Source organism: Chionomys nivalis, chromosome 12 (assembly GCF_950005125.1).
Source record: "Chionomys nivalis chromosome 12, mChiNiv1.1, whole genome shotgun sequence".
Taxonomy (NCBI): Eukaryota; Metazoa; Chordata; class Mammalia; order Rodentia; family Cricetidae; genus Chionomys; species Chionomys nivalis.
Window position 1 is genome coordinate 68,090,996 of NC_080097.1, and position 1,153,433 is coordinate 69,244,428.

At 43.3% G+C, this 1,153,433-nt stretch overlaps 2 protein-coding genes across 9 annotated transcripts in view; one reads left to right on the forward strand and one right to left on the reverse strand.

Moving 5' to 3' along the window:
- Nucleotides 1-114,016: 114,016 nt before the first annotated feature.
- Kcnma1 (potassium calcium-activated channel subfamily M alpha 1) lies at nucleotides 114,017-854,142 on the forward strand. 8 transcript variants are annotated; one of them, XM_057786232.1, is made up of 30 exons: nucleotides 114,017-114,525; nucleotides 319,390-319,551; nucleotides 481,682-481,743; nucleotides 545,294-545,387; nucleotides 546,205-546,316; nucleotides 607,650-607,725; nucleotides 616,753-616,828; nucleotides 618,590-618,760; nucleotides 620,325-620,416; nucleotides 636,749-636,859; nucleotides 638,669-638,774; nucleotides 641,368-641,450; nucleotides 645,243-645,312; nucleotides 651,809-651,964; nucleotides 681,638-681,747; nucleotides 695,293-695,361; nucleotides 704,147-704,233; nucleotides 710,732-710,808; nucleotides 751,741-751,834; nucleotides 765,471-765,594; nucleotides 771,474-771,698; nucleotides 775,212-775,404; nucleotides 805,455-805,568; nucleotides 806,333-806,413; nucleotides 811,450-811,580; nucleotides 831,149-831,343; nucleotides 834,150-834,268; nucleotides 836,197-836,421; nucleotides 838,677-838,705; nucleotides 845,358-854,142. In XM_057786232.1, exons 1-30 carry the CDS (start codon nucleotides 114,157-114,159, stop codon nucleotides 845,510-845,512), a joined length of 3,768 nt encoding a protein of 1,255 aa, XP_057642215.1. In that variant the 5' UTR covers nucleotides 114,017-114,156; the 3' UTR covers nucleotides 845,513-854,142. The 8 variants fall into 8 exon arrangements, with proteins under 8 accessions (XP_057642215.1, XP_057642216.1, XP_057642217.1 ...); XM_057786233.1 differs by having other exon boundaries at nucleotides 845,361-854,142; XM_057786234.1 differs by lacking the exon at nucleotides 806,333-806,413.
- A 221,835-nt stretch (nucleotides 854,143-1,075,977) lies between these two features.
- The window catches only part of Lrmda (leucine rich melanocyte differentiation associated), a 1,017,760-nt gene continuing 940,304 nt past the window's right edge, over nucleotides 1,075,978-1,153,433 (reverse strand). Inside the window, exon 7 of the mRNA XM_057786394.1 lies at nucleotides 1,075,978-1,076,079. Within this exon, the coding sequence (XP_057642377.1) occupies nucleotides 1,076,000-1,076,079 (80 nt within the window). The 3' untranslated portion in view covers nucleotides 1,075,978-1,075,999. The remainder of the gene's footprint in view (nucleotides 1,076,080-1,153,433) is intronic.

Sequence of the window (1,153,433 nt, forward strand, 5' to 3'; positions counted from 1 at the left end):
AGAGAAAAGGGACGGGCCACCATTTTTTTCCTTTCTCTCTTCCTAGGGCCCCATGGCCTCAATATGGTTGTGATCTTGTGTGTTGCCCTTTTACTGCTCAAAGGTCCTTTTAGGTGGCTCCTCAATTAAGTGGCTAGGGTCAGCCTGCTAACCTAGAATCATTGAAGCCTAGGTTCAATGTATTTCTCTCCAGTGTCTATATCTTGTCTTGGTCCTCCTTCTTCTGGACTCATTGCCTCTCTAGCTCTCCTCCAGTGTCCAGTGCCAAGAACCCAGCAGCCTGGGCCTTACAGGGCCTTAAGTGACTTCTCTGAGAGCCCACCACCACTCCAACTCACTGTCTTCAGCATCTACCTCGGTAACTTCCACGGCACCCACATACCAATGTCCTCTCCTTCCTGGGGTTGAGCTCAGCCTCCTCCCACCCACCCACCCAGAAGTCAGATATCTGTCCTATCTAAAGTGTGTTCAAAGCCACTGCTTTTTACCTGAAGCTGCTGTACTGACTGTTGTACTGTTCTAAACGACCCTGGGACATACTTTTTCTCCATGTCCCTGGGTTTTTTGGTCATTCTGAGTGGTCTCTGGCTGTTTACTCCAAGAAAATGAAAGCCTCAGGATACTCATGTGGCCTGGTAGTAAGGCCCTGAGGGAACTCTGCATGGGCTGGGGAAAGGAAAGCAGTTGTCTGCATCATTGAGGTTATCAAGCTTTTAGTGTGGAAGTGAGGCGTGTACTCCTGTTCTGGAACATTCCTGGTACGATCTCATTAAAATCATCTTATTGCCAAGATAACCCTATGACTGTCTTGGGCTACAACAATGGTAAGAACTAGGCACCCCCTCCAGTGCCTGGCCTCTCGGGTCTCCTGGGCACAGCTTCCAGTCATCTTAGTTGGTGGGTGAATGTTTGTTTTGAGGAAGTGAGACAATACGGAGCCCAGTGTCAAGAGTCCGAGCCGTGTGATGAGCTCCACTCAGGCAGATTTAATAGTGCTCCCCTGCCCATCACATCCCAAATGTGGAACTTGTGTCGCCCATGACCGGTGAGCATCCACACCCATCCTCATGTCACCACCCTCAGATCGCAACCTCAGCATTGCCCAGAATTGGTGTTAACCCTGAATCCACCCCAAGGGGATAGTCCAGTGTGCATGAGTACCTGTGGCTGGGGAAACCGATAACAGCACATCTGGATTGGTTGGTAGGATCTTGGAGGTAGAAATAGCAATGTCTGGAAAGCACTGTTTACATTGGAAATAGGACCCTAGTGCCTATAGTTTAGGTCCCCCAGCATCCAGTGGGGGTCTTGCTTAGCATATCACTTTTATATCACATGGAATATGTCTTTTTCAGTAGGAAGGAAGACAATGTGTAGAAGTAGCAACAGGTGCCTGCTGGCTAGCAGGGACAGAAGTTCCAGACACCCAGAAGAAAGCAGATGTTCAGCAGTAGCCATATTGTGTAGTCTAGGCCTAGCTTATCACTCAGGTAAAGACAGAACCATTGACCCCTGGGTTTCCAGACACCAGTCAGGGGGATGCTGTAGGCCTTTATAACCATATGAGTTTGCAGCCAGCCATGGCCTTTCTCTGCATGGCACATTCTTGCAGTACTTAAGGATTGTCTGTATAATTCACAGTAAATAACCTGAGAAGGAATCCTCATTCATGAGTCAGTCCAAAATAATGGTCGGGCCTGTAAATCACACTTCATAACCCCTTACCTGCTCCGAGGGCCTTATCGTTAGTCCTGTTCCTATATACGGAAGCTAGGTGGAGGAGGTCTGCCCTGCCTATCTTGATTCTCGAGGATGAGTCCCACCTGTTCCCAGAGGCTGAAGCGTAATGGGTCATAAGACAACCTCAGCAAGCTGTATGACACCCCAGTGGGCAAGCTGGGGGTAGCCCGGTGGGAGAAGTGTACCAGGAAGGTCAGTCACTGTGTACACCTGGGATCCGAGTTTCCTGGAACAGCTGGGGGAAGAGTCAGAGCAGACAGAGATGTTGACTCTGCAGAAGAAAATGGAGCACTGCCGTGTACTCTTTCAGAGGAGGGAAGAGTCCAGACTGGGAGAAGGAAGAAGAAGAAGGAAGCCTCATAGGTCTTCCTTGCCCCAGGACCTTATCCTTTCTGGCTTCCAGTCATCTCCAAGGCTCTCAGTCACAGCCAGGGGGAAAACACAGTTAGGCTACTTCAGTCACCAAGAACTTCTGCCCCAGAAACATTTTGTTTGGCGCTTAATCCACCTGGTCTACATGTCACTGTGTACTGAGCCGAGCTCATTCTGTGTGTTCTGAGCATCCAATCTCTTAGATCTCCCCCCAAACCTTTCCCTCTCTGGTAGAAGTCCGCCTAGTAGTCGTAGGGAAAGTTAATTGGTAAAGTAGCGCATCACCTGGAATTTCATGTTTATCAGAACATCGCATTTACAGACGTGATGTCCATCCTCAGGCTGAATTTCTACGTAGCCCTGGCTCTTCTCCCGGAAAGTTATCAGTTTCCCTCTGAGAAACATTCTCAAGGTAGGAGTAGGTTTGGGGAATCGATAGCTTGAACCCTTTTCAGAGCCTTCACTGGAGTGTGTGTAGCTGACTTCCCAAAAGAGCCAGGATTCAATTTCCCAAACGCAGGTGCTCGGGGAACACTACTGTTTTTGGTGCTGGACCCCATGCAGGATCAGTGTTGTCAAGCACACATTTGGGGAAATGCTGTTCTAAGTGTGGCACTCTACATCTTGCATGTGGCCTGTGACTGGAAGAACTGAACGAAAGATTTCAAGACCCTGGCCAGTTGCTCAGGCATAAGGATATATACTATCACTGTCTGCAAAATGAGGGGGTTGGACAGTAAATCTGGGGAATGGAGCAGATGCTGCAAAAAAGGGAATATTTTTTCACAGGACCAAGGATAACTAATGGAAGTTTCTGGAAATCCTCCAACAGCAGTGCAAGGTACTATGCTAAGATAGAGCAAGCTGCCCACCACATGTAGATAGGGAATCTTGAGCAAGAAGTCATGGGCATTGTACTGCATGAACATTTCAAAAAAGAGAAGTTTTCCCCTGATAAGTGCTGAGATACCACCCCAGTGAATGCTATTAAAAATTGGGAAGAGCAGAACAGCCTATGAAGGACGTGAGAGTCATTTCTATTGCTGATGCACACCCACAGCACTGAAGCATCTTTTCATAGTTCTCAATGTGTGAATGCCTATAGCAGACAAATGGTCCCTGTATGACTTGTATTTAAATTTGTGTGTGTATGTGTGTGTGTGTCTGTGAGTGTGTGTCTGTGTGTGTTTCGAGACAAAGTCTCACTATGTCTCCCAGGCTAGATTCAAATTCTTGAGCTCAGGCAATCTTCCTGCCTCAAACTCCCAGCGTAGCTAGGACCACAGGTGAGCATCACTACAGCCAGTTTCTGATAGGAAGCAGCAGTTCCTTCCATAAAGGACAGGCAGATCCTCATGCTGTACGTGTTCCAGGCCACTTCCCCATCCAGTTTAGAGTCAAACCACCTGCAGAACAAGAAATAATGACCTATTGTGGGGGCTGGAGCTCCTACAGTCAGAACCGATGGAGCTGGGGACCAAACTTCAGGATGTCCAAATATCAGTACAGGCAGAGAACTACAGAGAGGTATGGGCACATGTGTAGTCATCAAATGCAAGCTCAGAACAAACTAGAGTCACCAGGTTATCCTTCAGCCAGACAAAGCTGCAGACAGAGGTGGAGATCAGTGATAATGTGACAATGGACCTTAAGAGGACCAATGGAGAAATCTGGAGATTAATGGAATAGCAATGCAAGGTACCATTCTGGAAGCTGAAGGAAACCCCACCATACCTGCAGATAAACGCAGTGGAGCGCAAGGACTGGGCTTTTCAGGATGGTGACATGATTGCGGTCAGTCATGACAGCATGTGATACAGATGTACTTAGGTAGCTGTGGGCCCCGTGTCTATTGGACCATCACAACTGGCCATGTGTCCAGGTAAGGAGGTACGACCATAGTTCCTCCCTTCTGCCCCCTAGCTGAAACTTGCTTGGCCTCTTGGCTTTAAAGTTTCCCATTGTTTTTTCTGTCTAAACATGCTGAGTGTGTCTAAGTCAAGGACAAACCTCTTTGTAGAGAGCCACACGTTGGACATACATTGTTTTCTGTATTTTTTCTGAGTACCTACCGTGCCAATGTTTCTTCCCTAAACAACAGAAGTTCAGGAGAGATCCCAGTAAGTCTATGCGGAGCCCTGGGCCAAAGATCAAGATGTATGGTGACAAGATAAAGCAAAATGATGTCCTGGGCCTCAGCCAAGGCTGAGATTGGATGCTCCAGGCACTCGGGATATGAAGAGGGCCCCCAGGAACAGATGCTGTTTTAGCGAGAACTTGAAGTACAAGTGGGGTTTCTGCAGAAGACCAAGTAAGTAAAAAACCACTTGGGGAATCATAAAGTTACCATGGGGAGCCAGATGCACACAAGTACAGAAAGCACAAGTTCATAAAAGACCAATGTGACTGGGTCATCCTCTAGCTAGACAGGCTACAGCTGGAGGTGGAGATCAAAGACAGTGACCAGAAGGCCTGGGATGAATGAGCAGGAAAAGCTCTGGAAACCCTTTGAAAATATTGCAAGACATTGTGTAAGGAGCTGAAGGAAGCCCTGGAGCCCTGCAGGACGTAGTTCTGGCCAGCTGTGAGTACGACCTGGCCAGTGCGTGTGTGTGTGTAACAATATTATTGCAGATGGCCACAGGCTCAGCTATAGCTACCCTTTAGGTAGACGCCTGCCCATCTCAGGTATCGTCTGATGTCTCAGCCGCCTTCCTCTGGTTAGCCAGGAGGGTGAGTAAGACCACAGCCAAACAACATGTTGAAGTTGGACGTGGAGCTGTTGTGATTGGAGCTGGCTGAACTGGTGACCAAGCTGGAGAAAAATATGAAGTCTAGCTGGACAGTGTGTCCAGTAAGTGCCAACAAGTGAGTGACTGGCCAGACCAAGTCCTCTCAGAGCTGGACAAACTGCAGACCAGAGTGGAGCTAACCAAGTTCCACCTCAAAAGCAGAACATCCGAAAAAAATCAGCCAGTGTGAAGATGGAGGCGGCCGTCCCTCAGCAGCAGGGTTGTGTGAGAAGGTCTAAGTTAGCCCAGGGGCTCCTTATTGTTAGCCGTGGGGTCTTTCCTAGGTCTCTTTTGACCTTGTAATTCATGACTGGATTCCAGAGGGGAAGTGGGTGAGTGTCCAGCCATGGTCCTGGACTTCCAAGAAGAACACCAGAGGACACACATGGCTGCTTATTATATTGAAACCTATGCTCAAGTAATCACAGACCATCTTGTGCTGAATAAGTGATATCCCAGTGACTGTCTGTGAACAAGATCCCAAGGCCCAGTTCCTGACTCTATAGACCTGGTGGCCTAGTGGGCTCAAAAGAACCTCCAGAGGCATTGCCTACAAGCTTTGTGTGCTCCCAGGAGGTCTGCTCTTCTTTGGCGGGGACATTCCAGGCCTTTGCTGGCACCATGTCTTGAGAAGCAGCATCTGGGGAGAGGTTGCATTCAGTGTCTACATTTCTTTTCAACACTTCAACACCAGATGAAGTGTAAGAGAGATGAGGTTAGGACAGGGGAGCCCCTCTGTCTCGTAGGGCTTGAACCCAAATTTGGAGAGAGTTATACAGCACAGGCAAGGACAACTTCAGGAGACAGAGAACTCCATATGATGTCCTGAGAAAGCAGTGATCTGTCAAGGGCCACCTCCCACCCCATTGTCTCAACAATCGTCCCAACCCTGTAGGTTTTGTTGTCCTTCTTAAGGATAGAGAAACCGAGGCGCAAAGAGGTTGAGGAACTTGCCTCATGTCGTATAGATAGTAGCAGGGCCAGGGGCTTCACTGCTCGCCTAGGATGCCTGTCAGGGCTGCTAAGGTAGTGGCTATCCTTGAATGACAGTGCCTAGAGGGGTTCCAGCATCTTCAGAACATACTGATCCCCAGTGGCCACTACAAAAGGAAGTCACAGGAAAGGAGCTATCCATCAGGACCAGGGACCTATCCTTAAACTCAGTCTCAATGAGGGACACTGACTCTGAAGCATGCGTATGAGTGGTCCTTAGGACAGGGCTAGTTGCCTTTGCAGCCACCTTTGCACTCTCATTACCCAGGCACCACAGCTCTGCCTGTCAAGGCAGTTCCTGTGCTGTCTGGCTTATGTCATGGTCAGAGGCCAGGGGTTAGCAGCTCCAGTAATGCTGCTTGCAACATGGAGGAGGCAGGGTTGCCATTAGGGAGTTGGTGTGGTACTGCACTGAGGCACAATGTGCTGGTAATGTTGGTGCATTCCACATTCTGCAGAGTGAGAGGCAATCCCAATTGGGACAACGTTGCAGTCAGGACACCAACAAGAGTTAACTATCATACGACAGGCACTCTGCTTTGGGCAGCTTGCTGGGGCTGATACCCTCTCCTAGTCTGTGTCTCTCCAGTATCAACCCCCAACAGTACTTGTTTCCACAGTGGGTACTGCTGGCTGTCAGTGAACTCGAGTCCTAAATAACCTTCTCATATGCTTAATTCTAGAAGTCTATGTAGACTCTGTAGTGCTGAGGTAACTAGCTATTTTACACAGACAGGTTTTCTGGCTGTGTAGATATTCTTTTCAAACTATCAACAAAGTTCCAGTATTCCAACACCATGCTACTTCTAGGTGTAGATTTGATCCTGCAACAAGACCTTCGACTATAGGAGAATGTCTGGAGAAAAAAGCCTCTCTTACATGCCTCTATGTGAGATGAGAAGGCAACATCACCTTGTATGTCAGTCAAAAGTCTTGGACAAAGCTCTGAACTCATGGAGACACATCAGTATGATTCTTCCTGGGAGGCCAGCTTCCCTTGGGTTGAGACCTAGGCCTTACAGCTGAATACCACAGCAAAGAAAGGTTACTCAGGGAGGTGATATGCTAAAGGGGCTTTGGTACCATAGAAGAACCAAGAAGGCAAACTGGGGTGGCTCAGTATAAAAGGCACTGTAGTGTACTTTGTAATCTTGTTGGGGGATCTGAGCCATCAAGAACACCATCCTATTTGCAAGGAAGAGTTAGGGTTTGCTGTTCATGGTTGGTGGTGAGCCAGGAATGCGGCTCTGATTCATCTCTTGGTCATATTACTAGCCTAAGGCATGATGGCTGAAATCTATAAATCTATCTACTGCTTAACGTTTGTGCCAGGGATATAAGAGGCTCAATTATTTCCCCAGGAAAAACAAGGCTGAGGTATCTTTGAGCAAATAAAGAACACCATGGAACCTCCAGAGATGCCCCTGGATCTGTGAACTGATTCTGTATGCAGAAGGCCCAGTGGCTTTAAATCAAACACAAAGTGCACTGTGAGACTATGCTCAAAGCACAGCTGACCCCCGCCCCAAGTAATCCAACCCTGCCACAAATCATGAACCGTCCCAACACAGTTTAGGAAGACAAGATAAACACTACAAATATCCACAGGCCCACCAGGGCTTCACCCCAACTCCAGTCGTTCCACATGGGACCACTCTAGAGGAATCAGAAACGACCCTCACTATTTTCAAGTAGGCAACTCTTTGCTGGGACACGTGGCACTGCACTTCTTCCTTGTGCTTCACAGTCTTGCTGTCATTTCATCCTGGCCATTCAGTGCAGAAGCACAGGCCATTCCAGTTCTTCCAGCACTGGCCCCTGGGAATGTGGGTTTGAGTGGGCTGAGAATAGCCCTGCTGGGAAGAGATCAAGACCATGTCCTAAGATGGCTGCCGAACATTATACCTGGTACAACTAAAACATCATCTTAAGTTCTAATTTAATCTTCATTTCAATGAAGTGATCAAAAAGCAGGGCAAATTATGACAGAAAGGGCTACTAGTGAGCTTCCTCCCAACGCTTCCTGCCTGAGAGACCCACAGAGTCACACTGTAGCTTCCTCAGGAGCTCTGGAAGCCAGCCTGGGAAGTTTGAGGGTGCTCTGGCTGTGCCCAGGGCATGGCTACATGGGAACCAACTGCATTTGCTGCTTTGGATGTGGTGTCAGAATTTCCTTCTGATGCTGGATCCCGAGAGAGTCAGTAATGAGGGTCCTTCCTGTGAGTGGGAGGGAACCACCTAGCGGCATGGGCTAAGGGATTCCATCTGCAAAGACAAAGCAAGGAGTGCTTTCTTTGGCTGTAGAAAGGCCCAGAAAAGCTTCCAAGGAGAACATCCACCTTGTCTGGGGAGTTCAGTGAAGACCACTTGTGAGGTGGCCTCAGACTGCTTCCAGCTCAGGCTGCTTGGTCTCTGTGTGAGTCACTGACATTCAGAGGGAAGGGGGTGATACTGGGTGCGGCCTTGGCCTGTCTCCAGAAGGTTTCTGGGGACGGTTGCTCAGGGTTGAGACAGCAACAGATTGGAAGCTCAGTGTCTGCCTCTGCAGCCCAACTAGGTCCAGTGTCCCACACTCTGCTCCAGAGCACCGAAGAGCCACCATTAACTCCTCACTGCTTCTGTAAAAGTCTCTTTCCATAACCTTCCTGCAGCAGAGTGGGACTTCTGCTCCAGTGGGGAGGCCCATTAGGTCAAAGCGAATAGAATTATGATTCTTGACTCTTCTCTTAATGACTAAGACAAGAATGTTGTGCATTTTCTAAAAACATTTCTCCACCCAGACTATTCTGTCCAGCCTAGCAAAGAATAATTTCTGACCCAGGAGACAGTTTGTGTCAAACATTTCTCTCTGGACTCATGGAAGCATAGCCTGAGCTGTGTTTGTCTGGTTGTTTTTGAAATGGGAATTTTAAACTAGAAAGGTAATTTACATCTGTTGTGAGGGACTCAGACAACATTAAAGAAAGAACCAAAGGGAAGAAAAGTCCCCTGCTGTTCCAGAACCTTTCAGCAAGAATTCTTCTTTCCAAGTAGGACTGTTGTAGGAACCTGCCTAGAACTTTCTCAGTGTAGGCAGGAATATCATCTTTCTATACAAACATAGGAGTGTACTGTGTACACTGTACTTGCTCTTTTTTTAAAGGGTAAAACTCAGTTTATGTGAACTCACTGCAGTCAGAGAGTATCACTGTGGCAAAGCTTTGTGTCTCAGTAGGTTAGAGACAGAGGTTAGATTAGAGGAACTTGGGGGAACCGGATCTAAATAGTGGGGTTTAGAATTCGTCAGCAACCACAGTGCTGCAGTGGCTCTGGGTAAGTAAATGGCTTTCTCGGGTGTATGAGCCAACGACTTGGAGAATGCACTCATTGTTCCTCTCCTGCGTACACCTGTTCTCTCATGCAGATCCCAATGTTCATGTGTTGTTACAGTCCTCCTAGCTGGACAATTTTCTTCAGGCTTCCTTACAGTGGAGGGCTTGGGCAATGGCTTTGGCCACCCTTTAATCATTGGAAAGGCCCAGAGGTTAGGAGCACATACTGGTCTCTTTCAGAGGACCCAAGTTTGATTCCCAGCACCCATGTTAGGTGACTCCTGGCTGCCTGTAACACCAGCTCCAGCAGATCCAATACCATTTTTAGGCATCCATGGGCACCTGCACTCACATACAAGCACACATAATTGAAAATATAAAGATCTTAGAACAATCACCTAAGTGAATTTTGCTGTTAGGTTTCCTTTGGAAGCATTTTAAAACTGACCACCATTTATTAAACCACTCATGATGACAGCGTGGCTGTGCATTCCCATAGAATTCCATTGTTTAGCTTAAAAGCCCGTGCCTGGTGACTCCTAAAGGAGGGAGTCGCTAGTGGCTTTCGCCCACGACTCGTTCTCCCGTCCGCTGAGCTAAAGCTTGTACGCCGTGAAATTAACTACCTCAGAGTTACAGCCCAGGCACATTGTATACAGTCACCGTGCCCATCACCTCTGTCTAGTTTCAAGACATTTTCCTCTCTACCCCAGCTCTTCTCTCCCCAACCTGCTGCCCCAGGCCCTAGCAACCATGAATCTTCAGGTTCTATGGGTTTTCATGTTTGGGGTACTTCATATAATGGAACCATATGCATTTTGTTGTCTGGCTTCTTTCACGTTTTGTAAGTTCATCTGCACTGCTGAACTTGTACCTCATTTTTCAGGTTGACTATTCATGGAGTCATTGAGTGGGTATAACCCATATTATCCATTCATCTATCAACAGGTGATGTTGCAACATCTTTCGCTGCTGAGACTAGTGCTGCAGTAAATGAATATGCCCCCATGTAAATTTCCTTTCATTTCAAAGTCAAAACAGTGGAATGAACTAGTTTATAGCTGGTTGCAGCCTTCACGGGAGAGACCCTGAGCATGCACTAGGACAATGAGCTCTGAGAGTCTGAGCTGACCACCCCTCCCGCCCCCCCCGCAACCCGGCAGCCACCAGAACACAGTACAAGAACAGACTGAAAGGCTGAAGGAGAGTGTGTCCAGTCAAAAGTTAGGTGGTGATGGCAGGGTGCTTTTATTTATTTTTTTTGTAGGCTTTAGTGTTTTTAAGTTGCAACAATGAGAGAATGAGATAGCATCCTTTTGAAAGAAGTCAGACAGAGCAGTAGCTATCTAGTCCATTCTATGCCCTGTCCTCACAAAAGTAAAACGCCTTTGTGGCATACAAGAATGGGATTTTATTCAGCCATAAAGGGAAATGCAATTATGACATTTTCAGGACAATGGATGAAACTGGAGGTCATCAGGTTAAGTGAAATAAACCAGCCTCAGAAAGACAAATGTTTTCTCTTATATACACAATCTGTGTGTATGGATGTGCATAGATATTTGCACACACAACACATATAAATATATATGTGTGTGACATGAAAGCAAACAGGGCACTGATTGGAGGGAATTAAGGGATCAGGGAAGCAGAAGGAGAAGGATAATGGTATAAATTATCCTGGGTCAAAGAATCCCAGGTTAACTCCAAGATATACCAATTTATATTTTCTTTATTATAAGGGGTAAACTCACGAAACAGGAACAAGAAGTCCAATCTCAGCTGTGTAGGGCAGGAACCACAGAGAGAGAGTGAACCCTGGGCAGGCGGGTGTTTTTTCTCCAGGTACCCAAAAAGTCATGTCCTAACCTGGTCCAACCTCTTCAAGATCACTGACTGATCCCCTTCAAGCAAGTGTTAGTGTTACAGCTCTGGAGCTGCAAAGATATCCTAACTTATCTGGAAGCCAAGCTATACCTAGAGCCTCAATAGGACAGCTCTGGAGGGTGGAGCCGTGATAGGACAGCTCAGCCCTGTAGGGAAAGGTGTCCTGACTTGTTGAGAAGCCATGCTACCTGAAGCTGGGGTTCAGTGGGGGAATGGTTTCCCCTCAGGGTATAGTAATGCTGCTTTTCTCCTAGAAAATTGCTACAGCCTAAGGGAATATCCTAGGCAGTCCAAGGTGTTACTTATTCTGCTACACACTGCTAAAAGGGGAACCAAAGGGGAAACTTTTGTAGCATTTTTTTCTGGCGCAACCAAAACTTGTTACTTTTTCTGCTTGGTGGTGCTCAACCTCCCTAAGGGAACGTCTTTTCTGTGCAGGCAAAGGAAGATCTTCACCCAAGGAGAGAGAGGGAGAGGGAAGAAGAGGGAGAGGGAGAGGGAGAGGGGGAGGGGGAGGGGGAGGGGGGAGAGGGAGATTTTGTGTGTGGGGCAGAGTGCAGGAGAGTGGCTACCTCTGTAGAAGTGGGAAAGGACAGCCAGCAACTCAACAGGCAGAGGGGCTCATATAGGACTTCTTGAGTTTTTCCAGGGAGAAGTTTTTCTGCTCAGGGATTAGTTTTTCTGCTCAGGGGTAGGTTAGTTTAGTTGGTCAGGGGCAGAGATGGCTCTGATTTCAGGGTCAAACTATGATTCTTTCACTGATTCTTTTAACCTTTTGGCTCTGATTTTAGGGTCAAGGCATATTTCTTTCACTGGCTCTGATTCTAGAAACAATATGTTTCTTTGGAACTGGTTTCGGAGTCAGGGTATGTTTCTTTGGTTCTGGGTTCACAGGGATAAAGTGTTTCACTGGCTCAGGTTTCAGATCTTAGGTGTGTTTCTTTCAATGGTTTGGGTTCAGAGTCAGTGTGCTCAGGGATTGGTTGATTTCCTGCTCAGGGACTGGCTGATTTTTCTTGACTGGCCCTTTTACTCTATGAATGAGTTGTAGGTATGTATAAGAACAAGGTACCATTATGTCTACCTAAATTTATATACATGTATACATATGTATGAGAAAATGTCATAATGAAATATGTTACCTTATATATTAACTTAAAAAACCCTCAAGTTCCCAAATATCTTATATCTGAGGGCCTTATACTGACCCACTTGTCATCATGGGAAGGGTTCTTTAACTTATTGTAGCTTGGGAACCAGAATCAAGATTCTGGATAAAGTAAAGGATTCAAAAAGTACCAGAGGATGCTTGCTCACTGTGCTAAGTCACCCTGGCAAGAAAGCCCCTTTTCATCACACCGTTGGCTTGTAGTGGCTTATGTGACATTTGCTCAGAATGACTGGCTCCCAGCCCCTGCAAGGGGAAATGAGTCCAGACTAAAGCATGCCCGAGCGATATAGTCCTTTGTTCCTGGTGGGCAGAACTGAAGCTACCTGGCTGGGAGAATAGGGGTGAGAAATACTGGAAGGTCTGCAGGCAGGAGTGGAGAGGGAGGCTGCAGGTCAAGGTGTGACAGGGTGGACGGGGAGGACTGGGGTGGACGGGGAGGACTGCGGTGGATGGGGAGGACTGGTCTTAATTGTTGAGCCATCTTTTCATCCTCCAAGTTATCTTTTTAAAGTCAATTATCTTGTGGTTTTTATTTAACATTGGTCATCAATTTAGACTGGAGAGTTGAAGAAATGATGTTTGTGAGTGTCAGCTGTTGGGGGGGGGGGCTGGACAAGCTTCCCCCAGGGTGCTTCCCTCACTAGACCACAGGCTTCAAAGTCCAGCAGCAGCAGGCTGCTATTAGCTTGTGCTTTGACAGACACGGGACAGGGGCGGGGGAAGTTATGCCATCACCAAGCACTCCTAACTTCTGTACTCTGTTATGACTACACCACACATGCATGCTTTCTCTCCCTTTGGGAGCAGATGGCTGTTGCTCCTGGCCTCTGTTCAGTGTTAGTGGTAGTCGTGGGTTCTCTATTGACCTTGTCTTAGGCAGGTATATGGCTTTGGTGTGACCTCCCCCAGCTCCGGTATTTCTGCTTTTCTTGCCATAGTAGCCAATCTCTGCTTCACATGTGTGACTGGCCATGGACAGAACTACTTCCTGTTGTTTTTCCCATGGTGGCACATCTGAGTTTGGTATAAGCATAGGATCTGGAGTTCAATTTTTTTTCCATTGCTGACTATTATGCCAATAGTTTTATTATAGTCTAGTTGGTGGTTCCCCTGCTAATGACCATGCTTGGATAATATGCTACAATATTGGTACTCAATATTTCTCTTATATGTGACCATTTCTCTAAAATATCCTGATGTAGAATTTTAGGATAAATATCCACAGTTTAAAGTGTTGATAAACACTAAATTACACTCAACAAGGTTTGCTTTCTTTTTCTTTTTTTAACTTTCTCTTTTAAAAATGCACTTTTTAGTTTTAATTTTTTTAAAAGTGCTTTATTATTTTTCATTATAGATACTTCAAATAATAAAAAGAGCTCTGATTAAAATTTTTACAAAAAGGAGGAAATGTATCTATTTTCTTTCCTCTCCTCTCATTCCTCTAAGCCTGTCTGATGTTCTTAACACACCTCCTGAAGTTCTGACTTCTCCCTCATCACCTAGTGATGACAGAAGCTTCCGGTCACAGCCACTCCTGATCCACAGTCGCAGACAAGAGCCCAGAGTCGGGATTCTCCTCTCCATACACCTAGCTCCCTTTGCTTCTTTGTACTATGCTCTGAGTTCTTCATGCCACCTCTCTGTGATGGTGATGGACAGACGCAGGCCTAATCAAACTCTTTGGTGTCAGTACTTGTGGAGGATTAAACTTGGGACTTCAGGCATACTGCACAATGCTGTTGCGCAAATGCTGGACTACCATGAACTACAGCCCCACCCCCCATGATGCTACTCTAATTTGAACTAGTGACTTTTTAAATTTATTTTTTATTTATGTGTATGTGTGTTTGTGTGTTTTACTTGTGTGTATGAGGGTGCCCGCAGAGGCCAGAAGAAGGCATTGGATCCCCTAGAGCTGTAGTTACAGATGGTTGTGAGATACTTGAGTCCTCAGAGAAACCAGTGCACTGAACTGCTGAGACATCTCCCCAACTGCAGTTATTCAAAAATTTTAAAAAAGGAATCAGTTTGGCTTACTTCTATAGCAGCTGTGATTATTTAGTGACTCCTTATTTGTTTACTTTCTTGCCAGTCTTAATTATCTGAAGTAATCAAAAGGAATTGGAAAAAATGTTTTGTAAGCATTGAAAATGGATATTCCGAATCCACTTGTTAGATGAGACATTGCATATAGAGCCCCTTCTAGGCCCTTGGACAGTGTTGATTCTAAGTGTTAATCATTATGTGTTTCACGCCCCCAAAAGTTGGGTGAGATGTTGACAAGGACTGTTTCAGGTTCATTCGAAGCTCTCCAACAGCTCTGCGGACTGAATAAACTACAGACAGACACAGTTTGGGCCTTCTGGCCTGTGGGGCCCTCTGTCTGCTTGCATCTTGCTTGCCTGCAGCAGGAATGGTACCGTTAGGGAAGTCAGCGAGCACACATTGCTTCCTCTATTGGGTCTAATGACAATCTAGTTAGTGCCTGCTGAGCTTTGTCTATTCAGGGCCTGGCATGTACTAGGTGTTGCATACATGTTATTGTAGTCACCCAATGACTTTGAAAAATAACTATTCTTTATTGTCATTTCATAAATGAGACCTACGGGTACAGAATAGGAGAGAGGTATGAAACCAGTACAGGTTTCCCCTGCTCTAGCACTGTGGTTTAGAAAAGAAAGAAACTGGCTAAAGTGTTGTGGAATATTTGTTTAAGATGTGTTACATATGTTTATACTATGAAATATTTTTAATGATGTAAAATATTGTTTAACTCTGTAAAGCTTTGCTACCGCACCTGTCTAAAACGTCTGATTGGTCTAATAAAGAGCTGAACAGCCAATAGCAATGCAGGAGAAAGGATAGGTGGGGCTGCCAAGCAGAGAAAATAAATAGGAGAAGAAATCCAGAGAAGAGAAGAGCTTGGAGTGAGTAAAGGGGGAGAGGATGATGCCAGGGACAGCCACCCAGCCACACAACCAGCCACAGATTAAGAAGGGAAGAAAGACATACAGAGCAAAGAAAGGTAAAAAGCCCAGCAGCAAAATATAGAAGAAGAGAAACAGGTTAATTTAAGTTAGAAAAGCTGGCTAGTTAAACAAGCCAAGCTAAGACCAGGCATTCGTAAGTAAGAATAACTCTCTGTATTTATTTGGGAGCTGGGTGGCAGGACCCAGAAAACAACTGTACTGAAGGGTGTTAGTCCCTGAAATGGAAAGCAGGGAACATAAGTTGAACTACAGGTGAGAGGTCTCCTCATAGGCTCAGATACTGTAAATAGAGGTCTGGAGTTCTCTGTATTAGAGAGACACCTTAAGACTGTGCCCTTGTCCTGTGACAGAAGCTAGGGAGTGGGAAAAAGACAGGAGAAAACCATGGTTTTCTTAACCTCTACAATCCCAGCATCAGCTGTGAAGACACACCCACAGGATATACAAGGGCACCTGTATTCTTTGGCTATTAGATTGTGTTACTTTTGTCTCTCAATGAAAAGTCCCATTTCCTTACTATAGATGTGGGCAGTGGTGCAGGACCTCACATAAATGGGCCCAAGCAGGCAGAATGAATTCAGTCTTGCCCCACAGGCTTGTCTGTGTTCCCTAAAAGCCAGTGAAGCATGTAAAAGTTTGGCAGAACAATTAGTTTTAGACAATCTTGTGTACCTTGCGTAGCTTGCAAATTCATCGTATCCTGGTAACTACCATTGCGTTCTGTTTCTGTTAAGGGTCTAAGAAGTCAGATTGTACCGGGCGGTGGTGGCGCTCACCTTCAATACCAGCACTTGGGAGGCAGAGGCAGGCAGATACCTGAGTTCAAGACAAGCCTGGCCTAAAAAACGAGTTGTGTGACAGGCTCCAAATCTACACAGAGAAATCCTGTCTTGATAAACCACACACACACACACACACACACACACACACACACACAAGGGTCTGATTGCTACAATAAACTTTTCTCAGGCTCAGTTTTGCTGAGCCCCCTCCACCTGGGTCTGGTTTTCATTCCCACCATCATCATCAGGAGACCCTGGCCAGGTAAGTAAGCACTGGAACTTACACCAAAAGATGGGTGCAACCTGGGCTGTGTCCACTTCCACTGGCCACTCCTGGACCTTGGAGATCATTTGTTGTTCTCTTCCTTAAACACTTGGTATGTGCCAGGCATAGGGGGCAAAAATGAGTAAGACAGGGTTTCTGTCCTAAGAGGTTTGTGTTCTTGAATGGGGCAATACGTCAGCAACTGACTGTGTCTCCAAGAACCGGTATCTGTCCCAGGCTCCCAGGCTCTCACCATCTCTTTCACAGAGCTCTTCAGCTTGGCACGTTCTGCCTGGGGTTGGAAGCTTCTTTCCCTTTCCCAGATGAGAAAGGAGGCCCATTTCTATTCAGAGTTTCCCTGCTGTTGCGTTCTAGACATGGGACAAGACGCAAGGCGGTTAATTTGGGGGATCATGGAACTGGGCTTTCCCAGTGCTTTTTGGCATAGGATTCAGTCATAGAAACAGACACAAGAGAAGTAAAATACTTTAGGGACAAAGAGCCAAGGGAGTTGTTGGGAAATGATGTGGCGCCCTTTGTAGAGCCCCCCTTTTGCTATTGTCCCCTGTGGTGGGCCCCACAGCAGGCGGGGAAGGGAGTGTGGTAGTGAGTTGCTTGGCTAGGAAGGAAAAAGGGTCTTATTATCAGTGGAGAGAGGCTTGGTTAGAGGCAGCCCTTAGAGCATTTTGATGCCTTAAGAAAGGCCACCAGTTAGGGAAATGTTGACTTGGGTCTCTATTTAAAGTTGCACCATGGTCCTCCAATGACGCGTTTTGTGTACAGGGGATGCTTGACTATCATGACCAAATATACCAAAGAGAGTCATTAGTCTCCTGATGGAGAGATGGCTGTAAGGAAGTAGGAACATCAGTGATTCCCCCACCCTTTCCCCTTTTACTGAAAGTGTGAATGAAATCTGACAGCAGTGACTATTCATGGAGGTATGAGATCTGGGGAGCTCCGGGACTAATGCTTAACGTGTATTGAGAGTGCACAGTTCCTAAGTGTGCTTTCCCTCCCCGCTGTCGCCCCTTCTCCTTCAGTCTCCAGTATTAAAATGGTTTTGAAAGGTCTGTGTACAATTCTGGTCACAGAGCAACTATTGTCCCAGAATTAGGCAGAACTAATTGAGGGAATCCCAGGTCTGGAAAGCTCAGGTGCTCAGAGCAACAAACAAGAGGCTCTGCGCTCCATTCACACTGCCCACCCTGCTGCATTCAGCTTCTGTGAGCTTCTCCATGTTTCTCTAAACACTCAGCATCAACAGGGCAGTCATATCCTTGACTGGAAATGCATGTGTAGGCACAGCAGAGGATCAGGCTTAGAGATGCTAGTGTAACAGCACAAGTAAATACTATCTCAGAAGAGTCTTGTGGGTGTGTGAGCTATGAAACAGTGGGTGCTGCCCATGTTCCCTAATTCCAGGGTCTCCCAGGACACTTTTAGCTATGCTCTGGCTACCCATGGCTGTGACATTCAGAGCCCCACTGTGTTTCAGTTAGCTCTCTTCTCCTCATCCCTGCTTCCTTGGATGTGGGTTTTCTGAGCTGTATATATGGGCCAAACTGGGTCTGGGGAATGATGGCCTCATCCCTGTGCCTCTCATCAGACTTGGTTTGATTGCCGGGGATAAACCTTGACCATCTGAGGGTGCTGGTGGGCACCAAGTACTCAGGCATCAGCTCTGCCCTCCAAATGCTGATCGTCATCTAGTGGTACCAATGCCCTCTAGGGGGCCCATCATTTTCCACCTAGAGGTGAGGAGCAACATTCGGCCTCATTCCAGAGTGTCAAAAATACACTCCATTTAGCAAAAAGCAAAATGAGAATGAGAGAAAGAGATGAACCACATTCTTTATGCTGTTGTTTTTCCTGTATCCTTTGTGTTTGCCATCCCTGGGCTTTTCAGATTCTGGGTGATGTAAGAGATTCTCACGGGTCATTTCTGGCCCATGTTTGGAACCCCAGGATTCAGTTCTTATCCCTACCTATTCTCTACCTTAACCATATATCGACCAAGCAGTCAAATGATAGCCATCCTTTGGGGGATATGTGTCTTTAAACAGATCACCTTCTCCCCAGAAGCTTTCTCTCAGACACGGTTCATGAGAAGCAGCTGGGGCTAAATGCATGTTGGCTAAAAGAAAAAGAAGTAAAAATAAGTCGGAAAAGTAAGGGCTAGGAGGCTTGTATCCTAATCTTGACTCTGGCATGAAGTAGCTTATAGGGTTTCATTGCGAGCCGCATCAGCAGGCATGAGGCTGCAAATGAGGGTCTGTGTTGTCTATGTAATGAGTCTATGCAGTCCCAAGTGTAAAACCATGTGTGGGAAGTGCAAAGAATTCAGTGACCTCTTTCGTGAAGAAAAAAAAAAGGAACACAATTCTTAAGAGTGAAATTCTTAAGAGTGGACTTCTGGCAAAGCTAAAGGAAGTGAAATGTTACAAAAAAATAAAGGCACTGTACCAGGAGCTGAATAAAACCCTTTATAAGGTGCCTATGGTCAAGTCTGGTGCAAATGGCTTTGGGGAGTATGATAAAATTGTGGCAGAGCAGTGTCTAGTATTGTGTCCTTGGGAGGGAATAAGCTTGCATCTCCCCACGTGTATTGAGGACTATTGTGGGGGTATGCATTGTTAGCTACATATAAAGGAGACCTTGGGGACTGACTGCCACTATCAAGAACACTATCTTATTTGTAAAAAGTGCTTCCTGTTCATTGTTGATAGTAAGCCAAGAATGCCTCAACTTAGAGGCAGATGTACGTCATGACGACCACCAAGACAGCTGAAATCTATAAACTGTTCAACTTCCTCACTGCGGGAAGTAAAGGGCCCATTCTTTTTCTCCCAAGGGAAATCAAGACTGAGGGGCCTGACAACTGAAGGGTCCCAGAGAGTCTCCAGGAATGATTCTGGACCTTTGTACTAATGGGGGGAGGGGGCGCAGAAGGCCCAGCTGGTTTCATGTCAAGAGAACCTACTACTCAATGTAGTGTGCTCACATGGCCATCAGCAATGACGTTCCAGGGGCCTCAAACTGGCCCTCCAGAGGCTTTGAGCAAACCAACCCTGCAACAAACCCTGTGGATGGGAAAGAGATAATCGCCACAAATACCCAAAGGCTCATCTAATCCCCTGCTCCGTACTCCAGCTTCTGTCTGGGTCGCTCAAGTCTAGGAGACTCACGAGGACCCCAGGGACCCTGCCTCTGTGCTCTTCACTGCACTGACACTTTTCGAACAGACAACTTTCTACCAGGGATTCACAGTGCTGTGCCTTCTTCTCCCTGGGCCTCCCAGCCTCACTGTCTTACCCTGGCCATTCAGGGCAGAAACACAGAGCATTCCAGTTCTCCCAGCCTCGGTCCCTGGGAATGTGGATTTGAATGGATGGAGATCATCATCATCCTTCCTGGGAAGCAATCAAGACCACGTGTAAATGGCTGTGCAAGAGCGGGCACCATCTGAGGGTACCATCTGAGCTAGAACTTGGAAGTGTGAGTGGGGTTTCTGCAGAAGACCAAGTGAAAACTGCTCAGATCAGAGGAACATGACAGACATATGTATAAGGTCCTAAGGACTAGCACCAATGGGTTTCTTCTCCACAGCGGGTAAGTTGCAGACACAGGTGGAGATAAAGACGGTGTGGCAATCGGCCCTGCGAGAACAGCAACCGTTTCTGGGAATCTTGGGAAAACACTGCAAGTTGTTGTGCGGAGAGTTGCAGGGAACCCTCCATGAAGCGGATGGGGCAAAGTGCCAGTGAAACTGGGCCTTTAGGGAATGTGACAGGCAGGCTTGCAGCTGGGCACTAGGGTATGGGGGGGATACTGTTTCTCTTTGTTGTTACTGTTTCAAAATAATGAAGCTGGAGTCTAGGAGAAATGTGCTGTAATGGAGAAGAAGGTGTGTAGTCCTCAGTGAAACTTCTGGTATTCATTAAAGGCACAGTGACCTTGAGGCCTTGAGGGTATAGACTCCAGCTAAAAGATCTTTCTTGGCCACCCTGCACTGTGGAGTTTGTTGGGAGACAGAAGTTTGACAGCTGACAAGGCAAGCCCCCACCTCTCCCACATCCCTGCCACCTTTCATCTAGGTTTTAGAACATCCCTCAGAAAGGGAGGCCACAGCCCACAGCAATATACTGTGGTTAGGGAGGCGGTGGCAGGGGCGGCTGCTGCTGCAGTCATAACTGACTCAACTGAGGACTGAGTAGGCGGAAAACAAAACACAATACAAAAAAAGCAGATAGAGAAATAAAAGGTCTAGCTGGACAATGTATACAGCAAGTTAAACAAATTGTAGGCTAGCAGGACCAGGTTTTCTCCATACATTAAATGGAGGTAGGGCTAGCTAATTCTAAGCTCAAGAGTAGCATGTCTCAGAAGAAGTTGATCACCAAGGAGATAGATACCCTGTGACAAAAGGAACAATGGCTCAGCAGAGGAAGCAGTCCCAGAGTGTACGGGGTAGGGGTGGAGGGTGCAGGAGAAGGTCCAAGTCAGAGTAGGGGCTTCTCATTGTTCAGTGGGCTATGAGATATCATCTGGGCTCGGTGTCTTTCTCCAAAGGGAGAAACGGGGAGAGAATGGCCATCCAGTCATCCAGGAAGGCTTTCAGAAGACATACACAGATACTTATAACATCCCAATATGTATTTGAGAAATCATTGACTATTTTGAAGTCATTGATGTCTCAGATTCTCTGTGAACAAGATCCCAAGGCTAAGTTCTTGGTTTCATAGCCCTAAAGGCCTTGTGGGTTCCAAAGAGCACCCCCAGAAGGCATTACTTACCAGCCTCAGCCACATCAAAGCTCACTGATAAGGGGCAGCAAGATGGCATCAGGGTGCCCTCCAACTACAGGGTGCTTGGCCTGTATGGGGGTCGCCGACACTTAATGGGAAGGGAGTGATACTTTATCGCCTGAACTGGACCTGACTGTAGGGTCCTGGGGACAGTTACTCAGAGGACGAGTTGGTGAAATCCTTAGTGGACAATCAGGTCAAGAAAACAACGTCTGCCGGGAGGTGGTGGCGCATGCCTTTAATCCCAGCACTCGGGAGGCAGAGGCAGGCAGATCTCTGTGAGTTCGAGACCAGCCTGGTCTACAAGAGCTAGTTCCAGGACAGGCTCCAAAACCACAGAGAAACCCTGTCTCGAAAAACCAAAAAAAAGAAAAGAAAAGAAAAGAAAAGAAAACAGTGTCTGCCCACAGCCTCTGCATGCTGGCTGGAGTCAGTGTGCTAATTCTCTGATTCAAAACAAGTGGAGGCATTGCCTTTCAGCCCCTACTAACTCTTCCCCCTTTGCTACTGCTATATTGGGGGTGTTTGACACTTGTACTCCGAAACTTCCATATTCAGTAAACTAAAGGACCTGCCTTTGCTTGAGGTCCTTTTCTGTTGTCAGTTGAGAGCAGCTGTAGGTGTTGAGGTGAGTGGTGATCTTCACCACAGGAAAATAGCATGCTTTGATACTGGGACAATCAACTTCACTGCATTGGTGGTGGTCAAGGCTTCATTCACCAAATCTCTGGTGAACCACAGCCTTGTGCCTCAGGCTGGAGTCCTGTGAGCTTATTCAGCACTTGACCTAGGGAAAACTCCTCCTCAAGACCTTCCTGAGGGCCCAAGGTGACTCCTGCTTTGCCCCACCTCACAGGGAGGAGGAGGGGGTCTGCCCCGCTCACCCTGCCCAGCAGTGAGCACAAGCTCTCTGATTCCCAGGCCAGAAGCACAATGATAGATCTTCAGGCTATGTGACAAGGCCATAGTCCAGACCTCTGATGCTGCTGAGGAGGCACAGTGAGAAGATCGCCATGTATAGCTCAGACTTGTGCCACCGGGAGCAAATGGGGGAAGGGAGCCAATTCCTGCTAAAATAGACTGGATGCTGACCCAGCATAGGGACAGGACCACCCAGGTAGCATCAATGTGTTGTCACTCCCGAGTAGGTCTGCTCTTCTCATCTTGCCCTTTGGTAAACCAGTGGAACTTGTCAGAGCTACATAGATGGTCCAAAGGCTATTCATTCAGTTGACTGAAGTTGAGATTTTCAATCACTTTAAATAATTCATGAGGGACCTAACTATGTGATTAAGATCCTTTTCTGCTTCTGGTTGAGTATAGTCTTTAAGTGTCTGGTCTCATTTGTATCTGCAGAGGGGCAAATGGGATTTTTTGGTGTGAGAGCTTTTCAGTGATCCAAACAGTTTTGACGCATTGATAATGAACAGCCACTTGACAAAATCCTAGAAGACTGCAGTCCCTTACTTAAAGACTGGATGTCTGTGACCATATCCAGCAGTTGACACAGGCATTCTCAGTGACCTCAAAGCAAGCCAGTTCTTGCCATATGGGCCATCTTATCCATCAGTACAACAGAAGTCGGGGGAGGGGAGGGTGACTGTTTATAGAGGTGACTACGAATCCTATTCATGGTTTCCACATCCGATTGTATGTTGGTGGTCAAGTGGGAATGAGTAGCCAAGTTAGTTTGATCAGTGTCTTTTTTATGAAGTCAAAGGAAATTCCTACAGCATCAAGAAGAGAATGAATTGTACAATAGTACAGGCTTGGTACCTGGGGTGAAGACTTTGGAAAAAAAAGTTAGGCTTTGGGGCAGATTGCAGGCAGTTTTTCTCAGAAGTGTGTGACCCACTGAATGATGCCAGTTTATTTAAAAGGTTATCAAGCCTTGTAGGATTTCAGATTGCCCTTAGTGATGGCTGCTTTTTATCTGATATGCCCAAATGAATATTACATAACACAAGCTGTGTTATGCGCATTCAAGCAAGTTCTAAAAGAATATTCTAAAGCACACCCCCAAAAAGGAATTGAAGGATCCCTTCAGTGGTAGAAATTAAAATGCACACACAATTTATGAGATGACTTCACTGGGAAGGCGTGACCAAAAAAAATGTTCTCCATAGCTTGTTGCCTAGGAAACATTAACAAATGAGAATGTGGGGTGGTGCTTGGGCTTGTCCATCCTTCATCTAGGCTAACCACCACCTCTCTTCCACCACCTCTAATCCTGGCCTCATCTCCAACTTCCTCTTCATCTTCCAGTGCTCAGTAAAATAGAGTTCATCGTGTGAAGAAGATCTTAAGACCACCGAGGATCCTACTCTCTATATCCTCCCTGTTAACACCACCAATGAAAACATGGTTTGGGGGTCCAACCCACTCCACCTCTTCTAGGAAGGATCAGAGAGTTTCCCTACTGCCCCTCCATTATCTGGACCACTCCTTTTCCTCAAGTCTGTCTGACCAGAGAACACTCGTGACCTCTAAGGACACTATTAAGATAAGTCTGCTGTTTGCAGAGGGACACGGTGGAATAGGAGAGAAGAGGATCACCATCTGCTAAGTCCAGTGAGCCACATAGATATTGGAATGATGCTGAATCACAGTCCTCAACCCCTGTCCTGGATCAGTAGCTCATTTGTCAAGTGCCAGCCTTCGGCCAGGTCTGCTACATTTGCCTCTGTCTTTTTCACTTGAGAGACTACATTTAATTTTTCAAAGGGAGGCACCACTCATGTTGTATATCCTTTTTGATACCTAACATAGGGCCAGGTAGACCACAGGTTACCAACAAGTGTGTGTTGAATGAATAAATGAATTATCAAATGTTTCTCTTCTAGCCCTGCGTTCTCAGGCATCAGGTGACTGTCTCAAATGCCCAAATATCTCAAGTTTTAATCCAATTTTCCTTCAAATCTGCCCGTCCTCAGCTTTGCCATTCTCTTAGTGCCTTAGCGATTCTCTGATACTCAGCAGAGAACTCCATTGTCAGAAACCCCCATCATCTCAGAGCCCCTTTCCCACCCCTTCTTAGTCCCCCAGTCCCCCAATCCCACATACTTGGTTATTTCCATTTTCATGCACATGGCCAGAACCTGGGTTTCCTCTGCTACCTGCCTTTCAGGCCCTTCTCCTGGACTAGTCTTTGTAAACCCATCATGTTTTATGCCTTGCATCATAAGGTCAGGCTTTTGAAACTTCTGGAAATCCAAATCACTAGACTACAGTTAAAAACAAGTCAAGGCTCCTGTAATCAGCAAAATGTAACCCACACGTATCCAGTCTGTTTAGTGGTTCTTACGATCAACTAGCCTTCTTTGGTATATCTGCTCCTTCTGAACTTTCTACCCAGTTGGTCTGGTTTGCTCACTGGCTCCCCTGTAAATCTCTGTTGTTCTTTAAGCTCTATACTTCTCCTGCCACAATTGCCCATTTCTTTTGGTCTTTCCAAATCCTCTGAGTCTTCTAGATGATCTAGACTGAGTCTTATTTGACACCCTTGCTAGTCACCTGCTAAGATCAGTTTACCCTGAACATTCTTGTATCAACTGCCAGAGACCTATACTCCCAAGTCCTGTGTTTTATTTTTGTATTAGTATTATATGTATATCATCACTTTTAGCCTTCCAATCCTCTCCACCTACTCCAGAAGATCTTCCAGTATATGAATAATTCCACAAAAACTTGCGCCCACCCCTGCGCCTGATCTAGTTGCTACTGAACATAGCAGCAGCACTCTAGTTTCTTGTATTTTCTCTGCCCACTTGGATCAAATTCCCAATGGTTCACTGAGCAAGTATCTTGTGCAAGACTTAAGAGCTTCCAGATGCCGAAGGAGAGAGGGCTTAGCTGCTGGCATTAACGTTTTGAGAGGTACCAATAATTGTGAAAGGAGACCAAGAACGTGCATAAAACCAAAGTAGAAATATCTCCCAACCTAACTTTCCACGTCAGTGTTTTAAAATCCCCACCTGTGAAGGTGAATTGAGCTTGCAAACTCAACTGAAAGAAAAAAGCTTTAAGTATACAGAATTTACCCTGGGGGTAGGGCAGGAGGGACAGAAAGAGGGAAGACACTCCAGGGGGTCCCAAGTCTAGAGGTTGGAGGTCAAGTTTCATTAACAAAGAGGCCTTGGCTTTTGGTCAGTCTCATTCTTTTGAGCTGAACTTTCCCTTTTGTCTGTTTGATACCCAACCTCAGTATCACTGTGCCGTCTAGTCTATGTTCCCTTTGCTATGGATACTGATTACCATGTCCAGTGGGAAGAAATGCAAGGAGAAGCTGTGGTTCATGCCTTACTCAGAACTCAAAAGAGTGGTTTCTTTTCCTTAAAAAATAAATAAATAAAACGGTAGTGAGGCTTCATTCTGCTAATCAAGAGTCCAAATGTTACTCATCTGCCCCTCCTGTTTTGACTGCCAGTGAGAGTTGAGCTACCCTATGCACAGTTACTTCTCCCTCCTGAAGCTACTTCTTCAAATGCATTTGCTACTCCCTTTCCACTGCCTGACTTTGTCTCTCCTGCTTTGATTTTCTGTAACAAACTTTAGTTCCAGTGTAGCTTAGACTATTCTTATAGGTCATATTTAAGCATTGCTGAATCTTCATGTCACAAACAAACTGTGCTGGACTAGCTTTCTCTTCAAGGCTATCCTCGATTGTGGCTCTGAGGCAGTTCCTCTCAGGCCTGTCAGCAGTAGCCCAGAGACCTTCTGCTGATCCAAACACTGAAAGATGTCCTATAAAGCTTCTGAGGTCTGATATCCTAAAAGCCCTTGAAGTGGGGGGAGGAACCACTGCTTTTCCTACCAGCTAAGCAACCTCCTTCAACCTCCTCTGCTCTTTTCTACCCAAGCTGCTTTGCTTATGAACCCCAGAGGTGGTGCCAGTGCCTGCCAAGCCAGGTTGCCCAGCAACAAAGGTGGGGCTAATCCTACTAACTGCCAATGAATGATTAACAGTCATTCAAGAACTTTCAGTTGCTGGTCACCTGCCTTTCAGGAAGATGACCTGGCAGTGACTGTTTAACTGCATCCTTTAGTCAAGGGGTGTGGCTTGGTCAGCATCATTTAAACTGGCACTTGAATGTCTCCTACATTCTATTCTATGCCACCAGTGCTCCAGGGCCACTCTTAACCCTATATTAGAAATGGTGGGTTTGAAGGAATCTCAGAGCCCAGACTAGACGCACAAACATGATTTGCTTCTAACCCAGGAGGGAGATTTAGTGGTAGACTTCACATAGGGCAAATTTTCCAAAGTGTGCTCAGAGGGACCTGAGTCTCATACCTTCAAGATTGCTTATTTGAAATGCTAAGTCCCAGAATTTCATACCAAATTTGGGGAGGAGGGAGGTGCTGAGTCTGAGAAGATGAGCTTTGAAACACATCTGTCAGGTGATACTATGATTATATGGAGTGAGTATAGAAAGAGAAAGCCATATTTCTAGTTAATTTTTGTTTTATCTAGTTTTTTGAAGTGCTATGGACTAAACTCTATCACTGAGCTACATATCCAGCCCTTATTTATTTTTAGAGTCTATGTAGTCCAATTTAGGATCCTCCTGCCTCAGTCTATTGAATGCTGGAAAGACATGTGTTGCCATGACTGGCCTATGTTTAAACTGGTGTTTTAAACACCAGTTTATCTAGGTTTAATTTATATACAATAAAATGTGTCCATCAAAAATGTGTCATTTGAAGGAGCTGGAGAGATGGTTTAGAGGTTAAGAGCACTGACTGCTCTTTCAGAGGACCTGGGTTTGATTTACAGCACCCACAAGTGACCTGCAACCACCTGTAATCTAGCTACAGGAACTTGGATACTCTTCTGGCCTCTGTGGGCACCAGGTATGCAAAGTGGTGCCCAGACATACATGCAGACAAAACACTCATAAAATAATTTTTTAAAAATGTACAATTTGAAAACTTTTGGCAAATACTTATTTTTTTCTTTTTTCTTTCTTTCTTTCTTTTTTTTTTTTTTTTTTTTTTTTTTTGATTTTTCGAGACAGGGTTTCTCCGTAGCTTTTGGTTTCTGTCCTGGAACTAGCTCTTGTAGACCAGGCTGGCCTCGAACTCACAGAGATCCGCCTGCCTCTGTCTCCCGAGTGCTGGGATTAAAGGCATGCACCACCACCGCCCAGCTTGACATATACCTTTACAGCCCTCACCCCAACTGGAATAATCCCTTTGCATTAATGTTCCCCAACCACCAAGGGCATTGTCCTTCTGAGGACCTCACAAACAAAATTATACAGAGTCTTTTTATTACTAATTTTTAGTTAATACATAAAATCTGGGTTTCATCAGTCAGAAGTTTTAAAAGAATTGTGTGTGCATCTCACATTCTCAACTAAATTTAATTTGATCTAAATGGGTGTTTTGCCTGCGTGTGTGTCTGTATACCATGCGCATGCTGTTACCTTCAGAGGTAACATGGACTAATACACGGGTGGGAATACTCCAGTGAACCGTCCTCTGGAAGAACAGCAAGTGTTTCTAACTGAGGATCCGTCTCTCTCGTTCAGAAGTCCTCTTTTGATGCTGAGTTTGATATTACTCATGCTGCACCTGCCAATCGTTTACCCTTGGTTTGCTAAGTGACATTCTGCTCCTGCACATGGCACTTTCTTTGTTCCCTTATGGTGGCTTGGGCTGCTTTTCGTGTGCACATTTCTGAGTATAGTTAGACACATTCTATGATCCATCTCAGGTTAATGCTCTTGTGAGGTATTTAAAGGCTGAGACAATTTTTAAAATCATTTTGCATATGGTGTTCTAGTACCAGTTGTTGAAGTATCTTGACACTTTGGGATCATGTGATCATGCACACCTGGGGTCCATCTGGGGACTATGTAACCCACTAATTGCATGGCTATCCTCAGTCAGCTCCTCACTCTCATTACTCCAGCTTTACATTCAATCTGAAGGTCAGGTTTGTGTAAAGCAGAGCATGGGATCTGGGACAGAAAGTTCATGAGTGGCCAGCTTGGGCCACAGAGAGTTCCAGGCTAGCCCTTGTTACATAGTGAGACCTTATCTCAAAAAATAATCAGGTGATGTCTATATTCCCAGTGATATTCTAGGTTCTTTTCCCTTTCATATGAATTTTAGAGTTAGGTTGTTCACATCTACATAAAACCTGCTAAGGGTCTGGTAAGTATTATGTAGAGTGTGTAGGTCAGTTTGGGGAAAATTGACAACAAAATTTGATTCTTTATTCCTAAATGTGTCTGTCTAACATTTAATTTTTTTCATGGAAGTTCAGTGCGAAGATCTTGCTTATATTTTAGATCATTTAGGAATGATGCTTGGCTGCTGTGTGCCATTGGACACAGTTGCTTGTTATTAAATGAGTGTTACACTGGGGAAAGCAATTGTTTTTTGTATGTTGACTTGCATCCTGGACATCTCTTAGCTGTAGCTGCTCTATCTGTGTCCTTTTGGACTTTCTAATCTGACCTTTTCATGTCTTAGTGTAGCAACCAGGCCTTGCTGTGGGATGGCAATGGAGCTGGTGACCTCTTCCCAGGCCCAGAGAAGGGAGCATTCTCTCATCAGCAAGTGGTGTTGGCTCTAGGTTTTCTACAATGTCTCCCCAAACACAGTCCAATGACACAATTCAGGAAATTAACCTGAGTTCAGCACTACTTGGGAATTCAAGACATTATCCAAATTCCATCAGTTTCCTTTCTAATATTATCTTATAGGTTCAGGGTCCTAGATTGGGATCTTATAATTCTATCATTCTATTCAGTCATTGTAGTTCCTTAATAGCCTTTTTCTTTGACCCAGGTGACACATTATTTTGCATTGTTATTCAATGAGGGCTTGTCTGGAATTTTTTCATGGTTAGACTGAGATTATGCAATTCTGGCAAGAGCACCACAGAAAGTCACTTTGTGCCCCTCTCAGTGTGTCCTGTCAAGGGTACAGACGCAAATATGTCAGCTCTGTGATGTCAACTTTTATTTTTTATGATTCGTGTTTTAGGTTTCTGACATGAAACCATTGTGCATCCTACAAACCACATCCACTGATGGAATAAGTAAAAAATATATACCACCCCCCAAAAAAAACTACAAAGAAAAATTAGGTCACAGTGAAAAAGGGTCTTATACCTCTGACCAAGTGCCCAGTGATAACATTGCAAACCATGGTGCCAGATGATGGTGGAAGTCACCACCCTCTGAGAGTCTCTTAGCAGACTTCTGGGTTATATAGGTTATAGGTTCAGGACTTTGCAGTCCTGAATGTGTAGCTGCATTTCCCCTACCTTGGAGATTTGGGGAAGGCTTGTCCCAGGACTGTTTAGGTCATAGGACCAGAACATATGAAAGGTAGTTGCTTAGGATTCCCTTCCCTTGGCTCAGCTACTGAAAGGTATTAATTCTTGAGTGGAATTGAAGGTGAAGGATACTTTGTGGGAGTGGAGGGGCTTCTCTGGAGAGGACCCTGGCAGGGAAGAAAGCACATTGAACTCCAGGAGGAATTTCTCCATGTTTGCATACACCTGCTCTGCACACCTGCTCTGCACACATGCTCTGCACACCTGCTCCAGACACCTGCTCCAGACACCTGCTCCACATACCTGCTCTGGACACCTGCTCTGGACACTTGATCCATATACCTACTCCAGACACCTGCTCTAGACACCTGCTATGCACACCTGCTCTGGACACCTGCTCTGCACAGCTGCTCTGGAACCTGCTCTTCACACCTGCTCTGCCTGGGTTTGCTTCCTGGTGTGGGAGGTCCTCCTGTCTATGTGTTGCTTTTATTGGTTAATAAATAAAGAACTGGCTTGGCCTATAGCATAGGAGGGTGAAGTTAGAGAGAAGCTATGGAGCCGGCGGAGACAGACGTGTTGAAATTTTGCTGGTAGGCTACGACCTCGTGGTGATGCACAGACTAATAGTAATGGGTTAAATTAATATGTAAGAGTTAGCCAATAAGAAGCTAGAGCTAAGGGGCCAAGCAGTGTTTTAATTAATACAGTTTCTGTGTGATTATTTTGGGTCTAAGCTAGCCGGGCTTCCAGGAACCAACAAGCGGCTCCCTCCTTCCAACAGCTTCCATCTCTGGACACAGATGCACTGGACCCTGGAGCAGACTGCATTTGTTGCTGCTCTCCTATTGGAAGGGGTTAACTGTCTCCTGTGGAGCTCTGTTGTTGTAGGATGGGGACACTAGTATCATAGCGTATCTGTGGAGTCGGAAGACAACGTTTAGTACTGGTTCTTTCCCTTCAGCTGATGTTGCACCTGTCCCACCCAGGTCACCAGGCCACCCCACCCTTTATCCTCCCCACCAAGCACTTTAACCACTGAGAGATCTCACAGCCCCCAGTGATCCTACCTGGGCTCTGTGGAGCAACATGTGCACGAATCTGGTCACTCATGCACATATAGGACTTTTGATAACTTAAAAGTTTATAGTTTTATTTATGGGCTTTTCTCTGTGTGCATATATGTACAGATGCCTACAGAGGCCTAAAGAGAGTATAGGATCCCCTAGAGCTGAATTTACAGGTGGTTGTCAATGGTGTCACATGGATGCTGGGCCCTAAACTCAGGCCCTCTACTAGAACAGCAAGTGATTTTAACCACTGAGCTTTCTCTCCAGCCCCCAAAGTAATCTTCCTCAAATTGTACAGAATTTATCTTATCCAGCTGAGTGAAACCACTCTCCATCCTTAGAGCCTAAAGATCATGAATATTGGCCTATTTTAATACTGTGCCAGTTCAAATAGAAATCATGTGGTAGACATAATCTTTGATTTTAATAACCGACATAAATTCCTAAAGTCAAAATTGCATTTAAGAAAAGGAGAATACTCTGCAATTTAGCCATAAGTTATTCCAATTTTTCTGCCAAGTGTAAACATACACTCATAAAACCAGCTAAATAAACTCCTCCCAAACACCTCCAAAAATTAGATTTCAGTTTCAAACTAATGAACCGAAACAATGCGAAGAATCCATTGTAAGACTTGGGTCCTTATCCGCTCACATCTGCTCCATTCTACTTTATATTAAATAGACCTAATGATTATTTCATTTACTTAGGAACCTAAGATTTCAGGTGGGCTCTCTGACATTCCATACCTTCTTAGGAATTTGTCAGTTGTCTGTCTACAGGGCGGCCCTGACTGACAGGTACAGGCGGCTCGTCAAAGCAGGTGGACAATTTCCAACTTCAAGCACAGGAAATGATTAAAGATAGAAAGTAGCACATGACCACAGTTTACAAGGATAAGCTGTTCTTCAACCTGGGTCATCAACTGCCGGGAAAATACTGTGCACAATTTCAGTGCACGAATCTGTTTTACCCTGATACACCTGCCTTTGAACTGAGACAGGGCAGGGAGAACGACGCTTGCATTTCTAGCCGACAAAGTCATTACCTTTTCCTACCAAAAGCCAGGAATAAGAATAGATTTTCTAAAACCATTTATACTGTGATACTGTAAAATCAAAGTAATCCTTTATTGATCGAATCATAATTGTAAGCCAATTGTACACCAATAAAAACGTGATAGTGTAGAATCGCTTGGGAAGGGGGTCTCGATGATGATTGCCCAGGTCAAGTTGACTTGTGAACAGACCCCTGAGAGATTTCTCTTCATCAGGGTAATTGAGGTGGAAAGATTCACCCTGAATGTGGGCAGCATGGTTTCATCAGTGGGACCTTGATCTGTATGAGAGTAGCAAAAGCAAGCTAAACAAGAAGCATGCAAGAGTTCAATCCTCACTGCTCTTGACTGTGGATATGAGGTAACTAGCTGCTTCAAGCTCCGCGGACATGACTGCCCCGTGGTGATGGACCTGGGATTGTAAACTTGAATGGACACATTTCCCCCTAAGTTGCCTTTTGTTGGGATATTTTATCATGGTAGCAGAAATGCAAGTAGGATTGGCTGAATTCTCTCAGTTTTCCGGATCAGAGCTGTACATCACACAGGCTCTTTTATAAGAAGCCCCGAGAGAAACAGCTTAAAAATGAATGCCTCTATTGGAGCTCTTTTATCCCTGTTTAAGAAGCAGTTGTAGGTTTGGGACATAAGGTCTGAGACAGTCAAAGAAGGCATTGTAAACTCACATGCAAATAGCTCTGTCTGAACACCAGTCAGCCTGGAGGGAGTGGAATTTGAGGATGGTTAAGTCACAGTGCTATTCCGAGGTCACAGCCCACAGAGGGTGCTGGATTCCCGGTGCTGGGGCTACAGGTGGATGTGAGCTACCAGACATGGGAACAGAACTAGGGTCTTCTGCAAGAGCAGCAAGTGCTCTTCACCTGGGAACCATCTCTCCAGCATTCCCTGCTTTTATTGGCAGATCTAATAAATCTCTACCCCACCTTTGGTTATAAAGATTTTTTTCAATGTTTTCTCCCACAAGTTTTTTAGTTATGTTTTAAATTTATGACCTTTAAGTTAATATTTGCACAAATATTCTGGCTGGAGACTATTTGTAGACAACCTTTGCTGAGGAAGTTCCCTTCAGTTGAAGAGTATATATGCTAAGGGGAAACTTGGAATTTTGTAAAATGCTTTCCTCACTCTAACAAATCAACAGTGACTTCTGCAGCTGATCTCAAAACAGACCATACTGACTGATCTTCGAATACAGATCAGCTCTTGTCTTAGTGGAGCGACTCCCACTTGATGATGCTGTGTATTTATTATTAAAATTATTTATTTTTGTTATGGATTTTTTATTTTGTGCAATATCATGTTCAAAAGAAGCCTTCTAGGAGCCTTGGAACCTTCCTGCCTGCCTCCGCTGAGACCTTGGAGTAGCGCTGTTGAGGTAAGCACTGCTTGCAGAAGAGATCATCAGAATGAAAACTGTTCTCTGAGGCACCTTTGTTAGAGTTCAGTGGCGACGCCATCTGGGCCTGGGTGAAGCCGTTTGTGAGGATTCTAAAGTTATGGATTTATGAATTGAGGTAACTTGTGTTCCGTGAATTTGTTAGTTAGACCTCCACCGCTGACAAGTGAGGGGACATTGTTAGGGAGAATGATTTGGGGTTCACGTTTCAGATACCTCAGCTATTTGTGGTGAGCAGGGTGTCTGGGAAGTGAGCCCCAGAGCCTGTGTTGGTCCCCAATTATTCCATCTGGTCCCTTGGCCCTAGGATGGTGGGCATACTCAGGGCATGCCTCTCCCTCTTATTGCCCTGTGGGAAACTCACACAGACATACCCAGAATGCTTTACCAATCTCGGGGATAGATGCCTTTCAGTCCAATCAAACTGATGGTATTAACTATCACAAATCCACCCCTTGTCAGCTTGATTCCTACATCTCCTTAAACCATCACATTCTTCACCTGGGCTTCAGAAGGCTCACATACGTCTTATAATGCAAAGCACATTTAGTACATCTCCAAGACTCTCCACTATCTTAACAGTTCTGGTGTTTCTCAAAAGCTCAAGTTCTAAGCCTCTTCTCCTCCTCTAGGCAAACTCTTTAGAATATATTTTGCTATGCACACCGTCAGAAGCGTCACCTCCACCATTCTCTGCTAGCTCCCATACCCTTACACTCGGTTCCTTGTAAAGGATCTTCTGGGGAAGGTAGAGCTTGGGCTGGACCTGGAGACTGACCGTGCTCTCTGGAGCTCTAAGACCTAGGGATCCGGGAGGAGCTATCCGGTTTTCCCTCGTTAGTTTTCGGCTCTGCAGCAGCAGCAGCCTGCTTCTGCAGGCAAAGCAGTTACGTCATCACCTGTCGCCAGCTGCCTTTCTGCTGTCAGTTACGCGACTTGTGCACCTTTAAAAGTGCCCGCCAGGCACAGCTTGCTCTCTTTACATCTACCTCTCTTGTCTCTCTTGCCTCTTACTCCGCTCTTTGCCTCTTCTTTTCTCTCTCGTTGCTCTTCTTCCTCTTGTCTGTCTTCCTCTCTCAAGGTCCCACTTTGTCGCCCTTTACTCTGTCGCTCTACCCCTCCCCAAATAAACCTCTTGCACTAACTCTGTTGTGATGTGTTTGCATAGTGGCGTACCTTGGCAGGGCCTGCTGAAAGGTACCCACTTCGCTTTTCTTTTTATTTATCCTTTTAAGGGCTACCTGTGTTTTTTGCGTGCTTTTGACCTTGTCTCATCTCCCCAACTCGGTGACAACCGCCATGTGTTGGGTGTTGTACCTAAACCCCCTGATCCTCTGACAAATCTCCAGGCAGGAAACTGGGGAACAGCCTCTGAAAAACTGCCTGCAGCAGATCTGGGCTGGAGGAGCGCGTCAGTACCTATTTCTACCAGATGGGGGAGCCAGCCCACAGGCTAGATGACAGCAGTAGGTAGGCTCACCAGTTTCTGCTGCAATTCATGGGGCAAGGAGCAAAGGGATCTAGCCTAGGGCTAAGAGGTAAGAATTTAACAGAAGGTGTTGGTATTCATGAGCTCTACTTCAAAATGCACCAAGGAGGAAAGGGTCCTGCTTCTTTGAAATAGACTATGAAGGTTCAAATCATCAAGACTCAAGGCTGGGCTACCCTGGGCCCTGGGCCAGGCATCGAGGTCTTTCTGAGACTCAGATGTTCTAACTCGGTGGGCACTATATATGAAGACAGTTAAAAAAAAAAAAAACTAAAAAAAAACAGATAGACATAAGACACAACAGCTGTGACTTCTCATAGCCTGCAGAGGCAGGGAAAGTTCTTCAACCAGGACCCCAGCGAATAAAGGACCCAGACTTAAACTTTGCACATAGTTTCCAAACCGTAGTATGAATATAACCAGGGATTTCACCTGGTGAGATATGAGTACACGATTTCACCTGTCAAAACCCAGGCATTTAGGATGCAGCATGGCAACTGGGTGCAGCTCAGTGCTGGAGCACATTGCAGCATATGTGGAGCCCTGGGTTCTGTACTCCAACTCCTCACCCTCACCTCCATACAGAAAAAAAATGGAAGGCGTGCAATATTTTAGGTAGCCAGTTGTCATAGTTAGTTTTAGCTGGCAACTTGACACAAACCTCTAGCCACCTGCAAAGAAGGAACTGTTGAGGAATTGCCTCCAGCACTTTGGCTTGTGAGTGTGTCTGTAAGATATTTTCTTAATTGATGTAGGAGGGCCCAACCCACTGTGGGCAGTGCCATCCCTAGGCAGGTGGGCCAGGTCTATGAAGGAAAAGTAATCGAGCAAGCTAGCAAGCAGTGATCCTCTACAGCTACCGCTTCAAGCACCTGCCTTGACTCCCTCAATGATGGACTGAAACCTGTAAGCCAAATCGGCTTTTCCCTCGAGTCTCTTTTGGTCATAATGTCCATCATAGCAACAGAAGTCCAGTTAAGATGTTTCTTCGATTCTGTATTAGTAGGGTGCCTTGGAAGACAAGAAGCCTAAGCCTCCAGTTACCTCTCAGAGCCTGTGGTACCAGTGCCCTCTGCTGCCCATTCCTTGATCTGCAAAAGGAAAGTGGAGGCCCAGTCTTTGCCAGTTCCATTTTCTTAAGAAAAAATGTTAAGCAACAGCAGCAAAAAGACAAATGGAGAGCTTACCTCAATGATAAGGGTAATCTGAGAACAGCCTACCGGGTTTATTCACTTATGCTTTTAGGATCAGTTGAATACCACAGTATGCCAGGTACCTCAGCAGGGTCTAAAGACGAAGCAGAGAACCCAACAGACACATCGTATTGATCCTGTGGGATCCAAGGCTGAAGAGCACACTGACAATGCAGTCACAAATAAGCAAGGGAGCCAGACTATCACAGCTCATAGACAAACGGGTTCCACGGGTACATGGGGAGCCTGGGTGCGAACTTGTAGGTTAGAAGCAGATGGCCATACTGTCTCTGTTTAGGCAAATGTCTCCTCTTCTGAGCCATCGCCCCACTAACCACTCATATATTTCTACTGACTTGTGTGTCTGAACTGGCTGGTGTAGCGGTGCCCAGAAGGGGGAGCTATGCACTAGCTCCTCTCTTTGCTCCCTATAGACTGGCTCATCTCCTGCAGGTACCTTTCTGTTTCTGTGTGAGACACACAACCCCCATTCTCACTTTCCGCAAGCATCTCTAAGGATGCTGTGGTGGGTGACAATGGTTGGGGAAGCTGTGTCAGCTGGGGCTCTTTATGTGGTGAACTCTGATGACCCCCCCCCCCGGAAGGACGACATTTCCTGATAGACCCCCAGGGCTTACACATGGTGCATGTGTGGATGACCTTGCTGTCCTCGTCCTGCTGTTTGGTCTTGGGTTATCATCCAAGCATCTTCTTTGGACCTCAGCATTTAATCAGTAACTGGATCAGCTGATGTGACCTAGGTGATGGCTAATTTCATTTCTTGGCTGGATAGGATTTAAAAAAAAAAACCTAAAGACCCTAAGACACCATTCTATGGCTACAAACACTTGCTGTACAACATGAGACCCACGTTCAAATCCCTATTACCCAAGTAACAGTCAAGAATGACCATGTGTGCCTCTAACACCAAAGCTTCCACTGAGAATTACCAGAGAACAGGGGGATTGTTAGGCCTTGTTGCCTGCTAGCCTATCTGAAGTGAGAGACCCTGTCTCAAGAGAAGATGGCAGCGACGTTTACTTGACATACATCATCCTCTTCTAGCCTCTGTGTCTACCTGCACATATGTACATATACCACACACACAGACACACACACACAGACATAAGAAAACACACATATGCACATGAACCTTAACATAGAGATACACAAAGACAAATGTAGTGATGAGGCAAGCAGGCCTGCTTTTCGTCCCGCCCGGCTCCCGCCCGGCTCCCGCCCGGCTAGCTTAGCCTCGGAAATAATAACATGGAAACCGTATTCTTTTAAACACTGCCTGGCCAGTTAGTTCAACCCTCTTATTAGCTAATTCTCACATCTTGATTAACCCATTTCTAATAATCTGTGTAGCACCACGAGGTGGGGGCTTACCGGGAAAGATTCTAGCCTACATCCGTCTCAGGTCGAAGAATCATGGCGTCTGCCTCACTTCCCTTCTTCCCAGCATTCTGTTTTGTCTACTCCACTCACCTATGTTCTGACCTATCAGGCCAAGCAGTTTCTTTATTAATTAACCCATGAAAGCAACACATAGAAAGAAGACCCACCTACATCAGACAAATACACAAATACACACAGTCTCACACAAACACACAGAAACATGGACACAGACACATGCACGTGCGTACATGCTGTAGGAAATCCTTCAGCCAGTAGCCTTTAAGATATCCGCCCCCTTAGGCATGGCCTTTTATACTATAAATGCTGATGTAAAGCTCACACTCCCTGTCTCTTCCCCATTTGAGCAGAGGACTGTGATCTGTGAGTCTACCCCTAAATAAATAACCCTTTATGATAATCAATTCTGAGCAGGTGTGGGACTTCTTTTTAGCATCCCTCTTCATCTGGCACCCAACTTGGGGCCTGACTCCACACCTACTGGGTAGACTGGTCCAAAAAGTCCAAATGGTTCACGATCCAGAAGGTCTCCCACCCATGCCCATCTGGCTGACTTTCACCTACTCCCCTGCCACAGCAAAGCTAATGGCGTGGTGACGTGGAAGTTTTCCAAGCTCACGCACATCTCTCCCACCACTGCTGTGTTCCCTGCTGCATGGCTACCTGTGCAGATTCCGGTTGTGCTCCCTGCTTATGAGTTCTGGGCTCCTTACTCCATGTACGGAGTTGATTTGACCAGCACCAAGGCAGAAGGCAGAAGCTGTGCAGACTGTGCCACCACTAGTCACATTGCTGGTCGCTACTCTGCAACTGCTAATTTTTTAGGAGAGATTAATAACAATTATCCCAAAAGTGATAGAATTAACCTTATAAAGAGATCTACTTGGATCCTTCCCCGCATTGTATGTGGCACACCAATAACTGGAGCCTGTACATTCTATACTGATGCAAATAAACCAGGAAAGGAAGGTTACAAATAAGAGTTAAGTAAGGTGGAATAAAGCCCTTATAATTCTGTTCAAAAGACAGAATCATATGCTATTCTCATGGTACTAAGGGATTTTAAAGAACCTCTCAATATAGTTACTGATTCACAATATGCAGAAAGAGTTGTCTTGCATATTGAAATTGCTAAATTTATATGAGATGATACAGAACTGACTTAATTATTCTTATAGGTTCAAGCTATAATCAGGAATAGGCTTGTTCCCATATACATAACACACATCCGATTCCATATGAGTCTGCCAGGTCCTCTAACACAAGGTAATGCAGAGATTGATCGATTATTTATTGGAAGTGTGCTGAAGGCCACAGAATTTCATAAGAAACATCATGTCAATAGCAAAAGTTTAAAGAAAGAGTTTTCTATTACATGACAACAAGCTAAGGAGATTATAAAGAGATGCCCTACTTGTTCTATCTATAACCAAACACCACTACCTGCAGGGACTAACCCAAAGGGTACTCAAAGGAATGAAATCTGACAGATGAATATGTTCCAATTTGCAGATTTTGGAAAATTAAAAATATGAATAAATTGAGATTTATTCATGTTTTCAATTGGCAACTGCTTTGAGCTCAGAAAAGGCTGATTCGGTAATCATGCATTTATTAGAAGTTATGGCCATCATAGATTTACCTGCACAAATAAAGACAGACAATGTCTGTCTTTAAACAAATGTCTTTAAGAAAATGAAACATTTTTTGCTTATTATAATATTAAGCATATTACAGGTATACCAAACACTCCTATAGGTCAGGCAGTTATAGAAAGATTAAATTGAACTATAAAGAATATGTTAAACAAATGGAAAGGGATGGAAAATACTCCCAGAAATATATTACATAATGCTTTATTAACCTTGAATTTTCTTAACGCTAATGAGAAAGGGACAACATCAGCAGAGAGACATTGGATAATAGAAAAGTCTTCTGACTTAAATCAGCTGGTGTATTTCAAGGATGTGTTGACCTCACAATGGAAACCAGGAGATGTGCTATGTTGGGGAAGGGGTTTCACTCTTGTTTCCACAGGAGAAGAAAAGTTATGGATACCATCAAAATTAAGAAGAATTCGGTTTGAAAAAGAGAGACCTCTTGAGAAAGAGAAATGATGGCTCATCCACAGAGGAGACAACCATACAGGTGGTAAGGAAACCTCATACGGGTTGGGGCAGGGTTCTGTTTCTGTCTTTGCAGGAAAATACTCATCAAAAAATCAAGAGACCCTGCACATCTAGATGCCTAAAGAGGAAAAGATAATTATCCAGATAGGATTGCAAAGCAAAGAGAATTATGACTTATGAGTAGAGGTCATTTGAAGGTAAGAATTTTTTAACATAAACTAGATTAATAATCTTGATTCACTTAAAAAATCAAAGCTGGCTTTGGAGTTGGACAACGGCTCTGTCTTTCTCTAAATCCAAGCATGTTGGTAAAGTAAAAATTCAGAGTTTCTGTCTCATGTCAGGAGCCATGGTATGGGACAGAAAGAAAAGAGGATTTAGAAAAAAAATTTTACTTTTCTTCATACCTATTTTTGCCTCTATTATACCTTTCGTTGAATATATGTCTGTATAAATAATGGTTACGTTTTCCAAAGTGACCAGTGAATTTTCCTGCAGTAATCTTTGAAGTTTTCAGGAAGAAGATGTGGTCCCACAACAAGGACTCCACCTGGTTGATATGATGTCATGGTGCTGATAGCGCTACTATAAAACCTGTTTTAGGTACCAGCTGCTCAAGATGCTTTCAACTTGGTTAGCTGAAATGCTGTACCTTCTTACAGCTTTCTGGCAAAACAAAACAAAACAAAACAAAACAAAACAAAACAAAAAAAAACAAAAAACAAAAAAAACCTACTGAATACCCAGAAACTATTTACAATAATTATACCAGATCTTGAAACTTAACCATCATTTACTTTTACAGGATCCCAGAGAAAAACATTGCCCCCACGATAGTTAGAAGTAATTCTAGAAGATGACATCCCCTCTCCCAATAAAGTTTGTCCTCAGGGTTAAGGACATCAATTAGGAGTTGATTATAATTGGTATAGGGTTGGGAGTTGGGGATTTGGAGGGGGTGGAATTATGTAGGCTCAGGGATCTCTTTGAAAAAAGGGAAATTGGATGGGATAACAGATTAGTGTGAGCTTACTCACACTAATAATTTTAGTGAGTAATAGAGTGAATACTTGTGAGCTATTATTTATAGGCAATTTACATTAGTATAGATCCTGTATATTGATACAAACTTAAATTATGTTGAATATGTTCCTATTTTTGTCTACAATATTTGTATACCTAGGCAAAGTTATTTTATCATATTATATTCATGCACACTTCTACCTCTGCTTAAGACATTTTGTATATTGATACATTTTGAGGTCATTGTCCTCGTTTGTTGCACAGTTGTTTAAAGATTGTTTAATATTCTAATATGAAGTCTTAGTGTTTAAGTTATATAGATATTAAGAATTATAGGTCAATAGTCATCCATGTTTGTTATACTTATAGTTAGACTAATCAGGTTCTTTAGATACATAGAGATTGTATTCTGCATAGATAGGTAATCTTCAACCACTTCAAAGAACTGTAGAACATGGCATTTAAATAACTTAGGGTTCTGTAGACGTGAGACACGATTGCTCCTGGTAGCACCAATCTATTCCCGAGAGAATATTGAACATGGAAGATACTCTACTTGGAGCTTGTTCTCTTCTGGGAAAAACTGGCCTTTGGGCAAGGAACTGTCCATGCATCGACCACTGACAAAATGCATGATGTCCGGTCAGGACTAGCAGGATATAAGAAAAAAGACTGTCAAATCCTGGCAAGACAGGGTGAGATGGTTTTGAAAAATTTCCTCCCTCTGAAAATGGTCTGTCAGTTATTCTAGGCCTTAGCCAAAGTTGGTTGCTTCAACATTGCAAATGAGACTCTGGGTGATTTCTCAGGTAGCCAGTTGTCTCTGTCATTTGTTGCACATTTTGGACATTGCTTAATTGCACTTCCTGCTTACTCAAGTAATATTATTTCACTTCTCAGGTCTTTGATGGGGTTGAAGACTAGATAATCATAGTTACTTTTCTCTCATGACTTGGCCAATTTATTTATAATACAAGACTTAGACTCCTTAGGATAGTATAATTATTGAAACTTTTATCACATGTTTCTTGCTTGATACTGTTCATGCTGATTGTAATTCTAATTTTTATGCTTGATATTTGTTCTGATTGTACATAATTTTGTATTAGGCTTAGAACTCTCTTATTTAAACAAAAGTGGGAGGTGCTGTAGGAAATCCTTTAGCTGGTAGCCTTTAAGTTACCTGCCCACTTGTTCATGACCTTTTATACTATAAATGCTAATGTAAAGCATGCATTCCCTCTCTCTCTGGCTGCTGGATTCTCCATTCAAGCAGAGGACTGTGATCTGTGAGTTTATTCCTAAATTAATAACCCTTTGTTATATTCAATTCTGAGAAGGTGTGGGATTTCTTTTTAGTGTCCGTCTCCACATACACAGGCACACAGGCACAGACAGATGCAGATGCATGCATAAACACACAGACACAGACAGACAGAGAGATGCATGCACACAGAGACCAACACACAGACACAGACAGACACACAGAGTCAAATGACTTAGAGTGACACCATGTTCTGACTCCATTTTGTATTTGCTTTCATTGGTCCTCAACCCTCCTAATGCTGCAGCCCTTCAATACATTTCCTCATATTTTGTTGCTACTTTATGACTGCAGTTTTGCTACTGTTATGAATCATGATATAAATATCTGATATACAGGCTATCTGATATGCAATCCCAAATGGGTCATAACCCACAGACTGAGAACCACTGTCTTAGACAGTTCTCAGCCTCTCTATCTCCTTCCCCACAACAGTTCCATCTGCCTTGGCAACATATTTGACATTTCCATGGCCTTCACCACTCTCCAGATGTATTAACCAAAATAATCAGCAAGTTATGCCTCTAAAATATCTACTATGCTCTGCCAGGAATGAAGATTTCAAGGTTACTCTGACCCTCATGTAACTTTGTTGTATTTTTTGCCTTTAAAAACTGTATCCGTACCGCCGGGCGGTGGTGGCTCACGCCTTTAATCCCAGCACTCGGGAGGCAGAGGCAGGTGGATCTCTGGGAGTTCGAGGCCAGCCTGGTCTACAGAGGTTCCAGGACCAAAGCTACAGAGAAACCCTGTCTCAAAAAACCAAAAAAAAAAAAAAACCCAAAAAACCAAAAAACTGTATCCATGAGCTTGGCACAAAGAGGCATTTCAAAGGCCCAAATCTACCCTTACTCTGATCATCAATATAAAGGACTTAAAACTTTGAATTGACTTCATCAGCATGGTTGTCAGTAACTATCTTGTGTGGTTCAGATATGTGTGTGTATACATATACATACATACGTACATACATACATATAGAGAGAGGGGAAGAGAGAGAGAAAGAAATAGGAGAGAAGGTTTTAGTAAGCACACCTTTGGACATGTGACAGAGGAAGACTCTTTTCCATGAAGAAAGGCAGAGAGCACCATTCCCATGGTCTGGGGTCCTGGGCTGAGCAGAAAGGGAAAGAGGAGAAGGCCAGGTAAGTGTGCCATTACCGCATCTATGCTTCTTGATCTTCTGAGACGCAGAGTCCCAGATGAATGCTCCCGCTGCTGTGGAGTCACCTGCTACCATGCCTTCCCTGGTCTGATGTGCTTATACTCCACCAAAACACAAATCAAAATAAACCTGTCTTCCCTGAAGATGCTTCTTCTCACATATGCTTTTGCAGCAATGTAAAAAGTAATCAAGCCAACCTCTAAGCTAAGCTGCATTCAGTAGAGTGGTCTGGGAAGAGTTGGTTAGAGGTCTGCCAACCACAGAAGGCAGGAAAGAGGAACGGGCCAAGGGGCTGGTGGGGGTGACAGGGAAGAGGGCAGGTGTCAACACCAGCCCTCACACACATGCTTTAGAATCTCCCCAGACACTGCTACAAATAAGTCTTGTCCTGCTCCTGTGGGGAACCAACCTGAGATGAAGTCACCCCACAGGTGGCAGGGTGGAATCCAGCCTCAGGTGCAGTATCTTCTGAAGCAGGAGTTGAAACTCATCTGTTAACCAGAAACATCATTGACTTTTTCTTTCTTTTCCCCAGTTCGCCTCTTTTTAACGTAGGTGTGGTGGCTCATTCTTTTAATCTTAGCACTTGAGAGTATGATGCAGGGGGAATGGTAAATTTGAGGGCAGCCTAGGCTACCTCTTAAGGCTCTATTTCAGAACAAACAAGCAAACAGAAGGGGGGAAACAGCAAAAACATAATTATCTTTATGGTTAAGAAAAGTCAAATTAGAAATAAAAAGCTGAACCCCTCCCCCCCTCATTGGCAAATTCCCCTCCAGGGTATCAATGCCCAAAGGTGTGTGTCAGTTTGCTATTTAACAGACACGGAGTCACAGTCTCTGTGGCAGTCTGCTACTTGTCAATTAAGTATTCTCATTCTCCTTGGTAACAGGACTCTTAGCAAAATTCATTCTCACGGTTCCTTAACAGATAGGTGTGACTGGGAGCACCAACAGCTGTTGTGGTCTTCCTCCTGGGATTCCCTCTCATGAGGGCCAAAGAGAGCGCCCAGGATCTGCGTCCTCTAGAGTCCCCTTTTGGCTCTGGAGGGCCCCTCTTTCCCAGCGGTACCTCGATATCCTGGTGGTCCACTCTTTTGCACCGCCTTCTGGCTGTCACTTTCCCCAGACCAGGCTGAATTTCCAGTAGCCATAACTGAGTCTTAGGGTCATGAGCGATGGGATAGAAAGGTCCTGAACTTCTGGTGAGTTCAAGGAGTTGACACAAGTTTGTGTCTCTCTATTTTATGAAGAGAATGAACCATTAGTCCGCTTAAAATATGATGTTCATCTGTGCATATTTTCTGTTAACACCTGAAAACTATTTTTTTTTCCTTTTAAGAAAGGGTCTCACTATGTGGTCTTGAATTCACAATCTTTTTGCCTCAGCCTCCCAAGCACTGGGATAATAGATGAGTGTCTCCACCCAATAACATCTAAAAAATTAAGAGTTTAAATAGTTGCAGGAAGTAATTCTGACTTCTTGAGACTATTAACATTCCAAAGTGATCATATTGGTCTTCAAAATATAGCCAAGACGCTAGGGAAACGGCTCAGTTGACAAAGTTCTTTCAGAGGAGGCAAGAGGACCTGAGATAGATTCCCTGGCCTTTAAAATAATGGCCAGGCAGAGTAGTGTGCACTCATCATCCTGGTGACGGAGGCAGAGACAGGAGGATTCCAGTATCCTCTTGGACAGGCAGCTCTGTTGGCGGAGGTTGCTTGTTCATTTCCTGGCTAACCAGACCTGAAATAATCACTCAGAAACTATTAGTTACAACACTGCTTGGCCTATTAGCTTGTGCATATTTCTAGCTAGCTCTTACATCTTAAATTAACCCATTTCTATTCATCTGCACATCCCCACGAGGTTGTGGCCTACCAGCAAGGTTCCAATCTCTGTCTCTTCCAGCAGCTACATGGTTTCTTTCTGACTCCACCTTCTCCCCCCCCCCCCCCCCCCGTCTATCTGCTCAGAATTACTGCCTTGCCCTATTCTGCTAAGCCACTGGCTGAAACAGCTTTATTCATTAACCAATAAAAGCAACACATAGACAGAAGAACCTTCCACACCAGGCAGCTTTTCCTGATGGCAAGTGACAAGACAATGTTTCAGAGAAGTTACTGACAGTTGATGGCTGATGGGGATGAAAAGTCAGTTTTCTTTAGGGCCACAGCCTATAAGAGGCTTCCCATGATCCAGTACCACAGCCATATTCACTCAGGCAGTGCTAAGTCTGCCTTAGAGGAGGAAGGGAGAATGGGTGGGAGAGAAAGAGAAGGGGGGAGAAATAATAACATTAGGAGGAAAAAAGTACAGGTAGGGATAGGATAAAAGGGTAGATTAGATCCAAACACAGTATTATTAATTTTATTTTATTTTTCTGAGACAGGGTCTCTCTATGTAACAGCCCCGGATGTCCTGGAACTCACTCTGTAGACTAGGCTGACCTTGAACTCACAGAGATCTGCCTGCCTCTGCCTCCTGAGTGCTGGGATTAAAGGCGTGTGACACCACCGCCCAGCCCAAACATATTATTAAATAAAGGGTTTAAAAACATAGTGGTACTTGATGAATTATACAAAAAGTTTTCCTCCACAGGAACACACACATGTGCACACAAGGCCCTGTGCACAGACGAGAACACAAAGTATTCAAAGAAATGCAACATTTATAGTAATTTGATAGCACAATGCTGTCAACCAGACAACAGGAACCTGATCCCTGGGGTCCACATGTGAAAAGAACTGACTCTCACAAAGTGTTCTCTGGCCCCAACCTGCACCGTCATACGCATGTATATACATGCACATACACAAACAAAAATGCAATTTAAAAATATTTTTTTAAAAAGAATAAAAACCAGGGAGCTGGCCAGGTGGTGGTGGCTCATGCCTTTAATCTCAGCAGAGGCAGGTGGGTCTCTGTGAGTTTGAGGCTAGCCTGGTCTACAAGAGCTAGTTCCAGGACAGGCTCCAAATTAAAATTAAATTAAAAATTAAAAGGGCCAGGCAGTGGCCTCAAATCCCAGCACTTGAGGGGCAGACGCAGGTGGTTCGAGGCCACCCTGGTCTACAGAGTGAGCTGGGCCAACACAGAGAAACCCTTTCTCAAAAAAAAAAAAATGTGTCTTGGATTGAGGTATATTGAAACCTTCATGACTGTACATAATCAAAGTAATACATTTTAAAACTTTATAGTGGACTATAGCCTGCTGCCAGGCTAGGACAGGGTCCAGCTTGTTTTTCTCTTCCCATTGTTTTTCTAGACCCAACCATGAAGAATCCTGCTCACGGAAAAAATAGGATGTTTTGTCATGGCAGTTTGGATTTTTAATCTATATACTAAAATCACATAAGGTATCGCTAAAACAGGTCCTTCAATTTTGTTAAAGTAAGAAGATCACTGACTTGCAAAACATTTATGAGCCAGTCACTGGAGTAGTTCACACTCTCGAATTCTGGTACACTATGTTCTGTCAAATGGTTATCAGTTATATTCTTGTTCCTTTACAGAAGAGCACTGGCTTATACTGCTACACACACACACACACCAGTTGGGAAAACGCCAAACATGAATTTCAATTTGCTTTATCAGCATAGGATTTTTTAAATAAAATGCTATAATGTGAGCACAAGCTGTTTTCATATTTCATCTAAACCTTGGAAAATGTCCACCCAATATTGTTGCTGGTGAAGCTAACTCTCATGGCCAAGCCAGTTAGCCTTGTCAAATTTGCTTATTTTGACAACTGGCACACATTCATAAAAACGCCCTACGAAAGGCGACACGTCTCTGTGAAGTGTGGGAAAGCTGCAACAAGCAATCGCCATTATTGGCCAGCACCACAGAAAACCCTTTTCATGTCCTTCAGAACAATATGTAAAGTTTTGCATAATTATAACCATTAAGTTTTTTAAAAAAAGATTTCTTTTTTTTCGAGACAGGGTTTCTCTGTGGCTTTGGAGCCTGTCCTGGAACTAGCTCTGTAGACCAGGCTGGTCTCGAACTCACAGAGATCCGCCTGCCAAGATTTCTTTTTAATCTTATGTGAATATATGTACTGAGGAGTACGAAGGTGCACCACATGTATGCAAGTGCATGGGGAGGCCAGAAGAGGGCAGCAGACACCCTGGAACTGGAGTTAGAGCTGTGAGCTACAGACACGCATTCTGCTGCTGATAGTTGCCCTAATACCTTGACTCTCTGTTTCCATGGATCCTGAAATACAGAATAACTTTTTATGTCATTGCTGACTTGCAGCATAGTCTTAATAAAAACTTTTAATAGGGATTCAGCTCAAGACATAACTAGTGTTACTTATATCTATTGCTAAATAGAAATTACACCACTTTGATCAGCTATGACAAACCCCATGAGCAGCTGGGCTCATGACAGACACCCCAAACCCTCAAGTATCTCATAGTGGCTAAGTTAATACAGAAGTGTGCCTTTCTCAGAGGGACTGTGAAATTGTATGAACCAGTGTAGAAATATGTCCACAAAGTATTATAAAACCAAAAGTTTTCAAATAAATCAGAAAACCAGGATGGGGGTGGCTGGGAGAAATAGAGTATTTGGTGTTATCCTGACATGTTTTTATTTTAGATACATCATAGAATGATGGCAGTTTTCACATACTCACTGTGGAGGCTAATATTATGAACTTAGGGTAAGCCTCTGGGCACACCTGTGAAGGATCATGAAGCTTAGGCTGGCCTCTGGCGAGCCCATAAAGGATTATCTAGATTGGGTTAATTGAGTTAAGGAGCCCAACCTTAATGGTGGGTGTTGCCATAATATGGGCTAAAGTCCTGGATGAATGGAGAGTAGAAAGCCAGAAGGGCACTAGTGTTTACATCTTTCTGTTTCCTGATTTTCTCTGCTCCTTGCCCTGGTGTGTGTGTGTGTGTGTGTATGTGTGTGTGTGTGTGTGTGTGTGTCTGTGTGTGTGTCTGTGTGTGTCTGTGTGTACATGAGGACAATCTTTGGTGTTGGTCCACCTTCCATTTTGAGGATGGGTCTCTTTGTTAATGTTTTGTTTGTTTGTTTTTGCTACCTGCTTTGTATAGCAGGCTAGCTGGACCATGGGAGTGTCCAGGGACTCTCCCATCTCTGTCTCTCATCTTACTGGAAGGGCACTGCGATTACAGACATGTGGTGATATTTTGTTTGTCATCTAACAAATAAAGCTTGCCTGAAGGCCAGAGTGTAAAGCTAAGTCACTAGTTAGCTATAGAGGCCAGGCAGTGGTGGCTCACATCTTTAATCGCAGCAATAGGAGATGGAGACAGGAGTGATATGGCTGGGTGGAAAGAGGAATATAAGGTGGAAGAAGACAGGAGCTCAGATGCAGCCTGAGGAGGCAGCCTGAGGAAGCAGTCTGAGGAGGCAGTCCGAAGATTCAGTCTGAGCATGCAGTATGAGCATTCAGTCTGAGGTTTCATAGAGACAGGATCACACATTTGGCCTGAACATTGGTAGAGGTGAGAACTCCCTGGTGGCTGGCCACTTTGCTTCTCTGACCTTTCAACATTAACCCCTATATCTGACTCCATGGTTTTATTATTAGGACGAAGTAGAATTCGTGCTACACAGACAAGCAGCTTTAGCTGGTTACAGAGATTCAAGCTCAGGTCCTCATGCTTGCATAATGAGTGTTTTACACCCTGAGCCATTTCCCCATCCCAGGACACAGCATTTTAAAGGTATGTCCACATAATGTGTTTAAAGCATAAAAGCAAATTAGTAAAGGAAAAAACCTAGCCAAAATGCAGGTAAGATAGAATTCTAGAGCTGAGTGTGGTCCCTGGATGTTGACACAACCCTCCCATCCGAATAGAACGAAATACCTTATCTCAGTGTGTGTTTGTTGCTGTGTGTGGCGTGCATATGTGGTGCTCTGCAGTGTGTACATGTGGAGATGCTAGAGGCTGACCTCAGGCATGTTCCTCTACCATTTTCTGCTTTATCTTTTTTATTTTTGTTTTGTTTTTGTTTTTCAAGACAAGGTTTCTCTGTGTAGCCCTGGCTGACCAAGTGAGCCTTGAACTTAGAGATCTGACCACCTCCGCTTTTGTAGTGCTGGGACTAAAGGCATGTACTACCATGCCCCGCGTAACCTTATTTTTTTGAAACAGGATCTTTCAGTGAATCGAGAGTTCATTGTTTCAGGGATATAGCAGCAGCTGGGATTATAGGCTGTGTGTTATTACAGCTGGCCTTATGTATTAAGAAAGAGTATGAGCCCCCAGTACCCCCAGGCTCTGTCTCAAGTTACAGGTGTGTTTCAACATGCCTTACTTTAATGTAGATCTTGAGGCTCCAAGCTTAAATCCCCATGCTTGCTCTGCAAATGCTTTAGCCACTGAGTCATCTCAGGCCTGGGCTTCTGCTTCTTCTTCTTCTTCTTCTTCTTCTTCTTCTTCTTCTTCTTCTTCTTCTTCTTCTTCTTCTTCTTCTTCTTCTTCTTCTTCTTCTTCTTCCTCTTCCTCTTCCTCTTCCTCTTCCTCCTCCTCCTCTTCCTCCTTCTTCTTCCTCTTCTCCTCCTTCTCTTTCTTCTAGCTTAGCACTTAGCACTCAGCTTAGCACTCCTTTGGGGTGATAGGAGGACAGAGACAATTGCAGTGGTTGGAAGCTGACCTGACACAAACCAAGGTGGCCATAAGTTTGAGTCCCTCAGAATGCCCAGGTCATGTGGTACAATTTGATGCACCTGTTTCTCAAACCCCACAAGGTATTCTAAGATTTCAGAAAATTACTTCCTCTGGTGGATTTGTATCTGACTTATTTGTGAAGCAACTAACCCCCATTATAAAATCTAAGGCTCAGGAAAGGATTTTTCCTTCCTCCGACCACTCTGCAGACATTTAGAATTTTTTCTTAACAGAAATATGTTTAAGATGATGGAAAGTAGTGAGTTATTGTCTTGGAATAGGAGCTTTGGTTTATGACACTTTGATGAAAAGAGACTTCATGAGATGGGGCAGGTGGGTAAGAATGCTTGCCGTGCAAGCATGAGGCCCAAAGTTCAAATCTCTAGCTTCATGTTAAAACTCCAGCACTAGGGATTCTCTGAGCTTACTTTCCAGCCAGCAGAGCAAAGTAGTGAGCTTCCAGCCTAGTGAGAAACCCCGCTTCTGTTTCCGGCTCCAGATTTCTGCTCTGGCTTCCTTCGATGATAGACTATAAGTTGAAATCTGAAATAAACCCTTTCCTCCCCAAAGTGGATTTTGGTCAGTGTTTTTATCACAGCAACAGAAAGCATGCTAGGACATGAACTAACCTCCATTGTAAAGGATTATTTTATAGGTTTAGTTGGACAAGTGTATGATAAGTCTCTTAGCAACTATTGCTTGGCGTGTCATCAGAAGGCAGTAACTCAGTCGCAGATAGATGAATATTCATTTAGCCACTCAATCTGTGTTTTATGGCAGACTCTGCTAAAGTGTTTAAGAGGGAACTGCTGGCAGTGGCAAAGAACCCAAGCTGGTGAGGCTGAATCCTACCTTGACCCAATCCTTCGTAGCTATGACCCTCTGAGTCTCAGTTTTATTATCATTGGCTTCAACTTTCCTCTAGATTGGTCAGGGTGAATGCAAGGTCACTCCGAAGTGCCGCAGAGTGGACAAAGTCACTCTGAAGTACTGCGGAGTGGACAAAGAACCCTTAAGATGTCTTTTCAGTCCCTAGCACTGAGATTACTCTGCATGCGTTGGTCTTGACCCCTCCACTGAGCTTCATCTACAGTTGGTCAACTTGCCCCTAAGGCACAGTTCCTTAGACACTGTAATTCTCCATTACAGAGTTGGAAAGAATTCTAGGAAGGAGCTTGGAAAACAAGAGTGGAAAAGCACCTTGGAGCATCCAAAACCACCTCCCTGGGAGTGGGTACTCATTCTCAGTCTCCCAGGACACTGTTGATTGACCACCCATTCCTAAATTGTTTGGAAAGTGGTTCTGGGTAGCAGGCAGGAAGAGCATAAAAGAGTATGTGAGAAGGTGAGACAGTGGGTCTCCTTTGGTTCATTTACATTAAGAAAGTCCTGATGTTTGTAGATTATTGGCTCTTTTGCCTCTGTTCATCTCTGTTTTCAACACAGATGAAGCTGGTGTTCAACCTTTAAACTCTAACAAATTGGTTGACTCATCATTTATGTCTTCAGTTACTACATATTTTTAGGAGGATGTTAACTCACAGCTATGACTTCTAATGTTAAGTCAGAGCTAACCTTCCCAAGCTCAATGTGGTTTTGTGTTGTGGATACTTTCTACTTAGTCTCATGAGGCATCTTTGCAGCCAGCTATGGAAGAGATGTGACTACTGAATGAAATGCAGACAAGACTGCTCCAAGGCGTGGTTGAGGAGGAGTTTCTCTGTTTTTTGTTTTTATTTTCAATGTAACTATGAAGGAGAGTATAGCCCAAGGCACCTGGAAGAGTCCAGAGCAGGAAGAGGAACTAGTAGCCTAAGCACAGCCAGTAGACTGCACCAGGCCATATGTGGGGAGGGGGCCAGCAAGAGAGGATGAGAAGAGAGAGGGAACAAAGGAATCAGAGAGAGTAGACCAAGAGACACACTGCCCAAACTGCAGTTCTATAGGAATAAGAAACTGGGGAAGAAAAGCTATGGGCTAGAGATGCTTTGGCTAGAGGGTGGGGAGCAGCCCTAAGAGGAGTCAGGATGACAGCACGAAACTCTGTAACAGGTACTTGCTGAGGGAGCCCAGAAGCTGGGGCACTCTGATAGGCTAATAGGCACCAGAGTTAGCCATTTGGCCTGAGTTCCTTTTGGACTTGATAAACTACTTCATCTTACAGATATGGAAACTAAGACTTGGAGAATTTTAGTAAATTGCTCTTTGTGGGAGGGCAAGAAGTAGCAGAGGACTAGAAGCAGAGGTTCTTCAGCATTCCTGGGAGGAAGGTCCCTAATGAGCTGCCCTATGCTAGCTACATAAGGCCTCTGTCTCCTGACAGGACATGCTTCAGCATGGGTGGTTGAAAGAAATCTGCTGGGGCCAGCATGAGTGTGGACTCACTATGCTATGGATGCGGAAGCAGCATCTGGTCTACCACGCAGTATCAGCAGCAACAGGCTCTGCTTCCACAACAGTCAAATGTCCGGACTTCCTGTAGAAACACTCACGCCCCCCACCCCCCCGCCTGTCTTGAGACCTGCTTTGAAGAATCTCTGGAGGCTGTTCTTCCAGAGATAGACTCCGGAGAGCAGAGTGGGCTTTCAAGTTACAGGAGACAGATGTCTCTAGACTTCTTGGGCAGGCAGTCCAAGACCTAGAGAACAGGGTAAGGCAAAGCAAGGCTGTGGCTTCTCAGTGAACTCAAGTGCTTAGAGGTTGGGAGTGGGGAGCATGCCTCTACTCATCTCCATGGCAATGCTTGCTACAGGGCTCTGGCTTACAGGTTGTCTGCAGGCCTGCCTATGAGCCAGTCTAGAACTTTGGAGAGAATGAACAGGTACATTAGACACTAGCTGTCTAGCCCTGGGCAAGTTATTTATCCATTGCATCTCTGCTTCCTCAGATGTGGCGATGGGAATGTACCTTAGAGTGTTGTGCTGCAGAGTATATTGATGAGCCAGAAGGTGATGCCTGTTTAATCAGTGGTAGCATGAGTTGGCCACTGTGCTGAATTACAAGACTTTTAGAACTTCTTTGGCAGATAAGAAGAGTACATTTCAGGGAGGCGATGTGGCTAACCTAGGATATTTGAATTCTGAAGGTTAGGGCCCCTTTTCAATCCCAGTGACCTATATCTGCCTTGGACTATTGGTCAATGATGTGATATCTACAAGCCTCAAAGTACAGTGATAAAGTTAACCACTCGGAGGTCAGCCTGGAATTTCTATAGCTCAGAGACAAGGGCATTTTATATGATTTTCATCACAGCAAGAACAAAAAATAAATATAAAATAAAAAAACAGGGCCAGCATCTTTCATTAGGGGGAAGGACTAGTAAATTAAACAAAGGGAAACTTTATTTCCATTCTTTAACCAAATAAGTTTTAAAAGTTTATATTGTATGTGTGCCTGGGTTCCAATGTTGACTATTGCTTTTGAGTCTAGTGATCTTCTGGGAAGCATCCGTATTTCATGTAATAGCAGATGACGACAGTGGCATCTATGCCATAGCCTTTCTTTTAATTAAGACTAAATAGAGTGCACTCCATGGGGCAGTCAGAACAGGGGCTGACAGACTGGAGAGACTTCATAATGACATCCTGTACCATCATTAAGACAGAATCTAAGCAAGATTTAGAGAGCTCCATCACTGACAGCCAAAAATACAAGTAGATTAATCAGATTACTCTTCCTAGTTATTACCAGCTGTGGGTCAGTCTGGAACTTCCAGAAGCCAGCCCCCATGTTGTCTGTTTCCTGCTTGCAAGTCACTTCTTCCTCGGGCCCAGTGCTCAGCCCAATGGGATTCTCCACAGTAGCTGTTCCCTAGAGCTCAATGTCCCACTCATCACTGAGGCGGGGCTGGGGTGGACCGCAGAGCGGATGGCTCAACACTGCTGGGGCACAGAGTCTAGGGTAAGGAAGGACATGGAGCTTGGAAGAATGCACAGCCAGGTGAGACTTCACCAGAGCCTTTTTCAGTTAAGGGGTGGGGCATTCTAAGAAATCTTTTAGAAAAGATTTTAGAACATCTTTGATGGGCTGGTTATATCGCAAGAGAGCTTGATTATAGCTGATTCTGAATTGGTCGCTTAGTGCATCTCTGCCTCAGTGTCATATGAAAGTAGAAATTAGGAATATGAGCCTCACCAGGGCTTTATGTGTTTTTTATATTTATTTTATTTGGAGGTAGAGCATAAGCACACCCTGCCACATTTGTAGAGGACAGCTTGCAGGAGTTGGTGCTCCCCTTTTCCATGAGGATCCTTGGAGCTTACCCATTGAACCATCTCACCGTATTTCTATTTTGAGTGTGTGTTGAAGGCCAGAGGACAACCAGAGGTGTTATTTCTCATGTGCCATTCACTTATTATTATTTTTTTTTTAAAGGAAAAATTTTTTTATTATTCTTTTTTAATTAAAATTTCCAACTGCTCCCCGTTTCCCATTTCCCTCCCCTCCTCCCACACATTGCCCCCTCCCCCCACTCCCCTCCCCCATCCCCACTCCTCTTCTCCTCCCCCCAGTCCATTCCCCCTCCCTCTCGATACTGAAGAGCAGTCCAAATTCCCTGCCCTACAGGAAGACCAAGGTCCTCCCACTTCCATCCAGGCCCAGGAAGGTGAGCATCAAAACAGGCTAAGCTCCCACAAAGCCAGTTCATGTATTAGGATTGAAACCTAGTGCCATTGTCCTTGGCTTCTCATCAGCCTTCATTGTCCGCCATGTTCAGAGAGTCCAGTTTCAACCCATGCTTATTCAGTCCCAGTCCAGCTGGCCTTGAAGAGCTCCCAATAGATCAGTTCCACTGTCACAGTGGGTGGGTGCACGCCTCGTGGTCCTGATTTCCTTGCTCATGTTCTCCCTCCTTTTGCTCCTCATTTGGACCTTAAGAGCTCAGACCGTTGCTCCAATTTAGGTCTCTGTCTCTCTCTCGATCTATCGCCAGTTGAAAGTTCCTGTGCCATTCTCCTTGGCCTCTCGTCAGCTCTCATTGTCCGCCACATTCCGAGAGTCCGGTTTTATCCCATGTTTTTTTTCAGTAGCAGTCCAGCTGACCTTGGTGAGCTCCCAATAGATCGGCCCCACTGTCTCAGTGGTTGGGTGCACCCCTCATGGTCCTGACTTCCTTGTTCATGTTCTCTCTCCTTCTGCTCCTCATTATAACCTTGGGAGCTCAGTCCGGTGCTCCAGTGTGGGTCTCTGTCTCTATCTCCATCCATCGCTAGATGAAGGTTCTATGGCGATATGCAAGATATTCATCAGTATGATTATAGGATAGGTTCATTTCAGGTTCCCTATCCTCAGGTGCCCCAATGAACTAACTGGGGACATTGCCCTGGGCTTCTGGTAGCCATTCCAGGTTCAAGTCTCTTGCCAACCCTTAGGTGGCTCCCTTAACTAAGGTATGAGTTTCCCTGCTCCCCCATCCAACCTTCCTTTACCCCCAATCACCCCGATTCCCCCAGTTCCCCTCACCCTCTCCTTCACACTTTTCTCTCCCCATCACCCCTCATCCCCATCCCACCCCACCCCCAAGATTCCAATTTTTTGCCCATCAGTCATGTCTATTTCCCATAGCTGGGAGGATATCTATATGTTTTTCCTTGGGTTTACCCTCTTGTTTAGCTTCTTTAGGATCACAAATTATAGACTCAGTGGCCCCTATCCATGGCTAGAAACCAATTATGAGTGAGTACATCCCATGTTCTTCTTTTTGGGTCTGGGTTACCTCACTAAGGATCGTATTTTCTATTTCCATCCATTTGCATGCAAAATTCGAGAAGTCATTGTTTTTTACCGCAGAGTAGTACTCTAATGTGTATATATTCCACACTTTCTTCATCCATTCTTCCATTGAAGGGCATCTAGGTTGCTTCCAGGTTCTGGCTATTACAAATAATGCTGCTATGAACATAGTTGGACAAATGCTTTTGTCATATGATAGGGCATCTCTTGGGTATATTCCCAAGAGTGGTATTGCTGGGTCCAGGGGTAGGTTGATCCCAATTTTTCTGAGAAACCGCCACACTGATTTCCAAAGTGGTTGCACAAGTTTGCAGTCCCACCAGCAATGGATGAGGGTACCCCTTTCTCCACAACCTCTCCAGCAAAGGCTATCCTTGGTGTTTTTGATTTTAGCCATTCTGACAGGTGTAAGATGATATCTCAAAGTTGTTTTGATTTGCATTTCTCTGATCGCTAAGGAGGTTGAGCATGACCTTAAGTATCTTTTGGCCATTTTAACTTCTTCTGTTGAGAATTCTCTGTTCAGTTCAGTGCCCCATTTTTTAATTGGGTTAATTATCCTTTTAAAGTCTAGTTTCTTGAGTTCTTTATATATTTTGGAGATCAGACCTTTGTCTGTTGCGGGGTTGGTGAAGATCTTCTCCCAGTCAGTAGGCTGCCTTTTTGTCTTAATGACAGTGTCCTTTGCTTTACAGAAGCTTCTCAGTTTCAGGAGGTCCCATTTATTCAATGTTTCCCTTAATGTCTGTGCTGCTGGGGTTATACATAGGAAGCGATCTCCAGTGCCCATATGTTGTAGGGTACTTCCCATTTTCTCTTCTATCAGGTTCAGTGTGTTCAGATTGATATTGAGGTCTTTGATCCATTTGGACTTGAGTTTTGTGCATGGTGATAGATATGGATCTATTTTCATTCTTCTACAGGTTGATATCCAATTGTGCCAGCACCATTTGTTGAAGATGCTTTCTTTCTTCCATTGTATACTTTTAGCTCCTTTATCAAAAATCAGTTGTTCATAGGTTTGTGGGTTAAAATCCGGGTCTTCTATACGATTCCATTGGTCGACTTCTCTGTTTTTATGCCAGTACCACGCTGTTTTCATTACTGTAGCTCTGTAATAGAGTTTGAAGTCAGGGATGGTAATGCCTCCAGAAGTTCCTTTATTGTATAAGATTGTTTTGGCTATCCTGGGTTTTTTGTTTCTCCATATAAAGTTGATTATTGTCCTTTCAAGATCTGTGAAGAATTTTGATGGGATTTTAATGGGGATTGCATTGAATCTATAAATTGCCCTTGGTAGAATTGCCATTTTTACTATGTTGATTCTCCCAATCCAAGAGCAAGGGAGATCCTTCCATTTTCTGGTATCCTCTTCAATTTCTTTCTTCAATGCCTTAAAGTTTTTGTCAAATAGATCTTTCACTTCCTTGGTTAGAGTTACCCCAAGATATTTTATGCTGTTTGTGGCTATCGTGAAAGGTGATGATTCTCTTATTTCTCTCTCTGTTTCCAGATCCTTTGTGTATAAGAGGGCGACTGATTTTTTGGAGTTGATCTTGTATCCTGCCACATTACTAAAGGCGTTTATCAGCTGTAGGAGTTCTTTGGAGGAGTTTTTGGGGTCGCTCATGTACACTATCATATCATCTGCAAATAATGCAAGTTTAACTTCTTCCTTTCCAATTTGAATCCCCTTTATCCCCTTATGTTGTCTTATTGTTATTGCTAAAACTTCGAGAACTATATTGAAGAGGTATGGAGAGAGTGGACAGCCTTGGCGTGTTCCTGATTTTAGTGGGATGGCTTTAAGTTTCTCTCCATTTAATTTGATATTAGCTGTCGTCTTGCTGTATATAGCTTTAATTATATTTAGGTATGACCCTTGTATCCCTAATCTCTCCAAGACCTTTATCATAAAGGAGTGTTGAATTTTGTCGAATGCTTTTTCAGCATCTAATGAAACGATCATATGGTTTTTTTCTTTCAGTTTATTTATATGATGGATTACATTGATAGATTTGCGTATGTTGAACCAGCCCTGCATCTCTGGTATGAAGCCTACTTGATCATAATGGATAATTTTTCTAATGTGTTCTTGGATTCGGTTTGCCAGAATTTTGTTGAGGATTTTTGCGTCGATGTTCATGAGTGAGATTGGCCTGTAATTCTCTTTCTTGGTTGGGTCTTTGTGTGGTTTTGGTATCAGAGTTACTGTAGCTTCATAAAAGGAATTTGGCAATGACTCTTCTGTTTCTTTCTTTTTTTTTTTCCTTGCTGATTTTTTTTATTAATTAATTAATTTAATTATTAAAGATTTCTGCCTCTTCCCCGCCACCACCTCCCGTTCCCTCCCCCTCCCCCAATCAAGTCTTCCTTCCTCCTCAGCCCAAAGAGCAAGCAGGTTTCTCTGCCCTGTGGGAGGTCCAAGGACCACCCACCTCCATCCAGGTCTATTAAGGTGAGCATCCAAACTACCTGGGCTCCCACAAAGCCATTACATGCAATAGGATCAAGAACCCATTGCCATTGTTCTTCAGTTCTCAGTAGTCCTCATTGTCCATTATGTTCAGCGAGACCGGTTTTGTCCCATGCTTTTTCAGTCCCCGGCCAGCTGGCCTTGGTGAGTTCCCGATAGATCATCCCCATTGCCTCAGTGTGTGGGTGCACCCCTCGCCGTCCTGAGTTCCTTGCTCGTGCTCACTCTCCTTCTGCTCCTCCTTTGGATCGTGAGACTTCAGTCCAGTGCTCCAATGTTGGTCTCTGTCTCTGTCTTCTTTCATCGCCTGATGAAGGTTAATATTCAGGGGGATGCTTATATGTTTTTCTTTGGGTTCACCTTCTTATTTAGCTTCTCTAGAGTCACGAATTATAGTCTCAATGTCCTTTATTTATGGCTAGAAACCAAATATGAGTGAGTACATCCCATGTTCCTCTTTTTGGGTCTGGCTTACCTCACTCAGGATAGTGTTTTCAATTTCCGTCCATTTGTATGCAAAATTCAAGAAGTCATTGTTTTTTACTGCTGAGTAGTACTCTAATATGTATATATTCCATACTTTCTTCATCCATTCTTCCACTGAAGGACATCTAGGTTGTTTCCAGGTTCTGGCAATTACAAACAATGCTGCTATGAACATAGTTGAGCATATACTTTTGTTGTATGTTTGGGCATCTCTTGGGTATATTCCCAATAGTGGTATTGCTGGGTCAAGAGGTAGGTTGAACCCGACTTTCCTGAGAAACCGCCACACTGCTTTCCAACGTGGTTGCACAAGTTTGCATTCCCACCAGCAATGGATGAGAGTGCCCCTTTCTCCACAACCTCTCCAGCAGAGGCTATCATTGGTGTTTTTGATTTTAGCCATTCTGACCGGTGTAAGATGGTATCTTAATGTTGTCTTGATTTGCATTTCCCTGATTGCTAAGGAAGTTGAGCATGATCTTAAGTGACTTTTGGCCATTTGAACTTCTTCTGTTGAAAAGTCTCTGTTCAGCTCAGTGCCCCATTTTATAATTGGATTGATTAACCTTTTACGGTCTAATTTCTTGAGTTCTTTGTATATTTTGAATATCAGACCTTTGTCAGTTGCGGGGTTGGTGAAGATCTTCTCCCAGTCAGTGGGTTGCCTTTCTGTCTTAGTGACAGTGTCCTTTGCTTTACAGAAGCTTCTCAGTCTCAGGAGGTCCCATTTATTCAATTATGTCCTTAGTGTTTGTGCTGCTGGGGTTGTACGTAGGAAGTGTTCTCCTGTGCCCATGTGTTGTAGAGTACTTCCCACTTTCTCTTCTATCAGATTCAGTGTGTTTGGACTGATATCGAGGTCTTTAATCCATTTGGACTTGAGTTTTGTGCATGGTGATATATATGGATCTATTTTCATTCTTCTACAGATTGACTTCCAGTTTTGCCAGCACAATTTGTTGAAGATGCTCTCTTTTTTCCATTGTATACTTTTAGCTCCTTTATCGAAAATCAGGTGTTCATAGGTTTGTGGGCTAAAGTCAGGGTCTTCTATTCTATTCCATTGGTCGACTTCTCTGTTTTTATGCCAGTACCAAGCCGTTTTCAGTACTGTAGCTCTGTAATAGAGTTTGAAGTCAGGGATGGTAATGCCTCCAGACAATCCTTTATTGTATAAGATTGTTTTGGCTATCCTGGGTTTTTTGTTTTTCCATATAAAGTTGATTATTGTCTTCTCCAGATCTGTGAAGAATTTTGATGGGATTTTGATGGGGATTGCGTTGAATCTATAGATTGCTTTTGGTAGAATTGCCATTTTTACTATGTTGATCCTCCCAATCCAAGAGCAAGGGAGGTCCTTCCATTTTCTGGTGTCCTCTTCAATTTCTTTCTTCAAAGACTTAAAGTTCTTGCCAAATAGATCTTTCACTTCCTTGGTCAGAGTTACCCCAAGGTATTTTATGCTATTTGTGGCTATCGTGAAAGGTGATGCTTCTCTGATTTCCCTCTCTGCTTCCTTATCCTTAGTGTATAGGAAGGCAACTGATTTTTTGGAGTTGATTTTGTATCCTGCCACATTACCAAAGGTGTTTATCAGCTGTAGGAGTTCTTTGGTAGAGTTTTTGGGGTCGGTTATGTATACTATCATATCATCTGCAAATAATGAAAGCTTAACTTCTTCCTTTCCAATACGGATCCCCTTGATCCCCTTATGTTGTCTTATTGCTATTGCTAGAACTTCAAGCACTATATTGAAGAGGTATGGAGAGAGTGGACAGCCTTGTCGTGTTCCTGATTTTAGTGGGATGGCTTTGAGTTTTTCTCCATTTAATTTAATGTTAGCTGTCGGCTTGCTGTAAATAGCTTTTATTATATTTAGGTATGCCCCTTGTATCCCTAATCTCTCCAAGACCTTTATCATAAAGGAGTGTTGAATTTTGTCGAATGCTTTTTCAGCATCTAATGAAACGATCATATGGTTTTTTTCTTTCAGTTTATTTATATGATGGATTACATTGATAGATTTGCGTATGTTGAACCAGCCCTGCATCTCTGGAATGAAGCCTACTTGATCATAATGGATAACTTTTCTAATGTGTTCTTGGATTCGGTTTGCCAGTATTTTATTGAGAATTTTTGCGTCGATGTTCATGAGTGAGATAGGCCTGTAATTCTCTTTCTTGGTTGGGTCTTTGTGTGGTTTTGGTATCAGGGTAACTGTAGCTTCATAAAAGGAATTTGGCAATGACTCTTCTGTTTCTATATTGTGAAATACATTAAGGAGAATAGGTATTAGGTCTTCTTGGAAGTTCTGGTAGAATTCCGCATTGAAACCATCTGGTCCTGGACTTTTTTTGGAAGGGAGGTTTTTGATAACAGCTTCTAATTCTTCACGACTAACAGGTCTATTTAGGTTGTTCACCTGGTCCTGGTTTAACTTTGGTAAATGGTATTTATCTAAAAAAGCATCCATTTCTTTTACATTTTCCAGTTTTGTGGCATACAGGCTTTTGTAGTAAGATCTAATGATTCTCTGAATTTCGTCTGTGTCTGTGGTTATGTCTCCCTTTTCATTTCTGATCTTATTAATTTGCAAATTCTCTCTCTGCCGTTTGATTAGTTTGGATAGGGGTTTATCAATCTTGTTGATTTTCTCCAGGAACCAGCTTTTTGATTCATTGATTCTTTCAATTGTTTTCTGTGTTTCTATTTTGTTGATTTCAGCCCTCAGTTTGATTATTTCCAGTCTTCTACCCCTTCTAGGTGAGTCTGCTTCTTTTTTTTCTAGAGCTTTCAGGTGGGCTGTTAAGTCTCCAATGTGTGCTTTCTCTGTTTTCTTTAAGTGGGCAGTTAGTGCTATGAACTTTCCTCTCAGAACTGCTTTCATAGTGTCCCATAGGTTTGAGTATGTTGTTTCTTTATTTTCATTGTCTTCAAGGAAGAGTTTAATTTCTTTCTTTATTTCTTCCTTAATCCAGGTATGGTTCAGTAGTTGACTATTCAGTTTCCATGAGTTTGTAGGCTTTCTGGGGGTAGCATTGTTGCTGAATTCTAGCTTTAATCCATGGTGATCTGATAAGATACAGGTGGTTATTAATATTTTTTTGTAACTGTGGATGTTTGCTTTGTTACCGAGTATGTGGTCGATTTTTGAGAAGGTTCCATGAGCTGCAGAGAAGAAGGTATATTCTTTCCTATTTGGGTGGAATATTCTATAGATGTCTGTTAAGTCCATTTGATTCATTACCTCCATTAATTCTCTTATTTCTCTGTTAGGTTTCTGTCTACTTGACCTGTCCATTGGTGAGAGAGGAGTATTAAAGTCTCCTACTATTAATGTGTGCGGTTTGATGGCTGCCTTGAGTTTTAACAATGTTTCTTTTACGTACGTGGGTGCTTTTATATTAGGGGCATAGATATTCAGGATTGAGACTTCATCCTGATGAATTGTTCCTGTTATGAGTAGAAAATGTCCCTCTCCATCTCTCCTGATTGATTTAAGTTTGAAGTCAACTTTGTTAGAAATTAGTATGGCCACCCCTGCTTGTTTCTTAGGTCCATTTACTTGAAAAGCCTTATCCCAACCCTTTACTCTGAGTAAGTGCCTGTCTTTGTGGTTGAGGTGTGTTTCTTGTAAACAGCAGAATGTTGGATCCTGTTTTCGTATCCAATCTCTTAGTCTGTGCCTTTTTATAGGAGAGTTGAGTCCATTGACATTAAGTGATATTAATGACCAGTGGTTGTTAACTCCGGTCATTTTTTAAGTTGTAAATTTTGTGTGTTCCCCTTCTTTGTGTTGCGCTGGTGAAGGGTCTCTAGTTGTCTGAGATATTGTGGTCATTGTTGGACTCCTTGGTTAGTGATTTTCCTTCTATTACTTTCTGTAAGGCTGGATTTGTGGCTACGTATTGTTTAAATTTGTTTTTATCCTGGAAAATTTTGTTTTCTCCATTTATAGTGAATGAAAGCTTGGCTGGGTATAGTAGTCTGGGCTTGCATCCATGGTCTCTTAGTTTCTGCAGTACATCTATCCAGGACCTTCTGGCTTTCATGGTTTCCATAGAGAAGTCAGGTGTAAGTCTGATAGGTTTACCTTTATAAGTAACTTGGCCTTTTTCCTTTGCTGCTCTTAGTATTCTTTCTTTATTCTGTATGCTTTGTGTTTTGATTATTATATGGCGAGAGGATTTTTTTTTTTTGATCCAGCCTATTCGGTGTTCTGTATGCTTCTTGAACCTTCATAGGTATATCTTTCTTTAGGTTGGGAAAGTTTTCTTCTATAATTTTATTAAATATATTTTCTGGACCGTTGAGCTGCGCTTCTTCTCCTTCTTCTATTCCTATTATTCTTAGGTTTGGTCTTTTTTTTGTGTCCCATATTTCCTGAATGTTTTGTGATGAGAATTTGTTGGCCTTGCTGTTTTCTTTGATCAGCGTGTTTATTTTCTCTATGGTATCTTCAGAATCTGAGATTCTTTCTTCTATCTCTTGTATTCTGTTGGTTATGCTTGCTTCTGTAGTCTCTTTCGTTTACCTAGATTTTCCCTGTCCAGCTGGCCTTCTGTTTGTGTTTTCTTCTTTGCCTCCATTTCAGTTTTTAAGTCTTGAACTGTTTCCATTATCTGTTTGATTGTTTTTCCTTGGTTTCCTAGGGTATCATTCACTGATTTACTCAATTCTTCAAACTTTCTGTTATACTTCTCATCCATTTCTATAAGGGCATTTTTTACATGTTGTTTAAGGGCGTCAATCACTTTTATAAAGTCAATTTTATCTACTTCTTCATGATTAAGGTGTTCATGTCCACCTGTTGGGAGGTCGCTGGGTTCTGGTGGTTTCATATAGTTTTTCAGATTGTTAGGTGAATTCTTGCATTGGCGCCTGCCCATCTCTTTCTCCGAATGCTCCCCTCTGGATGTTCTTTTACTGGATCAGGTCTCCTTGCCTACTGATGTACCTTCCCAGTGATGGCTCTCTGCAGTGCTAGCTCTCCTGTTGTTCTAGTGATGTCTCTCCTTGCTTGTTGCAGACAGGCCAGTGAAACAAAGGAAGTCTCGCCTGCCTACTTGCCTTGAGGATTTGCCCCCAGCGCCAGACAGACTGAGCTGGATGGTGTTATGTGCCCAAAGAGGAAAGGGGGCAGAAGGAAGAAGGGTTCTGGATGCAAGCTGGGTGGGACAAGAAGAGAGAGGCAGTATGGGGGGTATAGAGCCCCTGCAGGGAGCCCAGGGAGTATAGGGAGGGGGATGAGGAACTTCAGAGTTCCCTTTCCAGGGCTGCTTCCGCTGCCGCTGTTCACAAACTCACCGCACTGTTGTCTCTCCTGGTGCCGAGATCAGATCTCCATGCAGGTTGGGTAGTTCGTAAACAAAGCGCCTACCTTGGTTGGTGCAGGCGGGCCAGTGAGACAAAGGAGGTCTCGCCTGCCTACTTGCCCTGAGGATTTGCCCCCAGCGCCAGACAGACTGAGCTGGATGGTGTTATGTGCCCAAAGAGGAAAGCGGACAGAAGGAAGAAGGGTTCTGGATGCAAGCTGGGTGGGACAAGAAGAGAGAGGCAGTATGGGGGGGTAGAGCCCCTGCAGGGAGCCCGGGGAGTATAGGGAGGGGGATGAGGAACTTCAGAGTTCCCTGTCCAGGGCTGCTTCCGCCTCCGCTGGTCACAAACTCACCGCACTGGTGTCTCTCCTGGTGCCGAGATCAGATCTCCGTGCAGGTTGGGTAGTTTGTAAACAAAGCGCCTACCTTGGTTGGTGCAGGCGGGCCAGTGAGACAAAGGAGGTCTCGCCTGCCTGCTTGCCCTGAGGATTTGCCCCCAGCGCCAGACAGACTGAGCTGGATGGTGTTATGTGCCCAAAGAGGAAAGGGGACAGAAGGAAGAAGGGTTCTGGATGCAAGCTGGGTGGGACAAGAAGAGAGAGGCAGTGTGCATTCACTTATTATTATTATTATTAATGGTCGTTTGAGATAGGATGTCACTATTGTAGCTCTGACTATCTTGGAACTCACTATGTAGATCAGGCTAGCCTTGAACTTGCAGAAATCTGCCTTCCTTCCATCTCCAAGTGCCACCACACCCAGATCTTTTTCATTTTTTTTAGGACCAGATCTCTCATCGACTCTCTCAGTGGCCTAGTACCTGCCAAGTAAAGCTGTGCCATCAAAACTGTAATGTTTTGTGTTCATTCTCTCTCTCTCTCTCTCTCTCTCTCTCTCTCTCTCTCTCGTCCTTCCTTTTCCTTGGGTTTTTCATCTTATCCACCTAATAAGCTACTGATGAGCTAGGAGGCCCAGAAGTTCTCTTCTCTCCATCATTTCAGTCCTATACATGCCTTTTGACTCATCCCGGGGAGAAGAGATTGACACACCACTTGCAATAGGTAGAGCATCATGAAAGACAAAGGGGAGTGTCTGGGTGACCCCTCTCCACAGGCAACTTAGGAAGGAGACAGTTTACAGATGATACATTCATGAGCAAAAGCCATTTTACTTTGAGAGCAAACTTCTTGGAGCTGGTAGCCAAAGAAAGATGAGTTAGATGTTCTCAGTAGTCACCTAAATCCATCAGCATCTGTCCACTTGGCTTCTAGTTCAGTTCTGTGGCTGCCACTTACAATGGGCAGGATTTTGTCGCCACCGTGATCACCATCGCAATCATAGTCATCATCTGTCATTGTTGCCATGCCATTGTAGAGATTGTTTTATTCAGTTCTCATGGCATTGCAGCAAGGAGAGTACTAGTTTACAGACAGGCAAACAGAGGTCAATGTCATGTGGTTTTCTCAATAGTGTTCCAACTTAGTTTTTGAGACAGGATCTTTCAGAGGAGTTGTATTTCACTTATTGGCTAGGTTGGCTGACAAATGAGTTCCAGGGATCCGCCAGTCTCTGTTCCTTCCCTGCTGCCTCCTGACACCCCTTCCCCACCCTTCCCACTTCACTGAGTGTACAGCCAGAGGGTACTATCATACTGTGTTGGTTTGAAAGAAAATGCCCCTCAAAGGGAGTGACCTTGTTGGAATAGGTATGATCTTGTTGGAGGAAGTGTGTCACTGTGGAGGCGGGCTTTCAGGTCTCATGTATGCTCAAGCCACACCCTGTGAGACAGATTATTTCCTGTTGCCCGTAAGACAAGATGTAACAACTCTCAGCTCCTTCTCAAGCACCGTGTCTGCCTGCATGCTGTCTTGCTTACTGCCATGACAACAATGAACTAAACCTCTGAACTGTAAGCTGCCACCACAACGAAATGTTTTCCTTTATAAGAGTTGCCGTGGTCATGGTGGCTCTTCACAGTAATAGACCCTAGTGAAGACACACCAGTTCTTTGTTTGTTTGTTTGGTTTTTGTTTTTGTTTTATTTGTTTTTGAGACAGGGTTTCTCTGTAGCTTTGGGACCTGTCCTGAAACCAGCTCTTGGAGACCAGGATGATCTCGAACTCACAGAGATCCTCCTGCCTCTGCCTCCCAAAGGCTGGGATTAAAGGCGTGCAACACCACCGCCCGGCCACACACCAGTTCTTATTCAGGTGCTGGAGTTCTGAACTCAGGTCCTCCCCTATACTGTAGGCACTTTACTGATGACCTTGTCTCTTCAAGCCCCCTGAATTTTAAAATCTTAAAATTAGTTTTGACCACTTAGGAAGGACTTTGAATAGCATCACCAAGCTCTCCTGAAAGCAGGCACTCTTTTTCACTTTTGTCGGGAGTACAAGAAAGTCTTATTTTGTCTCCTCTCAGCTCACTGATAGTCACATGTCCAGTGAGTGACACTTCTAGCCCTGAACATGTAGGGAAGGTGTGCCTTTAGGGTCAACCCACTTCCATTTCCGTTCGCTTAGATTCGACTCTTTATGCTTCAGCTAGATGTACTTCTGATGTGTCCTTTCCTCAGCTTGTCTGCTGGGTGCTCTCAAGGCAGGTTTTCTTCCACCCATTGCAGCAGGGTGAGTGAGGGCGGTCAAGGAGCGCAGAGGCTGCTCCCTCTAAGGACTATTCCCGAGACACCACCTAAAGCCCTGCCATCAGCTTTACTATAGAAAATCCTCAAGGCCGTCAACCTAGAAAAGGCTTGCTTGGCTCACATCTTAGGTGGCCTAGTCCATGATGCGTGATGGTTTGGCTCTGCTGCTTTGGACCTGTGGGGAGACAGCTCATCATGGTGGAAACTGATTACTTCATCAACTACAAAGCAAAAGAGAGGAAGAGGAGGGGCTTGGCTCTGCTCCCAATAACGAAGATCTCTGTATCACTTATCACATTTGTCTTTGTAGACATTCGGCATCCAATCAATAGCACAAACCTACCTTGATGGGTTGCTGATAACCCTGATGTCACAGTGCATCACAAAAGATTCAGATCAAACCTGAACAGCAAATCAAGAGACTGTAGGCTTCTTTTTGCTTAAAATTCTGAAAAGGGTGGGGTTAGAGAGATGTCTCAGGCAGTAAAGTATATGCTATACAAGCATAAGGACCTGAGTTTGGAGCCCTGGCACCCATATCAAAACAGGGCATGGCCATGCACATCTATAACACATCACTAAGGAGGGCAGGAGCAGGCAGATCCCTAGAGCTCCCTGATCAGTCAATGGAGTCAATCGATGAGCTCTGGGTTTGAGGGGAAATCCTGTTTCAAAAGACATGGTAGAAGGTGATAATGGAAGACACTTGATGCCCAGATCTGGCTTTCACCTGCACACACACACACACACACACATGCACACACAGACACACACAACTCTCAACACACAAATGCACGTACACACATGCACTGTCCCCCACCCCACACACACACAAAACATTGTGGAAAGGTATACCCAGTCACTTTCTAGTATTTGCTTCAGTAAGTTAAGGAAAGGTTCAAGCACAAAAAGTGAAGTACAACTTTGTACCTTGTTGTAATATGAGCGGCGGGGCTGCGTCCCCGGCACCCAGCCGCCCGCATGGCTAGCTTATGCCCCGAAATAATTACACGGAAACTGTATTCTTTTAAACACTGCCTGGCCCATTAGTTCCAGCCTCTTATGGGCTAGCTCTTACATACTGATCTAACCCATTTTTAATCTTCTGTGTAGCACCATGAGCTGGCTTACCAGGGAAGATCTTAACCTGTGTCTGTCTGGAGTGGGAGAATCATGGCGACTCCCTGACTCGGCTTCTTCCTCCCAGCGTTCTGTCTGTTTACTCCACCCACCTAAGGGCTGGCCTATAAATGGGCCAAGGCAGTTTCTTTATTAAATAAAAGTAACTCCTCCATCAGTACCTGGACTCAAAATTTCCAGGTACCCATAGTCTATCATAGACAGCTTTTCCCCTTGCCTGTCATCTGCAGAAGTCAGAGAAGACATCCCTGTGCTGAGAGCCTAGAAGACAGGGATTGTGACTGCAGTGACTCTCTGACCTGGTGACAGTGGCCTTAGACAGGGGTCTCTGCCTCCACCGTGGTCAGCAGTGGTTCCGGGGAAGCAAGAAGGGTGGTTGTTTGGTTAAACAGGATTCAGTAGCTGGCGCTGGTTCAGACTTTGACAGTCTGACCCACAGTAGTTTATTTTAGGTATATTTAAGCATAGCAAATTTTTTCCTGATGAAAATTAACTTAATCCCATGTACACAATAAAAATTATAATATGACTGCATTGGAATTCTTTGTAAAGTACATATGACATCTTCCTTAAGACAGGTTCTATAAATTGATAAGCTCATTGATAAGGATCTGAAGGAGGACTTAGTGTGATCTCTGGTCTTGGCCATACATATAGTCAAAAGTCACCAGGCTATTAATGGCTTTAGCTCTCAGCCTTCTGAGCAGATAACAGGTTTTGCGTCCCTTCTTTTGAAGGAACAGCCTTGTGTGTTTGACATTCCTGGCTCTCCTAGTGCTTATCTGTGAGCACAAGGACTGCTGTGCCTCCCACAGCCTTAACTGCTTTCAAGTGGGTGAGGGAAGAGTACTGCCCAGATGGAGGTAGGGGCAGCGGACAAGGATAAATGTCATAGCTTAATCCTGGAGACATCCTGAGCCATCAAAAAGGATGGAACATGGCTTCAATGCCCAGGGGGATAAGCCTCATCTGCAAATACTGGAGTCTACTGTGCCCCCTGCCTGGAGTTTGCTCACGTTAATGTGCATTGATTGGATTGGCAGATGGTCAGGATGAAAACAAAAGACACAGGACAGCTGAGGACTCTGCAGCCAGGAAGGAGGAGTCCCAGTGGGGTGCAGCTGGGAGAGAGACTCCAGGGGCTGCTAGAGATAGTAGATAGGATCTCCGAGGTTGACGGGAAAGAAATAGGTGAAATGGGGCAGGGTCTAAAGAGTCACCTGGTACCAGAGGACCGCAGACACTTCAGAAAATGCAAGTTAATTGTTCGCAAGGCCAGAAAGTGATGGGCATTCTTCTCATGAGACAGATGACGCCAGGGAGCCCTTGCAGGTCCACCAGACTGGGCCATGTGTGTGGCATGTAGCGGAGAAAAGCGGGGCCTAGCCCTGGACTCAGACATACTTCTATACCAGAGCCTATACTTGATATTTTTATGTCAACTTGACTTAGGCTGTAACATGGAGGGTCCTGTTTGTTGTTGGGGTTTTTGTCCCACCCGGTACCCCACAACTGTTTAGCCCCAAAGAAAATCACACATAGGTCTCCATAAATTACAAGCTGATTGGCCCATTAGCTCTAGCCTCGCACTGGCTAACTCTTACATCTTGATTAACCCATTTTTTTGATCTATGTTAGCCATGTGGCTCAGTATCTTTTTTCAGTGGGGCAGATCACATCCTGTTGCTTTGGTGGTCTGGGCAGGAGTGGGAGGAATTAACTTTCTCCTTCCCAGAATTTTTCTGTTCTCATTACATCATTTTTACTTTCTGTCTGGTTTTCCTGCCTATATTTCCTGCCTGGCCAATCAGCGTTTATTTAAAACATGATTGACAGAATACAGACAATTGTCCCTCACCAATAGGCTAGAGTCATTTGGAAAGAAGGAACTTCAATTAAGAAGTCCCCCGTCTCTACATACCAGATCAGCCTGTGATATAATTTTCTTGATAAAGCAGGAAGGCCCAGCTCACTGTGGGGAATGCCACCTTTTGGCTAGTAGTCTTAGGTGCCATAAGAAAGCAGGCTGAGCTAACCATGCAGAGCAAGTCAGTAAGCAGCACCCTCCATGGCTTCTGCTTCAGCTTCTGCCTCTGGGATCCTGTCTTGAGTTCCTTTCCTGAATGTTGGACCCACAAACTAGAAGAAAAGTGAAGTTAACTCCCCCCCCCACCCTGACTTGGTTTTCATTAGGGTTTTAGAAACCTCTATTAAGGCTCACACAGAAAATTAGTGCTTTGAATAAAAATGGTCCCCATAGGTCCATAGGGAGTTGCACTATTAGGAGGTATGGCTTTGTTGGAGGAGGAGGTGTGTCACTAGGGGGTGGGATTTGAAGTCTCAGAAGCTCAAGCCAGGCCCTGTGGCTCACTTGCTCTTCCTGCAGCCTGCAGATTCAAATGCAGAACTCTCAGCTACCTCTCCAAACCATCATTCTTGAACCAAGTTGGAAGGAACATTAGAGCTGCTCAAGACCCCAGAAGTCCTCAAACCAGAGGCCATGCTGTGTAGCTGGAGAAACTATAGGCTGCAGGGTGATGGGGATCTAAAGAGCAAGTTTTCTAATGGCAACATGGCGTGGTGTGCTGGCTAATCTTTGCTGACTTGATATACCAGGGAAGAGGATACTCACCTGAGGAACTGCCTTTATCAGATTGGCCTGTGGCCGTGTCTGCGAGGCATTTCCTTAATTGCCAACTGATAGAGGAGGGCCCAGCCCACTGTGGACTGTACTATCTCTTGGCAGGTGGGCTTGGGGTGTCCGAGAACCGCAGCTGAGCAAGCCAATCAGTAGCACTGCTCCTCCACGCTGGAGTTTCTAGGATGGCTTTTCTTTTTTTTTTTTTTTATTTGAACTTTTTTTTTTTAATTCTTTTTTACTTAAAATTTCCAACTGCTCCCCGTTTCCCATTTCCCTCCCCCTCCTCCCACATATTGCCCCCTCCCCCTGTTCCCCTCCCCCTATCCCCACTCCACTTCTCCTCCCCCTAGTCCACTCCCCCTCCCTCTCGATACTGAAGAGCAGTCCAAATTCCCTGCTTTACATGAAGACCAAGGTCCTCCCACTTCTATCTAGGTCCAGGAAGGTGAGCATCCAAACAGGCTACGCTCCCACAAAGCCAGTTCATGTATTAGGATCGAAACCTAGTGCCATTGTCCTTGGCTTCTCATCAGCCTTCATTGTCTGCCTTGTTCAGAGAGTCCAGTTTCAACCCATGCTTATTCAGTCCCAGTCCAGCTGGCCTTGGAGAGCTCCCAATAGATCAGTTCCACTGTCACAGTGGGTGGGTGCACGCCTCGTGGTCCTGATTTCCTTGCTCATGTTCTCCCTCCTTCTGCTCCTCATTTGGACCTTAAGAGCTCAGACGGTTGATCCAAATTGGGTCTCTGTCTCTCTCTCGATCCATCGCCAGATGAAAGTTCCTGTGCCATTCTCCTTGGCCTCTCATCAGCTCTCATTGCCCACCACATTAAGAGAGTCCGGTTTTATCCCATGTTTTCTTCAGTAGCAGTCCAGCTGGCCTTGGTGAGCTCCCAATAGATCGGCCCCCCTGTCTCAGTGGTTGGGTGCACCCCTCATGGTCCTGACTTCCTTGTTCATGTTCTCTCTCCTTCTGCTCCTCATTATAACCTTGGGAGCTCAGTCCGGTGCTCCAGTGTGGGTCTCTGTCTCTATCTCCATCCATCGCTAGATGAAGGTTCTATGGCGATATGCAAGATATTCATCAGTATGATTATAGGATAGGTTCATTTCAGGTTCCCTATCCTCAGGTGCCCCAATGAGCTAACTGGGGACATTGCCCTGGGCTTCTGGTAGCCATTCCAGGTTCAAGTCTCTTGCCAACCCTTAGGTGGCTCCCTTAACTAAGGTATGAGTTTCCCTGCTCCCCCATCCAACCTTCCTTTACCCCCAATCACCCCGATTCCCCCAGTTCCCCTCATCCTCTCCTTCACACTTTTCTCTCCCCATCTCCCCTCATCCCCATCCCACCCCACCCCCCAAGATTCCCATTTTTTGCCCATAGGATGGCTTTTCTTGATGGCAGTTTGTGATCTGTAAGATGAAAAGAACCTCCCCACAAGTATCTTTTGGTCATGGAATTCATCACAGAAACAGAGAAAACAAATCAGAACCCATGGTTTTCACACATGGAATTACACAATCATCTGCCTCTCTGCTCATTCCCGACTGTATTAATGGTCTTAGGGCAGTCTTATTTGGAAAAGATCCCTCATGCAAAGGGATTTATTCCTATTTTTTTTTTGCTTTTTTAAAATTGATTTTATTGAGCTATACATTTTTCTTTGCTACCGTCCCCGCCTCTCCCTTCCCCTTCTACCCTCTCCCATGGAGAGTAACCCTAACTTCCACAATCCCCAAAGACAAGTTGGAGCATTGAAGCCACAGTAAGGCAATTTCAGCTGCTGTGGATGTGGGAAGATCCACTGATGAGAAAGGATCTTCCAAATAAAGCTTCCTGAGACCATCGGAAGAGTTGGAAATGACGTGAGGGGTAAGCACCCTCTCCTCCTGTGACCCTCTCCTCGTGTGATCCATTCACTGCTGCGTGGTCACCATCCCTATTCACCAGTGGTCCCCAGTGTGTCCTTCACACTGTAGTCCCTTACCCCATCTTGCTGTAAAATAGGCCTTTTGATTGGGTTGCACGGCTGCCAGCATTTGCAGCTCTAACAAATTTTACCCAGCTTGACCCAGGGAGTCTCCCCTTCCCGATGAAGGCATGAAACTTCATCTGCTGTCACAGGTGAGTTAGTGCATGGCGCCGCCGTCCTCTTCTTCCACCCAGAGCACCCGCTGGCCAAGCAGGAAAAGCCTGCTTCCTTGTTGAGCATAGGCCCTCAAACCCCGTCACACTTCCTCAAGTCTTTCTGTTTACCCCACGTTCCTCGCTTCAGTCTTGCGCCATTGGGAGCCTCACGGAGGACAACTGTCAGTTTGAAAAATAGGATTCCATTAAAGGATTACCGTCTGCCTCCTTACTCAGGCTAGGAGATGCGGTCTCGTCTGATTGGATTTGGGTCTGGGCCACTTTCTAAGGAATGGGGAAAGGAGTCTCCATTTATCACCGAGCTTGAGATGATCAGAAAGCCGGTTTCATTTGGGACTTTGTGTATAACTTGGCACCGTATTCCGAGATGTTCCCACAGGCAGGGGGTCAGCAGGGGAGATGTCCTAGTTAAGCACATCACCTGTGCCAGGGTCCAGCAACATCTGGCCTGAAGCAAGTTCATGTTGTGAAAATGAGGCCGGAGGTACAAAAGGTAAATTAGTAGGTGATTATGTGCTGTGTACAGAACCATTACTGTAAGGAATCCTTCAAGCAGGTATCCCTGGTCCCTCACCCCCATCCCCCAGGTGTGGTAAGGACTTGGTAAGAGGACTGGGTTCCCACCAGATGTGTTTCTAGGATGGGATTCCTTTTTAAACTGAAAATTGCTTTCTGTCTGTACAGATTGACCCCTTTCTAGCCTTTAAAAGTTATTTTTAGTTTTTCCGTATATGTGTTTTTGCCTGCATGTGTGTATTGTAACAGTGCGTGCCTGTGGATGCCAGGAAAGGACACCAGATACTCTGGAATCGGAGTCCTGAGTTATGAACCACCATGTGGGTGCTGGGAATAGCAATCCTAAGTCCCCTGTAAGAGCAGCAAGTACTTGTATAACCGTGCAGGATTCTCTCCACCCCTTTTCGCTCCCCTCCCCTCCTTTCCCTTCCCATCCCTTCCCACTCTCTTATAGAAAAGAAAGTTTACAATATGCACCCTTTGTATCTTGTTTCTTTCACTTAGTCATGAGGAGGTTCACCCCCACCCCCCTCAGCATTCCATTCATTTGTATGGCCAAAGAGTCACATTCCTCTGTGTGATATGTCAGGGATTTTCATTTGTTCATTGACATTTTGATAGCTTCCTGATTGTGGAATGACACTGTCATTTGTATTTGTGCTCACATCTCTGTGTATGAGAAATTTGTGTTTTCATTTCTTTGGGATACGTACCCAGGAATAAAATTGCCAAGTCATAGAGTAATTCTATGTTTAACTTAAAACAAACAAACCTCAGAACTTTGGGAAATCTTCTTCACAGCACTTGCGCGCACCATTCCACCAGAATGCAGCAGAGGGTTTCAATTTCTCCCCTTCCTTGTGACACTTCTTCATCCATCTTGTTACCTACTCATCCCACCATCTGGGAAGTCAGGTCTTCTTGTGGATTTGATTTGCATTTCCCCAGTAGCAATTTGGTCTTCTCTCCAACTTTCTTAATCCCCAGTCTTTGCTTTATCCACACATGGAAGGACAGAGATGAAGAACTCTAGTCTGGTGGAAAAAAATTGTCCAGTGTTACCTCCTGACCTAAGGGAAAAATGCTTTCTCAGGTTCATAGTGTGAACATTACATTTAATGTAATTTAATTTAGATGATGCAGAACATCTTGGCCCAAATAGACTTAGAAAGGCAGAGAAGATATCATAGAAATTTGGACCCAGCTTGTTTAAGATACAACAGTGAAAAATGAAGCAAAAAACCATGCTCCAGTATCCCTACCCTTGCCTAAACTTCCCAGTGGTTTGAATAGTACTAGATCTTATATATGCTATGGTTTCTCCCATGTGTATCTACTTATGGTAAAGTTTAACTTGTAAACTGTACATAGTAAGAAATTAACAACAATATCTAATAATAGAAAGTTATGATGAAGGGCCGGGCGGTGGTGGTGCACGCCTTTAATCCCAGTACTCGGGAGGCAGAGGCAGGTGGATCTCTGAGTTTGAGACCAGCTTGGTCTACAAGAGCTAGTTCCAGGACAGGCTCCAAAACCACAGAGAAACCCTGTCTCGAAAAACCAAAAAAAAAAAAAAAAGTTATGATGATACCATAAAATCATATGTGAATATATATGGTCCCTCAGCTCTCTTAGAGTATCTTTGTATACTGTACTTGCCCCTGTTCCCTATCTTGGGATAACGTAAGGTGAGCAGAAGCTTACACAATGTGATGGAGGTGAATGATGTGTGCACTCTGACACAGTACTCAGCTGCTACGGAGGGGTCGCTAGAACAGAAGCACTGCTAGACCAGGACAGTCGATCTGAAAACTCCTACATGAGTAATGGGGGAGTAGTATATATAGCAAGAACAAGTTAAGGAATCATGTGGGTCTTGAGCAGGACAGAGCTGGATGGCAGGTGATCCCATCATGTCACTTAGAACAACACACAACTTAAAACCTGTGAATTATTTATTTCTGGAATTTTCTATTTATTATTTCTGAACTGCAGTTGACTACTGATAGTCATGGGAAGAATAGGAACCATGGAAAATAACGTTTCAAGTAAGGAGGACTCACATTATCCAATGGATGGTGTATCCACTGCTGATGATGTCAACAAGCATCACGTCATGATGTCGATGATGTAAATAAGTACATTGATTCTGAAGGGCTCGACCTTCCACTTCCCCTTTCTTCTATTCCTGAAAGGCTGATGTACAGCCAGCTCTGGTTGGCTTGGTGTGGTCTCTCAGTATAGTTAGGGCAAAATCAGCACTGAGTCTAAGGCTATCCTGGGTAATTGTAAATCACACAACAATTGCATTTCATTACTTTACAGGCAAAAAAATGTCAATTTTAGTCCTAGAAAACAAGTAACTTTTTTAAATCTTTGAATCCTTAGTGCGTGGATTATAGGTGAATGTTTGTTGGAGGTCCACATACATGCATGCACACATTCATCTACATATATATCTATAAATAAAGCATCCATATATCCATCTTTCTATTCATCCACCCAGGCAAGTATTTAACCATCCATCCATCCATCCATCCATCCATCCATCCATCCATCCATCCATCCATCTATCCATCCATCACCCATCCACCTATTTATCCATGCATCCATCCATCTAAGCATCCATATGCACACACACATCATCATCATCATCATCATTATCATCATTTATTTTCAAGTGTCTTCTTTGGAAAGCTAGAATGTGAAGCCAGGTAAAAACCTATAGCACTCATGTGCCCGGTCACAATGTCACAGGCCCTATCTATGTGAATTTTGCATGAATTGATGCTTTGTGCTCCAAGGTGGGCTGGCACAAAATTTATTCCAAAGGTCCATTGTGCTAGTGTGAGCCTGAGATATCAGGTTTGGCAACAAGCTAGCCAGACCATCAGAGTAAAGACAAGAAAGGTCTTTGGGGACTCACTAGGTTGTCTTCATTCTGTGTGAACGATTACTTTATTCCCTTGAACTCAGGTCTCTCCTTCAGCCCTCTTGCTACCTTCCTCCTAAGAGACTTTGTGTCCATACCCATTGCTGCAGTATTGAACAGCGGTGTGACTGTTCGGAGGCTTTTAAAAACAGAAGCCAGAAGAACTTCTGGGAGTCAGGAGCCAGGATGCCACGGAAGGTGTAATTTGTTTTGTAAGAGTTAATATATTGGATACACTGCCCTTGATGTGGGAATATTGAGAGGTGGTGGGACCTTTAAGGAGTAAGGCCTCGCCAGACAGTGGTAGCTCTTGCCTTTAATCCTAGAACTAGGGAGGCAGAGGTAGGCATATCTCTGTGAGTTCAGGGCTAGCCTGATTTACAGAGCTAGTTCCAGGACAACCAGGGCTGTTACACAGAGAAACCCTGTCTCAACCCCCGCCCCCAAAAATCTTTAAATTGTTTTTTTTCAAAGGAATAAGGCCTAGAGGGAACTCACTGATTCCCCCTTCCCACCCATTTCCTGTCTTTCATTCTCCAATGGGCCACTGCCATTGAGATGACCCCCACTATGAGAGTTTCATGGTGCTATGATCGTGAACACTCAGAGCTGTAAGTTACGTAAGCTTTTTTTTTAAAAAAAAAATAAAACAAAGTACCCATCCCAGATATATTGCAATAGAAGCAGAAAAATTACTATTATGCAAGAACCCTTAGTATTAAGCTCCTAGACCAGTAAAGCTTTCAACTAAGCTGCGAAAGGAGAGTTGGTTTAACTTATTTATGGTTGTCGCTATCACCTAAGCTAGGGAGGTACGTGCAGTGACTCTCCAGGATATATTTGCTGAATGATAAGTAGATCCATCTAGTCCTTTCATTTACAAAAAAGTTAACTATTTTATTCTTAATTATGCATATGTTTATGTGGTGGTTTGAACAAAATGGCTCTCATAGGCCCATAGTGAGTGGTACTATGAGGAGGCCTGGCCTTGAAGTAGGTGTGGCCTTGAAGTAGGTGTGGCCTTGAAGTAGGTGTGGCCTTGAAGTAGGTGTGGCCTTGAAGTAGGTGTGGCCTTGTTGGAGGAGCTATGACACTGGAGGTGGGAGTGGGCTCTGAGGTTTCAGAAGCTCAAGCCAGGCCTAGTGGTTTACTACATCTCCCTGCTGCCTTTAGATCCAGATATAGAGCTCTCAGCTACCTCTCCAGCACCATGGCTGCCTGCTTGTTGCCCTGCTTCCCACCATGACAATAATGGACTAAACCTCTGAACTGTAAGCCACCCCCAGTTAAATGTTTTCCTTTATAAGAGTTGCCATGGTCATTGTGTTTCTTCACAGCAATAAAACCCGAACTAATACAGTTTGGGTGTCTCTGTGTGTATGAACCTGGAAGTGCAGGTTCTGGTAGGGACCAGAAGAGGGCGTTTGATTTCCTGGGGCTGGAGTTACAGATCATTATTTGGATGCTAGAACTTGAACTCAAGTCTTCTGCAAGAGTAGTACATACTCTTAACCCAAAAGTCTTCTTTCTAGTTCTTTGCACTTTGCAGCAAGGAATCAATAAGGCTCAGCAAAGGGAAATAACTTGGCCTAAGCTATTATTTATAACCAACAAATGTGTGAATCAGGGAACCAGACCAGGCCTCTGCTGTGAATGTTAGAGGTGGGGTTCTTTCTGTGGCATCAGGTGGCAGGTATCCGTGGGATGCCTCTCCTGAGGAGGAGAACCATACACCAAATCCCTGCCCTCCCTTGGCCCCGAGCTCTATGCACATCTGCTAATTATTAACCCAAAACGGATAGCTGAGAGGCAGAGAGGAGCCGGCTAACCTTTACAGTGTGAAATGCTTTCATGAGAGAAGGGGAAGCAAAGGAGGGATGGCAATAATAATAGTAAGGCTTATGATTTATTGAAGACCACCAACTAGCCAGACACCGCAAGCCAGCCTCTTTGCATTTGCTGTTTTTGATTATTCAGCTCTCATTATATAATAGTCACTATGGCCAAATGGTTCTGGATGCTACTTTAACCAACCAAAGCAATCAATCAATCACTTAATCAATCAATCAATCAATCAAAACTTTCTATATATTATGAAACAAAACTGTGGGATGGGCCAGATACCTTAGACTTTAATATTTGCCCTCGGAATTTTCTACATGGGACAGAAAATCACAGTGCAGTCTGTTATATCCACTGGAATGTGTGCTCTCTTTTATGTTGTATGGAATCATCCTGGGAGATAGTGGGGGACTGTATTAGAGGGAGTGTGGCCATGTGCTTCCATCCCAGGCAAGTGACTTTGAGCATAGATGATAAACACCACTGCCATACCTGGCCCATTGGGACTTCCCATTACCTCTCCTCCATGGTGCCCGGGGCAGGGTTATGTGATCCTGGCCTCTGATATAGAGATGAGAACTGTCTTGTTTTAGACTGTTAATTCAACCTTTTTATTTTAGGCCTTTTTATTTAGTAATTAAAACATAGCCCTTTTGAATTTATATTCTATATAATTTTTTAAAAAGATTTATATATTTACTATTTTTATGTGTATGTATGTGTCCTTGCATGAGTTTATGTACACCATGAGAATGCCCACAGAAGCCAGAAGAGGACATCTAACCCCTTAGCATTGGAGTTACAGGAAATTGTGAGAAGCTGTGTAGGTGCTGGCAACCGAACTAGGGTCCTCTGCAAGAGCAGTAAGCCCTGCTAACCACTCTTAACCACTGAACCATCTTTCCAGTACCATTGGATTTATATTCTAGATATATTTTGTATTTGTTTTAGATACTTACTATATTATCATTTTACTTATCAGCTAACTTTTAAAAACATGATCAACATTTTAGTGATTTGTGAGTTTTATGATATATTTTGAAAAAAACCACTATCTGAAGATTATTTTAAAAAGCGTTATGTGGAACTCTTTTTCATGGTATCTACAAACGCAGAGCCTTAAGCATGCTAGACAAGAACTCTAGCACTGAGCTGCATCCCCATCCCCTCCTCTAGGTAGTTGGGTTTTTTTAGTGTGTGTGTGTGTGTGTGTGTGTGTACACTACATGTGTGTGGGTACCCATGAAGGCCAGAAGAGGGCATCTGATCTCTTGTAGCCAGAGTGACAGGTGGTTCTAAGGCACCAGACTTGGACACTAGGAGCCAAACTTAGGTCTTCTGCAGGAGCTGGGGGCACTCTTTATGACCTAGCCATTTGCCAGGGCCAAGAACTTAAAATAATGTATGGTTTGCATTTAAAACTTTTAGTCCATCGGGAACTTACTTTGATGTAACTTGTGAAGTTGGCTTTCAACTTAGTCCCTTATCACATTCCAATTGCACATATCAGATGATCTTTCAACATGACTGGTTTGACCCACACCTGTATAGCAGATAAACTTCAGTGTGTATCTAGGCTTACCTCTGGGCTCTGTTCTGCTCCATGACTGTTGGTCTATACGGCACCAAACTGTTTTAATTATTGTAAGTTTAGGACAAATACATTTGGAAATCTGAAAGGACTCCTCCACTCTTTATTTTTCCACATAATCTTCCAAGCTATTTTCATTTACTTGTTTTTTTTTCCCCATAAAAAACTACAGAATAAGTTATTTAGTCAAAAGAAATTGTGCTGATAGTTTGGTCAGAATTTCTTTGAACGAGAACTTAAAATTTCTACAACATTGAGACTTTGTATCCAGGAGTATGTATTTTTTTTAAACCTATTTAAGCATTATTGAAATTTCTAAGCAGAGGCTCAACATTGCTGTCTTTTTAGAGAGATCTTGCACTGTACTTGTAAATTTATTCTTATATTTTTTTAAAAAAATCCTTTCTATTCTTACTACAAATGACATCTTTTTCTTTCAGGATATTCTCTTAATCTTCTGTGGTTTGTATAAGAAGCTATTCAAATGAATTTTCCTTTTGCTCCTAAAGTTTTTTGGGCTTATAATTAAATCATAACAAATCAGATTAAATCTGCTTCCTCTTTTTAAATACACTTTCCTCTCATTTCTCCCTGTCTAATTGCATTGGCTTGTGCTTCCAGAACAATGCTGACAGTGATGCTGGTTGCTGTCAAGCCCTTTCAGTGAAGGAAGGAGTTACAGGAGGCCTGTGGGAAAAGGCAGTGACCCTAGGCTGGCAAGTCTTCCCTGGGAGCTGGACAGAAGGCTCAACAGTTAAGGGCACTTGTAGAGGACCTGGGTTGGGCTGCCAGAACCAACAAGGTGATCCACAACCACCGTAACTCTAGTTCCAGGGGATCTGATACCCTCTTCTAGCCTTTGTGGGCATTGCATGCATGTGATATATGACTATCCTTTCAAGTACACACACATACACATAAAATAAATACACAAGTTAATCTTTTTAAAAAATTTAGTTTTATGCATATGATTTTGCCTGCATGTATGAGTACCACGTATGCAAAGTGCTGGCAGAAGACAAGTGATCAGACACCCAAGAACTGACTTTACATACAGTTGTAAGCTACCATGTAAGTGCTGGAATTGAACCTGGGTCCTCCTGAAGAGCAGTCAGTGTTCTTAACCTCTGAGACATCTCTCCAGGAAACAAATATTTCTTTTGAAAAAGGTCTTCCTTGCACCCTTGCCCTGTCTCACACACAGTCTGTGACCCTCACCTGCACTTGTACACCTGTGTCCCTAAGCACCGCATCCAAGAGCCCAACAACTGCAGGGTAAAAATGGTCTAAAACGTTGTTCCTGTACTGGATGCAGACATTGTCTTAGCCTTTCATTTTTATAGCATTTATGTTTCTAGGCACCAGAGAGTATCTAGACATGACTTCAAGCATACACGTTCTGTGCCTACACACTCTACCATGTTATAGGAAACTTCAACACTCAAGGTTTCGCTGTTCACAGAAAGTCCTGGAGCAATGGGAGGCTCCCCATGAGCACTGAGGAAGGCCAGATTTTCTTCCTCATTATATTAATTACAAGAATTAACACCCACTTCCCTGACAAGGATTATGGGAGCCCCACCTTCTCCCTCTGCTATTTCTCTCAGCCGATACTTGACCTGTCATACAGGACAGACACACACCCCTTGTCAAGTCACTGAGAGATCTCCTCAGACAACGTCATTTGGAAGGACGCTCTTTGCAATACCTGTCCATCATCTTTCACGGTGCTCCCTGTCAAACACTGTTTCCTGTTGGCGCAGGAACTTCACCCTTTCATCCAAGCCCCTGCAAACGTGTCTGTCCCCATTGTCACTTTGCACATATGGAAGAGGAAGTCCAGAGAGGCTAAGAAACTGACTCAGCTCATGAATGGCAGAGTTGGATTTCATCACCGGCTTCTGGTTCTTTCCACTGGGCTGGGCTGCTTCTTATGTGATTGTCCCTTAGAGAGCAGCAGCTGTGAGGACTTCCCACTTTGATAATGGACCATGACTTTCTACAGAGCTGCTGGCTGAGGGGCAAGAGGGAAGGAGTGAGAGATGTCTTGCCCTCAGAAGGTGCTCTTGACTTAGCCCTAGTCTATAAAAGGTAGATTTGCGCGAAAACTGGCAAGGCAGGAAGGGCTTTGGGTGGCAAGGTGGGGGTGTGACAAAGATAGAACGTGCAGCAAGCAACCTGGACTTCCCTTTGTGTATTACCCGCACTGCAGACCTCACTGCTGGGGCCAGAGCCTCTGGAAACAATGATACAGATTTGGTGACATTGTAGAATGACTCAGACCTGGCACACAGCTCACTGGATGCTTGGTAGCCCTCCCTGCACACACAACACTGTTGCCACAGAGGGATGTTCCAAGAGAGATTAAGGAACACCCAGTCTATCTTTCCAGGTATCCACGCTCTCAACAGAGGAATAATAGCAGCTACTATGTACCTGACCCCCACACTCTCTAGAGTATGTCAAGGTTCTGAGAACCTTTAGAAATGGAGCCTTGGAGATGCATGAGATTACAAGGTCCCTTCTACTTACTAATGTCAGGATCTGGGATTCCAATCTAGGGACTCTGATGCTCATGGTTTCCATGATTAAATGCGACAGAGAGCAAGTCCAGGGTAGCATCCTGGATTCCAACAGGACAAAATGAGGGGAAGCTACCTCCCAGGTTAATTGAAAAAGGTGTTAGGAAAGGTGCCAAGGAGACGACTGGCTCACCAAGGAGAGGGTAAACAGTTTGGTCTGGCAGTAAGGAGAGATGAGCAGGATTAACCCAGGCTCTGCTTTAAGGTTAGCTTCTGAGTCAGCAACACCAAAGACCAGGCTCCCTGAAGGGTGGGTGACCTTGGTAAATGATGATGCCGATAAAATTTAACTAAGAAGTCACTAGCCACTCAGGGCCAGGCTGAATTCTGATCTCACAGAGAGTGTTTACCCTGTACTCTTATCCCCAGCCTACTTCTGTTAGACCCTGTCAAGCTCGTGCCCCATCCCCCACCCCTTGTGTGCCCTAGGGAGTTTATGTGTCCTTAGACACTCCCAGAGCCTGCCAAGCTGTCTGTGAAGAACTCATTCATGTGGGCATCCAACAGGAGGGTCCCCCAGCATCGCTGAAAAGCTGCAAGTTCAGGAAGATACCGAGTGAGTCTTGCTGGTGACTTCGAGTTTCCTAGGTCCTGGTATAAGACCTTACCACATCGCTAATTCCTCTGGAGAGAGAGAGCTAAATGGAATGGCCACCCTGCATCACAGCCCTCTGCTGCAGACTTTAATCAAACTGAAAAGTCTTCCAGGGCTCTGGCTTTCCAAAGGGCTGGCTGCCTCCCTTTCCCATCTCCATCAATAGCTCCTTAACACGTAAGCCAATATCCTGGTGAATGTCGCTGTGAAACTGAAGCTGATGTCCCCTGCCTGGCCCTAATCCCTCTCAGTCTCTGGCTTAGAGCTGACCCTGCACTGACCCCCTGTGGCTAGGTCTGAAAATGACTTGGCTGGAAAGTAGCAACTCATACCTACCCAGGGATAAAAGGGCCTGAATGTGAGACTGCTGCCCTTAAAAATCTGGATCCGTTTAAACTAGGTGCCAAGTGAGCTGTAAATACGCACGCGCGCCCGGCCTGGAGAAGGTGAAAACCCAGTCAGGGATCATCATGACAGGAGAGGGTGATGCTGCAGATTATAGAGTAACAGTGGGAGTCAGCTCCCTCAAGTTTCCCGAGGGGAAGGGTGCCAGGAACTCCCTGACCCCAGCCCGTAACCTTCCATTTGTGTGTGTGCTGACCCATCAACGTACACGTGTAAACTAGAGGCTGACATCAGGGTGACCCTCTCTCATTGCCGGGGTCTTTTCTTTTCAGCTAGAGTTGCTGGTCAGGGAGCCACAGGGTCCATCTGTCTCCTTCCTCCAACAGTCGGATCCCAGAGCAGCATGACGTGCCTGGCTTTTTATGTGAGCACTGGGGATCTGAACTCAGGTGCTCACATCTGCTCATCGGGCGTTTACCTACTGAGCCACCTCCCAGTTCTTTCCCAAAGAAAAAGAATCCCACATAAGCGTCATGTGTAAGCACACCCTGCACATATGGACCAACCTCTCGTTTCCCCGGTCATCATCCTTCTACTTCTACTTCTGAGACAAATGATGACCCCGCGAGGCTCTGCTTGCTGAGCAGTTTATCCAAAGGGACAGGGTTCCAACTGATGGGCACAGCCCTTGACCTGACCTTTAAAAGTACTCGTCACTGCTGCCACCTTACACTCACTTGAGGAACCAAAAATAGTGCCTCTCTTGTCACCCAAAGAGTTTACACGATCTCCAGGATCATCCCTAGCCCTCCCCTGCTTCGCAGTCTCCCCTCTTCTCTTTGTGCACTTGGGTTTCCTTTCTTCTTTCTCTCTCCTTTTCCTCCCCTTCCCTTCCTCTCCCATCCCATCACCCTCATCTTTTTCCTGGCTCTTCTCTCCTGTTTCTCCTTTTGTATTAGTTAATATTTTTGTTGTTGTTGTTGTTGCGACCAAATACCAGACAAGAAACGGTTAAGGGAGGAGAGCTTTGCTTTGGCTTATAGTTCAGGGGACATGTTCCATGGTGCTCACATGCTGCGTGCTGCCACATGGTGTTCGTGGCAGCAGGACCTCTCACATCCTGAGCAGAGCGAGAAACAGAGAGAGATGAATGCTGGTGCTCAGCTGCTATTCCTTTCTTCTTCAGTCTAGAGCCTGGTTCTGCTCACAGTCAAAGTGGGTCCTTCCTCCTTAGAAAGTTCTTCCTCCAAACACCATCACAGTCATGCTCAGAGGAGTGTCTCCTTGGTGATTCCAAACCCAGTCAAATCGACAATAAGATCAATCACCACCCTACCCCACCCCTTCTCTCTTCATTCTTTCTCTTCCTTCTGCTCTCCTTTCCCACCTCTTCTCTCTCCTTCTTCTCCCCCTCTTTGTTTATCCTATCATTGTCTCTCTCCTTTCTAGCTCATCCCCTTACCTTTTCTCCATGTCTAAGCTGCCATCTTCTCAGGGTACCTAGAGCATTCAAGGTCCCCTCATTTCTCCCTCTGCTTTTTCTTTAATTTTTTTCCCTATGAGCACTGACCCCTTCTCTCTTAGGGGCAGTCTCTATAACTCTGGGGACTGGTTCTTCTCTGTTATCTTTCTGAGATACCAGGTCTAGGCTTGGAACACACACAGGCCCTCAGGTAGTACTAACCAACATTATACTGTTGATAATTTTTGTTTTAAGAGGTTCTTTCTGGTTGAAGAAATAAAAATGCAGAAATATAGAATATGAAGAAAAATAAATATAAGAAAGAAGCAGAAAACATGTAATCAGGAGGCATTGGAATATGGCTTGCAAGGTGTTGATAAAAGGTTCTGTTTGCATGTGCATGTGTGTATGTATATAGTGTGGCGTGTGCGTATGTGTTTATGTACAGTCTTGTGTGGTATATGCAGATATGTGTGTTATGGTAGTGTGTTTATGAGTGGGGTATGTGTGTCTATGTGGTATATATGTGGCGTATGTGTTTGAGATGTGTTTGTGGTGGTTTATGTGTGACTTAGAGGTATACATATGGTTCTTTGGATCCAAGGCACAATTAGGTTCACTAAGCTCTTTGTTGACTACTTGTGTGTGGGCATGTCTACATGGTCCTAAAATTATCCTCATTTGGAATTCTTTCTTCTTTGGACAGTGTAACAAGTACATCGTAATGATGGGGCCAATGCTGGAATGCTACTACATCTTGCAGACTGTAGTTAACATATGGCTTATGTGTCATATCCAAGCCACATCTTCTTGATGACAAGTGATCCCCCAAACCACTCATCTCTCAACAGCTCTACACGAGGGCTAATTTTCAAGAACTCCTGCCTAGAAAGGCCACTTGGAACAATTTGGGGACAATTATATGGACATGAGCAGCCACTGAGCACAGTTCCCTAGCCTTGAACACATGGTGAGTGAGATGTAGCATGGGGAAAGAGGCTTGGAACAGATCTTCAAGTTTCACTTGCCCATTGTCCACTTACATAAAGTCCTGTGGCTACTGCAGAGGCGGAGGAATGGGATGTGCAGAGATCTGAAGATGCTCAGAATCAGAGGAGTGACCAGGGCCAGCCCCTAATAAAACCGTCTTTGTTGTGTAGCTTGTGTGCTTAGCTTTGGCTCTCCTCTATGTTTTTGCTCTCCTTCTGACTCTTAAGTTGAAGAACATCAAAGCTCTGCCCCCATTATGTTTGTGATAGAATCTAAAATTGGTTCTCACATTGAAAGGCACAAGTAGAGACCCTCCAACATCTCTCATGTCTATTCATAAGGCCAGCCAGGGTCCCTGCTAGGCTTGGCTGCACAAGGCCCTGACAGCAACCTGAGAAATTAATTGAACTTCTGTTGGACAATTGTCTGCCCGGGCAATTCTCCAGCCCCCTGTGGCTTTTGCATTTGTCTTGGAAAAGGACCAAGCTGGAATGGAGTTTGACCAGAATAGGTAGAACTGACTCATAAGAGCCAACCAGGGCAGGCACTAGGATCCAAAAAGGAAAAGAACAGGTGGGCAGGGAGAGAAATTACAGAGCATCAATGAAGATCAACTTTGTTAGGAAAGATGCACAGTCACACCCTAGGAGGGATAACTGTCAGCCATATACAACAGTTCCTAGGGAGATGAGCTTGGGCATCCATCCATATACTGTGAAGATGAATCCTTTTCCTCCACAGGGTGGGTCACTTGGATCTCTCTCAGCAAGCAGAAACCAGGCCATGGAATCAGAACTGTTTATACCATTCAGACATCTTGTGTCCAGCAAGCAGGGACCATGGGGGGGGGGGTTAGTGATTATCTTTTTGTTCACCGCTGTGTGGTGGTCCTCTGAGAAGGAAACACCAGTGGCTCCATACTTTTCTTTCTTTCTATTTTGCTTTGGGTATCAAAGAGGACCTCTATCCCCCACTCTTGAAATTGCTTCAAAACTAAGCAATTTCAAGAGGGTACCAGCAGGTATGACATTTGCTCTACAGTGGCCTAGGGTGTGAAGAGCAGTGTAAGGATGAAGGCTGCTGAATGGAGGGTTTGTGAATAGAAAGGAATAAATGCACACTTAGGAAATTCCACTGTTGACTTGTAACAGTGAGCACAGACTTAAGTAGCTCTGAAAAGAATATATATATAAATATATATGTATGTATATATACACATATATTTATGTATATATGTTTAAATTGGGGTCAATAGCAGGGATCTGCCAGTATATGAATCAGGGCAATGTCTAGGGTCAACACTGCTAACTTCTAACAATTAGTAAATTTTAGTGAAAGTACCATGTCTCCCTTATAGTCTTTGGGGTTCACACGGGACTGGAGAAGGGAGTGGAGCCTTGTTTACTGTATTCTCAGTCTGTCATACCCTGTCCTTCTGCCCTGTCCTGTATAACCACCAAATTGCCACAGAAAATGATCAAGATTTGTTCTGTTCCAGCGTAAGACTTGGCCCCTGGAATATGGAGGTGTAAGTCTTCATATCGTAACTTGACTCGCTACCCACAGGAGCAAAAAGTCACGTTAGGTGTGCATTGTGACACCTCCTTCATACCCTACTTCATGTGTTTCTATAGAGTTGAACAAAACTCTCAGGGATTTCACCACAGAACCCGAACAGATCCTGACATCACTTGGCCCAGATATAACCCAACTGATAGTCCAGCATGGTACCCACGAGCATCACTGTTCAGAACAGAGACCCGAAAACCTTCTCTGGAGCCTCTGACCTAAGCACTCGCTCATCTCTCTGTTCCCCTGGGTCAGGGCCCATCAATGTCCGCTTGCACCTCACTTACATCCCATTTCATCTCCAGGGGAAATATGCTGCTTTCTTCCTAGACCCTTCCTTTTCATCTGTCACAATGCTTGATGAGGGTCTAGTAGTCAGGTCTCGCGAAGGATGATAGAGATGAAGGAGAAGAGAAGACACTAGGATCTGGTTGGCTTGCGTCTAGCTGGAAGAACATATGGGGGTGGCAAGAAGTAGAATTAAAACATACAGACGGGAACTGAAGGAGGGCAGTTTCTAGGTCAGGATAAAGACAAAAACAGCTCCAATGTTAGGAGCCAAGTGGCCTTTCAAGTGGCTGTCTCTAGAAAAATCTGTCACCCCAGCATAACCACCACCTGCAGCAGCATCTCTGAGCTCCTGCTAAACATCTCTCTAAGCGTGTTATGGGCACTGTCTCTATTAGTGTCCTGTCCACTTCTTGACACCTTATTTTCTCTCCCAGGCCCCTTCTCCCCATCCTCTACCCCTTTATCTGTGCATCACAGGAGCTCAGGGAAAAGACCCTGCACAAGGAGGTGAGGTCTGAGCAGAGGGCGAAGGGTGAGGAGATGCATATACAACTGCTGTGCTTAAAAGATAAAGGATCTTCCAGCAGCAAAAATAAATTTCCTATCTTATGTCTGACATCTACTCATCCTCATCAAGGAGCGGATAAAATAAATCATTTGGCCCCATGGTGCCATCTGAACTCCTTGGCCCCACACAGCATGAGATATCCCACCACTAGTGCCCTTTCCAGCACCCTCCACCAGCCCACTCAGAAATCTAGGTACAGAAGAGAGTCATTTACAAGTTTATATGAAACTGAAATTTCCCTTCCTCTTTCAGGAGAATTTTTTTTCCCTCCAAACTTGATACCTCATCCTTCAATGGAAGTATTTGTTCTTATTAAATGACTTTTATATTTCAGAGTGCAAGTGGGGGGCATTTGGGGAAGATCATCAGGAGGTTGTGTTCCTTCTTAAACCATGCTATCTGAGAACACGCCAGCATAAATCAGAGTGGACTGGGGGTGGAGGACAGCGGCTGATGAGTACAGAGTTTCAGTTTGGGAAGGTGAAAACATTCAGGAAGTAGATGAGGACTACGGTTCAACAGCATTGCAAGGAAACTCATTGCCATTGACTCCCACACTTCTGTTTAAAGGGCTGAGGACCAAAGGGAAGAGAAGAAACAGAGGCTGAATTTGTTGACAGGAAGAGTGGCTAGTGGGAGCAACAATGAAGAATTTTTAGATTGCTTCCTTAGACGGTGCTTGATGAAATGCCAAGAATATTAGCCTGCTGTCTTTGATGAACACCAAGACTGAAAACAACTTGGGAAATAAAGGATTTACAAAATATTTGGGTTACAAATGCAAGTCATAGCTCATCATAAAGGGAAGCCAGAGCAGGCACTCAGGCAGGAACCCGGAGACAGGAGCTGAGGCAGAGATCATGGAGGAGTGGTTTCTCCAACTTACTTTCTTATATAACTCAGGACCACTTGCCAAGCATGGTGCCACTCTTGCTGATCTGGGTCCTCCCTCAGCAGACATTAACAAAGAAAAAGGCCTACAGACTTGTCTGCAGGCAATCTGATAGAGGCAATCCCTCAGTTAGGATTCCTTCTTACCATTTGGGTCTAGCTTTTATCTTGCTGACAATCAAATAAACAAAATCAAAAATACCAAATATAACCAACTAGTACAGGTACCATCCCAAAGAAGAGTAGTCAGTGATGTCGACTAGGGTCGTAGACTTAGCAGCTTTGACTTAATGGTTACTCTTCTGAAAATTATTCATCTGCCTCTACATGTGCAAAATGCTAATGGCATTGTAGCAATGCCAGGGACAATAGGATATTGACCTTGGAAAGACTCCAGGTGTTTATTTAGGGGAAGTTGTTAAAATGCTATAGTGCTATACCATGGAATACAATGTAACTGTGTGTGTATGAGAGGGAGGAAAGAAAGGGAGGGAGGGAGGGAGGGAGAGAGGGAGGATGAAAGGGAAAAAGGGAGAGAGGGAGAGATCTTACATATTAATCTTCAAAAGTCTCCAGTAGGACTGCACATAGTAAGAGTTACACAGTAAAAGACAGCCAAGAGCAAAGTAGTGTCAGCAGAATGTGACCTTTGTGTGAGAAATGGGGACACAATGAGTGTGTACATTTGCAGAAAGAAACACTGGAGGATATGCAGAGTTAAGGCAAGCAGCCATGGAAGAGGACTCTGGGGAAGACAGGAAGGTATATGATGGCCGAAGTGTGAGGTGAACTCAACTCTCATTGCATAATCACCTACATAGAATTTCTGGGAAAAAATGATAGAATAGCCTCCTTTAAAATTTTTTGAGACCACAATCCAATTACATTTCCCCCCTCCATTTCCTCCCTCAAAACCCTTTCACATACCACTCTCTCCCACTCTTCTTCAAATTGATGGCCTCTTTGTTATTGCCTGCACATATGCATGGGTATATACACACACATTCTTAAACATAACTTGTTCAGTGTATACAATGTTACTTGTATGTTTGGTTTCAAGGCTGACCATTTTTCACTGGACAACCAATTGGTGTGGCCTTTGCTGGGAAGGACCACTTCTCCCACCCCCACCTTTCCTCTGTTGCCCACAGTTCTTTCCGTAGGACTGAGGCCTTGTGGGATTTTCCCCATCAAGTTTGGTGTGTCCACTTGGATCTTTCTTGTTCAGTTCACATTTGGGCAGTCAGGTTGTTAAGACTTCATGAGTGCAGCTTCTGATGTTACTAGGACACACACTTTCAAAGCAAACTCCCTGTCTCTCTGGCTCTAACAATCTTTCCACCCTCTCTTCCACAATGTGGAAGTGTTTTGTAGATGTAGCCATTGGGACTGGGTTTCTTGCATTTAATTTGTTGTGATTTTCTGTACTGGACTCTATCTGTTGCAAAGATAAGTGTCCTTGATGAGCGGTATAGAACATACACATCTATGGTATAATAACAAATGCTTATATATTGTTGTTAGAGATTATGCTGGTTTAATCAATTAGTGCTTGTAGATTCCCCTCTGGTAACCATGATTTAATTAACACTGAGTAGTTAGCTAGGTTTTCAGTACCAGACATGGTTTTGCCCTCATTGAGTGGGTCTTAAGTCCAATTAGAGAGCTGTTGGTTACAGTCAATGTATGTGTGCCAGTATTGCACCCTCAAGGTTATCCTGACATGCTAGTCAAATATATTTTTGTCTCTATCATACCTTTCATTGAATAAATGTCTATATAAATAATGTTTAAGTTTTCCACAATGAGCAATACAATTTCCTGCAGTAATCTTTGAAGTTTCCAGGAAGAAGATGGGGCCAATGACTCCACTTGGTAGATATGACATCATGATGCTGATAGCACTACTTTAAGATTGGTTTTGGGTACCAGCTGCTCAAGATGGTTCTACCTTGGTTAGTTGAAATGGTGCACCTTCTTACAACATTCTGGCCAGAACTTCAAATGAGAACTTCAGAAAAACACTAATGTCTACTCAGAGAATATTTGCAATTATACCAGACGGTAATCTTGAAACTTAACCATCTCTTTAGTTTTACGGGATTCCATAGAAAGAACATCGCTCCCATGACATCTGAAAGTAATTTTGGAAGACGACAGCCCTTCTCCCAACAAAGTCTGTCCTCATGGTTAGGGACTTCAATTAGGGGTTTATTATAACTAATATAGGGTTGGGGTGGAAATTATGTAGTCTCAGGGATCTCATTTGAAGAAAAAAAAAGAAAATTGAATGGGATAATAGGTAGATTAGTGTGAGCTTATTCACACTAATAATAATAGTGAGTAATAGAGTGGATACTTATAGCTATTATTTATAGACAATTTACACTGGTATAGATTCTTTTTTTTTTTGTTTTTGTTTTTTTGTTTTTGTTTTTCGAGACAGGGTTTCTCTGTGGTTTTGGAGCCTGTCCTGGAACTAGCTCTTGTAGACCAGGCTGATCTCAAACTCACAGAGATCCGCCTGCCTCTGCCTCCCAAACTGGTATAGATTCTTGTGCATTGATGCAAATTAAAATTATATTGTATATGCTCCTATTTGTTATATTGAATATGCTCCTATTTCTGTTTATAATATTTGTACACCTATGCAAAGTTATTTTGCCATATTATATGCATGCATGTTTCTACCTCTGCTTAAGACATTTTGTATATTGATACAATTTTAGAATATATTTATCATATTGCACTATACATTTCTACCTCTGATCAAGATACTTATACATTGTTTACATTTTGAAGTCATTGTCCTCATTTGCTGCACAGTTGTTTAAGGACTGTCTAATATTCTATATGAAGCCTTAGTCTTTAAGCTATATAGGTATTAATAATTATAGGTCAATAGCCATCCATGTTTGTAATACTTATAGTTAGATTAATCAGATTCTTTAGATACATAGAGATTGTATTTCACATAGATAGGCAGTCTTCAACCACTTCAAAGAACTGTAGAACATGCCATTTAAATAACTTAGAGTTCTGTTGACGTGAGACACAATTGCTCCTGGCAGCACTGATCTATTCCCAAGAGAATGTTGAACACTGAAGACACTCTACTTGGAGCTTGTTTTCTTCTTGGCAAAACTGGCCTTTGGGCAAGGAACTGCCTGTGACTTAACCACTGACAAAATGCGTGATGTTCAGATTGAACAAGCAGGATACAAGAAAAAGGACTGCCAAGCCTTGCCAAGTTAGGGTAAAATGGTTTTGAAATTTTTCCTGCCTCTAAAAATAATCTGTCAGTTACTCTAGGTTCCTGGTCTTCACTCGTGCAGTGGACTGTAGAGTTTGTATCAATAGATAAGTGTAAATCTACCCCTAAATAAAAAACCCTTTATTATACCCCATTCTGAGCTAGTGTGGAATCATTTATAATGTTCATCTATAAAACATGGTTATCATTTAATAATAACTCTGCATGAATATCTTAAACACACACACCACATACATGCATGGCATTTTTCTGTATTTGATGGCCTCAGAGTCAGGCCCTCAAACCTACAGCTAGAATCAGGTTGTTAAATAATCCCAGAGGTGGCTCCATAGTCTAATAAAATTTGGTCATAAAAATAATTAGATATCAGGCTATTTAAAAACGTGGTCCCAGAGGTACAGCCACAGATTCTTATCCCCATTGCCTTCAGAGGAAGGACTTCAAGTTAAGAATAAGCTGAGAAAAGAAAACAATATTTAATTTAGGAATAAAAATAAGAATAGAAATAGCAAAATCTATGTCCAGAGTGTAAACCTGTTGCTGGTGGGATTTCCAGAAGGGAGGTAAAGCCTTCTTGAAAGCCTCCAAGGGGCTGTAGTGGATGAACGCTTCCAAAGTGGAACAGCTTGCTGGCGACTTGTCATGTGACCCCAGATCAGGTCTCCCTGGAGAGGGAAGTTAAGGGGTGTCTTCTGGAAGCTGAAGAGCCAGTTTGTTTCAGGACAAATATCCCTTACTGTGTCCCATGGACCTCATCTCAGCCAGTTTACCACAGCTGGTCCAGTACATTAAGTACATTAAGGGGTAGCTTTAAGGGTAGGAGAAAAGGGGGTACATTTGGTTGTGCCAAAATCAGCAGCTGAGGTAGCCCAAAATGTCACATTTCCTGGGAGCACAACTCTTCCCACCCTTAGGATCAGGCTGAGAAATTACCTTTGAGTCTACCAGGCTAAATCAAGCCTCCTCTCAGGAGAAAAGTTCCTGATAAGATTTGTTGGTGGGCAGCTGACTCTCCCTCCCAGTAGTGGATCTATTGAGGCTCAACAATGTCCTCTACAGAGATGTCAACGGGAACTTGGTAAAAGGACAAATCCACTGTTTTTTTTTTTCTTCATCTGCACTTGACACTAAATATTTCACCTCTAGTCACCAAAATGTCTATTGATTTTTTTTTTTTTTTTGGCCTTATACGAACCAGATCTCTGAGTATGTTGTAGCTCAATTCAGTTCTGACACTGACTTCAGTTAGAGTTAATCGCACAAGCTACAAGCTCAGTCCTGTCCTCAAGAATGACCCTGCTTCAGACATCAGTTGCTTGACCCATGTTGTGATCTCTGTCTCTGGCCCAATGACTACAGATTTGGAGGTTCCCTCAAGGCCCTCTGTGGGTTCGGTATGTTGCTAGATACCTCACAGAATTCAGGGATATATGTTCCCACTTACTATAAAGGAATTTGCTACGAAATGAAAAGAACCCACAGATGGAATAGATGCACACGGAAAGGCAAGGTGTGCCAAACTGGGACATGAGATGTGTGGTGTGGTACTCTAGAGTCCCCACAATAGATATGCCACTGGCCAATCACCTCCAAGTGTTTGGCAATGCAGGATCTGTGAATTGGGATGCCTCATTTGATATGCACAAATGGTTAAATCCCTGCGCAATGGAGCTCCATTGTGTATCCGGGGGAGCTTCATCCTGCTCCTTCCTGGCGTTCAGAGAGTGGGGCTGACAGTACCCCTCTTCTAACCACATTGTCAGTTCTGTTGGCAACCAGCCAGCCAGGAAGGCTTTCCAGGAACCCCCAGACACTATTCATTTCATTAGCATACAAAAGGTCTTCGCAGGCTTTGAGGAAGGTGGATTAGGAGCTGTGTGCCAGGAAACTACTGTGGAGATGAAATACATATTTCTCATTATCAATAATTTTCTTGTAGGCTATGATGAGGATAGGAAGGAATGTTGCCCAAACAAGGCATCCTATCTGCACATTCTATTAGGAATTTTCACAAGAAGCTTTGTGAGTTCTGGCTCCCTCTGTTTCTGCCCTGGGCTGTTACTTAGGCCCGGGAGGGCCACCAGGGTAGAAGAAACCAGTCCTATTGGCTTGTGCTGTGGACCATTTTTCTTTCCTATGACAACCTTTAGCAACCCCCTCAACATAGTGCTGAGCCTGTGACATTGAAGGGTCATGATTTTGTCAACAGCTCCCCCTCAAGGAACATGTCCCTTAAAGAGGGGGAGAGGCTGTAAGGACAGCATTCCACCTGGAGCTTGTTACTGTACCCCTAGGAAATGCTCCTGGGCTTGCAAGAACTTGGTGGTGATATTTGATTGCAGCAGTCTTGGTAACACCTCCTGGTTCTTCCTTGTGGGCTAACCAGACAAGTCAGATCCCATGAATACTGTAGGCTGTGTTTGTTCCTGGGAATGCAGATCCTCTTCAATATGATACCTGTGTTTCTTTTGTTTGGGACTGGGAATGCAGAGCCAGGTTCCACAAGCAGACGTAGCAGATGAGTACCAGACATGACAAGTTGGATCCAACCCGTGCTTTGTCTGGGTCAGGTCTGACCTCTCCCAGTTTCTCCTGCTGGTCCAGTGCAGCTGCACTATCACTGCTGCAGGGAAGTCAGAGGGTGCTGGAGCAGCTGAAGGATATAGCAGCGTTGGTCTCCTGATGGAGCACCTGTTGTCCCATTGCCATGCTGTCCTCCAACGTGAGCTTCTCAACACTGTTCCTAGTCAGGGGTTCTTTTGTTTTTGAATGATGCTCAGCAGTGTATCTCTGCTTCTTCCTGCAGGATCCCAGCAGCAGCAATATCCTAGGAAACAAAGATGTCTTCACACATGGCTAGCTTAGAAGTGGGGTGATAAAATCACCCTGACTAAAAACCCCTGCTCCAGTGATCTTTCTCTGACAGAATGCCCACGCTTGTCACTGGGCAGTTTAGACCTCTGCTTTCACCCCCCAAGTGCTTGCTTCCTTCCCTTCCTTGGTCAGAAAAGTCTCACCTTCTTTCCACTGAGACTTTTTCTCCCGGAAGCCATCCCTTATATATCCTCTCCTGCTGAATGTCCACTCAGGCCCTTGGCATCAGTCCACCTCAGCACCAATGAAGAGGTTCAACTGATGAATCTGTTTTGAACTTCCAATGATATCACTCTAGTAAGCATTCCCAGGGCCCAATACAGCACATGCCATATAGCTATACCCTGGTGGCATTTCTGAATTGGTCCTGAACAGGATCCACATAGCCAAAAGCAGACTATGGCACGTGTTCTCTCTGAAGGACTGGCATTTTCTAGCTGCTTAAGATGGTTAAATGTGAACTGTCCTCAGTCTTTCTCAACTGATAGAAAAAAATCCCTGGGGCCAGGAAGATGGCTCAGTGGGAAGAGTGTTTATTCTTCAAACATGAGGTCCTGAAACTGGCTTCCTAGCATTCATGGAAACTGAGCATCAGAAGTGGACATCTGTAACCCCAGGACTCAGGGGTGGTCAGAGAAAAGTAGATCCTGGGAGCTTACTCTCCAGAAAGTCTAGCCGAATTGTGTGTTTCAGGTTTACTGAGAGTCTTAAAAAACTAAATAAGTAAATAAATAATGATTCCTCCTATGAAAAACCATTACCTGGCAAACTAATTTAAAGTAATAATTCAAAAGGTTTAAACAGAGGAACCTTGCATGGGTGGATAGTGTTCTTCCAAAAAGCTTGAGGTTATTAAATTAAAATTCCTGTACCAGGTTTGGGATTTATCCCTGCAAGCTGTTGGTTACGAAGGGCCCAAAGGCCCCTAAAACATTACAATGTCCTGGGTTGTCCATCAGAGCTAGATCATGAGACCCCACTGCTGAAGGCACCATATACTTGGGGCGCAAGACATTGAGAAACCAAGGTGAATCTGAGTTGGGAATTATCTCCCTGTTGACAAGCTTTCACGGTGCCAGAAGGTACTATATGCCAGCTTCCGGTAGAGGAAAGGAGGAAAGTCATCAGTGGGCATTTCTAGCTATGGACCACATAAACTATGATAATAGCCAGTGGTGCAATAGTGGCCTGGCTGTTATGGGCTAACTGCCTGCTTCTGGTTGGATTTGCTGTCACTCTCCAGCAAGGAGTTCATGCATGGCCTGTAAATCTGCTCACGAGCTCATGGCTAGGGAGGTCATGGTCTTTAGGAGAGAACCCGTTACTGTTGTTTCGCTAAATGCACTGCTATCCATCAACTTTCTAAATATTTATGCTTATGTCCATGGATTAGTGCTGATCTCAGCCTTCATCAGAGAAGTTTCCTCATGCAGTGGGCAGTAGTTAATGCAGAGACTCACAACTGGTGGCAGTGCAGAGAATGAGTGACTCAACCTAAACAGAGCATTTCCATCTCCCCCATCAAGGCTCAAGGAGCATCATGGAAGAGAGGCAGAAAGAGCGTGAGAGCCAGAGGATGCACCGTGCTTCAGAGCAATGCCTTCTGATCAAGGCATGGCCATCATAGAACCCACTGCAGCTGTGGTTCCTTTCAACAAGATCTGCATAAGACTAGGCACATTGCCATTTTGTCACAGGTGGGGGAGGGGCTTACAGGGCTCCACCCCTCACTGAAGATCTAAGGGCCATTCATAGGAGTTGGGGGAGGGAGTGCCACCTTCAGTGGTGTAGTAACTGGTAAGATGCCAGTGTTTCAGTAAATGACGCCCCACTCATGCTCATGCAAGAAGCCATAATTAAACTCGGGGGATAAAAATGAAAAGGATATCTAAGTAGGGGGCTTGTTGTGAAGAAGGATTTCAGTGGGAGAGAAAGAATGAGAAAGGATGATAGGGAATGAAAATGACCAAAATTCAATGCACACATGAAATTGTTAGAGGGTAAAAATTACATTTATGTATCTGTGCGTTCAATGTAAGGTTATTAGCTCTCAAGTTCTTGTTCTAAAGGTTTTAATGACTATGAAGAAAAGTGGTGGACTGTCTCCATATACTGCAGTGACTTTAGCATCATCGGGTAGTATGTCTCTTGAGAACTTGCTCTAATGAAGTTCTCAGGCTGATACATACAGAAAAGTGCATCTTTTGAAGGGGGATTCGAAAAATGTGGCTTTCCACCAGTTCTGCTATGTCAGGACCTTTGGGATCTTTGGACAAGTGCCCTGGCCCCTACGACCCCATTTATAAATGAGATCAGGAAATCCCCTGTGGATTTGATTACTCTCTTTCTGTAGAAGTGGCGCTCCCTCACACTAAGCAGACGTTGAATGTGGGTTTTGATTGTGGCAACTGATGCTCAAGGCTGGGAAGGCATTTGACCTATGGTTGGCCAGCAGTCTAGCCTTCTGAATCCAGCAAGGGGCTGGAAAATGGGCATGTAAGCACAGCCTAGCCCAGTAGAGTCTGTCATTAGGGTTTTCCTTTAGGAGTCCCATCTCTGTCCTTACTCTTAACGCACACTGATTGGAAGTGGGTTTCTGCCTTCCATAACCAAAATGACACAGAACACAGAGCACCTGCATGGCGAAGTTTATTTTAGTGGTAGCATGAAGAAACAGTCAGCATTTCCCTATGTTTGGCTTCTGTGTCTGCAGATTTAACCGACTATGCATTAAAACATATTTTTCAAAAGCTGTCTGTATCAAACATTTACAGATATTTTTCTTGTCATTAGTCTTCAGATAATACCATACCCATGATTATTTATGTAGCACTAAGCTTTGTAAAATAATCTGGTAAAGATTTAAAATAGGGTGTGACATATGCAAATACTATGCCATTTTATATAAGGGAATTGAGCATCTGTGGAGCTTGGTATTCTAGGTGGTTTTAGAACACATCCTCCGTAGATTCTGAGGGACGGCTATATATAGGCTAGTTATCGTGATGTCTGTAATCTAGATACCCAAAGCTACACTTAATGAAAAACCATACTGGGGCTGGGAAGATGACTTGGTGGGTAAGAGTGCTTGCTGCCCATGTATGAGGACTTGAGTTGGGACCCCAGACTCTTGTAAAAGTTGGGTGTAACTGTATACATCTATAACCCCAGTGTGAAGGGTGGGGCTTGGAGACTGAAATAGAAAAAAAAGCAAGCTCTGGGGTCACGGAGCCACTACATCTCATGAGAATATGGCGAAGAGCAATAGAGGACACCCAATGTTCTCTCCTGGTCTCTCTGTGTGAGTAGGAACCCGTACCCCGTAGGAACATATATGTGTATAACACACACACATGACATAATGAGCCAAGAGGATTGTGAAGTAGACTGGGATGCATAGCAAATCTCTAATTTTTATATCAAAAAAAACCACAAACAGAAACTAAACCTAAAACAGACAAACTACAAATAAGACCACCACCACAGCACCTCAGCACCCCATCATCCCATCACACCCCCCCACCAAAACCCCCACAAGATGGATGATGGTGCAGTAAAGAGAGAGGTCGCCTCAGCTGCTTGTGAACTGCTGAGTTTGTTAGCCCCATTTCCCATCAGTGCCTGCGTTCATGCGATTTGCTCTCCTCCCGACAACTCCTCCTTTCTCATTCGCTACTACATATATATCTAAAATTTTTGTGTGTATGCATTTGTGTGTATGTGTGTGCATGCATGTGTTTGTGTATGTTCATATGTGTATGGTATATGTGTGTATCATGTACACATACTTGTGTATCTGTGTGGTATGTGTGTACATTTGCAAATGTGCATACATGCATCTATTGAGTGGGTGTGTGGTATATAATATATATGTGTGTGTATGTGTGCCTGTGATATATATTATATATATATAAAATGTGATGTGTGTATGGTATGTGTGTAGTATATACATGTGTTCATGCATGTGTGTCATGTGTGGTGTATATGTATGTGAGTGGTATGTGATTTGTATGTGTAGTATGTGTATGTATGTATGGTATGTGTGCATGTATGTGCATATGCATGTGCATGTTTGTCTGTGGTATAAGTGTGTTTGTGTGTATGTATGTGATATATGTGAAGGTGTGTATGGTTTATGTATGTGTTTGTGAGTATGTATGGAGGTTAGAGATTAATGTTGTGTGCCTTCCTTTGTGACTCTCCACCTTATCTTTTTGAGACAGGGTCTCTTCTCTGAATTTTAAGTTCACTAATGCAGATAGAGCCCGGTCAGTAGCCTCTGGGATCTACCTCCTTTCTCGAAGCACTGGGGCTATCATGCAATCATGCCTTTCTCTCATATTCTCCCAGCACTACAGATTCTTTTTGTAAAATTTTGTGTATTTATATGAGTATGCGTGTGTGAATTTATGTGGACCATGTGCTTGCAGGCGCCCTCAGAGGTCAGAGAATTTTCTTAGAATGGGAGTTACTGGCAACCGTGAGGACTTGATGTGTGTGCTGGAAATCAAACCTGGGTCCTCTGCAAGCACAGTAAGTGTTCTTAACTGTTGAGTCATCTTTTCAGGCTTCTGTGGTTTGTTGATGTTTTGGCAGGGTCTAGCTCTGCAGCTCAGGCCAGGCTGGAACTCACTATACTCATAGCAATCCTACTGCCTTAGCTTTCTAACTGCTGGAATTTTAAGTGTGCACCCCAACACCCAGCAGTTCTACATATTCCTAAACTTTATTTATTTGGTTGATTTGGGAACTTTGAAACTGCTTTCTTTTGGTCGAAATTTGTCTGACTCATCTTTCCCTCAGGCCTCTGCTTTCAACGTTTCTGGGCACTTAATTTACAGTTTTATTTCTAGAAAACAGCCCATTGCTGAGTGATGCAATGTGAGTCAAGCACTTCTTTCTTTGGGTTGGAGACTTGGATTCATTTGCATTTACTATAACCTAAGGGGAGTATAGCCGCATCTTAGCATTTTGTTTTATTTTGCTTTATCCTACTTTAAGCCTTTTCCTCCTGCCTCTACTTTTCTGTCTTTTTTTTTTCTTTTTTCTTTTTTTTCTTTCTTTCTTTTTTATTTCTTTTTGAGACAGGATTTTTGGTTCCTGTCCTGGAACTAGCTCTTGTAGACCAGGCTGGCCTCGAACTCACAGAGATCTGCCTGCCTCTGCCTCCCGAGTGCTGGGATTAAAGGTGTGCGCCAGCACCGCCCAGCTACTTTTCTGTCTTTTAAATATTTCTTTTTATTCCCTACAGATCTGACAGTTCTACATTTCATTTTTTATTGTTTCAGAAGTTACCCCTAAAATCTTAGTATGTTGACTGACTCAACAATATTAACTCCATTCATAATTTAGCCCTGATGTAATACTCTGTTTAGCATGATTTTGTTATCTAGTATGTTGGTTTGGCTTGGATTCTTAATATCATCCTTGCTTTAGAAACTGATGCAGTTTCATGTTGCCCATGGTTAGCAGGTCTTAGCCGACCCAGATCTTTGCTCACTGACATTGTCTATTCTTCATTGTCTCCTTCCTCCTGCAGTCTGTCCTTTGGAGACTTTCATTTCTGTGGGCAGCAGTCTCTTCGTTTTGTTTATCTAAAGATGCTTTCCGTCAAGTCTGTCTTTAAAGCGTAGTGTAGCTAAGCACAGTCATCTAGGTTGGTGCTGTTTTTCCTTAGCCCTCTGAAGAGAAGTGCTAACCCACTGCCGCTCAGTTCTCCTCAGTTGCCATGGTGGCTAATTGTCAGTCCTTAGATTCATTTCTTTGTCTTGTTTTTGAAACACGGTTTTACTATGCAGCTGTGCTGGCCTGGAAATCACTACATAGATCAGGTTGGCCTGAAATTCACAGGAACCTACCTGCCGTATGCACTCTTAGACCCAACAAGGATTTTCTGTTTTTTTTTTTAAATATTTATTTATTTATTTATTTATTATACAATATTCTTTCTGCTTGTATGCCTGCAGGCCAGAAGAGGGCGTCAGACCTCATTACAGATGGTTGTGAGCCACCATGTGGTTGCTGGGAATTGAACTCAGGACCTTTGGAAGAGCAGGCAATGCTCTTAACCACTGAGCCATCTCTCCAGCCCCATGGATTTTCTGTTTTTATAGTACTTGTTTTTGTTTGTTTGAGACAGAGTCTCATTATGTAGCCCAGGCTGGACTTTAACTAGCTATCCTCCTACTGCAGCCTCTCTAGTGCTGGGGTTGCAGGTATCCGTCATCATGCCTAGCTCTATAAAGTTTTCATTTATTTTGCTTTGAACTTGCGCCTAGAATTTGCTGTTCTTGTTTTCAGTCACCATCCCCATGCACACTGCTCCACGTCCTCTGTGGTATTCTTCAGGAACCCTCTGTGGCACGCTTGGCTCTTGTTCACGCCTTAATATTTAGATTCTATTTACTGAGTATGTTTCTCAGTTTTATTCCTATTTGCCCAATGACTAAGGCCAACTGAATCTGATATACTAATTATCCTTCTTGTGGCCATGTTTTAAAAGTCTGTAATTCCTATTAGGCCTGTTTTTTTTTTTCAATATATTTTTTATGGCTCTCAATAATTTTAAATGTGTTAGTTTTGTGGTCTCTATCATATTAAGGGTTTGCCACAAGTTAGTGGAACTTTCACCTAAGTTTGCTTTCTTTCTGTCTCTAGACATTGGCTAATGATGCCCATATTACTCCATGGGGTTTTCATCTTGAATTGAGTATGTGTCAGCTTCCTTTTTATTCATGGTAATTGATACATTTTTTGTGTACATATTAGATGCCCAAAATATACTTGTGCATTTTTATTAAAATGATCTCTTTTTATTTTACAAACCAATCCCAGTTCCTCCTCCCTCCCCTCCTTCTGCTCCCCCATCTTCTCCTCACCCCACCCCCATCCACTCCTCAGAGTAGGTAAGGCCTCCAGTGGTGGGGACAGTCAACAAAGTCTGTCTGTTGCATCCATTGTGGCAGGACCAAGGACCCCCATCGAGGCTGAGCAAGGCTAGTGTCCTTTTGCAGTTGTTATAACATCAACAAATACAAATATCTCCAAAAAGCCAGTTGGAGCTATTTTTTTCTGTTGTGCAGTTATTTCTTCCCAGTTTAAATTAAAATATTCTATTAATGCTCAGGGAGTAAACACAGCTTGCAAGTCTCATGGAGTCCCTGAAACTTACAAGATTCACAGTCTCCCTTTCTAAGGTTATACACACAATAGCAATTGCTGAGGAAAGGAGACTCTGTCCTACAGGAAGCTCCAGGGAGTATCTGAGTTATCACCCACGCTGGGATGAGCATTTCAATGCTACAGCAGCTGTCTTTGAGTCATCTCTGATCCTGTAACACCTCACAAATACTCCTATAAACGGACTGGCTTACTAAGGGTGGTTGGGGGAAACTGTTTCTTTAGATTGTTAGTTTCCATATCTGGGGTGAATAGTTGTTAGTTCTCGTCTCCCTAGCAGAAGTCGTATAATGAACTTGGTTTCTCTATCGCACCTCCTGTAAGTCTTTCTCTCTCTGTACTTTGAGTTTCATGCAGTTTATTTTAATCAAACTTGTCCCACCTCCTCCCACATCTACACTTTCCACCCTCTTCTCTACCCACCCAACTCTGAGTCTTCTTGTTCTTTTCATATCAATACAAATTGTTGTTGCCTTACTCCTACTGGGAGTAGGGTGTGCCCTGGATGGAGTATGCTTCCCCCACATCACCAAAGACAGCTGACTCTCCCTTTCTTGGCTCCCACCAAAGGTCAATAAGTCCTCAGCAAAGGGGACCCTTCACACTTACCTTCCCGCTCTCTGTTGGGATTCTGTCTGGCTCGAGCCTGGGCAGGTCTTGTGCAGGCTGTAGTAATCACTGTGAGCTCACACAATCACTGTGTCCTCACTGTGTCTGGCTCCTAGAATCTCTTTGACCTTGGGGATTGGGTGTGATACATACAACCCATTTAGCACTGAGCACTCTTATGAACACTTAGGGCATGGACTCTTATTTTCTGCATTGTTGAGTAGAAGGTTTCCTTGTTAATTGGCATCTACTGCAAGAAGCAGGTTCTCTGGTGGGGATTGAGAGATGCACTGATCTGTGAAGTTATAGCAATAAGTCATTAGGATTCATTTTAATGCTATGTCCATTTAGCAGAATGATAATAGGCCTATGACCTATCTAGATGCAGGTTCACGGAGCTATAACCGTGCCAGGTATGGGCTCTATCTCATGGAGCTGGCCTTTGCTTTTGCTTTTGATTCTGTAGGAGTTTCTATGCGCTATGCACAAGAGAACTGGATGGCCTGGGGAGAAGAGAAGAGAGAAAACATTCTGGAGAGGCAGGGCAAAAGAATCTGGCAAGCCTGTAGTCACAGGAGGAAAAGACAATGCTGAGCAATAGATGCACAAACATGAAGAATAGCTCTCCTGAGTTGAGGCAGGAAGCCATGACTAATCCACGGGGGAGAAGATACCGCTTCTCTGCATCCATCAGAGAATGGAGATACAGAGATCATGGCAGCAGGTTTATGCAACCATTTTTCTGCCTTTGATAGCAGTGGCCAAGGACAGGAAATGGCCAACAGCTACCATGTACCAGACTCCACACTGAGAACCATAGCTGGGTTCCTCTATTCTGATTCTCACACTAGCTCTTCGAGGAGGCCATTCTCCCTGTTCTAGAGAAGAGGACATTAAAATTTGAGTAAGCAAGAAACCTAATATACTCCCTATTGATAGCGAGAGGAGCAGAGATGACATTCAAATCTAGCTGTGCTAGAGAAAAGACTGTCAGGAGGAGGCGATCACCTCTGAGGTTTTATGTCCTTTTCTCTTTGTTTCTTGGGTCTCTCTAATTGTTTCTGTGTATCTCATTCTCACTTTCTTTTCCTCTTCTGCCCTCTGTTCTAGAGTGTTGCCCCGTCACCGCCACTTTCCTACCAAGGCACAGTGTGACTCCTGTCCTTGTGTCCTTGCCAGCCTCCCCAACCTAGAGAAGATCCTGATTTGCCCACACCCCAGGACCCATCACAGAGGTGCTTCAAAGCTCCTGTGTTGGTATAATGCTGCATGCGACCCAGTTCCAGGGAGAGGCTCAGAGCTGAGCTGCCAGCTGCACCCACTGTGTTTAAAGCCCGTGGAGGTACATCCTGGGGTTCCTGGGTCCCTGGCCTCAGCAGGTGCTCAGAGTCCCAGATGACATGAGAAAGAATTCCCCGCATGTCTGCTACCAGCCTGGGAACTTGTGAGGCTCCACAAGCTGGTGCCCAGCTGGGTAGCACCACCCTGGGGCTCTGTGGGAGCAAAAGGCTCTGAGTCCCCAAGACCTAGATTAGCATTTTAAAGAAATACCAACAAGAAAGGATCTCTGAGACCTACTGGGAACAGAAAGGAGGAGAGGAAGACTCATGCCCAGGTCCCAGCAGGCCACCTGCTGCACAGGTTGCACCAGAGAGGGCAGAAAGGGCACAGGAAATGATCCTAGCTTCAGCTCAGCCATGACAAAGGAGAAGTTTTGGCCAGGCTGTCAAACACCACCATCTCAACTCTAAAAAGGACATGTCATTTCGCTGAACTTGGCTGGGTGAAGCAGAGAGCAGAGGTCAGGGTGGCCACCTTTAAAGGGAGTATTTCTGTGAGCACGAGCTCTCTCTGAGTCTGGACAAGGTGTTTGCTCAACATGCTCTCTTTCTGCCTCTGCATAGTGGATCCAGTAAGAATCCCACCAAGTAAGAAAGCCCAGCATTTCCCAAAAGCCAACACACTGAGGCTGATCTCATCCCACATTCCCATCTTGGAACTAAATGAGGAAGTCAGATCCCATTGAGTTCTCCCAAACCCTCCTGCCCCAGAGGTGGTCTTTGCCTCAGGCTATGGTCTGGGCTTTATATTCAACCCCCAAGTTCTGACGCAAGGACTTGGTTTTCATTCGTTATGCCAACTTTAAACTTGCATTCTGTACTTTTTTTTTTCTTCATCTATGTCTATTTGACATTGGCATGTGGCAGGGCTGATTGTGTAGGGGGTGGAGTTAAGGAGTTTCCCTTTTGAAGTGAATGAATGGAGGAAGATGAGGACCAATGTCAAACAAAGGGGGAAGCAGCAGAGTGATCTGGCCAGCGCAGAGTGTTCTGGACAGCGCAGAGCGGTCCTGTAAAAGCCGAAGGAACTGTTTGCATTAAATCTTGGAGTCCGTGACAGTGTCCAGCCTCCCCAGTGGGCTCTCAGTCATGTTTGCCTGGACTGGAGGGAAGGCTGTGCTGTGTCTCCATGCCATTTCTCTCCCTGCCAACTCTGCTCCAGGAGTGCTGCTCACTCAAATCTCTGTGGAGAAAGCTAGCAAAGAGGGGGCAGAGCCCTCTGGACAGTGTGATGGGCAGATAAATTCCATAGAGTCTTTAGATTGGCTCTCAAATGGACTCAAATTCTCCCATGACTTTAATGGAAAGCCATTTCAGGAGGTCCTATCCGATGATGGACCATTGAATTTAATGAACAGCCATCTCAATAGACCAGCAGATTAAGAAGCATTGGGTTTTAGACACATATAGAGGGGCTAGAATTCCCATTTGAGCCATTGGTCTTTAGACAGAATATGTCTTGAAATAAAAAGCCACTTATGTATCCTTACCAATCTATCTCCCTACAGTGTCACCAAGACAGGACTTTAAGAAGAGTTGAGAGCAAGTCAGATAAAAAGCTTTAAGCCCACGATTGTCCATCACTCAGTGAGTTCCCAGGGCTGCTGGGGCAGCTTGGGGCTTACTTTACTCAACTTACAGCTTTTATTTTGTGATAAGGAGAGAACAAAATGAGGTTGATAGATGACCAAAGGGAAGCGTTTACACACCTTCCCTCAGCTGAGCATCTTCTGAAAAACCAAGTCACACCGTCCTCAGCATCCACAAAGGCTGTTCCTAAAGGGAGGACTTACAGCATGCTGGGCAGCATCTGCCTCTAACTCCACCCTGTCCTACCCTCACAGTACTTAAGAAAGCTTCTAATGTTTACATGCAAAGGGATCCCCAGGTAGATGAAGCTGGTGAGGTTCTCCATAGGTGTTGCCAAATAGCCGTGACTTCAGCTTCTGGAATGGCTAGAGTTTCTCTCTCTCTCTCTCTCTCTCTCTCTCTCTCTCTCTCTCTCTCTCTCTCTCTGTGTCTGTCTGTCTGTCTGTCTCTCTCTGTGTGTGTGTATGTGTCTGTCTGTCTGTCTGTCTCTGTCTCTGTCTCTCTCTTTCTCTCTCTCTCTTTCTCGAATGGTCAGACAACTGGCCAGTTTCCCATGTCACTTCCATCTTCAGCTGTCCTTTTGGGTTCATGTGACAACCATGCCACATATCCTGGAAAATGCCCCCAGTGCCAGATTTAAGGATGAGAATCTGGGGCAAAGATGAAACCACTTTTAAGATTCCTATGTTCAGAGAGAAATCTTAGCTTTAAGTTGAATATATTCTGGGATGTTCACAGTATTCTTCCATGGAAACATAGCCATCCCCTTCCATAAACATGTATGTATGATGAACTTCCTGCTTGAACTCAGAGACCCATCTATTACCCTTTTCTGACTCACCATCTTACAGCTCCCAGGCACTGCTAGACTGAGTTTTTTTTGAAAGAAATATGCAAATTTGTGTTTCTCAGTTCCACACAAACACCTCACCACTCATAAAACATCATGGCTCACAATCTTTTCGATCCATTAGAATTGTAGCTTTTTTCTGAGTAGCAGGAAGTTCAGCTGAACTGTGGGAATACTGAAGGCAAGGATGAGAGGGACTTCCAAAGGAGGGAGTTATTGGAGATACCATTGTGTGTCACACATGCACACGGACACACACCACACACATATACACCCCCCCCACACACACACGTGTACTGGCCAGAGCCCAACATCTATTGTCTTCCTGGTTGCTGGCCACCTTATTTTTTAGGACAGAGTCTCTTGCTGAACTTGGCATTCAAGAGTTTGCCTAGCCAGGCTGGCCAGTAAGCCCCAGGGATCTTCCTATTCATTCTCCCCAGCACTGGGGCTGCAGGCAAGTGTGTGTGACTTATGTAGATGTTGGGGTTCAGAACTCGCTCATGCTCAATACTTGGGCTGCAGGCACTTTACCAACTGATCCACCTCCCGAGCCCCTCAGACACCATTATCACAAAACAAGGTACAGCATGACCAAAACAGAAAAGGAAGCCAGGAAATGCATCCCTGGTCACTGAGATGTCTGACTTGTAGCTTGTTATCCCCAAGCGGGTTTATAAGCAAGATGGCCACTCTCATCATTGTTCTTACCTGAAGACCAGGAGTAAGTCTCCTGGCTCATTGACATGGTCTCTTGGACCCCAAAGTCATTCTTTACTCATGACAAGGAATTGAGTACCGAACTTCCCAAGAAAGCTTCTGCAGAGATTAAACTAGGAAACCCAGAAGAAAAGCATAGACAGTGCTTTGGTCTGGAAGCATGAAAGACACATGAAGCATAATAAAGACTCTTTATTTGGTTTTCTCTTTGGTTTTCTCTCAGCACCGTAGAAGAAAGTGGGCTCTCTTTGACTCTGGAAGCCTTTCAGAGGCAAGGTTCAAGACCCCAGCGTGACAGAGGCAGAGATGGAAGAGTTGACATGGCTTGGGGGAGGGATGAGCAGGCTCAAGCCCCTGGTGTTCTGCTAGAGTGACAATGGTGGCAGAGTTGATAGGGAGGGTGCAATGAGCATAATTGTTGCCTGGAAATCCAGGAGGATGAAAGTAGAAGGTGCCTTCCAGCCAGGACTTGGCCCTTGAGTTGGCTCCACCAACCATAACCCAGGCATTGAGGCCATCTGTCTTGGACAAAGAAGAGGTATATGCTCTTATAAATTTGCATCTGAACAGGCAGAAGGGACTATGATCAGGACGTAGTAAGTCTTCTTCAAAGGCAATGTATTTTGTGTGTGTGTGTTTTTGTTCTTTAGTTGTTGTTTTTACTGTTTTGGTTTTGTCCAGACAGGGTTTCTCTGTGAACCTTAGCTGTCCTGAAACTCACTCTGTAGACCAGGCAAACCTCAAACTCAGAGATCCGCCTGCCTCTGCCTCCTAAGTGCTGGGATTAAAGGTGTGCTCCACTATGCCTGTCTAAGGTTTTGATGTACTAGGAAAGGAGACAGTTACGTTGAAACTCCCATGTCCTGACTCATCAATTCTTTGCTAGGAATGGGCTGATCTGAGGTCTGTGATGTCGTGGGAGGCGGAGAAGACCCTGTTGGCAGCTTGTCTCAGCTGGACATCTGCTGAGGCCAGGATGGAAGAGTACCAGTGGGAACTTTCTGACATCTCAACTACTGCAAGAGGTTTTCACAGTTTTAGAGCTAATTTTTAAATATATTAAATTTTAGAATGAGTCACATGTCAGTTAGTATTCCATCTGCTAGACTGTTCCTCAACTGTTTTTCTTAGTGTTTCCAGGCTCTTTGATGACAGAAAAAAAATCTTTATAGTTTAATGTGGAAGGAAAGTAGGATGAAGGGTACAGGCTCAATGTAGTTTTAACTTTGCAAAACTACCCACACCTACAGGGAAAAAAGGGAATTAAATATATAAAATGTCAAGAACAGTTAGGTTATCTGTGGGTGGTGGGATTCTAGGTAGATTCAATGTCCTTTTAAAAAGACCGTATAGGCTGATTCTTTGTATTAAGTCTGAATTGTTCTTATACATAGCAATAAATATAAAATAGATATTAATTAGCTATGAAAAGAAAATCCAATCTGCTCAGTCCCCCCTTCCACTTGGTGAACCTTCTGAAGCTCAATGGCTCTTGAATACAGTTCTGAGGGTTGGGCCAGTGGGCTCTTCTTCCATTGTTGTCAGTCAGAGATTCTTCCAGAGGTAGAGGACACCTGCCATGTCAAATGGCTCGGCAGGAGGACTCAGTCTCCGCTTCTGGATCTGTAAGGTGGCAGAGTAGCCATTTCCCTTTCTTCCACCAGAAATAGATCATAAGGCAGTGAGAAGGCAGAGAGGGCTGCTGTCTGTCCAGAGAACACCATGGTAGCTGTGTGTGTGTGTGTGTGTATGCGCACGCGCGCACGCACGTGCACATGTGTAGGAATACACATCTTCTCGGATGGCTACACTTGTCAGAGGATAACCTCACTACTCCTCAAACATCATCCCACTCTTCTCTGAGAGGTCTCTTACTGGCCTGTCATTCTTTCTTTCTTTCTTTCTTTTTTTTTTTTTTTTTTTGGGTTTTTCGAGACAGGGTTTCTCTGTGGTTTTGGAGCCTGTCCTGGAACTAGCTCTTGTAGACCAGGCTGGTCTCGAACTCACAGAGATCCGCCTGCCTCTGCCTCCCGAGTGCTGGGATTAAAGGCGTGCGCCACCACCGCCCGGCTGGCCTGTCATTCTTCTAGTGGTCCAGTCTTATTGGTCAGTGAGTTCCAGGGTCTGCCACTCTCCGCCTGCCCAGACCTCAGATATCAAGTGAGCTTCGTGCCCGATCTTTTACACGCACATGAGTTCTGAGGGTCAAGATCAGGTCCTGTGCTTGGAAGGGAGACACTTTACCAACTCTCTCCAGATTTTTAACCATGGCAATTTAAGGGAGCATGGAGACCCGGCGGCAGTCCTCCCTGAGATGTGGCTGGCATCAGATCAAATGGTGGTAAGAACATTAACTGTGCCACCCCCTTATACTAACACTTTATGCGCTGTGGAATTAGGAAGTGGATCGTGGATATCATCCTGGATGTGAACTTTCTCTTCCCTTTTATTTTACAAATTAAGCTTATTCATTTTATGAGTGGACCACATGCATGTATGCGGACCGCATGCATGGTTGACGCCTCAAGACAACAGAAGATGATACTAGAGTCCCCAGAACTGAAGTAGGGATGGTTGTGAACCATTATGTGGGTGCTGGGAAGCAAAGCAGGGTCTCTCAAGAGCAACAGATGCTCTTACCTGCTGAGCCATCTCTCAGTGTCACATTTTTTAAACGGACAAACATTGCATATGCACAAAACACTCATGCACACACATATAGTTCATAGTATTCATTGAAATACATGTTCACTGTGCAGTGAGCTGGCTAACTCAAGCTGTTTAGTATATGTGTTACCTTGTGCTTGCCTGCATCTGTGGTCAGAACCCTTAGTGCACACTCTCAAGTACTAAACACTAACTGTAATCAGCTTGCATCCTCTGACTTCTGTAATCCAAATCTACGATCCCAGTTCCTGTGGCTACATTGTTTGCTTTACAGTGGAAAGTTCCTTGGAATTTTCAGGTCTAGAATGTACTTAGGAGTCAGCCCCCTTTTGAAGTCACCAAATCGTGGTCTACCAGACAATGTCACCAGAGGGCGCCACGTCACTTAAGGAGACATCACTGCGTCACCGAGACTCACAAAAAATTATTTTTATTTTATTTTATTTATTTATTTAAAGCACAGTATCAGGACTGGATCTAGGCTGGAGAAAAGAAAGTCCAGTGGATCTTAACTGTGATATCCTGCCAACATCTTTGTAAATATTCTTTCACGTTCTCTTTGGACTTTAATCGTTCTGTTTTTTAGTTTGTGTGTTTATACTTAGTTTTGTGTGTGTCTTTTAAGTTCATTGGGAATGCCCAGCTTAGAATACTTAACATATTTGAAATCCCTGGCTTGCTCTGAAAGTGCAAGACACATAGACACATGCATTTGCTAGAGAGTCTGGGAAGCTTTTAAATATATCTGCAGACAAATAAATGGCCCCTATTGTAAGTTTCTGCTTTCATATTGGCTTTTAGCTCTTGTACAATGATTCTCAATTCCCAGCCCATAGACACACCCACAGTAGGCAGAGTTGCTCTGGAGATATTTGTGGATAATCCTCTAGCTTCCCATTTCCCAGGTTATTGAGGGAGTGTGGGTGTGGTAACAGATCCTATGGAGGCTGGATGGCTTCTTCCTCTCGGGAGCCCGGCTGTCACTGAGGCTCTCTGGGTGACAGTATAAAGGCGACTGCAGGGCTCAGGGATTGCTGCAGCTGCATGGTCCTGCTTCTGCCCTTTTTCTGAGGGGCTGTGTGAGTGTGCAGAACAGCAAAATGGAGGCAGAGGGCCCTCCTCCTGCCTCTTCTCACAGAGCACACTGTTGGCCAAAGCATGGAGGCCATAAGATATGGGAGCGGTGTGTGTCATAATCAAAATAATCAAGGTCTGTATATTTTCTTACTCATTCTTCCAGATAATCCTTTGAGGTAGGCAGAGTGGTGTGTGTGTGTGTGTGTGGTCCTCACTCAGTGCAGAAGTGCTTGGAGGCCAGAGGTTGAGGTCAGATGTTTTCCTTAGTCATCTTCCACCTTACTTTTGAGATAGGGTCCTATTCACCAACTTTGGAGCTCAAGCCCCTCCCCCTCTTCTTTGGTGCTGTTACCTGTCCAGCAACCCCTGGGATCGTTAACTCTCTCCACCTCCAAGAACTGGGATTACAGGTGTATCCCACCATGTCTGGCTTCTATGTGGGTGCTAGGGATCTGAACTTGGGTTCTCAGACATGTGCAGCAAGCACTTCACTCACCAAGCTCTCCCTCCTGCCTCTGGTTTCTGTGTTTGTTCCAGGTTTAGAGACAAATAGGGTAAGTGCATGATATCCAAGGTTCTTTTGGAATGTGAGGTTCCTCCCTGCCTAGGAAGAGCCTCTTCCAATATGGGAAAAGCTAGGTGATGGGATGGTGATGGTAACTGCTGAGAGCTGGGCAAAGGCTTGATGATATCTACTCCTGGCGGGTGGTAATATTTTCATTCTGTGCCTAAAGCCAGGCCATTTGGGGATATGGTGAGGGACAGGTGATTACAGGAATGGGAGGATATTGAACTTGACAGTGAGGGTCTCTCATGAAATCTGAGCAAGTTAAGATTTTGGTCAACACTGGAGGTGCTGAAAGCTTTAGTCGGCACAGTTAGGGGAGGTGAGAGAGCAGAAAGAAGTCAGGGTGATGGGGTGTCTCAGCGACCTCTAGCACCTTCTAGAAGGATGCTGAGACGATGATGTGCTGCTGGAGCAGGAACACAGGTTCTTCACATGTGGGAGGACAGAAGGCACAGCGGCCACTAACTTCCTGTAAGGAGCCTTGATACCGGTGTTTCAGGGGGATTTAGCTTATAGGTATTGACTGGGAAGAATCTAGAGGGGACCATTGGTTGCAAAGTTTCCATTTTTGCTACTGTGGGAATACACTCTGAAGGCTTCCTGCCTCACGAGGGGGCAGGTCAAGATCTGTCCCTTGTTAAGTTATGTTATTGATGTCTTATTTTTCAAAATTAAATCTTGGACTTAAGGAAAGTCCCTAACTCTTGGCATGTGTTAAGACACAAGGCAGCTATCGAGAAGGCTTTATTAGGAGCTTCGGTGCTACTGTCACTTGCACCTCTTCCCTGCCCCTTTAAGTCCCACTATGCCAGCCCTAGGCTGGAAAAGACCCAGAGCCGTTGCATGCATGGGAATTGCGCGGCAGCTTCTGAGCTCAAAGTACGACGCTGGAGGCACCACTGGGTGATATAAGGGGAGACTGGGGCAATTTCTCTTTCTGAAAATTGCCACCTGTAGTTCTCTTCTTTAAAACACAAATTATTTACCCGTGTGTGTGTTCACATATGTGTGCATCATAGCACACACATGTGACTCAGAGAGCAACTAACAGGAGCAGTTTATCCTCTTGTGAGTTTGAGGGAAAGAGCTCAAGTGGTCAGGTTTGGAGAAGAGCAGCTTTACCAGCTAGCCATTTTTGTCACCCTCCTTTACATATCGTTCTTTCAGGGGTGAGCGGTTACCAGGTTCAGGGTAACACCCTCAAGAACTTTTATCTAACTCCTTTCTGGCCACCCCCATAACTTAGGCCTTAAGTCTTTTCAAAGTTATACGTAGACTAAGCCCAAGGAATGTACCAACCAATTCCAGACTCAGAGATCCTCAGTGTCTGCCAGGTTTGACCTCTGCGGGCCCCTCTCCTGCATCCTAAGGCCAGGGTGTTGTGGCTGACCACCGACTTAGGCAGAGACAGCTTGTTCAGGTAAGGAGGCTCACTTGGGCCAATTAACCAAAGGAAGAGTTGAAAGGAACCTGAGAATTCCAATTAGGCTCCAACTAATGAGCTGGAAACTTTGGGGAAATCACTATGGGCAATGAGGGGAGAGTGATCATCTTCTTTTTAATTAGCACAGGAAAAAGCTGTGGTCCAGCTTGTAGCCTGGAGAAGAAATGGCTAGAGGGAGGACATTTCTGTATGCATCTAAAGGGGGACTCCGGGACGGTGGGGAGCAGGGGTTATTGAGCAAACCTGAATCCCTTCCCCTTACAGGGTAGAAAAAGGAAAAGCAGAAGGGTAGAGAGGCAAGCCTGAATACAGAGTACCCGTCACCCAGCTGCTCTTCCCACGGGAGCCTAAAGAGCAGGGAAGAGACCCTTTGAGGGACTCCACTGTCCATTCAGTCGTGTGCCACACCAACAGCCAGACTGCTGTTACACTTGTCAGATCTCTCTCGGGCAATCCCTTGTTGCTTAGTAAGGAAACGGGAGGAAAAACAAAACATAAACCAACAAAAACCCACCTGCTGCTGTCAGAGGTTACAGACCACCAACAGACTTTCAGAGGGCCCTGTCTGTCAGCCATGCACACTGGGGCCCTAGGAAACTGAAGAGCCAGCAAGCTGTAAGTCAGAGGGCATCCCTATCTCGGCTAAGGTCTTCCTCAGTCTCCAAGCCTGAGGATCTTGGGACAATAAGCCTGTGGAATCAATTTGGCAGCCGGCCACTCCTCCCTTCCCCATTAGGAGATCCTTTGGGAAAACCGGCCTAGCAGGGGGCACCTGGTGGTTTTCCCCTTGGGGTACCCCACTGAACCTAGGTGGGGGCGCAACACGTACTAAGTCCTGCACCTGAGCTGGGGGCGCTATACTCTACGTCCTGAATGGTGTGTGTGTGTGGCGGGGGGCGCGTTCCTGGCCACCTCCAAATAGCCTGCAGCCCCTACTCAGCCCCAAACCGTGGCGAGTCAGCCCGGTAAGCCTCCTCCCCTCCCGCTTCGGGCGGCTTGAGCCCGCGCCCGCTCCAGTTGCTGCAGCTGCCACTGCTGGCGGCTGCGGGGAGCGCGGGGCGCGCGCCGAAGAGGCTCCGGCTGCGAGGACAGGGACGAGGAGGAGCCAGAGGAGGAGAGGAAGAAGAAGCAAGCGGAGTCCGAGGAGGCTCGGGGTCGTGGAGACCCGACTCGAGGGGTCCCGTAGAGCACCGGCTAGGGGGCAGAGAAGGCAGGGCAGCCGTCCGCAGTCAACCTGCCGCGACCCCGCGAGCATAGGAGGCGGCGATCCAGAAGCTGAGCGCTGCCCGGGGGAGGAAGGGTGGCGCGGGCACGCCCGGGCGGGAGAGCGCGGATTCTCCGATCCTAACGAGCTGTCGCCTCATCACCCGGGAGCTGCTCGGGGACGGGCGGGGGACCCCGGGCCCGGGCGCAGCGCACACGCGTGGCATACGCCAGGAGGGCCGGGCGGCGCCTAGGGCAGCCGGGACCGCGTGCACAGAGCTCGGGGAGGCACAGACCCCGGGCACGGGGGGCCCGCGGCGCCCCCTGGGCTCTCGGTGCTCCGCGTAGACCCAGGAGAGATCGGGGCCCGGGTCCGGGAGTGGGAGCCACCCGCGCTTATCCCCTCCCCCCCCGGGCGGGCCAGCGGCCCGGGGGAGGGCGGGCGGCGGCGCTTGGCTGTATATATCTCCGCGCGCCCCGCCAGGTCGCGCACAGCGCCCCGAGCCCAGGCGCCTCCCCGCCCCCCCTCCCCGCGTTCCGCGGCGGCGGCGGCAGCAGTAGCAGCAACATGGCTGTTGATGGGTGTTCGGGGTGGCGCTGGCGGCGGGAGGAGCTCCCTCGAGCCCCTGCGCCGGCCGCCCGTTGCTAGCTATGGCAAACGGTGGCGGCGGCGGCGGCAGCAGCAGCGGCGGCGGCGGCGGCGGCGGAGGCAGCGGTCTTAGAATGAGCAGCAATATCCACGCGAACCATCTCAGCCTAGACGCGTCCTCCTCTTCCTCCTCCTCCTCTTCTTCTTCTTCCTCCTCCTCCTCCTCGTCCTCGGTCCACGAGCCCAAGATGGATGCGCTCATCATCCCGGTGACCATGGAGGTGCCGTGCGACAGCCGGGGCCAACGCATGTGGTGGGCTTTCCTGGCCTCCTCCATGGTGACTTTCTTCGGGGGCCTCTTCATCATCTTGCTCTGGCGGACGCTGAAGTACCTGTGGACCGTTTGCTGCCACTGCGGGGGCAAGACGAAGGTAACGCGCGCCCCGGTCGCCCGCCCCCTGCGCCAGACCCGCCGTTTCTTCGCGTCCCTTGCAGCCCACCTCTTTGCTCTGCACGGCATCTTGCCTCCTTCCGTCCCTGCCTGCCTGGTCCCCGCTGTCTGCCCTTCCCTCCCTTCTCCCTGCGCCCTCGGATTGGGGCAAACGATCTGTGCGCCAGCGGTGAGGAGTTGACCCCAGCTGGTGCGCTCCAGGACGCAGACCCCCGCTTTAGTTTCCTGTTTATTGTAGGGTTGTTGGTGGCTGCGTGCCTCTTGGGTATGGTGGTGTGGAGTGAAGAGAAGGGACCTCGTTGGCATTAGAGAAAGCTGGAAGACCCTGGGTGCGTGCCCGGTACCACTCACCGGCCACGGCTAGGCTCTTCATGGTGGGCCGGTAGGGGCAGATCCGCTTATACTCTAGGAGCTTGCTGGAGAAATGAGTTCATAGGGTTCCAAAGCTCTTGTCCTTTAGGCAAGGAAGAAAATCTCTTGCATTTGGGAATTCTGATGGAGTAACGTGGCAGGAGAGAGTGGGGGCATAAGGGTTAATAGAAAGTTGGAAAGACTCATTTCAGAACGGGGGTCAACCCTTGGAGAGTCACTTTCTGAATGTGGCATGGTTGCAAGTCTGATGTCACTGCCCACTCCATCTTTTACATTTTCTTTGTAGAACATTCCCCTACCCCAAGTACTTTCGCTGCCTCTGCACTCCTCTCCAAGGCCACCCACTTTGGGTCCCCGCAAATGCAGCCAACAGTTCCAAGCTATAGCACAAGGGCAGCCCGCCTCAGACTCTGAGCGGCTTTGCGCAGCCCCTTCTTGGCCTTTGATGTGGCTGGAAGTCGCCTTAAGCTATTCCAAGCAGAGACGCCCACCGGCACCAGGATTCACTAGCTGTATGGTTGCTAGGCTGACTCCTGGGTTGTGGCCATATCCCTAGAGGTGTCCCTGCCCACCACCTAGCACTGGCTGGAGGTGGGGGACCGGGGGTGGGCAGTGCTTGAGAGAGAACTACAGAATGACTAAAAGAAAGAACTGGAAATAAAAAGAGAGAGCTGAACTGGGCACCTCCTTTTTGAGAGTAATTCTCATCGAAGAAGAATTCACAGCACCCACATTTTTTGGAGGGAGGAGATGTGTAGGGGGAATTTACAAGACAGACACTCATCTTGGTCCCCAAATGTTCAGACCTCATCTAGTAAAGTTAATCCCGGGACCCCCTCAGACTTCACGGGACCCAGCAACTTGTAGCAGCCTGCTGACTGCTAAGGAGAGAGAGAGAGAGAGAGAGAGAGAGAGAGAGAGAGAGAGAGAGAGAGAGAGAGAGAGAGAGAGAGAGAGAGAGAGGAGTTAGGCTAGGGGATAGGCTGACTCTGAAACCCAAGGGCAACGGAAGCACTCTGTGTCATTAATTATACATCACCTTAGGTGCTGGGCTCAGCTGTGTTTTGTGGCATCACATTTGTGTTTTGGAAAATACTGGTGTGTTGGAATAAGGGAGGAAAAAGGAAAATCATCCTTCTTTGCTTTCTCTTCCCATTACTCTGAAAGTCTCGAAAGGTGGAGTCACCTTCTTGGTGATGGAGGTTCCCCCTTCCTTTTCAAGGAGAAAGATTGCTGGCTTTTCAGAGAAGCCTTCAGATTAAGCAAGGTTCCTACAGCCAGACCCAGAGAAGCTTTCTACCTGATCAGACTTCCCTTCAGCCTGATCATAAAATTAATCAGTCATTCTCTCTTCTCCACCTCCAGCCCATCCCTAGAGTTTCTCCTCATATTGAGACTTGACAACTGTTTTAGTGGGTACAGCAGCTCACAGTTGCACGCACCTCAATTACTTTCTAGATGGAACTGATTTAGTTTGAATTTTTAAGAACTACCTTCTATTTTTCAGAAGTGAACAATTTTGATCATAATGAATATATTTTATCATCCTGATGCTGCTTCTATCATCTCTTTACTCTAGGCTTACCCAGTACTTGTATAGAGCCTATTATTAAATGCTTTTTAGAGAATTTACATACAGAATCTCTTTCCTGAAAAATGACCAGCGTAGTTTCTGTCAGTTTTTTTTTTAAAAAAGGTTTTGTGCAAGGGTAATTAAAAGGCAATACGTATTTGTCCACATATTTTTTTAGCCTGAAGACCAACTGAGTACACATAGTTGAGAGTTTCTATACAGAATCAACTCCACCAACCCGGAATGAGAGATAATTGAGGTTTATTGAAAGATTGAAGGCCAAAACAAAATAGCATCAAGCTATTTTTGATATTATGAGTTCTTTAAGAATCATGCCCAGATCACTTAATACCCACTTCTTGATTTGTTTGATTAAATTGCGTGTACTCAACTCACTGTATCTAACAATGGTAAGTGAGGTTTCTTGGAAGCTTTTCTTTCTACCTTTTAGGTTCTGCATTCATTTTGCAATCATCTCCCCCCCCCCCCCGCCCCCTTGCTTTCCAAGTATCTGGTCATTTTGTCAAGACTTAGTGCAGAATAAAGATTCAGCTCAAGTTTAGAACATTTGTACTGATATTCTCCCCAAGCAAACCTTTTCTGCTTTTCCACAGAAACTTCCTTCTACTCACCCTCAGGCCCATTTGTCCATCCCCACTCTTATCCAGATCCAGTGTGCTTTTCTAGGAGCTAGAGCTCTGGGAAAGGTATCTTCTGGGAAAGGCACCTGAAATTCCCAGGGAGACATGTTTCAGCAGGAGCTTGGAATCCTGTCCATTTGGTCTCCAGGTCTGCACCATGTTTTTTGCTGATAGGTACCCAGGACTGTGAACATATATCTTGGAGCCTCTGCTCCTTTGTACCTTTGCCCTACAAATAGCATATAGCTAATAGCTTCATCATTTAAAAATAGATTGTGGACTTTTTGGGGGGGAGTGGGGGAGTAAGGAAGAACAGTTATGCCGGGTGAAGTGGCATATGTCTGTAATTCCAGTAATCGAGGACAGAGACAGGAGGATCATGAGTTTAAATCAGCTGGAATTGTGTAGCCATATTCAGTCCAAGAGGGAAACAAAGTAACAGCAGCAAACCTCTCCACCTCTGTTTAGAAGGGGCCGCTCTTGCCAGCACTGCGCTTTTCTGAGCTTCTTCATTGCTTCCCTTCAGCACGTCAGCAAGTACTGGTCATTTGGCCATAATTTGAGGTTCAATCCAGTCTTGGATTGTAGTTGAACATGAGGGTTATTCAGGCAGCCTAGACAAGCCATTTAGCTTCTCTGATCCCTGTGAGATTTGAGGGTTGAAACCCAACTCTGCTCCCTGCTTTGGGGTTCCACACAGGAGAATGGGAGGAGAAAGAAATTGTGGGGAAAGATTTTAGCTCAGTGGGCTTTGCAGTTCCCCAGATCCTTTTGGAATCTGGCAGTCGACCATATATGCATCTTTGTTCTCTTGATTTATTCATCTTCTAGCATATGGTCTACTTCTCCTTAAATGTCTTCTGGAGAAAGAGTCCACTTGTGGCTAGGTCTCTGGTTTGCTGCAGGACCTGCTTGTGGCCAGGCATAGGCTCACTGATAATCTCAGTCAGGGCTGGCATCTCTGTAGCAGTTTGGGCTTGATCAAGGATGGTCTGCATGTTGTGAATTATTGAGGTGTTGTCTCCATGGCTATGTCCGAGAAAACAACACAATTTCTTTGACAAGCTCGGGACTAATATAAATATCAGTTCCCATTACAGTTTGGTAATTACCCGGGGTCTGGTCCAGTGCGTTTAATCAGAACTGCGGCTTCAGCACCCTGGAACTCTCGATTCCAGATTGGCCCCAGTGCTTGGTTTCTTCTTGGCCTGGCGGCTGCCAGCACCAATAACCTTCACATACTCTTTTGTGGTGAGATCACTTGGGGTGGCCAGGGAGAAGTTCTCAGGCCCCAGTCATAGGGGACCTGACATGGCCTTGTCCAGACTGCTTGATCTCATTGTTTATTAAAAAACAAACAGACAAACAAACATTTTGCTTTATGTATATGTGTATGCATCTGGTACATGTGGAGGCTAGAAAAAGTGTTGGATCTTCTGAGACTGGATATTCTGATGATTATGAACTACCGTGTGTGTGTGTGTGTGTGTGTGTGTGCGCGCGCGCACTCTGGAAACCAAACCTGGGTTTTCTACAAGAGCAGTAAGTGCTGTTAACTACTGAGTCACCTCTCCAGCCTCACTGCTATATTGTTTATTTGTTTGCCTATTTATTTATTTATTTATTTCTGTTCGATGGATAGTTTAAACTCTACAGTTGATAAACGCAGCATAAAGGGTGCTGCACACACTCAGAAGTGTATCTTTGGCTGACAGTAAAGTCTAGCCTTATTTCCTCATCGGTCAGAGGAACCTATTGACACTTAAACTTTGTAGAATTCCTTTAGGAAGTACCTATAACAGGTGTACATAGTACCCAACGAACAGATTAGCAGGCCTCTTGGAAGTGGGAGTTGCTACAGCTTCACCAAGTGAGAAGCTGTTTTCTCTGATTTGTTGAACAAAAGCTGCAGAAGGGCACAGGACTAGAACAGAAGAAAGTTTGGAGTCCAAGGAGCTTCCAGACTTGACAGCATGAATCAAATAACCTGTCTAAAGTCACACTGAGATTGGGGCTTTGGGTCACTGCAAGTTAGAGCAATTGGGATATGGTAGCTGAAGAAGGACCTAGGGAGGGGATGTCTTGACTGTACGGTTCTGTTGTTGATGATGGTGGATGTCATGGGTAGGTACTGATGGCGCTGGTGTATCAGAGATGTAGGGCTGGCAGAGCGAAACATTGTAACGGTCAGCTGGAGATGTAACTGTTCAGCAATACCTCCTTGAGGAGGGGCAGATTCTATCCATGGTAACTCAGGCTAGAGCTCACAGACTTACCTGTTTGTCTGTGTCCCTCCGTGACCCTCCCCCGCCCACCTGACCCGATCTTGTGGTCACACACACAGGATGCTGTTGTGTACCCAGGCCAGCTTTTCCTTGGCAGCCTCTTCAGCAGGATTTCCCAAAGTGTGTTCTGGCCCTTGCCCTTGACTTTACCTTGGGAGAGATCGGCCCTGGCTGAGTCTCTCCTTGGAGGATCTCATCACAGGCGTGTAGAGGTCCTGCTGAAGGGAACTTGCCCTTACTGTGAGCAGCTATTCGCAGGCTTCCATTCTGCTGTGTAGTGACCAAGGGTGAGCCTATGACCTTGGCAAGGACTGCAGTACGGTGTGCCTCAGTTTCCTCACATTGAGACTTGTAATAGAACACAGTCCTGTGGCTCTTCCATTAGCCTCACTGCATAGTGTTCCGAGAAGATGTGGGTCCATAGCAAGCCTTGGCCTACTGTTGCTGCTTCTGGAAAAAAGAGATACCCTGCAATTTGGCCTGAGAGAGAAGGGAGGTCAGGCTAACTGTGCCCCACTTTTTGCCTTGCTACTGTGTTCTTTGGGCTGGGGTATTTAATAGGTGCCTTGCAGCTGGGAGTGCTTGCTTTGGGACTCCCTTGCTTACTCTGCCCCCTGCTTCTCTCTCTCTCTCTCTCTCTCTCTCTCTCTCTCTCTCTCTCTCTCTCTCTCTCTCTCTCTCTCTCCCTCTCTCCCTCTCTTCCCCTCCCCCTCTCGCTCTCCCTTTCTCTCTCTGTCTTTAAAGCAGTCAAGATGGCTTTGGATTACAATACCGGGGTCTCCTTCCCAAAGTGGGTAGCAGAGGTTCCCTGACTCTCAGTGGCCATGGCTGTGCTAATCTGTGAATCACAGCAGCCAACAGTGCTTTCTCAGGACTTCAGAGCTGTGGAGCCTCTAGAGAAACTCCTTTTTGGTTTGTGGGAAAGGATTGTGTTTGTGTAGTGACACCATAGCCCTGGGGCATCATGGAGAACTCTGAGACTTGTGGAGAAATCTTTAAAGGTCAGGTAAGGCCAGTCTCCTGCAGAGCCTCTGAAATTCCACCACTATACACAGCAGGAGCAGACCAACAGGACCTCCCTCCTCCAGATGCCTCCAGTCCATGCGCTCTTGGCTTTGGGCTCCCTGAGAAGGAAACTGAGGGTCCCACCCTCATAGGCTGAGCTTTGTGGGAAGAAGGCTTGAGGAATGCCAGTTGGGCTCAGGTTTCTGTCTGAAAGGGCTGGAGGAGGGGATCTTCAGCTTTTATGTGTACGCTAATCACCTGGACAGCTGCTGACATGGCCTGACACAGAAGGCCCAGGGAGCGGCCTGGGCAGCTCCTTTCTCTAAGAAGCAAGCTCTGCTGTGCAGAGGCTGATGAGAGAGAATGGCAAGGGCCTAGGCTATTGTCTCTGAACGTGGGTTTATAATGGTATATGAACATTTCTAGCTTTCCTATGGCATGAGAGGGCCAGAATGGACAAGAAGAGGAAGGTCTGCGGATGCCAGACAGCTAGGGTGAGAGAATTAGATGAGATGTTTGGGGTGGAGGGCGAGGCTGCTACCAGGCTGTTAAAACTGACTTTTGGGGTTTCTTGTCCCAAAGAGCTTACAGGCACTGTCGCTCTGGGGCTGACTGTGGCAGCCAGGGTGTAGCCTGTCAGTAACCAGCCAATGTGTGGATTCTTCTTCTTACTGGTAAGGGGTGTGGCTTCCCAAAGTCCAGGGTAGTGAGTTAGCCAAACCACCATTTTGCAAAATTAAAGGCCCCAGCTAGGGCTGCCTGGTGTGGAGCGGTTCAGAAGACCAGCTCTGGACTACTCTTTCAGGAAGGGTTGAAGAGGGCTGATTTTCCACAGGGACCTGGGTGGACCTCACCAAATGTGAGAGAGGCTTCAACTTTGAAGGGCTCTGTCAAGGGAGGGAGTACCACCCTCCCTTGTACCTCTCAAGCAGACAACAGGGAAAGTAGCTCTCTTTCTCGCCATCACAAGGGTTTTCACAGCTCCGACAGTCAGGGACTTTCCTTGAGATGTGCTTTTTATGTTGTTCTGTTGCCAAAAGAGGGGAACCCAGAAAGAACTTTACTCAAGTCTCTGAAAGCCTCAGGAAGGAAGGCCCTGTACTTGTTGGCCCTCAGATCTGGTTAACGTTAGCGCTCTTGGTTTTACCTTTATCACAACGTATTTACTGTGTTGGAAACTGAGCTGGGCACCAGGGGAAAAATAATGAAAACTGGTTCTGATCTCTTGCCCATTGGGACTCAGAACTATCATAATGTGCTGAGCTAAAATCAGGTCCCTTCTTATGGGGTGTGGATACCTGTGAGTGATCCCCTTAGCTGTCTAAAGATTCATTGACGGCAGGAGCTGAGTTATCTAAAAAGGAACACAGACACTTAAGGTGATAGGTTCTATGATGGGTGCAGATTCATGTCTCTGCTCTCTCTCTCTCTCTCTCTCTCTCTCTCTCTCTCTCTCTCTCTCTCTCTCTCTCCCTCTCTCTCTCTGTGTGTGTGTGTGTTTGTAAGGTCAGAGGACGATTGTGGGTGTCATTCCTTAGTCATTATCCACCCTTTTAAAGATTTTATTTATTGTTGTGTGTGCCTGCTGTGGCACATATGTGGAGGTTCATGTGTTCAGCACTCAGTTTTTTGTCTACCTTTGTGTGGGTTCCAGGGATGACACTCAGGGTGTCAGGCTTGCTCAGCAAACACTTCTAGATGGGACATCTCATCAGCGCCACCTTATTTTGATTGAGGCAGTCTCTCTCACTGGCCTGAATTGATGGAGCAGTCTAGGATGGATGGCCAGTTAGCCCTAGTGAGCATAGCTCACCCTCTCTGCAGTAGGATTCCAAGCACACACCAGCTTAGCTTTTTTCATGGGTCCTAGGGATCAACCCAGGCCCTAATGTTTGCACAAGAAACATTTTGCTGGCTGAGCTGTCCCCCTAGTCCCCCCTTCTACTTTGTGGTGTCATTTATCAGAGACTGTTGAGAAGCTCTGAGAGGAAGACATGGGCTTGATTTGGTGACAAGCTTTGGTGATGAAATTATGAGTTGCTTGATTTATTTTAGGTTTTAATTATTCCCACCACCATGATATCTTAACTGGCAGAGGACAAAAATTTAGTTTGCTTGGGGCAGTTGTGCGTGAGGGGGATGAGTTAGGCGAGGGACAGAACAATTTCAAAAGAATGCTCTCGTTCAGGTAGAATTTACATTGTGTTTGGCATTATTTGGTAATTGTCTTTGGGACATTATGTCTAATTGCCAATTTGGAAATGTAATTGGCACTCTAGGGCCAGAATAGATATACTTAACGTCCTCAAACCGAGCCTGGGAGTCATCTTCCTGTACGATCTCATTACCTGTGTGACAGATGCTTCTGTACGTGGCCAAAGTTGAGATTAAAAAAAAAAATCTCATTTACTTTCATTTTTCTTTTTTGCTTTTGCATCACTGGGAATAGAACCTAGGACCTCGAGCATGGTGGGCAAACGCTCTACTACTTTAACCTTCCTTTCCATTTGTTGTTTTGTTTTCAGTGAGTGAGTGAGTGTGTGTGTGTGTATGCCTGTGTGTGTGTGTATGCCTGTGTGTGTGTGTGTGTATGTGTGTATGCCTGTGTGTGTGTGTGTATGCGTGTGTGTGTTTTTTTCTGAGACTGTCTCACTGTGTAGCCCAGATTGGCCATGAGTTCATGATCCTCCTGCCTTGGCTTCCTGAGTCCTAGCATCACAGGTGTATGTCACCAATCCCAACTCCTCTTTTCTTTCTTCACACTGTTTCTTTGGCCTTCCTATCTGGTTTTCTTGGGGGCCCAGATCCAGTGGACTCTGAACAAACAGGGACTTGACTTAGCACTGTCAGGAGCAAGTAAAGCCACAGGTTATGGTGCTGAGGGTTTTAAGGTTTCCCCAAGTCCTGGAGCTTTTCTGTGCCCCCTGCAGAGAGACTAGCGTGATCATGATGTCCCGCGACCACCACTGCCAACCTTATAGTAGACCTAGAAAGAATTTTCTCTTTTTTCTTTGCTTGTGGTCCATGGTCTGGGACACCCAGAACAAGTCCCAAATAGTAGATTTTAAACCCCAAGTGCAGGCCTGGATGACAGAAAGTTGGGTGGTATCTGGCTACCGCCCATGCTGTGGAGATGTCAAAGGATCTTAACTATGCTGCTTCCATGCAGGCAACTTGCCCTCTCTGGTCCCCTGGCCCTGCTTCTCCTGAGACAGTGAGGTTCCCTGCTTTCCACTCAGAATTCTTTGGAAGCGCCTACTCTCCAATCTGCCTGATGATTCTGCCCTTGGAGATCTGTTTAGTCTGCTGCAAGCTGTTGGTGGAGTCTTTTTTGTTTGTTTGTTTATTTTAGTTTTCCATGGGCCCTAAAGTCACTTTCCTTATTTTTTTTTATTTTTTTTATTTTAATAGATGAAATCCCACACAGTCCATTCTGGTCCCTAACACTGTGTAGCTAAGGATGCCCTCAAACTTCTGATTTGCCTGCCTCCATCTCCTCGGTCCTGGAATTACAGACTGCCCCACAGTGCTTGGTTTATCAAGTGTTTAGGCTTGAACCCAGGGCTTTGTATATGCTGGGTAAGCTCGCTACCAGCTGAGCTCCATCCCCAGTCTCAAAGCCATTCCTTTGTCAGTGGATGGCTCATGCCTGTCACCGTTAAAGGTTTGATTTTCCAAGGCTTGGTTTCCTTTGTAAGTTAGCCTCAGACTCAGCCAAGGGCTGAAGTGACTTTGGGGTGATGCCAGGAATCCCAGATATAGGGTGTGAATCTTTTGCTAAGAAGACGGAGTTGGACTCTGCTTTCCAGGCATTGGGTTTTGAGCCCAAAGGAGGCAGAAGAGATATTGATCATGAAGCTCTTTGGGTCTCACTTGAGAAGAGCCACCCATTAGAACCGAAAACTGTCCCATCCCAACCCAACTTCTTATTTCTCCCCTTCTCTTGTGCTTCCATCTATTGCTGCCCCCCTCCACAAGGAAATGTGATAAGAACTAAAAATCCTTATGGTGAGTAAAATAAGCTGGACCCACAGAGACAAATATCACATGTTCTTTGTCGTATGTGAATTTAGATTTAAAGTATGAGTGTGTGTGTGTGTGTGTAAAAATGGCATTATGAGGGGAAAGAAAACGTGTAAGGAAATAAATAAAGTGTAACAAGAGAGGGATATATATGTATGTATATATGTGTGTGTGTGTGTGTATACTGTAAAAGCAGAAGGAGAAACTCTTTAGAGGGAGGGAGGGAGGGAGGGGACCAGCAAGGGTGAAGAATAGGGGAGGAGACTGAGGAGGAACAAACACACAAAGTAAGGTACAATGGAATATATGTATGAAAATAATATTATATGGAGCCCATTTCTTTGTATGCTAACTAAAAATTAATTTTAAAGATGTACTAGAAAAAGAGATAAGAAGGAAAGAAACCCAGCCGCACACAGGAGAGGCTCGGGCATGTGGAGGGTACAGAGAAACAGAGAACAGTGGTGCTTCTCCTCAGGCAGAGGGAGGTGGGATCTTCCAGTAACTGGCAGAGTTGGCTTCTAGCGTTTTGCCTTGTCCTACTTGAACGGATCAGGTTATCTCACCTCCAAGGAATGGAGCAGGCCGGTAGGAAACCACTGGACAAAGAAATGCTATCTCTGCAACAGTGTAGGGTTTCACAGATTTTTGGTCAGTTAACTGAGTCTTGTAGGCCCTGTGACCCCTGTGACCCTCCCATGGCCGCTGTGGCCTGACATTAAGAGCAATGGGCTTCATGGGGTTTCTGTTCCATGTTATCCTAGTCTGTGAGAACAGGGCTGCTCTTTGAGGGCTATCGGCTGCAGTGATATATATTTTTATTTTTTTTAAGATTTATTTCACTTTTAAATGAAGTGTCTCTGTGTGGGTATGCTTGTATTCATGTGGGTACCTTCCGTAGCCAGAAGAGGTTATTAGATTGCCTGGAGCCGGAATTACAAGCAATTGTTAGCCACCTGCCATGAACGCTGGGAAAAAATGTGGGTCCTCTTGGAAGAGCAGCAAGTGCCCTTAAAGTCATACACTTCTCCAGGCTTTGTGGTGTCCTTCTTACTCCTTTTTCTGAGGCTTTGGGAACTCTGACAGGGAGAAAAATGGCCATCCAGGGATATTCAGCTAAGAATTCAAAGACATGGTCCCAGGGGCTGGGGGAAAGACTTGGAAGCGACAGGGCATATCCAGCAGCTGGGGATTTTGATGGTCATCATGGCCAGCCATAGCTCTCCTTTGTCCTCTCTTGCGAACCGGGCAGCGCTTCCTTCCCGGTGCCTAGAGGAGCTGTGTTAGTGCCCGTGAATTTCAGGAGCTGTGTTAGTGCCTGTGAATTACAGGAGCTGTGTTAGTGCCTGTGAATTGCAGGCACTATTCACGTGAATTTTGGAAGCCACAGTTGGGTGCAGGTGATAGATTCTTAAGGCGTGCGGGAATGATGTCTCTCACCAAACTCACAGGAGAACTCACCAGTTTGCCTTGCTCTTAAAAAAGAAATCCATTTCTTATATTCATTTGCAACCTATTTTCCTCTTAAGATTTACTTTTTGACTTCAGTGTTTTACATTTTTGTCCTTAATCTTGAGTACTGTATGTTCATTGTAGAAAATGTGGGCCAGATGGAGGCATTTTTTAAAAAGGACACTTCACATCCACTGGGATAAGTCCTGTGAAAAAATATCCAGAAAGATCACACATGTTGGAGAGCTTGGTGAGGAGTTGGAACCCCTGGAAGCTGTCATGGAAGGGTTTTACAAAATTAAAAATTAACTATCATGATTCAATGTTTCCGTTTCTGGTTCTGTGCCTCATAACTTAAGAACAAGGACCTGAATGACCTGCGTGCTCACGTTGACGGCTGGATTACCCATAATAGTCTAAAGTGACAAGCACCGAGAATCGACTAGAAGATGAGAGGAGGCATCAGATGCTGCAGGGCACACAGCGTGGGCACACACTAGGCTGTAGCCCTCCACTAGGTCGATGTAAATGATGTAACCTAGACATGGAAGATGGGACTCTGTTCCTCTGAGCCACCTAGGAGAGCCAGACTCAGAGAAGCATACTGGTGTTCCTCAGGATCGGGTCATCCATCAGTCATTTGATGGGCGTAGCATTTCAGTTTTGCAGATGAAAAGTTTTGAAGATAGTTTGCGAATATGTTTGTCACTACTCAGTTTCACACTGAAAAACAGTCAAGGAGGTAGGCATTTACATTTATTTTGTTTTATTATTTTATACATGGGTATTTTGCCTGCATGCATGTTTCTGTCATACATTCATGCAGGGCCTCTGAAGGCCAGAAGAAGACGTTGGATAACCCTGGAACTCTAGTTACAGATGACTGTAAGCAGCTATGTGGGTTCTGGGAATCAAACCAGGACCATCTGGAAGAGAAGCCAGTGCTCTTGACTGCTGAGTCGTCTCTCCAGCCCCAAGAAGGTCAAATGATGTTTTGTTTATTTTTAATAATTGTTTTTGTAATCCCAACATTTGGTAGGATACGGCAAGACGAAGGTCAAATGATGTTTTATTTATTTTTAATAATTGTTTTTGTAATCCCAACATTTGGTAGGGTATGGCAAGACAATCTTGATTTCAAGGCTAGTCTGGACTGAGAGACAATGTCTACACAGGGCCCAGGGGCCGTAAATCTGTCGGGGAGCACTTGCCTAATATGCGGAGGTTCCTAATTTGATTCCCAGCACTGAACACATGCACACACACACACACTTTTCACAAAGAAGAAAGAAGTCCCTCCAAATCATGCTTGCCTTTTTTTTTTTTTTTTTTTTTTTTTTGGTTTTTCGAGACAAGGTTTCTCTGTGGTTTTGGAGCCTGTCCTTGAACTAGCTCTTGTAGACCAGGGTGGTCTCGAACTCACAGAGATCCGCCTGCCTCTGCCTCCCGAGTGCTGGGATTAAAGGCATGCGCCACCACCGCCCGGCTTTCATGCTTGCCCTTTGAGGTGACCAATATTGTCCTTTGTCTGTTTACTTCCTTGCTCCTTTTCCCTCCCCCGCTTTGCTTTTTTTTCTTTTTTTTGTGACCCCCATTAGGCCATAGGCTATAACAAGTCTGTCTTTTGGGCCTCCAATCAGCTCCCAAGTCATGACATGTAGATTTACTATTACTGTTTTTTTGTTTTGTTTTGTTTTTTGAGACAGGGTCTTTTTTTTTTTTTTTTTTTTTTAGTTTTTTTTTTTTTTTTTTTTTAGTTTTTTCGAGACAGGGTTTCTCTGTGGTTTTGGAGCCTGTCCTGGAACTAGCTCTTGTAGACCAGGCTGGTCTCGAACTCACAGAGATCCGCCTGCCTCTGCCTCCCGAGTGCTGGGATTAAAGGCGTGCGCCACCACCGCCCGGCTAGATTTACTATTAGTTATGAATGCTCGGCCCTAGCTTAGGCTTGTTTCTTGCTAGCTCTTATAGCTTAATTTAACGTGTTTCTCTTCATCAACATTTTGCCTCAGGTGTTTTTAACCTTTCTTTCATTCTGTATGTCCTGCTCTGTGTCTGTCTGTCTGCCTGGCAGGCCCTGGGTGTCTCCCTCTTTTTCTCCCTAGTTCTCTTCTCTCTCAAGCCTAGATTCCTGCTCTGATTTATTGTCTTTGCCCCACAGGTCCATGTATCCCTGTATTCCTTAACCATTGCTCGTTCCGCTTTTTATTAGACCAATCGGTGTCTTAGGCAGTTAAAGCGACACATCTTTACATCACTGAACAAATGCAGCCTAAACAAATGTAGGATATGTTTACCCTACAACAATAGGCTGCTCATATTCTTCCTGTGGGCATTCAGGCCCTTGAGACGCCTCTGGCCTCGCTGGGTAGGAGCTACACTGGTAGCTGAAGAATGAACTCAACGGCGAGCCTCTTTCTGCCCAGAGTCTGTTTTACTGGTGTCTGCTCTTAGTATATTTTTGTAGTGGTGACATTCAGCTCAAGGCCTTGTGCTAAGCCAGGCAAGTTCTTTACCAGTGAGTGGCGTCTCCAGCCCACCTCTGATCTCAGAGGAGAGTTAAGGGCTCTTAGGAGTTTGACTTTGACATATGACATAGGACAGCTACAGTGTCTCAGACAAGGCATTGTCTGTGTATTGGTCTTCTCAAATAGAATTGTTCTTGATTTAATGATTTTTTTTTTAAGTACAAAAAACCGTTTCTTAAGTCAGTTTCAAAGTTATCGTTTTTACCTTTCAAGACTTCCATTACTCGAGGCAGTGGACCCAGGGAGCCGATTGTTCTCTACTAAAAATCATAAAAGTGGACTTTGATTAACATGTTCCCAAAGCTTTAATGCTGACTTTGATGAGGGAGACGTGAGAATTTCAATGCGAGGTGGGATTGAGAAGACGGCCCAGCTACTAAAAGCCTGCCCTGCTATAGAAGAGAACTGGGTTTGCTTCCTAGTACCCATGCCATGCAACTACCTGGAGCTCCAGGGGATCTGAGACTCTGGCTACTGTGGGCACCTGCACTTAAGTGCACATACCCGCACTGCCCACCCCCAGACACTTATACATAATTTAAAGATAAAATATAGGGTGCTGGAGAGATGGCTCAGTAGTTAAGAGCACTGACTGTTCTTCCAGAGGACCTGGGTTCAGTTCCCAGCACCCACATGGTAGCTCATAACTGTCTAAAGCACTTCATACCAATGCACATAAGATAAAAGTTAAATAAACCATAAAAAATAAAAAAAATAAAATATAAACCTTAAAAACTCTAACCAGAGGACATTGGAAATAACATCACACTTTCTTTTAGAAAAAAATTCAGATCTGGGGGAGAAGGGCGGTGTGGGGGCTCGGTTGGGAGAGGTGGTGGAATGGGAGGCCATGGTTGGGATATACTGTATGAGAGAAAAATAAATAAAAAGAAAAAAAAGGAAACACTCAGTTAAGCTTTCGTGACTCTGCTATTACTTCTGGTGACATACACGACTACTGAAGTTTTATTTTGATTTTTGGTGTCAGGAAAAGTCAAAGTCATCTTAGATTATAGTTTATAAATAGACGGGAATTATAGGCTAGCAGAGTTTGATTGAAAAGAAGGCCACGAGAATCAACTCACTTTGCAGTTTTCTCTTAACCCGTTTTAAAAGGCTCTCCCGAGCCAGACAGGTCATCTCTGTGCTGTTGTGGGGAGCCTTCCAGTTGCTAAAGCTGGGTAAGGTTCTGAAGCCTCTGTGACAGGGGCGAGCATTGGGAGAGGTCATCCCCAAACATGTAAGCACTCTCTGAAACAGAATTTCCCCCACCCCCAGAACCATAAGCAGCCAGCACGTTGGGACTTACTGGAACTGCTCTTCTAGATTACATAATACCCATTTGATTATGTTACCAGGGCCACGTATTAAATTTTAACTTGTCACAGATAAATGATGTTAAGAGTTTACAAATTTCCAGAGTCCCCGGCTGCCTATGGGGTTGCTCAGCTCACCAGTCATCCTACTGCCCAGACCAAACAAATGAACGCAAGGAGAAACGAAACCCCTTACACCTGCACATAGACCTTGCTGCATTGGAGTTTAGGTCTTCTTGAGGATGAAAACACCCTCCAAGTAGTTCTTACAGAATGAACTTAAACATTTAGACAGCAGAGACCACGTCTGCACAATACACTACTTGGTTCATGGGCAGGAGGCAGATATGACAGAGATTTTCTTTTTCCTTTCCCCGGTAACATGGCTGTGTGAGCACCTTGTTTTGAACTGATTCCTCCTTTAAGTCGGTGGCTGAAACGCTAGCATGCAAATCTCTCCTGAGCTGCATGGAAACTAATAAAACCACGAGGGTTTCTATTTGTGCTCTGCGAACACAGACTGTAATGAAACCAAAGCAGCCATCCCCAGGGGTGGTGCTATTTAAATGCCAGGCAGGGACTGGAAATGATTTTAATGGTGAAAACAGAAACCAGCGAGTGAGATGTTGCCGCTCATTCTCCCCGGTGTTTTTTTTACCTGTATCTTTCTTCTGCCTCAGATGGAATTCTCTCTCACACACACATACACACATGCACACACGTGAGATATACAGAATTTCTTTGCAGTATTGTAGATGGACCCTAGGTCCTTGCACATACTAGGGAAGCACCTTGACATGGCACTGTGTCCCCAGAATGAAATAATTGATTTATAGAAGGCCTTCCATTGGTTCATACACTTTGTTGGCCATTTGCTTCAGAGCCCAACGGTTGATTCTGGAACATTCTCTTGTATCCTTTCCTCTTCCTTCTCAGGTATTCGTTAATCTCCAGATTTATCACTGTTCTTGCTCTGGGAAGTCCTTTGTGAACTAGAGTTGCTGCCTTCTTAGAGGGAAAACAATAACAAATTTTTTCTGAGTATTAAAGAGGCATAAATGTCATTGGAGGCTTCTTCTGGTGATTAGGTTGTTGAGTCTCAAAACAATCCTTTAACGTAGACATTTAAAATTATTTTATAAAGTTTTAAAGTTTAGAAGATATGTATAAGGAATTAAAATCTATTTTCTAACCCTCACCCCTAGAGAGTTCAAACTTTTGAGTGCTTGCTGGTGTTGATGGGTGCTAAGCACTTTATATGCAAATATATGGTGTTGAGCCATCCACTGTGGTAGAGAGTGGTGACACCCTTACTTTGTGGGTTAGGGTTGGGGCCCAAAGACACACACTAGTGTGAGGTAGATCTGGGCGTGGACCCACAAGGTATTCTGTACCCCATACCCCGGTGCCTGTTGTTGTATGATGACTTTGCTTACTTCACCCCTCTTACTAAGCTAGGGGAACTAATGATGTAGGACTAAAAAGTTTGTTAAGAGACTGGGGAATATTGCTTGGTTGGTAGGGTGCTTGCCTAGAATGCATGAAGCCCTTGGTTCAGTCTGCCATATTGCACAAACAGAGCTTGGTGGAGGCAGCAGGATCATATGCTCAAGGCTATACTTGGCTACAAATCAAGTTCAAGGCCAACCTGGGATGCATACAACCTTATCTCAATGTTTAAATACCACACACACACACACACACCAGCAAGGAGAATGTTGAAACTTAAGTGTGACTTCTCCATGAAATGGAAGGGTGAGGGCAGAGAATTCCATAGGACCAGGATTGAAATGCATCTGAAGTGTTGACCATTTCTCTTGAACTCCCTGAGTCCATCTTGTCAGAAAATGGGGTGTTCCCTTTCTCTACCCCCTGATAGGCAGGTGTACTGTATACAGTTGTGCAGGGTCACCTTCAGGGCTGGTGTGAGATTTACATCATAGAATGCATAGTTGTGTTTTATAAACCGTGGCACACATGTCAGTCCCTGTGCTGGGGGTATATGGAAGCACAATATAAATATTGGGGTGTGTTTTGAGCATTATCCGTCTGTTTAATAATATGTCTTTCAAATGGATTAAGTGTAAGATACACAATTCAAAAAATGTTTTTAAAAGCTTAAGCTAGGAGTTGTGAGAGATGGCTCAGGTACCAAAGTTCTGCTGTTCAAGCATTAGGACTTGTGTTTGGAACCCCAGTATCCATATAAAAACTCGGCATGACAACACTATCTGTAATCCCAGTGCTAGGGAGGCAGAGACAGGTGGATCCCTAGAGCTCACTGGTCAGCCAGGCTAGCTGGAGCTGTGAGAGATTGTAGCTCCCAAAGTATCATGGAGAAGTGATTGAGGAAGACGTTTGGCGGCTGATCTCTGTGGCCGACTTACAGACAAGCACCCAAGTACACACGTGCATGCACATACACCATGTGCATATCCCAAATACTCACAGAAAGCATGAGAAGTATCTGTGAGTGTGTAACTGTATGTACATGCATGCGCACACACACAAGAGAGCACGGAGAAGCAGAGAAGTTGGACACTCACAGGCCAAGTCTTATGTTAAGCCACAGAGCTGTAGATCCTTATGTGGAATGGTGTTACCACCATCTCATCTCTGTGTGATGCCTGACTCTCCCTCAAACTCCGTTCTGTTCTTTCGTCAGTCATGTTCTAGGAATTGAACTCACAGTGGCAGGTTTGGTAGCGGATGTCTTCACCTGCTGAGCAATCTCACTGGTCCCTCTCTTTCAAACTCTGAGACTGTTAGTGATGGAAGAGAAGCCATGAAAGTGAAATAAATAGAAGAATCCCTTGGCTTATTGAAATGAAGTCGCAGGACAGGGCAGTGTCAGGAAAGCCCTCAGAGGGTGTGGTCCCCCTTGCCTTGGAAGGATCATTCCCTGTCCTCTGTACCTCCTTAGCCTGGAAATAAATTATTGTACCTCTATCTGGATCTCAATCTAGATAGTTGGGTGTCATGTCCCTCTGTATGCCAACCCTGTGGGCAGAATATTTAGAGGTGGGAGACGGAGTGGCCAGACAGCAGATCTTTACAAACAAGACTCTCCTTTTCCCGGGGATGTGGGTCACATGATATCTTTCTTTTCTGGTAGTGTCACTGGCCACATGGCATGGCTGCAGGGGTCTCACTCACATTGTAGCCATGAGCAGCTCCTCTGGAGCTATGCAGCACACAACCTGTATATGCCTGTCTTCGCAAACACCGAGCTGATTCACGACAATAAACTCACAGAAGAAATTAGAGACACGGTGTACTGCCTGGATACTTTCTGCACAATAAGTAAGAGGAGCACCGAGAGCTTGGGATTCAGAAAAGGGTCGGGGAGGGAGTGGCCAGAAGAGAGGTGGGCGTGGCGTGGTTGGCGCCACCTTCCAAGCCTAGCCTCAGCAGCTGTTTCCATGACTTCTGAGCACAATGCCCATGCCCTGGCATAGGAGGTTTCCTCACTTCCATTGGTTTTAAGCACAAGCTTTGAGGAGGCCTCATGTATGCATGCTAACCAGGTGTGTCCCTATGGCCCACGGGCAAGGATAGCAGGACCTGAGGATTTAGAAGAGGCTCTGCTGCCAGCTCCACTCTTTTCGCCTACCACCTACAACCCCTGCTGTCCCAAGTGTTTGCCAGCAGAGCATCCTGTGTGTGGAAGGGAAGTAACTGTTGGAAACCAGGCCCTTCTCATCCAGGCCACGGCTGTCCCCGTCCCAGGCCTGATAATCAGGATGGCCCCATAGGCTGGCAGGCCGTTGCCAGGCTTCTCTGGGCAGTGTGAGATGGTCCAGTGAAGGCAGAACAAACAAGGTTCCCTTTCACTGCCTCTTTTCAGCCCTGAGGCGTTGGGCAGCTCTTCACCCAGTAGTGGCTTATCAGCGTCTCTCTGGAACTGTGGCCAGGGTTGCAGAGCGCCCAGATATGAGCTACGTTCCTGTTGCTGGGAGACCTGATGATGATAACATAGCATGCAGTTCAGGAAGGTTCAGGTGTGGTAGGAGTTAAGTGGCCTTGCATGGCCTTGGGTGACATAAGCCTTCCCCTCCAACCTCCTACCTCCCTGACCCTTGCAGGTTAGTTCACCTGATTAGGAGTGCCACCTCCCAGAGGTCCATCCTTCATGTCCTTCGTCAGCCCCTCTTTTCATCCTAGGCCTGCAGGAGCGTTTGCTGTAGCAGGTATCCTGAGTCTCATGTGGCGCTCTCCCTGTAAACAGAACTGGTAGGTTTTCTTTTTGGCTCTATACCTGGCTGGTGGTCCTGAAGGACATCGGTGTCTTCAGGTGTTGGTAGGCAGTTAGGCATAACATTTGGTCTCCACAGATACCCATTGGTGGATCTCAGAAGCTGAGGGCAGCTCCTGTTGGTCATACTTTGACCTAGTCCCTTTTGAGTCAAAGCTAGCTGTGAAGTGCTCTGAAGGAGTGAGATGGGGCAGAGGAACTTGTTATGACTTCTGAGGCCAAGTAGCAAGACACCTTGGTGCTTCTCTGTCTCACGGAATACTTGCTCTTGGGAAAACAGTGACCTTCCAGGGTATCTGAGTGCTTTGAGGCCACGATGAGTCAGTCCAAGCCCCCCACCCCCTGGACAGAGTCTGGAAGGAGGGATGAGCAGGAGGTGGACAGGAGAATGGCAGAGGAAGTGCAGTGAGCCTGGAGAGGAGGGGAAGGAAGAAACCAGCGAAACTGCATCCTCTAACTCCTGCTTACACAGATCAGAGACAAACTACTGGCTCTGAGATGAAACAATTGATTTGAAGCCATTATGTATATATTAGAGTGGTTTGTCTGCTACAGCTGACTGGAATGGGAAATATTTGCTGGGGTCTTAGCTTAAACTCAGCCTCTGTTCCCCCACACTGTACCCTTTCCTTGGCTCCACACTGCTCCCCTGTGGAGAACTGATGGCTGACTATAAACATAGGCAGCATGGCTTCTGGGCCACCCTGCTTCTTCCAGGGCAGTGGACTCTCCATGACTTTCCTTGTGTTGCTGCTTGTGTTTCTTTGTCTCCCCTACTCTGTCACAGGCACTGAATTCTCATGGACTGCATTATGGTGTCTCGTCTGTGATGTGTGTTGTGGTCGTAAAAACACCGAGCTAGCAAGCACCTCAGAGTCTATCTGGAGTTCGATTGGCTGCAGATATTAGTCAGGCGAGGCCAGCTGCTGTAACGAGCAGTCCCATTGGTCCCATGACCTAGAGAATCTCTGCTCATCCCCCAAATGCAGAAGTAACACTCTTTTGAGGATTAGCGTGGGCCTCTTAAATTCAGGCCTTGTGTACTTACTTACCTGGTAGTCTGTCTTGCAGTTAGACAAATGTGAGCTTCAATCCCAGCTCTGCTCTGCTTGGGGGTGTTGACCAATGTCCTTCACTTCATTCTCCGTGCATAAATTGAACACCAAAAATACCAGCCCTGCCAGGCAGTGGTGGTGCACGCCTTTTATCTCAGCACTCAGGAGGTAGAGGCAGGCGGATCTCTGAGTTGGAGGCCGGTCTGGTCTACAAGAGCTTGTTCTGGGACAGGAACCAAAGCTACAGAGAAACTTGTCACAAATAAACAAACAAACAAACCAAAACAAAAAAAAACAAAAAAAAAAAAAGAAAAAAAAAAGAAAAAAATACCAGCCCCATGGAGATTTTGGGGGAGTTCACTGAGCATTTAGCATCTTGTTAGTGCTGAACAAATGGCTGTTAGTTTAGATCTGGGGTTCTCATCTTGTGGGGTGTGACCCCCTATGGGTCACATCAGATATCCTGCATATTTATATTCATAATAGCAAAATAACAGTTATGAAGTAGCAATGAAAATTTTATGGTTGGGGGTCACTGCAACATGAGGAGCTGTATTAAAGGGTCACAGCATTAGGAAGGTTGAGAACCACTGGTTTAGATATTTCCACTGCGTCAGCTGCTGTGGCCTGTATGACGTGGAAGAGGAGGCCCCTGGAGGAAACTTGGTATCTAAAGGCCAGCAGGGAGGTGGGAGACTGTTCTCTGGGTATTGACAGTGGAGGCAAAGCTTAGGGCATAAGAAAAAATGGAAATGCCTTCTTCCCTCCACATCTGACCCTACACTTACTGCTACCTTAGGAGGGGTGAAGGACGGAGAGGAGAGGAACAATTGCGGACACCTCCTCACGTTAGAACTGGTATTGTAGCTCTGTTGGTAGACTACTTACCTCCCATTCATTAAGACCTGGGTTCAATATCCAGCACCCTATAAACCAGATGTGGTGGTACTTGCCTATTATCCCAGCACATGGGACGTGGAGGTGGGATTATCAGTGGTTCAAAGGTCATAGAAAACTACCCATCAAGTTAAAGGCCAGCCTGGACTACATAAAACTGTCTTGCTTTAGATGGATTTATTCTAGAAAGCTCCAGTTTACCAAATGATGATTCCACAAGATGATTCTGAGGTTCCCCTGTGACTTTACACATCCGTGTTTTGTGTGAATCCTGATTTTGCTCCTGAATGTTCTGTCCTGTGCCACCGCCTTCCAGTCAGAGGAAGACTATGGCAAAGGGTTTCAGAGGTCAGAGTGCTTCTCCCATTGGCCTGAACTTTGTTAGCTTCCAGAATCGAGAAACCAAAATAAGAAGGTCCTAGTGGCCCTTGTGTGCCTCAGGAGCTGTGTTCCCATGGGGCTCTGAGGAGAAGGGGTTGGGGTGGGGGCACCTTTGGGCCACCCAGGCAAGGAAGACTCAGGCAGTGCCCTGCAGAGGAAGCCATCTCTGATTCATGGAGGGGGGGGTCAGGCACCTGCTTCAAGGTTTGCTTAGCACCTGGTATTTTCCCTCAAACTTTGCCTTTTGCTGGGGATTATGTGTTCTGATGAACCTAAAACTTGTTTCTGTACACTGAACTCCCGGAAGACTTTCTTCCCCACCGCCAGCCCCATTTTATGGCAGGCTCATCTTGCCATTGTCTGAATTAAACAAATATTTTGCTCCTTGGCCGCCTGTCCCACACTTGGCCCGGGCTGGGAGGAGGGTCCCGAGAGTGTTATTGACAGTGCTTTCAGAGGGGTTGAAGCTGGGTGGGGAATGGGTAGGGCTTCCTTCTTCCTCTGCGTAGTGAGGTGGAGAGGAGACACAGGGACCTGGATTAGTTCTTGCTTCTCCTACCAGGGAGCTGGCAGATCCTTGCCAGCCTTCCTTGAACCACAGCTTTATGTAGCTATAGGGGGAAGGCCGTGAGTTCCATGCAGCTTGGGAGAAAGGCTCAGAAGTGGTGCCCACCGTCAGGATGCATCCGGGCACAGAGGTGGCACTTTGTTGGTGTTGTCTTGAGGCCCCCTCACACCAAGCACTGTGTTGGTGAGGATGAGGCAGCCCCCGAGACTCTGGATCACTTCATATGCTACAGTCTCTGACTAGATTGCACGCTCCTAATGGGACCCTGTGTGGTCTCCATACTGTGGGCTACGGGGTGGAGAGCCAAGCAGGACATGTGTCTTCATTTGTCTTGGTGTTCCCAGAACTGAAAATGCGATATGACACACATGGGTACTTAGACGATGTTGGATGAGTCAGGGAACAAATGCATATTCAACAAATACTCACATATTCCACGTCAGTTACATTTATATTCGGGCAGTGAATCCTCTTGTTGTCTGAGGTCTTCATGAACTTTGAGGAGATGGAATTATTTCTGAACGCCAAAGTAGAACCTTTGACAGGGCCGCCTTCGGCAGACCCCAGGCTTTAAGAAGACAAGATGTCCTCTGTAGGCCTTAGCAGGATGTTAATGACCTGAGGGTGGAACTCCAAAGCTACCTTACCCCCATTTGCTGGTAGCTTAGCAGAATATTCTACAAGCGTCTCGAGCTTGACTTGCCGAGAAGAAAGGACATTTTGTGTGCTTTTGTGAGATAAGCGTTGGATAGAAGTTCTTACCAGCAGACAGCTTTACCTGTGTTCGATGAAACCACACATTCGTTGTCTTCTCCACCCCATCCCGCCATGAAGAGACCTCTGTCTAGCTAGCTACCAGCCATCATCGAAAGAGGCCAAGGTCCTCCTTGCACTGCACTGAGCCGAACTGCAGTCGATTGATGGAGGAGGTGATGTTAGCAAGAACAAAAACATTCTGTTGCGGATGAAGCCACGCTGGGTTTTGCTGCACATTGGGAAATAAGAGCACAGAGGTGAACTGTGGAATCTGACTGATAATTAACCCCTCAATGCATGCCCATATGCCAGTCTGCAACCAAGCTGCCTCCTGCGGGGTGCCCCCTTGCAAGCCCAAATCAGTTAGCTCAAAAGCTTCAATGGTCTCCCTGCTTCACTGGCTGCCCTGCTGGATCTGATTTTTAGAGCGGAGTATTGTTTTGAGGCCAGACAAACTTGGGGGCGTTATTTAATAGCCTGTTAAGCACCCTTGAAGGGTGTTCAGTAGCTGAGATTCACAAAAGTAAGGTCATTACCCGAGGTCACAGTAGCCACCCCAGAAGGTAGAAAACAAACCCAGACATTGAAAATTCAGTCTGAGTGTATAAGCAAGAGTTCCAGGCCATTTGCAATTTGTTTGCACAATAAACAATTATTGAATCCCAATTGTATGCTTGTATGCAGTTTTGGGGTAGAAGGTGAGGGAGTTTCAGAAACGAGTCAGCCCTCACAACTTTGTTTTCCAAAGAGTGAAGGACCTTGAAGGGCGCTTTGCTGTTGGGAGGGGGCACTGGGTACTGTGCTCAAGGCCTTTCTTGGCTGCAGAGAAAGGGTACCCCCCATTTGAAACATGAAGGATGCTATAGGTTTTTGACTTTCTTTGTTTCACTGGAGTTCTCACAGGGTACCTACCCCTAGATCTCAGGCATGCTGGCTGGGGAAAGTCACCTATATGAGGACGTAGGCAACATTTTTTTTTTTTTTGGAGGCAAAGATTCTGGGTTACATTCTGCATTCTTGCAGAATGACTGGATGCCCGCGTGAGCACGTGAGGGATTGGGAAGCAATGGAGTTATGAACATTCCCCAAAGCTGGTTTCCACAAGGTGAAGGAAGATGAATATTCATGAGTCTTTGTCTTGTCTTTTGCTTTCCCTGGCTGAAGCAAAACTGTTTCATGCATCCAGTTCCTGCAGCAGAGAGAGGGAGGAGGGAAAAAAAGTCAGATGATGGGTCCTGTGAGCAGCTGAGTGACACGGCATCCTTGACTCTGAAGAACTGTGGTTGAGTCATGTTCATGAACTACAAATATTACCTTTGGGGTCTGTGGGAGCTTGGCTCGGTGCTGGCCTTTGTGTGAGATCTGCTATTGTTGTTGGTAGGATGTTTTAGCCTTGCTTAGCCAAGTGTGAGCACTGGAGTCAGGGGATAGGAGGAAGTTAGTGGGATTCTCATCTCTTGAACCTTCCTCATCTTTTGCTGCCACAGTTCTTAAACCAGGTCAGTAGGACAACACTTGCTTTATTGTTTTGTGGACCTGGAACTTGTCTGGTGTCTTCAAGGACCTAGTTTCCTTCTGTCCCTCCAACCTGCTTTCCTTACCGTTGGTGTCATTGGGAGCTGGCTTGCTGTTGTAGCTCCAGGAAGCACATGTTCTGTAAAGAAAGTACTTTTGTCCCAGCATCCCTGGCACAGGGTCTGAGAACTGTTCCATTTGGGGCTGTCTAAAGCCAGAGATTATGGGCTACCCTTTCTCTCTCTTTTTTTAAAAAATTAATTTAATTTTTTTATTTATTAAAAATTTCCACTTCCTCCCCTCCTCCCATTTCCCTCCCACTCCCCCCCACTCCCTCCCCCCCTCCCTCTCCAGTCCTAAGAGCAGTCAGGGTTCCCTGCCCCGTGTGAAGTCCAAGGTCCTCCCCCCTCCATCCAGGTCTAGGAAGATGAGCATCCAAACAGACTAGGATCCCACAAAGCCAGTCCATGAAGTAGAATCAAAACCCAGTGCCATTGTCCTTGGCTTCTCAGTCAGCCCTCATGTCCGCCACGTTCAGAGAGTCCGGTTTGAGCACATGCTCCTTAAGTCACAGTCCAGCTGGCCTTGGTGAGCTCCCATTAGATCAGTCCCACCGTCTCAGTGGGTGGACGCACCCCTCGCAGTCCTGACTTCCTTGCTCATGTTCTCCCTCCTTCTGCTCTTCATTTGGACCTTGGAAGCTCAGTCCAGTGCTCCAATGTGGGTCTCTGTTTCTATCTCCATCCATCGCCGGATGAAGGTTCTATGGTGATATGCAAGATATTCTGTGGCTATGGGATAAGGCCAGTTCAGGCACCCTCTCCTCAGCTGCCCAAGGAACAAGCTGGGGACATCTTCTTGGACACCTGGGAACCCCTCTAGAGTCAAGTCTCTTACCAACCCTAAAATGGCTCCCTTAATTATGATATCTACTTCCCTGCTCCCATATTGCCCTTTTCTCTTTAGAACTTTAAGGACCTCAGATAGAAAGCAGGATCTCTAAGTGAGAGAGTGGAAGTTGGGTTGAGTTGAATCCCTATACATGGAGGAGATTTGTGAACCCAGTAATGAGGAACAGTTGGGTGTGGAGATGACTGGCCTCCTTATTTCTGCTTTCCCCAGTTGGCTCATCGTAGGCATCACCTTTAACCTGCATTCACTGCTGAGGCACATGTGGGGGGTGGAGTTTGAGAGCGTGGAGAGCGTGGGCGAGAGCGTGAAGAGTGTGGGCGAGAGCGTGGAGAGCGTGGGCGAGAGCCTGAGCAAGTGTGACCGAGAGCAGGAGAGGGAGTGAGGAGAGATATGAGGTATGTTCATCTTGAAAGCTTGAAAGATTGGAGGCTCTTTGTTTTTTTTGTTTTTTGTTTTTTTTTTTATCTCTGTCTGTGGTTGCATTTGTCTTTTTGTTTTTTCCGAGACCAAGTTTCTCTGTCTTTGGGGCCTGTCCTGGAACTAGCTCTTGTAGACCAGACTGGCCCTGAACTCACAGAAATCTGCCTGCCTCTGCCTCCTGAGATTAAAGGTGGTCGCTTTCGAAATTTAAGCTCTAACGTATTTATGTTTAACTCAGGCTAAAGTGCTGAGAATTTTTTAAAGGACAATTTGATTGTTTTTTTTATTGATTTTTTATTGAGCTCTACATTTTTCTCTGCTCCCCTCCCTGCCTCTCCTCTCCCCTTCAACCCTCTCCCAAGGTCCCCATGCTCCCAATTTACTCAGGAGATCTTGTCTCTTTCTACTTCCCATGTAGATTAGATCCACGTATGTCTCTTTTGGGGTCCTCATTGTTGTCTAGGTTCTCTTGGATTGTGATTTGTAGGCCGGTTCTCTTTGCTTTATGTTTAAAAACCACTTATGAGTGAGTACATGTGATAATTGTCTCTCTGGGTCTGGATTACCTCACTCAAAATGATGTTTTCTAGCCCCATCCATTTTCCTTTAAAATTTAAAATGTTATTTTTTTCTGCTGTATAGTACTCCATTGTGTAAACGTACCACATTTTTCCTTATCCATTCTTTGGTCGAGGGGCATTTAGGTTGTTTCCAGGTTCTGGGTATGACAAAGCTGCTGTGAACATAGTTGAGCACATGTCCTTGTGGCACGTTTGAGCATCCTTTGGATATATATCCAAAAGTGGTATTGCTGGGTCTTGAGGAAGGCTGTTCCCTAATTTTCTGAGAACTTGCCACAAAGGGGCTGTATCAGCTTGCACTCCACCAGCAAGGCAGAAGTGTTCCCTTTTCCCCACAACCTCTCCAGCATAAGTTGTCATCAGTGTTTTTTATCTTGGCCATTCTTACAGGTGTAAGATGGAATCTCAGAGTTGTTTTGATTTGCATTTCTCTGATGGCTAAAGGATGTTGAGCATTTCCTTAAATGTCTTTCAGCCATTTCAGATTCCTCTGTTGAGAGTTCCTTTTTTAGGTCTATACTCCAATTTTTTTTATTAGATTATTTGTTCTTTTGATGACCAGTTTCTTGAGTTCTTTGTATATTTTAGAGATTAGTCCTCTATCTGATGTGAGGTTGGGGAAAATCTTTTCCCATTCTGTAGGCTGTCATTTTGTCTTGTTGACCGTGTCCTTTGCTTTACAGGAGCTTTTCAGTTTCAGGAGGTCCCATTTATTAATTGTTTCAATGTCTGTGCCAATGCGTTCAAGTGTTCTTCCCACTTTCTCTTCTATGAGGTTTAGTGTGGCTAGTTTTATGTTGAGGTCTTTGATCCATTTGAACTTGAGTTTTTTGCAAGGTGATAGATATTGATCTATTTTATTTCTTCATGTTGATATCCAGTTATGCCAGAACCATTTATTAAATATGCTTTCTTTTTTCCATTTGATGTTTTTTGCTTCTTTGTCAAAAATCAGGTGTTCCAAAATATGTGGATTAATATCCGGGTCTTCCATTCGGTTTCTTTAGTCCTCCTGTTTGTTTTTATGCCAATACCAGGCTGTTTTCAGTACTGTAGCTCTGTAGTAGAGTTTGAAATTAGGGATTGTGATGCCTCCAGAAATTCTTTTATTGTACAGGATTGTTTTTGCTATCCTGTTTTTTTTTTTTTTTTCCATATGAAGGTGAGTACCTCTCTTTCAAAGTCTGTGAAGAATTTTGCTGGGATTTGAATGGGTATTGCATTGAATCTGTAGATTGCTTTTGGTAAGATTGCCATTTTTACTATGTTAATTCTACCTACCGAAGAACATGTGAAATCTTTCCACTTTCTGTTGTCTTCTCCAATTTTTTCTTCAAAGATTTAAAGTTCTTGTCATACAAGTTTTCCACTTGTTTGGTTAGAATTACTCTGAGATGTTTTATGCTATTTGTGGCTATTGTGAAGAGTGATGTTTCTCTGATTTCTTTCTCAGCCCATCTGTGTACAGGATCTGTACCCATCTGTGTACAGGAGGGTTACTGATTTTTTTTTTTTGAGTTTCTTATATCCTGCTACAATACTGAAAGTGTTTATGAGTTGCAGAAGTTCCTTGGTAGAATTTTTGGGGTCACTTGTGTAAACTACTATATATCATCAGCAAATAGTGAGAGTTTGACTTGTTCTTTTCCGATTTGTATCCCCTTGATCTCCTTTTGTTGTCTTGTTGCTCTAGCTAGGACCTCAAGAACTATATTGAATAGATATGGAGAGAGTGGACAGCTTTGTCTTGTTCCTGATTTCAGTGGAATCGCTGGGCGTTTCTCTCCATTTAGTTTGATATTGGCTGTTGGCTTGCTGTGTATTGTTTTTATTATGTTTAGGTATGTTCCTTGTATCCGTGCTCTCTCCAAGACCCTTATCATGAAGGGATGTTGTATTTTGTCAAAAGCTTTTTCAGCATCTAATGAGATGATCATGTGGTTCTTATTTTTCAGTTTGTTTATATGGTGGATTACGTTGACAGATTTTTGTATGTTGAACCATCCCTGCATCTCTGGAAGGAAGCTGACTTGATTATGGTAGATGATTTCTCTGATGTGTTCTTGGATTCGGTTTGCCAGCATTTTATTGAGTATTTTTGAGTTCATGAGTGAGATTAGTCTGTAATTCTCTTTCTTAGTAATGTCTTTTTGTGGGTATCAGGGTAATTGTAGCCTCATAAAAAGAGTTTGGCAATGTTCCTTCTGTTTCTATTGTGTGCAATAATTTGAGGAGTATTGGTATTAGTTCTTATTTAAAAATCTTGTAGAATTCTGGTCCTGGGCTTTTTTTGGTTGGGAGACTTTTGATGACTGTTTCTATTTCTTCAGCAGTTATAGGTCTGTTTAATTTGCTTATCTGGTCTTGATTTAATTTTGGTAAGTGGTATTTATCCAGAAAGTTGTCCATTTCCTTTAAGTTTTCCAATTTTATGGAGTACAGGTTTCCAAAATATGATCTGATGATCCTCTGTATTTCGTCTGTGTCTGTTGTTATGTCCCCCTTTTCATTCCCGATTTTGTTAATTTGGTTAGTTTGGATAAAGGTTTGTCTATTTTGTTGATTTTCTCGAAGAACCAACCCTTTGTCTCACCGATTCTTTGTATTGTTTTCTTTGTTTCTATTTTGTTGATTTCAGCTCTCAATTTGATTATTTCCTGCTGTCTAGTTCTCTTGGGTGAGTTTGATTTTTTTGTTCTAAAGTTTTCAAATGTTCTGTTAATTCACTAGTGTAGAATTTTTTCAGCTTCTTTATGTAGGCATTTAGTGCTATTAACTTTCTTCTTAACACTGCTTTCATTGTGTCCCATAAATTTGGGTATGTTGTGTGGTCATTTTCGTTGAATTTTAGAAAGTCTTTAATTTCTCTCTTTATTTCTTCCTTGATCCATTGATGATTCAGGTGAGCATTGTTTGATTTCCATGTGTTTGTTGGCTTTCTGGTATAAGTATTGCTGTTGAATTCTGTTTGTAAGCCATGGTGATCTGATAAGATAAATAATTCCTTTTTTTTTGTATCTGTTGAGGTTTGTTTTGTTTCTGAGTATGTGGTCAATTTTTGAGTAGGTTCCATGAGGTGCTGAGAGAAAGGTATATTCTTTTATCTTTGGATGGAATATTCTATATATGTCTGTTAAGTCCATTTGAATCATAACATCTGTTAGTTCCCTTATTTGTCTGTTCATTTTTTGTCTGACAGACCTGTCCAGTGGAGAGAGTGGAGTTTTGAAGTCTCCCACTATTAGTGTGTGGGTGATGGGAGAGGGTCATATGCCTATGTGTTACTTTCATTGGTTAATAAAGAAACTGGCTTGGCCCTTTGATAGGACAGAAAATTAGGTAGGCAGAGGAGACAGAACAGAATGCTGGGAGGAAGAAGGCAGTGAGGTAGACGCCATAGCTCTCCTCTCCGAGATGGATGCAGGTTGAAATCTTCCTGGTAAGCCACCACCTCATGGTGCTACACACATTAATAGAAATGGGTTAATCAAGATGTGAGAGTTAGCCAAGAAGAGGCTAGATATAACAGGCCAGGCAGTGTTTAAAAGAATACAGTTTCCATGAATTATTTTGGGTAAAGCTAACCGGTGGCTCGGAGCTGGGTGGCGGGACGCAGCCCGCAGCTCCTTCTACATGTGGAGTTTAATGTATGATTTAAGCTTTAGAAGTATTTCTTTTACATATGAGGGTTCAGTATTGAGATTTCCTCATGATAGATTTTTCCTGTGACTAATATGAAATGTCCTTCTTTGTCTCTTTTGATTCATTTTAGTTTGAAGTCTATTTTGTTAGACATTAGGATAGATACACCAGCTTGTTTTTTAGGTTCATTTAATTTGAAATTTTTTCCCCAATCCTTTACTCTGAGGTGATGTCTGTCTTTCAGGTTGAGGTGTGTTTCTTGTATTATGCCCCTTTTAAAATATTGGTTGTGTTGGCCAAATTTTAGGGACTAGAGCCTATTGTGAATGAAACAATAGTGCCATGCTAATTTTGCATGGTGCCGCCTACAGCTACTTAGTTAACTCAGGGACATCTTCACAAGCACCCACAGGTAAACTTCACCAATCTTCTGTACACCTCAGCACGTTGATAATCAAGGCCAATCTGGAAGTTAATCTTCTTCCTAGGAAGTGGACTTTAGGGGTACCAGGGTGTGTGTAAATGAATGACTTGTGAAGGGACAGAGGGGGTGGAGGAATCAGGCATCCTGGTGAGCTGGGAACAGTGTCTTGGAAATAGGTCCATAGTTCAGTCCACCACCCTGTGGAGTTGCCTGTCTTCACTGTCTCACATCCATTGAGCCTAGCTGTCTTCTCTAGGGTCTCCCCAGCTTCCCACCCATACCCCTTTCCAACATGGCTCCCATTCCTCACATCATGGTTTCCCGTTTTGCCATTTCTAGGAAATAAGTCATACTAAGTATTTGACAAAAGGTCACTTAAAATCTCATTACTCACTCAGCTGGTTAGGTGAGTCTGACCTGTGGCCGGAGGCAGAGCACTTCCTGGGAGTGAATGGCACCCAGCAAAGCATGACTGTGAGGGGCTATTAATGTCATTTTTCTCAGAGGCCTAGAGGACACTTGTCAAGAGTTTGTGGCTTGGTCAACATAAACCCCAGGTGGCTCTTCCTGCTTCCAACAAGGAGGGCTCTGTGTCATCCAAGGAGATCTAGAGGGGGGACAAAGACGTGCTTTCTGTCATTATCACAAAGACCTGAGATAATCAGTTTGCAAAGGAGATATTTATCTTGGCTCACGGTCTCTGAGGTTTCTGGCTGTGGTCAATTGGCTCCATTGTTCCGAGCCTGTGTTGAGTTCATGGTGGCAGGAACTTTTGGTTAGTAAAACTTAGCTCATATCCAGGAAGCAAATAAGAGTGAGGGGGGGTGGGAGGGTCTCATGACCTCCTTCAAGGGTACACCTCTAATGGCGAAAGACCTCCTGTAAGATTCTACCTTTTATAAACCCTACAGATTCCTCATGCTATCACACTAGGATCAAGCTTCTGTCACATGGGCCTTTGGGGGAAACTTGAGATCTAAACTATATCACTCCGTGTTTGGAGGCAGGCCACTGTGGATGCAAACTTGTCTTTCTAGGGTGTGTTGGGTACCTTCTGAAGATAGATAGGATTGCAGCTGTAGGCTTTGGTCTTTCTCTGGGGGAGGTACTTGTATCTGCCTGCTCTATCCCAATCTTGTCAGCAAGTATGATGGAACTCTGGTAGGCCTGGGGGTCCCTACTCTTGGAGTCGGCCTGGCCTTTTAGCACGTACGAAAGACCTAGAAAGAGGAACCAGGGCCATTAGTAGTATGTGCTTAGAGTGGAAACATCCTAAGGAAAGACTTAGGCTGTGACTCTTGCAGGGGGACTGGAAGATGGCAGTGGTGTGTGCCCACTTACAGGGTGGCAGCTTAATCTGTTCCTGATAGGGGAAAAGGAGCAAGAGTTCAGTCCAGCTCAGTGGTCCGGAGTTGAACGACACTGTGCAGCTTACATATCTTGTATGTGTAAGTTTATGTGTGTAAATGCTTGCCAATTCTGGGTATTCTTCCATATTGTTTTTGGAGATGGGGTCTCCCATTGAGGTGAGGCTTGCCTATTAACCTAGGCTGGCTAACCATAAAGCCCCAGGGGTCTGCCTGTCTGCATCTCCCCAGCACTAAGATTACAGGCACACCCTGGGGATTGAACATAGGTCTTCCTGCATGCAAGGTCAGCACTTTACTGACTAAGCTGTCCTCTAGCTCCCGCAGATCTTCTATGAATCTCGGTTTTCTATAGATAACACCTTAACGGCAGTAGCATTTGGTCGATATGGCTGATATGTGAGAAGAGTACAGCTCTTTGGAAATACTCTCTGAAGGGGAGCTACATCATCACTACCCATGGGCCAGCCACAGCATTTGTGGGGGTAGACAGTTCTGCAGAGAGTGGAGGGGGAGCTGGTGCTTAGGTCCTTTCTTCAGCTTAGGGCTGGGGTTGAGAGGTTGCTCTGGGCTGGCATCCTATTAAGACACCCCTGGGACTATCTCAGCCTTGGAAGGAGGTTTCCTGAGAGATCTGGATGTCTTGTGTTTGGAAGACACTGGACTGAGTTCAGGGAGGTCTCTGAGTCCCATTGACCACCCTGATGTCCCATCCTCTGACCACTCTAGGAACCTGGGGACAGGGCACAGTTGGGCTGTAGCTTCCTGCCCTGAATCCCAGCTGCTTCCTAGTTGTATCGCTTCCCAGGGTCTTTGTTTTCTCATCTTTGAAGGGAATTAGGGCCAACCTGCTGGGGCACTTTCAGGAATTAGGGAGCTATGAAGGAGACATTTTACAGCCTTCCCAACAGAAGGCAAGGTGCCAACTCTCACCTGTTGTCCTCTTGACCCTCCTGACAGCAGTCTCCTGTGCCTGCGTGGCACTCAGCAAGAAAGCCCTTCTTGCCTAGGTGGCATTGTTCCTGGGTTGCAGCCAGGCAGGGTCCTTGAGTTGGGAAGAAACCCTCTGCAGTTCACAGGGTGGCGACCCATGCAGCAGCCAGCTCAGAGATCGGCTGTGAGAGCAGAAGTTTATGACTGTTCTGGAGTCGTTGGCCTCCGGGCTGGTTTATGGGGCTCTGTGTTCTTGGAACCGCACCCAAGATTTTCCAGACTCTTTATAGGCTGCAGTGCCATACGGTGGGCATCTGAGCCACCTGCCAAATGAGAGGCGGCGGTGAGCTGATGAGGCCGGAGCCGGTGTCCAGGTGAGTCCCAGGTGGCTCAGAGAAAAGTGCTGCTTTCTGGTCACCCACTTCCCGTCTGCTAGTCTTAAGGAAGGGAGCAACTTGTCTGAGCTCTGACGTAAGTCACTATCAGGATTGGGGAGGAAGAGACTTTGGCAGTTTTTAAAAGCTAGTGAGTACTGTGTCTCTGGATTATTTTTGTTTGAAGCAAATGCTCCCCCAGTCCAAATTCCATTTTTAATTTCCCCGCCCAATAAGGAAAGCCTCTTGTGCTACTATAGAGTTTTGCAAGTGATGGCCTCGTGCGGCCTAGTGGTCCTCAACTCCAACATAGAGCTGAACGAATACTGGTTAATATCCTGTCGTCACTATTCAACTGCCTTTGTTTGGAACACGTGTATGTTTGTGTGTGTGTGTGTGTGTGTGTGTGTATGTGTAATCGTCCACATTGTTTTTGAGACAGAGTTTCTCAGTGGCCTGGAGTTGAGTAGACTAGACTGGCCAGCTCCAGAGCCCTGGAGATCTGCCTGTGTCCATTTTCTCAGTGCTGTATTTGCAAGCACACAGCACAATGCTTGACATTTTTGTTTTAATGTGGGTTTAAGGGACTGAGCTCAGGTCCTTGTGCTTAGGTGGGAAAAATTTACCAAAATATCTCTCCAACCCCTTCAACTGCTTTCCTTGTTACCTAGAGTTCATGGAGATTGTATATCCTGCCGTGCAAGAAGTGGCTGGGTGAAGAAGAATTGCTGGCTGGCCTAGGATGATAGCAGCTTTTCTAGGGGAGATACTATTAGCAGATCCCCGGTAATGCCGGGCAGTGGTCACATGCTTTTCTTATCTCTTTTCAGTAGCCTCGGGAGGCAGGGAAAGTCCTAGGTCTCTTATTATTATTGGAAGAGCTGCAGTTAAGAACCTTGTTTGAAATCATTCATCTAGAAAGTGGCAGAGGCAGGATTTTAATTCAGGCAACCCAACACTCAGTCACAAAGAGCTGTGTTTGTCACCCAAGCCTGTCCTTTACCCAGGAGGCCACCGCTTACTGTCAAGACCCTTGTGTGTGGGCAGCCAGGGAGTCAGGGATTAAGGAAAGGATCCCACTGTTTTGTTTTGCTTTGGTCTGGATGTGAGGCCGGAACCCAGAGATGGAGTGGCGTGTCTTTTTTCCTTTCTTCTGCTCCACATACTTGCTTAGACCCTGTTTTGCAGGGATGCTTTTCTTGTTTCACATTTGGATCTTCAGCCCCTGGCCACATCATCCTCAGGGGAAAGTCCTCTCTCTTAGCCTCCTGACGGTGTATACATCTATACCAGTCCCTTTCCTGGTAGCACTCTGAGATAGTGGGGGCAGGAGGCCAGGGGAAAGGAAGGTCCCTAGTAAATCTGGCTCAGCAGGAACTCCTCCTGAGAAGTCTACCATTGCAAATACCATGGCTTGTTTCTTTATTTTTAGCAATATGAGGAGCCTGGAGGGCAGCAGGGGATGTGGGAATCCTAGTTTTTGCTCTGTCTTGCTAATAGAACTTCTAGCAGTTTTTATGCCTGATTTCCTTTCCCCTGAAGTCGGCCATGCCTACAGCCCTGAACTGTACTTTCCCTCTGCCGAGGAGGAGCAGAGTGGATGATGTCAACCATTGGCCTTGCAGTCTCTCTGGCTCCTGGCTCCAGCTCCTCTGAGAAGGCAGATGGCCACCTTTCTGGTTTTCTCCCTGTTAGATCTGGTAAATTCTGCTTGCCAAAGAGTAATCAGCTTCCCTATAGGATGAATGACCACTCTCTGGGGGATATTTTGGCCAAAGGCAGGTTGATGAGTGGGGTGTTGACCCCACACTGTAGGTCTACTAGGAATGTGGAGGGAAAGGTGGGTCCAGTGCAGGGGTGACAGTGTTGAGATGCGGGGCGGGAACTAATCTTCTAATTGTCTGTCCTTATGTCTTGTTAATTAAAAAAAGCAATCACTCTGTGGAGACATTAACCACATGCTATGAAGTTTCTGCAGTGTGTAGCCACCGTTATCTCTCCGCAGAACATTTTAATCATCTTCTCTCTCGGGAACAGACACTACCCATTCCCTCTTACCCCCAAATGCAAGTCACTAAACTGCTTCCAGTCAACTTCTTTCTGTGTGGTCATCTCACATGGATTGTGTTGTATGATCTGTGGCTCTTTGGTACTCTGAATCACGCTACAGTAGTGATCCCTGTCAACTGAACGTAGCTGTCTGTAGCAGACACTTGAGTTGCTAGAACCTGAAAGAATGGTGATTTCCTCAACCAGGCCACAGGGCACAGATTTTGATTGGCTCTGGTCATCTGTGTCTCAAAGTTGAAGTGAAGTAAGAAAACCCTTCCCTTCCCTCAGAAGGGTAGGAGATGTATGAAAGATGCCTTGATCTGAGTGTTCTCTGGTGTGGAGTAGTTCTGATGAAAAACCAGGTAAGTTTTTTAGGTGGCATAGATCTTGGAGACAAAGGGACAGAGGCTGAATTCTTATTGCTCAGCCCTCAGCATTAACATCATCTGTGACACTTGCTTTGGCTCTGGGACCAAGCACTTTGCTACCTCTTTGGACTAGACCATGTCCTTGAAGACCATGGCCTTAAGGTTCACATGATGTCTGATTGAGGCACAAATAAACTGGCTTTAGTGGGGAGGGAAGGCACTATGGTGGCGACCTCCAACAATAGACAGACCACCGAAATTAGGTTGTGGCCTCTAGAGTCTCACTGATGCCTGTTTTGGAATGAGAGTAGAAGCCACTTTGTCCCGACGATCTTTGGTGCCCAGATTTTGAAAGGACAACAAATGTCCACTCCAGGTGTCCCCACCTAAGGGGATGTACCTGTGCATGTGGAGGTCAGAGGACAGTGACTGAACTCAGATCTTCAGGCCTGGTGCAAGTACCTTTTTACACTCTATGCCGTCTTGTCAGTCCGAATCTTTGCTTTTAAATGACAGTTAGATGTTCTCCCTTTTAACCCAGGGTCTTTGGGAAGCATTGAGATGGTATTTGGTAGCTGCTCTTGCTGGATATGAATTACTGGTACAGTGTAGGACTTTGCACAGAACCTTCCTATGGGATCTTCCGTGGCAACCCTGTCTCAGAAGTGGGAGGCTGCAATGGGCTCTCATTTTGGAAGGTGTTCTGGAAAGGTAGGAAGGGGTGACTGTGAAAGCCTTCCCTGTCAGGCTTCACTGTGTATGAGGATAGGTACGGAGTCTGGTCTTTGCTTTGCAGATGAGAAAATTGCCTTTGTCAGCGGGACACACCTTTGACCATGTCAATCTGGAGAAAGCCATGAAGCCCCCATTACATAGCTGCAGCTGTATTAAGCAGCTTGACAAGCAGTTTGATTTCCTGTAGCCTGTGAGGCCAAGAGGTAGAGCAGAGTAAGTGTCATGATTGGGATCTGGGGTCCTTGATAGCACCTGGGTTCTGTCACCTAGTGATTCGCGGACCTTGAACAAGGGTGTTTGTATGTGTGTGTTTCGTAAGGAGGCAGTGTATTCTAATGTCTACAGGGCAGTTTGAGGACTGAAGGGATGTCAGGTGCTTAAGGATGCTAAATCAGTCCTACCTTCCCTCCTCTCTCTTGCCCTTCTCCACCTTCTCTTCCCTTCTTCCTCTCTCCTTCCTCCTGTGTTTTTTACTTGGCCTCACTGCCAACATTTAATAGCTGGGGAGACTCTAGGTCATCTTCGTCTCCTGCAAAGACCCCTCTGTGGCCAGTATCCTGTAGGGAATGTGCACCTCTCTATAAGTACCCCAAGGAGCACAGTGCTCCCTTCTGCTCCCGAGAAAGTGATACCGTCAGTTTGCTTTCCACGGTACAAGTTCAGGCCATGAGGACGGGCTGACAGTGACCTATATGTAGACTTGGTGTACCATTCACATGTGGGGAGGCCTATGATGTTTGAGGGACCAGCACGAGTTTAGGATTGATGAAACTACGCAAATCAGAGAAGTTCTATAATGGGAGACGAAGTGTACACATGCTGGCAGTGATGTTGGTGGGATCTGGCGACTACGGGAGGAGTGACAGTGTGCTCAGGGTCACAGGACTTGCTCCTTAAGGTGCTGAAAGCCAACATTTGGCTCCTAGGATCCCAGTGCTTTCTAGAGCTCTGCTATGTCAAACCGGATGTAGGGAGTCTACCCATGATCGGATCTCCCTAACTTCGGAAAAGCATTTGCTATAACCTAGTAGGTACTTCACTGAGCACCGCTGAAAACTAGGCACAGGGAGACTGTCTTCTTGTGATGACACGTAACTACTAAAATGTGTATCGAATATTATTCCTCAGAGCTCGTCATGATGCGTTCTATATTATCTCTGTGTGACAGTACCTGACAGGATCAATTCACAACAAGGACATGCTTATTATGACCCCCAGTTTTAGAGATTTCAGTTAATGGTCGGTTCCTCAGCCCTTTTACTGTGACCTATGGTGGCCCGGTCATGTAAGAGTGTATAGTGGGAGAGTATTGATCATCTTATAGCACAATGGTTCTCAGTCTGTCGCTCTCAACCCGTTGGGGATTGAATGACCTTTTTACAGGGGTCATTTAAGACCATCAGAAAGATATCTACTTTGTAATTCATAACAGTAACCAAATTACAGTTATGAAATATCAATGAAAATAATTTTATGATTGTGGGTCACCACAAGCTGAGGAACGGTATTAGTGGGTCACAACATTAGGAAGTTGAGAAGCACTGTTCTAGTAGAAGAGAAAGGTCTGGGGTGTTAATATCTTTTTAGAGACATGCCCCTCTTCCCTAGTGATGATTTAACTTCCTTCTGTTCACTCCAATATCACCATAGGCTGGGAACTTAACCTTTCACACAGGGCCTTCAGTGACACCAGGGATCAAACTGTAGCACATTCCACTCTATTAAGGAATAAAACAGTGCCCAGTATCTCCTTTTCTTCAACTTTGAACTGGAGGTCTGAGCCAGTGTAATAAGATAAGGCTTGAGCAGGACATTTGGAGGGGAAGAGATAAGGGTGTCTTCCCCGGCTACTGATCTGGTCATGTGGCTAGGGAAAGCCTAGACTCTAAATATATAAATTATTAGAAGCAATGGAGTTCAGCGAGGTGGTTAGAGATCAAATGCCAAAATGCACGGCTTCCCAACAGACCAAGGCTTCCTCTAGAGTAGGGTCTGGACATTAACTGGTGGGATTTTATCTAGGCTGTGCTTCATGGCTTCTTTTGGTGCTTGGGACAAAATGCTGTCTCACGTGTACTCACCCAGCACCAGCAGGTAAGCAAGACAGACTGTGTATTCTCTCTCTCTCTCTCTCTCTCTCTCTCTCTCTCTCTCTCTCTCTCTCTCTCTCTCTCTCTCTCTCTCTCTCCTCTCTTTCTTGTGTGTGTGTGTGGCGTGTTTGCCCACACATGCACTGTGGGATGTTTTCATCAGTGGCTTTCCACCTTATTTTTATGACAAGGTCTCTCAGTCAAACTAGACCTTTGACTAGACCAGGTGTGTTGTAGGCCCTAGGACCTGCCTATCCCCTTCCCATCCCACCCCACTGCTGGGGTTACAGATGTGTGCTAATGCATTTTACATTTTTTTTAAATGATTTCTTTATTGCTTCTTTGGGAATTCACATCATGCACCCTAATTCTGCTCACCTCCCTGTCCCCTCATATCCTCCCCTCACCCCTTCAGTGCCTCCAAAAGAAAATTAAAAAAAGTCAAACCAAAACAAAATAAAGTAAGCAGGCAAACAAACAAAATAAGAACAAAACAAAACTAAAAAACCTCTTCTCTTCTCCATCTTTCCCGCCTCTCCAACATTCACCCTGGTGGCACTGGAAGCAGTGTGTCACTTAGCAGACCCTTTTGTCCAATCAGCTTCACTAGCAAGTGTTCGTTGCAGCGTCTGGTCTGGTTTGGTGTCCGGTGCACCATCATAACTGGGTCCTCACTGGAACTCCATTCAGCTATCCTGCGGTTGCCCCGAGTCACAGAGATCCTGGGGGGTAGCTGTCACTACTTTTTACGTGCTGTAGGAATCTGAACTCAGCTCTTCATGGTTGTGTAGACAAATGTTTTAGCCACTAAGCCATCTCCCAATCTCTCCCAGCCTGTTTAATTAAAGTATTTATTTAGTTTTTGAGGTAGGGTCTCCCTTTTTTCCAGTGGGCCTGGAACTCACTCTGTAAACCAGCTATTTTCAACCTGTGGGTCACAAGCCTTTGGAGGCTGAATCGATAACTGTTCTACAGGGTTGCCTAAGACCACGAGAAACTGCGGGTATTTACATTATGATTCGAAGCAGGACCCAAATTGCAGTTATGAAGTAGTAACAGAGATGATTTTATTTTTTGGGGTGTCCCCACAACATTAGGACGTTTATTAAAAGGTCACAGTGTCAGGAACATTGAGAACTGCTGATGGAGACCAGGCTAGCCTTGACCTGGGTGATTCTTCTGTCTCAGCTCCAAGATACTGGGATTACAGGTGCATGATCCAACACCTACACGAGACAGTTTTAGTTTTCCTTTTTACAGAGGAAGGGCCTGTGGTCTGGAGTTGTCAGGGTGACCTTGTCGAAGGTCACTTGGTGAAGAGGCACAGCTGTGACCCTTCCCTTTGCTGCCTTCTCCCAGCCCTTTTCAGACTGGCAGGTTCTAGCAGTGGTCCCTTTCCAGTCTCATCAAGATGGGAGGATAGTCTGGGTTTTTACTTTTTTGGCCCAGCACATACTCTTGGATTTCATTTGTGAACTTAACAATCAGTCCTTCCTCTTAAAGTGGGCTGCGTTTGATGCTGGGAAGGTCTGGTTTTCCCTGGAGACTCTGGGATGAGATGTTTGAAGAAGAGAGGAGGAAAGAGCAGTCACACATGGTCTGGCTTCCCTCTGGCTCCTGTTGTCAGCCCATTTCTCCCTGGCCTCTTCTTAGCTTAGACCGCACCCTAGTTTTTAGTTTATACTCTGTTTTTTTATGCCTCTCCTACAAAGCCAGTGTAATTGGTAAGCCATAATATTAATAAATTGTAGCCTTATTTCTTCTCAGTGGCTCCCGGCTTCCACATATTCCTCTCTTAGTGAGGCTCGCTGCTAGACTCTTGCACGCACTTCTCCAGGCTTGCGATGTATCGGTAGGTTTTCCACTCTGATGGTGAGAGTTGTTAATGTCATCTGCTGTGTGTTAGATGTTAGGGATTGTGCAGGGAGTAAGATGGACGGAAGTCCTTTTCTTTACAGAGCCAGAGGGCTAAAGCAGCTCTGAGCCAAGTGCCTTCAGGAAAAATCAAGAGGATAGGGCACCCTTTTATTAATTAATTAATTAATTAATTAATTAGTTTGGTGTGCGTGTGTGTGTTTATAGGGGGTGTCCCAAGTGTGTGCTGTGAGTGTGTGGAGGTCAGAGGATAACCACCTGGCGGGTAGGATCTTCCTCAGGCTTGAAGGCCAAGTACCTTTACCTAGCTGGGCCATCTTGCTTTCCTTTGTAATTTGAGCTGGGGAGTCAAGAGTGGGGTTCACTGAGGTAAGTTTTTATGGAAACTAAGGCCAGGCAGAAGAGAAGCCACAAAGATCTCTGGGAAAGGAGGCTGTGGGTCAGTGGCAAGGTCCTGAGGCAGGATGCTATCTTGTCATGTCTTGTTCTCTGGAGAAGAGTAAAGAAGGCAGGTCCAAGGAGGGATGAGAGGCGGTAGGAATGAAGTCCCAGAGGAGGAGAAGCAGTTAGGAGAGGGCCTTGGGGGAATGGGTCTGGCAGACTCCAGCACAGAATCTTCACAGGGCAGGTGTACTGACATGCCCCTGCCCTCTTTCAGTGAACTTTCAGGTTGTTGTAGGGTGCCCCGTGTTCCCCACTGAGGCAATGCTGTGACCTGAACGACCTGCTGGAGCATGCCGCCTTCCCACCTGGTCCTGTTCTCTGTGAGAGGTGCTTCTAAGTGGAAAGGTGGGTGTTTCTGCTTAATTCTAACAGATCCTGAAAAGTTGCTGTTGAGTTGGGGATCGAATTCTGCTTTTGAGTTCAGCTGCCTGTCTTTGCCTGCAGATTGCTAACTAACCAGTCTGCACTGAGGGCTGTTATGAGGGCTGGCTCAGAATCCTTCATCTGGGGGAAGGTGTGTGTGGCCTTTTGAAGCACACTGCTGGGGATGACACGGCTTGTTCATTTTTGGAGCTTGTATTTACTGGCTGTGACGTCAGGAGAGTGAGGAAGATGGAAACACAGCTGTCGCGCTGTTGTCTGCATTGCTGCTAATGTTCTATGTGCTTAAAATAAGCAGAACACCAAGAAAGTGCATGGAGACAGATTCACACCTTGTCAAATATTGAATCATGTTCCTGGAGTGTCTTCAGGGTAAGGCTGCCTTGTAGCATCCTGACTTGGGGACCTGTGAATGCTGAGCACCTGCTGATTCCTCCCCCACCCCTGGGTGTTGCAGAACCAGCTCTTGTAAACTCTGAGGTAGACTTTTTGTCTGTTTGATGTCCTCATGCGGTTAGTATCAGTGGGCATTTAGGCTGTTTCCCATCTGTTGTAGTTCAAACAATGATTAATCTTGCACATGAGTCTTTTTGCACATCTACCAGGATGCACGTTGGGTCAATTTCTAGGCGTTGAGTTGACTGAATTGAAAGTGATTTTCTGTTTATGTGCTCATAGACACTACTAAATTGACATAGAGAGATGTCAGCATTGGAGGGTAGAGCCTCATTTCCCTATACCGCATGTAACTTGGGGTCCTGCACGTGCTTTAAAGTTTGTGAATCTGACAAATGACATGTTGTGTGCCATTTTATTTTGCATTGGTTCTTTATGACCACCAGCAATCACCTTTTCTAATGTCCCAACATCATATTTAGGGCTGAGGTTATAACTTGGTGGTTGAATGCTTGCCTAGCATGCATGAAGCCTTGACTTCCATCTTTAAACCTCCCCAAACAACAACCAAACATTCAAATCTGTTTCTGTTTTCTAATTGTGAACTGTCATGTCTCTGTGCCTTTTATTTTCCCTGGTATATCAGCATTCTCTTCCTGATCCCTTGCAGCATGGCCTGCCTATGTTAGAGAGGTATTTGATGCTATGATCAGAAGCTCTCACCTGTCTGACAAGAGGTCAGTAGTCAGGAGTGAGAGTCTGTGTGTTTGAGAAAATGAGAGCCGGTAAGGTGCAGGTGTGCACTGTGTGTGTGCACATTATAGACCAATCCTCAGAGAGCCTAAGTGCATAGATAATGATAGAGAACCTCAGCCCCTGGAGTCCATCTGCCTGGGTTCATCTTTTATAGGGTGTCATTTTTATCCGCTCAACCAGCTTGAGGAAGTATGAGGAGGCTTGTGTGTTTTCTTCTGAATCTCTTTTCTGGTTTGATTGGATTTATAACCACACTGTGTTTTTCGGCAACTACTCTTGTTGAGTGAATGGGCTAGGCCAGGAGACACAATGGCTATAGGGAATGACCCTCAGCTCCAGGAACAAAGCACCCTAAGAGGTGCTTTTTAAACACTCATTATTCTTATCAGTGTAGATACCCCTGGTAGGATATTCTCCTAGCATCTAGTGGAAGTTGCAGGGTCCTGCTGCCTGGGGATCTGCCCTGTCTAGGGCCCCGGCACACTCAGGGTCCTTGTCTGTAGAAAGGAAAAGAGAGAGGAGTGGTGTAGGTGTGTGCATGTGTGTGTGTGTGTGTGTGTGTGTGTGTATGTGTGCGTGCGCGTGTGTTTGCCCACAGCCTCCTGGCAGGGCTCAGCCTCGTCCACCTGCCAGAGGAATGGAGACCACTGCTGTGTCTGGCTGCCATCAGTCTTGACTCCAGGCACATGGTATGTTCTGGTGTTTTAGTGCCTGTAGGGCACTTAGAAATTTTGTGTGTGTGTGTGTGTGTGTGTGTGTGTCTTCCAGTGTGGTTGCACTGTGACCTCACAGTTCTGTGCAGAGGTAAGATCACCTTCCAGTTTGATCTTTCAAGTGCTTTCAGCTCCATTTAGAACCCTGGGAACTGATGTCTGGGGAGACACTTACCCTATGGGAGTCTACATACTTAACTCCCCACACCTGCTTAGCAGCCAAGCTCTTGCACTGGCTGCCCTTTTCCAGAATGACAGTCAGTGGTTATCCACTTTGGGTCTGGCTGGCCAGGTGGGCTCCGTCGATGGTGAGTGTGGGAGAACCAGGCTGCACGTGGATGGGAAATTGTAGGCTGACTGGAGCCTATTTTCTATCCTCGTGGGAGACAAGAGTGTAAGTAATCTCACGTCCTTTACAAAGAGAAGCCAATCTAATCTACATGGGAAATAGAAAAAGACAAGATCTCCTGAGTAAATTGGGAGCACGGGGATCATGGGAGAGGGCAGAAGGGGATGGGGGAGCGAAAAAAATACATAGCTCAATAAAAACAATAAGAAATTTTAATATCCCTTAAAAAACAAAGAAACAACAACAAAACCAAAGAACAGTCAAATGGTGGAGGGTGACGACGTTATTAGTGGGAAGGTTTGGCCAACGTGTCCTTAAAGGGATGGGACAGCTGTAAACCGTGCATCTCTAGGGGTAGCTGACCCCTCACCCTAACTTTGGCCATTCTTTTCTTCTTGTCATTTATGCCGGACACTAGCATTGAAGTTGGGGTTTTTTCTTCACGCTCTCGTTTTGCGTTATTTTTATTATTTTGAGACATATGATGCTGTAATGGGCTCAGCTGTGATGTCTCATAAGTTCTATTTTGAGTAACAGGGAAGCAAATGTAGGGTGTTTTTTTCTCTTCTTTGAGGAGATGGTGCTCCCAGGGGCCATTGGATGAACAGTGTAAGACAACTTAAGCATCCTTTGGACACCTTCCTTTCTGGAAGGGAGCACATTCCTAGGTTTCCCTGTGTGAATTCGCCTGGCCAAATCCTGTAGAAACAGAACTGGTGGCATGAGTGTTATGGGTTGCTGTGACAGCAAGATGGCCCCAGGTATCTCACAACCCATGTTCTGGGCCCAGTACTGATAATCAAATATCTGTCCAACTTAGTTTTCTTTTCTGTACAAGAGAAATGACATATTTCCTGCTGCTCTCACTGGGAGTTTATGAGGATCACATGAGATAAGGCATATAAAAATGTCGTGTAAATGGGAATGCAATTTAAAGTATTATTATATTAATAGTAATGATTGCCATTTCTGATTCTGATGACTCATTTGGGGTGGGAGTCCTTGGAGCTTGTCATGGCCACCGTCACAACCCTGTGTTTTACCTTTCAGCTGCAATTACCGTGCACAATTTCATTTCTGATACTCCTCATCGTATAATAAGAGAATGGGGAAGGATCTTGGGGCGAGACTAATTGTAGCCTGTGCCTTTACAGATGTGGAGGTCGTGCCTGGTAGAGGGAGATTAGTCAAGGCCTTTAGAACTCAGGCTTTCAAGCTGTCTTGCTTTTCGATTACATTGTCCTCTCTTTTCCGGAGGGCTGAAAATCGGAAGCTATGGCCAGAACAATCCTGCTTTGTCATTTGGTAGTTATAACCTGACTTATGGGGTCTGGAGCAGTGTGTGGACAGTGCCAAGAAGAGAGGGTCAGATGCTGAGGATGCTAGGCCATAAGATCTAAAAGAGATGGAAGAAGGACCCACAGAGTTTTGCTGGAAAGAGCACTGGATCTGCGTAGTTCTAACAAAGAAGGTGGAAATGCCTTGCTCTTGACCTTGTTAAGACTCCGATCTTCTTTATATACCGTCTCTGTCCTTTCTAGAGACTCCATCTGCCTGGGGTGCGGCTGCAGCACTGTGAGGTTCCACCTAAAGAGAACACTGCAGGGAACTCAGCATTGCACTGTGCAGAATACAGCCAACGCTGACTTGGTGCCATTTACTAACCCTTTGGTCGGTACCTCTCCTGGCTCAGGGTTTTGCTCATTTGATAGATGAGGCTTCCTTCTGCTTAAAAACCATTTCTTCTTGGATACTGCTTTTTTTTGAGTGGATCTTTCATCCATAATATTATACCAAAAAGTTACCAATTTAGTACAGAGACATCTGGTATACCCTTTGGCCAACTCTCCTTGAAGATCATCTCTTATGCAGTGGTAGAGTCTGACAGTGCTAGAACCAAGGATTTCACATTGGTGTCAAACTGCTTACCAAAGCAAATGCTTCTTCCATGATCCACTCCAGGATCCCATGTAACATCTACCTGCCATGTCATCCTAGCCTCCCAACCATCACTCATCTTTTCTTTTCTCAGGGCTTTGACATTTCATAGAATGTCCCTGGGTTCATCTGATACCTTTTAAGTTTTATTTATTTTCAATTGGTATATAAAATAGTAGATCTCACCATCATATTCATACAAGCATGGCATCAAGTTTTTGTCAAATCTGATTCTTTCTTATAATTCATATTGTGGCTTATCAAGAGAATTAGTTAGGTTTTTTTTGGTTTTTGTTTTATGATAAAATTTTCTTTATGATAAAATTGGGTTTGTCTTATATCTTTTAATTTTTTTACTAGTGTACAAAAAAATGAGTTTCATTATGACCTTTTCATACACGTCTGTTTTTGTATTTTGCTCCTGTCCGGTATCTTTGCATAGTTGATATGTATGGATTTTATCATGATTATTGGCTCTTTTTGTTAATGGTAATGTCAGCACCTTGAGGGAAAGGATCTTGTCTTTCTGGTTTGTTCATGTTCACAAACATCTGTGTGCTTGGCACTCACTGTCAGTCAATATTTGCGGAGGGAATGCGGAGGCGGTGAACTCCTGATGTTGGCGGACTGTCTGCCCAAGGAAGGAGAAACAAAAGCTTATCACTGGCAAAGTCCCGATGAACAATGAGGCTTCTGAGATCTCTTCCCTCTTCCACTTTCAGTGGAAGGACCCAAGCATTGCATTTTGTTACATCCTGTGCCTTGGCGGGTGTGAACTCACTGTGACCAGTCATCTCAGGCAAGTTGGGGTGTGGATATGTACCTGCGAGCCAGGCTCTGCCATGAACTTACTCCGTGGGAGTCAGGAGCAGAGAGATGTGCAGAGAAGCACCAGTGTCCAGCTGGTGATCCAGACCCAGCGCCGAGTTCAGCCTCTCTCCAAGACCCAGCCTGGTTGTGAATAGGAAGAGAACTCTGTTAGAACACAGATTTCTGGGGCGACACTTTCAGTGTACATTTTGTGTGACTGGCACCTGAGAAACTGTATTTCAGTGACTTCCAGTAGTGTTAATGCTGTTGGCCCAGTGGCCCTGGCTAACTGTAGACACATACTCTAACTGTGAAGAGGAAAAATAAGTTACCAGCAATGGACAGGCCCAAGAAATCTTCCTGGAGGAAGAGGTTAAACTCAAGTAGGGTAGATGAGGACCTTAGATCTGCGTGCAGTGGCTTGCTGCTACCATGTGACCTCTGTGGTGTCTTTTGCCTTCCTTTCCCCCCCCCCCCGCTGGCATCTGCCCTCACTTGCGGCATTATCCAACCCTTTTATCCCATGAGCCATCTGAGCCGGGAGACTATGAGCCCCCAGAAAGGAGACTGACTAAGGCTGTGGCTGGAACTGACCTTGGCTGGGGTCAGTGAAGTCGCTCTGAGTCCTGAATGTGTCCTCTATTGCATGGCCTGCCTTACTGTGTTAATTGCCCATGCCTGCCCCCTGCCTGATGGCTCTGCTGGAGGTGGTGCTGTTGGTCTCTGACTCTATTTCTGTTCCCACGTCTGGCACCAGCACAGTGGGGCAGATGAGGTGTGTGACCACCCTTGCTTTTCCATGTTCTTACTGAGGACAACACTTGGCTTTTAGCAGTGTATTATTTGGAAGCAGATGGATCCTTTTCAGGATACAGAAGCTCCATGAAGGGTGGAAAAAACCTTTACAAGGTTAAATCATTAAATTCTGTCTATCTTAACCCATGGCGGAGATAGCCATGCTTATATTTGAGTTTAACTTCCGTAACAGTCAGGAAGTTTTAATCTCTATAAGACAGCAGTTCTCAGCCTATGACCCCCCCCCTTAGGGGGGTTTCCTGAAAGACCCTTTCATAGGGGTTGCCTATCAGATATTCTGCATATCAGATATTTACATCACAATTCATAACAGTAGCAAAATTACAGTTATGAAGCAGTAATAAAAATAATTTTTTTGGTTGGGGGGGTCACCACAACATGGAGAACTGTATAAAAGGCCACAGCACTGGGAAGGTGGAGAAGCACTGCTTTAAGGGAAACTCACAAGTCACTGCTAGAGGAAAAGGCAGCACCTGGCAGCTCGAGAGCCACACTGTGCAGCTGGAAGATTCTGGGCAGGAAGATAACACATCATCCAGATCTCAGAAGGATTTGTCCCCCACTGAGACTTTCTTCCCTCCTGTATTGGCCCCAGGAGATCCCACTTAAGATTGACCTTCGTGGGGTCGTTACGAATGCCTGTCTCACCACTTAGTGTAGTGGTTTTTGTTAATTTTAAATCCTCATGGCTCCTTATTAAAGATATAGGGGCCCGGATTCCAGATTCTAAGAATTAGAATATCCAAGGCTGTTGGGATTTTTCTTTTTTGTTTTAAATATGACCCTAAAATGTAATCCTGACCTAAGTTTGATGAGTGCTCACTTGGGTGCTCACAGCATTATTGTTCTTTTCAATTGGATTGTTTCTTGTGTCTCCACATGAGTTGTAAACATTTTGCACGGGTAGATCTTCCTTTCGTACAGAGTAAGGCATCTGTATACACATAAGGGCAATGGGATGATTAATATTAGGCCTTGGGTATGGTGTTCACCTAGAAAGCATTTGCTGATGGACACATGTTACGAAGTCCCTGGACACTTTGCAGAAACAAGACTTATTAGTGAGGACTGGCCCAACGGTGCCTCCCATTGATTGTACTAAAGAAGTCCTCATTTCTGGATGCCCAGGAGCCCACAGCCCAGTCCACTTGCTGAGATCCCCAAACCAGCAGATGCTGGCACACTGGCTCTGTTCTCGCGACTTTGATCTCTGTGAGCTTATGAGACAAGGCCCTTTTCTCCCTCCCTCTACTGCCCCCCCCCCCCCCCCGCTGGTCCCATCCATGCCAAGCCATAGAAGTGCATGCTGCTGAGCAGAGTGTGTTTGGACAGTTCAGAATGTAGGAGTGGGGTTAGCTTGTATAATGAGCTTTGTTTCTTCATTTCACATTTGCAGAGAAGAGTACAAATGTTTCATGTCTACCTCAAGAGCCACACTCTGTGTTTATACAAGCCTGTTCTGGGAGGCCTCACAGGAGGCCTCTTGCTTGCTGTAGTGTGTTATGGCGCAACCTTGGCATTGAGTCTCTAAGCAAAGAGGGTGCTTGGACTTCACGTGGCAGAGGGCAGCAGTCCAGAAAACACAAGTTCAAATGGTGCTTTGTTTGGAAACATTATGCACGGTTGTTTAGAACGTGCCATGCGGTCATTTTATTGAGCAGGGGGAAGACTGAATAATAGCAACAGATGAAACAAAAACAGAGTTAGGAGTCAACAGCGAAGGCTAGTTTAAGGAACCCTGTCCCCTTCCTCCAGCAATCCCAGCCACCCCAGGAGAGGGCTGAGTCTGCGCGTTGACCAGTTAAAATTCCCATGGCAGGTACATTAAAAAATTTTTATCTGTCGTTTTATCAGCATGTTTTAAATGGGGAGAAAAATGTAGATGCTAGAACTTACTTTCACTCCTCCCTTATGATTCCACTCCATTAATTTTAGGCTTAATTAATTAAATTTATTATATTGACTTTTTTGCATAATTTAAAAAATGGAACGGATTATTAGCTTTTTAATAAACAGTAACACTTAGCAGTTACTAGTAAGGACTTAAATCATTTAATTCATTATTATATCTCTATTTTGTTCAGGAGATGGGACAGAAATTGTTACTTGTTGGACTTCTTATCCCTTTTTTCTGTGAATGGCATGGTGGGGGGTGGCCCATGCAGGATCCAGGATAATATTTTCATGTAGAGCATTAGAGGAGGCTGTCCAAGATGCAACAATAACTTGGCATTATGGCTCTTTCTAGTTCCTAATCCCCAGACCCGTAAATGTGGTGAGAATAGCTCAGTAGAGTGACCATATGAGCCTGACCAGGATCTAAGGCCACAGTCTCAGTGTGATGACTGCAAAATTAATGATTTCCCATCAGATCCAGGGAGTACTGTTTGCAGACTTGAGGGGAGTAAACATCAGGCCTATGTTACCAGAGGCTAGAAAAAGTGCCTTGAGAAGCCTGCTGCTTGGCTTTATTGTCATGCTAAGTGTGCACCTTCAGATTGGTTTCTGGCTTTGATAACAGGAGGTCCTTGAAAGTCATTCTGGCAGCTCTGCTATGAGAAGGGGGGTTCAGAAGTACTTTTGGAGAATGAACAACGTTCTCTCTCTCTCTCTCTCTCTCTCTCTCTCTCTCTCTCTCTCTCTTTTTGGATTTTCGAGACAGGGTTTCTCCATAGCTTTTAGATTCCTGTCCTGGAACTAGCTCTTGTAGACCAGGCTGGCCTCGAACTCACAGAGATCCGCCTGCCTCTGCCTCCCGAGTGCTGGGATTAAAGGTGTGCGCCACCACCACCCGGCCCAAACGTTCTTTCTCCAGACACTGAAGACAGCAAGCAAGCATGAGACCTGGCCGTTGACTCACAGTCTGATGGGGCATGTAATACACCTATATAGAAGGCTACAACTCCAGGGGTGTCGGCCCATGTTCCTGAAAGGCAGAAGCCAACCATCCAGTCCACCTGCCATCAAACAGGACAAGAAAGCAGTTCACCAAGTCTCCTTTGAGGACATGACAGTTGAGCTCAGCCTTGAAGTGTGCATACACATTTTTACAAGCAGTGATGGAAGAGGTGACGGAAATGGAACAAGCTGAGAACAGTGCAGCGCATAGGCAAGTAAGGTTAATGAACATTTTTAAAAAATTAAATAATGGTATTATTCATTCCTTGAGGATTTAATGTATTTTGATCATATTTACATGTCTTCCCCCAAATTCCTGTCAGATCCCCCTCTACCTCTCATCCAATTTCATGTTCTTCTACCTTTAAAAGAAAACAAAAACCAGCTGAGTTTAGTTTGTCTTGACTCCCGGGTCTGGGGCCTGCCTGGAGTGTGATAGGTCTCACTGCATGGAAGAAAGCTGGCTTTTCCTGTCCCCCAAACAATCAGATGGCTGTAGCTCCCATCTCTCCCTGTCCTTGCTGGGTTTTTGTTGGGCTTGAACTCCTGCAGGTTCTGTGATGAGAGACTCATCAGGACTCAGACCCAAGTTCTTACTTACAGTTAAATTCTTGGGCCAGGTCACTGGGGTTAGACTGGGGGTTAGAATGCATCGCTGGGACTGACATCATTCTTCTGACCTCAAGTTCTTTCCTGCTAAGGTACACAAGTCTGAATTCTTGGATTTTTATAAATGAACCAAGCAATTGAAGAAATAAACAAATACTCAATGAGATCCTTGGTGAAGTGTGATAAAGCATGCCTTTAATGAGAACACAGGAACTGCTTACCCTGCTTCATAAATCCAGGCCCTGGTAGTGCCTGGCACCAGTCACCAGTAGATGAAACTTACGTATCAGAAAAGAAACTCCTCTTTGATCTTCCTAGGGTCATGTTCCTGTCCGGAAGTCATCTCTCCCTGGGTGAGATCATGGTCTCTTTTATCGAGCCAGCGCAGTTAGGAGTTAGGAGGAGAGTGACTGACAGACAAGGATGGTTGCCCCTGGAGCAGCTCCGGAGGCATAAACGGTTAACACACAGCTCCATCTGCTGTGCCATGGAGGTTATACCAAGGGCACCTGGGATCCTAGCTGTGCTTGTGTAAGAAGTCAAGAAGTTCATACGCCAGTTTCCTTCCTCTAGGCTCCAGAGTTGCTCACCACCATACTTAGATTAGAGATCTTAGAAGATGACAGCATCCTGGGCTCTCATGGACAAACATACTGTTATAATATATAAAAATTATCTTTTCTTTGGGACAAAATACTCCTGGTTACAACCAGGACCCACTCTCTGCCTCTGAAGTAGTATTCTGTGTGAGAGGTGATCCTCACGAGACTGTCCAGCGTGTGTCTGCCAGGACCTGGATTCCACTGGCCATGTGTGCCCCATCCATCTTTCTGCACATCTGGGCCACTGAGTCGTTGACCTCATTCCTGTTTTAGCTGCTCATTGTGGGATCTGCTGTGGTGTGGCCAGGGTGGAGCTGACCAGGAGAAGCTTAGTCTGCAAGGCCAGGGAACAGAAGCAAAGGTCACAGCCAGGGAGAAACTGGAAGAAACATGAAGTTCAGGTTCTGGGAAGTCTCAAAAGAGGCCTTGCCTATGAGTTTGACAGTGAGGTTCCTTTGACCATGACAGTTCTGAGCCTATGAGTAATATGTGTACACTCAACATGAAATTGGGGTCCCATGGTATTGGAGACTGAAGCAGGAAGGTTGGAGGGTGCTCGAAATATTTTATCTTGCCAAAACCAACTTTGCCCTGGACACTAGTACTGAGTTTCGTGGTAGGTATGGGTGAGGCTACATAGCAGAGAAAATGTAGCCTTCTTGACTGACTATTTGTCCCACGTGGCAAGGGTGTGCTCATCTCTACACAGTCACTTAGTTGAAGGTCTCCTAGGGAAGTAGACAGGTTCCCTCCGCCCCACCATGTGCTAAGTTCTCCAATTTCAGATCCAGGAGGCCCCTGGGGAATCATGACTCTATGAGCTGTCTTCATGTACATCTAAGGGCAGGTACTTCATTGAGATGACTGAGAAAGAGTAATACTGCTTGTCCCAGGGCGGTGATTTCAGGCATCCCAATGCTGGGATTACTTCCTGGGAAGAATACTTTATTTCAAGATCATACATAGTGCTTATAGATGGTGATATCTGTTGAAAAATTGCTTTGCTCTCATCTACATATGTGTAGTTTTAATGCCACATAATAGTCCCATAAGGCAGATATTGGTCTATCTGTTTTGCAGAGGAGGAAACCGAGTTATATAGAAGTCAAGAAACTTACCAAGGCAATTTGCTAGAGATTGTATCAACCAAGACTCAAACTCAGGCTCAACCAAGACTCAAACTCAGGCTGACTAGCTCCAGGGCCAGGGCCCTGGGCTCAGTGTTAGCAATGACATCATTGGTGAGTTTGGACGTGGACTCTGTTTTGTTCTGGTGGGTGCAGGATGGAGATACATTTTCTTTGATCTTGTTGGAGAATTCTCCAATCTTCTTAGCACTTGGAAGATAGGAGATATGAAACTTCAGATCTGTGTCCTAAGGGCACAGCTCCTAGCTTGTGGAAATTTTGAAAGGAGATTTTATTCTGCAGCAGACTTTCTTGTTGGGAGATCAGAGGTGGATGGTAGCTGGCAGCATTGTTCCCCATTTTGCTTTGTCTCTCGTTCTGGAGCTCAGGTATTGTTTGAAGTCTCTCTTCATGTTAAGGATAGAGGGGTCTGCAGTCAGAGAAGAAGGCAGGCCTGCACAGGCACCCCTACAAGGCTATGCCCCAGGCAGCATTCTAGCAAGCATCCTGGAGCTGCTTTGGACTAAGAAGAGATGATGTGCAGAAGGATGAAGTCCAAAAAGCCAGACATATAAGGGTGGAGAGAGTGGGCCATGAAGTCTAGATTGCCCCAGACTATAGTGTCTTTGTCTTTCCTGGGTTAGAAGTATAGATTTAGGTATCAAAAAGATTCTGGTATCTGACCTGACATTACCTTTTAGAAGGATGGAGTCAAGTAGGTACTTGAATATAATTGCCTAATGGTGTCATGACGGGCAAGCAGGTACTGGTGTCCCATAGCTTGGGTTAACTCTGATAACACTGCTGATGAGCCCACACCCAGAGCCCTTTGAATGAAGGGAAGGCCAGGTCTCTTTGAAGAGGGATCTTAATATAATACCAAAGAGTTTTACTGTTAGTTTTTCTTCCATCCTTCCCCAGATGGGACTATGGCCTTTTACTGGGGTAACTCTATATTGGGGAAAAGGAAACAATCAGACTTTCTGGGGCCTGTTGGATACTAGTTCTGAATTGACACTGGTTTCAGGAGACTCCAAGAAGTACTGCGGCCCTCCAGTTAAAGTAGGGACTAGTGGAGGGCAAGTGACTGATGGAGTTTTGGCTAAGTCTGGCTCATAGTTGGTCTTCTGGGCCCCTGGATTCAGTCTGCGGTTACTTCCCAGTCCCCAAATGTATAATGGGATAGATATATGTAGAAGTTGTCAGAAGCCCTGCTGTGACCCAAGATGTTTCACTCTGTATGGAATTGAATACTTATGCAGAGTGTGAACAGGGGCCCATGGTCAAGATTTATTGAGAACTATGATGTCACCAAAGAACATTTTATTGAGCGTGAGGCCTTTGGGACCTGTGTGATTTCACGGGTTGTACCTTAAGTCCCAGGGAAGCAACAACAGTAGGCTCAGCTGAAAGGACAGGTTTTGTCTTTGTCCTGTGCTCTTGGTTGCTCGGGATTTGCGACTTTGATTTTCTTTGCCAAGCACATAGATGTCTCGTGTGAGGGAGCAAGGGGGCATCTCATCATCCAAAGCGTGTCCTGGATCCTTTCTGGGCTATGAGAGGGAGCCTAGGACATGCCAAACTAGCCCTGCATAATCTGTAAACCCACGGAGGACCAGCAGAGCAAAACTCAATCCCCCCCCTCCCCGCCCCACATGCACACACAATCTCATACTTTCCCCTATTTATAATGAAGTTTTTCTTGTGAAAAGTTGAGCCTGATTTGTGCAGAGAGGTAAAATGGTTTATGTCGACTTACTTTGCTAGCATGAAGGGCTGTTATCCAATGCAAGCTTGGCGTGAATGTTCGCTTTTAATTTACTTCTCATAGGAGGTGGCGACGTAGGGTTTTGGTGAAAATGGTCCTTTAAGACCTGTTGCACTTCCCTAGTGCAGAGATGAACAGCACTGCAAAGGGGGATATCCTAGCTTTTATTTCCTTTGCTGGGCTCTTTCCTTTTATTTATCTAAACCATTCCAAAAGCCTCAGGGTTGGGCCAGAGTGGTGGCAGAGGCAGACTGCCTGTCTCTAGCTGTGGCCCAGGAGCTAAGAATGGTTTATATATCTTGAAATGGTTGGGAAAGGCCAAAAGGAAAAATACTATTTTTTAACACATGAACATGAGAAATTACAATTTCCGTCTCTATAAATAAAGATTTATTGGAACAGAGCCACACAGACCCCATTCTATATCTTTTGACTGCTTTTGCACCACAGCGGCAGAGTTGGGTAATGGGAAAGTTTGCTAACATCTGGGCTGTGGGATACAGTCGTGGCCCCTTGGCCTGGTCTCTAGGGCTCTCTGTTGGTGGTGGCACTGGCCTCCTTCTTAGTCCCACCTGGTTGCCATAACTCTGCACATTCTCAAGAACTGCCCAAAGCTGTGAGGTCTTCTCGTTTCTGCTTTATCCTCTTCCTGCCTTAGCCATCTGACTTGCCACTGACTCATCCCTGAAGAAGCTCCTCCCCCATTCTCTTTTCCTCTCTTTGATTGAGTGGCTCTCAAGCTGGGTGAGAAAAAGAGGGAGACCCCTAGCGACTCCCAGAGGGAGGAAGCCTGGGGATTGATGGTTTACTTAGTCATCAGTCAGGACTGAGTGTGTGGCACCTGTCTGTGTTCTAGAGAGGAGAGGCTCAGCCATGGGCTCCGTTTCTACTTCATGTTTCAGTAGGGGAGAAACAGTGAGCACTGGTTTTAATGCCAGGCGGGCACACAGGTAGTGCAGAGGAGTGCTTTCTAAATAAAGAGGCCCTGGAGTCCTCCAAGGAGGTGACCCTGAGTCCCAGTGAATGGGGGATCTGGGCAGCCAGAACCCTTGGGGAGAGACGGCAAGATGTAGCACCTGTTTGTTTCTGCTCTGTTTTGTGGAGATGGCTGGAAACTGGTCCTCCTTTACTGCTGGAGCTCAGGGTTCCAGTGACGTAAGAAACCACATTGGACCCTCGAGTCTGTCCTTGCTTGTGGGCGGGCTGCATGCTTCCTCGGCTCCTCTCTAGAGCCTGCTAGTCTTCCATCCCCGCCACAGAATTTACCTTGTGGTCCACAGGTTTGTTCTCTATGTTTTTAACAGTAAAACATTATTCTTCCATAATTTCATACACAGGCATATATAGTGAACTTTCATCATTTTTACCTCTCCCATCATCCATTCTCCTCTTATTTCCTCTTCCACCGATATTATCCTTCCCAGCAAGCCTCACTTCCTTTACTGTATTTCTTTGTGACTCACTGAGTTTACTAATAATTCTTTTTGTTCTCATGAACATGTACGGGAGTCATTTACTGTCATGCAGGCCCCTTAATCAGTGACAACACCACTAAAGATGACATTGCTTTCCCCAGTGACCATCAACTGCCCATTGGTCCCGAGAGAGGGGTGGGGCCTCAGAAACCCCTCCTCTCAGAGTCACAGTGAGTTCTGACCATGTCACATCCAGGAGGCACCTTCCCAGAACTACCTTTTCTGGCACTTACGTTTTCTTCTTCCTGCTCTTCTTTGATGTTCTCTGAGCCTTGAGGTGGGGTGGGGTGTTGGTGTAGATACCTGGTTTAGCGCCCAGAATTCAACAATCACTTTGCCATAGTACTCTGACCAGTTGTAAGTCTCTGAACTAAGCACCGGTCACTACAAATAGAACTTGTTTAGTGAAGGCTCAGAGCAGGGCTGATCCATCCAGACAAACACAGGCGGTTAGATGGAAGTCTAATAATATATCTGTTTAGGAAAACTACAGACTGGGCCAGTTCGTCAGGAGGAAGAGGGATGGCCGGCCCAAGATACTGAACCCAGGAAGCTGTATCTTTTTCCTTCAGCACTCCCTCATCCCAGCTGTTCACCTCACGCCCCACAGGGGTTCATGGCACCCCATCCTGCAGCGATGATTGCTCTGTCTCTGTTATTGTGTCGAGCTAGTCTCTGAGCAGCATGGGGTGTAAACAACATATGTTGGGCACTTAGGAGGCAGATCCCAGTTCTGTTATGGCAGAGACGAAGGAGAGGGATGATGGAGCATGGTTCACTTTACATGGAGGAATTGAGACTCAGAGATGAAGGTGGGACCCAATACCTGGGTGGTTTTCCTGAGTGAAGGACATGTTCTTCTGCGTCTTCGGGCAGGACATGAACATGCAGTCATGGTTGCCTGGACAAGGCTTGCCTGCAGGGGGAGACTGGGGGTGGAAGGCGAGCCTGGAAGCCAGGCACTCTTGTGTAGAGCTCGGCTGCTCACAGTGCGGATGGAGTCCCACCCAGAACTTCTGACCTCTAGCCAGAGAGTTCACTCCATTCCCAGGCATGCACGTGGAAGACCCAAGGAGTGCTCCACTGTACGTTAGCGCTTCTTCAGCCAGGAAACATTCTCCTCAGTCAGAGGAGACAGGTCAGTCCATAGGTCCCAAATGCTGATTCTCAGTGTTCTAGATCTTTCCCTAGCTCAGAGGCATCAGCCTTGCTTGGGAGCCTGTTAGAAATGGAAACTCTCAAGTCTTACCCAATGCCAAAATCGGTCTTTTGGAGTGGGCTCAGAACTCACAGTCATGAAGGAGAGCTCTTCCGGGCAGCTCTGCTGCTTATTGGGATCACCACAGGGGCATTGAGGCAAATGACCAGAGGGGACTGAGGAACATCTGGATGTGCCAGTGACACTGGAAGTCTGAAGGGCTTCCCCGTGGTTCCAGTGTGCATCTGGTACTGAGCATCAGCACCTTAGGTGGTATGCTAAGCCTGATTCCTGGACTGTCAGTGAGGCTGACTAATTCCTATCTGCCTTCCAGTGATATGCAAGTGTCTTGGGAAGCTGCCTGGGGCCTGAAGAAAGCAGAGGGACAGGTTTCCTTCTGTACCCCAAAAGGCAGCCATGAATCCTGCCTGAGGGAGGCTAGCTTGGATGCCCACTGTGGCTCAAGGGTGACACCACAGTGGTGTACCTTGCTGATTGGGCCACTTTCAAGATAACCATCACTGATGAAACAACCCTGCGTGAGCAAGGGAAATACCAGTGCTAGGGATCCCAGCTTACCCTTTCTCTTTCTTTCCCATGACCCACCATTTACCACTAATGTCTAGCTCTAGGGCTTGTTTTGATCTGGGGCATTTGCTCTGCATCTCAGTATGTACCGTGTATGTCCTGACTCCGCATCTCAGTATGTACTGTGTATGTCCCTACTCTGCATCACAGTCTATACTGTGTATGTCCTGACTCCATAACACAGTATATACCATGTATGTCCCGACTTCATAACACAGAATATACCATGTATATCCCGACTCCGCATCACAGTATATACCGTGTATGTCCTGATTCCGTATCACAGTATATACTTACACAATGCCTGCTTACACATGCATATATGTGCATATGTACATAAACATATATATGTACACAGATATGTGTAATATGGAGGTGCACAATGCACAGGATGCTTTCCTACATTAAGATACCTTCTAAAAGGTCTCAGATTTACTATGCCAGATGATGTCTTTCCAATCATTTCACCATAAATACCCTATGAATTGATTTTTTTTGGGGGGGGGTGATTCTATAGCCTAAACTCTCTTTTGAGTCAGGACATTTGCTCCCTTGGACTAGGATGATGGAACTGTTGGGGGAAGTTGGCCCCCTCACTCTGAGTACTGGGGATGGTGGCAAGAATGAGGTTTAGAGAAATATTTACCCCCAAAGTAATCCCTTGGCCATGCCACTGCCCGTTTCCCAGGAGGCTGGGCAACAAACATGGAGACTGGTCATCATTTATTAGGTGTATAGGCTGATCCCTGCACAGACTAGGTTAAGAGGGTAACAAGTGGTGGTCTCCATCTCAGCTTCTGTAGCAGCCAGGGCCTGAGAGCTCCTGAGAGATGCTATGAGGCCTGACAACCAGGAGGCAAGCTGCATGCATGACACCAAAGTCACCTGAAACCCGAGGTGTAGAAAGACTTCATAACCTTATTTTGAGTCAGGTGTGGAGGTACATGCCAGTAACCCCAGTACTCAAAAGGCTGAGGCAGGAGGGTACTGTGAATTTGAAGCTACGTAACAAGTCCCAGGCCAGCCTGGGCTATATGGAATGACCTTGACTCATATAGAAACAAAACTAAAACCTTTCTTGTTCATGATAAAACATAAACAAGAGCTCATGAAAACAATAGCTATTCTTCACATGATATTCAGCTTGAGGTCTTTTTTTTTTTTTTTTAATATTACTGGATTATAAGGGATACATGTCAACAGCCGGATGAGGAGCAGAGCCTGAGCCTAGGACTTGAGCATGGATTTCTGTCCCTGTGGTGTGGGGTTGTGGAAATATTCCATGACATCCTGTTCTACCTGACCCCATCCTATCTCACCGCATCCCCTCAATTTCATCATTGCACCGTTACATTCTACTCCATCACCTTAAAAAAGTTGCTTTCAACCCGTGATTAGACTTCGTGACCGTCCGCTGGGCCAAGGCCCGCCATTTGCAAACTTACAGTATGGTCTGGTTTTCTTCAGTTTGTAGAAGAGGAAGCTAACATTTGTTATTACAAGTCACATCTGTTAGTCACAAATCTTGGGTTGCACGAAGCTGTCTTGATTGTCCCCGACCCCCACCCCACGCACACACACACCTGAGACTTCTCAGAGTGTCTGGGCCATTTGCTGTCTTCTCTGTGGTTTCCTGCCCACACTTGCCCTCCTGCCGTGAACAGCCTGGATGCTGTGGACTCTGGGCCTGGCCAGCCTCCCTCTGACTGCCATCCAGTCCAAGTTTCTTTATTCTACTGGTCACTGTTCCTGTTTGGCCCTTCTGAGAACCTGAACACGGCTTTTGAGACTGAATTCCCCTGTATTTTCTGCTACTAATCTTAAATGTACAATATTTTGAGTGATGAGGTGTTTGTCAGGATTCATACCGCCTTGTTCCCTACCTTTAAATCCCCAAAACTCTGAATGCAAGCATTTTTACTTAATTCCTAGGTCATTTATGATCTCTATGCATTCAGCTTAACATAATATGTACTTCCTGGAAATTTCACTGTTTGACCGTGGTGTAGCCCAAAGCTCTTAGATTCACCTGAAGAACATCCTAAAATAGATGACCTGTTTAGGGATAAGTCAGAGAACAACCAACCTACCTTCCTTCCTTCCTTCCTTCCTTCCTTCCTTCCTTCCTTCCTTCCTTCCTTCCTTCCCTCCTTCCCTTCCTCCTTCCTTCCTTCCCTCCCTCTCTCCCTTCTTCCCTTTTGCCCTTCCTTCTTTCATAAATACGTCATAAGGGACTGGAAAGAAAGTAGAAGTTGGTTGCAAGAAGGCCTAGTTCACACCTGAGTGTTTCTATTTCAGGCCATGCAACCACTTAGGTTACAATGTAATTTTGGATTTTCAAATTTTTATTGTACCACAGGAGCCACATGTTTGCTGGAAGAGTTTGCGTTGTGTAGTTTGGAAGCTGTTCCTTTCCTTTTCAACTTCCATCCTTGATTGTAGAGTCCAGATGATTCCACCTACCTTTCCCATCCCCAGAGAAGAGCCCTAAAATTCTTAGTTTAACTGAATTCCTGCCTCAGGTCAATGATTGCTGGTAGTGCCCCCTCCCCTGCCGGCACCGAGTCACCCACATTTATCTTGAAGCCAGTGGAAGAGTCTTGTTGCTGGGTGGCCAGGCTTTGGCCCCTTTTCCCATCCCGGGGAGGTGATGGATGGCAGCGTTCTGATTTTTAAGAGGGGCCTGAAAGTGACTAACATGGTGACAGATACGGATCTTAACTGGGCACAGCCTGCAAATTCCAATTAATCTGATCCCAGCCCTTGGGAAATCAGCTCTGCATTGAGCTTGAACTCTGGTCTAGGGCTCAGGGCCCAATCTGTCACAGTACTCTGCAAGTGTTCTGCATCTGTTCTTTTGGTTAGATATTCCAGAGGACAGGATCTGCCAGGGGTGTGTCCAGTGCAGTGCCCTGGGCAGGGGGAGGAAAAATAATTGTTTCTCGTGTGCCCGTCCTCACTTTCTCCTCTCGTGTTATTCCATCCTGATTGTTCTTTGCCCTCTTGCTTTTTCTCTTTCCCTAGTCTCTCTGTAGTGAAGGGAGAGAAGACTATATATATATATATATATATATATATATATATATATATATATATACCACAAGTCAAACACAGTAAGAAACTGAGGAGTGACAAGTGTTCTGAGCCCTGGACAAGACATGGCACGTGGTAAAAATTTAACAGCAGCCCAATGCATTGTGTTGGACAGTTGGGATAATGTGCAACTCTTTCCTGTTGTGAGTCTGAGATTTGACAATTGAGTTCTACTCAGGAGAGAACCAAGTTATCCCAGGGCAGTGCCAGCTTCTTCCCACCCGATGGACAGGGGCTCAGCCTCCAGAGAACCTTCTGCTAAGCAGAGCCGTGGAACTCAGCATGGTTAGGCCTGCACATGACGTCACTGGCTTTCCATGGGACAGCTGCAGACAGCATCAGGACACTCCAGGCATGCCAGTGGTAACTGGAAACCCTCTTTTTAAATGCTTCCCACAGCATTCATGCATGGTGAGAAGTGCTTCTCCTAGGACACAATGACTGCCCATAGCAGGGTCCTAGGGAGACCACTGTCATCTGAATACTAGGATCAGGGCTCCAGGAGGGTAGGAAGAGGACGTTTCTCAGAGGGCTACGATTCTGCCAGTGGGATTCAATTTGAATAGGTCTGCAGTGAGCCCAAGGAACACATTCCTAGACAGTCACTGCCAAGGCCTCTTTTTGCAATTTCACTGACAGATATTTCCTTTATGTTAATTTATAGTCACTACCTAATCATCTATGTGTATTAGGGCAGCAGAAGAGGAGTAGAGGGAGAGAAATGTGTCCAGATTTTATTTTGCATGTATAGATGTTTTGCCTGCATAGATGTATGAGCACCATGTGTGTGCAGTGCCTGTGGAGGCCAGAAGAGGGTGTCAGATCCCTTGGAACTGGAGTTATGGGTGGTTGTGAGCTAACACTGAATGTTAGGGACTGGAGTGTTGGGACTTTTCTCTGGAAAAGAAGCCAGTACTCTTAACCACTGAGCCATCTCTTCAGCCCTGCAAAGGAGAGTTTCAGGAATCCATATCCCCATACATGTCTGGGGGTCTACAAAGCAAGAGACCTTAGACACAGCTTGTCTGTGTGTCCCTGACGTGGAAAGTACAATACCCTAGGAATCCAGTGTGGGGTGACTGGGACAGGGAGGCTAATGTTCATACATCATGTGGGCAGCCACGTGCTCGGAGCTCCTGTTGGCCTTAGCAACAGTCTGCTTCAGCTGAACCTAGCCCCTACTCTGGCCACAGGGCTGCCTACCAGTATCCTGTCAGCAGACATCAAGTATCAGACTATATCCACGACTTTAATTCTCGTGCCTACTTTCTTGGGAGGGACCTGCCATTAACATTGGGGAAAGTGACTCACAGGATTTCAGTTGCTCAAGGTCACCCAGCTGGTTGGCACAAGGCCTGTTTTGGAACCAAGATGGTCCATTGTGGCTCCCCACAGGAATCACGGGAGATGGCACCCAGGGCCTTGCATAGGTTAGCCCTATACCACTGAGTTAGCTCTTGATCTGGCCTTAGCACTTATACAGGGCAGTGTGATATACAGGGCATGCTGGGACAACCAGGATGGATAAAGACATTGAAGAATTCTGGATATAGGGAAAGGACTTAGCTGCAAGTCCCTGCGGTCAGTGTTATGAGAGTCACAGACAAGTATAAAGAGAGTCTTCCTCTTGCAGAAAGCCTGTCTTGATGGCTGATTGCGTGGAACGTGTCTTGTCTAAAGCTCCATGGATCTTACTCACTGTTTTTTTTTCTCTTTATTTTCTGCATGATATAACCCACTTTCTTTATTGCCAGTATCTTTCATTTGTAGCTCTAAGGAACAAATCACACCCCTCTGTCCTATGTGCTGAATAATCCAAGTGTGAGTTTATATTGAACTCTAATTACAAAGCTCCTTCTCATCCCTGGTCCCTCTTGTTTGTTACCACAGTTTGTTTATATACATAAATGTGGGGGTGGGAGGAAGCAGGGGGCAGATTTTCACACGTGAGTGAAATTGACTGCCAGGTTTCGAAGAGGGCATTGCATCCCCTGGAGGTGGGGTTACAGGTGGACGTGAGCTGCCCAGGGTGGGTACTGGGAACTGAACTCTGGTCTTTGCAAGAATAGTACACGCTCTCAATTACTGAGACATCTCTCTGGCCCGTTGGCATCACGATGCCATGGGATGGGCAGGACATCTGCAGTGAACCTGGTTTGCAAAGCGTGAGTGAGCTATTCACAGGCACACAGTTCTTAAATGCCATGGGCTTGCTGTGAACTTGCCACACAGCTCAACGGAAGGATGGGTGATGGATTCCCACCCCAGAGACTCTCACCATGCCTGCACTGTGAAGGGGTCAAGGGATGCGTGCTGATTTCTGGCTTTGCGGTGAGAGCAAAGGCGCCATCCTTTGCACACTAGCCAGTTGGAAGGTTCAGAGCTTTTGAAGCTCCGCTGTTTGAGCTACCTATGTGTTAAAAAGTCTTACCTCAATTTTACAAGAACAAAGCGTGTCTCTTCAGCCTGGGCACGAATCAAAAATAGTTGATTCTTTTTTTTTTTTTTTTTTTTTGGCTTCAGCTTAAAAATAAAAAAAATCACCTTTGGGTTGAGATCAAGAATGGAAAATTTCAGGGCATAAGAGTAATTTTTCCCACATCTGTACTGGGCAAGAGATGGTGAGGCATTTTCATGAGAAGCTGTATGTCTCACCTCTTTACTGCCATGTGTGTCCCCGCGGTCAGGCTTCCTCCATGCCTCCAGCACAATGGCGTGCGCAGAGTACAGGGAACACCTGTGAAATTGGGTATAGGTAACTGAATGGAAGGCAGAGGAGGAGGTGATTAAAATTAAGCTGCGACTTCTACCGAAGTGACTTCAGCGCATAAAGTGCAGGTTAGCGCCCTAAATGAGCCGTGACTCAGGCTCCCAGTTAAGTTATGACAAGCATCTAGAGAGAATGAAGGGCCTAGGGACTATTATTGACAAGTGGGATTAAAAATGGAGACTCCTTGGGAGTTCCATTAAGAAATTTATGGACCTTGGCTGGAGAGATGGCTCAGCCAAAGTGCCAGGTGCACGAGCACTAGGACCCAGGTTCGATCCCCAGAACCTATAGTAAGACAAAACAAAACAACAACAACAAAACCTGGGCATTTGTAGTCTCAGCACTGAGAGGTGGGAGGTGGAGACAGGAGGCCTCTGGGACTCCAAGGACAGCAGGAGCAGCCGACTACAGGCCAGTGCAGGGGTGGGGGCAGGGTTCCCACGATGTGCCCACCCCCTCTCACAAAGACATGCACAACCCTCCCCCCAGGTATGGCCAGACCCTGAGAGCTGAGGTGGAGTTCATAGGACAGGATGGCTAAAACTGTGTTTGTTTGTGGTCCTCTGCCTTCACAGCCCAGTGTTGTCGAGGTGTGAAGGAACAGTTGTTTTCTGTCAGTTCTACTGTTTCTGACGGCAGTTCCCGGGGAAATATACATTTGTGCAACAGACCGCCTCCGATGCCAGTTCCAAATTTAGAAGCCACCTCCGACAGGTGCTACAATCAGTCATACAGAATTCAGGGTGGTGCTCAGAAAGACTCAGTACCATTAGGTCTTCCCAGCCTCGGTATAACTCTTGTGTCTTAGGTCCCCAAGGTTGCCAGGGTCTTGCATGTTTGCTGTGGCCCGGGCCCCAGACATGTACAGTGATGCCTTCCCGGAACTGAATCCATGTGGCTGGAGGAAGCCATGGCTGGTGCGATGGCATAGCTCTCCTGTGGGTACCTGGATTGTCATCTCTGCTCTGCCACACACCGTCTGTGAGTCTGGGGCGCGAGACCTCACTCTTCAGCCTTTGTTTCCTTGTCTGTACACCGAGAGTGTCTTGACTCTTTCTTACTCTGGAGGCCTTTCCTGAACCTACGCTCTGCGATTAATACACAGTAGTCAGGTTTGGAGGAAGGACTTCTGCTGGGTTTATTGGTCACAACTGATAATATGTGACCAAGTGGACATCGTTCTCAGTTTGTACCCTGCAGGCCTCTGGGCCTCCCTGTGGGACAGCACGGCAGGAAATCTTGTATATTCCAGGCAGGCCTTGAACTCACAGTCTTGGACTCTCGAATGAGGGTCCCTTTTTTTGGACAGGATCTCATGTATCTAGGCTGGCTCAGGATTTGTTCCACTTCTCATCCCCCTAAGATATGCACCACTACACATTTCATTGTGTGGACCATCCCGGTTTATAGACTCTACACCAATGAATCAACTTCTCTGAGTCATTTTGCATCTGCAAGTGGAGCTTATCATAAGCAGTGTATGGAATGAGGGTCTAAGTCTGGGTTCAAGTTCTGGCTCTTGTCACTAGCTATGTGACCTTGGGCAAACCATGCAGCCTTGCTCACCACAGTTCCTTAGGTGTGATGTGGGGATGGATAACAGCATTTCCTTTGAATTGATGGTGAGATCAGATAATCTGAATGAAACATTTAGAATAGAGGAAGCACTGTCAAAGTGATAGTTGTCTGTGTGCTGTTAATAAGAACTTGCCTCACAGGTTTTGTTCCATTGGCCTGTGCACGTCCTCTTGTATGCTGTAAATACACTACACATTGCTGACACTGCGTGCAGGGCAAGTGCCGTATAAGTAGCCGTGACGCTGTATTATTTGGGGAATAAGGACATGGAAAAAAGTCTGAATGTGTTCAGCACAGGCACAATTTTGTTTTAACTATTTTCGATTCTCAGTTGGCTGCATCCGTGTGTGCAGAATATAGATAGGATACCTCAAGTGAGATAACATCATTCTGTATTTGGTGAGATAATGCGTGTAAAGCCCCTAGAACAGGTTCTCGACAGTCAGCCTCGGTGAATGGTAGCAGCTCTTATCTGACGTGTTCTAGTGGGAAAATATGGTCATGTTTTTCATATCATCTCATTTCAGTTTGTATCTCATCCAGGATCTGTACTAGCTCTGACCAGAACAAAACAAAAAATTGGGCTTGACCACATTGTCAGGAGAAAATTTCACCTGTTCCCAATTCTCTCCAAATACATGTTCCCTCCTTTTCCCGGTGGGCCCGTGGTGCTTTCTTGGGGATATGAAGCCTGGCTGCAGAGTAGAGGACTCTGGGGACGCGCTCCAGTTTGTGTGGGTGGGGAAGGCTCCCGTGGGCCTCCAGCACCATGGTTTGTTTAGGACTGTAGGCATTGGAGGAGGAGCTTCTGGGTGGAGGCCAGGTCTGGCTGTGGGAATTTAAGGTCTTGGACTGGGTATGTTTCCTTAAGGCATCCCGACCAGTGCTGAGGAGCCAATCACTAATGTTTTTTCTGCTGGGGAAAGTCTCAGTGGCTCTAGAGACCACTTGAGCACAACTCTTGGGTGCTGAAGAGTCAGCAACTTAGCATCCAGGAAATATGATGCCTGCATTCAGAGCCAGGGCCGCTTAGAAGGCCACAGGCTGCCTAGATCAAAAACCACCTTATAGGGTTCTATGCACTTTTTCCTTCCCTGCTGTCTTAGGTTTCCCTGAGAGACCACTGCTGGCCATGACATCCCTCCCCCCCCCCCCCGAAAGGCTTTCTCTGTAGCTTTGGAGCCTGTCCTGGAACTTGCTCTGTAGACCAGGCTGGCCTCGAACTCAGAGATCCACCTTCCTCTGCCTCCCGAGTGCGGAGATTAAAGCAATGTAGCACCACCATCTGGCTTGTCCACAACATCTTGTGACCAGCTAGAAGTCTATGAACCTTCCAAGTGTTGCCAGACAGCAGGTTGGCTGGGCTGACTCAGGGCATAGAGAATGATTAGTCTTCTAGGGTTGAGGTCACCAAGAAAAATAACCCATGAGGCCTTGACAAGCATACGGCCTAATCTGCTGTATTTTGGGTCTTAAGTGTTCCCCAAGCTCTATGTGTTGTAGGCCCTAGAGAAGCACTATAGAGAGGTGTTTATGGGATTCTGCACATTAAGTGGATTTTGTCTTAATTTAAATAAGGCAAGAATGAAATGAAGAACAGTTCAAGAGTTAGCCAGGCTCAGACCTTCTGAGCCTTTTTCTTACCCTTCCAAGGATGCTGAGAAAGCCCATAGCATCGATTCAGTGTAAAGACAAAACAATACAGACTGAGACAGACAAAACTAGAGAAAGCTTTGTGAATTATTCCTCTCAAGTAAAGGAAAATAATTTCTTAGGGTTCCTTGAATACTATGAGTTAGTAATGTGCTTTAGTATTTACATACCCAAATGCCTCTTCCCTGGTACAGTGTAGGGGCCCAATCTTGGACGTCAGCTTACTTACTTAGGGGCCCATATAAAGGAGGGGGCATTTTCTAGGCCGTGAATTTAGCTGTCCCAAACAACCTAAAACATCTTGACAGCATGGGGTTGGGAGATCCAGAATCACCCACCCTTTCTTCCGGGTGTACCCTGGGTGGGTATAGATATGTTTACATCTTTCATGAGCTGGACACACTTTGGGTAGGAGAGGCTTGCTTCCTCTTAGTTGGAGAATGCCCCTAACTCATGAACCCACCATCGCTGGGCTGAATGTGGGCCTGAAAGCTCTGGGGCGAGATTAAACTGCCCATTGACAGTGAGCGACAGCTTTCGAGATTGAAGTAATGAGTCCAGAGCCCCCACTTCCCTGCGAAGCACTGTGGAGGTAATTTCTTGGAGTAGCTCTCTCTACCTTTCAGAAACCTGCCTCTTGTGCTTTGTGCACTGGGTGGATGTTACATCCATCTTCTGCTCCTTGACCAGAATTAATTACCAGCATTATCCGAGGGAGTTATTTATATTAGTCTCAGGCCAGTGAGCTACTGCAGCTGGAGGACCATCAAATACAATGTATGCTGACCGCCTTAGTGGCCAGGCTGCTTTGGCAGTGCGAGGCATCATGGTGTGTGTACACGTGTGTTGATGATTGATGACTAGGGCTGGAGCTGGGGAAATACCCAGGAACTCTATTTTCTTAGGGAGTTTGTCTGTCGGTGTGGTGCCCAAGTTGTGACTGTTGCATGTACATGAATGATGGTTGCCTGGAGTTGGGTGTGAGGCTCCTGGTTGGGAGTCTTCATGACTTGGATGTCCACACTCATCTTTGTTCTCAGATCTGAGTGGATCTGGGTCCTGTTGTCTACCTGACACAGTGTGTGATCATTGTATTAAGACAGAGTAGACGTGGATGCCCAGCCTTGTGCCCCGTCTTCACTGTCATTGACAGAGAACACATTAGAGTCGGTGTCACCTCAGTTATAACTTTAATCCCCCAACTGCTTCCAACCATCCTTGTGTATGAGAAGGAGAGTGTGTGGAGGCCAGAGATCAACACTGGGCGTCTTCCACTGTCTTTCTCCACCTCATTTCCTTTTTAATTTATTTATTTTGTGTGGGGGGAAGAGGAGTGTGTCATGGCAAAAGATTGATCGGAGGTCAGGGGACAACTTTCAGAAATTGGTTCTCTCTAACCATATGGGTTTTGGTGAATTAAACTCACATTGTCAGACTTGGTGGCAAGTGCTTCTGCCCATCTGAAGCAACTGGGTGGATCCTTGCATTTTTGAGATGCTTACCAAAGGTTGACAGCTATCTTTGCTTAGACAGAATGGATAGGGAGGGTAATGAGACTCTCACCTGAGTATCCAGCAACCCCTCCCAACCAACTGTATGCAATTCTGCTCTATTTGCATGTGGCCTTAAGGTCTCTGGGAAGGGCTAGAGGATATAGATGCCGTTAGAGTAGGGGAGAGCCCCCCATTTACATAGCTGTGGAGAAGCCATCAGTTCTTCCAGCGAGGCTGAATAGCGTTACCTATACTCCTGCCTGCAGTCTTTCCCACAGTGCCCTCTAAATAAACCTAATAAACTCATTGGTTCCCTATAGTGCACTCTGGTGGCATCTTACCTTGGTTTGTTGTGGGGACTGTAGGAGGAAAGGTAGACATTGTGTAATGTCTACTACAAGAGAAGCAATTTTAGCAACAGGCCACTAGACCAAAGTTCTCAAATGTCTGAAAACCATGTGTGGGCTCTGTAGATTCTCACGCAGTACTCTTGAGGGGAGCTGAGAATGTGTCTGGAAGCTTGCATTTTGGCATGGCCACTTCAGAGCTCCAGTGTCGCTGCAGTTAATCTTCATGCAGTGATGATCAATGTTGGAATAACTTATTGAGTTTTACCTAGCTAATTCCAGTACACCTGAGGCTCCCGAACATAGCCAAGATTCCTGGCCTTTTTCAAGCTCGTAGGGCACAAGGGACCTGACTTGGGCCTCTACACAGTCTTCCATTCATCTGTTTAGTTTAATCTCCAAAGTGTTACACCATGATGTTTTTAGATTCTTTCATACATCGCTTCTCATCTCTTGTGATGCTTTGTATCAGTTGAATCACCTGGAAAGATGAACCCTTAATTGAGGAATTGCCTCTATCAGATTGGCTTGTGAGTAAGTCTGTGTGTTCTATTTTTGATTAATGATTGATGAAGGAGGGTCCAGCTCATTGTAGGTGGTGCCACCTCTGGGAAAATGGTCCTGAGCAAGCTGTGGAAAGTCAGGAAGCAATGTTCTTCCATGATCTCTGCTTCAGTTCCTGCCTCCAGGTTCCTGTTTGAGTTCCTGCCCTGACTCTGCCTTCAGAGATGGATTATGAGGTGGAAGTCTAAGCTAGATAAGCCTGAGACTCCCCTGAGCTGTTTTGGGTCGAGTTATTTATCATTGCAATAGAAAACAAACCTTAACAACTATTATTTAAGCTATTGGAATCTCCCCCTTTTCCAAACAAGCAAAACAGTGGTCTGTTTTAAAAATCCAGTTCAGAATACCCTGGCGGTGGTGGTACATGCCTTTAATCCCAGCATGCAGGAGGCAGAGGCAGGAGGATCTCTGTGAATTCAAGGCCAGCCTAGTCTACAGAGCAAGTTTCAGAGCAACCAAGGCTATACAGAGAAACCCTGTCTCTAAAAATGAAACAAAAATACAGTTCAGAAACAAGCTTGAAAATACAGATGATAGTGGTATACCAATTTAGAATATTTTTCCTTTTTGCTAGACAGAGGCTTGGTTTTTTTCTTGAATCTGACCTTAAGGTCACTTCTCTAAGACCTGCATTGCCTGTCACTCTCCCCACTTTTCAGGTTCTTTAAATACTTCCTTTTTTGAATAGCCAGAAATGATCTTTGATTTCTTGAGTTTTATTTGGGCTCAAAACAAGTCCCAGGACACTTTATAAGGATTTGTGACTTTGTCACGTGGTTACCCTGGCCTGGGAGGAAAGGTCCTGCTCACCCCCTCCTGAAGCAGATCAGCTGTGTGTCACTGTTTTTCTGATTCCCCTGCTAGCAGGCCACTCACTGCTCCAGTAAAGACATCCTCTTCCAGATGGAGATCCTCTGCCTGATACATTTTCTTATGCTGGCTACCCTGCGTGCATGTGGAGGGTTTGCCAAGAGACGTGAATAGGGAGTGCTTACTAGAGAATAGTTTTTCCTCTGAATAGAGCTTATGACATGACCAAAAAGGCTGGGGATGTCAGTGCCCTTCCAGCGCATCATCTTCATTCCTCTGCCTTCCTTGCTCAATGTTTTTCACCTTGTCTAAGATTTAGAGGCCCTGCCTTGTTCACAGAGCTGTGATGTCATGGTTAGCTGTGTGCCTGTGCAGTCAGGTTCTCTGTGCACAGAGTCTCTAAACAAAGTGACCTTCCAGGAGCAGGAGTCTTGGGAAGGTAGGCTCTCTAGCCAGAGATCGGGGGTCTTTGGGGCTCTGTCTTGAGCTTTTCCCCTTCCAAACTGCTCACAGGATTTCTGTGTCATCTTGTTGGCCTTACCAGAGATGAGCGATTGCAGTCTTGTCTGGAGCCCTTTGCTGGGAGTCTTGGTTGTTTCTCTGCTATACCCTGTGGCTTCGCCCAGGCTTTCAGAGGGTGAAAAATAGCAGGCTTGTCATGGTTATGGAAAATCTGGCCTGGCTTGGCCCCAAGGAATTTGTTGGGTCTGTTCTGAAAGCTGGTGTTGCCAGCTGAGGAACCCTGTGGGCTTGCGTCTCCTTCCAGTATTCATTCACCGTGACCTTGGTTGGTGATTCCCTGTCTCCTACTGAAACCACAGCAAAAGACATTGATCCCACTTGAACCTTTTCATTTGGGATGTTCAGAGAGAAATATGAGATACTTATTATTTAAAGTAGATTTACATTGGCTTCTGTGCCCAGGCTCTCATGCTCCAGGCAGATGGGGAAGGGAGGGTGACTCTTATGGGAGGGCGCTTTTGTGCTTTTGGTCACTTTGAATTCGACTTCTGATGGTACAACTGTATGCTGGAAATGTCTTGCTGCTGATATTGATCACTGGTGTGGGGTATATGCGGACTCAGTTCCTGACGGGATGTGACCTGGGAACAGCCCTGGGACAGAGCTGCTTTCTGCAGATGGAATGTACTGGAGACATGACAGGTAGGCTCTTGACTGAATACTTGAGGGTCAAAGTGGAGCCTGACCCTGGCAAGGAGTACACTGTGTCTGAACAACTTGATTCCCAGACTGGGTCACCTGGGAACAATCCATCAGGATCCTGGTATGCATCTTGGGCCTGGCATTGGGAAGCACTCCATACAGGAGTGCCACCACTGCCATGTTCTGGCCCTGTTCTCTGCTCTCCTAGATGCTACCATTATAACTGTGGCAGGAGAGGACACTTATGTGGGATGAAGGGACATTTACTCATGAATCCAGAATGGGATCATTTAAATATGGATGGGACACCTTTTCAAAAAGGAGCAAGAGATTAAAAAAGTTTCTAGCTTAACTCATTGAAAGATATTGAAAAACAACCATGGTACCTTTATTACTGCTGTGCTATATTATTTGTGATGTAGCAACACAGTCACTGCTTCCTGTCTTTCCTCACTGTGGATGACATTATGGGCTCCTCCAGGAATTCAGGATGTACTGGTTCCCAGGTCTATGATAGCTATGAGAAGAGAAAGTCGTGAAGCACACAGCAAGGCAAGGGGGACAAAGCGCCATGTTCTTGGAGGGTTCTGTACTTGAAATTCACAACAAAGAGGGGGGATGATGAGCAGGGACTAAACCTCTGCCAGGTATTCACCACAACTGCTACCCAGGTGTGGCCAGGTGTGGGCTCTCTGTTTCCTGCTTTTAGTGCTCCCCCACTCTGCAGTGTGGGGTGTATTATTTCTATTTCCAGAAAAGAGAACAGACCCAGAGAATGACATTGAATCACAGAGCTTAGAAATAGAGGAATTAGGATTCTAACCCAGAAGGGGCCATGTCTCCCAGAGCTCATGGGTCTAACTCACGGCAGTGTGCTGCCTTTTCCAGAAGTAGAAGTCAAGTTGGTGCAGTCCTCTGCTGCCCACATCTGCCCACATCTGTCCACATCACACCTCCATCTGCCCAGCTTTCTGCCCCCTTTGTACTGACACACCCTCCATGGATGGAGTTTCTTTCTCCTTTCCTGCCAGTAGGTCTTCTGTACGCAGCTCCCTTCTGGGACGGTACTTCTGTCTAGGGGAGAGTTCCCCACAGTGGCTCCCAGAGCTGTTCCCAAGGGAACAGGGCTAGGATAGGTATTATGAATAATCTTAGGCTTCTACACATACCACACTGCAGAAAGAGGTCATCTCGCATAGACTAAGATAGCCAGCCACACTCTGTCTAGAAGCTCTAAGCATTATTGTATTCGGCAAAAAGACTTAATAATGGCACGTCTTGGTCACATTCTGACCATGGGGCCACACATCCTGGCCTCTTGGATGGGGACAGAATGGCCAAGGGATAGAGATGGCCCATTAGGCTTAGGGTTTACAGACATGATTTATTTCTGTACCTCTTTGTTTTTTGGTGGGGAGGTGGGGGTCTCAGTTTTCCCATTTGTAAAATGGGCAGTAAGAAACTTGAGGAGGAAGTTTCAAGAATTTCCTGTTGGCACACTTCTGTGTCTTTTCTCATCATGGCTCTGGGCTTCTGTTGATGATGTTGGATGAACTGAATTTGAGTGCACACAATTCTTTAAGGGGGTGAGGGGTAAAGGTGAAGTGCCCTTTCTTCATTCTTCCCCTCAGGTTCATAATCCAGTCTCCTATGATGTGAGCAGCATTCAATTAATGACATGTGTATGCACACACACACGCACATGCACACACACACACTTGATAATAGATAAAAATAGTTTCCCTGTATTTTTGAGTCAGTTTTACACTCTGTTATGCTTTAGTTTCTCCCTGAGTAACTTTGTACATTCCACCACCAAAACCTTAGTTGAGGATCTTATATCTTCCAGGCAAAACTTGGGAGTAGAGCCTGTGGCATTGCGTAGCTTGTAGGGGCAACATACATATAAAAATAGCACTCCACAAGGAGTTCTTATCCTGCATGTCTGAAGTCTTATTTCCATCTTTCCTTCCAAGACTCAATGGCAATGCCGGAGTCTTAGCTTAGAAATGTCCTCCCTCCTCTTGAGAATGCGCTCTGAGGGGATCCACACAGCTGTGCTTCTGCCCAGCCCAGCCAGCCTGGCCCCGCTGTCCACACTCCCAAGCCTCTTTCTAAGATGCTTGTTTAGAAATGTTCTCAAAGGTACCTCCCAGCTCTTGATTTCAGCGGGTCCACATGAAGTCACAAAGTTAGGATATGAACGTGACAGCCGTGCAGGTGGTAGACCAGGATGCTAACCAAGAGAAAAAGGCAAAGAGAGGAGGGGAAGCTGTAGAGCTTCAAAAGAAACAAAAGAATCCCAGAGACGTCTCCTGGTTTCCAGAAGCAGAAGGAAGATGACTCTGGCCACTGTGACCCTGCTTGGGAGCCGCAGAGCCACACTGCAGAGCTTGGAGAGAAGCAGCCCTAGCCTGAGCTCATGTCAGACGGAGCCATTAGGTAGACCAATCTGCTCCATTTTCTCCAGCTCTCCACCCTCCTAATCTGGTGCTTATTCCCCGCTTTCCCCATTCTCATTTCTTCTATACTGGCCTTGGAGTAATCAGAGGAGGCATGAACCTTATCACCAGGCTTAGCAGAGTGGCTGGGATGGAGCATGTCCCCGTGGAGCCCCAGGATTGCATGCAGTTCTGCATGTCTTATCTCCTCGTCTTCCTCTTCTGAAAGGGGGGCAGCAGGCTTTTTTGATACATCAGTTCCTGCTGTTCCCAGCAGTGGGGAACATGTTCTATGTGGTTGAATAATCCCAAGGCTTCACTTTTGCTCTCTGCTGGAAAATTTCTGTTACTACTATTACCATGGGGACACTGGCTTAAAGGTAGTATCACTTCTCTCAAACCATGGTGATCTTAGATGGGGTGCAGGAAGTCCAATCTCATGCCTTATGTTCTGTTGACAAATCTGACTGGGACGTTCCAACCAGCCGTCACTGAAATCCTGGGAATAGCGTAAGGGAATCAAACTGAGGATAAGTAAGTCAGCTTTGGTTCCTGTACCCAAGTACCTGACAAGAGGTACTGATGCAGTATAGAGAAGTTCATTTTGGCTCATAATTCTGGAGGTACATGATTGGGCAGCCCCATAGGATTGGGCTGCACTCAGCAGTGAGAACATATGTCTGAACTAGCATTGACATCGTGAGTCTGTAAGGAGAGAAGCAGTAATGAGGGCCCACAATCTCCTTCCAGATCCCCGATATCTGACAGACTTCCCAGTAGGCCATAGCTCTCAAACATTGTATTACCCCTCAATACTTCCACCCTGGGAACCAAACTTGAGGGGCAACCATTCAAACCACAGAAGAGGGTACCAGCCAGATCTCTGTCATCTGGGCGCTCTGGTTCTCTTAGGTCACAGCCTCTACTAGCGTCCTTCTTTGCTTCAACCACAGTGGCCTGGGTCAGGCTCTCTCTGGCTCCCATGATCACTTACCTTCTAGATACCCAGCCAGCAGGGCTTCATGCCAAGAGGAAGGTGGGAGTCTACCAGTGCTGAGGAGTTTGAGGCCTGTCCTGCACGGTTGAAAAGGGGAGAGCTTTCCCCAGCCAGGGAGACATGCTCCACGACATTCCTCATTGTGATAATGGATGAAAGATTTGGCATAACTTGAGTTCAGTACTGCCAGCCCGTACAGATAACCACAGGATGGGCAACCACTGACATTCCTCTCATCAAAGGCAGGAGATCGTAGAGCTCAAATACATGTGCCTGATAGCCTACCTCTGCTTGTGTGTCATGGCACTTCTTCGTCTGCCTAGTTGTGTGATCCTGGAGAACTGGCTTCACTGCTGTGGCCTCAGTGTGTTCCTTTGCCGAGCGTGCTATGGAGACACCAATCTCAGTCCTGGTGGCTGTTTGTGACGTTTGAGTTTGGATATTCATAGTGTTTAGAACTGTTTCTAGTCTATGTGCTCCCAAGTCAGTAAGTGCTGTGCTTGGAGCTGGTCTATCTCAATTGCCTAGAAAGTGGGCTGGTTCATAGTAGATGACTTAGTAATTAGGTATTGAGGGACTAAAAGTTGGGGATAAAATATAACATGTGGTGTGAACCCATCTGGGTAAAGAGAAAACTAAAGTTCACAATCATAGGGGCCCAAAGCTGGGATTCTCTCAGTTCAGCTTCATGGAGGCTAATATAGCCTGCTGCCTCCTTGGGTGTCATAGTTAATCTCAGCTGTGAACTTGACACACTGTGAAAGAGGGAACCTTAGCTGAGGAGTTGTCTTCACTGGAATGGCCTATGAACATGTCTGTAAGCCATTTTCTTAATTGTTAATTGGTACAGGAAGACCCAGTCTACTGTGTGCCGTCTATGGACAGGTGTGGTCCTGGGTTGCATAAGGAAGTAGCCGAGCAGCCAGAGAGTACAAGCTAGTATACAGTGTTCCTCCATGGTCTCTGTGTCAGTTGCTGCCTTGAGTTGTTGCCTTGGTTCCCGAGGTAGTTTGAATGAGAATGGCCCTCATTGTCTTGTCTATTTGAATGCTTGGTCTCTAGTTGGCGAAACTTTTTGGGAAGGGTTAGGAGATATGGCCTTGTTGGAGGAGTTTTGTCCTGGGGGTGGCTTTGAGGTTTCAAAATCCTGCACCATCCCCAATTATCTCCTTTCTCTGCCTCTAACTTGAGGATCAGGATGTAGCTTTTAGCTACTGCTCAAGCACCATGCCTGACAGCCTGCTGCTGTGTGCCCTGCCATGACGATCGTGGACTCCGACCCGCTGGAACCACACGTGATCTCCGATAAGCAGCCTTGGGCATGATGTCTCTTCACAGCAGCAGTACGGAAGCTAAGACAGGCCCCTCTGCCTGCAGTCTGCCAGGGAGATAAACCCTTTCCTCCTCCAGCAGTGTCTGTCACAGCAGCAGAGAAGCGAACTAGGACAGGGCCTCCCAGTGTACGTGTCACGATCAGAGTGGCTCTAGCTGATGGGTGGTCAGTGTTGGCTGAGTGACACCTGGTGCAGGGGCAGCTTTGGGGAAGCCCTTCTCTGTCCCTGAGCTGAGTGGACATGAAGCACATGATGCCTCTCTTGGGCCTTCCAGGTACTGTCTGGGCATGTAATTCCAGGGTTTGGAGGGCAAAGACAGATGGTTCCCTGGAGCAAGCTGGCTGACTAGATTAGCTGTATTGATATTGGTAAGGTCTGGGTCCGAGTGAGAGTTCCTGCCTCAGTGAATAATGCAGAGACTAATCTAGGAATATGGCTGACATCAGCTTCAGGCTGCCACATGTCTCTCCCCATGCCCACATATAAACGTGAATACACATACACAGAGGCACATTAAAAAAACAACAACAAAAACAGAAAGAATCTCACTAGAGGGTCTTAACTACTTTCAAAAGTTTTGTAACCCAAGAATCAATAATTTATTTATTTATTTTTAGAAAAGCCAGATAATTTTCAGCTATGGCAGGCCGTGTTTCTTCAGCTACTCAATGATGTCTTTGTAACATAACATTGGCTGTAGATAGCACAGAAAAGTTAAAGGTGGTTTTCCTAATAAAGCTTCATGTTCGCAGAAGGCAGGCAGGTTTGGTCCAGAGACTGTTGCTTTGCTGGTCCCCATTTTCAGTTGTGATTTTGGCTCGCTACTCGTGGGTATGACTTGAGTCCGGTAATTTAAGGGAAAGGCCAGAACGTGTTGACTTTGTCCTTGTCTAATAAATACATACAGGAGAGGACACAGAAAGTTCTAGAAATATGCTCCCCCTCTGAAGACTTGTCGTGTCTGGAAAGGCTGGCTTTCACCCCAGTTTCCAGTTGACCTGGAAGGGCCCATAGGTGGGCCTGGGTGGGAGGCCCTTGGGTGAGGTTGTGCACAATAAATTTTCAAGCGCTTGGATTCTTGGCTTCCCCGGTTTCTTTCCTCTCTGCTTTCCAATGCCAAGACGAATGAAAGGCAAGGGCTGTTTGAGCCCAGGCATAATATTTAAGGCTTGGTAGGTTGTGTGGAATATAATCAACAGTTTTGTTCACTCAGCCAAGCCCGCACTATCCCTTAATAATTTATAGTCAGATGGGCAGGTCTCTGGGGGAAGCAGAGATGCTCCTTAGCAGCTGGGAGTAGATGGCTGGACGTCTAAGGCACTAGCTTCCAGGAGAGAAATTCAACTCATCTTTGCACAGGAAGCTTGATGGAAATGTGGGCACTCCTAGCTCGACACCCTTGCCTTTAGCATCTTTCATTTTGACAGAGGAGTATTGATGCTCTGCCCTGTGCGTTTCGTTGTCCAGGCTGGGCTGGGTTCTTGGATCATGCTATGGGCATGTTTTAGAACAAGCATTTGGTGTGGTCGTGAGATCATGGCTTCTGTGACTTGATAGTTTTCATGTTCTGTATATTGTTACTGGAAGCTGCCTGCAGGTCCTCAGGCTCTTGGCCTTGCCTGCGTGGGGAGGGAAGAGAAATGTATGAGGTATGTTCTCACTGCTGCTAGACATTGGGTAACATTGCTCATGAAGCACAAAGTTACATGGAGTAGGTGTTTGGATACTTCTCTGGGAACCAGGCAGCCCTGGAGAAGGGGACTGCCTTAGGATCATGGATGACCTTGTATGAATTAGAAAGTGGAGGACAGCAGTGGCCTAGAGCTGTGGATGTCAGAGGCTGTCTTGCCCTGGTCTTGCTTTAGTAGGATCCCCAAAGCTGCACTGCCCCTTTATCTTTCAGTCTAAGTATGGCCTGAATCTTTATTCCTGTGTCTATATGGAGTGGTACCTGTGCTTCCCTTCTCTGGTGGATTGGAGATTTTGGGGTTCCCAATGGCAATAGAAGGGATGAAGAACTGGAACACCAATGCAGGAGGCAGGTCTTGAAGGCTTGGAGAGGGGACAGCAGGGAGGAAGAGGAGGAAGAGGGGGAGGAAGCTGCTGTTTGAGATAGTGCTCTCACTTGCTCAGATGGTGTGTGATCGCAGCCAGCCCCACACAGACTTTCCTTCAAACACTAAGAAAGTGAGAAAATGTAACTTCAGTCTCTGACTCCTGCGGAGGTTCCTTCTGGGCTGTGGCAGGGAGTGTCTCCCTCCTCTGCAAAGGATAGCAATCCTGGGAAAAGTGAGGGAACAGAGAACCTTGCATATAAAGTGGGGGTTGGGGCTTGGACTGTAGAACATAAAGGAGATACCATCAAGGACACTGAAGGGGGACAGTCAGGTCAGTGGCCCCACTCATTCTGGGTCTCCTCCTATGCTGAAGCATGCTCTTCCAGGCATGAGGCCATGTTTTCCATGCCTGGGTCCATAACCCCGCTGCCAACACAGGTGTGCATTTTGATGTAGCTCTCTATGTAGAAACAAGGGAGTATAACATTTATTTAGAATTGGGATTCCCAGAGTAAGACCCTTCTGGGAATCTCGTGGTCCTGGGAGAATGTTCCTGGTCAGGCTGGAAATCCATGCCCAGATGCCTTGGATGTTGGCATGGGAAACACCAGACAGTAAGTGTAGCCAGCTGGCTGTGCCAGTGCATCTCTATATGAAAAACAAACTCTGGAGAAATTGTAATACCGAGAGAGGTGCCCTCCCCAATCCTGCATGGTCTCATCCCCTCCTGCCCAGCCAGAGAGCACGCTGCAATTCCTTCTTGGAGGATTCACACTTGGCAGAGAATGTGCTGAGCATTTTATCCCAGTTTCCTCCCTTCGCTGTCAGTCAGCGGTGTTACGGGAGTAGGAACTCATTTAAATATGAGTAGCTGAAAAAATATCATTAGGAAGATAAATTGAAAAATGCCTATAATACACTTCTGTGCTAGATATAAATGACTTCCCGCACACCGCTCCACCTCTCCATTAACCTGGAGACATGGAAGATGTCTGTGGTCTGAAACTCTCGTAGGACCAGTTCTCAAGGAGCCCAGCTGTTGGGAATTCCTCAAAGCAGGATGTAAAGGGTGCTATGTAATATGTAAATAGGTAAATGCATGTGAGAAATTTCATGGCTCTGTTAAATTGCTCACTCAGTGACTTTATCATACACCAGGAAAGAAGTGCAGTCTCTGCTGTGGGGAGGTAAAATCCTGGGTGGGGGAAACTTGTCATTTATAAATTGGGTATTGGAAGGCTCCTTCCATATGGGAGGGGCTCAGTCGTGCTCTCAGAGTCCCGGATGCCTGGCATTTGTTAGAAGTTACAGAAAACCTGGATTGGGTGATGGCGCAGTGGCTAGCATGCGTGCTGCAGGAGCGTGAGGACTTGGGTGCAGATTCCCAGCACCCCATGAAATCTGGACACGGTGGCGTGCATCTGGAAAGTTGATGCTGCTGTGGGCAGAGGGCAGGGACAAGTCGATCAGGGGCTTCTCTACCAGCTAATGTCATCTAAGCAAGTCCCAGAGAGACCATGCCTCGAAAACAGGGTGGAGAAACTATTGAAGACATTCTAATGTTCACCTCTGATTTCTACATGCGTGCAATATAGTTGAATGTGCACACATGTATACAACATGATACAGAACAAACTAGAGTTGGGTTCTAGTCAATACCATGAATTTCTAGTCAAGCATTTCAGTTAAAAACCTGGACTTTGTGTTCAGACAGATATGAACTGAAGCACAGGTCTGCCTCCAACCCCGAGGACGTTGGAAGAAATTTGCTTCTCTGACCCTTCATTCCGTCCACGGATAATGGTGGAAACCCTCACAAATCTTCACAACCTCATAGTGTTGCTCTGAGGGCACAAAGGAGAGCAGCAGCAGCTACCTTAGCTGGTGGTTAAGGCTATCCAGTAAATGGTAGGGACCATTACTGAAAGGAGAGCCACAGCAGCAGCGAGGAGGGGTCTCCGTGCTATAAACATGGGTGTTCTGTAGTGGACTGTGACACCGGGAATAGTGAAATCACATCACTGTAGATTCGGGCAGTAGTTCAGCGGGTGGCGTCTCAGACTGGAAATTCACTGTTACTCATGTTTAGCTGTGATTATTTCAACCATTTAGGAATGTGTAAGAGCTGCTGAACAATTGCTTTTGAAATATTTACTGTAGGCAATCAATAGTGAAATAGAGGAAAGAATTTTTTTATGGTTTTTCAAGACAGGATTTCTCTGTGTAGCTTTGGAGTCTGTTCTAGAACTCACTCTGTAGAGCAGGCTGGCCTTGAACTCACAGAATGTGCCTGCCTCTGCCTCCGAGTGCTGGGATTAAAGGTGTGTGCCACCACCACCCAGCTGATCAATATCTTAATAGCTAAGAAGTAACAGATCTCAGACATCAAGAGATACTCGAGACTTTACCCTGGCGCCCGATTTGGAAAGATGGAAGGGGTACCAAATACGTAGTTTGCAGATTCGTGGGAGTAACTTTGCAAGGACCGGGTCACATCTGCATTCCAATTTTGACAATGAATATTAACTTACCTGCCTAATTTTCTGAGAGAAAATAATGCACTTTAAGGAAATTCTGAGCTGGGTAAATGTTTCTTAGTTGAAATAGGTATTTTAAAAATATCTCACTGTGCTAAAAGAAATATTAGGAAGTTGAAGTTATTACTTTCTTTTTTTGTCCCTCTCCTCTTCTCCCCTCCTCTCCTCTCCTCTCCTTCCCTCCCCTCATCTCCTCTTCTCCCCTCCTCTCCTCTCCTTCCCTCCCCTCCCCTCATCTCCTCTCCTTTCCCCTCCTCTCCTCTTTTTTCCTTCTCTTTTTCAAGACAGCGTTTCTCTGTATATTCCCAGATGTCCTGGAACTCACTTTGTAAGTAAGGCCGGTCTTGAACTCACAGAGATCCACCTGCCTCTGCCTCCAGAGTGCTGGGATTAAATGTGCGCACCACCACCACCCGGCCGCTCCTTTCTTTTTTAAAATTAGTTTTTAAACCTTAATTTATGGGTTTGATTCTGGCATTTCTGTACATACTTTGTTCTTTTTAAATTTTTATTCTTTTGGTATTTCATATGTTCAGACAATATATGTTAGCCTCTCCCCTCTTCCCCTAGCTACTTCTGACTCTCCTCCTACCTCATCCTCCTAGATTCAAGGTCTTTAAAAAAATACCCAACTGAGTCAAATTTGAGCTTCCCATATATTCCTGGGTGTGGGCTCATCCACTGGAGCTAGGTCGTCTACCAGTGTTCACACCCTTAAAGAAAACCACTCTTCCTTCCCTAACTCCCACACTGTAAGTACGGTCTCGTGAGTCCCTTTCTTCTCTCGGGACGTTGGCCAGCCTGATCCTGTGAAGATCTTATATAGGCAGCCACAGCTTCTTTCCTGTCCGATCTATGAGACAATGTTTGCCTGGGTCCTCCCTCACCTCTGACTCTTACTTTCCTCCTCCGTTTTCCCTCGATTTTTCCTGAGTTTTTGGGGAAGGATTAGTGAGACCCATGTCGCCTTGGTGACTGAGCACTCCATAGACACAGATTCCTGTGCTTAGACCAACTGTGGGTGTCTGTGCTGGCTGCTTTCTCCTACACAAAGAAGCTTGGAACTGATGAGAACTGAGCTGCGTGGATCTAAGAGTAAATATACACATCTCTGGTACAAGTTTGATACAACTCCATCAGAACATCATAATTCATTCTCTATTTTGGTTTTTCAAGACAGGATTTCTCTATGTAACAGTCCTAGCTGTCCTGGAACTCTCCCAGTAGACTAGGCTGGCCTCGAACTCACAGAGATCCACCTGCCTCTGTCTCCCGAGTGCTGGGATTAGAGGAGTGCACTGCCACCACTACCTGGCCATACTTCATTCTTATTGGTCTTCCTCCCCACCTCTTCTCCCAATATCCCCACCCATTTCTTTCAGCCTCTCCCCTCCCTTCCAATAGCCCTCTTTCTGTCTTGCTGTCAAAAGTTATTTCTTTCTTTTAATAACTAATTTAGATTTAAACTGTGGCATCCAGGCTGTACAAGATGAAGCAATTAGCACTGCAGGCTTCCCCTTTCTCCTCCCACTTCCTTATGCAGGAATGGCATGAGTTTTACATTGTTAAAATGGATAATGTCGGTAAATGCCAGAGCTGTGTTCCTTGCGCAGGAGTTCAAGGTTTAGGTGCAGCTTTCTTGTCTAACTTATTTAGCTATCTGAGATGCTGTTATTTTGATCTTGTTGCAGGCTAACTTGTTTCATCACATTGATATTCTTACTAATTTCATCTAAAGCACTAAGCACTGAGAAAGGTTTTGTTGTTTCATTGGCTTGTTTTCTTCTGCGGAGAGCTCTTCATCTTCTACATACCATGTGCTTAATTTTTCTCCTATAAAACATGGTTCAAGTGCTATGAATGCTTATATACAAACATGCATACACACATACATACACATGGAGCTCTATCTCATAATTTCTCTGATACTGGGAACAACTATGTTATGACCAGTCTTTTGTGACTATCCCAAAACCTTGGCCTCGGTGTCTTAGCTGTTGCTTGAGATGATTTCTGATGCTAAGGCTTTAGGGAAACCCATGGGATGAGGTGAGAGCCAGAGCTGTGTTTCCTCGCACGGGCCTACTGTCCTGCGCCATTGTTCATTTCTCTAAAAGGCACCACCACTTTCTGTGATGGTCTGTCTTTGACATATTGCCCATCTTCTCAAAGAAGCAACGGGCCTCTGAGCTATGTCTCTATGGCAGAGGAGGCCAATAGCCGCCCATGTGGCTGGTTTCACTTATCTACCTAATTGTTCTCAACTTGTCCTTCATTTTCTCCCTGTTGAGGTCCAAAATAAGGAGGATAATAATACACCCCCAGTTGGCCTCTTTCCAAAGTACAGCCATCACTAGAAAGTGTGTGGACTTGTGGACTTGACCATGGCAGTTAGTACTCTTGGTTAGTGAAGTATGTTTGGACACCTGACTGGGCATATTCACCCCTACCTAGGTCTTCCCTTCGTATCTCAGGGGTTTAAGGATGCAGCAGTTCCTTGCTTGAGTGCTACAAGCCTTTTCTTGGTATTTGTTTTTAAAATTTTGCTCAATTATTTATTAGGTTCATATAGGCGCATGTATATTTGGATTCCCCCAGAGATGGGGCACAAAAATCACAAAGAGTCCCAGGCAGTTCTAACAACCAGAAAAGTCTGATTTATTTTTAGTTGTTAGTTTCCTGTCATATTCTTTCCAACCCTAAGATTCCATGATTTATTGTATTGTCTTTAATAGGCAAAGTTGGATTAGATGTTGGCACGTTCCATTAATCCCAGCACTGGAGAGGCAGAGGCCAGCAGCCTGGTCTACAGAGTTAGCCCAATTAAAAAAAAAGAAAAGAAGAAGAGGAAGAAGAGGAGGAGGAGCAGCCACAGCAACAACAACAGTGATGGCTGTTAGCACAAGGTTCTGCCTGACATCCCCAGCTGTGATCCCTATTATTTCCCTTTCGATTCGAAGGCAAAGGCAAAAGATATATTAGTGCCTTGGGCTGCTCTAACAAGAATTCCTCACAGCCAGAGAGATGGCTAAGTGGATAAAGGCATCTTCTGCCAAGCCTGATAACTGGAACCTACAGGATGGAAGGAGAATACTAACTCCTACAAGTTGTCCTGTGGCATGCATGAGTGCACACACACACACACACACATAAATATGTAAAAATACAGTTTTAAAAACGTACCTTAGATTGGTACTTTAAAACAACATCTTATTTCTCAGAATTCCACAAGTTGTGAGACCTAAGAACAAGGTGTCTCAGTATCTGGCGGGAGCTCACAGCCTGCTCCATGAAGATAGTTCTTGTGTTCTCACAGGTGGAAAGGGCAAGACAGCTCACCTGGGTCCCTAAAAGAGATCAGTTCCTGAGTACGGGTTGGGATGTCAACATATGACTTTGTTGGGCGTGAAAACATTGAGGCCATAGCTGAAGAATGATGTTGAAGGATCATCTAGTTTCTGTCCTCCATGATCCCAAAGCCCTGCATCTTATCCCGACTTGCCCTGGAGTTTGCTGTAGGTAAGCTGTTTTGCAAAGAGCACTTAGAGGCCCTTTGACCCCTTTTCAGATGCTGATGCTGTTCTGTGTTAGGGTCTTACCTTTCCGCTGTGACCAGTAGAGGAAAGCTACACTATGGTTCATGGTGGAGCTTGCAGTGGGACCCATTATATCATGAAGATGCTAGGGATAATACAAACTCTGAGGGCCTGCACTTGGTGACTTTTATCATCTCTGTCCCACCTCCTCAAACTTTCACCGCCTTCCCACACAGTGCCACCAAGCTGGGGATCAAGTATTCAAACACATGAGTCTATGGAGACTTTTCAAATTCAAACACTTTCCTGGTCAGAGATTGCTGGATCTGGGTCCCCTTCTCCAGATGTTCTAGCCAGTAGATTCTCCTTTATTTCCTTAGTGGTTTGGAACCCTTTCTTCACTTTTGTTACTCATCATCTAAGTGTTGGTGAGGGGACCATGTGTTTTCTACCCCCTGGATGGTTCTGAAGGGGATGTGACTGCAACATTAGACTGTTATGTTGTGAACATGACCTCTGGAGTAATGGAAAACTGTATGTGAATCATTTTCCTGCTCCTGCTGACTATGTCATCTTGACTGAGTAACCTAAATACTCTGTTCCTGAGGCACAGTAGGCATTTCAAATCTGCCTTGCATTCTTTTGAGAACCAAAATTAATTTTGTGTGTTATTAATTATAAGTGACATTGATTTTCTTTTGTTTATCATTTGCTTGATAGAGAATTTTCTCTCTATTGTTAGCTGTATTAATCAGGGTTCTCTAGAATAACGGAATTTATAGAATGAATAACTCTATATCTATATATGCATCATCTATCTATCTATCTATCTATCTATCTATCTATCTATCTATCTATCTATCTATCTATCATCTATTCAGTTATTTCCAAATATCCAGTTATTTCCAGATATCTATCTATCTATCTATCTATCTATCTATCTATCTATCTATCTATCTATCTATCTATCTATCTATCTATCCAGTTAATTCCAGATATAGTCAAGATGACGATCAAGAATATCCATCACACCAACTTTTATTAAGGCAGTGTGTGGTTCTTTGAATGGGAATGGCCCCCAAAGACTCATTGTTTGATTGCTTGGCTTATAGAGAGAGGCACTATTAGGAGGTGTGGCCTTGCTGGAGGAAGTGTGTCACTGTGGAGGCTGGCTTTGAGGTCTCCTATGCTCAAGCCACGCTCAGTATGACAGCTCACTTTTTACTAAGCTTATAGTTAAACTGTGTGAAGTTTTTCTTCTGTCATTTTACTTCTGTCATCTTGGCTCCTTTTTTCTCTTTTGTTGAATGGATAGTTCTTTTTCTTTGTTGGTAACAACCTAATGATTGTATTCTTCTTTCTTGTGATTTTTCCTAAAATTTTAAGGTATTTGCTTAAAATTGGAAAACAAAAATTTCTAGGAACATTGGAAGTGACACAGTTTATTTCCTAAACTAAGGCAGGTAATCTCTAGCACAATGCTTGCCATAGAATGCATAAGAACTCCAGTGACTAGAGTCCCTCTTGCTACTGCCAACACTACAACAAATATTAATATCATCATTATGGCCAAAAACCCACTAACACTGTTTTATCCATGAGTGTTATAAAGAAGCTATGAAGTTATAAAGTTATGAAGAGAGTTATGAAAATTATCCAGAAGAAATTCTGTTCTGAACAGCACCATTTTTTTTGTCCTAAACAAGGGAATACTAGGAGAGACAGGACTGGGTCCTAGTTCATTTTGCAATTTGGTTCATGATAACATTCTCTCATGGGTTCTCTTGTTTGTAAAATGTTATTTTGAGCTTTCAATAAGTCATATTTTGTGTGTGTGTGTGAGTGCACTCCCGTGCGTGTGTGTGCATGTGTATGCCAGAAGTAAATGTTGGTGTCTTCCTCAGTTGCTCTCCCAGAGTCAGGGTCTCTCACTGATCATATAACTTGCCAATTAGGATTAGGCTAGACTTGTTGGCCAGCAAGACCATGGAATCCTCTTGTCCTTGCCTCCCAGAGCAGAGATTATAGGTATGTGCCACCATGTCTAATTTTGTTTTTGTTTTTTGATTTTTTTTTTTTTTTTGAGACAACATTTCTCTGTAACTTTCCTGGAACAGGCTGGCCTTGAACTCCTCCTGCCTCTGCCTCCTGAGTGCTGGGATTAAAGTTGTGTGCCACCACTGCCTGGCTCCATGTCTGAATACTCTACATGGATCCTGGGGATTGAACTCAAGTCTTGTGGCAAGCACTTTCCTGACCAGGTCATCTCTCCAGCTTGTCAGAGTCAGATACTGCACTGTGCCCAGCACCTGGTAGGCATGTAGTAACTGGCAGCTTTTGTGTGGCTATGAACTGAACTTCCTTTTGAAAACATCCCACCCTTGACTTGTTCAGCTAAAATCTGATTCTGTGTCTGTGGTTCTGACCTCTGAGACCAGGCTGCTCTGGCTGTGGCTTAGCCTGGCAAGTGGTCTCCTAGGGTGGTGAAGTGGATCTTGATGTTTCTGGAGCAGTTGCTGGTGAGTCAGGAGTGTGGCGAGGGGTGCTTTAGAGTGGAGGAAGGAGTGAAGTGGGGATCTTCTGTGGAAGATGTTTGATCTCACTGAGGGCAGCAACTCCCCTCGGCTCGTCTCCCTTGTGCGTTGCTGGGAAAGCAGTTAGGAGTCTGCAGTGGTGGCTTTTAGCTATGCCACCGGGTTCTGCACTTGCATTCCCACTGCTTAGCAAGCAGTCCCAAGTGGGAATGCTGCCCAGTAAGGTGTCCTTGGCTCATGTCCTCCAATGACCATGGTAGTGCGAGGGGGTAATACTCACACTTGGACCACTGATTGAACAAAGGCCTGAGAATTAGGGCAGGTGTTTACTTACACTGCTCCATGACAGAGGCTATCAATCTCTAATGGATCCTGAGGATGGCAAGAGCTGGGACTAAGATAGAGTGTGCGGTATTGTGCCAGAGCTGGACCCCATCCATGGGGTTACCCCCTTAACCTCCTCTGTGTCCCCATTTGCCAGATGGTTGAAGATGTGCTAGCGAGTTGGGTGTCAGGAGACTCCATGTGCTCATGGACAAGTCACCTGACCAGGTGCTTTGTTACCTGCATGCTGCAGAGCGGATTTCTCTCCCTATGCTCACTCACAGATGGATGGAACAGATCTGCTGGCTCTGGGAAGGCAAGGATCAGGCTGTGTGTGGTTTATCCTGGAGAGGAGCAGGCAAATGAATAGGGGAAGGCTGAGAGTTTCTAGTTCTTCTTGAGACCCTTGTTTGAGCCTGGATTGGATCCATCCTGCCCCTTCCCTCTGCAGGACTAAAATTGGTGGCATCAGGGAGTAGGTCACTGTGTGTCAGAAGATAGCTGGGCTAAGCAGGACCTGCTGGTCACCCCTGTGCTGTGTCTCATGCAGTTAGTTATCTGAACACTAGTGTTCACAGGTAGGGTACAACATGCTGGATCCAATATGGAAACCTAGAACCAAGACCCAGGTCTGCTCCCGCCCACGCAGGGTCGGGTGGTACCCCTTGAGCTCTCAATGTTTTGAGGCCATGCAGAGGGTTCGTAGGGGCACCTAGAGAAGGAGGTGCTCAAGCGCTCATGTCATTCATGATTAATCATCAGCCTGGTTGATGAAGACTCACTTTCCATTCGCTCTGGAGTCTGTAACTGGTAATTTTAAAGATATACTGGAGGAAACAAGTCCAGAGGAGTTGGTGACCTTGCCAAAGCCACACAACTGGTAAGCATGGAAGCTTAGATTCTAACTCAGATATGACAGACTCTTGCGTTCAGATAAGGATAATGAAGGTTCTAGAATTGGAGGAAGTGAAAAGTTATTGCAGTGGCCAAAGATGCTGTCAGGGAGTTTGTTCCATGAGAGAACTGTATGTTTTCTTGGGAGCTGGTGGCCAAGGGTGAGAGTGCGAAAATAGACGTGGAAATGTGTTGAGTTCAAGATACTGCACAGGTATACTCTGTGTGTGTGTGTGCGCGCGCGCGCGCGTGTGTGTGTGCATGCGTGTGTGCGTGTGTGTACGTGTGTGTGCGTGTGTGTGCATGTGTGCGCGTGCGTGTGTGCGTGTGTGTGCGTGCATGTGCGCGCGCGTGTGTGCGTGTGTGCGTGTGTGTGTGCGTGTGTGTGTGCATGTGTGTGTGGTACAGTGCCTTGTCCCAGTCTGCCCAAAGCCTGCTCATTTGTCATGGTAACTGGCATAGAAGCCCATTTTTTCCCCTGCCTAGTGTGTAGAACAAAACGAAACAACAACAACAACAGCAAAAACAGAAAACAAAAAATAAAAAGCAAAAGCAAACTCCCACCTCCTCCCCAAAATGACAAAATACAAAACCAAACTAAAGGGAAACAGTAGAGATGGTCAGGCTGCAGAGGAGCTGACTGCACTTTATGGTCCAAATGGCCCATTCTGATGATTTGGGTGGCAGTGGAGCTGGCTTGCTTCAGGACTCTAGTGGCTTTTTAGGAGCTGTTACAGTCTTAATAACATATTGTTCTTAGGCTAGTAGTTTTTAAAATTATAGCTCCATTTAAAGGCAGATGAGAATGGAAAAGAGAGAGAGGTCGTGAGCGGAGGAGACTGTAGGGAGCTCCAGGGACAGTCCCACTCTAAGGCAAAAGAAAACACAGCTCTCAGTGGTTTCTTACTTTGTCGTGGTCCTGAGACTGTCAGCGTGCTGTCATTTTCTAGGTGAACTCGTATCTTGGGTGATGGGAGGCCCTTTATGCAGTTGTTGGTCTGTAGCTTATGGGAGAGCTAATTGTAGTGAGATTCCTCAAGCCTCTTCAGGACTGTTGATTCCAGGAATTCACGGGGTTGGGCCAGACTTGCAGGATGTTGTCAGAGAAGCAGGGGAGGGGCAGAGTTTGGCACACACAAATGGAAAGGCAATGAGCTATGGCTCTCGTCCTCAGGATTCCTGCCTCCAGCTTTGACTGTCTCACTCCTGGGATGCTGTCTTCCTTTGGTGCTTGCAAATGAAGCAAGTTCTGCAGAAGAGAAATGACTTATCTAAAGCCATGTAACCACTGAATGGGGATGGGAAACGAGACTAGATGGCTCAGCTTCCAGGGCTCCATTTCCAATGTCACATAGCTTTTGACATGTATTGGCATGTTGGTACTCCCAATAGATTTGTTATCCTTGGAGTCAAGGAAGTGTCTGACCTTCCTGACCCTCATGTGTATGACAAGATCTTGTCAGGACACCAGAGACTCACTGACAATGCTTGGTGATTTTCATGGCAGAGATGGCATGGAGTTTTCAGAACATGGATGTCCAGCTTCTGTTTGTTGAATAATATGTGATATTCATTAGAAATATGGAGACACTCAACAAATGTACACACACTCTCACACACACACACACACACACACACACACACACACACACACACACATTTCCAGTGCTTAAAGTAGCACGGTAAAGTTTTCAACAGAAGTTATAGGACTAATTAGTTACAGATGGCAGCAGCACAAAATTGGGAGTGATTTAGGGTTGTCAGGATAACATATGCAGAGGGCATAACAGCTTTTGGGTCCCTTTCAACATCGTTAGGCTACTTGGGCTTGAAAATCAAGGATCCATAACACCAGCTGATGTTTCCCTATGTCTAGATTTTCCCACTTGTTTTTAATTTGACTATTGACCATCTGCGTTACTTTTTAAAAAGTCATTTGTTTCTTTAAAAATGGTTTATTACACCTAACTGTCTATTCATCTATCTTTCTATCATCTGTCTGTCTGTCTGTCTGTCTGTCTGTCTATCTATCTATCTATCTTGTGTGTGGGTATATATACATGTATGGGGGTGTACATGTGTGTGGGGTGTACATATGTGTATCTGTGTGGGGTGTACATAATGACAAGAGGACAACTTGCGGGAGTTCTCTCTCTCTTTAACTTGCGTAGGTTCTAGAGATTGAACTCAGGTTTGGTAGTAAACGCCATCACCCCTCGAGCTATCTCAACAGCCCTGATTGCCTCTCAATTTGGCTGCATTGCTTTATCTCAGAAGGGAAGTGATTATAAAATCCTGCTAGGCTCATCCACCTCCATCACCACAATGGAAACAAACTCAGGAAATCATCACCCTGATTTCAAACCTTTTGGTTCATGCAATTATTTACTGTCATGAACTAGCTAATTTGAGCAGATTGACTCCCTGGCTTAGATGAGTACAAAATGGGAGAAGAAATAGTAACCCTGGTGCCTCCCACCCATCGAGTCTGTGTGGACTACCTTTCCTCTGTTGTTTTTGTTTGTGGGGCACACTCTCCTCTCTGGCTAGCCTCTGGGCCTACTGGGAGCCCACTGGATCCACTTGAAGGTCAAGTCAAGTGGGATGCCTGTTAGTGGGATCCTTCTGGAGCTGACATATTGCATGACCTATAGGGGAGTCTCTTCACGCCGACAGGCGGCCCGTGTCTTCTCCCCACAGGCAGAGCTCAGCACATCTTGTCACTGCTCCTTCTCTGGACTATTTCCGATGGTTATTGACTTGCTGCTCGACAACGCTTCCCAGAAATAATGAACCATAGAGTTTTCCCTCTTCATGTTTCTTTGTTGTTGTTGAACGCATATGGGTAACTGGGCTCTCCACTTATATTTTATTGATTCCTGAATTTAGGAGATAGTGCTGTAATTGACAATTTTATCAGTGCCTCATGCGCATAAGTAAGTGTGGAACCTGTGGCCGCTAACTCTACATGAAGCTGGGACATTCCAGACCTGGGCTATGACCCAAGATGGGATCACTTCTTTCCAGCCCTCCTGGACACTGTTAAGTGTCCTTGGGCATGTCCTAGCTGCCTTTCTTGGCTTGGCTCTACTTCACTGTTTTATGAGAGGTTACATAATGTGACCTTGACCACCAGTCCTTGAGTTATGGTTCTTGGGTTCCAGACTGAGCTAGAAAAGCCCCCTTTTCTTTGGTGGTTGCGTGTGAAGGCTTGGATATCTCTGTGTTTGAGATGATATCCCTGATCCACTCATGTTCTCTTGCCTTTGTTTTCCCTGGGGGCCTGATGGATGTGGCTGAGTCATGTGCTGTCACAGCCAGAATCCCTTGTGACTAAGCTGTGTGTTTGGGGAGGACTGGCAGAGCCACTGTATAGTGTCTGCATGGGAACAGCCTGACTCTAGCAGTGCCCTGGTGGGGAATAACCCTAAACCTTGCTGGCACAGAGAAGTAGCACCTGCCGCCATGGCTCGTGGGTCAGGACTCCTCCAATACACCCCTCTGACCACCCCCGTCCCCTGGCTACGAGCTTTGCTTATGCATACAAAAATCTGTTTCCATTCTGATTATTGTGGAAAATCTGGCTGTAAAGTTCCTGGAATGAGATTAAGTCCAGTGTGTGATCCAAGTTGACGGCTGACCTTTATCATACCCATAACCTGCAGACAAGCGAGATGTCCTCTCCGAAGAGCAGCAAAGTCTTGGGATTTGAAATTGGGCACACTTGGATTTGAAGCTGAGCTCACTACTTTTGGTGAAGTCACTTAAATGCCAGCCTCTCTGCCTCGGTACATCTTTTCTAGGAAGGTAGCAAACAATTTTGATCTAAAGACATTCCCCGAGAAGACTAAGTGGACTCCTCCTGGATTTCATATCCCACTTCCACGCCAGTGGTATAGAAGACGCTGTGGGGGGGGGGCACAGACACGTTTCTTATTATAGTTTGTGTGCTTGGATGCGCTTGTGAGAAAATAGAAGTAACAGTTTGAGCTCGTGATTTCACAGATATTATTGCTCAGTACAACGCTATTTTGAAAAAAAAAAAGAGGACATAGTTTTGAGTTGATTTAAAAGACAATGTATAGTCCTTATTAGAACAGGGCAAGCAAACATCGTCCAAGCCAGCAAGATAGGCCCTGCTGTGCTAAGTGATTGCAAAAGCCTAGTGTAGATGAGACAGTGGGGACAGATCAAAATGTCTTTCCATTCTTGTCAATTCCTGGAGGAGGACATGGGCACTGCTGCAAGAAAGTGTAAGAGGAGAAGCAGACAGTGGCTCAAGCCTGCACATTCCATTGGCCTAGCAGGGGATTTTGCCTGGTTGTCCACTCACCTGTTGGTTGTCATAGCATAGAGCCCATGAGCTTAGGACAGGTCTTGAAGACAATCTGTTGTTTTGTGTCAGACTTAGGTGGTTTTATATACAATTATTTTATGAATGGAACACTGAAGCAAAGACCTAGAGAGAGCGTGGCTCACCTAAAGCCATAGCAAGCGTGGCTCACCTAGCAGAGCATGGCTCACCTAAAGACAGAGCAGTAGTGGCTCACCCAGCAGAGCGTGGCTCACCTAAAGCCATAGCAGTAGTGGCTCACCCAGCAGAGCGTGGCTCACCTAGCAGAGCGTGGCTCACCTAAAGCCATAGCAGTAGTGGCTCACCTAGGAGAGTGTGGCTCACCTAGCAGAGTGTGGCTCACCTAAAGCCATAGCAGTAGTGGCTCACCCAGCAGAGCGTGGCTCACCTAACAGAGCGTGGCTCACCTAACAGAGTGTGGCTTCACCTAAAGACAGAGCAGTAGTGGTGGAGGAGGGGTGAACTTTCTGTCTCCTCCCAGGGAAGACATTCTTTCCTCTCTTGCTTCCTGTTGCGGTCAGCAGCTTCTCTGTTTGAAGTTCTTAGTACAAGCCCCACCTGGACTTAGATGTGTAATTCCATCTAGCCTTCATCACTGCTGGGCCTCTGGCTTCAGGTGCTCGTGAGAGGACTGGAAAGCCAACTGTGAAGACACTGTGGTAAGAAGTGATGCATTGTAGGAGTCCTCCGTTTGGTGCCTATCATGTCAAATCATCAGCCTCTGAGCTGGGATGCTGTTGATCTCGGATTTCTCTTTTTCAAAGACAAGATTTAGGGGGAAAGGCGTGGTGTGGGGGCTAATGCTAGGCTCCTCCTGTAAAGGAATGGAGATGGAGTTTGAGGCCATGCAGACTAGATGGAATTATACATCCCAACCTGTTTATTCTTACCATAAGCATGACCTTCCGGTTTCCCAGTCTATGATACTCTATGAGAGGTGCCCCAGTTTGCAAGTGGGGTTGGATTGGTAACCGGGGCAGAGCCCAGTCTTGTCCCAGCATATCCTATGTGCCTCAGGAAATATTCCAACACCAACACCGTGGCTGAGGCTCCGAGGCCTCCCAGGTGCAGCCGAAAGCTGAGTGTGCAGTATGAAGCCCTTGTTAGACCCCAAGGCCCATTCCGCAGTACCCACCTCTTTTTCCTTCTGCATTTCTTCCTTGCTATTTCCTCTTCGCTCCCTTCAGCCTTATATCTGTCATTTCCTAGGTGGAAAAGGCTCTTGGACTTTCCTTGGCAGAGGACCTTAGAGAGCCCCTGGACTCTACTGTCTTAGAGGGAAGGAGAGGGTAGTGGGGTGTGAACCCCTTCAATAGATGTTCCAGAGCCCCCATCACTTTCTAGCCTGTGGGTTGCTCAGGGTACTTTCAGACTTGCTGTAGAGGTGGCCTGACTTGCTCTGATGCTGGTGTCTCCTCTCCATTGTGTGAATGGCCCTCAGGGAGGACACTCTTCTCTGGCATAGAAGCTGTGCTCCAAGGATTCTGAGTATTTCTATGTATGACTGAAAAGAAGGATCCTTGGAGAAGGGGGATGAAGAGTGACCCTCAAACCCTCTGTCTTGTGGAAGTTGGCGCCAGTGATTATGGCTCACAATGCAAAGCTGGGAGAAGGCCAGGGCGTGTTAATACTGCATGAGGCAGTAAGGAGACCTGGGCCTTGAAACCGGAGATGTGGCCTGGAATGGAACTGTGGACCTCCTCTTAAAGGGGCATGATGTGCTCACAGAAGTATGTGGTGGCATTATTTCCCTCTAAGGCTGATTGCTATATTTGCACACAATGCTTCCGGAAGAGCCATGGCCGTGGATTAAGGAAGGTGTTTTGAGGGAGGCACTGAACGATTGCTTCTTTTATTACTCTGGCTAGCAACTGAGGGGGAGAAGGCGAAGGAAGGTGGAAGGAAGGAGGAGAAGCAGGAAAGGTAGGGATGAGGCAGAGAGGGAGACCTGCAAGATCGTCTTGGGTTTTTCTGTATTCTTAGCTAGCAAGCAGATTAAGAAAGGGTCAAGGGAATGGGTAATACTTCAGAAGCTTAGAACCGACACAAGCGATTCTGGCCTTCCAGGCGCTGCCATTGCCCTTCCTGCTCCTTTCACTGGGTTTGAGGCCCTGCTCCCCTCTCCATGGAGAGGGCGCAGTCAGTGCTGCATTCTTAGAGAATGACCTGGCTGATCCCATTTAGACCAGACTCAAAGCACCTGGAGAGTGTCAGCATCAGTCTGGTTCTGACTGGTCTCTAGAAAGGATGTCAGGGGTTTAGCTGAAGGGTGTCCTCCATCTGAATGGTGTCTTCAGGTCATTTTCTAGGCATTTGATGTTAAAGAAACTCCAGAGAACTTGCATTAGTTCCAAATTGGTGACTATTTGCACTAGTTAGGATGCTTTTCACTATTAATATTGGGAAACAACAGCTATTAGCTTATGATAAGGTCATGTTTCTTCCATAGGTAGAACCTAAGTCAGGGGAGAGAGAGTGCTTGTGCAGGGGTCAGGGTTCAGTGATGTTAGTGAAGTCCTGTGCCTTTCCCTTCCTTTATTCTGGTTTTTTTTTTAATATTTATTTATTATGTATACAATATTCTGTCTGTGTGTATGCCTACAGCCCAGAAGAGGGCACCAGACCCCATTACAGATGGTTGAGAGCCGCCATGTGGTTGCTGGGAATTGAACTCAGGACCTTTGGAAGAGCAGGCAGTGCTCTAACCTCTGAGCCATCTCTCCAGCCCTATTCTGGTGTTTTTTAAAAGACATCTTGTTCCTGGTGGTCAAGACCTATGCTAAGATGTCTATATTAGTTACCTCTCTTCCAAAGACTAAAAGATAAATGCTCACCTGGGTTTAGAAAAGAAACAAGATAACTATCTGGCGTTGGGGTGAGGGACTGGAGATGGCCCAGTGGTTAAGAGCTCTTGCTGAGGACTAGAGTTGGGTTCAGTTCCCATGTCAAGAGCACACAATGGCCTACTGCCTTTAACTCCAGTTGCAGGGGGTCTGATGTCCTCTTCTGGCCTCATGGGCAACTGCACACATGTGGCATGTGTGCATACACACACACACACACATCTGTGAAAAATCTTTACTCAGAGTGGCAGGATAGTTCAGATTAGAGAAGGCCACACTGTCAAGACTGACAGCAGGTCACGTGAATGAGGGTGGGACAGAGTGCCGAGATCATTGTTTGAGGCTTCCTTTTAAAGAGAAAAAGGAGAAGTTTGATTACTTAGAGGCATAGTGAGGGTGGTCTTTTGTTTAGATTGGTAGATTAGGTCATATAATCATTTTCTACTGTGTGTCTTCTCCTTCTGATATTAATCATATGCACACCAATTAGGCATAGTCGTAAGATGATAAACATGGGAGTCTCTGCATACATTTACTTGAGAAAACGGTTTTGCTTTACTATTGCATACACCCCAAACCAGGTCAGGTCATATCACCCCTTTTATTCTTTGTACTTAATACATTGGGCATATGTTTGAATAGAAACTGTTCAAGTTTGATTGTTAGGGGAGATTACCCCATTGTTCAGTGCAAGTGGGGATTTGAAGTTGCTAAGTATATATATTTTTAGAGATGGGTAACTGTGCATAGCATGTATAGTTAGAGGAGCTAGGCTGTCAAATGTTCTATTGGAAGAGAGGAATATATAACCTATACCATTCCTTTGCTTGCCCGATTCAAGAAGCCTAAGATGTAGTTCAGTTGGTAGAGGGCTTGCCTAACAAGCGTGAAGTCCTGGGTTCAGTCCTCAGCATTGCATGGACTGGGTGTGGTGTGCACACCTGTACTACAGTACTCAGGAAGTAGAGGCAGGAGAATAAGATGTTCAGGTTCATTGTGTACTGTGTAGTGGATTCATGACCAACTTGGATACCTGATATTCAAAATAAAAAATAAAAACCAACTCCTCCACAACTTCAGGAGACTTGGAAATATGTTGACTCTATTATGCTTCACCATGTACAAATTGCTCACAAATTTATAATGATGATTATTTATTATTTTCTAGACAAGATTATCTGATGGGGAATATCAAACCACCTTCCTTCCTGGGTGTGAACTCCGTTGTGGGTAGTGTTTTTTGCTTCGGTGTATCAACTGGGTTGCAGAGTTAGATGGTGATGGGAAGTTGTCCGTTGGTTCTGATAAAGCCAGATCTCGTGGTCACACGGGGCCTTCCATTGAATTCATGAATAATGGAAGTGTATGGCTCACACTTCATCTTTCTCACTTCTCCTGCAGGACTTTGAGGACTTTCTCCCAGCCTTCTCTTTCCCACAAAGGCTATCAGAAGCTGGAAATTCATCTCATAGCCCCCAAATGCCTCTAATGAATTGTAGGTGTACAGCCACTCACAAATACATGTCCGTATTCTGGCATTTTCTCTTCTTTCTCTGGAGCTGAGTCTTCAGGTATGTCAGGAACTGGGAACTCAGAGCATCACGTAAACCACCATGCAATGGTTTCTAAAGCCAGGTTCAGGACCTGTGTACTTTTGAGTGTCAAGTCCTAGACCTGTCAAGATTCCCACAGGAGATGGGGAAAGCCTTCTCATACTCCAAGCAAGTCTTACTCTTGCAGGCTTGAGTGCGATGCAGATTCTCAAAACCTCTCTTTTTGTATCAGATAGAACGTTCTTGGCTCTCTGATAGCTTGAGCATTCCTGTTAACATCCCATATACTCCTGAGGTTATTTTTGTGGTGGGAAAAGATCTTAGACCCTAAAGTCTCTGAACAGAGAGTTTTGCAACAGAAACTCTGTCCTTACATTGACTTCATGTGGACATTGAAGGTAAGTTCCTGTGGGGGGAACATCCATCCATCCATCCATCCATCCATCCATCCATCCATCCATCCATCCATCAATCTGTCTACCTAGATGGGATGCCATATTTTCAGGCTAACCTCAAACTTGGTCTCTACTTCCTGAGTGTGGGGCTTAAAGTTGTATACTACCATGCCCATTGGTTGATGATTGGTTATTTACTTTGAAGTGTGGGCCTGCCTAAGATGTGCCTTCAAACCTGAGCAAAAGTGCATAGTGAAATCAGACACCAGAAGATCTTCCGCCATTCTTGAAGCCAGCACTTCCATACAGATGAAGAATGCTTGTTCTTTTGTTGATGTTTCTGCACTCCATCTTCGCCATTCAGATAGCACCCTTGCCTGTACATTGACCATGGAGGAGTTCCCCACTAATGAGTCCTGTTTTAGCTCTTGTCTTTTCTTCTGTGACCACCTTCATTTAGGCAAGCTCACAGTAGGAAAAACCATGTTTGCAAAAGGCTTATTTATCAGTAAGTTCTAGTAAATAACACATTTTTGTTTTTTCTCAAACTTGAATTCCAAGGCAGTTCTGAACAAGTTGTGGATATTTATTAACCAACTGTTACATGCTGGGTGTTTTTGTAGTTACTGTGTCTTTGTCCATGCTGTTGATGATGATGATGATGATGATGATGACAACGTATATTTTGGTGCTGATAAGGCTGGACTTCATGACCTGAGGTGCTTTAGGACTGCTCTTGACTTTTAAGCCGAGAGGGAGTGGGCAAGGTTTCTTTTCTCTAGTATGCCAAGCTCTAGCAGAGGAGCTGTGAGGTGCAGTAGCTTAACTGTGGTCTTGCTCCGTTGAAAACCAAGCTGTTGGAAAAGACTTGAGAGAGTTCTGAACGGGAAAGAGCCGCCCCATCTGCGGGTAGGGAGGAGGTGAGATTTCCATTGCCCTGTGGGGAAATCGGCCCTGGGACCTGAGCTTATGTTCACGTGGGAAGCATATTATGTTTTGTGGTAGGGGCTGCTGTTGAGAACGTGGAGGTCTCTGGAAGGGAAGACTTTGGATTCAGTTGAGCTCATCAAAGCTCTCAGCACTTGTGGTTTTGCCCATTCAGTGGGAAACAATAGATTCATTTCAACTGTTGGCTGATCTGAGACCCATTTCTTTTGGGACATGTATTCAGCAGAGCTCAGAAGTTTGGATAAATATGGAAAGAGGCTGTACGTCAGCCCTGCCCCTACAGCTGCTCTGTTCAGCCTTTCAGGAGTGACAGCTGTGGGATGTGAGTGAGGGGTTTCTGGGAAAACGCTCTGCTCTGCTTTTCCTAGCACACGTTCAGTTTAGCACCCTTGACTATAGCTCCCAGCAGCTCCCCACTTTCAAAACTCTTAGGAACTTGAGGCAGGCAAGAGGTGTTGAGGGGGATGAGGGGCAAACTAAAAAGGCAAAACACAGTGTGGGAAACAGAATCACGGAGGAAGCATCAGGGGCAGCACACAGCTAGACAGGTGCACACAGTCATCAGAATATGGAGTTGCCCTTCCCCAGTCTGGCTTTCCTAAGGTGGGGGTGAAAGGCCCGAAGTGGGTAGCAGGAAATGGCTCACTGGAACTTCTTGGAAATTCTGGGTTCTCTTTAAGGTTTCCCCAAATCACCGCAGACAGTGAGGACTTGGAATTTGGAAATGTCTGGGGAGGGGAGCACTAAGGGTGTCATTCATCCATACAGATCTCCCTCACAGGGGACTGGGGACAAGGGAGCTCTACTGGGATGGTAACGGTCAGGAGAAGTATGAGGATCGCTATACCCGGCATCTTCTGTGTGCGGGGGCTTCAGCCCGAGAACTGGTTCTTGGGTAACCATGAGGCGAGGCAAAGGGTACAGAGAGGTTAGGTTGCTTCATTAGCACACGTGTGCTTGCTTTCACCTACTACTTCACAGTTTCTAGTAGGTACCTGGGTTGAAACTGAGGAAGGCGAATGAGAGGAAGATGAAAGAGTTGAGGAACAGGAGATGGGACCCAGAGAAGTTTCCTTAGCTGGAGAGAGTCCTGCCTGTGGCTCTACAGAAGACATTATTGGATGAGAGTGAAATGAGCCAACCATTAGTGGCACTCGAACCTCTAAAAACGTTCCATAGAGCCCGTGCCATGGTCCCAAGTGCTTAGAGTTTTTGCATGTGCACTTCTCTCTGGCTAGGGTCACTGCTTTTCTGTTCTTTGTATATTGGTTTCTCCTTTTCTGTCGAGTCATAATTTAAAACCCATAAAGCCTAGCACGTAGTAGACACTCAGCAGAAACCTGTTGAGCAGATGAGCCGGAGGTAAACTTCTGAGGCTTTGAGAGAACAACTAGAAAGAGAAGTTGAGAAGACTTGTTGAATCTTTTGGGATTTTGATGTCTTCTGTAGGCCAAGAATATAGGAAGGGGATGAAGTTGAGGCCAGTCCTTGCTGATCCTGACAAAGACTGGTGAATGCCTCACAGGCTGAGGCTAAAGAGAGGGCTGGACCAAGGGTGGAGGCTGTAGTCTCCTATAGCCTAGAGCTGGACATAGTGTGTGGAAGCCAGAGCTTTCCCTGGGAGACTTAATGGCCATAGGTCCCTCTCAACAGTAGCAGGAGACATGGCATTTGAACTCCAGTCCTGGGTTGGCATGGGGACCGGATGCAAGTGCATCTTCCTCCTTGAGTTCTTGTTTTTGTGAACTGTCACACGATAGTGGCAGCAGATACTTGGAGGTTACCTCTGTGTGCCAGGCCCATTAAGTCCGCCATTTTGCTGAGTCTTCCCCATCTCCACACAAGGACCTGTCAAATAGCATGGCATTTCGAGGACATCCCAGAGCCAGGAATGACCCTGCATGGTATTTCTTCAAGCAAGGTCCCTTCAGATTTACGTTGCCATCAAGCACCTCTCTTGCAAGAAGATTGCAAGCTTGAACTTTAGAACATAAAAAATGAAAAGAACCCATTCTATATGTAGCCAAGCAAGGTCTGGTTTTTGAGGTAAATACAGAATTCCCTGTGATTGATAATCACTTACATTATTTATTGTTCTGGTTATTAGCAATAAAAACCATAATGATTCAGCCTTGAGATTGGTGAAGCAGCAGCAGCAGGCAGTGCCTGACCTTGGTAGGGATATTAATATACTTTCACAGCCTCCCTTCAGATGGTCCAGACTTGTGGAATGGGAGCCAGCCCCTGGAAATAATCATAAAACAAAAGAATCAATTATCTCTTGCTGGGGTGTTGACCGACAAGTAAGAACTGAGTGTTTTACAGGTTGGCCTTCCAAGCAGGACCACTTCTCTAGCCAACTTCTAGAAAGTATGAGACATGAAAGCAAGGACGGAGAAGCTGTTGTTTGCCCTGGCCTGTCACCTCTGGGTAGCGATGGTGTGTGGATAGCATCAGCTGCCTTGGTGGGGACTAGCTCTTGTCCCTTTCCCAAAGGTGTTGTAGCACGTTGTTTTAATCCTCCTGAGCGTTTGGCTGGCTGGTGAGGTTGCATGGAAAATGTCAGCCTGATGGCCCAGGCCAGCATGCCTTACAGCTAGCTTTGCAGGGCTGACGTGGCGTGTGGCTGGAAGCTAATGGAAAGGTCACAAAAGCCCAGGACAAGGGAAGGGACGGGGCCAATAGCACTGCCCCTGTAACGTGATCTGGAAGATGAAATTGTAGCGTGGAGCTGAGAGATGCAGGGCTGGGGAAAGAGACCTCAGCATTTTCCATGATTAACTTTCTAATAGTAACCCTGTGTGTACAGCGGGTGCTTAGCAACGGGAGGCATCTTCTCAGAGAGTACATTAATAAAGTGCATGTGGCTTCCCACTGTGATTTGGTTTTCCCCTGCCTGCTGGAGGCCTAGAGATCAGACCACAGACCTGAAGCCCTCCAGCCTGAAGTCAGGAGCTAGCTAAACGTGTCTGCTTTCCTAATTGAGCTGTCCCTTCCCTGGGGAATCCAACAGAGCCCCCTCTTGCCTCAGAGTCACAAGGAAATGGATGCTTAGGGAATTCCTTCTGAGTTGGGACTGGACCCAGGTTCTTAGATGTTGTGATGTGATGTGATATGATGTGTGCGTAATGCATGTGTTTACATATGTATATGTGAGTGTCTGTGTGCATATATTTACACGTATAAATGTAAGTGTGTGTGCATATGCTTCCACACATACGTGTGTGTGTGTGTTCACCCTTGTGTGTTTCCCAATCTGTGTGTATGTGGGTCAGAGGCTGATGACAGGTGTTTTTTTCTCTTCCTCATCTTATTGAAAAGTTTTAGATTTTTCTTTTTTATTATTTATTTTAAAAAAGGGAACAATCTTTCTTCATTTTATATACCAATCCCAGTTCCCACTCCCTCTTCTTCTCCCATACCTTCCACCTTTCCCCCCATCCACCCCAAAAGTTTTAGATTTATTTATTTTATATGTACAACTGTATTGCCTTCACATAGGTATGTGCACCATGAGTGTGCCCGGTGTACTCAGAAGTTAGACTGGGCATGAGGTCGTCTGGAACTGATGGAGCCATAGACAGTTGTTATGCTGGGAACCAAGCCCTCATCCTCTGCAAGAGTGATAAGTGCTCTTAACTACTGAGCCATTTGTTTACACCCTCCTTTATTTTTATTGTTTGATATTTTCATATATATACATGTATATTTATAGTAGTTTCACCCCCTCTCATCTCTTACAGCTTTCTTTCCCCTACGTCTTATTTATGAGTCAGGGTGTCTCCTGACGGTTTAGCAAGCCCCAGGATCCTCCTGACTCCACCTTTCCAAAACTCATATTACAGAAGTGCGCTGGTGGCTCCAACTTCTATGTTTGTGTAGCAAGCATCATATCCACCCGTCATCCCTTGAGCCTTTAGCTCTTAGAGGTGATGGAGTTTATCACAGGCTGTTTTAATGACTTCACGTGTAACAAAGAATGACCAAGCTGGCCCATGAGGACCTGACTTGTTAGACATAAACGAAGTGGACTGTGGCCTAGGGTCTGAGGCCTGTGACAGCCTGGCCTGTTTCAGGCACTAGGGAACCAGGGGTGAGATAACAGACAGGAAGCCCTTTGAATTTATAGTCTAGTGTAGGAAGCCGCAGCTTGATAAACAAAGCAATGGTTTCACTCCCTAGGATATTAAGTGGTTTTGAATATGAAGCAGGTTATGGGGGTAATCATATGAATATGTGGATGACTGCTGAGGTTCTCTTTAAGGACCAGACTGCTGAGTGGGACCAGGAACCCATGAAACGTCTGAGGGAACAGCATACTCGGGTGTGTGGAATAGCGGTGGGTAGACTTTGGTTGCCAGAGTGAGTCTGTCCATTGTCCTGTCACTCTCTCCCTCTTCCTCATTTTATTTTCCCCTGGACACCTGCCATTGTCAATCAATACCTTTATATTTGGTACATCTGTGTGCTTTGTCGCTTGCTTCCCAAGCTGTCCCCAAGGGTACCATTTTATTGGTCTGTCCAGTTCTCCATCAGGGAGGGGCCCTAAGAGGGATTTTCTGCATCTTCTGGAATGAAGAGGAGAGGAAGAAAAGCTGATGGACAGGGAGAAGTTGAGATGAGTGAGATGAGATGGTGAGGAGCTGGGGCACAGGGCTAGAAGCAAGGACTGGAAATGAAGCCTTTAGGTCCCCTGCTGTTAAGTTCCCTGATATTGGGAAGGTGTGGCTGGGTCTGTGAGTGCCGCCTTGGGCATCACAGAGTTCCTTGTTTTAGCTGCTGTGACCCTCATATAATAGTCCTCTGCCCTGTAAAGCCATGGTGCCTCAGTGACTCCCCGAAACCTCCATGGAATCTAAGTTTGTGATCAGCCATGGTGTCAAATCACTGGAGGCATGGAGTCCTTTTGAGGGATGCCAGGACCCCACCCAGGCCCAGGGTGCCCAAAATGTCCAGCTCTGGCGGGCGGCCACTGTGCAATTCCTTGTGGGTTCTGTAATGACTGAAGCCATCAGTGTTTCCTTCATGGCAGCTCTGCAGAGGTTGGGATGCACGAGGACACAGGTCTCTATGGCTGCTGTCTCCAGCCTGTGCTTATAGCAGGGAATTACCCTTGCGTGCCCGCCGTACCTTTCCCTGTCTTTTTCAGTGCGCATACCCATGTGCCACACTCTATATCCTTAGTGGTTACTCTTTGCCTTCTGCCCCAGGACTGGGACCATTTGCCTGCACCTTGGCCGTACCTTAAGATGTAGGGTGGGGGTTGGGGAGGCTCTCCTGCAGAGGTTTGCCTCTCCTTCACTCACCTCTCCTGCTCACACAGAAGAGTTTCCGATCTGCACAGCCATACTGGAACACAGAAACATGATGAGGCAGGAGTGGAAAGTTCTCTTGACCTCCTGTCCACTGAGAAAAGTGGGCCGAGGGAGGAGAGGGAGGCAGGGAGTCAGGGGTCCCCCTCCTTCCAGGCTCAGCCTTGACTTTGTTCAGTGCTCCTTAGAGATGTCTGGCTGTCTTCTTCGTGAGCTACGTTGCACACCCATCATGTGTTAGAGCCTGCCTGAGGCAGTGCAGATGGTTTACCTTGGAGGGCTCGGGGTTCCAGCTGTAGGAGAAAGACCTGCACACAGTGAGGAAGACAAGATGTTGTTGATGGCAATGTCACAAAGGGACCTGTGAGATAGGGATGAGGAGAAATGGAAACAAGAGGGTGCCTTTGTGTCTCTCTAGAGGCCCCGGGCAGCCATCACGAGGGCTACTGTAGTCAGGAGGCAGCAAGCTGAGAATGCCGAGACCACAAGGCTGTGGTAGGGCAGGAGAATGGGTCCCCTCCACTGGTGGAGACTTCTTCAGTAGATGACACCGCTTGCAAGGCCTGGCATCCCCTTGAGCCCCTGGCTGTTGGGACTCTCCTCAGCCTGGCACTCAGAGATTGTTAGCCTTTTGATTGACAGTTATGTGGTTATTAATGGATCTGCTTCTTTGTCCTAGACTCTGTGTGTAAAGGGTTGCAGGGCTAGGAGATGGAAAGCCTGACCCTTTCTTGTGGGGCTCCCAGCTAGTGGGTGCCTACCTGAATTCGTGGACCCTGGAAGTAGGGTGAGCGTGCTGATGGGGCTATCAGGTGCTGGGCAGGGGAGGGAGCTGGCCTTGAGTCAGGGGCAGCAAGAGGAGGGTGAGCCTCAGTGGCATCTACAGCGTGTTTTGTGGTGAGTTCCCTTAGGTTTTCTTCAAAGCAGGCAGAGCCGTGATTCCTGGCTGTCGCTTTGGAAGCTGTGTGTTTGGAATGCAGCCAGGGGGACCTTCCTGAGGAGAGGCGGAGGCAGAAGGTACCCTCTGATCTCCTTGGCTCTGCTAACGCCCTCTCTGCTTCTTAGGGAACACACTCGGGGTCTTTAAATGTATTGGTTTTGTCTGCACAGTTCATTTTTTTTTATTCATCACCATTTGCAAAGCAAAAGAAAAGCTTTTGGATTAAATATCTGGGTTGTTCACTTTTCCAACAAAAATGATTGAAGATAAACACTGATGGCTTGTATCCCTTTCATGGTAACTTGGCTAATAGGCACAGCAGTTGAAGCCCAACCACTGCTCTGGGTACCTTGGGAAAAAGCCCCAAGACTTCTCTAAGCACCTTCTTTGGATTAAGGAAATAAATACGGGCTTCTGTATATTCTCAGAATGTCTCCTGGGGTCTGAAGTTCTGCCGAAAGCTGGGATGGGAGCCAGCACCGCTTGACCTCTGCTGGAGAATCCCAATGCGTCTCCACTAAGGTCAGAAAGAAACAGGTGGGGAGCAGAGCTTCCAGTGCTCCCCCCGCTGTGCCTCTGAACAACAGAGGAAACATTCCTCCCAGGTCTGTAATACTGGCTTCTAGGTGTGGGTGTGTGGGGTGAAGGTCAGAGGTCAAGGACATCCAGAAGATTGATCACAGGATTGGAATATGCAAAAGACGTGGAGAGAGGTTGGGGACTTGGAGGGCAGATCTCCTTTGTCCCTGTCCCATGCTCCCCAGCTTCTCTTTGTCCTAGCCTGCTCATCAGTCCAGCTGAGAGAAAATGAGACCTGACCCCTGTTCGGACTAAACATCTTAGGCTCCTTTTTTCCCTCATCCAGGACCCCCTCCCACTTCGCTTGCCTGACCTATAGGCTCTAAGGAGGATACCAAAGCCACACACTTGGGGTAAGCTGGTCTAATGCGGCCCCACAGGATCCTGTGACAGAGGAGTGGGCCCGTTGGTGGGTGGACATGCAGAATGACTTTAACCCCCTTGCTGGCACCTCTAGGACTGGCTGTCTACAGCTCCCACTGCCTTGGGATCCTGGGGGCTATTGGAGCTCAGACTGTAGCCTTGCCTTCCCCTGATGCACCAGGGTAAGCCTCTTGTTGCTCCTCACTGATGTTATCGGAGGGTTCTTGGCCCGAGCATCAGGCAGGTAAATTCATTTTTTTTTTTCAGTCTGTGGAACATCTGCAGACAGGCTAGGTGGTTCTCTGCTGGCACTGAGGGCGCGCAGGCTCCTGGCCTGTGGCAAAAAGAAAGCTCCGCTAGAAGTGGCCAGGTGCAGGTGGGTTCAAGGGCAGGGTGATGGGTAGAGAGTGGGGAGGAGAGCTCAGTCTTGCTGCCCCTTCCTGATCCATGAGAGGGTGCTCAGCTAGCTGCCTGACTGTGAGTAGGGCTGCTACAGTTGCGGCCGTGCGTGGCAGCCTCCATGGCTGGATGGAACAGGGTAACCCCTATGGGAGTGAAGTCTCAATGTAGTTGTCTCCCTAATCCGAACGCCTCCTATATCCGGCCAGTGGTTGCTTGGCTTATTTCCTGGTAACTTTCCCTCTTTGAATCATTCAGCTGGTTATTTGGAGCACTTTACAGTTTCTAGGACCTTTTCATCCCCTGGGCTCCATACAGGCTGCACACGCTAATTTCCTTCTAGGCATTGGGCAAAGGGACATACTACAGCATATTAGGCGGCAGGGGGATGCCTCTCGGGAGGTGAAGTTAGTTTCTGCTAACCTCTGGGAAGACAGCCAGCAAGGTTTGAAGTGTTGGGAACTACTTCCTGTTGGTGGTGGCAAAGGCTCCTCCTAGGAGGAAATACTTTGTGAGGAAGCCAACATGATGGAAATTGGAGGGAAGAATCTCCAGGCAGGACCAGCTTATACAAAGGTCCTGGGGTAGGATGGGAAAGTGTTTTCCCTTTTCAAACCCCACAGACCCTTCTCTGAATGGAGTGTAAAGCCCATGGCGCTGCGCTAAGAGGAAGCCGCCGGGAATGTTTGCATAGCGTTTGTAGACTACAGTGAGGCTGACTTTCCCTGTCAGTACTGTGAGCATTACTGGAGCGCTTTATATTATGTTATAGGTAGCCATGCATGCAACCTAGTTAGAACATTCTGAAGCTCAGTCTGTGGCAATGAGGCCAGGGAGCAGGCAGGGCAAGCATGGGAGCAGTGACCTCCTCTGGGATACTGGGGTACAGAGGATGGTTCTGCCCTGGTCCTGGTCACAGGGAATAGAGGAACAGTGGCTCAAGCCAAACAGGGTGCCTAGCAGCCCCATTGGAGGAAGAAACAGAAGCTCCAGAAATCCCGAGGTCATGTTCCAGTCAGTAGCAGCTGAGTCTTGTACCTGGAGTCCCAGCTTCAGGACTTCCTTGTCTCTCCTCGCCTTAGCCTGGAGTCTCAGGGGGCTGACTTAGCTTGACTGTCACAGGTGTTTGGTTTTAGCTGGGAGCCATCCCTGGGGAGGCTGGCTGCTGTGACGCTGTGCCCAGGAGAGGGGCAGGAATAGCACAGCGGCTTTCTTCCCACTCTGGAGGCTGGGAGTCCCAGGTCAAGGCGTTGGGAGGACTGAAACCACTTTTCTTGGCTCACAGGTGGCCCGGTCCTTTTCTCCCCAGGTAGTCAGTCATGCTTCCTTCCTTCTGGCTCCCCGTCTCTTCCTCCTACTTGTACCAGATGAGAGTGTACTCTAACAACGTCACTAGGATTTTATCTGATCTGTACAAACCCATCTCCTTCTGGTCCCCTTCTGAGATCCTGGGTTAAAGATCTCTGCTTATACAGCCCGGGGACAATGCCCCTAACATGCCTCTCCTTAGTGAGCCATCTCAGTGGGTGGCATGGGGCTCACATGCCCCTTTGTCCTTTGAACACTCAGCACACTTGCTTGGATTGTCTCCTGGCCAGTGATGGGCCCGTGCTAGCAGGTCATTGTGGGTGGCTATGTGTGAGAGTCCCTTCCAAGGACCATCAGTATGGAGTGGCAGATGGGGGTCTGTAAAAGCGACAGGTGTGATCCTGGATAGTGAGAGAGCTAAAAAAAAGACTGAATACAGAGCCTCATGTAGCCACCAGCTCCAAACGTCACCTGTAAACACACAGCTGTTGGGCTGTTTACAGGCAACATTATTAAAATAACCAACATCATCAGTCATTTCTAGGTGCCAAACCTGTTCCTGATAAGTGTCATATTTATCTTGACATTACAGGAATTCTACAAGCAGGTATCACCCTTGTTAGTCCCATCTTAGGATAGAGAAACTGTAGGTGGGGAGGAAAAAATAACTCGCCTCTGGTCCTTCCAGAGTCTACCGTAGAACTGGGATCTGCAGGCATCAGAGTCCATTTTCCATAACCACTGTGAAATTTGTCTCTCAAGCACTTGATTCAGCTGCAGCTGGGTTCCCAGTACCCACAAGACCTTTAACAACCATCTGTAACTGTAATTCCAGGTATCTCATGCCATCTTCTGGCTAAGGTGGGTACTGCATGTAGGTGGTGTACAGAAATACATGCAGACCAAGAAATTAATGTGTGTGTGTGTGTGTGTGTGTGTGTGTGTATATATATATATATATATATATATAATTATTTATTATTTTCCCCCAAAAGAATGGATGTTTCAAAATTCTAAATAAGACTGGATTTGTGTGTGTGTGTGTGTGTATGGTATGTGTGTTGCTACAAAAAACAGTCAAAGTTTCCCTGTGGTTTTGTGTTTCGGAAAATGTGCTCCATTGGCTAGGTGGTGGTGGTGCACACCTTTAATCCCAGCACTTGGGAGGCAGAGACAGGCGGATCTCTGTGAGTTTGAGACCAACCTGGTTTACAGGAGCTAATTTCAGGACAGGCACTAAAGCTATACAGAGAAACCCAGTCTCGAAAAACAAAAAACAGAAGGTACTCCATTGATCAGCAACTTCTGTCTCCCCTGCGGATTTCTTAGAAAGGAATATTGTCAGCACCCACTGCAGCCGCTGGGGCAGATAGTGAGGGGGAACTGACTGTCTATGTAGTTCACCCCCTTTCTCTGGCTTGATACCCTTGCTGGGTTCTGATACCTCCGGCTCACTGCAAACCTGCTGTGGTCCCTGTGTTTGCATTTGTAAAGAGACTGGGTATCCATGGGGAGGCAGACTCTGGGGCTCAGATGGGTTGAGAGATAAGGCAGTGTGGCTCCAAGTCACCCATGCACTCTTTGTAGGCGGCAAGCCCAAGGGGTGAGTGTCTAGTATGTTTGGAAAACACAGGTTTTTTATTATTATTATTATTTTCCGGAGAATACCTCTCTGTAATATGTCCCCCCCCCCTCTGTGTGTGTGTGTGTGTAAATAGAGGCTGATATCATGTATCTTCCTTAGTTGCTCTCATAGTTGCTGGAGAGATGGAGTAGTTAAAGGCCACTTGCTGCTCTTGCTGGGGATCTGAATTCAGATCCCAATACCTACAAGGTCACTTATAACCTTTCTGTCACTTCAGTTCCGGGAGATCGGACACCCTTCTGGCTTCTCTGGACTTTGAGTGTGCACATAGTAAACATATACACATGTAGGCAAAATAAAAAATATTTTAAAAATTAGTAAAATATGACATTGATTCTTGTTTTTCTGATTGCAAAGCATACCCATGTTTCTTGTAGGAACTCAGAAAATAAGTAAAAGATGCAGGTTGACTAGTGGCCAAAGGTCAGAACAATCACGAATGCCTGCAAGGCTATTGGAGCCCTGACCCTCTGCTGGGGGGATAATGGTAGCTGCTGGTTATGGTAAGCACCATATTATCATGTGGTCCTGAAATTTCAAAGAAATAAAAACAGGGATGCAAATAAAAGTCATGTGGGAAGCAGGACCTTCGTTGAGAATTTTGATCCCTCAGATTTTTGGAATATTTTTGGGCATATTTTTGGAATATTTTTATTATTTTAATCTTTTGCACACGTGTGTGGGTGTTTTGCCTACATGCGTGTTGTGCATCATTTGCATGAGGCCAGAAGAGAGCATTGCATTCCCTGGGAGTGGAGGTATAGATGTGGGTACTGGGAGTTGAACCCGGGTCCTTTGGAAGAGCAGCCAGTACTCTTAACCACTGAACCATCTTTCGAGCCCTGTGAACCTTCTTCTTCATTAAGAATTGGTAGAGCAGGGCCTATCACACCATGGGCAGTGCCACTCGTGAACACATGCTCCTGGGTTATCTAAAAAAGGAAGCTGAACAAGCCATGAACAGCAAGTCATTAGGCAGTGTTGTTCCATGGCTTCTGCTTCTCTCTCTCTCTCTCTCTCTCTCTCTCTCTCTCTCTCTCTCTCTCTCTCTCTCTCTCTCTCTCTCTCTCTCTCTCTCTCTCTCTCTCTCTCCTCTCTCTCTCTTCTGTGCTTGAGCTCCTGTCCTGACTACCCTCTTTATGGAATGGGGGCATAGAGACAAATGGCTTCTGGGAGCTTGCTAGCCCACCAGTCTAGCTGAAACTGTGACCCTGGGATTCAGTGAAATACCCTGGCTTATAAAATAAGGTGAGGATCAACAGAGGAAATTACCCTGTTGGGAGCTTTGGCCTCTACATGTACATATGCACACATGACCCACATGCACATATATGCATACCCATAGCACACAAAAAGAGATGACAGCAACAGTTACATATCCAAGATGATGTGTGAATATATTTTCTCTGTATATTAATTAGATCATCTAAAACTTCTTTCCATTTCATTAGTAGGTCGTTGATTTTGTTTGTTTTGAGTTAGGGTCTGGCTGTGTAGCCCAGGTTAACTTTGAACTTGTAGCAATCCTCCTGCTTCAACCAGGTTTGCTTGCATATCCCACCATGCCCAACTTTGAAACTGCTTTTTAAAATGGTGTCTGTTCTTTTTTGGATTAAATGAAGCAACAATTCTTAACTGTCACCCCACGGTGGATGGTTCTCTCAGTGGTTTTCAGTTGCCTGTGTGCCTTGAAGCATGTGAGTGTCTCTGCTGAACCTGGACAGGGCTGGTTAGTGTTCAGTCACGGGACGCTTGAGCAGAGTCTGTCCATGGGAAAGAACAGTCAGTTCATAGGTAATCCCTTGATATCGAGCTCTGGTTCCAGTCTAGCGATTTTTATCTAGACCGATTGCAAGTTCAGCTCTGACTGGGGCCAGGGTGATGCTCACTCAGCCCTCAGATAGCATTTCATAGCAAAGGGCACGGCGGCTCTTCTCTGCTTTCCTGCAGTATGCGCTGAGATGCTGCGTTTCAGGGAAGAGAAACAAATTGCACCTGGTTTTCAGGCTCATTCTCTGGTGGAATGGGGTGAGAGACCGTGTGGGACGCGTGCTCCTTTTCCATTGCTGTCCCACACTTCTGCTCCTTTTACTTTTTCAAGTGCATTTTGATTGTGTGCAGTTGAGGTTTGCAACATGACTGTGTGAGATCCAGTCAGATAGTAAACCAATCCAACCAAAGAAGCCAGTTAACATCTTCCTGCTCATAGTGACGGGGACGATTTACGTTTACTGTTAAAACAGAAACCGTTAATGTGCAAAATTTTTCTTAAAAAAAAAGAATAGTGGACCTCGGATCTCTGTTGATGTGTTCACTCTATATAACCTTTAACCTTTGACCTACACGTCATAGTTTCCTTTTACTTCCTTCTGCCTCTGCTGCAGACCTTTATTTCATATTCGGTGTGTATTTTTAGTTCTCTCTGTGTCTGTCTCTCATATTATCTGTGTGTGATTATACAATATTTTTCTTGTCTTACTTCACTTGTAATACTGTTCTTATCATCTATCCTTATTGTTGTAAAAGCCATTCACAACCTGAATGAGCAATGGGAGCCCAGTTGGGAAAATGCTCGCTGTACGAGCATAAATTTGATTCCCAGAACTCATGTTGAAAAGACTGCACCCGTGTGCACCCTTGTGACCCCAGTGCTGAGACTGAGGCGGAGGCAGGTGAATGCTTGATGCTTGCTTGCCAGCCTAACATACTTGGTGAGCCATGGGCCAAAGAGACCCTTTCTGACAAAAACAAAATAAATGGACATTGCCTGGGGGATGACACCTAAGGTTGGCCTCTGGTCCTAAGACTCATATAGTACACACACACACACACACACACACACACACACACACACACTGAGGAGAGGGAGAACATTAGGAAGAAGTGGGGGAGAGGAAGGAGATGAGAGGGAGGAACAAGGAAAATAGCAGAGAGAAAAAGAAAGCAATTTAGAAGTTACATAGTTTCTCTTTTTTTAAATTTAAATTCTTTTGGCAGATTATAGAAACAAAGATTGGCTTCCCACAACCTGTTGGAGAAATAGCATTCTGTTCTTATTTTGAGCTGACAGCATAAACATTGGTCTGGATTGAATGGACTATTCTAGAATGAAGCTCTGTGATGGTCCAGGGAGGAGCAAGGAGGAGGATGAAGGCTGGGGGCCCAAGGCTGCAAGGGAACCTTGTCCCCACACCCTCTTGTCTCCCTCCTCACTTCTCTCCTCTCTTCTTCCTTCTCCTCTCCCTCCTTCCTCCTCTCCTCTCCCTTCTAAACCCACTTCTCCACATCCTCTCTCATCTCCTCGCCTCTTCATTCTTTCCTCTCTGTCCTCTCCTCTCCTTTTCCTCCCCCTTTCCTTTTCCTTCTCATTCTCCCCCTTTTTCGTCCTTATACACATTCTGTATTTAAGAACACGCACCCTGATGCATCCTTTTGATTTTGGAATGTTCTAGAAAGGCAGCTTTAGCTGTACTTCCTCAGTAGGGAGGTGGCAGACAGCCATGGTGAGTCATAGGCCCAACTCTGTCCTGAGGAGTCCCTATTGGTACCTTTAATTCTGCTCTTCACGTGAGTCGAAGGGGTTTCATTCACCAAGAGTGACAGTGGGGACACACTACATTCCCCAAGAAAAAAACAAAGGGAAAGCAAAATGGCCTCCCTGAAGACATGTGGTTTTTAGGGTCCCCCTCTTGCTGTTCAGTTAATGGTCAGATCCTGGCCGTGCCTTCTCCCTCTTCACTGCTGCTTCCCATCCTGCCGAAGCCCCTGTTGGTCTTGCTCCGACCATTGCAGTTGTCTTCCAGCTGGCCCCGTGACTCTCCTTTCTCAGGACTCAGTCTCACTAGCTGATTGAGTTCTCCAGATGTTGGTTATATCATATTCCTCATCAAATATTCTTTCACAAGCCCTTCGTTAGCCAAAGGGCAACATAAACCTTTCTTGGTTTTTCAAAGGTCCTTAAAAATCCCTTCCTGTTTTATCTCTGTATCTCTGGACTCCAGCCCACAGTCCACTTCCCTCTATTTACTGCCTCTTGGCTTAGTGCAGTCTATTCTCTCTGTTTCCTTGTTTGCTTAGCTTGAAATCCCACTTGTTCATGACCACCTTTCCCCAGTAGCTTGCTTCTGATGTTCCAAGAATCAACCTCTCTCTGTTTTCTAACAAATCTAGGTAGCCCCATTTCCACATCTTTATGCCCTCTGTTAGAGTTTACAGACTCCAACCTTACTTCCTCTCACTCTGTGAGGCTCTGGCCCACTGTGAGTGTTCCACATTGCAGAGTAAGTTACCTTGCACATGGTAAGTAGCCTAGAAGGGTTGATGCCTTAATGGGCCAATGACTGAAGGGGTCCCATAGTATCAACCTTTATCTCCACCCTCCTCTGATACTGAGTTGCACTCACAGGCTCTTCTTGTTGGGTTGTAGCATGAATGTACGTTGACTTAACCCCAGCACACGGCAGCAGGTTTCAGCTCATGCCAGAGTCTTCCTGAAGTGGGAAATGCCTGTCCTTGCTTCCAGCTCCAGGCTGTCCCATGAGCTAAGAGGGAATGTTAACTCTTTGCTTTCTGGATATGAAAGATAAGAGCTGGTAGAGCCTTCTCAGTTGATAGTTTCCCCATCTCCAGCTCCCTGGCCATGGCTGCTTGGGTTTAGAGACAGCCATGGCCACAAGTTAGACTTAGAGGTGGATGGAGCTGGGCTCAGCTTCTTCCAACTGTGCAGACACCACAGGGAGAGGACAACTGGGGAAGAGGGGAGGACTTTTCTACCTTTCCAGTAGAGGGAAATGAATGCTGAATATGTGATACCACTGCGAAAAATATATGTATTATAGCGCTCGTGGAGCTCAGGTTCCTGTGACGGCATCGGCAGAAGCAACCAGGTCTGGTCAGGTAGGAAGATAACAAAGCAGGAGAAACTGGAAACAATAGCAGATCGGACTCCCACAAGGAGAGACGTTTATCCAGCGACCTGTGCCCTGCCCTCCTGCACCTTCCCACGCCTTTCAGTTAAAGTGAACTTTGGTAGATGACATGCACCTTCTGTGCGGTCTGAACTGTTAAATGACAAAATCCCTAATGCAGAGGATAGTTGCAATGACAGTTCCAGTAAGATGTGTCATTTCTGACACAATTTCCTGTAGCTAAGGGGGTGATGCCCTCTCCCCACGGTGGATAGTCTCACAGAGCCTTCTGTGTGTCCGGATGTGGGAGCCATCAGCCATTTGTCTTCTTACGGTTCTTTAGAAGCGGTTTCGAGTGTGATTTTGGTTTTGAAACATGATCTCATGTAGCCCAGGCTAACCTCAAACTCACTGTGTTACAAAGGGTGATCCTGGATTTCCCATCTTCTGCCTTCACCTTCTATGTTGGCATTATAGGTAGATGCCACCATGCTGTCTTAATTAGGGTTTCTGCTGCTGTGAAAAGACACCATGACTATGGCAACTCTTTTAAAGGAGATCATTTAATTGGGGCTTAGTTACAGCTCCAGAGGTCTAGTCCATTGTCATAATGCTGGGAAATAAGACAGCATGCAGGCAGACATGGGGTTGGAGAGGTGACTCAGAATTCTACATCTGAATTGGTAGGCAGCAGGGAGAGAGGGAGGGAGGGGGGCTGGCTTGAGCATTTGAAACCTCAAAGCCCATGCCCAGTGACGTACTTCTTCCAACAACGTCACACCTACTCCAACAAGGCTACACTTCCTAATAGTGCCACTCCCTATGAGCCTATGGGGGCTATTTTCATTCAAACATCACATATGCCCAGTTTTATGAGTTGCTGTGATTGAACCCAGAGATTCCTGTATGGTGGGCAAGCTCTCTACCAACTAAGTTACATTTCAAGCCCTGGCAGAAGATTCTTGAGGGCGGAAGACCATTCACAAGGACCTGCACAAACCTGACCTAGTGCACTGTAGGTGCTGGATGTGGAGCATATGAGTTGGGCCACTGTTAGATATGTGGATGCAGGAAGTAGATCCAGTAATGCTCCCACTGTTAGATATGTGGATGCAGGAAGTAGATCCAGGAATGCTCCCAGGCAAGTGGTACCAGAGGGTCTCTTCAGAACCTTTAGGAAATACCTTTGCTAACTTTGTGAGTTTGTGACCCCTTAAACTTAAAATGGAGTAACTGGAACTTTCTGGAGCCTTACTGAGCCTACAACTTTGACCTCATGGAATACCTCACCTGAGTGGATGGACAGACACTTCAGAGAAATTTTTTTTTTAACAAGTGACAGAATGACCATGCATCTCAAATCTACTCCAAGAAGGGAGAAGAGAACATAGTTGTTCTGAAGAACTAACCCAGTGCTGGGATTGTAGGACAGTTAATAAAGGGATTGTTTAGCATGCATTAAGCCTTGGCGTCAATCTTTGGCATTGCATAAACTAGACATGGTGGTCTACACCTGTAATTCCATCACTAGGAGGTAAAGGAATGGAGATCAAACATTCAAGTCAGTCATTGGATACATAGTGTGTTCCAGGTCTGGGATTCATAAGATTCTTTATGGGAAAACAAAGACTCTGTTCAGCATAGTTTTTGTCAGGAAGATAGATTTTATTACTACATTTTTAAAAACCAAAAGTCTTCTCTTACCTCCCCCTCCCCCTGCCCCCAACTTAGAGCTGATATTGTGCCAGTATTTTAACCAAAGCAACTCCTTGTCTTCTGTTTTAATAGCATGGTCAAGGAACCTTGGAGAATTGAATGGAAAAGTCTACATTATGTACTAATGATGCTTTAGCCATCATGGTTGATCACATCATTTTACCAGGATGTTCTATAGTACATTGTATTTGGCATCCTTGGGGACTGAACCTAGAGACTCACTATGCACATACTCTCTCAACTCTTAAATAGTTTTCTTTTCTTTCCTACACAAAGTCTCTCTGTATTATCTAGGCTGGCCTTCAATTAATTCTGTAGCCCACACAGTGTTTGAACTTAGTCTCCTAAGTGCTGGATTAGAGGTATGCACCACCATGCCCAGTGATTGGATTATAGGATCATGCTACCAGGCATAGTTGGTTCACATTGTGTTGGAGATGCTCTGAGCTTTTGTACATGCAGTCTCGTGTAATCCTTAGAGCGGCCTAGGAAGACAGTAATTATCATTGCTATTTCCCAGGAGGGAAAACTGAGGACCCATGCATGATACTACCTGGCATGCCCAATCATGGAGGGAGGATAAGCAATTGAGGTCAAATTGGAACTCTGTGAGGCTGAGGCAAGAGTTCAGGATTTCCTACTTTCTCTGAGTATCTACAGTGTGCTAGGGATGAGGCCTCAATGTCTCCTGACAGAACAGACACAGTTATAAATATAAGGACGATCAAGTGAAATAGTCTGAGAATCCAGGATGAGGAAGGGCAAGGGACGAGGAAGTTTGCATGCATAACTTCATGGAGGAAGGAACTAGGTGCTTGGGTCAGGTGAGCAGCCAAAGGTAGGAAGAGGCAACATTCTCAGAGGGGAAGCAGGGCAGAGGCAGGTGACGTGAGAGCCAACCTTAGTTTGCTCATCTTTCTCGGCACGAGTGCTCATGAATGAAGGGTGCTGAGGTGGATTCCCTGTGGAAAATAGTGCTGTCACTCGATGCGTGGGAGTGCGGGGGAGCGCGCCTCGTGATCTTCTCTTCTCCTGATTACTGCTAGGTTTTAATGGCAACACGAGGCAGTAATTGGGAACTTGCTTTGGAAATCACTATGGGATTTAGAACTCATGGGTGGATCACTCGGTTCTGTGACTTCAGGGCTGCCTGGCCAACGTCTGTGCTTCCTGGGTCTCTTCTAGCAGGAGGGGTCATCCCGGTGATTGCTGTGGGCACCTACAGCTATGCAAATGCTGTAGTGTGTGACCTAAGCGTGGTGTCGTCAGCAGCAGAGGAATCCATGGCACCGGTCGTAAATGAATTGCATCTTAATGAACGAGAGTCATCTCTTGCCCCACAGGGCATTTTGATTTAACTAGTATATCCCTGACCACAGTCCGCTTCCAGGTGCAGAGAGTCTGCTGTGTGGTCTCAGCTTCAGTCTGCCCTGATCCCTCCCCTTTCTGTGTGGGTGGCAGTGTGTGTTTGGGGTTCCTTCACCCAGTATTATAGCGAGATGCTCAGTGATAGCTTCCTCTGATTCTGCACTTGCGACAGAGAAGAGCTTGAGTGTAACTGTTCTTCTGGCCCGCCCACTTGAGTGAACCCTCTTCTGCACCTGCTCTTCTGTGCCTGTGCCCCAGGAAGATGTGCCACCTCTGCCCTCCTCCACGTTTATTTTCATGTCAGAGCTGGTCCCTTGCCTATGGCATAAGGTAAATACAAGAAACCCCCAAGACAGGTGCCAGCTCCCTGGCCTCCGCGGAGATCAGCCTTGGTTGGGGCAGGACACTGCAGATCGACTGTGCTGGGAGTCGGGAGGATCTGGGTGGGAAGGCAGAAATGGAGGCCGTGTGGGAGGGGAAGGAGGCAGAGATGACAGGCTCCATGAGTGAGTCACTCAGCTTCAGGCTCCAGCTGGAGAGCCCCAGGGAGGGGAAATACAGACAGCATCGCCTAATGCAGCAGGCAAAGACCCAGCTCTGACACAGCAGTGATCTGCTTTTGGGGTGTGTGTGTGTGTGTGTATGTGCGCGCGCATGTGTGTGCGTGTGTGTGTGCATGTGTGTGTGCGCGTGTGTGCGCGCGTGTCTGTGCATGTATGTGTGTGTGTGTGTGCGCGCGATCCTCCTGGGGCACAGGCCCAGGGGAGTGGGTGCAGCAGGGGGATTGACTGAGCTGAGGGGTGGAGATGAGCCGTGGGATTCACAACTCTGTTCTGCTTTGCACTTGGAAGCCTAAGTGAGCACTCCTGCTGCAGGAGGCTGCGGTTGAATGAACCATACCCATGCAAGAGGACAACGCTAGTGTTCATATCTGTTCAGGAAGGATGAATCCTAGACCCCAGGGAGCTGAGCCAATTGACTGAAGCCACTTAGCAAAGGTGGAATAGGACATGATTTGACTCTGGTCCTCCTAGAGCCTTGCACTTCATCGCGGCAGTTGGGTCAGCCCCAAACCTGCACTAGAACTGCCTGAGGTGTTGGTTCTAGTGGAGGCTGAGTTATGCTTCCATGTGATGGTGGTGACAAACCCACCCTTCCTTGCACTCCTTACTCAGCTTCCTGTCCCTGTTTCCACATCTGCAGAACACACTAGAAGCCCGACATCTCTACTGGTTACTTGAGTTTACCATGAATGGCATCCTTCTAAGCCATTCACAACCGTGTCTAATCCGAGGACTCAATTTAGGAGAAGCAGCTGCAGGTGGAGGACGTTTCCCTTGCCACTGTGCTTCTGCCATTTGTACTGTTTCATTTCTGTCATCTGCGTCCTTGGTGTGTAAAGGTTTTTAGCTTTCAGATGCTCATTTTGGATTGTATTCTAGCAATATGAAACAGCCTGCATTCTTGTATGTTATTCATTGGACATCTCTCTTTCTGTTTATACACAGACGTGTATGTGTGTGCATGAGTGTGTGTGTGTGTGTGTACATGCATGCATGCATGCGTGTGTGCGTGTGCATGTGTAAAGGCCAGAGGTCTGCCTTGGGCATGGTTACCAAGGTATTGTCCCCATCTTGTTTGTCGAGAAGTGTCTCTTACTAGCCGAGAGCATGTCAAATAGGCTAGGCTGGCTGGGCAGTGAGGTCTTCTCATTGTCTGTCTTGTGCTGGGATTACAGTGCACACCGCCATGGCTGGCTCTTTACATGCATTCTGGGAATTACTTATCATTTATGATTTTGAGACAGAGTCATTTCGTGTGATCAGGCTGGCCTTAAACTCTTGAACTTCCTTCTCCAGGTTCCTTCCTCTACCTGGCTTCCACATAATCGTATTTAATGCCCTTTGTTCTGGGTTTTCTTTCTCTAGTGCCCCAGCCTGGCCTTTAGTTTTTGCCTGACATACTTCGGGTCATTCTTTTACTTTTAACCTTATTTTATTATTCTGCTCAGGGTATATTTCTTACACAAAACACATAATTTCATGTATTAAACTGTCATGTATTATTCCAACTATTTTATGCTACATAAAATATGTCATTTATTTTTATTCTTATAGTTAATATGATTTTGTTCCCTTCCCCTTTTATAATGCTTCTTTGAAGTCCCAGTTGCCACTTTATAATAGGACATTACATTTTCATCTTATGCTTTTCTCTAGCAAATGGTAATGTTGGCTTTACCTATCTTGCTCCTTAGGTACAATGGGTACCATTTGGTCTCATCATGCTGGTAGCTAATGCAAAGGGTGACATGTTATCTCTTGTAGCTATTGTCTTTTTTACTATATTCTACCTCCAAGAACATTACAGTCAGGGTTGTGATTATATAAGCTGATATTTTAAACTTCTATTGTCTTTATGTTTCTTTCTCTCTCTCTCTCTCTGTCTCTCTCTGTCTCTGTCTCTGTCTCTCTCTCTCGGTTTTTCAATACAGGGTTTCTCTGTAGCTTTAGACCCTGTCCTGTAGACCAAAATGGTCTCGAACCAGAGATCCGCCTGCCTCTGCCTCCCGAGTGCTGGGATTAAAGTCGTGCACCACCACCATCTGGTTTAGGTCCTTTTCTTAAGTCTTAGCTTTTCTGTTCATTTTTATTTGTGATGCCAATGTTGAAAATTCTTTAACCTTAATAGATCTTAGGACTAATTGCTAGAGTTCTGTGACCATCAACATTTACTCTTACTGAATTTTTGGTTTTGAACAATGTCTGAACTATGCACATGAACTTCTTGCCACCTATAGAACATTCTGGAACAACTGCTTCGGATTCACTGTACTTTCTGCCTTTGCTTTGGTGGCACTGGTAGGGGTGGAACACAGGACCCCCTCTGGGCTAAGCAAGTCCTCAGCCACCGAGTCATATCGGCAGCCTCGGCATCTCATTTTTCTAAGGCTAGTAGCACTGTATGGCCTTGCTGTTGTGTTCTGTGACCAGGTCAGACACTAGCTGGCTCTTCCTCTTTCCAAAGGTCAGTAGACATCTTCTGCTCAGGTGCTGTTGATTGGCCACCACAGAGTCAGAAGACACATTTGCTTAGTGCTCTGAATGCTCCTTGACCACCACAGTCATGTCTATTTTCAGGTCTGGAAAGTGTGTGTGTGTGTGTGTGTGTGTGTTTTAATCTCCCCCCATTTCTGTTCATACTGATCTGGCTTCCTGGACCTCTTTTGTATGATTGAGCACCCAGATTTTCAGTGCTGCATCTGTTTCTCAGTATCTTCCCCCTCTTCTTGGGAGTGCTTGCAATCACAGCCAAGTGCTCTCAGCTTTGAGTGCAGACAGGAGGAGTTGTTCCCCGAGCCCTGTGCGGAGTAACTTATCTGCTGTGTGTTCCTTCTTGACTCTGCAGAGCGAGGCTGCGAGCCATGAGCTCTGGTTGTGCTCAAGGTATGACTTGGAGGAATGTGTGCTGAGAGACCCAGCCTTATCCAGGCACTGCTCTCCAGAGGTGGAGCTAGGATCTGAGTCCCCATTGGGCAGCAGAGCCGGTGCCCTCAGTCAGGACCTTAAGATTTTCTGGAGTCATTCTTTTTGTTTTTCCATTTTTACTTTTGTGTTTTAGACTTACTTTATTTTTACTTATGTGTAGGTGTGTGTGTGTGTGTGTGTGTGTGTGTGTGTGTGCCTTTGAAGATCAGAAGAGGGCATCAGATCCCCTTGGAATTGGAGTTACATTTGGTTTTAAGCTGCTAAGTATGCGTACTGAGAATTGAACTCAGGTCCTCTATGATGGTAACAAGGGCTCTAACCACTGAGCCACCTCTCCAGCTTATGCTGTAGCTCAGGCTGGCCTGGATCACTGTGTAGTCAAGGCTGCCTCCAGTTCTTTGGGGGTACTCCTGCTGAGATGACAGGGGCGACAACTGGAGCCAGCTGGGCCGTCATTTTGTTCAGCCTTCCTTTGAGCTCTGTGTTCTCTCCTTGGGTGTTTACACAGGTCTACCCAGGACTGATGGCCGCTTTTGTGGCTTTCATCATGAATGCAGTCAGTGTTTGCCCACAAGCAGGGAGGGCTGACTCTCTTGGGCCTCCTTGCTGTTCACCTCATTGCAGGAGAATGCTGTGTGGTTCTGCCACCAGGGCACGGGATAAGGAAGGGCATATCACATGGTCCAACCACCCCAGAGAGCCAGACCCATCTGTAGTTCTAGTAGGAGGCCAGTCCCCACAGCACTTTCCTGACTTGGGAAAGCCACTGTATTGAATGCCAACTGTTTTCATCTGGCTTGCTGTTTGACTTGGCCACCATGCCAGGTACAAACTGTGCTCAAACTCCTTCCTGGGGCTGCCACCTGCTCTGTCAGGGATAGGCCCCCTGTCCCCAGCTAGGGTTCCTTTGATATACCAGTCTTGTGATTCCTGGGGGGTTTTTCTGTTCACACACAGACACACACACACACACAGACACACACACAGACACACTTTTGTAAAATCATAGGCTTCACAAGGGCAAGAGGAGTCCTGCCTTGGCAACTTCTCTATCCCAGCCTGGTTCACCTCCTTGTGCAGACTTTACTGATCTTGGCAGCTCTGTTCTTTCTTAGTCAGTGAGGATGACCAAGGTAGCTTCTAGTTTCTGTCTTCAAACATAATGGCTTTCTTTAATGTTTGGGCCCATAGGTTCCTAGCTTCTGAGGGGTGTCTCGGGATATCTGTTTTTATTGGGTTTTTCCTGTTGGGTTCTCAGGAACATTCTAGATGTAGATACATAGAGATGTTATTTTCTCATCTGTCATTGATCTTTCTAGAAGGCAGAGACTGAGAGGTCATGGATACTTACTGGGCTAATATGCTTGTTGGTTCAGGTCACAAAGAGTGTAGAAAGTCACAAAGAGTTTGCCATGTCCTGTTTTTGGGCACCCACCTGGTCTTGTCCTGTAGAACAGGACACCTTAATTTGGGGCCATAAAGAATCATAAATAAGAGAGAGTGTACCTGGGATTTAAAGCTACCCTTGTGTATACCCAGTGACAGACCCTTTAAAAATAAACACACCAAACTTCCAAGGTCTCATTTTCCTTCTCCCTGGAAAACCACTTCTGTTGGTATCAGATCTGTGTGATCCAGGCCCTGAACTATTAGAAATGACAAGCCTGTTTAGCTTGGCAGCTCCCAGGGGCGGAGAGCACAAACCATAGTCTGTGCTAAGGACTGTATACCTTCCTTCCTTTGTGTCTCTCTGCCCAGCTCCTCTTCAATTCCCCAAGCCATATCTTTGGGAACATGGTAGCGAGGCTGCCCTAGACAAGGGCATATGTGTGTCAAGCCCAGCTGGGCAGCTGGACGAGCCTTCTGCATAACCTTCCTTAGCAACTACCAAACACCTATCCTGCCCAGCTTAAGGCTAGAGAGGGCATTGGGTCATGAAGTCTGTGACTCTTGTTGAGGAGACTCCCAGACTGAGCAGAGGCTGCCTTTCAAAGTCAAGTACAATGTGATAAGTCTTTTTTAGCATTAAATCCTCTTCTGTGGCTAACTTACTCTCATAGCACCTGCCACTCTGGAGCTGTGGCCGTTCTTTTCTTCCTTGTGCATGTGTGCCTGCGCGTGCGTGAGAGAGAGAGACAGAGAGAGAGAGAGAGAGAGAGAGAGAGAGAGAGAGAGAGAGAGAGAGAGGCAGACAGACGAGACTGTGGAGGCCAGAGGTTGACAACAGTCGATTGTCTTGTCTTCCTCATTTTCTGTCCATTTTATTTGCTGAGTCCGGGTTTCTTGCTGAACCCATAAGTCACTGATTTGTCTAGTCTAGTTAGCCAGCTTGCTCCATGGAGTCCTTGTCTCTGCTTTGGGAGTGCTGGGATTATAGACTACCACCAGTGCCAGGTCTTTACATAGATGTTGGGGATTTGAACACTGGTTCTCATAGCATGCCTTTACCCACTGAGCCATCTTCGCAGCCTATGGTTATCACCTTTTCTTGTTTGTTTTTTGAGATAAGGTTTCTCTGTAGCTTTGGTGCCTGTCCCGAAAATAGCTCTTGTAGACCAGGCTGGCTTCGACCTCACAGAGATCCGCCTGCCTCTGCCTCCTGAGTGCTTGGGATTAAAGGCGTGTGCCACCACTGCCCGGCTGGTCATCACTTTTGGAATGTTAGGTGCTTTAGCTGATTTTTATACTTCCACATGTCCAGACCTCTCTGTGCGTAAGAAGGGCATTTACTTGGGGCCGTCTTCCTCTTCTATCTACAGGGGGCCTGTGTTAGATGTTTTACTAGCGTTGCCCAGGGAAGGTACCCAGGCTCTGGGATACACAGGAGTCCCCGGGCACATAGCAGGTTCACAGGAAAATGGTAAATTAATTGTCATCCCATCAGAGTTCACTGGTTCCTGCAGTGAATATTCTTAGAAGTGTTGCTCTTTCCCTTGGCTGAGGTCAAAACCCACTGGGCCAGGAATGACTCTCTTGCCTCAGCTCCTAAGCTCCCTGCTCTGGGTTGGGCACACTCTCCTCCCAGCACATCTATGTTGATTGATTGGTATGGTGTTAAACTTTTGGCTTTTTGTAGGCAACTGTAGGAGGGCATTGAGCTTTCCAGGTCTGCCTAGTGTTTAAAACTGGAACTACACACAACTCACTCGCACGCATGGCTCAGTTGGAATCGCCTTCCCCTTCGTTCTCCCTCCAACTCACATTTGATGCCCATAAGTCTGGACTTCTCCTGCATGCCATGGTGCTTGCCTTGGCTGGCCAGGACCAGATTCCTGACCTTCAGGCCTTGGATCTCTGTGGGTAGCTTGTTGTCATCCTGAATCCCAGCGAGGTATTTCTAAGTGTCCTAATGCATTGCTTCTGCTTTTTAAGCATGAGACTTGTTTCTAGAGATGACGTAGAGAGGGATGATGGGTAAAGGGCGTCCTGGAAGGGGCTGCAGACCCTTGGCCCACAGGCAGGTTCTGTAGTCGGCAAGCCTTGCCAGAGCCTACAGTTGGTAAGTGTATTTAAAGAGCCATCTCAGTTCCAAGAGCAGCAGGGACTCTAAAGACATGATGAGTTTGCAAAGACAAGCAGTAGAGAATTTGGGTTAATAAAGTCAGACTTGTGTCCAAATGCTTGGTTCAAATTTCCACCTTTTAGCATTGACCTTAGGTGAATGATTTTGCTTGATTGCTCTGTAAACTTTACAAGGTCTTTGGAGCATCAAATAAGATAATGCACGCAGAATGCTTTAGAACTGTTCCCGGTGCATTGTAGGTAAGCAATTACTCTTACTCTAAACCTGCTGGTGTCTCACCTCCACTGCTGGGTGCCAGGCACTGGCAAAGGGGTTTGGTCACAGTTTGCTCATCCACTCTATGTGGGAGCTCAGAAAAAGATGGAAACACAAATTGGTTGTGGGAAATTGCCCTGATGTTTTAAGTGGATAACTGAGCTTTAACCCAAGTAGTCTACCTCTGTGTCTGTGACTTCAGTAGCCCTGGTACCTGGTCTTACATAGAGATCAACCTGCAAGGAAGCTCCGCATAGGGTTTCGTGGGCCCGGTTTCCTCATTGTTAAAATTGGGGTGAGGTGGTAAGTACTGACTGGGATCCTTAGAAGAATCCCTCAAACTTTGTAAATGACTTTGGGTGATGCCTGGCCCAGGGTAAGCACTCAGCATCGGCAGTTTTCATAAAACTGACCCAAAATAAAAGCTACCTATACAGTATAAATTATATCTTAGTTTACACAATAATGATTCTGTATACTTACAGGTACAATATAATGTTTCAATACGCATAAAGATGTGTTTGTTGATCAGATGTAGGTAATTAGAATATCCACCACGTTAAACTTTGGTTACTCCCTTATGGAGAGATATTTGGCAGTCCGAATTTTAGATATTTGAAATGTAATTCATTGCTGTTCTCTGTAGTCACCATACTGTACAATAGAATACTGCAACATTGGCCAACAGGCAAATATTACAACTGTTTTATGAGTGGGGTCAGAGTTTTAGAGATCAATGGGAGCCGGGAAGAGGGGCATTCTTTGTGAGGTGCTCCTTAATTGAGGGGCACCTGAGGGAAGACAGAGAGCTGAAGGCTGGTGTTTTAGGAGCAGAGTCTGAGGGCACAGAGCTGGGGAAAGGCCATGGGGGATCATTTTTGGTTATGTGGATTTTGACCTATGAGTAGACCCTGAGGGTTGTGATTAACAGTTTGACTGTCCCGGTCAGATTTACTTCTTACTTCTCCATAGCAGCAGCCCATAGTCGCAGGAGAGTGGAGCAGGAGCTACCAATGTGGCAGAGGGGTTAGGGCTCATGAGATGCTTGCTTCTTCCTTCCACCTAAGTGGGGCTGGGGATTATTCTGCGGTACTATTCCTTTGGCCTCTGGATGCATCCAAAGCTATGGGTTTACTGCCTTTCAGCTGCTGTTTGTGTCATAAATGCCTGTCACACAAGGGACCTTAAAAATAACCCAGTGGCTAATAGCATTTCTCAAAATAACTGCTTGCACAGTGCTTTGCTGGGGCGATTGGCTACTAAAATTACACTCTCCACTGGTGGAGATGGAGGTAGTGTGTATGTATGGTTTCTAAGCCTATCTTTCCCAGGGTGAGGCCCATTCTCTACTCTCTTTTGCCCTGTGGTTCCTCTTGTCATTGCTCTGTGTGCTGGGATGGTATTTCTTGGGTCACCCTGCAATTCTCTCTTCTGTCTGGTGGCTCTTGGCAGTTGGAGTGCTCTCCTCTATGGCCTTGTCCCACCTCAAGGAGCAGAGTTTTGAAGAATCTTGGAGGCGGGGTGGCCTTATTGTGGTGCTGACCTCATTCCTTGGTATGCCAGGTAATAATAGCACGCCGTGGGTGGGGGATCTCTCCTGTGCTGTCCAAGGGGAAAACTGGGCCACAGAACAGCGTGGCAGCCCTGCTCAAGGTGACCTAGTAACTGAAGGTGCGAACACTTGTTTTTCCAGAGAGGAGCTCCAGGAATTCTTCAGGGGTCTCCCAGGCCAGTCTTTTGGGTCATCAGGCAACCAGGGTTATTCAAATTCCCAAATAACCACTTGCTAATATCACCCAAGGGAGCATGAAATCCTTCAAGCAAGCTCCCAAAGCTGAGGAACAGTACTGCTGAAAAATTTAGGGTGCAGGACCAAGGTCACTTGAGGGTGGCAGTCAATTTCCCTGTAATCACTGCTTACATCCAAGAGAAGTGGGTCTGCGTGAGGAGCACGTATGCAGCTAGCATGTTCATCATTCAGGTGTCTGCTGTGGTCTTGGCTCTCTAACAGGTGCTGGAGTTACAAAGAGGTTCAAGGTAGCATTATTTAGTCGAGGGATGTTTACAGGTTGGTGCGTTGTTTGGACACCCTACTCAGGATGCTGTACTTCAAAGTTACATCTTCTTCCAGTGAAGCATGTGTGACATGAGTGTGCCTCATGATGGTGAGCAGCAGCCATGAGCTGTAGCTCTTAGTGGGGCCCTAGGTGACTCCATTATATTTAGTGTAGTGTGCTCAATGTCTGTCTCGCTACTGATTTTAGTTCAGGGCTTCCAACACTCTTCAAACCTCATGTACTTTTATCTGCATTAATTGTGTGTGTGCCCAAATAACCACTCTGTGCTTGGTTTCTGAAAGAGTGTTCCTTGGATCTTGTGACATAGTCAGCAGATATTACCAAACTGACTTCATGTTGGGTGATTCTGTCCAAGAAGAGTGGAGGTGTGTGTTCTGGGCAGGCTGAAGTCTGCAAGGATGAGCCCCACTAGTTAATAGATTATATATTATATGCCATTCTTACATACAATATTTTTACCTTATGATGCCTTTCTGAGCCATGACCCTGTCATAAATTAGGATATCTGTGTGTAGCAGCCCCATGACGAGTAGAGTTCTTGGTATGAAAAAGGTTCCCTCAACAAGTTTGCCAGATCATTGTTTGCTGGCTTTTAATGGTTCTAGAGAATACAGCCCATGAGTTTTTATCCATAATGGAGAACCAGGAACCCCACCCACCCAGCCCTGTTCCCCGCAGAAGCTATACCTAAAAAGCACATTGCTATAGTGGAAAAATCCTAGGTTTAAAGTCAAGTAGACTCTGTGACTTTAGGCAGAGCATTTGCCCTCTCTGAACCTGTTTCTTCAGTTGCTGAATGTGATTTGGCATAGCATCAACCTCTTGGGGCTGCTGGGAGGATTCCAAGGCATAGTCATGGCTGTAGCAGTACCCTGTGCATACATAGCTGCAAGTATTGTCTTCATATTGGTTATGAGCCCACAGAACCTAGATTTGAATCACTGAATCATTGCCTTTTGTCTTGCTGTTGGCAATTTTTTTTTTGATTTTCGAGACAGGGTTTCTCCATAGCTTTTGGTTCCTGTCCTGGAACTAGCTCTTGTAGACCAGGCTGGCCTCGAACTCACAGAGATCCGCCTGCCTCTGCCTCCCAAGTGCTGGGATTAAAGGCGTGCGCCACCACCGCCCGGCTGGCAATTTTATTTTTAAGTATTGTCAAGGACTTGCTGTGGCAAGGCCCTGGAAAAGTCGGGGCTATTTGCTGGACGTTAGCTGGCCAGTTTCGGAATGCTGGATAAACAGGAGGTGAATCAGGTAGGGGTGCACTGTGTATAGTTGTTATGTAATCACAACTCACATCCTGTATTAGGCTCCTTGTAAGTTCTGTAGTTAGAGGAATCTTTCTCACAAATCTGTGTGCACGCATCAGGAATACGCAGCCACTCCATGCAAGGGTTCTTAAGCAGGAGGAATGGTCACATGACATATTTGGCACAGTTGGGAGGAGTGCTGCTAGCCCCTGATGGACGAGAAACTAGGGATACTGCTCCACTGTCCCGTCAATTTGAGACAGCTGCCTCCCTGAAGGACTGCCTGGACCAAATGGCAGCAGGGCTGGCATTGAGACTCTCCTCCCAGTGCAGATATGGAGAATCTATCCCTAAGGGAAGAGAACGACCTGCCAGAACAAGGAACATCTCTGAGTCAGGATTAGGAGGCGAAGTTAAATACGAATACTTGAGATCAGGACTTCTTGTATTCTTAGGAGCTTTTGTCATATTCTGGAAAAAAAAATCAATTTTCATCACAGTCATGAGGTCTTAGTCTAGGCCATTGTCCAAGCCTTTTCTCTTCTGCTTTCACAAGTTCTGCTTTGAGAAGTCTAGGTCTACCTGTTCTGACCTTGCTAGTAGGTTTGTAGGGTGAACTGATGAAATAGATAGCCCTGTTGCATTTGGGTTTCACATAAGTAAGGTTTCTGGTTTTTTTTTGTTTGTTTGTTTGTTTTTTTTTCTGGTAGTTGAAGTGATGGGTGGTGACAATGGCAGGTGAGTAGTCACCCTGGCTCTGGGTTGGCAGGGGAGAAACTGGGGAGAAACTGGCCATCCACAGTGGGCCAAATGGTCTGTAAGTTGAGAGGGTGGTGAGTAGTCCCTTTTTATAACTGGAGGATAGTTCAAATTAAGTGTCAGCAAGTGACGGATGTCCCTGGAACACCAGAGCAGGGGGGAAGTCATGGCAACTCTGCTGCTGAACCGGGAGCACAGTGTCCCCTCTTGCTGCCTTCCAGCCCCTAGGGGCCAAGAAACCCCTGGTTACAGCACCTTCTGGGGCTGGGTTGCTGTCCCCGTGTGGCCCTTGAGATTACAGCTTGCAAGATGCAAAGTTCAGAGTTGGGCAGTGGCACCTGGTCTGGAAAGAGACCACAGACTATGGTAATGTTCCCTCTAAGCTCAGGATAGCTCCTGCTGACCAATAGGATCCCCTTTTCCTACTTGGTCCTCTTCATGCCTTGCTTCCTCACCAGCCCAGACAATAGGCTCCAAAGCGGACAGTCAGGCCCTTTGACTTCTGTGTAGCTGCCTCTCCTGCACCTAGTAACAGTCCAGACAGCAGGATGCTTCCTGTCACAGAGCTTGCATCTATAGCCACTCCTGGAGAACAGCTAGCTGTCCAAAGTCCCAGTCTGGTACCCTTTCTTCCTGTTGGCTCGGAGCTGCTTTAAGAGAGGCTTTGGATTGAGAATTCTGAAACGTACAAGATGACTGCTTGGAGGATTTATCATGCTACCTGCCATATTTCAAGTCTCCATCTGATGCCCAGTGTCTGTCATCGGTTTACGGGGCAGATGTTCAAAAGCGTATGCTGAGGGAGTTACCTGCAGAAGACAAGCATTTTACCAGCGGTGTCTGATAGCACAGGTGACATCACTGGCTCTCAAGTCCAAATGGACATCCTCAAACACATGGAATCGTCCTGGCCTCAGGACTCCCTAAACCACAGATCTGGAGTAGGGGCAAAGAGCTGGGCATTTTTGTCTGCTTCACATGTACTTCTGCAGCTCCAGGGCCACACTTTGAGAATTACTGGCTTAAGTTATTGTTCCTTTCTAAATGCCTTATACTTCAGGTTTGCTATTATTAAAATACTTATTGACAGATTAAAAAATCGTCATAGGATACCTACCAGATTGTGATGCCCAACTGACAACAGTGGCCCCAACAGCAAGGGAACGTGAACTTCACATTAACAGTGATTACAGAGTTTGATGATGCACACGGTAACCTCAGCACTTGGGAGGTGAACTCGGAGGTAAAAAATATTCAATGATAGTCTTGACTATATGATTTGAAGCCAACTTGGGCTACATGAGAGCCTAATTCAAAAAAATAAAACCCCAAAACCACTCGAAATTACCCCTCCCCAACTCTCATATGATCCGATTTCTTCTACTGGGGCTTTGTATTGAAGATGCAGCCCAGATGGAAGTGTGGGAGAAGGGCAAGGGACAGAGTCCTTTGATGGATAGTAACATTTCTCCATGTCTGTCCCCGCCTTTATCTGCCGTGTGGCTTCTCTCTCAAGCTGACCTATGAATTGAAGTACATGCTTAGTGGTGGGGTTCAGCACTTGGATCCTGTTACATTTGTCTAATTCTAGCACTGACCTGAAAAGAGGAAACCCTCCCTGATGCTACCACCAGTGTGCTGCCTATAGTTTGAGGTGACATTTTGCATCCAGGGCTTCTTTGCTCTCAGAAGGCTCTTTGCCAAGAGTCTCATATGGTCCTGAGATAGTGTTTAGCCAGAGACTTGTCATGGTCTGAGGGGACACTTCCTGAAACCGATTTCTGTCTTTAGAACTTGGCTGGGGAGCCAGGGGAGCCCCTCTATGACTTGAGTGGGACACTGAGTTCTGGTTGGAAGCTGAAGGCATTTGTGTTGTCTGAACAGAGCTGAGGGCGAAGGCTCTCTCCTCACTTACCTCATTGGCTGGCTTTGGGAGTGACAGGCGGGGAGTAGCTTTAGCCTCTGTGCTGACTTTAACATCTCACTGGTGTGGAACTGCTGGTGCAGAGCACTGTCCTTTTCAAATTCTTCAGGCTTGTGAACAGATGGAAGCGAGCCAAGAGAGGTTAAGAACTACGAAGGCTGATGGAACATTTACTCACGGATACAGTGTCAAAATATGTGTGTGGGCCGCTTCCTTCAGTCTCTAGGAAATCTTGCAAGTCAGGTGGGCTTGCTTCCATTTTAAAGACAAGAATACTGCAACTGTGGCATTTGCAAAGGGCAGAAAGAGGTTGTCTTCAGATAGAAGGCTCCATTCTGCTGTGATTGATGGAGGCAGGAGGTGGCGGGAGTTGCAGGTGACAGAGGAAAGGTTGTGTCCTTTCATGCTCACTCTGCCTCCTGTTTCCAAGCTTCCTTCAGACCATCCACCCTGCCCAGTTCAGCCTGCCTTATGCGCTCTTTCCAGCATCTGTTTTTTATCTGATGTTGACATTTGATGTACTAAATGGCTTATTTTTTTTATTGCTATATCAACTCTATGTTGGTAGGATTACATCACCCTTGAGAACTGTGTTTGGCCTCAGCCACCTTCCAACTCTCTCTGAATACCTTACAGCATAGGTCAGGATCAGAGTGGGAAAGATAAACACTCCATCACCTGAACCTTGCCTGGTACACGGTCCACACTGAACATTACCAGTTGTTCCAGTTGGCTCTGGGCTGCCAAGGTTTCAGCATCTAAAATCTGGCACCCTGGGAGATCCCTCAATCCTGGGTAATTTAAACCACAAGGTCACTGTACATTATTAGGCAACCAGGGAGGCTGGTGTCCTGGGGTACACAGAATTATCTGAACGCCATCCATTTTACCTGGAGGTGATCCCAGGGATTACCCTTCAACCCCTGACTCAATGCTTGCTCCTCCATGCCCGCTGCAAGTGAGGGCTCCATCACCTATCTGCCTTTAGATGACAGGTTTTTGGAGGTAGCTGCTATCTTTCAGGAAACCTTTATGTTTCTCAGCCTCTTTGGAAGAAAGACCCCATGATAAGGAAAAATTGGCTCACAACTTGTAAGTGCAATCAGTGAACCGGACCTCACAGCAGAGGTCAAGATAGGTGAGTGGGTTCACACCTGAAGTTACCAGTTGCTCCAGTTGGGCCTGGGGCTGCCAAGGTTTAAATGAAATTTGGCATTCTGAGAGACTGCTCAATCCTGAGTGAGTCTTAGATTGGCATGGTCTCTTTTCCAGGGGCTTAACTAACATTTTTCTTCAATCTTCCAACTCAGAGATGTTGGTCTCCAGGGACAAGGGGCAGTTCGCAGGCTGTCATGGCTGACCCTTAGAAATGGCTTCTAGATTAGCATTCTCCAAAACAGGAGGCCCAAGGTTATCTTTCATAAAACAGAAAGGGAATATCTAACTATCAATTTATATTTTACATCATCCCTTTCAATGAGTATCTCTGTGTGCATTGATCATATATGTGTTTGGGTACAGTGTGGCACATGATGGATATATAGACATGTGATACTCATTATTAAATGCTCCCTGTCTTTCCAAAATCATGTTGTAATGATAGTGAGATGGCTCAGCTGGAGAGAGTAGACATTCCACTGTCTTCTAGAAGAACGGAAGTGAGTTTTAGTTGAGTTGGTTCAACATATCCATAGGCTGGTACTTACAGCTTCTGGTCTGTAATGTCATGCATAAATGCTGTTTAATGGAGTGTCCTGCAGACACATTGACTGTTGAGAGATGGGAGCAAGGACAGGATAGAGAGGGCAGAAGTTCTCTAAGTAGGGACCCTGCGCTAGTATTGTGAGCATCAGTTGTGAACTCATTGTTCATGTAGATGCTTAGGACTCCACATCAGCCGTCAGAGATTCTTGGTGTGTGCCCAGCATCCTTTGACCAGACAACCATTCTTCTAGGTGGTTATAATGGGTATCATATATGGAAAACCATTCTGGTAGATGCTTGGGGAGGAGCAGGGCTTCCATGCTTAGCCTGTCTCCTGCTACTTCTGTGGCCTGAATTAAGTTCCTAGGTCTTTCAGCTTTGATTTCCGCATACTGTAAACTTTCAAGTAAGATTTGAAACAGGAGCTAACTGGAATAAAGTCTTTAGTGCCAGGCGGGGCACATGGCAGGTGCCAAGTGCCTTGATTATTTTAATTATTCCTACGTTATGATAGTCTGCCATTAAAAAGAGGACCCAGAAATGTCTGCTTTCCCTATTCTTCCCTTGTTGATTTCTGTGACCTCCCAGGTCTCTTTGACTAGAAAATATGACTAGCAACACCCACTCAACAGAATCAGACAGGATGTCATTCTGAAAGCACCCTTGCTCTTAAAAATACTAATCAAATATGAGAAAATATTAGAGCCATTCCTGAGGCGGTTTCTGTCATGTTTTCTCTAGAAAATACATCCTTTTTGTCCAAACGGAAAATGAGGCAGGAGAGGAAAGTCACAGCAGGCTGGGACTTCAAGAGTCTCTTTGTCCTGTGAGCCACATTCCTTGCTCCCTGTGGCATTTCTCTTTCCTCTGGTCATCTCAGACCAGATCCTGGCCCAAAGTGTACTTCCCCAGTGGACCCATGTTAGTCCTTTATTAAAATGCCGCATGCAATTCAAGAAAAGACCGTTTGGTTTCCAGGATGAGAAGCTGGTGACGGCTGCTCAGTCTGTCCTTAAGCCGTTATGATAATTGCTTAGGTTGTGGTGCCAAGACAGCAAATAAATTGCCTGTTCCCTTTGACATCCCAGTGCTGTTTTTACAACATGAATTGTCCCAGTGCGACAATCCTTGTTCGTAATTTCACTGGACTCTTAAGTGAGGAAAATGGGCAAAGTGCTTTCTCTTCTCCACACACCACTCCCAGTCTTTCCACAGCAGGGTTCAGTGGCCAAATGTTCATCTCCAATAAGAGGTCTTGCCAGTCCTTTCTGCTGTTGGGTTGTTGTCTGGGCTGTGAGTCCTGAAGACCTGGTAGGTGAGTGTAAGGCAGAGACAGGGAAGGGAGGTGGAGGCAAGAGAGTCATGACCCTACTTTTCTTGAGGATGGGAGCGCACGGCTCCCGCCTCTCTCTCTCTCTGTCTCTGTCTGTCTCTGTCTCTGTCTCTCTCTCTCTCTCACACACACACACACCACACACCTGCCTCCACACCCCTGTGCTGACGGAATGGGCACTTCTGCCACTATTATGCCTCCTCATTAGGTTGGTGATGAACAGGCATGGGGAGGAATGAATGAGCTGAGGTCTGCTGAGGCACTTCTGGACTTGCTAGATCTCTGCAGACACATTAGTTCCCTGGGTGTGGAGGGGCCAGGGGAAGGAGGGCTGGAGCACAGAGGCTGATCTTAAACTGTTACTGGGACTAAGAAGAAGTTAAAGCTGAAATGCATGCTGACTTCTGGCACAAGAGTCTCTTCTACAGCTCCCTCCAAACCCCTGAGACAAATGATCTGGGTGAATGTTAATCAGACACCAGTCAGGTTCTTAGATACCAGCCATACTGTGATAGAGTAGGAAGGACAGAGAGGGAGGGGCAGGAGAGAAAGAGAGGGGATACTAGCTGTTTCGTGGTAGGCAGAGCAGTAAAAGGGGAGTGGGGGAGGCAAGGAGGGAAAGAGAGAAAGACAGACACATAGACACACACATACACACACATGGGAGTGGGTTGTATATTTCAGGAGGTGAATTTTGAGGTAGAAGAGACAGAAATTGTTATAATTTAGTTTGGAGGGTAATGACAGGGCTGAGGATTGTGCACTGAAGAGTGGATCTGCCAGGGGCTGTACCTCCAAATTATTCTTCTTGGTTGACTCCCAGGCCCCAGAAGAAACTCTTGACATAAAAAGAAGACTTTGGTGTCTAGGAGGTATGTCATTGGAAGAGCAAGGAAAGAGTTTGAGTGGCCCCAGATGCTCTAGTTGGCAGAGATGAACAGGAAGTCCTTCCCCTTGTGTTGTAACACATTTTTGTGGCCAGGTGGCTGAGAGGAGACAGGAAGAAGGCTGTGTTCTCTTCCTGAGTCCCTCTCTGACCTGTGATGTCCTCAGTTTGCTGCTCCCAAATCTTATCTTCTCTCATGATTTTCGCTAGAAAATCCCCTGTAACCTTTAGCGCTAGGGAGGATGTGGCATGGACCAGAGTCTCCCCATGTCTCCACTCCTGTCCTCCTTGGGTAGCTGCTCTTCTGTCCCAGGGATGGCGGTAGCCTCTCCAGGAGCTCTTCCCTCTATGCACTAGAGCCATAAAAAATTAAACTGCGGGGTTATCAAATATTAAATCTGCCTGATGAATGACTGCTTGTGGATTCTTATGAATTCTTTGCTTTGATTAAATAAAATTGAAGGATGGGAACCATCTAACCAGCAGTTTAGCAAAAGATAACTCAAGGCAATCATTCCGCTGGGCCTCTGGTTCTGAGTCCCATAGAACCACCAGCTTTACAATTTGGTCCTGAGGCTCTTGATACTTTGAGTTTTGAATTTTTCTGGGATTGTGGTTATACAAGGCAGTCCTCACTCCAGCAGCTCTTTAATGGTTTATAAGCTCGTTCTCAGTAGATTTCAACTCCAGTGTTCTCAGCCTCGGCTAAGCATCTGATCTTTATTTTCTGACTATCAAATGGGAGTAATGATGATGCCACACCATCAGTAAGACCATTTCATGAAAAATACACCTAAGAGCTGGTATCTGGCACCATGTAGGTTGGAAGCAATGCTAACACCACTGTTGACCTATTTCCCAAATACTTTGGTTGAGTTGAGCTTCATTTTGGGCTTTAGCTGATCCACTGACAAGCATGCAGGGTCTTTCTTTCATTGATCCATTCATTCAAGGCTCTTGGGTCCCTTCTTTAGCGGGGTGTAAGAAGTAGAAGAGATGGTGCCTCACACATATGGAAAATGTGCTCTTTTCAGAAGAGCGTCATATCTTTGCTCACGTGTGTTATCATGTGTCTACCACACAGGTTGAGAAAATTGGGAAACTGTGGGCAGGCAGAGTCATCAGGAAGGCAGGAGGGGAAACCTGCACAGGGTAGGCACAGGGTAGGCACAGGGTAGGAAGGGGGCTAGGACCAGTGAGAAGTCTACAGCAGTTCCCATGGTTCCGGAAGACGTCAGCTCACATTGCTGTTTGTAGTGTACCACACGCAGGACCTCAGAGCATGCTCAGACCGAAAGGAAGTCATTGGGATAACACGTCTTCTTCCCTAGCCTGCTTCTGTTGAATTGTTTGTTCCTGGAGAGGGGATTGTTTCCTTTATTGCCCCACATTGTCTTATCAAATAGACAAGCCCCTCCTGGCTGCCTGGCCTGCGGGAGGTCCTGCAGGTGGCTGGTTCAAACCAGAGGTTTGTGATCTGGATTTGCCAGAAGGAGTCTTAGGTCATTGTGGCAGACCCTCACCTGCAGGTTTGAAACTGGAACAGAATCCCCGCAGCCAGGTGGGACTTGATGTGGTCAGGCCCTTCCTGTCTCTGGCCTGTAGCCAGCCCAGGTCCAGTGAGAAGTTAGATACACATCCCTGATATCTCAGTGCCCTCTAGTTTATTGGTTTGTGGCTCATTGTACAGGGGACAATGCCACCACAGGTGACACACATTAATGTCCTAGCTGGCAAGATCAGTAGACCCTTAGGGCTTCTGTTTTAACAGAACATCTGCAGGCCAAGATGCCCATAGAACCATTGTCCTCTTTAACCTGCTCAATCAGCTAATCAATGAACAAATGTCCCTGAGACCTAAGGTGGCAGACATTTAAGAAATCTCCAGGTGGCTCAGTAGGTAGCCTGAGGAATTCGAAGGCATGGTCAGTCCAGTAGAGGGAAGCAAGAGAGAGACAAGAGACAAGTAGACATGAAAGGTTAACCATGTCCTAGCAGGAAAGACAAGACCCTGGGGAAAAGTCAGGAAATGTTTAGGCAGTGTCAGTTCAGCAGGAGGGTGTGAAGTGGCTTTTGTAAGTGGCAGAGATCCAGAGGGAGGAGTGGCTCGCTGAGGCCCAAGGGCCAAGGTACAGAGTCTGGCTCTGGTGTTGAATTTGACACCTGCTTTACCTGTCTTGACCTCAGGGAGTCTCAGTCACCAGTTGTCTGTAGAAGGCAATTCTCTCTGTCCTCTGCCATACTATTCCCTTAGATCCTTACTGCATCTCTGAGGCAGATACTGCGGGATCTGTTTGAGATGACTGGCTCACTTTATATCAACTCGACACAAGCAGAGTCCTTTCAGAAAAGGAAACATCACTTGAGTAATGGCCCTCCCAGACTGGCTGGAGGCGAGCCTGTGATGCCTTTTCATGACTGAATATTTTAGGGGGAGGACCCAGCCCCTTGTGGGTGGTACCACCCCTGGGCTGGTGGTGCAGGGTGCTTTAAGAAAGTGGACTGAACAAGCCACAAGTGAGTAAGCCAGGAAGCAACACCCCTCTGAGCCTCTGCATCAGCTCCTGCCTCTGGGTTCCTGCCCTGCTTTAGTTCCTGCCTAACTTCTTTCAGGGATAAACAGTGATGTAGAACTTTAAGCTAGAATTAACCCTTTCGTTCCAAGTTGTGTGTCATGTGTTTTATCACAGCAATAGAAACTCTGAAGATGCTAATCTTTCAGTCAAAGTAAGGATGAAGAATGTGTGAAGAGGAAGATTGAATGTTCCTGGATCCCTTCTTAAGTGCATTGTGTTATGTACCCACTGTTTGCCTAGTACTGGGCTGGTCCTCAGGTCCAGAGGGCCTTGCCTTTGCCTGCCTTCATGCTTATGCATCTCTGTGACCAGTGAACTACATAGAAAGAGGCAAATGACCTGTCCCTTTCTAACCATCGGCGAGTGTGGCTGGTGCGTATCCACATCCCTTTCTGCTTCTTTGACTGTTTCACTGTTTCCAAAGGTCCTGTGGGCACTCAGGAAACAGGAATGCCACAAAGCAGAAACAGTCCTTTGACAGTCATGGCAGGAACAGCTGCCATTATTCATGTTTTGTTGAAGGAGTGGTGGGCTGCGTCCCACCACCCGGCTAACTTTACACCCGAAATAATTACATGAAAAGTATATTCTTTTGAACACTTTTAGTTTCAGCCTCTTATTGACTAATTCTCACATCTTGATTAACCCATTTCTATTAATGTATGTGTAGCACCACGAGGTGGTGGCGTACAGGGAAGATTCTAACCTGCATCCATCTCAGAGAGGAGAGCTATGGCGTCTGCCTCATTGCCTTCTTCCCAGCATTCTGTTCTGTTTACTCCGCCTGCCTAATTTTCTGTCCTATCAAAAGGCCAAGGCAGTTTCTTTATTAACCAATGAAAGTAACACATAGAAAGATGACCCTCCTCCATCCGTGTTTTGCTTTCATTTTCTCTCTGCCTTATTGCTGTGTAGATCTCTTCGTAATGCTGTGCTCCCGTAGTGCGGTCTGATGTTCTGCCTCTTTCCCAACACTATCTGATAAGCATTGCAGCCTGTCACTGGGACTCTGTCAACATTTTGAAATGCTAATATATTGCGTAGGTGCTCATCCTTTTTCTTTATTACTGCTTTTTAGTTTATTTTTTGGGCTATTATGAATGTTAATGCACTATCTTTTCCCAGAGTTATACACATAGCCCTGTTTTTTCATTGCAACCCTGAGTATATTCAGTGCACGTGAAATGTGCATTTTGCTCTAAGGAAAATACTTGTTGATATTCTCTTTGGCATTGAGAAGTGGAATGTGAAACCTCCTGGTGTAGCAAAAGGGTACATAGATGAGATTTAACATGCACAGTTTTTTCATGCTGCCGTCTCTGTTAAACATCCCTGGCTCACAGTAGGAAGGTGGGCAGTTCATTTGCTCTCCACCCGTTTCCACATCTGTATTGACTTAAGAGGTTTCGTTGCTGCCCCTACCATGTCCATGTCTGTGGTTCTGACTGCAGATGTAGGATCAGTCACTCAGGGATCCCTCCACTCTTCATGACTCACTCGGGATGTATGTTTGCAGCATTCCTGGGGCACAGATGATGTTGTGGATGGGCTTGGACACAGTCTGTTCCCTTTTCCTCTCCGTCAGGAGCAGAGTGTTCATTTGCTCAGCTTCCCTTCTCCATGGGGTTGACTGCAGCCCAGGTCTGCTGGCAATTGGACAGGTGTCACCGAGTTTCATAAAATGTTGAACAGAACTATTAAGGGAAGGCAGACTCTTCACTGAATCCTGTTTTGCCAAGTGAGTCTTGCATTTTAAAATATGGTTACCACTTGGACAAATAGAGAAGTTCTCGCCATGTTAAAGCTTTAATTAAGCTCAGAGAACATATTGTCCAGAGAAGCGATAAAGGCAGGAAGTAGAAAAGACTTCAAAAATGTCGTTGGATTCAAGGCCCCAGGGAATTTGATATATGACAGAATGTATTTAGCTGGGTGATTCTGTATAATAGAGCCCAGTAACTGTGAACCCTGGACGATGGGCCCAGATTTGCACGTTGTTGTTCACAGCTCATAAATAGCATGCTTAAGACCACCTGACACACATCAACAGGGACTGAGGGACAGCTCATTTTTCCAAAAATAGCATGTTCTTGCTCGGGTTATGTCTGGCTTTTCTGGGTGAAACAACTTAATTGTAGTGGTTCACACAGAAGGGATCTGGGTCAGCGGATTGGTAAATATATCTCACTCTTAAATGTCCAGAGAGTTCAAGACATGCTGTAAAGGCATAAAGTGGGGAGTGTTAAAATGTCACCTGCCTAGGCCACAAATTTCCAGCGGTCATTTTTCTATTTCTTGCTCATAATAAATCTCCTTCATTCATGTCTCTTTCTGACCGAGTTAGGATGTGAGTCCTATTATCATCCACCAGAGGCCCATTTGCTTTCAGAGTCAAATCTTCTTGCCACTATAAGAAAATTGGCTATATCATATGGGAAAATAGGTCACCTTCTAGGAGATTCTTTGGCAAGCACAGCTATGACAAACTGGCTTCATTACATCCTTGTTCAAAGAGCAGGGTGCTGTCAAAAGTAAGGTTTACATGCATGAAAAACACAGGTGCTCCTTCTGCCTGCAGTCAGCAGAGTCTCCACTGGGTCATGGGATGGTGACGTCCTATGTCTTCTGCCCTTTCCAGAAAGCCTGTTTTGTTTTTTGAGTGTTTCCTGTAGCATCATCTATGGGATCACAAGATTGGAATGATCTGCATGGCAGAGTTCATAGAAGCTGAGTCCAGACACGAGATGATGCAAAGGTTGAGATGGTATCTGTGACACAGGTCATAGAGGCTTAGACCAGACATGTTGACCTGTGGGGCACATGCCACACACACATAGCTCCTCCTGAGATGTCAAAGGATGTACTAACCTTGATCTCATATGAATTGCTAGAGGACAAGGCCATGGCTCAGTTCGTTATATGTCTTTAAGTACTTCCTTTTCGAGTACTTGATTAGCAGCTGAGAAATGCTAAAGAAGGTATTAATGACCCACAAGTCAGCAGAAGATTCATTCATTGAGCTTCAGGCGCTAGAGCAACAGCTAATGATGTATTTAGTCCACTGGAGATGCTTTCTCCCCCATAAAGAGGCCAGCCAGCCTCTATATCCTTACAGACATTTCAGGACAGCAGCTGCGCAGACCTCTACCTAGCTTCTCATCTGGATTTACAGCTGCCTGGGCCCTGAATAATGGGATCCCTGTGCAGTGGGTTATTATCTGGTCAGCAAGGGAAGGAAGCTTGGAGAGCAGGGAACCCCATGCTGAATCAACGTAGGTTAAGGTCACAAGACAGAGGCCAGCACTAATAGGAAGGAATGGGGCTTACAGAGGGGAAATGGATTGTATTCAGTGCTGTAAGGAGGAGCAGGAGGCTGAGCAGGAATCGCTCCTGTTCCCTTTCTGAGACTATCTTTGCTTTCTGACTTACAATGCATTGTCGTTCAGGGTGGCCTTTTGACATGTGCTAATTATAAATTGTCCTTTGGCTCATTTGAGAGTTCTAATAATTAGAATTTCTAATTTCAGTCCTTTGAGCAACTCCCAGCAGCCTTATCCTGTGAGAGTAGCACTAAGTTCATTTGCTGTCTTGCGCAGAGCCCCTGCAGGAGGCCTGTGTCCTGTGCATAGAGCAAAGCTCCAGATTTGGAAGTGGGGGAAGAAGCTTTCCCGCTGCAGCCCAATGTAGGTATGCCGGGAGACCTTTCTCCTAGTGTTTTGTGTGTTGTTGAAGAGTCGAAACCTACAAAAGCAGTGTAGTCTATCGAATAGAAAAAACCTTGGCCCCAGCTTGCCAGAACCTTGCTGTGGCCCCTGAGCAAGTGACATTTTGGGCCTCAGTTTCCTGGCAAGCACTAGGGTCATCAGATCTGTGATTGCCAAGAACTGTTTCAATTTGAAGATTATTTCAGCCCACCAAATGTTCAAGTGATGTGTTCTGGGTCATCGTGTTGTGACTCTGCCAGTGCTGGCTCTATGACTTCCTTTACAAATGATTTTGTAACCAGATATTAAATACCTTTCTTCTAGGTCAAGGTAAAACCTTTTGTTTATTTGTTTGTTTTTTTCCTGCCCAACTACATTGTTTTGTTTAGCATCCCTCAGCCTTAGTTTCTTCATCTAGAAAATGGGCATTATGGCTCCTGGTAGATAGTGTTAGTGAATACCCATGTAAAACATACAGTGCTAAGCTTACGTGATGGCCCTCTGAAAGCCACCATAGCCTCCCCTGGCTCTGTTAGAAGGGACTCCCTGCCTCATTTGGAATGCCACAATCCTGCAGTATCTCTAAGAGGGTAGAAGTTTGGTGACCAGGTCTGTGATGGACTTGTGAGGGCCACACCAATTCCACTTTGGGTAATGCGGGCCAAGATAACATTTGTTTTATTGACCCCCAACCTTGTGTACCCACCATCTCTCCTGACTGAGGTGCACTAACCATTTCCTCTAGCCCCCTGGACACTTTTCTCCTTGAAATCACCTCAGAGAGTCATACACAAATCCCAAAGAACACGAGGACCCTGTTTTGCTGGTTTGTACAGTCTGTAAAGGAATGGGAAGGGAGAAGTTGAACCCCCCTCATGAGTGTGAGTGTGCCAAGGTTGCCTTAACAAATGCCACCAACGTGTGTGCTTGTGTTCTTCAAACACAGAGTTCTGTGGCTGCACAGCCATGGAGACAGGAAGTACAGGATCCAGGTCCAGGCTCAGCTGGTCTTGTGAGGCCCCTCTCTCTTACAGGTGGCTGCCCTATCTGTCTTTACCTAATCTTTGCCCTGTATGTGACTTCTTATAATGATACTGGTTGTGCTGGAGTAAGAGCCACCCAGGGGCCTCATTTGAACCTTGAAAGGGCCTGCCTTCAAATGGGACCTCTTCTCGGTTCCTGGGTGAGCACAGCAGAATCCCTCACACACTCTCACACTGCCCTGGGTCTGGTGCTCATGTCCTTGCTTCTCCTGTAGGTAGTGGCAGTTGCATCCCTGTCATCCTGATGAATGATCAGGAGATACTGTGACACCCCAGAATGAAGTGAAAATCATGGGGCTATTGGGGCACAGTGCTCATGTAATCCACCTTCACCCCTTTGACTGTTCCAGGGGCCAGCTCTGCTGAGGTCAGGGAGGAGACAGCTTGCTTAGTCGATGCCGAGGAGGGAGCTGGTGGTCCTTCTAATGAGTATAACAGATTAAGATAATTATATTAGCTGGCCCTCAAAGACATATTTATAGCCACAGTGATGTGTTATTAAGGGGCTAATTTGGATCAGGACTCTGGAAATCTTATTTTTAGGCCCAGAGGAGAACCTGGCAGGCAGGTGACTGGATGTCTCCTGTGGCTTTCTTATTCTTTCTGTTGAACCAGAGGCTTTCAAGGTTGGAAGGAAATTGAAAGGTCAGGCCAACGAATCATCCAGAGCTTGCACCTGGCGCCCCACTGAGAGATCAACCTCTTTCTACCCTGACATCTTTTCTTCATAGGTTCTACTGAGAAGCAGACCGTTGTCTCTTCCTAGATACATCCTTGCTGGATGCTCCTTGGTGAGGGGGAGGACAGCTCTCACCATCTGAGACTCTTCTGACCTTGTGGCTAGGGCCACTGCTACTCTTGTCCTTCACAAGAGGAAATTGCAGGACCTCCTGGTCTCCTATGTCTTGAGGGATGTGACTGTCTCATTCTGGGAACAGCAAGTGTTTGTTCTACCGACAACTGTTGCTCTGTGTATGGGGTGGGACTTGTTTGACTGACATCAGCAGTCATTGTTGAGGGTCTTTTGGGAACCAGATTACATTTGATCACCTTCTGGGGCATGGAAGAACAGAGGTGAAGGGCTGGGTACTGATGGAAAGGTCCTCCCTCCCTTCCCCCTGTGAGCAGAAATACTTTACCTACCTGGTGACCCCAGTCAGGCCACAGCACTCGGGTATATTCATCTCCGGGAAATGGGTTTGGTTTTGAGGTCCTTGCCCTTCTCCGTCCAAGAGCAAGGACTTTCTGTGCAGAGCCCATGTTCAAAGGGTGATTCTGGAGCACATCACATGCAAGGATGGATCCCCAAGATCGCAGTCACCACAGCATCCATGCCATCATGAGTACCAGTGCTCTTGGACCATTGTGAGAGGCTGAGGAAGTCTTCCTGGTGTGGTTCCCCCAGGTTCTGCTTTCTTGCCTTGCTGTCCTAAGAAAGAACCTATGAGGCCTGTGGCCAATTCAGGACTCTGGAGTGACCCACCGATTCAGAGTGTACTACTGGGACTCTGCCTTTGCCTGTAAAGTTGTATGTGTTGCAGTGTCAAACAACAGTAGAACCAAAAGAGATGTGGGGAGATTGGGCTCTAGAAGGTGCTTCCTATGAGATGTTCTTGGACCCTTAGCTAGCTGTCCAGACAGCTGTTTGCTCTATTATTTTCTAAAGTCTCCTGTTTCTCCTAAAGGCAACAGAACAGTATTGCGCGCGCGCGAGAGAGAGAATGTGTGTCATGCCTATGATTTTGGCATGTATGGTATATAAGTGTTCATCGTGTAGTATGTGTATGTGTTGCGGTTTCTGTGCTTATATATGATACACATGTGTAGGGATAAAGTTGTAAAATATACAATGTGTGCTTTGAGTATATGTAAGACATGTATATATAGTGTGTGAATATATATACGATATGGGATGTACATATGTGTGTGGCTATGTATAATGTGTGAAGAGGGTGTACATGTATGTGAAGTCTGTGTATGTCTGTGGAGTGTATGTGGTGTGTTGTGATGCACATGTGTAGAATGTATGTGGAGGAAGTATGTATAGTGTGGATGTAGATGTATAATATGTAGTGTGGGCTGTGTATATTGTGAAGTGGGGGTGTGTATGTATATGTATGGAGTGCAAATGTGTGTAGTATGTGATGTGGGTGAAGGGTACATAGTATGTATGTTCTGTGGGGTGTGTATGTGTGTGAAGCTTATGTGTGTGGGTATAGATGAGGGGTGTATGGTATGTAGCATGTGATATATACCTGTAGCCAATCCAGGAGGGTGTTTCTGGGGAAGGCAAGCTTTCTTGCCCCCAACAGCCAACACAGTGGTGTTCCCACCTCTTGTCAGCTGGCATAACCATGCTTAGGTTATTTTAAGAAACCAAGTCGTAGAATCCAAGTTTGGGGACAAAACAAGTACCTAGAAATCACATTTCTTCGGAAGCAGCGTTTGGTGGCTCTTCCAGAGAAACATGGCTACTTCAAATATGATGAGAGTTTCCCAAGTTAGACCCCGGCAAGGTGGCGGGTCCCATGGACAGGCTTTTGAACAAGATGAAGCGCCTCGTTCAGTATGAGCAGGATTAGTGTGAAGAGGCTTCTTTCTACTCCTTGGCTCCGCTTACAGCTAAAATAAAACTTGAGAAGTAGTGTTTCTTTTCTATTCGCAGTGGATCCTGGGAGATTTGGCAAAGTGATGAGGAGACCCATGTTGCAGACTTACATGGGACTTGGAACATGGTGGTAGCCTTTGATGTACTTTCCTGGATACCATCTCATCCAGGACCTGCCCTGCCTTTACCTGAAACTTCCGTGTGGGTAGCAATGCCACACTTTTTCTTTGCTGCACATAGTGAGCAACTTCAATGCCACTACTCTGGGGTCACCTCCCTAGTTTGTTCAACCAGAAATGTTGTTGGATCACAGGCAGCGTAGGTGCTGGTTCTAGGCCCCTCTGCCTTCCCTGTCAATGTAAGTGAGCGATCCACAGCCACCTGAGGGACAAGCGTGAACACCTTTCCATTGATGTGGCCCTCTCCATATTGGCCGCAGAAGACACAGGCTTTACAAGCTTTCCTTTCCTGCCTCCCTCTAGCTGGGGGTCAGCGATGATAGTGCTGGGCATTCTGCCTGTGCCCCAGTTCCTCTTCCCACAAAAGAGATGTTCAGAGAGCTGGGAGCCAAGCACCAGAAACCTTAACATGGCTGGTGAGACAGTAGTCTTTTGGCAGCGTCCTGGGCTCTTTGTTTGCTATTAGCTGATGGAAATTAAGAAAGAATGCTGTGCTGGTCCTTGCCATGGATGTCGAGATGCTAAAGAGCCCTTAGCTACTTCCTGGCTTCTGTGGCCAGTTTTTGGCATTAAATCCATCATGAATTGTCATCCACTCCCCCACTCCAGCCTCAGGAAAATGCATTAACAAATTAAAATACTTCCCTGAGTCAGAGTGGCTTCACTCTCTGGGTTCTGTCTAAATGACCTCAGCTGGAGTCAGCAGTGCCATGCAGTTTGGGAAAGAGCCATGGCTGCCCAAGCCCTCCTTTTTGCTGAGGCAGCAAAGTGGTGGGGTTTCAGTTTAGCCACCATCTGTGTTTGAGGGTGATGTGTCCAGACCTTGTTGCTTTCTAAAGGTCTTGTTTCCCCTCCCATCACAGGCCTGTTCCCAGCTGTTCCCTGGCCAGTTGCTCCTAGCCTCACACAGCCACGGGACTTTCCTTGTGACCTCTAGTAAACTCTTTCTGGTTTCTAAGGAGACCTCTCTGTCAACTTCCATAGTCAGGACTCTGTAAGACAAATTTTCAACAAGGCACAGGTATTGGTGCTGTGCCTACTAGACTACATTGGTCTGGGCCAGCCAGGGAACCACCCGTGTGGGTATCAGCTCCCACTTCTTCTCACAGGAACTCTTAGAGAAGGCTTCCTTCTCCAAGTCACTGTGGGAAGGCTCCTAATTCCCATGAGTTGGAAGACATGGATAGCCCGGGGCCTTCAGTTGCCTGTGGAAGCGTCTGTAGTTGCTACCCTGAAGATGTGCAGGGGTTGTTGTTGAACCCGGGAAGGCTAGGAGCAGAGTGAGTAGCTGTAAGGTGGGAAGTCATGTCCTTTAATTCCGAGACTTAGAGTGAGGGGGAGGGCAGAGGCTTATGAAGGGTTTGGCGATTTTCCTGCTCAGTGCTATGCTGCTGTGTAACGCAATGTCCTTCCTAACTAAGGAGAGGAAGAGAGAATGTGTGCAGGGACCAGAGCAGGACGAGTCTCATTAGAAATAAGACCATAGGGAATACGTATTGGCACCCATTTCTGTGAGGAAGGTGCCATGTGGGGACATGTGGCTACTGTGGAGGTTGTAGGTATTGCTAGGCCTGTACAACACAAGACTGTGGATGAGGGACTTGCATGGAAAAACTGATTTTCTTATAGTTCTCCTGGATGGAAGTCTAAGATAAGGGATTGCTGTCAGTGGAGAAGGGTTCCTTTGAAGGCCTGCAATGGAGCACCTGCTCTGACTTGTGTCTGTGAATAGACAACATCTTTTGTGTAACTCTGTGCCCTGATTTCTCTTCCTATAAGGATGCCAGTGATGTTGGATTAAAGCCCACCCTAACAACCTCATTTTGACTTTTCGACATCTTCATGAAGATACTGTCTCTGGATACAGCCACGTTCTGACAGACACTGTGTGTACGGGGAAGGTAGGAGGTAGGACTTCCTTGTGAATTTTTGGCGCTGACACACAAGGCAGAGAGGCTAAGCAATTTGCCAGTTGTCTGCCAGGACTCGTGCAGTCCAACTGCAGAATCTTCTGGTTCTCACAGTGTTAAAAGAGGAAGACATACCCGAAGTGGATTTCCTTGAGTCACATGATCTATTCTGGTGTTTCCATGGTTAAATACATGAACTCTGAAACACACACACACACACACACACAAAATAAAACAACAACAAAGCTGACACACAATAGGAGTATATTCTCTAGAGGATACTCACCACTCGCACTCGGGCTGCTTTGTGTCTGTTAGGTTTACTGTGTAAACCTAGTAGATGTTCCTGGATGGCTGCGATGAGCGCCCATCATAGACTACACTTGGTGGTCTCTGCTGTCCTTCCTTCGTTCCATGGGCATATCTCTGCGGCTTCATGTCTAACCTCAGCAGGGCTCATTTCAAGGTCAATGAGCTTGTATCATTGTAGAACTTGACCAGGGCCTTTCTGTGCATCTTGGCCACTTAGGGAGACTTTTCTGAAGCATCTGGGTTCCCTTACACTTTTATCTCTGATGACTGATACTTAACTACTAACTTTGACCTTGCCAGGCAGCAGTAGTGACCAGGGAGAGGCCTCAGTACTTGAAGCTGACTCTCCCTCTTGGCAAATGAAGGCTATGATGCAGAGGATGACCTTTATGGACTTTAGCAGCTCAGGGTGTCCACATATATCCACTGCTACTTTGGAGAGTTCTGCTACTGGGTTGTCAGGCTGGGAATTAAGTCTAACTAAATTGCTGTGCCTGGGATCCTGTTGAATTATCTCATGGTTACCAGGATCCCCCCGCCCCCCACTACCACCACGAACTAATTGCTCGGCATCACATCTGCTGAGCTCTGCTCAGCCAGCCTGATTGTAGATGATGGCTTTGGAGACAGACTTTCCATCGTGCACAAGAGCAGTCTAAAGGGAGGCAATGAAATCTCCTCATTTGGTGTGAAGCCTGGCCTGCCAACAGTGTGGCCATAAACTGTGAATGCAGATGAAGGCTGACATGTGCACTGAGTGGCGGCCTCTGGGAAGCATCTGTAGTGGATGATGCTTTTAAATGGATGTTTGCATAAGGCCACAGGCCCTGGAAGTGGTGGTGCATGTCTGAGAGAGGTGGCCCTCGCTGTGTGACATGGTGCCATTCCCATTCTGGCCTAGAGGTCCCTTTGAGGTCTTTGATGTGGATTCTCCACTGCAAAGAGTCTGTCTTTTTTACTTCCTCCCTCTATTTTGTGTGTTTCTCTCCTCTTCCTTTTCCTCCCCTTCACTCTCCTCCATTCCCTTCGCTCTCCTTTTCCCATCTTTTTTTTTTTTAACTTGTGTTTCTGGATTTAGGTTTCACCTTCTTTGGCCTTCTAAATCCAAGTGATAACTCCCAGTCTCCTCTTGGGCATCATCATGCCGTTCCCGCCAGACAGTTTCTAACCCTGTGAATGGGCATCCAAGTGTGCAGAGGACTCTTGCAAGGAGTGTTTATGTGCTGCTATGCTCCCTGCTCACACCTGTCTGGACCTTACTGTCCTACCCAGCTAGATTCATCTCTCATGAGGATCTACCTGTGACTATTAAGACCTTTGGTGGTTATGAATTAAAGCAACCCTTTCTTGGAATTTATTTTATAGTTTGAGGTGTCATGTAATATACTGATAATATAATATCTTTGCATGGGTGGTCATGTCATTCTTGATGTGCAGCAGAAAAAAGGGTTTTGGAGACTTGGATAATTTCCCTAGTGGTATAGCATCTAGCAGAAGATGCCTATTTGGCTCTCCTCACACGGCACGATCAGCTCACCAGAATCTTAGTGTTCTTACCATCTCATTAGGAAGACATGGGGAAGGAAAGAAGGTAGAGCGTGGAGCTCGCCCTAGCAGTGTGAGGTGCAAAGGCAGAAAGCTCCAGGGTGGAGGAAGGTGAAGGCTGAAGATGAGCAGATGCGTTGGTGGACCACATGGTTTGTCTTGTCTCTGTCTCCAGCAGCTTCAGTAGCTATGTGTGAATTCTTATTGCTTCAGTTGACCAAGGCATGTCCCTGCTAGGTATCAACACCTTGTTGGGAAGCTTGTCAATCTATCTGGATTTGGGTCTGTCCTTTCTCCTCCAGCATCCCACGGATGTCTCCATAGGTTTGGGAAGGGTCTGGGCTGCCTCACCCCAGGGAGCACCATACATCTCAGCCACAGTGTAGCCAGTGCCCTCATGAATGTGCAGTGGGGCTGAGGGATGGAATTGGAAATCTGTCTGGATTGGGTCACCCTTTAAAATAGTGGGTGAGGGTGGAGAACATTCCTCAGGCAGCTTCTGTTTCACATGGGGGGGGGAACCAGCATTCATTAGTTACCTGCTGTTTACTTGGAGCCAACAAAAGCTTTGTGTGTGGTATCTTATCTTCCTGTAGCTTTCTGAGCCTGTCACTTTCATCACCATTTTCTAAATGAACAAAGGGAAGTTGAGTATGCTTAAGTGGTTCAACCAAAGTGGGTAGAGTCAGGAAGTCACGGCATCCACGTTCAAACTCAAGCTGGTAGAACTCCAAAATCCCAAATAGCCTCATGATGATCTGGTCCCTTCTGAAACTTGGAAAACAAAATGGCTCCAGAGACGGATGGTGCCATCCTAGGCTCCAATGGGAGGCCATAGCAAGAGTATCTCTGTTAGGATTAAGATACCTTCAGCTGCAGGTAGACTAGCACCTTTGGAACAGGACTGGAATCTTCTATGTAGTTGAACCTCCAGAATTAAGAGCCCTTCTCAAGGTTCAGGGAGGATAGAGCTGTTTGCTATCAGCTCTCTAGAAAAACAATGAGAGTCCTGGCTCCAACAGAGCTCTCTCTGATACTCTGGGTGTCATCAGAGATAATGTTTTTGGTTTCTGGGAAGATGCTAAGGAGGACCAAGGTCTGACCTTCTCAGAAACTCAGCACCTGAATTATTAATAATGTTGTATGTGTTTACTTGTGGGGAGTTCTGTAGACATCTGCTCACCCCACATAGGGAAAGAAACAGTTTTTTTGGAGCGGGGGGCAGTGTTCCAGACAGGGTTTCTCTGTAGCTTTGGAGCCTGTCCTGGAACTTGCTCTGTAGACCAGACTAACCTCAAACTCACAGAGATTCACCTGCCTCTGCCTTCCAAGTGCTGGGCTTAAAGGTGTGCACCAGCACTGCCCGACCCAAAGAAGCAATTGTATATAATCATGATTAGAGAATTAGTGGGTTTATTAAGATTCTTACAGGAGCATGGATGATTAAAAGAGACCCAAGCACCCAAATGCTACCCTGTATAAAATTTGCATTCCTGGAACTTCCTATACAACTTGGCTGGTTAGAGGTTCTTTCTCTACGTAGCAATACTGCTTCTCTAACCTTGGGGAAGGGCTTTGTGACTCTTGTTCATTTTAGGAACTTCAGAGATTTGTAAGTTTCATTTACTTCTTGAGTCTTAAGAAACCTCCTTCCAGGAGAGAATGTTTGAGCATGGAGGACGTAACTACACAATAGATGACTGAGCACGGACTGTTGAAGAGTTTGGCTGAAATGCCTGTCTACCCTTGCTCTTTAATTCTCTGGTCTTGCAGTTTATAGACAACCATGACTCTCAGTGGGAGGCTGGTGGTTGGACATCCCAGGCCCTGACTCTCAGGGAGAGCAACGATGGATTTGATGAAGTAGGATTACTAATTATCTATCAATGTTTTGTCTAAATTCTGTCATGTCATTTTTCTCTTATGGCGCTTTTACCTCAGTTACGTTGAGATAACCACCCAGACCGCTGTTAGAACGGTTTTTACTTTTTTATACTAATCTGGCTTGGCTGTCAAGGACACAGGCAACCCAAAATAAGGGAGAGAGTTTGTATAGAAGGTAGGAGCTAGCACCTTCTCCTATCTCTGCTTCTCGCTGACTGTGTGACATTGACCTTCTCACTTCACCTGTCTGAGCCTCGAAAAAGTCATAACTCCAATGGGAAGTCAGTTGTGATCATCGAAGCACCTCTATTCAGGGACTGTGCCAGCCCTGGAGTTTTAGATCTGAGGCTGTGACGTGACTCAGATTCACTCCTTCCTTGTTCACAAGAAGATATCCTTTTGATTTTATTTATTTTTAATTGAAAGGCATTAAGGCTTAAAATGAAATCGGGAGGCATCCTCCTAACTGCAGTGTGTCCTTCAAGGATGTGTGCCCTCCTACATCCCTGTACACCAGCATCCAAATTACTAGGAGCCTTCTTTAAATCCCTTCTGCTATTCCAAGGACTTGTAGATGAAGGACTTGGCTCAGGTCTTTTAGAATTCCTGAGAGAGGAATCCTTTCCCCAGCTGTTCTCATGGAACCACACTGCACTGGGTGGGAACAGCCGGACCTGAATATTGTGTATGGTCTCTCTCTCTTTCTTAAGCAGAATCTCATACTCTCGGGAAAGGCAGGCGGTCTGGGGTGGGGCCCAGGAAACTGGTGAGCATTAGCCTCACAGGCCCTTCTGTTTGGACCTCACCGTTTCCACCTTTATCCTTCCTGCTCCAACTTTAAACAGTTCAGCTGGTTTTGGTGAAGCCCCCAATCCAGGAGTCTGCTGTTTTGGGCTCATAGCTCTCTCTCCATGGAGAGTCAAGTCCTGAATTAACTCTCTTGGAGCAGTGAACCACCCGGAGTGCTAACCTAGTTTGTATTTTTAGAGTGTGCTCCATCAATTACTTAACTTGCAGAGCGACTCCTCCGTGGTCACTGGGGAGATACTGCCAGAGACTGTTCGTCCTCGGGCTTCTGTAAGTAGTGACTTTCCTGGTCCCATCTCTTGGGAAGGAGGTCACATGGAGTCCTTTCTCCTTGGCATTGTGTTTTTAGTGTTGAAGATGGAGAGTTTGCTCCCTGCCTCACCCTGTTTTGTGCATTTGAATGAAACCGAGGCCCAGGGTGGTATGGGACTAGGTCTGGGTGGTGTAGCATCCATCTCTCTGCCCCTTTCTGCTGATTCAAGGAAGTCAGTGAAAATGAGAGTCTCCTGCAGCCACACGGGATTCTCCACCGTTGGCCAGGATGGTGCTCTGAAAGGAATCTGGGTGGAGGCCATGACCCCTGTCACTCTCAGGTAAAAGTGAGGCCCTGACTTGTGGTTTTTATTTGTGGAGAAATGCAGTATGCTGGGTCAGGGCCAGGGCCAAATTAGCCAGTAGTTTATACCATGCCATTGCCAGCCCAGGAGACCTTTTGACTCCAGCTCCAGGCAAATGGCCAAATGACTTGGTTTGAATTTCACCATGGTTCTCCCACTTCCGGTTAGAGGTGTTAGTGAGCAACACTTTGCCAAGAGGCTGAGGTTCCCAAGCGAGGCCGTGCAGGAGAAGGCCTTTATGGGTAGGGCCCAGGATAGTTGCTTGGAATCCCAGACATCTTAACTACATGCTTTTCATGGACCTAAGGCCAAGGAGGTGACAGCCCTGCTGATTAGTTTTGAGTACCAGATGAGCTCATGGGACCAAGAAGGATGCTGTGGGCAGTATAAGGCCATGGAGAGTGAACAGGATCCGATTTCTCTCTTGGGGACCTTATATTTCTTTCTAGAAAAGCATGATGTATCTAGTACGTGTGAAAGTGTATGACTGTGGATGTGTGTGGATAGGTCTCCATGGGCTCCTATGAGTCTGTTACTCATTTAGAGGTATACATATGAACGTGTGTGTTGCATGCTTCTGTGTGCATATATGTGTACGATTGCACATATTTATGTTTATATGTATACATGTCTATATATTCCCTATTATGCATGTATACGAACATGTGTGTGCATGTGATTATATGTATATATCTGTGAGTTTGTGTGCTCATATGAGTTTTAGTGAATGTGTGTGTGTGTGGGGGGGGTGCAGGTGAATTTGTTTTTGTAGCTGCCCATGTGTTGTACAGCCATGTACAGATGTGTATGTGCATGCTTATGAGTCTGGGTACACATGTTTATTGATCTTGTGTATCTGTGGGCATAGTGGACTGGGATTTTGAAGTGTCCCCTCTGTGGTGGGACGGCATCCCCAGCCTCCAGGTTCTCTGGAATCCATCTGTGATAACTTGGCTACAGGACAGAGTAGGAGCTTTTCTCTCGGGACTGTTTCTGTTCGAGTCTCCTCAGGACTCATAGTGGAAGGGAAAAGGGAATGCACACAGACCAAACTCAACTTGATTCAGCACACATTAGGGCCCACACAATTCACAACAGATTCAAAAGTGACCCAGGCCCATGCACTGTAGGGAATAAGCTTTAAAAGCCTTTGAGAACTGCAGAAAAGCCGAGGCAGGAGGTGAGTGGGGAGCTAAGCTAATGGCGGGATATCCCTGGGAATGGAGAAACAGTGGACAGGGAGCTGACACTGCCAGGTGATTCTCCTCCCTTCCAATATGGAAGCTCTGTGAAATGGAAAACTACACCACATGAAGAATCAGGGCCCCCCCACTGGTCCTGTTCTAGTCCTTGCTGTGTGACTGTGAGATGGTTGACTTGGCTTTTCAGGGTCTGGCTCTCCTGTCTTTACAGTGAAGACACTGTAATAATCTCTTGGCCCTCCGATGACAGCCAGAATTCTCTGCTGGAAGAAATCAGCCACAATAGCAGTCTGGGGCACAGCGCTCTGGGGCACAGCGCTCTGGGGCACAGCGCTCTGGGGTATGCCTGAGAATGGGTCTCGGAAGGCTGCATGGGTAACAGGAGAAGGAGGCAGAAGAAGCAATGCAAGTAGAATCTGAGAAGCAGGAAGGCGCAATGCGCTTTATTCCTTTAACAATCATTCATGTGAACTCAGTGGACCACAGGCATTGTGGTAAGGGGTTAGCAAACTATTGACTCTCACAGCAAACGAGGCCCACTGCCTGATCTGTAAATAAAGTTTCATTGAAACATGTACGCCTGTGTTGGTTGACTTTTCGTCCCTCTGACTAGATGCTAGAGAAAAGAACTCAAAGGAGGACAGTTACCTTGGCTCATAGTTTTAGAAGTTTCAGTCTAGGACAGCAGGCTCCATGTTTCTGGGTCAGATCATCATGATGGAAGGGAGTGGAGGAAAAAGGCTAATCACTTCTAGCAACCAGAAGCAAAGAAGAGTCCCAAGAAGAGACTAGGGCTAAGATATCCCTTCAAAGTTGTGTCCTCGGGGCCCTGCTTCCTCCAATTGGGCCTCACATCCTAAATACTTCCTGCAATTTCCCAACAAAGGACCGTAGTTGGAGACCAAAATCTCCACACATGACCCATGCCGGAACATTTCATATTGAAGGTACAACAAATATTGATTTTTTTTTTAAAAAAAGATCATATTATATATGACTATTTTGAGACTATAACAACAAAACCAAAACAACGTGACAGAGACCAAGTGGCCCTGTCATGCCTGAAATAGTGACAATCTGACCTGTTTTGGAAAACCTTGTCGTCCTTGCTTTAAGATCGTTATGAGTGAGTGAAACTCATAGCCACCCATTTTACAGATGAAGATAATATACATGAAACCACATTTAAACCGCAGAGGAGGTAGGGGATGGGATGTGAACTCAGGCTTCCAGATTCCAGAGTCTATGAAGGCTCAGCATTAATGCCGAGACAGCCTAGGAATAGACACCATGCTTGAGTGCTGGTCCCCACAAGGCTTCCTTGACCTTGCCAGGTTTGTGTCCAGGGCGATACTTCTCAAAGGCTTGTCTCAACATTGGCTATTCAGAGACTAGTCGGCTTGATGGGGATACCCAGTCCCTCTGTGCCACTGAATCTCACAGGGCTGCCATGGCTCCTAAAGGCTTTACTGGAGTTTCTGATTTAGCTTTTTGATCGGTGTTTATGGTTGTCAAAGCTTATAATTTGTGTCCTGCTGCAGATCAAAAATGCTTAGAAGCCCTGCTTGTGCCTTCCTCCCTGTCTGTTATATCAGAGAGCATGGCTTCTCAATGTTCAGAAGATGGTGGGTCCACATTTCCTCTTTGTCAAGGACCTGTGAAGATAGATGCTCACATAAGGACCCCAACACAAGTAGCCATCGTGTGCCCAAGAGCAGGTAATGGAAGCAACTGCCTCACTGTGCTCCCCAGCACTCTCCATTCCTGACCCACACAGTGGCTCCCATGTCGCTGCCCTGCCTCCACCAGTGTGAGATAGTGGGGGAGACCAGAAGCAGCCCTAGCCAATGACAGAGCTCTGTGGGAATAGAAATGTAAACAACAGACCTCTGTGGGAATATAGAGGTGTTGCCCCCTTCCCTTCACCATACATTTGCTCTGGCCCTAGAACTTCACTGGAGATGCTCCCCAGCTGTGCTGTCCAGCATTGTAGACCCATGCTGTCTGTGCAAATGGGGGTGATCGAGGAACTGAGTTGGTTGTTTGGGTGTTTTCTTGAGATAGGGTCTCACTTTGTAGTCCTGGCTGGATTGGAACTCACACATACATAACATACACATGGAGGTCAGAGGTCAAAGGATGAGTTGCCGAGGTCAGTTCTCTGGTTAGACGGCATGGGTCTCAGGTATCCAATTCAGATTGTCAGTTTTTTGGGCAGGTATTTTTATGCTCTGAGCCATTTTACAGGTCTTAGAACTGGATATTTTTAAAGTGTTTCATTTGGCTTGGTCTCCCAGAGATCCCCAGTGTGGCTGAGCCTTGATCATTTATAACAATGTTTCGACTGCTAAGAAACCCTTCATGGGCTCCTCTGCCTTCTGTTCTTATTTTCTGTTTTCTTGCCTAGGAAAGCCATCCAAATAAACTATTCATTCACACCATATGAAACTTTCATTCCTGAAGCCTAAAAATAGTCAAATGTCAATACTTCATAATCCAATTTAAAATGATATTCTCATCTTGTCCTCACCTCGGGGAATTCAGTCTAGCCTGGTGTTGAGGGTCGTGTTTGTCTCTGTGTGCAAGCCATCGGGGTAGTGCCCTCCAGCTGCTTTCCCTCTGGGTCAGGAAGCCCCTACATAGCCTAGGTATTTGATGCCGCAGGCCTGATTTTTCTGCCTACTTTGCCTGCGTCCTGTCTTAATAATCTGATGTTTTTTTCAGGAAATCACTTGACAGCTAGCATGAGCTCCCCACTAAGACCTGGAGTCAGTTTTCCCGGACTGCGCTTTCATATGAGCGGGATGATTTGGTCCGTAACTGCTCAAGGGCTTCACATTCACCTCCCTTGTCCGCAGAGCCAGAAGCCTGTAACAGGTAGCAATTCTATGGAATGAGATCAGTAGGGGTGAGGGTGGGCTATGGTTAGCTTTTGGTTGATGTGAAGGAATACCAAGGAAAAGCTGTTGTAAGGACAGATGAGTTCGGGTTCATGGTTTCAGAGGTTTGAGTACAGTGTGGAAGAGTGGGAGGAGAGGAGCAGGGCAGTTCACACCGTTGGGTGGTCAGGAAGCAGAGAAAAGGACCACAAATCAGGAAGAGGACAGGGCAATATATTGCCTACAAGGACACCCACCCTCGTGACCTACTTCTCGCCTAGGTCTCACTTCCTACCTCTCCATATGGCATCATATTAGAAATCACTCCATTACAAAAGAGCCTTGGGCATCTAATTGTCATAGAGGCACCCTCACAGGTACAGCCAGAGGGGTTCTTTACTGACCACCTAGGTGTCTCTCAATCCAGTCTCATTGAGAGTCAAGATTAACCATCAAAGGGGCGTGACACTTGCAGTCCCGTCCAACTTCCTGGGCTTCTTAGGGCATTGCTTTTTGTCTATGTGTGTACTTATTCATGAGTTCGTCCATGTGCTTATATGAGTTTGCATGCACTTGTGTACCTGTGTGTGTAGAAGACTGAGGTCAACACTGGTGTCTTCCTTACTCTCTTTGCACCTTATTTTTGAGGCCAGGTCTCTCACTGAACCTGGCTATAGAGGAAGGCTCTGGGATCCCCATGTCCACAGGTAGCTCTGGCTCTGGGGTCCCCGTGTCCACAGGCAGCTCTGGCTCTGGGAGGAAGACTCTGGGGTCTACGTGTTTACAGGCAGCTCTGGCTCTGGGAGCAGCCCCATCCTCCTTCAGTTTCCTTTCCTCACTGAACTCCACACCTTCAGCTGTAAGGGGGTTTGTTACTTGTGAGGAGCACAGTGCTGATAGAGAAACCCTCTGTCCTTGCTCCTGGGGCAAGGGACAGCATCAGGAAGGGAGTGAGGGAAAAGACATTACATGCTTTCTGATCACCATATGGGCCAAGAAGATAGAGGAGATTGGTGCAGAGAGCCATGAGGGTGGGGTACAAGATCCTTTAGAAGGGGAAGGTCTCAGAGGGCATCAGGAGATGTGACAAATGAGAAAATGATGACATTTCTGTCCAGGGTCCTGAGAGAAAGAAAGCCTGTCAGATGGTACTAGGAGCGCACACAAAAGCCTTGGGGCATGGGTGGGAATATGGAAAGTGATTCAGGCAGATACAGCTGAAACCATTGAGAATCGTATCGCAGGCTTTGCCACTCTTGAGACCCTTTGCTTTGCTTCATACAGCCTCCTCTTGCCTGAGTGAGTGAGCGGATGGCAAAGACCCTTTACCTAAGACATTCTCCATTCAGCTGGGGCGCTAGGCAGGTGGCTGGAATCTGGCTTTATTCCTCCTGCAGCCTCGTCGGAATTTCTGCACTATTTCTGAGGATGCTCAGGAAAGACAGCAGATTGCTTCTGTTCAGTCCATCAGCCACACAAAAGCCCCAGATCAAAGAGCACAGGCTTAATTTATTTTGTTTATTTTGTGGAGGAAATAGTGTTTCCTTGGACTGAAAGCTCTGAAGACTAAAAGCTGAATGGGGAGACGGGGAGCTTGGATTAAATGAATGGACCAGCTTTTTCTGACCCACTTTTCACCCAGTGCCGCAGCAGCAGCGGCAGCAGTGACGGGGGAGGGACCCATTTCGCTGTGTCTGCTCTGGCCCAGGGGCAGTCACCTCCCAGCCTGTTCTTTCGGAGGGACTGAGCCTTCTGCACAATCAGGCTTCACGGGAATGCCCTTGAAGATGGCTTTTGAGGGTGGCAGGATTAGCGTGGCAGTTTGTGCCTGCCTGATGCTACCCTGTCACCTTGGTTGGGAGGAGAGGTGCAAATCTGGGTAAAGCTGCCACCGCTGCCACTGCCCCCTCCCACCTCGATTTTCTAGGAGCTCACTAAATGGGATTGCAAAGAAACAATCTTAGCGCGGGAATTATGACCGCGGGGCAGGGAGGCCTGGGGACATTACTACTTACCATGGTGGCCAGTTTAGTGCTGTGATTATATTGAGTGAAAGCTGGCCTGATAGTCGTGCCACTAGGAGTCCCAAATTCTAAGTTCTGGCCCCACCTTTGCTTTGTTGTGTGACCCGATGCTCTTACCCCACTTTTATTTTCTCTTACGTAGAGGAAGCGGCTACCTCACATTCTTACCTCTGAATTAAGGCTAATGACACTGACTGTAGCTCCTTCCACGGGCGGTGTGAAGTTCTGAAGCTATATGTGGCTGCAAGCAATGCTTGGAGTGTTGCTGGTACCTAAGGAACAATTCTTTGTTTAAACGAAAGATGTACTGAACAAAAAAGGAAACCAAAGCTGATGTGTTGTTCTAATATTTTAGGAGAGTGGTTCTCAAATGTGGGTCACAATTGCTCTGAGTGTTAAATGACCCTTTCACAGAGGTCACCTAAGACCATCCGAAACATCAGATATTTACATTATGCTTCATAGCAGTTACAAAGTAGCAGCAAAAGTAATTTTATTGTTGGGAGTCACCACTGCATGAGAAACTTTATTAAAGGGCAGCAGTATTAGGAAGGCTGAGAACCACTGCCTTTGGGCTACATGACTGAAGATCCTGGCAGTGGCAAAGTGCCCAGGCTGCTACAGGGTGCCTGTGGTGGGTACCTCTCCATTGACCTGGACAACTATTTGGGGTATCCTCCTTACAAAAAGATTCATAGAAAAGATAGATTGTGTTTGATCCTGTCTATACACAGAATGGGTAATTGAGAAATACAGCCTTGAGGTGCTTGGGCCTACTTATAGAGTTCTTCCCTCTCTAGATTATCATAGATTTAATAAGACCTTAAAAGAGAACATCACCCAAGAGTGAAGGAAGGCTTCAAACATGGAAACACGAGTGATTAAGTCACCAAGTCTCAGCTGAAGAAAGAGCAGGATGATAAAGAGCATCAGAGAAGGAGACCACATCTATATGTAGTGGTCATTAATAAGCTGATAATTCTGATAGGCAGAACTTTAACCATGAGGACTGGAATTCTCTAAGAGTAGATGAATAGAGGCCCTGGAATTTTGAAACACACTCATCTAAAACCAGAGAAAATGGCCAAGGATGGCAATGACCTTTCTAAAATTATAGGTACGGTGTTAAAAGATTAGTGAGATAGATAGCACCATTCCTGGGATGGATGACACTGTTAGTGACTAGTATGACTGGAATAATAATAATAATAATAATAATAATAATAATAAAAATAGCAGCAGTACTAATACCAGCAATAACACCATGACCTCCAACAGAATCAATCTCTTGCATGGAGCTGGAGAAGTGCTATAAAATGTATTTGTAGGATTGGGGGACTCTTGTGTTGCAGGGTCTTGAACCATATCATAAGAGTTATCGTGAGCCAAGGAGTATTTATTTGTTTGTTTGTCTGTTTATTGAGAGAGTCTCATGAAGTAGCCCAGGCTGACCTGTCACTCACTCTTGCTCAGGCTGACCTCAGCCATGTGATCTTCCGATGTCAGCGTCATGGGAGCGTTTGTATATCTTTTTCAGTCAAGCGTTGAGTCTTTTCTGATTTTTTGCATGCTTAGTGAGTTTTGGTCGGATGCCAGACATTGAGAATTTTACCAATTTGGGTGCTGGGTAGTTTAATACTCCTATAAATATTCTTGAGCGTTTTTGCTCTGGGACACTGCCGTTGCACTGTGTGAGAACAGTTTGATCCTTCGGGGTTTTGCCGGGTTTTTTTGCAGTTTGATCCTCTGGGATTTTTTTTTCTTTAGACAGCAAGAGAACACCTTAACCTAAGGCTCCCTTTACAGACCCCAGAAGCTGCACAATTCTGAGGATTTGACCTGGTGGCCAGGGAGTTTGTAGGTTTTCCTAGTGAGGGGGAACATAAACGATTCCTAGCCCATTGTGAGTTCTGGGGTTTACTCCACTCTGCCAATGATATGAAGTCTTGAGTTCTGCTGTCAATCTGTAGCCTATCACCCTGGCTGCTCTACTTTCTGATGCCCTTGCCTGAAAACCCTGTCCTCCTTGGCCCTTCTGGAATTACTCCATCTCACTAACTCAGCGGTGAGAAAGCCAGCGCCCTTTTTTCTCTTTGTGCTATGGTCTGGACGTCTTTAAGAGGGAAGCCGGTGCAACCCACTCAGGTATTGCTGGCCTGCCCAGTTTGAGTTTTCAGGGTCTAAGGCTTGTTCCAAATGTTGTGTGTGTGTGTGTGTGTGTGTGTATGTGTGTGTTTCTGCTGTTCTCCACTGTGTGAGGTAGGAGGGTGGGTCTGGCCTCTGTTGCCTCCTTTGTGGAAACCTTGGCTCGTAGGAGAAGCCCTTCTGACTTTTACATGCTGGAGCTCCTTGCACCTGGTCTTGTCTTGTAGGTGTGAGAATCTAGGCCCTGAGAGATCCATTCTGATGGTCCAAGGCCTTATCTCAAAAATGTTGTTTGATTGAATTGCTAAGCTCAGTGCTTGGGAATCCCAAGCAACGAAAGTAAGTAAAGCTCAGGGGTCAGCCTGAGCTGGGGGTACACACGAGACAAGGCAGATCAACAGTTATTATGCGATAAGGGACCTAGGTAAACCTGTGGGGGGGGGGGCGGTCCTTTACCAGGACATCCCTTAAAATGTAACAGTGCAACAGGGAACTGGCCCTAGGGACCAGCTTTGCCTTTGTGCCAGCATTTGCCCTTCCAGTGGTTCTGCCACATAACTCTCAGCGTTCGGTTCTCCAGATGAAATTACAGAATCTCTCCAAATCTAAGGTCTGAGTTCCTCTTCTCAAAAGATTCTCTGATGTCCAGCATCTTCATCAACATCCCAGTTAGGGTACTCCTGAGAACAGAACTTAAAGATAAGCCAGGAGAGCAAAATAAAGGGAAGAGATGCTTCAGATGGTAAAGAGCTTGCCGTGCAAGCGTGAGGAGCAGCGTTCAATCCTCAGAACCCACATCAATAATGTCATTTGTGCTGGCATGCATGTCTAAAACCAGTTCAGGGGATGCTGAGACACGAGGATCCCTCGGGCGCAGTGGCCGGCCACTTTACCTTGCTTGTCAGGCTCCAGGCTATTGAGACTCCCTGTCTCAAAACAAGGTGGACAGGTCCTGAAGGAAGATACCCAAGGTTGACCTCTGGCTTCTGGTTGCATACTCAAACACGCTTGCGTGCACACTCATGTGAACCTGCATACACATGAATACACACAAACACGCAAGGATGAGTACTTCCCAATTCCCCACTGAGGGGCATGGATGATAAGTCAACACCCCTAAAGGCAGAAAGAGACTGATCACTTTTGGGGTAGTGTCACTTTTAGGAGGGAAATTGGAGATTACTCGGGCTCAATGGAAGCCCAAGACTAATAGGTCTGCTCCTCAGGGTCAGACACAAGCTTCCTTGACAAGGTACCTCAACTCCCACTTACAAAGGAACTTTCCTCTGTGTTCTGAAGTATATAATTATCTCAGTTGCCGGATGCAATCTTGTTGATTATAAATAGATTGTCACCTCGCCTCCTCATCACCATCCAATATGTCTTTCATGCTCAATTAGATGAACCTACTTAGTGAATTTTCTAATCAGTTTTGCAAAACTTAATCCCTGAGCTCAACTAAAAAAGAACTCTCATAGGTTCTTTCTGTACTTCATCTTCTCAGTCCCTGTCTAACTGTCCCCCTTAATGCATCTCTCTCTATGGGATTGGTCATCCTACATCCCAACATAGTGTGGGTTGACCATGAAGTATGAGTGATCTTTAATGTAGTTTCACAAGGGGTCTGGACTGGACTGTCCAGGAGTGCAGAAAGTGGCAATGGCTTCCTTCTTGTGGGCAGTTATGGGGGAGAGGAGGGCACAGTCTTGCTGGCTTTAGAGAGGACTCCTTAAAGACCAGCTTGTATCTAAGGCAGCAGAGATCATCGAGCAAATGTAGGCTGCTGTCTTCCTCTCTGTGCTGTGAGCACAGTTGGGGGTGAGGGAAGGAGATACAATCTAAGGACTCCTTAGGAAAATGCTTGCCAGACTTGGTTTCTAGTGGTGAGAGTCGAGATTTCAAACCCGTTTTGTGATCTGTAAATGTGTTTCCTGCGGCTTTGAGCTCTGTGGGCATATAGGCCCCTTGGAATATAGTTGCTTTTACCTACCTGTGTCCAACAGCTTTTCCTGCTGCCTGCGAGAGGTCATACCTGGACATATGGTCCATTAGTAGTGCTGGTTGCCTAAGTGCACACCTATCCTATACTGAATGTACCTAGACTTCAGACTCAGTTCATGGACCAGCCCCTCTGGAAGCCACTGCTGTTTTCTTCACTGGAAACAAGATTCCTTCCCTAAAACCCAAGCTGTCTACCCTTTCTCCATGACTCTTGTGGCCAGGGCTCTGGTCATTTCTTACCTGGGGTCCAAGCTTACTCTCTGCCTATTTACCTCCTGCTTGGACTGTCCCTCTTGGGGGTCAGTGTTCATGCCGGGGTCTTCCTGTTGATCCTCAGTACATTCTCCCTGGTGGATAGATTACCTACATTAGCATAAGGTTCCTCTTGTTATCTGCTCAGGGTCTGCCGGACACTGTATTGCTGCCATGTCTTACTTTTGGGAGTTCTGGGCCAGGCTCACTTTGTATTTCAAAAGTCTAGGGCTAAAGGAGTGTGGTAACTGCTAAAATTCTGGCTAGGGTTTGATCTGCTGGGTTTTGCTGACCCTTATAGAAGTAGTAGACGCATAGAGCCCTTGTGTCTCTGGACTTGAGGCAGTATGATTCTTGGTGAGTCTGAGAGAAGACATGACCAGGAAAAGCAAAAAAAAAAAAAAAAAAAAAAAAAAACCCACCTTTCCAAGGTGTTTATTAGAGGCAGACATTCCTTGTACTAACAGTAGCTTAAAGTTTGAACAGGCATTTTAATGATGATACAATTATATGTTTATTGTAAGAAACATTGAAAATACAAAAATTATATATATATCTTCAATGCCATCTGTCATTCTGCAGTCACCAATCATAGATGGGTGCGTTTTATTATGTAATGAAAGTTCCTCTGAAAACATGAGTGGACTATATTATGTGAAACTTTAAAAACTTATTTATTAAGGAAAACAGATGGGAGGTGTTGGCACATGCGTTGGAGGCAGAGAGGGGCATATCTCTACGTGTTCAAGGCCAGCCTGGTCTACAGCATGAGTTCCAGGACAGGCCCCAAAGCTACAGAGAAACCTTGTCTCGAAAACCCAAAAGACAACACAAAAAAACTAAAAACAAAGTGGTTCATGTGATAAATAGAAAAATGATCAATAAATATATAAACAGTAACAAAAGTTGTTTATTCTCTCCCCCTGATCCCTAACCTTCAAACCCTATCTGCAGACATCGCTGTTTTTTTGTACATTCTTGGTTTTCTTCTGAGGAAGGGGCGTATGTGCCAGTGTGTGTATGCACTAATACTCAGCCTTATTATTACCTCTATCTATTCATTTTGGTATTGGGACTCTTACCCAAGCTTCATGCAAGGTGAGAAATCACTTTACCACTGAGCCATACATTCATCTTGTATGTGTGTGTGTGTGTGTGTGTGTGTGTGTTTTCATATGAAAGTCAGAGGATGTCAGGTGTCTTACTCAATCCCTCTCTGTTTTATTCCTTTAAGGCAGGGTCTGTCTCCCTTTGCAGCTCCCAGGATCTGCCTGTCTCTGCCCACTAGTGACGGCACTATAAGCCATACATGGCCACGCTTGACTCTTGTACGTGGGCACTGGGAATTTGAACTCAGGTTCTCATGTTTGCATCACAAGTGCTCTTAGCCACTGAGCCATCACTCTTAGCCGCTACTTACTATTTTGAAACACAGAAGTCTGTAATGGTCACCCTACCCCATTGCTACTATTTCAAAGAGTATTTAAGAATTATCAGTACCCCATTCCCAACGCTGTCAATCACGTTGTTCCATCTTCATGTTTTGTTGTTAGTCATTGAAGTTTTTTTTCCATTTTGTAATTAAAAGCATGTTTGCCAGGCAGTGGTGGCACACGCCTTTAATCCCAGCACTTGGGAGACAGAGGCAGGTGGATTTCTGTGAGTTCAAGGCCAGCCTCATCTACAAAAGTTAGTTCCAGTACAGCCAGGGCTGTTGCACAGAGAAACTCTGTCTCGAAAAAAAAAAATTTAAAAAGCATATTTTCAAATGTAGCATTTCAGGCAGGCTTAAGACACTTTTGCATGATGCATGTCTGCATGCACACGTGTGTGAGCTTACGTACTACACACACACACACCCTTGTCCACTTCTGCTTCTTTTTTCAGGATAGGTTTCTAGAAATGCAAGTCTCGTGGAAAGGATAGAAGCTTGACTGCTGTGGGTGGATGCTGTCAAGCTGTGACATGTTTTTTTCTGTAGTACAGGGATATTTCTCTTACCTCTGCATGATTTCAGTTGTTTTGAAGCTTTATGGTATGGTGTAGGAAAGCCTGTCCCTGCTGTTACAAAACATTCGAGTAATCTGGAGGCATATGCGAGGAAGAGAGACGCCTCATTTCTCCCAGAAATAACCAAGCTTAGAGCCCAAGCAGGAACCAGAGGACCAAGGGTTCAAGTTCAGATGCTGCTGCTCCTTTGTGCCTCTGGGTTAATTACCTGCTCACCGCAGCAGTGGTCTCCTCCTTCCGGATGTAGACATGCACACACTTGCTTTGTTTGTGAGTGTCGACAGAGGGCCTGGCCCTGGTAGGAATTATTCTCACTGTTGACTGGTCAGTTGCCTATACTATTCTGTGCAGTCTTCAGACTCAGGTTGAACTTGTGCTAGGAAACAATTATTTTTCTTATAGATGGCAGTTCTTCTCTGCAAGATCACTTTAAGATATGAGTCAACTGCTAAACCCCGTGGAGCCAGAGGGTCAAGGACACGGGAGAGGCATGGCCACAGAATCAGCTAAGCAGGACTCACAGAGCCGGAATGAGGTGGCAGTTGCAGAGCCTGCATGAGTCTGTGCTAGGCCCTCTGTTATGGCTGTTTTAGGGGGACTCCTGATAGTGGGAGTAGAATATCTCTGAAAAAAGGTATTTAAAAAAAGAAAGATAGGAGCCAATAGTAGTGCCATAGTGTGGGCTCCCAGAAGACAGCGTTCGTTCTCACAGAGCCGAAGCCTGCAAGCTTTGCCTTATGATTTACCTTTTTAAATGGTTAGTGAGCTTATGGGCTCTAGGTAAACCTGTGAGCCATTCATCTCTGCTTTCCCTGTCTCTTTCACAAGCTAGCTTTTTGCCTGACCTCTGGGGAGAGATACAGCCTGTATTGCTATTCCTGAGAACTTTGAGCTCAGGGAAAAAAAAAGAGATTCAGATATGATAAACCCCAGTTTGATGGGCACTTGTTAAGTGGCCCTTTGGAATATTGGCCTACTCAAAACTCTGGGCATGATCCCTAAGCTCTACTGTGGATGCTGTTCTCTGCTCTGAAGCCATCTCTAATCGCCCTCGGGCCTGGGTTATTTTAATTGTAGCTCTGTATATAACCTTTTTAGTATTTTCAGGACTGTACACTGTCCTGGGTGGATGCTGTGACCAACAGGGCTGTTTGCCACTGAAGAGGTATTACTGAAGCTAGCCTTCCAAGGAATAAAGGACTGGGCTATCACTCCAGACAGTGAGGTACTAGGAAGTCACTGTTCTGGATCCCCAGGATTAGAGACATCCTATGGGAAGTGTCTCCTTCCCACACCCTTGTGGCTTTCAATCTTTGGGATCCCTGGGGAGCCAGAGAGACGGGCATTTTGGCTTCCGTGTCCCTGGCTTCTTGGCACTTTATCTCCACCAACAAGAGGTATCTGTACACTTACCGAAAGTTCATCGAGAATCATTTGTGGGTGAAACAAGGCTCTGGGGTGTGTTATGTACCGAATTTTCCAGAAACGTATGTTGCTTATTAGGGGTCATTGCCTGAGAGGCAGAGGTGGCAGTACCCAGAGCCATCCCGGGTGAATTCTCCCAGTAACATTGATATTTCGGGGCTGAAGTCTCTAGGTCTCTGTACCCTTCTTAAGCTATTCACCAGGTTCTCTGCCCAGGATGATGACTGAGTGGAGCCGCTCTCTGCAGCTGAGTCTGAGATGAAGACAGTAACTTCCAGGGGCTGTCTGCTGACCTACAGCTCGAAACTGGGCTGCGGATCCTCATGTAGGGGATGGGGCCTGCTCATGTCCATGGCACACTTTGCTCCAGGATCCTGCTCTAACTCAGCCTCAAGACAAGTTTTAGGAGACAAGAAGACAGAGAGGCAAGAAGGCAGAGAAAACTTCCTGATGGACAGAGCAGTTGAGCAGGGCTATGGAGGTGGAGAAGGGAAGTGAGAGCCAGCACCTGAAGCATTCCGGAGCAGACTGGAGCGGAAGCCTGTCCCACTGGGAGATTGCCAGAGCCACACCCTTTGACACCATCAGCAGTTTGCCTTCCAGATAGCCTCTGAAGTTCGTTGTCCCTGACCCTTGAAGAAAACTCCATCAGCCCTTGTGTGATGTGCCTTCTGTGTGCTCTAGCCTGACCTTCATATGCTATTCTCAAGCTAACGCTGTCCAGCTGGTGGTATCGTTGGCTTCTTCTCAGATCTACATTTCCAAGGCATGACATCTTCTGGAGAAAGCTGGGGTGGCTTAAGACAAGTGACCAGGGCCTCTAGAATCCTGTAGGTTCCAGCTACTTATTTCTCTTCAGAGGTGGACTTACAGAATTTTAGGGTAGCATATCCCTAGTCCTAAGATTGGAGAGGCCACTTGATCCCAATGGCTGGCGTCTGGATCACTCTCTTTGCTGGGGATCACACAGCCCTCAGGTGTTGAAGGGCTGGCCTGTCTAAAAGACACATTCTCCACAAGGATGACCCCAGCTAAGACCCTAAGCAGTAGAGGAGAGGGGGCCCACTCTTGACTTGCCCTGTAGTCAGACTAATGAATATATTAAATATCACCATAAAACCTTCATCCAGCAACTGATGGAAACAGAGGCAGAGACCCAAATCAGAACACTGGACTGAGCTCCCAAAGTCCAGTTGAAGAGTGGGAAGAATGAAAATATGAGCAAAGAGGTCCAGACCATGATGGGTTCACCCACTGAAACAGTCTACCTGAGCTAATGGAGCTCATCAACTCCAGCCAGACTGGGAAGGAACAAGCATAGGACCAAGCTAGACCCTCTGAATGTGGTTGATAGTTGCATGGCTGGGGCAGACTGGGGGCCACTAGAAGTGGCACCAGGATTTATCCCTACTGCATATAGTGGCTTTTTGGGAACCTATTCTCTTGCTCAGCCTAGATACAGTAGAGAGTGCCTTGGACCTTCCCCAAAGCAATGTGTCTTACCCTCTCTGAGGATTGGATGGGGGTGGGGTGGGAGGATATGTGGAGGGAGTGGGAACTTGGATTGGTATGCATAATTTAAAAAGATAGTTTGTTTTGTTTTCTTTTCTTTTCTTTTTTTTTGAGACAGGGTTTCTCTGTGGCTTTGGAGCCTGTCCTGGAACTAGCTCTTGTAGACCAGGCTGGTCTCGAACTCATAGAGATTCACCTGCCTCTGCCTCCCGAGTGCTGGGATTAAAGGCGTGTGCCACCACCGCCCAGCCTGTTTTCTTTTTTAAAAAAATAAAAATAAAATAAAAAAAGAAAAGAAAATGGCGTGTTCTCAAAACGCATCCAGGAGCTCATGTCCTCAGAAGCAGTGGCTGTTCTGCCCCACCAGATACTAAGATTTCCTTTTCAAGGTCTCTGGACATCAGAAGTGCCAAGGACACAGGAAACAGAGGCTCTCTAACCCACAGTGTCTCTTGCTAGACATGGGCTGCACCTTGAGTTCCTGTCACATGCAGCTGGGTTTCCTCTGTATGTCCTCAGAGGCCCTGGACTGTCATCGTGGTATTTTGGGAAGTGACGAAGCAGGAGGGATAGAGTGACCCCACAGACGGACTTTCCTGAGCCTTGACTGATGCCCATGGTGACATCTGTGTACAGTAAGCAAATCTGTGGTGTGATTGAATTTCCTGTTATTCAAGATGAGGACTCGCCCAGCCAGGTGTCTGGCTGCTAACTGCCAACTTGTACCTGGGTGGGGGCTGGGCTTTGGATTTCCTCTTTATTCCCTTTCTCTGAATGCTCAGTGATGCTGTGTCCTATAAGGAAATCTGAAAGGCCGTGATAAGTGTTCCTCTATCCTAAGAGATTCTCTTCATAGGGGCTGGAGAAATGGCCCAGCCAGTGAAGTATTTGCTGTGTAAGATTTAGGTCCTGAATTTGATCCCCTACACCCATGTAAAGGACTGGGCATAGCAGCAGGCATGTAATCCCAGCGCTAGGGACACAGAGAAAGGAAGATTCCTGGCTCACTCGCCAGAAAACGTGGCCTAATCAGTGAGCCCAAGGTGTCAGTGAGGAGACCTAGTATCAACAAAACCAGGTAGACAGTTCCTAGGAAATGGTAGTCAAGGTTGACATGCATTCACACATGCACACAAATGCCTGCATGGACACCTGCACACACATGGAACACACACACAATGAACACACACGTGTATGCACATGCACACACACATACACATGAAACTTAATGAATGCAATGTGCTGAAATTGCTCTATGCAATACTGCTGGTGACCCTTCTCACCTCTCAAGGAAGTGATTCCTTTCTCGTCCATCAGGGCTTTGTCAGGTCTGGATCATGGCATGAAGGGAGGAAGTCTGGATTCATTTCTACCCTTGCTTGCTGGAGCATTCTCTGCCTTAGAAGGCTTCTAGCTGATCCCAAGATCCGCTAAGATAAGAATCCTAAACTGCCCGGGTAGTTTAGGGGTGACATCCAAAGTGCTGAGAGCATGGGATTGAGTATTTGAACACCAGTGCCTCTCAGCATAGCCGACCAGCAAGGCATAGTGTGTGACATCCGGATATTTACAGCTCATAGACCCATGGTTAGGAGAGTGAATATAGTTGCCAGGTGGCAAATTAAAGGGAGCTCCAAGTCAGCTAGCAGGTGCAGCTTCATTATTAATTCCAATCACAGTGATTAGTTGCTATTTAGGGATCTGGCTGCTTGGTCACCTACACTGTACTTCATCTGCTGTCTGCAGCTTCTGCAGAGAGAAAGCGTACCCCTCCACCCATCCCTTTGCCCCTTGCTGCTCTTCCTTGGAGAATTCATTCCTGAAAAACGTCAGGCCAGTCTCCGAAGTGAGCCTCTCCCCAAGCAGGAGTCTGAATAAGTCACCCCAGTAATTGGGCACACTGGCAAGTGCTGGCCCTAGCAAGTGAACTGTGTTATGTATGCTGTGCTTGTCGCCATTCTTACATTGTGGCCTGGTCTCAAGATAGTCGCTTGCAGAAGGCAGTTGTAGAGCTCATTATTTCTCAGAGGAAGAAACTGAGGCTCAGGCTGAAGGGGAGCCTGGTCTCGTCTCAGCCAAGGAGTAGTGATTCCCAGCGCACAACCTTTGTGCCATCCCTGAGAACCCATGTAAGACCTGGTAGTGCTGATCTCTCTATATGCTGAGGTTTTGCCTCTCGGGATGCGATGTCATTGTCTTTGCTGGCCACATGTCGTATAGCAGGTGTTGATGGAGAAGAGCCTTGGGGGAGCAGATGAAATCAAGTAGGTAGACTCTCTGGCCCAGGATAATTGCCCAGCACATTTGTAAATCACAAGGTCACCTTATACATGTCAAAAAGTTGAGTATTCTCCGCCGATATTGAGTCCTTAAGGCACATGCACCTTTTTTAAGACTCCTGGGTAATCTGTTCACTGAAACTCACTCAGTTTCACCAACATGAGTGGCCCCTGTCACGGAAGCACTGCCACTAGAAGCAGGAATGGGGACCCGGCAGATCCAGCATGCTGGAGCTATCTGTGTGTAGTGGCTCAAGTAGAGGGAAGATGGTTAAATGGGGACCTTGGCTTTGTTTTGTAGACTGAGAACAAAGTCTATTGTCCGGTACTTCTATTTATAGCCATTCAATAACTAAGCGGCTCAGGCGGTCCAGGGCAGAAGGGGCTGCCTGGCTGGTGGGCCATATGGTGGCTGTGCAGGGTCAGTGCCTGGCTAACGGGAGGAAGCGGGTGGGCTGGGAGAGCCTTGTGCTAATAATGCCCATGCTTCATTTCTTCCCAGTGTGGTTTTGGTTGACAGGAAGTTTATAAATAGCATTCACAAAAAAAAAAAAAAAAAAAATTCTCCTGGATGTAACTCTAGGGACTGTCACATGGTGTTTGCCTGTTTCCCTAATGTCACATGTGCCAATGTGTGTACAATTTCAACTGAAGACTCGAGGTGTCTCCCTCAGCTGGTAGGAGGGTTAAATGGAACACTACATGCATACGGCAGAGTCACCTATCGTGACAGCACTTCCAGGCCCTGGTCTTACTACAGGGTGTTCACTAGGCCTGAGGCATGGAGAGAAAGCTGCTGTTTAATACTTGAATAACATTTTCCTGAGCTCGTAGGAACTGCTTACGCTGTATTCTGTGAGCAGCGTCCTTGAGGACAGAGGAGGCTTTGATGGGAATTTTGTCATTCATTCCTGTCTGATTCTCGGGCACGGCTCCTGAAAAAGTGTTGTATCTCAAGGTGGATACAGGCACCCAGGTGTGTTTCATCCAGAGCCAGCCCAGGTCAGTTCAGGGACTGAGCCCCTGTCTGCCGGGCATGTAGGTCCTAAGTCCTGGAGGCACACGTTGGGGAAAGCAGATGTTGTGAATGTGGTGAGCATAACCCCACATGCCCCTCCCCAAACAAAACAACAACAACAACAACAACAACAAAAAACAGCCAAAAAAGCAGTGACTAGAAATGAGAAGGCACGTGCCAGGATCCCCAGCATCTAGCCTGGTCCTTCCAAGTAGTATTCTTCCAGTTCTCTTATGCACACTAATTGAGCTTTATGTCGTCACTTCTGCTCTTATGCGGTTCTTTTCTTTTGTAGTTTTTAAATGGACAGATGTGAATTGTATGGGTGTGGGGATGTGGGGATGGCTCAGTGGGAGAAGTGCCTGCTGTGCAAGCCTGAGGACCTGGGGGTGACCTCAGCACCCCGTTAATGCCAGTTAGGATGGCATTAGGCAGGAACTGACAGTGGATCCCTAAGACTCAAAGTCTAGCCAGCCAAAATAGCAAAGTCCAGGCTAGATGGGAGAGTGCAGAGGAAGATATACAGACAGACAGACAGACAGACACACGCACGCACGCACGCACGCACACACACACACACACAGGTTTATGGGATACAGTGTATACAGGCAGTGGGTAGTAGTCTTATTAATCAGAATTTCCACATCTTTAAACATCTAGCATTTCTTTGCAGTGGGAACCTTTGAGTTACTCTCTTTTAGTTCTTTCTAAGATGTAAAATAAATTGCTGTGAACTGTCTTCACCCCACCGTGCTGTACGCAGCACAGGCCAGCCGTGACTATCTCAGCACGCATGCACGCTCATTTCCAGCTGTAGCGCACTATGTGCCTGGAGGACAGACGGGTCCAGGTTGATGAGAGAATGCCAGAGGCCCTGCCTGGGAAGGCCATGCCATATGCTGCTATAATCAGCCCTAGGTTTGACTGCTGTGGTGTCTGTGTGACCTTCAGACAATTCATTTGCTTCTCTGTGTCCATTTTCCCCGTTCTGTAGAATAGAGATTGTTAACCCTGCTGGGGGATTAAGTGAATGAGATCGCGTGATTGAAGCACTTAACAGACATCCTGGTAACCCAGTAGAGCAGAGCTGGGGTTTCCTCCTTTCCCAGCAAGTGTCCTTTACAGCCTGAGATTCTGCCAACTGGTTAATCTATTAACAAACATCCATGTTCCCTGGGTCAGCTCAGACTACAAAACGTTGCTTTAGGTAACTAAAGAATTTTTGTGTAATGTTAATTGTTAATAGTTAGGCCCAGCATAAGGCTTTTAGCCTGGAAACCCTCAAGTTTAGCCTAGTAAGGTTATTTTTCTAGCTCTACTATACTAGGGCTGCTGGGGAAATGGGTGTGAGTTGGGTGTAGATGGTGGCAGGGCCATGGTGCTCACTATGAAGGCTGGCTTCGACTTTGTGCTGGGCTGGGCTCCTTCAGGCCTCAGGCAGAGGCCCTCTGGGGCTCCAGTTCATTGTTTCGTGGTTCAGATGTGTTCTGTACTGCGGTCCTCCACTGACTGAGTCATTGGCTCTGATTCCTTTTGGTTTATTTGATCTTTGGATGTTGGAGGCAGTCTTGCTATGTAGCTCAGGCTGGCCTCTAACCAGTGATCCTCCTTCCTCCTGCCTGTGCTGCCTCACCCAGGTGGTCTCTACTTTCTCTTTCTTTTGTTTTTGTTTGTCCTTACATGTTTTCTGACGCAGGGTCTCACTATGTAGTTTCGACTGCCATGGAACTCGCTCTGTAGACCAGGCTGGCATGGAGCTCACAGAGCTCTCTGCCTGCCTCTGCCCCCCTAGTGTTGGAATTAAAGGCGTGCGCCCCCACATTTGGCCTTGTTTCCAATTCTTCAGGTTTCTCGTGGTCTTAGGTCAGCAGAGTATCCTTGTTTTCACAGTTCTTGATCCCAATGTAGGGCCGAGGGTGGGGACTCTGAGCTTAGTCAGAGAACTGTCTTGTGTGTTTGCTTTCTGTGAAAGCTGATCCCCATGGGCAGCCTCCCCTCTTGTGGGTGTGCTTGATTTGTTTTGATGCAAGGTCATGAACTTGTGGTATAGATCTGGATGTTTGGGGAAATGTCAACATTTGTTTAGGGTTCATGGTTTCTTGAAGTACACACTGCAGGCTGTATCAGTTTCCGTCTGGGGACAAGACCTTGAACACCAAAGAAGAGGTGGTCCCCTTTTTATTTTCTTCACTCTACTTTATTTTTTTTTTTTTTAACTCCCACACCTTCTTCCGTCTTAGAACAAAGACCTGCCTCCAGGAAGGGTCCTATGCCAGTAGTGACATCCAGCTGAAGATACCAATCTGAGTCTCTTTTGTGTTGTGTTTATTTGGAAGATTATCTTGTGCTGTGAAAACTCGCTGTCATGGAATGTATTTACTTTGTGTTGTACACATGTGTACATGTGTGGTCATCTGCATGTATTTACTTTGTGTTGTATACATGTGTACACATGTGTACACGTGTGTACATGTGTGTACATGTGTGGTCATTTGCATGCTCCCACAAAGGCATAAGCATGGAGGTCGGAGGACAACTTTCAGGAGTCAGTTCTTTCCTTTCATGGCTGGATCTCAGGGATCCAGTGCAGGTCGTTAGGTTTCGCAGCAAGCTTCTTTATCCACCGAGCTGTCTCGCCAACATCCCCTTCCTTTAAAAAATGACATCAGTTCAGTCTTCACCTACGGAAGTGTTAGAAAGTCTTAAAAAATCCCTTTGGGGTGAGTGGATGTCCAGGTATGCGGGGAAGGAGCTGTTGATGACTGTTGCCACTCCAGTACATGCACCTCTCAGTTCTGGCTCCCGCAGGTGCTAGTCCACACTGCCCAGAAAGAGGGGCATCCACAGGAGCCCGTTTTCCCCTGAAGCAAGAAAGTAATACTGGACACTAGTCCATTTCCTATTAGCCAGTTCCTCCAGGGGGTGTGGCAGTCAGGGTTTCTACTGCTGTGAGAAAACACTATGACCAAAAGCAGCTTGGAGAGGAAAGGGTTTCTGTCTGCTTACAGTTCCACGTCACCGTCCACCGAGGGGAGTCAGGTCAAGAGAACTCAAACAAAGCCGGACATGGAGCAGCAGCTCATGCAAAGGTCATGGAGGGGTGCTGCTTATCTACTTGGTCCTCATGACTGGCTCAGCCTGTTTTCTTACAGTACCCAGGGCCACCAGCTCTGTGGTGGCACTTCCTACAGTGTTGAGCTGGGTCCTTCCACATCAATCAGAAAAACGCCACTGGCTGGTCTACAGACCAAATAGTGGGGACATAATTCATGATAACCCGGGGCATGTAGCACAAAGGCGGGCCTACTCTCCCTTGGGAGAAGGTTCTTGGGGGCAGGTTCACAGCAGAGACGTATTATAGTCTGATATGACTCTGACCATATGAAACTAAAGCAGACATTGTGAGCACTGCCTGGTCCCCTAAAGTTCTCCACTCTGACATTCTTGGCTTGAGAATGGAGGCTTCTTTTCCACGTACGGACAGACAGTGATGATGTCCTCTTGAAGCTGAAGGAGGTTTTCTGAGGTTTTGTCTTCCTCATCTCATTCACTGCTGGCCTCCACTTTTCCCAGATCCTGCCCCAGACCCTGCAGTCCTTCCTTTCTTGATGGTCCTGACCCTTTCCTTTGTGGCTCCCTTATGGGGCTTGGGATGGAAATCTTTTGAATTTTATGTATAACTTTCAAAGAGTTTATCAGTTAATTTTTTTTTGGTCAGTTGTATAGACATTCGAGCCTTAAGTGACCATCATGATGACTATGCAGCAACACCAGTTCAAAAGACAGGGACCCCAAGTTTTCTGATGGCGGCACTGGCACCGCCTTCTACCCCTATCATGTCCATCTACTTTTTTCTTTCCTGGAGTTTCGTGTTTTTCATTTTTGGGTGGAATGCATTGAGGACCCCATTGGAGCCAGCCTCCTCAGCTCTGCATACAAGTTTTGCTCTGTGGTGTCCAACCTTCCCTTTGAAAAGATTTTATTTTTACTTATATTTATGTGTAGCTCTATGCATATGCCCCATGTTTGTAGGTACCTGGAATCCAGAAGAATCCATCAGATACCGTGGAGCTGGAACTGTAGGCAGTTGTGAGTCACCTGACATGGGTGTTAGGAACTGAACTCGGGTCCTCTGGAAGACCTACAAGTTTGCTTAACCACTGAGCATCTCTCCAGCCTATGCCCAACATTTCCATGTTGTGACACGTGTTGTCATCTATAAAGTTCATGCTTGAGAACTGTACAATCAGATTACAAAATTAATCACAAGAGCATATCATAATGTTTTACATATGCTTATTAGCTGTACTCAGACACGTGTGGCCCATAGGCTGTGCTATGGGCAAACCTCTAAGTCTAAAGTGATCTCGAAACTGTTGTGAGTCTTGCACACCCTGAACTGAGAGTGACCACTGTGTTTGGAGGATTTAGGAAGGCATGGTAGCAGAAGAGCAGCAGATGGACCAGGGCCCTCTTGTTTTGGTCACCAGCTATTGACTAGTGGTCAGAACAGGCCAGTGAACGGTGGCTGAGTGAAAGAATACAATATGACAGTCTGGGGTTTGTTCATAACCGTCAGTTGTCAGAGAGACAAAGTCCCTCTGGCCTGTTCTTTGGCATTGCCTAACACTAGTCACCTGAAGAGTGGAGAGGGGAGGAGGAAAAGAAGGAAAGCAAGGACATGCTTTTGAAGTCTGAGGTCACAGTCTGATGACTGAGTGTGAGTGTTTTGTGTGAGCCTTCGAGCCCCTGGCCCAGGGTTGCAGCATTGTCTCCTTTGTTGTTTTTTTACAACACAGGCTCCACAGAACCTGCAAGTCACAACCATTTGCTGCTGTGTTTACTGGGGACTGTTATTCTCTTGCCACAGGGCATTTGGCCTCTGCTCTGGGGTCTTCCAGTGCTGGCTATCTCCTCTGCTCTGTGGCCTGGCTGGAACCAGGTAAACCAGGAAAGGTGTGCCAACAAGCTCAGTGTCTCTTAAACTTTGTATTTCTTGATTCCGTGGATCTTTCTTTTCGGAAAGTTAAAAAAAAAAAGGGCTCAGAGAAATCAATGGAATATTGTTGTGGTCTCCAGGGCTGAAAGAGGATCTTGGGACACTAGAGACTTGGAGGTTTGATTATATTCAAACCACCGCGCAAAATTAATGTCTCACAGTTTGGTTTGTTTCTTTCTCAGATTGTTACTGATTTGCAGTCTGAGCATGGGAACCTGTCTGTGACTTCTTCAGTACCATGTGTTGGCTATGGAAATCAATGGGAGTGTAAATAATAAGTCACTGTGTGCTGGCTGGGCCAGAGAGACAGAAACTGTAACTTGATGTGCTGTCTTTTGGGGTAGACACTGGTCAGGCTGGTTTGAGTTTTCTCTCACACTGGTACATCCATGGAGGAAGGCAGTGGACATCCTGGGGGGCCACACATTTGCTGTCCTAAAAGGCATGTGGCTACACAGTCTAGGATATGACCCAAGAAATGCAGAGAAAGAGGCATGGGGGTCTTAGTTGTGCTATTGCTGATCTGTGAACTATAATCCAGACAAGTTGGTGGATAAGGCCTTGGCCTTTGTTGGCTGACAGTTTCCACTTCCTTTGGACTTAATTGCCTACACGGACACAAAGGTTTATTGTATCCATAGAAGATGGCTCATGGGAATTGCTCTTAAATTGTCAGGTGATCTGTGCATGGATGATCTGTGAGTGGATAGATCCCAGAGGCCTCCTTTGGCTGATACCACAGGCAGGGCTTCCTCACAGTATCCATGCAGGATGCCTGCTTTGTGTGCTTCCTGGGGCCATCTGTAGAATTTAGTCACCAAGAAACAGCGATAGAACTGAGAGGGCCTGTGCTGTCGCTCTGAGAAAAGCCTTGCTTGCTTCTCGAGTGCTGTCGGTCACATCCAAGTCTTATGTGCTGAACCGGGAGCTAGAAATCCAGGTATAGCTCTGCCATGTGTCTGTGAATGGGATTTTAAACGTGTCTTACTTGTCGCAAGTTCACTGCCAACGAGGAGGTTGGGTTACTAGTATATTACATGCATCTAAGATTCCATAACATGGCCTTTGGAGTGTTATCACCTTAGAAAGACAGAAAGAAACGTTAGAAATAAATATTAGCAATGGCCTTGTTTGGGAAACCATGTAGAATGTGAGGTTGGCGAAGTTATGACACAGATTCTTCTTCCTCAAGAACTTTCCAGAGCCGTTAGTATATTCACATAGCATGTTAATTACTTTTCTCACTACTATGACTAAAATATCTTGTGGAGGAATTTGAGGAAGGAGAAGTTTTATTTTGGCTCATTCTTGAAGAAGGGATCTAATCCTTCACGGCAGAGACGGGATTGTTTCAGGATCACGAAATGGCTGCTCACATTGTATCTGTGGTCCTGAAGCTATGAGACGGGACAAGTGGCACAGACAATAAAACCTCAAGACCCACCTTGAGTGATCCACTTCTGTCAGTGAGCATCCACCTCCTAAAGGTTCACAGTCTTCCGAAACTATATGCAGAACCACGTGAGTCTGTGGGGGCATTTCACATTTGAACTGAAACATAAGGGGAAATCACCAAAGCAGGTTGAGAATGCAATGACTTTCATGCCTAGGTGATGGGACACCATCGTATCTATGATTCTGTAACCTATGCATTTTGTAATCCGGTAATCTATGGTTACTGAACTCATGCTTCTCATGATAATTGGTAATTGGGACACTAAGCGAGGGGTCTGTCTAACATGGTGGTAGTTTTACTTCCTAGAGGACATCTGATAATTTCCAGAGACATTTTAGGTGATAAATACAACTGAGGGTTACTACTGGCATCTAGTGATGATGCCCAGAAAATGCTGCTAAGCCTCCTCTAGTTAGAGACACAACTCCTTAACCAGCCAGTGTGCTGAGGCTGGCAAAGCTGGCTCAAGATAGCCTTAGCCCCTGACTCCATACCTGAGAACACCGACCCAGTGGCTTGGTCACCCTCCGCACTCTATTATAGCAGCTAGCTTCTCCTGGGGCATGACTGGTCCCTGATTCACACTCACCTTAGAAGGTAGGAGAGATGTGACCATGCAACTCATCATTCCAGACGTCTCACATTCCTGGCTTAAGAACCAAATGCTCATGTGTCCATGTGCTCAGTGACCATGGGCTGGGACTTCTGCAGCCCAGAGGCTACAGAGAGGTGAGACGACTGTGAAGTCTCTCTTCCCTGTTTTTGTTCTTACCCCAGTGCTAAGCTGGGGGCTGACTTTGCTCTGTTGCCTGAGAAACTTGGACTTCAAGGCTCTCTCTCTCTCTGTCTGCCAAGAGCTGTTCCCGCAGACAGAGCTGAGATTCCAAGATTCTGCCTCTCAGATTAATCATCGTCATGAAGTTTTGAGATCCCAGATGGTCTTCGTGAGTACTGTGGGTACTCAGGCTTTGGTGGTTCCACTGGCCTCTCTTTTTCCTGGCAACCCAACCAGAGGGGGTGCCTCCAGAGACCCAAGTGGGACTGGGGATCAGTTTGTGCAACAGAACTGTCTGGAAAATGTCAAGGAGATCAGCAGGCCTTGTCTGGGGCTTCACTCTTAGCTTGTCTAAACCTCAGGTTGTGCTCATGAGAAAGACTTGCTCCTGCCACTGGGCCATGTGGAAGCCCAGGTGGAAAGTCACTCCCTGCTTGCCCTCCTCCGCACTAATCTTGGTCTGTGCTCAAGGGCTCTGCTAATCACTAACACCAATCATGTATTGGGTGATTTGCTTCTCCTTTGAAAGGCAACACAGGGAATAATTGATCCACAGGGGCTTTGCCACCCACATGTCCCTTGTCAGTGACTTCCGTGGGCCATGGTCACACTTGACATGGCTTTCGTCTCATTTTGAGGACAGAACCTGCTATCGCCTAGAGAACAAATATCTGGGCATATCTATGAGGAAATTTCCAGATCGATTCACCAAGGTGAGAAGACTTGCCCTAGAGGTGGGGAGCAGCATTCCATGGGCTACAGTCCAGGACTGGGTATAAAGGAGTAAGTGAGCTGAGTATCAGGCGCCGTGCTCCGCTTCCTGGATGCAGATGTAGAACAACCTGCCACCATGATTTTCTGCCACAGTGGACTGTGCTCACAAACTGAGAGCCAAGACGAACCTTCCTTTCCTGAAGCTGCTTTTGTCAGACACTAACGAAAACATTGTCACAGAAACAAAAGAAATAACGAATCCACTATCCGAAGGGCAGGGAGCTTTGCCAGCAGGAAGCGAGTGAGTGAAATTCACTCAGCAGACTTTCTTGTCCTCCAGGCTTGAAGAGGGTGGTGGGTAACGTTGTCCTTGGGAAGATCTTCTGTATTGGGTGATGACAGTTGGCAAAACGCTGGACCTTGCCTTTATGGGTTTTGACTTTGGTGAGTGTGCTCATGTTCTCTGTTGCTATTTCTTCCACAGTTGTAGAATTGGTAACTATGGAAACAGAGAGAGAGGGGATGAAACACACTTGATAGGGCTTGTGGGAAAGTGAGAAGGGTAGATTCTTCTGCGTCAGTGGCCTGCATAGATTCAAAATTGCAGTCCCAGCTGACCCTCACAGCCACCATCTACAGTAGCGTTAGCATCACAGTGAGGGAGGCTGAACCGTAAGGAAAGCTACAGACCTGTCCAGGGATGAGTCAGTATGAGTCAGTAGCTAGCAGGATGGGCATTTGAACCTATTTAGATGTTGAAGCTAAACTCTGTGTTCTATATCTCTCATGAGAGCTTCTTGGCATCCAGTTGGCACTGCTTTTCTAATCAGGGTTTAGAGTTTTAGGGGGCTGGATCTGAGTGGCCGTCCACCTAGGACTGTATCATGGTACTCACAGGTAGCTTTTAGGAAGAGCATCTGGGCATTGTGCTTAGAAACTGCTTGAGCTGAATATTAGAACTGAATTCCCCTAGGAAAAATTTTCAAGCTGTGAGCAACACCCCTAAACAAATTATGAAATCAAGTTAGTGCACTGAAACCCGTGTTAACAAACAAACATAAGAGAGCAAAGCACGTCTCTTATACTAGTGCTAGGCACTGTCTCCTGAATCCCATCATGCGCCGGTCAATGCAGTGGATACGGGTGGATAACCATGAAGATATGTATTTTTTCTTCCTTTTTATTTCTTGTTTGATGCACAATGCCTGTGTGTATTTATAGGGAACAATGTGACATTTCAGTAAATGTGTTCATTATGTAGTAATCCAGCCAGGATAATTAGCATATCCATCACTTCATGCGTCTTTTATCACTTTGTGGTGTGATCATTGAAAATATTCTACGTAGGCCAGACATGGTGGTGTATGCCTTTAATACCAGCACTTGGGAGGCAGAGACCTGCCTCATTTACTTTAACAAGTTCCAGACAAGCCAGGACTGCGTAGTGAGACCCTGCCTCACAAAACATCTTGTAAATATTTGGAAACACTGAGTACAGTATTCAATACCTTTGTCTTGCTATGTAATAGAACCCCAGACTTGATCCTTCTTACCTGTCTGGAATTTAGACCTGTAGAACAGTCTCCAGCCACACCCCTCATCCCCCCCCACCCCCAGACTCTGATTCCTGCTCTTGTACTCCCTGTTTCTCTGAGGCCATCTTCTAGATTCTTCAAACAGGGACATCACATGCTGAGTGTCTTCTGGTGCCTGGACCACATCCCTCGCTGCCTACTAGCTCCACTGTTTAACTAGCAGGATTTACTGGCCTGGAAGGACAGTAGTACTCCACATTTTCTTTTCCGTTCTGCATTCTGGTCATTGTGGATGTAGCACACATTCCTTCCGTAGGTGAAGGTAATGAGTTTAGAAGACCTGGAGGAAAGGTGGGGTCCAGGCAGATGTTCCTCAGGAGGTCTGAAATACTTGGTCTTCTGGTCTCTGCTGAAGATAGTGTAGAGAAGACAGAGGGAGTGGCAGGGCTCGGAGGTTCATTAGAAAGGAGGGATGGGAACCCCTGTGCACAAGTTCTCCTAGGTGCTTTGGGCTTCAGAGATGTTCTAGAGGAGGACTCTCCACCTCCTTCACCACTTTTCTCATCCAGTCATACTAACCCTGCTGAAAAAGACAAGCATCTAGGACAGGTAGCACAGACCTGAAAGCAGCAGTCAGTGCTGCGTACCTGTGCTTACCCCAAATGAGACCTAGCACAGACCGTGTGGGTGTAGAGCTCATCTGGGCCTCTTACAGCTCTGAGACTCAAACTTCTCTGTACCCGAGTTTCCTCCTCCATTAGCAGTGCATGAAGATAGTTCACACCATGTAGAGATGAGGATCAGTGAGCTGATATTTAAGGAGGACTCTGGATCATGTGTGGTGGGCAGCCCTCTTCTGTTGTGTGTCCCATATAAAAATAAACCAGTAAGTTCTGTGTGAGTGCTCAGCAGAAAACCTTACTACATCAAGGGGCTGACGATGACTCCATTTGAAGTTTGTCTTTTCAAAGTTAGTATCAACAATCATCGTTTGGAGAGCAGTGGGTATGGGTATGTTCTGGATAACTGAGCAACGCCCTCCAGGTAAGTTCGGCAATCCGTTGATATGGATCAGGCATTGCGCCTGCTCTACAGTTGGGAAAATGAAAGTAAGGAGGGAGATGCAAAGCCAGCCCAGGCTTGGTGGCTCTGATGTCCATGACCGTATTCCAACCATCCCAGCTTGTGTCTTTGGTCTGCATTGGCCCTCTTCTGGGCCTGGTGGGAGGGTACTACTCTCTCTTCCGTATTCTTGGCAGAAGGAGCATTTAAAAGTCCTTGACTGGCACAGTGCCCAAAACTAGCCTAGGGAGCCGGGCGGTGGTGGCGCACGCCTTTAATCCCAGCACTAGGGAGGCAGAGGCAGGCGGATCTCTGTGAGTTCAAGGCCAGCCTGGTCTACAAGAGCTAGTTCCAGGACAGGAACCAAAAGCTAAAGAGAAACCCTGTCTCAAAAAAAAAAAAAAAAAAAAAAAAAAAAAAAAAAAAAAAAAAAAAAACCAAAACATAAAACAAAAACAAAAACAAAAAACTAGCCTAGGGGCTTGCTGATGGCCCTGTCTGGCTGGGGCTGGAACATCTGGAGATGCTCAACAGCTGCTCTGTTCTACTCTTGGCTTTACCTCAAAATGTAGGCTCTGTCTAGACAGAGAGACCCACGACAAACAGATTCCAATGCATTGTCACATCAGGGGATGCTCGGTACAGCAGACTCAGATATGTTCAAGACCCTTAGCTATGGAAGAGGAGCCTCAAGAATTGCTAGGCTCTTTAGGGCACTTAGCTAACATTCCACCCCAGGGAACTAATGACCACTCTCTGTTCTCAGACACCTAGGCAATGTGTGTGTCGTCTTCAGGGTGAAGAGACAGTAGAGAACACAGTACCATACTGTTCCTACTCCCCAGCTTGGGGTCCGCTAAGAGAGATCATGGTTAAACAACTCTGTCTGCATATAACCATGGTATTAAAAGTATAGTGAGCCCGATAGAGGAAATGGATGGGTTGCTATGAGGAAGAAGAAAGAGAGGTCTTAATTCAGACTCAGCAGTGCCATGTGTATCTGTCAAAGCCATGCCCATTCTTCAAGGCTTGCAGGCATGCCATCACCCTCATTAAAAGTGCCTGCCACCAGCACTTACCTCCTGCCATTCCCAGTCCTCCACCATGTTCTCTCCTCCTCCCCAGTGTCACATTCTCCCTGTATGTAGTTTGAAGCACTTGTCTTATTTACCCTGATGGATCTTCAATGGGGGGGGAGGAGGGGGAGGGGAGGGGAGAGGAGAGGAGAGGTCTGTTGTATGTGAGTCTGCTGTGAGCACCCTGTCTCTGGGAGACTCACATTTGAATTATGACTGAGTGAACACAGCAAGTATTCATTCCATAACTCCAACAGCCTCTTTAGGAAACGAACAGACCTCCACAGCAAGGCCAGAGCTCCAGAGTCCACTCACCTGGACTTGACTCTGTTTCTTACTGTGTGATTAAGTGCAGGTGCTGTGACCTCTCTGAGCCCCTGAGGCCTCATCAACAGAAGAAGATATCATGAGTGCCAGTAGGGACAGAAAGGGCTCCTGCAGATCCATTGCTTAGACTCAGGCTTGGCACAGAGTGCTTTATACATCAGTAGTTATGTGTCTGACACACTTAACTCTCTCAAAATCCTCCCAGCCGGGCGGTGGTGGCGCACGCCTTTAATCCCAGCACTTGGGAGGCAGAGGCAGGCGGATCTCTGTGAGTTCGAGACCAGCCTGGTCTACAAGAGCTAGTTCCAGGACAGGCTCCAAAACCACAGAGAAACCCTGTCTCGAAAAACCAAAAAAAAAAAAAAAAAAAAAAAAATCCTCCCAAAGTCACTAAAAATGTATTCAAATTTATTCCTATTTTGTAGCTCATAAGCCCGAGTTTTCAGAGGCATTTTGACCTGTTCTAGTTTGTGTAGCAAATTAAATTTAATATGAAAACAAACAAAATGAGGCCTAGGTGCAAACTCAGGAGAGTAAGTCTCTATTAAAAAATATTTTATCCAATGTTGTGCATGAACTTAGGGTCTTACCCTTATTAAGCCATCAGTTCTCAATCTATTGGTCACTACCCTCTTGCGGGGAGTTGAATGACCCCTTCACAAGGGTCTTTTAAGACCATCAGAAAGTACATACATTTACATTATAATTTGTAACAGTATTAAAATAACAGTTACGGAGTGGCAATGAAATAACTTTATAGTTGGAGGTCACTACAACACAAGGAACTGTATGTATTAAAGCGTCCCAGCACTAGGTAGGATGAGAACCTTTGTGTTATGCAAAGGTTCTACCTCTGAGCTATAACCTCAATCCTTTTTGTTGCTTTTTCCCCCCAGACAAGGTCTCAAAAATTTATCCCAGTTGGTTTTGAACTCACTGTAGCCAAGACATGACTTGGAGTTGTGAGCCACCTTCTTCCGGTTAACTGGCCGCCCACTTCCTTCAGGCCCTTTCTGCTGGGCATCAGTCCCCTAACTGTCTTAGCTTTAATGCTGCCCTCAGAGGATGGGCTGTTAGGGTCGCTGAAGTCCACACTGTACTCATGAGCCACTGGATGCTTGAAGTGAATGCTGGCTTTGGGAAGGATCAGCGCTGGCATTCTCAGCTGCAAGGGGAATGGGTATTCGTTCTGTTTTCGCATCATCTTTCCCATCATCAGCTTTCCCATCATCTTTCTGAGGGTCCTCAAGTGGGAAATGTACCCAGGACCACTGTGGCCTGCCACAGCGAAGGCTCTTTGAAACAACTGAGGCTTTCAGGTTCCTGTAGATGCGGGAGGGTAGCCAGCTCTGTGTTGGCATGGGTAGAAGAGGGAAGAAGGCATTTTGTTGATCTGATTTTTCATTTTGTGGCCTCCAGTCTTGAGACTATAAAGTCCCCCCCCCCGGCCCCCAGATATCTCCTTCCTGTCCATCAGTAGTGACAAGCTGTCTCTGAATTCTTAGATTTTTTTTTCAAGGTATCGGATCCATAGCTCTGTCTGCTCTCATCTTTCTGAGAATAAAAAATTATACCCCTCATTTTTTTTTCCAGGATGAGAGGGGTATAATTTGTGACTAAAATCAGGGTGCTCAGGCTGTGAAAATACTGCTTAGCTGTTTCCATGTGGATTAGAGATGGAATTTATAGCCCAGATCCAGAGGACATGTCTTTGTCAATGAATGTCCTCTCCTGGAGGTTCCCAAGAAAAGTAAGGCCTGCAGAGCCAGGATGGGAGACAGCCAAGGCTCATTAGCCTACTCATTTAGTCTCTCATATTTATTCTTTCTTCCTCTCTTTCTCTCCTCTCTCCCTTCTGCCCCCCACACATGAAAAAATAATAACATAATTTCTGTTAAATTCGGCTTCAAGGTACAAATCCTACAGAACATCACATTCGTTAGATATTCTAATTCCCAAGCTTCCACTGGTTAGCTTTAGTGATAAAACGAGCCAAGGTGAATCCATTGTGCCTTCACCATTCACATGGTCCCTCGAGGAGGAGAAGGCGCTGGTGAACATTTACATCTTCAAATGAGAATGTTGTTGCCTAGGGTTACTACAACAAAATGCTACAGAGTGATGGCTTCAACTGCAGAAACATAATACCTTCCAGTCCTGGAAGCCTAAAGTCTGAAACCAAGGTGTGGCTGAGCCACTGCCTCTGGAACATCTGTAGGGAAAACTCCTTGTCTTTTCGGTGTTCCTGCTGGTGGCAGCCATCCTGGACATTCCCGGGCATTCTTTGGCTTGCAGTTGTATTATTCCCATCTCTGTCCTTGTTATCATGTGGTCTTTGGCTGGGTCTGTGCCTTCACATGGCATCTGTATGTATGTGTATGTGTTTGTGTTTCCCCTAGTAGGCTTGTATCTGAACTTGGTTCCATCCACAAAGACCCTGTTTGTGAACGAGCCCCTTTTCATATGTTTTGTGGGTTAAGAATGAGGCATGTGTTTTGTGGGGGCATGTTGTTAGTCATTATAGGTTACGTGTTGGATGGGTAGGTCAGAGTTTCTTCTGAAACCTAATGTGAGGAAGCAGACATGTTGAGATTTGTGCTGGCTAGTATTTTGTCAGCTTGACCCAGCCAGGCTCATCTGAGAAGAGGGATATTCTCAATTAAGAGAATATCTCTGTAAGGTGGCCTGTAGGCAAGTCTGTTGGGGTATTTTCTTCATCAGTGGTCAGTGTGAGAGAGCTCAGTCCACTTTGGGCAGTGCCCCTCCTGGGAAGATGGTTCTGGGATGTGTAAGAAGGCAAGCTGGATGATGAGCAAACCAGGAAGCGCTGTCCTCCCTAGTCTCTGCCTCAGTTCCTGCCTTGGGTTCCTGCCGTGGGCTATGCAGATGATGCACTGTGATCTGTAAGACAGCATAAGCCCTTTGCTCCCCAGCTCACGTTTGGTCATGATGTTTATCGCAGCAATAGGAAAACTTAGACAAGATCTAGAAATTAGATCCAAGCTTTGAAGTGCCATGTTTTTCTTTCAGATAAAGTGTTTTCTAAAGGGGGTTCCCAGGCTTCAGTATCAGTCAGGACTTGTGAGAGTATCTATTCTTTTGTCTTGTCTTGGTTTTTTTGTTTATTTGTTTTTTGTTTGTTTGTTTTCTTTAGTGAGACAGGGTTTCTCAGGAACTATGGAGCCAGTCCAGGAACTTGCTCTGTAGACCATTCTGGCCATGAACTCACAGAGATCCACCTGCCCTTGCCTACTGGGATTAAAGGTGTGTACCACCATTGTTTGGCATCAAGGTACCTATTCTTAAACTCCACTCAGAACAATTAAGTCAGATGTCTGGAGTGGGCCACAGTGTCTGCATTGATACACCTTCTGGGTGATTGTAATGCCCACTGGAGTTTGAGAACATGCGTCTGAGGCCTTGCCTTTAGTCCTGCTATACTGCTCTTCCTTGGGGTTGACCGTGACTATGGGCAGGTGTTTAAGGTGAAGTAAGTAGTCTTTGGCCAGATGAGTTTGGGCAGCACAGTCTTGATCTAAGTCAAGCAAGTCCCGTAATACAGGAGAATTATGAGCTTTGATGTGGGGAAAGGGAGACACCTCACATATATGGTCTTGTGAAAGTTGGTGCACATGTGGGTGATAGGCATGGAAGTCACAGGACAACCTTAACCATTGCTTTCTCCACTGTTTCAGGCGGGGGTCTCATCACCAGCTGGCCCTCAGGGTTTCCAAGGTTCCTCTTGCCTCTGTGTACACAGTCATCTCGCCAGTGGATCACTGGGACTGCAGACAAGTGTGCTACTATGCCTGGCTTTTACATAGGTTCTCAGTATCTGAGTTAGGTCTTCATACTTGTGCGGAAGGTGCTTTCCCACTGAGCCATCCCCCTAGCCCTGAGTGTGTGTGTGTGTGTACAAGTGGGCACAAGTTATGTGTGTGAATCATGTATATGGAGGTCAGAGGATAACCTTGAGTGTCATCCTCAGATGCTTTGCGGTTTTTTGTTTGAGAGAGGGTCTCTCATTGTACTTTCACCACCTAGGTCAGCCTCAATGGCCTGGAGGCTTCTGGGAATCCACATATCTTCATTCTTATCTTGTCGTTGCTGGGATTACAAATACAAGCTATTGTGCTCGGATTTTTTTGTTGTTTGTTTTGTTTTTAGTTTTCCGAGACAGGGCTTCTCTGTAACTTTGGAGCCTGTCCTGGAACTCACTCTGTAGACCAGGCAGGCCTCAAACTCACAGAGATCCCCCTGTCTCTACCTCCCAAGCACTGGGATTAAAGGCGTGTATCCTTACAGCTTGCCTGTGCCTACATGAATAGGCTTTTTACATGAGTCCTAAGGCTCTTAACCCGGTTCCAAAGGCTTGGGAGGCAAGCGTTAGTAGTTGAGCCATCTCCCCAGTCCCATGTACTGAGCTTTCAATGTACTTAATTCACTCAAAATCGAATCCTTCTGGGAGGGACCTCATGGCGTTGCCAGGTTACATTGTATTGATAAGAGAACTGTCCATTCTTGTTGTGTCCCGTCAAATTGGTCCCTCAGAAATGAAAACGTGGTGCCAGGATCTGCCAAGGCTTCCAATGGGCTCCTTGTAGGAAGTTAGGAATCTTTTAATAAAGTGTGAAGATGATATAAAATTCAAATTTTAATGCCTACAAATAAAATTTCATGGGCATACAACCATATTCATTTGCTTATGTATTACCTTTGACCACTTTCACCCAAGAGTGGCAGAATTAAATAATTCTGTGTATCTGAATTACATAATTCAGTATCTACGTGGCCCATCACAGGAACAGTGTGCTGGCCCTTGTCTAGTGAGGCACAGAGGTGACACTATAGTTTGGATCTCTGACATTGCAGGCTTGGTCCCCAGCCTGTGATGCTATTGGGAGGCGAGGGACCTTTAAGGGATAGAGCCTAGTTGAAAGAAGTTAGGATAACTGGAAAGAGTTCTCCTGAAAGGAGAGGTTGAGTCTGTGTTACCTCCTGCTTTTTTCTTTTCTTCCTGACTACTGTGAAGTGGCCAAGCCTCTTCTGCCGCATGCTCACACCATGCTTTGCTGTGCTACCTCAGGCCCAAAGCAACAGAATCAAATGAATGTAGACTAAAATATCGGAAATAAACTTTCTCCACTTTCAGGCTGATGACTCAGGTGCTTTGGTATAGTAATAGAAGCTGACTTATGCCCGCATTAGCCTTGTATTTGCAAATTCTTTGACTGCTATAAAGGAGAAGTGTGAAGACCATATAATTGGGAGGTTTCATTGAGTCCTGATGATGCTGGAGTAGGTGGAGATGTTAGGTGAGGCCTTCTAGAAAAAGCTCTTAAAGACTAGGAGGTGGTCTGGAGCAGGACTGGGTAGGGAAGAGGAATAATGCATGAAGATCTGAGCCAGGAAAGAGGCGTGGAAGCAAGTTCCACATAAAGAGAAAGCAGAAGTTATCCGAGGTGTGGCCGGCAAAGACCAGTCAGTCACTCCAGAGCGCGTCTGAGGGCCATGCTGAGTGTGATGGCCTCTCTTCATTGTCAACCTGACACATCTGTGAAGAAGGACTCTCAACTGAAGAACTGTCTCTATCAAATTGGCTTGGCCTGTTGTCATGTTTTAGGTCATTTCCTTGATTGCTAACTGTAGGGGGCCCCAGCCCACTATAGTTGGTACCATCCCTAGGCTTGTGAACCTAGGCTATCTTAGAAAGGTAGCTGAGTTTCAGTAAAGTAGCAAACCATGCACAATGTTCCTCTCTGGCTTCTGCTTCAGTTCCTGCCCAGATTCCTGCCCTGAGTTCCCTCCACAATGGGCTGTAACCTTAAAAGAGCATAAACTTTCTCTTTCATGTGTAGCTTCTTAACCTGACATTTATCAGAGTAACAGGAACTCTGAAGATTCTGAATGTCACTCATGGAGTTATAGATGTCACTAAAGAGTGTAAACGCGGGAGTGAGTGGGGTGAAATGCTGGAAAGTTTCTTTTGCGTCGCCAGGAAGAATGAGCATAGACCTGGAGCATGGACTGGTACCAAGGTTTGAAGCTGAGTAGTCACTGAGGGAGGGAAGGCGGGATGGACCACAGATGTGCAGGTTGTCCTCCTTCCTGCTGACCCATGCACCCCTGACAACCTGAGGTCCTTCTTTCCTGGTCTCTGGCTCTGCATTCTTGGACCCCAACTTAATGACTAACATCAATTGCTTGTTTCATACCTACTATGGAGCCAGAGTTCTGTGTGTTGCCATTCCCCAGGGCAGGACCATGAGATTCTTACAGGGGTGGGCCTTGACGGAATTAACCATGGGACTCTAATATAATGAGGGCTGATGACGGAGGACCAAGTTACAAAGTTACACCGAGGGACAGAGGAGCCAGAATTGAACAAACACACCTGGGAAGCATTGACTGTGATTCAGATATCTGGGCAGGCTTCCTGGTAGAGGTGCCTTGAAGAATGTGTACTTGGCAAGGGCAGGACAGTGGTTAATTCAGCATGTGTGAAGTGATGGAGATGAGGGACAGGGCACAGTGGGCGCAGGATCGGATTGGGGAAGTCCTGAGCACCGTCAGTGGTCCTGGGGCTTCCTACCTGGTTTAAAAATGTGACTCTGATTCTTGATCACTTTGTGTTCTTGACACCTTAATGCAGGGCAGCAGAACACATGCGTATGCTTGCTTGCATGCTCCCTGTCCCTTACCATGCCAGTCATCCTTCCTTCATTTCACAGCCTCCCCAGGCAGGTACAAGCCATGAATCACTTCCTCCTACCACGAAGTTTTTATAAGCATAGCCCTTAACAGAAACAGGAACACACTGTCACTCCCGCAAGCTCACTGTGGTCCTAGCCTCTATGCCTGTGTTTACCTTTGACCTCCCAGTTTCTCCTGATATCCTGGCTGCTGACTGTTTTCTAAGATCATTGACTTTCACTAAGGTTTTCTGATTCCAGGCCCTGCCGTGGACACAGGGCTATTTGTAGTCTGAACCTTCATCCTTTGCCAGGAAAAACTTCATAAATGCTGGCAGTTAGGTCTCTTAAGAGCAGTTTTGCCAATTAATTTATTAAAACCTTATGAAAATAAGGAAACAAAAAGATATACAGAAAGGAATGCTTTAAAAGCACAAAATGGTTAATAATAAAGAGAAAATCTAAATCATTGTCAGCTGGGTCAGAAAATATAGTGAAGTTGGCCTTTTGTATCCATGGGTTCAAACAGTGACAGACTGTAAGTATTTGGAAGAAAATGGGTATATGTTACAGATCTTTTTTTCTTGTAGTTGATGGAGCATTTACATTGTACTGGATACAGTAAACAGCAGAGAGAAGAGTCAAACTGTTCAGGGAGGTATGTGTGGGCTACACTAGTAAGTACCATGCCATTCTAAGAAGCTAGTAATTCTCTGCTCTAGACCTAGGAGCTTTATAAAGATGGATCATAGAGATTCAAGATCCTCTGCTTGGCTCTCGTGAGGTCTCCCTGACTGTGGTGTTATGAGGGGCCAGGCTTGCTCTCCTATTTCATGTCATGTCACTCTTGAGAGAACTAGTCTTCACTCCCTGAGATCAGCACTAACCTCTTCCTTGGGCAGTGTCCCCATTACCCTGTCAACTTTCTCCCCACTTCCCCTTGTAAATGCCGGCACACAGGGGACCAAGCTTCCCGTAGATGACCTTTAGGGGTCAAACCATAACAGGACTTGGGCATTGAGGATTTGGCTATCCTGCATGTATAGGGACCAAGAACCAATCACAGGACAGTACGAAGGAGAGTTACGTCAGCAGTGTTCTCAGCAGCCCCCACATGTCCCCCTTCCCCTTGACTGATTTTTCATGTCTGATGTCATTAGTTGCCATAATCTCTACCTAGACAGAGAAAACCAGCTTCACAGAGAGAAAAATTGAAATCTAGGATTAAGGCAGTGGTCTGCCTTCTGGAGATGCTCACACAAAAGACATCCCCCCTCTCCATCAGTCTTAGGGGCAGTACTGGCTGTTGCTATAGAAACATAAGGCTGGCAGGATGTCTGCCCGGGTGATGCCCACAGTGTTTAGACAACAGTCCCCATACTGTTGGGTTCGTCTCTCTGCTGCTGTCTGATGTCTATAGAGATTGCGGAGATTTGGGACTTCCCTGCCCTGCTCCTTCTTCCCAGCACTCGTACCCTCCTCATGTCACAATAAATGATGTGCTTTTGCTTTTTATCTAGGGAGCTTGAGGTTCCTCCGGTGAGAATCTGGAAGAACCAACAACAGTTTAGAAATAACTCACTACTAACTAGACAATCAGGTTACAGACAGTTTGGAGATTACATTTCCAGGTGTGGTGAAGGGCTAGAGCCTGTATTTGTAGACAACATGGAATCTCATGAAGAAAACAGCTTCCATAGGGACAGACGTCTAGATGGCTCTTTGCTGTCTTCCACGAAAGGTGTATGTACTCCATTTTAGGGTTCGGGTCCCAAAGTGCTACCAGCAGTAGCTCTTTGACTATTTATAATGGGTGCACTGCAACCATATCCACAGATTCTCAAAATTGAAGGGAAACAGGAAGGCTGGCGGGAGGAGGCCTCAGTGTGCAAGTGTGTGGGATAACACCTTTTGGCTTCTTGTTAACCCATTTTCTCTGTCTGACTTCATCAGCATGTTTTCCTGACCAAGGTCTGGAGACAGGGAAAGCATTGAGTGCCCCCGGTGTTATAAGCCTATGCTTCCAGACACTCAGTGTGCTCTGTCTGGGTGGAAAACTTCATCCAAAGCCAGACTGAATCACATCAGTTTCTAAGACATTCCTCAACCATGTTAGGCAAGCTGGGTTAGAAGGAAACCTGATATAATTCTGGAAAAGCTTTCCTAGAAAAGGACATTCTCAAAGCTGCCTAGCCTCTTTCAATGTCCAGAGCTGGAGGGGCCCCAGGCTCCAGGAGGAGCTCGGTGGCCCTGGGGCTGGCAGGGAGACTGCTTAGGCTTTGTAAGATATTGAAAGAACAGACTCTCTCTGAGCCCCATAGGGATGCAAGTTCATCGCTTTGCCCCTGTCTGATAAGGCATCGTTAAGTTTCACGTTGACACCAGACTCTTCTGCTTGGCTGCAGTGCTGGGAACCTGGATTCAGCTAGAGTGTGTAAGGACTCAAGATCTTGGGTGGTTGAGCTCTCTGACCCCAGCTAGCACGTGGCTGGGCTGAAGTTTGGATGGCTTGTAGCAGTCGGTACTAACTGTCACCTGTATGCCTGGTCAGTGACTGGGCCATTTTTTTGCTTCATGGGATTCCTGTGTCCTGCTAGGCCTTAGCTTCCCAAATAGAGGTCATGTTACATGTCTCAAAAGGCAGACCAATGGCCAAATTATAACAGCTGTCTCTGACCTCTGGCCAGACTCCATCCAAGTTCAGCAAATGGAAAAGGCAGACAAATGCTCAGTTGGTGAGCTCTGTAGACTCATTTGTCTAGGTCCTAAGTTACAGTGGAAAGTTTCCTGGGATGGGATGACTCCTTTTGTAAACAAGGACATTCATCTTGTTGTGATGGACGTCCCTGGTGAAGCATGTGCCTCTCAGAAGCCCTGTGTCATCTCGTCATGCCTGGAGTAAGGTTTGCAACTGACAGTACAGTTGCAAAGGAATGACAGTGAGGGCAACAGCCTCAGATTGTGCCGGGAATCCTGGCGGCTGGCGGGAATTAGCTAGCTGTCAGCAGCTGGGGACTACGCTTGGCTTTCCAGTGTCTATTGAGTGGGGCTTCTAAATTAATCGGTGCATAACTTTTCATTGTTTTGCTGCATACCAGATTCTTTGGGTGTATAGAAAAGAAGAGCTAGGGAGATGGTTCACTGGGTAAGAGTGGTTGCTGCATAAGCCTGGGGGCCCAAGTTTGATACCTGGCACCTGTGTGGAAAGATGGCATGGCTTTGTGTACCTGTGACCGTAGTGGCAGTGGGTGTAGGCAGCTGTATCACGGGAGCTCTTCGGCCAGTCAGTCTCACTGGAAAAGGTGATGCACACTTCAGCAAGAGACCCTGTCTTAAGAGTATATGGTAAAAAGACATAAAGACACTGTATGCTGGGGAACCCTCATAGCCATGTGCATGTGCTACAAACACATCGGTGTGTGTGTGTGCGCGCACACGCACGAGCACTCTATCTCAAGGAACTTCCAGAATTAGAACATTACAACATGCAGGCATGAAAAGAAAACATCAATTTCTAGCTGTGTCCAGTATCGATAACCAGAGGAGATTGGGACACCCGAGGAAGGATGGAGGAAGACTTCGCTGAGTCTCTGGGATTTGATCAGCAAGGATGAAGATGTGGGGAATGGAGAGAAGGCATTCAAGGAGAGGAACGGCCATACAAAAATGTGTCAGTCAGGTAGACCAGGCAAGACATGTTAAGACAGAACAGTTCAGTATAAAGTTGGGGAGGGCAGCAACCACGCTGGACCTGGAGGCCGGCAGTGAGGACTGGGCCTCGGGTACTTCCAGTTCTGAGCTTTGGACAGGGCACGCTTGGCAGGGTTTTGAGATTACAAAATACATGAGGGAAGAGGGGAAAATAAGCACAGAACAAAAATCAGGGTGTAGTCTGTTCACTTTGCATAGCAGGAAGAGCCAGCTCCAGACCTTAACGAGGGAGCTCCAGCAGATTATGCCGAGACCCTGACTAACCCCTAGTGGAGCTATGCTTTCACGGTGATCGCCAGGGAACAAATACAGTGCGAAGAAGATATTGCCAGGAACTAACTGCAAGAGCAGAGCAAGTAGCAAAGGGGTGGAAGGCTCTGTGTCACTTTGGACACTGGGCAGTGACTTAGGTTGTCTGTGGGTTGCTTGTCTTTTCTCTGTATTCTTCCTCTTTGTAGAGGAGTTCCTCCTTGTCGTTCACCATGCATACAGTGAGCTGGTGCCTCTCAAACATGGCATGGCCAGCGGGGAGAACTGTAGTGTTTTCAGGGAGGCTGTCTTAGTTCTGTGTATTTCCTGTGATAGTATTAGCAAGCGCACATGATGCTGGAAACTGAGGGTCCTGGGGAGTGACTCTAAGCCAATTGTTCTCAACCTGTGGGTTGCAACCCTTTTGGGTTTGAATGGCCCTTTTATGGGGTTAATATATCAAATATCCTACATATCAGATTTTTACATTATAATTTATAACAATAGCAAAATTAGTTATGACGTTAGCATCAAAATAATTTTATTGTTGGGGGTCACCACACCATGAGGAACTGAATTAAAGTGTCACAGCATTGAGGTTGAGAATCACTGCTATAAGCTCTGGAAGCGTGTGATATTTTCCTTCTGCTCTGTGGGCAATGATCACTGACATTTAAACCTCTGAGGCCCAAGAATTTGTTCCCCAGTGTCTGGCTTTTCTGGTCATGACAAGTGACAAACACATCCTGAGCTCCATGTCAGAGAGAGACCTGGCCTCCTTGACTGTGATGTCTGGGTGCCTTTGTTTTCCCATCTGTAGAATGAGAGTGTGGACTAGTAAGTGATGCCTAGACTTTTCCTGGAAGAGTCAATTAAACTTTAAAACACTGAGAGAATTTCACAGGGTTGCCAGCTTTTTATTTTGACAAGCAAAGGCCTAACAAAGAAACTGTCAAATGCCAGCTCTGCCATCATTGTCATTTTATTCAAAGGGCATGTTAATACCCAGCAAAAAAGTGATGGCATAATGTCAGAGAAAAGGACAGCTCTTCCCTGGAGAGAGCATCAGCTGTCTTTCACTGGCTTCCTCCATTTAGTTATGCTGGCTTCTTCATTCCAGATAGCATCCTGGACAGTGTGATGCTGGGTTCCATGTGGCTCCTATGAAGCCAGAGCACCCGTGAGCTAACCTACAAAACCTACTATGCAGTGTGAGGCCCCATCAGGCCCAATTAGCTCCATCTCAGGGCTTACTTCCCTTTCTCCTTTTCTTACTTCCCTTTCTCCTTTTCTTACTCTTGACCATTTCTCTGTCTCTCTCTCTGGGACTTCGCTCTGGAGGCCTGGTGGCCAGTTGTCTAGGAGCTAAGAGAAGGTAGGACATGAGGAGGCTATGGCCTTTCTGAACCACTGGACAGACCCATTTAAAATAATTTATTTTATGGGCATTGTTGTTTTGCCTGCATATTGTTTGATGGTGTTGGATCTGGAGTTACAGACAGTTGTGAACTGCCATGTGGGTACTGGGAATTGAACCTGGGTCCCTGGAAGAGCAGTCAGTGTTCTTAACTGCTGAGCCATCTCTCCAGCCTGTGAATCGACCCATTTAACACCTATAAGACCCCCTACTCCTCAGGACCTTCAGTTGTTCCATTATTTTAGTCTCTTTGTTTCTGTGACAAAATATCCACCAAAATCAACTAAGGAGGAGAGACTTTTCTGTCTCACAGTTCCAAGTCACAGCCCATCAGATGGGTATGTCACAGCAGCAGGTACGTGAAACAGCTGGTCACATCACATACTCAGGGAGGAAGCAGCGAGAGACAAGAATTCCGGTGTTCAGCTCAGTTTCTTCTTGTTACCAGAGCTAGCACCCCAGCCCGGGAATGCTGCTGCTTGCATAGAAGGTAGGCCTTCCTTTCTAAGTTAACCGAATTTAGGAAATCCTCAAAGGTGGCCCAGGTTCTCAAGGTGTCCCCAAGGTTTTCTAGATCCAGTCAAGTTGATAAATACCAGTCCCTACCCACATTCACACCCATGGTTCAACAATTTTTATCTCCTCTCCCTACTTGAGTCAGGAAAATTAATTTGCCCTGTGCATGAAGGCCCCAGGTTTCTTTCCTAAACACACAGCATTGAGATTTCCTGGGGTCCCAGTTCATACTCTTGTTCATCTTAACCAAGTCCTGTTCCTGCTTTGGTGAGTTGGACAGAGATTAGGTTTGCTTCTTGCAACTTTGTAGGTTCTAACCTCCTGGTGGGCAGAGCATGGCACCGTATACATGCAGTGACTGGCACCAAGAGTGCCAATTGCTGTCTGGAGACTTCTTGTCTTCTTATTGTCATCGTCACTACGGTGATCCCCACAGGCATCGTCTGAGGAAGTATTTGTAGGCCTTGTTTGCCACTGAGGAAACCAAGGGTAGGATTATGTGAAGTGACTCAATTAAGGTTGCACAGTTCAGTAAAGTGGGCCCAAGGATCAGGACTTTTGCAACTCAGACAAGATGGCCTGGCTGTCTCAAACCTCTTTCAGCCATTTTTCATTCATGGGGATTCTACATCAATCTCTTATGATTGCCTTGTTTTTCAAGTCTGTAGCTCCTATGATGTTCAGCTCCTTGTTCCTAAAGGCCATGCATGTTCCAAGGTCCCTGGCATCATGACTCTGAGGGTCATCTTCATCTTTTTCAGAAAAGAAAACAATTCTCTAGAGTTACACGGTTTTCTTGAGACAAGGGACGTCCCCATAAAATGCAACTCACAAGGAAAGGGGATTTGTGGGAAATGAGCTCTGTAAGGCTGCTGTGCTACATAGGGACCTACCTCGCACCTCGACTGCTCGTCTTTAATATGGGAAGAGTAGAGTGTCATTTGTGGTGTTGGTAATAGGATTCACAGTGACAGCACAAAGCATTTGGACCGTTGTCTCCATTACTAACCCAGCTGAACCTCCGACCCTGCTTCAGACCTGCCTGCCGTGATTAGTCATGTGAGCTTGTCCTTCACCAGTGGTTTCCTGTTTAGCCAGTGTGGAGCTGTTCTCACAAGGTGGTGCTGAGGGTGGACCATGGAGCTGCCTTACAGACTGACAGTTCTATGTCTGAATTCTGGCAGGTCAGCTAGCTGTCTTGGACATGCCGAAAGAATCATAGATAACTGTTAATCTATTCCAGATCTCCAAGGCCCCAACAACAAACTCTAAGCTGTCACTTTCCCCCCTTAATAAACTAATTGAAGGAGCTAGTCATCATAATTCTTCAAAAATACAAGTATTCATCACTAAAGCTTGAGGGATGCTTCGTTAATTGGAAGTACCACAGGCTGCTATTTGAGAATATCTTTAATGCTTCACGGGTCAGCCTGGAAGCCCCTATCTGAGGACATTTCTCCAAATCCCTTTTTATACATGTCTGACTATAACCTAATTTAGGAGTCCATACTACGTTGTGTTTTTAGAAACTGCCAATTACAAGACAATCATGCCAATATTATTGACAGAGAACACTTATCTGCTTTTTTTTTTTTTTTTTTTTTTTTTGGGCACATTTTGTCTATCAGGGTATCATGAAATAGAAAACCTGGCCTCTAAGACTAGATCCAACTTAAAGTTCAGCTTGGCTACTCATGAGAATGGGCTCACACACTGATATAAATAACCACACAGGAAACTCTGCCTGCTATTTGAATAAGAACCTTCCAAGGGCCAGCTACTATATGCTCCTTAGTGGACTAGGAGGGGCTTAGAGAGCTCTCTGCGAAAAAGCTGCAAGGATCTCTGCCCTCCCTCCTTATGTCCCCAGTGAGGGAAATGACACTCAGTGGACAGGAACAAATGCAGTGAGGGATCCATCCGTAGTCCAAGCTACAAGGTCAAGGTGGCTCAGCCCCAGGCAAGACCCTTGGGGACCGCTTACACAGCTCCTCTCCTTTGATTCTAAGACACAAGAGTGTGAGGCTGAGATGGTGGCTTTTGTTAAAGGTCGCTTGGCCTTTCGTGACTGTTACCTTTGCCCCACCAGTCCTCTGAAGAACAGTCGCTCCCACAGAGCACACAGGTGTTTTGGAGAAAGTGTGCATCTGGTTTCCCTGGACAGAACTGCTGGAAAAAGCCTGAAACATGAGAGCTATGGTAGGGACAGCTGGCTCTCCCTGGTGGTCTTCTGGCTCCCAAACGATAGGCTTCTTCTGGGCTTGTTTTTAAGCCTCTGTGTGCCAAATTTGTGAACAGGGTGCCCATACCTGGAGCCATGGCCCAAAAGTTAGAGAGAACACAAGCTGGATATTCAGGATGGTCTCATAAAGGGTTCCCAAGATCTATGGCAATGGGTTTTTGTGCAGCCATTAGATACATAGGACGGTCTGAGTAGCCAGGGAAAGGGCGCATAACGACTTCCCAAGGGCAGACATGAGCTCTGCTTCCCTCCCTCACCAGCTCTGCCTGGGACCTGAGGACTCCTCTGCCCCAGTTCTCTCCTGCAGTGTCTACCTCTTCTCAGCCTTCCATTCACAGAACTCTGGTCACAAACACCCCAGCTGGCGGCACCCACATTATGCTTTACTTGGTTGAGCTGCTTTCGGTAATCTGCCTAATGCCCTAATATGCAGGATTATTGGTACCTGGGGAAATGCCCACGGTCTGCTGTCCCGCCGCTCGGGATGTTTGAAATACTATGGTGGACTTCCTCTTCCATCACCAGCAGCGGGGTGGGCACGAAAGGAGCACAGTTGTTCTGTTTGTAAGTCTGGGGAACCCTAGGGGCGCAAGACCAGGACGATGGCTTGCATAGAGCCATAGAAGTGCTCCCTCTTGCGGGGGGGGGGGGATATTTTGAGTTAATGGTATTTCAGGGTTTTTAGGCTATTTCAGAATGTAACGGTCATTTTCATGAAATAAATATGAAACAGGCATATGGACATTTCAGACTCACTCCCTGCCCAAGAAACAAACAAAAAACAGCAAAAAAAAAAAAAAAAAAAAAAAAAGCCCTGTATTTACTTAAGAGTAAGTGGCGCAGAACCTTGATAGGATGAACCATTCAAAGACTCTTTGACGAGATTGTCACAGGGCCTGGGCCTGCGTCCTCTGTCCTCCCTGCATGGTCCTCTGTGGTCCCTCACAGAGACTGCGCCTCCTAGGTCAAAGAACTCTGGGTTTGACTTACTACTTCTTGTTACCCTGGTGAGGACTCTGTCTGACACTGCCTGCACAGGCCTCCTAAGGTCAGGTCCAGTTCCGCCACCTGTCACGATTCCTCTGGCAAGACAGAAGGTCCTTGTGCTGTGTGTCCAGCTGAGGGCATCTGTGTGCAGGTTCCTGGCTCAGCTTGACAGATGGGGAGGAGACCAGAGGAAGGCAGGGGCATGGCTGGGAACAATAAAGAAGGCCGATGCAGCAATAAACTCAGAGCAGGGATGGAAAATGAGGAAAGGAGATCCAAGTCTCCTGGTCCTGCCTGCTACATGGGCTCTCTGGAGTGGAGCATCTGCTCCATCCATTAGTCCCAGGGCCCTGAGAGAGGCTCCATGTTCCCCAGGATGGGGGCTGCATCTAGCCCCTTGGATGGTCCAGAGGGAAAAGCACAAGTGGTTTTCCTTCAGATCACAGCCTCACCCAAGTACCTCAGGCTATGTAGGACCCAGCCAGGGACAGGCCTAGCACACGGAAGCCCTGGCCAGAGAGCATCTCGGCCTCTGTGAATGTGAAGGACAAGGGATAAAGTCAGATCTTCTGCACAGAGAACATCAGCTCTCAGCAGGAGGGCTGCCTAGCCTGTCAGTACCATGTTCATTTCCAGTTCAACATTTGATGTCTTAAAGTAGGGTTTTGTGGTGGTTCTTGGAGCACGAAGGATGGTGTTCTTCTGACCTTGGTTCAGCCAACCTCCTGAGGTATAAAGACCTTGAGCAAGGTGCCCTGTGGAACGTGCAGTGCCAGAAGCTGGTGCAGCGCACACTCATAATGGTGACAGACCTTAACCGTGTCAGTCACCCTCCTATTAACTCCTTTCTATCACTCCCCTGTCCCTGGGATGGCAGGACAGATTTGTGCCATGTCCCCCCTCCTCTTTTGCTGTCAGTGGGGTTTAAATTCTGCCAGTGTCTTCTTGGGCCAGCTACTTAGAGCTGTATCTGTTAAATGAGGACATTAGCACCTACCTCATAGGACTGCTGCAAACATGCTCATATGGCAGCCAGTGTCGTTGTTACGGTGCTCTTTACTAATATAATCTAGATCCTGTGCTTGCAAAAAACTGGCTTTCATTTGCTGCAGCTCTCTTCCTTGCGCCTCCTCCCTCACCTACCTCTTCCTCTTAGGTTCTCCCTTTCCTTCCTCCTCTCCCCTTCTCCTCCTCCTTCCCAGTCCCTTTTCTCTTCTCTCTGCCCCTTCCTTCTCCTCTTCTCTCTCCCTTTCCTTCCTTCCTCTCAGCTTTTCTCTTTCTTCCTTGTTTCCCTCCTGCCTTTCTCTCTTTCCCTTCTATCCTGCTCCCTCTTCTTCCCCTTTCCTACTCTTCTCCTCTATCCTCCTTTCCCTCTCCCTTCTCCTTCCCAGCTTTTCTCTTCTTTCCCCCACTCCATTAAAATGGATTTGTTCTTACTGGAGCCTGTAGTGTTTAAATTGTAAAAAGCGACAGGGGTCTGCACTGTGGAGTTTCACTAGTGATCAAAGTGCATAGGTTTCCAGGTGGCCAGGAATATCCTACCTGCACAGATTTATTTCCAGTGTGGTAGTCAGGAAAGGATTCAGATATCAGGCAAGGGTCTGAACCAACACCTGGAGACCAGTGTGTGGATACTGGGGCCAAGAGAGCAACCAGTTACAGTAGCCTCTAAATAGAAGTAGCCCAGGAAGGTCCCGGAGCACAAGGAATCCGGCACAGCTGCAGTGACATTCTGATGACAGAGAGTAGTGGGGCAGATTGAATAGTTGGCACAGTGTGACATGACTTCTCTGCAGAAAGGAAAGGGCAGCTTCAGAAGGGTGTTGGTGATGGCGACAAAGTGAGACTAGTTTTTTTTAAAGACTATGTTCTCCTTTCCAGATGGCCATGGCCTAAGTGACTCTTCAGGCAGGGGATGACGAAGAACTAGGAACCAAAGCCTGAGGTGTAATTAAACCCATTTCAGGCTCGCAGCTCCCTCCTGGGGTGGGCCTCTTCAGTCGCTTGGACCAGCTGGCTCCCCACCTCGACTTACCTGCTGAGGTGCGGTGCCTAAGGTGACCTTGGCCCCTGACTGTGCCAGCACGTGTCTGTGTGCTCGTCCTGGTCAGGGAGAGAGCCTGAGCAGGAAGGGGCGGGAGAGGTGTGACAGCTGCTCGCACCCTGCCGGGAGGTTTTTCTAGCACAAGGCTTCTGCCTGGACTTGTCATTGCAACATCTCTGTGGTAAGAAAAGAAAGGGCCCTGACTGTGCCTTCTGCAACAGGGTAGAGTTTAACACATCACCTTTGTGCTCCGAGAAGCTGCTGCTGGCTTTGGGCTGTGAGTCTCCTCCCCTAGAGCAGCCCCAGTTCTTAACCAGTACTGGAGGATAGGGTGCCTCACTGTCCTGCTTACCAAACAGTGGTGTCTGGGGGGAGTGCTCTGCTCTGTGTGGCCAGGACCTCTGCAGGAGCCACTGGGCAGGGCAGGTGGAACTCACCATTTACAGAATAGCACACAAGGGTTTGGGGACATGAAATAATTTACCTAAAGCCACCCCCAAGAACGGATCTTGGACTTCAGCCTCCGGACTTCAGCATCTCTCTTCTCAAGGCTCTTTGTCCTGAATCGCTGCACTGGGACCTCATTGGGCTGGCCTGGGTGAGAGCCGTGCGGGTGCGTTCATAGCCCTCTGTTGCTTGTCTGTGTAGCCAGGAAGAGGGACAGTATCCTGAGAAGTTGCCAAGCCCCTTTCTTTTTTAGTGTTTCTTTACAAAAATTAACATGCAAAAATAATAGGTTCCACCATGGTGTTTACATTTATGTATTTGTACATAGGCTTCTTCCCCATTTCCCCTTCATACTGGTTCCCTTCTTCCCCTCAAATTGTCCTTCTCCTTTCGTGTCGTGTGTGTACACGCGCGTGTGTATTCTAATCTAGATCTCATACATGAGAGAAAATGTGGTATTTGTTTTTGTGAGTCTGACTTCTATGCTTAACGTTCTGAGGTGTATTCTTAAGTTGTATTGCTGTTGGTAACAATTCTCAAATTCCCAACAGATGGTCTGTGTGCTGACCACCGGTGACTGGGGTCCAATCAGGCCATTGGCTGCAGGTGACGTCATGGTGGGAACAAGTCGAAAAGGACTAAAGAGAAAGTAGGAAAGGGCCAGTAGGGTGTGTGGTGGGGGCGGGTACTGAGTCCATTCTGCTCTCCGGTGTCCCCCAGCTTCCCGTGCCTACTGCCTGGCTCGGAAACTTTCTCTAAACATAGACTCTATATGAAGGCCAGATGCAAGCTCAGCATACAGCTGTGCCTGGCCAAGGGGCGCACGCAGGGTCAGGGATAGATAGGGATGTGTGCCTCTTAATTCAGAAATCCTCCCAGAGTGGATACTGGGGGTTTGTTTCTCTGTCTCTTTTACATGTCCCTTTCTCCTCCCCTAGACATCTTTCGCTCTATGTCTGTGCATTTTGGCCAGTCCCCCTGAGACTGTGGCCGTGTGGTCAGAAGTCTGCAGAGAGTGTCTCCCTTGGGGGTCAGGGAGAGGGTCGTAAGGTGATTTTCTGGCCAACACCAAGTTCACTCTTTCTGAAGAGTGTTTGAATCCTCTGTAGGAAAGTGGGGAGCCTGGGGTAGCTGGGCAGGAGCTTTGCCATTCGGGAACTGCATCTCGCCTCTGAGGCACTGTGCCATGGATGCAAAAGGAAGAATGAAGTCCTGTGACCCAGAAACTGCCTCGCTCTGGCCTGCCTCTCCTCCTTGGAAGGGAGCAGCTGGTGTAGTGGAGTTGGAGGTCAGGGTGCATCTAAGAGAGCACTTGGTCTGACCCACCAAGTATGGGAGTTCCTTCCTGACTGTCCTGGATGGAGTCCCCTGTCTTGCTGGACCCAGGCAGCAGTAGAAGCGCCTGGTCCCGAGGGTACTATCAGGCAGCAGTCACCTGTTTTCTGTTCTCTTTTTTTTTTTTTTTTTTTTTTTGGTTTTTCGAGACAGGGTTTCTCTGTGGCTTTGGAGCCTGTCCTGGAACTAGCTCTGTAGACCAGGCTGGTCTCGAACTCACAGAGATCCGCCTACCTCTGCCTCCCGAGTGCTGGGATTAAAGGCGTGCGCCACCATCACCCGGCTCTTGTCACTCATGGAGGCTCATGTTGAACCGGTGGCCTTTCCAGGGCCCAGAGGCTGAAACAGCATTGGAGGCGGCTGTGGTAGTCATGGTTTGAACCGAGCACCGCATGAACCACTACGCCTCATACCTTCTCAGAGGTGGGCGCTTCTCCTTGCTTCACACAGGGGAGTTATGAACGTGACCCATGGGAGTAGAGGGCACCCAAGTCCTAGTGGGCTCTCTGCTGTCCCAGGTGACAGCCCTGTTACTGGAGTTTTAAAATGGCCTGTGAAATCCCACTGATCTGCTGGACTTCTTAGAGAGCGTAAGAAAGCATGGAAAACTTTTACTTTCTGGTTGCTGAAATCCAATTCTGGCTCCATAGATGGGGACCCCTGCTGCTCTAATAAGCTCTAACTGAACACCCCTTACCTCCTGCATGCCCTCAACAGGGCCCCTTAGCCCTCTAGGTCCCACCCACTTTCCTCCGGCGTAACATTGGTAGAGGGTTGCAGGTCTTTGCCTTTCAGGCACAGAAACCCCAAGCTAACCTGGCGGGCTGGCACAGGGCTTGATGTAGCTCCCTGCTTCTGTGGCCCCTCCCCCAGTCCTGCCTCCCACACGTGGTAATTAAGCTCACAACATCTAGTATAAGCAAATAATAACAAGGGCATTATCTCCTGTTAGTTTGTGTTTTTCCCTGCCTATCATAAAGCAATTAAAATAATGAATGCCTTGTAAAACAATAGGTAAGAGGGTTGGAGGAATAGCATGCAATGCACTGTGTACCTCTTACGCCGTGAATTATAGATGCATTAAAACCATGGGGGCTGCAGGGAACTCCTGCCTCTGGGCCTTTTCCATGCTGAAAAGTGTCTGTCCTTTGAGGCAGCAGGCTCAAGCAGCAGGAAATTGGGCTTCCTGGTGGCCAGAGCCCAGTTGTCTGGTGTTATGTGTAGCGCAGTTGGTCGTGTGCTTGCCTAGCGTGCTCTAAGTCCTGAGTTTGATTTCCAGTCTGGCACGAACTGGAAGTGATAGTATACGCCTCTAATCTCAGTACTTGGGTGGTAGGGGCAGGGGAGCTCAGAAATTCAAGGTCATCCTTGTCTACAGATCTAGTTTGAGGCACTTGAAGCTACTCAAGACCCTGTCTCAAAAACAACCAAATAGAAGCCAACTCAAAAATGCTGGTTTGAAAGTCTATCTTCCTCTCAGCCCTCACCATTCACGGGCCAGTTCTGAAAGTAGCAGGTAGTGTTGGCTGAAGATTCCAGGAATGTGCTGGAGTTAAGGTCTTTGGTCTGTTTTGAATGGACACAAGGCCTATGGTTCCCTAGGTTGACCTCAGGTGTTGACCACCAGGTAAAACTGCAGTTTCTAGAGTGGATCTGACACCCCGAGTAACTTAATGTACCTTGTGCTTTGATGTTGGTGCTGGCTCAAGACTGAACCACCACATTCAGAGTGAGTGTCCAATGTGAGGCAGGGGTAGGCCTTCTGGACTTAGTAACTGAGTCTGCTACGTGCCATTGGGCACCGTTTAGTTCCACAGAGCAAACAATATTTTCCCCCATCTCACAGGGTAGGTAGTCCCTGAAGTTGAGACAGGGCTAGATTTCATTTTTGAATGTGCACCTTGGTTACCATGGCTGCCAAGGATCACATCTTATCTTCCTGGAGACCCACCCCTTGATCTCAGCATGAGGACCAGAGTTAGCAGACCAATGAGACTAGCCTAGTAGGTTTGAGAGGCAGATGTCACACAAATCAGCAGATGGTCTGAGGCCTCCCCCTCCCAGGATCCCACTGTTCCAGCTCCTTCAGCTTCAAACACTGGGGAGTAAAATACCATGAGCATTCAGTCCTACAGCCCAGCTTCTCAACCCTACTCTATCTAAGCCAGGGTTGGCCAGTGAGAGAGGAGCAGGCATCGGGAACCTCTGCAAACCCACTCTTCCTGCTTCCCTGTTCTTACTGGGCCCACCCTTTTCTTTGCAGGAGGTTTCCACCTCTTATTTAATTCCCATTTCCCAGTCTCACTTTAGGCCAAAACACAATGATCCCCAGTGTTTTTCTCTTTGTAAATTGATACCAGGATTATAAATGATGAGTATAATTTACTGACATATTTTTCTATCTCCATCAGCACTAATAATCTCAGTGGGTGTTTGAGCATGGGTCTAGTTAAATTTGATTTAGATGAATGATGAGCCTTTATTGTATGTAAAAGCCATGCATTTTTGGACATATTTATAAAGGTATTTGTTTATCTAAAATCCAAATTTGGCTGAGAAGCCTATATTTCATTTGGTATCCGAAACCCAGGCTCTGGAGGTGACAATGAACAGATACTCAGATTTCTTTGTATCCATTCATTCAAAGTTTTGATTGCTTTTTTGTTGTAGTTTTGGTTTGTGTGCTTGGACTCTGTGGCCCAGGCTAGTTTTTAACTTGTGGACAATCCTCTTGCCTCAGCCTCCTGAGATTATAGGTGTGTACCGCCATGCCTAGCTTCATCAATGTTTATTGTGCTAGCTTTGTGCTTAAGACCGTGTTAGGTATAGGAGCTGACAGCAGTGTTGGATTAGGAGTGTAAATGAAATAAGTAAGTGAATTATAGAGTATATTATTGTTATTGGAAACAATAAAGCAAAGCAGTTGGCATGACGTTTTCAGAGAATAGTGAGAAAGACTTTACTGGGAAGTGGGGAGTGCATGAGGGAAAACCTAAGGAGACAGAGGCCAGAATGGGAGCATCCTGACCTCAGGGCACATTGTGTGCAAAGGTGTATCAATGACAGCTTCATGTGGGGTTTGGATATCTGAGGCCTTCTTTCTTCAAGCGTATTTCAAGTTCTGGGATCTGGACTGTAGGCACAGCTGGACCCAGGCATTCAGATGCAGACATTGGTATTCCATCACATCTTTGCTCTGTGTTGTCTTCCTTTTCAGGGATGGATCCCTTCCCCTACCTGTTTCAGCATATGTACCATGCTTGCGCCATATTGCCTTGACAGAGATCATCTGCCTATCCCTGGCCCAAGTGGGTCTTGCCAGGGGTCTTGCCCAAATGCCCGATCCAACAGTCTGTATTGCTAGAACCATTGTGGGTCCATCATGAGTCCCTCTTGAATGCCATAGACAGGAGAAAAGATGGGAAATTAGTAAAGAGAAATGGGGTTGGCTCTACGAAGGTATGATGACTTGTGTGGAGAAAATTTTGCGCTGACTGCACCCCCTCTTTAACACTCTGTGATCAGGGACAGGTTTGTTGCTTTGCCTTTAAAGTGGTCAGAGAAAATGCCAGTATTCTTCCCATTCCAAGAGTATTCTAAAAGGAAATTTCAAAAAGGATCCTTTGTGTGTCAGAGAGTGCCTGTGGAGGTCAGAGGGCCTCCTTGGGTAACAGTCCTGTCTGTCCACCTTGTTTGAGACAGGACACCTCTTTTGTTGGTCTCTATTGTGTATGCTGCCAGGCTGGTTGACCTGTGTGTCATGTGTTTCTGGAGATCTTCCCGTCCCCGCCTTGCATCTCTGTATAAGAGTATTGGAGTCACAGATGTGCTTTGCTGTGCCTAGCTTTTACATAGGTTTGAGGGATTTAAACTCATATCCTCCCAGCTGCATGGAAAGTGCTTTAGCCATTAAGCAACCTCCACAGCTTGATTTTTTTTTAAACCAAACTAAATAAAATAAAATCCTTAACCATCTCTCCTCCTCTGCCTCTATCTTTAAGTCACATTCCCTCATCTGGGAACCCCTTCGGGTTCTGATTCTGTATAGGTGGGCATCTTATTTAAATCTGGTTGTTTCCTATTGACTCAACTCTGATTCTTTCTGTTGCCAGGAGGCCCAGAAGATAAATAATGGCTCCAGCCAGGCAGATGGTACCCTCAAACCAGTGGACGAAAAAGAGGAGGTGGTGGCAGCCGAGGTCGGCTGGATGACTTCCGTGAAGGACTGGGCAGGGGTGATGATATCTGCCCAGACACTGACTGGCAGAGTTCTGGTGAGTCCTTAGCCCCTCCCATAATGAGGCGGTCTTGCATCTGGGAAAGGGATTTGCTTGGGAAAGGTGACGATGCTCTGAGTTTTCTCGAGGCCAAGTTGGATGAGTGGCCACTGCTCTTCTGAGATCATGGATCAGCATGGTACTCTTTACACATGTCCAAGTCTATAATAGTATGGGAGCATCTACAGCGAGTGAGCTAGTATCGTGCTTTCACAACCTGCCTGGGGGGGTGAACTGAACAGCCTCTGTCAGTAAAACAGATGTATACATACATGAACAAAAACACATGTGCACACAAACACTATACCTGGACTATCTCAGCATAAATGATGGGCCATAGTAACACAAACCAGAAATATGTTTAGAGCTTGTTAATCCAGGATCTAGGAGTCTCTCTAATCCTTACCACACCCTGTCTGAGAGAGAGCAAGAGGGAAATGGAGAGGGAGGGTGTTGGCCTGTACAAGTTACTACGGTCCTCTAGCAGTCTGCTTGGGTGCAGTGTCCTCATCTGCTCTTTGCCAACTAGCTCTTGCAGTGCTCATATGGAGATTATGAGCAGCTCCTGTATGTGTGTGTGATATAGTATATATGCGTGAGTGTATTGTATTGTGTATGTGTGTGTCATAGTATATACGTGGTGAGTGTATTGTAGTGTGTGTGTGTGTTATAGTATATATGTGGTGAGTGTATTGTAGTGTGTATGTGTGTGTCATAGTATATACGTGGTGAGTGTATTGTAGTGTGTATGTGTGTGTGTTATAGTATATATGCGGTGAGTGTATTGTAGTGTGTATGTGTGTGTTATAGTATATATGTGGTGAGTGTATTGTAGTGTGTGTGTGTGTCATAGTATATCCATGGTGAGTGTATTGTAGTGTGTATATGTGTGTTATAGTATATATGCGGTGAGTGTATTGTAGTGTGTATGTGTGTGTGTTATAGTATATATGCGTTGAGTGTATTGTAGTGTGTATGTGTGTGTGTTATAAGCAGGATTGTGATGTCTCCATCACTTTTCAGGGGATAGAAGGTTGTAGGAGTTACCAGTGTTTCAGTGCAGAGTAGGGAAGAACTGGGCAGGTGGGGACTGTGGTCCACTCCTGACAACCCTCTGCCTGCTCTAGGTGGGCTGGTTTCTTATCACAGCACTGACTGGTGGGTTTCTTGGGCTGCTCTGGGTCAGGAGTTGTCTGACAATGTGTTCGGGTGACTTATCCCAGTGACTCTGGCACATGTTTTGTGTAGGTCACCCTTCCTGGGCTTGAAGTGGGGGTTCCGACAAGAGTTAGGGATCTAATCTGCCATTGGATCAAAGATAAAGCTGGGACTTGGGGTTTTACACATAGTTCCCCAGAAACTGCTTCTCCAGTGAGGAGGTGAATGCAAGTGAAGAAGGTGATGAGAGTCTCACTTACTCAAATCCTTCCTGGCAGTGTGTGGGATAGATGCCTCACACACCACTGGAGGGAGGGGGGAAGACACTGCATGCCCTGCTTAAGGAACTCAAGGGACAAGCCAAATAATCTGGTAGGAGAACAGGACCCTGGGATCCAAGGGACCTTCTATGAGCTCAGGCCATAAAGTCATGTTGGTGTTAGCTTAAAGCTAAGTTCAAAAGAGAGGGAATGGAAGCTGACCCTTTGGAGGACAGAGAAGCTAACAAGGTCAGTTGCTACAAGAAAGAAGACAGGGGGACTGTTGAGTCCTTTGTGTACCAGGAGAGGGTCTAATGAACACTTGCGGGTGGTTTGCTGCTGGATGTGGGGACCACTGTCATCTATTTCCTCTTCTCATTCTGTAAGGAAGATTTCTGTCGCTCTTTCACATCGGTTTATGAGTAAATTTTGCTCTAGAGACAACTGAGGTTGGGTTCTGGGTCTGGGTATGCTTGGGTGACAAGAGTGAGGTCATGCCTTCCACACACATGGTGGCAGTTCTGCATGGTCATGAGAATGATCTATGAAAGTCATACTTTAGACTTTGAATGAGTGAGTTTTTAAATAAAGTATAGGAAAAAATAGCATGCAGTGTGTAGATATCAAAAGGCCATCAGACTGGTATACAAAACATCCAACAGAGATGGATTGGGCAAGTTGAGACACTCAGTTAGAATTCCCAGATGGCTGGTCTTCCCATTGCTGAACTTCCAGCTTCTCTTTCCCATTGCAAACATTTTAATATCATGGGGTAAACCATAGTAACATCTATTGGAAATAGTTTCCCTTTTAGTTGTTCTCAAAACTTCAATGCTTTTACTCTTGGCCTGTTCTACCCTCTTTGTCACAGAGTTTGGGGGCTGGCAGCTTATCACAGAAGAGGGGTCTTGAGACAAACATGCTTGGGTCTGAGACAGTCCATTCTCAGTGAACTCCTACAGCACCCGATGGTTTACCAGAAGAACATACGTTCCTCTGGCCATGACAGACACAGAGTGGCAGCGTTGGTAAGGATGTTATACCTGCTCCTGTCCAGGGCCATGATAGCCAGTGCCAGTGTGCTTCATCAGAATGAGCTGAGGGGTCCTAGCAGCAGCTCTGGGCCAAAGGTTTTGTCTGACGAGGTGGGAAACAAACACAGGCACTGATTGGTGATAGAGTTCTTGCATAGGCCCTGGGTTCAATGACAAGTACCAAAAAAATAGAAAAAGGCTAAATGTGGTGGTGCCTTCCAGGACTTGAGAGGATGAGGCAGGAGGATCATGGGCTCAAGGAAAGCCTGTGTTACATAGCAATATGCTGTGTTAAAAACAAACAAACAAACAAACAAAATCTGACCAGAGGGAAAAAGGGAGTTCTTGGTGGGTCAGCTAGGAAGTGTGCCTAAGACAGAACACATTTTAGGGTTAACTGCACACCTCCATTTAGTGTCCCTTTTCAAAAGGGAATTAGCATCTTAAAAGCCAAAGGGAGGAAATAATGTCATTAAGGAAAGCAAGCTGTGGGAGCAGAACATAGTGCATTATGGGACTCTGAAGGATTGTCCAATGAGGCCGAGGGCCAAGAACACCAACGCATTGGGCTCAAAGAAAGCCTGGAAGGTTGACTGGAGACAGCTAGTCTGGCCTGAAAATACCAAGTTACCGAACATGAGCAAACTTTGTAGGACAAGGATATTTTGAGAGTGGGGTGCTAGCGTTAGTGTTGTATAGCCACCTGGGAGGGGGTGGCTACTCAGAAGGGGAAACGAGCTGGGAGATCCTGAGACAACTTAGAGCAGTGAGCTGCTACTCCAGTGATAGCACAAGACAAAAAGACAAGGCCTGAAGTGTAAACAGGTCAAGAGGTCAGGGAGGTTGATATGCCTGATTGTATACAATTGGGGTACATAGGGCCAAGCACTCCCAAGACCACTGCCCTACTCCCCATGTACCATCAGTGATACTATGGAGAGCATCCTGTGAGCCCTGCAGGCACTGCGTCAGCCCTGTTCCTTTGCTTCAGGTGGAAAGGCATGGACCCGGCCATTCTGTTCAGCCACATATCCTGCATAGTTGTTGGATTGCCGTGTTCCAGTTTCATTCCTGTTGATCTGAAAAAACATCCTGACAACTTAGTGGGGAAAGGGTTTAGCTCATAATTTTATGTGACAGTTCACCATGTGGGAAAGTCAAGGTGGCAGGAACTTGAAGGAGCTGGTTACATCCACAGGCAAGACTAGAAGATCAACAAATGCATCCTGCCCACCTGTTTGCTTCCTTGCATTCAGTTTCTCCTTTTAGGCATTTCAGGAACCCCTGCCTAGGGAATGGTATTGCCCACAGTGGGCAGGTCTTCCCACATCATTTAGTGAAGGCAATCCCCACAAACATATCCACAGGTCAAATCAAAGTAGACAGTCCTTCCCTGACAGTCTTCCCATGTGATTCAATGTTGTGTCAAGTTGACAATTAAAACTAGTCATCACACCGGCTCTCACCACAAGGAAGCTTGCTAATCTTACCAAAGAATCCATCTCTCCCTCACCCTGAGCAAAATCAAGCCTCAAGGAGGGATTTTGCTTGGAAGACAGAAAGCAAAGCAGCTGTCAGTGGCAGCTGGGTAGCCACATGGACTCTAGACACTCAACTTAGTGTTCCTTCTGGATCATGACTACACTTGTAAGGACAGTGCCTCTTCTAAGTCACTACCAGATGTTACTCTGGCTGGGACAATCTAACATTACTGTTTTAGAGTGAACCAGGTCCGAGGACCTGAGTCCTGATCCCCTTAACTCTCACAGGTAGAAGCAGGTTCAGCCCAAGCCTTTTTGCCTAGGGCTACCTACAGTGTCAACTGGTCTCCTTAGAGAAAGTCCTGCCAGGGTGCTGGGTCCCCTTGAAACGAGGGATCCCTCTAGCACAGAGCAGTGTCCAAGGGTTCTCTGAGCCTGGCTCTGCGCAGAACACAGATTTTATGCTGAAATAGCAGCACACAGGATGAAGCTGCCATGCCTGTTCTGAGTCCAAAGCTGTGTTTGTCTTGAGCTATCCAGATGTTTATCCCTGCAGCAGTGGGACCAAACCAATACTAGACACCAGCTGTTGAGTTTCCTCTTTCAAATTTTAATCTCTTTCCCTTGATGCATGCTCAGGATCTCGGTCTCCACATCTGAGCCTCTCTTTCACCTGTCTGTTGAAACTCCTAAGAATGGATATGATGGGTGAGGTTCAGCTGGCAAAGGATTGGCCAAGTAGCCCAGATAATCTATACCGTCTGACCTTGTTGGCAAAGCACCGTGTTTGATAAATGATAATTTCTTACCAGCTCTGGCTGTGTACAACATACAGGCATAAAACAACGAGCAAGAAAACCCCAAGTGTGAGTTACTCGTACTGTTGGATTAAGTGTGTAATTGTACAATTCCATCCCTGTCACAAGTGGCAGGTGGTCAGCACCATTCAGCAGGGGTCTCAGCACCAAAGTGATGATTTCCTGGACCCCAAGGTTCCAGACTGACCTTTGCCCAGTTTCTCTTTTTATGACCAGGCTTTCTGGTCCCAAAACAGCAAGAGTGAGGGGACAGAGCCCTCCTCTGAAACAGGCCTGAGCCATACTAAACTGGAGTGATGCCAGGTGGACAAGAGTTATTGCTTTCTTTGTTTCAGTATTTTAAATTCAAGAATACTTATTTTCTTAAAAAGTTTTTAATTAAAAACACTATGGTGTGTGTGTGTGTGTGTGTGTGTGTGTGTGTGTGTGAGAGAGAGAGAGAGAGAGAGAGAGAGAGAGAGAGAGAGAAGCTATGAATATTGGACCTGTATGCCTGTGGTTATAGACATGGATATAGAGTCCAGGGCAAGACTCCCATTGTCTTTTCCATAGCTCTGTCATATTGCCCTGAGACAGGGACTCTCTGAATTGGGAACTCATCGCTTGGCTAGGCTGTCTGATCAGGGAGCTCCTGTGATACGCCTGCCACTGTTCCCACCCTACCATGCTGGGGTTACCAAAATGTGTAGCTATGCCTGAATTTCTACTGGATGCTAGGAATTCCAACTCAGGTCCTTGTGCCTACACCATACATGCTCTTAACCACCGAGCCATCTCCCTAGCCTCCAAATTAAAGACTGTGAAAATAAAAATCTGTCCCCTCCGTCTTCGCGTTCATCATCCATGGATTCTATCTATCACCTATCAAACTAGTGAGACACAGCTGCAGCTCACGGAACACGTGTGGCCTCTTTTATGTCATCTCTGGTAAACTTAGTGGAGCAGTTATTTCCGTCACATTTACATAGTGTGAAGTATTACAAGTAATGGAGGGATAGTTTTGAGCCTATGGGAGGGCATGCGGAGGCTCTCTGCAAAGTACTACACCATTTATGTAAGGGCTGTGCATCTTCAGATTTGGTACCCACAGGGAAGCAGTCTCCCACAGATGCTGATGGACAATCGTAGAAGAGTACATGCTTATTTTAGAATTCTGAAACATATTGGAAGAATTACTGACAATTTCCATTTTAGGATATGGAGTTGGCCCACGCTCAGTGATACTTCAACGCAGAGGAAGATGTCTTCAGGACTCTTCTCAAATGTTTGGGCATTGCTGAGGACTGTGTTGCTTACATTTCACCTTGTTTACCGAAGGCACACACTCTTGGAGAAATTAAATTAGCTGCTTTCACTAGAGATCATCTGTCAGTTCACAACATGGTTATTCTAAATTGGGAAAGGAGTTGTGTCTCTTTCTGGTGGCTACTGTAAGCCAAGATTGTTTGGCCCATGTGAACATGGAAAACCAGGTTTGAATTCTATGTGGGATCTCCCCCTGTTTCCTTTGTTTCTATTTTCTCTCTCCCTCTCTGTCTCAAATGTTTTACTTTCCATTTGATTGTGTGTGTGTATGTGTGTATATAAACATATATATAAACATATATATACATATATATATATAAGCAATGTGTATACATGCACACACACACACGCACACGCACACGCACGCACACATGCTGGTAGGTGTTCCATACATTTTTGTGAGCCAGATTAAACCCCTGTAAAGGCTGAAGTGATATACAAAGACAGGGATGGGGCAAGAAATGCTTAGTACAGTTTTTGATTGGTTGTTTTTACTTTTTAGACTCATCAACCTAAAATCAATATAGATATTTTAGTTCAAGGTTGGTAAATGTTCATGTTGTAAACATGTTAGATTTTGTGGTCTGTGCAGATTCTATCATAACTACTTCTACCACTTTGGTTCGAAAGCAGCCACAAACATCCACAATGTAACTATATTCCAGTAAAACTTTATTGACAGAAGCAGGTGGTGAGCCAGATTTCTTTCACAAGCTACAGATCATCCCTTTACTTTCTAAAGAAATTAGGGGGTAGGGAATGAGAGTCTTGTAGAACAAGAGTGAGCCAGTAGTAGAGTACCTGTTTACGAGTAAGAAGGGTGTAGGCACAGGAAGACACAGGCACACATGCACATGAGCTGGCGCATGTGCACACACACACACAGACACACACACACCCTGCGGTCATCACCATTGACACCGTCATCATCTCCACAGGTATTTCATTTCTGAATAGTCACATTTTTGTGTTGATCTCAGAGCAACTGTCTCTCTAGGAAATTCGTCTTGTAGCTAAAGATAACCTCACCTCAAGGTCTGAGCCATGTATGCATTACCAGGACTTCCTGTCAACTCTGTGACAGATGCAGTGTTTTGTGACTCTCTTAAAAAGATTTTTTTCCCAATACAGTAACCCCCTCCTTGGGCATAGACAAAGTCCTTAGCATCATTCATTTGAGTTACTTTCCCCATTTGTTTATGCTACTGCATTTGAACATTGCTCCAGGAAGCATGCAAATCTAATTCCACCAACTGAAAACATTTGCTGTTTACTTCAATGTCTAGGGGATGCTTTATCAATGCATGGAGAAACAAAATGCTAGTCTCACCCTTTATCTTTCTAAACAGGTCACATGGGTGGCATTTGACACATTATGTAACCAGCCCAGGTCATTTTATTCTTATGTCAGAGGGCTCAAGAGAAAATGCATACTTAGTGTGCCTTTCAAACAGAAGTGACCCCCATTGGGTTCATGGGGTGACGTAGCTGTGTGGTCACTGTTGAGCTGTGGGAACAGGGCACTGAATCAGTGACACTGAGATGGGAGAGAATGTGTGCATAATGAATCTTCTTTTTTTTTTTGTTTTTTTTTTTACATTTATTATTTATTATTTATTTATTTATTTTTAATTTATTTAATTATTAAAGATTTCTGCCTCTTCCCCGCCACCACCTCCCATTCCCTCCCCCTCCCCCAATCAAGTCTTCCTTCCTCCTCAGCCCAAAGAGCAAGCAGGTTTCTCTGCCCTGTGGGAGGTCCAAGGACCACCCACCTCCATCCAGGTCTATTAAGGTGAGCATCCAAACTACCTGGGCTCCCACAAAGCCATTACGTGCAATAGGATCAAGAACCCATTGCCATTGTTCTTCAGTTCTCAGTAGTCCTCATTGTCCATTATGTTCAGCGAGACCGGTTTTGTCCCATGCTTTTTCAGTCCCCGGCCAGCTGGCCTTGGTGAGTTCCTGATAGAACATCCCCATTGCCTCAGTGTGTGGGTGCACCCCTCGCAGTCCTGAGTTCACGAGCAAGGAACATAATGAATCTTCTATGTGGCATACATTGCTGCCCTTTGTACTGTTGGGAGACATGCTTCTCATGTGTATCCTCTCCCTTACTTTCTCAGTGGAGCGAGGTGGCAAATATGCTATTCCTCACATGTATCCTTTTGTATTTCGGGCAAAGCTACATCTCATCAACTGCAGTTATTCCATGGAGCAGAAACAGTATAAACCTTGTGGGGTTGCATTCTGGATAGCGAACCACCCTATTTGAAGTCAGCAGGTTTGATTGACATCAGCACTCCTAAAAGAGGCTTTGGCTCCAAAACTCATCTAGTAATTCCCCACTAGATCTTCCATTGTGTCTCTTTAGTTAATCCTGTGTTTGAACTTTGTGTTAGTCAAAAAGTCAAAGATGATGTATTACATTTTTATGTCATTAAATAACTGTTTGGACCTTGGTGGAAGAGGTGCTGGAGTTATGACACTTGTTATTTGTGACCCAGTACCATTTATTCAAGTGGTCGATGAATACCAGAGTGACGGCATTGAGCAGCTCCCACTGAAAGGAGTGAGCCTCCTGTTGCTGGAGATGTTCACAGTTTTATTTTGTGCACGACCACTGACAATTGGTCAAAATTAATCCTCAGTGCTTTAATTAAGTGACATTGAGTCCAAGAGATGCCGCAGGATAAAAATGGCTCCCTGGGAATTCGAACAAACTTGATTTCTTTTTTTTAATTTTTAATTAATTAATTTATTAAAGATTTCTGCCTCCCCACCACCACCCCCATTTCCCTCCCCCTCCCCCAATCAAGTCCCCCTCCATCGTCAGCCTGAAGAGCAGTCAGGGTTCCCTGCCCTGTGGGAAGTCCCAGGACCACCCACCTCCATTCTGGTCTAGTAAGGTGAGCATCCAAACTGCCTAGGCTCCCACAAAGCCAGTACATGCAGTAGGATCAAAAACCCATTGCCATTGTTTTTTTTGTTTTGTTTTGTTTTGTTTTGGGTTTTTTTTTTTTTTTTTTTTTTTTTTTTTGGTTTTTCGAGACAGGGTTTCTCTGTAGCTTTGGTGCCTGTCCTGGAACTAGCTCTTGTAGACCAGGCTGGCCTCGAACTCACAGAGATCCGCCTGCCTCTGCCTCCCGAGTGCTGGGATTAAAGGCGTGCACCACCACCGCCCGGCTGCCATTGTTCTTGAGTTCTCAGTAGTCCTCATTGTCCATTATGTTCAGCAAGTCCGGTTTTATCCCATGCTTTTTCAGACCCAGGCCAGCTGGCCTTGGTGAATTCCCGATAGAACATCCCCATTGTCTCAGTGGGGCACTGAGATGAACAGAGAATTCTCAACAGAAGAAGTTCAAATGGCCAAAAGACACTTAAGGTCATGCTCAACTTCCTTAGTGATCAGGGAAATTCAAATCAAGACAACTTTAAGATACCATCTTACACCTGTCAGAATGGCTAAAATAAAAAACACCAATGATAGCCTTTGCTGGAGAGGTTGTGGAGAAAGGGGTACCCTCATCCATTGCTGGTGGGAATGCAAACTTGTGCAAACTTGATTTCTTATTTGATCTTTATCATGCATGCCAGCATATAGATGCTTACGGAAGCATCCGGAGCAGGAGAACAAAACATTCTCTTTTTACACAAACTTCCAGCCTTTTTTTTTTAATTCAAAAAATCCTACTCATTCGTTTATTGTATTGTGGGGCCAGGATGTTCCGTGGTACACTGTCTTAGTCAGGGTTTCTATGGCTGCAGTGAAACACCGTGACAAAAAGCAAGTTGGAAGGAAAAGGTTTACAACATACACTTTCATATTGCAGTTCATCACCAAAGGATGTAAGAGAGGGACACAGGCAGAGAAGGAATCCGGAGGCAGGAACTGATGCAGAGGCCATGGAGGGGTGCTGCTTACTGGCTTGTTCCACATGGCTTGCTCAGCCTGCTTTCAGCCCAGGGATGGCACCTCCCACAGTGAGCTGGGGCTTCCCCCCCATCAATCACCAATTTCAGAAAATGCCTTGCAGCTGGGTCTTACGGAGGCCTTTTCTCCATTTAGGCTCCTTCCTTTCTGGTGTCTCTAACTTGTATCAAGTTGATATAAAACCAGACAGCACAGCACACACGTTGAAGCCATAAGACAATTTGGAGTTAATTTTTTAATTCCCTGGATCATTTGGGTCGCTGAGATTGAACACAGGTTATCAAGCTTGGTAACAAGCGCCCGTAGAACCATTTCACTGGCACCAGAAGCTTCCATTCATCTTTCCCTGTGGGACCTTTCTCCCATGACACAGGCGTAACCATGCTGAACTTACCCATGGATCTGCTGGTTATAGAACGTGGGTAGAACAGAGTGGCTCACTGCCTTGTTTGCTTGGCTTAGGAGCAAAAGATAGTTTTTCACATTTTCAAATTTCTTTTAAAAAAAATCTAAAGAATATTTTGTGACAAGTGAGAAGTATATGAAATTCAGATTTTATTGTGTACAAATTTTAATTGTTATACAGCCATGTTCATTCATTTACATAGTGTCTGTGCCTGCTTTTGTAACACGATCCAGTGAAGACTTGAGTAGTGTCCATAGAGTCCCAAATATCTCCAGCCTAAAACAATTCCTGTCTATCCCGACAGTGAAAAGTTTGCCACCCTTTCTGAAACTGGTGAATTCTTCCTGAATGGCCAATGGGTCTGGTTCCCACATTACCCACTGCACACGGTAGCAGATAGGACATAGTAGTTCCTCACTTTCTGAACAACACGTCTGTGTTACTGCCCTAATGATGGGGGTGGGTCTTGTATTTATCTGTTGAAAAAACTGCACCCATATTCCCAAATATTGTTTATAAATGTTCTTTTACATTTAAAGAGGGATATGATATAGATATGAATAATTTACATTGGTATGGATTTTAAGGTCAATTTTGTTGTATTTATATGTATTTCTGATCTTGATAAAGGTATTTTTATTGTGTAGTTCATTTTTAAAATGTAATGTATAATTAGGAATATAGGTTGTTGATGGATAATCATAAATAATAGTCAAGCTTGTAGTCACGTTAGTTAGATTTTCTGGATATATATTTCAGTTGGATAGGCATTCTTCATACCTTTCAAAGACTACAGAATATGGCATTTAATGTTTTAATAACTTAGGGCTTTTCATGACAATGAGACACGTCTGCTCCTGGCAGCACCATCTACTTCAAGAAAAAGATGGGCATCAAAGAGGCTCCTTATGGAGTTTGATAGCTATTTGGGTAAGAAACTGCTCTTGCCTGGACTGATGCATAAGCTGGACACAGAGAACCTACAGGGAGAGGACTGCTAAACGTGCCTAAAGGTGAGATGATCTTTTGGGGTTCCTGACTCATGAAAGAGTCTGTGAGACATTCTACAGGACACAGCAAAAAGTGACTGAACTGTCTTTGGAATTTCCTGCTTGATGAAAATGTCTGCTGGATACTATAGGCCTAAAGGCTAAAGATGGATGCCCCAATGGTACAAAAAAACTTTGGGTGACTGTCCAGGCAGCGAGTTGTCTCTGTCATTTCTAGAGTTTGAAGTATCTTACTTCTTGTTTGCTTAGGTAATATTATATCCTTCTAAAGTCTTTAATGGAGTTGAAAAATGGTTAGTTATAGTTTTCCTTAGTTATGATAAGAGATAAAATAGATATAAATATTGTAACTGTAATTCTTACTTGATAACTGTTTTGTTATATGTAATTTTACTATGTTAAAGTTAAAGCCTTTCTTTTTTGTTTAAACACAAAAAGGGGAAATGATGGGGGTGGGTCTTGTATTTATCTGTTGCTTTCATTGGTTAATTAATAAAGAAAACTGCTTGGCCCTGATAGGACAGAAAATTAGGTAGGCGGAGTAGACAGAACAGAATGCTGGGAGAAAGAAACCGAGTCAGTGAGTCGCCAAGATTCTCCCACTCCAGACAGATGCAGGTTAAGATCTTTCCTGGTAAGCCAGCTCGTGGTACTACACAGAATATTAGAAATGGGTTAGATCAATATGTAAGAGCTAGCCAATAAGAAGTTATAACTAATGGGCCAGGCAGTGTTTAAAAGAATACAGTTTCCGTGTAATTATTTTGGGTAAAGCCATGCGGACAGACGGGTGCTGGGGACGCAGCCCCGCCGCTCGTATTACAACACCCTAAACTCAACCCAGTCCGATGCAGAGTGTAGGAAAAGATGGAGGCCGGAGCCCAGTGGCCCTAAGCTACCAAGTTCTCTGTTGGGTTTAGCAGGCTTAGCCTAGGGGCTGGACACATTCAACTTCAGAATGTTATAGCAAGGCCATTCTCCTTTTCCCATTTCTGCTCTCCTGTAGTCGACTACCTCAGGCCCTTCTCCCTGGGCATTTATGGTCCAGACTTTCCCTCTCCCTTACTCCTCATGTGATGGACACTCCTATGCAGATCTGTAGGGCAGGTACCTCAACCCGCACTGGCTGCTGGCCTATAAGCTAGCACTCAGTGTGCCCGGCTCCCCAGTGTGCCCTGTAAAAAGCCCAGCTGCTAATTTTACTAGCTGGCAAGTTGGCCTCTCTGGCCTCTGGGGAGCATTTGGGAGAATGAAGGATTGAGTCAGAAAGCAGACAGCTCTGGAGAGAGGAAGCTCCATGTTGGCCCAAGAATGTCCCCAGATGTTGCTCATGGTGCTGTTACTCCTCTACTTTGGGATGTCCAAGAGAAGGGTAGGAGGGGGGTGCCTGCTTTTGTCTTCTCAACCGTTTACCTATCCACATCTCTGGAACCAGTCCTCATGTGTTGATTAGTATTTATGAATGCAACTGTTCCTCTCATCTTCTTTGGGCTGTAGGCTAGGAGTTCCACCCTTCAAGCAGGGATCTGACTGGTGCCCTTCCATTACTTAGCTCTTTGAGTCACTTTATCGGGTCATCAGAACATACCAGGAGGTGAGACAGAACACTTTGTAACAACACATCTCCTGAATTCTTGGCAAGGAGCAGCTATGGTGTGGTCCTTGGAATACAGAGGGCCTCTGTGTATTTTTGCTGCTGGGGTTTCAGCCAGACCATACCATGCCTGTTCTACCTCTCCCCAGGGCTTTCATTCTGGGCCAATTGCTTCATCTTTTGAGGCCACAATTTCCTCATCTTGATGATGGGATAATGACAGACTCCGGGTCTTCCTGTTGCGGTGATAAGCTCGTGAATACATGCCCGAATAGTGTCTCTGTGTGGTTAGTTAGTAATAAGCATTGGCTCTTATGGTTTGTCTTACCTTTCAGATCTGGCACCAGTTACAGTGGGCTGTCATGGAGGTTACAGAGGTGGGGAGGGGGAGAACAAATCCTCTGGGGGAGGAGGAAGAGAGAGACAGAGACAGAGAGAGAGAGACAGTGAGAGAGAGAGAGAGAGAGAGAGAGAGAGAGAGAGAGAGAGAGGAGAGAGAGAGGATACTTGAGACCTCTCTGATTTTAACATTTTCTCAGAGGACCAATCTGCTCTGAGCAAGACTGCTGAAAGGTCTGGGCATCACAAGCAGTCCCTGGTATGGGACTAGGCAGTCAGTGTTTGCTCTGTGCACACCCTTAATTTGGGTCCATTCAAGGTCTGGTCCTTCTGAGTCTGGACTGGCTCATGCCAGTCTGACTCACCGTTGTGAAGATGGCCAGGAAATTCTCTTTATACATACAGCCTCCCTGAACTGTTCAAGGGTCAGAGGCAGGGCTGTGCTCAGCTCCTTGGAACTGTATATTGTGGGCATGTGTGTCACAGGAAACCCTGTGGCCGGATAACAGGCGAGTCCCATGGGCCCTCAGTGTGGTCACCATGCCCAGTCTTCCCTGGAGGTAGTGTGATCCTGACTGGGTAGATAGCTGATTTCAGACGGCTTGTCAGCACTGCACATGAGAAGATGTGCGTAACATTTTGTCAGGCAGTGGCCACAGACCTGTTGAATGGACACAGGAAGGCATGGTACTTTGGCAGAAGAAAGCGTGAATGTAGGTTCAGTTGAATACATGAGGCATGTCCTCAGGGATCTCTGTCCAACCTGACAGACACCCCAGAGAAGAACCTCTTAGAAATCAGCCACCATTCAAGACAACAGACACCTATTGTTTCTTCCAGACCAGAAAACTCTACACAGCACAAGGGATGCAAAACAGAAAGTAGGATGCTTGATTTGGCTTGAATGCTATGGGGGAGGGAGCAGGGTTTTGAAATAGTTTAGTGACCCACTAGTCAGTCCCTGAGCAGACCTGGGAGCTTGATGTTTCTAATTCTAGTCTCAGATCCCGTGAGTCCCCGCTGCTGGAACCCAGGGGTTGAGTTAATATGTTTATGACTAAAGCCAGCCAGCCTTCTGCCTGACTGACCGCCCCGCCTCCCTCCTTCCCAACAAGTGAGAGCTGGTGCCCCCTGGAGGCGTAGTAGGGAATGGGTAGTTCAGAGTTCACCGGTGATACAGGGCTGGCAATGTTTTCCCACCCGCTTCTCAAGCGTGTTTAGCTGTGGCTATTTGTGAGAAAAGTCTCTTAGGGAGCTGTAATTCTCCTTAGAGCCTTCATTTCAGCTGTGAGAAAGTTTAGTAGGGAGACTCAAAAATAGAGACCGTGGCGGTGATGAAGTTGCTCACACTTGGGACCACATGCAAGCTGACGCTTCCAAGTTTAGTTTGCTAGGCTATGTTTAGGAGGAGGCAGACGGACTCGTGCCTGTGGGCCCTAAACACTCCAATCTGGAGGACTAGAAGCCCCATTTAGAGAGTCAGGGTCCAGAAAAAGGCATCTTCCAGAAAAGACAAGTTTAGGGGGAAGCATCACCAACCCAAAGCCACCATTTGGACTCAGAATTTTTTTATCATAAGAAATGTTCTTTCCTGTTTGGATAGAGAGGGAATGAGGGCTTGCCAGTTGTTTCTTGAGTCTGTCTTAAGGAATCAGAACAATGATAAACTTAAATGCACCCAAGCCTCTTAGGTACCAGGGCCCTCTTTTTGCCCATCCAGTTAATTTAGTCCATGAAATTAGCCTTGCACCGACATGGACAGCCTGGGGAGGGTGATGGCAGAAGTCTCTGAGTGGTAGCTTGAATCACAATGGATAAGCATGCAAAGGCACAGGTTTTAATTTAGACTGGGGAATCCAAGGTTTCCTATATCTGTGTGCCTCCACCCTAGGCAAACAGCCCTTGGGCCTTTCTTGTTTATAAGAGAAGGGCTAATCCATAAAGTAAATGGACTAGTCCCGCCGACTCTTCCACAGGCGTGGAAGCCCAAGTTCCAGCCGATTAACTAGAGAGCCAAGAGACGACCTTGGCCATCTTCTTAGCCCTCTTTCTTTTTTAATGTCTCCCACCCCACCCCTTTCTGTGACTGTGGCAAGAGCCACCCCTAAGAGAAGGAGGGAATAGCTCAGTGGAAGGAAAGAGGACAGGAAGTGCTGGCACCCACCATAGCTGCCTACAGCTACAGCAATAATGGCATGAAACAGAGGCCACACTGCATAAGGTTTGTATTTCAAGGGACAGCAGTCCCTGATCTCTGACTACTATCAAAGCCCACTGCATCTGTTGGCCTGTGAACTTTGTGACATGGGGTTTAAAAGACCCTAGAGAGAGGTTCTGACCCCCTCCTTGCTTCTGGAGAGGGGCATGGATGTGATGAATTTTTGGGAGTATATGTTGAAGCTGGACACTCAGAGAGCTGTCTACCTAGGCCTCTGGACACTCAGAGAGCTGTCTACCTAGGCCTCTGGACACTCAGAGAGCCACCTACCTAGGCTTCTGGACACTCAGAGAGCCGTCTACCTAGACCTCTGGACACTCAGAGAGCTGTCTACCTAGGCCTCTGGGCACTCAGAGAGCTGCCTACCTAGGTCTCTGGACACTCAGAGGGCCATCTACCTAGGACTCTGGACACTAACAGAGCTGTCTACCTAGGACTCTGTCCCTGCCCAGAGAACAGCTCCTTTCAAAAGGAAGGCAGTTGCTTTCGGTAGCTGTTTATTCACAGGCATCCTTTCTGTGTTGTTGGGGAAGCTGCCATGATCTTATGGTTTCCTCTAAGCCAGGAGGTGGGTAGTTTCCTAGCTACCTCAGAGTTTTCCAGAAGAAGACCTGGAGAGACATGTCATGTGGTAAAAGCGCTTGCTTAGTAAGCACAGTGATCTGGGGTCAATATGGACCAACATAAAAAAGCCAGGTGTGATGGCATGCACTATTAATCCCTATCCTGGGGAGGTGGAGACAGGCAGATCTCTGGGCTCTATAGCCACCCAGTCTAGTCTACTTGATGAACTCTGGGACACTGAGGAGGGAGACCCCATCTCAAGCAAAAACAAAGCCAAAAGGTGCCTGAGAAATGACCCCTAAGGCTGTCCTCTAGCCTCCACAAAAGCATGTGTACCTGCACGCATACATATATACAGATCGACATGAACACACATGCACGTACCATACACATATGTACCTGTACACATATAAGCATCCACAACCACACGGACACACATGCACATACACATATGTACTTGCACACATACATGTACATACACATGAACACATATGCACATACACATGCACACCTGCACACATATATGCATCCACATGAACACATATGCACAAACACATATGTACCTGAACACACATACATGCATGCACATCCACATGAACACACATGCACATATACACAGCTCAGATAAGAAATAAAAACAAAGCAATACAAAACAACAACAACAACAAAAACCAATTTATCAACTGAGTTTATGCGATGTGCCTCTCTGGGCCTCTCTTTCTCCAGTCCCTATATGAGAACAATCCAGACACAAGAGAAAACCAAATCTCTTCTGTTGAAGGAACTGAGGTAGTAGAAAACTGCTCTCTAGTTCTGCCTCTGCTGCAGCCTTCCTAGATGACCTTGAGGAAGTCAAGACCTCGGAGTGTCCGTGGGTAGATGAGGAGTGCCTGCAGTTCCTGAGCAGTCTGTTCCTTCAAAAGCTCACCAAGCTTTGTGCTTCTCATTCTCTTACCATCTTACCATCAGAAAGGCAGTGGGGACGTGCCTTTGACCCGTGCTCACCTGGGCCTGTGTTCAGCATTGGTATAGCTTCACCTTAGGCCCCTCCCTCCCTCCGTCCCTCCGTCCCTCCGTCCCTCCGTCCCTCCGTCCCTCCGTCCCTCCGTCCCTCCCTCCCTCCCTTCCTTCCTTTCCATCCTTTTTTTTCCCTGTTTGTGCCATTGGAGATGTGTAGGATGGGATAGACCTGGGAAGTCCCTTTTTGACCTTCACTCAGATTACTCTATGTAGACTAAAATCTAAAACTCCTCCATGGCTTTCAGGCCCTGAGAGACAGGGCCACTGTCTCCCATTCATCTCCTTTTATCTTCTTTCTTTCTGAACCTCTTCCACGTAGACACAAATATACAGAAAAGGGGAAGCTTCTAGAAGGAACTGCAAACATGGAGTGTATGGAGGATGCCACGGGAGGAGGGCCTATACCCTCTGAAGCCGGGGGTTGGTTTCTTTTTAGATGTTTCAGTCATAGAACTTGTATTAGTGATTAATATTTTGTTGAAGTGATAACATACCTGGAAAGAAGAAACCTCAGGGAGGAATGACATCTTTTGCATGATTAGAGAAGCCAGAGTCAGCCTCTTGCATGAAGGGAGAGCTGGTGACGCTCATGGCTGCTTGCAGCTGTGTCAGCAGTTGCGTGAAGCTCTTTGTTCACACTCAAATGGATCAAGAAACAGAGAGTTGGGCCAGAGCAGGAACTAGAGTGGAATCTGTAAGGCTAGCCCTTCAAGGACCCATTTCTTCCTGCCCAGCCCCACCTTCTGAAGATTCTACAAAATGGCGGCTCAGATGGAGATTAAGTATTCAAGGCAAGAGCTTGTGGGGGGCACCATGCACAGAGTGGTAACCGAATCCCTTCCTGAGTTACTGTCACACAGACTTCTCTGAGGGGCTCTTGCTGTGACTCCATGTGAAGTGGGACAGCCCCACTGGCTCTACAGTGATGTGAAGGGATGTCCTCGCACAAGCCTTTGCTTCAGGAGACCCTGGGTGACAGATGGCGCTCTCTACCACAGAAGTTTCTTTTTCTTGCAGAGGCAGAAGCTTCACTCTCTCTCTGCACCAGTGAACATTTCATAAATGGAACATTTACTTAAAAGAATGACTGCCAGAGGCAGTCAGGAGAAAGGAGCCATTAATGTGGAATAAGGTAGTACACTCAGGGGGACTAGAACAAAAAAGAAGAAGAAGAAGAAGAAGCAGAAAGAAACCCTAGGCAGGCTACCTCCCAAAGTTACATGAGGGTATCCAACACTGTGGGTGATCCATGTGGTTCAGATTGCAGTAATTTCCCAAATGAAGCTTCCAGTTAACTTCCTAGATGAGCTGAAGAAAAACAACCACAGCACACCCTCAGTGGGCTATTTCAAGTGTTTCCAATTTAATTAACGTGATTCTTAGCAGAAGCTGTCCGTATCCTTGGGAGGAAGGGCTGAGTCCTTCCCTGGGCTCTCAATGATGAAGCGTCAGAAGCTTTGCTCTTTCTCTGTTCTCTCACTCAGCTTGAAAAGCCATGCATAGTTTTGGTTGGTTCTTTGCCCCTGAGAGTTTGAGCATGGAAGCCAGTTTCTATAGTCCCTTGGCCCGAAGAAAGTTGTGCACTGTGTCTTACGGTTATCTTACTCAACAGGCCTTGTAGACCAAATTCAACAAGACACTCAGATTTTTTTTTAAATGTTCTTTCCCAGACTGAGATGGAGAGATCAGATAGAACTGGAAAGAAAAAACAAAGCAAAACATATTTCTCATTTAAGTTTGTTTCAGCTACAGCCTCTGGTCCTGATAATTTCTGCTGTGGAATTTAATTTTCTCAGACTTGGCTTCCCCTTTCTTTTGCCAAAGGTGGTGTAGTCTAGAGATGCAGAGTGACAGGAAAAACAGCCCCACTTCCTGAAAGATAATTTTGTGTATATTAAACAGACACATTAAACCATTTAGAGGAGAGCTGTTTGTTCTCAGGAGTCTGAAGGAAATCTGAATTTCTAATTTTGGACTCTTTAATAATTTTCAAAAGAACGGAGCGTAATGATTAACTGTCTGTGAACTTCCTTAGGCTGTCATCTAGGCCCTGATCGCAAAGTATTTGAAATGGGATAGGATTTTCTACCTCGATGAGACTCTTAGAGTGAACATCATCCTCGGGGGGACTTTTTGAGCAGAGCTGGGGTGGAACCTAATATAAAGAGGGGGGAAAGACACAAGGTCACAATTAAACTCCCAGCTATTAGTTAAGGGAAGAGGCTTTATGGTGTATTTTTGCCACCCTATCTTGGTTGCTAAGACTTGGAAAGCAGACTAAAGAGAAGAAAAGGAATAAAACAACCTCAAAATACAAAGTGACAATTACAACAAAATGAGGTAGGACATAGGACCTAGTTAAGGGTGTCTGAGACACAGACCATTTTCTAGCTCTAGTATTTAAAGATTAGAAGAGCTCTAATCTAGGAACTTGGAATGTGTTTCCTGTCCTGGGTCCATTCGGGTGCTACCTACAAGATTCATGGGTGAGGCCCTGCTGTAAAGAATGTACTTATTAGTGATTTCTGCCATTATAGAAGGTTTAGAAGGTGGTCAGACCAATGTTATTTCTTCCTTAACATTTGTGGTTTGAAACCATATCACTTACTTCTTTAATGATTAAACAGATTTGTCTGAAGTTATTCAGTTAATCCCTGGCAGCATGTGGTCTAGACCCTATCTCCTGATGGTGGCTAGTACACAGATAACCTGGGTCTGTGCCCCAGGCAGCATGTGGTTTAGACCCTATCTCCTGACCATGTCTGGAACACGTGGTCTAGACCCTACCTCTTGGCTGTGTCTAGTGCACAGATAACCTGGGTCTGTATGCTAGCACTCAGAGAACCAGGAAAATTGTCAGCTTCCTGTGTGAGCCTTAGTTTTCTTTCTTTTCTTTCTAAAATTTCTTTTCATATTGCAGCTTGACTTCAGATATTTCCATCTGGAGACTTCTTTTTAGTATTTGGAGGAGCAAGGGGGTGGATTGCAGAGCCACATTGCTTCGACAGACAAACAGAAATGCAGGCACAATTTTGCAGTGTGTTCTGTCCACTCCCCAAATTCTTTTAGCACTCAGCATGAGCCAATCTTTGCCTTCCCACAGCAAAGCTCTCCCAGCCCACTCCGGGGTCCATTCTCTCATCTCTGCAGCTGCCTTCCTGGTGCCCCACTCCCCCAGTACCATAAAAAGCTTGTGGGGGTTGATGCGTCATGGTCTCCTTCCTTCATAGCCAGTACCTCTTATTTCTTCCTGTTTCCCCCCGTAATGTTCTCTCTCTTCAGCTATTCATGCTCACATCTTAATGGCTGTGCCTACAAAGATAAATACATTTTGCCTCTGACCAAAAGCAGTTTCTAGTCCGACTTGAATTTCAGATTCTGCCTGGGTTGCAAGAAGGAGGCAGGGGCAGAGTCCTCAGCTTCATCTAGGGAGCCATAAAAGTTTGCTAAGAGTTTATTATCCCCATCAAGATGAAAATGGAATTCCAAGGCTTCAGATATGAAAGATAAATAACCAGGCAAGCTTCAGCTTCTGTCAAAGCCACGTTCCCTTTGCTGGTTTTATGAGTCTACCTGCTGTGCCTTTACCCTGGCATTCATTTCCTTGTGATGTCAAATGAAGCTTTCTCTGGGGACTTATGCAAAATTGGGATGGAGTAGAGGATTTTAGGCCATTGGAGGAGTTTGCAAGAAGGCTGACTGATCACATTCTTGGACTATAACTCCCATCCAGCCTAAATTCTTGCTCTTCTCTTCCCAATATAATGGGGATTGGAATAGAATGTCCATTAGCTGAAAGACCCAGGTTGGCTTAGAGTCTAGAGTTGTGATTTATCCAGTCTGTGCGAAGTGAGACTGTCTGCAGTTCCTCGTCTGGAGGGGGGGCATCTTTTACATTTGAAGTGTCCAAGATTCTTTCTCAGATCTGACTTGCATGACTAGTAGCCAGTCAAGGCAGCTAGGAAAGCATCTGCCTGATTCTCCACGCAGCTCGAGTGCCCACGGACTCCAGTGCTATAGTGATCCTGCCCCTGTGCCCTTCTGGGTGGCCAAGAACATGCCCTGTTATTTTCCCCTGGAGTTTTCTTCTGGTCTTTGTGACTGGCAGAAACTGGTGCTGACACAGCAGTTCATGACTGTAGCCAAACCTTATAGGCTTGCCATCAATGATCCCTTCCTCACAGTCCTGGATGAAACCCTTGACTTCTCTACTCACCCTGCCGAATTGTGTGTCATGGGCCCCACCTGCCCACCGAGCATCAGTAGTCCATTTTCTGTGTCGTTACCAGTGAAATTGCCCCAAAGCCAGCTTTGCGTAGGTTTCCCGTTGGCTTTGTATGGCCTTAAGCCTGGACTCTTCAAACAGATGATCAACACGCATCCTCTTTCCAAACATCCTCTCCTCCATATCCTCCCATATGCTTTGTTAAATCATCTTCAAGGCCAGTACACAGTCTTTGGCTCCTGAAATCCACCAGGATTTCATCTGTGCATGTATTGGGCTCATCCACTTTTGGGGCCAGCCCAGCTAAAGAGTGAAGAACAAAGGCTGTTGAACAGTAATGGACTGTTTGACCGTGGCTCTGCCATGCACTAGTTGGGTCAGGGACAGAAAGCAAGAGTAGCTACTTAATAGGGTTATTATGAAGATTAAATTCCCTAATATTTGTAAAGTACTTAGAACAGTAGCTGGCACAGACTAAGTCTTATATAATTTGTTTGTTAATCAAATATAGTAAGTTGTAGGTTCCTTGAGAATAGGCAACATGTTTGTTTTCTAATCCCTTTTGTTTTATATGGAAGAGGGGGAAGAGGGGATATTTTTCATCCTTGCATCCAACTGTTTTATCTGGATGAACCAAGTCCTTTGCTTGGCAGCTGCTCCACACTGCAAAGAGATCTGGTCTCTGCACTCATAGAAGGCAGTGATAAACACAAGAATACAAGTATAGGGAAGGCACCTGATGCACATTCGTCAGTTCCCAACCCCATGCTACAGGTGAGGAGCCAAGGCTCAGAGACTTTAAGATCCCAGGGATGATCACATACCCAGTAAACCTCAGGACTTGGATCCTGGGGCGAGCTGGCATTGACTCCTTCTGACACTTCATGTACTGCCTACCACACCTGGTACCACAGACCTGTTATGCTAATTCTATGAGAGGCTGAGGTAAGGGAGTCACAAAGGCTGGGCTAATTGGGATTTGGACAACTTAGTAAGACTCCGTCTCACTATAAAAAGAGAATGCTAGAGACGACAATCAGTGGAAGAGTGCTTCCCTGATTCTCTCTGTCTGTCTCTCTGTCTCTCTCTGTCTCTCTCTCTCTCTCTGTGTGTGTGTGTGTGTGTGTGTGTGTGTGTGTATGTGTGTAGAGATTAGGGAAGCAATCAAACCAGGATTTTTAAATTTTCTATACATATGGTTTTTATGTCAAGTTTGGTGAGATACCACTTCCTGAGGTCATAACCACTTATCCAGTGGGACATTTTCCATAGTGGTCACTTTTTCAAGTCACCTCCCTTCTATTACCGTGTCCAGATATCTTCCACCTCACTCATAACCACTTATCCAGTGGGACATTTTCCATAGTGGACACTTTTTCAAGCCACCTCTCTTCTATTACCGTGTCCAGATACCTTCCACCTCACTCCTCTGCTGTCATTATTTAATCCCCTCTAGCCATTTCCCTCTGTGGCAGGGCTTGTTTTTTCTTCTCCTTTGAGTCATATCCAGGATAAAACGTGAATGCAACTGTGCATAGAAAAAGCTACGTCACCCTTCCCTCTTTGATCTGCTTTCATCATAATGGGCCCATTTGGAAAGTTCCATAGGGACAGGCACAATGCCTCTCCACTGGACTCCATCAGCCACTGAATGATCAAGGTGCCAGGGAAAACTCTAGAGTGAGACTAGCTGGTTTCCATGGCAACTGCTTGCTCAACCCTGCATGCACGCTTCCTTCTTTACACGTAGGTGTGTGTTTGTTTATTATTGGCACAACCTGCCAGTGCCCCAGTGACTATGTAAATGCCATCTCCACCTCCACCTCTGAGGTCATTTGTTTTGAGATAGAACCCCCTCCCCCAACCTCCACCAGCTGGTGGTGGTACAAGCATAAGATCTGCTTAGCTAGAAAATATTCTCCATCAAGCCCCAGACCACGTTTGCTCTGTCAGCACAGTGATGGTGATCTCTGGGGGCACTGGAGATGCCGTTTTAGAACCCATAGAATCAGACATCATCTTGGCTCCTGCACTGAGTCACAAACTGGCCTGGAGAGCTGATGTTGACGCACAGACCCACACAAGCATATACGTGTTGCTCTTCCCTGGAGATGCCCATGAGCCCAAAGAGTAGACAGGAACCAGAGAAACCCAGACCTGGGCTGTCGCCTCTTCCTGGCCAGGTTGTTCTGAGTATCTGAGGGATGGTTGTCTGAATTAAGATGCGCTAGACCTGGGAAATTAGGATGACTGTGAAATAACAATTCGTGATTTGATATGGGGTTCATCTTCAAGTGATCACATTTCAGTTAGGTTAGTTAAACTAGATTATCATCATTTTTCTTTTTCTTTATTTTTAAATTATTTAAAAGCATCTTTTATTTATTCTTTGACAATTTCATATATGTATACAATACACTGTATCTTGATGGACCCATCCCAACTCCTCCCTTTTTCTCTCTGGACACTCCCAAAAACATCCCTCTTCTGCCTTCATTTTCTCTTCTGGTTTTTTTTTTTTTTTTTTTTTTTTTTTTTTTTTTTTTTTTTACTAACATACTCTGTCTAGTTTCTTGTTATTTTTAGAAGATGTGTGTTAAGTGGATGGAGTAATAGTTGGATCACTGAACTGTATAACTATATAATTAAAATTATATTTTTATATGTCATCCACCACAGTGGGAAAAAAAAGAAAATATATATGTATATAAATAAGTACATTTTTCTACACACATATATGTGTGTGTGTACATATATACTGTAAAAAATATATAAATCTTTCAGGAAAGAAACCACCTCCTCCACCCTGCCTTTAGAAACCTGGACCACATACCTAGAAGCTGCCAGCATACCTTCACATGTAGCCCACAAGCCAGAATGATCCTTAGTTACCAGCTTGGTCCTTAGTCGACTGCTGACAATAGAAACGGAACATTGAGGTTTACTTGACTGACTGAAATCTGTCTGCGAGCAGTGTTAAGACTCTTTTCGCCATCACCTGCATCCCTGAACAAAGTTAGTATGCTAGGAAGAAGGAAGGTGGGGCAAGGGCTAGCAGAGGCAGATGCTATAGGAAAATGCACAAGGACGTTACCATATATCAACTGTGGTGGACGCAGTTTAACCACTTCTTACCCTACCTGGAATTAAATCCGACTATAATTACTAAAAAAAAAGTTATCAGTTAAATGTAACAATAAGTGCCTTACAGGAAAATTTACAGATGGACAGATACACACACACACACGTATATGCATGTGTGGGTGCACACACACACAGAGGGAGGGGGACCGCATGGCCTGTTTTTCTTTTGAGAGCACTGTCTCTTGGCATTCATGGTTAAATACAAGGCCCAGCTATTCTTCCCCAGTGAGAGGCTCTGTGGCCTTAGGCAAGCTACTTGCTTGTGTCTCGATAGCTTCATCTGAAAAATGGGAATACCAGTTGCAGCTGCTTCATGGAGCTGTTGGTTGCTACTCACTTGTTAATACACATGAAGTGCTTGAGAAAATGTGCTCATGTTTAACACACAAATAAGAATGAGATTAGCTGTCACTTGGGACTACTTTGGGGACCAGTGGTCATTCCTGAAGTCTTCCAGATCTCTATAACCTTCCACAGCTCCTCTAACTCAAATGTGGAGGAATCACCTCCCAGGGAGCGTTTTGTCAGACACAACTGAGGACTCATGGCATTTGGCTTTCCAGTAGATGTCCCAGCTGAGAGACTTCCTCCTTAGCCTTGTGGTGGCTTTGTGGGAGAGAATAAAGGAGGGAATATGTCCTTTGAAGAGAAAGTCTTCCGCTTGCCACAAACTCCTCAAAACAGTGGGGCTTGATTGAACTTGAACTGGCTGTCATATTTGCCCAGCCCCAGGAGAGAAGACACTTGCAGTCAGGTGGCCTAGTGGTCTTGTCCTCAGAGCTCCACTTTAAGGCCTACGTTTCAAAGTTGGTGTTTGTTACAAGAGGATATGGTGGTAACTCAGGGCAGGGGTCCCCTGGATTTACAGTTCTTTCAAAGTCAACAATTGAGATGAATTTATGACTTCCACTAGAGTTATCCTAGCCCACGGACAGACATGGAGGGCTCCTTGGGAACCCCAGGCAGTGCAGATTTTGTGTGATTTTTTTTTTTTCATGTCATCATTAGATCTGAACAAGCTGCTCACTTCAAATCACTGCTTGCTGTTGAGATAAATAGAAGCCCGGTGCTACAAGGCATCACAGAGACACCTGAGATGCCTCTGTACTTTACAGAGAAGGGCATGGAGCTGGAAGGGAAGGGTGGCATGCCTCCAGTGCACAAATGAAAAGGCTGTTGGGAGACAATGTGACATCCTCCAAATCTGTTCATTGATTTGAATATGTATCTCCATTCTTTTCCTCTGAGTGACTGTTTGTAGCCCTTGCTAACAACAACTGATCATGTTTATAGTGGTACTGAATATGGATGACAAGTGTGTCCGTGTAGTTGTATGGACATATGTATAGGTCTGAGGTCCAGTGTCATCCTCAATTTTTTTCACGTGTTTTTTGAGTTGGGGTCTCTCCGTCAAACCCTGGGCTCACCGATTCACCTAATCTTGCTGACCAGCCTCTTCTGGTGATTCACTATCTCCTCCTTTTTGTTTGGAATTATATGTATGATGCTTGCATACCCAGCACTTATGTGGTTTCTGGGAAATCCAGACTCCAGTCCTCAACGCTTGCCAGGCAAATGCTTGAACTGCTTAGCCGTCTCTGTAGCCCCTGCCTTTTAATTGCCATGTCTCTAGTGGGGAAAAGATCCCCCCCCCATATATTCCTTCCCAGCCTATGGTGTCTGCAGGTGTGTCTAGCCAACTTGCCTTAGTAGTGACAGTCCTATTGGACACTAATGACCTCATGACAATCCCAAGCAGGCACTGGATCTTTACTATTGAGAATGGCCCAGCATTATAGGATTGGACACAAGGTGGGAACACCAGCCATTCGGTGGACATGATCTCAACAGTATTTGGTCTCATTAAGGAGACAACTGGTAACAGTCGTACTCTACAGTGTGAATGAGAGTCTGAGTTAGGACTTTGACTGTTGGAGGAGACCGCTTGTTTTGGCTCCCAGCTGCTCAGCCCCAGAATAATCACACAGAAACTGTATTAATTAAAGCACTGCTTGGCCCATTAGCTATAACTTCCTATTGGCTAACTCTTACATCTTAATTTAACTCATCTTTCATTAATCTGTGCATCACCATGAGGTTGTGGCCTACCAGCAAAGTTTCAGCATGTCTGTCTCCCGTGGCAACTCCATGGCTTCTCTCTGACTCCACCTCCTTTTCCCCAGCATTCAGCTTTATTTTCCCTGCCTAGCTCTGTTCCCCTAGAGCTCTGCTATAGGCCCAAAGCACAGTTCCTTTATTTATCAATGGTAATCATAGCATACAGAGGGAAATCCCACATCACTTTTACTGGTAAGCTTAGGAGAGTTTCTTCATGGCTCTCTTTCTGTTGTGTGTTTTCCTTCTGCTTCCACACACACAGCATTCTCATTACAGTTTATCTAGATGGCTTCCTCCTTCCTTTTTCCTCTTATGTATTTGTCTAGCTACTCCCCACCCTGTGTGTGGGTTAGTGTGTTGGTTCTTTTTGAGACAGGGTCTCATATAGCCTCACACTTGCTATGTAGCCAGGACTGGCTTTGAACTCCTAATCTTTTAGACTTCATTTCCCAAGAGCTAGGACAATATGCATACATCACCAAGTCTGACTTATTTTCTTTTTTTAAATTTCTCTTTTCCTCTCCGTACCTGTTAGTACTTTAAAACAGATCATTTAAAAGAATTTAAGTGAGTTATTCCTTGCTTATTGGATAAAGGAGGATTTTAGGCTTCAAGAAAAAACAGTTAATGACTTTTAAATATAATGACACCAGCTCATCATTTAGCTGATATTGGGGAGAGAGGACGTTCTGATTACCCATTGGACAGCGGTTCTTGATGAGGTGGGAAGGACTGGAAATCGTGCTGCCTTGTGTTTGGTTCATTGCCATTCTTGCTTATCTGCTATTTAATTGACCAGAGAAATCATTAAATGTATACTATTTTCTACCCTGTCAGGAAAAAAACCTTACTATTTCCCACATAAATGAAACATGTGCCTCTTCTCTGAACCAGGTACTTCTGATTAGAAATCAGACAATTACCAAGGGTGTCAGAGCATCTCATTCTGGATTTTATAATTGAACAATAAAAATGTAGTACATGCAGAGGCCGTGGAATAAGACTTTTAATTTGAGTCAGAGAATGAGGAGAAGAGCTGTCTCTTACAACATGGCACCGATGATCTTGTGATAAATAACGGTCCTGTCCTGAAATTACATTTTTACTGCCAAACAGTGGCTGTAGATTGAAAGGTTAATGGTGGTGATAATTGGGGCTTGCGTTTACATACAGTGCCCCCCAACTTGTTAAGACACTTGTCTTCAGATTTGGCTGGTGAACACTCTGAAAACTGTATCCATGGTGGTAGGATCATGGGAAGGCACCCATACTAGATGCACAATATGCACATGGGTCCTTAGGGAAGGATCCACTAGAGCCTCTAGGGGGTGCGTTTTCGAGGTGCATTTTCTTCCCTTGACTTGCTGGCTCCGTGCTGCCCTGGGCTGCTTGGACAAGGGAGTTCCACATGAACCAGTACATAAAACATTTACAGACAGCTTATTTTCTCAGGTTTTAGGTGCTTTAAATGCCAAAGAATCATGTGACCTGAAGCTCCTCTGTCTGTCTGCCTGGTGGTAGAAGCTCATCTTTTGTTCTTGGTATTAAAAAGGAGTTATGGCTATTGTTTCTTGTGCACCCTGAGCTAGGAAAAGAATAAACTAATGTGAGGTCTTACCTTGTCTCTCCTTTATCTAAATTTGGAGTTAGGCATTCCTATATTCTCCATGCAAAAGGTACCCTGGCATCAGAATAGTTGAGTGACTTGGTGAAGGTTGCATAGAAGCTCAGTGGTCTAATGTCATAGTCTGCAGACCTTCAGCAAGAGCCAAAGCTTCAGAAGCGTGGTTTTCCTACTTTAGAGGCCTGGAGCTATGTGTAAATTATAAAAATCTAGTTAGAGTGAATAAAGGGCTGAGTTCACAGGGAACTGCCCTCCATCCTGTGCCCCACGCCCAGGAGCTCTGTGAGACTCTTCAACAGTGTGCTCATCATACTATGCCAACTCTAGAAGTCCATCCCCATCTGGACAGAGGTCATGGCCACTTCCCAGGAAGTGCCTGTCCAGCTCATGCTACTGCTTCCTCCCTGCAAAGTTTTAAGGTCCTCTTTTAGGAGGAAACATTGAACAAGAAATCCTCCAAGGCCTACTTCTTCATTTTGTGAGTCAGCTAAAAGGCATCCCTATGTCTTTCAAAGGGAGGGAGACACCCTCAGCAAGGTGTGGATGGGCATTGCCTCAGGGCCTGTGCTGAGAGAAGGCTCTGGTGCTGTCCCCTGTGCAGCTGAATTCTGGTCAGGGTGGTGTGAGTGAGAGCCTCTGGAGGGTCAGTAGATCCAGGCACACAATGAGCCCAAGGAACAAGCCGTTCTGGAGTGTGCCCTGGGCAGATTTGCTTAGATCCCATTAGCCTCCCGTCTCTCCAGATGTTTCTAGTTATTGGAAAAAAAAATGTTCCTGGCTCCTCTGATAATGACAGGGGCCTTGTGCTCTCCTGAGATGACTGTTTAAAGAATCTCCTGAGTGATGGTTTGTCATTATTTACTTCTACCACAGATACTTGGCCACCTCTGGCTCCTGGGTCAGAGGATGTGGAGATGGGGCTATCCTACTGCAGGGTCCCCTATTGGAAGGCTCTACAGTCATATGTCCTCCTGCCAAGGGCTGAGTCTCTTTGTTATGCATGGAGATGATATGCCTGGAGCATTTGTGATGGAGGATGTATGCAGAGCCTGACCTCTAATTAGAATGTTCCAGACTCTGTAGGAAGACAGATAAATGGTATCTGTGTTCTCAGGTTTAGATTCAGTCTTCTCTCTGGTCATAGCATCGACGTATGTTCCTTTGGCTTACCCCATATGTCAGCTATGTTGGAAGAAAAAGTGTCACGAAGACAGAGAAGACAGGACAGTTGCTGATCTGAATGTGTGCAATTAACAGCAGGGTTCTCATTTCAAACACAAATTCAGTCCACAAATACAGATCAGGTGTGTTGCAGGTAATTTTTAAGAAACAGCTTTCTGAGCCACAGCTGCATGTGTGGGTATTTATTAGAGGGTCTAAGGGGGAGGAGGATCAAGGATGAGAAGTGCACAGAGGCCAAGTATGATGCAGGGTTGTGGAAGCTCCACCACTCCCTGGAGAGTACTGGACCTAAAGCATCTGCTGGTGTTGTCCTTCAACCTCAGTCAGTGGTAGGAGAGGAGCTGCCCCCAAATAATGTGACCTTGACTTGGCATCTCTTTGAGCTCAGCAGCTGTGTATCAATGCTCCCTTGGAAGGGTCTCTGCCCAAACCAGGCTTTTGTTGGCGTCTTAGGTGGTGTGGCCTGTCTTTAGCAGGTGTCCCAGAATTCTATGCAGAACTCTACAAAGCAGCATCTCAGTTAACCCAGGCAGGTGTCAGATCCCTTTAGCAGTTCTGCTTTCTTTCTTTCTTTCTTTCTTTTTTTTTTGTTTTTTCGAGACAGGGTTTCTCTGTAGCTTTGGAGCCTGTCCTGGAACTCCCTTTGTAGACCAGGCTGGCCTCCAACTCACAGAGATCCGCCTGCCTCTGCCTCCCAAGTGCTGGGATTAAAGGCGTGCGCCACCACCGCCCGGCCAGTTCTGCTTTCTTAAGAAAGCAAGTGAAACCCTGCCATGTTAGGCAGTGCCCTGAGATCCTACAAGGAACCAGGAAGGCCTCAGGAGCCACACTCACATTGGCATCTGAAGGCAGTCTGTTTTCTTGAGTTTAGAATCATCGCTGACACTGGGGACAGAACAGGAGTCATGGTGGGACCCTCAGAGTCCCACAGCTTTCCCTTGCCACCTTCACCTGTCTCCAATATCACTTCTGGTCCTTGGCTGAGTTGTTACTGCCTGTTCTGCATATCTATCTGCATCCTCCAGAGTCCTCAGTGCTTCCCCAACCTACCCGCCTACTTTTTCTTGACGTTTCTCAGCACTACTATGTTGGACATTATTTTATTCTAATTGCTACACTCTGTAAATACCACCCCACTCTTTTAGGAGACTGCACACTCTCAAAGGTCAGGGTTGTTGCATGTGTATGGTTTAGGACTATGAACCTAAGAAAGTCAGGTATGAGCAGTCTCCCCCCCTCCCCCCAAAAAATAAGGCAGTGCTGTAAGCCTCCTTTTTAAGAATCTGTGTGTGAAGATTTGCTGGCACTCACCAAACCTCATGGCTCTTGGAGACTCTACCAGCTTCCCATAAAACCCAGAATAATATGGCCTCCTATCTGTGCCTTTTGGGGGTCTGTGTTCCCTCTGACTCACAGACCTATAAGAAGACACACTGGATGGACCATGTATGACCCAGGATTCCCTGGCTCAGCTTGCTTTCTGGTCCAGGATGCTTTAGCCCAGAGTACCAGTGATCATTGGCTTGACTAAGGGTGAGGGTAAGATTTAAATCAATGAAACCAGGTTTGGGAAACATCCAAAGGTGGCTTTGAACTCAGAGCCTTGCTGCCATTCCACCCTGGTGACTTGCTACTTAATCACATGGCCAAGGATGCGCTAAGAGCTGGAGAGATGTGTAAATGTTTAGAGAGCAGTGAGCAGTGAGCTGTAAATGGCCCTGAAATGTTTAGATGAGACTGGCAGCTCAGAAATGAAACTCTAATAGCTTTGTATTTTATTGTTGTTTATTTTTTGGTGGATAGAATTACCAAACTGATGGATGGAGGGATTATTCTGGTTGTTAAATATTTGGGATTTGGTAGTGTTTTGATGTAACATCTTCTGGCAACTCCTTGTAAATTGAGCCCAGACTGGCTTAGATTGGCTGCAGGTTGGGAAGGTTTTTTTATTTTTATTTTTTATTTTTTATTTTTTTTGAGGTAGAGTCCACCTTGCTTGCTTGCAACACTACTTTTTAAGAGTGCAGGATGTTGGTAGTGCCTGGAGGAGGGTTTATTTCTTCGGAGCTCTACTACATGAGATTCTCACGGTTTGTATATAAAGAAGGTGACAGAATGGAGAAACGAGAGATTCTCAAGGAGCTACTGACATACATGGAGGCCAGCTAATCCCTCTTTCTCTCTTCTTCTGTCATCATGCACATTTCCCATGTCTTCCCAGTGACTTTTTCTGATGTTCTTCTGGTCACTGTGTGTGTTTCCCTCATCCCCTGCAGGCCTTTGGGCATGGCTCCTTCTCTTGAGGAGGTTTGTTCATTCATCTATAAATAGCCCTGCTTGACTCAACAAGGGCAAGCTCAGAGCGGCATCTCTTCCACAACGGCTTTCGAAGCCACCAGCTGGAAGCTGTGGCTTTCTCTTCTAAAGGCCATTTCTGTCCATGAGAGCAATCTAAAGGGAAGGTGGGAACTTTTTTGTTTTGTGTTACCTGGATGGATGAAAAAGAAAATAGCTAAGCATGGACAAGTTGGATGGAAGAAAACATGGGTGAAATTACCTGGTGCGAGTGAGAAAGAAAGAGGGAACATGCAAGAAACCTGCTTAGGAATTTATTGGGGGGGGGGAGTGCATAGGCCTGGGGAAATCAGTGTGCAGAGAGAGGGAGGAAGCTTTTTAAAGTTACCTAATGCATGCGTACAGGGGTTTGATGTGGCTATGTCATACGCAGATGACAGGGCTCACCCATGTGCACAATGGCTTAGCTGAGTCATACATGGATCAAGGGGGGCTTTAACATCCCTGGTAGCCATTAGGCACTTCTGCCTGAGGGCTTGTCTGCATCTGCATGACCCCTAGAACCTGGAAGTATCAGCTTTATGTGGCTGAACTCATTACAATGGGTAAAGAGAAGAGAGGAGTGTGATCTGGTTCAAAAACACAGTTTCAGCCTTCTTCACTTATCAGTAGTTAGGGCTGGAAGCAACAGCCTGTGTGCTGTTTGTTATTGGAGAATTAAGTGGGGGTAGTGCTTGAATGTCTGAGGCTATGCAAGCCTTAGCTGTGGACATGGTTGCTTTTGAAAATCACTCCACGAGATGCTCAAAAGCATGTGGAAATTAATTTCAGATTCTGCCTTGAAGTTAGAGATTCCTAGGCTTTCACTCTCCCACCCAAACTTATTTCTTTATGTGATCAGTGAAGAAGTTGTTTTACAATGGGGGAGAGGGATTTTCCCATATTCAGAGTTGGCAGCAGGCTGGATGTCAAGATACAAATTTCAAAACATTAGAGACATGACCTATGCTAGTATAAAATGTGACCATATCAGACAATACCCTTAGAGATTACAGTGGGGGAGCCAACCAGATAACAAGGTCAGGTTCCTAGGCACTGGAGAGTCTTTGGATGAATTTCTAGATTAGCAATAAACAGGCTGATGTCTTGATGTCTTATGATGCAATCAAGTTATAAACATTGAAACTGCATTTTCTGTGAACATGAATCTTTTGAATTTCTACTGTACAAACTTTGGCTAACATGATTCCTTCGAATCTGGGCATTTTGATTCATAATGTATCGTGAGTGGAAGGATCTTTCCTCTAGGGAATTCAGTGTTGTCTGAGTGGATTGAAGCCATGCTCCACCTGTGACATTAGAAGGACATGCTGCCTTTCCTTGTCTTAAACTGATGGTGCTATCAAGTCTTCCCTCTAGGGCGGTGCCCTTGGCTTCCTACATTCTGCTTTCCTGCATGGTTTGAGGAACTGTGACCTTGCTTCTATTCTTCACTGGGGAAATGAGACTTGTGAAATACTGTCGGGGTGCTTGTGCACATATGTGACTTACACCTGGGCAATGCCAAGGATGCAGGTCACATAGTCCTGGGCATGCATGTTTGACCTGTGTGAGAGGGGTAGGCCTTGACAATTACACGGCCATTTAACAATGACAGTGGCAGGGAAAAGCAAAGAGAGGGAAGAGGCCAGAAAAGGGGTCAGGGTGGCTTGGCTGTGTAGAGGGTTAGAGGAGGAGTTGGGGCAAGTCATGAGCCTGGAATTTCAGGGACTGTACACTTATTCAGTGAAAAGGAAGGGAGTGCTGGGATCAGTAAACTGCCTGGGTAGAGTCTCGGAAGTAAGGAGGAAAACGCTGCCCATTTAGTGTGAAAATGTTGAGTTTCTATTTCATGTCACCTTCTGTGATTATCCTGGGGGATGCAGAGAGTGCTGGAGATGACAGAATGTCATCCGGTCCGTCTGTATCAGTCTCAGGAGCTAGCGCCTTGTCTGTATAGAGAAACATAGAAGAGAAAGAGGTGAAGTAGAGAGGTCAGCAAGAGTCCAGCCCTTTTATGAGTGATTCTGTGAATGGTAGTAGTCCCCAGCAAAATAGTTCATTAGTGCCTAGACCAGAGGTTTGCTACCTGTAGGTCATGATCCCCAGAAGCCATTGGGAAGCATAGAGATTTACATTATGATTCATAACAGTAACAAAATTGCAATTATGAAGTAGCAATGAAAATAATTTTATGGTTGGGGGGGGTCACCACAACATGAGGAACTGAATTAATAGGTCTCAGGATTAGAAAGATTGAGAACCATGGGTCTAGAACCTTTGTACATTAAGTTCCTGGCCTTTCTCTGGGAAGGTCAACAAGCGTAAGCACCTGACTGTCCTGGGGTGATTGTTTGACTGAGAAAATAGCTCAGTCACAGAAGAGCTATGGGTCAGAGCCATGTGGTACTGTGGCCAGGGGTCACTTATTATACTAAGCCAAGTTTACCCGGGCCAAGAATCTTGAGGTCAGAACAAACAAGAGGAAAATGAAGGTGAGGGAGCCAGGGTGGCTGACTCAGAGTGAACATGCGGCCTGTGTTCTTGACTGTTTATAAAAGAAGACCACACAGTGCCAACCAGCGTGGAGCATTTAAGCCTTTGTCCCTGTCTATGTGTCTTGGGGTCTTTAACAGTCCAACGCTTTTAGGGGAGGGAGGGCTTTTATGTGGTATACTTGGTGAGGATGGATTTCTGGAGAAGGAACACTTTAATTGGGTTAAGTAGACCAAAGATCATGGAGGGGTTGTAGGTGGGACCAGGACTCCTGGCAGCTGGGAGCTTTACTTATAGATTCAGAAAGAAATGTCTGAAGAGGTGCCGCGGGTCAGTGGTGGAGTGTGTATGAGTCCTGTTGAGGACCTTGATTTCCTTGTGCTGTGTGTGAGTAGGGGACAGGAGAGACAAGCAGTAAGGGGACTGATCAGAGTTGACCTGCAGAACAGTGGTCTTCCAGCTGTGGGAACAGCAGCCTTGGAGAGCTGGTTAACTATGGCTATTTTGGCCAGTTGGTTGGTTTTTTTTATCCAGGGAAACAGGATATTTGTATTTTAATGAAGTCTCCTGAGTTTTTTTGTATGTTTTCTTTTTTCTTTTTTTGGTGTTTTTTTCGAGACAGGGTTTCTCTGTGGTTTTGGAGCCTGTCCTGGAACTAGCTCTTGTAGACCAGGCTGGTCTCGAACTCACAGAGATCCGCCTGCCTCTGCCTCCCAAGTGCTGGGATTAAAGGCGTGCGCCACCATCGCCCGGCTGTATGTTTTCAATAGTAAAAACAATCAGTGGATCAAGAGATAGACCGTTGTATAGGAGGGGACTTTTGGGGCTCCATCCTGTGACCCCTTAGAGCTAGCGTAGTCACTGAAGACCCTTAGTGTCCCACAGTCAGTTGGTGGAGGCACTGAATAAGGAGCCCGGGACAATGGTGTCTGGGCTATGTGGTGTTGTAGCCAGGGGTCACATATGTTGTGTAGAACTCATCCTGGCCAAGAACCCCAAGGCCAAAATATACAGAAGGGAAAATAAAGGTATGGGAGCCAGTACATCCGGCTCAGTGTGAACAGGTTTATTCCAGCTCCTTTTCCTGGCTGTCTCTAAAGAAGACTGGGCAGTGCTGGCCTGTACTTAGAAGCAGCAGAGGGGTAGCTAACCCTTAACCCAGATGTCCTTATTTGAACGATTCATGGTCTTCATAATGAGACTGTGACAAGAGCTCTAGACAGATGAAGATTGGGGACAACTGGGATGTTAAAAGTTACAGATGCTTCCCGAGCATCAGGTACTCTGTGTGTGTGTGTTCTAGACACTTCTCTAAGCTGTCCTATAAAGCGTACAATACTGTGACTCTTCTTCAGTGTGAAGGCCTCATTGCTGGTGGTTGGCTAGACTTGGGTCAGAACAAGATTCAGAAGAGCTTTCCTGACAATCCACCACCACATTGACTCATGCTGATTCCACCATACACATGCAAGCATAGATCATTGCCTTCCTAGGCAACAAAACAACCCCAGGGTTTCTCTGGACCAACATTAACATGCTTTGGTTCTGCTACCAAGGCATTTTCTTATTTGGATTCTATGATTCTAAGGCCTTTGAATGCTAGCCTCCCACAAAAAGCCAGGAGTCAGAGATGCCTCAGCTTTGATCACACAGTGGTATTAAGAGTGGATGTGGTGGGACTGCAGGAACCTCTGTGTTTTCATCATCTGTGGATGAACTATGTAGGAAACAGCATGTCTATAGGAGAGGTCCTCCAACCTTGCTGCTCTTGAGGTCCAGGTCTGGAGGCCTCACATTCAGCGTTTGCCGTTTTCATCTCTTCCTGCCCTTCTGTTCTCTCTGAATATTCTTAGCCTCACCCCAAATGGTCCAAAGCTTCAAAGAGAAGTATTATGGATGTAGTTAAGTCTATTTTTAGACTGCTTGTGGTTGGTGAACATCCAAAGCTAAAGCATTAAGTTTTATATCTACTTTATCTACATCAGCAGCTCTTTCCCCCAAAAAATCCATTAAAAGATAACAGAAACAGCTATCTTCAGACAACATTCAACCAGTTCATATTTTGGTTGCAAATATGTCATGTTCTATCTTGCTGTAGCTGAGACATGCATTTAACTTTCCAGGGAGCTACAGAAAGAGACAAGGAGAGCTTTGATTGCCCTTAAAGATTGGAGGGGGCATATGCCTTCAATTGTGCAACCATGTTTCTGCCTTGGTAGTGGAGGGAAGCGGAAATGGAAGTAAAGATGCCCCTTGTCATCAAGAAGTATTTGGTGTCACAGATACTGATCAGACATTCCTCATGTATGCACATGTGTTCTATGTCTTCTCTGTTTCTTACGATTTGTGACTTCCAGAGAGCTTCCAGGAAGACAGGAGGCAACCCAAGCAGGGGCTTCTGATGTTCTCTGGTTCCTTTGTCAGGTAGGATAAGGAACTTTGAGGTACAGGTATGTGTTGTGCCATCAGAGACAGTTTGGTCAATCTATCCACCACAATTGCTTTGTGAAACTTTATGGTAAGATGATCTCTAATCTTGAAGAATGCTAATGAACACACAACATTGAGAAGCAGTAAACTTGGGGCATTAATCAGATTGACTTACTGAACATGGGACCAGAGCCACCAGAACCTAAACTCCCAGCATCCCTTGTCTGGATCCAGACAAAGGTTTACAATAAGAAAACTTAAAAAAAAAAATCCTTGGTTGGGGATATAGCTCAGTGAGTAAACTATTTGCCACACAAGTGCAAGGACCTGAGTTCTAATCTTCAGAACTCATGTGAGGCTGGGTATAGCAGCGTACTCTTATCTCGTGCTCCTCTGGTGAGATGGAAGAGAGAGACCGAAGAATCTCTAGAGGCCCACAGGTCAACTAGGCTAGCAGTGATGAACAACAAATAGATCCAGTCTCAAACAAGCACCAACTCCTGAGGGTCTCTTCTGACCCTTTCACTCACACATCAAATATACATGTGTATACATCAGATACATGCATATACTCATACTTCATACACACACATATGTGGACAAATTTTTAAAAAGTCCCAGTATATAATTTACTTTAAGAACTTGTGCTGGAAAGGACATGATTTATAGGTGTGTGTAGGACCTATGCGGCTTTGCATTTTGTAAATCGATCTACGTAATTATCCACTCCAGAGAAGTGCTTCCCCAACTATTAAGATGCCAATTCCAAAGACCCAGATAAATGGTAAACATGCCATACTCGTGAACTAGAAGATTCATCATGCAAAACATGTTCTCCCAGATTCCTCTCTAGGTTTAATATAATTCCTATCAAAATATAAGTAGGACTTAAAGATTTATTTACTTTACATGTATGAGTATTTGTCTACATGCATGTATATGCATAATATTAAGCCTGAAGAGACCAGAGAAAGGCATCAGATCCTTTGGAACTGGAATTTAAGGATGATATGAGTTGTCATGTGGGTGCTAAAACTGAACCTCGGTCCTCTCAGGAGCAGCAATGCTGTTAATGGCTGAGACATCTCTCTAGCTCTCTAAGCAGGACTTTTGAAGACAGAAACAAGCCAACATTTAAAACATATTTTGAAAAGCAAAGTAAAATTACTAAAATAATCTTTAAAAATACAATGCTTGAAGCATTCAGACAACCTGGTCTTAAGACTCATCATTAAGCTGTAATAATTAAGATAGCATGGGTGAAGAATGTATACATAGATCATTGGAACATAATAAAAAATTTGCATATAGACCTCTAACAAATACAGGCATTTCCTTTTAGATTTTTCAAGACAGGTTTCTCTGTAGAACAGTCCTAGCTGTCCTGGAACTAGCTCTTGTAGACCAGGTTGGCCTCAAACTCATAGAGATCCGCCTGCCTCTGCCTCCTTAGTGCTGGGAATAAAGGCGTGCACCACCACCGCCTGGCTTTCTTTTTGAAGTGTTGATTAAGTGGAAAGGGATAGTATTTGCATAAGTGGTATTAACAGAGTTGGGCATCCAGTTATGAAAAAAGTCAAGACTCAGCCTAAACTTCGCATCTTTTATAAAAATTTACTCAAGATGGATGGTAGTTATAAATGTAAAAGAACGAGAATCTTCTAAGAAAGCCTGAGACATCTTGGTGACACAAGGTTGAGGAAAATGTACTCTTAGGTATCAAAGGATGGTCTGTGCAAGACAAATGAATCAGCTGCACTTCATCGAGACTGAATCCAATCGCTCTGGGAAGATGACTCTGAAGAGGGTAAACAGACAGGTATATAGAAGAGAGAAACCCAGAGTACTTTATATAGAGAAGGCATTTTTCTCCAAATGCCTCCTCCGTCAGACCATCCCCTTGCCATGTTGTAATATAAGCACCAGGGTTGCGTCCCCGGCACCCAGCCGCCCGCATGGCTAGCTTATGCACCGAAATAATTACACGGAAACTGTATTCTGCCTAGCCCATTAGTTCCAGCCTCTTATTGGCTAGCTCTTACATATTGCTCTAACCCATTTCTAATATTCTGTATAGCACGAGCTGGCTTACCAGGAAAGATCTTAACCTGCGTCTGTCTGGAGTGGGAGAATCATGGCGACTCACTGACTAGGCTTCTTTCTCCCAGCATTCTGTTCTGTCTACTCCACCCACCTACAGGTTGGCCTATCAAATGGGCCTAGGCAGTTTCTTTATTATTTAACCAATGACCTTCCTCCCATATCGCCATGGTGTGTGTAGCCTTCTTTGTTTGCTGTCTGGAGTGCCTCTTTCCATCCATCTGCATGGGAAGTTACTTCTTAGTCACAGGCCAACATGAAATGTGCTCTCCTGGCGATGCTGTTCTTGACGATGCCTGAAAACTACTCAGAATTGCCCCACAGCCGACCCTGGGAAGTAGTGCTCTCCCAAATTCCAGGAGTACCTCTGTTGCTGATAGTTCTTTCTCTGGCAAGCACTTGGTTTGTCTATCAGCTGGTGTAGAGCAAGGAGTTCTTAAAGTATGGGAATTTACTCAAAACTCAAGTTCTTGGTCTTCACCCAACATCCCTTGATTTAACCACTGAATTGAGATTTCAGGGTGCATTTATTTTACTTTGTTTAATTTCCAGATCAATTCTCACTCTCTACGGCTAAGCTCACTGTGTAGTCCAGGCTGGCCTTGAACTCATAGTGATCCTTCTGCCTCAGCCTACTGAGTACTGGGAATACAAATATGAGCTTCCACCTGGCAGACATGTGTTTGGTACACTCACTCCTGCCCACATGATTCTGATAGACATCAGAAAGATGAGCAGAAGTGATGTAGAGGAAAGAGGGGTGGGGAGGAGGCAAACCCCTTCTGTTGCTGTTTCTAACAACTGTGAAATGATGCACTAAGGGCCCACTTCGTGTCTCTTAATTTCATACTTCCAGCATGGGAGATAGAAGCCCTAAGCTCCTAACTGTGGCTACCTGGTCCGATGCAGGTTTCTGCTTCTGTTTGTCCTGGCTGGTAAGGGCACCACGACTAAGTGGCATTCCAGACTCCAGAGACAGGCTCTACATATGTTAGTGGAATGCTTTGGGTAATAGTTACATCCCTTCCTTCACTGCTACTGTATTCCTTTGTTCTTGACTCTGGTTTCCAGTTTTTATAAGAAGACACGTGTTTACTTGGTCTCAGACCCACAGGATTTATTTTCTATACCTTGCACAAACTTATAAGAGTGGCCATTGTAACCCCCCCACTTTAGAGATGAGGCTCCAACTCAGTGACGGGACCTGTGAACTTACCTCAGAAGATGCATTTCATTCTACACAGAAAACTGGTGGCAACTCCATGGATCAGGATCTGCTAAAGAGCAGATCTGTTGTGGTATTCACGCTGTCACTCCCTCACCACCATCAGCACTGTCACCATCACTGCCTTCTGTGCCATCACCACTGTCTTCACCATCCTACCACCACCACAATCATGCCATCATCATCATGAAGTCATCACACCAATCCCTGGAGTTTGGGCAATGTATGTGATAAAGCAAAGATAACTGTATATAGGTAAGAAGTAGTAGTGTTATCAGACTTGGGGTTCACCTCCTGTGCCCAACCAAGCCAGATCGGTCTACCTGCCCACATGTCCTCAATAAGTCAGGTAAAATAGCCAAGCTAATAATGAAAAGATGAAAAAAGAGATTTAGTCAATATGTAGACACTGGGCGGGACAAGGATTCAGTGATCTCTGTCAAGCTCATCTTTGAGGTTCCTGAAGTGAAGGTTTAAGTAGGGAGTCACTATACCTAGACAGTCCCTAATCAAAGTGTGGTCCCACCGATCCTTGGCTTCTCATTATCTCCTCTGTACGGTGTACTAACAAGTTGTGACTCTCTTCACAGAAGAAAGCTTTCCTCTCTGGCTGGCCCAGATTCTAGGCTTTCTCTTCTCCTAGTGTAAGCTCCCTGGGGACATTCTAGTTTCTTGGTGTCCATTGATCGTTTCTACAGTCTGGTAGCCAAAGTGAGGGGCACGGGTGCCATTGTTAGAGTATCTTCATCCCTGCCAGGTTGTTTGCAGCAATAGATTTAAAGCTCATATGCTCAGTGCCCAGTAACTCAGAGTGTACTTCCTGGCGCTAACTGCAGCCGAATAAGAAGGACACACTAAATTATTCACCTCACCACAGTCTGAGTTCATTCTTTTCTCTAAATCCATATTTATTATTCTTTTTGTAATTTCTACGATTATGTGGGACCTAGATAGAACCCTTACCTGCTCCCAGTTCTGTAGGAGATATAGCAAAAACCCATTAAAATTAAGGCTAGAGAACTTGGTAGTCCAAGAAGAGAGAGGGGGTTGATTTTTATTTATTAGGGCCCACCAAGATTCCCATGGGAGGTGAGGTGAGTAGCCTGAACCATCTATCATAGAGCAAATACAGGGAGAAGAGGATGTCTGGACTTACCTGGGAAGCTGACTGCTCACTCACACACCAGGCTGAAGGGGCAGTACAGTGAGGTGAATAGAGACAAATGCAGTGGAGCACAAAGAAGAGAAGGTAGCTAATGTAGCCTCACAATGTGGACATACACATATAGTGAGTGGATACTGGCGTATCTTTGTCTGTTGGCTAATCTGAAGCTAGCAATGCTGTCCCAGGTCAAGTGAACTTTTCACCCTAGCTAAAGGAGAGACTCTTTAGCTTCTGAACCTCTGGGCTTCCGTCCTGCTCAAGTGGTCACCTACTGGAAATGGCTAGGAGCAAGCTGAAAAATCATCTCCGGGAGGTTCCAGGCAGATTCTCTGGGTTGCTTAAAGTTAGAGAAGATCCCGTTGCCTACACTGAGGTAGGCTGGCGTGACAGGTTCCCAGATTTCTCAGGTTGGATGCTGAACTCTGAGGTTGAGGCCCCTCTATCATTTGGTCTAATTACCTCTGCTTTCAGCATCCTGTAGTAACCTGAGCTGTCCTCTGTGCAGATGGCTCTTGCCCCTCACTTTTCCTGTCAATTACTCTCTAACAGTGCTTTCCTAGCTGCATAAAACCTCAATTCTTTATTAAAATGACACAGAAAATAAAAGCCTTTTCCCTTGTTCCCTTTTCTTCCCCAAACAGATTGGATTTGTGGTGGCTCCGTTGGAACAGAAGTCAGCTCTGAAAACAGGGTCAGAGTCTAGCTCAGCTCCTGTCTATTATAGTCCAAGTGATTTCAGCACCTGCTGTCAAGTAAAAAACTCTGTTTAAGTGGAGGAAGGTAAACAGGTCAATTTTGCTTTCTGGCCTACCTAGCCCACCCTGCTGAGGTGCAGGGAGGATGCCATGCTGGGGACCAGCATACTGAAGTCTTTCTCTTCTGTTTTTAGACTTAGGCGATAATCATTTGCAATATGTCCGAATTTCCAGTTCCGGTTTTGCTACTCACTGATTTTAAGACTTAGGCAGGTTGTGGCATTATAGAATCAAGATTCACTCATCAAAGAATGATCATGGTGAGAATCAAGCGGTAGCATAGTTGATAAAGTGCCTGCCATGCAAACAGGAGGACCATGTAAAAAATCCAGGTGCACAAGGCACACACTTGCAATCCTGGCCCTAGGGAAGCAGAGACGGGTGGAGCCTTGGGGATTTATGGCTAGCCAGCTTATGAAAATCAGTGAGCCCCAAGCTAGTGGAGACTTTGTCAAAAAAAAAAAAAGGTTGATAATGATTGAAGTCAGTCTTACGGCGACACATGCACATATGTGCACATGCAGCCCCCCACATATGTGTGCATATATGTTCTGGTTGTTTGAATAAGAATGGCCCTTATAGGCTTATATATTTGACTATTTAGTTTCTAGTTGATGGAACTGATTGGGAAAGATTGGGATATATGGCCCTGTTGGAGGAGGTGTGTCACTGAAGAGGATTTTGAGGTTTCAGAAGCCTGTTCCATTCCCAGTTAGTTCTCTCTGCTTCTTCCTTGTGGATCAAGATATAAGTTCCCAGCTACTGCCTAGCGCTATACCTGTCTGCCTGCTACCGTGCTTCCCATGCTCTGAAACTGTAAAATCCCTAATAAACTCTGCTGTAAGTTACCTTGATCGTAGTGTCTTGTCACAGTAACAGTAAAGTAACTAAGACACTGGGAGTTGCACACAAAATGGTCATGCTACTAAGTACTGATCTCAGTAGCATGCCCATCAGACAGCAGCTTCTTCATGTATGGCTTGGGGAAAGCTTGAAAATTGATCTTTGAATTCTAAGTAACTGTGTGAAGGCAGAGGTTGAGGAACTGAATGAGTCAACAAACACATTCTTTTTTTTTCCAGATGGTTAAGGATCTGTGGGATACAATGCATTATTGAAAACTGGTAGAAGAAATGAGATTTTTGTCTCTAACCTCACAGAGCGTACTTGATGGGAAGGGGGAAGCAAGAACTAGAAGGCATGGAAATAGGAATCTTCCTAAACTAACAGGAAGGTAGGAGAGAAAGGATGAAGTAACTTGCCTTAGGGTGTGGTCAGGAAAGTCAGTTTTAGAATGCAGCTTTGAGTTGAAATCAATGGGCAATGGGCTGAGCAGAATGGGGGAAGAGTGAAGGTAAAGCTCAAATGTACAAAGAGTTATAAAGCTGTAGGGAGAAAAAATAAGATAAAGGAGGCTGTATCAGGAGACACAGCCAGTAGTCTCGTGAGCCAGAGGAAGCATTTTGCAATTGAGTATGGGCAGCAAGGAAAACGGTGAAGGCTTTAAAGAAGGAAGCAATTAAGTAATTTGGGTTTATTAGGACCAGATGGAGTAGACTTGAGGGAAGGTTGCTTAGAATACAAATGCCATTTTATGGGGAAGCTTACGCACTCTCCTGTGGGCTGGCACGAGGCAGAGGTGGCTGTTGGAGAGCGTCTTTGGCTCTTCTTGGCTCCAGTCTCTTTGGTGGAGCATCTGGGCCTTCAGTGTGGGGGAACTCTGCTCTTCTCGAATTATGTAGACTTTCTTATGCCTTTGTGGCTGAGGATCCAAGGGAGTAGATAGTCCAAAAATGGCAACTATGTCAGAATTCCAGGTTGATGACTTCATTTCACGATTGGAAGTAGAACCAGGAACTGGAAGTGTCAGGCAGGTTAAGGGGGGTGGGGGAGGAAGCTTAGCTGTCATTTGCAGAAAAAGACTTTTTAAGAAACAGACCTTTTTGACCTCTCACTGAAGAAGTTTTTGAGTTGTTTATCTCAAGGCTTAAGGGTGTTGGTCCCCTTGGGACTGAGAGGTTGCACAAGTTCAGTCAACATTCCATGCCTCCTTCACTGGCAGGTGGGCTATGAGCAGTTGGAAGGGCTGTGTTGCCCCTTGCTGCTTCAGCTGGCTGAAGGGCACTTGGAGGGCAGCAGGGGCTGTCTCTCTTCCCAGTGTCCCTTATGTAGGTGAGCGGATAGCTTATGGAGTTCCTGAGATCTGTTTTACTGTTGCATGACTTTTTATTAGCTAACCATTGGACAGGCTCTCTGAATGGGGAGGACTGATGCACAGAAAAAAAAATTAAGTAAGCATGTCGACAGTGACTGATACATCCTTCAAGCCTGGGCTGCATGGCCAAGTCAGAGGCTGCTCTGTAGGACTTCTCACATTGTCTGATTAAGAGTGTGCTGTTTTCCAGGTACCGTATATTCCTCTGTCATCCCATGTTTCTCTCCCAGCAGGTTCCCTTACTCAGATGGAGATAGTGAGGCTCACAGTGGCGTCACCAGGTACCCGAAGACACAAACAGGCTGACAACAGTAGACGTAGGATTTGAATGCACATCTTCCTAGCTCATTCTCCCTTATTTCAAAATCCATCCCTGCTACCTTAGTGTGTGTACACAAGGGGTAATGACAGCGATGCCTCCTCCCCAGTATATGTCCTTGATCTTAAGGATGCTGTGGGAAGGTCAGAGTTTGCTTCTGCATGGTCAGGAGCCATCCTGCCTTCCACAGTGCAGGGTCAGTCTGACCTTCCCTTTCCCAGCCTTTTAGGGGCTGTGTGAGCTAATGGATCTGAAAGGTCTTCAGGGAGTAGAGTGCGCAGGAGTGGTAACTTAGGTGCTAATGGACAGTCTTTATTGCCAGAAGCCTGCTGAGGGAGACCCTGGACCTGGACCAGCTACAGATGGGCACAGCTCCAAGGCAACGGGTTTGCCTAGACTGTGTCAGAAATGATATCACCTGCCTAAGCTGCATTGCCAGCTCTTGTATGCAGGGTTGAGGAGGTGCCTGGGTGCCTGCTGCCTGAATGCCTCAGATTGTTAATGCCGATATCTCAGCTCTGTTTCTCACAGCCCAGCAGCAGCCCGAGCTATACTTTGCCCTTAATAAGGGGTCACATGAAGATGCACAGAGATGGAGGGGCTCCCATTTCTACCTGGCATAGATACTCTTGGTAAGATCCATTCATGACCCTCCTCTTTACAATCACAGCTGTGGCATGGGAGGTAGCAGAAGAACAAGGCAGGGATACCTTTCTTATTGTCTCTGTTCTAGATTCTCAGCTCACTTTCTCCTCCTACCTTGACTTAGCAGCAGCAAATTCAGGGGCAGCCTTGTTACTGGAAGGCCAACAGAACTCTAGTCAAATGGCACAAGGCCTTCGAGCAAAGAAGGTGTCATGTAGTGGACAGTCATGACTAGGGACTGACCCCTCTAGTTCTAGTTCAAGCTAAGGTGGACCTTCACATCCTTGTCTATGGAAGCAGAAGGACTAGAATTCAGAGCTGTTAAGGTGGGGCTCTGCTTGAGCTATATCTGATGATGCGGATGGATGTGGTACTAATAGTAGTTAAAATACCCAGCAGCTTCCACTTACCTGTTCTCACCAGCAGAAATGTAGATCTCTTCACATTTAATTCTAGCAATTTCCCTGCCCAACAAGTGTTAGCGTCACAGCAGAGCTGGGAGCACAAATGCTCAGAGGTTAAGTGATTTGTCCAGGGTCAGAAAGCTGTAAGGCTGCTGATTTTAAGCTTGGACTCTCACCATCATGGCTCCAAAGCCCAGCAATGTTCAGAAAAGCACCTTTCCTATAACTTGAGAGCCCAGGGTTCCTCTTTCAGATACTCCAAGCATGGTTCCAGTTCCGTCACCTTGATGCTGAAAGACCCTGTGGCCTGCAGAAATTCTGACTCCTGCTTTCCTTTTCCACGTTCTTTGTAAATGTCCAGGCTGCGGTAGAGAGTCAGAATGGCTTGACTCAGTAGCTTACTGTGTTTTCCTTTGGTCATTCAAGAAACATACGTGGAGATTGAGTGGGAAGAAGCGAGCCACATCTGAGGAACATTGAAACCCTTGGGTTGGGGGGAAGACATTTGCATTCCTAGCTGCTCCCCAGTGGCTCTCCCTACATTGCACAGGTCAAGGCAGAGTAAGACTTTGTTAAATGTGGCTGCCTTTGCTTCTTAGAGAGTTCAGAAACCAAAGCGGGAGTCGCTTCCCTAGCTTGACTGCAGCCTCAGAGATGGGGAAGCCCCACTGCCGCCCTTTGCATCTGGTCCTAAAGGAGGAGCAGGATTCAGCACTACCTGTGAACAATGACTCCCTGCTTCCCCCAGGCTGCTCCTTTCTGCAAGGTCCTCTGGTCATCAGTGCCTCCGGAAAGCCACTTGCATTTTAGCCCAAGCTTTTGTCCCAGATCATCTATGTCATTGTGTTGCGTCTATTGGTTCATCTGTCTTCTTTTCCAAGACAACACCATGCATTCCTTTGAGCCTGGGGTAGCCTCTTTCTTTTTCTTGTTGTGTTGGTACCAAAAATCATTGCAGACATCATGGGCATAATTTAGAATACATAATGAGATGATTCTCTTGTGTGCTTTCCTCAGATTAGTTCCTGTATTTATAGTTGATGTCTCTAATTATTCTTATCATTTCATTCCACTTAGTGGTCTCCTTTTCTCCTGTCTTTTCTTCTCACCCCCTTCATTTGCCTTGGAATGTATCTGTTCATTTAATAGTTATCCACTGAGCTCCTACAATGTACCACATTATAGATAGGAGATCCATATATAGATGTGTGATCTAATCGGGGCACATGGGATTAGAGCTGACTCAGGATGATGACACATCCTAAATTGGTTCAACCTCCCCAGCTGATATTCCCCATGGAAGGGGGATTAACTGTATCTAAGCAGTTGTGTTGCTGGGGGTGGGGGAGGGACTCTTATTCCTATACATATATTGTCTCTTGAATGAGCAGCTCATCTGTTGATGAATGAGGCCACCCAGGCACCACACTGTTTCCTGGAGTCACCTTCTCATTCGGAGGTTTCATAATGAGAGCATGCTTTCTTTGTGGGAGCAGGTGTGTGGTAGACTTGGACTCCTACGCTGTTCTTCTGAGTATTCCCAGAGATCGGCACCTCTCTGCTCTGGTTTGACTGTGGTTGTTTTTGTCACCTCCACAGGGCTCTGTTGTTTGTTCCTGGAGCAGGGAGACATCTGTCATCCTCACTGAGCCTTGACAGATGCCACATTCAAAGAACCAGCACTGGTTTGAACAGAGAGAGCAGTAGCTGTACTGTCATTGCCAGGCTGGCTCAGACCTAACCACTCTTGCTGCCTCCTCCCAGGGCATAACCCTTCCTGCCAGCTCCTGCAGAAGCAACCATCCTGGGCTGGGATGTTCCGAAGGCTTGAGCAGAAGGATTCCAACCTGGGAGGTGCAAAGGGGAGCCAAGCAGTGTGATGCCTATTGGGTGGTATGCACCCCATCTTGTACCCCATCTTGACCCCACTGTGACAAGACTCGAAAGTTGATCCTGAGCACAGTGGGGAAGACCTGGCAGGACAACACCTCCTCGGGGATGAGAACTGGAAAGTGCTGCACCTGACCCTTGCTGTCTCCAAGAATCAGAACTTGCGTAAATAGCGTGGGCACGAACAGAACACGTGGCAGGCACTGAGTAGTCAGGACACCAGCTGTTGCATAACAGATGGGCTGACTGAGAGGACTTCAAAGGCAAAACTTAGAGCAATGAAGATAATATATCTATGATAGGGTCAAAGACAAAGGAGAACCAGACATGGATTCCTTTGAACTAGTAGGGAGACCTTGGAAATAATTTATATGATACATGACGTTCCTTATGTTGGACATCATATTATGTTGACCATTTACTACCAATTCCCAATGAATCCTAATTGAGCATCCTGAGAGTGTTCATGGACTTGCTTTGGAGAAGACTGGGTTGAGGGTAGTATCATTTGGCATGCTCCCAGACAAAGTCTGTGTCTGGAGAACAATGCTGGAGTCAGATCTCGAAGCTGAGGAGGAAAAGGGGCTTGCATGTTATATATAGGAAAGGTCATCAGGGACTGGGACTTTTTCTTTCTAGTTCCTCTGATTCTTCCCTGCCTATGTGACTCATGGCCCCAGGACCCCCAGCCTGTTTTACCCTCTTCTCCTCTACTTCTGAGCCACTCTTTCTTTTGGAAGCTGACATTTGCATTCTCCCATTATTCTTTCTGAATTTTCCCAGATCATATTTGTGAGTCATCTTTCTCTGGCTCTTTTAAGCAGTGAAGGGACGCTGTGCCTGGCAGTGCAACTGAGAGCTGTCTTTATCAGAGTGACAGTCTCTGGAACTTATAAAGCATCAATTTGAATATAGGAAACAAGAGTTTGAGAAAGGCCAGCCTTCCCTTCATTTAAAATATTGTATCTCAGGGGAGCGTTAATTTTTTAAAAGTAACTCATGTATTCCAAAAAAGCAGAGAACTCTGCTAGATAAACAATGAAGATGTTTCCTTAAGAGACATTTTTTTATTCAGCTAATGAGGAAGCAGCAGGGGAGAAGGGATAGAAAGTGCTGAATGAAATACCCAAGCGTGGGTCTGGCACCAAGGCTACATTCATCATTCCTGTCTCTCAGAGAGTTCTAAGCAGAGACAGACAGACACCTCTGACTCTTAGTCTTAACTCTGCTATTGCCTTCTTGAGCATACCAGTGGAGAAAGGTTTGTATGAGAACTTTTGTGTGCAGGTGGTGGGAGGAAGTGATACAGTGGAAGCTTCTCAATTTAAGTTATTAAGGGGAAGGTGATGAATCAAATAGCTGATGTAGGGAAGCTTTGAATGTATTCTTCTCCCTCTGAAGGTTTGATGATTTCCATCTAGGAAAGAAGCTGTTACTAGAATGACGATGGGAAGGACACATACAAATTGCATTATGCCTAAGGCATGGGAGTATGAGACTTGGAGATGGGGAAGATGACTGAGTGTAAGGGGTAGAGGTGGGCTTGGACCTTGAATTTCTAGAGGAAAGCAGGGTTGGGCAGGCTTTGGAAGTTTGCCAAATGGCTGTCAGCAAACAACAATTGTCTTAGAACATGGATTGCTTGTCTGATGTTGTATTGCTTCTTGATATAATTGGTTCCCTCCAGTTTGCCTTCTGTCTCTTACCTCTGCTTTCTTCTGTGTTGGGTAAGTGCTCACTGGCTTCTTCCATGAGGTCCCAGGGCAGAGTCAAGTGCATGACATACCCTTTCTTCCTCTGAATGGAAAACCTTTACTGAAAAGAATTTCTCTTTCACATACAGCTCTTATAGCCGAGACCTACAGCTTGACTTTAATTGGTTCACATTAGTTGATGTGCTCATTCTAGAACCAGTGAAGATGGCCTCAGGAAGACAGACCTGGTGGACTTCCTGGGCTTGTCATGCTTGGGCAGGTACTCTGGGGGTGGAGGTAGGGACATACCTGAACTAGAGGGTTGGAGAACAAAGGATAAGGTCAAGTTTTGTTTCCAGAAGCAGCAACTGATGCTTGTCACTGAAGGTAAACTATCAATTTGATATGGTTTGCTCACACAGGTTTGCAGGGCCAGCCCTGGGATGATCCACATTTCATTAAGATCATTCTGTCTATTTCCTTTTCTGTAATATACCTGTTATTGTTAGGATTCTCTTGCCGTCCTCTTGCTACATGTTGAGAGGGCCTCCAGAGCCTAATATAACAACATGGATTTGGTCCTATAGATGAAGGCAAAGACAAGTGTTAAGCCCACACTTACTTGTTCCCCAATCACAGATTTAAGAGATTGCTTCTGTCTTCAAGGCCAAATGGTAATTTTGGCTGTCAACACTGAGCTAATAGTTTTGAAAAGATTTTTAAATGTATTTCCCTATCAGTTTAATTTTACTTTTTATTAAACAAATCCTAAAGAAATTCTTATAACTGCCTGTTGCCACTAGCTTACTAATGTTCCAGGTAGCTGACTATTCCATGTGAAGCCATGTCTTAATAACAGTCTGTTTATGTCTGTTTTATAGGAGAGGAAACAGCCATCGCGGCATGTGGCTGTCTGAGTTCATGTCAAGTAGAGGCTTCAGTATCCATGTTCCTATGTGTGGGTTGATATATGTAGAGATAAAAAAGATATGTTCTCTATGCTTGAGCTATATGTAATAGCTTTGCCTTAATATTTATATAAGTGAATGAGTAATACATTGCAATGGGAATAAAACAGCAGGAAGTGATTAATTTTGCCCGAGTGTAGTCTGGGAAACGGAAAGGGACATCTGAGTTGGGTCTTGATGAGTGAGGAGGAGTTTCCCTTGTGAGTATTGTGTGGGAAGAGTCTGTTCTTTAATGGAGTAGTGCATGAGTTTTTTATGAGATGGGGCTGTCAGGTTTAGGAAACAGGAGGTCACCTTTAACTTTTGTCTTTATTCTTCATATGGATGGCCCCAAAGATTTACATTTATATTTTCATTTGTAGAGAGGAGAAACCTAATAAACTAGCTGCAGATAACAAGGATTTGCTATCTCCTCTGATTGGGAAACACAGACTTGAGGTGACTTAAGGGGTTGTTTGCTCTGTTGACTAGATAGAATCTTCTTAGGGTCTGACTTCTTTTCTTCTTATTGTCTGGTCTAACACTATGATGTGGTCATTAAATAAAAGCTTGTTTGGAGCCCCTCAGATGTTTGTTTCTGTTATATCCTTCCTTTACAATGCCCAGCAGGAAAGAAGCCCATCTTTATGCTAGCAGTGCTAGTGTAAGACTGAGAGACACTGTTACTGGACTTTCTTGGCTCATGGGACCACCCCTGAACCAAACAATCCTTGTTCCCACAGGATAAAGACCATCGACAGACTCAATTGTTCTCCACCATTGGGGTCCTCAAATGGAATCTGGGGTATTGGGGCCATGAATTAGGGCCATGAGGAAGTGACCAGGGGATCCTTAGAAAAGCATCCATATTAAGAGAAGGCATCAAGGAGATGTTTGCCATGGTTTATGTTTACAGCAACAGTCTCACCTTCTCTGGAAGTCAGAGAGGTGCATACTACTGGCAAGAAGACTACACAGAATAATCTAGAACTTTACAGTAAAAAACTGTTCTCGGACTTGTTCAGGGGTGTCTTCAAAGGAGACTGGTGACTTGATACTTACAACACTACCACCACCACCCCCTCCCTAGAAGGGCAGCTAAATTCATGGAGTGGCAAATTAAGGAAGGGAAATGTTTTCCAAAATGACCTACATCGATGAAAGGAAGAAGTGTCTAAAAATGTTAGCTCAGCACTAAGATATGTGGAATCATAATTGAGATAGGATTGCCCAAGAGAAGGCAAGTAATTGGTGGTAGCTGTCAGGCCTGGGGTTCAACTCCAGGCATCATCACTTTTATGAGAAGCAGTAATGTGTCCCAGGGACACAGAACACACTCTTCAGTGTGGCAGTACCTGCATGCTGGCTGCATGGTGAGCTAGACCTGGGTGCATGCCCCACTCTACCATGGATCAGGCATGCATGGGTCAGTCAGTCATTCATTCAGCATGTGCCTTTCTCCTTCCAGCATAGCTAGGCAGATGCAGGATGGCAGATACTTCTGTCTTCAGTTGTTCTGTCAGTGAATGATGGAATCAGGCACTGTCCACATGATGTAGGGTTGATGTGAGAACTGGATGAGCCCATCCTCATTTTATCAATTGGTAGATAAGTGTTACTCACTTTTCTGTTGTGGCGATAGAACACAATGATGAAGGCAACTTACAGGAGAAAGCGTATATTTTGGCTTATGGTTCTAGAGGGTTAAAGTCCATGATGGGGACAGCATGGTAGCAGGTGGCAGGCACGGTGGTACGACTAGAAAGCTGAGAGCTAACTTCTTCAACCTCAAGTATAAAGCCGAGGGGGTGGGGAGAGAACTAGAAGTCACATGAGTCTTAATTTTAAAGCCTGCCTCAAGTGAGGCATACTTCTTCCTGTAAGGTCACCCCCCCACCAAACCTCCCTAAACAGCACCACTGACTGGGGACCCAGTTTTTACATACCTGAGACAGTGGAAGATCTATCTCATTCAGACCACCAAGATATATATATATATATATATGTATATATTACATACATGATATATCATATATATACATGCATAATATATATTATGTATGTATGTGTGTATATATAAGATGTTTACCTAAAAATAATTGTAATTTTGATTAGATATATAACACGATAAGTATTCACTTGTATATATATATATATCCCCATACACCTACATAATATATGGAAAGCATTCGTATTCCTGCTTACTAAGCACTATTAGTATGTAAACAGATGGCACCATGGATTGTTGCCAGGAGCCTTACAGTCATTGCATATAGATTGTCTGTCATATAACAGACTCTTGATAAATGCCAGCCATTATAATAATTATTATGTTGATTGAACTGCTTAATAATAATGGGATTCTTCTGAATCTGTTTGTGCTTCAGTGCTTAGTGCCAACACTGTCCCCCTTGGACCTTATAATTGCTTAATGACAGGCTCCTTCTTTTTTCTTGTGGATGCCAGGGCAAGTTTGTGTGCTCTCTTGATGTCGTATGCCCAGGGGTAATTACCAGGATGAGGATGCATACCACAGTAAAGTGTTCCCCAGTTCAGGGCTCCCGTTGCCTATTCTAGAGACTTTCCAGCCATTTGTCACAGTCTCATTTGAAATGCATGTGGTTTTCATCCGTAATATCTTGATTGTCCCATTAATCTCCTTTAAGCATCATAAAAAATACAGAAGGATGGATCCCAAATAGTCACCAAGTTGTAATTTTGCATTCAAGGGAGCGTTTGCTGCAGACGTGAAGAGACTGATGTTCCCCGTTTGGCAATCCGATTTCCAGAGATGTCAGAAAGGCCATTGTGTTCTGAATTACCAACCTGTTGGCCAGGCTGCAGCTCTGTTTGCCCCTAATATGTTTATATCTTTGGCTGTTTTCTCATCTCCAAGTTCTTTGTCTTCCTCCCAGCAGATGCTCTGCAGTATCTAGTACCTAGAGAAGTGGCCAGGGAATAGCTTTTGCTAGAGCATCAAGAAGCTTGGAAGTTCTGTTTGCCCATATTCTGAAGAACCTGGCTACAGACATAGCTCACCCAGAAAGAGCAGCATTTATTTTATCAATATGCACACATCATCCCCTAAGGTGTTATGTTTTAATGCAGTGACCGTTAGCTACATGTTAATCGTATTTGAATGAAATGCCAAGTACAGGAGTAAGGGAGATGCCTCGTCCCCGTAAAGCATGCGGACCCGAGTTTTATCCCCAGACCTGTTTAGAAAAAAGAAGTTTATCAGGTGATGTGTGTTTATAATCTCAGATATTGGGAAGTGGAGACTCCCTGGCCAGCCAGCCCAACTCAATAAGGTAAGCTTAGACCTATGAGAGACCTTGTGTCAACAACAAACAAACACAAAACCGAGGTAGATGACTCTTGAGGAATGACACTCTGTAACATATGTGCCGGCACACACATGATGAACACACACACACACACATGACTTACAAGTTTTATTCCTCATTTGCACTAGCTATTTTTCAAGTACTAAGTGTGACTGTTTTTTGGGAGAACATTTCCATTAGTGGAATAAGGTGTCCTAGCCAGGAATTGGTAGAAAAAGGAAGGAGTGTTGAACGTCCATAGTATATGATTCATAGTGTCATGGACCACCAAGGGCCTAGTATGCCTTTCTTAACTCTGCTTGTGTTCCCCACTCCCCATAGCCAATCCACGTTTAGACCAGGAAAATAAAGATTGTTTCTCGATCTAGCATCAGCACTCAATGAAAAGAAGAAAAAAATCATTTTAGAGAATGTCAATGAGCAGTTTTCTTCCTAATTTGCACCCTGCCTTTTGACAGCATAATACATATGTTGTCACCCATTGGTGAAAACATATGTAACCCTTGGGCGTTAGTAGTTGCGTTGAATGCCATGAGAAAGTCTGGGTGGAAGCTTCCTGTGATAGGATTTAGGAGAAATATTCAGGCATATTGCCTAAAAAGTCAGCACTGGTCAAGTACATTTAAGTAATCCTATCTAACCTGAATTTGAAAGTATCTGCCTATGAATCCCTCTGGTGGACAAATCTACTCCACATAACTTGGTTTAGTCGTTCAGCTCCAAAAACCACAGATCAGACATGACTGGGAGAACAGAATTGTTTTGGATAGCCTTGGGCTGATGTTTGCTATTGCTTCACTGTTAAATGTCAATAGATTACTCAGTGATAATAGATGCAAGGGGATAAACGTGACTGCATGAATATCACAAGAAGCCTATAGATCTCCCGGGGACCCTCCAGACCTACTTTTGAGAGTGACTCATTAAGTCTATTTGTAGAGTTGTGTTCACATCCTCGGAAAAGGCTTCTTAATTTTCCTTACTTGGGAAGGGAGGAAAAGCAAGGGCTAGCATTGGCTGACTGGTTGGATTGATGAAGCAAAGGAAACTCCCCACCTGCCTGGAGAGATCTGAGATCAGAGGGACAGAGCCTGGTTTTGTGAGGGATGATGTATCTGCATGACAGTGCTCAAAACTTCTAACAAGAATGGGGGTGGAGGGTGGGGGAGTCATAGGATTCTGTGCATCTGTGGTTGACTTACCAGGCAGGCTAGAGTCTGGCAGAGAAAGTCTAGATTCCTCCAGAGGCTAGAATCTCAGAACCAGAAGATAAATTTCTCCAAATATCATGGTAGTTGAGTTCACTGAGGCAGCCTGAGAATCTCAACCTGGGATAGGAGTCTGTGTGTGTGTGTGTGTGTGCGCGCGCACATGCGTGCGTGTGCACATGTGTGTATGTGTCCATCTTTTGGCCTTTCCTCATCTCTGTGTCAATTGATCTCATAAAAATGAGATTTTTTTCCAGTATCATCACCAAGGAAACGCTTGAGGATTTATAATACTCTCAGTGTATTGCAGCAAGAAATGTAATCATGACTTACATTTCTGTAGCCATTTGAATAAAGTCTTCAATAAGCATCTTCTTGGGTCTTCTGAAGTTATTTCTTTGTCCTTCAGAATCTTGGTTCATTTGACATGTTGGCTACATAGCAGCATATAGCAGGGGATAGCAACAAAACTGGTTGAAGGGAGAGAGGGGGAAGCCCAGCCTGCTGGCCTTCTGTCCCACCCCCACAAGCTGCCCCCAGCAGCTGAGTCAGGCTCTGAGTCACCAGTGAGCAATCCCCATGTCCCCAGAGCATCATCCCACTGAGTCCTCACCATCACCAGGTATGACTCTGAGATCCTCGCAGTGACTGGGAGAATGTCAATGAGGCTGTCTCTGGCATGAAGGACACAGCCAAGGAGGAGAGAGCAAAGTCAGGACTGTTGAGCTCAGTTCAGGACAGGGTTGTGATGAGAGCAATGCAGAGGAAGGGGCTTTTAAGGATCATCTACCTAATGGGGTAGCAATTAGAATCTTGATAGGTTCCTTTCTTGATTGCAGTATATTTCTTTTGTATATGTGCAAATGTGGGGGCATCTTTATGCATGTATAGGCCAGAGTATGACCTCTGTTCACAATCTTCAGATACTCTCCCACTTCTTTATGACAAAGAGTCCCTCGTTATCCTAGAACTTTCCAAGTAGGCAAGAAAGCAAGCCCTAGGGCTGAGATTAGTATTGGAAGCATCATGCCTGGCTTCTTCCCTACTTCTCCCTCCTTCCCTCTCTCTCCCCTTCCTCCCCCTCCTTCCTTCCTTCCTTCCTTCCTTCCTTCCTTCCTTCCTTCCTTCCTTCCTTTCTTCCTTTCTTCCTTCCTTCCTATTTATTCTTTGTGTCTTTCACATCATGTCTCCTAATCCCAGCATCTCTCCCTACTCACACCAGAATAAAACAAAACATAATTTAAGAGAAAAAAGAGGGGAGGAAGAAAGGAAAACTCTCATTGTGGAAGGTACAGTGTGACACAGGGAGTAACACTGTAAATCCCTTTATCCATACATTTATACATGCAGGCATTCATCACAAAGAATCCATGGTCTTGTTTGAGGACCCTGGTCTCTGCTACACCATCGACCCTGGGCCCATACTGGGACTCTTCCTGGACGTCCTGTGGTTGCACTGTGTCGTGGTAATTGGTCTGCAGGATGATCCCCACTTCCTGCCTGTGCTCCACCAGATCGCAGATGAGGTGGATGTTGGAGTCCATCAACACACAACACTGTGTAAGGGGTGGGACCACTTCTCCTGTTTTGTGTCCTCAGGGTCAGTTCTTCCATACCTATACCATCAGTACCAGCTCTGCTGTGATGCCCAGGCAAGCTGTAGGGGCCACTTTCCCCTGTGCTGCAGCTGATAAGGGGCAGGGACGGTTCTCCAACTCTTATAATCTTAAGACCAGCTCTTCCACCTACCTCAGACATTGCTAGGTGGGGACAGGGGCATCTCTTCCCCACCCATGCTACCACATGACAGATGAGTACTGGGGGTAGCTCTCCCATACTCTCACAACACTGGGGTTGGTTCACTCACACCTTTGCCCACAGGGTCAGCTCTACTGTGTTGCCCAGCCTGCCTGGCTTTTTAAAAACATATATTTTTGGGCAGTTGAACTCAGGTCCTCATGCCTGCAAGGCAAGTGCTTTATTGTCTGATCTATATCCCCACCCTGGAGTATTAATAGAAACTGATTTGACTTCTAGGCAGATTCCTGGAGGTAACGTTAGAATTGGTAAGCACTGACTACTGGGTGGGCTGTTTTGAGCATCTGTGTGCATCCTGCTTGATTAGTGTGCCAAAGATGTGCATGAGGTTTCCCAGCTACCCCAAGTCCCTTTGCTTAGTCACAAATACCTGTACATCTCTCTCTATCCAGCCCACCTTCGGGGGTCAAGGCCTGCCCTGTCATTGAGCCTCTCTCACCACAAATAGAGGTGTCAACTGCAGCAATCATATAGTGGATAGTTTTTTTTTTCTTTAACAAAGATGAATAGTTGCCTTTTGTAAACACATTCATTCTCGTGTCTATTACATGTCATCTTCCAGGTGCCTTTGTATTCAGGCCTGTGCAGTGGGCACATCCAACAGTATAACTCACTTGAAGATTAAAACTCCTAAATTTGATAATAACACATTTTCCCAAAGGTTGATCTTAGATCCTGCAAGTTGGAGAGGCTATTTTCCTACTTCAGAGAGGGTAACCACCGTGCTCCTGAGATGTCACTATGGCCTTAATCTAAACTGAAATCAGGGAAACCAAAGCTGGGTCTTCCTTTTAACCTTGGCTAATGATTTCTCTACTGATTCCTAATAGGAAAGAACTGTTGACAATGTTCTTGTAGAGAAAGAGGATGAGAAGAAGAGGAACTCACTTCATTTTTCAACCCCAGTTCTGCTGTGGACTCCTTCATGGCGTTGGAAGCAACTTACTGACTCCCTGAGTCTTTACATCTGCCCTAGGAAAGGGCCTCACGTCACCCTTGGCCCATCTGTGGGAGGATAAGGAGTGCTGGATCAATGAGGGTACTATAACAAAATACCACAGGCCAGGAAGCTTATAAACAACAGAAACTTATTACAGTTAAGAAGGTGCTGAGAGTCCAACATCAATGTTCTGGAAGGGTCCATTTCTGCTAAGGCCTTTCTTTCTGTTTGTTAGATGATACCTTGTTTTGTAGTCAGGGTGAAAAAGGCTTCACCTCATTTGTGGGGAGCTCTGCAACCTTGACCCCATGACCTTCGCAAGACTTGTCTCCTAACGCAGTCACATTAGTGACTGGATTTCAGCATATGGATTGGAGGCACACACACATTCAGACACAGAAGGGAACGTTTCAGGTCTATATTGTGAAAGTGTTTGCAGAGTGATGGAATTCATTTTCTAAGGCAAACATCATCTTAATATTTGAAGATTTCCTGGTTTTAGTATTAGTTTCAAGGAATTTAGCATCAGATTTTTGATTTGCTGAGAGAAAAGGAAGGGAGGGGCAGCTTTTATCTGGAATCTCAGTGCTGTTTTGAGTACAGCCAGCAATGCAAAAATGTCCTCCAAAGAATAGTGACAGTCCATCCTCAGAACAGAATGCTTACTTTTGTCTACCTGTGGCAGTTTCTGAAAGTCCTTGGGAAATTTCATGTCTAATTCTCTGTCAGGTCCCTTCCGGAACAATCAGTATGTTCTTCCATATCCTTGTCTGCTAAGGGTATCCCGGAACTACATTCCAGAAGCCTGTTGGTTAAGAGAGAGGGGAAGCTGCCTTTCTTACAGGCAAGGACCATCGCCCCCACTGGATGCCTAACTTATATTCAAAGGGCTATTCATTTCCCAAATGATCTGATCTGGGTCTCACTCAGCTTGCCAGGACTGTGCCAGTCTGACCTTCTTCCCCGAGTCCCCACCTTCCTGGGGTATCTTGGACTTCATTTAACATGTGACCAAGAGTGTCTGAAGGCTGAGAGTATGGAAGACAATGGCTACTTATTTCTAAGAAGCAATGGCAGTTGGTTAATTTTTTTTATTTTTATTTATTTACTTATTTGGTTTTTCAAGACAGGGTTTTGCTGTACCAGTGAAGCTTGTCGCTCTTGTAGACCAGGCTGGCCTCAAACTCCCAGAGATCCACCTTCCTCTGCCTCCTGAGTGCTGGGATTAAAGGCGTGCGCCACCACCACCCAGCTCAGGTGGTTCTTAATAGATTTTCTGTAATGCCATAATATGTTTCTCCACTGATGCAGTAAGCCAAATAAGGCCAAACTAAAAAAGCAAAAGAACAGGTTTATTTGAGCACAGCAACTCCCACCTGAGTCCTCCAGCCTCAGAGATTGGGGTCGGAGAAGTCACGTGGCCAAACTATACACCCTGGAGGTGAGGGGTGATGATGTGTCCTCCGCAGGCAGCATTTGTGCCTAAGTATGGTCAAAAACTGACTGCTTTAGGTGAAATCTTGGGTTACTGGCAACTTCAGGGAAGGAGCTGCTGCAGCCAACAAGAATGCAAAGCTGGAATGTTTGGCACCTTTTTCCTGTTGGAGATTCTCTCAAAGGGTGGGGTTTGGAGAGAGAGAGGAATGAGGCTTTTCAGATCAAGCAGGAGTGAGCTGAAGGTTCCAGCTCAGCAGTTCTCTCTAACTTAAAGTACTCAGACATGCTGCTTCTGAAATCACACTGAAGCGTATCCTGCTCCCCTCAAAGTCTGGAGAAGGTTAGAGACCCCATCCTTGTGGTACGTTCATGCACATTCATATACTAAAGAGCCTGCAAGATCCACGGTAAAGGACCTGTTTGTTCCAGTGATTCCCAGTAAAACTACAGAGTATGTGCAGACGTGTGCTCACCAGAGCCAATCTGTAAACAAGTCTGTTAAGTTTTGAGATCTGCTGACCTTGCATGGGCAGCCCAACCATCACGTGCCTCAGCTTCTTTATCTGTAAAAGGGGGTCACTAAAATGCATCTGTCTGGTAGGAACATCATGAGAACAAGCTGTTTTAAGCAAACTCGGTGTAGTTTCTGAACTATCGTAACTTGTGTGTTAGCTGATTTCAGCTGTGGTACTATCAGGGATTATTTGTTGAAAGCTCTTAGCAGCCTGCCAGCGTGGTTTACTGACTTCCCCCATGAAGTGGTGTGAAACAGCCTTCCTCTTTCAAGAGAATACGGCAGCCACACCTAGTCTTTTTCCTTAGCTAACTGTGGCAGATGGTGGTCCGTGCCTGTGTATATGGCTGACTGGGTCAGTTCCTCTATTCAACAGTCAAGGTGGTTAGAAGAGACACTCTTTACAAGGGCGCATCCTCCCATTCTCCATTAGAGTAGAGGGTTCCTATTGCATCCCAATATGGATGAGCAAAACAGGAAGCATGCCTTCGCTGAATTTTGAAGAAAAATTCTAGTTATCAATTACAAAATGAGATGTCCTTCAGGCTGAGGGACAAGAACACAATGAATGACCGGAAGTACAGCTGTAAGGCTTTTTAAATAAGAAGGAGGGAAGGACAGGCCAAGATTAGTAACCAACATGCTTTCCCTACTAAGTTGGCTTTCAGAGCGAAGGGTCAGAGCTGAGGGAGAATTGCTTTGGAAGTGCTAAGCTGCCATGTCTTTGTTTGATGTTGGTGAAAGCACACTTGACTTTTGCATGACTGCTCTGGAAATCACTCAGTGGAGCCGCATCACCTGGAGCTGGCCTGAGTCTGTGAAATAACAGATTCAGTAGGACAATTTATTTTGCACTCAACTATTTTAGAGGATCTACTGCTCTTCCTTCACGTCCTCACATTGCCTTTCTTGCCCCAGTGTCTTTGAAAACATCCCTGTCATGGTGGGGGGGTCTAGTATCAGCCGTACATAAGTGTGTCCATGACTCCATGGCTCCATGGGTATGTCTGGGTATGGAGGCAGATTTCACCTGGAAGTCATGGAGGATGAGTAGTTGAAAGTCGAGTCAACTGGGGTTGGGGCTCCCTCATCCACACATCAGGAATTATTTACCGAGCACTGACTGTACGGCACATGTTTAAGGCATGAATGTAGAGCGGTGATCAGGGAGGCCAAACAGAAACCCACAGTCAAGTCCTAGAAACTGTGGGTGGGAGTGACATGCTGCATGCAGGGTGTGTAAGTGACAAGACCTGTGATGGTGACAGTAGCTCACTTGGCCTATCCCCATTCTACCTGTTATGTAGGAAAAACAACTTGTTCTCCCCTCTTCTATCACCTATCATATGTTCTCTGGGATATTTGTTTTGCCTTTGTCTGTTGACCCAAGGGGTAGACACTGCTATGAAGCCCCTACATCATGCTTTGACTGGGATTTGTTTTCTGGTCAGAAGGAAGCTGACTCAGATCTACTAGACCCGCCAAGTCAGAAACCTGTTTTTCAGAACCTTCAATTTGGCTTTTCTTGGGCTCAATCCATAGTTTGAGGACATCGAGGCAAAGCCACCACCTAGCCAAGGCAGAGCTGGGAAGTGAGGTGTGGCTCTGAGTGCTGGCCTTTGGACGGGTCCTGGAGTGAGTATGGCTGATAGAGGTTAGGTGTGGCTCTGAGTGCTAACCTTTCAGCACATCCTAGAGTAAGCATGGGCAACAGAAGTGATGTGCAGCTGTGTGAAGAGTTCTGGGTCATATCTTAAATCCCCAGAAGCAAAACAGGAACCCCTAAATAGCCATTGCATCATCACTCATTAATTTCCTCAGTCAACACTTACTCCCCAAATACAGAAATCAGAAATGCTGGGATTCTGGAATTAGATTACGGGATTTGCAGTCCTGTCAGTTTTACTATCTATCTCTGCAGCTTTGAGCAAGTTCCGTGATTACCCTCCACGCCTCAGTCTTCTCCTTTGTAAAGTATAAACATTTGCTGCCATGAAGGAAGGTTGCTGTGAGGGCTAATACAGACTGAGAGCATGCATGCTGGTGCTCACTGACTTTTGCCCACTGACTCCTCCTTGTCCCCAGTCTGTTGACGGCCATTGGTCTGGTGTAGGGCAGAGAGTCAGTGATGGTAAGCAGCAGCTCTGGGTTACTCATCTTGTGTTTCCAGGAGAAGAGCTGGGTCTCCCCAAAGCAATGAATCAGCATGAAGCATTGAGACAGTGACAAGTTCTTTGATGTTAACAAAAGATGGTAGGAAGTAAGCAACTGAGAACGAGGACCAGTGCTACGTAGAGAGGGTGAGGGGAGAGCGGCAGTTCTTTGGGAAATGTGAAATCAACAGGTCATTGGGATTCGCTAAGGAGAGATGGAAGAGAGAAGGAAGAGAGGAAAGGAAGGAGGAGGAACAGCAGAAGGGGAAGACGGAGCGCTGAGATACAGAGACAGAAACCCAGACAGAGGGAGACTGACTGCTTGGATTTCCAGGAGAGAGATGAGCAATTAAATAAAAATTGATCCTGGGGCCAAATAAACTTCAAGATAATTGCTTCTTCTGGTAGCAAATCATTATGACTTACAAATGAATTCATCTTTGTAACTTTTCAGGACCAAAATATCCTTGAGAGATGAATTAATCCTCCTTTTCTCTCCTCTTCCATCACCTGATCGCTCGCCTCTGAATTGGATTGAAATTAAGGGTCATTGGTTTGGAAGACCTTATGAACTCCCTGTTAATAGACGGGTGGCTTTCCCCTCAGCCTGGCTGGGTCCCCTCTTCGATGGCTGGGTCCCTTCCCCTCTTAGGGCAGGAACACTTCTGAACTTGTGCTCAAGGCAGTAAGTCTCACAGTACGATCCAGTTTTCCTCCACGCTTCCCAGTTGCAACAGTTAGGCAGAACTCGGGAACCCGGGAGCTGTGCCGCAGAGATCTCTGTGTCAGTCTTCAGATGGGACAGTGCAAGATGGCGGAGCTGCCGCATGTGCCCTGGTGGATCTCGAGCCTGGCTTATCAAGAGCCGCACGACTCTCTCTCTGCAGTCTTCTTCTGTCTTCACTCACTCAGCGCGGAAGCCTTTGATCAAATAAGCTACTCAGGTCTGCTCCTGAACAGTTTACAAAGTTATTTTTTCCCTTTTACTAAAATAACTTACATACCTTTTCCTGCCCTGGTCCCTCTGGCTTTGTGGTTTTGTTTTCTTGAACGTATTTGTAATTTTTTTGAAATTGTCTTATTGGTACCTTCATGCGTGGTCTGTGTCCCTACGTGTCTAGAAACAGTATCTGGCAAGAGGGTGTTGCTAAACATATGAGAACAAAGTGAATGCGGCTGGGGCAGGAGCTTCGATGGTAGAGTGCTTGTCTAACTTTTCCAAGGCCCTTGATTCAGTTCTCAGAAGTGTCTGAGCTGGGCGTGGCGGCACCTGCCTGAAATCCTAACACTCAAGATCGGTTGAGTCAGGAGGAGCAAAAGTTCAAGGCCATCTTCAGCTAAGTAGGAAGTTTGTGAACAACCAGAGCTACCTGAGACTCTGTCACAACAACACACACACACACACACACACTCATGCACAAACATAGATGCGTGCATGCAAATATGCCTTGAAGTGTATGCAGCTGGCTAGCAATGCATCTAGTTTCTCTTTCCTGGTTTGTCCCATTTCTTCCTCTGTGGTCCAGGGTAGAGTCATGTCATCTCATCTAGGCAGGTTAGATGGAAGGACTACTTAAGAGATGAACTTTAGAATCAGATTCAAGTACAACTTACCACATATGTGACCCCAGTAAATGGACCACTTCCCAGATCATGCTTCTCAGTACAGTGTGTCATTTACAATAAGAATGCAATATTACTTTTGTTACCAGCTACTGAGACAGAAGTCCTGTCCCCTGTCTGGCCTTCTGGCGTTACTTCTCGGTGTCTGGGAACCTGGGGTTACTGGTCAGCTGGAGTAGCCTAGGGACCATATGGGCACAGTCATACTAGTCTCAATATGTAGTCATGAAGCATTGAGTGTAGAGGAGAGGCTATAAGGAAAATGGCCAGCCTGTGTGGAAACAAGCTCTTTGGTCAAGATGGATGCATTTGAGGTTTGGGGAGGTCCTGCCCCTTAAGGTTCTGTCCTTTCCACAGCCTTTTGGCAAGATTTCCATAATTTTATTACAAACGAGTGTGCGCTGGCCCGACGAATGACACTTGACAGTGATGGGGCATTGCTTTGCTCCTCCAGGCATGGAGAACTTGTTCAATTACGTGCCACCTCTGTGATGGGTGCAATCACAGGCGCACACATTAGCTTCTGATTATACCCTTGTTGAGTCTCTCTTGACAGGAGGGAAATGGATTTACCTTGAGTCACCCCTGAAGTTTGCAAGCAGCTTTGCCCTCTCCTGACAACACCTTCTGTGTTTTTCTAAGGAAAACCACTGACCAGTCCCCAGTGGCATGTGCCTCCAGGCCTGGAGGTAAACTCGGGCTGATTCCCTTAGGGACAGTAGCCCCTGGGGGCTCACAAGGAAGTGACCAGGTGTAGGGTACACCCTGGAAGGGTAGAAGGCCCTGGCTATTGCACAGAGCAGAGTTCTTGGTTTATATACTTAACATATTATATCTGAGTAATATGTACTAGACTATGTATCCTTTGGCCTTTTCATTCATCTATAGAGTGGGAATTGTAATAACAGTTACCTCACGTGCACAGTAGAATTAAGTGAGATATATGCAAAATACTTAGCAGCATAGTGCCTAGGGTATTAATTGCTAAGTATTTTGAAAATTAGTAAAAATTATTTTGAAAATTATGTTGCTGGTTTTAGGAAAGGGGTGGGCCCTCGAGTTCCATCATATCTTTTCCATTTAGTTGCTGTGTGACATTGAACAGATTCCATCCTCCATGCAGGCTGTTTTTGAAGTGAGAGAAGAGAGCACTCTAGCTGAGGGTAGCTGTGAGGATCTCAGTGAGGTAGCCCTTTGAGTGTTAGGAGGAGCTCACCCCACACCAAAGTTGCTTGCTTGTTAGCCACTCTGTCTCCCTCATATGCAGGAGCTTAGAGAGGAGAGGAGCTGAGTAGTTTGGGTCTTAGCTTTAGGAGAGAGGCCTTGATTTCCATCTGGACAGTGGGCTTCATAAGATGGATTTTTCTAAATGCACCACAGTTGGCATTCCGCTAAGGTATCCTGGGACGGGCCAGGATTGCAGTAGGAGTGATTATACTTGGGGATTTTGGGGTGATGTGGGATGTCCTTCTGTATATGTGTTGTTTTTATTGGATAATGAATAAAGCTGTTTCAGCCAATGGCTTAGGCATTATCCTGGCTAGCTCTTAAATGTTAAATTAACCCATTTCTATTAATCTGTGTATTACCACAAGGTTATGGCCTACTGGTAAGGTTCCAGGGTACTTCCTCCTTCAGCAGCTAAATGGTATCTCCTTGACTCCTCCTACACACTCTCTCTATATCTCTGCTTGGATTTCCTGCCTGGCTTTATTCTGCTAAGCCATTGGCCAAAACATTATTTATTCATTTTCCAGTAAAAGCAGCACATATACAGAAGGACATCTCACGTCACTGGGGCTCCTGGGGCTCTTCCCATCAACACTGAGTCCTGGGAGAGTAGCAGGTCTCTTTGTGGTTTTCCCTTTCTCCTTCAGAAACTCCTCTTCGCCCCGCAGGATGTGACCCTGCCCTTTCGGGTCCCCATCACTGTCACTCTGGCTGGAAGGGATCTGGGCACATCTGAACCCTGACTGTGAGCTCTGGAAAGGCCTTCTGAGAGAGGACAGGATTCTGTGATGCCTCTTTTAGAAACTAAGTCAACATTCTCCCTATCAAGGAAATTGTCTGCATAGGATTTGCAACATGTCTAATGCTGTTTCATTTTTAATATCAACACATTTCCTACCCCCAGTTAATTCCCAGTGGCAGTGGCAGTATGTTGAGGAGAGCCCCACACAGAGAGGACAGTCATGTTCCGAAAGGCCCTGGTGCTCAGATCTGATTCAGATTTTGAGGCTGCCTGGGCACAGGCTCTAGGTCCTGGCTGTCCTTTGGAGGCCCCTAGGGATATGGTACATTTGGGATGTGTGTCTTAAAAGATCATATAACCAGCACCTTGAGGTTTGAAGTTAAAGAGTGAAGGGGGCTTCGACCTACCACAGCCTGAGAACCAAGTGGCTACGGTGAGAGCCCTTGTTTCCGAAGAAGGAAGGCCTGCTCTATCCAGGGAGCTGGTGCTGTACCTGAAGAGAAACACTCTGTGCCTCAGTAGTAAAACTGAAGGAAGGTGTGAGGCAGGAGGGTGAGAGAGGCAGACAGACACATGTGGAGAGATGGAGAAACAGAAAATGGTAAGGGGAGAGCTAGAGAGATGAAAGGACTAGAAAACTCTTAGAAAAAAAATCAAACAGGAAATAGAATGGACAGACATATGACATAGACTTGCCAGGGGACATCAAGGAGATAGCATGACCACTAATAAGTACAGAGACTGGACTATGACCCAAACTTTGACATCAGCCCTGGACTTTCATTAATGTTTGCAATAATCCTGTGGAGGAAGTACCATTGTCAGCTTCGTGTTAGTAAAAATGTTGAATTTTCAGAAAGGCAAAGCATCTTATCCAAGGTCACACAGCTTTTGTGAGGAGTCAGGCTAGGACTCAGGTCCATTCCATGCTATGCCCAGTCCATTACAAAGAAGCCATAATCCTGGGGCCTGAAACACAGAAGACTATGTGGGCTCCTGTAGCCTAGGCTGAGAGGCAATCTCTATTGTGTCTCTCACCCAGGACTTTAGTGTTAGTTAAGAATCTTAGAGCCACAAGTAAGGGAGAACATTTTTTTGTCATGAGAAACCAGAGGTGCTTCTCTGTCATATTAAGGGTGACATCTCTAGATCTCAACTCTTTGATAGATGGAAAGCTTTTGGCTTTGGGTTAAGTCAAGTTGTTATGGCTTCCTTGTTTGTCATACTTCTGTAGAATGCTATGGATGGCTTCCATATTCCTTGCTGCTATGTAATATCATTATTGAGTCTTCCAGTTTCTAGGCCATACAGCTTGAGAATACCACTAGGGAGCCAGACTATAGTGTCTACCATATCCCAACAAACCATCCTAATTCCAGGCCCACCTGTAGCCCTTACCTGAAGGGGAAGCACTTGTTTCTGTTTGTAGTTGCAGGTACATACTTGACCCAAGGAACGTTTCTGAGTTGACCTGGTAGACCTGGTATAGGAATACGTCCGAGGAAGAATACTCACTCCATCCTACCCTAGTGTTGCTGGAAATGATGTGAACCAGTTCCGTGTGTCGTGTCTTGAAAATCAAGGCCAGCCTGTCATCTCCTGGGTGCTTATTTTCCCTGTAGACACCTACATGGCTCATACCCCAGGGGAATAGCTGATTAGTTCAGCAAAGAATGGAGAGGCTGGCAAGGGCTGAAAGGGTATGTGAGATTGCCATAAATTATTGACTTGGGATATACATGAGAAAAGAGATATAAGAAATGGCAATAAGAGGCTCAGAGAAAGGGGCCCAAAAAGCCTACCCATGTTTGGATTGGAGATGTCTTTAGACCAGTGTCTTTCAGCTCTTGTTTCATTATTGCCCACATGTGGGGACTTTGTAAACACCATTTCCCCTAACCATGCCCCCTGCTGAGATTTCAATGTCACAAATGCTTTAAGTATCTCACTCCTTTTATGCAGAAGCCAGCATGCTGTGTCTGTACTTCTACATCAAAGGCATAAGATATGTTTTCCAGTTTAGAGGAGACATTGCTGCCATGTAGAATGAATCAAAGACAAAGCTATTCTTGCCTAGGGAGAGAAGAGCTGGCCCCATTTTTTTAAGTTTATATTTGCTTTCTGTTGGGAGTTGTGAGAGGTGGGACATACCTTGAGAATCTACTATGTGCCAGGCACTTCAGATTCATCACCTCTCTTGCTGGTTATGGACAGTTCCAGAACTGGGCCCTGTTTCACAGTCAAGATTCAGCGTGTACACCCCTGCTGGAAGAGACCTGCTCTGTCTTGAACAAGGAACTCATACTATTTCTGTTATGAGGTATATTCAGAGTGGGTGGCACAAGGTGAGTCGGGTTGGAGCTCACGGTGGTACTCCTGGTGGAACAGAACTGGCTCTGAAAAAGAGGCAGCCCAAGTAAGACACGACAGAGGCAGAGACTGTGTGGCTGGAAGGGGCTCTGGCTGACAGAGGTGACTCTCACGGTAGAGCTGAGAGATGCTGCAGGCTAGTTTATTAGGGTTCTGGTTCTGAAAAGCCAATCGGAGTTAACTAAATGGTGTTTCCTCCGGGCACAAAGGCATTCTCTCCAGGCTAGGACAGCAGACAGAGACCCTAAAGGTGGGAGCCCAGGCTTTCCAACACAGAAGCATCTAGACATTGAGTAGTCCTTCAGAATGTCCCAATGGAGACCATTTCTGAAGGAAAGTATAGTATGTGGCCTAAAGGAGATAGAATTCCTGTATTGTTTCCATTCCTAGGACTCCTCTGGCTTACTCACCTTCCCTTCCAGACATCTTGCTGCAGCTCTTACCCATGTGCTTGGATCAGCAGGAATTGACTCCAGTTAGCAAGAGAACCCGCCCCCCTCCCCCCAGCTTTGGTGGTCACAGTGACGGAGCTCTGTTTGCTGCTCTTGTTTCATATGATGCTCAGAATAATCAGAACCAAGGCATCTGGAGTATACGTTTCCCATCTCTGAAGCCTTTGTTTTAACATGTGTTTCCACTGTCACTGAAGTAGAGGAAGAGAAAATCAAGAGTAGTGCGCATAGAAAGTGTGACACATGCCATATCTGTTGACATATTGGCCTAATTAGATTGAATTGCCAAACTGGTGCAACTTAGAATCGACTGGGAGGAAGAGAAAGTCAACTGAAAAAAATTACCTCCATCAGATTTTCTCATGGCCACATCTGGGAGAGAGTGTCTTGACTGATGATTGAGGGTGGATGGCCTAGCCCGCTGTGGGTGGCACTGTCCCTACGCAGGCATGACTGGGCTATATAAGAAAGCTAAGAGCATGAGCTATTGAGTAATCCAGTAAGCTGCCTTCCTCCATGGATCCTACTCTGGGTTCCTGTCCCAACTTTTATCAGTGATGGATTATTAACTGGAATTATAAGACCTGAAATAAAACTCTTTTTCTCCTAAGTTGACTTTCGTCATGGCTTTTATCACAATAATATAATAAAACACACAGCATTGTCCTAGACTTACCATATGACTGACCCATCAAAAAGGTCAGGGAAATGGGGCCTTCTGTGTTCCCAGGATGTAAAGATTGGGGAGCATTTATTAGCAACACTGAGAATGACTGTGATGATGATAATGATGATGATGATGATGGTGATGAAGGTGGTCTCTGAAGATTCAGTTGTAATAATTTTTTTTCTGTTGCCTTTCTCTCTGAAGCACTGCAATTATCCCTCCAGCTGTAGCTTGTTTTGCTGTCTGGTAAATACTTATCCATTGACCCAACTGAAGTCAACAGCCCTGAGGGCAAGGAGTATGCTGAAAGAGAATACAGCTGTTTATTAAGGGCCCTGTCTCTATGTGATGTCAGGTACACGAGCAAAAGCCAATTGTCCCCTCAGGGTTATAAATCATGCTCAGAAGACTCTGCCCTAGCATTGAGTGGTTTAACTACTTGTTAACTGGCCCTCTGAGTTAGAGTGGAGAAGCTTCTACAAGAAGATAGCCTGCTAACCAGTGACCTAACCGTGACCTACATATACTAACAACTTAACATATGTAGTGTGAATATGATGTGTTCTTACCCATTATAGAACTTTGATGACCCCATGTCCTACCGGTTCCTGGCAAGGCATGTTGTCCTCATTCCACAGACAGGAAAGCAGTCTCAAAGTGCACCCCTGTCAGGTCTTCTTAGTCACAGTGAATAAGCAACCCGTGTCTTCTCTGCTGAGCTGGACCTGAGAGTTCAGCCTTCTCGTCACTAAGCCACCAACACCATCCATCAAGTATCTTCAGATTGGTAGAGTTTAAAAATGACAGCCATTTGAAATCGAGAAGAATGGAGTATTATTAAAATAGCATTCTAAATTTTAATCTATTGCAATGACGTCTTTAATAGCTTGTACTTTTACTAAAAATCCTGGGCCAGTCTCACAGACATTCAATTTAAATACTGTCAGGCAAGACTGATTTTTGTTCCAACAGGGCCAGATTTTCATTTTTTTTTCCTTAAAAAAGAAAATGTAAAGCTGAGGGTGTTTTTTTTTTCTTTTCTTTTGCTACCAGTTTTTTTTTTTTTTTTAAAAAATAAGATACCGAGTCTAAAGAGAGCATTTCTTTCTTTAAAGTATTCATTTGCTTCTTTATCTTCACCCTCTAGTTGTCTTCCCAGCTTTCATTGGTGAGTAAGGCAGGTGATGACTGCATGTCGTGTTGTAGGGCACTTGTGTTAGCTCTACATTGTTGGCTTCATGCCAGACAAGGTCAGTATTGCCACCTCTTTCCAACTCTTCTCTCAATACAAACTCTCTTGCCAAGGCTCCCAGGAAGTGTTTAGGAAGGATGCTTTTCTTTGACTACTCACTTCATTCCATCAATCCCCTTCTGCATCCTTTCAGCCAGTTTGTCTTTAGTATCTTCCTTTCGCTCCAGCCTCTTACCTTGAGCTAAGATCGGGAGACTGGAAATGGAGGGTACTGGTGGATGATAAAGAGGGTTGATCATGAGTCTTGGCACACAAACTTGACATGGCCCGTGTTTTATGTTTTTCAAATTGTTGTAAAATTTACTTAACCTGTGAGGATATTGACTCTTACACTTGCTCGCTGGGTTTAGCTGTGTCTTTCCCACAGGGGGATCATATGGATTCTGCGGGAACTGGGACTAAGGCGTGATGCTTAGCAGTGTAATTAATGGCATCGAGAGCTGAGGGATGGTTCCTCCCTTTCCTCTGCCCTGGACTCTTCAGCACAGCCTAGAAGCTCTCAGTCTTAGCTACACATTAGCATCATCCAGGGAGCCTTCAGACAGCCCAGATTCCCAGACCTGGCTCTAGCCCAATGAGATCCCAGTCTGAGGGTGTATGCTTGTGGCATCTTTACTTTCAAAATTCTTTCCAGGTGAATCAGACGCTTGCAGGGGTTGAGAGCAACTCTAAGTCCCTGGGGTTGCCGGAGGCCTGAATACACTTTCTTTTGAGATCAGAGGAATTCTGTTTTATTGCTTGTGGGCACAAACCCAGATCTCTCATCAGTGCTGGGATGGGATTTTTATCTTTCCTGGATGCCTAAGAGAATGTAGAGAAGAGACTGGGGTGGAAAAGATACTTGGTGGGTTGGACCAGACATCTTTACCGCCCTCCCTCAAATTGCAGGCTCGCTTTTGCTTTCTCTCCCCCTTCTTTTTATACATGTGGGTCTACATGTCTGAGGTCAGAGTTGAGCCACAGGTGTCATAGGTGTCATTCTTCAGGAGCTAGATCATTTGACATTTGAAATTAGGCTTGTCTGAGGTCAGATACTCTGTCATATACATATTCCAAAACGAAGCACAAAAATTAAAATTAACACTTAGAAAATATGAGTACATATTGAAATGATATTTGGATGCATTATTATTGAAATTAGATTTACTTGATTGTTTGCTTTGCAGTGTGCTATTAGAAAAATTTTAAATTATCTGTAAAGCTTTGATTATTGCATTTGTATCAGGCAACATCTACTAGCCTCTTAGTCAACTTTCCGTGTATATTTCACATGGGAGTGCACTCAGTGCTTCCAGTTGAGGACAGGGACCATGGCATGTCATTCATGTATCCCAAACACCTGTCACTTCAAGTGCACTGCCCTCCTAAGGGAATTGAGAAATGTTTTCTGTCATCATGAATGATGGATGACGATTGTGGTGATGAAGATGATGAGTATCCAATAATGCTAAAGTGATATATTAGGACTTAATTATTAGCTTAAAATATAGAAGATGAGATTATTACATTTTTGGGACAAGTGTCCTCAAATACATCTTAAATTTTTCCCATTAACTTCCATGTGTGATGACCATTGGCAAAGGGGAACAGAAACCTTTCTAATTATTTCTGCCTAGAAGTAGAGTGAATTTCAAAGCATCTTACAGGAGTAAAAATGCAAAGTGCACTTTTGCTTTGAGCTAGGACTCAGAAGTGGGAAGGAAATGTGGATAAGGGACACAGGCCAGAGCCTTTACATTCCATATAGTATATAAGCATGAACGTATTTCCAAGACAAATGTTGATAGACTGGGATAAGAAAAGAATATTCTGAAGGGAAGCAAAAGGCACAGAGGTGTGGGTACTGACCAGTGGTGACTAGCAAGGCTTTCATAAGGAAGTCAATGTGTGCAAGTAGCAACTGACCAATGTCTGAAGAAGGTGAGCCAACCACTTGGGCCTTACTTTCCTTGTTTCAGTGACTCACCGCATGTGTTTCTTTCCTTTGTTTATTCATTAGCCAAATGCATGAAACTGGGCTCTTACTGTATACTTGGGACAATGTAAAGACAAAGACATGGGCACTGCAACATTTCAAGGAATTCCCTGATGGGTTTCTGAAGCAACCATACAATACTTGCATGTGGAGCAATCATACAGCACTTGCATGGGCAGCAATTATGCATCACTTGCTTGTGCTGCAATTATGCATCATTTGCACGTGCAGCAATCATGCATCACTCACATGTGCAATAATCATACATTACTCGCATGTGCAACAATCATAGAGTACTCGGGTGTGCAGCAATCAGACATCACTTGCATGTGCAGCAATTACACATCACCTGTATGTGCAGCAATCATACATCATTTATACGTCACACTCACTCTGTGTTTAAAAGCTCCCCAGTTCGCCACACAAGCAGCTGAGAGTGGTTCCTTAGTGTCCCCAGAGAAACAAAGGGGAGGCTCAGCCAAACAGTTCTCCAGCACACACACTCCTAGACCTGTTCAGCTTGGAGAAATGCCTCAAGAGGAGCCCGTGCCATCAAGCAAGTGCTATGAGGCTCTGGATTTTATTTCGAGCCTCATATGAGCCCTAGAAATGTTGCAATTTCATTACAAAGTGGTGGTTGGTTTGAATTTAGGCACAAAGGTGTGTGTGTGTGTGTGCGCGCGCGTGCGCGCGGGTGCGCATACATGCATGCACACGCATGCACATGGCTGGTATTGTTGTTTGAGATGGCTGTACATTATTCGCCAGGCCATTCTTGATCCGACCTGTAGCTCTCCCACATGGTCTGTTGAGAGAAAACGCTATCTCCCTTTGTGCAAAGCAGGTGAAGGTCGCTGAACTTGCTTCATGCTCTGTGCCACTGTTGTTTCCATTTCTGGAATTGGCAAGTAGGCCAAGATGCTGCTTGAACATATGAGGCCATCCTGATACTCCGGAAAAGAAGCAGAACAGAAATGGTTTTGTTCTAGGGCAGCTGAGAAGTGTGTGCTCTCTGGGTAAGCAACTCCATCCCTCTAGATTAAAGAGAACCTGCTCTATTGTCTAACTAAACTAATTTGTTCATTGATGTGTTCCTCTCTGTACGTGTGGGGAGAATGTACCCATGTGCTTATACAGGTTCTTGCATCTGTGCATGCACACATGGAGGTCAGAGGTCATGTTGGGTAGGTGTCTTCCTCTATTAATTTCCACCTTAGTTTTTGAGACAATGTCTGTTACTGAACACAGATTTTACTGGCTGGCCTACATGCTCCATGGGTCCCAGCTGTGGGGTTACAGGTACTTTCCTTTTTACAATGATCCTGCCTGCTTGTGCAGCAAGCACTTTATCCACTGAGTCATCTGCCCCGCATCACAGGTTCTTGTTAAATGAGTAATGAATCTCTTTGCATTCGTTTGGATTGATTTTAGAAACAGAATCAGGCTCATCCAGTGGCTTTCTTCTGAGACCTGTTGATTTTCTGCCTTTAGTTGCTCTGCTTCTCTCCTTTCAGTCCTTTGACTGTCTTGCTGTCGCCCCATGCCGTATATGCCAATGTGTTGTTCTTCTCTGTGGCTCCAAACCCTCCCAGCTCTGCCTACTATCACTCTCCCCCCAGATTCCCCTGGGCCCCATGCTTGAGAGGGTAGGCAGATGGCAGAGCTTCCCATCCTGCCATGCAGGGATGCAGGTGACAGCAGCTAATGTCACAGCAACAGGTGGGGAGGAATTAAGAGTGGACTTCGAATTCTCAGTGCCCCCTCGGCACAACAGCTTGCCTGGCACCAGCACTGTTGACAAAGGATGCAGCAGCTGATTCTGCCTCAGCTCTTGACCAAGCCAAGGATAATGTTGGATGAGGGTGGAAGTTGTTGCATTTAGTGCATCTTTTGTTTGCTTTTCCCCCAACAGCTCAGTTACAGTTGGGGTTTTACCCAAGTGTTCTCTAATTCATTGCAGCTTTATGCCTTCTTCCCTCTCTTCCTTTACTGAACTCTTGAATCTCATCTTCAGATTTTAAATTTAGGGTGCTCTCCCAGCCCCAGATACCTGGTTCACCACACAGTTTTATAATCTGTCCCTGACATTGAGCTCTTCCTTCCTTCCTTCCTTCCTTCCTTCCTTCCTTCCTTCCTTCCTTCCTTCCTTCCTTCCTTCCTCCCTCCCTCCCTCCCTCCCTCCCTCCCTCCCTCCCTCCCTCCCTCCTTCTTTCGTTTCTTCCTTTTTTTTTTTTTTAAGACAGGATATCTCTGTGTAACTCTGACTGTCCTGGTACTCACTATGTAGACCAGGCTGGCCTCAAACTCACAGAGAGCCGCCCGCCTCTCCCTCCCAAGTACGAGGATTAAAGGTGTAGGTGTACACCATCACTGCCTGGCTCAACTCCTCCTTTCTTGACAGCAGCGTTGTTCCTCAGCATGGGCCTAAGATCCTGAAGAGTGCCTGGTACTGTCAGTATTTGCAAATGTGAGTGGGTCTCATTTTAGTCTACAGCGGCATTTAATTAATTGTAGCTCTTTCTTGATATCTATTGAATGAAAGACACTAGCAGTCTGGGTAAGCCAAATGATCAGACAGTCCAAAGCATATTTATTTAAGGCCTCGAAGTACTCCCCAGGGAAATTTGGGAGAGAGTTCAGGTTATCTGTCTTCTTGATCCCATTTGTTAAATAAAAATGAGGACTTGAGTGCTCTTTGAGTATCAATAATTATGAATTGCCATTCATCACCTCCCTCTTCAGTAAAGTTTCATCTATATTGGTTCTACCTAACCAAGACGGAGATGGTTGTTTATGGAAATGGACATGTCTCATTGACTGGCTGTTGCCAAGATACCATATATCACGGAACAGGGCTGTATAGATTAGACACCAGGGCGAGTGAGTTGTTGCTTCTTGTTGTGCAGCCCATTCCTCACAGTCAGACGTGCTGCCAATCAGTTTCAGAGGCCTGGGAAAGCGCCAAAGAGATTGAGGTATCTAGGTCAGCATGGGATTCAGAAGAGCTTCAGGGAAATCACATGTGCTAAGTGAGCTGTCTGTGGTTCAGTCCTGTGGCTGGTAGGCACCCTGGTCACGGACAGCAAGTTACTGGAGTGTGGGTGAAGCAGTGTGTGTTGCTGTCTCCATGTGACTTTGCATAATGAAGAAAAAATGGGCCTACCTGAACTAGCACTAGGGCTAATGAAGCCAGCATCCTCCTCCTTCCCTCTCCCACATGACTGTAACACTCAAGAATCCTGAGAGGAAGGATAACAAAATAAGGAGTTAAGGTCGTTTTTCCAAAGTCATGCAGATAGCAGGTGGTGGAAGTGATGTTCTTGCCATTTGCTTCCCTGACGAACCTCTGCTGCCTAACCAGCCAGCTGCGTATCCTGGACTTGACATTGGCTGGTGGTTCTGTGAATTTTGTGTAAGTCACAACAGTTCCCTCCAGTACATTTTCTATAAACTGAGGATATTTTTGACTTCCTGCTGTTGAAGGGCTTACTTCTTATGGTTGTGAGACCTGGGAAGCTCAAGACCATGGTGCACACAGAATTAGTGTCTGGCGAGGACCGGATGCCTTCTTGCCAAATCCTCTTTGTCACGTCTTATATAAGGTCACTAAGTCCACCCATGAGGTACCTCCCTGTGACCCAACCATTTTTCTTGGGTCCCACCTCCTGCACAGAGGATTAGGATTTTGTATATGAATTGGATGAGGTGTATACATTCTGTCCATGGCAGGAAACAGTCATTTTCTAAGTGATCCATGTTCTCTCTGTGATCCATTATGGATGGTTTATTTTGTGTGCGTAATAAATTTAGAATTAAAGGTACAATAAGGAACTTGAAGCATAATTCCTAATCCAAACCATATTTGTTACCAGTGACTGTTTAAAAATTAAATCAAGTCTTTTTCCTCCTTTATAACTTCTAGAATCCATGAATTCTGATTTCTATTTACGCCACTACATATGTGTCTGTGTGTCTGCATGCATGTATAATATGTATATACCCCATTACTTCTTGATGCTATTTTATCAACTAAGTCTCTACCTGGTTACAAATTTTAAATAAAATAGTATAAAATAAAAATAAAAGGCTGACTTGCCACTAGCCTTTGTCTAGTGTTTTCTTTCAGGACCATGGACAGGGCTTATTAAGGCTAAGATTTTGGTTCCATTTATATTCCTTGGCATTTTTCTAAGCCTATGGGAAGTCACAGTAGCCTTGTCAGCTGACATCACCATGCATACACGGTACTTTAAGTAGTTTCTGAAGATACTATACAGAGTGAGTAACCGCCCTGATTCCTGTATCCTTATTGGGACTTGACCATCATGAATGCCACCTCCACCTTTACCATCATTACCGCCATGGCTGCTTCCACAAGCACCCCCTCCACCATCATTTTTGCATTATTGCCAATAACAGCTCTACCACCATTCCCAGCACCAACACCATATCTACCACTCCACCCACCCCCAGTGTCATCATCATCACTATCACAAACTCTGCTACAACCATCTCCATCACTGTAACTACTCTCACTATCATCATCGACATTATCACCAGTGCCAACTCCACTATCATAGCTGTCTCCAGTACCATCTCCACAATCGTCATCACTACTGCCTCTACTACCACCAGCAGAACAAATATTGATATCTTCGCCATCACCAATATCATGTCTACCATCATTATCACCATTATTGCCAATGCTAACTTATAACTGTCTTTAAAACCATTAACACTATCATCATTACCTTTATTGTCATCACTGATGAAAACCTCACCATCATAACAATCACAAACACCATCTCCTCCTCCAGCAGCAATGACAGCACCATCACTATCACCTGTACACCATCATCAATCAAACATACCTGTTGTAAACACTTACTATGTGACAGGCTCTATGTTATATGCTTTATTTAGTCATGCTTTGAAGCTTATGGTCAACTTATTATTAGTCATATTTATAGATTAGTCTCCAGGATCTCTTTTATGAAGTCTTACTTTGGGATGCAGTTGTTTTGGCACAATAGAAACTTAGAAAAGATAGAATAGTATGATGTTTTGTGGGGATGGTGTATGTGGTGGGAGAATTGCATTAATCAGCCAACAATGATTAGGACCAGGGAAATAGAAAGGATAGAAAAGATGGTTATGCATAAGGAGCTGTCTGAAAGAAGGTTGACTTTCAGAGTTGTGAACCATGTGAGGTCTGGGGAATGAGGAAATGATTAATCTTGCTGTCATTCTCTGTTGAAGGCTCTGAGCATGTGGTTGTTAGACAGATCTCTGTACCCAGGATTGGGGAAGAATACCACTAAATCAGATGGCCACCTTCCTGAATGATAAGGGCCAAATAAAGGCCAATCTCTAGGAAGCATTTGCAGTCATAGAAATGGAGTCAAGTTCAATACACAGTACCAAGGATTTGGCTTCATATCAAAAGCCAGAGGAAACCACAAAAGGACTGTGAGTTAGATACTTACCTGGATAGATCATTCATTTAGATGACACTGCTGGTACTGTAGAGAGTGACCTGGTGATTTGATCCATGGAGGGGCAGCAGAGACAGCTTGAGAGCATCTGCTACTCTTTCAGAGGGCCCAGATTTGGTTCCCAGTACTCCGATGGTGTCTCACAGTGTAAAGGCTAAAGTTAACCTATAATCCCCGCTTGGCCAAGGACAGATAGCTTCCTGGAATGCTTGTGGCTGTTGTTCCTGTAAGATAACAAGTCACATGTTTCCACTCCAGTAAACAAGGTTGTTTATCCAACTGCACAGGGTGTACGTAGTACAATTAATAAAAACCCAGAGACAAATATTGGGGTTCAGCTTGAAGACCAGGACAGCAAAGCAGGCAGCCACTGGCTCTTACCTCTACCTGAGTCTAAAAATGGCAAATTTTCCTTCAGGAGTCCTCAGAATGAGACTGAACTGTAACCTGTCTCCTCCTGTTTTATATTCCTCTCTAGTACTGGGATTAAAGGCATGTAACACTACTGCCCAGTTTCTATGGCAAACAAGTGTGGCTACTGGAATTAAAGGTGTGTGTCACTACTGCCTGGCTGTTTTACTCTATAATCTTCAGACAAGATTTGTTTATTAAAATACAAAATGAAATATCACTACAGGTGTACTTGATCACATAGGCAAGAAGTACACTAGGGTATTTGATGTAGGTGGGACTATGTAGGTAGGAAGTATATCAGGATGTATGCTTGTCCTGGTTGAATGAAGCTGGAAAGTATGTAGCTTTGTGGGTTTGACTTCTATAAGCACCTGACTGACCTAATTCAGCACCATTTCTCTAGTAATTCCAAGGATGAACTTGGCTAGTGTCTATCTTCCTGGCCAGTATTAAATAAAGCTTGCTTCAATTAGACAATTGTGGAATTGGTATTTCTTCTCACAGTTCTCAGGCTCAACAACTATTGATTCCAATTCTGTGGGATCTGGTACCCTCTTCTGGTCTCTGTAGGCACAAGGCATACATATGATATACATACATAAATGCAGGCAAACACTTATACATATAAAATAAAAAAATGGTTAAAAAAGACCCATAGAGGCAGAACAGGCATGCCCAGAAAAGCCATAACAAAGATCGTATTAGTATTAATGCAGAAATGAGACAGAAATGAGTGAGAATAAAAGTCAATAAAAGTCAATATATATGGAGATGGTGGTTGAAAGCTTAGAAATGGGCTCCAATAGGCATTTACACCTAATTCATTAGTTATTTATTAATATACAAATAATATACCACTATATTTCCCCCTTTGTCTAAAATAAAGAAGGCTATAATATAACTACTATTAGAAGAATTATATACACTAAGTACAATGACTGTATAAGTATAATCAGGCAACATAAACACATCAACATTGTCTAGTCCATTTGTATTTGACAAATTCAGAGAGAATACTCCATAACTATCCTATCTTGATGAATCCAAAAGGTTGTACCTAATTTACTTTCTATTCTAATTTGCATTATCAAATTATCTTTTACTATCTCTCAACCTTTTACATTTTACACCTCTCCAATGATTTTCTTTTCTAAGTCTGGTAAACAAAGAAAATTATAACTATCTGGTCTTCAGTTACCTTGGAGACCTGATAAGGAGATATTATTGACTGAGTAAACAGGAAGTGTGAACAAGCGACTTCCAAAAATGTGAGACATGACAGAAACAGCTGACTGCCTGTACAGTCACCCAAGCTTCCTCTACAACAGCTGACTGCCTGTACAGTCACCCAAGCTTCCTCTACAACTTTGGGACATCCATTTTTAGCCTACAAGCCTAGCATATCCAACATATTTTTTGTGAGGCAGAATATTATGAAGGGCTGTCCCTTCTTGTCTTGGCAATGTTCAGCAGTCACTTTCGTGTGTGTTCCCAGTTTGTCCAATTAGAATAGCATACTGTCAGCAGTTGAGGCAAGGGTACTTTCTTGCTCAGTGACTTACTTTTGCTACAAAGAAAATAAACTCCATGTGGCATTTCTTCGATGCCCATCGTCATCACTGAAGTAGATTGGTGCTTCCAGGAGATGTGTCTCATTGTCATGACAAAAGACCCTATGTATTAAAACATATTAAATGCCATATTCTGTAGATCTCCAAAGTGTTTGAAGATGACTTGTCTATCTAAAATTTATCTTTGACCTTGAAAATATACCTAATATGACTGACTACAAGTTCAATACTGACCTTTATTTCCTTATTACCATAAACAGTTGTTAATAATTTTCAAGGACTAGAAATTTGCATTATATTGTTAAATGAGCTGTATAGGTACAATACCTTGAACAGGAGTAGAAATGTATGCACAATATGTTCTAACAAAATCAATCTCAAATTTGTATCAATATACAAAATTGTATACAATATACAAAAGTCAAATACAATGTAAAATATTTAAAAGTAGTATTTTTTAAAGTAGATTTATCATATCTATATCCCCATCTTTTCTTTTCAAAACAAGAACCTTGAATCTAATTTCCTTTGTTTTGACTATTACCTATAACAACTTGTAACCAATCCCCCTAAACAATGACAAATATCCATAACCAATAAAAGACCAAAACCCACCCACCCCACCTCTTGGGAATGTGGGCATTGTATTCTTAAGTTTACTTCCTGTTGTCTGGGGATGTAGAGAGGAGCTGCGGGCTGCATTGTGTCACCTGGCTCCCGGCCGCCTGGCTAGCTTATGCCCCGAAATAACAACACACAAACTGTATTCATATAAACATTGCTTGGCCCATTTCTATTAATGTGTGTAGCACCACGAGGTGTGCTTATCAGGAAGATTCTAGCCTATGTCCATCCTGGGTTGGAGCTTCATGGCGTCTGCCCTGGAGAGGAGTGGCATGGCGCCTGAGCTCACTTCTTCTTCCTCCCAGCATTCTGTTCTGTTTACTCCACCCACCTATGTTCTAACCTGTCAGGCCAAGCAGTTTCTTTATTAATTAACCAATGACCTTTCTCCATCATGGGGGTAATGACATTTTTAGGGGATCCTGAAAAGAAAAGTTGAGTTAATTGTTAAGTCCTGGGAGAGGTAACTTTATCATTTGTTGTCCAGTCTCTGAGTAGTGGGAAAGTTCAGAAAAGTCTGTGAGGCTGGATCATCTCAGCTAGGTACCTTGAAATTGTTCTGAGCAGTTTGCAGTTCAAAAGCTGATCTTTAGGTGGTGTTTGTCAAGTTAGTGGTGTTACCATAATCATGGAGGAATCATCATTGTGGGGCCTCATCCTCCTTCAGGAGACAGTTGATAGCTGGCCTGGTATGCCATCCATTTCTCTCCATTCCTGCTTATTTTCTTTGTGGGAGCAAAGACAGGAGACTTAGTAATGACATTCTCTAGTTTTGTCAGCTGCCCAAGATCAGAGCTCCTCATAGCCAGCGCTCAAGACTGCCAAAGTCTATTTTTACAATTGGAACAGTTCTGTTTGCATTCACTTCCCAGCCATGACTGTTCTCCTCGATTCCCTGTGCTGAGGTTAGGCACTGCTGAAGGGGAGGGTCCCCTTTCTGGAGCCGCAGTTCCTGTGGAGGGAAAGAGGGGAGAGATGTAGCTGGCTCCAAGAAAAATATTAACTTGACATTTAGCGAAAGGGTGAATTGGTTTATTGCACTGCAACAATGAGGCTTTTGCATTCTGAGTAATTCTGTCTTCCTCTTCTTGGTGACCTGACCAGGATGTGGTTTTACTGTGCAAATCAGCATGGTAGTGAAATGAGGCACGTATTTAGTTCCAGATCAAGTCTTACTCCCACCTCACACACAAAGTCCCCAAGGCTTCAGTGATGATTTAGGATTATTTTTGACATTTTCTTCCCTGATATTCCTAAAGTTGTAGCCAAATCCAAACCACCTGTACACTGTGCATGTGGCAAAGGAACTCCTTGTGTTCCTTCTGCTGTCTCCACCCTGTCGTGGCTGTCCATTTACTAACAGACACCACTTGTTGGCAGGAAGGAGCACAGATGAATTCCTTCTCAGTACATCAGGAGTGTAGGGCACTTGTCTGCCAGGGCTACATGGAGCATTAGAGTTAAAGGGTTTCTGTTCCTTTATCATCTCACAATGGCTCATTGAGATGGGCAAGGCAGGTTCTGTTCTAAGGAAAAAGGCACAGCCTTTGGCTCTTTGGATACTGATAACATGCCAGGCTTGATACTACTCTTTCGTATCTACAAACCTTCCAGAGTGTTCAACTTGTCACTAACAGAATAATTCAAATACTGCTGACCATAGTTCCCAAGTGAGAACATTTCCTTCTTTGTTAAGCCATGAAATTCTCAGGATAAAAACTAATTCCCATGTTGGTGAGAATTTCATGATCTGTTTAGACAAAGGAATGCATTGGCCTCTACCAAGTCCTTAAGAAGACTCTAGTAATCCCAAAGCCACATTCTTTGTGCATATATGGGTGGGTGGCATGTATGGGGGATCAGGTACATACATCCATACATGTACATGAAGAAGCCAAAAGTCAATGTCCTGGGACAGGATCTCTCACGGAACAACTCACCATTTGTACTAGACAGTCAGGAAGCACCATGGACCTTTCTCTGCCCCATGTCTAGCAGCAGGGCTATGGTGTCCACTCTCTCCTGCACCTGGCTTTTATGTGGGCCCCAGGGATCAGGCTCAGATCCTCATTTTTGTGCAGTGAGCTCTCTGCTGACTGCGTAATCTTCCTAGAGCCAACATATTCTTTTTTTTTTTTTTTTCCTTTCTTGTTTTTAAGGGACGTGTATATATTAGAACAGAGTTGACCTTGCTTGGTCTGTGTTCTCACTTTAATATGATGTCGCTCCTCAGGGAAAACCTTTTCAACCTTTTCACATTATGCAGTTTTAGTGCCAGTGAGGTCCTTAGACATTGCTGTAGTGCAAAGGCTATAAAGTGGCTGGGCATCAGAATCCCCTGCGGGTTTGCTAGCTCGGGCTGACTGAATTAAAATGTGTAGAACTGATTGTTTTTAACCATGACTCTTCCTTATGGTGTCTGGGAACAGTGATCTAGTTTATCTACCACCTCCCAGGCAGAGAAACATCTGCAGTGAAATGCCCCAGTGGGGTAGTCTTAGCTGGCCCTCACTCTTTTCCTCGTGCTAACAACTGTCCTTTTATTTCTAAGGAGCAAGATTCTTGCCCAAAGTTCAAGGTGACTGTGTGCAATGTTCTCTTCTCTTTCTAAGACATGAGGGGTAGTTCCTTTTGGCAAAAGGAAGAGCTGAAACATTCAGCTTTTGATACATCTGTAAGCACATCTGGTGAGAAGCTCAGCGCTCTGTATCCCCTTCATCACCTTGGGTAATTATCGGATAATGAACTTGAAGTACAAACTTCGCTGAGTAGAATGCAGAGTGTCAAGCAGAACAGCATTATAAGGTCTCTTAACTGAAAATTCATAACCAGTATAGGAAGATATTAATAACCATTAGGTGACCATGAACTTTCCTATGTTAATTAAGCCCTGAGCATTTGGATGGCTTATGAGCAGAAACGATGGGCAGCAGTCTTACTGCTAGTCTGAATCTATGCCCTGCCTCTGCCTGCTTCTCCATGCTATCCCTTGTTGTTCTCTTTAACACACGTCCTTAGTTCACTCTGTTCTTTGTGCATCTCTGGTCCAGAACTGACTGGACAGCAAGAGCACATAGGTCTGCTGAGCTATGGCAACTGTAGGGCATCAGAGGCATCCCTGGCTGCCACTGGGTTGGACACCCACTTCCTTCTCCAAGTTTGCCCTGGTATGTTAGCCTCTACTTCTGCATCTCCTTGTGATGATGGCGGCCAGCTGTTGAGATGGCAGAGCCACAAGATAAACCAGCTTTGATCCCTGAGTCATTTGTTTTGAAAGAAGTAAGTTTGAAGAGCTATCAACACAACAGAACCTTGTATGATTAGGAAATAAGGATTAGCGGCTGGAGAGATGGATCAGTAGCTAAGGGCACTTGTTGCTCTTGCAGAGAACCCAGGTTTGTTTTCCAGCACACATATGGCAGCTCACAATTGTCTATAACTGCAGTCGCAGGAGATCCAACACTTTCTTCTGTCCTCTGCAGTCACCAAACACACACATGGTACACAGTCATACATGCAGGTCAAACACTAAAATGCATAAAATGAAAATAATTTTAATTTTTAAAAATAAAGGTTAAATGTGAAGCCTTGGAATTCTGAGGGTCACTTTGTTTCTTTGGTATAATTGTGCTTAATCTGCTCACCACAGTTGGTATTTGCCCGTGACAGACCCCATGGGTGAAGTTTTCAATTCTATTATTTGGAGGTTGTTTCTCCTCTTAAAAACTGAATGGAACCAGAACTTTCCAGGAATCCTCTCGAGCTGCAGAAGTGGTTTACTGAAGCAGAAAGAACATGGTTATTTTGAGTCACAAAAGAAATAACAAAGCAAAACAACTTAGAATGGTTGCCTTCCCCCTAAAAAGTAATTAAAAAACAGAGGCATGTGGGCAGGGGAGAAATACCAACAATGCTGCCTGATCTAGTATGGATGTGTTCTGGAAAGTATTAATTACACACTTATGTCATTTAAAAATATTAATTCAGATGCACGCAGCTTGCAAATCTCTTCTTGTTCTGTCTGCTGGATGGCTTGGGACAAAGCTAGCTGTGAATTAATTGATTAATAACAAGCTGGGCTTTGCATGTTTTCTCTGACAATATCCTTGGGACGGGCATTTTGGAGCCAGGCTTCTGCTTATGGGAAAACTGGTTTCCTCTTCAGGGGAATTGTACCACCAAGCAGTTACTTCATCTGGGGACAAGGCAAAAGTCGATAATTTGAAATTGGATGCAAATGTGTTGCCTTAGGAGGCCCATCTGACACGTGGTATACAGAGCAAGTGCAGGTTGAGCTACTATTGTCCGTTGTAACTCATTGCCTATTGAAAGATCTCCCTGAGTGATGTTTATCTTTCTATAAAGGGTACTTTACCCTTGGGAGTGGTTTGATTAAAAGGCCTACCGAGGGACCAGAGAGAGAGAACTGTGAAAGCACTTGCTGCTAAGCCAGATGACCTGAGTTTGAACCCTGGGACCCACATGGTAGAAGAAGAGAACTGATTCCCAAACGTTGTCCTCTGACTCCTGACTGCACACCATGGCACACTCCCCTGCCCCCCCCAATAAATAAACATAACTGAAGAATGGAAAAGGAAAACACCTAGCCTAGAGAAGGCCAAGTACTAGAGGATCAGCGATTTGACTGAGGGTGGGATACAGGTCACAGAGGTGCAGTGGTGATGCAGGGAGGAGGTGATTCACCTGATTTTGCATAAGAATGGCTGGATGCTGGAGTGGCTGCTCCTCCCAACAACCCTGGATCCTGCAGGAATGTGAAGTGGGTTTGGGGAGGGTGTAAGATTTATATTTGCACAGGTTGAACAGTGAGTGCCTGCCTTTCTGTATCCTGAGGTCTTCTGGGATTGCTTTTTTTTATATGAAACCCAAGCTTTTCAAAGGTTTTAGAACAGTGTTTGTTTATTTTTTTCCCCTGTGATTCTCAGACTAGAGCTTTGTCGCCTTATGTACAGGGATCCGGCTTGTCTGCCAGCCTAAAATGTGGCGGGGTTGATCAAGGAGAGAGAAGGAGGCTATGTGCAACTCAAGATCTACCTGTTGTGCATTTCTGCCCAGGGCATGGGCTGGCTGGAGGCCAGGAGGAGGCCACCTACTGAGGCTATGACACATGTATGACAAAAGTTTGGCTCAGAAGTGCAGAGCACAGACATCACCTGGAGTCCTCTTTTCCTCTCCATGCTTGCTCAGATTTCAGCCTCAGCTTTAGCATCCAGAGCCACATGTAAATGAGATTTTTTTAGGGATCATCTCATCTGTACAATGTCTACATGGAGGTGAAGGGTGAGACCAGTCAGATGGCATGGCTTGCCTTTTCCAGCATACATTCTGTTTCTCGGAGAAGTTTTCTGTTTGTAAGTACCCGAATTATTGGAGTATAAAAGTTTGTCTGTAGGTCAGGGCAGAGCTGAAGTGTTCCGGGTCAAAGAGGACTGTGTCAGTCAGGTTCAGCTGTAGTCTGCTGTAATAACAAGTAACTGCAATAGTAGTGGGAAAACCCTAATTCTTTCTCATTTCTCTCTTCCTCCCCTTTTTATTTCTTCTACTTTTTTTCCTTTTACTCTCTCTCTCTCTCTGTGTCTTAACATCGCCTCACTGGGTACTGCTGGCTGGCCTGAAATATTCTATGTAACCCAGCCTCCTTTAAACTTAAACCACCCTTTTCTGAGTACCAGGATTGTAGGTATGAGCAGCCGTGCCTGGCAAAGAATTTTTTTTTTTTTTTTTTTTTTTTATCATTCAGTATAGGTATGCATCAGTCATGAAGGTGTGGATGGGGAAAACATGGATGCTTTTTATTTCAGTCTCTATTCTAGGCCATGGACAGTATTCACATACAGCTTCCTCTTGGGAGGGGGCAATAGTCAACCAACATTGCCTATAGTATTTTGGCCAAGAGAACCACTTGGCTATATTTAACTTTCAGACAGTCCTGTGGGCTATCTAGAGAGAGAGAAGAATGAGAATATGAACATCACTGTTGACTTCTGCAGGGATGAAGATGAGGGTCAAGTGGGGTTTGAGGGAGAGTCAAGGAGCCTGAGCTTCTTAGACCCATCCCTCTACCTGTAGGGGCTCTGAAGGGAAGGACTGGTGACAGGGGAAAAACAACTTTAGTTGCCCCTTGACCTGGAAGAAACTAAAAATTCTAAATCTATAGGACTTACCCTAACAAGTGTGACTCATATCCCTTTTCTACCTTCCCTAGGAGATTCATCAGTTATGTTGTTCCTAAATATCTGTATATGGGAATATGGCGTACAGAGGTGTCCCACTAGTGCTCTGGGGACAGGAAGGAATGTGTCACCAAAGTGTCATAGTCAAGATACAGATCATTTCGGCCAAATGAGAAGTCACTGATCCAGGGACAGGTTTATGCTCCTGCCGTTTCCCCCCAAGGCTATACATTCATCAGAGTAAAGGACTGTGTCTTTTTTGTATTGTCCCCTGCAGAGTCCCAAATCACTGTGGACCAAGTAGGTGCTTGGTTGTGCAAAGCATGTATTCAGATGACCAGAGGCAGGCGGAGCACGTGTCTGCTTCTCCCTGTGGGCCAGCAGCCAACGAGCTGTGGAGTGTGCAGCTGTCTCCTTGGTATAGTTGACTACTATGTGTCTTAAAGAGCTCCTGTTGCTCTTAGACAGGGATGCAAAACCTCTCCTTTGCTGGTACAGAGGACCAGCCACATGGATACACCAGTGTGGTAGCCAAGCAGAAAACCCAGACTTCACGTTGATGGGATACAGCATGGAAGCAAATGACAGCCTGTGATGGAGTGGGCAGGCGGGCAGTGGGCAGGACACTGGTGTTGGGTGCTCTGGTTTTTCTTGCCCATCCATTTGATTATTATTCCGTATTTCACTTATGTCCCATGTCCAAAATGAGAAAAGAAGATTGCAGTGCTGGGCTCACACTGGGGGTGGGGGTCATGTAAGCACATTTGCATGGTCTTCATTTGCATTATTTTTTAGCAGCATGTCTCTTTTATGACAGACTCTAGGGATAGAGTTAGGAACCAGTGACAGACAGAGCCTCTGCTCTCATGGGGTGCAGGACCTAATATGGGTACTGGGATATAACATGATTCCCCTGATTTCTACAGTTTCACCTTCTTCAGTCAACTATGATCCTTCAGCATTAAAAGGAAAATTCCAGAAATAAACATCTCATGCTTTAAATATTTTAAAAATAAAATATTTTATTTTAGCACATTGTTATAATTGTTCTATTTTATTTTTGTTATGCGATTAATTTCTTACTTGCCTCGTGTATAAATTACATTTTATCTTAGGTATGCAGTGCAAGAAAATTCACAAGGTACTTGGTAGGGTTTCCATGTCTCTAGGCATCTGCTAGGGGTTGTAGAATGTGTCCCCTGGGTTTAAGCACATGGCTGTGTTCATAGTAAGCTGAAAACCTACAGATATTGAACGAATGGTTTTAGTTCACAGGGAGACGACACACACATGTCCTTGGAATGGAAAACACATGAGCTGGCAGGTGTCTGGATCCCCAGGACAGAGCCTAAGAATTGTCAGAGCCAGATGAGAACGTTCACAGATAGCACGGGGCTCTGCAGGGCACACAGGCAGCAAAGGCTTTTGGAGGGAAAGCGTGGGTTGCAGATGGAGGTGACTGAACTCTCAATAGCTGTGCAGCTCTGGGGGACCCTCCTCAGACATTGTAAGGTTCATGTGAGCTAATGTCTTTGCCCCCCCCCGTGTGTGTGTGTGTGTGTGTGTACGCACACATATGCACACAAACACACACATACCGGTTGAGAAGCCCAGGGGTCAACCTGGGCTATCACTCCTCACTATCCACTTGGTTTTTGAGACAAGATTTCTCACTTGGACCAGGGCTTCACCAATTTGACTAGAATAGTGCCCAGGGATCCTTCTGTCTCTGTGCTGGGATGACAGGCACGTGCTACTTTGCTGACTTTTTTTTTTTTTTACATGGATGCTGTGGGGTGAACTTAGGTCCACATGCTAGTGCAGCAAGCACATTGTCAACTCTGCCACCTCCTCACCCCTCATCTTGTGTGGGTCTCAGAGCTCCACGGACTATAGGCAACCACACACATGAGTTGTCTATGCCAGTTCATGGACAAAGAGGGAGAAAGAGGGTGTATATCGGCAAGGGTGCTGACACAGTCAAAGGAGAAGGAGAGCAGCATAGGAATAGGGACAAACAAGTCGCTGTTTGCATCCCCTTCTGTAAAGGGACATCTAGTCTCTCCCCTTCATTCCCCCTCTTCATACTTTATCCATGTGTTTGTATGCTGTGTGGTTTATTTTTGTACCCCTTGAGCATGGCAAGAAAGAATGTGTAAATGTTATGAAATGGATGAGTGAATGCTCACTCTTTTATCAAAGGAGGAGTTGCTGGGTTGTAGGCTTGGTGTTTTCATCGTTTTGTGTAATATATGGTTTCTGGCTCCCAAGTGGTTAGACCCTCATCTGAGGTTTGAGGATGTGGTAACCCAAAAACCCTTGTTCCTCTCTCCCTAATATTCCAACCTACTGAATGCCATCTTTTAGCTTTGACCTTTTCTTTGAGCCATATCTAGGGCTCAGTAGGGAGACGAGTAAACCCTCAGTTGGATAGCCCTCTAGTATTCCAGCCAGCAAGTTTGAGGGGATAGGCCCTAGATGCTGGGAATGAGTGGCCTTCACCATTCCAGCTATCCTCGAGATGGCTGCAGACCTTCCTTTGTCTTCCTGTGGCCAGTGACGGTCACCATTTTCATCATTGTCGCCACTACCAGTGCCGCTTGCTTCCCGACTTACCAGGCACTTGATTTTCATTAAAGCAAGTAATCCCATTGTTCCATCGGTCCCCCATGGCTAATCTCAGGGGAATCTGAATGTGGTCCCTATGCAGTCCCCACAGAGGGCTTTCTACAGCTCATGCCCATGATATGATTGTCTCTGTGAGACAGACAGGAAGTGCCAATGGTTACCCCCAGAAGTGACCTTCTTCTTCCTCTGGTGGTTGGAGGGCCACACTCCTTAGTAATCTGCACTACTTCTTGGAGGACCTTTGATGGGACTGGGCCCACAGGAGGAAGAACCCACTTTTACATCCCACTAGTGGCTTCTCACTTCTGGCCTTGCCTTTGATCCCTGAAAGTATTCCCTTGGATCCTACACTCAACTGGCTGATTTTGGATCATCTTTCAGGGGACTCAGGGCTGAAGTCATAATAGTCTTCACTTTGTAGATACAGAAAAGGACATGGGCTGTCAAAGTGGTATCTCCAGGGCTGTCTTGTCCAGGATCCACAGCCTGCACCCTCTACTCTCATACTGACCCCGATTTTGATCTGGGCACTGTAGACACATTTTTCAAGTTTCAGAGTTATGAGAGCTGACCCAAATTGCCCACATGTGACTATCTTGGTATATTTGGCACCATCTAGTCAGTCACACCTACTGGCACTGGGCAGAAGCTGTGCACCCTTCTCTGTAGCTGTCAACCCATTTCCTCACTAGGATTTGTTGGCAGGACAGTAAAAGCATTCCTGAATTAAAGACACAGTGAAATGACACTTGGATTCTCTAGGGAACGGTTCTGTGATGATGGATAAACATGTTAATTACTCAGAGTTTAACCTCCAGCTGCCGCCTTTGTGGTGTTTCTTGTCACAGCCCAAGCTTGAGGCGGTGCAGGCTGGAGGCACAGACGCTCTCTGGTCCTGGGAAGCAAGACAGCTCTGGTACTCCATGTCTTAGATTCAAATCCCAGTGCCGTGCTCGGTCACTTTCTGAATTTCACATTTCCCATCCGTTAAGAATAAATGTATAGCTGTATGTGAGGGACTTCCAGTGAACCTGATGTCTAAGAGAAGCAGCGGCTGGTATTGTCACGTGCTGTTTTCCTGTCCATGGGTTTTACTGGTTTGTCTTTGTCATTACTTTCCGGCCACCTTCCTTTTTCTTTTGGGTAACTTTGTAGCTTGCTTTTTCCTGGGCCTGATTATAGCTCTCTTCAAAGAGGAGTGAGAGAGCGGGACACCCACATAGACTTTAAAGATGCGAGTAGGAAGTTCCTGTCGGTTCAGTTCACCACTGCACGTTTCACAGGTGCAGTATTGTATTCTTTTATTATTGATTTCCTTGAGCTATAAATTTTTATCTGCTCCCTTTTTCCCCTATCCCCCCCTTCAACCCTCTTCCATGGTCCCTGTGCTCCCAATTTACTCAGGAGATCTTGTCTTTTTCTACTTCCCATGTAGATTAGATCCATGTATGTCTCTCTTGGTGTTCTATTGTTGTCTAAGTTTTTTGGCATTGTGACTTGTAGGCTAGTTTTTCTTTGCTTTATGTCTAAAAGCCACTTATGAGTGAGTACATATGATATTTGTCTTCTGGGTCTGGGTTACCTCACTCAATATTATGTTTTCTAGATTCATCCATTTGCCTGCAAATTTCAAGATGTCACTATTTTTTTCTGTTGTGTAGTACTCCATTGTGTAAATGTACCACATTTTCCTTATCTATTCTTCGATTGAGGGGCATTTAGGTTGTCTCCACGTTCTGGTTATGACAAACAATGCTGCTATGAACATAGTTGAGCACATGTCCTTGTGCTACAATTGAGCATCCTTTGAGTATAAACCGAAAAGTGGTATTGTTGGGTTTGGGGAAAGATTGTTTTCTAATTTTTTTGAGAAATCACCATACTGATATCCAAAGGGACTGTACCAGTTTGCATTCCCACCAGCAATGTAGAAGTTTTCTCTCTTCCCCACAACCTCTCCAGCATAAGTTGTCATCAGTGTTTTTGATCTCAGCCATTCTTTCATGTGTAAAACGGAATCTCAGAGTTGTTTTGATTTGCATTTCTCTGATGGCTAAGGATGTTGAGTATTTCCTAAGTGTCTTTCAGCCTTCTTGTATCTCAGCACTCGTGAGGCTGAGGCAGGAGGGCCTTGAGTCTGAAGTCAGTCTGGGCTGCCTAGCAAGATTAAGAAAGGGAAGGGAGGAGGAGAAGGATAGGGTAGAAGAAGAAAGAGAAAGAAAAGGCATTCAAAGAGAGCTGACCATGACTGGGTAGATGGCACAGTGTCTATGACTCAACACACAAGTATGAGGATTGGAGTTCAGATCCCCAGAACTCCTGTGAAAACCAAGCAGGCATGGGGCATCTCAACACTCAGGAGGAAGATATAAGTGACCCCTAGGGCAAGTTGGCTACTGGACCAGATGTAATGGCAAGTTCCAGGTTCAAAGAAAGACTGGTTCAGTAAATAAAATGAAAAGCAATCAAAGAAAACACCTAAGTCAGCTTTAGGCTTTTGACTGCATACACATATGTGTCTACACACACACACACACTATGTACACAAAAATTTTTCTTTTCCTTTAAAAGGAGAGTTGGCTATGTACTAGGACCTGTGTCACAAAGTGTGCCTGCAACATCCATGAAGATACGCCTGAGACTCTAAGCACCTCCCTAAGGGACACAGAATGACAAGTGACTGACACTCCACAGTTTGGAGTGGTGGATGTGATGGTAGCAAAGAGGGTTTTCTCTGCTGGAGCCCCCATGACACCTGTGTATCTTGAGAAGCATATGGTCATTGGGGCGCAGGATCTAAGACCTGTGACTGTATAAGATCTTGGTATCTCATGTATGACATTGAACAATATTTTTTACTTCTCTAAGCCTCAATTTCCAACTCTGCAAAATGGGGATAGCTACTCTAGGCTGATCATGAGGATTCAGAGTTAGCATAGTATGCGTCTGGGAATACTTGGTTCAATCACACTGTCAGCCAATGATATAAGATAGGAACCATGATGACCTAAGCTGAGAGTCCTCGCCTCCAGACAGAGTCTCCCTCTCTGAACTTTCAATAATGGAACAAGACGGCTAGTGTAGAAGATACTTCATAATTTCTGGGTGTGAGACAATACCCCATTTATCTAAGTTCCTTTGTTTTTCACCATTTCTGCCTGGTTTACACCATGTTAACCAGTGAATGGAAGACTCCAGCCTCCCAAGAAGCAGCTAGGGCTTTCCAGCTTGCAGGTTGCATCCCAAGGACCATGAAGTCTTGGCTCACGAGCTGGGATGGCTCACTGCTGATAGGGTTGTTGAGAGTGCCAGGCAGAGCCAATCTGCACATCAGAGGTTTATTAATAGCACCTTGAATTTATGATCCCTGATGCAGAAATTACACCAGCATCTGATGAGAAAGTTACAGCAGCTTTGTGCTATCACGTCCCTTTCCCTGCTGTCAGCTTTTAGGAAGTTTATGTGGTAAACTGAGTTAAGCTAAAGAAAACATACAGGAGAAAGGAGCGCTGACGTTTAGTCAAGTCCTGAGGCTTACCTGCCCAATATAGAAATAAATTCAGAAACTAGTCTCCTCAGGCCCCATCTCTGAGAGCATGGGTTCTCTCCTCTCCTTATCCTCCTGTACATTTGTGAACATGGAATTGCTTAACCCTGGTAAACAGTTGATGAACCCCAACTCTCTAAAACATAGTAAAGCAATGTAACCTCAAAAGAACAAAGAATAGTAGTGAGAGACAGGAATAGAAATGGCCGCAGGTGACAAGAGAATGTCAATCTTGGTATAGTAATCTTCAAATCTCAACCAACCTTCCCTCGTTCTTCTCTCCCTTCCTCCCTCCCTCTCTTACTCACTACCTCTCCCTCCCTTACTCTTTCCTCTTTCCTTCCCAGCTTTCTTTTTTCATCTCTTCCCTTCCCTCTCCCCTTTCCTTCCCTCCTTCCTCAAGCACCTGAGTGAGTTCTTTTCCTGTGTGTGTTAGAGGACAAGCTTAGACGTCGTTCTTCATTCTCTACCTTGTTTAAGAAAGGGTTCCTTATTCACTGTGGAGTATGCCAGGGTAGATGTCCCTCCCACTTGGGCGATCTCCAGTCTCTACCTCCTATCCTTCTAGAGGACTATGGGATTATACAAAAACATACACTACTGTGTCTGGCTTTATGTGGGATCTGAACTCAGATACTCACCTTTGCATGGCCAGCACTTTATCTTTCCATCTCTCCCCTACAAAAATGTTTGGAGAAACTAGAAAGATTCTGCATCAAGTTGTCATGGAAATGGGTCCTTTGAATGGCAGAAGTAGCGTAGCAGTGTCAGTTGGAACTCAGGAAGCTACAAAAGAGGCCCGGAGTGTGACTTGTTTTCAAGGCAGAGTAAAATTGCTCATCCAGAGGGTGGCACTAGGAACTCTGAGGTATGGTACCAATGTTTAGAGAAGCTCAGAAACAGGGATTTCCAGAAACTTTCAGCTCCTTCCATCATAAAATGCCAAATGTTCCCATCTTGCTAACGAGGGCACGAAGCCAGAGAGGGAGTGTCACATGCTAAGGGTCATATAGCAACTTAGTAGTGGTTGCACTAAAATGGTAACAATACCCAGCTGTCTTGTCCCAAGCCTTTCCATCAGACAGTGTCATCATATTTCCTCCCTAATTGGCTAGTTCTCATCAAGCCCCTTCTGTCTGTCAGTGCCCCGCCTAAGCAGCAATGTTCTTTGGCCTGGCGGGAAAGACATTCTTGGTGGTTTGGTTTGACACTTGGCATCATGGGTCTTAAAGAGTTGAAATAACTTGCTTCAAATTGTAAGGTTTGGTAGATTCCAAACTCCAACCAAGACAATGGGCAGTCTAAACCCATGCTTCCCAAAATGGGGTGCCCAGAGGAGCAGCATTCGCTGGTACTCTTTAACGATGCAGATTTCGTCGTCTGAGTTTGATTACCTCCGCTGGTTGATTCTGACATAGGCTCTCCAGCATATGAACTGATAAACCTCCCAGGCTGGCTGCAGCCCTTTATTTCTGTGCTGTGTCAATTCAGTCAGACTTCTTGCCAGGAAAAAGATTTCCAAGGTCATAGCCACTTCTTAGTAGCTCAATTTCTGGTGGCCTCTTTTGACCATGGATTCTTCAGGAAGCCTCAGATTGGCACAGGTGCCCTGCCACCCAGTGTGGTCTCTGAGTGTGAAGGCAGCCTAATTGGTGTTGTTGAACCTTTGTGGGGGGATTTTCTGAATCTTGTCTGCTTTCATGCAGACTTGAGCAGTTTGACCCAGTCAAGTGGAAAATTAAGAAACCAGGAAGAAGGGAGACATAACTGGAGACACCAAATGTTCATTGCAATCAGGGCACATCCTGACTTATAAATACTGCATTTGTGCATCCGTGAAGAGTCACATGCTACCGTCATTTTCTTCTTGATTCACTGGGTACTTTTTTTGCACGTACCAAACGCTAGGCACTTTACTTTAGCAATGGGTATATAAATATGAAGTGTTGTGGTCCCTGCCCACAGGGAACTCACTATCTAGTGTGATGTCTGATGATAACAATTTCTGTCATAGAAAACGTAGTAGCTTCTAATTGATGCAGTCCGTTTACAAGGTCTGGCAGATAAAGCATCACACAAAACAATCCTTGGATCACCCCATTGGAGATGGGAGGCTTTCCACACTGAGTAAGCCTGTGCTTCTCTGGTGGTGTGTGGGGTAGGATCCAATAAAACCCAGTGCAGGGCCTGGGGAATGTCTGATGAAGACTTTATTGTTTAATGAACCATGTCACTGTGAACAGCTGTGGTGTAACCCAGCCAGACAATCATGCAAGCTAGATAACGTCTCTGGTGAATTGATTTGACTTTATTTGATTAGGATGGTTCTCCAAAGACAGATTCTTCAAAGTTGCGTGAGGAGTGAAAAACAAAATCACCATTCCAACTCCTCTTCTAACTTTTAATCGGCTTTTGCTTTCAAATCTTCAGAGAAAGCACAAGATGGCCGTTACTCTGTTGGCAGCAAGAAGGGGTCAAGAAGAATCATGGGTCTGTAATAGCTATTAGTGTACTGTGCTTAAGACCCGCATCGTGTTTTGTTTGATGAGCTTCCCTGTGGGTCTATAAGAGGCAGACCGAAACCAAGACCATTCCTTTGTGCGTCCTCAAAACAGCAGGGCTCCAGCTTCCCAAGCTGTCACCTTGCCTTCCTTGCCACCAAATGTGAGTGCACAGCCAAACATCATGAATAGAAATGGGCTCCTTGTGAAACTCTTGCAATATCCCCATCCTTGATGGCTTCGACTTTAAGTGCCTGGTGCCACTGTGGGTCCACAGAATGTGTCATCATTCTAGCCATAAAAATCCAATAGAATACAATGGAATGTCATAATGCATCTCATCAGACCTAGCCAGCTTACTATTGCTTCATGAAACTAATGTCACTGGTGTGTGTCAGTTCTTAGCAACATTGTGAAAACCACTAATGAAAACAGGTGCTCATGTGGGCTCTTTGTTCACGTCTAAGGGAGTGGGACACTGGTGCTTAGCTGCATGTGAGCACAGGATTTTGGACAGATGGTACTGGGGGGGGGGGGTGTGTCCAGAAAGACTTGAAGTCACCTGAATCCAGAGTGCGTTTATAGCCCACACCAGCTATAGAGCAGAGGCTGGCCTGATGTTTCTAGGGTTCTTTGTGCCTCTCACCAGGGCTTTGTTAACACAACCAAACTGGATAATAAACAGACACAAGGCAACAGTTTATAAGCAATTCTGGAAAGAACAGGGGCTCTTCCTACTATTTTCCAAGCTGTTCAGCTGGGGTACAACTGACCTTTAGAATCTCCAAGGTTCTGTCATGCGGGAAGTCATTAGATCTCATTTCAGTTGGTTCAGCAGTTTGTCTAAGTGTGAGAGACCTTTTCTTTCTGTGGCATTTTGACCGTTATGCCCACACCCAGGCTGTCTATAAAGGAGAGACAATGGTTTGATGATGAGACCTTTTTCCTGTAATGGAAGAGGTCTCAAATATTGGTAGCTCACTTACTGGAGATATGAACTTGGGTGGGGGGTAAAACCCCCACTACAAATGGGTTTCAGCTTCAGAAAGACACTATACAGCCAGTACATACATCCATACCCACAAATACAAGACTAATCTTACCTACGCTTCCCCTTATTATATGTCCATATCAATACACTTTGATTGCTTGTTTTCTAGAACATTTTATTCTATTCATTCCCATCCTGTTTGATTCTTCTCTGCTCTGTTCTATTCTAATTTCATTTGTAAAATGAAGATAAAGGCTCACTTAATCAATTTCATCTTCCATTAATGGGTTGCAACCTGTGACTTAAAAGACAACAAAACACCAGATCAGATTATATTAAAATTCACTTTCAATCCCTAAATCCTGTGAATCCAATGTAAATCGCCACTATAATATTAGGGTATAAAATTTTATGTGCAGCAGGCTCCCAGTTAAATTGTTGGCTGACTGAAAACCATCTGTTTATTAATTCACTCATCCATTGGGTCTGCCATTACTTATGAACCAGGTATTGTGTAAGGCTATGTTGTCCATAAGTAAATCAAGCAGAGCTGTTGAGACTTGAAGATAGGTTTCCTGGAGTTGACACTCTCTCAGCAGCTATTTTGTTCTAGATTTGTTTTGAGGGAGGGAACTCTAGAACAATGTGTCTATCATACCAGTCCTGTGAAATATTTAACCCCATATCCTGGTTCACTAGCAAGAAGCACCGCATCCTGCAAATGACCTCAGAATGAACATAAAGACTCACAGTGCTATGGAAACCCTTCCTCCTCTTGTACCCTGGTGCAAGTAGCTTAAAGGGAAGAGAAATGTTCCTTAATTACTTGTTGTATATTGATTTGTCTTGTCCATGGACCAGTAATCCTACAGACCAACTTGCAGGACCTCATAAATGAGATTGCTCAGAGTTGGAAGCTAATTAGATCTCTCATGTTTTAGCTCAGTTTTCTGCTAGGCTTTAGGGAACCTTGGCATACAAGCTTTGTTAACCATTTCCTAACCTAACGTGACCTTCATAGATCAACACAGATACAGATGAGTTGGATGTGAGTTGAGCCTGGAAGCTAGAACTTCCTTAAGGCTCAGCAGCCTCAAGAAGCTCCCTAAGGACCCTTTCCTCCCCCTCTGTCCATTTCCGGAAGCACCACCAATGCCGAAGCACATCCTGCTCTTCTCCACTAGTTTGTGTCCATCCTCTGAATACTGTGTCCTGCTGTACCCATCCCTCATTTGAGTGATGAGCTAGCAGTTTAAATACTCCCTTAGGGGCTGCTGTGTCCACAGTTCCTTAAGTGTACTTTGGCCTGGAACTCCCCTCCCCTCCATGCTCTCCCTTCACCTCAGCTCTCTCAACACCAAATGAAGTGCTCTTCCAGGAATTCCCTCACTTGAGCTGCTATCTAGGGGACTGTGCACATCGAGATGGAGTTTAAGCCCAGTAATATCAGTCATGGGACCGGATATGTTGCTGTGACATTCCGACTTAATTATACTACCTAAGGGACAGTACATCTGAGCACTGCCAGGTTTGTATCTAATGGGTCCCCTGAGGTAATCTGTTAAAATGACAGCTGACCTTTATCAGGAGGAGAAGGACCTGGGAAATGACCAAGGTTCAGCTCTCTGGGTGAGGCAGAGACTTCGGTATTGCAGAAGGCTAAGCTTTTCCAGCGCCTTGCCTGGCGAGACTGATCCTTGGCACTTGAAATACTGGAAATGGCCCTGTGGCTTCATGTCTCCTGCAGACCATCCTTTGACAGATGAACAAACCAAGGTCCAGAGCCACGGTACAGCTTGACAAAGGTCGCCAAGAACTGTGACTACCCAGATAGGAGAATTAGTTGTTTTGGCTTTGAGGGAAGGAGCCTTATCGCAATTTCTCTTTCCTCGCATTCCTACTATCTTCTCTTGGGTATCCTTGTCCTTCCCTGAGGCTGAAAGGCAGGGATGAAGGAGCACCCATTGCCATGGAAACCAATCTAAAGCACAGTCAGACTGTTCTCTCCATGGCTGTAGCTCTCTGGTGGCAGCTGCTGGCTTCACTGCTGGCCTTTGATGGGCACACTGGTCCATTCACCATACTTCCCAGAGGAGAAGGCTGCTGGGACCCTTTGATGTCTTTCGACATAAATTACACAGGCTCAGCAAAGAGGGACCAAGCATGCATTGAGTTCTCTTTGCTTTCTCAAAACAGTTTCCCTATGCCAGACTCTGAATAGGACTTGTGGGTCCTTTGATCAGACTTTGGATTTCAGTTACCCGAATCAGATTTCTGTGGTGTCAATGTTCTGTTTGTCAGACACATCAGAAGAAAACCTGAAATGCAGATAGAGCTGGGGAAAAGAGGAAAGGAGGGAACTCATTTCAGTCTTCTAAATCGTCCGTTGATTTGTTTTGGTGGGGTTTTAACAACTAATAGTTTCTCCTGTTCACCTCTTCATGTTTGGTGGGGTGGGTAGGGTTGCAGGATGGTTCCTCTAGCTCACCCCCTTCATCCCTCTGCCTCCATGCTGTCCTTGTCCCACCTGTTTATACAAATTTATACAAAAGCCCCCATTCGCATTCACCCCACCGTCTCACAGTGATTCATTTTAAAGCTGTCTTCTTCATTAATTGGGTTCAACAACATTCTTATTATTACTAATATGGTATCACCAAATACAGCCAATGAATCAGCAAATTTGCTGAAAAGAAGCCAGGAGGATGGTGATGATGATGCTGATTTGTAATCCAGTCTGAATGCATGTAACATGGAGACTCGGTCTTAGACCCATTGTACTGAAATTAAACAAGCACGTTAAAAGTTTTAAAGCTGTATTTTAGAAAATGATGCTTAATAATAAACTTACTGTGCTTTTCAGTTGAAACGCTCCATTTTAATAGTACTCGCAACAGTTTTTCATTAACCTTTAGGCATAAAAAATAAAATTGTCAGTTATCAATTTGAAAAAAAAAAGCTGTCTTCCTCACAGTGGCACCCAGTTCCTCCTGTGGGCTCTGAAGCTGCCTGTCTGTGGGCTGATGCTGAGGCAGCTGCAGTTTATGCAGTAGCATTTAACTTGAACTTCACTGTCTGTGTTCAAATCCTGCTGTTTTCATTCGTAGTCCAAGTGACACTGGACAAGTTTCAGCAATTACAGCTTCATGTCTCAGGATTTTATGATGATGATGGTGGGGGTGCGTCTGTGCGCGTGCCTGTGTGTGCGCGCACGCGCGTGCATGTGTGCAATGCATGCATGCATGCAGATGTGTGCTCGTGTGTATTCATGTGCATATGTGCATACACTGGAGTATCATGACACATATATGGAGGTCAGAGGACACCTTTTGAGAGTTGCTTTTCTCCTTTCACTGTGAATTCAGGTTGTCTGGCTTGTGTGGCAAACACTTTTTACCCGCTCAGCCATCTCTCAGGCTCACCTTTCTGTTTCTTCACATGACCAGGTTGGTGTGTTTCTAGAACATGATCGACGTAAGATGCCTAACATGGATGCTGTGGGCTGACCCGGAGTGCCCTTGGATCACACCTCTGACATTAGCCCACATGTAGTCATGGGTCAGGGTTAGGGATTTAGGCTTGTAGCAGGGGTCGCTGAGGGACACCCATGGGACTTGGTCATGCACTTTTTCACAAGCAGGACAGTTTGATTGTGCTGGTGCACTGGTTTAAGGTATCAGTTCCAGTGACTATTTCAGAGGTGCCAAGTGAAGTCCTGTCTCTACACCTTTGTGCCAAACACCCACCCCTCCATGCTCACTGTCTCTGGAATCTCAACTGTCCTACTACCCGAGAGCCAGAATGCCAAGCACTGTCCACTATGCCTATCTGATGGGGTCCCCGAGGTGATCTGTTGACATGACAGCTGACCTTTATCAGGAGGAGAAGGATCTGGGAGACAGCGGGGCTCAGCTCTCTGGGGGAGGCTTGACTACCCATGAAGGCCCAGTTCAGATGCCCCCACGTACGGGACTGTGCTTTGGCTGCGAACCCCACATTCTTGCTCTAAGAGCTGATCAAGGAGGATGGAAGGAAAGGAGCAATTGCTTCTGTGTGGCTGATGGAGAAGTGTAATTGAATCAAGCAGTCAAAGCCTCAGCTGTGGGTCTGGGAGAAAGGTCAGTGGATAAAGGCTTGCTGTGCAGTCTTAAAGACTGGAGTTTGGAAAAAAAATAAGTAAAACCTCACAGAACAATGAGCTTGCTCATACTCCCAGTACTTGGGAGGTGGAGACAGAGGATTGCCCAAGTTGAGTAGCTAGGCTAGCCTAATTGGAAGATACTAGCATCAGCCTCTGTTGGGGAATGTGTGCAAAATGATTGACTAGATCTTGTCAGGGGGCCTTACTTTACCATGAGATACTCAAGCCACTGTTTCTGGGCACCTGGGGAGTGACATCTGCTTTGGCCAGGCATTAAGTGTGACTTCACAGCAATGCTTAACCCATTCCCCTGTAGTGAGCCCATACACACATGAACACATACACATGTATACCATACACACACAAGCCAGAAACGAAGAAAAGGAGGTGTCTCTAGCCTTTAGATTGTAGGTACGGAACTGTGGACAAAGAGAATTCTGCACTGCCTGTGCTGGTGATCAGCAGAAAATCCTGAACTTTGAACTTCTGACTTCTGACTCTGCCCAGGTTGTCACTCACAACTGTCCCAGGACCAGAGTTGTCCTGGAGCAGCATCCTTTGACCCTGAACATGACCCTGAGTCACATGGAAAGGATGCAGGTAGGAGAGCTAGGCATCAGACTGTGGAACTCTGAACTTAGGCAGAGTGGGTAATAGGAGGGCCCCTCTCCAAGTCTCTACTCTAGGCCCTTAACCCAGGCTGCAGTACGAGGAGGAATGAAGGGCTTTAGCATCTGTCTTATTCCGAATCACAGGTCACCTTTTGTTTTTCTTTTTCTCTTTTGCAACATGGTCATTCACTGACCTGGAGCCACTGGGCTTTTCTTGTCCCTGCTGTCCCAGCACTGGGATTATAAGTGTGTACCACCATACCCGGCTTTTCTGTACATGGATCCTAGGAGTTAGACTCGGGTCCTCTTGCTAGCAAGGCAAGTACTTTACTGACTGTGCCATCCCTCCAGACCCAGCTGTAATTTACAGGGCTTTGTTTTGTACAGTGAAAACCTCTTACACAGACTTACTCTGTTGTTGGGGAACAACCAGCGGCCTCCAAGCACTTGGGTGACAGAAACATCTGGAGAGGGTTGTTCAGGCTCAGAGACTAAGAACATGCATGCAGATCTGTGTGTTCACATGTGTGCGGTTCCCTCTGTGAGTCAGTCATTCCACTGTGACGTCATGGACAAAAATCCTTCCTAAACTAAGTTGCAGGTGCAAAGATGCTGATGCTGAATCCAGTGAGGAAATACAATTTTGATAGCAAAAACATTTATGCACTCAGCTGACACGTGGTGGACACAGATGGGTGGAGGAATAGGCAGTCGAGATACTAGGCTCTTTTGGCTAAGGAAGGGGAAGAGGCTTTTAGAGTCCTGGGGACTAGCATAGCAAGGGGGCACAGGCTGCACTGTCCATCATAGGATCAGAATTCAAACCAGACCTTGGGGCCTTTTCGGTTTGTGATCTTGGGCATCTCTGATACTCTGAAGCTGAGTGGGAGCTGGGAGTTCATCCACAGTTCCTCCTTTCAACGCTAAGGGTGACCTGGGATCTTGTGGGGTCATAAGGTCTGCAGTTTTAAGCCTTCCAGCCTTAGCCTCAGAGCAGGTGTGTGCTGGTGGAGGCACCCACACATGAAGTGACCCCCTTGGGCTGCTATTTTGGTGGCAGTCGGCCTTAGGAAGCCGCCAGCTGGGCGGCTTCATCCCCAGTTGCGGCAGGGCAAAAGCCAGCGCCATCTTCATTGCTGTGATCTGGAACAGCTGCTGGGATTTAAGAGCACACTTAGAAGAATTACCTGGAATCACAGCCGGCATTACTGAATGGGAACACATTTCTGTAAGCTGAGCTAATGTCTGAGGCTGGAGCGCATGCGGCTGGAGCAGGGGCTTTCCTTCCACAGCAGGGGAGATGCCATAAACAGGGCTGGGCTTCCTGGAGAAGCTGCCCTACATAGGAGGCATGATTCTTCCAAGCTGTGTCTAGCTTGGACTAGGGTTGGAGAGCGTGTGAAATGACTAGGTATGGTCCACTGACCTACTTTCATGTCAGATGCTCGAAGTCACTACCTCTAGTCACCTGGGCGAGTGACAGGTGTCTTGGCTGGGCCTTGAAGATGACTCTATAAACACATTCTATGCCGTTACCTTGCATATCTGTGACACAACATTCCCCTGGGCTATTTCCCTCTCTTCAAAGTTCTGATGGTCAGTAGTTGCTCACCTGTGGCATGACATAGGTGGGGGTACTGTGTCCCATCTTGTGGTGATCTTATCTTTTTGTGAAATGTGAGTAATGAACTTGTAATTTTTAGATGTCGATTGTCATTGAAAAACTGAATTAAAGTGACATAGATGTGCAGGAGTCAGATATAACTGCCTTTGGAGCTTAGAAAGTCAACAGTTGGAGATCTCGAAGAGACTGGCCCTACATGAACCTAGCATGCCTTTGTTGGGAAGTGCGGCAGACCCAAGCAGCCTCACTTTGCAGCTAGCCCTGCAGTTGGTGAACCTAGAGCCTCCTGCAGTGGAGATACAGGTTAACTAGAAGATGGTAGGTACTCTTTATGTGTTATTTCACAGACTAAAAGGGGATGGATATATCATGTTAGCCTGGCCTGGTCAACTTAGTACCAGTATTGGCTTCTCCATGGCTTCCAGTTGTGGCCTTGGTTCCTGAATTGTTTCCAAGTACTTTGTCCTTCATGACTGATGGGCTGTGTTTTTGATGTAATACACCATTCTGCATACAGTGAGGCAGATAGCCCCAGACAGCCTAACCCTGAGATGCCACTGCCATCCATCCGTTTCCGGAGCCCCAGCCACCGTCACTGCTTGTGTAGACAGCTGTAATGGCTTCCTAAAAGCCTATTGACATTCCCTCCTAACAGTCCCCTTCCTATCAAGGCCATTCTTCTTGCAGCAGCCAGCAAGAATCTCAGATGCTTTTCTGGTCACATTAATTTCCTTCTGAAAGCTCTCCAGTTGTCCCCATTGTACTTAGAAGAAAATCCTTGTCATGCAAATCCTTATGAAAAGAAATCTTCATTCACAAGAGAATCTGACAGGCCTGGGAGGCTGGCTTTCTGTGTGCTGCTGAAAGTGACTTACCAACAGGAAGTAACTGGGCTCTGCCCCTGGGACTCACAGGATGTGGGGGAGCTTCCTTTTCACCTTTGCCCCAGTTTTGCTTATCTTCCTCCAGTATGTTTTTACTTTTAGAATGCCAGCTTGGCCACTCGTGTTCAGTATGTCTGTATAGCTGCAGGATCTGTCTCTGTACTCTTTTGTTTGTTTGTTTGTTTGTTTGTTTAGCATATCTGCTATAGTTTGTATTTCCCAAAGTCCTGTGAGTGAAAGGCTTGGTTTCTTGCCCATGGTGGTATTGTGAGCTGGTGGGGTAGTAAGGGAGGTTTTGAAGAGCATTGTGGACTGTGGACTCTGGTCTCTCTCTCTCAGTCCATCCTTCTCTCCATCCCTGTGCTTCACTTCTTTTGCCGTGACTTGAGTCGCTTGTCTTACCCAAGGCCCATGAACAATGGGTCCAATTAACCATGGGCTGAAAACACTAAAACCTTAAAAGCCTTTTCTTGTATAAGTTGATTTTCTCACATGTTTTGTTACAGTAACAGAATCCACTCGTGAGAGCTGTCTGGACGCAGCCACACTTGGATCTTGATTTAGATTTGTGTGTGTGCACGCGTGTGTGTGTGAGTGTGCATGCACATTCTACTATACTCTGAGGCCCAAGACCTGCGGAGATATTGCTTTTGGAGAATCCAGAGATCTATTACCCATCCTGTTGGCCACTGCTCCATCCTTGTAGGATTTACGGAAATGTTCACAGCAATGCCAATAAACTTGTCTGCAGGTTTCAAGCTTCTCTAGCAGGTTCTGCCATGCTTCCCACTGACCTAGACCACTGGTGGCAAAATAAGTTCTGAGCAACCCAGCCGGATGTTTCTGTGTGCAGATGAGTATTGCGCCTAGGCGCACAGCAGAGGAGACTTTTTACTCCATAAACATAGCAAAGCTATAGTGGAAATCAGTGGGAGGTGATGAATATGAATCCCCATGAAGTCATTTTGCTGGCTGTTTTATAGATTGTAATCACCCATTTAGAGTTTGCAGGCCATTAATTTTGTTTGGAGAGATCTTGGGACTCGTGGGCACAGAATTTATAGGTTTGTAGTGTCACACTCCTGGATCTAGGCCTGGAACCCTGGAAGGTTTGAAAAGAAATTGACAAGTTGCCCTTGGAGGAGTTGGGGCTTCAGGTTCCCTTTCCTGTGCTTTTCTTGGACTTAGTTTTTTTGTTTTTTAAATAACAACAACAAACAAACAAAAAGCCACTTGCCAGTGTGCCTTGTCTTTATTTCACTCCGGATGTCAGCTCCTGGCCCCTGGCTCCAGCCTGTGGGCTGAGGTTGTTAGGTTTCCCTCTCAGCGAGCTGTAGCAGGGAGTCTTCCTTCTGAGGATGAGACTTAAGAAGGAGCAGCATGGGTGAAGCAGGCCTGTGCAGAACCCTGCTCAACGCTGGCTTCTGATCGCAAGGTAATTTTTACCAATGTTAAATTTGTTTGAACCTCCCTTTCTTCCTCTATAAATAAAACCAGTGTCCCATGCTCAAAAGGTGATGACAAAGATAGAGGACTTGAAATAGGAAAAACACTTAGTATTCAAAATGACTTAGTTCATAAAGTAATGGGGCTGATTGGTGATTCAAAGTAAGTCTGGTACAGCAGGAACAAAGAAATTTCAGGGCTATGATGCTGGTTCCCAGCTGTGTCACTGATGTGCTGGGTGACCTTGGACATCACAGCCTCTATGATCCCAGATCTTTTGCATTAATGAAATGAAACATTTGGCTCAAATGGTCTCTTAAATAATGGTGGGGGGTGTCTATGGGCCCATAGGGTCACCTTGGGACCAGTTATATGTATAGATTCTCAAGCTCTGTTTTAGTCCCGCGGACTAGGGATGGGCTTCAGCCTCTGCATCTAGATGAGTTTTTCAGGTGGTTGTGGGCAGACGGAAGCCTGAGCATCATCAGCATGATACACTGCAGCTGTGGTACTAGCAGTCTTGTTTCCCCAGCAGCAGCACTGCTCGAGCCTCCCTCCTTGTTTTCTTGGACCCAAATGGGAAGTAGAATCTTACACCAAGTAAAACAGTATCCTAACAAAGATGCAGGTGAGGTTGGGCTCAGATGGCTTGATGCAGAGTCTGAGTGTATGTCTCTTACTCCTGACTGCTCAGTGGGATGGCCTCTGTCTCCTCCTTGCCTGTGACTTTAGATGAGCTCCCTCATCCATCATATGGAATACACACTGACATGTGGGCTGTAGGCGTGTTTTCTGTGAAAAGGATGCTTGGGGTGGGGCTGCATATAGCTACTATCATATGTGGAAGGTAGGTTCTCGCCTCCAGTGTCGTCCTTGGCTTGGGTTATCATTCTGCCTGAGACAAAGTGTGAAGAGGAATACGATGAGTAGCAAGGACTCATGTCTGTGCTCTGTGACCTTGGACAAGTCACTACAACTGAAACATCATGACGCTGTCTCATTTCTGTTGGGTCCACAGGGGATGTGCAAAGTTGGGGACAGACTACCAAGGTCTAATAAACCAGAAGCAAACTTTATTCCAGGAAAAAAATTAAAAATTAAAAAAATAAATCTCCATGGGGCACAAAAACCTTATCAGCTAGCTGAGACCACAGCCAGAGATGGATTTGTAAGGCTGTGGCAAAGGCCGGTTTCTGAACTCCTCCTTTTATAGCAAGCATTAGGCAATAACAAAAGAATTTTTACAATCTCAAAGTAAAACTCAGATATAAATTGCCCTTCTTTGCAACTTCCATTAACAGAGCTTTTCAGCTAAACTAGTATTTGTATTTAGTGTGTTGTCTTCCCTGGCATTCCTTGATAGTGTTTACCAAGGCTCTGAACCTCCTCTGACACTGCCAGTTTCTCATAGCAGGGAAGGGTATAGAACAATAGAAAACCAAAAAGTCAAAAGTTGTGTACATCCATCATTTAAAAGTTACCTCAGCTCATGTCAATTTCTGATCATGAGTGGCCAGGGAGGTTATCTAAAAGCTGATCCTCAGTTTGCAGCATGACCCAAAGTTTTCAGCCTTGCAAACAGAGCTATGAGTTGTAAAGCATAGTTAAGCTGCTGAGAAAATTGCTGGCAGTCTGTTCTAGTCTCCTAGTCTTACAACTTTAAAATTCTTTTTTTTTTTTTTTTTTTTTTTTTGAGACAGGGTTTCTCTGTAGCTTTGGAGCCTGTCCTGGAACTCCCTTTGTAGACCAGGCTGGCCTCGAACTCACAGAGATCTGCCTGCCTCTGCTTCCCGAGTAACTTTAAAATTCTTTATTTCTACATTCTTATTGCTTTATTGCTGGAATCTACATTTTTATATTCTTATTCTTCAATTCCAAAAAAGGGGGATTTGTTTATGTTTTGCTACTGAGCCTTCAGAGTGCAGATGCTGGAGCAGGTTCTGAGGTTGCTGCAGAGGGAGTTAGATGAATGCCTACTCTGCAGTCTTCACTACTTCCTCCAGGAATGAGCTTGCTGTGCTATCTGATGAGATGACACCCCAGAGGTGTTGTAGTTATGGCGATCATCGTTTTACCAGCTTAGACGCCAAGAATATTAAGGAGCCCATTTACAAGCTGAATCTCTGGGAGACTCATTCTCAGGAGGAGCCCCACAACTAAGAACTGGGCCTGCCTAGACAGCACCATGTGTCTGTGATAGAAAGACCTGCTTCTTGGCAATTTGCTGATCACCACACCCTGTAACTGGTGAGTGCGCCCTTCCTGTTCTGTGTCATTGTAGCTCTTTCTGCCAAGTTGCTGTGACTTGATCCAAGGTGCCTTGACCCGTTCCTACTTATTCTCTCCCTTGGTCTTTTTTTTTTCCAGTGAAGCACATAATACCTTAGGTGTATTAGGGGTTTTCTGAGGCAGGAGGATACAGAAGGAGGGGTAGGAATGGAAGAAAGATCTCTTTGGGTGGTGATTGTTCCATTTGTCTTTGGAAACAGTGGATTAAACACTTACTGGGGGACTGTGCTTGACCCTGCCCTTGAGATGACTGCACACAGGGGAAGTCTACCTGAGCAATGGGAATAGGCAGATTTTTTATGAAGAACACTTCCGGGCACTGTATGGAGTCTACTCATGCTGGTTCTTCTGTTCACAGGCCGCTTCTCAATAACAGTTATAAGAGAGAAAATGAGTTTGTGGGCTCTCTCTTCCAGGAGTTTGCTTTTCTAGGTGGTAGAGTACACAGGAGGGAAAAATCCTACCATTCGTAAAGGACAGAGTGGAATTTGGTTTGGGCAGTGCGAGCAGGTGGAGAGCAAACAATTGATTAGGCTGGAGTGAGGGACAGCTTCATGACTGTAGCAAGGCCTTAGAGGCAAGAAACATAAGCAGGTGAACTCAGTGAAGGAGAAAAGCCAAGTGACAAAGTTTCAAGGAGTATGAGGAGGTTGATATAATTCATACCTTCACATTAAATCTTCTCGTTGATCCAGGGTTTCCCAGTTGTGTAGCAAGTAAGTGAAGTCCATAAGAAATGTATGGTTTTAGACATGAGCTGACCATGTCAAAGACATGGGAAATTGGCCAAGTCCTGTACCCCACCAGCAACCCTCAGGTCAGAGTCAGAAGAATGACAAAGCCTTCTTCTGGTCCCGGTGAGAATTTGCATGAAAACCTTGCAAACATGGCTTCCTCCTCTGGGATGTTTATAACCTCAGCCTCCTCCCCTACAGTGACCTCAGCCTCCTCCCCTACAGTGACCTCACCCTGAGACCCCACCCCTACAGTGACCTCAGCCTGAGACTCCTCCCCTACAGTGACCTCAGCCTCAACCTCCTCCCCTACAGTGACCTCACCCTGAGACCCCACCCCTACAGTGACCTCAGCCTGAGACTCCTCCCCTACAGTGACCTCAGCCTGAGATGCCTCCCCTACAGTGACCTTACCTTGAGACTCCTCCCCTACAGTGACCTTACCTTGAGATGCCTCTCCTACAGCAACCTCAGCCTGAGACTCCTCCCCTACAGTGACTTCAGCCTTAGATGCCTCCCTTACAGTGACCTCTGTCACACATGCATCTGTGTGTGTGTGTGTGTGTGTGTCTGTCTGTCTGTCTTTCTGTCTTTTCTTCACTCTCCCACCATACCTGCCAGGTTTCCAGGATCAAAGACACAAGAGATTGTGCAAAGTTGGTAGGTCTCAGAAAGCTATCAGCCACAGAGCAGCTGTTAATGATGTTCTCACCGAAGTAGCCACTGTAGCATTCCAGAGTTCATTTGGGTTTAGGCTGTTCTATACTTGGGCTGTACAGAGTCTTTAGGAATTCCCAAGTAGCTAGGTACCTGTGCTGTTTGGACATCTCTCAAGGTACCATGTAGTCACCTACCCCTCAGGTGGTGGCTCCCCTTGTCTTTGTTGCTGCTCTTTATTCTGAAGACCATTGTTTTTTTAGTTTTCTCCCCTTAGTTATTCCAAAATACACTGAGCAGTCTCTACCTCTTCAACAATCCCAACTAAATAAACTAGAAGAAACTTTTGCATTAATCTATTCATATTCTTCCATCTTCAAATATCCCCTCAGTAAAGATGCTGGCTGAGTTTGAGTAAACTATGTAGAAGACAAATAATGTACATTGGGCCTGGTTCTGCCTCTGTACACAGAGCAGGAAGAGTGGGAGTGGCTTTGCCGCGCGTGGAATTCAGTCTTCCTCTTGGAGCAAATGTTAACACAGTTTGAGTACTGACTCACTTGGGGGCTACTAACAATCAAGATGGGACAGCTTTCAATGCTAAGTGGACTTGAGACAAATTCAAATGGATTTTCCCATTCACCTCTAAATTCTCTACATATAAGTTTACTGTCAAGACACTCATGTGTTCCCCCTACAAAAGATACATCTTCTAGATCCTAGAATCTACAACCAAGCTAGCAGGAAAGGCCCTCCTCCCTTTGGCTCTCACGGTGATTCCTTCCAAGGACTAGGGACTCACTGCTACTGAACTCTGAGGAACCAGGTTAGAGGAAGTGTTGGGGATTGGTGCCAGAGCCTTGGAAATACATGCATTGACCCTCTCTGAGACATGGCAGTTGCCAAAGTGTACTTCGTCATGTCTCAAAGAGTTCCTAGCTGAGGAGACAGCTGCAGGATGAAAATGATGACCTCATTATTTCTCAGCCCCATTTTCCCTTCTCCTTTCCCTTCCACGCATTTTATCTTCATGGGCAGGAGAATTGGAGAGTTGGTTAAGGAACCCATAGCCCATCAGCATGCCCTATTGCTACTTAATGTTGGTTTGTGATGTCATGTTTGTTAAAGTACAGTCAAGCCACCTCACCTGCTCATTCTCTGGGGCAGTTGGTGCCTTGGTGATTTGGAAAATGAATGATAATGACAGCTGGCTGAAGTGTTTCTCTGAAAGTAGAAGATGGGTAGAAGCAGGGTCTGTTGTAAGGAAGGCTAAGAGTAGGCAAAAGAAGAGAAATAAGCTCTCTGAAGTGACCGGGTTTACCAGGCACCATTTATAGAAAGCCTTGGAAGAAATTCTTTCCTGGTAGTGATTCCCACTGTTAAGTATTTTCTTAAGACGAACCTCTCCAATGACGTAAATAATCCCAATTAAACCAAATCAGACCGAATTAAAAGATGTCCATGTTTAATGGAGTGCCTCCAGGAAAACATGGAGAGGGGAAGAGAGAGAAGGGGAGATCACCCAAAACCTGGAGACCATGTGTTCATTCTCTGGAGGGCAGTTTAAAAAGCCTGTGGGAGTGGTCTTGACCCTCCTTGGGAAGGGGTCATTATTTGGTGGGCTTTCTCGGAGGTGCAGTTTGGACTAAGGCAACTCCCAGGAGAGGGAGCCTATGCCAGGAGCTGGGTTGAAGCTCCCAGCCAAACAATCTGGAGTTTTTGTATAAAGGGGTGCCACTTCCCACCCAGTACCCACCTTTGCCATTCCTCATGGGTTTGATCGAGCCTGCACGAAAGTTTTCTCTTTTTCTCAAATGGCTTCTTGAGAGAATAGGTCACTTGTGAACCGGAACTTCTTCAGGATTCAAAAGAGGTAAATTTTCTTTGCTGGCTGAGAGGATAGGTGCAGTTGAAGGCTCAAAGAAGGTTTCCTTATTTCCGGGCTGAGTATTGCCTTTGAGGGCTTCTCTTCATCTCATCAACAAAGGTGCAGGCAGAGGGTGAACCTTCCAGTTTTGTAAATCAGTGAATTCTTTTTTTTTTTTTTTTTTTTTTTTTTTTTTTTGGTTTTTCAAGACAGGGTTTCTCTGTGGTTTTGGAGCCTGTCCTGGAACTAGCTCTGTAGACCAGGCTGGTCTCGAACTCACAGAGATCCGCCTGCCTCTGCCTCCCGAGTGCTGGGATTAAAGGCGTGCGCCACCACCACCCGGCAAATCAGTGAATTCTTGATTCTCCTAGAATTCAAACCAGGTATAGCCATCTTTGTGTTATCTGTGAGGGTGTCTGGCGATTCAGACCTAGAGGCATGGGTCCTCCGAGAGATATTTTGTCAAATCCAGTGGACAGGGCAAGTAATTGAACTCGGACATACCCCTCCACCATGGCCAGTCAGCTGCCCAGTATTTTGGTGAACAGCCGGAGTTGTGAGTCACCAGGAACTGGGCAAGGATCTCAGGAGTTGTGTCCCAGGCAGCCAGGTCAGAAAGGATGTGTTGACTTTCTGGCTCTGCTCCCATGACTGTCAGTACAGAGCCGACTGTAAAAGTGTTTAGGGTGGCAGGTGTTATGAACTTCAAATCTGTTACTAGCAATGAGACAGTAATTAAAAGATCATGCCCTCTTCATTTAAGAATGCCTTGATTAGTAAGATGTACCAGCAACTTAATACCTACATTTTGGGCAAGATTGGGGTGAGAGGAATTGGTATTAAATATATATGTATTAAAATATGCAGAGTGTGAACTAGACTGCAATTTCACAATCACTATATTGGAAAATGTGTGATTCTTGGAATTGAATTTAATTACATAATGATATGGTGCTTTACATAAATTAGATCATTTAATCTTCACAACAACTCTACCTGTGAGCAGGTGCCCCCCACTCTCCCCATTTTACCAGAGAGTGATTTGAAGCCTAGAGAGGGATTACATAGCTCATCCAGATGCATAGACATGGGGGTGCTCAGACATGGGCACAGACTGGAAGTTTTCTTTTTAGAAGCAGCGCAGTCACTGTATTGAAAGCCAAGGGCAGACTTTCTTAGGCTCCTTTCCTTCTTCTTGTCCTTCAGTCAGGGATCCGAGTTATCTAAATGCCAAGACATTTCCATAGTTGCTCATGGATGCACTGCACAGAGATCCTGGCTTAGGAAGTAGCTAAGAGTAAAATTCAACCTGAGGTCCCTTAATCAGCCTTGAGCTCACAGGATTGCTTCTTTTATTTCGGTAAAGGCCTAACATGAGGCATACAGTGAGTGACCAACCTGAGGAGGGGGCTCAGTACACTGAGCAGGGGCTACTTCATCACTCCGTGGTGATTTTATTTTATTTTATTTTATGTGTATGAGTGTTTCCTGGATATGTATAGGTGCACCACATGTGGGCCTAGGGCCTGTAGAGGTTAGAACCTGGTTACTTCTCCTGGTCCTGGAGTTGTAGACAATTGTGAACTATCATGTGGGTATTGGGAACGGAACCTGGGTTTTCTATAAGAGCAGCAAATGCTCTTACCCATGCAGCTATCTCTTCAGTCTCAACTTCTCAGTGGTAGTGTGTGTGTGTGTGTGTGTGTGTTTAGTTGAGGACAACTGTGACTGTCATTTTTCTTTGGATGTATGTAAATATATAATATGGACATATATATTTAGTTTTGAGATAGGGCTTCTCACTCACTTGGTGCATGCCAATTATGGTGGATTGTCTGGAGGGAAAGCACCAGGCTTGGACCTGTCTCTGCATCTCCTGTTCTAGCATCACAGGCATGTACCCACGCCACCTGGATTATTTGTATGTGGCCTCTGGGTACCAAATACAAGTCCTCAGGCACACACTGCAAACACTATACTGACAGAATACTGTCACCAGCCTCTAGGAGTTCCTTGTTGGGTACAGCTTCTGGGGGAAAATGCCCTTATTGGATTTGTTTGCTACTAGAGGTTAGGGAGAAGGCCTGGGAGGGCTTTCAAGTTCTGGGGCTCAGTGGAATCAGAGCAGGGTGAAGAGAGTGTAGGGCTTTCAGCTAAAGAGAGCTTTCGGGTTCCCAAGCCAGCCCCACCCCAGCATGCCCCCACACTGCTGCTCCTCTTGTCCTAGGCTCCTTGATGGGAAGGCAAGCAGAGGCATTTAGGCACTGCCTGCCGGAGCAGTCCGGGTCATGGAAAGTACAAAAACAACTTCATCTTGTTTCCAAAGCTTCATGAATTATGCCGACTTCTCAGAAACTCTCCATTTGGACCCAACAAATGAAATCCCATTTTGAGGCTCACTGGAGAGGAGCCCAAGGGTGACACAGCAGCAGGCCCTGCGCAGATGAGAAATGCAGATGTGGCTGATCAGCTGCTTCAGTGAGTCAAAGAGGAGACAGGGCAGAACCCCTTCCTCTCATAAGCCTTAAAATGGGGCTTTTGGGGGACTTTGAGATGGGAGCAAAGGGTTATCAGCCCACGCACATGCGTGAGGTTTTTGTTGTTCTTTTAAGAGGGCGATAGATGGTAACAATAAGAGATAAGAGAGGGTATCACAGAGTTTGACCCACAGCCCCCTCCATCTTGTCAAAATTTAAATGTCCCTGTTTCCACATAAAGTCTCAGTGATAACTCTAACCTGGCTTTAAAATAAGCCACCAGCTCCCCTGTTCAGGAAAGTCAGCCTAGAGCAAAAGTGTACATATGGAAACAGTAGTTTTGTATTCCCTAAGCAGAGAGGCCCAGGCAGTGAGGTGCAGATTCCTCGGGTGTTTGTAGGGAAGATGCCAGGGATAATGCCTTAGCTATGCATAGTGATGCCCATCATAATCTCCTCCCCTTCCTGTATAAAGTTGGCACCTAGTTTGGCTGTGAGTCCAAGGCTATCACTCAGATGAACACAGAAAAGAGTCCCACCAAGTGCTGAAGGGTTTCCTTCTAGACCTTCATCAAGGATGGCAAGAGAGCTCAAATTGAGAACACTTAGGTAAGTAATGGGCAGGGCCTCTTCTCAGCTAGTATCTCATTTATTAAAGGGTGTTTGTGTTTTAACATTCCTCTTTCCTGAGTAGAGCATCAACCTCCATTTTAATGAGTTCAACAGAATTTTTGTCATCAGCCTGGACTCAGGAGGGGGGTGCATACTGTTTGTTGAGAAGTGATTGCTAGCAGAGTGGACCAGTTTATAATCACTATTGGGTTCTTATAATTAATGAATCTGCGTTGGGTGCAACAGTCCAGGTTTCTGCTTTATTAACTTTTAGAGCTTGCTGTATGCGGAAGAGCCTGGCTAAAAGTCCATTGGGATGAGTACCCACCACTGCCTTTGAGTTCATCATCCCATTTGCTCTTGGTACAGAGACTCCTGTGGGAGTTGAGTTGGTTTGAGGGCCAGCTCACATAGAGATGTCCCTCCCAGAGGTATCTAGGAGAAATGAAGGAGTCAGTGTCATTTCCTTTCCTTTGCCTACTGGTTCTGTTCCGATCTTGGGAATGACGACACTCAGGTTTAAGAAGGAGGAGATGTGTTTCGTTGTTTTCAGCCTGTCTTCTCACAGGTACAGGCTGTCTCATTTCTACCATCTGCCTTAAAGAGCAGGCGGATTAATGAGGAGTGTATTTCGAGCCTTGGTAGCCTTGCCTCCAGACGTGTCGCGTAGCGTCTTGCCGTTTACAAACTTGGTTCCCATACTAATCTCTTTTGACTTAATGAGACAGTGATTCAACTGGCTATAAATCAGCAAAGCAGCACCATGCACCATGCATGACAACCATGGAGCCGTCACTTGAATGAAAGGAAGCAATAAAGATCTGTGGTCCCCAGCTGGAAAAAGAACACAGCTGTAAAGTTTCCATTCAGGATCTGGTATCTGTGTCCTCAGTGTCTTAGCAGTCTCACACTGAAAATGCTGGCTACGGCCTGCAGGTGAAGCTGACGGTGCTCAGATTGCTGGGTTAGGCACAGTCTTGCCACTTGGTGTGACTGTATTCTCAAAGCATGAGACAGTGGGGCTGAATCCTGGCTTTGTAGCCCTCTGGAGTTCAAGTTCATCAGTAGACTGTGGTTATTATCTCCCCCCTCTCAGCTGCTCCTGAGTCACAGTAAGGATTCCTCTGTAAGGATGAGGCCTTCAGCCTTTACAAGTGGCGTGATCTTAACTTTAGAAACAATAAAACATATGTGCATTTTGATGGAAATTCTTGGGTGCACAGGGCAAGGGATGTGCAGAGAAAGCTTTGCTCTTCATGTTAGCATACATCCTCTGACAGTGTAAACCCCACCACTAGGTGGGAATGAAGACTTCTCACCTGTTTGACGAGTGGTACTGACACATGATCAAGGTAGATATGCCATTTTGCTTAGACAGTCACCGTGCTGGATTCTCCACGATAGACAGGGATGACTGAACTGTTCCGGAGTCTTCTGCTTTTACCAGACCAAGGGTGATGCCTGCCACTCTCCAGGTTCTTCCGTACCTGTGGTAGCATGGGCAATCTGGCTTTTTAGTCAGAAGGTTGGGGAGTTGCTGCATGAGACAGGCCTACCTTATGGTCCCCATCTCCCATGTGAAGTAGACTGTTTCTAAAGGTCTACTGCTCTGTTAGCTTCTAGCCTCTACTGTGACAAATCACGATAAACCCAATGACTTAAGAAGCACAAGTGCATCTTCTAGTGTTGGAGGTCAGCATCCCTCACAGTGGCGTGTGGGTGATACCAGGTATCAGTAGAGTTGACGCTCTAGCTGGGGGTCTGTTTCCTCACATTTCCCGACTCCTAGAAACCACTCACCTGCACTTTTGTTCTTAGTCCCTTTTTGTGCCACTCTGACATCTGATTCTGTCAATGTGTCAGCTTCTCTGGCTTTGAACCCCACACCTCCTTACACCGACCCCAATATCATACTGGCTCACCCAGACCCTCCAGAATACCTCCCCGTTTAAGATTCTCAGCCTAATTTTACCAGCAGAGCCCCCTTGCTGTGTAATGTAGCAGTCACCTGCAAAGGAACCTTGTCGAGTGGTTTGTAATTAGTTCAGAAAGGGAGCAGCATCTCTTCTATGAAATAGAATGGGCTCAGCTGAGCCAAGTAGCCAAAGTGGACTCCATTCTCAGAGAAGGACTCGGAAGAATAGAGGGAAGCCAGAGCCTGATGGGTTCTCTAATAGCTGCCTTCCCTGTAGGGTTAAAAGCGTAGGAGGCTTTTAGATGGTGATAACTCAAATACACTGGGCCTTCTCTGATTGGCATATATGAATCTCCTGGGTTTTGTTTATTTGACACAGACTGCCACATTCAAATTCAGTTTGATGATATGATGCCTGCAATGAATGGCCCATTTGGGTTGGGTCTACTCCTCTATATTTTGTTTAGCCTTGTTTCCACAAAGTCTGGCCTATGGTTTCTTGATATTATTCACTTGGGTCTTGGGGAGCTGGTTTTCACTGTGTTTAGATACTTGTTTTTAAGAGATGAAGTTGGTGCTTGTATGGGTGGAAAGGAAACTGTCAAGGAACTAAAAGTATCCTTTTATCTCTTGTTTCTAGTGCTGCATGTCTGTTCTGCTTCCTAAAGGTTGACCCTATTGGTTAATAATTTTGAGGTATTCTCTCAATTAGAAGACATTCATAGGCAAGCTTATAATTTATATGCATATGCACTTGTGTATTTGCATAGATTTTTCATTTTAAAAACAAATGATAATTTGGAGCTGGAGAGATGACTCAGTTGCTAAGACTATTTTCTGCTCTACCAGGGATCTGGGTTTAGTTCCTAGCATTAATATGGTAGCTCATAACTGTGTTTAACTCCAAGTCCAGGGGATCCAGTATTGACAGAGGTTTCTGTCCCACCCAGTCCCTCAGACATTCAGTCCCAAAGAAACACACAGACGTCTACATTAATTATAAACTGTTTGGCCTATTAGGTCAGGCCTTTTGTTAACTCTTGCATCTTACATTAGCCCATCATTCTTGTCTGTGTTAGCCACGTGAATTGGTACCTTTTATCAGTGAGGCATTCTCATTTTGCTTCTTCTCTGTCTGGTTTCCTCTATGTCCACCATCTGCAGACTGACTCTTTCCTTTTCCCAGAATTCTCCTGTTCTAGTCGCCCTGCCTCTCCTTCCCACCTGGTCACCCTGCCTATACTTTCTGCCTGGCTACTGGCCAATCAGCATTTTATTAAACAAGTACAAGAAACAAATCTTTACAGGGTACGAGACCATTGTCCCACAGCAATTCAGTATCCTCTTTTAGCCTCTGCAAGTACCAGTCACAATACAGTATTCTTACATGCATATACTCATGAAATTTATACACATAAAATAAAAAAAATATGTTTTGAAATCCATAAGTGATAGCTGATTTTCCTGTTGGTGTATCTCCCAGTGACCTGTTTGGACCAGGATCAATATACCTACCTATGCTAAAAGCTATGCAAGCTTACATTGTTTCAATGTGATGGTGAAGTTACATCCAGACAAACTCATCACATACAAAGACTGTGAAGGAAGGACAAAATGCATTTATTGTGCATGCTACTGAGCACCATGGCTCATCAAAACCACACAATAACACACTACATTGTGTGTTTACCCTTGTCATCAGGAGCTACTGGTGATTGTGAGCTGGGTTTGCTGTCCAGCATTGTGAGGAAAGCAGCACAGTCTTGTATTTGTCCTTGCACACACATGCCACTGCATCTGCGGGAAAACTCTCAGTGACATTACTGGGTCCCAGGCTATGTGTATCATAAATGCTACCATGTTTTATTAACTCCCCCCCACGTGTGTGTGTGCACGCACACACACACACAGGCGTGTTTATGTAGGTGTATGTGTATACATTTTTGCATGCATCTGGGTGCATGAGTGTGTTTGGGGGTATGTGTGCATAAGGCTGCACATGTATGCAGAGGCCCAAAGTTAATGTTACGTTACTTTATTTAATGAAACAAGCCCTCTCAGTCAAACCCAGAATGTGTCCATATAACACACTAGCTGGCTTTTTCTGTGGATCCATGTCTCTGTCTTCTAAGGCAGGAATTATAAGCAGGCTGTCATGGCTCCCCACTATTTATGTGAGTTCTGGAGATCTTGATACCAGTCCTCAGGCTTGTGCTGCAAATGCCTCCATTATTGAGCCATCTTCCCAGGTTTAAATGCTACACTTTGATGGCAATTGCTACCTGGATCTAGCCTCATGTCACACTTAGCAGTGTTCTACATACCAGTCACCAACTGCCCCTTAGTATTTCATTATAGACATATCAGACTGACTTACTGACACTCTAGAGCCATGGTTCTCGATCTTTCTTATGATGTGACCCTTTAATAGAGTTCCTCATGTTGTAGTGACCATCAACAATAAAATTATTTTTGTTACTACTTCATAAGTGTAATTTTGCTACGGATATGAATTGTAATGTAAGTATCTGATATGCGGGATATCTGATTTGCAACCCAAAGGGGTCATGACCCACAGGTTGAGAACCACTGCTCTAGGGAGTAGCTAATAGCTGGGGTTATTGAACCAGGGTTATATGTAACCCTACTGGGTTAGCTGCCGCAGACCCATGACCAGAGTTGCAGCCAAGCCCTGTATATTGACTCAAAACATACTCATTACATAGTAGAAAACAAGCTACTGTGTCACATGCTAAGAACACCATACCATGTTTCCTTGAAAGCCACCTGTTTCTTTGTCTTGGAGTGAGAGAGGACCAAGACTCTGATTGAAACATTATGGTGGTAGCCCTGTGCGGGTCAGATAGACCTATCAGAGGTATTCCATTTGTAAGGATATTGCAGCCATGCTGACTGGGGCCAGACTGCATCTATGTGACACAACTATTGTTTGTGAAAGAGATTTGATGCTTCATTAGAGAAAAACTGTGTACAGAAACCCGGCAGAGATATCTTAACAGCCTTCTGATTAAAGTGCAAACAATCCAAATGCCAGATGAGTAGCATCTTGGGGAGGCTGGCTCCATGGGGACCATGGGACTATGTTTTCCTCTCCTTCAGCCTTGCATGGCAGCATATGTTTGTTACTTGAAAGAAACAAGAAAGAGCCTGGGTGCTGTAGCAGAGGAGGTGCAGGAAGCAGGATAAAACCTGGGACTGAACATTTTTTGAGTGACCTGGAAGGATAGGTTAAGGCCTCTTTAGAGAGTGTTCTTGATTCCTGGCCTTGAGGTTAAGCCTGCACACACAAAATGTTGCCTCTCAATATAAGGCTTTGTTGGTGTGTGTCCTTTCAACAAGAACCCCACAGAATGCCTGCTGACCCTAGAAATAGCAAGACCATCATGCACACAAATGGTTACCTCTTTCCATTTTGACTTTAGGGCTTGATGTCACTGATATCAAGAGACCTAAAATCTCATAACATCATACCTCAAAAGCTGTGACTCATCTTCCTGTGTATGATCATCAAGAGGTGGGTTAGTTCCTTTCTAGACAAGCTGATCGTCCCATGAGGAAGACTCTTGGCAGAGTGGAATTGGCACTCTCTGTCTATGGACAAAGAAAGAAAACTTTCTATACACTGACTGCAGTGGTCTTTGAAGATGGCAACCAAGGCCTGGGGAGATAGCTCAGTGGGGAAAGTGCTTACCTTGCAAGCATGGTACCTGCATTCTGCCCACAGATCCCATGTAAAGGATCTGGGTGTGGGGTGTAAGATTATAATCTCAGCATGGGAGTTGGGTGGGGTGGGAACAGAAGGATTCCTGGGGCTCAGTAGCCTGCCAGCCAGGCCTAATTGGCAAACTCCAGGCCAAGGAGAGACCCTCTCTCTAAGGAGGTGAATGACATTCCTGAGGATGACACCTGAGGTTATCTGTTTTTTACACACATGCACACAGACACACATATGAAAACTGTCAGTCAGACTGGGCCTGGTAGAGCAAGTCTATAATCCTAGTTGCTAAGGAGGCTGAGACAGGAAGACTGCCTGGGCTAGTATCTGCCTTGGATACAGAGTCTGCCCAATACCAGCAGCATAATGAGATCCTGTTTCCAAAAAAGGGGCGGGGTGGGGATAAAACAACACAGGAGTAGAGTTATTGCCTATCTTCCATGAGACTCTAATAGGACCAAAAAACCCAAAAAGCCAACCAAATCAGTTGTTAATTCCCCATGCCCTGCCATATCTTAACCACGTCCAGTCTTCCATTTCGTTTCACGTTACTTAGCTTCTCACTGCCTGTGCCCTCCAATCCCCTGACCTGATTGTAGCTTTTAGTTAAACACCAAGTTAACTTTGCTGGAGGTCCTGTTGTATTGGAGTACTCAAGCCTTGGCTTGCCTAAGTAGAATCCTGATGGGGAACCTCCTTCAACCGATGGCCTTTGAGAACCTAGACCAGTTGGGTGTGGCCTTGAGTACCAAAAAGGTGCGGCCCACTTGTGCTCTCCCCCGCTTGCCACACCTGGGTGTTAGATATCGTTTCTGTTCCCCGTTGTGATCTGTGAGTCCCCCTTTAATAAAGAATCCCTTATTATACCCTATTCGGAACTAGATTACTTTATTCATGTGTTGTCGTCACCGCCTCCCAATCCGGCTTGTTCCCCTTCAGAATCCTTTGTTCTCTTCAGATCCCAGCCATCCAGGATGTCTTCTAGTCATGACACAGCTTGTCCCACACCCCTGCTCCTGTGACAGTGCTACTGGTTTCCTTTATAGCTCTATTGTCTGTAGTTACAAGGAACCATTGTTTGGTTATTTATTTACTTCATGACCTGTCACTGTTCACGTGTGAGTATCAGAAGGTAGGGATCTGGTTGGCTTTATTTAGTTCCTATAGAGGTTAGGTTCCTGCTAGTGAAACCAGGTAGTTCCAGAGTGGGGTTGTCAGTGGGGAGCTAGGTGCCCTTGTTTAAGAGGAGTAAAACACCGAATAGGCTACCGTATGGCTTAACAAGAGAAGGACTGGGGCTAAGATTTCAGAAATAAGGAGATAGTGAAGGAAGACTGCCAATGAAGGGACAGAAAAAGGCTGACTCCATCTCTTCCCTTCCTTAGGGACCACCTCCATTGACTGAATCAAAGGAATCAGTTGGCCAGGCTGCCCAAGAAATAGCTCTGGTGACTTAACCCTCAAGTCAAGAGCCAGACAAAGTGATGTGGGGACCAGTGTGAGAACATTCTAATCATTGAACTTTCCCTTCAGCATCCCTCACAGTCATTGGCACTCAGTAGTCTGGAGAAAGAAACTGATCTTGTTTCATTGTTTAAGACAGTGTCTCAACATAGCCCAGGCTGACCTTTAACTATCTGTGGAACCAAAGATGACCTTAAACTGCTACCATCCTACCTCCATCATGTGCATGCTGGGATTATAGCCTTGCACCACCACAGTTTTATTTGGTGCCAAGAATCAAATCCAGGGCCTTCCTGTGTATGCCAGGCGAGCACTCAGCCAACTGAGTTATACCTCTACAGCCCCAGCAGATGACCACAGAATGGATGAACACACAGAACACACTTGCCTAGTTAGTCAATTCCAATGTCAGCTAACAAAGAACCCGTTCCATCTTGACAGTAACACTTCAGAAGCCCCAGTTCTGAGTGCGGAGGCTCTATAGTAATCCCTTTTTGCCCCAGCAGGCTGGATGCCTGGTGTGCCCCCTTCTCTTCTTCCCCGAGGGGAGGAGTCGTCTTATTTCTGGAAATATTGCTGTGTCACGAGCTCTTTCATCTGGGCCCACTGACGCTTTTATATGCATGGTACTGTGTTCCTTAAGGGATTCCTTTGAAGACAGTTTTAAACTTTCATTCCTTGGTGCAGTTTCAAAATTTACGACGTTTGGGAATCTTTCAGGAGCCCAGGGTTTTAGAACTCTGAAAGCCAGGCTGGTAAGGGAGGAAGAGAGCTGCGGGTGAGCCTCACCCACATTTCTAGTCATCCATCCTCATCTGGTGGCTCCAAGGGATTCATCGCACATAAGCGGTCCTGGACTTGCCCATAAGGCCGAATGAAGAACACTCTGGCTGCAGTGTGGAAGAAAAGAAAACACCCACGTAAAGCAGCAACACATACATGCACGTGAAGGTGTCGTTCCTTTCCCCTCCAGCCCTGGGAAAGAAGTCAGGGTCCCCACCCCAGGTGCCACTAGTGTCTTGCCCCCTTCGTTGTAGTGACGGCAGGCAGCTCCCTTCCCACTGATATTCCTCCAGGGAAGAGTTTGGTTGGAGCAAAGGAGACTGTGGCTATTTATCAACAAATCTCTTTCACCTGGTGACATTTTGCCCCCTAAAGGAGTAATCGTAGATTTTTCCATGAATTTTCCCTACGGGTTGTCTGTTTTTAAAACACTTGTAATCTGCTTCAACTCGTTACTTCTTTATGCTGTCGTAGGTACACTGGGTGCCTACCCCTGGAGCTTTGAGAGGCAATAGCTTTTCCTATTTAAATGTTAGGGTTGACTGGTGCTTCAGCAAAGCTCTGTAAGCATCTTTTATTATAGGAAATCCCAGCAGGTTAGAACCCAGGGACTTCAACTGAAACCTCTAATGGAACAGTGACACCAGCCTCTAATCAAGACATCTCTGGGAAGTAACTCAATCGGGAGTTCACTTCACTACAGAAGTGAGGGTAGCTAGCCTGTGGGACTGGTTCAGGGGCAACAAAACCCGAAGAAGTGTAAATGTGTGGAGTCATGCGTGCATGTGTGTGTGTGTGTGTGTGTTGATCTCTGGATTTTTATCCACATTGCTAATATGGCAGTGGGGTAGGGGAAGGACTCCTTCAGAAGAATTGCTGTTTGCCTGGCGGATTCCCTGCGTATTGCATCTCTGGATCTTCCCAGTCCCTGTCCTGGACAGCCTCAGGAAACACTGGTCAGAAAAGCACCGTCACTTGCAAGACAGTTGACCTTTCCCCTGCAGATCTCAGCAGTCAAGCTTAGGATGGCACCTACTTCTCACCCTCTCAAAAGGACTGGTTAAGTATCTTTGTTCCCTGCATCTTCAAAGACAGAGTCATTGTCCCTTCTTCGGAGGCACCAACAGAGCCACCAGAAAGTAGAATTTCCCATAAGACCACAATCTCATCAGTCTTCACTCATGACCTTAGTCCTTGCAGCTTTGAAGGACAAATCCGTCCTCTTTACAGTGTTGATGGGAAAGAGCCGACTGTCAGTTCCGGGTCTCTGCATTTAACTGCATTGGCATGAGAGTATAGGAAGACACAACCTCATTTGAGAGTCCCCTTTCCATACAAGCAGACACTAAAGTCAAGGGCAGTGGCTAGCTGGTGGGAGGGTGGGTGGTCCAGGCTTTGGGTTGTCCTTGGGTGGAGGGCACACAGATGGATCTGGCTTATTTTGGCCTCACTGCTGCCCCTCTGCCTTCTCTATGCCCTTTGCATTTTAAAATCACTTTAATATGTCCTTCCATTGAGCTTCTATTTCCGCTGCTCCCCTTGAAAGTTCTGAGTGTCTCATCCATAGTTTTCCAAATGTTTTCTAATTCAGAAGAACTGAAAGAACAGCTAGCTCACTTGGGGGCTTTTCAAGTATTTCCTTCCAGTTGTTAATTGTTATGCAGTCAAGAATAACTTGTTTCCTTTTAGTATGCTAGCTTACGGCATCTAGCACATCTGTGTGACTGTGGCCTCTACCATGATCATCATGTACACTTAAACAACCCCTTCACCCTGCAGACTGATCCCTGGCAACCATCCACTACTGCAGCTTTGTCTTTCAGAGAAAGTTCAGCAGAGTGTTGTTGCATGCCTGTCTATAATTCTGGCACCCAGGAGGCACTGAATTAGTGGTTTGAGGACAGCTCGGCTATGTAGTTCATGGTTGTTAATAGTTCAACAAAGGAATGAACCAAAACTCCAAAGGTCAAATAAGTAGAGCCCACAATACATGACCTTTTGAGACTAGCTTCTTTTGTTAGTTTTTTGTTCATGTTTTAGATACTAAAACCCGTGGTGAAAAGAATCATTAAGACTCATCCATCTGGGCTTAGAAATGGAAAAGATGCACTTGAATACTCAATGTGGGGACATACATTGTATTGTAAAGGAAAATGTTTGGGCAATGTGTGTTTTAAGGATTCTATATAAAGTCTTTTGTATTTATACTCCTAAACTATATCTGCTAAATCTGCACCATGTTGAAATATCATCCACTAAAGTATAACAAAGGGGAGCCTTCATAACCATTTAGGTCAGACACTGGTTAGATTCGGTATTACTACATTTGGGACAGTAGACGACCTTTGGGGTCCTGTGTATCAGGTCATTGTCTGTTCCTTTTTTCAAACTTGGGAGAGTTTGGATGTCTCCTTAAATGATAACTGTCTCACTTCAGAACTAGGCTCTGAGATTGTTCTTTATTTCTGTCCCAGATACTGACACCTAGTGGCCCCTGGTAATTCTGCTACTGGCCAGTCTCTTACCTGAGCACAGGTGACAGATGCACAGGCACAGGGAAGCCAGCTGGGGTTCCAGATGTCTGCTGGCAGTCAGCATTCTGGAAGCTGCGATGCCTGCTGGAACCCTGACATCCTCTCACACTTCCAGGGCGTCTCAGCCATTGGGGGAATGGAGCTATCTGCATTAGAACAGGAGACAGATTGGCTTAAGGTGGAAACAGACCCGTTTCAGTGGATTTTGCCTGCCACGAGGTAATTGGGAGAATAGATTTAGAGATATCTGTCTGACAGCCACCAGAAGACCTCCCAGGGAGCTGGAAGAGATAAGTCTGTCACTGCATTCCCTGCTGTTCCAGGCTCAGGGCTATCACTGCTGCCAGATAGGACTTTGGTCTTCCCCCCAAAAGAATAGTTGACTAATAATGTTCTTTCTCAAAGCAGGGTGGAATCATAGACTCTAAGGCTATGTGAGGGAGTGGAGACATGTCACCTAGTCTGCAGTTAGCAGTAGTCAGCCTTCCTCCTGGCCCAGCTGGCAGCTGGCACTCACTTTTGAGACACAGACTCAGGATGTGTCATGGAACTGTATTTCTTTGTCTCTAGAAAGCTTATATAGTCAAAATAACTTTGCATTTAAAGACTCAGATTTTCTGTTGTTGGTCGGTCAGTCAGTTTACTGATAGTTACTATGAACCATTAGTTTAATTGTATTTGTGTATATGTGCACACACACATTGTATGTATTTGTGGAAACCAGATGTTTGTGTCAAGTGTCTTCCTCAATCACACTCTACCTTAATTTTTGAGACAGTCTCTTCAATGAACCTGGATCTCACTAATTTGGCAAAACTGGCTGACCAGTGAGCCTTGGGGATATCCCCAAGTGTAACTGCCATACCATTGTAGTTACTGATTTAAACTACCATTCCTGACTTTTATATTGGTTCTGAGGATGCAAATTCAGGTCCTCATGCTTGTGGCAAGCATTTTACCAACTGAGCCATGTTCTCCACCCTATGAAGTCCTATGGAGAGTCACTGGACGATGATGTGTCCAGTTGTTAGGAGCATTTCTGGATACAGTCTGTTTGCTTTTCATCTAACTAGGTGAGTCTTGGCTTCACTGCCAACCTTCCTGAGCCCCGGCTTTCCCATCTGTTAAATGGGAATGGCAATAGTATGTCCTCCATTGGCTTACTGTAAGATGAAATAAGTCAATAAATATGTCAGGCAACCAGAAAATACCAGACTTTCTCCGGAAGCTAGGTTAAGGTGCTCCATATTTGGCAATTGTCCTGTTGAGGTTGAGAACAGCTGGCCATCTAGGGGTCTCTCTTTGTGGGAGGGGTGAGGTCTGTGAAGGTTATGAAGGTCTGTGAAGACCCAGTGATATGCCTGCAGGCCTCTGGGACTGGAGTGCTCCCTGGGTCCCTTCACTGTTTCTTCACACTGAAGAGCAGGCTGATGAGCTGCATGGACCATTCTCTCTTGGGCTCTGTTAACTGAAATATCTATTAACTCTCTTGCCTTGTCTAGACAGTAGTCTAGTGTTTGATCCACAGCTGCAAGTCACCAGATAGGGACATCGCTTGTTTGTAGATGGAGTAAAAGTGCTGACCACATTTCTGTTGTGTTCATTTATCTGCATCAAGACCCCCTGTCTTCGGAAAAGGCGGCTCCTTAGCTGGACCACATGTTTAGCAGGAGCTGTCTGTTTGCTAACTGGAAGTGATAACAGAATTATTTGCCACTTGGTCCCTGGCCAGTTCATCTATGCCATCTTGTCTTCCCCTGTTGTTGGCACTTTCCATCCAATTGTCCCAGTGACTGACAACCTGGCTTCGTGATGACAAGTTCGTTAATAGGGAGCTGAAGATAAGGCAGTGGTAACTGTTTTTGCCTCAAGAGCTTGCCGCCCACATGATGAATGATCCAAGGACCTGTCATCCCGTTGAGCTGATACAAGTGAGGTGCTGGGTGATGAGAGCACCGGGAAGGCTGTTTGCTTTCATACATGTCCTGGGCTAGGTCTCCCATTGCCCATGGAAACCTTGGTTTTTTTGTAGACTATCCTAGTGTTGATTCTATCTAGACCAGTGATTCTCAACCTGCTTAATGCTGTGACCCTTTAATATAGTTCCTCATGTTGTGGTAACCTCCAGCCATAAAATTATTTTTGTTATTACTTTATAACTGTAATTTTGCTACTGTTATGAATCATAATATAAATATCTGTGATTTCCAATGGTCTTAGGTGACCCTGTGAAAGGGTCATTCAACCCCCAAAGGGGTCATGACCCACAGATTGAGAACTGCTGCTCTAGAAAATAAGCGATCTATTTTTTTATATGCTAAGACAGTGTTTTGCATTTTGGCTTTTGCTCAGTCCACAGGGCAGATAATAAACTCCCAGTTTTCTGTATGAATGAACTGTCAACTGAGCATCCCAAGTCGGCTCCTCCTGTCACATATCTCATTCCTGAACTAGGCACCATCATCTGCTTTTGCTAGAGCAGATGTGACAGCTAGGAGAAGTGAAATTCAGGTAGACATAGTGCCTGCCTCTGTGGACGGGTAGCACACACTGACTCAGCGGAAGCTCTATCAATGTGAAGACTGTTCTTTCTTGGGTGTATGTGTTCTCATTCTAGGGTACCTCCGCAAAATGCTCATTTCTTTGAGTGTGAAGATGCAGCCTTGTTTGCATGGAGGGAAGAGTCTAGACACACAGGGGAACTCTTCACTGATTTTAGGGGAGCAGTGTAAGCTCCAAGCATGAGTGAGCTGGGTGAGGACTGTGTGAGTTCAGATATGCTGAGCAGGCTAGTTCTGATACAGCCTGTGGTCCTCCTCCTCCTGTCCACCGTGGGGACACTCCTTTTAAGTGAATATGGCATTTTTACGGAATGAAGACGAATAGCTCAGGATGAAACGTGATTACCTGTCTATTCTAATCCTTAGCCAGCGATGCTTCTTATGTAGGGCATTTAAAGGGCACATGAGCATTTAGAGACAGAGATGGAAGGTGTGTGAGAGACATCATCTTTGAAACCTAATGTCATGGGGGTTGCATGAGAAAGGATGCATGACATCTTGATAACCCTCATCCATACACCATCCGTCGTCAAACTGGCAAAGCCTCACTGATAAACTAGTAACAGTGTGACTTCACGTGCCTATGAACTCAGTGAATTCAGATGTCTTACTCTGTAGTTTCAGAAATGAATGAATTAGAATTAGCCAGAATCCTTCCTTACAAGTGTTTCAGTAGTTTGCTTGGGCGTCAAGAACTGCAAGGGAGGTCACTCAAGATAACACTCCAGAAGATGACCAGGGGCATGTGACATGATTTGGGGTGTCCAGGGGCATGTGACATGATTTGGGGTGGGACCCTGACCTAGTGTCAGATGACACAGATTTATGTGCTGAGAAGGATATATTTCTATTTGCATTTTCTGATTACTGCAAGATAGTCTCCCTGAAGAGCTCCCAGTCACTATCATCCTTCCCAACATGAGGAATCACTCTCAAGCCCATGACTCTGTGTCTTGGCGAGGTGACAGCAGTACTGATGTGTATTTTGGGGTACTCTACAATTATAGCAAGCAAGATGATGTGTCCACTTCTGATAATAATAGAAAGCTCCATTTAAAACAAATTTAGAAGGAAAAATACTCCATGATTAAGTGTGCAGGAAGAAACTAATTGTACTTTTGTTATCGGGGCAGGAGGTGTGTGAGAGCTGGCATAAGGGCATAATGATGATTTAATTTTAGGTGGATAAGAGCTGCTTCCTCCCTTAAGCTGTTAACCTGGACACTGTCTCCAGTGGGAACATCTTGCTGAATAAGCACTTTTCACATGCATTGCTTACTTATCAAGCAACCCCAATGAAATATATACTGTATCAATTGCCTTACTATAAAAATAAACAAACTGACTTTTTCAATGACACATAACCACTGAGGAACAGAACCAGCCTTGGGTCATGGGCACTGGGAGTTTTCTGGTTGGCACTCTTCTGACACCTTTCATGTGACATGGTGGCTGCTGGGAAGTGTGCTAAGCGAAGATCCAAGTCTCTCCAGCTAGTTTCCATTGGCAACTTCAGAGTATAAGGAGGGATAAGGAGAAAACATGTTACTGAAAAGAGGGCTGTGGAGATAGCCCATTTGGTAGAAAGAGTGTTTGTCTTCCAAGCGTGAGGACCAGAGTCATAGTCCCAGAACCCATGTAAACATGTTGGTTATGGTGGCACACACATTTTCAACTCCAGTGCTGGAGACAGGAAGATCCCTGGGGCTCATTGGCCAGCTACCGAGCCTCATTGGTGAGTTCCAGGATAATTAAGGAGGTAGACAGTATCCATGAAGGCCTCTGGACGCCACAAGCATGTGTTCCTGAGTGCATGCACTCATGGAGAACCTTTTCCACAAACTTGGATGCACACATACACATTTTTTAAAAAAAGAAGAAAAACTTTACACCATCTTATCCGCAGGTGATTGAGACTAAGGCCAAACCCTGTGTGACATCCCAAATCTCATCTCTGTGTCAGTGTTCCTTTGTCTCTCTCCTTCCTGCCTACTGAAAAAAATCAGTCCATTTCCAGAAATCCCCAATAGGCTCATTGTAAATTAGGGTTTCCCACTCTTCCCCACTCAGTATAGATAACCTGAGCTCTTGGACTTGTGATACTCTTGGCTTAGGTGTATATCAATATTTATGTGTTGATAGAAATTCTTTTTTTGAAGGAATTGATTCAAAGTCAAATCTTAATCTTCCTGCCCAGTAACCATGTAGATTATAGGAGACTATGTTTCTTGTGAATACACTTGTATTCAGCTCAACCAAATGCATTTATTCCTTTTTTAAAAACCTGAGTCAATTCCAAGAACATCAGATTATTACTTTGTTAGTGGATCTTATTAAACCTCCAAGAACATAATTAACTCATTCTGCAAGTCAAAACTCATAATAAATAAGACCACTTAAGACCAATTCATGAGACAATGGGAAAAAATTTTGGTATGTCATGATTATTCTCTGATACTGTGAGAAATAAATAAATGTTTATCATGAGCTATTATAACCCTAGTTTAAGAATTCTTTAAAAGGCAATTACAGATGGTTGCAGAAAAATAATGCTGGTGGTTCATTCAGTGTTTCCCTAGCGTATCAATCTCTCCTGAAGATTTCAGAACTGTACCAAGTCTTTGAGATAGAAGTTTGAATTAGTTCTGCTTTAATTCTAGCATCTTAATATTCCCATGTAAAGCCTAGCCCATTTTTAGGAATGACTAGCTGAGGTTAGAAGTGATTAAGAGAACTTGCTGCTCTTACAGAGGACCAGGTTTGGTTCCCAGCACTCACAAGGTGGCTCACAACCAACCACCTGTAACTCCAGTTCAGAGGATCTGGTACCTTCTTCTGACTCTGGGAACTGCATACGTGTGATGTACAGATATTCACTCAAGCAAAGCACTCTAGTGTGTCCCCCGTGTCTCTTCCGATTCTTCCCGAAGCTGCAAGCCATTAGGAGTCTTCTTTGTTTTCCCCAGACCTGTGTTTCATGTTCCCTCTAATTGTTTGTTTTCTGGGTTCTGGTCATGCTAATTTTTGTCCAAATTTCTAAGGTGCTCTAGTTTTTTGTTACACTGGGGTTGGCACATACTGTGCCCTGTCTGTTTGCATCTATTGATGCCTCTTTCTCCTCATCTTCTCTTTTCCTTGGTCCACAGTCCACATCTTTGGCCCGTGTAGCTCTTTCCTCCAGGTGTCCACTCTGTTTTCTTGGTTCACAGTCCATGTCTTTCGCCTGTGTCGCACTCACCTCCAGATGTCTGCTCTGATTCTTCACTATTTTGCTATAATTCTGTTCTACTCCTTTGAGTTCATACTTTCGCTGGCAATTATAGGATGAGTCTCTACTTTCTGGGCTACACTAAATCTCCCAAAGTAGCTATTATTGATTTTCTTGTTAGAACTTTGTCCCTCTTAGGACCCAGCACACAAGAAAGACTGAAGTATTTGTGAAATACTAAGGGGTGAGGATTCACTCACATGTGTCTTGTCAGTCTTCCTTAGTGCTATAGATCCTGCTCTCAGACACCTTCCTTGAATTCTTACCCAAACTACCTCTGCTTTTGAGGTATGAGTGTGCCTGTACCACTAGTGTATAAAGAATTTCTGGCATGTGCTTGACTTTCTCAGGAAACCTGACAGGGAGTGGTGTCTTTGTTAAATTACCATGTCAGTTAGTAGTGGGACCATCAAGATTTCTTGTTGGCAGCACATAGCTGGGCACGTGATGCTATGGAGATGAGTTCCCGTATGTGCTTCACCTCCCCATTCAGTGAGAGTCATGTGGCTTGAAGTTCTATGTAGACATCCTTGGAATTGGTGGAGGAGAAAATATGTTGTGAATTTTCAGTTTATGTTGCCTTCAAATGCTCGTGTGTGTGTGTGTGTGTGTTTGCATGTGTGTGCGCACACATACACATGGATGTACCTGCTTGTGCACCGAGGCCAAGGAAAACATCAGTGACCTGTTTCATTATTCACTCTCTTCCTTATTTCCTTGAGATAGGGTCACTCCCTGGACCCGAAACTTATTATTTTGGCTAGGCCTTCTGGCATCCAGTTCCCTAGGTCTGGGCATCTGTCTGTCCTCACCCCAATACTGCAGAGGCTACAGGCATGTGTAACCATGCTTGGTTTTATGTGCATTCTGGGTTTCAACCCCTGTCCGTCATGCATATACAGCAAATGTACTTGCTCATCAAACATTCTCCCCAACTTCTCACATCCTTCTTGGCCCCTTGAAAAATGTATATGGTCTCTGAGCGGTCACTACTTCCCGGGAGTGACTGGAGCAAGATGTCATAGTCAGTGCATTGCCTCAATCCTGCACCATCATCCAAACCTTATGGAGTCTCTTTTGCCTTTTTCAGTAGTAGCTGTCTCTGACCTTGTGGGGGGTTTTTTGGGGGGGGGGATTGTGAATTCTGAGTATCCCTTTTTATATTCAGACCTGTACACAATTGAACAGTGCACAAAAGTTTCCAGCTGAAGACACGAGAGGAAGGGACACAAATTCCAAGTCGTGAATAACAGAAAAGAGCTGCTGTCCATCCAAAGGCTGGACATAAGGCTTCATAAAGGTTTGTAGTAGTCCTTTGATGCCAGCTTGCCAAGTGTCTGGCATAGTCAGAGCTAAGGTCTTTGCACAATTAACATGCCTTTTACTTGAATAAAGATTGAGGTAGTAACAAGATAAGAGGGCCGAGTTGAAGATAGTCTCTGATTTTTGAATTTGTTTCCATAAGAAAACTTACAGAGTTGGTACCCAGACAGCTGTGTATCTACACAAGCCAGGGGAATTTTCATCCTCTCTGTTGTTCCCACTTTCCATGTGAGTTCTAGCATCTTTTGCTGCTCCCATTGTGCTTCTAACTTGGGGAGCATTTCTGATGTCTCATTGGTGTAAAATCATGAATTCCAGATCTCAAAGCAAATATATGGTGAAGATTTTATCCTGTTACTTGATCAATGGGCAAACCAGGCTCATGTCATAATTGGTTAAAAAGAACAGACACACAGACTGGGAATATTAAAATGGATGGTAAAGGAAGGGGAAACTATTCCTGGACAGAATGAAATTTTCAAGTCCATAAATAGGGTTATGTCATTACCTGTAATCCATAGAATTGTGAACTGAATCTGTAGACAGAGGGTGTGAGCCGGGGTCTGCCATGGTCAGTCCCCGGAAACACATACAGCAGCATGTGTTTCCAGGAGTGGTGTGTGATGCCTTCAACACATTGGGAGACCCAGGTATGCCTGTTCTTCCAATAGAAAATTAGAAAGGAGGACAAATACTAGTGAAGTTCTCTACTGGATAGGGAAAAATTGGGAAATTCTTGAGGGCCCTTGGTTGCTGGGGGTTTTGAATGCCATACTTGGTATGCCAATGTCTGGGAAGAAAAGGTCTCAATTTTATTCTGTTTTTACAAAAGATTTTTTTTAACATTTATGCATATGATGTTTGCCTGTGTGTGTGCATGTGTATCCATGGAGGACAGAAGAGGGCATCGAATCCACTGGCGCTGGAGTTACAGAGGATTGTTAGTTACTATATGTGGGTGCAGAGAACCAAACACCAGCCTCTGCAAAAACAGCAAGTGCTCTTAACTCTTCAGACTCTGGGTTTTATTCTTAGGATGCTGGCACTTCCTTGTGTGGCCTTTGGCTTACCATTTATCTCCTCACCTCTCTGAGTCATTAAAATAAGTATTTTAAATACTGCTTGTAAAGTTCATTTGAGGCTCCTTGGTGAAAGGAAGCAGTGAGGTGCTGTTACTGTTTACCCTTTGCCTTTGTGTGGGGATTAGGACAGCCTGGGTGGAATCTTCTATGTCTTTACTCTCTTCTTTCCCTTCCCCTTCTGCCCTTTCCACTGCTGTGACTGAGCCCAGCCGAAGGGAGGGAATTTGCCATGGTCAGGGCTTCAGAGGGGGTTCAGTCCTTAGTTGTTTGGTCCCGTGTACTTGGGTAGGGCCTTGTGGCAGCAGGAGTAGATGGGAAAGGACAGTTGTTCACAGCGTGGCCAACAGGAAGCAGAAAGTGGCAGCAAGTAGCCAGGAAGAGTCTCTCCCCAAAGATAGCAACACTCCATGTGACTATTCTAAAGCTGGGAACTAAACATTCAAAACCCGAGCCTATTGCAGATTCAAGCTATGACAATAGTGGCCGTAATCATTATTCTGAATGTGGCAGAACTCACATTGTCTTAATAGACTTGTTCAACTGCTCAAAACCAATCTTGCCAAAGCCTAATGGGATTTCTTGGCTTACTGACCACAGAAGATAAAAAGGAGAGTGGCAGGGGAGGGGAGACGGTGAGATGTGAGGATACTTTCAAGGCTTGCCCTATCTAGAATTGACTGTTCCTGTTAATCACAAAAGGCTTCTCGGGTATATTCTTACGCTATGGGGAAGAGCTGCTTCTGTGGGAGCATCTATAACAGATCAGCAATGTAATATGTCGTATTCATTCCACCTGCTTCATGCCATGAAACTAGCCAGCAGTGATTCAGGCTCAGAGCTGCAAAACTAACTTATCTTTCTAGCTGTGAAGCATTCATGTCTTTACCATTCCTCGGTTTCCTTCCTGGAGTATTCTTCAACGGTTCAAGTCATATGGATTATGAACTGTCATCTAAACAAATCCTTCATACTATGCTTTAATTGTTGCATTTTCTTGGTGGACCCCATGTAGTGGAGAGAACAATTTTGGTCTTCACCACCTCTGTACATTTCCAGAATCCTGAGATGAGGCTACATTTTGCAAGAGCAAAGAATGGCAGAAGCTGTTAAATTTGGAGCACTTGGCATTGGCTGTCTTTCGGGACCTTGTGCTGATACTCATTTGTATATCACACATTGATCACTTCACTTGTGTTAGACAGAGGATTTCCCCAGCCAGTCTCGCCACAGCGTTGATCTGTTTCTCAATTCCTGAGGTGTTTGTCAGTTAGCTCTGTGCCTGGTATTCCCATTTAGTCATACACAATCTGACAAGATTGTCTGTGCATCTGTGAGGTATTCATTTGTCTCCCCATGGGCAATATGGATTCTTGGAAGAACAGAATTACATTTTTGTTTCTTTGTTGTGCTCTGTAGCACCTAGCAGGAGTCAGAGTCACAGTAGGTATCGAGCAAATTTTTTTTCAGTTATCTAACTCATGCTAAGTTGCATAGATAGTCATAAAGGTTTGCAACAATAGTTCCATATGTATTGTCTGGGGACAGTCTGGGGGAATACGTGGTGCTCATTTTGGATGGGAATGGCCATTTTAGATGTGAGCTGCATGAATAGCTCTTGACATTGATTCATGGAAGGATATAAACCTAGTTATTTATATGGAAAGTAAAACTCTCTGGTGTCCTGGTTTTCGTTGGATCCTTAGGAATAGGAATATTCAATATCCTGTGTCCATGCAGATGATGGTAGAAAGAGGCATCCTGAGGAATCACTCACTACCAACAAGACACCTCTGGCCCTGCCTCTGTAGCGTTTAGGATCAAGCTCAGGAGCATAGCCTGCAGCTAGGACACTGCAGTAACTCACTGGAAGATGATGGTGCCATGGGTCTACGTAAGTGCTTGGGACTAATGAGAAGCTGGCCTGAAGGATCTGTTTTGGTGGCAGAGCCAGTAATATGGAAAACTGCTCTAGGTCCTTTCAAAGACTATGCAAGCTTAAGGAATGAATTACAGGATGAATGCTACCCTCAACTTCCTGGAGACCAGTTGCTGGTGGCAGAGCTTGAGTGCTGGTCTTTGGATCCATCCCAGCATCTCTAGAACTCTGACAAGTGAGCCTTGGAGGAACTACTGAGGTCCCTCGTGGATTCATTCTTTGCAGAAGTGAGTGGCACCAGTAATTTTGAATGATGAAAAATATATCCATTTTCTGAATAGATCCCATTCAGGCAACCACATCACGGAGATGCGACCATGAAATAGCTTCTATATTGTGTGTGATTTTGTTAAGGCATTGGAATCTGAGTCCCACAGAATGTACCTTTTCATTCAAGGAGTAACTAGAACACTGTCCTAGACAAGGGGTAGCTTGGATTTGGAAGGGCTTTTCACTCAAGAGTCTCTTTCATGTTCTATCGGGAACACACCAAGGCCAGCTGGCCTGGGTCTTAAAAAGCATGGGATAAAACCGGATTCGCCAAACATAGTGGACAATGAGGACTGCTGAGAAGTCAAGAACAATGGCACTGGGTTTTGATCCTACTGCACGTACTGGCTTTGTGGGAGCCTAGGCAGTTTGGATAGACCTGGATTGAGGTGGGTGGTCCTTGGACTTCCCACAGGGCAGGGAACCCTGATTGCTGTTAGGGCTGACGAGGGAGGGGGACTTGAATGGGGGAGGGGGAGGGAAATGGGAGGCGGTGGCGGGGAGGAGGCAGAAATCTTTAATAAAGAAATAAATTAATTAATTAAAAAAATAATAAAAAAAGAAGAAAAAAGAGTCTCTTTCATGGATGATCAGTGAGCAGACCACATGCAAGGAAGTGTTTTCTAGAAGTTGGATGCCCGCAAGTGGCTGGACCAACTGAAGGCTCATGGGTTGCTGATTTGGGGAAAGGAGGATGAGCATCAAGATCCCATTTTTGACTGTTACTATTTCTAGAGTGGTGTTGGACAGCAGGGGGCAATCTAGGCTCCTGACCCAAACACAACACATACAAAGGGACAGGAAATGAAGTCGGGTTAGCAGCCCAGTTTGCAGTAGCTGATTTGCTTCTGGCTCAGGTGGATTGCTTGTGCTTGGATGAAATCGTGGTTTTTCTACCACTCAGCAGCTCTGCTAGTGTTTGCTTTATTGGGCAATAAATTAATCCTGAACACTGCCAAAGAAACAGATAAATTAGGTCAACAGTCACATTTTTAACAGGGAAAATGGCTTTGTTTCTCAGAAGCATCATTTGAATGATGAACTTGGTTCCTGTGCAGGGGATGAAATGGATCCTTATTAAACACATCCCAGAGAGGAATGATTTGGGGCATTTAGTGCCTCCAAGGGGTGTTAGGATAAAGAGGCGTTTATTTGTGAGTAAGGTCTTGGAAGAAGCCTGCATTTCAGTTATGTGTGATATAAATTCGATTGGCATTTTAGGATTATAAATAGTGAGTGGGTCAAGGCTGGAGTCACCTGCAGGCTATAAATAGGAGAGTCACACTTGAAAGAGTTGGGAGAAATCTCTTATGATTTGTAATGGTTTTTAACGGAATCCCTGTGGTTTAATAATGGCAGGAACTAAGGAGACACTGAGAGAAAGCTCCTTGTTTGCAAAGCCCAGAGGAATTGTAGCCATCATCCCAAAGAAACCCCTTCAGAACTCAAGAGGAGGCTGGGCCCCTCCCTCTCGTCCACAGACAACTGGCCTTGTGGTTGTCCAGCACTCCTAACTCAGTAGGAGAAGGGCGGATCCTTGCCCCGCTACTCTCAGCTGCTCGAGGGCTCGAGGGGGAGTTCTTTTCTTGCTCTGCAGCAACCCTTGCTCAGGGAATAGTGCCCAGCGTATAGTGAGAGATCAATACGTATGTGTAAAAAAATGCAATTATAAATGGGCTGTTTTCCACCCTCCGATTCCACCTGTTACTCCCTTAGAACTTAGCAATAGTCTACCAGCTCTTCCTTGGTCAATCGAGTCTGATTGATAATTCTGTCTCCCCTCTTTCCTCAACTCCTCCTTCTCCTATTCTCTCTTATTGGAAAAAGAAGCCCTGCCTTGTAGCATCTTTTCTATTGTCTCAATTCAACATTAACATCTCATGTATTGATCTTTTTGTGTTTTGCTTTTTAATATCCATTCCACAAGCCTTTCGGGTTGCTATATAATTTTTATCTGTTTCTCTAGGAATGGGTGAGTTGTATGAATTCAATATATCTTGCAAGTATAATAGATTATTATATAGACTCTATCATAATAGACTCTTTGTATAATGAGTGCTTTAGACAGTAGTTTAGCCTTTACTGGATTTTGTTCTTACCTGGCCCCACAACTTCACTTCACATAATTGGTCAGTGTGTCTCATTGGTCCAGAATTCATCTTTCTGGGAGAAATTGAATTTGTGTCTGTATGTAATCAAACTATTTAATTATGTCTTAGAAAGTGAGAATTGAAAGAAGGAGAGAGAAAAAATGAGAAAGCAAATATGAATGTATATTTAGGGCCACAATTTAATTATGTTAAGTCTTAGAGAATAGAGCTACAAAGAGTTTGAAGTCAGAAAAGGTCGTGGGCCCTGATGACCTCGCATGCTTGGGAGACAGTCCTATTCCACAAAGGAAGCTTTGGAGCTTTCTTGTCTCTGGCGTTTATTCAGCTTTCATGTATTTTTTTCTTAGGAGATTCAGAAGAAATGTCAACTCTTTGGATTGCTCTATTGGAACCAATCACTGCAGGGGAATTGTGTTTGCTAGGTTAAGTGCCATTTTCAGTGTAGTGTGCTGAACCCCTGGCAGAGAATTTTAAAGATGACTCAAAGTTTTTTTTTCCTCAAACACTGCCTTATAATTAAAGAAAACCAGCTTTACTGATCTAACATTTACCATTATTCTTTACAGCTCTGCTCTTGGATGGGAAAACAGTGGCAAAAATAGCTTCATTTAATTAAGATGAGAAATATAACAAACATACGAGATGTGTATGTATTACATACACATATGTCACTTAAAATTACCATTTGTAAAGATAGTCGACTAGTGTGATCAAGAAAATTAATTGAAAGTCTTACTTTATCCTTGGCACTCATTCATTGGTAACTATTATAGGGCATGGTTCTAAGGCTGGACGTCAAGAGGATGTGATATTCAGCTTCAAGGTGTGACCTGGCATTAAGGAGCTTAGAGTCTACTTGGAAAATGTAGACAGATACAGAAAAGAAGTTAAAGGTTTATATCAGGTTACATGGAATTGAGGGCCCTCAAAGTGCAAAATGAAAAGTGCTTTGGAATGTCAAACAAACAGAGGTGGAAATCCAAACGGCAAGGAGCATATTCAGGCAGCCATTTGTCCATTACTCAGTGATTGTAGATAACAGTAACAAAACTGAGCTCTAGATATTGGGTGCTGAGGAGACTGTAAGGATGAAACAGATCAAGTCCTGCTTCTTAAAGAGTTCTCTTTGGATTATACAGTAACAGGTGAGGAAGTAAATAGAGTGATAACAGCAGACCTAAGTTGGTGATGGAAATCTGCAGGGTCAGGACAGAGCCATATGTGTGCACTTCTGTGTGTGCTCATGTATGTTCACACAGTTCACACGTGGATTTCAGGAAGGATCTAAGAACCTCGGGGCTGAAGTCAGTTCTCAGCGAGCAGAGGCCACCTGCCTGAAAGGGAACATGCTTTCCTGACTCTGGGGATATGTTCTTTGTGGGATGGAGAAGGGCGTGCATTTTAGAACACTTGAAATGTTTGAGACGTGGAGCTTCAGAACTCTGTTTCAAATAAGCATTCAGGTGAATAAAGGAATGGTCTAGCAGGGAGAAATGTGGTTGCCCTTTTGCAGGTGAGAGATGGTTTGAGCATCTTCTGATAAGATCTTTCTCCAGTAGAAAATTCTCAGTGCTTTCAACGGTCGCTTTGCAGTCATTGTTCTGTGAATTTGTTAGACTCTGTTTCTTAGCCACCTTAGTGTGCTGAACACTGTTTTGAGTGCTTCACAAGGAAAGTATTTCCCCTTCTTAGCTCTTTGAGTTAGATGTTCATTTTCCTCTCTCCCAACCGAAGAGGGAACTGAGGGGCTGACAGCTGTCTTTTCAAGGTCATCTTGATGGGAAGTGGCTTCTTAGTAAGCCACTGGGTCATGTCCTTTGTCATCATGCTTCGTCCTGATGACAGAGAGAAGAAGGCACATTCTGAGCATGGTCACTCTGGACTGGAGAAAAGAATCAGGACCATTTTTGCTTACTTACGGGGTCTGAAAACTATCTTGTCAGCCACGATGTAACATTCTCCATCGAGTTGCAGGATGTGGTAGCCATAGCAACCTGGGCCTGTTGAGCACCTGAAGTGGGCTAGAGCAACTGAGTTGTTTTATATGACTTTAATTCAAACACAGTCCTAAAAATGGAAGCAATACAAAATATGTTTCCTGTTTAAAAAAAAAAGAATTTTGTCATTTGGGTAAGTCTAACTTTCATGAAATAGGACAATTGTTTTGAAGTTGGTAACATGGTTAAAGTGTAGTGAGGTATTGGGCAGGTGAATGATTTCTAGTATTTCCTTAATTTTTATTTTATTTATTTTTTATTTATTTATTAAAGATTTCTGCCTCCTCCCCACCACCGCCTCCCATTTCCCTCCCCATCCCCCAATCAAGTCCCCCTCCCTCATCAACCCGAAGAGCAGTCAGAGTTTCCTGCCCTTTGGGAAGTCCAAGGACCTCCCACCTTCTTCCAGGTCTAGTAAGTTGAGCATCCAAACTGCCTAGGCTCCCACAAAGCCAGTACGTGCAGTAGGATCAAAACCCATTGCCATTGTTCTTGACTTCTCAGCAGTCCTCATTGTCTGCTATGTTTAGCGAGTCCGGTTTTATACCATGCTTTTTAAGACACAGTCCAGCTGGCCTTGCTGCTGATATTCTTTTATTTACTTATTTATTTATTTGTTTGTTTGTTTGTTTGTTTAAGATTTCTGCCTCCTCCCTGCCACCGCTTCCCATTTCCCTCCCCCTCCCCCAACCAAGTCCTCCTCCCTCATCAGCCTGAAGAGCAGTCAGGGTTCCCTGTCCTGTGGGAAGTCCAAGGACCTCCCACCTCCTTCCAGGCCTAGTAAGGTGAGCATCCAAACAGCCTAGGCTCCCACAAAGCCAGTACAGTAGTGCAAAGTGCAGTAGGATGGAGGAAGGTCATTGGTTAAATAATAAAGAAACTGCCTAGGCCCATTTATAGGCCAGCCCTTAGGTGGGTGGAGTAAACAGACAGGATGCTGGGAGAAAGAAGCCGAGTAGGGAGTCGCCATGATTCTCCCACTCCAGACAGACGCAGGTTAAGATTCTCCCTGGTAAGCCAGCTCGTGGTACTACACAGAATATTAGAAATGGGTTAGATCAATATGTAAGAGCTAGCCAATAAGAGGCCGGAACTAATGGGCCAGGCAGTGTTTAAAAGAATACAGTTTCCGTGTAATTATTTGGGGGCATAAGCTAGCCATGCGGGCGGCTGGGTGCCGGGGATGCAGCCCCGCCGCTCATATTACAACAGTAGGATCAAAACCCAGTGCCACTGTTCTTGACTTCTCAGCAGTCCTCATTGTCCGCTATGTTCAGCGAGTCCGGTTTTATCCCATGCTTTTTCAGACCCAGTCCAGCTGGCCTTGGTGAGTTCCCGATAGATCATCCCCATTGTCTCAGTATGTGGGTGCACCCCTCGCTGTCCTGAGTTCCTTGCTCGTGCTCTCTCTCCTTCTGCTCCTGATTTGGACCTTGGGATTTCAGTCCGGTGCTCCAATGTGGGTCTCTGTCTCTGTCTCCTTTCATCACCTGTTGAAGGTTAATATCCAGGAGGATGACTATATGTTTTTCTTTGGGTTCACCTTCTTATTTAGCTTCTCTAGGATCACGAATTATAGGCTCAATGTCCTTTATTTATGGCTAGAAACCAATTATGAGTGAGTACATCCCATGTTCCTCTTTTTGGGTCTGGCTTACCTCACTCAGGATAGTGTTTTCTATTTCTGTCCATTTGCATGCAAAATTCAAGAAGTCATTGTTTTTTACTGCTGAGTTGTACTCTAATAAGTATATATTCCATAATTTCTTCATCCAATCTTCCATTGAAGGGCATCTAGGTTGTTTCCAGGTTCTGGCTTTAACAAACAATGCTGCTATGAACATAGTTGAACATATACTTTTGTTATATGATAGGGCATCTCTTGGGTATATTCCCAAGAGTGGTATTGTTGGGTCCAGGGGTAGGTTGATCCCGAATTTCCTGAGAAACCGCCACACTGATTTCCAAAGTGGTTGCACAAGTTTGCATTCCCACCAACAATGGATGAGTGCACCCCTGACTCCACAACCTCTCCAGCAAAGGCTATCATTGGTGTTTTTGATTTTAGCCATTCTGACAGGTGTAAGATGGTATCTTAAAGTTGTCTTGATTTGCATTTCCCTAATCACTAAGGAAGTTGAACATGACCTTAAGTCTTGTTTTGCCATTTGAACTTCTTCTGTTGAGAATTCTCTGTTCAGCTCAGTGCCCCATTTTATAATTGGGTTGATTAGTTTTTTTTTGTTTGTTTGTTTTTTGTTTTTTTATTTATTTTTAGAGACAGGGTTTCTCCATAGCTTTTTTGGTTCCCGTTCTGTAACTAGCTCTTGTAGACCATGCTGGCCTCGAACTCACAGAGATCCGCCTGCCTCTGCCTCCCGAGTGCTGGGATTAAAGGCGTGAAACCACCACTGCCCGGCGGGGTTGATCAGTTTTTACAGTCTAGTTTCTTGAGTTCGTTATATATTTTGGAGATCAGACCTTTGTGAGTTGCAGGGTTGGTGAAGATCTTCTCCCATTCAGTGGGTTGCCTTTTTGTCTTAGTGACAGTGTCCTTTGCTTTACAGAAGCTTCTCAGTTTCAGGAGGTCCCATTCATTCAATGTTGCCCTTAATGTCTGTGCTGCTGGGGTTATACATAGGAAGTGGTCTCCTGTGCCCATGTGTTGTAGAGTACTTCTCTCTTTCTCTTTGATTAGCTTCAGTGTGTTCGGACTGATACTGAGGTCTTTAATCCATTTGGACTTGAGTTTTGTGCATGTTGATAGATATGGATCTATTTTCATTCTTCTACAGATTGACATCCAGTTATGCCAGCACAATTTGTTGAAGATGCTCTCTTTTTTCCATTGTATACTTTTAGCTCCTTTATCGAAAATCAGGTGTTCATAGGTTTGTGGGTTAAAGTCCGGGTCTTCTATTCGATTCCATTGGTCGACTTCTCTGTTTTTATGCCAGTACCAAGCTGTTTTCAATACTGTAGCTCTGTAATAGAGTTTGAAGTCAGGGATGGTAATGCCTCCAGACGATCCTTTATTGTATAAAATTGTTTTGGCTATCCTGGGTTTTTTGTTTTTCCATATAAAGTTGATTATTGTCTTCTCCAGATCTGTGAAGAATTTTGATGGGATATTGATGGGGATTGCTTTGAATTTATAGATTGCTTTTGATAGAATTGCCATTTTTACTATGTTGATCCTCCCAATCCAAGAGCAAGGGAGATCCTTCCATTTTCTGGTGTCCTCTTCAGTTTCTTTCTTCAAAGACTTAAAGTTCTTGTCAAATAGATCTTTCACTTCCTTGGTCAGAGTTACCGCAAGATATTTTATGCTATTTGTGGCTATCGTGAAAGGTGATGCTTCTCTGATTTCCCTCTCTGCTTCCTTATCTTTAGTATATAAGAAGGCAACTGATTTTTTAGAGTTGATCTTGTATCCTGCCACATTACTAAAGGTGGGTATCAGCTATAGGAGTTCTTTGGTAGAGTTTTTGGGGTCACTTATGTATACTATCATATCATCTGCGAATAATGAAAGTTTAACTTATTCCTTTCCAATACGAATCCCCTTGGTCCCCTTTTGTTGTCTTATTGCTATTGCTAGAACTTCAAGTACTATATTGAAGAGGTATGGAGAGAGTGGACAGCCTTGTCGTGTTCCTGATTTTAGTGGGATGGCTTTGAGTTTTTCTCCGTTTAATTTAATGTTAGCTGTCAGCTTGCTGTAAATAGCTTTTATTATATTTAGGTATGACCCTTGTATCCCTAATCTCTCCAAAACCTTTATCATAAAGGGGTGTTGAATTTTATCGAATGCTTTTTCAGCATCTAATGAAATGATCGTATGGTTTTTTCTTCCAGTTTATTTATATGGTGGATTACATTGATAGATTTGCGTATGTTGAACCAGCCCTGCATCTCTGGGATGAAGCCTACTTGATCATAATGGATATTTTTCTAATGTGTTCTTAGACTCGGTTTGCCAGTATTTTATTGAAAATTTTTGCATCAATGTTCATGAGTGAGATAGGCCTGTAATTCTCTTTCTTGGTTGGGTCTTTGTGTGGCTTTGGTATCAGGGTAACTGTAGCTTCGTAAAAGGAATTTGGCAATGACTCTTCTGTTTCTATTTTGTGAAATACATTAAGGAGTATAGGTATTAGGTCTTCTTGGAAGTTCTGGTAGAATTCTGCATTGAAACCATCTGGTCCCGGGCTTTTTTTGGAAGGGAGATTTTTGATTACAGTTTCTAATTCTTTGCAACTAACAGGTCTATTTATATCACTCACCTAGTCCTGGTTTAACTTTGGTATATGGTACTTATCTAAAAAATGTCCATTTCTTTTGCATTTTCCAGTTTTGTGGCATACAGTCTTTTGTAGTAAGATCTAATGATTCTCTGAATTTCCTCTGTGTCTGCGGTTATGTCCCCCTTTTCATTTCTGATTTTATTTATTTGCATGTTATCTCTCTGTTGTTTAATTAGTTGGATAGGGGTTTGTCGATCTTGTTGGTTTTCTCCAAGAACCAACTTTTTGTTTCATTGATTCTTTGGACTGTTTTCTGTGTTTCTATTTTGTTGATTTCCGCCCTCAGTTTGATTATTTCCAGTCTTACTCCTCTTGGGGGCGTCTGCTTCTTTTTTTTCTAGAGCTTTCAGGTGTGCTGTTAAGTCCCCAATGTGTGCTTTCTCCGTTTTCTTTAAGTGGGCACTTAGTGCTATGAACTTTCCTCTTAGCACTGCTTTCATCGTGTCCCATAGGTTTGAGTATGTTGTCTCTTTATTTTCATTAAATTCAAGGAAGACTTTAATTTCTTTCTTAATTTCTTCCTTGACCCAGGTGTGGTTCAGTAGTTGACTGTTCAGTTTCCATGAGTTTGTAGGCTTTTGGGGGGTATTATTGTTGTTGTCTTCTAACTTTAATCCGTTCTGATCTGATAAGACACAGGTGGACACTGATTTTTTTTTTTTATCTGTGGAGGTTTCCTTTGTTTCCGAGTATGTGGTCAATTTTTGAGAAGGTTCCATGAGCTACAGAGAAGAAGGTATATTCTTTCCTATTTGTGTGGAGTGTTCTATAGATGTCTGTTAAGTCCATTTGCTTCATTACCTCCAACAATTCTCTTAATTCTCTATTAGGTTTCTGTCTGATTGACCTGTCCATTGGTGAGAGAGGTATGTTGAAGTCTCCTACTACTAGTGTGTGTGGTTTGATGTTCTAGTAATATTTCTTTTACATAAGTGGGTGCTTTTATATTAGGGGTGTAGATATTCAGGATTGAGACTTCATCCTGGTGAATTGTTCCTGTTATGAGTATAAAGTGTTCATCTCGATGCCTTCTGATTGATTTTAGTTTGAAGTCGTTTTTGTTAGAAATTAGTATGGCCACACCTGCTTTTTTCTTAGGACCATTTGCTTGAAAAACCTTTTCACAACCCTTTACTCTGAGCAGATGCCTGTCTTTGTGGTTGAGATGTGTTTCTTGTAAACAGCAGAATGTTGGATCCTGTTTTCGTATCCAATCTCTTAGCCTGTGTCTTTTTATAGTTGAATTGAGACCATTAATATTAAGTGATATTAATGACCAGTGGTTGTTTACTCCCGTTATTCTTACTGTTTTTGGTAGTAGAGTTTGTGTGTCTCCTACATTTGAGTTGTGCTGGTGAAGGATCGCTAGATGCCTGAGTTATTGTTGTCAGTTTTGGCAATATTGGATTCCTTGGGTTGTGATTTTCCTTCTATTACTTTCTGTAGGGCTGGATTTGTGGCTACGTATTGTTTAAATTTGTTCTTATCCTGGAATGTCTTGTTTTCTCCATTGATAGTGAACGATAGCTTGGCTGAGTATAGTAGTTTGGGTTTGCATCCATGGTCTCTTAGTTTCTGTAGTACCTCTATCCAGGACCTTCTGGCTTTCATGGTTTCCATAGAGAAGTCAGGTGTAAGTCTGATCAGTTTACCTTTATAAGTTACTTGTCCTTTTTCCTTTGCAGCTCTTAATATTCTTTCTTTAATCTGTATATTTTGTGTTTTGATTATTATATGGCGAGGTGATTTTTTTTTTTGATCCAGTCTGTTTGGTGTTCTGTATGTTTCTTGAATATTCAAAGGAATATCTTTCTTTATGTTGGGAAAGTTTTCTTCCATCATTTTGTTAAAAATATTTTCTGGACCTTTGAGCTGTGAATCTTCTTCTTCTATCCCTATTATTCTTAGGTTTGGTCTTTTTATTGTGTCCCATATTTCCTGAATGTTTTGTGATGAGAATTTGTTGGCTTTGCTGTTTTCTTTGATCAATGCCTTTATTTTCTTTATGGTGTCCTCAAAATCTGAGATTCTTTCTTCTATCTCTTGTATTCTATTGATTAGGCTTGCTTCTGTAGTCTCTGCTCGTTGACCTAGATTTTCCATATCCAGCTGGTCCTCAGTTTGTGTTTTCTTCCTTGCTTCCATTTCAGTTTTCAATTCTTGAACTGTTTCCATTACCTGTTTGATCATTTTTTCTTGGTTTCCAAGGGTATCATTTACGTATTTGATCATTTCTTCAAACTTTTTGTTATACTTCTCATCCATTTCTATAAGGGCATTTTTTACATGTTGTTTAAGGGACTCTATTGCTTTTATAAAGTCAATTTTTTCCACTTCTTCTGTGTTAGGGTGTTCAAGTCCTTGTGTTGTAAGATCATTAGGTTCTGGTGTTTTCATGTTGTTTTTTAGATTGTTGGGTGAATTCTTGCCTTGGCGCCTGCCCATCTCCTCCTATTGATGCTATCTAATGGGTCTTTTAAAACAGGATCAGGTTTCCCTGCTGGCGAGGGGCCCCCATTTGCAAAATGCCCTTGCTCAGTTTCCTGGCTCCTGCTGTGGGTCAAGAACACTCTCCTCACTCAGGGGTGTCTTCAGGGACAGGACCAGGCTCCCTGTTCGCCAGGGGCCTCGCCAATAAAAGGCCTACCACTCTGCAGGCCAGCCCCCCAAAAACCTACTTGATTTAATTGTAGTGTGGCGATCTGCTCTCAGTGTGGGCTTCACTGTTTCGTGCTTGGACTATCTCGCGTCTGCCGTGTCTGCGCGCCGGTTCCCGCCCTGTCTGCATGCAGGTCCCCGCCGTGTCTGTGTGCTGGTTCCCCCCTTAACTTTTAATATTAATGATAGAATAAAATATTTTGGGTATTGTGGGTAAAATTCAAAGAATGTTGAAATTGAATATTTTCTACAGATTTTATAATATTTTATTTTAATTGCATTTGTATGTGTGTATTTGAGAATGCCAAAGAAGTAAGGTGACACCAGAGGCCAGAAGAGGATGTCAGAGCCCTTGTGCCTAGAGTTACAGGCGATCCTAAACCACCAGGTCTATATGCTGGGAACCCAATTTCAATTCTCTGCACAAACCGTGCATACTTTAACCATGGACCCATCTCTCTAGGCCCTGACTCTTGCTTTTAGGATGACAAGCCAGGGAATTTAAAATGACAGCATGACTTGAATTCTATTCCTGTTGGAAGTTCATCCTTACGTCTCTGGGAGATAAATGGAGACCAGGAATTTTCTACTGTCTTTTGATAGCATTGAGTCATTCTCTTACGGACCTGTTCTTCATGGACCACTGTGTCCCCACTGAGTTCACTCTGGTTTCTGTTCCTAGGAGCAGCAGGTGTTGTTGCTTCTTAGGTTTCCCAGGTAGAATTCCACAGGAGAGCTCTGTGGGAATTCTCATGCATTACGTGTGATATACATTTTCTTCAAAACAATGTGGATCTGGCCAAAGCCTTACCTTTTCCTCTTTATTTTATTTTATTTTAATTAATTTATTTATTTGGTTTGTCAAGATAGGATTTCTCTATGTCAACCCTAGTTGTCCTAGAAATAGCTCTATAGACCGTGCTGGACACAAACTCACAGAGATCTGCCTGACTCTGCCTTCAAAGTGCTGGGATTAAAGTCGTGTACCACCACTGCCTGGCAGTACCTTTCCCTCTTGGCAATTTCTTGGCCATATTTGATGCTTGCATCGCCATTGGCAGGAAACAACTGTTCATCCGTCCTTATGCTTGAGGATTGATCAAGGTTTGATCAGATTATGTATTTGGTATCAGAGATGCTTAGAAGCAAGTGATAACGGAACTGTGCTTGCGTGAGAAATTCTGGCAGAGCTGGGGAACAACAGCCTTCTCACACAACTCAGGCTACTGAAATCCAGGTGGCAGGAAATGGCCTACTCATTGCAAAAGTTCTGACTCAGTTCTGACATTCACTTTGGTCTGAATCTCCCAGGCCAAGAGTGCAGTTGCTACATCAAGGAACAACACAGGGAGATGAGGCAAGGCTCCCGGCTGTCTGAGATGACAGCTGATGTTGCTCTGAGATCATGCTGTGGAGACATTGAGACCTGACCCTCTCAGACAGCCTAGTCTCTTAACAGGACCCTGCTCCTGTTAAGACGTTCTTACTGTGCAAGTGCCCATGTCATTCATATATATATATAACCATAAGCTGGAATTACTGGGATAAGTTTCTGTCTCTTCTCTTTCCTCTCCTCTCATCTTTTCTCTTCCTCTACTCCCTTCTCTTCCTTTTCCTACTTTTTTTAAAGACAGATCTCATGTAGTACAGGCTAGCCTTACTTTCATTGTGAAACTGAAGATTAACTTGGCCTTCTTATCTTCTTGCTCCTACCTTCCAAGTTTTTCTAACCATGAAAATACCAGTATCTGGTTCTGCCCTCAGAGATGTTGACCAAATTGCTTAGAGGTGAAAAGAGGGTTTCAAAAACCCTTCATGCCTCCCTGCTAGGGTCTGGTTTGTTAAAACAATGTCTCACAATATGTTCTAACTATAAGGGAAAGGAGTGAACGGTACTTGTTGAAAATACAGATTTCTGAGTTATCAGATCTTTAGAGTTAGAATATTTGAAAATGCACCCTGAAAAATTATTTTAATCTCTATTTCTTTGTTAGCGTGTCCATGTTGAGTGTATGTTGCGTGCATGCTGCTTCATACTGAGGATACAAGAGGACATTTGCTTCCTCTGGAACTAGAGCACTTAGCTCAGCCTCTGAGCCATCTCTCCAGCCCTGGAAATACACTCCTATCCAGAAGCCTTCTGCTAGTCAGTAAACTGTAATCTCAGCAGCACTGCGTGGAACCGTAAACAACTGAGCATGGGCATGCGTCTTATCCCTTTGCTTTTTAAGAAGGCCAGGAAACAGTAGCTGTAAAGTGCAAAAGAAGTAATCTCCAGGAAGAAAACATCAAAACCTTAAATAGGGAGATGTTTGGGGTGTGGTTCATCCAGAACCCCGGAAATGATGACAGAAAGATGGCTACCTGTTCTTCCCTCCAGAAATGAGGAGCCAGAGAGAGAGAGCCACTTCGGAGGCTTGCCAGACAGCCTGGATTACTCAGTGAACTCTAGATCAATGCAAGACCCTGTCTCAAAACAAACAATCTGTGACAACCGAGGAACAACATCCACACTTGCCTCTGTCCCACTTAGGCAGACATATGTGCACATGCCTCTACATGACACAGACATGCTCATGCCATAAGTAACTAATACAGCGGCCATAAAACAAGTTCTTCAAGCCTCATTACGTCTTCAAGACTGCCTTTTTGTCTCTTATCCCATACATTTATGCTTTTTGTGCCTCAGCTTCACTACCTTCAGGCTGCAGGCACCTTTCCTTAATGAAGGCGGGAGACCTTGCTTAGTTAAGTCTGGCCAGCGTTTCATATTTTCTCTGCTGTGAACTTCTCAGCAGCCCTGTCCTGTGGGATACTCAGAAGCATCTCCATCTCTCCAGAGTGCTGAAGGGGCTTTTTCAGACACTGCTTTCTGGGTGGAAAAGGTTCATCTCTATTTGCCTGATGCTTTCCTTGCTTTCATCGGGGAAAAGTTTCCATACCCCACAGTCCACAAAGTTAACGGCTGCTCTCCAGCTCTCCAGATTATCACTGGCTACATAGATAGCTTTCCTTTCTCTACTTTTTTCTTTTCCTTCCTTCATCTCTCATCTTGGTGTTTGCTGCCTAGCTGATGGAGATGAAGTTCAAGTTCAGTGCAGCAGTTAACTCAGTGTGTGTGCCTGTATTCGAAGTCCACTCAGCCTTAGCTTACTGTGATCATACGCGGGGCAACTGTGCAGTGAATGAAGAACTGTGGACAGGTACGTAAGTCCATACAAAGGAGCTCTTGTAGATGATGATCTTTTAGTGGATCAAATGAGGAGGGGAGTTTGCCATCAGACCGGGTCTGTGCTGAAATATGCAGCCAGATAGTGACAATAAGAATGTCTAGTCCCTGAGTAGTGACAGCTTCCCCTACATAAGAATTTGAAACCTAGAAAAAAAAAGTTGTGCTTTAAGCCTGACTACATTCTGGTTTTTCCCTGACAACTATGCCAAGGCTCTTAAACCTATGAAATAAAACATTCCCCACCAGTCTTCTGCCCCTGACTTGCTGATGCCTAGCCGTTTGCCTTGCCTGTCTGTCAGAGATGCTGAAGGATGAGGCGGGTCTGACCCTCATTCACTTGTCCTTCCTCTAAGTGACCTTGGAAGGACAGCAAGTGGTGTTCCAGGTTCTCCTTTTCTTCTGTCTGAAAAAGAAGTGACAATCTTAGTGTTTCAGCTGCTGCATTCACATCTTCCCACCCCAAGCACTTGCCCCATATAAGTAGTGTGCGTAGACTTTTTAATGTCTCCATCCGTCGGCCACCAGAGCTCCCCTTCCCTGCACCGTTGCCATCATCTGATCCTTGATGGGGGTGTGGATTTATGACACGGTCTCAGGAAGGAGGGTGGCAGCTGGAACTGTGGCTCACTCTTTCTGTGACAGTTCAGTGTTGAGGGTATCTTCCCTTATTCAGACCAAACATAATTGTATATGCCGAGCTGTGTGCCGTGATGCTATCTTCCAATTCCCCGGGCTGTGGGAGTTAGAGTGTGTGAGCAGCAAGAGACATGCTATCTCCTGAAGCTTTCTACTTCAGAAAGGGTGGCTTATCTGTCTAAATTCAATAATAAATACAGGAATATCATTTTGAAGGAGGGAGAGATGTCAGTAGTGGATGAACTGGGGAAGCTGTCTTCTAGAGATCTGAATTTCTCTCTACTGTGTACTTCACGAAGGGACTGGATGCTGTCATCCTCAGCCTAGACAGCGCTGGCCGAAGCCAGCCCTTTTGCTATTCAGCAGGAGACTCTGAAGAGGAGAAAAATCAATGGAGACTCTAATAGACTTAGTATGTGGATGCACACAAATGTGGCTAGGCTCAGCCTAGGACAAGGGGCATTTTAAAGCTTATCAGATGTTGGCATCAGTGTGGGATAGACAGCTGAATGTTGTTCATCATCTTTGAGCAACTCCCTTGACATTTAGGGGCAATGGTGACTTTACTCCCTAGAGAACATAAATAATCCTTCTTAAAAGCAAGACCTTGGGTGGCTAAGATCATTCATGTAGAAGGCAGAGAATTGAGCTTATTTCTAGAATGTGTTTAATGTTCCAGTAATCCACAAAGGGTCTGTGACCATGTATTACTGCAAACTGGCCTTGAGGCTTAGACTAGAAGGCCAGATGCCCTGGATCTGTTCCATCCTCCTTTAGAGAGTTGGTTGTGTGTCGGTGGAGTGCTGAGAGGATGAAGGGCATGGTCTTCTCAGACACAGAGCCAGACAAAGGTGCTTCTGCCTCCACTCAGAGCCTTGCTCCCCCGCATACTCACAGCCAGCTCTGACCCCTAGGATGGGTCAGGAGGGGACTGCAAAGGAAAGCTGTGTTTGTAGCTATTGGTGGGTAGATTCTGCTTTTTAGATGACAAGATGAAATGTCTAGGGAGGCAAGTGCCACTTGCATCTAGTAAATTTCTTACAGGTACCTATTGCATTCAAAAGTAGAGATTCTTAGATTCTCATGGAGAATGATTATGAGTAACTTTTTCCAAAATAAATACATTTCCAGATTCTGCTCGCATTTCTAGATACAACTAGCATCTAGATTATAGATGCTCAGAAAAAAATTGTAGTAGAGTATACATATGTGCGTACATGCATGCACACACATGTGTGTTCATATATATATATATATATGATTAATCATTTTAACCATTGATCAATTAGTATGTACATATCTCAGTGATATTAGCAATATGTAAACTCTATAGTCATCTTCATTACCCATGCATAGAGCTCTTTATCTTATTAAATCAAAACTTCATTCTCATCAGACAGTGACTCCCTACCCCCAACCCACCATTACTTTCTTGCTCTCTCTTTGAACTTGGCCACTCAAGGGACTTCTTGGGAGAGGAATCATGTGCTGTGTTTGTCCGTTTCTGGCTGACTTCTTTCAATTAGCATGACACCTCCAGGCAATGTGTTTCAGCATTGGTTGCCTTCTGTGCTGGGTAGTTTTTGTCCTCCTGACACAAACTAGAGTCGCCTGCAAAGAGGAACTCTCAGTTAAGGAATAGTTTCCATCGTCGATTGGTGGTGGGTATGTTTGTGTGCGTTTGTGTGTGTGTGGGGGGTGTTATTTTCTTGATTGATGTGGGAGGACCTACTGTGGGTGGTGCCACTCGTGGGTAGGTGTTCCTCGGTTCCAAAAAAAAAAAAAAAAAAAAAAAAAAGATTGAGCAAGCCATGGAGAATGAGCCAGTAAGCAATATTCCTACATGGCTTCTGCTTCCCTTCCCTCCTCCAGGTTCCTGCCTTGGCGTCCCTCCAGGATGGAAATAATACAATGAAATAAACCTGTTCCTGCCCCAAGTTGTTTCTAGGCATTGTGGTTATCATAGGAACAGAAATGAGTAGGAGCTTTCCTATCTTTAGTACTAAAAACCATCCCCATGCATGTGTGTGTCTCATCTTGTCCATGCGTGCAGCAGCTATAGGCACTTGACTGCTCTTATCTTTTAACCATTGTGAATGAGCCCCCTTTGAACCCTAGTGGCCCAAAACCTATTTGAATCCCTGCTCAACTCCAGCTTTGCTTTTAATATAATTTAAAATCTGGCAAGATTTGAGAAGTAGGGCAAAGAAGGCTGTAAATTTAATCCTTGGTGACAGTGAGTGGCATGTGTTGACCTGGCAGGGCTATAGAAGATTTCTCATCTTAGAAACCTAATTAAATTAAAATTCTGTTTGGCCAAGCCCACATTCACTAAAGCCAAGCAATTTCTCACAAAACTCATTAACCAGGACGTGGGAGCTTCGTCAACAGATGGAAGGGGTTTTTTTCCCCCCATATTTTTCAATAATTAGATTGAAAGAGGTCTTCAAACTTCAGACCTCAAGTGGAACATTTTATGTTGTTTCCCAAGGCGTCAGTTTTAATGGTTATTGGTAAAATTAGGCAAAAGGCACCCTGTTAAGTAGTATGAAGGGATGACATCAAATTTCAGTGTCATTAATCTGATACTTCAGGAAGGACGTGAGTTTAAGGAACATTTTCTGAGTCATTGTTACAATTATTTTTCTTTGTTTCAATTTTTTTTCACATTTTCTTTTCTTTTCAAATTTAGTTGTAACAAATAGATTCCCTAGAGGAACATACTATCTTGGCACAATGGCATGATTATTGGTAGCCAAAGCCAGTATATAGGAGCACTCCTGCATGTTTGGGGAGCACTAACTTGCAGAAACTCTCATCTGAACCTGGGATTAGGTTCAGATTTGAAGGGGGAAAGGTATTAAGCAATTGGCTTGTAATTGTTGTTCCAGATTCTTCTTTGGGGAACATTTAAAGCAAAAATGAATTCACACCCTCCACCTCTGTCTGTATTAGTCACATTTATCATATTTATCTGTATCCTCCCCCAAAGCCCGTTATTGCGTCTCATTTTGTCTCTCGGCAGCAGATGTCTGATTTATAAGAAGCTTGTTCTGCATAACTTCTGTTAAGAGGGAGTCTCATTTTCTGGGCCTTCATTTTTATCTGTTGTCATTTTTTGAGGTGACCTGATTTAAAAATAGACAGAGATCTATTGCTGTGCACATACTTCATTAGTAAATATTCATACAGAGATTCACCGCTTGAGATTAGTAACCTGTCAGTTTCTCTCTAAGACCCTGGCATGTGTGTATGTTATATGTGTACATGTTATATACACCCACATTGGTATATTCATTTATTACATATGCATGATATTCGTATTACTTTGTGTCTTTGTGTCTTGGGTTCACAGATTCCTCATTTTCATCCAAATCTGCATTCTCTATATCTCCATTTAATGTACTGTGTGTCCATCACTGTGGTTGATTTGTTTTTCCTGGATACCTAATATCGCATTCCTTCATCTCTGGACCTCGGTTGTCTCTTTGTAGCCGAGGGACCAGTGAATGTTCTGCCTCCCATACTTGCTTAAAACCTTTTCTCTTGAGGATTCTGTCATCCAATTAAATCCCCTCTCTCTGTTTCCTGATGGGTTACTTCTTGCTATTCTGGTATGGTGCCACCTTCTACTCTACCTTCTTGACTTCAGCCCCATTCCTCAGTTTCCAAACTGCGTCCAGGTTCTTAGGCATGCACGTTGCATCTCTGACCCCCTCCTCTAGGGTGCGCTTCATTCCCACTCTCTGGTCCCTGGGCCCTGTGTCACCTGGAGCCACATCTCACTGTCGCCCCGGTTTCACATTCTAGGGTCTTATCCATACCCTTCTCTTCTTTTGTTTTTAGGGCATTCAATCTCCAAATGTGTTCCCGATCCTTTTCCTAAGTATGTATCTATTTAGTGAGCACTGAAAGATAATGGAGCAGAGTTTTTGTTAACCCATGGCATGTACTCTGCCATCAGGGCACTTGTAGTCCAGCACAGGGGAGACATGCTGATCAAAAGACAGCAAAGAAACATGCCATTGCTGTACTGCTGACCGCCACAAAGCACCTGTACTTACAGGTCATTTCTTATGTCCAGTAGGCAGGGAATGTGAACTGTGGTGTTTGGTGAACTTAATTTCTGATGTTAGGTAGCCTATGACAAGTGGCACTTCTGGGCTGGAACAGGATGTGCAAAGGCCCTGTGGTAGGAAGGGGGTGGAAGAAGCAAATGGGAAAGGACAAGCTCTGAATGTCTACAGCAATTAAAGTCTAGAGAGGGAAGGAGTCTGAGACAGAGCCAGAAGTGGGCCAGAGTTTTCAGTGCCTCAGTGCAGTCAGAGATTTTGTTTTTGTTCCATACTAGAGTTATAATTGGAAGCTATTGGTGGAGGTTCCCCTGTGCCCATATATTCCAGACCATTATGACTTCATAGGAGTGCATTTGGGAAACCTTTAGATTCCCTTAGATGCCTTAAAATGCCTGTAAAATCCTAGTCGTTTCTGCTGGACTACTTTATGTGTGACTTTGAGACCGGGGCATACCTTGGTAGTGGAGTGTGTACTGAGCATGCTCAAGGCCTGGGTTCTAGTACCATCACCAGACATGGAGAAAAGCAAACCTTACACCTAAACCTTCGGTGTGAGTAAACCACAGTTTGCTCCCACCTGAAACCCTGTGCGTTCTCAGCATGATGATTCCTCGAAGGCACTGTTTCCTCTGACTGTCTTTCTTCCCCCTCCTCCTCCTCCTCATCCTCCATTCTTCTCTTATACAATACATCCCAACCCCAGCCTCCCCCCATTCCCAGCATCTCACCCCAACTTGCTTATTTCTTGAACACATTTCTCTTTTCATCTTTCTTTGCAGTTTGGGTTTCCACTGAATTAATTTATATCATATTTGTTTGTACTCATTCATAACTCAAATGCAGTTTGTCAGACAATCAGGTGGGACATTTGAGTGGTTTAAATGATCTGGTCAAAATACCTGTCCTATACTCTATAAATCTTTTAAAATTTCTAATTCAAAAGTACCTTTTGGAATCCCAGTATTCTACGCACTTAAGAGAACCATTAAGATTTAGGAATGGAGAAACATTACTGTAGTTGATAAATTTGTAATTAAAATACTCCTACCCCCCTTTCCCTTAAAAACCAAACAACAACAACAACAAAAAACCCTCTCTGATATACAGGCTGAGCTTCTGAGGTTAAAATGTACAGAAAATGTGCAGGCTTTCAGACTCCAAGAAGCATAAGAGGAGGAGGATGGGCAGACCTGACTTGTTTTTATTGTGATGTCAGAGCTGAGGCCGGGACTGGGGAGAGAGCTGATTTGGGACCCCTCAGAGCCCTTCTTAGTTAAGCTCTCTCTCAGGTTGGAGAGCTCATGGACTGCATAAGCCATCGGTTTCGGTGTTGAAAGCACACACTGTGAGTCTGAACATTTGTGGAGTCCGTGCATGGAATTTGACGAGAGAAGACCCTTGGGCACAGAGGCTTTGTAGTCCTCACACCACATTGTGATTATGCAGGAGGGTATAAGGATGGCATGCAAGAGTGCCTCCTTTTCCAGATGAAAATTCTTCTTTTACTCAGTGTGGTCCGTGAGCTCCCAAGATCCTCTTCTAACACACTTCTCTCCCAGTTCTGGCATTTCACAGACATGGAAATTGACTTCTAGGGAAATGAAATGACGTGCTAAGAGCTAAGCACATGCATGGGGCCTAGTGAGCCCCTGAGGTCCCTGCTGCTCGCCTTGCCCCAGACCATCATGCCTCACACCTGGAGTCTGTCCACTAGCACAGGCCCACCTGGAATGTCAGGGATAGTCTTTGTTTTCTTGGGTTTTTTTTTTTTCCCCATCTCTCTTCCTCTTCCACTTACGGGGAGTGGCATGGGAGTGGCATACTTCTGTGCTTGAACCTCTCAAGGACTCTGTCCTTAAGATGTTTCTTAAATTTATGAGACTCCTGATTTCATTTCAGCTTCCGGATTCCACGCTTGCTGAGGGCAGAGGTCAGCCTCATTTTCCTGCTTTGGCTTCATGTTTCCCTTATCTTGCTCTGGGGCATGTGCATTAACACTCAAGGGATGTTTGTTGAAGTTTTTAAACTCACTGGTCCCAACATTGCAGTTAGATGTTGGAATGCACCCCCTCTCTTAGAAGCAAACTGTCCCTAGATTGCTTCGCTTTTAGTAATCCCCCATCTATTTATTTTTCTGTACCTAGTTAATTTTATTATATATGAATTATAGCTCCATAAGAAAAAAAGGCCACATGCCTTCAGCATCATATACGGAAAACTGTCCTTTTTCCAAGAAAAGTCTCCGCTGCCAGTAGCCAGATTCAGCATCGAACACGTAGCGTCGTTAATTAGGGTCATTTGTTCTGCTGTGAGCTGAGGAGAATGTACAAAAGCCCGCTTAGGGAGGAATTAATTCCTCCTCCTCTCTGGACTTTCTGGAGCATGCCTAGCAGATTCTCAGAGCCTGCAGGCCTCATGCATATGTTCTAATGGGCTAATTGTTAAGGTGACATTTGTAAATTAATCTCTGACTTGAGCTAAGTTGTTTCCCCTAATGACTTGAATCCAGGAGCACCCACTCTTGGCCACACGTCAGATTCTTGAGACCAGCCTAACGTAAATGGAGGGGATCACCCCCCCTCCTTGTTTTGAGATTCTCTGTTACCAGCAAGGGCGTTCCTGCACTTATTTAGTGCAGAGCACTGCGTCCCTCAGCATACCCGTGGAGGTCAGAACTGACGGGAAAGCCCCTACTCTCATACTGCCTTGTGGGTTCCAGGCATCAAACTTGGGGTGTCAGATTTGGCAGTAAGCATTTATGCCTGCTGAGATATCTTACAGGGAGACTCTGCCTCTGCTCTTTCAGGAAAGCTTCCCAGGGATGTGATTCCCTCCAGCCTTAGCTCCAGATCCATCTCTGAAGGCCTATGATTCTCATGGGACCATTGAAAGCCTGTGGCTCAGCCTGTTACTTAAGTTGTCAGGTTCAAAACCCAGTGTCTGAGCAGTCCTAATAAGGCAAGTCCATACCTCTCTTCAGTAGGCCAAGGAGAGAAGTGAGTAACAGTGAAATCAGAGAAAGATTTGTTTGATGTGGCCACCGTGGGAAGAGGACCAAATAAAGATGTTTAGAGATACAGCACCCCCTTTCTCCCCATTCATCTTCAAGGCGCTGCTGTGAGGGAAGAGGTTCCCTGGTCCAGTGTGGTCCTGCCCATCACAGACCCATCAGTGTCTGCCTCCCGTTTGTCCTGCAAGGATCTCAGACAGGTTGTCAGAACTGTACAAATTCTCTTTCTTGAGGCAAGCTCCCCGTCTAGTTGGCACCAAGACCCCAGGCTTTCCCTTCACCCAACACAAAATTCCTGGGAAAATTCTAATTCCTTGAAGGTCCATTGTCTTAGCAGTCTGAGGACTGAAGTGTGTTAAAACCACTCTTACCAGGACGGTTACAAACCTGACAGCTGGAATCGAAGGTCTCGGGCATCCCCGCAGAGCCTCTTTGCATCACTCGGTCACCTGTGTTCTCACTGCTACAGGCTCTAGGGAGGGGCCAGTTTCTTGTATCCCCGAACAAAGAGTTGGACAGAGACTTATAGATGGTAACAAGCAGAATAAGAGAATTTATTAAGAAAGATTCCACTGCTGGGTGGTGGTTGCACACACCTTTAATCCCATTACTCAGGAGGCAGAGACAGGCAGATACCTGTGAGTATGAGGTCATTCTGGACTACAGAGTGAGTTCCAGGACAACCAGGACTGTTACACAGATAAACCTTGTCTCAAAAGAGCAGCAAAAACTTTAAAAAGGAAAAAGAAGGAAAGAAAGAAAGAAAAAGAACCCTTTTCAAGGGAGAAAGTGGATTAGATCATTAGATCAAAGAGTTCATATCATATAATCATGATGTATAAAAAATTTGAGCTTTCATATTCCACAACACAGGTATTTGGGATAATTTGCATATTGACTTTTCTGTATATGTTCTGTTATATATAGTTCTACATATAACCTCGTGTGTCAATGTCTCAGTAGCATCTGAAGTCTCCCCACAAGACTGGGCTGTTTAACACTAAAATGATCCATTGGAGTACTCTTACCTTTGCACCTATTTGTTGGCCTCAGCCAAATTTTCTCCCAGCCTTCCCCTTGCTAATTTTTTCTTTTTATGTGCTAATTTTGGAGTCTTTGCTCTGTAGCTTTCCACTCTATGCCCTATATGCCTGCATCAGTTTCACTGGATTTGCCTTTCCCTGCAGCTTCAGTAACGGAGGGGAATGTGTCATGCATATCCATACTGGTTTCTCATTTTTTCTGATATTCCCCATCCCATGGGCATTTGGACCAGCTTCATGGCTTGCTGGTGTTTCCATCCAGGAAGATGGCTGCCAGTCTTGCTTACTTTCATCTCGGTTCATGTCTAGACTTCTCATGATAAAGAGGATAGACTGTGTGTGTGTGTGTGTGTGTGTGTGTGTGTGTGTGTGTGTGTGGTATAATACACTGTGTGTCCTCCGGCATTCTTTGGTGCAAACATTTGCCATGTTTCATTTCAGGTTCTGAAAATAGATGACTAACATTTTATTGTTCCAACGATGCTTATCAAGTTGCTTTCCTTTCCTTTCTTTTTTTTTTTTTTTTTTTTAAAATGGACCTGGAACTCTGGAAATAGACACAGTATTTGGTATTGTAACTGCAGGTTTTTAATGGTGTAAGTCTGGACTCTAGAAGCCCCAAGAAGACAAACTCAGCCCTGTTAAAGTCACAAGTAATACTGAACAGCAGAAGAAAAGATATATTATTCAATATGGCCACATTGGAAAGAGACATGGGTAAAAAGGTCCAGATGACCCCATGTCTGTCTTAGTGATATTGACATGAGGTTTAGGCTTCAAAGGAGGGCAGGGGATGGGCATGACAAAGCAGTCCTAGTCAGAGTAGGCTCTTGCCTATCACTGCTCCACCATTTTTTTTATTTTATTGAGCTATACATTTTTCTCTGCTCCCCACCCTATCTCTCCCCTCCCCATCAATCCTCTCATGGCCCCCATGTTCCCAATTTACTCAGGAGATCTTGTCTTTTTTTATTTTCCATAGATTAGATCTGTGTATGTCTCTCTTAAGGTTCTCACTGTTGTCTAGGTTCTCTGGGATTGTGAATTGTAGGCTGATTTTCTTTGCTTTATGTGTAAAAGCCACTTATGAGTGAATACATATTATATTTGTCTGGGTCTGGGTTACCTCTCTCAATATTTTGTTTTCTAGATCCACCCATTTGCCTGCAAATTTCAAGATGTCATTATTTTTTCTGCTGTGTAGTACTCCATTGTGTAAATATACCACATTTTCCTTATCCATTCTTTGGTTGAGGAGCATTTAGGTTGTTTCCAGGTTCTGGCTATGACAAACAATGCTGCTATGAACTTAGTTGAACACATATCCTTGTGGTAAGATTGAGAATCCTTTGGGTATACACCCAATCCCTGCTCCATCTTTGTTCCAGCTCCTGTTCTGCAATGTAAACCTACAAAGTGGTCTGATGAGACACTGATCTGTTCATAACTATCCACACTACTACCTTTGGGACCTATCTGGCTTCAGTAAGATGGTTACCTACGTTCTAGAATTCAGCTTCATCTTCATGAATAATTGTCCTTATTTGGGGTCTGGTCTTTCTTGACAGCATTAGCTTCTCCTGGAATTTGAGTGGACTCAGGACAAAAGGTTATGGGTAAATAATTTGCCTCTGTATATTCAGCCAAAGGATGCACACAAAATGGAAGTGCCCAAGAGGAGTTAGACAAGCTATGCCAACTCTGTTCATGGCTATCAGAACATGTGTCACGCCAGGCATAGAGCAAAGGATCTCTTAGATCATACTAGCACATACAGGCTCTTGCATGGGAAAGGCTGGTCATTTTAAAGGTTATTCTGACTTAGCTGCTGGAGAACACATGCATTTTGCTGTCTGCAAAGGTAGGGTCTTGTGATTTGTTTAGTGCCATCTTTCCCTATCCTGTGGACGTTCATCCTCCTTATCACTGGGCTATAGAAGCATGCAGAAGAATCTTCAGTAGCTCTGTGCTTCCGGAGCAGCGGGAGAGCCGTCGTAACTTGAATAAAGAACTACTACTTAGAGAACAAAGAGATACTGAGACAAGATCCCATAGTACCCCTAAGCTCCTCTAACTCCTCCTCTGTCTCTTGATTGATGGTATGCGCCAGTGGCTTTAGCCTACATTATCTGTACCTCCCCACACATAACTGACTACTAATTATGTAACCACATAGGGCTTGTTTATCATTCTCTGTGTGTGCATGATGTGCGTATATGGGTGCACACTACAGCGCAGACGCAGAGGTTAGAGGAGAGCTTTATGGAATCTGCTCACTTCACCTACTTTAGCTGGCTTTTTCCAGACTTGCTCCTTGGCCAAGTATCTTTACTCACTGGCCGCTGTTTACTTTAGAGAGAGAGGGAGAGAAAGAGAGGGAGGGAGGGAGGGAGGGAGGGAGGGAGGGAGGGAGGGAGGGAGGGAGGGAGGGAGGGAGAATGTGGAGAAAGAGGGCAAGCTGAGCCTTCTGCTTTGGTGGTTTTGAAAGACTCATGTAACAAGTTTCCAAGTCTCTCAAGCTCACGTTTTCATGGCCACATTTCTGCATGCCCTAAGTCTAGGATGACAGTGTACGCAAGCCTGACATGATAACAAGACACGTGAGTAAGTATGAAGTTTACACGCACAGTTCACCTTCCTGCTGAGCAGCACTGTTATTTTGTTTTTCGCATGTAGGCAGGTGTTAGTGGCTCCTGGTGGGCAGAACAGTCTGCATTCCCCAATCTCCCTGAGAGAAAGCCTTCTGGCAGGACACAGGATGCAAGCCTAGGTGGCGTTAGCAGAGGTGCTGTAAAGGGTCATATTCCTCCCATGTTCCTTTGGTTCTTACCCTCTTTGAGAATGCTGCTGTTTGACTTTTAAGAGGACAGCAGGGTGTATTCCAAACACTCTTGTCATTGATTGATTTGCTTAAATAAGTGATTCATTATTCCCACGTGGAGGCTGCTGGAGCAAATTAGTGTCTGTGACTCTGGCCGTCCTGCTTCTGGGAAAAGATGCTTTCTCAGGAGTGCTAAGACTGACTTCTCACAGAAAGAGGGGGTCATTTGCAAGGGCTTTTGATTTCCCTTTAATAACATACAGCATTTGGTGGCGTAGGACTGTCTAGTGAGCCCTGCTGAAGCTCAGCCTTCATGCACAGATGGCATTAAGTGGGAAGAGATCAGTGCCCGATCCGCTGTTTATGAATGAAGAGTCCCCTCCCCTCTGTTAGGATCATGCTCCTTCCCTTTGCAGCTTTCTGAGAATGAGGTCAGGGCCGGGATCTAACTGCTTCTGGCTCAAAAATAGCAGCTCAGCTCCAAATTAATCTAATGCTATTTTCTGTAGAATGAAAAGTGGAGGCCTGCTTATGTGTTGGTTTCCTGTATACCTTTGCAAACAATTTGTGAATGAACCCCATGTGAAGAGGCAGGGCCAACCAAGGGCGAGTGCATGGGAGCTGGGCGCTGGTGATTGCAGATAGGCTGTGGGAGCTGCTTTTGTGTCCTGGGAGCCTTGATTGGAAAAGCAAAGCAGAAGAGGGAAACAGACCCCAGTTGTGTAGTACTCTCACTGCTTCTCTTCAGAAAGGAATGCTCACAGTTGTTGAGGACACTATGTGCTCCTTGTATTGTGCCCAGCAGTTTTCCAGTGTGTAGCCAGCTGATATCTCTCTCCTATGGTTTCATGGGGTTTTACAGTGTTTAAAATGAGTATTACATGCACATTGCATTATTTATCAACCATATTAGCATACACAGAAAAACAGGAGTATGAGAGTCCCTTTTACATACACACACACACACACACACACATACACACACACACACACACACACACACACACACAGTAGTGCACCACAGCCTGATCATGCCTTGTCTTTGCAAACGGTGGAGTTAACTTCTGTCCATCATCCCATGCCAACCAATTTTCTCATGTGGCTTGTGGAGATCGACATTTCTAAGGATCTTCCCTGCAGTCTCTTTAGGATTTGAGTATATCTAAAGGGCTGGGTTTGAGCATTAGGCAGGCATTGTGTGTGGTGATGATGTTTCATTTCTGATCTCAGCCTTAATTGTTGGCTCTTAGCATCTGTTTTTATGGTACCATCTTTTATTTGCAGTAATTGTCTCCTCTGTGAAAGATGAAATGAACACATTGGAACCTTGGGTGAAGGACAGAAGTGTCAGTGGCAGCCTGATGGACTTTTATGTAGCAGGAGCACATTGAAGGAGATGCCAAAACTGTCTTTTGTATTCGTAATGACTGATCTTGAGTGAGTGCATAACAGCTTAGAGATTGTCATATAACTAACTGGCCAGATGTATGACCTAATTGGCTTTTTTGCACTAAAATGATTTACCTTTTCATACTTGAGAAATCCTATAAGCACACACTGAATAGAGAAAATTTATATCTATATAGAAGTGTGTGTATACCCATAACTACAAATATACACACACATACACATTCAAAGAGACATCTGTAGTAGCAAATGTGTGCTTTTCAAAAAGATATTTTTCATATAGTGACAGAAAGCAGATTAGTGTCTGGGACTAGAGGCTAGAGCAGGGATTATTAATTTCACAAGCAAGAAGGATCTTATTGAGATGATAAAAATGTTCTGCAGCTGGATCACAATGGTGTCACATAGGTTGGTAAATTTCCCAAAGGCCACTGAAGAATTCACTTAAAATGGGTGTATTTTCTAGCTCAACAAAGCTGTTAGAAGTGATCATTCCCTTTAAGTCCTAGGGCAGGTAGAGGAGGAAAGACTACATCCTCCCAAGCCTTTGTACTTTCTCTTTCCCTTTGAAGTTTATTGACTTCAATTGTAGAGAAGCTGGTCCTTGAGGTGACAGGGCCAGATAAGAAAAATCCAAGGACTTGACATGGAGAAGTCTGCCCTGACCCCTATTGGCCAGGAACAAGGTTGCTCCCACTCCTGGGTGAAGAGCCATCATCAGAATTGTTGCAGGACTATGAACACAGGAGATATGGAAGCAGGTTCTGGAGGTAGTAAGCACTGTGCCTCAAACAACCGTTGCTGCCTATCAGAAATGCAAACATTCTGGTCCCGGCCCTTAAGTAATGAAATGTTTATCTTTTTTTGCAGGTCGTGTTAGTCTTTGCTCTCAGCATTGGTGCCCTTGTAATATACTTCATAGACTCGTCAAAGTGAGTATGCATATATGTTGTCTTGCCCATTTTTCTAGGTCAATTGTGACCCCTTACGTTGATGTACTTAATTAACACTGGCCTTTGCAAGAATCTCCTGTGTGCTGAAGGCTTGGATGAAGGCAGGGCTGCTCTGTGTTGCATCTCTGAATGGGAAAACATTCTCTCAAAAGGAAGGCTATTATGCTGTTATGGGAGGGAGAGGCGCTTGGGGACCAAGCATCATTGCTGGGTATTTGTTTGTAATGAGCTGGTTCCTGATGGAGTGTTTGTACTGAAGATGCCAAGAAGTCAAGGTTTTACTGGGAATGTGAAACCTCTGGAAGGGGTGACAGAATCCAAGAGACGAGTCTGAGCCATTCTGGTCCCAGTCATAGGATCTACTTATCATCCAGGCTTAGGTCATATGGGGGCATAGATTGGAAAACCCTGCTCTAGGATTTCACCTGCCAATAGAATATGCCACTGAAGGAATGGTCGCTGTGTTTCTTCACTTATGGAAGGAGAGCAGGAAATGTGCTGAGGCTGTTCATGAGGACACCCAGAGACAGGTCTGTGGCAGTCTGAGAACCTGTAGAGAACAGCGCTCATGCAGACCCTTTGGCTGGCAGTTTAGTGATCTGGTGCTCCAGGGTAAGCATAGTTCACAGATGGTGAAGGCCGTCTGGGAGGCGGATGAGACCAGTCACCATGGCTACCATTAAATGCTGTGGGTACCACTACTGGTTGCATCACTCATTCCAGCTATCCTACTACAATCTCAAAGTTGACAGCATCTGAAGCAGACAGATCTGGGGATGAATTTGCTTGTCTGTTTTTTGACAGCTCTAGACAAGGAAAAGAGCCCTTGAGCTTTCCAGCCTCATTGAATACTTTGAGACTGTTTTTCCTTCTAATACTTATCCTTGGTAGACCCTAGACTTTGATCCTGAGACATCTGCCTTGTGTTCCTGTTAGTTATTAGATATGCCGCAATTCTGAACTTAGTGTTTTTTCCCCATGGCACACCTAAATTCTGAATTTCCCAGAGCTATCTGATCACTAGCCAGGGGATTTTGTACGTTTGGCTCTAGAGGCCAAACTGTCACTCCAGGAAAATAAAAGAAACATGTCTACTCATCCATGTCTAGAATCTGCCAAGTATGAGGCCTTCAGGAGTCTCTTAGCCCACCTCAGACACAGCCTGTGCCCTCACCTGTCTTGAGCCCTGGGTCCTTTAGACATCCTCAGGGGACAAGGTTGTGATGTTTATTTCATCTGAAATCCTCAGTCAAGAAAAAGAAGAGCATAATTTGGTCTGGAAGACTCCAGTGGTCTTGGTGTTAAGGTAAGGCCTCTTCTTGTATTTACTCAGAGATTCTGGACCACATTTGAAGTGAACTGGAACTCTTAAGCCGTTGGTCATCTCTCTCCAATCTCTCTTCAGGGGTCATGGGGTACAAACCCTGCCAACACCCGTGCTGGGGCTTAGGAAGGAGGTTCGAACATGTAATCTGTGTGTCCCAGAGAGAGCACACACTCATGTGAAGGTGAGTGTGGAGCGCTGTTAAAAGGACAGACGCCTCGGCCATGCCTGCCTTTCCTTCGTCTCCCTTTCTGCCCCTTTGTATGCTATGGAAATAAAATGTTGCTGGTCGATTGATTTGGATGGTGTCTTCTTTAAATTGTGTCTACTAGGAGTCAATCTTAGGCCTTTTAGAGTCTGGTCTTCCTTGGGAGAGGATGGCAAAGCATGCTGTTCCCCTAAGTGGATGCTCTCCGCTGATGTCTCGCGAGCCTCCAGTCCTTTGGGATTAGTCCTGACTCTGCTAAGTCTTGCTGAAGTTGATGTTAGAAACTCTGTCATTCTGGTTCTTTTAGGGTCATGCAAAGAGTCTGTACCAAGGCTGATCTTCAGTTCTGTTTTTCACTTTCCCCAGCAAAAATGCCAGTGATCTTAGATACAAGATTGTCTTCATTCCGCACGGGTGCTGACCAAGTCCTCGTAAGGTGTCAGCCTCTCTCCTCTCCTAACCAAGCAAACTGTGTGGTTTGTTATAAAAGACTTAGTTTAGCAAAACACCTGTCGCTACATACATAACTCTGCTTTTTAGTTCTACCTCTTCATCTGGCCTGAGATTATAGCCTAAAAGACTCCAACCTGTGGAGAAGCCAATAAGCAGCCTACATAGAGAATCCATCTTTCTAGGGGGATCCATTAGGCACGCTCAGTTTAAGAAGATGAAATAAAGTAAAATCTATAGTGCTAACTTTATGGTAAGCCTAGAGACATGGTTCTCAATCTATGGGTCACTACCCCTTTGGGTCCAAATATATCCTTTCATGAGGGTTACCACAGACTATCTGCATATCAGATATTTACATTAAAATTAATTGCAGTGGCAAAATTAATTATGAGGTAGGTAGCAATGAAAATTTTCTGGTTGGGGTCACCACAATGTGAGGAATTTTATTAAAGGGTCTTAGCATTAGGTCTGAGGCATAGTCAGAATACCCAATGTAATCTATTAATCCAATTGTAATCAAGTGTTGTGAATGATTTGAGATGAAACTCTAAATACAAACTATAAATTTAATGAACATGAGAAAGAAGGCAAATTCTTGAAGTCTATCTTTTAAACAACTACTGATTTAATAGAAATATCTTGGCTGACTATATTAAAAGGAGCTTAAATTTCACTTAAAAATATTAGCAAGTCATTACCCTAGGAAAAAATATCTGGTATTCTTGAGGTGAATTTGTATTAGTGTTAACCTTCTACAAATAAATAGGTCAAGAGTCATGCTCTTTGGATTGAGATGGTTTGTAAAACCGATTCTCTCATTACAATTAGCCAGAGCTGTCTTCACCCAGTTGGTAGACTGGAAATCTCCCAGTTACAGAAACTGAATGCAAAGCTTACCACACCTGGCCCTTTGGGAAGTGCAAAGTGGGGTCATGGAGATGACCCAGTGGGTAAGAGCATCTCCTGAGCAAGCATGAAGACCTGAGTTTACGTCACCAAAACTTTCCTGGAAAACTGAGCATGATCCTGTGTGCCTGTAATTCTAGAGCTTTGGGGGATAGAGACAGGAGGATCAAGAGGGGCTTGTTTGACTGCCATCTTAGCTCTGGGCTTGGTGGGAGACTGTGCTTTAAAGGACTAAGTCAGAGGGTGACAAAGCAAGACACCTGACATTCTCTTCTGATCTCTGCTTGCAAGTATGCCACACGTGCGTAAGCCACACACATAGAAAAATTTTAAAAGATTTAAAAAGAGTTATGTGAAGGAGGCAGATGAGCTTATGAAACAGTCCCGGGTGGACTCAGTTGACTGTTCTCAGATGGGCTGAGTTAGACCTTGCACATGGGCAAGCAGAGCAGATTCTTATTGTGCCTCACTGAGTCACAGCAGAAAGGCAACTCAGTTGAGGGGAACACTGTGATTGACAGGTGTGATTGTAATTGTAATTTGTCATCTTGCTCACCTATGGAAAATCATCGACTACAATATTCCACACATCTTTGCTGAGCTTTCAGTCCTTAATCCAAGACAGACAGATCCCCAAGAAAGTCTTGTTCAATGATATTTTTGCAAATACCCCCTTTGGATCTTCAGTTTCTTCATGTGATCTCTGTGGAAAGAACCATTTGGGTTATTTCTAGTGATGACTATTTAGCTCCACAATATTGTCCTGAAGTCAACAGATAAAGAGAATCACATTAAAAATAGGTTCAAAGGGTGCTCCATTATCCCAGTGGGAGACACTGGAAAAATTCAGACAAAGGGGGTGTTACAGCAACACCTGATTGGGATGGAAGAAATACCAATTCCTTCGTGAGACCTGCAATCCCATCCTTCAGTGGTCCATGCTCTCCAGATGCCCCACCTTCTAACTCTGACCTTGGTGATTCTGTGTGTACTCTTTCTCCTGTGCACCCTGATTTCTATAAAGCAAAGACTTTTAAAAGCGTACAATCAGACTCCAAGGAGATGCTTCAGCAAGAGAAAGGCATCGCTACATAAGGCTGACAAATGGAATTTAATCCCTGGAACCCATCTTACAGAGGTAGATGTGGTGATATGCTTCTGTAAACTAGCACTCCTGTGGTGATATGGGAAGCGGAGACAGAAGAATCCTCTAGAAGCACATGGGTCAATTGGCACGGAATATACAGCACAGTATCAGACACAAGAGAGACTCTCCCTCAACATAATGGACGGTGAGAACATGCTCTCGAGACTTCTTCTGACCCCCACACCTGTACTGTGGCACATATCTGTCCATACTTACACACATATCATACACACACAAACATGTACACACACATATATACACTAAATAATTTTTAAATTGTACAGCCAAGTCAGATGTGCTTCTCACTTCCCTGTGACTGTTACTATAACTGTTGCGTCACCAGATCAGTAATACTTCTGGAATAATAAGGGGTGGGAGACCTCATAATGTCCTCGTGAGGGGTAGTACCCATGGAGGGTATAAGGCAGCAGTCCTTACTGCTTCCTTTTTTCTTTAAAGAGAAAGTTGGAAGAAACAACAGCTCTCAAAGCTCTGTGCATTTGCAGTTTTCCAGTGGCATTCTGGGAAAGGGTGACTCACATGGGAGATATTTATTCCTTTGATTCATGCTTAAATGCTGCTCCTTCTTATGCTTCGGTTACGTGGATTATGAATATTTAATGCTGCATATACTGGAAATGAAGGTCAGGTCCTGCTCACTGGCGACTTCAAAGAAGCCTCAGTTCTGAAAGGCATACCACCTGCTGTTAGCAGAGTGAAGCGGAAAGCTTATGCATTGTTAAAATCTCCCTTAATGACTCTAGCTGCACCAGAATGGCTGGTGCACAGTTGGGGATGCCTGCTGGCATTGCCAGCTTTTGCTTTTGGCTTCTGGCTCAAGCCCTGCAATTTGAGTGAGATGGACATTAGGAAATGGGGGGTGGGGGATCTACAGCGCAGATTCTGTAGTGTATCCTATCCAAGTGCTCCATTGCCAGAGAATGCACTCTTCTCAGTCTTCATAAATTTTATTTATTCGCTTTATATTCATTCACTCATTCATTCATCAGTCAGTCATTCACTTCCACAGCTTTAACGTGAAAATCTTAAATCCCCAGGTAGTGACAGTGCTTATGATTAAGTATGGTTACAGATAATTATATGTGGATTTGCAATACAAACCCACCAGATTGTTTCCACAGTCTCTGGAAACACAACAGACACTATTATTATAATTCAGATACCCAGTGATTCAGGCCAACCTGTTAGTTTACTTCGCAGTTTTACCTGCCACTCTCTTTCATAGATATCCTGACCTCTCCTTCATCTGATAATTTTTTTTCCCAAAGAATCGTGATTGGGAGATGGCTCAGATGCTTACCACAAAAGCACGTGGTCCTAAGTTCAGATTGCCAGCACTAATAAAAACTGAGTGAGGTGCCCTGTGTCTGTAGACCCTGTGCTAAGGGGTAGACGAGATAATCGGTCCGTGGGTACTCTAGTCACGTCTGTGAGCACCAGGTTTAATGGCTAATTCTATCTCAAAAAGTAAAGTGGAGAGCAACGGAGGAGCATACCTTATTTCAACCTGTGGTCTCCACATTCATGTGCACATGTGTGTGCACAAACATCTGCATGCAAATATCCACCCAGACATATGCACGTTAATCACACACACATACACACAAGTTTGAAAGCTAACCAAAGACTGAAGGGAATTTGGATTCTCATTGCTGTGCTATACATATGAATTAGCGTGCTAAGCACATCACATACAAGCTCAGTAGCTTCTTCTAACACCCTGTGTGGAGTTTTATCATTCTCACTTTACTGGTTAGAAGTCTGGAACTTGAAATTTGCTTTCAGCCACATAGCCAACAAACAGTGGATCCAGGATCTCATTCTACAGCCCCACCAACTCATGCCAACTGTGGAGGTCACGCCTTTTATCCCAGCACTCGGAAGGCAGAGGCAGGCGGATCTCTGTGAGTTGGGGACCAGCCTGGTCTACAAGAGCTAGTTCCAGGGCAGGCTCTAAAGCTACAGAGAAACCCTATCTCGAAAAACCAAAAATAAATAAATAAATAAATAACAATAAAAATCTCCACCCCCTATCTCCACCCTGCTATTGCTTGCTGTCAAGGAGTGAACTTCCAAATTAGAGAAGTCACAGAAAGAGCTTGAGCTTGGTGCAGATGTTGTAAAACTGGGAGCTGCTTCCCCTTGCCCTGTCACATCCTCTGCCTTCATCTTTTCATCTTTCATATCGCCATTCTCATCCTGAGAGCCAAGTCTATAGCAGATAGTGCTTGGGGGTTCCTGTCACCAGCCATCCACCTATAACTGTTGTGGTCACGGGGAAGCTGATGGTTATCAAGGCTCCTCATTCCCAGAGGAATCCTTCCAAGGGAGGATTCTCACCCACTCATATACCTACTTTGCTGTGCATATTATTTGGTACTCTGTCTCAATTTTCATCCTTGCAGAGTTGCAAGGTTTACTGTTTCACAGTTTTGCATCATGTTGCATGAGATTTAATGTTATTTAACTAGCAGAGTATAGGAAAAGTTGGCCCCTAAAAGTTTTGTAGGAAGGTCTTAAAAATGACACAAGATAGCCTGATTCCTTCATCACCTTTGCTCTAAATCATCATGGGCAGGCCTCCAATGTGCCCAACCTCTTGGACAACCACTTGGCCTGGATGTGGGGACAGCATAGGTCATGAGTCTCTCAACGTGACCAGCTGGGTAGTTTGGGCATAGGGAGAAAGTGCCTGGGCATATCTTAATTCTTACTTCCTTTAATGGATCAGTCATTCTAGGTAGTGTTCTTAGTAATTAGCTCATGCATTCCACCTTCTTGCTCTGTTTGAGAAGGCACGGCATGCACTTAACCTTTGTTGAAGAAGTCAACACAAATCACTGTGTGTGCAAAGTATCTTTTTCGTCTCCTCTTTTTAAAAATACTCCCCCCACAATTTTCACCATCCCTTGGTGACATTTTTATTGCCAGGCTTTGGTTTGGAAAATTATGGGTAGGGAAAGTTCAAGGGCAGGGTGCTCAGAACAGCATTGCACATCTGTGAGGGGGAACACAACAGGAGAGTCAGCAGCTGTTGAAAGAATAGAGTCAGATGGTGGAGGAGCTCAGGCTCTGAGAGATGAGGAAGAGGGGCCGCCTTCAGGGTAGACGCCTTAAATAGCTCCCAATGGAGCTTCCTTCCCTTCCAGAATCTAGCCTCTCATGGAGCCTTAGAATTCTGCTATGTATAAGGAGTGCTAACCCAACCTTTCTACATCGAGTTTTTCATGTGGCCATGATCTCATTATCTCATTAATGGGGATAAACTTGGAAGCAAAAACAGGTAGTGAGGATGCAGACAGACATGTGGGTGGCTTTAGGGTGCCGGTTCTCTTAGATAGGTAACAGTGGGTTGACGTTATTTCTCAAGGGTTCCTCCTTCTACCTTCCACAGTGCTGAGGCAGTCTCTGTGTCCCCACTCAGAGGGCATCTGCAAGTGTCAAGAAAATGAGCTTACCTAGAGTAGTTTAGTCAAAACTACAAGGGACACTGTTATGAGTAGGAGAAATGAATGAGACCTTTCAGGTTTGATAGCAAAGAGCACTTGGGAATAGAGTTAGCCCTCTGTATCTTAGGACTCAACTAACTGTGAATTGAATACAGCATGAAAGGAGGGTCCCATTTATACAAGACACACACAAATAGATTTTGCTTTTCGTTATTACCTATACAACAGCTACTACTAATACAAAATTGATATGATATTAAGTAATATGTATAATCTAGAGATGATGTAAAGTGTATGGAAGGATATATCTAAGCTATATGTAAATGCTCCAATGTTTCAAATAAGCAACTTGAAGATACATGGTTTTGTTATTCATAGGGACTCCTTGAACCAGTTCTTCATATAGAAACATATGATGTCATGTCTTAAAAATCACTTGGTACCTGTATCTCAACATCGTCTCCTTTAGTTGGGGACAAACTTGGTAGAAAAGTTAGGTGGGGAAGATGCAGAGTGATGGAGACAACTTCATTACATGATTTTACTTCCGTGATGGTGGATTTAGGGAACAGGGTCTTTGCTTTGGTGTTGTAACATTAGATTTACTTTATTTGTCTCTCAGAGTTTCTCCTCCTACCTTTTAGAGCTGAGTAGACGTTCAGTGTCCTGCTCAGGGTCACCAATCCAGGCAGGGAGAGCTACAGTCTGAAATTAGAGCTCTGCAAGCCCAGGCTCCTTTCTCCCTGATCTTTTGGGTACTTTCTACCAAATTTAAGTCGTGAGCAAAGCTGTCTCACGATTTATTGCCTACTGAAAAGCAAAGCATATTGATTTTTTCTTTTTTTGTGCTAACTCTGGACCTAGGCCTTTATCACAGTGCAGACTTCTGATCAGGAGAAAGCAGAGATAATCCCCGGTGGAAAACACTAAACCCAGACACAGGAACATGGGGGCCAGTTTGTGTTGTCTTCCCCCATTTCAGAGTCAAGGAACCATAAGCATTCAGCTGTGTGGTGGAAAGCTGACAAGGTTGAGTCCATTGGCTTTGCCTCTTTGGCATTTGCAAGGCATTGCTTTGGAGAACACTGTGCCCAATGGCTAATTTGTTTTCCCTGTGAAAATACTGTCTCCTAACTATGCTTATAAATCCACATTTATTCCACCCTTCAAAATTAGAGTGAATGTTTTCTGCCCTCCTCACCACTCTCCAGAACTTAAAAAGAATGCTGTGGATGACCCGACACCAGCTTAGCGCTTTGACAACTTTGGAAGAGATGACTTTGTTTGAGGGCAAACAAAGGGACCTCCTCTCCTTTAGGCTCCACACTTACCCATGTCTTCTGTAATTACCTTGTGTTTATGGCACAAACTTTTGGGTCTTCTCTCCAATTCCTATCCTGGCCCTAGTACTATCCCCAAAGTCACAGGAGACATACATTCAAAGATAGCAGAAGGTCAAGGTGAGAGTCAGCTAGAGAAAAGCACTGGCTCAGAATGCTGTAAAGCAAACAGAAGGGCAGTGCTCAGGACAGCATGGCCAGCCAGAGCGGCACTAGATAGCAGCAGCTGTTACAGCTTCATCGTGGGGTTTATGAGCTACAGAACACGTGACCTCTGTCTTGTCTTTTACCCTTTGTCCTCTGTCCCAACAGCATGACAAATTGTCATTTTGGGAAGACCCTGACCTGTGATGAGTCATTTTTGATTTAAAAATAGAATCCTTTGCAGTAAGAATGTCCTTGGGACTTTTTGATGCATATGTCATTGTTCAAACAAACTGGGAGGTAGCTGTGTGTGTGTGTGTGTGTGTGTGTGTGTGTGTACATGCACTTGTGCACGTATTAGGGGAAACAGTGTATAAATCTAGTGGAGGAGGAGTAGAGCATGGGGACATTGGCCTCCAGATTCATCACAGTACCAGACAGGCTGGGATCTATGTACTTCTTATTTTAAACATATAAACCAATCAATCTACTGAGTGCCAACGATGTTTGGCATTAGGAAATTTTGAATACCATGGGTAAGTCCATGTCTTTCTCACCACGATGCTTAAATTGTATGTATTTTTATGGGTTAGGCAGTCGAGGCTTCAAAAGGATCAAAACAAACTAACAGAGATTTCACCAGGCGATATATTCTCAACTGCTGCTCCACCAGCACTAACTGCTGGAGGCTAATGAGCTGAAATACAACTTCTTACAGTGGGAGGTTTGTCTCTCAGGGAGATTTTGAAGCAACAGACAAAATCTCCTCCAATAATCCCAAAGAGGAGGGTTTTTACTATAGTCTGCATATTGGCCTCATAATTTTTATTTTCAGTAAATGAAACTGAATTCAAAACTCTGTCTCGAATTCAACCTCTAAGAGCAGTGGTTGAGAAGATTTCATCTAGGCAATGGTGTTACATGCCTGTAATCACAGTCCTTAGAAGGTAGAGGCAAGAAAGCAGGAGTTCAAGGCTAGCCTCGGCTACATAGTGAGTTACAGAATAACGTAGACTACATGAGACTTTCTCAAAAACCCAAAGAGGACTGACTGGTGAGGTGGCTCAGCATGTAACGATGCTTGCTGCCAAACTTTATTACCTGAATCGGATTCCCAGGATATGTATGGTGGAAAGAGAGAACCAGCTTCTACAAGTTGTTCTCTGACCTCCACATCCAAGCAATGGCATTTGTTCCAGTATTTGTCCAATGTCTCCCAGTGATTCTCCTGGACTCTATGTTGTTTTGAGTCCCCCCTTCCATAGAAAATATTAAAAGGTACATTGTACAGTTTCCTTGATATAAGTTAAGTGTAATCAATCTGAGTTGTATTAATTATCAGTACTTTAGTTACTTAATATTTGGCGTCACTTTTTTGGTCTGGTTTTAAGGAAATGACTGTTAGGATGTTTAGGATGTACTGTAGGTCTCTAGAAGACATGTCTACAATTGTCTGACAGCGAATTTGGCTCTTTTCTCCACCTTGTTCTTCCCACCCTTCTAGAGGTTTCTATGGTTAAACAAACATTATCTGAGACAGATGTCTGTCCTGTATTATTCCAATGTCGTAGTTATTACAGACAAAATAAAACAAGTGTTTCATGTCCAGCATTATAAAGTCATGGCTTGACTTTATAACATACTGACTGCAGCGACCCAACATTCAAAATAGTGCTTTGATGTATGCATCAAAATTTTAAGAAAATCTAAAAATCCTGTTTCCTGGCTGATTTTTGGCAAGCGTGTGCTTTTCAATCTTTGTATATGAAAATGAGTCTTCCTGGATTAAGAGGTGTCTTCATTCCCCCTGCTCCCATTACAGTAGAATAACTTGAGAGAAAGTGGCCCAAGGGAGAAAGGGTTTACTTCAGCTCACCATTTCATGGTGTCGTCCATCATGGCAGGGAAGCAGCAGGAGCTTGGAGCAGATGGTCACATCACATTCACAGTCAAGAGGCTGAGAGCAGTGGATTCCAGGGCTTGCCTTCTTTTTCCATTTTATACAGTTCAGGTGCCCAAACAAAGACATGGTCCCACTTCCTACTTCAATTATCCTAATCTAGATAATACCTGACACAGTGCCCAGAAGTGATTCTAAACCTCATCAAGCTGACAATAGAAAATAGCCATCGCAAGAAGTCCATGTTGTCGTGAGATGTTCCCAGGCTCATACAGACCACTATTAGGAGCTGTTAGAAATGGGTTGGGTAGATCTGATGAGGAACATGAGGTGCTGGGATCTTGGGTGTCTCCTAAAGTAGATCTAACTGCTGTTCTCAAGCAGAAATAGACCCGTGTGGTCAGATTTTGTGATGCTTCAAAGAGAAGAGAGAAAACTGGCCTTACAAATTGTATCTCTAATTTAAAAATACTGGCTGCTGCCATAAAACTTTCAAAGTGCCCAGAAAGCCAAGCAAAACACCTATGCAGGCCAGATTTCGTTCTCAACCTCCACTCTAAACTCTCTTTTTTTTCTCCTTGAATTAGCTCAGCTCCAGGGGTGCCAGGAAATGTTCTCAACTCTTGCTAATCCAAACCCCGCCCTCCAAAAGGGCTCCTTCTCCCTCCAACACAGAGAAACCTTGGTTTCTATGTGTCCAGGGCTAATTTCTCATAAAGCAGATTTTCAAACACTACTTAATTGAATTCCCTGTTTTCCCTAAGCAAGTACTGTATGCAACAGTAATAATTCAACCATGACTTACAGTAAAGCCCCAAAGCTACGTCATTTCTGAAAATAACGTCTTTAGAACCCCATAAACATACTCCTCTGTTTGTTTAAGGACTGCAAGAGCTTTTTAAACATGGTTGCTAAGTCACAAGCGAGTATTTTCCAGGACATAAATGGAAGCGAGCACAACCCCCTTCAATTGTCAAATTCTTTGTGAGAAGCCCAAATCTCTCCATTCTACTAGTGGATTATCTTGACCAGAACAGACTTGATTAATACTAATGTAAGTGTCAGTGATCATCGGAAACTTTTCTGACTTACTCTGCTAAATGGGCACTTTATACAAAGCTTGGCTTAATTTCTAACAAAATGGATATAAAGTACAAGTTGGCATAGATAAATCCTGACCACGGTTTTCATCAGCCTGTTTCCTGGTAGTTCTTAAGCTGTCGTCCCTTCAAAAACAACACAAGTGTGTCTGGGCCTTTCTCCCCATGTGCCCAATGCAGGCTTCACTTCAGTCACAGGGCTTTGGGGGTTTGCATGGAAACTTGGCAGTTCGGGTTAGTGTAGCAACAAGCTTTGTTTGAGCATGGAGCCCAGAACGCGGATATTTTCAGAAATAGGAAAATGGTGATAATCTTATGCCGTCAAAGACTTCCTTAGAGCTGTTTCATCAGACCTGTTTCTGCATGGAAAATATGCAAGCTTCCTTTCTCGTGTCATCACACACGGGAAGAAACTGTAGGCAGGACACAAGACGTTTAGTGTTGGCATCCCTTCATGAGAACACTCTGTCCTGTGTTCCGAGCCCATACCATGATGGAACAGCAACTGATGACTTTCTGTAACCTCCACCCTTACCCCATGCCAGAAAATTCAGAGAAAACCTGTAGCCAATTTTGAGATACACTTGATCTTGATATCTACTGCAGAGACAGGATGCAGAGAAAGGTGAAAAGAACGCGGATGCAATTAGGAGCTTCCACCTGTGCTTTTCCTCTAGCAGCAGGGGGGATGTGAGCCAAGAGTGCATTAAGGGCCATACACCCTCCATAGTAGCATGCGCAGTAATAATCAAGCAGCCTTTGTAAAGAACTACATCAATAATTGAGACATGTACCAAGCAGCAATGCAACCTGCTGGGGCCTTCAAACACAATCTGTTACCAGACATGGATGAGGCTGGGGAAGTAGGAAAGGAGGCTGTGCATCTGTGTGCATGCAGGTATACCAGTTTGGAGGAGGCAAGAGTGAGTGGCAGTCAGCACAGCAGCGAGTGGAAGCATAGAAGGCGATATGTATATCTTATTTTGAGAATGAATGTGATGGGTTTTGGGTCAAACACACCCTTCTTAGGGAAAATCTTTATTTGCCAAGGACCCTAGCACTGGTCCATGGATCCCATATTGAGGGCTTCTGCTCTGTCAGCCTGGTTCTTTTGCTAGTTCTCCACAGTTTCTTCCAGCACAAGGAAGTAGTCTTTGAACTACAGGTTGAACAGCGATCAATAGGGAAATGCTGTTCCTCCTACAGACCAAGTCCCATCATCATTCTCTTTGGTCTTATACCCTAATGCATTGGGATCTTGGCCATGAAGAGACAGTGTTCAAAAAACAACATAAGGGAGACCTTGGGTTTCCTAGCTTTTTCTATGACGTTAGGCCCCACAGAAAAGAAGAACCATGGATAAGAGTGTGTCTTGTTGGGCAGATCTGAGAGTTCTTTGCTCTATGCATCTCTCCTGGTTGTGAGCTTCCACCTGTTACTAGTGCAAAGAGCCTCCTTTGTGATTTGGGGTGCAAGCAATTAGCAGCTGGTCTAGTCACCCGAGACCCATGTGCTATGCCAGAACCTGGGCACCATTGAACTCAGACAGATACAAACAGCTGCCAGTCTGCATCTGGCTGTATCCACCAACCACACTAATGGAGGAAGAGCCAGGTTCGAAAAATCACTGAGGATCCCTGTTGGTTTATCCACCAGGCTTCAGACCAATTTGCTAGGAAACAGAAGAGCAGCTGGGGCTGTGAGGGCCCCTCTTCCCTGAATTCTCTGCCTCTCCCAGATTCCTTCCTGTTCTCACCTGTCTCCAAGCCAGTCAACTGTGACAGTTTAATTGGTGTGGGGAAGGAGAGGCAGTAGGAAGCAGGCAGGAGTGACCAGTGTTCTGGAAGAAGATGGCTCCTCTGGGATGAGGGCACGGAACCATGACAGACGGTCTGAGAGAGCTGTATCCTGGCAGGCCAGGGAGCCTGCCTCATGGTTTTCCAGTCTCTTCTTTCTTTCACTGGTGGGGCCAGTGTTGTGCATTCCCATTGGTTCTCAGTGCCCCTCACCACTGAGGGACTGGGAGTTGTACTGGGAGATCCAGTGCAGAAAGGAGATTAATGCAAAAAATACATAGTGGGCTTGGTGCAAGATTGAACTTTTTACTGTTTTAATTCTGTTCTCCTGCTTTATGGTTATGTGTCCTTGAACAAACTAGTTAGCTTTTCTAAGATGTAAGCTTTTTCCTTTATAAAATGGTGATGTGGGATAGAAACAATAGCAACTGCACGATAGTTCGTGGAGTGTCATGGAAAGCTCAGCACAGGACTAAGCATGAAAGTAGCTAAGGACATTGGATATTACTAGTATCGTCTTTTAAAGGTTTGTTTTAAAGCTTCCACCTGGTCTTAGTAGAGAAATACATGAAGATGCCAAAACTAAGAAACGACGTAATATGTATTAGAAAGTGGTATAGTGATCAATTATGGGACAGTGGGCACTACTAGGTTCCTGAATGCATGGCTTGTGACAGCAATGGATCTCAAGTTTGTTGCTGTATTTTCTTTTATTCTTGCCCCATGTTGGAACACCAAAATGTTACTGTTTGATTTTTGTTTGTTTGTCTGTCTCTTTCTTTCTTTCTTTCTTTCTTTCTTTCTTTCTTTCTTTCTTTCTTTCTTTCTTTCTTTTTCTTTCCTTCCTTCCTTCCTTCCTTCCTTCCTTCCTTCCTTCCTTCCTTCCTTCCTTCCTTCTTTCTTTCTTTCTTTGCTCTTTGATTCTTTTTGACTACTTTGTCTTTGACTCTTTTCTCTTTATTCATTTGGGGGCCCACCACAAAGCTCCCAAATTAATGCTCACATGGAGGCTTATTCTTTCTTATAAATGCCTTAGCTTGGCTTATTTCTAGCCAATTTTTCTTAACTTAAATTGTTGTAATAGGAGCGGCGGGGCTGCGTCCCGGCACCCGGCCGCCCGCATGGCTTTACCTGAAATAATTACACGGAAACTGTATTCTTTTAAACACTGCCTGGCCCATTAGTTCCAGCCTCTTATTGGTTAGCTCTTACATATTGATCTAACCCATTTCTAATATTCTGTGTAGCTCCACGAGCTGGCTTACCAGGGAAGATCTTAACCTGCGTCTGTCTGGAGTGGGAGAATCATGGCGACTCACTCACTCAGCTTCTTTCTCCCAGCATTCTGTCTGTTTACTCCACCCACCTAAGGGTTGGCCTATAAATGGGCCAAGGCAGTTTCTTTATTAAATGAAAGTAACTCCTCCATCATTTCCCCTTTTTTTGTTTAAACAAAAAAGAAAGGCTTTAACTTTAACATAGTAAAATTACATATAACAAAATGGTTATCAAGCAAGAATTAGTTACAATATTTATATCTATTTTATCTCTTATCATAACTAAGGAAAACTATAACTATCTATCCATTCTTCAACTCCATCAAAGACTCCAGAAGGATATAATATTACCTAAGTAAACAAGAAATCCAAAACTCTAGAAATGACAGAGACATTTCGCTGCCTGGACAGTCACTCAAAGTTCCTCTGTACCGTTGGGGCATCCATCTTCAGCCTACAGGCCCATAGTATCCAGCAGACATTTTCATCAAGCAGGAAATTCCAAAGACAGTTCAGTCACTTTTTGCTGTGTCCTGCAGAATGTCTCGTAGACTCTTTCATGAGTCAGGAACCCTGAAAGACCATCTCACCTTTAGGCAAGTTCAGCAGTTCTTTTTCTGGGGGTTCTTTGTGTCCAGTTTATGCAACAGTCCAGGCATGAGCAGTTTCATGCCCAAATGGCTATCAAACTCCTTAAGGAGCCTCTTCGGTGCCTATCATCCTCTTGAAGTAGATTGGTGCTGCCAGGAGCAGACGTGTCTCATTGTCATGAAAAGCCCTAAGTTATTAAAACATTAAATGCCATGTTCTGTAGTCTTTGAAAGATATGAAGAATGCCTAATTGAAATATATCTCTATATATCTAGAAAATCTAACTAACATGACTACAAGCTTGACTATTATTTATGATTATCCATTAGCAACCTATATTTCCTAGTTATACATTACATTTTTAAATGAACTACACAATCAAAATACCTTAATCAAGATCAGAAATACATATACATATAACAAAATTGACCTTAAAATCCATACCAATGCAAATTATTCATATCTATATCATATCCCCCTTTAAATGTAAAAGAACATTTATAAACCATATTTGGGAACATGGGCGCAGTTTTTCTCTCCAAACTGCTTCCTGCTGAATGGGGGCGCTGTTATTCATATCTTTTATGGTGTAACCTATGTGTCAGGGTCATCTCAGTCGGCAGTTGAGTGAAATAATTTTCTGAAGGTGTTCACAGCAACCTTTCAGGAGGGTGTGGTCTATCATACCATATTGGGGTAGATGCAATCCACAGAGTCTCATCCTCTGTGAAAACAAAAGCAGACCCTCTCCAAAGCATCATATCCTTAGACCCAAATTCTGAAATCATAATACCCTTATATCCATTCTGGTTTAGCTTGGCAGCCCATATAATGAAATGTCTCTCTGTACTTAGCTCCTTCACAGTCAAAAATTTTAAAGAAAACACAATAATACAAAGAATCCAGACTCTCTGTGAATTTTCCATTTTTACGAGGCTTATTTTTCTTTATTTCTTTTAATCTATAACTATCTGTACTGTGTCTCTTTAAAGACTTTATCCCCTTTTTTAAGGGCATTAACTTTATTATCTCTCTATATATATTTTTTCTCTCAAGCCTATGTACATTCATCCAACACTGTGACCCATAGAAGTCTTTTATGTCTGAATCTGTTTTATTGTGAATCTGTATTTTTTTTTCCAGGAGCATTTCTTAAAATGTTAAGCAGTTCTTAAAAACTAAGTTGCACCATATAGGAGTAATACGGTACCACCTGCGTCCGGCTCAGTCTAAACCTTAACTGTGCTGTTATTATGATAATTACGGTAGTTCCTGCCTGAGACCAGCACAGTTCAGCATGGTGGAGCTGAGCTGCTCCTGCCTCAGAGCCATTTGGTGCCCCTGAGCCACACACAGTTCCAGGCACACAGCAGTCCACATTGCCATCAAGCAAGCTGTAGCACTTTACGCCAAATGATCCATTCAAAGACTCTGTCTCCAGCAGGAGCCAGACAGAGATTGCGATGGCAGCACAGCCCAGAAAGCCGGCATTTTAAAACAGCCAGTTTTTTCCTGCTGCTGAGTCAGGACAATTTCTTTGCGGCATGCAACCCACAAACAGCAAAAAGCTGTCTTAAATTCTCTCTCTCTCCTTTTTAAGCCCTCTCAGCTTTTATGTGGCGTTCATTACCACGCTGGGCGCCACTCTGTTGTAATAGGAGCGGCGGGGCTGCGTCCCGGCACCCGGCCGCCCGCATGGCTTTACCTGAAATAATTACACGGAAACTGTATTCTTTTAAACACTGCCTGGCCCATTAGTTCCAGCCTCTTATTGGTTAGCTCTTACATATTGATCTAACCCATTTCTAATATTCTGTGTAGCTCCACGAGCTGGCTTACCAGGGAAGATCTTAACCTGCGTCTGTCTGGAGTGGGAGAATCATGGCGACTCACTCACTCGGCTTCTTTCTCCCAGCATTCTGTCTGTTTACTCCACCCACCTAAGGGCTGGCCTATAAATGGGCCAAGGCAATTTCTTTATTAAATGAAAGTAACTCCTCCATCATTAAATTTTCCTGTCTTCCTTTTTCCTCTGGGATTTTTTCTTTTCTTACTTCTGTGTATCTTGCTTTCACTCTGAGACTGGCTGTGTAGCTGGGTGAATGGCCCCTGATGTCTTACTCTCCTTGTTCTGTTGCTTTCTTCTCTTCTTGCTACTTCCTCCTCTCCTCCCAGAGTTCCTCTGCCTGCCAGCCCCGCCTGTATTTCCTCCTGCCTCGCTGTTGGCCATTCAGCTCTTTATTAGACCATCAGGTTTAATTGGCAACAAATCACAGCTTCACAGTGTTAAGAAAATGCAGCATAAACAAAAGTAATACAACTTAAAATAATTTCCCACAACAAAAGATGCAGCTTGTTCACAAACCGCGCCTGGGCCAGGTAAGCTCCAGTTCTAGCCAGGAGTGTGGGATGATTTTAAGTACCTTTGCTTCAGTTTTGAAGATAGATCCACATACTCTGTAATCTGATTTGTGATGTAAAACATTTCTGTCTGTGGTTTTGGCTAAGAGGCAACTTGAGAAACACTAGCTTGGAGTCTGAGTGTACCTTCTGGCCTACAGGTATTTAGGGAGCCTTTGGTGGAAAAGGTAGGCATACTAGCATTGGGTCCTGATGTGGGTTCCTGTATGCTGTGAACATGTTTTATTGCCATTGGTTAATAAAGAAACTGACTTGGCCAATAGCCAGGTAGAATAGAATCAGGCAAGAAATCCAAACAGAGATATAGGTAGACAAAGGACAGAGTCAGGGAGATGCCTTTGGTGCCAGAGAAGCAAGATGTGAAGTGACAAGCCACGACCTTTGTGGTAAAATATAGAATAATAGAAATGGGTTAATATAAGTTGTAATAACTAGTTAATAATAATCCTGAGCTAATAGACCGAACAGTTTGTGGTTAATATTAAGCCTTAGAGTGATTATTTGGGCACTGGCAGGTGGGAGAGAAATCACTGGGTAGGATTACCTAATGTAGAAACAGGGGTAAGATGAGTAGCCCAAGGCTATTCTCAGCTTTCATCCCAACTTTAAAATAGGGGCATGCCCCAAACTACTTTCAGCATTAATCATTCACTGGAAGGGACCCCCCCCCCCCAGAATTGCTAAAAGTAATTGAGTTCATGGTGACAGCTTATTATAGGAAAAGAATTGAGATTACATTAGCTAAGGGAAAGTGTGGCCAGGTCATAGTCCAGGAAGGTTCCATGGAGCATGGTGCTTCTGTTATTCACCTGTGACCACATACCATCCACACATGCAACCAAAGAGCCCAGCTCAGCCTCAGAGTTTGGTTTGATCATGTAAATCTGCATGTTTATGTCCATTGCTAGCTAGTCTAGTCTCCACCTGCTGGCCCAGATCACACTGGTAAACATTCCAGCATTTTCAACCCTCATTCAGAATCGGACCATGGCCATATGGTTGGCCCAACACCCCAGGTCAAGACACTTTTGTCAGTTATGGCACTCCAAGGGCTTAAAAATTACCTTCCAGAAGCTACAGGCAAAGGTCTGAGCTTCCTTTGAGTGAAGGTAATATTGTTGTAAGAAAAGTATTGTAGTAAGGCCAGTCAGTATATGGACTTTTCCTGGGAAGTCTGCGGTTGGTGCCTTCAATTACATCTATGCTTAGTGGAGGAGATTGAACCCCAGCATCCTGACCTTCAGTGCCCAGGTTTTGTTCATGTGTGCACCATCACTGTTGGAAACACACATGACTTAGTCCAGCCCTTTAAGCCCTATGTACCTGTAGACTGGATTACCTGTAAGGTGAGCCTGAAACCGGAGATGGGGGAGGCACCAGGCTGAATGCATATTCCGGAGGCAGGAAGTCCCTTTGTCTCAGGACTCTTTGCTTCTAACCTGTTTGTTGCTGAGGTGATAAGTATGTTCCCAATGCCTTGTTTCTTTGCAGTCCCGATGAATCCTTCTCCAATAACCCTCAATAGCCTTAAAGGATAATACCCATCTCTCCATTCCAGCTTAGCTTCTGTACCCTGAGGCTAGATAAGGTCAAAGCCAGATAACACTAAGACCTTCAGCTAGGGAATAAAAAAGCAGAACTAGCTTGCCATTGGGCTATCCTGTCTCTTTGTAACCTGATCTCTAACCAGGGACAACTGGCATTCAGCATCATGAAATGTTAACTGTCTTGCCTGGATGAAGATGTGTCCTGATATGTAGAAATGCCAGCTGACTTCAGGAGGGGAGAGAACAGGCTTTGGTTAATGGTCTCTTAGTATTCATTGTGTTCTCAGAGACAAGCTTTGCTGAAATGAGTCCTCTTGCATGGGATGAGCTGTCGGTACCGGTTCTGCTGTGTTTCTGCTCAGGTGTTTTTCTGCCATGGTCTATAACCTGGACAGTGTAAAGAGCATCTTGTTGGAAACATCTGCTGAACTCTGCATTCCAGGACATATTTTTTAACTCAACAGGATCTTAACTTTTTTGGTTGAACAATAAGCACTTTTTTCTTCCCTTTCTCTTAACATTCCTGTTCTATTCCTGCCCTACCCTGAGACATGTCTTATTTTCATGAAATGCAGGCACTCAAGTAGGTAGACTGGCCACAGATCATCACTGTGTAGTTTGCTAGCTGAGTGATCTTGGGTTAGTGTCAACTTCTCTGACCCTTGGTTTCGTCAGCTGTCAGTATGAACAATAATTTCTTACGGCATGCAAGGTACAAACTACAGGCACATGGCACATGGGGTACTTATTCCTGAAGGACACTATGTTCTTAGTACTGGTCATGGAGCACACTGGTATTTATTAAACTGGATGACCATAGTGGCACAAACTTGAAATTATTTTTACTATGAATTGCACATCAGTAGTTTGGAATCATTGGTATCTATTTTCATTAAGCTAACGACTTAGCTCTTATTTAGAATTTGATGATCACACAGTAACTCAATGTTTATTGTATGACTGTTGTGTGCCTGGCACTATTTGATGATATAAAGCTGATAGTTAGGGAAGCTAGATTTCTTCCATTTTTTTAAATGTGTGTTTGGGACTCCTTTGGAGGCCTCATGAAATCTATGACTTCCTTGTCAGAAGTTATAAATACGTATCATAAAACATTGGATTACAGGGAAAACACTTACTTGAATGCAGTTATTGGAATCTAAGAAGCAAATCTATGATGTGGAATGCCTAGTTCTTGCTGAAGGTTATTCTATCAATAGCTGTTGCGTGCTCTGACACTCAACAAATAAAAGCAGCATAATTCGTCAGTAGGATAAAAGTGTGTGAAAAGTTATGCCACATTTGTAGTCTCATCTGTAAATGATACCTGTGATTTTGCTGTTATCAAAATCATTCATAGTTTCTATTAGTTACCTCCATTTATAATGAAAGAAAACCCCAGACTTAAATTAGAGGATAATGAAAATGAAAATGTGATTTTTCTTATCCAAGTTTGGGGAATCTCTAACTTGTTCCCACAAACTGCTGAGCTGTGGCCAAGGTTAAGGACCCAGAGACTAGAAAGTGCCTTGTGCTGTGGTCTGAATTCTGCCTTCAGACGGATGAATAAAACAACTCTGTCTTTTCAGACTCATCCCAAATATAAGGATCAATAGAATAGACTTGGGAATTGAGACATAGACCCGTATTTCTGTGGTCATATTAGTTTTTGACAAGTGTACCAAGGTCTTTCAGTAGGGTAAAGAACAGTCTGTTAATGAGTAGGGCTAGATAACTTGGGTATCCACATGTCAAAGAATAAACTCAGACCCTTAGCTTATGCCATAGCAAAACTAATGCAAAGCAGATAAGATTTTCTCTAGAAGAACAAAATTGTTGCCTGTTCTTGAGCCTTTGTGATACTGGATTTGACAAGATCTTGAGCCTTTGTGGCACTGGACTTGACAATGAGCTTGGGCCTCTGTGAAGCTGGATTTGACAATGACTCCTTGAACATTAAAGCAGAAGCAGAAGCAACAATAACAATGAAAAATAAGAGTGAAGCTTTTGTGTGTCAAAGGATCATATGAAGAAAAAACAACACAACCTACTAAACTGGAAAAAAGTTTGTAGAACATGTATTTGATGATGGGCTTAACAGCTGGGCTATATAAAGAGCTTTTATTTTTCAGTAATGAGAGATAACCTGATTTAAAGATAGACAGAGCTAATGAATAGATCTTCCTCCAAAGACGATACACATGACTAGCAAAAACATGAATGAAAATCAACCAGACGCAATCACTTTTAGTCATCAATGAAATGGAAATCAAAAACACAAGATACATTTACAAGGAATCCTACGACAGAAAAGATCAGAATGAATACCAGCAAGAATGTTGGCAAATTGCAGTTCCTGTGTGATGCTATTAAGATGGAATAAAAGCCCTAGAACATTCCTCGGAGATAATCTTTCCATCCAAGACTTACCTTAAAGCATATGCTGCACCAAACTTGCACTGAGTATTTGTAATTACTCAAAACAGTTAGATGGTGGAAAGTGCCATCAATACCCATCAATAGGTGACTGACTAAGAGATTGTAATATAGCCAAGAAATGACATGATTCAGCTATATAAAATAATTAAGTTTCTGAATATTTCACAGCATGAATGAACCTTGAAACCATTATACTAATGTGAAAGAAAGTTGGGAAAGTCATTAGTGTGTGACTCCATTGATAATGACGGTCCAGAACAGGGGTACTGTGGAAATAATCCATTAGAGCTGACTTGAAGCTTCAGAAGTAAGGTTAGCGGGCACAGAAGGGCTGACAGTGGGATGGTACAGAGTTATTGTTTTGAAGTGAGGAAAGTATTCTACAATGGATTTTAGGGGTGTTTAAATAGCTGTGTATGCTAAAACCAGTTGAGTCATATACTTTAGGTACATGGATTGTATGGTACATGAATTATAACTCAGTAAAGCTGTAATAAGATAGTCATTCTAGATGGGAGATGAAAACAGAGTCTAGGGAGATGTGAGAAGATAAGAAAAATAATGGGAAAGCTGTCTCATGAGTCTTGCTGAGAGATGGAAATCAGAGTCAGGGGAAAAAGCATGGCCCCACTTCTGCCCTGAGGCTGTGACTTTTCATGTTCACTCTCAATGTGTTCAGTGGGAGCAGATCTCATATTAACAAGGAAAGACTCATTTCAGCTCCTGTTCCTAAGATGTGTATTTTTCCAAGCCACATAGGTAAACGGTAAGGGGCAGGAACATGGCATTTCCTGGGCACTACAGTACTTGGATGGTGTCAGCAAAATAATGGGGGAAATGGCCACATCTTCTCCATCTGTAGATCCCAAACAAAAGCCTGGCCTTGGTCACTTGTCCACCCAGCTGTGTGTGCTCAGTGTATCCCTCTCTGGAGGTAGCTGGGCTTTGGGCATAAAGGAGCTCTAGAAATTTAAGATGGAATCAGATTGTAAACTGAGGTCATCTGCTTCATCCTGAGTAGCCACAAATCAAATACACTCTCTGAAGGTGGAAAATCCTCTGCAGGTAGCCTCAGGAGTGTTTCTGGATTAGAATACTTAACTCCTGCAGGAATGGGCTGGAGGGGGGGAGGCTTTCCTCTGAACTTGAGCCTGGAGCCAAAGAGGCAGGAACTGGGTAGTTCGCAGTAACTCTGGGTGATTTATTTCCTCAGTACTGTTTTCCTTTTTAACCACAACTCCCCTGGGAATAAGTATGCCAGTCACTTAAAAAAAAAAAAGAAGAAAGAAAAACCCAACGAGGACTGATTTTTAAGTGTGAAACTGTCAACAAATCTGGATAACTCCAGGCTGAACAGTTAGATATGTTGCAGACTTCAGGAAGCAAGTTCCTCCGTGTTTGCCACTCTGAAGTATTAGACACTACTAGTAAGAGAGAAAGGATAGGCTTATAGGCTTCTGTCTGTTTTCAAACCACTCTTCCTAGCTACCTGTGGGTTGGACCTTATCATAGAGCATATTCTCTGCAATGGGTTCCCATACCAAATTATGGTTAATTAAACAATAAAATTTTAATATGTTTATTCTATTAGTGTAGTTGAGGGTGGTGAGAGAAACAGTGCTGACTGAGGAATTCCAAAGCTAAAATGATCTAACCGTCCACATGACCCCTACTTGATCGGTTGTCTCTTCTGTTTACTTTCCATCCTGTCCATGGTTATTATTCCTGCTCATGTCCCTTCCAGAACATAGCCTTCTTACTCATCATAAGGCACAGAGCTCTTGGCCACAAGCCCTTCTTTGGAGGAGTCCATAGTATTTATGTTACCTGTGGGGTTTGCACATTCATCCCTAGTTATGACTTACAGCTACACTTCCCAAAGTGCACCCACAAAATCCCAGTGATGTCATTTTCGCTGTGAGTTGTGCTTCTCTTAGTTCAAGAATTTAGGTCCTTACATAGAGTGTCGGGAACCACACTTTTCTAGTGGTTGTCTTAAAGGTCTTGAAGGTCTGTTAGAGTTGGGTATTGCTGTCACATATGTTATAGTAAAGGAAATGAATGTTCCACAAACAGGGAATTTTAGGTGGGATTTCTGACTCCTGGAGGTGGATGTAAAATGGGAGAGAATAAGGAGAGCAATAGGGTGCTTTGAGCTGATACCCAGGTGTCTTAGGGTGATATTAAGCTAGATGACAATTAGGCAAGCTAATGGTTTTGCATGTCTACAAGTTGGTATTCTTCCCATAGTTATTAAATAATTCTTGGGGATGAAGAAATGGCTCTAGTGGGTAAGAGTACATGATGCTTTTACAGAAGACCTGAGTTCATTTTCTATCATCCTTGTTGGGTGGCTCCAAATGACTTCTAACTCCAGCTATAAAATACCTGATGCCATCTTCTGGCTTCCACTAGAATCTGCACTCATGTATGCATGCCCATAATACCTATACACATATAAATAAAGTTAAAAATAAACAAGAAGCTGTGCAGTGGTGGCACACACCTTTAATCCCAGCACTCAGAAGACAGAGGCAGGTGGATCTCTGTGATTTCGGGGCCAACATGATCTACAGAGCGAGTTCCAGGACAGCCAAGGCTACACAGAGGTAAAATCTGTCACACAAAATCATTTGGAGGCCCTGACCAGCCTCTGCTGGTCTTCCACTGTATGGTTCCTAGTGACTTGCTGTTTGTTATATATGGTTTTTCTGAGTGCCCTTCTGATTACTCTTAAAATTCTCATCTTTCTATCTTGTTCCTTCTCCTCTGCTCTCTTGGGCACTTTTTATATCGACTCTAGAGAGCCTTGACCAGTTAACAAACATAGTATGTCCCCCAGTCATCATTGGCAGAGAACTTTCCAGAATAATTCTTTTTTTTTGTTTTGTTTTAAAAATATTTTATTTATTTATTATGTATACAATAGTCTGTCTGTGTGTATGCCTGCAGGCCAGAAGAGGGCACCAGACCTCATTACAGATGGTTGAGAGCCACCATGTGGTTACTGGGAATTGAACTCAGGACCTTTGGAAGAGCAAGCAATGCTCTTAACCACTGAGCCATCTCTCCAGCCCTCTGGAATAATTCTTAATGAAATACTTTCTTTGTGGCATGCTCTGTCCTAAAAACCTATTGTAAATATCCTCTCCTTGGAGCCTTGTGACAATCTGGAAGATAAATAGACGTGTCCTTTGTATTCTACAGATGAGGAAACTGAGGCACAGAGCGGTTAGAGTGGTGCAGGCTTTAAAGTGTCTGCGAGAGGTCCAAGTGAGATTTGAACTCAAACTTTTAGGTTTAATCTCTACATGTAGCTTAGGCTGTAATCATATTATTTCTTTTAAAGTCAGAATTTCATATCTTCGAAAATGATGGCAAAATAAATTCAGTTAGAGTACAATTTTGTCTGAACTGGGTGATTTATTATTGACCCAAGACTTGTATAGTGACTTATGTAATAGTATGTATGGTAATGTTGTATAACCATGTGTGATGTGACTCTGAGGCTAGGTAGGAACTACACATCTATGAAGAAGACCCCATTTTAATTTGGTTCTAAGACCATAGCTTGCACCTGACAGCTCCTTCTAAGTCCCTGCCTGGCGCAAACATTTCAAAACCACAGAACATGGAGTCTATACACAACTTTTAGCCCTTACTGAACTCACAAACCAGAACCTGGGTTCAGGCAGACATTCAGTAATGAGTGAGATCTGTTACGTTTTTCTATTTGTAACTAATTCTCTCCCTGGGAAAGGCAAGAATTTAGTGGGGAAGTCTCTCTGCTTCTTCTCTTCTCCATGGGCCTTAGATGGACTGTTTCTTGAATGTTGACGTCAGTGGAAACAGCACACACATAGTAATTATCTAATATACTATAAATGCCATTCCATGGTCTGGCAAAGGAAATAATGCCCCAGGAAAGGGGAAGTTGAATTATGAAAAAACAAGATGCCTGTCCATAATTACACCCTAAGAAGGAGAAGTCTGGCATTTAAGATACACAGAGAGTGCCGAAGGAGCCTATTTTGAAGTGGGGAAGATGCACCACCTCTATCCCACCTGTGACTTGTGTCATTCCACTTCTGGACCCAGGTTATGAGCAAAATGGACTACACAGGCTCTCAATAGACATCCCAAAGTATTAGATGGTCTCTGGAGCTTCTCACCTTTCACCTGGAGTCTCTAAGGAGAAGCTATGACCAATTCCTCTTCTATGCTGAACGTGTCCAGTCTTGGGCTGGGCAAGTGACAGATGAAGGACTCCCTTCGGCCGTGCTGTCGATTACTTAGTACCAGTTGTCAGTTCTTTCCTCCCAGGGAAGGGTTTGCAATGAGATTGTTCTCGACAGACTGCCCATGATAAACGATTTTCCGAGTATGAAATTGCTTTTCTCCTAACCCTCACCCAATCATGCTGATAAATGTTCCTGGCTACAGGGAGCCACGCCACTGCTGTCTCAGACTAGGAGAGCAAGGGGCTGGGATCTGAAGCCAGAATGGCTCAAATGGGAGGTCTTATGGGTTTACACAAAAAGAGTCAGAAAATTGGGTTTCTGGCATGTGAATTTGATCAGCTCCTATCACCTATTGCTGAGAAACAAGTACAGTTCAGAATTCAGAATGTCCAAGATCTCCATGAAGGTGGCCTTAAGCGCTGCATGCATCTCACAGTTCTGGGCGGTGGTATTTTCATGTTTAACTATGTAGGAACACAGCAACTAATGTCAGCTATAAATAGGTCAGGACTGTGTACACATAGCAAGGGCAAAACCCTCCAGGCAATGTTCTCAACCTGTCATTAGTCTGTGACCCTTTCTGAACCACCATAAAAATAGCATGCCCTCCTTTAATGTTGTTTGGATTTCAACAGAGATGGAAACACCGCATCTAAAATCATAAGTGATGGTTAGAATTTGTCTTTTCCAGCTAAATGGGCTCCCCTTCCTCTTCCAGATCCACTGAGATTGTATATGATACATGTCACATGCTGCCTATCACTTGGCAACGCAAGCCCTTGAGCACGGGCGGTTTAATCCATAGAATCAGACTCTAGGATCAGAGTCGGTGCCATCATAGGGTTGTTGTGTCCGGGCCCCGATCCTGGAAGAAGGGACCCCAGCAGTGTCAGAAGGAACTCCGGCAGTGCCACCTTCAAGCTTGCTGTGCTTCTTTGCGTGCAGCCCTCATCTCAGTGATCTCTGCTGCCTGCTAGTTGTTGGTTCCTACCATTTCCTGAGACTCCAGGAAGGTCAAATCCCTGTGGTGCTCTGATCATGGCTCAGCCTGGCCTGTGAGCTGCCATAGCAGTTGTAGAGATGTTACCTGCAAGATGGATTCAGAGACAGGTGGGGTGGTGGGGGCTTTGCTACCATAATCAAGCCTTTATTGGGGAGGTAAAGGATCCCTGATAGGAAAGGAGGGCCTACTAGCCTATCCTGGAAGATTATTTTGGACATTATAATTGACTTTTGTTATTTTTTTAAAAGGGCCTGCTAAGAGCTTACTGCTTCTTTCTCTGTCATTGGGGAAGTCTCCTTGAGCAGGTAGAGACAAGTGGTCCATGCTCCATCATCTACCTTTTCTTCTTGAAAAAGGCCCCATCTTTCTTTTGAGACAGCATCCATTTCCTCTCGGCCAGCCTCACATTGCTCAGTTCCTCCTTGTGCAGCTGGCCCCTAGCTGGCATCCTCCTACCTTGAGATACCATGGAGGAGAGCTTCTTCAGGCTTCCTTGGTCTTTCAGTATTCTGTGTAAATAGTTCAGCACCAATTTGCTGTGCATTTGCTTTGGCTCATTCACCACCAACCCTTGACACAGTTTCTGAGCCTGAGAATATATCAGACTGTCCTGGGTGCTGGGGCCACAAAAGGGAACAGACCAATTTTCCTGCCTCAAGTCTCACTGGAAGAGTGATAACGGTGCTACAGTTGCCATGGAAATGTACTGAGTGTTGTACTACATCCAGCCCAATCTTGTTTACGTACTAACTCAAAGCCTTACCTTAAGCCTGTTGAGGTGGGTGCTGTGGCCATCAGAATTTTCTAGGTGAGAAATGTGGTAAGAGAAGTTGAAACCAGAACCACATGCATGATGGGTGACATCTTCAGAATATGTATCTTTGGAATGCTGGCTTTAGGGACAGACACTCTGTGTTGACCTTGTGAGGGGAGTGAGCCCAAAGGACTCTCTATACCTCAGAAAGCTACTGTAGGGATCTAGTCCCGAGTCATCGCAAGGTATCCTGGTTTCCTCATTGCCAGGGAGCAGCCTGACTGCCCTGCTACTCTGGACTCCATCTCCCTGTAGTAAGATTTCTCCACACTTGATGTCTTGTCCCTTAAAGGCCTTAGTAACCATATGAGCTTGCTAGTGCTGCCTGTTTGAATCCAGGGTCGTAGAAGCTACAAAGAGGTGATGTTTAAACCCATGGGCTCATCTGCACCATTCAGATTGCAACTTGAAAGTCAGTCATGTGATGTGGAAAGAGACTTTTAGGGATTAACCAGAAGAAATATGAATCCCCTTCCAACCAGGGTCTAAGGTCTGGGCTACTTCCTGCTGCTCAGAGCAGAGCCTGGTGTAATTGACAGCTGACTTGGGTAGCAGATGCTTCTGAAGCTAATTACAGCTTCAGGACTCCAGGTGTGTCTGAGTCCATGAAACTGAACATTAACACATACAGCAAATATGGAAGGAATGGGAATTTATGAGTGGCATGGTTAAGTTTGACTGACCAGTGGAAGGCAACCATGGGGCTGAACCTAATTAGCAAGCACATAGCAGACACGTAGTGCGTAAAATGTTCAAAGGATCTGGAGCTATCAGGCTTGTGCTGGCTCTTCACTATAGGAATCCTCTCTAACAGATATTCTAAGCTGATGATAAGATATACGAATTCTCAAAACTTCCAATAGCCACTTAATGGATCTCCAAAAAGTGAACCAATGCCACGAGAACTTGTGCCCCTCTGTCCCCTTTGTATGTGACCTCCGGTCTGTACCCGTGTTCTCATTTTGCGCTCTGCTAGTTTCAAAACTGTCCTTGGTTTGCAGATGGACACCTAAAGTGAGGAAAGGAAGGGAGCTCATGGCCAGTCAGAGAGAGAGGGAGGACAAAGCATCTGTAGTGGCTTGAAAGAAAAATGGCTATTAAGAGGTACGGCTTTTATGGTGTAAGTACGGTCTTGTTGGAGGAAGTGTGTCACTGTGGGGGGTTGACTGTGAGGTCTCCTTTGCTCAAGCTATGCTCAGTGTGGTAGATAGTTCACTTCCTGCTGCCAATGAATCAAGATGTAGCACCCTTGGCTCCTTCTCCATGTCTGCCTGCATGCCACCATGCTTCACCATGATGATAATGGACTAAACTTCTGAAACTTTAAGACACCCCAATTAAATGTTTTCATTTATTATATTAGAGTTGCTGGGATCATGGTGTCTCTTCACGGCAATGGAACCTTAACTAAGACAGCATTCATATCTGAGAATATGAATTTATGAGTGGCATTTGCCTTAGCAGTGGCACCTTGTGTCTTGGTCCTGAGACCCCTGGCTCCTGAGTTTCCAGTCCTAATTTTGATGTCACTACTCAAGGAAGTATCCCTAGAAGCTCCCAGTGTTCTAAGAGTATCCCTTTTGGTTGAGTCTAGACACATCCCCACCTGCCTGCACTTTTCAACTTTTGTGAAGCTGACACAGACAACTCCTAGTAGCTATGACGTGAGGCTTATGATAGGGACGTTACAGGTGAAAAGCTAGATGATCAGAGATGAACAAAGAACTGTGGTTAGTGTCATCTGAAAAGGCAGTATGTTCTGGTTTACATGGTAAGATTAAAATAAATTGTACCCACTATATATAGCTTCAAAATGATAATTCCGCAAAGAGAGAAATCCTAGTATTGTTTCAATGTGGTTAAGCCTCTTAGTAACATGCCTTACAATCTAATTCATAAGGTAAAGTCAGTTAGAGAGAGGTTGCCAGGCATCCCTGGTGCCTTATCTAATCTCTACTCTAAGACTGATGCTCACTTTTCCTGGAAGATGGAACAACTTTACCCATGGCATGGGAAAGGTAAAGGGTGAGGTACTCTGGCCCCAGTTTTCTCCTTGATCAATCTCTCTGAAATCTGAATCCTGCTCAATGAAGCAGGAGCCCATTTGTGAGGATGCTCCTGGAATCATTGTAGTAGTGCTGGCAGGTCAAGCCACTAGAGGATCTATAACTTTCCAATTGACATTAAACAACCAACCGGGCCCATGTAGAACCAAGCAGGTTGCTGACACAGGGATCAACTGGGCCTTGTAGCAAGTCCCTGGCGGCTAGTTATAGTGGCTCTCCTGGGTCATTACAGCGCTTCACAGAACAATGTCACAATTTACTTGATTGAAATGGGCAGCCCTCATTTGTCACATGTTGCAAGGAGAGATAGGATAAAGGCGAAGTAGAGGACTTGAGGCTTATTTTAGCTTAACTTGCCATTTAACTATGAAGATCTATAAACAGTATTTACTTCACTATGGTGTCTAAAGTTAAGTCTTTTTTTTTCTTATTCTTCTGACGTTCTCAGTGGTTTTAGTGGTTGTCATTGTAGCAGAGGGACCAGAACATTTCACAAAGCCTCTGGTGTACTTCCCAAAGACACAGCAGCATTTTTGTACTTCTGAGCCTACAGCTTCCTCTCTCTGTCTCTTTTTAAGAGGATTTCACTCCCCAACTCCTGTGACTTGTTTTCTCGTGTTTTCTGTAATTGCCTCATAATCTATGGTCCAGGGAGGTCATTGTCATCATCAATCAGATTACAGCACTGTAGTTCAGAGACTTGAAGACACCTGCCTTGATTCACAGAGTTTGGAAGTATCAGAGCTGGAATTTGAACTCTGGGTGTTTCTGGCTGAAAAGTCCAGGTTCTTCCATACTGTACTATGAACAGTCTTGGATGCAGAGTTAGTCCTCTGATGTTTAGTGTTCTCTCTCTGTTCTTAAAGAAATCTATAAAGAGAGATGTTTGCCTCTTTGAGCATTTAATAAAATATCTTAAATTCTGGGTGTATGGAAGCACTTACCCCGCAGTTTTGCATTCCTTTCATAGAGTCTGTGGGGCTCCTGAAGCTCTTCTGTGGCTTAATTAGGCCCAAAGATGTCTCTGGATCACACGTTTGGGAAAGATCTATTTATTTATTTATTTATTTATTTATTAATTTATTTATTTATTTTTAATTGAGTATTTCAGAGACTTTTTTGAGAAATACTCCTTTGGGATCTTGAGGATTAGCTAGGTAAGCTGTGATGAGGAGAGGAGGATGGGCAGGATGGTGGAAAGACGGATAGAAGACAAAGGCAGAATGTCAGCACTGTTCACACTGTGACTAGGGAGTCCGCAATGTTCACATCATGACTAGGGAGTCTGCACTGTTCACACCGTGACTAAGGAGTCAGCACTGTTCACACAGTGACTAGGGAGTCAGCACTGTTCACACAGTGACTAGGGAGTCAGTACTGTTCACACAGTGACTAGGGAGTCTGCACTGTTCACACCATGACTAAGGAGTCAGCACTGTTCACACCATGAGTAGGGAGTCAGCACTGTTCACACAGTGACTAGGGAGTCAGCACTGTTCACACAGTGACAGGGAGTCTGCACTGTTCACACCGTGACTAGGGAGTCAGCACTGTTGACACCATGACTAGGGAGTCAGCGCTGTTCACAGTGTGACTAGGGAGTCCACACTGTTCACACTGAATAGTTACAGTGGCGTAAGCACCATCCTCAAGGACTTTCTTTCCAGGTCACTTGCTAGAATGCTAGCTTCTATACTGTTTCCTAGGAAGCCAGGGATTCATCCTAACTTATAACCTTGCTGCAATCTGACTCTCTATTAAGATTGTTGCATGTAGGGGAGGGATCATTGATTTCATTGAGCTTCACTGGGCCTTTGTGGGCATTTCCCACTTGCTAGTGACCTATCAAAGACCCCACTCAAGTCCCCAGTTTACTAGTTCTTATGGAAAGAAAAAGCAGGTTGCCTCATGAGTATGGGAGTCAGTTATGCCCAGTGAGAAATGAGGTGGTAGACACTGGAAGGTTTGGTTAGTGGGTAAGAAAGGTTAGATCTAAGAGCTTGGATGATTTTGTTTGCTTGTTTTGAGATAGGGTTTCTCTGTGTAATAGTCCTAGGTGTCCTGGAACTAGCTCTTATAGGCCAGGCTGGCCTTGAACTCACAGAGATCTTGCCTACCTCTGCCTCTCAAGTGCTGGGATTAAAGACATCTGCCACCACCACCCAGCTATGAGCTTGGATGATTTTAAGCTTGAAATCTTTCTATCCCACCAAAAAGGGAAGAGAAAGACATGATTAACCTCATTCATTGTTTTAGTATCTATTCCATTGCTATGGCAAATACAAATACCAGAAGAGCATCTTAAAGGAAGAAGGGCGTATTTTGGCCCATGGCATCAAGAGATGCAGTCCATCGAGGCAGCGAAGGCATGGTGACAGGAATAAGCACAACAGGGCGGGTCATACCGAGCCACAGGAGTAGGAGGCGAAGCAGGCTGGAGCTCTTCATGCCTTTTCCTTTCTTTCATTTTGTTAGTCCCCAAACCTCTCTGTCCATGGGATGGTGCCGCCCACATTCGGAACCGGCTCTTCCCTCCCGAGTCTTTGAAATGCCTCGCAGAAATGTGGAGAGGTGTGGCTCCTGGTTGATTCCAAGTCCAGTCTGCCAGGTGCAGACTGGCTACCCTCCTCTATCTTTTTATGTGATGAGAACATACCCTGACACAGACCCCTCTTCCAGTGACCCCCTGATACTCACAAAATGATCTGAATTCCTGCCACCTATCCTCAGCTACAAGTTCCCTGATGTCTTGGAAGTAAGAGAAGAGAAGTAAGTTAAAGAGAAAACATTTTCTCCAGCCTAGGTCTAATGAAGTTACCTTTTTCATCACAGATCCTGATGGCCAGTTCTCAGAGAAACCATAGAAGAGACCTAGACCCTTAGAAAGCCAGGGACACAGATCCAAGATCTTGCTGGCCAGTTCTCCGAGACACCATAGAAGAGACCTGGACCCATAGAGAGCCAGGGGTGCAGAAGGCTCTGCCAGCTTGTTTGGACTCCCAGGTCTGGCCTTGGTCAAGGCAGAGCTTGGAGCAACTCAGCCTAGCGTCACAGCACAGTTTTGGTGGCCCAAAGGAAAGGACATTTACCTCTAAATTCTCACCCCAAGTCCCACAACCTCTGCCAATTATGGCCACAGAATTCCATTCCTGACTTCACATTTTTCTTTCACTTCTAGAAGGCAGTTCCCTTGGTTCCACTTTTGGGTTCATGGATATATTTAAAGTTTTATGTCGATGACTAGTATACGTATGGTAGATAGGTAAAATTGGTGTTTACAACACACTTGGGTGCCGTGACATGCCTACACCCAGGAGCACCAGATGGATATGGAGGGATTCTATATAGGTGGGTGTCACCCAAAAGAGAAAAAGAACTAAGTTTAAAACAGATTGGGAACTGGCATGGCTCAGCATAAATGAGGTTTCTTTTTTAATCCATTTCAAGAGTTAGCACACCAAGGCTCTATCACAGTGCTCTTGTTGGGTTTTATAATAGGAGTTGAGTTGGTAAAAGAGCCTGACCTGCTCCTCATATGCACAGAAACATTTGCAGAGTACACCTGCATTATCTGCCCTAGTGTGTGTGAGGGCATGTGCACACACACCTGCACAGTTCTTGTTTTCTCTCCTTTCCCGTTTTATTCTGGGTACTTCAATGTTTTCATTCTTGCAGCTTTTGGAGAACAGAACTAACTCACTGAAGGCAGGGGATTCAAAGGTAGCCAAGAAATATTCTTATAAAAATAATTAATTAAGATAAAATCAGTTAAAAGAATTAGAATTACGCATGGCAACATTCACCTGTAGTGCAAGTTACAGGAAGAGCTGAGGCAGGAGGAGCTTGTGAACACAAGAATTTAAGGCCGGTCTGGGTAGTATAAAGAGACACAATCCCTAGTAATTTAGTAAGCAAATAAATTTCTCGTGATGAGTGTCTTACTGCAGCCTGACTGCCAGTGTTTTTGTTTCTTGGTGATACATAAAATAATGGTCCATTTTTTGGTTAGTGCAACTTACATTAGTAAAATTGAGTAATTCACATTTTTAAAAACTGAGCAAATGGTTATGTATTGTTTATATGTAATTGCAAAACAGTTGGCCTGAAGCCATCTCACGTGATGTTTTTAACAAAAGGACAAGCATTGGTTTTTACTAGGCTGAGTGACATAACCATGGAACCTCCTAGAAGGAAACTGTTCGTTTTCACAAGTGAGACACTGAGGAAAGAAGGTTCAAGGGATTGTCGAGTGTTTGAAAATAGCCTGATTTCATGTCTGGTTGGTTCTGTGTTCCAATCTTAATCTCTTACCCAATCCTCTTCCTTTTCTCTGTCCACTCTATCAGACCCTGAGATTGATGGATTGATTAATTGATATATTTGACAGTTTCATACATTTATATTATGATACATTTTTACACACCCCACTCTGCCATCCCAGCTCCCTTCCCTCTGGTTCCCCGGCTGGAGCCATTCTTTTCAGCAAGTCTCCTTCCTATTTCCCTGTTTTCTTTTTGTGTGTAGCCCAGTTTTCTCGTAATGGAGATAGTATCCAATACAAGTAGTTTGCTTGAGCTCTCAGTGTTAGGACACAGAGCATATTTCTGTTGTGACTGGGGCACTTGATGCCGGAGTATTAGCAAGCTGTTCAGACCCGGATCAGAAAGGCAGGAACCAGCTGCAGAAGGAAGTGAGATAAGGTAGCTCTCAGTTTCTTCTCCTAGTGACCATCTTATCTGGCCATGCCTCCCACCCTAATGGTTGCACAACACCCCAAAATAGCCAGTTGGAACCACAAACCTGATTGGAACGTTTTACATTGAAAAGGATAATGTCTGGGGATGAAATGAGAGATTATCCAACATTTAAAAGCAAAATGAAACAGAAATATGCATGGGAAATTGAGGAAGAACGTAACTGAGAAGATGAGGGAGACAGGAGGCCAGGCAAGAGACTGCTTTTGGAAGGCCAGAGTGGCCACCTGCCAAAATCTGGGAAGACAGGAGCTCTGAATTCCCTGTGGAGTTAGACACGTGGATATGGTCAGCATCTCTGACAAGTGAACACTGCCAGGGAGACCGAGGCACTGAGCCCAGGTCACTGCTGCCCATCAATCTGCCCCCTCCCCCCCAAGAGGCCACTTTGCATGTTGGCACCAGAGCTCTGGAGTAAGGGATATTTGCTGTGGCAACTCTGACAGAGCAGATTGAGTTCATTTAGGGGAGCTTGGTCTCTCCTGTGAATAAAGGAGGTACTTGCCTATGTATGAGTGCAGAGTGGGTGGCTTGCCAGTGGGAAAAAGCAAAGCCTGGTTCAGTCTCTTGCGTGACTTATTTTTTTTTTTTTGGCACTATCACCTGAGCATCAGCTGAGCTGGTAGTGCAGGAAGGGACCAGGAAAGAGAAGTGCTGTGGTTTAGATAATGATTGGTTCCCTGCATGTTCCTGTGCTGGTTGTCTGGTCTTCAGATGATGCTGAGAGGTAGTGAGACCCTTCAGAGGTGGGGCCCAGGAAGAGGCCACAAGAAGGTCACCCTTCCCAGTGTTCTAGCACATTCTCCCACTATTGTGCTGACAATCTCCTTAAGGACCTCATCAGCGTGGAGGTGATGCCAGCATGATACCTGGAGCCTCTTGAACTACAGTAGTTGATCATTATACAGCACCCAGCCTCGGGTATTTCATTATAGTCACGGAAAACTGATAAAGTGAAAAGAAAGAAGAAAAACAAATAGTTGCCTTGGAGACTTGGAAAGAAAATCAATTTGAAAAAATGACAGTGTGACCATTAGTACTGAGAAACTAATTGAAAGTAAAACCAGTCACTTAGTCTGTGTAGCCTTTCCTAGAGATTTGCAGATCCTCATGTACTGGTATAGCATGGGTTTGTGGAGGGGGTGCAGATTTATGGGCAGCAGAAATGTACAAGGGGGACTATGAAGTAGGGCCCAGAGCTGAGGGTCGCCGGCTGCGGAATCTAGGACTTGCAGGCTGCTCTGAGATAAATCAAGTAGGAGACACGAACAAGAGAGCACAGACCATTGAAGAAAGAATAGTTGGGGATGCCTCAGTTGCTGATGCTCGCCACATCCAGCCCGGGGACCAGGATTGCCTGCAGTAAGGTTTGGGATCACAGCCAACTAAAACAGTAAAGGCTGAGATAGCTCCTCTCTGGTGGTCTCTCTCCATACCTGTATTATGAAAATGACAGGTGTTAGCATGCCCATGAAAGACAGAGCCTGGGGTTTCCTTCCAAATCATCATCCCTAGGCCACTTGTAATAGTGTGCATGACCACGAAGTCCTTTGGTACCCAGTTTTTTGCGCTCCAATGAAGTGTTTTTTTTTTTTTTTTTTTTAAATTGAGAACAGACATGCAGAAATGACAATTTGGGGAACTCACTGTCCATGCTGTGCTTCAGGGACAGCTGCTTGGTAGTTGGCTTTTGGAGTGTCTGCCTTCCTTCTCCTCTGGAGTTGATGATCCAGGTCATCATTCTGCAGGGTTAGATTAGCAGAGAGTGAGGGATGCTGGCAGCTGCTGTCCAGAGCTCCAGCCTTTGCTGAGTTCTGCACAGGCAGGCCAGGGGGTCCTTTCTTTGCCGGGTACCCCGTGAATGCCACCTCATTGTTTCACATCATAATTGTATCATCATACACGTCATAACAATGGGATCCTAACAGTTATTATTGCACGTTCTAATTATGTGATTACTCAGTCTTTCACCAATTATATAATTAGATTTAATTATACCAATTGCACAAATAAACGATAGTCAACTACAAATTACTTAAAATAAAATCCAGAACTGTGCATATGTCGGCAGTTGCTCTGAAAAGCAACACTGGAAAACAAAAGAAGACAGCTTCTGGAAACCAGTTTTCAAGTGGAAGGAACTATATGACCTGGGTAAATCTTCAAGGATAATGGTAGGAAATCAAGTCACCAGGAAGCTTTTCTTAATCATATTTTCCTCCAAGAAAATATGGAGAGTACTAACCAAGTGCAGGATGCCACCATATGCTCTGTACCCGGATTTATTCCTCAGCCTACACGGCTTACTGAGAAGAAGGTAAAGAAAACAGCAGAATGAGGAGAGAGGCAGAGGAGTATGTACGTGGCAGGTGCAGTGGAATGGGGGATGGGGAAAGAACAAGTTTGACACTTAGTGCTTAAAAATCATACAGTGTAATTTGAGGGAGAGCACAGAATCCAGCAAACACAGCTCCAGTTGATAAATTAACCCTTAGCCTTCTTTCCTTACCTCTTTCTAGTATTTCCAACTTTCTCTTTGCTTCCCCTTCAGTTGTTCCCCCTGAATAGGAAGTCCAAGTATAGATGACGAGAATGGCCACCCAGATCCCAAATCTACACAGGCAAGGAAGGAAGGAAGGTCTGTCATTTGCGGTTAGGACTCTGAAGTCCTGTATCTCGTACCTGTATCCTGGGGCAAGTATTCTCTTGGGTTTCCTTTGAGTATAATTTGTGAGATGAAATTTGAGTAGGCAGGCAACTTGGTATTTGGTCCTGTAATACATGTTGTACTCACGGTTGTTTGCTTTATACTCTCAGGGGTTTGGAGAATTTGAACTTGGTACCATCCCACCCTCCCCCTTCACCGTGGAAACATGTATCTTAGAAGCATGATATTTTCTGGAGAATAGGTATTCTCTGGCTTAACTCTCAGAGCCAAAATAAACACAGCAATGTCTAGGGTATGAAGCAAATTTGATAGAGGGCTTGCTGAGGGTGCATGAGGGTGTGGGTTCAATCTCCAGCACTATAAAAAATACAATGTTGTCTATACAGAATGAAATGTTAGTCCCCCCAAAGAATGAAATCTGGTTATTTGCAGCAACATGATAAATCTGGTAAATATTATGTCAAGTGAAATAAGTCATGTACTAAATGATCAATATTGCATGTTTGTGCTCATATGCAGAAACCAAAAAGTTTATTTTAATGTCAAATGATGATTTCTAGAGGCTGGGAAGAGTGAGGTAAATAAAAGGAGGCTAGTTATCAAAAGCAGTCAGATAGGAGGAGGAAGTTCTAGTGTCCCACTGTGTAGTGAAGTAGCCAGCTCACAGTGACCTATGGAGATCTACAGGAGAGAGGTTCAAAGGCTACCAACAGAAAGCAGTGAACAAGAGGAGGAAATACTGATGACATTGATTTGACCTGTGTCCCTTGGACCACATGCTATGAATATGTGCAATTAATACAAGTTAATGAAGGCAAGAGTGACCATTGCCCAACACCTAATACAGAGCCATTGCCAACACTGTCTCTGTTCCTTAAAGGAGAATAAAGAGTCTTCACTGTTAGGTGGCTGTGAGGAGCATATCTGGAATAGTGGGCATGCCACAACTGGACTCTACCAAAGAGATATGATTGCTAGGTACTACTTAAGCACATATATACTTAGGGAAGTGAACCCACTGAGCACTGCTGACTACTGAGAACCACTGAGTACCGGGGTTAATTAGTCCTGCCCTAGGATTGTCTCAAAAGTTGACAGGATATGGATTGGTGCAAAAGTCCACATAATATCTGGCATATGCAATAACATGGTTACAGAAATAAGCCTTGGTACTGTGTCACCGTGGGGGGGGTGAATGCATGCATGAATGAAAAATTAACAAAATGTAGAGCTGCAGTCTCACATGTGAGGGGGGAATATGCTTTTAAGTGGCAGAGGCAAGTCTTCCCCTGCATGTTTGTTCACGTGTGCCTCTGAAGAGGACCATGGAAATCTGGCAGCTTTTCCTCTGGATGGATGTCTCCACCTGTCCTCTGGTCTCTGCAATGCTCGAGGATGCTGTCCCACAGAAGGCTCTCAGTTCTGCACGTAGATTTGTCTAGGGGGAGGTCAACACTGGAAGGTAGGGAAGTGCCATGAAGATGGAAATCTGAGCAAGCAAATCCTGGAAAATTGAAACTTAGAGAGGGGGAGTCACAGTTCACGTGTCTCTCCTTAATTCAAAACCTCTGCACCAGAACCAATGTGGAGAAACGGATTCTGACTGGCAGTATTGCAACTGGCTAGTGTTCAGGTGTCCACTTTGTTAGGAATTGGGAAGGTGCAGAACAGAAGACGGATCATTGCCTAGTGTGAAGCAGCCACAACTATGTTCTAGAGGCCAGCAAAGTGGCCCCAGCTGGTTATACAGTGGAGGTGAACTTACCTGCAGATCAGTCTGCATTCCTGATTCTCAGCTCGGAGCTGGCCATCTTCCCTGGTTAGCATTTCTCAGCAACTGTCAATGGAAAGATTCAAGGGGCATGTACTAACAAACAGAGCTCTGAAGTCTCTCTTGGACCACTGTCTGCTTAAGCACTTACAGGATGCCTGCAAGACTCTGTTTCATAAACTCAAGTCTGCAAAACACATCGTGTTTGTGGAGGAAAGCAGCATACCTCAAGGAGGCATCAATGAAGAGGCGTGAAGGAACTGCCACATGCCCAATACCAACCAGGTAGCCAGTGGCTACTGTGGCCATTCATACAGCGGGTGTCCATCAGATGATCACAGTCAGTTCCAGGCTTAGCTGTCAGTCATTGGAGACTGCCCTTTCATTTCCCAGCCACCCAGATCCAAATAATCACACAAAAACGCTATCAATCACAACATTGTTTGGCCAACATCTTAGGTGTATTCCTAGCTAGCTCTTATATCTTAAATTAACCTACTTCTGTTATATTTTACTATGAGGCTTGTGGTTTACTGGTAAGGTTCTGGCGTCTTTCTCCTTCAGCAGCTACATGACGATTACCTGACTCTGCCTTCTTTCTCCCCACATTCAGTATAGTTTTCTCACCTACCTATATTCTGCCCTGTCATAGGCCAAAGCAGCGTCTTTATTAACTAATGATACTAATATGCATAGCATACAGAGGGGAATCCCGCATCGGAATTCTGGTCGTCTAAATTGCTCTCTGTAACCAACAAGCTGTGTTTCTAGCTATTGAGAGCTTACTCTATGCAAAGTCCCAATCTGCCTTTGCCATCCCATTCACATCCTTTCATTCGAAGAATAAAGGGAACTTGAGTTGTTGAAGTCATGTGGGTAGTAATGGAGATGAGAAATGGAGCCCATGGTCTGAAGGAGTACTTCCTAATCCCGGGGTGACAAGGTTTGCTAGAGTCTAATATCTGCGGGACTCAGTGTCAACTCAGACATATGCAATGCCAGCATTAGCATACTTTAAGTGTGGATAACCATTGATGTGGTGACATCCTTCAGTTAATTGTACATAATATGTAGTAGATCCTGGGGCTGACATGGGCTGGACTATCAATGTTTTCTTTGCCAAGTCTAGATAATCAATTAACAAGGAGATAGTTGTTATACTTTGAATGAGACTGGAAGGAATGACTAAATATAACTCAAAATTAGATGTCAGATACCCTTCAAAGCACATACTATACATGACTCAATTAGCAAATGACTCCTATTGGTATCAGGGTATCAGACGTGAAACTTCTTTCATGTGGTACAAAGGACATGTATATATAGGAATTGGAGTGAGAGCTGCCTCATGCTGGTATTGAGACCTGACAGGGAAAGTATTTGAAAACTGGTGTTGATCAGAGGTGGCTTTGTAAAATTTAGAGAGGACTTTACATCCACTTCTTTTCCTGTATTCCTTCCTCTCTTGCCTCTGTCTATTTATTTGTTTAGGATAGTTTCTTTGCAGAGCACTTACAGGTTCGAAGACACATCTAGGCTTTGGAGAAAGGTTTCTGCTTTCATGCAGTTTGATTTTTCAGTCAAGATAGCCAAAGCTTGGCATTTGCAGAAAATGGCAGAGGATTGCCGTGTCTCGAGCTTTGTGGGAAAGGGGGAGATTTGGGATGGAAACTTATGCATATCAAGGGTTGCACTTTCTATCTAGCCCTTCCCCGGGGTAGGTAGAAGCTTTCTGTTCAACAATGATGACAGGAAGTTGGCAATACCTGCCCTCTTCCTGGGAACCCTGTCTCAGAACTTGTCATAGTCTAAGTAATTTCAGGTAATTCCTGCTCAATAAATGTTACACTATCTCTCTCAAGTTAAAAGAAAAAAAAGTCGCCTCATGTTGATAATGGGGAAAACATTTTTACTGAGTGAATAATGAGTTTAGGGCATGATGAGATGAATACAGTTGTTCTCAGCTTCACACAGTAATGGGGCTGTCTATTGAATATGATCGATCTTAAGATATAAATAAAATCATGAGGTCTCTCTCCTCATGGTGATTCTTTATTCATTTTCAAATAGCTTTGAGCTGGGCTTCTTGAGCTTACACCACAATGTCACGTTTCATTTGCGCAACAGTAGTGTACGAGTTCATACCATTTTGTTGTTGCTCGTGATAAATGAAGATAATTAAGAACTTCCTGAGTTGAACTCCTTTATCCGAGAATTAAGGTCAACATTGTTAATTCTCTACTCACAATAATTACAACCAGGTCTTTTAGAATTGCCTATCGACAGCACACTATTTCAGGAGCCAGCGAGAACTTTAAAGCCTTTATAGTAATTTTACAAAATAATCCTGATTTATGCATTTGACACTTTGGAAAAGTGATGACGGACTAAAGAGATGACTCAGTGAATGAAAGACATTGCCACATAAACATGAAGAGGCAGGTTCTAACCCTAAGAGCCCAAAATCTTGAATTTGTAGTGTAAGAATCTATATTCTCAAAGTTTTTACTGAGTAGGGAGGAAGAGTCAGGGAAATTGCTGGAAATATGTAAGCCAGCCAGGCTAATGTGTGCAGGGGGAAAATCCACAGAGAGACCCTGTCTCAAACAGGATAAAAGATGACACCTGACATCTGAGGCTGTCTTCTGACCTGAAGCATGTGCTATGGCTTGTAAGAGCTAACATTCATACACATGAAACACACACACACACACTCAAAGAAAAAATAGGAACTCTTCATCAAAATCAGTGACAATTGGAGAGGACAAATGAGATGGAGAAGTCAGTATTTAATGTCTTCTGTGTATGAATTCCCTTGTAGAACCCCTGTTATCTGGTTAATGAGAACTGCTAGGGGTTTTCTTCATCTATATAGGATACATAGGATCTGATATATTTTTGTAGGCTACAGTTCTTCATATTCAACTTGAATAAGTAGGCATGTCAGCTTCCATCCAACAAGCTTGGTGTTTTCCCAAGGAGACTCTGCAGATCCAAATCCTCATCTGAATCCTTTGCCGTGTTTATTTTTCTAATGTATTTTCCCACTATTTCTTAGATCCTTGGCTCTTGTGCTGAATGCCTGAAGAAGTGGATCAATAAGATAGACCAAAGTTGATTTCCTAACATCTAACTTGTGCACATCTCTAGAGTTTTAGCTTATGCTTCCATTGTGCTTAGTGTCGGGTTTGGGTCTATCTTTCTGAACGAAAGCACAGATACACAAAAAGTAATTGCGGTTTAACTAAAAGGAAGATGTGTCTCTTTTCTGTGTTCTTTAATTCTAATTTGCCTTCTTTATATCTGTCCAAAGAAGAAATAGTTATCCATTAATTTAAGAGAAATTAATTTAATATTATGTCAGATAATGACACAGATACCAAACCCCTTGAAACAGACTCTCCTAATACAGGATTCAAAATCTGCCCAGGCATCTCAGTGTGTTGAGCTTTCTTGGCTGGAAAGAACAGATGGATTTTTCTGGGTGGTGAATGTTGCTACCTATAAGATCATTCTCACCTTTCAAGTGTGTTGTATGATAGGTTTAAAATAACCCATACTTGCCCTGGGACATGGGAGATGTCCATAACTGAGTCTCTTGAGGTTACCACATCCTCTGGGGTGGTATTAACGTGGGTAATGCAGACATCACATAACTCAGGTTTGATCTATTCATAATTCTGGGGTACTTGAAAACCATTTTGGAAGATATGGGATTTCTTGACTGAGTTTAACACCTCATGGATTATGGCCTGCTTTCTAAGGTCTTCCAATTTTCTCCCTCCGTCCTCTCATTTTTCTCCTTCACTTTAAACCCTTATTTGGGGATTACTGTATAGCCTCCTACACCCTGATCAGAGGGCTCCAGGTGCAGTAGAGAAGGGAGAGACAAATACACACAGATTATCTTATATCAGTGGTGAATGCTGGGGAAGAATTTCAGATGGGAAGAGGAAAAACTCAGAGAAGGGCTCAGGGAATTCTAGATGAGAGGAGGATGCAGGAAGACCTCCAAGAGGAGGTAGCCACTGAGCTGTTTTCACAACCAGATGAATTGCCTTTGAAAAGTACCAGCCACACAGGGGCCACACAGGGGCAAGGCAGCCACCAGTCCTTAGTAGGTGTAAATTTTTTTCAGCTCGCTAGTTCTCTGGGATCCCTCTCTTCGCATCACTGGTTAAGACGTTTTTTTAAAAAGTAGTTCTAACTTGGAAGTTCAACAGCAGGTGTTTCCTAGCTCTTAGGGAAATGTTTTAAATAAGTAACTTGTTTGGTGCCGGGTCAAGCTGTGCTGGTTGATTATCATTTAAACAGAGAAAAGTGGGAGCTCCAGGCTTTTGAAAATCCTGCCTACCTGCAGGCGAAGTTATAGGTGGCCAGCAGCAATGGCACCTGTCCTGTCTTCAGGAAGGGCTGGATCTGCTCTTTCTGGTTCATGGGCCACTGCTTCACTTCCAGGAATATATGGGCTTTGCACGTCTCTCTGTTTTTCCTTCATCTCTCACAGAAAGATGAAAACCCTGGCCTTGTTCTTTGTAAAGTCTTCAGTGGTCTAAGGATTCATCCTCATGACTTCATAGTTGGCCTTGACATTACTTCCCAATAGTATTGGGCAGACCAAGTGTAGACAGAGAAGACGCTGCCCACAGGCAATGGTGGGAGGTGTTGTGAGATGCTTATATTCTAAACTTTGCCTGTCTCTCCTTCTACCTTGCTGCTTATATGAGATTCTGTGAGTGACCTTCTTTGTCAGATCCTTTTCCAATTATTTCTCCTCCTGGGAGTAGATCTTCTTATCTCCTTGCATCTTAGGTATATGTCAGTTTTTGGCTTCTAAGTCGGGGTGAGTATTGAGCTTTTTTTTTTCTTTTTATTGTTTATTTATTTATTAAAGATTTCTGCCTTCTCCCCACCACCACCTCCCATTTCCCTCCCCCTCCCCCATCAAGTCCCCCTCCCTCATCATCCCTAAGAGTAATCAGGGTTCCCTGCCCTGTGGGAAGTCCAAGGACCACCTACCTCCATCCAGGTCTAGTAAGGTGAGCATCCAAACTGCCTAGGCTCCCACAAAGCCAGTACATGCAGTAGGATCAAAAACCCATTGCCATTGTTCTTGAGTTCTCAGTAGTCCTCATTGTCCATTATGTTCAGCAAGTCCGGTTTTATCCCATGCTTCTTCAGACCCAGGCCAGCTGGCCTTGGTGAGTTCCTGATAGAACATCCCCATTGTCTCAGTGTGTGGGTACACCCCTCGCGGTCCTAAGTTCCTTGCTCGTGCTCTGTCTCCTGCTCATGATTTGGACCTTGAGATTTCAGTCCGGTGCTCCAATGTGGGTCTTTGTCTCTGTCTCCTTTCATCGCCTAAATCTGAATAGCAAGTATAAGGGTAGCTTTGAGTGGGACTGACAGGAAAAGCATTGTTCAGTTCTGTGATGGCAGGCACCTGAGGAAGTGACTATGATTTCTCACTCTAGGAGTTTCCTTAGCATAGTATGTTAACGACTTTGTTGAGAGCCGATTTTGTCTTGAGAGATTATCTCTGAGAATCCATGTAGTAAGCAAATGATGCTTTTGCTTAAATTAATGTGTTTTTGAGATAGAAGATGTACAGACCTCTGTAGCTTCTTACACCTCCTTGGTGTCTTTTCTATGTTCTATTACACATGCAACAGGTGCCCAATATAGGCTTTCTAAAGAAACCAGCGTGCTGATTTTCAATAGGCATGCACTTTAAGCTGCGAATAGACATTATGTTGGCTCTTCAATACATTAAAGTCAAACAGGGAAGGACAGATATTTTTAAAATGCGTTTTGCCTGTGTGTTTACACGTGCACTCTGCTTGTGCAGTGCCTGTGGAGGCCAGAAGAGGGCATGATGATCTAGAGGATCTAAGATTCTCTAGGCCTTGAGTTACAGTCAGGAGTTGCTGGGAACTGAACCTATATCTGCAAGAATGAATTTGCTGGATGATAACTTTATTTTACAATAGCTTACTACCTACAAGAGAATTACAAAAATTGTATAACATTTCAGTGTGCACCACCCCCATCTCCCATAATTCTGTTAAAGAGCTGTAGTTCATTGTCACAACAGGAAGCTGGGGCACATGCTGTTAATGTGAGGGGTTTTGCCAGCTGTCTTCTTTCTTGCTTTGTTCTGTTTACCATATAGATTGATGATGTTTTGTCCTAGTTAATTTGTGCCACCAACTCCTTAGTCAACAAACAGAATTCTCTTGGCAGCGCCAAGTAGCTCTCTTGTTAGAAACTGAATTTGAAAAAGAGAAACAGCTTTGAAAAAGATTCACTAAAGTTTGTAGGAAGTCACATTAGTGGATTTGGAAATGGTGCGAATTCCAAAGTGTTATTTAAAATTCAACAACAACAAAATGATTGCTATTCAGACAACTACTTTTAAAGATTGGATTGTAGGTTTTAAGTTTAAAAGCATCTGTTTTCTTTACCAAACCATACATAATATTCTGACTCCTGTTCCTCTAAATATGAAGGTGTTGTCTACTAAATAATGGACGATGCCTCCTTAATATGTGCTCATTTGGATTCCTGTATGGCGCTCCTTACTCTCACAGTGGAACTGCCGGAGGAGGCAAAGCCTGAGCTGCTTCTGTTGATGGTGTTGTTGGGGCACACAGGCAGGAGTGTATGTTAGTCTTTGCTGGCTTCTGTTTCTATCCCATGAGTACCATTGTCACTTGGGGAAGATGACAGTACTGACGATATTACTGTATACTGTTCCATTTTCCATCTGTGCATGAGTTTGTCTACTGGGGCCAGCAGAGAGGAGAAACAGCCTTTGTTGGGTTTTCTTATTTTTATTCGGTTGGGAGAGAAAGGAAGAGTATCAGGCCACGCAGGATAATTCTTACTATTCACAAACCTGGAGGCATTTCTTCCTCCATCCTTTAGATGTAGGAGGAGACTGCTCATTTGTTTCATGACCACCTAGACCCAAATAATCACACAGAAACTATATTAATTAAAAAGCTGCTTGGCCTATAGGTTAAGCGTATTCCTAGCTAGCTCTTACATCTTAAATTAACCCATTTCTATTAATCTGTATATTACCATGAGGTTGTGGTCTACTGGTAAGGACCCTGTGCCTTCTTTTTCATCAGCTACATCGCATCTTTCTAACTTTGCCTACTCTCTCTTTATATCTCTGTTCGAATTTTCTGCCAGGCTTTATTCCGCCCTGCCATAGGCCAAAGCAGCTTTCTTATTAGCTAATGGTAATAAAGCATATTCACAGCATACAGAGGGAATACCACATTATTTAGAGATAACAGCTATGAAGGTTGGATCTCTTTAACTTAAGATCTGATACAGAGTCCTAAATGTTGGGGGTGACAGAGAAAAAAGTTCCAACAATGTTCCTTCACTTTGAGCAATCGCTGGCTGAATGGTTACTAAGCAACCACAGTGGGCATGTCTATAGGGAATCTCAATTGTTTTCCACGGTTAAATTCAGGGCACCACTCTTCTCTCTAAGGCTACAGGCTGAGAGACTTGGGGCCAAGGTAAATCCATCCAGGAAGCATGATCACATGACATGCTCTTCTGTTTATACTTCAAGAGCTGAGGGGGTAGAGTTCCCATCCTGATTGTACTTGAAAGTTGAGCTTACCTGGGCATAAGCATTCTTGGTTGCTCTTTAAAAAGAAAGTGCTCTCTGGAAATATCCCCTTTCTTCTTACTCTTGTGACTGAAAGAAAGCATTGCTCTGAGAATGTATTTCAGATCATCTTCAGGAAACTCAAATGTCCAAACCCCCAAAGGACCAGGGCTATGATTACCAGTCAGTTTCTATGCTGTAAGTGCCACTGCCACTGATGGTTCTAGGGATGTTATCAAGTCCTTTTGGAAGTGAGCTACGGAGGCAGAGAGAGTGCTAGCCTTAACCTTCCTTATCTGCCAAAGCATGACCACATGTAGTGTGCCTGTCATTGTAGGAACGTGTGTCTCTACAGCTGCCCCATTCAGAGTGTAGAAACACGCCCACCTTGGATGCTGATTTACTGTCGTTTTCACAATGCTTTTATAGTAGCCTCTTAGGAAGGTAGTTTCTTTCAAAAGACAAAGAGCTAGGTGCTTTCATTTCCTTGTGACATATAAACCCTAGAAGTAGACATGGAGGGCCATTGTAATTCAGGTAACTGCTTTGATGGTGTCATGAGTGGTCCCTAAAGAAACCCTGAGAGCACCAGTCTCTGAAGAAAACCACTCCCCAAGGTGGCCCTAGTTGCCCTGCAGGGAAGAATTTCATCTTTGGATTTGCATAGGTTGGAGCTGAAGGGATGGTTTAGAGGTTAATAGCACTGGCTGCTCTTGCAGAAGACCTGGATCTGGCTTCTAGCATCCACATGGCAGCTTACAACTGTCTGTAACTCCAATTCTGGGATCTGATGCCTTCTTCTAGCCTTCTCAGCTACCAGGCTTAGACCTAGTGTGCATACATATACCTGCAGGCAAATATTCACCCACATTAATTTTAGCAAAGATTTGCATAAATGACTTCTTTCCTCTAGGATTTAATTTGATAAATTGACCTCTCTTGCATATTCTTAAATACTTGTCCTTCCTGCTCTATGTTGCCCCAGAGTTAACTGAGTGCCAGACAAGGCTAATGTTGCCATTCCTCTACATTTAAGTTTCTTTCAGCTTCCAGCTTTCTCTAGGATGGAGACTAGGCATATTACTAGGCACCCAGCTACTTCACCATCTTCTGTCTCTTTTCAGTTCTTACCAGTCGGGCGAGCTATCTGGCTCCAGAAGAGTGTGAGTCTCTGTGTCCTGTTGTACACCCAAATCTCTGCCCATACTTAGCCCTCCACACCTGTACCCTCACCACTGTCTCCCTCAGACCTGTGTCTACCCATTACTCCACATCTATCTCAGCTCGCCCAGAGACAGTCTGCTCATTCCATCAACCTCTGGTTTCTTACCTGGATTTGAGCATTAAAGGTCACAGTAGATGTTGCTGACAGAGAATTCAGTGGAGCTGGCCACTAACAGCAGTTAACATTTCCTTGTTCATTTCTCTCAACATCCCAGATGGGTAGTAGTTACTTGTTAGTGAGGACGTCATGTTAGTGAGCTGTCCAGTGGGATGCTCAGCTTGCCTCTAGTCAGAAGGTAGAACTACCTCTTTGGTAGAACTTTGAAGCAAGCCTCTCTCGGATATATTATCCTGGACCAGCAGCTGTGTCTCATTGAATTTTGTGTCCTTTCAATGAGTAGAGCACCTGTCGCTAAAGAACCCTGGAGCTATCTGTTCAATGAATAGTATTGTGTGTCCTGTCTGGCTGTATTCATCTTTATGTTCTAGTGGAGCTCAGGTCCTAGAGGATGCTCCGCTCTCGGCGAGTGTGACAGCTGGGTACCATGTCCTTTTGTTCACAGGATGCCCAAGTCCTTGTCACAGTTGCCATCATGGTCCACACTAGCTATGAGCCCCGGGAAAGCATATTAAAAGGAGTGATTTATGAACAGTACAATTGATTTCTCCCTCTTCTTCCAGCTGGAGAGATATGGGAGAGAATTGCATGACAGTACAGACCTATGTGAGCTGTGTTTGAGGTCACAGAGAGCAGAATAAGCAGAACAAACCAAGAGCATGAGTCTGTGGGGGCAGGCAGCTTGTTAGTCCGCACTGTCAGCTAGCTGTTGCGGCGTTGACATTTGAAAGGAGTTGAGGCCCCTCCCAGTTCCTGCTGCTTTCATTCTTCAAAGAAAGTGCTTGCCTTGCAAAGGATCGCCGTGAACCAACATTTTATTTTTTTTTTATTTTTTTTTTATTTTTGGTTTTTCGAGACAGGGTTTCTTTGTGGCTTTGGAGCCTGTCCTGGAACTAGCTCTGTAGGTCAGGCTGGTCTCGAACTCACAGAGATCTGCCTGCCTCTGCCTCCCGAGTGCTGGGATTAAAGGCGTGCGCCACCATCACCTGGCCCAACATTTTAAAAATGGGCTTGGTGTCGTGTTTAAAAATCCCAGTACAGGGAGCAGGGAAGCAGGCAGATCCTGGGGTTCACTAGCCAGTCAGCGATCCTACTAGCTGAGTTGCAGACTAGAGAGAGAACTTGTCTTAAAAAGTGGAGAGTTTTTGAGGAGCAACACCCAACGTGATCCTCTGGCCTCCACAGCAAATAATGCACAGATATATACACAGAGAGATAACAGAGACGGAGACACAGAGACAGAGATGGAGAGACAGAGAAGATCCTACACGTTTCAAGTGTTCACGTGTTTGCTGATCAGTCTCTTAGAATAATATATCAAAGCATCTCCCCTCTATCTGAGGTTCCATTCCCTGAATATGGTGAAAGAAAATAAAATGGCTTCATTGGCAGTGGTTTGAAGTTAAGGGGTGTAGGCGACTTTTAGGGGTGATACTGACTTTCACGAACTTTGGGTTCTCAACATTTTGTTCTGCCCAGAGGTTCACCATGAACTCTGAAACCACGATTTGAAGGGTATTGGTGCTTAACTGCCTCTCATTTATCTACTCAACCTCAGCCCTGCTTTTCAAATAGACTGTCCCAACAGGAAATCATGGTCACTAATACTTTGCTCTTCCCAAATATTCAAAACATCGAAACAATTATAGCAGATATCACCAGATTACCTGTCAAATCAAAAGACACTATATAAAAACGTGTGTGTATGTGTGTGTGTATGGAGGGCTGGCCAAGGAACCGGTCGAATCTGAGAATAGTCTGTGTGCCTTTCCTGTCTCTCGCCTCTGGCCTCCAAAGCTGCCTCTCCTCGTGTGAAATGCCAGTGCTCTGTATGGTGATCTGATTATAGTGGTTTGAACCTTTTCTGCCCATGTCTGTCATTGCTGAAGTATCTCACCTCTCTCATGTCGACTCTCACCAGGAGCCGCACAGCAGACTCTTTGATGTAGGTCTTTTCTGCATGGCAGCCAAGGCCAAGTGTGGTTTTCATTGCATGCTGCAACCTCACCCTTTTGGTTGTTGCCTCCAGGTTAACTAACTAGATCCTTTTCCTGCACTGCCCATGCATGCGACATGCCTTTCTTGGTAGCTCTGAATGTAGCAAGCACTGGACGCATGCATGGAATCACAGCAGGGAGCATTCTGATACACTGAAGATTTGGGATATATGATTGTTCCTGGAAATCCTTGTGGGCCCCCAATTTGTTGATATTTCCCCAGAACCACTACATCTCACAAAAATTCAAGACTGGAGCACTGGAAAAGAAATGACAGTCTCATGTTAGGCTGGTGTTGAGTGTAAAGCTCATGATGAGGGATTTAGAACATAAAGCCCATTTCTAAGTAGCAGCTTAGCCAATGGTCAGTCTGTGTCTTCCCAACTCGGCAAGGATGTGCTCACAGTGCCCAAGGGTCCCGCCTCTTCTCATGACTTCCTGAACAATGTTTTCTATATTTTGTTTTGTTTAAATCTGATAAATAAATAGACTTAATAAACACCACCTTATAAGATAAATCCCCCCAAGAAATATAATTACTTGCCTTTCTCATAGTTCATTGTATCTAGCAATACCACTAATTCAACTTGAAAAGATATGAAAGGATAGTACTATCGAGGATATTTATATTCACCGAAGCACATTGGCACTGTATTCAGCATTGTTGATTAATAACTGGGATCATTTTCTCTCCCTGTTGCAATGCATCTTTTACCATAGGGATAGTGATGACTTTCTTTAAAAGCACTTTTAATTCTTCTTTAAATTTTTGTTTTCAAATGTCTACCTTATCTTTCTGTCTTGTCCATCTCGGGATGGACTTCTGTAAAATATAATTGCCAGAATCTTGCTAGATGTGTGGCTGGTGTTATATCACCTAAGTAGGTATTTTAAGTTGCAGAAAAACCGACTGTGAATGCTGGGAAAGGAAAGCTGGAGTGTTAACCAGCTCTAATGATCCCACCGTGGGAGGGAAAAGCCCCATAGTAATAGCTTGCCAGCGTACCTAGACTAAAATCATGCAATTCAGCAGTTAGAGTAAAACAAAACTGAAAGCCTCTTGCCTCCCCTTTCCTCTTTGGATTTCCATTTTCTTATATCTGGGGACTTAGTCGAGTCAAGCCCCTTCTACGCGCCATTTCTTTCCATCCTATTAGACATATCCTATTCACCCACGGAAGCAGACTTTGCTTAGACTTTCAAACATGTTCTTAAGGTAAACACTAAAGAGTCCTTTGCTTGAGTGTATTCTCCTTCTGAAAGGAGCCTGGTGGAATTAGAGGACAGCCCGTGTAGGCGGTGATTAGAACTCAGGGGTTGAAGTGCTCACCATTAGGGGAGCTTTTATCCAGGGCTCTCCCTGAGAGGCTCTTCCAAAAGGAAACAGTTCTCTCTGTTCCTGGAAACACTCCCTGCTTCCTGCCACAGTGATGGGGTGGCTGCAGTGAAGCAGAGTGGGGATGAGAGGGTCCATCCAGGGGACAAGGAAGACAGTCCTAAGAAGGCAGCTCCAGGGCACCCCATCAGACCACACTGCTATGCTTTCAAAGGGATGTAGAAAACAACTCCAGAGAGAAATCAGAGGCAGCCATAACATGACAAGGAGGAGCAGCAGGAAGAAGCTTGCTGCTTTCAGTTCAGAATCCTCCTCTCCAAATTTAGATCCAGAAGCCGAGTGCACATCATTGAAACCGTGGTAAGAGTTATTTCTGTGGCCTGAAGCGATAAGCTGAATTTTGATAGATAAATGAATTCCACTGTGAACCAGCAGCAAGAGAGAAAGAAAAACATATAAAGGGAAAGAATTATTCTCAAAGCTAAGACATTAATTTCGTGAAATAGACAAAAAAGAACATATACTTAGGGATATGATTCTATAAGTATAGGGTTTGCTAAGGAATCCTCCTGGCCCTGTTGATGAGGACTCTTTGATTCCAAAAGTAACTTGTCTTACTGATCTCCCATAGTTTGCTTGGTCTCTACTGCCCAGGTTGCTTTATGGCATTCCTAAGGAATTACTGTTCCTTCCCTGTGCTCAGAAGATTCATGCCTACTAATCAGCAGTATCGCAGATTGTCCCTTTTGGCTGTGATGCTGTGGGCTCTGTGCAAAGCTCCCAAATAGGGAACCTTTACCAAAACATCCATGCCTCTGCTGTCAGCCAGAGACAGAGCTAACACATAGCGATTGTATTGCCATGTGTAGTATAATTGTTTTCTATACTAGATGTCAGCAAGACTGGTGCCCGGTCTCTCCCAGGGCCTTAAAAAAATCCCCAGTAACAAAACAACCTCCCAATACCACAAACAGAGCTATCGCCAGCCGTTAGTGTCAACAAAATTCATCCCAGGCTGAGTGTGTGTGTTACTGCTTATTGCTTTTTATTCTTCAAGAAAAAACAACAGATAAAGGGAACTGCTGTTGCCTGATGCTACCAGGGCTCCTAACATTAGCACTAGGCAGAGCCTCGGTACTGAAGGTCTTTGTTGGTGTAGACCTTGAGTAGACTACTCAAGTGGACATATGGTTGAGGGGTATTAGAATTGGACATATGGTTGAGAGGTATTAGAATTGAAGCTGTGGGGTTAGTTAGTTGAGCTTTCCACTCTGAGTCCTTGCAGGTAAAATCAGAGTGAGGCGGCAGTGCCAAAGGCAACATCTCAAGGATAGGGGGGCCAGACCTAAGTAGCAACCAGTGAGTGACCTCCACGTGTCAGAGTCTAAAATCTGGAGAAGGCTCACAGAGAAGAATTGTTTTAACCACTGCTTATAATAACAGTTGGAAGTCACAGTTATTTGAAAGCTTATTATGTGATGAACCTCCAGCACACCAGCAGACTCACCCTCCTGTGCTGCTTTTAATAGGTAGAGGGGTCATGTTTTCCGTCCACAGTCTCTTCCACTTCCTATATGAGGGTGAGAGCTTATTTGAGAAGCATTGATACCCAACTACCTTGAACTTCTTTTTTGTCTAGACTGCTTTCTTCATGAATGTTGGCCCCGGGGCATTTCTTACCAGTGTGTAGATGTGGCTGCCTATTGGTCATCACTGTTCAGAGATGATTGTCTGTGAACCTTTATTTAATACATGTGTGACAATGTCCAGAAATGGGAGCAGAAAGCACAGTGGTTTGGTGACTCCTCTTGCCCTGGTCAAGGTACCCTTTGTCCAAGGCAGGTGGAAGAGGAAGCATAGTCTCAGCGGCCAGGGTCTTATTTAACCCATTCACCACATGCCAGGCTATATGTCTGAGTTCCCAGCTCTTTGTCTTGACCTGGGATTTTTTTTTCTGGCCTCTGTTTCCCTAAGCTCTTCCATTTGCTGGATAGACCAAAGGTGGGATTGGGGTTGGTGCAGGACATATGTCTGCTGCAGGACGTTGAGCATGTATGTGCACATTGCCTTTTTATATCTGCTACCCATACCCACATAGCTCTTGAGCTCTGTCCTTGAAGGACTCGCCATCCATACCTGGAATATACATCAGAGTGACGATTCACTTAGTACTAACTAAATAGTCCCCTTATATCTTTCTTCTAGATAAACGAGACTCCTCTGCGAAGGGGGCGATGGCTGTCCTGCACAGGGGTAGAGAAGTGGGTGACCAGAGTGTATCCATTGTGGTTTCACTGTCAATTTGGTAAAAAAATTGCAACAAGCAGCCCTTCCTTGGCAAGACTCTGTTTTTATGTAATAGCTTAACTCTGATTTATTACATAAAAGATGCTGGCAAATATGAACACTAATTCCACTCTGGTAACAACTGTGATTGAAATAATTGTAGTCTGTAGTCAAGCTAGAGAAAATAAGCATTAGTGGGTAGGTTGTCTCAGACATCATTCCAGGATTCCAACAGTGAAAGAATACATTATGGGAGTACAGCTAGAGCAGAGTATTTACGAAGTGTTTGGCTGGTTCATTCCTGTGCTTCTCCTCCACATTCACACAAGCCAGCCAGGCGAATGGAACCGAAGATCTGGGGGGAAGAGTGGCCAGCCTCCCACGAGCCACTCATTAAAGTGACACAGGGCTTTCATTGTTAAGAAATCTTGGTTAATTATTTAGTATTTATGACACAGTATGACTGTCTTTCTGGGAATATCTTTTTCCCATTTTTATTTTTTGAATTTTATCCAGAATTAATATTCTGACATATAGACTCTTACTGTGTGATAGTGAGTTCTCCGATTAAGAGCTTACTGCATATCCAGTGAGTCTGCGGGTGGATCATATCAGAGTATTTTATAAGAATTCAGCAATGCAGACATAAGAGGGGAAATGGAGCATAGAGATTACTAATCTTCTCAGTTTTCATTGCCTTTGGGGCATTTTCCATTGGCAGTTGCTATTGTCACTACCACCGTTACTTAGCTGTACATATAAGTGTTATTGATTGAATGCATAGGTATTTCTCCTTACATAAGCCTTGACATTTTATCTCCTTATCCCCAGTTTACAGATGAGAAAACCAAGGCTTGGAGAGGTCATGTTGCTTCAACGACAGAATACAGGTTATAGGACACAACCAGCTAGCTCATAGGCCATAGAACTAGGATTTTGAATCATCTGCCCAACTTGAAAACAACCCATTTGCCTATTGGTGAAGAGGCTGACTTGTAATTCACATGTTTTGCCTTTAAAATATTCAGGTGCATTTACATATAGAACGGGGGTAAATATAAACACAGATAAGACACTGCTCTAGTTTTCTTTTTTGTTGCCAACCAAAATTAGGCTTGGAGAGAAAAGGTCCCCCCCAATTTAGAATTGTAACTCATCATGAAGGGAATTAAGGACAGGAGCCCAAGCAGGAAGCTGGAAGCAAGAACTAAAACAGAGACCGTGGAGGAATACAGCTACTGGCTTGCTTTAGCTTTCTTATATAGGTCAGGCCCACCTGGGATGGCACTGCCCACAGTGGGTTGGGTTTTCCTACATAATTAGTAATTTAGAAAATGCCTCAGGACATAGCCATAGGCCAATCTAGTGGAGGCTATGCCTTGACTGAGATTCTCTTCCCAAATATGTCTGTCTGTATCACACCGACAAACACTAACGAGCACAGACATTGCAATCTTTCATAGAAAGTAGTAAGGCTCTTACCACCTGAGTTTTGGGATAACACGTTATCTGTGAATTTCATTGAGAAATCTAGCTTGCAAGGAACTGACATGTTTTGTCTCCTCATCAGCAATCTGTGTCATTTTCTTTGTCTTTCAGAAGAATGCTGTATTCTTAGGACTAATTACTCAGGTAGACACCCTGTGCCATGCGAATGCTCTGAGATCCACTGCTGTCATTGTTGTTCAAAGCTGAAGATTACAGAGCACAGAAGGACTCGGCAGAGCATTGAGGGTTCCCATGTCACCCATCTGTACTGCCTATTCATCTCAGCACAGTTCAGATGATCTATGTGTTTATTGCCATTGAATCCCATTTTATCATCTGAGCACTGGCATAATTAAAAGCTGTTGTCAGGAAGATGAATAAATTATCGACACTAACCATAGCTAAGGACTTCCCGATAAAACCATTTAACAAGTAGGCTTGACATCATGGGAGATCAATACGTCAGAGTGACAAAGAGTGTCTTCTATTTACACTGAAACAAGTGCAATATTCTTTAGGAAAAATGTAAAACAAGTGCAGTGTCTAAGAAAAATGCTTTAAGATTAAACAAAGAGCCAATCTGATGTAATTTTCATTAGCTTTGATCAATCATTAATCAGTCCACCTGTCAAAGATGGGAGACATCTACCTTAAAGATGCTCTTAGATAAAGTCCTAATGTAGATGGACAGAAGAGGCTTGATTTGGTGTTTTAAATAAGAATATAAAAGTATAGTACTTGTTGAATGTATGGTCCCACCCTGGTATTGTAAAAATAAGCTTTTTGGCCCTTTTTTTGCATTTTAGAGTTATTTATTTTGACTTTATGTGTCTGGGTGTTTTGACTGCATGTCTGTCTGTGTACCACATGCACGCTTGCAGTGCTAGTGAAGAGCAGAGGAGGACTTGGATCCTCTGGAACCAGAGTTACAAGCAGGTGTTAGACACCATGTGGGTTCTGGGAACTGAACCACTGTCTTCTGTGAGAGCAACAAGTGCTGCTAACTGGTTAGGTCATCTCTCAAACCCCCAAAGATAAACTCTTCAGTGCATAACTCTAATCAGGTGCTCAAGAGGGAGTGCTAAGAAAACTAAAGAGATACAAAGACAGATATAAGTTGAGTTGTTCAGGACCTGTGATGTTGTCCACTTAAGAAGGCAATGGTCCACAAGTCATTTCAACGATTAATTAGCATCTTGTCACTCATAGTAGTTCCATTATTGTTATGAGTTCACAAGACATTGGGACCCAAAGTTGTGTGGATAACACTGACTTACAGATCTGGCTGCACTGCAAAGACTCCCTTTATTCTTGATAGTCTGAATATTCAGGTACATATCACCCTCACAGGTAAAGTGAAACACATATTTTGACCAATACATCCAGACATTAGCAAGAAAAACTTCACATTTGTGAGATCAGTACTGCCCATTGGCTGAAGATGAGTTCTATAGAATCTATGTCTAAATGATGTCATCTTTTATTTTGCTTTGATTAGATGACATGGTGTGGAAAGTTTATTAATACCCAGCCCATAATTAGGAAGGAGTATTTAAGTATTTAAGAATACAGCTTCTACTGTATTCATTTTGCTTATTTTGGGGGGGCAGGTTCACATGTAGCCCAACAACTCCCCTAGCTCACTAAGTTCCCAAAGATGGCCTCCAATTATTGATGTTCATGTCTCTTTGGGGGTTTAAGGCATATAAAGAAAGAGAGAGAGATTGGCTATGAATTGCAAAAGTTTTCAGGAGGATAACTGGAAACTCATCTTATGTAAGTATATAAGTGAATAACATTATCTCTGCAGGTAGAACATTTCTTTTTCCAGAAACATTGGAGAACCAGGGAGGACTTCCTGAGATGATTAACATTCCATATGCCCACTCTGACAGAACAGTGTTGGACATAGTTTAGACAAGACATGTTGAAATAGGAGCGGCGGCGGGGCTGCGTCCCGCCACCCGGCTAGCTTTACCCGAAATAATTACACAGAAACTGTATTCTTTTAAACACTGCTTGGCCCATTAGTTTTAACCTCTTATTGGCTAGCTCTTACATATTGATCTAATTCATTTCTAATATTCTGTGTAGCACTACGAGCTGGCTTACCAGGAAAGATCTTAACCTGCATCTGTGTCGGATGGGAGAATCATGGCAACTGCCTGACTCAGCTTTCTTTCTCCCAGAATTCTGTTCAGTCTACTCTGCCTACTTAATTTTCTGTCCTATTAAAGGGCCAAGGCAGTCTCTTTATTTAACCAATGAAATTAACACAAAACAGAAGACTCTCCCCCATCACAAGCCAGCTCTGGATATTCCCAGACAAGCCCACAAATACATAAAGTCTAGGGTAGTTTAACCTCAGCATCCCACCAATCTACCCCCTTGTTTATGTATGAGCCTCTTGGGATGCTCAGTTAATATTGAACATCGTGTCTTATCCATCTCCCTTTCCAAGGAGATAGCATTGCATTGAAATGTAATGTGAGATTATAATACAGCTACTTGATCCACATCCCAACTCAGCTACTCAGCATTATGAACTTGAACAGATATTGAAGTCTCTGAGTTTCTTTTTGTAAATCAAAGATTTTAACAAATACATATTTTATGTAATCCTCTTGTGAGGGTCAAATCCATTAGTATATGTAAATGCTATACAGTTGAAATGAAGAATTGAACATGAGGTGAATGAGGCACTTCCCAATCCCAGAGCTATAGAAATTCACCTGCGAGGGGCTTGAGAGATAGCTCAGTGGTTAGGAGCATTGGCTGCTTTTCCCGTGAACCTGGGTCCAATTTCTAGCACCGTAATGCTAGCTAATAACCATCTGTGATTCTAGTTCCAGGAGACCTGATGCCATCTTCTAGCCTCTACAGGCAATGCATGCACATGGTACACAGATATATGTGTAAGCGAAACACTCATAGACAAAATAAAAATGAGTAAATTGGTTTTTAAGGGTATACTTTAAGATCCCTCATAGATGAAGGGAGATCTGTAAGGATACATATTATTTGTATACAAGTTATCTATACACAAGGATACAAGTTATCTGGTGAGTCAAGGTTTTAGGCTGGCCTTGAAGGCTACTGCAGTTAGAACACAAAGGACAAGAGCACTTGAATAAGTCACACCACAAACACAGATTTAGAGCTGACAATATTTGGGTCTCATTCCTGATGGAACAAAGTCATCAGCTTGTGTTAGCAACCAAAACAAAACAAAAACCTGTAGAACTTTAGAATGAAGTAAGTTTTGGAATTTCTTCGCAACTGGGCTCAGAATTGGTATTTGAAACAGAAAGGTCTCTAATGTTCCATGAATGACATCTTTTAATTAGATTAATCTAGCAGCACTGCAGATGTGAGCTAGATGGGTAGAGTCTGCTATCATTAAGCTTATTGAATTGATCCATGTCTGCAGTGCCTTGAATCTGACCTCTTGTGTGTAATCCTGGTGGGGCTTGAGAAGGCTCCATTCAATTTTAAAAGGAACTAGCCTTCAAGAGTGGGGAGAATCTGAATGTTAGAAATTATAATACAAAATGCTACCTGGTTTCCCTTCCCTAGTCTATCATTCTGAATGCATGTTGTGTTCCTAAGCTGCTTAGCATTTCCTTATTTCCTGTAAAGCACCATCCCCTTCACCCCTCCTCATCGAGACTTTGTCAGTTTTCCCTTTTAATCTAGAACTGAGAATGTACTCAGCGGGTACTCTGATTGTTAATTGGAATGTCCACTGTTGAAGCATGTAAGGTGGTATTGTAATCATACCCCTGTTCTTTTCCATATCTGAAACTGAAAGTATCTGTTTAAGCCTTGATCTTAGCGATTAGTTAAGTGGCATGCAGCTGGTTGTCTGAGGACAGGCTCAAACTCTTTAATCTTATCTTTTCAGTTCTGAATGGGCGTCTTCTTGAGCAATGGTACCTGTAATTAGTGTGCAGTTACTAGGAATGTCTTCAGAAGTCATGGTTATCAAAGTGGGGTCCCTGAACAACAGCATCAGCAGAATCTGGGAGCCTGGGAGAAAAGCCCAACATTAGACCCCTAAGCCAGAGTAAGGAATCAGGAACTGGAGCCAAGGCCTATGAAGGCCAGAGTCTGACAACCGGAGCCTGGGAAGAAATAGCCTCATGGAGTTGGGCAGCCGTAGGCAGCGCATAGAGAAACAGCATTTGGGGATATGAGGACAAGTGTGGAGGGTTAGGAGAAATGTCAGCACTTCCTGCTTCGAGATGACACAAGATTCCAAAGAGTGGCCTTTAGAAGGAAAACCCTTGCCTTGTGCCCTGACAAGTTCCAAAGCCAAGTCCAGAAAGTTCTACCTATCGAATCATCATACTGAACCTATTTACAGGAAAATGTATTATTTAGGATATGTAGAAAGGGATCCATTTTCCATACAGAGTGTCTTATTTCCTTCGGAAACAACTGCATGCTAAGCAAATGCTTTCAAGAAGTTCATTTTCAGCTATGCCCTTTATTGCACATGTCTCAACAGAAGGAATTTCTTAGAGGGGATCTTTCCAAAGATCCTCGAGCTTAGATTCCTGGTCAAGACATTAAATGTCCCCAAGGCTTCAATATCACACCCAATCTGTACAGACTGTGGGAGCCTAAAAATGAAAATTCCATCGGATATAGGGATTACATGCTCTACTTACCTAGTTATTCATTAACTAGGAATGGATTAAGGTTGACCAGATTGCTGCTGTCAGAGTTAGAACTGATGTCTTTTCTATTCTTAACCCCTCCACACATGATTGGCATAGAATGTTCACCCAAAGCCTTTTCTGATGTGGGCATGCCTCATCAGAATGGCAATCTAAATTTAAGAATGTGACTCAGAATCCTTTTCTTTTGTAGTTTTAAATAGCAGCCCCGTTTCCCTGCTGCCATCTGCGGATGTAGACAAGGAAACCCTGGCGCTTTACACAAGACCGAAGAAGTGCTTCCATTTCGGTTCCCTCCTGCAATGAGTAATGATCGCTAAGAGAAAGTCTCTTGGGGAGAAAAATAAATCCTGATAGGCCAACCTTTTGGCTGTTGAGTTATGGATTATCTTTTGAAAAGAACAGTAAACTCCATGGGTTGTTTCCTTTTGGGGAATGAAATAATGGGGCTTTGGATCTCCACTCTGTGGTCTCTGATTGTGCGAGAGCATGAACTATAGGCACAGAGAGGATTTATCTCAGAAGGGATCCTGATAAATAGTTCCCTTGCTACTTGAAACACTGTGCAGGGTGTTGTTCCGGCCATTCCCATTGCAGGGGAAGTTGCTAAAAGAGATATAAAATGTGTCACCAGAATTCTCCTATTCCACCTGAGTTCCCAGAGACTCAGTTCAGTTTCTGCCTCAGAATTTCCCACCTCTTGCCCTTTACCCCAACCTTGTCCATAGCTAAGGATGTATTTCTGTTACCTTGCACCTCAGCCAGAGGAACAGACACTCAAAGTAGCAGAACAGCTTCTATTTTATTGTTTTAGCTCAAAGTATAAAACACAGTGAATAGTAAGGAGGTGATGGTTAAGTCAGTTTTAAATTTTGAGCAGCCAGTGACAAGGTCTATTATGTTTTCTGAATTACTTATTATACATGGGAATGGAGTGTTGAGATTTGGTTTTCAACCTGGTATCTTTTTAGAGTAAAGTCTTTTCATTGTTGCACTTAAACACTGTGTGACATGGAAAGCATCAGAACAAAAGAACTGACCAGGAAATCAAGGAACAATGGGGAATCGTTGCTTTGGCCTGATGGTTAGTACTTTCTTGAATATCTCTTCCCATTTATATTGAACAAAAGTAACCGCAGTGACACTTAAATGTTATCTCTCTAATACAGTCTAGAAAAATGTTTTCCAACAAGTTCTTAAATGAATCCACAAACTCATGGAATTAATAGGCACTAGAGAATTCACGAGATTCCCTAAATGCCACCAATATCTCCTTCCATGACTATTGGGAAGGCAATACTGAACTTATTTCTTGACTTTAATGAGGTTAATTATGGATTTTCCTTGATGAACTTGAACCCAAGGCCTTCCTTTGGTTCCCTTGACTGTGAGTACCAACAAAATACGTGACTATGTCTTTCAATGTAGAAGCCAAGTTCCTGCTAGCACAATGGAGCACATGAGTGCAAGGCTTTTCTACAAATCTCCTGCATCTTCACTCACATTTTCTCTTGTGCGTGCGCATGTGTGCATGCACACACACACACACACACACCTCTTAATTTTCAATAGTATATCCTGCCAGTGGCTGTCTCACCACAGAGATACATACTGTCAACTTAAGGTCCCCGGGATCTCTAGTAGATCTTTCCTGTCACCCTTCATGCATATTTTAGGAACATACTGTACTCTTGTTGTTGATAATACCATACCATGGCTTAAGAATTGTAAACATGTCCTTTATTAACTACAAGTCCTAGTTTTCATTTAAGTTCATGCTTGGGCAGGGACAAATAAAGAACAATGGTAGGCTGCTTCATATAAGCTTTTGTTCCTGCCTCTTTTCAGCACGGGACTAACCAGATTCCATTCTGTCTCCCCTCTCACTTTTCTTGCCTTACTGAGAACTCGACAGTTGTCATTTCCTTTGTAAAGCAACCATTTTCTATAGCTTTTGTTCATTCAGTCTGCTTACTTTGTAAATGCAAGAATAGGTTCCTCTGCCTTTGTGTGTGGAGGGTTACCACACATCAGTGGTTTGGAACACGACCAGGGGCATGTTTGGTTTGTAATCCCAATGAAGAATGGGGAAAGCCAGTGCATGTCACAGGACTGGAGTTTCCCATAGACTGACTTACCTCTGAGTGGGCCCTGCATTCCCAGGCTGCACCAATTCCTGCCTGTTGAACAGCCAAGCATTGCCCTGATTGAAGTACAACTATACTAACTGGTATCTTATGCAATGATTTCTAAAGTGGCAATGCTGCTCAGAAATCTTTCCTGATGCACCTCTGCAGCTCCCTCGCTCATGATCGGGGAGGTCCAGCTAGCTTCTCATCTGAAGAAGAATTCGGGGGTCCCTCCATTCTCCTTCCCTTTTCCTCATCTCACTGTCTTATTATTCCTGGCCTGGATGCTTCCATTTGCTTACAGACAGCAGTCTACTGAAATTTCCATTGTAGTTTTGAGATGTCTGTGAGACTTTGGTGCTTCCCACCTGCCCGAACCTTCGGCACTGTTCACACGGTGATGTTCTGATCGGTTTGCTGTGGGAACTCTTCATGGAAGCGTTGTACCAGTTTGTATAGTAGTACCCTTTGGAACTGCCGACTCTTGAACAAAATAGAAGTGTGCTGGGGGTGTGCATTGGCTGCTTGGCACACACACAGCAAAGCCCATTAATCTGCATGCCAACGACAACAACAAACAAAATTAACCCTTAGAGTACTGCTTCCATACACTAGTTTAATGGTCTTGAATTTTATTGTTGAACATTGCTTCCTTCCCCAGTGCAGAGTACCACACAAGAAGTCCATGCTTAGACTAGCTAGAACGGTAACCCGGAGCCTCTCCTCCAGAGCTTTCCTGAGATGCTCCTGGGTCCTTTACAAATCTGCTAATAGCTTTTCTAAGATCCAGACTTAGCTACTGGAAAATGGGCTCCACTTTTAAAGGGCTGGAGGGCTAGGGTCTGATGTTTAGCCTTGTGATAAGTTCTTTTAATTGAAGAAATCAGTTCTTTAAGGGTTAATGTGAAATCAAGGAATTTGGTAGTCCTTCCTGCTTGCCCTTCCTCCAAGGAGTCTGCATGACCTTCCTTTGAGTCTTAGATCAACTGTTGAATGATGTTAAAAAAATAATATCTAAAATTGCCACACACACCCCCCCCCCCAGCAAATAAAAGAAGAAAATACTGAATGGTTGAATGGAAACCCCTTTGGCAGTGCTTGCTTGATGGTCACAAGGGGTAGAAAGACCAAATGTATTCAATGAACATTCATTTTGTCCTCTACCCCACCCACCGTTTCTCAGCATTGTGGGAGCAGTGACGATGTTTTCTTTGTCTTTTATTTACCTCTTGCTTTTTCTTCTTCCCATCTAATAGCCCAATAGAATCCTGCCAGAATTTCTACAAAGATTTCACATTACAGATCGACATGGCTTTCAACGTGTTCTTCCTTCTCTACTTTGGCTTGCGGGTAAGTTTGGTGGCCTCTCCCAGGAGTAGCATGGTGGGGTATGAGAATCTGAAACTCCGGGATAACACATGCCACCCAGGACTGCTCTCCCAGGCAAGGAGACGCCTGAGGTCCCCATGGTGGGCTGCACACCTGCTTTCTATTCTTAGGTCCATGGGAAAGCTCATTGCATAGCTGGACATTTCCTGTAATGTGTGCTTGACATAGTTCAAGGAAAGGGCCTGAAACAATGACATCGTCACTGTCTCAGTGTTCCTAAGTTTCTAACATATTCAAACACAAATGTGTTTTTCTATTAAAAGGTAAATTTTAATAGAAACAAAAGTATCTTAAGCTCATCAATTTATCTTTAGCAGTGTTGAGATCACCACTGTCAGAGCCAACCAGGGGTGAAGGTTGATGGGATTTGGGGGCCCATACTAGATGATACTCATGAGGAGTTTTGTATGAAATGGGAATTGCAGACATGTGCGTGAATGCGTATATATGCACTTCGTTCACAGTTATATTTACCTTAGAAAAACCCAGGGAAGTGAGTTTCCTCATCCTTCTCTGTGAGGCTGCCAGGAACCACAGGAAATTATATTATCTGATCATTCTCCAAGGCCTATGTGGCATATAGTCACTTTCTTAAAAAGGTTATGCATTCACCCAAACATGCTAGCGATTGGTATACAGGATAATATGAGAAGAACGGAGTGTCATCCTCCAGACCCCACAGAAACCCAACATTGGTTCTTTGACAAAAGGACATATATTAAATGCTGGCACCATGCCTCTCATTTTGTTTTTCTGTCTTATTTCTCTTTGCCCCCAGTTTATTGCAGCCAACGATAAGCTGTGGTTCTGGCTGGAAGTGAATTCTGTAGTAGATTTCTTCACAGTGCCTCCCGTGTTTGTGTCTGTGTACTTAAACAGAAGTTGGCTTGGTAAGTCAGTCTATTTTGCTTTCTCACTGGCTCTTAAGGTAGGATGGGTTAAGGATTTTAGAACTGGATGGTGACAGCCCAGAAGGATGGGCTGAGCTAATGCTTCAGATGGTTTTATCACTGTTGGAATCCCATGGTCATCACTGTAAGAGCCGGGACTTGTGTGGTTCGTAGTTCTGTCTGTTGTCACTGTGCAAGTGAAGAGTCAGAATTGGTTAAAGAACCTCATGGGAACAAGGCCAGTCTTAAGAGTCCCAGGTTCTGATGCCCCAGAAGATCTGCCTGCCAGAGTTGCTTCTGTCTCCTGGTGGGGTCTGTCTATAGTTACAAAGTCGGGGGTGAGGCAGAACAAGATGAAACATCTCAAGTCACTTTGGTATCACTATTCCCTCTCTGGGTGGGGGGGACATTCCTAGGTGCGAAGTTTAGCAGGTTATTCCAGAATCAAGACTAGGACAGGAAAATGCTCACAAAAACTAACTAGCTCCAAGAATGCTTAGATCGACAGTTCCTTGTTCCTCTTACTGTTTGATGCTGTGTATTTTTAATTAACATAACAATATTTCTGCTCCTATGATGTTGACTGAGGAACAGGCCAAAACAGAATTTGAGAAACTTATTTTTAGAATTTTCTCTGTCTTTGCTTTCAGAAGTTTTTGTTTCCTTGGTTGGTTGTTTTTGTCTTTTGTGTTTTGTTGTTTTGTTTTTTAATGGTCATGAGGGTAATACTTCATATATTTCATAAACAACATATGCATATTGTAACCACTGTAAACTTTGGAATACCAACAAAGAAAACAGCAAATATCTTTTTTCCTTTCATCCTTCCTGAACCCACCCCACCTCGGATGCCTAGTGTTAACAAACTACACACCTTTCTGCAAGCTCATCCTACACCACACATAAACAAATGGATGTACACACACTTATAGTCACACATTAGAGGAATGATGATATTCCCATAAGAAATTCTTTCAAATAGCTATGTTCCACTGCAATTTAGCTCTTATAGTAACATGTGGTAGACATCCCTTCAGCTCTGGGATAAGGGAAATGTCTTAGCCATTTGGGTAAAATTCCATTTTCCGCTTGTTTTATAGTAGACCTGTAGGACCTAGTGGATCACCTGGATGCTTTCTTTGCTACTCTGAACAGTGCTTTCATAAACAGTGTCAAGCATATATTTGTGAAATTCTATTTCCATCGATATTTCCATATTACCAAAGAGGAAATGCCAAATAAAAGAGCATGAATAATTTATTTTGTAGACATTGTTAGATAATGTTCTAAAAATATCGTATGGAGATGTGCTTGCATCGTGCAAGGCACTGGGTCGCCACAGTGGTCGCCCACACACTCTTCGATGTACGTGTGTAAAGGCGCCTGCGTGTGTGGATATCCTTAATTAGAGCCCCAGCACCCTGGCTTCTCACTTCAATCATATTCACTTATTGCCTAGTGGAAGAGTTCTCTTCCTGGCTCTGAGATGTGCTTGCTGAAAATGGTTTTCTTGTCAATATGCCAAGATCACAAAAGACACATGCAGATCTGAGGTGTGTCCTGAGTATGGCCATGAGCTGGGGCTGACTGACTTTGTGACCTGGGGTCTCTGTTTCTTCAGTTGGCCCAGGAAGGACATAGACAGAGAGTCCTGCCTTTCAGTTTTGGGAAGTTCAGGAAACCTGTGAATGATGCCATCTGGTGGGGAGTTCCAATGTTGGAACTGAAAACACAACAGTGGCCTGCTGGACTATGAAATCATAATAATAATATTAATAATCGCAACAATAAAAAGAACCTGTCCACCCTTATAGAAGAAAACATCTTTAATAAAGTACTTTTGCTTCTTAGTAACTGCCCTTGGGTGAAATCCCAAACCTTCCTGCCTGTTGTAAAGAAGTCCTTCAGACTCAAGACAGCTCCAGGAGGTTCCTCTGTCTGACTTAACACATAGAATATTTCTCTGGGAAACAACCATTGAACTCATGAGTCACCATGGAAACAAGTGAGCATTTTCAGGAAACAGGACTTTAAAGCAGGAAAAGGACCATTAGGTATAAACGTTTCGGGCAGCTTTGTCCTCATCCTACAACGGGGAGGAATACTGCCTTCACTGGCTGGGATTTGAGATAAAGTACAAGATATAAGTCTACCCCAATGCTTCACACCCTTTGGAGTGTCGGGACAGGTGATATTGCAGGTGATTAAAAAACAGAGGTAACACCACAGCCTGTATCTTTTAGTGCCCAACCCATACCATGATGCAATTCTTATCCTTGGTATGGGCTCATATATTGTATAATAAAGCAGGCATGGTTGCATATACCATGCTGCACACTCAACAGTACAATCAACATAATGGCAGTGGGTATTCAGAGGCTTCCGTGTGGGTCCTACTGCCCCTCAGCTCCATCTGCACTCCATCTTCAGAGCAAACCTACGAGGTCGGCATTGTTAACTACTCCATGTTTACAGATCAGGCACCTGAAGCTCAAGAGATGCTGACTTGTCCTGGTTCACACAGCCTGAAAGTATGGGGTGGGCAGTTTACTCCAGTCTGACTACTTGATGTCTACACCCTTTTTCTGATCTTGGGGGCTTTTTTAACATTGAAAGACTGGGAGTTTTGAGGAGTGAGTTGGGAAAGGCTGTGTCTCCTCTGCTGCTTGGTTGGCATCCCTCCATCACTACCCTACTCATCCTGCGACACCTCACTTGAGGCAGGAAGGGAGGGGGAGAGCTGGTCTAAGCAAATGCATTTCCATCTCTCCATTTTTGCACTCCTCCTTGCCCACCTCCAGTTTCTAGAAATGCCATGAGAACCAGAGAGGCACACAGAACTGGCATGGTATCTCCTAAGTTTCAAGGCACTTGAGCAGCCTGTGGAACTTGCAGAGGACCAAGGGGCTTCCAAAAAGACCAGAATCCAGTCCTCTGTTCTGTCCCAGCTCAATTGGCTTTTCCTCAGCTACTTTATGCAAGATCGCCTGATCTGCCCCCATTCTGCTTTCTCAGAACTGTCATCAATAAAAGGAAAAGGATGCAAACAATGGCAGCGTCTTTGCTGGAATTATAGCAGGGCTTTGATGGGGAAATGTGCCAGTGTGTGTTACATACCAAGAACGTTGTGCAAGCTTTGTTAGCAGGGCAGTAGACATCCTGGCCTCACTCTCTGCACAAAAGGAACAGATAGAGCAGGATGGAACCCCACAAAAGGCAGCAGGGTGGGCAGGCATCTATGTCTGCAGATGGCAAGGCCCAGCTTATTTTAATCCCTGTTCCCACAATATGGGCCCTTTCATTGTTTTCCTTACAAAAATCCTTCCCCTGACCACTAAAAATACGTGTGCCCTGAAATGAGAGGTGGATCTTATTTTGAGACATGAACAACATGTTCTGGAGAACTCATATGTCTGTTCCTTTAGAAACTACCCCAGGGGAGGTCAGCTGTGCTCTCTTTGTGTGCGTAGATGTTTGTATGGAGGGTCGTCTCCTGTGGTTAGAGGATGCCATATGAGAAACTCACTGATGTACTAATGCACCTCCTGTTATCTTGATGCTGGAGCTGAATGAAACCCAAGGTCTTTCTTGTGCTAGACAAACGCTTTCCCACTGAGTCAGTTATACATCTGCCTAACCCATTTTTAAAAAAATATTTTCTTTATTATTTATTATGTGTACAGTGTACACCTGCAGGCCAGACGAGGGCATCAGATCTCATTACAGATGGTTGTGAGCCACCATGTGGTTGCTGTGAATTGGACTCAGGACCTTTGGAAGAGCAGTCAGTGCTCTTAACCTCTGAGCCATCTCTCCAGCCCAGCCCAACCCATTTTTATTGAGCACCTGTTATGTGCTTAGCGCTAGGTTAGGAGTATCTCAGACACAGCATCCCATTTTGTTGTGTTGTGATTTCAAACAGGTCTCACCCCATTTCTTTGACTGGCATAATGGGGAATATGATTAGAGCCACTGTTGACTGGAACCATCAGTGAAAAACTAACCCTATCTTATTCACTGTGGGCCCAATCTTAGACTTTAACCCCGTCAACAAATTTCACCAGAAAACAGAATGCTCTAGTAAGAAATAGAAAGATGAGTTAGTGGCCAGTCACAGGATAAAGAAAGAATTGGGAATATCTTTCTTTTTTTCTTTTCTATCTTTTTTTCTTTTTGGTTTTTTTGAGACAGGCTTTCTCTGTAGCTTTAGAGCCTGTCCTGGAACTAGCTCTTGTACACCAGGATGGCCTTGAACTCACAGAGACCCACCTGCCTCCCAAGTGCTACAATTAAAAGCGTGCACCACCACCACCTGGCCCAATTGGAGATATCTACTTATAAATATATGCCTAAGTGTTCTTTCTTTGTATGACAAGATGATTAAAAACAAAATTGTGCATAGTGTGTGTGTGTATGTTTGTATGTGTGTATGTGTATGTATGTGTGTAAGTATTTAGAGACAGCAGCAATAGAAAAAAAAACATAGTTCCTATCTGAGGATAAGTTTCAATCTTATTTTGGAAAGAAGATAAACAGACATGAAATGAGAGAAGGTTACACTACTTACTATGTAATTAAGTCCAGAATTGCCAGGTCCAGCAGAAAGCCTGTGGGAGTTCAGAGGAGAGTGTGTGCAAGCCTGTGTGTGGGCCAGGGGTGCAGAAGGTTCTGTGGAACACTGGACCTCAGCCGAGGCTGGGGATGCAGGGCAGAGGTGGGCAGCGAAGAGGAATGTGACTCTCTGAGGAGAGAGAACTCCGCTGCAGGGTAGCGTGTGCTCGTGGAGGGTAGTGTCATTGACAGGAAGGCATCTTTCTTGAGCCCAGGTCAGCTTTACCACTCTAGGAGCTAGCTGTAGTTTTTCCCGCCTGATACAGACACGCATCACTGCAATGCTGAATCTTAAGACAACCTCTGTCCATTATCTCCTAGTTCTTTAGTCCAGCTTAGCTCTGGCTAAGGTAAGATAAAGATACCTTCAAGGAATGGGAAGATGGATCCATTAGTAAAGAAAAAAAATGCTTTCTTCACAAACATGGGAACCTAAATTTAATCCTTAGCACCTACATATAAGGTTTTGAATGGCAGGTGTTCTTGTAATCCCAGCACTGGGGAGGCAGAGATAAGTGGATTCCTAGGGCTCAGTGGGCAGCCTCAAGCCATTGAAAGACCATGTTTAAAAAAATAGTATGGCAACTGAAGATGATAATTAAGGTTGTCCTCTGTCCTCCACACATGACTGCACACACATGTGCACACATACCAACTTAAATGTGTAACACACACACTGATGTCTTCAGGGCCTGGCTCTTTCTCTGAGGCTCTATAACACTCAGGAGAAGAACCATGTCTTTTCTTTCTCTGTTTTTTTTAATTGATTTTATTGAGCCCTAAATTTTCTCTGCTCCCCTTCCTCCCTGCCTCTCCCCTCCCCTTCAACCTTCTTCCATGGTCCCCATGCTCCCAATTTACTCAGGAGATCTTGTCTTTTTCTACTTCCCATGTAGATTAGATCCACGTATATCTCTCTTGGGGTCTTCATTGTTGTCTAGGTTCTCTGGGATTGTGAATTGTAGGCTGGTTTTTTTTTTTTTTTGCTTTATGTTTAAAAAACACTTATGAGTGAGTACATATGATAATTGTCTTTCTGTGTCTGGGTTATTTCACTCAATATGATGTTTTCTAGATCCATCCATTTGCCTGCAAATTTCAAGATGTCGTTATTTTTCTCTGTAGTAGTACTCTGTTGTGTAAATGTACCACATTTTCCTTATCCATTCTTTGACTGAGGGGCATTTAGGTTGTTTCCAAATTTTGGCTATGACAAACAATGCTGCTGTGAACATAGTTGAGCACATGTCCTTGTGGAACAATTGAGCATCCTTTGGATATATACCCAAAATGGTACTACTGGGTCTTGAGGAAGGTTGTTTCCTAATTTTCTGAGAAATCACCATACTGACATCCAAAGGGGCTGTACCAGCTTGCATTCCCACCAACAATGCAGAAGTGTTCCCTTTCCCCACAACCTCTCTAGCATAAAAGTTGTCATCAGTGTTTTTTATCTTCGCCATTCTTTCAGGTGTAAGATGGAATCTCAGATTTGTTTTGATTTGCATTTCTCTGATGACTAAGGATGTTGACCATTTCCTTAAGTGTCTTTCACCATTTTAGATTTCCTCTGTTGAGAGTTCTCTGTTTAGGTCTGTACTCCATTTTTTTTTATTGGGTTATTTGTTCTTTTGATAACTAATTTCTTGAGCTCTTTGTATATTTTGGAGATCAGACCTCTGTCTGATATGGGGTTGGTGAAGATCTTTTCCCATTCTGTAGGCTGCCGTTTTGTCTTGTTGACCATGTCCTTTGCTTTACAGAAGCTTTTCAGTTTCAGGAGGTCCCATTTACTGATTGCTTCTCTGAGTGTTTGTGCTACTGGAGTTATATTTAGGAAGTGGTCTTCTGTGTCAATGCATTCAAGTGTACTTCCCACTTTCTCTTCTGTAAGGTTCAGTGTGGCTGGCTTTATGTTGAGGTCTTTGATCCATTTGGATTTGAGTTTTGTGCATGGTGATAGATATGGATGTATTTTCATTCTTCTACATATTGCTATCCAGTTATGCCAGCTCCAGTTGTTAGATATGCTTTCTTTTTTCTGTTTGATATTTTTTGCTTCTTTGTCAAAAATCAGGTGTTCAAAAACATGTGGATTAATATCCGGGTCTTCGATTTGATTCCATTGGTCCTCCTGTCTGTTTTTATGCCAATACCAGGCTGTTTTCAGTACTGTAGCTCTGTAGTAGAGTTTGAAGTCAGGAATTGTGTTGCCTCTAGAAGTTCTTTTATTGTACAGTATTGTTCTGGCTATCCTGGGTACTTTTTTGCTTTTCCATATGAAGTTGAGTACCATTCTTTCGATGTCTGTGAAGAATTTTGCTGGGATTTTGATGGGCATTGCATTGAATCTGTAGATTTTGCTTTTGGTAAGATTGCCATTTTTACTATGTTAATTCTACCTACATAAGAGCATGGGAGATCTTTCTACTTTCTGGTGTCTTCTTAAATTTCTTTCTTCAAAGATTTAAAGTTCTTGTCATATAAGTCTTCCACTTGTTTGGTTAGAATTACTCTGAGATGTTTTATGCTATTGGTGGCTACTGTTAAGAGTGATGTTTCTCTGATTTCTTTCTCAGCTCATTTATCATCTGTGTACAGGAGGGTTACTGATTTTTTTTTAGTTAATCTTGTATCCTGTTATATTACTGAAAGTGTTTATGAGTTGTAGAAGTTACTTGGTAGAATTTTGGGGGTCACTTATCTAAACTATCATATCATAAGCAAATAGTGAGAGTTTGACTTCTTCTTTTCTGATTTCTATCCCCTTGATCTCCTTTTGTTGTCTTATTGCTCTAGCTTAGGACCTCAAGAATTATATTGAGTAAATATGGAAAGAGTGGACAATCTTATCTTGTACCTGATTTCAGTAGGGTCGCTGGGAGTTTCTCTCTATTTAGTTTGATGTTGGCTGTTGGCTTGCTGTATATTGCCTTTATTATGTTTAGGTATGTTCCTTGAATCCCTGTTCTCTCCAAGACCTTTATCATGAAGGGATGTTGTATTTTGTCCAAAACTTTTTTCAGCATCCAATGAGATGATCAGATGGTTTTTATTTTTCAGTTTGTTTATATGGTGGATTATGTTAACAGATTTTCATATGTTGAACCATCCCTGCATCTCTGGGATGAAGCCGACTTGATCATGGTGAATGATGGTTCTGATGTGTTTTTGGATTCGATTTGGCAGTATTTTATTGAGTATTTTTGCATCAAGGTTCATGGGTGAGATTGGTCTGTAATTCTAATTTTTAGTAATGTCTTTATGTGGTTTGTATATCAGGGTAATTGTAGCTCATAAAAAGAGTTTGGCAATGTTCCTTCTGTTTCTATTGTGTGAAACAATTTGAGGAGTATTGCTATTAGTTCTTTGAAAATCTAGTAGAATTCTAAACCGAAACCATCTGGTCCTGGACTTTTTTTTTGGTTGGGAGACTTTTGATGAGTTCTTGGGTCATGACTACATCCCCTACCAGATTCAGAAAGAGTAGGTTGAGTCCAGGTAACCTCATCACCGAGGAAAGTCAGGATAGAAACTGAAGCAGGAGCACGTGTGGAGGAGTGATGTTTACTGGCTTGCTCCTCTTATTTGTTCAGCCTGCCTTCTTATAAACTTCGAGTACTACCCACATCAACCATTAATCAAGAAGATGCTGACCGACTTGCTTACTTACTTGATACGCCATTTTTTGTTGATGTCCTTGAACCCCCTGGCTCCTATAATCCTCTCTCCTCCTCTTCTGCAGGATTCCCCAACCTCATTTAGTGTTTGGCTTTGTGTTTCTGCACATGCCCCCATAAGTTGCTGGATGGCACCTCTCTGATGAAAGCTGGGCCAGGCACCAACAATCTTGTCACAGAAGACCATCAGTTCAGGCTACTCATTCACTATTGCTAGGAGCCTAAGCTGGGGTCCTTCATGTAGACTCTAAAACTGGGAACAGGATCTGTACGATCCTACTCCTTATTCTAAGTCCCCTTGCCTGGACTTGATACATGGGAGGTGCTTACACAATCACCTAACCTGGGCTCAGAGGGTTTCTCAGAGACTGAACAACTAGGGAGCCTGCATAAGACTGACCTAGGGATCGTGATGCCTCCGGAAGTTCTGTTATTGTACAGGATTGTTTTGGCTATCCTGGGTTTTTTTTTTTTTTTTTTTTTTTTTGGTTTTTCGAGACAGGGTTTCTCTGTGGCTTTGGAGCCTGTCCTGGAACCAGCTCTGTAGACCAGGCTGGTCTCAAACTCACAGAGATCCGCCTGCCTCTGCCTGCCTCTGCTTCCCGAGTGCTGGGATTAAAGGCGTGCGCCACCATAGCTCGGCTTTTTTTTTTTTTTTTTGCTTTTCAATATGAAGTTGAGTACTGTTTTTTCGAAGTCTGTGGGGACTGCAGGAAAATGGATGGAGCTAGAAAACATCATATTGAGTGAGGTAACCCAGCTCTAGAAAGACAAATACAATATGTACTCACTCATAAGTAGTTTTTAAACATAAAGCAAAGAAAACCAGCCTACAATTCACAGTCCCAGAGAACCTAGACAACAGTGAGGACCCTAAAAAAGACATACATGGATCTAATCTACATGGGAAGTAGAAAAAGACAAGATCTCCTGAGTAAATTGGGAGCATGGGAACCTTGAAGGGAGGGTTGAAGGGGAGGGGAGAGGCACGGAGGGGAGCATAGAAAAATGTAGAACTCAATAAAAATCAATAATAAAAAAAAGACTGACCTAAGCATATATGTTACAGTTGTGTAGCAGGACACTTTTACATACAGAGAAGCTTAATGAAAGTTTGAAGTGATTTTTTTTTTTATGGAACCACTGATTACAAGCCATTTTTTTTTTTAAAAAAAAAAGGAATTAGATAGTTCTTCTGGGGTCAACAATAGGGCTCAGCCAGTAAAAGGGTTTGCCATCAACCTGACACTGTTAGTTCAATCCCAGGACTCATGGGAAAAAAGAGAAATGACTTTACAGAAGTTGTCCTCTGATCTCTGCATATGGAGGGAGGGTACATGTGTATGCAATCAGACACACAGATGCACAGACTACGCACACTCTAAAAATTTAAAATAATAATAATAATAATAATAATAATAATAATAATAATAATAATAATAAACAAACAAACAAAAACCTTTCCTAACTGGGCAGTCCTGGCGCTCAGCTTTAATCCCAGTACTCAGGAGGGAGAAGCAGGCAGATCTCTGAGTTTGAGGTCAGCCTAGTCTACAAAGCAAGTTCCAGGATATCCAGGGTTACACAGAGAAACCCTGCCTTGAAAAGACAAAATATCAAAAACCAAACAAAACCCAAACTTTCCTGGATAGATAGATGATTGAGAAATCATTAGATGAAATTACTATTGAATCAACATCTCTCATGCCCAAACTAAACCAAGTACATTTAAGGCTTGACATCACCCCCCTCCGTCCACCCCCACCCCCTCAAAAAAAAATAAGTGTAAAATAATGCATTGGGCCTGACTCAGCCTTGGCTTCTCAGGCTTCCTGCTCTTCTGGTAAAGGGCTCTTCAGGTGCAGAAAGGAGAAAAGGGAAGGTCTCTGGCTCCCCCTACAGGATGGCTCTGAAATTTCTGTATTGAGTGAAGTGGGGAGTGCCATGGCTTCAGTTCATGAGAACCATTTGTAGTTAGCAGTCGTGGGCTTACCTTGGAACACCCAATGTTGCGCGCCATCCGTGACCACAAGTCCCCTCCTCTACCTCCATCGAGGGAAGCCCACAGAACCCCCGACATCACATGCACCACTGCCAAAGTGGCCCAGTTCCCAGATTCAGATTCTAAGACCACATTTTCTAAGTGAACCCTCTCTCTTTAGCTTGCAGATTTATTTAAAAATAAAATAAGAAAGTCGGTCATAGAGGCTCTCTCTTGTACTGTAACAAGTAAAAGGTCAAGTAGGAGTTCTAGGGCAGCCTAATGTTGTGACACACTCCTTTAATCCCACCACTCAGGAGGCAGAGGCCGCCATATCTCTGAGAGTTCAAGGCCAGCCTGTCTGGTCGAAGCAGTGAGTTTTAGAACAGCCAGGACTGAGACCCTGTTAAAACAAAACACAAACAAACAAACAAACAAACAAAAACTAAAGAAAAAACCACCAAACCAAAACACGAAGCAACAATTAAACATATAACAACAACACTAATACATAGGGGAAATGAACATTCAGGTTTCCTCTCTTGGTATCAAGTGTGCCTGTCTTTAGGGAGGAGGGGGAAAGAGGAAGAAGTGTGCAATCCTTAAGAAAAGGTGCTTCTTAACTAAAATAAAATTGGGTGTCTTCATATTGTACAAATGTGTATCTGTATATATAATTGTGCAGATGCCTAATTGGCTCTAGCACTGGGCCTAACAAGTCTGAAATACATGTCATTTTAGGTCCATTTAAAAAAAAAAAAAACAAGACTTGTAGATGTTAACTTACTTGCTGATAGTCACACAGTTAGGTGGCCATGCCAGCCTTTGAACTCAGGTATGCCACCTCTAAAATCCAGGTTTCTCTGTGTGAGACCATGCTGTAGGCAGAATTTTTTTGTCGGGACCTCCAGCTCCCAAATAACCCCACAGACTTATTATTCACTATAAATGCTCAGCTGATAGCTTAGACTTGTTACTAACGAGCTTTTCCAACTTAAATTAACTCACATTTCTTATCTCTAATCTTCCATATGGTGGTACCTTCTCTAGCACAGCAATATTTATCTCCTGCTTCCTCTGTGTTTAACTGGCAATGCTGCCTTCTTCCTCCCAGCATTTGCTCAGTCTGAATCTCCTGCCTAACCTCTTCCTGCCTAGCTATTGGCCAGTTGGCTGTTTATTAAACTAATTAGAGGAATACATATTCACAGTGTACAAAAGGATTATTCCACGGCATCATGCTACCTCTCAAATGATAAACACACCCACTGTTCTAATTAAGAAATTCCATCCAACCAAACTGACTCTCAGATGCAGCCTCCTCATTGCTCCAGTGATCTGACAAAAGCAGAGGAGCCTTCTGACAGGACGTCCCACACGGTCCCAGTTGAGAGAAAAAGTAAGGAAGAGAAATAGAAAAATAACTCCATTTAGTTTTAAAATTCTGAGCTAATTCTATTTCAAGGACTAAGCTGGCTTTTCACTGCTGCTTCTCTTCACCGTTGGCCTTGTACAGTAAGAAGACTCATTTTAAGTACATCTCCAAATCAATAAAAATAATGTCATTACTGTTGGAATGATTTGTAATGGCGTCATTTTAGAGACGCACACTATTGTGTTCTGAATGCAAGTGTTCACCAGATTCCCATGTAAACACATAGTCGTAGTTCAGCAGTGTTAGAAGGAGTGTGCAATTAGGTGTCAGGCACTTAGGTCATGAGAATGGAGCACCCAGAGTGTTATTATCACCCTTATTAAGACAAGCTTTGACCAGGCACTGTATGTGTTGATGTCTTGACCCTTAGCTGTCTCGGCCTCCAGAATTGTGACTGATGCATCTGTGTTGATATGGTGATATAAATTATCCAGTCAAAGGTAAAGTATGTTGATGTAGATACCTAAAGAGACTAAGGCATGGTTCCACACCCTTTGTTTCATTTTTGAAAAAGAATTCAGTGATACCCTGAACCTCAGGAATAGCATTGAGACTAAGCCTTTAAAAAATGGTGAGATGAATAAGCCCATTCCTAAACTCTGCCCCCATGGTTGGACTTTGAGTGAAGACAGCCCCAGTGAAGCAGACTGGTAAAAGTTTAGATGAATTTCAGGAATGTGATTGTTGTTTGGATAGCTGCTGTACTTGCTAAATCTGCTTCTGGAGAAATGACACCTCTTGAAGAGATTTCCAGTTGTGTCTCCTTGATATTGCTTTGTCGGGGATGTGCTTTAAATAAGATGCCCTCCATAGGGAGCAGGGATTCTAAATCCTCATTGACTTGCATGGCTGTTATATGCCAAATTGGAAATAACTTCCTGAAATAAATGTCTTCAAGGAATGAATTCAGCGGGAAGTTTTCACGGATGCCAGCCTCTCTTCACATGGCCTTGCTTCTCTGGGGATGCTATTAGAACAATCTCCTTGGGCAACCTAAATCTCTGGGACTGAACATATTTACCTGTGCTTCATCTCAAAAAACAACAATAATAAAAGCCTCAATCCTTTGCCATGAGATGAAAGCCTGAGGGTTTGGCCTGGATAGTGAATCCAGAATGGAGAACTGAACACTAGATAGCAGCTCGGAGGCACACTTGCTCCTATTCAACTGGTCCCTGTGTGCACACGACCTAACCATGGGAAAGTGTGTGTCTTGCATTGTGAGATAGATGCCAATGATGTATACAAATGTGCTCACAATAGATTATAGAAATTTGAATTGACTGTCAGCGTGCAGTGTGAATTGTAGGGCTCTAAAGGCAAATACCTTTCTCCTAGAACATTAGTAGTGAAGACATCACCTGCAGACTACGGACCTGGAGGCTTGGAAGCGAAGCCCTACCCCAAAACCTTTAAATCTGGATTTCCTAAGAGAGAGACTGAAGGATGCTTTTGTAATTTTTCCAGGTGTTTCTGTTTCTTAGGTAGGATAAAAAGTGACCTTGGCAGGATTTTAGAATTACCCCGGAGAACATAGGTACCTCATGCCTCAGAGGCCAGACTGTACCTTAGCCTGAGTATATCCTAATTTAAGCTACCAGAATGGCTTCAAGTTTTCTAATGAAGTCCAGCAGGCATCCACATTAACAAATTTCTCACTTCATGGGAGACACATACTCAACCTTAGAAAAAAATCCTAGAAACACACAGCCCCCCTCCCCCCCCCCACACACTATGGAAGTCTCTTTTAAAGTCTCCTGTCAGACCCTCTAGGAACAAGCGAGGAGAGTTTCTGTAGTGCATGGATGAATATTCTAGAGCACTCTTTCTCAAACCTCAGTGCCTAGCAGAACCCCCCAGAGGTCTGGTTCAACCACACTTTTTGGGTCACATTCCTGAATTTAGAATTTGGTGCATCTGAGGTGCTGTGTGTAAGGGTAGAAGCTGGGGCTTTTCCTACAGGATCCTGGGGACAAAGATGATGGTTTGGGAGCTGTGCTTTGGGTTTTGTGGGTCCAGCCTACGATGAAACTGAACCTGAAGTCTAGCAGCACCTGCTGTACCAATCGTCACGATTGTCACACTCGCAGTGTCGCTCAGCTCCTCAGTGTCAGGCTTTACTGAAATGCCTCATTTCACGATGCTTTGAGGGTTAAAAGCTGAAGCACTTATGTTTTGAGATATATCTAGCATATTATATGCCATGTTGCAACTTGAGCAGAGGAGTCCTTTTAGAAAGTCCTTTGATTCCCTCTGTCATCCAAGTCCTAGGTTCCAGTGAGAGGGGTGCAACATTGTTTATCTGCTCAAAACACAGGGCATTCTGGTGTCCTCTGTAGAGTACTTGCCTTCCTTCTTACCTTATCAGTTGCCCAGAATCTGTCACCAAAGCTCCAATCTGGTACGTGAGACTGCATTCCACAAGTGCTATAATCATATCCGGAGCCACACTAGACCCAGAGTTGGCCCACATGGCCCACTGTTGTGTGTGTGGAGGGAGTGGGATGGGGGTGAGATAGGGCAAGGTGACTGGCTTGAAATTCCCAGAGATTCCCATGTCCTAGCCTCTTCTGTGTTAGGATTTGCGAGTGTGAAGCACTATGCCTAACTTTTCTTTAATAGAGATTCTGGGGACTGAACTCGGGTCCACATGCTTGTATGATACGCACTTTCCACGGTGAGCAACCTCCCCAGGCCTTTACTGTTTATTGTTGGAAATATGATTTTACTGGAACACAGACACATTCATTCATTTACATATTGTCTATGGTAATATGGAGAGCTAGGGTCACAAAGCATAAAATCCCATCTACTGTCTTGCTCTTTACAGAAAGCCTATTGATATTAGATGCATTATGTATTCTTTTGTGTTCCTCTAAAGCCTGGCACGGTGTTTTGCTCATAATAGCTACAAATCAGTTTTGATAAATGCAGCATGAACTTTCCTCTGAGATCACTGGAACTATAATAGTGGTCAAATAAAAGCTTATTTGGGCCACTGTTATTATACTACTGTGTATTATGTGGCAGGTATCGGAATAAGATCTTTATGTGTTTGCCTCACTCAGTGCTCCTACAAGCTCTAATGATAAATGGGAGAACCTGGAAGAAGCTAGCTTGCTCATTCCCCAAGGCATTGACACAGCAAGAATGTGAGGTCTTTGTCATCGTAGAGCCTCAAGTTTGAATTATTACTTGATATGGACTGTTTAGTCCTATCCCTGATAAGTGCTGAGAGACAGAAAGAAATCTTGAAGAACCCCTTTCAATGAGATAAGACCCAGAAACCAAACAAGCATAATATAAGCCGAGCTAGGATGACAGCAAGTGCCCCAAGAAGGAAGGGCTTGAGCCTTGTTTCTGGGGGATTTAGTATCACTCGTGCTAGTGTAAACCCTGGTTTAAAAGCCATGTAACTGTAGCATTGACATCAGCATCATCTTCAGGTATTCAGTCATTCAACAGACTTCAAAACAGGCATAATCGTAAAGTGTTAGTTGCTGTACTTGGCTTGAGTTTAAGGTGTAAGATTGCTTTACTGTGGGAGAGGAATCTGTAAACTCAGGGTGCAAACCCAAATAGTTATAGGGAAAGGGAGGAAACAAGGGGTGGGGACATGGTAAGACCCAGCCAGTCTTTGTAACAGAGGAGAGGATGCTTCTTAAAATGGTTGTTGGCTGATTTTTCCTATTTGGACATTTTACCAATGTCTGTTCACTTATCTGATTTAAATACTGGTGTGTGTGTGTGTGTGTGTGTGTGTGTGTGTGTGTGTGTGTGTCAGTGAGCACAGGCAGGTGCCTGTGGAGTCCAGGAGGGGATGGATATTGGATGATCTGAACCTGGAGGTCCAGGCAGATATGAAATGCAAGATGTAGGGCGCTGGGAACTGAATTCTGGTCCCCTGCAAGAACAACGGTGCCTCCTGAACCATCTTTTCAGTTCCCACCCCAACCACCCACCTTTCTTTCTTTCCTTGTCAGTTATCCTGTCCTCAGGGACTTACTTTAGGGAACTAGTATAGGCTACAACATTGTTTATCTGCTCAAAACACAGGGCATTCTGGTGTCCTCTGTAGAGTACTTGCCTTCCTTCTTACCTTATCAGTTGCCCAGAATCTATCACCAAAGCTCCAATCTGGTACGTGCTGGCAGTGCCCGCCACCTAACATCACATCACCTCACATATAACGAAACCAACCAGCATTCTCACTAGGGCAAGTGAACATTCCCACTGAATTTGTCAACAGGGTCAGAAATCCTTTTCTTAAGTGCTATGAGCTAAGTCCGTATTGTCTGAATACCTATTTCCGGTTTAATGAACTAGGTTTCTGTTTGTTTTATCCAGTTGCAGTATAAATACTAGAACCAGAACTTCTCACCACATGGCAGGAAGGAAAAGACTAGGTTCCTAGAGGTCTTAGGGAAGACAAAGGAGGCCATGGTCCTGGGCATATTGGCCTGCCCAAGTGGCGCTGCCTCTGCCAGCAGCTTGTGCTGTCCCAGTCCCTCATTGCCTCTCTATTGTGCTTCCCACACCACTTTATCTGCTAAGCCGTTCTGCCATCTAGTGAGGGAAAGCAGGAATGTCGCCCTCGGAAGTCCCTTGAATCCTGGCTGATTGACCTCCCACTAAATCAGGCTTTTAACTCATAGAAGACAACACAGCCCTTAGAAGAGTTCCCAGGCTATGCAGAGGAACTCAGGAAAAAATATACACAAATGGCATGTAGGTTTCTAGGGGTTCTGAAAGCTGGCCTATGTGTTCACACTGAGCACAAACTGGCACCCCGTCCTCCATCTCTGTCTAAATTGACACCCAGGGCAGGGCAAGGGCAAGAATTCTAGACTGACTCCAGAGTAAAGATCCCACTTGATTTTACTAAAATAAAGCGCTGTCCTCTAGGTCTGTCCAGTCTTCAAATCTCGCTTCTATCCTTTGACAGAATTGGTTCTGAGCTAGAAAGAAATACTGAAGTGATCTGCCGCTGCTTCTCACATGTTGAAGCGTCAGCTTTGAAGAGCGATATGCAAGAGAGCCGTTCTGCATAGACAGATGTCTATTAAATCTAAGCAGAAACAGGAACCTTGTAAAACAACAACAACCCAAGTCTAGTCACAGCATTCATACCCTAGGACACTGGAGCCGATTTTATGAGGCGGAAATACAGTACGAGGATGGAACTGTATTTTCATAAGGGCTATTATTTCAGGATTTCTTGCTGGGAGGCCTGTCAGTGTGGTATTACTATAGAGTGCCATTTGGCTAGATCCCAAAGGCCTTTTTTGTGGAAGATAATGGAACTTTTCATATGATAAGCTAACGGATACTGCATAATACAAGAGGCACAGAAAATAGTGTAAATATTGTTACCCTAAGTTGTCACTGCTTTTATCAATTTGTTTATAGAAGAAAGAAAGTCTCTTTTCTCCCCACACCCCACAGAGCACACTTGTAGATACCAGAGGACGACCCTGGGACCTTGGGTTCAGTCCACTTCTTTTTTTAGCAATCTCTTACTGACTCATGACTCTCAGTAGGCTAGGAATGACCTCAACCTGACTACTACCTGCTCTCAGGCCCAACCACTGCTTTTCTATCAGTTTCCTTGACTCCTTGCCTGGTACAAAGTGGGGGTGAGGCAGGAAGAAAGGAAGAAAGTGGGGGGGGGAGAAAGTGAGGGGGAGGCAGGAAGAGATCAAAAAAGAAGTGGCAACAAAAATGGGCAAAGAGTCAGAGCCATGACCCAACAAGAAGTAGACCTTGAATGACCTTGGCTAAAATTCCAAGGTGCTCTCTTTGTCCATTGTCAGTGTTGTGTGCTGCCTTGCCTCAGGCAGGGTTTGTGTGTTGCTCAGGAGAAGATCCATCAGGCTGCCAAATGAGAGGGAGGCTGACTTATGTTTGCAGAGATGACGAATCAGAAAGCCAGACTGGGGTTCGGTTCTTAGGATGCTAAGGTCAAGGAGCAGTGCACTGGTTGTGCTTGGAAGCAGTACAGCCTTAGCTCACTTGTGAAAACGCTGGGGCACGGGATGCTGAGGAAGTTGCCTTGTATTTGTCTATTAAGAAATCACTTCTTGGGTCTGCTCAACACTGGTGTCCTTCGTGTATTCTGTGGGCCTGTGTTCAGGGTCTTCTTCTGGGTGCTGTGGTTAGACAGAGGATGCGGATCGGATGAGGAGCCGAAGGTGTTTGTCACAAGTTAATCTGAAAGAGAAAACCAACCGAGAATGAAAAGGACCTCAGGACTTTATAAGAGAACAGGGCCAAAGAAATCTGCCCCAGCACTCTACAGTTTAATCTCTGTCGTGAGTGACAATTCAGACCTTGGGCAGTGTCTGAGCACTTGTCACAGCTGTGGTGGCAGAGGGACCAGTGAGGTCATTTGCCGCTCCAGCCTCAGCTCCCATAATATCAAGTACCTCTCTCATCTTTGTGTTTTAGTCTCACAGCTGGGTGGGTGGCATACTGGCACATGTGGCACATGATGAAATCCATCGAGAGAACAATGGAGTGGGAAGAAGCCAGAGTGCCCACTTTCCATTCTACAGCAAGAGTCTCCTGTGACTTCCCAGATAGCAAATATCTTCAGCTTTGAAGGCCATCCAGTTATGGTTACTGCTATTCAACCTTGCACTGTGGCCTGGAATCAGCTTCATACACTGTGGATTGAATGCCCAATGTAAAATACCTAATTTTACAAAAATGTCTGTATGTGACATCATACCATATTCAATGAATATATACAATGATAGCTAAAAACCATATTCTTCACCTTTAATCCCAACTCTTAGGAGGCAGAAGCAGGTGGATCTCTGCGAGTTCAAGGCCCTCCTGACTTACAGAACAAGTTCTAGGACATACTCCAAAGCTACACAGAGAAACCCTGCCTGTCTTGGGAAAAAAGGAAAACAAAATCCTAAAAACAAAATTTTAAAAATCTTCATTGCATTTAAATTAGAAGTTTATACAATTCCAAGATTTATAAAATACTATTCTAAATTTTTTCAACTATTTAAAAATGTAAAAAAACACATTCTTAAATTTCACGCTGTGCAAAAGCTGGTGATGGCCCCTGTGCCTCAGCTGGGTAACACACAGCACAGCAGAGGTGGCCCTGATGGTGCAAGTGTGGCTGAGTCAGCGCTGAGGGCATGAAAACGCGAGAACCTGCCCGGGCCCTTGCTCATTGCTGCAGAGGGCAAATGAACAATGCTGGAGCGTGCTCAGCCTGGTGAGGCCAGAGAGCTCAGCCTGGTGAGGCCAGAGAGCTCAGCCTGATGAGGACAGGGAGCTCAGCCTGGTGGTGAGGGCAGAGAGATCACCCTGGTTGTGAGGACAGAGAGCCCACCCTGGTGGTGAGGACAGAGAGCTCACCCTGGTGGTGAGGGCAGAGAGCTCGCTCTGGTGGTGAGGACAGAGAGTTCAGCCTGGTGGTGAGGGCAGAGAGCTCACCCTGGTGGTGAGGACAGAGGCCCAGAACCAGAGTTATGAGTTTGCCCACCCCAACATCCACCCCATATATGATCTGCTAGAGCACGTGAGGGGGCCGGTCCTGCAGATCCAACATGGTAGGATCTCCATTACATAGAGCAACAAAAGGATATCCAGGAAGAGCTCCAGTGAGGGCCCTGCATTGATAGTGTAGCAGAAGGCAGAGGCCTCGAACTGGATTAATGATTCTTTGCAATGAATACTTGCAAGTAAAGATATATGGACCAAAAGGTATACTATATGACTCCCCATGTCACACTACAGTCTCTATGATAAGATTTTTTTTTAAAAATTTTCTCTCAAATTTTATTTTCCGGGGGGGGGAGGTGTTGGCAGCAGAGAGGATAGATACAAAGGGGTGGGGAGATGAACGGGATCAAGATGCATGATGTGAAAAACACACAGAATACATAAAAGAAGGTTTCCAGACAAAAGTTAGTGATGGGCCCTATGTGCTCACATGCCATAACTTACCACCTGTTCTGTAGAGGATTCCAATACATGGTTAGGGTAGGAATTTTATGAAAGTTTAAGAAATTCATATACTTGCACAGTGGTGGCGCACACTTTTAATCCCAGCACTCAGGAGGCAGAGCCAGGCGGATCTCTGTGAGTGTGAGGCCAGCCTGGTCTACAGAGTGATTTCCAGGACAGTCTTCAAAGCTGCGCAGAGAAACCCTTTCTCAGAAAACCAAAAAGAAAAAGAAAAAGAAAGAGAGAAAAGGAAACTCATTCAGCATGTGTGTGTGTGTATATATACATATATATATGTATATACACATCCATATACATACACACACATATATATACACTCATTCAGCCACTCCAACATTTATTGAGTACTTGCTGTATGCCACACTCTGTCCCAGGCACTGGATATGATTACTCAGCATCAGACTTCTGCTTAGTCACCAGCCCGAGGAAGAGGTCCTTATCCTTGACAGCACAGCACTCTGAAGCATGAGTCATGTCACAGTAGATAGGAGCCCCTAGGCATGTCTAATGGATGTACATAAAGCACTTTAAGATAAACTGGGCATTACTACACATTGCCTTCCAGAGGTCACCAGGATTTTTCAGTCGTTCCTTATTTACAGGCTGGAAAATCAGTGGAGATGGGCGATTACCCCATGACCTCCAGCTGGGTTTAACTGTTTGATAATGATAGGTACTTTCCCTAGCACATTCGCTACTCTGGTGGGTTTTCAGATGATCCCCCCCCCCTTTGAAGATCATAAAGAGTTTAGAAAAAAATTCTCTCCCCTCATTTGGCCCTATTTTTCCCAGTCTCTACTTTGATCAAGACAAATCTCTCTGGATTTGAGTCAGAAAAAAGTGAATTTTTTGTCTATTTCATTTCCCGAAAACAAGAGTGGCCCAGAAAACTATTAAATAGAGCAGAAACAAGACTAGAGCCATGGAAAGTTCAGCATCACTTTTCCCTGCTAGTCTGCTTTGAGCCTGCCTTAATTCAATAATCTATTCAGCTTGGGCTCCAACCAGCCATTTCTTCTGTCACCAACAATTTCACCATCCTCCCAAATCCTTTAGGGAATTCCAAGGCAAATGGCCTTAAACAGGAACTTAATTGTCTGAGAGATTTTCCATGCTTATTAGAACAGTTTGGTCCATAGTGTTATCTGTATAGGGCATAATTTCCTCAACTGCATCAATTTTATAGTTCTTTGTTCACTGGAATGCAGGTTTTCCTGTATAAAATGATGTTAGGAATGAAGCCACCCAGAGTGCCAATTTTGGGTGTCTTCACCACAGTGCAAAGTAATAACACTGTAAGTAGATTTGGTATCTCTTGAGAGCTGGGAGAGAAGGCACAGGGAGAGAAGGACAAGATTTGGAAATGTAATTTGGGATTAATAAATGATTCATCCAACAGATCAGTATTGATCATAACTCTGTGGTTGTGTGGACCATGAGATGTATGTAGTTCAGCTGGGAATAGCCTGATCTATTTATGGATACGGGAAATCAAAATACCTTATCTGCAGTGGGAATTGAACATCTGGTGAGTAAATATGACAGGGAAATGATAAAGTGTTCAATAATAACACTGAAAACCAGACTTGAGAAGATACACATTTAAATGTCGACAAATACATGCTTGCTTTGGATCTAACCCATATGTTGGCCGTACCATAAATAAAGATGTCTATGGATGCCTATAATAGAGTCCAATGGGATGTTGGAGTCATATGCTTGACTTTCCTCAGATCATATAGAGATTGACACAATGAGATAATCAATATTAAACCAAACCGACTATGAGAACCCAAATGGTAACCTGCCTTGCTTACCATGCTCCATTCAGACTTAAGTAAAACAGGGGGTATTTACTTATCCAAGACTTCTTTTTTGTGGGCATGGGTCATGGAGCAGGCAGGCACTGTTTCTCTCAACTGGAAAGCAGTAGGAATGGACAAGGAAGGACATGGCTAGATAAAGGGTAAAGATTCTCAGGCTACCTAGGGGATCCAGTGAGTAGCTTAATCAAGATATTTGTGAGTGTGCATAGGGAGGTGGTTGATGGAACTCCGGCGTTTGCTCCAGGAGCAGTAGCTGATCACATTCCATGGATGAAAGCACCATGTGGGGGCTGGACAATACTGAAAACTAGGCTCATAAGTTGAGAGCCTGGGGGTCAGCTCGCTGTGTGTATTTCTTGGCAGGAGTGAACACAGTCTAAATTATGGGTTGCTGAGTCTCCTGCTTGGATCTCTTCAATTCTTAATTTGAAAGGAGGGTTGGTGCCATGCTGGAGTTGCCTTGATGACCAACAGAAATGAGGGATACTTAGAGTTCCTTCCGTTTCCTTAGGTGCATTAATAAAGCACACAACATCTATATAGATGTTCCACTTAGAAGACGTTCTGGGAAGGCTATTCTAACTTGATTGGCATTTTGAAGTAAATTTCATTGTTATCCTTGACTTGGCAGAGATGGACAAGGATGTTCTGAGAAGTAATTGGTCCAGGAAATTGTACAATAGTAAAGAGCATACCCAGTCTATTGCTGGGGGCCTGGTACACTGGTGACCTTTCTAATATGGCAAGAGAGCGTGAAGATATTCCTGCTCTCCTGTAAGGACTAGGCACACCTTCTAGTCGAGTGAGTTAGGATCTGCTTTGGTGCCATAGGTGTTGCGTGTTGTAAGTTGAGAATGTGTTGATGTACCTGTGACGTGGGGACTTGTAGGAGAGGTGATGCTTAATTGAGCCTTAAAGCATGAGATTGACCAGGTGAAATGGAGGGGGAAGGGAGGAGAGCATGTCTATTTATGAAAAAATTATACATGGGAGAAGATTCCTAAGCTGTCTAGGAATATCAGAGTATCTAGTGAGCATCTACTGATAGTAGATACTATATCTGTTCTCTAGTGAGTAGCTTAATCTCAATATTTCTGAGTAACTATAGGGAGGTCGATGGTAGAGCTGCAATGTTACTGCTAGGAGCGGGAGTATATGACTCTGAGCTGGCCAGTCTGTAAAAATCACTGGGGAAATGGAGGCGAGCCTCCCCTGCGGCCCTCTCTTGGTATCCCTCCTGTAGATGAATAGTGGGTAGAACTCTCCTACCTGTCCACCCACCCAATACTTCATTTAACATCATTTTGGTCCATTCAGTAGGCACTTGTGTCCCAACTATGTCTCCAACACTGTGTTAAGTCTCAGTGAACCACTAAGAGGAATGCATTACTTGAGTTTGGTGAATTCATATACAAATGAAGGAGCAAAAGAAGAGAGACCAGTGTTACTGTATTCATTTGCAAGAGAGAGTGGATTCCACTGAAGTTTCAGAGGATGGCAGGGCAGGGCTGGAGAGAAAGCACAAAAAAGACATCAGGGTCCCTAGGAAGGATGAGCAAAGAAAGGCAATATTTGGGCAGGTGGACTCGTGCATTCAGAGCTAGGATTTTGTTAGCTAGAAGAGAGAATTGGCCGGTGGAACCAAAGGCTAATTCCTTCCAATAAACCAAAAGGCATAAAAATGACGAGGAAACAAGAAAATGGGTGGAGGGGAGGAGGAGAAGGGCAGAAGGCACAGGAGAAGTTTCCATGATAGACAGAAGAGGACCATCTGGTCCACAGCCATCACTGCATCTCCTCAGGCAAGCCCTGGGCAGGGATGCTGCAGCTCCGGGAAGCTTTCCAACCCCAAGGCCATTTCCAGCGAAGCCCATCCTTCTCATAAGAAGGCTGAGGAAGCATCTATCAAAGACTAGGTGCGAGTTATTTAAAACAGAAGAGAAGTGACCATAGTATGCTGCAGGAGAAAAGAGCTGATGGTATACCTGGACGGCTGTTTTCCTGAAACAGAAGCCAAAAAAGAACCGTCTTTCAAAAACTGGCTTAGGATTTTATTTTTGGGAGCTTAGGGGAAAAAAAAGTGTATGAGAACACCTTTAGACCTTGAATAGTTTATGGTAGCATCTAAAATTGCTGGTAAAATTATGACCTTGTAATTCACAGCTCTGTCATATAGTCCAGCCCACAGTATAATTTATATACCCATCCCGGTCCTTTGAAAATGAATAGGGGAAGTTTCACATAATACAGTTTATAAAGTAGTGATGTTCTTATTGTAAAGTATCCCTGGCTTAAACTTACCTTGTTTAAGGGATTTTTGTGGTGGTCAGGGTATTACTGAAGTCCCTGTGGGAAGGGGCTGTAAAGAATGCTAACAGCATGTTCATCTTTGTTGTTGGTGCTGTATTCAGAGTACTCAAGGCTCTCTCTTTCCCTGTCTTTATTGCCTAAAAAGATCTGTCACTTTAAAACTCCTTCTCATGATATAAAACCTGGGCAACTACCTAAGCCTGGCCCTAACACAAGCTTTATCCTGAATGAAAAAGCTTCGGTTCCTTAGGAAACAACATACAACATGTTAGAAACTGTGAATGACATTTCCACCAAGTTCCCTGCCTCAGTTTGCCATTGAGCCCACTTACAGAAGAGGAAAGCACCTAGGGGCAAGCTGGTACTGTGAGTTGCAAACTGGTATTGCAGGGGAAGGAATGCTGGGAGCATCTCATTTGCCTTGGAAGGAGGGAGGGACAAAAGAGAGAGCCTTCAGCACAGCAATCGGAGAAAAGCATTGGACCTGAGGTTGGGGACCTTCTTGGGTCCTGGGCTACAGAGTCACCCATCTGGGGGTGAACTTGGACAGCACAGCATAGTTTCTATATCATGTAATTCTCACTAGTAATAGAGAAAAGCTTCTAGTCTTTTCTATGAAAGGGCATTATTGTTAGGATCAAAGCAAGTGTTACCAGACTCCCCTCTTCTCTCATGCTCTGCCTGTTTACTTTCTGTCATTGCCTGAACCTCAGGAAAGTTTCTTTATTTTTTTTTAATTTTTTATTCTTGTTACATACCAACCACAGTTCCCTCTCCCCTTCCCAGTCCCTCATTCCCTGTCCACTCCTCAGAGAGCGAAAGCCTCCCATGGGGAGTCAGCAAAGTCTGGCACATCAAGTTGAGGCAGGACCAAACCCTCCCCCTGTATCAAGGTTGAGCAAGGCATCCCATTATAGGGAATAGAGTCCAGAAAGCCAGTTCATGCACTAGAAATAAATCCTGCTCACTGCCAGGGGCCCCACATAAAGACCAACAAACACAATCAAGAAAGCTTCGGAACGTCAGTGATCTGTTCAGACTTCCTCAGTCCATTTTGTCCCTCTGTCTTTGTAGTCATTCACCATTGCTTCCTCCTTTGAGAATCCCACTCCCATTCCTCTGCACCCCCCCCCACAGCCTCAGTGACAAGCAGGAACCCATTCCCATCCCTCTACATCCCCCAGACACACACAGCCTCTGTGACAAGCAGGAACTCACTCCCATCCCTCTGCATCCCCCCCCCCCACACACACACAGAGACTCCATGACAAGCCACTTGGTTTTTTCTAGTTGATTCTTGATCCTTTTTACTTTCTCCCTGGAAGTGATGAGAAGAACTGCAGCTTGGAACAGAGAAGCAGAAAGGTGTTTGTGATGCAGTGACCAGGGCCCCAGCCATCTTGGAACAGACCCCAGGGTACTGTTCCCATGGAAGGCAGCAGAGCATGGAGACACTGCAGCCTTGTGCTCAGGAACTCCAGCGAGGCCACTGAGCTGCGGACCTTAGCTTCCCTCAAGGGAAGGACAATGGGTCAAGTCTTACCTGATTCATAAAAGTGAGTCCAACTTGACCTGGCCCAAGTTAGGGAGCTCTTTGTTCCAAGGCTTTTTTTTAGAGTAAAAAGCCTGGGCATCCAAAGAAAAACATATAAGCATCCTCCTGAATATTAACCTTCATCAGGCGATGAAAGAAGACAGAGACAGAGACCAACATTGGAGCACTGGACTGAAGTCTCACGATCCAAAGGAGGAGCAGAAGGAGAGAGAGCACGAGCAAGGAACTCAGGACCGCGAGGGGTGCACCCACACACTGAGGCAATGGGGATGTTCTATCGGGAACTCACCAAGGCCAGCTGGCCGGGGTCTGAAAAAGCATGGGACAAAACCGGACTCGCTGAACATAGTGGACAATGAGAACTACTGAGAACTGAAGAACAATGGCAATGGGTTTTTGATCCTATTGCACATAATGGCTTTGTGGGAGCCTAGGTAGTTTGGATGCTCACCTTAATAGACCTGGATGGATGTGGGTGGTCCTTGGACCTCCCACAGGGCAGGGAAACCTGATTGCTCTTTGGGCTGAGGAGGGAGGAAGACTTGATTGGGGGAGGGGGAGGAAATGGGAGGTGGTGGCGGGGAAGAGGCAGAAATCTTTAATAATTAAATAAATAAAAAAACTTAAAAAATAAAATAAAACACACACACACACACAAAAGCCTGGGCATCTTCAATATGTATTTTCAAAATAATTTTTATAATTTTATTTTTATAAGAGAAATGGAAGCAGTCACAACAAACAATATAAGTAATTTGATAACATTACTTGAAGATCATTGTAGATTTAGAAAGAGAAAGAAGCTAAACAAACTAGTTGTGATGCCTGTAATCCTAGCCCTGGGGGGATGGAGGCAGGTGGACCAGGCATTGAAGGCTAACTTTGGCTGTATGAGATTCTGTCTCAAACTAAAAAGTTAAATAAGAAAAGAGATACATACAATGAGCTTATAGTATATTACAGTACACTTGTCTCTAAAAGTTAAAATGTTAAATTACATTTACTTGAACATAGAGAGTATGGAGAATTAAAAATTGCTAGTTTTAGTCATTGTTACTATGGGTATAGGAAAGCACTTCAGAAAGAAAAATCAACCAGAGTCGTGTTTTCCTTTAACTCCGGTGTTTGGTGTGCTGTGATGTGGATGGACTTTGGGCTGTGAAGAGAGTATGGTCGTACTCACCTTTCCTCCAACTCTTCCCTCACTTGCTAGACATGCATCTCCTCTACTTTATCAGGGTTCTAGAACCTTCTCTTCTTGTGCTGTGATTCCCAACTTGGTCTTAGTAAAATATTTCTAAGCATCCAGCACTCACACCAGGTGTGTTTTCCCAGCACTGCTACCAGTTCCGCTCCATTCCTAGTGGACTTGAGGACCAAGGGGTTTGTCTTGAAGTTAAAGGTGATGACCTATGGGTTTCTGGAGCCGGATAAGAGAGGTAGCCTGAGCAGTAAGTGAGAAGCTTATAATAGGGCAAGGATCAGCCATGGTCTCTACAACCATGGACGTACTGTGTAGCCTTGAACCCTTCTCCATCCCTGGATGTCCAAGTAACTGTGAGCAAACTGTCCACTTTCTCTGCTCCTCCTACAAGATGCTGTAAAACACCTTTCACAAGATGTTGTAGGGATGAGAGGAGCTTTAAAACACTGGTTGAAGAAGGATTCAGCCACAGTAAGAGGTGCCTCTTTTTCTTGATTCACATGGTGGGCATCGGCTTTTTTTTTGGGGGGGGGGATCTTATGACTAATGAGTGCTGCCTATGGGTCTCCTATACCTGTCTCCTCAAGCGAGGACGAGGTTGAGGAACCAGCGATTGACTAACAGCCTGGCTTCCGCACCCCTCAACGGGAGAGCTCTGCCACACACATGTACATGTAGTCATGCCCAGACACTGGCTGCTAGAGTTTCCTGGGAGTGTTTTGCTCATGATGCTGTTTGCTAACAAAGTCTTTATTGCTATCTCCCATCCATCCATCCTTTCACTCCCCCGTTCCCTTCCTGGTGCCTCCTAAGACCAACTCCCAAATAAACTGTTCATAATTAGATCCACTTCTCAGGTTCTGCTTAGTGGGGCAAAGTGTGACATCTCCCTTTCTGAAGCAACAGTGATATATGCACACACTCTCACACATGCAGGGGGAGAGAAAAAGAGGGGGGGAAGAAAGAGAGAGAGAGGGAGAGAGAGAGGGAGAGGGAGAGGGAGAGAGAGAGAGAGAGAGAGAGAGAGAGAGAGAGAGAGAGAGAGAAAGTTTTCTAGTTCTCTATAAAAATGGTAAAGCCAAGATTTCAATTTAAACAACACCCCATCAAGTACATAATATTACGTGGGTTTTATTTTTCTAGGAGATAAAATGACAAGATGCGCACGAACGGCAGCCTTGGACCCCGTGTCTTTAGTAATAGATAGAAATAGACAAGTCAAGTCCAGATCTGTCTTTATAGTCTTTGTTTGCCCTTAGTCATAGTAATCACACACTTCCACTAAGTCTCCTATGATGGGTATTTGACTTCTTTTAAATCAGGGAATCCCTTTCTGGATCAGACTCATGCTGAGTTCCGCATGAGGAGCTGTGATATTCAGCTCCTCTGTGGTTCCTAAAATCCCAAGAGAGCAACTCACCAGATCAGTTCTGTAACAGATTTTGGTTCATGAAACATGCACAAGAAAATCATTGGATTTTGCTGCCTGGGATAATAGAAAATCTCTCTTAATTAGCAAGTACTATTAGCATGTATAAAAACCAAAATCATCCACAAGGTGACTGATTTGAGATGTAGCATCCTGTCCCTGACGCTGCGGTGCTGGTTCAGGAATTATGAATTCTAATGAGCCTCATGCTTCAGCCTTCAAGTGTATCTGGTCCGGCTGGGAGGGCAGAGTCTGCAGCAGCCAGGAGTAAGTTTGCAGGGCTGATGTGGTGGTCCAGCGAAGGCTTCTGTTTGTTCCTAGTTGCAAGGGAGCCATAGAAACTGCAGGTTTATGGGAATAGTTTTCTTTTTTTTTCTATCTCAGCTATGTTTAGTACTAACATCTTTTTGTGAGTGAGTGACCTTTCTGAAGCAGAGAGCCATATGAGTGGAGAAGTTTGATCCTGTGCTTGCTTTCCATTACTTTGTAATACCAAATGTGAACAACTTAAAGCCAGAACTGTTTGTTTCGGTTCATAGGTTTCAGTGCATGGTCTACTGCTTCTGTTACGTTTGAACCTGTGGGAATGTAGAGTGTCATGGTAGGAGCATTCAACAAAGCAAAAGTGCTCACCTTCTGGGGACTGGGTAACAGGAAGGGGTTATGGTCTCAGTAGCCCCTTCAAAGGCACAATCACAAGGATCAAACAGCAAAGGTTTCGCCACTTCACACGTGTTGGCAGCCAAGCATTTAGCATAAGCGCTGGGGTGGGAGATGGCTTAGTCAGTCAAGTGGTTGCTGCAGGAGCCTGAGGACGGACATAGTGTGGGTCCCCAGCACCAGTTTCAAAGCTCAGTGTAATGGAGCACACCTGGACGCTCGGTTCTGGGGGTGGGAGACCCGCAGATCTTTGGCATTCCCTGGCTAGCTTCTCCAGCCGCAGGAGCCCTTAGGAAATATTCCAGGTCCAATTCTTACCAGATTTGGAAGGGACATTGTTAGACCCTCTATTAGGAACACTCCCAGGTCCTTCCTGCCTCTGAAACCCTTCACAAAGGGTGGCCAGAACTTGCTGAAGGCACCACTGTGAGCTGGAGCACTCGTGAAAGTAGAGCTCACTTATTTCTTCAAGTTACCATAGTCACGAGAGACCTCAAGTTTACTTTTGATTGTCTTTTTATTTCTCTTGCAGCGCTGATCAAAGAATTTTCATGCAGAGAAATTTGAATTGCCAACCACTGTAGGTTGGTTTTGCAGCCTCTGCAGGTTTTGAGCCCTCTTAAAGATAGAGTGTGTTCCAGGGAGTGACTGATTATTACTATTTGCTTCTGAATTACAAGTTATGCTTCTTGAAGGACAGCACCATGCCTTGCAGTGTTTCTGACTGAACAGCTATCAGGAAAGAACTTACTGTGTGATACGGATGCTGCAGCTTACCACTGATCAGTTCATTTCTTCCAGCTATACATAGCTTCCCCTTTGCCCGCTGTGTTTGAAATGCACACTTGTTTATTTCCTCGCTGGTCCCTCACACAAGTCAGCACAATAACTACCAGGCAGGCATGTGATGGAAGAAGAAAAGGATGGCCTATTTCATTCTGTAATTGGATAATCAGTCCAGAATAATGGTGGCTTGATTTGATTTGCAAGCCTCCACTGCAGGCAGTTGGTAACAAAACAGCATAAACCACAATACAAGTGTGACATGCATTTCCACTCACAGTGCTACCGTGGTAGGAAGGGAGACGCTGTTTATTGCTGCTGACAAAGTAGTAAATGCATCTTATTCATCTCCACATAAATCATGGCTTGGCAGGCATTTCCATAGTCCGAGCCCAAGTTGCTGGACTTTTTCTTATCTGTGAGCATCTTCCTGTCATATGTGAGCTGTACACAAGGATCAAGAGCCAGTGCTGAAGAGTGATCCATCTTCATCAGTGGGATAATACACTGTGAGGACATCAAGAGCCAGTGCTGAAGAGTGATCCATCGTCATCAGTGGGATAATACACTGTGAGGACATCTGAGATGTCATCTGCTGTCACATGACTTTGAGGCCTAGGCGCTTGCACTTCTCCTACTGGTCCCCTGCATGGATGGGAATGTCAGTCCCCATACCCTGTTACTCAATCAATGGGTGAGGTAGATAGGTTCCTAGCTCAACTAAGTCTGCCATTCGGATTCAGATCCCTGTTCCCCCTGTACTCAGGGGCCAACAGGGAGTCAGGATGCAGGTTGTGATTGGGGATGAATATTTCCAAGGCAGTGCTAAGTGGGTTTGAATGCAGCATCCCAACAGTGCAAAACGCTGCCTAACAGAATGTTTTAGTTGCCCAAGCTAGTTGGTAAGAACCTATAATAACAAAAGGCTTATAAAGTAAGATCATTGCACATTCGTTTCCTTATTCCTAAAATACTTGATTTGTTTATTTAGAGATACATCAAAAAATACATAGCTTAGAATGTTGGCGTTACAGGTGTGCACCAGTAAACCGAGCTTCATCATACATTTACTGTATGTCATTATTAAATAAATGTTAGTGCTATGGCTATAAATAAAAATTCTAAGTTATTTTATTGAAAAATATTTGCTGAAGTAAGCATATGATCCAAAGACTTTAGAATAAGAAAAAGGGATTCTAGCTTAGTTTTTGAATTTTAATTTCTCATGTGTGTTTTGCTTGTATGTATGTATGTGTGTGTACCACATGTTTTCCTGGTGCCCCTGGGGGCAGAAGTAGACATCAGATTAATTCCCTGGAGATGGAGTTGACGGTAGTTGTGAGCCACCATGTGGGTGCTTGAAACTAAACCCAGGTCTTCTGAAAGAGCAACAAGTGATCTTTAACCGTTGAGCCATTTCTTCAGTCCCTCTGGCTTAATTCTGACTGGAATTAATTAGAGCATGCTTTTAACATACGTTTATTAAAGACCAACTAGAAGCCTGGACCCCACATTCTGAGGGCCAGCTACCCATTCTTTGTAAGAAACTATTTCTCCTTTTATGTTACAAAAATAACGTAAAAGCCCTCAGTATGGAGATCAGAGGTGAACACCCTGGTTCGGCAAGGAGAAAACTTTCTGTAAGCAAATGCAAAGTTCCCAACTCTGCTTGCTGCTTATGATCTCCAAGTATTGAGCATTTGCCTGAGTGGAACTAATTTATATGTGGCTGGGTTAAGCTTGAAAAATTCCTGCTAGAGAATCTTAGGTGCTATCGAGAGTGTTACAGAGAAAATAAAGAGTAACCAATGGGTAATCGCTCCCAACATCTTTTTTAGGGTGACTGGAAGTCGCCCCGTTCTCTCTTTCAAGCATCACCTATATCGAAAGGTGGCAGACTATGGCCTGTTGACTGAATTAGACCCACCACGTATTTGAGGGAATACATTTACATTTTTAGTAGCATATAGCCAAGCTCTTTCATTTTCACAATGTCTGTGGCTAGTTTTTTTGCATTCCCATGGTCAAGCTGAGTAGCTATGGTCGAAGTCACAATGTCTGCAAAGCCAGGTTTACTTACTATCATCCCTGTTACACACAGAGAGAAAGAGAGAGGGAGAGGGAGAGGGAGAGGCAGAGCATTGGAACCTAGTAGCAGAGTGACACCTGTCAAATCGGGGTGTCTTCCCCCACAGAGGCCATGCCATGTCCATTCCCAAGTTTACCTAAAGTTAATTTTGAGCGTCAGAATCAAACATAGCTTAATCTGACAATAGCCTGAGGCTCTTGTGAATGCTTCGTCTGACCCAAGGTTCACTATTGGGCTTTCTACCTTTTTTTTTGGAGAGCTAATTCAAGAGTTCCCGTTTAGAAGGAGCACCTCTGTTCTTTGTAAACTGTAATTGAAGACATAATTCACCCAGCTCCTCAGTCTTTATTCAAAGCCTCTGGCACAGACATTCTTCCTGAATTTAATTTTCGGATAAGGTTGATCTGGGCCGATTGGCTTTGTAGGTTTTTCCTGTTGGTGATGGTTATAACCTCATATGCTGCCTCCTTGCCACAGGAGACAGGAGCTGTGAGGCCATTTCAGAGATGAACTTCCACTGTAGACTCAATGCAGGAGGCAGGGTAAGACCTGGGGAAAGCCAGGGAGAGGACTGCACATGAGCCTTAAGGAGGCACTTATTCTCGAGACTATCCAAAGGTAGACTCAGCCTGTAGAAGGAGTGCCTCCTTAAATTTTGTGCTTGAAGTGCTTCCTTCTCACTCTCCTTTTGGTGCTGAGGCACCCAGGAATGTTTAGCCCTCCATTGTTACAATGCTGGGGGTCTGTCCTTATGTATTCCCAAACATATTTGTTTGTTTGTTGTTTGATCTGTTTTGTTTTTACCATGTAGATGGATTTAGGTTCTCCCTGCCATAGGCTGAAGTACAGATCTCAGTGCCTTCGGATGGCCATCTGTCACTTATGTCCAAATGTTAGTCAGGAGGGGAGCCGCACAGGCCTCAAATCAGCTTCCCAGCCGGGGCTCCCTACAGGAACTGGATTAGAGGGGATTATTCCGCTTCTCTTCTTGATCTCAAGGTTTTGTCTTGGAAAAGAGGAGAGGAAAGTGGTTAAGTCCACATTCTTTTGTCCTCAGTATCACACATATTATGCCAGCACAGGCATTCCCTCTGCGGCCATTTGCTTGGAAATAGGAGAAATTGTAGGGATCTGCAAGTTGCTGGTGGTCATTGCCAGGTGGTAAAGGGGGAGTGGGTAAGGAAGATGCTGAATATGATTACCCACCCCTAAATATATGTTTGCTTAACCAAGGTGGTTATTGTGAAGGACAGAGCAAGGAGAAAGAGAGGGGGCTGGTGGGAGGGGTAAGTGTTGTCACTGGAGATTGGGTGATGTTTTTCTACTGAATAGTTCAATCAAGAATCAAAGAGAAACATCCTTTTCACCTGTATCTTGAGGACGAGCAAGCAACACAGGCTCTTGGTCCCTGGCTTTAGTAAAAGGGTAAAGAGGTTGACCCAAAGGCACTGAATTTGACTGGTTTGGAACTCTGATAAGAAAACAGCACAGGTAATATGTGTTTGATTATAATCAATTAGGCTTAAACATCTGTGTGCTCTGCCTCAAATAAGAGACATTGGCTGACTGTTTCGTTGACTAACATAGAACATAGAGCTAACACTTGCCAACGGTAGATACGGGGATCAGTTCACTTGTGGCTTCATAGTCAGCCTTCCGGTCAATCTCACAGTGTTCTTCCCTTAGTCACAGTCCTCTCCCACTGTGGGATCAATCAACAACTCTCAGAGAGATGTTTGTTTTCATGGAGAGCAGCCAATCCAAGACCCAAGGTAAAAAGAGCAAGTTTAGGGGCTTTTGAGAACAGAAGAGACTATGTAGCATGTGAGGCATTTGCAAAAAAACACATGAAATCTACTGATTGTCACAGGCTTATCCTCTGAAGGATGATGCTGTCTGTATAAAGTGAAAGGCTTGCAGGTGTCATGGAACCAGCCTGCATTCTCATGGGATGAGCAGAGCTGGGATTCAGTATGATTGTCTGACCCCAGACTTTTCCTCCTGAGTAATGCCACCTCTTCTAAAGAGTACCAGGTATCAGTGACCAAGCAACGAAAGAGAGCTAAGGGTCTGGTGGGTAGTCCCTGAAAACAAAACTTAAGTGATCATCTTTGTAACAAGATACCTGAGATCATGACCCTTTGTCTTAGGGTTTCAAGCGCTGTGAAAAGATACCACAGCCATGGCAACTCTTATAAAGGAAAGAATATAATTGCACACAGTTTTGTAATTGATTACAGTTTCAGAGGTTTAATCCATTATCATCGTGAGAGGATGTGGCTGCATGCAGGCAGACGTGGTGCTGGAGAAGGAGCTGAGAGTTCTACATCTTGATCCACAGGCAACAGGAAGTAAACTATGTTCGTGGGCATAGCTTGAACATAGGAGACCTTGAAGTCTACCCCCAAAGTGACATTCTTCCTCCAGCAAGGCAACACCTACTCCAACAAAAGCGATACCTCTTAATAGGGTCATTCCCTTTGGGGACCATTTTCTTTCAGACCACATAACCTTATAGTGATAAAGAGATTTATTCTGGTTCAGAGTTTGTGGTCTGTCTATGACCCCATCACCTTTAGGTCTGTGAAGAAGCAGTACATTGTAGCAGGAGCATGTAGAAAAACCATTCATTTCATGACTAGGAACCATAAGAAAGAACAACTTAGCCAATACCCTACTGTCCTCATTGACCTAAAGATACCCCACTAGATCCACACCTCTTTAAGGATCCACTGCTTCAAGCAATTCCATCCTAGAGACCAAGCCTTTAGTACATGGATCTTTGGGGGACATCCAACATCCAAACTACAGCACTGTCCTAGCTAAAAACAAGGGTAGACTGTAGGGCTTTCTACTAGATGAGGAGTTACTTGAGAATCAGTGAATTAGTAGAAAGTCACATTGGTACACCCAGCTTGCCTAGCCCCATCTCTGCCCATTATAATGGCAGCAAGCATGTCTGGAACACTTGGATTATATGCCAAGGACAACTACTGATAGAGATGCAGGGGTTTGTTCCTCTGTGCATTGGGTCACTCTTTCTATTGTCATTTTATAGTCGGGGAGACTGAGCTTCTTTGAGTTGAAGGAACTTGCTATTGCTTCTTCCAAAATGATGGCTGAGCTGGAGATTGCTTTTTGTTTGTTTGTGTGTCTCTGTGTGTGTGTCTCTCTCTCTCTCTCTGTGTGTGTGTGTGAGAGAGAGAGAGAGGCAAGTATCCTACTCATTAGTTACAGCAAATTAATTAGTCCAAGTTCTCTTTTTATTTTATTTTTTATTTTTATACAGGATCTCATTAAGTTGCTAAGATTGACTGCTAGTTTACTGAATATCCATAGCAAGCCTTGAATGTGCAATCCTCCTATCTCTGATTTTTAAGTAGCGATGATTACAGGCCTATACTACCAGGGTGTGATCAAAGCTGGAATTTAAATCCTTTAACTCAGATAATCAACTCTTCTTCTTTTTTGTTTTTTGTTTGCTTGTAGTAGGAACTTAATAAGAATCTGTAGTTGAATGAGTGTACCATCACTTTTTAGGGTCTGGAGAGATAAGTATGATTTCATTAAGATAGTCGACCATATCTGAGTCCATTGTTCCATCAATATTTTTCAGTGAATGAATGAATGAATGTCCTCTTGTTCTTCTGTCGTGACCATGTCTCTGTTACAGATACAAACCTGATGCAGAAGGGAAAAGACAGGGATTTTAATACAAGGTCTGTGGATGAAGGTCACCATTGCATTCTGGCAACTGAATGCTTTCAGAAACAATGGCTCCTGGGAGTCCCTAGGGCAGAAGGTGCAGAGCAGCATTTGGGTCATGCTTTCAGGAGGAGTATATATGTGTAGGGCAGGGTTTGTGTTTGGGGTTGTATTTTGATTGTTTTTAGACACGGTTTCACCAGGTTTCTCAGGCTGATCATGAACTCATGATACTGGCCAAGTGGACCTCAAATTCATGATCCTCCCGCCTCAGCCAGAACTGGGATAGCTGGTTTCTCCCCCTGGGTCCTTTCTTTTAAATGTGTGAAAAAATTCAGGTCTATCAAGGAGTTTTCCTCATTTTTTAGAGTCAGGGACTGAAGACTGATTTTGAATAACTTTCCCAGGCCAACATGATATGGGGGCGGTGGCTGTATTTCAGTGACAGGGTTCTTGTCTATTCTAAAGCCCTAGGTTTGATCCCCGCACCTCCAGAGTAAAAAGCATTTAATGTTAGTCATGTGTAGAGGGTGTTAGAACCTCGTTTAGAGACAAGGCACAGAGGTCAGTATTTCCACAGTATGTTCAGCCACTTCGGTGGAGCCTGAAGGCAAGCCTTTGTTCCTTTGGCTGGGTCAGCTGGCTCTCTGGGCTGCTGAAGTTCCATGCTTCTCCCCTCCCTCACTCAGTGTTTCTGCAGAGGGGTCCACATTTGGAGTATCAGGTGACACTTTAGTGTGGTTCCCATATTGAGCAGCTCTAGTGACAAGATCACCAGCTCAATCATTAGCATTTTAATGAGACACATCATAGGTACAATAAAGTGCATAGATCTTAATAATATAGTTTAGTGAGTCTTGAAAGATGTGCACTGCTGTAAATTGGTCTCTCACCTATGTCAGCGTAATCCTGGAAGGTTCTGGTGTGAGTTTCCGCTTAACATATGCCACGGGCTTTCCTTGTAGTAGCCAGCTGTGTGTTGTCACAATGCAATATTTGGCATAGGATCTCGGTAGGTGAAAAGAGGTTTATTAAGCTCATAGTTTTGGAGGTTCAACATCCAGGATTGGGAACTCTCATCAGTGTAGCCTTAGACAAGGGTGGCAGAGGAGGGCACACTGTGCTAGGAAAGCAGGTAGGAGCAGAAGTTGGCATCTCCAGCAGGAAGCAGAGAGAGTGGGTGGAGCCAGTCTCTAGTTTTCGTAAAGATTGAAAGAGTCACACAAGAAATACTTCATGTTCTCAATGATTTAGAGACGTTCCACTATGTCTCGTGTCCTCGTGGTCCCTCTGCCTCCCACACAGAACCACTCTGGGTACTGACACTTTAACCAAACTGGACCCTTAGAGGATAGAAACAATATCCAGCCTCAGTATCCATCAAACATAGTGAACAGTTGTCTTAATTTGTCTCACTATGGGTTATTTTTCCTCTTCTTGGATGTCATGGAATCGAAAGCATAAATACATCTTTTCCTGGGTAGCTTTTGCCTGCAGAATGATGATTCTGAGATTCATATATGCTGCTGTGTCTCAGTAGCCTGTTTGTTTTTATTGGGAATGGTATTCCTTTACAGAGATCTGTCATTATTTGTTTTTCAGTCACCTGCTGATGGGCATTTTGGTTATTTTGAATAAAATGTTTGAGCTTTCCTATACACATGGTTTTATGAGCAAATGTTGTTATTCTTCTTGGGTAAATAATAGAAATGGAGTTTCTGGGCCACAGACTGGGCACAGGTTTACTCTGGCAGAAACTTGAGCTTCCAGGGAAGATTCCCACTGCTGCCACTTCATTTTGTGACCGTGTTTGATAGACAGCTCTACTTTTCTTTTATTTCTTCCTTTTGTACTTCCTGTCTTTTTTCTTTGCGTGTTGTATGAGTGTGCATGCAAGTGAATGTGTGTGCAAGTAGAGGCCAGGATTCGATGTCAGATGCCTTCCTCCATCATTCTACACTTCATTTTTTTGAGGTATGGCTCCTCATTATAACTTGAACTTACCAACTGGCTAGACTTGTTGACCCCTGAACTCCAGGAACTCACCTGTGTGCACCTCCCCAGCACTAGGATGGCAGACACACGCCATCATGCTCAGCTCTCATTCCTTTGTTCTTTCTATTTATTATTCTCTCATACGGTGCATCCCAACCACACCCTCCCATCCCTCCACTCCTCCTAGTCTTCCCCTACTCTACTCCTCTCCCCCAATTTCCCTTCAGAAAGGAGCAGACCTCCCAGAATGTCAACTGAATAGGGCATACCAATAAGAATAGGCACAAACCCTCATAACAAGACTGCACAAGGCTGCAACCTAGTAGGAGGAAAAGGGTCTCAAGAGCAGGCAAAAGAATCAGAGATACCTCTACCCTCACTGTTAGCAGCCCCACAAAAACCTCAAGGTAAACAACCACAACCTATTTGCCGAGGATCTAGCACGGACCCAGGTTGACTCGTGATTGCCACTTCTGTTTCTGTGAGCCACTTAGGAGCCCTGCTCAGCTGAATCTGAATCTGTGGGTCCTGTTCTCGTGGTGTCCTTAACCCCTCTGGCTCCTACAATCCTTCCTCACCCTCTTCTGCAGGCTCTCTGCATGCTCGGTATTTGGCATGGGTGCTGGGTCTCTGAACTCAGGTCCTCGTGCCTGAACAGCAAGCAGTTGGTTCAATGAGTCAGCTTCCCAGCCTCCAAGAGATAAATTTCTAATTTTAGCCATTGCTAGTTGTATCTAACTAGTTTCGATTTGTAATTCCATAAACTATTTGATATATCAGTTTATTATAAGTATTTTCTCATGGTTTGTATTTGAACGAGTTTTGAATTTTATTAAAAGTGAGTTTTATATCTTTCCAATAAATAATGCCATCATCAGGTTTTAGCATCCTGGTTGTGCTGGCTGTGTAAAACAAGTTGTAAACTATTTCATTTTTCTTCTGTTCTGTAGAAGACTCCACATAAGACTGGTGTAATACTCTCCATGAATATTGAGAGACCTCTTTCTTAGGAACCAACTCAACCTGAATGTTTCTAAACAAAATTTGGATTTCAAAAATATTACTGTTTGTGTTTTCTAATTCTTCTTGAACCAGTTTGGGGAAGTTGTTCTTTTGATGGAACACGTTCATTTTATTTGGTTGTCAAAATTATATGTATAATACTCTTTTATTTTTTACTATTCCCTGAGTGCCCATGGGAGCTGTCTTTTTATGCATCACTTACGGCAACCTTGTGTTGCAGTGTTTGCTTCCTGTCCTTGAACTCACAGAGTTCTGCCTGCCTCTGCCTCCTGAGTGCTGGGATTAAGGCGCGTGGCACCATCCTTGGCCTCACCATCTCTGTTCAACTGCCTCTCTGCTACTCAGTCATTGTGATTCAGAAATATGAAGCTTTTTCAGCTAGGGACATCTCAACATGTTCCACACATACACATGTATGTAGCATGCACATCCGTGTATGCACAGATCCACACACACAGAAGGCAGCTGTAAGATAGCTGCTTACACTTTTCCTTTGCAGACTTGACCCACATTGTTAAGTAACCACAGTACAGGAGAACCTTTCTATTCCCTTCTCTCCCATAACTTGACCTCTGCTGGGCTTCTGTGTTCCCGTTAGATTGTAGAATCACTCAATATCCAACATCATGTTCCCATTGTCACAGATGCTTTACACATAGCAGTGATGTGACAAGCTAACCTGTGTTGAAAATTCTCCTAGAGATCTGGAAAGAGTTATGGGGCCAATTATGGAAACTCACAGAATCTAAGTATTTTCTTTAGTGTTTTTCCTCTTTCTCTGACTGCTTTGCTTCTGTTTCCACATCCGCCTGAAGATACAGACTTAGTCTCCTTTGGTTGCCATAGCACCGTGGCCTGGCTGCCTCAAAGAACACAGATTTATTCTCCCACAGTTCTAGAGGCTGGAGTCTGAGATCAGGGCAGTGGGATAAGGGATTCTCACAGGCTGCTCAAATATGCTCACTGGTAACTGTCTTAAAAGCATCAAGGAGGCTCAGAATTCATGGACTCACCTGAACCCAGTTCTCTCCTCAAAGCCTCATCTGTAAATGCCGCCGCATGGATTTTAGAGCTTGGACATGCACGTTTTAAGGGAGAGAGTCCAAAAACAAGGCTAGAGTTAGTATGGAGATAAAGACTGAGGACAGGGAGTGTTGGGAAAGGGGCAGGAGCATTGATGGTAGAACCCCAATCCACCTTCCTCAGCAAAGCAGAGTGCCTTCCTGGACCACTGCTTCACACTGGGGATATTCTTAATGAGTTATGTTGGTAGAGGAGGGCGTGGCAGAAGATAGTGGCGCCTCTCAGTGTTTCTCTCCAACTATATATCACATTTTATAAAGAAGGCCTCCCTATGTACACACCCAATTGTCAATAAGGCCACCATCATAAAAGAAGTGGCTTGGTGGGCCCCAAATTGCAGCCCCTCTCACACCCTGCTCTGTAGCAATTGATTTGAGGGATTATAGCCTTTTCTCTCCCCATCCCCTGAGCCATATCCGAAGGAGCTTACATGGTAATTCCCAGGATGAAGCTAACAGAGCAGCTTGTAGGACATAATGTGACAGGGTGTTCCCCCGCCCTTCTCTAGCCTTCCTGATACGGCGGGTGCATCTGAGCCCACTTGCAAGCAGGTTGGTAGGAGAGGACATCAATGCCATTGAGCCACACTGTATGTGCAGCACAGGTCAGAGGAGCCTGGACCCCTTCCAAATCTCTATTCACACCAGAGTGTGAATAGATCCAAAGGAGTCTCCAGCTTGGTCCTTCTCTCTGCCTCTGCCATGATCCCCAGTAAGATTCTGGTGTACCATCATCCACCCAGTGCCACCACTACTGAGGTGCGCACTCCCAGCAGGCGACGCAGGAAGTCTCTGGGGGATTTGTTCCACAAAGGCTACAGGGTGAGGTCCGGGCCAGCGGCTCCTGAGAAGGAAGAACCAGAGAACCTCTGGCAATCACTGGTGGCTTGCTGCAGGGTTTGTGCTTCTTGGGGTAAGGCTCTTCATAACTATAGTCATTCTCCAGGATTTCCGTATTCTCAAGGCAGTGTCCTTCCGTGCTACAGCATTGAAGGAAGTGTTGTATTGTCTGTTGTATTGTGTCTGTATGTCTGTCTGTTGGGGGATAATAGGCACCTGCTTTTCTTGTTTTGTTGGTGTAACAAAATGTGCTCGGCATGGTTAAAATCTCTGCCTTTTTTTTTAGATGGTTTTTGACTTGTCCCTAGGTCCCCTGAATGTCATTGTGCTTTTAAAGATAACCCCTGGGAAAGTTTAGCAGGTGACCGGAGCTGCCTTCTTTTAGTAAGTGACAGTATTTTAGTGGAGCGGTGTTTCCTGAAGAGGCACCTAAGCAGTGGGTGAAGGCTTTTTCCAGAGAAGCAATGTGAGCTGCAGTTCACTTTCTTCTGTCCTTTCATGTGACTGTGGCCATGTGGTCCTCCCTGCCTTGTGTGATGCTCCATTGTCTGTGCTCGGCAGGAACCATAAGGAAAGTCCTTTAGGCAGATTTTCCTTTCTCAACCACCATCCAATAATAGGGACTTGGTTTTGTCTGACCATCTATAATGCATAACAGTTTCAAATAAATGACTTAAATTTACATTTTAAGACAAAAAAATCCCACTCTTAGCTTTATTTCCAGAATATCAGCAGTACCAGAAGCTTCTTTAAAATGAAATATTGTCCCTTTGAAACTCAGCTTAGAATTCTGATGCGGATAGGCACAGCTCAAATAACCCTGCATAATCTAATTATGCCTAGCAAAATTCCAATTAGTGAGCCGGTGATGGGTGAGTCTAGTCAATCTTTTTCATTAGCAATGACAAAAAGGACGTCTTTCAGATGAACTGCCTGGAGTCCAAATATTCATGTGACTGCGTCCACTGGCTTTTTTTTATCCCCTCCCCTTTACTGCAAGGAGTCGCTGTGGACTTTTATAGCAAAGCAGCATTGGTGAGGACCGGTGTGGAGGCAGCTTGCAAGAGGAGGATGAGCAATGGGATATTCAAGGGGAAAAAGGCTGTTGCCTGAGGACAAGTTAGAAATCAATTAGACCTCTGGGTTTAGTTTACTGGCTGGTACCCTTCTGGCTTTTCTCTTGAGAAGATTTCTCATGAATACCTTCATTCGTTTTCAGGAGGCCAGGAATGCCACACAACACTGTTTCAGAGGATGGGGAGCTGGGGGTGAACGGGTCCTGTTCCCATGGAGCAGATGTGGTTCTTGAGAATAGAGAGGGAATGGCTCAAGAAGCAAATATGAAAGTAAATTAGATGAACGTAAATACTGTGAACACGAATAAAGGGATAGAATTGGGGGATACGCCAGATGGATTGGCCACAGGCTTCTGAGACTGAGCTCTACAGTGATCTGGGAGAGCACTCCAGAGAGAAGAAACAGAAAAGAAGGCTGTGGACTGAATTTAAACTGTGATGTTCCTGATACAGAAACAGAGGGTGAAGGGCAGTGGCAGGAATGTCTCCAACAAAAAGCGGGCTGCTGAAAACCTCCTAGTGCAAAATAAGCCACGGAAGAATGGCCACCAGTGAGATGGAGCCGCGTGAGGGCGCATAGCCAGGCTCCTGGACTCTGATCAATGTCAGAAGATCTGTGTCTTCTCTACAAGGCAGCAGAAGAGCTTGGTGTGTTGGGGTACAGCTTTCAGACCCTTGGCCAAGTTAGGGGTTACAGTGCTTTGGGTCATACTTTCAGCATTAGAGAGTCGGGAGCTATTTTGCATGTTTTTAAGTAGTAAAATCAAGACTGTTCCCTTTCAAAAATGATTTCCCTACTTCTGACCCATCTATTCCCATCAAAAACGCCAGAAGCAGGAGCAGCATCCTTGAGCCTTTATTGACTAGTACAGACGGAGCAGTTGGTGAGAACAGGAAATCAGCTCGCTTATGTGGGCGAATGAATGAGTCACTGAATGGGTCAATACATAGGTGTTGATCTCACTGTGAATATGGCCTCTTGTTTAGTATCCAGCAGATGGGTCAAGGCTGAGAAACGGTAAGGAAGAAAGCAGTCTGAACTATTTCTCTGAGAAAAGATTGGTAAAAATGTTAGGCAGGTTCACATTACACACTTTCTGACTGGAGGAACATCCATCTTAGGAGTGTTTGTGAACAAGAAACGCAGGGCCCACCCCCTATTATGGAAGGAGAAGCACGAGTTTCCTCTACATGGAGACTAAAAAGTAGACAGCTCCAGCAGCACCCAAGCTGAGGATGCACTGGTCAAGGTGCTTGGGACCCCCGTGAAGAAACCTCTCCCCGCAGTGGGCAGTCCTTTTACTCTGATGCTCTTAGTTTGATTTAACCTCCCCTGGTCTGCAAGGTCAGATCACAGTGACCTTGCCAGGCAGCCAAACATAATTGCTCTCCGGGATTGCATGGGGCTCTTGGGATTGGAAACGGCAGAGGTTTATTGGAACCTTCCAGCTTTGGATTTAAAGATTAAGGAGTCAAAGTGGAAGGGGAAATAGCACAGGGCAAAGCCTGGGCAGGCTTTCTGCCTCAGGCCAGATGCACTTGTGTGTGCGATTCTGTCCAGCCTTCTCTCAGGACCTCCTGTGATTCCAGGGACCTGAACAATGAATGGCTAATCACTTACTCACTTATCTGTTTATCTCTTCCAATTCCTCATCTAAGAAAGGCCACTTAAATCTCCCCATGTGTCCACAGTCACTGCTGAGATGGTATAGCCCCAGCTCTCAGGAGACTCTAACCTGGGCTCGTGCCTGGGCTGCCAAGTTTAAACCTTTAAGAGAATAGCACCTACTGAGGGGCTTCCTTCCCTGGAGCCGGTGGCCTCAAGTGATTACATTTTGAATGTGGGTACAGGACTTAGAGCCGAGAAAACCTGGGCTGCAGTCCTGATTTGCATCTGACTTCTTATCACTGCCGCAAAGAAATTAGGAACTAAAAACTTGATGTCAATGATATTTAAAACATTTAGAAAATGCAAAACATCTAAACAATCTACAAAAAACTAAAAAAAAAAATCCCAGTCTTGTATAGTTAATACAACCATTATTTTCATTTCATGTAAGTTTTAATTTTTATGTATTCATATTTTAATTGTTTTCCTTAGGAAATAATGTACTTTATGTTTATATTTTTGTCCATTTGAAAAAACATTCCTAAGTTGCTACTTCAAAAACCTTTTTAAAACTAATTGATTAAGGAGCTGGAGAGATGGCTCTGTAGTTAGGAGACTGTACTGCTCTTGTAGAAGACCCAAATTCAGTTCCCAGCACCTATGTCTTTACCTCTGGCTCCATAGGGCCTAACACCCTCTTCTAACTTCGTCGAGCACCTGCACTCATATGAACATACCTACACACACATGCATACACACACATGCATACACACACACACACACACACATACACACACCTATACATAATTAAAAATAAAACTAAATCTTACTAAAATAATTTAAAAATTTTGCATATGTAGTTTATGCGTGTGACGTATGCTCATGCATGTGTGGGGTGCTCCCCGGGCCCAGAGGGAGATGTGAAGAATCCTACTCTTTCTTGACAGGGTCTCTCCCTTAAGCTGTGGCTAGGCTGGTGACCAGCAAGCCTGCTGTTTCTGCTTGCTACAGCACTGGGGTTCCAAGAGTCTGTGTGGGGCCACACCTGGTTTTTGATGTGGGGACTCACGTTTGCACAGCAAACATTCTTATCTGTTAAGTCATTTCTTCAGTCCCTTGAATTGTTGTAGTGGTAAAGAAAATAGAACTTAAAACCTGACCATCGTAACTACTTTTAAACATACAGTTACTGCTTTGCATTGTTGCGAACAGATGTCTAGAGAGTTTAGATGTCTAAACTCTAAATTCTTTATATATATATGTATATATATATATATTATGTATTTTCTTACATATATTCACATTATATATTTATTTACATCCTTTTTCCCTTCCCTTCCCTCAATCTAGCTTTTGTATGTGCCCTCCCCTGCCTCCTTTTACATGTATGCCCTGTTTTTCTTCTGTTGTTATTGTCACATGCACACACATACATGAGTTTCTTCTATTGTTATCATCACACACACATGAGTGTGTAAATACAACCAGATGAGTCTGTCCACGTAGTGTTACTTGTATGTCTATGATTTCGGGCTTATCTCTTGGAATTGGATAACTAATTAGGGGCTTATCCACGGAAAACTAATTCTCCCTTTCTCAGAAGTCATTGGTTGCCTGTAGTTCCTTGTCTAGTGCCCTGTGAGACTTCCTCCTTCCATGCTGCTGTGTTTGCTCATACTGTTGTGGTTCAGGCCCTGTTTAGGAAGCCATATTGTTGAGACGTAATGGGTGTAGCTTCCTTGGCATTCCTAGGAAACCTACTATGACAGGAGACTTCTGGTTCCTCTGGCTCTGGCAACCTTTCTGCCCCCTTTCCTGTGATGTTTCCTGACCTTGAGGGCAGAAATTTTGTTGAATGCATTGGGTGCAGGAAGCCCAGATCAGTTCTCTGCAGTTAGACCAGCTGTGGTTTGTTTTTTTTTTTTTTTTTTTTCTTTTTTCTTTTTTTATTAAATTTTTTTTATTCTTTTTTAATTAAAATTTCCAACTGCTCCCTGTTTCCCATTTCCCTCCCCTCCTCCCACACATTGCCCCCTCCCCCCACTCCCCTCCCCCATCCCCACTCCTATTCTCCTCCCCCCAGTCCATTCCCCCTCCCTCTTGATACTGAAGAGCAGTCCAAATTCCCTGCCCTACAGGAAGACCAAGGTCCTCCCACTTCCATCCAGGCCCAGGAAGGTGAGCATCCAAACAGGCTAAGCTCCCACAAAGCCAGTTCATGTGTTAGGATCGAAACCTAGTGCCATTGTCCTTGGCTTCTCATCAGCCTTCATTGTCCGCCATGTTCAGAGAGTCCAGTTTCAACCCATGCTTATTCAGTCCCAGTCCAGCTGGCCTTGAAGAGCTCCCAAGAGATCATTTCCACTGTCACAGTGGGTGGGTGCACGCCTCGTGGTCCTGATTTCCTTGCTCATGTTCTCCCTCCTTCTGCTCCTCATTTGGACCTTAAGAGCTCAGACCGTTGCTCCAATTTGGGTCTCTGTCTCTCTCTCGATCTATCGCCAGTTGAAAGTTCCTGTGCCATTCTCCTTGGCCTCTCGTCAGCTCTCATTGTCCGCCACATTCCGAGAGTCCGGTTTTATCCCATGTTTTTTCAGTAGCAGTCCAGCTGACCTTGGTGAGCTCCCAATAGATCGGCCCCACTGTCTCAGTGGTTGGGTGCACCCCTCATGGTCCTGACTTCCTTGTTCATGTTCTCTCTCCTTCTGCTCCTCATTATAACCTTGGGAGCTCAGTCCAGTGCTCCAGTGTGGGTCTCTGGCTCTATCTCCATCCATCGCTAGATGAAGGTTCTATGGCGATATGCAAGATATTCATCAGTATGATTATAGGATAGATTCATTTCAGGTTCCCTATCCTCAGGTGCCCCAATGAACTAACTGGGGACATTGCCCTGGGCATCTGGTAGCCATTCCAAGTTCAAGTCTCTTGCCACCCCTTAGGTGGCTCCCTTACCTAAGGTATGAGTTTCCCTGCTCCCCTATCCAACCTTCCTTTATCCCCAATCACCCCGATTCCCCCAGTTCCCCTCATCCTCTCCTTCACACTTTTCTCTCCCCATCACCCCTCATCCCCATCCCACCCCACCCCCAAGATTCCAATTTTTTGCCCATCAGTCATGTCTATTTCCCATAGCTGGGAGGATATCTATATGTTTTTCCTTGGGTTTACCCTCTTGTTTAGCTTCTTTAGGATCACAAATTATAGACTCAGTGGCCCCTATCCATGGCTAGAAACCAATTATGAGTGAGTACATCCCATGTTCTTCTTTTTGGGTCTGGGTTACCTCGCTAAGGATCGTATTTTCTATTTCCATCCATTTGCATGCAAAATTCGAGAAGTCATTGTTTTTTACCGCAGAGTAGTACTCTAATGTGTATATATTCCACACTTTCTTCATCCATTCTTCCATTGAAGGGCATCTAGGTTGCTTCCAGGTTCTGGCTATTACAAATAATGCTGCTATGAACATAGTTGGACAAATGCTTTTGTCATATGATAGGGCATCTCTTGGGTATATTCCCAAGAGTGGTATTGCTGGGTCCAGGGGTAGGTTGATCCCAATTTTTCTGAGAAACCGCCACACTGATTTCCAAAGTGGTTGCACAAGTTTGCAGTCCCACCAGCAATGGATGAGGGTACCCCTTTCTCCACAACCTCTCCAGCAAAGGCTATCCTTGGTGTTTTTGATTTTAGCCATTCTGACAGGTGTAAGATGATATCTCAAAGTTGTTTTGATTTGCATTTCTCTGATCGCTAAGGAGGTTGAGCATGACCTTAAGTATCTTTTGGCCATTTTAACTTCTTCTGTTGAGAATTCTCTGTTCAGTTCAGTGCCCCATTTTTTAATTGGGTTAATTATCCTTTTAAAGTCTAGTTTCTTGAGTTCTTTATATATTTTGGAGATCAGACCTTTGTCTGTTGCGGGGTTGGTGAAGATCTTCTCCCAGTCAGTAGGCTGCCTTTTTGTCTTAATGACAGTGTCCTTTGCTTTACAGAAGCTTCTCAGTTTCAGGAGGTCCCATTTATTCAATGTTGCCCTTAATGTCTGTGCTGCTGGGGTTATACATAGGAAGCGATCTCCAGTGCCCATATGTTGTAGGGTACTTCCCATTTTCTCTTCTATCAGGTTCAGTGTGTTCAGATTGATATTGAGGTCTTTGATCCATTTGGACTTGAGTTTTGTGCATGGTGATAGATATGGGTCTATTTTCATTCTTCTACAGGTTGACATCCAATTGTGCCAGCACCATTTGTTGAAGATGCTTTCTTTTTTCCATTGTATACTTTTAGCTCCTTTATCGAAAATCAGTTGTTCATAGGTTTGTGGGTTAAAATCCGGGTCTTCTATACGATTCCATTGGTCAACTTCTCTGTTTTTATGCCAGTACCACGCTGTTTTCATTACTGTAGCTCTGTAATAGAGTTTGAAGTCAGGGATGGTAATGCCTCCAGAAGTTCCTTTATTGTATAAGATTGTTTTGGCTATCCTGGGTTTTTTGTTTCTCCATATAAAGTTGATTATTGTCCTTTCAAGATCTGTGAAGAATTTTGATGGGATTTTAATGGGGATTGCATTGAATCTATAAATTGCCCTTGGTAGAATTGCCATTTTTACTATGTTGATTCTCCCAATCCAAGAGCAAGGGAGATCCTTCCATTTTCTGATATCCTCTTCAATTTCTTTCTTCAATGCCTTAAAGTTTTTGTCAAATAGATCTTTCACTTCCTTGGTTAGAGTTACCCCAAGATATTTTATGCTGTTTGTGGCTATCGTGAAAGGTGATGATTCTCTTATTTCTCTCTCTGCTTCCAGATCCTTTGTGTATAAGAGGGCGACTGATTTTTTGGAGTTGATCTTGTATCCTGCCACATTACTAAAGGCGTTTATCAGCTGTAGGAGTTCTTTGGAGGAGTTTTTGGGGTCGCTCATGTACACTATCATATCATCTGCAAATAATGCAAGTTTAACTTCTTCCTTTCCAATTTGAATCCCCTTTATCCCCTTATGTTGTCTTATTGCTATTGCTAAAACTTCGAGAACTATATTGAAGAGGTATGGAGAGAGTGGACAGCCTTGGCGTGTTCCTATTTTAGTGGGATGGCTTTAAGTTTCTCTCCATTTAATTTGATATTAGCTGTCGGCTTGCTGTATATAGCTTTAATTATATTTAGGTATGACCCTTGTATCCCTAATCTCTCCAAGACTTTTATCATAAAGGGATGTTGAATTTTGTCAAATGCTTTTTCAGCATCTAATGAAACGATCATATGGTTTTTTTCTTTCAGTTTATTTATATGATGGATTACATTGATAGATTTGCGTATGTTAAACCAGCCCTGCATCTCTGGTATGAAGCCTACTTGATCATAATGGATAATTTTTCTAATGTGTTCTTGGATTCGGTTTGCCAGAATTTTGTTGAGGATTTTTGCGTCGATGTTCATGAGTGAGATTGGCCTGTAATTCTCTTTCTTGGTTGGGTCTTTGTGTGGTTTTGGTATCAGAGTTACTGTAGCTTCATAAAAGGAATTTGGCAATGACTCTTCTGTTTCTATATTGTGAAATACATTAAGGAGAATAGGTATTAGGTCTTCTTGGAAGTTCTGGTAGAATTCCGCATTGAAACCATCTGGTCCTGGACTTTTTTTGGAAGGGAGGTTTTTGATAACAGCTTCTAATTCTTCACGACTAACAGGTCTATTTAGGTTGTTCACCTGGTCCTGGTTTAACTTTGGTAAATGGTATTTATCTAAAAAAGCGTCCATTTCTTTTACATTTTCCAGTTTTGTGGCATACAGGCTTTTGTAGTAAGATCTAATGATTCTCTGAATTTCCTCTGTGTCTGTGGTTATGTCTCCCTTTTCATTTCTGATCTTACTAATTTGCAAATTCTCTCTCTGCCGTTTGATTAGTTTGGATAGGGGTTTATCAATCTTGTTGATTTTCTCCAGGAACCAGCTTTTTGATTCATTGATTCTTTCAATTGTTTTCTGTGTTTCTATTTTGTTGATTTCAGCCCTCAGTTTGATTATTTCCAGTCTTCTACCCCTTCTAGGTGAGTCTGCTTCTTTTTTTCTAGAGCTTTCAGGTGGGCTGTTAAGTCTCCAATATGTGCTTTCTCTGTTTTCTTTAAGTGGGCAGTTAGTGCTATGAACTTTCCTCTCAGAACTGCTTTCATAGTGTCCCATAGGTTTGAGTATGTTGTTTCTTTATTTTCATTGTCTTCAAGGAAGAGTTTAATTTCTTTCTTTATTTCTTCCTTAATCCAGGTATGGTTCAGTAGTTGACTATTCAGTTTCCATGAGATTGTAGGTTTTCTGGGGGTAGCATTGTTGCTGAATTCTAGCTTTAATCCATGGTGATCTGATAAGATACAGGTGGTTATTAATATTTTTTTGTAACTGTGGATGTTTGCTTTGTTACCGAGTATGTGGTCGATTTTTGAGAAGGTTCCATGAGCTGCAGAGAAGAAGGTATATTCTTTCCTATTTGGGTGGAATATTCTATAGATGTCTGTTAAGTCCATTTGATTCATTACCTCCATTAATTCTCTTATTTCTCTGTTAGGTTTCTGTCTACTTGACCTGTCCATTGGTGAGAGAGGAGTATTAAAGTCTCCTACTATTAATGTGTGCGGTTTGATGGCTGCCTTGAGTTTTAACAATGTTTCTTTTACGTACGTGGGTGCTTTTATATTAGGGGCATAGATATTCAGGATTGAGACTTCATCCTGATGAATTGTTCCTGTTATGAGTAGAAAATGTCCCTCTCCATCTCTCCTGATTGATTTAAGTTTGAAGTCAACTTTGTTAGAAATTAGTATGGCCACCTCTGCTTGTTTCTTAGGTCCATTTACTTGATAAGCCTTATCCCAACCCTTTACTCTGAGTAGGTGCCTGTCTTTGTGGTTGAGGTGTGTTTCTTGTAAACAGCAGAATGTTGGATCCTGTTTTCGTATCCAATCTCTTAGTCTGTGCCTTTTTATAGGAGAGTTGAGTCCATTGACATTAAGTGATATTAATGACCAGTGGTTGTTAACTCCGGTCATTTTTTAAGTTGTAAATTTTGTGTGTTCCCCTTCTTTGTGTTGCGCTGGTGAAGGGTCTCTAGTTGTCTGAGATATTGTGGTCATTGTTGGACTCCTTGGTTAGTGATTTTCCTTCTATTACTTTCTGTAAGGCTGGATTTGTGGCTACGTATTGTTTAAATTTGTTTTTATCCTGGAAAATTTTGTTTTCTCCATTTATAGTGAACGAAAGCTTGGCTGGGTATAGTAGTCTGGGCTTGCATCCATGGTCTCTTAGTTTCTGCAGTACATCTATCCAGGACCTTCTGGCTTTCATGGTTTCCATAGAGAAGTCAGGTGTAAGTCTGATAGGTTTACCTTTATAAGTAACTTGGCCTTTTTCCTTTGCTGCTCTTAGTATTCTTTCTTTATTCTGTATGCTTTGTGTTTTGATTATTATATGGCGAGAGGATGTTTTTTTTTGATCCAGCCTATTCGGTGTTCTGTATGCTTCTTGAACCTTCATAGGTATATCTTTCTTTAGGTTGGGAAAGTTTTCTTCTATAATTTTATTAAATATATTTTCTGGACCGTTGAGCTGCGTTTCTTCTCCTTCTTCTATTCCTATTATTCTTAGGTTTGGTCTTTTTATTGTGTCCCATATTTCCTGAATGTTTTGTGATGAGAATTTGTTGGCCTTGCTGTTTTCTTTGATCAGCGTGTTTATTTTCTCTATGGTATCTTCAGAATCTGAGATTCTTTCTTCTATCTCTTGTATTCGGTTGGTTATGCTTGCTTCTGTAGTCTCTATTCGTTTACCTAGATTTTCCCTGTCCAGCTGGCCTTCTGTTTGTGTTTTCTTCTTTGCCTCCATTTCAGTTTTTAAGTCTTGAACTGTTTCCATTATCTGTTTGATTGTTTTTCCTTGGTTTCCTAGGGTATCATTCACTGATTTACTCAATTCTTCAAACTTTCTGTTATACTTCTCATCCATTTCTATAAGGGCATTTTTTACATGTTGTTTAAGGGTGTCAATCACTTTCATAAAGTCAATTTTATCTACTTCTTCATGATTAAGGTGTTCATGTCCACCTGTTGGGAGGTCGCTGGGTTCTGGTGGTTTCATATAGTTTCTCAGATTGTTAGGTGAATTCTTGCATTGGCGCCTGCCCATCTCTTTCTCCGAATGCTCCCCTCTGGATCTTCTTTTACCGGATCAGGTCTCCTTGCCTACTGATGTACCTTCCCAGTGATGGCTCTCTGCAGTGCTAGCTCTCCTGGTGTTCTAGTGATGTCTCTCTTTGCTTGTTGCAGGCAGGCCAGTGAAACAAAGGAAGTCTTGCCTGCCTACTTGCCCTGAGGATTTGCCCCCAGCGCCAGACAGACTGAGCTGGATGGTGTTATGTGCCCAAAGAGGAAAGGGGGCAGAAGGAAGAAGGGTTCTGGATGCAAGCTGGGTGGGACAAGAAGAGAGAGGCAGTATGCGGGGTATAGAGCCCCTGCAGGGAGCCCAGGGAGTATAGGGAGGGGGATGAGGAACTTCAGAGTTCCCTGTCCAGGGCTGCTTCCGCTGCCGCTGGTCACAAACTCACCGCACTGCTGTCTCTCCTGGTGCCGAGATCAGATCTCCGTGCAGGTTGGGTAGTTCGTAAACAAAGCGCCTACCTTGGTTGGTGCAGGCGGGCCAGTGAGACAAAGGAGGTCTCGCCTGCCTACTTGCCCTGAGGATTTGCCCCCAGCGCCAGACAGACTGAGCTGGATGGTGTTATGTGCCCAAAGAGGAAAGGGGACAGAAGGAAGAAGGGTTCTGGATGCAAGCTGGGTGGGACAAGAAGAGAGAGGCAGTATGGGGGGGGGTAGAGCCCCTGCAGGGAGCCCGGGGAGTATAGGGAGGGGGATGAGGAACTTCAGAGTTCCCTGTCCAGGGCTGCTTCCGCCACCGCTGGTCACAAACTCACCGCACTGCTGTCTCTCCTGGAGCCAAGATCAGATCTCCATGCAGGTTGGGTAGTTCTTAAACAAAGCGCCTACCTTGGTTGGTGCAAGCGGGCCAGTGAAGCAAAGGAGGTCTCGCCTGCCTGCTTGCCCTGAGGATTTGCCCCCAGCGCCAGACAGACTGAGCTGGATGGTGTTATGTGCCCAAAGAGGAAAGGGGACAGAAGGAAGAAGGGTTCTGGATGCAAGCTGGGTGGGACAAGAAGAGAGAGGCAGTATGGGGGGGTAGAGCCCCTGCAGGGAGCCCAGGGAGTATAGGGAGGGGGATGAGGAACTTCAGAGTTCCCTGTCCAGGGCTGCTTCCGCTGCCGCTGGTCACAAACTCACCGCACTGCTGTCTCTCCTGGTGCCGAGATCAGATCTCCGTGCAGGTTGAGTAGTTCGTAAACAAAGCGCCTACCTTGGTTGGTGCAGGCGGGCCAGTGAGACAAAGGAGGTCTCGCCTGCCTACTTGCCCTGAGGATTTGCCCCCAGCGCCAGACAGACTGAGCTGGATGGTGTTATGTGCCCAAAGAGGAAAGGGGACAGAAGGAAGAAGGGTTCTGGATGCAAGCTGGGTGGGACAAGAAGAGAGAGGCAGTATGGGGGGGGGGGGTAGAGCCCCTGCAGGGAGCCCAGGGAGTATAGGGAGGGGGATGAGGAACTTCAGAGTTCCCTGTCCAGTCACAAACTCACCGCACTGCTGTCTCTCCTGGTGCCGAGATCAGATCTCCGTGCAGGTTGGGTAGTTCGTAAACAAAGCGCCTACCTTGGTTGGTGCAGGCGGGCCAGTGAGACAAAGGAGGTCTCGCCTGCCTACTTGCCCTGAGGATTTGCCCCCAGCGCCAGACAGACTGAGCTGGATGGTGTTATGTGCCCAAAGAGGAAAGGGGACAGAAGGAAGAAGGGTTCTGGATGCAAGCTGGGTGGGACAAGAAGAGAGAGGCAGTATGGGGGGGGGGGTAGAGCCCCTGCAGGGAGCCCGGGGAGTATAGGGAGGGGGATGAGGAACTTCAGAGTTCCCTGTCCCAGCTGTGGTTTTCTGTAGGAGTTCCAGTCTGCAGCAAAGAGAACTCCAGTGATAAGGGGCGAGAACTACACTCAGCCGAGTGAGGGTGTGAGGATCGGTATTTAGAGTGCAGGTAGAATTAAGTAATTCCTGCTTATGCCCTTCCTAGTTCTTGGTACCTCCCATTCTGATTTCTGCATTTTTCTGTAATTTAACCACTACAACCGTGTTCCTTGCTACAGTTTTGTACATGCGCAATAGCCTTAAGACGATACACTTAAGGAGGCCTGCTTGTAGTGCTGAAGCTGCTTTCTGCTTTCCTTAGTGACTAATTTTGCAATGCACATCTTTGCTCCGATAGTATTTGCTGTAACATCTTGGGCTTTATTATCAGAAATTAAATTAGTTTGATTCATAGTATCAGATTACTTCTAAAAAGGTTTTTTATCAATTTGTAATTCCACCCTCAAATTTATAAGACCGTGTCATTGCAGAGTTATTTTCCTAAAGCAAACTCAAATATATTGTTGGTTGTGATGTGTAATAAATACAGCGCTTGCTGCGTGTCATGTAATTCCCATTCCTTTTATTCTTTAACCTTTCAAAAGCATCTGCACAGTACATGTATCGATTGCAGTCAGCTTGCTGTATAGTTTGTCTGTTGAGCTGATTCCTCTTGCCAAGCTGAAATTTTACAATGGAGAGCTGCAGCCGTACCCATTGCCTCTCCGTCAGCTGCTCCAGCCCTTGGGAACCATTGGTCTAGTTTCTGGTTCTATGAGATTGATTTTTTCAGGTTCAGTGCATGATTGAGACCAGGTAGTATATGTATTTATCTCCCTCCTCTGACTTTCTCTTGTAACATCTCAACCTCCCAGTTCGTCCACATTGTTGCTAACAGGCCTTTATTCTTCCTCTTTGCCAACATTGTGTTCCATTTTGCATGTGTCCATTAAAATCCAACTGCATTGGAACATGGGTGGTTCTTATCTTGACTCCACGTGGAAGTGTATGGTCCGTTTTGAATTGAGTTTTGCATGAGATACAATTCCTTTCACTTCAACAAACATAATTCAAATGGCTCTTTCCTAGTTTCATTTCCTGTTCTATGATTTTCTGTTTCTATATTTTGGGTATAGTAAGCTATTGACATCCAAATAAGTTCCTTTTTTGTTTTTTTTTTTAAAAAAACATCTGTTTGGAGTCTAAGGATTTAGCTGAGAGCCTTGCTCATATGAAGTGTGTGTTCTACCAATGAACTGCATCCCTAGTTTAGAAATGAGCCCTGTTGCACAGTTTTTAGTGTTGTATTATTTTCAGCTGGGAATCTTGTTTTAAAACCTTCAGAGACTTGATCTTATTTCATAGTTGTGAACCTGATATTTCAGAACTTTTCTGATTCTTTTCACCTCTTGTTTTAGACAGTCTAGTAAGGACACAAGTACATTTCTTTTAGTTTTCTATGTGTTATTATTTCCATTTGGTTTTTAATTCATCTTGAGTTGTTTTAAATTTTGATATGAAATGACTGAATTTCTTTCCCACTGCCAACCAGTTTTCCTGAGAATTAGTCTCGTGCTTGATTTGTGATTACTTCTTTATCACCTACTAAATTCTTATAGAAGAGTATTGCTCTTCTGACTCATCTTGGTGTCTTCTTTTCTCCCTCTCATTCTTCTCTCTTTTTCCTTCCTTCCTTCCTTCCTTCCTTCCTTCCTTCCTTCCTTCCTTCCTTCCTTCCTTCCTTCCTTCCTTCTTTTCTCCTTTTCTCCTTTTTTCTTTCCTTTCCTTGCTTTTTGAGGCTAGAAATCACTGTGTAGCCCCGTTGGCCTAGAATGCCTACATAGACAAGACTGTCCTCTTTCTCCACAGAGACTTGCCTGCCTCTGCCTCCCAAGTGCTGGGCTTAAAGCTATATGCCAACAATTCCCATCTCTGTTTATTCATTTTCTTATTCTTTTCTTAATTTTTCATTTTTTTTGTAGTAAATCTAACTTAGATGATTACCGTAGTTTGAATTTAGTGAGATTTCTTTCTATCTAAATAATGCGGACCATATTAGTAATTGTTAAATGGTTGTTATTAAGGAGAGTTTATTGAGTATTGATTGTGAATAAGTGTGCAGGCAGGCATGTATCCCAGATTATTGAGTACTGAGAGTGACTGTGTGTGCAGGTACACATGTATCTCCGGCTGGAGAGATCCCTCAGTGGTTAAAGCACTGCCTGCTCTTTCAAAGGTCCTAAGTTCAATTCCCAACAACCATATGGTGGCTCACAATCATCTGTAGTGAGATCTGGTGCCCTCTTGAGGAAGAGAGACCTGATCAGTCATCCTCATCAGCTTAGACTATGAAATCCAATATGGACAAACAAGTTCAACAAAACTGTTATATACAGGATGCCCATGCATACGTCAGCACTGCCAGAGCATAAATTTATAAAGTTTTTAAAATTTAGATGTGTATCCCAATTTATTGAATACTGAGTGTGACTCCATGTGCAGGTACACAGGCATCCCAGTTACTGAGTTCTGAGTGTGACTCCGTGTGCAGGTAGACATGCATCCCAGTTATTGAGTATTGAGTGTGAATATGTGTGCAGGTACACATGCATCCAAGTTATTGAGTACTGAGTGTGACTACATATGCATTTATACATGCATCCCAGTTATTGAGTACTGAGTGTGACTCCATATGCAGGTATACATGGATCCCAGTTATTGAGTACTGAGTGTGACTACATGTGCATGTATACATGCATTCCAGTTATTGAGTACTGAGTGTGACTACTTGTGCAGGTAGACATGCATCCCAGTTACTGAGTACTGAGTGTGACTACATACATGTGCACGTAGACTTGTATCCCATAGTGCCTTCCTGTGGAGAAGGACACAAATGTTGGCACCTCTTTCTGTGTTCTTCTGGCTTCTCCCTTTCTTATATCATTTTCCATTTAGTCCTAAAGATTCTAACTTTAGATTACTGTTATTTATTTATTATTTTTTTTAAAGAAAAACTAATTCCACAGACAATCAGTTGCTTTTATGTTTTCTCTTACAGCTTCTTATATCCCATTTCTTCTGGAATTATTTTTCTTCCAGTCAGCTCAGTATCTATATTATTTGGTCAAAAGTAATTTCTCCTGAGAACTATGACGGGAATCTGTCCTTTGCCTTCTTGCATCTATTGCAAGAAATGCGTTTTTAAATAAAACAAACAAATTACATGGGCAAAGAATTTTTGATTGAGAAGCAGTCATATATATTTTTCAATTTACTTCTCAATTATTCGCCTATAATGGTTTCCTTTGTTAATCTAAATTTCCAAAGTTTGTTATGTTTAGAGCCAGCCCCACTAGTGAGTTTTCCAGTTTTGTGGGTATACATTCTAGGTTTGATTTTGTTTGTTTGCTTTTTTTTTTTGCTTTAATTTGCTTTCATAAAATGACTCAGAGTTTTTATCACTATTAATCCATAGTGCTTTACTGATATTTAACCATAAACATGAAATAATAAATGCTATCCATGCTGCCAAGACTACCCCCACCAAATCTCTGCTGAATGCTGAATGCTCTATGCTTTAAGAAATAGCACATTACAATGTTTATTTCTTCTTAACTGGCAGCTAAATAACATGTTCCTCAAAATTGAGCTTTATATACAGGTAATGTGCTGGAAGGCTTTTTAGTGACTCAGCAAGTTCTCGAATACAGAGGAGTTTGATGTGGGGGGGATGTCAAAATAAATCGTGTCTTTAGGCAGCATAAATAAATCTATCAACATGGAATGATAAATTAAGGATTAAAAACAAAAGGTGCCCTAAACCCGACACTCCCAAACATGGTTGCATGTTAGAATCTGAACTTTAAAATGTTCTATGCCCAAACTATCCTTACTAAGTTGGAGTATCTGGGCTGTGTGGCATGCTCAGCATTGGCTTTCAGTCTTCACCTTGCAGATGTAGCAGGCTGGTGCAGGAACTGCTGTCCTGCATGTTGCTGCCTCCATGTGGTCTTCTGAGCCGCAGTCCTACCTCAGCTGAGAGCTCGTTCTGCGTGCACAGTGCCAGGCCCCTCTCAGTTCTGAGTGTGAACATCTGAAAGTCCAGGGGATCCTTTGCTGCCTGGATTAGTCTAGGATGCCTCCAAAGCATGTGTAGCCAACTAATCCCCATGGTCTATTTATACTAACAATTTCACATCAATATACTCCTTCCTGCTTGTTTACATGTTATTTACAGCAACATTGAGTCACTAAACTGAACTAACATACATGTTGATCCACCTTTGACTTCCGTAGACACGTGTATCCACATACTACCATACACACAGAGAAATCTGAATGACCTTTCTCTACCACATACACCAAGAACCAGGACCCAGACCTCTGAAACTGAGCCAGAATAAGCTAAAATGAGCCTTTCCTGTATAAAATCCAACTTCGTGTATAAAAATTCCATGACATTTTGCCACAATTGTAGAAAACTGATACCGATTCCTTGAGTTCAGTTTGGAACTGGAATGGTCTTTTGAGCAGGGGTTTGGGTGCAGTTTGACATATTTGGGTGTAAAATCTGGCCCTGTTGCTTAAACATATATGGATAATGTATAACATATATAGGATGATATATATATATATATATATATGCGTGTGTGTATATATATATATACACACATTATCCTTAGCTATTTTCTTCTGTTGTAGATTTTAAAAGACACAGCTTTCTACATGTAGGACATAATTAAAGTAGGTGATGAGCAATATAATTTTACTTTATTTTCGAAGTGATTATTTTACTGAGTTATAAATGGCAGTATAATTATGTGCCCTGTGTGTGTGTGTGTGTGTGTGTGTGTGTGTGTGTGCATGCATTTTTATCCCACATTGGCCTTTTTCTCTTTTGTTAGTGAGCCTTGATGCTAAGGCAGTGACCTCTAGAGGTCATTAAAGAAACAAGCCCTTTTCTCTTCAGCTCCTATGAATCTTAGGACTGGACTTCCTCCAGCAGAGAGCTAAGTGTCTGCTTTTTATCCCCAGACTTTATTGGCTAGGCACTGTCTTCTGGGTAGCTCCTGTTAAGGAGACACTCAGCTAGCTGAGTGGGCTTCTCACACAAGGTTGGAGGCTGCCCTGGTTTGCTTTCTGTTGCTGTCATAAACACCATGAGCAAAAGAAACTTAAAGGAAAGTGTTCACACTTTATAATCCATCATCCGGGGAAGCCAGGGCAGGAACTCAAAGTTACAGCAGTAACCATGGAGGAATGCTGCTTTCTTATACAGCCCGGGCCCACCTGCCTATGGACGGTCCTGCCCACAGTGGGCTGGTCTTTCCTACATCAATAAAAGAATGCCTTATAGACATGGCTACTGGCCGGTCTGATCTGAGCATTTCTTCAGCTGAGTTCTCCTCCCAAATGACTCTACATTGTGTCAGGTTTACAGCTAAAGCTAGCCGTGATCTGTGTGGGCTTTATGCCCCTCCATTCCTCTTATTCCTAGCTCCATATTCAACCACCTCCACTGAAGAGAATCCTTTGTTGTATTATGTTTGTAAGTCACTAGAATGTGTCAGTCTGAAAACCCCAGCCTTTTAAAAATAAAAAAATAAATTCAGTTCATACTTTCGGGAAGTGGTATTCTATTTTTGGTCCCATAAATCATACATATATACCTACATACACACACCAATCTGTGCACACAAACACAAAGACAAGAGCTTGTGTGTAGCTAACCCAGGAATAGCTGCCACATTGCTAGTGAGTTTACCCTAGCTGGCTACTTCAAGCTCTCTACCTTTCACTTTATGACAGTGTGAAGTCTGAAACTGTACTCTACGGTCCTTACCTCTGACCTGATTTAATGACTTTGACTGATTGATTGATTGATTGAGTGAGTGAGTGAGTGATGGACTGATTTGTACAGCTGAAAAAAATGACAAAGATAGGGTATTTGTTGCTCTGGATTTTAGTCTTTCTGAGCTCCTTGAGTCATTATCAAAACCTTAGGTCAGACAGTGTCAAAGATTTTTGAGTGTTGCCCAAGTGTCACTTGACTTAGCTTTTCATCTGTGTCAGAACACCTGAGGCAAACAACTGAGCCATAGGAAAGGTGGATTTGGGCTGGCAATCTTGGAGCTTTCAGGAAACGGTGGTTTGGCCCTGTTGCTTCAGACTCTGTGCCATGGGGACTAGTGTGTGGTGGAATGGAGATTCTGGCTTCAGGGAACCTGGGAATGCAAAAGACAGGAAAGGAGTGAGGTTCCCAACATCTCCTTCTAGAACATTCTCTAAGTGGCCTGGCTTACATCCATAGGACCCTATCTGTTAAAGGTTCCATCACTTTCTACTGCTGCCCCAGCCAGGGACCAAGCCAACTTTAGAGGAATTCTTAAGATTCAAATATCAGCATTTAACACTTCCTGATTTAATACCTACCCTAACACTGATGCTTTAGATACAGTGTTTAATTATTTATACTTAAAACTTGAAAACAAAAGGCAGATACATCTTAATTCTTTTAATCTGAAATCTTTTTGTTTTATTTCTAGATAGTTCTTTTCTGCTAATTTCTGTTCCTGCTTCTGACCATGGAGTTTTCTGTGTTTTCCTTTTATTCCTCAGTCGGGTCTCTGCGATCTCCCCTCCCTCGCCCTATATTTTATTCCTCCATCCCATCTCTGCGATCTCCCCTATATTGCTCTTTGCTTACTTTGTGTTTCTCTTTCCCCCTTTTTTTTTTTCCACTTTTGAGGCAGCACCTTTTTAGATTCGACTCCGCGGTGCTAGCAGCTTTCCATCGGTTTGGTAAGACTGGATTCTCAGTAGCCTAGGTCTCTTTCACATCCCCTACGTCCATTCGCAGGTCTGCCTCTCTGGTTAGAATAATAACTACATTAATACTCTTTAGCGAAGTAGGAACATACTCTGAACATCATCTCTTGCCCACAAAGTTGGATTCTTCTCAGGTGAGAAATGCTCCCTTTGAGCCATCAGTATTTCCTCCTACTTCCTTTGTGAGTTGGGCACACCCACCTCTGGGCCATAGGTTGATTTTTACATATTATTGAAACAGTTAGTTCTTCAGTGTTCCAGTTAGGCACCTTTTCTTCAAGGAGAAGGTACTCTGGCTTCACACTGGGGCAGAGGTCTCTAGTGAATCTTATGACTGGCCTCATCTCACCGTGCGAATTAGACTTCCTTCCCTGCCTGCCTTGAGGGGAGCAGAGTGACTTCTCACCCTAATCATGCAGTGTCACACCTGCCACCTGAGGGGAGAGGAAATCCCTGGGGAGCGAGCACCCCAGCGCTTGCTCATGGCATTTGGCAATAGTTCTCCATAAGGTCCCTGGTTGATTTGGAATTTTTTGGTTTTTGTCTTTTGAGACAGGGTTTCTTTGTGTAGCCCTGATTATCAGGGAACTTGCTCTGTAGACAAGACTGCCCTCGAACTCACAGAGATCTGCCTGTCTCTGCCTCCTGAGTGCTGGGATTAAAGGTATGCACTACCACTTCCCTGGTGATTCAGAGTATTTTTATCACATGGCTTTGAATTAGACAGAAATAGAGTGATCCTTGAAGGGAGACGAGACTAAAGAAAAATCTGGGTGTGGTAGAGCATCTCTCCAATCCCAGCACTTGGGAGGTAAAGGCTGGAGGATCAGGAGTTCAAGGCTAGTCTTTACTATAGAGTGATTTTATGGCCAGCCTGACTACATGATACCCTGTTTCTGAAAAACAAAACCTAAAATAACCCATTGGTTATTGTCCCTCCCCACCTAGAAGCTGTAACTCTTCCATTAAAGAGAGGCTACAGATAAAAAATTATTGACATCAGTGAAAATAGAACTATTAGTTTTGAATCCTGAAGTTGTGAAGTATGGTGGCTCGCTCATCTGTGTTTGTTTTTTTCTCTTTTATTTTGTTTCTAATTGAGAGAAAATAAAAAATTTTATAGAGCATGGGTAGTTCTCTGGGCCAGAGTCTTTTTTTTTTATCTAGATTGAAAATAAAGATTAGAAAAAAGTCATCAAAGACCTAAGATGATCCGATTTATTCTTAATCTGCTCTTAAGCACAAGGTTGTCCTGAATGAGCACAGTTCCAAGTATTTTTCAGAAACCCAAATTCTGCCAGATCACTGGGTAGCTCAGAAATGGGACTTTACAATGGAACTCATCAGGGGAGACAATCCCCCTTAACATGGGTCCTGTCTTCTAGCTTCTCCCTTAAACCTGGTTTCAAAGAGCTCACCTTTAACAAGAAAGCCCATTTACCAGCTAAGACTAAGCCAGCGGAGAATCAAAATGAAGCAGCGGTCCCAAGGTACTGGAACATTCATCTTCTCAAGGCCTCCGCAGCCCTTTGAGCAGACATGAGTGACAGTAACTCAGACAACAGGCTGGGAGCATGACAGCCAAGCACTGAGAATAACACCTCTGTTTTGTTTCTCTTTCCAGGCTTGAGATTTTTAAGAGCTCTCAGACTGATACAGTTTTCAGAAATTTTGCAGTTTCTGAATATCCTTAAGACAAGGTAAGATGGTTTTCCCCCCTGTCTGGTTCCCGAGGGCCAGGTTGTAAATATCAAGTATATTTGCTATGATCTTGTTAAAAGGATGGAGCTGTGTTATTCACAGGAAGAACTAGCTGGAGAGTTAGTCTACTAAGGTAGGGCTTGCGGTTTTTCTCTTCTGCAAAGCCTGGGAGAAATAAGAGAAAAGGGGAGGTGTGGTTATGTCCCTGGGAGGAAGATTCAGTCTGGCAAGGTCACATGACTGGTATCTGGGCACCAAGTGAGGTTACAACAGAAGCTCATGGGAGAGGTGCATGGAGGATGAGGGATGGATTTGCTCATTGATTGGGAAGTCCGTGCTGCCGGATCCTAAATGCCTCTTTAGCTACTACTAAACAAGAAACTGAACTTGTCCATAAAAGGAAGAGAAACAATGATCCTTGACAGGCAATCACAAACCTCATAGGGCAAACAGAAAATCATTTCATTCCTAAGTTTATTTGAGCTGTTTCACTTTATATCCACGGAGCCCTTGGGATGTGCTCTGCAGACTGCCTTGTGGGGGAACCCTAAACACCTCCAGGCAAATGCACCATGGCTGCTTCTGCTGACTGCATTATGGTCCGGAAAACATGGCTAGGACAGGAGCAGAAATCCCCTAGGGAACACCCTGCCTGGTGCCTTGTCAAGGCCCAGAGGTGGCCTGAACCCCGGGCTGCGCTGGTGAACACACTAATAAAAGGGTTAGGGGCACTCTATTGGGGACTGAGTGCTGCTCACAGATCTCTCTACTAGGACGTTACATTTTAAGAAGACCCCTTCTAATGTCCCATTTCCTCTTTGGTTGGCTCTAATGTGTCTGATGAGTGACAGGAAGCAGGACACTTCTGTATTTTGTCATGTATAATTAATGGACATGCTGTTTGAGGCCTGGGACTCTGTGTTAATTTCCTAGTCATGAAATGTGGAACCTGGCCTCTAGAATCTTCTGTGTTCAACAAGTGTCTTTGTTTTGTTGTTGGTCCTTATTTTAATTCCAGATTACCCCTTCCAGCTATTCATCTGGATGAATAAGAGATAAAGATTCACTCTTTATAGATTGATCAAAATGTAAAAGAGCCACGGAGCTCTCTTAAGGTGTGCCCTATCCCTTTATGTTTTATCTTCTGAGGTAAAGATTTATGACTTCTCTCTTTTTTTTTGCTTTATAATATCGTTCATAGATAGTAATTTTTTACATTTCCTTTGAGCAATAGTAGCCTTAAGTTTTACCTTAAAGTTTTATCTTTTGCGCAATAGACTTATATTGCTTTTGAAACAGAAACAATTAACAAAGGTAGCATATCTATCTAGGCCCCTTAATTCTGGCCCCTGGGGAGTCAGAAAGAGGTAGAGCTCTGTGAATTTGAGGCCACCTACATCTATATAGTGAGTTTCAGGTCAGTCAGGGCCACACAGTGAGACTTTGTCTCAAACAAAAACAACAAACAAACAACAACAACAACAACAAAAACAAATCTGGTGTGCCTAGTATTAACATGTACTTTAACATATAACATAATGAATCTAGCATGCCTAGTATTAACATGTACTATACCATATAACATAACGAATCTAGCGTGCCTTATATTAACATATACTACAACATATAACGAATCTCACGTTCCTTGTATTAACATATACTATAACATATAACATCATAAATTTAGCGTGCCTTGTATTAACATGTACTGAACTTGTGTCACAAGGCTGATGTTTTGTTTAACCCCAGGGAGAGTTGGTAAATGTGGGGCCTTGTCCTTAAGATTTATGGAGCAGGTGTAGACGTGGAGTTTTGTTATAATGGAGCCATTCACAGGCTCTTACAGGCTCTCAGGTCTCCTATTTGTGTTTTATCTCATCAATTAATGAGACTTTTTCCCCATGATATTGGGTTTCTAGGAAGATTCCAGTTCTCTGAGCAATAATGTAGCTAGAACAGTGTTCTCGCCTTCCTCATGTGTGTGCACAGCCTTTCGGCCTCATCGTGATGTGCCTGTCCTCTGGGCATGTTTGATCAACCTTGTGTTAGGGCACTCACCCATTCTTGCTTCTCAGTGAAGCAGCCTTTGTTTAGATTCAGAAGTCAGATCTGGCTGCCCCGGAGAAGAGCCTCTTCCTAGCTCTACAGTCATGGTGGTACTTCATTTTCTAAGTGGAAGAGGGAGAGGGGAAAGCTGCTGGCTGGAGGAAGAGGGGAGTGTGCTTCTCAGAGGCAACAGGTTTCCAGCTGACTAGCAGCAATTGGGTGCTTGCAATCCTCACCCTCAAATGGCATTCTCTCAGGACCTCCCTATTTCCCATATAAGAAATTCCTACACTCAGACACCCTTTTTTTTAGAACCCCACAACGTGGATGTCCTGGGTTCCTTTTGTTTGCAGTTACAACCAGGCTGTGTGAGGCCCAGTCTAAAGCAAGTGTCTATGTATGTAAAAGTGAGTGTGTGACAAGTGCCCCAGTGAAAGGCCTCATGGGTGGGGAAACTCAGAATCAGATTTCCTGTCAGAGTGGTCAGGGTTAAAACAGGAGTGGGCCCGGATCTGGGAGGCACAGGGTCACTGCACTGGGCCTAGCAGGACATATGCAGCAGGCAGGGTCTGTTCAAGTGAAGATGGAAATCTTCAAAAAAAAAAAATTAGGTCTCTGCCATTCTCCTAGGGCTGGAGTATGGTCACAAGAAGGGTAGGGAAGATGGCCTGAGTTCAATCAAGATATTCGTAGAAAGCATACACTGACAGAACATGAGCCCTGTGGGACCTTTGAACCAGTCCACGATCCCGAACATTCTGTGGTTGAGAGGAGGGTGAGCTCCGGTAGGGAAGCCAAGGCCTAGTCTCCAGGCTCAGAGAAACACTTCCTTCAGCTACAGGAATTTTAGACGGGTTGTGGCACTGTCTTTTCGAGTGCTCAGCTATGCTCTGCTTCCCCCTCCAGTCATTCCAAGTCTGTTTCTCAAGGCTCTGGACAAGAAATGAAGCCCCGACTAGGGCCTTGGCCTTGGGCAGGTCTCTTGTGGGTTCTGTACACCCTGGCGCTTTCACAGTGACCTTCTGGCAGGGGATGGGCTGGGGAAGCTTCTCTAGTGGTGACCCCTGCTGACCCGTGGTGGTGTTAGGTCAGGAGGCAGTCTTTACAAAGGTGACGAAACAGAGCTTGGAAGAACATGGCTTTGTTTCCGGTTCTTCCATTGCTTCATTCGGCTCAGAATGGAAATAAATAGGACACAGAAATAAGTGTGGAAGGGGAAGGGTGAAGAGTGAAGAGGTCAGCGGAAGGGACCAGAGTGAACAGGGGGACAGACAGGGAACACTGGATAGCCGGAGTCAGGACAGAGGACAGCCAAAGGGACCAGAGTGAACAGGGGGACAGATGGGGAACACTGGTTAGCTAAAGTCAGGACAAGTGCCAAGCTGTAAGTTAATCCTGGCATGGCCTATTTTAGGCAGACAAGAGATGCTGGGCCATTTGTGTGAGCTTTGGGACAGTCCTCAGTCCTCCTGCAAGCTGGTGACATTTATGGGCAACTTTCAGTGCTCTGCCATGAGCGCCAAGTACAACCTGCTTAAGGGCTTAAATCCCACATCTCACTGAACATGGTCAACAATGTTTGTTAAAATATGGCTTACCTAGTATGGGTTTTTCAAATTGCTTTATTGCTTCCTCTAATTGTTTAAGTAACATGTGCTCCCTGTGAATATTTGTGCCATTTTATGGAAGAGTGTACAGGGTGAAGTAAAACACTCTACACCCTGTGCTGTGCAGTGTCGGCCATTGCTCTCTGCCAAGTCTATCTCCTATGTAGTCTATGTGCACAGCCACCACCAGATACCTAAACAAAACACCTGCGGAGCATTAGTAGAATTAATTATCTTGCATGTATGACCTCAGAAATGACTCCAAGGCTGTCTATGAAGCAGGATATTTGCGATGGCAGTTCCGAAGCGTATGAGATTGAAGTCATACCCTAATGTCACTTAGACTAAGGGGTTGTTTGGAGAGCAAGACAGAGATGTTGAAGGCTTTTAATTGGGAGAGAAAGTATGGACACTTACCATTCTAAAGACCTGTGCTTCTACTCACTGTATAGAGTTGGTTTGAGGTGTCTAAGACTTCAAAAATCTGAAGGTCAGAAAGGAGCAGTAGCCCAGGGAAGGGCTGTTAGGGCATAGCCTCAAGCAGGTCAGGTGGACAAGAGGAGACTAGTGTAGAGATAACTAAGGACAGACTAACCCGCTTGATTTGGTTGATTTTGCTCTATTTTGTATCTCCAAGTTGATTCATCTCAGTGCAGTGTCATCCAGTCAGTTCTCCCGTTTGGGGCACTTTGCAGTGAAAAGAAACAAGGCTGTTGGCTCCTGGCTGCTCTTTCAAGTAGGAAACACAGTGGAAGACAGGGACAGGGCAGATTCATGCTTGCTGGTGCAAAGTGCCTGGCATTTTCAGGGTTACCCAGATATGTGTTGTGTTCTGTAAGGGCAGGGGTGAGGGTACCTTTGACCTTACTGCTCTGATCTTAGGAGTTAGGCTCTCTTGCCAAGCACCCACGAGTCCCGCGAAAGGTCACTGATCTCCCAGGCTTCTACTTGCACACTGGTTCACCTTCACACATTCGTGCGGATGACTAGTGTCTGGTGCAGTCAGACTTTCATCACCACGCCAAAGTTCCCAAGAGAACGACTTCAGGGAGCAAAGAATGATTTGGGCTCAGAGTTTCAGAGGTTTTAGGTCTATGGTCAGTTGGCTTTGTTGCTCCAACATAATGGCCAGGTAGAGCATCCTGAGAAAGCAAAGGTGGTCACCTCATAGCTACCCAGAGGGAGAGGATAAAGGAGTAGAAAATGGGAGATGCACTAGAGACAAGATATACCACCAGGAATACATTCCTTCTAACCTACTTTCTCCATCTAAGCCCCATCTCTTAAAGCTTTAGATCCTCCCAAAATAGTACCACCTGTGGGAGACCAAATCCTTTTAACAGGGAAGCCCTTGGGAGACATTTCCTACTGGCTCCTAGAGGTTCATATGTTAGTATGCTTGGTCCCAATTTAATGGAAGTACTTGGGAAGAATTAGGAGATGTGGCCATTTTGAAAGAGGTGTACCTCTGGTGGTGGGCTTTTGAAACTCAAAAGCCTACTCCCTTCCCTATGAGCTCTCTCTGCCTCCAATATGCAGGTAAGGATGTAAGCCTCTCGCTTCTGCTCCAGGACCATGTCTGCTTGTCTGCCGCCATGCTCCCAGTCATGATGACTATGGACTTGCCCCGATAAACGTTTTGTTTTTTTTCCTATAAGTTGCCTTAGTCATGGTGCCTTATCACAGTAGTAGAAAAGTAACTAGGGGATACACCAAATTAGAACAGTCACGGAGAATTGATGGATAGGAATTCAGAAGTTTCTGTGGAAACACAGATTTTTAAAAGAGGGGTCAGGTTTTCACGATAGGATCACAATTTCTCCTTACAGGCAAGGAGCTGGATTCTGCCTGGTCAGAGGCGTTCCAATGATTGCTGCTTTCATGTTTTATCCAGGCCTCTGAGCTTGGCCATGAAGGCCACACATAGCCATCTCCAATAATTCCTTTGCCGCAAATGCACGGCATTCTTCTCCCGGTAGCGCCTGCCTCCTAAACAGTCCTCTTTCAGATGGCAAACTCCACATCAAAGAGGACAGAGGAAATCCACTGAGGGTTCATTTTACATGTTTTTGCACATAGCATTCAGATACTAACTTACTCATAGCTGGGTTTACAAGTCCATTTCCTCATGCAAGCAATCTGTGATGATGCTGAAGTCATACAAATAATCAGACTTCAGCAATGAACCTGGTCTGTCTCAGCAGCAGTGATTAAATGCTCTGCAGAGAGTGAGAGCTCCCTTAAGCACCATTAATATCCCTGGGACAATCATTTAGAAATTAATAATTGCCATATTTAGGCCATTTCCCCAAAGCACCAAGAGACTCGGAGACATCAATAGATTTAATATCTTGAAATACCTCACATGGTTGTTGATGATGGTACAGTACTTTTTAGGCCCCGAGGAACTGGAAGTGTGTGAGTGACTCAATTAGGCGTTGAATTCTCCTTGGGGAAAGTGAGAGCAGCACATAGCTCTCCTCCCTTTGCTACTCGTTCTCCCTACCTCTTCCTCCTTGATATCTGGTACCATCTTAGGGGTCTTGCAAAGTAGAGACAAGAAGATGGGTTGCCCTGCTTTGGTTCTCCATTGAGAAGCTTGCAGGGAACAGGAGGTAGAGATAACCTGGCTGATGAAACAGGATGAGCTGCAGGCTTGCCTGGGTTGCTCCAGATGGCAGTCTGCTGGCAGATCCCTGACTTGGTTTGTTTTATTTCCACCCTGCTGATCTCTGACTCGTGGAAATATTCTTCTGATAAAGGACCTGGGAGCCAGTGAAGAGGACCTCCAGCCTAGTCAGCTGCTCCATGGAGCAAAGAGGCAGGGATCCCAGTATGTCCCAGCTGCAGAGAAAGGCTTAGATGGAAATTGGTAAATGCATTCTTTTGTTAGCTGGTGAAGAACTGACTTTGAGAGAGGCAAAGGATGAAGTGGCCCACTGGGGTGCCTGGAAAAGGTTTGAAGGTCAGGATTTAAGGCGTGTTTGCCCTAGAGAGTGCTGACCAAACCACAGCGTCTAGAGCCACAGAGCTAACTACCTCAGGCCACAGAGTAGACAGACCTGGCCAATTATGATGCTCCCAGGGAATATTCTGAATTTAAGCCATTTCTGTTGTGTATAGGCAAGTAGCAGAATCCACCTTCAGAAAGACTGGGTCCGAGGGGGAATTGGCTGGCTGACTTCAGGCATATCTGCACTTAGGCCTTTAGCTCCCTACGGGGGCTTCTGCCTCTCTCTCCATCTTTTTTGGGCTTGTTTTTAGGAGGACTCCTCTAGAGTAGGTTGTTCAAAGCTTGTATCTGAGAAGGACTAGAACTGTCTACCATGTAGTTCCTGAAAAATATGTCTGATAGGTCTATCTACTGGCTGAGGCTTTTATTGGCCACATTTCTTTGGACTACTTAGTAACAGGAGAAGCCCTTGATACCCTGGTCTCCCAGGTCAGGGGCTGTGGGGAGATATATGTCCTTAGGAGGGGGTGACAGGCAAACCACAGGGTAACTGAAAAGAAGGCCCCGTGGCTTTCCATACTGATTTCCCAAGTTACTTACCACTTACTAAATTATGATTCCCAAGCAAGCTAAATAAGATCCCTAAACCTCAGTTTCCTGGGTAGTGAGTGACAATAGAGTCATCACCTACCCCCTGCATTAGAGTAAAGGGTGAAATTCGGAAGACCCAAAAAACTCAGTGAAGTTCTTTTTGGAGGGGGGACCGGGGGGGAGGAGGTGTCCCACTTACTTTTTCTTTTTATTCTTCCTTTCCTTTCTTTTCCTTTCCTTTTATTTCCTTTTCTTCCCTTCTCTTCACTTTTCTTTCTTCTTTCTTTCTTTCTTTCTCTCTCTCTTCCTCCCTCCCTCAATTCCTTCCTTCCTTCTTAGAACTCTCTTTTCACATTTGCATATCAATCCAAATTGCCACTCCCTCTCCTCCTCCTGATCCCACCACCTTCCTCCCACCCCCATCTACTCCAGAGAAAGAGAGAGAGAGAGAGAGAGAGAGAGAGAGAGAGAGAGAGAGAGAGAGAAAGAGAGAAAGGCAAGACCAAGGCCCTCCCCCCTGTATCTAGGCTGAGAAAGGTATCCCTCCATAGGAAATGGGCTCCAAAAGCCAGTTCATGCACTAGGAATAAATCCTGGTCCCACTGCCTGTGGTTCCACAGACTGCCCACGCCACATAGCTGTCACCCACTGTCAGTCCTGAGTTAGTGAACTGCTGCTAGCTTGGGTCAGCTGTTCCTGTGAGTATCTGCATCACAGTCTCGCCCTTTGCTCCTATTATCGCTCTTCCCTCTCTTCAACTGAACTCTGAGAGCTTGGTCCAGTGCTCCGCGAAATTCTTAGCACGTAACAATGCATCAGCAACCTGCAGGAACTTCAAATGGTGATTCTGGAGATAGCCAGATGTGTAGAGTGGGTAGTGTGTTGTTTTCTTGTCATAAGGTTTTAAACTGGGAGGATGGTGTCCCACACATCTCAAAAGGCCAGTCTTGCCCACAGCTTTGGAAGCACTTGCTCATTCTTGTCCAGGCAAACAGAGACCACAGATGCCTTTCTTCAGTTACATAAGTGGAAGTGAAGGAAAGCGCCATGGCTGATCCAGGGCTAGTGATTACAGACTCTGTTGGGGCCCCCTTGCAAAGGCCTGGAGTGCCCAATAGACATGGACAGAAAGAGGACATTGGTATCATAGATGAATTGCTCAATGTGAAGGACTAGCATCTCCAGGGGCTGTACTGGGCCAGTAATGGGAGAACAAGAGGTAGGGGACAGATTTTTTTTTCTGCGAGATGAAAATGATGGGAACTTCACTAAGCAAACTCTCAGGACAACCGGAGCCATTCAATAAGGATTGTATGCTAGATCCCGTTGCTGAGTTAAATTCCTTTTCTGAGATACAGGAGTGTCAAGGTTCTACTGCAGGGTGTCCTCTCTGAGGAGCTGGCTGCTGCAGTGATTAGAGGTTCTACTGTGATAGCCACAGCAGTGGCTCAAATACAACATAAAATGTAAGCAGAAAGAGGCAACACACTGAAGTGAATGCGACAGAATACAGAGATACTGAAGATGTAGGGGAAATGCCAGCACAAGTGAAGGCTCGCAAATTCTCTTTACTCTTTTTTTCTTTTTTCTTTTTGTATATTTGAAGAAGTTTGTTAAAACTGTTAAGTTTTAATAAAGTTTGAGGGGCTGATACTGGGTCCACCTGTGATTTTCCTCTGTTGGAACCATCATTCCTGATCAAGGTGTCTCACCGTTTTGATGAGAGTGGCCTGCCTGTCCCCGAAAGGGAACGCTGTGACACCATCAGGCACTTCCCACCAGTCTTCTCTCTGTAACTTGAAGACTCTCCTCTTTGTCCCCTTGTACAGTAATTCCATCAAGCTGGTGAATCTGCTCTCCATATTTATCAGCACGTGGCTGACTGCGGCTGGATTCATCCACTTGGTGAGTAGCCTTGAAGACCCTGCCTTCCTGGCTGGCCGGGAGCAAGCCCTTGACGAGTCTGTCATTTTATTACTTAGAAATCGTTTCTTTGAGGAAGACAAGTTTAGCTGTAGACACACAAAGAGGAACAAACCACACACTTTTTCAGAATTCCCAACCCTTTTTACTCCTCCACAAACTAGTTCCAAATGGTGAGTAATACTCGCACCATGGACCTGTATTTTCCAGCTTTACCTGCATTGTTTCAAGGAGACTTGCAGTTTTCACTTTGTATGCAATAACCTAAGAAAAACACCAGATGGCAGTGCTTCCACACCAAACGCCAAGAAAAAGTCTAGCGCCAAAGCTCAAAGTATGAACCACACAGCTCTTTTGTAAACAACAAATTCAGATCCCTGGATGTGTCCTTTTACTTCTCTCTCACAGAATTTTGCATTTGCTTGATGACTTGTCAAGTTGTTTCAACCTGCCTATGGTTTTTATTTTATTTATTTATTTATTTTATTATTTTTTTATGATTCTTTGAATGCTATTACTAAGCCCAACCCTGACACTCCACTCCCTCCCCGGGATGATTTCTTTTGCCTGCTTTCAGAGAACATAGTTACTATTAAATATATATTTCACATGCACTTAAACTGTTACACCTGGAAGGAGCCCCATCAGACAATAAAACTTGAAATGAACGACTTTGTTTCCATCAGCTGCTAAACCAGATAATTGGGGATTTTACACAACGTTTTAAAAACACATATATTTATTTTTAATTATGTGCACGCCTGTGTGTCTGTGTAGAGACATGTGCAGATGTGTGGGTGTGCCCATGGAGGCAAGAAGAGGACTTTAAGTCCTTAAATCTAGGAAGAGCTATGGTTATAGGTGATTGCAAGCTGCTAGAAGTGAATGTTGGGCACTAAACTCCAGTCCTCTGTAAGAGCAATATATGTTCTTAACCATTGAACTACCTTTCCAGTCCCTACCCAACTATTGATACTGGTGACATCCTAATTCCTGCTGAAGCCCAATGCTAAGAGCAGTCTGCACTCCCCCAGATCCTGCTAACACCCACTCCCTGCTCCCTGCTGGGCCCCTTCTACTCTCACCGGCCTGGCCCAGTAGCTGTGCAGACCTCAGGAATTCTGACCCGATTGTTGGCCCTTTCCTGAGACAGTCTGCAGGGCGGTTAGTCTAGAGAATCTGTGGGTGCGATTCCTCTTATTCCAGAGGAAGGTTCCCAAGCTGAAAGTGCAGAATTGCCAGTGGGGCTTCTGCAGAGAAAGCAACTGCAGCCTCAAAAGTGGAGATGATGTTTGGGGTTCAGGCAGAACCTGAGTCAGGTCTGATTTCCTTAGTTAAAACGAGGAAAAGAAGTGTAGAGCTCTTTGTGGAAGATCTAGGACATCAGGAATTCCCAGGGGAGATGCCGAAAGAGCCGTCCCACATCTGCCTTAAAAGGGATGCTGTAAAAGGGACAGAGCATCAGAATTTCAGGATGTGATGTTCCTCCCCATCTCCTCTCCTTGATGCCCCATTCAGAGGACATTGCCTGTTGCTACTTCCTCTTCTGTGATAGCAACTGAGGGTTTCTGGGACATCATGCCCCAGTGACTAGGACAGGGTGGCAGAGTCTCACCTGTACTGAGAAGAGGACACTTATGCAAAAGGAGCCCTCTGGAGCTCCCGGGCTTCCTGGTTCCCATATACAGTACATATGGACTTCTGATGGGTTCCTTTTCTCTTCCCAACTTCCTTTTGCTGTAGGTGGAGAATTCAGGGGACCCATGGGAAAATTTTCAAAACAACCAGGCACTGACATACTGGGAATGTGTCTACTTACTCATGGTCACAATGTCTACAGTGGGCTATGGGGATGTTTATGCCAAAACTACGCTTGGACGTCTCTTCATGGTCTTCTTTATCCTCGGGGGACTGGTAAAACAACGCTCTTTCTTATTATATCCATTTTAACGGTGATTCATATTTGCTACTACCCACTTCTTTAGGCTTTGTGTTCTGCACTGGAAGCAAGTAACTGCCTTTATGCAACCAGGCAAGCTAAATCCGAACCCCATGGTGACTTCATTGTGTATTTCTGTAGTGTTATGTTTGTCCCTTAGACCCAGGCATATTATCCTCATTGGGGACAGCCACATAGATAGGAACAAACCTAATTGTCTTAAGAGATAGATGCCATTAATAAACGAGAGTGTCCTTTAGTAGTGGGATTCAGATATGGTTGCTGCTGCTGACTCTGGGAGTTGCTGTCCAGACTCTGCAGACAGATGGCGGTTTCAAAAGTTCCCTTCCCAGACTTCCAGCAAGCACTATGGCTGGCACCTGCCCTAAAGAGCAGGGTCCCCTCATTTAAAAAATGTCACTATAGTAATAACCTGACTATGTCCAAAGCCTACTCCATTTATCTCCTCAAAACTGACTTCCCTGGTTCCTATATATTAAGAGGCCACCCCATATGATGGAATTCCAGAGAGTTTCCAGGCAGCATATTGGCGGTTGCTACATTTTGTCTTTCAGAATAGCTCATAATAAAGTATGATTGCTTTTCTGCAGATGAGGTAAGCGATTAAGATTATAGTCCACAAGCAGTTGTCGCATATGTGCACCGCACACACATTTATATGAAGCGATGCATACATTTCTCTCTGTTCTGTATGCATAGGACATATACATTTTGAAAATGCATATAAATGTGTGTGGTGGTGGACATTAACACCTTTTCTGCAGGGCCCGTAGAGTAGGAAACCCCATTATCCAGCCACAGGACAGTCTTGGTTGGGCAAAACATGGCAGTTTCGTGTCTCCTTGCTATCCTCTCCTCTTGTATGATCTCCAGAATTGACCTCTTATGCTTTTTAGTCATTTTAAATGAACATGTTTATTTTTAATCCTCTTTTAGTGTTTAGTGTCTTTAGTCACCCATAAAAATATTCCCCTTTGTGTGTTATTTGGGAGGGCTTTTCTGACAATAACGTATGCATGTATGTGCATGTGTGCCTATGTTTGTATGCCCATGAGCGTGCGCGTGTATATATGTGTGTGTGTGTGTGTATGTGCATGTATGCCTGAGTGCCTGTGCATATGTACTTATGTCTGTCCATCCATGCATGTCAGTGTTTGTGTGTGTGTGTGTGTGTGTGTGTGCAGGCATGTGCTTTCACAAGTCTGCAAGCCTCTTAGCTACTTTCCTTCAGAAAGAAGACATCAGCTCATTTACTCTTGTCTCCTTTATTTTTTTTTTTTTGACTGTGGTTTGTTGTTTTCTAGTCCTCTAGGCTGACTTCTGTTTGTTCCATCCTGTGCGTTTCCAGGAGCTTTCCCCTTTGTCCTGTTACTTTTGTATAGTCCGACACATGAATATGCGCCTTTACAGGTCTAATCCTTTTGTGTTTTCAGATCTTAGTATTCCCCCTTCTGAAAATGTCACCCTTTCTTTGGCCTGTCTTTTTAGTCTCTCTTCTGTCTCCCCTCTTCTCCTTAGGCCATGTTTGCCAGCTACGTCCCTGAAATCATAGAGTTAATAGGAAACCGCAAGAAATACGGGGGCTCGTATAGCGCGGTTAGTGGAAGAAAGTAAGTATGCCAAGAGGTTTCGTGGCCTCCACGGCGTAGGAGCCTGTCTGCATGCCTTTTCTGTTTGGCTCTTGTTTCTTTGTCTCATGCATGTAGGCAATGTTTGCCCGCTACGTGCCCGAAATTGCTGCTCTCATCCTGAATCGGAATAAATTCGGCGGAACTTTTAACAAACATGGAGGCAGAAAGTAAGTCAGTTGCATCAGAGGAGATGTGCTTGAGTGACCTGAAGAGCCCTGTGCCTGAAGCATGGGATCATGCCCCTCCCCCTCGCCCTGCCCACATCTTCAATGAGGGAGGGTGCACATTCTGCACCACCAGGGTTTCAGAGCACAGAAGATGGTTGGACCCTCTTGACATCTAGTGGCCATTTACAATCTCCAAGAGATAATGGTGAATTTATTTAAAGGGGTCCATGTGCAGCCTGGACTGTATTTTCTACCCTCATCATCCTTAATATATACACTAAGCTCTTCTCATGAGCTGGTGATATGATCAAACTCTGGTCCCTCCAACTGAGGTGGCATCACCCCCTGGTAGATTTGGCATGTGCACTAATGTGGGCTAGAACTACAGCACAGGGAAGGCCTGGCCTGTCTGCCCTATGGAATGCCCATGACCACCAGGAAATGTATTCTCTGAAATAGTGATTTCCCCACTTGTGTGTTAAAAGGTCTCACTGCACAGGGGAAATGCCTCCAGGGCAGGGAGTGTTACACTTGTGGTGTCCAGGTGCCACAGGCACGCTGGATTTCCCAGATAGGAAGCTTTCCTTCTTTGGGAACTATTTCAGTTTGTGCCTAGGTCACTATGTCAGCATCAATATCAGGGCATGCATCCAGTATGGACTGAAAGTTTTATTCTAATGCCGATGCCAGGACCTTATTCTCTTGATCCTCTGCCAGAGGGCCATCTCAACAGAGGGGTGCTGGTGGGAGGATGGGCTGGCTGCAACCGTCTCCAAAAGTCAGCAAGTACTTGCGTTGAAAGCTTTCAGAGAGCCATTTGGCTTTGTTTTTATTTCGGGCTATGACATGCATAGAATGGAATGGAACACATCCTGTGCACACCTAGAGGAATGTGCACTGGCCTGCATGCCAGACACTGCCATCCACATCTGTATTAAAGTGCGTAAAACTGCCCCATTCGTGCCCATGCCCTGTTCCCCATCATGGAGCTCTTTTACCTTGTTAATTATTCTTACTTATTGTCACATGATTACCTTAGTTTGGTGTTTAAGACAACTACAACGGCCTATAGGAAATACCCCCCCCACACACACACATGGCTGCCCTTTCCATTATGACAGTTGGCCCTGCTGGATGGAGCTCAGGGAGCTTCTCTATGATTACTGTCCAACGCATCATGAGCTCAGGTGTCCAGTCCTCTCTTCAGAAAATGAGGAGGTGGAGAAAGGGCTCATTTCCTTGAACTACCAACAGGACAGCAGTTTCCTTTCATAGACACAAAGGACATTGGGAAAGGAGGCCAGTTGGCATCTTCTCAGGAAGGAGGTGTGTCTCCCCATTTCCCTCCATAGGTTTCTCCCCTTCCTATTATCTTAACAGTCTTGGATGAGGTTAGAACCAAGCTGTCTGGATGTCTGAGCCATTGGTTAGTTCAAAAAGACCAAATAAGCCCAAGGATTCTCGCTCTGTCATTTATCTTAAACCAAGAGGAAAACAGTTTCCTAATCCAATGTGCCTTTGAGATATGGACAGGTCTTTGTAATGTGGAAGACATTCTGAGAGTTCCAGGCCCTCATTATAGCTGTCCCAGCGCACTGGTCTCAGCCAGCATCTCTTTATCCTTGTCCCCAATGAAGTCAATAAAATCAGTGGTTTTGAAACCTAAGTTGAAAGTATTTCTTGACTCTCATTCCAGGTGGGAATTTTCTTTTCACTTTTCTTCTTCTTCTTCTTCTTCTTCTTCTTCTTCTTCTTCTTCTTCTTCTTCTTCTTCTTCTTCTTCTTCTTCTTCTTCTTCTTCTTCTTCTTGTTCTTCTTCCTCCTCCTCCTCCTCCTCCTCCTTCTCCTCCTCCTCTTCCTCTTCTTTCCTCTAGGGCTGTTGCCTAACAGATTTTGTTGATGGGTGGTCCAAATGAGGTCCTGAGACCAGTACTCAGTGGCCTGCCGTGGTCTGATCTGGTGAGGTTTAAAGTCTGGCATGTCCACACACAACCCCACCTGCTGGGGGCTGCAGATCACAGCGTTCCTGCAGTCGCATTCTGGCTCTGTAATCGTTTATCACTGTTTTAACCTGGTTTCCTCCTCCCCTTTTTCTTATCCCTTTATGAAAATGCATTATGCTTTTAATGTTCTCCTTGGGTCTCCAATGTCCCTGGACCCTGCAGGATATAGGGTATGTCCTGTCATCAACACCGGGTCTGTTCCCTTTACTTTATGCATTGTTTCCTGGTTCAAAAGCTAATTACCAAGTAGTTTAAAGAAGCCCTTGGTCACTTAGATCTTTCATCAGAAAATATAAGCTTGGGAAAGGAACGGTAATAAAGGGCCATTAGCACCCCTTTGTTTGATGTTGTTTTTCCAGTCAGTAGAACAAGATTGATGAAATGTTATGTTTGGCCAAAATTTGAGTTTTCATTTGGAATTCAGTGTTGAGAGAATGGGCTGTCAGAATCAATAAGTTTCCTTTCGCTTGGGATATAGGCATGTGGTAGTAATTAGCAATATAAGCTCTTTACTTGAGCAACGAAGCATGGATTCTGGCAGCAAACATAATGAGAAACTACAGTTGTTCTATTTCGAACGTCAAAAAGTTTCCAGATAAAATTAAATGCATTTGCGAAAGGAAAGGGCTTAACTTTGTTGAGAGCCGGAGTTTAGACTCTTAAAATAGCAGGCAGCCCTTTGAGTCTTGGTACATGCAGAAATGCATGTGCTGTCCCCATTCACGCATGTACACATGCCACTCCCAGGACTGAGTTCAGCAATGCCCAGAAAACAGCTTCCATGTTTGCAGAGTCAAGAGTTCTTTCGGTACTACATATTTTATCCAGAAGTAACCACTCATAACAACACATTAACTTGTCAGACAACTGAAGGTAACGTATGACTCTAAACTGCAGAGACACAAAAGTCTAAAATTCAAAGATTATTCAGAATAAAATTTTAAGTGTCTTTATTTGAGTAATTCTATTAAGTAAGAACATTATTTATTTAAGTAATAAATAAGTAAGATGGAGAAACTTAGGGCTTGGAGGATAAAATAGCCACATGTGGGATACTGTAGAATAAGGAGGGTTCTTGGCACTTCCTTGTGAGTTTTAATCAATGTGTCTGGCAAAACTTCCTCCCCTTCCACATGGAATCAAGGGCCTGGCAAGGCCTTTTCCTGAGCCACCCCAGTCACCCATCCCAGCACTAGGTATGGATACCTATAACTGTGCCAGCTGTCATGTAGCTTACTCAGGATTCTTAAGAGTAGAGACTTGAGTGTTAACCACTGAAGGGTTCAAGCAGTGACCAAGAAAGTTGGAAATATTGGGGACAATTAGCTTCTTGGATAGAGACTCTAAATCTTACTCGGCCTAGTGGCCCTCCTATAGCCTAGCCTGCCTCCACAGGGCCTTTGCCTCATCTGCCTTCCCTTCATGTACAATGAGAGGAGCTAAGAGGCTATGGAGGCCCGGGGGACCCTGAGACTCCCATGGCCTTGGGGGCCTTGGTTTACTGTCTGTTTTCTCCCACAGCCTCTTGCAGTTTTCCCCCAGAGGTTTCTTCTCTGAGTGTAATTCATTCTACTCCTGGTTAGTTTATGAGAACTGACAAGATCATGGTCCAAGGTCATATGGCCAAGGGCCATGGAAAATAATTGGCCACAGAGAGGAATCCATCAGCTCTAACCCCTGGATAGAGACAGCACAGCTGGGGAGCCATCTAAGCCTTGTATTTCCCATGATGTGGCTTTAGTGGCCCCAAATCGAGACAGTCCTGGCCCAAGTGTTTGGGAGAGAGAGGACAGGACAGGTTTAGAGGGCTCCACAGATTTTCGGTAGCCAAACGTAGAGAGAACATGTAGAGAGAAAAAGATAAGGGTAAACAAAAGGAGAGCAGGAAACCAAATGTTAGCATGGAAGAAAAACCTCTGTGGTGACACCCCCATTTTAGAGTGGGGCATGGTTATTACAGTCAAACCCATATCTTTCTCCAGTGCCAGAAGGTCATGTCTAGAGTACCAGTGCCACATGTTTCATTGGGCAAACTTTGGCATCAGTAAGTTGGACCATCTTGAGGTCTTGTGACCATTCATGGTTTCCAGGAGAGAACAGTGAATTTATTTAAAAAGACCAAGTGCACCTGGGACCGTATTTTCTACTCTCATCTGGACCCAATGCTCCAAGGATGCAGAGAATAATTGTATCTCCTTCTCAGTCTCCAACTCGCCTGGTCACTGCTGTCTGCCCAGGAGGCTCAGGGCTGTATGCATCTCCTTCTGGTTTCTTATGATAATCGGGTCCTAGTTTAGCTATGTCCAGGCTCTTCTCCCTTAGGTGCTTTCCCCTTCCTGAGACCCTGCTCTGTGTTTCCTTCTGCCTATCCACTATTTGGATCAACATGGGCTCCCTCTCTACCTTCTCCCTACCTCCAGGTTTTACCCACAGTGGTTCCAGGTCATACTTTAATGAACCAAGCACCAGAATGTGGTTCTTTATTTAGAAAGATTCATTTAGTTTACCCCCCTCTGTGGTCTGCCCTTGCACAAAAGAGAGTCACCACATGTCATACCTTTGCGATTTTTGTTTCAGATGTGTTTATTGAGTGCCTGCTCTCTGAGCCTGGCATCCAAGACAGATACATTCCAGCACACCCTTTAAACTCTCTAGTGGCACCACAGCCCTGCCTCTCTCTCTCGAGCTCCATGCTATCTCGCCACCTGAAAACTTTTTAAAACCTGCCTCAGTTCCCAGAGAATCTTCCTACAGTGCTATGGCTGCTCTCAGGCCTGGCCTCCAGTGTGCAGGAGTGGGATTTGGATTGATTCATGTGGTGTTAAGATGGCCTGATGCCGCAGGCCTGCTTTCCTTTCCTGTTTACTTGGATCTCGGGTGAAGCTCACTCTCGCTTCTCCCAGGGCTGCGAGGGGCGGGCTGCTCTCAGGAGGGATGTTTCCTATAAGATGTCATTTACTATTTCTCTATCTCAGACATCGCTCAGGTTGAAATGGGACTGAAGTCTTGTATTTTATACAATCTTTGATCCCTTGTCAAGAAAGCCATTGAGGACTCTCCTCTCGTAGCCCACGTGACTCCCCAGCAATATCTTAGGATTCCTGGATTTTAAAAACCATAAATTAGCAAATCATCAACATATCACCAGGAAGGTTCATCTGGTAGCGATTCTAGTCAGAAGGAAACATGGGCCCTAATAACTGATTTTCACGAAGATACAAAGAATTGCAGACAGACAGATACAGTAAATAGGAAGACAAATAGATAATTCAAGTTGACAGACCATCTTGAACTGATTAAGCATTCTGCTTTGATTAGCATTAAACTTTGGGGAACGGGGGGAAAAGAAAAAGAAATGAGATTGCCCTCATACTTGGGGAAAATGACCCCTGGTGACTTCTGAAATTGGGTACCGAGAGGCAGATCCAATGCATTTGTCGTTAGATGGCTCACATGATGTAGTGTGCCAAGAAGTCCTTCCAATGGCACGGGTCTTGGTGGGTGTGGATGTGACGCTTCTTCCTTGGCATCTGCTTTGGATTTTTCTAAGCCACATCTTCAGTCCCTTTCAAACTTGCATGTCTCCCGAGAAGAGACTTGACTGCATAGTCAGTCAATCTCCTGGTAATGCTGATGGGATGAAGGCTTCCCCCTGCCCCCCTTTCCTGCTGTCTTTTTTCCCTTCCACACACTTAGCAAAATGTTCCACCTATTGTTCTCCAAACAAGAATAGAAATGTAGGTGGGAGATGAACTGAGTACCAAGAAAAAAAAAAAAAAAAAAAGAGGAAAGGAAAAAAAAAAGCCGTATTCAAGCCTAGACTTTTGCTTTCAAATATTCTTGCTTTCATTTACAAAGGAGTCCTGATTATGACTTTTCTAATTATAATCCCAAAAGATTTTTCTGCTCAGCATCATATTTGATAGAATGAGTCCTTGCTGGGTAGATTGAGAATCCCAGGAGCAAATGTAAGCATCCGAGACTAAGTTGCACCCTATTTTCTGTCTTCCTGCCATGCCAGTCATTCTGATAGAAGTCTTTCCAGAGCTGTGACAGGCAGTTCCTCATAGATATTGGGTTCATTCCACCACTGCTGTCACTATGCCCTGAAAGTAAAACAACAAACTTTCTAACTGGCCAAGTCCAGTGTCTCTTTGTATTAAAATATTATAGAACCCAATGCAGCGTGAAAGTTGTGGAAATCTGATTCTGTTGCTGTCAGGACTGAGACAGTACTGATATTACATGGCAATGGCTTGCTCCCACCCCCACAACCGTGGAGACTTGCTCTGAATGTGGGTACCAGTTCTCAGTAAAAGTCATCTCTCCCTCCTCTGTGCCATTTCAGTGAGGAGAAGTAGAGGCAGATCAGAGACACATGTATACCATTCTAAGGATTATGATGCTTGTCACTGATGCCAAAGGGTCATGCCAGCTTGCATATAAAACAGATTTAGGAAAACACCCATTCCAACGCATTGGCTTAACAATTATTAAAATGCTGCTCTGAGCCAGGAACTGTGCTGGGCTCTGTGGTGAACAGAATGAGGGGGAGAATGTGATTGCTATTCTCCTGGACAGTGTGTGAGACTTTGTACAGTCAGAACTACCCAAGGGACCAGTGGCAACTGAATGGGAGCTTGATTGTGCAGGGACATCATCCCTTTGAGATGCTCTTTTGGCAGGAATTTTGTACAATAAAATCATGAAGGTGTGAAATAATCATGAAGGCAGGAGCCCGTTACAGAGAGTTTTCCTAAAGCATGTGATAACTCAGATTGTTGAATTACTCACTGAGGCTGTTTAGGGCAGAGGTAACAGCAGAAAACAAGTGTGTCTAAAATCTTACAGATCTAAAAGGGACTCTGGAAAAGGGGGTTGCCGAGAGATTTGGGGCAGGGGACCTAGAACCGGGAAATCTGCTTCTCACTAGGAAGTACAAGTATTCTGCTTGGATGTACCATGCCTCAGCAGTGTTTGGAGTTTGTGGCTCCTCCCAAGTCCTCCAGGAGTTGTGGATACTATCATTCAATGAGGCAGATGCCAGCACAGATGCTCGCCAACTTCAGATGGTGTTGCATCCTGATAAACCCATGATAAGTGGAAAATAGCCTGGATAGAAATGCCTGCAGTATGTGCACCTACTGAACATACTAGCTTAGACCTGCCTGCCTTAAGGCACCTCATCAGCCTACAGTTGGGCAAGACCACCTAACACAGCTCCTTTGTTTAAGTGTAAGAAAACCCATGTGACTTGTTTACTGCCCAACTGAAATTGAGCAGACTGGTTGTACAGGTAGCCTTTGGCCCCAGTCATGTAGAAAAATTCCAAGTGGAACCAGCTCATTTTGGGGACTGTTAGTATGTGTGTTGAGAATGACTGGTTGAGGCTGTGCTTTTGGGTGTAGTGGGAGATAAGGGGAAGATGTATCAGGTTAATTATCACAGTGACAAAGTCATTCCCGGCCTGCAGCATGTGATGACGGAATAGGATGCATGATTTCCCAGGAGTGTTGGGGAGAGAGGTGGGGAAACGCATTGCATATCAAAACCCTTTGCAAAGAAAAACACATACACTGTTTATGTGTTTGGATCCATTCCTCTCTACTCCACTTCCATTCCCAAAGGGTAAGGCTAGCCTCTCTCTGGACCAGTCTTCTCCCCTCTTGCTCTGTGTTTGTCCAGGTGCAGCAGCAGGTAGAGGCAGGTAAATCTTCTTTGAGGTAAAGGGGAAATGGCATTCAGGACAGGAAGCTGTCTGAGATGGAGGAAGGCAGGTCACAGGCAACCTGCTTTGTTTAAAATGGCAAAGGGTCGCTGAGTCCAAGGTGAATGAGTGCAGAGAGCTGATAAGGTGTAATTTGTGAGAGCCTCACACTTGTGAAGTTACTTAATAAGGCTGCCTGGGGCTGGAGACGATGGCTCAGTTGGTAGCATTTTTGCTATGCAAGCATAAAGTCCTGAGTTGGATCCCTAGAACCTGTATTTTAAAATTCAGATAGAGGACTCTCAGAGCTGGGGAGTCCGAGATGGGTGGATCCTAGGAATTCACTAGCCATCTGGCCTAACCAAACCTCTGAGCTCCAAGTTCAGTGAAAGAGAGACCTTGTCTCAGAAAATAAGAGGGAGTGGTTGAGGAAGACACCTGGTGCTAGTCTCTGACTCCCATGTGCGTGGGCACCCACATGAACATATGCACGCAAACTCTCCTCTCTGAAAGGAATTAAAGGAGAAAAGAAACAGCAAAGTGCTGGTGATGTGATAGTACTTGAACAGCGGATAATTGTGAAAATTAAATGGGAGTTTCAACACGGGTCAAAGCATCTGTCCCTTGGGGTTCTCTGACTGTAAGCAGCAGAAATGAAGTTTTGTTGACTAGGTAATTTTTTAACCATTGGAGTACCCAAGTACTTTATAAAATCCAGGGAAAACTGAAGGACAACCTCTCAGGAAGGACAGAAAGCAGCCAGAGATGGGGCTGTGTCATCCAGAAAGCAGAAATGCATGGTTATTTATCACTGGATTTTGTCATCAGCATGGTTCATTCAACTCTTAAGGTTAACTTGAGCAGCAATTAGACTCCCTTGGTTGTGGAAACTTGATTAGAGAAAAAAAAAAAAAAACCAACCCAGCTGGAATTAAAAGTGAGCTGTTGCTGAAGGAAGGAATGGTATATGTTTGCGAGGTAGAACCAGCCTATGCTGAGGTTCTCCGGATCTATCAAGTCTTGAGCTGATACTCCATGCAGGCTACAAGCTGCAGCAGAGGTGTCGTGGTTCTTCCTGTCATCTGACTCTGGTCTTGTGACTGTCTGATTATGCAGATCTCATTATGGTTTGGAATGGTGGATCCTCTAGGCTGGCTTAGTTCTCAGCTTTAAACAACAAAATGCATCAGTTTTGTGTGGAACGTTCTGAGAAGCGGTTCCCAGTCTCCTCTGCTGGGTCATTCAATGCTCTGCTCCCTGACTTTGGGGCTCTGCTTCAGAGAAAGTGCCTTTGCTGAGCTGTTCAGATCTGTTTGCTCCACTGTCTGCTCCATTTAGGGAAACAGCAAAGCAGACTGCCATTTCTGTAATACTCCTATTGACAGCTGCATAAGACAGTTGCTCTCTTTGCTTTCTCACCAGGAGGCAGATCACATTTCCTTCCTTTCTCATTAGCAAAGTAGTAGATGTGGCCAAGAGTACAACATTTTAGCTTAAGTCTCCTTGGGATATTCACCCCCTTTCCTCTTTTTTTTCTTCCTTTTCTCTCCCCTTTTTTTCAACAGGAAATTGTTATGGTCAGGCTTTGGGATTGTTGGCTTGATAAATACTGTGTTGTTTTCTTTCCAATTTTTGCCCTCTTACCCACCTGGAAGAAGATTCCAGCCTTCTGGAATGTCTGAATTGGACAGTCATTTTTACATTTTGCTGTTTAATGTTGACTGTGTTTGCTTTGGCCTAATGTCCAAGTCAAGCATACTTTTTCCAACAAATAGATCTTGAAAACAAACGCATGCTAAACTAGATCCTGGGGTAGGATGGGAAGATAAAGACTGCAGACTGGAGTCAGTTTGCTTTGATGGTTGGTGACAATCTTTCCCCATAGTGAAGACAGTCACTTGGGAACAGCTTATCAGTAAAGGAAAAAGGAGAAAAGTTGGAGATGGATTTACTTCATGTTTAAAATGGGTTCATGCCCTAGAAGGAGAGAGTTAATGTGAAGGCACCACGCAAATCAGGGCCAGTGGCCTAAGCAGCCAAAAGGTGATATCACAGATGAAGCCCAGCTTGCATTAGAGTCATGAAGATATACACCCTGAAGAGTTCAAGTTCAACCTGGAAGGACAAACAGGAGCCTTGGGTACTGACCACTGTGTGGCTGCTTGCTGGGTCTCCAACTGCCCTGCTTCTTGTGTGATAAAATGCTCCCCATTCTCCTTGCCGAGCTCTTCTTAAAATCCAGTCACCTCACGTCAGGGGCTACTAATGGTGGGAGGTGCTGGGGAGAGGTGGGATGAGTGAGGCATGATTAGAAGGCTCAGCAAAAAGACAGAGGAGAGTCTAGCATATGTATTTGATATAAATATTATAGTTTCACAGAGACATCTAGATCAATACACGCCACATTTCACCTGCCTCTTTGACAGAGTGAGTGCAATGTATTCAGAAAAAGCTGTATAGGATTTTCAATTTACTCTGTATGATTTATTGTGACAGGATCGCTATGGGTTTTTTAAGTTCTTTATACTTGTTCCAGTAAAAATGGATATAGTATCTTTAAAAATAAACAGCCCAGAGCCATGTATTTTACACTATCTTCCTGGTGCGAGGCCTTGCTAAGGGGAGCTCTAAGACCTCCCCGACCTTGGAAGACCTGATTGTGGTCAGATTTGCATCAGTCTTTGCTCTTCAGCTTTTGGGAGGCTGCAGGAGGTGGAGAGAGTAAACAGGGAAGTCAACCAGGAAGCAATTGCTTCTGTCTAGACAAGATAAAGTGACAAGGAGAGAATAGGCAGGGAGCTAGTACCCTCCCTTCCCATACGGACTCATGAGGGTCTGGGGGGAGGCCAGGCAGCCCCCTCTTTTATAGTGACTGGCTCCAGGTCACACAGGCCTGCTCCCAAGTCTCTTGGTCTCCAGCCAAGGGCCTCTCCATAGCATTTGATGCTGCTGCTTTTTAGAAGGCATCAAATAGAGGGGGGTATTTTGCCTTTGGTGGATACTCACCTTGCACAAATGACTGAACCTGATTCCTTATCAAATGATCGTGGGCAGTAGACTAAGCATACACTATAGACCTAAGATATACCTGGAAATGTATTGGGGGTCTATTGCCCACACCCTGTCATGGCGAGATATAGAATGTTTCAAAGGTTGTTGACTCTCAGACATACTACTTGGTATATGTGCAAAGTATGTAGATTTTTGTTACCATGGAATTGAACTTACTCAGTTACTCTCTGGTGCCTCATCATGCAAACCTTGAAAAACTCTGTCCTCCTCTTAAGCCTCTTGCTATAAGACCACCTAAAACACAGGCTTGGAATTGACTTCTGAATCAGTTTGGCACTCACTCAGAAACAGTGGCCTTCCTGTCCCACCATAATGACAGAAGTAGAGTGACTGAGAAGAACGTCTGTAACCATATTCTAGAGGTGGAGGTGCCTGGTGGTAGGAGGAGTACAGTCATAAATATTTGGGGATGATGAACCTATAACATAAATGAGTGGTAATATCCCAGTTACCCTTGAGAGAGTTCACTGTAGTCATACAGTAGTCTTTTAGTATAAAATCACGCTCAACCTCAAGATGCCTTAGCTGTTCCACATCCTACCAATGCTACCCTTCCCTAATTAATCCGCTGCTTGGAGCCCTTACTTGGCATCACTACTGGATAAATTAATTCCTTACACCAAGTTCCATTTGGCACCAGTGTGTTAATAGTTAAGATATTTCCTTGTCCATTTGAGATGGGTCTTCTGTCTAAGCTTACATTAGCTTCTGTTTATGTTCCCTTTGTCTCAGAAGTTATCTGTTTATCAAATTCCATCAACCTTTGTCCCACCCTCAATCTCATCAGATTGGAATAGAAGTGGTCACTGATTTAGGTCTGTTGCCTGTCTTCACAGCCTAAGTGGCCAGGTCACATAGAATACAGGCATGAAGATTGGCATTGGGCTCAAAGATTCTATATCAGGAGCCGCAGATAAGAATGGCTTTAGATACCTCCCAGTGTGGCCTACTATTTACCTCTGCTGTAAATGGGCCATGTCTTTGTTGTTCAGGTTCCTGGGTTGGTGAGAGAGTCCTCAGCTTCACAGGAGAGCAGGCTCTGGTACAGATATTTATATTACTCCCGCAGCCCCTTGGCTAGTCAGAGTGTATGAGTAAAGTTGAAGCTTGGTTTAGAGCCTATGAACAATGCTGTTGGTGATTTCTGTGTTATTTAGTTTTTGTTTCTTTGACCCCTCTGGGTCAACTGATCAGGTGTAGCCTAGTCTAGAGATGCTGAGAAACTGTGTTGTGTTAAGTTCATCTTTGTCCACCCTGTTACCATGACATAACTCTCTGAACCTCTGAGAACTCCTAAAATATCTTCACTACTGTGCAATAACCAATCCTGCCTGTCTTGAGGGAACAGAAGCTGAGAGGTACAAATCCTCACCCATCAGCTTCATCTTTGTGAGCACTGGAGTCTCCCACCTGGACTGCATCCTGGGTCAGTTCCTTTTACTTCCTGTGGACATCAGAGATGCCTCTCAAAGGAGCAGCTTTAGAGGGGCTGTCTAAAGAGATGCTGGTGGTAAGAACATGAAGTTGAGGATTAGATGGAATTATATGGACCACATACTACAATGTACTGATGTAAAGATATCTCCCAGTTCCTACCATTTTTAATTCTGACACTGCTCCTTGAAGGGGCACATCCTTGTATTATCTCTCTCAGTAAATCTTGGAGACAACCTTATGAATCAAGCGCTCTTTACAGTGGCTGTAACACTCTGAATGGTTGCTCCTCAAATGAACCATTGGTGAGAGTCATCTGAGATTATTTAATTAACTTGTGTCTGACATCACAGTATGAATATCACCCAACAGGTCTGTCGGTGTTGTGGAAGCCAGCAGAGATAATTTTGGACAGGGATCTTTTGACCTTCATCAGACATGCCCCATGAATATTCAGTGCTTCCAAGGACCCAGTACTCTGGTCTCAATTATAAAATATTTCCAACCATATTTTGAATAGATAGGAGAAGAAATATTGTGGGGTTTTTTTTCTTTCTGAAACAATATCCTCCCCAGAACTGCTGCCGGAGGGATTTCCAGGTGTTTTCTCCTTTGCCGTCCTTTTCTCTTGCTCCTGTAGGGCATCGGAGGCTTCCTCAAACATGGAACACCAAAGCTCATCTTCTAGTGCTGATACAGGGCTGGAGAGGCAGCATCTCGCCATCCATCAATTCTGAGGACATTCAAACATTTTCAATATGTGGGCTCCCTGATAACTTCCATTGTATGGAAAACAAAATGGAGGGAAATGATTATTGGCACAAAAGGGGAAGGCTGTAAATCTTCAAATCAGATACAGGGCAGATTGGAACAATATGGCTTCTTCAAGGTTGCCATGATAATGTACCTAATAACTCTCCCTGGGCAAAAAGGCAATCTGCTTTCAATCAATCTCCTTCCCCCTGGCAACCCTCCCCCATTTTTTTCTGAGCAAAAATACCAATTACGTTGAAGGAAGATTTTTTTTCTTCCTTTTTTTGATAAGGACTGTTCTCCACCCCAGAAATCATGCTGTAGCTAAAAGATATATATTTTCAATTGTCTAGCGTGATATTGGACAGCAGCTTCAAATGAAAAAAAAAAAAGTCGATCTTTTTACCCCCTTCCTCTCTCCTGCCAGCATTTGTCTACTTCTTAAGAGAAGTGAAAGCTAATTAAAGGCTTAAGGGATAATATTGATTGCATTGGAATATATTTTATATGTACCCGCCACACTTTCAAATAATAGAACCCTGACTTTTTCTAAGGCTGAATAAATCAGCTGGCTGAACCTTTGATTTGAGTGTGATGTGTTGGGATGGAAAAGTCCTCATCTCCCCGCTTCCACTTGGCACATATCTCTCTTAGGATGAGTGATTTCAGAGCAGCAATGGTGGGGGGCTGTCAGATCTTCACTCCATTCTTTGTGTACAGAACAGGAAGGCTGAATGTTCAGCTGTCTCAAGCCACCATTCATTTGAGTCTGGCTGTGAATCATAACCAGGGATATGCCAGTATAGAATTCTGAAATTTGCAGTATCTGGTGCAGAGTGGGACTTACTTCCCAGCTTCTCATTGTATGGACTGAAATAAGTAGCTTGTCGGAGATATCCTCTCCTTGGCATCAAAACGGGTTACTGGGATTCTTTTTACATTATATTTATTTATTATGTATATAGTGTTCTGTCTGCATGCATACCTGCAAGCCAGAAGAAGGTGCCAGATCTCATTACACATGGTTGTGAGCCACCATGTGGTTGCTGGGAATTGAACTCAGGACATTTGGAAGAGCAGCCAGTGCTCCAACGGCTGAGCCATCTCTCCAACCCCTGTTTCTGGGGTTCTTGCTTACTGGCTTGTTCTTTCATCCAAGACATAGCTTCAACTATTGAGATACCTACTAGTTGAAGGTATACCTATTTCTGTTGGTGCTTTCTTCATCCTAGTGATACTTCATGCAGGATATTTGAGTGCACAGAACACGCCAGGTAACACCTCTGTCATTTGTGTGCAGTTCAAGTCAGGAGGGAATTCCTCTTTCTTGGTCACTTTCTGACATGCTTGCCAATTCAGAATCATAAAACTCATTCAGAATATGCATACCTACTTATGCTTTGTCCATAAATATGCTTATATCACAAGAAATATTTTAAAATAAGAAAAAAACTGTAAAATTCCAAGTAGTTAATTTCATGAATTCAGATACACCGAGTGTTTTACAGTCTTATAGTCAGAAGGGGTCAGTGATAAGGGCTTTGGGCATAAAATTTGGGTGAGTAGCTAAGTGACCCCCACAACCTAGTAGATGCTGTTGAGAGGGCCATATGTTACAATGTCTCTTCTGATTCTCCCCTCCCCCAGTCACTTTTCTTTTGCCTTGATGACCATGGCTTGCCTGATCAGGCTAAGTGCACCACCGTAACAATAACAGTCCATAATGGAAATATTATTAACTGCATCGTGCATATTATTGATTTACTCTTTGTTCTGCACCATTATCACTTCCCCGGTGAGCTTGCTGCATTATTCTCCCATACTTAGTCGAGCACCAAATTGCCACGGAAGGGCAGACTCTTGTAATGACGTCTACTGGGACATTGCATAAACCATCGTCACCGCCTCCTATTATAAGCCGCCTCCAGCCAATGAGCTTTCTGCCCTATTACAATGTGAACAGAGCAATTATAAAGGGTAAAGGACTCGGGCATTCTGAAGTTTTCTGGGGAAATTGCCTTATTGCATATTCCACCACCCGGCCCAGTCTTAAAGCACATTAGAGATCTACCCTCTGCTGTTGTCGGCCTGAAGGGTAGAGTGGTGTGAGCTGAGTTACTTACTACGGTGTGTTTGCTAGAAGCTGGTGCTTGTAGCTCCACAGCTGAGCCACTTTTGGTCTTGGGGCCAATTCTCAGGTCTTGTGATTGAGCACTGTGAAGCCAATGTAAGTGAGCCCAGGACAGTCTGGCATTAAGGCTGCATTGCTTCAGGAAGGAAAGTTGTTGGAGAGGCCGCAGGTCTTCATGTTCTGGAAAAGGCTCTCATTCCCTGGGGATGAGCTGCTGTTTCTAGAAACAGAGTTCAGAGCTTCCCTAGAACAAAGCCAGCATTTCCTCATTCATGTCTCCCTGGCTTCTGCCCGGTGTAGGGGTCTCCAGGTGAGTTAGTTTGGCTCTGGGGAAGTCTTCAGCACCCTGAGGTAGGGGCCATCTGGGGACGTAGCCACAGCAGGCAGCTTGATCGCCCATTCCATGGGCGTCTCATCTCCATTTAGTCCTGAGTAATGCTCACTTACTGTAAAGTGTTACATGCCTCCATTGTTGGAGAAGTTATGGTAGAAAAATGCAAAATTTCCTTTTTACTGCTTATGGCCAGCCGAGCCTATAACGTGTCAAGCCGCACATTAGCCACCCTGATAAAAGTCCGCTTTCTTACACACAAAATCATCGTTTCAGCAAGATTTGTTATCTCATTACCTGATAAGCTGTATGTCATAAACCAGGACTGCTGCGGTAAATCTCCCAGGAGGACGCTTTGTGGGCAGAAAGGGAGTGATAGGAATCTGCAAGGGACTTGATAATGTAGCATTTAAGCACAAGCATAATGCCACTTGTTAAATGCATAAAACCACTTGGCCAGGTCGCTGGGCTTTTAATAGGATTTTGTGCAGCCTCAGGTGAGTAGCCATATGCTTTTTCTGTCCAGGAGCCTCTGAGCAACTGCTAGCACCATCGCTTTGTCTCACGACCCTCTGGTATGGGCACTGGGTTTACAGGGGCTGAGGGTGGAGATATCCTCTTGGAGCTGCCTCACCCTGTCTGCCTTGCCAGGGATCAGGAAGTGGGGCCATGTCCCTGGGTCTGGCTGGAACTAACTGGCTTCTCCTATGCAGGCACATTGTAGTCTGTGGCCACATCACTCTGGAGAGTGTCTCTAACTTCCTGAAGGACTTTCTGCACAAGGACCGGGACGATGTCAACGTGGAGATTGTCTTTCTTCACAAGTAAGAACCTACTGCTGTCCATAGAGCCTCTGCCCAGCCAAGTGCTTCCCTCTGAGGACCCATAGGTGTGGTAGAGATGGAGATGGTTGAGAATTGAGATGAGGTTGAATAAGCCATGACCCCTGCTGACTCCTTAGGTAAGAGGTAGTTTTCCATAAGAATGTGGACTTTGATTTAGAACCCTTGGAGGTGAAGCAACACCCTAGGCCAGGGTTAAAAGCAGCGAGGTAGTCTGGGACCATATCTGAGTTTCTCTCTGAAATACTAAACAGGGAAGTTTACTAGGATCCAAGTCACCATTCTCATCCCTTCATCAGTGTGGCCCTGTGCAGTCAGGGGCATCTGCAGTGAGGGAGTGGGATAACTGATGTGATTTTTGTGGATACTTTACCGCTGCAGCAGAGGGACCAAGTGAGACAAGAGAAGAAGCAGGGTGACAGAGTTACTTTTCACTGGGACAAAACGCCTGACAAAATAACTCAAAGAAAGCAAGGTTTCCACGGGAAGCGTGGCAGTGAGAGCGTGAGGCAGCCGGTCACACTCATCCGCATTCAGATGAGCCATGGGTGCGGGGGCTCGGTCTGTTTTCTCCTTTCGTGTTTAGTACCAGCCTAAAAGCTGGTGCCGCCATGTTCAGAATGAATCCACCTCACTTAACTCAATCCAGATAATCCTCCACATAAATGCTCTGAGGTTGGTCTCCTAGGTGACTCTCCATCCCATCCAGTTGATAGTTATTAACTATATCACACAGCATATGAGGCATATTAACACTGTTATTTCACATGATACCCAAGGCTGTGTAAATGGATTTTCATTTAATTCATAGACATAGTGACAAATACATCTCTAATCTGAATCCTGACTTAACCAAGGACTGACTGGCTGAGCATGTTATTTCCCTGTGTCTCAGCTTCCATGTCTATGGCCAAGCGAGGAGATACTCTTGTCTCCTTGAACTGTTGTAAGAATGAAATGAATCAATCCATGAGAAGTGTGCAGAGCCCAGTTAGGCATGCAGGAAGTATTCAATAAATGTCAGCTATTATTGTGAAAGAAAACCTGATTAGGTTATACAGTTGACTTACAGATACACACATCCTATATAGAGAAAGACTCTTGGTAAGACAAATTCTCACTCAATTCTGGTGGCTGGGAAGTCCCATACTCTACCTTCTCCAAATTGAAAACCCCACTAGTGTTATGACTGAGTCTAAAGCTCAAAGGCCTGAAACAAAGGGAGTCAATGATGTGAGACCCTGGTCCACAGAGAAGAGTGGAAGGGATAAGATGTCATAGTGCATCTAGGCATGCAGGAGGCAAGGGACAGCTATGGTCTTCCTCTGCCCTTTCCTTTTAGGTCTTTGCTTGGTTGGTATCCACTCATGTGGAGGAAGGTCCACTTTCCAAAATTCACAGATTCAAAGGTGAATCTTGTGAGAAAAGAACCCTCATAAACATACCTGGAAATCACCTTAATCTGGGCCTTCCAAGTAGCCCAGTCAAGTTGACATAAATAATGACCAATCACACTGATATCATAGCTGTGACGTTTCTAATGGTAACAAAGAGGAAGATACTTTACCATATAGACTCCAACTTTTGTAAGGCCAGAGACCTCTGGGTTTGATTTTCAGTGGAGTTTACTTCTCCTAAATATGAATCTTTTATTTCTTGCAGGGAAGGGGGTTTCTCTGAAGGTTAGGGCCTTTGTTCAGGTCTTTATGTAGAAGTTAAAAGCTAGGGAGCCACAGAATCTGAGATTTCCACTACGTTGTTTTAACAGTTGTTTCTTTTCTGTCTACGCAGCATCTCCCCTAACCTTGAGCTTGAGGCCCTGTTCAAGCGACATTTTACTCAGGTGGAATTTTATCAGGGTTCTGTCCTCAATCCCCACGATCTTGCCAGAGTCAAGGTAAGGATAAATAAATGTCTTTACTCTTTCATGAGGGTTGGGGCCATGATTCCCAGAGTAGCCAAGAGTCATCTTCTAAGTCATTAACAAGATAACTCAGATGTTACTAACTCCAGTACCCTCTTTCGTTGGCCCCAGGACCTTGCTCTGCTTGCTCACGCTAGACCATCTCTAAGTATTCCACAATTAGGTTTGTCCTAATATAGAACTTTCCTCTTTTCTTCTAAACCAACCACTCCCAAAGTAGGACTCCAATGTTAAGTTGGGGCTGTCTCATCCCCATGGTTCAGTGGGTAAAGGCACTCATTGCAAAGCCTGTTGACCTAGGTTTAAACTCCAGGACCTACTTGGTGGAAGGAGAGACCCAATTCCCACAAATTGTCCTCTCGTTTTAATGTACACACACATGCGCACGCGCGCACACACACACGCACATACAATTCCACGAAACTAGGAAAAGAAACGATGAAGCTACAGCTACTGAAACACAATGTAGGGCTAAGATCACAAACAGCAAGGAGAATAACAAATTGATAGCAATAATACACACCTTTCAATAATAACTTGAAATATAAAACATGGGCCCTACTTCCTCAGTCAAAGGACACAAGTTATGTGAATGGGTTAAGAAAGAAGCCATCTTTCTGTTGTGTACATGAAACTCGTCTGACCTTCAAAGATGACCACCTCTTTAAAGAGACAGGATATAAAAACCATCCTGAGCAGATGGGTGCAGAAAACAAACAGGCACCAATATCCTTCTATCCCACAAAATAGACTTGAAACCAAAATTAACCAGAAGAGACGAAGAGGGACACTTTGTGCTAATCAAGAGAACAATTAACCAAGGAACTCTTACAATACTAAACATGTATACCCCAAACTCTGGTCCACCCAATTTAACAGTGGGTGATTTCTATACTCCACTTTCTCTAATACTAAATAAATATAAAAAAAATAATGTTGAATGGCTAAAAAGCCATGCACAATGTAACAGCAAAGATGATTAATTTCCACCTAATTGAACTCAGCATAGGTTTCAAATCCATTAATTATATCTGAGAGAAATGTTAGAAAAGAAAATTACACAAAGCTATAAAACATCTGTGCTTCCCTTTTCCAAAAAAAAAAAAAAAAATTGACGCTGCACCATTTGGTAATACGTTAACCATATTCTTCATGGGCCCTTTTGAATTGGCATCTTCTCATAAAGTACAAATGAGACTTTAGAAAAGGAAGGGACACAGTAAACTGACATTTGCTATTTAATTCATTTAACACAGCTTTAGTAAGTGTGCTCAACATTTGTGTGCCAGTGGCAGTTCACTAATATTGTGTGAACCTGCGGAAGCCTAAATGCTAACTGTGGTCACCAAGAAGTTCTGTAATTGCTGTAGTGGCAAACATAGAAAATCTAGAAGGATTTGTATGAATTCTTCATATTATTAAAGAAATCCAGAGACAGTGCTTGACATATTGGGGACAGAACTATGGCCCTCCTGCTGAACAGTTCTATGCTGAAACAGTTGAGTAAGTACAACATTCTGAGCAGAAGAATTGCAGACCCAGGTCAGCTTGTGAATTCTCATGCGTATGTAGGATAGTTCCTCTTAATATTATCCAGACATGACCTAAGTCATAAGAACAGAGAAAATGGCTTTTGTTCATAGGCCTAATTTAAATGCAAGCAATTATTAGCACATCAAACTCACGGTCTGTCTAAGGAACAACCCTCCTTTTGGCTCACATTAAGATAAGTCAGTAGGTTGCCTTTTGGATCCATCTGTAAAGTATCATTTCATTTATATAAATTATTTGTCTTTTGAATACCTGAGTAGTAATGAACAGTAAACAGCACAGAACCATGGTCTATTTAAGGCTCCAGTTTCTTCTTGGGACCCATGTAATAAAAATGTACATAAGGTTTGATAAAGGATTTTTTTAAAAAAAGATTTACTTATTTTAAATTTATATGTATGAGTGTTTTCCCTGCATACATGTATGTGTACTTCTTGTTGCCTGAAGCCTACAGACGAGAAGAGGGAGTCAGATGCCCTGGAAGTTTTCAATGGTGTGAGCTACCATGTGGGTGCTGGTAATGGAACATCTAGTTTCTGCAAAAGCAACAAGTGTTCTTAATCCCTGAATTGTCTCTCCAGCCCCTGGATGGTCCAGTTTACTATGCTGAATCTGCAACTATTCTTGTCCATGTCCTAACCTGAGGGAAGGGGTTTAACCCACCAACTTCTATTTCCTGGTTAATTAAGATGATGGCACACAGTTTAAATAGGAAGTGGGAATGAGATTGAACAGCTCCATTAGGTGAATTTAAGGACTTTGGCAAATACGCCTGTAAGCAGCTAGGGCAAATGAAGTGCGGAATTACTGAGGTTCATGCTGGAATGTTTGTTCTGTATCAAGGACTTGAACTGCCACCTACACTTTTGACAAAACTATAATTTTTTTTCATGATTTTTTCCCCTTTCCTTGCAAAACACTAGGTTCTCTAAATGCTATCAACACAGAGAGACTGCGGTTGTGTGTGTCTGTTTATGTTTGTGTTTGTTATGATTTTTTTCCTTTGGTCTCTCAGATAGAGTCAGCAGATGCATGCCTGATCCTTGCCAATAAGTACTGCGCTGACCCGGATGCAGAAGACGCTTCCAACATCATGAGGTAACTCCTGGCATCAGAACTGTCTCGGAGGACCATCCTCCCTTCATCACGGGCCAACAATGACTCCTGTACAGAGTTGGTAGAGCTGAAGAGCAGTGTCCGCTGCTCAGAACTGCCCATGGAGTTCAGGTTCCTAGGGAAAGAACTAGAAAATGAATAATAGGTTCAGGTCTGAATAAAAGTGCCGTGAGCACAGGGCTGGGGAGATGGCTCAGTTGGAGAAGTGCCTGCCTCCTGTGCAATGTGATGACATGAGTCTGAACCCCAGAACCAATTCTAGAAACTGAGGCACATTTGAATCCTTAGGAGTCAGAGGCAACAGATCTCTGGGATTCACCGGCCAAGCTCCCTAACCTAACTCAGTTCCAGGTCACTGAGACCTGTTTTAAAAAGGCAAGGTGGTCCCCATGTAAAATTACTCAGTGCTGACTTCTGTCTTCAAGTGAGCTTACACCTACATCTACACACAGAGATTCATACACATAAAATCTTAAATTTTCATTTTTTTTTAAATTATGTTATCTGAAAGGAATTGGACCCAAGATGTCTTTACTGGGAAGGGTCTTAAAATACCTACAGGAGGTATTTTTTTCTACATGTTTCAACATCCTTGCATTTGAAACAGCAAGCAGGTGGTCTTGCTGGAATCTGGTATAGCACACTCCCATCTAGAAAACTCTCTGACTCAAAATGCCAATAGCTGAGGCTAAGAAACCCCTAGTTAGTACTTCCCCAGCCTGTCTGCATCAGGTTATTATTGCTCTGAAAGTGATTAGTTAATTTAGTTTCCTCAGATGAGTGATTTTAATATTAGCATGGATCTCTGAGAGACTGAATTATATAGATTATGTTTTCATTCTTTATGGATTGAATTCACCACTCCTCATGTTTGTTTTGTTTTCTTTGTTTGTTTTTAAATAGATCATGGTCTGGAGGGAAAAAAAATCTAGAACACTAATAGTTAATGCCTTATCTGTCCATGGGCTAGGCCTCTCGAAGGCTAATTTTAACCCTACTCTAAGACCTTAACTTACTCTCATTTCAGAAAAAGAAAAGATTTCTTTAGCTATTGTTCCTCTCACAAACTTGTCATCGTATCCTGGCTGTAGAAAAATGACCAAAAAAATCTGAACATTTTGCTCTCCTTAGCTACAATCCTTTTAGATTCTGTCTTTTCTCTGGTATAAACTGCAGAATAGTCACTTGAGGTAGGGGAAGATAATAAAGGGAATTTTCTAGAGAGCCTGGACTAAGGGAATGCTTCATTCCCGCTGTAGTTCCAACAACTCTCACGTAACAGTGAACAGGCATCATTTGTACCAGACACACAGCCCAAATGCTAATTGCAGCTTGCTTCCCTGGGACTCAAGGACTTACCCCAAGGTGAGAGTCGGGAAGTTGCCTTTGGATTTTCACAATGCTTGTGAATATTTTCTTTTCGTTTTAATTAGTGTTCTCCAGTTACATGTACATACAGAATTCCTCTAGTGCATTTAGGTTGATCCAGTCTTCCTGTCAGTATCTGGACCTTGTGTCTGGAAGAAACCATCTGGCATGAGCGTCTTTCTTTCCAGTCCTTTTGCTTTGGCAGTAGACTCTGTTAGATGTTTTAAGGAAATTTGTGCACACGTTCTAGTCAGACTTGGTTTGCCAGGCTGCCAAGAAGATGCAGTGGGGACTAGCTTCACACCTGAGCCCATCTCTTTACAGGCCTCACTGGAAAGCGACCACACAGGTCAGCTTCAGTTTAGAATGTGTCCCTTGTCATTTCTGAACTAAGCAGTATTTCAACCCTTTGACAGTTTTTTTTTTTATCCTGCCATTTTTAGTGTTAAAAATATAGCTCTTCTAGGGACAAGATTTCATCTTTTTCCTTATTACAAACAAAGAAACCAGGAGCACAAAGCTTATGTTTTGGACCTCAGAGAAGTTCCTGGCATATATACTTTTATTTTTCCTCAGTGGTGAAAAATAGAAACTTGTGGAAATTTTGAAATGGGCATTTCCCATAATTGAAATATTTTACTTGAATTTTGAGGATGAAGGGTTAATGTGAGCACACATAGGTGTCAGGGAGAATGGTGGAATGACACAGTATAAAGCTCACTAGGCACACAGGGCTTCCAGAATGTACGTAAGCCATCTACTAAGGAGGATTGGGAGAAAGATCCAAACGGGAGTGGGAAAGTCAGGGTTAAATGTGGCTTCAGCTTTTCTTTTATTTGTATATTCCTACTTAGATTAATGAGACCAATCTGCTGTTTCTGAAATTAAAATGTCAAAGAGTCATTTGAAACGAACTAATGCAGAAAGCTGGCTGGAACTGAGAGGCTCTCAGAGGCTGACAGAGGCTGACAAATGCCCCGAGTTATAAGCAGAGGCCAACATGTCACTCCCTCGAGACTGAGAGGAGGTCCTTCCGGTGCAAAGCTCTGGGTGAATGTGTGCAGAGAGCGGCTTTCTAAGGAGCCGTCTCCCCACTTCTTTGGTTGCAGTTTCCTCAGATGAAGCTGCTGTCTGATTCCTTCTCTCCAGTTTTGCAGAAAACGTGGCAAAGGGAAGCGCTGAGCGGGGTGGGAAATTTATGGGGGCGGCTGTGGTAATTGAGCTTGCGTTCCTGAGGAGGCTTAGGAGGTGGCCCTTTCTCTGGAATTCCATTCTTTAGCCTTCCTTGTCACAGAAGGAAATGTACAATGTCACCCCTGACAGGGTTGGGAATGACAAAAACCATAACTTACACGTGGAGAAGGGCTTTAATGATTTCAAAGCATTTTAACATCTGGTCTCCCATTTGCTCCTCATACCAAGCCTGTGAAGTAAACAGAGCAGGTGAGGTTGCCCTCAGTGTCCAGATGAGAAGACAGGAACAGAGAGCCTGGGGATTTCCTCAGGGTCACCCAGTTCATTAGCACAATGGCTGTGCTGGAAGCCAGGTGTTTCCATTCAAGGGCTCCTTCCTTCTTCCCTTTGCAGTGTGATTGACAGGAGAGGGGATGCTGGGGAAGCTTGGTGGGTAGGGTCATCCAGGCTCAGTAAAGGACAGAGGGCAATAAACCGTATGTTTAGGGTGCTGGTGTTTAACTTGAACCAGTGGTCAAGTCATCGTTATGCTGTGTAAGGCAGAGTCCTCTATCATATCCCAAGAGTTCTGCTTAAATATCACATTTATGCCAGCCTGGTCTACAAGAGCTAGTTCCAGGACAAAAACTACAGAGAAACCCTGTCTCCAAAATCAAAATCAAAAAAAAAAAAAAAAAAAATCACATTTATGCGAATGTCTAAAGGGAATGTGAAAATCAGAGCCACTTCCCAGGTGGCCTGTTTGAGTTGTCGTCATTGTCTTAGGTTGTTAACTGGACACAGAGCAGAGGTTTTTACATGTGGTGTGGAGGACTGCAGACCTCCAGAACCTGTCCGTGAACATCAGAAACTCCCATCTCCAGTCCATTTAGGTCCACAGTCTATCTCCTACGTGTCACAGGAGTCCTTTGTGTTTGTTTTTAAGGCAGACTCTCATGTAGCCCAGGCTAGCTTTGAACTTGCTTTGTAGACAAGTCTGGCCTTAGAGTCCTGGTCACCAGCCTCCATCTATCAAGTGTACTTCACTACTCCACCTACTCTGATGTTTGCCATGGTCCTGGAGGGTAATGTGAGAACACATTCTTTCTTTGGACACAAGCTCGTGGATGGCCCTGGTTGCTGGCTTGACCAAGGTTACCTAGTGAGTCGACTCCTTCATCCTACTCTGTGGGTTCCACAGAGCATGCTCAGTTCTGGCTTTGTCTTTTGCAGAGTGATCTCCATAAAGAACTACCACCCGAAAATCAGGATCATAACTCAGATGCTGCAGTATCATAACAAGGTACGTGGTAAGCTTCCAGGCCTGGAGCCATCCTCAGACCTCGGGTGCTAGCATCTTCTCTCTCTCCATAGACACACAAACATATTCATGTAAGGACACATGTACACATACCCTGAGGTCTGGCAAAGATATGCAATAGTTAAAGTGTCTTCCTAGGACATTCCTTCAGGGTCATCAACTTATTTTTTGAGGTGGGTCAATAGGAGGAGGTGTCTTTGTCGCCTCTTAGAGTAATTCATTCATTCAAGAAAAAGCTATTGAACATTTTGCTTCAGAAATATTGATATGTTCTTAGATCCTGTCCATACCTAAGTCCCAACAACTGGCATTTCTATGTCCTGCAGTCATTCAGTCAATATCTATTGAATAACGACTCTGTAATTAACCCTCTTCCTGCTACTTATAGGGTAGGATAGCTGTGAAGATAAAATCTGATTTTGTGTCCTTAGAGACGGATCAAGGAAGGTGTTGAGAGTGTGCCAGATAACTGGTAGGATTTCTCTCTGTGTGGCCAAGTGCACTTGAAAGAACATAATACAAACTGAGTAAAGAAAGCAGAACATGACATTATCCTCACATTCGGAATGGGAATCTCCCCAGTTATACTTGGGAAAGTAGTGGTTTATCCAAAGTTTATACTTAAAGCAATGCTCCCAGTGTGGCAGCTTCCGATGGGGCCTGGTTAGAAAGAACTCAAACGTTAGAGTTAGTGCTGCTGTTGTAATCACCTCTCGCTGAAGCAGAGCTAAAGGTCTAATCAAAGGCAGCACTCCTTCACTTGGCTTGGGGTTGAGCTCTAGACAGCTTTGGAGGAGGGAAGGTAGCATCTTGTTCTACTTGATATGGTACCAGTTGTCTTCTTAATGGAGCTTAGAGACTGGAGGCTTCTCAGCACCTGGGGCCAGGTGTCCTGTCCGAACAGAAATAACTCCCTGCAGGGTTATGTGTGACAGCATGCCCCGTCTTATAGGCCATATTCTCTACAAAACAAGTCATCAGGTGTCCCAGAGAAAACCCCATTCTGCCAAATGCCACCAGCACCATGCTATTATTTCTTAATTGCTGGCAAGTTTTGGCCCATTTAGCTGTGTGGAGGCCCATCAGAGGCTATTGCTGAGTGGGTCCTGCTGTCAGTGACTGGCCCACTGCATGGAATTGCTGCCCAATGCCAACCGTTGCCCAGCCCTCGGCAGGTGGCTCTATTGGAAATTTTGTTACTCTCCAGCCAGTGGGTTTGGTGGTGGACACCGAAGGTGACACCTCTCTTTGTCTCTGAATACTCAAGATTGCGAAAAGGGGCCTGTTGGTAACTCTCAGGCATCAACTGCTGAAGTTCTTGACAGCAGCCTCTGTAGGTGGAGGTGAATTTTATTAGCAAGGCTGTGACTGGTGACAGCTCCTGCTGCAAGGAACACTCCTTCTTTCACTTGTGATTTGAAATTTCATTTAGTGTGGGAGTGCTTTAAGCGATTGTTTAGATTTTTGGCTGAATTTAGACTGAATAGGAAAATTAATGTTGTATGTTTAGAAAGAGATGTCAGTTCCTTTTCTTCTCTTTCCAATGGGTGCTGATGTAGCATCTTCAAGAAATTAAAGAGGATTTCAGCTGTGTAGTTCTTGTCAAACTCAAAGCAACTTGATTGGCCTCAGAGTCGGATGGTACCTGGTCAGTATTCACATGAGTACAGCCACCCAGAGATCTTGGAGAGACTCTCCAATACAATCATTCAGACACTGTGATGAAGACATCAACAGGCCCAGGACTATTTGCTTAAAACCCATCTTGTTTAGAACCATCCCACTCACTCTCCTTGGGTTTCTGGGTCAGGAAAAATCATTTTCAGAACACTGTTAGATTAGTAAGGATACAGTGATAGAGTAATTTTGACAAAGTACATTTTCCTCTGTTACTTCCCATCCCCCTGTTAGAACGGGCATCCTCTCGTCTTTAGGTCATTCTTAGCAGATTTTTAGTAGACAGTTTTTCACGCTGCCTTATGATTTTGCGGCTGCTGAAGATGACCTACCCTTTTTACACGCTCTTCTTTTCTTCCAACATTTTCTTCTTCTCGTGACTTTTTCCCTGCGCTCATCTGAGATGCACATAGAACTCCCCCCACTTGTACAGGCACTTAGGAAAGACCCGATACTTGTGTGAAAGCTATGTCACTGAGAACATATTCTGGAGGGGGTAGTGGCTCCCACAATTGGACAGCAGGCTTGAAATAAAAACAATGTCAACCCCCCGTGATGTAACGAGGGTGATCTTCTGGCGCCTAGAGGGATACAGGGAAACTGCTGGCCTTGAGTTTGTCATCATAATAATTACAGACATTTGTGTCCTGTTTTATGGGTTTAAAAGAGCCTTGACATCCGTTATCTCATTTAGTCCTCATTGGGCCATCTGTGCATTTTAGCTGCGCAGTGTAACTTCAGACTAGCGGAAGTCAAAACTCTGTCCTAGACAGATCACCTCCGGCGAGCACAAACCATGGTCACTCAGCAGCCGGCAAACTAGGACAGCATAGCCAACTGCCACCTTCTATTTAAGTGGGACAGTAGCTCACAGAACCACGCTGTGGTTCCTAGGGGAAGATTGGTACTCTACGAAATGGGTCTCTTTACAGTGGCCATGATTTACAAAGAGAACCTTTAAAAACTGGCCTTCTCTTAATGAAGATGAAAGAGTGTGCTGGCTGACAGTGTGGGAAAAGCTCTCTGAAGACAGGACAATGCATGACATGTTGGACGGAAGTGTCATTCCCAATAACTCACCTGGTATTGGTAGCTTTGTTTCCAGAGCTCCTTGTCTCTTTCAAGAAACCAAGTCTCCAGCACAGATGCCAGTTCTTTGAGCATCCCCATTGTCTCTGCTTGCATGTGGGACATAATTGTGTTCATCATTGCCTTCATAACTTTCCTGTGCCTATGATAGGATACTCTCACAAAAGCACCAACATGAACGAGGGTTTTATTTCTGCTCACAGCTCAAGGCTCAGTGCATCCTAGAGAGGAGGTCAAGCTTCCAGGAGTCTGAAGTAGCTGATTATGTCAACATCCACCATCAGGAAGTACAGAGATGAATACATACAGTTACTCAGTTCCCTTTTTCCCACTTACAGAGTCCAGGATTCCAACCAGGAAATGGTGCCACCCAGAGCGTGTGGGTCTTTCAGCCTCAATGCCAGAATGAAGATAATCCCTCACAGGCGTGCCATGAGGCCTGTCTCATAGATGAGTCTAGATTCTGACAGTCATCACAGGCAGCTTCCTGTCATTCTAACAACAAAGCTTTGGGCCTTGATGAGTTAGCCTTGCTCTCTTAGGCTTGTGCTAAGGCAACACATCATTTGGGGGAAGACTGGTGGAAAGCAATGGGTCAATTCATAGCCATCATATCAAAAAGGGCTGACTGGTGTTCTGCTAGCTTTTTGCTAGGCAATGATCTCAATGACTCAAAGACCCTTTACTAGTGGCTACCTTCCAAAGATTCCACTTCCTCCTAAGAGAGTAGCTCCCTGGGGATGAAGCTGTTAGCATGTGGTCCTTCAGTGGTCAGCGACTGAAGATGCAGGCTACAAATACTGCGGGTTTTTCACTCATAGACTCTTTGCTTTAAGTATTTCACAGCATCTCTCTACTGCTGAGTGTGTGGTAGGAGAAGTAAGTGTAGCCAGAATTCATTCCTCCCACCTTCCTCGGACAGCACATTTTATAGTCCTTTTCCAGGGAATGAAGGGTGTTCCAGTAGCATAAACAGGGGAGGGATGTGTGATAAATGTTGGACCTGCCCTTTTTCTTTGCCAAATTAGAAGAAATTTGTCTCCAGATTCCTGTGTGGAAATGCTGCTGGGTTTTTTGTTTTGTTTTGTTTGTTCACCAGACTCAACTTCCCTCAAATGGAAGAGGATGAAGTTTCCAAAAAGAAAGAATTTTAGTTCCTGGGTCAATATCCTCTTGCACACAGCCTTCCCTCCTGGCCATTGCTAGTTCAGCTTCACTTCCTGTCCCATGACTAGAGAAAATACAGTGAGGGCTGGAGATATGGCTCAGTGGTTAAGAGCACTTATTGCTCTTCCAGAGGACCGGGGTTCAATTCCCAGCACCCACATGGCAGCTCACAACTGTGTGAAAATGCAGTTCCACAAGATCTGACACCCTCACACCAATGCACATAAAATAAAGTTACATAAATCATTAAATTTTTTTTTTTTTAAAGAAAATACAGGCAAGAAAGGAGGCACTGGAAGCTGGGCACGAACATGACTTTTACATAGAACACAAGAGACCCAAGGCTTGCATGCCAGAGCTTCATATTTTGAATGACATAGAGATAGGACAGACTTTCTGCAAGGTTTCAACTGTTTGAAGAAGGCATGGAAGATATGTGGTGTCTCTGTCGGGACTAGACCACCCGGATCTCTTGTCACAGACAAGTTCATCACTTGGATGCCATTTATCATTCTTCTCCTATGAGTATTTCTCCACATGGGTGAAGGTCTTTTGTACCATGCCAGGAAAGTAAAATGAAAAACTGATGTCATAAGCAAGGGAAGAATGGGGAGAGAAATGGGAAAGATGGTGGAGCTTTCTGTTAGCATTGTGTGGGATGTGCAGAAGACCCTGTGGTGCTCAACTCCACACAAATCCCACTCTTCTGTGGCCCACACACAGGCCTGTTTTAACCATACTTTGTTTAGGGAGCAAGCGGTTGTCTCTTCAGCAGTAACCACTGCAGGCTCGGCATTGGAGACTGTTACAGAGGTAGATTTTGCAAGCAGACATTTCACAAGGGTAGAGTTTCTCCAAGCAGAGCGAGAAGTCCTGGTCTCTGTTCTTTGTTTCTACAATGGGATCTTCCTTCCTTCTTTTGCAACTGGCCTCTGTCATTCTGAAGATGAAGGGAAGGCTTTTTTTTTTTGCTGCTTCCATTTGCTGATGCATAGGGAGATATAATTTCAGAGCTATAGAGACTTGGCATGTACAGGGACTTAGAAGAACTCTGGGTCAACTTCCTGTACAAAACGTGATTTACTCTAGCATATTGGAAAAATGCTAAGTTTTAGGAATAAAGACTTTGTGCTTTTGTTGCTGTTGTTTAAACTAGCCATCTCCATTTATTAGTCACATTTCGTCCTTAGAAAGTTCCTTTGTGAAACAAGCCAAACCCCTCTGCTTTCATTAAATATATGCCAGGCTGGTCCTATCCTGGCTCCAAGCACAGAGTAGGGCAAAGCTAATCTTGACATAGCAGTAACTGAGGCATCAGATATGATGACTACTCTCTCTCCCTAAGGATCGTGTCCCCTGAATCTTGGAGATTTTTGGCTATTTTTACTGTTTCTCAAAAGACTTTTCACAAAACACTCACCCTCTCTTGTCTTCATCATTTTTCTCTGGTCATTTTTCAATTGATCATTTTCCCTCTTCAATTTTGACTACTAAGACTGGATCAAATCCTGTGGAATGAATGCGGCCTGTTCACATGGAATAAAAGGTTCATTTCCTTTGCTCTGGAGACTTTGGTTTTCAGTCTCATGTATCCGATGGTCTCTAATTGAGGTTTCAGTAACCCACACACTTAAGCGCTGTGCCCAGTTCTTTCTCTAACACACACTCTCTCTTAGATTTGCCTTCATGTTTCAAATTTATATAATGGATATTTTTGAATACAAGCACTGTCCCTGATATTTAAGCCTTGAAACTATCTTCTGCTGTTATTGTTAATCAATAAACACTAGAGAACTTCCTGTGTTTCAACTTTTTCACCCACTCTGTCATGTATGACTCTCTGCTGTGTGCCGCTGGCAAAGATTAGTGTTAGCATGCCTCTGGGACTCCAGGCTTGGTTCTGACATAACTGTGGAATAGGACAGTCCATCTGTGAGAGACTGCAGGATTCTGTGCTGTGATGGTTTAGGGGAATGGGTTCTGCACAGTGACCTCCAGAGAAGCGGCATTACCTCTCACATATAGAGCTGGAGGTCCTCCAGCTCCACCCCAGATCTATGCAGGGTGGGGCCAGCAACCTGTGGTCTTGTACACATGCAGGGCATGCAGGTACCCACTCAAGTTTTGGGCGTCACTGATCTAGAATATTGAGAAGGCAGAAAAAATCCAAGAGTATGCAGACACATAGACATCCTGCAGTCTCATGCTACTTGAGAGCCACTTTTAAAAAATGCTAACTAGACTTCTTAATAATGGGGGCTGGGGTGTCTCACAAGAGAAAAATCTTGTCTGGGTTGACTCTAGCTAAATAGCAAACTTGAGGGGAAAATGTGGACCTTGAGTGTAGAAGCAAGGTTGCCAAGAGGCCACAGTCTGTTGAATAGAAGCAGAGAACCTAGCCATTGGCCTCCGACGGAGGCACATGGAAGGAAGGATGAGTTTGGATGACCCAGTGTCCTTGGACAGGGCAACAGTTCCCAGAAGAGTTTTCAGACACTCAGACAAGGAGCAGAACAGGGTCTCATTCCTCTTGTTATTCCCACAGGCGCATCTGCTCAACATCCCCAGCTGGAATTGGAAAGAGGGTGATGACGCAATATGCCTCGCAGAGCTCAAGTTGGGTTTCATAGCCCAGAGCTGTCTGGCTCAAGGCCTCTCCACAATGCTTGCCAACCTCTTCTCTATGAGGTCATTCATAAAGGTAACGTCTTGTCTTATTAGAGCACATTAGCCTAGGATTCCATTTGTCGTGGGGTTGAGTAGAGCACAGCTTAAACTCAAAACAGATCGGCGGGCTTTAACTTCTCTGCTTGAGGAGAAATTCCTTGTTACAGATTTGGGAATGAGGCCAGCTCCTTTCAAAATTATGTTTTTATTTTTATTTGGCACATCCGTGGCCATTAAATGATTGTTCAAAGCACAATCCTCTCTTTTTTTTAGATAAACCACATGTTTATCTATCAACAAAGCCTCCACTGTTAAAACAAAAATATGATTTATATACATTCCATATGGCACCAGAGTGCCTAAAGAAAAGAATTATCATTTCACTCTTTTCTATCGAGTGGCTGGTGGACCTCTCACTGTGGGGATAAATGCAGACCATGTGTTTGTGCTGAAGCCCAAACCCCAACAACATAATTCATTTATTTACTTCTGCGCAATCAAGGAGGCCGGCAAGCCTGACATGCCATGGCTGCTTGAATGGAGAAAGAAAAGATGAACCGAGTCTTCACCCCAAGAGACGTGCAGTCTGGATGTGTTCATCTCCCTGTCAGAGCTCACTGGGCAGCCACTCCTAGTCTCCAGATGGCTGATGGGCCAACTCAGGAAGAGAGAATGAACCCGTTCTATTCTCCAGGGTCTAGAGCTTTGAGTGCCTCTGAGTCTAGGTGCCTAACTAAGCAAGTTTCCGGAGTATGGGCTTCGGCAGTCAAGCTTGCACACCACAACTGTGCGTTGTGCTACATAGAGCTGGGATGTGTCAGGCCTCTATCCTGTGTACCTATGCCATTGGCATTATTTAGCCGATAGGTAGTGCTCATAGTATGACATAAAGAATAGCTTGACCTGGACCCGCTCCCGTAATTGTAGCCATGCTTATAGTGAATAACATCTCGACTGAAAATATATCCTGTGTTTATCCTGTACCCATAGACCCCAGCTCAACAGAACTTCAAGTTCAAACCCACTTACAAATAAAGTCACCGTGTGCTTCTAAATGTCTTCTTTAATCCAGGCTGCTTTTGCTCTGCATAGATGAAACTGAGTGCAGGCTAAATGAAAGTAGCAGGGAGGTCTGTGTGGCTGTGTTTCGGGAAGGGGCACCAAAGCCAGATGTAGCCATGTGTTTCCCAGGACTTGTCTGCTCCATCCAAGGAGTCCAGACCTAGGTTAACAAACTGTCACCGAGAGAACCGCCCTGGCTCTTTCACTGGAGCTCTGGTGGTTTTCTTCCAGCAGAGGCTTGCTCACAGGACCCGGCACGTGGTCTGAGGAACTGGGTTCTGCTTCCTTGTGTTGCTGTGACATGGGCCTTGGCAGAGCCCCACCACAGATGGGGCCACTTGACATGCGTATGTTTTGATTTTGTGGTGCCTGCATGGTAACTAGATCTGCCTGTCAAGAAAATTAATAAAATGGCTGTGACACTGATTCTTCAGTGTTATTACCAGCGGAGAGAACTTCTGCCTGACTTTCCTTGGGACTCTGACGGGCCTCACCTCTAAAGCCAAGGACGTCCCTTCCAGCTCCACTAATCCCTTTGCCAAGTTCCTATTTAGGAAGAGCCTGTGGGAAAGGCTGGACCAGGCCCTGGTATAACTGAAAACACATTTCCCTCCCAGGGTTATATTACTGCATTATTTTTGTTCAGGTCCAGCTCTCCCATGTTTGGAGGCAGCTCTTTGGATATGACCTTTTGACATAGAGGTGGTCTTTGTGTTAGAATTTGCTAAGGGCATAGCGTACAAGTAACATGACTTCCTTTCCTACATTATAAAATTCGGAGTAAGGACAGTCTCACTTAATGTATTCCCCCGTTCTTCATTGTAATCTATGTGTGCTTATCCTTGAGTCCTAGAGCCATCGTCTCTTTAGGAGCTGGCGGAAACCATGCTGTTATCCTATCCTCGGTGTGTTTTCTATATTATTACAAAGCATTTGCTTGTTTCGTCTGAGGATGAGTGCAGGTGGCGAAGGGGATCTGTAAATGGATTTTTGTTTACAGAAATCACTTCCTTCCCCAACTCCCTCGTAACCTGTGGTGGAGAAATCACCAGCACTTCCATCTGGAGGAGGCTTTGGCAGTACTTCATCCTTCGGGAACACTTAGTATTTCTGCAAAGCCGAAGGGAGATGCGAGCTCACCTTCTCACTTGCCCAGGGCAAATGCTATCTGTTTCCTAGTTCTGCAGAATGTATTATACTTTACCTCTGAGCAAAGAAGAAAGGAAAGCAAGACTCCGACAGTGTAGATGCATCACAGGCAGAAGCACAGTGGCTATCATTGGGGCCCTTGATTATATGTGGGACTTAAAGTCCAAGACCCAAGCTAAAAATAGTAAGGTTTAATGGAAGAAAGAGGTGTCACTCGGATATATAATTTGTAAAAGGGACCTGAACTGGAGATGAGAAGAAATATATGGGAATAATTAATTATGCCTCTACTAGTCACTCTCAACCGAGTGCCTACAACCCATTACCCTCTAAAACCTAGTCTTCATTTGGATATGGTACCTCTGAACTGACCTAAATATTTTGGAATTCATTGATATATTAACCTACCATTTTAGAAGTAATGAATTCTTTAACTTTGATAAATACTATAGAAATTCTGGCTTTTTTGTCTATTTCCCTCTTGGTTAATTTATTCCGAACATGCTTCAATGCTTTTTGCCTACTGTTCAGTGGTATTTATAAATCCACACTAACCAAACATCCGATACCTTTCAGAAAGAGGCCCAGGTTCATATCCGGGGCTCCTATAGCTCTTTGGCTGTTTGCAGGGCAGGATAATTTTTTTCCAGCAAGGAATCATTTTCACCCTTGATGTCCCTTAATCAGAGCCAGCAGATGTCTTGGTGCCTGTGACTTATCTCCTGGCAAGGGCCTCCTGTTTACCCCTAACCCTCTGATCTCCTTCTACTGGCCTCTCAGATTTCAGGAAGAGTCTCTTTAATGTTTTCTGGAAGGACCAAAACAATGGACTTGTTTAGGCTTGTCTGCCATCACCTCAGCCCTGAATAAGTGGGCCACACTTTAAGACCATTGATTTTGGAGTTTTGTTTTTGTTTTTGTTTTTTTTAGTCTATGTAGTTTCAAATTCCTGTTCAGCCTACAGAGTTTCAAGTTGGGCCTTGACCCTCCATTTTTTATGAACGCAGCTATTATTCATACTAGAAAAAAGTATTCTTGATGAATTGTGCATTTGTGTGTATGGTTTCTCTATGAAATTGATTGACTCTTAAAATTGCTTCTCATTCAGCACTGAAACTTTCAATTAAGGACATTAAAATATGTCTCACAATTGCCAGTTATTTTAATTCTGCTTATTTGTCATTTAACACACACTTACACGCACACACACACACATACGCGCACACACACACACACACACACACACACAGTACCCTGAAGCACGGCACGGGCATGTAATCTGCAGTTTCTTTGTAAAGAAAGTCAGTCATGAGAATGGAGAAAATATGTTAGGTTAGTATGGTGGTTTAAAGAAGAAAATGTCCTCCGTGAGCTCAGATAGTTGAACACTTGGTCCCCGGTTGGCGGTACTGTTGGGAAGGTTATAGGAGGTACAGCCATGCTGAAGGAAGTATGTCACTGGGGACAGGCTTTGAGAGCTTCTGATTCACTCTCTGTCCTCTGGCTTCAGACTTTGGCTGCCATGTCTGTCTCTTGTTGCCATGTCTACCCACCTATTGTTGCCATACCTCTCCATCATGATGGACTTTCCCTTGACACTGTAAACCAAATAAATGTTCCCTTTTGTAATTTGTCTTGATCATGATATTCTGTAATAGCAACAAAAAAGTAACACAGTAGGGTTTTGTATTATTTTTGTTTGTTCTTGTTTTATTAGAACTGGCAATCCTGGGTGAATTGTTCTTGGTATTGAGCACAGCAAAGCTTTCTCTGGTGCTCTTTCTATGCCTAAATGGGGAAGCACTCCAGGAGTCTAGTTTGTACTCCTTGGACTGTTGACTGACTGAGGTGCTCATGACCTGACACAGAAACCATTTGTTCCTCATTGTTCTTACTACACAGTGAGGTCAGCTTTCATCAATACATAGTCCTGGCACTAAATTCAGTTAAGAAAATCATGGTTTTGTTTTGTTTTTGAGACAGGATATTATTATGTTACACAAGCAGGCCTTAAGCTGTTGGGCTTAATCAATCTTCCAGCTTCATCTAGGTATGTGCTGCTCTGCCCAACTAAAGTGAATCAATTTAGTATCTTTAGATTGGATTATACTTGTACACAGGTGGGTGTTTGTACAAGTTCATGTATAAAAATAATCTGCTTTAGGAGTTAGAAATATAAAGAGCTTTGGATAATTGCCCAAATGTACAGAATTCTAACAACTTTTAAATCTTGCCCTTAATACTTCATATTATTTTATTTTATTCCCCTAATGACTACCTACACAAACTTGGCACTGTAATCAGCCACCTCACTTTATCCTGCCTGAGGGCAAGGTAGCTTAGAATTGACAATCACAAGAACTGATTCCAGGTTGGTCCTTGAGAATGTCAAAAAGGGATTAAGGATGAGACACTTTCTTAGCAAGTATAACCACCATACTACGAGGCTTAGTTTCTAGGCTTCATTTTATGGCAACCATTGATTCAATAGAGTTTCCAGAGGCACATATATTCAAACACACAGAGTACAGCAATGCATTTATTGCTTAGAAGCACTGCTAAGATTCAGGAAGCTTCTGTTCTCATGGGGGAACAGGTGGCATATGTTTACACAGCCCTATCAATGAGTCTGGCTCACCTTTTGCTCTGGCCATTTCTGTAAGGGCCAGAGTGAATGCCTCAGACAAGTTAGATTAGACTATGAGAAGATCAAGAATGGACTAGGCTGTCAAGAGGACATGCTTAAGGAAATTTTCCTGGGAAAAGGCAAGTGAAAAAGGGCTCTCTGACAAAACAGAACCATTTGTGTTTGTGATGTGGTAATGTGTATGTATATACATGTAGTAATGTGCTGTATAATGCCATTTCATTCAATGGCAGATTACATGTATCGTAGGAGTCCCATATTATATAGAGATGCCATTCTCTTCTTGGTTTGTGCGAGTACATACTTGGATGTTTACATGATGAAATTACCCATTAAAGCCTTTTTCTCTAGTATCCCCATCATTAATCAATGCATGCCTCTATCATCTGTTTATCTATAATTAAGAGAGGGAGGTGTTGACTACACCATGTTCATTCTCTTGGCGTGAAAGTTGAGTCACAATGTCTGCACTGGAACTGCTCGTGAGTCACAGGTATAGCGTCAATCAGTTTGAAGTAAGGAGACTTAGTATAGGTTTCAGTCCAGATATAAAGTCAGGAAAACACCCATGCCCCAACTTAGACTGTAAAACAGAGAGGACAAATTTCTAATGACTCATAGTTTGTGTTCTGTGACAGCTTCTGATGGTCGGAATAGGACCCACTTACAGTGAGAAGGTAATCTTCTTTACTACACCACCTCAAATATTAACTTGCCCAGAAATACCTTCACAGCCGTGTCTAGAACAATAACCAAATATCTGGGAACTTCATGACCCAGCCAAGTTAACACATACAATTAACAATCACAGCCACTCACTCGCTCTTACTTCCTGATGGGTTTAAACTCTGCAGCCAGTGTTTAGGTCGGCATGACAGAAGCATATCTCAATCTTTGGTGGGAATTTAGAGATTGTCAGGATCTCTAGTCAGGCCAAAGTTGCAGCTGATAAGATTGGGATCAAGGACAGAATGCTAAGAAAAAGTTTGTCTTGGGACGCAAAGCCACCTAGTAGAAGATTGTGATTTACAAATGTTGACTTCACTACCTGTGGAAGATACCCCTCAAGGAGAATGGGGTGTCTTCGCGGGTTCTCACCCGTGGGAAACAGTTCCCAATACAGCCACTCTTACTCCTTTAGGAATATAAAAATATTTTAGTATAACGTAGATATACAGATGATATATATCATCTTACACAGATTTATGCCTCCAACTACAACCCAGCAAATCAATGTAACTGTCACTCAGCATCCCTTTTGGATGCTGCATCTCCTCACAGATTTAGCATTTTCCAGAACTGAATCCCTGTTCTTGCCAGGGAGCCTACCCTGCTCCATGTTGCCATCCACAGCTAACAATGCCATCTTTCCTAACACTCAGCTTTGGAGCCATCTGAGACTCCCCACCCACCCCAAGCCTCCTTAGGCACCAGATTAAATTCAGCATGCCACCATGACTTTGAAAACAACCCCCGGATCTGAGGACTTCCCTCCAACTTCATTCTTACTGCTAGATCCAAAGAACCACCATCTTTTAGATACCAGCCTTCTAGATGCTCGCGTCTAGACTCTACATGTTTCCTTAATCTTCCCAGCCATGAATCAGAACATGTCACCCTTTTGCCTAAATCTATCCATGTCATCCAATCTGCTCAACACCAAAATAGGAGCATTGCCTTCCAGGTACTAAGCTGCCAGGTTCCTGTGATTTTGCTGACCCCTGTGCCCCAAGTGCTGTCCTGCACACTTTTGTCCTGAACCAAGTGTGTCTGTCACATTCCCTTTCCTGGCTGAGGAGCGATAGCTGTTGTGTTCCCTCTATCTAGAATGTTCTTCCCCTAAGTAGATGCTTGACTTCAATTAAACCCTTTTTATCTTTGCTCAAAATAAAATTCTCAGCGAGACCATTTTTAAAAATGTCAGAATGTTTTTTGTAAAGAGATCAAAAACAAACTTTTAACTATAGTTTGCAAACAGAAAAGGGTATTTGTAAGAAATGTTTAATTTGTTAATTTTTCATCAGCTCGACACACTCTCATGTATCCAGGGCACAGATTAAGAAACAGCCTATTATTCTCACTTATCTTCTAAGTCAGGTAATTGGCTTGGTTTCTGAACCACCTTATGGAGAATTCACATCTCCATCACTTTGAACTCTCCAATCTATAAAGATTGTACAGCACCTCTTCGGTTTTGGTGTGTTTTGTTTTGTTTTGAGACAGGGTCTTATTATATAATTTGGGCTAGTCTCCAGCTCATGATCTTTTGCTTCTCCCTCTCCAGTGCTAAGATTGCAGGCATGCTCCAGTGTCCCCCACAGTATACCAACTAGTGAGGGGCACTCGATGTTTCAGTTGCTTTTCAGGCAAGTTGGACAATCAGGAAGAAACTAAATTTAGAATGTTTTCTGGGACTATGGGGGCTGCTTAGAGGGCAGATGTCACATGTCCCCCTGTTCTCTAGGAAGGATATAGTTGTTCTTCTCTTTCTAGGTTAATAAAATTTCACATGGTAAACAACAGAATTCCACTGTAGAAATCTCTTTTTTTTTTCTAGCCTGCATACTCCATTCACACAGGTCTCCTTCATCCTCCTGGCTTGTCTATTTGTCTACCCTACCCGTGGTATTTTTCCTTGTTTATTTCTCTTTCCCTCCTTCATAAAATGGAGGCACTGTGAAGCCAGGGCTACTGCCGGAATCTCATTGACTAGCCAGCTTCAGACTGATAGTAGGTGCTCAATCAATGTATCTTGAATAAATGAATCAACGAGTAGGCTTCAGCTTAGCCTAGCAAGCCTGTGTTTCAGAGAACTGTGAGTGGAGCCCAGACGAACAGGAACATCCAATTTGGTATGATTTGGATTCTGAAATGTCTTTCTCTGCTACTGTATGCAGTTGACTGGCCCAATTAAAGAGCTTCGGCTCAGAATAGAAGCTTGAAATGCAAAGCTTTCTAATCCTTGGCAAGGCTTGTAAAGAAGCTGGTTAGATTTGGTTATAAACCATCTTGACTGCCAGAAAATATAGTCAGTGTGTTGTTTAAATTCGCAAATCAAAATAAACACCGCCAAATTAAAATACATTTGCTAAGTCTCAGTATCCCATTTGGGCCAGCATGATCTTTTTTCCATTCTTCCTCCTTTAGTCTCTTTAGATCAGAGGCCTTGCCACAAGATGTCGCCTCTTCCAGCATCCTTATCACTGCCCACGACTTAAAGTTCAGTAACTTCCATGCAAACTATTTCAAATAAAGAGAGAAGCAATCCATGAGCTATTAACAGGGATTTCATTCCCCTATGGCCCTGGTAATTTCTAGAACATTGAATTAAGGAGTTCTCAGACCTTTACAAATTCTCAAGGCAAACATTATTAGCAAAGAGAAGGCCGTGCAGCACGTAAGAAGATTGCCAGAAAATGTCAATGGAGGCTCTGAACAGAATAAAAGAAGCTTCAGCTCTCTCCCCATCTTCCCCCACTCCCTCCCTCTAACATGATTAGAAAGTCATTTCATGTGTCTTACGTGCTCAGTCAGTCAAAGGCAAACCTACATGATTGATGGTGACGGGGAACACATTTAACTCATTATTCTTTACTTTGCAGCAAAATGATTTGTGTAAACTGTCTGCCTAGCATTAAAGGTAAAACAAACTTAGAAACCCCAAAATGTTATATTTTCATCTAATATTTTCCTTTTGGTTTTATAGCTGTAATCGCATATGGATTCTTTTATTTGGCTCTTGGAGTGGACTGAACAAAAGGGAAGGCAGGGCAGAGAGATTACATAACACACATAGAGTCCATGCTCAGGGAGTGTGGAGCCATGAAAGCCACAACAGTCAGGACCTAATGTGACAGCCCAGGAGAATTTGTGGTTCTCTCTGGCCCTCATCATCTGCCAGGACCTTGTCACTGGTGTGCAGTGAGGAGCATCTCCTTGATCAAGCCCGTTGACATTCAGCGGAGTCCTTTTAGAAACTATTGGCCTACAATTAATTGTATGTATTCCTATGTACACCTTAACATCACAGGTGTTGTTCACCTGGCCTCCGGCTCTTCCAGCTGCCTCCTCCTCCTCCACCTCCTCCTCCTCCTCATTCTCTCCTCTTCCTTTTTTTCTTCTTCTCCCACCACTGTGAGTAATAATTTAAGCAAGAAATCTCTAAACGTCACATAAACCATTAAAAACATAACCTCAGATTCACTTTAGTCTATTGGTTAGTGACACAGCCATACTGAGTGTGAGTCCCTGCAGAGCAGGGACAGGAATTGAGAACTTTCGATCGCCTACTCCAGGCTTCGGGCAGTGCAAACCTAGGAGTTGCCAGTGAATTAATATGCTGGGTATTTTATCATGAACTCAGATTTATTGGAGTCCCGACAGTTTGCATAGCCCTTTGGGATTATGAGTTTTTCAGATTTTTATTGTTTACTTTTAAGTTTGGGCGGGCATGCTCGACTGTTTGCATCAGGTGCATCTATATACATTGCCCACAGAGGCTAGAAAGAGAAGGTCGGATCTCCTGGAGTTGGAGTTGCAGGTGCTTGTGGCCTTCCCAGTATGGGTGCTGAGAGCTAAGCTATAGCTGTAAGAGCAGCTACTAATTTTCAATGCTGAGCCATCCCTCCAGCCATAAGACAAACATTTTTACTAAAATTTCTATTTGACCAGAAGACTAAGCATTTTTTTTTTGAATGACACATGGAAAACCTGACAAGCACACAGTAGTTAAGATCTGTGACCAAAAGAAAGTGACTCTGGGTCGGTGTTTCTCTGAGGATGAGAACTCAATGACGAGTCTGACGTTGGACTGTCCAACTGGCTGGGAAGTGGTAGAGCCAGGGCTAGCCCTTCATCAGATAGTTCTTGCTCTTTGCTTTACCCCGACTGTATACTGCTTCTCCTAGAAACGTGTCTCAGTTGCAAATAGTGTTCACTTTTATGTCCAAATTAATAGCTTCTAAGAGCAAAAATTACTTTGTACTATCTGTCGTACTATCCTAGATTTTCTATCAACTCTGTCAAGCTATGCAATCTAAAATTAAAATAGTTCTTTGGGACTGAGGGATGGCACAGCATTTAAGAGCCCATGCTGCTCTTCCAGAGGACCTGGGTTTAGCTTCTAGCACCCATATTGAGAAGCTCAACAATGTCTACTCCAGTTCCAGGGTATCTGATGTCCTCTGGCCTCTGTGGACACTACTGCACTTAGATGGTGTACATATAGGCAGGCAGGCAGGCGGCCCCACACATGCACAGAAATAAAATTTCAAAATAAGGTAATTCTTAAAGGCAGGAAGCTCCTATTCTTTCTCTTTCCGATGTGGTACATTAGTGTGACGATGACCCAGGCAAGTGTGTCTTCTGAGACTATGATGAGAATTGTTAAGTCAAGTGATTTAACCAAACAGGCAGGAGCTCTGGTGTTCCGTCGTTGGAAGGGGGGGAGGGTGTAAGAAAGATAGAAGCCGAGTCCGGATCATCTATACAAAGGGTGTGTCAGTGAGCAACACATGGAGGATATCAGCCAAGAGGGAGCCAGAGCCAGAAGGGTGACCCTGTAACAAAAGTGAACAGGAAATTTTCCAGGAAGCAAAAGCTGTGTCCAGCCCGGATCCTCTCAGAGCTCTTCTGATGGTATTGAAAAGATTCAAGTGATTCAAACAATTTGGGGTGCCGGGGGGGGGGGTGAGGCTGTGAAGTAAGAAACCTCCAATGTTAGTGGAGAAGTCTGCAGGCTAGACCCCAGCATTTCTTTGGCTGTTTTCCATTTTAGAAAAATCCTTAAGCATGTGTGGTCCCACGAAGACTCTAGTCTGAGTCCAGTACCACAGATTTTTAGCTCATATAGGGTCACATATCACCTCACTCTAGAATATGGAGCAGTCTCAAACCCCATTCCTTATGCTTCACTCTCACTTTGGGTCACAGTTAAGACTCCCTAAGTCCTTAGCCTCCTATCCATTCTCTTTCACAGTAACTCCATGTTTTCCAGTAAGTCTTACAACAGCGTCATGCGACAGATTCCTTGCCTGTCAGAACCTTTTTGCTTGTTTGTCTTTAGCTCCATCTAGGTTGGTGCAGGTATCAAGTCTTCATTCCTTTTGATTACTGAACTAGGTATGATGTCTCTATGGACGTGCCAGAGGTTGCTTATCAATTCATTCATGGAAGAAGGACAGCAAGTAGCTGCTCCTGGCTTTTTCTTTTGGGGAAGAAGGGGGATCATAACAAGAGGTGACATAAATATTTTCATGGGCATTTATGTGACTAAATGCCTAGAAATAGGATTGCTGGTGTATATGGTAAGTTTCTGTTTAACTTGAAAACATTGCCAAACTGTTAGCCACACTGTCTGTATCATTTACATACCCTCAAACCGAGCCCAAGCCACATCATCCTTCTTTAACTTGCTTTGGCCAGGATTTTCGTCACAGTTATGAGAAAACTAATAAATACAGGCATGGACTCAGCCTACTATAGTTTGGTCCATGGGTTATTTAGTAGTGTGCAGCTTAATTTCTAGTACAGGGTCAAAAGGAGCCCACATTCCCCTGCCCCCCAAATTTTAGAAAATTTGTACATACATAGTGAAATATCTTGGGGGTTAGACTCAAACCAAGCTACAGAATTCACTTATGTTCTACATGTATTTTACATGTGTGACCCGAAGGCAATTTTCCACAGTTGTCAATTGATTCTGAACCTCAAAAGGTTTCATGGGGTAGATTTAATGTCACTTTAGTGTCACGAAAGCTCCATAGCACTTTGGAGTTTTACAGATGAGGGATATTTAACCTGTGGACGTTTGTACTATTGAGTTCTTTCGATAAACTTAGTGTTTCTTCATGAATGGTTGGGTCGACTTACCCTTGTTAATCTTCCTCATTTTAAAGAATAGTTCAGATACTGGTTTCTATAGGCACTAAATTTTTATTTTGTGGTGCTTTGTTGAAAAAGTTTTTCTTCCATTTTTGGGGGGCTGAGGTTCAGAACCAGGGCCTCAATTATGCCAGGCCAGTGTTCCACCTCTGAACTGTATTCCCTTACCCACAAATGTGTATCTATTCCCTTTTGATTTCACCTGAACCCAGCTATATCATTAAACTCAAAGTAACTTTCTTTTATACACCCCAAAATAGGTCAATTTTTAAAAGTCCATTTTGTGAATCTATGTTCATCCATGGGTTTTGTTAAACCATTTATTTATGAGTAAAAAAATGTGTATTTGGATTTGGTCTGGATATTTTATTAGTTACTTTCTGATTGATTGTTATGTTTTAACACTCCTCTTTATATCTTATTTGAGATTATTTGGACTTTGTCTTGAAAACTGTTTTAACTAACTAATTTATTGGTACAGCTAATAAATTATAAGACTGTATACCCACTTTTAATAATTGTACACATAAACATTATACATCTTTATAGCCACTGTATGAATCAGTCTCACAACTTTTAGTTACTGTTTTTATTCCAGAATTTCAATGCCCTATTTCATCTGAGGTATTTCTCTAGCATACTTAGGCTACATGCATTTACCTGCTCATATGTAATATAAAAACTTTTATCGGTATGATCCATTGTCATCTCCGTTAGCACAGTATTGTGTTGTGCATTCCATACTTGGGTGATGGTATACGACTTGTTAAGCATCAAGTGCAGCATTTTTTGTATCTACCCCAATGCTTATGTTCTCCAGGTTTCTATGTTTGGCTGGTGGCGCAGCTCTGCTGCGGACATTCCCATTCTGTGTGCTTTGTCAGTGAGTTCTATGCGAGCCTCTCTGGGCAGCTGACACGGTCCTCCTTCTCCTGAGATCTCAGGGCCTGTGGTCAGCCCCATTCCTGGAGGACACTTTTTTCTTCTATTCCAGGGCTTTAAGAATAGTTCTTCTTGCTTCCTTTCTTTGTGATGAAAAGTCCCTGTCGCCGGACTGCTGTTCGGCCATCCCACCAGGGCTCCACTTTCCCCCGGGATTCTGTTGTCTTCCTGTTGGGTTTTACTGAGATTCTTGAAATGCTAGCCTTGTCTTTTGGTTAAACTCTTTTTTATCCTTCCCAGTACCAATCCTTCCCCTCTTGCTTTCCTAGGATTCTCATGCCATGAATGACAGAACATTTTTTAAGTTCTGCTAGACTCAAACTTGCTCTTTGAATTTGTTTTTTAAATCTTCATTCTATCAAAACCGTCAAGTAAATATTTTAGTGTTGGTAGTTTTCAATTCTGGATTTTCCATCTGATTCTTTATTAACATTTATTTGATTGATTTGATTATTTATCTAATCATTCATTTGTGTGTGTGTGTTTGCAAGTGTGTACACAAAGGCCTTCCATACCTTCTCTGTCGTTCTCTACCTATTTTGTTTGAGCCATAGTCTCTCCCTGAATCTGGAGCTCACAGTTTTTGTATAGGCTGGAATGTAACCTGTCATCATTATCTTTGGGGGGAGCTTGAACTAGTCCTCCTTTGGCCAGAGGCTATGAATATCAAAACATAATAAGCTCCTGCACAGGTGCAGCAAGATATCTCCTGGTAGAAAATGTGAGCTGGCTATTTCCGCTTCAAACCCATTTGGCTGACTTAGAGAAATGTTGGGACATCAGTAAAAAGGCGCCGAGATCAATTAAAGGATCCATCTGCCATCTTGAAAAATGGCATTCCACAAAACCTTTCAACTGGGGATATGTTTTGTAGTTTTTACCATTAAAAACTGCCACATGTATTTCACGGCAACAAGAGTGATGCAGTCCCCTTGGTTGGTGTTTCGAGTTCACAGAGATACTGATGTCCTGTCTTGAGGACGATAGCCTGTGCACACTTGAGGATGGGAAGTGGGTAGAAGTAACTGTATGAGTTAGAAATACTACTTCTCATTTTTCCCATATCCTGTTTATAGACAGGCTATTTCTGTCTTCTGAAAAGCAGCATGCCCCCGTGCCCATTGAATCTGCTGTATAAGATGTCTTAGTGTTCACTCTGTGTGCTGGTTCTTTCCCATCACTGTGACCAAATATCCAACAGAAACAAACTAAGGATTGACCTATACTGTTTGATGGCTTGATCCCCATTTGCTTGATTCTGTGTGCACAGACAGGACTCAATGGTAGAAGGAACATATTGTGGAGAAGTGTTCATTGTGTGGCTGATAAGGAAGCAAATGTTACAACAGGAAGTAGCTGTGGATGACACTCTCCCAAGGGCCCTCCCCCAGTGACATACTTCTTCAGACAAGCCTCACGCTCAGAAAAACATCCTAACAGCTGGGAACTAGGTGTTCACCACCGTGAGAATGGGGTGATATTTCATATTCACACCATCAGTGGTCCCTCTACAGATGTCTGTATTTATTTCTAGCTTCCACGTTTCTGGCATTTGTATTTGGGACAGGGAGTGCACCCCGTTTCATTTCCTTTTGCTTTCATTTCTTAAGGGCTTTGCTTTCTTGTTTCAGCTGGCTCTTATTTGCCAATGAGAAGGTCAGTTCCATTACAGATAGGTGTTTTTCCTTTTCCTTGAGTAGATTAGCTAAGGAAAGATCCAGCAATGAAAGGATACTTGGTACCACTTTCAGAATGGAATTGGGTTTCCAGCCTAACTGTGATTAGAATGGCCCGTCCACAGGTCTCCGTGCATATGTACCTGGTGCATATATATCAAGATCAGTGTGTTATCCAAGTTTATCAGCAGAGCCACACCCTTCCTGTTCACTCCTGCTTATGAAGTGTGAGCCACTTGGCTGTAAGGAAGTGGGCAAGGGGATAGGGTGGAAAAGATGGTCCGACTAATTTAGGATGTGTTTTTCTGTGAGGTTTGGGGTGCATTATTCTGTTTCTAATCTTTAATTTTCTGGCAAAATAAAAAGAAAAGCTTAAGGTTGGTGGAAAATTATCAATGCCCAGAAGCTCCCAACCCATAGTCAATAAATCCTGACCTTCTTGGGAGTAGGTAGCAGCTCCTGCTTAGATTTGTCCTTGCAATGACACTAGAGACCAGGTTAACATTGAGTCACAGGGGGGAGGAATAGAAGACAAAGCCTGATATCTAACTGTGCTTCAAGGTGGCACAAAACAACTCTACCTATAATGCTTACAATCTTATGTCACCGACATTTTTGTAGATGACTGATCTTGGGTAAAGTCTCTTACATCCTCTATGGGAAGGTCCTGGGCTGGCAGACTTTTCTGAGTTCATTTTCTCAGCCAGTAGCATGGTTCATCAACATAAATGGCACCAGTTCCCCAGACCCTTTAACCTTTCTGCCAGTCCCCCACCTCCTCAAAGGGTCATGATTTTATCTGTGTAGTAATAAATGAAAACAAGACATGTCTGCTGGCCTTTCCCTACGCCTCTGAGCCAGTGGAGAATTGCTGAGGATTCTTTCCCCTATGTTAATGAGAACCCATCCAGCAGGTGCAGTCAGTGGCAGGGAAAATAGCTGTATGTTGTTATGAACCACCTGCTGAGGAATAAGAGAGGGGTGTGCTCTCCCATGCCCCATTATTGAAATGCATTATCCAATTGAACTTCCTCATGGGTTCAGTGAGCCTTAGGGGTAAAGTGAACCCCTCCTTGCCAGACAGGATCATCACAATTCTTCCTCATCATTTCATGGAATGCCAGCTGCATAATGGCGGCCAGCCTGGCAGATTTCTGGGCATACCAAACTGTAACATATGCTGAAACCTCCCTAGAAATGCAGCAAGGAGGTGAAAAATATACTTCCCAGAACTTTCTCAGATGGCATACATTCTGTGGTTAGATGGAATACTCCAGTAAGCTAACTGGGATGAGAGGGTTGAGTCTTCTTCCTCTAAGAGGCATGCAGGAGTAGATACTTTCTCCCTTGCTCTCTTTGATGCTCAGGTTGGCTGGCTTGTAAACCTTAGCAGAGTGGAAAATGCAGAAGGAGTCCAGGATTGAATTATCGGAGCAGTAGAGGCTAAAGTTGCTAGCCGAGCTGTTTTTTTTTTAATTTAATTTATGCCATTTTACCTAGTATTCAATGTCTCTCAAAATGCAACAAACATGAATTTAAAAAATAATAGTGCTTGTAGTGCTTGAGTGATAGTTTTCAGTAAAATGATGAGTTCCTCATTCTAATCCCTGTAACTATGTTTAAAGAAAAATAGAGAGGAAGGAAGGAAAGAAGGGAGGAAGGGAGGGAGGGAGGGAGGGGGAAGGGAAAAGTAGAAGCTGGAAAGATGGCTCAGCACTGGTTTCTCTTCCAGAAGATCTGAGTTCAATACTTAACCCCAACATGGTGACTCACAACTTTGTGTATCTGTTCAGTCTTGGGAGTCAAACAACCTCCTCTGGCTTTCATGGGCACTGTGCACACACAGACACAGACATACATGCAGGCAAAGGGGGGGGGGCACATGGTAGCACATCTCTGGGGAAGTAGAGATACTGGGGCTTAGTGGCCAGCCCGTCTAGATGAGAGATTATGTATCTAAGAAAAAAGTGTAGATGGCACTTGAGAGACAACACCAAAGGCTATCCACCTGTCTCTACATGCACAATTACATGTGCATACGCACGTGCGCGCGCACACACACATTTATATGTACCTCCATACATACACACATGCGCACACAGGGAAATATACACATCCACAGTGTTTTGAAAATTATTAGTTTATTGACATGCCCATTATGTCGGGTGAAGATTTGCCAGGTGTCAATTCAACATGAGCCTAGGAAGTAAGGACATAAAGACTAAGGCCATTTAATAGGAAGATGAGAGATAAAAATGGAGAAGAAGGAACACGTTGACATTAAAGGTAAGCATCATATCTAAACCCATCCTGTTTCATTCTGTGAATCAAAGTCTTGTTTGCTCCATGCTTCTTTAAGATGTCTAGGCTCATATTGCCTGGTTACTCTTCATACCAGAGATGCTAGGCTAGGCCATCCTGCATCATATTCATGGGGCCACTCACACATGCCTTGCCTCCTGTTTTGGGAGACTGTCATTTTTCCATGTATCTAACTCCTCTCCCACCATCGTATGTGCTCAGGGCCATTATCAAAGTCTATAAAGGATAGGAAGCTCTTCTGTAGAGTTCTACTGTGCTTCTCCCTTAATCCACAGGACCATTCAATGAGCAGTGATATTCCAGCCTTTCTAGCAGTAGCTAAGTAATGGAAAGTCATGAATCGCAAGCCCAACATCAATCACATTGGTTTACAAGTCCTTCGATCAATAGAAACACCTTTATAATCATCGCCCTCACCATCGCCATTCTTACTACTAATCATCACCCATGGTGACAGCTGCCATTCATAGGACATCTACAAAGTGGTACTGAATAAGTGACACAGTGTGGCTCTGCCACATGCATTTGCCAGGCCCCGTATTCAGTACTTTGCACGTATCACCTCATTTGAACTGCCTTCCTAAGAGATGAACATGTGTGCTACTGTCATTTTGCAGGTAAACAAGGTTATGCAGCTTGGCCGAGGGACAACGAGGCTGAGATTTGAAGCCAGAGTTTCCCCGGGCATAGGTGCTTCTATCCTCGGTTACTTCAGGCAGTGGGCACTCAGAACTGTGACCACCTCTTCCCAAAAGAAAATTGCTAAGGCCAGCTAAATACACAGTAGTTTGTTTATTGCCCACTTCCACTCTCCGAGTCAGTGCCTTTGTGAGGAGGCTGAGAATGCTCTGAAGCTACAGAGGGGTCATGTCTAGCTTCCCGGGAGAATATTCTCTAACTGGCAAGAGATTGTCCCGGTAACAATGAGTACACAATCACCGAGGTGATGCTGCCTTTGATATCTGGCTCACAAATAACCCATTTGGCTTCCCAATCACCCTGATACCTAAAACCAGCACAATTTATGCTTGAGGCGGCAATGGCTCTGTTCAGCCAGCAAGCAAAACTTTACGACCAAACCCTTTGCTCTGAAATGAAATCTAGTCTCTTTGGCTCGACTTTATTAGGCCATATTGTACAGCGATAGGAGACATAAGAATCCAGAATCTGCTGTCACTAAAATGGGACTGGGTTGGCAAGCTTCTTCATCCTCACATTCACTGTGTCCTAAAATGGGAAAGTTGAATAGAAATTAGGGATGCAAATCAGGGCCATTTTCTGGAAGTTTATTTTTAATTGAATTAAATATAGATATCTATATTACTATTGAATCCGTACAGCACAGATACAGATGGAGACTGAGCTATTATTGAGGTCATCGGATCAATGACAAGAGACTAACTCAATTAATCTGGACCCTGGAAATAGTGTTTAGACTAATTACCACAACAACCCAAACACTTGGAGGCCCATCTTGTGCCTGATTATGTACACGCTTCCTCTGTAACTGCCTCCAATTGTGTTTTATGGGCATCATTTTTTCCTGTCTTTAACTCCAACCCTTTAGGCTGCAGTGGAGTCCCTTTGATCTGTGGTCCACAAAGGCATAATGGAGACTCTGGGTTCCTTGTTCTTCTCTGCCTATGGGGATGACACTTGGATATTCAATGTGTGGTCTCTACGAGTTGCCTCACCTAACAACTTATTAGAAATATAAATTTGTAGATCCTACATCAGGACGGTGACATTTGTAACTACATTCTCTTAAGTCACCATGAGCAATATGCATGCATATCAGAGTTTGGGAAGTGTTGGACTTGGTGTGAGGGTGTTGTCTCTGAGGATGTTTGTAAATCATCAGATGCACACATTGCTAAGAAACTGTTGTTAATAACAGTAGATTTCCATCAAGGTGTCTAAATTACGAAAAGATTTTTAAAGACCTAGGCAACCCCCTAAATGTTTGTGTCACCCGAAGTAAGCTTATAGGATTAGAAAAATGTCCTATTCGGTAGAGTGCTTTTCACATAAGCATGAGCACCTAAGTTTAGATTTCCAGCACTCAAATAAATACGCATGCACACACACACAAACACATATACAGTCCAGTATGGCCATGAGCGCTTATAATCCAAGTGCTGGAGAAGTGACTATAAGAGCATCCTTAGAGCTAACTGGCTGGCCAGCCTAGCCAATTGATGAGCACCAGGTTCTGGGAGAGATCTTGACTCAAATAATAAGGCAAAGAGTGACTTAAAAGAAACATGTCTTCAACAACCTCTGAATCCACATGCATGGCACATGCATGCACACCTACACATGTTCATGTGCACAAACACATGTATAAAACACACAAAAACACAGACGTGGGATCATAATTCCAGCACCAATTCAAGTGTTCCATTCTTTTTAACTCCCTCATCTCCCAGTTTTGCATGGAGTGGGGAGCACACTCATTTTTAGAAATTAGGAGTAATGACATTGCCAATATAGTTTCCTCTGGTCTCAGTCTGTTGCTGTTAAATTATTGCTTGAGCTGACATTGCTCTCTGAGCAGTGAGAAGGCAAACAGGAGCTTAGCCCTTGGGGAAGATGGCAAAGGCTGAGGCAAGGAGTGCAGCACTTTGCCCAGAGGGATGAAGTGGTACAAGTGGACGAAAGGACAGTTAAAACACTGGCTCTTGAATCTTCTTCTCTTAAACCCAAGTCTCTAAGTTACTGGATCTTGGGATTTAGAAAACCATAAGCTGATTGCTAAGCATCCCAAGATGTTGTGTAATGACAACATTTCCCAGAAAATATTGCTCCTAGTAAGAAGTTTCCTGGGAAGTCTCAAAATGACCCAATTACACATACCTCCTTGTTAGAATCTAAGACTGCAGAATTTCTCAGCTTCAAGAGGCCAAAATTGGTTCATTTCATGCTCCACAACTAAATGATATGAAGTTATCCATGCTTACTTTTGCTTAGAAGTCTGGAAAAACTGTGCCTGCTACTGTCTGTCTCTTTCTCCAGCTTTCTCTTGCACAGATCAACTCAGCACTTCCTTGATGTAGGCTACCATGTTCATGCTTCTTGTTCTAATAGAAGATAGAGAATCAGATGATCTGAAAGTATCTGATGCCAACTAGCATACCCCGAGTACCTCTGATGTGCCAGGTACCACCCTAGGTAGTGGATATGGAGTGCCTAGTACTCAACTAGCATACCCCGAGTACCTCTGATGTGCCAGGTACCACCCTAAGTAGTGGATATGGAGTGCCTAGTACTCATGATGTGTAGACATGGTAGGAGCTGTGTGTATCCATCAAAGTAGGTGAAGTACATCAAATGAGGGGGGGAGGATATGAGAGAAATCAGGTGGCATGTAACTAGACAAGAAAGAGAAGCTTAACAATAAAAACTGGCACAGAGAAATGTAGTCCTGATAGACCATTGAAGAAAACATTCATGCCAGGGTGGGAAAGTGAGCAAGGAAGTTTCTAGCTTAGCATTTTCCACCTCCAAGGCATATTTCTTGAAGTAAAGTGTTCTATGACTTCAGATAATGTTTCTTCTCCCTTTGAGACTTACAGTTCTTGCTAGTAGTGACATATACTAAGAAATATTACACTAAAATATAAACATTTTATAATTTAATTAAAAAGTTAGTTTGTTTTGTGAAATCCAGTGCTCCATTTTTTTTTATTCATTCAGAAATATCACTGGGCATACTTGCTATGTCCAGTTCTAGGTAGTAGAGACTCAGATAAAGATGTTTTCTTCCAAAGAGCCTACATTCTAGTGGGCTATGCCACAAAATTCTCTCACCATTCTCCTTGGTTCTAGGCAATGCCTCATAGTAATTTCTGTCCAGTTCACCTTGTAATCTCTGAAAAAGTAATACCTTTTTCTTGAAATGTCAGGGAAGTTGTAAGTAGAGTGTAAAGATCATAAGACAGGAGGGTGTGGCATTGTTGGCCAATGGAATTTCAAATACAGCCCATGCCAGGAGATACTTGTAGCTCATTTGGCAGGAGATAAGATAGAGAAAAAGAAATAAGAATCTATAAACAGATTGATTGAGTTTGTTAGTCAGGTCCAGGGATTAAAATGTTGGCCCATACTTGGTGTGTGTCTTTCCCTTTACTTCTTGTAATTCATTTTCTATCCATTTTTTTTTCAAACATTTGGGCGCACAAAATAACATATATTAGAAACCAGAACAAAGCCCTGGTTTCTTCCAATCAGATGTGTTGAGAATGGCTCCTTGGAAGTTTAGCCATGTGTCTGGGAGAGGTGGTGGGGTCGGGGTGGGGGTAGCTGCCAATGCCTGGGAACAGTCACTTTCTACTCCTCTAGCCCAACTGGAGTGGTTTCCAGTACCATGTGAAGAACATTATTGTTTGGAGAAGACATGAAGATGGTATAAACTGTTATCAAGACTGCAAAACCAAATTCCTGTTCGGGCGGATGGTAAATAGGCCAGTCTTTAAAATGGCTTGACATGTCTTAAACAAAAGCACCTTTTCTACATTTGAGAGAAACCAAGAGAAAAGAGAAATCCTACATACTGGAAACAGTACCCAGCTTCCTGTCTTAAGTAATTTCTACATAGTTATTCTTTTGAAAAAGTTCCATATCAATATTTCTTTTAAACCATCTTTTACCTTCAAACTCTTTAGAACTTCATGCCCCTCCAGAAGTAATCCATGATGGGGTAACAAAATAGGGGAAATAACATTTATTGAAATGCTTTTGCATTTGATGTGATATTGTTTTCTGAATGCCTTTTATGGGTTGATTTTTTTATATATAATATCTAACAATAGTAACAACAGCAGCAGCAGCAAGCTTACTTGATCGTCAGCAGTCCTTTTATTTGGGAGTGAAAATCTGGTCCAGGTCCACCTCAAATTAATCTTTGGAGCTGTGTATTTACTCATTCGAGGTCAAAGCAGCCACTTACCTGGCATTCCATCAGATCTTAAATAATGTGTTTTAATTTGAATCACTCTGAAGGCTTTGAAAAAATCTGAAATTCTTTCATTCTGTTCACTCATTTTGGCCATTGTGCCCTGAAATAGGTCATAAAAACAGAATGCCAAATTGTGATGAAGATTCTGAAATCCAGCATCATTCCCAGAAAGGCTGCTGGCCCCATCGCCATCCAAGAAATATGGCACTGATAGGCCATTTGGCCAGAGAAGAAGAACATTCTGGAAAGGCTAATCATCCCGTGCCTCTGCTTTTTTCCTGCCTTTATCACCAGCATGCCCACCCTGCAAAGCCAAGGCTCAGGGAGCCCTTCTGAGTGGGCACCCTGTGGTCCCTAGCACTCTTCTCTCATTTGACTTTCTAATTCTGTGAGTCGCTCTAAGGATCTGTAATTGTGCTGAAGCTAAGAAGGGGCGGAGACAGAATCTCCACATGTCCTTCTGGTCAACACTGGGATATGTTCATGAACGATGAACGTCAAATGATAGAGAAGAGAGGAGAATCAGAAAGGCAGTGATGGGGGCCGGTTAATGCCTCAACATTGTTCCTTTCAGCTAGAATTGAGAGCACGCAGAGCTCCATCAGGTATTCCCCAGTGACCGCACTCTGTTGAGGAATGGGTAGAGATGGCTGCATTCGCTCTAGTAACAACTACACACACAAGTCAGCCAAGAGCCCATAAATTCTGATTTCACGTTTATTGTTGGAGTAAAACGCTTGACATGTCCTGTGGGTGCTATTTCTTCTTTTTTTCACAATAAATATGTTTAAAGGGAATCTAAGATAGTGTCGGTCAGTTCATGTCACCACATTGCTGTAGAATACCACACTGGCAAAGCGCAGAACAACATCCTGTATAATTTGTATGCGCAAGTATTCATTCATATGTGGCTAACTAGTTTTGGTTATATATTTCCATGGTTTCAAATGGCATCTTACCAGGGAAGGAATATTGGCTGAGAATTCAAGTAGACTTTAGAAAACAGTAAGTAGAGTCTTGGTACCCTAAGCCACTGCATCTAGTGGAGCAATATTAGTATGTGGATGTTATGGCTTACTTCATTTTATTGCTGCTATTAACATAACTATCATCAGTCTCTATAGTTTTCTTCTAGTTCTTATTTTTGAGGTATATAAAATAGCATCTACTTGAATTAAGGCAGTGTACTTATTTTCAGCTAAATAAAAATAGGTGTTTGATAACCTTTAGGGTCATTTGTACAGCTCCTGAAGGAGGGATGGATTTTTTTTGCAGAATTGTTTGGCTGTAATCGACATAGTTATTCACTGGGAACAGAAATCACTGTGGCTGTTACAGACCCCAGCCAGGAGAGCCGGATTGCTAACATTCACCAGGCTGTTAGTATTAGAGAAACACAGTTTCTTTCTAATCAGGTGAAGCACGAAAAAAAAAAAATTAAAGGTGTCATTCCCAGCCTATCATTAGGAAGGCATTCAGAACCTGGGATCAGAAAGGAGGGAGCTTGCAGAGAGCCAAGGATGGTTCTGGTTGGGAGGTGCATTGACGATGAGACTCTCCGTTCATGGGTTGGTGTAAAAACCATTTGCTTGGGAGGTTCACCTTACTGGTTGAAAAATTACATCATGAAGGGTAGATGAATAAAACCATAAGAGGCATAGACAGGCGAGTCCAGTGGCTCCTTCCCTTCTCACCGAGGGCTCTGTGTGTTTGATGGATAAGGACCTCTAGCACATCACCTGCTCATCTTGCTCGGAGCTCTTCTGAGACAGCCGGCGTTTGACGTGACAGCCAGAGGATAAACTGCTGCCTCAGGAAATGCTTTGCCTTTGACTGATTGCTGAATGGCTGGAAAATTAATTTTGGCACTTTCCCTTAAGTCGTTTTGGTCCCATTCCTTCATTTTTCTGCTGGGAAACATGTCTTCACACTATGGTTAAAAATACATTGATAATACAAATGTGGGGAATAGCATGTACTATTTGCAGAGAGAACTTGTAGGCTGGGACAGTTCCACTTCATATAATAGGAATGATGATTTTTTTCCCAAGAACTTCCCTTCCAGCTAAGCTCAATGTCAGTAGTTCTCTTTGCTGGCTGCTCACAGTAATGAGTTCATGCTTGAGCTCCTGGCTTGGGGATGAAAGGCTAGCTTCCTTTTCCCACATTGGGCACTTGTATATAACTAACCCTCCCTACCCATATGCAGTATCTCTGGACACCTATCTTATTAGCACGTAGCAGGAGGCATTTGTGGGGGGTAGTTCAGGGAGGGAACTCTAAATCCTGCTTGTGCTACTGTTTGGCTTTGTGATGGCCCACACCTTTAATCCCAGCACTCGGGAGGCAGAAGCAGGGGGATCTTTGTGAGTTTGAGGATATCCTGGTCTACAAGAGCTAGTTCCAGGACAGGCTCCAAAGCTACAGAGAAAGCCTGTCTTGAAAAATCAAAAAAAAAAAAATTTTTCAATGTATTTTACATCACATCTTCTCTCCTGTGGTGGTTCCATTGACAAAAATAAGAGAGATGTGATTTTTTGTCCTTGCTTGTACACAGGCTTGAAACATCGGATGCTAAACCACTATCAAATGTCACGCTAAAAGCCCTGATGTAAATTAGGGAAAGTAAAGTTCCATTTCCCTAGATTGGGATATGGTACAGTGTCATAGTGTTAGATAGACAGTCAGTTATCAACACAATTGTGTGTCACAGGGTCCAGCTGAATTCCTCCATTTTGATCAGCAGCTTAGAAAACCAGAAACTATAAGGACAGGATTGTGATTATTGGTCCAAGGAATAGAGTCTGGACTTTGGATGCAGCAGTTGGCAGAGTGCTTGCACAACAAGGTTTCATCCCTGGGAATGATGATACACTCCAGAATCCCAGCACTTTGGAAGTAAAGGCAAGAAGGGCAGATGTCTGAATTCCTTGGTTTCATAGCAAACTCAAGATAGCCTTGGATATCCCAAATAGTAAAACATTGGATCTGAGTTTAATTTCTTGGTCCTTGGTGACATTGTGTTCTAAACTGCCATCAAGCTCATCTAGCCAGTGGAGGCATTCTGGAAAAAGACAAAGCTTCAGACTTACTCTGTGTTCTGTTTGCCCTCAGTTCTTGGCCATTGGCTTCCCTCAGCTCTTGAGAACGCTCTGTAATAAACTCTACCTGTCCTCCGCCCAGTGCCCCGTGTCTTCTCTGAATTCTTTCAATGGAGGTTGCAAGGCCTGAGGAGTCAGGGGCCAGAGCAAGATCCTGGTGTGATCAAGGCTAGTTCCTAACCCTGACTCACTTACTCACATTCTTTCTTTATTATGTTTTAACATCCTTGTGTTTAGGCATTAAAGAATAGTAGCATCAGTTATAATCATGAGGGCTTTAATTTTTTTAATTGTCATAAAATATTCATGACATAAAAACTAAGCACTGTAGCCAGTTTTAAGTGTATATCTCATTGGCATGAAGTACATTTGTATGGCTGTGTAGCCACTACCACCACCCATTTTCAGAATTTTTCTCATCTTGCAAACTTGACACATCATACCCTGAAAACAATCACTGCCCCCAACCTCTGTGGCTGCCTTTGCAGTGTTTGCTTCTATGGATTTTGGGCATGGACCTCAAGTAACCAAATGCCCACCTCCAAATATTTGTTTTCTGTGATTGTGGTATTTTTTGCTTAGCATCATGTTGCCAGCGTTTCTCCATACTGCAGCCTATGCCAAACTTTCCCGTCTTGAGAAGCTTAAACAGTCTGCCTGTGAGGGTCTGCACGTCCTTCCATGGATGCTCAGGTCCCTTCCAACTCTGAGCTATCATAAGTAGGACAATCGTGATCCCTTTCCATTCTCTCTAGTTATGTATTCAGGAGTGGAATTGCTGGCTGTATACCAATTATATTTTGAATTCAAGAACTACTCCACTGTTTCCCACAGAGCCTGTACCAGTTTACATCCCTACTAACTACATGTCTTTTGAAAAGATGTTAGTATAATTAAATTAGCAGTTTTGTGTGTGTGTGTGTGTGTGTGTATGTGTGATGCCTTAATTAGAAATCTTAAGAACATTGTAGGCTGTGCATGCACAAATAGTTCTAAAGATATACAGGTCTTAGACAGTCAGGGCAATGCATCTTAAACTCCCTAGCGTTTGTACAGTTGATTTGATGCTACCGTGTTGAGCCTTGTGGGTACCATCTGAGAATTTACCTAGAGATGTGGAAGAGGGATATTGTTTGTTAGGATGGTCTGAACATTTTTCCCTAGTTGTTTGACTTTCAGTCTACAACCACTTCAGACTAGCCACAGAAACAAAATTTTGGGAAAAGAAATGTGGAAAATCAAAGGAAGTCAGTAGGATGGTCATTTATACCCGCGTCAGGCCATGTAGTGCCTTTTCCAACACAAGGAGAAAGTGTGGGAAAGTAAACATCAGTTTAAAATCATATTTAATCACCTTCTAGAATATGTCCTTCAATATAGAACATTTCAGTAAATATTTACTGAGTGAATAAATGAAATATTTTTGCTAAGTTTAACAAAAGCATGAACAATATTGCTATTTAATAAAGAATGTTTCTACTTATTTACCAAATGTATTGATTAACCTACAATAAAATTTGTTCTAAAATGTTAATTTCTTATACTCAGAGGCATAAAAATAATAACCATAATTAAGTGATCAATATTAAAACCATATTAATTGAAGAACAACGGTAACATTAAGTTAAGGTTTATATTATCAATATTTTAAAAAATCACTTGTAATATTTAAATTAGAAAAAAGTGTCTGAAATATCATTAAAAAACTGTACAAGCATAAGCCAGACAAAATCCTAGTATGGAGATAGAAAGTGGGCATGAAGTTTCATCCCGGGCTGAGGCGCTACTGATAACTGATAGCTGTTGGCAGAAGAGCATAAATTTTCATCAAGGGTGTGTCTCCTGAAAGGTCAACCATACTCCAGGAGATGAACACACATCCAAGTATATATGGGCAGTGCAAATTGACTTGATGAGTTAAAAGATGAGAGAGAGAGAGAACAGAAAGTCATGTGGAGTTGGGGGAATCTGGTAAGACCTCTAGGCAAGGTTGATTAAGATAAACATGCATTGTATGAAATTGTCAAAGAACTGATAAAGAGTATTAAATAACAAAAATGATCTAATTGAAAAGACTGTTAAAAAATACACAGGACTCTCATACTTTAGGCAAACTACTTTCCTACAAAGCCCTACTTAAAGTTTTATAATTAACTATAGTTCATATGGTATCCTTAATATCATCAAAAGAATTATGGCAATATTGTTACTAAAACATATTATGATATGTTTACTAAGGCGTACTAAACTTCACTTAGAGTTATTAAATATCTTATTTGAAGAAAATTATTAAGACCTTAGATTTGGAGAAATTAAAAAAAGTCATGCTTAGCTGAACACATTATGCTTAATTTTTTTAAAAAATGATACCATTTAGCAACACCTTTTGTTGGTTGACACCTTTTTTAACCCCCTCAACTCTGGGGAAGACCTATGTACAGATAATCAGCCGATAGCCCAAGGCACTGGGGCATACAGGACACCAGACGTACAGGAGCAGACGTACAGGAGCAGACGTGCAGGACACCAGACGTACAGGAGCAGACGTACAGGAGCAGACGTACAGGAGCAGACGTACAGGAGCAGACGTGCAGGACACCAGACATACAGGAGCAGACGTACAGGACAACAGACGTACAGGAGCACACGTACAGGACACCAGACGTACAGGAGCAGACGTACAGGACACCAGACATACAGGAGCAGACGTACAGGACACCAGACGTACAGGAGCAGACGTACAGGACACCAGACGTACAGGAGCAGACGTACAGGACACCAGACGTACAGGAGCAGACGTACAGGAGCAGACGTGCAGGACACCAGACATACAGGAGCAGACGTACAGGACCCCAGACGTACAGGAGCAGACGTACAGGAGCAGACGTACAGGACACCAGACGTACAGGAGCAGACGTACAGGAGCAGACGTGCAGGAGCAGACGTACAGGAGCAGACGTACAGGACACCAGACGTACAGGAGCAGACGTACAGGAGCAGACGTACAGGACACCAGATGTACAGGAGCAGACGTACAGGACACCAGACATACAGGAGCAGACGTACAGGACACCAGACGTACAGGAGCAGACGTACAGGAGCAGACATACAGGAGCAGATGTACAGGAGCTCCTTCCAAGAAGGTTAACTTTCAGCCTAGTTGCTCAGGCTGAGCATGAAGCAGATAAAAAGCATGGAAATAGGGAGCATTTCATTTACTTCTCGAATTTTCATTCTGGATTTTGGCTGCCAGGGCATAACCACGTAGTTGAAGCCTCTGATATTTCCCAGGCTCTCATTTCTTCTTCAGATCTCAGTGCCGTATTTCTCTCGGTTAACTGACTGAGGAGTCATGGCCAGCACTCCTCACAGCACAAGAACAAGACAGCCCATTTGAAAGAGCTACGTTGTGGATGGAGCAACTTCCTGTTGCCGTCCTGTAACTTGAGCCATTACAGGAAGATGCAGCCCAAAGCCAGCCAAAGAAGCCACTGAGATTGATTCCTCAACTCCCAGAGTGGTTCAATTTATTAATTTATTAGTTTTCAAAGATCGACTCCTATGAAATCACCTTGCTTGGAGATGGTTGTTGGGAAACCCAGCTAGACCTTATTATAGAAAATTAATGAAGTTTTGGGCATGACCCCTTTGAAACATCTTTTTTCCAAAGTAGGAATATATAGAGTGTAGTGCATATACACACGTGTATGTATGCTTGTGTAAAAGTCTTTAGACAGTACATTAATCTATCTTAAAATTAGTATTCTACCACTCAGAGATAATTGCTACTGTTCTGCTATAAACATTTGTAGACATTTTCATATGCCCCTATAATATAAAACCAGAGAGAACTTTCAACAATAAAATCACAGGATGGAGTAGATGACTCAGTGATTAAGAATACTCGCTGCCCTCCCAGGGGACTTGAGTTCAGTTTCCAGTACCCACACTGGGTGGCTTACAACCACCCATAACTCCAGAAGATCTGATGCCTTCTTCTGGCCTCCATTGGTACCCACATTCACATAGCATTTACTCATGCACACACACACACACACACACACACACACACACACACACGAATATAGAAATTTCATCAGGATTCCTCATTGCTTTTTAAAATTTCACATTATGTGATTTATTTTAATTTTTCATGAATAAAATGTATATGTATGTGATTATGATATAGAAACATGTTTCAAGAGTGGCCCAAACCCACAACGCCATGACTTTGTCTCACCTGTTTAAATACTTTATTGTGGATGTTTGAAATGGAAGCCCGGCATAGAAGTCTACGGTTTCAGGAATTGTAAAAACACCTGCAAAATCGCTCTCCAGAAATTTGCGTCAGTTGATAACTTGTCCACCATGAATGTGGTTGGGTCCTAGATCCCCACAGCTTTAGAAATCATGAGGGTACAAAGCAAAACAAGGGGCTGGAGAAGTATCTTAGCCAGAGTATTTGCCACAGTCATGAAGACCCAGGTTTAGATCCAGGACTCACATAACAAGCTGCGTATTTACAAAGGCCTGGTAACCCCAGCTGCACAATATCCAATATCCTCTTCTGGCTACCCCCCCACACATACCCACACACACACACACATACCCACACACACACACACACTTACCCACACACACACATTCATACTCTCATACAGACACAGGAAGACACACATGCACACAGTCACACATAGTTTCTCTCTCTAACATACACACACATGCAATGAAACACTTTTTTTTTGAGAGCAAAGCAGTGCTTTGAAGGAAATCCACTGAATGCAATACCTTTGGGGTCATGGAAGCATAATGGGGATTCTGTGGGTCTGCTCCCAGCTGCCGAGAAGATCATCCACCAGGAAGGTTATTGTGTCGCTAGTGCATTTACTTGTTTAAGGCTGTCAGTCCAGATCCCCTCTGTCGGTTTGTGGCTATATTTTAAACCCTCTTGCTGTGCATTTTTTCTTAGATTGAGGAAGACACGTGGCAGAAATACTACCTGGAAGGAGTCTCCAATGAAATGTACACGGAGTATCTCTCCAGTGCCTTCGTGGGGCTGTCCTTCCCTACTGTTTGTGAGTAAGTGACTGTTGACCGGACACTCTTTGCCTCTCAGGGGTGTTTATTGGGTCTGTAAGAATAGCCTCAGCCTCTGCTTGCTCTGATTGGGACACTTGGCTGTCCCCGAGGGCTCCTCTACGCTCAGGCCTGCATGTCTGTGGACAGGAAAGCAGGTCCTGACAAGGTCCTGCTTTCTAGTGCTATGATGGCTCTTATTTATCCTCTGGGTCCAAAAATCTTGAGAGTGAAGCCCTCATTTGTACAAACTTAGAGTTTGTGCAGCTCGCCTGTATATCTTCTGTAACCGCACTGTGAGACGGAAGTCTTGGAAAGGTGGAGTGAACTCAGGTGGCCCTTGGTTTACTTTGTTTAGTTTATTTAGTTTTCTGTTTATTTATGGTGCTAAAATTTGAACCCAGGGCTTTACCTTCAGCACCTATCCGCTTTTAATACAGAGAAAAATCAAATCTTGCCAGTTCCAGGACAAAGGAATTTTAATCTCCCTTCTAATTAAGTACTTGATATATAGACATCCAAAGTGCTTTTGCTATTTACGGAGGAACTAGGCTGCCAAGTGCACAGAAGGTCCTTGAAAAGGTCCTGCACACAGCTGCCAGGCTCAAATAGCATGACTCGGAACTGGTTCCCAGGGCACCTGCAGTAGGTCACACCCTGAACCCTTGGAAGATCAGGAATTCCAAGTGTCCACCTTGAGGCACAACAGTACCCCCAGACTCACCACTTAGACTCTCTCTACTGAAATAATATCTAATAAGGGTCATGTTCCCCACATACTCTGAAAGCGGTGAACCTCTAAGCCTGACCTACTAGTATCTGACTCCATAGCAAAGGTCAATAAATGGTCTCACTGATGAAAACTGGGGAGAAACAGGCAAATCTGGGCTGAAGGAGAAAGAGCCCTTTACTAGCCAAGCCTATCACCTGGGATTCTAGAGCTGGAAATCTAACGGTGCTGAATCAAAACTGAGAGGGCTTCATAGTAAAAGAAACCCAGGGTCTTTGGGACTCCTGTTCTGCTTTGTATGCAGGAGGGAGGGGTGGGGACTCCTGCCAGGGAGCACGGCAGGTGTTCTCTGCCAGGCCCCAACCCCCCAGCACTCCAAAATGGTTTGGTTGTTTACAGAAATTTCTTGCCCTGTCTCTAAGCGATAGTTTAGATGCTAAATGAACTGGAAAAGTGAATAGATAATTGATTCGGAAGGAGTTCTTTTCTGGAAACGGAAGCCCTGGTGTAACTCCCGTGAGCACCTTTCCCTGCGAGCAATGTCTCTTTGAAAGTTAACCGTTCCGAGATGCTGGGAGGGTATCGTCCCTGTCGCTCAGCCTGCTTTGGATGGGCAGTCTAGAGAAGTCAGAATATCCAGGGAACACACTAGGACTCTTTAAGAAGGCCCTTGAAACCCTCTGTGGTCAGTGTAGGGGTGGTCAGGGCATCAAGGCCGAATTGGCAGTGGAGTGGGGCCCTGTGATGTTCGGGATGCCAGCTGGGAAGTTCCGAAGCTCTTTTACTGGACCACTGATTTTCCCAGTTTAACTGGTTTTGCACCTGCCAGGCGCACTCCCAGGGAAGCTGTCTGGCTCTTGCAACTTTTGTACCTTTTTCTTCCTCTTCCCCTGGAGAAAAAAAAGTCAGTGTTTCTTAAAGACTAAGGGTGAGGACTGTCCCCCTAAGAGGCTATAACTGGGGTATCACTGGACCCATGGACTTGGTATTGTTTAATTTGCTCAAGGCTCATTGCTGGTATTTCTGGACCATGTTATCTCGCAAAACCTGGATCTCCGAACTCTCTTTAAAATCAGAGTTGGCCACACCGGATCCATGTTTCTGACTTCCACTTGCTTTAATGAAAGGGCAGTGTAAACTTTCTCTAAGTCAGCTTAGAGTGACACCAACAGCCCAGGTCAACTCTGCCCTCTTCCAGCAACAGAACTCCTTCAGCCTTTAGTGCCAGCTCAGGAGTCAGGCAAATAGCAGCTGTGTCACCCAGTTACAGCCTCTAGGGGGAGCAGTTCTTACCAGTCATCTTTAAAAGGACTGGCTTTTTCCCCTGTGGCAGAGGAAGAGGAGGGTGGGAAAGCTAGGTGTGCTGAGGCAGCTTCTGAGGGTGCTCTCCTGTCAGGCACGGCACTAGTAAATATGAACTATTTCCCTTGATTGATTTTCGTCTTTAGAGCATGCTCTAATGAGGGAAAAGATCTCTTAGACGTACCTCGTTGTCAGTGAATTTAGTATTTGTTCAGTAAAGCTTTTGAATGAAAAAAAAAAGCAACTTCTGATGTGAGTGAGAATGTGTTCAGCCTGGTGCTATTATTCCTTTAATGCAGCAATTCGGCAGAGGTGGAACCAATCAATAAAGAGAGGACATTTAATGAGATTTAGGAACAACCCAAAACATTGAAGCTCTCTTCAAGCATTTGATTATCTTGAGGCTTAATTATCTGTGTTTTCTACTTTAAATTAAAGAAAAGCCATAACTCAACGTTACCAGCAGTTTAATGATAACACTCTTCAATTCAGGTTAATTAAAGCGCAGCTGTAATTAGAGTGCGGCGCTGTATATCACTAGGCTGCCGCGTAAGTATTTTCATTACTGTAAGAATTGGCTATTCAGTTTCAAGATGGCATAAAGGACGCCCAAATATATCTTAAGCCGGTTTGTGGAGACGGAAAAGAATCGGGGAATAGTGTGGGTATAATAAAGCACAGGTAAATATGCATATCTTCAGAGCAGTCTCCATGGTTATGTACCCCACCAAAACAGCACGCCAGCAATGATGCTGCGAGGCATGGGAAGAAATGGTGTGCCCTTTCCCGGGCTGACAGAAGCATGCCACCCTGCAGGGGGGACTGGTGCAACCCAGAGCTTTCTCAGAAGTGAGGCAGAGCAGTCCCATGAAGACAGAAGGTGGCAGATACCCAGGTGAACTGAGGAAATCAGAAAGGCCGGTGCAGCGTGGGAGAGGCAGAGGGAGGCCTCCAAGGCCACTGCCATCAGGAGATCCTAGCTATGGTGTCAGCTTTTAGCGTCTACTACCCTGTGTGTAACCAAAGCTGGGACATTGTTCCCAAGCCAGAATCTAATTGAGACAAAATGAGCAATTGTATGTAGCCATTGTCTGCATTCATCTGCATATTCTCCCAGATACGCAAAATAATGGAGTAATGTTTATAATGACAAGGCAAGAGGTGTCAGCATAAAATAAACATCTCATTCTGTGCACAAAATACCCCTTAGCTTGAAACTTTGAGACTCAGGGGACCTGGGTGCACCTTTCCAAAACAACTTAGAAACAAATGACAGCACCAGGGTTCCCAGGGTAGACCAAGGGGATCCAAGCTGCTCTCACGCAACTGAGAGCAGTTTGGAGTAGGTGACAGCTGAAGGCTGACTCATTCATGCTTTTGTGGGGAACTTATAAAATGAGGTCCATGCTTCATCTCCAGTTGTTAAATCTGGAGTAAGACTTAAAAATATACATCTTTTTTTTTTTTTTATGAGCAAGTGAGGTGATCCTTATAGAAAATTCGAGGACATAAAACCACCCCATCCTTCCTGCACAGCACCCTGCGCTCTGGGCTGATAGCCTCTGTGTCCTCCTTTGAGCCCATCATTCAGACAAATCATAGACTTGCAGGTGGTCGCATCTTTTAAGCTTATGTTAAGCTCTGAACCTTTGGGAGCTGGAGAGGTAGCTCGGCGACTAGGCTGAGAATGCTTGCTCCTCTTGCAGAAGAGCAGAGTTCAGTTCTCAGCACCCACTAGGGCAGCTCAGAACCATCTCTAAATCCAGCTCCAGGGAGTCTCATGCCTGCTTCTTTCTTGGTAGGTACCCACACCCATATGCCTACACACACACATGCACACACACACACACACACACACACACAAATATTAAAAAGATCAGGACTTTTGCATTAACTTTGTTTTTAGCAGCAGCTTGGGTCGTGACACCAGCACTCACCTGCTTCCCTTTCTTCCTGTTCCCCTCCTTCCTATTAAGTACTTGTGAAGGCGGGGCTGGCCAGTGTCAAGCCTACAGGAAGGCTAGGGTTGTGAAGGCACATTTGCCCTCATAGGATCTTATTCTTGAGAGGTTCACACAACATGACACTACAATGCATAGACTGAAGTCACAGGAAGTGAGGTCAGGCCCCCAGGTCAGCCACTTTCTGCATTAAGATTCTTCCTGTCTGTGTACTTTTCCTGTGATCTTATCAGATGTCTGGCCTTAGACTTGGTGCAAGTTATGAGACTCCTCATCTCTCAGTACATGTTACTGATCTAGCCTATCTCTCAATTCAGCATCCTCTTCTGCCCCCAATCCCATCAAATGTAAGCAGGAAGAAAGGGAGGGAGGGAGGGCAGACACTGTAGCAGTTCCAGTTTCTTTTTACTTTTATTGATTAGTAAATTCTCCAATTATTAGTCACAAGTCACTAAGGACAAAAATGTAATGAATTAAAATATTTTCACCAATGTGTTTAGCTTGCTGCCTTGGATTTTTTGTTTTATCTTAATTGATTTTTATTGAGCTCTACATTTTTCTCTGATCCCATTCCTTCCTCTCCCCTCCCATTCACCCCTCTCTCATGGTCCCATACTCCGAATTTACTCAAGAGATCTTGTCCTTTTCTACTTCCTATGTAGATTAGATCAATATATGTCTCTCTTAGGGTCCTCATTGCTGTCTAGTTCCTCTGGGATTGTGAACTGTAGGCTGGTTTTCTTTGCTTTATGTCTAAAACCACTTATGAATGAGTACATTTAATATTTGTCTTTCTAGGTCTAGTTACCTCACTTAATATGATGTTTTCTAGCTCTATCCTTTTGCCTGAAAATTTCAAGATGTCATTTTTTCCAGCTGTGTAGTACTCCATTGTGTAAATGCACCACATTTTCTTTATCCATTCTTCGGTTGAGGAACATTTAGGTTGTTTCCAGGTTCTGGCTATGACCAACAATGCTGCTATGAACATCGCTGAGCACATGTTTTTGTGGTACAATTGAGCATCCTTTGAGTATATACCCAAAAGTGGTATTGTTGGGTCTTGAGGAAGGTTGTTTCATAATTTTCTGAGAAATCACCATACTGATATTCAAAGGGGCTGTACTAATTTGCACTCCACCAACAATGCAGAAGTGTTCCTTTTCAGCATAAGTTGTCATCAGTGTTTTTGATCTTGTTGTTGCCTTAGATTTGATTAACTATGAAACATGGAAACTTAATAAAAATTCTTTTGAATACCAAGTAAAGAATTTGTTTTTCCTTTAGTGCTGTCTTTAGAGTTTGAAACTGGACTGAGGGGGCTAATGTCCATCCTAAGGAAGCTATGGTGTTTGAATGTGCTTGCAGAATGTGCAGCTGGAATGCAGGCGTTATGCTCTTGGAGAGTCTTCCTGTGGACTAAGGGAAGACTCCTGGAAAAGATGCATTTTTATATGAGCAGATCCTCTAAGAAACTTGGGTTTAGGAAGAGGGTCAAGGTCAAGTCCCAGGAATCAGAAAACCTGGATAATGCAGTACCATAGGGAGCTTTCTCCATATACACATGCTCTGTTGAGGTTTCCTAACGAGACCCTGAAAGGGCACATCGGTTCCAGTGTGATATGTGGTGCTTTGAGGGGCAATAATGATAGTAGTTTCATTATGCTAGCAAAGGCGAAGATGCCCAGGTAGGTGGGGTGGGCAGAACGACCCAGAAGAAAGTAGATTCAGCAATCAGATTGGCAAGAAGAACACAGAGTTCCAGGTCCCGAGTCTCACAGCGAACCTATTAGTCAGTCATTCATCACTTGCAAAATATAAAAGCTTAATTGTACAAGGTTTTACAGCTCAGAGGGGAGGAGGACAAGAGGTGTATTTAAAATACGTGTCTCTCCGCTGCTCGGCAGCTGATGGAGGTGCTGAGTGTTTAGTACCCAGGTAACCTGAGGGCAGCAGCGGGCAGTGTGGAAGGGTCGTTAGGCCCAAGCCCAGCTACAAAGTGTGGAGACACTGTGCTGGCTTCAGGAGATGGAGAAGACTCCAAGGAGAGGGACTCTAATTTTCTCACCTATCCACCTGCCTCTGTGTGCCTGGAATTCAGAAAACTGGACTCCTGTGTCATCTTGCAAGGACAGATCTTTCAAAAGAAGCCACACAAGGAAAGTTAAGATTGGCACAGCTCAGACAGAGGACAGAGATGGCCCTCTTGCCCAGTTGAGTTTTCTGATTCCATTGATTGTGTACAAAAGATCTTCCAATCTCAAAGTGTGAGGGAGGCCAGACAAGTCCGCTTGTTCTGTGGTAGACTCCTGTAGCCTGACACCAGAAAGGCACATGCCTACAGAACTTATGTAAAACCTTAAGTTGCATCTTTAAAAAAATATGTATTTTCTGCTGGGCAGTGGTGGCCCATGCCTTTAATTCCAACACTCGGGACTCAGAAGCAGGTGGATCTCTGCGTTTGAGACAAGCCTGGTGTACAGAGAGAGTTCCAGAACAGCTAAGGCCACACAGAGAAACCCTGTCTTGGGGAAAAAAAAAAGATCAGTGATGGTTCTATCTAGTCTCTTATGTTGGGAGTTTTGTAAATAGGGCTCAACACATATGAACATGTATGATGTGAGTGTAATCACTACTCCTGCTACAGGAACTGACAAGGTGGCAAGTAGTTCTTTCTGTACCAGCAGGCAAAGCACTAGCAATAAGCCCCACTACAACCCTCAAACAATGCAGATTCAGAATTCTGGACAGGGTGAAAGGCCAGTCAATGGGCAGGAGATTCGGTTAGAACTGGGGTGGCTGCTAGGGTCTCACCTGACTGCTGAGTGTTGAGAGTAAGCACACACCCTATGTTGTATGTCTCAGGGAAGAATGATAGTCAAACTTCACCCAAAGGGCATTTGCTAGCACTAAAAATACTAACTGCCCACCTCAGAGAATTAAATTATTTTGACGTTTAAATGTCTTAGGATCTTCTAGGGAGGAAAGACACTGTGTGTGTGTGTGTGTGTGTGTGTGTGTGTGTGAGAGAGAGAGAGAGAGAGAGAGAGAGAGAGAGAGAGAGAGAGAGAGAGAGAGAGAGAGAGGGCGGGGCATGCATGGATGTACATGTATTTGAGAGTGGGTGTATTCTGAAAACTTCCCCATTGACCCTTATCAAAGCTATGAAAAAATGAGGTCTAGCATCATCCCCTCTTGTAGTGATGAGGCAAGCAGGCCTGCTTTTTGTCACGCCTGGCTCCCACACGGCAAGCTTAGCCCTGGAATAATTACATGGAAACTGTATTCATTTAAATACTGCCTGGCCCATTATTTCTAGCCTCATATTGGCTAACTCTCACATCTTGATTAACCCATTTCTGTTAAATCTGTGTAGCACCACGAAGCTGTGGCTTACTGGGAAAGACCCTAACCTACATATGTCTTGGGCTGGAGATTCATGGCATCTGCCTGACTCTGCTTTCTTCCTCCCAAAATTCTGTTCTGTCTACTCCACCCACTTAAGGGCTGGCCTATCAAAAGGCCAAGGCAGTTTCTTTATTAACCAATGAAAGTAACACATAGACAGATGACCCTTCTACATCACCCTCTAACAGCCCAAATCCCTTCTATTTTCTTGGTGTTCAGTCTTATAAGTCTTCAATATATATATACATATATATTATTTATATATAATATATAATATTTATATATAATATATGTTATATATATTAGATATATATTATCATGTTCAGAAACTATTTTTTCCAATTAAAGTTGAATATGGTTATATCCCCTCTAACCCCTTGATCCTAAAATCCCTGTTTCCTAGTCCACAGTATTTGAATTGCTTCTAGTGTTATTATGGCAGTTATCCTGAAGTCCCGGGGCCTCTGGGCAGCTGGAGGGGGCTGGTACTTTTGGGAAAAGCTGTCTTTAGAAGGCTTGATGGATTTAGTCAGCTTAAAAACTGTTTTTCTGTTGTCTGCCACTTTCCTGGTGGCAGAGTCCTTTGCTCTAAGCCCCAGCTTTGCATCCACTTTATAAGCACACTGGAAGGTGCAAACTCTATGACAGGTTTCCATGCTTAATTCACACCAGCAAGTAATCCTTCCAGTCAAGGGGACTGATTTAATGGCAGGGACAATTTATTTCTCTCTGGGTAGTTAGAGACAGCTGGACTCTAATTCTTAAGAGCCTTTGTTCAGGAACATCTGGGCTGAAAATGCTATAGTTAACAGATGATGTCGGCAATAAAAGGAAAGGGGCTTTGTATAATGGCATTGTCAAATTTGGTAGACCTCTACTTAATAATTATAAGGAAAGCAATCTAACTTGTTATTACAACAGTTTTATTGCAGATTGCTGGTTTAAGACCTTTTTGTGACAAGTGGCATTTCCCCCCCTCTTAGAAGGTGAAAAAAAAAGATCATTTCTATTTCCTTGTAATTTTTGCAACTAGTGACAACTTCCCACATTGGACATATTGGGAAATTTCCTTTTTTGAAACCAAGAATTAGACTCTCGCTAAGTTATGGCTGGGTTTGTCTTGTTTACTATACTGTGAAGGCTTTCTGGCTTTTTTTCTCTCTTGTTCTTTCGCTAACCCTGATTGTGCTTCGTGATTCTATACCTGTTCTGTATACATAGTAATCCAACAAGCTGAGCAAAGCCAGAGGAATAAAGATCGTGCCCAGATAGGGCTGAGCCAGGAGGCTGAGCCAGGAAGGAATGGGCAGTGTGGCACAGTGGAGAAGGGGCAACCCTTGGAGGAGTCCCTTTTAACTAAGTAAAGGATCGCTCCAGTGTGACTAGATTTGATTTGCAAAGGAACACTGAGAAGCCAGGTCCTTTGAAGGAATACTATGCTGTTCAAACAGTATGGGTCAAGTTTGTGCTGGGCTTCCCTGGGCTGTCTCTGCTCATATGAGCAGCAGCAGCACACATTAAATGGAGACCGCCTCTTACTTTTTTTTTTTTAAATGCAAAAGCTATTTGAATGCAATGTCCACTCTACTTTACCAAACGAAAATAATTCGAGTTAGTATTCAACCAAAGGACATCAGTTTTGGGTCATCTGCAAACACATTCTTAGGCATGTGCCCTCCTGTAACACAGCATCTAGAAGAACCCAAGAATAAATGACTCTCTGTATCTTCAAATAAGATTCGCATCTTGGCCTAATGGTTGGAAGGCAAATGTTAGATTCCCAGAGCTTATCATGATTATTATCTGTTATTATTTCCATTTGTGTCTTCCCCAGTCTGTTGGCATCTAATCTAACAAGCAAGACAAAAAGCATCTTATTTCAGGATTCTGCACTCACTTCCCACGCTCTGTTAGCTCTCTGTTTTATTCTCCATTGTTCTAGCCACTCCTGTGAATCTCCTGTCTCTTCATCCAGTTTGCTTCATGCAGCCTTCATCAAAAGCTTGTTCTTTACACTCCCTGAATGCCAAGGAGGCAAACTTGTGCCCTATCCACTAGAGACATTTAGCACATAAAGGGGGTGAGCATAAAATTACCTTATTAGCTCCCTTTTTTGCTTATGTAAGCTGGACATCCACCACCACCTTTGGACCTCTGATCCCACTCCACACCTTTCATATCCTTAGACCAAAGGATGTTAGTGCTCTCTGTAGCAGGATTTAGCAAAAAAGTGTGATTTGAACACTCAGAGAGCCATACTTCTCTTTTTGGGTTAATTGATGGTTTGTCAATGTGGTTTACAAATATTGAAAAGATACCGGTTTGAGCAATATTTAAAACATACATGAGTATAAGGAGGCAGGCAGATGGGAGGGGGGAAGTGGAGCAGTAGCAAGAAGTGGGCACTGGGGGACATTGGAGAAGGTGTACCTCTCGAGGAGTTCCTTTTAGCTATACGAAAGATGGCTCCAGTGTGACCACATTTGATTTACCAAGGAAAGCTGAAAATCCAGATTTTTTTTTAAAAATATGAAATTGCATGTTGGTGTCTATTTCCAGTTTTTTAAGAAATACTGTGTAGTCAGACAGTATGGGCCAACTACATGCTCATCTCCCCTGGGTTTTCTCTGCTCATAGAGTAGCGGCAACACCATATATGTTACATGGCGACTCCATCTCTATGTATTTCTTTAAGGCAGAAGCCATTTGACCTTGAGCTTGTGGATTTTCCCTCCTTGGACTTCAGTTAATCTTCTATATAAGAAGGGGATGATGTGCTGGAGAGATGGCAGGTCTTGTAGAAGACCTGGGTTCAATCCCCAGCACCCATATGATAGCTCATAACCATCTGTCAGGCCGTGCACAAGATTGCCTGGGTCAGATTGACCTTCTTGCCTGAGCAAAGTCCTTGATTCTTTTTTTTTTGGTTTTTCAAGACAGAGTTTCTCTGTGGTTTTGGAGCCTGTCTTGGAACTAGCTCTTGTAGACCAGGCTGGTCTCGAACTCACAGAGATCTGCCTGCCTCTACCTCCCAAGTGCTGGGATTAAAGGCGTGCGCCACCACCGCCCGGCAGTCCTTGATTCTTAAACCCAGCAGGGTAAATGGCACTGTGGCAACTAAGAGTGAACACACTCACCCTACTACTGCATTTGATCCTAGTCCAAATGAGACAACAAAATGTACACTTACTAGGAGCCACTCTTCCTTTCCCTCCAGTAGGGTTAAATCTATACAAGCAGTTAAGAGCTTCGATCCTGCAAACTATGAGAGCCCTAAATAAAAATGGCAGTTCTCCACAGGACACCAACGGAGTGATCCCTGCTGAGATCAGATATTTTTTGGCTACTATTTACATTCAGTAGTGTGTGCTTGATCCAGTAATTTGCTTCAACAACTAGTGCATAGGTTATATAATAATAGTTTAACAACAACAACAACAACAAAAACAATTTAAACTCCAGGAAGAACAGCAGCACAAGAAGGTAATTGTATCCTGTGGACCATAAACTAAGACAGTTTTCCTTGCTGGGGTTGGTGATACTTGGGTTGGTGCTTTAGACTTGTTCTACACAACCACCTCAAAGTCCAGGTCATTAGTCTCCTGACAGGATCAGAACACCTTCAAATCAATTGTAGGGAGAGCCCAGATAGCCATGTATGGAAGTGTTCCTCTGAAATCCCGACTATCTGTGGATGGTAATACCAAGGAGCCCAATGTCTCATGTAAAAAAAAGCAATTGGTGTTATTCCCTAAAGAGAATGGGAGGCTCTTACTGTGCACCAGCACTTTCCTTGCGAGCCACACATCTTTATGCCTAACCTATCTTATTACGTCAGTTCCTCACTTGAAACCAACCACAGGTGCTGAGGAGCTGGCAAAGTGCACCCTGTGCAAGCGTGAGGACCAACCCCCAGGATCCATGGAGAAAGGCAGGTGTGGGCATATGCATTTGTAATCCCAGTGCTGGGGAGTACCAGGGAGGGAGATCCCTGAAGCAGACTAGCCAGACAGCCTGGAAGAATTGGTGATCTCCCATAAAAGACCTGTCTCAAAAAACAATGTCTGAGCAGCAATACTCAGGGTTGACCCCTGGCTTCCACAATGTGCACATGTACCCCTCACTTGCATGTATCCACACACAAAGTCACATCAACTCCATGTCTCTCATTCACTTAGAATAAGCAGCATGTGCCTTGTTGGGGCAAGCAGAGTCCTCATGACCTTTCACCCCACCTTGCTCTTTGACCCACCCATGGCTTGTCTTGACTTGCTCTTTCAGTGCCGGCTCTGCAGGCTCTGTGTCTGGTTCTCAAACGTTTAGACCATTTTTAAGACTCAGGACTTTTGTTCTTGCCATTTCTATCCCACAGAGATCCCTTTCTCCATACCCTCTCCTTCCTCCTCAGTACCCTCTGCATCTTCAGGGTGGTCCTTTTGGGCTATTACAAATTGGCAAATACCTATTTTCTCCTCAGTTACTATTTATCCTCACAAGTGGTTTTATTTCTACATAGGATTTGTCAAGATCTAGAAATTTATTATTGATTCCCTTGTATATTGGCTTAAAATTGCACTTTCCCTGAAAGCACACTTCACTGGAGGGGAAGATGTCTCTCCGTTGAGGTCAGTTAGAGGCCTAATACTTAACCCCTGGATGGGTTGTGTGGATGTTCAGAGTCTTAACTTTACCACCAGTCAAACAGGGGTAGAAACAGAAGGATGGGTCTCCCGTGGAGGAAGGTGGTAAGAAATAAGTAGATCTACCAAGGAAGGCCTTAGCCTAGGACCTCATCCCTCATCCCCTTTACAATCCTGAAACTAAATAACCAGGGTTCATTTTTCATTATCACTTGAGCAATGTTTCATTATTTAATATCTCCTAAAATATATGATTTAATGCTTATTGTAGAAACATGTGATACAAAATATATGTGGTTCATTTTTTCTTTGTGTGAGCTCTTATCTCTTTAAATAGTCAATGACCATCTTAATCTAAATTTTACTACATTATTTCCAGGTTTATATCTTATTCTTTGTGACTCTAACATCTTAAAACAGTTCTCAGAATTCATTTTGGATTTGGCAGCCTTACACCCTACTGTACCGTTCTTCATTTAACCTTTGCCTTTGAGTTTTCTACTCCACATGACTAGCACTACCTGAATCTCTTTATGCACAAGCATGTTGTGACACCTCTTTTTATTTTCTTGGAGCTGAGACACAGTGAGTAGGATTCATCTGTTTATGGAGGCCCTCTGTGTTAGTGGCTCCGTTTGCTGTGCACTGTGGGGGGAATTCCAAACACTTTGAAGACTTCTCTGTGGCCAAGGAGAGAATGGGAAGCAGCCACAGCCAGCGTAAACTTAGCTAGGAACTAAATGACATGGATACAGGCAAGGTGCTGGCGAGGTTTGAAAAATAAAATCTATAAAGAGAGCAATAGCTAGAATATTGCTTGGAGCTGGTGATTAGACTGGCAGTGGCCTGGGAAAGTGGTTTGGAAGAGAAGAGAAGATACTGGGGTGCAGAGGGTGCACAAGAGTGAAGGTGGGGAGGCAGGAACAAGCCAACAGAGAGCAGTCTGGTCTGCAGCCCAGAGCCCTTCGCAGAGGAGGTGAGGCAGCTTGGATAAAACCAGGAGTGAGAATGCTGTAGTCATGCGCTGGGCACTTAGGTGGAGGCTAAGTATTATTACCGTCATTCCAAGCACAAGGGGGGCTGCTCTGAACAACAATATGAGCCATTTGTACAAAAGGCCGAAATGGAATCCAAATAACAGGTCGCACTGCTCCAAGTCTCTTCCTCCCACTGCAGTTAACATTTTACTACCCGGCTGAGTAACTAATGAATCTGGCCGCTGTAAATCCCCAGGCACAAATCTCTGCTTGGGGTCTGTGTCTAGACATCCAGACCAGAGCCCAATTTGCACTTTGAACATCCAGTCCCTTATCACTTGTGGGAAATCAGCTTTAATGGGGAAGATGTGGAGGTGTCATTTTACTGACCCTGCCTTTGGCACCTGGGGGTAGACTGAGGGTTCCCTGGATAATGACTGCATTAGGGGACTGGAAGTTCCAGAAGGGGTTTGTTATGAAACTCTGCTATTCACAGTCATTGACTGGGAGGCCTCTCTGTCTCATCGCAGGCTGTGCTTTGTGAAGCTGAAACTCCTGATGATAGCCATTGAGTACAAGTCTGCCAACCGGGAGAGCCGGTAAGTTGACGTTCATGTTTGAAGTGTTTATCCCTGGAGGGGTCCGTCCGCTTCCTCTTTCTCGCTTTATGAATTATTGGCTTGGAACCCAGTGCAGCACCTCCAGAATCCTGCAAAACATTTCAAGACACTGCAGTTTCTATTTCAGACCAGCCTGTCACCCCATGCTCCACTGGACACCCAGACATTTCTCTGGAAGACAGGAGAGAGTAGCTCCACCCACTATGCTATACCTACCCTTTACACAAGAAAGCAAGAACGGAAGGACTCTCTCTTGAAGTTCTTTTTACTGCTGTAAGCAGAAAGCAGGTGGTCTCAGGCCTTCTTTCCAGCAGCCTGCGGTAGAGCGGTAATGGGAGGGGCCTCTCTCTCAGTAGCCGATCTGTAAGCAGCCTATTGTGGACCATATGTGTTTCTCCCACTGCAGCCACAGCCAGGTGGCAGAATATCAGCTTCATGTAAATTAGCCAGAAGAGAAGAGCTCTGAGGCAGGAGCTCTCATTATTTATTTATTTTTTATTTAATGATGTGCAAATCAGACCAGTGAGGGACAAGGTCTGGTTGAAATAGATAACACCCCAGTCGATAACATGACCTTACTGCTGGTTGGTGGCAGCACTGTCTGAGCAGGAATCTGGTAGTGGTGGTGGGAGGTCCTAGGTGCCTCGATGATGACACAGATAATCTTGGATCCTCAATTCTTACTCATAGTTTGGGGAGAAAGATAGCTGGTTAAAAGACAGCCTGACTTTTGTTCTCTGAAACGATGTATCCAGATGCTGTACCTGCTCTAGCAAGGCTTTTGCTCCTACATGTTCACAGGGCCAGAAGGGCAGCCCACCCCAACACACGTCTTCATAACCCAACAGAATGCAGGGCAACACTTAAAAAGTTCTACTAGCCTCATTCAAGGAGTTTTGTCAGTCCTGATAAATGACCACACACACACACACACACACACACACACACACACACACACACACACACACACACACATGCCTATTTCCAAATATGTGTCTGTGACATAAACAAAGGGAACACTGGATCACAGGCAAGTGGATCCTCTGTTGTCCCTCCCCTTAACTGTCATGTCAGATTGTCCACAGCCAATCTGATCAAATGCTGAGTTACTTTGAAAATCCAAATCAACCAGACACCGGAAGAGAAAATGGTGGATTTGGTGTCTTTTGTAGAACACTGTGGTAGCAATTTCAAAACTATGCATGGAAGGATACATTTTTCTTTTCCTTGTTGGAAAAGGAAAGACTATTAAAAGTATTATTTGAGCCAAAGAGAGCCATGGCCATTTGTCTGTCAAGAGTTAAAGTGGGATTTGCTAGAGTTACCATTAGCCCACCTTTATACCAGCCTTACCTGGATCCACGTGTGTGGAGGAAGGACTGTGGGTCCTTGGATTTTTTTTGGAGGGTGGGGTAGGTTGTGAATGGCAATCTTTGTGGATCAGAGGACCTCTCTCTATCACTTTTGTGCATCTCTCTCCAAACAAATATAAAGGAAAGAAAGGAAAAAAGAAAGGAAGGAAGGAAGGAAGGAGGGAGGGAGGGAGGAAAAGGATCACTGCGTAGGTGGTGTTGATGAGTATTTTCTGTTATGATCTCACGGCATCACTGAGCCATGAGCATCAAGCCACTCAGCTCCCACTTACCACCCTTTGGTCCCAGGAAAGAGAGGTGCCACTAGAGGCCAGGCACTATTCTAAGGAAACAGATTTCAGGTCCCAGGCAAACACAGCCTTCTCTTTGACAGGGCCTCTCATTGATTCATAAACCTGAGCTGTTTCCAACAAAGCCATGTCTAGAGATATAGGTTGTGGATTTTGTTTTCCCTTCTAGTGCCCCCAGAAAAGGCAAAAAAAGAACTTGTCTGGCTTTGTATTGGCTTTTTGTGTGCAGTTGCCAACATTAATCCTCGGTGTGGCTTGGTCTCAGTGTGGAAGCACATGAGTGCTGTGGGAAAGGTGTGCTGGAGGGAACATGGCACGTACCCCAACAAAACCCAAGATGTACTCAACAAAGCGTCTAAGTCCAAAGCGCACTTTTGTTTTTATATCCTTGTGAGAGACCTAGTCCTCATCCTCTCACGTTTTGTAATGGACAAGGTATGGAAATCTAGAGAAGCTGCTTCTCTTCCCACTTCCTACTTCTGACCAATGTTTGAGGTTCTTCTCTGTTGTTGGCTCCACCCATGATCCTGTTTCCATGCTTGGCTGATAAACCTTGTTTTCACACGCATCCTTCAAATGATTTGAAACAAAGGTTTTATTCCTTCCTTCCTCCTGGTGTCAGTCAATTTATTATCAAATTGTTTGATTTGAAATTCTTTTCTTGTCGTTTTGCAGAAGCCGAAAGCGGTATGCATTCTTCGTTAACTTTCCTTCCAACCTCCACCCTCTGTCTTCACTCCTAACCACAGGACTAACCATTTGCCAAGAACTCAAGAAGAGAGATTATATATATGAATATATAATCTCATTCCCTTGTCTAGTATATATATATATATATATAGTATATGTATACATATATATATATATTTTTATACATATGTATCACCCGTCTCCCACTAGAATACATAAAAGTAGCCTGCGCTGTCCTTGTTTGATTTGTTGATTCTTTTGGTTGATGCACTAACTTCTTTGCAGGAAAACTAAAATAAATAAGTAAAAAGGTAAACAGAAAGGCATAGATTGTCTTCAATCTTAGCACTAATGATGAAAACAAATCATATTCAACTTGAAAAGGAGACCGTTTCTCTCCAGCCCTCTGTGTCTGTTTCTGTACTGTCCTGATGTTGTCCTGGTGTCCATCAGATGCGGGCACCATTTTGTCTTCATCCCACATCCACATTCCCAGTGACCTTCTCGCCCCTCTGTTGAGTTTCCACTTTGTCAATCAGTTTCTGTCCTTTATCCACAAACCAGAGACCAAGCCCTAGTACCTCGCCCTTTCCTCATTTTTGTTCAGGTTGATTTCATTTTGACTATCTAATTTCTTGAGCAGTTCTCTGTAGAGACTTAAAATGCCAGCACTGAACTGCCCAGTTGTGTATTTGTGTTCTACAATAAGCACTGTTTGTTGGAACAAACTCATGGTTTTCTTTTGCCCCTTGTGTATTTGGCACATTTCTTAGTAGGAAGTACCTCAGCTTTTACCATGTCACTTCATCCTGTTTTGCCGCTGTTTTGTGTTGCATGAAGCATGACTAAATTATTATCAATGGCATTTTTTTAATTATTTGGGTTTGGGGTGATTGTTTTGCTGTTGTTACATTTCTCAGCATAGTTTTTCTAAAAGGCATTCTCTAAGACAGTACTGTTGAAAAGAGACTGCGACACTGCTGACTTCTTCATGTTCTTCTCCGTGGTTGTAGTCACTGTCATGTGTTTGTGTTTATACTTGTGTGTTTGTGTTGTATGGGATTCTTTCCAACGTCAGATCTTCTGTAATTTTTTTTTAGTAGATGTGAATAAGTAGAGGTGGCTTCCTGTCAGTTTGGTATTATTGATATGATCCAACTGCGAGAAGTTATTGCAACACTATGCATCTTCAGAGGTCCACAGTGGTTGCACCTCTGCTGTTGGCTTCTGGCCTGGAGCCCTTTTACTTGTGGTGAAGGCATGTTGTGATATGGGCATGACTTGTCTTAACGTGTACCAGAGAGTATGGCTTGCTCCCAGAACCACATGTCCAGTGTTATCTTTCCTAGATCAGCTCTCTAGCCTCTCCCATGTAGCTAGTCTTGTTATACTCTACAAATATATGGAAATTTTACTTTTAAGATTATTGATGTGAACTTGAGCTAAATCATATATTACCAATATTGTTGTGGACCACAGTGATGGTCATTTGAGTCTGACCAGCTGGGAGCAACCTTGATTATGGTGTCTCTGTATGTAAGTGAACTAGGCCTATGCATATTGAAGCATGGAATACACACCTGTGTCTTCTACACATATTCTAATGTAAATGCATGTGTCTAGTTGTGTGGGACTCCAGCAGCACTTATTGTAAAGCCCAGAAGAAATGGAAAGTTCCAGAGAAGTGATGAGGTTTGAGATTTGGGTTTTTTCTAAGCTATGTCGTAACACAACACAAACTGCAGTTCAGTTGAACTTCCTGAGAGGGGACAGAAATTGGTTCGAATCAAGTTCCTGCTGGTAGTAATTGTCCATGAACTTGAGTGATCAGAGAGACCTATCCCCAGTGGTGTGAGTCAGCAGGGCATAGCATGAACTGAGCTCCTCAGTGGTTCTGACTTGCTTACTCTGTTTAATGAAGTCCCATTAGCTTGCTAGACACAACTGTGATCATAGTGTTTCCAAGTATAAACTATACCTTCACAGAAGTGGTGATATTTTCTCAATTGCTTGGGGAATGGTACACGATGCCTCAAGGGGGTGGATGGGCACAAAACCACACACACACGCACACATACACACACACACACACACATGCACACACAAATGCATGCACGCGGTCTATTCGTCCATAGTGGATGAAAGTCTTCTTTAAGGTATCTGTTTCAGTTGAATTACTAGTCATTGGCCATTTCCCCTAACAAAGGTAAGGATTAGGAGGACTGAAGGAAGGATTACTAAATCATTCAGCAGCTGTTGCACCTTAAGTATTAGAGAGAAGAAAAAGAATATTTCTCCCCACCTAGTCCTGATTTTTTTTTTTCAATCTGCTGCAGGTTCAGGTATAAGAGAGTCAGTGTAGTGTCTCCCGTAGGGCCCTGATAAAAACATGCCTTACTGGATAGAGCCCATTCCGTGTGGATGCGTTCTGCAATCAGAAACATGCCTTTCAGTTCTAAGTGAGTTTTGCTTTCAGTATTGAAAGCAGTTGCTCCAGCTGCCCAAGTGACTGTTTACATATTTGCGTATTTGTATATTTATACTTAATGCCTCTGGGAACTTAGCTTGGTGGCCAATCTACAAGAAGACTTGTGGTCATGCATTTGACCGGGCTGACCAATGAGAACTGCAGTACTTGCTACATTCATTTATTGGAGAGAAAAAGAGAAACTTAGAGAACTGAGGCCAACGACTGGGCTTTTCATTCATTCTACAGATCTAGAAAGTGCATGTAGCATGTAAGACTCCCTAAGTTCTACTAAGAAAAACTCAGAAGTAAATGGGGATCATGTTTCCCAGTTTTCCAACTGGCAGTGATTTCTTACAGAAAGTGTGTGCTTTGCTCTTGTGAAGGGGTAAGCAGACGAAGAATAAGCCTTGCTGCAGACCTAGGAAAAGCAATGAGCGAGAATTCGTGGAGATGGGACCACACAAGCCCTGTGCTGCCAGTTCTCACTAGGCGGTTTCAAGTGAAGTCAGCAAGGTCATGGGAAAAAAGGGGGATAATTTATATCTTCCTTGAAATGAGGAAATGTCTCCTTCTGCCAAGATGTCCTTGTTGGAATTCTGCTAATGGATGTGCAGGAAGAAAGGCCTCTCCCGATAGGAGACTCCTCTTGGAGATTTCCTTGATTCTCTACATGACGCATCTTGAGTTTTATCTCTGATAAGCTTATGACTTAAACAAAATTGGAGCCAGAAAATTGATTAAAAATGGTGCTTGTGGAGGAAGATGTTTGGCAGCCATAAGAACAAAACAAACTTGACATTGAAAAGTCTCCTAAAAAGATCAGAGAAATTTGCCAAAAAACAAACAAACAAAAAAAGACAAACAAAAAAGTTAACTTCCTAGTAAGTCAATAGCAAATTTTAAGTCTAGAAGGCATTTTGTAGGGGGAGGAAAAAGTTATTCCTGCCTAGAATTCATATCTTTTTACATTTCTAAGAGGAAGAAGACTAGCATTTATTTAAATGTTTCTAGATTTGGAATGCAGGTAACAGTTATGCGAATCAGGAATGTATTTCTCCAAAGAGGCTGTGAAACTCACAGGTCACTTAGGAAACTTCCTATGTTGTGGGCCCCAGGAATCAAAGGCTTGTTCTTCACCACCCTTAGGGCTCAGTCTAGCCTGCATGGCACAGAGCACTTGTCTGATGGACTTCCCCTTAGAGCTCAGTCTAGCCTACAAGGCACAGAGCACCTGTGCTTATGGACTTCCTATTTTTTTTTCCTGGATGGGCTCACTCTTTCGACTTCCTCAAATGAACCCCCCCAAGCCTGTCTTAGCCTAACCTTTATACCTGCCTCATACTTCATATGCATGCAAGTTTAATCTTCTCACCCTGTCCACAGGGCACATGAGGGTATTTGGGGATCCCAAGAGCTCTGGGGACAGGAGATGCTGTCTATCTCTTGCATATCACCATAAAATTCCAGTAAATCTGTAGTAACCCATTTCTAGATGTTGCCCAGAGACCACACCTTCATAAGGGTTTAGTTAGCATTGAATACAAAATCGAGAGTAGGCCAGTGGAGGTGTGAGGGCTTCTTTACTCTGACGTTTTTAGTCACCTTGCTTATATTTATAGAAACCAAAGATTAAAGACATAGTGTGTCCTTAAAATACATAGAGTATAGCCTTTATTCTCTTTGGAACATTACCAGTCAGGTATTGTACTCTGCGTTTTATAGTTTAGGAGGGTGAGACCTAGCTTCCTTAAAAGCCAGGATCCAGTGGTTGATGCATGCACCTAAGTGCTTCACTAACATTGATGGCTAGGGAAGCTGAGGCTTGAGCACCAGGATGATCTCCATTAGCACTGACTTGATTAAAAGATGCTTGAAGACTGCAGTAAACCACTTCGACCTGCATTCTCTAGGCTGCAATCCCTGATTTCACTGCAGGCCAATTCTTGTTCAGTCAGTGCAGATAAAGACCAGAGGAAAATGAAAAACCTCTGTGGCTAGGAACCCTGAGATCACCACATTTCACAGTGACACAGTGAACTGGATCCCTGTGGGACAGAAAATGTGGCACAAAGCATGAGGGAAGGAAGCACAGGTCATTGGACATATATGTCTGACCAAGACAACATGTGTCAAATTTTACCTTCTGTATTCTGTGGATTCTTATCAAAATAGAGGCTTCCCAAACTTTTGGGAATATACTTTTAAGACTCCAGAAGTGTGTGGGAATTTTTTAATAGAAGTACTCATGCATTATTCTATCATGTCTAGTTTTTAATTCTATAACTTCATCACAGAGGATATTTTTGATAAGAAGCACAGTGTTCCAGTCCACCGAGCCAGGAGACCTCTGGTGGAATGCAATATACTTGGGCATTTTTACAGGGATGACATGGTAACAGTAACCATAATCAAAGGAATCAAGCTGCTCAGACATTATCTTCTTTGACAAAAGTCTATTGTTAGTCTTAATGCACCTCTCATAGGGAAAAGCAGTCGAATTCTTGGTAGGTTTAGGAACTTACCCCAAATTACCACTTCAGTGCCAGAATATGAACCCAATTTCTGATTGCAGAGGCAGTCACATAGGAACTGCCTTTCAGGAAAACAAGGCAAAGATTGTACAAAATCTAGAACCCTGTGATCCTAAAATGCCTTACTTAGGTGATGTTGAAAAGGAAATCAATATAAACTATATAGTCTCACATGCACCTTAATGAGCACAAACTAATTTTTACATTCATTTAACTGCAAAAATTTGTATAATCTCTGACACCTTTGCCTCATGACTGTGCTAAATCAGAAGGCTTGTGATATGGGTGTAGGAATTGGCAGAGGGGTCATGATAAGCTCTCTTTGTAAAACCTCTGCCTTTTGCAGTATGTCCTTAGTGCAGACTGCAGGCCCATTAGGATGGACTGATGAGTTCTGATGTGGAAGGAACCTCATTGCTGCTGGTGGTTCTGGGGCAGAGCGGTCGCCTCTTCGTTCTTTCTTATTATTTAATGTTAACAGCAACCATGGCAATGGCACAAGCCCCGCTTCCCGCTGTCAGGTCTTGTAGGTAATGGTAGGTGCTCTCGTACTGTTCACAGCTATGAACAATAATCTCAGTCACCCTAAATGTAACTTGGCCAGCTAGTCCATATCTAACACTTGTAGGGCTGTGCATATTTAGGTTTATATATCCCTACAAGACAAGGCAGTTGTTTTGTTTCTGTTTTTAGAGATAATTTTCATTTGTCTTTACGCTGCAGTGGGCCCCAATGACAGAATACTGTTTTTATGTCTCATTCACACAACCCATCCATTTTTATAGAAAGCAGACGGGAATCATTGGGTATATTTGACAGATAATAGCTTTCTTTATCAGTGTGTAGATCGTGTTCTTCATAGAGTCTACTTACATGTCCTTATCAAAGCCTCAAAGATGTGCAGTTTCATTATGCATTACATGTAACATAGGTGTCTTGTACCATTCCCCATGGAAATATGTGGTATGTATATATGTATGTTTCTGTGTACACATAGGGGTCCCATTAATGCTCAATCACCTAAGGGAAAGTGGGAGTTGCATAGAACTTCATTAGGCTGAGTGTGTTTCAAAACTGACCATCAAAATCAGTTTCTAAATGGATCCATCCTGAAGAATGTGCTTTTAGTCGTGTGCTTCTGGGAGAAGCTAAGCAGCTCCATTAGGCAAACCCAGACCCCAAGACCCAGATCTTTTATGTCCCTGACTTGGACTGTGCTACCTGGAGCTAAATGATGGCATGATTGAACTAGATGTGTGGCCCAGTGAATGCCAGGCTCTGAGGAAAGATCTAAGGAACAAGACGAGTGGGGCCCCTATCAAGGCAACAGGATGGTGTCGTCATCAAGACTTTATCCTGAATCCCAGCTCACACCTTTGTCTTCTTTGTTTGTTTCTGTTCATTGAGCAGAATATTAATTAACCCTGGGAACCACCTTAAGATCCAAGAAGGTACTTTAGGATTTTTCATCGCAAGTGATGCCAAAGAAGTTAAAAGGTAAGAGTTGATTTTTATCTGCCTTCTTTCTGGTCCAACCCCAGACACTTAGATCTACTGAGACCTGCATGCTCCATATGTCCAAGACTCTACCTCCAGAAGTAGTAATTGCTTCCTAGGGTGTCTTTTCCCACAGTCAATTCCCTGTCTTTAAGTCAGAATACTAAAAATTTAGATCAGGAAGCATCGTTATCTGCCCCTTCATCTTACAAGGAAAGACACTGAGGCCCAGAAAGCAGAAGTGACTTCAAGTCATTCTAAGTCTTCCTGTTCTGAAGGAGATGCACAGGACTTCTGGCCCCTGTCTGAGATCATTTTCTAATATTGTATGGGCAAGTGTCCTTGCATATGTTCTGATGTAAATGCCAAGAAGAACTTCAAACAGTTTGGATTAATTTTAGGCGGAACATTAAAATGCCCCTATCTGTGCTCGCAACTTTCTAAGCCCTTGTCAGCTTCAGTTGGGAAGCCTCTTTAGGTCTAGTATGAGGCTAGCACCAGGCTCCACGTTTCTTAAAATTTTTTACTAATGTCTTTATTCCTATTTAAGTAACTTAGGTAATCACAGGACTTTGCATATCAATTTAGACTTTTGTTTATATTTGATTTTATTCCACCAACTCCAGAACTTTTGCTTTCAGAAAATATAATTAATCAAGAAAAGTTACTCAACTGAATAATTGTGTTACATATTTTAAATCAATACTTACTATGAGTGTCTTCAATTCTTTGTGGATGCCCATTGTCTTCTAATGAGTCCCCACTCAGAGCCAGGCCCATGCGACGTGTGCCTATTCTTTATGCTAACCCTCAAAAATTACCCCAGAAATAGAAGTCAGTCTTCTAAAGTGCTCAGAACCCTGGCCTTCTTGTCTGTAAAAGACCAGCACCTATTTACTCTGCACCATGGCTGTTCCAGGTACTAATGGGTTTCTTTGTGTTCATGACCTTACCCAGCCTTAGAGTTCCTTCTTTGTCTAGGAAGGAACTAAAACATGGCTTCACTGACCAGCTTGTGCAAAGTCACTGTGCTAGTGAGACATAACAAGACATATTTGCAAACTCTTAAATATGCTAATATATAACCCTGCTAATATTTGACAAAGTCAGGCTTATGATTTTCTACCCACTCAACTCTAGCAAGTGGGACTTTAAACAAGTTTTTAGACTACTAGTTTAAAAGTTTCCAGGGAAAAGAACCCTTAGAGTTGAGATTTTCTTTTTGTTTTGTTTTATTTTTTTGTTTTCTGGTTTTTATTTTTATTTTTTTACTGATCTCTCTAATAAGTTTACTTCTGCAAATTGGAAATTGGAGAATGATTGGCATTGTTAAACCATGTAAGAGAGATCCATCTCTATCCGGTTCATGGGTAAAATACGCTGAGACAGGAGGCCATCAGAACTATCGTTAGATGGACGTTCAGGTGAGAAAGGAAATTGTCTGTGTGAGCCCCACCACCAGGTACTCTGGAGTAGTTATGTCCTGGTCCAGATGTGAGACACGGAATTTTGAAGCAGAATCTCAGCTCTAAGCATGGTAGGCTGGGAGCACAGGCGACCGACCATACATCATGCACACCTCCCAGACAGCAAATTCAACCTGGGCTCCCATTTGTGTGATTCTATTTCCTACTGCATCTCTCACTAATGAGTGTCACAAACACCGAGCAGCTCAAGAAACAAATTACCACCTATATTAAGGAATGTAATATGTCTTGTCCCCGTGCTTTATGGTATTCACGAATACATGCTGACACCATCAGCTACAACCCCAGCCTGTAATTTCCATGGCGTGTGATCTGTCAGAGAAAAAGGTGTCAGTTAGGGTATTTCAAATAGATGAAGAGTACAGAAAGCTATAGAAAAGACATTGGAAATCTGAGTGAAACGGAACAAGTTGTGTAAAAAATGGAAAAGTAGATTATGATGGTTTCTTATTGGGTTTCACCCTCTGCTGTGGCTTCAAAAAAAAAAAAGCAAAACACCATACATTGAGAAAAGTCTTTGTCATAGAAACTTGAGGTGGGTGCTAGCTTTAGACAAGGAGGAGTGAGCCCAACTACTTCAATTAAGAGGTTACTCTGAGATAGGTACTTGGTCATATTTTTTTTGGCTGTCCCTAAATATCCCCCCTTTTAAATAACTCAGGAACACAGTCCTGTGATTCCCACTTTCTTTAGCAAATACATACTTTGTTTGAGTCATAATTAAAAATAATAGATTAGTTGTTAAGTGAAAAAAGTTATCTGCTACTATATTATATCATATCTACTTCTGGTTTCTTCTCAAAACATGGAATCCCCCAAATTGGGAAGCATTCTCAAATTGATTTATTCATCCACTCATCAAATATCTGCACATTGATTAATGTTTAGAAGGCTCCAGAGATCCTATTTGCTGTCCTGAGGCTCACAATCTATAGAAGAGAGAATTTTAGGTTCTTAAAAACTTTAAAATGAAAGAAGGAAGGATTTCAACTGGGTGTCAGTGAAAGCTGCTCTTCCAAGGAGGTAGCATCTGGACAGAGATAGAAATGAAGGGAAGGAGTCTTTCATATAAAGATCAGATGGGGAAGGACGATAACAGTGTGAAGTTTGTCGTGTTGAGACAACATGGGACAGCATGGCCGGGAGAGTACCAGAGGATGGAAGTGGGGAGAGATCAGAAGACAGGCTGAATCTGGTTCTTTGGGCACTTACAAAGAGAATGGCTTTATTATGGAATGAAGCATATTGATGCATATGATCAGAACTATATGTTCAAAGATCAGTCTCCTTGCCTGTGATGGAACAGGAGAGGAGGCAAGATATTCAGAGAGCATCAAATAGTGTAGGGAGATGCTGGCAGCTTGTGCAGGAGGAGACTCCCATTAGGGGCACTCTGGGGAGCCTGTAGTGCATACTCATGAACTGCATAGAAGTGAGGGAGGAGGAGGAATCAAGGCTTAGGCCTAGGTTTGGGGCAATGAGCGATGGTGACAACGATGTCTTGCTGAGATGATAAAAACTAGGAGAAGATGGAGGCCGTAGGAACTGAGGAATTCTGTCTGGGCCATGGTGAATGGAAGATCAGTCCTAAACATACCATGGAGTCGTCATAAAGGCAGGTGATAGCTGCTTTCAGCCTGAAACTGCAGGCACCAGGGGAAGAAGGGATAAGCTTGAGGAGGAGTGATGACCACTTAGTGGGAGCTTTGCCCTCTGGTGGGGAAATGTTCTTGTTACTATCCCACAACCCTCCAGAGAGCATACTCAGTCTTTCTCACTTCCAGTTGCTCTCAGACTCTTGCCTTTAGCCAATCACACAGAGCAACAGAGGACAAGGAGACCCTAAAGCCAACCTAGCAGCATGTGGAGGCGGGGTCTTTTGTGTGGTGTGTGAACTGGGGAAGAAGGGCAAGGTAGTTGCTTTGGAGTGAGAAGGCAAGCATCAGGAAAATAGAGAAGCCACCAGGAGTGGAGAAAGGCTCTTGGAAGCCATAGTCAGGGTTTTAAACAGGTTCTGTTCCCAGGATCACTGAGATTACAGGGTCAAGTGCATAGTTGTAACAAAGGACATTGCCAAGAGAATGCGATGGGGGCTTATCCAGGTGGTGTAGCTTCCAAAGAACTGCCCCTTAGCAAAAATTAACTTGTAGTTTAAAGAATCTGCTTCCTTCATCTGCAGCAGATGTCTTCATGTGACCGTGGACACTGTTAGCCCTTCATCTGCCTCATTAACCGTATCTGTCTGACTGTAGCACCTGCTTCGCTAAGTGAAAGAAGCCAAGCACAGAAGGACAAACATTGCACAATCTCACTTATATGTGAAATCTTAAAAAGTCAAGGCAATGTAAGCACAGGGTAGAATCGTGGTTACTAGAAGCTGGGGCAGCAGGGACATCTGGGGAACAAGGGTCAAGGGACATAAAATATTAATTTAAACGAGAGAATAAATGCAAGCGATTATTGCAAAGTGCCAAGACCATAGTTGGTTCAAAATAGGTTATTTTTGCATCTGCTTATTTATTTGTGTTGAATAGATGTGAGAAATTATTCACCTTGAAGGAAGGTGAGAGAGTAACTTTGCCCCTTCTACCGCATGGGACCCAGGGATCAACTCCAGCTGTCAGGGAGCAGGTGCTGCTGCCTGCTGAGCCCTCTCCCTGACCCACAGCTTGATGTTTTTACAACAGTGTGTTGTATTCATGAAAATTTCTTTTAACAATTTTTCTGTTAGGGTGGATGTTAAGTGTTCCCACTCCACATGCAAAGTAACAAGTAGACGAAAGGCTGCGTGTTGGTTTGCTTGGTTTCTCCATTCTACAACATAGATCACAAACACATAGCTTCTCTCAGTTAAAAACAAAATGTTTACAGGCTAGGGAGATGACTCAGCAGTTAAGAGCACTGGCTGCTCTTCCTGAGTTCAATTCCCAGCAACCACATGGTGAGTGACTCACAACCATCTATAGTAGGATCTGATATCCTCTTCTGGTGTGTAGGCATTCACGCAGATAGAGCACTCATATACATAAAATAAATAATTAAATAAATCTTTAAAGATGTTTAATATAAAGAACTGGGCTTTTTTTTTTTTTTTTTCATTTGGCTCATCTCTCCATCTCTTTAGAGAAACATGTTTAAGACTTTTGGCTCCTGGACTTGAATCCAGACTCTGCCACTTTGTGGTGTGACCTTGAGCAGGCCACTTAATCGCTACTCACCTCAGTTTCCTTATCCATAACCAAGCTTCCTTTAAAAAGGGTTGTTTGAAGATCAGATATATTAATGTTTTTACATGCTTAGAGCAGCCCCGGCCTATGTTTTGTTAGCTGTTATTACTGCTGCATTGCTGTTATCCGTGAGAGCATCTAAGGGGTCCTAAAATGGCCAGAGGAAGTGATTGGGAACTCACTTGCCTCAAGTGAATGGATGCCTCTTCTTGTCCCTCTTGTTTCAAGGCAGGCCACCATCCATTCATTTCCTACCCACAATGCCTTGTCGGGCAAACAGCTGCTTTTTCTGTTTTTGCAAAGGAGATGACGCCTGACATTTAAAGAAACGGTGAAGGAGCCCCTTGAGTTGAAAGAGCATTGGACTTGATGTAGAAATGTACACACTGTGGAAAACATAAAAGAACCTAGGAACTGTGTTTATTTCTTTGGCCTCCGTCGACAAATGGCTCTGTTTATTCCTGGCACCCAATTTCATGTTGGGAGTGGTAAAGGCATTAAGCCCAGGGTTTTGTTAGTTCCTGAATCCAGAGGGTTGGGAGGTCGTTCCAGTAAACTCTATTACCTCCCCAGTGCAGATGCTTCTCTACTTATGATGGAGTGACATCCCAGTAAACCATCATAATTTGAAAATAACTGAAGCTAAAAATGCATGTAATCTACTGAACATCACACGTTAGCCCGGACTGCCTAATATGTTCGAGCATTGAACATTAACATGCAGTTGGGCAGAGCCATCTAACAGAGCCTATTTAATAGATTTGCCAAAGTTGACCATCTCCTGCCACTTAGTGACGCCTTTGCTGAAAATCCTGAGTGGCTGAACGGCCGTGCCTCTGCACCAGCTCAAGCTGGAAGGGCTCAGTCCACCCACCCAGGTCCCCATGTTATTTCTCTGGATATTGATGTTAAGTAGTTTCCAAATCATCTTAGTTCTTCTCATTGAAACTAACTTTGGCACAGCCAGTTCACTTTAGAGTCCCAGATTGGCACTTAAGTCAGATTAGAGGACTTTGCTGTTATTATTGATGGCTCCTCCTTGGGGCTCATTCTGCCCACCATTCCCCTCCTCATCCCATTCCAGTGGTCAGCTGATTCTCACTCCAGAGAGAGAGAGAGAGAGAGAGAGAGAGAGAGAGAGAGAGAGAGAGAGATTTTATTCATTATCTGTGCTAGGACCCGACATAATGGGAATGGATCTCACCAGCTTTGGGGTGGAATAGGCTTTGACTTCCAGGAGAGAGTCTGAGGGGAACCATTGGAATCTTTCTGTGGACCCTCCTCCAGTAACTCCCAGTCCTCTCTGCCTTTGGTCAGTGAGGAAAGGTGCTTGTGAAGCGGCAAAGGTGACATTTAGTTTTGACCAAGACCCGTCATTATTGCGCCCCTTTAATATGTATTCGAGTAAGCCGTGGTGATTTAGAATTGTTTTTAATGTATACTCCAGAGACTTGGGGCTATTACCCATGTGTTCCAAGGACCAGTGTTCTCAGAAATTACAGTCACAAGCTTAGTGTATCACACCAGCAAGACCTTTCTCCTGGTTCCTTTGCAAATAAAAGTTTATAAAAAGAAGCACCAACTCGAATCACAGAGTGCTGGGTTTGAAGTGAATGGTCTTACAACAAACATTTCCGTCTGCAAATGTCTAAACTTCTCAAAAGATAAAAGGAAATTAGGCCTGGCATGTTTCATTAATTTGGCACCACCTCGGGGGACACGTGGTACTCATTTTACTTGGGTGGATTATGAGATGTGTCAGTTTTTCCGTTCTCTTTCTCCAGGGCATTTTTTTACTGCAAGGCCTGTCATGATGACGTCACAGATCCCAAAAGAATTAAAAAATGCGGCTGCAGGCGGCGTAAGTAGTGTTTCTTTCTCCCCTCCCTCCTGCTCTCCTTCCTCATCCCCAAATTCCTTTCCCTTCTCCTTTTCCTACAGAGGAACATTAAATACCAAGTGTTCTCTTGAATATGTTTGGATATTTCTCCCAACCATTTAAAGAAACATGAAACAGATACCAGTCCTTGCTTAGAGCAAAAGATGAAAAAGAAGTCACAGTTGGTGCTCAGGCGAGAGGCTAGTACCTCCTAGTACTTCTCTAGAAGTAGACATGTCTGGCCCACAGTTAAACATCAGGATGAAATGGAGGCTACCTACAGCTTTAGTGGAGGGAATGTTTTTATATCATGTTTACAGTAGATGAGGGAGGGTTCCCTAAGTTAAGAGACTATATGTAGTCCTAGAAGGGAAAGCAAGTCTCAGAACCCACTCTCCAAACAAAAGGAATAGACTGTCTTTCAATTGGAATTCTTGTAGGTTCAGACTTAGATCACCCCAGGGCAAAAGTACTGCTCCCAACAAGGCTACCAGTCACCGATGCCTACAGGCCATCCCCTAGTGCATTGCTTTATGGGGTGGACTGGACTGGGCTCAGAAGCTTCCAGCATAGATGATCTCAGTTGTCTTCCACTCCAGCTTTTCTCTGCACCCTCAGTGGTGACTCGGGAAACAGCTTATGAGCTCCACTGATGTCATACTGTGAAGCAGTCCTTGCTTTGGGGAGGCCCAACCTTTTGCAGCAATTAGCCTGCACAGTCCAGTAGAGATTGTTCTGAACCCTAAAAGAAAATCAATGCAAGACTGCCTTCCCTTCGACGGTTCGAAAAGCTCCTCGTGTTTGCTTTGATCCTCACCATGATCCTACATAACTAGCTGGGCTTTATTTAATCCAGTTAAAGCAACAATGACCCTTCCTTATTTAGTGAGACAATGGAATTGCTGATAATCATACAGCCAACATTCAAGATTCCAGTCTCCTGAGGCCTGTCTGAGTCCTGTGGTTTCAGTGATCTGATCTTTCTTACAAGAGGAAGGATATCCTTGGGCCAAATGAATTGGAAGAGAGTTATAAAAAAATTCCCTTCATAAAATACCATTTTACAAGAAGCTAGTCAAAAAACCACCATTCCTGGGCTATGCCACCCAAGGATCTTGCCACTGTGCTGCTTGAAGGGGATGTGTTAAACAATAAGACTTAAGATGATACCGCCTGAGCATCAATATACTGGTCTTCTGGGAAGCACCAATGGGCAGTACTCAGTCTAGAGACATTTCTGTAGAATCTTCTCGGACTCCTTTCCACACACCAGTTTAGGCCAGTTTTTTAGCATCCATGGTTTGCATTCCCAAACTCTGTCACTATGCCTATACCCAGAAGGATTTCCTGATTCTCTCAACCCTCAAGGAAGAGCATCTGAGTGAGTTAAAGATGAAGAAAAAGGTCATCATCAGATCAGCCTCCAGACTCCAGGACTCATTCCCTCTTCTCACCAGGTGCCTGGGAACTTAGCCATGAAGCAGGCATCCTCAGAATCATTTCCATCAGAAGGAACAGGCCATCCTGAGGCTAGATTCAGGCAAGAGAGGCACTAGAGCAAGAGGGTGAACCTCGTAAGGAAACTCTCATAGTGGCGATGGGGGCAAAATGAATGGGAGAATGTTGAGGCCAATAATCCATGCAAGGGTGTTTTTATAAGTAAACCCATCCCTTGGGAGCCTTAGTAAAGTGGCAAGGCTCTGGCGTACTAGGTGAGCATCCATTCATGTGCTTTTGTGTAACCTCTTCATGCATGGTCTCTTCTTGGTGCCTGTGGTAGAATGGTGAATGAGATCCCTTCCAAACCTTCTGTCAGGCAAAGAGACAAACACATGCCATGTTGAGAAATATATAAATTCATAGAGACCCACATGCTAAGACAAGAGATAAGACCATTTGAGGATGTCAGGGCTCTTATAGGAAGGCTACTACTTCATAGCTTGACTGGTCCTTTGGGAGGTGATAGAGGAGGTGAAACATGGGTGAGGAGAAGAGCAAGGGGCTAGAATCAAAAGCAAGAAGCCATTTGCAGTATTTAGAGGATGGGTGTAGGGCCTTTGGGGTCTGTGGCATCTGGAGAGAGAGGTCCAAAGTGAGATCATACAAGATGGCAGAGATGGTGCTGAGAAGGCAGATTTTAGTCCTGTGCCCAAAAGCTACCAGGTGATTTCAGGAAAGGAGATGACATCATCAGGTCTCAGCTGAAAAGATTTCCTTTGCATCTGAATGGGGGATTCACTCTGGAAGGCAGAATGGAAAAGGCAAGATGAGGAAAGACCTTCTCTGATTCACTCTCTGTGAAATCAGAGTGTCTGCCATAGGACCCATAGTACATTATTATGGCATGCCCCTTTTAAAGTTCTTACAAATAAGGATTTGACTTCCAAGGTATTTTTCTCCATCTCTGCTCCAGGCAAGCAAACAACGGTGAACTTGTAGCTCCATCCTCTTGTGAAAAGCACACTGTTATTTACAATCACTCCATTCCCCTCATTTCCATTCCATAAACTAAGCTAGTGAGTGTAATCGCCTATCATGCACAACATCATTGCTGCAAAAGGATGGCCTCCTCCAAGCTGCTCTTAAGAGTGTCAAGGTTATGGAATGAGTGGTTAATATTTGATAATAATCAGAATTGTCCAAATGTTGTTATTCCCAATTAAAAGGCCATAGCCTGGAGGACAGGATGCAGATATGTCTGGGAGGATTAGAATAAAATGAATAATTGAACATAAACCTTCTCATGAAGGTCAGGAATTGAAGAAATTGGAGAAGATATGTTTGGCTGTGAAGAAACATTCATGAGAAATAGTTAGCATCGTTAATAGCATATGGTCATAACAAATAGAGCAAAACTGGAAAAGACAGTTGTTCCACCCTGCTATTTATCCAACCCTGTTAGTGCAGCAGTTAATAATTCACCATAAAATGATATAGCTGTGTGAGCACAAAGCTAATACCAGCCCCGAGAATTTGTGTTTATTTCCTAACCCTCCAGTCCCTACCCCGTTTCTCCTTCCCAGTCTCTCCCTTACCCTTTTCATTTGTCTTCATTCAGTAACCTCCAATGTTTCATGTCCTCTCTTGGAGAAGTCCGGCACATGGCTATTCCATCTGTAGAGATCCCATCGTGGTAGCCTAGTTTAACGTGTGCGTTTCTTTCCATTTCTCATAGCTCTCCATCCATCCAGGAAGCGAGTCCAATTCAGATGTCTAGCCAAGGAAAAAGCGCTCAGACTCTGCCACTGACTCATTTTCTCTTTTTGTGCCACAAACCTGCTCTAATGATTCACACTTCCCTCCCAGCCTCTGCAAAGTTGCCAAGGGCACTCACCTAAGGCACAAGTCATGTTTAGATTGATGTGTGTGAAGGAATTTTCTTTAATTTCTAATCATTGACATGTCTTTGATTTATTTTGTTTCCTCTTTGCTGCCTTGGAATACGACCCCCACTCTATCTTAACTGCACCCTGGTAGTGATCTATTGTGAGTAAAGTGCGTTCCCCGCAGCCCAGAGTCCAGTTTTCCTGCTCTTTCTCTAAATGAGATATTTTTTTTCTGTACAGTTTTAGTTTCGTTTTATTTTTGGTATTCGTGTTGCATGTAGCAGTTACATCATGCCCCAACTCGCTCATGCCCCAACACAGTCCTCGTAGAGTAGCCAGGAGCTGGAGAGTGCCCAGAGCCCACTCTCCATGCATCCGCTCATTCCCCAGCCTCCAGAAAGCTCTGGACATGGTCTTATTTTTCCATTCGAAAATAAGACCTTGACAACAGTGTGTTTCTCTTGAAGGCCTCGCCTCAGGACTTTTAAGGGACACGAATTAGACTGGAGTAACTATCACTCTATCTTTAGATGCTTTGTCCATCGGATATCATGGTCATGCTTGCCTTTGATAAACTATACTTGTTTTCCCCTGCTATGGAGCTTGAACTCCCCTCCTGAAGGAAAAACATAGGCTACATATATATTCCTGAGTTGTGATATATATGATATGCACCAGTAGTTTATATGTAAAAATGTATATTTTTATATATAATCATAGGGAGATTCCATAGAGAGAGGAATGTGTTGATCATATTATATGTGCCTCTCTGTACAAGATGGTGGCTTGCTGGATATTTAATTGAGTACTCCTTTGGGACTGTAAGTATCTGCCTTTCTGGAGACAAGTGGTCATTATTTGCTACAGTCTATGAAGTTTCCTTGCTTTTAAGTACAACTTCTCCTTTAGTTAGCACCCACTAGTTCCTCCACAGTTCCTCCGTGAATGTTAGGCATCTGGAGGATCAGTGTGCTTATTTTGGAGGAAAAACATTAGTTAACTAAGGGAGAATGCTCCTTTTCATTAATGAGCCCTGTAGGAATCTAAACGAGTCGATACAAGTCTCTAGACCTTTCTAACTTACTCAAGGCATAGGATCCCATTTATCCAACCAGATGTAATTTTTAAGGCCAGTATTTCTATGTGTGACCTTCAGCTGTAATACTAGCTATCATGGGCACTAGCCGTCAGCATTGGGTCTTGACTTCCAGACATAAGACTCTATGGAAAGAGAAAGGAGACCCAGTCTGCAACTCATTGCGTTCATTGGCTCTGGAATGTGGAGGTGTTTCAGCACTGGACCTCTCATGTTCCTTTGCAGAAGAACAAGAAGAAGCAAGTTGACCGCTTGAGTTCTGGTAGTCTTCATGTGTCTAAAGTCTCTGATGTTCTATGTAGTGCCAAACCAAAATAATGATCTTCTTCAGTGCGACACACAGTTCGACCCACGTTGGCTCTGTGGAATGTATGTGGACGTGATGCTTCTGCACCCCCAGATTTTTCATACTCTAGCAGTCTTTGAGAACTAGAGGGCTACAAAATGCCAGTCAACACACAACTCCATTGGCAAAGTCTCCCACCTTTCCCAGCTACAGGGTGATTGGTGCGAGTCAGATCAACTAGCTGGGTGTGTGCTCAGGGTTGCTAACTTTAATCTTTGCCCTCCCCTCCTTCCCAATCATGGAAAGCCATGTGTAAGACCTTCTTCTTCTCCAGAAGGTAGCAGGAAGAACTGTGTTAAGTGAAGACATCATTTTTTATTTATATGATATGAAAGAACCTCTGCTTCCTAGCATAACATCTAACGATGTACCTCAAACAAAAACCTCAGTGGCTTTTCTTCTGTAGAGGGTTTGCTTATAACTTTGGTTGCTACTGAGCCCTAGAAGAATAGCTGTAAAGTCATGCTAAGAAATAATGCTTCCCTTCCGTGGGCTGATTTGAAAAGTGAGCCTGTGATCTGAGAAGTGTACCTTAATTTAATGGCATTTTTTTTCTTTTGCACTAGTATCCTCTTACATTTGCTCCTTTGGAAACCTAGATTGCTTTCCCTCCAGCAGCTGGAAACCTCCACCTGGCCCTCTTGGGCAAGGCTGCTTTTCCTCTCCCTTCCAATCCACCCCAGAAATTAAGATTCTGCAATTGCAACCTGGCCATTTGGTTGCTGATGCCGAAGGCAGATGGTACCGCAGACAGAATAGGCTGAAACCCTTCCTTCCACTCCAGACTTGGCTCAGAAAGGCCAACCGTCAGAGGACCTGAGGCCTGGAACCTGATCATGTTAAGTGTGTCCCAAGGAAAGAGAAGTGAACAGGCTACATCTGTAGCAGGTTTAATTTCTCACCATCCCAACCTTTGAAAGTAGAGGGAAAGTTGTGCAAGGGTGTGTCTAAGAAAGCTTTCCATTTTAAACACTCAAAAGTAAACAGAGAGCTTTGATGATGTCCATTAGGGAAGTACTTCTATTTTGTCTCTATAAATACCACTAGAAAGTCATAATGGAAATAGTGGATGAATATCCATTTTATTGTGGTGAAGAACAGCACATAAAAGCTTTCTTCTGAAGTGATGAAGCTGTTCAAACATAGATGTTTGTTTTGTTTTAGAGGAAGGTGAGAACCCAAATCAGATTCTGGGCACTGACATGACCTCTTCAAATCATTGATACTGGTCCAAGAACAAGAACATTTTGTGGGCCAAAGAGAAAACAAAGTCCCGAGGGGCTTATGTTTCTTCTTTCCCAGAGTTAAGTTGGCCTGTGGGTACAATTCGTAGAACATAAAGTTGTTCCAAGAGCCCTAAGACAAAGTGACGAGTACCTGCCGAGACACACTCTTGTCTAGTCCCTCTCAGGAAGCTGCAGCAACGCTGTAGGAGACCCTATCAGCCAGTGCAGTATAAAACCAGGGTGCTTGCAAGTTACCCCTATTGACTGCTCCGAGGAGCCTCTGCTAGGAGGTTTCATCTCTCTGTCCTCACTGCCCCGGAACATCATAGATGGGAGGCTGCTCTTGAATTGAAGTGGCTCCACATAGGTTTCAGTTCTTAGATATTGCAAGGCCCTCTTCTCTGACAAGAGCAAATTCTGCTTCAGGCTATTAGCAAACTGCTGTCCTACAGCCAGCTACCACTAGATGTCCTCATAAGCCTACTTTGCTTTGTCTTCACACTCTACTTAAAATCTTTTCTCTGGTGACAGGGAAGAGCCCTGGATGGCTACTAAGAAAGGAACTCAGCACACACCAATGGAGAGGAGACATGTTTTTATGGCCAGGCATAGATGAGAAACTTCTTTGTTTGTTTTAAATAGATACTGAAATGTTCCGTGTATGTCTGTGAAACTCAACTTTGTGGGGGTTAAGTCTCTCTCTGATGTATGACATAAATCCTCTAACCCACATTGACTGTAGAAAAGAAAACAGTTACCAAGAAGGTTCTGAGAGTCTAGAATTTATTGAAACCGTAATGAAGGGTGAGGAAGCCATAGAGTTGAGGAAGGTGATGAAGAAGTAATGCCCAAGTTAGAAAGTCTGTAATATGGTGCTTACGTGACTTTATTTTAGAACCCAAGAATAGAATGCCCACATTTTCTAGAACACCTACCACATGGGAGGCAAATATTCATTGATGATCTTGACCATGAATAAAAGTGGACCAGAAGAAATCTCAAAACTGCATACATGCATCATGCCTGACAGTCACTCCATCAGATGGAAGGTCAGAATTGCCCTTCCCTTCTTAGATAGTGGACCTAGAAGGACATGGGTGACAACACACCTGACCGGGGTGGTAGACAAGGAGGCATACTCTTAACTGGTCATCTTCACCCTAGACGTCGTGGCGTGGAAGGTTCGTCAGTATGTGGGACTTAATCATTTTTAACTGTTTGTGTCTTGTCCCTGAGCCTCATGTTGATCACTCTTGGTGTGTGTGTGTGGTCTTATGTCCTTTGAAATTTCTCTTTTGCATTTGGCGTGAGCGTAAAATGACCGGGAAGGAGTGACGAGTACTGGCATGTTTTCTGTTTTATGCATATGCCGCTTTGGAATGTGACTGCTTATAATTAACAGTTAATCTTCTTATAGCAAACGGGTTTCTGCTGCCTCGGTTACCAGTTGCAGCCTGTTACTGCATGCTAACAATACAAAATTTTACAGCAATGCATGGTCTCCAGGACAGCCAACCGTGACAGTTGCAAACAGTCCCTGAGAGTCACTGGTTTGATGTTATTCTCCCTCCTGGAGCCTTCTGATGTGGGAGGTCTCCACTGCCCATTGTGATAGGGTGACCTCTGTAGGAAAAAAAAATGATTCAGAACTTACCTATTCCCTTCCTCTTCCATATATGTATATATATATATATATATATGAACTTTCTTTCCCTATAAATGTGTCACATTCTATTACCATGCATGAACCCGAAATGGCAGTATGAAAATGAAAACCAGGGACTGTTGCTAATGAGAAACATAGCATTTCTGAGTTTGATGGGATTCTCTGCTACAGTATTTGATTTAAAAAAAAAAACAAAAACAAGTTTTAAAATAATTTGAAACTACAGTGAAACAAACAAAAGCAGAAAAGAAACTATCTTCATCATTCTCTTCTTCGCAAGTAACAAGTCAATATGTCCAGTTAAAGCATTAAGATAGAGAAACCAAGAGACTGACCTTCCAGGTGGTATACCAGATCTGGATATGGTTCGGCTAAGTTTATTTTCATGTCTTCCATTGAAGACTCTCTTCTGCCTTTCTTGACTCAGCCACTGCTGTTGATCAGGGTGGCCTGGACATTGGCAGCATGCCTTGTGACTTCCTTTGACTCAAATGCTATAGCAGATTCGTATTTTTATTTTTTGGTAAAAGCAAAGCTCAAGAGAATGATGTACTGAGAGTTGAACAGGGCTGGGTTGCATGTTAATCCAACAATGGGCTTAGTTAGGATGCTAAAGGACCGTGCGCTGGGGATGTGAGCCTACTCACAAGTGTGGAGGTGCTGCTGGAGGTCTCGCGTTCATCTTCCCCAGTGCCTGCTCTTCACAGTCATAATGTTCTTCTCGCTTGACAAGCCCACTGTATGGCAAGTCATGAAGGTCTTAGAACAGGGCTTGACCCACTTGAGAGATTTCAACCCGTTCCTGGTGACTGTAATGTTCAAAGAAAGCAAAGCCACAAGCTATATTTTAAAGTAAGAGGGCAACCATTCTCTACAAAGGAAAATGCAGAGGGATAATGTGACTTCCTACATGGAAGGGGTGGGTGTGGATATAACACCTTTCCAGCCCAAGTTCAGTGTTTGCTGGTTGGAAGATGAGTTCTTCTATCCTGTGAGAAGAGCATGCTAAGTGACCAGCAAGCATGTTTGCCTATTGTAGCAGCAAAATGCAATACAGAAGTCTTCTCTTGTGCTGCAGTATAAATTGACCAGAAGGGTAAAAGGTAAAGGCATTGAAAACGATAGGGACATTAACAAGCTTTGCGTGACTGTATTACAGGTGACTTCTGGATCAGTACCAAACGATGCTACACTTAAAAGCGTACCACAGTACGCTAGCCTTAAAAGAACCATTGAAGGTCCCTAAAATGCCAGGAAGATAGTTCATAAGGCAAAGATTTCATGTTATTTTACTATATTTTGGCCAATATTTTCTAAGTAAGGAAAAATATGATTAAGTTACCTAATTCCCTCCTGATTTTCTGGTGGGCAGGAAGAGAGAGGCAGCGCTCACAATAAATACACCCATGAGTAGCTAAAAGCCTTCTAGAGACTAACATTTCATATTGCTCTGGGTGATTGTTTTTATTTGTGAACTTCCTTTAATGTCAAATATGCAGCGTTAGCCTTGAGTAGCGGCATTTCTTATATGGACAGATTTGGATATTTGTTCTGTCAAGAGTAAATTTAAATTCCTGTAGCTATCATGTAAACTCACTCTTGGGAAGTTCAGCAAAAGCGTCCTCAGGTCTGATATTAACATGTAATCGTTTCACATTTAATTTGATGGAAGCTTGTCCCAGGTTCTGCTTAATGCCCAGAAATGGATGAAAATGAGAAAGCCTATATATTAGATATATTTGCATCCTGCAAAAACCATTTATTGTACCAAATAAGCAATTCATTTAACCGATTGGCTGTGTGTCTCTTTTGCCCTCCTGCATTAATTGTGCCAGGGGGAGAATGGTGGTTCATTTTTACTGTCTATAATTTGCTCTTTTTTTTCCATCCAAGAACCCGGATGTGTTCAGCCATGCCTTCTTCCTGTGGTCACCGCTCCATCGAGGGGACAAAAATAATATGCAACAACCTTGGGGGACAATAAAGGCAATTTATATTTTCAATGTAATTTTTTTTTTTATGTACAACCAAACTGTCACCAACAATCACTGCATTTTTTTCTGGGTCAAGACTGTTAACGTGAACTAAGACCTGTGTTCAATTCTCCAGTGCCCTTCCAGCTGCCTTGCTGTATGTGACCTTGCCATTAACTGCCGCTCTTCCTCTCCTCCCATCCAACCACATGGTTATAGCCAAGATGTCCATCTACAAGAGAATGAGACGAGCATGTTGTTTTGATTGCGGACGTTCTGAGCGTGACTGCTCATGCATGTCAGGCCGTGTGCGTGGTAACGTGGACACCCCTGAGAGAGCCTTCCCGCTTTCTTCTGTCTCTGTTAATGATTGCTCCGCCAGTTTCCGTGCCTGTAAGTTTAACCTCAACATCACAGTTCCCTGTCTGTGCTCGTCTGTGATATCAGCCCTGTCTTGTGTTGTGCCCTGTGGTCCTGTGAGTCCACTGAGTTTGTATTGCCTTCCTAATATGGTCTCGTGTGTGGTGATATGTTGCCTGTGTCTCTGTGTATATGATGAAAGGGCTTTCCTTTATGACCTTTGCTGTGCTTCCTGTGATCGTGAACAAGACTGGCATTTGACAGCCTGCTGATAGACTTCCTCTCTCTTGTCTAAATAAGTGAAAAGGAAAAGGAACGTGACAGGATAGCAATCACTATTTTAATAGAAGATTTGTGAAAATGTGGGTCTTCAGGTTTTAGAAGTGACTATTAAGTGGGAATAGATCAAAAGGATGAAGGAGAAGGAACAGGGAGAAAAAACTTTCTAGCATTTCAAAATACAGAAGCTACAACAGCATCTAGATGCAGATGTTTGCCCATATATGTGTGTGTGTGTGTGTGTGTGTGTAAATATATATGCATATACACACAATTTTGTCCTGTGTACTTGTTACTAAAGTCTCATTCCTTCATACCTGATGCTATCCTCTGTTCTTGAAGCGAATATTTATTTTTGAATCTGCCCCCCTCCATACACTGGCAGTTTCTAGTGTTGCCTTTCAAAGAGTTAACTATGAAGGAGGCTCCAGAAACACGCGTTAACATCTTAGATTTTCCCAACAATTTAGGCCCACTCAGCCAAGGTATTGTGTAGCAATCATGAATCTAAATAAGAAAGATTTAAATCCTGAATCCCTGGGATTTTTTTCACTTGATAGCTCAGATCTTTGTCACTGCCACGCTTGTCCCCTTGAAAGAGGCTGTAACCATCACGCAGTTGACAGCTGCTGAGTCTGATGAACCAAATTCCCGAGTCACCCTCCTCTGTGTTTTCATTGGTGCAGAATGTGTTGGTTTGAAATGCTATGGGTGTACATCCCTATCCACTGAGAAAAGCTTGAGTTCTGCATGAGGACTTGGATGCTCTTGAGATATAACCATGACCATGAGTTCTTCCTTTGGTAGGAGAGGAAGTGGGACCAGTGGTTCTCTCTGTGCTTTACCCATCTCTCCTTAAAGAAGCCAACACACTCTTGGTGCTGTGTTGACATCTTACCCACTATCTCTTCTCCTAAATAATCAAAATCGGTTGAACTTTTCTGTTCCTTGTGGACATTCACACCCACCACAAGGAAGAAGGGAAACATTTAGTTTTCGGACATTTGATCTCATGGTAAATACACATGAATGAATCATCATTGTCTTTGTTGAAGATAGTCCCTACACAGTACACTTGTGAATATCTAGAGAGAGAGAGAGCCACAACTCTACTGTATAGAGAGGGTGCTAAGTCAAGCCAGGGGCTGTTGTTCAAAGCTATGGTTCACGCTTGAAGTCTGTAAGCCGTATGTTGAGCTATTGAAGGCATTCAGAAGCCTGATCTGAGGCCAATGAGCCAGGAGTGCTGAAGGACAAGACTGATTTAAAAGTGATACTTAATGGGGTTTTATTGAGAGACATTATAGACTGTATAGACTGTATCAAGCATTTTGACCTGAATTTTTTTTTGCTTTGTTTTTTTATTTTGTTCTCGTGGCATATGTTCAGTACAAGTCCATATGCCTTTATTTTGCCTTCAAGAATTTTTTCTCATTCATATGCTATGTAGCCTAGGTAACCCAGTTCAGAACTGCATAAAGAATTTGTCTGTGATGTGTAGCAGGGCATCATATTCAAAGAGAAGCTGGTTAGGATGACAATGGAGTAAGCCATGGTGGCACCACTGGCCAGATCCCTTTGATTGGCAGGGGTAGATATGATTGCCAACCCTCTTCAACCTAAGGCACAATTTCTTCTTTTCTCAAAACCACCGCACTCCAAAACCTTGGCCACAGATTTGGTGGAAAAAAACATGAAGAGCCAGTTTGGCTCTGGGCTAGGGTCCTGTGGTCATGTCTTGGCGCACTGGTCCTCTGCTCCAATCACAGTAAAAACTATGTCCCCATGTGAAGCTCATGGTGTCCATTGTGTGCAATTTCTATTTTATTTGAGAAAAACCATAATTGCAGGGATTTCTCAGCTCTGCAATTCAAACCTGGCATCATTGGAGGCCGAGGGAAAAAAATCTTGGGGTAAGATTGTCCCATCCTCTGAGAACTCCCCTGTTCACATTGTCATCCTTCTGGCCCTCCATCGCCAGCCCCCCCTATGAAGGACAGCAGGCTTCAGGCCTTGAGTGGTATTGACAGCTCTGGGGGTGGCTTGCCGGCTCTGTTTCGTCATCCTCACTTCATCACACAAAGGAGGATTTCATCCATCCCTGTGTGAGACCACTCACCTTTGACCACTAATAATAAGCTAGAAAAATCCATTCCAGGTTGAACTCTTTTATAGGCCTATGTCAGCTGTTCTCCTCCAATTAAAAAAAAAAGGAGAACAAAAACACAAAACAAATAAAAAAAAAAAATAAAAAAAAAAAAAACCTTCTGTCTCTGCTGAACCCCTGGCAGTGTGCCATAGCAATCCGGGCACCCCACGCGGGTGGTGGGTTGGGTAGTGCCCCCTTGACAGAGTGAATTGACTCTAAGAGCGGTGGTGAGAGTGGGCTTTTCATTAAATATGAGCAGACGTGAAACGGAGAGGGCTTGACAATTAGAAATGGCAGGAGAAGGGCCCTGGAATCAAAGTGAGGTCAGATGAGCAGGTCAGATTACTTCTCTTACATTCTTTAGTTGTTCTGAAGATCATTTTGAATTAGTGTCAGCAGAACCATGATGGATTTTGCCCTTTGTCTTTTATACCGGGGCTGTATTGTTTCCCAAGACACTCATTAAAGGTCATTACACTATTACAGGCTTGCTTTGGTCGTCGGTTTCCAGTTGAGCCAGTAGTACTTAGGAGACTGCCTAATTCGTTCCTCTCTTGCCTTGTCTTTCCTTCCCTCTGTGCTTTTTTTTTTCCTCATAAAGGAAAGGATTTCCGTTTTTTAAGGGACTTTAAATTGAAACACAAAGCCCCATTACATGTTTTCTGAAGTGGGAAGGGAAGTAGCTAGTTCCCAGAGGTGGTAATGTATTAAAAGTGTTCAGAGGGTTTTAAAGACCTCTCTTCTAACTGCTGTTTGACACACCTCTCCTTGGAGGCGTGGCCCATGATCAGTCCTTGTTAAGGCTGGTGCGAAGAGGCCATTTGTCTTCTATTGTACTCACAAGGAGATGGGAGGCCAAACCCATACAAAGGCCTTCAGAAAGGAAGGACTGATTTAAAAAAAAAATTGTGATTTTAAGTGCTGTGAGCCCGAGGAGAGAGCTCAGTTGGATCCACTGTGCAAGCGAAAGTATCTGAGTCTGGATCCCCCAAATCCATGTAAAAAGTCAAGAAGAATGGTGCATGTCTGTAACTCCACCACTTGCTGGATGGGTGATGGGCAGATTCCCTAATCTCATTGGTCATTCAGCCTAACCAAATTGATTATCTTCAGATTTAACAAGAGACTTTGTCTCATCCACGCACAGCACACGCCATACACACATACCACCCACTCACACACACAGCCCACTAAGAAAAAAAATCTAGAAATGAATAGTGACCATAGAGGATGCATATGCTGGATTGTTCAATATTACCTCTAGACTGTTCTTTATTCATGTCTAAGATGGGACTTGATGCTAAAATCTAGAATTGGTGCTCAGTATTAAAATCTAGAATCACAACATCATTTTCTGATTCTGTAGATCTTATTTCTACTTCAGGTGGCTTTTGGTAGTGTGTCACTTCCCTTCAAAGACACCAGGATGCTGTGCATCTGACATCTTTACAAGTCTCTGATCTAGTACAGAAAAAAAGAGCTGTCTCACGACATAAACACTCCCACCCGTCGGTATAGATGGAGGTCCTAACTAGCCCTGCTCTTTCCAGGAGAGCTTTTTGAAGTGGGCATTCTCTGTCTTTGGAAGTTTATTCTTGAGTCCAGTCTTTTCTGGTGTCTAGTTGCTAAGTGTAATAGAAAGGGACAATTACAATTATGACATAGTGACAATGAAAGGCCCTATTGATTCGGACCTGCCTAGACCCGCCTGATGTGATTCTGTTGATAGTTCATCAGTAACCCTGGTGTAAACAAATGAATGGAGTGTGGGGAGAAGAGAGGCCTTTGGCTTTGTACTGGGACTTAGTGTTAGCTCAGGCACACCTGAGCTCCCTCATGCCTCCTTTCATCCTGCACAGTTCCACGGAGCCTTCAGCAAACTACTCAAGCTAATTTTCAATTGTGCATGGCTTTTACTTCTGTATTCATATATCACAGACAAGGTGTTCAGCTGAGAGGAGACGTCCAATATGGTTAGGTGAAAAGGAGACGACACACCAAAATCAACTTAGAGTAACCTTGAGTCTTGTCAATGGTCTTCGGCTTGCACAGGCAGAGAATTAACATTGCCAATCGAACTGAAATCATCTCAGTGAACTAATGGCATTTTGAAGAACACAAAAACAGATATGAGAGCAGGAGGCAGAAACAGCTTTAAAGTCCATCTCAGGACACACCTGTGCCAACCGTCTTCAGAGCCCTGGAGGAGACACGAGGTTTAGCAAGATACATTTCAATACCACCAGTCTGTAATCATATCACCCCCCCTTGACAGATAGTTTGGAGGTGCTTCCTACAAACCCCACCTCCCCTGTCTTCAATAGTATGTATTCTGCTTCTGGGAACCAGTGACACACTGTCCTGTCACCAGTGGAAGAAAATGGGAAAAAGACAGCCGGAGGATACTCAGCACAAGTTGAGTTAATTTTAGTGTTTCATGTGGTTTTAACAAATGTGTAGTGACAAAGATGCATGGGATACAATGTGGGTTTTCTGCATGTACATGCATAGTGTCAAGACCCCAGAGTCCGTTCTTCCTATTTCATTGAAACTTTTGCTCAGTGCCTCCCTTCTCCTCCCACGCTCCCACGTATCCAAGTTCATGCATCTGTGTCTCCAGTGCTTTCGTTTTTCATGCAGCTCATGCCGGACAGTGTTTGTATCCATTCTCATTTTATTTCCCCCATCTCCTATCACACTCATTGATTGCAAATACAAATAGAGCCTTTTAATTCTCTGGCTCCTTAGCCAGCCTTGGCTGTGCATCTTGATTTCTCCATTTGCATTTTATTGTGGGAAGTGAAAATCAGAGGAAGGCAGATAGGACCTGGCTTACATTTACCCATCGGCCCACGTGAGGAAGATGAATAATGCCCTCAGGAAGAGCCTCTTTAAGAGCTCACCCTGTCCCAAGCAGGGCCACTGAAGCCAACAGCTCTTGCTAAATTTCTGGCAGGCACACAGGGCAGAGAGTTGACCGAAAAGATGCTTCTCTTCAGGTAATGGAGCAGGCACAAAGTTGTCAACTTCTGTAGTCAGTAATGTCTGAGGCAGAAATCAACCTTTGCAAATAACTTCCTTGGAAAATAACTCCTGACATTGTCTTCAAAGAATACCAAACAAAGCTCATTTTCACCCAGCATCTCTGATGCTGATGTTTGCAAGCCCAGCGTCAGGGGAAGTCACTGGTCTGCAGTTAGAGATCACGCTCCTTCTCCTCTCCCCCAGACAAGGTGCTGTTGAATATAACCTGAGGGAAGAAGGAAGGGCTTTCTCTGTATGTGCCCTGTCCTATAGACACGTCCCTTTTCAGGAGCTCTGGCCCCTTAAAGAGAAATTACAAACTATGTTAGCATGCTATAGGTACAACAGACAGAGGTCCTTATGCCGTTGGCATGGAAATTCGGTTTGTATTTTTATTTTAGGACAGTGGATGGCTGTCAGAACACTGGCCTTAACAGCTCTCACCACCAGGCAGGGGGTTCTTTGTCTTACCTCCCGGGTGGAGGAGAGGTGTAGCTAGCTAGCACTCCATTTTCCCTCCTCCTGCACAATTGTGGGCGACAGATGCCAGGGCCAGACTGCTCTTCACTTGAGCCTTCTTGTCAATGCTCTGCCTTGAGCCTGAATCCTGACCTTTACTCGACGAAATAAACCACTGTTGAACAAGCAAAGGTTTGAATTAGAGCGGTCTTGGAGCAAGTGTCAAGTCCATCTTCCTCCTTCCACCTACAGCGGGAGTGTGGATTAGACCAAGTCTGGAGTTTGCAGTGCCTTAGGCTTTATGGGTCTGGGGAGACATAACTTATTAACAAAGAGTTATTAAATTTTTATCAATTTTACAACACAATGTAAATGCCTCCTATGAATCTACATTGTATTCATTATCATTTAAAACGTTAATTAAGTCAAAGTTGCATTTAATTTCTCTCTAAATGGGCCTCTGGGAAGAGGCTTTCAGAAACATCTGTGGACACGTGTAGCTGTGGAGCCAGGAATCCCTCAGCCTCCATTCCGGATAGCCCCTTGAGTTGATTGCTATTGCGTGTCTGTGACTAATTTGTTGTGATGTGCTTCGACATTGTCTCAATTTAGTATCAGACCAACAATGGTATAAAGCCAGGCAAGAGACACTGTGGGCTGCTGTACAGGTTTCTCGGCATCTCTTCTTTAGATACCATCCACACGGAACTGGCAGTCTATGGGAGCATCTCCGGTCTCCATCAGACCGTGAGATTCTCCTTCCTCATATGGTACCAATCATTTGCTCTGTCTAGTTCTTCATATGAGATAGACATTTGTTAACTGGATCGGTAAAACTAGAACATGGTACTTGGAGAAAAGATGTTGATCTTTAGCATCTTTGATTCCCCACCTAAGCCCAGAAGTACAAAGCAGCTGTATGGAAAGCAGTTTTAGGACAATGTAGACAGGTCATGCTAATTGATAAGAAGAGACATAGTGAGATTTGGTGAGAACTTGTTTTCCCAATGTTAACTGACAGCGGTACCGTTACCTTTTGTGAGTACAGAACCACAGCTTCACAGATCTTGAATTCTATACACAACTTGTGGACTAGGCTTGCTTATAGGATGATACGAGGACATGGCTACTCGGTTAACTTGGATTCATGTCAGGACTAGACAGTTCCATTGCTACATTGCTGTGTTTAAGGTATTCTGCCAGAACAGCAAGAATGTACAGGTATGTTGTTTAATTTAAAATACACATGGTCTTCGCTTCCTGACTTGTAGTTGCTACCTTAGTTGACAGGAACCGGTGTGCCATGGTCACAGGATAGTCAGCAGCTGTTGCTTGCTGCTGGAAACCGAGGCATCTGTAGAGCACCTTATTCGTGTGGTTTGAATAATTTGATGAGGAAGCAAGTGGTAAACTGGGATTGGAAGCAGATTGGTATGGCCCATCTTCTCTGGGTAAGTTGAGGCGCTTAGATCTTTGCACTACTGAATATGGTTTGCGGGACTCTACATCTCTCAGGGATGAAAAAGAAATGCAGCTGGCAGTGGGGAAACTAGAGGTGATGTGGGTAATGTCAGCGTCCCTCACAAAGCGAGTGCAGGCTCCAAAGCTTGGGAATCATTCTGTAGACTGTGGGGAAAAGACGAGGAGAGGGGAGGGGAGGGGAGGGGAGGGGAGGGGAGGGGAGGGGAGGGGAGGGGAGGGGAGGGGAGGGGAGGGGAGGGGAGGGGAGGGGAGGGGAGGGGAGAGGAGAGGAGAGGAGAGGAGAGGAGAGGAGAGGAGAGGAGAGGAGAGGAGAGGAAAAGAGAAAAATAGGCCTTGGCAGAGGCAAAGTCAAGGGTGCTGTTCTTAATATGCAATGCAATAGAAAGCAATTGAGATGTCAGATCAGGGAAATGAACCAACAGGGACTCTCTAGTGGCTTCCATGAAGAGACCAGTCATGGAAAGACAACTGAGGAAACCCTCCTAACCAAATAAGAAAAGGGGAAAGCTCAGGGGCTGTGATGAGAGGAGAGAGAGTGAAGGTCCTTCCAAGGAGCCTCTGAAAGAGAGGCTTTTGTGGAGCACCAGCAGGGTCTCCCCAGATGAATGCCATTATCCGAATTCTGGTCCAAGAACTTGTAGTCTCTTTCAGGACAGCTTAATTGATGGTTCTGGACCAGTTGAATTCCACTAGTTAGGGAAATTTCTTAAGCCTGATTCTCCCAGGATGACTAGTAGCCATTAGAATTCCTTCTCGATCTTTTTGGTGGTTTCTTTTTGGGAGGGGGACTTACTTTCCTTTGGCAAGGAGTGCCGACCTACCTGGCTCCACTCCTCCTCTTCCCTTTCCTTATCCAGTACTTCTTCCCCCACAAACCAGCTCACCAGTTGAATAACCCCTGAGTATGTTGAAGGTGACAGAGGTGGGCAGCTTAAGGGCTGTTGTGATCATATTGGCTCAGGCAGAGCAGCTGACAAATGGGGCCACCAGCTGGGACACATGACCAACCCCTAAGGGTCCTGGCTTCAGCTGCATGTGGTAGCTTCAATTCCAGATCATGGAAATTGTTTCTGAAAATTTCCTAGTATCTCAGGGAGACAGCGTGTCTCCTTACATCTGCAGAGGGGAAAAACAATGAGCACTTCACATCCTGTTCACTAAAAGTCCACCACTTTTCAACTACTTACCCTGCTGCAGTGGAAATACAAAACACATTTCCTGTGAAGTACTGCCACACAAAATCCCGGGACATCATGTGGCATTTCCAAGCACCATGGTACAATTTTCTATTTTATTTCTTTGTGCATAAGACCTTTCTCTGTGGTCATTGTGTCTCTGTGTCTGTGTCCATAACTGTGACATTTGTGTGCACCATTGACCCCCCAAGAGTAATCAAAACAGCATGGGAACGTACTTGTGCCCTGGGTTTCCCCACAGTGGTAGGCCATGCATGCTAAGCGTGCCAACTTCTGGAAGTGGAATGTGGCCGGATGCACTCAACCAGCTAGCCACATGCTAGCTTCCTGTCTAGGGTTTTGCCTCTAACCAATATGCTGAGCCAGGCAGTCCTTCATTTGCTACAAGACATCTGCATTTCCAGCCACTCTGTCCTCCACACAGAACCTACAAAGATGGCAGAACTAAGCCAGCCGTTTTGAAATGTTGTATGACTGGACGTTGCCAGTTTTGAAGGGAGATTGTTACATGTACACAGAAAGTCCCGTCCTGAGGAAACAGTTTTCTTATGACCAGTTTAGATGGACTGAGCTAAACCAAAGTTGGCCTGACCCCTCTCCACCTACTTACTTACCTACCTGCCATTCGTCCTTCCTTCCTTCTTTCCTTTTTTCCTCTTCTTCTGCTTCTGCTTCTTCTTTGATCATCAGTATCACCATTTGATCACAATTGGTAGGAAACTTCTCTCACGTTCAAGAACGACAGAACAAGAAAACTCCCTGGGCTCTTCTAGTCAACTAGAAAGGACCTGTCATAGCCTCTTCAAACAAACAAAAAAGGGTCAATGGTACACACAAAATAGATGCCAAGCATTCTGTAGGCATCAATGCAGATGCCCTGCAAACTCAAGGTGAACTCTCTTAGGGTCCGTCATCTCAGTATTGATCACCTTTGCTGACTTTTAAATGCAGTGAGAAGAGTCCAGCTCCAGAGCTAGAACCATACTGGGTGTGTAGATGAGACAGAGTGGCTAGAGCTGTGCCAGATGTGTAGACAGCGACAGGGGCATCTGTAGACTGAGGCACATGTCTTCTGGGAACAGTAATAGCTCTCTGGGCTAGAGTTTGTCGGATCTCACTCATTCAAGGATGAACCTAGGGCCTACCTTCTTTCCATCCACAGTCAGAAACATAGCATGCGGCCATCACTGACTTGCCATCCTGTACTGGCAGGAACACTAGAGTGAAAAATGGCCTGGAGAATTTCTGTTCAGTAAATAGTTGTTGAGGAAAAGAACGAACAAATGGAGGGATTCTCCATTGAAGAAGTAAATGGCATGTGGGACAGGCTCGCCCCAGATTCATGAAGTTCTCCTAAAGCTTTCTACACAGATTACCAGAGAGGATGCCAGTGCACACATCCAAGTTGCAATGTCCAAGGAATTTAAGAGGGGAAATGGAGAAAGGAACAGGGAATAACTTGAAAGTTATCAACTTGTGGGTAAAGCCAGCATTCTTTGTGAAGGAGATGCAGTCACTTTTTAAATTAAGAGAGGTGAGGATTCCCCCATGTATAGAACATGTATTCTAGAAAATCAGAGACTAAGGTCATTTTACTAATTCCAGCGGATCTGAATACTTTTCATTAGAGTCAGGGTAGACAAAATGAAGGCCAGCATAAGGACAGGGGCTCACTGGAGAACAGTGTCATGATCGGCACACAGCTGCATGTATCTGCTCAAGGGAAGGAGCGTTTAAGGTTGGTCATGAGTCCAGGGGACGTAGGTGGAGCTATTCCACCATCAGCTCTTAGGGGAAACTTTTCCCCAGTCTATGGACTTCAAAGGCCAGGTGCTTATATCTACTCTCTGTTAGAGCTGTTATTTGGGTCATTCTACTCCAGACAAGGAAGGGACCCTGAGCTGCCTAACCTATTCTTAGAGCTCCAACTACGCGTCTCGCAGCTCTGAGCTGCCCTCCGTATTTGATCATTTGAGATGGTCATTCCTGCAGGGCAGAAAAACATAGGCTGTTGCCCAGGCCATGATGCTCACGGAACTGCATGGATTCTTCAAAGCTAGCACCATGAACAGATGTTACCGCAAAAGGACTTAGGGTGACCTGCCATGAAGACACAGGTGGTGGAAATTAAGTCATGAAGGATTCTAGAACACACAGAGGGACAAAGGAGTCCTAACATAGTGAGTGTCTTGTAGACAGACATTGTTTGTATTTTTCCCTGTCTGTATAAGAAGGGAATCCAGGGCCTCTTTACCATGCAGTGAGATAACTAGATCACTGGCAACTGAGATCTGAAATCCCGGGGGCGCTTTAGAGCAGGGGAAGATAGATGAGAGATATAGTCTGTGGGGTTCTGTGGGTTGGGGGGAACTGGAAGTAAGTCCCATTGTGGTTCTGTTTTTATGTGGTCATCAGGTAGACACTTAGTGGATACTGGTTGCTGCAGTAAGAGCAATGCTTTATGAGAGTGTGAAACTTCATACTTCACAGGACACTAATATTTCATCTGGGCAGCTTCAGAATCGACATCGTCCATTTCTACCCAGAGTCTCTAATAGTTTCCAGAATGTCTTTATTCTTTCTCTTCCCCATCTGTATGATGAAGTTAATAATAGGACCTATCTCAGAGGGGTTGTAAGAAAAGAAAATTCTCTCTGTCTCTCTCTCTCTCTCTTTCACATGCATACACACCCTTTGTTACATGACTGCCTTGCACATGTTGAGAGTTATGATCTATTATTGTTATTATCATCCTTCACTAACACATGAAAAGATGAACCTGACCCAGATCACATAGCGAGTGAGTAGACGCCTAGATCGAAAGAGCGCCATCCTTCATGATTTTGATGGGGCTAATGATAAGTAGCCACTTTGACTATAGCTAATGCGTTTCTGTTCACATGATGGAGTCTTGTCCAGCAGCCTTATGAAAGGACAAATCAATTATGAGCAGAGACAGCCCATGGATGGGGCCTGAGAGTTGAAAAGCTTAGCATGACAGGCTATAAAATTAAAATAGGATCAATTTACTTAATTTCCAGATCAAGGAATCGTAGTCTCAATGGAAATAAGCTAACATAAACTGTAAGAGGCAGCTAAAGTCTCCCTAGGAAGTTACTTTCCATCTTGAATACTTGAAAGAAATTTTGGCAAATTTATGTAAAATAAGGGAACTGAAAGATGCTCTCTCTAAGGTCCCTTGAAAACCTGAAACTCTGATTCTTTTTATTTTTCTCATTGAAATAGAACTGAAATTCTTGGCTTTGTTTTTTTAATTTCAACCCTTGCCAGCATAAATCTTTCCAAAGTGCTGAAGTCTGCTTACCAGTGTCCTAATAAATTCTCCAAGGAGAAAGGGATGAAATTATCTGAGTATGGAAAAATTGTACCTTATCGATGAGGTTCTTGGTCTGTTCGTCCTCAGTCTCTGGCGGGGTGGGGTTGGGGTGGGGGTACTGGGCTGGGGCTGGAGATTGAGAAAGCAGGGAAGACTGCTCTTTGTGATGAGCTCGTTCTAAAATTCTCCTGTCTTTTTTCCCCTTGAGGAAGACTGGGCAGAGACTGTCCCCCCCACAGCATGTGGTACCCCACATCTTGTAGATCTCTGAATCCCAGTGACTTGAAGATTATCAATAGTTTCACCACACAAATGGTACCAACCTTTGCATAGTGAATGACAGCCACCAACTACCCCAAAGGTCCTCCCAGCCATGCTTGCTGTACATTATTTTGTTTCTTCCCAGTGTTCAGGGACATAACTTGTGTAAGTGTGAGGGGTCAAAACAAGGACACACATTTTCAGACCAAAAGTATTGTCTAGGCTGGAGGGTGCGTGTGACAAGTACATTCTTAGCCCTGCCACTGGGATTCTGGCAAGGAATAGTTAGGCACTTGAATGTTCAAAAAAGCTCGACTCTCGGTCTCCTCATTCCTGGTTATTCTGGAGCCCTGGCTCTGTGGTTTTTCCATGTCTAAGGTGGGCCTTGGGGAATCAGTGTGTTCTTGGAAGGTGAGTGGAAGGCTGGAAAGCAAACCAGAGATGAACAGAAAGGGCAGGGCATAGCTTTGCTTCCAGAGTCTAAGAGTTCATTTTCATGATGTTTCTTGACTTTCATGCAATTGTCTTAACAGTTGCTATAGAGGCTTCATGCCACGACCTTCCTGTGACTTGCTCTGAGTGTCTAGCTCTGCCCCTTGGTGGATTTCTTGGTAGGGACATTAGTTCTATGAGCAAGCCAAGCTAAAGCCAGGCTCCTTCCCTGTGCCGTACCACTGTTCCCTTTGAGTAGCTCTGTCAGGAGGACAGGACTGGTAGTTGAGTGGCTATCCATGTATGCTCTGAAACTATAAATCCACACACTTCCTTGCCCTCTCATCTATTCTGTTAGTAGCTGATTTAACCTCTAGGCCATATTTCAAAACTATCACCATTGTTAAGGGATAATTACAGCTAACAACTTGAGGGACTCGGCCTTATTTGCTTGATCTAACACTGTTTTCTTCCAACTAGTCTCCTCCCCAGTATTATACTATACTGGGCATAGTATAATCTAGTATAGTGTTTGTTAATTTACTATATTTGCTGAGCACTGAATTGAACCCAATGACTAAATTATACTGGACAGGTGTTCTAGCCACGAACTAAATACCTATCCCCTAGTTATATTATTTTAAAGTGTAAACTCATCATTACTGTCATCTCATTTTAAAGACAGAGAAGATGAACTTTTAGTTTATTCTTTCAGGTCCTAAAACTCACTATGTAGCTCAGACTTGTGCTCTTAGGACCCTCACCCCGTGCCACCTTGGCCTTTGGTTATAGGTCTGAGTCACCACATGCAGCTAAAAGATCTTTTGACGGCTTTCTTGGTAACCATTAACCTAACCTGTCATGTTAGGATGATCTCTAGCTTTCCCTCAGCAACATGGCGTTGAGACTCCATCACATCATAGTAGTTTTCTCATAGGTCTCCTCTAGATATCCTGCAGAGCAGCCCTTCTGACCTTCACCTCGCTGTAATATTTCCCCATGCCTTATTCTTTCTCTGGCCTCTTCAAGGCCAGTAAACCGAGGCTCACAGGCTGCAACTGGCCCTCAGCCTGCTTTCCTAAGTGAAGCTCGACTGTGACGCAGTCACATGCATTCGCTTGCCTATTGTCCCTAGCTACATTTGGGGTTCACAGCGAAAACAGAGGCATGCTAACAGAGAGATTTGGCCCCTAAAAACCAAATGTTCACCTTCTAACTTGTTCAGGGGAACATTTGTAGATTCTGCTTTTACGGTTCAGGTTTTAGGTAATGTAAACTCCAGGAAGCCAACTTGGCTGACTATGTTCAAACCTTAATGTCAGAATCACTGAAGGCTTCTCTGGAAACCTGTAACCTTCGAGATAACTATGCAGGGTAGCTTCCATGAAGAGTTTTTATAGAAGCAAATAGCACCAACACATGGCCCTTGAAATCTGGGCATACTGCACACGTGCAGTAGCAAAGAACACGGCAGAGATTCCACAGACATGTTGGAGATGACATGGAAACTCTCCAGAACGTGTTTCATGGTTTATTGAACATGTGTTTGCTCATGTTTCCTTGGATTGTCTTGGACAAGGTATTTGTGCCTGAGTAGCTAGTTCCTAGATCATTCTAGAACTGATTTCAGCTTTCTGAGAAGGAGATGCATTCTTTGATTCCCTCTGCTGGCAGTCACGTGTTATTTGGATTCTGCTTGACCTGGCGACACCGCTGTCTGCCGTCCTTGTGTCTTTGGATTACTGGCATCTTTGCTGAAAGGATTGTATATTGGAAAGGCATGATTTCACTACTTTCTTGATGCTGTCACTCTGAGGTCCTTTGAATCCAGACTTTAGTTTTCTAACCAAAACATGCTGTTTGTGTCTGCCTATTATTTCTTGTGGATTTGAACTTACCCATTTTCTCCTAAGGAAGGGCTTGCACCTAGAATCACCCAGGCCCCAACCTGTTGCCAAGACTCTACCTTACTGACTCAACATGCTGATCAAGCAGAGTCAGCTCACAGCTTAAATCTTGAGAGCTCGGGACCCCACCAGAATCCCCCAGGTCTTCCTCCTCAGCCGAGAACTCGCCTGAAAACCCTATATCTCTAGGGCATGCGGTAGACAATGCCGCCCTTTGCCTAGGTTTATGATCTTCCTGGCCAAATTCCCTGTGTCGCTCGTGGGAGTGGCTTGCGTGCTCAGTACCTGCGTGCCTGACTCAGATGCCTAGAAGAACCAAATGTGAGGAGATCTCACACAGCTGTTCTCGTGTTCTTAGAAACACCCTTATGGCTGTTGCCTGAGCGATTTTGTTGTTGTTAGAGATTAAATCTCAATAACATTTAAAATTAGAGTACGTTTCACTCAGCATTCCCTCCTTCCCTGTTCCCTCCCCTAAAGCCCACACCATTATCACGTGATAGCTTGGCTGCAGATCAGATCAGGATGACATAGGAATTGTCATTTTTCATTTCCTGGGGCCCTTTGATCCCATTTGGGGTTTATTTTTCCAAGTGAAAATACAAATCCCGTTCCATTCTTGGGTCCTTTAGACTCTTTTGTTATTCTTGTTCCACCCCACCGGCCTGTCAGAGATCTAATCAGAGTCCTAAGTAGTGTGGCCATTAGTTCTCACCACCAGATTCACAGCCTGCGCTTTAGTTCTCTTATTACAGAACACCAGCCTTCCCTGATGCATAGATGGCTGGCAGTGGAGCTACCCTCCGCATCTCATGGGTACTTGGGTGTTAATTTATTTCACAGTTTCCTTTGCAGATATAATCAGACACACTATCACATTCCTGGTTCTTCTCTTTATTGTGTTCCTTTGCTATCTCGCCTGTGTGATCATTTTTTCCCCTGAAAAATGACAGGTAGTGTTTCTTTTCCCATAGTATCAGTGACATATATTATTCACAACTTCCTTATTGCCATGTAAAATAATATAACATCTTATAGATGTAATCTTCAGCATTTATAACTCAGGCTTTGCTATATGAACAAATTTTCTAAATGGCATTGTGGTCGAGGCACCTGTTCTCTAATGGGGGGAATGTTCCTTCTTTCTCAGTTGTAAATAATAGAGAGGGTCTTGATTAATAAGGGAAATGCCTTGTCCCTGATTCCTTCATTCATTGAAATGCGTGAACATGGGTCTCGTGTTAACAGATCATGTTGTATTAATAACACTGTTAGAATGAAAAGGAACTCTTTCTGTTGATGTATTTGGGTATTTACTGGGTGACTTACAGTTCTTTGGATATTAGAATTTGTTTGTCAACAATTAGCATGCTGGGTTTTTATATAACCCATTCTTCAGCTAATAGAAGATTATTAAACTTCAACCAGTGTGTTAGAATCTGCCGACGGGCAATAAAATTCTTAACATATAACAGCAGTGGAGAAATACAGCTGTCCATTTGTGCTTAGGTTGTGAGATAGATGGCCGCAAACCAGAGGCACTTGAAGTGCAGTGTGAGCAGAAGGTGGCGCTGCCTCCCTACGAATGGAACCTTCTCCCAGATGTCATCAAAGTATTTATTCTCCTGCTTCATTCACTTCCTGCCTTTTCTTTCTTTTGATTCTCTCCTTTATGTCTCTAAGATGAGTATCTGAAACGCTTTGCAAGAGATATACCTCCATTAAGAAAACATCTCTCAACTTACAATATTTCTTTTAAATCCAATTTGCCAGATGTGATGCTCCCTTGGAGAGAGTTCCAGTTAAATAAACATTCACTATAGTTTAAAAGATAAAGACACCAAAGCAAGATTCCCCCTCAGATTGTCTGACCTCCATATCTCACTGTTGTTCTGTGGAAAGACTGTAGGTTTAATCCATTGACTTATACAGATTAATTCCCACAGGCCACATCAGGCTGTGTGTGTGTGTGTGTGTGTGTGGGGGGGGTTATAAATTTAGTCAATGTACTAGACTGATATTCTATTAAAAATAACTCTAACTTGATACTCATTCTCCAGGAATTACCAGTTTAGAATCCATGTTCACCATTGGATGTTGTTTTTCTCTCTGGAGCCAGAACTAAATCCTGACAAATAGAAAAAGGGTTTATTTTAATGTCTTGTTTTCAATTTTAGTAAAATTTACAGGAAACTTAATTAGTTTTTCAACCCAGACTTTATTGGTGAGTCAAATATTACTAATAAAATAAATAATAAGTAATTTTTAAAAACAGACCTAAAGAAACAACATTTTAATTCTTTTATTCACTTGTGTATCCAATTTTCGAATGGATTCTTCAAGCCATAGCTACATTTTAAAAGACAAACAAACAACCCCCCCTAACCAAAAACAAAACCCTACAACTTGTGCATAAATGATGACCTTTTAGGAGGTAGGCATTTTATTGAGGCTGTAGAAAGGAACATTTAAAATGTTTCCTAGAATGACTAACTCACCTATTTTCTCCATTATTCTACCTGTTAGCAACCTGGGAAACATATACTTTGCTTATTTTGTAAATGAATAATTTTAAATCGGTCATTTGGAATGTCCATTAGGAAATTTCTCTTTTGAGTTTTTTAAACTTCCAGGCTTGAAGGCCAGGGATGCTAGCAAGTGCTGTATGGTCTTGTTCGACTTGCCCATGTGGTTTTGACAGAGATCATCACAAAGTGTTATTGTTCAGACTAAACCACCCAGCCAAAGGCTGGGGAAGCCGTTCCTTGTCCATGATTCTATGATTCTACTTTCAAGAACTGGTTTTGTTGCCAATGAGTTTTGAAGAAACAATTGCCATTAATTTTCAGTAAACGCTGGTCCCTGCTGACCTACCTTCCAGACGTTGCCCTGATGACAGGATCAACTTAAACCAGCTCAGAGTCAAGGTTAACTTGACCACTCTGTAGGGAGTTAAATTCCTGTAACCCAAAGATCCTTCTCCAAGGGGGTTCGATATCTTTATCTTGTTGTCAGTTTCCCTCATCCAGATAAAATGAAATGTCCTTTGTGGACTGGACCTCGGCACTTCGGCCACATACATTTGGTTCTGTCTTCTCTTTGACCCTTGGAACTCTGTATTGCAGCCACATGCATTTGGGTCTGTCTTATCTCGGACCCTTGGAACTTCGAAGCAGCTCAAAGGAAAAGTGGGCTGAGCCAGATAGGTGTCCATAGATTTCTTCAGTGTACTTTACGTTCCACTCACTTTCGTTCTAAGCAGTTAGGATGAAGGAAGGGAAGCTTTAAGATGATCTGAGGTGCCCAGATATTGTGTAAGTCTGTATTTGGGGCTGCGGCTTCACAGTAGTGTATTCGTGTCTCGGGAGCGGTGTGCCCAGTTACCCTGGTTGCTCCGCTCACACTGATTTTCTTAGAGTCCTTACATTAGTATGTTCCATCCCATTGCTTTACTCGAATTGTTGCCTCTGCCTAGCTCGCTCTCTCCACACATTATTACCACTCTGCACACTTATTCTGTGGAACTGTGTGGATCCTCAGGGGACTGTGTCTCCTCAATCCTGAGTCACGCAGGAGAGCAGGCTGGTGCTTGCATCCTATCCCGTCCTTGTCTCCAATCTTCCTTTCTTTTCCCTGAGTACCCCAATCTGTAGCACTTGTTGTCTGGGGTTCTTATTGAGCTCTGTTGTGATGCCATCATACATGTTTTATTGCTGTTTTTATATAACTCATGTATAAAATTTTTTGGATAAAGCTGTCTTGTTTCTTCCGCTAAGCTTGTGGTTCTTTTTAAAGGTTTTTTTTTTTTTTTTTTAAAGAAAAGTTCAAGAAAAAAACAATACCCTGGGCTTTTGTTTGCTTTCATCATTATTTTGTTACTTCATTTATTTATTCAAGTAGTGCTTGGGATTGAACCTAGGAACTTGTGCTTGCTAGATAGCTGTTCTACCCTTGAACTAGATCGTCAGCCCTGTGTTCCTAAGATTTTGGTTCAGTAGACAAGCATGAGACTCAAGCATTGGTGTTCTACAAAGTTCCCTGGTTCCTTTCCTTAAAAACCAGGGCTCTTGAATTACCAAGGCAAATCAGATTTTCCTTGGCAGAACAGTCTTTATTTCCCTCTTCAGTAACCTTCTCGGTGGAGTCTGGTAGGAAGTGTTGGAGAGTTGTTTGTGGCTGACTAGTTATGTGGCCTTTAGTCCACAGCCGGCTCCAGTGATATTTCCCACATAAGAGGAGACAGCATTCTGCTCAAATCATCACTAAACACATCTGGGAAGGTCTTATAATGAACTGCAATCCCCTAGGAGGAGAAGTGTCTTGCCGATGCCACACATGAAGTCTAGGCCTTGGAAGAAGAAGCCAGGCCTCCTGACCACCAGACTGTTCATTTCACTCTGCCATGTCAGCTCTAGGCACTAGGATCGCTTTCCTAGCAGACCCCACCAGGGGCTCAAGCCTGTGAAAGATTCAGACATGTGAGTGACATTAGAGGAACTGCAGAGTCTAGTTGAGGAGCAGGACATGTTACAACAGGAAACAAATTGACAATGAGACTAAATAAGGAGATGACGGGTCTAATATGAGAAGGGCCAAGAAAGTCTTAAGGAGAGAGGCTCCTACCTCATCTAGGACTATTTCCTGGAAAGGGTGCATGCAGCCTATCCCGTCAAGGCTGAGTAGGCCTGGGAGATAGGACGGGAAGGAGTCATCACTTCCCCATCCCATAATTTACCTGCCCTGCCACACCTCCCATGCCCTCCCACCTGAAGTCTGCTGCCCCTCCCCGTCAGGCAGCACAAATTTCCTGTGATTTAGAGGGACCGTGGGGTTCTCCCTGTTTCTGCCTGAGTTTCACTGTCACAATCTTCTCCAGTTGAACCCACTTAGAGCTTTTCAAGCTGACTCTGCTTTATGACACTTGGCAAACCGAATTATTTGGCCTGAGCAGCTCACTAGAGTCGTGCAAACGTGGTTCAAAGGTGATGGTTGAATACAAAGCAAAGGCTGGGGGTGGTACCGAACGCCCACCTCATTCTCCCACTTGGACAAACGATCCATTGCTGGGGGTGGGGGTGGGAGGCAGAAAGAGTGCAAGCTTGTTTGAAGCCTATTAAAAAGAATGTCCTGCCACTGAAAGACAATAGACTTGAAATGTAGAGAATCCTGTAACAGACTTCCAAGCTATCCCTCAAGCCAAGAAAGCTCACCAAGAAAGTTTAGTAAGAGCTCATCAAGGGAGCTCGTCAATGCACTCTTTCACTTCCCATGCATTCTCAGGATATCCGTAGGACCTAGGTTCTTGGTCCATACGCATTGCATCAGAGAGCCAGTTAGAGTTTTGAAGGCCTCCAGATGCATAGGTCTGGACCCAGTAGGATAGCTTCAGCTCCTTGCTCATAGCTTATTCCCTACTTGCCACGCAGCATCAGCTGATATTTTGAGACAGATCATGCCTTAAGAATGCCCTGTCTTGGGGATGTTGCACTTCAAGAAATGCCCATGGGGACTAGCTGCCCTGCACCAAGGCTGGCCACTGTATCCTGCAGTGGGGTACTAGTCCAGTTGCTGAACTCTTGCTCCCTGAGAAAGAGACTTTCCTAGGATGGACACCTGATTTCCTGTAGGATTTTAAAATGTAGTTAGAAATCCTTAGTTTCATGGGTTAAGTTCTGCCTGAACAATTGTCTCTCTACAAAATTCCTATATTAGTCAGGTGGGACCATGCAGAACATTTGTTTCTCATAGCTGTCTGTCTCCTTGTGACTTATGCTATTCCAGAGTATCTGATCTCTCGAGTTGGCAGCAATAGGTTTTATAATGCTGAGTAACTTCTCTGAGAACAGAACTCCAGAGAGGCTCTGGGGACTGTGGAGACGGCTCAGTCAGTAGAGTTCTTGCTGTGCAAGCTTGAGGACCAAATTCCGTCCTCCCTCCCACCTACATTAGGAGCCGGGTGTGGCAATGTGTACCTGGAATCCCAGCATTGGAGTGGCAGAACACGAGAGTCCCTGGAGCTTGCTGGCCAGCTTAGTCTAGCCATACCATCGAATACCAGGATCTGTGTGAGACACTGTCTCAAACACTAAGATGAGGCAGATGGAGAAAGATATCTGGCATTGACTCCTGGCCTCCACATATATACATGCACACACACACACACACACACACACACACAATCACATACACACTCTGAGGGTCAGAGCTGTCACTCAGGCAAGGGACTGAACTCCAAGATCCCCTATCCTCGTGCTCTTGTGATGGGTGGGGTTCTGGTAGCCAATGATCTGAATTACTGTGGACAGATCCAGGCTCTGGTTCTGGCTTTGATTTTAGTGTAGTCTTGGATCCAAGAAGATGGCACTAGAACACCCCTGAAGCCCTCGAGTCTGCACCCTACACCTTGTCCTCACGGTGATTGCATTTTACAAATGCTGCTCAGGATGTATCCTGAACATAAACTATAGCAGAAAACAGATTATGATCTGATTGTTCAGGAGTGTCTTTAGAAGGTGACTATGTCTTTAAAAGACGTACTAAATGTTGTGTTTGGTGTAAAATCATGATCCCAACTGTTCCTTGCCTCCCAAGGTTAAAAACAGCATATTTCTAAAGGGTTCTGTCAGGACATTCTTCATCGGGCACCTGAATTGCATAAAAATCCATGTATTTTCCTTTTCTCTGAGTTTCAGAGCAATATCGTGTAACCATCTGGAATACACATTAGGATTCTAGGGGGGCTCTTGACACAGTGGACTCCATGGCAGATAGGGTATTTATGGATGAGCTGATAGTGGTAATATTAATGATACTTATTTGTATAATATATGGTTTAGGAAACAACATCATGTAGACACAGTTGGATTCTCGGCTCATCTTCAGAAGGCAGAACCAGTGAGGCAAATACTAATTTGAAAAACAAGAACAGCAAAGTGAAAACAGAAATAAAAGTATGATTGACATCATCTGCCAGTCATGTTAATATGAAGCTGTTTAGGGGAGGGGAAAAACGGAAAGAAGGAGAGATACTCGTCAAAATACACAAGCTGATAGGAACTCGCAACCCACAGTGTAAATCGGTGTAGCGGTAACTGGGAGAGTTTGATGTGAGCCTGTGATGACATCTGAGAGAGGCCTGACCCCATCTTTCTTTTCTGTTTCTCACCCTGGGCAGGTGGCAAGTCTCAGGCTTCCAGGCAGCATGATCCTTTCTCCACTCCTTTGGATATCTGACAATTTGTAAATCCAGGAGGAAGCTTGTGTTGCCAATGCTGTCCTTAGCAATCTCATGCACACAGCGTGAAGTGTTCCAAAGAAATAATTCACTGGTTAAGTCTGCCTAGTGCCATTCGGTGGGGTGGTAGAAACAGCTCCTTGAATGCCCTTGAGAAATGGGCAAGGATGGGCTGTGGAAGAGGCTGATTTAAGAGCATATCTGAAATCTCAGGAGTCAGTAGTACCATGCAATATCTTTTTTTTTTTTTTTTTTTTTTTTTTTTTTTTTTTTTTTTTTTGGTTTTTTCGAGACAGGGTTTCTCTGTGGTTTTGGAGCCTGTCCTGGAACTAGCTCTTGTAGACCAGGCTGGTCTCGAACTCACAGAGATCCGCCTGCCTCTGCCTCCCAAGTGCTGGGATTAAAGGCGTGCGCCACCACCGCCCGGCACCATGCAATATCTTTAAATGATCAAAAATGCAGGAAAATCCATGGTGAAGAAAATCTCCTCTTCTTAAAGTATGATCTAGTAAACAATGGTTTAATGCCGGTGTTTAGCCATGGAATCCAAAAGGAAAGAGAACAAAGATGGCTGGCAGAAAGCTAAGAGCTTTAGCCACCTATGCGAGTCCTTTCAGCATGCTAAGAACGGTGCCTGGCATCTTAATGGGGATTTTGCTCATGATAATATGAGCAAGCCCTGGTGTGATCCATGGTAAAATAAAATTTACACGCTAATAAGCCATGTTGGAAGAAAGTTGCTTCTGGGTACCTTCCATTCCATTTCATTGTGTCTTTGTTAACTGTGTGAGCTGAGGATTGTAATCCCCCACACGGCTCAAAAATACCAGCACTAACCTTAAAATAGATAAATAAGGATGCTCATCTATTAAGCACCATTTCTCTGTAGGCTCCAGCTGATGACTTTATTAAGGATGTGGCAGGAAAGAGAGAATCAAGGATAATTATAAATTCATAAATACATAATTCATTGGCATGAAATGATTTTAATGGGATGGATGCTGGGTCGTCTATTTCTTCAAGAAAATAACGGAGATGCTCTGATGAAAGCCCATAATCTGGCCTCTATGAAATGCTTGCCAAACTGATGGGGTGCATTTTCTTCTCTGAAACTACCTTTGATAAGAAACACATTACAAACTCATCAGTTTGGCTTCCTGTTAACAAAGAGACAGCAGCCGTCTGGATCATTCTGGATTCGCAGTGAAACTGCCACACCACGTATCCTCCAAGTAACACTATGCCAGTTTGACAAGGGGCAGATGAATCCAGGAGCTACTGTGCAGGGGTTTAAATCTATGCGGCAGCTGACGCTTGAAATAATCATCTGGAGATCGCTCTGAGCTAGCCGGGGAAAGGTTGAAGCTGTATATTTTGAGCATATCTACTCTAATGGTTAATCTCTTGTCTTGTACGAGCTCTCACAGGGTGGACCAGCAGCATACACTGACAGCTTCAAGGTATTACTCACAGTAGACGGGCTTTCGCCTTGACTTTCGGAGTAGCCGGTGGATGAATCTAAGTTAGCTTGATTGGAAAAGGGGGAACTCACCTGACTCAAGTCCTCCAAATACGAGGAAACCAGCAGGGCCCACACCAAGTTGGGTCATAGGGACGTTAGTGTCATTAAATGACCTCTATTTGTCCCCAAGTCTCCGACTGTGTGCTTCAAATAGACTCTGACCCTTACTGTATTGTTTGCCTGCTTGAGCAGGTGGGGAAGGACAGTGTTCCTTGGGAGGATGGCAAGCTGGACAGATGTGCAGACAGACTGCTGCAGGGATCAACACAGTCTTTCTGCCAAGGGTCAGTCAGTTAATAGCTCAAGCTTTGTAGGCCACATGGCCTCTAATGAGTTATGAAGTTACTCAACACTGTTAGAGAGGAAAAGAAGCTATGGGCAGAAGGTAAACAATGATGGTGGCCCTGGTCACATGCAATTTCATTTAGAGATACTAAAATTTGAATTTTGTTTTGTTTTGTTCTTGAGACTCTCCGTAGGGTCCAGGCTGGCCTCAAACCCTTGATCTTTCTGCCTCAGCCTTTCAAGAGCTGAGATTACAAGCCAAATGCCCTCCTATGGCTAGCTAACATCTTTTTAATATTTTAGGAGACATTATCCCTATAGTATTCTCCCCAAACATTTGACAACTGTCGGCTGTACGAAAACACACGGTAGGCCACTGTTTGTCGATTCTCAACATGAGAGAGGTAAGAAAAAGGCCAGGTTGGTGCCAGGAGCTGAGCAGCCCTTCATCTGCACTCTGAGTGACCCACCAAACACGAACATCACACACTAGGGCTACAAGCAAGACTTGAAGCCACCTTTGACCTAAAGGCCTCTGTTTGACTCGAACTGAAAGTGATCCTCCTGCTCCTGCAGTCTTTCCAGGCTCCACTGGAATCGCTCAGGGATGTTCTTGCTTTTCTCGTTTCCATTGTGTGCTTCGTCCTCCAACTTCATTGTTCCTGTCTGGGTCTCGCTGCTGAGAAGCTAATACCCAGTGATCTTCACCTGAGGCTTCTTGTACCTGAGGCAACAGCGACAGTCTGTTCCAAGAAAATAAGAAAGAAATAAAAGGGCTAAAGGCAACCAGGTCTCTGAAAGGAATTTTCTACTGAATGCTGAACAGGGCAGAGTGATGGGAAAATAATTACAGCAGGGACAGAGTTCAGGGAAGACACGTGAGCTGAGATTCTAGATGTAAGGCTCTTTGAGGAACGCGGTTCTCCTACTGGGATGCAAACAAGACCCAGGGACTGTTTGAGAGATGGGGATGAGGCATGTGGATACCCGAGGTGTATACAGTCTATCCAGTTCAATTCTAGGGGAGCCTTTGTTCCTATTTATATAAGGAGATAACAGTGAAGGTCACACAGATTCTGTTAACATATTCATATAGTATTTTTCCCCCTTGTAGGAGCTGAATTCCTTTATTATTCTATATTGATGGACTCAAACTTACACAATTTAGGTTCCCTAGGCACTAAATAGAGCCAGAAATATACCCTGTGATTAACTTCTACGTAACCTATTGTTCCTTAAAGTCTCCCTTCCTATTCTTCTATTAGCACCACAAAAGCCAGAAATGAAAAAGCACCAACAAACCCTCCCTTCTGTGCCCTCCCAGCTCTCCATTGGGTGGGTGTTCCCTATGCCCATTAGTGCAGGGCAGCTTCCTATTTTCATTTTATATAATGACAGATTCTTTTAATAACGTACACCCTCCGAGTTTTCCAAATAAATCTGCTTCCTATTTTTTCAACTACAGGTTGTGAGATTGCCCAGCTGGATAATATACAGAAAGACGTGGCTGTTCAATTTTAGAGAGTTTTGTATGTTTGAGACATCCTTCATCTTTCCATTGTTTGTATATTAATATTTTGCATGATCTTTCACAACTGCTTTCTTAGATTGATTTTAGTGGGGGTCCTGTGACAAGTTCTTGATGATACAGCCTCTGATCAGCAAGCCAGACATTCTCATTCTAAGGATGATGTCTCTGAGTCCCCTGTACTCTGATATTGAGCTGTCCACTGCCCTTCTTGGTGTGTGTGCCTTAGTCAGGCTTATTCCTCTGTCCCTTTCATAGGCTTATGGCAATTCCTAGCTACAGGCTTCATTCTGTATCAACAATCAAGTGCAAGTTATGAGAGTCATGATACCTGGCCCACACTATGGCTTATCTGTCTGGGATTTATTATCTTAGCTTTTCTCTCATCTCTTAAGGAAACTCCCGTACCCAGTTGCCGGACCTAAGAGGCTGCCAGGGTGAAGCATCCTTCTGTCATTTAGGGTCCATTTTCCTCTTTGTTCTGCATTATAAGACCCTGAATGTGAGTTAATTCATCCAGACATTTTGTTAGAGAACAGACAGTTATATTTCAGGGAGTTCCATCAGCCAAGGAGTTCCTATCCATGGGGCATCTCGTTGCAGAATGATGGTGTTACTAGAGAGTCCGTGGTTTGTTTTGAAGGAGATGCTAGGAGACATACTTGTGTTGCCCTCTACCCCAGCAATTGTGTTTTCAGTATTTATCCTCAGCGTTAGGCAGACAGCAGTTAGATAGCAAACATGAGCCCTCTGGAAAGTACCTGCGTTCCACTGATCATCACAGAGAAATAAGACACATCACAGACTCTTTGTATTTGTTATTTCTGCTGAGGGGATGGTGCTGGGGACATAACCCAGGACATAATCACACATGCTGAACAAGCACTCTACCTTTGAGCTATACCCCAAACCCCCAGCAGTACTCTTTCTGAGAAGCGTCTGAGGTGTAGCATTTAGGTTTAGATCAAGCCAAGCAGTGATGTCAAAACCAAGATTGCCAATCAGGCTGATGGTCTGGTAGGAGAAGCAGCAGTATAGCAATGAAGGATAAAGACTTGAAATGTAAAGAGCGTTGAACGGGCCTCTCACCAGCTAGTAGCTAGTAGGCCTGCTCCTGGCGTGTGCGCCCATGTGTGTTGTGGGCGAGAAGAGGAATTCTTTATAGGACTGGAGATTTCTACTCAAAGAAGATTGTTTTCTGAATTTTCAGATGTCCCTCCTCCACCAAGTGTTCCTGGAAGTCAATGGAGGGAAAAAGAAAGAAAAGACCCTCCTCTTCAGCCATGAGGGAGAAACTTCCATTCTAACACAAAAGGATAGTTGGATTTAGTATTAAAACCAGTTGGTAACTTTCGTAATGACCAATTTCACTAGGGATTAATTTCAGTTTTCTTCTCTCCTTATTCCTCGGCAGTCAAGGCTGACGCTAGAGCACGCTATCACAAAGACCCGTTTGTGCACAAGAATGCAACTCCCAATTCTCAACATGTGCCTAAGCCAGGTGACAGAATGCTGGGCTTTGTCCCAATGTATAATAATTGCCTGGTGCCCCTCAGACTTTCTCTGTAACATGCTAAGCTCAGTTGAAGAAGAGAGAAGACTACCGTGGCTTTCAGCATGCATTAACTTGTTTGGGCCACAAAATTTGAAACAGAAAAGCCATAAAAAAAAATGGATAATCAGTAAAACGACCCCACTCTCCAATGAGCAGCTTGTGCCCTGACTTCAGTGGGAAGCCCCTTCAGCGTGATCCCTTTGTGTTCAAGCATGCCATTTATTCTGAGTGACTCCAGTGTGAATATGACATTACTAATGATCTGCTAAGTGTGTGCAGATGTGGGTTACTCCAGATGTGGTGATTAATAACGTAATGGAGATAGCTGTTTGACTCATGTTTATGAGTTGTTGCCTTTTATTACTTTTCTGAGTTTATTTGCTTTGAGCTATTTTTCAACCCCAGCCAACAAATCCACCTTCAAATCTAAGAGCTTCATCCTCCACCCCCTCCTAAATCTCATGAAGAAAACAGGGAAGAGGAAAATGCCCTAGGCTGGAGGGGACTGCTGGATGCATCCCACACAAGTATCAGACTGCTCCGGCAACCTGAAAATCACGGTCACGCCCATTTCAAGGACCCTTACGAGAGGCATCAGTGAACCCCACCATAATATTTGCAACTTAGAGAGTAACACAAAGGCAGAGATTTCTTTCTTTTCTTTTCTTTTTAAATCTAGTGAAATATGTGATCATTTTGAAGTAAGGCCAGGCCCCTGGCCAGTGTTTCTGGAAGATGTTGCTTTGCTCTTGCTTAAAAACAGAATGCTGATGAAAAGTGGAATGAAATGTTGTTACAGATGTTCAGTTCTGCATTAAGGCTGTTGGAATTACCGCCACATCTTAAATCAATTCCCAGAGCATTGTCTGGAGGTTATGTCACTGAAATAATGAATCCTCTTTAGTCAAGAAAACGCAAACATGTTAAAACATCATTGTAAGTTTAAATTAAACTCCAGCGCAAACCAGGGGATCTGAAGCCTCATTAGACCGGCCTGACATTTTTCTAACGCTGACTCTTCTCCCCAAACTGTAAAACTGTTAGATTCAGGGCCTATTAGACAAGAGAGCGCTGGGAAGTTACAACAGAACATTAAGTGTTATACTTAGGGATGTGCAAAAACAAGCCCTTGAATTTTATGAGGACTAGGAGACTGGAGAGAGTTTGCCGCCTATAAAAATTCCACATTAGATTCCCGAACTTGTTTGTATTTTGAAGAAGCTGGTAACTCAGGCTTCTTTAAAGGAGCATGTCTTCATGCAGTTCACTCCACACAGAGGCCAGGGAAAATGCTAGGAGGGTATATTGCAATTAGCCAGAAAGCAGGTTAAATGCAAGCCCGTGGGTATGCCTGCTTGCGAGGCAGTGGTTTGCTCCTTCATCATGTTTGTCTTTCATGAAAGTGAGTAAATTTCAGCCTGTCCTTTAATCCCATTTTTATTTCTCCCATGTAGTCATAGAAGCCATGAAACAGGAATCATATCTTAGAGCTCAGCTAGAAGGTTTTCTAGATCTGCTTTTTTTAAAATATACAGAAATTGGTGGAACCCATAGAAAGGATAATAATTAAATATGTTTTATGTCCTACTTAGTAAGGAGAATTTATCCATGCTCCGCTTCTGAGACCTAAGCCATGTGTAATGTTATCCATTACACAGTATTCATATATTTAAGCTGAGGACATTTTCCATCCCAGCTCTTCAGGGACCAGATTTCCAGGCTCCAAATAAAGCTTTGAACATGGTTCCATTGAAGTGAACAAATCCCAGCTTAAATGCACTATGATTATGATGGATGATCTCTCAGAGTTGCAATGAAAATAAATAGTTGCCTTGCATAGAAGCAAGCATCACACTCCTTCCGCAGTACGGTGTCTCCCTGGAGCTGGCTAACACATATTAACTTACAGATGTCCCATCTGAAGAGCCGTGGCAGCAAACAGCCGAGGCTAGGTAAAAGGAAAAGGGATGCTTAATCCAAGAGGCTATTTTCTTAGAGGCCCAGAGCTAATGGGGAAGGAAAAGTTAAGCAAAGAATTCAGTAGAAAAGCCAATGAAAGTAACTAATAGAGACTCTTTCCATAATTGGCCACAGCCATGGTGACATGTGGTGGTCTTGAGGAATGCTGGCCGTTGACTAGGATAGATGAAAGACCTTTTGGGGCATTGCTCTGTAAGCTTATGAAAGGAGAAGAATAATTTATACCCCAATAAACATACTTATGCTCTCAAAAATAAAACACTCATTTAAGTAGTGGTGTGCTAACAACTATCTGGGTCGCCCTGTTGCAGTTTAACAGTGGCCCATATTAAAAGGTGACCTTGGATTATGCAAAGAATCAATGCAAGACTTCTTTCTCCAGCCTAAGGTGGGGAAATGTAAAAGTCTATTTAGGCATGTGTGTGAGCACGTACACACACTCGTACTTTAGCCTGCTTTGAATTGCTTTGGATGCCTGTCCCCCGTCCTCTGAAAGGAAGATGAATTCAGGTCAAACTCAGAGTGCCTGTTTGCTGGCTGAGAGATGCATATCAACTCTAAGTGATTTTTTTTCAATACCATTTATGTGGCTTGTATTTATTTCTTTAATCTTTTAAGTGCTGCTTAGTCTCAGTGTGATTTGCTGTGGATACTCATTTCTGATAAGACATGATATCCTCCCAGCCACATAGCCCCAGCCTGGAGCACTGGGTGACTGATAGGGTCTCAGCCTGAGTGGAGCCTAGGGTGGGAGGTGGGGTGGAGGAGGGAGCAGGTGGCAGAGGGAATGGGTTGTGAGCCTTCGCAGGTCCTTTCTGGCCTTGATTCCAGCTGGGATTCCTCTCACCCAGTCACACCATTTTCCTCTTGCCTTGGGTCAGTCAGAATGAGGTAACCCCAATGGGACAGTAAGGCAGAGGCGAAGAAGTGTGACATTCTGAAGCAAATCTGGAGGTCAGTTAGCCCGCTGGAACCCCTTTGGTGCTGTGTGTCTTCACTGCCCATGTTTCTTTAGGGTTTCAGAGAGGCGCTCTAGAGAGCATGCTCTGTTATTGGTCGTCTGGACAATAGCAAGCAGCTGAGCTGGCTGCTCCCCCCCCCCCCCCCCAGCCTCATACATATTAACATACACCAAGCTTCTTTTGATGTTGTCACTATTAATATTTCTCTTCTTAGCTTTAAGGTAACTTCCATGCATTCTGAGTTTCGGGGCTGTTTCCTCCTAGTCATATGACAATCAACTCTGAAACTCCGAGGATCCTCTATTCCCATCTCAACATGGCAGTGTTAGCCTGGACTGTGTGAGGGTGGGGAGAGCAGGGCTAGACTTTTGTTGTACATGCCTTTGGGTGGCAGGCTGGGCGAGTATCTGGTAATTACCCAGCCGCGCTCTTAGAAAGCAAGCATGGTGCAGGCTAACCCATCTCCAATGCTTCTTAGTGAGTGTCCCTGGGCAAAAGCCACAGAGTGCAGTGTGCTGTGTTGTCTGTGAGTAAAGCTTCACATTGCTTAGTGATTTGTGTGGTTCAGACATTTGGAAAGCAAGCTTACGGTTTCCAGGCCCTCTCTGCCACCCTCCATCCCCCACCCGCCACTGCCTCCTCTGGGGGTGTCATCCCTCAGTGACAGCCTTCTCCTTCATTCCAGTGCTCTTCTCCAGCCCCAAGTACGCTCCATGGTGGCCGCTGCAAGGAAGAGAGCTGAGCTGGGCTGGGGACTCTTGAGCCCACATGCACTAGGGTTCCCAGCCCTGGGAACCCTGCCAGTGAAACTAAGGCCTGGAATCCCTGCCTCTCTTCAAGGCTCTTGCTGTGGGTGCAAGGGTTGGGAACCAGTTATGTTGGTTCATTTGTAGAAGCAGCAGACTGGCTGTTAATCCACTACCTCAAATACAACTCTATTTCTGATTTTGGTTACAAGAAAATTCGTTTGATTATTCAACCAAGCAAAGTATTAACTCCTAACCAAAATTAACTCCTAAAAAAATATGTATTTTTATATGTAGATAAATCACTATTTCTCATTCTTTCTTACACCAGGGCATTTATAGGTTGTTCTAGTCTCTTTACAGTGCATGTTCAAGGGTTGGTGCATAAAGCAATATTGCTTCACCCTCCTCTCAGCCGGCCTCTCTGACTAATGCATTCCGTCTTTGTTACTGGGCCTCTAAAGGCAGCCCTGACTCTCTAGTGAGTGACTGAGCCTTGAATGTGTGTCCTTTGATATCTTGCCTGTGTTTCACAGTCTTCCCTCAAACTGTTCATAAACTCACAAGCTGCCTGTATTTGCAGTTGAAGATGAGCAGCCGCCAACGCTGTCACCCAAAAAAAAGCAACGTAATGGGGGTATGAGGAACTCACCCAACTCCTCCCCGAAGCTGATGAGGTAAGCAGATCCCCCAGCATGGTCACCTCCCCAGCTCCATCTCAGGCCTCTCCACCTGCCCAAGCCCAGGCTCAGACCTTCCTCCTCAGTCAGCTCCATGGGGGAGGGGAGAGAGATCGTTAGATGGCTTCGTAAAGGCTGGAGTATTTATTCTGTCAGCTTGACAGCAGTTAATGATAGAGCTGAAAAAATTCTGTCACGAAAAACAGTTTGAAAAGCTGTTTGAAAAATACATAGGCTTTAAAGTCTTAGCTGTCACCATGTCCTGTCTGTGTGTAGTTACTAAACAGCAGTGGCACTAATGACGCTGGGAACCAATCAGAGGAACTCTGTGGTTAGTTTGCCTGCGGCAAGACTCTTTCTGCTGGAGTCCCTCTGAGGACTGGTTTCTGTACTTAAGGCCATATGTGAGATGTATCATCACAATCAAAAATGAACCTGAAGATTACCTTCCTTTTATCCTGTCGATGAAAATCAAATTTCTGTTAATTGATTTTGACTGAGAAAAAAAAAGTTTAATAATCTGTGGGCTTGCCAAAGCAAAGTTCAAAAGTAATCCAGTTCTGCTCAGGTTAAAAGCAATATTAATTATGGAACTGGTTGTGCTAGCAACCTTCCTTTTTTCCTTCCTTCCTTCCTTTCTTCCTTCCTTCCTTCCTTCCTTCCTTCCTTCCTTCCTTCCTTCCTTCCTTTCTCCCTCCTTTCTTTCTCTCCCTCTCCTTCCTTCCTTCTTTCCTTCCTTCCTTCGTTCCTTCCTTCGTTCCTCTCTCAGTCTATCTCTCTTTTCCTTTCTCTTCTCCCCATTTCTAAACTATGACATCATCTAATAAATAGCAAATTAAAACAGAGTCTCAATACAACTCTACAAGTTGCTGTTTGGGCAAATTCTCCTTGTGTTACCTTTGTCTCTTTGATTGTCCCCCAGTCCCATCATCTATTTCCTCAAACCTCTTACCTCTCCCACACTTTAATAAGAAGGAATGATTTCAGGTCCTGGAGATAGTTCGAAGGGTAAAGGGTTTGCTCTACAAGACCTGAGTTTGAGACCAACGATCCACAGGTTCTGGGGAGGAGCCAGGTGCAGAGGCTCATGGGTAATACTAAAACTGGAGAGAAAGAGACAGGTGGGTTCTTGGGGCTTGCTGGCCAGCCTCCCTGGACTACTTGGTTAGTTCTAAGTCAGAGAACTCTAAGTGAGAGACCATGTCTCAAAAGAAAAGGTGGATAGTGCCTGAAGAATGAAGTTGTGCTCTGGTGTGTGTGTGTGTGTGTGTGCGTGTGTGTGCGCACACGTGTGTATGTATGTATGTGTGCACGCACTCGCATGAGAGGGAGGAAAGGGACTGAGATTTCAGAACTGTACTGCTCACCTTCTGGAAATCCCTGCCTCCCTGACATCACTTTCCTCTTCCATGGACAAAGAAGGACCCCTCTCCTTTAGTTTCCTGACATGCACTTCTCCACCGTGTGCCTGCCTCACCTCTGTCCACCTATCTGAGACACAGATAGGAACTTGTCTTTCAGGGATGGGGACGCGGATTCCCAGTGGCGGGTCCACCTGGCCCTTTCTCTCTCTCTTGTCATGCGTGCCCCTCTCTTCTCTGTCAAAGGCTTCCTTCAGTGTCCTAAACCTCCTCTGTGCAGCCTTGCTGGGCCTCTGCTGATTTACACGCATGTTTACAGTTTACTAGGAGAAGGAATAAAACGCACCAGCTGCCAAGCCACTGGGTTTTATGACAGCAGTTGTCAGCCTAGCATTTAAGTCCTATTTACTCACCTTTAGGTAATCGGCTTATCTAATGCTAATAGTGTTCTCCATTTAAAGGGGAGAAAAGCCCAAGTGCTTTCTTTTGCCTAAATTTAGAGAAGCAAATAAATAAATAAAGAGGATTCTGAAAAATGTGAAACCTTGGGAGCCCAATTCCCTGTCCCTGTTTGCTATGTAAAGTATGACTCGTCGCTTTGATCTTGAGCAATAATAATTCTGAGGAGTTACACTGTTTTCATATGCTTCAAAGCTGTGTCAAAGTTTTGCTGCTTAAGGGTACTTCTTTATTCTGTTGGCTCTTGGGTACCAAGATGACAGGTCTCCTGTAAGAGGTGGAGGCTTTTTTAAGTCGTAGCCTTCAGCAAAACATCAAATTACCAAATCCAGGGTAACATACTTCTACACAAATGCCTTTCCTGTAGATATATTATAGCATATATATTAAATACTTTAGTGTTACGTGCTACATTTTATGTGCAATAGAAAGTGATGGTTTGAAGTAGCCTTGGGGGGACTTTTTTCCATAAGCAGAGAAAGCTAGTGTATACCATATCAAGTATGGTTTTTACAGGACTTTCTGCCCGAAGGCCTTTGTAAATAAGTAATGATCAACAGATTGGCTGTGGGTTTTTGAAAAGCATGCCCATGTCAGTTTGCATGATGGGGGAGAATTTTCAAAGTGGATCTTGCTTTCATTGCCTGCCTGAGAGGGGCTGAGGGAGACAGCCATCCCAGGCCAGAGCTGTCTTCTTCGTAGTACATCAGAATAGCTAAATGGGGGTCAGGTGGCGAGCCAAAACTTGCCAAGCTGCAAAACCCAGGCTTCTTCTGTTAGTGCCCATGGACTGCCAATCCCTCCAAGTCACCGTCATCGGATGCCTTATCTCACCCGTCCGTGGTGACCTCCATCAGAGCTTCCCGGGGACAGCCAATGCCGTGCAAGTCAGGACACTCCTCTTTGTCTTTTTTCTCCTAGGTGACATTCTCCAACTAATTTCAGAGAAGCAGGGACAGGACCTCTGCTAGGTCCTCCATTTTCCTTCACATCCAGTCTAGCAATGAAGGACCCAGCCACAGGGCCCCCTGGTTGGCCTTTGAATGTATAGCACTGTCAGTGAGGCCCCTGGTTCCTGTGCTTTCCAGATCCCTTTTGCTGTTCCACACGCAGCTCCTTCCTGCCTTCCTGCTTTCTCCTATCTCTTCAAACACCCCTTTTTACTCTTCAGAAGATGGGACTCGCTGGTCCCATTCCTCATGACCCCTCCCCCACCCCAGATCCATAAAGAAGCTAATGACTTAGTTGAAGTGGACTTTCTGGAGTTCCGTGCCTCACTTTTGAGCAGAATCAATCATTCTGAGTACGGGCAGGTTTTAGTGGCCTATGGGTGGTGATACGAAGAGCTCCAGAGAAACTCAGAGCCCAGAATGGCCTGTGATGGTCTGTAATTTACCACCCTGCGCTTCGACAAATAAAACAGGCCCCTGAGTGAGGACGTCCTCCAAATCATGGGCCAGCAGGAAGTGTGGGGACTCTGCACTAATGGCCCCATCTCCCATTTGTTCTGGTGTCAGGCTCACCCTGACGACTCAGTGCCACTTCATTCTCTGTGTGATCATTACCTGAACAGCCTTGTTTTTGTTTTGTGTCTGTGTGTCTGGATTTGGAGGTAGTAGATACTTTAGTCAGCCTGACAGAAGCAGCCCCATCGCCAGCCGGAGCCGTGGCACTGAGGCTGGATATGCGATGACAGACAACCTTTGGCACTGTACCCACTGAGAAGTGAGTCACGGTGTCCCCGAGTCTCTGTCTCTCTCTCTGTCTCTCTCTCTCTGTCTCTTTCTCTCCTTCTTTACTGGTTTCTTAATCTGGAGTTAGTGGAAGAACTTCTCCCAGTCTCTCCCAGTCTCTCCACCTGCTGCCTAGTTCTCCCTCCCCAGTGGATCTCTGCTTTGGAGTGTAACCATGTCTCTCCTCAGCTGTAAGTCCCCATAGGGCAAGAATTTGATGAAAGCTATCTAGAAAGTTAGGAAAGCAAGTTACAATCTGCTGCCCACCGTGTGATGAGCGGTTAAAGCAGACAGATGTGAATCTAACCTCCCTGTGCTCCCCGCCCGGGAATCTCAAAGCAAATCACCTTCAGTTTGTCCACAGTCATATTCGAGGGATTGTTTTCTCAAGTGCTTTCTCAGATGATGAGAATCTGTATGTGGGCTCTCACACGTGTTCTCAAATGGAATCCCAGATGCCTGTGTGTGCCTCAGGTGCTTGTTCACAAAACAGATTAGCTCTCATTGCACAGATGTTCCCTGAGGGCCTACTGTGTTGCATGTGTTGTGGGAAGTCTTTGAGGGATAAGTATGGTGTGGTAGAGGGGAATCTAGTCTTCAAAATGAGACAGGGAAGCCCATGCTGCACAATCGAGTAAGGGTTTATAGCACCTGTGAACATGAAAATGCTGCTGTCTCTCTGAGCGGCTGTGGCTGATTTGTGAAGGAGGTCCCATTTGCCATCATTATAGGAGAGTCTCTATTGATGTCGCTACCACCTCTGGCTCATGGTTGCCCAGGCATTATTTCCAGAGTGTTGTGCATGTAAACTCATTGATAACTATAGCTCTCTTAGCAAGTGTGTGTTCCCCATATGACAGATGAAGAAGCTTGGGCATAGAGAGGTGAAGTCCATCACATCTGGGGAAGTCTCACGTCTTAGAAAGTTGGAGGAAAGAGTTGTTGCCCTTAGACCACTGTACATGGCATATCATGACGGCATTGATGGGTCCATGGAGTAACATCACTGGAGTTGAAAATGTGTGTGTGTGTGTTCTAGCTTCCCAGTCATGGAGGATCTTGCCTGTTGTAGGCATCAGGAAACCCTTACAGGTTTTTGAGGAATTGGTACCCTAAGTTGGGTGTGGGAGGATCATTGCTAATGGCATGAGGGTGGCCATGGAGTCCCCCATTAGGACCTTTCTGAACTTACAAATGTGGAGATGTGTAGGAGGGAGCCCACCCAACCTTAGCCTCTGTCAGGCTTTTCTGAGTACCAAGGTCTCAGTTTTAGGTTACGTGTATTTCTGACATCAGTTTTGCCATCTGAGCAAGGCAGAGAAGCATAGAAATGAGGATTTTTGGGTATGTGTCAGGCAGGTGATTAATACAGAGAGATATCTCTCACCCAGGCTAGCACAGATAATTAATGATGCCCCAAACAGAGACATTGAGCTCTTTGAAGAGCACTTTATGTCGTGAGACCCGGGAAGCATTAGCCCTCCGTTTCCTGAAAAGGAAGGGAATAGGATTTAATGGAGCAGACTGTTCTCTTGGGCACTGGCTGATCAGTAGGTGAAATGAACATCTACTTGTTAAGTCACATCTCCTCTCTTTTGACTCATATCTTTCATGGGGACCTTTTGTTCAGACTTCTCATACCAGACCCTGCCAGTTAGACAGATTCTAATAATAGGAAATGGAAAATTGGCCTGAAGCCTACTCAGGGTTGCGGACAGAATGCCACTCTCACAGCTTTTGCACTGGGGCAGAGAAAGAAGGAAGGCATGAGACAGGTTAGCTAAGTAAATCCATCCCCTAACGCACAAACTAACAGCTTGTGGCGGTCCCCCATGGGACCAGAGAATAAAAACATCATGGGTGTCATAATTCCAAGATTTGGATGAACTTGACACAGGAAGCAGGACAAGTTTGTGCTCAGCTGGAGGGCATTGTCCTTCCACTTCAGAAGCCTCATATAGAACCAAGGACCATGTCCACTCCCTGAGACATTTCTTCAGCATAACAGCAGTAACCTCCATTTGCCACTGAGGAGGACACCTAATAAGTGATACTGTATTAGGGGGAGATGGGAAACACTGATGCAGTTAGAACCAGGGAAGCTGAGAGGGTCCCATGTTTACACAGGGTGGCTGGAGCATGGTGTGAAAGTTTTGTTTAGGTGGCTTCATGGTTGGCTGTCTGGAAGAGAGCAGTGGCTGACTCCTAGAAGGCCACATCTCAGAGGCAATGCTGGCTGTCAAGAGGGTAGACACAGAGTAGAAGGATTCTGGCAGGTACCAGGCCGTACAGTTCAGTATCTTCACAACAGAATAGAAAATATTACTTACCAGGAGCCAAAAGGCACTCAGGAGTGGGACGTATCTGCCCAGAACCATCTTCTTACTATAACCAATGCAAGAAAAGAAACTTGAAGTGATAGGCCCCACCTTTCAGAAGTATTCATGTTTTACACCGGAGCCTGAATAGTTCCTTCATTAATAACATCTGTCTGGACCACTAAGGACGTCACACCTGGTTCCTCCCTGCTGAGTACTTAGGGAAGCTGGCTCCAGGCAAACTCCAGGCAGCCTTGATTGCTTAAAGACATACTTTATAGTCTTCCTTCCCACCATGATGCCCTTCTTAATGGCATATAGCCTGTCTTAACTCAAATTCACTATTTGTGAAAAATATTAGAAAAGACCAGAACAAGTCATCAAAAGAGAACGAAAGAAATGGGCTCCTGCTGGGCATACATTCTGGGCCGCATAATAGGTCTAGTGATGTTCCGAGACAAGAGCTCTTTGACTGGTTCTTACTGTAATCCTGGTTGCTTATTGGGCATTCGCTGTGTCCTCTACTGGTTGCTGAAAAATGCACGGGGGAGAAAAGGCAAGATCCGAGTCCTCCCAACGCTTACCATTTAATGAATGAGACAGACACTCAAATTCTTGTCTCCCAAGGAACAACTCATACTTCTATAGGAAAAGAGTCATAGAAGTCACTGAAACCAAGGACGAACTATCTTAGCCTGAAAGATGAAGTCTAAGAAACACTCGGCACAACAGCATCTGATAGCACAGATGCTCTATTCCTTGTGGAGGGGTTGTGCTCACATTTCACCCCGCTGCTGCCCATTGCTGGGAGCGCACTGCAGGATGGGGTCAGCCTCCTTCTGTGGGGGATGTTCGTCATGATGGAAAACGTTAAAGTTAAGCGGGGAGAAGGATGAAATTCTGAAGCCGCCTAGTTGCTTCCCTCTTTCTGGACATTGCTGGGCTCCTTGTGTTTTAATGTAAGTTTCTGAAGCCCAGTGTTGAACTCAAAACCACACAGTAAACTGGGACTTGCTATATTCAGCTGTAAGGGGAACTCTACTCTTTATAATATAATTCGACTTTCTCACAGCAGGTTTGCTTGGAAAGGGATTTGTGGTTTAGCTTCAGGCTCTTGTCTTCAAGGCAAGCTTTTTGTGTCTCTGCTGCGGCAGGGCATTTAGTTCACTTCCTGAGATTAATTGATGGCAAGTGGCATTCCTTGCTCTGCACACCCTCCAAACAAAGATCTTTTATTCTTCTCTTGAAGTCAGGCATGCTTAATTTCTAGCTGTGGACATCCGAGGTAGGAATTGAGAGGCAAGGAGCAAAGAGAAAGAAAGGAAAAAAAAAAAAAACCCAAACCTAGCTCACTGGGGCTGCTGTGTTATAAATAGTGGGCATTCCTAAACCAGCCTTCAGATCTTTGGCACATGACAAAGACTCACACAAGCCTTAATTGATTTTTGAGCCACTCCTTAGCACATTGTCTTGACAAGGGCTCACGGTGGTAATTTTCTACTGAGTATTCATGCAAGCTGTGCACTTCATACATACCCTTGATGTTGTTTGCCCTCTCTTTACAGCTTAGGGCATTGTGGCTTGGGCTGCAGGGGAGCAGAAACAAGACACAGCTGCCTCCTGCAGGGGGAAGGGGGAGCTCAGCAGGACTGGCTTCCGGTCAGTCAGACCTCCTCTTTCAAAGCCTTGTTTCCCTCTTTCTCACAGTGTCACTGAAGCTATGCTGCTGCCTCCCATGCACATGGGTTGTTTGTAACAGAAAATGCCCATGAGTGTTAGTTTGATGGGCACATGACAAAATGTGGGAGAAAATTTTAGCATGGTAACATTTGTAAGGTTTCAAATTATGGGAACTCTGTCATGGAGTAGGATAGGCAACAGAAGTAGTCCTATATCTTTCTCATTGGCCTTTCCACTCTGCCTTCTTCCTTTTGGTCATATCAGAGGCACCAAAGCAGGACTAGAGTCTTAGCCAGCAGTAAAGAACAGTGGGGATGGTAGCAGTAAACACTTGTTGAAGCCCATCGCTGAGTTGTTCGCTGCATGTGTGACATGGCTTTGCTTCTGTACGCCCAAGGTTGAATCTATTGCATGATGATATCTAACACTCCCTATTTTACTGATTGAAAAGCTGAAGCAGGGTACAACTTGGCAAGTATGAGGCAGGCCAGGATTTGAAGACATGCGCTTTTGCCTCTGTACTTACGGTCCTTACCCGCTGTGTGAGTTGCCAATGAGGAAATAGGAGGTTTCCCGCCTTTATTGGTATCAATCCCTAAACACCATTGGAGAAACAACACTTTGAGATCAATTGAGCAGACTGACTAGTGAACAAACTTCCTCTTCTCTCTAGGGTTAGGCTGTCATTTGTAATGTACTCAAGTGCAGGTTAAAGTTCAATAAACATTACCACTCAAGTAGAGCTGCTTAATTAGGGGCAGAAAGTCTCTTTCTCTAAGTTCTAGCGGCTAAAAGTTCAAGGTCAAGACTTCAGAAGGACTGATTCTTTCTGAGTTCCTGGAGAAGGAACTGATTTAGCCTCTCTTCCCAATCTGCTGATCTCTCTCCTTCTCCAATACTTTATTGTGGCTTTTGTTCTGCCGATGTCCGAGTCTAAAATTTCACTCTTGATATAAAAAAAAAAAAATCAAGTGATGACCCACCCCAGTGATCTTTCTTACTTTTATAAACAGCATAACTCAAAATCTGGTCATATTCTGGGGTACTGAGGGTGAAGATCTTAACATACAAATGGCACACCTGTGCAGAGCAGTGAGCTAGCAGCTGCAGCTGCAACCCGTCACACCCACTTTCTGTCCCTTTAAAATAAGACAAAGGCTCTGGCACGTCTTAAGTGACAAATGTGCCTTGTATTAATTACAGAGCTTTCTAGAGGAATTGTAGATTGCTGTGTAGGTTGGAAATTTCATTCCATGAAAGGGTTAGTATTTAGTGTTGGTCATCAGCTTCACTAGGTATCGAAGCTCATTGAATTTATTGAAGGTCTTTACAAGTACCTGTGGTCATTATCCTGCAAGCTGAAGATGCTGGGAGGCCTTGCTTAGAGAGGCTTCCCATGAACCTCCTTTCACCTGCCTAGCAAGCTGCCTGGTTCCTCCTGATCTACCTGGACCACAACCACAACGTTGGTTGGTGTGCTTAATGGCATAAACACAGGCTCTCTTCCAGAAGAACAATTTGTAGAATCCCTGACCCTGGAGACACTCACCATTGAAAGACAGACACTTGAAATTGGTAGAGGGACCCACATGGTAAAGAAACCTGTCCTGTCTGGCCCAGAATAATCCTATATTCTCATGCCACTGGGATGAATCGCACTCCGGTACCACCACCCCCTCACAGCAGAATCCAGGGACCATAGCCTTCAATGGGACTGTAAATCAATCAGTCTTCAGTGCTTCTGACCCCACTCTCCAAAAACCTTTCTTTACCTATCCACTGCCTTCTAGCCTCTCTCAGCTCAGCAGTGGCCCAATCTCTCCCCAAGAAGAACCTACTGCTTCAAACCTGAAGGTCTTCTAGGCTCCCCAGCATTTGTAAGTCACCCCTAAGAGCCCTAGCCCATGTACCTTGCAAAAGAACTCATTTTCAATATTCTATTTTATGTAACATTTTTCCTTTTTGGAAGCATGCTGCTGGGTCTACCTGATGTCATGAGTCAGTCTGTTCTTTGGGTCAGTTGGCTCATCCCTCTGTTGACTGCCAGTGCTCGTCTAAGAACATTTCCTAACATGTCTCTCAGGCTTCTGTGGCTTATGTTAAGCAGCAGAAAACCAGACGTCTCCAACCACCACTTTTGGTTACCATTTTGTGGCTGCGTAGACCTCATTTCTTTGAGTGGATCCCGATGGCTGCTGGTAGAACAACACTAACTCACTTTTCACTGCTTGTCAGCTATTCCTATGACCCTTGTCTTAGGGGGTCAACTGTTGCTTTGTTGTTCCCCCTCCTAACTTCCCTGATGTGGAACAAACAGGTCGTTTCTTAAAGCCTTCATAGCCACATTGTATTGCATGCTAATTTACTATAGCGCACACCCTAGTGTACCATGACCTTTGACCTATGCTTTTTCCCTGCTACATGTGAACCTTCCTTTGACATTGTTACATCCTCCTTTGCTGGCTTAGAATGGGGATCTCATGCTTATTGATAACTTTACTGATTGAAGAGACCGAAGTTGGAACGCCAGGTGCCCTGTCTGTTCTCCAGAGTAAATATCTGCATTCAGGGAGATGTCTTTTCTTTTCTTTTCTTTTCTTTTCTTTTCTTTTTTCTTTCTTTTTTTTTTTCTTTCACGTCTGTGTGTGTGTCCATGTGTTCGTGTTCATGTTTCTCAGATCAGACCCTTTGGAGTCTTGGTGAGATCTAGGCCAGACTCAGAGATCTATGTGGAAAACAGAGTCTATGTGACGCTCCCTTGGAGACTTGCTACATGATTCTGCATGTTAGAGGCACAAATCATGGCTTGAAACCCTAGCTGCTTTCCCTAAAGTCCTTAGTTATTTTATAATTAACTTTCATTGTCACTTCTTTTTTTTTTTTCTTTCAGTGATGGGCAGTTGTCCATCCATTTTTTTCCTTTTCTACCATGGTTATAGGTCATTCTTACCCAGACATACCTTCAAGAATGAACCTATTGTTCCAAGCCAAAACACATCAACCTCTCTCCCAGGGCATATTTTTTTTCAATGAAGTTTTGCCTCCCTGTTATATCTTCAGCTTCCCTGGGAATATGTGAATATGGTCCTGGCTATCTTTTAAGACCTAAATGCACTAGAAGTGGGTCCCAGGCATTTGAAATCTAAGACAATACCCTCTTTCCCACCAACAATGACAAAAGAATATGAACTTGACTCCATCTTCAGTGCAGGTTTAAGATTCTCTTGCAACCCAAAACAAGTTCTTCAAGGGCTGAAAAAAGACTTTACTTTCTCAACCCTCTTCTTTATGGTAGCTTTTGTCCACCTACCTATGACAGATGCTGGATATCTATGGAACTATTCAAGATTTCTCAAAGGTGAATAAGAAAGCCCCTCATGTACTAAAGTGTGTGTGTGTGTGTGTGTTTTGTGTGAATGTGTATACAAATGTTGGGGGTGGTTACCCCTGTGCATGCAGGTAGCGGGCAGAGCTTAAGGCCATATGTCTTCCTTTATTGCTGTCCACCTTAGTCTTTGTTACAGGTGTCTCCAGAATTCTCACCAACTAGGGTGTGCTGGCTGGCCAGTTAGCTCCCTGGACCTGCCTGTCTTCTCCCTTCATTTCTGGGGAAGCAGTCATGAGTCTATAGGTGCCAGGACTCTGAAGCTAGGTTCTCATGCTTGTATAGCGAGCTCTTTACCCACTAACCACCACCTCTTTGTCTCCAGACCATCAAATGATGCTTTCATCATGTTCTGTGACCCATTCAAATCAGTTTTTGAATCAATAGTTGCCCCTTTTTAGCATTTATGTTTTTAAATTTTATTTACTTTGTATGTGTGTGGGGGTGGGCATGGGTGTATTCATGGTGTGTGGGTGTGGGTGTATTCATGGTGTGTATGTGTGGCAGAGGACAATCGCACGGAGTCGTTTCTCTCTATACACCTTACACGGCTTCCAGGGATCACACTCAAGTGTCAAGACTTGCACAGTCAGCACCTTTACCCAATGATCAATCTTACTGACCCTTATTTTAGCACTTTTGGACACAGCTTTGTATATGAGAGGTGTCCTGGTACTCTATGGCCCCTGAAGACCTCTCAGCAACTGAGCCACTGAATGCTACTCTGAATTGGGTCGTTCTGTTCCTGCAGTCATCTAGCATGCTCCTTGAAGATGACTCCACAGGATCTCATCACATGGTATTTGTCATTTGCTGTGGCCTCAAAGCAAATCGCCGAGAATGAAAACAGAGTTTCTTTTTTTTTCCAGAGGCCAAGCAGTTTCTTTATTAATTAACCAATGAAAGCAACAGATTAATACAAGACCCACCTCCATCATTTCCCCTTTTTCTGTTTAAACAAAAAAGAAAGGCTTTCACTTTAACATAGTAAGATTACATATAACAAAACAGTTGTCAAGCAAGAATTACAGTTACAGTATTTATATCTATTTTATCTTTTATCATAACTAAGGAAAACTATAACTATCTATTTATTCTTCAACTCCATCAAAGACTCCAGAAGGATATAATATTACTTAAGTAAACAAGAAATAAGAAAACTCTAGGAATGACAGAGACATCTTGCTGCCTGGACAGTCACACAAAGTTCTTTTGTACTGTTGGGGCATCCATCTTCAGCCTTCAGGCCCATACTATCCAGCAGACATTTTCATCAAGTAGGAAATTCCAAAGACAGAAAACAGAGTTTCTATCTTTGTGTGTGGAAGGCATACTAGACAGGTCATGCTAGAGATCCAAAAGCTTAATTCTGTCATTAGACTACATTAGAGAGATTGCTGCTCTACCCTCTATAGTCAGAGCACAGAGATGAGAAACACGAGGCATGTGTTGGAAAGAAATATAAAAGCTTAAATAAATACTATTCTTTAATGTTTGAAATAGATCATTTTAAAGGTAGCATCATGTCACTATACCATTTTGAAATTTGAATCTGTTTCTGTCTTTGGATGAAGTTTGCTTAAGGATAATTTCGTTGCAAGATAGATCTTCCTAGGATAATATCTTAATTTTATGTGGTTCGTTGTTTGCAGATGCCAACAAGAGTTTCCCACATGCTCAGTGGCTGACCATATCAAAGATAGAGCTACAGATGGTGACTATAAGCTGAGCTGGAGGGCTTGTTTATTATACTGTGTGCATGGTAAAGCTGGCTGATTTCATTGTGATTCCTAAGGTTGTCAGTTAGACCCTGCCGACTCACTGGAGAGGCAGCCTCTATACAGCCATTCTTCCAGAAGGAGTGGATGTAGTCTTGAGAGTATGAAACGAGTTTATTAAGATGCATCAGAGCTTGAGGCTCTCATCCAAGGAATGCTGCGTTGGGAATTGAAGGTGGGGATGCAGAGCCCTGTCATTGGACAGTTAAGCACAAATACAGTTGTCAAGGCGAGGAGAGAGGGTGTTGTTTAGTATTGAAATCATGTATTCCAGATGTGGGCATTTGGTAGTCAATCTGCTCTGAAGTGACATGCTGTTGAATCTTTAAAGGCCTTCAGCTGGGGAGAGCAAAATCTGATTGGGCAAATTGCTAAAATATTTAAAGTGCAGCCTGTTAAAGCTTTTACTGCGAAGAGCATCGTGTCAGAAGTTGTAGTCAGAAAGAGCGAGTAATTGGCTTTCCATCCTGATGCCAGTCAGCCAGCATGATGCTCTATTCCTATTCCTTCCTCTTCATTGCCAATGCTAATAGCAACTCTTTGGGGTGTGAGTGTGGGAGTGTGTGTGTGCACGTGTATGTGTGCTGGGGAAAGTGGATAGCTAGTAAAATGAGACAACAAGGAATGAGATAATCATAAAAAGTGAAGCCAACCCCACAAAATGGCATGAAGCACATTTACAAAATAGGCAGAAGAAAGGCAGAATTACTACCTGACAAAGTCAAGTGCCATCCAGAGGGGTGTGTGGTTTGGGCAGCTGCCTTTCAGGGGACATGCTCTGCAGGAGAGAAGGAAGATGGCCCTTGGTGACAGTCACTTTCTCGGCACCTGTCATCTCCTCCGAGATGTAACTCGGGGACCCTTTGCATTTATTATTTATCGCATTTTCCACTTAGGTTTTCCTGCCTTTTCTCCCCAGGCATGACCCCTTGTTAATCCCTGGCAATGATCAGATTGACAACATGGACTCCAATGTGAAAAAGTACGATTCCACTGGGATGTTTCACTGGTGTGCACCCAAGGAGATCGAGAAGGTCATCCTGGTGAGTAAGGGAATGTGGAATGGGTGACCTTCCACTTTGCCTGGTTTGATGACTTTTGCTCAGCATAAAGATTTCCTGCCTGAGTAGTAGAGTCCACTGTAACTTGCCCTAGCTATTTTTGATAACCAAAATTCTGAGCAAAGATCGAAGTGACTAGATCTTGGATCCGAACTTAAGCTTAGAGGAGAATTTTTTTAATTTTTCTCTCAAGAGCAGAAATTTCAGTTTCTGCCATTCATCAGGACACTAGTAGTGGTTATGTCCTATCACAAGGTCTCATGGGAGGTGGGATGCGTGCAGTTCCTGGTTTTCATCTAGCTCTGCCATCTGGTAGTTTCATGGCCTTAGGCCAGTTGTCGGACAGTGCATTTTAATCACATTACATGTGAGGAGATGGATGGGAACTGCTCTAACGTCACGATTGTGATAGTCCACAGAGACACTGTCTTTCTTCCTTGTTGCTAGTGTCGTGATTATTCTAGTAATATTAACTGCTTTGTTTTCTGTTATAAGAAATATTTGTTTTTTTTGGTATATGTATATTCATGCGTGCATTTGGTGTGTGTGTTTGCACGTGTGCACACACACATGTGCCAGAGACCAATATCAGGTATATTTCTTAACCATTCTCTACTTTCTCTTTTGAGTCAAGGTCTCTCCCTGGCCCTGGAGCTCAGCCATTCAGCTTGACTGGAGGGGTCAGTGGTTCTCTGGGGATCCTGCTTCCACCTCCCTTGCACTAGAATTTCGAGCATGCTCCACTACATCCAGCTTTTTCTTTTAAATTATTTTACTTTTTTAAACTTTTATTTTACATTCTAACTCAGTTTTTCGGTTCCTCCTCCCATCTACTCCTCCCAATGGGTAAGGATTCCAATTGGGAGTAAACAAAGTCTGGGACATTAAGTTGGGGCTGGGCTAAGCCCCTTTCTGCTGCGTTGAGGCTGGACCTGGCATCCCACTATAGGGAATGGGCTCTAACAAGGTAGCTCAAGTACCAGGGATAGATCCTGGTCCTACTACCAGGGACCCCTCAGATAATCTGAGCTTCACCACTGTCTCCTACATACGGAGGGCCCAGTTTAGTCCCACAGCGACTCCACAGAGTTGGTCTAGAGGTCATAAGTTTCCATGAGCTTGGTTCAGCTGTCTCCAGCTTTTTATTTTTAATGTGGGTACCAGTAATCAAACTCAGATTCTCAAGCTTATGTGGCAATTAACTTTATCAACCAAACCATCTCCCCAGACCTACAGTAATGTTTCTTAACTAACATGCTTTCAGTCCTTAACACATGATACAGATAGGCAAGTGCTTTTGCTGAGGATGCCATTGCCGGACCATGGTCCACCATCCAGATCTCAGAGTACTGCTTCAGGGATGGCTTGTGAACATCTCTAGAAATAGCAGGCTTCTCCTGTTCTGTCCCAGGAACATTAGCACAGAGAGCAATCAATTGTACTCTTTTTGTTTGTCCTGTTAATGACTTTAGGTTTTAATATCTACATTGGCTTCCCTAGAGTTTATTGTTTTGCTAATCCATGAAAAATGGGTTGCTAGTCAGGAAGGCCAGTCAGACAGGGCTCTTTTTCCCTTGTGCCTCCAGTCCCCAGATGGCTGTGGGCCTACTCCATTTTCAGCTAGGAAAATCCTATCATTTTCAATTTTAGGACCACCCTTCCTTAGCAAGGACTATTCCAGGTGCTTAAAATTGCTTTGTGTGCTAATCTACTAGCTTTCCCCTACTGTATTTTAGCCAGTGTGTGTGTGTTTTCAAATGAAATGTAAAAGAGCATTGTGAGCCAATATAGCATTGTGCTGGAGGTTCTCAGAGTTGTGGAAACTGCAGACTACAGTACATGAAGTCAAATGCTCAGCTAACAGCCGCTGCTGATTTGCCAGAAGGGGAGAGAGTTCTAACCACTTAGATTCTCTGTGGTTGGTCACCTATGGCCTAATCACATGCTATGTGCTTCCCCTGGGTCCAGAATGATCTACAGAAAGTGTGCTAATTGACATGTGATCAGTATCCCCTTATAGAAGGAAAGAATTTAGGGAGGACAAATTCATCTGAAAAAAACAGCATCACTTGAGGAAGCACTGATGCAAACACACCATGTGTTTGGTGCTGTTCTTGTTCTGATGATGTGCAGAACTTTCACTCTAGTGATGCAGAGGGAAGGCCCGTGGGGAGGTGAGTGAGTCCATGAGAACAAATTAGATATGAGCGAGGGCTTGGTGAAGCAAATAAAGCAGGATCCTGGGAAGGGTGAGTCCAGAGGTGCTGCTGATCAGTAGGATCCAAGAAACCCTCTCTGTAGTAATGAGTAGATGGAATTTTCATCCAATGTGTGGATGCGAAGAATGGGATGCAGCCCTTGTGTGAAGATGCTAAATACAAGCTGTTTATCCTGTGAGTGCAGGGATCTAATGACTTTGGGCAATTCGGATATAGAAGAGACAGTCCTCTGATTGGAAAGGAAATATAAAATGAACCATGAAACAAACTTTCTGAGCTAAGTGGGATGAACTCAGATTCTTTAGATTCATGGATTAAAGTAGTCAGGGACGTCCCATCAAATATAAGTAAACCTACTCAGAAGGGGTTGGAGGAGGGTGCATGGAGAAATGCCTGATTTTTCTGTTGGGTCTTGAGCGTGGACAAATCAGACTCTCCAGCTTTGAGGTGCAGGACTGGTCCTTTACACCTCCCTCTGGGGGTATAGCTCTGGCAGACTAGAGAATTGGTAAGTGTCCCAGGCCTACCTAAGATCCCAAGGCTAGCTTCTGTGCCTGGACCATTCTGCCAGCTGGTGCCTAGCTCTTTTTTGCATTTTTGATTTCCAGCTTCTATTCTTCACCCCATTTGCACTTCCCTGTTGAGAACTAGCTTCTCAGCTGACAAGGCCAATTGAAAATATTCAGGAGCTTCAGTGATAACAACCCCAGAGGGCTTCCATGCAACCTGACTGACTGACTCCTTGTATTCCCCACAAAGTGGGAAGAGTTGCTGGGAGCTCCATGCCTCCTCAGTCACTTTTCATGAGAAATTTCTTACAGCTTGTTTCTCAGGTTTCCCTTCTACTCTGGGAAAGTGGCAATGATGATAGCTCCGGCTTTATTCTAATAACCAGAGAATAAAAGCTAGCTTCCTCCTCTCCTCAGGGGTTACTCTAATAACCCTGACATGGTCTTGAATTGCAATATTGGCATTTCAGCAATCAGTACCTTGATCAGTGCTAAGGATTAAATCAAACAGAGGTTGGTATGTGCAGTGGGCATGAATATGCCTCCCCCAGTGCACTGTGAGCCTCATAGACCTTATGAGCATGCAGCAAGAAAAGATGGCAGGGGGTGAAAGTGTTGACTAGAAGGAGAAACAGAGCACCACCCCATCCTGACCTCAGTCTCTTATTCTTTTCACCTGTATGGTGAACAATAGACCAGCAATGGACAGATAGCCATTTGTATTTTCTGGATATTTGGGGTCCTCCTCTACATAGTAAAGTTTCTAACTTTATCACCCCTGTGGACCCAGGGCTGGGGCTGGGGAAAGACATTGGCCTCTATCTTCACTGATTGAACTCTAGACCCTTGTAATGACTACTAGTGGGTGTTTATATAAGGTGATCCTTTCTAGGAATGATCCAGGAAACCCCAACGTCTGAACATGGGTTAATGGACTCTCTCTCTCTCTCTCTCTCTCTCTCTCTCTCTCTCTCTCTCTTTCTCTCTCAACAGGGTTTTTCTGTGTAGCCCTGACTGTCCTGGAAGTCGCTTTGTAGACCACACTGGCCTTGAACTCACTGAGATCTGCCTGCCTCTGCTCCCCAAGTGATGGGTTTAAAGGCATGCATTATCACTGCCCGCCTACTTTTTCTATAGAGGAGCATATTCAGTGATTTAAGTTTCACAGGTCATATGATCTCTGTCACAACTGTCAATTTTACTTTCCATGAAAGTAGCCATGGAAAATACCTAAACATTATGAGTTGACCGTGTCCCAATAAAACTTTATTGGAATGTGAATTTCATGTTATTGTCACTCATAATGGTATTTCTAATTTTGTTTTTCTTCTTAGTCATTGCGAATTTTAAAAGCTAGTTTTCACTCAGTGGATGCCTAGAAGCTTGTGGGGTATTATCAGATTGAGGCTACAGGTCAGAGCAGCTAGCCTCTGGCCTCGGATATCACTTGCTGTCTACTGATACAGGGATGGACTGTGCCATCTCACTGAAACATCTCAAAAGAGAACCCCGCATTTCAACTGACACAAACCAAGGAGTAGGACTGTTTAATCATCTTCACAAAAGGCTCTAAAAGAGCGTCTCATTTTATCAACCATGCCATGGACATTAAGGCCTCCCTTCCCACATACATAAACATCTCTTTTCTTCTCTTTGTTCTCCTAAAGATTGATATATACTCTCCTGCTCAAAGGTCTACATGGCACATACTTCTTTGATGTGGGAGTGATTTCTTTCTAATCTGTTGCTTTCATTGGTTAATTAATAAAGAAACTGCCTAAGCCCATTTGATAGGCCAACCCTTAGGTGGGTGGAGTAGACAGAACAGAATGCTGGGAGAAAGAAGCCGAGTCAGGGAGTCGCCATGATTCTCCCGCCGGACTCAGACGCAGGTTAAGATCCTCCCTGGTAAGCCACCAGCTTATGGTGCTACACAAAATATTAAAAATGGATTAGATCAGTATGTAAGAGCTAGCCAATAAGAGACTGGAACTAATGGGCCAGGCAGTATTTAAAAGAATACAGTTTCCATGTAATTATTTCGGGACATAAGCTAGCCATACGGGTGGCTGGGTGCCGGGGACGCAGCCCCGCCGCTCCATATTTCAACACTTCTTAAGTCTATTATTCAATAAGGTGGTAATGTGTGGGCATATGTGTACAGGAATTTATGAGATAAATATAGTATATGCCCTTGCTCAAATTAGAGATGAATATATAACATGTATATAATGACAAAGTTGGAATAATAGCTGTCTTGTAAGCCTTGCCAGTATTATTTTATATATTATTTAACAATAAATAGAATCAAGAAGGAAAAATAGTGCTTTCTCTGCATGCATACTTACTGTATACACTAAAATTATATAAATTATATAAATTTGACATGATGGAGATGGAGTTTTAAACCAGCATTTGACTTCCTAAAAAAATGGTATTATAAAATGACTCACATGGCAACCTGAGTTTTATCTTTTTATCCTCCTCCCCTTCTCCCCCAGTGTACTTTTGTCCATTAGAATGGGTACCTTGTGCAATTTTATATTTGATATTGAAGAATCACTTATTTTCTATTATTGTGAACTAAATTAAACATTAGTTTTATTGCAGTACAGATAATAGTTGTGTTGGATATCTTTGTGATTGTATGGTAAAATACTGGAGACAACTAACTTGTAAAGAGAAAAGGTAGCTCACAGTTTTGAAGAGGTTCAAAGTCTGCTCCATTTGCCTGGTCTTTGCGAAGGTTGTTGGGTGGTAGATGATCACAGCAGGAAGGTGGAGAAGCAAATATCACCAGAGAGAAATGAGATGGGTTTGTCCAGGTTTGCTCTTTTCATACTGGTCATTTCTGGAGAACTCAAGAGGACACATGAGAACTCTCTTACCTCCAGTAAGGTGTGACTTCAACTCACAGGCCTTCTACCATATAGTAATGCCACCCTGGAGACAAAGACTTTGATAACAATGGGCCTGTTGGGGATACCCAGAGCACACCTAAATCACACCAATAGAACACAGTAAGCGCAGAACCAATACTAACGTTCTCCTTCGCACAAATGCTGCTTTTTTCTTTTTATATCGCTGTTGTGAGCTCTCCTCTCTGATAGACTTGCACTTCCCTCTGTTACAGACTCGAAGCGAAGCCGCCATGACTGTCCTGAGTGGCCATGTTGTAGTCTGTATCTTTGGGGATGTCAGCTCAGCCCTGATTGGCCTCCGGAACCTGGTGATGCCGCTCCGTGCTAGCAATTTTCACTACCATGAGCTCAAACACATTGTGTTTGTGGGCTCCATCGAGTACCTCAAGCGAGAGTGGGAAACACTGCACAACTTCCCCAAAGTGTCCATATTGCCTGTAAGTCAAGGTCACACTATTTGATGCTTTGCTCTTCATCTTTTCATTCACAAAAGGGAATCCCAGGTGGCTGTAATTGCTGAAGCTTTGATCCTGCCTCTGCTCCTTCATGTGGTTTCAGGCCCGAGGATGCAGCAGTCCTCCTGTGCTCTGCCAAGAAAGTCAGAACCCTGGGAGGCCTTATTAAAAGGAATTTGCAGCCAAGTGCAGCCTCTTGTCAGGGGTGAAGTTGAGCTACCACCACATGCATTAACCATACCAGTGTCTAAATCCTCTTTCCTAGGTGAAATTTAGAGTGTCGCCCTGTTTTGATATACACATCTAGAATTCACTTATAAGATTCCTGTTGGCATTTTAATTTGATGGGGCTAATTCTTAGAGAAATTCTGATCTGTCCCATCTTTATTCTAATACTGACCAAATAAATAAAGGGGAGAATTATCTCTAATGTATGAAATTCCAAACCTCTTCTGTGGACCAACCTCTGCCCAATCTTTGTTTTCCATGGCTTTGTATGCATATGTGTACATATGCAAACATATATGCATATACATATAATGTGTGTGTGTGTGTGTGTGTGTGTATATATATATATATATATATAATGTCATCTTATTACAAAGATCACCAATCTACAAAAGACAATTTGGGACTCCATAGTTTAATGTGAAAGTATGAGATGAATGATTTAAAAGTCATATAACTAGCCACTTTCAAATTATAATATATTCTCCACCAAATTATAAACTTATATTATTCTTTTCAAAATTTTATATGGTTGTCTATGCCACGAATTCAGGAAAATATCACCTATCCTCTAATAATTTTTTCCTTTTTGGATTTTTGGGACAAGGTCTCACAATATAGCTCTGGCTGTTCTGGTCTTGAATTTACAGAAATCTGCCTTCCTCTGCCTCCTGAGTGCTTGGATTAAAGGCATGTGCCAGCACTGCCTGGCTCCTCCAACTATTTTGTTAATTTTAATTTAAAGTATTTAGGGATATGCAACCTGTTAGGTTTTTCTGCTGTTTATCAGCTTCCAGAGCCTCAGAAATGCAGCAACAAGGGCTAAGCAATATAATGTGTTAAAGCATCTATAAGGAGCTGTCCTCAGTCAGCAATCCAGTGGAGCCGTGCATCTCCCCTAATGCTTGGCACAAGTCCCCCATATGCATCAAAAACTGCAAGAAGCATTAGGTAGATCTCCTTTGGATGCAGGACCAAAACCTGACTGCTTTAAGGTATGCATGTAGTTGAAGACGGTTACCTGTTACAATTCACTCACTGGACGAACATTCACATATACTGTATGTACATTGCTAGATACAGAAATATGGTCAATTTGATTATACTTTCTATGATAATCATCTTATATGTGCTAATTCTTGTGATCCCTTGACCTCTGAAGTTAGCTCTGTTAAAAGTGAACTAATTTGCTAGATGCAAGAGTGTATGTGTATATAGATGGGGCTTGTGGTATTTGCGCATATGTGTGTGTTTCCTTCTGTGTGCCCCATGCACATTTACTCACCTTCCTCTGCAAGTCGGGATGAGTCTCCTATTTGTAGAGCCTTTATAAATCCCCCCAAATTTAGCACACTTAAGCACTGGTAAATTATAAGCCTGGTCCGTGTCTTCATTGTTTAACCTGTGTCATTCAAATGAGGGCAACCGATAGAAACACAATAGCTTTCTGTGGATGTCCTTGGTATTCTTGTGGTTTGAACTGACATGTCTGTAACTGGACATAAGTTCCCTTACATTGCAACTAATGCTGACTGAGTTCCCTATATGGTGAAAATTAAGAGAATATGGACATAGACAGCTGTTGTTTATACATAGCAATGTGATACAGAAAGTTGGTCACACTTAATGTTGTGCCAAGAGATCACAAAAGATGGTTTTTCTCTCCTTCTCCCGAGATACTGCTCCAGTACCTGGACCAGGACCTTCATTGTACCTATGGTTCTACTTGCCCTTACTCTGTGGCTCCACTTGGTAGCAGTATTTAGGAATCCTGACATCCACTGAATCACAAAGAGTTGATGGGCTGCATAGTATTACCCAGGTCCTATTTCTCCAAAGCCCATCTAGTGATGGAAACAAGAAGAGATGCATACAGCAGCTGGCAAATACTTGGCTAATACAGGCTCTAGGTTGAAGGTGTATCCATATTCCATTTTAAGAAAAAATTTAAATAAATCTAGAATATCAGTGATGCTGATGGCTTGATGGGACCCCAAAAATAATGCTCTGGAACGGGATGGTCCAGGTAGTTGTGCTGGGACGTCCTTGGGAGGACACTGTGTAAGAGTGCTGGTCCTCTCGTAGCTGTGATTGCTCTCCATCATTAACCTTGCGTCTGCAGAGGATGTTCTACTGTCTCCCATCGTCATGGGTTTTTAAAATCTCTGTTTACTGGCTTATTTATTTTTAATTGCGCCAGTAATATACAAGTCTGTTCTTGTTATAAAATATTCAAACAATATAGAAGTATATAAAGTCAAAAGCAAACTTTCCACTTCATCCTTTCTTCTCCCAGAGGTGATTACTGTTATTAGTTTAGTGTATAGTTTTTCCTGAGTTTTCCCTGAATTTGCATACTTTTATAAATATATAATTTTTACTTCAAGCAGCTTCATTTTTTTTCTAATAAATGGGGTTAAACTTTTAAATTGTTCTCGATCCCCACCTCCCACCACTTACTGTTCCTTTATCTTGGAGATTATTCCAGTTCAGTGGGTATATAGAGGGCTAGCTCTGGCTGTCCTTGAAGTACACATGTCGACTGTATAGGTATGTCCAAAATCTTATGTTGTCGGATATTTATGTAGTTTCCTTGGCTTTTCTTTTAATTACTGAAAAATATGCAATAGAATTTTACGGCCCTAAGCTTTCTCTCTCTGCTTTGCAAAATGCACACTGATTCCACTGGCTCCTGCAGCCTTCCGACTGAGCAGAGCCAGGAGCCCACCTCATCACACCCTGTTTTGCTGATTTCCCCATGGCTGCTTTGGAAATTCTAATCGGATATGCTGTCTTTTGCCAGAGACAGAAGTGACCTGCTATTAAATAAACAGGCATTTGAAACCCACCCCCTCGTTATGTTCTGAAAGGCAGAGGTTGCCACAGGACAGTTACTTAAATCAAGACAATTTCCAGGCAGGAGGAAGATGGAGACCCTGGCATTATTCGCCTCGCGTTTGTTAGTAATAGCTTGATTGAGTATTGAGAGCTGGCCTGAAATGCTGCCATCAGCACCGACTACCCTTTAGATTAGCGTGCAGCCCTTATTCCCTGAAATGTAGTTAGGCCAGCTTAATGTCAAGACATAAAAAAGATACTTGTTAAATAATGTCCCAAAGCTCCAGCTCAGTCTTTAATTTGTTTTTATTTTTTCCTTCTTTCCCTCCCCTCCTCTCCCCTCCCTCCCTCTCTCTCCCTCTCCCTCTTCGTGTCTCTCTCTCTCTCTCTCTCTCTCTCTCTCTCTCCACCACCACCCCCATGCCAAAGGGTACGCCATTAAGTCGGGCTGATTTAAGGGCTGTCAACATCAACCTCTGTGACATGTGCGTTATCCTGTCAGCCAATCAGAATAATATTGATGATACTTCGCTTCAGGACAAGGAATGCATCTTGGCGTCACTCAACATCAAATCTATGCAGTTTGATGACAGCATCGGGGTCTTGCAGGCTAATTCCCAAGGTAAGGACAGCCTGTAATACTTCTCTGCTGTGCCTATGGGGGACAGGGGCTGGCAAGAGGGATATCCTTCACTCAGTAATTCAAAGAGGCTCACATCAGCCTGTCTGGCAGAGAAACCTGTGGTCGCCACAATGGCTTAGAGAGGAGCATCTGTCCTTCCTGCCATCTGGAGATGTAGACCTGAACCCTGGTGTACGTCTCCCTCCCTCCAGTTTGTTGCCTTTCCATGCAATAAAAGAATTTTTAAATAGTCAACCTCTTGGCCTTTGCAAAGAAGGGGCTTTATGACCAGGGTCACTGCCTAATTAAAGATGCTAACTGTATACTTCTCTGTCCCTTCCCTGTGAGTACTTTTCCATGGAGCTGAAATGGGAGTGTTAAGCTTTGCTATGGTTAGGGTCACATCCAAGACTCCTAAGGTTGGAGATCTCTAAAGAGTAGGGGTGAGGAGGATACTTGAAGTCATGTAGCAAGGAATGATGCTTGTTGGCCTGTGCATTTTACTGTGGGAGGCATAGAGGCCTTAAATGACACACAGCTGCCTTTTCTTTTGGCCCCAATCTTCCCTGTCATTTACTCTGGGATTTTGGACAGGTCGTTTCAAGTAAAGAGGCCTTCTTGTAGTCTCGGGGAATCAGCGCAGCAAGTAACTCCATAATAAGTGGCCCTGGGACTCGGGATCAGGAAGGATAGGAGATGAAGTATTTCCCTCTGTGTGACAGATCTGTGTAGGACATGCAGGGTCTGCTGGATGGGTATGGTTGAGCGCTGAACAGGAACCCTACTCCTGTCATTCCGAGAAGCAAAGCCTGAGAGGACTGCATCTGCTAGGGCAGGAAACTCCTTATTGGTAGGTGGCCTCCACATGCAGGCCTTTCTGGAAGCTTGACTGCCTTGTGGAGCTAAGACCTTGGTGTTCTGCTATCTTTGAGCAGCCCGACATTACCAGCCTCTTCTAGCTTCTGCTCAGATTGGCCATAAAACCAAGACACACAGTACCTGCAAACCTCTCCACTGGCAGGTTCTCTTCCTTGCACTGCAAGCTGGCCATTGAAGAAGGGTGCTGAGGAGGGACTGGGGAAGTGAAAAGGAAGGAAAGGCCTTAAGGCTACTTTACATTGGGGCCATGAGCAGCAGTGATGTTCAAAGCTAATCTTGCAAGAGTGTCCAGAGAGTCAGTGGCCTTGCTACTGGGCTCTAGGAGAAGAGGTGCAGGCCTTCCCCTGGGGAGTGTAATGCCTCCCTCTTTGCTCTTTTTGTGGAATGGGGAATCAGGGCCTCCTTGACTTGGGTTTCTGCAACTCTTCGAAGGTTGGCTCAGTCTCTTGTTCTAGCTGAGTCACTTCCTGCTTCCATTTTTCTGACACAACCTTGCCTGAGGCTTAATTTTGACCTCTTCATTCTACCATCCTGCCTGATACTCCCAAATGTAGACCTTGGCACAATCATGCAAGAGGGCAACATGCCAAGGCCCTGAGACAGACTCTAAGTTCTTCCAGGCTGCACACACAAGACACAGAACTTCCTTCCTGCCCAGTTTGCCTGGAGAGCACTGGGGAGAAAGAATGTAGAAAGACAGTAAACTCACCTTCCTGGGGGGTGAATTCAGCAAGCTGGTACGTGGTACCTGCCTTTAAGCCCCTGCTCTTTAATTTGTCTTCCTCGCCTTCACCCTGGTGTGAGCATCACCTAGGGCAGCGTGTTGGAGAGGCATCTTCTCGTGGCCCATCTTAAACTACCTGTCAGATGTGCATTCTAATGAGCTCCCCGGGTGACTGGTACAAGCTGCTCTCAAGCTATTGACATCTTCACACTAACAAACCCAGGGCACTGAACATGCTGATCAGCTAGTTCAGACATGCCTCCTGTCCTGGGAGGGAGTAGCGAGGGAGCTGGAAAGGTTTGAAAGGAGCAGTTCTCCCTTTGGGTAGAGATGGTGAGAACAGAAGAAGGTAGGGAAGCCCTTCCTTCCTCCTGTCTGTCTATGTCCTCTCGGTACGGTGATGACCCCAAGGTCTGCAGATGTATGACAATGCACCCATGTGTAGTTACAAAGATGTTCCATCCAGCTCCCTTTAAAGTTCATCCTACCTCAAATTCTGTATAATGTCCCAGCTCACAAAATCCTCCCTTCCCCCTGTGCTCAACGACCTTGATATCAAGGAAATCAGGAATAAGCAAAGGGAATAAGTTCCAGCAAGAGATATGGAGGGAGAAGAGACATTCCTTTTTCTCTCAGAAGAAGGAAGGTATGTCTTTCTTTTGTGTGTGGAAGTGCACACGCTGAGGCAGTCTGAATGCTGGACTCCTAACTATTTTGTGTATTCAAATGCTAACCTGAGATAGGGTAGCCTGGAAAGGTGAGAATTTGAGGAGGTAACTAGGTCATGAAGACAGTGCTCTCGAAAGGAATTGGTGTGAAAAAGACCTTAGAAATACCCAAAATTCCCACTACTTGGGGAGATTAAGGAAGAGGGTACTATAGAAATCAGAAGTCCTGATCCGGATGTCTATGCATCCTGAATGGTGAGAAGGAGCTCTGTTGTCAATATCCAACAGGTAGCATGCAGTATGCATCTCATGGCCTGAATGAATGAGAAGGACCACCAAGAGCAGAGGAAGGCAGAGCATAAGACATATGTCTGCCAGGCAGTATTTCTCTTAACCTTGGGCCAGCAGGTGCCTCCTGGATGCCAGCAGTCAGTTCTACTCCTAAGGACACAATATGGAAACTTTTGGTTGTCGGAGGAGATAGCTGCTTCTTGGTTCCCGCTGCCCAGAACTGAAATAATCACACAGAAACTATATTAAATTACTGCTTGGCCCATCAGCTCTAGCTTCTTATTGGCTGACTCTTACATATTAATTTAACCCATCTCCTTTAATCTGTGTATCACCACGTGGCTGTGGCTTACTGGGTAAAGTTCCCAGTGTTTGTCTCTGGTGGGCTATGTGGTTTCTCTCTGCCTCTGCCTCCTTACTTCCAGCATTCAGTTTAGTTTTCTCCACCTACCTAAGTTCTGCCCTGCTATAGGTCCAAAGCAGTTTCTTTATTAATTAACCAATCATATTGACAGCATACAGAGGGGAATCCCACATCACTTGGTAGCCAAAATACTCCATTTTTCTTTCTCACTTTGTCATCTCCTACCCCGTTATTAGCCTCTGCATCATCCTCTGGTATCACTCTGATATCCCAATAGCAGTGGTCCAGTGGCGGTTCCAACAGCAAGAAGTGTCTCTTCCCTCCCCACTGCTTACCTCTAGCGCTCACCCTGTACCCAGTTGTTTGAGTTCCTTTTAGCCATGCACTAGATAGGGGCGCTGAATGTCCCTGCTGTGTCCCCTCTCTGAGACCTCTTTGACTAGCTTGTATTCCCAGCGGCCTCATACTTGCTTCTCCACCCAGGTATCTGACAGGTCCACACTCCAGTGGAAGCTGCAATTACGGGCAACAAAGGCATCGTGTTGCTCTTTGCATTTTAGGAAATATATCTCATGTCCCCCGAGTGGAAACCAAAGAGGTTTATAGGACCTGCCAGGCCGTTTCATCATGATGTGTCCTAGTGTCCTGGACAAAACCCCACAACTGCCTTGACCCATGCATGAGCCATGCTTTCATTTCCCCAGAACCCAGCTGGGTTCAGACGTATGGACGGAGGAGAATGCTGTGCTCTTGTGGCAGAGTGCTCGTGTGGGCAGTTGTTCTGAAGTGCTGCAGCTGAACAAGAAAGAGCATATTAACATTGAGGGAGCCCAGCCTCTGCGGTGAGGATTTGTGTCTGTGCACTTGCCGTGCCGTGTTATTCTTTGCTTCTCTTCCCCTTCCCCTTTAGCATCGCTTTTTCTAGCCCACATGGTGTCAGAACTGACCCAGCGTAGGGATTCTGCACCAGACACTTTCTGGAAAGAGAGGAGATGTGATGGCTGGTTGTCAAAAACAATTACAGCAGAAGGTGGCACATTCCATGTGGGATGGTATATCCAATGTGACATTTGGGTCTATGAGATGCAGTTTTAATATACAGCAGGCAAAACTGCAGTGACAATTCCATAAAGCAGGTGAAGCTGCTTCTTGCTGGTCAGCAAACATCAGCTCAGAACCACTTTACAGCTCTTTACCAGCAACTAAGTGCCTTTATTTACAGAGTGCCTGTCACTTCCCTTGGCTTGGAGAGCTGGTGTATTATTTAGCACGCATTTATCTGGGGAAAACACTTCCATTTAAATCAGCTGGTACAATAGTGCCTCTTGCCAGCCCGTTTCACTCTGGTTCTAAAAGACAAGAAGAGAGTCTGATCTCGGAAAGAGCAGAGTTCATTCTCAGGGGGCCTCTGGAATCAGGACCTAAAAAGAGACTGCGCTAGAGTTGCTCTTTTTTTTAAATATAATAATGTGAACTAAGCATCTTGCACCTAATTTTTGCTTTGGGTCTAAGTAAGGAATAGAAAGGATTAAGTATGTGGTTCCCCTGCCCTCAAGGACCAGCCACTCCATAGGGCAAAAATGGCTTGGATTCGGCCTCCCGCTAGCAAGGAGGAGCTCAGTGGGTGGAGAGTGATGACAATACAAAGCCAGGAGGACCAGGGTAGCAAGGGAAGGGGTGTGTCTTTTCCTCGATTCCCAAGTCTTCAGGAGTCTTCCCAGAAGAGCTGTCAGGTGGGCCTGCGCTGCACGCGTGCGGCTAGGCAGCTCCTGTGAAGGACCTGGTGTGAGCATGATGGAGGGGCTGGACTTGCCCTCGCACTTCATTTTATCAAAGTGAAACTGCAGTAGTATCTACTACTCTGTCTTAGTGTTCTGACGAGATGTCCGGCAAGGAGCAATTGAAAGAAGGAAGGGGTTGTTCTGGCGTATAGTTGGTGGAAGATATTCCATTATGGTCAGGAAGGTCTGGTGGCAGGAATAGGCCAGTCATTCATATTGCACCTGCAGTCCAGAAACGGAGAGGAAACAGGAAGTGTCATGAGTTATAAAACTCAAGGCCCGCCCCCAGCGATTTTCTCCGAGCAAGGCTTTATCTACTACCAATTCCACGGCCTTTTCAAACTTTGCCACTTTTACGGGACAAGTGAGTAAACCCTGAGCTTAGCAGGTGTGGGAGGGGTATTCACTTCACCTATGAACTATACGAAATGGTTCTGGGTGGCTAGTGGCTATGTAACTGGGCTGCTTAGCCTGAGAAAGGTAGCTTCATGTCTTGATAAGGGTTTGGACTGGGAGAAGTCATCCAAGATTTGGCATAACAGGGCAGTTATAAATCTATCTTTGAAAAAGATACAGCTTGACCCTGGCTTCCTGTGAAATGGGATGGGGCTCAGTGTGCAGCTTTGGGGTAGTAGAGCGAAGCAATGCAGGCATGAAGGTGGATTGGAAGCATAGAAAAGAGTTGCAGAGGACAGTGGATGAAAAGGGGAGGATGAATAAAAATCTGGGAATGGGTTTCAAGGTTGCCGTCTAGAGAATGGCCCTACAACTAAGGAAGAAGAGAGGACCAGGGGCCTGGAGAGATGGCTCAGAGGTTAAGAGCATTGCCTGCTCTTTCAAAGGTCCTGAGTTCAATTCCCAGCAACCACATGGTGGCTCACAACCATCTGTAATGGGATCTGTTGCCCTCTTCTGGCCTGCAGGCATACAGACAGACAGAATATTGTATACATAATACATACATACATACATACATACATACATAAATAAGAGAGGACCAAGGAGGAGACACAGGCAGGGGAAGAAGGGAAAGAATTTAGTCCTGATCACTTTGAACCACTGAGGACAACCATACAGCTGGCTGCACAGCCTGCATTGTTACCTCAGCGTATGTGAAGAGCAGAAGGTTCTTTGACCTTCGATGGAGGGTCAGAATGGAGGTTCAGATGAAATAAAGGATTTCATTCTTTGACAGGATGCAGATGTTCTTCCATTTCTAGTGGGATAATACCCAAGTAGACCCATCAGAGTTGAAACAGCATCCCCCAGGCCAGAGAGACGCTTCCTCTGGTAAAAAGACTATGACGTGAGTTTGATTTGACTTCTACAGCTGGATGCAGTTGGACGTGCCTGTGATCCCAGCCCTTAAGTGGCAAGGTGCGAGGCAAACCTGGGAGAAGCAGCTAGAAGATCACGGATGGGCCAGCTAGCCTGAATCACACATGTGTAGCAGTTTGATGATCTCTCTTTTCCTGGCATATTTTTGATCGTATTAACTTTCTCAGGACTTGAGAAAAAAACTCAAATGGAGGAAAAAAACGACAGGGGAATGATATGGGAGCATCAGACTCTGTTTCCTGCCAACTGGCTCTGTTTGCCAACCTTGCTTCTGTCACCCTCTCTAAGTGATAAGAACAGGTATTAGTTACATAGGACACAGTATTGGGAAGGGACAAAGATGAGATCCAGCTTTGCAGCATGCTTACCCCAAAGCCAGCAGCATTCTGTGCTTGGAGCAAGCTGAGCTCTGTAGGAAGCTTTCCCTTTCTGGTTCAATGCCTGGGCTATGTTCGGCTGCTAGTTTTAAGGAACCTTCCTTGTTCTCTTCCTGCTGTAGGTTCTTCACTTGTATGATTTGTGCTCCATGTCTTTTATGAGTCTGTCCAATTCCACAAGCACCTGCTGTGCCCCAGACTGTGTGGTAGTCTTTGTTGGTGAGATGGTGGGCATGAAACTCATTCCTGGTCTGACCTTTTCCTATACAAATATTTATGAGGAAAGAGAGCACTTGGAAAAACTGCCCAGATAGTCTTGCATGAAACTCACTATATAGATGAAAATGACCTTGATATGCCTACTTCAGTCACACACACACACACACACAAGTTTGCACACACCCACATGTATGTACACACGCATATACACATGAATGTACATATCCCTGTTTGTCCAGCCTTCTGTTATCTGAAGCCATAGTGACTTCTGTATTCCCCTTTGGATGGATACTGTGGATTGGGGTCTTCACCTTACTGAATGGCAAGTGCAGGCTTCTTAAGGACTTTGTCAACCTGGAACTCAGGGACAGAACTCACAGGAAGGAATCCACTATGAGCATCTGACTATTCATTCACAAGCTAGCACTAAGGAGAGATTGGGTCATTCTTGCTGGTGAAGGTCTAATTCATTGGGAGCAGTGATTATTTCAACAGAAGGGTATTTCAAAAGCCATGAAGAGTTGAAAGGGGGAAAAGGACAAGCAAAAAAATGGTTCAGAGGGCACAGCCAGGATGAGGAAACCGTGACAACAAGCCACTTGCTAAATGGCTGAGATGAGCAGGTTAAAAGGTCCATTGTGTCTTGTGTCCCATTGCACAAAGACCAGGACCATCAGCTAATGATGAAAAAAAGAACGAGTTTTCTCATCTACCATAAGGAAGTCATTCCCAGGAAACAGAACAGGATCTGCAGGGATCGTGAGCATCTTATGGTCATGTGCTAAAGGAAAGTTACTGGCCACCATGATCTCTGTGATGAGAAGCCGATTAAACGAGATGAGCCCAGTGGTCCTTTATAACGGAGGTCTCTGGAATTTCCTTGGTTTTTATTACATGGGGGTCTGCATTTTATATGTTCTGTAGCCTTGCTCCGGAGGGAGAGCTGTGGTGTTTGGCAGGACAGGGGTCATGGGTCTCTCAGTGGAAGTGTTCACATCCTTCCTGAATTGTGCTGTCTTTGTGTCTAGAGCTGCAGTGTGGCCAGTGCAGGGCAGGCATCTGTACATCTGGAGTTCCCATCAGAGTCACAGGTGACCCCGTCCCCCACTCCCATGTCACTACTCATCAACACCTGCCCTTCCCACTTTCTGCTCGTCCTCTGCTTCTCGCAGATTGCGGACACACCTATGCACGGTTCCTCCCACCCAGCCTCTCTCTCTGAAACCAGAGAAGCATTTTTTTCCAGCGGCTCCTGTAGAGCATTTCATTACCACAATATTCTCTCTCAATTCCGAAATGGCAGTGGGGGAGCGCCATTTCTCTTTATGCCTACTGAACGAACAAAGCTCAGCACTAAAATATTTTCCTTCCGTTGTAACTGAAATGGCTGTTGGCTTCCATCCCAAAAACCAGAAAGACAATTCTACTTAACTGTTTAGAGATTTATACGTACCACACTGGAGTAGCCTCTAGGTAGTAACTTTAGATACCCAGCCCAATAATTTTCTTTTATTGGTTTGTGATTTAGATCCTATTTGGAATCCTCTATAATAAGAGTAGTACATTTCATTAAAAAAGCTTACTAAACAATAAAGAAAAGTCTGGCTTAGGGCTCTGAGAGGGTCTCAAGTACAGAGAGGAGCCTGCCCGCTTAACATTTCTTCTGCAGACTTCACGAGATGAATCTCAGCTCACTAGTGCTAATATGTTTGGTAAAGCAGCTGCTGCAGTTATTCGGTAAATGGCTTTAAGTTAGGAGAATTTTTCCTACACAGCATATTTTGTCACATGAAAGGGCCTCTTAAGAGCAGCATCTCCTGGTGATGTGATCCTGTGAGAGAAACAAGGATTGACAAGAGCCATTGCAACACAAGACTGAGAAGTGTGAACCACCTTTGAACCTTACTGGATGTCTTCCAGAGAGAGAGAGAGAGAGAGAGAGAGAGAGAGAGAGAGAGAGCGCACATGCAAGCATGAATACATGTAGAGGCATGTGCAAGGAGATCAGAAGTCAACATCAGATATCTTCCTACATTGCTCTCCATCTTTGACCTGTGTGAAATAGACAGGTGTGGTGGAATGCATTTGTAATTTCACTGCTGGGACGAAGAGAAAGGTGTATCCCTGAGGCTCACTGGCAGGCCACCTAGCCTAGTCAGCAAGCCTCAAGACTATCAATAGGCCCTGCTCAGAAAACAAGGTAGTTGGTACTTGAAGCAAGACACCAGAGCTTGGTCTCTGGCTTCCAAACACAGACACATACACACCTGCACACACACACACACAAATACCACTCATTGTGTTGGGAACACAAAGAGCACACACATTATGTGCTTAATATGGATTGACTATGGAGATGTCAAGAAAAGTATGGAGCATTTGAAGTTTTTACTTACTTTTGTAGAGAAATCTTCAAAATATTCCAGGCTTATCTACTAATTCTGTTTCCCAGGTAGAAGGTTCAGTAGAAAGCATCAGGTGAAAATGAACACAAGCTTTTATTTCCCCCAAAGCCTCCATATTCAGCTCCAGAAATGGTCCAGATAAATGGATGTATGGAATTCATGCAAAGTTATATAGTCAAAGAAGCTAGAGGAGCCTATATACTCTGTCTCTACCTTCTTTTCTTCTCTTTCTCCCTTCCCTTCCCCTCCTTCCCTCCCTCCCTCTTTCCCTCCCTCCCTCTCTCCCTCCTTCCCTCCCTCCCTTCATCTTTTCCTCTCTTCCTCCTTCCCTCCCTTCTCCCCATCAGTGAAATTCTGGATAAGGGAGGATTGTGAATCGTCCAGCAGTGACTTTTCTGCACACTGTTTTCCCTTGCACTTGAGGTTAACTCTCTGTACATGCATGCTGAATCTGACGGGATCTCTACAGACAGAAATGACAGAGACATGCACAAGAAGCTGTATGACATGTTGTGGCTGCACATAGTTAATGATATAGGGTTTGGGACATTCCAGAGCACCCTGTAAATTTCCTAATGTGAGTCATTTGTAACTCCCCGAGACGTGATTTAATCCACGTGCTGAAATTAGCATGTGTTCCTCAAGCTAGCAAGCAAGCATGCCAACCACCCAATGCATTTTTGCCTCTACCTGTCCTTTTACCAACAAAAGCTCATGTCAAGTTCTCAAGCCCTTGTTTCTTTTCTCCTAAGTGTGCCTGGAAAGAAAACATCTAATTTACAGATGAGTTTAGTTTGGAGATTTTTAAAGCACTTAAAGATATTGATGAACCTTAAATGCTTCAGTTGTATTTTATGGAAAGTTCTAGAGAAAAAAATATTTCCCCATTCTAGACAAGCATATTTGTCATTGAGCATCTTGTTACACGTGTCTAGTAAAGATTTTCTACCAGGTATTTTCAAGCCATGCAGATTGTATGGTGTCATGTGATATGCCGTGTGATGTCAGAGGCTGCTTTGGGCTACAGTCTAGTTTAATCATAGCATGTGCTAGTTACTGTTGGATGGATGACTTGGGTGCAAATCTATCTCTGCTACTTACTAGGCCTAGACAAACCCTTCAGTCTCTCATTTTTCTCATGGGACATCCTGGCTGCCTTTGGATCAAATTGCTGTCAGAGTGAAATCAATGTCTGGGCCTTCTGTTTCCTCCTTAAGTCAGAAGAAAGGGTTCTCTTTTGTCATGATATCTCATCTTTCTCTGTTGAGTTGATTCAGGTTAGTTTTTTATAATTGTAAGGAACCCTTTTCTGTTTGGAGTGTTGACTGTGTACCAGATATCTGGTTATCAAGGATTTTCCCTTATTTTGCGCAGTACCTTTTCATTTCTTTGATGGGTTCCCTTAGTATGTGGAAACTTTTTAGCTTCAACCAATTCCACTTGCTTATTTTTGCTTTTGTTACTAAGGCTTTGATGTTTTAGTCAAAAACCAACAAATTACTGTAGTCCACATCAAAGAATTGCTTCCCTATCTTTTCCTCTAAGAGTTCACACTTTATGTCTTATACTCAAGTCTTTGTACAATTTCGGGTTAATTTTTGTATGTGGTATAGGAAAGTGATCCAATTTCATTCTCTTGCCATTGGAAATCCAGGTTTCATTATGTACTTATTGAAGAGACTGTCCTGTCTCCATAATGCCTTGGTGCCTTGCTCACGGGTTAGTCAATCAAGTGTGGGTGAATGTGTTTTCGGATGAACTGACTGGCATTCAACCTTAGCTGCACAGTGCAATCACCTCGAGGATGTGTAAGAAAGCCTGTGATGCTCAGGCCACATCCCAGAAGAATTTAACCAGATACCAGAGGGTGACTCCTTCACTGACTCCAGCATGAAGCCCAGGTTGAGAAACATTAGTCCAGTCCCTGCCTTTCCCAGGATTCCTATTTCTAAACCTCATATCAGAGTTGATGATTCATGGAAGCTTACTCTCCATAGACCCGGCAGCCTTGTGTGGGAGATGGCCGGGAAGTGTGGTTGGCATGTAACAAACCTCATTAAAGTGCAGGTATAATGAGACCACAAACTTCTGCGTGGTTCCTGGTCCACCCTACACATCCTGATCAAAGAGAACAGAAGAAAGCAACCTGAGAGTGGCCACTTGGGAGACCCATGCAGATGGGCACAAGTAGTTCTTTGAATACCTAATTGGCATAGGAAAGGGAAGAATTCTGAAAATTAGTCAAACCACATGACTGAAGACAAACAAGAAGGGAAAATGATGGGAGCATCACGGTTGAGGTTTCACACTTAAATCTACTTTTAATAGGCCCCTGGGTGATTATAAATTCACGATGGCTTTCTTTTTATTGTGATTATGGGAAGACTGTTCTATACTGCTGAAGCAAGACATTACTATCAAAAGAGTATTTCTTATCTATTTATTTGCATTTAGGATACTGAGGAATTAAAGGGGAAAAACAACTCTTTGAAAGGAGCATTAATTATATGCCACACAAGGAAGCAATTGTGTCTGTGTTATGAAATATTAAATCAAAATGCCTCCCATCCTCACATGTCCCAGAGATTAATACAGCAGTATTTTGAGGCCCCTCTCGGAGCTGTTTTGCCTGCGAATTTATTGTTTTGTCTCCATTTTCAGAAAGCCCTGTTTTTTTGTGAAGTATAGCACTCTAGGTAGTTTTTAAGGCACAAACTCCTCTAGAGTCGTCTATGTTGGTAACAACTCTTATGTAGATGGTACACGAGGGATGGCGGGCTGATCGGCTCCTTTAAGATGACAAATGGGCAGAGAGGGTTATTGTCTTTGATTGCAAGCCTTACATCATCTATATGTAGGAATAAGAGGGCCATACTTTATCTTTAGCCGTTTTATAAATATTTAAGTCCTTATAGTTGCCTAAAGATATTAAAGCATATTTTACAGTAGTCGGTGTATAAATATTATATATAGCACAAGATACCAAAGTCATTTAATGAATTCATAATTTTCAGTTCACATTTATTGGAATGTGTTTTATGTTCTAAAAATCCCATTTAAAAAATAAGATCCCATTCTGCTCCCTGACAATATACCCAGCATTGGCCAGCATTTGGGGTGGGGCCTTAGTCCTGCTTTGATGAGGCCTCCCCCTAAGGAAGCTGACAAACAGGAAGTCGGGCCCTGGGGAAATATTTCCTCAACCTCTGTGCTTAAAAATATTCATCTAATGTTCTTTGAGCAAACACTTTTAGCTTATACAGCATCTCAAAAAGCAAATAAATGGAAGGAGGGAGGGAGGGAGGGAGGGAGGGAGGGAAGGAAGGAAGGAAGGAAGGAAGGAAGGAAGGAAGGAAGGAAGGAAGGAAGGGAAGGAAGGAAGGAAGGAAGGATTGAGATAGCGTCCTGATGTAGTCCAGGCTGACTTTGAGCTACCTCGGTCTTGCCTCCACATCCCAGCACTAGGATTTACAGGTATATACTTCCATCCTTGGAAAAGAATGAGAAAACTTTTTTCTTATAATCTTTCCCTTTGTTACTAGTAGATTCATTCAAAAGATCGGAGGAGGGAAGAATCAAGATGAAGTTTGAAATTATCCTCTCCTCCCCTTCCCCAACTCCCTTTGTAAACAGGAAGGAAACACTGGTCACAAGAACACTGTTAACACTGGTCTTGACTTGGACCAAGGCTTCCCAACGCACTCTGAATAGTTCTCTCCAACTTAAAGAGTTCCTGGTGGTAGTGCTTCTTTTGGTTTTTGGATTGTTTGTTTTGTTGTTGTTGTTGTTGTTGTTGCTTTGCTTTCTCTTCTTCTCCTTCATGCAAGGGAGTGGCACACAGAATACAACTGCACCTCTTTTCAATTTTCCAGCAAAATATAAAGACTTTCCTTGTTAATATTTTACAAAGTTTCTCCAGCTCCCAGCGGGAGTCTGTGCTGGGTAATGTTTGCTAATTACCAACAACAAAACTAGACATACAAGGCTGGTAAATTACCTGACCCTTTCCATTTTAATGAGACAACAAGGATTTCACCAAGTGATGTTGTTTCGCTGGTTAATGGTGTCAGCAATGTTGTAATTGTGGGTTGAGACACATTAGCTGAACGGCCACATGTAGAAAGGGCTTTCTTTCAACAAGCCCTTTGGAGACTAACACCATATAATCATTAAGCCTTTGTCGTTTGCATGCTGCTAATCACTTACTTTATTATCCCTCGTATCCATTGTCTTTCTTTAATTGCTCTTTAAATTAAAATTAAAAATAGTTTGAAAGCCCTCAATGGCTAGAATAGCATCTTGATTATGAAGATAACTTCAGGAAATTCAGGGACTGGTGATGTATGGCAAAGGATTAGGGGAGTCCTACAGCCTGTGCTGCTGTGCTCAGGGCCTCGGGGGCCTAATTGTAGCAGTTTCTCTTTCTTTAGCCTGTACTGTTTGTTTAATAAATGGTTATTTATGGCCTTTTTGGCCATTAGAGAAACTTCTAAGAAAGTACATTTTTTTCATAGGTCTGGGCACTAAGCAGAGTGGTAAAAATGAATGGAAGAAAACTCACTCGAGAGTCTGTGAGAGCATCCTAGGACACTCAGCTCCCGTGCTGGGTTACATACATAGGTCTGTGGGTGCATACTTTTAACTTTTTAGCTCTTGAAAGAGACCTACACCTTAGAGCCTAGAAGGGCCTTAGGGTCATTCCCATAGATGAAGGAACTGAGGCCATTGCAGTCACCACAAGTATAACCACTTGGTAGCAAATGAGTATGCTCTGTTAGTGTAATGAATACAGGACTCATGGAGGGAGAGGGGACCATGCCTGGGGGCTGCTCCTGAGAGATAATATGGTTCTGTGCCTAGGGATGCAATTTGCCAGCAGCTTGGTTATCATGGTACAATGTCTGTCTCTTGGATGTATGTATCAGTATGTTTGTTAATATACTCTTATATACTACCTTAAACAAACAAGCAAAAGGCTAACTCCAGTGAGATCTCTGTGGCCATTGCTGTCTATTGAATGACAAAACCAAGACTTAAAAATATTCCAATGTTAACACACCATGCGGCGCTCATACTGACGGAGATTTGGAACATTGCTTCTGCCTTATTTTAAATATGAGAAAATAGAGAATAACCTGTGTCTTGAATACTCATATGCATTCTCTGAGAGGTTGGCCTTGGATTAAACTCCATGCCTTTGTTTTTTTTATATCAGCTTAATAACCAATCACTGATGAATAATAAGTATTTAATAATAATAAGTAGTGGAAGTGGCTGGAGAAATAGATGAATCAGTAAAGTGCTTGCCATACAAGCCTGAAGATCTGAGTTCAAAACCCTGAGACTATGTAAAGAAGCCAGTCACGGTGGTGAGTGTCTCTGGTAGTAGAAGCAATGGATCTCTAGCCTAGATTAATTAATGAATTCTAGGTCAATTAGAGACCCTGTGTCAAATTAAACAAGGTGGATGGCACCTTGAAGAAGGACCCTGGAACTGGTCTATGGCCTACATATACACTTGCATGTGCGTGCACAGAGACACATACATATACATATGAGAAGTCAGTATTTAGAAGTACTTAATATTGTGTTAAGTTTAGTTATGTTACTCATTTATAATCTTCATAGCATATTACTACTCCATTTATAGATGAAGAAATTGAGACACAAAAATTAAGCAAATTGCCCTAGACCATAAATTAGAAACTGAAGAGGGCAAGGCTCAAGAATCCGTCTGTTGTGTCTCATTTCTGTTTGTGGGCTGTGGTCAAAGCATAGTTAGTACTCATGGCATCCATGGGGCAGGAGATTGGAGGGGACTCTCAGAACTTACCCTCTTGTGGCAGACTTTAATGTGTGCACACAGGCACACCTCTGTTCCTTCCAGCTCCAAAACAGCAGTTACACATTTATCCTCCAGCATAACCATATATACACAATATCCTTTAGCCCTTAAAAGAAAAAAAATTGTAAATGCTTTTAGTTAAAAAATTGTTTAAATGCGTGGCACTTCGATGTCCTTCTTAGCCTACACAACCTTTCTCTAGGACAGTAGTCCTCTGTTGGGGGCTGTGGCCCCAGACCCTGAATTTCCTGTAAACAACCCGTTATGCTTGCAGCTGCTCTGAGCAAAACAACTTGTTTTTCCTGTGTTTGCAGCTGCTCTGATCACAAGACCCTCAGGAGTTCCTGATGGCAGGGGAGTAGTTTCTGGTGGGTTTGGCTGGAGTATAGCTATCAGTTAAGGATCCATATATAAGCGTCTCTGCTACACAATAAAGGGGGCATTCTTGTTTCAAGGATGAGCCTTGTCTGTGTGTCTTTATGTGTTTAAATCTCCAGGCCCTTGCCCGGCTTTGGGATGGTCCTATTGTGCAGGTTCCGCACTACAGGCGTAGTACCGAAGTACATGTAGTAGTACGGACGGTACAGTTCTCAACCTTCCTGATGCTGTGACCCTTTAATACAGTTCCTCACGTCATGGTGACCCCAACCATAAAGTTATTTTTGTGCTACTTCATAACTGTATTTTTGCTAGTGTTATGAATAATGCAAATACCTTATATTAAGGATGATCTTAGGTGAACCCTTATGAAAGGGCCATTTGACACCCCCCCCCCAAGGGCTCATGGTCCACAGGTTGAGGAACACTGCTCTAGGACCTCTCAGGGACAGCTGACTGAAGGTTGTCATTAATGAGAATCTGCTTTTCTGAATTAAGTGGTCATTCCATTGGCCATCTGGTAAACCTGGCCTTTACAGCTACTTCACTGTCTTTGTGTTTAAGATACTGTTGCTTGGTTCAGTTTCCTTGTGTGGTTTTGCTACGATGGCTATTGGTTCACACTCAACAAAACAACTGGGGCCTCTTTGGCATTTGGACATTTGAACTACATGACAAATGCTGGGAACAAAGCCTACAGCTCTGAGAACGCCAAGGGACTGTTTATAATGAAAAGGTGGTTACATTTCCAGTCAATCTATCACTTTAATGAGCTCTTTGTATTTCTTTGATTAATGTTCACAAAAGGTGGAGAAAAAAATTGATGTAATGGAAACAAAATGCTATATAATCTTGGCAGCAGGCAGGAAGATTTCTATGTGTTTTATTAGCACCTGTGTCATAGCACCCTCTTGCAAATGTATATGTGTGCATGTGCCCTACCACAGTAAGCCTCCAGTTTACTGGAGCAGTCCATTGTGAAAGATGAGACCTTATGTTAGTAGCCAGATGTCCTTTGTCCTGTTTCTGTGGCAGTAAGAGGAGGAGCTTCCCAGAGCAAAAACACAGAATAACTAATAGGGCAGAAAAGTCAGATTCTGCCTCTGCCCTATTGAATGAGGGCTCCACTAGGTGGATGACAATCAAGAGAGCAATATAAGAGCCTTAGCATGTAGTAATTACTGTATGATCAGCTGTAATTCATGCATTTTAAAACAGTGATGGAAAGGCCATGGTGAAATTCAGAAGACAGTCTTGTAAAACAACTCAGTGCATGGGCAGCTCTGACTGAGACGCCCTTCATTGGTATACATTGGGATACAGTGGCTTTAATGGGTTCCCTATCATCAAGGAGGACTTGACATAGCACTCCATGGCCTCTACTCTGAGATTTGGTGGCTCTCACAAAATACTGGAATATAGAAATAACCTTGTTGGCTCTTATTTCATCTCAAGCCTCTTTTCCTGTTGTAGTCTTTGTCCAGACAGTTCCTTCTTAGAACTTGAGTCTCTTAGAATGCTCTTTTGAATACCGTGGATCAAAAATTGCCATGTCAGCAAAGCTTCTCAGCCTGTAAAGACCACACACACACACACACACACACACACACGGCTTTGAGATTGCAGGATTCTTTTTGCCTTTCGTTAATTTTTAAATTGTCTCTTATTTCGTAAACGAAGGGTACTCATTTTAGAACATTTAAGAGCTCATATAAGTAAGATTTAGGAAGACATGGTATGTTTAAAAGTTTTTTGTGTGCATCTGTTTGTGTGTATGTGCGAATGTATGGGCTTGTGTATGCACATGCACACGGAAGCCAGACAGCAAGTCATGCTTCCTCAGGCACTGTCCAGTCTTCTCTTCTTTTTTGGGATGGAATTTCTTGCCAGCTGGGAACGCTCCAAGGCCAGGCTAGCTAGTTAGTAAGTCCTGGAGATCTGCTGTCTCCAGACTTGATTTTACAAATGTGTGTCACCATGCCCAAGTGTTTAACATGGCTTCTGGGGAGTGGAATCCTGTCTTTGTGTTTCTAAGTGAAGCATTTTACTGACTGAGCCATTCTTCTAGGGTTGGCTAAGCAGCTATCATTTCACTCCTCAAACGTAAGAAGTTTGATATATTATTGTTTCCATAGATAAAAATAACGTTTTTATTTTATAAAAATGGATTATATATTAGTTTTTAATGCCCTTAAGTGTTTTATGCAACATGTCTTTTGGATGAACCCTTAAGACAACTGATTTTCCTAAGACTTGACATGCATGTTGTTTCCTGTTCAGTGTTGTTCAGGAACTGTAAAGAAAAAAAACCACTATAGCAAGTAATTAATATAATGATGGCTGCACACATATTTTGAAAGCAATATTGTTTCAAACAAAGGGCAGGTAAAAATTTAAGTCTCTGTGCTAGCTGTGGATCCCAGCATCTGCTTCCATCAGTTGCTGGATGAAGGTTCTATGATGACAATTAAGGTAATCATCAATCTGATTACTGGCCAGTTCAGGTACCCTCTCTACTATTGCTTAGGGTCTTAACTGGTGTCATCCTTGTGGATTTCTGGGAATTTCCCTAGTGCCAGGTTTCTTACTAGCCCCATAATGGTTCCTTCAATCAAGATATCTCTTTCCTTGCTCTTCTTCTCTGACTCCAGTTGAAGAGAGGAAGGAGTGATAATATAAGCAAAGGGCTCAAGACCATGATTTGGGATACCCACAGAAGCAGCTGACCTGAGCTAGTAGGAGCTCCCTGACTTAGGACTGACAGCAGGGGAACCTGCATAGGCTCAAACTAGGTCATCTGAATGTGGGTGGTGATTGTGTTACTGGGCCAGTCTGTGGGGCCACTGGCAGTGGGGCCAGGATTTGTTCCTAGTGCTTGAACTGTCTTTTTGGAGCCTATTCTCTTTGGAGGGACACCTTGCTCAGCGTAGATATGGGGGAGGGCCTTGGTCCTGCCTCAAAGTGATGTGCCAGACTTTGTTGACTTCCCATGGGAAGCCTTTCCCTCTCTGAGATGTAGATGGGGGGTGGTGAGTGGAAGGTGGGGGAAGAGGGAGAAGGGGAAGTAGAGGGAACTGGGATTGGTATGTAAAATAAAAAAAGATTGTTTTAAAAAATAAATTAAAAAAATTTAAGACCTCTGAGTCATATTGACAAAGTCTATATTGTTTTAGAGTTGCCAAACAAATGGAGAGGAAGTGAAAGCATGAATAGATAGCTGTAAGCAATCCTATGACACTGTGCTTGCATAAACAAAGGCATATGACCAGGTAGATAACTGGAGTCTTTCCAAACCCGTGGTTTCGGTTGTATTTCAGTAGTGACTGATTTGTCCTCCCTCCTTCCCTCCCTCTCCCTGACTTTCTTCCCTTTGGCCCCCTTCGTCATTTCTATCGGCCCTTTCAGAGACAAGTATTAGTCCAAACATTCTTTAATGAGAGAGGCTTCTTAAGGGGTGACTCTTGACAACACATTTGTTTTCTGTGTGTGAGATTTCTCAGAAGAGTGCTGAATCTACATTACAAAGAGTACCAGGCAAACAGCCTTAGAGAAAGTTCATTTGATTGGCTGGTTTCCTTGGTTGTGCTTTGAATCAGACCCCAGATGCAAAGTGAAAAGAGAATCAGGCATTTTTGGCAGCATGTGGCATCAGCTCCCCAAAGTTCCAATGAATTACAGCCTCTACAAAAATCACAGTGTGAAACAGGCAGTCAGCGTGACTTACTGCAAGTAGGAAGAATTGGGCCCCGGCACTAGCCAAGGGTGTGTCTGTCACTGGTTGCTACTCACAAGCATATGGGAAACCCATCAAAGAAGTCATTGCTTTGACATAGCCTGTATCATAGGCTAGAAAGATGCCTCAGTGGTTCAGAGTGATTTCTCTTTTTTTAGGACCTGAGCCTGTTCCTAACACTCACGTTAGGCAGCTCACAACCCACTGCCTGTAACTACAGTGCCAGGAGATCTGATGCTGTCTTTGATTTCTGCAGGTACCTGCACACAGGTGGCCTATACCCACATAGACAAACACATATATGTAATTAATAATACATTTAAAAAGAGAGAAAGAGAGAAAGAAAAATCAGTGGCATATAAACTATCCCATGGGGATTTTTCCCCAGTGATTGCACTAGTTGGAGCATTTGGGTATAATAGAAATCAAACTGAAAAAGCTCAACTAGTCAGATGTCAGAGATCTACTTAATTTTTTATTATTCACCTCTTGATTAATGTTCCCTGTCTCATTCATCCCAAAACGGACTAGTGAATGTTAGAGCCCCAGTTTGCAGTCCTCTGGCCCTCTGGCTGTGTACGTGTGTGTGTGTGTGTGTGTGTGTATGTGTGTGTATTCCTATGTTTGTGACCATAATGTGGCAGTCAGAGGTTGATATTGAATGTCTTCCTCAATTGCTGTTCATTTTAACTTACGAAGGTTCCCTTTCGGAGGCTATGGCCACTAGGAGCTGCAGACCAGAAAGTGGTTAGTTGGAGTCACCTTTGGGCAAAGTCAGGTGAACTTGTCATCTCAGGAAGTTATCTCTTTTTATTTATTTATTTTTTTAATCTCATAAATCCTTGACACCGGACTCCAGCTTCGGAAGCCACTGAAAAACCCTTGGAAAATATACACACCTATTGCAAGGTTCACCTAAAGTTCTTCTTTTTGACAGGAGTGTTCTCATAGCTCTTCCCCAAAAGTCTCTTTCAAATCAACCCTATAGGCTTAGGTTATTTCTACTCCTCCAAGTTCAAAAGCAATTGCTCCTCTCCAACATGGAATTTTCTTTACTTGGGCTGCTGATAAATTTGTTGGCATACACACTGCAGAAATGACTGCTGTGGCTATTACTGCGGTTGCTCAGGGGAGCTATTCAGATGCCTCATTTATTGGAGCTTAATAGATTAAAAGTCTAAATTGAGTCTCATGATATAAGCCTAATCAAGTTCTAATCTGCATAATTTTCCCATAAGCAGCAATGGAAAATTTGGATAATTGATGTTTCAGCAGTTGCCAATCATGTGTTAAATAGCACTGTTGCATTTACTTATCAAAATATTTTTATTGATCCTCACTTCATCTGACATTTGGTTTGGGGATTTTTTTTTCTTGCTGGCATTAACAGGAAATCTAATTCATCTCCTAGATGATGTAACATGAGATGTTTCTCTTGATTTTTAACATGTCTTTATAGATCATTTTTAACCGTGATCTTTCCTTTTACAACTTCATATTGAATACCTGTCTCAGCGAACCTCGATGACTGAGTCTAATTTATTTCCGTAGTTTAACGTAGCATATGGATTTCTAACCAACATTTATATGCACACAATAAAAGATAATTTGGCTCACCCTTTGAGCCAATTCCTTTCTGTTAAATCTATGGGGGTGGGGGAAGCACTTACCTTCGTTTCTCTATCTATTCTAGGGGAGGTGATTGATAAGAATTTCCATCTCCCTCTCTCTCTGGAAAGGCTTGGGGATTTAACTAGGGAAGATTTAGGAAGTACTTTGTGTTTCCCCCATGGAAAAGTACTGTAATAAAGCATTTATTATACACACTGAGCTGTGCATGCTGCTGTACCAAAGCAGGTTAAGCATGACTGCAATGGGTCCCAGTTGTTATATGCTATTGTTTAAACGTGAAAACAAAAAAAGTTAGACTGACTTGAGTCTCAAACTTGCTTTCCAGGGTTGAGGAGAGAGAGGGAGGGAGAGAGGGAAGGATGAATAGAGAGAGAGGGAGGGAGGTTGGGAGAGAAGGAGAGAGAGAGGGAGGGAGGGAGGGAGGGAGGGAGGGAGGGAGGGAGGGAGAGAGAGAGAGAGAGAGAGAGAGAGAGAGAGAGAGAGAGAGAGAGAGAGAGAGAGAGAGATCACAGCCACACAGCTACAGCAAGAAATACACCACTGGCTGTATGTTAAGCTTGGACTCTTAAGTCAAACTATCTGGCTATGGCTCCCAGATCTGTTCCTTTCCACTGGGGGTACCCTTCAGCAAATACTCCACTCTTCCTAGTACTATTTCCATTTTCTAGAAATGGTAATATTAACTGGTCTCTCTACTCATCCAGTTGTGATGAACAATAAATGAGGTGAGTCATGAAAACACCTTGGGCACAGTCTGGGGCACAGTGAGAAGCAAGTTAGTTTAGAGGAGCCTGGGAACTCACATGGTTCAGATCTGAGATCTGCTAACCAGATGTCCCACCCTTGGGGCACACTGCCTAACCATGTATGTGTCATGGTTAGGTTCCAGTTTCTTCTTCAACAAAAAGGTCTTTATTTAGGGTGGTCCTGATGCTTCTTTCCCTGACATGCTGTGGTTACCGTAATCAGTTTATCTCTACTGCATCCTTCCTTCCCTTTGCTTTGAAGCCCCTAAGTTTGTGCCATCTGGTCCTCACTCCTTTCTAGCACCCTCACCCTGCATTGCTCCCCAGAGCTCTTTTCTAGTTTACTAGTTTGGCTGAGTCATAGATAGCCCCTCGTTGCTTGTGCCTAGTCTCTTACAAGCTGCAAAACCAGCATGTGTATTTACAATACCAATCAGAAGCAATTAACTTTTTTGCATGTGTACACTGTTATTTTTCCACTTTTTTTTAATTCAAGGGAAATTTTGTACCTTTTTGAAATTATAATTGAATTACATTTCTCCCTTACCTTTCTACCCTCAAGTTCTCCCGTGTATGTGTATGTATATTCACACACACACTCACACATACACACACACACACACACCCTTCCCCTACTTGCCTTTAAAAATTAATTGTTATTTTATGAATATTCAGGGCCTTGAGCACAATCCTCAGTATCCCTCAGGGCTCAGAATTAGATGCTTATGGCTACAAGTGTTATGCCCAAATCCGCGAAGTCCCTCAAAAGCCAACAAGGAGACTAAGTCCAGTATGAATAAGCAAAGAGCCTTTAATTTTATACAAGTTTGCAAACTCGATCTCTCCACTTGTCCAAAGTATTGGAATAAATGGATGGAGAGCCCCAAGCTCAGTTAGAATAGTTTTTGTTTTGTTTTGTTTTTTGTTTTTTTTTTTTTTTTTTTTTTTTGTAGTAAAGGTGGGGGTGAGGGGTTTCTGAGGTTCAGGACCCGTGATTGGCTGACATTTGCCTAGGGGTGTCTTGGAGAGTGTGTTCTGGCAAGTGGTCCTATCTACAGTGGTTGGAATGTTAGGCATTTTCTTTGCATGGTCTGTTCTTGGGTGGTGGTCGGGTAATCCCTAGTGGTTCTTCCTGCAACCAGGTATTGCTTCAGGGTAAACATTTTTTTTTATAACTTAAGTCATATTTTTTAGACCCTCAAAGCTTAAGAACTTTTATATACTCAGACCTTAATACATGTTTTAATGAGCTAACAAGCTGGCTGCAGCTTTATGGAAGAATCTGGATACCTTTTGCTATTAAACTGACATTATAATTGCCCTCGCCATTAATACTATCAGAGATCTCAGAAGGATAAATAAAGTATATCTGAGTACAGACCAAATAGTTTCCAAATCTATTAAAAATGGCAGGGACCAGAGTTCATATACAGTTAGTCCTACCCACGTCTCCACAGCATTGGAGGCAGAAATATCCAGAACAGCAGTCTTACTGTCTCAGCCAGGGCCATAAGATGAACTTTTCTTTTTCTGTGGGAGAGGGACATGGAAAAGACTGACCTTATTTTGTTTGGGCAAAACCGGTGCAATTCTTTAAGGTCCTGCTGTTTGTCCACAGTCTGAACCAGGTCCTGGCAGCAGGTGTCGTCATAATGCCGGTGGAGACATCATGGTGTCTCATAATCTTCTTTGGAGACATTGGGTTACAGCTAGGATCTCAGAGTCTCTGTCTAATACAATAAGCTTTTTAATTATTATTTTAAATGCCATACTCTGCAGATCTCTGAAGGATGAGGGCTGCCTTGTTATGTCTAATTAGACAAACTTTGTTTCTCATTATTTGTTTTAAGTTTGACTTTGAAAACATATACAGGGAACTAAATAAGGCTTATTCCTGAAACTAATTATATCAGTACTTTAAAGATGTCTGACTAACTTGTATTTCCTCACAGTATATAATAAGTTAGCAGCTTTCAGAAGACTAGAACTCCACACTCTGTAAGGATTTTGAATTGAATCTAATAAAGAAACCGAATTAGTCATTCCAAGGGTAAACACAGAACAAGTTTATATCTAGCTGTTAATGCTGTCTCCTGCAAGGAACAGGTCCCAGGGTAAAATGGGAACAGGAGGGAGTCTAAGAGCTAGCATTGCCCTAGGGCAAACTGAGACTCAGGCCCACCTTCCTGCTGATCTATAGAACCCATCTTGGCAGGTGTGCACCAAGTTGCCCTGAGAAAGCTGCTCTGGGCCCAACACAAGGATCTAAGGGTAAAAAAATTAACTCAAGTTGGGCGGTGGTGGTAAATGCCTTTAATCTCAGCACTCAGGAGGCAGAGGCATGTGGATCTCTGTGAGTTCGAGACCAGCCTGATCTATAAGAGCTAGTTCCAGGACAGGCTCCAAGGCAACACAGAGAAACCCTGACTTGGAAAAAAAAAATTAACTCAAGACTTTCCCTCTGCATGTTCTTTATTTTTCATGTGATGGGAAAAAGTGAAGTGAAAGGGACGTGGAGGAGAAGAAGAAGTAGAAGGGGAAGAAGAAGGAGTAGAAAGAAGAAGGAGAGTAAGGGGAAGAAGTAGAAGTAGCAAGGAGAAGGAGAAGGGGTGATCTATTTCTATGAGGTTTCTAGTTTTTACAGACATAGTTGGAAAATTCAGTAGGCAAGGACAATGATAATATGCATATCAAAATCACAAGAAGGGGTAGGCAGAACCTGGCAAAGCAGTACTCCAGAAGAGGTGACCTGACCCAGGGAAGGGCCAGCGTTCAAGGGGAAGCACCTGACATTCCGAACCACTAGATAAAGTTATTAAGCATCCCTGAATCCTGAATTCCACCCATTCTCCACATCTAATCTCTTTGGTGACAACCAGCTTTGGGGACGCCCAGATTTGTTTTTTAGCAGTGGTGGTGCAGGCTATCTTCCTGCTCAGGCCAGTCTTCTGTAGAATTTCTGTGGGATCTGTTAGCAGGTTATTTTGTGGGATTGACTCTCTATAAATTGACCTGTTAGAACAAAGAGTGAATGCCATTGCTCCAAGGTTTCCTGGTGTGGGGGAATGGAAGAAGGTCACTCAATTACCTGTGCAGAAGTCACACTGATGAGGTGTTTTGGAAATAAATCCCATTTTGAAGGGAAGAATCATGGCTTCACAATGTTTCCACAGATATGACAACAACTTTTCCAAAGGACAAATGTTCCTGCAGCTCTGCAAAATGGATTATTCCATGAGGACGTGTACGAACACACTTCCCATGATCGGTCTATTGGCCTGTCAACTGTGCATTCACTGTAGCGTCTTGTGGGCTCCAACATGAATATATGTATCTACATAGATTCCTGAATATAATCTACTCAGTTGATATAATGTTCCCTCTATTATGGTTTTAGGGTTGACGATTGGGCACTAGGAACCAATTGGTGTGCTCTTCCCTGGGGAGACCACCTCTCACACCCCCAGCTTTCATCCTAGGGTTAAGGCCTCTTGGGCTTGTCTTCACACAGTTTGACTTGGCCGTTGGTGTCATTCTTGTTCATATCACATTTAGGCAGACATGTTGGTAAGACATTATGGGTGTGACTTCTGAAGTTACTAGGTGACACAGTCTCACAGCAAACTCCCTGACCCAAAGCTCTTGCAGTCTTTCTACCCACTCTTTCCAAAATGTTCCCTGAGCCTTAGGTGGGAGAGGAAACAACTTTTTAGTAGATAAAAACCTTGATGTCACTTTTTCCTGTTTTTTCTCCTAGTTCTAGGCAGGAACCAGCCAAGTGCTTATGTGAAATTCTTTCATTCCAAGCCACCCTCACTAGAGTACAGTTCTCTAAACTTGTCACTAATTGCTGCTTCCCTGTCCTCTCTTCTCTCTGCTGAGCCCACACTCGTTCAGCATACAAAAGGACTACTATCCAGAGAAGGTCTGTTGTGGCTGGCCCTGTTCCGTTCAATTCAGCAAGGATGCTGTGTCCGGAACACAGGTGCCAGAAAAAAGCAGAGTGGTAAAGACAGTTTCAGGAGCCCAAGGAGCAAATGACTTCCAACTAATTAAAGGTGCCAGAAATTAGGTCTAGAAGAGAGAAAGTTCAAGAAGGGGCTTGTAGTTGTTCTTTGGAGCTGAGAGCCTTTCCTTTGTGAAGACTGGCCACCAGTTTCCTGTAAATCTGAGGAAAACCTCAGCCTCCCCATATCCAGATTCCTTCTTGAGATACTTCCGGCTACATTATTACTTAATATTGTCTATTGTTGTTATTATCCTAGTTATTTTTATTGCAGGACTAATCTATTTATAACAAAACACCCACTATGATTCTTGGTTTCTCATTAATTTTCTAAGACAAATTCTTCTTTAGAAAATTTGTCAAATGCTTTTCAGTTCTTTACCCATAGGAAAGGGTCTTGATGGGTGCTGGATCACTGCACAAGTATTTGTTGTATATCTACTATCATATTGTCATTGGTGGACAGCAGTTTTGAGTGTTTGCTTCATCCTAGGGACGTCACATTTTACTTCAGCCTTCCAGTTTCCCTGTGCAATGGTTTAGATAAAGAGTCAGAGACCTGGTGAGAATATTGGCTGTGCTGTGTTTATATCTACAAAGTTAACCCAAGTCATCTGTGTTGTTTTCTCTAAGGCTTAGGGGACAGAAAGAATGTAAGAGCCTGGAAATAAGAAGGAATGTAAAAGAACACCTTCTTTGCAAAATATGCCCAGAGCTATCACAGGCTCACAGGAGCCACAGGTGCCTTTGTGAGTCTGTACAAGAATGGACCAATCAACAGTCAGGCATGGATGGAGGAGGGACTCAGAGTTATACCCCTCACTACTGAACCACTCGTTTCTGGTAGATTCAATGACGAGGGAAACATAGCCTTTAGTCATGTAACCCCTGATAACTCCACCAAGCTCCAATGGATAGTCCCAATCCAGTGGTCACACAGGTGGCCCTGATTAAATTAAATGGGTCAAAGAACAAAACCAAACGTTGGGAATCTGAGAAAGGAATGGAGAGGGGTAGGGGAGAATAATAAACGGTACTGGGGAGAGCAATCAGAATTCATTATATACATGTGTGGACTACCCAAATAACTAGCGAATGGAGTAAAATATCTTTAAAAATTAATAGATGGAGAAATAAAGAACCAGAATTGGAACCTAAGACATCAGCTTCAAAACTATGTTTTTCACTCGTCCCTTTTATATTTCTTCTTTGTGAGTCAGGCCTCTTAAACATAAGCCTGAAGCCTGGCTAAACAGGAGACTCCAGCATGTGAAATGCGGATGTCTGGCTTGAGACAGGGCCAGTCAAGGCAGGGATGCTTGATGTTCAGTGAATAACAGATGTATGCCAGGCACAGCTGCCACTGAAGACTGGTATGGGGTGAGGTGGGACATCCCTGGAAGGAGAGGAAGCAGTCTGGGGAAGTCATATCTAGCACGTCCATGGAGTACAGTGTTAATACTGTAGGGCAGTCAAGAGCCTAAGCAAGAGCTTAGGCAATCCGCAAATGCAACTTGAATCTTTTCCGAGTGCGGTTTCTTAGTCTCACTCTCCAACGCTGATGTTCTTAATGATTTCTTTTGGCGAAACGAAGGCTAGTCTCCCATGTTGGAGCATTTCCCAGTTTTTCTGGTCTCTGACTGCAGATCCCCGGGGTATATGCCACATGTCTTGGCTTGCACAAACAGAACACCAGTGTTGTTTTATGTAGAGATATAAAGTGATGCCAGCCATTAAAGGGGTGGAGACCCGAACATTGTTGAGACCTGTGTTGTCAACCATGACCGAAATAATGACATCTCAGGTCATCCTTATTCCTCATTCCTTCAGATGGAATATATCTAGACTTCTCTTCTCTTTGAAGTCATTTAGGAAGGCTGCAACACCCTGGTACTTCATCACATAGTTTTCCTATAGTAGGGCCCCTAAGGGGGAAATGCCAATCACGTGCTAGTCACTGCTACTACTATATGAGAGGAAGGAGGAAAATCTATACTTTTGTTAACAACCCTCCCTCACACACACACAGTGTGAGGGCAGAAACATTGCAAAACAGAAGGAGTGACATTTCTGAAGTCAACATCAGTATCTGTCCTTGGGGTCCCAGATGGAGAGACAGATCTTCCAGGAGGATAGCTGGCTATCCTTCAGTCTGTCAGTTGCAGATTCTTGATGAAGCCAGTCTTGGAGTCTGCAGGGGGAAATGGAGAATGGAAGCAAAGTGAAAGAGGCCTAGGAAGGAAGCAAACATGCCGTCTCCTAATGAAGGTTTCATGCAAAGGGATTGAGTCTTTTCATAGCCGAAAATGGAATCTTTAAATAAGTTAAAAATAAAAGGCTGCTTCGGCTGGTTACAGACTCTGCAATGAAATACAGCTTTTCTAACACTGTGGGACCTGTATCTCTGCCTGCTTTATGGGTGCTGCACCTCAAGGAACACACCCATAGTTCCTCCAGTCAGTGTCTGATGATGGATGTCAAAATACAGGCCATGTATTATGCATATAGCATTACCGATGCAAGGTGTTCACTTGTCAAGTTGAAGAAAGTCAAACACGTCACATCCACGGAATCTGCACAGCTGTCCCTTGCAATTTTCCATGCTTCTGAATGCAACTTCTGATGAAAACAGTTTATTTCTTCCCCTTCACTGTTTGGAGAAAAGAAAACAGCTAACATTTAAAACGCATATGGTTTTACGGTTGGCTGGAAAATAGACACATTCCAAAGTTTAGGAAGAACGAACATACTAACTCATTGAATGCAACTTGGTCTGTTTGAGGTATTGTAATACTCCAAAAAAAATTAAGTGCAGTCAGGAAATGGATACTTTTTTTGTTCCTTCTGAAAGTATAGAACTTGGTCGGATATTTATATAAAGGAGAGCAGAAAATAAGCTTGTGCCCTTAAAAGTCTCCAGCCCGTTGTGCTTATATGAGCCTCCGAAAAGATGGGATAGCTGTTGAGCAGAAGACAACCCCAAAGCCTGAATCAGCCCAGCCTTGTCCCGTTACTAAGTACTGACTGTAAAATGTGATCGATCCTATGATCACTTTGGAGTTTGGATTTGGAAACCATGCAAGTATCTTTGTACCTTTAAGTTCATCATTTAATGGTAGGCCCATATAGAGATGAGAAACCAAAGAATCAGGCCTAGTGGTAAGTACTTTAATCTCAGCACTCAGGAGGCAGAGGCTTTGTGAGTTCAAAGTCAGCCAGGTCTATAGAGTGAACTCAGACTAACCATGACTACATATACATATTTATATATACATACACATATACATATATATACGTATCTCCAAAACTGTTTTTAACTAAATAAAATAAAAACTAAAACAAACCAAAGTAAATGATAGCACAGAGCTGACAAATCCAGTTACTATGTGCTTCAGTTGGAAAATGACTTTCTGAGCAATGCTGGCACGATGCAAAGAGTTTTCGTGCCTCTGTGTCTTTGCCTGCATCATTAACAAGGTACCCAGTGGGCTTGGCTGGAGGGAAGTCTCAGCTTTACTAAACTTGACATTTCCAATCTTACCTTTTTCATAAATCCCATGATCTCTTGATAGTGAGTGCTAGGTTGGTTACCTCAGGAATTCAAGACTAGTTTTATTACTCAGTTCAGACAGTATCAGCAAGTGACTTTCATATTCAATAGGTGTTCAGCCTAGTTGGAGGAGGGATATCATAGGTCTAGGAACTGCAAGCATATGAAAAAAAATGTGTAGGGGGAATCAAACGAAGTATCTTCCTATGCATTTCATTTTAAGACCAAGGAACAATTGCTGAAAGCCTTCAGGCAGATTTACCTTCGCGTCTCACAAGCCAGAATCATTTCAAATCCTAGGCCTATGTTCCTTGTGAGCAGAAAGAAATGCAGTGAGTTAGCAGAAGAGAACAGTCAGAATGAGTTTAGACAGGCTGCGGTAACAACATACAAACGCAGTTTCAGTGGTTTACAAGAGCACATCACTGTTTCTTACTCAGAGAGTCTTCTGGGTCAGGGCAGCTGCTTGAGACTGCTGTCCTGACTCCACCTCCATAGTGATCCACATCTTCATATTAGACATGCTTTGGGAAGAGAAGGAGGAGACAAAGTCTTATGCCAGACGTGATACGTGTTTCTCTGCTTACTTTTCATGAGCAAGAGCACTTTGCATGTGATCGTAGTTCTGACTACCTAGAGACAACTAGACACAGTGGTAACTGCTTGGTCGGAGAGGGAGAAGTACGAGTAGGATGCATGTATCCTGACATGATCTAGATTTTTACAAAGGTGTCAGAGGAAGTTAAAATTTCTTCAAGTGTGTCTCCGATAATGGCCTTAAAAAAACCCTCAGAATGTATCCCGTGTTAATGGGTGACCTGTCAATAATGCATCCACTAGATTGTGAGGGTTCTGTGGTTTTATCGTTTGCAGATTTTCTTTTTTTTTATTTATTTATTTTTATTTTTATTTATTTATTTTTTTTGGTTTTTCGAGACAGGGTTTCTCTGTGGTTTTGGAGCCTGTCCTGGAACTAGCTCTTGTAGACCAGGCTGGTCTCGAACTCACAGATATCCGCCTGCCTCTGCCTCCCGAGTGCTGGGATTAAAGGCGTGCGCCACCACCGCCCGGCTCGTTTGCAGATTTTCTACTTCTCTGAATTTCTCTCCGCTAGGATTCACACCTCCTGGAATGGACCGGTCGTCTCCCGACAACAGCCCCGTGCACGGGATGCTGCGCCAGCCGTCCATCACCACAGGAGTCAACATCCCCATCATCACAGAACTCGGTAGGGAGTTCTAGTCAGCTCAGTGGGTGGATGTTTTTGTCTTCCAGATTATAAGGAGGTTGGCCTGTTGTTGAGTCCTTTGCTCATCATGGGTTTGGGGTGGAGTGGCAAAGGTAAGGTACGATGAGTAGAGATACACAGATTATTTGAAGGACAAACTGTTCTATCTTTCCCAGGAGAGAAATAGACAGTTTCCTTCCTTCTTGCCATGGTTTTCAAAGGAGCATGAGAATGGCTTTGAAACTGGGGCATCCATTTGGGAACCGGGAAGAAAGGAGGCAAGGGCTCTTCTGGAGACTTCTTCCCGAAGGTGCCTCTTCTGAGGGTTCTGTTTCAAAGGCTCCTGTAGTTGAAACCCTGCTCAGAACCTCAGGACTGAGCCGATCCCACTTGAGAACGGATCCCCTGTGAGAACTCGGTCAAATATTTGTTTGCTCCACTATGTAGCAACTCCACCCAGCTGAGATTCTCACCAAAAGTCATTTTCAAAAAATGGCCAAAATATGACTGAAGGGCACAGGGTTTGAATGCTATAATCTATAGCTAATGAAACCCTACCTCTGACCTGTCTGTGCCATTCTCTGGTACCCTCTGCGAAGTTATAAAACCACTGAATGGCCCTTGCCCTCACAGTACACTGTTGTCCAGGTGGCTTAGCTTGAGAATGCATCCCCTATTGTTCCCTCACTCTTTTCTTCCTTTTTTTTTTTTCTGTACTTCCCTCCACTCCCTTTCCCTGACCCTTAACTGCCTTATCCAATTAGCTAAACCAGGCAAGTTGCCTTTGGTATCAGTCAATCAGGAAAAAAACAGTGGGACGCACATTCTAATGATAACGGAGCTGGGTAAGAAGTGCTTGCCTTCTTGACATCAGTATTTTCTTTTGTTCTGATCTTGGTGCTTCCGACTCTCATCGGTTTTCTCCCCCTTCATTTCGCTGGCTGTAACAGAAAGGCTACCCCATGGCACTGCTTTGAATGCGTTTTATTTGCGGCCCTGGCTGGAATCGACTGTCTTGTTCTGGCCTTTCCTTAATGATTTTCCCCACAGCCTCGGTAAACCTTTGATCACACCCATCTGACCTGGCAGGGCCTTGCAAGGCATCTCTGCTCTGTTTCATTTTCTATGGCCCAAGCTTCTCTCTCCCTCTCTTTTAAATCCCACACGTGCCCCTCTCCCCCGCCTCCGCCCTGTATTCCGCTTCCAACATGCTGTCAGTTTGACTGACATGTCTTCACAGCTCTCAGAGGAAGTCAAAGAAAAAAATATAAAAATTTTAAGATAAGAAATCCTGGACCGTGCCTTCCCTCCAGCTGTTTATTTTTCTTTATTCTGACTTTATTTTCCTCCCCCCACCACTAGGCTTTTTCTCAGAAGTAATCCTTCTGAAGCCATAAAAAGCAGCTGGTTCCCAGGGGATCTTTTCTTACCAAAGCGAGATTCCAAGAAGGGTGCAGAACAAGCTGGGGACCCTACTTTTGGCCCCCATCCTGCTGATCCAAAGCCTCCCTGGGAGATTAACAGTGGATTTATCTAGAAGATAAAGGCTCCTGGTCATGCCTGCATTTGTCAGGCCCTTCCATGGTTCCCTATGACTTGGTTAATAACCCACAAAGGGTGCCCGTCAGCAGGAGGTTTCAGCACTGGAGATTGATCTTCTAAATAGACATAGCAAAGGGCTCCTCAGCAGAGATGTGGGAGGAGGGGTGGGGAGCACCTGCCTTCACTTGACTCACAGATGAAATGAACACTCCATTTTCTTGGCCCCAAAATATATTTCAAAATAAGAGAGGAAGCTTTTAAGCCAGTAATCTTGCTTGTGAGATGTCTAGAAACGAAGGAATAAATTGTCCACCATGCAACCCTGAATGGTTGTTAGACAGAGCTATTAATCAGGACAAATTCACTCAGGTCAAAGAGTATCACACTGTTACAGACAACAGGAGAGGTATCTTTTTCATGTTTAGCATTGTTGGTAAAAGCCTGGATTTCCCCATTCTTCTACTTAGAACCATAGGACCATTAAAGACCAAGAAAGCTCATGTGTCCCATATCACTGATGGAAAATTCACCTGAGCATCTCCGGTACAGATAGCTACACTGGCTTTCCGAAAACACCCATGCCAAGGCTTTTCTTTTACATGTGGAATCCATGGGCCATTAACTGACTAGAGTATCCTGAATTTGATTAGTGTAAAAGGAAAGCAAAAAGCTTAGTGCTCCAGATACAAGGCAGCAATTTGGTTATCAAGTCCCCAGAAACTCTCACACACCAGACTTTACCCTCTTGCGCCTAGAATCAGGCCCCGTCTTCTTTCTGCTCTTAAGGATAGTGTCTCTAGTAGCCACACCATTGTCCTCCCACCACTCCCCCTCCCACTTCACCCCTGCAAATACTTGCCATCTGCCATTCGCCCTGCGATGTGTGATGTGCCTTATTGCACAGAGACAGAGCTGGAGAGATGGGCCCGGGGCAAAGTGCTTGCTGTACAATCATGAGGACCTGAGAGCCGAGCCCCAGCACGCACATTTACGCTGAGCTTGGCAATGTGCATCTTGTAGTTCCAGCCCTTGAGGACAGAGGTGGAGCGATCCCTGAGACTTGCTGTCCAGTTAGTCTAGCAGAATCCGTGAGCTTCAGATTAAGTTGGCAGACCCGGTCTAAACAATAATATAAAAAATGATTGAGGAAGACAACTCATGTTAATCTCTACTTTCCACATACACCTGTACACGAACACATACATACATGAACACATACAAAGACACAGAGGCAACCAATGGCAAACACTTTTTAAGACCGTAGCATATTCCAGTCCTCATCTGTCCTGAGACTCCCATGGCAAAGGATCCTGAAGTTTCCATGATAAAGAACTTTGTAGCTGCTTATCTCCCAGCTATATTTAATCACATCCATTATGGGGCAATGTTCTTGTCAACTCTTATTAGGCATGTAGTTGCTGTTCTGGGAAGTAGGCATGGGAACTTCCTAAGACTGGGCATCCCAGAACAACAGGTAAGCTTTTCACTGATACTTGCTCTTGCCTTGACACCTTCCCATAGCCTACACTGTTAGATCACTCAGGTCCAGAGTTGTTGCTCTGACCCGGGCCACACTGATAACACAGCACCATTTCTCTCTCATCTCCTTGTGAAGATGGAAGGGACGCCGCTCCAGTAGGAAGGATGGCACAAGCAGCATCAGCTGTTGTTGTCAATGAATAAAATCATAGTCTGATGCGTGTGCTCTCGTAGCTGACATTTTCTGGATCTGGGGACAGAAATACTGTGGTCCTCACAACATACTTTCTGAATACCAAAAGACAAAATTATTGCTTTAGGATTAGCTGAGTTAGTAGAGCACTTGCTTAACATTAATAAAGCCCTGGGTTCAATCCCTAGAACTTCATCAATTGGGTGTAGTAGTCCACACCCAGAATCCTTACACTGCAAAGGTGGAGAAGGACCAGAAGTTTCTCTAACCTTCCCCTTCATAGTGAATTTGAAGCCAACCTAGGATATATGAGACACCGTCTAGAGAGAGAAAGAGGAGAGAGACAGAGAGAAGAAAAAGATAAGGCAAAATTTCGACAAACATGATTTTTAAAATCTTAAAAATTAGTTATTTCTCTTGTATGTATATGAGTGTTTGCCTACACACACATGTGTATGTATGTCCCTCATGTGGCTCCAGAGGACAGAATAGTATGTTGGGTTCCCTGGAGTCATAGTGTGGATGCTAGGAAGCTGACACAAGTCCTCTGTAAGAACAGCCAGTACTCTTTTTTTTTTTTTTTTTTTTTTTTTTTTTGGTTTTTCGAGACAGGGTTTCTCTATGGTTTTGGAGCCTGTCCTGGAACTAGCTCTTGTAGACCAGGCTTGTCTTGAACTCACAGAGATCCACCTGCCTCTGCCTCCCAAGTGCTGGGATTAAAGGCATGCGCCACCACTGCCCGGCCAGCCAGTACTCTCAATCACGGAGCATTGATCCAGTGCCTGCTTTCGAAAGCTTAATTCACTTTATCTATAATTCTAGAGTATGACAGGGGCCCATACTGAAATGGTTCCTTATGTTTGGCCCACTATGAGAGCAGTGTGTGTGAGGCATGGAAACACCTTGACTGGGCTACAGGTAGAACCTGTCTTATTTGGATCTAGTTTGAACACTAGGCCCCTTGTCGTGATTGGCTGAGTTCGAGCTACTTATTACTGAAGTAGGTTATACAGTCTCCATGTGGAGTGAGGCCGCAGTTCATGACATAAAGAGACACTTTCAGTTAAACATGAAATAGGTATGGAAGCAGCTTAGGGTCAATCATAATTCAACGTAACAGAACCATTTGGAGGGTTCATAAGTAAACTTTTTCTGTTTCTGAGAGGAGCAGAGAGAGGCTGGATATTTCCATAGTGCGATAGATCGATAGACAATCATGGTATCAGCTTCCATTTTTCCACAGCATACCCTGGGTCCTAGAGCAGACTCATCAAGTCTGGTTCCCGAGGAGTCTCTGAGATACCTCATGAGGGACTGCATAATCTTCCCACTTCGCAGTGAGAGCAGCATAGCTGTAGGATCATGAAATGCTTTGCCAGAAAAGTTGGTGACAAACCAGACTTGGGGCTTCCGCCCACTGTCCTGCATTTCTCTTGCCAATGAGGCGACTGGGACCCAAACATCATCAAATCTGGAAAATATTTGCCTCATTTTCCGTGGGTGGGGGGAGATGGTGTCATTTAAAATAATTCCACGCCTAGCTTTTTATCCTATTATCATTTATTCTGACTCATGCAATAAACAAGGTTGGTTTTTTTTTAAGGAAAATTGTCAAGAAAGTTCCTTTAAAAAATTAAAGCAATAACTCTAGGAAGAGAATTAGCGGCAGATAGATTCAGAAAGACATCAGAGCTAGGAAACCTCATCTGTTCTCTTCCCAAAACCACTTTAATTATTCCAGAAATCACAAGTGTGCTCTCGCCAGCTCCCCACACTTCCCCCTATTACTTGCACTGCAAAATTGATCCTGTCTGAGGCCAAGATAGGAATAGAAGCTCATTTCTCATTTAATTTTTTATAAGTTAAAGATATTGGAAGGATACCACTCTTCAGTCTGTGGGTGTACACAGAAGTCTTTAGGAGGCTCTTCAGATGACAGGGAAGGAAGGGAAAGAATGCATCTTGTTATGACCATGTCTTCTAGAACACAAGGAAGACAGGGATGTTTAGAAGGGGAAAGAGAGTGTGTGGAGCCTTGCAGAGAAAGTTGAAAAACAGTCAGAGGCAGCCAGGAGCCATTCCTGAGTGTTTAGTAGGACCTATTGGGTATGGGCATGGGTTCAGAGGCCAGGCACGCCAGGTACTACCAGGTTCATCCTTGGGGCAAGCTGTGGGTCCTTCCTGAGGGTAAATTCCTTGCCATTTACCCTTGCTGTGTTTCTGGTCTATTGCTTTTCCTTCTGAATAAGTTGCTTTCTTTTCTTTGTGGCTAACTTTACCATTGTAGCATGGCTATTCATCATTGAATGATGTCCATCTATCAAAGGATTTGGCTACCAAAAAATGCCCTTGGGTGTTTCTTGGTCATGATTCTAAAACTGTAACAAGGACTGGTCAATGCCATCAACTTGCCAGTCCTTAGCAGTTGCCATGGAGCAAGCCCGCTTGATCTCATTGCTCTCAGGGTCTTAGAAGTTAAAACAGTCCTCCTGCAGGAACAGGCCATTGAGTCCCACTCCTCGCCAACCCCAAGATCCATCAACAGCTTTGCCATGCTTGTTTCTTTGGCAGTAACTTCAATGTTTCTAAGCCAGTCACCTAGTGTCTCACTGGCATCACTTGCACTTGTGGTGTTCAGTGCTAATTCTTACTTTATGCCTTTTCTAGTGAATGATACTAATGTTCAGTTTTTGGACCAAGACGATGACGATGACCCTGATACGGAGCTGTACCTCACGCAGCCCTTTGCATGTGGGACAGCATTTGCCGTCAGCGTCCTGGACTCGCTCATGAGTGCGGTGAGTTGTCTAGCTTCTTCCTCTCCTCTCAAGGTGTGGGATACACACCCATGGACCAACTCCCAAATAAGGAGCCATTGACAGATGCTTGAGCTGTGCACGGAGAATAGCAGAAGTTCATGAACCTTTCTCTCTTAAAATGGAAACCAATATATATCAATCACTCAAATAAATACTGATCATAAATTCCTCAAAGTACAGGGAAGTCAGGGAAAACTATGACAAGGTTTGGAGGATTAGAAAATCACTCCTTAAAGAAACAAGGTTTCATAACAAGATATGAGTCTTCTCAAGGAAGACAAAGGAAGCAGAACCACAATGAGGAAGGGATGGGAAGACATTGAAAACCGTTTTCATGGTTTGAATCTTTAGACTTAATGCTGAAGAATAATGTGGTCAGGTTTGTGTCTGAAAGCAGTTGCCTTGTTTGGTAGGTGAAGATGGATTAGACCGGCAAGATTGGCTGAGCTGCCTCTAGCCCTGTAAGCATTTCTTCTAGCTGGAGGGAAAGTAGTACTTATGGTAATGGTGGTGGGGGTGGGGCTGGGCTCGAGTAGTCCCTGGTAAACTTGGAAACATTCTGGAATAGCCCAGATGTGAACAGAATATAGAAAGAACAGCCTGCCAAGGGTGACACCAAAATCCCTGTCTGTCTAAAAATGTAGGCCTTGCATGAGGACCAGGCATGGAACTCTTCTTTGCTAAAGGGCAGGGACAATGACGATGGTAAAGAAAGGGAATTACTGACTGAGTAAAAAGCAGTTCTATTTTGTTTAGTAACTTGATGTGTATTAAGTGGTCATGAGATTTGTTTTCCCACTTTTTGTGACCCCCAAAAAGTAACAATTAAAGAGTGGACTCCAGCATAGTGGCATCACCATTCCCTGCAGCAGGCAGCAGCAGTCATTTCAAATGGGCCACAGCAGGTACTGGAAATGGTTCCCCATTGGGTCTTTATTTTTACAATATGCACTTCATTTTGAAATAGTCAAATTCAAAATTCGTGAAAATGGAGTTGTGGGCTGGATAAAAATCGACCTTTGTAGAACCCATGGAACAGAGTTTTATTGAGCACCTTAAACTATGAGCAGAATTTGGAGGCTGTTTTTCCATACATACATTTCTCACATTGCCTAAGAAGGTTGTTCTCTTGATTATGTTAAACAACTGATATCCTAATTATGCATTATTATCATATATTCATTAAAGATAATCCAAGAAAAGCAAAGATGAAGACATGGGCTTTTAGAGATGAATTGAGCTTATTCTATATTACTGAATGTAGTATAAATGTAAGCATATCTTAGTGAAATGTCAGAAATATGGTCTTAAAAATAAGTATGAAATAAAATTCATCTGAATTAAGGTTGACTGGTGGCTTTCCAAGCCAATAAGAAGAGTCAGTGTGCCCTATAGCAGGGCCCTCTTGGTTTCCTGAAATGCTGTGACTGACTTTAGGCTGGCAATATTGGCTCAGTTTATATAAACTCTTGAACAGGCTGACAAGACCAGTAGAGGCTACATAGTTATGTTCAGTGAAGCACCAGTTTCTTCGTAGGAGGCTGGATCGTGTCTCTTTAGAAATGCCACTTTAATTCTGATCCTAATTCCAACATTCCAGGAGTCTACTCTTACTAAAAGACGAGTAAGCTATTTATGGATTTATTTTAGAACTACGAAGTACTGTAAGGGTTTTTTTTTTTTTTAAAAACTTAAACTCATACCATTTTTGTTTATACACAGACAGTGTGCTCCAAGTAGGACAAGATGAATCATTTTTAAAGTGTATGTTACATAAATTACTGAGAATTTTGAAATAATGCAACCAGTGCTAATTCTAAGTGATGCAATTGAAACTTGTACATAGTCAAAGGGACACATGATCCACGTGGAGGTCGGGTATATGACAGTGTGGAGGCAGGGCACATCTTGGCATGAGTCACAAGGCTAACCATTGATAGCATAATTGGAGAGTCCGTTCTCAGAAACTCAGACAAATCAAAATGAACTGATCTCTAATAACTAGTTTCAAAGATCATCTCTAAACTCTTCTGATACCAAACTGAAGTGTTTGGGACGAGGTGGCTTGGAGTATGTGGATACCGCTGCCTGAAAGCGATTTCTTTCTTCTCCATTCTAGCCTAGAGTAAAGGGTTCCAGGAACCTAGTACTGTTCCTCATATTGATCAGTGGTAACATCTGAGTAATTATCGAGGACCTAGGACTGTGTGACGTACCTCAGTGATGCAGTCTGATCTTTCAGACCATAGTGTAAACAAATATGATTTAGGGGCTGGAGAGATGGCTCAGCGGTTAAGAGCACTGCCTGCTCTTCCAAAGGTCCTGAGTTCAATTCCCAGCAACCACATGGTGGCTCACAACCATCTGTAATGAGGTCTGGTGCCCTCTTCTGGCCTTCAGGCATACAATCAGACAGAATACTGTATAAATGATAAATATTAAAAAAAAAAAAACAAATATGATTTAAACATTGAGGCAAGGTGTATTAACAGGCCTACTGACAGTGCCTTTTAAAGTCACCAATCGAAATCCCAACCAGATCATTCCAGACCTTGCACTATTGTCTAGGATGAAAAACCTCCAGTTGAAGTCTGGCTCAACAAATCCAGTTCAATCCAGATCTTCTGACAAAGTACTACCTGGTGATTTCTTTGTATTCCACCCCCAACTTCATTTATGAAAATTTTAAATCAGTCAAAAGTACCAAAGCAGTACCTAGAAAGTACTAGAAGGAGGCAGCTCCAAACGGTAGGAGCAGAAGTAATAATTGGAGCTGGCATCCATCTAGGGCCCCATCCCAAAACCTGCACAAATCATCTGGATGTCAGTGATTCCCCCCATCCTAGCACTGCCCACCAAGTTACCATTTATAGTGAATATTCTCTGAATATTGCCTATCATCACTCAATTTATTATGCCCAAATCTGCGGGGTCCCCACAAAAGCCAACAAAAAGGACATCAAGTCCCATATGTAAAAGCAAAGAGCCTTTATTTTAATCAAGTTTACAAACTCGGTCTCTCCACATGTCCATCGTATTGGACATTGGGTATCTGGAGAGCCTCAAGCTCCATTAGAATAGGGTTTTTATAGTAGTAGAGGTGGGGGTGAGGGTTTTTTTGAGGTTTAGGGCTCCTGATTGGCTGACATTTATCTAGGGGTGGCCTGTTGAAGTATGCTGGCAGGTGTCTCTATCTACAGCTCTTGGAATGCCAGGATTTCCTTGGAATGGTCTGCTCTTGGGTGTGGGTCAGGCAATCTCAGCCTGTGGTTCCTCTTGCAGCCAGGCGTTGTCTCAGGGTAAACTATTGAGACTCCAGACTCCATTTAAATTCATCAATGCCTAGAGTCCCAGGTGATAATGGTTGGAAGTAAAGAGCTTCCTTTGGGTGATCTGCCCAGATTAGCTTATCATGGCTGGCCCCCACAAATTTCTCCTGGCTTACTACTTTGCTAAAAGAATACTATTTTAGCCGGGCGGTGGTGGCGCACGCCTTTAATCCCAGCATTTGGGAGGCAGAGGCAGGGCAGGCGGATCTCTGTGAGTTCGAGACCAGCCTGGTCTACAAGAGCTAGTTCCAGGACAGGCTCAAAACCACAGAGAAACCCTGTCTCGAAAAACCAAAAAAAAAAAAAAAAAAAAAAAAAAAAAAAAAAAAATACTATTTTGATTCTTCATTGACCTTTTTGGAATTGGTAGAGCTGTATCAGACACAATCTTGTGGCTTCATCCAACAGATGACAGAAACCCATGATGGGAGGAATAATTATCCTTCTGGATGTGCACCTCTAAGAGGAAGGGTTCAATTGAGAAATGAAATTTTCAGAATAATCCTAGATTGCTTCTCTCTCCCTCTCTCTTCCTCTCCTCCCCCCCCCCCGCACACCTATACACACAAAATGAAAGAAGTTTGTCTAGTTTTAGAGCTATGTGTGAATCTTCAGATTTTTTTTCACCCAATTTCACTTCTTCCAAACCCCAATCCCACTTTTACTTCCACTTAGACACCTGGAATAAGAAAATACAACATTGACTCCCTAATCACACTAGTTTCCTGGCCGTGATCCCAGAATCTCTCTGGGCCTCATTTTTGTCATCTTTAAAATGGAATAATAATCACACATGTTCCTTAACTTGTCCTTATGAGACTGTGGTCATGCTTAAAAGTGGTGATGAGGTATTTAGCAGATGACCAGTTCTCTAAAGCTGTATTAATAGCTATTGTTCTTAATCAGTACATTTATTGGTAACCTACTAAATGACAAGACAGTGTTCTCCACACTACAGATTCAGAATAGAGAAGTGAAAGATGGACCATGGTTGTTAAATTTTCTTTCTGCTTGGATAGTCTAGAGGTGAAAACTGTAGGGGAACGATGAATAATGCCAAATAAGAAAATGAGGTTATTAGCTTGTGAAGTACTTGGGCTTGTGTGGCACAGGGTCATCAAGGAGAACAGAAGCTTCTGGTTCTGACTCCACCAGCCCTTTGTTTATGTTTTCCACTGTCTGGGAATCAGTTGAGACCAACATAAGTGTGATGGGAACAACTCCTTGAGCACACGTGACAGCAGAGCCATAGATTTGCTATTTACGTGCACATGTGTGTGTGTGTGTATGAATGTGTCTACATACTCATTATCTCCCCTGCACACATGCATGCATGCACACATACTCTAGAGATTTAAGACTCAGGAGCTATGTAGAACAATGAGTCAGAAGTCTGCAGGAGGAACGTGTCTGTGCTTCCATGTCTCATGAACTGTCCTCAGTGTGAGAAATACCTAGATTTGTATTACCAAGACGGGAAAATGTGCTCCTCTGAATCATGGGTCTACCTGCCTTTCTGTCTATATTATAACCTCCTGAAGGGCCAAACCCTGGGTGAGCCTTATGTTGAAGGCTGAACTCTCAGCCCAGGTTAATCCAGTGCCATTCCAGAGATGCCAGCAATTTATGCTCATGACTCATCTCTTATACCCCACCCAAGAGCCCTCATTTCTCCTTCTCACAAGCAGATAGACCGTCCGCAGGCACAGCCAAGGCAGATGGAGTAGCAGCAGTGTTGTCTGAGCAGCAAACAGCGGGATGTTGTGCTAGACCCAAGAACATACTCCTCACTGCTGTACCAGCAAGGCAGATCCAGAAGAAAATAACTGAAATAGTTCTCATTGCTCATGAGAGAAAAAAATACTAAAAATAAAAATCCACACCATGAAAACTAGCAAATATAAAAAATGGCAGATATGACATGGAAGATGACAATTTTAGTGCAATTATAGACGAAAGGCAGAGTGCCATTAAAGTTAAGGCAATGTTATTAAAAGATGTGTTAATTTTCAGTTAAATTTTCTATAAAAGACCAATTAGTTTAAAAGACTTGACAGCATTAACTGTGAAACATAAGCTCCGGTAATTATACTTAAAAAAAAAAAAAGAGGAAGATGAGCAAGTGAGGTGGGACGGCCCAGCACGCATGAGGCTAGGTGGCGCTGAGGATTCAATTTCCTTGTCTGTATTCCAGCCCTTCAAGGTTTTGCTGTGTGTCCTTCCAGGACCCAAGAATCACCGGATGCTAGAAGGCAAGAGCCCTCACATGTGTTTGAAGGCAGTCCTTCTTATTAGAGATGAGAACACAGAAGCAGAGAGAGGGGGCATTTTCTAAATTGGCTTCATTGGCTGGTCTTTTTAATAAGCTACAATTCACTGAGTGCTAGTTGAATATGGGAAATTACACTAGTTCTCTTGTTTAAAACTAGTCCATAAATGTGTGTTTTGCTTACCGCCCCCCTCCGTTATGTAGATGAGGGGACCACAGCATAGAAAACCTGGGCAATGTTCCCGTTATCCTAGCTATTGAGAAACCAAGAAGGGATTAAAGACAATACAAGATTAGATGATTTAGAGGCAGAGGCACTTACTGCTAAACAAAATGACCTGAATTTGATCCCTAAGGCTCAGATGGGGGAGAGAATCAACTACCCCAAGTTTTTTCTGCCCTCCATAGGCACACCATAGCACACCCCCTATGCACTCATAAATAAGATAAAAATTGAAACACCCATAATCAGGATATCAGCTTTCTCTACTATAAAGAAAACCTTCCCTGATAAAATTTTGGACACTTGCCTTCACAGTGAGGAGTGGACCCTGCATTCTTTAGACTGCACAGGTGTCCTGATTTCAGGCACCAAATAGATCTCTAACTCATCCCTCTTGCTGCCCACCACTAAAGTGACACGGGATGTCTGTGGATGAGTCCTTTCAGTCCACAGGTGTCATGCAGGAGTCCCTCATAAGGCTCCCTGTACCACCGCCATGGAGTTGGAGATGGGGTATTGGAGGTCTGGAGGTTTATGAGTGTGCAAGACAAAGGTTCATGCATGCACTTTAGAATCTCACAGTCTGTAGATCCTCAATGCCAGAATTTTCATTAATCTACAAAATAATTGTGCATTCTAGCTACTTTAGCAAGAATAGTCTTTGATAATTGTCGTTTGGAGTCCCCAGTGCCCATTTTGTACCATGATGCTGAAACAGCCCCTTCCTCCACACAAAAGCCTGGAATAAATAGCGATTGATCAAAGACTTCTGAATGTTCAAACACATAGGAAACCCTGTCTCCTACTTTCAAGTTGAACCATTCATGGGCAATTTCAAGGCACTGTCTTTGGATTGCATACAGAAACACACCACACTAAGGCCAGGGATTATTGGGTGCTCTATAAGTACCAGTGTTTTCTGTATAAATCATTTCAGTACTGAAAGGGATACATGTCGAGAGAAAATCCTAACCATGTCCTTCCATCTTGTCCTTATCTGTGTATTACAACTTTACCATACTCTTTGTTTATAATAAACAAGCTTCAGTTTCTCATAGAAAAAGATAGTAATGTTCCTTTTGGAGAATTTAGGAATCACAATAAGAGATTCATATTCCCAAGACTGAATAAAAGTGTTTAATATTTTGGTATATGCCTTTAATGCCTATATGTGTGTGTGTGTGTGTGTGTATAAAGTATACATATATATAGTAATATATTACTTATAGATGACAGATAGACAGGTAATAGATGTATAGATAGAGCTACCAGTTTTAAATTTTGGTTAATTCTTTTTAGTTAATATTGTGTCAAGAGAATTTAGCATGTTATATGTTTTTAATGTTATGATTTGCAAAACTTCCACAGGATTTCATGACAATCTTTTCTTGGATATACTGCAAACTTTTACTATATTGTAGGACAGTTGCAAAACATTTTGTTATAACAGCTATGGGTCTTAGCTTTCAGTCACTATAGTAGATAACTATCTGAAATAATAAACTTGGGTAAAGAACTGGTTAATTTTGACTCATGGTTTCGGAGGTTTCAGCTCATGGCCTATAGGTCTGGCTGCTTTGGGCTTTGGTTGAGTCAGCATATTATGGTCTGTGATGGAGTGGGGTGAGACTGCTGACCTCACGGTTCTGAAAGCCATGCCCGGAGGAAGAGGCCAAATCCCTACAATCCTCTGTGTGGATATGCTCTCAGAGACCAGAAGACTTCTCTCCAGGCCTGCCTGGGAAGGGCTCCCACCTCTCCATAGCACTGAGCTGGAAACCCACCTTCATACATGGGCCTTCAGAGGTTGTTCTAGAGAAAATCTGGAACACCCAGAGTTAATAATTTTGTATATGAATCTTGCAATGAGTAACAGTGTATTTTTTGAGGTAAACTTACCCGGTTTTGAGCAAATATGAGCATCTGTAAAGTTCATCATCATCTTTCCTGACACACCTCCCATTGTGGGTGTGCACACACCTCCCATTGTGGGTGTGCACACACCTCCCATTGTGGGTGTGCACACACCATCTCACATGCTGAGGTACTTTGTGTTGTCACCTTCCTAGGAGGTCCTTAGACTGTATTTTTGTATATATTTGAATGTATACATTTTAATTTGTAGGTAGTCATATACATATTTATTGATTTCTTCTAATAATTCCAGTTTTTATTCTTAAAGCCTTTTTTCTGTATAAAGAACCATCAAAAAGAGATGAATAATTTAGCTGCGATCTTAATTTAATTTTTTAAAGATATTTCCTTTCCTTTCTTAGAATTTAAAATAAGTATGAATCTATGAAATAAATGAAATAGAAAATTTTCATTTTAAGAATTATATTTTTTTCAAAATGCAGAAGTATCTATCAGTTGGGTTATATGTTTTTTTGCATGATTTTTTGAATCCTAGTACTTTTTAGATTCACCTTAATTTTTTTTTATCTACCTGTATTTTTTTTCTTTTCTTTTCTTTGTTTTTGTTGTTTTGTTTTGGGACAGGGTTTCCCTATGTAGCATCTTTAGCTGTCCTGGAACTAGCTGTTGTAGACCAGGCTGTCCTCGAACTCACAGAGATCAGTCTGCCTCTATCTCCCAAGTGCTAGGATTAAAGGTGTGTACCATCATCACCTGACTCCACCTGTATTTTTTTTAACCATGCCACCTTTATCTGAAAGCCTGTTACTATGTGTACAATGTATATTGTATGAGTGTATCATTATTTATTCAGCCAGTATTATACTGCTGGAAGAAGTTTTCAGATAGCCAGTTTCTCCCAGATCCGCTTGTGGAGAAAACATCTTTATCCGTGATGTGTGATGCTTCCTGAACTGTATCAGCTAACCCTGTCTGTAAGGACCTGCATGGCCAGGCTTTGTGCCTCCTAGCAGCTATAGACTCAGGGAAAGCTACTTGCCTCAGTGACTGTAACTCTGAAATAACAAAAGGTGTCACATAAACAAATGAACATTTCTGGATCCCAATAAAGTTAATTAAAATAAAACAGTGACAATAGCTTTATTTATTAATCCAATCCCATATCTTACTATTTATAAGTGCTGGATGGACTATGAATTTGGCATGCCATTCTTGTTGATATAATTTCTAATACTATCTGTAGTGGTTAGAAAATCTTCAAAGTTTACTGTAGTATTTGAGAGGAAAATATCATAAGGCTCTTCCCAAGAGTCACTTAATAGAATTGTATCCAGTTGTTATCTGAAGTCCATGTGGAACCTACAGTTAGGTGCAGATCAATCTTAGTTTTCTGGGAGAGATGGTAAATAGTACGTTATGTGTTATAACACAGAGATTGTCTTTTCACCAACACCCTGTTTCTCTGCCAGTGGTTATGACTGTGGTCTGTGTTCTGAAGCAATGTCAGTTCTTCCTAAAAGATTTACTCATTGTGAGGTGGGGGTGATCAAAACCCAACTTAGGCTCTGTGAGGAGTGGTACATCCTTTAACTATTGAGCAGTCCTTCCAGTCCACACAAATCTGTTGATGCATGTCCAGTGACTGGTGTTAAAGAGAACTTCCAGAATATCGGTATTAATTATTTTATTTGACTTACATAGCACTCTCCTTCCAACTTCTGACTTTGGTGGTGCTGTTATAGTCATCATTGGGCTTTTGTAAGACATTATTTTTAGACTCATCATTTTATTAAATACCATCTTGCTGTTCCATTGTTTCATGGCTTCATGTTTCAGTTTGCTTCTATCTCAGGAAAACATAGAAAAAAAACTTATAGCTTTATTCATTACAATTATTTTGTCTTTAATCTGCTTGTAAATTTTTAGGCTTATTCATGACAGTTTTGCATGTCATATTCAAAAGCCCTTCATTTTAAATAGTCCCTGTTGTAAGCTTCTTTTCCATCTTGAGCAATACATTTAGAGGCTCCCTTGAAACAATGGGTATTTACTATTGTATCTTTTTCATTTTACCCATAAAAGTTGGAGCTCTTTTGTGAATGTTAGCTAGTATCACTATAAGTAGTATATTTCAGAAATTTTCTTAAAATGAATTCTGTTGTCTTGTTTATTCCACATAAAATACTAATTTGGCATTAATTTTGTTTCTTGATAGATCTGGAAATCTTTGTCATTTTATAAATTCTTTAGCTCATTGTATTCAGTTATACATATAACCCCGTCTGTAATCATCTATTATTCTTTTAGTTTTTACTTGATTCTATGATAACTTTTTGCTATTTCTCTTTTGGTATATAGATTAAAATTTAAATGCTTATTATGTCTAGTGATGCTTAAACTTGTGAATATTCAGTTCTATTTTAGCTCTAGTTAGTGTTTAACGGCCCCTTCTATAAATATACCCCAAATCTCTATTATGTAGGGAACTCGGTCATCTCTTGGTTTCTTCCTTATACAACCTATTTTAATGTCATTATTTCCTTTCGCCACCTTCCTATCTCATTTTTCAGACTTTAAAATCCATTCTAATGATAATGTACTAATAGATGATTTTTATGTTGTTATTTTCCTTTTCAGAATTAATTTTGATAAGTGTTCACATCTGCCCATATGTGTGTATCCTTGCGAGTAGGGGAGGCTGGCAATCAATACCACTTATCTTCTATTGCTTTTCACCTTAGTTTTTGAGACAGAATCTCACACTGAACCTGGACCTCAAGGATTCCCCAAGATTTGATGGCCCATGAGCTCCGGAGATAACCTTGCTTTGTCCCCCAGCACTGAGATCAGAGGCATGCTCCACCTCACTGGGATTCTTCTGTGGGTGTTGGGATCTGAACTTAAACCCGCATGCTTGTCTAGCAGGTGTCTGAACCAACGGAGCTGTCTCTCCAGCCTCATGATAGCATTTTAAAGTTCCTTATCTTGATAAACCTCACCAGTATTTTAAAACCAAACTGATCCTCTTTAAGGTGAAATTTCAATTGTATTTAAGAAAGCTAGGTTTTGATTCTGAGTATCTTTTAAAGATGAATAACAAGCCGGAGAGATAGGGCGACAGTTAAAAGTTCTATACTGCTCTTGCAGAGGACCTAAGTCTGGTTCCTAGCACTCTTTTCGGGCAGCTCAGAACTGCCTGTAACTTCAGCTCTAGGGGGTGTGGCACCCTCTTATGACCTCCAGAGACACCTGGGCGCTTATGCGTACATACCCCTCATTGCATACCCAGGTGAACTCGAAGGTCTTCTCTGAAGAAAACAGAAAAGGCTGGTGCAGCACAGGAGAGGCAAAGGGAGGCCTCCAAAGCCACTGCCATCAAAATTGCAAGGAAAGAGGTCTCTAGTTGCAGAATGAGATTCTAGCCATAGTGGCAGCTTTTTGAGACCACCCTGTGTATGACCAAAGATGGGACACTGTTCCCAAGGCAGACGCTATTTTAGAAAAAATGAGCAATCGTATGTAGCATTTTCTCCCAGATACACAAAACATTGGAATGATGTTTATAACAAGGCAAGGGTTGTCAGCATAATATAAACATCTCATTCTGCGCACAAAAGACTCCTTAGCTTGAAACTCTGAGACTCTGGGGACCTGGGTGCACCTTTCCAGAGCAACTTAGAAAACAAATGACAGGGTTCCAGTGGTCTAGTCTTACGCAAGTGAGAGCAGCTTAGCATAGGTGACAGTTGAAAGCTGACTCATTCGTGCTTTTCTGGGGAACTTATGAATAAAAACGATGTGACGATGTGACGGGACTTGAGAGATGGCTCAGCAGTTAAGAGCACCAACTGCTCTTAAAGAGGACCTGGGTTCAATTCCCAGCACCTACTTGGCTGTTCACAACTATCGGTAACTCTAGGATCCAGCACCGTAGCACGGACACACATACAGGCAAAGCAGCAATAAATTAAAAAGAAAGAATAGAAAGTGAAGTGAATAAATGCTTCAGTACTCGAAGACCCAGAGTTCTTCTTATTGTTTCTACAGATTAGAGGGACAGTTTCATAGCCTATAAAGTTCTTGGAACAAAGGTGTTATTTCAAATTTAATTAACCTGTCTTTTATAAAAGTTTATTATGGGGGCCTGGTCTCCCTAATTTTATACTTTCATTCTGAGAGCAGTGTTGCCAGTCACTGTCCCTCACCGTTTTCTACTTTAAACTTAAATATCCAACTGGCACAGGACTCAGCACTGATCTTGGCTATTTGGTGCAACCCCTGGTGTGCGTCTTAATTTCATGTTCCCCATCAGGACAGGGTGTTCTTACTGGAAGTGCTTTCTCGTCAAAAGTTCCTGAATTCTGTTCACACCTTTAGCACGTGGACACTACTGTTTATCATGTCCCGCCCCATCTTCAGTGTTTAGCAGATCCTCTATTTTGTTTTGTTTGTTCTTTGAAGGACAGTAAAGCATGCACTCCCCACCATTAACCATGTGTGTGTCTCCCCATGTTTGTGGGGGGTTCATGTGTGCACACCTGCATGTATGTATGCATATGTACTTAAAGTTTTCAGTTTTATAGCTTCTACTCCACATATAAAAATTTAACCATTATAAATGAATTATCTCTTAACCATGTAATTATCTTTTAACCAGTTCTTTTAAGAAGTGTTTTATTGGAATATTAATAGACCATAAAATTCACCCAAGTATACAATTTTATGGGTTTTTTAAGCATATGTAAACATCTCCAAGGACCTTTTAAGAACAGTCTCATAATGTCCAAGAGAACTCTGTGCTCATTTTCCTTACTACTTTAGCCGCTCAACCCTGAGCATCCACGGGCATGTATCCCTATCTCTCTAGAATCACCTTTTCTGGGTGGTTCATATAAATGGAATCTTATTGATTTTTGTGGCTCATCCTTGTTGTACCATGTACTTTATTTCTTTTTATACACAAATAAAATGGTTTCCACGGTTATAACATTTTGTGATGTATTCATTAACTGAGTGCCATTTTATTGTTTCCGGTCCTGGCTATGGCAAATGATGCTGTTAGGAATCTCTCTGCATGAAGTTTTGTTTTGATGTGTCTTTCATTTCCCATGGGTATAGTTATGTATAGTTGTTGGGCCCTGTGGTAACTCAAAGTTTACCAATTTAAGTAACTTTCAGACTGCCTTCCAATGATCGGAACACTTACACACCTACGGAAGTCTGTAAGGGCTCCAGTTTCTCCACGTTTATCAGTTCTTGCTATTTATCTGTCCCTCGTTTTATCATAACCATCCCTGTGGGTAAAGATGAACTCTCGTTAAGATTGGAACTTGTGTTGTCCTTATGACTACTGGTGTTAGGCCTCATTGTGTCTCTTGACTTATCTACCTTGTTTTGAAGGAATGTTTATTCAAGCCTCATCCTGTTTCTATTTTTTTCAAATTTATTGACTTTTAGTCATGTTATTGGAGGATTTTAAACACTGAATCTTATACCCTTATAAGATACAATATTTTCAAATATTTTCTCTAATTCTACAGAGAAGTTTTACTTTCTACATAGCGTCTTCCAGTGTATAATTTAAAAATATTATGAGATACAAATGATCAAGCTTTCTTGTGTAGTCTATGATTTTGGTGCCTTATCTAAGATAATTGTCAAAATGAAATTATGAGGATTCACCACTGTTGTTTCTTCTTAGCTCTCTACACTTTTAGCTGTCACATTTGGGTCTTTGATTCATGTTGTTTTGTATATGGTATGAGGAATAGAGCCAACCAACATTTTCTTCTGTATGTTGATGCTCAGTTGTTGTAACACTCTTTATTTAGTAGACTATTCTTTCTTTATAAAGCTTCTTGATATCCTCGTTGAAAGCCAGTTAATAACAGCTCTGTGAGTTTATTTCTTGATGCTCAGTTCTGTTCCCTGGCCAGTCATCATGCTAGTGTTAGAAGATTATGTTAAAATCAGGGGTTGGGAACTTCCAGTTTTATTTCTGATTGCTTTTTTATTATTTCTTTATTAATTAATTAATTTATTTATTAAAGATTTCTGCCTCCTCCCTGCCACCGCCTCCCATTTCCCTCCCCCTACCCCAACCAACTACCCCTCCCTCAGCAGCCCGAAGAGCAGTCAGGGTTCCCTGCCCTGTGGGAAGTCCAAGGACCTCCCACCTCCTTCCAGGTCTAGTAAGGTGAGCATCCAAACAGCCTAGGCTCCCACAAAGCCAGTACATGCAGTAGGATCAAAACCCATTGCCATTGTTCTTGACCTCTCAGTAGTCCTCATTGTCCGCTATGTTCAGTGAGTCTGGTTTTATCCCATACTTTTTCAGACCCAGTCCAGCTGGCCTTGGTGAGTTCCCGATAGAACATCCCCATTGTCTCAGTGTGTGGGTGCACCCCTCGCGGTCCTGAGTTCCTTGCTCGTGCTCTCTCTCCTTCTGCTCCTCATTTGGACCTTGGGATTTCAGTCTGGTGCTCCAATGTGGGCAGAGACAGAGACCCACATTGGAGCACCGGACTGAAATTCTGATTGTTTTTTATATGATTTATATAACATTTTATGTTTTCTGCAATTTCCTACAAAATTTGATAGGAATGTCTTGAATCTGTATTATGTTTAAGGTTTTTATTATTATTTTAATCTTATCCTCCAATCCAAGAACATGGCACATCTTTCTATTTATTTATATTTCATTCATATCTTTTGTAATGTGCTGTATAGCTTTTAGTATACCAGCCCTGGAACTTCTTGAAAAAAATTTCTTCTTAAGCATTTTATTATTTTCAATGTTGTTGGAAAGAGTTTCTTTATTAAGTTTTTCTTGTTCACATAGAACAAAGTTTATTTTTTGCATAATGTTTTTGTACCCTGAAATCTTACTAAACCCTTATTACTTGTGATCACTTAAGTGGGTTCCTTGGGATTCTCTTTATACATTGCCAGGCCACTTTGAGTGGAGATAATCTTCCTTCTTTTCCAATATGAATGTCTTTTATTTCTTTCTTACTAAAACTTCCAGCACAATTTTAAGATGGAAGTCATGAGAATGATCCTTTTTGTTTCTGATATTAAGGGGAAAACATCTGCTCTTCCACCCTAAACTATTGAGCCTTAACTGTTTTATATGTGTGCTCCTTATTTAGTTTTTTTTGACAGTTTCAGACATTTATATATAATGAATTTTTATCACTTTTATCTCTTCTCCTTTCTCTGTCCTACTGAAACTCTTCATCTCAGTAAGTCTCACTTTCCCTCCCATGGTCGTTTTGTATGTGATTCAATGAGTTTAATTGGTGATTTTTGCATGAGCATAGGTGAGAGGATGTTTGCTGGAGCAAGGAAACTTGCCAGTGGCTATACCACTGAAGAAAGTAGTCTTTCCACAAACATCTTATATTGCCAGTAGTTCCTCAAGCAGAAGTGGGGCCTCCCTGGCTCCTTCCCTATCTATGATGAAATATTAGTTGGTCCAGTTTTGTGCAGGTCCTGGGAGATGACCACAGGTATAATTAATAAGTCATGACCTACAAGACCTCTCATGGGTGTATTTCCCCATCTTCTGGCTTCTAGTATTTCTGCCTTTCCCTGAGCCTTGGAGAGTTTGCTCCAGTTGGGGTCAATCACTATACTATCACTTAATCTTTATTCTTTGGCCAATTAGATCTTCTAATGACTACTTACCCAGTCAAAAAAAATTATTCAGTGTTTTATCTTGATAACTGTTTCCTTTTGGGAAAAAACAACAACAACAACAAAAACCCAACTGTTTCTCATTTCTATACATTTGAGCAGAGAGTGCTTAGTGGTTCAGCAAACAGTGCTGTGAATTTTTGCCACCTGCTTACCTGCTGTTAGAGTAATTTCCCAGCCATTGGTCTAGCATGGTAATTGGAACACAAAAGTAGCTGTCAGTTTTCTGCCCAGTTCTCCATTATTTAATATGATAGACAGGATTGGGTATGGTATCAGACCATAGGGAAAATATTGAGAAATGTTTGTGTGTCTTTAATCGATGTAAAAAATCTCCAGGATGCAGTGCACAGGACCTTCAAGGTGTTGTTCTTTAATCCAGAGGAGCAGTTCTCTATGTGGGCCTTGACCCCTTTGGGGTTGAATGACCTTTTCACGGGGATCATAATCAGATATGCTGCATATCAGGTATCTTATGATTCATAACAGTAGTGAAATTACAGTTATTAAGTAAAAGCAGAAATAATTTTATAGTTGTGAGTCACCACAACATGAGGAACTTATTAGAGTCACAGAATTAGGAAGGTTGGAAGAACTGAGGCTGACTGAGAGATAAGAGGTTCCAGAATGAAGGGAATAATGGCCCTCCATCTTCTGGGACAAAAACTGAGACAGTAATGAGAATAATCAAGGGATGCTTGGATGTGAGAGTGGCTGTTGCCCATCATCAACATTCCCTTCCCCATGCCTCTGGGCTCCGGTCAGCCATATTTACCAGCACTCCCTGGGCCCTGAGTTTCTCCTCAATCCCTCAGGTGCTGAGCGTCAGGTGTCTTGTAGCTGCTCTGCTATTCCATTTTACAGCTGATGACACTAAGTTTGAAAATGTTTCATAGCTTTCAGAGGCAGAGAGCTTCTGAAAGGTGAAGTCAACACTGAACCTCAAAACGACTCCAGCCCTCTTAGCCATCCCTCTTGCATCTGCTCCCTTGAGTGTCCTCAATTCTGGTCCACCCCAGAGAACAGCTGAACTCTTGAGCACAAATTCTCAGTAGGATAGCCTGTGTATAACTCTCCCAGCATTCTTTGCAGTTGGAATTCTTTGTGCTCTCTGGTTGAGTGTTTCAATAAGGAAAACGAAATCAAGGCCCTCCAGCAGCATCTTCTTAACTTGGAAGCCCATGTGGAATTCTTTGCATATACACTTGTTTTTAACAACCATGCTGATTTTAATGGCTGTAAACACTGATGCCCAAGATGACACAGAGCTAGTGATGAGGGTAAGATGAGGACTCAGCCATTCCTGGCTCATGATGTACTGCCAGGTAAATTATCAAGGAAGTTGCAAATAAGAATGCATCTGTCTTTTCTAGCCTGCTCCAGTGGAGCATAAATGTCCCAAACCACACCCAAGATTGAGTTTGTTTTTATGTAGAGGCTTTGACTTCTCATGCAAGAAAATGGAACATACCACATTTAACTGATGTTTTCTCTATTTTGGCTGGGTGACAAATGCCATTTCAAGGTCTTTTCTTAGACATTCTATTAATTTTTAAAGCCCCCAATGCCTTCTTGTGAACATTCCTTGTGGGAGAAAAATGGCCATCTAAGGGAAGGAGTTCTTTAAATCATCTATATTTGCCTCAGACAGCTGGGGTTATTTGCAAACCCAAGATCCACACATCAGGATATGCAGCTCATAGACTTCTCCAGCTGCTATCCTGGTGGTGACTTCTGGGTCCAGCCATTATCAAAGTCTGTGATAAGTTGTTGAGTGTGTGGCATTCAAAATTCTCTTGGCATCTAATTCCAAGAAGAAAGAAGTTGTGCTATTTGTGGGTGGCCTCCCTCCTAACATATGGGTGGCAGGCTCTAAGAGGTTGCCCCTAGTGTCACAGTTGATATTTTTCAGGTGTACAGAGGCAAGGCAATATTTGTATATCTACCAATATCAATTTTTCAGGCATTAACCTTTTAAGAATTCCCTGAATTGTTTTTATCCTTTTCTTTTCTTCCTTTAAGTCAGGATCCCATAGTGGAACCAAGCAACTGAGAATGGAATAATTGGAAACTGCTGTCTTTTCTTTTCCCACAGAAAATTATTTAAAGAGAGAAGCCAGAACGTTACATGTGAGATGTTGTAATCGGAAGCGTCCCCGGCACCCGGCTGCCTGCATGATTTTACCCAAAATAATTACACGGAAACTGTATTCTTTTAAACACTGCTTGGCCCATTAGTTTTAGCTTCTTATTGGCTAATTTTTACATTTTTGATTAACTCATTTTTAATATTTTGTGTAGCACCACGACTGGCTTACCAGGAAAGATCTTAACCCATGTCTATCTGGAGTGAGAGAATCATGGTGACTCACTGACTCAGCTTCTTTCTCCCAGCATTCTTTTCTGTTTACTCGGCCTATCTAAATTTTACCCTATCAGAGGCCAAGCAGTTTCTTTATTAATTAACCAATGAAAGCAACAGATAGAAAGATGACCCTCCTCCATCATTTCCCCTTTTTCTGTTTAAACAACAAAGAAAATCTTTAACTTTAACATAGTAAGATTACATATAACAAAACAGTTATCAAGTAAGAATTATAGTTATAATATTTATATCTATTTTATCCTTTATTATAACTAAGGAAAACTATAACTATAACTAATCATTTTTTAACTCCATCAAAGACTCCAGAAGGATATAATATTTTCTAAACAAACAAGAAATAAGAAAACTCTAGAAATGACAGAGACATCTCATTGTCTGGATAGTTACCCAAAGTTTTTTTGTATCGTTGGGGCATCCATTTTTAACCTTTAGGCCTATAGTATCCAGCAGACATTTTTATCAAGTAGGAAATTTTAAAGACAGTTTAGTCACTGTTTGCTGTGTCCTATAGAATGTCTCTTAGACTCTTTTATGAGTCAGGAACCCCGAAAGACCATCTCACCTTTAGGCAAGTTTAGCAGTCTTCTCTCTGTGGGTTCTCTGTGTCCAGTTTATGCAACAGCCCAGGCAAGAGCAGTTTCTTGCCCAAATGACTATCAAATTCCATAAGGAGCCTCTTTGATGCCCATCTTTCTCTTGAAGTAGATTGGTGCTGTCAGGAGCAGATGTGTCTCATTGTCATGAAAAACCCTAAGTTATTAAAACATTTTAAATGTCATATTTTGTGGTCTTTGAAAGATATGAAGAATGTCTATCTAACTGAAGTATATCTCTATATATTTAGAAAATTTAACTAACATGACTACAAGCTTGACTATTATTGATGATTATCCATTAGCAACTTATATTTTTTAATTATACATTACATTTTTAAATGAACTACACAATCACAATACCTTAATCAAGATCAGAAATACATATACATATAACAAAATTGACCTTAAAATCCACACCAATGTAAATTATTTATATTTATATCATATCCCCCTTTAAGTGTAAAAGAACATTTATAAACAATATTTGGGAACATGGGCGCAGTTTTTTCTTTCCAAACTGCTTTCTGTTGAATGGGGGCGTCGTTAATTAGGTCTTTTATGGGATAACCTGTTTTTTAGTTTTATCTCAGTTGGCAGTTGAGCGAAGTAATTTTTTGAAGGTGTTTACAGCAACCTTTCAGGAGGACGTGGTCTATCATACCATATTGGGATAGAAGGGATCGTTGTGCGCCACTCTGTTGTAATCGAGAGCTGCAGGGCTGCGTCCCTGGCACCCGGCCGCCCGCATGGTTTTACCCAAAATAATTACACGGAAACTGTATTCTTTTAAACACTGCTTGGCCCATTAGTTTTAGCCTCTTATTGGCTAATTTTTACATTTTTGATTAACCCATTTTTAATATTTTGTGTAGCATCAAGAGCTGGCTTACCAGGAAAGATCTTAACCTGTGTCTATCGGGAATGAGAGAATCATGGCGACTCACTGACTCAGCTTCTTTCTCCCAGCATTCTGTTCTGTTTACTCGGCCTATCTAAATTTTACCCTATCAGAGGACAAGCAGTTTCTTTATTAATTAACAAGTGAAAGCAACAGATAGAAAGATGACCCTCCTCCATCAGGGAGATACCAAGAAAAGTTGGAATTTGGGTTGTCAGCTACGGTGACTTTAGGTTGTTTGCTTAAGAATGTTTCTCTCCCTTTTTTCTGCAGACATACTTCAATGACAATATCCTCACCCTGATACGGACCCTGGTGACAGGAGGAGCCACGCCAGAGCTTGAGGCTCTGATTGCTGAGGAGAATGCACTTCGAGGGGGCTACAGCACTCCCCAGACACTGGCCAACAGGGACCGTTGCCGAGTGGCTCAGTTAGCCCTGTTGGATGGCCCCTTTGCAGACTTAGGGGTGAGTCTACAGCCGAGACTGTTCCTGAGCCCAGTGTTTGCAGCAAGCCTGATATGAATGAACCGTGTCAAATGATGACAGGCTAGACATCTGTGTTTCTCTCTTCCGTTGTAATAGACTAAAAAGATGGTATTTATGGGACCCTGTTTACCAGACCCCACACTTTATACATAGACATTCATGCAAACCCTCCGACCAAATTGTTGATATTTCTCAGGCAACTAAGGCATGGGACATTTGCACCAAAGCATCCTGACACTGGAGATATGACTCTCTCCTCCATTGCTGTCTTCCTCAGATATTTTCTTCGCAGGGATGGACGGGGTAGTTGCCGTCACCACATAGCTAAGTTTAGGAAACATTTTTGCAGGGTCCTTATAGCTCAGAGGTACTCCACTTTGACTCTGTCTGAACATGGGGATGCCTGCCGCCAGAGTTTTTGTATCTATATACTGTTGACACAAAAATTACAGCTCTCATCTTAAAAGGGAATAAGAGATAGTTTATTCTGGAGTTATTTTGAGGGACCATGGCTCAGGAACACAGATTAGGTTAGCCTGAATTCTTTGTTTTCACCTGGAAGCAGTTTCATGAAGTTGTGTGGTTTTTACCGATCAAGGAAAATTATAAATCAAGGCAAATTTAAAATACACTGGGAGGCAGAGGCAGGCGGATCTCTGTGAGTTCGAGGCCAGCCTGGACTACAAGAGCTAGTTCCAGGACAGGAACCAAAAGCTACGGACAAACCCTGTCTCGAAAATCAAAAAAAAAAAAAAAAAAATACACTGATACAGCAAGTTGGATAAAGCTTTTTTTTTATAGGCCTCAGATGTTATCTAAAGATTTTCTTAGCTTTTGGGTTTGTCTAAGCTCATGGTCTGCTAAGTTAATAGATTCCAAAAAGGTTTCCATTAGCCACAGATATTAGTGTGACAGAGAGGTGTGTCAATGGATGGTTCTTTCCCACCTGCCAGTTCTCAAATACCCAGCATCTGATTCCCAGTTTATCACACAGAATCTTATATTAACTATAAATGCTCAGCCAGTAGCTCAGGCTTATTCCTAACTAGCTCTTACTCTTAAATTAAGCCATAATTCTTATTTATGTTTAGCCACACGACTTGGTACCTTTCCTCAGTATGACACTCTCATCTTACTTCCTCTTTATCTGGCTTGAGATTCCTGACTCTGTCCTTCTCCTTCTCATCATCCTTAGTTCGGTCGTCCCACCTATACTTTCTACCTGGCTACTGACCAATCAGAGTTTCATTAAACCAATTCAAGTGACAAATCTTTACAGTATACAAGAGGATTATTCCACAGCAGACGTGGGCAGGGAATGGTTGCTGTAAAGGGCTAGAACTATCCCAAGTTATGGTAATTAGCTTCTGGACTGGAATCTTCCTAATCTTACCACAGTACTGCAGTTCTAATCACCAGTCTCTATAGACATAACTTCTTCTCAGGAGTTTTTGTTCACAGTATCATCCAGGCACTGGTAATGTTTAAAGCATCAAGGCAGTTGTGTGTGTGCAGAACAATTGACCAAAGTGACAGGATCTCAACTGGCACCTTTGATGCCTTGAGGTCTCTAATACAAAACCTTTGTCTTGGGATTTCTGAGTCTGGGCCAAGCCCTGCTTCCCAATACCTCCTTTCATGATGGGACCAGAGTTTTCTTTGGTTTCTCTGTACTCACTACTCTGTACTTTGTACTGTGTCAGACACTTTGGAAAAAGTGTGCCACCTTAACCTTGACTCCAAAAGCACCTGTATAGATGTGTTTAAGGAATGGAACCACGAGCCTAGGAATGTCTTTCCCTTTTACACTATATATTGCCCAGAATGTACCATCATGGTAAAGGTCTTGTTTAGTAACACATCAAATGATTGCTTGTTGGGCCAGGACCTATATTAGTCTGAAATTGTTTTGAATGTCAACTTCTATCACCAGTAGTTCTTATCCTTATCACTTCCTTACTAATCCATTTGAATCAGATTAATATTTACAGTAATGGAAAAATGTGGTACCTTTTGTTGTCCAATAGGATGCTCATCATGAGAATTCCAGTGATAGCAAAGACAAATACATTTCCTCGGTTTCTAGTGAGTCCACTCTGTCGTGTTGATCTGTATAGTAAAGTCTACTTGGTATCATACACCTGCTTGAAGTCCAGAATTTTCTATGCATTTGCAAGCAATCGCATTGTTTTTGCTTTCTGAGTTAAGCCCCAGAACTTGGGGTAGTTATGAACTGATTAGTGCAGTGAATCCCAGCTACCTCACCTGCAGACTCCCACATGCCCTTCCCCTAGACATCTCTGAGGTCTGCAAATTGTGCTTTTCACAAGTCCTTCTTGGAGTCTCCTCACCAGAGGGCTTGGGGCTGCTCTTTTATTCTTGCAGTGCTTTTCATTATCACTTGGACAGTCCTGACAATATGGTCTCATCACAGTGGACACAGCTGAGCCTAGGGAATATAGTCCTTGCTTTGCAGAGTTCTCTCTAGCTCTACAGCTGAGACCTTCCAGTGACACATCCCCATCCCAGGTGAAGGAAGCCAGGAGTGTGTTTGAGCTTTGGACACAACTGTGTGGCCACCAGGGCCCCTGTGCTTGTCAAGTCCCTGAAGTCAAACATACTGGATCCAAGCTGTTAACCATGCTGATGTCTTCAGACACAGGCTCTTGGCATAGACCCACCAACCCCAGAGACAAGAAAACAAGCTTTGATGAAAAGCTGCCTCCCACCTTGATTCCCATGCAAACACAAGCTGATGTTTCTCTTGTCCTTTGTTGCCTCCCAGGATGGTGGTTGTTATGGTGATCTGTTCTGCAAAGCTCTGAAAACCTATAATATGCTTTGTTTTGGAATTTACCGGCTGAGAGATGCCCATCTCAGCACCCCCAGCCAGTGTACAAAAAGGTGAGTGCATTGTCCCACTTTCTATCTCACCTGAGTTCAGGGGCATCAGTGCCTTCTCTCGCTTCCTGCAGGCAAAGGTCTCTATGTGCATGCCTTCAAATACTGCCCGCGTCAAGTGTAACACTGACCCCAGGAGTTATAACAAATATTTCTTTAAAAAAATACTCAAAATGAATGTGAAGTCACTGAGGCAAGGATTTGTTTACCCTATTACAAAAGCCAGAATCCCAAACTCTGGCTCCTCACATCACTGCCTTGGTCTCTAATGTGGAGATGCTTCACACTGATGATACATTTTGATTTATATATTTTGTAATTAATTGATTCACTTTCTTTCATATATTTAAGTTTAAGAAACTTTATATTATCATCTTACACAAAAATAGATGATGGTTTGGGTATGTTAGTTGTGCTTTCCCTTACATGCCTTAATTTAAACTCATAGCAGGTAAAACAGTAATTCTAGAATTACCCAAACCCATGAGTTTGTGTAGTGTTATCTAGGAAATAGTGCCGTAGAGGTACTTCTCAGATCTGTAGTGTGTGTGATCCAGGAAATAATGCCATGGAGGTACTTCTCAGATCTGTAGTGTGTGTGATCCAGGAAATAGTGCCATAGAGGTACTTCTCAGACCTATAGAATAAAGTCATCTGGGGGATTTAAAAAAAATACTGGGGGCTGGAGAGCTGCTTCAGCAGTTATAAGAGTTATAAGCACTGACTGATCTTCCAGAGGACCCAGGTTCAATTCCCAGCACACATGGCAGCTAGCAACTGACTGTAATTCTAGTTCTGGGGCCTCCAACACCTTCCTAGAGAGACATGAATGCAAAACACCAATGCACAAAAAATAAAAATAAATTACTTTAAAAATACTGTGATTAGAGTAATTTCCACAGTATGTAAGAAAAAAAATACATGTACTTTTAAAATTATATACCAATGTTTATGTATTTAATGCCTGAGAATTACAGTATATAGCCAGAGTTAAAATTGTTGCAGTCTAATGCCAGGTAGTGGCAGTCGGGAGGCAGATCTCTGAGTTCAAGGCCAGCCTGATCTACAGAGCGAGTTCCAGGATGGCCAGGACTACACAGAGAAACCCTGTCTTGAAAACTAAACCAAAACAAAAATTGTTGTATACTGATGTGTTCCTACATGACAATGAATATGAGATTCGCCTATAGAGCTTCCCAAGGCCGGATTACCGAGTCTCCCACCTCAGGGCTTGTGAGTCCACAGATCAGGGTGAGTGAGGTTACTTAAACTTTTTCTTCTGTTTTTAGTTCGTTCATTTTTCCTTTTTTCCATTCTTCTTCTCTTCTTTTCAGTACTACTTATTGAATCCAGAGCCTCTTGCCTGCAAGGCAAATGCTCTGCCTCTTAGCTCCATCCCCGGGTCAACAACCTGCATTTTTTTCTACGGTTCCTGGGAGCCTCTGAGAACACACTCAGAGATCCATTGCTGCAGAGTCAACATGGTGATCACTGTAGACACCCATAGAAAGCTTGGTAGAATAGGGAAGAGGCGGGTCAAGCTCTTGTAATCAAGAAGTTGTAGGGAAGACAAACGGAGACCCTATGGGGTGTCTGTGGCTGTCAGGAATTTCTAGTATACAGCCCAATCGGATGACTGTTTATCATGAACTGGACCTTTGTAGAGAAAAATGCATATGGTTCATAGGAATTATGGTGTGACTTTTTTCATCACCAGCTCTCACTTGACACTTTTGCCTGGTCTTCTGACCGCCTCACTGAGTTAAACATGAAGCTTTTCTTTCATTCGAAAGAGTATTCAAGTCTACGGAACCATCATCCAGTTCCTCAGATAGATTGGAGCAGCCAGGCAATTTGGTTTTTGACTCAGGGAGAGTTAAGTCGTGTGTCTGCTCCACTCAGCCCGTGACCCCTTTGCTTTCTCTCTCTAGGTATGTCATCACCAATCCCCCCTACGAGTTTGAGCTTGTACCAACAGACCTGATCTTCTGCCTGATGCAGTTTGACCACAACGCTGGCCAATCGCGGGCCAGCCTGTCTCATTCCTCCCACTCCTCACAGTCCTCCAGTAAGAAGAGCTCCTCCGTGCACTCCATCCCGTCCACAGCAAATCGGCCGAACCGGCCCAAGTCCAGGGAGTCTCGCGACAAACAGAAGTACGTTCAGGAAGAGCGACTTTGATATGTGTATCCACCGGCACCGTGTGTGAAACTGTATCTGCTACTCATTTCCCCAGTTGGTATTCCAACAGAGCAACTTTCCTGTTCCCTATAGTCCCCTCTTTTTTCGTTTCTTTTCCTTTTTTTTTACACATTTGCATATGTATGATAGTGTGCATGTGGTTGTCATTTTTATTTCACCACCATAAAACCCTTGAACACAACAGCGAATAAGCGGACGGACCAAAAGTTATTTATGATTCTAGCGGGGAATAACCCAGAGGCATCCTCCAGATGTAAATAGCTCGCTACAGGAATGAGTTCACAGATTAGAAGGGAGCACCTGCAATCTGTCAGTTAGGCAAAGCAGGTTGATTCCTATTTATCAGGGTCATCAGAATGCTTTGGGTTTGATTTGTTTTGTTATTTCTTTTTTCTCTCTTTTTCTATACACACAGTAAGTTAGCACATGATCATTCGAAACAAGCAACCAAAGTGCATTGATCGTTTCCACTCTGGGCTAAAGTATCACAAAACATTCGGAAAGCTTTCAAAGTACGCGCAGAAGATGATTAAGCACCTGCTTGTTGTGAGAGAGCATCAGAGATTTTTTTTTAAACTTATTCACCAAAGCCTTTTTGTCTCAGAGCTAACTTCTTTCAGAAGTTCAAGTGAATGTTTCTAACTTTAATGCAAAGAGGAAAACAAGTTTCCATCCCTAGATGTATCAAATCCTAGTCATTTCATATATCTGAAAAGAGGTTTGGTTGCATATTAAATTGTTATTCTGTCTCCTTATGCTGCCATAGGGATAGCTATTTTTTTTTCTTTCACTTTTGACATTTGGGATGAAAAGCCATATGTATCATAAATATCAAATGTAAGTCATTAAGAACTGCCTTCCTGGGACTTTTACATCTTTTAAAAGGTGAATCACTTACCTTATGTACAGAATAAATAACGCTCAGAAAAGAGCAAGTATTTTTCCATGCATTCTCAGGGGACCTTTTTACTCCCCTTTGTTTGACTAACGAGGGCCCCAAAGCCAGGACAATCCAGGCTGGAGCAATGGTGAAGTGAGAGGGAGAAAGACCCAACGACAGATAATGGTTTCTGTAGGATCTGACATGCTAGATAAATCAGGATATAGGAGGATAGAGCCACCGTTATTGACTCAATAAAGACAGAAACTAGTGCCCACATTTGAATTGCTAGTACAGCTGTATGATGCTCTGTCCCAAAGCAGAAGGCTGGCAGGAGAAGTTCACCATAGGCAACCTCTTTAACATATAGCCAATTCACATGGGCAAGCGAGTGATGGGGAAGCTTCTCCTGTCATTTCAAAACAGGAAGGAAAGGGCCGCGACAGCAAGCCAAGCACTTTTCAGTAGGGTTTTTTTGTTTGTTTGTTTTATTTTATTCTTTTTATAAAAAACTGTTAATCAACAAGTGAAGGAAGATAGACTGATCCCTTTTCCCCCAATATGCAATCACCAGATGTTCTGTGCATGCAAATTACATTTTAGGAACATAGGAGTTCTGAGGAATTGGCCAACTTTACCATAACCAAATTCTGGTATGGATAGACTAGCCTTGGGTGCATATGAGCCTATTTGAGATGTTTACTTAGAAATCCACGGCTAGAATAAAGGGCAGGAAGGAGGGAAAGTTTGTAACAGCTGTAGCGTCTCTTTTTAAAAAGGTGTTTTTATGGTGAATGTTTTGGGTTTAGATTTTGGATCCCCTGTCCCTTCCAGCATGATGATTTTGGACATTTGCTTGCTGTGTGATTGACAAGCACTTTTACTGACAAAAATGGTGAGGCTCAATCAGAACCTCCACCTCCTCCCACACCAAAGACAGGGGCAGTGCAGTACTCCAACCAGCAACGGGTGGGGAGTCATTGTGTACGTGGAAATTCAAAAGTCCTGTGAGTGGAAGTATTTTTTTTTCAAATTATTTTTGTCCTTATGTATTTTGATTTATATATGACATATATCTATCTCTTTATATATAACTATATATATGACTATATATATACATATATATATATATAACTATATATATATATATACATATCCCCTAGTTTTGGATTATGAGAGATCTTCATGCATTCTTTGCAAAGGAGGTTATGAAGTTATGCCCTCAGAACATTTATAACTATAAGAATGTGCCAGTTAAAGTGCTCAACAGGAAATAATGACAGTTTAAAAGCATTGTAAAACTCACATAGCTTACTTCTCTCTCTAAAGTGCAACAAGGATGACTAGAATGGGCCAAGGTATGACAATTAATGGTTCTGCATGACCTAGCCACTGCTGGGGGTTTTCTTCTATAACGTTGTCCTTGTGAAACTTTTGTGGAATTAAAAAAAAAGGAGTTACAAATTTTATTCTGTTATTGGTTTGTTTATTTTTATTTTTATTGTTCTGTTTGTGGTTCTATTTATTTTGTTTTGCTTCTCCCCCTCCCCCCTCCTTTCTTCCTTCCTTCTTCTTTTTCTTCCTCCACTTTCTCAATTGCTCAGCGCCATGAGGCTGTGCTGCTGCTATGGCTAGATCCCTTAGAGTTTGTTTTGGTGTTCTTGGGTTTGGGGATTGGGTAATCTGGGGGTAACTTCTCTCCATCTGGCTTGCCTTCAAAACTGCACGTGGCCTCCCCGCCCACCTTGGTACCTTGCCCCAAATCCAAAAGCATTTTCCCATTGAGAAACCCAGCTTCCTTCACTTTCCCTATCACCACCACCGCCCAAACCCAGCCCCCATCGGTCTGTTTACCTCTCTGTGTTGATCTTGGCAAGACCCAACAAATCCAGTGATGATGCCAGTTGATAACTGTTTCTGTAAAAACATTCACAGCTATTCCGTTTGGCGAATGTGCTTCCCTGTTAACAGTTGATCCTCCTTTCATCTGTAGTAGGAGGGTTATTAATGGCAAATGCATTGTTCTCTTTTATCTGTTTGAACCCAGTCAAAGCTGGTGAGCTGTATGAACCAATTTGAGAGCGCATGTCCAGTGATGAAGGGACTGATGACTCAGTCTGGACAGTACTCATGTGTCTCCTGCCACCTGCCTTTCAGAGTTTTGTTAAATTCCAACCACAAATGGGGCAGACAGATATAAAGCCAAAGTGTCTTTTAATGCTCTTGGTTAGTGGCTCCCGTAGTTGAGACTGTGATTGACTATAATGGGAACAGACTGACATTAGATGCAATTTGGAGGTTTCCCTGAACTTTGGGCACACCCTCTCCACTGGGTAGATCATTGAGATCACTGAGAACTGATGAACGATGACTACTAATGTATCTAATGGTGGCAAAGGGATCGTGTTGAATTCCCTCTTAAGAGCTGAAACCTCTATATTATATTTTTCTTAATTAGAAGTTCCCTTAGGAAGGAGGCAGATGACTCTGTAGTTTCTCTCTTCCCTACTCCCCCTCACCCAGACTAGAAACAGAGAAGAAATGGTAGAAAGTGAGGTGAGAGAACACTGTGAAGAGCAAAGCATGCATTTAATATGAATCACAGCTTGGAACTCGGTGATCTTCACAGAGCTGGAAGAGAGAAGCAGTTTTTGAGCCTTTTAGTCCAGTTTGCTTGGGCTTTGGAAAGGGCCGATGTTAAGTGAGTTGGTAAGCTAGGAGGAAAATCTTCTCAGCACCAGCTGTCTGATAACTGTGAACCTGTCAGCATCCCTCACAGCTGCCACTGAAGTCCTTCTCAAATCTAGTTCAAATGGACCCTTGCACATTCCGGTTTACACTGTATTTTGGAGACATTTCCAATTCTATTCTGAAGTTAGGGCTTACGACTGAGAGTATTAAAGTAAGTATATGCAATATGTATTTCAAAAGACTCTCAACTTAATCATTTTCACAGTTTTAAACTATTTTATAATTTACACACATCCCCTTGGTTTATTTTTGGGAAAGTGGCAATTAATGTCTGAGGTGTTGACACAGCTGATTTGCTGGTGTCGGGCTCTTGGAGCCAGATTCTGCTTCCAAGCCAGGGGGCAAGCCCTGTGAGCTTAGTGACTAGAGAGACTGACTGTGCCTGTTGGCAGCATTATGGAGATCCTAGGTGACCAGAGGGACCTTTGACTCTCTTTCAGCACGGGGAATGCCTTAAAGGTGTCTGTATCCCAATAGAGATAATTATATCAACCTTCCAGGTTCCTATAGCAACAGGCTCCTTGAAGAACAAGAAAGTACAGAAATTTCAGGGAGTGGAAGATAAGACAGGGTACAAATCAATTTCTCCACCAACTTCCATCAGCCAATGCCTGCTTTGTCATAATATGATAAGGAAGTAGCTATGCGCACCTGTCACTAAGCTGGTTAAATATCTCTCATAAGGAGACTGCACATGGAAGTGAGAGAAACTCCTGGTACCTAAGAGGAAAGAGTATCCTCAGGGTTTGACAGGATACAGAGATGCAGTGACAGTCATAGTGGTCCATTACAAAGAAGTGAGATCAAGGAAGCTTGTCTGGGTCTGGTAGAGATTATGCTTATGTCTATGGAATGGCCGTGTTCTGCTGAGGCAGAAGAGGAGGAGACAGGATGTATAGTTTTGCCTGGGATCATCAGGATTTTGTGAGTAGAGGAAGAACACCACACTACCTATTAGAAATGTAATCCAGGAAACCGCATGGAGTTGCCCTTTTAGGCTGGAGCTCCCTGTAGCCGTTGCTGTCTCGTTGTTCTTGCTATCCAACTGGGATCTTTTCCTTTCATGCCTTTGCTCCCACAGCCTCAGCTCGTGATGCTACGGAGTGCCTAGTGTTCCAAGTGCCTTTATCAGTTCCCATTTTCTGCGGTCTTCTTGGGGGTGCACTCATATGAAAAAGCTAAAGCCCACGCCACTGACATCCCATGAAGCTAGCAAAGGCTCAGTGTTCATAGTGCAACTGTTTCTCCCTCTGTCTGTGGAGGTTTGGAGAGCTCAGCCCCTCCTAACCATAGTAACTGTCCGCCAGGAAGAAATCTAAACCCTTGTTCTAAACCCTACCCTTGTTCTAGTGAGGGAAGGCGTAGGTGGTTCTCCAAACATCAAGGGAAATCCGATGTCAGAAACAAAGACCTACTACACGAAAGTCCTGAGTTCCCTAGCACAACACCATATCACCCTTCCTCTCAGCCACCTTCCAGATGAAGTCTGGAAGACCCGCTACATGAGAGCCCTGAGTTCCCTAGCACAACACCATATCACCCTTCCTCTCAGCCACCTTCCAGATGAAGTCTGCCCATAAGATCCTCCCTCGTCGTCTCTATTCCACATCTACATTCTTCAGGCAAGTCCCCAAGTCATACATCCTAGGTCTCTCTCTGCCCCTGGCTTCTTCATTGAAGAGCTTCATTTGTAAACACAACATATGGAAGGTACCACCCAACCCACATCCTACCCTTCTCACTACTAACCTTAAAGCTAATGCTTAGGCAGTCATTACAGCCATTGTGCTCAGTGAGTTACAGTTGGAAACACATTCAACTCTCATGATCAAACCAGATGCTGGGGATATTAGAATCTCCATGTGACTGACATTGGAGTCTGATGAACACCAAAGTCCCTATCATTAAAAGCATTAACAAACTTATCAAATATTATTTTCTTACTATCTAACTAAATGTGTAGTAAGCCATTGGTACCTGTTCCGTTGACCTAGCCAACAAGATTAGGAAGACTATTTCCTCAACCCTGTTCTCTAGAACAAATGACAACAAGATACTTTACACAGCGTTTTCAGAGCAGATAGGATATGAGAGAGCCAGGTACACTTCACTCTAGACCACAAGCTGCTGCCATTTCACTGGCCACCTCCACGTGGTGTGTCCACAGTGTGCATAATGGCTTAGTTGCTGTACAACATTACACTCTCAATAATGTAGCAGTCAGGCGGTGGTGGCACACACCTTTAATCCCAGCACTTGGGAAGCAGAGGCAAGTGGATCTCTGGAAGTTCGAGACCAGGCTGGTCCACAAAACAAGTTCTATGACAGCCAAGGCTACAGAGAAACCCTGTTACAAAAAAAATTCAGATAGTGACATGTCATTTTTTCTCTAACTCTAACTGCCTTGTGACAGAAGTTTCTGACAGATCGCACAGAGTTCTTAGACTAGGGTATCATACGTATGTCACCCTTAAGAAGTCTAAGAACAAACAAAGTTTTTTTATTTTATGGGTGGGGGGTCCTGGCACAAGAAAAGCCCTCATAGACCCCAGAACTTCTTGTGTTAGGTCTGAAATAAGGCCGCATAGAAGAAATGAGCTAGCCAAGCACTGGAGTGGATTCCCTTTCGCACTCAGCACTTCTTAGAATTCCTGCTTTAGTCCTCTTCCCTGTGCCTGGTTTCAAAGCGATCCATTGGTGCAGCTTTGTCCTTGAACGACAAAATTCCACATGTTAAATTGTCACTGTCTTGCTCAAAGCACATTCCATGGAAGCCCAATGGATGGTGACCACTAAAATGTACCTCTCTCTGAAGATGTATGGGAGACCTTTGTCCCCAAACATTCTAAATAAGGTTCAGAACAGCTCACTAGCTCTATTTCCTCAACATCTTACTTGGCCTGACCTCACACAGCATAGGCAGTTAGAGTTTAGAAGACACTGAATTAAACAGTAGCTTATCGGGAGAGTGAGAATCTCACCTAACAATTGGAGGTGTGTGCCTACAACTCTTCTCCTTGCTTGAAGCTGCATTCCTCAACCGCAGGGGCTGTTCTACCGCAGTTGTCTTTTGTAGCAAGAAATTTAAAGAGAAAGAAGAAGTTTAAATGAGACCAGTAATGCTGTCTCTCTTACAGATAGCTGGAGAAAACTGATATTCTGTCCATGGTGAAAGGTCAAAGTGCCCCCTTTGAATTGAACTGTAAATATTAAATTCTCAACAGTTATTCTCTGCAGCGGTTGAAAAAAAAATCAGTAAATTGCATCTGTTTGGTCTTTCAACCAAAACACATCCCCCTTTCCACCAGCAAAACTTACTCGTCCTACCTGGCATGCGCAGCCTAGCACTAAATCCCTTCAGCAAAATTGTTCTGCAAAACTGTGCAGCCAGTGCCAAGGGCAGCTTGGGCAAACAGCGTAAACAGCAGGCCCCACTCTGAGCCTCGTCTCCACACATGAGCTGTTTGAGAAAGTCCTAGTTGGAAATTGTTTCAGAGACCTGGCAATGCTTTTAAAACATGATAACCATCACACTTTACTCTTCTCTGAAAGGTTAGTTTAATCGTAGATCACAAGAAATTGGTTTCCACAAATGCATAATGGTTCATCTATGTCACACTTGAACTAAATGGTTTTTTAAATGGAGCTGAAATTATTTTGATGTGTACACAGTCCCAGATTTCTATACAACCTTTTTTAACCAGCCCATCAGGAGTCTTGCCTCTAAAGCCTCATTAATAATTCAGATGTGCTGATGACTTTAAAAGATCTATGGAATTGAAGCTTAGGGAAAAAAAAACCCTCCTCTTGACAAAAAGATAAATGAATGTAGAAAGAAACTGTAGGAGGCTGGCAAGCTGTAGATCATCTCAGAGCAGATTGTAACTTTATCATTCTGTCAGGGAGGATAATTTAAAGCACTTAATCAGTTAGCTTCGCCGTGAGGATGGGACATTATGAGTTCCTATCGTCCAATCTGTTCAAATCAAAGGGAACATAATTAGAATAGGTAGGAGAACCGGAGCAGGAAGGATCATGGGGAAAACCATGCAAAAGGTAGCATGTGTCCTAAGGGCAGAACTGAGCTGCCGAGCCTCCTTTGGGCTTTTCCCAATCATACCCTAGCCCCAGAGGCAGCCACATTGAGGAGCAAGAACACTGAAAATGGTGGGAATACTGACCAAGAAGAGCGGTCATGAGCTAATCACAGATGCTTAATTTATAAGCTAACACACACACACACACACACCGAGCTATAGCTGGGCAATCATTTTAAAAGGTAGGTTTACAACCAGACACAAGGCAGATGTAAATTATTCCATAAGCAATAAAAAACGGAAGCCATAGGGACCGTTGTCTCTAGAGTAGTGACAGCATTGGCAAACTGGTTTTCTTTCCCTCTCCCTTCTTTCTGTCACTGTAATGAAGTCTACAGTCCCCCAAGCTAGATATTCTACTTCCCGGTCCCTTCCTGTCCGTACACACGGCCAATTTTTCATAAAATTTCAATCCTAGAAAGGGACATAGATAGAACTGAACCCTGTAAAATTGCACAGCCCAGCTAAGCAGCTGCTCCTCTGCAGAGCTGCCCTCCCAGCCCACCCCACTGGGCCTAACTCAGCAGTCTCTCTCAGCCTTTCCTGTATGGGATGGAAAGGAAAGTGGCAAGGCCCCACGAGCTTTCTGCTGACAGCTTGGGTTATTGTAGTCACGCTTTCCGTGACTTCATACCCATGGACTTCTCTTTCTTTAAATAAAAACCTTTTCAAAATACTCTTTTAGAACCGTTTCCTATTCTGATTTTCACTCTTATTGGCCAACAAATCCTTTGGGATTTCTTTAGGACACCTCCTCCACCAGACCACGGGAGGGATGCAGACAGGACAGAAGTGGTACAGTTGACTTGTCAGAACAAAGCCAAGAAAAGGCTGGGTAGAGGTGATACCAGGAACGCGTCCGAACCGTTTGTTCCACAGTAGGGACCGCATCTGTCCACTGCAGCTTAGTCTCGAGGTTGGCCAACTCCTAGAGTCTCCCAGACTCAATAGCAGATTCACTTTGTTCTTTACTTGCTACAGGAAAGAGAGGCACGGTTCAGGTTCTAGGGGCTTCTGTCCACTGCACTGTCTTAGCAATTACTCACTGTCAGCTTCTATTGATTTCCTTTATGCATTTTCAATGAACTTTCCAAAAGCTTAACCTAGGACTAATTAAGCTTCTCATTTTTCCTTCTTGTTCTCTATCCATTTTGCCCTTTAGCAGAAAAGAAATGGTTTACAGATGAACCGGATAATGCCTATCCCAGAAACATTCAAATCAAGCCCATGAGTACCCACATGGCTAACCAGATCAACCAATACAAATCCACAAGCAGCTTGATCCCTCCAATCAGAGAAGTTGAAGATGAATGTTGACTCCCAGGAGACCAGAACTATTTTTTTAAAGCCTGACAAACTTCATAATGGTGATGTGACTTCTCTTCCTCTTCCATGCCGAATCACTGGTGGAAACACTAGAGTAAGCAAGATTTGCAAGAAAATAAAGTAGACAGATCTTTCTCTTTGCCTTGAATATTGCTTCCATGTATTTTGGAAATGATTTAATTTATAAATGAACATACTAAAATAGTCATGTATAGCTTCTAGGGTTTTAAATTATTTTTATTTATTAGAAAGAAAATATATTTTTTTCTTTTCTTTTTTTTCATTGCCGGATTATCTTCCCACATATCACAGCAATGTAAAATCAAAATGAGTAAGTGGCCAGATTCCTTAAATGTGTATTTCTCTCCTTTCTTTCTTTTTCTTTGAGGAGAATGATGGTCACCACCCCAATTTGTAATTAAGGAAAATGAATTACTAAAAGAATTTAAGGTGTCAACAATCTACACACATATTTTAGTAAATTAAAAAAAAAAGTCCCAAGAGCAGAGGTGAATATTTGCCTCTCCCCGGATGGGTGCGTGTTTAGATCTGTTTTAACACCAGCTCTTAGCAAATCAAACTTATTTATCCACACAATTGAAAGTCAGATCTCTGTAGTTTCAGTTTTCATGCAGCATTTCATAGCCTTTGTTCATATATTTAAAAGAAAGAGCTTTTTGCAGCTTTTCTGCAATTGCCAGATCAGGTTTAAGCAGCCAGCTCAAAATATGCAGGCACGTCTAGAATGCGGAAGTTGTGCACCAAGAGCAGTCTTGTTTGTTGTTCTCATGGTGGGGCCTCCTCCAAGCTGTTCCTCTCCTCCTCTCCTACTTCTAAATCACCCAAACAAGTTCTGTCAACTGCAGGAGGACCTGGTGAATTCTTTTCGCATTCAGAGCTATTAGCCTGAAAGTTTGTGAACATCACGGAGTAGTTTTACCCAGCGCTTAGCATGCAGTATTTATTTAGACGGCAGACAATGTCCATTGTCAGGGAGGTGTCTTTGGCTCAGATTTTCATTTGCTGGCTTTCCTTGGTTGAATTGCTGGGACAAAACATTCAAACTCGCTAAAAATCTTTATGAAACCAATACCAACCGAAAGGAAAGTAAGTCATGCTCTTACAGTAGACTGTTAGAAAAAGGCCTTTGAAAATTACCAGCAATGAAATCAAATGTATCAGCCACTTCAACCTGTGGTCAAAAGATTTTTCTAGCCATCAGATGCAATTGTGATGTCTCATCTCTGCTGTTGCATGCATGCCCAGTGTATAGTCACTCAACAACTTTTTCGTTCCAATGACTCAGAAAGTCTTTCAACTTCACGGTGATCAACCTCTGATATGATCATCAGGGTCTCTGGAGAAGCATGGGCGTGACTGTGATTTTTATTTTCTTAAAAATGTAAAATGTGGAAACTTCCTCAATCTAACCAAAATAGCCCCCAAAGTCCCATGACATCTCCTCCATTGATGTTTTAGATGACCATGGCTCTGTGGTACCTAGCTATGATAGTACAAAGCAGAGCAGAGCAAAGCAATGCAATCGCCATGAAACCGTATGTCCACTAAGGACTCCAATTACCAATGTAGGCAAAATGAGCTTCCACCTCTGTCCACTCCCTGCAGAGCCAATGTAGTCGTGCTTCCACCTCGTAGGCATTGTCCTGCAGTGACGTGTCGGACTGTGGTTACTCTGTTGTCACATTTTGTAGAATTAGTTCTATAAAAGTATTGTGAATATAATGTGTGTCCAATTGGATTGTTAACACAAAAATATTTATAATCAATCACTAGTCTACTCAGGCTAAAATGATGTCAGCAGTCTATATTCTTCAGGCTTATAAACATTTCTTGGTTTCCAACAGAACTCAAATGTGTTGGTGAGGAGAATCCACTACTAGGATATTGACAGCATTCCTGAAAGTTAAAACTTCCTTACACATCATGATTTTGCATTGGGGTTACCTAAGTTCATTTATGTCAATCACGCTCTTCTTTCCTTCCTGAACCACAGTAGGCTCTTCTTCACACTCATTCCTACTAACCACCTTTGAATTTGTCTTAGTTCTTTGATCTTCTACAGCAATCAATGTTGTTGCTGTAAATAATCTTCCATTAGAAGAATAGAGTCTCAACACTATGCAGAAGCATAACTCCTATCTCATTTCCCATGATAGCTAGAGATTTAAATCTAAACATTTTTTAAAAAACCACAATGGCTACAATGATAGTATCTTACAGCTAGGAACGCCTTCAGTTCACCAAGCAGCTTTCAAAACCCATGATAACAGAGTTCTATTTTCTTCTAAGATAGAGCAATAAATGAAAAACAAATCAAGTATGATTCTAAGGTGTTACAGAAAATGACCTGGTGGTGGCACCTTTGTCAAAAACTCAAGGCCAATCAATTGAAATAGAAATATCATTTATTAAAAATAACTGGAGGTCTCAAGGCATTTCCCAACGATCCCAATTTGTTTCTATTTGTTGAGTTTTGAATCCTCTAAAGGTAAACAAACAAACAAACAAACAAAACAATAAAAAAACCTGTCTTTCTAACCATATTCCCCTTGGGCCAATGGCAGTCTTCCCTGGTGTATTCCACATTAGAAGGCTCTGATCTCTAGTCCCTTTGTAGGGTTTCAGAAAAGATAGCTTGGCAAATTCATGACGCTTGAGGGCTTTGGGAATCGGGCCATTTGTAAACAGAAACTACCTGTATATGAATCCATCATTGCCCTCACCGTCTTTCTCATGCAGGCAATGTGCTTTTTGTCTAATCAACTGTATTTTAAAATGTCCTCTCCAAAGCAGATGGAATGTATTCACTTAAAGTGGTTAATGTTTAAGACTGATCGTGACTAAGTAACCTGGCCTTCCTTCTACAAGGTACACTTTGTTTTGGTTTGTTTGTTTGTTTGTTTCTTAAGTGACGGTAGTTTTTAATCAAGGAATTAGAGTGGTTTCTGTTGAGTTGAAATGGAGAATGAGAAAATGTATGAAATTAGGGATATTTTGAATGGAAAACAAAAATTGCCCCCAACTGTGCCTGATTTTAAAGTTCAAGAGTATTCAGATACAATTAACTATGAAAATGTTCTTTAAATCCTCCAAGTCTCAGTGACTTAAGTCACAGACAGTGATTCCTTGAGCTGGATAAGGTCCCTTTCAGACCAATTAAGACATTAGTTACAGGCTGGGTGGTGGTGGTGCGCGCCTTTAATCCCAGCACTTGGGAGGCAGAGGCAGGTGGATCTCTGTGAGTTCGAAGCCAGCCTGGTCTACAAGAACTAGTGCCAGGACAGTTAGGGCTGTTACACAGTGAAACCCTGTCTCGAAAAACAAACAAACAAACAAGACAGTAGTTACATTGCCTCATTGTAGACAATATTTCCAGAGCTGTAATCATGGCTCTTCTGACCTTGTCGCCCATATAGGCTTTCAGAGCTAAACCCAGTATCCACTTTCTGCTCTGAACATAGAACAGTCAGGTTCATTTTTGTGCTTTTCAGCTTGGAAGCTATCAGAGTTGAGATGCAAATGTTTACAGTCACGTTCACCTCCTTCATACAGTCAGATTCATCTCCGTCACACCATCATATCCACCTCCATCATACCACCACCCACCCCCATCATCCCATGACATCCACCTCTATCATGATATCACATCCACCTCCATCATAGCATCACATCCACCCCCATCATAACATCACATCCACCTCCATCATAACATCACATCCACCTTTATCATCCCATCACATCTACCTCCATCATACCACCACACCCACCTCCATCATCCTATGACATTCACCTCTATCATGATATCACATCCACCTCCATCATAGCATCACATCCACCCCCATCATAACATCACATCTACCTTTATCATCCCATCACATCTACCTCCATCATACCACTACACCCACCTCCATCATCCCATCACATCCACCTCCATCATCCCATCACATTCACCTCTGTCATCCCATCACATCCACCTCCATCATAACATCACATCCACCCCCATCATCCCATCACATCCACCTCCATAATAAAATCACATCTGCCCCTATCATAATATCACATCCACCTCCATCATCCCATGAAATTCACCTCCATTATCCCATGACATCCACCTCCATTATAATATCACATCTACCTTTGTTATCCCATCCCGTCTGCCTCCATCATCCCATCACATGCATTTCCATCATCCCATGACATCCACCTCCATCATCTCATCACACCCACCTCCATCATCCCATCACATACACCCCATCATACCATCACACCCACCTCTATCGTAACATCACACCCACCTCTATCATATAATAACATCCACCTCCATCATTGATGAGCTGGTTTTGTTGGTTCTGGGATTCTCTTTGCAGCCTCACTCCTCTCCTTCCTTGTCTCCTGGTCCAGCACAGTTTTCGCTAGTCTCTTCATCTCTAGCCCAATAGCATGTAGAGAGAGTTTGGACACTCCTACTTTCCTGCTATTATTCCCATTAATTTTCTTTGAGCTCAAAGGTAAACAGTATAGTTAATTGACTAGGCAAAATCTTGACTACCAAGAGATCACACAAATTCATTGAACATTGAGTTCCAGCTCCAGATCTTCTCATTTTTTATTTTATTCATATTTTCTGCCTTTGGGACAGTGGTAAAATCACTGACACAGTCACCCTTACTACTAAAGGCTTGAGCCATCATTTTTGAAACTTAGAGGAACTGAGAAATTACTTTGAACTTTCCTTTTCTGCCTCTGCTCTTAACGAGTGTTTTTCTTTATGAAACAGAATAATTTCTCACTTAAATCCCATGGTTACTTCAGAAAATGATGACCCCTTTGGATTTATTTGTTTAAGGAACAAATAAATAGAAAGTCAGAGTCTCTGAAAGTTCTGAACAGAGTGATGAGCAGTGATTGTACCCTTTGGGGACTGAAGATTTTGAGATGTTCAGTTATTTCTGGAAGGGAATCACAGAAATGTAGATATTCTAGTTGAATATTAAGGTTGTTTAAGTCAAATTTATCCTAACTGGTTGTTACCCATGTGTTACTAGCTATTAATTATTCCAAGATTACCATTAAAATAAGACAATGTAGAAGACATCTTAAATTTTATATTCCAATACCAATGATAAGAGTGATTTGTAAAAATATTAAGAAAGGGACCTAGGTGGCCAAAGGCCTTTAGCCCTACAGTACTTAGGAGCTCCTCAATATTCCAGTCTCACATGGCTTGAGGCAGAAATGATTCTAATTAGACTCTCTGTTCTAGACTATCCCTTTTAAACTGTGGTTTTGAGCATGAAAATGGGCCTAAAAGAGGGTAACTCTGGGTGTCAGTGAAAAAGTTACAGAGAACAAAAGGAGACAGATCTGACACTTTAAGAAGCCAGGCAAGAGGCAGTGCCTAGGATTGGGAAGAATCCCTTCCCTTAACCAGAAACGGGGAAAATGATAGCAACCCATTCTTAGATGGACTGTGGAGGCTGTCCAATAGGAAATATGTGGTTTGACTGATGGCACGAGGATCCTGAGGATTTTCCAGTGAGAAGAAACTTAAGGGGTTATAATAATAAACAGGGTGATTTTGATATGTGAGAAACTTACCTTTGGTAGTAAGTCTATGTCCACAAGCTGAGAAAAACTAGGACAAGACTTCATGGAAGACGATAGAAAGTAAGGTAGTTAAAGAGCCACATTAAAGTAGAGCTTTGGGGCTGGAGGCATGACTCAGTGGTTAAGAACACTGGCTGCTCTTCCAAAGGACCTGGGTTCAATTCCCAACACTCACATGGTGGCTCACACCAGTCTATAACTCCAGTTCCAGGGCTTCTGACACCATCACACAGATACACATGCAGGCAAAACACCTATGAACATAAAATAAAAAATAATTAAGTAGAGAATTGATTTAAAAAGTCAGAGAGCGTCACTGAAAGGTCTGAACAAAGAGTGATGGGCAGGGATGATGGCGCCCTTTTGGGAATGAAGCTTTTGAGATATTCGGTTCTTCTTGGAAGGTATCCCAGAAATGTAGGCTGCCCAACTGAACATTCTGTCAGCATTGTGAAGTCCTATGGGTTGCACTCAACAACAGCTCATCAAGCAGAACAGCCTCCTTCATACATTATCTCCCTGGCAGGCATACACCAGCCCTGCGGTAGCCAGTTACTAGAATATCAGTAGTAGATCCTCCACATAGATTAAGGGGAAGGAACAGATTTTTCAGATTGTTTTAAAGAAACCTGCTGGCTATACCATTTTATAGACATTATAAAATAAGAACATCTGGTAGACTGCCAACAAATCATAGGACAATCAAGAACGCAGGACTTCCCACTTGCAATATTATGAAAGCATTGTGTCAGGTAAATCAGTAACTTGGAATTAGTAGACAACACCAGTTAGAGGAATGGTTCAGGCTGGAGGAAAGAGTATGTCACAATCTTACTTGTGGTAAGCTTTAAAGGAAGCCCTAAAGAGCCAGCAGAGAAAGAGTAAGCGTGTATACACCACTCTTCCAATAGAGCAGGAGTGGAAGGAACAGACAGTATTATGGTTTGAAATATAAGGTTAAGCTTTGTGGAATAGATGGGGTTTCAGAGTCAGGTAAGATGAGGGGCAACATCCCAGCTCATGCAGAAATATGGATGGATCAGTGATTTCATTAGTTTACCAAGGAGTCCCTGTGCACTTGTTGCTGGACAACTTGTGTCTCTTCTTTGGAACAGAAGACATGCCATAAACAACAGCATCCGATACAGACTTTTTTCAGTAAATGCAATGTGCATGGCAAATAAATATCATGGATTGTAACTGCTTTGGAAGTCTGAATTAGCCTCTATGGCTGGGTACGAGTGACAGATTCTTTGTAAAGGAAATGCTTACTGCAGACCCCAAGGACAGGACAATGCTGAGGGACAGAGAAGACGAGGAGATGATAAGAATGTGACATGAACTCAGGAAGCTGAGAAATGCACTCTTTCTTCCTGATACAAGGCAGGAGAGAGGTCCTTCCCCACCAGGAAGTTGTCCTGGGCTGAGGATGCAGCCAGAGTTGAGAAGATGCTTTGGGAATCCCTGGCCCTATGGAAGCCCCTCCCTGCCACCCACAAACCAGATACTTATAAAGGGAGTAGCATGTTTAAGTTCAATAAAGGACAAAGTATAGGTTTAGATGACAGGTGAGTAGATCTGTCTGGGGTTATAACCGAGTTTTCAGAGGCTCAAAGGAACAAATCAAGTAGATGCAATTAAGACAAATCCATTAAGTGTTTGGAGAATGGAAAACAGAAAGGTATTTAAAGATAGAAAGAGGCATCCATGAGGGTTGAGATGAAGGGTATCTGAAATGGTGACTCAGAAGTAATGAGGCAGACTGAAAGGATCATTTTCCCCCTTGTCTTTTTCTCCTGTGGTTGCCCTGAGTAGTATATTGGGTGGGAAACTACCAGGCCACTCTATGTCACATTGTACGCCATAGAAATGGAGGATATACAGGGCATCTAGGCCACAGCAAGCCTTCTGAAGCGTCCACAACAAGAGGGGTCATGAGTTGATCTCTCCTTTCATCAGTTCATGGCATCCATTGCTCTTCATCCCTCATGCATAGAACACCCAGACCCCTCTAGTTGCAAAAGGCTTAATACACAAAATCCTAAGGTCATCTTGCTCTGATGGCTTTCCTGGACCAGGGTGTACAGCAGAGCTTTTTGCCCAGGTGAAAACTGATCTTATTTCTAGGTAGTTACAATGAAAAGATTTTCCCCCTGTTTATCCCCTAAGGAACTTCTGTGTTTCTTCTTGTTCTCCAAAGCTGACCTCCCCCACGCTCTCCAGGGCCTGTTTTAGGATACAGTAACAGGCCTATTGTTTAGAGTCTTAGATGGAAATATACATACACATCACATGTGCCTGCCAAAGCAACCCAGAGCTTCCTGCCCTTGGGATCCAGGGTCAGTTTGAGGAGTTAGTCATTAGGGAATAGAGCCCCTACAATGAGACAAATCAAGCCAGAAGTCTACACTAAACCAGAGTCTTTCCCACCCCAAAACCTCGGTTCTTCTTTTCCTTCCACTATTTGATCAGACAGAACTGCAACATTTCAAACATAAACCCAGATCTGCCTGGAAATCCTAATTAAGAACCTTCCATTCCCAGGTGGTACAATCACATCCTGCGTAAAGTGTCTGGCTCATGTCCCACTATGCAGATGCTGGAAAGAGACTATTCCCCCACTGAACACCAAAACCTTCATTTGGGATTTCTTCAGGGGACAAAGAAAAAAAAAGCAATTCAGTGGTTTACATATATGGAGGTACACATATGCAGAGGTCAACCTACATGTTCATTAAGGGAAAAGAGCGTGGTTTGTTCATCTGTCTTTCACATACTGATTGCTGGCATGGTGACTGTGGCTATGATGAATTAGGTGACCAGACAAGAACTGGAGAAGAGAATAAATGCTGGTGCTCTGAAATGACCTTCCCAACTCTGTCATCTGTGACAACCAGTGATAACTCTCTTGTCTTGTAAAAAGGGTTTGTACATAACTTGTACATGGTTTCATTTTGTATTTTTCGCAGATTAAAAATTTATGTATTTGTGTTCTAAAATACGGAGTATTTCTTGTGTCTTTGTAACTGTCACATGAGGGTATGGGGAGGGTGTGGTGTCAACATTCTTATATAACCTCCCACCCCCTATGAAGATGAAGGTAAAATTGTTGCAAGCCAGTAACTTGCCTCTACAGTTGCAAGGGTGATCCAGGGTGCTGCCCAACACTTCCATGTGCAGTCCTGAGGAGGGATGACTGCTGGTGTCTATAATCAGAGACTGCTTGTTCATTTCCCAGCTGCCCAGACCCAAATAATCACACAGAAACTATATTAATTACAACATTGTTTGGCCTATAGTTCAGGCATTTTCCTAGCTAGCCCTTATATCTTAAATTAACCCATTTTTATTATTCTGTGTATCACCACGAGGCTGTGGTTTACTGGGTAAGGCTCCGGTGTCTGGTGTCTGTCTCCTTCAGCAGCTACATGGCATCTCTTTGACTCTGCCTACTCTCTCTCTCTCTTTCTCTCTCTCTCTTTCTCTTTCTACTAAGCCATTAGCCAAAACAGCTTTATTCATCAACCAATAAAAGCAAGAAGGACATCATACATCAGGTGTCAGTGAAACTCTTAGAGTCCTACAGGGTCACATTGGGTTAGCAGGTCACGTGCTGCTACAGAAAGGTTCAGGATGTAGAGCTCTAAAGACTCTGGCTATGTTCCATAGAATCATAAGATGTAAGCATGGGTTCATTTTTGCCATCTGTTCTCAAACTAGCTATCTTTCCTTGCTATCTCTCTAAATAAAGTCTCCCTGCCTTTAACTTATCGAAACCCAGTGGTTGGAGCTTGCTGAAGGGATTGGCTTTCTTGTACCCAGGGGCCACAGATAAAATTTCATTTCCAAGTCAATAAGATCTAATAATAATACTGAGATTTGAGTCCCTGCTTCAGATCTTCAGGATCTTGTGAATTTGAAGTCTTTCCAGGATGTGGGACTCCTTGGTCTAAGACTGACCTTGCTTCTTGGAAAAGAAGAAGCTTGTGAGAGCACTCCATGTATGGGCTGTATAGAGCCTGTTGATAATATCTTTAGAGGTTGTGCCCATCTTTATTAGCCAAACAATGTTTATAGTCCTTTGCTGGGACCTGGTGCTGCAACAGTATATAATAGCATGATTCTACATCTCTCATCTGCGGAAGGACAAAATTAATGAATTATCAGATCACATATTAAAAACTGATCTCTGGGAGAGAATGCAGTGTCCCATTGAGAAGACATAAGAGGTATGCTTAGTCATTTGAAGAATAATCTAATTGACTAATACTTTGAAAACCAAATCTTTGGGTAGCTATGCTAGTTACCCTTTATCAACTTGACACAGACTAGAATCATCTGGGAAGAGGGAACCTCAATTGAGAATTGCATACAATAGCTTGGCACGTGGGCATTTCTGTAGAACATTCTCTTGATCAATGCTCGATGTGGGAGGACCCAGCCCCTGTGGGAAGTTCCACCCTTGGGCAGGTGCTTCTGGATTATCTAAGAAAGCAAGCTGAGTAAGTCATGAGGACCAAGCCAGTAGCCAGTAAGCAGCATTCCTCAGTGGTCAGTGCTTTAAATGTTTTAGTTTCTACTTCCATGCTCCTCCCTTGGCTTTCCTCAATGATGGACTAACCTGTAAGCTGAAAAAGAAAGCCCCATCCTCACCACACTTGCTTTTGGTCAATGTTTTATCAAAACAACAGAATAGAAAGCTGATAGTACCTTAATCAAAAACATCCCCGACCAGACCTCCTTCGCAGAAGCCAACTGCCTATTTACCTATCCGGATGTGCCAGCTCCTCACAGAGCTTTCAGCTCCAGAGTCTCAACTTGTCTTCTCAGTATTTGCTAACAAATCTGAATGTTGTTGGGGAAATGTAATTGCAGAGCATATGGTCTCCATTAGTTAGGCAAACTCCACTGCCAACTTCAGCTCCAAGGAAGGAGTCCGCATAAAGAATAAAATATTAGGGACAGATATATGGTGACAGAGAAGCCAAATGAAAGCAATGTGACAGCGAGTTACAAAACAGTAGACCTGGCCAGCAGGATACAATGACTATGGAACAATTTTTTCCATTTGGTAAGAAAATAAAATATACGTGAATTTGTACTGAGATCTCTCTATAGCAAAAAATCAAGGGAGACCATTCACCAAGATCAATATTAATTGTTTCTCAAAGTCAGATGAGAAAGGTTCTGTCTGGGAGAATATCATAGGGCAAACAGAATGGACAGCTTGACAAAGACATGAAGCAAGGGTAAGATCAAAATGTAAATATGGACTTAGCCCCGTTTTGAGTGGCTTGGCCTTCCACAAGAGAAACGCAATCTCATGCTTACAGCTCTGTCATGTTCTGCAAGTGTAGACTAAAAGTCGGAAACACAAGGAACAATCCAGGATCCAGAAAAGGCGTACATGCCAAAAGATGAGCACTCTCACTACAAACATGAATTTGTAACTTGTTTACAAAGTGAAAAATACTTACATAATTTCTCTCCAGATTCCTACATATAGATTCGCTATTTTACTCAACATAGTGAGTGTTATAGCTAATCTTGGTTGTCAACTTGACTCACCTAGGTAAGGGGAAGGAACCTCAAGAGGAATTGTCTCCATCAGACTGGCCTGTGGGCGTGTTTTGAGGGCACCTTGTTAATTGCTAATTAAGGGAGAAAGGCCCAACGCACTGTGGGTGGTACTTTCTCTGTGTTGGTCATCCTGGGTGTTAAAAGGAAACAGGCTGAGAACCAGCTAGAGGGAGCCAGCAGTTAAACTGGGTTCCTCAATGATCTGGCTTCCATTGGCAATGGAGGATTGTTACCTGCAAGCCAAATTCAACCCCCACCTGAATTTGCTTTCGGAGAGTGTTTTATCATGACAAGCCATGAAAGAAGCTGGTACTAGGAATGTGAGGTTTGTTGTGATGAACCTGACCATGAGTTTTATGCCTTGGACTGTCATGCCTTTGCCGCAGCACAAGGGAGGCAGAATCAGGCAGAACTCTGTGAGTTCGAGTTCAGCCTGGTCTATGTAGTGAGTTCAAGGACAACCAGAGCTAAACAGCAAAAGAAAACTAGAACACAACCATCAAAAACAATGAAGAAGCCAAGTTAAATTACAATAATAAAACATATCTAGTATTAATATGCTATTTACATATAATCTATGATATTCTAGAATATATGTGATATTGCTTTATATGTCATATATAGAATATATAACAATATATAAATTATATACCTGTTAGGATATTTTAGTTGCTTTCTACTCTTTCTTACCTTCTGGAGTTGTTCTCCTTTTTGATTGACAAGACCACTACTCCCCTAAAGATGCATATGTGGGCAAGTGGGTAGAATCAAGAATAAGGCCAAAGATTGTGATCTGTAGACCATAGTTGTTTTCCTGCTCTTCAAATCCTAAGCAACTTAGCAGAGTGAGGGAAATAAGTTCTGAAATGAGGGTAGAGCTGGGGTCCTGGGGAGAAAGCTGGGGATATCTGCATTCTGAAATCTCAGAAAGAACACACTTAATGTTAAGCAAACAAATACAGGCGTATACTAGGAGGTTAATTCTTTAGCCTTTAAAAAATTATTTAATTTTTATTTTTTATATACATTGGTGTTTTGCCTGCATGTATGTCTGTCTGAGGGTATCAGATCTTGGAGTTACAGATATTCTTTAGCTGCCATGTGGGTGCTGGGAATGGAACTTGGGTCCTCTATCATTCTGTCCCCAAGAGGTGAATATTAAGAAAAGATTGTAAGATAGAAGAACTAGAAAATATGGCCCAAAGTAGGAGATGGGGCATATTACATAGGTAAGTGACACACACATGAGGCAGGGGATCTCAGTGGTAGAGGAACATGCAAGGCATGTTGGAGGTCCTAAGCTCTAACTATAAAAAAAGGGAGGTGGTGGCTAACCTTATTAACTTGCTTTTTTCCTATTTAAAAAAAAAAAAAGACCTATGCTATAAATGTAAAGCCTGACATTAAGCTGTGAAAAATTCTCATCAATGAAAATACGTTAGAATAGTTGGGGGTAAGAAACTATGCAAATTCATCTTAACTCACTGAAAAAAAATGTGTTAAGTTGACATTATCCTAGCTAGTGATGTAGCTAAGAATTAAAATAATAAGGAAAGTATAAACCATTTAATCCAACAAATCTGAAAATTTAAGTGTAGTTAAAATTTTAATAAATGCTACTTAAAACTGATTTAATAAAGAAGAAAAATTGAACTTGACATAATACAGTTAATAAAATTGGTAGACTCGTGTGATCCAATTTGAATTTAAAGGCCATATGTGTATAGAACTTTCCATTTTAGGATAAATTATACCAATAAAAAGGAGAATGGCCTTCCAAAATGAGAGAGGAAACTGAATGCTAATATTTGCTTTTCAATATTGATGAAGTCAATTTTTCTATTACTGTGTTTTTTTGTATACTATTCTTCAAAGAGAATCAGCCTAACTTAAAGTCATGAGGACTCATTTCCTCTTTGTTCCTGAGAGTTTTACACTTGTAAATTCTTCATTTAAGCCTCTAATCAAGTTGAGTTAATTTACATTAGGGCAGCTTGAATGAGAATGTTCCTCCCCCCACCATAGGGTCCGAAATTCTACCTGGTCGCTACTTGGTAACATTGGGGATGGTTTAAGAGGTATGACCTTGCTGGAAGAAATGTGTCACTGGAGGCAGGCTGTATGGAGACGGTATATAACTGCTTCCTTCTTCCAATTCACTCTCCTGCTTGGAGTTGAGATGTGGTTTCTCAGCTTCCTGTTCCTGCTACCATGCCTGCGCTTTGTTGCCAAACCTCCTAGTCATGTGAACTCTTAGGTCTCTGGAGCAATAAGCCGACACACACTCTTTTCTCTGTAAGCTGCTTTTGATCGTGGTGTTTCATCTCAACAAGGGGGAAGCCATTCATTTAGTTGGCTTATTTTTTTGCATTTTATGTCTCCCATCTTACTTTTTCCCTACATCTTCTTTATACTTTCCTTTGTATTAAAACGAACATTTTTATTCTAACATTTTAGTTATTTAATTTTTTCATTGTTTTTAAAAATAATTTTATCAGTTCTTTAATTTTATACAATGTGTTTTAACTCTTCCATAATCCACCCTGCCCCATTCACCTAGCTTTGTGTCCTGACACCTTTGGTTTACTCATCAAGACAAATTTGCATTTCCCAAATATTCTTGGCTGTGTGGTCTTCCACCCACTAACTAGTGGTTGACTAACCAGAATCTACAGTCCAAGAGAAAGCGCTCTCTTCATTTCCCAGTAGATGAAAATTCCCAATAGTTCCATGGCTAGGAATGGAATTTCCTATACAACTCCTTTCTCCACACTGGGATTTGGTATAGCTGGATCTTTCATAGATATGCACACTGTTATAAACACAATGAGTTCTTATGTGAAACTGCCCTACTCTTTCCAGAAAAATACTACTGTCATGTAGTCAACAATGACCCCTTGCTTTTATACTCCCTCCACCTCTTCCACAAAGATACCTGAGCCTTAAAGGGGAGTGCAGTACATATGTTATATGGTTTTGGTTGAGCTTTCTGAAGTCTTTTATTTTCTGCATCTTGGCCAACTGGGTTTCTGTGTTAATCACCTTCTACTCCAAATAGAAGCTTCTCTGATGAGAGTTGAGAGATGTGTTAATCTATGGGCATGATGATAAGACATTAAGAATAAGTTTAATGCCAAGTCCATGTAGCAAAATAATAGTAGTAAGTTCTCCCCTTCCGTGGCTACAACACTCAAAAATGGTGCCAGGTATGGGTTTCTTCTTGTAGAACAGTACAGAAATCTAATCAGAAAGTTCTTGTTTATGCCACTATTGCACTAGTAGACATGTCTTGCCGGGTCTTTCACTATTATAGCTCTCAGGGTACACAGCTGGGTAAGACTGATAATTAATTAGCATCTAGACACCATTTCTCTGAAACATAATTTAAGAAAATTAATTAAAAATTATTTTGTTTGTGTGTCTGTATGCACACACCTGTACAAGTAAGTGACCATGGAAACCAGAAAGGATCTCCTCGGCCTGTAGTCAGAGGATATTATCAGCATCTCACCATAGGTGCTGGAAATAGAACCCTGGTTCTCTACAGAATCATTTCTCTACCTCATGTTTATTTTCTTATTTCTTTGTTCATTGCATGCATAATATTTACCACTGTATTATCTTCCTTTTCTTTCTGGCTATCCTGGAACTAGCTCTGGAGACCAGGCTGGCCTCGAACTCACAGAGCTTTGCCTGCCTCTGCCTCCCAAGTGCTAGGCTTAAAGGCATGCGCCACCACAGCCTGGTTACCAATGTATTTTCGAATATGATATTTCTTCCATCTTTCAAAATCTATCCTTGAGTCCTCCAAGAAAATTTTAATTTTTTAATTGTACTTTTCCATACCAAAATTTTTACCTAGTTATTTCTCTAACAATATTTATATTCTCATTATTGTATAGCATTGCCCCCAGTGCTTCTTTACCTCTGTAAGCATTGTGTCCTTTAGCTGTGCTGAAATCTTTATCTGTTAAATTCACATCTTAGTCTTCTTTTATGTACATCTGGGGCCCCTATAATGTTCTTCTATGAAGTTCACTCTTTCTTATTAGTCTCCTGGTTTCATAATGTCTATTGAAAACTGGGTGTTTTTAATGATATATTTCATCAACTCTGGATACTGATATTTTTCTCAAGCATACTTTCATGTAATTACTACTTTATGTGATAATATACCTTAGAATGAAGCTGGTAGAAGAAAGGAAAACATGTATATATTTAAAGAGTTTTTAAAACTAACCTTAGTTCAGTGCCTTCTTGCACATTTTTGTTAATGTTGGATTGTTTTATTTCTTCCCTGGACTGTTTTAGTAAACATTTTCTTCCTTGTTCTGGGAAGCCTTAAAATTTGCTCCTTGGAGAATTCAGTCTGGGGCATCAGATAGTTGTCTTGGGATATAATGTTTTCAGTAGGACCTCCAGTGTGCCACATGGCTAGTGAGTCACCTGCCTCTCTTGACATCACACCAAATTGTTAGTTTCCAGTCATTGCAGATGATTGTTCTACCATTTTTCCTTCCTTCCTTCCTTCCTTCCTTCCTTCCTTCCTTCCTTCCTTCCTTCCTTCCTTCCTTTCTTTCTTCTTCCCTCCTTTCCTTCATTCTTTCTTTCCTTCCTTTCTTTTTTCTTGTCAACGTTCTGGAACAGCATTCCTCTCAGTTTTATCTTACAAAGCTAAGGAGTCTGAGGCAAGTCACTGTGTTTGAGTCTATGAGGGCTCTTAGCTGCTCTTTTAAGGATTATTGCTGGTTTAGCCTATACTTTAACTGATAATTCTATGGAGTTATCAGCCCCATTTTGATGATCTATTACACAACTGCAAATATCCAGCAGGTTTTAGAACTCTTTGTCTTGAAGTTCTTCACATTCTGTTTTTAATGAAGTTGGTTCTAAGAGAAGGGTGCTGTGCCTGCAGCTTTGATTCTCTTCTGAGCAAAAATAGGACATTGATCCAGAACTGGACTCACAAGCATTGGCCTGGTGGGACCTTTAGCCACTGACCTTTCCTTGCCTCCTTAAGCACAGAAACTGATCCCTTAAGTATGCTCAGTCGGGGCAATTGGGACTCTTAGTATTTTTCACTTGCCTCTGACCTACAGCACCTACAGAAGGGCCAAGGAGGGCTGATTCCTTTTCCACCATCATTTGACATCCGGCCTCTGAATTGAGCTGAAAGAGACTAAGAAATCCTGGTGGTTTGTTTCACTAGAGTAATAGAGTAATCCTTTACTAGCTGGATGGAAATTCAGTCCTGTTTTATTACTCAAACTCAATGAGATGCTCTATCATGAGACTTACCTGAGAAACTGGAGAAAGGAAAGGAACCTTATAGTGTCTCAGACTCTCTAGGCTCACCATGATTTAAAAGATTTGTCGCTTGAATAAGTGTTTCTTCACTGGCTGTATCCTATTTAGACAACTTCAAGAGATCGTAAATGACTGCTCTAAATAGTTTATTTTACAAATGATAGGTATTACAGTTGGAATAACTGCATAGCTTTTTGTACTAACATTCTGGGTACTATTTGAGAGGTTCTCTCCCTCCTGTACCTCTTTCCTTCATTTTTTCCCTCCAACCTGTAACATGAGGTCCTGCTTGTTGGGGTTTCTGTCCTGCCCAGTTCCTACAGCCATTAAGCTCCAAAGAATCACACAGAAGTCTACATTAGATATAAACTGGTTGGCCCATTAGCCCAGGCTTCGTATTAGCTTGTTACTTACATTAACCCATTATTCTAGTATATGTTAGCCACATGGCTCAGTACCTTTATCAGCAGGGCAGGTCATATCCTTCTTCTTGGGTGTTCTGGGCAGGACTGGGGAGGAATGGGCTTCCTCCTTCCCAGAATATTCTCCACCTCTACTTCCTGTCTGGTTTTCCTGCCTATACTTTCTGCCTGGCTATCGGACAATCAGCATTTATTTAAAACATTATTGGCAGATATAGAATTGTTCTCCTACACCACTTTCCCCCCTCTTTTTTTAAACAAAAGAAAATAGCCATAGTCCATTTTTTGGGAATGTGGGCATAGTATTCCAGACTACTTCCAGATGGTTGGGGGTGCTGATAATCTTATTGGGACCTAAAGAAAATTTTCAATTATGATCAAGTTCTCACTGGAGTATCCTGTGAGTCTTGATCATCTCAGGCAGCAGTCTTGAATCTGTTCTGGATGTAGAACTCAGACATTCAGGCTATCTGTTCCTACTGGAGATTTCTCAGGTAGTCTTCCTTGATCAAACCTGATTTTTCTTAACTCAGAATGAATCCATAGCCTCTCATTTACTGTGGAAACAAAAGCAAAATCTCTTCTCCAAAGTAACATACATTTTGACTTCAATTTTGAAGTCAAGGTATTTTCAAAATACCTATCTTGGATTAATTCAACAGCATTTATAAGGAAATATCTTTTAGCAGCGGTTGCTCCTTCCTCAGCATTCAAACAATTCAAAGAGAGCATAACATACAGTATCTAGATTCTCTGTGTGTTTTCCATCTTTGTGTGGCTTTATTTTAAACTCTATTTTTTATTTTTAATTTTTGGCTTTTTGAGACAGGGTTTCTGTATATCTTTGTCCTGGAATAACTCTGTAGACCAGGTTGTCCTTGAACTCACAGAGATCTACCTGTCTCTGCCTCCCAAGTTCTGGGATTAAAGGTATGTGCTACCATACCTTGAACTCTCAGAGATCTATCTGCCTCTGTCTCCCAGGCATTGGGATTAAAGGTGTTTACCACCACATCTTGAACTCACAGAGGTCAGTCTACCTCTGTCTCCCAAGTATTGGGATTAAAAGTGTGTACCACCACACCCAACTACTCTCTTTCTTTCTTCTTTATTTTAAGAACTTTAACCTTTTTTCTTTTCTCTCTGAAGCCAGGATATATTTTAACACAGAGCAACCCATTTACAGTTTTTTTTTTAAAATCTCTCTTTACTGTATATCTCTATCTTTTTCTGACTACACTAGTCTTTAATTTACCAAGCAATATGGGTAGGACTAAAGTGTGGCTTTGATGGCTGGATCCAGCCCATTCCTTAGCTTTGTGAGATTCCAGGCTCATGATGGAGGTACCCGCCAGAGTCATGTTTATTGCCACAACTCTATGGCGTTTCAAGGTCCCTGCCAGTAAGCAAGCTGCAGCAGTGTGCTCACAAGCCACCCTTAAATGCTCCATAGTCTGACCTCCTGCCTGAAAAAGTCAGAGTTTGCCCTGGCAGGATGGCCCAGAAAGCCAGCATTTTAAAATGGCACAGCCTTTTTCCTGCTATGGCTGAAAACCAAAAAGCATGCGGTCAGCTTTTCATCAATACTATGTAAGTGTTTTGTGGCAGAACCTCTTAAAAGAGAGTTTTGCAGCTAAAGCTGAGTCAGGAAGTCACTCTTAAATGAGAGTGCTTGCTTGCCTCTAGAAAGTAGAGCAGACCTGAGAGATTGCTGCTACCAAGAAACCTTGTTATATTCTATACTTTTCTGTCTAGAATTACTTCCCAAATTCTCTCAGGCTTTAAGTGGATGCAGTTGTCCACATGGGCACCATTCTGTAACATGAGGGGCCTGTTTTGTGGGGGTTTCTGTCCTGCCCAGTTCCCACAGCTGGCAAGTCCCAAAGAAAATCACACAGAAGTCTACATTGGATATAAACTGATTGGCCCATTAGCTCAGGCTTTGTATTAACTCTTGTAGTTATATTAACCATTTTTCTTATCTATGTTAGCCACATGGCTCAGTACCTTTATCAGCGGGGCATGTCACATCCTACTTCTTGGGTGTTCTGGGGAGGAATGGGCTTCCTCCTTCCCAGAATACCCCTGTTTGTATTCCCCACCTCTACTTGCTGTCTGGTTTTCCTGCCTATACTTCCTTCCTGGCTATCGGCCAATCAGCATTTATTTAAAACATAATTGACAGATATAGAATTGTTTTCCAGCACCACCAACCTTCTTTTAGCTCTCTTACTCACTCTCTGTTTCTTGCTTTCTTTTCCTTCCTTCCTCTTCCCTCCCCCCCCCCCCTCTCAATTGAACCAAGGGCATGCATGCTTTATGCAGCCAGAACAAAGTCCTTGGGAAAATATTTAGCAAGATTGAAAAAAAGTCATAAACCAAACTAAAAAAGCAAAAGGCATTTAACTGTGTTAAATTCAAGAAATTCTCTTGATTAAAAGAGATAGGGACTAGATAGATGACTCAATAGTTAAAAATCTTGCTGCTTTTCCATACCACAGGGATCACTTTCCACCACTACCTGGAGCACCTTTATCTCTGGCTGAAGGGCATCTTATGACCTATTTTGTCTTCTATGGGTATTGCATTCATGTAACAACCCCCCTCCACAGATACATATATAATTAAAAAAATTAAAATGACTCCATAAAAATGAATTTATAACAATAGTAAAGATGTCACAGGTTAGTATAATCTTTTTGAAAAAGAATTTAATCAACAAGTAACAGCTATGTTACCATCTACAAGTAATCAGATAAATGAAATGTCAATAGAAGAAAATTAAGAATAATGTGTTATACTGGAGTATAGGAAGCTCTGGAATTATGGCAACAGCCAACCAATGACTGGTCTAGATTGAGACCTCTGCTACCAAAACGAGTCCATTACTGACACTGCCTGCATGGCCAGGACCCAGATGCTGGATAGCCCAAAGACCTAGGATGGAACCAAACATGACTGGCTATATAAAAAATATTCAATGAAATAATCCCTATTGATATTCTGCTATGCTCATACATTGTTGCCTAGCCCAAATGTCATTAGAGAGGCTTCACCCAGCAACTTATGGAAACAGATGCAGAGATCCACAGAAAAACATTAGACAGAGCTCAGGGGATCCTGCAGAAGATGAGGAAGAAGGATTGTGGGAGCCAGAGGGGTCCAGGACACCACAAAACCCCACAGAATCAACGAACCTGGGCTCATAGGGTATCACAGAGACTGAACCACCAACCAGAGAGCTTACATGGGACTGACCTAGGTCCTCTACACATATGTTACAGTTGTGTAGCTTGGTCTTCTTGTAGGACTCTTAGCAGTGGGAGCACGGGCTGTCTCTTACTCTGTTGCCTGCTTTTGAAACATTTCCCTCCTATTGGGCCACCTCACCCAGCCTTAATAGGAGAATAGGTTCCTAGTCTTACTGCTGCTTGATATGTCATGTTTTGTTGATATTGATAAGAGGTTGACCCTCTTCTAAGGAGAAAAGGAACAGGAGTGAATGGGGGGCAGTATCAGGGATGTTGTGGGGAAGGAACTAGAAGGAGAAGAGAGAAAAAAGAGGAGAGATGGTGATCTGACTGGGAAAAATTTAATTTTAAAATAATAATCAATAAAATACTAAAATTAAAATAATTAAATAACATTAATTAAAATAATTAATTAAAATTAATAAAAATAAAAATGTGGAAAAATCATCCATGGGAGCAAAAATTGACATACATATAACATCTGTACAAAAACTGTAACTAAGCATTTATTTAGGAAAGCAAATTAAACTATAATGGATCATATTATACTTTATTCAGATTAGCATGAATTATAGTGTTTGTGAATACCATTCAGTGGTCACATTGTAGAATCTATATACTATTTTCTACTGGTTCTGGATAAGGGTTTGTTGGTGAAGTAGATGACTTCTGATCTGAGCAAGATACAGAGAGGATGAGTATGGAATGTTCTGTCTACATATATATCACAGTTCTTGAAAGGATTCAAGATTCAAAAGCCAAGGGGGGAAAAAAGAGAAAAAATGGAATTGAAATGGATTGAGACTCTATATACATTTAAATTTATAAGTTTTAATAAATATTTACAATAATGAATTCAAAAAACACAAAATAAGTTGGTTAGTCATCATTAGGAGATGACTGTAACTCAAGTCAATGTCTTAAGAACTGGTAAAGAAGTGGAATGAATCATTTTGGTTATACTCATGAGACCACTAAGTAACCCTATAGTAGTGGAAGAGAACTTGTCTTTTTATAGAGTATTCCAGCTCCTTGAGACAGAAGAAGAGAACTAGAATGCAGTATTTTGTAGAACCATATGAATTATGAACTCAAAGGCTGAACAATAACTGCCAAAGTCACAAGGAGTTAGAAAACCAGAAAGTATGGAAGACACAGCTTTAACCATTAAATCCACCTAGAAAAGTGTAAGAACATATCCAATAACATGAAAGAGATGCAATAAACAAAAGCTAGTCTGTGTGGGAAATTCTACAGGACAAAACTCATGTACACACACACACATATATACACACATACATATATATGTATACACACACACACACACACACACACACACATATATATATATATATTGCTAAAGGTTAGAAAGAAAAGATGGAAAGCACATAAAGAGATGTGTGACATATCAACCAACTGCAGTATTTGGATCTTATATGACATTTATCTTAGTGTTCTATTAATGTGAAGTGACCAAGGCAACTCTTATAAAAAAACATTGAATTGGAGGATTGCTTACAGTTTCAAAGGTTTAGTCCATTATCATCATGGCAGGGAGCATAGTGACAGGGAAGTGTGATGCTGGAGAAGTAATTAAAGCCTACATCTTGATCAGAGAGAGGGGAGGGAGGGAGAGTGAGAGAGAGAAACTGGTACTGGCATGGACTTGGAAACCTCAAAGCCCACCCTCAATGACACACTTTCTCCAGCAAGGTTATACCTTCTAATCCTTCTAATCTTTTCAAACTGTTACACTCTCTGGTGACCAAGCATTCAAACACACAAGCCTATGGGATTCAAATAAGAATGACTGGGCTGGGGGCCATCCTTATTTAAACTACCACAATACTGGTTAAAGTACACTATTATACATGTTTATGTCAGATGTGGTGGCACACACCTGTTATCCCAATACTATGATACATCATCAAATGCTTGAAACTGGCGGGGGGGGGGTGTCAGCCTGAGCAACATAATGAGAGCCTGTCTTCAAACAGCAATAACAACAAAGTTCCCAATGATGATGACCACAGTTTGCTATTAAGATATTACTTCTTCGGGTTTGGAAATGGTATTAAGGTCATTTACAAAATATCCTTACCTGTCAGCCCTAAATGAACATCTGTTTATTTTTCTGCTCCCCAAGGGTCAGGAAACATCCAAAAAGAGAAGGTAGAAAGCGTGTAAGAACCCCAGATCATGAAAGCTGCTGTCGTAAGATATTATGGACTTGGCTGAGCCATTATACTCAGGAATTCACAGTAGCTGTGATTAATTGCTTAAGACCAGCATGAGATGAGATCAAGTCAGCATGGATGTAGGAGGGGCACACAAGATTCCATTCCTTCTAAAGAGCTACTGGTTGTTGATTTCCACTGAGGGAGGAAGAATAATTTGTCTCCATGACTGTGGCTCCTAGTAGGTTGCCCATGTTTCTGTGGATAGCTCCATGTCTATGAACATGGTTAGGTTCAGCTGATTTTTTTAAGGCCATGAATTTAGAAGGTGAGTGGTTTGGAGAGGAGATTCAAGAGGAGTTGATGCAGGAAAGAGGGTGTGTATGATCAGAACGCATTGCGTACATCTGTGAAATTCTCAATATATAAAAATATTATTTTAAAAAGAAAAGTCATGATTTGGACCTTGAGATTTCAGTCCGGTGCTCCAATGTGGGTCTTTGTCTCTGTCTCCTTTCATCGCCTAAATGTTTTTCTTTGGGTTCACCTTCTTAATTAGCTTCTCTAGGACCACGTGTAATAGGCTCAACATCCCCTATTCATGGCTAGAAACCAAATATGAGTGAGTACATCCCATGTTCCTTTTTTTGGGTCTGGCTCACCTCACTCAGGATAGTGTTTTCTATTTCCGTCCATTTACCTGCAAAATTCAGGAAGTCACACGAGCAAGGAACTTAGGACCGCGAGGGGTGCACCCACACACTGAGACAATGGGGATGTCCTATCAGGAACTCACCAAGGCCAGCTGGCCTGGGTCTGAAAAAGCATGGGATAAAACCGGACTTGCTGAACATAATGGACAATGAGGACTACTGAGAACTCAAGAACAATGGCAATGGGTTTTTGATCCTACTGCACGTACTGGCTTTGTGGGAGCCTAGGCGGTTTGGATGCTCACCTTACTAGACCTGGATGGAGGTGGGTGGTCCTTGGACTTCCCACAGGGCAGGGAACCCGGATTACTCTTAGGGATGATGAGGGAGGGGGATTTGATGGGGGAGGGGGAGGGAAATGGGAGGTGGTGGCGGGGAGGAGGCAGAAATCTTTAATAAATAAATAAACAATAGAAAGAAAAAAGAAAAAAAAAAGAAAAGTCATAAAAATCTCCTGAAAGAAAAAATAAAAATAAAACATTAAGGATAAAATGGTGATATGCCTGAAATTTACTTAAAAGTCAAAAGTTGGGAAGGTAGATACAATACAAATGAAACAACGATGGCCTTGAATGACAGAAAATAGAGGGCCCATTGTACTTCAATCTATTTTTCTTTAATACAAAGATTAATTTGTATTTGTATGTGTGTTCCTCTGTGTGTGTGTCACTCATGTGCAAATACCCATGGAGGCCAGAAGAGAGTGTCAGGTCTCTTAGAGTTGGAGTTACAGAAGATTGTGAGCTCACTGCAGATGCTGGGAACAGAACATGCATCTTCCGGAAGAGCAGCGACACTCTTAATAGCTGAGCCCTTGCTTCAGTAGCCTACTTCTGTTTGGTAACGCTTAACATTTTTGCTCTGGTGTTTTTGACAACACTCACTTTTAGCACAGATTTGCAGCATCTGTCATTCAGGCTTTTGGGAAGAGGGGAAATTGATTCATTTTGTTGAGATAGAAATAGCAATTTCTTAGTGTATTTGAAGATGTATACTTACAGGGAAGCCATTTTGCCCCTGTGTCTCTGCTATATAGAGAGGTAGTCTCACAGAAGTGCCCAGAAAGCAGACAAAATATTTTCAGAGCAAACCATATTTTTATGTGCAAAAAGAAAAAAAATGGAAACAACTTCAGTGTCCATCAACAGGGGAATAGACAGATTGTGCTATATTCATCAAATACATTTCAATAGAGCAATAAAAGTTAATGAAGTATAGCTGCATAAATCAACATTGATGATTCTCATAACAGAAGTATGAGGCTGAGAAAAGAAAGAGAAAAATTTTAGAAGAATTCATATATTTTATGTAAAGCTTTAAACATATTTAACAATGCTATCCTCACACATGTGTGAATCATTGAAGTAGCTGTAAACTTATAATGTATGCAGTGGAATTCCAGGTACCAAATCATGGGTAGTGGGTTCAGCACATAGGGTAATGTTTCCTGGGACAGACACAAAATGGGCTTCAAATGCATCGATGGCATGTTGATTTTAATGCTCACATATTATTTAAGTACTTATGTTAATAAATTCATAATTCCCAGTGTATGAAATTTAAGACCTTTAAAATGCCGTTCTAAGCCACAGCTCTCACCCTCAGCTGTGGTCACCGTCACCTGGTTTGATGGCAGTTCTTCAGTCATGCTTCAGGATCAAGCACAGGCAACATTTTTCGGACATGATACATACTGCTGACAGGAAGAAGTTTACTGACGAGAGCGTGTATTTTAAAAAGAAGATTCAAGAGCTAGTTCCAGGACAAGCTCTAAAGCTACAGAGAAACCCTGTCTCGAAAAAACAAAAACAAAACAAAGAAAATTCATATAGAAATGCATCAATGCATCTCCTAATCTTACAGATTCCATGACATCATCTTTAGAGACAGAGATGGAGGATCTCAGAAAATGGTGCCTTGGCCAGTAAAGCTTCTTTCACTGCACTGGATTAGACAGGCTATTGTGTCGTGGCTAGAGCCAGTCTCCTGACAGCCAGATCCAAAGACAGTCTGTTAGTAGTTCTCTGCCTTTTCCTGACTCGGGGCCATGGTTCCCAAATCCACTTCACTCATCCCATGCATCATTTCCTTGTCCATGAAAAATGGGACATTTCATCCTAGCACTGGGACTACCTCTTCTCCATGAATAGTGGGACGTTTCATCCCTAGCACCGGGACTACCTCTCCATCAGTCTAGTTTTCCCCAAGTGTAATTCTCTAGCCTGTTGTTAATCCGATCCAGTTCTGGATTCTAGTACTGAAGCCTGGACCTATGGTACATAACCAGGAAAGTGGTTCCTTTAGGCTTCAGTTCCACCCTGCAGAACCTCTTCTTTACCTCTGTCTCCAGCTTCTCTGCTAGAGAAAAAAATGGCAGTAATAACACTGGGTCTTGAGGTCATTCCATGGAGATTGAGTGCATGAATACCCGTCACTGGGCTTCCACACTGCCTCACACGTGGCACGATATTGATGAGAAACAATGATATTAGAAACAGCTCAGCTACTATTAAATCCTCTCTGCATGTAAATGCTCACTTTCTCTATATCGTGTGTTATTCTCAACACCAGAAGGAAAACTCTGTTCAGGATCATGACTGGCTGGGGAGGGCTTGAGCACAAATGAGTCTGAAAGGGACTAATGAAATAGCTACTCTACAGCAACATCCCAGGAAACAGTCCCATCTAGCTAGAATCTTCATTCCATTCCCAGAAATGTACATGGAGCTTCAAGGGGGTCACATCAGGCTCCAGGGAGGGAAGGAGGGAGGGGGAGGGAGAGAGGAGAGAGAGAGAGAGAGAGAGAGAGAGAGAGAGAGAGAGAGAGAGAGAGAGAGAGAGAGAGATTCTGTCCATTTAAAAGAGAAGCAATCAGACAGGAGTTCTAGTCGTATCTACTGAGACACTTCCTGGAAGAAAGTGGCCGACTTTTTACAGATGTGCCACTCTGAGAAATAATTGCTTGCAATAATGGTGCAATGGCAGCCTGCTTGGAGTACTGTTTATCCATGTCTGTTCTAGCTTTCAACTTCAAAGAGCCCACTGCCTCACAGAGAACATCAAAATGACACCAGTGTTGTTAATGACAGTGGCCTAACGCATCACACAAGAGTCAAATGATTTCTCTGTCTAGGCAAAGGGAGAAAGTGTGGCTTGTGTGCATATCCTGATGCTTCATTTGAATTCACAAGTAGGGAGATGGAACGAGACTGCAGATTTATTCACATTCAGGGAAAAGCAGGATGAGAGATGGAGCATGGAGGAACGAAAGCAATTAAAAAATGACAGGAGAGACACTATTTCTCTGTTTTCCTCTGTAATTTGCTTCCAGATTGGGAGTGGCTGGATCCCTTTTGTGATATAAAAACAGCAACAACAAAACGCAGAAAATTGTGGAATTAAAAAATAGGTTTCCACAATCTTGTTGCCCTTTACTTCAGGGACACACTTGGACCATCACGACTGTATCTGACTTACACCTCTCCAGCTATTTCTATGGGTAACTGCATCCTCAAACCCCTTAACTTCAAAAGCCGCTCTTCGTTGGTCCCCACCCTAACCCCTGGCTCATTTCTGCTTTGCCGTGTGGTCAGTCCACCTCGGTTATGTCACCCACACTCTCAGCACCTGCCCCTTAGATCCGTCTGCATCACTTCCTTTCTACTTTTGCCTGTCATGTCCTGCTAACTTGGCATGTGCTGGGTCAAGACGCCTCTCCTTTCTCTTTTGATCTGTCTACAAGATTGCTACCAAGGATTTGCCACACTCGTGACCGTCTCCATTCCTAACCATCCCAAGCAATGACTTGGCTGCTACCAAGACAGGATGAAGGGGGTGCATATAAATGATGCTCCTGGTCGAGACCTCATCTGGCTTGGGCTAAAACCCTCCCTCAGCACTGGAGTGAAATGGGGCACCAAGGACTAGGGACAACCCATGGGCAGACTTAAAAGTGGTGTTGTTCATCTTCTACTTGATTCTAGAAGGTGAAGATATGCAATCCGAATGGAGTCAGGCAGGCCTTAGCCTCTCCCTAGCTGCACGCATATGAGAACACGCCCCCCTCACTTCCTCTCTGACTAAGAGTCTTACTGATTATTGTGGGTGCACACTTGAGACCGCAAAGTCGGCAATGTGATGGATATAACTTCTCAGTTTTCCTCGGGTATGTAAAGCCTCCTCGGCCAGCAGACAAGTACTCAGCACAGAGTTGTGCTTTCTTCCTCTCACGGTGCTGGGGACTGAGTGAGACCTCACTATGCTAAGCAAGCATTCCAGCACTGAGCTGGTTCCCTAGCCCAGCCTTGCTCTATCCCAGTTATCCCTTGTCTGGTTGCTATTATTTTTCTTCTCAGGATTCACACCGTTCTAGGGCTTTAATTGAGAATTTCTGATCCTGATAAGTCAGAATCCATTTAGATGATTACCTGTTAAGTTGCCCATTCTCATCTGGCCTTTTATTGTTAGTTGATGCATGTTGCTCTGAGCCATCCCTCATCTCTGAGCGTAAGGCCTCAACATGCCCTTGTCTGAGCTAGTTCCGCACCTTTATAAACTGAACAAGAGCCAGCCAGCTGCTCCCGGCTTTAAAGGGCTGTAAGAACCTTGGTGGGGCTCATTAAGACTTTTCTCACCTCCATCCTTCCTCCACCCAAACCCTCCTCCTCTTGTGTCTTACTGGAACATGAGGACCACTGGAGCTGCTTGTGGCCCATCTCCCTTGGCACACCACGGTTCTTCCTGCCTCCCCCAGCTCTGAGAGCCAGAGGTACAAACGTCTTTGCTCTCAAATTTCCTAATGCTATTTATTTTTGAAAATTAAAACTCTAAGCTCTTTAAAATCAGAAGTAATTTTCTTTCAACATCTGTTCTGTGCTCCCTTGGATGACACATGGGAATAGGCCAGAGGATACAACGAAATTCCAGGGAAATGTCAACTGTTATTTTAGAGTCTTATAATCACATGTATGAAGTGGCTAAAATTATTTCAGGCTTATGATGAAGTCTAAATGCCATAACAGGAGTGAAATTCCTAGCAGTGTTTGATTTAAACACTGATAATTTAGACACTATATAATCCCATCTCCTTACTTGCTCAGTTTTTCTCACTGTTCTTCCTTTTTTCTTCATGGATTTTCATCCCTATCTGTTCCTTATATCAAGTAGTTCCTTAACTGTTAGATTGTTATGTCTTCACCTCTGAAAAGATTTTTAAAAAAATCTCATTGTGTGTGTGCAGTTAGATGCCCATGGAGGCCAAAGGGCAATCTCAAGTGCTTTTTCTGTACCCCTCTCTCTTCTCTCTCTCTCTCTCTCTCTCTCTCTCTCTCTCTCTCTCTCGTTTTTTGAGACAGTCTCTCACTGTCCTTGGGGCTCACAGATTTGGCTAGATTGACTGGCCAGTAAACCCCAGGGATCCTCTGTCCTCTTCCCCTCGGCACAGAAACCAGAAGTTTCTCGCTCCGCACCTAACTTTCTGTGTGAATGCCAGGGATTGGGTCATCATGTTTATGGAACAAGCCATAGTCACAATTCCTCTAGACACACAGACACCCCATATTTCCACATCAAAAACAATACCCATATTATACTGCAAATTTGTGATTTTTCATGGGTTTTTCAGGTCAGAAGGAGCACAGCTTTGCTTAGGCCAGAGCCGAAGCAATGGCTGTCTCTAGTTCAGTCTGCCCCATCTCTTCTCATACCGAGCTCCTCAGCACGCTTTATATCTTGCTCTCCTACTTCATCTCCTCTCTTCCTATTTCTGGCTGTCCTCTGGCTATTCACTAGCAATATTCTATTTCTATACTTCAGTGTGACCACGTCACCCTTCCAGCATAAGCATTTGTCACAAACCTCATTTCCTACGGGTGATGCTGCCCAAATGCCCAGGCTTCCCGCTGCTGCTTTTCTCCTCCACCACCATGACAACCACCACCACCACCAAAACCACAACCACCACCATTACCACAAATAACCACCACCACAATTACCACAAACCACCACCACCACCATTACCACAAACAACCACCACCACCATTACAAACAACCACCAAACACAATTACCACAAACAACTACCACCACCATTACCACAAACAACCACCACCACCACCACCACAATTCCCACAAACCACCACCACCACAAACAACCACCACCACCACCACCACAAACAACTACCACCACCACCACAAACAACCATCACCACAATTACCACAACCACCACCACCACAATTACCACAACCACCACCACCACCACAACCACCACCACAACCACCACCACAACCACAATTACCACAACCACCACCATTACCACAAACAACCACCACCACCACTACTACCACCACCACAAACCACCACCACCACCATCACCACAAACAACTACCTCCACCACCTCTATCACCACCACCACAAGCCACCACCACCACTACCACCTCCTCCTCATCCTCCCTCTTCTTATTTTCTGTCTTTATATTTCTGACCTAAATTCAATATGTCTGACCACCTGTGATAACATGCACTGCTACTACTGAAATATTGGATGTTTAGAACATACATGTATCAAGCAAGTTCCTTAAAAACTGTTCCATCCATACATAGGGGTGAGGTGAAAGAGAAAGTGTCTTTATGCTAGTCAAATCATGAGCTTCACTGCAGAGTTTCTTAGGTTTTTTTTATCCTCTATGTGCGTCTCTGTCTCTCTCTTTCTCTTGCATGTGCATGTGTGAGTGTGTGTGTGTGTGTGTGTGTGTGTGTGTGTGGCTGTAGAGGCCAAAGGTTTTAGCTCACCCTGGACCTGTAGTTATAGCTGGTTATGAGCCACCCAAAGTGGGTGGTTGGATCTGAAATTGGGTGCTTTGTAAGAGCAGTAAGCACTCTTGGACTGCTGAGTCTCCTCTTCAGGCCCTTAAAAGAGGAATTCTTTTCCAAAGTCACTGAAGAAATGAAAATTTTCCTGTTGTGTCCTTTCTGCTTCCTGGGATATGCCTATTGGTGGTGACTAAACAGCATTTCTCTATTGGGCACCCAGTTGCTGACAATGGCGTTTCCATGCCCCTTCCTTAGTGTTTTCTACTGTGAAGTTATTCTGTTGTTTCAACCCCAGAGGGAACATCAGCTCCTTGGTGAAGCCTTCATGATACTGACAGTCCTGTGTCCCTTGCTGGAGACAGTATGTTTTTTTCTGTATCACTTTGGGGGCATGGTTTACAGGTGCAACTGGCATTCAGTTTGTCTTTTGTTCTATGTAGTCTACATTATTCCGATACAAAGTACAGAACTTTCTTTTTCTGTTTCCAGAACTCATCACAGGTATTCTGCAATTCCTCCCTCCCTCCCTCCCCCCATTTTTGTTAAATAGGAAACTTAGAAGCAAGAAAACTAAGAACTGTCAACCCATAGCATGCATGGAACAGGGATGTCTGAGTTTAATTTTTAAATATGGTAGCTGACCTTTAAATTATGTTACAGTCACCTTCACCTAACAGTAAATCCTTCTGTTTGCTCACTGTTTACAGGCAGGGAGAATCCTGGTCCTGTTTTCTAGGAGCTTCTTAGGAGGTGTCAGTGAAACGACTCACAGTTCTCTTGATTTCCAGGCTTTCGGCACTAGAGAGAACATGCATACATTTGAAGACCTTCTGCTAAGCCAGATCAGTAACACAGATGTGGCAGAGTATAAGAGAGAGTCAAGATAGAGGGCAGCTTTTCCTCACATGCTCAGAGCTTCAGCAAGCAAAGGGAAGTGTGTTGTCATTCATTAGACCCAACATGTGCTTCTTTTTCTCCCAAGAAATAGATGAACTATATGGTCCAATATTTTAAAGTAATTAAGGTAATTTTCTTTACCTGTCTGCCAGTCACAAAGACAAAAATTAACACTTTTCATTAGTAGTTGTCCTTGTTCCACCCAGAGATTACTGGTTTTTTTTTTCTCCATTTTGAACCTTTCTTTTCAATTTACATCCTTGTACAGGGACAAGGAAAAACTGAAAATTTGGAAGAACAGCCTCTCAAGGTACTTATCCTGAGGAAGTCAGCTGAAAGGTGGCTCTATCACTCCATGATCCTATAGGCACCCCCAAATGCCATCCCCAGTCCAGCTGGTCTCAGCCCTCAAATGTGGAAGCTAATCTTTGAAGCCACATCTTCCTTGATTTAAAATCTTTCCATGGACAGCCAGAAGCTTGGCTATCACTTTCCGGCTGCCACACTGTCAATCAATTGGAGGGGAAACTATTTTTATGCCCATCAAGGATTCCTTGAGGGATGTTGTAACCTATTATGATGTGCTATCCTCTGTGATTTTAAGCCCCTGGCATTAAAGAGATACTGGATATAACCAATTGTATCCACTAGAAACTATCAACAGTACTGGAGTGTTTGCGTGATCTGGAGAAGGAGTCCACCTTTCCTGGTGCCACCACCAGCATCACTACCAATGAGATGTACTAGGTAAAGATTCAGAGCTACTGCCCTTGTTCTGCAAATATTTAACACCAGTGAGTTTACTATTATCTGGTATTAATGTTCTGCCACAAGTGTTAACCAGACCCGTATAACAAACTGACTAATTTTCAATGCCCTGAGCACCCCATGGTGAGGGAGATGAATTCTCCTAGAAACAGCCATTGTGGGAAACAGCAAAATATAGGGCTGAGGTTGCCCTTACACATTTTAGTGGTTACAAAAATGTCTCCCCCGCCCCTGGTGAGTTACTGCTCACTGAGTCCTGGCTCTGAATCACTTTATCTCACTCAGTAACTGCTTTGTTGTACCTGGCTCAGGGATATTCATCTGAATGACACCAACCTCAGAATCGGAATTTGGACCCTAAATTTTGAGCTTGTGATGTTTTTCTTTATGGATCAGATTTTGGAGAAGCCCCAAAGAAGAGGAAGAATCACCAACACATCCCTGCCTTGCCCTTGTTCACAGCTCATCTCAGTCATTGCAATATATGTCCTTAGAATGACCTATTTTTAAGAGGAAAGCTAAAGGGAACAGCAACCAACAGAAGAATGGTTGAGGAGTAAATAAAACAACAGCGAGACAGGTGGGGGCTGCAAGACCCAGACTGAGCCAGTATAAAACAAATTCATTCTACTGTAAATTGCTCACGCTATATGGCCGTCTATGCAGGAGGTGTTTGTAAGAACCTAAAAAGGAGCTATGGAGTCCTACTATATTCTGAGCCCACTTATCATTTCTAAATCTTTAGGACCAGAGATATCTAACTTAGGATGGATTGCTCATAGTTATGGAGGATGAGTAGACAGTCAGTAAATTAAACTGGATATCGTGTCCACAATGTGAAGTCATTCTCTGTTCTGAATTTGGGTTGTTCATGTAAAAGGGCTTGCCATTATCTGGGCCCAACATAGGGCCAGCCAGACTGTAGGTTTTTTTTTTTTTTTTGAAGAGTGTCTTGAAGTGTTACAGTTTTTAGTGTTTAGCTGAGCACTGAGTAGACATTCAATAAATGTCAGTAATTCAGTACTTGTGCTCTATCAAGAGTTTCTACCATCGGACCATCTCTCTCCATTATAGGTAGTAAGACATTGCAGCATACCAATTTTCTCATTTGCTTCATTCATCCATTCATTCACTTACTCATTAACAATTGATTGGCCAGTTGCTATCTTTTAGGTGCTAATCATCAGTGATCTGGTGCTGTGGGAGCTCCTTTGGCTCCTTCAGCCAATAGCCTTTAAGATTACCAGCCCAATCTGGTAAAAACTTTGGCTATGATTCTGATCGTGTTATTGAATGAGGTCTTTAATACTTCTGAGCTTCATTTTCTGTTATACAAAATATGGATAATAATAATTGGGTTATTTTGGGTAACTATGAAGATGAAGGAACTTTGAATATCAAGTTATTTAGCACACAGTTGTGTGTATGGTAAGTCCCATCAGTATAGTGACCTCGGGGTCCAATGTGAATTCAGCTACTCATGTGAGCCTCAGCCTGACTTCCCCAGATGCTGTGAATTTTGTTCTCCTCTGTACTCAGTGTTTGCTATACATTCGTTGTGTTCAGTTCTCGGCGTTTTGATTTCCTTGGTAGACTTTCTTCTTTTGCCCATTATCCCATGAGTCCCTATCTTTGACTTTATTCCTACAAAAGCACAATTCCCAAAGCAGTCCAGGTGAGAAACAAAATATGAGTTAAAAACGGAGTCCAGGTAAAGAACATCATAGATAGTAGTTTATCTTCCCAAAAGTAGAACAGAAACTTTGTAGAGAAAACCAGGAATGGGCAATAAAATAAAATAAAAGACATGGAGAGTGAGGACACATCCCATAGAGCAGGGGAGGGACCTGGAGCGTAGGATTCCCTGGGTCAAAATGACCTGAGGAGAGTGGTTCCCACACCTGGAATGAGGAACATAGAGTTTCCCATGTGAATTAGTCTGTGCTCAATGGAAGCTGAGCACAATAGTAATCACATGTCTTCTTTATCTCCAACTCTCATTGGCCATAAGCAACTTTGGTCCTGTAGAAGACAAGGTCCCATGGTGACTTCACTTCTGCCTTCCCTTTGTCTTGGAGGATCCGAATGTGTGCTCATGACCTGAGAACATGAGATGACGAATTGACTGTGGCACAGCAGGGTGGAGATGAAGCAGTGCTGGTGCCAAGAGCCTTGGTGCTCCTGGTCATAAAGTAGAGCTACTAACCGATACAAGCAGAACACTATGGGTGTGCTCCCGTGGGAATGCTTTCTTAGAAGCTCATCAATAGACATAATCATGTTTTTAGAGGAGACTGCTCTACTTTGCTTGCAGGAATCGTGCACAGTGGTCTGTATTCCCTTGACAGCACTGCACATTCTAGAAGAGATGATAGAAACAAGGTTTCCATTTGCTTCTATTGATAGCAATTTTTATAATGATTTTCCAAAACAATGTGAAATTCAGTTTTACTCTTAAGAGGTAAGAGGAATGAATGGGAAGGCGAACAAAGTGGGCTTTCTTGCTAATGTGGTTCGATAACACACCCACCAACCCTCACAGCACCAGTCCGTCATCACGGTCCCATGTCTACTGGTGACTGTGCCCTGGTTCTGCACTGCAACTACATGCTGTTCTTCCCTATTCTAATTCATTCCGTGCCCATTCAATTCCATGACCTGGCAACCAACTGGCTCTTTTCAGGAGTGGTTCTGTTCTCTACCCCAGCTCTGAATCCCTTATCTCCTTAGCCTTTTCCAATATAGTCCAACCCTGGTTCTCTCTAGATCTGATTCTCATCACACACAGGCTGCGTCCTCTGGCTTCCTAAAACTTATAAGCACCACTTGGCTCTCTATCATTTTCACAAAATGTAACTGCATTTCAAGCCTGATACCCACTTGCCATGTCCTCTGAAACCTAGAGAGCATTCAGATCAGGGTCTTTCTGAGTACTAATCCCGACTGCAGCCTCTGACAGCGTATAGCAATTTGGACTTCTAGCATCTTCAATTTAAATAATGCAATGAAAACTTTCATAGAGCAGGAAAATGGCTTTGTACACTATGGTATATCCATTAAAGATAATAGCATGTGTACAATCTAAGTAGTATTTAACAAAGAATATTTGATGATAAAGGAAAATATACATGACTAAATCGTGGATTGTGGCAAGGATCATAAAGATATGTATATTTATATATATTTCAATTTTTTAAAATGGGATATAGGGAAAACAAACTCACAAGCAGGAAACAAGACACCTGACCTGGTCTTCAAAACCCAAGAGAGTGCATGCACAATCTCTCTGTCTCTCTCCTTTTAAGAAGCCATGTCTACAGACAAAAGCCATGCCTTCAGGTAGGTACCTCAAAGCTGCTGGGGGAGTGAATTTCCACAAGAGCAGGTGAAAAGAGAGCAGTGTTAAATTGCATAACAAGTGCATGGAAATGGCAGAGAGAGAGAGAGAGAGAGAGAGAGAGAGAGAGAGAGAGAGAGACCCCCAGTCTCCATACTGTAAAACATATGTTCAAGAGTAACCTCAACTCCTGTGTTCCTCACAGGGTATCCAGGAGTTTGCTGTGAGGTCTGAGTTCGCTGTAACCATCAGAAACCCCTCCTCCCCACACCCCCACTCTCAGAGAGAAAGTCCTCACCCTTCAAAGCTGTGTCACCACAAACTATCTGCGCCCCAATCTGGAGAGCTGTCCTCCCTCCCAGATTTCAAAATACTCAAACAAGCAACATGTGCTCCTACTTTTTGTTTGTTTGTTTGCTTTTGGTTTCCTGGAACTAGCTCTTGTAGACCAGCTGGCCTCGAACACACAGAGATCCGCCTGCCGCTGCCTCCTGAGTGCTGGGACCAAAGGCGCGCGCCACCACCGCCCGACTAACATATGCTCCTGGTAAATGAAGGGCCACCTCACTCCTGTCTTCCTGTAGAGTGCAACTCCCACAGAAACCCCTCTGGCTTTCTGCTTCCAAGTGACCTTCGAGTCACCCCATCCAGCCTGCAGTGCTGTCTACTTCTGAAATATGAGTATCTGTTTCTAAGGAATCGTGTTTTGCGGCATCTATTGGGTCAGGAGCTACGCATCCAGCCATCTCACACTGGGGGTGACGGAGGTCCTTTCCACAGCTATAGGGTTAATAGGATGCCTAGAATCTTCTTGTCTTCCTTCCTTCCAGCAACCCAAGTTTTTAAAGAGTATTAGGGAACGGAGGGCCTCACACATGCTGGATAAGTGCTCTACCATTGAGCCACACCCAGGCTCCGTCTTTAATCCCTTTACTTCCCGCCCTTCTCTTTTCCTTGTACTCTTTTCTCACATTGTGGGTTCTTCTCCAGACACTGCGGTAAGGACAATGAGGAAAACACATTCTCAGTTTGAAATCAGCTCAAATGAATACTTTTAAAATTAAAAATGTTTAAGAATTTTATACATGGATGTTGTTTACGTAATTTTTACCCTTCTGCCTTCAACTTCTCTCATGTCCCCTGAGTCTCTCTCAAATTCATGACCTCTTCTTATTCTCTGATTGTGAGTGTATGCATGTGCACGTGTGCTCGCGTATATACAACCTACAGAGTGGACCTAGTGTTGCTTATATGTAAATTTACTTAGGATTTACCACTTGGGATTCAGTAACATTTCAGAGGGGTTTGTCCCTGGAGAAAGTGACCTATCTCAGCAGGTTTTGTTTTTTTTTTTTTTTTCTGCCTGTAACTCTTTATCTGATGGCATCATTGGTCGGGAGAGGTGGATAGTGAGGTTTCCCAGATCCGCATTGGCTTTTCAACTGGCATTGTCATTGTTCAGGTTTTATTTAGACAAAAACGTTGTTAACCATACAGTTAAGAGTTCATGGAGCAGCTTCTCTCTCACGTCTAGAAGACGCTATGTAGCATCATGTGTCCTGATCCTCCGGCTATAAAAATCTGTATGTCCCCTCACCTAATATTTTCCCAGAGCCTTAGGTTAAGGGTTGAGCTGTAGATGTACCAGTCAAGGTGGGCACTCCATGTTCACTTTCCTCTGCTTTGTGACCATTTGTGGATCCCTGTAACAGTCTCCATCGACTGAATAAAGCAGTTGTGAGGGGGCGAGCCATGCTTATCTGTGGACATAAGGAGAAGCGTGCAGAATAGTTAGAAATTGCATTAGTTTAGGAAAGGGGCAGTAGTTGGCTGTCTTCTAGAGTCTATGACTTCTCCAGTCACAGCACAGATAACAAAACAAGATGACTGAGAAATGAAGGAAGCCTGCATTGATTAGGCTGAAGAAAATGCAAAATTTAAACATTAAGCCAAGTTAAGTATGGTTGTGGTGACTGTCCTGGAAGACAGGATGATAAGTATCCCAGGACAAAGAGGATGTCTCCTGAACAAAGCTGTTTGAGCTTTGAATTCTATTATTGCAGATAAAATATTTTATTAAGGAGACACGAGAACAGAGGAAATAATGAAATGATCATCTCTAAGAGAAGGACGGATGGACAGAAAGCTTTCCAGAAAATGTGGAAGGTAGGCAGTCAATCCTTGAATGCCCACGTGTGATGAATAATCACAGTTGTGAATCAATAAACATGGATAAGAAAATTTCTCTGGGATGAGGTTTAAAGTCTTTAGGATGTATACCAGAAGTGGTATACTTGGTAGTTCTTCAGTGATTCTAGTTTTCTTCCCTCCCTCCCTCCCTCCCTCCCTCCCTCCCTCCCTCCCTCCCTCCCTCCCTCCCTCCCTCCCTCCTTCCCTTCCTTCCTTCCTTCCCCTCTTCCCTCCTTTTTTTTCCTCCTCCTCATTCATTTTAAATAAATTTCCATGGTGGCTGTACCACCCTAAATAAAGTCCCATCGGCATTAAATAAGGGTTACTTTCACCCCCAGGTCCTCACCAGAATTTATTGTCATTTTTTTATGTTAATCATTCTGACTAGAATGAGATGGAATCTCAAAATAGTTTCAATTTGCATTAAATTTTTTAAAAAGTGTTCTAACATAAAACCACTTGGGTAAAAGAGAAATTAAATGACAGAATGAGTACCAGTGAATTAAATCCCAAGTTAAAAAATATAAAATTAGCAAAACAAAAACAGTGTCAGCAAAAATTATTTACAAGGAAGGAGGTATTTAGCATGTAATGTACACACCGAGAATAGAAAAATTGCTGCTGTAACTGGTAGATCAAGCACCCACCTTAAAAATGAAAATATATAAACTAGCTCACTAAATCAAGAGGGGGAAATACCAACATTTCTAAACAAACCCAAAGCTGAGATGACAAAATTTCATAATGAAATAGAATTAGAAAAATTGACACTATTGGGTATAGAACACTTTAAAAAGACCAATTTCCAAAGTAAAGTATTATCAAGAAATTACCTCAGGACAAGGAATCGACACAGATGGTGTCATTAATGGCGTGGCAGATGGTATCACAGCAAATTCTCTCAGACCTTCAAAGTTCAAATTGTTCCAATGCGCCATATATTGCTGTTAAACATTGAAAATAAAGGAAAAATTTTGTTTTTATAATGTCACATTGATTTCCATGAAAGAGAAAAACAGTACAACTAAGAAATTACAGACCAACACCACCTTCAAGTATTGATATAAAAGAATTAAATTAAATATAATCCATGAGAATACAATGTTTTGCTGCATGGGGAAAATAAAACACCCTGGCCAAATGGCATACCTTCCAGGAATGTAACATTGACTCAATAGTAAATCAATTAATTTATCATGCTACATTAGGAAATCTCAGAAAAAGTTGTATCTCTTCAAATAGCAAAAATCATTGCTCATTCCTGATTAAGTTGATTGACCCTAATCATAAGAAATATAAACTTTCACTATAAAGCCAATATTTTTTTGACAAAGCCCTAGAGGGATTTGCCATGATAACATGAACAAAGCAAGCATCCCTCTATGTTCACTACATAATCAGTTATTAATAATACTAGCCAATGTGATAAAACAGGACAAATCAATTAGAAGCATAATAATCCTAAATCAGAGCCAAGCATGTTTATATTGACCAGTGACCCCCTATAATTGGAGAACAGAGTCAAGAAGATTGAACGTTCAAGGATTGCTTATTCTTCAGACTTACTTAAGCCAGACTGATCCAGTTGGTAAAACTCTATGTCAGAACAAGCAAACCTCCAAAGGACTAAATATATGCCTAAGTATTAGAGTTCTTGCCTAACTTCTGTAAGGAGGTAGGTTCAATGACCCATACTGAAGAAAAAAAGATAAAGAGGAAGTTAGCCTCTTATTTTGAAGATGATATGCTAGTACAAGAAAAGAAAACCACATGGATACACAGAAAAGTTGAGATCAAATGAACAGAATCCCAGAAGTGGGCAACTCGGCATGCTTGTTGTATATACTTGAACAGCAAGGTGGGGTTATTTCAAACAGCTGAACAAGGAGACAGGCTTAGCAAATATCAATAGCAGCAGCCTCTGTTGGGAAGCAGCCTGTAGGCTGTAAGCATCAGATGAAGAACAGTGAATACTTTTCTGCATCTACTATTAACATCCACATGTAACCAGAGGAAGGCTTTGCCATCTTTCTGAGGTTCACCTGTCTGGAAAAGCTTTGACAATTCCCATGCATCTGAGACTTTGGCTCTTGACATGACTGGCTCATGTCAACATACTCAGGACTTCACACACTTAGAGCTTCTTGCCTTCCTTACACTATTCCAGTGACCTATTTTCTTCAGCTAGGTCTTACTCTCTGCCTTTCACCACTTCCCAACAATGCATCACAGCAAGAACTCAACAAGTTTTTTATTTGTCACTTCATATCCTCCTGATCTAGATGTCTCTGGAGACCCCATCACAGACACACCTGGCGGTGGGTGCCATTAATCTACCAGGTCTTCCTTCCTTCCTTCCTTCCTTCCTTCCTTCCTTCCTTCCTTCCTTCCTTCCTTCCTCCCTCCCTTCCTTCCTTCCTTTAATTTTCTTTTTGTTTTTGTTTTTTTGAGACAGGTTTCTCTGTATAGCTTTGGAACCTCTACTGGAACTTGCTCTGTAGTCTAGGCTGGACTTGAACTCACAGAGGTTCACTTGCCTCTGCCTCCTGAGTACTCAAATTAAAGGTGTGTGCCACCATCACCTAGCAGGAGTTTCTTAATCTAGTTAACTTGACAAACAATTTAACCATCACAGTAAGGCTTGAGAATCAACAGCCATTATACTCACAAATAATATCCAGTTAGAAGGCAGAGAAACCCCATTTACAAAAGCATAAAAATTAAATTGTCAAGAAGAAGCTGAACAAGAAATGTGCACAATGTTTATGTTCATGAGGCTTTGGTAAGACTTCTGAAAGACAAAAAGTACACTTGAACAGATGCCATTCCTTCTTGAACAAAAAGACTAAACTTCCTACTGATATGGGCACTGCTAAGCTGCAATAATCTTGAAAAGAGCAATACAAATTTGACACAAAGTTAGATTGCTTATCTTTACGTTTATGTTGAAAATAAGACATGATAGCAGAGTCAGAAAAACAAGCTTTAGAGGAAAATATATGGGTGTTGTAGGGAGTCGCTTGTTTGGTCCCAAGCTGCTCAACCTGGCAAGTTTCCAGCTGGCAGCTTGCGTCTTCCCCTCTGGTGGCTACATGGCATTTCACTGGCTCCACCTTCTATATTTAGGTTAGTTTTCCCTACCTACCTCTATTTCGCCCTGCCAGACCCAAGTGCATTGTAAGCAACTTCCAAAACTCTAGAAGTGACAGAGAAATCTTGCCGCCTGGACAGTCACCCAAAGTTCTTCTGTTCTGTTGCAGCATCCATCTTTAGCCTACTGGTCCATAATTTCTGGCAGACTTTTCCATGAAGCAGGAAGTTTCAAAGACAGTTCTACCTGTATTTGCAGTATATTTTCAGTTTTTCAACCACTTTCTTCTGTTTCCTGAAGAATGTCTGGAAGACTCTTTCATGAAGTAAGAACCCTGAAGGACCATCTCACCTTTAGGCAAGTTCTGTAATCATTTTTCTTTGGGCCCCGCATGTCCAGTTCATAAGCATAATATCAAGCAATCTTGGCAAGAACAGTTTCTTGCCCAAATGGCTAGAAAACTCAATAAGGAATCTCTTTGATACCCATCATCTTCTTAAAGTAGACTGATGCTTCTAGGAGCAGATGTGTCTCATTGTCATGAAAGTCCTAAGTTTTTAAAGCATCTTACATGTCATATTCTGAAGGCCTTTAAAAGTTTTGAAGAATCCCTATCCATCTGAAATATATCTCTGTACATCTAGAAAATCTAACAAACAAGACTATAAGTTTGACTATTATAGATGACTATCTATTATCCTGTGTTTCTTAATTATATCTTACATTTTTAAATGAGCTGCCCAAACAATACCTTAATCAAGAGCAGAAATACACATAACACAGCATAACAAAATTGACCTTAAATTTGTATCAGTAGATCAAGATCAATACCAATGCAAATCTCTATAGCATATCCCCCTTTAAGGGTAAACAGACATTTATAAACAATCATTTAGGGAATTTGGGTGTAGTTTTCTCAAAACTGATTCCTTCTTTTTGTTGGGCAAAGTATTTTCATTTGGGAGGGTTGTATAAAGACCATTCAGTCAGTCTTGGCCCATCAAACCACATTAATCTGGAAGGATTCCACAGGTTCTCATCTTCTGTTGAAACAAAAGAAGAACCTCTTTTCCAAAGCAACAAATCCTTAGAACCAAATTTTGGAATCAAGATACCTTTAAAATATATAGGTTGGTTTAGCTTAGCAGCCTATACAATGAAATTTCTCTTTGTACTTAGCACCTTCACAGTCAAAAAAATTCAAAGAAAACACAATAATATACACAATTCATACTCTCTGTATATATTCCATCTTTATATAGCTTATTTATCTTACTCTATTACTTTTTCTACAAGTTTAATATTTATTTTATTATCTTTATTCCTTTAATCTATGACTGTCTGTACTCTTTTATATTACATTTACTGTCTCTTTACAGTGTGTTTAAAAAATGTACATGAGTTTGGGAGAGAGAAGAAAAAAAGTAAAAAAAAAAAGTAAACATACTGTGTCTCATTTAGAGGTCTTTTATGTCTGAATCTGTCCTTATTGCATACCTGTAATTCTTTTCTGACCATGATGGCTTCTTAAAATGCTAATCGCTTCTTAAAAACCTAAACGATAGCATTGTTAGGGCAAATATGGTCATGCCTGTCATGGTGGAAGTCTATTAACCTCCTCTGCGAGTCATGCACAGTGCTCCAGTTCCATGTAGACAGTGGGTCTACGTTGGACAATTAAGCAGGCTGTACCACTCTGCTCAAAAACCCATTTAAATGCTCAGCCTCCTGAAAAAGCCAGAGTTTGTGCTGGCTGCCCAGCCCAGAAAGCCTCCATATGTTTTTTCTTTCTTTCTTTCTTTCTTTCTTTCTTTCTTTCTTTCTTTCTTTCTTTCTTTCTTTCTTTCTTTCTTTCTTTCTTTCTTTCCTTTTGCTACTGCTGAATCAGGAAACCTCTCTTAAAGGAATCACGCATTTGTTTCTTTCTAGCAAACAGAGCCCACCCAAGAAAATGCCCCTTCCAAAAAATCCATGGTTAACTTTGTTCTTTTGTGTCTAAGATTTCTTTTTAAGCTTTCTCGGGTTTTGCATGGATATAGTTGACCACAATGGCATGCCAATTTGCTGTAGGAAGGCCACTTATTTGTTCCTAGCTGCTCAGCCCGGGAAGATTCTAGCTGCCAGCTGGCGTCTTTCCCCTCTGGTGGTTACATGGCTCTGCTGTCTTTATCCCAGCATTTAATGTAGTTTTCCCCACTTACCTCTATCCCACCCTGCCAGGCCCAAGACAGATTCTTTATTAACCTATGGTATTCACAGCATACAGAGGGGAATTCCACATCATATGGGTAGTAACGAGGTAGTAGTTAATTCTTCCAGACATTGAAATCTCAAGGATCCTTTATAAGTAGCAGAACCAGACATCTCACCCTACAGAGGGCATTAATAATTCAATGTTCAGGGAGTTTGGTAAGCCAGTACACAGACTAATAGACTAGAAGAGAAAAAAGTAAAAATATAGAAAAAATAGACATTTATTAAATGCAAAAATATCTCCAAAAACTGGAGAGATGGCTCTGTGGATGAAGGGCTTGCCAGGCAAACATGAGACATGAGCTTTGGTCTCTAATATGAACACAAAATGCTAGGCACCATGTCACACTTCAAAGAGTTATTCTTCAAAGTCAAGATATCTATACAAAGTTTCCATGTTGTACTCCATTTCACTTAAGAGAAACTTAACAAAATAGGCGAAGTAAGTATAAAAATTGCATGATGAATAAAGCCAAAGTTGGTTTAGAACTTAGAGTATAAAATGGGATTTGCCATTCCATACAATTATAAGTGATTCCATGAATTTAAAATGGAAAAGAGTGTTCTGTCTTATGCTTACATATTATTTTCTGAGTAGTTAGCAATTGATATCATATTTGGGGACAATTGTCTTTGACAAGAACATGGAAGAGAATTCTTCTTTACTGATTTGTTAGCAGTCCTGGGAGAGGCCAAAACAAGTGCTCTGCCAACAATGTTGAAAGCCAGCGTCCTTTCCTTTTATTTTAAGACAGTACTACACTAAGTTTTCTTGGCTGCCTTTGAACTCACTTCATAACCAAGGCTAACCAGAGCTGCAAATCCTCTTGCCTTGGCCTCTGGAGTGTCTGGGATTTTGGTTCTGCATCACCAGGTCCTGCTGGAAGTGATTTTAGGTAGACTGGATGGGCAACTTCTATTGTAGGACAGGGCATCTAGATCATTGAAGAAATAAACAAAACTGGTAAAAACAGAAAATATTCTACAGTAATGATAAGATTGGATAAGATAAAGGCCTTTAAAAGTAACTGTGGTGATTAATAGGCTTTTTTGTGTAGTTTCAAAGTAGCTTATAGGATGCAAGAAAAAGAAGAAATGGGTGACATCATGCCAACAAAGCAATCAAAGTTAGCATTGCCAATCAAGCTGAAGACTAAGAAGTGGTAAAGAAGATGGAATGTTTGTGAGTTAATCCCTGAGGGGTGGTACAGTGTCATTTTTGTTGCTGTAAAGATTATGTGTGTGTGTACTTCATAATTCTCTGTATATATATATATATGTGTGTGTGTGTGTGTGTGTGATGTGCGATTGTGTGAGCTATTACACAAGACCAAGTTAAGAGACATTTTATAAAGTAAATGAACAGTATTCTTTAAACAAACCAAGCCATGAACTACAAAGATTGAGAGGGCTTTTCAGATTACTGGTTACCTGGAGTGAAAATGACTTAATGCAAGGTTCTATACTGCGCTGCATCCCGGCCCAAGAAATGGACATAGGTGGGGCAATTGATGAAATTCTCCTAAGCCTTATAGGGTAGCTGGTGCTATTCCACCAGCATTCATTTCAGGATTTTGTTGATTATGTTGTTGCTATCTATGGGCTCTTGGTCACAATTTACATTGGAACGTTTCACCATGATTTCAGATTCTTATGAGTTCAAAATTACTTCAAAATGAAAAGCTAAAGAACTAGATAAAATTGATGATCTAACTTCTCTGGAGTTTGGTGGCAGATATTTAATTGACACGCATTATAAAATGTCATTTTCTTTTTTCTTGGTGTCACTGTACAAGGCCTTGTCAGGTCTCACCCCTGCTTGTTTCAGAGTTTTCTAAATGTGCAGAAGTTATGAAAAACAAATGAAAGTTACTAATTATTGGCCTTTCCTTGAATTACCCCCATTGTCATAATGAAGAAAACATTTTTATTAGTTGGAGGGTTTCCTTTTAATAGTAAACTTCTTTGTATCTACTTAGCTAAGGAGAGTAAGAACTCAGACATCACCAAGGGCCTCTCTCCTTTCCTGTGAGTTGAACAGGAAAAATATCCAATTTCCTTCACAAGTGTTATTCAGAAAGCTTGGAGCTACCTGCCAGTTGCTTTTCTAGAGTGAATGGATAGCTAACTATGACTCTATGAGTGTGTAAATATTTCTTTTTGGATATGAGTGTGGTAGTCGCTGTAGCAAGGGACAAACTAAAATCAATACGTTGAACTGGAAATTCCAAAGACATGTTTAAAGAAAACCTCATCTTCAGTAGAATACTGGATCGTTTTGGAGCCTTTACTCTGCTCCTGAAAATGATCCACACCAGCTCCTCCAACCCATCACCACAGCTGGATCAATAACTGTGCTGCATATAAAGTTATGTCTTACAGGATGTCGATATTAACCTTTCAAGTGTGCATCTTTCATGATTTATCCATCAATAGCTCAACTAAATATGTTTTATATGCTACAAGAACTTATTTTTTACCTGGCAGGAAAACTGACATTTCAAAGCTAACTACCTTCCATCAAGACACTGTCTTCTAGATTCAGGGACATACTTTACCTGACTGAGCTGAAACTGGACAAACCTTGGGTCATACAATAGGGCTATAATGCAGTCTCCTATAACCTCCTGCAGGGAAAACTGTTGTAGGAGCTGCGGGCTGCATTCCTGCCACCCAGCTCCCGGCCGCATGGCTAGCTTACGCCCCGAAATAACAACACACAAACTGTATTCTTTAAAGACTGCCTGACCCATTATATCTGGCCTCTTCTAGGCTAATTCTCACGTATTAATTTAGCCCATTTCTAATAATCTGCATAGCACTACTAGGTGCACTTACTGGGAAAGATCCAGCATGTTTGACCTGGCAACTGGCTACATCGCATCTGGCTCTGAGAGGAGCTGCCCTGCATTTGAGCTCACTTCCTCTTCCTCCCAGCATTCTGTTCTGTTTACTCTGCCTATCTAAATTCTGCCCTATCAGATGGGCCAAGGCAGTTTCTTTATTGACCAATGAAATCCCACATAAGAAAACCATTTCCAACTCATGACAACACCAAAAGCTTTTCTGAAAGAGTAAATAAATGCTCATTAAACATTAGCAAACTAACTTAATTATAAATCTAAGTAGCACCAATGTCATTATTACTTAATTTTCAATGAATGTCCTATATTAATACTGACTATACAATAAATGCTGATAAAATAATTCCCAATTTTAAGTAATTACATTTATTTTTTTAGTGAAATCAAGAAAGGTAGGTAATACTACTTTTTATAGAATTAAGGAAATAAGCATGTGTAGAATTATGTACCCAAAGTTACTTCATTAATAAAAATAGGAGAGATAGTAACTGCAGCCAGGTGGGTTTTGAACTTATTCAATAACTATGTAAAATGTATCAATTAATATCACCTGTTAATGGATAGAGCTTGGAACTCAGGTACTAACTATCTTAGCTACTTCAAGTGTGTCCTGTAGTTACAGACATTGAGTTTCTAAAACTAACTGTTCAGTTAAGCCCATTATCTCAGGTTCTTTATGCCTGATGACAGATTTAGAATGGGAAATTTACCATGAGTAACCATGATGCTTATACTAGTTTTCTGGTGGTCTTAACAAATCACAGAGTTGTGTGTCTTAAGCGCATGTAGCTGCTCTGGCAAGAGAGGGGATATTCTGTAGAGACATTTGTGCCCCTCGCCAGTTGTCGGCCAATCAGCCAATTTAAAGAGAAGGAAAGAAAGTAACCAATATATCCAAAATTTAGGTAATCTTGTTAATAATCAGGAAAACACAAATTTTAAATGGGACATTTCATAATCAGCAGAGTTAGTGACCCAATGAGTTAAAATGTGAGTATGAGTAAGCTCACTGGGCAGTGGAAAAAGCAGACACGGAATTAAGAGGCAGAATTGTTGAGGAGGATTCCTACAAGACACAGGGAAGAGGGGACTGGGGTGATGGTGACTAAATTTTATTATATAAATCTGTAAAACAATAAGACTAGTTTAAGGAAATAGTAAATCATGTGTACTAATAATGAGAACCAAATTAATCTTATGACTTTCAAAAGAATTTTGATGAATCTATCTATAGACAAACTCACCAAATGTAATATTAAATGTGTATATGTAGAGGTGTTCACTGATGCTCACCAATGAACAGTGTGTAATAATGAATTAAGATGTCCTGTAAATCACTGAGAATGAGCTCCATACATTTCTGTAAAGAATGTTATACAATAAATGAAGAGAAGCAGCTACAACCCAGGATGTTGGCATATACAAGCTGTAAATTTAGTGCTCACTTAAAAACAGAATTATCCATATGGTAGGAAGCCACTCATACAGAACTTTATAAAGCATAAAACAATTGCACAAAGTGTATGCATATATAATTGCATTAATATGACAGAAGTACACATGAGTCAAATGTACACAACCTCTTGGTAGCATCATAACTATGAGCATGCCCGAGTTAATTTTTGAAAGAAGTAGAACTAAAAATTATCTATGATTATACCATCATGAGATAGATAAGAAAACTTCTTTGTGTCCAGCTATAAAAATTCCTATTCCTCCTCAATTTAGGTTTTTTCCATTGAGTACTTCCCCTTCCTATTATTGGACAAAAAAATGGGACAAACAAAACCCCATAACTAATTCATGTACCATGATGTGGAGTGGTTCAGTTGGCTCTGAGAGTGTGCACACTCTGAGAAGTATTGATCAAGGCCATGTCAACACAGTACTTGAACACTATCTGTTTTGTTCTGGGTCTGAGTCTAAACTCATATGGTTAAATCTGAAAAGTGAATTCTCCTTTCAAACTGTCAATACTGGAAAGATCTGGCTGGGGCGACCCGAGAACCTTTAGTCACACGATGGTACCTAAAACTCAGTCATTGTGTTCAACACTAGAGTTATTAAAACAAACAAACAAAAGTTGTAAACTCTGAGGGAGAATCAAGACAGGAAGGAGATCAGAAAAATTAAAATTCCTTACCCCATCTGTTGAACATCTACATCATCAACTAATATTTTCTGATCCTACAGAAGGAGAACATTCTCCTCCCGGGACTTAAGGTTTGCTGAAGGGCTAGGGAAGGACGTGACGAGACATAGTCCACATTCACACAGCCACCTCAGCTGTCTTCCAGGATTATTAAGTACCTGGCACTGTAAACTCCAACTTGTTTCTCTAAAAATTGTTAAAGCAGATATGCCAGCACGTCAATAGCAGAGTCATATCCAAACCATATATTATTCCTTCCTAGATGCTGCAACAAGGTGATGTGCAGCCCACAACGAGGGCAAGACTAATCTCAGTGCAGAGCCGAGGCTGTGGAGATTTCCCCGGGGAGTCCATCATTTTATCACATGCCACAGCTTCTCTCCATCAGCATGCTCTCCAGAGCAGCTCCCTTCCCCTCCACCGCTACTATCCTTGGGAAAGTGCTCTCGAATAAAATTCAGCTAGCACAGGTCTTGCCTGGGACACAGGGCCACGATGCCAGCATCCCTGAGATGCCAGCATATTTAGACAATAGGGGAACCTGAGGTCACTCACTGGCAGGTGCTTTGAAAACCCCTCAGCATCCAGACTAACAATTCACAAGTTCATGGTGACTTCTTGTTTTGACTGCTTAAGTGAACCAGTACTGGCTGCCAAATGGCATGTGTCCTATACGGCTGTTCGTGTTTCTTGCTACGTTTCCCTGCTTTACATGAACAATTGTGATAGGCTTTAGTAGTGTGCATATGTACATGAATACACATACAGGCATATTTAAAAGGCAGGTTTTTAATGCAGTTTGTCATTCTGCTTCTGAAATTCTAATGAGCAAGAGCCATGACTCTTAAAATCACATGAGGCTGCATGGTTCCTTTTCTCCCACACTTGAAGAGTTCAGATAAGGTTAAACTTAGCACTTCTGCAACTATCTGAGAAACACAATATCCCCTTCTCTTTGCTTCTTTTGAGCTGGTCTAGCACCTCCATCCTCGAGAGGCACAATTCTACTTTGTGGTGGTGGAGAATGAACTCCAAGAAGAGCCAGCTTGGAAAGTCTTGACAGACCACACTTGAGGCCACAGAATCAAGATAGGATGGCAATCTCCTGCCAGCTCAAGCACTGAAGAATGAACACCCCCATGCAGCGCAATACTGGCTGCAGGACTGAGGAATCCCAGGATTTTAGGTGCCTAGAAAATCGGCACAGCTCTTCCTAGCTCTGGTATTCCACAGTGCTCGGTCTGAGTTATTCTTGGCATCCACGGGAAGTTATATGTTCACCGAAGTGGCATTGAGTTGACCTGGCAGGAGATGAAACTACTCCTTCTCTCCCTTTGTTCTCTTGAAATACCCTGCCCTTCCTCAGCCCATGCTTTCGAGTCAGCTAAGATGGACGGCAAGGAGCTGTTCAAACATCTTGCTGGTAATGAATAGAAATGAAGCAACTGTCAGCGAAGACCTCTGTGAAGGTGGCAGGGACAGGAGAGGAGGGCGATTGTGCTGGGAAGCACAGTTGTCACTCTGCGTTAATAAGTGAACATGACCTTTCTGTGACAAAAATTAGTTGCTGAGATCCGTGCTGAATGGTCAGAGCAGTTTAAAATTTAAGCCCAGACAACAGGGGACCGTCCGTTTGAGAGAGCACGACACCACTCTCGTTTTCTCCAAATCCATTGCCTGTCACAGGAGCTCCGTGGAAAGTACAAAGGAAAGGTGGAAAATGACACTTGCGCCGCTCCCCAGAGCACGCTTCCGCTCTTGATAACAGCGGAGGTAGAAGCTCCCAGCTGCCATTCAATACTTTCTCAAAATCAACCCAGATTCCACTGCTTCTTGCCTCGAGTATAAACAACAAAGAAAATAACTCACAAATATTTGTTGCCCCCTGTCCAACAGCCAAATTTAATGTCTCCTGCCACTGTCGACTACCCCTTTGTGAAAATGGATGTCTTTCTTCCCCCGCACCTCTTAAGCAGATATTTCTGTCTGATGCTTGCTCTGTATTCCTCCTGCCGGGTTTCCAGACAATAGACTGATAGTCTATTGTCCCCTGAGCATATATCCTGAGGGCTCTGAAGCTGTTAGCCTCAGCTGTCACTGTCCTGTGATCATCTCTTCTGCTTTGGTTTACACCCATCAAGCTTGTCTTCTCTTGAGGAACAATAGACTTGCAGCAAGAAAGGACTCATTTAACTTGCACACCTATTATCCAGAGGCTGTATTAGGTCTCAAGGACTATCATGAAGGGCAAGTTTCCGTGTCAAGACATTTGTAGAGCCAGAGTGCACTAGGATGACAGCTGATGGAAGAGGCCACTAAGACTGAAGAGTCACTTCCATGCTGATGTGAGCTGGAGAGACGTAAAGATGGCGAGAGCCTGAAATACTGAAATCCCTTCACTTTACATGTCCCCAGCGAAGGCCTCGAAGGTGAAGGGATTGGTTGTTGGTAATGCCCAGCCCTTAGGACCAAGGACTATTAGTGGGAACTTTCATAATGATCACAAATCTCTCCGGAGTGCTTCCTAAGTGTCAGTTCTATGTCAAGTGCTTTCCAAGGGTTGGAGAGAGGGCTCCGTGGTTAAGAACTCTAACTGCTCTTCCAGAGAACACGGTTTTATTCCCAGCACCTGCATGGTTGTAGCAAGCTTTCTTTCGGGCCACCATCCAGCTTCCAAATTATGACACAAAGACTTATTATTAGTTATGGATGTCTGGCCTTATCTTAAACTCATTTCTTGCTAGCTCTTCTAAGTTATTTTAACCTGCCAGCTCCTCTTCATCTACATTTACCTCAGGGATTTTTACAGTTTTTTCATTTTGTATGTTCTACTCTGTATCTGTCTGTGTGGTGGCTGCCTAGCTAACTGACCTTTATCTCCACCATTTTCTCTCTTCCCTAGATTCCTCCTCTTACGTATTTTCTCTGCCTGCCTATCCCTGTCCTGCCTACCTATTGGCTATTCGGCTTTTTGCTTTTTTAATTAGACCAATCAGGTGCCTTCGGCAGGCAAAGTGAAACAGCAATACATCTTTACATAAGCAAATTCAGCATAAACAAATGTAATACATCTTTAGATGGTTGAACAAATGCAGTGTAAACAAATGTAACACATCTTTATCTAGTTAAACAAATACTCCACAACATATGGAGTCTCACAGTCACCCATAACTGTAGCCCCAAGAGCTACACCCTCATCTGTCCTCAGAAGGCACTGTACACAAATGATATAAGGCATACCTACAAGTGAAAAACCTATACACATAAAATAAAAATAAAGGCATTTTACTTATTATCCCTTACGTTATCCTCATTACAGCCCAAGAGATTGTTCCTGTTCGTGTGTGTGTTATAGAAATGGGAAAATGAAGAGACTAAGACATTTTTCCAAGGATCTGGGAGTTAGAAAGTGAATGATCTAGACTGAGAATCAATATACAACTGTCATGTTCTGTAAATTTTTGGCTCACGCCACTCTTCACATAACAGTTAACTAAGAAGAAAATATATCAACTAAAATGAAGTCAAAACGTCACCTGCTTGCATGACTTTCTGGTGCTGCAAGAATCCCGAGAGCCTGGCATCTTCCAGTATGGGTCCCCAGGTGTCATTAAAGGCATGCATCACAAATGAGATCTTTCTCTAAAGGGCCTTGTTTATAAAATGCAAGGGTTGGACTAAATAATCACAGCGGTCCTTTCTGGTTCTTAGAGTCTATGATTCCAAATAAGGATTGCTATCCTCAAAGCCTGTAAATTTTGCTCCCTTCAGCAGCCCTAAAGAGGGGAAAAAAGGAAGGATCGATGGCACGCTTGTGCAAATGTAAGTAATAGAGAACAGAGATGCTCCCCTTGTGGATTCTGAGGTGATATGCATGACTTGGGCAAAGAGAGAGAGCACTTCATGCTGCACCAGAGAGGAGCACCTTCATCTCAGCCCATCTTCCTGCAATAAAAACACAACTGGGGTTTTCGAGTGAGTTCCTTGATGTATGGCCCTGTTCTTCCTCATCAGTCTCATGTGATTCAACAACATTAGAGAGAAATTTTTCCTCTTAAATTCCTTCTTGCAACAGAGGTAAATATCTTACTTTTATAAAAATATATTTCCTAAAGATAAAATACAGTGCTACAATGCTGTTTCAAATGGATTTGCCATAAGTCAGGTTCCCTCATTCAAATAATAGACTATGAACCCAATCTGTCTTGGAGCGTCACGATGTAGAGAGTTGGTCTTATTAAGGTGCTCTGTTATGAGGCCCAGTCACCGAGACAAAGGATTATTTTTCAACAGGGCTGTGGCTGCCACTGCAAGTCTTCAGCTTGAATGAAAAGGCAATTAAGAAAAGAACCTGGAACAAAGATCTTAACTAAATTCTCTGTTTTCACCTCTAGCATAATAAAAATGGTGCGTAGTCATCAGTTGGCTAAAATTAAGTAAAAATTGTGAAACTAATCAACATTGGTAAGACCAACTTTATTTCTAAGAACACTTTCCTTCTAGTGTTACTTGACCTTTTTTTTCTTTCGTTCTTATAGAAGTATTTGCTAAGGTGTTATAAGTGTTTATGTGGACGATAGAGGGAAGGAATATTACAAGTTCCTGTGTGAGGGCCTGCTGCCACTCTAGGGAAGTGGGCATTGAAGGACGTAATGTAGTTCTCACTGCTTTATGCTGGAGTCTTCACCTGACTGTTCAAAACTCATAGCTCAATTTACCTTCTTCTGTAACCATGAGAGTAAATCTTTAGTCTCCTAAGAAGCATTAAAAGCCCTACTACCAACTTATTGCTACACAAACCACAAAATATAGTAGCTTAAAAATACAGAGTTATAGATATGGCTTGGTAAAATAACTGCTGTGCAAGCCTGAGGATTTGAGTTCGGATCCCTGGTTGCCACATTTAAAAAATAGGGATAGAGATAGATAGATAAATAGATAGATAGATAGATAGATAGATAGATAGATATAGATGCTCGATAGAAAGATAGATAGACAGATAGATGATAGCTAGATAGACAGTTAGATAGATGATTGATAGATGATAGATAGATAGATGATAGTTAAATAGATGATAGATAGAAAGTTAGATGATTGGTAGATGATAGATAGATAGACAAATAGATGATAGACAGACAAATAGATGATAGATAGATAGATAGATAGATGATTGATAGATGATAGATAGATAGACAGTTACATATATGACTGATAGATGAAAGATAGATAGACAGATAGATAGTTTGACAGATAGATGATAGATAGATAGATAGATAGACAGACAGACAGTTAGATAGATGATAGATAGATAGACAGATAGATAGATAGACAGACAGTTAGATAGATGATTGATAGATGATAGATAGATAGATAGATAGACAGACAGTTAGATAGATGATAGATAGATAGATGATTGATAGATGATAGACAGACAGATTGATAGATGATAGGTAGGTAGGTAGATAGACAGTTAGATGATTGATAGATGATAGATAGATAGATAGATAGATAGATAGATAGATAGATAGATAGATGGAAGGAAGCTGGGCATTGCAGTATGCTTCTATAACACCATCAGTTGGGAGGCAGAGAAAGGTGGCTCATGGAGTTTATTGGGCAGCTAGCTTATCCAAATTAATGAGTTCCAGATTCAGTGAGAGGTGCTGCTTTAAAACCTAAAGAATGGGGCTGGAAAAATGACCCAGTGCTTAAGGGCACTTCCTTCTCTTCCCAAGAACCCGAGTTCAGTTGCCAATACCACATTAAACAGCTTACAGCTGCCTATAAGTCCAGTTCTGAGGGATCCAATGCCTCTGTCCTGTCATACTAATGTGTATGCCCACATACACGTGCATGGACACACACAAAACCACAGAATTAAAAATAATAAATTAATTGTGAGTAATTGAGGAAGACAGCATAGACCTCTGGTCTTTACATGCATATAAATATATGTACATATACCCATACAAACACATACTCATTTATAACACACATGCATACAAATATAGAATTATTTGTCCATAGTTCCTCTGGGATGGGAATCTTGGTATGGCTTGGCAGAATAATCAACTTAAGGCTTAAATTAAGTGTATTGAAGTAGCATCTCTTCTTAGCTCAGTCAGTGGTTATTGACAAACTTCAACACTGAGAGCCTCAGGGCTTGCCTGGGTGATGGCTCCACTGTTGGCCTTTCCAATAAGGCAGCTTGTTCATCAAGTCAACAAGACCAACAGTCCACAGATGATCTTCTGTAACTTAATCAAAGAATTTGTCTTGCCTGAGCTTCTATATTCTTTTGATTAGAAGTAAATCACTAGTCAGTTCACACGGTCAATATCTCTAAAGTTGTTTTTGTTCATTTGTTTGTTTTGGTTTTGGTTGTTTGAGATAGGGTTTTTCTGTAGCTTTGGAGCCTGTCCTAGAGCTAGCTCTTGTACACCAGGCTGGCCTCAAACTCACAGAGATCTGCCTGCCTCTGCCTCTTGAGTACTGGGATTAAAGACGTGCTCCACCACCGTCTAGCTCTAAAGGGTTTTTTTTTTAATAATTTAAAGGCAGCCATGCATCATAAAACTGTCTCATAATGGAAGTCATAGGGAATTTGCAAACCCTATTGAATACTAGCACTTTTGCCTTTTTTATACATAGCTCCATCCAATATGGCTCTTTCTAAGGTTCTTTGCATGAGTATCACAAAATAATAGATTTTCATTGCATTTAGTGGCCATAATGTATAAAAATGTATCACTGAGCATTTTGTAGTGGGCTCTAGGAGCCAAGAGAGGTGACTTGAACAGATTGACCTGCCACATCTTCCAGAAAATACCCTGGTGCTATGATATGTCTGCTCTTTGAAAAACAATGAGTTTTTTAAAAAGTGACAATATTGAATGCCTTGAAATTTATCACATCAAAATAACCAGAAATATTCAGGATTCAATTTTGCTGTGTTATTTTCACAGGAAACTCCAAACTAGTAAAGTATAAAGATTTTGGACATAGTTTAATATTATATATGTATATATTTAAGACCCTGCACCTTTAAAAACTATTGATTCCCTTTTGACCAAAGGAAGCTGAGTTAGTGAAAGTCACTCTCTTGTCTAGTGGTACAGCATCATAGCCTCTACATGAGGACTCTAATTTATATGAGACCCTTCTCCGTGCTGCTCCAAGGAATACCCAACATACCTGCTATTACCAGTGGATATTGTAATAGACTAATAGGCTTTTCTAATCCCGAGTAGCTATAAATACATTATTAATGAGCTCACAGATTAAACTAAGTTTGCTAATACATGAAAATATAGGGCAATGTTTCTGGATAGCCTTGTGGACTTGATATAATCAGAAAGTCCTTAAAAATGAAAGAGGGCATGAGTGGGTTGCTACCTTCAATATTTTATGAAAAATGCTTGTAATCCCAGCCCAGCCCTGAGGATGCTGAAGTCAGTAGGTCTCAAGTTTAAGGCTGACCTATGCTACATAGTGAGAGGCCACCAAAGGAACAAAGGAGATATGCTAAAGAGGATAGAGATGGGGAGAAGCAAACTTCTCCTAGAACTTTTATATGGATACAGTTGACATATAGTGTTGGCATCATGAGACCCATTTTGAACAACCAATCTCAAGAGCCACAGACAATGAATTTGTAGACATTTTTTGGACAGTTTTCACAGGAAACTAACACTGAAAGGTAGCCTACATCTCTAAACATCTTCCATAATCCAGATCTTGTCAGACAATGTGGAATCATGGACTAATTATTTGTTGAGTAGAATATACTTTCAAGACACAATAACATTACACAAGTAATATCTCCCTTTAGATTTTAGTGCAGCAGACAGTTCTAAATCATTGCATTTGAACAATGTAACTCAACATGTTATCTTGTTATATGTTATGTGTTATGCTTTTGGCAACCTTTCCAGTTTGGTGACATGCAGTATACTGAGTTCCTTTGCTTTCTTATAATTAATATGTATAGCTCATATGATTGGTAATTAAGTTGCTTTATGTGCTTACCATGTTATGAAAATGTATGACACTAAAAATATATGTAACTTACGTAGAGGAGGCAAAGAGACAGCTCACTGGTTAAGAGCATATACTGCTCTTGAAAAGGACTTAGATGCATATCCCAGCAGCTTCTTGGTTGCTTTCAGCTGCCTGTTACTCCAATTCCACGGAACATGATGCCCTCCTCTGGCCTATGCAGACTCTTGCATGCATATGGTACACATAAACTCAGACAGTCACACATATAAATGCATATAAATTTTAAAATATTTTTTTAAAAAGCACAGCTGGGCTGTGGTGGCTCAAACCTTCGATTCTAGCACTTCGGAGGCAGAGGGGCATCTCTGTGAGTTTGAGCCTAGCCTAATCTACAGAGCAAGTTCCAAGACAGGTTCCAAAGCAATACAGAGAAACCCTGTCTTGAAAACAAAAATAAACAAACAAACAACATCATTAAAAACAAAAACCAACCAACTAAACATACAAACAAACAAAAGCCCACAAAACTTAACTTGGCAGTCCAGGCATCCTCAGGATAGAGCAAAGAAAGTTCTGCCCCCCTTATGTGATCTTCAGGTCTTCAAGTGTGGACAGTGGATAAGGATATGTCAGATTAATATGGCTACATATTAACCATCAAAATTTAGAGTTGCTTATTGTTATTTTCTTTATTATAACTTGCTGCATAAATTACAATGTCCAGGAACATGCGCAGGGTTACACAAGAGCTCAGCACCTAGGAATGTGGGTCCCACTTCTTTGTGTGCCCTTTGTTTATTTGCAAGAACCCAAGGATGCATTTTTAATTATGTGAGGATATCAGCTAACACTACAACTGCTGTTAAAGATCCCAAATTAAACAGCCAGGACTAGAGGCAACCTGGAGGATTTTGAGAGCAATCTCAGAGCTTGGAGAATTCATAAACCAAGTAAACCTTCTGACATAACTATAAAATGTGGTATAAACCCTAGAAAAAAATGGCCATCTTGAAAGGGTAACAGCACTTTTACGAGAATTCCAGCCGCACCATGGCAACATCAACCCGTCAAAGCAAATGAAGGGTAGTAAAAGTAAAATTAAACATGATGAAGGGGACACCAGCTTGCTAACAGCTTTCCAAGCAGTAAAGCTATCAAATGTTGTCTCTTCATTGGTCTGTTCAATCACACATGCCTGCTACCAAGCTTTCCGCATTCTGTATCTTTCTCATCGCCACAGCCTCCTTGCTTGAAGGGATTTGTCTGTCTGTTCATAGAGGAGAGGAGTCGAGGCTTTCTCCTTTCTGTTCTAGTACATCCCCTTGAGTGTACTTGCTCTTCTTCTGTAATTCTCTCTCTCCCTCCACTCTCTTGCCATTGTTTTGGTGTCCAAGTCTCTGCCCTCAGCAAAGGTGGCTGTGCGGAAGAAGCTTGGGGGGAGGGCCTAAATATAGCTCAAAGCCTCAGTTGGCACTCAGCATCTTATGAATAGGACCCAACCCTCCAACCCAATTCTGTCTTTTTCCTCTCCCTTGCTCCAAAAATCATTGAGTATTCTTCTTCAGGACTCTTATTCTCAACGAATCCCCTTTCCCTACCTCTTGTGCAGACTCATTGGGGCGTTTTTGGTGTGAACTCATAGACTAGTTAACCCCAGGCTTCATATGCTTCCCTGTTTGCAGGGATGCAGAAATCTCAAGGTTACATTTAGTTTCAGACCCACTCAACCATTGGGAATCCTTGGGACAATATTCTGGTCCTTTCTTTCAGTGTCTTAAACCTTGCTTTAACTCTGTTTCATATGTATTTGGTGTGCACATGTGCCAAAGTCCTGTGCCTGTAGACTGCAGAGGTCATCCAACTGTATGGAAAGCAAAAGAGAAAAGCAAATGACCAAATAGCTAACTTTGGCTTCCCAAAGCTCACACAGTGACAAGGAGATAAGAGGAAAACAAAAGGCCAGGTATCCTTGTGTTCTTACACATAGTCAACAGGAGGTGAACAAGAAAAGGAGAAACCATGAAAAGAGAAGCACGTGGCCATGCAAAGCATGTCAGTATTTTGCCCCTTAACCCCAGTTTGTTATCTGTTAATGTGGTAATTAAGTTGCTCTGAATTACAAGCCCCAATCTCTCTCAATAACTGGTATGTCAACCCACCTCCCTTTCCTATGATCAGCCTTGAAGTATGTTCCCTTATGATTCACTCATCTGTCCAGTAGAATATGAGCTTCCACTGTCTGCAGAGTGAGACTTCACATGCTCATAAGCCTTTAAGGTCTAAAAAAGCAGTCACTGGACTTGTCCGCTGGAGCTTAGGGAAGAGAGAATATTCCCAAAGATGCTTAGAAAGTTCCCACCATTACTCTACAAGCTTCTCTCTGGTACTGGTCATACCATCCTTAGCTTCCACCAAATACCGAGATTATTTGTCCTTGTTGGCTTCCCTTACTGACCTACTAGATGGTTTCTGACCTCCTATCTACAGTGGTAGCTTAAACAAGCATTGATAGCTGTAAGTACTCTCAGAAAAATATTAATGCTTCTTCCCTATTCTCCTGTTAGCATGGCTGTTTGTGTTACCCTTGTTCAGGTAGCCACATTGGTGAGACTTCATGGGCTTGGCTTCTGACATTGTCAGGAGAAGCAATCTCACAGTAAACTTCCTATTTCTCTGACTCTTGTAGTCTAGATATGAAGATCAAACATACTTGAAATAACTGGATTGTGTGTGTGTGTGTGGTACTGGGAATAGAACTTAGAGCCATGATCATGCTAAGCAAGGTTCTACCCCCAAGAGTTTCTCTCTTTAGGGGTTGTTGATTTTTGAGGCAAGGTCTCTTTGTATCCAGGCTGACCTAGAACTCCATATTTTTCTGCATCAGTCTCCTACATGCTAAAATTATAGGTATGTGCCACAAGTGTGGCTACACTTCACCAGCTGGAATAACCTAGTAAGTACTTCCTTCATTCTCTCAGACATGCTTGCTCTTGGATTAAAAAGAACTTCAGACTAAATCTTTTCTATATTCCTCTCAAGGATCAAATGGACCATGACAGTTTGCTCAAATTTGAGAAATATTATCAAGAGAAAAAGAATCAGAAGTCTTTCTTATATTCACTTAAATTATGAGTATTTTTTAAAGTAAGAACATAAATCCAGGGCCACATTGCCTGAGTTTGAACCTCAGATGTTTGATTAGTAACCTTGGCTATATCACCAGGCTTCATCTTGTCTCTGTCTCCTCCATGTAAGCTGAGAATATTAATACTATCGCCATTTGCTTTTTCTAAAAATCAAATTGATTAGTATTTTCAAAATACTAGGTGACTGGAATACAACATATTTTATAATGGTTACATTCATTGTCAACCTGACTGGATGATGGAGGAGGGAAATGATGTCTATGTGTTACTTTCATTGGCTAATAAAGAAACTTCCTTGCCCCTTTGATAGGACAGAAAATTAGGTAGGTGGAGTAAAGAGAACAGAATGCTGGGAAGAAGGGAAGTGAACCAGACACTATGGAGCCAGCTGCCAGGTCAGACATGCTGAATCTTTTCCAGTAAGCCACCACCTCGTGTTGCTACACAGATTACTAAATATGGGTTAAAGCAAGATGTGAGAATTAGCCAATACGAGGCTGGAACTAATGGGCTAGTTAGTGTTTAAAAGAATACAATTTGTGTGTTGTTATTTCCGGGGCTAAGCTAGCTATGCAGGAGCCATGGGGGATGAAAAGCAGGCCTGCTCGCCTCATCATTACAACTGGATTTGGAGTTTCCAACAGACATTTCTGGGCAGATCTGTGAGGTTGTTTCCAGAGAGGTTTAAGTAGCAATATTTGCTCTTTCTGAGTGTGGGTGGCACCGTTCCATTGACTGGAGTCCCAGACTAAGCTTCCAAAGGAAAAGAGGAAGAAGTTGAAGTTGAATCAGCATGTCTCTCTCTAGCTTCCTTACTGGGGGTGGGGGGGGCTTTGACCATTTGACTTAACAGATCTGCTGGCCTGCTTCCTAAACCTATCCAAACAGCATCATCAACTGGGGATGAAGCATTGAAATCCCTGAGATTATGGGGGACATTTGTCATTCAAACTCACTACAGTGCTATGTGTGTTAAGCAAAAATTTCTGCAAATGCATATACATAAAAGCTAGGAATGAGGTCTCTATGCATACAGCTCTTATTCAACTACAAGCACATTTTGAAAACCACTCAGCTATAGATCAAACTAATTGGAAAACTTATAATATTAATTCAATGTGATAAAAGAATATTGTTTTTTCTGAACCTAAATCATAGAAGTTGTGATAAATTCCATAAAGGTTTAGCCTCCGATCTAGCTCCACATTGAATATGTTTCTGTATCCCTGATTTTAATACCATTAAAGAAAGTCTATGTACATAAATAAGTTTCTCAAATTCTGTGAATATCTCCAAGACTTTGCAATTTAGAGTAATCAAATATAGTTATTTTTATCAGCATTCTACCAGAATGGCAGTTTGAAAAAGAATCTTTATTTTTGAGATCTCTTATAAATGCATAGAATTCATTACTATCATATCTACTCCTCATTTTCTGCTTTCAACTCTCCCCGTATCCCCCAATTTCTCTTTCAACTTCTTTTCTTTCCTTCTTTCGAGAACCCACCAGGTCCAGTTGATACAGTTCATTTGTACGATGGTGTGGGGACATTCAGTGAAGCATATGCCACCTGCCAGTGGCCACATCCTGAGGAGAATGACTCCTTCCTACAGCAACAATTGACCCACAATAGCGCCTCAGTAGAGGGCGGGGTCCAGAATGCCAATTTTAATTAAAGATAATGTCACTGTGAAAATGTCCTCTAATTTCCAGGCAGAAATTTGGAGGCACTTGTAGCTCCCATCCCTTTGCTCCCATTTTTGGGCTGAATTAATCTTCACACAACCTGTGATTCTGCCTTCTACTTGTCCTCTCCTGTGCCCTTCAAGGCTGAGCAACCATCTACTACTTCTCTGTGTCTCTGCCAAGCGTCCTAACTATCTTCCTGCTTCACTTGCATGTTTCCTGGCATTTCCTTATGTAATTTAACAGGAACTATACAATTGATTATTTTAGGGCTTATGCCAAAGCTAAGAATCTCTTAATTAATCAGTTGTGTAAGACTTAAATTGTCCCTTAGTAAAGTTGCTTAAGCTACATACATACACACACACACACATTATATATACATACACACGCGTGCGCACACACACAAACATTCACATACACACACCATCCACCTGACAGGCCAAGTCTACCTGAGAAGATTCTTCTTTTCCTACTTCTCTGTGGTCATTCTCCTCAGTATCACCCCTAGAAATGCCAGTCTGCAGTCATTTCCTCTCCCACAACCAAGGCTTCCTATCCCTCAAGTCCTTTGCCCATTACCTCTTCCTTTTCTGGGGTTTTCTTTCCATAAGGAAGGCTCCTTCTCACCTTTCAGGTATTTGTGTGGAAGCTATATTCCCTGTGAAGTTTTCTCAGATCATTTGAGTGTCTTGTCTCTTGGGTTCATTTGATTCTTTATGACATTGTATTGATCATTTTATTCATATGACTTCTCAAAATTCATAATACAGATTTGTTTCTCTGCTTCCTGACTTTTTTGTCACTTAGCTAATAGTGTTGTCTTAAGGACAAACATTAGGTTGGATGTCTAGTATACCTGTGAGTACGTGGTATCTAGTATAGTACATACCCGCAATATGCCCTTAAAAATACTTGAGGAATAAAGGTGTTATTCAAACCCATTATTGAAGGATTATAGAAGGAGCAGCAGGCAAGCCTGCTTTTTATCCTGCCTGGCTCCACACAGCTAGCTTAGCCCGGGAAATAACAACACACAAATTGTATTCTTTTAAACATTGCTTGGCCCATTAACTCTAGCCTCTTACTGGCTAATTCTCATATCTTGATTAACCCATTTCTAATAATGTGTGTAGCACCATACCGGTAAGGATCTTAACCTGTGTCCATCTTGGAGGGGAGAGCTATATCGTCCACCTCACTTCCCTTCTTCCCAGCATTCTCTTTGGTCTACTCCGCCTATCTTAAATTCTGCTCTATCAGGCCAAGCAGTTTCTTTTTTAACCAATGAAAGTAACAGATAGACAGATGACCCTCCTCCATCAAAGGGTTTATGATCAGATGTGTTCTTCATCATGTTCATTCCAAAATGTTCTTCAGGTTGGTGCATGCAGAGTCAACGTTAAGGTAGACTATTTTGACAAGTAAACACACATCTGGAGAGAGGACTGAGTGGTTAAAAATACCTACTGCTCTGGCAGAGAACCTAGGTTCAGCTCCTAGCACCCACATCAGGTGACTCACGATCAACTGCAAATCCAGTTTCAGAGAATTTCACTCGCTCTTCTGGACTTGAACATCTACATGCATGTAGTGAACATAAACTTACACAGGCATATATATAAACTTTTAAGAACACCACAAAGTTATTCTTTGAAAGGTTGTAAATTCAGCATAGGCTTCACTGAGAAAAATCAAAGTACAGCCAGGTGTGCTCTCTGCTGTAGGTCTGGGAATATTTCACATTTTCACTGGTTCTAGTCCTGATGCTCATGTTCTGAGGCTCATGGTCTGATTTCTCTGGTCTCAACGCCTCATCCCAATGTCCTTATCACGGTGCATATCTCGTGCTTTCATTTAGATGTAGAGCTCTCACTGACCACACACAGTTTTTTGAACCAAGAGATTTTAGCTTTAGAGGACATTGAATAAAATACCTAAAATCTTGAAAATACCATTTGCCTATATTTATATCCCCTTACATATGCTCATGTATTTTAGTGTCCATTATGTTCCCAAAATGAGTTCATGGGGAATTATCAAACATCAATGAGTGAAATTATTTCTCTTCCCACATACTTGATTTGCTTTTCCATGACCCAGTGTGAAGATTATATATTTCCCTGATATGTAGCTTTGTATTTTGAATAGGTATTTGAACATACATCATTTGTTGAACTGGTAAGCATTTGGTACAAGTTGTGTTGCCAATAGCATCACTAAAACCACTGTAATTCTGTTGTAGTAAATAAGCACATCATGGGAAAATATTCATTTTTAATATTGCTACATGCATAGGTCTCACGTTTTCATCACCAGTTAGCTTCAAAATCAGGACAAATAGAAAATACGGGTAAACATATCATTTGCTGAGTCATTGCTTCTTCAATTGCCTAGACCTGTTAGACATCCATTCACTTGCAAATTTCGCTCATCTTCTTACAGTTTTCGAATAATAACTATTCTTACTGATCTGATCATTATTATAACTGAACATTTATGTGTATAGTACATAGATGATATATAAATACATATACACATGTAATCATATATAATTGCCTATGTCATCTATTGTGCAGTCAAATATAGTGACAGGTGTCTTGCAAGTATTATTCTCATTTTCTTGATAAAAATGAAAAATTGACATTGTCACTATCATCACCATTCTGAAAAGAAGATGCTAAGGCCAATGGGAATGTTAGAAAGTCACCCAATAAGTGTTTTTGTGCCCGAGTTCTCTGAAGGAATCCTCCAGGCAGCCTTTCCTCTGCCTGGATTCATCTTCCTTACTGTGACGAGTCATGGCCCATGCCTGAAGGGAGGGCAGATAGTCACCAAGTAACAGAGAGAATATTTGGAACTTAACACTGGAACAGCACCTGGAGACCATCCAAGGCCCAGGGGAAAGGCAGATTGCCTGGAGTCATAACAAGCCTCTCTAGGATGCTGATCATATGCCCAGTATTAACTTCAGCTTTGTTCCTTGCTCAACCAATCCTCACAACAACCACACGGGGGCTATGGTGACTTAAGTCATCTTATAAACAATAGGAAGCAGAGGCCCAGGGAGCTTGGGAGATTTGCCTGAGGTCACAGAGTTAGGAAGTGACCAACTAGGATACTGAAACCCAGACAAATCTAAGTACTTTGCTTCTCCACAGGTACCAGTAGCTTCAACACATGTATTGTCTCATTGCATCCTGTTCTTTACTGGTTGCCAAGTGTCAATAAATCTCGGGTTCCTTCTAACCATGTTAAATGCCATAACCATTACATTGTGTTGTTTCATTACAGTAACTATCTCCCAAGCGGCTATGAGCTGCTTGTCCCATCTGTGCCTCTGCAAGCTCTCGCTTAAGATGATGGGCCACAGGCATTCAGCTGCTCTCCCCTGCAGTCCGTCTTTACTCATCCCCACTGTTCTAACCAGTCCCGGAGTTTTGCCTTCTGATACAAGGTTTATAAGGGAGCCATAATCACACAATTACCCTTCACCATGCAGTGCTGACAATGCAATTGTCTGTCAGCAAATGACCTGAGCAGCTCCTGCATGGGGTTGTCTGGACCACACTGAGCAAAATCAGGCTGTTCCTATGATGCCTCTAACTAGAGGAAAACAATAGCACTGTGTTCGTCAGATTGTGAGGATGCTTTTGTCTGGCTTTCCTGTTCACATACTGAGATCCAAACATGAGCTGCAGAGGAAAGGGGAATTATCCAGAGACAAAATGCCTTTGTCCTACCGTTTTTAACTAAAAACAGTTGAATGTGTTTTGCAGAGGATCTTGAAAATCAATTAGAACAAGTTTTTCATGTCTTCTCCTGAAGAGTGCGTTCCTAATGTAACCCACAGGTTTGTCTCCCGAATAGAAAAAGGAATGGAGACATTTTATTTGGTCAGTGAATGTGGAAAAGATTGACTCCCTGTGCCATGGTTTACTCAGCTAAAGCATAGGGTACCCACGTGCCACTAATGTTGACTAGGTAAGGAAGACTTTATCCCTTTCTACTATTTAAGGAATGAAGCCTTCTCCCCAGTGCTATGAAACAACTCCAGCATACAGAGAGCCTCCATCAGTCTCTGGATAGACCCTGATGACAACTGGAGTAATGACCAATTCAATCACAAGGGATGGCCAGTTCAGGCAATACATACACTGCTGCCTGGGGTCTTAGCTAGGGCTATCCTTGTAGAGTCCTGGGAGTTGCCCTTGCATCTGGCTTCTGCTGGACCCATAGTAGCCTCCCTTTCCAGTCATCTCTCTCAGCATTCTTCCCCTCCTCCCAATCCCAACCCAACCCCTGAAGTTCCCATGCCCACTCACCCCCAGCCAAACCAGGAGATCTCCTCTATTTCCCCTTCCCAGGAAGATTCATGCATCCCCCTTGGGTACCCCTTGTTACCTACACTCTCTAGGCCTGTGGATTGTAGCATGGTTATGTTTAACTTTATTGATAATATTTACTTATGAGTGAGTATATGCTATTTTTGTCTTTCTGGGTGTGGGTTACCTCATTTAGGATGATTTTTTTTTCTAGTTTCATGAATTCACTTTCTAATCTCCTGATGTCATTGTTTTTAACAGTGGCGTACTATTCCATTGTGTAAATGTACCACATTTTTTTTTTCCATTTTTTGGTCGAGTGGCATTTAGGTTGCTTCCAGGTTCTGGCTGAAACTATGAACATAGTTGAGCACGTGTCCTTGTAGTTTGATTGAGCATCCTTTGGGTGTAATGCTGGGTCTTTAGGTAGATTGATTCCTAATTTTCTGAGAAACTGTCATATTGATTTCCAAAGTGGCCATACAAGTTTGCACTCCCACCAGCAGAAGAGGAGTGTTCCCCTTGCTCCACATCATTTCCAGCATAAATTATCATTTTTGGCTTTGATCTTAGCCATTCTGACAGGGGTAAGATGAAATCTCAGAGTCATTTTGATTCATATTTCCCTGGTGGGTAAGGATAATAAACATTTCTTTAAGTGATTCTCTGCCATTTGAGATTCTTCCATTGAGAAGTCTCTGTTTATGTCTGTACAACATTTTAAATTGAATTATTTAGTTTTTTGATGAATAGTTTCTTGAGTTTATGTATATTAGATGTAGGATTGGTTAAGATCTATTCCCATTCTGTAGGCTGCCATTTTGTCCTATTGACAGTGCCCTTTTCCTTACAGAAGCTTTTCAGTTTTATGAGGTACCATTTATTAATTATCAATCTAGTGTGTGTGTTACTAGTTATCTACTCAGAAAGTTGTCTCCTATACAGATGTATACTGTATTCCCTAATTTCTCTTCTTTCAGGTTCAGTGTAACTAGATTTATGTTGAGATCTTTGACCAGCTTGGACTTCGGTTTTGTGTAGGGTGATAGATGTGGATCTATTTGCATTTGTCTAATGCCAACATCCAGTTATAATAGCAGCACTTGTTGAAGATGTTTTCTTTTCTCCATTGCATAGTTTTGGCTTCTTGGTAAAAAATCAAGTGTCCATAGTTGTGTGGACTTATACCTGGATCTTTGATTCAATTACATTGATCAATGTGTCTGTTTTTATGCCAAAACCATGCTGTTTTTATTACGGCAGCTCCACAGCAGAGCTTGAGATCAGGGATGTTGACACCTCCAGCAGTTCTTTCATTGTGCAGGGTTGTTTCAGCTATCCTGAATTTTTTTTTGTTTGTTTTTTTCATATGAAGTTGATTTTATTCTTCCAATTATTCTGTAAATAATTGTGTTGGAATTTTGATGGTGATCACATTGAATTTGTATATTGTTTTGGTAAGATGGCCGTTTTTACTATTTTAATCCTACTGATCCATGACCATAGAATATCTTTCCATCTTCAGATATCTTTACTAATTTTTTCAAAGACTTGAAGTTCTTGGCATATGATCTTTCACTTGCTTGATTAGAGTTACCCCAAGATATTTTATATTGTTTGTGGTTATTGTGAAGGATGTTGTTTTTTTGATTTCTTTCTTAGTCCTTTTATCTTTGTATATAAGAGGGCTACTAATTTTTTTGAGTTAATCTTGTAATTAGCTGTTAAGTGTTTATTAGCTGTGAGAGTTTCCTGGTAGAATTTTTGGGATCACTTATGTATACTTTTATGCCATCTACAAACAGAAATACTTTGACTTTATCTTTTTCAATTTGTATTGATTTGATCTCCTTTTGTTTTCTTATTGCACTAGCTAGAACTTCAAGTATTATATTGAATAGATAGGAAGTGGAAAGCCTTGTCTTGTTCCTGATTTTGGTGAAATTGTTTTGAATTTCTTCCCATTTAATTTAATGTTGGCTTGCTGTACATTGATTTTTTTATAATTATGTATATTCCTTGTATTCCTGAACTCATCAATACTTTTATTATGAAGGGTTTGTGGATTTTGCTAACGGCTCTTTCAGCATCTAATGAGATGATTGTGTGGTTTTTCCTTCAGATTGTTTATATGGTGGATTACACTGACAGATATTTGTATGTCTAATCATCCCCGAATCTCTCGGTTGAAGTTCACTTGATCATGGTAGGTGATATTTCTGATATGTTCTTGGATTCAGTTTGCCAGTATTTTATTGATTTTTTCGCATCAATGTTCATGAGGGAAATTGGTCTGTAATTCTCTTTCTTCATTGAATATTTGTGTGCTTTGGGTATCAGGGTAACTGTGGCCTCATAAGAACTTGACAGTGTTCCTTCTGTTTCTGTTTTGTGGGATAATTTGAGAGTACTGGTATTAGCTTTTCTTTGAAAGTCTGGTAGAATTCTGAGCTGAAACCATCTGGACTTTTCATGGTTAGGAGACTTTTAATGACTGCTTCTATTTTCTTAGGGTTTATAGATCTGTTTAAATTATTTATCTGATCTTGATTTAATTTTGGCTTGTGGTGTCTATCCATTTCTTTTAGATTTTCCAGTTTTGTGGAGTACAGGTTTTTGAAGTATAGCCTAATGATTGTTTGGATTTCCTCAGTGACTGTTATTATGTCTCCTTTTTCTTTTCTGATGTTGTTAATTTGGATAAGGATTTGTCTATCTTGTTGATTTTCTCAAAGAACTAACTCTTTGTTTCATTGATTCTTTGTATTGTTCTCTTTGTTTCTATTTATTGATTTCATCCCTCAGTTTGATTATTTTCTGCCATCTATTCCTCTTGGGTATGTTTGCTTCTTTTTGTTCTAGAGTGTTCAAATGTGCTGTTAAGTCATTAGTATGAAATTTTCCCAAACTCTTTATGAAGGCACTTCGTGCTTTGAACTTTCCTCTTAGCACCACTTTCATAGTGTCCCATAAGTTTGGGTATGTTATGCATTCATTTTCATTGAACATTCTCTTAACATCTTTCTTTATCTCTTCTTTGACCCAGTGGTAATTCAGTTGAGAATTGTTTAGTTTTCATGAATTTGTAGACTTTCTGTAGTGTATGTAGTGAAATTCATCTTTTTTTAAAATTGATTTTATTGAGCTATACAGCTTTATATTTTTCTCCACTCCCCTCCCTTCCTCTTTCCCCTCCTTCAACCCTCTCCCATGGTCTCCATGCTCCCAATTTACTCAGGAGATCTTGTCTTTTTCTACTTCCCATGTAGATTAGGTCCATGTATGTCTCTCTTAGGGTACTGATTGTTGTCTAGGTTCCCTGGTTCTCTGGGATTGTGAATTGTAGGCTCTTTTTTTTTTCTTTATGTCTAAAAGCCAATTATGAGTGAGTACATATGTTTGCCTTTCTGGGTCTGAGTTACCTCACTCAATACAATGTTTACTCAAAAAATAAATCAGTGAAGTCCATCTTAATCAATGGGGATCTGGTAAGATACAAGGGATTATTCTGATTTTTTTTTGTACCTGTTGAGGTTTACTTTGTTACCAAGTATGTGGTCCATTTTAGAGAAGGTTCCTTGAGGTGCTGAGAAGAAGGTATATTCTTTTGTGTTTGGATGGAATGTTCTATAGATGTCTGTTAAGTCCATTTGAGTCTGTTAGTTCTGTTATGTCTCTGTTAAGTTTCTATCTGGCTGAGCTGTCCCATGGTGAGAATGGGATGATGAAGTCTCCCAGTATTAGTGTCTTGAGTTTGATGTGTGATTTAAGCCTTAGTAATGTTTCTTTTACATATGTGGGTGCTCTTGTATTTGAGGCATAGATGTTCAGGATTGAGACTTCATCTTGATGGATTTTTCCTGTGACAAATATGAAGTGTCATTTTCTATCTCTTTTGACTGATTTTAGTATAAAGTTTATTTTGTTAGATAGGATAGCTACACCCACTTATTTCTTATCTCCATTTAATTGGAAAAGGTTTTTTTTTTCAACTATTTAATCTGAGGTAATGTCTGTCTTTGAGGTTGAGGTGTGTTTGCTGTAGGCAGCAGAAGGATGGATCCTGTTTTCATATCGATTCTGTTAGCCTGTGTCTGTGTATAGGTGAATTGAGTCCATTGATATTAAGATATTTTAATGGCCAGTGCTTGTTAATTCCTGTTATTTTTTCAGTGGTAGTGTTTATGTGTTTCCTTTTTCAGAATTCCTTTAGTTTATGTTTTCTTTATTGCTCCTATTTTCATTTTCAGATCTTGAACAATTTTATTTGTTTCTTTCAACTGTTTTTTCTTGGTTTTCTTGACATTCTTTAGGAGAAATTTATCATTTTCCTCCATTTTGGGGGTTGTCTTTTCCTCCATTTCTTTAAGAGATTTTTACATTTCATCTTAACAAAGTTATTTTAAGGCCATTTTCTTGTGTTTCAGCTGTGTTGGAATGTTCAAGCATTGCAGTCATAGGATAGATGGTGACATATTGCCCTTTCTGTCCTCCCTGAAGAGTGTGTTTCCTATTTGACACACTTGCTAGCAGTATTTGAAAGGCCATTTTCTTCCAAATTATCAGTATAGCCAGTCTTTTTGGTTATTTCCGTTGAAGTCTGTTCAGCCTTGGTATAGGCACCTCCCTGAAGTATGAATTTACTTACTTTTTATATATATATATGGCCACCTTTATATCTAATTTTGTGAAGTGTCTGTTTATAGCTTTGGGTCACTTTTTAACCTCCTAAGTGAATGTCTGGTCAAAGTTTAGCTCTCTTCCCAGGGAGGCAGCATCATACAGCACAGTTACTCATGTGCATATTTGAAAGTCCTGGTTCACCCTGTGTCTCCACCCCTTCCTCACAGACTGACCTAAGAGATGATCCTTTCTGAATAAATGCTGATTATATTCCTCAGTGACTGGGTGCTACCAATAGGCAGCAAGGATTGACAGCTTGTTAGTAAAGCCTGGTCCCTTTGTGAGATGTTTGCAGAATGATTGATTTACAATAAAGTGGTTCCTGGTGGGTGCATGCAGGTGGAACTGATGTGGATCGATTCCAGGGGCGCTAACTAATCAGCTGTTTAAACTGGCGGGAAGAGTGCTCAGTGACAGACACAGTGCCACCATCATTTTCCCCCTAAGATTACAAATTAACTTGTTATGGTGTGCTGGGCTGTGTGACAATCTGGGGCAGCCTTAGAGGTAGGGAGGACAGGGCAGGCCAGCTGTGGTCTCCTGAGGATCCACCTTTCCTATAAGGCTGGGCCTGGACTTGTTCTTTGACTGAAGGATAAAATCTTACCATCAAATTGGGTCAGGAATTTTCTTCATTGAAATTCTTTCCCCTGTATTATGGGAGCAGATAAGTTTTGATGGGTCTACTGCTCTTATCTTCTCTCTTTTGTAAACCCTTCTCTCTTCTGCATCTTTTTATAAATAGGATCAACACAGAGGGAACCAATCTCTGCATTTGGAGAGAAAGTTATGTCTCCAAGGGCTAAATCCTTGGTTTAAAAATGATTGCTATTATTTTGTTCTTCTCTTTATAGTGAGATTAAAGTAAGATATTCTTTCAGCTTCAGTTTTATCTTTTATAATATCCACTGTAGCATGTTCTGGAAACTCATGAAGCTTTGGTCAAATGGCCAGGTAAGGTGTGGAGAGCAATGAAGATGAACCTGGAAGAACCAATACAGCTATAATCACAATGAAGAATGCTAAACTTACCTGGGTGGTGGTGGTGCATGCCTTTATTCCCAGCACTTGGGAGGCAGAGGCAGGCAGATCTCAGGAAGTTCATGGCCAGCCTGGTCTACCAACAGAGTTCCAGAATAGCCAGGACTGTTACACAGAGAAACCCTGTCATAAAACCAAAGACACCCCCTGCAAAAAAAAAAATCAAACAAATATTAAAAAAATGCTAAACTTGACAGTCCACTAGGGAACAAATTCTGGCCCACTGCATAGCTGTGTGTGGTACATTACCTTATCCTTAAGGCAGCTCAGTGAAAGGCACTGTACTGACTTTTTAGGTATGACAAAGTAGAAATTAAATGTCATTCTCTAGAAGATTCTGAAATAGGTAAAATCTCACATCAAACGAAAGGCTTTTGTATTGTAACAGGTTCAAGACCACCTTGGCAGACTGAATTAGCAAGCCAGTTTTACACACACACACACACACACACACACACGTGTGTGTGTGTGTGTGTGTGTGTATGTGTGTATGCTTTATGAACAGTCTGCAATGGAAGTCTGGTGTCAGAAGAAAAATCTGAAACCTTCCCTGTTGACAGAAGTTTCTGTCCCATCTGATCCTGCAGCCATTCAGTACCAAATAAACACACAGAGGCTTACATTAATTATAAACTGGTTGGCCTATTAGCTTGGGCTTATTATTAACTCTTATATCTTATTTTAACCCATAATTTTTGTCTGTGTCAGCCATGTGACTTGGTACCTTTTATCAGCGAGGCATTCTCATCTTGCTTCCTCTGTTTCTGTGTGATGACTACAGACCGAGGCTTTCCTCTTCCCAGGATTTTCCTATTCTGTTTGTCCCACTTCTACTTCCTATCTAGTTTCCCTGCCTAGACTTCCTGCCTGGCCACTGGATAATCAGCATTTTATTAAACCAATATAAGTGACAAATCTTTACAGGGTACAAGACCATTGTCCCACAGCACCTCCCAGTTATCACTTCAAAAGAATATGCTCCTTCACTACTTGATGCTATTACGCTCTACCCAGAGATAAAACAGGGTTAGCACTACAATAATGAAATTAGTATGGCCTCTGGGATAGACAACTAACAGATGAAGTAGAAAACACACTGTGGTATTTACACACAAAATAGAATGTGGGATGCATTAAAACTGAGAGAGAAGAGATGGATTAAAAAGTGCATGGCTCTAGAGTAACTGGAAAGCTATTGTAAAAACTCCATATAGGAACTTGACAGATACTTTAGGACAAATACTAACTGTATCAATGCAGAAACCAAAATCCTAGAGTCTTCAGATATTTAGATAACTACTCAAGACTTTGAAGCAGTATGATTGTATGCAGAAAAGCAAAAGAAAAATCAACAAATGAAAAACATACATAATGTTAATGCATAAAACCTTTGCCTTTGTATTTTTATTGTTTCCCTGAAATAATATAAAGATTAAAACTTGAGCCAATTATAATAGAAATATTTACAACTAGAGTGCTGAAGGATTAGTACCACTTAATATACAAGATATTCCATAGATAAGAAAAATGGGAACCTCAGTGGGTACATTAAGACCAAGATATGAAGAATTGAGTTAGAATGGAGGAAATGAAAATGCTAAACTACCTTTTATTTGCAAATTCATCCATAAACAAATGATTAAAAATTGTGATGAGGTGGCATTTTTCATTGATCAAATTAGCAAAGATGTGAATATAATAATACTTAGCATTAGCAATTTCATGATATGACACACAGTCTCCTGTGTATAAGAATAAAGGTTGTGTTGCACAATTTTCTGGCCATTGAGTCAAGTTCCTTTCACTGGTTCCTCCAATCTTAGCTCAAGCTCCCTTTGCCTTTTTTTCTGTTATAGGGCAAATGAGGATGTATTTTCCCTTAGCATCACATATATTTTATAAAACTGGCATGCTATGTGTTAAACTAGTGATGCACCATTTCACACATATTTTAAATACCCGGAGTTCTCATTGTAGAGTTCTCATTGTAAGAAGCTTCTCCTCTAACTAAAACTGATCAGGTGTTTCTAAAAATCACACAGAGGTGACTAGATGCCCTGGATATCCTCCAATGTTCATGGCAACCTAATACTTCTCTGATGTGTCCCCATGGAGGACAGAATGGTTGCAAATCCCCTGTGTTAGCAAGAGGACAGTTCCCTGAGCATCGAGAGTTCTTTCACTCTTTACTGTATTTATAAATGGGAGGTGTAGACTACACTCATTGATCCAGTCTTCCTTATCAAAGGTCATTTGTTTTGCACTGGAATCCATGGCACTGCATGTGTGGGAAGCAAGGCCATAATGGTTAGCAAGACAGCGAGAGGGTGAGATGTGGTTGTGTGAACATAGATTCCTAATGGCTGGTCTTTTAATATAAGATAAGAGCCTTCCTTCCAGGATAGGAACCAAAAAGCTATGGAGAAACCCTGTCTCGAAAAAAAAAAAAAAAAAAAAAAAAAAGATAAGAGCCTTCCAATAAAATTCCTGATATTAGAAAATTTGAATACTATAGGAAATGTGACATTAGTTTTTCCTTAAAGGGCAAAGACAAAGCCCCCTCTCCCATGATGGTTTACACCAAAATGTAGATTAATAGATTAGCTGCCATTCACATGGCGATTTCTACTTGACCATATTTAGAATAACAATACCAGACATGATTAGAAATAGTGAAATAAAAACTTATATTGTGTGATGTCAGCACAGTGGACCAAGGCCATACGCAGGAACAATTTAAACCTGTACGTGTCCTGCCACAGAAACTAAGTTTCTCCTGTCTCATGATGTTTTTAAAAGCAAATGAGATACGATGTTTTAATGCTGATCTCAATAATGATAATTTTTGTCTTTGTTATAAAATATTAAAAAAATTGTGGGTCAAAAATTATTTTAACTGAATTATTTCAGTGAAATACAGAGTTTCTTATTTTCACAGAATATATCAGTGTCAGATCTTTGTTAGTCAATGACTGTTAACTTCAGCCAGTGGAGAAATAAGGCTCAAGGTCAAAGAACTCTTTAGTAATCAGAGGAAGCAGATGAGCTGGAGCTAATTATGAAACAATTAGTCAAAGTCTATGCAAATAAGTAAGATATGAATAGTATATTGCTGTATCTCATTAAGTGAGTCATTCACCCATCATCTATCACTGCATTCTTATTAGCCCATGCATCACCTGAGCCATGCTTGGGAGTTATGAACATGTAGATAGTAATTCATAAATAACTGTGTTATAGATGTTGATTACTTTCTATTTGTGTATAGCATATATCTCACGATGCATGTCGTAGCTACACAAAAAACAGAGTATGACTTAAGACATATGGGAAAATGTTAGTTGTTTATTCAACAAAAAAAAATACCTGTATGTTTCTGTTATTGTTCCAATATTCTTACACATTCCAATAGAGAATAAGACAAAGGGGACAGTAGATTCAATTAAAGAAATCATTTATGAGAGGCAGGGTGGGAGCAATAAGTGGACTTTGAGTTTTGATTGGCCCAGTGAAAAGATGATTGCTGACCTGATTTCTAAATCATCTAGCCATGTGATCATTGCTGATAAGGACCTGGGAAACTGCAAAACAGAAAAGTCCTAAAATGCCCTTGGTTGTGATGTGTTGGATGACACAAAAAGCTTCTTACCTCCAGAGTGTGGGGTAAGACTTGAGATAATGTGCTTGAACTTGGACAGTGAGCAGAGGACCATTTTTCTCACGACCTGCCATTCAGGAGCAAGTACCATCTGAGCAACATGGGAAGATTTAAGGGCAGAAGTGTTGTTATATAATTTAAAAAGGGTCTGTCAACACAGCTCCTCCACCTAAGGCTCAGGAAGAAGGGTAGAAAGATTAAGAGAGCTGGAAGAACAGCATGTTTGGTGTGAGACCTCATTTCCTCACTATGTCGGAGAAGCTACACCCATGAAGTCTCACCAACGTGGCAGCACAAAGAAGACATGAACAGGATGGCACCAATAGACATGCTAATGTGGAAGAGGAAATTATGTGGGCTCTATCAGCCCGAGATGGAGGGTTATCCATGGCTTAGGAACACTGAGAGAGGAAGGATTCGTTTTCCCCAGGGAAGAGCCTCAAAACTGGTTATGCAATACCAAGTGTTCATCTCAAATAAGCAAGTAAATAATAAAAATAAATAATAACAATTATAGGAGTCCAGGTAAGAAATTATTCTGGCTAACACTAGGAAAGAAGCTGAGCATTGACAAAGCATCCTTTAGAATAATATATGTGGAAGGTAAACCTGAAGGGGTTTGATAATACAGGTGAAGAGAAGTGTGACAATAATGGAGGAATCAGAGATGACTTAAAAATTGGGATCTGGAATTGTCTTAGTTAAGGCTTTACTGCTGTTAAAAGATACCATGGACACAGCAACTCTTATAAAAAGCATTTAATTGGTGTGGCTTGCCTATAGTTAAGATATTCATTCTATTATCATCATGATAGGGAGCATGGCGGTGTGCAGGCACACATGGTGATAGAGCAGCTGAGACTAGAGACTCTTACATCTTGCAGGCAACAGGAAGTCAACTGACTGTCATACTGCGGGAAGCTTGAGGAAAAGAGACCCCAAAGCCTGCCCCCACAGTGCTATACTTCCCCCAATAGGCAGCACCCTCTAATAGTCCCAGTCCCTTTGGGGGTCATTTCTATTCAAATCACCACAGGAGTGAATGTGGTGAAAGCTGGTCTTTTAAAATGCATATTAAAGAGATGTACTAAGATTAGCGGTGGGGTAGATGACTTACCATTAAGAGTGCTTACTGCTCTTGCAGAGAACCTGGCACTTACATATAGCCCACAGTCCTCTGTAACTTCAGTTACAGGGATCCAACCCCCTCTTCTGGCCTCCATGGGTGCCTGAATACAAATGGTGTACATAAATTCATGGAGGTACATGCACATAACAAGAAAATATTAAGAACATGAATCAATCTTAAAAGAAAAGAATTAAGTCTACAACTTATATGACTGCCATGCCAGGCTTTTGATTAACATTTAGATTCGAAGAAACTCCAAGCAGGGATAAAGGGTGCCAGGATCCATGATGACATTGCTTGAGAAGCCAAGCCTAGCTGTGTCTAAAAGTCAGAGGCATGGGTTCTTGCTTGCCATGTGAGTTAATAAACTCTATGCTCACATAAGAGAGTTTGATTTGGGCTTTGATTAATTGCAAATAAAAGACAATTGACAGGAATAGTACTTCGCTGAATCAGGACAAGAACAACAACCAGCCCATGGTACCAAGGTAGCAGCATAATGTTAGCTTAAGTTAAAATAGCTTCATGTTTACACTGAGAACTAGGGTTGAGAGAGAAGTAATTTGCCTCACATTTCGTAAATCTTTAGTAGTTATGATTTGTCTTCATTGTGTCTGAGTTATTAAAGACATTCATCTCATCATTTTCAATAATAGAAGAAAGGCATTTGGGGGTATTTTCTGAGATATGTCCCTGGTGCTGACTTAACTTGTATGGTTATTTATACCATGAAGTCAGGAAGAATGTGATCAAATATAATTTTTGGATATCACTTTATCTTTTCAATTAGCTTCATAGAGGGTCCAAAAAGGGATGAAAATAAGGATTATTAATGCATTATAAAGATATCTAAATCTACATCTTCAAGAACATTCTTTAATAGGTACAGTGCATGCATTGTTAGGCACTTGGTCATGGGCAGAATTTAAAAACTACCTGTGTATAGGCTAAAGCTAGAATGTGTTGCTTTTATTCCTTTGAGTTAGAGAGGCCATGTTTCATGTCTATGCAGGTGGTATGGAATCATATACTCTGCTCATTTTTGTGTCTCTTAAGTAGGGTTATGAGTTTGACAAGGAAGGGCAAAAAAGGGATATAAAATCACTATCCGAGATTCATGCTGAGCAAAGTCTCCTTGAGAACCACACGGAGACAGGAGCACAAGAGGGGTTTCTTCCTAGGTGGAAAGAAGCGATAATTAAACATAATTTGTAGAAGAAAATTAATAGTGATGGACTTGAATCCTTTATGGCAAATGTAAATTTCAAAGCAATTTTGTGTGGAGAAGTAAAAAGCTGTAATGTATGGCTGACTGGTCTATGCTGACAGTAATGGACGTCTTGTGCTGTGAGTTATTAAAGACTCGCATCTCGTCATTTTCAATAATGAAAGAAAGGCATTTGGGGGCATTTTCTGAGATATGTCTCTGGTGTTGATTTAGCCTGCATGATCAGTGGGTTATCTTCACAGCTGTACAGAAAAGGTTAAATTTAGTAGGGATGTGGAGAAGTATGGTGTGAGAAGCATGTTATTTGAGGAAGACATACAGCTTCTTCTGATACTAGCAACCTATAATCATGGGAAGTCATTTGATCTCTCAAGGGCTGAGTCTCCACATCTTGTCCAGGGATCTTGTGTATAGCCATTTCTAACTCCAATAATCTCTCACTTCTTCCCGTGATGAAAACATCCATTTGCAATAAGCTTTTTCTTACCCTTGCAGGGAGATCACTATGAAAACAATTTAGAGATGTTTTGCTTGTAGTCATTTTTCTTTTTTGTTCCCTCCAAGACAGCATCTCCTTCACTAACCAGGGTTTGGGATTATGAAGGAACATAGCCAGATCACAGTGCCTGACACTCATGCTTTCACAAAACGCTGTGAGGGAAAATATGCCTGGAAACCAATAATTCTGCTTAATTGCTTCATAAAATAGGTGACTAAGGCATCTGTGTTATTCGCGAATATTCCTGGCTTCTAGGACTAGACCACAAGGAAAGGGAGAATTCGGCTGAGAGAAGCAAGCAGCCATAGGAATTTGTGATCATTTGCTGTAATTATTGAACAATGGTGGGGGGGGGCTGTTAAAAATGGAGCTTAATGTTAATAGATTTAGAGACCCCAGTAAATAATATGCTTTAATGCATAGGTAACCAGAGTTTTCCTTTATTAACATGATGCATTTTTCAAGATGAATTAACCAATATCAACCTATTACTGCTAGTTACAGTCCAAAAACAATTTGAAGTTACTTATTATTTAACCTGATATCCTTAACTTTTCTTGCATTTTATTTATTTTATGCACTTTTAATTAAAATACAATTATATCTCTTTCCCCTACCCTTTTCCCCCTCCCTAGGCCCTCCCAAGTCTTCCAAATCCTTCCATGTACCCCCTCATTCTCAAATTGATAGTCCCTTCTCTCCAATTATTTCTGTTATTTGCATATATGTATGTAAAATATATAAGTACAAGCAGCTGACACTTTTTTTGTGTGTCCGTGAGTATATGATTTTGGAACTGACTAATCTGTATTGGGCAGACAATTAGGAGCCTCATACCTAGGGGAAGCTGTCTCTCTCTCTGCAGTCATCAGTTGCTTGTAGTTCCTTGTTCAAAAGTATGGCCCTAAGAGATTGCTCCCTTTCTACATTAGCATATCTATTGATAATACCATTGTTTATAATTGTTCATGCAGCAATTTTTAGGAAAGACTGTTTCACAGCATATTTCTTGGTATTCTGGCTCTTATCATCTTTCCATCCCTCTTTCCCTCTTTCCAGCCCTGAGCTTCTATGAACGGAGTAGTTGTGATGCAGATGCACCCACTGGGACTGCACTCCCCACGATTTGTAGACTTCTGCATTGTTTCCAGTTAGGGTTTTCTGTGATGTTCTCCATTTACTATAAAGACAAACTTCACTGATGAGGAGCAGAAGTTATACTTATCTGTACATATACAGGTAAAATTTAAAATATACTTAGTAATTATGCTGGTCTAACAAAGTAGTGGTAGTAGATTCTTCTCTAAGGTTCATGTCCTCCCTAACCCCAGGAAAATGGCTAGGTTTCTAGTAGGAGGCATGGTTTCCTTCCTGTTGAATTGGCCTTAAGAGTGATTAGACAACTGTTGGGTACAACCAACACCTGAGTGTCACTTATCACACCTTTATGACTGTCTTGTCATGTTGGTTATGGTTGTGGTTCATAGGTGTCATGATCTGAGTAGCACCATTAATTGCCTCCTTCCCTTTGCAGCTGATAGGGCAGGTTATGGTAGCCGAGAAGTTAGATCACAGCAAGGAGGCTTTCAGGACAGAATGAGCTCCAATTGTCCAAGTCCAGTGTCCTGTGTGTGCAATATCCTAAGTTCTACAGACTTTGGTCAAGCTAAGAGCAATCAAGGCCAATAGTCACAGTCTATGTTGGACTGCACTTACTAACCATTCCAAAGGCAATTTCTTGTGCTTAGTTCTGTTTTTTTTTTTTTTGTTAGTCTACAATTCTTGTGGAGAGGATCGTAAGCCTTAATTATGTAACTTTCTTTAAGTGTGTGTGTGCATAAACATATATGTATTATATATGATTTTATATAAATATAAAATAAGAAGATTCATTGAGGCTTCATAAAGCAATTCTGATTCTGTTTATGTCTCCTCTATCCTTCTATATTGAGCTTTCTGCCCCATTCCTGTTGGCACGTCCCTCCTGGTTTTCCATCTCTGGCACCCTAACACCTGTATCCTACTATTTTCCTTTCAGAGCGCCCCCACATAGCCCTTTACACTTTTTTGGTTTCTATGGTTGAACCCACATTGTGTACTCAAATATGAGGATTTGGAGCTAGGAGCCACAGGTGAGAGAGGACATATGGTGGTGCAGACTGTATAACTGATGTGTATTAGAGAAAAAAAGGTTTGGGAGATTTACATTGGGGTCCATGATCACCATGGTGGGGATCATGGCAGCAGGAAGGTAGACATGGCACTGAAGCAGTAGCTGAGAGTTTATACAAGCAGGAGACAGAGAAAACTATATGGGAAGGTGTGGGCTTTTGAAACCTCACCCCTAGGAACTCACCTCCTTGTAACCCTTCCCAAACAGTTCACCCAAGAGCACTGACTGTTCTTCCAGAGAACCAGGTTCAGCACCCACATGAAATTCACAACTGTCTATCATGCCAGTTCCAGGGGATCTGGCACCCTCATGCCATCAGGCAAAACACCAATGAACTTAATATAAAAATAGATACAATCTTTTCAAGTTTTATCCATTTAAATGCAAATCTTATGTTTTTATTTTTAATAACTGAATATTATTATATTGTGTATATGTACTACATTTTCTTTCTTTATCTATTAATCAATTGAAAGTCATTTTGGCTGTTTCTATTTCTGAGCTTTTACAAATAGAGCAGCCATGAACGTGGCTGAGCAAGCATCCGTGTGATAGGCTGTCAAGTCCTTTTACGTATGCCCTAGGAGAGCTGTAGCTGGCCCATATCATAGGTTTATTTCTAGTTGTTTGAGGGTTCTCCATGCTGATTTCCAGAGTGGCCACACCAATTTGAATTCCCACTCAGTGAATGAGGGGTCTCCTTTCCCCACAACCTCTCATAATTTCTTGTCTGCTCTCTTCTTGCTGAATTTCTTTCTCCATCCTAGAATTTCACTTACAGTAGAATAATATCTACAGTCATTACAACTCGTCAATTTTGACTGGGACACAGTCTCAGAAATTTCCTTGTTCTTGATGGTCTCAACAATTTACAAGAAGATTGATCTGGTATTAGGTGTTTCTTAATTTGCATCTGTCTGATATTTTTTGTTTCAATATTGAACTATAACTCTGTATTGCTAGACAACAATGAGATTTCTGAAGTACCATTTTTTCATCATGACAACTTATATACTTTCACTGTGAGTTTCATTGGTTATTTTAAATTGGATCTCATGGCAGAGAAAATGTCAGGTTTCTCCACTATGAGACTCCCCTTCCTCTCCCCTTGGCCATTTCCATATGATTTGAATGGAAATAGGATAGGTTTACACTTAAAAGAGTGAAAAGTTATGTGTCACTTCCAATTGTTAGGGACTCTTCCATAAGGTAAACATAGCTATTCCCATTTGTTCATTTAATGAATTGATCATTTATCTCAAAATGGACTCTGTTTCTAGTTATACTCTGGAATATGCTCCAACCCATGCTTTTAACATTGATTTTGTTGTTCAAAATATTGAAGCTGTAGCTACTCTGAGTTCTTCCTGTTGACTCCTGTGTATACAGATGCAATCCCATTGTTTTGTTTAGTTTGGTACTCTTCACTCTCTGATATGACAGGATTCCACTGTGTCTTACTGTCCCAACTCTATAACATAATTTTTCTTATAAATCTTGTGTAAAGATCAGAGGGCAAAGCAGCTACACTAGACATACAGGTCAGGGAGTGGTGGCACACACCTTTAATCCCAGGACTTGGGAGACAGAGGCAAACAGTTCTCTATGAGTTTAAGGCTACCCTGGGCTACACAAGATCGATTCAGAAATAGTTCCAGGTGGTGGTGGTTTACATCTTTAATCCCAGTGTTTGGGAGTCACATATTTTTAATCTCAGCACTAGGGAGGTGGAGACAGGAGTGATATGGCTGTGTGGAGAGAGGGATATAAAGGGGAAGAAACAGGAACTCAGTGGAGTATGGAGTCTGAGAATTTGTGGAGACAAAATCTCCGCTTTTGTTCTGAAGATTTAGTAGCTGTAAAAGGTCTCTCTAGTGGTTGGCTGCTTTGCTTTTCTGATCTTCAGGTGAACCCCAATATCTGTCTCTGAGTTTTTATTATGTGTGTAATATCTGGCACCCAACTTTTGGGATATGAATTTATGAAAAAGCCATGTGCCTGTGGCTTACAGACACCTGCATTGGCCAGAACTACACATAGCCAGAGTTACTGCTCTACCAGCTAGGTTCCTCTTTATTCTCTCATGGTATCCTCTCCCTGAACCCCCTTTTTGGGCTTCCTCCATACTAGGTAGCTGCCTTGAAATCCAGTAAGGGTTTTACTGTTTTATGCAGTAGCAATAAGCCTTACATCTTCCTCAACTTTGACAGAAGATTTGGTAAAACAATTGGGAATTCTTAAAGGGAAGAATTAGTTAAAAGAGAGAGTTTTATCCCACACTAAAATATGGGAAACACTATTACAATGGAGGGATTTGGGTCTCTGTATGATAACTGCTAGACAGTTAGAAAATGGGTTAATTAAATGAGAGGATAACTAATTAAGATGAGGTTTATGTAATGTCAGTTGTAAACATTATCAGCATTATCGTTTTTGTTTTATCACTAATAAAGTTAGTTAATCTGAGTGCTAAGATGCAAGTTTTAGAAAAAGCAAGATGGATCATAGAAATATTCAAATTCAGAGAAAGGAGAAAGGAATTTAATGGAGAACCAATTTTAGTATTGCATTATAAGGGTAGAAAGAAACAGACCAAGGTTTTCAGATAACCAACTTTAATATATCCAGTTACCTTACAGGAACTGACAAATATTAGAGTCACTGTAAGAGCTGAATGAACTCCTGTGTCAATGTTTTAAGGAGACTCAAGGCAGGCCCAAGCGGTGGAGACACCAGCGCGCAGACGCAGTGGATGCGGGATACTCCAAGCATGAAATAGTGAAGCCCACACTGAGAGCAGATCGCCCCACTTCAATTAAATCAAGTAGGTTTTTTGGAGCCTGGCCTGAAGAGTGGTAGGCCTTTTAGTGGCGAGGTCCATGGGCAAATGGGGAGCCTGGTCCTGTCCCTGAAGACCTTCCTGAGTGGGGAGAGTGTTCTTGGCCCGCTGCGGGACACAGGAAATGGAGCGGGGACATTCCCTGACCCCTTTGACCCCCCCGCCCCCCCCCCCCCCCGTTTAGTCTGTGAGGGGTGGTACCCTCTGCTGGGGCTGCTGCTCCTCTACTGCAATCTCTCTCTCCCTGGCCCATCCCAGCTTGTGCCCAGGGGCCTCCTTCACTCCCCCTCCCTTCCGCGGGACTATGGAATTACCCAGTTTAGCCTGTTTGGGCACTGGGTCGGGAGCTCAAGGCAGAGGGCAGCAGGAGTTTCTCTGTTTTGGTGACTGACCTGCAGAGTGTTAGGCCTTTTGTGGGCAAGGTCCCTGGCGAATGGGGAGCCTGGTCCTGGTCCTGAAGACCCTTCTGAATGGTGAGAGGGATCTTGGCTGGCAGCAGGAGCCAGGAAACAGATCGAGAGCATTTTGTAAGCGGGGCCCCTGGCCAGCAAGGAAACTTGATCCTGTTTTAAAAGACCCATTAGATAGCATCGATAGGAGGAGATGGGCAGACGCCAAGGCAAGAATTCACCCAACAATCTGAAAAACAACATGAAAACACCAGAACCCAATGATCTTACAACACAAGGACTTGAACACCCTAACACAGAAGAAGTGGAAAAAAATTGACTTTATGAAAGCAATAGAGTCCCTTAAACAACATGTAAAAAATGCCCTCATAGAAATGGATGAGAAGTATAACAAATAGTTTGAAGAAATGAGTAAATACGTAAATGATACCCTGAGAAACCAAGAAAAAACGATCAAACAGGTAATGGAAACAGTTCAAGAATTGAAAACTGAAATGGAAGCAAGGAAGAAAACACAAACTGAGGACCAGCTGGATATGGAAAATCTAGGTCAACGAGCAGAGACTACAGAAACAAGCATAATCAATAGAATACAAGAGATAGAAGAAAGAATCTCAGATTCTGAAGACACCATAGAGAAAATAAACACACTGGTCAAAGAAAACAGCAAAACCAACAAATTCTCATCACAAAACATTCAGGAAATATGGGACACAATAAAAAGACCAAACCTAAGAATAATATGGATAGAAGAAGGAAAAGAGTCATAGCTCAATGGCCCAGAAAATATTTTTAACAAAATTATGGAAGAAAACTTTCCCAACATAAAGAAAGATATTCCTTTGAGTATTCAAGAAGCATACAGAACACCAAACAGACTGGATCAAAAAAAAAAACATCCTTTTGCCATATAATAATCAAAACATGAAATATACAGATTAAAGAAAGAATATTAAGAGCTGCAAAGGAAAAAGGGCAAGTAACTTATAAAGGTAAACCGATCAGACTTACACCTGACTTCTCTATGGAAACCATGAAAGCCAGAAGGTCCTGGATAGAGGTACTGCAGAAACTAAGAGACCATGGATGCAAACCCAAACTACTATACCCAGTCAAGCTATCATTCACTATCAAAGGAGAAAACAAGACATTCCAGGATAAGAACAAATTTAAACAATACGTAGACACAAATCCAGCCCTACAGAAAGTAATAGAAGGAAAATCACAGTCCAAGGAATCCAACATTGCCAACACTGACTACAATAACTCAGGCATCTAGCGACCCTTCAACAGCACAACTCAAAGAAGGGAGACACACAAACTCTACTACCAAAAACAATAAGAATAACCAGAGTAAACAACCACTGGTCATTAATATCACTTAATATTAATGGTCTCAATTCACCTATAAAAAGGCACAGGCTGAGAGATTGGATACGAAAACAGGACCCAACATTCTGCTGTTTGCAAGAAACACATCTCAACCACAAAGACAGGCATCTACTCAGAGTAAAGGGTTGGGAAAAGGTTTTTCAAGCAAATGGTCCTAAGGAAAAAGCAGGTGTGACCATACTAATTTCTAACAAAATTGACTTCAAACTAAAATCACCCAGAAGAGATCGAGATGGACACTTTATACTCATAACAGGAACAATTCATCAGGATGAAGTCTCAATCCTGAATATCTATGCCCCTAATATAAAAGCACCCACTTATGTAAAAGAAATATTACTAAAACTCAAGGCAGACATCAAACCACACACACTAGTAGTAGGAGACTTCAACACACCTCTCTCACCAATGGATAGGTCAATCAGACAGAAACCTAGTAGAGAATTAAGGCAATTGTTGGAGGTAATGAAGCAAATGGACTGAACAGATATCTATAGAACACTCCACCCAAATAGGAAAGAATACACCATCTTCTCTGCAGCTCATGGAACCTTCTCGAAAATTGACCACATACTCAGAAACAAAGGAAACCTCCACAAATACAAAAAAATATCAGTGTCCTCCTGTGTCTTATCAGATCACCACGGATTAAAGTTAGAAGGCAACAACAATGCTACCCCCAGAAAGCTGACAAACTCATGGAAACTGAACAGTCAACTACTGAACCACACCTGGGTCAAGGAAGAAATTAAGAAAGAAATTAAAGTCTTCTTTGAATTTAATGAAAATAAAGAAACAACATACTCAAACCTATAGGACACGATGAAAGCAGTTCTAAGAGGAAAGTTCATAGCACTAAGTGCCCACTTAAAGAAAATGGAGAAAGCATACATTGGGGACTTAACAGCACACCTGAGAGCTCTAGGAAAAAAAAGAAGCAGACGCGCCCAGGAGGAGTAGAAGACTGGAAATACTCAAACTGAGGGCGGAAATCAACAAAATAGAAACACAGAAAACAGTCCAAAGAATCAATGAAACAAAAAGTTGGTTCTTGGAGAAAATCAACAAGATCGACAAACCCCTATCCAAACTAATTAAACGACAGAGAGAGAACATGCAAATAAATAAGATCAGAAATGAAAACGGGGACATAACCACAGACACAGAGGAAATTCAGAGAATCATTAGATCTTACTACAAAAGCCTGTATGCCACAAAACTGGAAAATGCAAAAGAAATGGACATTTTTTTAGATAAGTACCATATACCAAAACTAAGCCAAGACCAGGTGAACGATCTAAATGGACCTGTTAGTCACGAAGAATTAGAAACTGTTATCAAAAATCTCCCTTCCAAAAAAAGCCCAGGACCAGATGGTTTCAATGCAGAATTCTACCAGACCTTCCAAGAAGAGCTAATACCTATACTCCTTAATGTATTTCACAATATAGAAACAGAAGAGTCATTGCCAAATTCCTTTTATGAAGCTACAGTTACCCTGATACCAAAACCACACAAAGACCCAACCAAGAATGAGAATTACAGGTCTATATCACTCATGAACATCGACACAAAAATTCTCAATAAAATACTGGCAAACTGAATCCAAGAACACATTAGAAAAATTATCCATTATGATCAAGTAGGCTTCATACCAGAGATGCAGGGCTGGTTCAACATATGCAAATCTATCAATCTCATCCAGTACATAAATAAACTGAAAGAAAAAAACCATATGATCATTTCATTAGATGCTGAAAAAGCATTCGACAAAATTCAACACCCCTTTATGATAAAGGTCTGGGAGAGATTAGGGATACAAGGGTCATACCTAAATATAATAAAAGCTATTTACAGCAAGCCGACAGCTAACATTAAATTAAACGTAGAAAAACTCAAAGCCATCCCACTAAAATCAGGAACACAACAAGAATGTACACTTTCGCCATACCTCTTCAATATTGTGCTTGAAGTTCTAGCAATAGCAATAAGACAACATAAGGGGATCAAGGGGATTCGTATTGGAAAGGAAGAAGTTAAGCTTTCGTTATTTGCAGATGATATGATAGTATACATAAGCGACCCCAAAAACTCTACCAAAGAACTCCTACAGCTGATAAACACCTTTGGTAATGTGGCAGGATACAAGATCAACTCCAAAAAATCAGTTGCCTTCCTATACACTAAGGATAAGGAAGCAGAGAGGGAAATCAGAGAAGCATCACCTTTCACGATAGCCACAAATAGCATAAAATACCTTGGGGTAACTCTGACCAAGGAAGTGAAAGATCTATTTGGCAAGAACTTTAAGGCATTGAAGAAAGAAATTGAAGAGGACACCAGAAAATGGAAGGACCTCCCTTGCTCTTGGATTGGGAGGATCAACATAGTAAAAATGGCAATTCTACCAAAAGCAATCTATAGATTCAATGCAATCCCCATCAATATCCCATCAAAATTCTTCACAGATCTGGAGAAGGCAATAACCAACTTTATATGGAAAAACAAAAAACCCAGGATAGCCAAAACAATCTTATACAATAAAGGATCGTCTGGAGGCATTACCATCCCTGACTTCAAACTCTATTACATAGCTACAGTATTGAAAACAGCTTGGTACTGGCATAAAAACAGTGAAGTAGACCAATGGAATCGAATAGAAGACCCTGACCTTACCCCACAAACCTATGAACACCTAATTTTCGATAAAGGAAAAAAGAGAGCATTTTCAACACATTGTGCTGGCTAAACTGGATGTCAATCTGTAGAAGAATGAAAATAGATCAATATCTATCACCATGCACAAAAATCAAGTCCAAATGGATTAAAAACCTCAATATTAGTCTGAACACACTGAACCTGACAGAAGAGAAAGTGGGAAGTACTCTACAACACATGGGCACAGGAGACCGCTTCCTATGTAGAACCCCAGCAGCACAGACACTAAGGGTAACATTGAATAAATGGGACCTCCTGAGTCTGAGAAGCTTCTGTAAAGCAAAGGACACTGTCACCAAGACAAAAAGGCAACCCACTGAATGGGAGAAGATCTTCACCAACCCAGCAACTGACAAAGGTCTGATCTCCAAAATATATAAAGAACTCAAGAAACTAGACTGTAAAAGGCTAATCAACCCAATTATAAAATGGGGCACTGAGCTGAACAGAAAATTCTCAAAAGAAGAAGTTCAAATGGCCAAAAGACACTTAAGATCATGCTCAACTTCCTTAGTGATCAGGGAAATACAAATCAAGACAACTTTAAGATACCATCTTACACCTGTCAGAATGGCTAAAATAAAAAACACCAATGATAGCCTTTGCTGGAGAGGTTGTGGAGAAAGGGGTACACTCTTCCATTGCTGGTGGGAATGCAAACTTGTGCAACCACTTTGGAAAGCAATATGGCGGTTTCTCAGGAAATTCGGGATCAACCTACCCCTGGACCCAGCAATACCACTCTTGGGAATATACCCAAGAGATGCCCTATCATACAACAAAAGTATATGCTCAGCTATGTTCATAGCAGCATTGTTTGTAATAGCCACAACTTGGAAACAACCTAGATGCCCTTCAATGGAAGAATGGATGAAGAAAGTATGGCGTATATACATATTAGCATACTACTCAGCAGCAAAAAACAATGACTTCTTGAATTTTGCATACAAATGGGCAGAAATAGAAAACACTATCCTGAGTGAGGTAAGCCAGACCCAAAAAGAGGAACATGGGAAGTACTCACTCATATTTGGTTTCTAGCCATAAATAAAGGACATTGAGCCTTTAATTCGTGACCCTAGAGAAGCTAAATAAGAAGGTGAACCCAAAGAAAAACATATAAGCGTCCTCCTGAATATTAACCTTCATCAGGCAATAAAAGGAGACAGAGACAGAGACCCACATTGGAGCACCGAACTGAAATCTCAAGGTCCAAATCAGGAGCAGAAGGAGAGAGAGCAGGAGCAAGGAACTCAGGACCGCGAGGGGTGCATCTACACACTGAGACAATGGGGATGTTCTATCGGGAACTCACCAAGGCTAGCTGGCCCCGGGTCTGAAAAAGTATGGGATAAAACTGGACTTGCAGAACATAGTGGACAATGAGGACTACTGAGAACTCTATAACAATGGCAATGGGTTTTTGATCCTACTGCATGTACTGGCTTTGTGGGAGCCTAGGCAGTTTGGATGCTCACCTTACTAGACCTGGATGGAGGTGGGTGGTCCTTGGTCTTCGCACAGGGCAGGGAACCCTGATGGATCTTTAGGCTGATGAGGGAGGGGGACTTGATTGGGAGAGGGGGAGGGAAATGGGAGGCGGTGGCGGTGAGGAGGCAGAAATCTTTAATAAATAAATAAAATAAATAAATAAAATTCTTAATAATCTAATTATATTAAATATGAGAGAATCATTATATGTATGCAATATATTTGCTTATCTATTCATATATTAATCAACATATAAGATAATTCCATATCTCACCAGTTTATTGGTTTTTAAGATGAATTCATCAAATGACTGTTATGATTGCCACCTCAATAAATAGGTGGATTGCACGGGTCTCTATATTGTATAGACTTGCATTCCATTGCACTTATTAGCAGAGCTGTTGTAGGTGCATCTATTGTCAGTGATTTTCAGTTTTAGAAGCCTCCATATTAAATTACATAGTGGTTCCACTGAATAAAATTGTGTCCAACATTGAAAAAAAAAGGAGATTCAAGAACAGTAGTCTCATATGGCATGCATTTATCTTTTCTGAAGCAAATGTTAAACGTTAAACTTGTGGTGTGGTCAGTTCATAATAGAATTATTCCTAAACACTGGATAGATTTGGTTAAAGCTGTTTTAGAGCCTGGTCCACAGTTACGTAAAGTACATGGTCAGAAAAGAGGCTAAGACTATTGAACAACAGAGTAAAGTTAGAGATGAAAAATCTCCCAAGGTCAAATTCTTGAAGGAGATTATACTAATATAGAAAGGTGGAATGCTGCATCTTTGAATGCTTGGGACAGAACTGAAAAAGTAGGAAAAAAGATTGAATCATTTACTTAAGTTTTACAGGGCCCAAAAGAAATTTTCTCAGATTTCTTACAAAGATTGATGTCAGCAGTAAATAGAATGATACCAAATTCAAAAGCTAGGCAAATAATAATTGATTCTTTGGCTTTTGAAAATGCTAATTCTCAAAAGGGAAAGAGTTAACCAGTTTCAGAGAATTGTCCTCTGATGCTCACTCCCACATGATCAAACAAACAAATATGACTTTTAAATAAAACAGTGAGTAATAGAAGACACTCAGCATCAACCTCTGACCTCCACATGCATACCACACACACAGACTCACAAACACACACACACACACATCACATGTACACATATGGTGTAGGAGGTCCTTCTGTTTATGTGTTTCTTTCATTAGTTAATCAATAAAGAAACTGCTTGGCCTGATAGGGCAGAACTTAGGTAGGCGGAGAAGACAGAATTGAATTCTGGGAGGAAGAAAGCAGAGCAGAGAGCTGCCATGGAGACACCAGGTCAGACATGCTAAATCTTTCCCAGTAAGCCACTACCTCGTGGTGAACACAGATTAATCAAAATGGGTTAAATCAAGATGTGAGAGTTAGCCAATAGGAGTCTAGAGCTAATAGCCAAGTAGTGTTTTAATTAATATAGTTTCTGTGTGATTATTTTGGGTGTAAGCTAGCTGGGCAGCCAGAAAAAAAGGGACCCTCCTCTCTCCATCAACACACATGCATACATATACACCTACATGCACACACTTACATACATGTGCACACACATACATGCACCCACCAAAAAAAAAAAAGGAAAAAGAAAATGCTAATTTTCAATTAAAAAAGGATAATTAGGCCATTAAAGACAAGGTCAACACCTTTGGAAGAATGAATCTGGAATACAATTAATATTGAATCTCATGACCATGGTGATATTTGGATAGGAGAGGTGATTTCCAGAGGTTTGAAGAAAAATTGAAATGTCAAGTGTTTCAACTGTGGCAAACAATGTCACCTTAAAAGAAATTGTAAACAGGGTGTTCCTAGAAACAATGTTTTATGTAAGCATCATCCATTCAGAATGCCCCTCCCTTCTGAACTGTGCAGAAGGTGTGGCAAAGGCAGGCATTTGTACTAGTGAATGTAGATCAACAAAGGATATTCATGTTTGCCTTTGGGAAACTCCTTGACCAGTTCAGTCATTTCCTGTCATCATAGAGGAAATTTCTTCCAAGAGCAATTAAAGAAACTAATGCCTAATGTAAAAAAGCCATATTGCTCTGGAAAATAGAACAGCTATAGAATAGAGAATGAAAAATTCAGGAGAAAATATAAAGTGAATGTTTTGGCAAACTTTTATAAATGAACAAATACAAAAATTAAAAATACGAATAAATGGCAATGCCATTGAAGGTCTGGTAGACACAGGGACAGATGTAAAAATAATTTCATCAGAATTTTGACAACAAAACTGGCCTCTTCGGGACATAAATGTTCAGGTTTTAGGATGGAACTCAGGTAAAGCAGAGTGTGAAATGGGTTGGATGCATAGGGTCAGAGGATTTGAGGAATACTAAAACCATATGTGACTAAAACAGCAATGAATTTGTGGAAATATAATTTGTTATAGGATTTATATGCTAATATAGATATTCATATATATATATATATATATGATTAACATTTCCCCAAGTTTAGAAAAAACCCATAAGTTGACATATGTATCTAGGAAAAATATTACAAGGTATTATAAAGAACAATCACCAATCATTCAGATTGTACACAAACAAGGAACAACAGTTGCTGATATTTTAAAGACACCAATAATCATACTTTAAAAATGATTGACAGACAAACCTATATGGGTTAAGTTACGGCCTTTAATAACAAAGAAACTTCAGTCTTTAGAACAGCCAGTACAGGAGAAATTAAATACTCAGTATACTGAAGAATCAACTAGCCCTTAGAATTCTCATGAATTTGTTGTTAAAAAAGAAATCTGGAAAATGGAGAATGATAACAAATCTAAGAGCTCTTAATAAGGTGATTCAGCCAATGGGTTCTCTATAGTATGATATTCCTTTGCCTTCTCTATTGCCTAAATGATGGCCTCTTATAGTTATTGATTTAAAAGATTCTTTCTTCAGTATACCTTTACAAGAAAAAGACAGAAAAATTTGCCTTTACAGTGTCTTCACAGCTTGCTAAAAGATATTAATGGAAAAATCTCTCACAGGGAATGCCCAATAGCCCCAACCTGTGCCAATATTTTGTAATTCAGCCATTGAAAATTATAAGTAAGCAATTTCTTGTCTATAGTTTACCTTACATGGATGACATTTTAACATCTGATTCAAATGTAGATACTTTAGAACACTTGAAAAAGCAAAGAAAATTTTGCCTTGTTGGGGATTACAAATTACTCCTGAAAAATACAAAGATTCTACTAATTATTTAGGTTATAAAATAGGTCTACAAAAAATTAGACCACAAAAAGTGCAAATTAGGAGAGATTGATTGCAGACTCCTAATGACTCCCAAAGATTGCTAAGAGACATTTCCTATCATGACTCACTGTTGGAATAAAACCTGATGAAATGACTAATTTAAACAAAACCTTATATGGTGACAAGGACTTAAATAATCCCAGGAAATTATCAACTAAAGCTGAGAGAGAACTGCCTCTGATTGAAGAGAAATTACAGAAGGCATGTGTGGATCATGTAGATCCAAATCTTAACTGCATCCTGGCCATATTACCTCCAAACATTCCCCTTCAGGAACTTTAATGCAGAGGGAAGATATTACCTTAGAATGGGTCTTTTTGCCATCTGAAACAAGAAAAAAAAAATAAAAACTGATGTGGAAAAGGTCTCTGAGTTAATTCTAAAAGGAAAATTGGGACTTTGTTAATTATCAGGAACAGATCAAACAGAAATTATAATACCTTTCAATAATGATAAAATTAACAAATTATTGGAAGAAAGTGAACCCTGGTAAATAGTTTGTAGAATTTTTTTGGGAGAAATTAGCAACAACTATCTCAAAAAAAAAGAGAATTAAACTTATAAAGAGAACTAACTGAATTCTTCCTTTCATTGTATGGGACACACCAATAACTGCAACCCCTACATTCTATACTGTTGCAAATAAATTCAGGGAATGCAGGCTAAAAATCAAAAAAATTAAGTAAAGTGGATCAAAGCCTTTATGACTCTGTCCAAAAGTCAGAATTCTGTGCTATTCTTATGGTTCTAAGGGAGTTTTAAAAACCTCTTAACCAATTTGCAATATGCAGGAAGAATTGTTTTGAATATTAGAAAACACTGAATTTGATACCACATGAAGCAGAATTGACTTTATTATTTATTCAGTTACAAGACAATCAGGAATAGGAGTCATCTGTTACACATAACACACATTGATCCTATATAGGTAGATCAGCCAGGCTTGTTTGTTTGTTTTTGCTATTCTCTAAAGATATATAATAAAAAATGGTCATTTTTTTTGTAGTACCGAGTCTATTTAAAGATTAATGTTGGCTTTGGAGTTGTAGTGTGGCTCTCTCCTTCTCTAAACCCAAGTATGCTTTAATTCCAGGAGTTGAGGTACAGAGGCAAACAGATCTCTGTGAATTTAAGGTTACCCCAGGCTACACAAGATTGATTCAGAAACGGTTCCAGGTAGTGGTGGTTCACATCTTTAATCCCAGTGTTTGGGAGTCACATACCTTTAATCCCAGCACTAGGGAGGTGGAGACAGGAGTGATATGGCTGGGTGGAGAGAGGGATATAAAGGGGAAGAGACAGGAACTCAGTGGAATATGAAGTCTGAGGATTTGTGGAGACAGGATCTCTGCTTTTGTTTTGAAGATTTAGTAGAGGTAAAAGGTCTCTCTAGTGGTTTGCTGCTTTGCTTTTTTGATCTTCAGGTTGAACCCCAATATCTGTCTCTGGGGTTTTATTATTTGTGCAACAAGGTCTGAATGATTATTTCTCTTTTGTCTTTGCTTTGGGTTCTAAGACAGAGTCTTGCTGTGTATCTCAAGCTGAGCCTGAAATCACTGCATAGTGTAGGTTAGCTTGCAACTCACAGTTATCCCCCTGTCTCAGCTTCTGTACCACTGAGATTACCTATGTGCACCACCATACACCTGTCCCTAATGATTTGATACCTGCAGCTTCCTGCTGGTGATGTGTTTATAGGTTGGGTTCTTCCCTTACTGTTGAATTTTCAGAGTTTTTTGCATATTCTGAATGCTGGTCTTTTATTCACTACGTATAATGTAAGTACTTTATGCCAAGCCAATGCGCATCTGAGAGTTGTTTTTTTTTTTTTAGAGAGAGCATACTTTTAAAATTTAATAGTTTTCAGTTTATCAACTTTATATTTTACAAATCATGGTTTTTAAAATCTAAAATGTCATCAACAAATTCAGAATTGTACAAGCTTTTTGATCCCTCCAGATTTTACATTTATGTCTATATGCATTTGGTGTTAATATTTGTGTAAGCTGTAAGGTCTGCACGTGTGTGCACATCCACACACAGAGACAGAAAGAGAGAGAGAGAGAGGGAGCAGTAGGGAGAGAGAGATTACACACATTATAAGGCATATGGCTGCCGACTTGTTTCAGTTCCCTTTGTTGACAATCTTCTCAACTATCTTTCCTTTACTCCATTGGCTTTGTAGCTTTGTGAAAAATCAGTCATATTTCTATGGTAAATTTTTCTTCTTCCCTGGGATTTATATGTTAATTCTCACTCTCTCACCAATGTCACAGATGAGAGTTAATATAGACTGCCAATTTAGGAGGCTCAACAGCTACCTAATAAACAAATCTCCTGAGCACCCATGTAAGGGGTCATCTAGATGAGGCTAGCCTCCAAGCATGCCGATCAGGGGTTATATAGATTTCAGGTGCTAAATCCTGCCTTAGCTGTTGTTGGCACCATTTCCTGAGCAGGACATTAGAATATATATATCACTCTTCATCTAGGGTCTATTAAACTGACCTGCCTTAGCTCTGGCATAGGCCTTCTCTGGCCCCATTCTCTGGGACCAGTGAACCTTCCTGGAAGTTGCTCCCATTAACCTGTTATATTTTTCCAATTTGGTTTGATCCAGCTTACTGTGTCAGTGGAGAGATTACCTGGGGCAGAAAACCTATTAAGTACCATGAAACTAATTTAGATTCTTTGATTTTGATTTTCTACATATATTTTAGAATCTGCAGTGATGTTGATTAAGTCTGACTTGAGTCCTGTAATGTATGTATGTTTATTGTGGTTTGAATATGAAATGTCTCCACAGACTCACATGTTGTGTGTTTGGTCCCCCAGGATGTGGCATGTATAGTTCACTGTGGACAGTCCTTTGGGGAGATTGCCCTATTGTTGCCCTATGCCTTGTCCTGGAACTAACTCTCTCTCTCTCTCTCTCTCTCTCTCTCTCTCTCTCTCTCTCTCGCCCCCTTCTCTCCTCTTTCCCTCTCCCTCTCTCCCTCTCTCTCTCATCAGAAGGTGAAAAGAACCTCACTACCATGAAGCTTTGCCCACTCCCTCATAGGGCTAAGTTACTACATACTGAATTCTTTGAAACCAAGTTCTCAAATATCCTTTCCTTGTTTTTTCTGTCAGGCCCTTTCTCATAGAAACATTAGGAACAAATAATACATATTTGGTATATCTTTTCATTTATTTAGATCTTTTTTCCATTTTCTAGTGTTATATGAAAAGTTTTTTGGCATACTTTTTTGGTTTATATCTTCTATTCTTTTGGTGATGTTAAAAATAATACTAAAAATGATTGCATTACAATTCTATTCCTGATAAAAAGGAATGTAATCAGTTCCATGCCAGGTTCTCCCCCAAAGACGACACCCACAAATAAGTAGAAAGTAGCCTTGAGAATCCGCCGACACAATTCCTTTAATCTGTGGTGCCTAACTTCCCATCTTTTTATTATAAAAAAGAAATTGGAATGTAATTATCTGTTCTGTCCCTTTAAGGAGCAAGTCACACCCACTCCCTTCCTGCTTACAGCCTTAGTCTCTCTTCTCCATCTTTCACTGAGGAGGCAGCTTCTGCCTCTCCCCACTTCTCTCCTTCCCCTCTTCTCTGTCTCTCTCTCATCTTCTCCCCTTCTTTCTTCCTTTCCATTACCACTAAATAAATAACCGACTCACCCTACATGGTGTGCCTATCTGTCTCTCTTGCCCGTCTGCTGCCCACATGGCTAGCCGCTGGGGAACAGCCACCTTCAGAGACCTGCTGCATGGTCTCTTGTCCCTGCCCTGCCTGGGACTGGCTGCTCTTGGGACCTGCTGCCCTCTGTCTGCTGGGGATCCCGCAGAAAGCTACTCAGAGATCCGCAGCAATTTTTAATAATCATTACAGTTGTACTATTTTTTCTTGTTTTGTTTCATTGTATATGTTCCCATTACAATATTGAATAGCTTCGGTCTCAGCAGACATTCTGGATTTGTTCCCAAAGCTAAGGAAAAAGTGTTCAGTGTCTGATTATGTTTGATATCAGGGTTCATTCATGCATCTTTTCCTAGAATAGGAAAATTTTCTTCATTCAAAATTTATTTTCAAGCCATAAATGAATGCTTAACTTTTAACTTTCTGTATGTATTTGTTAGATCTCAGAAAGTGGATATATCCAGAAATGAGCAGTCTTGCCCCTCAAGCGGTACTATAGGATGTCTGGCAATTAGGTAAAAGCCAGCATTCCTTAGAAACTTGCAAAACAAGTTCCTGTCAGTCAAAAGGGGTCAATTCCCATGCTTCTGGCATAAAGAACATATGGCTGTCTATTGACATATAGCTGTGGTTACACATCAAAGCCTGTGCTGGCCTCCAGGCTCCTATAGTCCCTATTCACAAGTACACCTTATATATTTCAAAGCCCCCAAACTAGCACTCTAGCTCTTCTTATCTCCTTCCCTACTCTAAACTCCCAGCCCTGCTCCAGCTCACTGGGTTCCCCTACAAATCACTCATCCTCCTTATAACTCACTATTCTCTACTGTTTTCTCTCTTGCTATCCCCCACCCTACTGTCCTCCATCCCTAGCAGACAGTCCTGGTTGTGTCCTGTCTGCTTCTTTTTCTCTCTGCTCTGGATTTTTTCAGATGCCTCTGGACATTTTCTCTGTCTTTTCCTCAACAAAAACCTTCCAAAATGGAGCAGGCATTTTGGTGCTTTTTTTTTTTTTACTGTGCCACTCATATACACTCTTGGTATGAGCTTAATGCCATTTCTTATTCAGTTTGCATGTACAGCCAATTGTACTGATTAATCAATGATGTTGTATCAGCTTTAACTAAGTAGTGATATGTCACCATTTTTATTTTTGAAGTCTATTGACTTCAAAATTTGGGTAAGAACATTTTTGTCTGTAGTTATGAGATGAAGTAATGCATACTTGTCTTTTGTGTTGTGTTTATGCAGTCCTTATAAAATGATCAGAGAGGTGATGCCTTCTCTTACCTTTTATTAAAGGGATTGGAGATAATCTGTATCCTTTCTTCCTGAAATAATTGGTGGATGGTTTTAAACGAGGAACTCAATTTCTTCAGTGGTATGGTATGGATCTGTGCATGCCATTCAAGACATTGGTCCATTTCGTTTAAGCCATCATACACCTTGCTATATGTTTTGAAACTTTTCTTGTTATTTAGACAGGTGCTATTTTATACCCAAATGTTTGGGCACCTCCCAGCTATCTGTTATTGTTTTCTAGCTTGAGTTTTAGTGTAATGTCTGTTGTAGTATAAGCATGTGCTTTGGATAACTTTGATTCTTTTAAACCCTGTGAGCTGGAGCTGGAGAGGGAGCACTTGTTGCTTCTGCTGAAATCCTGCTTTCATTTCTTAGCCTCACATAGCAGCTCACAGCCATCTGTAACTCTAGTTCCAGGGAATCTGGTGCCCTCTTTTGACCCTTGTGGACAGAAGTGATTACATACTATGCATATGTACATGTAGACAAAAACATTAATACATATTACATACAAAATGCATCTAGAACATCTTTTAGAAATACAACTATGTCAAAATCAATTGGCAAAATGTACCATGTGTACTTAGAGAGTGAGTGATCTGTTTCTTTTTGATAAATTATGCTCTACAATGTCAGTTTGATCAATTGATTGTGTTGTTCTGAAGGTTTTACTGATTGTCAGCAGACTTCATCTGTCAATTATTCACAGAGGAGGGTTTAATTCTGCAGATGTAGTGGTTGATTTATTTAGTTCCCTGTTCTGTTGTTACTGTCTTGTGTATCTTGAAAGTCTGTTAAATACTTGCATGGCTGTGAGTGTTATAAAACCCTGCATAATTAACTTCCCTCTGACTTTATGTAAAGCTCCTCTTTATCCTTCAGAATTGTTCTGGTTACAAGTTTACTTTATCTTGAGTCATGTTAGGATTTTCTACTCTTTTCTGTGTCTCTACTTAACAGTTAATCAGACAAATAATTTTCTAATAATTATGTTTGTTCTTTGTTTTTTTACCCTACTTCTACCTTTTCTAGTTTTGCATTTTATGCAATTCTTAGAGTAGCATTTGTATTCTCCTTAGACATGTCCTAAGCAACTGCTTCAAGGTTCACTATGTATGTGCATGCTAAAATAATAAAAATCAAAAAAACTAATAAAAATCTACTTTAAATACCACTATAATTCTTCAAGTGCAGTACAGGAGTTTTATAACAACATCTTCCCAATTCATTGAGGAAATTTTGATAATGAATTTTACTATCCACATGATTCAGTTTCATAATACATTTGGATTGTTAATCCTTTTAAAAGCAGTTTGTTTGGGACGCATTAAGAGTAATAAAGGACCCAGATTTCTAACTTAGAAAGTTTTGTACCCATCAGAGGAATCTGTAATACTTTTCTGAGGACTGTTCCACTGGCAGTGGTTTCCTTAGTCACTTCCTTCCCCCTGTAGGGAGTAACTTTGCCTTGCTTTTGAAGACCACTTTTACTAGATATGAATTCCTTGGGTTCTTTTTGGGGGCAGTACATTCAATACTCCATGGTACCTTCTTTCATGAATTCTGCTGAGGAGTTTGCTATGTATCTATCCTTGGTACTATACAGTCAAGGTCTCTCTCCCCTCTCTGATTTATTTTCGGCTCTGCCTCCTTTGGTTTTCTGCAGTTGTATACAATTGTAGTTGTATACAACTTTTCTGAGTTTCTGCAATCCATTGTTTTGTCTTATTAAGTGTAATGATGCTTCAGCCATGCTTCTCAAAACATTTCTTCTACCCCACACTCTCTATATTTTCTGCTGCTCTGATTACAGACAAACATCTCTCTACAGATCTTAGATTAAGTCCTGCTATAATCTCTCATCCTCTCCTCATTTTGGAAAAGTTGTTCTTGGCTTACCCTCAAGTTCACTGATTTGTTTTTCACAATACTGTCAAGTTTCTCAGATCCTCTGGTGAAAGCATTGTTTGTGGCACCACTTTTTTTTAATAGGGTGCATACTTTTGTCTGAATTCTTTTTTATATATTTATTGAGCTCTACAATTTTCTCTGCTCCCCTCCCTGCCTCTTCCCTTCTCCCTTCACCCTCCCCCAAAGGTCCCCATGCTCACAATTTACTCAGGAGATCTTGTCTTTTTCGACTTTCTACTTCCCATGTAAATTAGATCTATGTAAGTCTCTCTTAGTGTCCTCATTGTTGTCTAAGTTCTCTGGGATTGTGGTTTGTAGTCTGGTTTTCTTTGCTTTATGTTTCAAAACCACATATGAGTGAATACATGTGATAATTGTCTTTCTGTGTCTGGGTTATCTCACTCAAAATAAGGTTTTCTAGCTCCATCCATTTTCCTGAATCTTTTAAAGATGTCATTATTTTTTTCTGCTGTGTAGTACTCCATTGTATAAATGCACCACGTTTTCCTTATCCATTCTTTGGTCAAGGGGAATTTAGGTTGTTTAGAGGTTCTGGCTATGACAAACAAAGTTGCTATGAACATAGTTGAGCATGTGTCCTTGTGGCATGATTGAGCATCCTTTTGGTATATACCCAAAAGTGGTATTACTGGGTCTTGAGGAAGGTTGTTTCCTAATTTTCTGAGAAATCGCTACACTGACATCCAAAGGGGTTTTATCAGCTTGCATTCCCACCAGCAATGCAAAAGTGTTCCCTTTTATGCACAACCTCTCCAGCATAAATTGTCATCAGTGTTTTTGATCTTGGCCATTCTTACAGGTGTAAGGTGGAATCTCAGGGTTGTTTTGATTTGCATTTTTCTGATGACTAAGGATGTTGAACATTTTCTTAAGTGTCTTTCAGCCATTTTAGATTCCTCGGTTGAGAGTTCTCTGTTTATATATGCACTCCATTTTTTTTATTGCATTATGTGTTCTTTTGGTGACCAGTTTCTTGAGTTCTTTGTATATTTTGGAAATCAGACCTCTGTCTGATGTAGGGTTAGTGAAGATCTTTTCCCATTCTGTAGGCTGTCTTTTTGTCTTGTTGACCATATCCTTTGCTTTAGAGAAGCTTTTCAGTTTCAGGAGGTCCCATTTATTAATTGTTTCTCTCAGTGTCTGTGCTTCTGAGGTTATATTTAGGAAGTGGTCTCCTGTGGCAATGTGTTCAAGTGTATTTTCCACTTTCTCTTCTATAATGTTCAGTGTTGCTAGCTTTATGTTGAGGTCTTTGATCCATTTGGATTTGAGTTTTGTGCATGGTGATAGAAATGGGTCTATTTTCATTCTTCTACATGTTGATATCCAGTTATGCCAGTACCACTTGTTAAATATGCTTTCTTTTTCCATTTGATATTTTTTGCTTCTTTGTCAAAAGTCGGGTGTTTGAAGATGTGTGGATTGATATCCGGGTCTTCTATTCAGTTCCATTGGTCCTCCTGTCTGTTCTTATGCCAATACAAGGCTGTTTTCAGTACGGTAGCTCTGTAGTAGAGTTTGAAGTCAGGGATTGTGATGCCTCTAGAAGTTCTTTTATTGTACAGGATTGTTTGGGCTATTCTGGGATTTTTGCTTTTTCATATAAAGTTGAGCACTGTTCTTTTGAGGTCTGTGAAGAATTTTGCTGGGATTTTGATGGGCATTGCGTTGAATCTGTAGATTGCTTTTGGTAATACTGCCATTTTTCCTATGTTAATTCTGCCAACCCAAGAGCATGGAAAATCTTTCCACTTTCTGGTGTCTTCTTCAATTTCTTTCTTGAAAGATTAAAAGTTCATGTCATAAAATTCTTCCTCTTGTTTCGATAAGAGTTACTCCAAGATGTTTTATGCTATTTGTGGCTATTGTGAAGGGTGTTGATTCTCTGATTTCTTCCCCAGCGCTTTTATCATCTGTGTATAGGATGGCTACTGATTTTTTTTTTAGTTAATCTTGTATTCTGATACATTACTGAAAGTGTTTATGAGTTGTAGAAGTTTCTTGGTAGAATTTTTGGGATCACTTATGTAAACTATCATATCATCAGCAAATGGTGAGAGTTTGACTAGTTTTGCAATTTGTATCCCCTTGATTTTTTTTTTTTTTTTTTTGGTGTCTTATTGCTCTAGCTAGGACCTCAACAACTATATTGAATAGATATGGAGAGAGTGGTCAACCTTGTTTTGTTCCTGATTTTAGTGGAATAACTGGGAGTTTCCATTTAGTTTGATGTTGGCTGTTTGTTTGCTGTATATTGCCTTTATTATGTTTAGGTATGTTCCTTGTATCCCTGCTCTCTCCAAGACCTTTATCATGAAGGGATATTGTATCTGGTCAAAAGATCATGTTGATCATGTTGTTTTTATTTTTCAGCTTGTTTATATGGTGGATTAAGCTGACAGATTTTTTTGTAAGTTGAACCATCCCTGCTCTCTGGGATGAAGCCGACTTGATCATGGTGGGTGATGGTTCTGATGTGTTCTTGATTTCGGTTTGTTAGTATTTTATTTAGTATTTTTGTATCAACGTTCATTAGTGAGATTGGTCTGTAATTCTCCTTCTTGGTAATGTCTTTATGTGGTTTGGGTATCAGGGTAATTTAAGCCTCATAAAAAAAGAGTTTGGCAATGTTCCTTCTGTTTCTATTGTGCTGAATAATTTGAGGAGTATTTGTATTAGTTCTTCTTTAAAAGTCTTGTAGAATTCTGAGCTGAAACCATCTGGTCCTGGGGTTTTTTTGGTTGGGAGACTTTTGATGACTGTTTCTAATTTTTTTAGATGTTATAGGTCTGTTTAATTTGCTTATCTGGTCTTGATTTAATTTTGGTAAGAGATATTTATCCAGAAAGTTGTCCATTTCCTTTAAGTTTTCCAATTTTGTGGAGTACAGGTTTTCGAAATATGACCTGATGATTCTCTGTATTACCTCCATTTCTGTTGTTATGTCTCTTTTCATTTCTGATTTTGTTAATTTGGATATTCTCTCTCTGCCTTTTGGTTAGTTTGGATAAAGCTTTGTCTATTTTGTTGATTTTCTCAAAGAACCAACTAAGTTCTCACTGATTCTTTGTATTGTTTTCTTTGTTTCTATCTTGTTGATTTCAGCTCTCAATTTTATTATTTCCTGCTGTCTAGTTCTCTTAGGTGAGTTTGCTTCTTTTTGTTCTAAAGTTTTCAAATGTTCTGCTAACTCAATAGCGTGGGATTTTTCCAGCTTCTTTATGTAGGCGTGGTGTCCCATAAATTTGGGTATGTTGTGTGATCATTTTCATTGTATTTTAGGAAGTCTTTAATTTTAATTTCTCCCTTTATTTCTTCCTTGACCCATTGATGATACAGGTGAGCTTTGTTTAATTTTCATGTGTTTGTGGGATTTCTGGAATTGGTATTACTGTTGACTTCTAGTTTTAAACCATAGTGATCTGATAAGGTACATTGAGTTATTCAATTTTTTTTTTGTATCTGTTGAGGTTTTTTTGTTACCAAGTATGCGGTCAGTTTTTGAGAAGGTTCCATGAGGTGCTGAGAAGAAGGTATATTTTTTTCTGTTTGGATGTAATATTCTATAGATGTCTGTTAAGTCCATTTGAATCATAACATCTGTTAATTCTCTTATTTCTCTGTTCATTTTTTTGTCTGACTGACCTGTTCAGTGGTGAGAGGGGAGTGTTGAAGTCTGCCACTATTAGTGTGGGGGGTTTAATGTATGATTTAAGCTTTAGAAGTGTTTCTTTGACATATGAGGTTGTCCTTGTATTTGGTGCAGTATTGAGATTTCCTCTTTATGGATTTTTCCTGTGACTAATATGAAATGACCTTCTTTGTCTCTTTTAACTGATTTTGCTTGCAGTCTATTTTGTTAGATATTAGAATAGCTACACCAGCTTGTTTCTTAGGTCCATTTGATTGGTATATTTTTCCCACCCTTTACTCTGATACGATATCTGTCTTTGAGGTTGAGATATGTTTCTTGTATGTAGAAGAAGGATGGATTCTGTTTTCGTATCCAATCTGTTAATCTGTGCCTTTTTATAGGTGAGTTGAGTCCATTTACATTAAGGGATATTAATGACCAGTGATTGCTATCTCCTGTTAATTTAGTTTTCAGTGTTGGTGATGTTAATTTGTGTGTTTTTCCTTCTTTGGGATTTGCTGCTACAAGACCATCAATTGTCTGTGTTTTTGTTGGTGTAGCTAACTTTCTTGGGTTCGAGTTTTCCTTCTAGTATTTTGTGTAGGGCTAAGTTTGTGGCTAGGTATTGGTGGAATCTAGATTTGTCATGGAATATCTTGTATTGTCCTTCTACAGTGATCGAAAGTTTTGCTGGCATCTGTGGTCTCTTAATGTCTGCATGACACTTGACCATGACCTTCTGGCTTTCATTGTCTCCATTGAGAAGACAGGTGTAATTCTGATAGGTCTACCTTTATATGTTACATGGCCTTTTCCCTTTGCATCTCTTAATATTCTTTCTTTACTCTGTATGTTTAGTGTTTTGATTATTATGTGGTGAGAGGATGTTTTTATTTGGATTCAGTCTATTTGGTGCTCTGTAAGCTTCTTGTATCTTCATAGGCATATCTTTCTTTAGGTTGGAAAAGTTTGATTTTGTTAAATATATTTTCTGTGCTTTTGAGTTGAACTTTTTTTCCTTTTTCTATATCTATTATTCTTAAATTTGACCTTTTCATGGTGTCTCATACTTCCTAGATATTTTGGGTTAAGCTCTTGTTAGATTTAATGTTTTCTTTAATTGATGAGTCTATTTCCTCTATTGTATCTTCAGTACTTGAGATTCTGTCTTCCATCTCTCATATTCTGCTGTTCATGCTTTTCTTTGTGGTTCCTGATCATTTTCTCCTGATTTCTGTTTCTATAATTCCCTTGTATTGTATTTTATTTATTGTCTCTTTTTCAGTTTTCAAGTCCTGAATAGTTTCTTTCATATGTTTGATTTCTTTTTCTTGGTTTTCTTTAAGTAGATTGCCAGCTTTGCCCTGTTTCTATAAATCCTGGTCTGGATCCCCTCCTGCAGAAGTTCCTGGCTTGGAGTTAGACCTGGAAGGTTTCTGGCTCCGGTCTACTACCTCAGAGTTCCTAGGCTTGGTTGTGTCCAGACCCAAGGGGACCTGCTTACACCCTCAGAGGTCCCAGACTCATGCTGGGACCAGCAGAGACTCCAGGTTCCTGCTTATTCCCTTTGATGTCCCAGACCAATGCCTGGACACACAGAGGTCCTGGCTCAGGGCTACAGCCTCTGAGACCCAGACTCACACCTGGCCTCACTGAGATCTCTGGTTCCTGCCTATTCCCTCAGAGGTCCCTGATTTTTGCCCAGACTAGCAGAGGTCCTGGCTCAGGCTTAGTTCCTGTGAGGTCCTAGACTCACTCCCAAACCCACCAGGGTCTTGGCTTAGGTCTACTCCCTTGAAGGTCCCAGATTCATGTCTGAACCCTCAGAGGTCTCTGGCTCTGACTCACTCGCTCAGCGGTTACTCCCCTGTACCTGTTCCGGTGGAGATCGCTGACTCTGGATCTGGTGGCTAGACCATCCTGATCAGCCAGTGTCCCGGGACTGGGTTGGCTCCTGGGATTGGATTTACTCCTGTCTTCTGCTTTTGATAGAGCTTGTTTGTCCTAGGTAGCTGGTTCAGTCCCACTCCAGTTTTGGTGGAAATCGCTGACTCTGGATCTGGTCACTGGCTCAATCCTGGTCCACCAGTGTTTTAGGACTTGTGCCACCACTTTTGATTCCAGACATTCCTAGCCTCTATTTTTTCGCCTGTTGTTATGCTAAAGATATGCTAGTGTGGTGTTGAATGAGAGAGAGGGAAGAGACCTTTCTTTCTTAGGGCCGAGCATCATTTTGCTGACCATGGGGATCAGAACAAAAATTGGTAATAGTGTATAATAAACATTGACAACAAATTAATTTGAAATCAAATGGATAATATGTTAGAGGTGTCTCTTGTAGTACTTACCTATATTGTATCATGTGACTTCACTGTACGTGTGTTTCTAAACATGTAAACATACATACTTCACATAGTATATGCAATCATACCATAAAACATCAGTTAAAGCTGACAGAAACAGTAAGCTCAGATGTGGGACTATTGCATATTGTGAAATACAGTTTAATTTTGTCTGTACACGAGGCTTTCTGCTCTGACAAAAATGCTGTGGTTTCATTACAGAAAACAAAGGCTTTTTTTCTTCCTTGTCCTTCCTGGGCATGTAAGTATCAAATTAATGTATCTTAGGATTTGTTATGGTAAAATATTTGATTTAGGAAATTTATTGTTTGAATCATTGACTTGAATTTCATAGAAATGTTTAAGTGAAGGTTGACTTGGGATTTAGACTGAATGTCTAGGAGTTCCTGAAATAGTCCTTTCTGTAGAAGATAATATTACCACTGATGAGCTTCCAGTCAGATTTTGTTGGATTATGAGGAATCTTCAAGATGCTCCTTGTAGCATGAAATGTTCAGTTAAGATGTAAGCTTTCATAAAAACAGACAGGTACATCTATCTCATTGTGAATTTGCTTTTCTCTTTACTGAGTGGTTAATTATGTATGTATGATGAAGAATTGTTTTAAGAGAAATTTCTTTATGATTTACCATGACTAAAGCTTGATTTGTAGACCTTTTTATAAACATACAATCAGTATTGTGTAAAAAGTTTCTTGGAAAAAAAATGGGTTGCAATCGGAAAATTTTTAAGAGGCCTTGTATGGTGGCCTTCTGCCTCAGAATGTAGTTTAATGTTTGTTTATTATTTTCTTCCTCCTAGTTTTGTTCTCCCTGCCTCACTGGTTACTAAGTTCCTAGTTCTCTTGCATATTTTTATCACTTGTAGGCGAAACAGGTCAAAGAGTCAGCCTGGGGAAATGTTCCCTGGTTTCCCTAGATTTTCATCACTGCTCTTTGGCAAAGGTGTCCTGTGTGATAGCAAGTTTGTGTGATGGAGATGGAGAAGGAAAGGAGGTGGTTACTTTTTTTGCCTTTAGTTAGAGCAGAGAGTGGGAGACGGGCAGAGGGGTGCAACTTCTCACCACTGACTCCTGCCCCATCACCACTGATTCCTGCCCCTAACACCACTGACTCCTGCCCTCAACACCACTGACTCCTGCCCCCATGACCACTGACTCCTGTCCCCATTGTTGTCTGAGTTTTCTGCCCTGCCCAGTTCCCACAGTCATTAAGTCCCAAATAAATCACACAGAGGTCTATATTAACTATAAACTGATTGGCCCATTAGCTCAGGCTTCTTATTAACTCTTATAACTTATATTAGCCCATTATTCTTGTCTATGTTAGCCATGTGGTTAGATACCTTTTTTCAGCAAGGCAGTCATATCTTGCTTCTTCTGTGGCTGAGTCACAACTGCAGAAGCAGAATCCTCTTCCCAGAATTCTCCTGTTCTCATTGACCCACCTCTACTTCCTGTCTGTTTGTCCTGCCTATACTTACTGCCTGGCTACTGGCCAATCAGCACTTATTTAAAATTTAATTGACAGAAAACAGATTATTGTCCCACACTATTTCCCCCTCTTTAAAAAAAAACAGCAAAAACTCTGAATCTAATATCCTTTATTTAGCTTTTCTCCTGATTGTTAGCCATAACAACTTATAACCAACATTCTAAACAAAGGAAAATATCTGTAGTCCATTTTTGGGGAATGTGGGCGTAGTTTTCTAGGCTACTTCCCACTGGTTGGGGTGCTGATAATCTTATGGGGACCTAAAGAAAATTTAGAATTATGATCAAATCCTGACTGGACTATCCTGTGAGTCTTGATCATCTTAGGCAGCAGTCTTGAAACTGTTCTGGATGTAGAACTCAGACATCTGGGTCATATGTTCCTACTGGAGATTTCTCAGGTGGTCTTCCTTGATCAAACCTTATTATTCTTAACTCAGAATGAATCCATAACCTCTCATTTTCTGTGGAAACAAAAGCAAAACTTCTTCTCCAAAGTAACATATTTTTTTATTTCAATTTTGAAGTCAAGGCATTTTCAAATATCTATCTTGAATTAATTCAGCAGCATTTATAAGCAAATATCTTTTAGCAGCTGTTGCTCCTTCCTCAGCATTCAAACAATTCAAAGAGAGCATAATAACATACAGTATCCAGGTTCTCTGTGTATTTTTTATATTTACATGGTTTTATTTTAACCTCTATTTCTTATATTTTACTTTTAATTTTTGGCTTTTTGAGACAGTTCTCTGTGTAGTTTGACTGTCCTGGAACTCCCTCTGTAGACCAGGCTGTCTTTGAACTCACAGAGATCTACCTGCCTTTGCCTCCCAAGTGTTGGGATTAAAGGTGTGTGCCACCACACCTTGAATTCACAGAGATCTATCTACTTCTACATCCCAAGCATTGGGATTAAAGGTGTGTGCCACTACACCTTGAACTCACAGAGGTCTGCCTACCTCTGTCTTCCAGGTGTTGGGATTAAAGGTGTGTGACACCACACCCAACTACTCTCTCTCTCTCTTTTATTTTAAGGACTTTAACCTTTTTCTTTTCTCTCCCAAGCCTGCATATATTCTTAACACACTGTAAAACAGTTAGAGGTTTTCTTTATCTTTGAATCTCTCTTTAATGTATCTCTCTTTTTCTGACCACATGAGTCCTTAACTTGCTAAGCAATATGGAGAGGATTAAAGCCATGGCATTGATGCCTGGATCCAGCCCATTTCTTAGCTTTCTGAGATTCAAGTCTCATGGTGGAGGCACTGGCTTGAGCCATGTTTATTGCCATAACTGTATGGCATTTCAAGGTCCCTGCCACCACCAGAAAGCATGTGGTCAGCTTTTCATCATCAGTATTTAAATGTTTCTTGGCAGGACCTCTTAAAAGAGCTGCAAGGTTTTATAGCTAAAGTTGAGCAGGAAGCCTCTCTTAAATGAGAGTGCTTGCCTCTAGGAAGCAGAGCCCACCAGAGAAAGTGATGCTATCAAGAAGCCATACTTAACTCTATTATTTTATGTCTAGAATTACTTCCTGAGTTCTTTCAGGCTTTATGTGTATTCAGTTGTCCACACATTGGGTGCCATTTGTTGTCTGAGTTTTCTGCCCTGCCCAGTTCCCGCAGTCATTAAGTCCCAGAGAAATCACACAGAGGTCTACATTAACTATGAACTGATTGGTCCATTAGCTCAGGCTTCTTATTAACTCTTATAACTTATATTAGCCCATTATCCTTGTCTATGTTAGTCATGTGGCTTGGTACCTTTTTTCAGCAAGGCAGTCATATCTTGCTTCTTCTGTGGTTGGATCACAACTGCAGAAGCAGAATCCTCTTCCCAAATTCTCCTGTTCTCATTGACCCACCTCTACTTCCTATCTGATTGTCTTGCCTATACTTCCTGCCTGGCTACTGGCCAATCAGCATATATTTAAAATATAATTGACAGAATAGAGACCATTTTCTCATACCATCTCATGACCACTGGCTCCTGTCCCCAACACCACTGACTCCTACCTCTATCACCACTGACTCCTGCACCCATGATCACTGATCCTGTCCCCATGACCACTGACTCCTGCTCCCAACACCACCGACTCCTGCATCTATCACCACTAACTTCTGCCCCCATCACCACTAACTTCTGCCTCCAACCCTACTGACTCCTGCCCCCATGACCACTGACACCTGCCCCCATGACCACTGACTCCTGCCCCCATGACCACTTACTCCTGCCCCTGACACCACTGCCCCCTGTCCCCATGACCACTGACTCCTGCCCCCAACACCACTGACTCCTGCCTCTATCACCACTGACTTCTGACCCCATTACCACTAACTTCTGCCCCAACACCACTGACTCCTGCTCCATCACCACTGACTCCTGTCCCCATGACCACTGACTCCTGCTCCCATGACCACTGACTCCTGTCCCCAATAGCACTGACTCCTGCCCCCATGACCACTAGCTCTTGCCCCTATTAGCAAATCTCCAGAGTTGTATCTCTCTAGGTACACTCATCTTTTCAGATTTTTGGAGTGGAATTTACTCTATGAACTGTTTTCTAGTAGATTTGACAACAGTTCTATTGGTAATGATGACTTCTGAGCTCTTTAGGTGTCAATTCTAAAATGAAAAATGCCAGTCTTATAATTCTAATGGAAAAAAGTGGATGTGTTCTGTTTCAGCCCCAGAGACCTTCATATAGGACAAACAGAAAGATGAATTAATTGAACAGTGAAACAAGTTCATATAGTACACAAGCATTTATAGTCAATAAATACATGAGACAATCCAAGTTGATTTTGCTAAAAGATGAAGATGACATTTCAGAGTTGAATTAGTATATGTACATCCATCATCCTGTATTTGGTGAACATTTTTGAATGCATGTTGGATCTGGTACTAAAATCCTAGAAATACAGAAAAACAAATAAATATCTATTTAAGGAAATGAGGACTAAAGCTAAAGGCCTGTTGAAGCATGGGAAAATCACATAAGCTTAGCAGGCCATTGAAGAAGTATCTCCCCTGTGTCCTTCTCACTTGGCAAATATCACAAATGAAATGTTTTTGTTCATTGAACTATAACCCACAGTTTAAACTTGTTCCACATGAGAATCCCTGACTAGAACTCTGTCTAGTAAATGGATAAATGCATCTTCTCCGAAAATCATAATACTACAATGTCACATCATAGAGAATATCCACTTATATTTATTTCTAAGGGAGTGCATGTGTGTGTGAACGGTGTGTGTGTCTGTTTTGAGGTATGGGTGCTTTTGATGGAAAGATTATTACATAATAAAGGAGGAGAGGCTGTGTACAGAAATTAGTATATTGCTTTTCTAAGAGCTGTTATGACAAACACCATTAACTATGCAATCCTTCTGTGAGTTAATTCTGCCATTCATTTTAGTTTTGATTTCTTCTCAAGTCTGGAACTAGTTAATTATGGACTCTACTTCCTCCAAAGCACTTTAATTTTTCTCAGCTTTGTCCCTAACCTCCACTAAAGCCCATGTGGCAACCTCCTGAAATTTTAATTCACATTATTATTAAAATTCTTTATAATAAATCATTATTTAGATCTAACCACAAGTGGTTCTCACTTTTTTGCTAATTCTTCATGCATGCTCCTGCTTCCTTCTGAATACATTTTTTCCTTATTGCATGAGTCATTCTCTTCCAATGAGTCAGTGTTTAACACAGTTTATAATTAATAGACTTCTGAATCTAAACTCAACTTTGAATATTATATGTGGGTATTGAGTTCTAGGGTCACATGTTTTCTTTAGTTCTTTCAAGAGGTGATTTCATTACAACACGAAGTACAATTGTATTGGTGACAAATTTTGTAGTGGTTCAATTTTGGAAATAGACTATAAGGCAAAGATAGCAGAACAGGAAGTGCATTGGGAAGATAATCCCAGAAACACTAGTGATCAGTGAGACCAGAAAGGAAAATACAAGTAGGACTTCTCGAGATAGTCACCATGTGAGCAAATGGGGCTGATTTCCCTGGACAGGGCTGAGAAATGGGACAGACTGTTCCCTCGAAATTATCTTACTTTCATGGAGAGAGACTGGGAGTGTTGGTACTCTACCCCTTTGTCACTTGTGGAGTGTGAGCTGTCTCTGGGTGGTACCAAGTCTTGTTTTCTTTAAATTTATGATGACAGAGTAGCTTGGAGGACCCACAGTGATTGCTGTGGGTGGACACATCGGTTTTATAGCAAGAATTACCATTTTCTCCTTACTATTATTTAAACTCTGTCTATGCCAGTGTAGCACTGGGGATACTGTGTATATCTTCTTGTTTTATCAACCCTTGCAACTTCAGAATGAGTCTTTCTTTAATTTTTAGAAATTATTCGTCAGGTTTTTAAATATTGTCTTTCCTTTTCCCTCTATTCCTCACTCTGAGCTTTCTCCTAGCCTGTACATGCTTGCAATTGGGTCATACGTGACATTCTTTACATATTCTTGATCTAAGTAATTTATTAGATGTGACTTACAAGCATTCTCTGTGGATATTGTTAATTTCTTAAGAGAAATAGAATATTCAAGCGCAGAAGTTCTTAATTTTCACAAAATCTAGTTTAGTTATCTAATGTCAAACCTTAAAATTTTCTTCAGCTTTACAATATTTTTCAAACAAAAAGGTTTAATCCAAGTTTATTCCTTTTTTCAGAGATGTTTTAGCAATTCTAGAACTTTCATATTTGCACTGGAATTTTAGAAAGCCACCTTACCACACTACCTTATGGAAGTTTGATTGTAATTGCATTTTATGTGTAGTTTAATTTGAAGATCACCACAGCTAAATGGCAGAATTGGAGGTCCATGAATATGGTGTGTTTCTTCATTTCTTTGTGTCTCTACCTTTCTCTTGACTGAGAACTTATCTTTCTTCTTAACAAAAAACCTGCTCTTTTATATCATTCTTTAAGCTAAAAGACAAATGTTTTCTCATTAGGACCATAAATAAGCAGGACTGTCTGCCTTATGAGATATCAGACTTAGATATTGCAGTGAGTAAAATGCCTGCCTTGGAAGCATGAGGATCTAATTTTAATCTGCAGACCTCATATGAAAAGGCCTGGACACATAGTTATGTGTCCCTATAATCACAGTGCTGGAAAGAAAAACAGAGACCAGCCAATACAGTCTTGTTGATGATTTCCATGATGTTGAAAATTACAATGCTCATGCTCCTGAAAAAAGAATAATGTGATATATGTTGACTTTTTCAACAGAGTCTCCACCCCAGTCAAAAGTATGGCTGGATTTTTTTTAATTAATGATGAATTTTATAAAAAGAATCAAATACATGAAAAATGTTATGAAAATCTTGACCATTTGAACATATAATCACAAATTATCAAATAAAAAATGTTATAGACAGGCAGTGGTGGTTCACCTCTTTAATCCCACCCAGTACTTTGTAGGCACAGACTGGCAGATCTCTGTGAGCTTGAGGGCAGGTTGGTCTACAGAGTGAGTTCCAGGACAGCCAGGGCTGTTAAACGGAGAAACCCTGTCTCAAAAACCAAAACAAAACAAAAAGGGAAAACATTATAATAGATTTCACCCACATAAATAAATAAATAATTTCAAAATAAATAAGTCCCATGTTCACTAGAATTTACAAAGCTTGAGTTTATAATGAATAAAAGGCAATGAAGGGTAAATTCTTGAACAGCTTCTTCATCAAAGATTGTATATAACCAAATGAGCTCATGAAAAGATAGTGAGCATTTGTAGAAAATATAAATGGATATTAAAACCAGAATTAAACACTGCCACATACCCAGAAGAGCAGCTGACATGGAATGAAGAGCAGTTTCATGTTGACAAGTTTGGGAAGTAGAATTATCACAGAATTATCAATGTGAATAGCACTTGGTTATTTTTTTTTTAATTTTTGAACACAATTAAACATACTGTAACTGCTCAACCTGGCATTCCCAATGTTGAATAGTAATTATGGAATATAAAATCATGCCTATCAAAAAACATGCACACAAATATTGATATCTAGTTAATAATCATAACTATAGTCTAGAAACAGAACACGGGCACGTGAATGGTTAGTGGATGAGCATATCATGTGACATCAACACAAGAAGCTCTGCTTAGCTGTGCGGAAGGGGTTTCATCAGTGAAGTGATAAAACTTCAGTGTTGTTGGACGCTAAAGAAGACTGATACAGAAACCATTGATTCTGAAATTACATTGAAGTAGAACTCTGGAAATTCCAACAATAGCTAGTCATTTAGTGGTTGCTTTGGGTAGGAACTGGACTGGTAGGAAAGGAGCAAGAGGGGAACTTTGGGGGAGGGGATTGGAATAGTCTACTGGGTAATGTAATTATGGTGGATCTTAGTGATTGTTGTTGTTGTAGTAATCCTCCCTCCCTCCCTCCCTCCCTCCTTCCCTCCCTCCCTCCTTCCCTTCCTCCCTCCCTCCGTCTCTTCCTTCCCTTCTTTTCTTCTTCCTACTTTTCTATCATCTGTGTATCTACCTACCCACTTTCCAGCCGTCCATAGATATTTATACTGGGATCATATAGTTGTAGTTTTCAAATTGATGATTTCTTTTGTATGTGAAATAAATCTTAATAAAGCTAGTAATAAAAAGTAAATATTTCAGTCAAATGGTGGTGGTGCACGCCTTTAATCCCAGCATTCAGAAGAAGCCATAGGCAGGAGGGTCTCTGTGAATTTGAGGCCAGCCTGGTTTATAAGAGCTATTTCCAGGACAGGCTCCAAAGCTCCAAAGCTCCAAAGAAACCCTGTCTTATTCCCCTTCACACACAATGTAAATATTTGAACCCAAACACTCTAGAAGCTGAGGCAGGAGGATTGTGAGTTGGCGGCCAGCCTGGGTTACACAGAGACTGTGTGAAAAAGTGTGTGTGTGTGTGTGTGTGTGTGTGTGAGAGAGAGAGAGAGAGAGAGAGAGAGAGAGAGAGAGAGAGAGAGAGAGAGAGAGACTAGGGTGGGGTGTGAATAAAAGGAAGGCAGGCAGGAAGGGGGAAAGTACACAAAAATAAAAATCCAGCTATCCTTTGGAGACTAATACTGAGTGAGGTAATAGGCCAGTTGGAACAGCTTCATTACAAGAAACTCAAAAGTCACTCTTGGTAGACTCACCCAAACACCTACTTGTGCATATTGCTTCATTTTAATTTATTTCTATTTTTAAGTTTAACTATTAATTTCTCCTATACTGCAAAATATCTTTAGTATTTGTTTAAGTTTTGATATTAAAAAGCAATCAAATATTAGTGTTTTTATCATGTCATTCCTATGAGTGGACAGGGCGAGGTGTCTGTGGTCAAACTGAGGCAGACCTTTCCTCTCCTTCTGTGTCACTCCAGCACCGATTTCCCTTGGCTCTGAGGCTGATCACCCTAACTGAGCAGCCTGGCCACCACCACACTGAGCTCAGGCAGGAACTTTGTGAGCCTTCTTTTAGTTGATCTTAGCAGTGGTTTGGGTGTAAAAACCATCTAGGGTTGGTAACACAAGAGGAATTGTGTCTGAAGATATTTTAAACATCAGCGTGCTAGAAAGCCATGGGTGAGGGAAAACACTTCCAGCCATCCTCGTTAGCTTGCCTTGCACGCCTTCATGGCTTCATTACCAACACAGTCACACAGAAGTATTTAAAAGTTTGCTTCCAGTAGTTGGATCTTTATCCAACACCTTTATGGCTTTTCCATCTTCCATAACTGTCATCTTCAGCATTTGCAGCCCTCCTGAAGAGAGAGGAGGAAATATGTGGTGTATATAATCTATGATGGCTGAACCCTCTTTCCATCACTCACAGGCAGGAAGTGGAATGAGAATATGAGTTATCCTCACCTCCTCATTCACAGAGATAAAAACATAGAAATGTCAGCCCCACACTTAGGCAAGATATACATACTAAGCATGGCAGAGGACAGTAAGTTGCCCCAGGATCTTCTTATATTCTTTCAACGATAAATGCTAAAATTGAAGGAGGCAACACAAGTCTGAAATAAAAATCACTATTTTACCAAATTGCTCTCTCTATTGGTTTGTTTATACAAAATGTTTGCCGTTGTTTGGAGACAGAGAATATCTAAACACATCTCCCTGCATTTACAACGGATGCAACTTGTGTCTATCTGGTTTAAGGGCATCAATGCAACAGGAGTGCAAATCTTTCAAGAAGCAACTCTTCAAAATTTCTGACTTTGAGTTTATCCCTCTTGATTTCCTTAGCACCAATGTGGGCTTCGTGGTCCTGCCCATATTATTGCCTGTACACTATGCCTGTTCCTGAGCTTGCAATCACCTTGTGGGCTTCTACAAACCACACCAAACAAGCATGGCATGGTTAAAAGAAGGATTCTCTCATCAAAGATCATCTCTACTAACTTTTAATTTCATATGAGTTTGTACAGTTACTATATTAAAATCCCATGTTAGAGAAATCTCAATATTTTTCCTCAACATTTTTTTCTCTAACTCTTCAAAGAATAATCTCATACAATCCTGAAGCTAATCTGAACCCCTTGTATGCCTCAACTCTCTTTTAGATTATCCTTCCAAAGCAGCAAAGGAGCTCTCCAATTCTTTCCCCCCGAAAGACCTTACCGGAATGGCTGCTTGTGTTGGTGTTTGTTCATGGCTGGAGTATCTTTCATCCTTACTGAGGGTCTTGGATCCATACAGGAGCCTTAAGGACTGTTACCATGATTAAAAGCTTCACTTAGTCGTTGCTAAGTAGCATCTTGACAAACATTCTCATTTTATATCTCTCAAGCAAGCCCATAAAACAGCATGATCTAAAAATTCTTAACAAACATATTAATAAAACATTTAAACATGCACGAATTGCCGGTGCTGTTTTGAGTTAATTACACAGTGCTGTTGCTTTGTGTACACCTTAATTAGATTAAATATTGATCAGCACACTTGCCATTGATATTTAATTAGCACACAATAACTGTCTTGTTATATCTGGATGTAACTTTAAATTAACTTACAAGTCTAACTTGAAATGATGTTATGGAATGATATACAGCACAGAAGAAGGGCTGGGAATCTCAGTTGAAGGGTTAAAGTACAAGAGGAAAATGAAGCTCATCCATTTTAAGCAGTTAAAGCAGTGGTTCTCAACCCGGGGGGTGCAGCCCCTTTGAGGATTGCTTAAGACCGTCTACATTTCAGATATTTACATTACGATTCATAACTGTAGCAAAACTACATTTTTTGAAGTAGCAATGAAGATAATTTTATGGCTGGAGTCACCATAACATAAGGAGCTGTATTAAGGGGTCACAGACTTAGGAAGGTTGAGAACCACTGCCTTAAAGCAATTAGACTAGAAGAGCGATCCACAGTAACTTCCACCTACAGTCTTTTGCTTGTAGTATCAATTGTGCTAAGTTTGTCTATCACTCGGTATTAAAGACAGGGTTATGAAATATTGTTTTATTTCCAAGGATTATAGTCTTTGTTTATTTCAAAAAGGACTGAGGTTTTAAAGAGCATCACGGCTTTCTTAGCCTGTGATTAAGCCTGTTTATTTTCTGGCTGATGATCCTAGCACCATTTCATTGGGGAGATGCTGTAATTTTCCCATGATCTGGAAAATAATTCATAGCACTTTTATGTTGTCATTAACTGTCACATCTCTTGAGTTAAATATGAGTCCTGTCACTGGGAAGTCAGAAAGCGGCTCCTAAATTTCTCAATTTCATTAGCAATTGATTCAAATCATTTCCTGAAAATTGTCTGAATTGACATGAATTGCAGTGGTTCCTCAGCTCGGTGATGAATTAACCAAGCCACCAGCTTCACATTAACCTATTTATCAATCTTATGATTTCCTGCTTTTCAGAAAAAAATTAAAAAGCACTCTCATGATACTTTATGAGTTTTGAGAAAAATTAAAATGGGATTAGGTAAAAAAAGGCAATCTGTCCTTCCTAATCCAGCAGTGCCCTGATGCTAAACCCTGTGAGCCCAGATGGAGACAGAGATGTAGAAGCTGCTCACTTCTCTCATGTCTGAGTTCCTTTAGAAAACTGACTTGATAACTGAATGAAAAAATCTGTTATTTTCTGCTACCTTAAAAATTAGTTAGTTATAGTTACATAAGCTTAAACATTCTCTGTTGACTTTCCATTGATGGGGCTCAGAGGCAGCTCAGTCACTAAAGTGCTGCCTCTGCATGCATGAGCACCCGAGTGCAGATCCCAGAATGTACTTACCAAAGAAAAGAAATGGACGTAGAGTGTGGTGGATGGGAGGCAGAAACAGAAAGGTCCCTGGGGCTTTCTAGCTCCACCAGTAAATTCCAGGTTCAATGAGAGAGTCTGACTCAAATGATGGAGAGGGAGTTTGTTTTATTTTTTATTTTTTTTTTTATTTTTAGACAGGGTTTCTCTGTATAGCCCTGGCTGTCCAGGAACTTGCTCTGTAGACCAGGCCGGCCTTGAACTCCCAGGGATCCATCTGCCTCTGGGATTAAAAGTGTGTGCCACCACACCTGGCTCTGGGGAGGGAGTTTGGATGACACCCGCCATCAGTTTCTGACTTCCACATACACTTCCACCTGCATATGTGTGCACACATATACACACGCACAAGCTTGTTAGGAGGACTTCAGAGCCTCCAAAGGAAAAGTACAGTTGCCATCCTGGGAGTCACATGGATGACTGTGTTGCCATTTGCATCTGAAATACTATTTTCAATTAAAGGCCATGTTGTCTGAATCTCCTTTGAGCTATTATTTATACCAAGGACCCGCAGTCAACCGCTTCAATCCAGAATGCCAGTCTCAGCCCTTCCAAGTTTGGGCCACACTGAAGCCATTTGTTAGCTGAGAAAAAGCCAGTGGAGCACAATCTGTTTGCTGCTTTAAGTTCCCTTGTACATTGCTGGATTCAATTAATAATCGGTTCTTTTCCAAATAAATGAGTAGTCAACCGAATCCAGTCCCTTTTCTTTGCAAAAATTGCTCTGTGTATAACCACAGAATAAATGTCTCATTCAACACAAAATTCCCCTGTTATTATTTGCAGCAAGCTGGGGTTTCTCTTTTAAAACTAACTGCATTTTGAGTGCCAGGCCTCCTCTGGTGATGGAGAACAGTCAGAGCCACACAGAAGCGACCTCACATGAGGGATTAGAGGGGCACAGGATTTGATAAATCTCTTCACTCCTGCCCCTGGTGTCCTGAGGAGGAAAAGAATCTGAGGACCTGGGGTCCAAATTGACAGTAGCATTTTCATGGTTTCCTTTTGCTTAGCCACAAGGGTCAAGGAAATGAAGAGAAATGAACCGTTCCCTCACCCTTTCCTTCCCATCCTCAGAAAAATATGGGACAGATTTTCCTCACACAGTCAGGTACAAAAGAGGCCTGGGAAACCTGACCAGGGTCGCCTCCCCTTTGATAGGCACAGAAGGCCTCCTCAGTGAGGGAAAAAGGAATCTGACCTTTGAAGTCTCACTGTAGAGCGCTGTGGCTCCAAGAACCCCTCCCTAGTGAACCTGCCACGCACTCTGTACATGCTATAGATATAAAGAATAAGACCCAAACGAAACCAACTACTGACAACAAAATTGTTTTTCAATTCTTAAAATATTATTTTAATTATTAAATAATAATTACATATATTTATATGGTATGGTGATATATATATATATTTCACCTACATACACACACATGAATATATGAATGATTAATTTAAACTGAATGACATATCTATCACCACATACACTTAGCATTTGCTTAAACTTAAAAAAATTCATCTTGGGTCTAAGTTGATGGTTTAGCGTGTAAAGCACAAGATGTGCAAGGGTGAAGAGCTGAGTTTGGGTGCTCAGCAGCTGTGTTGATCGTGGCAGCACATGCTTGTAACTATAAGAGACAGGCAGAAGAAGCCGGGGATTTTCTGGTCTGCCAGCATTGCCAAGTTGGGGATCTCCAGGAGCAGTGGGAGATCCTGTTTCAAAAGTAAGGTGGAAAGCTATAGAGGAAGACACTTGGCATTGCCATCTGGCCTCCACATACACAGGTATGGGTGAGTGTACGGGCATACATAAGTGTGTGTGTGTGTGTGTTCACAAATGCACAACATCTCACAATTTTTCTCTACACTGACAAGCTACCAGAGAAAGAGAAAGAATGGCTAAACAGACACATCCACAAAAGACCTCGATACTTTCTGTCTAAATGAGGTCTTCCCACAATGCATATGAGAATTGGGTGAGATTCTTAAGTTCATTGCATGGTCTTAAACATGTTCTGTTATGGAATCAGCCCCCCTCCCCTTATTTTTTTCAGTTCTCTGATTACCATATGCACAGAAAAACTGTAGCTTACATTTTTCTAACTTAAAGAGGTCATTTGTTTGGTGTGACCATTTAAAAATTCAACAAGGACTCTTGTCACCCTGTGGCAGTGTTTCTTCTCTTTTTTCATTTCCCATATAACTTCAAGATAACAGAGAAGTCCAGGTCTCCCTGAGCCTTTCTGAGGTCCTTGTATCCGTTACTTCAATCTCTATGGTGTTAGAGTACCTCCCTTTTGGAAGACAAAGCCTTGTACTGAGGAAAAATAACCTACAAGAGAGACACATTATAGGTACCAAAAATGAATGACCCAAGTCCATGCTACAGCCTTGGCACATTGCCAAAAGGCACCTCCAATTATATTACTAAAGAGAAAGAAAAATCTCTCCCCCATAGATCATATTTTCTCCCTACTATTTTGTTATAAAGCATCGTTATCCTGAGAGCTTTCTTGAATATGCCATGCTCTCAAGCTCCTGGGCTAGCACAGTGAGGATGGAAAGGGATTGCATTTGCAAATGTCGGCCCCCATCATCCATCTCCCCTCATTCGAACAATACACATTCGAGGTTCAGCAATCGGAGTTATATATTTCTCCTTAATGTTGTTGTAAGGTAATGGTTCTCTTATCTGAAATTCATCAGCCTGCTATAAATTTAAACTCCATTACTGCCAATAGAGAAAAGCTAAGCACCAAGCCACTTTCAATAAATTTGCACTTATGCAATTGAACTGATACGGCCTCCCAGGAAAAGGTGAAACTCGTCTTGAGATATTTAAGTTAGTCTGAGTCACTGCTTCGTCTCGTGTTAAATTGGATCCATCAAGAGATATCAGGGCAGTACTTGTCAGTCCTGAGTTATAAGAAGAGATTTCAGATCCCCTACCCCCCCCCAAAAAAAATTCTGTCTCCAGCATTTATTATTAGATGGCATAATGGTGAAGAACCACTGGATTGCTCTGTTACTTGGCACAACTAAGTGCTGCAAATGGAAGCCCTGATGAATGAGTATTTTTATGAACGATGTTAATCAGGATCAGACCGGCCTAAACCCTGGGCGTTCCTCCTGTCCTATTACAAGGCAGTAAGTGAGCATGTGTGTGCGCTCAAAGCCAAGAGGATAATCACAGCATGGGCCCTGCAACCATCCAGGCTACAGTTGTTTAAAATCTTTTGTTTCTGATGAGGAAAATGAAGTTCTGGGTGTGAAGTGACTACCCTCCTCTGTCTGGGTAGATACCAAAACAGCTATGTCTTGGTATCAGACCCTCCCGGCCTGCGGTTTTTGTAGCTGAGTTCAAGATGCATCTAATTCAGTAGCCTCAAGAGGATGGCGAAGACCCCTTGTTGAAGAGCTCAGAGTTGAGGGGGGGATGGCTCAGTCAGCAAAGTGCTTGTCTTGCAAGTGTGAAGATTAGAGTTTGATCCCTGAAACCTTTTTTTTTGTTTGTTTGTTTTTGTTTGTTTGTTTGTTTTGTTTTGCTTTTTAAATAAACTCAGGGCATGATGGCATATGCTTGCAATCCTGCACTAGGCAGGCAGAAACCCTGGAGTTCACTGGTCATTGGGCGAGCCTAGGCTATTGAGCGAGCCTAGGCTAGTAAGGCAGCCAGTCTCAAAGACAAAACAAGAGCAAGGTACCTGAGAAACAGTGGCCAAGGCCATTCTCTGGCCTCTGTATTCACATACATGTACACATACTCACACATTCATCTGTACAGACACATGTGCCTGTATATTGACACATACACAGGCACTCCCAACACACACACACACTTGCAGAAAAAGTATACCTTAGTTGAGCTGAAAAGAGAGAATGAGCCGGGAGATGGTGGCGCACACCTTTAATCCCAGCAGTCAGGAGGCAGAGGCAGGCGGATCTCTGTGAGTTCAAGACCAGCCTGGTCTCCAGAGCTAGTTCCAGGACAGGCTCCAAAGCCACAGAGAAACCCTGTCTCGAAAAACAAAAAAAATAAACCAAAAAAAAAAAAGAGAGAGAGAGAATGAATTATGCACAGAGTCACTGCTGTGGCCTTAGATAGGAGGTGTCCTGAGGACTCTAATCTGAAAGGATTTCAGTTTTCAGCTTTTGGAAGGAAGGGAGCTGGCCAATTAAACTGGATTTAAAATGGATGCTTTGGCCAGCATGAGAGAGGGAGACTGACCAACAATCAGCTATTGAGGAGCAGGTTTCTGGGTTCAGAAATTTAAGATGAGTTTTGTTTATTGTTGAGAAAATTATCCCATCTCTCTGAGGACTTGGCATGGGAACTTTATCTCCATGGGCATAATGAGCACGCTACAGGTTTTCAAAGCTTAGCTGTCACACATACACACATGCACACACAACATGCACACACATTTGCCTCTCCAAGTTCTACTCCTACCCACCCCCAGCCTTGGTACCCACGCTAAGGCCAGAACTAGCATTGCACACCAGTCACAAGAACTGAACAGTGTTTGACTTAATTGGATGATATACATTATTCATGAGCCTTGAGTCTACGATGCTTTTGGCATTCATGGGGGGGGGCGTGAAATAAGGCATTAGTTTTCTTGGTACAAAGCATTCCATATTAAACTTCGTTTGGCAATTCACTTTTCAATGTGAGAAATTAGAAATGCTTTTAAGCAAAGTTAGGGACTGTGAAGTAGCTGGAAACAAGCAGAGACTTACAGGAAAGATGAGGAAAGAGTAAGAGATGAGACTTCCCAAGTTCCGGGTATAGCAGAAAAGGGTTGGTTGATGAAAGAAACATGTTGATAGTGACAAACATTTTTGTGGATATACATATAATTGTATATTTATATTGTATATGATTATGATTATATGTGAATGTAGGTTATACTTACCGTGTTTTATAAATGTATACATGTATCTCCTCAAAATGTATTTCAAATCACTGAGTTTGGAAAGTTTTCACCCCATCTTATGTTTATACAAACTAAAAGGCATCATTGAAAGAACTTCCTTTTGGACTATATGATGTCCATGTTCATTTCAGTTAGCATAAACTTCAAACTATCAGAATCATTTGCAGACTTCAGGTTCAGCTCCACACTGTCCTTTTCCAAATGTGCTGAGTTTCCTCAGATCGAGATTATCTAAGGCAATGACTTTATTTTAGAGGTGAGGAAACTAAGGCACAAGGAGGACCCTGGAGTCCCTCGTGTGTCAGTGGGTGAGAGCCTGAAGGTTTGAGATTTATTGTACTACCCTCACCATATGAGAAACTCACTTGTTTTGAAGTCAACAAGTATGAGTCCAAACAACATCAAGTCTGTTATCCTAAGCAAGTTTCTTGGTTGTATGTATCATGTTTCAGTGGCTACAGGCTTCTGCTGTTAAGTCCAAGGACACAGTTTTCATTCCTGGACCCTTCATGGTAAAACTGTGCTCATACCTCCACACATGTGTGCGTCCATGCATGTGTGCACACACACAGCATACACACATACACATAGAGTAAGTAAACATAATTTAAAAGGATGTTGATTTCTTCCTGTTTCTGTTTATTCAGTTGTACAATGAAGATAAATTATATACCTTTATCATAAAATTTATAGAAGATAACTCCAGGTTGTTGTAGAACAGTGCTGGACATCTGGTAGACCTTTATAAGCATTTGAAAGGTTTATCTGTTTTTCATTGTTTTTATAGAGTCTGAAGACATACCCCTCTGGGATATTCTTGTTTGTTTTTTTTTGTTTGTTTGTTTTTTTTTGTTTTTCAAGACAGGGTTTCTCTGTAGCGTTGGAGCCTGTCGTGAAACTAGCTCTTGTAGACCAGGCTGGCCTTGAACTCACAGAGATCTGCCAGCTTCTGCCTCCCAAGTGCTGGGACTAAAGGCGTGCGCCACCACCGCCCCTCCCCAGAATATTCTTACTGTTGCCCTCTAGTTAGTGTGTAGTGGGAAAATTTGGCTAAATTAGTTCCATGTTTGATATTAAGCTCTTAGATCAAATGTAACTTTCAGTTGTATTATTGAATTTTCCAGGCATAATTCAGTCAATAGGTGGTTAGTAATGATATACAACATGTTTTTACATGCTAGAGCCATCAGGAACATATTATCATTTCCCATGCCTCTATTCAGTAATACCATGAGAGCCAGTGTCAATTCCAGGATTCTGGGGGGCAGAACAGTTGCACGTATGAGAATATTGACAAGGTAAGCTCCCCTGAGAGACAGTGGTTGATGCTCATAGTACCCAGCTTGCGTCAGGATCCCAGTTTAGTTGAATATGAATGAGTTTCGCCAGGAGATGGTGATGAACCTGCAGTGCAGCAACCACAGGCTGAGGGCTGGAGAAGAATCTTCACACGGCCATCCGCTCTCCACCTAGCAGACATTCCAGCAGCCTGGCCCTTTCAAGCAGACTCTAGGCCCATTGTTTTGGCTGAACTTTCACAGGAACAGAATGAATAGGCTGCCAGACTGGTGAGTATTTCATCAGAGAAGTCCCCAAAGCTGGAATGAAGCGATTGCCTGTCAGCCAGGGTATGAAGCATGGCCCTAAAGGCTCATCACAAGAGTGAAAGAAATTTCTTTGAAGTTTCCCATTAAAATTCATGTCCATTTACATTCAACTTTAAGGGATAGGCCTGTTTATTTTAATGCACATTTGCCCCTTAAATCTTAGGAAAATGGGCATTCTGAGAAAATACTCCATGTTTGCTGTGTGTGTTAGGATGCCCAGACTCACAGCTGTGCAGCTCTGATTAGGAAAAGGGGGTGGAGGGGCTCTCTTTGCCTAGGCTACTCCCCAGATCTCAGGTCAAGCAAAAGTGTATGCTGCACCTCTGGTCTATTGTCACCGGGGCACAGCTGGTGGGCCTCAGTGAGGGTGTGTCTGCTGATGACCTTCTGACCCATCTGTCAGTGTTTCTTAAGGAACCATTGAGGACACTCGCTTCCCTTCTAAAACCTTAGGAGCAGCTGAACTCATTTCTCTTCCGTCCAAGTGTATTAATTTCTGCTTCTGTAATGAGATACAGAGGAGAAAAAGGGAGAAGAGCGATTGGGCATGATGAGTTATGGAGCTTGCCTTCTCATCAGCGATGTAAAACAGCTCGGGCTCTATTTACTGCTGCTCTCAGCAGGATCGATAAATAACACTTCAATGACACCGAGAGGGAAAGTGTACACTCACAGAAACCAAGGAAGCCAGAAGGAGAAGCAAATGACATCCTCTTTTTCCTCTTGCTTTGCTGAGCGTCGCCTTTTCGTGGGCAAAGGATGGGTGACATAACCTGGTTTGTATTTCAGAAAAGGGATACAGAGCCCCCCCTCCCCCCCGCTTCAAGGAGCTCAAGAATAGTATTAGGTTAAGAGGAAGAGAACATAAAGGGGCCTAAGTCTCTATGACCTCCCCCGGTGTAACCACACTTCCCTGTGATCCACGAGCCCTCACCTGGCCCAAGTGGGCAACAGAGCCATTTTCTATGATAGCTTGGAGAAGGTATTTGCTTCCTGGTTCATGTTAGAATGTGTCCAGAGACAATCTGGAGCCCATAGGATGCGCAGGGGCTTGCTGGATGGCTGAGAGGATGCTGAGCCCTGAGAAAGCCGTGCTCAGACCTACTACTGGTTGGAGTGGTTAATGAGGAAGAGATGGGTAGCAATGCTGGAAGACATCACAGTACTGTCAACAAGAGGTTGGTAGCACTATCACAGAAGTCTCATGCTTTGTGGCATATGGCCTCCACGAAACTTCTGATGGGCATCCAGCTGGCATGGTTATCTCAAGCACGGGAGGCGGTGCCTCTGCCTTTGCTCTGTGGACAGCTGTGTGGTAAGCCTCCCTTGAAAGCTGAGCAAGGGAACTGTTTCATCTTTGTGGAATAAAACATTTCTATTTTATTTGCATTACCTTTTCTGATTTTCTTGACAGTTTACTAGCATATACATATGGGCTAAAAGCTGTCAGTGTTTGAGGGTGGCATATAGCTCTTCTATCACAGAGTCTTGGTGGCATTTTTAGAAGTTTGGGCAAAAATCAATTGTAGTTACATAAGTATTTGTGAGAGAGAAGGAAAGAGAAGCGGGGAGGTCATTAAGGCAAGAGTGGTGATTAATGGTTGGCAGAGAAAGGGAGAGATGGGTAAAAAGACAGCATGGGAGCAACGAGGGGGTGGGGCATGAGAGGGCAGGCAGGGACTTGGGCAACAGGGAGGGGGAGGGCCATGACTGAGACTATTCAGCAAACCTTCATTCTTGCTAGCTCCTACTCCAAGTTAGAAACACTGCTAACTGGGTGGAAAACAACATTCAGAAACCAGGAACTCTTCTTTAGATACCATGTCAAAAGAACGGCATGATACAGAATGGTGGGGAACATATTCTAACTCCAACATCACTCAGGGAAGTCGAATGAAATCTCTCTGGCTTTTATTTCAGAATGCAAAGGGAAATGCCCTGTTAATAGTACTGGGTGTGCACATAGTGTATCGGGGAAAGCCCCTCTGGATACTGACATTTCTAATCCTCAGCCTGTATGCCAACTCTGTGAAATTGGGCCCATTACCACCTCTGGTTTTTGTCTGTCTGTCTGTTTGTTTGTTTTTTAATTAGGAATCACAGAAGCTGACTGTCTAGGACAGTGCTTCTCAAACTTCTTAATGCTGGAACCCTTTCATACAGTTCCTCACGTTGTGGTGACCCCAACCATGCAATTATTTCCTTGCTACTTTATAACTATAATTTTACTACTCTTGTGAATCATAAAGTAAATATCTGATATGAAGAATATTTGGTATATGACCTCTAATGGGATACCAACCCACAGGCTAAGGAACCAGGTGATCTAGGGCCACATGACAAGGAATACAGAAGGCAGAATTTGACCTCAGGATTTCATCTGGCTCCACAGCCTGGGAGTTTGACCCCTCGGATTGGCCTCATATACTCTGATATGGTTCATTTGTTCAGCAGATATCTATATAACATCTGTTGGTCTCTTTTGGTTGCCTGCCACAAAGGATATGTCTAAGGAAAACAAACAAACAAACGAAAAACCAAAAATCCAAAACCCCACAATGTACCCTGAAGGATGGGTTAATGAGACCTCACACTTACTGCTCCTTGTTTGGGTGTTGGTCTCCATACTTCTAAGGGGTGAGACAGAGGCAGGAGGAGAGTGGATGGATGCGAAAGGAACACTGTTCTGGGCAGGTGGGGAGGCAGGAGAGATAGCTCCAGGCATTCAAGAGACAGGCAGATGTAAGCAAGGACCACAGGCCACGCCGAGTAGGTACCTCTCAGAGCTGAGAATGAGACAGTGAAAGGAAGTGGTAGAGGTGAAGCAACCGGTCTTTGGGGGGTCTAGGCCTCAGTCACGTGACAGCAAACACAAGGAAGAAGATCCTTCTGTCACGTGCTGGGAAGGGAATAACCACCTCAGTTTCCTTCTGCCGAGAAACATGCTTCACACAATATTTTAAGGTGGCTGGTCATTAATTTGGAGGGACAGAATACTGGGGCTTGAAGAAAGATGGGGTGAAGTGTTCAAATTCTTGTCCACAGCAGCACAGTCTCAAAGGAGACTAGTTGGTTTCCCAGGACCTGCTGAGCTTTTTACCCTCATCAGGCATTGGTAGGAGGACCCTCAACACCTGCTCTGTCTCTCCTTAACCTGATAGATGTCAGGCCTCCAGCTTGTTAACCACTGATTTGGCCATCATTAGTTCCCACTTCAGCTGGCTACCCCATTCATCTTAACCTAATACATTACCATGCCAACGAATGGTGGTCCATAGGTGTTCTTCTATTATGCTCAAGTAGCACATTGGGGCATGCTTCAATTTAAAGTGACACACTAATCTAACTTGCCCCATCCTTTAATTTGACTCAGTGCCAACAGCGCCTGGGATAACAGGCAGCATGCAGTCTATTAGCATCTTTAGAGTGAATCACTGTTACTCTGTCATCTTCGTATTCATTTACCACAGTCTCCTATGGTCTAGCTGCATCTTGCCTGTGTGCTTGGATTTGGTTATTGCATACCGAGCACTTCAGGCATGACACATGAAATGTGCACATATCCTTCCATGAAAATATGTATAAGATATGTAGTAAAAATTAAATAACAATGACATGGCTTATTTTCCTCCAATGTGCATAATTTCATTCATTTTTAACAGTGAAAATGTAATAGTTTGAAGAGGAATTGGAGACAATACATTGGCTTTTGTTTGTTATAATCATTTTGAAAGAGTCCTTATTTTTTCATATTTTGAGGTAGGGTTTCACCATTTAACCTTGGCTGGATTAGATTTCATCACATAGACTAAGTTGTTTTCCAACTCACAGAAATATGCCTGCCTCTGCCCCCGAATGTGGGGATTAAAGCATGTGCCGCCATTCCTGGCTATTTTCATTTTCATTTTATTTATGTGTGTGAGAGAGAGAGACAGAGAAGAGGAGAGAGAGAGAGAGTCACAAAGAGATACATAGTCCCAAGTGTGAAGGTACCTGTGAAGGCCGGAAGAGGGCATCCAATCGGCTGGAGCTGGAGTTACAGGTGGCTCTGAACTGCCTAGTGTGAGTTCTGGAAAACAAACTTGTGTCCTCTGGAAGACTCACATCGTTTAACCACCGAGCCTCCGATCTCTTCAAGCCCTGATGCTCTTTTCTGAAAGGAAGAGTGGGAGAGACTGCCACTGGTCACCAGACCATGGAAGGGAAATCTCCCTTGACCTTTGTGTGATTAAAGTAGTAGCTATGGCTTTGGTGGCACCCAAGAATCCAAATCCATAGAGCTAGCATATGCACTTGATCAGTGGCCAAGTGGATATTTTAGAAACTTGCCTGAAAGCACTGCTAATTCAGTTAGCCACACGAGCACTTCATGTATTTGAAAAAGAAATATGGAGGAGTACGTTCACAGGTGTAAGCACAGACATCTCCATGAGATAGGAGCAGTGTGGATCTTTGTATTCCCATGATCATTTCTTGTATTTTGCCCCGCCCTCAGTCTTTCCAGGGTCATTTCTATACACTATTCACTCTATATGTATATATATATATATATATATAGATAGATAGATAGATAGATAGATAGATAGATAGATAGATAGATAGATAGATATATTGATATAAGGGAAAACTAGATTTCAACTTCTCCGTATTAATGTAACCACTCCTTTCAGCTCTTGTTACAACTGGCCCTAAGCACTCTTAGATGGCAGCCTGATTTGAACACCCACAAATTCATCAGCTGCCTGGGATTTGGCTTTTGTAGCATTGCTGTGTCCATCCCAGCATATCAGGGTCATGTTTATTGCAAGTGTTTGAGATCTTATGGTATCATCACACATTAAATTTCTTCAGTTTGGGTTTGCTTAGCCTCATTTGAAACAAGTAATGGGAAATCCAGCTTGAGGTTCTTTCTGTGTGTGAGAGTGTCCTTCTCTGATAAGGTTTCTACTGGTGGTTAGGTAGATGGCTGCTAGCATCTCCAGGCTTCACTCTAGTGGTTTGTGATTTTAAAAAATGATAAACACTCCTCCATTCAGTGTCATATGTAGAATTTCAAAAGCAGATTTCTCACAATTCCTCTTTGGTCAAATTCTGCACAGCCAGTTCTTCTTACTGAACCTGAAGATACTTTAATCCAAACATGATGATTTGACTACAACCTAGGGCAAGGGGAATAGGTGAAGCTCCATGATTATAGCTCCATCAGGACTACTTAAAATGTGTGTGCGTGTGTGTGTGTGTGTGTGTGTGTGTGTGGTGTTGGAGATTGGAAAGGGTGAGAAGCAGAGGATCTCAAACATCTCTCCAAGTTTCTTGTCTTGATACTTGGGATTCACCATCCCTTACTAACCTACCCAGGCTTCAAACACACTTCTCCCCACACCCCATAAGAATCCTTTAAGTAACTGCTGAAAATATTCAGGACTTTCCCAGGGAATTCATGAGTCAACGAGAGCCTCCTGGGAGGGCTCCCTGCCACTGGCTAGCTTTACCCAAAATAATTACATGGAAACTTTATTCTTTCAAACATTGCCTGGCCCATAAGCTCTAGCCTCTTACTGGCTAACTCTCACATCTTGCTTAACCCATTTCTATTAATGTGTGTAGCAACATGAGGTTGTGGTTTACAGGGAAGCATTCTAACCTGCTTCCATTTTGGAGAGGAGAACTATGGCGACTGCCTGACTCAGCTTCTTTCTCCCAGCATTCTATTCTGTCTACTCCGCCTATCTAAGCTGCTGTCCTATCAAAAGGGCCAAGGCAGTTTCTTTATTAACCAATTAACCAATGAAAGTAACACATAAACAAATGACCCTCCTCCATCAAACTTCTTGCTATTCAAGTAAACAGTACAATATAGAATTATATGAAGGCTTTTTTTTGGTCTTGTTCTGCTTTGTCTTTTTGCCATTAAAGCAATCTATACAAAGCACTCATTGCAAACCGATCTAAGATACTTCATGGAGACATGAGTATCTAGGTCTCCAGCTGGAGGGCCCAATTCTCTAGGCCATTGTCCCTGGTGGCAAATCCCATGTCCCACCTCCATTCACTGTAGCCCCAGAGACCTAGGAGTAGCCTCCCCACACACCCTGCCATACCCCACATCATTTGTGGTCACCAGAGCCTTGGCCCCACCTATGCCTGGAGGAGTTTCAGAATCATATCAGCCTTCACCAGAGGCACAGGCCCTCTTGCACCTGGAGGAAGAGTGACCACCTAAGACACAGACCCCACCTGCATCAACTGGAGGAAGGTATGGGTAAACAACAGTGTAAGAACACATCCAACAATTCAAAGAGCAATATGGCACCACCATAAACTAATGGTTCTACATCAGCAAGACCTGAACATTCCCATGCAGATGAAGCAGAAGGAAGCAACCTTAAAAATTACTTTATGAAGATGATAGAGGCCCTTAAAGATGAAATGAAAAATATCCTTAAAGAAGTCAAGGAAAAGACAAACAAAAAAATTGAAAGAAATCAAAAATCCCTTAATGAAGCAAAGAAAGTGTAGAAAGGTTGTTTCCAGGTTCTGACTATTACAAATAATGCTGCTATGGACATAGTTGAACAAATGCTTTTGCAGTGTGATTGGACATCTCTTGGGTATATTCCCAAGAGTGGTATTGCTGAATCCTGAGGTAGGTTGATTCCCAGTTTTCTGAGAAACCACCACACTGATTTCCAAAGTGGTTTTACAAGTTTGCATTCCCACCAGCAATGGATGAGTGTTCTCCTTACTCCACATTTTCTCCAGCATAGGCTATCATTGGTGTTTTTGATTTTAGCCATTCTGACAGTAAATCAAAGTTGTTTTGATTTGCATTTCCCTGATTGCTAAGGAGGTTGAACATGACCTTAAGTGTCTTTTGGCCATTTGAACTTCTTCTGTTGAGAATTCTCTGTTCAGTTCAGTACCCCATTTTTAATTGGGTTAATTAGAATTTTAATGTCTAGGTTCTTGAGTTCTTTATATATTTTGGAGATCAGACCTTTGTCTGATGCGGGGTTGGTGAAGATCTTCTCCCATTCCGCCTAGATGCCCCACAATGGAAGAATGGATAAAGAAAGTGTAGCGTACTACTCAGCAGTAAAAAACAATGACATCTTGAATTTTACATGCAAATAGATGGAAATAGAAAACACTATCCTGAGTGAGATAACTGAGACCCCAAAAAGATGAATATGGTATGTATTCACTCATTAGTGGACTCTAGCCATAAACAAAAGACATAAAAACAAAGGACATTAAGCCTATAGTTCACAAACCTAGAGAAGGAAAACACACACAACACCATCACCATAAACAAAACCAAAAATAACAGGTACTAACAATCACTGATCATTAATATCTCTTAATATGAATGGTCTCAATTCACCTATAAAAAGACACAGGGTAGCAGAATGGACTTGAAAATAGAATCGACCCTTCTGATACATACAAGAAACACACCTCAACTTCAAAACAGATATTACCCCAGAGTAAAGGGTTGGGAAAATATTTTCCAATCAAATAGACATTAGAAACAAGCTAGTGTAGCTATCCTAATATCTAGCAAAATAGACTTCAAACTAAAGTTAGTCAAAAAAGATGAAGAAATACATTTCATATTTGTCACAGGACAAGTCTATCAAGATGAAGTTTCAATTATGAACATCTAGGCCCCAATTACAAGAATACCCACATTTGTAAAAGGAAACACTACTAAAGCTTAAATCACACATCAAACCCCACACACATAGTGGGAGATTTCAATATCTCTCTCTCACTATTGGACAGGATGGCCAGACATAAACTTGACAGAGAAATAAAGGAACTGACAGGATTTATGACTCAAATGGGTTTAACAGCCATCTATAGAACACAAACATCTATAGAACCCAAACACAAAAGAATATACTTTCTTCTCAGTGTCTCATGGAACCTTCTCAACAATTAATCACATACTTGTTAACAAAACAAACCTCAGGAGATACAAAAAATTTGGGATAACCCCCTTTATCTTATCAGATCACCATGGTTTAAAAATTTGGAATTTAACAACAACACTAATTACAGAGAGTTCACAAACCCATGGAAATTGAACAATGCTTAACTGAATCACTTCTGGGTCAAGGAAGATATAAACAAATAAAGACTTCCTAGAATTCAATGAAAATGAATACACAACATAGTCCAACTTATGGGACATATTGAAAGCAGTGCTAAGAGGAAAGTTCATAGCACTAAGTGCCTACATTAAGAACCTGGAGAAATCTCACACTAGCAACTTAAAAGAACACCTGAAAGCTCTAGAACAAAAAGAAGCAAAGCCATCCAAGAGAAGTAGATGCCAATAAATAATCCAATTGAAGGCTGAAATCAATAAAAATAGAAATAAAGAAAGCAATACAAAGAATCAATGGTTCTTTTGAGAAAATCAACAAGATAGACCAACCATTAACCAAACTAACCAAAAGTCAGAGAGAGAATAAGCAAATTTGCAAAATCAAAAATGAAAAGGGGGACATAGCAACAGACACAGAGGAAATCTAGAGAATCATCAGGACATACTTCAGGAAACTGTACACCATAAAATTGGAAAATTTAAAGTAAGTGGACAATTTTCTGGATAGGATCACATACCAAAATTAAATCAATAACAGAAAAACAATTTAAATACACCTATAACCCTTAAAGAAGTAGAAGCAGTAATCAAAAGTCTTCCAACCAAAATAAATAAATAAATAAATAAAATGTTCAGAGCCGGATAGTTTCAGCACAAAGTTCTACCAGAATTTCAAAGAAGAGTTAATACCTTCACTCCTCAAGTTGTTCCACACAATAGAAACAAAAAGAAAATTGTCAAACTCTTTTTACGATGCTACAGTTACCCTGGTACCCAAACCACACACAGATGCAACTAAGAAGAGAATTGCAGATCAGTCTCCCTCATGAATATGGATTCAAAAATGCTCAATAAAATACTTGGAAAGTTAATACAAGAACACACCAGAAAAATCATCCACCATGATTAGGTAGGTTTCATCCCAGAGGTGCAGTGATGATTCCACATACAAAAATCCATCAATGTAATTCACCATATAAATGAACCGAAAGAAAAATTATAAAAACACATGATCATTTCATTAGATGCAGAAAAAGGGTTTTATAAAATCCAACACCCCTTCATGATAAAGGTCTTGGAGAGATCAGATGATGAATGGGCTGAGAAAGAAATCATAAAGCAACATTTTTCATAATAGCCACAAACAAGATGAAACATCTTGGGGTACCTCTTGCCAAACAAGCTAAAGACTTGTATGACAAGTACTGTAAGTCTTTCAAGAAAGAAACTGAAAACAATATTAGAAAATGCAAAGATCTCCCTTGCTCTTAGACAGGTAGAATCAACATAGTAAAAATGGCAATCTTACCAAAAGCAATCTACAGATTCAGTGCAATCCCCAACAAAATCCCAGTACAATACTTCACCGAGCTTGAAAGAACAATACTCAGTTTCATGTGGAAAAACAAAAACCTAAAAATAGCCAAAACAATCCTGAATAATAAAGCAACTTCTAGAGGTACCACTATCCCTGACTTCAAGCTCTACTATAGCGCTATAGTAATGTAAACAGCTTGATAATGTCACAAAAACGGACAGGTGGACCAATGGAATCAAATCAGAGACCCTGATATTAGACCACCCACCTATAAACACCTGATTTTTGACAAAGAAGCTAAAATAATACAATGGAAAAAAGAAAGCATCTTCAGTGAATATTGACATGTAGAAGAATGCAAACATATCTATTTCTATCCCCATGTACTAAATTCAAGTCCAAGTGGATCAAAGACCTCAATGTAAGTCCAGTCACACTGAACCTCATAGAAGAGAAAATGGGAAGTAACCTTGAATGCCCTGGTACAGGAGATCACTTCCTGAATATAACACCAGTAGCACAGACACTGAAATGACAATTAATAAATGGGACATCCTGAAACTGAGAAGCTTCTGTAAGGCAAAAGACTCAGTCAACAAGACGAAACAGCAGTCTACAGAATGGAACAAGATCTTCACCATCCCACATCTGACAGGGCTGATCTCCAATATATTTACAAAGAACTCAAGAAACTAGATATAAAAATATCAAATAATCCAATTAAAAATGGAGTATAGATCTAAACAGAATTTTTAACAGAGGAATCTAAAATGACTGAAAGGCACTAGCAGAACTGGTCAACATCCTTAGTCATCAGAGAAATGCAAATCAAAATAACTCTGAGATATCTTACACACCTGTCAGAATGGCTAATATTAAAAACACTAATGAAATCTTAGGCTGGAAAGGATGTGGAGTAAGGGGAACACTCCTGCATCGCTGGTGGGAGTGCAAACTTCTACAGCCACTTTGGAGATCAGTATGCCAGTTTCTCAGAAAATTGGGACTCAATCTACCTCAATAACCAGCAATACTACTCTTGGGCATATACCCAAAAGATGCACACTCATATTACAAGGACATGTGCTCAACTATTTTCAGAGTTTCATTATTCATAATTTGAATATGAGCCAGAACCTGGAAACAATCTAGATGTCTCTCAACATACATGGAATATTCCTGGGAAGGAGAAATAGACAAGATCACCTTAATAAATTGGCAGCATGAGGGGAGAGGGAGGGAAGAAGGAGTGTGGGGAGAAGAACATGAAGCTTTGGGAAGATTGAGTTAGATAAAGGACAGAGAGGGAGAACAAGGAAAAAGATACCTTGAAAGAGGGAGCTGTTATGGAACTAGTGAGAAACCAGGCACTAGTAAAGTTCCCAGGAATCCACAAGGATGACTTCAGCTAAGAATCTAAGCATTAATTGAGAGGGTACCTTAACTGCCCTTCCCCTGTAATTGGATTGATGACTACCTTAATTGTCATTATAGAACCTTCACCTATAACTGATAGGATCAGTTGCAGAGATCCACAGCTAAGCACTGAGCTGAACTCCTGGAGTCCAGTCATAGAAAAGGAGGAGCAATGTATGAGCAAAGGGACCAAGACCATGATGGGGATACCTACAGAAACAGCTGACCCGAGCAAGTGGAAGCTCATTGACTCAGGACTAACAGCTGGGGAACCTGCATAAGACCAAACTAGGCCCTCTGAAAGTGGGTGACAGTTGTGTGGCTTGGGCAGTTTGTGGGGCCCCTGGCAGTGGACCCAGTATTTATCCCTAGTGCATGACCTGGCCTTTGGAGCCCCTTTCCTATAGAGGAATACCTTGCCCAGCCTAGATAACAAGGCAGAGGACCTTGGTCCTGCCTTGAGTGATGTGACAGACTTTGTTGACTCCCCATGGGAGGCTCCACTCCCTCTGAGTAGTGGATGGATGAAGACTAGACTTGGGAGAAGGTGGAGGGAGCAGGACGACAGGAAGGAGCGGGAACTGGGCTTGGTATGTAAAATAAGATTTTTTTTAAAAAGACACTTCGATGTTGTTTTGTTTACATTAGCAGGTGTCCGTGGAAGGTTTTCCTCTACTATGTCACAACTGTTACCTGGCTGACAATATGTGTAAACTGAGGTTATTTTATAAGCTATGCCCAATTGCAGAGATATTGGAAAAGGGAGGTCGTTTATCTGAGAACCACCAGGCTAGGATAATGCTGGTGGCTCTCATTTGCAGTATGTGTCTTATTCTTATGTGCAATGGTGCCTAGCCCATTGCCAGGTGCATGAAGAGTTCTCTAAGTGTGAGCTCATTCCTCCCATTCTGCTTATTGTATGTCTGAAGACCCAAGAGGCAGTGCCTCTTTAGACAACAGACAGTGTAAGTTCCAAGAGATGGCCACATAAACGACCCTTTCTTAGCCACTGGAACCCCCAAACATAAATTTTGGAAATGTGGTGAGTACTGTCCATGTCTCTTATATCTGTCATTCAGGTTGGCTCTTCAGACTAGGTCTAATTATTGGACTGGAATTCATTTTGTTGGGACAAGGCAGTTCATTGAAATATTAAGTGTTCTTTCCATGTCACATACCCCTACCCAGGTTTGGTAGGAATGCCGCGTTTCCATGACAATGCCGTACATTTAGTCAGCTGCACCTCCGAGTAAACAGAAATCCTTCAGAAAAACAAGAAGGTCATTACAGCAACTTGTCAAATCAATGCAGAGGGTGTCAGGGCCGATTAAGGCATCTTCTCTGCAAGCTGACACAGTGTCAATAGTACTGGGCCACCATTGCACAGGCAGATGATTGAAGTGAAATGCCCATCAGTCAGGGCGTTGAGGTGGACTAACGATTCCCCGCGCTGCCTATTAGAGGGACATGACAACTCAATCCTGCTTGCTGGCGAAGAGAGAGAGCAGGAGAGACAGAGAAGAGGGGAAATAGTGACCTTGCTGCTTTGTTTGAAGCTGAATTAAATTGACAAGAACAGCTAATCTTTACCTTGGGCGATTAGCAGAATTAAGGTGCCCAAAACAGAGGCACCCACGGTTTTAACATCTATGCAAAGGCTCTGGAGTGGTTACGATGTAGGAAGCTCCTTGGGTACTCAGGTACCATCCACATAGTGATTCTGGGCCCAGCCCTCTCTACGTGGTACATGGGCAGTTTCATTAACACCTTGGCACAGCAACCAGGATGCAGTCTCTCTGAATAAATAGGCTTCTCCTCCATCTGCCCGGAAGGCTCTCTTTCCAGTGGCCTAGGCTGATTATTTTAGACTTATGAATCTGGACAGAGAAAAGTCATAAAAAACATGAGACTTTTAATATATTTCTCTGAGGAATATTTTTTGCTCTATTTTAAATCTTCTATACTCATGCTTCTACACCAATTAGCCCCTCAAGCTATCCTATAGTTCGGCATCAAAAGGCATGCCTGTGGCAGTGAACAGCACCAGGAAAGGAAATGAGCAGTTTGAGAGCCCTTGAACAGAAATTATCCATTTTCCCCTATTTATGGGAATCTTCTATCCTTGGTCCTATGAAAGAAAGGCATGGGAACATTTGTTTCTTTAGAAAACTATGGAACAATGAAATATCAAAGGAAGAACAGTTCACTTTTATGTAAAAAGTATATTTAATATTTACCGAGAACATGTCAAGGACCCAAAATGGGGCCATCATTTTGTTTCTGTAAATTATTTCAAGTTTATTTGAATCGTATCAACTCTACCATTGTAATATGAAAAATATTAACATCTTAGTGAATGAGAATGGGTATGGCTCAAGAAAAATTTTATTTACAAAACATGTGGATTTCAACTGTTATGTTCAGTTTATAACCCCAGGAACACAGTAATTCTATGCAACCAAGAAGCTGCCATGAAGTGCCCCCCATATGTCATGCTTCATGCCTAGCTATGAAGGAAAATGATGGAGCTGGTAGAGTTCCCATCCTTGAACTTTCAGCGTGATGGTTAAGACAGGTGTGTGGACACAGGGCTTTATAGGTCAGTAGAATAGTAGCTATGGTGAAAGGAGCAAAGAGAAGAGCAAATGTGAGAGAAAGCAGATTTAGGAACTATATATTCATGGTAGAAAGGGAACTCTAGCAAAGGATTGTGGATGAGTGCACTATGGAGTCAAAGTGATCAGAGATTTTGTTTTTTTTATTTTGTGTCTGTAGAGGTGGGAATAAGGATAAGTAAAAAAGGGTTAGGAGGGATGGAGGCACAGAGATTGGAAAAAATGAGTGATAATATACACTTAATTCAAAGGGTTTTGTACGGAAAAGGAAAGATTTAGATTTACTAGTCTCTTGGCAACAAAGAGCAATTAAGCAGGGAACTTGATGGCAAGGAATAACACAGGCATTTAGCTGTTTGGGGACAAGCAGAGTGGGCATAGATTGTTATAATAATTCCAGGAATAGAGAGAAGGATAAAGTTGTAAGAGATGTTTTATAAATAGAATTTGTCATGTGTATGCTCTTAGGGATAGGGCAACTGTGGCTGGAGAGTTGCCACTGCATCTCTTCCAAGAAACCTGGTCTTGGGGGAATATAGGACCTTGAGAAGAATTTGAGCAGTGCTAACCAAAGCAACAGAGCCAAGGGGGAAATGCAGTCTAAACGGATAACCAAGAATATTACCATGGAAACTGTCTCTAAGAGCCAAGTGTGGAAGATGATCCAAAGGTAAAAGTGAGGTCGTAGAGCAGTGAGGTGAGAAACTCGTGAGATTTAGTGGAGGTCAAAAAGTAGAGCTGGACATAGAATCAAAAAGAAAATATTCAAGGCTGATGTGAGCAGGCGATGGTTCTTCTCTCTGCTTGGATTCAGGAATGGGGAGAGCAGATGTTACTCAATGTGAGTTTACAAATTCAGATGTTGATATCACCAGAAATTATTTCCATATTTTCTGCGAGGCATGTCAAAGCAGGGCATTGTGAACCGAGGTAGCAAGGACAGAAGATGATGTGGGCAGAGGAGTATTGGGTTTCCGAATGGGATGATGAGGTGGATGTGTCTGCCTGCTAACAGGTGGCTTGTTGGATGGGTGGGGTTTGGCGCTGAGATGTGGGTTCCAGGGCTAGAACTCAGGTTGTCAGGGGTGGCAGCAAATGCCTTTACACTCTGAGCCATCAGACTCGCCATGGAGCACTTGCTTTTAAATTACTTCAGTAAGGCAACTAGCTTACGGGGTCAGTTATTTGTAGCCACTTTAAGTTGACAAGATTAGAATGGGTGGATGGAAGGCAAAAGCAGAGGGAGAGAAGTCAGTTCAACATAAGGAAGCCTGCAGCCACAGATAAAAAAAAAAAAAAAAAAAAAAAAAAAAAGAGCATCTTGGTGGTAAATAGTGGTTTTTTGTTTTTTGTTTGTTTGTTTGTTTTTTGCTTATAGAGAAGATGAATAACTGGGAATCATGAGGAAGGATTTAGATATCCATGAATCTCTAGGTTTTTTTTTTTAAATATTACTTTCATGTCTTGAAACGTTAGGAGCATATATAACAATGGCCAGATAAATTGACCTCTTCATTTTTTGATCCATGATTGGGTTGGTCCAAGATCTTTCTGGTTCTAAAGGCAATGAGACACTGTAGGAAAAACTTGGGCAAAGATGCTATACAAAACATTGTGAGGAGGTGGGAAAGAGGCCTTAATTTATATTTACTGTGTCATGTCATGATAGAGAATATAGTACAGACTTTTTTATAATTTATCTCACTCAATTTTCACTCCGGAGTGATGAAATGAGAACTGGAATCCCCGTTGCTGGATGAAGGTAACAAGAGCTTGTGGCAGTTAGGCCATGTGACCACACAGCTACAAAACCAAATACATCTTATCCTGCAATCTGGGCTCCTAACTACACACTTCTATTGCCCTCAGGATCTTACGCTAGGCAGCTGCTGGATTTGGAATGAGCTTCTCAAGGGGTCACAAACATTTTATCTTTGATTATAAAATGGAAGAGTGTTTTTCTGAATGACACACATGAACTTCTGGGTGGCTGAGAACAATAGCAGCAAATTAGCTCCACACCTTCCCAAATATCCTATAAAAACCATAGAGAACAGCCCAAAATAAAATCACACAAACACACGCAAGTGTAAGATTTACCAAACTTCAAAATAACTGTAGACAGAAAACCTGCCAAATGCCAGTGAGTTATCACTCATGCGTCCACTGAAAGCCTTTTACAGTGAAAGGGAAGTTTCAGAAGAACTATAAAAGGTAAGAAGAAAGGAAGGTAGGAAGGAAGGACAGAAATTAAAGATGGACATAAATTTGTTGCCATCTATTGCCAGAAAGGGGAGTGCAAAACTCAGACTCTCTGTTGATAGATCTGATTACTGATGGCAAGAAATGTTTTTAGAAGCACACAGGATTTGTAAAAGCCTTCACCCGAATGTATAGCTTCTTTGGAATCATCTTAGCTACTCTATGGTTGCAGTGACAAAAACACCATGACCAAGGCAACTTGTAAAAGAAACTGTTTAATTGGAACTTACAGTCCTTGAGGGTCAGTGTTCATGATGGTGGAGCTCACAAAGTAAGATGCACACATACATATTCACATATGTACTCACATGCATACATACATGCACACATACTACATATATACAGTGATCACACACTAAATAATATATGTAGTGATGACATACACACATATACACATGATCATATCAATAATAATGATGATGATCTCTGGAGTATTTCAAATTCAGAACTAAATATTATGTACACCCACAAACACCACATGTTATACATATACACAGTGATGACAAGGGCTACAAATTTTCCTAAAACACCCATGAACCTATCACAAAACCAATTCTGATTTAGAATCAGCTAGATCACAAAGAAATCAGTAGTACGTTTTACATGAGATAATAATTTTTTATTTATTTGTTTATGACTTCTTTAAGTATTTTATGTTGGTGTTATGCTCAAGTGTTCTTTCTGCCTCTACCTCCTAAGCAATGGGAGCTACAGGAGTGGGCTGCTGTGTCTGTTGTTAAGTGGGGGCTACAGGCGCGGGCTGCTGTGTCTGTCATTAAGCAAAACTGTACACTTTGATAGCAGCAAGAAGATGGAAAACATTTAAAATCTTTCCATTTGGAACTTTTAAAAAAATCCACATAAATGAAACTACAAGTTTCAAATATGAAATTTGTCAACAGTTAATATTAATGAAAACTCTGATGATCAGAAACTATGTTTACATCCTTGACAGGAGGTAAGATGAAAATATGGGAAGACAGATGAAAATATGAAGGTAAGGAGATTCAATATTCACACAAGAAGAGTCTCTTCAAAAACACGATGAAAAAGCCTAAAAGAATAAGGAAGACCACAAATTTAAAAACAGAGAAATGACTGCATCATTGAAGGGTTAAAAGCCAGCTGTCTCTCCCAGGCAAGAGGGAAGGCCAACCATTGTGGGTAGAAAAGAAACTCAGAGGCTACCTTTTCACACTCTGGAGCCGCTCCCATTGCCTGGACAAGCTAATAGCAAGGAGTATAAAGCTAGAAAGTCTTAAGTAGGCACAGAAGTACCAAAACCTAAGCCCAACCCAGATGCTGAGTAGTGTGACTCGGGAGGCGCTCCCGTGACTCAGGAGAAGGGTGACTATTTCTAGGAGTAGACCCAGCCACTACTGCTTTACACCAAGGGCCTGCCCCTCACCCAAGAGGGCAAGAAGCTAAAATTTGGGAAAATGCAACCCATTGAGAAGAGACAGAGCAGTGCAAAGAATGAAAGTGGAGGTGACCCAGAGGGTAGACTCATCACACGGAATCTAACGCAGCTGCCTTCTGAGGAAGCAGTGGATGAATTCCCAAACAATAAACAGAAGGGGATTTTAAAAAGAGGGAGGCAGTGAGCTCAATATTCACATATATACAGGGCACAGTAGGACAGGCTGGAATCTCAGCACACAGAAAGCCCAGCAGTCCAGCTGTCAGTTCCAGGTCAGTCAGAGCTAAGTAATGTAGACCTGCATCCTTGTCTGGGCATTGAATTTTCACCTCTTGAGACTTAGGTCTTCATGATAGCCGAGCCGCTTACATACACTTGTTGCTCATGATCACGGGTATCAGGAGTCCCTTCATCAGAGCCCCTGGTGTGCAGTCATTCTTATTCTGTAATCTGCTCTGGGATGATGGTTTAGGAGAAGAAGGCTGACTGAATAACAAAGAGTTTAAATTAACTGATGGAGGGTAGAATATTTCCAGAAAAACCAAGAGCACAAATATATATATATACCAAACTTATATATATATATATACCAAACATATATATATACGCATATATATATGTGTGTGTGTGTGTATATATATATATATATATATCCCAAATTTAACAGTAGGCACAGCAATTGTTTAGAACTTAGTCTGACAAATGTTTTGCTGTTGTTTGTTTGTTTTGTTTTTCAGGGAAAAGAAGAGTTTATCATTGAAAGTGCTTAAAATTCTTCTCATTTCATGATGACACACACCTTTAATTCTAGAATTTATTAGGTGGGGTCAGGTGCATCTCTGCAGGTTTAAAGCTAGCTTGGTCTATATAGTAAGTTTCAGGTCAACATGGGTTACATAGTGAGATTTCATCTCAAAACAAAACACAAAACAAAAAAACAACAACAACAACAAAATAAGTAAATATAACATTACTTGATTCTATTATTATTCATTTCTATTATTATTCATTTCTCCGCAATGTGGCACTCATTGCCCCCACATGGTTGCTCCTCCCAAATTCCTATCTCTGGGACATGATTACATAATAGCCTAGGCACCCTTGTCTCATTACCTCCAGAACTGTGTTTTCTAATAGTTTGCTGGTCACCTGTTTCTTCTACGATGCTGTACTCTACTTGAAAGAAGAGAAAATGAAATACTAATTTATCTCTATATCTCAAATTCTAAATGTACCATAAACGTCCAATAATTGTTCAGTAAAAGAAAGATTTTCAGTAAGTGCATTCATTTAAAATGTGGCTCAGGTTCCTATATAAACACTTCTGGCAAAGGTTGAAAACACAAACTCAAATTTAACACGTCCACCTCTCAAAACCAGTCAGAGTTCACGTGGACTTGTAGCTAGGTAGATAAGATAGTCTCAACTGGAGGGCAAACACCACAGCTGGGGTGGTGGAGAAGAACTCTGATTTGGCGTTAGGAAACTATGGGTTTACACCATGTATCTACTACTTACTGGAAACATTTGAAATGATTAGAAACCTCCCTGAGCCTCAGTGTGCTCCATGCGCAGTGGGTCTCCTCCCTGCACCACACACAATTCTTGTGATAGAAACGCGAAGTGACTCTGTTATGGTTTCACGGCATAGAGTGAAGCCACATCCGGGCCTTGGTCATTTGGTTTGTATCTCATTCTCCTTTTTTTCTGCATGCTGATGCTCAAACTCCCACCTTTATCTCCACATTATGATATCCAAAGGGCATCGTCAGTGTAGTATGACATTTCCCTTAACATACGAAACATCCGCTCTAACTCAGCTGTGGCTGCTGGAAATACTTTTCATCAGTTACAAGACGATGCAGGCCTGGAACTTTAGGGTCTTGATGCTGTCGGGACTATCCAAGGGAGCCCAGTGGGTGGCTAACAGCAACTGGAGAGCAATTTCTTAAATCCCTGCTGGAGGTCTATATAACACCAGTTGGGGACCACAGAGTCCAGCAACAACAATTAGCCAGCATCATTTTTTCTTCTTTCAGTAGATGCTTAATTGGCATCTGTTAATCAACTTGACCAGATTCCAGTAATCACAACTTATTTTCCAATTTGACAGGACATGCTCACAGGAAAAGAAAAAGAGCACACAGGGGAATAGATGTCGCAATGGATAATCAACATTTTTAATTGAATTCGAGGTTTGAGCTTAAGCCCTCTCATTGGAGTGTCTATATTGAATCTATCATTAGCAGAATAATTCTATTTTCTTTTTCTCATTACTTTAAATTGACCAGCAAAAGAAAAGTAGAATTCCAGACACACATATGTATTGGGGAAAATAACTGAGCTGATTGAAGCAAGAGTTTATGCCCTGCCTAATAGAATCTTTTACAATGTAGAAACTACCCTGCTCTACATGATATGGTGACTGCTAGAAGCATGTGCTTATTGAGCGCTGGAACTGTGCCTGGCACAATAGAAGAACAAACAATTTTAATTTAATTTGTTAGAAATTAATTTCAGTGGGCACACATGTCTAGAGACCATGAGGAGCAACACAGATAGCAAACCATCGTAAGAGTCACACTCACAAATGTTCTCAGAGCTTTCATGTTGAGCCTGCATTGCTGGAAGGGCAGTCTGCCTCCTCCTCACAAAGGCCCCCATGTGCTCCTGTTCAGCTTGAGCTTCTCTGAGGTGTCTGTAAGTTGCTTCCAGTGAACATTAGCTCTGGCTTTCTGATGTCTACCATATAAACTGTCCTCTCATTTATGAAGGTAATTGGCATGGACTTCTTTTAGTCTTGTCTTCACTGCACCTATTTCCTTTAGTTTTACCACTTTTCTGTTAGTCATATGTCATTTCTTTTGTCTTCACTGCACCTATTTCCTTTAGTTTTACCACTTTTCTGTTAGTCATATGTCATTTCTTATATATAAATGAAGTGGTTTTAGTAGATAACACTTTAAAGTGCATTAGACATAGCTAAGTAAAGAATCAGTGAGCTGAAAGGCATGTCTATGGATATTTTGCATTGGGACTTTTTTTTTTTTACCCTAATTGGTGCAACCTCATTATTACCCTCCTTCTCTTCCCATATATATTACATATAAATGATATGTATATTTATATGTGTAATTTTAAGTATCCATTAGTATAATTCCATATGACTTTTTGGAACATAATTTTTGTACTGTTTATTCCACTTTCTCCTTCCTTTCCACATAAGGCCCCAGCACCTGTTTTCCCTGTTTCCCCTTTCATAACAACTATGTCCCATCATTCCCCTCTCTAGTACACCCTGATATCATCCCTTTTTAATTTCCTGGTATCTGTGGTTACTCCAAGATATATATCATGCCAATGTGGTCAACTATATCCACATAAAACCTGAGAAAGCTTACAAAAAGGAATTCTAGACACAAAAGAACAGAGTTAAGCATGGCTTTTTTTGGGGGGGGGTAACAGCATTTTCTTTGGTGGGCTCTGTTTGCAAGAAGCAAGCAGAGGCATGATTCTTTTAAGCAAAGGTTCCTAACTCAGCAGTAGCAGCAAAAACTGCATAGCTCCTTTAAGAAGGCTTCTTGGTTTGGGTAGTTGCATGAACAACTCTGACTCTTTAGGGAGGTCCAGCTATGGAACATTTAAATGGGGTGTATGACCAGAGTGCTACAACCTGCTTAATGGCAACACAGACTTGCTGCAACCAGACCCTGGAACTGGGGCAGTGTGCATGGCTCGCAGAGGTGGTGAACAGACCTCTGCCATGTAGGACAGGGCGGAACTAAAAGGCAAAGTAGCCTTGGTCACAGCTATGCCTGCTTAGCAATAAAACAAAGTACTCCTGGTCAGAAAGTAATTTCAGATATGCATGTAATAAAGACAAATCCAGATGGAAAATAAATGAGTCACAGTGATGGATAAATGTTCATAGGCTTGGGAGAGAGTTATAGAACAGTTATGAAAGGAAGTAAATGGTTTAAAAAATAAAACAAAGTCTTAAAGAAACAGAGCAAATGTGTAGAAAAAGTAATAGAGTAAGAAAACTAAGCCACATAAACATGGAATATACACAGAGAGTCTGGATTATGTATATTATTGTGTTTTATTTTTTAAATTTTTTGACTGTGAAGTAGCTAAGTACGGAGAGACATTTCATTGTATGGGCTGCTAAGCTAAACCAGCATATATATATATATATATATATATATATATATATATATATATATATATATATATACATACATACATACATATATATTTTAAAGTATCATGACTTCAGAATTAGGGTCTAATGGTTTGTTGCTTTGGCAAAGAAGTTCTTCTTTTGTTTCCACAGAAGATGAGAACCTGTGGAATCCTTCCAGACTAATGTGGTTTAATGTACCAATACCCCCAAAAGGTTGTCATGAACAACCCCATAAAGTTACTTTGCACAACAAAAAGCAGTAAGCAGTTTGGAGAGAACTGCACCCAAATTCCCAAATATTGTTTATAAATGTTTGTTTACATTTAAAGGGAGATATGCCATAGAGATCAATACTTTGCATTGATAAGGATCTTGGTTTATTAATACACATTTAAGATAAATTTTGCTATATATATATATATATATGATGGAGAAAGGTCATTGGTTAATTAATAAAGAAACTGCTTGGCCTCATAGGTTAGAACATAGGTGGGTGGAGTAAACAGAACAGAATGCTGGGAAGAAGGGAAGTGAGCTGAGACGCCATAGCTCTGCTCCCCAGGCCAGAAGCGATGCAGCCAGCCAACATGTCAGACATGCTGAATCTTTCCCGGTAAGCACACCTAGTGGTGCTACGCAGGTTATTAGAAATGGGCTAAATTAATACATGAGAATTAGCCTAGAAGAGGCTAGATATAATGGGCCAGGCAGTGTTTAAAAGAATACAGTTTGTGTGTTGTTATTTCGGGGCATAAGCTAGCCAGGTGGCCAGGAGCCGGGCGGGAATGCAACCCGCAGCTCCCACAACATATATATATATGTGTGTGTGTGTGTGTGTGTGTGTGTGTGTGTGTATGTATGTATACATATTTCTGCTTTTGTTTAAGGTATTGTATTTGTGCAGCTCATTTTAAAATATAATGGATAATTAAGAAATACAGGTCAATAGTCATCTAAAATAATCAAGCTTGTAGTCATGTTAATTAGATTTTCTAGATATATAGATATATATTTCAGTTAAATAAGTATTTTTCAAATGTTTCAAAGACTACAGAATATGGCATTCAAAATGTTTTAAAATCTTAGGCCTTTTCATGACAATGAGACACATCTGCTTTTGGTAACACCAATTAATTCAAGAGGAAGATGGACATTGAAGAGGATCCTAATGGAGTTTGCTAGCCATTTAGGTAAGAGACTGCTCTTGCCTGGACTGCTTGATGGTATGCTGTGTGAACTGGACATGCAGGACACATAGAAGAATGATTTCTGAACTTGCCTAAAGGTAAGGTGGTCTCAGGGTTCCTGCTTCATGAAAGAGTCTTCCAGAAAGCAACTGTTGGGCTTTGCCATTACAATGCAGAACAGATCTCGGGATTCCCTGCTTCATGGAAAAGTCTGCTGGATACTATGGGCCTATAGGCTAAAGATTGGATGCTCCATGTTACAGAAGAACTTTATGTGACTGTCTAGGCAGGGAGATGTCTGTCATTTCTAGAGTTTTGGAAGTTGCTTACAATGCACTTTCTGCTTACTTAGGTAATATATCCTTCTGGGGTCTTGGATGGAGTTGAAGAATAGATAGTTATAATTGTAGTTTCCTGTAGTTATGATAAAAGATAAAGTAAATATAAATATTGTAACTGTAATTCTTGCTTGATATTTGTTTTGTTATATGTAATTTTACTATGTTAAAGTTAAAACCTTCCTTTTTATTTAAACAGATAAGGGGAAATGGTGTAGGAAGTCCTTCTGTATATGTGTTGCTTTTATTAGTTAATGAATAAAGAAACCACTTTGGCCTGTGATAGGGCAGAGGAGAGCTAGGTGAGGGTGGGAGCAAGGAAAACTAAACTGAATGCTGGGAAAAAAAAGTGGTCAAAGAAAGAAGAAGCCATGTAGCCCTTCCTGAGATAGATGCCAGATGCTGGATAGAACTTTACCAGGTAAACCACAGCCACGTGGTGATACACAGACTAATGGAGATGGGTTAGGTTAGGATGTAAGAGCTAGCCAATAAGAAGCTAGAGCTAATAGGCCAAGCAGTGATTTAATTAATACAGTTTCTGTGTGGTTATGTCAAGTCTGAGCAGCTGGGAACAATCAAGTGGCCTCCCACTACAACTTGCCTCTAAAGATTTATAGCTAGCATCCACAAATAAGAGAAGACATGCAGTATATGATTTTCTGAGTCTGGGTTACCTCACTCAGTATATTTTCTAGTTCTATCCACAATTAATAATATTATGAGATCAGGAAAAATGGAGTCACAAAATGTTCAATTAAAAGCAGTGGAGGGTAAGAAAAATTGGAAGTAAAAGAAGGACTAGTCAAAAGCATTGAGTGAACAATAGTTAGAAGTACAGGAAATATTTAACAATTATTTCAACAGTGACCTTAGATACAGATGCTCTCAGTATAGTAATTATAGGACAATGGTTGTCAAAGTGTATTGGGAAGGGAAAGACCCAGCTATGCATTAAGTGTAAGAAATACACTTCAACCTAAAAATGCAGGGAGGGTAGAAGTGAGACTGTGAAGAAAGACACAACAACCAGCCTCAAGGGCCACAGCTGGGAAGGGGATACTGATTGCACACAATGACAAATTCATATTAAGTAAAGTTACCAGCAATGAAAAGAAACATTACTTTCTGAAAAAAAAAAAAAAAAAAAACAACTTCCCAAGAACTTAACAATCATTAAGTTAATATTCCTTACCAAGTGGACATCAGAAAATATGAGGCAAAAAAAGAGATAGATTTACTATCTTAGCTGAAAATTTCTACAGAAGCCCAATAGCAACAAAGACCCAACAGTCAGCCATCTGAGGGTAGGTAGACAAAACAGTACCATCCATCAATTGACTCGAGAGGCCTTTCATGTGTTACTTCATCCATCACTAATACAGTGCTGTGCTTCTGAAGCTCTTGGGGAACATTGTCCAATATAAACAATAGTCTAGGCAATTAAGTAATTTAAGCCATTTAAAAACCATAGAAATCGTAGTGTATGAGGCCTCAGTGGAATTAGAGCAAACATCAATAATAAAACCATGGTTGGAAAATTTCAAAATATAGAAGATTAAACAGCATATTTCCAAATGAAATGATTTCATTAAATTTAAAGTGTACAATAAACTTAGAAATATTTTTGAGCTATTGTAAATGGGTGTTAACTTTTAACAAGTGCTTATTGTGACCTGTTTATATGTAAATTTTTCTTTACCTGTCTTATAGTGGGTTTTGTTATTTGATTTTGGAATGATGAACTATCCTTGATTTCTTGGTACACGGATGACTTAGTTATGGTATATAATTCTATTTCTAATGGTTAAATATAGTTGGCTAATATTCCATTGAGGACTTTTACAGTTATATTTATGAGAGATACTGTCTATAGTTTTATGTTCTTATATCATCTGGCTTTTTAATTAGAGTACCTTTTACTCATACATTTCCTTGTACTTGTATTTTCTGAAAAAAATTGAATAATTGGCATAGCATCTTGATTAAATATTTTATCTATTCTCCAGTAAAGCTTTCTGTGCCTGGTGCTTTCTGTTCTAACAGGTGGCTTATTATCAGCCAATTTCTGAAATAGAGATAGGTCTAACAGGGTTATTTGGTTTTACTTGTAAGATTAAATGAATTTGTGCATTTCATCTAAGCTATTCAATATATGAGCACAAAATTGTTAATGTTGTATTGTTAGCCTTTTAATGTTCATGGGGTCAGTAGTTAGAGATCTTCCTTGATTTCTGACATTGACAATTTGGATCTTCTTTTTTGCCCTTGGTTAGGTCTGGTTAATGGACTATTTTATTGATTATTTTTCAAAAGAAACAGCTTTTGTTCATTGATTTTTTTCCTTCAACTGATTTTAAGTTTTCAATTTTATTGATTTCTATTATAACCTTTAATCCTTGATTTCTTACTTTGGAATTAATTTGTTCATTTTATCATTTTCTAAGGTGGAAGCTATAGCTATTAAATTTAATCTTTGTTCTTCTAACATGTATTTGTAAGGTCAAGGAAGCATTCTTCCACAAGACATGACCCTGTACTTCATCTCCTCCTTCTGTTATGGCATTTGCTGTATGGTTAAGTATATTAGTGTATGAGAGAAGCCAGTGCCATTTAGAAGTAGTCAAAGATAAGATGAACTCATCACAGGACATGGAATTCTTTCTGCTGGAGGCTCTTTCTGGTTACCATAACCTAAAGACTTCATGGAGACTGTCATTCCCCTTTCCTGAAATTAATTCCACAGCTTGTTCACATGTTCTCAGTAATTCTGATGTCAGTGTAGCAGAGTGGGTAAGAAAACTCTGGAATCAAGTGAAATGTTTTTTATTTCTGTTCTACTATTTACTTGCTGAGCGATCCTGGACGTTGAATCTTGACTTTCTCATTTCTACGATGCAGCTAAATTACAGCACATGGGGATGTAAAGATCAGAATCAGTAAATTCATATGTGTTGCCTGGACCACACCATTGAACTTCTGCCCAAATGTCATGAACAGCCCTGATCTACGTATGCTTCCACCGAGTCTATGACCTGATGGCTTTCCCAAACTACTGTCCTGACATTTCTTTTTTCATATGACATCCTTCATGCTGACAGCTACTATTGCAGAAGAAAACACTTTGGGAAATACTATCCAGGAATAATTCGGCATATAATTTTTGGATTGACACTATTCAAGCCTCTTTGAAATGAGCATACCTAGACACATTCCCCCAACTCCACTCCTTTTAAAGATGCACAAAACACAGTTACAGTGTTCTGATATGTCCTACAGCACACACACACACACACACACACACACACACAGAGGGGGGAGAAAGACCTTAATGATAGGGTTTCCTAAATTTATTTGAGTAAACAATGTTTGCCCTGTTTTGAATAAAATAGTTTATAAAGCTTAGAATGTCTGATAATTGAAACATACGTGGGGCAACATCGGACCTGACCCCATTTCCTGTGATCCTGACATACTTTGAATTTCTTCCACTGCTCCCACCATCAAACAGAAATTCTGGTCTTTTCCAAATATCTCTGTATGTGTGGGCTGAATTCATCTCCTGAAGAAAGAGCTTTAGAGAGAGTAACACTGCTCTTGAGAGAGTAGTCACCCTCTGAGGTGTGTGATTTGACCCTTGTTGTTTGTAGTATTCCCTTCTAATACATCATCTGTGCATTATTTCATCTTCTGGACATTATTAGTAACTGACTAATGCCTTGTGCCATGGCAGAGGGGTTTCTTGGTGAGAATACCTAGAGGGCAATACGAGAAGCAAAGAAAGGTGAGAGGAAGCCGGTTTACCAGGAACTGGTTCATTCCTAATTCTTGTTGGAATAAGCACTTACAGAAGGCCAAGGCCCAGGCAAAATCTAACTAAGGAAGCAAAACCAGTGAAAATTAACAAAACAATGGTATTACCACAGAGCAAGGGACTATTCCCGTTTGTTTTCTGGTCCATGTGGCTGGTTGCCTTTCAAAGGGTACCCTTGTCTCAAGGATTGGATCCAGGGTTCAGAGCTTGTAAATCTATACCAGACATGCACCTCCGAAGAGACTGTCAAAAAGAATTAGCGTCCCTCTGAGTTGGAAAAAGACACTTGTCCTGGTGGCAGGCACTTATCTTGCTCAATGCCATGTCAATGTGACCACACACCAATGAGTCTCACATTCGACAGAGGAAAGGCATTATCCCACCCAGGAAGACACTACTCACTACCCTGTGTGAGTCAGAGGAGGTCAGACTCATATGGATACCATTTGTGGAAAGTTTATATGAAAACTATGAAATTTGACTTAGTAGACTGGCGGAAATAAAAATTCAAACAAACAAAAACATTTTCAAAACCAACTCTGAGGGGAAAAATAACAGTACAAAAGGTTTAACATTGCCTCTGAGATCTCTCTTGGCAACATCATCATATTCCTAAAAGTGCATTCCTTGGAACACCAACGCTGAGTGGGATAGTGTGGAAAATCATATGGGCTCGGAACCAGCCCAGAATAATCAGTGTTTTACACTCCCTGTTGGAAAACGACACATGGGGACTTTGAAAGTTTTTAAAAGAAAACAAAACTGTTCATTTTGGTCTATCCAAATTTCTTCAAATTTATGCGAGCATCTAAGCATTTCATCTGGACTATTTTTAAACTGGTTACAGTCCATTGAGTGGTGATAGTGAGTATCTCCCCTCAGTAAACCCTTCTTTGCTTACCTTTCCTCAGTGTCAGCAACCCAAAGTTTAAAACATCTGCCCCTTCAAAACAGCAAGCCAAGAGATGTGGTGGATAAGGAAGTGGTTTGAAAGAGGCTTGTAATGTTTATATGAAGACATCTCATGTGCCATATTGCTAAAAATGCACAGAACTGAGCCAGTCCTACTGGGCAATACTAAGAATTAAATGGATGTATTCCAATAGGCTACCAATTTTTAGCTTCCAGAGATTTTTTCCCTGAAATAAAATAATTGAGAGCAAACCAAAGAGATTAAAAAGTTATCATTTGACTGAAGGAAGAAATATACACTAGAAGCTAAATAAAACAGTTTGATTAGTTCATCAATTTGACAAACATCTCTCAACGTTTCTATTGAAGACTCTTGCTGTGGGAAGTGATAGAAAGTCTGACTCAGATGATCTATATCTGAGAGGCTATGTGGGGCTGAGGAGATGGTTGAATTAGTAGACATTTGCCATGTAAGCGTGAGAGCCTGAGTTCAAGTTCCTAGCTCCTATGATAAAGGCCAGGGACTGCAGTGTGTGTTTGCAACCCCAGCATCGGGAAGTGGACATAGGGAGATCCCTAGAGCTCACTGACCAGTCAGCCTCCCCTAATTGATGAGCACCAAGTTCCAGGGAGAGTTTCTGTCTCAAAAATAAGGGAGAAATCACCTGAGAAGACACCTAATGACCTAATGTGACCTCTGGCCTTGCATGTACAGAAACACACAAGTGACCTTGTGGCTTGCTCATTTCATAAAAGTGAAAATGGCTTTTGTCATCTTTGGGTCTAACAAACTTTACTTGAACATGTTTCTTTCCCTTTCCTTGGAATTGACAGTTGTTTTTAATCTCAGTTTTTAAATCTTGGTGTTTTTTTTTTTTTTAAATTTTCATTCTGAATGGTATTCAAGCTATCTTCTACCCAGAGTAACTCTGATTTATGTTTGGGGGCTCCCTTCCTCACAGATTGGCTCAAGTGCACGTGAAGACATATGGAGTGTTCCATTTGATCTATGCAGAGTTCTCAGTGCTCTACACGAATAAGCTCAGTAAATGATTTCCAGCTACCGTGAGGTGGATACCATTCACTTCTCCACTTTTGAGAAAAGGAAAATGAAGCTATGGAGAGTTTTTTAAAGTTGACCACAGACTCTATGGTTCACAAAACTCAAAGCTGGGGTTCAGAACACAGCAGTGCAACTCCAGAGACAATATATTAGCCATTTCCTTCTAGTGAGTACCATCACTCTACCCATTTTAGTAGGCAGGGGGCACATGCAAATGAAGAAATCGCTATCTCCCTGTGAAAAGCATTTTTGCACATGGAAGGTGTAATCTAGTGATTACAATGCAACTTGCCCATTCAAGAAAGTGTGTGTATTATCTCATGTGGGCTTAGGATGGGGAATAACTGTCCTTACCTGAGATGAAGAGTCGACCACAGCACCAAAGCATGATGATAGCGTGCTTGTAGCACGGATCTAATTGGTTTCAATAATAAAAACCTGGAATCAGATATAGGGGTTAATGCTGAAGGATCAGAGAAGCAGAGAGCCAGCCACTAGTTCTTACCTTTATTGAATTCTCAGACAAGGGGTGATCCTGTCTCTATAAATCTTCTAACTCAATGCAATGAGCTCCTGTCTCCTCCTGCCTCATATTCCTCTCTTTACCCAGCCATATCCCTTCCTGTCTCCACCTCTCCAATGCTGGGGTTAAGGGTGTTTGACTTCCATATGCTAGGATCAAAGGAAGGCGCCACCACCACCTGGCTCTGTTTCTTTTTTAGACTGCATCAATCTTGTGTAGCCCAGAGTGGCCTTGAACTCACAGAGATCTCTCTGCCTCTGCCTCTGCCTTATGATTTCTGGAATTAAAAGTGTGAGACACCACTGCCTGGCCTTTATGGCTAGCTAGTTTCTAGCTCTGCACTCTGATCTTCAGGAGAGCTTTATTTTTTTAAAACACAAACAAAATACTGTTACATGTGCTGGTCCTTAAAACAAAACAAAACAAAAAAACTATTTTTGCATTGGAGAAGAGTGAGAGATGGAGAGCTATTTAAGGTGATGTATTAAAAAAAGATGGCATTATTTTCTAACAAGCATGCAGACTTACTCATGTCTTCAAACACGTGCTTATGATAGGTAGTAGACACACTTATGGAGGACTGGGACCATCAAGCTGCCTGCCCTCTGGAGCCCATATGCTTTCAGCATCTCTTCTAGCTGGGAGATCAGGCAGTCTTTCCTGCGAGTTTCCAGCCAGGCCAGAATGCCTCCTCTATCCAGGATGCTGGTTCCACGGGTTTCCATATTTCACCGGATTCCTCAAAGAAGAGAGTTGTGAGCCTTGGTCTCAGCATTTGCTTCTTGTGGAAAGTAAGAAAATCACCTTAAAGGCCCTCTAAGAGGCAAAGAACTAAAAGACTCCCTTCTTTAATTAAGCTTTCTGACTGAGATTGATGAGTGCACATAGCAGAATGGTGTGTGCATATGTGTGCATGCATGGGCTCATGTGTAAATGCATTTTGTGTGTGTGTGTGAGAACCTGCATGCATTTCCATTTGTGCATGTATGGGTATGTGCAGGTGTGTGTGTGTGTGTGTGTGTGTACATGGCTACACATGTGTTGTGTGTGTTGTGTGTTATGGAATGCAAAAGTGGGAAGGCAGTGAGTTTCAGCCTTCATTGGTGGCTTGGTGCTTGAAGAGGTTGACAGTGCATGCACAGCACAGTGGCGGGGACCACATCTTGGGTTTGGAGAGGTTGACTGTGCATGCACAGCACAGTAAAGAGGACTACACCTTGGGTTTGGAGAGGTTGACTGTGTGTACACAGCACAGTGCCAGGGACCACACCTTGAAGAAACTGAGGCACATGAAGCTAATTTTGTAAGGTATACAGAACTGTGCCTAACTTGTGATATTTTGGAATCTTTCACTCAGCATACATGTCCTGAAGCCTCTCTATCCGGCACTGTGACTGTCAGTGCAGTGGGAGGCAGAGGTGACCCTTGTTCACAGAGTTCATGTTAGTCATGTAGACCCTGAAAAATTGCAGGGGAAGAGCTGCTGCAACAACGAATGGATGTATTTCTGGGCTTGGGGATATCCCCCAAAAGTGTTTCTCTACAGCTTTGATTGTGGTTGCCTTGATTACATGGGCTTCTCAGCAGATGGAGGTCCCAGCACAGAGCTCAACCAAAGAATGGCAGTGATTTGTAAAGAACCAGAACTGAACTCAAGGAGGGCAGGGGTGTCTCCATGGCAACAGTATCAACTACATTTTTTATCAGGGTAAAGCCCCTCCCCTTCTTATGTCACACATATCAGGTCTCTGAACTTGAGAAAGGGTAAATACATTGTTCTCTGGACTGAGTTTCCACCCAGACACATAGCTGAAGCCTAAGGGTCAGAGGGTACCAGGTCTTTTGAGAGTCTCTCTTCCTTGCTTCACTCCCTACAGTTGACAAATGTTACCCTGCAACCACATGAACCATGGAGTCTGAAAGAAGCTGTGGTTCAGGGTAGGTAGCTTGGCAAAGGATAGGCAGGGGGGCTTCAGCTTGTCAGACACCTGATAGCTATAGTTTATGTAGTGAGAAGGCCACTTGGTCATTCTAACTGCTTAGCCCTGAATAATCACACAGAAACTATATTATTTAAAACACTACTTGGTCCATAAGCTCTATTTTCTTATTTGCTAACTCTTACATCTTAATTTAACCCATCTCCATTAATCTGTGCATCGCCATGAGGTTGTGGCTTACCTGCAAAGTTTCAGCATGTCTGTCTCTGTTGGAGGCTCCATGGCTTCTCTCTGCCTCTGCCTCTGCCTCTACCTCCTTTCTCCCAGCATTCAGTTTAGTTTTTCCCCACCTAGCTCTGTTCTCCTATAGCTCTGAGTTCCTTTATTAACCAATGATATTCACAGTTATATTTAACTCCCATGTTGACTTCTTATGTATGGTCAAGGCACTTGCCACATCTCCAAACCCTGGACCCTGCCTACCTATAGTGAACATAAAATGCCATGGGACTTACAGGGAACCTAAATACGGTGGCATAGTGTAACACACCTGCCATGCTGGTGGTCATAGAATATTTGTGTGTCCCTTTCTGCGTTTGTTCTTCTCCTCTGTTTCCTTTGATGCCACACCCAAGCATCCAGATCAGATGTGGAAGCAAGCAGTCTCTACATGCAGCTAAAAGTAAGAGACTGCAACGTGCCTCAGTGATAACTTGGACGAGAGGAGGAGGAAGTAAGAGCAGCTCTGCAGGGAACACCTCCTCCTCTGAGCTTCTCAACAGCTCCCAGCAATCAGCAGTATGGGTGGGATGTGTGTGGCTGGGAGTGGGAATGGCCAGCATAACCCTCCTGGTTACATAGCTAGAGAGGCGTGGTTCTAACAGAAGGTCCCCTCATTTCCTATTCTTCCCTATTCCTCTATTAGCTGTAAAGACCTTGGTGAGAAACACTTAAATCAAATGGAATCCACAGTTAGCCAACAGCATTCTTCAAGTAAATCACATTAATGTCCACCATAATTGGAATTTCCTTGAAGGAAAGGAGTTAAATGCTGATTTATAACATGTTATTGCTTTCCCCTCATAATCCAGGGCTATTTGTAATCAAATTTCTAATCTCAACACTGACATGATTCCCCAAGGAACCGTCAGGCCAGGACCTAGCAGCAGTTCTGAGCTTTCAGAACCTTCTCGGCGAGTTCTCTGAGTTGGTTAATCGGTTCAAGGCAGCTGAGGCCACCCTGAACTGAGTGTTCTTCATCTCCCAGAAGAACCGTATTAGACATAGGTCTGCACCACTCCTGGAGTCACTTGTCAACTCTCCTTGAACCTTCAACCACCTCCTGACTCAGGTTGCCATGACTAGAGAATTCTGTAATGTTCCCAGAACAAGCTGTCTCTGTGCATGGGTTTTGATTCCAGTTGCCCTTTTCTTGATGTAATGACTGAGTCTTGCCTGACTTCCCTGCAATTTTGGAGCCATGGTAAAGTGGACCTAGCTCAATTGCAGGGTAAAATACCATGGCCTTTGCTTAAACAGCAGCAATTTACATTGTAAGGGTTCTGGACACTGGGAATCTAAGGTCAATGTGCCAAGTTGGTCTATTTCTAATTGAGCCTTCTTTCCTGATCTGCAGACAGCATCTTCTCATTGCATCCTTTCTTAAATGTGTTGCTGGGGTAGGGGACCTTGCTTTCTCTTCTTGTGGAGCCATCAGTTCTGTCAGATCAAGGCCCTGGCCTTATAACCATAATCACCTATCTTCCACAGTAGATATATAAACTTGGAGAGCATTTGCATTCATAGCAGTAACTCAACCTACGGGAGTTCTCAGCATTGTGTGGAGGATGCTGTTTGAGGAGACTTCTCTACTCCAACTGTGTACTTACCCACCTGAGTATTTGGTTAATCCTTAAGTTTTTCATGTGGCATGACATCTGCTCACCCATAGGCATGCACCAACTCCTTCAGTCTGGCTCCAGCCGGGAATGAGAGATACTCTGTTCACCGTCTTCCAGACATGTGGCACTAGAAAGGTACGCTCAAGTTAGAGGTCCAGAGCTTGCCCAGGTGCACCATCTTGCTGCACTGAGCACTGTGGGAGATTCTACAAGTGAGGAGCTAGGAGGAACCACAACAAAATCATACATCAAGAGAGAATGCCCTAGAAGCTAGGTGTAAGGGAAGAAAAATAGTCCAAGGATTTTATTCCTATTCAAGCTTACTGTCTTGCCCCTTTGTCTTTCCCTTCCTTTCTCTTAGCCCCTCCCCTGCCCCACTGTTCTATAGCACACACAAAATCCTAAATTCCTAAGATAAAAGCAAAAAGGTTGAGGAAGACTTAGGTTCCTACAGAATATTTTGGGAGATTAGGCCTAGGAAGTCACACACACATGCACACACACACACACACACACACACACACACACACACTGCAAAAGATGGAAACAGATAAAATTGCTTTGTTGTTTGGCTATTCTTAGTTAAGGAAATAGGTAAATATATGGTATCTATCATTCATAGGAGCCTGAGGAGTGTAAAGTCCTCTGTCGGGCAATATCCACTTAGCATTATAGATTTGCGTATGATAAAAGGGAAAAGCCCCATCAGACACAATCAAATAACAATATTATAGAAGAAATAGATTTGGGAAGGATACAAAGATCTTAGAACTGGCAGGCACGCCCATCTCAGTCCCTGTAAAGCCCTAGCGTTACAGCCCTTACCGTGGTACTTGCTGTTTCAAAGTCACATTTCTCACTGGCTTCTTAACACAATAAGCTGTGGAAATTGACATGCAGGGTTTTGCTGCTAAAAGGTCCCTGTGGTCCTGTGGTCACTAAGTTGGTGTTGGGTCACCTGTGTCCTTGTGAAAGGAGAGTCTTTACTGTTTCCATTTCTGGAGAACCTACATCTGGATCAACCTAAATAAAATTTGGCGTTTTGTGCTGGGATATAAGATCACTGCAGCTGTAAGGCAGAGTGATCCACACTCCATACAATCTGGGACAGATGGCCTGGTCTTTCAGCAGGTCAGGCACAGCTCCCGACCACACTCATTCTCTCCGCACTCGCTGGCAGTGAAAACTGGACAGGATTCTAATGGTTGCCTAATGAGCCTGATTAAAACCTGGTAACGACTCATCCTGGGAGAAAATGTTCGATGCTTCAGAATGCATTGTGCTTTATTGTCTGTGAACTCCTCACTGATGGAGACCAGAGATTGACGGACGTTGGTTATGTGCAGGGCTGGGCACGGCGATGCTGGAAATGGGAGGTAGCTTCAGACTGTCAGTGATGGAGACCCAAGAGGTGCTTCTGTCTGCAGAAGAGCCCTACTTAGAGATGTTCAGAGGAAAACTTTTACTCTTTCCTCCTTAGCGCTCCAGCCCTAACCTAGCAAGAGAAGCAGCTGTTGAGTCTAAACAGAAATGTGTTGTTTTCTGCGGAGATTTGATTAACACTGTGCTGGCGAGTCCTTAGGGTCAGGGTAGATTATATTACAGTCATGGCAAGTAGTTAATGAATTTACACGGAGCAATCCATACAGTGCTAAAGATTTTTCTGTCAGGATTAATATCCAAAATGTGCAGGACACTCAGTCTGAAGCAGGCCTCTGCCTCTTGCACCCTTATGATAGGTGGCTTGTGTTTAATGTCCCATGATTAGAGCTAAGTGACAGACAGGAGCTCTGCAATGGGATTCAGGATTGCTTAGAGGGGTTTGTAAACGAAATTCAGAATTGGCCTCATTCTGTTCTGATCTCTTGCTCCCCTGCCCCCTCCATGGCCACCAAGCTCCTCTGAGAATTCCCGTAGCACCCATGGCATCTCTATATATTATTATATCTTTTCCGTGTACCTGTCTGGGTACTTGCTCTAACTTATTCCAGTCTTAGACATCTGCCATCACCTACCCCAAAAAGGAACTGATCCTAGATTGCTCTCCCCTTCCAGGAACCAGCTCCATCTCAACTGTTCCCTTGCCTTCTCCTCAAGCCTTAAACTTGGCTCTTGCAGCCATGTCCACAGTCCAGAAAGAAGAGTCTCATTGCTTGCCAATATGTGCTTCTAGATGCCCAGTACTTGTTGCTGGAGATGGCAGATTGCTTACTCATCTTTACAACAAAATATTTGGCAAAGATGACTTATGGGGAAAGGATTTATTTTGGATCATAGATTCAGGGTACAGTCCATCATGGTGGGGCATCATGGTAGGAGTCTGAGGCAGCTGGTCATAGTGATCTACAGTCAAGAAGAAGAAAGTGATAGAGGCTGGTGTCGGGTCAGCTGCTTTTCTCCAACTCTATGTAATTTAGGCCTCGGATCAGAGACTTTAGGGTGTGTCTTCACCCTCTACTTAATATGATCTAGATAATCTTCCAGAGAAATGACCAGAGGCTAATCCTATCAAACTCACTTTTCACAGATATGTCCAGAAGCTTGCTGATTCAAGATCTCATCAAGTGGACATTCAGTATTAACACTCTGGGGTAGTAAATAGCAAAGCATGATGGGAGCCAGCACTGCCTGGACAACATCCCAGACATTCCCACGCAGGAGTCCTTCCGTGAGAAGCGCACATATTCTCTTCTTATCAAGAAACACAAAGGAGTCCCCGTGGGAAATAAAAAGGAGTTGGCTACTCACACTTCAAAAATCAAGGATTATGTCAACATTTCAGTAAATGAATACATTATCAAATGGATACATAAATGAATGTTGGTGGAAATATTTTGTTTTAAAAGAATCAGGGACATCTCTGGTGAGGACATCTCTGGTGAGGACATCTTTAGCATATTCCTGTCCATGACAGCAGTATGTAGACTAACTAGTTTCTAGACAAATGATGGGAGTAAATTTGAGCAATGGGGCATCTTGTCTCTTCTTGCAAACTCCCTCAATACCATGATCATTTTTGACAAAGCTTGATCTAAGACTGGAAAAACCAACAACTTTGGCTACCACTAGTTTTCTTTACTCCTCCCAAGTTTCATCAAGTAAGGTTGATAAAAATGCTAAAGAAGGCATGTTAGGAGAGCATATCTAAGAAGGGTCCCTGTGGTCACTTGGTAGGGGACAGAAGGAGTAGTGGGTGGGCCTAGCAGCTACAGCCACCATGTAGCCACGTGCTCACCATTGAATGAATCTATGGTTCATGAAGGTGGGATCATCCTTTCTACAAATGGGAGCTGGAGTACAAAGTCAGAGGATATCTCCAGACTAGGTATGGAGACCAATGACTTGAACTTGACCAGCAAAGTTGATTACATCATACACTAGAAGAGAATCTGGCCTCTACTGAGAACCTGACGAGACTTGGAGTTCCACACACACCCCGCTCCACAAACACGCTGTCTTTCTAGCATTCCAAAGTCAGCGGTAAAAATACTGATGAGAGGCAATCCTGTTTCAGAATCTAAAGGAGTCCACCTCCAGGTTACCCTTGTAACGGAAGCACGATGCACACCCAGGTCAGCCACTGCAGAATACTATCCCTTGAGTCTGTCAAAGATATTGATGTGAGTCTGAGCCATGGGGGTTTTATATCTGCAAAATCAGCACCATCTTGAGTTCTCCCTTTCCTCTATTCTTCTAAGGGACTGCAGTGTTTAGAAGGTCTTAGCTGGCTCCTGCTATGTCCAGGACACACTACTGAGATGTATAGAACAAGCTGAATGACTGTGTGGCATTGTCACAAATTGGGTGACAGAGTCAAGAGCATTAACTTTACATGAATGTCAACACTGAGGCTATAAGACATGTATATTCAATCCTTGAGCCTCTGAAATTTAAATAGAATATGTGATATCTTTTCTTCTCGTATCATTTTCTTGTTTAAATTTCATACCAGTTACTTCCTCTTCCATGAAGCTTTCCTGCTCTTTGTAATAGTAAGTGATCCATTTTCTTTCTTTGGTACTTCAGGTCATCTCACTATGGGAATAGCTTGTTCCTGTAGCCATGTGCTCCTTCTTCAACAATGTGCATGCATGATGGAAAAGAACAAAATTGTATTGTTTTTCTATGAAGCCAATGGTCAGTAAATGATAAATAAGCCATATTGCCAAAACTGATTCTGTGATCAAAGCCTTATGTTTACTATGAACCACAAAAACCTGTTCTTTAAGACCCTGAGAAGTCAAATAATCATAAATACGCTTTTCAGGGGCTTACTGGGAATCCACTGTTGCCAGAAATGCCTACTACCAAGTCTGCATCTCTACTGGTCATCTGAGTCCTTTCCTCCTAACCCTATCTAGACACAATGTGGTAAGTCTGGGAGCTCGAAGACAGAAGTCTTCTCTTTTCTCCCCTCTCCCATACAGGGTCCATTCTTATTTAATTAACCGGGTAGTTGGCATGTTTTCTGTTATTTCATGTCAAATAAGTGATCTTACATTTTTCTTCTCTCAAAAAGGGTCTCCCCACAGGAACACCCCCACATATCTCCTTCCATATACTATCCAGAAGCTTTAGGGACATTTTCTACTTTGTTGGGTGTGAGCCATGAACTGGAAGAGCCTCTGGGGTCACAGTCAAGGCTTGTCCCTACCTATGAGGCCATGTTCTTCCTGGAAAATCACCTTAAAGGGCTTTTTGTAATGCTCACACTCTCTCAGAATGCATTCCCGTGTCTCTTTTGGTTTTAGTTGAGGGAATGGTTGGCCAAGAACGAGAAGGCAGACACATTTCTCAAGATTATCCCATGTGACTCGCACTGCTCTTGTTATTATGGCTTATTGACTTTTATGGCACATGTATTATTTTGTTTACTCTTCATTACCATCCTAGCATCTATATTTTGCAGATGAGGATACCATATTGGGAAGAGTTAGATAGAATGGTCAAGGTCATGTAGCTGCTAAGTAGACATGGTAACACTGTAAGCCAGGACAGATTAAGGACTGGAGGTATAGCTCAGCTTTTGAGCACTTTCTATCAGGAGCAAGGACCTGGGATCAATATCAATGCCCAGGGCTATGGAATATTTACAGACGTCTGCTTGACTTCAAAGAGTCCATTACTATTATCTTCAATAGTGTTTTTACCCACCTCGGTGATGTGCTCCCTGTTTCCATAATGATGACTGTGAGGAAGACATTTTGCACTCATACTTATTTGCTCAGGTAGTAAGTCTTCTAGTCAACGTAGTATGTCTAGATTGGCTCCCTGAGGTCATATGACAGTTATTTCCTTCTAATATCTGGCTATATTAGATATGACCTTCTAAGGTCATATGGAGGACAGTTCTCATTGCTTTCCTCTTACTACCAATGCCTCTTTTCCATGTGGGTCTCACTTTTCACCCTCCACACTAATGTCTGACAGATGAGTTGAGCAGAACCACTATCCTCCTCAAATAAGAATTCTAATGACAGAAATCTCTGTTATAGTGAACATTTCCAATACTGTCCTCGTGTATGACAATTAGAAATATAGACCTGTACCATTTCTGGGTAACCTACTATGTATCAAGTCTAATCTTAATTGCGTTGCACACATGCAGGCACATTATCTTCACCACAGCCCTGCGATGTTATGGTTCCTGACCAAGACAAGAAAAGAAGGTTCTGAGAAACTAAAGAATCTTTCCTGTCACTCAATTAACTGAACCCAAGTAATTTTGTTGTGGAGATCACACTCCCTCCCTTGGGTGTTCTTTACTAGCTTGGGAAGGTTCGCTCCAAGGATTATCATTGGCTAGCCCAGACAACCACCCCTTCCCTCTTCCAGAGTCTGTGTGGGGTTGCACAGTACCAGATGTACAATCATCCCTCGGTATCTGTGTCTTTCTATCTATAGATGCAACAGACCTCAAATTGGAAATACACAGGGGGAATATTGTATATGGTTGTATGGATTCAGAATGAGTGAGACTCTGCTCTTGTCACTGTTCTTTAAGCAATACAGAGTGACAACCTTTTATACAGTGCTCATATTTATTGGGATTCTCAATAATCCAGACACAGTTTGAAGTATTCAAGATGTGCATAGGCTAAGTGTCAAACTATTAGGCACATTTGCATGGAGGATTTGAGTGTTTTTAGTGCATCCTAGAACCAATCACCCATGGATACTGCACATCCCAGCTCAGCTCTCTCTCTCTATGCTTCTAAACCCATGCTGACATTCCATATGTAGTTTTTCTGCGCTTCTGAGGGCACCTTGTCTGAAAAGATGTCTTCATTCTCCTTCCCCAAATCCTCCATTAAGAAGAAAAATAAAAGAATATAATGCATTCAGCCCAAGGGGAGCAGGGCATACTGTGAACCATGGAACTTTTGAAAATATGTGTTCCTTAAAGCAACAAACACTTTAACAATTACGCCATGCCAATTTTTTAGAATCTACCGAAAATTTTTCTTATAAACTGTTGGTTAACATTTGCTAGTTCTGTCATTTTCAATAAGAAGGATTTTTGAATTTCTCATCATATACAGCAGAAATTTTCTCCAGCAAGAGAAGCACAACCCAAATGTAACAGTTCCTTTACTTGTGACTTCAAACCGACTCGTATTTCTGAACATGTACAATTGATGTGTATGTATTAATTTCGTAATTAATGGTTATGAAACAATCAAATATGTAACATGTTATGTAAGTACTTCATTAAAGTAAAACAAAGAGGAATGATAATTAATAGGTACTTCTCAAAGGCTAGACAGAATGCTGGTTCAGGATGACTATAGGCTAATGATCCTATTGTTAATAATAGGCTCAACTTTTTATGTAAAATAAAACTTGCTAAAATTTCCTGGTTAAATAATGCGTCAGAAGTAAAAATTTCCTTAAAAATATTTTTATCATGTAAAACCTCTGTGTGAAAACAGCTTTCAAATTTCTCATTTTTAGATCCCTGGTTGAATTCGGTTTCATTATGATTTTTTTTTTGGCTCAGAATTTTACTATTTTAATACTATCATTTTTAAATTTCTATTCCTCCCCAAGGAATCCTGAAAATATAGCAAAATCCAAGAAGTGTGATCTTGGTTATAAATGTAGTCTCATTAGTGTTTTAATGGTGAATATTAGATAAAGTACCTAACATGGAAAAGACCTGTCTGATGCACTTTGAAGGATCCGTGTGTGTCTGTGTACATATGTCTGTGTGCATGTACATATTTCTGTATGTATGTTTTTATGTGTACGTATGTGTACATCTGTGTGTACATGTGTGTGTGCATATGAGTAGATGAGTGTCTCGGGGTATATGTGTCAGAGAATAACCACAGTTGTTGCCCCCCACATTCCACTTTGAGGCTGGGTCTCTTTGTCATTTACATCTGTGTTGCAGACATCAGACAAGCTGGCTGGAGGACCTGAAGTCTTTTCCCATCTCCACCTCTCATTTCCCCATGGGAACATACCGTGCTTTTTATTGGATTGAGGTATCCGATCTTGGGTCCTCGTGTTTGCATGACAATTTACTCACTGAGCCATGCCCCTATCCCTTGAAAAGGTTCTTTTTGTTTGTCTGACAATGATCTTGAAAGCCATTATGCGCTGCATATAGCTAAAAATACAGCAGGTTCTAAAACCTGCTTCAGTCCTATCTCTTTATGGTATTCATCTAGCGAAGGATGTGGACAGTAAGTCAAGAACTGTAACCATGAGAACCAGCGAGATGTATGATGAGATGCAAGAACACTTACTTCAGCCCACAGTCTAAGGAGGAGAAAACCAAGTCCAAAACATTCACACACACACACACACACACACACACACACACACACACCCTCATCGTCATCCATTATGCACATACATACAATACTAATACATAAAATGTATTATGTAGTCTACATACACTAGTCTAGGAGAATTGTGACAAGGAAACCATAAGCAGTAAATGCTACCTTGAGTTCTAGTTTTATAGATGATGTAAGACCCATATCAGATAGTGTAGAGGAACAGACCAATAAAATGTACATTTATTACAAAAGGTGATAATATTGTCTTACTTAAGAGGACCTCAGAGGTCTAACAATGATTGTCTCCATGTTAGGGTAAGAACTCAGTAGTTGCTCAGTCATAAAGCTGGGTGCTTCACCAGTTTCTGCCAGATTCTGAAGGTCTGGAAGGTTCCTGGAAAACACCTGGTATAGAGGTGTGCCGTCTGTGGTGGAGACTAATGACTGTTGGAACAAGGCAACAGCAGGACGAAGCACACTTTCTCAAGAAAAATGGAGGGAGCCAAGCAGTTAGTCCTGCCCATCTCCTGGACCTCTGTGCATCTGAACCACCCTTTGGAAGCTGCTGCCACCCAGGCAACCCATCCTTTGTGAAAATGGCCTCAGAGGCCCATGCAAAAGTACATCTCCTAGCTGACTGCAGATCCCATCAAGTTGACAATCACGGTCAGGCACTCATAGTTATACACCCACGAGATTTTCCTACAAGCCCACTGGTTTTGTTCAATTTTCCTTTCCAGTTGTGACATGCGGTGTCGCTGGTGGGTGTCACTCTTGGTCTTCTTCTCAGATGGCTGAGGTATGACGTGTGGTGTCTGAGAGATTAGAAGGAAATGAGAATATTCTGCCCCACAGAAATCTGGGCTCTTAAGCTCTCTCCCGTCTATGCTGTTGGCTCAGCTGCCTCTCTCATTGCTTAAGGTTTCTCCAGAAGCAATAGACTATTAAAAAAGAAGAAGAGACAAATAATCTTATTTTGAAAAGTGAAATATAATTTCCTGCCACTATGCTAATGAAGCAATAAAGTTAGAATTCATAAAGTATTGTATTTAATGAAAATACTGCCAACAAAGGAATTAAGTGTGGTTCGTTTTGGAATACTCACCCACACAGAGTTCTTCCATTTGTGTATACTTTGGCACTGGATCTAATAGTGTTTGGACCCAATTATTTTAACCCTATAGTAGAACAGTCCCTACTCTCAATAGATTAGTATGTCTTATGTTTTCAAGATCCACATAGAAATATAGTCTTTCCCTCTTTCCAATTTGACTCTCTTAGCTATTTCTTTTAGCAATTACATATAACTTTATTTGCTTTTCTTTACATATTCTAAATTCACTAATTTATTATGTATTTAATTTATTTTAATTTTATTATATATTTATTGTACATGATTCTATCACATAAAGAGGTTTTCTCTGTTTTTCTTTTTAAAATATTCTTATTAACATAAACTAGCAGGTTTCCTTATTGCATTTTTTTATTTACTAGGTATTGGTTGGCCCCTCCCCTTCCCCTCTTTCTCTCCCATATCTCAAATTTTAATCTGAGTTGTTCAGCTAAACTTCAAAGGATTAATAAACTTTAAGGATAAAAACATACTATTTTAACGTGTCTAAAGAGTTTGTACACTTTTTACTTGATTCTCCAAATCGTCTCTTGAGTTGAGGTTCCAATTGATTATTCCTTTAATGATTAAACTCTTCATATTGCCAGACTCTATATTCCAGCATAAGGGGTTTTGTTTAGCTCTTTTCATCAAAGAAGCAGAGTTTGGATTTCCACGTGAATTTGGGTTCAGTCCTATGAGTGCCTGGCTGAGAGAGCTGAGCATGTGAGCTCCAAGCTCAGGCCTCAAGGGACATATGCCTTTGGTGGTCTCTTCAGTTTCTCCAGACATATGAAAACTGTCCCAGGGCTAGCCTGCCCACTGATCCTTGACAGGAGAATGAGGAAGTGCCCTAGCTAACCCCAGAGGATCTGTACACAAACCCCAAACTCATAAGCAAGGCAATTGAGATGAACCCAACCTAATATGAATCAGAAACACAGCTGAGTCACAGATATAGAGCACAGGATAACGAATAGCTGCTATGTTAAACTATTGAATTTGGAATCATTCCTTATGCAGCAATAGCTAATTGATTCAACTTCTGGTACTTGAAGAAAGTTTCCTGGCTGTTGTACTATGTCTAGAAAGTTTCTGCCAGTGTAGACTTTCTCATGTTTACCTTGTCCGCACAAATATTAAGGGTAAGGCCACAAATCCTCTATCCCTACTGTTGCAGGTCCATTCCTCACCATGTACTGGTCTTATGCTGTAGAGCAGTCTATATCCAGCCTTCTCTCTTGTGAATCCTCTTATTCCAAGGACACTTATATTATAGCTGAGTTGAAAAAGTTCCATCATTTTTGTGGTTTTCGTTTGCACTTCTGCAATCCTAGGGAACTGGATGCTTAGAGGGCCTATATGGCTTACAGGCATAACTTTCTCCAATGAGCCTTCTCTGTGCATCCATATTAATATAAACACATTTTTTTTAGCTTTGGAAAGAACATTCAAAACTAGCCATCCCAACACTTTAATTTATTAATGAGGAAGTGGAGCCCTGGCCAGATAACGTGGTTGCCCTGGGCCCACCCAGCAAGTTCACAGCAGGACTGATTTGGGAGCCTGGGCTCTTTGTTTTCGTCACTGTCTTTCCTTCAGCTTCCTTGAGGACAGGGAGTAATTTCAGATTCATCTGCTCTTCTTTGTCTTCAGCCACACAGTCCCGGAACTGTAACCAACACCCAATAAATCTCAGGGAATATCTGCTGACTTGAAACGAGAATGAGCAAGCACTGCTTATGCAGCCAAGAAAGCAAATCTCTGTCTGTTCAGCCAAGAGAACATGAGTGCCACAGCCCCTGGAGGTCTCCCTGCTGCATGTGGGGGCAGTGTGACCATGCAGAGCTGGTCTCTTGAGTTACATGTTTGATCAAAGAGCCAAAGCGGCCCCTTATCTGGCTCTCAGTTGACATCACTGGGTCTTAAAACTCCAGTGCTGCTCACCATAAGGCTCAGTGGGCAATTTGCACCTAATTTCTCACTCACAGTTCAGGATTGGAGTGAAGAAATAGGCTGTGGGCAAGGAGATCATGTGTTATGTTTAGGCAGACAGCCACTAAAAAGCATGCGCTGGGTCGGGTTTCTGCAACAGGAAATGGCATCAGCTCACCAGGAGGGCCCAGCGAGGGCTTAGGACAGTCAGACCTGGACTATTGTCCTGGCACCAAATACTCTCCCCTCTTCGAGCTGTGAAAGATGGAATACAGTCTCCACCTGCATGGCACTAAAACCAAAAGGACAGAGGACCCATGTCAGCTGCAGGCTTGGGAAGGCACAGGAAGCGCCACTCAGACACTTCCTTCTGGATCTCCTAGAAGGGAAACGAGTTAACAAAGAGCAAGCCAAACAAAGCTAAACCTCAGATGTGCTTGGGAAATTCTGATCAAGGTTTTTTCTTTTGATTTTCGTTTAAGTTTCTTTTCCTTTTCAGTGTTTTCAGTTTTTCATTGTATAGGTCTTTCGCTTCCTTACTAGGTTTATTACAAGTCATAATTTTTTTTTCATGCTAAAGTGAATAGGATTGTTTCCCTGATTAATGTCCCAGTCTTTGCTTTGTAGGAGGGCAACTGAACTGGGTAGGTTTATTTTGTATCCTGCTGCTTTGCTGAAAGCATTGAAAGGTATATGTTCTCTGATACAGGAAAATATGACATCTATATGAATTAATAATAAAATAGAAGTCTTTCGAAAGCAACTTAAAAAATTAAAATATTGTCAGAAATGTCTGAACCTACTTACAATCCTGTTGTATATTGTGTGTGTATGTGTGTGTGTGTGTGTGTGTGTGTGCGCGCACTCATTGGAGATATTGCTTATTTTGTCTTTTTGTGCTCTCACAGAGATTGACCTGTATTATACACAGCCTTCAATGACATTTCCCCACTATATGATTAATATTCATCTTTGCTATCGTGTATAATAGTGGGTCATGGAATTTTTAATACTCCATGAAGAACTTCATACCATTTTTATTTTAAATCTGTAACATCCTAGATGGACATTTAGCTGCTTCATGTTTCCCTCTCATGAGTAAGGCTGAAATTACTAGTCTTAAAAACCATTGCAATAGTGCTGGGTGGTGGTGGCGCACGCCTTTAATCCCAGGACTCAGGAGGCAGAGACAGGCAGATCTTTGTGAGTTCGAGGCCACCTGGTCTACAGAGCGAGTTCCAGGACAGGCTCCAAAGCCACAGAGAAACCCTGTCTAGAGAAACAAGACAAAACAAAACAAAACAAAACAAAACAACAACAACAAAGGTTGCAATGCACCTTCAGGAGACTCTGTATTCATTGACATAGCATACAGTAGCTTGGCTATTAGTAATGTGCACTTCAGATTCACAAGATGAAGGCAAACTTTTTTCAAAGTTACATGGATGAATTTTCTACCCACAGGACAGTATTGCTTTTAGAATTGGTAAGGGGTCTTTGGTTTTGTCACACCTCAAGGACTTGTGCACTTTGGACCACTTTTCTGAAAACTTTTAAACAGTCTCTAGTACTCAAGTCTTGCCAAGTCAGTACTTGTCTGGGCACAGTAGCCTGTGCTCATGATCACAGAGGTCCCTCCAGTCTTCTTCCACAGTCCCACCTACGGGCTTGTCCTGGGCCTGGCTAATACATTGCTCTCATTGGCTAAGGCAGGATATTTCTCAGAATTTTATGGTGTTGGACTACCAATACAGCGCTGATGAGGCGATCTGGGGTGGCCCTCATGGTTTTGTAGACAGAGTCCTTGAATCACAAGTTTTCTAAGAAGCAACCACATCATAGAGGTGGTCCTATGTACGAGAGATCACATTCCACAATCTCATCACCACTTAGGCACCGTCAAACTTAAGTTTTGGAACCTAGTGAATATGACATCATATCTTATTGTGGCAATAATTTATGTATCCCTGATTACTAACTAATTTGATCATGTATTGATATATTTATTTCCTTATAGTTTTTCTGTGAAATGTCTTCTAGGGTTTCTGTATGATGTTTGTTAATTGTGGTAAAATATACACAAGAAAATTTACCACTTTACAGTTCAATAGTGTTAACTATACCCATATGACTGTATAACGATTCTTGAGAACTCTCATCTTAACAACTGAAACTCAATAGTCAGTAAATAGCTACCCATTTTCTCCTTCCTTCAGACCTGGAAACTTATTCTTCCTTGCCTCCAGTTTTCTTTTTCCTGTCTTTTTACATTTATTTATTTTATGAGTGTGGATTATTTGCTTGCATGCATGTCTGTGTACCACTTGTGTACCTAGGGGGTCAAACCTGGGTCCTCTGGAAGAGTAGCCAGTACTCTTCATAACTGAACCATCTCTCCAGCCTTCTCACCTCCAGATTTATCTACTATAAATAAATGGTTTCTGTAATTCACTTATTTCACCTTAATATATTGTTCCCATTATATTTTGTAGGGCTTCATGTATAAGATTCATTCTGTTTAAGGACTAGCTAATGAAGCATAACATGAATATACCACATTTTGTTTTACACTCGTCCAGGGCTGGAAGATCAGACGGCTTCTACCTTTTGACTATTGTAAATGTTTCCATGTATGTATGTGTGCAGATGTTTCTTTGAGATGCTACTTTCAACTCTTTTGCATATATGTGGAAATAGAATTGTTCTATCGTGTGGTAATTCTAATTGTACTTTTTCTTTTCTCTAAAAAGGATTTATTTTATTTTTAATTATGTGTATGTATGTGTCTGTGTGAATGTATCACACATGTGTGGGTACCAGAAGGCCAGAAAAAGATGTTTTATCCTCTAGAGTGGATGTTAGAGGCAGTTGTGAGCTATCTAACATGGATTCTTGGAACTGAACCCATGTCCTCTGTAAGATCAACAAATTCTCTTAACCACTGAGCCCTTGATCCACCTTGAGCTATGCATTTTATATTGTCTCCATAAGTTCGATTTCTCTATACTCTACACTCTGGACCACATTTGGTTTTGTATTTTTTAAATGTGGTAATTCTATGCATGTGAGGGAAAACCTTATTTTGATTTTTGATTTTTATATCCTGATGATTAGTGCTATTAAGTATATCTCATGTGCTCGTGGCTTTTTGCATATATTATTTATAAAAAAGTTCTTTGCCCATTTTCAAAAAAAATGGTCTATTTCTGAATTTTGTTGTAAGAGGCTGCTTGTTTGTTCCCAGCTACTCAGCACTGAAATAATCACACAGAAACCATATTATTTTCAATACCATTTGGCCAATAGCTTAAACATATTTCTGGCTAACTCATATATTAAATTAGGTCATCTCCATTAATCTGTGTATTTCCATGAGGCTGTAGCTTACTGGGTAACATTCCTGTGCCTGTGTCTGGCAGGGCTACATGACTTCTCACTGACTCTGCTTTCTTTTTCCCAGCATTCAATTTAGTTTTCCCAACCTAGCTCTAATCTGCCGTAACACAGGCCAAGCCAGATTTATTCATTAACCAATAAAAGCAACACATAGACAGAAGGATTTCCCACATCAGACTTCTATGAACTTTTTATATATTGGGGATATTTTAAGATAATATTTTATTAAATCTTTGAGAATTTCATATACTGTATTTTGATTTTGATTAACCTCATTCTTTCCTTATCTCCTCCCAGATCCAGCCCCTATACTTGAAATACCAATCCCTTATCAAATATACTACTTGCAGAAGTCCCATATTATATAGATGTCTCTTTCAATCTCTAGACTCTGCCCTTGACAGATCTGAATGTCAATAAAGTTAAATTTGTCTGTTTTTACTTTGTTAATTATGTTATTGCTGGAACAGCCAAGAAAACATTCTAAATCCAATATAATAAAATTTATCATCTAGCATTTCCTGAAGGTGTTATACCATTTTAGATCTTATGTGTGTTTCTTTGTCCAACTTTGAATTAATTTATGTGTGTTGTAAGGGTCTAAATTCACCCTTTTATATATGAACATCCAATTTTACCCACATTTGAAGAAATTGTCTTTTTCCTATGTGTGGTCTTGACGTTTTTGTCAAAAGCCATTTGGCAATTACAATAAAGATTTATTTCTCCCATCCAGTTCACTGAACTGTACCTTTTTCATTGTCAATACCACATTGTTTTGATTACGGTAGCTTTGTAATAAGTCTGAAATTAAATTCTGGGACCTCTAGCTTTTTTTCCAGAGTACTTTGGCTACTGAGAATCTCTATAGTTTCTATATGAATTTTTTGATTTAAGGTTTCTTTTTTTTTCTTTTTTTATATTTTATTTTTTAATTTTTTTTATTAATTAATTTATTTAATTATTAAAGATTTCTGCCTCTTCCCCGCCACCACTTCCCATTCCCTCCCCCTCCCCCAATCAAGTCTTCCTTCCTCCTCAGCCCAAAGAGCAAGCAGGTTTCCCTGCCCTGTGGGAGGTCCAAGGACCACCCACCTCCATCCAGGTCTATTAAGGTGAGCATCCAAACTACCTGGGCTCCCACAAAGCCATTACGTGCAATAGGATCAAGAACCCATTGCCATTGTTCTTCAGTTCTCAGTAGTCCTCATTGTCCATTATGTTCAGCGAGACCGGTTTTGTCCCATGCTTTTTCAGTCCCCGGCCAGCTGGCCTTGGTGAGTTCCCGATAGAACATCCCCATTGCCTCAGTGTGTGGGTGCACCCCTCGCAGTCCTGAGTTCCTTGCTCGTGCTCACTCTCCTTCTGTTCCTCCTTTGGATCGTGAGACTTCAGTCCAGTGCTCCAATGTTGGTCTCTGTCTCTGTCTTCTTTCATCGCCTGATGAAGGTTAATATTCAGGGGGATGCTTATATGTTTTTCTTTGGGTTCACCTTCTTATTTAGCTTCTCTAGAATCACGAATTATAGTCTCAATGTCCTTTATTTATGGCTAGAAACCAAATATGAGTGAGTACATCCCATGTTCCTCTTTTTGGGTCTGGCTTACCTCACTCAGGATAGTGTTTTCAATTTCCGTCCATTTGTATGCAAAATTCAAGAAGTCATTGTTTTTTACTGCTGAGTAGTACTCTAATATGTATATATTCCATACTTTCTTCATCCATTCTTCCATTGAAGGACATCTAGGTTGTTTCCAGGTTCTGGCTATTACAAACAATGCTGCTATGAACATAGTTGAGCATATACTTTTGTTGTATGTTTGGGCATCTCTTGGGTATATTCCCAATAGTGGTATTGCTGGGTCGAGAGGTAGGTTGAACCCGACTTTCCTGAGAAACCGCCACACTGCTTTCCAAAGTGGTTGCACAAGTTTGCATTCCCACCAGCAATGGATGAGAGTGCCCCTTTCTCCACAACCTCTCCAGCAGAGGCTATCATTGGTGTTTTTGATTTTAGCCATTCTGACCGGTGTAAGATGGTATCTTAATGTTGTCTTGATTTGCATTTCCCTGATTGCTAAGGAAGTTGAGCACGATCTTAAGTGTCTTTTGGCCATTTGAACTTCTTCTGTTGAAAAGTCTCTGTTCAGCTCAGTGCCCCATTTTATAATTGGATTGATTAACCTTTTACGGTCTAATTTCTTGAGTTCTTTGTATATTTTGGGTATCAGACCTTTGTCAGTTGCGGGGTTGGTGAAGATCTTCTCCCAGTCAGTGGGTTGCCTTTCTGTCTTAGTGACAGTGTCCTTTGCTTTACAGAAGCTTCTCAGTCTCAGGAGGTCCCATTTATTCAATGATGTCCTTAGTGTTTGTGCTGCTGGGGTTATACGTAGGAAGTGTTCTCCTGTGCCCATGTGTTGTAGAGTACTTCCCACTTTCTCTTCTATCAGGTTCAGTGTGTTTGGACTGATATCGAGGTCTTTAATCCACTTGGACTTGAGTTTTGTGCATGGTGATAGATATGGATCTATTTTCATTCTTCTACAGATTGACTTCCAGTTTTGCCAGCACAATTTGTTGAAGATGCTCTCTTTTTTCCATTGTATACTTTTAGCTCCTTTATCGAAAATCAGGTGTTCATAGGTTTGTGGGCTAAAGTCAGGGTCTTCTATTCTATTCCATTGGTCAACTTCTCTGTTTTTATGCCAGTACCAAGCCGTTTTCAGTACTGTAGCTCTGTAATAGAGTTTGAAGTCAGGGATGGTAATGCCTCCAGACGATCCTTTATTGTATAAGATTGTTTTGGCTATCCTGGGTTTTTTGTTTTTCCATATAAAGTTGATTATTGTCTTCTCCAGATCTGTGAAGAATTTTGATGGGATTTTGATGGGGATTGCGTTGAATCTATAGATTGCTTTTGGTAGAATTGCCATTTTTACTATGTTGATCCTCCCAATCCAAGAGCAAGGGAGGTCCTTCCATTTTCTGGTGTCCTCTTCAATTTCTTTCTTCAAAGACTTAAAGTTCTTGCCAAATAGATCTTTCACTTCCTTGGTCAGAGTTACCCCAAGGTATTTTATGCTATTTGTGGCTATCGTGAAAGGTGATGCTTCTCTGATTTCCCTCTCTGCTTCCTTATCCTTAGTGTATAGGAAGGCAACTGATTTTTTGGAGTTGATCTTGTATCCTGCCACATTACCAAAGGTGTTTATCAGCTGTAGGAGTTCTTTGGTAGAGTTTTTGGGGTCGCTTATGTATACTATCATATCATCTGCAAATAATGAAAGCTTAACTTCTTCCTTTCCAATATGGATCCCCTTGATCCCCTTATGTTGTCTTATTGCTATTGCTAGAACTTCAAGCACTATATTGAAGAGGTATGGAGAGAGTGGACATCCTTGTCGTGTTCCTGATTTTAGTGGGATGGCTTTGAGTTTTTCTCCATTTAATTTAATGTTAGCTGTCGGCTTGCTGTAAATAGCTTTTCTTTTTTCAGAGAAGATGTTAGAATTTTTGTGATAATCGCATTAAATTTGTGGACCAATTTTGGTAATATTGACATTTAAAAATAATCAACTACCCAATCCATGAACATAGGATGCATTTCTATTTAGTTCTTTCTTGATCTTCTAAGCAAAATTTATAGTTTCCAATATAAATGTCTAATATCTCCTTGGAAACATTTATTTGTGATTATTTTGTTATTTTTGGTGTATTATAAATATCATTTTCCTTTATTTTTCTTTTTTTATTTTGCATGGGTAAGAATAAGCTTTTTTATTATTAATTTTGTATCCGGTTACATTGTTGATGTAATTACTAGTTCTAACAGGAGTGTGTGAGCAAGTGTGTGTATTGGGGGGGTTCCTTTGAATATTTTTTAAAACATATTTTTAAAATTTGGAGTCCATAATTGTTTCCCAGTGTCTAATGCTTTGTGGAGCATGCAACAAAAATTACAAATTTCCCTCCTACTACATGGCTTCCCTCCTATCCTTTTTGGGTATCTCAGAATAAGTAAGAAACTCTCATATTTAATTATCAAAGCCAGTTCTTCAGTGAGTAGTTTTGCTGGATTAAGATGCTGTATCAGTTTGGTTTTAACTTGCGTTTTCTTGATGATTAGTAATGTTTAGTGTTTTCATGTCTTTGTTGGCTATAGACATGGTTTTTCTGAGAAACATCTATTGCCAACATATGCTCCTTATTAAACAGATTACTTGTTTTGTTGATGAGTTGTTTGAGCTCTTAATTTTTTCTGAATATTTACCTCTTGTTGGAGGAGCAATTTGAAAATATTTTTGCAGATTTTGTTTTTTTTCCCTTTGCTCTGTTGAGTTTTTCCTCTGCAATGAGATAGCTTTTAGTTTTCTGTGTTCTCACTTGTCTATTTCTGCTTTTGCTATCTGTGATTTGTACCCTTGGATAAAATCTTTGCTTCCACTGATGTTTCGATGGTGTCTCTTTGTCTTTCCTTCTAATAGTTTTATAATTTCAAGTTTTACATTTGTGTTTTTGTCCATTTTGAGTTTATATTTGTATATATTTTATAGGTTTGTTTGTGGAATATATAATTTTCTCCTCTGCACATGGATACATAAGTAGCTTTCCCCACATCTCTTACCGAAGGAACTGCTCTATTTCCAATTCATGTTCTTGAGATGTTTATATAAAATCGAGAGTTGTGGGACTATGGATTAATTGCTGTATTTAGTTATGTTCTACTGACCTGTTTCTGTTTTTCTGCCAAAGCTGTGCTGTTTTGGTGACTTTCTTTGAAGTATATTTTGAGCCAGTTATTTTGTTCTCCTTTTGGTTCTTTTTGTTCAGAATTGCTTTAGCTCCTCTGAATAATCTTTGGTATTTCTTTATGAATTTTTAGAATTGTATTTTGTATTTCTGGGAGAATATTGACTTCTGGGTGGAATCACATAGAATCCTAGATTTCCTTTGATAGCATGGAAATTTTACCAATATTAGTCTTCAGACCCACAAAAGAATGTCTTCTGAGTTTGAGTGTCCTTTTTAAATTTCTCTCATCAGTAGTTTGAAAGTTTTATTGAAGACATCCTTAACATCTCTGTGAGTAGAACTGCTTTCTTATTTTTACTTTCCACAAATTTTTTATTAATTTAGTAAAATGCTACTGGTGTTTGAATGTTTATTTTTTTTTAATCTCACCACTATACTGAATTTGTTATCAATTCTAATTTTTTGGGGGGGGTGATCTGTTCTGGTTTGGGTTTTGATTGCTGTGAAGAGACACCATGACCATGACAACTCTTATAAAGAAAACATTTAACAGGGCTGACTTACCTACAGTTCAGAGGTCAGTCCATTATCATCATAGTAGACATAGCAGCCTGCAGGCAGAGGTGGTGCTGTTAGCTGAGAGTTCTACATTTTGCAGGCAACAGGATGTCTACTGATATTTCTTTCCACCATGGTTTTTAATTGATTTAGCTACAAAGTCTATATTAGCACCCTTCTCTAGTCACAGCAGGCTCTGTTTGCTGAGAGAAACTATTGGATACGTGGGTCTTGCTATCTTTTAGTTATTGGTTAAACAGCCCAATGATTTTCCATTTATTATCTATAGATTTAATTTTTATTTTAAAATTGAATAAATTTTCGAGGTTATAAAAATTTAATTCAGCAATAACATACCGTCATATTCAAATCAAGGATTTATGACTCAGTGTGAAAACAAATCCTTCTAATCTCAGCACTCAGACAAAGGCAAGAGGAATGCCAGTCAGAGCTATATAAACCTCAGACACATACACAAACACATGCACGCACACACACACATACACACACACACCTTAGACACACACACCTCAGATACACGCACACCTCAGACACACATGCACACACACACACACACACACCTTGGACACACACACACCTCAGACACACAAACACCTCAGACACACACACACGCACAGATTTTGTGGCTATCAATTTCCTTCAATGTTTCACTCCTGTTACATTCCCAAGTTTCTTTCTTTGAAGCAGGTTTGTACTATGTAGTCCAAATCGGCCTCAATCTTAATCTTTCTTGTGTTAGTCTCTAGAGTTCTAGAATTGCATGTATATGGTTATTCTTTATATTATTATTCATGTACTTGTTTATATGTTCAATGATTTATTTTGAAGTTAGATCTTGTTTTGCCATGAATGTTGAAAATCCTGGGCTAAAGTAACCCTCTTGCTTTAGCATCCTCATAGCTAAGAGGACCCAGTTATTATCCTACAAGTGTTGAGACATTCAGTTCTAGATAGTCTATATTGATTACTATGATTTTTCTCTTTATCCCACATACAATGTGTATTTATGTACATACATACAGTTTAAAACTATATATACATATATATATATATGTATATACACTTTTAATTTATATAAAACATGCATATTTTCACATTTGTGGAGGTGAATTTGGTCAAAGCACATTGTTTACATCTATGAAATTCTGAAAAACTATATATATATATATATATATATATATATATATGTATTTTCTGTTAGCATCGTCCTTAGTATTTTATAGAAATGGTACTAGCTTCAAATTGTGCTGGTTGGTTATTTACTAATTTATACACAGTGATGCCCCCTATATCGTGGAAGAACTTTTAGGAGATCTTTGGACTCTCCCTCCATCACTCTTATTCTGGAAAGGCAGTTGTGTTAGGCACAGCCCAGCATTCAGCATGCAGTACCTTGTGTTGCCTTCGGTCCTTGCTCTTGCTTCTGTCTCACAGTTGTTAACTGTCTGGCTTTCCTTTCCTGCTTCTTTTAGTGTCTCTTGCCTTTGGCATAATGCAACTTTATTATTGCAATCTTTATTATTGTTGCCTGGACTCCTCATCATTAAGTAGCCTCTATATTCCTTTAATTGTAGATGTATTATTCTGATGAAGTTTGCAAAATTCTCAACCAATATGCCTTCAGGTTTTGTTTTTTGTTTTTGCCATTGTTTTTCTGTTTCTTTATTAGCTCCAATTGCTTACTGTGGTACTCTCATGGCTTGAATTTTAGAATGTTGCAATTTTATTTTTATCTAAATATCTCTTTCATACTTCTCATCTCCTTGTCCTTCTGTTCTGCATTCAGAATAATTTCCTTAGATCTAGGTCCAGGCCTGCCAGTTCTTTCATCCAGTGTGTATAATCTGTTTTTAAGTCAATTTACTAGTCCTTCCATTTCATTGGCTATATTTTTCTTTCTAAAATGCACTTAATAATTTTTCTGTGTGAACTTATTTTACAGTTAATAGTTCCTTCAGTTTAAAATGTCTAACTTTCAGTTATTTAGGCATCTCATCACAACTTTATATCTACATCTGAAGCTATCGACCTTAGTCCCAGATAATCTGAATCTATTACAGCCTTTTATCCTTCCTGATGTTGACATATTTCCTAAATTTTTTCATATTTGGCTTAAATAATGAATGTACATTCTACTGTACTTCATCATAGAGAAATTGAAAAAAAAATGAACAAACCAAAATAAATAAACAAATAAATAAATTCTTTTGTTTTCTCCACTGAGAACTTGGAATTTCTAGTTGGGTCTCTGTGCAATTCAGGTTCTAGTTCCTTAACAAAATCTCACATGCTGCCAATCATACTGGGAATACATTTTCTTCCCACTCTTCCCAAGTGTCAGTATTTTACCTTAAAGACTGACATGATTCTCCACTTGACCTACATATGCATACATTAAAATATTGTCTGTGGTGTGTCTATGACCTGTTGTTATTTGTTGATGAGAATATCAATGTTTGTTTATTTATTTTTTATTTTTTTATTTTTTTGGATTTTTGAGACAGGGTTTCTCGGTAGCTTTTTGTTCCTGTCCTGGAACTAGCTCTTCTAGACCAGGCTGGCCTCGAACTCACAGAGATCCGCCTGCCTCTGCCTCCCGAGTGCTGGGATTAAAGGCGTGCGCCACCACCGCCCGGCGAGAATATCAATGTTTGAAAGGGAAAGAAAAACAAAATTGACCCTCTCCTCATATCATACATATAAAGCAACTCAAAATGGCTCAATAGCCTATCTGTGGCTCAAACTATAGCATCATTAAAAGAGGATATGACAGTGACTCTTCCTGACCTTGAATTTGGCAATGGATTCTTAGATATGATACAAAAAGCATAATGGTATGAACTAAACGTTTATGTCGCCCAGATCCATATTTTGAACTCACAATGCGACCGTATGTAAAGATGAGGCATTTGTAGGAAACTAAGTTTAGATGAGAGTATGTGGTGAGCCCGCCACAATGTGATTAGTGCCTCTCCTCCTGACAAAATGTAAGCTAGTAAGCAGGACCACATCGTCATCACCACCACCAACAGCAAATCTGCTGGGACCTTGATCTTGGGCTTCTTAGCTCCACACCTTTGAGAAATGTTGGTTTTGTTTACGACACTCAGTGTGCAGGGTATTGTTATGGTAGCCCAAGGTGACTAATACAGTTTTGGGCTACTGCTTCAACACACACTTCAAATGTGGAAACGGCTTTGTGTTTATGTGATAAGCACAGTTTGGAGATGCATGACAGAAATATGCGCATTAAAGGTGATTCTGGTTAGAGCTCATCATAAAAAATAGAGAGCTAACAAGAAGATTTCTCTTCTTAGAGGAAACATTAAAGGCATACTCAGGACTGAGATAATTCTCAGACCTAATGATTCAATTCTGTGGCCCATAAGATGGCTCTTCGGGTAAGGGTGCTTGCCTGCCAAGCCTGATGACAAGAGTTTGAAGACTGGAACCAACACAGTGGAGAGAGCACCAACTCCCATTAGTTGTCCTGTGACCACCATGTATGTGCAGTGGTGTGTGCGCCTGCACACACTACACACTATACAGATATAAATATTTTGAGAATTTGAACCTTTTTGTGACCCATCACTCCTTCCTTCTTTTCTATTTCTGTCTTTGAGGACGGGAGCACCTCTCCCATCCCTATCTCGTCACTGGCTGGAGAAACACAGTGTTTTCATAGGCTTAAGACTGGACAAGAATCATGCCCCAGAATGAACCTATACTCTGGTTTAATCTAGATCTAATTAGGATGACACTACCTGAGATATTGGATGGTAAGCTTTGGAATTGATGACAGTTTCAGGAAGTTCCTGAGACTTGTGTGTTCTTTATTTCTTAAGCTTTTTAAACTTGTGTTTCCTTCCTGAGTCTTCAGGAGGCTCCCTCAGGCTAGAATATTTCAATCTGTAGGAAATTGCTACCCGAGGCCATAGAGGTAATTTCTGACATGATTTTATGTGTTTTGTGACTGTTAATATCCATAACACTTGCAACAGCTCCACGAGACAGGTTCTATTACCACATTAGATTGCATATCAAAAACTCAGTCCCCAGCTATTAACTCACATATATTGGGGTTAGGTCTAGCTCTTGGCTCTGTCTGCCCACAAACGCTCCCTTATCTAAGTCCCCTTAAGCTGAGCATTACTAGTCAGAAGATATAGGGCACAAGATTCTAGGGAAAGATGTGAGGAAAAAGCAGCTGAGAGGCCCTGGTAACCTCCAGGCATGCTCTGCCGAGAAGATGGAACAAACACAGCTCATTTTCTGATGCCCACCTTCTCCTTGATCACTCACTTCCTTCAAGCTGAGGGACCCCTCTTTTAGAGGGTGCTCCTTCCTCATACCAGTCCCTCCACGGCCCATTGTTTATTTCTGGTGATACGTATAATAACCTCTAACATGCCAGTCATTTATACACAGTCCTTTATCCACACTGCTTTTGCAAATAAAGCATGCTTCTTTATTTCTTTACAGATGCACCCCACAGTGCTAATTCAGTATGGCATTGCTACCAAGAAGGGAGGTCGCCCTGGGATTGACGAATTTCCCTCCTGTGCCTACCGGTAACCTGCTCCTCAGCCTCCTTTCCGTGGACTCCCATCACCCTCGGCTCCATCCATCACGGCTGCAGCTCAGCCTGCTGATGTATTACACTAACATATCATTAGTGCAACGGCAGAGCAAGGAGCTCTGATGATGTATTGGGGCCATACATCATCAGAATGAGTCACTCTGATGATATATAACTCAAAAGATGGTACTATCCAGGGAAATGTGGACATAGCATAAATCAGGGCCAATGTGAAAGACGAAAATCCAGGACAGCCTTGGAAGGAAAATAAAGGTTCAGGGGTCTCCTGCAGAAGGGGTTGAGAGACAAAACCAGTAAATTCTTCACGGCTCAGATGGAAGCTTTCTGTTAGCGGGGACTCTCTTAACGACTAAAGCAGATCATCTGCATTCCCAGGTGACACTTGCTTCCTTCCCATCTGGAATTCCATTTGCTTTCTGCATTCCTGTAAAGCCTCCTTGTCTTGATGGAGATACAGTGTCCGTCAGATCAAAAAGAGGATATTCCAGGTCTGAGCCTCATCAGAGTCCTTGGGGATCCCTCATCCATAAGGTGGACTGGAGAGGCTTTGCCGGCCACAATGCTTCACACCAACCTTGCTTAGAAACTCTTGCCTTTAACCACGGGTGAATGAAATTCCTTGACTCAGGAATGAGTGAGGATTTGGATATCTAGTGCAACAAACACACCAGAACACTGGGATCCAAGGAGTTATACACTCTTAGAACACAGCTAAGGAGTTTTACCTGTAAGATAGATCTTGATAAAACCATCTTTGCTTTTCTTATTTCAACAAAGCAGCAGAAAGAGGAGGAGTCTGTAAACGGTCACCTAAAGCCCAGAGTGGATTTTCATGATGCCCGCTATTGGATTGAACCAGAAAAGATGACACTTGAGTTTGGGACAAAACCCTACATTTTTCCAGCTTGGTTCCATCCATAGGGAGGAACGCTGGAGAAATGTAGTCAGCCTGCCTTCCAGTGTATAGCCAAGAGCATCAGCCTTTTTGTAACCTTAAAAAAGCGGTAGATAAAGAAAGCCTTCCAAGAGGGAGTGGAAAGCCATGGGGCAGAGGGGGAGGCAAGACCACACGCAGGCACACTGGGGGAAAATTAATATTTGGGTTTAATGCTTTATTTAATGCCAAACTGTCAACTTGAGATCTGACGCCCATGCATACTGATTCTGTCCTTTGACCCATACAAGAAAAAAAAGAAAGAAAGAAAAGAGAGAGAGAAAGAAAGAAAGAAAGAAAGAAAGAAAGAAAGAAAGAAAGAAAGAAAGAAAGAAAAAGAAAAAACTAAGCCTAGGTGCTTCAGGACTGGAGAGCATCAGAGCTCAGCCCTTGGCATCTGGGATCCATTATAAGCAAGAGGTCTTCCTCTGGGGGTTCCTTTCCCTGGTCCCCACCCACACTCCCACCAGAGAGGGGGTAGCTAGTGAAGGCTTCCCCTGCCAGCCCTGGTGCTGTGGCTGTGACTCATTGCCTTTGTTTATTGCAAACTCTGCAGTGGACTTTGTCCTTGAGCTGAGGGCAATCACAGGCCCTCCTGGCAGGGTACAAAAGGGCCTGAGCCCACCATAAAACACAATAGTGCCCCTCTCCCTCCCTATGGGAGGAAGGGGGGCTTCACCACCTGAACAGCAGTTAAGAGAACAAAATGCATTTTTTTTTATTGTTCACAAATACTTACGCCTTCAAAGGCTTTTAAACGTTGAAACAAAACAGATCTTGCCTCTGTTCTTTATTTATTTTTTGGTGGGGGGCTGGCCAGGGGAGGAGAACGAAGGAGAAGATAAAGCCAGTACATTCCTTGGGAGTTGTTTATAAATGACCAGGACGTGAGAGGGATCTCATAATGCCTTGGGGCTGTTACCTACATTTTTTTTCTGGAAGATTTTCCTCTGCCTGTGCTGTACAGATGTGAAGACGACTGGGACTGTATGAAAAGTCAAGGGAGTGGCCACACACAAGTTCCTACAGGCTAATGCAACCTAGTGGTCAGCGGAATGACAATGGAGAAGATGCCGGAATTGTACCAACTAGCACCAGTCAACTCCGTTGAAGGAAATCTTGAGTCAAGCTGGGTGGTGGTACAGCCAAGCAAAGATCTTGCAGACTTGGTCCACAAGGTCTTTGTCACTGGCTTGATTTGTCAGACCTGCCAGAGCCTGTGCATGCAGACAAGAACGGCATCAGCAGAGGTGCCAGCAGGTCCCATGGCTGTCCGTATCAGCCATGTTTCCGTGCTTGGATTACGCGATTTCCCATTCAATATTTATAACACTGTGGGGTTTCCCTGCAACCCGTGTTCAGGTGAGGAAACTGAGGCTGGCACTATTGCTGTGTCTGCTGCCGCCTCCTGACTAGGAAGCCGCAGAGTGGATTCTAACTCAGTTTCTTTTTGGGGTCTAAGACCAAATTTCAGTGCTACATGCATGGAGGCCTTGGATCTCATCACTACTTCATTCCCAGAGCATACGATAAGGACATCTTAATAACACAGGTCAACATACTAGGCCCATGTTCACTACTCTGTCGTCTTCACCCCAACAGGTGCCCCCTCTTCCTTTCACTTTCACTTGATTGTCACACACACGCACGCGCACACACACACAAACACACACACACAGACACACACACACAGACACACACACACAGACACACACACACAGACACACACACACACACAGACACACACACACCTCTATTTCACATATGAGAAATAGTTATAATTAAAATCTTTCTTCCCTTGCCCATTTTTAAAAAAATGTTCTGGGGGAAAGTCTGAGCCCATGTCAAACAAAAGTCTCAAAAATATGGAATGATAATTCTTTTCTCTTACTGCTGCTTCTAGAGTCTGTCTTTTTGTATCTAGGCTTTTCATATCCATGGACTCAATCAACCATCGAATGAAAATATTTGGAAAAGAAGTTGTTTGAATTCATATTGCCTGTTTTCCTTTGCTTGTATTTTATTTAGTATTTATTTTATTTCTGTGCTGTTTGGCTCAGTAAGATGCCAATACTAAGCCAGTCCACATAAGAGTCTTGAGCACCAATGGGTGTTAATTACTTATAAGAGGATTTGGAACCAGCTTTTCTTGGATATAAAGAGATGGATGGGGCTTTATTTTGTTAGTTTGTTTTTTGATAAAGTAAATAGCAGAAAAATAGTAGTGAAGACCAGGGGCTGTGTATGCAACGCCACCAAGCAAAGGCACAAAAAAGCCAGGCTGATGGTCTGTGGTGATTTCGGCTCCTTATTTGGCACAAAGCCTGGGCTCTACCCAACACTTGAATTTCCAGCGTGAGTTCTGGGACAGAGCCTGGGCCAGGCACTTTAACAACGTGTTCACTATCCCTTCATCGAGTGTGTCCTGAGCCAGTGTCACACAGAACTAAAACAATTTCGCTTCTTAAATTATCAGAATCTCTAAAATAAAGAACAACAGTAACAATAAAAACACCCTTGGAACATTATCTAATGCCCCACCCTTCAACATAATAACACATGCTTTTACAAGATGGAGGTGCACGGACTAATAAAATATATGGTTTAATTAACTAAACTTATGCTGTAATCCACATTAGAAGGCCATGATTTAGCACACACTCTCATCCTCAGGACAGAATAATGCAAACAGCATAATTAAAAGTTGATGAGAAGTATATTTATTGGGCACACAGAAAGAAGAGACACCCAGATTTATGACACGCAAAGTAAACCTTTAGTTTACAATATAATTAATATTTTAAAAACCACAGTGTGCATATAATGCAGCTGTAGAGTCCTCCTCCGTGGAAGGATAATTTCTTCTGTGCTGATCTTGGCCCTGTTTAATAGTAAATTATGTTCCTGGGCATATACAAATGTAACATGATCTATTATGATCTGGAGATGATGCTCATTGAGATGTCTGCAGCTATGATAGATCACAGTTACATGTCTCTGAAGACATGGAGGATGGTTGAAGGACCAATTATTTATCTGTGGCACAAATTCCATGCCTATTAGTCACACACACAGTGACGCAAAGTGAGGGTATGCCACTACATTTTAATCAATCCCTGCTCAAGAAACTCCCTCCTTAGCCTAGAGCTGAGGTGTGCAGCAGCTTGAAGGGGAGAGGAGACATGTGGGAACAGAGACAGTCTGGGTCAGGCTCGGAGTCGGCAAGAGTGCCCATCATTCATTTGGCTCTAAAGTCTCACTGATGTTTTTCAGATAAGGATAAAGGTTTAATTTCATGCAATGACCACAACAACCGTTGGTGTTTTATTCATGCCTATTATGTAGACTGGAAAGTTGAGGCTGAGGGTGACAACTATATCAGATTAAGTAGAACCTGAGCTCTGAGACAAGTCTGTTCTACCCCAGGACTTGTAGAGGATCTGGGAGAAAAGTAAATAATATTTCTTAACAATCAGGCCCACAATTCTTGTTTAAGCCCCCAAATTAGTATAGATCCTGTGCAATAGATGCTCAAACCTTGACCCCAATAATGAGAATATTCCAACTAGTATCATGATAGCTAACCATTTAGTAGATACACTTTCACTTGAGGCTTAAGAAAAAGAATTGTGCATGCACACATGCACGCATGCATGCACACACACACACGCACACACACACAAACATGTTACCTTCTCATCTTTCCTTTCCCAAACCAAGAATTGAGTCTTAAATATATACTTTTATTTTATTTTCAATGAAACCGCAGTACTATATACCTGGAAGACATTAAGATGGCCATTTTCCAGATCCTGTTACCCGTTCTGCTTAGATTCCACAGGCTGAGAACTCCACTTTACTCTGTGGGCTCTACTGCATGGGGATGAGCTTTGCAGGGTATTCTTTCTTCTGTCTCTCCTTGCCTTATTACCTATAAGAGCACCTAGAGGGTATTAGAAAGTTATGCCTGGCTAAATTTGATCATTCAGTATACATTCATTACACATCATGGGCAATCACAACCTTTCCAAGAGGAGGAACAAACAGTGAGCTCCTAGAAACCACAGGGGCACGAAACTCTTGCTTCAGCCACGTCTTAATCTGATCCTTCTCACCCAAGGTTAACAGCAGAAAACTGGATGGATCCAGGCCAGCATCACCCTGCTTCCTATTCAGCTGTAGCCCAGACTTACAGTGGAAGCTAGCATGACTTCCTTTGCCTCAAGAAGAACCCATTTGGTTTGAGGGTGAAAGGGGATTCACTGGATCCAGAGGAACACCAATTCCCAAGAAGGAAACCTTGTCACTGCTGGTCTGTGGTCAGGATGAGACTCTACCCAACTTTCAAATGAAGATGTTTTCCAGATTTCTATTAAACTGAGAGAAATGTTTACTAAAACCCTAATATTGGAAACATTCTTAGGAAAGAAGAGTGCAGATGAAACATGAAATAAATTTAAGTGCAAAGTAGATAAAGAAAATAATATGAGTGCTTCTCCATTATCTGGTTCATTAAACTTTTTAGTGCTTATTAAAATGGTTAAATGATTTAATTTTGTTTGGAAAAAACAGGATAAAAAGGGGAATGAGAGATTAAAGAGATAAACTGCTGAGGTCTCCATTTTGGAACTGGTTTCAGAATAAGGCTACAATGAGAAAATTAATTTGTGGGTCTCTCTGGAGAAGCAGCCAACACCAGGCATACAACACATTCTATTTGCCTTTTTTTTTTTTTTTTTTTTAGCTTAATTGGCATACCTTCCTCTAGGGAGAGCTCAGGCTAAGCCAAATAGGAGGATAAATCACCTTTAGTGTGGGCCCCTCCTGGGTCATGGATAATTTTTCTGACAGCCATGTCAGATCAGGATGCTAATGGACCAGCCAACTCCTCCGTACACCAGCACTGAAAATGTAATTTCCTTCCTATTAGCACACCTACTCTGAGATACACACTTCTCAGAGTAGCTAATAAAGGGCCTTGGTGCAGCTTGGGCAGAGAAGATGGAGGAAGAGGCTGGGCTGTTCTTGGCCAAGGCAGGTGTTAGGCCTTGCTCCCAGACTACACTTCTGTTAGCACTTAGGGCATGTTTCATCTGGTCTGTCTGAGATGTAGGATCTTCTAGTCGGAAGCTGCGAGTTATACTCCTTCCTTCCTGATCTGGAAGGTTATTGTTGGTGACTGCTGACTTGAAGAGATGCTAAATTTTCATGGTACTGTGTTCTGTATGCAAAATGTCTCACATGTGCTCGTGTGTTTGAACACTTGTGGTCTTAGAGCCTTTAAAAGATAAGATCTATGGCTGGGTAGTGGTGACACATGCCTTGAATCCCAGCAGAAGCAGGCAGATCTTTGTGAGTTCAAGCCAGCCTGGTCTACAGAGTGAGTTCTAGGACATGCTCCAAAGCTACACAGAGAAACACTGTCTTAAAAAAAGAAAAAGAGTAGTGAGTTCTAGCTGAGGGACTTGGCTCACTGAAAGCAGCACAGCCTCACTTCCTACTTATTTACTGATTCCGGACTACAGAGCTATATGCCCAGCCAATCTCCTATTCCAGCCATCATACTTCCTTACTTACCATGATGGACTGTATCCCCGCAAACCACGAACCACATAAACCCTCCCTCCCTTCAACTGCTTCGAGTCAGGCATTTGTCACAGTAATGAGAAAAGCAACACACGTCGCAATTAATATTAAAATACACAGTACATGTTCCTGCCATGTACTATGGCTTGAATGTTGTTGGAGTTTATCCTTCAAAGTTTCAAGTGTTAGAATCTGAGGCCTAGTGTGGCAGAATGGACATGGTGAGAACCGTGGTGGAGGTGGAGCAGGAGTTAATGAAGATAGTGAGATGCTTAGCTCTTGAAGGACTGCTGCTGGTCTTGTGAACTGAATGGCTGAGAACGGGTTGCTATCAAGCTAGTGTGGCCACCTGGATCCCCTCTCACTTCTCACCTTCCCATGTGATCCCCTTCTGCATACTGCTGGCTTCCCATTTATTCCTCTGCCATCCATGTTGTGACACAGGCAGAGCAGGGGCTTCTCACGCTTCCTGATGCTACGACCTCTTAACACAGTTCCTCACACCATGGTGACCCCAACCAGAACATTATTGTCATTGCTACTTCGGAACTGTAATTTTGTTTCTGTTATGAATCATAATTTCAGTATCTTATATGCAGATGGTCTTAGGTAACCCCTGTAAAAGAGTCTTTGGACCCCTTTGGATCATAACCCACAGGTTGAGAACCACTGAACCTGAGGATCCCTGAGAAAATGATGACTGAGGTAAGAGGAGAAGGTAAAGCGAGATCAGAATCAAGAGCATGCTTAAATCTTAGCCCAGAACTGTATCCTAAACCCGGAAACTGAAACTCAAGGAATCACTTTCTCACTTTTGAAAAAAATACATTATAAAACTTATCTTGACCACCTACTATCTGGAGTCACCCTCATGACCCCAAAGTCACAGTTAGTAGAGGCTTGCTGATTGGTGTGTGTGTGTGTGTGGGGTCCTTCTTCAGTCAACCAGTTGTGTGGTCTCCCTATTAGGATACCTTTCTGTGAGTTTATTTTGAAGATCAGCACTTTTACCATTTAGCACTGTCCAATTAATTCAGGTATGCAGTGAGCATTAAAGGTATACATTAAGATTCCAATACTTTACTTGGTATATTAATTAGTTCATTTTGTGTTGTTATATATTTCCGGAGACCAGGTTACTTATGGAGATCTTTATTGTTGTTGTTTTGTTCCCAATTCTTGGTTCCCTTCCACTCTCACTTCAACTGTGACTATTTTTTTGTCATAGATTATAGTCAGATCAAAGGTCGGTGATTCCATGCACTTTTATTCTGAGCAAAGGTCTCTGTTGGTCAAGATAGAAATAATTTGCCCCCACCCCTGCCCCGCCGCTGTGTGCCTGACCCTCACACACTCAGCCCAGTGAGTGAGCACTGCTCAGCAGCCTATTGATATTGTATCTCTCCTCAGCAGGGAGTGAACTCCTTCCTCATGGACAAAGGCATCATCTTGGGCATTATGAGATGAGTCTTACAGACATCAGTGGGAGTGGTACATAATCACACTTTGATAAGAATGAATTGAAGATAACAAAATAAGATCCTCTCCTCAGGGAAATTAGAGGAGATAGGAGAGTATATACCCATTTCCAAGGTAAGGTAGAAAGTGTGGAATCCCTGAAGAGACATACATGCCTTGAACATGATGCTGGTTTAATGGATGAAAGAAAAAAAAGATGAAGAAAAAGGGAGTTGTGTATGCTGTGACCATGGAAAGAAACTGACAAGACAAGTCAGGGCCTTGGAAAGTCCTTGAGAGTGAGGCCTCACTATTATCTCCCAGCCAAGTACCTAATTGTTCACAGACGGTCCACACTGGATGCAGGGGATTTGCTATTGAGATGCTGTGCACTACTCCCATTCTCTCTGTTGCCAGGAGCTTCCTCTTCACCCAGTATGAGCATCCTCATCCAAAGGTAAGAAACTGATGGAGGATGCTGCCTCTGGCCATGCACAGAGGTAGGAGATGCCACTCCGACACCACAAAGTGGGGCTGACTTGAACTTGTGCCGAGGATGAGCTAAGCAAAATCTTTCCTTTATCTCAGTGCTTTATCCCAAGAGCCTTTGATCTCTATTACTAAATGCTCGCAAACTGCAGTGAGGGCAAAAAGGCAGCCTCAGCCTTTCCTAATGGATTCAGGCATAAATGAGGAGTGTTTCTATGTAACTCACCCTGCCCTACTTTCTCTCACCTGCTTTCTACCAAAGTCAACTAAAGAGCAAACACAGTAGGGCCAGAGATTTAAAACAGAAGAATATGAATCCCCCATTTCATATACCCATACCTACATATATGCATTCTATATTTATACAGCATATTAAAACTCCAAAACCTACAGTAATGCAACATTAAAACCAAGGAAGACGCCAAGTGAAGGGTTTATGGCATTGTTAGCTTGCCCACACTGATTCTGCATAATGAACCCCACCTTAAAATTCAAGCCATATACCATGCGGCTGAGTTCACCCCACCAGGCAAACCTTAAACCTTTTGCGTTCCTTGAATTCCATTACTTCAAATTGCAATATTAATAACTGAAATGTGCAGCCAAGAAAATGCTAATTTTCTGCTTTTCCTTTCACTTTTTTTCTTCTGTCGGTTTCTCTCTCTAATTAGAAAAGTGGAAAAGGAGAAGCAATACAGACAAGGGGGAAACTTACCTCCTGAGCAAGCAATATTAGGCTTTATGAAAGGGGAAACTGAGGCATGGGGGTAAGCTTACTTAGTGAGGGGAAACTGAGGCCTCGGGGTAAACTTGCTGGCCTGAGAGTAAGTTCCCTTATAGAAACTCAGTATGCTTTGGTTGACTTTTCTTGCTAACTCTTTGGTGAAACCCCAATTCCTGCCAAAGGAGTGGTTTTAGCAGTAAAGGAAAGAAAGGCAAAAGCCAAAACATCTTGAAAACTTAGAAGAGTTTCCTCTTATTTATCCCGGTCACCAGAATTATTATTGATTAAGATTATTTAAAAATATTATATGTATATATGTGTGGAGGTGTTTTATGTGCATATATATATATATATATATATATATACATACCATGGGCATGCCTGGTGACCACTGAGGTCAGAAGAGGGCAGTGAATCTTCTGGAACTTGAGTTACCCATAGCGTGAGTTTTCATGTGGGTGTTGAGAACCAAACCTAAGACCTCTGCGAGATCAACTCTCAATCACTAGACCATCGCTCCACGTAAAAGAATTTTGTTTTAAAAGGTGACTTTAATTGCATTCAGAAAAGATCTATGCTGCAAACAAATGAAAACATTTTCACTTTATTTATAGAATTCACCAAGAGTGTAACTTAATCTATGAAGTAGCCTTCAGGGCAGTTGATTTGGTAGTGGGGTAGGGAGTAAACCCCACACAGTCCACACACTGGCATCCGCAATATGTATTGCCTAGTGGGAGTGCTATCCCTCTTTCTGCAAAAGAAACCAGTATCGGGGTTTAAGGTAGACACGCCCACAGATAAGCCTGGCTTCTTGTGTCATCTATTGTCAGGTTAGCTTGGGGTCATCTGTGGAAGCAGACTTCTTAATGCACTAGAATCAGGACTGTCTTAGCCCTTGGTGTTCTTACAGCACCGAAAAAACGTATAGGAATAGCTTTTCATTCCAAGAAATGCGACCATAAAGTACAATTACTGTGATTTTTTTCCCTAGGATCTGTTGGAAGTTGTGCTGAGCTAGTGGATACTGGCTCCACTGAAAGGAAAAGGAGAGTGATAAGAGATAAAAATACACACTCCCTCTCCCCTAGGTGCACACAGATGTCTCTCTCAACTGCCAGAACTTTCTCTACACAAGCACACGCACGGTTTCTGACCGAGGGGAGCATTTTGATGCAGATGTGTGTCTCCCCCATCTTAGTAAGCGGATGCCATTTCTATTTGTGAGGTAGTTTGGACTCACAGTAATGGCGCTGCGGATGCTTCTATCAGCATTTGCTCTCGCTCTGAGGGGATCTTTTTAAGCTTCAGGGAAATGTCCCAGCTCCTAACCTTGTCCTCTGGCAGCAGTGGGCTCCAAGCGCTCCAAGTGGGATAAGCTGGGAGAGACGATTGTGCTCTGGAATGTTTCAGAAGAAGGAATCTTTTCAAATGATCCAGAACCCGGTGGATAGAGTGGAAACAGATTTAATGAGGCAGTAGGAGAGAGAGAGAGAGAGAGAGAGAGAGAGAGAGAGAGAGAGAGAGGGAGGGAGGGAGGGAGGGAGGGAGGGAGGGAGGGAGGGAGAGAGAGAGAGAGAGAGAGAGAGAGAGAGAGAGAGAGAGAGAGAGAGGAGACACTGAGAGAGGCGAATGGAAGTCAGAGGCTGACACCCATCAAACTGAAGACAGGAGGAAAGGGAATTTTCCTCAGTCCATCAATCCTTTTCAGAAGTGGCTTACCCTGTCTTGGTCAGTTTATTGAATCCAAAAGGTGCTTACCTCAGCCAAGGCACACTGCCCTCCCCTCTTCCACTTCTCCTCTTAGGTCCCCACTCTTCTAACAGATGGTAGCGCACACCAGCATTTTTTTCCTTCTGATGCTAAGCATGATTTACAGACTTGAGTTATTATTTATCATTATTCATTTTCTGTCAGCTGTGCATTGAAGGTTAATAGAAATGCCAGCATGCTCACTGATTTACTTAGTAAAATATTTGTTCCAAGGTTTAGGTCATATGATTGGTGTCTGAGTGAGTTTCAGGTTTATGCATTATGAAAAGCAAGATGACTTGACCTTCAGCCACCAACACCAGCACCATATATTTCTCTAGTGAGTGACCTTCAGAGCCCTAAGATGGAATAGATGTATTCAACACATGTTAGCCCCCTCCATATTGCTGGCATTGTATACATACCAGCTGAGTTTATGTGATGTAAGCTGAGCCCTGGAGCCCATCTAATGAATGGGAGGCAGATGAGATGTAAACTCAGGATAACCAGACCCTTGGCTTAAGATAATAAACTGGCCTTGCAGCACAGCTGCACCGAAGCTGTGTGTACACTCGGGTACGAATCACTTCATGATTCCTCCTGGGCTTTTTGTAGCTCAGAAAATGATGCAGACAAAAGGATGATTCCCTAGGAAAGTTGGCTGAGATGAGCATTAGTCAAGGTACCGGAGGTCAGGCTTGTGTGGGGTGAAGGGTGCCCACTGTAGTGGTGTCCTTTGAGAATCCAGGCCCAGAAGGAACAGGCATGAGCCTTGATTTCTAGAAGGTTGGAATCAGGCTGGCAGAGGAGACATGAAGAGGTTGGCATTGTAGTGTTATAAACACAGAAGCGATTTAAAGATCAAGGGGGTGCTGAAGCCCTATGAAGCCAGTTGTAATAGCCTTGAAATAATCAAGTCTTATCACAGGATGGGTTTGAGTTCCAGACTCTGAATAAGATTGCATGCGTTGGTAATCCAGCTCCACCGGGAGAGCTGACTTGATTTCTTTAAAACCCTTATTAAAACGAGGATAAATTGCATATATCCATGTACACCTGTGAGTATGCAGGCAGGCTTACACATGTGTTCATGTCCATGTAGGGGCTAGAGGCCATCTAACCCCAGATGTCTGGCCTCAAGTGACGGCCTTCAGATTTTTGGATACAACGTCTGTCAGTCACTGGTTCAGAGATGGTAGGCCAGGAGGACTGGTCAGTAAGCCTCAGCACTGGGAGTGAAAGCTTGGCCCTCCAGGCCTGGTGTGTGTGTGTGTGTGTGTGTGTGTGTGTGTGTGTGTGTGTGCATGTGTGTGTGTATGCATGTGTGTGTGTGTGTTATGGAGCTTGAACTCATGTTTTAAAAGCAAACACATAAGCAACTGAGCTGCCTCCTTCTCCAGCCCCTAAAATGAAGATAATTCTTTTTAAAAATTATTTCTATTTTATTTTAAATGTATCAGTGTTTGCCTCTATGTATGTCTGTGTACCACATGTGTGCCTATTGCCCACAGAAGCCAGAAGAGGGCATTGGATCACCTAAGACTAGATCTATAGATGGTTATAAACTGCCATGTGGGTGCTAGGGACTGAACCCAGGTTCTCTGGAAGATCCAATAATGCTCTTAACCTCTGAGCCATCTCTCCAGTCTGGAGGATAATTCTCATACTGACCTCACAAGGCTGTTAGGAATTAACGAAATAATGTAATAATAATTCAGGGCTTGTAATAGGTATATAACATGTCAGGCATGGAATAGTGTGCTTGCCTCTGTTATGATTCTGGGATGGGATGGTAAGGAGCTTGCTGAGAACAACTGGGAAATCTTAGACTGAGAGGAGACCTGACTTGTGAGTGGGAAGGATGATGTCAGTTAGTGGGAAAACGTCACTGTAGGGTGCCAGGAATGTGTCACTTTCTGGAGCTAGGAATAGATGGTAGAATGTTTAAGGCCTAACTCATTGTTTTATTTTCCTAAACTGTCTCTTGCCACTTTCAAACCCAAGGACATTCACTTAGTCCTTATAATTGCCTCAAATACAATGGTTTTTGTTTTGTTTTGTTTTCTGCTTTTTTGTTTGTTTTGTTTTTTTTTGTTGTTTTTTGTTTTTGTTTTTTTGTTTTTTTGTTTTTTTTTTTTTTTTTGAGACAGGGTTTCTCTGTAGCTTCAGAGCCTGTCCTGGAACTCACTCTGTAGACCAGGCTGGTCTCAAACTCACAGAGATCCACCTGCCTCTGCCTCCTGAGTGCTGGGATTAAAGGCGTGCACCACCACTGCTCGGTTCTCAAACACAGTTTAAAACTCCAAGGTCATCTGACATTCTCCATTGAGTCTCGGCCACTGCTTGACACCTGTTCTCCTTGTTGGCACAGTCCAGTACCAGATGGACTTCCCATCTTATGGGTGATGTACCATGTCTAGGTAGATTTAGGTGGATTCAAGTAACTAGGCTTCCTTTAGTGATTCATGGCAGTAGGAGAGAAAGTCTTTTGTTTCTTAAATTATTGCCTTTGGCATTTGTCTAGTTTGAATGCCATCCAAAGTGGTAAGACCTCTTTTTCCTACCTATTGGTGGTAGTACTGGAAAAGTAACTGACATTGGGCAAAGACCGTGAAAGGTGATAGAAAAAGCAATGGAAATTTCCAAACCAGGAACTAAATACAAGACAATCACCTTCAAAGAAAGAAAACAATAATAAATGTTTGCAGAAATTTCTTATACATCCTCACAAAGGAAAAGGTGATATTATATTTTAGATTACATATGTGTATATGGGTATCTATCTCACTGGGCATGCTGAAGTGACCTAGATCTAGTGTCCCAAATGGAAGGCTGTCTGTTGGTGAACATTTATCCACTGCTTCCAGATACCAGAGACTGCTGTGTGTGTGTGTGTGGGGGGGAGTTCCTTTATCAAGACTACTTGTAGCCTACTTGTTCTTTATAATTGAGTTACAATCTTAGCACTAGGCAAGACCTGAGAGCTCACCAAAGGTAGCCTCTAGATTTGTTGATCTATAGCAGAGGCAGACCTAGGGCAGAGAGGAACCAGATCCCGAAGGTGATCTTTGCCCTTCTCTGTTTGCATCTGTTATAGAACTGGCTTTCACTGCCAGTTGTTTACTGGGCTCCAGCTGCCCAGACTGAAAGCTCACTTTCCAAGGGCCACGTTTCCTCTTTTGGAATAAGAGTAGACCTGCCAGAAAACCCATGGTGTGTCAGAAATGTTGATGGTAAAATACTACAATATAATAACAGAGGCAACCTTCAGAGGACAAGGAAACAAAGCAATTTAAATCTCATTTAAATAATTTTCTCTTCTTCTCCATTGTCATCCTAGCCTGTGCAGTGAGGCCCGTCTGAATTCTGAGGGCATCTTCATTCTCCCACAATGGGGGCCTGGTGTTGGAAATGTCCTTTCATTTAATTTCCAGTACTAGCTAAATTATCTATTGCCACAATCTGTGATTGATTTAGATTTTATTGCTCTTGGCTGTGACAATCTATAAGGACCCAGCTGATTTTCCTTTTTTGGGTTTTAGGCTTTATTGCTGTCATTTTAATGACAGATATTAAACACAGAGCATCCTCATCTGTATTTGCTCCAGCAGGCTTAGCTGAATGCTGTGTTTGAACATGAAATCATTCAGGAAATGCTCCTTCCAAAGTTGCCTTCCCCTTCTTTCTACAAGCAACTTGACGTTTTGAGGAAGAATGTATGCATTTCATATTGATTTCAATATCATCCTGTCAAATTCACAGTAAACAGCAACAAAATTCTATTTTCTATTACCATATATTAATTTTACAAAATAGCAAACCTTATTGCAGCATATCCATAAATACAGAAGATGTCCAAATATTTGATGTATGAATTAATAAGATTTTGCGCACTATTATCCATGTGGAATTTTCCACAGAAATCCTAATAATCATATTCTCATTCTTTATTTTTTTTAAATTTTTGAATCAGGGTCTAACTATATGGCCATGGCATGAACTTCACTCTGTAGACTAGGCTGGCCTTGAACTTCCAGAGAACCACTGTATCTTCCTCCTAAATGTTAGGATTACAAGTGTTTATCACTGTACCTGGCTTTTACTTTCTGTTTCGTTTTGTTGAAACATGGTCATGTTATGTAGCTGAGGTTGGAACTGAATTTACAGTCTTCCTCTGTCTCTTGAATGTAGAGATTAAAATCCTGTACCACTGTGCCAAGAGGTAAAGACTCATTTCTAAATCCAGAAAAGCACCTACTGTGTGTAAGGAGATTATTCTATGGATAAGACAATTCAAAGAAACCTATGATAATAGTTTCTACAGACTTGTGATTTATTAATGAAACCAAGCAAGTACATTAAAATCCATATCATGAAATATAAAATAGATTATAGCAAATAATAAGTGAAATTGAACAAAGAGTGAGACATGTCCTTGAGTTGGGGACAACATGAGAAGAATAAAATGGGAAGTGAAATGGATGAGGACACCTTTGGATACTGTATAAGTCTCTTCTCAGCCACAGAAGACAGAAAACCAGCCAGGTCAACTTATTCAGTGGTTTGCCTAGTTCAGACTCTCTAGAAGGTTAAAAACTACTACGACAGCATGGGAGTCAAGAACATACCATGGTACTCCATTAATGTACCAAATTTTGTGTTTTTATTAAGTCAGTTGAACCAGAAAATTTAAAAAAAAAAAACCTTATTTCTTCTTGATCCCTATGACCATTATGACATGATTTATGGATAGCAAGGATAAAAAGGGGGCTATTGCCATCCAGAAAACTTCAGTCACACTGTAGAGTTGGAGTTTTGCCTAGTCAGGAAATACAGTTAAGGACAAGTAGAAATTCATATTTATATTTAATGCAAGCATATACATAAGTATCATGCTTAGATGAGAGGAAAAGATGACTTCAGAATGTTTCATTGGGTAAAGACTAGAATAGTTACAATGAAGACATACTGATAAAACTGATGATGCCATGAAACTTTAATGAAGGAATCAACATTGAGAAATAGTGCAGTGGTTTTCCCATGAGTTCTCAAAGTTCAGGGTGCATGTAATGGACAGGGGACACAGATGGGGTTCAAAGCAATGAAAAGGAGATTAAGTATTTATTTTTTATAGTTAAAATTTCTATCCCTAATAAAGACAAACTAATTTTAAGTTAACCCCAGAAGGCTGAGCGTGCAGTAGGGCTGGAAGACAATGGTGGCATTTCTTCTTTAAAAAAATGGAGTTTGGCAACTTGAAAGAATCAAATGTAATCTCTAATTCTAGAAGTCAGAGATTGTTTCATTTTAGGAATCTTCATTCTTCTTATTCAAAAGAGGGAATGGATATTAAAATTCCAAAGAACTCAACCTAATCCAAATGCATTAGTTTACTTAATTTGGTGAAAGGTTGTCCCGTTACCCAAAGGACTGGGAAGATCTGATGAGATGCACATGGTGAGGGAAGGACTTCTGAGGCATAGAAGAGGTGGGAAGAAACGATTCTGAAACATTTCAAAGAGGTGCTTGGTTAGTTACAGTCACCTTCACTGGTTTTGGGGAGAAGCAAATGCTGGCTGGGATGATGGTAAAGGAGAGTTTCCTCCAGTCTCATGCCTGGGGATTTCCATCCATCAGTTCATAGTCAACATCACCATCAAATATCCTTCCTAATCCACCAACCAAGAGCTAAGGTCAGCAGTGGTCCTGAACTTATAGTTTCTGCTGAAAGAGCTTTAGCAAAAAAGACTGTAACAGAGAATATGAATGTTTCACCTGTATCCACAGTTCAATTGGAGGGGCCAACTCAAGTATTAAGGAATCTACCAGACACAGAATGCAGTGTTGTAGGTGCTCTGAGATTTGCCTTGGCATTTCCAACTTGAAGGTAAAGGTCAAAAACAGGTCAATTTTGCTGGTACTTAAGAACATCTATATATGTGGTATCTTAGCCTAGTTCTATAACCAATGATTTTACTCTATTATATAGCTCCTAAGAGTACTACATTGGAGAATATTATAGGATTCTTTTTAAAAACCCGACAAAGTAGGCACTCTGATACTCCTTCCATCAAGTATCAAAAAAGTAAAGAAAAACCAAAATGGAGTTAAAAGAATCTTTTAAATAGTTATCTAAGATTGTGTATATCAAGAGAATATGGGTAGCATTTATATCAAATATTGTTTGAATCCAAAAGTTTTGTGCTTATGTAATAACTTGTACCATCTATGGGGTAAACAAGAATCTAGAGTCTTTAGTGCCTGAGAAATTGGATGGATTTCCAGAACCCTAAATAGTATGGGTGGGGGAGCTCTTTCAGTAGAGCAAGAAGGCATAGCTCTGAAACCGTCTCAGGCATCATCCACGAAGACAAGCCACTTTTAAAGGCTCCTGCCTTGGTAGCATAGTCTTGTTGTTGGATTAGCTGTTATTCTTGTCTTGGTCTCCCTGTGTGAACAAACTATTTCTTTAGCCAGCCACTCTTGTGTGTGTGAGGTTGTGCACTGCCAGTGTAACTAAAGGTCTAAGTGACTATCATTTAAAATGTGTGGGCCTTCTTTTCCTTTTCTTAATCCCTTTCTAAAAAGTCTTATGTGTATGGAGGTTTTGCCTGCATGTGTTACTATGCACCACATGCATACAGTTTCCACAGACGCCTGAAGAGAGCTTTCGATCCCTAGGACTAATGTCACATGTGGCATGAGTGCTGGGAATCAATCTTGGGTCCTCTGGGGAAGGGCCAGTTCTTGTAAACTCTTAGCCATCTCTCCAGACCCCTACCTTTCTTTTCTGTCTATATATTTCCTATTCTTTGAAAACTTTATACATGTATACAATATATGTTCTACGCACACATACAGTGCACACACAGATACACTTTTGCTCCAAATCCCAAGTTGCCCAACCCATGCCCCTGGAAATGACCACTCTCTCGATTGTATTCTGCAGGAGAAAATTTATGCCGGGTACTAAAAATATGGTCAGACACCAAAGCTAAGGAAGTCATAGGTCCAAGATTTGATGTTGCTTCACTAAACAATCATGTTGTCAAACTGCCTTCAAAATATTCATGTTTCCATCCCCAGATCTGTTATGCCCAACCTTGATCAGAGAAGCTTCTTACTGCAGTGGGTAGCGCTTCCTGCAGCTTCTAGTCGTCAAATGCTTAGAATCAGCTGCCACGAGGGCCTGGCCACAGAGGGGCATCTTTTATAAGCTGTGGGAATATCTTAGAAGTCCCCACAATCCAAATGCTTATGAGTCTGAAATATCTCATGCTGACTTGTGAGCCTAGAAATAACTGAGAAAATTTATTGAGCTGAGTTTGTCTTTAGAAAATACCACACTGAGTGGGATTTGTCTCCTGTCACGTTGCCAGCACCTCTTGCTGCTGATGTCACAGAAGAGCTTCATGGTTATTAGGTCAAAAAGCTCAGAGCCAGACAAAGGCAGGATGGGAATAGCCAAGCAGAGAAATTCCTCAGGGCACTGAATAGCCTAGAGGTATACTTTCTATTTAAACACAGTTTGACATCAAAGCCTTGCAAATCCAAATGAGGAAGGCTGGTGTCTTACAGAGAGGGAATGCATGAAGGGAGGGCCAGGGACTTGTATCTTGGGGGCATTTTGTTTTTTGTTTTTATGAGCTGCTTCCCTAACTCCCCTTCAGCACTGGCTGATGTAAATAGAACATTTTCTTTTTAAGCGAAGCAATTTGCCTGGGATCACGAAATTAGTCTACAGGTCTACTCTGTCTTTCTCTCTCAGACTGTGAGCTCCACGACTCATCACCAAGAAGCCACTTCCAAGAATATAGGCCCAAAGCCCCAGCAAAAAGACATGGGATGTGGGTTGAACAGGAAACTTTCCAATTTCAAGAGTCCTGTGGTCTTTAATAGGGAAATCGAGGGCTCAGATATTAGAAGTGCATATTGCTCTTACAGAGAATGGCCTGACTTCTTGGCTCACAAGATGCCTGTAACTCCAGCTCCAGGGGATCCAGTGTCTTCTTCTGGCCCCAGGGGATCCATTGCCTTCTTCTGGCCTTGGGTACCTACACTTTCATGAATACACAAACAGGCAGGCAGACAGGCAGACTCACAGCCAGATAGATATAAACACGCACCCTTAAAATAAAAATAAAATCTTGAACAGGGAAGGCAAACTTGGATGCAAACGCAGGTTCTTCTGGGATGCCCTGTTTTTTGGCATCTCCCGGTCCCGTGCTCCTTGCTGCAGTCACAGCTTGCGGACTAGAGTCCAGGGGCTGCCCTACTTTTCCTATTGCCTGACTCCTGCCGAAGAAGCAGCAAATGCATCTGGTACTGCTGCGGTGAGAACAGCCACGCCGGGAGAAGGTGGCATTAGACAAGTCTACCTAGGTCCAGCCCAAAGTGAAGCAGAGAGGCACTCTCCAGAAGGTGCCATTTATCACCCTCTGCCTGTCATGCCTAGGCAGAAGGGCTGTGCGACAGGGGAAGCAGCCTGATCACAAAACACCAGCTACATCGCCTCATCTCATTTCCTGACTGGCCAGCAGAAGCCAGTGTGCACCCATCTCCAAACACAGGCACCCAGTCAGCTCCTTCAGATGCAAAGGTCCTTTGTTCTCCTGAAAGCTTGCCTTTGTTGTGGAGGTTGCTGTTGTTGTGGTCTTGGGAGGGAGGAAAATGCCGACAACTTGAGTTTTTAATACGGTAAACGTCAGTGTTTATGCCCGCCCAGGCTGGCCTAATTATCCCGTGTCCTCTAAAATCTCCTGTTGTAATTACCGCTCGCTGCCGTGACACCTACTGCTAAAGGGAGTGCCATCAATGGCAGGAGCACACAGTCCAAGCGCACTCAGCAAACTGCAGGCAACACCAGCAGCCTGGGCTAGTTCTGAAACAGTGGGAGCTTCATGAGCCATTTTCGTTGGTCCCGCCAGAGTAAATGCCACTCCGACTGAAAAGTTGGAAATGTTTGTCAGGCAGGGAACAAAGCTGTGAATGAATCCTACAGTAATTTGCTTTCCCACAATCCCTTCCTTTCTCTAATCCAGCCTACAGAGGCAACTGATGGAGGCTGGGGGTTGGGGAAGACAATTAGCCTACTGGTATCTAGTGTGTGGCACCATTATAGGTATAATAGCCTTTGTGTAGCCTCCGTACTTACTATAGCACACAGAGAACTAGCAGAGGAGTTGAGACAGCTCCGGAGAACAGCTTTTTAAAGAAAACACCATGTTAAAGAGACTAATCCTTCTGAAAAAAAAAATGTTCCCATTAGTATACATATGTGGCATTGGATTTATATTCACAGTGCAGAGGCAATACTTTGGCCTGGTGTCCATGCTTGGAACTGTACAAATAAGAGGAGGGAAAAAGGAAGAGAAGAAAGGGGGAAAAATCAATAAATTCAGTGTAAGTAAAGTCACAGCAACCTTTAAAATAATAAGACAAATCCATTTATTTCACAAATGTCTTCATTTCCAAATGCCATTGTTTGGGGCACTCCACTGTCACGGTCCATGACATTTTCGAAAACTAGGCTCTTAATCATTTAGGTGTAGCTGGAGTTCTCCGGCAACAGACAAGTTAAAAGATTATACATTCACCCCGCTGCTCTGGCAGAGAAGATCGACTTTAACAGCCTTGTCCTGTGGGGTGAAGGAGGGAGTCTGGCGGTGGGGGAAGAGGTTCGAAGAAGACAAGGCTTAAATATGGACAGAAAAGCTCAGTTGTATTGCTATATACAATGAAAAGTAATTACAGAGAAAAATGAAAGCTGTTTCTTGCTGTTAGCAGGAAGAATAAGAGAATTCTGTACCTTTTTAAAGCTCCGAGTCCATTTTGATGTAATTGGTTCTGGAATTATTTATGACATTAATTGCTGCGCTATCGACTGCCTGTCAGTGGTTCTGGCAGTTAGTCCATCTTTCTTAGCAGAGACAGCCTGCTCAGCCCAAACTAGACTGACAAGCTAATTATACCCATCTTCCCCTTCAATGACAGATGCTGTTCATCAGAAACCTTTCTAGAAATAAGCTCTCATTCTTTCCCCTTTTTCCTGAGCCAGACAGAACGGATATCTCAAGGTGCAGATCGCAGCTAAAACTCAGCTCACAGGGCTATTAGCTCCGAACATCTCACTTGAGCCAAAAACCCTAAGCGTCTTGTGTTATCAAACTGTATGTCATTCCCGGATGCTACTTTTCAGGCATGAGCAGAGGCCCAGCCTGCCAGTCAGAGAAGGGTAGAGCGAGCGAGTCCAGCTGACTAAATTAGCCCAGCTCTTCTTTAACTCTCTACCCCAGCTGGCTCTGGCGACGATATAAAGTCAGTCAGGGGCCTCTGATTGCTGCAGTGAATGTGGGGTGCGTGTATGGGGGAGGAGGTGGATCTAGGGGTGCCTATAGCAGGGATCCCTTTTGTGAAGGCAAACTTGGGAGTCCCTCTCATTTCCGATTGACTTTATCCTAAGGGCTCTTCAGGACTGAACTGTGTAAATGGCTCTTGAAATTTAAGGTATATGCAGCTTGTAATTCTGGTTGATCCTATTGTAGGCATTGCGTCTACATCATCAGATACCTACATTTGGGCAACTCGGGGAGCAGGCCCAGAGGAGACTGACTTTAGGAGCAGGTAGGCTAGCTCTGAAGACAAAACATGCACATTCAGGCAGGTGAAGGAAAATGACCACCGGCAGGCAGCATTGCAACACAGAGCATTCTTTTTTGGGAATAACAGCTGGCTAGTTCCCCTTTTCCCAGCTGTTTTGCCCTTTGTTGTTGGTGGTCTGTTCCATTTTACCAAAAGTAAGTCAGCTGCATTAATTCTCATCCTAAATGAAACAAGCCTCTTGCACTGTCTCTCAGCTGATACAAACATCTAAGGCAAGGAAGATTCACTTGTGCCTTGTTACTTGGGCTTGATAGAGAGGCTACAATTCCAGGCTCTCTCTTTGTGCCATGGGCATGGTGCAAACTTAAAACCAAACTTGTGGTGTTAGCTTTCCATCATCCTACGTTTCAGAGAAGGTTTCAGAGACATATAGTTCCAGAAATTATAAAGACATTGCTTAAAGAAAGGAATCCAACACCCTGCTGGCAGGTAGAATGATAGTAAGATGAAGTGTGAGCCCTTGAGTCAGGGCTGAGACTGGATATAGCTGCTTAGAGACTATGCTCAGAAGGCCTTCAAGACTGTGGGATCCTAGGCTAGCCTTAGTGCATCAGGATCTGGCACCAAATCTTGTTCCTGTCTTTACTTACGGTAAGATAGGATGCTACAGATAAGTCCAGGCAGAGTGGGGTGGACCATGGCAAATTTGTGTTGTATGGGCTTATTGTAGGCCCTAACTGGAACTACGTTTCTAACCATTCTGATTTTCAGGATCCATTTTCTTTGAGAATAGGAAGGAGGAAGTGGAGGTGCGGCCACGCTCCTTGGCTCCTCTGAGGCTTTGTTCTGCTGCTCCTGCTCAGCTGCTTGTTTGTTGGCTCCTCTGATTGCTGCAAACTGCAGCTAGGTGCTTGTGCCTCCTCCAGCTATGCCCCAAGACATACACATTGTGCCACTTAGGTGGTCTGATTTTTCACATTGTTAGGCAACTGAAGAAAGTCAAACGGTGTGAAATCTGAGCTCTGGAATCTTAACCACCAGATATTTTCTTCTAACACCAAGCAGTTGTGTAGCTAGACACTGAATTATTATCATAGAAAAGTGCTACAAACGCAGGCTACTGACACAGTGCAGAGCAGTGAGACTTGTCCCACAGAGGAATACGCGGAGGATGGGTTTGCTATGTAGTCTGTGGGATTTGAACCTTGGTGCTGACATAGGCCTGTTCATGCATACTCAGCTGGTTATCCTAAGAGAAGGGTCATTATAAATGACCTTGTGTGTTCTCTGCTATAAAAGAATTAACAAGCCCAACATTTAATACGTTTGGACTCTCTCAGTCTTTTTATCAGCTCTAAAATACCTTTTCCTGTTGCAAGGAGAGCCAGGCCACTTGCTGGTCCTGGTTGCCCAGCTAGCTTAACCTGGAATAACCACACAGAAACTGTATTAATTAAATCACTGCTTGGCCCAGGAGCTCTAGTTTCTTATTGGCTAACTCTTATATTAACTTAACCCATTTCTATTAATTTGTATATTGCCATGTGGCAGTGACTTACGGGCAAGGATTCTAACCTGCATCTGTCTCAGCAGAGGATCCATGGCGTTTCCCTGATTCTTTCCTTCTCCCAGAATTCAGTTCTGTCTTCCACCCCACCTAAGTTCTGTCCTATCAACAGGCCAAGGCAGTTTCTTTATTCATTAACCGAGAAAAGTAGCAAACAGAAGGAACTCCCACATCATTTTCCTCTTGAAGGTCAATTATTTATATGTAGGATAGTTCCCTTAATTTTGACAAAATAGCCACCATGAAATAGTTATTATTATTATTAATATTATTATTATAGAAAACTAATGCATGAGTTTAAAATGTAACCCAAATAAGATAGATGAGGTAGAACATGTGTCCTGATGCATTTTCTATTAGAGTCAATGGGAGGTAGGATGGTGAGCACCTTGTATTTATTTATTTGGGAAGCATTTGATATTTTTTTGAAGAATATTTGTACAAACATGAAATATGTAATGGTTAGGACTTGAGTCTAAACACAAAGTTCTTTTATGCCTCATACATACCTTACCACATGGCCTAAGAGAATGCTGTACAATGTTTAATTTCAAGTATGCATGGCATGGCATGGAATTTTTCACTTACAATGTCAGTTTGAGACTCAGGTTTGGGCAATCTCGAGGACTAGTGAGTCCACGTATTGGGAAAGTTCTTTATTGTTTTTCTGAGATAAAAAGGCTTTCCTGAGTGATCCTGGGGGAGAAATATTCATGTGACTGAATATACCCAAGAAGGTAAAAACACATAGAATCAAAAGTGAATTGCCCCTATATACAGTGTGTCTATCATGAAATGGAAAGTTGGTCCGGTTGCTACAGTCATTGCCCATTTATTGAATAAGCTAAGATAGCATGAAGATCCGAGTAGATGGTAGAGGTACTGATGAGGCCTCTCTGGGACTGTATATCTGATATATGTTAGACTTTTTAGGAGAAATTTGTGCTTCTTATTTTAGTTAATGACTTCAATGATCAAAGAATAGTTTCCCTTTATGAACCCCCTTTCTCACTAGAATTAAGGAGGCAATTGGATAGCTGGACTATGAATATCCACCTCTCCATATATTCTTTGGCAAAATTGCACAAATTTAACATGAAGCTTTGAAAACGACATATGAAGCTTTTTCCATCACTCTGCTTATAAATTGTGGGGCACCAAGGGTAGCCTTTTGAACTATTATATTTCTTTTTCTCCTTCCTTCCTTCTTTTCTTCCTTCCTTCCTTTCTCCTTTTCTCTCTCTTCTTCCTTCCTTCCTTCCTTCCTTCCTTCCTTCCTTCCTTCCTTCCTTCCTGTCTTCCTTCCTTGTCTTCCTTCCTTCCTTCCTTCCTTCCTTCCTTCCTTCCTTCCTTCCTTCCTTCCTTCCTTCCTTCCTGTCTTTCTTCCTGTCTTTCTTCCTTTCTTTCTTTCTTTCTTTCTTTCTTTCTTTCTTTCTTTCTTTCTTTCTTGAGTAGAGAGTACAATATAGGACATTACGCAGTCCTCACACCTTCCTCAACAGGCAAAGGCTTAATATCGTACTCCTTCAAAATTACCAGAATAGAGTTGTAGATTTTCCCCAAAGCCTTCCAGGATCAAAGCCCCTGCTAAATTATGGACTTGTGGCCCAAATGCCATGACTCCAAGTGGGGATTTCATGGGAACAGTTGAGTGGATGAACTAACTTCAAGTCGAGATTTGGTCTGAGTTATCTGGCAAATGTGGGACCTGATGAAAGAGATGCAAGATGGAGTAGTATCCTGACTCTGGGCTTGAAAAATAGACTCGTCAAGTCACACAAAAGGGTGACCTGAGCCAGGTGACTTCAGCCCAATTAATTGCTATCTGAGCCACGAGGTAAAGATTTCTAATGGAAACAAATCCATTAAAAAATAAAAGTGAAGCTGGCAAACAGTCTTCCAGTTATGCAGTTTAGACTTTCAAATGACTGCTTTGCCACACAAGGAAGGAGGACAGGACATATTTTTTTCTTATCATAGTAGTTTCCTCACCCCAATAAATACATGTTGAACAAATCAATGACAGCTAACAGGATGCTAAGGCTTAACAATAATGTCTAATCATTCACGAGTGGCAGAGCAGTTACTTCTCGACACAGTGTTCCCAGGTTCACCTATAACTCAGCCTGCGCTGTGCTACAATGGCAAGAAGCCCCCATTAGCCTTCTTCATATCAGCAGTGCTGAAGTTGAGGAACTGGTGAAAGTTTTAGATCAGAGAGACAAATAGAAAAACAACCCAGCGTGATTGGCGTTACAGAAACGGGCTCACAGATCCCAAAGAAAGCCAGCTAATTCATGAGGCTGTGTAGCTTGGGATTTAGAGGTTGGTGTTTGGGATGCTTCATTAACATGTTGAAACATTTCTCTTTTCTAAACAGTTTTGAATTTTCTAGAGAAACATCCTTATCTTTGACTAAAGTTTAGGACACACTGCAGATGGTTTCTGTAAGGGCAATATTAGCTTCTAGCTGGAAATGCGCTCAATGGTAGAGTGCTTGCTTTGTATACACAAAGCCTTGGGTTTGGTCCCCAGCATCTTATAAACCAGGCTTGCAGGTGCATGCCCACAATTCCAGCACTCAGTAGCAAAGGCAGGAGGATCAGAAATTCAGGATTATTCTCAGCTACAGATCCATGACTAGGCCAGCCTGTGGCACATGAAACCATGAAACCATGCCCTAATACACAACAATATTTATTGGAACTCTGTGGAAATTATCTTCTGGATGCTTCCATATGGCCACTTGTAAGGAAAGGCCCATACACGACCTCTTTGGAGTGGTATAAGAAGCAGATCTTCAGATCCAGCCAAGAAAGGAAGGTTTCTCTCCTGAGTCTAGGTGTTTCCTTTTTGTGCGTCATGAACCTAAAGGTGCAGGTGAAAGAAAGGTAGACACAGAAGCCCACGGATCTGCTGATGAGCTTCCACCTGCCCACTGAACCTTCACCGGCATGCTCTCTGCTCTGGACAGGGGGTGGGAGGTTTGGTTTGCCACATTCTCACTCTGTCCTTTTAAGTTTCCAATATTTCCTAGACACTTGTAGTTTTTTTTTTCAACGTGGATGCCACAAGAGATATTATAGAAGACGCATTTGTTTTTGACTTCTAATTAATCAAGATAACATCTCTCTCAACCACTGGACAGTACAATCAATATCTCAGGCAGCCACACTGCCAGTTAGACTGATACACCAATACCTAATATTGGCAAATAAGTGATGTATTTAACCATGTTGTACTCTATCATTTTATAATACTAGAACAATGGTGTGATTATGCTAAGGGTATGGGGAGGAGGGTTTCTGCCTTTGCAACCAGTATTAAGATTTTTCCTTCATCCTGAGCTCTGTCCTGTTACCTCCTTAACCGAAGCTAATTGTTCTGGATTGTTTTCCAGATTTTCATTGCTGTGAAATCACTCATCCTTACAGTGAGTGGTAGCATTCCAGGACAGAAGAAATTACTAGAATAAAGATCCCAGGTAAAGAAATGGTTGTCTCCATGAGCTCCTTCTCTCAATTAGTCCAGGGCTGGAGTGCTTGCTTCCCTGTCTGTCCTGAGGCCCATTCTTCAACCGAGAGCTTGAGTATGGGAAGAAAGAGAAGAAATGAGGAACCCCTACAGCAGTAATGAGAAGGATCTCAGGAGTCTGGGGGGGGGGTGCATTTTGGAAGATTCTTTGTAGGATTTGAATGTAACATTTGACCCAGACACTGTGAGCATTCTTTGGGACTGAAGTGAATGAGTATATCAGACCCCAGCTGATGGCACTGATATTTGCAGAGGTTTGGGGGTGCAGCTTTGCTGGGAAAACTGTACTGGGATGAGTTTTGAGAGTAAAATCGGTGAACCACTTCCAGTTCTCTCTCTCTCTTCTCTCTCTCTCTCTCTCTCTCTCTCTCTCTCTCTCTCTCTCTCTCTCTCTCTCCACCCACCCATTTGTTCCTGCAGCCATGGCTGCTACTAGCTTGCTGCCATGCTTCCCTATCGTAATGAACTCTTTCCCCTCTGGAACTATAATACCAAAATGAACTCTAACTTTAATTGTCGTGGTCATGGTATTCTATCACAGCTACAGAAAAGTAACTAAGATGGGGACAGAGGCCATCAGATCAAGGCTCTGTGTAGAAGGAAAGACTTTTGCCCTTGAAGCAGCCCATTGCATCCTTATGACCTAGCATTGATGTATGCTATGTTCTTACAATTGATCAGGTATCAGGCCTAGGGAATCAGGCAAGTCCACAAGACAGAAAACTCTTTGTCTGATCTATGCTAGATCCCGGCCATGCAACTCAGTTCACGTGGCTGAGTTTTACTAGGCTTTTTCTTCCCTAACACTGAGCCTTCACCTACTCTCTAAGTTCAACTGTTTTTTTTCAATTTGCACCACATCTCGTACAGCCCCAATTTTCCTTGAACCCCTGTGCAGCTGCAGATGACCCTGAACTTGTAATCTTCCTGCCTCCACCCCTAAGTGCTAGGATTAGAGGTGTGAACCAACACACCCAGTTTTATGCGGTACTGGGCATCAAGCCCAAGGCCTTGTGTGTGGTAGGCAACTCTGCCAACTGAGCTATAACCCAGTCCTGTAAATAATAGCCTTGAAGTCATGCTGAGAGCTGAGTGAAGGCTGTCTGGAGAAAGTCCACTTCCTAAGGCAAGGGAAAGACTTAATGCATTTCCCTCCCAGTGGCATGTCTTCAACACTCAATATTAATGTTTTGAGCAGTGTAGACTCAGTAGAAAGCCCTGTGTCAGTCACGGTGTGGAACCCACAGAAAAGTTTGTGGAAATGAACCAGGGTTCTGACTGGTTATTGGTGAGATAGCCTTGGTGCCTCATCTACTCTTAGTGTATTCTTATGTGAACATGCTGTATAGATTAGGAAAACATTCGACAATACGTGTTGGCAGATGATTAAGTTTTACCACTTCTGCACAGTGAAACAAGAGGTGCCTGGTTTGCTCTCTGTGGCTGTCTTGAGAGCATACAACATTGACGGCCTGCCTCTAATGTGAGATGGAGTCCTTCATGAAACTTGGAGCTCTCTATTTAGACTAGACTGGCTTTCCAGAGAGACCTCAAGACCTTCCCACCTCTGCCTCCATCCACCCCTTCCCCAGCACTGACATTATAAGTGCTGGTCACAGTTCATGCATTATCTATGGGCACTGGGGAACCAGACTCTACGCCCTATACTCCCTTAGCAAGCACTTTGCCCACTGAGCCATCTCCCCAGCTCCTCCTTCCCATTTATTGAATTGAGTTTTAAATGTCATGGCAGACTACATTCCTTTCATAGGCTCAACTTAGTGATGATAGCAGGTTTTGTTTTGGTTTTTGAGACTTTACTATGCAGCCCAGCAACTCATTATGTTCACCAGGCTGGCCTCAAACTCAGAGATCCACCTGCTTCTTCCTCCTAAGTACAGGGAATAAAAGCTTGTTCCACAATGCTCAGCTGTTAAAACATTTTTAAATATCATTAAACTTTGATTTTTTTTTATTTTAAAAGTTAAAAAACTTTAAAATACTTTAGACTTCATTTACTAATAATTTACCTAGTTTGCCTCTAGTGTGACCTTTTTTTTCTGTATTTGTGTGTCAGTTACACAAACAATACAAAACAAGGTGCCCAATGCCATGTTCACTCCCTCATTTATCTTGAAGAGTTTAAATGAGCTTGTAGTTGTTTTTAATTTGCATGTTTAAAAGAATTTTTTGAGGTAATTATTGAGCTTTGAAGGTTCATTTTTGAAATTTTACTTAAAAAAAGAAAAGAAAAACTCACATTTATTTATTGAATTGACTTTATTTATTGAATTTATTAGATGTCAAATAATCAAATTTTCTAGTTACTTAATATAATTTGGTCACTATCATTAAAGTATAAATAGTTTTCGAATTTTGGGAGGATTTTATATTAAATATGAAAGGTAGAATAATAAGCCTGAAAGATAAAATCTGAAAATGTGATGAAGGTCGTATTTTTTATACATTAAAAAGAACATTAGTCAAAAAAAAAAAAAGGTTTGAAATGTGACACATGAAATAAAGTAACTTTGCTCATATAAATATACCCTCAAGAAAACAGAGACGAGTCTCTGGGTGGGAGACAGTATCTGCACTGTTAGGTGACAGAGTCCAAAGTAAACAACACTAATCAGTCGGGGCTGAGAATGACTTCAACTGTTGCTCTTTTGTAAGGAAACCTAATGCAGCTTAAATAACGAAGGCTGCTAGCACAGGTAAACACACACGCTGGCACCGTCACTGTTGACCGTCAGGACCCCAGAGAGATGATGTTCTATTGGAAGGGCCACCCCTCAGCCCCAAGTGCACAACCAGGAAGCATATGAAGCTGTGTTTTATCCGAGTGTGTCGCAACAGCAGCAGAGATGTGGTAACGTGAGAGTGGACTCATTTCCACGTTCCACAGAAAACCTCATAATAAAATTACTTCCTCCTGGCCTGCTCTTGGCAAATTTCTAGTGTGTTTCAGGTCACCGTGACACCAGAGTTCTCTCCCACAGTGACTCAACGGTGACTCATGGTCACCACGGGTGATTTATTACCATGCTCGAGGCCCCAAGGAATATTCAGTAAAAATCAAGCTTAGACTTTCTATGTGCCACTGACTATTTTATCAAGTCTATTTATTTACTTTTTAATAAATGAATGTACTTATCAAATCCTCATGCTATTTAAAAATGCTTAACTACACGTCAATATATTGAATTCAGAATTATTAAATAAATATATCGTGTTAGAGGGCTGGGAGTCTAGATTAAAGATTATCCACACCTCTGCTGTTATCCATCATGCCCCAACACCAGTTAAACCTCACTTGCAGGCTAGAGATAACCAGAGCTGCCTCTCCCACCAGGGGAACTTGGGTACCACCTGTTACTTTTGCCTGTGGACTTTCATTAAGCAGAAATATTTGACTTTGGCAGAACATTAAAGGAAGTAATATTTCAAAATAATGCAAGAGAGCAATATTTATGAAACTATTTTGCCCTATGTTTCCAAGAAGCCAATTCTGCCCTACCATTATAAATCATTTTCTGACTGGGTTAGTGGGAAGAGAGTTTGCCAAATATGAGATCCTAGAGGATCTGTAGCATAGACTGCTCCATTAAAATGATCAAAATTATCAGAATATCAGGATGTGGGGAATGTCATCAACCCCCCCCCCCAAAAAAAAACGTGGAAAAGAACTCAAGAGCTGAAGCCTTTGAAATAGAGGGTAGACCGAGAACACAGAGAGCAAATAAACACGGGAAACCAGTGGGACCAGGTCCACATCTCCTCTAACGAGCCCCGGATGGAGGCATCTGCCTTGGTAGCATCATCTGTTTAGCAGGTTGTTGGAAAGTTCTCTGAACACTTCCCTCTGGCTTTGTCCATTCGTAGACACCATTCTCAAGTTGGGGGTGTGACGAGAATTAGAATTGACATTCACCAAACTCTGTGTGTCCTGGAGCCAGCCTCGATGACTCTGCCACTGTCATGTCAAGCTCCATCCCTCGTGGCCACTCTGTGTCTACACCCATGACACCTGTCAGAAACTTTCAAGTGTGTGCTCATTTCTTTATCAACGTGGCCTGCACAGCCCAGGCAAAGGAGGAATGACATTTGGGAAGAGGGGGGCGTGGGTAGTGCCTTCCCCCCCGCCTCCTCTAGCTGTCAGTTTGGGTTTTCTCTCCACATATGAAGATTGAGAGCCAGTTGTCTTGTCATTTAGAAACGCATGGAGTGGTAACCAGGTCTGCACACAGTGTGGGAAGACGGAGAACTTGAGCAGTCTCCTTAGAGAATGATGCATCAGGAAGAAATTAAACAAAAGAGGCATGGTGCGGGGCTATCTCTGCCCTTTGGAAATGTGCTGCTTTGGGAGATGGGTGGGTGCGCCTGAGCCATCTGTACACATGAGTTATTCTGCTTTTCCTTGCTCTTTCTATCAAAGTGGAATAATCTGACGTGCAAGTTATCCCCAAGAGTGATGGTTTTAGAAGTTTATGGCCTTTCTTTTTCTCCTTTATAATAATGCCTTTATTTTAATAAGTGGTTAGTTAAATATACATCTTAAAACTAAACCTTCAAATTTTGCAAACTATGTTTTGCTTCATCTTATGCTTTTTTTTAAGTGGAAAGCTTTATGAAAAGCATTGTAGCCCCCTCACCAGCCTTCCATAGGGACAAAGTGAGCACCTCATTTTCCTTTCTTCTCATCTGAGCTCTCAGTTTTCTGAAGATGGTTTACAGAGGTAACTGTGGTACTCAACTAATTCTTCTCCTAAGTTAGAGTGAGGTTAAGCTCTGACTCTTGCCACTAATGTTCGAAGCAAGGCTTTCATGTTATATGTTATTGTATTGCATATAGATATGCATATCACATGTATCCCCACAATGTATAGTTCTTTCCAATCACTCAGGACAATATTCCTACTCCAAGAAGGAGGGCATTCATCCAGGGCTTGTGTATCTGCCTTTTTGAGCTGCACCAGAATTCTAGTGGGTGCTAAAATACCCAGAGAAAGTAGAGCAGCCGGATTCCTACGAGCTGGCTGCATCATCACATGGGGTGAGCCCGCTCTGTCCCCACCTCTCATCTAAATTACACACAAATGACTCTCCTTCATTCTCTCTCTCTCTCTCTCTCTCTCTCTCTCTCTCTCTCTCTCTCTCTCTCTCTCTCTCTCCTGAATACAAAATCAAAGACTACAACCATAAGTGGGCTTATTAATGAGATTATTTTGAGGCTCAAATGAGATCATAGTTACAAAAATTACTTTGCTAATAATAGCTACCTTTCTAGTAAAAAAAACTGATGAGGTGTTGGATAATTAGTCCATGTGTGCCTTCTGCAGGCACCTGTTCATACACAGTTGATAGGTAGCCATTGCTGCAGCAAACCTCAGATCAAAAGTATAATCCATTTTCTGTGTCTGGAACACGCATTGACTTTTTTCTCATTTCGTTTTCTAAGCAATGAATTACTCAGCAGTGCTGGGTGCTATCTGAGAGGATGTAGATTATATACTTTATATACCATCATTTCTTCATTTTATAGAGTCGTTGTGTGACTATCCAGGGGTTCTAGACTCAATTTTCTGTGAATGTCAAGGCATTTCCAGGTTGCAAATAAATAGCATGGCTTAGACTTTCATCTTGGACCACACATGAAAAACAAGTGCAGTGCCTGAGATAGCAAGCAGGTGGGGACACAACGCTTAGCGCAGAGATTGAGATGTTTGCTGTTCTTTCATGGGTCTGGGTTGGAAAGGAAGACTGGGAAGGCTCCCAAGTAACTTTTTTATGTTGAGAGAGCTAGGTGCTCCCAGAGAAGTAAAGATAATAAGATTCTTGTGATTATTATAAAATTTGTAGGCAAGAGGCTGCAGGCCTCACTATAGTTTTCTTTTTAGATGCTGTTGTTGATTTGGGTTTGTTTGGTTGGTTTGGGTTTGTTTGTTTTGGTACTGGGAGTGGAACCAAGATCTATGTATATAGAACTTGCAGTCTCTTATCTTAAAGTTAAAAATTAAGTGGAAATGGGATGTGAGTATGGACCTCCCAAGGCTCTACAAGCCGGGGATCAAAGTAAACACCCTCAGCAGCACCCCTGTGGTCTGCCTGGTTTCTTTGATTCACACCCCAGGATGTGACCACTTCAAAGACATGACTCCAGAGGATGGAGCTGGCGTGGGGACAAAGCCGCAGAGCAGAAAAATCTACCATATTCTGGTGTCTGGCATCATGACTGTCGTGTCTCCCAGAAGAAGAGATTCCAAAGAAAGGGAGGACGACTGGTGTACTGGGGAAGAATGTGAACAGTCCCCAGTCAGAAGTCTATGTCGTCATTTACATGGACAACACCTCACCATGTCGCGGAGAAAGAGCAGGTCAAAGGAACTTGATTGTGGATGACCAAGTCGCCTCAGCAGAGGTACCTGTGCCCTCAGCAGCTCTCCTCCTTCCTAGACTGACAAGGGTAACAGAGTCAATGCCTGTCTTGGTATAAGGGTAACAGAAGCAATGCCTGTCTTGGTATGCAAGGCACATGGAGTGGGGCCAAATTTGCTCTCTGTTCTGTCTCTGTCTCTTGTAAACCATGACCGTAGCTTAGGGGCAGGACCCTCTACTCATTAGGAGCAAGGCATGTGCCTGCCTTACGCATGAGCTCTGGCTTTCGTATGATCACTTCTGGCCTCCTAGACCTCTTGACACTACCCACCTGCCCTCCCTCTGCAGGGCTTTCTGTCGCATTGTATTGTGATAGCCAGGAGGTAGGTCAGCTAGCAGAGCCAACAGGCTATAGAGGAGCAGCCAAGGCTATCCCCTGTACGTAAGTCTCATTTACCAACCATACAGCAGCTATTTGTGTCTGTGTTTGAATACTATATTATTTTAAATTGTTTTTTGACTCCTGGTGGGAAGCATTATTTAAAATCTTAATAGGAGATTCTTGCTGATAAATCCTTCAATGGGAGATTGGCATCATGAACAGAACCATGGGAAGTGATTAGAAGGAAATCACAGGTAAGACTGGGGAGGCTTTAGTTAGGAACCGTGCATTGACCCTTGAATCATAGACCCAGGATCCCAGTAGGAACTGTGCTATGCAGAAAATAATGCACTGTGTTAGAGATAGGCACTTAGGCAACTCTGAAAAGTGAAATTTAGAATGGTCAAGTTGAGCATTCCCTTCTGAAAGACTGCCTTCCCAGATCCTCAGTGAGTGAGTGCAGCTACAGATGAGGCCATATCACCTGAGAGGACAATTAGAGCCCGGTGATAACCTCAGATTCTACCTATGAATGCCAATGAGAACTTTAGGCATGGGTATTCGTGGACAGGGCAATTAGAGTCTTGGCCTAGTTCACCCTTCTGGGATCGTTCCTGGAGTCAGTGCTTTGAGTCTGCCTCGGTTAGCAATGCTGTACACAAAGCTGGCAGAGAGTGGAGGAAGTACAGATTGTGAGCCACCGTAGCTCCTGGAGAAAGAAGTGCAGGAGCGAGGAGTTATAGGAGGCTGTCATAGTTTTGCAATAAAATATTCTGACTAAAAGCACCTTGGGGACGAAAGGGTTACTATGATGTACAAGTTTCAAGCCTGTACATCAAAGGAAGCCAAGGCAGAGACTTGCTGGCAGAGACCATGGAGGGGCACTGCCTACTGGCTTGCTTTACCCTTCTGATACAGCCTACACCCACCTGCCCAGAGCTGATCACTGCCCACAGTGGGCTGGGACCTTCATCATCAAGTACTAACCAAAAAATACCAAAATAAAGACACACAACGGGTCAAACTAAAGGAGGCAGTCTTTCGGGTTAGGTTCCCTCTTCTCGTCCGTGTCTAGGCATATGTCAAATTACCCAAAAGTAACCAGCAAAGTGGCCGTGTTTTCATATCCCAGAGACACCCATGTGGAAGTAGGTGCTTACTTGTTCAGTGTGTCAGGAAAAGGTCAAAATATTGAAGGGGGGTGAGTTTTTTGACAACTAGATCTGATTGTAATACACTGCTCTCATTCGAGGCTGTAATTTTTGTTATCAGGACATTGTAACCATAGAACTCACATTTTTAAATAAGACAAGACTCAAATAGAATAAAGCATCATGTAAAGATCCAGATTTGATACTCTGTAATATATATATTAGATATAAAAATTTAAAAGATTATTTGTTTAGATATAAATTGTAAACATCAGATATAAAATTTAAGATATATATCTTTTAAGGTTTTAAAGATATATATCTTTAAATTTTTAATTGACACGTATAAATCATACAACTTTATAGAGTTCTATACTGATTGTGAACATTATGCAACCTAGAGTCACCTGAGAACAGGGGGCCTCGTGTCTCTCCACCACATACCCCACACCTCTGATAAAGGCCTTCTGTGAAGGAGGGAGATGTGGACATGGGTCCAGGCAGACAGACCCTCCTGTATCTGTGCACCCGTATGCCTTTCTGCCTGGAGTTCTGGACCCAGCAGCTCCATAGTTCTCAGAAGTCACAGCTCTGCTCTGCCTGGGCACTGGCTGATGGCGATGCTGTGTGAACATATCCACAGCGCAACTTGTCTTTATAAATATCCATTCCTCCCAGGCTTGTGAAACCACTCACTTGAAATCTGAGTCCTTTTGGCAGCAAGACCGCAGCATGACAGCTGTGGGTTGACACAGTTACCCTGGGCTAGTCCATCACAAGGTCCCGCACTTAACAGAGGCCTGGAGGCCAGTGTGGTGGCTTAATACCAGGACGGCTGGCAGCTTACACCTCGTGACCTGAGAATGCAAGGTGATCTGTGAAAACAGTGTCCACAGTATTCTCGGACGTTCTCTGAGGCTGTGCTCACTGCTGCCTGGGCCTCTGGCGGAGCATCTGTTGGCGGCACACAGTGGTCTTCTTCCTTTTCGGTCATTCTTGAATTTCTTCAGTTTCCTTCTCGAGAACAGAGAAAAACAAAATGAACCAAAAGACAAGTTCTCCCAGTCACCAGATAAAATTCTCTGTTATTTATCACGCATGAGACCTTGTAGTGTGCCTCACAGTGGACTAAGGTAGGCCTGTGAGAACAGAAGTGGAAGAGCACTTGTTATGTAATGTGTGCGCTGTAGTATAAAGAGAAATAGATGTGCAGGGCCAGCAATAAAGGCTTATTAGGACGACCGAAACATTTCCAAGTGTACGTTACTGAAGAAGCTGAGCGTCAGTGCAATGCGCATGAAACCATCCGTGTAACAATGATTTCCCTGTCTGAGGTAGGTGTGTCTGCAAGGGACTCATTATACATCCCCCACCTCCGGGGAAAGAGGCCCACACTTAAATAATCCTAAATCAACTTTTCTTTGATGACTGTCGTCATCTGAATAAAGTTCCTAGTGGAAGTAAATGGTGATTGTTTCTAGAATTATTCTTTTTCTTGTGATTCTTAGCCGTGTTTCTTCTGTTGGCTAGAGAAAGAAGCAACTACATTTAAAAGTGCTTTGTGTTTTCCCAGGAATTTCTAGTTGTCTATATTTTACTCCTAAGATTTTTTTTTTAAATTAACTGCAAGATTTTTGCATGCCTGTCTTCCTGATCTTGCCTTTGCTGACTGTCTCCTCAATACTGTCGATTGCTGTCAAGATAAGGGTCACATGATCAGGTAAGCAGTCAAGTTCAACTCTGTCTTAATTAGCATGTGTTTTAAGTAGCTTTCCCTGTCATTTTTGATTAGTTTCATACATAAATGAAAATAACCAGAAATAAATGTAACGAAACTTCATTTACAAAAAGAAATTTGGACGCTGTCTGTGCAGACGTAATCCGTCAGGCCTTTCTTGTCATGGCTCTGCTTCTCAGCCCCCCTTCTCTGTTCCACTCCGTCTGTGTGAGAGGACAGCTATCATTTCTTCACTCCACGAAATCAGAAGGCCAAATTGGGAGGTAATGTCCCCTGTTTTACAGAGAGATCCTTGGAACCCCAGTCCTGGTCTAATCACTGCAAATCAATGGCCAGAAGCCTGAAGCAGAGCCCAGAAATCTATTTTTAGCTAGCTATAAAATACCTTACTAAAATTGTGGGTTTTCTTGTTGTTGTTCCTGGACAAGATAAAGAAAAGATTACTTTGAAGTGCATGGTCCTCTTTCTGATGTAAAATATCTGGATTTTTATTTCACATTTGTCTTGTATTTTAGCGAAGTATAGAATTTAAAGTTGCAAATCATTTTCACTGAAATTTGAAAGTCTTCGCTGCTGTTAGTCAGCATTCACTCCTGCCTCACACCCGCGCCAGATCCATAGTGTTTACCTTTCAGTCCCTGGGAAATTTCTTTATGTCAACGTTGTCAAAATAACAATTTGTTCAGTGGGTTTTTTTTTTTATAAATTTATTCACATTGATTCTTTCCTTTCCCTCTTCCTCTGCTTTTCCTCCTTTGTTCTAGAATAGTATTTCTGTGTTTCCTTTGCAAACATTGTCGTCTCTCAATTTCAGGCCAATTCTTCCTTCTTCTTGGTTGTAATAGTACACGATATAGAATTTGTGTAAATATGAGAACGCTTTTGACTGTATTATATCAAAGCAGTTGATGGCAGAAATAAAGAAAAGGAGAGAGTTAAAAAAAATCCCACCATATATAGTCACATCAAATAGAGTAGGGTGCTGTTAAATGTGTCCAAAGTGAATAGAACCTAGAGCCCACCAACTGCAAGGCAGAACGGGCAGTGATAAGCTAAGAAAAGACAACATAGAACACAACAACTCCGCAGTCCAGCAGTTTGCTTCTTGCCCAATGCCTAACACCACCATGCAGTAAATCCCAGGGGGGCCGAACATCTACATACGCCAGACAAAATTTTACAGCGCTTCAAAACAAATACGGAATTCCCGTGAGCTTAAGGTACTGAAGGTCGTAAGATATATTACTGTCCCTGAACCACACTTATTCATGTATCACAAAATTTAAGAAATTTGGTCCAAGAAAATTATAAATATGCTCCAAAAAGACAATAAATAAAGCTAAGAGCTAAACTGGAGACCCATAGGAGATGTGTACTCACACATTAAAGTCAAGATTTAGGATGCAGATAATTCGGGGAGTCCCAGGGGTCTGTGTCATTATAGCTTTACTAGTTTCACAAGTTTAAGTGCTGCTAATGTAGATTAACAATATTTGAAATTTTAACTGTATTTTAAAATATTAATGTGTTTCTCATTAAAATTCAACATAAGCATCAGCTTGGGCTACACATCATTCCAGTTGGTTTTCAAGCTTCATGAAAACTGCTTCCATTCTTGCATGGTGGTAGAGGAAGAGAAATGATAATCCTAGTCTCGTGGTCCTCTAAAGAGTGTGTGTGTATGTGTGTGCGCATGTGTGTGTACAAAGGCCAAGGAGAATGTCAGTGTGTTCTGTCACACTTTTACATATTTCCTTAAGACACTAAACCTACATGTAAGCACCAATACTCCCCATCAGTAAGGTAAAGAATGCCAATACAAGGTTCTAGATGTGGTGCCAAGTGCCTTCAACCACAGCATTTAGGAGGCAGAGGCAGGTGAACTTTTTTGAGTTAGTTATTTTCTAGTTATAAATGTATAAAGTGAAGAAAACCATGAGAGCAAACACTGCAAATGGGGCTTTTCTAAATATCCAGCGTAACTCATGATTGCCCTAGATGGGATAGAGAGGTCAGTGAGGTTTCCGGGATGCTGATCCTTTTATTACACTATGCTTAAGTGTTCCTGTTAAGTCTTTAGACAGATTGGAAAATGTTTTTATAACCCAAAGACAGCTTAGATTTACATAAAGAATATATGGTTTTATTTATCCTGGCCATATATTCCAGGAGATAAATCAGGAGGTGAGGCTAATCATGTCATTTTTTCCTTTCTTCATAGGGAACACCATTTTACAATAGATTTGTTAAAGTTTTAAAATATATAAAATATTTTTGTGTATGTACACATACACATGGAGGAGGACAAGTTCGTGTGTGCATGTGTGTGGAGTCCAGAGGCCAACCTCTAGTGGCTTTTCTATGTGTTTTGAGGCAGGGTCTCCCAGTGGGACCCGGAGCTCACTAATCAGGCCAGGTTGGCTGGACAGAGCCCCCCAGAGGCTTATTGCTCCCTCCCAATGCTGATATTACAAGAAAACATTGTGGTGTCCATCTTTTTTACCTGGGTTCTGGAAGCTGAACTCAGGTCTTCATATTTCTTGGGCAAGCACTTTAATGATGCAGCCATTTCCCCACCTTCATGGGTATTTGTTTAAAAATTTATTTTACACTTTTTACAGTTAGTTCCCAAAGAGAAGTTTCAAAACTATTTTAAGCCACATCTCTATCATGATAAAAATGTGTGGTTTTACAAAGTGAGGGCTGCTTCTCACAGTCTCATAGAGCTCTGCTTCTTGACGAAGATATCCAGGATAATTTCTGAAAAGAGCAATTTTGTAAATAGTATTGCTTTGCTTTTGATTTCTCCTCAAATCTTCCCTTGATGTACATATTGTATAATAGTTCATACCATAAAATCACAGTAGAGCCTGACTTTTGATTCCCTGTTTCATTGAATCAGGGAGAGGAGCTCCTATTTCAGCACATATAAGATCTCTGGTCTGTTATGTGTGCTGTGAGCCAGTCCAGGCAGAATATTGGCTGTTTGGGAAAAAAATGGGTACACAGCCCTCATTAAGCCTCTACTGCACCTGACATTCATCCAGAGCACCTCTTCACCAATGTCAAGATGCACAGCCTCCATTCCTTCTTGCCATTCATTTTCCTGTTCTGTCTCAGTTCTGATCTAGTTTATTAGCTCACACTTCTTTCTTGTTCTGAAGCAGATGAATTATGTTTACTTGATCCAGGGTGAAGAAACATGGCAAATTTTCTACCAAAGATTCCTTTGATTAAAGGGACTCTTGTTATTTGGTGTTTGTAAATATAATCTAATAGAATTCTGTGAAACAGAACAATGCATTTGTCTTCTCAATCACACATATTTACGGGGTACGTGACACTTCAACACTTGTATGCTGTGACTACAGATGGCAGGGAAATAGCATTTTTATCTATTTTATTACATTGGGATTAATTGAAGTCATCTTTTCTAGATCATTATAAAATATTTAACAGGTTGTTGTGAAGTGTAGTCACCCCACAGTGCTGAGGAATACCCAGATCTACTAACTCTAACTAGGTTGTGGTCTCGTTGTCCAGTCTCGCTCTACTCCTGCCCAGTCTCCACTTCAGCTTCAAATAATCACTGTATTATATTTGGATCAATGTTTGCTAGCTTCCACATATGAGAGAGGGCATTTTATACCTGGCTTATTTTACTTAATGTAATTACCTCCAATTATTATTTTTTCATAAAAATAATATTTCATTTTTTAGCCTGCTGAACAATAATCCACTGTGTAAAAATACCGTCTTTCTTAGCCACCACCAAGTATGTAGGTGATGCCACCCCTCATCGGCGGTGACCAGTGTTATACGAATCATAGCTATGCAGCTACATCTGTAGCTCACCCACCTCCTTTTTATGTCTCTGCGTAGTGAGAGGGGATCATTCATGTCGCTCAGCTTAGTTGACCCAGCGCAACTCAGGGGATGAAAGGGCTTGACTTGTTCAACTTACACTTCCAGGTCACCATTAAGGGAAGTCTGGGTAGAAATTTAAACTGCAACTGAAGCAGAAAGAGGAATGTTGCTGATTGAAGCCTTCTTAGGTAGCTTCATTTTACAGCCCAGGTTGACCTGCCTAGTGATGGTCATAGACTGGGATGGGCCTCCTTCTGCATCATTGGAAACTGGCAATGTTTCACATACAACCTCACAAGCCAGTGCAACCAGGAGCCCCTTTTCAAGATGTCCCTAGGATGGGTCAAGTAGACATGAAAACTAATCAGGACAATACTTTTCTTTGACTATACACAGTTCTTAGCTTGATTAATCTTGTCTGCATTTGCTCTAATTATCTGTGATTTTTGGAGTCATGGTCACAGGATTTTTGTTTTGATTTTGTCTTTGCTTCTATTCCTGGAGTATTTTCCCTCTGTTTTCTGTTTACTTCTACTACATATTCCATAGTTATAGGTCTTACATTTAAGTCTTCCATTTGTTTTAAGTTAATCTTAGTTTAGGGTGGGAGATGTGGGTCTAGTTTCAGTCTTCTGCACATATGCATTCATGATTACAACACCATTTCTTGAAGAGGCTATCCTTTCTCCCGGGAATGACTTTGGTTCCTCTGTGAAGAATCAGTTGACTGTAGATATATGAACTTATTTTTGGAGTCTCTAGTATGACTCATTATTATGTGTCTGGCTCTATGCAATTACTATGCTGGTTTTTTCTTTTATTAAACTATACTATAGCTCTATAGTATGTCTAGAAAACCACCTCACCTTTGTTCTTTTTGTTGAAAACTACTTTGGTTATTTGGGGTCATTCATTGTTGCTTCTGATACATTTTAGGATATTTTTTGTCTAGTTCTGTGAAGAATAGCATTGGTGTTTGAATGGGGATTATATTGGATATGTAAACTATTGATGTACTATGGGTATCTTAACATAATTAATCTATAATCACGGGAAGTTGTTTTCATTTCTTTAAGTCATGCTCAAGTTTTTTCAACAGTGTTTTATTGTTTTCAGTATAAATATCTTTTATTTCCTTTATTAAATTTATTCTCAGGGTACTTGGGGGTAAGTTTTATGACCTGCTTTTATAGGTTTTGTCAGCAACCTTATTCATTATCACTGTGTTGAGATGTTATTGACTTTTGTACAATACTTGTGTATCTTGCTACTTTACTGAATTTGTTCGTTTTTTCTGCCCCATCTCTGTATGTGTGTGTGTGTCTGTCTTCCTGTCTGTCTCTGTGTGTGAGTGACTGAGAAAGAGAGGGAGACATTTGTTATCAGTTCTAATGGTCATTTGATAAGATAGTATGAAGAATCTTTTCTATGAATAGAATCATAATGTCGCAGAAATGGATTGTTACATTTGTCCTCTTTGTAGCCTCCCCTCCTCTGTCTAATTCCTAATTTCTCTGGCTGAAATTTTCATCACCAAATTAAACAGGAGCAGGGAGAGCAGACGTCCTTACATTTGGGATTTGCCATAATAGACTTTATTTTGTGGATATGCATATAATATATACCCTCTACATATAATTCAGCTTTTTCTCATGAAGGAATGCTAACTTTTTAAAAATGTTTTCTTTGCATCTAATGGCATAAACACGTGATATTTAGCTTTCACAATATACTGACACATGGGTGCACATGGGTGTATGTAAGTTATGTCTATTGACTTGATTATATTGATCTATCCTGACATTCCTAAAACAAATCTCACTTGATTACCACAGTTAAACTCTTTGATGTACTATTGGGTTAAATTTATTGGTATTTCATTTTTAATTTTTTGTATCTGTGTCATTACGGTTATTGATCTATCATTTTTCTTGATTTTGTGCCCTTGTCTTGTTTTGCTATAAGAGAAATGATGATCCCATAGAATGAGTTTGGAAGTATATCTTCTTTATCAATGTTTTGAATTAATTTGGGGATTTAGGTTAGTTCTTAGTTAAATATTTTGTCAAAATTATCAGTGATCCAATTTAGCACAGTAATTTTCTTTGTAGCCTATTTATTATTGACACAATCTTATTATAATGTGTTCACAATTTTTTGTTTCATCAATTAAGCTTCAGTAGATTATGTATGTCCAGATACTTTACATTCTCCCCTGGCTTTTCCACTTTGTTGCTGTAGAATAACTTATATTAATCTCTAATAATACTTTGTATTTACAAGGCATGGTACATACTATAGCTATTGTGTCTCCGTTTTTCACCTCTGATTTTACTTGGACATTCTGTTTTGTTTATTTTGTAGTATTTGATGATAGATCAAACCTACGATCCTGTGCATAAGTTGTGAGGCACGTGTCTATATCCTCAACTTCAAGAGTATTGTAAGGTTATTGCTGGTTTTGTTTTTAGTTACTTCAGGCAAAGTTTAGCCAATTTTGTTTATCTTTTCTATAAAACCATTCTCTGTTTCACTGGTCTTGTTTTTGTTTTTTGTATCTATCTTATTTATTATTGTTTTGATCTTTGCTATTTCTTCTGCTAATTTTGGACTTGACTTTTAATTTCTTTTGCAAATCTTGGAGACACATTATTATGTTGCTTACTTGATACCTTCCTCTTTTGACTTTTGTGCTTATTGCTATAAACTTTTCACTTAGTATTTCTGCTGCTGTATCCTGTAAGCTGGGGTATGTTTTATCTCCATTTTCATTTGCTTTGTGAAATGGTTAAATTTCCCTCTGAGTTCCTCCATGGCCCAGTGTTCATTCAGTGGCATGTCTCTATGAATTTGCATAAGTCCTAAATTTTTGTTGGTTGTTAATTTCTAGTTTTATTCCATTGTGAAGAGAAAAGATGCATTGTGTCGTTTTGATTTTGCTCTTTGTTGAGACTTGTTTTTTTGTTTAATATGAAGTCTGTTTTTGAGAATCATTCCTTCTGATGATGGAAAGATCTGTGTCTTCAGGTGTTGGATGTAATGTTCTGCATATGTCTGTTTTGTTCATTTGACAGGGTATTCTGTTTTACTCTGAATATTCTCTCTTCTTGAATTTTTGTCTGGATGATCTGATCTAGGATATTAGAATCTATATGGATTATATATACACTTAAATAGAATAATATTTGTCTTAGGGACTGTAGCCATAGGTGAATATGTATTTATATTTACATATATTTATAATTCATCATGAAATGATCTCTTCCCACCCCCTTTTTTGTATTTGTTGTAATGCATATTTTGTCTGGTGTAAGTGTAGGCCTCCCTGCTCATATTGTTTTCATTTACTGAATACATTTTTCTACTCTTTTTTCTTTCAGGACCCCTGAAGTGAATTTCTTGTAGACAGTGTATTATTGGATTGTGTCTTTTAATCAGTTTTTTAAAAAAAGTCTGCATTTTTAACTGGGAAATTTAGTCCACTTACAGTCAAGGCTGTATTGATATTTAAAATCTTATTCCTATAATTGTGTTTTCTTCATATATCTCTGTATGTCTTCCTGCAAGTTTTCAGGGCTATAGCTTAGTTTTGTTTCTGAATGTAGAGTTTTTAAGAGTCTTTTATAAGCTGATGTGGTGGTGAGAAATTCCTGCAGTTTTGCTTGTCCCTCCTTGGAGTAAGTCAAAGAATTTCATTATGACCTGCAAAGTCTCTACTGAGAAAACTAGTGTTAGTCTAATGGAGATTACTGTACCTGTGACTGAGCACCTTTTTATCAGTAAGTTTTTTACTGTCTTCTTGATCTATGACTTTAGAAATTTTGGTTATAACGTGCCTCTCAGAAGATCTTTTCTATTTGTGTCTATTCAGTGTTCTATAGAATTTCTGTACCCAGTTGATTTGTCCCAAGTTAGGGGAAGTTTTCCAGGCATTATTTCCCTGAGTATGTTTTCTATGATTTTCCCTTTCCTTTCCATTATAGTACTCATAAAAGTTTAGTATTTTAGTTTAATGATGTTCCCACACAGCTCAGAGGCTCTTCTTATTTTTTTCAATTTTTTATTTATTGGGATGTCTCAAATAAAAGTTTCTACTTGATCTAGTCTACTGTTGAGGCTTTCAACTATATACCTTTTTATCTGAGTTTATTTCTAAGAGTTGTGTTTGATGTTTTCCAACCTTGTTGAATTTCTTGTTTATACCTTGAATTGTTTTACTAGTTCCATTGACTCATAGTCCTTTCAACCTTTTTGAATTCTTTGTCGAGCATTTCATCAGTATCTGTTTCTTTAACTTGTGTGTGTGTGTGTGCATGTGCATGTGTGTGCGTGTGTGTGTGTGCATGTGCGTGTGTGTGTGTTCTGTGTTAAGATTTGCACAGTCTACCATTGTTTTCACCTTTTAATTACAAATGGCTTTCTCCTGAAGATAAGTCTTAAAGTATCTATTTGATAGACTGAATTGGTTCTAGTTGAGAACAACAAACATATGTCTTTTACTCTGGTAAATAGCTTTGGTTTTTCATGTAATGGAAGAATCAAAGAACTCTTTTGACTTCAGGAGCTACATGAGGGAGGGGTTCTTCAGGAAGGTCCCGTAGATGGGACACACACAAATGTTGGGGGGAGTTACCTGATGAGACTCAACATTAGAAATTCTCATGACAGCAAATGTTTCCTCCTAATGGCCCAATAAATACTTACTTGTGAAGTGAACACATGAATGTACAACTTTACAAAACAGATAATCATAGTTTTTAAATATGTTTCAAAACCAGAAAGGATAATCTGGAAGACAGAATTAGTTTTTAAGTGTTTTATAGGAACCAGTCACCACTGATAAGAGCCAGTCAGAAATAAATTCAAGGGCTGGTTTGTAACTGTTCAGAACTAATTTTCACTTTTAGTCTTTTATACACATGACAGCAGTATATAATATAATATTAATGCTACTTCTAGTATATCATAGAAGTACATATGTTGCCTATCAGCTTTTCTTAGTCACTTTGTTTTAATAAATCTTATAGATGTGCTGCTTAACTGAATGTTATGGATACAACATAATGATAGTAGAAACTACCTATAGTATGCAAATACATATGGATAAACTCGAGGATGGGGGCAATAATACTGCTCACTAAAAGGGTCCATAGACAAAACTAGGGCAAGTGATAAGCCTTGCTCCCAAATTGGGTTAAAATTCTATTTTACACAGTTAAATGTGAATTTATTCACAACCATCAGTAACAGGAATCTTGTAACATCTTCTCCTTTCTTCCCCTGTCTCCCTCCTCCTTCTTACTTCTATCGGTTTGATAACTTGTTTTCTGACAAGACAGGAAGGAAACAGTTTAGAAGACTCTGTAGTTGTCACCATTTTCTCTTAATTAAATTACAGTACATTTCAGAAAAAACATGTTTTCATTATTGTCATAATCTTAACAAATCTTCCTGTGTGATGAAAGTCAGAGTGCCAGTTTTGTCCAAGAAAAAGACCCCATTAAGATAAATAATAGCATAAAAATCTTTATCCACATGTTAAACTCATTTTGATCTGGCTTTAAGTTGAATCAAAAGTCGTATTTTCATTTAAATTATGATATGAGAAGTCTAACCCTTGTAAATAAATACTGTATATTCATTGTTCTTTATTCTAGAAGTTGCAGTTGAGCCCAGCACTAGGGTGTTGCTTCTCCCATTACAAGTACTTAAATTGGGAAATTAGTGTCTGAAGAAAATTCTCCTCATAGAAATCCAAGCCCATTCCTATTTTGAGAAATATCTATTTTCCTTTATGCATATGTGTGTATGCCTATTTGAACACATGTGAACAACATGTGGAGGTCTGAAGAGGGCACTGAATCCCTAAAACTAGGTGGTTGTGAGACTTTATCTTTGAAAAAAATTGTTGGCTACATTGAGTAACTGATATTACAAGAAATACTTTCTAGAGTGTTCTGCATGTTAATTTTGAAATCTGAAAATGAACTTAAATATCATCTGTAATATCTGTGAGATAACTTTCCCATCTAGGATCAGGAGGTTTTCAAATCTCTGTCAGCATCTTTACATGCATAGATGTCTTCACTTGCTGTCTCAACTATCTTCTTTATTTCTGTAACATCTTTGTCTAGGATGCCATCTACTTCTAGACTCAATGAGTCTTTGAAGAATCACATTAATATAAGTCTTTCTCATCTTCCTGCAGGGACACTCTTTTCTTTCACTTTTAGTTGGTCTAGGGAAACTTAGGATGGGAGGTTTTGTGAGCAGCTACACTGTTGGACTGGCAAACTTGTTCACACATTCCCGAAAAGGGGAGTGAGGATTGAGGAAAGAAATAGACAAGAGACAGAAGATAGAGTCAGGAGGGGCCAGTGTAACATCCTCAACTGTATTACTCATAGCCCTTCTATACCCCAATCAAAAGGGGAGGACAAAAGACTTCCCTCTCATGAAACAAGGAACAAACATGTATAATTGCCTCCATACATCTCAGAACACCTAGTAACCATACCCCAAGTCAAACATCCTGTTGTATGGTGTTTGAGGAGCAAGACATCCAGTAGCCACAAATTTGGCCAAACATCCTATTATTTGGCCTTGAGGGGCAAGGATAGGTTTCAACTCTCTGAACTTTACTCAAGATGGAATGGATTCAAGACTGTGGGCTCCCACATTAGACACAAGTTAGAACCAGTCAGAAGTGGCTCTGTGTGCCATCATACATAGGCACATGTGTCCGTGTGGCACCTAATACATCTGCTCTACATTCTTTATTATTCCACGTGGGGAAAGTTGTTGAGTGTGTCCAGTGGGTGCCAATCAATGATATCAAACAAGACTTCATTTTGCAGAGAAATGTTCCTCCATGGAAAAACCTTTGGTGGGCAGAAATTTGTCTTTCCTCTTCTTCTCACATTATTCTCAGTTCTGAGCCAAACCTTCTCCACTAAGATGCCACATCTGGGCTATTTCCATGCCCTTCCTTGGCATAATCTTATTTATTGCCATTCATATCACCCTGTCCCACTTTCTATAATCCATACTCTATATTAGATATCACCCCTCTTTCCTAGCATAACTCTCTTTCCTGAGTTGGGTTAATCTCTGGCCACATCCTGCTTTCATTCAGAAGAACGTTCACACAGTGGAATGTTAATAACAAATGACACAATTTATTAATACTCTTTACCACAGAGTAACCAACTTACATTTATGTTATTATCACCTAATGGAGCACCACCAGTACTGGAAAATTCCAGAAAAACCTGTAGAAAAACAATGATTTTGCAGAGGTGTCTGTGTTGTGGTGTTCTTCAAATGTTGAAAGACAATGTTTTGGAAAGGTGGCTCAGTGGGAATTGATAGATGCCTGCCGCTAGAATGAGCCCCTATGTTCATCCGCAAGTCCAGCATGGTAGAGGAAGAAGCCTGGGTCTAGCAGATTGTCAGACTTCCTCTCACAAACAGTGGCTTGCAGTCACATGAGTGTGCACCCACACTAAGTAAAAACCCAGTGGAACATGTAAAAAACAACACAGTGGCAGAAGCAACATAAGTAACACGAGGGTATTAAGTCAAGATTCAAAGACCTGCCTGTCACATAAAAAAGTGACCAGCATGCTTCATGCTTTTCTGGTCTCTTTTTGCTTTTTCACTCAGGGTAGATTATAGTACTGTAGCCACACAAAGTGGAGACACCAGAAGCAAGTAATGGTAACACCCCTCTTCAGGGAAGGTGGCTTCTTGGAAACAAAACTGGAATAAACAGTAGCGAAGGTCACATAGTATGAACTGCAGCAGATGGGCAATGGTGGAGAGAAGCAGCAGGCCCTTTAGCATCTTCACTGGGCATCAGGCAGTGACACATCTCTGACGCAAGTTGCTCTTGCAAGTAGAAAGTTCTGAGTCATGCTACAGTTCTGACAGAAAGAGCCTCCTAGATGTTTTTATTCTTCATGATCACTAGGAAGAGAAAGACATCCAGCCCATTTCTTAGAAAGAGAAAGGAAGACAGTTTCCCTTAAAATGGTGAAGATACAGCTTGATTAGAAACACACACACACACACCTTTCACTCCGTCTGTAGTTTGCTTGAGATCTGCAGCCTGACCAAGCGATGGTCTTTTGTAATATGCTTCTATTTAAAGCAGCAAACAGTGGAGCTTTTATGAGTGAGGCTGGGAACGGTAAAGCAAAGGATTACAATAGTATTTTAATAGGATTTCCCACAATCTAAAACATTACTCCCACAGGAACAAAGTGTTCTAAGTTACGTTATTTAGGAGCAAGATCATCTCCCTGACCTGCAGAAGCAACAGACAGCTCCAGAATTCCATGCATCTCCCGGGTCCCTGGACTCAGACCAGTGACCTGGGAAGGCAAGACAGGGTTGTCCAAGAGTGATTCCCCAAAGAACAAGCTGCTTGCAGCAGAGTGAGGAAGACAAACAGGTGTCAAGGGACGGATGAGACACGTCTGGACTTCAGATGAATTTATTGCCCTGTAATTTCCAACTCTGAAAAACAAGGTTTAGGAAATTCCCACAGATTTTAAATAAACAAGGCTCAAGGCTTTCTCGGCTGCCAGTGCAGACCACAGGCCAGTTCTAGAAGGGCAGATGTTGCTCAACAATGGAGTTGTAAACAACCCGACAATAATTCATTATCATCATCTCTACTTAAGAGAAACAAAACTCACTATAATTCCATCAGTTAGATGAATATACTGCCATGATGGCCTTTACGTAAGCTGTAATTAAAGCTAATCCTAATTGAAGTTATTACACCATTCTGGAAGAAAACAAACAACCCAAAGAGAGGGAAACACTGTGCTCAATAACTCACTCCAATTTTTTTCTTTTTGTTTTTTTTTTTTCTGCCTCCAGAGCTCACATTGAGGGAGACATTCCTGCGCATGATACAAATGGTTCTGACATTAAGAAAAGTAAACAAGTAAGAAAAATAAAGATGGAAAAATTCTGTGGTCAGTTCGCAAGTGCTTTTTTATTGTTGGAGGCAGGGTTAAAGCCTTTTATGAAGACAGGGATATATGTGCCGTTAGATTGGATGTGACATCAGACTCGTCTCACTGCCCTTGCTCAGAGCCTTGCTTCCTATAATATGCAATGGACCAAATGTTCTGATGCCACTAAACAAAGAGGCAAGGTGGGACCTGATGGCGCTAATGGAAACCATTAGCTCTGGGTGCTGTTGTGTAGATCAAACAGAGAAGGTACTCAACCCTGGTTATGAGTGGCTTGTATAATCTCCAGTTATTAATGGTCTTGAGGACTTTAACGTTAGCTGCTCCTAACAGCTGATGAATGGATGTTCTGTAATCTCTATGCAGGACTCCTGCCAGCCTGGATATGTGTTATTCCAAGGCTGTGTTGACTGAGGGGGGCAAAGGCTATGTAAACGGATTAGATCTGAGAAAGAAGGGTGCATCTCCAGCAGCTTAGGGAGTCTACTCTCCACTAGCAACCCTCTTACTATCTGTGACTTGGAGGGATTCTCTCTCAATCTTCGCTGCCCTACCTAGGACACTCAGGGAAGTGAACACATGGCATAAATACAAGAAGGAAGTGTAAATCCATTGTGTCAAGAGCAAGAAGTCTTTCAGATGCCTTCTACAGCGGCTTGTCCCGGACAGCTGTGAGGTAGACAAAGTAACAGCCATTTGGCTAGCATGGCTGTGCTTGCTTTCCCTGTGATCCCGGTGCTAGGAAACAGCCATAGCTACAGAAAGAACTGGAAAAGTCTCATCAACTATAGATCTGACTCCTGAGAGGTTCTCAGAGAAACAAGAACCCTTAAAGCTTTGTGTTCTCTCAAACCTGACTGGGCTGCTGGGTATTTCCACAGTCTTCCATTTGGTTTCCAAACTCCTGGCCCATCGCCCCATCTCTCATTATTTCACTACATTTAACGAGCATCCAAAGGGACAATGCAGCCTGTAGGGTAAATGTAGCCATAGGCATAGCTGACAGCATGGCTAGAACCAAAGGAAAAATCTCTGGTGTTGCTAAACCCCGAGCCAGGAAATATGGCTTACTCTGTGACTGACATGTTCAAGACAAGCAGATTTTGATCTAAACAGCTTTGGTAGTCAGGGATTTACAGAATTCAGGAGTTGTATCATGAAGCCACATATAAATAGATGACTTGGATGAGAAGTTGTGTCCTTTGAATGATGGCTCCAAATGGAAGTACATTGCCAACAATAGAAAACAATGTGTGTGAGTTGACTAAATGTAATGCCTAATCTACAGGCTAAAGCGGACTCCCTTCCTCTGTACCAGTGGCTACTCCACTGAGAAGAAACCCAAAGCACAGAGATACCAGAGGACTCAGAAGGCGATCTCAGGAGTGCCTCTTTCACTAAACTGCAGCCAGTGAGTGTGTCTGAGGAGGCCCCAGGTGTGAGCCCCGTCCCCCTGTGAGCAGCGAAGAGACCCGGCAATCTATCATGGTGTTCACGCTGTCAGCCCGGGTGCTGCGCTACTGCTGTCTGTCACCCTGGTGGATGAGGCCTGCTTAAGGGCAATCATGTCAATCTCTCTGTGACCATTCAGTCTACAGCAGTTGGATGATCTTGACAGGCCTGGCAAAGTTGGCACACGGTCCTGAAAGCCGTCTTATAGAGACACAATGTAGACTCTGGTTTTTCTTGCCTTTCCACTTTATTATCATGAAATAGGTTAAGGCATGTAGAATTTAGCTTCAGAGCTGGTCATCTCGGATGAATCTATTACCCTCTGAGTTTCTTCCATAGTAGAAATAGCGACCTTTCGCCAGGATACCTGTGACCAGAAAGAGACGCACGTCATTACTGGTGGCATAATTCATACAGTTCAGAAATCCAGCTGTTATTAACAGCCATGCGCTATGATCGCTAATCTGATGGCAAGGAGAAAACAGATTAAGCCTCGGATGACAAAGACTATACCTTCTTGTTCTCAGAGGTGGCTTTTGAAATGAAATGTCACTACTAAGTATAGGTTCCTAGGAATAAAGTTTTCTGGGTGATTTCCTCATTTTAAGAACTTTTATAATTTGACACATAGTTTTCCAAAATATAGTTTGACTCCCTCCTCTCCAGATGTCCTTAGTCTAGTTTCTAAAAATGGAAAATCAAGCTTAAATCTGATGAAACCGACTCAAGGGTAACCTTCCTAGAGAGGGACTCTTTTGAAGTCCTTTATTGGAAATCAATACTGTTGACTTCCAGAGAGAATTTTCCAAATCCCAGGGGACTTCAAGCCCATGCTGGGTGATTAAAGAAGAGAGGCCACGCTTACTGAAAACTACAGCAAGTCACAAGGACCACTGACCTTAGGGATCCCCAGCTCATCTCTCGTGTGAAAATGCATTTCCTCTTTAGTTCGACTCCATAGCTAATCTGTGACTCCTTAGAAAACTTGCCTGTTGTGGCTACAGCACTGTGAAGCACAGCATTAGTGAGGGTTCTAATCAAGTTCTCCTTATATATTATAAAACCCACAAAAGTTCTATGCTTGGAGGTGCGTGCCTGTAATCTTAGCACTTGGGTGAACTGAGCAAAAGGATGGTGAGTTCGAGTCTAACGTGGCTTGATAGTGACTCTGTTTCCAAAACATAAATAAATATAAACCAAAGGTTAGCCATGTAAATGAAGGAGCAGTGCTTGCCTAGATTGTGAAGTCTCAGGTTTGATTCGCAATACTACAGAATAAATACCCAGAAGACATTGGCTACAATCATTGTAAAAACTCTATAAGATTATTAAAAACAAAAAGTGTTTTTCCAAAAAAATATTTATTGCTTTTTTTTTTAACCACCTCTTTCTTTTCTTTCCAATTTTAGAAGAACTAACTTAAAATCTACTTGCACATAGCTGCCTGTATACAAATAGACTTAATTCTCTCAAGTACACAGAAGGCAAGGCAAGGAAACAGCCATAAAACCTAATCCATGAGCCACACACTTGCCTCTGATGACTGCTACCTCTGCATAGGATTATGCATTTCATCAGCTCCGCAGAGTGATGTCGGCACACACCATTCTTCGCTGATTCGAGATCAGCTCTATTCTTCACATCAGATCTTAGTAGAACATATTTTGTGTCCCATGAATTTGTGTTCTCTCTCTGTATGTGTATATGTGTGTGCACACGTGTGTGTGTGTATGTGTATGTGTGTGTATAGGCCACATGCTGACATCAGCTATCTTCCTCAGTTGTTGTCTACCTTTGTTGTATCTCTTACTGACTTGGAGTGCATGGATTCGGCTAACTGACTGGCCAGCAACCCCCAAGTTCTTTCTGCTCAGCCCATCTTTGAGAATACAGATATACACAGATGTACACTGCCTATTTATGCACTGGGGATCAAACTCAGGTCTTCATGCTTGCATGGCACGCACTTTACCAAGCATCTCTCCCCCCCATTCCCTGAACTTAATTCTTAAATACAGGTTAAAATAATTTGTAGATTCTATGGCGATATGCAAGATATTCATCAGTATGATTATAGGATAGGTTCATTTCAGGTTCCCTATCCTCAGGTGCCCCAATGAACTAACTGGGGACATTGCCCTGGGCTTCTGGTAGCCATTCCAGGTTCAAGTCTCTTGCCAACCCTTAGGTGGCTCCCTTAACTAAGGTATGAGTTTCCCTGCTCCCCCATCCAACCTTCCTTTACCCCCAATCACCCCGATTCCCCCAGTTCCCCTCATCCTCTCCTTCACACTTTTCTCTCCCCATCTCCCCTCATCCCCATCCCACCCCACCCCCCAAGATTCCCATTTTTTGCCCATCAGTCTTGACTATTTCCCATAGCTGGGAGGATATCTATATGTTTTTCCTTGGGTTTACCCTCTTGTTTAGCTTCTTTAGGATCACAAATTATAGACTCAGTGGCCCCTATCCATGGCTAGAAACCAATTATGAGTGAGTACATCCCATGATCTTCTTTTTGGGTCTGGGTTACCTCACTCAGGATCGTATTTTCTATTTCCATCCATTTGCATGCAAAATTCGAGAAGTCATTGTTTTTTACCGCAGAGTAGTACTCTAATGTATATATATTCCACACTTTCTTCATCCATTCTTCTATTGAAGGGCATCTAGGTTGCTTCCAGGTTCTGGCTATTACAAATAATGCTGCTATGAACATAGTTGGACAAATGCTTTTGTCATATGCTAGGGCATCTCTTGGGTATATTCCCATGAGTGCTATTGCTGGGTCCAGGGGTAGGTTGATCCCAATTTTTCTGAGAAACCGCCACACTGATTTCCAAAGTGGTTGTCATAGAACCTTCATCTAGCGATGGATGGAGATAGAGACAGAGACCCACACTGGAGCACCGGACTGAGCTCCCAAGGTTATAATGAGGAGCAGAAGGAGAGAGAACATGAACAAGGAAGTCAGGACCATGAGGGGTGCACCCAACCACTGAGACAGGGGGGCCGATCTATTGGGAGCTCACCAAGGCCAGCTGGACTGCTACTGAAAAAAACATGGGATAAAACCGGACTCTCTTAATGTGGTGGACAATGAGAGCTGATGAGAGGCCAAGGAGAATGGCACAGGAACTTTCATCTGGCGATGGATCGAGAGAGAGACAGAGACCCAATTTGGATCAACCGTCTGAGCTCTTAAGGTCCAAATGAGGAGCAGAAGGAGGGAGAACATGAGCAAGGAAATCAGGACCACGAGGGGTGCACCCACCCACTGTGACAGTGGAACTGATCTATTGGGAGCTCTCCAAGGCCAGCTGGACTGGGACTGAATAAGCATGGGTTGAAACTGGACTCTCTGAACAAGGCGGACAATGAAGGCTGATGAGAAGCCAAGGACAATGGCACTAGGTTTCGATCCTAATACATGAACTGGCTTTGTGGGAGCGTAGCCTGTTTGGATGCTCACCTTCCTGGACCTAGATAGAAGTGGGAGGACCTTGGTCTTCATGTAGAGCAGGGAATTTGGACTGCTCTTCAGTATCGAGAGGGAGGGGGAGTGGACTAGGGGGAGGAGAAGTGGAGTGGGGATAGGGGGAGGGGAGCGGGGGGGAGGGGGCAATATGTGGGAGGAGGGGGAGGGAAATGGGAAACGGGGAGCAGTTGGAAATTTTAAGTAAAAAAGAATAAAAAAAATAAATAAAAAAAATAATAATTTGTAGAAACTTTTAAGGGTAGTATTGATATGCTCTGCTTTGAACAGTCAGAGGCAAACTTGAAAGTTACTGGGGTCCTAGGTGATCTCAGAGTTGGAAGCGGGACAGGGTAACATCATTTGTGACCTGGTTCTTTTCTTGCTGTTTTGCCATGCACAGCTTCATTACAGGTCATTTTTCCTGCCTGGTGTGACTTTTCTGTCCTTCCATGCCCCTAGTCCCCAGTTCCTTGTTTTCAGTATTTATCTAGTGCCTGGAAATATTGAGCTTCTTTGAAACCTCACTCAAATCTTTCTTGTGACGCATTCTTTCAGCTATTAACACAGAGCTGTTCCCTTTATTGTATTTTGTAGAGCTTAGAATTGTACTAACATTGTCACCAACGCCAGAACCCTGGTGGTCTATGAGCTGGAACGGGCACATTCTGCCTCCATTGTGGCCTAGCTTGGTATGCCTCAGATGCATGGGAGACCCTGCAAGGTGCTGCCTTAAACCTACCTGATACAAGCAACTCTCCCAAATCCAGAGGGATGGTCCAAAGGGCGTTAATTTCTTTCTACAGTACCAGGACAGCATGGATTTTTACAAAAAGAAATGGATAAGGCTTCCAAATATCATAAAGAGCACAGTCCTCCTGATGTGCAAACTTCATGGCAGGCAGACATGTGCACAGACCATGGCCTGCCCTGCTTGCAACTCCCTCTGGTGAACTTGCCCAGACATTCCAAGATTCTATGCCTTTGCTCTCCACCTCTCTCTGTGCTCAACTTCCACTCTCGATACAAGCAGATGGGAACAGTGTTCCTGGAACGTGGACTGAGGCTGCATTCGGAACCATGCTCCCACATCTTTGGTTGGCATTGATAAAAGTTCTTTTAAAGGCCTGCCCTGTTTCTCTCGGCCTGGAAGCAAGACTGTGTATAGACATCTCGACGAGAGAGGGCTGTTTGATGAACGCAGGAGTCTGTGGCTAGGTGTCAGCACTTGGAGAATGAGGCAAAGTCGTGAGTTATTAATATTGTCAATGACCTCTTGATGGGGAAACAAATACTGCACTCACTGTCAGACTTAAATAGTCACTGAGCGCATTAATGACAAAAGGTCGGACTTCAGACAAAGGGGCTTGTGTGCTGGGAAGCTGACTTGGTCTTTGGGCTGGCACTAACCTGATCTGAAAAGACACTGTCAAGACTGGAGACAGGTCCCTGGTTGTGCATGGTGACAGAAAACAGAGATGCTGACAGAGATACCAGCACCATAGTATGCCAAGGACACTCGAGCACTGTCTGGGACTCTAAAACAAGCTGGCATGTCTCCCTAGCATGGGGCTTTTCTCTTCTGCTCCTGCAGAACCAGAATCTTTCTTCTATACATTGCTTCAAAACTTGCCATGCCTATGAAGGTCCTGGCAGCCTTGGTCTGTGGGAGCTGTGGGTACAGGGCCTATAGATAACCTCAGTCAATATCACCCTGGGTTCTGCAGACACTTCCCCACTGATAGCTGGCTGACTTAAGCTGATCAGAGGACCAATGTGTTAGGAGCTGTCACCTTGAATTAAACACTTAAGGAGAAATTAAACTCTTGCAGGCTGGGGCTGCTCTAGGAAGGCTCAGCGGTGGCCTAGCAAACCCAAATAAAACCCAGCTGCTGGAGCTAGTCCAGGGACAACCATGCCCAGGCTAGAGGCTCACAAAACAAGCTGATACCTTTGTACCAGAGTCATACACAGATGCTTAAATTAAGCAGGTTTTGCCTCTTGTGCATTCCCTATCTGAGCTCACAATGGGGATGAGACTACCCAAAATATTTGATTTTGTAGTTTTATTTCTTTTTAAAGACATTAAGAAGGGAAAAAGAAACAGCTTGGTATGCCCCCACATGTGGTCAGAAGATTTTTATTTACCAAGAGAGTCATTTGTGAGGTCATAGGTTCTGCTCATACATTAAGGGAGATGGTGGTATGGGGTACTTCCTGTTCTCACCCCACCCTCCTCCTAAACACAGCAACTGCCAAAGGCTGTGGAAACTGTGGGGGGGGCATTTGTTTGCACTTTGTATTTTCTTAAGGAGGTTCTCTGTGGCTGGAATTTGGGACATGGTGGTGGTGACTAAGTAGGCCATAGACTCTGACACATCTGCAATGGATTCTCCTATTTGTCTCTCCTCAAACTCTATGGTTGCCGAAATGGAAGTAGACAACATATTTAATGGCATGCGGAGTGTTTTTAATTAAAACATGAGGCTCTGGCCATAGTAAGTGGGCCGGCTGGTCATACATCAGGCCGATGTGCAGCCGTCGGTGCAGGGGTTTCTTTTGGGGACTCTGAAAAATGACAGAGCACTGTCCCCTGGGGAATCCTCTCCTGCCAGATGAAACTCCTAATTTTTCTTAAGAAGCCATCTTTCCCATCACCATAAGCTCTTAAAGCTATAATTATGAAAAAAAAAGTGTGCGGAGGAAGAATCTGTTGTAAAGAGGTCCTTTATCTTTTCAATGTTCCCACCCTCTGCAATGGATGTCCTGATTATGCAGATTACGCTATGACCTTGGCACTGCTTAGTGGGTGGGAATCTGCCTCTTTGGATGCAAGGCTATGGTGATAGGGACCATTCTGGAGACATAGCAAGTGGCAGCAGGAGGTGGGGGTATAATCCTTGCTTTCCAGGAAAAGAAGGTTCTGACATACCCCTCTAAAGTTTCATACACACCATTCCATCATGGCTTCCCACTCCTACTGTCTGTCCTTAATGCCTATTGACCATGTGCATTGGTCCCTTACCCTCCTTCTTTTCCCCTCTTGTAAGTAAAGACACAGATAATCACGTGGGTCCTCTTGCATTGTGAAATAGGTGATTTGGTATTTTAAATGTTTCTTTCATGAAGATGGGTCCATAGTCTTGACGGAGGAGGTTTACCCAATGTGACCAAGTGTACTAGGTTAAGTCTTGAAATCCCTATAACTTATACCCCTATAATATAGCTTGAAGTCAGGGTACCCTGTATGAGTCCAAACTCTCCACAGAAAGGGTGTGTGAAAGTTCCTATTCATAGCCGGGAGTGCTGACCACTACATGTCCTGCAGCCTGCTAGCTCTGAGATCAGATCTCACATCTCATATCCCCGTGGTCAACATGTTGAGAGCCTAACTAACTGTAGGAATGTCTGAGTTCGTGTTTGATGGAAGAGTGCAGATTGAAGCACAGATATGTAAAATAGAAAACTAAGTCTTAACCTTGTAAGTAGTACTTAGAGTAATAACCTCCCTAAAAGCTCTTGCCACGAACATGAGTGTAGCTCCATACTGATGAACAGACCGTGATCTGATGTGACCACTTGGAACTTACTAACAATGACAAAGATGGGTAGGAATGGAGATATTTCATCGCTAAAAAGGAAGGAAGGAATCAGACCCCTGTGGCCTTGGCAGGAAAAGCTGTAGTGTTCTGAAGAGGGGACTCAGTAACAAAGAAGTAAAATGTAAGAGTAGTATCACTTTGGGCCAGAGTGGAAGTTTCTAGAACAAGGTAATAGGAGATACTATGCAAGTCCTTATCCCTTCGCCCCCACTTCCAAAACCCAGTCCTAACGGGGTGTGACGCAGACAAGGTAGTCGATGCAATCTGCTGGACACATTTAAGTGTTTGCATATGCATAACCAATTTCAACAGACCCTACCCAATTTGGAATTTCCAGTCCTGTACACTTATACCTTAAACCTCTAATATGACTTTTCTACGCTTTAAGCATCTTTAAAAAATGTAGTTAGCTTAAATGTCTGCCTTAATAAAGAAGAGACAGGGTGGCAGCGCAGTGGTCTTTTGAGTCCTTTCCCCTCAAAAATAGAGCAATCTCAGTATCTGTCTCAAGAGAGAAGAGTGAAGCCTTCTTCTAACATTTTATCTGGCCTTCAGGCCTATAAGCAGCATGTACCAAAAAGGAACATTCTCCATAAAGCATGTGCCCGGACTTCAGTTGTACAGGAGTCACGGGTGAAGTCCCTGGGAAGGAAGAAACACTGCATTTTATGGTCTCAACTAAGTGCTGTCTCAATAGCTTAAGGTCAGCCATGCCATATGCTATTGGCTCCCCTGTGGATCCACGGTTGGTGCTAGGGGGGCTTACTGGCTTACAGGGTCCTACACAAGGTTCAACACACGCCACTCAGCAGCAAGACAGAAGTGAACCATGGAGAAATTTTAAAAGACTAAAGGAGGGGGTCCTCAGGTGCAGCTTTCCTAGAAGAAAGGCATAAGTCCTTCCTCCATACCAGCTATATCTGTCTTCCGTTTGCCTCTGAGTCTCAGCTTCGAGGTCAAATGGACTTTCCACTTGACCCAGGGGATAGTAGAGAAGGAAAAAGTGACACTTCCTTTCCCAACTAGTAAGTAAGGAATGACTTGAGGCCACTGTCTTGGTTTATAATCATTATCTTCAGTTGAAAGGGGGTACCATGGTTGCTACGACACAGGCTGACTCTTACAAGACTGGCTTCAGTCTCTGTTGTGACTGAAGAGGATGTACTGCACACTGTCCTTGCTGTTTCCTGTGGCACCCACCGCCAGCGGCACCCTCTGCTTCTGCAGTGTTACACAAACACGCTCCTGAGAGGCACGAGGGCGTGCCTATTCTCAGCCCTGCGGCTGTGTAGGAGTGTACACGGAATGCTGCCATTTTCGTCCCCAGGGTATTTTGACTTCTGGCTTACGTGTACTAACATGTGTAAACTTGCCTGGTAATTTCTCTTTGAGAAAGCACTAATTGTGCACAGCAAGTTTCATGTTGACAGGTTAACTCCTTCTTCACTTCTAAAGTGCCAAGTCAAATCTCCTCCATTCTTAAAATTTTCCTTCCTATTTTTAGTGGCACCCAATTCTTTACCATGTAGTACTCCTTTCTCCAGCTTTTGCAAACTAAAAACGTTGTTTGGCAACATCTGTTTCTCCCGCCATCTTTTAGCAGTGAAGTTGTATGTTGCTGACTTACAACAGGGGGGTATGAACCTTCTGAGAAAGTGTGGTCACCTTTTATTGTGTGGATTTCTGGCCAATTTCATTTTGTTTGTCATTATTTCTGCCATGGTTAATTCCACCCTATGAATTTGTGTAGCTTTCAAGATCTTGAGATGTAAACCTTGGGTCAGTATTTTTATCTGTAATAAATCATATTAGATTCAAGGTGCAGTTGCTGTCAGTTTTCCCTCGAGCTTATTATTTCTACTGGCAATCCTTATCGTAAATTAAAGGACAGTTCTATTTGTTTCTTAGCACCTGGAGCCTGATGGTGAACATTTTAGATATAGAATAAGATTCAAGTTATAGGGTCGTGACAAGCTGCTGTCTGTAAACACCATGAAAACAAAGTTAGATTCCATGATATGGCCATTAATTCAAAGGTTAGGAGGCAGACAAAGAGCCTCTCAGATTAAACTAACAGAGAAGTGAGTGCTTGGCCTCAGTGCCCAAACCTTACTGAGATAGCCTGAGGGGAGGCTCAGACCTCTCCCTTGAGAGGCAGATGCTGGGCCGGGGGACTCACATTGCATCTGAAGGAAGCGCAGGCCCAGAGTGAAAGGATCTAACTGAAGTGAGGTGACAGTGATGGGCAGGCATCCTCGCCTCCAGACCTGCGATAAAGCAGCATCTGTGGAAAATGCGTGCTGCACTCCCAGGCCAGTTGAAATACGGCTCATCATCTCAGGAAAGAAAAAAGGAGTTAAGATAGGGAGAACAAGAAGCACACACACATTCTTCTCCCCACAGCCAGGTGAGTTTTTTCTTCATGGAATCCTCTAGAAGAAAATACAATGTGTGGACAAGTCTTAGAAATCCTTGCCCTTTGAGTGGACTGCTAGGACCCCTGCTGTGTCACTAGATGTCAAGACCAGGTAGAAGATGCTATGGACCTTCTTAGACATGATAGTGCATGTCTCCATCAAGAACAGGGAAAACCCCTGTGTTTTTGCTCACATGTTGAACCCTTTTGATCTCCTTCGCATTGTGTGTGTGTGTGTATGTGTGTGTGTGCTTGTTAGAAGTTAACAGGCCTTCCATGGAAGAGCCTCAGAGCCAATGCATGCTCGCTCCTTCCTGGCTTTGAGCATCACCAATCCATTTACTTCTCACCTCCACCCTCATTATTTTTCAACCAAACAGCAACATAATAGAAAGAAGTGACCAAATTCAGTTTCCCCATTTCTTTGCTCAAGCAAGTCCCGCCCCCTCTCTTCAGGAACAGATTTGTAAATCTCACTGATCCAAGCTTTATTTATTTACTTATTTGCATTCTCAGGTCTCTGCTTTATCCCTAGTAAAAAGGAGAATAGAGAACATCTTCCTCCTATGTCCTAAGAGTGGTTTACTTCCGCTGCAAGCATTGCTTGTCCTTCGCTCAACTCCCTACTAAACCAGGACACAAAATGCTAAATTTTCCTCTGAAAATATTTCCTTCACTGTATCAGAGAATCCTCCAGTTGGGTCAGAATTTAAGGATGCTCATTTAGAGAAAAGTCCTTCACTTATAGAAAGAATGAAGTTCTGATTGGTCTCCCTAAGGTGACAATAACCATGCATTGATCTCTTTCAGAAAGAAAAGGAAGTTTTTCTTTTATAGCTTATTTTCCCAATGTATTATTTATTTGTTCAGTCTTATTCACAGGCGCCAGGGCCTCCTGAGAACTTCAAAGATCACCAACAACAGGACTGGGGCTCATCCTCTGCTACTTTCTCACAGGGGGTAATGGGGCCTTGCAGAGCCAGCAAGAGATGAGTGCTGTCCTTCTAAGGAGGGTAACACAGCTGAGACAGAGAACTGGATTCCAGAGTGCTGGGGTGGGATGCAAATCAGGTGAAACTCATGAGGTGCCTTTCCAGCCACCCATGGACGATCTCGCCATGGCTGTCATTGAAAATGGCCATGGTCAAGTGTGAAGGCATCATGCTTCTGTTTCAAGAGAACTCAGAAATCTTTCAGACAGAGGAAGAGAGAGGGAAAGGAGAAGAAAAGAAGGAGAAGAAGGAGAGGGAGAGAGGGAGAGGGAGAGAGAGAGAGAGAGAGAGAGAGAGAGAGAGAGAGAGAGAGAGAGAGAGAGAGCAAGAGAGAGAGAGGAACCTCTTCCACCATTATCTCTGCATTTCTTTTCCACTTCGTCTTTTGAAGTCAGAATTGTGGCCACTAGAGGGCAGCATGTAGTTAGGAAACAGCTGTTGCTTTCTTAAAATAAATAAGGGCAACTATTCAGAGAAGGCCATTAAAGCCACACTGTGCTTGTGGTCACCAATTACACATTCTGTAATGATCAATATGTCATGTTTATCCAATCTGGGCTGAAGGCTATCTGGGACTGAGGCTACCAAAGGCCCCTCACTCTGACACTTTTAGGTTGCTTCTGCCTTCATTTCAGGGACTAATTTTCCTTACCAGCTGTAATTAATCTTAGTTCAAGGGTTGGATATTTTTGTTTGTTTGTTCGTTCTTTATATCACCTGTGTAAATGCAAAGAAGCATGCAAACTAATAACGACAGATCCCTTCTTAGAGAAAAGAACTAAACAAAAACCAAAAAGCACTGGCACCATGGACATCCCCAAAGAAAAGTGACGGCCATCTGCATGGATCAGCCATTATCCGAGGGCAGCTTTTCAAAGTTATTTTTATTTTCTGACTAAAGTGAATTTTGGGTCAATACCCAGAAATCATGGCTGCTTTCTTTTAAGGGCGAGCCTTCCTTGCTTAAACCAAACCACTGTCTGCTCTTCTCAGGACGTCTGGTCCTGCGCCACCACTCATATCCAGAACAACAAATGACTGCCCTCCCATCCCGTAAGAGCCCTTGATATCTACAGCTTCCATGGATATCAAGCCTAGCGTGTTTTTAAATTCTGAGAGATAGCATTAAACTGAATCATATGGGAGGAAACAAGTGAGGGGTTCAGCCCAGGAAGAGCAGACAGACAAATCCCAGTTCCTGGGTTCTGGGCTCAGTAGCATGGTGCAGGGTGTGGCTGCGGCTCCAGCCAGCATGACAGGATGCTGGCCCTCCTTCCAAGCATTTACTCAATGTAGCAGTCATGTGACTAACCATCCACCAAGGAAAAACTGGGCCCAGGTAGTTAATTAGATTATTAATTCATGACTAAGCGGAAACTTTTGAGTTTTACCCGTAAAGTAACAGCCTGACTATAGGTGTGCCTGAGGGACAGCAGCTGAATATTTCCTGTGAGGGAAACATGAGAACGTTTCTCTGGGGTGTGAGACTGGAGTGAACAGATGAAGGTTACTCAAGGTCATAGCATCTTTTCTCTACATGAACTCCAAAAGGGTTGCAGCAGCAGACTCCGGCACACACCATGAAGCCAAGGCTACATCGTAGGTACTCAATGAAAGATTTGTATGGGGCAGAAGAAGTCGGGATCACCTCAGGTGTCATTTTTCCTTTTGAGACAGGCTCTATTGGTCTGCAGATTACCCCTTAGGCTACAGTGAGTGCCCAGCAATCCCCAGCACATCCCAGTATGCCTGGCTTTATCCTGCTGGTCCATGAGATCAACATGGGTCTCTGTGATTCTTTCCCAATAAGATGTCGCCCATCCCTAAGCTGCTATGTGTGGACTGGGTTAAATGGCCTGAGGAGCCCAACATTTCCTATATATTTGACAGGTCAAAGAGCTGGGTGTGCTGGCCCGAAGACGTTGGTTCTCTGGCTTGCCCTACATGGGAATCACCTCCCAACCTCCCATTTAGTGGGTATCACTTTGGGCTAAGAAATTTGCTTATTTTGGCAAATTCCCAGGTAATCACTGTTATTTAAGAAAGATTGTTCTTGAACAACCTAAATGCCCTTCCCTACGTCACCCTGCCCTTTACTTTGGCAAAGTAAATGATCTTATTTTATTCATATTTAAATTCAGAGACACATAGAGTCTGGCTAATTGAAGGTCTTACTGCCTTGTACTCTGCTAAATGAAAGTTTTATTTGCTTTCCAAGAAAAAAAAAACATTAAAAAAACAGTCAGAAACAAATGATACCTAAAATATATAAGGACCAACAAAATCTGAGTATAGCTTTTGCCTAGTGCATACCAGGCCCTGAGTTCAAACCCCAGCATTGCAAGAAGAGAGAAAAAAGTTTCTCATTACTTTGACATTTACACTTTTTCCTTTCTTTTCTTTGACTTTAGTGGCGGGCTGATTCCATCAATGGGAAAAGACACCTCTAATGAGGTAAGACGGGAAGGGAGCCTGCCAAACATGGTTATGGCGTAGAGGGCAGGGGAAGCTGAAAGCAGATTTCCAGATAGTATTTACTCCTCTTTGAAACTGACAGGAAACTCTAGGAACACACCTGAGACCCCCTGCAGAGTGCGAACAGGGGCACTGGCTTTGCCCTCAAGAAGAATTCACTTTTGGGTTTCAGATCTGATCTCATAGAGGGGCTCATCTAAAGGCAGAGGCAGGCTGTTCCGTGTGCCTCCTTGGGCTGCAGTTTCTCAAAGAGATACTGAAAATAAGTACAAGTTGTAAAGACAGAAGAAGAAAGGAGATAGAATGGGACTCTCAAAGAAAATTAAGCAGATGTGGTAATAACTGAGTTTGTCATGATTCAAGGAGTAGGCAAAGGACTTCCTCCTCGAGCACACTGGCCCAGCCTCCATATGTCGTCCATTAGAATCCAAAGGAACCATTCCTGCACTGATAGTACTATAACCTTTCCTAATTCCAGGCAGTCAAAATTGCCTTCTCCCCAAGAAAACCAAAAGGATCTCTTGATATTTGATCTAACTGGAAGAAGTTTACAATTTAAAAAAAAATTATTTTATTTTGTGTCCAAAAGTCTATCAATGCAGAAACACAATGCAATACCTGGGTACTAACAAGTTCTACTCCCATATGTCTTCAACTACACATCTCCCATGAGTGACACATGTACACATATATGTGTGTCTGTGTTTATGTGCACATGTGTATACATCAAGAGAAAGAAATTTATAAGATCACTGAACTTTCTGAACCCAATTTCTTGCCCAAGATGAAGACCTACTAAATACTTTAGCAGGGCCTTCATTAGAGCTAGCCTAATTAAAACTCAATGAAGTTGCCAATCTCCCCAGTTTATTTATTATTTATTTATTTATTTATTTATTTATTTATTTTGGCTGTCAATGGAACTGTCCCAAGCAGAGAGACATTAGTGACAGTAGGTGATACCACGTGTTATCTGTCCCTGGAATGCACTAGTTTGAGATGACTTAGGATGTTACCCCTTTTATTTAATTAGTCAGGATTTACCCTGTTATAAGTTAGCATGCCTCCATACTGAAAGAAAAGATTGCCCATTGTCCAGTGTAGCCTAATAGAATACATCTGGCTCTGACAGTTTGATGCCCAGCTTGGAGACACATTCAGCAACACAAATTAACAGCATAGACATTGCCCATGCTGTGAGCAGGAAGTAATAACCAGCTACCTGCTACTTGGCCAAAATCTCATTATAAGCCATTACAGTAATTGAGGGCCGAGGCTGTGTGTATTCCACTCCCCGAGTGCCAGTGGCTGAGGAGAAGAAAGACTTGGAATGGAGGAGGTGGGGCAGACAGGAGAAACTGGCCAGTCACCATGACATCTTGTGGTGCTATAGTCAGGGTGGGAGTGTTCCTGGACAATTTCTCTTCTTGCCCTCGAAGCCCACATGACCCCAGGTAAATAATATAACTTTGGGTAGGCCTTCAACAATGCTATGCAACTAAGCAATTAGTCTGAATGACTGGTGGGGACAACCACAGAGGGAAGATGGGGCGAAATAAGACAGAATGCTCCCTAAGTAAAAAGCATCAAAACTGATGGGGACCCAGGGGATGCTGCCCACCCTCCCTAGAAAACAGTGGTTGTCTAGAATTGCTTCATGTGGGAGTTTTCAAAGCCAAGTCCCTCAATAAACTAGTGCTCCAAGCCCCAGGGGTAAAACAGTGGTGAGTCAAGAGAAATGAAGAAAGGAGGCAGACAGAACCTGTCAATCAATCTGAATTTTAGGACAATGAAAATGGCTCTAGACATGGTAGTAGTGGTGACTGCTAGAAAGACTCAGGGCAGGGAGAGAAGCCAGCTGCAGCTCTGTCAGTGACCTCCAGATTCTCACCCCTGCCCATCTCACTACGGTTTTGATCATAAATGTTTCTCATGAACCTATATGTTAGAGACTCATTCCCAGATGTTGGCATGTGGTAGGCTTAGCAGAAGGAAGCTAGGCATGATAGTTGACTACCAATTGGTGAGGTCGAGAAGCACCTCACAGATTAGGAAAATGAATAAGTAGGAGAGTTTCAGGGAATATTATGAGGGAGACACCGGCCTTGACTTACGAAACCTCAAACCTTGAAACCTTGAACTTCGGAAACCTCAAAGACTGCACCCAGTGACACACTTCCCCCCACAAGACCACGCCTACTCTAGCAAGGTACTTCCTATTAGTGTCACTATCTATGGGCTTATGGAGGTCATTTTCATTTAAACCACCACAGAGACAGAAAGCCAACTGACACGTGTCTATGCAGACACTGTCAGACCAGTAACACCCAATTCACCAATTGTGGGAGTAAGCTTGCATAAGGTTTAAATAACAAAAATTATTTCATGTGTCCTCCATTGACACCACTGCAAGTTGCCTTACTAGACAAGCCATAACTACTGTGTCATTTACCGTAGGTCTCAGCCTAGGGTTTCTGGGTAGAGACACTCTAGCCAAATGCTTCTAACTAACTGATTTTGGAAGAAATACACATTGTAGTAGATGAGTGGGGGCTCCCTAGGAGGTGAAGATGTCCTGTAAGCATCAAGCACCTCCTTCTGCTCACCCTGAGCCTGTCTTCAGAGACGCCAGCCTCATTCCTCCTTTTCACCTAGAGGGTTAAACCATCTGGGGCCTAGGGAATGGCTGTGGTTGGTACAAGTGAGGCCTTCCCTATAACTAGATCCTTCAGGAAAAAACAAATTAATCAACAGTGAGCTGAAGTGGGTTTAATGATTGCATTCTGCATACAATCAGCTTTTCCCTTTTCGAGGGCCATCAATATGTCAAGGGAAGACATATCTGAAGGATATAGCTCTTAACATCAAGGTTATCTATTCTCCACAAGGCTCCCACTCCTTGCCCGGCTGAGACTCCACGCTGCCTGTGTCTAACATTTTCATCAACTCTGCAATCAATCAAGGTAATAATGTTGTGCAAAAAATCAATTAACAACGCAATTAAACTTTCCTTATTATCTCAAAGGGCTGAAATAATACCTAAAGGGAAGATAGACTCAGTGAACGCAGACATCCATAATCCAATGTGAAAGTGAATTATGGGGTTGGACAGATGCAGGCATGTGCGCTGCTGTTATTTTCCAGGGGTCATATCTCACCACAGCAGTGTATCAGTCAGCCCCAATCCCAGACCCTAAAATTCCAAATTACTTTTAAGAAATATATGATGTGCAATATCCATTTCATATTCTCTTTTAAAGATAGCCCCCTCCCCCAAGCAAAAAAGAACTGAATGGTAGTATTACTCAAAGACAAAATGATCTTTCAACAAGAACATAAAATATAAAAGCTATAATAACATTTACATCTGTATAGCGCACATCCCTGTAAATGCAGGTCATCTATTATACATAATCCCAAGTGCCTAAAAGGCCCAGGATGCAGCACAACATTTAAAACCTAAATGCGTAAATGTGCAAACTCCCTCAGGATGGCTGTGCCTTCCCTCTCTCAGGACTGTCCATGTACACACACACACACACACTCACACAGAGCCACATACACACATCAGGAACAATGGCAGGATTTCTCATTTAAAACCAGAATGACTATATTATTTAGCAATTACACTCCACTTGCCCTGAAACACTATCTAGGAAGCAAGCGTTTAAAGTACACACAGAGAGAGGACTATTAACCTTCTGCCACAGTGAAATACCTGAAACATATTGAAATGAGATACTTAAGGAAATTTCTTCTACAAGCTGGGGCAGCCATAGAGGAAGGCCCTGCAATAGAAGAAATTCAGTGAGCAGGAGAGGAAAGGGAAGTTGCACAGAGAGCCAGTGAACACAAAGGACTAACCTAAGGAGAAGACTTACTTGAGTGTTCTCCCTGCTCCTAGGAACAAACAGCAAGCTTCAGTTTGAAGAATAACAAATAGCAAAGACCCAAGTGTCCCAGATCATCTCCGTCTCAGCTCATCTTTCTCCATCATGGACCAGAGGCTGGTCCAGAGACAGCCCACAGCTGACAGAATCTAAAGATCTACAGCATTTTGAAATCCAAGATTTCTGGAAAGCCACAGATGCCAAGTGACCCGATCAAGGAACCTCATTGCAGCGTGGACTCGCACACTGACGCCACATGGAGTTAGGTATTCCTCAGCAGTGAAGTCTTCTATTTCTTTACTTCCTCTTTTCAAAGTTACTTGTAACCAGGATCCATCTCCACAAGCCAACTTTCTTCCATTTCCAGCACAGCATGGAGGCGAGACGGAGCCCCAAGTGCAGACTTAATTGAACAGTGACACAAGACAAATGGACACAAGCGGCCATTCTGTAATTTCTCCAAAATCCAGAGGAGGCTTAAGAGGGACTTTGGGGATAGATTTTCAACTGAGAAGTTGGACCAGTTTAGGGAATCTTACTCTCTATCTCTGAATCTGAAGGAAGATAATTAATATGTTTTCTTTTCCAATGACTGTGTTGTGTGCGTATGAACTGGAACGCTTCCTGCTGTGTATCTGATTCCTCTGACGATGGGGTGGGGTGGATTTTAAATGACGTGTGAGCACTTCTATGCTTTCTCTGCTCTGGTTTATGTGTTATTCATGACTTGCATTACCGACATGGCTGATACACAGACGTAAATGTTATTAAATCTTTTGTATTTTGGAGGCTTTGTGAAAGGTTTCTTTGTTTTCAAATAATTCTCTTAACCACCAAAAATAACCAGTAATAGAATGATTTTTTTTTACTACCAAGTTTTCTGATGACAAGATTTTCCATTATACAGCTAGCTTTTCATCAAAATAAAAGTATTGCGCAAGTTGGTAGTGAAGAGTTGTATATTTACAATAACACTGTAGAGTAACTTCTTGGCACGAGCGGTTCTGAGCATGTGCTCTGTATGTCCTCTTGTAAACTGTTCTGTGTGCTGTGTGTATGAACATCTTGACCTTATTTTGCTAAATCAGAACTGAAATCCCCCAGTTCTTGATTACCTGTCAGAGTTGCAGCTGCTCTACTGCGTTTGGTGTCTGACATAAATTTTAATGTTTTTGCCCAACTCTCTCCATCCTCTCTGCATTTCTCAGGATTTCACCAGAAATGTAGCAGAGGATAAGCCTCTTCCTTCAGACAGCACTTAATCATCCCATGCCACTCGCTGGCTTACTTTTCCTCTTTATTGATTTTAAATTTGAACAGTGCTCTGATATCAAATTGTGCACCTACTCATACAGCCGGCTAGACTGGAGGAGGCCAGGAAGCAGCAGGACACACTGTAACTGTGACAGTGACCTGCCTGGAAAGTACTGTCCAAGCTGAAGCTCCGCCTACCCCACACAGGGGTAACACCTGCTGGATCTTGAAGGGTTTCCCTGGGAGCACAAGCTGATCATGCCACCCAGGCAAGAGAAGTGGAGCCAAACGACAGCTTCAGAGACTGAAGATACATAAAATGTGTCCATCTCTTGAGGTCTGGTTTTACTGGGCCAGGAGAACATTCTAGAGGGCTATTCTTTGCATTGTGCATCAGCCTTGCAGGTGTTCTATGCTGGATTGCCTTACAAGGTTGACCAGGTTTAGATAACCTTTTGCTCTCTGAACCCTTCCTTTCTCTTTGTGATTAGCCTTTCATCTAGAATACATAACATCCTTGGTCCTCACATGGCTTCTTGCCTTCCTTGGAGTTTTGACTTCCGAATCAAAACACCTCTGCTTCTTTCCCCATCCTGACCTACCTCAGTTTTCTCAAGGAGCAGCGAGTTCCTGGGTACATGCCAGCATACCTTTTTCTTGTTAAAAACTAAACATTCTTTGTAAAATAGACCAACTGAGTAATTCCCTCATTTGGGAGTGATTAAAAGTGAGGAATACCAGGTGATTAGAAAGGTCAGCGATAAGAAAAGGAGGACCAGACTCTGAATTTGAAGCAGCGAAAGGCCAGAAAGGGAGATGGTTTGTTGAATAAAATCAGCTGGGATTAAAAAAAAATGGTAAGAGTATGTCTATGTACCAAATGTCTTGCAAACACAGGAACAGAGTTAGTTAGCTGTGTCTTGGGAGGGTGACGGGGTGGGCAGAGGACATACCAAAAAGGCATTTCCTTAGAATATATTTTCTTTCTGATTGGGTATAGTCACAAATATAATAAGGATTTCTTATAATAAACTAAATAATATGGAAAGAACATTAATATTTGGTAATTACCCCCCCTTAAGATCTCCATGGTTACCTGATGTAGAGTGGTGGTCCAACAGCTCAGGACCACCTTTTTTTTTCGTAGAATTTGTTTATACTTACATGTGTAAGTATGTGTATAAATGTTGGCCTGTCTATCTAGCTTCCTATGCTACCCAGTAAAAATGCAAGGAGCAAAGAAAGATCATTCACTCAGATACTCTGTTGTATGAAGTAATCATAAGACAGACACATTACACATTCACCTGCACGTTTTACAAAAGAAACATTACAGCAAGCTATAGACCATAAGAGTACATAGTGGGTGTACAGAAATAATGAGGAGGGTCGAGGTAGAACCAACATTCTAAAAGGTCTCTTTTTGTATATACATCTTACATACCCAGGAGTAAATGCAAATATTGGAAAAAGTAAATCCCCATTCTGGTCTGAATATAAGTAACCTAACTGCATGTTAAATTAGTGACATAAACATACAAAGAAGCTAATTTTGGACATGTGTCGTTTAGCTACAACCCCAAATGACAGCATATTCTCAAAGCTAAAAAAAAAAAAAAAAAAAAAAAACTGTAGAGAAATCTAGAAGTCTTTAGTAGATTGCTTCTTGGGATCACAAGTGTGATCATGCTCATGGTATTTGTAGGCATATCACAGGGTGCTCATGGTATTTGTAGGCATATCACAGGGTGCTCATGGTATTTGTAGGCATATCACAGGGTGCTCAAAGTATTTGTAGGCATATCACAGGGTGCTCATGGTATTGTAGGCATGTCATAGGGTGCTCATGGTATCTATAGGCATATCACAGGGTGCTCAAAGTATTTGTAGGCATATCACAGGGTGCTAGTGGTATTTGTAGGCATATCACAGGGTGCTCATTGTATTTGTAGGCATATCACAGGTGCTCAAAGTATTTGTAGGTATATCACAGGGTGCTCATTGTATTTGTAGGTATATCACAGGGTGCTCAAAGTATTTGTAGGCATATCAAAGGGTGGCAGAGCACTAAGTTTACCAAGATTCTTGGAAGTCAGAGTTTATGATGAGACAAGAAGTCAAGAATGAGGGAGAATGCGGGAAACAGAATAGTGTCTTCCAAGACTTCAATAGTAAAGTCCTTAGATCCCGGAAATATGTCACCTGATATGGGGAAGGAGGCAATGGAGTTAGATGTAGGGTACAGATTCTCAGATGGAACCAGTATCCTCGATTCTCTGATCAGGCTCCATCTAATCATATGGCTTCTTAAAGGAGGAAAATATTTAAGGCTGTGGTCACAGCAAGAGCTACATTTAGAGATGCAAAACCCCTGGTTTTGAAAATGGAGGAAGGGACCAAGAATCATGGAATGTTTGTGGCTTCTAGAGGCTGACAAAAAGCTAGCTCCTAGAAGATGGGAAAGGCAAAAACAAAGATTTTCTGTTGGTCCTTCAGGAAAAAAAAATGCACTCTGATTTTAGTGCAGTTGAAACTTGTAGCTGACGTCCGATGAGAACAGTGAGATCATTTATTTTTGTGGCTTGAAGTCACTTAGGTCAAAAGCTACCCCTGAAAACTGGAATAGCTGGAGAGGAAAAGCAATGCAGGTGGGGTCTGTAAGAAACCATGATTTGGAAATAGATGTGTGTGAATGTGTGCAGAAATCCCAGCATGCCACAAATAGCAAGAGCTCCTTGAAGGAACAGCCAGGGGCACTTTGTCATGGCAGAGATCATGAAAAGGACACAAAAAGGTAAGGATGCATTCTAGGACCAAATGCAGCATCAATTCAAGTAGCAACAGGAAGAATGGTTGTTTATTAGGTGCAGTGTATAAAGCAATACTTCTACAACATACAAATAAATGGGCCGGGCGGTGGTGGCGCACGCCTTTAATCCCAGCACTTGGGAGGCAGAGGCAGGCGGATCTCTGTGAGTTCGAGACCAGCCTGGTCTACAGAGCTAGTTCCAGGACAGGCTCCAAAACCACAGAGAAACCCTGTCTCGAAAAAACAAAAAACAAACAAACAAAAAAAAAACATACAAATAAATGCAAGGAAGTGGGAGAACGATCTGAAGGAACCGGTGATACAGAAGGAAGGAGGAAGCCAGTAGCAGGTGGTTACCGTCACTAGGTGAAGTTTCACCAAGAAAGAGAACCTGTCACACAAACAGGTTGCCACCAAGTTAATTACTCATGATAATGGGGGACATATACATTTTGAGCGAGGTCCATATGTTGGTCAGGCAATTAACCAAAGGCTCCAGGCTAGTAAAGATATGACAGACTATCATGAGCCTGTGAGCATGATACTATAAAATGCATCCAGCTTCACTGTGTTTACCAAGACATTAAAACTGTTTCCACAAGGAAACAATAAGAAAAAAATTGTTCAGTGTTGTTCATTACACAACCAAACTTACCCATACTTAGAAAAGCAAGAATAAAAAAGAAAGATCTAAAAAGTCAGATACAATGAATTAGTCATGAAAACACATTTTGCAAGCATAAGACCTTCAGTTTATAATCACAGAACCATATAAAAAGACAGATGTGGTGGCACATGCCTGAAATCCCAGCTGTAGTAAGACAGGAGGCAGAAAGAAGTAGATTCATGGAAAATCACTGGCCAACTACTCTAGTCCTCTTGACAAAGTGATGGGCCTAGTAAGGGGGCTGAGAAGGTTTAATGGTAAAGTGTTCATCATGTAAGCAGAGAACTTGACTTTAGATCCACAGCACCCACATAAAAAGCCAGGTATGATATACATTTGTAATCCCACATATATAACCACAGGACTGGGGAGGGAGGCAGGGACAAGTAGCTCCCTGAATGTGCTGGTCTCAAAGAATAAGATGGACAGAAAGACAATAGGATTCCCATCGCTGCCCTCTGGCCTTTACACACACGTTTATGGGCACAAGCACAGAAAAAGAAGAAGGTAGGAGTACTACCTGAGGTTGTCCTCTGACCTCTACATGCCTGTGCACCTGCGTCCACATGTGTATCCACACAGATGCATACACACACACGTAGATGTTGAATGTCACAGAAAGAAGGTTGGAAGTGTCTTTCAATTCAGTCGCTCTTGAGTTGCACAGAATCACCTTGGGCATCTTCAGAACACAGACTGCTGGGTCTGCTCTGGAGTTCCCCCTTTAGTGGGTGTGGAGCCTAATGGCAGTGTTGTCATCATTGACAAAGCTTTCTGGTGATCCCAGTGACAGCAGCTCCCAGGGTAGCACCTCAGGAGCCACTACCATGGATGTAAGATGACTTGATACATTGAAGTATGTAAACCTTGACCAGATACCAGATGACAAGGGACACATGGAAAAGAGTAAGAAAGCTGGCGTGTGGGCTGTATAATTAGGGAAGATTTTGAGGCTGTACTAATTTTCAGAGGGTTACTAATAAGATTTCACAGAAACATTCTCATTCATAGGAGATGCTGACTGAGGTGTTTAAGAAAGAAGTGTCACTGTCTCTGCAATTTTGTAAGTGTCTCATCAAGATGTATGTGTGCACACATGTAGACTCACGGCAACAGCAAGTGAGCCAAGATACCAAGAGTAGATTCAGGGAACGAGTGTCTGGAAGTTCCATGAATTATCCTTTCAAATTTCCCCTAGTTCAGTTTTGTACAGAAAGAGCTTGTAATGATAGTCCTGACTCATGATGCTCATCACTTGAGGACCCCAGGAACAGTTGCTAACTTTGTGTAAAATGTCTTTGCCTTCTCTCCTGTTTCGTTTACATGGCCCTTGTAAGGGTCTTAATCTAACAACAATTGAGATCCTTTCAGGCTAATGCATTTTTTTGTGCACAGCAATTAGTTGTTTAAATAGTATTGAGATGGAAAACTATCACCCCTTCCTTATGCCAACACTGTCTCTTACTGCCCTTGCATGTGTTCTCTCCCTCCCTCTCTCTTCTCTCTCATGGCTTGCCCCTTCTTTCTCCCCCTTTCCTCAAAGGTAAGCTCCCATTTAATGTAGACAATGAAACACCCGACTAGAGCAGGTGCATTCCAGTCCTTGGGTCAGGCCTTCTTGCACCATTCATGTAATTGCTGAGGCCCTTCTCGGCCTTTAAACAGGACAGGGATGGTACCATGGTTAGGGTTCACCTCCAGGACATAATAACGCAATCACAGAAGACACGCAATGTGCAAGCACTAACATTGCCATGGACAAGTAGCTGTTACAAATTCAGATGTGAATATAATGAAGGTGGCAAGATGGCATAATGACTAAGAAACAGCCGGGAAACCTCAGTGCTAGTGTAACTGCTTTGTAGCCTAGGCTTATGAATATTGGCAGGCCACAAGACTTACATGCCACCGTGCCTGAAGTAAGGGTAACAGCTCTTCTTTCTCAGCCCTCATACTAATTTAGAGGACTCTAGCTCCTGATTATGTGTTATCCTTGAAAAATGATGGCATATCTGGGCATATACCCTGAAAGTTTACGATATTTTTCAGAAGCAGTTTTGGTGCTGTCTTCTATGAATAAGAATGACCGAGGCTCTTGTGGCAGATCGGCCCTACTACTTGATGTCTACCAGAAGAGTCCCATTTCCCTCATTCCCAAGACCCTATCAGGCAGCCTCCTACGTGCGTGTGATTTCTGTGGTTCTGCCAACTCTTACCCAGTCCTCTTATGACATCAAGCAGCGGAAAGAGAAAGAATGTGGAAGATAAGTCTCAAAATCCTGGTTCACCAATCCACTCCCAGCCCTCCCTTCCACTGACATTTCTTAGACTGGAACAGATTCCTCCTGGTAGGAGGCTATGAAGCCTGAGTCAATAGCCCTAAAAAGAGGAAGGAAAATGAATTTTAGTGAGCAGAAGCTTTCTTCGCCACAATGACTAAAGTGCCTTTCCCTTCCCATCTTGCCTTAATCTGGGAAAATATAAGGATATCAAAGGCAATTTATGAAAATTAATATTTACTAATTATCTGTCGTGGTCATCTATCTGCATCAACACTACTAATGAAGTTTTGACCTCTATAGCAAAAACTCACAGAGCCGGGTAGGAATGCATTATTCTAAATTCAGAGGTTGTACTATGACTGGTTGAGCATCCTCAGAACTCAGGCTTTGTGAGGGTGACAGTGAGTATCACGTGTCCACCACAGTCTGTCAAGGCTCACTCACAGATTCCAGCACACAGCGAACAATGAAGAAGAGTTGACATTTAAAAAAACTCATTGTGGATCGTGAGACTTCAGTCCAGTGCTCCAATGTTGGTCTCTGTCTCTGTCTTCTTTCATCGCCTGATGAAGGTTAATATTCAGGAGGATGCTTATATGTTTTTCTTTGGGTTCACCTTCTTATTTAGCTTCTCTAGAATCACGAATTATAGGCTCAATGTCCTTTAATTATGGCTAGAAACCAAATATGAGTGAGTACATCCCATGTTCCTCTTTTTGGGTCTGGCTTAACTCACTCAGGATAGTGTTTTCTATTTCCATCCATTTGTATGCAAAATTCAAGAAGTCATTGTTTTTTAAAGGAGGAGCAGAAGGAGAGAGAGCACGAGCAAGGAACTCAGGACTGCGAGGGGTGCACCCACACACTGAGGCAATGGGGATGTTCTATCAAGAACTCACCAAGGCCAGCTGGCCGGGGACTGAAAAAGCATGGGACAAAACCGGTCTCGCTGAACATAATGGACAATGAGGACTACTGAGAACTGAAGAACAATGGCAATGGGTTCTTGATCCTATTGCACGTAATGGCTTTGTGGGAGCCCAGGTAGTTTGGATGCTCACCTTAATAGACCTGGATGGAGGTGGGTGGTCCTTGGACCTCCCACAGGGCAGAGAAACCTGCTTGCTCTTTGGGCTGAGGAGGGAGGAAGACTTGATTGGGGGAGGGGGGGAATGGGAGGTGGTGGTGGGGAAGAGGCAGAAATCTTTAATAATTAAATTAATTAATAAAAAAAAACTCATTGTGTGTGTGAATTTCTGTACTGAGTGAAGGTGTCCTTGGAGGTCAGAAGACAGTGTCCTGTCCCCTGCAGTTGGAGTTGGAAGTCTGTTGTGAGCTGTTCAACCTGATTGGTGGGAACTGCACTCTGGTCCTTTAGAAGAGTTGCAAGCACTCTTGACTGCTAAATCATTTTTCTAGGCTCAGACTGATACTTTTGAAACCCCAAATTATACTTTGTTCCTTTTAATTGACCATATCCATTTAACGAGCATATTCTCGACACTAAAAATCTTGATGACAGCGACACTTGAGTAATTCTAAGCTGCCGGGCTTTACCTAAACACTCATGAATACTTAAATCACTGATACTGTCACAGAGCCTTTTAAGCTCTACCTGAAGATCAGAGAGTAGTAAGCCAATCAATTAAATAGCATCTATTTTTAAAACAGAACTGGCTAGGTACCTTTAAATGAAAATTGAGGACAGAGGCCCTAACTTCCAAAGCTCTTCCATTAATTAATTAAAGCAATGAATCTGCAAAGCTGGTGGATGAAAACAGATGTTCTAAAGCCAGCACAGCGACAAAAGTAGCAGCCACGTCCTCTGCAGAGCAAGCACAGACACAGCTTTGAGACCACCAAGCTCCAGAGCAGTGGTTCTCAACCTTCCTAAAACTGAGACCCTTTAATACAGTTCCTCATGTTGTGGGGACCCCAACCATACAATTTTCTTGATGCTACTTTGTAAGTGTAATTTTGTTACTGTTATCAATCGTGATGTAAATAACTGATGTGTGACCCCCCCAATGGAGTCGTGACCCACAGGTTGAGAATCCAATGTTTTAGATTCATTCCAGGCGAGGTAGGGCTGTTTATAAATTGTTACAAAGACAATTGTTTCTCACAAGATTGCACCAGGCCAGGGAAGCCTGTTCACTTTGTTTTGAGAAGATTAAGGCAGCCTGATACAGAAATCACACTCAAAGGAAAATTGATAGTGGTTACAATCAGTGAACTTTAATAGATCTATTCTACAGCATCCTCATGGTCACTGCCACCCAGTGTTCTGATTCCCACATTGTCTCCTCCCTCTCCATTCCCTGCCCATCCTTTCCATCAATGTGACTTTCTCTGGCCTATGGATGGAGTATTCACAGCCATTTCAAGGACCACCTCTTTTTTGGAGAAGATGCTCATTTATTGTTACAACTATGAAAATTGTAGTTTAAATGAAAAAAAGTCTAAATACTGGAGAACCATCCAAACTGCAATCAACCCAAGTCCACTCTGCAATAAGATTATACCAGATGTGCCAATCACCATTGAGAAACAGAAATAGAAGGACTGTGGCATCTGAAGCAAGTGAAGCATTTAACTTCCCTCTTCAGATGGCTGGTCCCTCAATGAAAACAATGCACTCCTGAAGTAGGCCTTTTCAGCCCACTAGAAGGTGGGGGGGCTTGGTCTCTCGCGTATCTCTGTCTGGTAACTCTGGTGTCTGGTGACAGGTGCCCTATGTCACATGCAACCCTCTTATCTTTTAATCCCATTCACCTTAAATGCACCCCAGGTTCTCCTGGGCATCATGTCCCTCCTAGTCTGTCCCCCCAGTTCTATCTATCATATATCCTCACACAGGCCCCACTGCGGCCAGCCAAGCATTTCATCATCACTCTCATTTACATAGATTTTTCTTGCACCCATGGATACTTTCTTGCTCACACAGTCCCTATCACTGGTCCTAGAATTCAGAATGTGGTTAAAACATCTGCTGGGGTAAAGAAAAAAAGGCCTGCTCCAGCACACAAGACTCTGTTACCTAACAGAAGGCCTATGAGGCCAGAGGCGAAATTTGTCATCAAGTTGTAAAAACTCCAGTTGTTATCCACTGGCCACAGCTGTTAAAATGGGGGTCCAAAGGAGCTGGATTTTGCATTTTAAAATAGAAGCCAAGACACTAAGAAGAAATAAATAACTCATTACCTTTTAAGAAACTGAACTCATATCTTAATAGCAGCCTAAAAAGATGCTACCAGACCATAGAAAAAGTTCAACCAGAGACTTAACAAAAAAATAATTTGAAATCTAGAAAAGTTTTTTGAAGGATTGAAGACATAGAATCATTCATCCAGTTATTTTATGAGCTCAGCTACTATACTGACACCAAAACTGGAGGAATATAACACTAAAAACCATGGAATAGCTTACTCCACCGGCCTATACACAAACATCTGTAACAGATTAGTAATATAGAGGACATGGCAATATTTAAGAATACAGTACAGTAGGGCCACATAAAGTTTATCTGAGAGAAGCAATGTTGGTTTAGTATTCAAACATGAATATAACCTAACAGAATAAGGAAATGCAATGACAACAACATTCAGCATTTGCTCACTGAAGACAAAGCTCTCTGTTTCACAAGACAGAAACCAACCAACCAACCTCAGATCCTTGAGTTGACGAAAGTCTTCTCCACCACACCCATAACAAACATCCCAGCTAGTGAAAAATGGTGGGCTTTCTCTCCATCAAGGACTAGATGGGAAAGCCTTTTTTTTTTTGGTTTTTCGAGACAGGGTTTCTCTGTAGTTTTTTGGTGCCCGTCCCGGAACTAGCTCTTGTAGACCAGGTTGGCCTTGAACTCCCAGAGATCCACCAGCCTCTGCCTCCCGAGTGCTGGGATTAAAGGCGTGCACCACCACCGCCCAGAAAGTCATTTTTAACTTCTGCCATTCGGTTTACAGATCCCAGATTCCCAGGTGAATTTTTCAGTCTCATGTGTTACAGAATCAAAGACAGAAATCTTGTCATTCAGTCTTAGGCACGGAATTTCAGTCCCTGAGAACTTCAGCAGTCATGGTGGACTCTCAGAGGCAAAGAACTCTTGGAATGTCTCCAAGGCCCTGATGAGCTGAGGACACTGAACAGGACCACACCGTCGTGACTAATGGGGTGGTTACGTAGCTCTCTAATGATAAAGGGCAAAATAAATTCATAGACCATCCGAACGCTCCCATTAAAACAGGAATTTCTTTATTCTAAGGGTTCTTTTTGTAGTGTTCTCTTCTGCGTCGGGCTTGTGCCTGGAGACCAAGGTAGAACACTCCCAAAGATCAAGACCCCCAAACATAGCTCTGTTGGCTGATGCAGCCCTCCATAGTCCTAGCTACTTATTTGATAATTCTGTGTACAGGACTCTATAAAACACCACCTTGTTTAATCTCCAGGCCTGATAGGTAGCTTGCATTACCCCCAGCACTCAATCAAGAAAGCAGCCATGTATTTAAGGAGACAAAATATTACATGGAAAACCTGTGGTTGATTTTCAGTTACTCTCAGTCCCAATTCTGTGTTATTTTCTTTATACGGAAAGCCATTTTGGGGATCTATGGCTGGTAGATGGCTGCAAAGTGCAACATTCCCGTGACTCCTGCCTTTTTAAGAGGGCTGTGCTTCATGTTGTGATGAAATGTTCAACACACTTTCTAGCTTCAAAGACAATGTCCCAGTGAGACCTTTCCTACAGCAACATTTAGTCATGTCGTCTTCATCACCCACCATCTTCACGGCTCACTTTATAGAGCTTCCTATGTGGAAGTAGTGGGAAGCAGCTAACACAGCTCATCTCATGACTGGATCCTTTCAAACATCATAGGAGGCAGCTCATGTTATTTTGCCCTTTCTTTCTTTGAAAGATTGCCTATAAAACGGGAAGATCGAAACAAAATGCAAATCCAGGAAGCCTTGGGAGTAGTGTTTCCATTCTCCCTGGGGACCACAGAATCAATCAGTTGACTGTACAGTTTGTGAAAATCCCTGTGCAAAGCTTTTATGCCCTCTTCCTGTAGCCTATGGTGCACAGAGCCATTGCAACCCCTATTCTGATCCACTGTGAGAAAGAACAGGATGAAAAGGTGCCAAATATACCCTAGAAGTAAAGGGAAGATGTGCCCATGAAATATCAACAACACAGCTGCCTGAGCAAGCAGGCATGATGCTGCCAGTAGCCATGCCACTGTGGATGGGGGAAATTCACAAGTCCAACCCATAGATGAAGAACTACAGGTAACTAACAGCTTCTGAGAGACTGATAATCCATTTTCTTCATGGATGATCTTTCTTATAGATTGTTCAGTCGCAAGTAGTCAGCCTTGGCCATGTGTGCACATAAGTAATGCTAACACACATGTAACAATAATAGTTAAACGAAAGGTCATGAGTTTGTAAGGGGAGCACAGGAGTTAGGGGAGGAAGGAGTTATGGAGATGCAGGGCTCATGTATGAAGTTCTCAAAAAGATTAACAAAAAGATCCAAGAGTATTTCCACAATGTAGTTGTTCTGCAAGTCTTCCTGAAGGCAAGGGAAAGGAGTTTCCTGGGAGACTTATGTGAGACATCCGTGTCCATCTACATCCAAACACGAGCCGTCCCATGGCCTCTCTGCTATTAGTGGCCTCGGATGTGTTCTTCATTTTGTAGAAAGTAACTTCACAGTCGCTTGGCAGGTCAGCCCTTAGGCTCAAACTTTAATGACTTTGTTTTTGGAAAATAGTGAAAATCGAAAACAACAAAGCCAAGCTAGTCTTTAAATCTCTTCACTCTGAAATCTCTATGCTACTGTGGAAGAAGTGGCCTCAGAAATGAATGTTCTGCTTCCATCTGAGATGGAAAGATAGCAGAGGTGTCGTACAGCAAATGGTACTCAAGAGACACCAAGTACAAGAGAGTATGTGGTGTTAGATTAAGAAAGTCCTAGGGACTCCTTTGGTGCCATGGATACAGCAACTTTTGTTACAGCAACCTACTACAGAGAGTCAGATTCAGAATTAAAATCTCAATGGAGAACCCAACCTAGTACCTGCACTGCTCTTATTCCAACATAGTGCTCCTACGCTGCTGAGCTCAGGGATAGAACCTTGGAGTCTGCCGCTGCCTCCTACTCAGAATGAGGGAAGAAAGACCGCAATACAGCTGTAGACACATGGCAAGCCCAGAGCAAACTTGAAGATGAGAGCAATCTGTTGAAGTGAGAGCAAAACTTAGAGTGGTATTGGGTTGGCGAGATGCCTCAGCAGCCAACAGTGCTCATTCATCTTGTAGAGGACCTGGATTAGATTCCCAGTACCCTCATGGTGGCTCACAACTGCCAACAACTCCATTCTGAGGGAATCTGAGGCCCTCTTCTGACTTCCACAGGATCCTGCATGAATATGGTGCACATAAATACGTATACTCAGGCACACACATACACAGAAAATAAATACGAATTTTTAAAATCCCATTTTAAAAAACCAGAGGCCTGGCTTTCAGTACTTTCAAACCATCCTCGAACTGCCCTCATCTTCAATTCATGTTATTTGGAGTCATCCTGGTTATTTGGGCCATTAATTATAGTTGAAAATTCCTAGCCAGTGCAAATTCTCTCATTATTCTTTCTACTGTAACTATTTTATTTTTTTAATTAATTTATTTATTTATTAAAGATTTCTGCCTCCTCCTCGCCACCCCCCTCCCATTTCCCTCCCCCTCCCCCAATCAAGTCCCCCTCCATCATCAGCCCGAAGAGCAATCAGGGTTCCCTGCCCTGTGGGAAGTCCAAGGACCACCCACCTCCATTCCGGTCTAGTAAGGTGAGCATCCTAACTGCCTAGGCTCCCACAAAGCCAGTACGTGCAATAGGATCAAAAACCCATTAGAAGGTGAACCTAAAGAAAAACATATAGGCACCCTCCTGAATATTAAACTTCATCAGGCGATGAAAGGAGACAGAGACAGAGACCCACATTGGAGCACCGGACTGAAATCTCAAGGTCCAAATCAGGAGCAGAAGGAGAGAGGGCACGAGCAAGAAACTCAGGACCGTGAGGGGTGCACCCACACACTGAGACAATGGGGATGTTCTATCGGGAACTCACCAAGGCTAGCTGGCATGGGTCTGAAAAAGCATGGGATAAAACTGGACTTGCTGAACATAGCGGACAATGAGGACTACTGAGAACTCAAGAACAATGGTACTGTAACTATTTTAATAAAGACCATACTGTTGTTTTGTGGTTTCTTTTTTATCTTATTACATGCACATGTTTCTTTTCAGAAGAATGAAATATAAAGAAAATGGTGGCAAGATGGCTCAGTAGGTAAAGTTACTTGCCACCAAGCCCAGTGACCTGAATTTGATCCCTGGAACCCACATGGGAGAAGAAGAGAATCCGAGAGAAATGTCCTCTGAATGCCTCACGCTTGCTGTGACATAGAATGCATGGATGCTTGTACATGGACACAAATGAAAAACAAATATGTAAATAAATATAAGCAAATAACTGTTATGAAATAATAAATTAAAATCATATATAAGCCTACTATACTGTCCAAATTTAGCCTCAAGATTCTAATGTTCTGCTCTCTAGTCTTTTGTTTCTACCCATGAAACATATGTAACTTTCTATAATCCTTAATTTATTGCTTAAATGTTTTCTAAAACTATTTTAATCATTGTTGAATGCTCTGTAACATTGTGCTCTACATATTTGTCATGATTTCATTACCGTTTCTAACGCGTTGCATAATGACTGCTATAGTGAACATTTTAGCAAATGAAGACACTTGGTTATCTACTCCCAGTTTCCCCCCTTAGGACAGACTCCTAAGGTAGCCTTTTGAACTCAGTCAATTAAATGTTCTCTAGTCTCAATGCATAGGAACAAATTTCTCTTTAAAAACAATGACTTTAATTATTTATTTGCAGGTGATTAAAAAATAACACTTTAAAATTTAAAAACAAACTTATAAATCATGGCTGTAGACCCAACTAGCTTTTGGATGGGATTGTTTCTGATAGCTTAATAGTGTTTGTGTTTGGTTATTATGTGGGGTCAGCATCACCCATGATCTTCACCATCTGGATTCCTTCTGTGCTTTGTATATCTGCGTCCTTGCATATATTTGAACTGGATCACAGGATATGCTCCATATGGCTTCACCAGTTGAATGTGGTTATTCTTAATATTCTCATACCTGAGCTGGCCTGAAAATGATGGCTTTTCTAAACACTACAGTGTCTTTATGTGCTGTGGAACTGCAGCTTTTGAATTCTGGTGGCTCACAAATGATTAAAATAATTATAGCTCACCTGAATCATTTCTGTGTATCATACATGTCAACAAAACCAAATGCCCTTTCTTTCAGCCATTGGCCCAGCCCTGAGATGTGCAGGCAGATGGTGCTGGCCCCCACCAGAAGCAAAGGCTGGGACCATAGTCACTGTTACAAAGCTCATGAGTGTGCGTCTAGAATGGGGTGGGTTTTACTTGATGCCTCCAAAGTGGAGTGGGACCTTGCTGGGTATTGTGAAGGAATGCCAAGAAGGAAAGCAATGTGGACCTGATACCCTGAAGTTCACACTGCTCTTGTACACAGAGTGGAACATAGTGAATTTAACAGCAGTGGTGACAGTAATTGCCAATGTCAACTGAGGACCAGATACTGTCCTTACTCCACTATGCACACACACATGCTCTAGGAACCATTAATGTCATCGTACCTAGTGAGGCATGGGGCTAGATAAGGCAGACCAGGCCTGGAAGAGCCAACATTGCACTTGGGAAGTGTGATCCCTGAGCCCACATTCTAGTGACTTTGCAGAGATGCTGCTATTGTTGACTAAGAAATGCTAAATGGCACATTAAACATGTTAAGTCACATACTTAAGTGAAAGAGGCAGACTCGGTGTTTCCAGTGACTTCAGATAGCAGTATGTCTACTGTGAACTGAAGTGCTGTCCTGTTGACCTTTACCATGGAATCAGAATGGCAGCTAAGGGAACAGGAAGTAGACAAAAGGCTAGGGTGGAGACAGCCAAAGGTAGTCCAAATCACAGCTCCATTACTGTAGTGAGAAGCAATTAATATTGTTCTATAATAAGGTGATCACGAAGATAATGTTGGTACACATGAAGTATCTTGCACAATATCTTTTGTAGGAACACAAAGACATGCTTCATCTTATGCTGCAGACATAATGAGTGGGATGTCTCATCTCCTCCTCCTCTTCTGGAAAATCAAGAAAGCAGAAATACTCACTCCTTCAGTCTCCCACTGATATGGCCGTGGGTTGTGATAAACAGACACACATCTTCAGGAAGTTGTCCATCAAAAATATTTTTAAACAGTGTTTTGCAAAGAAAATATCTTCCTGCCTAGGCTGTTGAAATGGCACGTGGAGTGGCAGCAACCACTTTCAGAACAGGAAGGTGAAAGTCATACGCAAAGCGTAACGGCACGGAAGATGCTCCTAGGCGCCGCTGTTGAGAAGCTCTTTCAGGCCCTGAAGAGTTCTGGTTTGCCTCCCCCCATTATTTTATGAGATGAGAATAAATCACACCTTCATATCCCACATGCTTTCATCACCATTTGGTCCCTATACTTCTTCAGATCAGAGAAGACATGTATCTGAGGACCACACGACCTTGTCCTTGACTACATTGACGATGCTAAGTTTTGAAAGGTGGTTGCCATTTTCTATGAGAAGCCTAGAATATCAGACTTAGGTGGGGGAAGTATGACCCTCATCCTTCTGGACTTTGGTCAGTTGGGGAGCTAACTGGTTATGGGTGGAATAGAATATTGGGTCACTTAGGGAGATTTTTATCATCAGTGACTAGAAGAAGGACAGAAAGGGGTGAGTTTCTTATGGTTGTAAATGGAGATTAAAGTACTAAATTCAAGGGCTTGAATTGCTGTGCTCTACTGACAACCATGAATAATGAGCATATAACCTCTGGACTATTTTTACTGTTTGTTTGTTGGTTTTGCCCCTGTAAAGTAGGGTAGGGACAGTAACATTGATGGCCTTGACCTACAACAAAGAAAATGATAAATAAAACAACCTATCAGGACAGCTGGAAATCAGAAGACATTGTCAAAACACAGCTGGGTTTTAAAGTCAATAGGAAGCAATGGCCCTCCACCTGCATAACCGTCTTTTCTTAAGAACCAACTGTGCTTTGGGTCTTGGGGACCTAGGGACAGAGAAAACAACCATGCTCATATCTTTCGCTCTTGCTGCGGGTCACATGGCAGAAACAGAAGCCGAGCAAGCAGACAAACCAAACCCCAAAGACAGTGAAAGGAACTTCAGAGAGCAATCTAGACAACTTCAGAGATGGGGCGGGGCTAACATGAGTAGCTGGAAGCATGACTGCGTGGTTAGCCATGGCTGCACTACCAAATCTCTCCCCACTGTGCTTAGAGGAAGATGAAGGGGCAGGAAGCCCGCGATCTTAACTTGTTAGTTTAATGTCACGTAATGCTGACCTCCTTTGACTCTAAGAACCATGAAAACATAATCTTTTGTTATTTAAAACAAAACATGAGATCCGTATTCTTCAAGTGTTAAGTGTGCCATGTAGTTAGCCAGTTTTCCTTCGCACCCTCATTATTCTACCCTGCAGTCACATCTCATCACTTCCGGTGACTTCCGGTGAGCGATGCCACTGAATGCCCGGACATGGAATCCTACCTCAGACGATCGGCTGTAGATGAGCAGCAAAACAAGATGACTATTGTCTAACACATTCCCATCTATTTTTACAAAATGCATACTATGCTTCCAAGTCCTCCTGCCCTTACAATGGTGACATATGTGGTCTGTCTTATTTGGGGATGGGAATAGCAAAAGATGAATGTGTCCTTTTTATTTATTTTTTTATTTTTAGGTGGCCAGACGAAACCATCACAGGCCGAGTTTCCGTCTATTGAGAGAGCTGGCACAGCCACGGACCAAGTCCCCTCTCCCTCAGCCCCAACAGTTTCTGACTAGATTCACAGCAGTGCTACAAAATATAGACTTGGAAAGTAATTAAGATATAAGTATTCCAGAAGAGAACACATGGTTATTTAAAGCCATTGGACAGCTTTCAGAAGAAAAGATCTATGAAATCCGAGGGCTGAGAGCTCTCATGCTGTTTCCCTCCACTTCTCACATTAACAATGGAGACTAATTATAAATCTCCAGCAACTATGACCTGGTAAAGAGTTTTCAAACAAAAGCCTACACCAAACAGGATATCTGGCAGATCTGGGCACTTGTTTTCGCTAATAACCATTAAAGCCGTTCCTAGTAAACCCTTTTACAGCAGCATTAGAAATATCAGGGTTTACGTTTGCCTTAATGAATCGCTGCACCATGTTACCACGGCACCGTGGTCTCCCAGCGGCTCCCGATCCTCGCTTTGTCTCTGGGCTGCCTCTTCCCCCCTTTAACATTTCATTTCCAATGACACGTCAGCCGTCTTTCACCAACCTCAAAGGAAAGTTGAATGTGGGGCTCACAAAGTTAAGCTGACATTTGCTCCCTTCCAATAAAAAATATTTAGTCCATTAAACATAAATACCTGTCATTATGATACATGGAGTGGGTGCAAGCCTCCCGGTTCCCTCTGATGTTTATTACATCCAAGCAACTGCAGTGCCTGCATGTTTTCAACTTTAGTGTATTGATTAAACTTTTAAATGGCTGCCATATAACCCAGGGACAGCGGGAAGATTAATTTGCGTCAATGTTCATCTGTAATTCATTAGCCATTTATTCTTTACAACCACATGGGCTATCAAGAAAATGCAGGCCATTTTTCACTCGGCACAGGCTGAGAACAGATTCTGAAATTTGTGCTGCATACAAATAAGTTGCCGGGGTCTGGCCAGTTAAACTGCTTGGCTTTTCAAAAGTTCGGGAGAAGAGAGCGGTGGCAGAGGAACATGGAGACTGCTGGGGAGGAGGCGGCAGGCATCTTTGGGGTGTTCGGGGCTTTAACTCTGCTCGGCTTCTACTTTTCCGTCCGTGGACACTGCTTTTTTTTTTCTTTTAGTTGGATTAAAATAACGGAAACTTGTGTCTGAGCAGAGGTAATAAATAATCCAGTTGCTCTTTCCCCAAGCCTCCCTTCCCACCCCTACCTAATGACTCCTAAAGTGCTGTTTCTGGCAGCAAACCCCAGCCACTGACAGTGGAGTGAAAAGTGTGTAGCCTAAAGGAATCTGGAGCTGTCAAGTCAGGGACAGTGGCATTTGAACCAGCTCTTCCCCAAACAGTGGAATTTCATTTCTGCCTAGAGCTGGGAAGGTGCCCAGTTAAACAGTGGATTTCCTGAGGGGAGAGGTAAGCCATCTGGCCACTCCACATGCCCTCCTGACCCCCTTGGCAGAAAACACGGCACATAGAAAAGGCATGCCCAGAACACGCGCACCCATGGAAGACCCTTCCACACGAGGTGCTAGCGGGAGAGAAGGAAGGGCAGCATGTGCTCAGGTCAGGGCTGGGGGAGAAGGGAACACAGACGGGGGATTGTTCTTCACAGAATGAATAATAAAGGAGAGGCCTTGCAGCCCAGGCCTCGCTATGGCTCATCACCGTAACAGTGAACAGCCAAGAAATCAATGGTCATGAGGACGTGTGTGTGTGCGCGCGCGCGCATGTGTGTGTGTGTGTGTGTGTGTGCATGTGTGTGTGTGTGTGTGCATGCACATTCATATTGGGAGGGAGCTGGCTGACAGCAGAGAGAAAGCCAGCGTGCAGATGCTGAGAGAGACAGCTGTCTGGTCTGTGGTGCCCACAGATTCAAGGGTATCAGGCATACTGATAACCTTTAATAATAATACCTGAGAGACATGGAGAGTAGAGGAAGCCTTGGGGAGGAGACTGTCAATTGTCAATTTCTACTCTAACTGTTCAGGCTGCTTACAATCAAGTCTAAAAAGGAAGCTGCCACAAAAATGTCATTCTGGAGCCATCTTTGTCCTAGCCCACACCAGGTTCCACTGGCACCGAGAATCAGCAGCACAGGGATCCTCTGCAGGCCCTGTGGCAGGATGGAATGGTATTATCTACATCTGATGGGTGTATAGCTAAGAATTTAATAGAACATGTGCATGGTAGGAAATCTGTGCCAGGGAATTTGAAGATCCCCGGACTCTTTCTGGGCCCTGCAATGCAAAATGTACATCAACGTCATGCTTTTCCTGCTATGGTAAAGGGTATACTTATACCAGAGGAACTCAGTAAAGATTTCCCGCTATGGTAAAGGGTGTACTTGTACCAGAGGAACTCAGTAAAGATTTCCCGCTATGGTAAAGGGTGTACTTGTACCAGAGGAACTCAGTAAAGATTAGCATAGTGAACCGCCCTCCAATCTAAACAGAAAGCTCATTCATTTTGCCAGTCAGCAGATACCTAGGAACTGCCCATTTGCCTGCACTGCTGGGACAAAGGATGCGAACAAGGGAAGCTGCGGACTCTTGTCAACAGGACGTTTCCAGATTGTTAGTTTTATTTATTTCCCAGGGAACTCCAGGGCTTTCTAAACCCCCAAGCCTTTAGAAGACTGGGGCTTTGCTCTGGTCTTTCTCTAGGCAAATCCTTAAGGTGACAGTGTTTAAACAGTATGCGTTGGATTTATTTGGGTGAGCACTTGGATGAATTAGTCTGAACTTCACCAAAAGGCCCTCATATCCATGTCTACAGAACTTTTAGATGTCAGGGTGCCATGGAAAAAGTCTACCCTCTTGGTGGGAGGGGCATGTGCTTTGTTTGCTTAGAGAAATGGGTGTTTAGAAATATGCTCCTTGCCAAATGCATGTCTCGTAATTGACACGGGTTTGAGAAACACAAGGAAGATCTGGGAACATTCCAATATTTCAATCAAATACCGAGGACAATGACATCACATCTGCTACACTCTTGTGGGGAGGCTCTGTTAAGGGGCATAAACGCGAAAGGAGTCTAAATCATGGACCCTGGATTCACACAAACACCTTCCCATATCTTTCTGCAAACAACATGAACACATGAGAGGTAACATGAGTGAAAGATGAACAATTGCTCAACAAGTTTTACATCCTTCATTAAATAATCAACAAGAATAAGTGGATGTAGGGAGGCCAAGGATCCTGAGGATACCAGCACTCTCACACATGGAATCGGCACCTAACCTAACCTGGGCCCAAAGATGCTCTCATTTTCTCCTCGCTTACTCCCAACTCTTAATGTCTACTCTGAGCAAACAGCTCTCCAAAGGGAGGAAACTACTCAACAAAGACTGGCATCACAGAGGTCTTACTGTTATTATAGAGAAGAGACAGTAAAGCACAGATTGAGGAAAGAGCAGCACACCGGGTACAGAGATAACAATGAGTACAGAGGGGAAACCTGGAGACTGATGAAGCTGCTAAGTAGCATCAAAACTAAACCTAACGGCGTTTCCACCATGCATTCATATTAAATAGTATAAGGGAATGTAGAACCCACAAAAGGGAATTATAATTATTTGAAATGTATCTTTCCTATTTGTCATGTGTTCTATGAGAGTTTAATTTTTGTTTTTAGAACTGAAAAAGACCTAAAATGTTTAGGCAGTGTGGAACAGATTATAAATGCTATGAATGTTAAAATAAAAGTTTGGACTGAACCGGGATTTGGCCTTCAAGAGCCCTTTTAAAAAAACAGATTTTAATAAACAGAAAGGAAGAGAAGGAATTTCCCTGGCAAAGTATTCTTAGTTAAGACTGAGAATTTGAAATGTAAAAGGCCTGAAGCAGGAATAATGAAGAACGCTGTTTGGCTGGGAAGATGAAGCTCTTAGTAGAAGTAACATCAGACAAATAATACTGGCTAAAAATGTTTTACACTTTGATTATGTCAGAGCGCAATCATTTCTGTCTCTCCCTCTCTGAACCAGTAGGTGCATCTCCTGCTTCTGGATCTCACCTTAGCTCTCTCCAAGTGTACAGGTCAGCTAAAGTGAAAGATGATGCATCCTATCAAAGACATTCCTGGAGCTTGCAGTTTCCAACTCTGGGAAGTGATTCCACATGCCGTCTAGCTTAATAAATTACAAAAACAACCAAACCAAACCCAATTGAGCTCATTCTGAGTTAAAAAGAATTCATCATGTTCACAATTTTTAAAATGTGTCCAGTTAAATGGAGGGAAAGAAGACAAAGGGAATCAAGAAGGCAACAGGCATTATTACTTCTCTTTAAATACATGTAGTAACAATCTTGTGGTGTGAAGTTTAGCTTATTAGAATTGCTCACCATAAAACATGAAAAAACTGAAAGGGGTATTAAGGAAAGAAAGGAAGAAGTAGGTTCCATTTTATTTATTTATTTAGTGTTTATCAATTTTTACTTAATGTATGTATGTGTTCATGTGAATTCACTCATGTGTGTGCCCATATGTTGTAGCCATGTGCATGCACTTATGTGTGAGTCGTTTGCGGAGGTCAGAGAACCATTTACAAGATAATTTGGTCCTCTCCTTTCTCCAAGTCTTATTGGTTGGAATATTTAAAAAGCAATATTTATAATCCACAACACACAGAAATAATAAAACTTAAAAGCTTCTAAGTGCTGAACCTGAATGAAAACACCACAGTCAATATAGTGGCTGCACCCACTTGTGATGGATGATACTTCATGGGAAGCAAGGAATGGATGGAAACTGATTTGGAATTGACATCATTTCTATTGTGCTGCTGGTTATTTGCTGTAAGGCATAAATAATGCTGAGTATCTATTTAAAAATTAAGTTATTAAGTGGTAGAGTGTCTACTTAGTGATTGATACTCTGGGTTAATTCCTAGTACTTCAAAACAAACACAAAAATAGATGATAGATAGATAGATAGATAGATAGATAGATAGATAGATAGATAGATCGGTAGATAGATCGGTAGATAGATCGGTAGATAAATAGAAGATAGATTACAGATAGATAAATAGATGATAGAAGTAAGAAAGAAAGAAAGAAAGAAAGAAAGAAAGAAAGAAAGGAAGGAAGGAAGGAAGGAAGGAAGGAAGGAAGGAAGGAAGGAAGGAAGGAAGGAAGGAAGGAAGGAAGAAAGACAGCTAAGTAGATAGATAGATAGATAGATAGATAGATAGATAGATAGATAGATAGATAGATAGATAGATAGACAGACAGATAGCAGACAGACAGATAGATAGCTCTAAAACCAGCACCATCACCCTTTTCCTGGACATCAAACTCAGAACTTCCCCGCACTTTAACCTTAGGTTTGACTGTGGTGCAAAGTTTTACAAGCAAGCATTCATTATAACATTTGGCTGCCATTCTGCCCACCTTTCCTCTTTTGCTTTTTGTTTCCAGCATTATTCCCATTTTCTCTGGTACAAGCTTTTAACTCTTAGGTAAATGAGCCAATAGCAAAGCTTCCCCCACTTTATCCATACCAGTTATTATTACTACTTTTATTTTCCATGCATCCCTAAAGGACAGTTTGACTGCACAACTCCAGATTCTTCATCTATCTCCCTTGGTGTCCTGAGGCCAAGCATCATAGTACTGCCTGTGTTTGTTGGCGAGAAACCTGCATCACGCCAATGCTGAGGTCATCTGATGAGGGCTTGGTAGGTAGAGCTGCTTTGGCTCCTCTCCAGCTACTCACAAAATCATCTCTTTGTCTTTTGTGCTCTTCACATTGAACTCTTTTTTGAACTGGACTTTTACAAAAATTATACTGTTTGTTCTACAGTATATTGCCTATATGTTGCAAGGTGTTTTTGTTTTTTGTTTTTTTTTTTTTAAATCACTTTAAGGATTTCTCAGGTTCCATCTTCTCTTCTAAACTTACTGCCCTCTCTTTGAAACCCTGATAAGCCAAATGGAAAGCTCACTAACTCTGGCCTGATTTTTATCTACACTCTTTTACTTTCTACATCCAAAGATGTCTGGGTTTGCATTCTGTGAACTTTCTTTAAATATAGTCATTAATTTACCGATATTCTCTCTTTTATAATCAAATCTGTTTAGTTCAACAGTGAGTTTTTAAAATATGTATGATATATTTGTACTAAATTTACTTGAAGTTTTTCCAATCAAAAGGCTTGTTCCCTTCCAGTTTCCCATCCTTGTGTCTTTTATCATTTCATAAAGCTTTGTCTGCGACCCCATGTTGGGAAAGGCTGCTTGTTCGTTTCTTGGCTCAAAATAATCACACAGACACTATGTTATTTGCAATACTGTTTGGCCAATAGCTTAAGTGTATTTCTAGCTATCTCTTATATCCTAAACTAGCCCATCTTCATTAATCTGTGCATCACTATGAGGTTGTGACCTACCCACAAAGTTTTGGAGGGCTCAGTGGAGGTGTCCTGCTCCCTCACTCTACCTTCTCTCTCTCTCTCTCTCTCTCTCTCTCTCTCTCTCTCTCTCTCTCTCTCTCTTTATTAATCAATGGCAATAAAATACTCATACCATACTGATAAGCACCCTTGTGATCATCCCCCTATCTGATGTTATTGAGAGTTTAACCTAGTTCTTTCCCTGTGTCTCAATGAAGGTCCCTTGAATGTGCAGTCATTATTTGAACATGACCTCATCTTTAACTTTAAAAAAATTTTAAAATCTTGCCAGTTTGATCAGATAAAGCTCTCTTCTAGAAAGAACCTGTTGTCCAGGTCACATCATTCCACTAAAGGATTTCGACTTAACTAAGGGGTCATTTGTTCACTGCTCCCATATTCTGCTAGCCCCATGATTCAACTCCATATGCCAATGTTTGGACAAAAACCTACTTCCTTTCCTATTTTAGCTTGGCATTCTCCTAAAACTTATCTTCTCCAATGATATCTATTATTTCTAGCTTAATATAAAAGGTATTAATAATTATTTATCTAAAAGTAAGATGCATTTAATAGGTTTATAACTCCAGTGTATCTGTCATATTTCCTAATATGTACATATATGTATAAGTGTGTATATACACACACTTTTATATATTTACTTTAAAAATAACTACATACTTAAGTTGGTGTGCAATATGCCAGTAAATTCAAGCTTAAATTTGTCTCTATTGCGTTTAACTACTGTTACTTTACAAAAGTATTTTTGGATGACATCTGGGGCTTTACATGTCTCTTCTAGAACTCCGGCTTAAGGAGATATTCAGGGAGACTTTATAACTGAAAATCAGGTGGATTGCAGACTTTCAAGAGCAAGTCCCTCCTTGTCTCCAGTATTTTAATATTAGATTTCAGACCCAAAGTTTATTTAATTATCCCAGAAGTCTCTATTACAGTAGTGTGTGTATTCGCAGGCTTGGTAAATTTGATGGACAAGAACACTGCTGGTTCTTGGTCAGATGAAGGGGTGCCAGTGATCTGAATCCCATCTCTATCTTCCTGGCTTTCTAGAAACCCATGCCTCACAGCTTCCATCCAGATGTGCACACCTGAAAGGTTACTACAACTTTACTCACAGCGTCAAAGGGTCACATTTCCAGTTTTGATACTGATCCCCGATAGCTTTCAGGGACAAGCGTCTCCTCTTTCCTCTATACCTGTTATCTGGGCAATCTGTATGAAGCAAGTTGTTGTGTCTCTTGACACTAGTATGGAAGTTCAAATTATGTGAACCTCGCTCCACTTGTGGGAACTCTTCCTTTAGCACAATCCCCTAGTCACAGTCAAAACAGAAGTCATTTGCCCTTTCTTTTGTTCAAGTCAAATGGACCAGCTTAGGTCCTGCCTTGCTCTGTTCAGAGTATCCGAGCCTGTGAATACTGAATGCCCTATGTTCTGGATAACTGGGTGGCATCACAAGTCGCGGGAATGCAACTTCTGTGGGGGAAGAGGAGTCAGCCCCTTCCATCTGCTAAATGCGCACAAGATGATCGACCTGTGAGTAGGACGGCCTGGATGGCGGCCTCCATCACTTGGGCAACCTCTATTCTGGATTCATGCATATTAATTGGCTCTCCTGCCTATCAATAAATAAACTATTCAGAAGCCTGTGTGAAATTTAAGATGCATTTGTGGAGTTTCACTGCTGCTCTCGCACATTGGGCAAACCTGAAATTTCAGTGATGACAACCAGGAGAGAGATGATGGACCAGGAACTCACAGTGAAAGAAAGCAATTCTGGGGACAGGTGGTTCATCCTGAACCTGTGCCTGCAACTCTTAATTCTAGCCCAGAAGCACAATCCCTATCTGAGTCCATTGGCTGCATCTCAAAGAGGCATTGACCCCATCAGATCAGAGGAACAACAGCTGAATGAATACCCACCGCAGCACATGGACCACTGGGCGCTAGTCCTTTAGCGAACCAGGCCACTCGTGAGGTCCACACTTCTGTCTGCAGATCATCCTCAACCACTCCATCTGCCTCTGGATGGGAACAAACCTGCTCCTCAGAGGAAAGGAATGCCATGTACCTCACAACACAAACATTTATGAAAAGCATCCTTGAACATATAAGCATTCTCTTAAAAGATAAGAAGACATTATCATATTTAAAAGCAGAAACTATCCAACAAAGACCTAATTTTGTGCATACCAAATTTTATGCCTTATCAACATGTCAGGGGTTAATTGGTAGCTTACTGAAGCCAGCATACCTCCAGACAAGGACAGGATGGTCATTGGGACATCACTAATCTTGACGATCCTGAAATAGTACTTTCTGGAGAAAAAACATACAGACCTCCAAAGAGCAGAGACTGTCTCTTAAAATTATACTCAAATTCACAAATTTAAAATAAACAAGTATATAAGGAGTGATGGAAAACTGAAACAGAGACTTACGATTTGAGTCACTTAGAAATCTATTTTTTTTCTTTTAAAAGTTGATAGAATAGCAAAGAGGACACCAATTGACTTTTTACTTTAAAACCTTTCTAGTACAACTTAAAACATCTCCTAAAGGAGAAAGCAAACCATTGTGACCTTAAGTGACATTAGAGCTCTAATCACAGTTATATTTGAATGTCAGAGGTTCTCACAAAATTAAGGAAGGAACCCCCCAGGGGATTCACACTGATGGCTAGAACTGTGACTCTATGTCCTTCACGGCCTTAGTGTCCATTGCCTTAACATATCTCACAGGAAAAACTGGAATGACACAAGAAGAAATGTTATAAAATAAAACCAAATCTTTGGCATTTGAATTCACTCTGCAACACCAGAATCCATAGGTAGCCCTCCAGGCTGACCCAGTCTGCCTTTCTGCAGAAATGAAGATGAACTACAAAGCAGGGGCATTTAATGTGATTGGACTGTAGGACTTTCTGTGCATACTTTGTTTTGAATATTGCCACTAAAAAGTGTCACTTCATCCTGGTCATAGAGAATCTCATTTTCTTCTTAAAGTTTTATCGTTTTAGCTCCTGACTTTAAGCCAATTTGACTTAATTTTTTACATATTGTAAAGAAGGCATCAAAATTTGTTTTATTGTATTTTTATTTTCAGATCCCAATAATATTTGTTACAAAAGCTATTCTTTCTTATCATTGAAACAGTTTTCCATTCTTGTCTCAACTCAACTGACCCCTAAAAACATAGTGACTTATCCTAAATGTCTAATTCTGCCACACTGACTACATACATGTCCAGCCTGTGTCTGTTTCAGTTTCGCCATTGTTGCAGCTTTGTGATGTTTGACAATTTCAAAGTTTGAGTTCCTATTCATTTATTTTATAAAGTTATAATGTGTTTTAGTTCCTTGAACCACAGCTAAGGGCTCCCCAAGCCTTAGCCACTTAGCTCCACCTGTTCCCATCCACCAAGTTCACGGTGCCCATCAGGTCTAGGGTCTCCAGACCCAGAGTACTGACTGAGTCCACACATCCCCCTTCAACCCAGCTCCTGGTGCCAACAGATAAGGGGACCCCAAGCCCTGTCCCCAGCACAAACTCCAGGTCTGCCAGCTGCAGCTGACAAATAAGTAAAGGGGTCCTTGGACATTGCTCCCCACCTATTTTTTTTTACTTTATTCTTTCAAAATTCTATGAGTCTATCTTTTCTTTTGCAGGCTTTGTGTTGAGTCTACACCAGTTTTAAAAATAACTGTTACTGTAAAGCTATTGTCTTACAATCATGAATATAGAATATTTTTCTTTTTCTAGGTTTCTTTTAATATTTCAGTAATGTAAGTTTTCATAGTAGACATCTTGAAATTCTTCTGTTGGATTTATTTCTACATGTTTTATACATTTCTATACTATGATGAACAAAATTAGTTGCTCAATTTCACTTTTGGATCGTTCATTGGAAATATATAGCAAGAAAGTTATTTTGTGATATCATTATCTGATATCCTATAACCCACCAACTCATTTATTACTTCCAATTGGATTACTAGTGGTTTGCTTGGGATTTTCTGATATATAAGAGCAGCTACTTCATGACTTGGCTGCTGACAACTTTCTGTCTCCAACTCCCTTCCCTTTTGCCTCAGATCTTCACAATGTATTAAACCAAGAACAATTCCAGCCCCTTATTCCTGAAAAGGAAATTCAAACCATGGAAACCCCACCCTACACACATGAAGCCTCATTGCCAACCCACTCCTACTTGTGATAAAAGTCAAAGCTACTTGTCTCTTTCTCATTCAAACTAAGCCCACCAGCTGGGGTGCAGCCCCTTCCCTCCACAGAAAGTCTTATGATGTGTTTCTATAGTCTCTTGGTGCCAGGGATATCATTGGTCTGAGCTCTGAACCCCTACTCTGGGGGGTGGGGGGAACTAAAAACAAGTTGCAGTACAGTGAGTGTGTAGGTTAGTTTTATGTTAACTTGACACAAGGTAGACTTACCTGGGAAGAGGAGTCTCATTTGAGAAAATGCCTATATCATATAGCCTATAGGCAAGTCTGCAGTACTTTTTCTTGATGAATGGTTAGGGTGGGAGGGTCCAGCTGAGTGGGAGCCATGCTCCCCCTGGCCAGGTAATACTGACTTGCATAAGAAAGCAAGCCAAGCAAGCCATGGGAAAGCAAGTCAGGAAGCAGCATTCTGCCGTGGCCTACAGTTCCTGCCTTCAGTTCCTGCCCTGACTTCCTTCAAAGAACTCCTTTTCAAGATGGAGTTTGGTAGTTATAATCTTGGCCTTCACATGTCTTAACCAGAAGAAGACTGGAGAGGGGGAATGGTAGGCTATGATAGCCAGGCCCAGCAGAAATAGGACCAGGATTTGCTTAGAGAGTGGTGCCTACAGCTGTTCACCGACTTGGGGAGGCTTCACCTTAACAATGAACATAAGGTATCCATTTGCTTAACAGAATTTCAGAAGTTAAAGGACCTAGAAAAGTATCTGATTTATCTTCCTTTATAAGAGTGACAGTTAATATTATCAGTTTGACAGGGTAGAACAGTGGTTCTCAATGTGTGGGTCACAACCCCTTTGGGGAGGTCCCATATCAGATATTTCCTTCACAAATTCCTAACAGTAGCAAAATTACAGTAACAAAGTAGCAATGAAATAATCTTATGGCTGGGGTCACTACAATATGATGAGCTGTAGTAAGGGGTCACAACATAGGAAGGCTGAGAACCACTACTCTAGAATTGTCTAGGAGTCTTACATCTGGGTATCCCTGAAAGGGACTGGGGTGACTGAGCTTAGAAGGTCCACCAGGAATGTTGTGGCAACATCACATGGGTTAAGGTCCTGGATCCAATAAAAAAAGAGAAAGCAAGGTGTTTGCCAGTATCCTTGCCTTTTGCTTCCTGTTTGAAGAGGCAGCGAGAGCAGCCGCCTTGACTTCCCACCATGATGGAAACCTAGGACTATGTAACCTGCTATTCCCTAAGCTGCTTTTGTTACACACTCTGTTGTAAGAACAAGTGAAATAACTAAGGCTGCTGTCCACAGAGCCCTCTCACAGCAACCTGAAGGGGAGTTAGCACACAGCCTGGCTGGTCTTCTGCTGTGTGCTCTTCCACTATTTATCTTGGTCAACAGATAAAATTAGCTATCTCTCTGATTAATTAGCAGCCAAAGGATTCTAGTCATCGTGGCTCAGTTTTCTGTTACATGACAGGAAAGGGGAGTACTTCGACTCTTTGAAAAATAAACGCCATGGGCATGCCCCTAAAACTTGTAAGCATCAAGAGATGTGGACGCTGAGCTATTTTGGCAGCCGGGGTGGCACCTGCTGAGTCTGATCTGAGCTCAGAGCTCTCCCTTAGATACCTGCTTAGCTGAGATCATCCAGGATGAACACTGCCATTCCCACTCACCTGTGCTTTAAATATCACTCACTGTAGCTTACACATCAGCTTTGTGCTAGCAGCGACACACGTGGTAAGGCTACCACAAGACCACAGGGGGTCATCCCAGTAACCAAGGCTCATGGAATCCTGCCTTGGGTGCAGACAGCATCATCTGTTGCCAGTCACACTTCTACTCCCCCGTCTTCCCATGCAGCCATCCTACAAAGTCTCTCGGTGCCCGCTAGGGAGGAACAAATGATGCAGGCTTTTACCTATCACAATCCAGGAGGAATCAGATTCATTTTGAGTTTAAAGCGAAGAAGACAGCAAGGCTTTGAAGAGATTTTTGAATCGCAGAGTAGAATTAAGTTTATGTGTGACACTGAGTACTTTTGCCTTTAGAAGCCTCAGCTCCTTCATTTGAAAGTGAGGCTGTTAGTTACACCTGAGCCTTGGGGAAAAAAGAAATTGCTATTAGTGTTAGGAACAGTGTCCATATTCTGATTTCTATTTTTCTCTGGTAAAATTTATCAAATTTCTCTGGGGAAATGGCTGCCTCCAGACCTACAATAAGAAAAATAGAAGTCTAGAGAAGAAAATAATGAATGGCATTGTAATAACAAAAGATACATGAAAAAAAAAGAGAAAAAAAGACCATACAGAGTCAATGGGAAGGGTCTCCCAATGAACAAATAGTCTGATTAAATAAAAAAAAATGATAGAAATAGATTTAAACTCATCAACTAAAATCAGAATGCATGAGATCACGGTCCTATCAACAAGTACTTAAATTAATAAGAGAGCACATGAAATTTTTACTATATTAAATTTTTAACTAAAGATAGAATAAATGATGGAAGTGAAAAAAATTACCACCTAGCAGGCATCACAGCAATTGTTACAGGCAAGTTCCAATGAATTCTAAAACTGATAAAAAAGAAAATGTAAAATAAAATATTCACGTAATCACAAAGTATCTACCACACACACACACACACAAAGTGGAAATAGCAATTTCTCAGGAACCTCTAAACAAGTTAGTATCCCTAGTAATTAGACAAACCAGTGCCACATACCTCCTGAAACGGTATATACAGTAAGCAATACAGTATTTTACCATCACCTTAATCTACCCATGAAGAAACAATGAGAATGCAATTCAAGGGGCGGGATAGTTCATAAAATAATGGATCACTACTCTAAGAATGTCAAAGTCTTAAAGACAAAGAAAAAATATGGAACCGTTCTAGATGAAAAGAAACGATAAAGAAAGTAGGGCAGTTTAATTCAAAAAAGATACTAGTGTGATCAACGGGGGAATTTCAGATCTTACATGATGTAATATCATTGTATCAAGTGTGATATGTGAAGAATATTAGTGTGATAAAGGGAGGAATTTTGGGATCTCAGGTGATATAATATTATGTACCATATTTGATGTGTATTTGAACAAGATGATAACATCTGGGTAAACTGGGAGGAAGATATACTGGACTGATTTGTAGTTGTATATCAATACTTTTAGGTGAATTCATAGTGAAATGTTTAAAACAAAAGTAGAGAGTTTGGCACTTTGAACACTCGTGCAAAAACTTAACAATTCTGTCCACTGGTGAATGAATGAATAAGAGGTAGCATATCCATGCAATGAACTCCTCATCTCTAAAAAGAACTGGAAGAGTCACCCATCCACTGTAATATGAATGGATGCTGAAAATGGCATGCTGAGATATAGATGCCGGTCATCAAAGACTACAAGAGATGATGCTATTTATAGGAGCTATTCAGAATGGGCAATGGGGGATATGAGCAATTGATACTTTGGGAATTGAGGCACATGAAGAGACTCATGGAAATGGGCTTTCTTTGAGGGGATGGTGACAAAAATATTCGAAGATAAGAAAATGCTGACAGCTTTACAACTCTGCAAACATTTTTGCTTTCAATGAGTGAATGTTCTTGGACATGTATTACTTCTCAACAAACCTAGCTACCGAGACAAAGAGAAGAATGACACTTGGTGTATAGCTGAGAGCATCCTCATATGGTCCATGATAATGATGAGGACATGATGCTTCTTCCTAATGCTAATACTGTTTCTTATTCTACCCGGTAGAGCATATGACTTTTTTAGCACCTACTTCAGAGTCTTCTAACAGGATGCAAGTAGGGAGGGACTGAGTTATTAGCTCTTTTCTCCTTTACCCACTAGAGAACCAACTTTCCTGTTCCCTAAATGAGGAAAGACCAAGAGTCAAAGGTGGGCCATTTTTGCTATAGGATCTGATGAAAAAAGGAAAACAGGACAGATTGGACCCAGGGATGAGAGATCAATTTTCCTGTTACAGCTCTTATATTTTTGTTGTTTTTTCATCTACTTAACACATTACTGATATCACTATTATTATTAATTTTGCTTTGCAAAGATTTGCATTACTAACACCCATCGTTGTTCAGCCCTAAGCATATAAAATAAGACATGTTCCAGGTGTGGAGGGCAAATACCTGACCCCCTGGCAAAAGCTGAGAATTATTAGAGCCAAGGACAACTGAAGGCAAACTCTAAAAGGCCCCATGTGTCAGGAAGGGGATCTTGCCACATTCACAGTAGGCACCTACACCTGGTCCGTGTTCTTTCTTTTGACTCTTGAGGTCTGCTCTGTCGTCAAGTTGGCTTTTCAACTGAACTGAAAGCTGAAGCTGAAGAAACCCCACCTCCATGTAGATGACGGCTGAGTCCCAGAGGGCCAAGAGCTGCCATTCACGTGAGGAACCTCTGAACGGCGTACTTGGCTAGGACATAAGGGAGGCCTTTGAGGTCTGCCATGCTGATCGCTACCCCAAGTTCTGGATTATTGTGAACAAAGCAAAGCCAAGTACAACAATCCTAAAGACTGAACCTGGGCAGAGTTAGTGCTGGAGTTTCACAACCCAAGTTCACAACAATGGTTCCAATTGCAGGACCGTCAAGTAGCTTTTAGAAAATGCATAAATGCCCATGCAGGTCCCTGTAGGGAGAAAAGCTCTGATGTTTTGGAAGAGGAAGGAAAGGGGAGGAGGCCAAAAAAAATGTTGCTCTCCAAAGCTGCATTCTTAAATAATTTGTTCCGAATACCCTCCAGTCATACATGTGAGAAATGACATTGGAGGGCAAAGGGCTACAGTTCAGAGATAAAACAAGTTGAAGGCATTTAAAAGACTTGCCAAGGAAAAGTGCTCATCTGATAAAAATTTAGGCAGGAAGGATGCCAAAAACCAGGAGAGACATGACTGAGAGATGTGATGAGGTGATTGCTGCTCCAGCTGTCAGAGTTGTCAGTGGTGTCAAGATACCAGATTTTAACTCAAATGCAATGTCAGCCCAAGAGCTGCCTCTACTTCCTTGCATGGTTCTTATTAGGAAAGCACAAAAACCCAATTCCAAGTACAGATATCCTATTTGGGAAGAGTTCAAGATGAAAGCATGTTAGTTTATTTGACTCTTCTACACGTACAAAGTAAAAAGGAAATAATATAGATGAACACATTCTATCGCTGTACCGCTTGGATAAGCAGTGCCTACACTGGGCTTAGGACTGTGTGTATATTGGAAAATGTGGCACAGGGAGATAGGAATTAATTTAAGAAGGGGTGAACTTTTCATATTAGTTTTGAAGGAACTCACGTGGACACAATGGCACAAAATGGAGATCAGCTTCTTCTCCTTCGTATTTTGCAAGAGAAAGCTAAGACAGTCAGTATTCAATGTGTCGTGAATATTGGTCTTACAGTCCTAAATACACAGGTAAACTTGTGAGCCACAATTTCTTCATTCTGCTTGCTTTAACATTATGGGAAACATAAAAATATAAAAGTAAATGATGTTTTAAAGGTGAAAATAGCAATGCAAGAATCACAAATGCACATTTCCCTGTTAAGCGGATGTCACAGAAGCAGGGGATGGGGAAGACCAACATAATTCTCATTAAATGCTCATTTAGTTTCTTTCAAATAGTAAATCTCATATTAACTTGATCATAAAAAAAAATCTGTTCTTGTTCTTTATCCCAGAAACCCCCACAATATCCCAACACTAGCTCCAATTCAACAACAGTATGAACACATTCTTGGGACATTAGGAAAGGACACTATTGCCATCCGGATGCCTTTCTGCCTCTATGGACGCCTCCCATCCAATGTGCTCTCCCTTCCATATTTAGCAGAGTGCCACAGTACATTCAGCTAACTTAAACAAAAACTTGGCTTCTTTCACACATGCAGATACTTCTGGGTCTGGCAAATGTTTAGCTATCAAAGGCAATAAGTAAGCATCAGGGCCAGGGGATTTGGAAAATTCTTCTGGGTTCTTTGCCGTGATGGCTTGTTCTATGTGTCGTCTGCTTACAAGTATATAGTGAAACTTGGATAGAACAGTCAAACAAGTTTCAGAAAGACACTGAGTCAAATAGACTCAGATTTACTCGCATCCCACGCCGGATGATTAAAACATGGGACAAAATGCATATAAAGCCTTTAGACAACAAGAGTAGGGATGTGGGTATGTGACACCCAGGCTGGACCCAGTCCACTGCTCAGGGGCCAGAATCTCTTTGATTTGGTAATTTGTAAAGATAAGACTACTGAAAATAAGAGTAGTGCCAAACATGCTCTGGAAAGTTCCAGAAGAGTTCGGGAGAATAACTAGGACCTATCTGTGAGGTAACTACAGGAGTTTTCTGAAAGGAACCCATTAAAAGAACCCGAGGCAAACACACCCCAGATACCTCACCCAGATAACAGTCGTTATATTCTCACAGAGTGGGAAGTCTAATCAATTATGAGACATTGAGTAGCTTACTTTGGAAGGTACTGGCCAGCAATGTGGCAAAATCAGCTGTAGATTAAAGCAATTTCTGGCCCAACTAAGGACTTTTCAGAAGCGATAAGACAAGGGAGAAAGAAAGAAAAAAATGTATACACTGAAAAAAAATAAGGCAAGCTGTCTCTTCAGCAAACCACATGGCTACCTATCTAGAAAACCTCACTTCCTCACTGGGTTCTCAAAGAACTTACAAAAGAACTGCAGAATGAGCAAGTGACTGCAGAGATATGGCAGCACAGACTACCATGTGAAAGTCACCTGCATTCTCTATACAGTCTGAAATTAATGTAGTACCATTTACATTACCTCAAAAAGTCTGAAATACCTGCATATAAAGAAGTCTGAAAACAAGTATTGTACAATTAAAATTAGAAAATCATGTTTAAAGTCAATAAAGAACTGAGTACCTGGTGAGCATGGCATGCGCACGAAGGAGAAATCTAAATATACTAAAAATGCCAGTTATTTTATGGTTGATACGTGAGTAAACAGTCATCAAAATCTGAAAAAGCTGGAGGGCTAGAGATGAGGCTTAGTGGTTAAAAAGCTGAGTTTCAATTTCCAGCAGGCATGTGAAAAGCCTAGCGTGGCAGTCCACATCCGTAGCCCGGTGGTGGGGTGAGAGGATGAAGACAGGTGGGTCCCAGAGACCCTGCTGCACAGTCAGGCTGAGGTGGATAACCAAGAGGAAGGGGTCATATTCTGACCTCTACATGGTCATGGTCTGGGAACATACCTACAAACCAATAGGCAAAGACATATCAGTTTCTTTACAGACAAAGTTATTTTGGAAATTAGATACGAGAGAAATAAATAATACATGAGAAAAAATTTCAATCTTAAATTTTATTACCAAAATAATTATCAGCAGAACAATAAAGAACATCTAGGGAGAAATCCACACATTTATGACCAATTAATTATGACAAAGGAGTCTTTGGAGGAGGAGGAGTCTTAACAACAAAGGGTGCTATGGCAACAGGACCACCCTTCAGGCCAAAGGGGAAGACAATAAAATGAAAATAAGTCTCAAACTCTATGCATTTTACTACATAAATGGATTGTGGACTTAAATGTGAAAATATAAAACTCAAAAAATCCTTATGAACATGGCTTAGAGGAAAAAAGAGTTCTTATAATTGACCCCAAAAATAGAATCCATAAAATTAAAAGTCTATTAGATCTCATTATAGTGAAAAATACTACTCTATGAAAGACATCATTTAAAAATACAAAAATAAAATATAGTTTCTGGTCAAATGAAATTAAACTAGATGTAATAATAATATTACTATAAAATTTAAAGTATTTGGAAACAAATATTAAACACACATGGTTTTAAAAGCAAATACGCAATTATTTTAAACATATTGAAAATTAAAACACCTAACTTTTAAGGATGCATTCTTAAGCATTAGGAAAACACGTATAGCATTAAAGGTCTATCTTTAGAAGAAATGCTCCAAATCAATGACGTCAGTTTTCTTCTTTAAAAACTTTCAGAAGAGAATAGTAAACAAAATAAGCAGAAACAGCAATGAAACTGTTAAAGAACAAAATCATTAAATTTGAGAAGGGGAAGTATCTCTGAAAGCACAGTATATTTTAGCAAAAAAAAAAAAAGGCAATATATTTTTTTTCTATCCAGACTCAATTAAGAAAAATAAAAAAGAAATGAATTACCAGTGTCAGGAACAAAAGCATCTGACATCACTACAGACCTTACCGAAATATCAAAGACAATAAAGAAACGTTATGAAAATTATGTCAACAATTTCAACAACTAAGATGAAATAGAGAAAATAATTCTTGAAAAAAAAATCAAAACATCAAAGTTTATTCAATAATGAATGGGTCACCCGAATTATACATATTTCAGAATATGTATTTTTTAATGGAAAACTTACCTAGGTACACAACAAGGGGATCCACTCTACCACTATTCAATATACTTTTTGGAAATTCCAGCCATTATAGTAAGGCTCTCTGCCTTATATGTGTGAATATATTTTGAAGCCAGAGCTTACTGAAATGGCTAGTCTAGCTAGGCAATTTGCTCTTGAGATCCAGTTCCTGCCTCCCACATGCTGGAATTGCAGATGAGGCCTTCATGTACAACTGCTATTTACAGGGGTTCTGACTATATGGACTCTGATCCCCACATGGCAGGCACATGAGTCAATAAGACATCTCCTAGTTCTTAGGAATTAGAAAAATAAACTGAAAACTGTGAAACATTGCTTCAAGAATCAGAATCTCAAGAAATAGAATTTATTCATGAAAGATTCAGCAATATTACTATTTACTTGCCACCAAAATAGATTTATAGACAATGTAATACCAATAAAATTGATACAATTAAATTTTCACCAAAGATAATTTTTAAAAGATTGGAAAACCAATTCTTAAGTTTATACAGAAACAAAAAGAATCTAAAACAATAAAATCATTTTGAAACACACATACATATAATGTAAACTCACAGAAATTAAGCCTGTATAGTAATAATTCCTAGATTTAACTCAAAGAAACCAAACATGAAGTTCACCTATATATATAGATATACATACATACATATATGTTTGTATGTATATATATAAAATTAACACTTTACAAAATGCCAAGGCAATTCAAGGGCAAAAGTTAGCCTTATACTCAAAGCCCTCGTGCAATCAAACTATGGAAAATCATGACATGAAAAGCATCACCTGCAAGAGGCAAGACAGAATTTGGAGTATACTGGGTTGGACTTAAAGAAAATCAATACAATCCAGAGGACACTAGTAAGAACCATAGTCTTGTACACAATTTTAAAAATAATACTCCTGCTCCAAACAATATGGAATAAGGTTACTTCGCAGTAATTGTTTCATATCTCTACCTGAAATCCGAAACAAAATACATAACATAACATCTACCAAGGATGATGAAAGATCACAACAACATTGGAGGAGAAGTCACAGGACAACTCAGGGATGAACCGTCTGTCGTGGTGTGTGTGTGTGTGTGTGTGTGACTGTGTGTGTGTGTGTGACTGTGTTTCCTATGCTTGCCTTCTATGTTCCCCAGAGGGAAAAATACTTTATGAAAGAAACAAAGATGAGAACAGAGGACTTTTCAGCAGAAACTATGAAAGCACCAAGACAGTGGAAAAAAATATGGCGCAGTTATTCCTCAACAGTAAAGAAAATAATATTCTCTCAGATCTAAGATAACTCATAATTACCAGTAAATCTATTCTGAAAGAACTATTCTTTGAGGAAAATGAAATCGTCTGTGCCAAATATTTAGAAATAATGGCAAAAAGAAGAGTCTGAGAGGAGGAATAATGGTAAAATAAATTGTTTTGTTTCTGTACTTCATTGATCTAAAGCACGATTTCCTGGTTAGATTAATACTAGTGTTATATTGGTTGAATAAACTGAAAATTTGAGAGTTTGATAAATGATCTTTAAAGTTTGTAGTAGAAAAAGAGAGCTAGCAATTCCTATCACAACAGGGGAGACAATAAGGAGGAGGAGAAAGGAAGGATTCAATATTTTGGCTTCTATGTATGTGTGTGAGTGTGTGTGTATGTGTGTGCGCGCGTTCGCACATGCACGCGTGCATGTGAGTATGTGTGTGTGTGTGTGTGTGTGTGTGTGAATGCACATGTTGAGAGAGAGACAGAGACAGAGAAACACACACACACAGACAGACAAACAGAGAAAGACAGAGACAGAAACACAAACAGCAACCACTGTAAAAAACTTCTTAAACAACATTTAAAGGCCTCTTCACAAAGCAAGCAATGATCAGCTATTTTAAAACTAAGAACTACTATTTACTTATTTATTTTTTAAAAAAGCATTAAAAAAAAGTCACGTGACAACAGAGACCATTCAAACAGCCTGGACACGCTCAACTTCAGTCACCAGCTAAGATACAAAGCAGAACTCCGACGACTGCCACCGGGTGCTGCCTTTTAAGGCTAGTGTGACTGAGACATGCACCACCTGCAGAAACAGACGTAGGCAGAGCAATGCATGGGATCCTTAGGGAGCGAACAATTTTAGAACTCAGGGTGACTGAAGTTAGGGTCACCAGGAATTATGAGGGAAAAGTCGATGTTTATGTCTTCGGGAAAACCCAAGGTTTGGTAGCCTAAACTAACCTTACAGAGAAGTAAGCTCAATATTAATAACTAAATAAATGAAATACTCACCATTACTTCTATTACACAAAGAAAGTTAAATATTTTTTTTTAAAAATGAGTACCTGAAGCCCATCCCTAAGGCCTTTGATTGGGCAGTGAAACTGTTTACCACAATTTTCTTTCCCCGCCCCACCCCGCCCCCAGTGTGAGTGGACAGGTGACTTTTATGAGGCACTATGGTCAGGGAAGTTTTCTGGTTGCAAGGACATAAAAGTTTGCCTTATAAACAGTATAACTCCTAAGCAGCGAGAGATTTATGTCTCTCTAAAGAAGGCCTTTTAAAAGCCAGCCTTTATCTCTGTCAAAAATGTGCTGAGTTCATTCACCACAGAATCCAAGCCAAGAAAAGGCCATTTGAGGCCTTTTGCTGAGGCCTAAGATAGACAGAGTCCCCAGGCCAAAGCAGAAAAGGGCGGGGCACTGTCAACACAGGCCCAACGCATGGTGTAGAGGTTTGGATTTTGTTGTTGTTGTTGTTGCCTAGGTCTCTCTTTCAACTTTTAGAGTTGAATAAAATAAGCATCTACAAGCCAAACTTTCTGGCCTTAATATGCACTTACTAGAGCTGTAGAAAGAAGGGAGAGCAAGAGGTCTTTACAATCCCCATGAGTTCATGCAACGGCTCATCTCTACTTCCTCAGGAATCCATTCCAACCTGTGAGCACTTAGCTACAACCAAGTATAGCTCCATTTTAAATTGTTCTGCGTGTAGAAATCAGAACATCTCGAACTCCTTACATGCTTTTTTCTCAAGCCCACCCCTGTGTTTGCACCTGAGTTGCTGCCTCAGAGATGGAACCGCTTACTACTCAAATCATCTGTGTTGGGGAGTTTTATGTATTTGACACAAGTTGAAGTCATTTAGGAAGAAGAACTCTCAATTGAGAAAATGCATCTGTGAGACTGGCCTAAGTCAAGTCTGTGGTGCACTTTCTTGATTGATTGATCTGCAAGGGCCCAGTCAATTGTGGGTAGTGCTACCTTAGGTAGGGAAGAAAGCAGACTGAGCAAGCTATGAAGAACAAGCCAGTAAGCAGCATTCCTCGATGGTCTCTGCTTCAGTATCTGCTTTCAGATTTCTGCCTTCAATTTCTAGTCTGACTTCCCTCACTGATGGAGGGAACCTGAAAGTTGTAATTGTAAATAAACTTTTCCCTTCCCAAGGGTCATGGTGTTTCTTCACAGCAATAGAAACTCCAATTAAGACAACATATGACTGTCTATATTATTTCTACCTGGGCTCTATGTAGAATAGAACCCATGCAAACCAAACTGCTCAGCCAAGAGAGCAAAGCTACACTGAGTTCAAGAGTATCTAAAGGCATACACACACACACACACACACACAAACACACATATATATGTGCAAGGTATTCACAGACTGGCTAAGCCCATGTAGTATGTTCCCATTGAAGAAGGACTCTCACTCCATTGAATTGGTTGTTTTATATCATCCAAATGAAACTGACCATAGACAAAATGTTTCTTGGAAAGACCAATAAATTCACTTTATCCTTTATATTAAATCCTGCATAATGTCACACATCAATGGTATGGACACAGGGAAGCTAACACACCCATATAAATCTTGGACTCTTAGAGTGTGTGAAATGGCACAGTTGTGATTTCAGCTTTCTTCAGCTCTAATATTCCATAATTTAGAAGTAATTAAAATTTCTATTTCCTGTCAGTACTTTTGTCAGATGTAGAATATTAAATGATCAGGCTAGTGCAGTATGGTAATATCACTTGATTAGCATAAAGGGGCATCAATATCAGAGAGAGGCACTTCACCATCCCTTCTTCTTGAAAGGCCTATCTACATTTTAACAGAAAGGTTGAGGGAGAAGTCAAGGAGTTGGCACACCATTATCTCCTAATTTCTCAGATTATTTTCTCATCAGTAAAGCAGAGATATTTACAATCAACCTGAATGATCGATGGGAAACTAGACGAAACAATGCAGATACCAAGCCTAGACTTTCCCCACTCATCAGCCTCCTCAGATCGTAATTGCTTCGCCACAGCCCTCCTGAGTTGGCAATTTCTTAACGAGTCCCTTAATAACCAGAAGTAAAATAAGTTAAAGCAATAATCACCTAAATTTCAGGAGACCAATTAATGCAAGAGAAGCCGAGGCAAGGCATTTAAGGCTTCCAGAGGGTATACTATCAGTCTAAAGAAACACAATGAAGGTAAAAATCCCCAATTACCATAGGCTCTGCATCCTCTTCTTTTAGGGTCACAAAATAAAACAAAACAGCTCTTGCTGAGGGACACAAACTATCCTGAGCTCTGTGGGTTAGGCAGCAGTGGGGCACTCAACAATGCAGCACTACCTAGCTCCTCGTCTTCTTTAGCAGAGCAGATGGAACAAGGCGATTCTCTCCTGTGCAGGGCTGTGCTGTGCACCATACAGCATTAAAGGACCCCCAGCTCCTCCCCGCGGTCCATGAGATCAGGATTGTCTAGCCCCTTTCCGGGTGTGGTGCAAAATAAAGACTCGAGGTTCCTTGACAAGAAATGGGAATGAAATCCTGAGTGGCAACAATAGCGAATCAATCCCTCCTTGGACCTTCTGATGTCACCCAAGACACTGACAAATTCCCTCTCTCCTACTGGGAGCATCTTAGTCCAAGGAAATCGAGGACCAGAAATAAGCAGACTATCCAAACTCATTGCCGAGAAAAGGCAAATGCGGCAGTTCTTTTATGTTTTCTGGCTCCACTTCAGTTAGTTTTTAAATGAAAGCATTATTGAGACACAGTAAACAGAGAAATTTTAGTACATTAAGGATATTTGACCCTTATGCTGTCTGTGGGTATTTCTACTGGATCTTTTAGGCTTGGTTTTCCAGGTTCCTCCCCATTGTAGCCTACATCAGTACTTCACTATCTCTTGATTCCAACACCCTATTGAATACATATTCCACATTCTATTTATCCTTTTATTGCCAGTTTGAATTCTTTCTACTTCGGGGCTCATGTGAACAATGCAGGAGTTTCGTTTGTGTGTGGACATGCTTTGTTTTATTCAAGGGATGCACTAAGTGTGGAATTGCTCAGTCATATGCATATTTAGGGGCGCAGAGTTGACAGGATCTTTTTCCAAATGACCTCACCACTTTAGAGTTCCAACAACAGTGGACACTGGCTGCAGATCCCGCCATAGTCTCACTGTGTTTGCCTCCTTGTCACAGCTACCCTACTGGAGCTGAAGTGGGAATAGCCCTAGCTTTGATTTGCATTCCCCTGAAAGCTGAAGGCGTTGAGTGTGTGGTAAGGTTTATTGACCATTTGTGGGTCTTCTATGGAAAAACACCTATTCAAATCCTTAGCCCATTTTGAGAATGGGATAATTGCCCTTTTATTATTGATTTATGTGTTACTTACACACATTACTTTATTACATAGTCACAAAACTTTTTTTGGTTCTATGAGTTGTCTTTTCATATTATTGATGGTATTCTTAGAATTCATTCCTTGCTCACTGTCTACAAAATTATGCAATCCCCAAATTTATACCTGTTATTACTATGTTTTCACTCTTTATTTCTCAGAAAGTTAATACTATATCCCTTTAGTCCAGTTAAAGACAGGTTAATTTCATAGCCTAATTCTATCTTAGAAAATATTTCATGTGAACTGAAAATGTTGAGTAGAAAGTGAGAAGCCTATTAGGTAAAGCCTTCTATTTCTTTGCTGATATTCTGCCCACTTGCCCATCACAATGGAAATTAAGGTATTGAAATTTCCTTCTGCTTTATCCATTTATCCTCCATATTTTGAAGGGCTCTTATAGTTATATGTATTTACGACTATAACTGTTGCATATTCTTCATAGACTGAGACACTTATTAATGAAAATAGTCATTTTATCTCTAATAAATTATTTTATTTGCTTTATATTTGGGCTTTGGGGGTTGGCAAGATGTGGAGTGATGGCTCCTATCACCAAGTCTAATGACTTGAGCTTGAGCCCTAAGATTCATATAGAACAACTCCCACCAGCTGTTCTCAGATATGTGTACCCTCCCCCAATAAACAAATAAACAAATAAATAAAGATATAATTAAAAATCTAGAGCCTAGATTGATAGCATGTCTTTCAAGAAATCTCTTCTGATACAGACTCCAAGTTTAGTTCCAAGAATTCATGTCAGTCATTTCAAAACCACAGGTAGCTCTGAGGGAGTCAGCACAGTCACCGGGACCCACATACACATACACTTAGACGCACACTTGGATCTTGGTTTTGTTTCTAAGTTTTCTAAAATTATTCAAATATATATATGTGTGTATACATATATAATTGAATATATGTTTTGTACACATGCACACACACACAATTACTAGGGATTGAACCTAGGCCCTTGTAAATACTAGACCAACACTCTATGTTTAAACTACATCTTCAGCCTATATTTTACTGCTTTAAAATCCAAGACAGGGTCTTAAAAAATTGACCAAGCTGATCTGAAGCCCCTCTTATTACTCAGGCATACTGTAAACTTTAGATCTTCTGTTTTAGCCTTTATCTTAGCTGGGCTTACGAGTTTAGCTTTTGATCTGAGCTGATAGTCTCTGCCTGTTGGTTGGATTTCTTGTCCATTCATGGTTGATGGTTTTTATGAGGTCATAAAATTTGTCTCTGCCATTTCATTGTTTGCTTTCTAAGCCCTGCTTATTCTTTTTCTTATTCTTTTTCTGTTTATTTCTTTTTTAAGTGCCTATTTTCTGTTTTCTAATCTAACATTGTAATTCTTTATAATAAAATTCTGACTTTAACATCTTGAGCTTTCATTACTGATTAACTTATTACTCCAGCAAATTTATTATTAACAAGTATACAAGAATTGAAAACAATCGTACCTCCATATCTCCATCCTATGAGTTGGACACACACATTCAGAGAGAGAGAGAAAGAGAGGGAGAGAGAGAGAGAGAGAGAGAGAGAGAGAGAGAGAGATCCAAATATATCTGTAATGAAGAAAAGAGGTGATCTAGTATGTATTCACCTTCCTTTCTGCCATTTTTGACCCTCCATTTGTTTCTAGAAGCTTCGCTACCATCTGGCATGAGTTTTTATTCCAATATGGTTTTATTGCCAGCCATCTCCATTGGACTATTATTGTCAAATATATTACAGAATCCAATGTTACAATTGCACCATACTGCCTTATGTAATCATTTCTTGTGTAGAGTTAATCATTTTATGCTGAAATATATGTCCAAATATTATTTTAGAAATTTTTAAATAAGCAACTCAGTGAAGCATGGTTGCCACATTGTGCAGTTCCCACTACCAGACATCCTCTGATTTTGTCATCAGCCCAAACAGAAACTCCATGGCCCATAAGCTATTCCTCCCAACAGTCACTAACAACTTCTGTTCTACATTTTGACTCTAAGAACCTGCTTATTCCAGATACTTCAATAAATGGAATTGTATAAATCTGTTTTTCATTTAGAGTAATAGATATATGTTATAATATGTATTTATGTATCATTTTATTTTATGACTGAATAAGATACAAATAAACATTATGTCTGTATATGAATTGAGTATATATATATATATATATATGTGTGTGTGTGTGTGTATACAGATAGGTAGATAGATAGATAGATAGATAGATAGATAGATAGATAGATAGATAGCCACAAATTGTAAGGGATGGGATGTGTGCATGTATATGGAGACACAAACACAGAGGCAAACACATTTCTATATTATCACTCCTGTATTTTGATTCTATTTATCAGTTGATGGATGTGTGAATTGGTACTGCCTTTTGCTGTTGTACATAAGGCTGCTAAGAGCAGTGGTACAGAAATAAATATTATTTTGAATCTTTATATTAAATTCTTTTGATCTGTACCTAAAAGTAGAATTCACTGAACTGTGAGATAATTTTAATTTGTCTACAATTGCTTTTTAGAAGAATGAGAAGAGGTGTCATGAGCATTTATATTCTCTTCTATTGCTATATAATACCTTCAATTGTGCTCTGTGTTTGTGTCTGTTGTTTTGAATTCATGTCTAGAGTCTTTATGGCATCCATCTCAAACCATTTCTCATACTATTTCTTGGAACGCAAGGTTATGGGCTGTGAAACTTCTTGTTTCTGTTTACCTAAAATATCTTCACCTCACCTTCATATCTCTAGAATAGTTTTGCTGGATATAAAATCATTGAAAGTGGTTCACTTGCAATGATTTGAGCATGCCATCCAATTGGCTTCTGCCCCCCATTGTTTCTGCTCAGTGGAAGAGGGATGCAGAGTTACTGTTCTCAAAACTCCAGAGCTACTTCTTGCGGTAATGAAGGTGTTTTAAGGATAGATTCTGAAGACAGCTGAACAATACTGTGTGTGTCATTAATGTTACTTAGTTGCTCATGGGTAGCAGTCCCTTTGAGTCTTTAGGTTTGTAAGGAACCCAGGAGAGTTCTTACTGTTTAGCTAGCATGCTCTGTACTCCTTTCTGGTGAATGAGAATTCAGTTATTTGTTTCCTCTTAATTGCTTAGTGTCAAAACCTCTATTCCATATAATAGTGCTAACCCTGAGGGTCCCCATGATATTCCAAAGAAAAAGATCATTTGGGAGGAATTTAGAACTTTCTATTCTTGTGGACTTCTCCACATGCCTCTCCTAGAGTGAATCTTTCATCCAAAGATCAACTGGGGACAAAAGGGATGGGGCCTCACTAGTTTTAAGTGATGCTTACACACCAGGAGTGGGAGCTTCATCTGGAGTGATGCTTACATACCAGGGGCGGAAATTTCATCTGATGTGATGTTTACACATCAGGAGTGGGAGTTTGATAGAAAAAAGGTGCCCAACCTCTTAGCTGTTTTTACCAGGAGCTGACCCTCTGTAATTCAGGTGTGGAGAGCATAAAAAACACTGGCAGCCTGTCTGCTGGATAAGATACTGGATCACTTCATTGGAAGCCGAAGACAGAGGGACCGTCATCTTCTTGGCCATACCTATCCCTTGCAGAGTTTTGTTAACTGAAGATGGGTGGAAAGAAGGGAGAGGGCCAGGGTTCAGGTATCACACAATCGTATTGCTCCTTCTGAGTTTTGGTCAATCTTCTTACATAATGCTTTCTTCACTTTCTATGTCCCCAAGGCCAGGGTAGGTAGGTTTTCATTCTGAATCTTGACTAGTGACACTTCTTTTACTAGGAAGGTCACAGAGTTCTTCACACTGTCATGTTGGAAGATGATCTCTCCATGAGCCCCCTCCCCTCCATGCAATGTTCTGATGCCTTGTGGGAGCAGATGGAATACATTCTGGGTACTCTTGTAGTATCTTTAGGATACAGTTCAGAATCAAGCAACCCTCTGTGTTCTTTTGTGTTGTGTAAGAAGTTTAATTTTCAAATCCCTATATTTTTTTTCCCAAATACATGCCTTACTTAAAGGATAGCTGTTGTCAGTGGTATGTACCTGAAGATGATTAAAAAGTAGTAAAAGAAACGAAACTGCCTAATTACCAACTCCCTGCTGAACCATCCCTCGTGTGAAATAAATGTTTTCTTGACCTATGTGAGGTTCACGGCTTTCTCTATGATTAAGCAGAAAGGCCTCACTCTGCCCTGCTTAAAAGCATACAATAGCTTAAATAAAACAGAAATCTCCTCCAATCCTCCCCCTAAAGGGTCAGCAATTATTAATGAAATGCAAGCCTCCCAACTTGCCAGCCAGAGATTAAAAGACATTTGCTCTGGAACAATCTCCCTCTCTCAAATAAAAGAGACGAAGAAGGAAATTAAATTCCCGAAGAAATAAATTTTGACTGAAGTGAGAAATCACGCTTAGAAGCTAATTTAAGGCAGATGAAATTAATTTGGGTGACATTTATTCTATTTAGCAAAAAATAGTGACAAAACATATAGTCGCTCTGTGAGCCAGAGATAAGAGGCAAGTAATTTAAAGCTGGGCATAGCTGCCGTCTCCAGCGATGTAATCCTTCTGCTACATGTCCCTTGTGACCTATCATTAAAGGGTTAAAGTAAAACTGACAATTATTATTAGCCAGTAATTGGATTTTGGAGATTCAGTATAAAGTTAGGATAATTTAAATGACTGTTGACATTGGAAAGATTATGTAAACTCTCTGAATCAGCTGAATTTATCAATTTATTTAGTCTTATAAAATGGAGTACACACACCCAGCCCCAGAAAGCCTGCATGAGAGAGAGGTAGTGGTTTTCTCAGAATCACCCTCAGGGTGCCAGCAGACGCGTGGACTCAGATTTCCTGAAGGAAAACACCCATGCTCACATGCCAAGTGTCTGTCAAGGAGAGGGGCTTCCAGCACTCAGCTAGGAACGCTCCACTCAGAACTAAGCAAGCCATACTCAGAAAAATCACAGCATTCCAGGAAGAAAAGAAACTTGTCACGGACCACCATTTCACCACAGAGAGTTTAATCACAATGACTGAGATTCAGAAACTAAAGATGAAATCAAAAGTCATGACCGTCATTGCAGATCTATAGCAATGGCCTCTAGCTGGAGTAAATCAAATAAGTCTTTACTCCATAAACACTGATACAAACCCAGTCTGTTCCTTTGCCCAACCACGAGCACCAAGCAGATTGGATTATTTAGAGGAATGCTTTACAAAATTAGTTCTGCTACGAAGGCAATTGCATTAAAGGCAGGAACAACATGGTGTCTTCACCAGCAGTAGCAGATCTTACTGTTAACAGCCCCCTCACCTTTAAATGCTTTCTTAAAGGCAAGGTTTAGCTTCCCAGTGAAATTTTGCCTCCAGTCTTACTGCACACAGCAGGTGCTATTTCAAACTTCTCTTCAACTCAGTGCTCTAGGCCATTATACCCTCACTATATTGTATTAAAGAACTGAAAACATAAAATCCATGACTTCCGTAACTTAAAAATGCTTTAACCCTTAAAACACTCGTCCTTTTAAACATAGTAACCTTACTTCTAAAAATGACTCATCAAGATTTAATTAAGGATCTGTGTTTTGGATTTAGTGGGTCAGAGGGAGAAGTCGCTGCTACACAAGAGTGAGGCCCCGAGTTCAGATCCTAGGCATGTATCCATGAAGGCCAGTGGCTATAGCACATGAACAATCCCACCATTTCTGTGGTAAAGTGGAAGACAGAGGCAGGAGACTCCTTGGACACTTGTAGGCTAGTGAGTCTGGCATGTGAAGTAGCAAACAAGAGATCCTGTCTCAAAGAAGGTGGAAGGCAAGTATGTCACTCAAGGTTCACACACACACACACACACACGGGGGGGGGGGGGGGAGAAGGAAGTGAGGGTTAACTCATTATGTAAAAGGCACAAGTTTATACTTTGAATCTATCTTTCATCTTCCCCTTATGGCAAGTATGTCACTCAAGGTTCACACACACACACACACACACACACACACACACACACACACACATGGGGGGGGGAGAAGGAAGTGAGGGTTAACTCATTATGTAAAAGGCACAAGTTTATACTTTGAATCTATCTTTCATCTTCCCCTTATGGCATTATCTCTATCGCTCCTAAGAAGCGGGGGATATGTAGGTACATTCTTATGATGGAGCACATTGTGCAGCTGTTAGATTATATCCTTCAGAGGAGTGACACACACACTCTGTCTCTCTCTCTATAGACATATATATGATTTATATTTATATATTTTATATATTACAATACACACATATGTGTATAGATGTGTGTATGTGTGTGTATATGTGTGTGTGTGTGTGTATGTATTGCTAAGCAATAAAGAGCCAGGCAGAATCTAACTCTTTTAGGAGCTGCAGGGGATTGTACTGGGGGTTGTGATACCAGGGTTGTGATTAGCAGTTCGCATTTCTCCTTTACCAGCAGACACCTTAGCTTCTCCTCCACAGGGCGCCATAGCAGGAAGTGGAGGCTGCCAGGGACATTCCTCTGGCTTCCCCCCATTTCTACCACCACTCTCATTGAACGACTCTGCCAGAAACCACTAGTGCAGCCCGCTCCTCAGAGGTCTGATCCTAACACTGAGGCCTCCTTGCTGAGCTTCTAGGTACTAACTTTACCTTCTTCCTTCAAATCTTTGCCTTTAAGGATCTGGTAACCACTTCATGCAGAGATCATCTCTCTTATTTTAATGTCCCCTCTCTTCTTACCGAATTTTCATATAGGCTGACCAATGTCCTCTAAAGAGTCACTTGTTGCTGAGGTTCTGTTTTGTTGTTGTTAAGTGTTTTTCTGCATCTAGTGCAATGTGGGTTTTTTCGTTTAACGTTTTTTATTAGCATGTGTAGTATTCAGTTTCATTGTGGAATTTTCAAATAACAAAATGCTTTTGTTCTTTCTCTGCCTGCCCTCTTTTCTCTCCTGACCCACTAATGCCATGATCCTGTGAAGCACATTTTCCTTGGAGATGGTGTTCTTATGGCACTAATTGAAGTCAAATAAAGCATTGGAGTAGCCCCTAATCTCATTAGTGGTATCCTTATAAGAAAACGGGACTTGAATACAGGTATTCCCAGAGAAAAGACCATAAGAAGTCACAAGGAGAGGGCCAGCTCGGCAGAGAAACTTAAACAAAACTCCCCCTCAATCCTTTCCGAAAGGAGTCAACACTCTGAATACTGTGGAGTTCCAGCCTTCACAATTGAGAAATCGAGTGCCCTGGCTAACGCACCTCATCTATGATACTAACACACCCGACCAATTCCCATAGCGAACTATTTTTGTCAGGGGAACTCACATGGTAGTGTCTAGATGTGTGTATTCCTTGGAGACAGATGCTCAAAGATGTGTTTGAGGTTTGTTTTGGATATGGCCTTGATGTATGTCTATTATGGTTATTGCATTAAGATCAACCAGACCATTGTTGACGTTGGCTGTGTTTGTTGTACCAACTGCCTCAGAGAGACAAGAGGCTACTGGCCTTCCTCATTAGCCATTAGTCAGGGCTCCTCAAACTGGGGAACAGGAGTTGGTGCCCAGGTGCGTTGACAGAAAGAAAATCTCTTCCAGGGCTTAAATTTCCAGCTCAAGTCACAAGAGAGCCACAAAACCTTGATGACGGTCTTTTCTGAATTTAATTCTTGGAGTTTATGTTCACACAACTGAAAGCTGAGAAAAGTCCTGGATGTGGAGCCCACTGCTCAGGGCATACAGAGGAGCAGCTCCTTTAAGAGGCCCTGCTAGTGCAGCTGAACATGTGAATGGCTCTGAAGACATGCCTCTACATGATCATCTACACAAGTGTTAAAGTCTGATGACAAGCCTCCCTAAGAATGATCATCAACACAGTGTTAAGTATGGACACATTAAGAATCATATTCACGGGCTGGAAAGATGGCTCAGTGGTTAAGAGCACTGCCTGTTCTTCCAAAGGTCCTGAGTTCAATTCCCAGCAACCACATGGTGGCTCACAACCATCTGTAATGAGGTCTGGTCAACAGGCATACAAACAGACAGAATACTGTATACATAGTAAATAAATATTTAAAAAAAAAAGAATCATATTCACTTCCTAGGGTGGCAGTGAAGAGATGGGGAGAAATAGATAAAATGGAAACCTAGACATTATGAAGAAGTCTTACTTTGCCTCATTCTGTTTCAATATTGTCTGTCTTCAGCTAGGACTTCTCTCATGTCTCCACCCTTCCACAGTGGGCTCACGGCATGTGTCACACCAATACCCTCTACTCTGGTCTTCTCAAGAGTACAAGATGCTCATATGTGTCTTGTATTCACCTTCCATCCCCTCTTAGAAGAATGCAGGTACACTGAGTGTGTTGTTTTGAATGAAATGCCCCCCATAAGCCCATAAGGAGTGGCAGTATGAAGGTTTGGCCTTGTTGGAGGAAGTATGTCACTGTCACATGGGGTGGGATTTGAGGTTTCAGAAGCTCAAGCCAGGCCCAGTGTCCCTCTCTCTTACTGCTAGGAACACCGAAGACAGTGGTGGCAAGGGTGAAATGAACCATGGGGCCCAGCTCAAGAGGTTTCAGAGGAGAATTTTAGTATGTGGCCTAGAGACTGTTCTAGTGATATTTTTTCAAAGAATGTGGTTGCTTTTTGCCCTTGTCAGAAAAGTCTACTTTAGGCTAAGTTGAGGAGTTTTGAATTAATTGTGTTGGAGGAAATCTCAAAACAGCTTAGAATTGACTCTGTCATGTGGTTATTAGTGTTCACTTTTGCGCAGATCTATTATAAAAAGGATCAAGCTGAGCAAAGAAAAATACAAAATGTACAGTTGGATAAGAATGGGAACACCAGATGGGTAAAGAGATTAAAGAAAAGTCTGATGCTGCGTGGAAGAAAGAGGGTGGTGACTTTCAGGGCAAGACCCTACCCAGCTAAGGGTCCAACTTGTGAAAAGAAATTAAAGCAAATCTTAGGGCCAGGCATGGTGGTGCACACCTTTAATTCCAGCATTTAGAAGGCAGAGGTTGGCAGATCTCTGAGTTCAAGGCCAGCCTGGTCTACAAAGGAGTTCCTGGACAGCCACACAGAAACAGAAAGCTGGTGGAAATATTGGAATGAGGGGCCCATGTGATTCTGGCTTTAGAGTCAAGGATATAAGAAGGGAGTTATGCAATCTCTCTCTTTGACTAAGGAAAACCACTGAAGCCAGGCATATATCATCAATGTCCCTGCATGGAGACCAAGAGAGGCCATTGCATGAAGTTGTGAAGGTGAAGTCTGAATTCTGTTGGAGACCTTAAGATACTGAAGATGTCAGAGTGGCAGGATGCCTGATGAGGAGAACTGCAGCAGGGAGTAGAAATCAGCCCATGAGAAAGAAGAGAACTGCAGTCAACAAAGCTGAAAGGAGTTGGAGATCTGAAGAGCATTTGCATATCAGACATGGAGATACAGAGTTTGGAGTTTGCCCAGTTGGTTTTCAGTCTTGCTTTAGTCTACTATTTCCTTATTATTTCCCCTTTTATTCATTTTGGAAGGGTAATGTATATCCTATGTCATTATATGTTGGAAGTATATGATCTGCTTTTTCATTTCAATTTTTTAGGGTATTATGGATTGGTCTGTCCTGTCCCTTTAAGAGACAAGCACTGCCCACTCCCCCCTTCCTTCTGCTTCCAGCTTGCACTCTCTCTCTGTCCTGTCTCTCTTCAGAAAAGGTGGCTGCAGGTTCCTCTCTCTCTCTGTCTCTGTCTCTGTCTCCCTCCCTCCCTTGCTCCCTCTTCCCTTTCCTTCTATAATCCACTAAATAAATACTCACTCTGCATGGCATGTCTATCCCCTCTGACTCTCACCTGCCTCAGCTTCTGGTGAAACCAGCTGCCCCATCACCCGCCAAAGTCTCTCACCCACCTTCTTCCACCAGCTTAGGACCCACAGAGACCTCAGGTGGGTGGTGGGACCCAGCTGCCCCCCATGGCCCACTGCCTGCTGCTGCCCCTCGGGAAACCAAGCATTTTATCTAAACTATTACAGATTACAGTTAAGAGATTATATCATTTCCAGAAATGACTTTGAACTCTGGACTTTTAAACAGGGTTGAAACTGTTATAGAGTATGGGGACTTTTAAATTTGTCCTAAATTCATTTTGCATTTTGATATGGCTAAAAGCCTATGGGGACCAGGGAATGGAATTTGCTGGCTTGAATGAAAATGGCCTCCATAGGCCCGTAGGGAATGGCAATATTGAAGGTATGGTTGGCCTTGTTGGAGTAGGTGTGGCCTAGTTGGAGGAAGTGTGTCACGTGGATTGAACTTTGAAGTTTCAGAAGCTCAAGCCTGTCTCGGTGGCTCACTTGTTCTTCATGCTGCCTGTCAAATCTGGGTATAAAACTCTGGCTTCCTCTTCAGCAGCATGTCTGCCTGCATGCCACCATGTTCCCCACATGGTTGATAATGGTCTAAACCTCTGAACTGTGAACCGTCCCCCAATTAAATGTTTTCTGTCATAGGAGGTGCCATGGTCATAGTTTCTCTTCACAGCAATAGAAATCCCAGCTAAGACACTGCTTGACAGACAGATGCTCACTAAGGACTATCCATCAGGAGTCCCAAAGAGTATTTCTCAAGGCTCCTGAAAGGCAAAAAAGGATCAACACAGTTTCCTTGGAGAGACAGAAGACAATCTTGTTTTATAGGTAGTTTTTCCCTAGGAAGGGAAACAACCTTCCTACAAACTTCACCAAGATATAAAAAAAAGGGTGAACTGCAGCTTCCTGCACTCCTCTGAACCCCCGCCCCACATCCAGCATTCCTCTCCACTGCATCTCTGAAGTTTGTTCACGCATCTGTTCAGATACATAAGGCTCCCATGAAAACAGTGTTGCTTTGTCCTGGAAGAAGTAAATTACAAAGTGAGCCTGTCATCACACCGAATCTGAGTGGCTGTCTCCCTGCTGATGCAGGGAGGTCTCCTCTGGTCTATTGGACTGGGGCCCCATAAGATCCTGGTGTAACTAAAGCATCCCATAAACTCCAGTGTCAGGAAGAGGCCCCTTCAGGTTGAGAGCCTTGGCTTTTGATTTATTGTCATCCCTCTTTCCCATGTTTCCCACAAAAATCACTGGGCCCTGCTTGCATCTCATCTTACTGTTGTTGGCTCTTTCCCCCAGGACTGACTGCATCTGGCTCACAAGGAGAGCTCTGAAGTTGTGCCTGAAGGGCTTCTGACTCCCATAGCTCGAGGGCTCTTACAGAATTTCCTCTGGGAAGAGACGAGTGCTGATCAGTTATAGGGAGAAGCCCGATGGCCATCCCAAACTGCCGCTAGCTTAACCAAGGGCCTAGCGAGCCAATAACAAATCAATCCTAAGAGATGCTTTCTAGGGTCCTGAACTAATAACTCGCCAGCTTTATGTGTTCCTGCTCTGTGTGCTGTCTCAGCTGGGTGGGAGGAATGAGGCACTTGTGAGGTTATTGAGCACAGCATCTGCACTGGCAAACAGTGGGAAGTGATTTAGCAGCCACACAGGTGCTTTCTTTAATTACGCACTATAGGGAGTGCTCGCTGAGCTCCAACCCCTACTGTTCCCGTGTGCTTTCCTGGTCATCCGTGGCAGGATGCACTGGGGAACTAGAGAGAGTTGCTGCGGTCTGGCTGAAGCCCTTTCTGGTAGGCAAGAGACTTGGATTTCTTCAACTGGGCCCACTTAAAAGGCAAGTCCAGGCAGAGCAATGCCCACTCTTTTATCCTTAGGCACACAGGGCAGGGATGTCAGGGGAACTGTGTGTTGGGGAAGAATCTCAATTCTCACCACTTGAACTGGATACAGCTAGCACAGTTAGCTGTCTTGCCAAATCACAAAGCAACTCGAAGTGATGGACATGTGAAGATGGTGCTAAAGAGGACCTTTAGGCATTGTCTACAGGGCTCTGCTTATTACCAGTACCCACCTATTGAAAAATAAGACTATTCTATACTTTGCATGTATGTGAAGAAATAGAGTGTACTTGAATCTAAAATATCAAGTCATGTATTACATTCCCCAGGCTAATTCCAAGAGACTCTTCTATCCTACTTTTCAAATATGCATGTGTACGTGGATCACCTCAGCTCTTGCAAAAAAAAAAAATGTGGATTCTGATGGAGCCAGGCTCTGGTGTGCAGAAAGATTGGGGACCACCCTTTGAGTATGAAGGACAGCTAACATCAGATCAGACAGTGCCCCTGAGAGGGCAGAACTTTTCATGCTAGTTGGACAAGTTCCTGATTTTTTTGATTCACAGCTCTGTTCTCTTTATATTGGGAGCTTTATTTCACATTCTTATGATACTTCCAAAGCACACTTATGGTTCTAGAGTTAAGACACACTACTGAAAGAGTCAAATATTTTCTGCTGACCAGTAAGTGTGAAACCAGGCCTCCATATTTATTATGAAGGATCCTTGAGGTAACATCGTGCAAAAAAACAATGGGTTGTTATAAAAATCTGAGTGCTCACAGCCCACTCCCCACCATCTCTGTGAAAGCAGGATCTGTCGTTTAGGAGAGTTCAGCAGCGGGAGGATCTAATCACTGTAGTCTCCACTTGAATCAGCGAGCCTCCAAAGGTTTCTCCGTAGGTAGGACTTTGAAAGAACAACGTAAACATGTCTCCATCACACATTGTGACAATTCGATGCCATGGAAGCATGTTCTCGTGGAACGTTACTATTCATGCAATCCAAGAATATCCCCAGGTCTTGCATGACAAGATATGTTTAGGAAAATGTGACTGTGAACATGTAACCCTTTGGATTTCATATTGTGTTCAGGACAGTTTTAAATACAAACTTGCTTAACGCTCTGATATCCATGAAGGAAGTATCCTTGTCCCTGTTTTATTAATGAATGCATGGGAACTTAAAGAATTAATGAAGGTATCCAGGATTATATTGATAAAAAAACACCAGAGCAGGATGGGAACTTTAGTTTTATTACTCTAAATATAGCACTCCAGACAAGTTGCTTACTTTCAAAGTAAGCATTAAAGCATCCCTTTACGGTTGGGAAGAAGAGAGAGGAGATCACTGCCAGTGTACGACAGGGCCAACAAATACAAGAAGAAGCAATCTTTGGGATTTTGGAGAATGAAGAGACTAAAAGTACTAGGTCTTTTAGTTGGGCAAAAGGTGATTTCCTTCCTCTGTGATTACCAACTTCCCAAACACGTGTTACTCCATACTTCTTTGGCTAATATATTTTTATGCTATTGTGTACTCACTTTGTGCTTGGTTTTCTAGGAGATGCTAGAAAAGTTCAAAGTTGTTTCTCACAGCAAGACTCTTACTACTTACAAGGGGAAAAAACCAAAGGCATGGGAAAGAAGCATAGGGATTCCTGATAGACAACAGCCTATTTCTACCATGGGTGTTAGTTAGGCAGAACTGGTAAAACATTTGTCTTAATCATGGTGGCACCCCAGAATCACCAGAAGAATGTACAGCAAAGCTGAGAGCACCTGGAGGTCCTAACTATCTTAGTCAGTGTTCTATTGCTGTGAACAAATAAACCGACAAAGGCAGTTCTTATAAAAGGAAACATCAAATTGGGGCTGGCTTACTGTTTCAAGAGATTTAGTTCATTCGCAGCATGGCAGAAAGCCTGGCCGCATGCAGGCAGACCTGATGCTAGAGAGTAACCAAGAGCTTTACAGCTAGATCTGCAGGAAGCAGGAAGAAAGAGAGACTCTGGGCATGACTTGAGCACCTGCAACCTCAAAGCCTGTCCCTAGTGACACACTTCCTCCAACAATGTCATGTCTACTCCAACAAAGCCACACTCCTAATCTGTTTTACATAGCACCACTCACCCTAATGACAAAACATTCAAATATCTTAATGTATGGGGGCCATTCTTATCCACCATAGTAACTGATGGAGGATGACCCTTTTCCCTGTGGTCCTAGAATAGCAATTGACTGCTAGAAGTACTATATTTTGAGTCCTGGACAGACTTAATCAGAGACTTTGGGTGTAGTTTCACCATCTCTAGAGAGTTATGGTGATTTTGATACATGCTGAAGTTCTGAAAATACTGACAATGGGTGTAAGTTTACCACCAGGGGTTTGGTTTGCTGCTTGTTTGGAAGATCGCTTCTTAACTGGACCGTGCAATAAAGTTTGACAGCCCCAGATGTGGAAGACAAGAAAGACTAGTCATGAAGGCAGATGTTACAGACCAATCACTAAATAATAGGCATATGATAGGAGATTCTCACTTGAGGATGATACCCTGCAGGTGTATCAGATGGTGCCGCTCCCCCCGCCCCCAGCAGAGATCTTCATCTCTTTGTGGGTACACTGGAAAGTCTTCCTCACTTTCCCGTTGCCTTGATGAAGACACTATGATTAAAGCAAATGAAGGGAGAAAGGGTTTATTTGCTGTGTGACAGTCCATCATAGTGGGGAAGACAAACTGTGAACGAGACAGGAATGGTGGCAGGAGCAGCAGGCTGGCCCGTCACATTATCCGCATTCGGGAAGCAGAGAACAATCAATGTGCAAATGAAACCAGTCTATAAAGCCTCAAGGCCTGCCCCCTGACTCATTTATGCCATTGAGGTTCCACTCCCTAAAGATGCTACAACCTTCCCAAACAGTGTCACTATGTGTGCAAGGGGACATTTCACAATCAAATCATAACACAAAGAGACTGTCCAATAAACATCCATTGCCTATGTTCAGGGGGTAAACAAATGTCAGTTATGTCTCTGGAGAATAGGCCTGTGAGAATAAAAGCTCAGGATGTTAATAGGAGAGAGAAAGAGAGGGGAGCTTGGGTGGAAGCAAGAAGCACCAGAGTTATAAGCCCTTATCTCCAATGCTCGCTCACCTAACAGCAACCCTCTCCTTTCCCCATCCCCGCTCTCACTAACCACACACCGCACTGGCACCGAAGCACGTAAAGCACTTATTAAGCAGCATGAAATCCATTTAACGCTTCTCTGGATGCACTAATTAGCTTTTGTATTTGGGGGCAGAGCGATGCAGAACAGAAAAGCAAAATCCAGGCTTTATTAACAGTCTGTACAACTATTTGGATTCCTCCATGAGGTCCTGAACTCCACCTCATAGTCAGTCCCAAGTGATAGAGAAAAGTTCCCTTTAGAGAGGATGGGGATAGGAACCTGGAGACAAACATAATAAACACTGGTAACGGGCTATCTATCTGTGGGAGTTCAGCCTCATCTACAAAGTTCCCACTTCCATTAATAAACATCTCCAGGAGCATTACAATTCCTTTGGAAAATCAAAAGTGCTTGGCAAGAGGTTTTGATTCCCAGCCAGCCCTTATTTGGTGCTGTGTGCAGAGGATCTGGTAAGCTTCATGCAATTAGCAGACCAAGAGCAGCGCTGAGCGGGGGATATTTTGTAGTTCACTGAGTCACACCAAATCTGAGTCTATTTACCAAAAGGAATAAGAAACGTGTGTCTGGCTAAACTCTTCGTAGGGGACAGAGAAAGCCTTCACATTTCACTGACTCATTGCAATTTGTCTTGACACTTGGAATCCACCGCGAAAGAGTGGCAGACTGCACAGTCTCAGACTGGGTTCATACGCTGGGGAAGATGGCTTCAGTGTGATGCTATACCTGATCTAGAATTGAGGCTATTCCTTAACGGTGGGTAAGGAGATGATTTCGTCCTAAGACATCACTTATCCAAGATAAATAATTCAGGCCTCCTCCAACCTTCCCATTGCTGGGTCTGAAAACACAGGTGTCACGTTGGTTCTCTTATGTGTCCATTACAGTAAGGTAGCCAGATCAATTGACTATCAGATTCTGACTAAAGTATCAATACGCTTGTCTTCAAATAAGCTATCAATAAGTCATTTTGTATTCAACAAAATGTTTACACACAATTAAAAAACAACATCATGTTCTTCAAAGATTGATTGCTATTAAAAATGAAGCCAGCATTACATATCCAATGCAGGCTGCTGCTGCAGTTCCAGAGATTTATGCCATGTCAAGGTGAAATATAAAATCCAACAACCTACCCTTGTCTGAAGGATAGGGGTGGCTCTCCTCCATAGGGGCCCAGACTGCAAATGTCTACTCAACAGTGCGGCTAACTTTTTTTTTAATTAAACAGCCAGTATTTTGAAAGCACTAGGGTTGTGGGGGAAAAATGTCAAACCTCAGTACAAGTTAAATGGCTTAGGAAATTATGCATTTCTATCAAGCTTGTTAGGGAAGATCTGGGCTAAGAGCAAGTCCACTCATTTTCCTCAGATAACATGCTGTCTACTCGGTATATAATGCTTCCCCAAGACAAGACGTCTCCAATACTTATCATCATCACAGCGAATATAAACATTTACCCTTGAGTCTTACCATGAGTAGTAGTTAATTCCGTAGAAAATACTGAGCCATTGCTGCTAGGGATATGCATGGTTAGGTTCCTAAAGGCCTCTGCTCATGGTATTTTCTACAGGTCGGTCATGATACAGCCTTGGAAAGATGGCTCAGTTGGTAAACTGCTTGGCCCTCACACATACGGACTTGAGTGTTGGTCGCCAGTACCCACACTAAAGTCAGATGCAACATCATGAACCTGCAACCCCAGCTTGGGGAAGAGGTACCAAGAAGAGACATGCAGATCTCTGGAGCTTACTGGGTAGCCAGCCTAGCCCACATTCAGACTAGCCCAGTTGAGCTCCACGTTCAATGAGAGATTCAGTCTCAGAAAAATTGGATGGAGAGTTCTAAGGAAGAGATCTGTTGCCAATCTTTGGCCTCTATATGCATAGCCACAGACATGCATGCATACCTGCAGGCACATGTGCATACTCCACACTTAGACATGCCCTCCAAACACAAAAAATGTAACCTTGTTTCTTACGTGAAATTTATATAGCATCTTGATTAGTTAATATGAAACTTATGGTCAATAGTACAGTCACTCTGCTGTGATCAGTTCTTCACCGAACAGTGTGTTACACAGCCTGGCATCATCATCTTGGAGAAGCTACATAGCACTTTGGTACTATGGGGTGAACAAAGGGTAAAATAAGCGACCCAGAGGCCAACACTGTGAAAGCCATAGCGGGCATGCAAACCCATGGGAAGGACTCTGGTGACAGCCTGTGAACTGAGACAAGGAGCAGATCACTAGCTTGTTCAGTCTCAGCTGGGAGCAAGGACCTTGGGAAACTCACGGACTCTGAACAATCTGTGAATGGCACAAAACGTGTTTCAGAAGCCCTGACTGTGGGGTCACAAATGTGAGTAACTGGGTGGACTCACAATCAGACAGCCAGAAATAATAAGGACTACCATGTGGAACTTGAACTAAGGCTGACAAGGAGAAAAGAAAAGAAAAACGTTGAACTTGGAAAAGTTGAAACCCCCCCCCCATTCTTTCTCCTGATGGGAAATAGGTATGCAGAACTTTATTGGCCTGCATAAAGGCGGCATGAAGAGATCTTAAGGCTAGGGCCTTGATAAATCTTGGTCGCAACAGAATGTCCGTCTGACCGAGGTAGTACAAGAAAGTAATCAAGTTATAGCGAATGTCACAAGGGAAACATCGGGGACAGAGCTGCTCCTAAGCTCAGCCATCGTCTTTCCTCGGTAAACTGAAAACAGGGACGAAAGCAGCAAAAATCAGTCAAATTCTCATCAGCAGAGCAAATATTTCAGGACCTTAAGAAATAAGAGTGGCAAGAGGAAATGGCAGGATAAAAACTAAGATTTCCCTTTGGGAGTTAGAAAACTGAAAAGGTCTCTGGACCACAGGTGGGTGGCTGAAATAGGCGGGGCTCTTCTGAACACCGGGTTGGAAGATCGAAGATCTCCACTCGGTAGCTCAGCCTCTCCTTGGAAATACCTATGGCCCTTGCAGTGTGAGTGCCGCTTTCACGAAAGCCTTCTGGCTTCCCGGAGCGCTTCTTTCAAGTTGCTTCCCTATGTAAAGCACTACCTCAGCTCGAGGCCTGCAGAATGCACATTTCCTGGGCATATTACCATGCTGTGGTATGGCATGGTCCTCTGGTGCTGCTGTCTGATGGCCACTTAACCTCCCACTGTGTTCTATTTACTATGAGAACCCAGTATATGGTGGATTCTAAGCATGTCCTTTGACTTCTATGGTAAAACTTTAGAAAAAGGCGATGTTC

Excerpts from the sequence above, each read along its gene's own strand:
- Kcnma1 (XM_057786232.1), top strand. The coding sequence starts at position 114,157 with ATGGCAAACGGTGGCGGCGGCGGCGGCAGCAGCAGCGGCGGCGGCGGC. Across the intron at positions 319,552-481,681 it reads CACTGACTGGCAGAGTTCTG|GTCGTGTTAGTCTTTGCTCT; the intron begins GTGAGTCCTTAG and ends CTTTTTTTGCAG. Across the intron at positions 695,362-704,146 it reads TCTGCCAACCGGGAGAGCCG|AATATTAATTAACCCTGGGA; the intron begins GTAAGTTGACGT and ends TTCATTGAGCAG.